An 860,824-nucleotide genomic window follows, 5' to 3' on the forward strand; every position below is an offset into this window, starting at 1 on the left:
TAGATAATCCACCTCCAGGCCTGGAAGTAGCTACGTTGACAGAAGCATTCCTAGGCCACGTCTGTACTGGGGGTTAGGTAAGCATAGCTACAGCTCTCATGAATGTGAATTTTTCACACACCTGAGCACTGTATCTATGCCAACCTTTTAAATGCAGACCAGACTTCAGATTGTACTTGGAACACAGATTGTAGCTGTCTATTTATGTAGTGCATAATACAACAGAAACCCCATCCTGACTGAGGCCTCCACGTGCTACTCTACACAAATAATACATAAATAATAATTCATTTGTAAAATAGCACAACCCATCTTTTGCCAAAATGCTAAAATCTAGGGGCTGTCTTTTTGTTCTGTGTTTGTACAACATCTAGCACAATGGTGTCCTGGTCCATGACTAGCACTATAACAAAAATAATACATAATAATAGTTCCAACAGTAGATGTTTGTGTGGGTTAACTACTTCCTACTTTGGGAATTAGGGATTTTCAAAGGAATAGCCAGTGACCTTTACCTATAGTATAAGCTACCATAATACCGTAATGGTGCTGGAACATACTAAGGAAAAAAGTAACTTGATCCCTAAAGCCCTGATCAGTCTAATGTGCAGTGAAAACAGTAAACAAAAGCCTGTATTGTTAGAGGAAAAACAGCATAGGATAGGGCCTGTTTAATCTTTCCCGGGACTCTACCCTGAATTCCTCACTTTTACCCAAGATATAGAGTGTCTATGTCTACTCCAATCTTTTCCCCCCTAAAATTTCCAACTGTAACTACCACCAATGGAGTGGCAACAGTGGGAGAGTGCTTCGGGTGGACGCTGGCCTTTTAATCATCACATTGTCTAATCCTGGTCTGAACAGGTCTATATGACACAGTTGTTAAAGTGCCAGGGGCCACCAAAGCCTTCTCTGTACTAATGCTCTCACTGGTAGAGCATCACAGGTGATAGTACAACATAGGGCAGGGGTCGGCAACCTCTGGCACGCGGCTCGCCAGGGCTGCGGGAAGCGGCGTGGACAGAGGGATGTGCTGGCCGCGGCTTCCCGCCACTCCCATTGGCCTGGGACGGTGAACCGTGGCCAGTGGGAGCCACGATCAGCCAAACCCTCCGGACGCAGCAGATAACTGGCCCAGCCCATCAGCGTACTTACCCCGCTGAGCCATGTTCCAGAGGTTGCTGACCCCTGACATAGGGAAACTGTGGCAAAACAACTGAGTTGTTGGATAATGCGGTGGAAAATACTGAGTTTTAAACACAAATCTGAGCAGTCTGGTTTCTTAGTCCAAAATGAAGCCTCATATATGCTGGGAACTAATCTATGCAGGTCACACCATATTACAGATGAGGGAGGACTGAACTAGTTTAATCTATATATAATATAATAGGAGATATACCTATCTCCTAGAACTGGAAGAGACCTTGAAAGGTCATCAAGTCCAGCCCCCTGCCTTCACTAGCAGGACCAAGTACTGATTTTTGCTCCAGATTCTCTAAGTGGCCCCCTCAAAGACTGAATTTACAATCCTGGGTTTAGCAGGCCAATGCTCAAACCACTGAGCTATCCCTCCCAGTATGAAAGCAACCATGAAGCTAAAATAGGCAATTATGTATAAAGATGGCGTTGGCACACATAAAGGCATGTATGTTAAGGTGTTTTCCCTGCTTGGTGGTATTTAGCTACCGATTGTGCTACACATTCCTTTAACACTAACCTGATTTAATGACGCCACAGTTGGTCAATTAAAAGATACTACCGTATCCATCTTGTCTCTCTAAAGGTATTCCCCACAATATCACAGGAGAGATGGCTGCTTTTCAGTGCTGCATGAAGCCATCTCTCCGTGTAGTTTATTAGTTCACTAGCAGTTTTGGGGTTCCTTCAGGAGTAAAGGAGCTATAGAAATGCAGGATGTTCTCCTCGCACCGGCAGATCTGTGGTTCTTCACGTAGGTGATCAGCACAGGCTTGTTAAAAAAAAAAATCAGGACTCTGGCACCCAGTGGGCTGCGCAGGGACTGTAACTACCCCTTTGTTAGCTAAAAGGCACCAAAGTAAAATGACCTTTCTGCCACCCAGCCACCTCCCTGCCCAGTGTTTCCCTCCCAGCCCTTCCACTGGCCCCTGCCCGAGCTGCCTCCGCTCCCAGTCAGCTCCAATTCACCCTGCGCCTCAGGTACAGGAGACAGGCTGGGGCAGGGCTGGGGCAGTGTCAGACGGGCGCGAAAAGCCCATCACCAATGAGTGCGGGTGAAGCGCGACCCCCCGCTAGGGGCGGGTCCGGCCAGTAGAGGCGTCACCGCGCTGCCCCCTGGAACAGCTGGGGCCGGCCACTCAGAGGGAGACACGAGGCACTGCAGCGACCGCTTCTCCTCCGACCCTGCTGTGAGGCAATTCCTGGGCTGCTCCCCCCGGCTCCCAACCCGGCCGCCGCTGGTTCATTCACTAACCGGTTCTCACCGGCTGCCTCCGTCACTCGACACCCTCCCGCCCCCGCCTCTCCACGTTAGGCCCCGCCCCTGGTGTCCAAACGACAGCTCTGATTGGTGGCGCGCGACGCCCGTTACGGAGCAGTGTGTGTGTGTGTGTGTGTGTCACGAAACGCCCGTGCGGGAGGAAGGCGGCGCTGGCGGGTCCCCTCCCCTCCCGTGCAGCTTCGTCCGCGTTGGCACCGCGCTCTGCAGAGCTGCCCGCTTGCTGCCGCCGTCGCAGCTGTATGGTCCAGCGCCGCTCCGCCGCCGCCGCACCCCCTCCGCCAGCTCCCCGGCCTCCAGCTCCTCCTGGTTCTGCTCTTCCTGCCCCCGGCGGTGGCGCCCGCACCCCGGCTGTATGATCAGGCTACAGTCTTCAATGAGTAACCATATTCCTGTGAGTACCGGCCCCGCCGCCCCCGCCCGTGTGCCCGGCTCTCGCCTGCGGGGCCGCCCGCGCTGCGCCCCCTCCCGGCTCCTCCATGTTGGCTCTTTGTTCCGCCGGCTCCTGGAGTCTTTTCCGCGCCGGGCGGCGGCTCCTCCCCGGCGGGGAGCAGCGGACGGGGCCGGGCCGGCCGCAGAGGAGGGGGATGGCGGAGTTCTGGGTCCCCCCCACCCCACCCCCGGCTCCCTTCCCGGGCAAGGAGGCGGCTCGACACAAAGCCGCTTTGTGAGCGCGGCTGCAGCCGGCCCCACCCGCCTCCCCTCGGTGCGTGTCCAGCCGCTGCTTTCCCTCCGTGTCCCCAACGGCCGAGCCCAACCAAAACCCCGCAGCCCCGGGAGGCGACCGGTCCCCGCTGGGGCCGGGTGGCAAAATGGCTTCGTGTCAGGAGCCTGACTGAAGCGTGATTCAAGCCCGGGATCGACCCAGCTGGTCCCCGGACGCCTCGTGCGGCCCGGCTGGCGCGCTTCATTCGCCGGGGGCGGGAGCTGCCAGTCCCGGGGTGGAAGGTACCAGGGCGGGGTGACTGGCCGGGGTTTCACACTGATCCGGGCTGGGAAAGCGCCGAGACAAGCCGAGGCTTGTCCGAGGACGAGGCGTGGGCGTCTGCCGGCCGGGCGGCGTCGCACGGAGCCGAGGGCTGGAAAGTGACTCACTACACGCGGGCGGGGGAGCCCCGCTAGAAAGTCACGATTGAGCCGTGACACGGGTCACTCGTGGCTGTGTGCAACTTACTGCCAGGCCCGTGGATAGCCCCGCTCAGACCCGACGAGTGACTGCCTTTGTTAGTGACATACCTGCGTCAGGCTGGGAAAGCAGAGCCCCAGACACCTCGTGCTGCACTCCTTTGTCCAAGAAATATGAGGCCTGTCTCTGTTGAAGTGTCTAGCTAGTCTGCTTCCGACTACATTTGTGGAACCCCTTTGTTATTTGTATTCTTTTGCTTTGAGAGGGGACGTCAGTCGAGATACCTATATTAATACGTGTTTAAAACAAGGCTATTTTCATAAGTGCATTGTCAACTTCCAGTAGCTTCTTTGCAGACTCAAAAATACCCGACTTGCTCAATGTTAGTTAAAACAAAGAGGGGTCCTGTGGCACCTTAAAGGCTAACAAATTTATTTGGGCATAAGCTTTCGTGGGTAAAAAACCCACTTCTTCAGATGCATGGAGTGAAAATTACAGAGCATGTTAGTTAGACATCTACTGTGAATGTACCTGGTAACTTGACTCAGACTGTTGTAGTTGTATCTAGTATCAAGAGATATCAAGGTGGGTTGTCTTGTGAGTAAATGAAAAGATTAATGTCAGGAGCTTTGTCTGTCTTTACTGTGACTGAGTCAGTTAATTTTTCTGCTTCCATTTCCTTATCAGTATAATGGACAATATTTTAATATTTGCTACTTCACAAGGTATTAATTAATTAAGACTTCTGATGAGAGACTAAGTATCACTAATAAAGAAGGAAAGCATGTGAAGGGGGAGAGAGGGAGTGCTTGGAGGAAGGCAAAAGCTAAACAAAGCAACTAGCAGATGGTAATCTTTGAAAGTCAAAGCAGTGATACTTTATGCACATGTGTCAGTTGATAGCGAACCAGCTGTATTTTTTGCAAACAATAGAAGTAATCAAATATCTGACTTGTGTGACATATTTGGATTCTAATTTTTTTTCCAAGTGTTTTTAGCTCTCATGGCTCCAGAGGGAGCCTTCCAGTGTTATGTCTACTTGAATCTGCACACTGACAGAAACAATGACTCAGCAGTCATAATTCCACCTGTTTCATCTACTAATCTCATTGGGCTGTCAACTCGGAAGCCCAATGATGACACTTAAGGGTGCAACATTAATTATTCCATTGCTGATCCCTTTAGCAGATGGAATGGGAAAAGGGTTGGGAAGGAAGGAAATTAGAGAGAAGGACGTAAAAGATGGAGTAACCAAGAGCAGAAAAATAGCAGCAGACCAGAGGAGAGCATATTTTCTCAGTGAGTGATACTGAATGTGTCAATAAAATACTAAATAGATAAGTTTAGTTGTAAAACAAAAGCTCTGTTCTCTTTGGTCTCTGTGCTATCTCACTCTAATGTCAAAAGGAGATCTGCTGTGGATTGAGGTATGTAGGGAGTACTGAGTTTATATTCTGACCCACAGACCACAACTAAACAAAATTAATTCCTCTCTTCAAAATGAGCCCCAGCTACAGGCTCTTCACTAAATAGTGCACTGCTTTAAATATATGGAAATGTTTGGGTTTTTTTTGATAATTACTTAATTCTAAATTAGTGAAGCAAGTTATCCTGTTATATCAGCAATACAAATTTTAGTTAAGATTTAGTTAATTACACATTACATATGCATCCCATGTTGCTAAGGGGCTATGCTTATAATTCTCCTCTGATGTGTGTGTATTCAAATATGCAGTTTAACTATTAATTTAACAGAAGTGAGATAATACAGTATTTGATAGGCAAAAATTCAATTTTTTTTTTAAATCTTGAGAAACAGAATCTTGCTATTACAAAGATTTATGGTTCATGAATCTGCAAATATATATATCACCATGTCTGTGTAACATGTTTTCATTTCAAAAGGATGGAAAATGCTTAATTAAGCCAACAGGATTCTAGCGGCTTGCTGTTTAACTATCAATAATATGCTTAGATGATACTGTACAAGACAAAAAACAGTCCTTGCGCTGAATAATTTTACAATTGGAGAAGTGGACAGGAAGCACTGGACAACTAAGAGGAAAGGAGTAACTTAGAATTAGGGCTTGACTACATGGGGGCATTCAGGAAAGTTAGTCTAAATTAACTGAAGGTGTGAATTTGAAGTGGATTAGTTAAATCATATTTAACATCAGTGTGGACACTTATTCAGAATTAACATAGCCTGAATGAGAGCATCCTCGCAAAAATTAAATGGGGTTTATTTAAGACACTTTAAATTCACATCTTCAGTTAATTTGGACTAACTTCTCTGTAGACACGTCTTGTAAGCATTAGGGAATGAATGACTGTTGGCATGTATGTGGGATTTTTTTTGCATGTTAATAAATTAAGCATCCTTTACCTGTGAAGTAGGAAGACACTGTACAGATAATGAAACAGATTACTTGTGAGGTCACATGACTTGTCTTGGTCAGTCATACAGGAAGTCTGGCAGTCTCCCAGCTCAGTCCTACGCTTTAACCACAAGAACATCATTCCTCCTTGAAGCATTTCCAGCATATAGTATGTTGTATTCCAGGCACTGGGAACCTTCTGCTTGAAGTGATATATGGACAAGTTTTCTTCCAAGGAATAGGTCAATTTTATGACTGAAAAGCATGGATAGTATCTCTTCTTCGTGTACATCAGTATGGATAACACTCTTCGGTTACATGAAGATTGCTGTTCAAAAGATTTCAATGTCTGGGACCAGTCATGCAGGGTGCAGACCTAGTCCCCCATGCCTCTCTTCCTAAGGGGATGGTGGCCATAACCATTCTTCATTTCCCTCTTACTGTCTGTGTCGTCATGCACCCATAACTAGCCGTGTTTGCCTGGTAGTGATTTGTCTTGCTAGCAAATTAGAACTAAATTAGATTCCTGTTCATTGTTACAGTTCCAGAAAACATTCACTAAGGGGTACCCTTGTCTACCCTGCCTTCAGGATGACACTGATTAGACATGACTTTTCTAGTTTAAAGGTACCTCGGTGTGGGGGGTACTTGCATGCAAATCCAACATTTAGGTTCTACTGGTATTCATAAAATCATTGTTCAGATGCTGCCTAACCCTGTAGGTTCATACATTTCCACTGCTAAAGTTCCCTAGGTGTCTAAATTTCTGATGGTGGGCAGGTGCACTGCCACTTAACTCATGCCTGAACACCTATATCCTGGGTGAGTGCACTGACCACTGGGATAGAGGGCAAGTATAAGTGCTGACTTGATTCAGGCACCTAGCTCCAGGAGAAGATTCATGGCTGTGAATCCTGAGTGGTAAGGAGGTGGAGATTCTGTCATACCCCTCTTCTTTGCATTTCCTGCTGGCTAGTTTTGATGGCTCCTTTTTCAACATGCAAGCTTCTGTGAATTTTTTTAAGGTGCCTAACTTTCCCCAGGTATTCTGTTGGGGATCTGGGGGCTTATTTTAGGGTTGTGAGTTCCATTAAGCGGTAGGGCACCTAAAAGTTTAGTATTACAATGCATAATTCCCTCTTCTGAATCTAGCCCTTCTCTCAAAAAGACTTTTGGCTCTCAACATATATGCCCTGGAACTACAAACATTCCAATGCATGCTACAAAATTTAGAAGGCCAGAGCTTAGAAAACATATTTACAATGTATTACATGAACAAGTAGAGAGGCACTCGTTCATCAACCCCGTGTCAAGAAACCATCAAGCTATGGACATGGTGTCAGCAATGTGGGATAATCCCCATAGTTCTCTACCTCCCTTGGGTCAGCAACAGTCTCAGACTTCTTTAAGCAGGCAGTCAATCATGAATGGTCACCAAAGAAGTCCATCATAGAGCTGACATTCCACCATTGCGGGGGCATCCTGTTATAGGCCTGTTGGCCACCAAGGGTAATACTAAACGCTTAATCTTTTGTTCCAGGGGAAGCATGAGACTGGATTTGTTGTAAGATGCCTTCCTTATATCATGGTCTCGTGTGCTTTCCCTCTGATTCCTCTAATTCCCAGAGCGTTTTGCGGGATCAGAAGGGACAAAGTCACATTAATCATGATAGCTCTTTAACAGTTCTCCAGAGGTGTCAATTAAGCCTCTGGTCTGACTTCAGACATAATAAAATACCAAGGTCAAATGCCTGATATCACTCTGTGTTTACATGAAAACTCATGCATGGCATTGGTGTGTGTAATCACTGAAGACAAGGCTCAGTTTAAACCATAGAGTATGTCTATTCTGTCAAGTTTTCAAATCTGTTGACAGTAGCCAATATGACTTACACCATCAATTTCTGCAATACACAAGCTTTCATTAAATCCTGAATTCATAGCTATTGTGTTTTAGGAGATTATATTCAGCTATATCTCAGAAGGTTAACTAATGCTTTGTAGTCCTGTTGAATCTGCAGATGGCTTTAGTACCTCTATAGCTGTAAGTTTTGCTAGCCAGAAATTCTATTTTGAGACACTAGTCTGTGTCACTTTTGATAATCAGTATCCAGTTTACAACAGTAAAACTCTCTAATCATGTCAGTTTTCATGCTTCCTATGTTTGGGAAGGCCATGAGTGATAGTTACCTTGCTCTCTGTGAGGATGGGTGGGTGTTCTTGTTTTGTTTAAGATGCCATGTTTCTGGCAATGAAGAACACAAAGACCATCACATTGTCAAGGAGACTTTGGATAGGGTGAAAAAACAAAGCTCCTATGCTCCAGTGAATAGGGTGGAACTTTATTCACGTTGTTTATACTTAATAGTCTGGCTGCTGTATAGCTTGAAGGATCCAGGGTTAGACTTTGATTGAAATCCCTGTATCCTCCCTATGCCCAGTAATTTTGAGATGGCTAGATTTCTTCCTGAGGCATTGTCTCTGGTGGAAACTGCACCTTTGTATCCACCTCCTAGATAATATAGTTATCTGGTAGTAGGTGGCTGGCTCTGCACACCATTATTTTTTGAGCTTAAACAACTTTCTTACCTCCCTCTCAGTTCTTCCCTTCCCCTTTTCTCTTTTATATATGGATAAAACAGAACTGCAAAACATTACATGCACTGTTAATGTTGTTAATGTTGTAAGCGGATCCTTGCAATGAGGCTCCACAGTAAACTAAGTATGAAATACACCTCTACCTCGATACAACGCTGTCCTTGGGAGCCAAAAAATCTTACCACGTTATAGGTGAAACCGTGTTATATTGAACTTGCTTTGATCCACCGGAGTGTGCAGCCCCGCCCCCCCAGAGCACTGCTTTATCGCATGTTATCCAAATTCGTGTTATATCAGGTGGCGTTATATCGAGGTAGTAGTGTAACTGAAGTTTTTAAAATGACATTACTGCATCTTTCAAGTATCCCTGCTTGCATATGAATGCTTATTTGCTTCAAAGCAGCATTCAGGGTATCCTTACATCCCTTTTTGCTGCCCAACAATGCAATATATACCATAAGGTATCTTCACTTTGAAGCATAAAGCAAGTGTAGTGGCCAAGAATAATGCTATTTTAGTAGACCTGTTGTGCATTGTTATAACTAGTAAAACCAATGGGTTTTGTTTAATGATTTGGCAGTGAAGAAAGTGATGGTGGTTAGACTAATAAAACTAGCTAACACAGGCATAAATCCAGCAGGTACCCTCAAAACTGACAGTGTACATCCATTCTAACGCGAAGTCCTCGCTTCAGTTTTAGACCTCTCTTCAGTGGACTCCCAGTCTGGCTGACTTCCATTTGTAATGTTGAAATGCATATGTTCGTCTTGCAACATTAAAGTTGTCTAATGAAGAGTAATCTTCCTATCTTTTAAAATACTATATTTCTGGAAACATTAATTGGTCATATGTTTTCTTACATACTTACATATGGAAGCATATGTGAAAGTTTTGAATTTATGTAATAGGCACTGTTTCACAACGGCTCTACTGAATTGGAATTAGTGATGCTTGCACTCAAAGCACATATGTTATAGTAACAAGTCTTTTGTTTTTGCCTTATCCTTTAAAGGATGTAAATTCCATTTAGGGGGTTGGGCATTCTGTGTAAACCGGAAAGTATATACAGCAGACATTGGAAGTATTGTGCATGAGATAAAGTTAATGACTTTAAAGATTCACTAATCTCCAATGAATATAATTTCAGTGTCTGCTTTCTGATATGCTTTTAAATCAAGACAAGAATATCTTCAGATTGTTCTGGGTGCTCTTAAAGGTAGCCTTTTTCTAAAAATACAACTGTTGAATAAAAGTTTGGTTAGAACTCTCTCATTTATGGCACTTTTAAAATGTTGGTGGATTACCTAAGTTAGAAATGCCGTTTTTGTCCTGCCATGAGTTCAGAGGACTGGAGTAAATGATCTTTCCTTCCAGTTATATGATTCTATACCCTGATCTTTGCAAATATAATTCTGAAGTCCAAATATTACTCATTTGTATTACTGAGATACCTAGGGTTTAAAAAAAAAGTAATTTCTTTGAGGACAGCTTTAGTTGTACAAGATTGTAAGATATTCCAAGTGAGACTACTTTTTTGTATAGATATTAGTGTCTTCAAGTAACTTGAACTTTAAGACAGTGACAGAAGTAACTTCTTGTTTTTGTTTCCTTCCCCTCTTTACAGCAGTTCTGTGGTGTTCTTGGTCACACATTTATGGAGTTTCTGAAGGGCAGTGGAGACTACTGCCAGGCACAGCACGACCTCTATGCAGACAAGTGAACTGTAGAAATTCATTACTACTCCACCAAGAAGCCCCCCTAAGAGCGATTAACCAGGATAAGAAGTGTTGAATTGAAATTGGCAGAGCATTTGACAAAGGAGTTCAGACCTGGATGGGGTAAACCTCAGCGCACTGCCTTTTTGCCTCAGTATTACTGGATTGAAGAATTGCTGCTTCTTGTTAGGAGGTTCATTTCATTTCCCATTGCTCCCAATTTCATAATTGCCAGCACTGAAAATTTTCAAGTGGAGTATATTGAACTAGACTTCAGTTTCACTACATCATTTCTGTATTAGAATTTTTTTAACCCTTTCACAATCTTGTTGCATGTTTTTTAACTAAATTAATATGGCACGAATGAACCGCCCAGCTCCTGTGGAAATCACCTACAAGAACATGAGATTTCTTATCACACACAATCCAACCAATGCAACCTTAAACAAATTTATAGAGGTAAGGTCTGTTGGACGGAATGCTTATTTACAATACATGTAATGCTTAGACTAGTTCATATTTAATAGTAATCTGTTTTAACTTGTCAAACTCAACTCTTAATTACTCTTCATATTGCTTTAAGACTTAATTAATATAGAGCAGTTTTCAACCTTGGGAGGTCTGCAGACTGTCTAAGATTTCCAAAGGGGTCTGCATCTCTATTCAAAATTTTTGGGCATCCTCAAATGAAAAAGGTTGAAAACCACTGATATAGAAACTTTTAAACCAATGAGGCATGCTTTACAGAGTTCCAAATTATAAATATGGAGATCATTCCTCATCCATTTTTTAAGTGAAACATAGTGATGCTGTCATCAACAAACAGTTGCAGAACAGGCAGGAAGCAGAGAATATGTGATCTAACTGAAGAAATGCAGAACCCTGACTATGTCTAAGTTATCTCCTCCTTGTTTGAAAAAGTTGTTAATGAATGGTCAGTAAGGGCACTAGCTTTGTCTCATTTTAAGCAGCACAGTTCTCCACTGCCACTGATTCAATGATGACATTGAGGGAGAAGTGCCACATACCAAGTTACTAGCACAGCTTCTGAAGTATTTGGGTTTTCCCATGGAAGTCTGGCCCTGCATAAGTAACAGCACAGCACAGCCCAGGGCAATGTGGTTGCAAGCTGTACTGTATATGCACTTTCTATACAATTAATGGTGTCTTCCTTCCAAAGGGTCAAAGTCACATGGTTTCAATTCAATTCAAAGTGTGGTAGGTGTTTGTCTTAGCTTTACATTTGTGGGAAAGAGGACACAGTTTGTCTTGCTGATCATGCAAGCAACTTTTGGCAGACATATGTAACCAAGATCGGATTCTCATTCCTGTGCTTTAATCACTGAATAAGATCCTGAGTATATAAGAGAAATAATCTTAATTGGCAAGCAACATCAGTGCTTCGTTCATATCTACTATGATGCTAAGGCTCTTTTACTAATTTGCTCATTATCTTAGTTTTCATCATGGAATTCTTGTTCAGGATTATTCATGAGTCCATTACTTTTGTAGTACAGCAGTGTTCAAAAATTCCAGTCATACTAGGCACTATACAAACAAAGGAATAGACAAGTTCCTTCCACCAAAGAGCTTGTAGTTTAAAGACAGATGAATGTAAGAAACAATAGTGGGATGGAAGAAGAGGTAACATAATATGGAGTTACATAGGCTGACAATGTGTGCACCTCAGTTATTCCAAATCACTTAATGTTTAGCTATCACTTAAGCATTCCATAGAAAACCATATCTCCTAGTGTTTTCTTCACATTAGTTTCCTTTGTACTGAACATAGTGACCAGGGATGTTGAACCTAGTTAGATGAAGACTATTTTCCTATCTGCAGTTGTAGTCTTTGCCACCCAGGGAGTGATTTATAGAACAGAGTCAGCTGAAGATTTATTGCAGTGAAACTTAACAAAGAAAAAGCTATCATAAAGCAATACAAGATAAAGCTTCCATAACGACCAGTTACAAACAGAAACCTGCTTTAACTAAAGACAACTAAAATGCTGAAGGCTGAAAGGCCAACTACAGCTTCCTGAATAATAAAAACCCAGAGATGCAGGTACTTGCATTTGATTAAAACATTAGGGTGGGGAACCCTAAAACTACTTTAAAAATAATAACAGCAGTTCTCATTCAGTGGCAACATATAGATTTATTTTTGCATCTGTTTTTTGCATAGCTCCTAACATACCATAAAGAATAAATATGACTAGAGTAATTTAACTCTTTACCTTCTGACAGTTTGGAAGCATTCACTGTAGATTATTACTGACTTGATAATCAGTAAAAACTAACTTTACATTGAATGCTTCTGGCAGTAGGCAAGCAGCACTCCTGCAGTGGCCAGCTGGGAGTAACACTAATGTCAATGCTCATTCTCTTGTGCTTAAAATATGCTTGCTTTACAGATTGGACACTGAGCCACAAAAATTAAGTTATTTGCCCAAAACATCAAAGGAAGAAGCATATCAGTTTTTCCCGTAATGTCTTAAAACTAACTACGGAAATGCCAGTTGAGATTTTAAGTATATGTTGCTTAAAATTTAAACTAATTTGGTTTAGACTGTAAACTTTTCACAGGAGGGGCCATCTCTTAATCTGTCCAGTGTGTAGCATAATGGGATCCTGATCGTGTTTGGAGTCTCTTGTTATTACTGTAATACACAATGCATTGTTTAGAACTCTGTGCTACCAAAGGTAGAACCAATTTAAGGAACTCGCAAACTTAATATTTTGAGAATTTTTTTTTAAGGATCAGCATCTGATGCTGATTTACAATGAAGTAAACAAAATAACAAGAGCTACACTTTAAACATTGTTTACCAAATGGAAGACAATTGGGGGGTGGGTAGAGGGGAATCTTATTGAAACTTCCGAAAGATGTTAATACTGTTAAAGTACAAAAAATACTTTTGCTTTGCCTTACTGAGAGAGTCACGTCAGGTGATTGTAAAACGAGGTAATTTTTTCCTTCTTAGGAACTTAAAAAGTACGGCGTTACCACAGTAGTAAGAGTATGTGAAGCCACGTATGACACCGCACCAGTGGAAAAAGAAGGCATTCAGGTTTTGGTGAGTGGCTTAAAAAGACCCACTTTAAGGCTTTATCAGACATGTAACATTCACAAGCTCTTAATGTCTACTGCAAGTTCATGAATGACCTAAACTCTTTAATTTTAAGATTTCTCCTGGAGCTTCCTTACTTTAACTTTATTGGCAGGGGGGAGAAGGAGAACCTGTCACTTAAATTAAGAGTTGAAAGGTGAGACTTATCACTTAAAAGCCCAAATCATCCTGCAAGCATGCTTCCTGAGTAGCAGTACTTGGTAGGTGGAGATGGCACTTAATAAACATAGAACAGTAGAATGTGCCTATGCTAAGGAATTAACAATCTGCAGGCTATGCTAGGGAAACTCTGGAATAATTATCCACTTGGTAACACTATTTCAGCTAAGTTGGTGTGAGCAACATTAAGTGCTTAGGGTGGACAGATAACCAGTGTGCACTGCAGTATAGTGCTTTATCCCTTCCCAAAAGTTGGCTTATAAACACAGGAAATTCAGGGCTTGTTTAGCCTTTTTTTGCATTAAAAACTTAATAGGAATATCATACTTATCTAGGGACTAAATTTGGTCTAATGTCTTTGGGGCAAAGGTAAGTGGAAGTAGAGGGTCCCCTAACATTGGAACTTATGTGGTTCTGCTACAAAAACAGGAGAGGGTAGAATTTGGGGAGCCACACACAGCCAAAATTTCCCGCAATTGCTCACACTGGTTCAAATCCCTAGCAGTTCAGTGGTGGGGAGTGCTAATATAGACCAGGCACTGGCACCTGCCTCAGTGCCAAGTATAGAACTGTTAAGACCTGTCTGAGCATGGTTAGATGATAGTGTCGAACTTTGGAGACTTTTCTACACTAGCCCTTCCACTGTTGCGTGGGTTTTAATGTGGTGACATGAACAGATGCTGGGGACAAGATGGTCAAGACCTTCCATGTGGCTAAATGGGAGATGAGTTCTGGTTGGATATTAGTTACAAAGGTGGCAGGGGTATGTCTCTGTGTAAAAAGTTAAAAAACCACTGCACCATTGTTGCTACTGCAGGAACTGAACTGACTGTAGCAATGATGAAAATTTGAGACTAGAAAGGCTAGTACAGATGTCTGCTCCAGGAGTGCAAGGTGCCAGAAGGCAACCTAATCTTCATGTTGAGAATTCCCCTAGTGTGGAGCAGTCCTTGGATTTCTAGGCAGTGGAAACACTGAATATTTGGCCACACATCCCTTACCCTCTGTTCAGAGTGCTACAATGCTCTGCCTATTCTCAGCTGGTGAGTGGGGGGTTACTAGCTGGTGTAGTTCAAAGCAACCCCACACATTGCTCTAAATTGCTTCAGTGTGAGTTTGGGGCACAGCAGAGAATGGCTCAGTACAGTGATGGGCCATATGAAGTATTGCTGTGCAAACAATAATACACCCCATTTTGAAGTCTACAGTATCTTATTACATATGTATGCATATTGAAAAGCCTATTTTTCTTTATTGCTTATGCTAAGCTAGCAGCACTGTTTTATCCCTCTTTGCATCTGATTTTGTACACTCTTGAAACTATATACAGATCTCAAAGTTGGAGAGCAGGGTAGCTAGTCAGATACCTTAATTTTGAAAAGTAAATATACACTTTCGTTATTAAAAGCAGATAGTTCAGAAAACTTTAAATACATATCCACTGAAGCTAGTTTACTGTTGGTATTGTATTGCCAACTTGTCAAGAACTGTCCCTGGGGTATTATCCACTAAAATGAGATTTCCCCCCAAAAAGGAGGGGGGGGTCTGGTGTACGTTACAAGAGAATAAAAATAATGTATTTAACATGCATGAAACTTTTTTATTGTATTCCAGTAACCAATATAAGTAAACATAGAATAAAGCTACTTGTGTTTGACAGAGAGATATCAGTCTTTAATTGAATGAACTACCTCCTAATACAAATCATACCTTTCAGCTATATTTCATTAAGTCTCATGACAGGAACTTTAGTCTAAGGGGTTATATTGAGGGATGGATTGACAATTGAGGAGACCACTTTACTTTCTCATAGTGGCTAATGTTCCCAGCTACAGTAAAATCTGATTCTTTATGTGGAAGAAATTTGCCTTTCATTCTAGGATTGGCCCTTCGATGATGGTGCTCCACCATCCAACCAGATTGTTGATGATTGGCTAAATCTCCTGAAAGTTAAATTCCGTGAAGAACCTGGTTGTTGTATTGCTGTACACTGTGTTGCTGGTCTTGGGAGGTAAGTGAAACTTTAAAACAATCAGAACCCTTTGGAACAGAGATAGCTAAGGCTTTTTCAATTCTTTGGCATAAATGTTTCTTTGTAGAAATGTAAGTGCTCAGCAGTCAAGCCTCAGAATTTACCTGGAATTTATAGGCTGGAAGATGGAGATTAGTTCTTATGTTTACACAAGCCCTTATTCTGGATTAAGGTAGGGTGTGAATTTTAAAGCAGAATAGCTATTCTAGATTCTAAATATCACCATGGTAGGCAAGCCCTAAACCTAGTAGAAGGTGTGAAAATACCTGTGCTCTCATGTCTTTTCAACTGTTTCTTGATACTTAAAGGAATAAAACAGCAGTATGCTTTAACTTTAACCTTGTTTATCAACTTTTTTTTCTTAAAATATAAACTTGCTACTAGAGCTGGTCAAATAGCAGAACATTTTTAAATGTATTAGTCTATTTGCTGAATAGTACCTGACCAGCATATAGAACTGGTCAAACAGTACAAAAAAGCTTGCTGAATACTTTATTCAGAAAATACCAGTGAAAATTATTGAATATATTCATAGTATTATCGGACTAGTTCAACTAGCTACATCCCTTGCTCTTGTCATTTCCTTTCTGACTCTTTAATGATCTTTAGGTATCTGAGTTGTTCCCAGTGTCATGCCTTTTTTGTTATCTTTTTCCATTCCTCCTGTTTGGAAATATTGCCAGAATCCTAGTAGCTAGAGGACTTATAACTATAGCCACAGATGGATGTGGGATAGTGAGAAGGAGGGTGATGGCACTGTCCAGAGATAACATTTGGTGAGAATCAAGCACCTGCCTACCGATAGCTGGGAAAGAGTGTAAGTGTTGAGATTTTTTTTTCGTCTCAGAGCTCAGTCCCTAGATCCTTTTTGGGGACTCCATCTTATTCTTACTAGTCATGGGCTACCATATGAATGATTAAATTTCAAGACTTTCTTCTCTGGCCTACTGGAAGGGGTACCTTTTTTCTCTTTCCTTTCCCACCCCAGAGCTTCCTGGTTGTGTGTGTCTACTACTCAAGTTTTCTGACTGCTGCGAGGGGGTGTGTCTGGTGTTCTCCTCTTCCTGTGTAGGCCTCTGGGTTTTAAGTCTCCCCAGGTGACTAGCTCCCATGTTGTTTGCTGCTTCTAGCTTTCCCAAACAATAGCAGAGTGAAATGGACCTAATTCTTGTCAGCTTCAGTTACTGCCTACTCTTTTGAATAAAAGTGACAACAGATAAGACTAGTCAGTTTTTCTTTCTGCTGCCCAAGATAGTATCCAGCATCAGCAAGTATTGGAGCTGTCTGCAGTGTGGAGAATTCTATTTCTCTTTGAAGGCTTATTTCATTTGTAAGTTCCATTTTTTCATTTTTTTTTTTTAAATTGAGCTCCTATTCTGCAGAAGTTAACAGCAATTGCTCATAAAACTTTGACATATAAGTGGACTTTCAAGCCTTGACAGGAATACCAAATATTAGTTGTTTGACTTCACTACTTAGGATTCAACTTCTTGGATACGAAAGTGACTTCTCGGCCATAATTACATATTCCATTATAAATTTGTATTTTTGAGTGTTTAACTGTGAAAACATTTCAATTTGGACTGAATTATCTCATACTTCTCAACCTGAAGAACACTTTGGCAAGTCAGGGAAAATTGTCTCTTGTTTAAAGATATTCGGGCATAAATAATTTGACTTTCACCAGTTAAGACTTCCCAGGTATTCTCTGTATTCCACCGTGCAGCTGCTTTTAAAATTTTGCTTTAGAGCATAGATTTCATTGAGAAGAATTACCTCCAACTAAATTTGAAGTTTTGTTTCTAAGTAGTTGTGATCATTACAACTGTTAAACAAAACTGAGTTGGGAAATGGGTTGAAAGTTGTCAGTAAGTGAAGACTCACATGAGGAAATCATGGTCTCCAAAGAGATTTTCTTGCAAAATTTCATTCTGAAAATGAACACCTACAAAATGTAGCCACTTTACTCATGCCATAGTCCTCCATCTCCTGAAATGTCACTTTTGGTCAATCTCATTAACATATTGCTTCTCCTAATTTCTTAGAGTAGTTTCAGAAACAATTGGTATACTGTGTCATAATCAAGAAGACATAAATGACGTAAATCCATATAGAAGAGCCATTTTATATGCTTTGAAAAGGATTTGCTGAGGTTTAAAATTTAACTTTTGCCATGTACATTTTAAAGATTTCTCTTGTTCTTCCAGAGCTCCAGTGTTAGTTGCCCTTGCACTGATTGAATGTGGAATGAAGTATGAAGATGCAGTGCAGTTTATAAGGCAGTAAGTATTAAACTAGTGTCTGTTTATTCTTTTTAAGGCTAAAGTAGATAGTGAGGAGAGACTGATCTATCAAACATAACCCATATACACAAGGCCGTTGTGTAGGAATCTGGACAATAGAGAATATGATGCTATTACACTTGTTTTTGAGATTTAAATATACAGTACATTTTATTTCCTAAGTAATATTGAAAAAACAATTAAAGGTTTTAAATCAGTGACATTAAACCTGTGGCCAATAGGCCAGATCCCACCTACTTGATGTATTTACATAAGCCATATGAAATGTTAATATTAGCTTCAGGGCTCAGTTTTTAAACTTTTTAGCTTTCATAATTGCAAAGATAAGCTTCCAAACAGAACACCATTAATACATACTTTTCCTTAGTCATATCTGCAGAGTGGCAGGTATGCAAGAGAAATAATACACTTGGAACTCTGGTTGAATCTGTAGTACTGATAGCTGGAAACAATTCCTCTTGAATTGTAAATCTCATTTTCATAACTGTGTTCAAGGGTAAATATGGATACATGATTTCACTTACCAATTTTCTGATCTTAACTACACTTGAGAGATGCTGCCACAGTTCAGTCTAGTTTTGAATTGGTTTTGCTTAACACTTACAGCTTAATGTTAGTACGTTTTTAATTTGAGTCTGTCTTGTGTCCATTTTCACAAACTTCCTGGTTTGTACTCACCTAAAACAAAACAGAATACTACTGGTATACCTCAAGCAAAAAGCTGTATAGGTCAGCCTTAAACCATGCTATGAAGGTTGACAAAGTTGGGTTCCAAATAACCATATGTTCAAAATTCTTTAAAAGGCCACATTTGTGGCAACTTTTTTGTAGGGTTGCATAAACGGAATGTGCTGTTATCACTACCACCAGCTTCTGGTTCAAATGCAGTACACTTTTTCCAAAGTGGAAGATTTTTTCCAATAACTTTGTGTTTTGAATGAATTTATCAATGAGGTATTAAGCAAGTGTAGTTAATGTTCTTTTAGTAAAAAAGAACAGCTTTGACAGTGCCTCCAACTACATGAAACTTTTCTCCTGAGGGTTTCCCGAGATGCAGGAGAATGCTCAGTGTGCAGAAGCCTTGCCTTAGAGTACATCTGCTGAAGCACCAAATTCTGAATGCCATCTGAAAAGGCGATTACAATATGGTTACATAAGATCAAAAAACTACAGTGACTGCAACTTGGTACTACATCTTAAAAAGAAACACAAATTTCCCTTGCTTTGGTTACCATGCCATTAACTATTGTTTGCCCTCAAGTATCTTAAAGAACGGGTTTTTTTTAATGATTCCTCTCCCCCCCCCCCCTCCATATGAAGGTTGTTATTTCAGGATAGGGTGACCAGATGTCCTGATTTTATAGGGACGGGTAGCTCAGTGGTTTGAGCATTGGCCAGCTAAACTCAGGGTTGAGAGTTCAATCCTTGAGGGGGGCCATTTAGGGAACTGGGGTGTGTGAGATTTTTTTATTTAAAAAAAAAAAATCTATCTGGGGATTTGTCCTGCTTTGAGTAGGGGGTTGGATTAGATGATCTCCTGAGGTCCCTTCCAACCCTGATATTCTATTATATTTGGGGCTTTCTCTTATATGGGTGCCTATTACCCCCCACCCTCTGTCCCCATTTTTCACACTTGCTATCAGGTCAGCCTATTTCAGGAAATGTCACTTTCTGAAATAAAATATCTTGTTTTGTTTCTAAAGATTATCTTCTAACAACTATCTCTGTCATTTAGGAAGCGACGTGGAGCCTTTAATAGCAAGCAACTTCTGTATTTGGAGAAATATCGTCCCAAAATGCGCCTGCGTTTTAAAGACTCCAATGGTCACCGAAACAACTGTTGTATTCAGTGAAGCCAGGCTGCCTTGGAGCTGCTGCTTTGGAGCTAGAGGATGGGAACTAGAATTAGGCAAACTACTTGCAGAAAGACATGTAGGGCTAATAAATAGGCTAAATGAAGCTTCCTTAGGAGTCTTTATAGGTTAAAAGTATGGCAGAAATGCAACTTGTCTGTGTAGGTTAATATCCACCTGTTTGGAGAACTAGTAAATGTTTTGCTGTATGCTGTCTTTGAAATGTCTCCTTGGTCATAATTTGTATCAACTGAATTATCTTTGAATCATGTAGTTGTCTTATTAATCTATTTCCCAATAATAAAATCTGTCTCAATATGAAGTGTAGAGAGTTTAGGTGCCAAAAAAACCCAGCACAATATCTATATTTTTTCTGTAAATTACAGAGTGGTTCTTGTGATGCATGAACTACAACTATCTGGACCTTACATTGTCCTTTTTCCTACAATCATTTCAATATTGAGGATAGGGCCTATATGGTAATCTGCCTGCTCTCACTGTATGTTTGTCTCCCACAATCGCACTAGAATATCAGGATTTGCACAATCTTTGATTTTTTTACTAAACTTACAGTGACTTTTTTGATGTCTTTCGGTAACCCTTTCCTTCCATTATCTAAACCTCTGCATTTTACAAATACATCAATTCTCTGGTTACTCGTGTAGAAAATAATTCTTTACATTGTACAGAAGCACACAGTCTTTAATGTCTCCTGACAAAAAGCCTTACATTTAAATTAATCTTGGCACTTCACGTGCAACTTAACAGAGGGCCTGAAAAGGATGGGAGGGGCTATTTAATATTTCTAGTAAAATGTTGCCTTTGTCTTGTGCAGGAAGTATAGAATATGCCCTTTACTTTAGTAAATATTTTTTTAAAATGTAGAAATGCTTAGTTATTGTAGCAAAAACAATTCTTAATCATAACATTTCTGAAGATCTTGTAATTTCTTTTACTGTACCTCTTGAAAGTTGTTTACCAACTATTGCTTTGTTGAAAGTGTGATTATTTTTTGTTTTGGTTTTTTTCCCTCTTGAGTTTCTGCTATCAACTGGGCAGACCTGTAATACTTTGTATTTTGCCTTTTGAGCTGCGTAACTTAATATTTGGATACTTGATAATTTGTTTTATTATGTAATTGATAAAATGGTGGTGTGTACTAATGTTAGTTCAACCATATATTTATACTGTCTTGGGAATGTGTGGTTATAGTTCTGTGGGAGAAATAATTTTGCCAGTGTTCACCAGCTTGTAAAGTCTAGTGCGAGAGCTTAAACATCTAAATAAATACTGAAATGCACTTAGTGCGTCTGCTGTAATATTTATAGAGGTTTTTAAGACTTAACTGTGTACTCAATCAGAAATCCTAAATATGGATTTAGGCGCTTAACTTTAGCTACCCATTTGTTTATCTTGGCCCAAGTGTTCTCTCTTCTGTAAGAAGATAAAAAAATGTATACTACACATTCATACAAAATAGCTGCTGCTGACATGCAATTAAAATATCAGAAGGGTAGCCATGTTAGTCTGGATCTGTAAAAAGCGACAGAGTCCTGTGGCACCTTACAGACTAAGAGACATGCATCTGATGAAGTGTATTCACCCACGAAAACTTATGCTCCAATACATCTGTTAGTCTATAAGGTGCCACAGGACTCTTTGGCAATTAAAATATTTGCCCTTAGGAAGCAATCAAGTTTGAAGTAGCTTCTTTAATGTTAAATTAGAGCTCATGTCGCAAAGATGACTGCAAATGTAAAGGAACACTACATGGCTCTGTATAAAAACACACCTTTTTCCAGTCTCAAGGGAACTAAGTATCAAAGAATTGTAAAGGAATAATATGAAACAATTCTACATTGACAAGGCTGACACTGTGCTCCAAATAGAATGTACCCCACAAATATTTCAGAACTGGAACCTGCTTAAATGTAGGTTTCCAAAATGAGTGTGGTGATATAGACAGCATCCTGATGAGACGCTAGAAGCTCTTACCAGTAATAAATTTTGGGCACCTGAGTTAGTCTCTGACGGTAGCCTTGGGTGTATGTCCCCACTTCTCCCTGTTGGCTTTAAAAAAGTGCATAATTTATTTTTGCGTGCATTACTTCTGCTGCACAATGAAAACACTGATCAAACTTGGTATGTATTCTGCATTTTAATAAAGGAAGAAAATCAGAACATTTAGATGTACATAAAATGGGTGTCTCAGCAATATCTTATCTATTTTTGCCATGCTACAGCGACCTCTGAAAGATTTCATTGAGGAAGGGGTTAGTCCCTATATAACCAGAGTAGTTAGTTAACACAGAATAAGTAAGAAAATTGAAAATTGAGTTCTAAAGAATACCACATATACTCGTTCATAAGCCGAATATTTTTGGTAAAAAAGCGACGCATCAAAGAGCGGGGGTCGGCTTATAAACGGGTCTACACTAAAATTTGATGATTTTTAAACTCTATGGAATCATTGAATTGAATAATACAGGGATCAGCAGCCTTTGCCACACGGCCTGCCAGGTGGGAAGCAGCCAGCACATCTCTCGGCCTGCACCGCTTCCCGCTGCTGCCATTGGTCTGGAGCGGCGAACCGCAGCTAGTGGGAGCTGAAATCAGCTGAAACTTCGGATGCAGCAGGTAAACTAGTCCCTGGTGGGCCGTGGGCCAAAGGTTGCCGATCCCTGATCTAATACATTGTGGTTTGTTTACTTGGAGCATCTGCAGGCACGGAACAGTGAACCATGGCCACAGGGAGCAGAGGGGCTCCATGCCTGCGAACGCTCCAAGTAAACAAAACATCATGACCCACCAATGGCTTACCCTGACGAGCCGGGAGCCAAAGTTTTCCAATCCCTGAAATATAGGGTCGGCTTATGAAAGGGGTCACAGTTTTTTGCTATTTTTACCTATCCATTTTCGGGGGGGGTCGGCTTATAAATGAAGGGGCTAATGAACGAGTATATATGGTAAGTGATTTTAACATGGCATTGTCAGGAAAGATGAGATCCTTTCAAGAACAAAGAAAGTATTACTGAGGTAGGAACCTGGTGGTCGTAGGGAAGGAGAGCCTGGGACTGGTTGGGAAAGAGGACTGGGAAGGCTGGAACTGGTTGGGCTATAAACTTTTAACCATCATTGCCTCATGATTACTGGTTAGTAAAGGGCCATTCCAGGACACAAGTGGATCAACAGGTCAGCTTGATAAGATCCACTTCAACAGACTGGGTCTCTTGTTAAATACCCATAAGTCAACGCTCACCCACATTCAGAGAATAGAGTTCATAGGGGTGGTGTTAGACTCAAGGCAAGCCAGAGCATTCCTACCTAGGTTACTATGGGGGAAAGGAACTGCGGTCAGACAAGGAGCTAAGCTGGGGCAGGGGGAAGACTGGGAAGCAGTAGGGATGAGCAGGGGATATGGAGACTGATCTGACTAGGAGCTGGGTTGTGAGGGGACAACAGAGACTGTCTGGGCAAAGAGACTAATGACAAGGGGCCCTGGAAGAGAGGTAATGGGGGGATGACTGGAGGTTGGAGTGGGAAGGGGAGAGACAGATCAAATGAGCATAAGGGAGCTGGGACTGGCTGTGCAAGGAGTCAATGTGGGTGGGGAACTGAGAGCGGGGGGAAAGTGGGTCTTGGAGGGAGAGCCCAGACTGGGAGACAAGGGCTGGTTGGGCAAGAATACTGGGACTGGTTTGAGAAGCTTGAGGAATGCACCCTGGGACTGGTTAGATGAGTACAGGAGCCAGTTGTGGGTAAGAGACAAGACTAGGAGAAGGATAGGTTGGAGGGGCCATGCTTGCAGGGATCAGGCAGAAATGATTTGTGACTGCTAGAGAACACCCCCTCCAGAACCTGAAATGGAACCCAAGCTTCCCGAGGGCTTATCTACACTGGCCCACTAAATCAGTACTGCTGCAATTGATGCAGCAGCATCTATTTAGTGGTTCTGGTAAAGCGCTCTCCTGGCAACATTAGTACTCACCTTTTGTCTCTTGGGGAGGTGAAGTCAGTGGGCGACGCTGTCCCGCTGACATAGCATGGAGTGGATACCTTGTTAGGTCGATGTAAGCTACGTTGCTCGGAGTGTGTGTGAGATTTTTTTCACGCCCCTGAGTGATGTAACTTACATTTACTTAAGCAGCAGTGTAGACCAGACCCGAGTTTCACCATTCCTCTGCTGTCAGGAACTATCTGTGAAACCCTTTGGCGAAGTATGGGTTTCATCCCCCTCTAATGCTGGTCCACACAGATGTGTAAGGCTACATTTTAGTCAGAGGTATTTTTAGTAAAAGTCACAGGCAGTAAACAAAAATTCATGGCCTATGACCTGTCACTGACTTTTATTAAAAATACCTGTGACTAAAACTTGGGGGTGGGGCGAGGCAGCCCAAGGCCCCTATGGATGCTGGGGAAGGGCAGTCTGGGTGCTGTGGGAGAGTGGATAGTGGTGCGTGTCCTGGGACCCCTGCTGGTGCTGGAAGGGACGTGGCGGCAGCAGCATGCAGCCTGGGCCCCCCACTGGTGCTGGGGTGGGGAGGCAGGGTCAGTAGGCTCCCTACCTGCCTCCGCACCTACCCCCAGCAGCAGAGTTTGAGTGTGGGAAGGGGCAGAGGGTTGGAGCATAGGACAGGGTGAGGTGGGATCTGGGCGGCACTTACCTGGCTGGGGGGCTCCCCGAAAGTGGCAACATCCCCCTTGTCCAGCTCCGTACAAGGTGGAGGTGTGGTCAGGCAGCTCTGCATGCTGCTTCCACCTGTAGGTACCACCCCCGAAGCAGTTCCTGGCCAATGGGAGCTGCAAAGCCAGCACTCTGGACGGAGGCAGCGTGCAGAGCTGCCTGGCCACACCTCTGCCTAGCTGTTGAGTGAGGGGAATGTCTCTGCTCCTGGGGAGCAGCCCAGAGCCCAACTCACCCCATCCCATGCCCCCATCCCATGCCCCAACCCCCTTCCCCCTCCCAAACTCTGCTGTTGGGGGTACAGTGGCCCGAGACTGCCCCTGAGCCAGGCGCACTGGCTGCTGCAGAAGTCACGGAGGTCATGGAAGTCACAGATTCCGTGACTTCCATGCAGGGCTGGCTCTAACTTTTTTACCACCCCAAGCCAAAAAAAAAAAAAAAGCGCCGCCCCACTGTAACACCCCCCCGAGTGCCGCGCAGCCCAAGCCCCCCGAGCGCCGCGCAGCTCAAGCCTCCCGCCCCGCGCTGCGCCGCCCAAGCACACCCCATCTCACTGCCCAGCCGAAACAAAAAACAAACAAAAAACCTCCAGGGCCGCCTGGCAGAACCAAAAAAAACCCCCAAACCCGAGCCCCGCCCCGCGCACGTGCTTGGTCGGCTGGTGCCTGGAGCCGGCCCTGCTTCCATGACCTCTGTGACAAACTCACAGCCTTGATGATGACAACCTACATTTACTCTGATAGCTCAATTGAACTGAGGTCTGGATGGTGGGTCTAAAGATTCCAATTCTGCTGGTGAACTAAGTGGATATCAATGTGATGCCACATGCTGCAATATCTGTTTAATCAGATATCTGTTTAATGCTATTGTTTTCCACTGGATGCATCTAATGCATAGCATGGACTTGCTCTGGGGATGAAGAGTGGTTTATAGGATAGGAGGCTGTTGTCTCTGAAGAGAGAGGATGCTCTCCTGGTTAATGTGGTTGAATGCTGCCCTAGAGAATTGGATTCGCTGCCACAGAGTTCCTATGTGATTGCAGGAAAGTTGCTTTAACCAAACATTTCACAGGTGGTCACCAGCTGTTTGTTCCTCATTTTCTAGGTGCCCAAATTGAGACTCTGGGATTGGCTCTGCAGAAATACTTAGCAATCAGAGCTGCAACTGAAGTCAATGAGAGTGGTTCTTTGAACATAGAAAATGCTATAGAATGCTAAGCACTCTGAAAAATCAGGTCTCAGGTGTCTCAAATTGGATGTCAAAAATTAGTGGACACTTCTGACATAAATCTCTGTGCCTCAGTTCCCTTTCTGTAAAATGGGGATAATACAAACCTTCACTTAATAGGGGTATTGTGAAGATAAAATAATTAATGTTGTAAAGCAGCGGTTCTCAAAGCCGGTCCACCGCTTCTTCAGGAAAAGCCCCTGGCGGGCCGGGCCAGTTTGTTTACCTGCCACATCCGCAGGTTTGGCCGATCGCAGCTCCCGCTGGCCGTGGTTCGTGGGCTCTCTCGGCCCGTGCTGTTTTCCGCAGCCCACATTGGCCTGGAGCGGGGAACCGCGGCCAGTGGGAGACGTGATCGGCCAAACCTGTGGACACGGCAGGTAAACAAACCAGCCCGCCAGGGTCTTTCCCTGAACAAGCGGCGGACCAGCTTTGAGAACCACTGTTGTAAAGCACGGAGATACTGTATTGATGAACACAGTAGAAAAGCTGATGAGGAAATAATTTGCATTCAGAGGAGAATATTAATAGTGTATTGTAAATAAAGCATAGGAGCCAATTACTGAACAAGAAGAAAATAAAATATTGAATAGCTGCTTATTAAGGGAGCACTGTTCATCTGGTGCACTGAATGAGGTAGGGAGCCTGTGGAAAAAAATACTGTGTGATCATATAAATAAAGAAAACTCAAAAAGTGGGTGAATTAAGATTGCACAAGCATTTTCTAACTTTTGAGCACTTCACCATAGTATTGTTCTTTTAACACAGTTTTTGTGTGTGCAATATAAACATAGATTAGGTTGTTTTAAATAGTTATTGAGTGACATTATTAACCTTTTGATTAGCAAAAGGAAGCATTTTAGAAGAGTGAAACTGTTGGAGGTGTCATTTAATATTTAAACAAGCACTTTCTGTGACTGACTGTTACATTTCTTTTAAAACCTAAAATATTCAATCAGATGGTAAGCTGTTTGGGGTAGGGCCAGGTCTCCAAATGTATTTGTAAGTGTTTAGTGCAATGAAATATGGATCCCCACTGGAGTTACTATTGTAATAAAATAATAATTAGTAATTATCATTTGCAAATTTTAAATCAAGTATTGAAATGATTTTTATGGGTTATGTTGTGGACTGAAGCTGTTTTGAGGCATTGCTTTAAAAGATCAGGTAAAGAGAGTTTTTAAAGTTATGCTTTAAATTTTTGATATAATGATTTGATTTTGTTAATTTCAAATTTATGATACAGGCAGATTAATCAAGCAGAGTTATCTTTTCCTTTTCAGGGATGCATGCATAACTACCACTAATGCTGATCGTTATTCATGTGTGCTGAGGGGAGAATGTACTGACAACCATTAAATTTTGGATAGCTCAATAATAGCAACACATTACTTATCAGTGGGAAATATCTTCATGAGGCAATGATGGTTAAAAGGTTATAGCCTGACAAGAAAAGATAAGGACAGCGCCAACAGATCAAATAACCTGCTGTAATTTCTGATGTGAAGTAGAACAGTTTCAAAATGTATCTGAAGAAAACCAGATACCATGATGCTCAGATACCACAGTGACGAGTAAGATATATCCAGATAGTTAGTACAAGCCTTTCAATCCATCTTCATTGTGCACTATCCTGGTCATTGTAACAAAGCTAAACAACAACTGTATGAAAAAAAAAAGCTATAGAAAATCAATAAAGGGACAGAGGGAAATTTTCCATTATTATGTGACCTTCCTTTAACACAGCTGTAGAACCATTCAGGACATGGATGACATAGTTAAAAATACATGACTTCCCAAAAAGGAAGTCAGAAAGCATACAGAAATGAACAATGCAATTTCTCCATTTCTAATTCTGCTGAAATGACATTACTGTATTGCAATTTTAATAGACATGGGAAAGATTTTGGTTTTAATGTCTTAATAGTCATTTATGTCAAACTAAGCACCATCCATTCCCCTCACCATTCACAGCGTGTGGTGTGCAGGGGAACCAATTCATGGAAAAACCTGCAGTGGAAAAAAAGTATAGAAAAAACAGATAAGACCAGGATGGTTAAGGAACTGTACTAAACAACTGACTTCTAGCACACTGAGGGAAAAAATGCAGCTTATTATCTGCAGGGAAAGTCTGCAGAAAATGAATGCTGAGGTAGCATTAATTCCTACTACATTCTCTGTGATTCCCATCTTGAGAGGGAGGTGGGGGATAGTAACCACTGGGGATGTCTACACAGCAATAAAATCCTGGGCTCTGAGACTCACAGCCATGAGTCTATTGACTCGGGCTCTCAGGGCTCATGCAATGGGGCTAAAAATAGATATTCCTGCTTAGGCTGGAGCCGGGGCTCTGAACCCCAGCGAGGTGGGTGGGTCTTAGAGCCTGAGCAGGAATGTCTACAGTGGTATTTTAAGCCTTGTAAGCCTGAGCCCCTTGATCCAAGCTCTAAGATTAGCTACCAGGGGTCTTTTTTTGCTGTGTAGTCAAACCCCTATCAGCATAGCAACTGGTCCATCATGAGGATTGAAAGAGACATTGGGGAGAAGAGACGGAAATCCCCATCTGCAGCTGGCCAAGATTTACAAGCTGGATCCCTGTGGATCCTTAGCCCTCTATTGCCTTTTTAGTCCTGCTCACACTATATCCTTGCCATGGACTGAAAGGAAGTTCTTGGCACAAAAGTACCTTTGCAGAAGTGGGCCCTAATTCCTGCCCCCTTCCTCTACATTTCACTCCTAGCTATTCTAATTGGCATGGTTCGGGGGAAAATAGGTCTTGTCAACAAATTTGACAATTAACTGTAACTAGGGAAATGTCATTGAGCAGGTCTGTTTCCAGTGGGGTCCCACAAGGATCAGTTCTTCGCCCTATGCTATTTAACATTTGTATCAATGAGCTGGAAGAAAACATAAAATCACTAAAAGTTTGCAGATGATTGCATACGAATTTGGGGCGTGGTAAATAAAGAGGATGGGTCACAGATTCAGAGCAATCTAGATTGCTTGGTAAACTGGGCACAACCAAACAATATGCATTACAATATGGCTAAACGTAAATATATACACATCTAGGAACAAATCATGTAGGCCATATGTAACTGTGCCTTTGTGGGTCACAACTGCGAGTATCAAATTCAGGACAAACTGATCAGAAATAGGGACGATAACCACCAGTTTTGCGGTGTATTTCCCCCACAAGATATACCAAACCAGCAACAAAAGTAAACTTCTGTTTCACCACACTGGCTAACAAGAAGTCAGAGAAGCAGTTTTCTGAGGCATTCCAGTCCTTGCATCACCACCAAGGACACTGGATTTAAAGATGAGTGGTTCTTTAAAACCCATGTCAATATATAATTCAGATTTTACCCAAAAATCATGCTGATGCCAATCTTTTAGTACAGGGGTAGGCAACCTATGGCACATGAAAGTGGCACACGAGCTGATTTTCAGTGGCACTCACATTGCCCGGGTCCTGGCCACCGGTCCGGGGGTGCTCTGCATTCTAATTTAGTTTTAAATGAAGCTTCTTAAACATTTTAAAAACCTTATTTACTTTACATACAACAATAGTTTAGTTATATATTATAGACTTATAGAAAGAGACCTTCTAAAAACGTTAAAATGTATTACTGGCACCCGAAACCTTGAATTGCAGTGAATAAATGAAGACTCGGCACAGCACTTCTGAAAGGTTGCCGACACGTTTTAGTATCTAAAATATAAAGGTTTATTTATAAAAAGAAAGAAAGGTGAGAGCTAAAATTAGTTAAAGAAATACATACAATAAATGCAAAGTTTTTGGTTCAGGCTTGTAGCAGTGATGGAATAAACTGCTGGCTTAAGTCAAGTCTCTGGCTGCTTCCAAATCATTGCAAGGTCCTCAGTCCATTGGTTAGAATGCTCCAATTAGTATAAGTTCATAGTCCAGAGGTTTGAGCAAGAAAGAGCCTGGAGCAGGACAGAGGCAAAATGGAGGTGTTTCCTGGGCCTTTTATAGCTTCTGCCATGTGGAGGAAAACTCATTGTTTCAAACAGAGCCCTCAGCATAGCTAGTGGAAAATCACAGGTGACAAGATGGGGTTTGGAATCACACGGGCAAGTTACATGTTCTTGCATAATTTTGCTGTCATTGCAGGAAATCATTACCTATACCCCAGACAGAACTTTAACAGGACAGTCCATTCAGTGTAGATGGGTGTTTCCCATGGTCCATTGTCAGTTTAGTGTTCCTTGATGAGCCACTTAATTTGAATAGTCCCTCCAAGATGTGCAGGCTAAATACCTTGTGGGCTTTACCTCAGTAGCAAACATTTAAAATCCGGGTATAGAGCCAATACTCATAACTTCAAATACAAAAACGATACATGTATACAAATAGCATAATCATATTCAGCAAACCATAACCTTCCATAGACATCTTATTTGACAACCTTTGTACAAGATTTGTTGCAAATATATAACAATGGTTGCAACAATGCTCTATAGGGTCATATTTTAATCAGATAACATCATACCATACTTACAGAACAGTGAACTCTATCCTGGGAAACAGTGACTCTGAAAAGGATTTGGGGGTCACAGCAGATAATCAGCTGACTATGAATTCCCAATGTGACACCATGCCCAAAAGATCCTCGGAGGTATAAACGGGGGAGTCTCAAGTAGGATTAGAGAGGTTATTTTACCTCTATATTTGGCACTAGCATGACCGCTGCTGCAATACTGTGTTCAGTTCTGGTGCCCATAATTCAAGGATGTTGATAAATTGGAGAGGTCTCAGAGAAGGGCCACGAGAATGATTAAAGGGTTAAAATGTTTTATACTAAATGATAAGACTCTAAGAAGGCAATCTATTTAGCTTACCAAAGAAAAGGTTAATGGGTCACTTGATTATAGTCTATAAGTACGTACACAGGGAACAAATATTTAATAATGGACTCCTCAATCTATTAGAAAAAGGTATAACATGATACAATGATCGGAAGGTTGGAGCTAGACACATTCAGACTGGAAATAAGAAATGTTTAATGGTGAGAGTAATTAACTGTTAGAAGAATTTACCAAAGGTCATGGTGGATTCTCCATCAGTGACAATTTTTAAATCAAGATTGGATGTTGTTCTAAAAGATAACGCATTATTTTGGGTAAGTTCTATGGTCTGTGCTATGCAGGAGGTCAGACTAAATGATCACAATCATCCCTTCTGGCCTTGGAATCTCTGAATTTGATTTTTTTTGTATGAGATTTTAAGTCTATCTGACGATGGTAACTGACAACCTTTGCTAAGGTGTTGGAGTTAGTACTGCATGACATTATTACTAAAAAATTTAGCTTAACAGAAAATCAATACTGCACATATTAAGTGGATCAAAACTGACAGATCTTAGTCATTCTAAATGGAATGATCCACCAAAAGTGATGTTTCTAGTGAGGTTCTGCCAGGGTGTGTTTTTTTTTGACCCAGTGCTATTAAACATCTTTATCAATAATTGGAAAGAATACTGTTATGATGGAATTTGGATGAAACCTCGTTGAAGTTGGGGGGCATGACACCTGCCCTTCATTCAGGATAAATGTCAGAAGCAGTTGAGCTCCTTCTTGGAGTAAGATAGCTTAAACAATAGAAGCCACCACACAAACCACAGGCCACATGCAAGGCTGGTCAAAAACTGAGCTATGTCGGTGTAGCAGTTTTGATGAAGGGGTTTGTGTGTGTGAGCAGAAACAGCCAAGAAACAGAAAAGGCAGCGAGCCCAGTAGACTTCCCTCCTGAGTCATTTCTCTGGCCTGGACTACACTATGATTTTAGGTCGAATTTAGCAGCGTTACCTTGATTTAACCCTGCACCCGTCCACACGACGAAGCCCTTTTTTCGACTTAAAGGGCTCTTAAAATCGATTTCTTTACTCCACCCCCGATGAGGGGATTAGCACTGAAATCGGCCTTGCCGGGTCGAATTTGGGGTAGTGTGGACGCAATTTGACGGTATTGGCCTCCGGGAGCTATCCCAGAGTGCTCCATTGTGACCGCTCTGGACAGCGCTCTCAACTCAGATTCACTGGCCAGGTAGACAGGAAGAGTCCTGCGAACTTTTGAATTTCATTTCCTGTTTGGCCAGCGTGGCGATCTGATCAGCACAGGTGACCATGGAGTCCCAGAATCGCAAAAGAACTCCAGCAAGGACCGAACGGGAGATATGAGATCTGATCGCTGTATGGGGAGATGAATCCATGCTAGCTGAACTCCATTCCAGTAAACGAAATGCCAAAACATTTGAAAAAATCTCAAAGGGCATGAAGGACAGAGGCTATAACAGGGACTAGCAGCAGTGCCGCATGAAAATTAAGGAGCTCAGGCAAGCCTACCAAAAAAACAGAGAGGCAAATGTCCGCTCCAGGTCACAGCCCCAAACATGCCGCTTCTATGATGAGCTGCATGCCATTCTGGGGGGTGCAACCACAACTACACCAACCCTGTGCTTTGACTCCATCAATGGAGCAGAATGCAACACGGAAGTGGGTTTTGGGGATGAGGAAGATGATGAGGAGGAGGTTGAAGGTACCTCACAGCAAGGAAGCGGAGAAACCGGTTTCCCCAACAGCCAGGACCTGTTTCTCACTGTGGACCTGGAACCAGACCCCCAAACCCACCCAAGGTGAGCTCCCAGACCCTGAAGGCGGAGAAGGAACCTCTGGTGAGTGTACCTTTGTAAATATTATACATGGTTTAAAAGCAAGCATGTTTAATGATTAATTTGCCCTGGCATTCGCGGCCAGTACAGCTGCTGGAAAAGTCTGTTAACGTGTGTGGGGATGGAGTGGAAATCCTCCAGGGACATCTCCATAAAGCTCTCCTGGATGTACTCCCAAAGCCTTTGCAAAAGGTTTTTGGGAAGGGCAGCCTTATTCTGTCCTCCATGGTAGGACACTTTACCATGCTAGGCCAGTAGCATGTAGTCGGGAATCATTGCAGAACAAAGAATTGCAGTGTATAGTCCCGGTGTTTGCTGGCATTCAAACATCATCTGTTCTTTATGTGTTATCCTCAGGAGAGTGATATCATTCATGGTCACCTGGTTGAAATAGGATGGTTTTATTAAGCAGACATTCAGAAGTGCCCGTTCCTGCTGGGCTGTTTGCCTGTGACTGAACAGAAATGTTCCCCATTGTTAGCCACGCAGTGAGGAGGGGAGGGGAGGGAAGGGGAGGAGAGGGTGAAGCCATCATCCCAGAGAATTGGGTGTGTGTTGGGGGGTTAGTTGGGTTTGTGCTACACGTTAACCCGGAAACCGCAGCCCCTCCTTTTAAATGGCCAACCCATTTTAAATGGCCAACCCAACAGCTGCTTGGTATGGGAAACGAGGGCACTGCTATTTAAAACCATTCCCACATGTTATGAAGCTTAAAGAATGCCAAAAAACTGTGGCTTACCATGGCTGCCTGCAAGCCGAATTCTGTTGCCCGGCCCTGTGTGAGTGATCTCTGACACCAAACCGGCATACCCTCAAATAAGAGGCAAAATACGACCTTGTAACAAAAGCACATGTGCTATGTAATGTTAACAGCAAGGTTTACCGTGAGAGTGTACCCACTGTTCTATAAAATGTGTCTTTTTAACTACCACTCTCCCTTTTTTTCCCTCCACCAGCTGCATATGTTTCTCCTTCCCAGAGGCTAGCAAATATTAGAAGGCAAAAAAATGCACTCGGGATGAAATGTTCTCTGGGCTCATGCTGTCCTCTCACACTGACAGAGCACAGCATAATGAGTGGAGGGAGACAATGTCAGAATGCAGGAAAGCACAATATGAACGTGAGGAGAGGTGGCGGGCTGAAGATGATCGGTGGCGTCAGCTTGCTGACAGAAGGCAAGAGTCAATGCTCAGGCTGCTGGAGCATCAAACTCATATGCTCCAGCATATGGTTGAGCTGCAGGAAAGGCAGCAGGAGCACAGACTGCCGCTACAGGCCCTGTGTAGCCAACAGCTCTCCTCCCCAAATTCCATAGCCTCCTCTCCCAGATGCCCAAGAATGCGGTGGAGCAGCCTCCGGCCACCCAGCCACTCCACCCCAGAGGATTGCCCAAGCAACAGAAGGCTGGCATTCAAAAAGTTTTAAAGTGCAGTGTGGCCTTGTCCTTCTCTCCTCTCCCCACCCCTCCCGGGCTACCTTGGCAGTTATCCCTCTATTTGTGTGATGAATTAATAAAGAATGCATGAATGTGAAGGAACAATTACTTTATTGGCTCTGCAAGCGGTGATCGAAGGGGGAGAGGAGGGTGGTTAGCTTACAGGGAAGTAGAGTGAACCAAGGGTGGTGGTGGTGGAGAGGGTTCATCAAGGAGAAACAAACAGAACTTTCACACTATAGCCTGGCCAGTCATTAAACTGGTTTTCAAAGCTTCTCTGATGCGCAGCGCAGCACGCTCTCCTGTACTCTGCTAACTGCCCTGGTATCTGGCTGCACGTAATCAGCGGCCAGGCGATTTGCCTCAACCTCCCACCCCACCATAAACATCTTCCCCTTACTCTCACAGATATTGTGGAGTGCACAGCAAGCAGTAATAACAATGGGAATACTGGTTTCACTGAGGTCTATCTGAGTCAGTAAACTGCACCAGCGTGCTTTTAAATGTCCAAATGCACATTCTACCACCATTCTGCACTTGCTCAGCCTATAGTTGAACAGCTCCTGACTACTGTCCAGGCTGCCTGTGTATGGCTTCAAGAGCCATGGCATTAAGAGGTAGGCTGGGTCCCCAAGGAAAACTATAGGCATTTCAACACCCCCAATGGTTATTTTCTGGTCTGGGAAGAAAGTCCCCTTCTGCAGCTTTTGAAATAGACCAGAGTTCCTGAAGATGTAAGTGTCATGGCAGGATTATTCTTTGGCAGGTAATTTGAATGCCAGTTAGTTATTTATAAAAGCTTTTCAGATTCATCTTCAACTGTTTAAAATCTCTTGTATTAAATATGAATCTGTTTACCAAGTCACTGTGTAGTGCTTCTCTTTTTGACAGTGTCTGGCAGCTGAATAATACCTAAATTAATGCTTTAAAGAGGCCCTCAGTTTACCAAATCACTGTGTAGTGCTTCTCTTTTTGACAGTGTCTGGCAGCTGAATAATACCTAAATTAATGCTTTAAAGAGGCCCTCAGTTTGACTGCATAACGCTGTCTGGGTTCTAGTAAAACATGCATCCTTCTACACAAGAGAAACTTGCACAAGTGTAATTATCTGTGTCAGTCCCTGCTAGTCATGTGGCACTGTATAACCTGGCCCAGTACCACTCCATACATACACCAGTCTGCCCTGAGGAGATTCAATCGCTAAGTTCTACATACTTTCCTTCCAAGCCATCTGGCTCAGGTAGAGATCAGTCAGTTTCTTGCTCTGGGTCTATAGGGCACACAAACTGGCTCAGTCCTCTTGTTTTAGCCCTTCTGTAGGATGCTATTGCAGTAGGAAGAAATCTGTGTCACTGAGACCTCCTGTGCCTCCCAGCGGCTTGCATGCATGATGCAGAGCTCCACCTAGGCTGTTTTGGGTGGCTAGTTTAACCCCTTTGGAGCTAACATGGCAGGAAAGCAGAAGACATAGGCTTAGCAAGGGACTTTCTTAACCACAGTTACTTTACCGTTAAAACACTCAAACGTTCAAAGTTCTTTGCAAACAAAAGGCTGAAGCTAGACCCGCCCCGAGACGGACTTTGCACCTGTTGTGACTGATCAGGGTATCCAAGATGGGAAGGGTCGCCACAGTGCTCCTCGCAGGCGCGATCACCGACCCGGGCTGAGCTACCCTCTCCCCCAGTTCTCACGCAGGGTCTCAGCGCGGCGGGCTCCGGGCCTCCCCAGTAGTATCGTCCCCTCTTCCCTGCGGGACTCTGCGCGGAAAGCCCGCGGCTCCACGGGGAGGGCCCGGGGCTCAGTGCTTCAGCGCCAACGGCCCGCCAGTGCCCTCGGGGAGAATCAGCAGCGGCCGAGCCCCTTGCCCGGCCAGGGCAGCCCGGCCCCACTGCTCAGGCGGCGCCGGGAGGCGAGGCGGGGCGGGGCGCGCGGCGGGAGCTGGGCGCCGCTGACCCGCCCAGGGGGAGCCGGAAGGTAACGTGCCGCCGGGGCCGCAGCGAAGCGGGCGCCGAGACAGGTCAGCTCGGCGGCTCTACCCTCCCGCGGGGCCCGACGCGTCCCTTCGGCGCTCGGCGCTTGAGGCTGTTACGCATGCGCCTCGTACGCGCCTCTAGTAAACACAGCGGTCACGTGAGCTGGCCTGCGCGGCTCCGCTCGCCTCGCGCACGCGGCGGGGCGGGGGGCGCGTACACGGGCACGCGGCTGTCGGCAGCGAGCGCCAGGCCGAGCGGGAGGGACCACCTGAGGCAAGGGTCGGGCGGGGGGTGGGCCCCTGAGCGCACCCCCAACAGGGAGCGAGCCGCGCGCGCGCGCGCCGCCACCGCCTCCTACCGCGCGGCCGCCGCCGTCCTCCTCCCGGACCTGGGCCGCGGGGCAGCGCTGGGCGGCGGAGCAAGGGTGAGTTACCATCGCCGGGCCACAGGGGCGAAGGGCGGCCGCGTCGGGCCCCTCCGCCGTCGCCTTCCGGGCCGCCTGGGCCCGAAGCAGCGGCGCGGCCCTGTGCAGGGGCCTCTGCGTTGGCTGCCATGGGGCCTCCATCCGCTCCGGCGTGAGGCCTCCTCACCGCCACCACGCTGGCGCTGGCCGGGGGGAGCCCGGGGCCGCTGGGCACCGAGCTAGAGTCGCCTCCAGCCCTTTCTCGGGGGCGGCCCCGGGATGTGCTGCCCGCCCCGCACCAAGCTGGAGCCGGCCCTGGCTACCCCCCCGCCTCGGCCTTCTCCTGCCCTGTGGTTCTCCTACCTCCCCCGGGCCTTCTCCTGCCCTGTGGTTCTACCTTCCCCTCCCTCCCCCCGCCCGCCTCGGCCTTCTCCTGCCCCGTGTTTCTCCTACCTCCCCTCCCCCCCGGGGGGCCTTCTCCTGCCCTGTGGTTCTCCAATCTCTCCCCCCTCCGCCCCAGTCCTCCTTCTGCACTGGGACTGCTGCTCTTCCCCCCCACACCTCCCCTGGGGCCTTCTCCTGCCTTGTGGTCCTCGCCCCCTGTCCCAGGCCTGCTGCCTTCCCCCCTCCAGGCCTTCCCCTGCCCTGGGCCTGCTGCCTTTCTCCCTCCCCTGCCACTGACCTGTGCCTGCTACTCTGCCTCACATCCATCCTCTGAGGCCTACTACACACACTGCCCCTGGGGCCTGTTACTCACCTGGGACTCTGTCCTTCCCTCACTCCTTGCCCCCATGTCCTACACTCTTATCCCTATGCCCCTCCCCCTGATGCTGACCTGGGCCTACTATACACTCCTCCGTGCTACTGACTTGGGCCTGCTAGACCCAGTCCTACATCTATTGCTGTACTTCCCTCTCCCAATACACACACACTGCACCAGCACCCATTACCGTACGTCCCCAGTACACACCATGCTGCCAGTCTGGACCCTGCTAGATCCTTCCGCAGGACCAATTGCTGTACCTCCCACTCCTCCATACACACACCACCCATACTGATCTGAGCCCCTTCTCTAGCACCTGCCTCTACACCACTGCTGACCGAAACCCTGCTGCAGTTATCTCTTGCCCCATACATTCCTGTTCCCATCAATCCCAGATGAGTGATGATTGGACCTTCTGCAGCTCCTCTCACTCCCCACAGTGCCTGCTCAACCATCCTTTGCTATTCCCCCCCCCCCCCCCAAAAAAAAAAGACAACCTCCAGTGACTCAGACCCTGCTATTTGCCCCCTGACCTCCACTGATTTATTTCTCCCCACCATGCTCCTAAGCCTGGCATCAGAACAGACAAAAATCTCTGCATTAAGCATCTTTCTACAGTACTTCTTCTGGGGCTTACAAGTAAAAGAGAGAAGGGAAAATAACCCACCTTTCCTGCCCAGATGAACAGAGTTTGTCAAAATGTCATACACATTATGCATTATGGTAGCCATTCCCAAATTAGCATATATACCATGTGACCCTTCCTCACTGTCTGTATTCTGAAAGATGCCTCAGACCATGGAGTGAGGTATTTGGAAATGGAGTTGCTCTGTTTATGGGTAACTCTCATGAAGTGTTCTGCAGAATGAAAGCTGTAGAGGGTCAGCACATAATGCAATATTTATACAGAATAGAGTATTCAAAGTTTAATTCTTGTACCTGCTTTCATATATTTTATAAATAGATTATTTGATTTCTGGATGCTACAGTTTTTCTCCGTCTTTTCGTGGCTTTTAAAAATTAATACAAATTCACTGAAACTAATAAATATTTTTTGTGCAAGTGTAAGTATTACAATAGACTTTAAGGAGGGTAAATAAATGTGTAACTCCTCCCAATTAAAATAGTAGATTTGCACTTGAATTGGTTTAATAAATGTATTAAACATACTAATACAATTATATTATGTAGTTAAGCATTTTATATATAGGATCATTTTAAAATGTTGGGTTTTATATTACTTGGAATAATTATTAAACTGTCCAATAAATGGGTGAGGATGTTATGTTTTACATTTACCCGTAATAGTATTCCCACAGCCATGTATGCCATCTCTCAGCCATCCTTTTCTTGAGAAGCTGTAACTCTATTTTCTGTACAAATTACTTTAGATACATTCTAAATCTGGTTCAAAACCTGCTCTATTTCTTAGCAATCATTACCATTTAGATTTGGAAAAAAAACCTGGCTGACTTCACCTATATGAGCTGCGATATATTGCCCAGTCAATTAACCTTGCAACTGCTTGTCACCTCTAGAAGTTAACAGGTGTAACATATCAGTACATGTAGGATATTGGATGGATTTAACACAGCACAGTCACTCGCAGGACTGTAACTTGTTGAATTACTGTCTCAAAATAATCTTAATTGAGAACTTCTGTTTCAAGATCTTTAGTTATAGCCTAGATCTATTATATCCATTACATTCCCTTCATTTCCTAATCATTAATTTAAATTGGCATTGGCTTCAGCACATAGACTGAAACTGACTTAGACTGTAAATAAAGGGTAAACTGTGGAACAGTCCAGTTTGGTGCCATATGGAATTATTTTAGCCCTGCTTTTAGTTTAAATATGTGAAGAAATGGAAACTAATACAAATATTCAGTTTACAAACTATACTTAATCAAGGTGTGGCACACACCAGTAAGGAAAGGAATATGTGCAGGAGATACAAAACATGTATTAACATGCATTTGTGTATTTGGGAAAATTGATCTTATGCATATGGGAAAGTTTTGGAAATCAGTAAGGTCATAAAACATTGTGTTGCAATGCAAAGCAGTTTGGATATGAGCTTACATGGTGATCTGATCACAAAACTAATAAAAAAAAATAGATGAAATATAAAAGAGGCATTGGATAATACCCCTGTTTGTATTGCACTAGAGAAACATCATCATACAGGGGAACTTACGTAGGAGCTTTTGAAAATTCCAGTAGGCTGCATCTTCAGGTGCCTAAATATTTTTAAAAATCTGGCTCTAAGTGTAGTTCAGAGCAACTCTTTATCAGAATGGTGTTGATAAGTTTAAAGGAATTTCTGAACAAAATTATTATGGGGCTGGATGGATTGACCTATTAACACTAAAAGAAATATATAGTTTGACATGTTATGACTAATACTTAGCATTTACAGCATGTACAAATTTTAAATGCTTTATAACAAGTTTTTGACAATCTGGGTGTAAAAACCCAAGGAGAATAGCTATTTAGTATGGTTAAGGCATATAATGAGTAATATGATAAAAATTAATATAGAAAACTTGAAAATGGATGTAGTTGTACCTCTTCTTGCTGCAAAAAAAAGGGAAAGTCATATTTTGTTGAGTAGGGAATGGGTGGTAGCAGGGGCTAATCTGTTCAAGGTAGAACATTGCTGGTGGGATCTTGTAAGTGGTTGTGAAAGGTTTCACTTTTGTGAGTACAGTCTTTCTCCTTTCTTTCTTCCTCTCCAGCTCCTTGCCATTTTAAAAAACATTATATCTCCCTGCTGACTGAGACCTTTACCTAGTTCTGGTTTATTAACATAATTATCTTGGATCATGCGTACTGGATCTCTTTGTTAGAGAAATACCCTAAAATACTGCTTAGGTGCTTCCTTTGAAGTACTGAGGAAGCTAGTGCTAAGGGGTCTGCTGTCCATCAGTGATGAAAGGCTGGATGTTCAAGGTGGTCATATAAAGAATTCTACCCACTTTAATTAGTTTTAATTGACTTAATTATGGAGTCATAGAGTTTAAGGTCAGAAGGGACACACATCACCTAGTCTGATCTCCTGTATATCACAGGCCACCAACACCATCCAGCCCCACATACTAAACCCAGCACCCAACAACCAAAATTAAACCTAAGTATAGCGGCCCACAGAAGACTAGACTATTACGTGCCACAGGGAGAACAGGCAGGATTAAGGTGCACCAATGCCCAGGGTCCCTGCAATGACATGGCAATGAGTAAGTGAGAGATACCAGGTAATCCCGGCAAGTGACCTGCACAAGAAGGCAAAACCCCTCCAAGATCACATCCAATGTAACCTGGGGGGTTTTCGTGGGGGGAAATTCCTTCCTGACTCAACATGTGAACAGTTAGACCCTGAGCAGGTGAGCAAGAACCAGCCAGCGAGTACTTGATAAAGAATGCTTGGTGCCCACCTTAGAGCACTGGTCCACCCTATACAGTGCCCTAGCTCCAGCTGTGACCACCCCTGATGCTTCAGAGGAAGGAGACAAAACAAAATCAGAATAAAACGGGGGGGATAGATCCATGACCCCTGCAGGTGGACGGCTGAAGCATGAGCATTTTAGGAACATAAAACTGGAACACAGACTGGATAGCCCTCGGAGCTGCTGAGCACTGCCCCTTTCCGTTACAAGCAACTGTGTCATACAATGGCACTCATAAATTTGTCCAGTTCTTTCTTAAAACTAATTAAATTGTTTGCCCCCAAAATGTCTGTTGGGAAGCTGTTCCTGAACCTCTGACTTGTCAGGCTGTTGACATTTCAACAGCTCTATCATTAGCAGATGCTTCTGGTAGACTGATTTATAAAGAACTTCAAGGTAGGGGGAAGAAAGAGAAGAGCAGGTTAGGAGAGTCAGAAAACAATGTGATGAAGAGTAAAGTCCAGTAATACTGGATGCTAAAATAAGGCTAATTTCCCAAAGCTAAAAACAATTGAGTCAGATCAGCATGTAAGAATTTAATTAGAAAAAATGTGAATGGTCATTGGGAATAATTTAAGAACACCTCACTAGATGTCCAAAAGCCACAATTGAAGAAGAAGGTGCACGGGTTACAAAACTGATCTGGTTTAGAGGGAAAGTGAAGGCAGCTGTAAAATAATAATATATAACAAATAGAAGAAAGGAGAAGTTGATGGTAATGAATATAAATCAGGTGGTAGGAGTTGTAGAAAATTGATAAGTGAAGCAAAGGAACACCGAGAAGTCTATGGTCAGCAGAATTAAGGACAATAAGGAGTTTCCAAAATATATTAGGAACGCAAAGAATTCTAACAATGATATCGGTCCAGTACTAGATGGAAATGGTAAAATTATAATGATGCAGAAAAGGCAGAAGTGTTCAATAAATATTTCAGTTCTGTATTGGGGGGTGGGAGTGGAACAGAAGCTATAGTCTTATCATATGGTGATACTCTTTCCATTCCACTGGTATCTCTGGAGGATGCTAAACGGAAGTTAGCGATTTTAAAATCAGCAGGTCAAGATAATTTGCATCTAATAGTTTTTAAATATCTTGCTGAGGCACGTATTGGACCATTAATGTTGATTTTCAATAAGTCTTGGAGCATTGAGGAAGTTCGGGAGACTGGAAGAAAGCTAATGTGCCAGTTTTTAATGGGATGACCCAGGTACTTACAGGCCTGTCAGCCTGACACCAATCCCAGGCAAGATAATGGAGTGGCTGATACAGGACTTACATAGAGAATTAAAGGACGATAATGTAATTAATGGAAATCAACATGGTTTATTTGAAATAGAGCCTGTCAAACTACTTGATATCTTTTTATGTTGAGATTTCAAGTTTGGTTGATAAAAGCAGGGCTTTGGAGTGGAGCCCGGAGCTGTAGCGCGGAGCAGCTCCGGAGCAGTGTAGCTGCAGGTTTTTGCCTGGAGCTGGAGTGGAGCCACAGCACAGCTCCAAAGCCCTGGCTAAAAGTAATAATCTTGATGTAATTTACTTAGACTTCAGTAAGGTATTTTACTTGGTACTGCATGACATTTTGATTAAAAAACATGGAATAATATGAAATGAACATGACATGCATTAAAGGGCTGGCTAACTGATATGTATCTAACTGTAAATGGGGAATTGTCATGGAGTGGGTGTGTTTCCAGTGGGTTTCTGCAGGAAGTGGTTTTTGGCCCTATACTGTTTAATATCTTTATCAATAACCTGGAAGAAAACATAAAATAGTTACTGATAAAGTTTGCAGATGACACACAAAATGGGGATGTGGTAAATAATGAAGAGGACGGTCATTAATTCAGAGTGATCTGGATTGCTTGGTAATACGGGCACAAGCAAACAATATGTGTTTTAATATGGCTAAATATATACATATATAGGCAATACTTACAGGATGGGGAAGCATCTATCCTGGGAAGCAGTGACTGTGAAAAGGATTTTGGTGGTGTGTTGGACAGTCAGCCTAACATGAGCTCCTAGTGTGATGCTATGGCCCGAAGAGCTAATGTGATCCTGGGATGAATAAATGGGAATCTTGAGTAAGAAGAGAGGTCATTTTACCTCTGTATTTGGCACTGGTGTAACTGCTGCTGGAATACCGTGTCCAGTTCTGGTGCCCATAATTCAAGAAGGATGTTGATAAATTGGAGAGGGTTCAGTGAAGAGCCATGAGACCGATTAAAGGGTTAAAAACATGCCTTACACTGATGCAAGGAGCTCACTATATTTAGCTTACCAAAGAGAAGGTTAAGGGGTGACATGATTATAGTCTTTAAATACGTACACAGGGAACAAATATTTAATAATGGGCTCTTCAGTCTACCACAGAAAGGAATTAACGCAATCCAGTGGCTGTAAGTAGAAGCTAGACAAATTCAGACTGGCATACGTTCTTATTGGTGAGAACAGTTAACTGTTGGAACAATTTACCAAGGGTCATGATATGCTGTAGGAATTATTTTGGGAAAGTTCTGTGGTCTTTATTGTACAGGACTTCAGACTATATGATTACAGTTGTCCATTCTGGTCTTGGGATCTATAAATGAAGGTAAGGGACTGAGTGCTGGGCAAACTTCTCCCATAAAGTGCGCCCAATGTGCCTTAGATCTGACCTACAACTATACTAGTATTGATGGTAATCTTTTGAGTAGAGACTACTATTAGGCACATTTTTTGATGGCTTTGTGATTGGAATAAAATTGAACAGCTGGAAAGAGACCACATTCAGCCATGTTTCCATCTAGCTTTGTATTATTTTTTTTTTTAAAGGACACTGCCAAGATAAATGTTATAACTTTAAAACTGTTTTCCTGTAGTTTATGTAGGAATTCAGATGCTTAACATAAATTGGTGGTCATACCAAATATTTTTTTCTCTGTGATGTGTATTAGTTGCTCTTGATTATTGGACTTGAGGCAGAGTGGTCCAGTGGATAAGGCACATTGGCCTTGGAGTCATGAGACCTGAGTGCTGCTATTCATTCTGACACTAACATGCTTTGTGACCTCAAGCAAGTCACTTCGCATCTCTATACCTCTGTTCCCCATCAAACATTTTGTTTCTCGTCTGTTTAGATTGTAAACACTGTGGGGGCAGTCCAGTGCCTGGTACAATTAGGCTTTCTCTCAGTTTGGGCCTCGGAGCACTACTGTAATACAAATAATAGCTTCTAGCATTAAAATACAAACCCACAATAACTTGAATCAAAGGAGTGTCAACCCCATATTATCTTTTTGTTTGCTTTGATTATAAAAGGACAGGTGGTTTTAAAACTTACTTATTTCTACTGAGTGTCTCCTCTCTGAAATGAAATTCATTGGTGGATGTGATGTAACCAAGGTCTCCCAGGTTATCATCAATCTGTGGTGACTCTGGACATTTATAATCCTGGGGGTGGGGTGTGGGGGAAGGTAAGCTAAATTTAATACGATGAATACTCCTTTCACTTGGGTTATTTAAGGTACAGTATGCAGCATAAGATTAAAAAAGGATTTTTCTGTTTGAATGTAGTTAATTTCATACCAGCTACGATGGAGCCTTCTTTTGCCTCCCAGTCTGATATTTTATCATAGTAGGGCTATATACCATTTGATAACATTTTCTGGCCTTTATTGTGGAGTCTGCATATAGGGTCCAACTCGTTTCCCATGATTGTGTACAGACGTTTTTTAAAACTGTGGTCATTGACCAGTCTCAAAGCCAACAAAGCCCTTGTTGAAGAGGCTGCATTGCTTAGTGTATGAGACTTAGGCCCTGGTGCCGCAGATGACTACATATGGGCAAATGGATCTACCCCATTCAGTGGCTGGGCCTTAGTACAATCATATACTCTACACAAAATATGCACACTTGTTCCAGGGGACCTCATTAACACTATGCAGAAAAATATTTAAAAATAATGGAACTAATTATATCTTATCCTTAATACATTAGGAGTCCACAGCAGCAGAAGACTTAGTTGATTAGCTCAGCTAATACCATTGTCAACATTTAGCATTATAATTAGCAGTTACGTAAGGAACATTTTAAACCTCTGTAAATTTTGCTTTTTCCTTCAGTTTAGGTTCTGCCAGTTTCCATTATTCATAGCCTGAGTTAAATTTGTTATACTTTACATTTAAAAAAAGTGAACTTGATTCTCTGTCTTCATCTGAGACCACTTGACTTAAAAGTTTGATTGTATGAAACTTGGCTAATATAAATTTAGGAATATAAAATGAGTGTTGTGAACAAATATATGCAGAGCAGTAGAAGGTTTAAAAAATGTTTTAAGAAAGGTAAATTATAGTTAACATCAACTAAGAAAAATATGAAACCTGATTTACATAATAAGCTAACAGTAAGTGGAGGTAGACTCTTTAAAAAAACAAAAAACAAAAAAACTTGCACTTAAAGAAAAAGGCAACTAAATAATACATTAAAGTTAAATGTATCCAAATGTATGTATCCAGAATATGTAAACAGAAAGTATAATTAAAGACAGTCGTGTAATTTGAGGGGGACTGTTCTAATCTATAACGTTCCTTGCAGACAAATACACTTAAGAAGAGTTTGTGTGGACACCACCTTTCTCCTATATTATGCTTTTTTTAAGCTTGCTTGAAGGAGGAGAAATTCCTTTATCTTGGAAATCATAATCATTATGGACTATTTTTAATGTAATTCTGGATGGATGCTGTGCAGTATGAATCTCTGCCACACTGAATAATACCATAACATTATTTTAATCAAGCACTCTTTGGGATACAGAGACCTCAATTACGCTTATTTTGTGGCAGAAAAAAATGAATTTTACAAGCTGGAAATAGGGAAAATGGGAAAGGACAGGTTAAAGCAATGAGACAGAGAGAACCTAGACAGATTTTAAGTTAGCTGAAACTGTGGAAGATTGACAAGTTCCTACAATAAATATTTGTGATGTGGACCTGGAAATAATTTTTTTTCCCTAAAATTAACCTAGAAATTAAGATTAAAAATTAAAAACAAAAAAACAGTGATGTTCAAAGCAGCCATTAACCCCTAGGGGCAGAAAATTGCCTTGTTTAGAACAGAAGTTTAACTCCTAATTTTGCTAATGCATGGAATGTACTCTCATTGGAACGATGTTAAAAGTAAAACAAAATACTTCCTCAAAATTCATATTCCTTAGGTGCTGTTTGCAAGGTAACTTATCTGCAGTAGATGTTTCTATATAATATTTGTACAGTATGGACTATAGATTCTGAAGGACACTGGCAATGAGATATACAGGTATGACATTTGAATCCATATGCCATAGCAGCAGAAATATTTCATACAATGCTGTATAAATTATTGCAGAACAGTTCAAAACTTCTATTACTGGAACAAATGACAGTGGATCAGAGTTGAATCATACTTTCATGCCTGTTCTTTCCCCCCCCCCCCCCAGGGTCTATGACCTATAATCTTAATTGTTGATCTTGCTTTTGAGGACATAGGTTTTTGAATGTAAAGAACATTCTATCTGTATGTTTTTTGTTATAAACAGGGTCTGTGGCTGAAGAACTTGATGTAGAATTGCACTCCAAAATAGAAGCTTTTGTTTATAAAAATTAAGACTAGCCTGGTTTTTGTGACCAGTTAGTGTCGTTGGCTGTAAACATGGCTTGTGTCCACAAACATAATTGGTCCAGTTTGCCATCTTTTTTAACAATATGCCATTTAAAACTACTCCATGTACAGTATGTTAACAATGGTTCAACTGTATTAGCAGTTACCATGTTGTGAACAACCATGTCACTTGACTGGTGCCAACAGTCATGGGGAAACTTAGAAAACTTCCCTAGTATGGAAAAGGCATAGAGGATTTCAGTGTTGTAAGTGAATTCTAAACCCTTAACACTTTTGAGCACCTTGTGTCCGCACACACACAACTGTTTGTAATAATGCATGAGCAATTCCATGGCAGTTACACATTCAGGGCAAATTTCAAAACCATTGTGTCCTGTATCTGTTGTTAGGTATCTTTTCAGTACTAGTTTAAAAAGGACTGGTATTACAGGAGTAGCATATTCATTAGTCTTCCAAGTAGAGTTCCACAATGCTGTACTCCCAATTATTTTCTTACTTTGAGCTATTGGAGCTTTTTTAGTTTTATGCATATAAATTATTTTATAAGGTGCTGTGTGGATACAATCAAGGCTTTTTCTTGTTTTAAAAATTAAAAAAATACTTTAATAGCATGGCTGTGCTATGTGTAGTAAGATGAGGCCCTGAAACATATACTGGGCCTCTGATAAGAGTTTGAGGCCTGAGGCCTGAACTAAAGTAATGATCAAGATTTTGCTAACAGAAAGCAAAGTTAAGCTGTGAGCCAGAGGCAGACCCTGCTCACAGAAGCTGGTAAGGCAAGGGCTGATGCTGCAAAAAGAGACATACCTAAAAGGTACTGGACACCAGATATCAGAACATTCACATACTTGTACACTCCACACAGATAACAAGGAACAAGCTGACTCATCCCAATGAGAGGGCCAAAAGGGTAATATGATGGATAGAGTTGTTTTGTTCGAACCAACTGTACAAGGTGAGAGGTGGCACCTTACTACGTAGAGAGGTTGCACCTCAATACGTCAGGAGTGATGTGTAACTTGTTTGTACCTCTGTATAAGAATGCACCTCTGAGTGGATGTCTTTGTCCGGCCTAGGGGACAGTGGAAAGTCCCGCCACTGACTGAGCCGAGTCCATTGTCAGGGAGCACATAAGTACTAGCTAGCTGCACCTCAGCAGCACCTTGGACTTCGTTTGTCGGAGAGCTGGAGACTGTGTTTCTTTTCGACAATAAACCTGGCCGACGTGCCTTCGTACCTTACTAGAGTCTGTGGTCATTGGGGGTTCCCTCGGGATCTGCTGTGTCAGCTATCTGCGCAGAGCTGGGGCAGCACACAGAGGGAACACACGCACGCAGCCGATTGATATCAACATTGAACAGAGCAGAGCACCACACCGGTAGCATCTGACAACACTGTGTAAAATGATAAAATAGACTCTTTTCTAGATTGCAAAAGGCTAATTTAAACAGCTCAGATTTTAAAAACATTTTACAACACTGCATCTCCAGTTGTTTGCTACTTCCTCAAATGCCTGTTTTGAGGCTTCTACTGGGAATTGGAACAACAGTAGGGAATAATAAAAGTGGACGTGCTGCAGCATTGTTTAATGCTAGCCAGGATGCTTAGTGTAGACACACCACTTCGTTAACAAATTACTGTTGTGTAATTCTCTAAATAGACAAGACTTCTATATCAGGTTATAACACAGATTTTTTTTATTGTAGGGCTGGTATTGCCTAATCCTTTCTGGGTACCTGGTTTGGCTTGTCTTCCTTATTCCCAGCTCTCTGGTCAATAGTACATCCAGAGTGCATTGTCTTTGTGCTGCTTTGTGTGCATGTCCTCTGGGTTCTCCTTCCTCTGCTGAGGCACTATGACTGCACAGAAAAAAGCAAGGATTGTGGTAGGTATGGACTCAGAGTAGATTGACACAGTTATATTATAGGGAAAAAGCAGCTTTTTGGACACATTCCACATTGTATGTGTGTCAGATGAAAGTATTATGAATTGGTTACAAAATGTGTTTGAATTTGTAGTGACGTTGATCCGTAACTGAATATGGCTAAATACTGTAGTGTTGATCATTCTAACAGAAATGTGCAATGTGCTTAACTATTGCAGTAAGCAGGAGTAAGTACTGGGTTGAGGCAGCTGCTTACTGTCAAGGGTTGCTGGAATGGAGGGCTGGGAAAGAGCGAAGGCTCCACATCCACACAGTCTTGTTCCTCCACCTTCATTAAAAACAGTAATCTCTGATCCTGGTTATGAGGTGAGGAGAGAATGAGAGGATATGCATCTTCTTCCCTTTTCCAAAAGCTTCAACTACTTTCTGGCTGCCAAAACCTATAGTCTACCAAAACCTTATTATGTGCCAACATGCCGACTTTCCGCTACCCAGCTATTGTATATAGCAGGGGTCGGCAACCTTTCAGAAGTGGTGTGCTGAGTCTTCATTTATTCACTCTAATTTAAGGTTTCGTGTGCCGGTAATACATTTTAATGTTTTTTAGAAGGTCTCTCTTTACAAGTCTATATATTATATAACTAAACTAGTGTTGTATTGTAAAATAAACAAGGTTTTCAAAATGTTTAACAAGCTTCATTTAAAATTAAATTAAAATGTTGATCTTACGCCGCCGGCCCGCTCAGCCCGCTGCTGGTCTGGGGTTCTGTTCATCTAGGCTGGCAGTGGGCTGAGTGGGACCTGCGGCCTGGACCTCAGCTGGGAAGGGTCTGGCAGCCAGAACCCCAGACCAGCAGCGGGCTGTGCGGGGCTGGTAGCCGGGACCCCAGACTGGCCATGGGCTGAGCGGCTCAGCCCACTGCTGCTCAGGGGTTCCATCCGCCGGCTCCTGCCAGCCGGGATCCCAGCTGCCGGACCTGCTCAGCCCGCTGCCGGTCTGGGGTCCCGGCCCTGCCCACATACAATGGGTACCTACCTTCTCCCTGGTTCTGGCCCATTCTCTTCTCTCTCTCTGCACTGAGCTGAGGGTGGGAGTGGACCGAGCACAGGGCTGGGGGTGAAGGGTCTGGCCAGGAGCTAGAATGAGGGAGGGGGCTCAGGGTTGGGGTGTGGGGGCACTTACCTGGGCAGCTTCCATTTGGTGTGAGGGGTGCAGGTGGGAATGTGAGTGGGGGTGCAGTAGCTTCCGTTTGGTGCTCAGGGTGGGGATGGGGATGTGCAGGGTGCATGGGATGTGGTGGGCGGGGTCTGGAGATGTGGGGGGTGCAAGAGTCAGGGCAGAGGGCTAGGCACATGTGAGGGGGGTGCAGGTGTCAGGGTAGGGGGGCTGGGTATGTGTGGGGGTGCCAGAGTCAGGGCTGGGGTCATGCGGGGGGGTGAAGGAGTCAGCAGAGGGCTAGGTGGTACAGGGCTCAGGGCAGGAGTCTGGAGGGGTGTGGGAGTGCAGGGCTCAGGGCAGAGGGCTGGGGGTGTGTGTGGGGGGCTCAGGGCAGAGGGCTGGGTGACTGCCCCCCCCGAACCCCCAACCCCCCTCGCTCTTTGTCCCGACTACCCCTTCCTGGGACCCCACCCCCTATCTAAGCCTCCCTGCCCCTTGTCCTCTGACTGCCCCCCTAGGACCCTACCCCCTACCTGTCCCCTGACTGCCCCAACCCTTATCCACACCCCGCACCCAGACAGAACCCCCTGGACTCCCATGCCTATCTAACCGCTCCCTGCCCCCTGACAGGACCCCCAGAACTCTGGACCCATACAACGCCCCCCTGCTCCCTGCTTGCCCAACCCCTTTCCACACCCCTACCTCCTGACAGCCCCCCCCGAACTCCCAACCCCCCCAGCTCCTTGTCCCTTGACCATCTCCTCCAGAGACCTCCCCTCCCTAACTGCCTCCCCAGGACCCTCCTTGCTCCCTGTCCCCTGACTGCCCTGACCTCTATCCACCCTCTAACAGACCCCAGGGACTCCCATGCCCCATTCAACCCTCCCTGCTCCCTGACTGCCCCCTCCAGAAACCCCCGCCCCTAACCACACTCCTGGTATCCCACCCCCCCATCCAACCCACCCTGTCCCCTGACTGCCCCCCCCCTTATCCACCCCCCCCCCCAGACCCGGACTCCTTACCATGAGGTTCCCCGCTGATCCGGAGCCTTACCGCCACGCGCGCAGTGCTCTGAGGGGTGGGGCGGGGCTGCGCGAGGCGGTGGGGCTTTGGATGAGCGGGGAGCGTCTTTCCCTCCACCTGGAGCCAAATGCTGCCCCGCGGGAGTGCACAGCCCCAGCCCCCAGAGCGCTGTACGTGGCGGCATGGCTCATGGGGAAGGGGGGGAAGGCGGGGGAGGGGCCGGCAGCTTGTTGCGCTCGGCCCGGCGCTCCAGCCCTGGAGTGCGGACCCTGCAGCTTGCCGCGTCAGCAGGATTTTTATTGGCACACTGGGGTCCCGGCAGGCCCCAGCGTGCCATTAAAAATTGGCTCGCGTGCCATTGGTTGCCGACCCCTGGTATATAGCCTTCTCTGTATCCCTGTCTACTTGTACAATGCAGTTTCTGTCTTTGCTCCAAAAACATGGAGCATACTGACAATATGAGGACAATATAACGTTAAAATTATATTAACTGTTCATTTTTAATATTTAGTTAAATATTTACTCCACATTTTTATTAATTACTGAATCTGCAGCAGAATTTCCAATTTGTCATACAGAAGTATTACAAAAACTAGGCTAAGTCTTGTCACATAATATAGGTGTAGCTTGCTAGTAGGTGTAGCTTGCTAGTAGAGTACACTGGGGCTTGCTTGTACAACATAGCAACTTAGTTAATAACAAATAGTGAAATCAGTGACAAAATTCTCATTGACTTAAGTGGGGCCAGAATTTCATCCAAAGATCTTTTGTTTGTAGTGTACTGTTGAACATAATAGGTGAAATATTTAAGGTAAGCTTTTTTAATATATATATCTTAAAAATATAGCCAGGTGTATTCTTCCATGGTAGCTTTTTGCATGGACTAGAATGAAGTTCTTCTCCCTCCAGTTTTGGGCCCAATCTTGTTAGCTGCTGAGCTGCCTCTAGTCTGTTGTTTTCAGTGGGAATTGAGGATAATCAGATCTTTAGTTTTCAAGGTGAAGAGATGTTACTTCAAGACAGTTGGCACAGATTTGGTTGGTCTTGATTTTTTCCCCCTTATTTAATTGAGGTCCAGCTAGACTTTCTTAAAGAGAATCTTTCAGTTCACTGTATGTGTATATAAATGCCACTACTTCAGTGCTGATAGATGAGCCTGCAATAACAACCTAGTCTGTGTGTGCTGATGGTAGGAAAGAAAAAAAAATTTTTTTTTAGGTTTCCAAGGAGTCCATTCTAAGCAATACACAGAAATTTGTGACAATTCTAAAGTATCTTAAGCATTCTTTAGAAAACACAACCACCAGAACAGCTTGTTGGTTTCTTAGGTTATTTACAATTTGTAGCTTATTTTCTTATGGTATTTTTCTTATCTTTCTATAGGGCTGAAAGACACACAGGAGTCTTCATGGATATAGTTGATACATTTAACCATTTAATTCCTACTGAACACTTAGATGATGCCCTATTTCTAGGATCCAACCTGGAGAATGAAGTCTGTGAGGATTTTAGTACAAGTCAGAATCTCTTAGAGGATTCGCTGAAGAACATGCTCAGCGATAAGGATCCTATGCTAGGATCTGCAAGTGCCCAGTTCTGTTTGCCTGTTTTGGATAGGAATGATCCCAATTTCCAGATGCCTTGTTCAACAGGTAAATCTTACAATTTTTTAAGATTACAATTTAAAATACTTAGTGCCATCCCTTTTTGCTAATGTAGAAAATGGTGAGTTGGGGTTTTTCCCCTTCTATTTTATGACTTAGGCCCCAGGCATTAAACACAGGCTGTTCTTTATTTCATATGAAGGCATCTGTAATATTTATCTAGGAAGACTCTGTTTTGGTGATGGGGGGGGATGTCCAGTCTGGATCACGGTTTTCTTAGGCTTGTCTTCAATATGTGTTTTTTTCCCCGACCTAAGCAGTGTTAAGCTTTGCATAAGTACTACACCTAAAAGTAGCAAAAGTAGCCAGGTGCCTTCAGAATTGCAACAATGCAGAGTTAGCAGTAGGAGTGCTTGAATGATGCAAACTATTCCTGAGAGCTCTGAGATACTCTGATAATTCTAGGCTTTCTAGTACTCAGGTGATACCGGATCCCAAGGTTTTCTGTTTTGGCTGGTTTCAAACCAAACCATTGCCATCGCTAACAGTGTTCTTTGTAATAGTTGGGATATATTTGAATTAGAACCAGTTCATAGCAATTTTTAAAAGAGGAATACCATTGTTTAATGGTTATTGAAAAGTGTATTGCAACGTTTTTGAAAATTATTAAAAGCCACTAGGCCAGTTTTTAATCACATTTACATTGACAGAATATTTACATCTAGCCCACTATTCATGCATCCTTATGGTTAAAAGTTCAAAGATTTCGTGTTTGATTGGTACTACAAATAGAATCTTGAGATGGATAACATTACTGAAATTTCAGTAGTGCTTTGCAGTGTTTGAGCTATAGATATGATTTCATTATATCAGCATTTTCAGATGTTCAGGTACTTTAATCAGTTTTTTCCAACCCCCTTTCCTCCCCCCTAAAAAACATAAAACCATTTCCTCATCACAGTGAGGAAGCAAATTATGTTACTGCAGAACCTAGAATAGACTCATCTTAACTCAATTTTCTGTTTTATAGCTCCAGCTAACAGATCAAGGAAAGTAACAACAAGGGCATTTCTAGAAATGAACTGTAAAGCAAAAACTAAATATTTTGACCTTTACTGCGTCTTCATGACTAAAGACAGCCTCAGATAATATCTTCCCCCACACCCTTCTTCCTTCTCCACTTCCCCATAGTCCCTCAACCTACAACGCTACCCCCCCCCCCAAATCCTCACTGTTTTTCACATTAGACATGAAATCCTCACTATCCCCCCGTTTATCTCATGGACTTTGACAAAATTTGGATTATATAAATAGTGATGATGCACAAGTCTGTTATCGGAGTTACTGCTCCATTTCCTCCAGATATTGCTGGGGATGATGATTCTTATCCTAAGATATGTCAATATTGCACATCCTCTTGGGTACGCGTGTTCTGCATAGCCATGTGTATATAAGTGTATACACAGGGTATGCCTATCTTGTAAAGACGCAAGGAAACAGAAATGAAACCTAGTCGTAGAAAGATTAGAAATATGGCCAGACTTCATCAAAACATCAGTATGCAAAAAATTCATTTCAGGATGGAGGCTTCAGTTCTTCTAATCCAAGTAGTAGTCCCCTCTTCTCCCCCCTGCACAAAGATTTCTTATGCTCATGTTTCCATGTACTCCATAGCAAGCTGAACCTAAATTCTGCAGTAACATTCCTGGATTCTGTGGCACTGTAGTGGAAATTCTGTGACAGCTGTTGTTTTTTAATTTATAAGTGGAGTTTTTAATGAATGAAATATGAAAATGAATAATACAATAAGGACAGAAGATCTTATTTATATTAAAGTCCATTTATTTTGTACTTCTCAGTAGGTACAAAATATTTTTGTTTTAACAACTTGCATTGTAGAAATTGTCAGGACAAAGCTGGATGATTTGGCAGCTGCATGGAGAGGAGTTGGGGCTTTTGGCACAGTAGCTGGATGTTTTTGCTAAAATGATCAGAAGTGGTAATTAACATGGATATTTAAATTTCAAGCCTACCATGCCATTGAAAAAAATGACTCAATTCACCCTTTTGACAGCTATTGTTTCAGGCTGTCTGCAGACTTGAATTGCATTGGTTTATACTTGGTTCACATTTTCATGGTTTTCTTTCAAACCCTAAAGGCTAGAAACATACTTTAAAAAAAATAAATGAAAACTTAAATTTTGGGGTGCAGTTCTGTTATGCAGTGAGAATTCAATGGGATAATGGTATGCAGCCAGTCTTGTTTTTTCTTTATTGATCTCAAGGAAGGCGTATCATATTCTAAAGGTGATTTTGCACCAGCAGTTGCTATACTTTGCAGTTGGAACGACCATTATCATTTCCAAGCAATATTTTTCTGCTAGTCCCCACTCACTGAGCATTCATGTAGCTGATGGCAGATTTGGTAGTCTGTGTGAGAGACTATGAAGCTCTACTGTAACCTGAACTAGGTATTGGAGAAAGTAAAGTCATGCAAGTTGACAAGTTTCAATGTGCTCTTCACCATCAAGCTCCTGGGGAACACTTTGAGTGCATAGTGAACCATCAGAAGAGTTCCCTTATCACATCACAGAAACGCTTGCATCTGGGAGTTCTATTCAAAATTAACATGGTCTCGTAGTATTGCCTGAGGAGAAATAAAACAAAATTTAGGTCTTTTATTGAACAATTCCTCACACCCCTTTAGGTATCGGCACACCAGTGTCTTCTGCTGCTCATTGTGATGGTGGTTTGTGTAGAACAATCTCTATACTCCACCTCTGCCTCCTTCAAAACTTCCTGATCAGGCACTGAAACTACCACATACAGGATATTGGATCATCCGTTGAGAATTCCTCTGAACTTTCAGAGGTCCATTAGAAATGAGCACCTCATCATCTCTTCAAGGGAAAATTTATAATAGATATTCCAGCAATATATAAATTTATTGAGAGATTCCAATCTGAACTCCCATCCCATAACTCAATCTCCTTTGTAGTCATTCACATGGAGAGTGGCCAACGCCACAATGACTTATCTCAACCATCAAGACAGGAAAAAACTGAAAGCGAAAACAGAGGCTAGAAAGATTTCTACATTTGGGTCTGCGCCATATTGCCACATACACCTGCTGTAAGACCAACAGTCTTGCTGATTGGCTCAGCTACTATAATCTGGATGAGGGAAAATGAGAGCTAACCAAGCAAGTTTTTGAGCAGATTTCATTGAGATGGTTCCTTCCATGTGTATGCCACTTCACAACTCAGTCCAAAAAAAAGATAATTAAAGTCTTCTCGCATTGACAACCATAGGCATGAAGAGGACACCCTATTATTCTTTTGTGTCTCCATTAATATTACCAACTTTTCTCTTCACATCCAGTGTAGCCCAAAACATCAGTGCAAACTTCAGTAATCCTGATCCAACTTTCCTAAGCCAGTGCCCGTGCACACATCAGTATGTCTACCATGGCTACTTCCAGTCTCTCTGGACCTCATTCACCAGAACTGCTAGACTCACCCACACATTAAGTGTCTAATGCTTACTTCATGGAACCTGAATGGTCATACTTCTTAAAACATAGTTACTCTTGAGCTGGTTGATTCCCTCCTGAAATTCAGAAAAACCTCCTCCCAAGCAAGTTTTTAGGAGCATGTAGAGGACCTGGTATTTATGGTACATGAGGAGGAAGACAAGAGAGAGTCTGCAAAAGATATTCCAGACTTCTTCTTAGATGGTATTTTCATAAGGGTCACTACTTAGAAAGTGAAAGTGTCTGTACTGAGTGCGGTACATCTGACCCCTTCCCATTCTATCCAGCTGATTCATCCTCCATTCTAAAAGGAGGATCACTTCAAGGCCTATTGAGTATAATGGAAACATAGTCTAGTATTGTGGGCACTTACTAAATCTTGTTTGGAACCACTGGATGAAATGTATTTATGGCTTCTGACTAAAGTTTGCCTTCTTTTGAGCAACACATTGGATAGATATTTTAGCACTATTTGGCTGTTTCCATTAAAAGCAACCTTACCTTCATTTTCCCCCCGTTATGGTGGTTCTGAGGCTAGTTTGGTTCTTTAGAGAAATTGGGTCCACCAGTTAACCAATCAGTTTTCGTTCCCTACATTTTCTCATGTCTTGGCGAAACAAAAATGCTTTACGTGTTTTCAAGGTAATAAAATTTGGGTTTGCCAAAAGTAAATGGAGGAAATGTCTGCTGTATTTATTTTGATTGGTATTACATCTGGGACATAGAGGATTTTGATGCTTTGCTGTACCCTTTCTATCTCTTGTTGACAGTTGACCTATTTTTCAACTTTGATTGAACCTCCTTTTGAAAGTTTAAGTGCTTACTCTTTTGGAGTACATCTTGGTGGGTGGAGAATCACAAAACATCAAGTTTTCAGGGCAGTTCCATTGATGTGTGTATCATTCATTCATGAAGCACTAAAAAAATGATATTCTTCATTTGATTTTGCCTTGGCATATAGTCTTTTGTTCTTCCTGTATTGCTCTCATTTGAAGGCCTTCTGTTTTAAGAATAAAATATATGGTAATAAATTCAGTTTCTTTGTACCATTTGGCTTAATATTTCTACTTCAGACTTTTTTACTTGAAATTATTGAAGGATGTTCTTTGTTTGCTACTTCCAAACTTGACAGAACAGCAGATTACCATGACTGACAATTGTGAAGTCAGTTTCCATATTGTAGAACTGCCTTTTCTAAATGGGAATTCAGTGCTCCATCAAGCCCCATGCTGGATTATTACTTGGGCTACTTCTGAATGTTTGGCTGTACAGTGATGGTAATTTGATCCTTCCCTTCAGATTTTCTGCTATGAGAGAGCAAGGAGATGGCAAATCTTTCATTTAATACTTTTTTGGGGTGAAGGAGAGGAACAAGTGTCCAACCCGATGTTTTAAGATCTAAATGGTTTTCTTTTTTAGTTTTTTTTTCTTTCTTAGTTTTGGCAGTATTGACTGGGGGACATTGTTAGCACTGTTCATTGAGTGTCTCTACAGGGATTGACACGCAGATCCTGTTTGATCTAAAACGATAATACTTTAAAACAGAGTGGAGGATAAATTAATATATGGAATTTGGATTGTTGGTATAAATTATATAAGTAGTGACTTAATTTGAAGATCTGTGGAAAACTGATTTCTTTCTCTATCAATTAAAGAATAATCTTAATTCAGTTTTTTGCATCTTGGTATCGCAGATCACTCTAAGAAATGGCACACTAGTATAGGAAGATCCGCTTTCATTTGCATAACTTCAAGTTAATGAAAGCTTTATTCACTTGAACATTAATTATTCCCTGCTTTACAAATCTTTCATCCAACTCTAAGGCTTGCACAGGCGCATGGTATAATAGTTGCTGCTTTCCCTATTAGATCCCTCCACCTTTTATGTTGATGGCCTATTGCATCAAATCACAATATACAACATGGTAAAAATATTAAAATGTGCAGCTGCTTGTGCAGCATTTATAGTATATGTTGAAGTCAAACTTGGAGCAACTTACGTATGTTTACTCCTGCTGTTACCATGAGTTAACAGAGGTGGAGGCAGCAGACAAGAACAGTATAAAGCAGCAATAATGGTGTTTTGTTCCTAATAATCAGCAACCCCCCCTCCCCCCCAAAAAAAAGCTGAGATAAGAAAATATCAAACCTGCTATGGAGAATCTGCAGCCCTAGGAAAACTGGCTTGGAACCACAGTTTGGAATTACCTTGTATCGTGTCAAAAGGCATAACCATCTTCATTTAGTCTAAGTAATTTTTTTAATATAATGGAGAAAAGAATTATTTTACTGAACATATAAACCAGTGAAGATGTGTACATTTTATAGTTCAGTTCAGAGTTTTGAATGTAATTTGGTTTTTCCCCCTCAGGATACTGTGGAAGTCTTGGTTTTTTAAATATTCCATTAATGACGGAATAGCAAATAGCTGTAATTTTTTACTTTTGTAGAAAATGATTTTTTAAAAAAGTTGTAAGTAAAAATAAATAGTTACATCTGTATGGTTCAAATAACCACTAATATGAGACATTAATACACTACTGTTGTAGTTTTAAAAATTCTTAAATCTCGGTAATCCAAAGTATTTTAAAACATTAAATTGATTGCCGGTATTACATCTTTCTGTATGTTTCATTCCAGGGGTAGGCAACCTATGGCATGCGTGCCAAAGGCGGCACACGAGCTGAATTTCAGCGGCACTCACACTGCCCGGGTCCTGGCCACCGGTCTGGGGGGCTCTGCATTTTAATTTAATTTTAAATGAAGCTTCTTAAACATTTTAAAAACCATATTTACTTCACATACAACAATAGTTTAGTTATATATTATAGACATAGAAAGAGACCTTCTAAAAACGTTAATATGTATTACTGGCACGCGACACCTTAAATTAGAGTGAATAAATGAAGATTCGGCACAGCACTTCTGAAAGGTTGCCGACCTCTTTTCTATTCTACATCTTACTCAGATTTTTTCCCCTTGTCTTTCCATCTTGTTCAAATTGCCCATCCCTGTATAACCCACTTGTCTTTCAGACAGAGAAAAAAACCTTGTTTTTTTGTTTGGAAAAAACAAGTGTCATATACTCTTCAGTGATTTTCACTTTCTTCCTCTTGCTTATTTTCTGTTGTTGATCTCTCCATCTTTAGTTCTTCTCTTGCCTTGCTTAGTATCAGTTTGTGTCTGTACTGTAGCCCTTTGTTTCTTCGTTTATTTCTGTTACTTGTTGCTATCTTTGCCCTTTTCTCAGGTCTCTGTCTTTCTGTCTTTCTCAATATGCATTTCTACTCTGTCACTTTTTTCTCATCACTTTCCCAGCAAGATTCTGTGTTGAATGCTCCTCGTTCAGTCTCAGACAGTTGAAATAGTTGCATTGCAGCTCAACTGGCTTGAAATTAACAAGGTTCTATGGTGCTGATTCCCCTATAAGATGGAAATTGCAGCACAGAGTCTGTTAGCATGTTTTAGTTCTTATGCTCCAATTGAGGGTCTCTAGTATCTCGCAGCAGCAGTTGCATATTTCCCCTTGCCTGTAGTAATAAGAAGGGCATTAACTCTGTGAACATGATACATCCTGAGCACAAATATCACCTGGGACATTAATGCAAGCTCTGAGAAGCACTCCAAAAGTATGTTTCAGAAGTCATCTGACTAAGCAGTTTTCATTCATCATCTCATCTTTGGGGAAGGAAATGTAATTCCACATGGAAGAGAGAGAATACTTTACATGTAAGATTAATCTGAAAGTAATTGGGTATATTACTATAAACCAAGTGCAGAATTATTTGTATAACATTCATTCAACTGAGCAGGATGTAACTACTATCAGTCTTGTGCATACATAAGTGTATAAAAAAGCTTGACTGAACAGAGTCAAAATATTGTTGGGTATGTGAATTTATATTTGAAAGCTGATACTGATTTGCACAAAGACATGTCTTCCTGCAGTCTTAGGCATGCAATGCCAAAAGATTGTCAAAATACAAATTGAATAAAAGCCAATAGAAGTAAATTACCGTTGGTTCTGAAAACTATTAACTCTAGCTTCCTTATTGATTATCCATTGTCCAGAATTAAGTTCAAATAGCAAATTCAAGTGTAAATCTTCTCAGGAGTCACATTTATTGTTTGTACTCTACCAGAGTCAATCGGTGTAATCAGGCTGTATAAAAATTGTCAAATATTTTGCTAAAATATTAATTTTTCTCCCTTCTCGGTAGAAAAATCAAGGGTGGGGGACCTTCTACTGTTAAAGCTTGTTTATTGACCATTGTTCGGTTAGCTGTATCAGTGTCTTGCAGTTTATGCCTTTTACTTTTTAAGTATCTTAAGAGAATACTCAACATTGAACAACTTGCACAGATTTAATTGTCTTTTTTTTCTTGCGAATATTGCAAAAACAGAGTTGAAAAAAGATAGTTGATACTTTCTGATGGGATAGTCTACAAATTTTAATGGTTATTTAAGTCCCTTTAACAGCTGCTTTCTCTGATTTTTCAAGACAAATATATTGTATGTCACAGTTTCAAATAACCATTTTTAACCATTTATCAGAATTTTGTAAAGATCCTATTTGTCATATAAATTAATTTGCCTTGAAATGCTTCTAGATAGCTTTCTACTGTTCAGGCAGTTGTATCAGTTGTCTGGAGTCTGTGCTGTATTTGTTATACCCTGCTACTTGTTCTGCAAAATCACTTGGGTACTTGGATTGATCTCACAGATTTCGCATCCCACAGGGACCAGGATTCATTAATCACACATAGGATCTTGGGATAGGAGAGGCTACCATTGCAGAACCATACTTAGAGAAAGTGAGGAGAGTGGCTGGTACAGTGGCTTGACTGCCTCTTAGGAAACCTATGTTCAGGAGCAACCTCTGGGATCCTTCTCAGGTTAGTGGAGGCTAGGAATGTGACAGACTATGTTCTCAGTCTCTGGCTGGAAGACTAGTGCATGCTGTGCTCAGTGCTCTTTCTAGTGGCATTAGCGACTCACAGATGCAGATACATGTGATTGGAATTTAAAAATTAAAAACTGTGTCCTAGAACAACAATGTGGCTTAAACTTTCTGCATTTTTGGATCAACTCTTTCTACTGTTCTCCTTTTCTTCACTTAGGTGGGAATGGACAGCAAGGGACAGCTGATCCTATAAGGCTTGGGTACCTTCCCATGTTGTTGTTTTTTTAATAAAATAAAATAAAATAAAAGTGAGTCCACTGCAGGTGGCATGACTCTTTGACAAGGACCTCCTCAGAAATGATAAGCTTTGGGTGATAGCTTTTTCTACACTGAAACTGCCTCATATGAGAACTTTCTATCTCATGTCCTCATTTTTCATTTTGATTGTTCTCAAATGCCCCCTCTTATTTTTTTATTTATTTATTTTTTTAATCTGGCCATCCCCCTTTTCTGGCCCCCACCCTTCCCAGCCTCTTATAACTAGATACTTTTAAGTTTTAGGCTCTTTTTTGTTTTTATTTTTTTCAGTTATTGGTCTTGATGATATTATGGATGAAGAAGGAGTTAAAGAAAGTGGTAACGATACCATTGATGAAGATGACGTAATTTTACCTAACAGGAATTTAAGGGACCAATTGGATGACACTTCAGTCAAGTCACCAAGAAAATCACCACGTTTAATGGCACAAGGTGATCATTCAAATAATGCAAAGATTTGCATCTCTGGGGACATTTGGGGGTTTTACAACTTTTTTTCTCTATTTTAAACTTTAGGTCAATGTTGTTAATCACTTGGTTATATGAAGGATAATATAAATATTTTGAAATTATTTTTCATCAGAACTATTTAACAGCATTAATGTTGTAAACATTTAATGATTTTGAAAAAATGGACCTATTGCTAAAGGTTCCAAATAACTCAGTTTTGGGGCATAATTTTAGTGAAGGGGAGGTGATGGTGCCATTAACCTGACTCACATAGAGAGGTTAGAAAGATGTGAATTATGACCCAGGTAAAGAGGTAAGATACTAATTAGTGGAGCCATTTTATATACTCAAACAGCATTGAAGTAAACCATTGACTTCAAAATCAGAGTTTTTAGGCAATCTGACCAATCTGGCTGTGTGTCTGTATAGTGCAGTATTCTATTCTATTAAAACTTAGAATTTTTGGAAGTATATTATTTCATGTAAGTATTATGTGTGGGAGGGTGATGGAGATAAGAAAATACATCAGAGTTGAAGCAGTATAGATTGAACTGCATTTTAAAACTACTTATGAGATTTGGAAATGCCTGATTTATAATATACACAAAGTAATTTTCACAATGTTCTTTAAATGAAAAAATTTGATTTGAAATTTAATACTTTCTGTAGGTCATTATTTTCAATGTTTCTCCTGTTTCCTTTTTTGGATTTTAAGTAAGGTTATCATCTTAATAATAGTTTGATCTTGTATAAAAGTCATTCATCCAAAGATGTCAACATGCTTTACAAATGATTAACTTCTAAAGTATAAGAGTTCACATCAAATACGAACTTCAATGGATGTCAGATTATTACTTTAAGAATCCCAAAATTATATGTAAGCTTAACTACTGTGTTTTTGTTTTAGTGACAAGGTGCCAAAACTTTATTTGTATGACACTTTCTTCATATAGAAGTTAAAAAGACAATTAAATACTCTTCCTATTTCAGTGATAGTGCGACCTTTTAGATTTAAGAAATTCTGGTTTCTCGCTTGCTATCCAGAACTTACATGGCCATTTACATTTGTCTAAACCAGGGGTCGGCAACCTGCGGCTCCCGGCTCGCCAGGGTAAGCACCCTGGCGAGCCGGCCCGGTTTGTTTATCTGCCGCGTCGGCAACTTCGGCCGATCGTGGCTCCCACTGGCCGCGGTTCGCGGTCCCAGGCCAATGCGGGAGGCAGGAAGCCGCGGCCAGAACATCCCTCGGCTCGCGCCGCTTCCTGCCTCCCGCATTGGCCTGGGACCGCGAACCGCGGCCAGTGGGAGCCGCGATCGGCCGAAGTTGCCGACGCGGCAGATAAACAAACTGGGCCAGCCCGCCAGGGTGCTTACCCTGGCGAGCCAGGAGCCGCAGGTTGCCGACCCCTTGTCTAAACAGTGACAACGTCAAATTGAAATACAAATCTTTTGTATTAGTTTTAAATTTTAATAATGTTTCTTGAAATCAGTAAACAATTAGTGATCTAACATTTTGTCAGTTAATCTTGTAAATTAAACATTTTGTAAGTTAAATTTTGTTGAGTCATAAATTATTTTCACTGTAGTCTAATCTTGTGTTTGCCAGGAAAAGAGTGAAATATACCTAAGAGATTCTTTTTTTTCTTTAATAGAACCAGTACGAAGTTTGCGGCAAAGTACTATAGCCAAGCGTTCAAACATTGCACCTCTTGCTAATACCAAGAAAGCAGCTGTAAAATCTGGATGTGCCCAAAAAGGAGGACCAAAACAGCAAGACAAGGGTCAAACTAAACAGGAAGAAATTAGTACACCAATGAAACTTGAACATCTTAAAGAAGTTAGGCGTAGTAGTAGACTATCTGTTCAGACAGAGGAAACAGAAGAAGCATCATCACCTTCTCCAAGTAGTTCGAAACAATCTGTTTGTCATGAAAAGATGGATGAAGTAAAATCTGAAACTTTCAAGCAAGGAAAATTGGATGAAACGTTCCATGAATTAAGAGGTGGTTCTCTTTCAACAGACACTTGTTCTTCTACTGAAGAAGCAGAAAGCAAAACAGAGACTGTTATGAAAACTGGGCTGGATTTTGTAACCTCTGCAAATAATGAAGCTAACAAAGTAAAAAATATCGATATATTTAAAAATAAAGTGGATGAAACTGTGGTTGGTGAAATAGGTTCTGATGCATCCTCAGAAGAAAAGACTGAATACAAAATCAAGGAAACAGAGGAGAACCCTAAAGAAAATGACCAAAGCAAGATAAGTGGAATGACTACCATTTCATCTGTTACAACAGTTTGCATGAATTCAAGTGACATCCAGGAGACCCCTTCGTTTCTGTCCAGATCTGTAGAGGAGAAGACAAAATGTAGATTAGATCCACCGACTACTGTGGAAGCATCTGGTAAAAATGTTATGTCATTAAAAGACTGTAAAACAGAGTCTTTAGATGACCCTAAAGAGGCCGATAAAAATGTTAATCCTTCTAGCAAACACTTGGACAGTACAGAATTTGATAAGACAGCCTTGAAAAGTACTATTTCTGCTGAAGCAGGAAGTAATATTTTAGAAAGCAGTATTGATCATGATTGTCCAAGCCAAAAGGTACAGCAGCAGGACAGCTATATTAAAATGGAGGGATATGAGGCAGCAAAGCTTCAGGATGATGATAGAATTTCAACAAAAAGTCCCAAAACTCTGAAGTCCAAACACATTAAATCTATGGTACAGATTAAACAAAATTTGACTGCAGGTGCAGGACGAAAATTACTCACAACTAAACAACAAATAAGCCATTCAAAAACAAGAGTTGGTGTTAGTGTTTCAAGTTTTCACAGTGCATCTTCAATAAGTCTGAAAAGGAGTGCAGATGAGCAAGAGAGGTGGCAGCATTTTCACAAAACAGTTAAAGTTAGGAAAAAACATACTGATAAAGATGTGAAAGCACAGAGCTTTGATATGGGGGTCACAGTGAAGAAACAGACCCATACGTTGGTGAAAAAAGTATCACGCATCCAAACACCTGTGCAAAAGACATCAGTTCAGAATGTGAGCGACAAGTCTCTTAGTCACCAGGGTTGTTCAAAAGAAATCCACCATCCTGTCTCAGCATCTGTACATCCACTGTCAGGTCATTTGCTACATCAAAATCAGAAACAAACACAGAAACATCAACTTGCAATTGCGCTTAAAACAAATAGTTATGTAAAAGAAGAAAGAGAGACAAAAGAACCCACAGGTTTAGAACATTTGAAGGAGGATGAAAAAGAAAAACTGAAATTGAAAAAGATCGAGAAGAATCTTCAGCCTCGCCAGAGAAGAAGCAGTAAAAGCCTTTCACTTGATGAACCTCCCTTGTTCATTCCAGATAACATTTCTACTGTAAAACGTGAAGGCTCAGAACATACCTCTCCAAATGAAAGCAAACATGTATGGGTTCCCACCAAGCAGTGCGGTTTTTGCAGAAAGCCGCATGGCAACAGGTGTGTGTGGTTTGGGATATACAGTGTTTTTGTTGGTTTCAAAAGATAAAAGTGCTCTTTTTATGTTCAGGTTTCTGCTGCTGTTCGTGTCTTAGTTCATCTTTGTCACATCAAACAAAAAAGCAGGCACAACCTTTCTAATGGAAATCTGTATCAGTCATACTATGAATTGCCTACCTGTGTACCGCCGCACCCTTTCACTCCAACTTTTAAAACAAGCTAAATAGCACAGTAAAGGCTGTCTTGGTCAAAACGAAATATTACTAGAAGAAGTCTATCTTTTTTTATTATATGAATGCTCTGCTTTAGCGGGATATGTAATTCTGCTAAACTGTTAGGTAGAATAGAGACATCTTAAAACTCACCGCCTTGGAAAACATCAAACTAAGGCTTAAGTGTTTCAGAGTGATTTGTAATAGTTATTTTGCCTGAAAACTGGTAAAAGTGAATGTTACACTCTAAGCTAAAAGGGTCACGATCAACTTAAAAATCAAACAATAATTTGAAAGTGTTTTTTTGTTATAGCTAACTGTTTACTATGCCTCAAAGATAAGGGAGAATATTTTTTCTCTTTTTAGTTTACTGTGTGTATTAGTCAATATTGTTTTTGTGAGTCTTTCATATATAACAGTGGGAGAAGAAAACATTTAAAAACATGACAAAGCTACAGGTTTTTTTATGGGACTTGCATGCAGGTGTGGTATTTGAAATTGTATTTAGCTCACTTAAAAATGGATAACATCTGATGCTAACGGTGTCCTCCTTTCACTGAATAAAATGTTCATTTTCAGCATGTTGTGGATGGAGTGAAACAAGGCATTATGTTCTAATGAGACAGAAGTATTAGTTCAATAACATGAGTCCTTTTGTCTCATTTTTTACATTATTACCATGATTATATTTATGAAGAATTGTTCTTATTTCTGACTTTAAAAGTAGTTTTGCCTATCTACCTTTTGAACTTGATGGAGCATGAAGTACTTTCCGTACCAATCAGATGAGTGTTGAATCAGCCCGTATCTTTTCACTTCATAGAAATTCCTATTATTCTACGAATACTGTAGAACTCCATTTTTCTGACTGAAACAAGGAATATATAATTTAGTTGATTAAAGTTTATATCATATTTGGGCATTTGAAGGACCATACTATATATAAATTCAGCATTTGCATCCAAGAAATGACCTTCATGTTCCAGAATTTCATGATTACTTGTCAGAACATTCATGAAGTAAATGTGTATTTTAATATTTACAGTGCAGCTAGAGTAATCTGCAAATTAGTAATTCATGTGAAGATGCAGCATATATAAGAATAAAATAATAGAAAACTAAATACTACTGTAAGGATTTTAAGATTATTGTGGAATACTTGATTGAAGGGATACTGTCATGCTTTAATGTATTTTTTTAACAATCCTTTTACTATTAATATTGCTGGCTTAACATATTTGTTGGGATAATCTGGACTCCTTTTTGCCATTTATGCTTTTTGTGTTTACTGTTTTTTCACTCAGATTGGACAATGAATGTAGATTTTACTCAGTTTCACTTTCGCTTTATTATCGGGTTCTTATTCACTAGCACATGGTGCAAGTGTTTGGATTGCAAATAAATTCAGTGGAATGTTTAAACTTAATCAAATTGCTTTAAATACATACATAAATAAATACATAAATTGAAATGTTCTGTAAACATTTTTAATGCAAAATACAAATTTTTGGCCTAAATTATTTTGACAGGGTCCCTTCAATTGATACTGAATTGAAACGTTTCTTTGTTTCTTGTCTTTTTCATGGATGTTTAAATTTTTTTCTTCCTATTCTGAATGTCTAGTTAGTAAGAGACCTTCAAAACATGTTTTAAAATTAAGCTGGTGAAGTTCAGTTGTGGCTAGAGAATCTGATCACTAATGGGCAGTGTGGGGGCTGCCAGTTAAGGTGGAATGAATTTGGTACATTTTTACTTTGATTCAGAGCTTTCAGTTTAAAATCAAAGTTACAAATGTTTAAAACTTAACTAGGAATTAGTCGCGGGGAATTGTAATGGGATAGGAAACATTTAATTTAGACAGTATGTTTATATACTGTGTGTTGGTACATTGTGTAGTGCAATGGGGAGCCATTTTTATTTGGAGGCCTTTAGGTGTTACATTGTACAAATAATATATTCTCTAGTTCAATCACCATCCAAGTTGGCAGGACACAGGAGTTGCTACCATCTGATAGCTGTTCAGTGTCATGAGTTTTGTGGTGTCAGTCCATTTCTTTTGGACAGATTCCTGTATCACTGAACTGTTACTATAGTTGGCACAAATTGAAACATTCAACAGTATTAGCAGAAAGGTCCAGGATCAAATGGGCTTTGAATTGAACCACTCTCTCATTCCCAAAGATGATATATACAGAACAGATTGATGCACTGTTGCCCATGCTTGGTGGTTTTTTTACACTCACACACTCTCTCTCTCTCTCTCAGTTGTTTTTACAAAGTGAAAAACCAAACCGTTAGAGCATTTATATTTTTGTTTTTTGAATTACTTTTTACTTCATTTTGGACTTGTATGTTTAATTTTAACATACATCCTTAAAGTTTTCATCTCAAAAACTAAGTTGAGCTTAGAATAGAAGAGGAAGCAAAACTCCTCTCTAATATCTTTCTAAGCAGGGACAGTGTGGTGTTACATTATTTGTGCTTGTTACTGCAGCAGTAATTAAACCTGCTTTTAAAAGGGACAGCAGCTTAAAAACTGTACCTCTCTGAAATGTTTTTACTGAATATTGTTAAAAGTATAACACACAAGTACTAAAACTGAGAAGGCTCCAAAAATTGTTTACTTTGCATTTAACGACATTTATTTATTCAGTTTCTCCATTTTCCCTGTATAAGCAGCTAGTTTAGCCAGTTTTCGCTCTTTTATGTGTAACTCATCGCATAGGGAAAGGGTGACATGAAAAAACACTTCAAGTTGGGAACTTATCTCACTTTTTTAAACTGACTAGATTTTAAGTTCATGGTGTTGCTTTTTACAATTCTCTAAACATTGTTAGATGTTGCTTGTCAATTCTATGTTGTAGATGGTATGAAAAACAAGAAATGGAACTGAAGTGGAGTCCCAAATTAAGAAAATGTGTGCCAAGAGCTTTCTAATTTAGGACTAGCAAGTTTGGTTTCATGTTAATGAAATACAACATGAATTAAGGTTGGAAAAAATTTTCACTTTAACATACTATGCAGACTCAAGTTGCCCCCCCCCCCTTACCAGAAATGCAAACCCAAGGTTGCAAAAATTAATTAAAGTAAAAAAATACCAAATGTTAGGTTTCTCCTTCAGTGTTAATTTGGGATTCTCTTGCAAGTACAAGGATCACATTTTGAGATATTGTAATAAGGGCTCTCACAATCATGCTAAGCTGGATATGTCTGTTAAAATACAGTAGATCCTCAGAGTTATGGATATCTCAGGAATGGAGGCTGTTTGGAACTCTGAAATGTTCGTAACTTTGAACAAAACGTTATGGTTCTTTCAAAAGTTTATAACTGAACATTGGCTTAATACAGCTTTGAAACTTTACTGTGCAGAAGAAAAATGCTGCTTTTAACCAACTTAAAAGAAACAAGCACAGAAACAGTTTCCTTACCTTGTCAAATCTTTTTTTAAACTTTCCCTTTATTTTTTAGTAGTTTTCATTTATTTCATGTATTTGCTTTTTTTTGTCTCTGCTGCTGCCTGATTGCATACTCCCGATTCCAAATTACGTGTGTGGTTGACTGGTCAGTTTGTAACTCGGTTGTTCTTAACTCTGAGGTTCTACTGTAATAGTAATAAACTAGTTAACATTGTTCATCTTCAGGGTCAGTACCATATTGAGATTATTGGACAGTTCACCTTTTAGGAACAGATGCTGTCATTCTGCTACCAAGTGCAAAGGTAAAATACATGTACTTTGCACAGGGGACCTAAAAGAGGTTGATTAGAATGTAGAGCAGGAGTCCTTTCCCTCAGTGTGGATAGGCTTTATAGACATGAAAACTGTAGCAGGATCAGTAATAGAAATTGGAGCCCATGCGTATCTTCTGCTGGGGGTTGTGCCTGTTGATTTTTTATTTATTATTTTTTTTAGAATCTCAGGGTTGGAAGGGACCTCAGGTTTCTATACATGGTGTCTCTTCCTCTTACCTCACCACCCTCAGTGGAACCAAGGTAGTAGCAGCATGCTTTGGAGCTGTGAAGTGTGGAGCGGGGCAGCTTTTGGCATTAGTACTATTGTTTCATTTTGTCTGCTGACTGTATTTTATTGATTCTATTCAAAGTGATATCTTTGCAGTGTAACGGCTAGTTTTTTTTATAAATAAAAGATGAAGTTCTTCAGGAACTGAAGTGCTGGTTATGGTGTACTGCCATGTAGTTTCCCATTTCCAACACATATTTCCTATTTGTTTTCTTGTCTCAATGTAAACTGTGAGGTTTGATTTTTTTTAATACATATCATAATATGTATATGGGGTATACCATGTGTCTGAGTTAGTTTTAATGAGAAACCATAACTTTTTGGATTTCCTAACTTGTTTGATTTTGCAACTTTAATCCTATATTAGTGCTAAGGTGTCTCCGCCCCCCACCCCAATGACATATCTTTATGCATGATTGCAGCATTTGTGTGAGGAATTCTTCCTTCCAGATTCTGTAAATGCCGTTGAAATGGACTAGTTTCTGGATTTTGATCAAGTTGAATATACTTTCATGGCACTAACAGAATAGGAAGAATAATAAAGGGACAGTAGTTCCAAGTTTACTTTTTTCTGAAGGTAGCTTGTATGTCTTGCAACTTATATAAGAAATAAAACGTTTTGTTTTTCTTCTTTATGTAGAGCCAGATAAATCCTGGAATCTGCACACAGAAGGAATCCTATATTCATCCCTGTGCTTGTAGAAAACATAAGACCCTAACACAGCATTCTCCCCCCATTATATTGTTTCCAGTGTCCCTGGCTTTTACATCCGTGCCTAAGATCTACAGGCTTTGGGGCTTGAACTCCCTGCCATTTTTACAGGCTGGCAAATCCTAACCATATATTATAAATCTGTGGAAAGCTTCACAAGGGAAACACTGCAAACTTTCCTCCATTCTGGCCCCCTTGATTTTTTTCCTTTAATGGATCAGGGCTCACCAAATGCCTAGTTAATAAATTAAATTACCTACTGTATGTTATTTTTACATAAGGAAAACCTTGATTGGAAGAACTGTTATCATCGTAATGAAATTGCAACATCAGTGCTAGATTTTTAAAATAATGTCTTTCAATTCTTTTAATTTTTTTCAAATGACTTTCACTTCCTTTGGTTTGAATGTTATATATTATATTTATTTACTTTTTTAATTCTCTATTAATGCACTTGGTATCTGAATTTGTAGTTTATGTTTGGGCAGATTGCTGTTCCCATGCAGAGCCCAGTGGAAGTAATTGGGGTTATGTGCAGCAATCTACCTGTGTGTAACAAATTGCAGGATTAGGGCTTTAGCTGGATTTTAAAATAAAATAAGTACAAATCTTAAGGTTGCACAGGAAGGCAATTTGAAAATGCAGACATTAAGGTTTAGCAAACATCCGATGAAGTGGATTTTAGCCCACGAAAGCTTATGCTCAAATAAATTTGTTAGTCTCTAAGGTGCCACAAGTACTCTTGTTCTTTTTGCTGATGCAGACTAACACAACTACCACTCTGAAACCTGTAACCTTATCTCTGACTTCTGGTGTGTAAATAGTCTATATACGTGGTCTCATAATATTCCGCTAATAGATTTTTTCAAAAACCGTAAGGAAAACTAGTTTTCTGTCTAGTTTACTTGTGAAGTTGGAAAAATATTTAGGCTTAAATTTTTCCTTGTGAAATTACAGTTTTCACTTAAAACAATTGCATCCATTACTGTGCGGAAATAATATTTAAACTATATTGATACTTTGAGGTTAGGGGATATGAGACGACATAATGCATACATACATAGTAAAGAAAGAGAACAGGGGTGGCCAAACTGCAGCTTGTGAGCTTCATGCTGCTCTTTTACAGTTAAAGTGTGGCTTGCAGAGCCCGTCTCATCCCCCCATTTTTTGCCTACTAGACTTGGGGGGGGAGCTCAGGGCTTCTGCCCTACGTCAGGGTGTTGGAGATAGGGGTTTCTGTGAGAGACAACTGGTGCCTGCTGAGAGTAGGGAGGGGGCACAATTTAAAGGATCAGCCTCCTCTCCTACCCCCAACATCTTGAGTCATCCTTACTCTGTGTTCTCTCCCTGCAGCTCCCAGGTATTAGCTCCCTGTGAAGAGGCAGCAGGAAACAGCTGGGTTCTGCAGAGAGGGGCCGCTGCTTTAGCTCCATGGGGAGAGGCAGCAGCAAAAGCAGCAGCTCTCCCTGCAGCTCCCAGCTGTTTGCTGCTGCCTCTCTCCATGACCACAGCTCCAAGCTTGCTGAGCACCAGCATCATGTGACCAAGCGGGACCAGCAATCCCTTGCAAATATTGGGGGAGGGGGACATGGGACCCCATGTGCCTCCCCCCACGTGTTGCCTCTGGTAGCGTGTGTGTGTGTCTGTGTCTCTCTCTCTCTCTCTAAGGGCTTCAGCCCCACGGGGCATGCTTGCCGGGGCTCAGGGCTGAAGTCCCGAGCCCCATTAGGTGCACTCCTCTCGAACTTCTAAAGATTGTCGTATGCAGCTTGTAGGGTCGGTAAGTTTGGCCACCCCTGAAATAGAATATTTATACACATAATGCAGCACCATAAGGGCTTTTCTCTGAGAGATCATTATGGCAGTGGATCAGAAATTAAGTTCTAAGTCCCTGTAGGCAAGGAAAGAGATGAAGACCCTGCACACACTTTTTAAAGTTAAGCATAGGTATAAGTTTTCAGAATTGGTGCCTAAATAGTTAAATGAATGAGTGTGGTGACCAGAACTTAAAACAAGCATGACACACAAGATATGATTTATATTTGTTAATTGAGCACAAGTATACAAATATTACTCATGTATAGCTATTACTGGAAAATTTGCTTAATATGATAGTATAATTTAAAAACAGCATTGTAATGCATAATCACCAGTTGGCAGAGTTCTATACTGTACACACTGAAGATTCTGATGCTGTAGTTTTTTGTATGGGCACATACATTATTTGTGCTAGTTTAGATCAGTAGGAAATAAAATTAAAGGGACACTATTAAAGTTGGTATTGGTAAGCCTACAAAATAAAGGAACATCAATTTGAAAATCAAATTTGTCTGAAATATTTTTTTTTTGCTTTTTTAGTTACATGTGACACCTAAGGCCCTGATCTTGCCATCGTAGTTCTGCTTGCAGGATTGGTGTCTGAAATTACTGAAAAATTAGAGAATATATTTTTGTTTTCAGTTTCATTACTTTTTGCATTTGACTTCACTTTGTTTAGTTAGGTTCATCGTTTTGTTGATGGTCCTGTCTCTCCCACTATGCTTTTTTGTTTTTTGCTCTTGACCCTGTCCTTCCTTCCTTGCTGAAAAGTTCCTTGTAACATTAGACATTCAGAAGGAAGATTTTCTTCTGTTTTTTCTTCCTAAAAAAAAAAAAAAAAGTCTAACTACTTAAAGGTTGTTCTATTGAAACTTGGTGTAAAAAATAATAAATTGACATTGCTCTTTTGCCTTGCTATGAGTGCGATCCAGAAGATCGGATGATACATTTTTAAAAGCCAAGTTGTTCCTGCTGTTACAAAATCAAAAACTCCGTAGCTAGACTTGCAATAAACAAACCAATGCAGGCAGATAGATGCTTTGATGACAAGATAACATGTACTAATTTATTTAGTGGAGGGTCTCCTTGAAAGTGAACTGTCTTTTCAGTTAGTCTGAATCAGAGCCCACTGAAGTCAGTAGTCTTTCCATTGGCTATAGTTGCTTGCTAGAGTGAAACATGCAGATCTCTGAATGTGTATGTATCAAGGTGATGGTTGACTAAGAGTGCAGTCATTTCCAGAAGGTGAATGAATCTTTATACTGAGACTATTTTAAAAATAGGACTGTTAAAAATATTTCTTGCATTATGTACACATGGAAAATAATAATGGTTATTAAGTTTGGAGTGCTTTTAAAATATTTTTAGATTAACTAATTACACTTTACTGCTGTTTTATTTTCCTTTTTTTCTTTCCAAGTAAGCCCCCTATTCTGCAAACATGCATGTGCTTAATTTTACACACCTGAGTAGTACCTTGACTTGTGTAAATTTTTGAGATTGGGGCCTTGTTCCCATTAATAGAGAGAATGCTGGAATGAAACACTGTTGCAAGACAGCAGTAGTCATATGTTGTCCGTGATCTCCTGTTGCTATATACTGCAAATACAAAATGCTAAGCAGATGACTTCCAGTAATAATAATGTACTTATTACATTGTTAACTGTATCAAATGATGCTGAACACTGACCATTATTGATCTTCATTTTGACTGATTTATAGAACCCTTTCTGTTGTGTGTGTGGTTTTATTAATGAGTACAGTTTCTAAAGCAAATGATTTATGAATAAACTGACTTCTGGCTGATGTATTTTTAAATTCTTACTCCTCAATAATTGTCAGCCATTCAGCAATCTGCTTTGGCTTGAACACATTCCATTTGTTATAACTAATGTTAGAAAAAATACAGCCTGGACATTTTTATCTTTGAAATGAATTGTTAAGCATGGGCTTTCCTTCCTCTAAATGAATGTGTATGCCAAGAGATTTGAAAAGATGTGCTAATCCTGAAGGAGATAATGGAAGGTTTTCATTACTCTCGATCTTTTCTTAGTATAATCCAATTCCTTTCTAATATTAGATACTTCAAGTGACCGTATCTCTTCATCTTGGTACATGGAGACAGGCAGGCATCCCTCTCTAAGAGGAATAAGATATAACTTTTTTTTCCCACTCAAAAGTTCTATTGAATTAAAGGAGATGCCTTCCGGGGACATTAATATTTCTATATACCATCAACTATTTTGTGGTGATTCTTATACATTACTGAACTTTTAAATTAAAATACAAGCAGTTCTGACCATTTGAGATGGGATGATTTAGTTGGTGTTGGCCCTGCTTTGAGCAGGGGGTTGGACTAGATGACTTGAGGTCTCTTCCAACCCTAATCTTCTGATTCATCTATGATTTACTCAATATGTTGGTGTGAATTAATATTTCAACACATATTTCTTTCTCTTTCAGCTTTACATCTTCCAGTCCAGCCTTACAACATGGGTAAAGTCCTCACACTTCAAACTATGAAGCAGTCTACGATCAGAATTTTTGGTGTTAATAGTCCAGGATATCAGAACATCTTCAATCACAAGTCTGTGACAGCTGTGCAAGAAGAAATCCTTCATCCTTCAAGCCAGGCCTCAACCCTCCTTGACTCCTTTATTAATCTTTATGCATTATCTAGCTTCTATGTTATCCAACCATAACTCCTATTATCTAAACTAATTTTGTTGGTGCTGAAAAACACCCATAATGTGGATAAAGATTAGAAAAAGATGGAAAATTAAATTATTCCCGTTCTAGTGCTCAAGTAGGAACCTTTATTCCCTTTCTCTCAACCCTTGTGACTGTGGGAAATAGCTAGGTCATCTGTGTGCCAGAGTTGAAATTTCTAGTGAATTTTTTTCCTGATTTGCAAATAAATAAATACATTGAAAAAATAATTTAAAATGAGTAGCAAATTTAAGACTTGTCTACACTAGGAAAATAAGGACCTGCAGTTTACCAGTGGTGCAGATTCACTGGTAGAAAGAGTGGAAGTTATAGTGTAGGTAGAACACAAATATATTTATTACAATCCATCTCCTCCGAGTAGGATTAAACAAAACAGTTGTAAATGTAAATTCCTGAGTTACAGCCTCCATAATTGCTATTAACAGTGGAGAGTTACGAGGTACCAGATTTCCTATTTTGGGCACAACCTTATAGCCTTAATTAGTTTATAGGACGCTTTTTTGTGCAATCTTAAATGCAATAAAAGTTGGGTCATCTCATCAAGTTCCCAAAAAAGCTAATTAAGGATACCTCTGTCACCAGACAGTCATTTCTTTTGATAGTTCGCTTCACTCCAGACAGTTCAGAGTGAGGTCATAACAGAAGTATACAACATTCATCCTGATTTGCGAATACTATAGGCTCTGTCTGAAGAGAGAGTCTTATTTTGTCTGCATTGATCTTTAACCAATAGAAAATATACCACTGACAGCATATGTTTCTCCAATAAACCACAAATATCTGGGGCTTTGAGCAACAGTCAGTTTCTCCTTTGAAAACTACCTAGGCCTTTAGATGTATTCCATGGCTTGAAATTATCCTAATTAGATATAAAAACAATGAGGAGTCCGGTGGCACCTTAAAGACTAACAGATTTATTTGGGCATAAGCTTTCGTGGTTAAAAAACCCACTTCTTCAGGTGCACCATCCATCTGAAGAAGTTGTTTTTTTACCCACGAAAGCTTAAGCCCAAATAAATGTTAGTCTTTAAGGTGCCACCGGACTCCTCGTTTTTGTGGATACAGACTAACATGACTACCCCTCTGATAGCAGTTTAGATATAGTTAGAGAAATTAAAGATTCACTTGAAACGTGAAACTTGCCTTATTTTCAGTATTGTTAAAGAATGCTTTAGGTTTTTCTAGTGTAGGTTTCAGACAGGCCAAATCAAAGTTACAGCCCTCGTTTTACAGAATAAGCTCTTTTAGGTTAACAAAGCTGCCAGTATTCAAGGCTCTGAAAAATAAGACATCATACTGAATGACCTAGCTCTTAGACCTGTCCACCACTCTACTTTTGAAAATAGGTAGCCTGTTAGAACCTCAGAGGATCAGGTCTTGAGTGCCTTAACTCCAGAGTTGAAGGTGCTCAATACCTTTTTATGTTTGGGACCTTGGTATTCCTCCTGGGAAAGGACTAGTGCTGACCACATATCAGTCCAAATACTATTCATATATCAGTCTATGGAGATCCTTTCTCCATGCTTGATCATCTTAATCTCTTTTCTTAATTTAGAAAGTAATTAAAATGTTTGGTTATTTTCTTAGTATCTCAAAAAACTTAATGGCCATTAGTTGCAGAAAAATTCTCAGATATAAAGCCTGTAGTTTCCTTGTTCCTTTAAAAAATCTGAAGTTGTCTGGTCTTGCATTTAACATGCCCGCATTTCCATATCGAATTAAAAGATGAGAGTTAAACGGTATCTAAATTTAATTCCACTTTAAGGGCTGCTGCTGGACATTACGTTCCTTGTTTCCTTCAAATTTTAACCAAAATGAATTAATAGTGCCGTGGTACACCAAAAATGGATATAAACATCTTTATTTAAACATGAGGAAAATTAAAAAATTGGGTGTTTGCTTTAAAAAGTCTTTTTTTCAACTACAGTGGAAACATTACATTGTTTTCTTATATGTTGCGGGGGGAGTTTTTGTATCCATTTTTGGTGTCCCAGATCTTGACCAATATTTTCTTATGTGAGGCAGATGTCTGTTGTCTAAGTGGAACATATTCCTGTGGATCATTGAATTGTAAAACAGAAATTCATATTTATGTATACTCCAATCAGGTGTGTGCCCTAGGATTGACAGTAAAGAACAATAATTTTCAGGATTTTAACTTCCCTTCAATATCTGTCTGACTCTGAGTATGCTCATGAATATTTTGGTTGTGGTTGGAATGAGGCTGTGAAAAGTGATTACCTCCAAACCTAACCAACTTTCTCCTGAATTCTTAATTTTGCCAGAATGTAGATCTGAAAATACTCATACCATACTCATAGAAAGCTTTCAGAAACGTGTAGCTTTATGATTGGAACTGAACACATCTATGAGAGCTACTTGCCAGCATGTTTTAGGCAAAATAAGTGCTCATGAACTAAGTATACACAAACAATAGTGAAAAGATTGCTTTTCTGATTCACAAACCAGATAACTGGATTGTTTGCAACAGGAAAACAGTCATGTCAAGTAAAGTTGGAATCTCAGAGAAATTAGCTAGTTGGAAGTGATTTATTTTCCCCCTAAAACTTCTGGACCTAATTCTCCTCTTAAACCAATTTCACGCCTGTATAACTCCATTGACTTTACTTCTGATTTATACTGGTATAAGAGTGATCAGAACCAAGACAACCATATTGACTAGCTTCCTACTCTAGGGTCTCAATTTTCTAGTATTAGACAAATAAGCTTTCAGGTTTTTTGGTCTTTTGAGGTTCCTGTAGTTTCTTAGACCAACTGCCAGTGTCTCAGAGCCATCTGGAATGTTTACCTTCAGTTTCCTAGTGAATGAGAACCAAAGAATTTCCAAAACTCTCAGCATAATTTATGATAGAAATATATTCTTGCAAAGTAGGTGAGTCATCAAATAGCTTCAGCATCGCAACTGTGAGAGGAAGGCAGGTAGGTGAATAGGAATCTGGCTGAGGGGGCCACTTAGGGATCTGGGGCAAAATCAGTACTCGGTCCTGCTAGTGAAAGCAGGGGTCTGGACTCGATGACCTTTCGGGGTTCCTTCCAGTTCTATGAGATAGATATATCTCCATATTTCTTTCTTCTTTCTTTCTGGTTTCTTGGGATCTTTTGACAAAAGGGAGTTAGTAGAACTCTTGGGTCTTTCTGGTTAGAGCAGATTAGGGTTCGCAAATCATTATATTTATCTTGCTTCTAAAGCACTTGCCATAAAACTATTCGAGCTGATGGTCAGCTTTGCACTGTGTTACTTTAAAATTAATGTTGTCTTCTATTTAATTAGTACAGATTCCCTGATCAAGGTGCTCAGCATTAAAGAACCTATCTGCACTTATAAGGGTATTCTTGTGACCAGTATAGATTTAATTCATTCAAAATTTAACCTCATTTTTGTTTTCTAGACTCTTAAAAACAAAATAGAAAAAAGCTCAGAAGGGAAAGATGGCTTCAGATATGAGAACTCTGAAATTTCACATCAGTTGAATAATGGTCCTTAGAGTTAGCCTGTCTCAATTTTAAGGCAAGGGGTTATTTAAAAAACAAAACAAACCACCACTAACAGGAATAGTACTTCATGTATTAAGTCTCTGTAGCTTAGGGAGAGATTGTTTTCTACGTTCTTCAAAAGTAATTTGACTAGAGCATTGCACCAGATGGGCAGAGAATGGAGGACTTCACAATATACCAAAATACTTGCAAAATCATAACCTTGTTAGATACCCATGGTCTTTGTAGACATTAGAAAATGGATGTTATTAACTTTAACTAAAGTTACCTCTGCACACAAAATACAAAAGCAGATATATGAGAAGACCAAATGAGATTATGTACATTTTTAGCAGTCTACATTTCAGGGGTTGAAAAGTTTTCTCAAATGTCCACTGACTTGGGTGAATAAATGTACAAAGTTTTGCAATGTAGTGGAAAAACATAGCATGTCCATGAAAATGATGGCCAAACCAGCCATGGTTTGAAGATGATGAGCCTGTGTTCCATAAAACTACAGAGGAATAAAGCAAAATGTAACAATTTGCTGACATCAGTCATACATAGTTTATTCTATCAGATTTTTAATGGCTTGAGGTTTAAGTAGTGGATTTAGCTGAGTTTTGTTCATTGTCAAAACTTTTGAACATTTTCTTTATGCTTTGGCAGCTTATGCTAGTTCAGTATTTGAGACGTTGCCTATTGCCAGGATGGATTCCTTGATGCCAGTGCAGAGAGTTAACTTTTTCTCGTCTGAGCATATTATCTTTTTAAGTCTTATGTTAATCAGTCTTGAGAGCCTTCTTTTACTTTCCTATGACTTTTTCTCTAAACTGTATTCCTAAGGAGGATATCTTTGTCTGTGTGGAGTTATGGGTGGGAATTCATGTTGAGGTTGTGATCTCCTGGACTATTATGCCACACTTTCTCAGTTTCGAAGATCTAACCATGTCATAAGGCTGGAGTAATGGATGTAAAGCTTAAAAAGAAAATAAGTTATCAGGTAAGAACAAATTGCTCTGTTTTGGTAAATTATTTAACAAGTAGGCTATAGTTAATATGAAATTCTACCTCCCTCTATGCATTGATTGATACTGTTTTGTTTTATTTTCAGGTTTATGGTAGGCTGTGGTAGGTGTGATGATTGGTTTCATGGTGACTGTGTTGGGTTGAGTCTTTCTCAAGCACAACGAATGGGAGAAGAAGATAAAGAATATGTGTGTGTGAAATGTTGTGCTGAAGAAGACAAAAAACCAGAATCTTGTGATCAAAATATACTGGACACTCAACTGAAACTTGAAGCGTATAGAGAAGATAGAACAATGGAATGTGAAAAACCTGGGATGTCAAAGCAAACTCCGACTGGTAATCCCAGTGTAACAAATGACAAAGCTAAGCAGACAGATGATACAATCAAGCACAAAGTCAAAATTTTTAGAAGGGTAAGGCTTGCTTAAGATGGTTAAAGTTCCTTTAAAAATATTCTTTACTATTTGAAATACTATAGTACTCATTCCTTTCAATTAAAATAATTCCCTCCAGGTTTATCACTCTTCATAAAACTTCAGTCTAGGCTAAAACTTGTCATCTAATGTTTTGCTATAGGCATACTGTTCCAAGTAGTTCCTTTAAATTGGTTTGGCTATTTTGAAGTGAGTACTATTGCTAAACTGCTGTTACCTTGTTTTTTTGTGTGTGCACATTGAAATATATGATTTTGCAAACCCTCCCCCATCTTAACCACTATCCTGTAATAACCATTATCTTGCACGGCAGCTTCTGGAGAGGAGGCAGCTTCCCTAAAGCAAGCTGGCTCCTTAACAGAGATGAAGGGGCAGTATAATCTTGCAAGAGGGAAAATTTCTGGAGATGTTCTCGCTCCCAAAGAGGTTCAGAGCTCTCCCAGTGAATACATGTCCAAAGTTTGGTGGTGAAGGGTGATATTTCTAAAAACTTTTTCAGTTCATAATAATAAAGATCTTTTTCTGTTCAATTGCCAACTCCATCTATCTCAGTACATTTATGTACCTGTGCACCAGGGCTTTAAACACTTGATCAGAATACTTCATGATCTTTCCTTACTACTTTTTGTTTTTTTGTGTCTTGTAAACCAACTTCCCAGTTAACTTTTTTCTGGAGGTAATTAGTCTAGTCAGCTCTCTCAATGCAGTCATTCTTATGTAGCTATCTAGAGCTCATGGATTTCACTGCCCTTTGATATAATACTCAATTAAAACTGATGGGGCTTTTTTTTTTTACCCAAAGATACTATTACCTTCTCATTCTGTGTCCTCTTTGTTAAATTAGATCAGATTCCTTATTAGGAATTTGTCTAATACTAGGTGACATTGTTTAACTGATCACCCCAGAGCTAGTCCCATACTACTTAGGAGGATCAGTGTTGGGTTTGTATGTCATGTTGTATTACTTTCGAGAATTGGGTTAGTGGTTCAGCAAGTATGTAGCCCAGTTTGCTATATTATACAATGCACAAATCTTTTAAATGTCAGTGTGACCGAGACATCAAATGAAAGCAACACTTTTGTTTGTTTGAGCAATTTAAGCTTTTTTCAGCGTTGTGGTTTAAATCATGAATTTAATAGCAGAAGGGAAAAAAGATTTAAACGACTAATTGTAATCTCCCCCTCGTTTCCAATTGTTTATTTTCTGTATCTCATTTTGACCAATCAATACTTAATATTTAAAGCAATGAAATGGCTTAGTTTAATTAGTTATTCAGATTCTTTATTTTTAGTATATGGTTAAAATTATGAATGCAATAGTTAACATTTAGTTAAAAAGAAAACAACCCTAATTTATATTCATTGTAATCTGTATATAAATTATATTAATTAGAATTCAGTTGAAGTCGATCACCAACACCAGCATGTAAGATTAACTAAGTGGAAATAAAACTACCTCAACTTTTAAGGCATGTTTCATGAATCCTTCTGTGATGCCCATTCTGAAAATGTACATTATATATTCCACAGATTACACTGATTTGGGTTGACAAGGGGAGTGAAGTGATATCTTTTATATTTCCTCACCCATCTTGTCTCTCATATTCTGGGACCAAAATGGCTGCAACAGTACAAATAGCAACTGATTTGGTTTGGTCAGTTTTAAAGATCAGAAAGAATCCTTAATTCTTTAAACAGAAGATTACAAATTCAAGTTTTTAACTAGTCTGAATTAAAATGTTTTTAAAATGCTTTTTTCAAGTATATTTTATTTTTATTCACCTTTTCTTTTTATAATATAGCTATTGAGAAAGTTTTATATGTTCTTTATATGCCCATCTTTATCTTATCATTTACAGTTTGGTGGATTTAAAAAACAAACTTTATTCAACAAAATAATAATAATAATAAACCTCTTTGAGCCCTTCTCTGGGACCTTAAATGGGAATTAGGCCTTTTAACATCCCCCTGCACTCATACTAACTGAATTGAAGTCAGTGGGAGTCTTTAAATTGAGATTTAGAGAATACTTTTGTTTTTCCTTTTGAGTAATATTTATTTCCTTTCTAACTAGATCTTGTTTGCTGTGCACATTTGCCAGGTTTATTGCATATGAGTTACTTCGTTGACAGGTGTAATCTATTTCCACATATGATATACTTTAAAATTTTTTAAACAGTTAACTGAGAAAATACAGCTGCTTTCAACAAGGAACTCTCTGGAATGCTACCTTGGTAATACAACGGTTAAACACTGCTTCGCGGTAAATTGTGACATCTTTTTCAATAGCTTTTTAAGGAGCATGTCTTTATATCATGTCAGTTTGAGATTTTTATTATACAACATTCTTATTTTTAAAATATACTTTGGGGAAGATTTGTAGCAGTTAGTTCATCTTCACATTTGTTACCATACTAATATGTTAAAGTATTTGTTTCAGGAATCAGGTGGTGTGAGGAATTTGTCAGAATGCAGAGATTCTGATAATAAAAAAGGGCAAGTTCCTATTCGGAAGATGGGACAAACAGTTACACTTCCTCGTCGATGCTCTGAAGAGAAAAGTGAAAAAATAAATAAAGATTCTCTTAGTGTTTCTTGCTCAAGTGAAAAGACCGCAAAATCAGGTAATAAGACTCCAAACAGCAACTATAGTCAGCAAGACATAAAAGTTCTTTGTATAGCAGCGCTGCTTACATTTTGGGGCATGGAACACTTGCTTGTGGTCTGCAGAGAGCAGGCTGCTCACGTGGTGCTGAATCTTTTGGTTTTTTGCTTCTTTTAAATGTTCTTTACCAGTTGAAAAAAGCATGAAAAACTTTCCTAATGTTTCTTTTCCATTTAAGCAGCTTCTATAATTGCTGCACAAGTATTATATGATTGTGAATGGAAGGAGAGGTGGTCTGTGCTATCAAGAATGGGAGAGGAAATGCTCACAGTCTACGAAGTTTGGTCTACATTGAAAAACATAAAGAATCGCTGCTCTAGAAAAATAGGAAATACTATGTGTATGAGTTTACATGTTATGGTTGTTGTAAGGTATAATATTTACTTTGAATTTCTTTATTCTGCATCGAAAATATCACGTGGGTCCCCCCAAATTTCATTGGAAAAGGGAGGAGGAGGAGAGTGTTCTTATTGGTGAGGTCCTTTAGCACATAAATGGTTAAACATTGACCTTTTTAGGTTGGCAGTTAGGCCCAGATTTTTAAAAGGTATTTTGGTGTTGCTGTGCTTAGCATTGCAATGCCTAAGCCTCATTTTCAGGAGGGATTTAGGCACTTAGAAGCTTAAATCACATTGGCAGTGATTTAGGCACTTGAGCACTTTTGAAAAATGAGACTTAGGCTCATAAATCAGTTGGTTTTGCAATGCTGAGCACAACAATGCCTAAATACCTTTATTAAACGAATCCTTTAACTGGCTATTAATTAAGGTTTTATTTTTTCTTCTAGATTATAGGGGCTCGTAGCATTGTTTGTTCTTAAGATTGCTTGACACTTTCCATTATAGGACCTGGTTTTCAGTTCCATATTTCTCCCAAACTTCATGCAGAAATTTTCCATGGTGCCTGCCTCAGTCTGAATTATTTTTAAGTTTCAGCAAAAATAGTTCAGTCATATTCAAGGCTTTGGAGCTGTGCTCCAGCTCCGCTTCAGCTCCAGGCAAAAACCTGCAGCTCCACTGCTCTGGAGCTGCTCCGCGCTCCAGCTCCGCTCCAAAGCCCTGGTCATATTTCGATAAAGGAGATTAGAGGTTAAAAAAAAAAAGTGTGTGTGTGTGAAATCTTTTGACTGTTTTGCTGAGAAGCTTTAGTGCCTTCATGCTTTGGAGCAGGGACTTGAAATTTGGCAGGCAAGTTGCTACTGTGTCATGGATGTGTCAGTTTTGGGGGAAGGGGGAGGAGTTTGTGATTTGCCCGGAGTCAGGTAGCAAGTCGGGGGAGCTGAGGACATAACCATGGAGTACTCCTAATGGTTAGATCGGGGGTTGTCTCCATAATGATCTAAAAAGGACATACTAAATCTCTTATGAATGTGACTCATTAATTAATGTATGTAAAATGTTTTGAAATCATATGAAAGTGTCACTAAAAAGAAAAGTATTGTAACTATTACAAAAACACATGCAACTAGTTCTTCAATTCTGAATTGTTGATCCCTTATCTGAAAAATGAAACCGAAAATAAATAGTTTTATTCTTTTTCTCCTCAGAAATTCTTACAGGGAAAAGAGTGCCAATTTAATTCACGGCTGCTGTTTGAAATTTCATATGCTTAGAAACATAAATAACCTACAAGTTGTATAATTAAAAGGATTACAACTGAAATTATTTTTTCCACCATGCTGGAGGTGGCAGTTTAATTGAAAAATGACATAATTTGTGACAGTAGGTTTAAAGACGCTTGGTATAAGAGCTTGTTTATAATCTTTCATGCTTCTGTCATACAGGTTTAACAGCTGGAAGAAATTTAGGGCTAATGGGCTTAGAAATGCCAATTTCAGTGGGAAAGTTTACTTTAGATTAAAATGAAATTTTATGCACAGATAAGTGCTTTCCACTATGTTAATTTTCAGTTTACTTCACTGAACAATTAAATGTGCATTTTTAGAGAGATTCATGAACATCTGAATTAAAAAGTCAAACTAATAAAATAAAATAAATAAAGTCAAACTAATAAAATCTGGCCTATTTTCTTTTTGGTTGGCTACATGTGGAAGAAAAAATCCGTAAACCAATGGGCTACAGAAGCCCGGGAATAATATTGTTTATCAAAAGTGACAGTAACTCAGAGCTGTTGTTCTAGAAGTCTTAGAAAATTTTCTTGGGATTCTGATCATTTACATGGTTTCTTAAATTAAATTTTAAGGACATTTTTCTTCAGTACACTTTTATAAAGTGTATATATGTGAAATGAATGAACATGTTTATTCTATATAAAAATTAATACAATTCATTTTTCTAGATAGTAAAGTTGATACTTTAAAATAAATATTGTTGCTCATTATTGCATACTACTCTTCTTTGGACCTAAGGCAAAGGCGTCTGATGTGGATTCACTGCTGTAAATTAATATACTTAATAACATCAGTTCTTTTTGGAGCATCTTTCAGAAATAGTGATAGGCATTTCAATAGTAACAATACAGAAATTGCATTATTAGAACAGTTGCATCCGACAAAGTGGGTATTCACCCTCGAAAGCTCATGCTCCAAAACGTCTGTTAGTCTATAAGGTGCCACAGGACTCTTTGCTGCTATTATTAGAACAGACCTGCAGTAGTTGATATAACAAATACCCAAAGCACAACAGGGAACTAACTGTATTTTCTGCTCTTGTTTACTGATGTCATTAAGTCTTTGAAGGGGTGAGATTTTTAAAAAAATCTTAACAAAGACCGTCTTCCTCCAGCCGTTTGTTGGGTGTTGGTGTTAAATAGAAGCCAACAGCTTCCCCCAGAGTTTTAAGACTGACTGAATAAAGATCTTTCCATTAATTTGCTGGTTATCCCTAATGTTCTAAGATAGATAAGATCTGAATTTCCTGTATTTTAAAAACAAGCAGAAACACCCCTTATCCCTCAATATTTATTTATTTTTTTTGGTAAAGAAACCTTTGAAGCTTTAGCCATACAGTTTAAAATACGGCCCACAGATCTATTGTCCACTCTTTTTAGGTCACCTTTATGTAGTTTTTTTTGTTGTAGTTTTAATCTGTTCAGGCCCTTGTTGAAAAAAACAACAACAACAAAACATTCAAGCTACTGTAAAATTATCTTTAAGATTTTAATTTTTAGCATATTTTGATTTAGGTGTTCACGAGAAACAAGAATTCAAGAAAAAGAAAACTGAGAAAGGGGGATCAACTGGTAATATACCTCCACCAGCTGTGCCAGCTTCTAAACCTTCTGCTGATCAGATAAGACAAAGTGTCAGACAATCTCTTAAAGAAATTCTGATGAAAAGGTATAGGTACATTACCAGATGAATTGTCTATTTTCATATATAGTTATTTATTTTTAAAAATCTATACTTTTTTTTTTTTTCCAGACTTACAGACTCCAGTTTGAAGATTCCTGAGGAAAGAGCAGCAAAAGTTGCCACAAGGATTGAAAAAGAACTGTTTTCTTTTTTTCGGGACACAGATTCTAAATATAAGAACAAATACAGAAGTTTGATGTTCAATCTAAAGGATCCCAAAAATAATGTATGTCTTCTTCATCTATAATTCTTTCAAAGAAAGAAATCCTTTAGCTGATTAACTGTTTCACATCCTGGTCGCCACCTTCTTTTCCTTTCTCTTATTCTACAGAAGTCATCTCCTTCCATCTTTCTCCATTTTCTTACCTCCTTTCCCTGTTCAGTTAAGACCTTTGAGTCTCCAATGTCCACATTTCCCCGTGACTGCGCATGCTGCTATACTCCTTCCATTGTCCAACCCTTGTAGTCTGTTTCTCTCCTTTCAGTCTGTTTCTCTGTCTTTCAGCCACTGCTTTTCGCATAATCCCATTTTACACATGTCCACTTTCAGTTCTATCCAGCAGCCTATCCTTCCATTTCACCTTTATTCCATTCATTTCAGAATTATCAATCGCCTAATCCACACCACTACTATAATAATATTTTCCTGTGAAGACATTCCATTAGGCTGCATCACCTCCCTTCCCTCCCACCCACCCACTACCGGCCATCATTCTTCTTGTCTTCAAGATCAGGATTTTTAACAAGAAAATTGTCCTGGTTCATGGAACTCTATCCGTTCCTCTGTTCTTGACGATTTTCTGTTTCACCATGCTTGTATCTCCTCCATAACTACGTGTCCCTGTCTTGGTATATAGATCACTATGTAAGTCCAATGCTGGTGACAAGATGCAACCTTGAGCTCACTGTTCAGTGGGTAATACACAAAGTTCTACAGATCCTACTTCTGGAGTACAAAGAACTAGTTTTTCTTATCTGCTTTACGCAGCTACCCAAGTGGATTGCACCCATTTAATTAAAGTGATTTAAATTGGTATAAAAACTGTGTGCAGACTAGCCTCTATAGTTCTTCCTCCAACCCTTTTTCTGCTGAGTACTGTATGGAATTTGCTACATTCTTTTTAAAGATCTGAAAAATATCTTTCATGAAATCACTGCTGCATTGGGTCTAAGCTAATTTTCCCTTTGAACATCATCATCTTATTATGTGTTTCCGTAACTGTAAATACGAAAGGTTTAAAGAAAAAAAGTTTAACCAATTTCTGGCTTTGCTGTGGGGAAAACAATTAATGGCCTACAGAATTGTTTCCCTCCACAAAACCCATTAATGCTTTTCACAATAATACCTCTTAAGGTATGAAATTGCAGGAATAATGGGTTATAGATAAGAATGTATAGTGTTGGCATTAAGTATAGAATATATTCCCAAAGGTTATTCTGCTACTCTAGTTTTAATTTGCTGCTTATTGATTTGTTGTTAGAAATCAACTTTTTTTTTGCATCACTAATTAATGTTTGTCCTTCTTCCAGATATTATTTAAGAGAGTACTGAAAGGAGAGGTTACCCCTGATCATCTCATAAGAATGAGCCCAGAAGAGCTGGCATCTAAAGAGCTAGCTGCTTGGCGACAAAGAGAAAACAGACACGTAAGATTTGTCAACTACAGCTGTAGAGTGAGATGTGTAATGATCTTTCAGTTTTATTTGGTTTTCAAGTTACCTGTACACTTTCAGAAATTCAAAATACTTATTGGAAAAAAATCCAGTTGGATAGGACTTGACTTGGCTAAGGAGAGGAAGGAAGGGTAGAGACCGTACTCCCATGTGCTAAGCCCAGAGAGGTGAATGTAGTACAGTGGAGTTGCATCATAGGCGCATTTAACTTACGTGATTTTAACTATATGCGCTCGGCAAAACAAAAAAAAAAGGAGAAAAATAGCAATAATACTGTACCTGTAATGCGGGCGATTCGACCTGCCATTCCACTCAGTGAGCGTTTGACTATACGCTATTTTCGCCTTACGCGCTGACTTCAGAACCTAACCCCCGTGTAAGATGCGACCCCTCTGTAACTATTACATTCAAAGGTATATAAAGCTTTTGATACGGTCTCCCACAGTATTCTTGCCGGCAAGTTAAAGAAGTATGGGCTGGATGAATGGACTATAAGGTGGATAGAAAGCTGGCTAGATTGTCGGGCTCAGCGGGTAGTGATCAATGGCTCGATGTCTAGTTGGCATCCAATATCAAGTGGAGTGCCCCAAGGGTTGGTCCTGGGGCCAGTTTTGTTTAATATCTTCATTAATGATCTGGAGGATGGTGTGGACTGCACCTTCAGCAAGTTTAAAGATGACACTAAACTGGGAGGAGTGGTAGATACGCTGGAGGGTAGGGATAGATACAGAGGGACTTAGACAAATTAGAGGATTGGGCCAAAAGAAATCTGATGAGGTTCAACAAGGACAAGTGCAGAGTCCTGCACTTAGGATAGATGAATCCCATGGACTGCTATAGACTAGGGACCGAATGGCTAGGCAGCAGTTCTGCAGAAAAGGGGGGAGTTACAGTGGACGAGAAGCTGGATATGAGTCGACAGTGTGCCCTTGTTGCCAAGAAGGCTACTGGCATTTTGGGCTGTATAAGTAGGGGCATTGCCATTAGATCGAGGGACGTGATCATTCCCCTCTATTCACTATTGGTGAGGCCTCATCTGGAGTACTGTGTCCAGTTTTTGGGCCCCACACTACAAGAAGGATGTGGAAAAATTGGAGAGAGTCCACTGGAGGGCAACAAAAATGATTAGGGGGCTGGAGCATATGACTTATGAGGAGATGCTGAGCGAACTGGGATTGTTTAGTCTGCAGAAGAGAAGAATGAGGGGGGATTTGATAGCTGCTTTCAACTACCTGAAATGGGGTTCCAGAGAGGATGGATCTAGACTGTTCTCAGTGGTACCAGATGACAGAACAAGGAGTAATGGTCTCAAGTTGCAGTGGAGGAGATTTAGGGTGACCAGATAGCAAGTGTGAAAAATTGGGATGGGAGTGGGTGGTAATAAGAGCCTATATAAGAAAAAGACCCAAAAATTGGGACTGTCCCTATAAAATACTAACTAGGGAGGTTTAGGTTGGATATTAGGAAAAAAAATTTCATTGGAGGGTGGTGAAGCACTGGAGTAGGCGAGATGGTGGAATCTCCTTCCTTAGAGGTTTTTCAGGTCAGGCAGGACAAAGCCCTGGCTGGGATGATTTAGTTGGTGATTGATCCTGCTTTGAGCAGGGGATTGGACTAGATGACCTCCTGAGGTCCCTTCCAACCCTGATATTCTATGATTCTATGATTTGAAAAGAAGAGTGAAGAGCTGGATTATGGGATCATTTCAGTCATTTTGTAGTGAGAAAGGTTTAAAGTAGGTGAACCAACTATTTGATGTTACTGATTGGTGGTCCAAGAAGTCCCACCTAATGAGAGATGCAGACAGTTGCTGCTTTGAAAGGGAACATGAGTTGGTGAGAAGGGTTCACTCAACTGTAGTGTCAGTGAAGTAAGGGGGTAGCTTCTGCATCCAAACCAAGAGTCGGATATTTTCCCCTTCCCGATACAGATGCTGCTTCTGCTCTCCTTCTGCTCTGTCTTAAGATTGATGTCTTCCTCCTTACTCTCATTTAGTAGCAAGATTCTGGGGTCACCCCAACACTTATACAGATTTCCTCAAGAGGGGAGACTCTCTTCATATCTGACAGCCCTAGCTTAGGCATCTGTTATTGATATCTGACACATCAGAGCAGTCCCTTGCACCAACAAAAAAGTAAGTAGAGGCTAAAAATCTGACTTGGCAGTTTTAAGAGAATAATCTACAGTGAAATAAACTCCCAATAGTTTGAAGAAATTAATAGTTTAGTTTGGGGATCTCAAAATAGACATCCACATTTAAGTCTCCTGCAGTGACGTTACTCTGGCCATAGGTTGAAAGGGGGAACGAGATTACAGATGGTCCTCTTTTATTGGGAAGACACCTATTAAATGCCACGCAGGCGCTCAGGGCTGTGGTGGGGAGAGATGCCCCTCCCTACTAACCAACAGACTAAACCCAGGAGTGCTTAGACCCATATTGGTCAGCTCCAACTTAATCAGGCAGGTATTAGCAATGAACCTTCTAAGAGTTCATCCTTTTATGTCCTTTAACAAACAAATGATGTCATATTCTATTGCTGACTTCGGTAAAATCAGATTTTGGCCAATTTGCGGTTAGTATTGATTCAACATGCACAATCTTATTAACTATCTTTAATAATTGGGGCATCTACTTCTATCTTATCAGTTATCTTTCAGGTCCAGTTTTTCCAAATAAGTCATTTTTTTCCCAAGGCCTTACTACGACTTCTAACAAACTTGAACTATAAAACGATTGGGTCTAAATTAACTGTTATCACTCAAAGAGATGTTGGACTCATTGTGGATAGTTCTCTGGAAATATCCACTCAATGTGCAGTGGCTGTCAATGTGCAGTGGCTGATCAGATCAGTCATGATTTTGTAGGCCTTTATCAGGAGAAAATAAATAAGGAAGTGTTGTTATTTATTCCTCATAACACAAGAAATAGAGGTCACAGGTTTAAAACAAAGGGAAGTATTTCTTCATACCATGCACAGTCAACCTGTGGAACTCTTTGCCAGAGGATGTTGTGAAGGCCAAGACTATAACAATGTTCAAAAAAAGAACTAGCCGAGTTCATGGAGGATAGGTCCATCTATCGCTATTAGCCAGGATAGACGGGAACGGTGTCCCTAGCCTCTGTTTGCCAGAAGCTGGGAATGGGCAGCAGGAGACAGATCACTTGATGATTACCTGTTCTGTTCATTCTTTCTCAAGCATCTGGCATTGGCCACTGTCGGAAGACAGGATACTGGGCTAGATGGACAATTAGTCTGACCCAAAATGGCCATTCTTATGTTCTTAAGTTCTTATAACCTACAGAACTATGTTTTTTTTTCTTTTTAATTTAATTTATCCCTTTATATCCTACAGCTAAGACTACGATTTAGTCACAGAGGTTGTGGAGCTCCCGGGGGGCAAGGGAACTCCCAGGCAGAGGTGGTGGCACCCCCAAGCTTGTGGACAGCAGTGGCACCCCCAAGCTCCCTGCCGCAGCAGGCCCCCGGAGCCGCAGGTGATGGGGGTACCCTGCAACACCCAGCCCCCACGGGCAGCAGGGACAGGGATCCCTGGAGCTGCAGGCGGCAGGTTTACCTTGCAGCCCCCAGCTGCTGCAGTGGGCTCCTAGCCCCTGCACAGTTGCCCCCCTTCAGACAGTGTAGGGATCTGCAGATCCCCATTTTGTCCAGGATATTTTTAGTAAAAGTCACGGACAGGTCACGGCTTCCGTGAATTTCTTTTTTGCCCATGACCCGCCCCAGATTTTTACTAAAAATATGCATGACAAAATCTTAGCCTTACCTACAGTTCCTGACAAATCTGAAGCAGTTGAAGTAACTTAGGGTATGTCTACACTACGAAATTAGGTCGATTTTATAGAAGTTGGTTTTTAGAAACTGATTTTATACAGTCGATTGCGTATGTCCACACTAAGTGCATTAAGTCGGCAGAGTGCATCCTCACTACTGTGGCTAGCGTCGACTTACAGAGCAGTGCACTGTGGGTAGCTATCCCACACTTCCCACAGTCTCCGCTGCCCATTGGAATTCTGGATTAAGCTTCCAATGCCTGATAGGGCAAAAACATTGTTGCGGGTGGTTTTGGGTACCTGTCGTCACACCCCCCTCCCCCTCCCATGAAAGCAACGGCAGACAATCGTTTCGTGCCTTTTTTCCTGGGTTACCCGTGCAGACTCCATACCACGGCAAGCATGGAACCCGCTCAGCTCACCGTCACCGTACGTCTCCTGGGTGCTGCTGGCGACGCAGTATCACATTGCTATACAGCAGCAGCTCCTTGCCTTTGCGGCAGATGGTGCAGTAGGACTGATAGCCGTCGTACATCTCCTGGGTGCTCCTGGCAGACCTCGGTGAGGTTGATCAGGGGCGCCTGGACAGACATGGCTATCCTCTTCTTAGAGCACCAAGTGGGAGCCAGAGACTACAGGTCATTCTCTTCTTTAAGTTTCGTCTCATGGAGTTTCAGTCCTGCCTGGAATATCATGTGAACTGGAGGCTTCTGCCTCAGGTTGCTCTCCCAGAGGCAGCAGTGTGCGGTCACACCTCCGCTTGCTCCCATGGCTCATGAAGCCTGGACAGTAGTAAAGAGCAGTTCAACTATAGGCTGAGCAAGTGCAGAATGGTGGTAGAATGTGCCTTTGGACGTTTAAAAGCTTGTGGTGCTGTTTGCTTACTAGGTCATACTTCAGAGCAACCAACATTCCCATTGTTATTGCTGCTTGCTATGTGTTCCATAATATCTGTGAGAGTAAGGGGGAGACATTTATGGCGGGGTGGGAGGTTGAGGCAAATTGCCTGGTGTCCGATTTTGAGCAGCCAGACAGCAGGGCAATTAGAAGAGCACAGCAAGGCGCGCAGCACATCCAGAGATGCTTTGAAAACCAGTTTCGTGGCTGGCCAGGCTTCAGTGTGACAGTTGTGTATGTTTCTCCTTGATGCAAACCCGCCCCCTTTGTTGATTTTAATTCCCTGTAAGCCAACCACCCTCCCCCCTTCGAAATAAAGTAACTATTGTTTTGAAACCATGCATTCTCTTTATTAATTAAAAAAAAAATTGGTAACGGACAAGGTAGCCTGGGTGGGGTGGGGGAGGAGGTAAGGAAAAGGCCACATTGCTTATTGTAGCCACACTAAAAATCAAACTGTTTGAATGACAGCCTTCTGTTGCTTTGGCCATCCACTGGAGTGGAGTGGCTGGGTGCCCAGAGCCTTCCCCCCACTCCCATCCGTGTTCTTGGGCGTCTGGGTGAGGAACATGGGGACAAGGATAGGCGGTTATACAGTGGATGCAGCAGGGGGCTGTGCTCTTGTTGGCTTTCCTGTAGCTCCAACAGATGCTTCATCGTGTCCGTTTGCTTCCCCAACAGACACTTCATCGTGTCCGTTTGCTCCCCCATTAGCCTCAACATCGCATCCTCCCTCTGCTATTCGTGCTCACTTAATTCTTTCCGGTCCTCTGCCACTGAATGCCTCCATGCATTAAGTTGTGCCCTATCAGTGCAGGAGGACTGCATAAAATAGGTCAGAAAATATGTCATCACAAGTGCGGTTTTTTTCACTTTCTAATCTGCGATAACCTCAGGGACGGAGATGGTAGGAGGAGCGTAGAAACATTCTATGCTCTGTGATTCTGGGGGACTGCCTGGTCACCCGTGCTGCTGAGTTTGCCACGCTGTCCAAAGAGGATATGAAATTCAAAAGTTCCCGGGGCTTTTCCTGTGTACCTGGCTAGTGCATCTGAGTTCAAAGTGCAGTCCAGAGCGTCACAATGGAGCACTCTGGGATAGCTCCCAGAGACCAGTACCGTCAATTTGCGTCTGCACTACCCCAAATTCGACTCAGCAAGGTTGATTTTAGTGCTGCTCCCCTCGCCGGGGAGTAGTACAGAAGTCGATTTTGAGCCAGTCGACAGAGCGGGGTTGGTTGACCTAATGGGGCTAAATTCGACGTAACCATGCAGTGTAAACCAGGGTTTAGACGGCTGACTTCAGTACTGCTACATTATTTCACACCAGCTGAAACTGTAGCTCCCCATAGTGTTTGTTGTAAAGTTGTAAGACAGTTTTGCATGTGTGTGAAGCCAGATAAACTTGGCCCTTATGAGTTGAATCACTAGTTTGTACTGTTGCTTGCGTTCTAGACACTTGTAATTGTGGTAACTCCTCCTGATTCTCTGGCTGGTTGGTCATGATGCCTATAGTCAGACTTTTTCAGGACAGGGTCCACAGCCGGCAGTGGATTTATCATGAATAGTCTGTGGAGAATGCTGAGAATTTAATCTTAATACAGAGGGCAAATGTGTTGTGTTGAAGAGGCAGTTTTGTGAGCACAGGATTTTTGTAACTGATGTATGCCACCTGAGTGTACCTGTAGTAAGCTTGACAGGGTACATAAGTTAAACAGTGTAAATTAACTTGTATTCTGTACTCTTAGGCTAGTAGCTGTTTCAGATATAATCAAACCTTGATCACCTGACATCTCAATTTTTCGAAATATCTCTTCTTCGCGGTAAACTGAAATCATACTCTGGTTCCTGTGTTTGATTGTGACTGTAAGCCCATCCTTTGCTGCAGAGTTGTGCACCAGAATCTAAGCTTGTGAAGAAAATGTTCCAGCTCAGAATTGGTGTAAGCCAATTAAATGCTGTTTGGCTGAGTTTGCAGTCACAATGAAACCTTGGAGAAGTGCGAGCAGCCCTTGTTCTGCACAATGGGATGCGTACTCTGAAACTCGATGATGATTTAAATTTCAAGGTTAAATATTTAAGTTTTTGTTGGTTGTATTGCAGTAGTGCTTTGGAGTCCCAGTCATGTTGCCAATTGTCAAAGGCACTATACAAACAAAAAAAAGTTCCCCGCCCCAAAAAATTAATATACTTCTTCCGGTGCCTTTCCAATAACTGTGGATACTGTACTGATTTAATTTTATGAGGCTGCCACAGAATTTCTGATCTGCTACGCCAGAGGCCATGCTGGAGAATTTACACCTAGCATGTTCTGCCATACACCAGAGAAACTAGGGGCTTTTTTGTTATAGTAGCAAATTACCTGTGCAAACAAGCTGCCGGGTGTTTTTTTTAATTAGGAGTGATGCTGCCTCTATAAGAGTTTGTGAAGAAATAAGTAGATATAGTGAGAAAATGGAAATTTTTATTATTTATTGTGGCAGCTTCTAGAGGCCTCATAGTGCTAGATACTGAGTTGTAAAGCCCTCATGTTGTAAAGCTTTTCAGTCTTGCCATTATAATTGTTAAATATTCTGTCTCATGTACTGGGCAACAGAATTATTTTAGAGCAAATATAATGATTCATTCTCTTTAAAAATAGAGCTTATTGAATTCTTTGACTCAGTAGAGGGGCAAGGCAAGTTATCCTATTCTTGAAATATGTTCCTGGTAGAGAAACAGTAGTTGTCTTTCATATGGAATGTGTTTCAGAACATGATAATTGTCTGCTTTTTGACTCTGTGATGGACCTGTTGCAAAATTCATGAAGTGATCCTTAACAGAATTGTTTGGCAGATAGATATTTGTTTTATAGATAGCACATGAAATCTGTTAACCAAATTGGGACTATGTGATTAAAAATGAAACAACAGAAAGATGCTACATCTCACAGTTTGTCCTCTAAGTGGTATTTATATAGATAAACACACACATATACTGTGGGGAAAGGGCTAGCAAAATTTTCTTTAGCTGTTGAAAACTTAAAGTAGCATGTCCTAAAATGTGTGGAGAAGGACTTGCTTGTAATTTATTTTGATACATGGATATATGATATATGATAAGCAGTCATTGGCATGGCAGGTGAAGATTTGACACACTATAGTGGGTATGTATTTCATAAAACTACTTGCCTTCATTAAAATTACCTGTGAACTTTAACTTTTTTGTCCTATTTCAGTATTTCAGATTCCAAGCATTCACTTCTAATGCCATATCACGTCTAATGTAGTGTAAATATATGTAATATTGCTGTTTTATAGACAATTGAAATGATTGAGAAAGAACAGAGGGAAGTCGAAAGGCGACCAATAACAAAAATTACTCACAAAGGAGAAATAGAAATTGAGAGTGATGCTCCAATAAAAGAACAAGAAGTAGCTATGGAAATTCAGGTGAATAAGTGGTACTTTATTTTAATTCTAAGAGAAGGTTGATTTTGTTTATTAAAAAAAAAGCAATAGAATTATTGTGCATAAATAATACAGATGATTTATATATAATTTTGTTTTAAAAGGATATTAAAATAAATAACTGAATTTAATTTTGTACTTTATATAGAGGGTTTTAGTAGTGGTTTTTTAAGTCCTAAATTTTAAGGGCTTTTTGTTGTGTTCTTTATCTTGTGATTCTCTGGCAACAGTCAGGTTTTAAATCATACCTTAATTTATTACTGTGGAGAAATCATGACATTTGATATCCTAAGTTTTCTTAAATCTTTTGAAATGTTTGTGGTGTGTGGTGTTTTTTAAAATAATAACAAACTGTAACCAAAGCAAAAGTCTCTCACTTGAGAAGATGAAAGTGTTGAAAGTTCCCAAGTGGTTGACTCTGAGGTAATTGAAATAACATTACAATTAAGAATTTCTGATATAGCATAAATGTTACTGTCTTCTATTAACTGAAATTGATTGCTTGACCTTTCACAGGAACCTACTATGATAAAGATGGTAGAGAAGACAGAAGAGATTGAAAAAGATAAAGAAGTAGATGAATCTTCATTTCCAGATACAACGAGTCAACACAAAAATCATCTCTTTGATCTTAACTGTAAGATCTGCATAGGTAATTATAGTAAAAGTGTATTAAAATTAATAACACTTACCACATAGGTAATACTTTCCAAACATATATCTTAAAAGTTTTTTTAAAAAAAAAAGGGGGGGGAGGGATAAACCTCATTATCCCCCCAATTTGCAGATAAGGAAGGAGCATCATCTTACTTCACTAGTAAACTTTAAAGAGACAGAGCTGTTAATTCTGCTTTGTGTCTGTGTTGCTCTTACGCTGTTCATGGAGCACTGGTGTTGGTGATTAAGACTTGGCTAGGTTTATTGTCAGCAAAGCACAATATTAGCACTCTGTCCAACGGTTCACAGGGACACTTAACACATATGTGCCCATGACAAGGTAACGTCACAGTCAATATAGTGTTGTCTGCTACACTGGTGCAAAGCTGTTCCTCCTCCTATGACTTTTCCTTTTATTCGTTGATATAAACAAGTTATGTTTTACATTCCATATGTTACTAGTGACCATCCTTGATGTTTCGTTCAAACTACAGGGTACAAATTCCTCATCTATTATCCTGTCATTCCCTCCTTATTTTATGAGGAATCTGTGTGCTCCTGTACCATCCTTGCAGGTCAGGAATGCGCTGGTTCACCTCCGGACTTTGGTTAGTCATGGTCCAGCAAGGCCTACAGACAGTATGGAAGTTGATAGCATGGCATAGTCAATAAAGAAGCTCCCATAGGAACTGTGCCTGTCTCGTTGCTGCTCTAGCTTTTCTTTAGCTCTTCCAGCTTTGATAGTGTTTGGTATCTTTTCCCTATTTTCAGATAAAGACCAATTCTTTATTAGTAGAAAATAATTTTTTAAATTTCCTTTCTCAAGGTCGAATGGCACCACCTACTGATGACCTTTCTGCAAAAAATGTGAAAGTGTCTGTAGGAGTTGCACGTAAACAGTCAGACAATGAAGCAGAAAACATAGCAGATGCACTTTCTGCAACGTCAAATATTTTAGCCTCAGAATTATTAGAAGATGATAAACAAGAATTGTCAAAGCCAGCATTCTCATCTATCCCAAGGTAACAATAAACTTCTTGATATCCGTATAAAAAAACTCTTATGATTGTTCTGTCAAGCTAAGATTAATGTAAGTAATATAAGTAAAAACATGAGATATGATGAGTTATAAATAGAGAATGCTGTGTGACTAGTGGGGCACACTCACCTCTCGCGAGCACTCCCCAGTCAAGTGTAAGTGTGTGTGTGTGTGTCTTCTTTTTCTCTCCGTGTGGTCCTCCTTGGGCTCAGGTCTTTAATTAGTCCTGTAGTCAGTGATCTCAGCCCTAGTATTGAGCCGTACTGCAGGGCTTCCCCTGGGAGGCAATGTCCTCACCCTATCTGGGCAGTTCAGGCCCCAGGTCTTTTGCTGGGCCACTAAAGAGTTCAGTTCCCCTTCTGAGGTGCCTCAAAATCCAGGCCACTTCCCCCAGTGACTAATGGGGGTGGAGGGGACCCTGTCCTGCACACTACTTTAGGTCCCAGCCCAGGGACCCTGTATATAGCAGCTGTCTGCCATGTCCTTTTAAGCTGCGCCACTGCTCTAATTCCCCGGGCCACTTCCCTGCGGCCCTGCACCTTCTTCACTATTACTTCAGGGCTTTGTCCTGATGGAGTCGCAGCAACCAGCCCAGAGCTCTTTCTCGCTCTCCCTGGCTTCTGCCAGCACTGTCCTGTCCGAGGTCTTGCAGCCCCTCAGCCAGCCACACACCATTCATGCCCATCCAGCTCCAGCAGGGAACTGAACTCACTCTGGCCCTGCAGCTCCTCTTATACTAGCCTGTTGGATCCTGATTGGCTGCTCCCTGCAGCCCCTTTCTGATTGTCTGTGTCCCACATAGCCACTCTAGGCAGCTTGGAGGACCCTGTCCACTGCCCTTTTCTGGGGTGGGGTGTGGCAGGGCCAGGAGGCCTCCAGCAGGTGGTCTCGGAGGGTCTGGTACACCACATCACAGTGATCAAACTGTCTAAATCAGGCCTGCACAACTCGTAAAGCGGCGAGGGCCACATTACTCCAAAGAAAACAGCTGAGGGCCGAAACCCCCTGGCCCCGCGGAAACACCCAGCACTGCCCAGCCCTGCAGAAACAAACCCTCCTTCCCCAGCGCCGCCCCACCAAAACCGCTGTGGGCCAAAAAGGAAGGTTGTGGGTGGGGAGGTGATACTTGATTTTAAATCAACCAGGGGCTCCCAGCTGAAGAGGTGGCTGGGAGCCCTCAGGGGCAAATTAAAGGGCCTGGGGCTCCGGCGGCTGGGGAAACCCGGAGCTTTGCGGGGCTGGGGCAGAGATTTAAAGGGCCCAGAGCTCCTGCCGCTGAGGGGAGCCCAAGCCCTTTAAATCCCAGCCCCAGCCCATCCGCTGGAGCTGCGGCCAGGATTTAAAGGGCTCTGGGCTCCCCGCAGAGGGCCTGCGGGCCGTATGTTGTGCAGGTCTGGTCTAAATGCTTCTTTAAGTAACTGGCTTTTTGTACCTCTTATAGTGTAAAGTGGCATTACTTTGACAGACCAACTGCAGTTTTAAAATATTTCAAAATAATAGGAAAAATGCAGTTTTCCAAAAGCGGTGTTTGTTTCTTTGAGAATTTTCAATGAAATCTCCCCTTCCAACCTTCAAAGAATCTAAACTTCAATTTCCCATATTCTTTTTCTTTCTTCATTAAATTGATCCACCATACATTTTCTGATGATGGATACAGAACATGCCTATAAATGACATGGCAAAGTGTAAAGATAAAGCTTTTTGCTAAAGATTGCATTGGTTTTGATATATAAAACTAAATATGGTTTTTATTTTTAATGTATAAAGCCAAATACGGGGATTCTAGCTGTCCTGGAGATGGTTCCTTCTCCTCCTCTCTTCCCCCCTCCCACCATGTCTGTCTGTCTCTCTCCTGACAGTAATGATCAGCTGGGGACGCTCTTGTTCAAAGTCCCTAATCTAGAGGATCTGGGGGTGCCCATTGACCTTAGGATTCATATAAACCTCTCCTAATCAAATAAAGCCTAAGTATGTTGATATTTTTGAATGCATTCATTCAGGGCCTAATTTTCAGAAATGCCGATTACCTGAAGCTTTAGTTGATGTTAAGGGGTTTTGAGGATGCTCAGCACCTTTGAAAATCAGGCCCTCAGGATTTTGTTTGATTGAGATTAGTTTGTGGGGTTTGAGATTCTGTTGTTTACAGATTTCTTCATCGTTAGCATTGTCTCTGATTAGTTTACTTTAACTTTATGTGGCTGTTTATAATTCATGCATTTGTGCATAGATGAGATTCTAATTTTTTTGTTAGGCGTGGGCTATCTCTGTAAAACATGATATACTCTTGTATAAATAACATTGCATAGGTTGCAGTGATTACAAACCTTAATTCCATCCTTACATTTTCTCATCAGAAAATAATGCGTTGTACAGTTCACCAGTGCAGGGATGCTTAGAAGACATGTATGTTGATGTTGCTAAGGTTGGAATTAAGATTGTGCGTTCTAGTGCAGTGGTGAGGAATGTGATGTGAATTGTTACTGTACATGTTGGGCATTTATATAATTTAATGGAGGTGGAGTTGGTCAGCAAAAGTGGTGAATGTGATGTGTAGGTAGGAGAATTACGAGAGGACAGAGTCGTCGAAGCCAAGAAAGGACAAGATGTCAAGGAAAAGAATAAGATCAGCTGCATCAAAAGCAGCTGAGCAGGTCAAGGAGAATGAGGATGGAGTGGAAGCCAAATTATAGAGGATCTGGGAATTAAATTGGAGGAGGAGAACTCCAGACAGTTATTGTAAACAGAACATTCAGTGAGCTTAGAGATAGAAGGGAGAGGGTGCAGTAGTTAGAGAGGCAAATGAGGTCAAGGGTGGGCTTTTTTTAAGATTGTAGAGACTGAAGCAGGTTAGTCTTAAGAGGGGAAGGAGCCAGAGGAGAGGGACAATTTAAGGAGAAGAGAAGGGATGAGAGAAGTGGTGAGGGAGATCAGGAGATGGGTTGGTCATTGGGGCAAGTGGAGTGGTTAGAGGAAGAGAGCAAGGAAACTTGCAGCTAAGGGGTTGATGGGTTATAAATGTGGAATTTGAAGTAGTTGAGATCAGTGTAGGAAATTGTGTGGAGAGAAGGAGAGCAAGCCAGGAGTTGATATCAGAGTGGAAGGCTGATGGGGAGGATTTGGGCCGATAGTAGGTGACGGCAACGTGGAGGAGGAGAGGAGTCAGTGCTCTTCAAAAGATGAGGCCATGAGAAGTGACAGGTTTGAAAAAACCTGTTAAGGTACACTTGTAGCTCTCTGCTAAATATCTTCTCAATCTGGAGAAATTGAGTAGCCTTAGAAGAGAGACTGGCGAAATAAGGTACCATATGTTACCTGACAACCCTTCGTGTAATTTTTAGGAACTGCGCTGGAAGCTCAGAAATCTAGCTGTCTACCCCTTTCCCTTATGATCTGGCTGTCTACCCCTTTCCCTTATGATCAACTACACAAGTTCCTCAACAAAATAACTGAAAATTCAATATTCCGCGACAGACTTAATATGACCCTTTTGGTCCCTTCTAGCTCTACGATTCGAAGGATGCTACAGATCTTACTTTCATATAGCTACTTTTAGTGAGATGGATTTCAAGTATTGTACTAATTTTCCTGATCACATATAATTATAAAGGGCACAGTCTAATCATTTTTTTTAACCCGTTTTCTTTAGATCAGAGACACCTGGTACTGTTGAAAGTGAAACTCTGTTCCTGGCTCGACTGAACTTCATCTGGAAAGGTTTTATCAATATGCCCTCTGTAGCAAAGTTTGTTATCAAGGCCTACCCAGTCTCTGGCTCTTTTGAGTATTTAACTGAGGTACTGTATGTTTGTTCAAACATTTATATTTACCATGAAGAATGAAAATTTAATTTAAACGATTTATTCATTTGCTGTCTCTTATTTGGGATCAGATAAAGCGATCAGAGTTGTACTGAGCTGAAAAGTGAAGTCTGATCATTATGCTAAATACTGTACTGGCAGGTTGACTTAGATAAGTATTTATTTAACAGTAAGTATATTTAAGCTTGCCTCAAAGGATCCCATGGTTTACCAAGATGTAAGCTTTTTTGGAGTGTTTCAGGACATTCCTCTCCTATTTTGTGTTTCTTGAAATACCTTTCCAAATACAGGAGTAGTTGTAAAGCCAATCAAAGCAAGTGAACCCAAATAATCAGAGGATTGAGGAATCAACTAGACATGTTAAGACACGTTTGCTAAGCATACATTTGCTTTTCCTTAAATTTTAAACTTACGTGAAGTCTATTAAAATGATTGCCATACCAATCTGAGCAACAACACTTCCAGGGCTGCTCTTGGGAAGATTAAACTATCCTTACCTTGCATTGGTGCCCTTTCTTCTTCTCTGTAATGTTCATCACTCTCTCTGCAGAGTGCAGGAGAGAGGCAAGACAAAACTGGCCATTGAAAGAACAGCCTCAGTGGTGTTAAATTTCTGGTTAGCGGTGAGGAAGTGCTAGGTCAGTTTTACATTAAACAACTTTTTTCTTTAAGCAAGCAAAAACCTTGTTATATGGAGGAAGAATGCTCACTGTGGTTCCTGCTGAGCATGCAGGCAATCACAATTTGTATAACACAAACTGCATCCTTTGTTCTAAGTCAGTCTGCAGTTATGGTCCGAATTCTTATACCATAATAATATAAATTGATGTTTTGTACCTTTTTATAGATTAAATTTTGTCATTTTTCATTGTTTGTTATATTCTCTTCAGAGTCTGAGATAGGGAAGATGATGATGGGGTTATAAAATGTTTATAACGGTAATCTTTGGGAATAAAAATATGATCAAAGGTATCACAATGCTCTGTATTTGTGCAAGCTGAATCAGATACAGTACCCTTTTCAGCTTTATAATCAGAGTTAGATTTTCTGTTAGCATGATTACATTTACTTAGTGCAGTGCAAAGCATGCAATACACTTTAGCATTATAGGAAGATATGTTATAAAACCCCTACACAGTTAACTCCTGTGTCTCAATTTCAGTTATTTTTTCATGTTCGTTTTCATTATCTGAGTCAGATGCCACCAGCAGAAGGTTGATTTTGTTTTTTGGTGGTTTAGATTCTGTAGTTTCCTCATCGGAGTGTTGCTCTTTTGAGACTTCTGAAAGCATGCTCCACATTTCGTCCCTCTCATATTTTGAAAGGCACTTCAGATTCTTAAACCTTGAGTCAAGTGCTGTAGCTATCTTTAGAAATCTCACATTGGTACTTTCTTTGCACTTTGTCAAATCTGCAGTGAAATTGTTCTTAGAATGAACACCACATTCTGGGTCATCATCTGAGACTGCTTATAACATGCAGTATATGGCAGAATGCGGGTAAAACAGCAGAGGACATACAATTCTCCCCCAAGAAGTTCAGTCACAAATTTAATTAATGCATTATTTTTTTAACGAGCATCATCAGCATGGAAGCATGTCCTTTAGAATAGTGGCCGAAGCATGAAGGGGCATACAGATATTTAGCATATCTGGCATGTAAATATTTTGCAATGCTGGCTACAAAAGTGCCATGCAAATGCCTGTTCTCACTTTTCTGGTGACATTGTAAATAAGAAGAGGGCAGCATTATCTCCTGTAAATGTGAGCAAACTTGTTTGTCTTAGCGATTGGCTGAACAAGTAGTAGTACTGAGTGGACTTGTAGGCTCTGAAGTTTTACATTGTTTTGTTTTTGAGTGCAGTTACGTAACAAAAAAAATCTACAGTTGTAAGTTGCACTTTCACAACAAAGAGATTGCACTACAGTACTTATATGAGGTGAATTGAAAAATACTATTTCTTTTGTTTATCATTTTTATGTGCAAATATGTATAATAAAAAATAATATACACTTTGATTTGAATTATAACACAGAATACAATATATATGAAAATGTAGTAAAACATCCAAAATATTTAATAAATTTAAATTGGTATTCTGTTGTTTAACAGTGCGATTAAAACTGTGATTAATTTTTTTGAGTTAATCACGTGAGTTAACTGCGATCAATAGACAGCCCTACTGAAAATCTTTTATTTATACCTATTGTTAATGATGTATAATTACAGGTGTAGAAGTGTGCAAGAGGTACTTCGGATTCCATTACACATTATTGGTTTTATATTGAAAAACCCAACTGCATGGTTTAATGCAAACTAGTTTGTTTCCCTGAAGTGGCATAACTTCTGCTGATAAACTAAATCATATGTAATATAAGCGTTTAGGAGCTAAGTTCCTCTATTATTTTTGAAATCTATTTCAGTATGTACAGTGGGTTCAAATTGTATATCTGCTTTTCTGACAGGACTTGCCAGATAGTATCCAAGTAGGTGGCAGGATATCACCTCACACTGTTTGGGAGTATGTAGAAAAAATAAGAGCTTCAGGGACCAAGGTAAGGAAGAAGCTTATACTTTAAATTAGAAGACCTTAAATGTCTGCTGCAGTGCCAATATTGTGTATATATAATGTTTTCAAACAGTTCTCTGTTGAAAATAGTATGACTTTATGTACACAGCAAAAACTGATACATAAGGCTGCTATCCTTTCATTGCTCAGATCCCTCTTGAAGACCCATTTCTACTGTGATGCTTAAATATAAATAATCCAATTTGAGGGTAGTTGATATTTTTGTTGGGACCTAGGGTTTGGAGTTGATAGCATATCTTATCCCTCCTTCCTACTGTTCATTTCTGGCTTGTCACTCCTCCGTTCCCCTCTCTCCAGTTTTCACCCAGCTGAAGTCAATACAGACATTAGTCAGGTGGTTCTGATTTGCCCTTGTGTGCGAGAAGAGACAAGGAGTTCCTCCCTCTTCTTCCCCTTTCCCATACCTGGTGTTATGGTTCTTGCCTTTCCACTGTAGCAATTAATGATATATCTTAAACACTAAAAATGGTGCAGAATACATATTCTCCTTCAAGTGATTGCTCATGTGTATTCCACAGTAGGTGTGCGTGCTCGCCATGTGCACCGGTGCTGGAAGTTTTCCCCTTAGCAGTACCCATAGTGAGGGAGCCCCTCTGCGACCCCTGGAGTGGCGCCTCTATATCACGCCATAAAGGGGGCTGCGCACTCTCCCGCACCCTCAGTTCCTTCTTGCTGCCAATGAAGATAGTTGGAACTTGTACTCCAGCTTTGCTGTAGTGTCTTCCTTAGTAGTACGATCTTCAGCTGTTACTAGTTTCTCCATTTAGTAGCCTGGCTTGGGGCATGCCCCGAGCCCCAAGCTTCAAGTCGTGCGACTCCTGTCGCAATTCCATGCCCAAAAGCAATCCACACTCCGAGTGTCTTCACTATCTGGGCGAGGCTCATATAAGTGAGTGTTGTAAAATCTGTAAGTCCTTCAATTCCCGGACTAAACATGAACGTGAGATCCAACTCTGGGCTCTGCTTATGGAGTTGGCTCTGGCCCCGGCACTGGCGTGCTGACCCGACCCGGCGCCGGGCACCGCGTCCTCGGTGCGGAGCGAAGCCCCATCCACCAGTCGGCACCGCTCCTCTGCCAAGAAACAAGGCAAGACCCAGCGGTGCCGAGACAAAGACAGGGGTGAGACTGGACCCGAGTTGGGCAGCCTGCGATCCTCCTCGGGACCCAAACCTCCCACTCACGCAGAGCAGAGTACTCCGGCCCCGTCAGCGTGTGCCTCCCCGACAGTGAGGATTCCATCGATGCCGGAGGCAGCTCAGGCAGCGCGCGACATCCTTGTCATGCCAGTACCGAGCGGGCCACCCGAGTTGGGGCCCTGGTCCTGAGGAAAGCCGCTGCCGGGCGCCCACGAGCCCTCACCGGCCAGGTCGGAGGTTGAGGTCCCTGCTTGATCCACGGGGCCTTCCTGTAGCCCGCGTCAGGTTTCCACTCCGTTGTCGGGGTTGCCTGGGAGTGAGTCGCTGGAGTCTTCCTCGGCCTCCAGGGGACGCAGGCACCAGGACAGAAAGCGTTGACGCTCCTCGTCCAGCCACAGTGATAGCAGGTCGTGACGCCATCGGCACCGCCGATCATACCATGGCGTGCGCTATGCTCGGAGTGCATCCCGACAGTCACCGGCACCGACGCGTTGTAGCCGCGGTAGCCAGCTGGAGTCCAGAGATAGTACTTCTGACGTTTACGTCTCGTCGTCGAGGTCTAAATCCCGGGGCCAGACCCGACATAGGTCTGCACGAGATGAGACTGCCACACCACCCTGCGGACTCTCGGCCTGTATGTCCCGCAAGCCAAGGACAAACCCAGGCTGCATCCCTCGGCTCCCCGCATAAGAGGCAGATATGAGCCCCCGCCTAAAAGGCCTAGGGACCAGAGGCGCAGGTCACAGCGCCAGTCCCATTTGGCCCCACTCCCCGGACTCTCGAAGGGCAAGAGGCAAGGGAAGAGGCGTTTTTAACTCTTTGCGGGGGGCCACCTGGCCTGTTGCCAGGGAAACCTCCCCAGTTAATAAAGTTTTTTGGCAACTGTTTATCGGCCTTCAGAGTGCATTGGTCCTGTATAACGTCGGACCAGTGGGTCCTCCGTACCATCTCCGAGGGATACAGGCTGCAGTTCGATGCAACCCCACCACATCATTCTCCGTCCCGGGGTGTCCCTGGGGACCCGGAACATACCCTCCTTTTAAATCAGAAGGTGATGCGCCTTCTCGCCCTAGGCACGGTGGAGAGGGTACCTCGGGAATTCCAGGGCAAAGGGTTTTACTCCCGGTATTTCCTGATCCCGAAGGCGGGCTCAGGCCCATCTTCGACCTGCGGAATCTCAACCAGTTTCTGGTTTGCTGCAAATTCCGTATGGTCTCCCTGACCTCTATTATTCCGTTCCTGGACCCGGGGGATTGGTTCGCATCCCTGGATCTCCAGGTTGCGTACTTCCATATCCATATTTTTGAGGGTCACAGGCGCTTCCTCCGCTTCCTGGTAGGGACAGACCATTACCAGTTTACGGTCCTTCTCTTTGGCTTTTCCACGGTCCCCAGGGTTTTTACCAAATGCATGGCAGTGGTGGCAGCCCACCTCAGGAGGAATGGGCTGCAGATCTTCCCCTACCTGGACGACTGGCTGCTCAAGGGCAAGTCTCGGTCCCAAGTGCAGGCGCAGATGGAATTCCTGCTAGATACCTACACGAGTCTAGGCCTAGTGGTGAACAAGGAAAAGTCCACGTTAGTCCTGGTTCAGCGCATACACTTCATAGGGGCGCTATTAGACTCCCTGGTAGTCATGGCCTCCCTCCCCCAGGACAGGTTCAAGACGCTCAAAGGTCTCATCACCTCGGTCACGGCCTTTCCGGTGATGACAACACGGGTGTGCCTTCAAATCCTAGGCCATATGGCAGCATGCACCTCCGTGGTGCGACATGCCAAGCTCAGGATGAGGCCCCTCCAACTCTGGCTGGCTTCCCAGTATTCCCAGGCCAGGGACGACCTGGACAAGATTGTCACATTGCCACCCAATGTAGTAGCCGACCTGCAATAGTGGTCCCTCCCGAGCAACATGCTTCAGGGTATCCCCTTCCGGGAACCCCCTCCCTCACTAGATCTGGTGTCATACACCTTGGACTTTGGGATGGGGAGCCCAAGTGGGGCGCTTCAAAACCCAGGGCAGATGGTTGCCCTCGGAATTGCATCTGCACATAAATGTCAGGGAGCTCAGAGCGGTACGCCTGGCGTGTGTAGCCTTCAGCCAGCACCTAGCGGGGGAGATGGTCAGAGTCCTCACGGACAATACGACCGTGATGTATTATATCAACAGACAAGGGGACACGTGTTCCATGGCCTTGTGGCCAGGAAGCCCAGCTCCTGTGGGAGTTCTGTATAGCCCGCAACATCCTTCTGAGGGCTTTTCACCTGCCCAGCAGGCGCAATACGCTCGCAGATCGCCTAAGCAGGTTCTTGTCCCAACAACATGAGTGGTCACTAAACAGGGAGGTGTCCAGGCAGCTCTTCCTAGAGTGGGGCACTCCCCAGGTAGATCTATTCGCCACCGTCCAGAATCGCCTATGCCCACGATTCTGCTCCAGGGCGAGAGAGGGCAAAGGGGCGATATCGGACGCGTTCCTAATCCCATGGTTGGGCCGCCTGTTCTACACCTTCCTGCCCTTCCCCCTGATAGGCAGGGTCCTACAGAAGGTAGAGGCAGACGGGGCTCAGATTATCCTCATAGCCCCAGATTGGGCCCGTCAACGTTGGAACAGGACTCTCCTGCAGCTTTTAGTGGACCGCCCCGTGCAGGCTGCCGCTCTGACCAGATCTCTTCTCCCATGTCTCCTCCACCCCAACCTGGCCACGCTCCACTTGACAGCGTGGCTGCTCCGTGGTTGAATGAGGAGGAGAGGAGGTGTTCTGAGGATGTTAGACAGGTCCTGCTCGAGAGCAGGAAACCGTCCTCACATCGAACCTACCTGGCCAAATGGTATCGGTTCTCCAGGTGGGCGAGGGAGAGGGGTTCTTCCTCCTCCTCCGCATCTCTCCAACTTATTCTTGATTACCTCCTGTCCCTTAGGACCCAAGGGCTGGCGCCCTCCTCAGTCAGGGTGCACCTGGCGGCCATTTCGGCTTTCCACCCCCCGGTGCAGGGCCACGCGGTGTTTTCACACCACATGGCCTCCCAATTCCTGAAAGGGCTGGATTGGGCATTCCCTTATGCTAGACGCCTGGTCCCGCTCTGGGACTTGAACCTAGTGCTGTCCCGCCTCACAGGGCCTCCATTTGAGCCCTTGGCCACATGTTCTTGGTCCCACTTATCATGTAAAGTAGCGTTCCTGGTAGCTATCACCTCAGCCCGCCGGGTCTCGGAGCTTAGGGCCCTGACCTCCGAACCCCCATATACTGTCTTCCATAGGGTTAAGGTCCAGCTCTGCCTGTACCCACCTTTCTGCCGAAGGTAGTCTCGGCTTTTCACATGGATCAGGACATCTTCCTCCCAGTCCTCTGTCCTAAGCCCCATGCCTCTAATGAGGAGCAACGCCTGCACATGCTAGATGTGCATAGTGCGCTGGCTTTTTACTTAGACCGAACCAGGCCATTCCTTAAATCCCCTTAGCTTTTCATTTCTTCTGCCGAGCGCATGAGGGGGCGACCGGTATCTACCCACCGGATCGCCCGCTGGATCACCTCGTGCATATGCACTTGTTACGACCTGGCAGGGGTTCCCCCACCTCCTATAGTCAAGGCTCATTCAACGAGAGCTCAGGCCTCATCTGCTGCCTACGTGGCTCACGTCCCTATTCAGGACATCTGCAGGGCTGCTACATGGTCCTCTGTCCATACCTTTTCATCGCACTATGCGATCATCTCCCAAACGCAGGGTGATGCCGGGTTTGGTAGGGTGGTGCTCTGCCCTGGTAACCCTTAAACTCCTACCTGCCTCCATCAGGTATTGCTTGGAGTCACCTACTTTGGAATACACATGAGCAATCACTCAAAGGACAGTTACCTGTTCCGTAACGCGTTCTTCGAGATGTGTTGTTCAGGTGTATTCCACATCCCGCCCTCCTTCCCCTCTGTCGGAGTTGTCTGGCATGAAGGAACTGAAGGTGGGGGGGAGCGCGCAGCCCCATTTATGGCATGATATAGAGGCGCGACTCCAGGGGTCGCAGCAGGGCCCCCCCACTACAGGAAAGGAAAAACTAAGGGAAAAACTTCCAGCACCGGTGCACGTGGTGAGCCCGCACACCTACTGTGGAATACACCTTAGCAACACATCTCGAAGAACGCCAGTTACGGAACAGGTAACTGTCCTTTCCTAAGGAGTGTTGGTAGAATAAAATACGAAATGTTCAAAATTTGGCATGCCTTCTGAAAAAGCTGGTATACAAGAATCAGCAGACAGAGAAAATATTTTATTTTTTTGTCATGTACAATCAGTAATTTTATTTTCTGGAAGCTTCTCATTCTGTTTTCTCTTAATGCTTCAGAGAGACTTTCCTCTGCTGTCTCCTACTCATCTGTCTCTCTATTTTGTCATCTCTTTTTCTAGTCAGTTGTTTCCTCTTTTCTGTGGATTGTATATTTACTTGAAGACCAAGCACTATTAAAATTTACTTTAAAAAACACAATTTGTAAACACTTCACACTACCTTTTTTAAACAGGAAATTTGTGTAGTTCGCTTCACCCCGGTAACTGAAGAGGATCAGATTTCCTATGCTTTGCTGTTTGCATACTTCAGCAGCAGGAAGCGTTATGGTGTAGCTGCCAATAACATGAAGCAAGTGAAGGATTTGTATCTTATCCCTTTAGGTGCCTCAGACAAAATTCCACATCATCTTGTACCTTTTGATGGACCTGGTAAGTACAATACAGAGCTTGGAAATTTACATATAGTGGCACCTCCCCCATGAATGAAATATGAAATGTACCTGGAAACTAAAGTTTAACTTAAGTTACAACAGTGTTTTTGAGAAAACTGAGTATTGCACATCTTATTTGAATAAAACATTACTGAATATCCTGGTGTTATGAGAATCTTCTGTAACAGATTGGAAACCAGTTTCCAACCCATAAAATTATTTGGATTAATGTGTTTAAATATTTAATCCATAAAAAGTCTTGTGATTAATGTTTAACCCACACTGCCATGGGGCAGGGGATAGAGGGAAAGGTGAGAGAAGGTCTGATATTTAGTACAGCTCAGTGAATAGAGTGATGCAAGTGACTTCTGGAAGAGGTTTATTCACATTCACTCTGATTTATTTTCATGGATGCTGTCATGTAGATAAACCCTAAATTGAGTCAAAAAAAACCTTTTTAGTTAAACCAGGGCTAGTTTCTTGTTTAGTCAAAGGCTTTAGGTGAGAGAAGTGCAACTTGAAGAAGTGAACCCATAATGTGTAGGCATTGTGAAGTCATGTCTCTGGTTCCTTGGTCCTGCTTGGGGCCAGCAGTAGTGTGAGTCTGGGGCAGCTTTTATAGATACTGAGGGCTCTGGATTGTGGGGAGGAAAACTCACCTATATGTGCACCTTTGGTGCCCAGGTCCACTGCAGTGGTGGTCTGTTAAGTCTTGTTGAAAGTCTCTGGGTAAGGATAAAATGGGTAAAAAAACAAGGGTGATGTCATGGTAGAACAAGAGGTGGATGAGGCTTTAAAAAAAAAAATCGTAACAAAATCATCCAAAGCACAGGACTTGGTGGTGATGCAGGACTTCAGCTACCCAGACATCTGTTGGAAAAATAACACAGCAGGGCACAGATTATCTAATAAATTCTTGGAATATATTGGAGACAGTTTTTTATTTCAGAAGGTGGAGAAAGCTCCTAGGTGACAGGCTGTTCTAGATTTGATTTTGGCAAATAGGGAGGAACTGGTTGACAATTTGAAAGTGGAAGGCAGCTTGGGTGAAAGTGATCATGAAATGATAGAATTCATGATTCTAAGGAATGGTAGGAGGAAAAACAGTGCAATAAAGACAATGGATTTCAAGAAGGCAGCCTTCAGCAAACTTAGATAGTTGGTAGGTAGGATCCCATGGGAAGGAGGTCTAAGAGGAAAAACAGTTCAAGAGAGTTGACAGTTGTTCAAAGAGACATTATTAAGGGCACAGGAGCAAACTATCTCATTGCGTACGAAAGATAGGATGTATGGCAAGAGACCACCGTGGCTTAACCAGGATATCTTCAGCGATCTGAAGCTCAGTAAGAGACCTAAAAAAAGTGGAAACTAGGCTAAATTATAATGGATGAATATAAACACACAACACAAGCATGTAGGGACAAAATTAGAGAGACCAAGGCACAAAATAACATTAAACTAGCTAGAGACATAAAAGGTAACAAGAAAACATTAGAAGCAAGAGGGAAACCAAGGACAGGGTAGGCCCATTACTCAATGTGGGGGGGGAAACAATAACAGAAAATGTGGAAATGGCAGAAGTGCTAAATGACTTTTTTGTTTGTTTTCACCAAAAAGGTTAGTAGCGATTGGACATCTAATATAGTGAACGCCAGTGAAAATAAGGTAGGATCTGAGGCTAAAATAGGGAAAGAACAAGTTAAAAATTACTTAGATAAGTGTCTTCAAGTTGGCAGGGCCCTATGAAATACATTTTAAAATACTCGAGGAACTGACTGAGGCGATACCTGAGCCATTAGTGATTATCTTCGAAAACTAATGGAAGACGGAATAGATTCCAGAGGACTGTAAAAGGGCAACTATAGTGCCAATCTATAAAGAGAGAAATAAGGACAACCTGGGAAATTACAGACTAGTCAGTTTAACTTCAATACCCGGAAAGGGAATGGAGCAAATAATTAACCATTTTTCAAACATCTAGAAGATAATAAGGTGATAGGTAACAATCAGCATAGATTTGTCAAGAACAAATTGTGTCATACCAACCTAGTAGCTTTCTTTGACAGGGTAACAAGCCTTGTGGATAGGGGGAAAGCAGTAGATGTGGTCTATCTTGACTTTAGTAAGGCTTTTGATACTGTCTCACATGCCCTCCTCATAAACAAACTAGGGAAATACAACCTAGATGGAACTACTACAAGGTGGGTGCGTAACTGGTTGGAAAAGTGTTCCTAGAGAATAATCATCAGTGATTCACAGTCCAGCTGGAAGGGCATATTGAGTGGGGTCCTGCAGGAATCAGTCCTGGGTTTGGTTCTGTTTAATAGCTTCATCAATTACTTAGATAACGGCAGAGGGAAGACGCTTATAAAGTTTGTGGATGGTACTCAGCTAGAAAAGGTTGCAAATGCTTTGGAGGATAGGATTCAATTTCAAACTGATCTGGACAAACTGGAGAAATGGTCTGAAGTAAATAGGATGAAATTTAGTAAGGACAAATGCAAAGTACTCCACTTAGGTGGGAACAATCAGTTGTACGCACACAAAATGGGAAATGACTGCCTAGGAAGGAGTACTGTAGAAAGTGATCTAGGGGTCATAGTGGATCACAAGCTAATTGAGAGTCAACAGTGTAATACTGTTGCAAAAAAAAGTAAACATAATTCTGGGAAGTATTAGCAGGAGTGTTGTAAGCATGATGTGATAAGTAATTCTTCTGCTCTACTCTGTGCTGATAAGGCGTCACCAGGAGTGTTATGTCCAGTCTGAGCACCACATTTTAGGAAAGATGTGTACACATTGGAGAAAGTCCAGAGGAAAGCAGCAAAAATGATTAAAGCTCTAGAAAACATGACCCATGAGGAAAGATTGGGGAAAAAATGGGTTTGTTTAGTCTGGAGAAGAGAAGACTGAGTGGGGACATAACAGTTTTCAAATACATGAAAGGTTTTTACCAGGAGGAGGGAGAAAAATTTTTTCTCTTTAACCTCTGAGGATAGGACAAGAAGCAATGGGTTTAAATTACAGCAAGGGAGGTTTAGGCTGGACATTAGGAAAAACTTCCTAACTATCAAGGTAGTTAAGCACTGGAATAAATTGCCTAGGGAATCACTGTCATTGGAACTTTTTAAGAGCAGGTTAGACAAACACCTGTCGGAGTTGTCTAGATAATACTTAGTCCTGTCATGAGTGCAGGGCACTGAACTAAAAGACCTCTCGAGGTCCATTCTAGTCCTACGATTCTATGATTCTCTGTTCCCATTTGGGGAAATGATTGTTGGGTGTAGAATGTTCAGTAGAACAGCTGGCACTCTTCCCTTTAACGTCTATTTGTTTCAGTTCTTTATTCTGGCAGTTAATATCGTGAATCCCTACACATACAAAAATCTGAATAAACTTAAATTGAATCATTATTATTTTAAGTGAAACTTATGAGAAATTATATGCTAAAAAATCACAGTTAGCACTTGTATACATGAATATTAGTTACAGATGACAAGCTGTATACTTAGATTTTGCATTCCAAGTCAGGCATTTGAAATTTTTACTTATTTACATAGTAGCAAGGCTTAGACAACCTAAAAATATATCCTTATATTCTTTATGGTAAGACTTTTTTGTGTAGAGCTGGTTTTTTTAGGCTGAACAACCTTGACATTGACCCTTCGAAAATTATGTATTTGTTATGCAATTTTTATATTCAGTTTTCTTCTTAATGAAAACACTGATGCTCCAACCACACCTGCTTTTGCTTGGCCATTTTGATTATGCTGGAGCCCTGGAAAGGGGAGTTTGTGCCACCAAAGGATTACCTCTACTTTGAGTTGGGGGAAAACTCAAGTAACTAGTTAAGGTGGCTTTTATATCCCCTTTCTGCTGTAGTGGGGCTGGGGATCTAGGCCAAGATATTTGAGTGTTGTTCATTTTTATTTTTAAAGGATTTCCCTGGGCTAAATTCATTTAAATATGAGGGCAAGAAATTGACAGTGTTTGTGTTTTGATTGTGAGATAGCCATTACCTATATTTAAGCCAGTCCTTCTGGATATCAAGATTACTTATGCTCATTTTAGGTATATTTAAAAATATCCCAAATTAAACCTTTTGCTATGTTTTAATATGATGCATTGTTCTGCAGAGTTGATGGTAAGCTTGCATTATCATTGCCCATATGGTTGACTCAGATCGCTAAAAGGAGACCTCCATTTTTAAGAGAACCTAAGTTATCCCAAACAAACTACCTGATGGGCAGAATTTGCCTCCTATGAGGCTGATGGGACCCAAAGAATACTATAGACATAAGATAGGTTATTCTTTTATTAAAATGATTCTCCATATAAATGTATTTCATTCATTAATTGCTTTTATGATTTTACACAGGGATTGAAATACATCGACCGAATCTGTTGCTGGGTTTGATAATTCGCCAAAAAATGAAGAGACAGATTAGTGCTAGCACTAGCCTTGTTGATGAAATCCCTGAAAATGCCCCGAGTAACTTGCCGCCAGAAAAAAAAAGCAAACCGAGCAAACCTGAAGTCTCTAGTACAGAAGTAGTAGTAGAAGAAGAGGAGGAAGAAAATGATTTTTTTAATTCCTTTACAACTGTGTTACATAAGCAGAGAAATAAGCCTCAACAATCTAATACAGAAGAAATGCCAGCAGTTATTGAACCTGTAGTAGAAAGCATCAAACATGAGCCACCAAAGCCACTGAGATTTCTTCCTGGAGTTCTCGTTGGATGGGAAAATCAGTCTTCTACTCTTGAACTAGCAAATAAACCACTGCCTGTAGATGATATTCTTCAAAGTCTTTTGGGTACTACAGGACAGATATATGAACACCATCAGTCAGTGGTGGACCAGTGTGCTAGTCAAGAAATACCTTTATTTGCTGAACAAACAAGCTTAGAAGAAGAAAAAATGAATGTTGCTGAAGAAACTGCTGATGAAGTTATAGAAACTAAGACTAAACTAGATGATTCACAAGAATCCACTGATGTTACAGTAACAATGGACACACCAGTTGCAGGGACCTCATGTTCTGCGGGAACTGTAGAAACTCTGATAAGTTTAAGTCTTAAGGGAAAACCACCAGATGTTTCTACAGAAGCATTTTTAGCAAACTTATCTGTTCAGTCACAGAGCAAGGAAACTGAGGAGTGTAAAGAAAATGATCCAAAGTGGCAGCTGTATGACACAGAGAATGTTTTGCAAGAAAGCAAAAGGACCACAAATTCTAGCTTCTCTTCTTCCTCATCAAATGCAGGTCAAGGAAGTGGTGATAACAATGTTAACATAGGTTCTGCTGAAAGTATGATTGCTAATACTTCCAAATCTCCACAGTTTATTAATCTTAAAAGGGACCCAAGACAAGCAGCTGGACGAAGCCAACAGATTAATGCTTCAGAAAATAAGGAGGGGGACGCTAACAGAAATGAAGAAAGACAAAATATACAATCAGACATCTCTGGAAGTGAGCAAATGGAGATGGAGAATAAACAGTCGGGAGAAAAGGGCTTAAATGTGTATCAAAGTGGTAGTCAGACATCTGAGATGCAGTGTACCTCTGCTCCAACTAAAACAGATAATGTATGTGCTTCACAAACGGAAGAGACAAAACACTTACAGGAAGATACACCGATGAAAAATATTGAAACAGTGCACTCATTTAGAAGAGGACCAGCAACAACCTCATCTCATTTTGAAAAAGAAAATTCTTCTCATTCTGAATTCACTTCCAAAGTTCCCAGCCCAGTTATGAGTGGAAACTTCTCACCAGTTAGACCTCAGCAGCACAATTTTCAGCATCTTAAATCTAATCTACCTGGATTTCAGTTTCAAACACTTTCACCTCCTAACTTCCCCCCCCAGAACAGCCCCATGTTTGGATTTCCTCCTCATCTACCACCTCCACTTCTTCCTCCTCCAGGTTTTGGTTTTGCTCAAAATCCTATGATGCCATGGCCACCTGTTGTTCATTTGTCAGGTCAGCCACCGCATTATGTTGGACCCATTGTTCAAGGGCCATCGCTGGCTCATAAACAGTCGAGATTTCCAGGGCCAGAAAACTTTTATCAGAGTAAAGACAATAAGAGACCAGAAAGACGTCATAGTGACCCTTGGGGCAGACAAGAACAACATTTAGAGAGAGGGTTCAGTAGGGGGAAAAGTGATCAGCATAGACAAAGGTTTTATAGTGAATCCCACCACCAAAAGAAAGACAGACATGAGAAAGAGTGGAACAGTGAAAAATACTGGGAACAGGATTCTGAAAGGAATAGACGGAAAGACAGAAACCAGGAAAAAGAGAGAGAGAAAAAAAGCAGAGAGGAAGGACATAGAGACAAAGAGAGGTTACGACTTTCACACAGTGATAGGGGATCTGATGGAAAATCCTCCAGGGAGAGTAGAAATCCAGAAAAAAAGATAGATAAACCTAAAAGTGAAGAACATTCTCATGAAAAGGATAAAGAGAGGGAGAAAAGTAGGGAGAGACATAGAGAACGAGAAAGTGAAAAGAACAGAGACAGACATCACAAAGACAGGGACCACAATGACAGAGCTAAAAGCAAAAGGTAAAAAGAGCAGGCAGTCTTTCAAAATCCTATTTAAATAATTGTTAGTTGTGTCCTAAAGTTTTGTAAAAATGCCTGCTAGGATTGTGCCATCTTTTTTTATTCATTGTTGGTGTTTTGCAAAAACAAGTCTGTGTTTTGGTACAAAGCTGTGTACCAATACTCATCTTCTTTTACATTATACCAACTATCCCTAGAAATAGGAGTTTAATATTTTTCAGAATTTTACATTGCTGTATATTCAAAATTTTAAAGATTTCTTTTATTAATATGCAATAAAGGCTTAGAAATTTCTTAGTTGATGAAGTTGGCTTTAGTCAAGTATGCATTATAGTTGCTGCCTTTGGTAATTTGTGCTCTCTTCTGTTTTAAGATGCTCCAGTAAATTTAAAAATGAATTTAAAATAATAGCCTTGTTTTTAAATTGCACTGTTTTTGAGGACTGTAGCAGAGTCTTAGTAACCCTTATACATTACAACACAAAATACAACATATGTTGAGTGGTGTGAAGTTTTTTTAATGATTCAGTAATACAATAAAAGAATTCAGCAGTATTTCCAGTAGTTATCAAGTATTTCTCAAGCATCTGAAGCAGTTTGTGACCAGAAATTAGAAGGCTGAGCTGTCCAAATGTTATTGCTTTAAACTGCACTTGTTTTAATAAGAACATTTTTTAAACTATATTCTTTAAACTATGATTTGTTACTAGTCAGTTAATTTTCCCATAATTTTTCATGCTTCAAAAACTTGAATACCTAAGCTTGTACATTATCTTGTGTTTTGCTATCCTTTTTACTGTAAAATGTAAATATTTTAAGGGATATTTTGATTCTAAAAATGATAAAACTTTCTCACATACTTTGTGTGTTTGATTTCATAGGTATGAAGCAGTAGACTAAACCAATATAACAAACAAGATGTAGAATGACTCTTGTAGCTTTGCTTTACACTTCATGACTAGTGATTTATTTTATTTTATTTTTTTTGACCATGTCAGGGCTTTTAATAAACAGAGCAGTTCAGATTTTATGGTGATTGGCATCCACTGATACTTTTTTTTAAAACCAAAATATTACTGTCTCTTATACTTTCTAAAAAAAAAAAATACAGTATATTGCTCATATTGTTGAATCTGCTTTTGAAAAACAAATACTCAACCATTACATTATTCTGTCCATCACACTGTTTTGCAGAATTTGGTCTAATTATTTTTACTTAAGAATATTGTGTATAAAGAAGTTTGAATACATTGCCTTACCTATGAACACAGCTTTTTGCACTTTGGTGTAGAATAAACCTCTTCTTTCCAATAACAGATATGTGATTAAAAGACAATAACTGTTAACTTTTTTAAATTGGTCATATATTTAAAAGTAGCTTATTTGCAGACATTGCACATAGCTTTAAGCCAAATTAAATAAGGTTAAAATTAAAAATGTTTTATACCAAATAAAGGTGGTGGTAGCTTTTATTGTATAATTATTCCTAGGCCAATAGTCTGAAGATTCACAAAATAATTTCTCAGCTAAATTAGGAACTGAAAGCCATAGTTAAAACCTTAATTTAAAAATCCTACGTGGCCTATGGTCTACAGGACTCAAACCATTCTGTTCAAAATTGGTTGAATAATTGAAGTGGTGGTTGGGCTGTTAATTCTATAGGTGGTAATGAATTGCAAGCGTTGTGGTGATGCTTAGAATTTCAGCAAATTGGGTTCTCTCGGCAAAGAAATCCAAGTTTAAATATCCTTTTCCTTTGGGGGTCTATATGCATAATACCATTCCTTTATATTCATTTTTGAAGTAGGTAATGTGCTTATTAGATTTATATTCTGATTTAAAGTGGTGACGTTGTTTATGGGATTATGATTTAAATAATTTCAATATCTGTACTAGCAGCAAAGAGTCTTGTGGCACCTTATAGACTAACAGATGTTAGGAAGCATGAGCTTTCGTGGGTGAATACCCACTTTGTCGGATATTCACCCACGAAAGCTCATACTCCCTAACATCTGTTAGTCTATAAGGTGCCACAAGACTCTTTGCTGCTTTTACAGATCCAGACTAACACGGCTACCCCAATATCTGTACTAGATGTCTGTTTGTATAGGCTTTCTTTTAATCTGCCTATTAGTAGTCTTCTTCCCAATCTGCTGGTACTAACAAGCCACCTCATATTCTGTTTGTATCATAAAAATAATTCAGTACCAGTGAAACTGAACTGCTACTCTTTAAAAAAAAAAAATTAGCATGCCTAATTATGTTAGGATTGTTTGCTTGAAAAGGTAATTTGTGGACATGATAGTTTGGCCCATGCTGCATCACATTGTCAAAAACTTGCTAAGTGGATATAGGGTAACAGTGGTGTCCAACGTGTAGCTCTCAATTGTGGCTTTCAAAGACACCTGTGTTAAGAACATTTTTAGTTGATGACGACTGGCAAATCTGTTCCCAGAGTCCTGCCCTTCAGTTACTAAACTGAAGTGTTTGAATACATCTCATCACTACAGAGCGGTAGTATAGGCTGCTGCCTCCCTAGTTTGCCTCCGATATTCTCCCCTGTAGCCATGGGAGTTCCTCGGGTGTGAGCTGGGGGTGTTGTGAGCAGCTGTTAACTGTTCCCCTGCTGCATCACATGGTGGGGCGAAGGGGAGAGAGTAACTGGTTACTCCATTGTCTGGCTAGCTGCTAGGCTGTGGGAGACTTGGGGAAGAGAGCAGGATAGATGGCTCCCTTCCCCTCCCACCAAGAGGTAGCCTGGGAAAGGGAGAAAAAAGGAATAGCTGAGAACCAATAACCTTCCTAATATACCTGTTACTCCTCCCTGCTTCTTGGCACCAGTTATCCTAGTAGGCTTCTTTAACTTGCTAAATGGCAACAGTCCATTGCAGGGTAGCTGGAAAGCAATATTCTTCAGCTACTCTTCTCTCTATTTCTGATATGTCTACTGGGAAGAGCGAGGCATAGGGCAACCTTACACTGGAGAAATCCCCAGCAAAGGACTTGTGAGCAGTTTCTGCTTCCTTTGCATTGTCTGAGCAGCATAAAGAAGTGGACCAAGCAAGTGTCTGTCCCACAGTATTGACTGTTGACCCTTAATATTTAAGAAATAGTTTGATGAATAGGGGAGACATTGCTGCTTTATATGTATCCTGAAATGGGCCTGGAATTTTGACATTTCACCGGGTACTTCAGATAGATTTAAATTATTTATATTGTCTCCTTAGAAGGGATCCAGCCTTTTACTTACATGATTCTTGCTGAGTAGCTGGTTTTGTATCTTGAAATAAATCCATGTAATTTCTGTTCTCTGCAGTTGAGTACACTGTGTATATATGTATGTGTGTATATATAGTTAATTCCTAATATGAGAAGAGAGCTTGATATTGAGCTGTAATAAAAGGGAAGAAGGTAGAAATCCACCACTTTTGTTTTGATGTAAACATTTTATTTATACAGTAAATTAATAGCAGTCGATTGAAATTAAAAATTTAAATAGCATTGGAGGCCATAGTATAACTGAGCACATTAAATATAACTCAAATATCTTTGTTTTATTTCTTGTTTATTAAAGTACTGATCATTAAAGTAATGATAACTAGGCATTTGAAAAATGAATTAAACTTGTTTACTTTGCATAAAAGGGTTTTATCTGCGGTTGAGGTTTTAAGCTGACACGAGGATTGAACTTCAGTGGGAGATCTGTGGCTATATCCCCTAGACATCTTGGAAAATCTCAACCTACGCTGAAGGAAAACTCCAGTGTTTTCCTATGAAACACTGTATGTACATGAAGTTATTCCACAAATGCTGACTTTTTCATGCTTTACGGGCAATTTGTAAGAGAAAGTAAGACTTGGATAAACTTTTTGGTATTAAAATAAATGGGAAAAGTACTGGATTCTGGATGATAGTAGTAGACAGATTTGTGTGTGTGTAAATAAAACTCAGGCAAATGTAGTTAATTTTCTGTATACTATTGCCAGTTGGTTTCCAGGAATTCCAGGTAAAACTAGGCAACCTGTACTCCATCACCCTCCCTGAGACTGGTTTCTAATGTCTGCCTTTCTATTTCTTTACTAATACAGTGTACTTAAGAATGCTAGGCTAAAGAAGCTGGAAAGGAGGCCATTAATTTAAACATTTCTCAGGGCATTTATTCTTGTAAACTGTCACTTTCAGAGTACAAAACTGTCTCAGGCAAAATAAATCTATAAAATCAAAGTTTCCTGTTTTCAAAACAGTATCTAGAAATGAGATTAGTTATCATAAGTAAATTTGATCATTTTTCATCTGTGCTATTCACCCAACTATATAAAAAGTTTGGTAGTTTATAGTAGCAAGCAAGTAGTTACAGCGTGTGCGTAATACTACTAAGCATGTTACTAAAAAGGAGTCTCATTCTAATATTACTAGCCAATAGACAGGGTGGAGTATAAACCTACTCATCTGTTCATGTGGGGTTTTTTAACCCTAATTTTTTTCAGTTAATCCCTATCTCCATCATAAACATTGTAGCCTTCTGCCTTAATTAATTGGATTGTTTTAGAATCTTGAAAGAGTACAACATCTTTAATTTTACCAACTAGCTGCCGACTAAAAAGCCCTGAAGTGACTGTGTTTACTTTTCTGCCCAGTTCAAACCCACCAAAATAGCAAATGCCTCCATAGTTTAGAGCAATGTATTTTCTTTGTGGATCAATATCTTCAAAGAGAACCAGATATTCATCAAGGTACACTTTAATAGAAGTCTGGTTTTGAGCTATGGTGACAAAATGCCATCTCTTGCAACAAAGGGAATGTTTACTGTGAATTAAAGGGACAGAGATTTTTTCTCCAAGATTAACCACAACTTTTAAGGTCCCATTAGTAAGACCAACTGCAAGGAAATCATTGTCTTCATTTTCAGCTTTTCCCATCCATAAAATTAAGCCTTCACTCTGACTGGTAGTAAAATTTAGAGATACACTGGTAAATCTGAGGTCTCTCTTTCCATAATGAGGATCCATGTATTTGATGTATGAATTACCTGCAAATTTTGCAGTAGAAAATGAGATTTCATTGTCACAGTATCTACCCGACCATCCTAGTGTACATGCACAACTGTATGAAAATAAAATGGGATCAGGAATACAAAGAGCCTGGTGCAGACAACCATTATGTGAACAGTAAACAAATTGTTCACACGTGTTCCCTGTCCAGGGTTGAGGACAAAAGCAAGAAAAGCCTGAGTTTTGAACTTGACATTTACCATTATTTTTGCACACTGTGTACCCGCAAACAGTTCCGTCACAGTCACCTACATTGGAACCATCTTTAGGGTCTGCCTCAGTGAGTTTTAGTTCTCTGTGGTTTATAATAATTTCTCGTATACACCCACTGAAACCTATGGGTTCATTCTCTATTGCCATTGAATTGACAAGATTTAAGGATGACACTCCTCCGACATAGAAATCTGTGTTTATGTCGAGGGCAGTCATTCCAGCACTGGCTTTCTGGGTAATGTTGATGCCATCCAGATCCAGGTAACCTTCATTACCTATTCTTCCTGCTTTAAGGAAATGCCATGTACTTCCATTTGTACATACGTTTTGAAGAGATTGTAAGATGACTATCTTGTCGCCAAGGCTGTAGCGTAGTTGTACAAATCCACTTACTAAGGATATACATAGAAAGTCACCTGTGGAAATAAATTAACTTGATGTCAAATAGATTTTACTTTGAGATGGTTTAGGTAGCAACTCATATAGTTAAGGTGTCCTGACACTTCATTTTAATACCCTCTTTTCAGTTGCTTGTAACTTTACAAGACTCAAACTATTCAAGCTGAAATTTTCCATGTTGGGTGTGTGCCTTAGTCAGCATTTAAAAAAAATACATGTATTTCAGCTATTTCTGAGAATGAGATTAGGGGAAAAAAAATTTTTTTCCCTGTGTTAAAGTTTTACAACTGCTTGAGAAGCTCTGTTGCCTCACTCTGGAGCAGGGATTTGAAATTTGGCAAGGTGGAAGGGGGGATTGGAAAAAGATTGCCCTCTTATCCACAATACATGTTGTGCAGTCCCTGAAAAACTGTCCAAGTTATAAGTCCCAGAAAAATTTGAATTTAAAAGTGCTCAGCAGAGGCTTGCTAGAATTTAGCAGCTTAAATTCCCTGAAGATTCTGTCTTCACTGACTGAACGTGCCTTAGCCCTTCCTGTCTGCAACCAGGTTGTGCATGTACTATCCCTGGCACACCTGAACATGCCTCATCCAAGGGGTTCAAGTCCCTTACAGTTGCTTCTCCCTGGGACTGCTGTGGCACCAGGCACAGGGACTGCGGAGGGAGACATGCTCCCCATGTTTCTGCCACATCCAGGCAGCATGGAGGAGGAGGAAAAGAAACAGCCTGAGTTGAAAGCAGAGGGGTGAAGAACAGGTGTGGAGGAGGGTGAAGAGATGGAGAACAGCAGTTGTGTTAGCAGCAGGAGCCAGGACTGGGAGGACAGGGGCAGAAGACAGGAGTGGGGCATAGTTGCTAAGGTAAGGAGCTGGAGATGGGGATGGGGGAATAGAAGTAGGGAGGGGAAAACATGGGCAGGAACTGAGGTGGGGGACAAGAGAAGAAACAGCAGCACTGCTTATTCTGTTTGTGGGATGAGGCAGGAAAATAGTATGTGGTCATGAAATTAAGGACTGTCATGCATGCACATAATGGACAAATTGAGGCCGGAAAGGTAACCTTAACACTTGCATTTCCTAACATTTGAGTGCTTGACTTTGCAACTTAATTTTCTTTTAATGTAGTTTTTCTTGTCTGTAATAGATATCAATGACAGTGCTATCAAACAGGCGCTTTCCCCCTCTGTAGCCTTTTATCAGTAAAACTGACATTAAAATGTAATTAAATTAAATATGGGTTTTTTTTATTGTGATTCATCATGCTTAAAAATGAAATCACCTACCAGTGGTGAGTTCATTAGGATTAAATTCAGGAATGACTAATTTCTCAGGGAAACTCAGTTTGACTCTTTGTTACTTTATTTTGAGTAGATCACATGCATCCCAGGAGAACTGTATTGACTTTTTAATGGAGTTACAATGGGATGAATTTGGTTTTATAAGTCTTCAGCAAATGAGGCAGAGTTTCACCATCTCAGTCATGGAACAGTTCATATAGCTGGGAGTGTGCAGGACATGTCATACAAGTTCAGTTTGAGAAAGAAGTGAATTACTTTACCTACCATGTGCAAGAATAGAATGATCTGTTTAAATCTAATGGTTCATTGTATGATTGATTGATACCGGTCTCACCAAATCTTTCCCATAAACATATGTCATTTTAAATCAAATGTGAGAATATGTCTTCATAGTTTGATATTTTTTATTTACTGGACCTGTTACCTTGCACAACTTGTACTATGCAAATACTTCAACCCAAAGATTAGAGGGTAAGTGGAATACACATTTTGAAAAGCCTTGCATGAAAATTGCACAATAATATAGGAAACAAAAGTACAAAACCAAGATGTGCATCCATTTTACATCTGCTGTTTCCACAGTAAGTCTTGCATAATATATTGCAGCTCAGCATGCATGACAATTCTGGCTGTCTGAGCTGCTCTCTCTGCAGTTCAGGGAGGCGGATCCATGTTTTGCGCTGTATAGTTTGGCCATGCCCCTTCTGCTCTGGCTTGCTGCCAGATTATCTGCCTCCACTGCAGCAAACAGTGGTGGTGTATTTTGCTACCACCTTTACTCCTTTCTGTTTTTCTGTCTAGTGTTTTGGGCAGTGGGGACTAGTATTCTTCCTCCTCTACTGATCAATTAACTCCTCGGGGATTTAACTGTCTCTGAGCCTCCACTGCAGTATCTCCCTGCCAGCTCCTCTGCCCCTTAAAGGCCTAGCAGAGTGATCAAGAAAGCACCAAGTGGTTTTCTATATATAAGGCAGCTTTCCTAGGCTCAGCAGATGGTGAGTTGTATCCAGCTGTCTGTCCATAACTCTTAAATCCCAGAACTACAAGTCGGACAGGAGGGTGTGGTACTTGACCTACTGAAGCAGCTGCCACACCAGCGGAGGAAATATGGACCAGGCACGCCGGTGCAGAGCTGGGCAAGGCTCCAGAAGCAAGGAGGACCCTGAGCATTTGAGCTGATGGATAAGTCCCAGGGGATCCCTTCAAAACTGAGCCCTCCTTCCCCCAAATTTTAAAGTGGGTCCTGAACGCACTGGGGAAAGAAACGGGGCTTCTAATCAACCTCCCTCCTTCCCAAGGTGACTAGGAGGGTGTTGATATTGAGTTCTCTCCTCCCAGGGGGAATGGGACCCAGTGTGGGAGGATTCAGAGACAGACCTCTCAAGAGGACTACAGGCCCTAACGAAGATAAGTCTTATAAGACTTCATGAAAGCTATGCTCCCAAAGCCTGCAAAAAGGGTTAAATAAAAAAAGCCTAAATATTGAAAGAAAAAGCAGAAAAACTCCAGGAGCTGAGTTCTCTTCCCTCCCATCCACTGAGGAGGGTGAGTTGTCTGGCTCTGAAACTTGAGAAGGTTTCTGAGAGTGAGTCTCAGTGTAAATTTCTCCCCTCAAAATCCTCTCATGAGGCTGCAGTTACCCCTTTATTCCTCATTTGATGAAGTGATTAGGGATGAATGGAACAAGTCTGACAAGGGCAAGCACATTAACAAGAGTGTCCTCAGGCTTTGTGACATTCAAGAACCAAAGGGCTCTGTTGCTGAGCTACCGAAGATGGATGCTGCTGTGGCATCTCTCACCAGGGTTTTGGTTATTCCCTCAGAAGGATACCCTGTGGGTAGAAATATGGAGACCACTCTCAAAAAAGGTCTTCAAAGCCTCTTCAGCCACTTTCCAAGCATCCCTGGCTGTGATCTGGATATGGGAATGATAGTGTTCCTTCAGATGAAAGGTTCTCTGGGTTCCCTTCCATCTTTTTCATTTTACTGAAGTTCATGGGGGGATATTAGAGCCATTTGCAATCTCAGAAGTCTCAACAAGTGGATGAAGAAAATGAAGTTTTGGAAGGAGACCCTGGCATCTAAGATGTCTTCTCTGTCATGGGGGTACTTCAGTAGATTTAGCAGATGCATATCTCCTTATCCCTATCAGACTGTGCCACCACAGACTTCTGAGGTTCACGTACAGCAGGAAACCTTATTAGTACCTAACATTCCCATTTGGCCTGCATCTGGCCCCCCAGGGTATTTACTAAAATGCTGGTGGTGATAATAGCCAGACTTGAGTAGCAGGGAGCTCACCTTCACTCCTTCCTGCACAACATCCCGATTGGAGCTCCATCACAGTCAGCACTGCATAGGGCCATGTCTTGAACATTGAATCTCCTTCAGATTCATGGTTTCATCATTAGCAGGGAAAAAAGTTCTCTGGTTCCATTCAGAAATTTATTTTCTTGCTCCTGAGCTGCCTCCAACTTCTGGTACTGCTGGTATCATGATTAGAGATTACTCCATGGACACAGTCACACATCAGAAATCTTCAGGCATTCACACTAAAGGTGTGGGACCACTTCTTGGAACACATGAAAGATCAAGTACTGGTTCCGACACAGATGCTCAACTCCTTACAAGGGCAGTCAGCCTATGAATATAACTGCAAAGTCATGCTCATCTGCCTTCCAGATCCTTTAGTCCTTGCAACTAACACCAGCTTGGAGGGCTAGAGAACTTGCTTGGAGACCCAAACAGCTCAGGACCTCTGGAGCGAGGATGAAAAGGCTCTCAGCCTAAGCTGCTGAGAGCAGTCAAGCCAGCTCTACAAAAGTGCCAGCCCATCCAAGGGGAAACCATGTCCTGGTTCAATATGCCAATATGACAGTGGTCACAAATTTAAACAACCAAGGGGCAATAAGGAGTCCGGCACTGTGTGTGGAAGCAATGGAGATAATGAAGTGGGCAGAACAGTTCCTCCTTTTTCCCAGAGCAATCCACATCATATGGAATCTGAATGAAAAGACAGGCTCAGCTAGTGCAGGGTCAACAACTCCAAGTGGTGCCCGACTCTGGAGATTTTCAGTTTCATCTTTTAGTCTCCCTTCAACCACTCTGTTCGCAAATCATACAAATGCGAAGAGGTCAAAATACTTCACAAGGGAGGCAGAGCACAGATCCATGGGGACAGATGCCTTATCACCCAGTTGGCCTCAAGGCCTACTTTACATGATTCCACTCTCTGTTACTTGGGAAAGGTGGTCCAGAAAATAAAAGAACAGGCAACAGTAATACTGATAACTTCCCATTGGCCAAGGAGACCTTGATTCTCAAACCTGATAGAGCTGACACTGTAGCCCCCACTCCACCATCCATGGAGACCAGACAGCCTCTCACAAAGTCCTCTTCTTCATCCAGACCTCAAACAATTTTAACTAACAGCCTGACTATTGAGAGGGAGGCACTAAAAGGTCTCAGTCTGTCCTTCATAATCATTAAGAGATTATTTTAATCTAGGAGAGTATCAACACTAAAAGGGTACTACTATGTGTGATCCAGATTCAACAAGTGGTACCAACAGCACAATGCAAATTCAGGAATGCCAACCATTCTGCACTTTCTCCAAAAAGGCATAGACAGAGGCCTTCAGCCCAGTACCGTTGCGCATCAGTTGTCTGCTCTTAGTAGTGTGCTATTCATAGGATCCTAAGGCTCCTTGGAAGACAATCCACAGGTAGCATTCCTTGGGGCTGTCTGATTAGCCAGACTGGCAGTCAGGCAACTCTTTCCAAAATGGAACCTACTGCTAGTTTTTAGGGCTCTGACAAGCCATCATTTTGAGCCTCTGACTTCAGTGTCAGACTTTTATTTATCCGTTGACTTGTTTCTTAACTGTCACATGTGAATGTCAGAGCTGTGACAGCCTTATCTATTCAGGAACCTTAATTAATTGATTAGCCTTGTTAGAGTTGGTATTGCAACACCCATTTTTTCATGTTCTCTGTGTATATATAGACCTTCCTACTGTATTTTCCACTGATCTCAGCACCCCACATGTGGGAGACAGGTGGGCTCTCCACCAGCTCAGAACATGATAGCACAGAGGGAAATATTAAGGGGGAAATGGAGAAAGGCTACTGGCTCAGCACTTGTGTGGATGGATCCAATATCCTGGAAATTAAAATGGGGATAATAGCAGAGCTGTGACCAGTGCAGCAGCTGTAAAAGGTCATGAAGAGCTTGCCCTGAAGCCTGAGGATCCCAGATTGATGAGGAAATTGTGCCTTCAGCTTTCTGTACTACAGCTGTATAAAGCCTGATTGCTTTGGCTTTATGTGGGATTTGTAAATGTCACCACACGCATAAGGGTTTGAACACCATAAATATATTTTGATTACAATTTGGGCAGGACTTGGGTACATCATATTTCAGGCTGGCAAGTACAGTAGTGATACTTAAACTTAGATAATTTAGTGTCTACTGTTAGATAACTATTTGTAATACTCATGGTACCCTGTAGTAACTAAAGAATACACATGTTACTATATCTATTGATGTGCGGGAAAAGTGCTTAAGTACTGGAGATTTTCTGGCCTGTATTTACTGGCCTTCAAAATTTTTAACTGTATTATGAAAAGTACAGGTAGAAGTTGATTTACTTGTTATACAATGTGAACACCTAACTGCTGCTACAATAACACAATCTTGAAAATTAGCTTTCCTAAATCTTTTAAAACTGCATAAGATCTAGCAAAAATTCAGCTGTGACTGACAAATTAATTTTTTTTTTTACTTTAAACAATAGTATAATAATGGTGTGGGTGGTAGCTGGGATTGTCACATTGAACTACTAGAAGCAAGCCTATTCAGAAAGTTTGCAGGTCACATATTTAGGTGAATATAAAAATTATATTTGACCTGCCACCAGTTTTCATTTGGCCATTTGTTCCTTTACTGGGGTTCAAGTATTTGGGGGATGGTGTGGAGACTGAAAGAAAGTGAAGCAAAGAGTGCATTCCAAGAGCTACCCTAGTTCATGGGTCTTAAGCCTGCTAGGACTACTTCTACGGGTGACTGCATTGCAAGCTGGGGTGTGATTCCCCGCACAAAGAGACATACTTGCATGAGCAAGGGGCCAGGCAAGCTGTCCCCAGGATGTGACTACGATCTCAATGGCCGTGTAGTTGAGGTGGCTAGCTTGTTCCTCATCTTGCACTTCCACAGCTGCATTCTGTTTTTAGCTTGTTAACTTGAGAGCAAGCACAAGTATGGCTATGCAAGGTGGGAATCACATCGCCCAACTCAAAGCGTACATACCCTAAGGCTGCAAAGGTAGGACTGTCTCCATATGCCCACTCAATCTTTGCTCTCTGCTGACTACTCTGGTTATTGTAACATACATTCAGAGAAAATCAGATTAGGATAACAAAACTTTATTTCATGCTATCATGGGGCAATGACATTTATCCCTCCTGCCTTAGACTGGATTCAAACCAGTGGCCTACAAGAGACAAACTGTAAACTGGTATTTTTAACTATTGAATGAAGAGCCCACCTACAGCAATGTTAATTTTTAGAGTAGACTGTTGTGAAAATATAAATCAATCAGGATGGGCAGTGGGCACTTATGGAAGGACTATTTATGGTTTCAGTGCACCCTAGACAAGCATAATAGTGTGTTCTGTGTGTATACAAAAGCACACAGAGTTAATGCTCAGTTTCTAAAAATCCTTAAAGTAAAGTAAGAATATCCCACAGCTTGATTGTGAATAGCCCCCCGCCACATGGAGCTCTTCCCTCAGAGGGATCTGTGCAGAGGCGAGAAGGCTGGACCAATGGTGCAGTAAGGAAGGATGATATCTTCCTATCAGCTTTGCAATCGTCCCCTAGCATGACAGTTCAGCTTCTCATGCTGTATTAAATATCTACTGCCAGGGCATGGTGGAATGGGGAGGGGCAATGGGAGCTAGCATCCCTACATTGGAAATATTGTGTGGGCTGATCTATATTTTTGCCCTCTTAGTTGTTCCACTATACATAGTGGGACCCAATGTTACCTATAAACTGTATGGAGAGACAGAAGCAAGAGCGTTATCCAGAGGGGCTGAAGTGGCTGTCACAGGGCTGGGATTTGGTCTACAGACCAAGTAGGAACTAGGGTGATTGTGGTAGGAATGGGACCAACTACCCCTGCAGCTGGTGAGAGAGAAACAAACCGCCAGGCCCCCACCTTCCAGTTTGGAGCTGTCACTTCCTACTCTCCTCCAACTTGGTCCCAGTAACAGCCTCTGCAGACCACCCACTCTGCTATTCCTTAGTTCCTCCATTAAAACTGAGCTTCCACCATCTCTGGCTGCAGCCCACCGTCTCCTGCAGTTCTGCATGTGAGCTGTCCCCTTCTCTCTGCTATTTCTGGAAGCAGTTCACCATTGCAGCCTGGAGTCAGTACTTGACCATGCCCTCTCATGGAGCCTCCCAGAACATCTGGCTTTGCAGCACCAGTCAGTGGCAGTTTGCTTTGCTTCCAACTGCTTTCTTGCCAACTTTGATTTTTTAAAAGCCTTTCAGGCAGCAGCAAGTACTTCAAGCTCTACCCTCCTTTTCCCATAAGTTGGCAGCATGTTGGTTTCAATGACCTGGATCTGCTGCTGCAATGCCTCCCCTGGGGGACTCTTCTGTTCCTTCTCAGGTATAGCACAGCAGACCTGCAAATGCTAGGTAGAGCACTACTGTGATTTAGTCTATGAGGCAGCTTTAGCAGGCTCAGAAAAGGGTCATTTATCCGCTGGCTTGAGGCATGGGGTTCAAGGTCAGACCAGCATCTGAGGGCATCCCTTCTCTCATGTAGCCACCACACCTCCACTGCAGAAAGGTGTGAGCTGATAGCCTCATGGAGATGGTCTGGGGGGATGCTATTCAACCAAATCCTTAGGGGGTAAGTTCTGCAGCAACCCACATCTGCAAGAAAAAGCCTCGTAAATCCCCTTTGCTTCCCACCACACACAGTTTTTTAGCACCCTCGGGAAAGAAACAGGCTCCCAACTCCAAGATGAGTTAGGGATTCTTCTGAAAAGACACCCACACAAAATGTAGGCATTAGATTCAGAGGAGAAGGATGCAGAGAGAGAGAGATAGCCAAAGAGATTAAGGCTCTTGGTAGAAAGGCCAAAAGAGACCCTGCTCTGGCCACAGCCATATTGGAACTTTGTGAAAAAGGGGAAAAGAGGCCACAAAACTTGAAAACACACAAAGGGAAAGAAAATATTAAAAGGCTGAGCAATACTTGTCCATGTGCTCAGATTCTACCTTCTTTAGTGAGGGAGGACAGCTTTCTGATTTGGGCTCAGAATATGGCAAACAGGAAAAAAAAACAGGAAAGGATTCTCCCTACCCCACCCCATTTCCACCCAGCTCCCCTCAAAATTTGTTTCTGGGTTCAGGAAAATAGCATCCACTGTTTAGATCCAGCCTGACAATGAGGTTTTAGATGAGAAGGCAAAGGGCAAAGTCTCGTCAGCTAAATCTCAGCCTAAACCAGCAATACTCCTTCACTCTTCCTTTGAATCAGAGATTAAAGGAAATGCCTTAAGTAGCCATCCAATCAAATTTTAAAAGATGCAAGCACCAAATAAAAAAATAAATAAAAAAGCACCACCCTAAAATTACAGAGATACCAAAGGTAGATTCTGTGGTGGCATCACTAGCAAAGGATATGATAATTGCTTCAGGAAGGGATTTTTCCCCCCTTCACAAGGACACAACAGACAGGAAGGTGGAAGACTCAGGAGGGATTTTAAGTCATCTTCAGCAACTCTCAGTTGTCTGGGACAGTACCTCCTTTGCCAGAACCATGATGTCCTGGCTGGCTAACATAAAAGACCTAGACAACAGAGCCCATCTTGATTACAGGTCCATCCTTAAGAAAATATCCCTGGCAAAGATGGTTGTTGCAGAGACCTCAATGGACAAGACGATCTTCTCAGATAGGGCCATGGCAACCATCTGAACAGCCAGGTGCCACATTTGGCCTAGGGTGACCAGATGTCCCGATTTTATAGGGACAGTCCCGACATTTGGGGCATTTTTTAATATGGGATCCTATTACCCCCCATCTCAATTTTTCACATTTCCTGTGTGGTCACCCTAATTTGGCCAAATACCCCTGGACTGAAGACACCCACTCCAAACAAATCCTGAGCACTTCTAAATTCATGAGTTCTCTCTTTAGAGAAAAATATATAGACAACACATCCAAACTGAAGTATTCCCTTCCATCTCCACCCAGTGCCTCAAGAAAGGACTACAGGGACAACAGCAGATAGCAACATTTCTTTCATCCATCCTTGTTGCAGAAGTCCCAAAGGAAGGACGGCATATATGTCATAGGAAAACTCTAAGACTGTGGCAGCAACATCACAGGTGGCAGCAATGCCTCTAGGAGCTCAGTATGACAACAAAAACCTGTGTCTCCAGCCCAGTCTGAAGCTCAGAAGCAGACTAGTAACAACCCCTGTACGACTGTGCCAGTGAAGACAGCCTATGTGTCACTAGCACCTCTAAATTAGTTATGAAGTCAGAGATGATTTCTTTTCAAGAACAGTCCATTGTAGTGAGAGAGGAGAATAGAAAAGAGAAGCTTTTCAATTTTTCCCCATTAGACAAGGAATTTTCTAAAATTCCTTGTGCTTTGTGCAACCAATTCATTTATTAAATCTTATATAACTAGGTAAAAAGAACAGGCATTATATAAAGTGCTTTGTAAACTAATCTGCAAAAGAAAGCCCTTTCACATCTGTTGGCTGCTAAGAATACTTCTGAGTCTTTCATTAGTCTAATTCTGTCTGGAGTTGATGGGATTATATGAAGGCATATGTAAAGAGCTTGGAAGATTAGCTTTTTCGAAACCCTTCAAAACTTCAGAGCAATGAGAATGAGGGATATGAAAGTTGTAAAGCAATTAAATTACTCCATAGACAGCAACTTTTGTTAAGGGGAAGGGGAAGTATTTTTTGGGAAAAACATTTGAAATGAAATTTGTATGGCTCAGGATGATGGTTTTAAGAAATGTTCTCTCCTGAACAGACTAAACATTCTCACTAATAGCAATAGAAATAGAGCATATTCATGCTAACCAGTTGCAGCCTAATTTAAAATGGCTGTAGAATCTCTTAGTGCACTCACTTTTATCCTTCCAAAGGGGTGGTTACTTTCTGTCTGTATTAGCTACTATCACGGCCTTTGACTTTTTTGATTTCTTTTGAGCTAGATAAATTGTGGGTTTTTTTTTCTTTTTCTCTATTTTTCTGAGACATCTTTTGACACATGAAATTGTTTAGTTTGAATGGGAGGAAATTATTCATGTAGAATCCCAGACTGTTTTTTTAACTATAAACCTACAAAAGATACCTAGTAGAAAATAGGATTCTTAGCAAAAAATATATTCGTGTTACACATTGTACCATCAATTTTCTTTGAAAATGCATTTCTATATTGGGGTCATAATTTGAACAGGTGGTGCTGTTATTGTCTGATGCCCATATCAATCTCACCTGGCAGTAGCCCATTAAGACATCTGTGTAGGGAATGAGAAGGTGGTAATATTTGTGCATGTGGCTGAGCATGTTTATTGAAAATTCTAAAATCCTTTAGGCTTTGAACAAAGGAACCTAAAAATATGACAAACTATTTATTTATTTTCCAGTACATAAATCCCTATTTCTGCATAACTTAGTGTTTGACATCCAGTTGGGAAGTTTTTCACCAGTGCTTTAATGTTAATAATAGCTTATGCAGTGATATGAGAAGTTTCTGTCTAAAATCATGAAAGACACTAGAGGAATGTACTATAAAGTTAAAATATATAAATAAAGTAATTTTCCATATACAGTTAAAAGACTAGATTTGAAAATTTATATACAGGGCTTGGCAAATAAGATTTTATGCCATACTGTTTTAATAACGTGATTGTAACTTACCAAGGTTTTAAAATATTTTATATATAGTAAAACAGTTGTACTTGTCTACTTCTAATTGTATCATTCTGCCTGTCTAGCAAGTACAGGACTCAGATGGTTTTACTGAGGTAAATATTTTTCTAGCAACAGCAAACTTGTCAGCATTGATCCATCTTTAGGTATAATAAATACTTAAACTCTCCATGAACTTCACGAGCTCTCTGTATTCCATTTACTTTCTCTGAGCTTCATTTCAGCTAACTTCTGCATTTCCTTATTTTTGGTGTCTTAAAAATATGGGCCAAATCTTCAGTTGATGTAAATTGGCATAACTTCATTGTCGCCTATGGAGCTATGCAAGAGTACAGCAGCTGAGGGGCTGGATCCAATGTCTATATTTAAATCCTTCAATGTATATTTGTTGGTCCATCTCCATTAAGACAAAAAAAGTACATGCTTGCTTTGGATCCGCCCGAAACTTGTTACATTATGCCACTTTTTAAGAGCCTGGTTGAAAAGTTCAAAAGCCACTGGCACTCAAATGGACATTGAACACTAATATGAAGACTGAACATTTGTACTGTTTACATTTATGGTTTTTTTTCTTTTTAAAGAAAGGACCCTCCTGTATGATACAGACCCAGTGCTTGTGGACAGAGCCCTGAATGTCCTTACCTGATCGAGGGCTAAGGTGCTGGGCAGTATAAAAAAGGATACCGTCTGCAGAAAGAGGTTGAAATTGTAGTTGGATGTGAGTCTTGTGTCGGATATGAAAGGAAGCAAATGACATCCACGATGATTCATTACTTCTGAAAGATGCATCGCTTATGGATAAGGCTGGAAAATACAGGAAGGAAAAATATCTTTTATAAAAAGGTTGGGTTTTATTTAGTGGAGGGGAATCTGTCATGGTAGAACTGATTCTCTGTAGCCTTTTTACATTGTTCATAAGTGCAATATTTTCAGTTAGTCTCCTTCCACAAGACTAAACATAACCTGAGCACAGATTTGAAATCAATAGCAAGAGGATCCCATGCCATTTTATTTTTTTGGTACATTATTTTCAATAAGATGTCCAAGTCCATGGTCCTCATGGTGAAATTAATACATAATGGAAACTCTGTAGACTTCAGTGAAATTTAGGTATAATTTAAAAATCTTTTAAATGTTAAATATTAAGCTATTTTTTCCAGGAGTACAAATAAGCAATGCCTTCTTCCATATGCAGAAGCAAATTTTAATATAGGAATTTTTCTGACAATTAAAAAGTACTTTTGGATAATTACACTGAACCACTCTGTAGCTCAAATTATTCTACATTATACTGGCATGGAGGAGTCTCAGACAATACAACAGAAGATCTGATGTAGTCTTATGGACTGTACACAGGTCTGTTACTCTGATTTGTTATTGTCCTTAGTAGTCATCTTCCCTATGCCCACAATAAACATGGCTGGATCAACCGCTTTCACCCAGTTCTGTTTATGCTGCTCTAAACTGTTTCAGCTTTTCTTCCAGTGAAAAGATAGCCATTATTAAAAATTTGAGACATAATTAGGTTAATCATTGGACAAATCAGTATAATAACTTGAGGATCCCTGCTGTACAGATAGTAATAATGATATCTCACCTTGGTCTTTAGCTTCATACTTATTTTTTTGTATAGGTTGTAGTTATTAACTTTGAGGAAATGCCCTCAATTTATCAACTAAATAATTCACATCTTTGTAACGATACAGAAAAAATGTCAGGTTCTGATCCCAATTACACCAGAGTTACTTTGGATTTACATTGGTATAACTGTGATCAAAATCTGATCATCTCGGTTTAATACATACAAACATATTAAACAAATGAACATGCCCCACGGCACAGATACCATGGTGGTAGACCTAGTATACAAATCTAGATAGAGTATATAGTTAGGAATATTTTTATGTCACAAATATAAAGTTTCTGGACACTATACTAGAAAGATGACACCTCAATGATGAAGACATGCTCCCAAGAGTAGCAATTATTAGTTAATAATTAGCAGTAATAAAAGCTGCCAACCAGATTTAATATAATATATGCCTTTAAAATACACCATGAAAACAGAAACAACCAGGAGTCCGGTGGCACCTTAAAGACTAACAGATTTATTTGGGCATAAGCTTTCATGGGTAAAAAACCTCACTTCTTCAGATGCATGGAGTGAAAGTTACAGATGCAGGCATTATATAATGACACGTGAAGAGAAGGGAGTACCTCACACATGGAGAACCAGTGCTGACAGGGCCAATTCAATCAGGGTGGATGTAGTTCACTCCCAATAATAGATGGGGAGGTATCAGTTCCAGGAGAGGCAAAGCTGCTTCTGTAATGAGCCAGCCACTCCCAGTTCCTATTCAAGTTCAAATTAATGGTGTTAAATTTGCAAATGAATTTTAGTTCTGCTGTTTCTCTTTGAAGTCTGTTTCTGAAGGTTTTTTTGTTCAAGAATAGTGACTTTTAAATCTGTTATAGAATGTCCAGGGAGATTGAAGTTTTCACTTACTGGCTTTTGTATGTTACCATTCTTGATGCCCAATTTGTGTCCATTTATTCTTTTACGTAGGAACTGTTCGGTTTGGCCAATGTATATGGCAGAGGGGCATTGTTAGCACATGATGGCATATATAACGTAGACCTGCAGGTGAATGAACCTTTGATGGTGTGGCTGATGTGGTTGGGTCCTCTGATGGTGTCACCAGAGTAGATATGGGGACAGAGTAGGCAACGAGGTTTGCTACAGGGATTGGTTCCTGGGTTGGTGTTTCTGTGGTGTGGTGTGTAGTTGCTGGTGAGTATTTGCTTCAGGTTGGGGGTTGTCTGTAAGCGAGGACTGGCCTGCCTCCCAAGGTCTGTGAGAATGAGGGATTGTTTTCCAGGATACGTTGTAGATCATTGATAATGCACTGGGGAGGTTTTAGCTGGGGGCTGTACGTGATGGCCAGTGGTGTTCTGTTATTTTCTTTGTTGGGCCCGTCCTGTAGTAGGTGATTTCTGGGTACCCGTCTCGCTCTGTCAATCTGTTTTCTCTCTTTCCTACATGGGTATTGTAGTTTTAAGAATGCTTGATAAAGATCTTGTAGGTGTTTGTCTCTGTCTGAGGGATTGGCGCAACTTCGGATGTATCTTAGGGCTTGGCTGTAGACAATGGATCATGTGATGTGTCCTGGATGGAAGCTGGAGGCATGTAGGTAAGTGTAGTGGTCAGTAGGTTTCCAGTATAGGGTGGTGGTTATGTGACCATCACTTATTAGCACTGTAGTGTCCAGGAAGTGGATCTCTTGTGTGGCCTGGTCCAGGCTGAGGTTGATGGTGGGGTGGAAATTGTTGAAATCCAGGTGGAATTCTTCAAGGGCCTCCTTTCCGTGGGTTTATATGATGAAGATGTCATCAGTGTAGTGCAAGTAGAGGAGGGGCACTAGGAGACGAGAGCTGAGCTGAATGTTGGCATACTGTGGGGCCATGCAGGTACCCATAGCAGTGCCACTGACCTGAAGGTATAAGTTGTCCCCAAATCTGAAATGGTTGTGGGTGAGGAACTGAAATTCATTTGCAAATTTAACACCATTAATTTGGGCTTGAATAGGGACTGGGAGTGACTGGCTCATTATAGAAGTAGCTTTGCCTCTCCTGGAATTGACACCTCCTCATCTATTATTGGGAATGATCTACATCCACCCTGATTGAATTGGTCCTGTCAACACTGGTTCTCCACTTGTGAGGTACTCCCTTTTCTTCATGTGTCATTATATAATGGCTGCATCTGTAACTTTCACTCCATGCATCTAAGGAAGTGAGGTTTTTTTACCCACGAAAGCTTATGCCCAAATAAATCTGTTAGTCTTTAAGGTGCCACTGAACTCCTTGTTGTTTTTGCGGATACAGACTAACATGGCTACCCCCGATACATGAAAACAGAGTACAAAAGGTAGAATGAAAGGCTATTAAAAAAATCTCCCTGTTCTGGAGTTTCTAGTCCTTGGTTTTACAATATGTAATAAATAGTAGTTTCCATTATCAGTTTAGTAAACAATCATCATGCTGGTTTTTGTTTAACAGTCACTCTTGTTTTTAAATATATGTTCTTTGTTTTCCCCAGGGTTTCAGAACTATTCTTCTGTTAGAAAAAATATTCACAGCCTGAATTATATGGAGAAGATCTATGTTGTAAGAGTCAACCCTATGTTTAAATATGTTGCTTTTCAAATGGAGACATTGGGGAAAGAGTATACAGATCAACTGTGTCTGGCTGTCAGTGTGAGGGACCCAGTTTTGCTTTGAGTTTAGTTCAGTCCGTCCTCCCTAGGGTGTCAGCAAGGACTGTGGATGCAAACGGCTCAACTCCAGGGGGTGGAGAGTTTCACTGCTATTTAGTATCCTCTTTTGGACAATGGAACTGCATTGAGGGGCTCTGGAAGCTGGACACAGACAGACTATATTGAATAAAAATGGCTATGATACAGGGCCTTTGAGGAGAGAGTGTATAAGGATGGAAAAGTAGTGATTTCAAAGGACCACACAAAGAACACAGAAGATCCATGATTTTTTATTTTTCAAAAAAGGAGTAGAATATTTCATTTTACATATCTTATGCTGACACTTCTGAGATAAGCATTTATTTCTATTAGTGTAAAATAAATTCTTTCTAATACAGCTAATATCCAGTCTCAGAAAATAAGCCATTCATGTCATCACAATGCAATAGGCCTAACTAGCTGAAGTATTGGAGTGCTTCGGACCAACCTAAATGCTTGTACATTATCCTGTAAAATGAGCTACTGCATGCATGAAAATTATGTGATTTGACATATTAATGGAAATATGAACCCATATTGCTAAGATCACATGGCTTTAAGTATATTTGAGAACAGAGATGCTCAGGTTAGAGCTTGATGACATTTTTCAGACAACTCATTTGCAAACTGCCAGCACAGAAAAAAAAATCAGTTATTTGCATAGCTCTAGTTTAGAATAACATTCCAGCTTTATAATAACAGTATATTATAAAACTCTTAAGTCAAAAAATAAGACAATGTTGGTTCTTAAATTTATCTTAGGACAGGTATATGCAAAAGTATCATTATGTCAAATGCAGAACTGACTGACTGCTGTGTGCTTAGCAATGCACTTCGCCTATTTTTTTTCTGAGCTTTGAAAATAAGATGTTTGACTGGTGGGACTTAGTGGTAGCAGGATGATTTTTGTACTCAGCATACACATTTGAGAGATATTTTAAACCAAAACAGCTAAGAAAAATGGACTTCTGTGTCAGTCCTTTCAGAGGCCAAGTTTCGCAGGAATAGTGCTTTATCACAATATTGTTCTAATTAGGCCACCAAACATCTCATTATGCAGTTTAATTGCATTTAAAATAAGCACAATGGATATTTAAACAAACACTCCTGTTCCATACCAGACTATGTCTGTAGTTACCAGTAGATAGCTCAAAAAGTAGGTATCTAATGAAGCCAGCACATCTCTAAATGTTATAAAGAGAATTTAACTCTAAATCCCTCTAGACCAATTAGAGTTCCAGGAGCATGTTGTTGCTGCAACTACTATTGCTGAAGCACATTCTTCTTTCCCTTTAGTACTCATTATTATCTGTTAGGTTCCCTGTACTATGCCCTGTTGGCCAATCCTGCCGTGCTCAGAAGTCCTGTCCTGTCCATTGCTATCGTCATTGAGGTCTCTAGGCGATTCTTGCAGCCCAATTCCCAGCAGGTGTAAACAGGGGGTGCTTAAGCACATTCCCAGCACACTGCCTGTGCAGTTTCATTGCAATAGCTTCCTCTGACAGCTCTTTGCCTCAGACCTATTAGCAAGGCCTCTTTCACTAGAATCTTCTCCTGACTCTTGCAACCTTTGAAGCGAGAAGGGTTGGAAGTGATATAATCATAAAAAAGATGGTCACACTGTGGAATCTTGTGTGAAATAAGACAAATAATTGGTAATGAGTTAGGCCCCATGCTCAAAAGAAGTGAACTGGAAAAAGACAGTTACCTTTTTCCGTAACATGTCCTTCGAGATGCATTGCTTATGTCCATGCAAAGTAGGTGTGTGTGCTTGCCACATGCACCGGTGCCAGAAGTTTTTCCCCTCATCAGTATCTGTAGGGGACTGGCTCTGGTGCCCCCTGGAGTGGCGTGTATGCCGACTCCCCCCACCCTTAGGTCCTTGTTGCCAGAAATTCTGACAGTGGAGAAGGAGGGTGGGTTGTGGAATGGACATGAGCAACACATCTCGAAGAACACCAGTTATGGAAAAAGATAACGGTCTTTTCTTCTTAGAGTGCTTGCTGATGTCCATTCAACTTAGGTGACTCCCAAGCAGTACTACTTGGAGATGGGTAGGAGTTCACGGATGCGTAGATTGCAACACAGCTCTGCTGAACCCAGCATCACCTCTGGCCCCCCACTAAGTGATGGCATAGCCAGGGGCGGCTCTAGACATTTCACCGCCCCAAGCATGGCGTCATGCCGCGGGGGGGCGCTCTGCCGCTCGCCGGTCCCGCGGCTCCAGTGGACCTCCCGCAGGCGTCTGTCTGGTCTAGGGCCTTCTACTCTTGAGGATGACCTTCTGGACCCCTTCCAAACAGGCCCGTTCCTCAGGGTTCAGCCACGCAACGTCCACACCATGAGGTAGAGGGACGCGAGATTTGGGTGCAAGAGTCGACAGTGATCCTGTGACAGCAGGTTTGGTCAGTTTGGCAGGGGCCACGGAGGGACTGCTGCCAGGCTCGACAGTGTCCAGAACCAGTGCGGGCAAGGCCACACCAGGGCGATCATGATAACCTGCGCCTTCTCTCTCTTGATTTTTGCTAGGACCTCGCTGATAAGCGGAATCAGAGGGAACGTGTACATCAGGCTTTCTGCGCATGGCAGGAGGAAGGCATCGGAAAGGGAGCCCTGGCCCAGACCCCATCGGAGCAAAACCTGTGGCACCTCCTGTTCTGCCTGGTAGTGAACAAATCCACTTGGGGAGTTCCCCACTTTTGGAAGATCATGCTGGCTACCTCTGGGTGGAGCACCCACTCATGGTGAGAGGAGAAGTCCCTGCTTAGGTGATCTGCTAGCATGTTCTTGGCACCCGGAAGGTGACATTCTTCTAGATGGATTCTGTGGTTGATCCAGAAATTGCGGAGATGGAGTACCTCTTGGCAAAGGGCCGAGGATTGCTCTCCCCCTTGTCCGTTGATGTAGAACATTGAATCTATGTTGTCTGTCAAAACTCTGACCACTCTGCCTGACAGGTGAGGAAGGAAGACCACATATGAGGTCTTTGACATTTATGTGTAGTGTCATTTCCTCTGGGGAGCACATATCCTGGATCTGGAGGGTGCCAAGGTGTGCCCCCCCAGCCAAGGTCCGAGGCGTCTGAAACCAACTTGACTGAGTGAGGAGTGCTGATGAAGGGAACTCCTTTCAGGACTTTCCCGGGGTTGGTCCACCATCACAGTGAGATAAGTACCATCACGGGGATGGTAACAACCTTTTCCAGGTGATCCCTTGACTTAGAGTAGACCATCGCCAGCCATTGCTTCAAGGGTTGCATCTGGAGCCTGGCGTGGTGCACCACATATGTGCACATTGCCACATGACCTTGGAGGCACAGGCAAACCCTAGCGCTCGTCAGGGGAAACGTGGAGACTTCCACGATGAGGTCTGTCAATGCCATGAATCTCTCCAGCGGCAGGAACGCCTTGGAACAGGTCCAGTCAAGCATCGCTCTGATGAACTCAATCCTCCTTACCAGAACTAACGTGGATTTTTTGTTGTTTACGACCAGGCTGAGGCAACGGCAAGTGGCTATCATCCCTTTGGACCTGGGACCTGGAGCTGCCTCTGGTGAGCCAGTTGTTGAGGTACGGGTAGATCTGGACACCCTGATGTCTGAGGTAAGCAGCCACCACTGACATGCACTTTGTAAATACCGGTAGTGCTGTCGCTAGGCTAAATGGGAGGATCACAGACTGACAGTCACTGGGACCTACTGTAAACCAAAGGAAGCGTCTGTGTCCCTTGAAGATAGCGATGTGAAAGCATGCATCCTTCATATTGAGGGCAGCATACCAGTCTTCTGGATCCAGGGAGGGGATGATGGAGGCCAGGGACACCATGGGGAACTTCAGCTTTGTTAGGAAGCGGTTCAAGTCTCGCAGGTCTAGGATAGGTCGCACACCACCATTGGCCTTGGGATTAAAAAGTAACAGGAATAGATCCCCTTGTTCCTGTACTCTGGAGGAACAACCTCCACTGCACCTAGCTGCAGTAACCCCTCTACCTCCTGCATGAGGAGACTCTTGTGAGAAGGGTACCTGAAGAAGGACGGGGAGAGGAGGTGGGAAGGAGGGTAGAAAGTAACTGAAGGGTGTAACCCCATGCCACAGTACTGAGGACCCATCAGCCCGATGTTATAGATGCCCATGTAGGGAGGAAAGGAGAAAGGTGGTTGGCAAAAATAGGGGAGAAAGGATCCTGGGAACAGTCCGGTAGGTCACCCTCGGGCGTACCCTCAAAATGAGTACTTGCCTGCCAGCTTATTGCAGGCCAAGCTCGACTGAGAAGCCTGCGAAGGCTGATGGCTAGGACACCACTTGTAGCCTCTGGATTTCTTATGGGGAGGCTCCTGGCGAGGGTAGCTTCCCTGGCCCTGAGGCTGCTGAGGCTTGAACCACTTGTGGGGAGGGCTGGGAACATACAGTCTCAATGTTTTAAGAGTTGTGCAGGATCTTTGAGGCCATGGAGCTTATTGTCCATCTGTTCTGCAAACAGGGCTTGCCCATTGAAGGCAAGGTCTTGCATTGACTGCTGAGCCTCCATGGATGCACTGGAGAAGAGCAGCCAGGATGCCCAGCGCATAGTGATGGCTGAGGCCAGAGTTCAGGTGGCGGTGTCTGCCACATCTGACGCTGCCTGGAGCATCACTCAGGCCACATTCATGCCCTCCTCTATGATTGCCCTGAACTCCTTCCTAAAAGCCTCAAAATTAGCCATAGGTTGCCAATATGTTAAAGTCATAGCGTTCCAGGAGGGCCTGATGGTTGGCACCCTCAACTGGAGACTAGAGGATGAATAAACCTTACACCCAAACAAATCTAGTCTCTTGGAGTCCTTTATTCCTAGGGGTAGCCCCAGGCTGACCTTGTCGCTCCCTGTGATTAACCGCCTCTACCACTAGGGAGTTGGGAGCAGGGTGGGTGTACAGGTATTCGTTGCCTTTGGATGGCACAAAGTACTTGTGCTCAGCCCTCTTGGAGATGGGGGGAAGGGAGGAAGGAGTTTGCACAGGGCATTGGTGATCTTTCAGACCTCTTCATGAAGGGGCAAAGCCACCCTGGCCAGTGTAGCGGAGCAGAGGACATTGAAGAGAGAGTCTGAGGGCTCCTCTAACTCCTCCTCTAACCTGAAGACTCAGGTTGGCGGCGACCCTCTTCAGTAGTTGCTGGTGTGCCTTAGCGTCACCTGGAGGAACTGGGGGAGGGGGCCTCGTTATAGCCTCGTCTGGTGATGACAAGGAGGATGCTGGTTGTGGAGGACCCTACAGCACCATTGGTGACCCAGTGGCTTGCTCCTCTACTCCCTCTTGGACTTGCGGGGTCCTTGCGCCCAAGGCTTCGTGCACCAGAGGAGGGTGGGAGAGAGAGGCAGCTGGTCTCTGAGGCTCCAGACATCAAGTGGGAGGCCTGGATGAACCCCCACAGGTTCCATGCATACCACGGCGCTGGCCACTGTGCCTAAGGGCACGGGGCCGGTTTTGGTGCCGACAATGTAGCTGTAGCCGGAACTAGGGGCGAGAGATAGCTCAGTGGTTTGAGCATTGGCCTGCTAAACCCAGGGTTGTGAGCTCAATCCTTGATGGGGCCATTTAGGGATCTGGGGCAAAAATCTGTCTGGGGATTGGTCCTGCTTTGAGCAGTGGGTTGGACTAGATGACTTCCTGAGGTCCCTTCCAACCCTGATATTCTATGAACTATTCTATGAACTTGTCCCACCATCAGGGAACCTCGCTCTGAACCAGGGCTGGATCCTAAGCGGTTGCTCCCATGTGACCAGGGCCCTTTGCCCCAGCCCAGAGCCTCCTCCTGCATCCTTAACCCCTTATCCCTGGCCCTAACCCACAGCCCCCTCCTGCATACTGAATCCCTCAGCCCCACCCCCAGCCTGGAGCCCCCTTCTGCACCCCAACCCCTCATCTCCAGCCCCACCCCAGAGCCTGCACCCCCAGCTGGACCCCTCACCCCAGCCCGGAGCCCCCTCCTGCACTCTGAACCCCCTGCCCCAGCCCCGTGAAAGTGAGTGAGGGTGGGGGAGAGCGAGCCACCAAGAGAGGGGGAATGGAGTGAGTGGAGGGCGGGCCCTCCGGGAAGGGGTGATGCCACAGGGAAAGGATGGGGCTAGGGTGTTTGGTTTTGTGTGATAAGAAAGTTGGCAACCCTATCTTGCCCCACTTATGTAAGTGCCCTACTCATACATCATAACTCCACCTCCATAAGAGGTGTAGGGCTTATGTCAGTGTAGTTAGGGCGACAGTGTGTCTATGTAGACACTGCCTTACATCTGCTGCTGGCTCCATGCTGGAGCCATGAAATTGACAAGAAAGCTGGGCAGCTAGAGCCCGGCTGCCCCTGGCACCCCATTCTTAGCTGGGCTGAGGCCTGCCCTGCTCCCCGCTGCCTGCTTAGAGAGCCGAGAAGCCTGGGCAGCTGCCCCCTTCTTCTGGTGGGGTACGGAGAGGTGAGAAGTCCAGGCGGCTGCCCCTTGCTCCTGGTGGGCAATGGGGAGGTGAGAAGAGCTGGGAGCAGGGAGCTGAGAGCCCAGGAAGTGCACCACCGAGAGAAAGAGGATAGTGCGGACATGAGCCACCATAGTAGTTCCATAGTGCCTGTAAGGCGACCTAACATAGGTTGACTTAAATCTGTAGACATGTCCTAAGTCATTCCTTGGGCCAACTGACTGACTTCACAGTAACTGTGCTGTGAGGAAGAAATAAGTAAGGAACTCAGGATTTGGCCCTATGCTAATAAGACATGAGCTATTTCATAGCCAGGCCAGCAAAGTGATAAACCTTGTCTAGTTTCCAAATTTAAACACCTCCGTAAGATAAATCATTTAATAGATTTCAATCATAACTTAAGGTATATGGGTCAGCTGGGATAAATATGGTGCAGGACTATGTAAATTCTGGCTCAGGGTCATTGATCCTGATGGGAATCAGGTGGTGGGATACTACTACCACCATCCTTCTGAGTGCATGTTAGCTGGTCACAGCTTTAATTCTCCTTGATGAGATCATTGAGAGAAGTGCTAGATCAACATAACTACATTTCTGCCAGTGTAGCACCCATGGTCACCTTGGTATGAAGGAGGTTACAACTGTTTTGCCTTTCACCAGCCTCCTTTCCACCACCAAGGAGTTTATGTATGGTATTAAACCACAACATGAATTTAGCCCGACATCAGCAATTTATTCTAGTTGGCACTATAAATTATATAGAGGTGTGGGGTTTTTTTTTAAATAAATAGAGGTGTTTTTTTTTTAAATAAATGCATGTTTTTTCCACATGTCCCCTCTGTGAATACTAAATGTACTGGGCTAGTGATGATAAATCTGAAAGTTTAGATGCTTTTTCTTTGTAGACAAAACTTAAAAGTGTGTTTTATCCTTAGAGAGCACGATTGCCATAGCAACCATGCAGAGGTATTTTTTGGCATGTTACCACCAGGTTTCAAAAATCTCCAGTGAATCATAGAGCTTGATTGGACCAGTGTTGCATGAATTACTAAGAGAAACAATACTTACTATGTCTCAAAATAACAAGTAAATAAGTGCCCGCAGTTAAATTTTTTAAATGATTGAAATGCATCGGAACAGCAATACAGTACTGCATTCCTCCAAGTCCAAAATAGTCTGCAGATTCAGCTCTTAGGAACAACTGTGCCATCAGAGAAGCACCCTCTCCCCCTCCCCCATATATATATATATATATATATATATATATATATATATATATGGTACAGTACATGTCTTAAAAAAAGCATTTGTTAGACTAAAAATCATGGGCCATCTTCAAAGTAATCATGTTAGGGATTAATTTGGCCTAATATAATAATACACGTAAGAAGATTTGGCGTGTGTTTTTTAAAAGAATGCCTTTATTTTAATAAATCTAAGGATTTTAAAAGTCAAATATTAATTTCACCGGTTACTCTGTTCTTTCATTCGAGTCATTCAACTTGGACAATGAAAACGGACTAGCTAGTTGACCTTTGGTTCCTAGCCATTTTTATCTTCAGGTTCTCATGCATTAGCACAATTCTGTAATGTTTTGGTTGCAAACACTGTAGGAGAATGATGAGCTAGCTTAGAACTGCATGTGAGCTGACAAACATGGCCAGTCCACCTTTTGATTGTTGTCTATTTCATTTGTTTATCAGGGAATCCTTTTACTGGTTGGGGGAGTATTTGAGCATGTTAAGTCAGGTGTGCAGCAATGCAAGATACAGGTTGGTTGTCTTTTCCTCATGAGCAACGCAGACAATCAGTGTTTGTAGCTGTGGAGAGTTAAGGGACTGTTACATAGATAAACAGTCACTTGTTAGCTGAACTACTTTGATTCCCAAAATAGCATTATCCTTCCATTATGCTTCCTTGAAATCAAAGAAAATGATTTTAATTGATTTTGCAAAAGCACCTGATCAAGCCCTTTAAACACCTATTATGGTAAATAGTAATCTTCCCATGAGCCCAGTTACATTGTACAGTACATGAAAAAAATTAGTATGTGTATGTCTATATGTGGATCTGATCACCATTGCATCTGAGCGTACTGACTACAACATACAGTCCAGTAATTTCCCTGTAAGGGTAGCAAATTGCTGAACAAATCTGGATTAAAGTTTATATGTTTTGTGAATTTTTTTTTAAAAGCCATATACAACGGTTCTCCAATACTGCCATCTACAGTGTCTTTGACATATTACACCATTGGCACCAAAACAAAGTATCAGGCACTACAGCCAGGTAACCTGCTAATATGTTCTGAGCGTACAGCTCCCCCCACTTTTTTAAGAATCTCCTAAACTGTGTCTAAATTATAGACTATTTGGCTGGGTACCCAGAGGAATTCCAACAGATCAAGACAAATACTATAGTTCAGCACTCCTATAGCTTTGTCAGAGAAGCATCATTGTGTTTTCCCACTGTTTCCACTCCAAATTACTTTGGGCCAAGTAGCCTAAGTGGTTTAAACAGCACTACTCATATGAGGAAGATGAACCAAATGTGCTCCATGCTAACCGAGAAGAGGAAAGAGAAGAGGAATAAAAAGCGAAGAAGGAAAGGCTGTGTGTATATAGCGTAGTATTGTTTAGGCTCAGTGTTATAAAATGTGCACATTGGTTATGGAAGTTTTCTGTGTCTATATAGTTGCACTTCAGAGAGTCTTTCAGTGACAATGAAAGAAGGTAATGTTATGCCATTTATAAATAATGATGCATGATAGAGCCACACATTCTTCATACTGAAAGACATTTTTAGATTATTTCTTTTTGCAGAGAAAGAGGCATCTTTGGGCCTGATTCTCCCCCATTGTTCCTCACCTGAGGAGTCATATGTGAGACTGCTACTCACATAAGGAAGAGCTGACAAGACAGGATTTTTAGAGTTTGTCAGTCTAATTGCAAAGTGAATTATTTGGCAGAGAATAAACTGGAAGTGGGTGTTTCAAAAGTCTTAAGAATGGCCATTCTGGGTCAGAACAATGGTCCATCTAGCTCAGTATCCTCTCTTCTCACCGTGGCTGGTGCCCAGATGCTTCAGAGGGAATGAACAGAACAGGGTAATTTATCAGGTGATCCCTTCCCTGTTGTCCAGTCACAATGTCTAGCAGTTAGAGGTTTAGGGACACACAGGCATAGGATTGTGTTCCAGACCATCTTGGCTAATAGCCACTGATGAACCTATCCTCCATTAATTTATCTACCATAATTCTTTTATGAATCCAGTTGTAATTTTGGACTTCACAACATCCCCTGGCAACAAGTTCCAAAGGCTGGCAGTGTGTAGTGTGAAGAAGTACTTCCTTATGTTCCTTTAAGCCTGCTGACTATTAATTTAGGATGACCACTGGTTCTTGTGTTATATGAAGTGGGTAAATAACACTACCTTATTCACTTTCTCCATACCAGTCATGATTGTATAGACCTCTATCATATCCCACCTCCCGCCAACTTGTCTCTTTTTTCAGATGAACAATCCCACTCTTTTTAATCTTTCCTGCCACAGAAGCTGTTCCATACTCCTAATCATTGTTGTTGCCCTTCTCTGTACTTTTTCCAATTCTAATATTTATTTATTTTTTGAGAAGGGATGACCTGAACTGCTCACAGTATTCAAATTGTGGGCATACCATGCATTTATATAATGGCATTCTGAGCTTTTTTGTCTTACCATCTATCCTTTGCCTAATGGTTCCTAACATTCTGTTAGCTTTTTTGACTGCACAGCACATTGAGCAGATGTTTTCATAGAACTACCCACAATAATTCCAAGAGCTCTTTCTTGATTGGTAAGAGCAATTTAGACCCCATTATTTTGTATGGATAGTTGGGATTGTTTTCCTATGTGTATTTCTTTACATTTATCAGCATTGAATTTCATGTGCCATTTTCTTGCCCAGTCTCCAAGTTTTGTGAGATCCCTTTGTAACTCTTTGCAGTCTGCTTTGGATTTAACTATCTTAAGTAATTGTGCATCATCAGCAAACTTTCCCACCTCAGAGTTTACCCCTTTTACCAGATTGTTTTGAATATATTGAACAGCACTGGTACCAGTAGATATCATGGGGGGACCCCACTATTTACCTCTCTCCACTGTGAAAACTGAGCATTTATTCCTACCCTTTGTTTTCTTTCTTTTAACCAGTTACTGAGCCATGAGAGGACGTTTCCTCTTATCCCATGGCTGCTTAAGAGCCATTGGTGAGGGGCTTTCAGAAAAGTCCAGGTACATTATATCTACTGGTTCACTCTAGCCTATGTGTTTGTTGACCCCCTCCACGAATCTTGATATATTGACAGGTTTCAGAGTAGCAGCCGTGTTAGTCTGTATCCGCAAAAAAAACAACCAGGAGTACTTGTGGCACCTTAAAGACTAACAAATTTATTTTAGCATGAGCTTTCGTGAGCTAAAGCTCACTTCTTCGGATGCATAGAATGGAACACACAGACAGGAGATATTTATACATACAGAGAACATGAAAAGGTGGAAGTATGCATACCAACAGGCAGAGTCTAATCAATTGAGATGAGCTATCGTTAGCAGGAGGAAAAAAAACTTTTTGAAGTGATAATTAAGATGGCCCATAGAAGGTGTGAGGAGAACTTAACATAGGGAAATAGATTCAATTGGTGTAATGACCCAACCATTCCCAGTCTTTGTTTAGACCACAGTTAATAGTATCTAGTTTGCATATTAATTCAAGTTCAGCAGTCTCTCTTTGGAGTCTGTTTTTGAAGTTTTTTTGTTGCAAAATTGCCACCTTCAAGTCTGTCACTGAGTGGTTAGAAAGGTTGAAGTGTTCTCCCACTGGTTTTTGAATGTTATGATTCCTGATGTCAGATTTGTGTCCATTTATTCTTTTGCGTAGAGACTGTCCGGTTTGGCCAATGTACATGGCAGAGGGGCATTGCTGGCACATGATGGCATATATCACGTTGGTAGACGTGCAGGTGTACGAGCCCCTGATGGTCTGATGTGATTAGGTCCTGTGATGGTATCACTTGAATGGATATGTGGACAGAGCTGGCATCGGGCTTTATTGCAAGGATAGGTTCCTGGGTTAGTGTTTATGTTGTATGGTGTGCGGTTGCTGGTGAGTATTTGCTTCAGGTTGGGAGGCTGTCTATAAGCGAGGACTGGCCTGTCTCCCAAGATCTGTGAGAGTGAGGGATCATCTTTAAGGATAGGTTGTAAATCTTTGATGATGCGCTGGAGAGGTTTTAGTTGGGGGCTGTAGGTGATGGCTAGTGGTGTTCTGTTATTTTCTTTTTTAGGCCTGTCCTGTAGTAGGTGGCTTCTGGGTACTCTTCTGGCTCTGTCAATCTGTTTTTTCACTTCAGCAGGTGGGTATTGTAGGTTTAAGAATGCTTGATAGAGATCTTGTAGGTGTTTATCTCTGTCCGAGGGATTGGAGCAAATACGGTTGTATCTTAGAGCTTGGCTGTAGACAATGGATCGTGTGGTGTGTCCGGGATGGAAGCTGGAGGCATGTAAGTAAGTATAGCGGTCAGTGGGTTTCCGGTATAGGGTGGTATTTATGTGACCATCGTTTATTAGCACAGTAGTGTCTAGGAAATGGACCGCTTGTGTGGATTGGTCTAGGCTGAGGTTGATGGTGGGATGGAAATTGTTAAAATCTTGGTGGAATTCCTCGAGGGCTTCTTTTCCATGAGTCCAGATGATGAAGATGTCATCAATGTAGCGCAAGTAGAGTAGGGGCGTTAGGGAACGAGAGTTAAGGAAGTGTTGTTCTAAGTCAGCCATAAAGATGTTAGCATACTGAGGGGCCATGCGGGTACCCATAGCAGTGCCACTGACTTGAAGATATATATTGTCCCCAAATGTGAAATAGTTGTGGGTGAGGACAAAGTCACAAAGTTCAGCCACCAGGTTAGCCGTGATATTATCGGGGATACTGTTCCTGATGGCTTGTAGTCCATCTTCGTGTGGAATGTTAGTGTAGAGGGCTTCCACATCCATAGTAGCCAGAATGGTGTTTTCTGGAAGATCACTGATGGATTGTAGTTTCCTCAGGAAGTCAGTGGTGTCTCGAAGATAGCTGGGAGTGCTGGTAGCATAGGGCCTGAGGAGAGAGTCCACATAGCCAGACAATCCTGCTGTTAAAGTACCAATGCTTGAGATGATGGGGCGTCCAGGATTTCCAGGTTTATGGATCTTGGGTAGCAAATAGAATACACCTGGTCGGGGTTCCAGGCATGTGTCTGTATAGATCTGTTCCTGTGCTTTCTCAGGGAGTTTTTTGAGCACTACAAGCCATCAGGAACAGTTTTTTTTCCTCCTGCTAACGATAGCTCATCTCAATTGATTAGACTCTGCCTGTTGGTATGCATACTTCCACCTTTTCATGTTCTCTGTATGTATAAATATCTCCTGTCTGTGTGTTCCATTCTATGCATCCGAAGAAGTGAGCTTTAGCTCACGAAAGCTCATGCTAAAATAAATTTGTTAGTCTTTAAGGTGCCACAAGTACTCCTGTTTTTCTTGATATATTGGTGAGTCATGATTTCCCTTTACAAAAGCCGTGTTGACTCTTCCCCAGCACATTGTGTTCATCTATGTGTCTGATAATTCTGTTCTTCACTATAGTTTTAACCAGTTTTCCTGCTACTGAAATTAGGCTTATTGGCCTGTAATTCCCAGGACTGATTCTGGAGCCTTTTTAAAAAAAATCATCATCACATTTGCAATCCGGTACAGAGGCTGATTTAAGTGATAGGTTACATACCACATTTAGTAGTTCTGCAATTTCATATTTCCATTCCTGCAGAACTCTTGGGTGAATATCTTCTGGTTCTGGTGTCTTATTACTATTTCATTTATCAATATGTTCCAAAACCACCTTTCCTGACACCTCATATGTGACCCCTAAAACGAATTGCTTAGGTGTGGGAATCTCCCTCATCCTTTGCAGTGAAAACTGATGAAAATAATTCATTTAGCTTCTCCATAATGTCTTTATTGCGTGCTCCTTTAGCACCTCAATTGTTCACCAGCAGGTTTCCTTCTTTTGATGTACTTACAAAAACTAACAGCATTTTTTTTGTCTTTTGCTAGTTGCTTTTCAAATTCTTTTTTGCCCTGCCTAATTATACTTAAACTCTGGCAAATCAAGTCTAATTTTCCTCAATAGGATTTGCCTTTAATTTTTAAAGGATGCCTTTTTGTCCCTAACCACCTCTTTTACTGTTGTTTAGTTACGATGGAGGTTTATTGGTCCTCTTACAGGTTCTTTATTATTATTATTTGGGCTATACATATAACTTGAGCCTCTATTATGGTGTTTTTAAAAAGTTTCCATGCGGCTTGCAGGCATTTCACTTTTGTGACTTTTCCTTTTAATTTCCATTTAACTAGCTTCCTCATTTTTGTATAATTCCCTTTTTTGAAGGTAAATGCTAATATGGTGGGTTTCTTTGGTATCCCCTCCCCCAAGGATGTTAAATTTAATTACATTATGGTCATAATTACCAAGAAGTTCAGCTATATTCACCTCTTCGACCACATCCTGTGTGCCACTTAGGACTAAATCAAGAATTGCCTCTCCCTTTGCAGATTCCAGGACTAGCTGCTCCAAGAAGCAGTCATTAATGGTGTCTAGAAGTTTTATCTCTGCATTCTGTCCTGAGGTGACGTGTTCCCAATCAATATGAGCATAGTTGAAATGCCCCATTATTACTGGGTTTTCTGTTTTTGTAGCCTCTCCCTATCACCATCCTGGTCAGGTGGTCAGTGGTATATTCCAACTGCTATATTCTTATTATTCAAACATGGAATTTCTATCCATAGAGATTCTGTAGTATAGTTTGGTTCATTTAAAGATTTTTACCATTTGACTCTATGCTTGCTTTCACATGCAGACGCTCTCCGGGTTACGCAAGATCCGACTTATGCGAATCCACACTTATGGAAAAAGGGTGCTCAACATCACTGAGGACAATCTTAGTTTGTTCAAGCTTGTGAAAAGGAGGCTTGACTTATTTTTCCCTCTTTTAAAAATATGCTTTAATTTGCTTCTTTATGCATTCTTCTAAGGGCTTTGCTCAGTATTTACACACAGTACTTATTCAGGCAATGAAGTCAGTGAGAGTTTGCCTGAGTAAGATTTGACAGGATTTGATCTATCTGAATAATAAGAGCGTTTTCCATAGGTGATCCTGCTTTCCCTTGGTTTATACAACTTCCGATTTAGCTGATTTACTATTGTACAGTTATGTCCTTACAATCTCAAGTTTTATCATTCAGCTGTGCTGTGTCAAGTCCCAGTTCCATTTGGGAAATTGTTTCATTCTTGGTAGTATTGTTGACTCCTCTGTTGTACATGCGAATGTTCTGCAAAGCATTTTAAGAACAGTTGTGTGTTGATTTTTAACACATTTTGCTCAATTTCCTTATGCACACAATAAATGGGTAACAATAGACATTTGATTCATACTTTCCAGATCAAAACACGTATTAGTGCTTGTTAGATATGGTATCCGTCTTTAATGACTTCAGTCAGGCTCAGTTAAACTGTCTTTCACATTTGCAGTGCGAACTGTTCCCACAGATGGGATAAAGCGCCCCCTGTTGGATATGCGCCAGCCTGCTGTGAGGGCTCCAAACCCTGAATCCCACCTCATCTCATCTTACTGGGGCTATATAGAGCTTAGGCACTGGCTTTGGCCCTGTCGGCATGCACTCTAGGTACAGACCTCGTGTCTGATACCCCTCTTGGCAATGAGGACTCCCAAAATCCAATTGCTTAGGTCTTGAAACCAGTGCTGTCTCCCTCTAGCCTCTCCAGCAACTCTTCCATGTTCCCCAGAATCCCACCAAAGGATCACTGTTTACCTCTCATGGGGTACATGATAAAGAGAGTCAACAGATACACAGAATGACTTTGCACAGGATTCTAAAACACCATTACTCTTTACTTGGTATCATGACAAATACACTGATCCATACAAAATAATAAAAACAATGGTACACATTTCCCTCAGTCCCCTCACCACCCTGGAGAATTTTTTGGGCACAGGCTAAAGTCCTCTAAGGAGTCCCGGATATTTCCTCTCCCCTTTACCCTCCCGCACATGACCTCTCTTCATAACATCCAGTCTCGGGTCTTTTCCCCCTCTGTTACCTTTTGTCTTGTAACCACCAGCTTCCTTTGTCTTGAGATACACTGATCTGCCTCTGCAGGTGACCAAAGACCCCTACCTGATGACTTCATTGACAGATGGCCTCTCCTTTGGTAAACCAGTTCTCCTGGGCAAGGGTCTGTCTCAAGGTGTTTCTTTTTGAATGGAGGACCATCAACATTTAATGACCCTTTATTGTTAGCTCTGGGCCACTACTCCCTGGAGTTTCAGTCCAATGTGGAGATAGGAGGCTAACAGAGAAGGCCAACCATCCCCACGTTTATAATGGCGTTTGCCCCTTGATGAAGAAACAGAGTTCATAAACTCAAAATTCATAAACTGTACTCAGATAGTATCAGAGGGGTAGCCATGTTAGTCTGGTTCTGTAGAAGCAGCAAAGAATCCTGTGGCACCTTATAGACTAACAGACATTTTGCAGCATGAGCTTTCGTGGGTGAATACCCACTTCTTCGGATGCAAGTGGGTATTCTTGCATCCGAAGAAGTGGGCATTCACCCACGAAAGCTCATGCTGCAAAACGTCTGTTAGTCTATAAGGTGCCACAGGATTCTTTGCTGCTTGTACTCAGATAGATTGCCCAAATTAACAAAACTGTGTCGCCATAAGCATCATTCTTTATGATCCCATGGCTTGTCCTGTATGCTATTCTTGCTGACTTTGCCTGCCTTGGTCTCCTATGACTCACATCACTGCCCTGTGTTTACTGGTCCTTGTCCATTGGCAATGGCCTGCTTGTTTTTATTGTTGTTCTGCTATGCTGTTTTTTTTGTTCTGCCTCATATATTTCCCTCACTCCGTCTTTCTTTCCTTGGTGTTCATTAGTCTTCATCACTTTATCTCCCTTTGTTCTCTCTTTTTCCCTCATCCAACATACACCATCATTCCAGGGAAGATGTATTCAATCTCGGTAAACAGCTGTTTTTTAGCAGTTTGCCATCCATTAAAAGTGAAAACTATACTTTAAAAAATATGATAATTCACTACTCTGCCAGAGTAAGGTGAAATGCCGGTCAAAGGGTTTTGGCCAAGTATAGTAATTCCACTTCATACCAAAGCCAAAGAAAACCTTTCAGTACAACGGATGCCTTCCTGTGTGCTTTCCAGTTACAGGATTAGGATTTATTCAAAGAATAACAAACTATGAGGAGCACAGTTTCTCTTGGGTGTTTTCTATGGCTCGAACGTGAGTACCTGCAGTACTGTACATTGCAAAAAGAGCAAAACCTGTTTGAAGTCCTGGTACATAGGACTTATTATAAGATAAATTATCTGCTTTGTGTGAAGCATATTTCCTATATTGTCTGCTGTCCTGAATCCAGATGGCATCACAATTATAAACCCTCAATGAGAAGGAAATTCAAAGCTTAAGAGTTAATACGAAGACCCCTGAAAGGCTGCTTCAGCAGAGTCAGTGCTTAGAGCAGTGTTCTTACAGGGAATGAAGGATTTAGCAGTGACTTTTCAGAAAGTGGTTTGTGAGCAGAGTTTGAGCCTGCAAATTTGCACCTGAGTTGTGCAATTCAGTTTTGGACCCAAATCAGACTTCCAGATGGGGAGTATAACTCACATAGCAAGTGGTGTAGTCAATTCTGTGCCTACAGTTTGCTTTGTGGATTCAGCAAGGGAGGCCAGGCCTCAGCAAGTACTGTAAAGGACAAACAAAAACCCTTCAACGGAGTCCTAAAGAGGAGCCTAAGAAAAACAAGGCAGACAAGGCTGAAGACATTTTTTTTGAGGCAGAAAAGGGCAACAGACAGATTCAAAGTCTTTCAGTGAAAGGGAGGCAAGGTAGCATAGACATCTCCTCTGAGATTGGCAGCTAATAACTATTAGTGTTGTGATATATGAACGTGCTCCAAAAGGTTTGTCTGTTTTATCATTACTCTAATTCTGAGGCCTAATCCAATGCCCATTGAAGTCAACAGAAATGTTTCCATCAATGTCAATGGGAAACATAGAATCAGACCTCAGGTGTACAGAACTCCTGGGGCTCTGAATGGGAATAAAGCCAGGTAGACCATAATGCTGCTTTCACAGTGCCTAATGTGCACTCATTTTCTGACAAACTTACAAAGGGTGTGTGAATTTGCAGCTCCAATAATTTTAAGGAACTGGAAAAATGAGGGAATTGAAAATAAGTGTAAGCACAGTCAGCAATTACTGGGTTAGGACCAATGGTTTTAAGAGACTGTTTATTTTTTGTTAACACAAAGTTGGGATGCCACTTGGTTTCATTTATGAAATAAATACACTTTGTATTGACTTTGCACATCACAGTTTTCATCTAAGTGGCTAAGTGTTATCTCCACTTTACAGGTGGAGAAACCGAGTCACAGAGAGATGCTGTGACTCGTCCAAGGTCCCAGAGATTCCTGACTCCACGTCCAGTGCCCTAACCACTGGACCTTTTAAAGGTTGTTTAAAAGCAGGCTGGAGTCTGAGGCCTTTAGGAAGTGTGTCCCCTTTGTTTGGCCATTTACACTTACTGATTTTTATTTTTTATTTTATTTTTTTACAAAGAAACAAAAGCAAATAAAGGACAGTTTCTTCCCAAGATGAATTTTCTATAAAGGTTTATTAGGTGCATGAGAGTGCTTTGTGTTCATGTTATTTCACTTACCGTTTCATACATTCAGCTGCTTGGGAAGCACTGGAATGCCACGTTTCTGAGTACTTCACAGTCCAGGAAGGGAATAACCCCGCATGTATAGGAGTCAATTGGAGCTCTGCTATTGACTAGCATGGGTGCAGATCAGCCAGAGGGGTAGTGAAACCAGAAAATCCAATTTCTATTTGTATTACTCTCCTTCAATCATTTTATTTGCTCTCTACATGAACCAGGCAAATAAAAATCAATCTTTGGAGAAAAAACCCACAAATGGATAACATGGAAAATACCTTCTAGCTTTGTCATACCTTGTTCACAGAAGGTGCCAGTAGTTCCTAGAGGGCAGTGGCATGTGTATCCATCAGGCAGTGGCACACAGGTAGCACCTTTTCTACACAGATGTGGTGGGTTGTGCTCAGGATCGCAAACTGAAACTGTCTCTGTGCAAAATGCTCCTTTCCATCCAGTGGGGCAGTCACAGCTACAATACATAAAAGAGGGGAAACAATGCAACATTATTACCCGAACAAATCAATGTTTCAATAGCATTTGGAGTCAACATTTTCAGACTCTGATGCCTAACGTTAGGCAGCTAAATCAGAGGTTTTCAGTGATTGCTAAGTAGCCAAGTCTCTCATTGGATTGTATTTTTAGGCAGCTTAGTTTTAAACCATTAGCCCAAATTTACATCATATTTGTTTTAGTCTAACAGCCTGGGATCACTGTTTGTATTTAATGGGACATTTGATTTTTTTATTATTTGTACTGTGGTATTAGCATCCAGAAACGCCAGCCAGTCTTGCATCTTCTTTTTGCTAGGTATTATACAAAACACAGAAGAAGGCAAGGTCCCTAACCCAAAAAACTTACAAGCTAAATTAAGAAATGGCACAAAAAGTAAGTGTAACAAAGAATAAGGGGGAAAGGGAAGATAATGAAGTGGACCCAAGGGAAAAGTAGTAAGATCAGGCCCTGTGGCTGCTTCTCAGCTAGCCAATTAGTTGGCTGATTTCTTCTCAGAGGCAGAGCAGAAGTGGGATCTGGGGAAGGGTTTGAAGGAGGAGAGGGTAGGAGGTTTGCAGGGGAGTGAGGCCTGTGTCACAAGTTGTATATAGTGGCTAGTTGCAGTCATTAATGCCATCATCAAACTGAGGGAACCCGAGAAAAGGTAAGTGTCCGCTGGCCTTTCACACCTCTGTATTTAATTAGAGCCAGGGGAATCACTGAGATCAAACAAGAAAAACAAACCATCCTGCTGGTTGTCCATATTAAAGTCATTCTGAGTGTTGTAGAGCTTGTAAAATCCAAAAACACACTAGATACAGAGATTTAAAAATGGACCTTCTCCTTGAAAGCAGAATTCTTTTTAATAGTTTAAATGCATTAAATCAATTTGCATTTTATCATCCACTGGCAGTTTTATGACCTGTTATTATAGCCGTAGTGCTCTCAGGATATTAGAGAGACAAAATGGGTGAGGTAATATCTTTTACAGGTCCAAAATTCTGTTGGTGAAAGAGACAAACTTGTGAGCTACACAGACAGAGCTTAATTTGTGCCGGGGCTTGCCAGAGCTGAGCCCTGGCACCTCTAGGCTTGGCAGTTCATAGCCCCAGCACTTCTGGGCTCCCGGCCAGCAGCCTTCACTCTCTGAAGGCAGCACCTCTGCCAGCAGCAGCACAGAAGTAAGAGTAGCAATACCATACCACACCACCCTTACTTCTGCACTGCTGCCGGCAGCTGCACTGCCTTCAGAACTGAGTCTCCGGCCAGCAGCCACCCAGCTTGAGCCCTGACACCTCTTTCATTTCAAATTAAACATTGTACCCAGAGCTCTTCTTCTTCGTCCCACTTTGTCTCAGATTTATGACATGTCAGTGTTTCTCTAAATCAGGGGTGGGCCAACTTTTTGGTCCAAGGGCCACATCTGGGTATGGAAATTGTATGGCGAGCCATGAATGCTCATGAAATTGGGGGTTGAGGTGCGGGAGGGGGTGAGGGCTCCGGATGGGGTGAGGGCTTGTGAGGGGCCAGAAATGAGGAGTTCAGGGTGTGAGAGGGGGCTCTGGGCTGGGGCAGGGGGTTGGTGTATGGGAGGGGGTGAGGGCTCCGGCTGGGGTGAGGGCTTGGGAGGGGCCAGAAATGAGGAGTTCAGGGTGCGAGAGGGGGCTCTGGGCTGGGGCAGGGGGTTGGGGTGTGGGTCGGGGTGAGGGCTCCGGTTGGGGGTGTAGGAGGTTGGGATCGAGGGGTTCAGAGGGTGGGAGGAGTTCAGAGGGTGACCAATGGGAGCTGCGGGGATGGCGCTTGGGGTGGGGGCAGTGTGTGGATTTCCCTGTCTGCCCCTACACGTAGGAGCCAGAGGGGGGGACATGCTACTGTTTCTGGGAGCTGCTCCCTGGCAGGAACTTGAGAGCCAGATTAAAACACCTGAAGGGCCGGATGCATCCCCCGGGCAGTAGTTTGCCCACCTCTGCTCTAAATGGTTATTGGTTGCCTGTAAAAATCAAGGCCAAGAACAGAACATCGATTCTGACAGGTCCTTTTCTCAGGCTTTTGTTTTTGTCCCTCTTGGACATTAGTTCAGACTTGCTGAGCTACATTGTCTCCATCAATCAGCTCACAGCTTCTAGGCAAAGGGCATCCATGAATCTTTGAAACAGTGGCAAGAGCTATATCCTTATCTCAGGTATGATCTGTAACTATTTTTCATTTCCTAGACATTTCACAAACATGGCACAGTACTTCTATTATTGTTTCTTTAAACCTTCAGGGCAAAGGACAACAGGTAAGCAAACCACTGCCTGCAACCTCTTCACAGTGATAAACGGCTACCTAAAATTAAGGGGAAAAGAGGACAAGACCTCACAGTAACAAAAGCAGCTCAATCCATCAGAGTCGAGCATTAGGGTATTTTCTCTCTCACCCTTAACCATTATGCTTTGATGCATAGAAACCATTGAGGCGGGAAAGTAATTTAGCTTCCTAAGTGGCAGATAGAAATGTTGGTTTCCTGTGCTGTGATGGACTAAGGAGCTGGAAGCTGTGGCTGCACTTGCTGGGACTCATAGGAGAGATTTTTTTTCTCTTCTCCCTGCCTTCACAACATATGTCTTTTTGACACTCATATATCAGAACATTTTCTTGCAACCTAAAAGTGAAATACTAGATCTACTGATTTAAATGGGATTAAACCTACTTGCATGAGGGTTGAATTTGATCAGCTTCCTTCTTCCATACATGTCAAGTGTCATGAACACACATCACCCCGTATCAATGGTATTACAGATGTGCCTCAGCTTAGCAATTTGATTGTAGATTTGCACCCAGACTTTCCCAAAGTTCAGAGTTATGTGGATTTTGGATTCTGGTTCAGGCTCATACTAGAGAGAGGTACAACTCACAAAGTTTGGACTTGGAAGCAAATTCAAAATTGGCCACACTTTAGGGAGGCAAGTGGAGAAGTTTTTGGGATCAGCCTGTCTCTCCTGATTAGTAATGAGTAGACCTTCCAAGAGTCAGAATTCAGCTTCAATGCAGAGGAACAGATACAATTTCTGATGCTTAACTACATTATCTGAATCATTGCTGGCGTCCTGTCTCCCCGCACAACAGGTACCACCAACTTCTCTCACCATCTAGCTCCTCTCCATCCGGCAGACCTGGGGTTTCATCTACATCCTGTTCTTGTTTGTTTTGTTTTCTGGGGTGGAGAGGGAGAAATGCCGTGGCTTGCTATTTCATCACTGCCTGGATTTCTCAGGCCTTTCCTGTCTCATTTCTGTTTCTTTAAGAGTTAGGCAAATGGTTGTGGGCTAGTGGACTCCTCCACAATCCTGCTTCTTTAGGTTTTGTGAGGGACGGCAACTTCATGTGCCCATTTCCCACAACTCTATCATTGTGTGGTGGCATATTCTGGAGTGCAGGAAGTCTCCCTATTTGTAGGTTCTTCTCCATACAATCGAAACTTTGCAAATATGCTTCAGGGCACATTGGGTAATTTTGCAATATCCTGTTTTGCAGGGGGACTTCATTCTAAGGCCTGGTCTACACTAGTCTGTTATTTCAGAATTAGCCAAGTTAATTTGGAAAAAAAAATGATTCTGTCCACACGATCAAACTGGTTTTTTCAATTTAAAGGGCTCTTTAATCCAATTTCTGTACTCCACATTGGCAAGTGGAGTAGCACTTAAATCGAGATCGCAATCCCGGGTTAAAGGTATTGTGGACACAATTCGACGTTATTGGCCTCCGGGAGCTATCCCAGAATGCTCCCTTGTGACCGCTCTGGACAACACTCTCAACTTTGATGCATTAGCCAGGTGGGCAGGAAAAGCCCCGGGAACTTTTGAATTTAATTTCCTGTTTGGTCACCATGAGCACAGGTGACCATCAGCCCAGTCCACCATCACATGCGGACCATGCAGAGTCCACCATCACAAGAGATCACGCAGTCCCCGATTCGCAGACAAGCTCCAGCATGGTCCGAACAGGAGGTATTGGATCTCATCGCATGTTGGGGAGACGAGTCTGTTATGGCAGAACTACGTTCCAAAAAAGGGACTCAAATGCGTGTGCTAAAGGCTCCAGGGCCATGACGGAAAGAGGCTACTCCAGGGACACAGAGCAGTGTCGTACAAAAATCAAGGAGCTCAGGCAAGCATACTAAAAAGCCTGGGAGGTGAACGGCGCTCTGGGTCACAGCCCCATACATTCCACTTCTATCATGAGTTGCATGCAAATATGGGGGGTGACGCCACCACTACCCCACCACTGTCCGTGGACACCTGCAAGGTGGGAGTTGCATGGAGCGAGGACGAAGAGGAGGAGGAGGAGGACAGTGCTCAGGTGGCAAGTGAGGAATCTGTTTTCTCCCCTAGCCAGGAACTATTCTTAACATTGGAGCCAAGAGCCTGCCCCCACTCCCAAGGCGGGCTCCTGGACCATGACCCTGGAGAAGGTACTTCTGGTGAGTGAGAGCCTGATCAGAGCCATGCAGTGGGGGGTGATGGGGGGGGAGGGGAGGGGAGGGATGTTGTGTGAAGCGATCATCCCAGAGAGCCCGCAGGCCCTCCTTTTATATGGCACACCCACCAGGCATTGCTTGCCTGGGAAAGGGAGCCCAGCAGTTTGAAAGCATTGAAATGAATGTAGAAGAAGCAGAACCCCGCATGCCCCTAGGCTGCCTGCAAGCTGAATTCTGTTGCCCAGCCGTGTGTGATGGCTTACTCACACCAAAGTGTCCCCTTTGTTCTCTGAAATGTATCTTTTAAAATACTACCCTCCCTTTTTCTCCTCCCGCAGGTGCAAATGTTTCAACATGGCCCCTATCTACTCCATCCCAGAGGCTGGTCCAGATTAGAATGTGGAAAAAATGAACTCGGGACGACATGTTCGCTGAGCTCATACAGTCCTCCTGCACTGATAGGGCCCAGATGAATGCGTGGAGGCAAACAATTGCAGAGTCCTGTAAAGCATTACAGGAACATGAAGAGAGGAGGGACACGCGTGATGAGAGCAGGCAGGACGCTGTGGTCAAGCTCATGGGGGAGCAAACTGACATGCTCTACTGTATGGTGGATCTAATGCGGGAAAGGCAGCAAGACCACAGACTGCAGCTGCAGCCCCTGTATAACCACCCTCCCTCCTCCCCAAGTTCCATAGCCTCCTCACCCAGATGCCCAAGAACACGAGGTGGGAGGCTACGGGGACCCACACACTCATCCCCAGAGGGATCGGCCAAGCAACAGAAAGCTGCCATATGCAAACTTTTGATTTGGTTTCTGGATTTGTCCTTCCCTCCTCCTCCACCCCCCAACCCAATACCCCCCCCCTCCCCAGTCTGCCTTCTGATTTCTCTCAATGTGTTGTGCAACAAATAATAAAGAACAATTTTAAAACAATTTAGACTTTATTTCCTTTCATATATATATAGGGGGCTGGTAACTTCAAGAGAAACAAACACAACTGTCACACCATACCCTGGCCAGTCATGAAACTGGCTTTCAAAGCTTCTCTGATATGCAGCACGCCCTGCTGCGCTCTTCTAATTGCCCTGTTGTGCGAAATTGGCCATCAGGTGAGTTGCCTCAAACTCTCACCCCACCATAAACATCTCCCCCTTACTCTCACAGATATTGTGGAGCACACAACAAGCAGCAATTACAATTGGAATATAGGTTGTGCTGAGATCTAACCAAGTCAGTAAACTGCGCCAGCGCCCTTTCAAACATCCAAAAGCACATTCTACCACCATTCTGCATTTGCTCAGCCTATAGTTGAACTGCTCCTTACTACTGTCCAGGGTGCCTGTGTAAGGCTTCATGAGCCATGGCATTAAGGGGTAGGCTGGGTCCCCAAGGATAACTATAGGCATTTCAACATCCCCAACAGTAATTTTCTGGTCTGGGAAGTAAGTCCCTTCCTGCAACTGTTCAAACAGACCAGAGTTCCTGAAAATGCGAGCATCATGCACCTTTCCTGGCCATCCCACATTGATGTCAGTGAAACGTCCCTTGTGATCTACCAGTGCTTGCAGCACCATGGAAAAGTACTCCATGCGGCAGGGGCGGCTCCAGGCACCAGCACGCCAAGCGCGTGCCTGGAGCGGCAAGCCACAGGGAGTGCCCTGCCGGTCGTCATGAGGGCGGCAGGCAGGTTGCCTTCAGCGGCATGCCTGTGGAGGGTCCGCTGGTCCCGCGGCTTCGGCAGACCTCCCGCAGGCGTGCCGCCGAATCCACGGGACCGGGGACCTCCTGCAGGCAAGCCACCAAAGGCAGCCTGCCTGCCGTGCTTGGGGCGGCAAAATACCTAGAGCTGCCCCTGCCTTGTGGTTTATGTACTGGCCGCCCCGGTGTGCCAGGGCCAAGATAGGGATATGCGTTCCATCTATCGCCCCACCGCAGTTAGGGAATCCAAGCGTATTAAAGCCATCCACAATGGTCTGCACATTTCCCAGAGTCACTACCCTTGATAGCAGCTGATCAATGATTGTGTTGTCTACTTGCAGCACAGCAGCCCCTAGAGTAGATTTGTGCACTCCAATCTGATTCCCGACTGACTCGTAGCTGTCGGGCATTGCAAGCTTCCACAGTGCTATGGCCACTCACTTCTCACTGTAAGGGCTGCTCTCATTTTGATGTCTTTGCACTTCAGGGCAGGGGACAGCAGGTCACAAAGTTCCATGAAAGTGGCCCTACGCATACAAAAGTTTCGCAGCCACTGGGAATCATCCCAGACCTGCAACGCTATGTGGTCCCACCAGTCTGTGCTTGTTTCCCGGGCCCAGAATCGGCGTTCCATGGCATGAACCTGGCCCAATGCCACTATGATCTCCCAGTCGCCACATGCCGTGCTTCTAGGAACGTCTGTGTCCATATCCTCATCAGTATAGTAATTACACTGTCGTCGCTTCCTTGCCTGGTTTTGCAGATACTGCACATACTGCTGGATAATGCTTGAGATATTTACAATGGTCAAAAGTGCAGCGGAGATCTGAGCGGGCTCCAAGCTTGCTGTGCTATGATGCCTGCACGGGTAATCCTGGAAAAAGGGTGCAAAACGTAGGATAGCTGTTCAGTTCAAGATGGCCAATAAAAGGCGGTAAATGGTTGTCTTCTGTAGCTTTCACAGACTCAGCAAGCTCGCTAGAGCTGCAAGAGGGTGAGAGAAGAGTTTGTAGCGGAAGTGTGAGAAAAGTTTGTGGTGGAAGCTGTGCAGCTCAGTTCACGATGGTCGAAAAACGGCGGGGAATTGTTGTCTTCTGTAGCTTGCACACAAGCCCAGGACAGACAACATGGAAAAATTAGCTAGCGATGCAAGAACGGGAGAGCAGAGTTTGTGGCGGAAGCTGTGCTGCTCGGTTCATGGGAGCTGAAAAAAGGTGGGAAATGGTTAGATAAAAAAGTAGATAGAAAGACGAGAGGACGTGAGGTGGATTCATAGTACCAGGAGACAGGCGGTGCACCGTACTGCACCATCTGCTGGCAGTATGGCATCTGCTGTACCTTTCACGGAGGGAATAGCGAGTGACAGCACACACCCAGAAACACCCGACCCGCGAGAATGTTTTTGCCCCATCATGTACTGGGAGCTTAACCCACGATTCCAGTGGGCAGCAGGGACTGCGGGAACTGTGGGATAGCTTCCCACAGTACACTGCTCCGACATTTGATGCTAGCCTCGGTACTGTGGACGCACTCCGCCGAATTCATGCGCTTTAGTGGGGACACACAACACCGAATGTATAAAATCGCTTCCGAAAATTCGACTAGAATAAGTTTGAATTAATTTCGTACTATAGACGTACCCTAAGAGAGGTGCTGCACAAGGCAGATGTGGGGGAGCAGGCCCATTAGAAGGAGAAAGGAGATCTCAAACATACAACCCCAAAGATCACTTTGGACTGACGGATCCTGGAAGTCTCAGATACAGGTTAAAGTTTTGTAACATTTGCACTTTGGTTCATATTTCAGGGTGCCATATTTTTCTGAAACAGTTCACCCAGCCCTGCCACTTACATACCTGACAACACTCTTAACACACAGTCTTAATACCCTCATACAGTGATTTCAGAGGCTTAAGGGACCATACCAGGGACCAAATTCAGCCCTGAAGTAAGCAGCACAAATCCTGTTTGAGTCAAGGAGAGCTGGGCCTCTCTATGTCACTGCCAAATTGGGACTCATAACGAAAGTATAATGTATCTAATCTATTCAGTATCTTCCAAAATGTCTCTTTATTAATTTAATACCAACTCTGTATCTTACATCATATAAGCTTGTGCAATTGTGTTGCATTTCCTGGCACCTACATGGCAGTAAGCTACAAGGTGTAATATTGTCCCCTGTGCCTTATGGCTTTTTCTGAAGTTCTTAGAACAGCTCCTTCCATTAAACACATCTTCCTACATTAAACACAGAGCATCCTTGAAAATGTGTCTTGCTGGACGGGAATGTGAATCAAAGAAAACAAGTCATAGTTAATCACAGACGAACAAATACGCCAGGGATCTTTTCATATTTACTCAAACTCTAACAGGTGAAATGAGTCATTGTTTAAACCCTAAAAGTCATGAGATCAAAGCTTTACTCAGTAAGAATGATTCATATATTATTGTACATTAATTCAATTTGATTGCAAATTTCTTCTCTTTAGGATAAGAGGCTCTTAAATATTAATCATACATTTGTGAAAGGAATTTAGAAAGATGTCAAGAAGCATGTATAATTTATTAGAAAGCAGCGCTGTACATTACTGCTTGAATAGTAGGCATACATCATCTGTATTAGGCTAGGACATAACTATGCAATTTGCAGTAATTAGGGATGGAAGGATTTTATAAAACCCCAGAACCTCCTCTATGAACCTCCTGTATGCTTTTTGGAAGTTGGAAACAGTCTACGGATCAGTCAGACTTCACAGCATCACAGCAGCAAAAATTTTGGCCATATTGTGATAATTTTATGTTGAATAGTATTTTATATCATGAGTAATCACACTGAAATCAATGGGGCAATTCTGAGGTAAGGCACAACCTAAACTGAGTAAGCATATTACAATCTGACCCAGAGAAAGGTATCCTGGGAAATAAAAAGTTATAATCTGAAAAAAAGCCAAAGCTGAACTGACATAGTCAGCAACTCCCCTATTTTCAGAGAAAGACTGAAGAAAATTTCTCAACTTTTTCTCTACCAGATCTTTCCACATTTATTCCTATTCACTGTGCATCTTGATGATGTAGGTTCATCTTATTAATACAGACACACACACACACACACGCACACGTTTTGTAAATATATCGACAACAGTTATTGTTGATATATTTACAATATATAAATGTATATATAAAAATATCATAAATATATATCATATAAATATATTTTGTAAATATATCAAAAACAGTGTGCAGGAACCTAAGAGATTTTAAAAATCCAAACTCTGGATTTACAAATTTAAGGTTTAATTTCTTCAGACTGTGATCTCTGATGTGCCCGTGAATGTTTTGCTGCCCAGTGTGAAGCAGCTGGGATGAGAATCTGCACCTCCAAATCAGAGGTCATGGTCTTATCCCATAAGAAAGTGGACTGTTCTCTCCAGGTGAGAGGGGAGCAGCTGCCCTTAGTGGAATAGTTCAAATATCTAGGGGTCTTGTTCCCAAATGATGATAAGCAGGAGCTCAACCGGCAGACTGGTGTGGCGGTGGCAGTGATGCAGGCACTGTTCCAATCCATGGCAGTGAAGTGGGAGCTGAGTTCTCGAATGAAGCTCTTGATTTACAGGTTGATCTATGTCCCCATCCTCATCTATGGTCATGATCTTTGGGTAATGACCAAAAGGATGAGATGACGAGTACCAGCAGTGGAAATAAGGATCTTCTTCGAGTGCTTGCTCATATCAATTCCAATGCCGCATTCATGATCGTTGGAAGATTTTTACCCTAGCAACACTCGGTGAGTTGGCTGAGGCGCCCCCTGGAGTGGCAACCTTATAGCGCCAGATATATGTCCCTGCCGACCCAGTGCCCCCTCAGTTCCTTCTTGCCGCCCGTGACGGTCGTTGGAACTGTGGAGCGCAGCATAGCTGATCTCCACCTCTCTAGCTTTACTCGTTGTACTGTAGATAGTTGTTTAGTGTCATTGTTAATAGTTTTAGCAGTTATAGTTTAGCTAATAGTAAGTTTGTACATAGTGTAGATAGTACTTGGAGGGAACGGGGTTCATCCCCTTCCCTCCTCCCCGGTACCAGGGTCCATGCCAGGTCCCCGGGTTTCAAACCTTGCTTGGCCTGTCTCAAGCTGATGCCTATGGGAGACCCCCACGACCCTTGCTTGAAGTGCCTGGGGGAATCCCATCAACCAGATAAGTGTCACATTTGTAAGGCTTTCAAGCCTCAAACAAAAAGGGAGTGGGTCTTTAATTTAAAACACCTCCGAACAGAAGCAGCACTTAGCCCGGTGCGCAGACCAGATGCCGTCGGTTCGAAGTGCACCTCCTGCACCGGAATGACCCGGCACCAGCAAAGACTCTCGGTACCGGACGTCTCCGGCACCGGTACAGTCGCGACATCGTTTGCTGTCTCCGCGGCCCAAGAAGCAGCACAAACCACCTGCTGCTTCTGTTCAGTTGCAGACATCGCCTGTGGCCCCATTGGAGCAACAGCCTGGACCGGACCGTCGCACTAAGGCTCCAACTCTGGCACTGCCGACTTCGGCACCATCGATTCCGGTGCCGCAAGGGCCGTTGGGTCCGGTGCACATAAGCTCCCTGGTGCGCACGTGGTTGAGCTCAGCCTGCCATCCGCTCTGGAGACCTTCTCCACTGCTCGCGACCTGATCGCGCTGACAGAGCCTAGACCGCCTCAGCCCCCGGCACCGCCAGTGTGGACTGTCCAATCTACAGGCAAACCTGCCTTCATGTGACCCTCCTTGCAGAGTGAGACAGCTCGGCACCGATCTCGGTCCCGGTCCAGGTCGCGGTCCCAATCCCGCCGATGGTCCCAGACCCGGCACCGCTTGCTGTCCCGGCACCGATCTCCATCTCGGTGCCAGTCGTACTTGCGGCGCTGCTCCACCTCACGCAGGTCTTCCTCCTGGTATGATCGGTACCAATCCGGGTCCCGGCACTGGTCCCGGCACTGGTCGCCTCGCAGCCGATCCCGACACTGTAGATCCTCATCGATATCTAGATCAGCCTCCTGGCCCCGTTATGACCATCGGTCCCGATCCCGATTGCAGAACCGCCGAAGATCCCGGCACCGATCTCCAGCTCCCAGGCATGAACTGACAGAGCGGGACGGTGCAACGCCACATGGGCGTTCAGCCTCTTCTTGGCCTTCATGACCAAATTCATCATCGTCCCAGGTGGGAAGTGGCTACCATACCCAGGGACATGACGCTGAGGGTGCTAGCCAGGGACAATATGAAGGACAGGATCCTGATCAGGGACCCCCCACAATGGCCCTTCTGGACTCCTTGGGCATACCACCAAGCCCAAGGTATCCCCTCAGGTGCTTCTCAATCCGCTCATTTGGAGCATCGGATGCCTGAGGCCACTGTGAGCCGCCCTCCCCCGGTAGACTTGGAGGCGACTGTCCTACCACCAGATCAAGCCCATGCCACCACCATAGTGGACCTAGGGCAGCAGGACCCTCCCCAACCTGAACATCCCCAGGATCTGCTTGTCCCAGGGGTATCCTCTTCCTCCTCGCCTGATGAGGCAGTGGCAGGCACGTCCTCCTCTGGCCCACCACCTATAGATCTTCATGCACACCAGGATCGCCTGCATAGGGTGGCACAGAACATGAACCTGCAGGTGGAGGAGGTGGTGAAAGTGGAGGATCCGGTGGTGGACATTTTATCGGCTGATGCCCCCACATGTGTCGCCCTACCTTTCATTAGGACCATCCAGGCTAATGCCAATACGATTTGGCAGTCCCCTGTGTCTATTTGTCCCAGGGCCAGAGGGGTGGAGAGGAAATACATGGTGCCCTCCAAGGGCTATGAATATCTGTATGTTCACCCTCACCCTTGCTCCCTCATGGTGCAGTCAGTGAATGAGAGGGAGAGACATGGCCAGCAAGCGCCCGCCTCTAAGTCCAAGGACACTAGGCGCCTGGATTTATTCGGGTGCAAGATTTATTTTGCTGGTGGTCTACAGCTCAGGGTAGCTAACCAGCAGGCCCTCCTGAGCCATTATAACTATAACACCTGGATCTCGATGGGGAAGTTCAAAGAGTTGGTCCCCCAGGAGTCCAGACAGGAGTTTGCGGCCTTGCTCGAGGAGGGCAAGAAAGTGGCGAGGACATCCCTGCGCCACTTTAGATCTTTAGATGCGGCAGACTCGGCAGCTAGAACTCTAGCCTCAGGCATGGCTATGCGCCGCATTTCATGGCTACAAGCATCCTGTCTTCCACCGGAGCTGCAGCAGACCATTCAAGGCCTACTCTTTGATGGCCAAGTGCTGTTCTCTGATAAAACTGACCCCAGACTTCAGAGTTTGAAGGACAACCGGGCCATTATGCGCTCACTGGGCATGCAGCAAAGAATCCTGTGGCACCTTATAGACTAACAGACGTTTTGCAGCATGAGCTTTCGTGGGTGAATACCCACTTCTTCAGATGCAAGTCACTGGGCATGAATACCCCGGTGACGCAACACAGACCCCTCCGTCCCATGAGCGAACAACCCCCAAACAAAGAGCACAAACAAAAGACTTCCCTCCACCAAGATTTGAAAGTATCTTGTCCCCTTATTGGTCCTCTGGTGAGGTGTCAGCCAGGTTTACTGAGCTTCTTAACCCTTTACAGGTAAAAGAGACATTAACCCTTAACTATCTGTTTATGACAGCCCTACCCCTGGAATCAGATCAAAAAGGGCTCTTTCTAATGATCAAAATGCCAATCCCTCATTTTAAGAGTATCCCTGATGGGGCATAAAGTCCCTTGTCCTGGGAAAAGACACACTTTGTTCCCTATTTCAGCAAAAATCATGCAAGGCATCATAGACTATGATGCAAATATATGATTTTCTAGCATATACAACTTTGGCCTGCAAATAGAACACTGGCAGGTATTACTGCCCCTTACAAATAAAAACAAAACCATTGTATTTTTGGGTCTTTATTTACTTAAAACACAGGTGGCTGCCCTACTGCTGACTGGAATGTCAAGTTTAACTCACAAATCACAGAAAATGCTGCACATTTCTGCTGCTACTTAAATCTGAAGCACCATCCCCATAGCAACTGAATCTCTAGTTTAACTGCACTGTACATTCTTCCCATGTGGAGGTGTGAGCAAAGTGCAGAAATAGCTCAAACTAGCAACAACACAATCTCTGGAGGGAAATCATTTTCAGGAGGCTCAAAATATTTGAACACAAACCAAATATTTGAACACAAACCTCTTCAGAGGGCCACAGATGATTTTAAAAGAGAAAGAAGCACCCATAGAGCCTGTGTAAGCAGGTACTGTCAGATATTGTGCACTGACCAGGGCCAGCTCCAGGGTTTTTGCTGCCCCAAGCATCAAAAAAAAAAAAAAGATGTGATTGTGACCGGCGGCAGCTCCACCGTGCCGCTTTCTTCTTTGGCGACAGGTCCTTCCCTCCAAGAGGGACCGAGGGACCCGCCGCCAAATTGCCGCAGAAGAGCCCGACGTGCTGCCCCTTCCCCTTGGCTGTCCCAAGCACCTGCTTGCTGAGCTGGTGCCTGGAGCCGGCCCTGACACCGACAAAAATTACACAAGAGCTATAGAGCTGCCATGTTGTCAAGGTGCTGCACTTCTGGCCGAGGGCAATTCAGGGAGTGTAATTGTTTAGGAAATGATTGAAGTAACATTAAAAAGACACACATACGTGTACACACACATACACGTGAGAGACAGATATGATGGGCCTGTTGTGATAACTGGGTTTACAAATTTGCCCTAATTGTGAGCTCAACTGTGAGAAGTGAAAGTTCATTAAATGCCACAATTAACTATAACAACCACTGTTGATTGGCAAAGGTGCAAAAGAAAGACTCAGTACATTCAAACACACAAAAAGGCCTCTTGATAGAACCCAAGGCTTGCCCAAGATCACATTTGGTAAACAAGAAAAGGGTGGAGTCTGAAATCATTACACCAGAATTGGTGTGCTGGAAACGAGCCTAATTGGTGGCAAAAATAATGGGGGTGAGGGTTGAACTATTCTACCCTTTACTCCTTTTTTTGATCTTTAAAGAACATGACTTTGGGAAGAAAAATTGGCTACAGGAGTGAGCTTCACTATCATGGCTGCTGTCCCTCACACACCATCTTTTGGGCCCCTAGACTTTCTTCATCCCAATCCTGAAAGATGTCTTGAGCAGACTGGGCCAGAGAGAAGGTGCCAGATGCCATCACCATGTCCACCAGTGTTGGTTGGATCCCGAACACCACCGGTCTCACATCCCCACCCACAGAGTATGTCCTTTTCTTCTTTTTCCTCTCTCCTATCCCTCTCATAGACTCAAAGGCCAGAAGGAACCATCATAATCATCTAGTCTGACCTCCTGCTCTCTCATCTTCTATTTAATAAGAGTCTGGCGTGGCTGGCCAAGACTGTATATTTTGCTACACTGATGTAAGCCAGTGACCAGAAAGAGGCAGCTAAAAGAAATGGCCTAAACAACCTGAGGCTGGTGTGAGTTTGCCAGGTCTCAGAGTGGCTGTGCCTGTGTTTTTCCAGCAGTGAGACTGCAAATGAAAGTCAACACCAGAATCAGAAGCTACATTTATTTTCTTTTCTTTTCTTTTCTTTTCTTTTCGCCTTCCAAGAAATGGGATCGGACTGTAACAAAACCAGCAGCAACAACATCTCAAGCCCATCTCAACTAACTTCTCTTTTCCCCAAAAGGAGAGTAGTTACCACCCTTAATACCACGTAAGCGATGTCAAACAAGGGATGTTTGTTTCCCCCCCCCTTTAAAGATTCTCTCCTGCTAAAGAGAAAGGGAAGTTGTTAAGATTAAAACCTTTCTTAATACTTTGATTTGGACACAGGGGCAACATGAGGACAGACACATGCATGAAATTAAGTGGCAAGCCACAACTTTTATTAAATTTTAACACAGGGGAGGGGTGCTACCCACCCATCACCATACTCGCCTTTACCAGGCATTCAACTGGTTCCAGTGCAGGGGCTACAGAGCTCCTTGCCATATAACCCATAACAGGTGCCAGGGATTCTTACCGTATAACCCGTGACTAGCGGCAGGGTTACAGGGTTCCTTAAGATATAATCCATAATGTGGGGTAGGATATCCTCAGCCTATACCTCAGGACTCAACATTTTTTGAGCCATAGCACAGTCCCTCCCACAGGAGAGAGGATGTAGCAGAGTGGGGACCTCAGCCCACAAGAGCCACAAGGTCTCATCCTATCAAATGCACCCAAAGCCCAACACCAAAACTGCATGTTTTCTACCTCTGGATTTTAGTCTCTTAACCACACTAGAATAAACAACTCCACCCCAGTACCTCAGTTAGTACTAAGCATGTTTCTGCTCAACCCAGTTGTGGCTTGAAGGTGCTGTGAGGAAGGCAAAAAAACTCCATAGTCCTCTGCCAACTGGCCCAGAAAAAAAATCCTTCCTGATCCCTATAACAGGTGATTGGCTAGACCTGCAGCATCTCTCAGGCTGGGTTCCAATTCCTGGTTCGGGTTGGCTGCTGGAATGGAACCAAAAGAGGCTCCATATCATTCTTGCACTGGGTTAAATCCTGGGAGCTGGGGACTGCTGACCAATCAACACCCCTCTGCCTCAGCCAGCCAATGGGTGCCAGAGCCTCCCAGAGGTAGGAGCTCTTTATTATCCCTTGGCAAGTGTCTCCGTCCCCTACTGCTGGGACCGCCAGCTCTATCACATTTCCCCACCCATTGATGCGGGTGGATGGTATTTACATTTCAAATGCTTTAACTGGTTTTCCTGCTTTTTCTGTATCTTTAATAGAAGGATTTTTTAATAATGTGTTTGCCATGGTACTAAGCAGGCGAAGGTCTCTGTCTACCAAACCCCCAACCTTGTTTAAAACTGTTTTATGTCAGACAGTGACTGAGTGATGTTAACACCTTTGAATCTTTGGGCACATTTATTCCATCTGAATTAGTACAGCAGACTGGTGCTGTTTAGTAGGGACCACGATAAGTGAAAATCAATGTAACACTAGCCCAAGCCATAACTTAAGCTGGAGTTTAAAAAAATTGTGTTTTAAAAATATTAAAAGGTACATGAAATCCACATAGTATCAAACCATCCAATATAGCTACACCTCCCTTGGCTTTCTGTCCTCTCTCCAAATGTTTCCCCAACTGCTGCCTCCCTCCATTCACATGCACACATTTGACAGAGGCTCTGTGTTCCTCTGGAATGTTGGAGGGGCATGTGACTCAGAACAGAGCCACAAGAGCTGCTGAGCAGAGAGGCTGCAGGTGGGCAGCTTGGAGGAGGCTGCCCACTGTTCCGGGCTTCAGCCTACTTTTTTGGCCACTTGTGTCTTTCTGGCTGGCAACTGACCTCTTTTCACATATGCTTCTGTAAATGAAAATGAAGCTTTAATATGACTTTCTGAGGCTTTGCTCTTCAGAAAGAGCAAAGTGTAGATGGTGACAAGGATTTTGTGGCTCTGGAGGGATCAGGCAAGATCCTGCACTTGTGCCAGTAGGGATGTGACACTTAATATAGGAATGCAGTATGGCTGAGCGACTAGAACCAAATCACAAATAGACTGCTGCTCTGCAGGAGTTTTAGGGATAAAAGAGCAGCACAAAATCAGCACAGGCTTTGTCAGGTGTACAATCCTTTTCCCTCACACTACATTGTTATTTGATTTTCTGGAACTGTATGGCTATATTTTACATACACATTGAGCATACATAGAGTTTATTATGTAAAATGTATGTATCCCTTTTCCTGTGTCATGTTTTCTTAAGTGATTTAAATCAGTACATCTTTGTAGAAAATTATATTAAGTATCTAATAAATGAACAAAGTAAAAATTAATAATCTTCTCCCAGTAAATACCTTTAAAGCCAAGTTTCCTCATGGAACAAAATTTTTACAGTTGAGTTATAAACTATTGCAAAACCAAGGTTCATTTCTGCGGAAGTGCTGACCCAGAACTGCAATACTAAATTCTAAAAAGTGGCCTGTGTCCACACAAAACAGCTCACCCTAGGCATTTTATAACATTTAATCATACTGGTTGGTTGCAACATTTGGAACAAGAGGACTCTAGCTTCCATTCTACAGGAGTTTCTTCCCAGAGTGGATAGGAAACCATAAAACATTGTACAGATAGACTCCGTTAATCTATCGTAGGTGCTTAAATGGCCCCCATCAATATAGTATCTGAGTTCCTCACAATCGTTAATATTGTTATCCTCATAATATCCCTGTGAGGTGGGGAAGCACTATTATCCCCATTTTACAGGCTCAGAGAAACAAGTGTCTTGCCTAAGATCATGTAGGAAGTCTATAGTGCATCGGGAAATAGAACCTCCATCTCTAAGATGCCATCCTCCCTTACCTCTTTCAAATTTGTCTAAAATCTCACTTCTATCACCTTGCCTATGAGACCTGAGGTGAAAGAAAAGGAAAAAGTAAACCCCAATCCCATAATTAGTTGACAAAACCATCATGGCGTGCATGTATATTATTGATGGCACGACTGTTTCCCACATTCTCCATTCCATGTTTTTGTGCTGTTTACTACCTTCACCTCTTGTATCATTGTAACAGTTTGGGGACTATGTCTGTGTTCAAATATGAATTCCTCTTTATTATATAGAAATTATGATTGTAACCTTCCATGTGGATTAGAATGTCTATATAGAAACAGGCTATATTTGGAGAACTGAAACAGGGCCATCAAAGAATCATCAACACTGAATAACTCTACCCTGTACAGCCATAGCCATTGACTTTTAATGACTTTCTGTCAGCAATACCGTATGGGATTGCAGCCTTGAAAATTCCAGCAGAAGGAAAGTCACAGACTACTTTAAAAGTGACATGCTTGCTGAGCAAGAGGAGCCATTTAGTCACCAGAACCAGAAGACTCAGCCGGAGGAGTGAGGCAGAAAGAGGTGGCCCCCCCTTAAGAACTTGGACCAAACATAGAGACACAAAAAGGGGTGAGACCATATTAAGGGGGTTTGTGTTCAGGAGTTTGTTATTTTGCCTGGATCTGTAACTCTTGTAATATCTATGAGTAAAATGTGTGTTTAAGATGTTCCTTTGTGAAACTTATGTTCCTTAACGGCTATGAGTCCCCAAAGAGTTAAACTATAATCCAGAGTGCCCACAAAGGTGGACTCTGGGAGAACATACACTGGTCTCAGGGTTGAGGGCAGGTGGACTGTGGGGGGTCTCATATCCCAGGCAGGGGTGTCAGACAGGGAGTCTGTATCCTGGGAGTGTGCCCTAGAGGCCAAGAACTTTTGGACTCTGCTTAGATCCAGGTGGTGTGAAAGCATGGTGGAAGGTGCAATGGTTGGGTCTAGTTATAACAGCCTGTTGACCTTCTGGAAGGGGAACTCAGCCAGGGCTGTAACACGCGTATTAGGCTGAGAGTGCCTCCTCCTTGGGATAGCAACACGTCTTTACTTGTTTTTACATGTTTGGCTATGTCAACTATTAACTAACTGTAGCTGGAATTTTCAAAATCACCGAGGGTTAGCCTAACTCTGTTTCATTTAAAGTGAATGATAAAACTCCCATTAACATTAACCAGAGCAGAGTTAGACAATGCTGAGCACTTCTGAGAGTCCCATGCAACAAAAACAATATTATTACTTTAGTACTCTAGTATTAAAAATGCTGACATGCTCTGTGTACCCTAACCAGGTCCTAAGCCAACCAGTCCTCCAACATATATTTTTTTCTTCATAAGTAACATGGCTTTCCATTTTTATTTTCCAGGCACTAAATAAAGATGTTCACTCTATGAACATTCAAATACAGCACTTTCATGTTTTAGTATACTGATATAATACTCACTAAACAGTAGAGCCACTTTCCATGCACATTCCACCATTTCTGCATTTTATTAAACTGCATGGGGAATCTTCACATTGTCCTACACTGCGACCTGCATTGGGATGGCCTGCCGGAGTCCCTGGTGATTTAAATCGGTGATCCTTTCCAGTGCGAACTTCTATGTCAAAAATACATCCTGGAAGAAAAGAAAAGAAAAGAAAAGAAAAGAAAAGAAAAGAAAAGGGAATAAGCCTCAAAATACAAACAGGAAGTCAAAGCAAAAGAAGTAGGACTATGGTTGTGTTTGCTATGCAGGAGGTTTGGTGGCCCCAGCTATAGGGTATTCTGGATTGGGTTTCTCTCCATCTCCCCTGTTGAAGCTGTTCCACTATGTGTAACAATTTAATCGTCAGTACACCAGAGAGATTGACTTTATAGCCCAGTGACTGGTGCACTCACCGGAGATGTTGGAAAGTCATGTCCAAGTTCCTGCTCCAAATCAAGAGATTTGAAATGGGGTCTTGTGTGTCCCAGGTGAGTGTACCGGCTACTGGATATTCTGAGACATACTCCCGCCCTTGCCAGCTGGCTTTTGTGTGAGTTAGGTGTGCTCTGAGCATGGCTACCTGATTGGGCCTCATGGGTGGGAGAATGCCTAATCTGAGAATCCTCCCGGGGTTTAAGTATGAGGAAGGTCCCTGAGAAGCTTGTTAACTATGGAGTGGTGTCAGGACTTGAGCAGCTTTGTGCATGCCCACCAGCAGAAATGTAAAAATCTATAGGGTTGGGCATCAGCAGAGAAGTGATCTTGAGAAAGTCAGTGGTACTTTAATAAGAACACAAGAATGACCCTACTGGGTCAGACAAAAGGTCCATCTAGCCCAGTATCCTGTCTTCCAACAGTGGCCAGTGCCAGGTGCTTCAGAGGGAATGAACAGAACAGACAATCATTTACTAATCCATCCCAAGTCGTCCACTCCCAGCTTCTGGCAATCAGAACCTAGGGGCATTCAGAGCATGGGGTTGCATCCCTGACCAACTTGGCTAATCAGGGCCGCCCAGAGGATTCCGGGGGCCCGGGGTCTTCGGCGGCGGGGGGCCCTTCCGTTCCGGGACCTGCCGCCAAAGTGCCCCGAAGACCCGCGGCGGGAGCCCCCCGCCGCCGAATTACCGCCAAAGCGGGACCCACCGCCGAAGCGCAGCCCGGTCTTCGGCGGTAATTCGGTGGCGGGGGGGGGTCCCCGCCGCGGGCCTTCGGGGCACTTCGGCGGCGGGTCCCGGAACAGAAGGGGCCCCCCGCCGCCGAAGACCCCGGGCTGTGCTTCGGCAGCGGCGGCAGCGGCGGCGGGTCCCGCTTCCCCCCCGCCCCGGCCCCAGCCTCAGCCTCTTACCCGAGCGCGTCTCCGGCGGGGCCTGAGCTCCGTCCCGCTCAGAGCCGCGTGGTGAGGGGGCGGGGCTGTGAGCTCCACGCCGAGCGGAGGCAGCTGCCCCGCCCCCTCCCCACGCCGCTCTGAGCGGGGCGGGGCTCAGGCCCCGTTGGAGCTCCCAGCCCCGCCCCCTCACCACGCGGCTCGGATCGGGGCGGGGCTCAGGGGCTCGGCCGGAGACTCGGCGCTTGATGCGCCGAGGCTCCAGGAGAGGGGCGGAGGCGGGAGCCTCCGCTCTTCTCTTGGGGGCCCCTGCGGAGCCCGGGGCCCGGGGCAAATTGCCCCCTTTGCCCCCCCCTCTGGGCGGCCCTGTGGCTAATAGCCACTGATGGACCTATCCTCCATGAACTTATCTAGTTCTTTATAAATTTGACCTTCACAACATCCCCTGGCAGTGAATTCCAAAGGTTGACTGTGCGTTGTAGGAAGAAGTACTTCCTTTTATTTGTTTTAAACCTGTTGCCTATTAATTTCATTGGGTAAGCAGTGGTTCTTGTGTTATGTGAGGGAATAAAGAACACTTCCCTATTCACTTTCTCCACCCATTCACAACTTTATAGGCCTCTATCATATCACCCCTTAGTCATCTCTTTTCCAATAGGAAAAATCCCAGTCTTTTTAATCTCTCTTCCTACCGAAGCTGTTCCCTACCCCTAATAATTTTTGTTGCCCTTCTCTTTACCTTTCCCATTCTAATATATCTTTTTTGAGATGGGGGTGACCAGAACTGCATGCCATATTCAAAGTGAGGGCCTACTGTGGACTTATATAGTGGCATGATGAGCTTTTCTGTCTTATTTTCTATCTCTTTCCTAATGGTTACTAACACTCTCTTAGCGTTTTTGACTGCCACTGAACACTGAGTGACTGTTTTAGAGAACTATCCACAATGACCCCAAACTCTTTTTTGAGTGGTAACAGCTAATTTAGACCTCATAATTTTGTATGTATAGTTGGGACTATTTTTTTCCAATGTGCATTACTTTGCATTTATCAACACTCAGTTACATCTGTCATTTTGTTGCCCTGTCATCCAGTTTTGGCAGATCCCTTCCTAACTCTTCTGTCTGCTTTGAATTTAACTATCTTGAGTAATTTTGTTTTGTCTGTAACTTTTGCCACCTCACTGTTTACCCTTAGATCAATTATGAATCTGTTGAACAGCACAGGTTCCAGTATAGATCCTGGAAGACATGACTATTTACTTCTCTCCATTCTGAAAACTGACCGTTTATTCCTACGCTTTGTTTTAACCAGTTACTGTTCCATGAGAGGACCGTCCACTTGATGTTGGAAGTAGGCACCTAAGGAGACAGTTAAGTGCCTAAGTTACCTTTGTGGATCTAGCTCCAAGCAACTAAGGCCAAAATCCTCAAAGGTATTTAGGCACCTAACTACCATTGATTTCAGTGGGACTTGGGCACCTAACTACATTTGTGATCTGGGACCAAGTCATTTTCAAAAATGCGAATTAGCCATTTAGGCCTTGTGGAGATGATCAGAGAAACTCTTACGTAGGTTTAGAAATCTAGATCTGGGGCACTTTTGAAAATTTTACCCCTGAGCTACTCACAAACATTTACTGGTTTAAACTACAGGTCCAATTTTAAACTGCTCTGGTTAATCAGTGTAACTCTGGGCAGGGACACACACCTTTTTCAGCCTGGTTTGTAGCAGTTAAGCTTGAGAGATACTGAATATCCACAGTACTCATTGAAATGGGAATGGCAGATGTTCAGCACTGCAGGGGTTAGGCCCTACCTTAAATTTTGCATGATTTGTTGACATCATTGAGGAAGCAAATTTGCAACTGATAGACATGATGGATGTCAAGGGGTTTACCCAATGCCAGTATTCGTGCACTTTCAACAGTTACAGAGAACATACTAAATATTCCCACTGTCTGTCTCAGTCTGGGTATTTATCATCAACGTTGTATTTATCGTATGCACCCATGCAGGCCTCAGATCCTTGCTGGGAATAAAGTTGAATGCAATTTCTCTATGCTTAAAATGTATGGACATAATTCTGATCTGGTTGCATGTATTTACACATTCTTTACTAGGAGATTTGACTTTCAAATCCTTTTTACTATTTGTAGTCTTGGATTTCTCCCTTGGGCCAGATTATTTATGTACTAAGAATTGGTAGAGCACAGGGACCTTTTCATGCTCCAGTGACACAGGCAATTGCTGGCATTTAGTAGGTTAAACACAGGCTACTATAAGTTCTGCAGGTAGTTTTCTCCCTTATAGAGTTGCCAGATTCCCAGATATCTACAGAAGAGTGACATGAGCATATCATAGCAGGACCTATGTTATATTAAATACTAATGAATTACACATTGTGTAGAATTTTAACCCCTAGTTCTTCACATCCTTGAGTAGTTGGGCGACGAGGGGGCCTATATAAATAAGCATGCAGAATAGGGAGCATGTGTCACCTTAGACATCTTAAGAACCTTGTGCCAGACTGCAAAAGCTGTGTGGAGTGTGGTCATTTCTCAGGTTATAATTGCTGGAACTAGCGGTAATGGGGGTTCTGCTGCACCCCCTGCCTTGAAGTGGATTCCATTATATACAGGGCTTACAGTTTGGTTCAATGGCTCTCAGCACCCCCATTGTACAAATTGTTCCAGTACCCCATCTCAGATTCCAAATATTTAGTTAGCACAGACCTTTTAAAAACAATGAGGACTCCAGTGGCATCTTAAAGACTAACAGATTTATTTGGGCATAAGCTTTTGTGGGTAAAAAACCAAGCTTATGCCCAAATAAATCTGTTAGGCTTCAAGGTGCCACTGGACTCCTCATTATTTTTGTGGATACAGACTAACATGGCTACCCCTCTGATATTCAGCAAACCTTTCAGTTCATAGAATACATGCTTTTTCCTCATATATTTTCTCCCCTTATATATATTTATCTTCAGTGTTTTTCCCTACCTCTCTTTTGTGTTCTCCTCTTTCTTATACCATTGTCTCTCTTCCATTCACACACTATGCCAGTCTACTCTCTTCTCCAATTCCCAGCCACATCCAGACTTTTTCCTGCTCTATTGGCCCCATCTCATGTCTCTTTTTCCTCCAACTCTAAGTCTTCTGTCCTTTCCCACATGCTATAGTCCCCTCCTCATTCTGCTGGCCACTAGTCTGAGGAAGAAGGAAACCGGTGGGCAGGAGCTGAGAGCAGCACTAACCCATCTTCCCTGCACACTGCTGCAGCAGAGATGGAGGAAATGCAGCAAAATTTAGGTTTAATCCAGCATTTTCCTTCTCCCCTTCAGTAGGCAGGGCTGGTACTAGCTTATGGAGGAAGTAGTGTCAGCAGGACCACCGTTGGTGTTTTTCTGCCCAGGGCAAAAAATGTTTGGATGCCAGCACTTTCCCATACTTCCCCCCAAAGGATGCAAGCAAGAGAGAGAGAGAGAGAGAAGGCATCAAGCAAAACTGTTGCAAAAAACAACAGAAAATGAATGTTGGCACCTACAGTGGCTGCCATGGTCACATGCCCCTAAAGGAAAAGGCACTTTTTTTTTGAGGCAGACACCAGTGCTCTTCCACTCATCCCCTTTTTCCACACTCTCAAAATGAGCTCAGGGGTCTGGATCTCACTCACTCTCTGAAGGTGACTGGTGAGTGGAGCTCACGGTATGTCTACACTGCAGTTAAACACCTGCAGTTGGCCCATGCCAAGTGACTCGACCTTGTGGGGTTCCAGTTAAGGGGCTGTTTAATTGCAGTGTAGACGTTCAGGCTTTGGCTGAAGCCCAAGCTCTGAGACCCTACCACCTCTCAGGTTCCTTGAAATATGCGTTAACTATTCATGCTAAACAATCTGTTCCACCTTGTATTTAGCTGTCACACTCTGAGTATCTTTTTGAAGAAGAGCTCTGTGTGGCTCGAAGGCTTGTCTCTCTCACCAGCAGAAGTTGGTCCAATGAAAGGTATTACCGCACCCACCTTGTTTCTCTAATAGCCCGGAACTGACACAGCTACAAAAACACAGTATACAACTTCATGTGATGATCTGATGAACACACCCTTCATCACCTCCCTTTAGGACTTGGGTTTAGGTTTAATTGTCAGTTTATCGTCTTCTGCTAGACAATATGCTTTAAACTAACCTACAGAGAAGCCCTGATGACTCAGTTCCTTTCTTAACATTCCTTTCACCATGGATTGAGCTGTTAGAACCTGATAGTCCTGTCTCCAGGTAGACATCGTCAAACTCCTCTTAGAGCTCACACACCAGTGCAAAGTATCATTATCAGCTACTATTTGATACGCTACTTGATTGGATTCTTGGGGATGGTACCAGAAAAGACTGGTGCAAGAGTGGAGTTTTGGTGAAAATCATTAGTCACTCTGATCTTGCTTTTGCCACTATCATTTCAGTGGGCCTAGAAATTCACAGCTGGGCCTTGAGGATAGTGTGAGGAAACTGACTGAGGCTGGGTGATTGCTGCTGAGGTGATCCAGCTGGATTACCCACCTACCCACGCAAGTCCCAGTGATCCAAACAGCCAGACTGCATGCACGCACACAGCACCTCCAGCAAAGCTGGCCATTCTGATGACTAATCAAAGAACTGTGGCCAGAATGTTCAAACTTGGGTGCCTACAGCTAGACATATAAATAAATGACCTGATTTGAAAACACGTTGCGCATTCTCAACCCCCATTGAATCACTGGAATTGCAGATATTTAGCATTTCTGAAAATCAGACTTCTTTCATTTAAGTACCTAACTTTACACCCCAAAATAAAACCTTTTCCTTTAATTTTGGGATATTGCTACCTCTTTAGAGATTATAACAAAAATGTGTTTAGTAGAAAGTATTGTGTTTGAATATCGAGTATAATCCTTGCTTAGCTTTTTGTGGAAAGATGAACTAATGATTTGTTTAAAAATATGTATTTTTGAAAAAAGTGCCTTTCCCCTGTTTTCTTAGACAAGATTTTTTTTTCAGTTTGTTTATACTTCCACCTAACATCATTTTAGAATGTACGTTAAGTAATTTAACCATAACCTAGTTTGATGACTATTTGCAATACTTTTAATCCTGTTACTTTTTGTTCAACACACATTCAGTCAAGCCTAACTAATGTTTCTGCTGTTTGTCAGCAACAGATAAAGCATGTTCTGTTCCCTCAGATCCTGCTAGAATACCAATTAAACCTCTCCCGGAGCCGTGTGTAAACAGTAAACACTGAAGGAAAGCACAGCGAGTTCTGAAGATTTGATAAGGTCATTATGGAAAAGAAGGTGGCATTGGTAGTGACAGATGGTTTAACTGTATAGTTACCTGCATACAGTTTAGAAACAGCTTCCAGAACAAATGCAAATAAAGCAATTACTAAGTGTGCCAGGGAGTCTCTTGCTTGGCCTCATGAGTTCAACTTGTTTACATTTTCCCCTTTTTTAAAAAAATCTGTGAGTTCTGATGAGGGACTAACAGTAACATTTTGAGCCTGGAGCAGTGGAGGCAGGTGTCATGTAATCTCCCCGAGGGAGCTTTGCTAATAAATGCCCCCTCAGTTCTGACATGCATTCCCCTTGCTTTCCCAGTTTTGGGCCCCTTTTGAGCAGAGAACTGAACCGAATTGTGGGAGGTTAGCTGACAAGTTTGGACAGGACACTATAGGGATTAAAATGAAACCCCATAATCCACTTCCACTTGTGAGCTCAGTTCAATTTGATCCCAGAGGTCAGATGTTGAAATAAATCAGTTGAAATAATCTGATATCAGAAGCTGGCCCGTTTTTTTTCACATGGAAAAGGTAGTGTATAGCCTACTGGACACATATTCCCTTTTCTGTTCACTTATTTTATTTTTTTCTCCAGTCTCTTCTTCGTCTCTGAATTTTCACCCCCTACCTCTGACCTTGAGTTTAATATGTAAGACCAGCCTCTGCACAGGGTAGGAAGCTCAGAGAGCACAAGGAGCCTTTCTGCTCCCTTTTGCCTCACACAAGGGATCAAGAAAATTGCAATGACTGTGCTCCAAAGCAGACATGTTATACCCCGAAAGGGTACTCCCCAAGCTCGTTTCAGATTAGCGTGGCTGCAAAACATCCCAAACGTGGGTCTGGGCCTTAATTGTGCAACCTGCCCCCTTAATCCTTAGCTCACCTCTTAATTTGGTTTGTCACTTTCTGTCTTTTTTAAAAAAGATGCAGCTTTTGTTTGGTTGCTGTATTATGTTCTTCTTAGTCTACCTCATTTTGTGGCCTCTTTTGTCTGTTTCTTTAGTCCTTTCCCTTTACTACTTCCGGGGTCGGTTGCTTTTAATGAGCAAATAGCAAAGAAAAAGTCTTCAGAACATGATTTTGTGATATTCTTAGAATTAAAATAGATTTTTTTTCTCTTCTCCCCGTACACTTCTTATACAAATGTTCTGTCAGAAAACTTGTCACTTTTGTTTCAGCAACTGATGAGCTCAAACAGCCTTTATCCTAATTGGAACTAAACTGACTGAAAAATACATATATTTTCAGGCAGGGGTACCCAAAACTGCAATCAGCAAAGCTGCGAAATGTAGCCTGCATTGAGATATGCAGCTATGGCCTGCATGAAGATACGACCACATGTCCCACAGTGTTTTGTGCTGTGCAGTGCTGCTTAGTTTTTTGTTGGTAATGTAATATGTGTTTTAGCAAGACCAGTTGGATGGCCTCTACCCCGGCCTGTTCATCTCAGCAATCCAAACATCCAGCCTGCCCAGGCACCACCAGTACACAGGAAGCAAATGTCTCACTGGGAGCAGCCACTGGTAAAAAACTCACTTAAGTGCCACTTTGTTATTATTACTGAACACCATTGGAAAGTTTAGTGCTATACAAACATAGAGAAAAATATAATCCCCTGCCCCGAGGAACTTACAGTGTACACCAACCTATTTGAAGTGTAAGCTTCAGTCACTCTGCTGTGATTGATTGATTCATTGATTGATTCATTGATTGATTGGTGATCCCTTGATTAGATGAGGATCTCTACCATGGATTCACATATGGGTCCTGCGATGACTCAGGAGTCTGATCCTGGAATGGCAAATCTGCCCACAGTAAGTACAGACATTTTGTGGAAGGCCAACAGCCTGCTGGGACAAAGTTCTTTCTTTTTTCCTTCCTTCTCTCTCTCTTTTCAGCTTTGAGGGCAAGGTGCTTCTCCTCAAAGCGAGACACTGCCTGATGGAGGTTATGGCGCCACTGAGGTCGGTTGGTGGCTTGCTCCTCCCAGCTTGTGATGTCCACATCATTTTTTTTTAAATACGCTTTCACTGTGTCTTTGTAGCATTTCCTCTGACCACCACGGGATCTCTGACCATGGGTGAACTGAGAGTAGAGGACTTGTTTTGGGAGACAAGAGTTTGGCATCTGCACACAATGTCCAGCCCAGCGAAGTTGGTGCAATTTTGGTAAAATTGGCTTTAGCAAGGATGCTGGCGTTAGTTCGGCAATCTTCCCACTTGACACAAAGGATCTTCCGGAGCCATCATTGGCTCTCCAGACTCTTGAGATGCTATTGATAAGTCACCCAGGTTTCACATTCATAGAGGAGTGTAGGAACAACAACTCTCTTATAGACCTAGATCTTGGTGTCCTGTCATAGGTCATGGTCCATGAAAACGTATCGGAGCAATTTCCCAAAGGAAGCACTTGCACACTGGATCCTGTACTGGTCTATTTTTGTGTTTTGAGAAAGTTGGGTACCGAGGTAGCAAACGTGCTCGACTGTCTCCAAAATCTGACCCTCTATGGTGATTTGTGGTGGGTCATGTGCAAGGCCTGAAGCAGGTTGATAGAGCACTTTAGTCTTCTCAATATTGGGTGAGAGTCCTAGGCTTCGGTAAGCTTGTGCAAGAAAATCCAGTATGGACTGAAGGTCATTCTCAGTGTGCATGAAGATGACAGTCATCAGCATACTGAAGATCAGTAATGGATTCCCTGAAGACTTTAGACTTCAAGGGGAGACATCAAAGATTAAAAAGCTGCCTATCCATTCTGTATTGAATGTCAACTCCATTGGGGAGGTGATCTTTAACGAGGACCAAAATGACTGTTAAATAGATGGAGAACAAGGTCAGGGCAATACGCATGCTTGCTTAACCCCAGTTTTGATGACAAAAGGTTTCATCTCAAGCCCATTACAGAGAACCGTGGTAGTCATCTGATCATGGAAAAACCTTAGGATCTTAATAAATTTTAGAAGGCAGCCAAATCTGGCTAACACCTTCCACAGGGATTTGCGATTGACAGAGTCAAAGGCCTTTGTCAAATCGAAGAAGGCCATGTACTGGTCCTGATTTTGCTCCCAAGACTTCTTGTGGATTTAGTGGCCAATTAAGATCATATCAGTTATCCCACAGGATCAGGAACAGTCAACATGGGAAAGTCATGCCTGACCAACCCGATTGCATTCTATGATGAGATAACTGGCTCTGTGGATATGGGGAAAGCGGTGGGTGTGATATATCTTGACTTTAGCAAAGTTTTTGATATGGTCTCCCACAGTATTCTTGCCATCAAGTTAAAGAAGTATGGATTGGATGAATGGACTATAAGGTGGATAGAAAGCTGGCTAGATTGTCAGGCTCAATGGGTAGTGATCAACGGCTCAATGTCTAGTTGGCCTTTTCTCACCACTACTTATTTTTGATGTCACAGACTTTCCTTTGGGCTTCAGCCTTTAGTTGCTTGTATGACTCTTTTTTCTGCTGGTATGATATGTCATTTTGCCACATGCAATGAGCTTTTCTTTTCACTGAGCAGGCCCTGAATCTCAGCATCATTCCAATCTTCATGATGGCGGATGATATAGCGAATGGACTCAGCACATGCCAAGAGAATGGCAGTCTTTAATCCCGTCCAGAAATTTTCATTATCATCATCAGCTGTAGGCATAGTGGCAAACTTCTCTTGGAGACGCTGCTGAAGTTTCTCTTGAGTCACTATATCGTCAAGGCACTTGATTTTGAATTTCTTTTGTACTGCTCACTCCGCATGCGGAGAGGGTTAGAAAAGGTGCCCTAAACCTAGGCTGTCTCATATACTCTTGGCTGGATTACTGTGTCCAGTGGCATCACTCAGCCTACAGCTGAAGCTATAAAAAGACAGTGACTTTTGCTACATGGGATGTTCGCACCCTGATAGATAACAAAGATAATGTACGGCTGGAAAGAAGAACTGCTATCGTTGCCAGGTAACTTGTGAGATATAACATCGATGTCGCTGCCCTGAGTGAGACAAGGTGCCCAGATGAAGGTCAACTGAGAGAAGAAGGTGGAGGCTACACCTTTTCTGGAAAGGAAAATCTGTAGAGAACAGGTGCATTCATGGTGTCAGTTTTGTAATTAGGAATAAGTTTGTCAGTCAGCTTACAGAATTTCCTTTAGGAATCAATGAACGTCTTATGACTCTTAATCTTGAACTTAGCAAAAATCAGTCTGCTGCTGTCATCAGTGCATATGCCCCAATGCTTGATTCTATCGAGGATATCAAGGAAGAATTATATACATATCTTGACAGAGTCTTGACCAACATTCCCCAGGAGGACAAGGTCATTTTCCTCAGAGATTTTAACACTAGAGTCAGGTAGGAGTCAGATTTCTGGAATGGCACTATTGGAAAACAAGGAGTAAGGAAAGGCTAACTCCAATGGCATCCTCCTCCTGAGAAAATGCATAGAACATGGCCTGGACATCATGAACACCCTCTTTAGACAAAATGAGAAGCATAAGACCACTTGGAAACACCCTCGCTCCAGGCATTGGCACCTTCTTGACTATGTTATTGTTAGAGCTTGAGATCAGAAGGATGTCCACATCACAAGGGCCGTGCATGGAATCAATGACTGTTGGACAGACCATCGCCTTGTTAGATCAATCATGAATTTCCAGATCACTTCAAGGCATCACAAGCAGGCAAAAAAACCCCAAACCCTCTGCTGTAACTATAAATATCTAACTGCCCCATTGCTTAGGGCCAAATTACGCCTTTTATGATGTGGACATGTACTAGGAAGAAGAAGTGCTGCCAGAACAAGAGGTCACTTGGGGGAGATGTGATGCCTATCTGGCACAAAAGGAAGTCAGGGTAATGGCCCCATCCATGCCTTGAAAACTCTGTGGGTATTACTCTATTGGCAGCACTATCTTCCCTCTAGGCCCAAATTATATCTGCCTCAGTGCACTGGGAGAAGCGAAGGGTAACCCACAGTAAGGGTTTCCACCTTATTGCATCTATGAAGGGGCAAGCATAATTTAGCCCTTAGCTTGGCATCCCTTCTATGTATTGGTTTGTTTTATTTGCTCTAGATCACCTTTCACTTCCACAGACTGCGTCGTTTTTGACATTGTTGATTAAATTCCCTTGGTGGGATGAATGGTGAAAGGGGTTGTTATATAAGGGTCCTTTCAAGACCAAAATACTTGTGGTATATAATGCATGTAGGCTCCAGAGGGCTGCAAACCCTTATGCCTGCTGCACACAATTAAACTATTTTGATAAACAAAGCCAAAAAAAGAAAACATCCAACACTATGCCAGAGAGTTGCAGAATTGTTGTAGTAAGGATCTTCCCTCAAGGTTTTATTCTTGTTCGCTGTCTCCCTGGCATTGCAGCCACAAAGCCCATAACCTTAGTCTTAGAGTTTAAGTAAGAAATTCCCACATGTGTGTGGAAAATAACATGTGGGTGAAAATGATCATGAAATGGCAGATTTAATGATTCTAAGGAAAGGAAGGAATGAGAGGAGCTAAGAAGGAACACAAAAGAATAGGGACAAAATCAGGAAGGCTAAGGCACAAAATGTGCTGCACTAGCAAGAGCTACAAAAAGGGAATTAGAGGAGGCTCTTTAAATATACGAGGAGCAAGAGAAAGATGAAGGAAAGTGTAGGTCATCTACTTAGTGGAGAAGGAGAGCTAATAACTGATGCCATCAAGAAGGCTGAGGTGTTTAATGTCTATTTTGCTTCAGTCTTCACTAAAAAGGACCACTCTACACAATTAAAATTAACAAGATGGAAACAACACAAGCCAAAATAGAGAAAGAACAATTAAAAGAATGCATAGATGAGTTAGATGTATTCAAACTGGCAGGGCCTGATGAAATTCATCCTAGGATACTTAAGGAAATAGTTGAAGCAATCTTGGAACTGTTAGCAATTATCCTTGAGAAATCCTGGAGGATGGGTGAGGTCCCAGAGGAATGTGGGAGGGCAAACATAGTACCTTTCTTTAAAAAGGGGAACAAAGAGGACCCAGGGACTTACGGCCAAGTCAGCTTAACTTCAGTATCTGGAAAGATACTGGAAGAACAAGTTATTAAACAATGAATTTGTAAGCACCTAGAGGATAATAGGATTATAAGGAACAGCCACCATGGATTTGTCAAGAACAAATGATGTCAAACCAAACTTATTTCTTCTTTGACAGGGTTACTGGCCTAGTGGATAGGGAGGAAGCAGTAGATGTGATATATCTTGATTTTAGTAAGGCTTTTGACACCATCCCACATGACATTCTCATAAGCAAACTAGGGAAATGTAGTCTAGATGAAATTACTATAAAATGGGAGCACAAGTGCTGAGTGTACTCAAAGAGTAGTTATCAATGGTTTGCTGTCTGACTGTGAGGATGTATCTAGAGTGGTCCTGCAGCGATCAGTCCTGGGTCTGGTACTATTCAATATTTTCATTAATGACTTGGATAATGGAGTGGAAACTATAAGGAGGCCTGGAATTACTTCAAGTCAAAGTTGCAGAAACTATCAGAAGCCTGCATCCCAAGAAAGGGGAAAAAAAACATAGGCAGGAGTTGTAGACCAAGCTGGATAAGCAAGCATCTCAGAGAGGTGATTAAGAAAAAGCAGAAAGCCAACAAGGAGTGGAAGATGGGAGGGATTAGCAAGGAAAGCTACCTTATTGAGGTCAGGTCATGTAGGGATAAAGTGAGAAAGGCCAAAAGCCATGTAGAGTTGGACCTTGCAAAGGGAATTAAAACAAATAGTAAAATGTTCTATAGCCATATAAATAAGAAGAAAACAAAGAAAGAAGAAGTGGGACCGCTAAACACTGAGGATGGAATGGAGGTTAAGGATAATCTAGGCATGGCCCAATATCTAAACAAATACTTTGCCTCAGTCTTTAATGAGGCTAATGAGGAGCTTAGGGATAATAGTAGGATGACAAATGGGAATGAGGATATGGAGGTAGATATTACCACATCCGAGGCAGAAGCCAGACTCAAACAGCTTAATGAGACAAAATCAGAGGGCCCAGATAATCTTCATCCAAGAATATTAAAGGAACTGGCACATGAAATTGTAAGCCCATTAGCAAGAATTTTTAATGAATCAGTAAACTCAGGGCTTGTACCGTATGACTAGAGAATTGCTAACATAGTTCCTATTTTTAAGAAAGGGAAACAAAGTGATCCGAGTAACTATAGGCCTGTTAGTTTGACATCTGTAGTATGTAAGGTCTTGGAAAAATTTTTGAAGGAGAAAGTATTTAAGGACATTGAGGTCAATGGTAATTGGGACAAAATACAACATAGGTTTACACAAGGTAGATCATGCCAAACCAACCTGATCTCCTTCTTTGAGAAGGTAACAGATTTTTTAGATAAAGGAAACACAGTGGATCTAATTTACCTCGATTTCAGTAAGGCATCTGATATGGTTCCACATGGGGAATTATTAGTTACATTGGAAAAGATGGGAAAATTGGAAAATTGAAAGGTGGATAAGGAACTGGTTAAAGGGGAGACTACAACGGGTCATACTGAAAGGTGAACTGTCAGGTTGGAAGGAGGTTACTAGTGGAGTTCCTCAGGGATCAGTTTTGGGACCAATCTTATTTAATCTTTTTATTACTGACCTTGGCACAAAAAGTGGGAATGTGCTAATAAAGTTTGCAGATGACACAAAGTTGGGAGGCATTGCTAACACAGAGGAGGACCGGGAAATCATATGGAAGATCTGGATGACCTTATAAACTGGAGTAATAGTAATAGGATGAAATGTAATAGTGAAAAGTGCAAGGTCATGCATTTAGGGATTAATAACAAGAATTTTAGTTATAAACTGGGGACACATCTGTTGGAAGTAACAGAGGAGGAGAAGGACCTCGGAGTATTGGCTGATCACAGGATGACTATGAGCCGCCAATATGATATGGCCATTAAAAAAGTGAATGCGGTTTTAGGATGCATCAAGCAAGGTATTTCCAGTAAAGATAAGGAGGTGTTAGTACCGTTATACAAGGCACTGGTGAGACCTCATCTGGAATATTGTGTGCCATTCTGGTCTCCCATGTTTAAGAAGGATGAATTCAAACTGGACAGGTACAGAGAAGGGCTACTAGGATGATCCGGGGAATGGAAAACCTATCTTATGAAAGGAGACTGAAAGAGCTTGGCTTGTTTAGCCTAACCAAAAGAAGGTTGAGGGGGGATATGATTGCTCCTTATAAATATATCAGAGGGATAAATATTAGGGAGGGAGAGGAATTATTTAAACTTAGTACCAATGTGGACACAAGAATAAATGGATATAAACTGGACACTAGGAAGTTTAGACTTGAAATTAGACAATGGTTTTGTGATACAGCATGGCCAGGGGGCAGCAGGAGAGGGTTAGCAGGGAGCCTTATTCCCTGCAAGGGGAGGAAGGTTTGCTATAGATTAACTAGAGCACCTGAAGCCAATTAGAGCACCTGAAGCCAATTAGAGCACCAGCAGTCAGTCACATGATATAAACCCCTGCTTCAGTCAGACAGTGTGGGGGGTTGGAGCAGGAAGGTTTGGTTGGAGCAGAGAGTGGTTTGAAGGAGTTGAAGCAGAGAACAGTTTTGAAGAGAGACAAAAGGAAAGTTTGGAGGAGTGCTGTGGTGGGCTGGTGTGTCCTGCCCACATGCTCAGGGTTTAACTGATCGCCATATTTGGGGTCGGGAAGGAATTTTCCTCCAGGGCAGATTGGCAGAGGCCCTGGAAGTTTTTCGCCTTCCTCTGCAGCATGGGGCACAGGTCACTTGCTGGAGGATTCTCTGCAGCTTGAGGTCTTCAAACCACAATTTGAGGACTTCAATAACTCAGACATAGGTTAGGGGTTTGTTACAGGAGTGGGTGGGTGAGATTCTGTGGCCTGCATTGTGCAGGAGGTCAGACTAGATGATCATAATGGTCTCTTCTGACCTTAAAGTCTATGAGTCTGTGAGTCTATAAGATTTGTAGATGACACCAAGCTGGAAGGGATTGCAAGCACTATGGAGACCAGGGTTAGAATTCAAAACGACCTTGACAAATCGGAAAATTGGCCTGAAATCAACAAGATGAAATGCCTTTAAGAAAGTGCAAAGAGCATCACTTAGGAAGGAAAAATCAAATACACAACTATAAAATGGTGAATAACTGGCTAGGCAGTAGAACTGCTGAAAAAGATCTGAGGGGTTCTAGTAGATCATAAATTGAATCTGAGTCAAAAATATAATGCAGTTGCAAAAAAGGCTAATATAATTCTGGGCTGTATTAAGAGGAGTGTTATATGTAAAACATGGAAGGTAATTGCCTGGCTCCATTTGGCAGTGGTGTGGCCTCAGCAGGAGGACTATGTTCAGTTTTGAGCACCACATTTCAGGAAAGATGTGGACAAATTTGGAGGGACTCCAGAAGAGAGCAGCAAAAAAAGATAAAAGGTTCAGAAAACCTGACCTTTGAGTAAATGTTGAAAAACTAGCCATGTTTAGTCTTGTAAAAAGAAGATTTGGGGTGGAACACCTGATAGTCTTCAAATAGGTTAAGGGCTGTTAGAAATTGGACTATGATCAATTGTTCTCCATGTCCACTGAAGGTAGGACAAATAGTAATGGGCTTAATTTGCAACAAGGAAGATTTAAGTTAGAGATTTATTTTTATGCATACCTGAAATCACATTGTCAATGCTGACTTGATCACATGATAGACTCAGAAGTGTGGTGATAAATTTAAGAAGCAGTGAATATCTCTTCCCTTGTGAGCCATCTCTTTTCAAAGCAAAGAGATGGCCTCACCAAATATCGGATTTGCTTTATCTTGGTTTAGCCTCAGGGTAAATTGAAATCTACCCGATATCTGATTCATTCATCACAAATCTTTTGCTTTTCCTCATCTGAGGGACCCAAAGTGGGTAACTGTTCAAGCAGTCGGAGAACAATATTTTCATAATGGCTCCCTTTGTTTAAAGGATGAAGCAACCCCATAACTTGCAACAATTTGTCCTTCAGCAGCAGTTTCTTTAGTGGTTTATCTACTGCTGCAGAATAGAATTGCCCGACTCCCTGATAAAATCCTTTTAGTCCAGAAGAGTCCATGTGAGATTAGCTGAAATGAAGTGTTTGGCCTTGAAACCAATAGACAACTTACTATCTTCCCTATAGTGCTTTTCTGAAACTCAGGCTGATGATGTCTGCAGTGTTGTTCACTGACTCTGTCTTCACAAATCTATTCAGGAGAATTCTCAGGGAAAAAAATCAAAGAAATACAACCATGCTCTTCTCCCACAGATCGACCATGCTGGAAACTTCTAATTGAAATAAATCACCAAATGCTGCATTTGTCCAAGAAGAGTAAAAGCAGTTTCATATCCCTTTCCCTTAAATAAACAACACATTGTACTTTGCCCTGCTTTTCAATTTCAGAGCAGTTGCTGAAATAAGCCAGAAGCAATTCCCACCGACTACTGCACCATAACAACATATTGAAGACTGAGTTACCTAGTTTTACCTTGTTACATCAAGGACAGATCGTGTGCACCATTCTTGGTATTGATGATAATATTCTTTTTGCTTTACAATGAAGTAGCAGAGGATGTCTGTCAGCATGTCTTCCACGGGTTTGGGAATGGCTTTGACAGCAGCCTTTGCTGCTGAGTGCAGCACACATGACACACATGCAGTGGCTGACATTTCTTTTACTTTGGTTAACAGAGAATCACGTTGCCCAACCCTTGCACTTCCTGAATCAGAGAAAATTCAATTGCATTTGTCCAGAGAATGCTGAAGTCAATAAGAGCTGTATTCAGGAAATGAAAAAAGGGTTCGGGTATTTGCTGTGTAACAAACAGTCACTGAAAGAACATTATTTTTCAGAATTCTTGTAGCCTCATCAAATATCTAATCTTGATTTAGATCTCTTGTCCCTGATAGTCTCATTACTTTCAACCATCAAAACAGTGAAAGGTCTCAATATGGCATAATTCACTCCAGAAATTCTAAGTTTTAAACACAAGCATTGACAAGAAATATGATTTTTAATCCTTCCACGGCACAACTGTTTTGCAATTTCTGAATTGGGTACATCATCTTATGAAATAGTCAGCAAATTGGATAGGAATCCTGTTTTCCAATATTGCATGTCAAAACAACACCTCAGCACTTGTAACCTCGTCTCTCAAATGATTTTTGCTTTGCTGGGAAGATAAAGGTGCTGCACAAGTGACATGTTTTGCTGTATCCAGGTGTTTCTTTAAATGGTTGCTGCCAGGATCACCAAAAGATAACTTCATAGCAGGTCCCACAATAGGCATGTTCCTCAGAAGACTGGATTCTTTTGACTGGATACATCTCACTCCATTCTGAATTAAATTGACATTGGTGCAAATGGCACCTGCTATGGTCTGAAGGAGCCATATGCTTCCATGTTACAATCCCTTCCCACACAGATATTTACACTATATAGTCAAAATATGAAATATAAGTAACATTTAGCACTTTTATAGAACTTTTTATTTGTTAACTTAAAAGACTTAAATCAGTATCATGATCTCCTTTTTACAGATGGAGAAACTGAGTCACACAGGTTAAGCAACTTGTCCAAGGCAACACAAGAAGTCGTTTGGCAGATCTGGAACTATAATACAAGGTTCCTTGATTACTGAGCCAGTGTTCTTCCCCATTAAAAGAAATACAACCTCAGTGGTGGGCAGAACAGAAAAGTGTGAGAAACAGATAAAAAAAACCCAAGAAAGCTAGAAGAGTGAAAGTAAATACACAGGGAGCATGAATGGAATGACTGCTCAGACATTGGATGGATCTTTCCACCAGTCCAGGGACAGCTTGAAGCTGGGGGAGATGGGTATGACTTGGAAGGTAGGCTATCACCCAGTAGCAATGAGAAATGCAGAAGAAAGCTTTTCTTTTCTTTTCTTTTAAACTGAAAGAACTTCGTCCTTGTCTACATTACACAGTTTTGTCGGCAAAAGGCAGCTTTTGTCAACAAAACAGTGGAGGTGTACACACTACAATGCTCCTTCCACTGACAAAAGTCTCCTGCTTTGCCCACAAATAAAACCACCTCGATGAGAGGTGTAGAGCTTTTTGTGTCAAAGTTAGATCGACAAAGCATCAGTGTAGACATTGTGTTCATTATGTTGCCATACCTGGCCTCTAGAAGGTAGCCCACAATGCCCACTGTGATCACTCTGCTCAATGTTTTGAACTCCATTGCCCTGCATCCAGCTACACAGGCATGCACCCCTCCCAGTGTGGAGAGCTCACATGGCTATTGCCCAGCTGAGCATGGCAGCTCCTGGCCTGGTCTAGAGGGGAGGGGTGGATCTCCTTGCTCTGTGGGGAGAGGAGGCCGTGGGAGAACTCGGAGGCAATCTCGGAATCATGGGTGGCGGGTGAATGCACCGTTGGGGGAGACTAGCCCCATCCCATCCCCCTCTGTCTGAGGCCCCACCCCTCCCCTGTTGCCCCCTTCCCCAGCTGGAGCCCAGAGCATCCCCCCTCCCCCCGTGGCTGCTGGCCTCCCCACATGTCCCCAGCCCCAGCATGCCAAGTGGGCGGCGCGGCTGGAGGACTCCCAGCCCCAGCCCTGGAGCGTCAGGGGGAGGGTTTCGGTCTTCCCGCTGCGCCAGACATTGATTTCTGAACCTCAGGGCTCTCCCAGGAACCGCAGCAGCAAAAAGAGCAGAACGTGGGGCTGCCGTCTGGCATGACTGTACTGCCCCCATCCGCACCCCCAGCCCTTCAATGCAGTTACATCTTCTCTTTCCTGTTTGGGGTCTGTACAGACCCACTGGAGAACCAGGCTGGGGGCAGGGCTGGGGGCCACCTGGCGGCCTCACGTTCTGCTCCTTTCCCTGTTGCGGTTCCCAGGAGAGCCCTGTGGTTCTGAAAATGTGTCTTTCTGGTATGGCGTACCAGCAATAAATATCTTAATGGTATGGTGTACCTGACCGTACCTGCTTCCTTGCACCACTGGGAACAGGAGGGACATTGAAACACTGATGTGAAGGCTAGGACTATAACAATGTTTAAAAGGGGACTGGATAAATTCATGGTGGCTAAGTCCATAAATGGCTATTAGCTAGGATGGGTAAGAATGGTGTCCCTAGCCTCTCTTCATCAGAGGATGGAGATGGATGGCAGGAGAGAGATCACTTGATCATTGCCTGTTAGGTTCACTCCCTCTGGGGCACCTGGCATTGGCCACTGTCGGTAGACAGATACTGGGCGAGATGGACGTTTGGTCTGACCCGGTACGGCCATTCTTATGTTCTTATGTTCTTATGATGTACCTCATTCCAAGTTTCCCTGCTATCCTTGCTCTTACTATTTCAATCCCTGCAACAGAGAAGCATATGGGGGAGGGGAAGGATGTTGTTTATGAGCCTGAGGGATGGTTGGATTTCTGACCCTGGAATGTACATATGATCTTGAATTTAGGGTAATTTCTAAACTGGAAGAACAGGTTAGTGGCAGGGTAATAGGACAGTGAGGTTCTGAGAAGACAGGAAGGGATTGTGGGAAATCTTAAGAGGAGGAGTGTTTCTGAGCCTGACTTGGGATGGGTTTGTGTGAGTGGGTGATTAGGGATGTGAACTGGAGGGTAGAAATGGGGTGATCTGATGTGAGTGGCATCAAGGAACGAACTGCAGAAAATAGGTGAATTGATGGTGTTGGTGAAGGCAAGGAAGGGAGAGAGAAAATGTGTGGGTCTGACACAAATTTGGCAATGCCAAATTTTGCACTCATTTATACCATCAGTGTAAATCCAGAGTAAATCTGTTGATTTCAAAAGAATCACTCTGCATTGGAACTATTATAACAGCAACATTTGGCACAGTGAGGCAAACATAACCATCAAAGGAAAAGAAAGCACAGAAAATTGAGAGGACCAGAAAATCCAGGAAAAGAAAAGGACACAGTATAGAGAAAAGGAACAGCAAGACGTAAGGTTGGACCTCTGTTTAAACAGTTTTTGTTTGCATAGCTAGGCCTGGGAAAATAGAGTAGAAAATACAGTAAAGTGGCCCAAACTCGAAGAAAACAGTAAATTGGTTATATAGGAAAACAGGTGGGGGAGCTAATATTTAAGTTTTAGCAGTAATTATGAGCAGTCTATTTGATCACTTATATTATGAATTTATATTTTGACACCATATGTGTAAATGTAGAACATTAGCACTCAGAATATGGGTCAGAACCTTTTTTTAAAAATACATAGTAAGAAATACATATGAATAAATAAATACATTTGCAAAGCACAATTAATAATTGGTGAACTTCAAAAGATTCCTGCTCTATAGGAAAAAATACCATAGATTTTGCAAACTGATTATAGTTTCCAGCAGGCAGCTGTCCACATCGCCAAATCCATTACCCAGTTGGCACCACTCCTGCTAGTGAGAGCAGCCAGAGAAGCTAAAATCTGCATGGGAGAAGAGTCTAAACTACCTCTCATAATAAAAGGTAGTCCCTTCCTGATTACAGCTGAAGTACGAGGGCAGATGATAATGTGAGGAAGAAGGAATGGCATGGACTCTAGGAAAGGCTGTTTTCATGGTGTTTCCAGCCTGACCTGAAACAGCATGTACTGAAAATCTCATAATAAAACCTCTTCTTGTGAGACTTGTCAGTAGTTAGAATAGCTTGTCAGGGTGAGAATAGCTTTAGAGAAGCATCTTGGGCTCGTATCTACCTGACAATTGAACCTTCTCATTTTTTTGGGAACTTTGCTTACACTAATCAAAATAAAAACAAATAAATGACACATAATGCTTTCTGCTTCTATAGCGTTTTTCATCTAAGGATCTCAGAACACTTTACAAACATTAAAGGAACAACATTAACAAATTACATCCTCCCCTAGAGAAGAGCTCGATTTAAGCTCGAAAGCTTGTTTCACACATAGAAGTCCAATAAAAGATATTACTTCACCCACCTTGTCTCGCTAAACCCCCTAAGAGGCAGGGAAGAGTTATGCTCTCCATTTTTAGGAGGGGAGGAACTAACAAAGAAGTTAGATGATTTTCCCAAATCACTGATATCTGGAAATAGAATTTAACTCTCCTGTGTCTTAAAACCATGGAGATATCCTTCCTATATGTGTTCCCATTCAAATGTAACAGATAATCATGACAAACATAATCATGTATACTAGCAACAGTGGGAACATTTTACAAGCATCCTGCTTCTTATTAATCAAAATTATATATATATATATAAAAGAAATATAAACCCTAGCCTAAGCTATTAAAATGAAGAAACTATTTTTTTTTCCAAAAGAAGACAAGCTATTTTTACATACAATTGTTTTATAGGCATTAAAATATTATGATGCAAATAGTGTTAGGAGGTTTTCTTTAAAATGGTCCTTACCTTGAAAGCCATTCTCAAATTTGGATCCATTTGGTAAGAGTTCAGGAGTGTATTCAATGTAGCCGCCTACATAAAATTGACTGAAGACATTGAGCCCAACCAACCTTCCTGGGGATGTGATGGATTTATTCTTATGATCATCCACCTTTCAATGAAAACATTTACACTGCTTACAACAAAGGAAATGATTCCTAATGGGCATATTTCAGCAAGAGATTCCCCTTTGCTTCCCAATTATCTTAATAAAGAAACATATGAATAAAATAATTTTTAAAACTTTTCATTTCCTGTAGCTATTTAACAGTTTCTTTTGATGGCACATTTACAGGTATGGTAAAGATCATATTGTCCTTTAGGGAAAACTACATTCAGTTTGATAGCTGTCTCTCAAAAAAAGGTACAATACCTTACCTTCAGCCAGCCTGCTCGGAGAGATCTGCCAAGATGGATCACATGAATACTGAGTGTCAGATCAAGTGGCTGACTAATGAGAGTGGCCGTGCCAGAGCCCAGATTGTAGCTGTATACCACACTGCCATTACGCAGGCCTAGCACCAGGAAATCATCTCCACTGAGACCTGCAAAGACAAGAACAGCACGGCTATTTATGCAAGGATTTTCAGACTCCTGAAGGGGGAATTTGGAATCTCTGTGATTTCAGTTACCCTATGGCTATGAGCAGGGTTGTAATCAGTGTGCTGCAACACCAGAAATCCTTCACAACTAAAATCTTGCATAGGAAACTCAAAAATGGCAGATGAGCTTGGCTATGATGCTCATGAATGATGAAGTTTAAGTTACCCATATCTCATGACTGTATTATCATGACAATCATTATAATAAATAAGCATATTTGTTAAATACAGACAAATGCACAAAAAACATTTTTCTCCCAAATTAATTGAAAATATATTGCGAGAGGAAGATGTATCCAGAGAGATTTAACTTGTATTTTTTTTTTAAATATCATCTAATCAACTGTTAATGCTTTTTCCAGTAGTGTTTTGGAACCTTATAGTAGAAATGGCAAAGCTGCTTAAACCTCTTTAAAGCCTTTTAAAAGGAACCCTTTTCTGCTTAAGGGTGGTCTGGTAAAGCCTACAAACCCTGCTAAATCTGGCAGATTTAACAGTCGTTGTTGTTGGTTCACTAAACCTGCAACAAAGAGTGAATTCCTGTTTCCTTAAACTCTAAATTGTATTTGAACAAGAAGTATGAAACTTAAAGGTCTGTCTGCAGGGAGGAACAGCCCCCTGATTTGATTCAGGTGCTACTGCAGGTCTCTTATGTGCACCTGCCCTTACAATGAAAACAAACTAAATGCTCTACCTCTGGCTCTGACCCATTGGTTATTCATTTTTAATATGAAGTGATAAATGTATATGCTTAATATATAACCCAAATAACACGGATAGGACTCAATAATGGCCCCAAATCCTCAGCCTAAGTAATTGGACAATGTACTAGAGAACTGTGAGGAGGCAGGAATGCAACCGTCAAGGATCATAGTAGAATACATGATCAACTTGTCTCTTTCCAACTTGTCCCCCCCCAATACATAAACTTACAGAAATAAACCCCTGGAGTATTCACAAAGTACAAAGGAAGGATGGTCTTGTGGTTAAGGTGCTGGATTGATTCTCAGGAGAAACTGATAGCAGAACTAAAAGTCAATGGTAGCTTAGGTACAAGAGATCATGACTTGATGACATTTATAATGTGCAAACAGAAGAGAGTCCAGACCAGTAATATATATAACTTGGTTCTTTAATAGAGGCAGTTTCACAAAGCAATTATGAGCCAAATCAGATGGAAGGAGAATTTTATTACAAAAAAGTGAATGATAATTGGGAATAATTTAAGAACACACTACTATTGCCCAAAATGTCACAATTCCACAATTGAGGGAAAAATACAACTTGGTTTAGAGGGGAAGTGGAGGCAACTGTAAAATATAAATTAAAAGGAAAGATGGTAGTAATGACAGAAAATCAGAAATTAAGAATTGTAAAAAACTGATAAGGAAAGCCAAGGGACACAAAGAGAAATGTAAGGCAAGCAGAGAAAAGGACAATAAGAAAGAACTTTTAAAATATATTAGGAACAAAAGAAATACTGACAATGGCATTGGTCCATTGCTAGATGGAAATGGTAGAATTATCAGTAATAATACAAAAAGAACAGGAGTACTTGTGGCACCTTAAAGACTAACAAATTTATTTTAGCATGAGCTTTCGTGAGCTGCAGCTCACTTCTTCGGATGCATAGAATGGAACACACAGACAGGAGATATTTATACATACAGAGAACATGAAAAGGTGGAAGTATGCATACCAACAGGAAGAGTCTAATCAATTGAGATGAGCTATCGTCAGGACCATAGCTCATCTCAATTGATTAGACTCTTCCTGTTGGTATGCATACTTCCACCTTTTCATGTTCTCTGTATGTATAAATATCTCCTGTCTGTGTGTTCCATTCTATGCATCCGAAGAAGTGAGCTGCAGCTCATGAAAGCTCATGCTAAAATAAATTTGTTAGTCTTTAAGGTGCCACAAGTACTCCTGTTCTTTTTGCGGATACAGACTAACACGGCTGCTACTCTGAAACCAGTAATAATACAGAAAGGCAGATGGGTTCAATAAATATTTTTGTTCTATACTTGTGGAAAAACAGATGATGCAATCTCATCATATGGTTATGGTAACACTCTTTCCATCCCACTTGTAGCTTTGGAGGATGTTAAACAAAGCCAATAAAGTTAGGCATTTTAAAATCAGCAGGTCGAGATAACTTTGCATCCAAGAGTTTTAAAGGAGCTGGCTGAGGAGCTTGCTGGACCATTAATGCTGATTTTCAATAAGTCTTGGACCAATGGGGATGTTCCAAAAGGCTGGAAGAAAGGTAATGTTGTGCCAATTTTTTAAAAGGGTAAATGGGATGACTCAGGTAAGTATAGGCCTGAAAGTCTGACATCAATCCAAGGCAAGATGATGGAGTGGCTGATAAAGGACTTACCGTAATTAATAATGAATGAAAAAAGGGTAAAATAATTAATGCCAATCAGTATGGGTTTATAGAAAATAGATCCTGTCAGTCTAACTTGATATCTTCTTTTTATGAGATTAAAAGTTTGGTCGATAAAGGTAATAGTAGTGATTTAATGTACCAAGACTCCTGTAAGGAGTTTGACTTGGTGACATTTTCATTAAAAAATGAGAATGGCATAAAATTAATATGGCACACATTAAATGGATTAAAAACTGGCTAACTGGTCTCAAAATGTAACTGTAAATGGGAAATTGTCATCCAGCAGGTCTGTTTGCAGTGGGTTCCCACAGCAATTGGTTCTTGGCCCATTTAACATCTTTATCAATGACCTGGAAGAAAACATAAAATCATCACTGATAGTTTTCAGATGACAAAAAAATTAGGGAAGTGGTAAATAATGAAGAGGGCAGGTCACTGATTCAGAGGGATCTACATTGCTTGGTAAACTGAGAGCAAACAAACAACATGTGTTTTAATATGTCTAAATATAAAGGTATACATGTGGGAACAAAGAATGTAGGAGATACTTATAGAATGGGGCACTCTAACCTGCGAAGCAGTGACTCTGAAAAATATGTGGGGGTTGTGCTGGATAATCAGCTGAATATGAGCTCCCAGTGAGATGCCATTGCTAGAAGAGCTAATGCAATCCTGGGATGCATAAACAGGGGAATCTTGAGTAGGAGTAGAAAGGTTATTTTACCTCTGTATTTGGCCTGGGTGCTACTGCTGCTGAAATACCAGTTCCAGTTCTGGTGCCCACAATTCAAAAACAGCCACGAGAATAATTAAGTAGACATGTTAGTCTGGATCTGTAAAAGCAGCAAAGAGTCCTGTGGCACCTTATAGACTAACAGATGTATTGGAGCATGAGCTTTCGTGGGTGAATACCCACTTCGTCGGATGCACATAGTGGAAATTTCCAGGGGCAGGTATAAATATGCAAGCAAGAATCAGGCTAGAGATAATGAGGTTAGTTCAATCATGGAGGATGAGGCCCTCTTCTAGCAGTTGAAGCACCTCGTTATCTCTTGCTTGCATATTTATATCTGCCTCTGGAAATTTCCACTACATGCATCTGATGACGTGAGTATTCACCCACGAAAGCTCATGCTCCAATACGTCTGTTAGTTTATAAGGTGCCACAGGACTCTTTGCTGAGAATAATTAAGGTTTCAGAGTAACAGCCGTGTTAGTCTGTATCCGCAAAAAGAACAGGAGTACTTGTGGCACCTTAGAGACTAACAAATTTATTTGAGCATAAGCTTTTGTGGGCTACAGCCCACTTCATCGGATGCATACAGTGGAAAATATAGTAGGAAGATATATATATCTACACAGAGAACATGGAACAATGGGTGTTACCATACACGCACTAACGAGAGTGATCAGTTAAGGTGAGCTATTACCAGCAGGAGAGAAAAAAACTTTTTGTAGTGGTAATGAAAATGGTCCATTTGCAGTAGTTGACAAGAAGGTGTGAGGAACAGTATGTGTGTGTGTGGGTGAAATAAACATAGGGAAATAGTTTTATTTTGTGTAATGGCCCATCCACTCCCAGTCTTTATTCAAGCCTAATTTAATGGTGTCCATTTTGCAAATTAATTCCAATTCAGCAGACTCTCGTTGGAGTCTGTTTTTGAAGTTTTTTGTTGTAATATTGCAACTTTTAGGTCTGTAACAAAGAGAAGATTAAGGGGTGACTTGATTACAGTCCCCACATGGGGAACAAATATTTAATAATGGGCTCCTCAGTCTAGCAGAGGAAGGTGTGACATCATCCAATGGCTGGAAGTTGAAGCTAGACAAATTCAGACTGGAAATAAGGAATAAATTTTTAATGATCAGAGTTATTAATCCTTGGAACAATTTGCCAAGGGATGTGGATGATTCTCCATCACTGACAATTTTAAAATCAAGATTGGATATTTTTTTCTAAAAGATCTGCTCTAGGAATTATTTTGGGGAAGGTCTATGGCCTGTGTTATACAGGAGGTCAGAGATTATCAGAATGGGGGGAACAGAAGGAAAGGAGAACTGTGGAAAATTATATTGCTCATGGGAGAATGTTATTTCATTGGGGTAGCAGATTATAATTTATTTTCATACTTTTTTATTCAAAACTTATTCAAACTGGTAGTAAAAAAGTTTAATGTTGGCAGTAACTTGAAACCAATTTAACCAGCCCGGGGACTGCGTACATCTCAAAAATAACTCAGAATGTGGTTTAATAATAGCATTTGTCACAATCTCTGATTATGTGATACACATGATTACTGCTTAATTGAACTTATTATGAAGAATCGGACACTATCTCATAATTGATATCACTGGTACAACTGTGAAATAAGATCCTAAGCTGGTGTAGGATAGTGCAGCCACACTGATGTCAACAAAGATGTGGCCCAAATTTTTTATTCTTTAAAGCTTTTAAAAGTTCTTTACAAATAAAAACCAGGATGAAACTGCAATGTATAAATGTCAGAGTAAAACTACAAAAGATCACATGAGTAACTTTATACAGACACAAGTGACATGTTCTTACTACATCTAGTAGCACAGTACTTAAAGGACAAATTAACATTGAGGTCAGATATTCACTCACACCACATTGCTCTAGTCAAACACTAATTTTTTTTGCAATAATTAATAATAAATGCCCTTTTAAGGCTCCTGGTCTTTTGAGCCACATGGTGTAATTACAGAAATCAGGGTGACTAACTGACAAGTGGCATTTAGAGCCTTCCCTTTCTTCAGCTGAAGTGCATGGGAAAACTCACATGAACTTCAGTGGAAGAGCACTGTGCTCATAAAACTGAAAACTGATGCTGTAAAAAATGGCAGGTTGACATTCAGCAGATTTGCTCCTCCTGTGTTTCCAGCCATAACTGCTTGTTTAATGTATTAAAAGGAAAAGATATAATAGTGTCATTAACCTTAGCCCTGAGAACTGTGGAGGGCAAAATGGTTTATTTTATGATTCACTATTTTTGACAGACTTGTTAATGATCATCTTTTTAACCTCATTGCCCTCATTTATATCTGGGCATCCCCACTGAAAGCAATAGGGTTCCAAAACTGTCACTGAGGGAAACATTTATTATCATTACTTACTGTAGCACTGTAGCTGAGGCCTGGCCTGACATGAGTAATTTACACATGGAGGGAGGCCTCATCTTTTGGAAGGCAGAATTAGGGAAGTAAATTAATCATCAGGTTGAAAACAGAATGTTTGTGCTAAATAGGACAAGTAAATATGTCAGTAGGCTAAGAAGACAGAATGTCTGAGCCAACTAAGATAAGAGGGAGAACACCCAGGGAACTATTTACTATGAACTAGATAACAAGAGACAAAATAAGTTAAGAATATAAAGATGAGGTAAGGAAGAAGTCGAACCATGAACAGTGTGTGGACTATGTATGCTGCACAGGGATTGGTTCCTGCAAAGTAACAAAGCCAATCAAAAAATGTGTGATGTAATATAGTAAATGCAATAAGGTATGTAATGGATGTAAAAGGAGAGGGTTTCTGGGAAACTCTGGAGCTGTGATGTACCCTGCATCCATCCCTCCTGCATTTGAATTGATCAACTGAGCACAGCACTGCTGTACGTGAAATAAAGATACCTAAGTAATGAAGGCCAGAGTCAAACTGAGTTCTTGGAAAGCCAAGTTGAAAGTGGTCTCAGAGGGAATCCCAACAAGCAACCACAATGCATTTGGCCCCAAATCCTCAAATGTATTTAGGCACCTAACTCCCATTGATATTAAAGGGAGTTAAGTATCACAGGGGTCACTGTGTTAGTCTGTATCCACAAAAATAACGAGGAGTCTGTTGGCACCTTAAAGACTAACAGATTTTTTTGGGCATAAGCTTTCATGGGTAACCCCCCACACTTCTTCAGATGCATGGAGTGAAAATTACAGATGCAGGCATAAACATATGAAGAGAAGGGAGTTACCTTCAAGTGGAGAACCAGTGCTGACAAGGTCAATTCAGTCAGGGTGGATGTGGTCCACTCCCAATAATTGATAAGGAGGTGTCAATACCAAGAGAAGGAAAATTGCTTTTGTAGTGAGCCAGCCACTCCCAGTCCCTATTCAAGCCCAAATTAATGGTGTTAAATTTGCAAATATATTGTAGCTCTGCAGTGTCTCTTTGAAGTCTGTTTTTGAATTTTTGTTGTTGAAAGATGGCTACTTTTAAATCTGTTATTGAATGTCCAGGGATATTGATGTGTTCTCCTACTGGCTTTTGTGTGTTACCATTCCTGATGTCTGATTTGTGTCCATTTATTCTTTTTCATAGAGAATGTACATGGCAGAGGGGCATTGCTGGCATATGATGGCATATATCACATTAGTAGGTGTGCAGGTGAATGAGCCCTTCATAATGTGGCTGATGTGATTAGGTCCTCTGATGATGTGGTGTGTAGTTGTTGGTGTGTATTTGTAGGGAGCCAATCCCTGCAACAAACCCCATTGCCTACTATGTCCCCATATCTACTCTAGCGATCCTTCAGGCTCTACTGGCTTGTATTTTTATGGTAGAGTTCTGTCTAGCTCTAGTTTTAGTCATCCTGACAAAGGAAATGATGGATATTTTTCTTTGTTATAAGAAAATGAGGCAGGGGACACAATTGCCGTTTGTGAAATGACACTATGCTATGGAATGGCGGATGGCATAGATAATGTTCATCATATGTCTGCATAGGCCAATCTGATTTTACTGGCTCTTGTAGCACTGCCTTTTTATCTTTATTTCCCCACCTCAAATGAAACTAAGGGCTTGGCTACACTTGCAGATGTGCAGCGCTGGGAGTTACAGCTGTGTTCGTACAGCTGTGTAGGGAAAGCCCTGGTGTGTGGCCACACTGACAGCTACCAGCGCTGCAGTGTGGCCACATTTGCAGCATTTGCAGTGCTGTTGGGAGTGGTGCATTATGGGCAGCTGTCCCAGCATTCAAGTGGCTGCAACGTGCTTTTCAAAAGAGGGGGGTGGGGTGGAGTGTGACAGGGAGCGTGGGGGAGACAGAGAGAGCGGATTTTTGGAGCCGACACTGTGTGTCAGCTCCCTGCCTTGCAAGTTCTAAGGACTGGAAGATACACAGCACCAACCTTCAATCATTTAAAAACTTTCGACCCCTTCCCCCACCCCTCTCTTATTCACTAAATACAAATAGCCTTCAGACCACATAAACAGCTGTTTCAAAATGGACCCCCCTCCCCCCGCTTCTCTCCTCATGCAAATTATCTCTCTCCTCAAGCAAACACTAGCTGTGCACATTCCAAAGGAATTCCCCTGCCTGCCAGCAAACAGGAGCTGTGTTTGTTTTTTAGATAAGCAGCTCCGGGAGCCCGGAGTTCACAACAAAACAAAGAGAGGCATCACAACAAAACAAAGAATGTTTCTGGTACTTAAAGCATTTTGGGAAGGTTCCGGAGGTCAGTTACAGCGTAGTAAGATTAATCACTGTTTACACTTGCTCCCCAGCGCTGCATCACCAGCGCTGCACTCGTTACACCTGAGGCAGATCAGGTGTACAGCCAGCGCTGCAGCCAGGGAGATGCAGCGCTGGATGTGCCTTGCAGGTGTGGACAGTTACTAAGTTGCAGCGCTGTAAACCCACCACCAGCGCTGCAACTCTCCAGTGTAGCCAAGCCCTAAAGCAACATGTATTTCCAGATAAGATTCCAGGAAACCAAGCCATTTTAATTCACTTTTACATCTGTTAGTTACTGAACAAATGTTTAGACAAACAATAAGGGTCTTACTTTACTCTTAATCCAGTTTTACACTGGTATAATGTCACTAACTGCTTTGCAGTTAATTCTCATTTACACTGATATAAGAAAAAGGAAATCAGGCCCAAATGTTTTCACATTTAATGTTTTTAGAGGTTGTAAATGTAATGACTAGTACATCAGATCAGAACATTGCTGGCTGCCAGACTGTTATTCAGTAGAGTCCATACTGGCATATGCATGCAAGATGGATTACCAGGAAGTTGAATTTTCTGGTGCTCTGTCTAAGTGTAACACTGCCAGACCCTGGTCATCAGTGGGCAGGATTGAACCTGGGGTCTCTGGAGCTTAGTGCATGAGCCTCTACTGCATGAGCTAAAAGCCAGCTGGCTGTTACCTAAGGCTCTAGGGCAGACTCATTTTATCTCTCTCTAAGTGGTCTTGATGCCACTAGATGGGACAGAGCACCACACCAGGAGGTGTGTGGGTTACATGAGCACTGGCCACATATTGGCCTTTTAGTATACTTGTTAATACAACTTCTCTGGCTGGAACAGTCATATTCTTTCATTCTCTGAACATTTCTTAGGCTTTCACTTTTAAACACACACTATGTTTTAGATTTTTTATATGTTAAGACTCTCATTACCTCATTTGAAAATTACTTTGAGTGCAAATGTTTGGCCTGAGTATATGCAAATAAATATGTTTGGCTTGAGTTGCAAATATCACATTTTGGCAAAACTCTAACTTCATTAGATGTACATGCCTTTATACCAAGAGCTTTGCCATTTTCTGAGACTAATTTCTTTCCCAATCAAATGAATAATGTAGTTTTCTCCTTCCGGGCTTTAGTCACTGCACCTAGCTAATACCGTTTATTCCCAGCGGCCCAATCCTACAAACACAGGTGTAACTCAAGGTAGTAGAATTAATCATAGTATGTAAGAGCTGGCAGAACTGGCCTTCACACTGTACTGTGTTGCAGATAGTTTGAGGATAATTTTGTTATTCCACTGCAGCTACATTTCTAGATTGCAGGTAAAGGAGGGAACATGAATTCAACCTGAGCTGATCTAAAATATTAAAGATTTTCTTGTGGTTTCAGTTAGCAAGAAGCACTGAAAAGTAGTAAGGAAAATTCATCATTTTGATTTAAAGACGATCTTTAAAGAAAGTTGTGCCCATTTACCTCACACAGCCATCTAAAAATGTACATGGCAAAAGGCATACACTATTTTAATTTTGATTTAATAAGACAATTACTATATGATAAATAAGAATCAACTAATCATTTAAAATATTTAAGGATTACTGGCAACATAAGATAAATATATCTGTGATACTGCAATCAATACATATGCTATCCATAATCTGCTATTTAACCCACAGATGCTTTATGAAAAAAGCTGAAGAGGGCCTGTTCTGTTTGATACAGATAGTTGAACAGGTCCCTTCCAAGCCTGTCATCTATGACCTGATAGATCTAATTAAGTTCAGTAACACAACATTGCCCCCTGTCCCCTAAGATTCATGGGAATTACAAAGATAGTAATGCTTTTGTGCAGCTGATGACTTTATAATGAAAATAGCATCTCTATGTACATATAACGCGACCCGATATAACACAAATTCGGATATAATGTGGTAAAGCCGCGCTCCGGGAGGGTGGGGCTGCGCTCTCCAGCAGATCAAAGCAAGTGTCATATAACGCGGTTTCACCTATAACGCGGTAAGATTTTTTGGCTCCTGAGGACAGCGTTATATCGGGGTAGAGGTGTATTTCATTTGGTTTTATTGCTATGCAAAATTAAAAGCACATAACCCAAGCTGCAGCTGCTTCTGAAGCATGTTTTAAAACAATCTATACAAAAAGTAACAAATACATCAGCCTATCGTAAGCCATATACACAAGAGATTACCAACAAAATGTTTAAAGCTTAACATTCTCTGTGCTCACCAAAAGCTCCTTTCCTCACCCCCTCCCCAGAAGCCTGGGATGATAAATGGGCTTTGTGGTCTGCCTTGAAGGTCAGCACATTTGATCTATTCTGGACCAAGGGTGGAGTGAATTCCAAAGGCAAAGGGTCCTCAGGGAGCACACCCTGCCCATAGTCCTCCCCCAGCCTCTCATCCAGGACTCCTGCACAAGCATCTCCACTGATTACAACTGTAGCAGAATCACACTGGGACTGGGAGAAAGGTGATCTCTCAAATAGGAAAGTTCCAAGCTCTGTACATTCTGTAAAAGCAAAGAACTGATACAAATACTGTAATTATCCACCAATGACACACTTTTTTGTTCCAGGACATATTGTACTTCACTGCTGGGAAACCTGAACACAAACAGTTATCTAGGACACTGTACTACAGACTGGATAAACATGGAAGACATCTGCTTTTTTCCCTGTTTCAAGAACCCCACCCCACCTCCATTCAGAATAATGTCCTGAAGAAATTATAAAACTAGTGGCTTGTTGTTAGCAAGAGGGTTTCAACACTGGCATCCAATGTTAAATTACATTTTATAATAGTAATGAAAGGCCATTAAAGGAAAAAAACCCACAAAAGGTCTGTGAAGGAGTATGAACGGTTATTAGGCTCAATGTGATATTAAATTAAATGAGGTGTTAGGACACTATGGATGCCTTTTCTGATAGAATTGCAAAATTACTGGAAGAAGGGGAAGGGAATGGGAATTTTAGAAAAACATAGATGGTGTCTGAAAAAACATCAGCACCAAGATTAATTCAAATTGGCCTGAGTATGAAAATTCATGTGAATTGAAAGCAGGCTCAAAGTCTGTACTCTAAGGATAATAATAAAAGTACTGAGAAGCAGGAGTCTGATCAGGAAATGCAGAGATCATAGTTAGATTCACTCTTTATTTAATTTATTTTTAATGAAGAAGGAAGAGTAAAATTAACTGGGTACATACAAGGGAATGTTAACCAGGAGTCATCAGATAAACTGAATATTTAGGAAATATTCTGACAGGAAGATCTTTTAGGCTGTGGAATTGTCTCCTCAAGAAAGATGGTGGAAGTTCTATTGCTTGGGATATTTAAAACCTTATTTGTCAAAACCATAGTATAGCTCCTCTAAGAAAGAAGTGAATTCCTCTCAGGAAGAGGTACTGGTTTTTGAGGATGAGTGGGGGCAGTTTGCTCAATCCCTCCACTGAGTCAATTTCAACAGAAGATACTTAAAGCCATATTAGACCACTATGCAGAGATCTAGATGGGCTTCCTTTATTTTCCAGTTTTGCATTTGCTCTGGTGCCCTCTGGTGCTGAAACATGAAAGTGCACCTATCTGTTTTAATTTTTTCCCTCCAACTGTGTTGATTATAACAAGTTTGCAAAATAATAAGGTCCCAGTTTTGCCATTTTTGTCAGTTGTATAGTTAACTTAGAATGTTAATATTCTGGTTAATAAAAAATGAAACCATGGAACTTCACTTTAGAAGTCTCTTTTTAGATCAAGGCAGCCAAATATGTCCGTGACAATAATGACTATTACCCATATTTGTGCATTTGGCTCGCATCATGTATCATATAGTGTACGTGGGCATTTTAAAAACTATGTAACTGAAACAGGACTTACTCTTCAACATGAAGGAACTGAGTAAATCCCTCTGTATAGGTATAATTTTAAAGGAATGTTGTCAAGATTAAATTCATATAAAATCCCCATTTTATTAATAGTATCTTAAATGATTAAATACTGAAAAGTTCTGAAATCTCATTTTCTTTTAATCATTTGTGCCATTTGTTTATTGTTTTCATTTCCCTCATCCTGAACAATGAAACGGAACAAGTCACTCTTAAACCAGGTCTACACTATGAGCACCTTGTTGATATGCTATACTGGTATAGTATATTGGAAAAGCACACCTTGTGTGGATGCAGTTTATATTGGGGCAAAACTGAGCTTTTTCCAGTATAATTGTGTCTACACTATGGGCTTTTGCTGGTACAGCTCTATGCCAGCAAGAGCTTATAGTGTAGACCTGAACTGAAATCAGTGGATTTAAATCTGAAGATATATTGCCAAGCAAAGACTACACATAAAAACCCAAAGCATAAAAGTTAGGCTGAGCTTCAATTTCAGAAATGAGTGCCTCAGCGTACAGGAGGAATAAACAATGTCTTTCCTTTAACTTATTAATTCTAAACTCATGTCTACAGTGGCTGTGTCTACATTAACGTTCTCTGGGGTTTTTCTTACCTTTTTACCACCACTGTGGCAGGTCCCCAGCTGGTAGTGAAATGGACCGAAGCACCATCTATTTTGTTGTCTAACCCTGTTCAGAATCTAGATGTCACAGTGGTAAAAATGGAAGGAATGCTCATGCCTTGCTACTCTAACATTTTCATCACTTTGCTCCTATTGGAGGAGCTGGATTACTGGTAGTAGAACTGTGGGAGAATTCCCAAATAAGGCTAGTGTAGACAAAGCCACAAAGCTCTGAAAGCATGGCTGTTGCTAACAGAATTCCAGCACTGTTTCTCTGAATAGCACTGATGTACATTTTTGTTTCTTATAATGGAATTACCAAATCACACTAGTATAGTTCTAACTGCAGTGTGGATAGGGCCTAACGTTTTATGTAGAGTAGATTTTAAAATGACACTACTTCAATGTATAATCCTCTGGTGGGTGCATATTACAAGGCTCCTGCTGCACCAATCCACAGAGGATATGACTTGTTGCAGCTACCCCCTTTCCAGCCAAGATTCTTTCACTTAAACTGTAGCAGTTCAAGTGTTTAATTCAATCCCAAACATGGCTATCACACATGAATCGATTTCTCAGTGAAGAAAACAGGAATTGAAGTAGCTTTTCAGGACTCATTCACCCAAAATAAATAGTAAACTGTCGTGAAATTTACTAGTTGAAGCAGGAATTGCTTTGCTAATGTTAATCACCACTAATGGCTTTAGGTTTTCTTTATGAAATAACTGTATCGTTTGTTTTTAGTGGATTGATGTTTGTTTACAAAAAAAAACTCATTAAAGAGATTATTTTCCTTCTAATAAAAATATATCAAAAACAAGAAAACATGATTTAAAATCTATTCATACTTCCCTCCTATTTGTTCCATAAGATTTGGAATTCTCCTTAATAAAAATAATAATATGAAAGCAACTTTTTTCCTTTTGTAGATTTATCTAGGAATATTCTGTAAGAGACAAGTAACTTACCCTGGCCTTTCTGTCCAGTGAAAAATATCAGATTATCTTGTACTGCTGAGCTGTGGTTTGCCAGTTGAAATTTCAGGCGGAATTCATAGTAGAAGCTGATATTTGGGATTGTAGAAAAGGCAAGGAATGAGGTGTAGCCAAAGACATCTGTGCCACTGAAACTGGGGTGGCTAATATTAATAGCTGCATAAAAACAAAGAAATTAAGTGTTACAGCAAATCTGGCAAAAGATTTTTTTAAAAGAATGTTGTAGAAATCGATTTTAGTACTTGAAAACTAATAAATACTAATAATCATTTATTCTGTTGTGCTGTACATCAGATTTACACACACACTCACCACCTTTCACCTGAATTCTTCTAACAACATTACCATTAAGACTTTATAAATGGGGCTATTTTACAACTGAATTATTAGCAATTGGTGCCATCTGCTGGTCCTGGGAAAGTACTACTTGTATCTAGGACCAAGCTGCACCGTTTACTATTTAATGCTGAGAGACAAAAGAAAGGCCACAAAGGAAATACTTCCGTTAAACAACACTCTCTCCTACACATATATGAATGAGACACACAGAAATGTATTAGAGGGCTATAAATTAATAAAAAAGAAGTAACATGAGGATAAGTTTGCAGTAGGGTGAACTGAATTCAAAAGGAAACAGTCCTCTCTCCCCGCCGCAGCCCGGGGCTGGTGGGGAGAAGTGTCTCACTCCGCCGCAGCCCCGGGGCTAGGGGGAAGAGGCATCTGGCCCCACCGCAGCTCCGGGGCTTGGGGGGAGAGACATCTCGCTCCGCCGCATTCCCAGGACTAGGGGAGTCCTCTCTTCCTGCCGCAGCTCCGGAGCTGGGAGAGACGCGTCTGGCCCTGTGTAGCTCTGGGGCTGGGGTGGAAAGGCATCTCTCCCCTCCACAGCCCTGGGGCTGGTGTAGTCCTCTTTCCCTGCCACAGCCCCAGAGCTGGGAGAGAGGCATCTTGCCCCACTTAGCCATGGGGCTGGGGATTCACCACAGCCCCACATGTCCCAAGCTCCCCCATCTCCACCCCCCCCACCTCACCCCACTGCCATCTTCCAGGCCCACCTGTGGCCACGCCCGTGAGTGCAGTGTGCATGCCTGCGCGGCTCTGCTAATTAAGTGTGTGGCCCTTGGTGGCCTCTTGCACGGCTGTGCAGGTGCATACCTTACAGGGAATGTAGATACAGAGGCAACAAATATACCAAAAATTCTATAATTTACAACAGTGAGTAAATCACTTGTCTTTGGGTATTGATTTTTTATGTTTTGAATTGACACACACTGAAACTATTTTGGTTTTTCATTTTGGTGAGAAAAACTGAAAAAAACAACAACCAGACTTGGTTTGACACAACCCTTCCTTTCCCCACCCACAAATCAATTATTTACTTATTTCTTCCCAAGAGTATGGCAAGGGAAACATGATTTTTAAAAAAACCCAATAACAACGCTGGATCATGCATGTGACTTTCTGCAGGTAAGAATTAGGACAAGATTGTGATTTCCTATATATGAAAGGGAGTTTCAGAATTTATTTATATTGCATTGCTCAGGGGATATGTATTAATAACCTTTCCCCCCATCCTTTCTTATTTAGCGCCAAACGTGAGAAATAAAGTCTGAACATTATTCATTTATTTGTGTATGACAGGCAAGATAGGTCTGCATGTTGAATAGACTGCCCGCACTGCACAAGGCAAATATATATGAGCGTCCAGATACTATACTGAGGGACAGTTTTGATATGTGTATTATACCGAGCTAGCCAAAGTCTTTTGACACAAGTGTGAAATATTCTAAATTGTTTTTGGTAAATGAAAAATTATTAAAATCAGCTCTGTATCATATATTGATAATACATAGAGTTAACTGTTTATTTTCTAGGATTTAATGTCATTGTGACATTAAATGCCATAATCACATTAATGACGGGTTCCCTTGGGGTGTCACTGAGCCGCCTGACCCACCAGCCTGGGCTCCCCCTCACACTGTGCTGCTGTGACAAGTTGCAAAGCCCTCCAAACTTGCTCTTTCACCAGCATTCACACGGGTAGGGACACACCCAGCTACAGCTTCACACAGATGCTGAGATCAGCTCTACATGGGAAGGCTCAGCTAATGAATTGCCCAGTTACTCAAGCGCACACTCCCCTTTGAAGGGCAAATCCAAAATTATACCATCTTGCACTGCACAGAGAACTGTACAGTTTAAGCTCATGAAATTCACCCCTTCCCTCAATGTGGAGGCAGATATGTAATAGCTTTCTGCCCCAAGTATGATTTCCACACACTGGTTTTAGACAAAACAAAAACAAGTTTATTAACTACAAAAGATAGATTTTAACTGATTATAAGTGATAGGAAACAGATCTAGCCTGGGACCATCACTTTCCACAGTTCAGTCTTTTTTCCTCAGCTGTTTCCAGGTGTGTTTTTGTAGGGGGTAGTGAGGTACCATTATGATGTCATATTCCCCTTTTATATTTTCTTCCCACTTGCTGGAAAGCTCTTTTGCTGTGACCTGGGTCAAACAGTTCACATTGTGTAGTGCTATGTCTGAGAGGTTTCTATTGTACACAGTTCCTGGGGTAATCCTTGTGCTTGTGTACATTTTCTCAATGAGCCATTAACATTGTTTGGCCTTTTTACTGTTGTACCTGGAAGGCTGCTTGTGGGTGTTTTCAACCTCACAACATGTTTCAGCCAAACTTCATAACTTCACATATGATGATATCACATACAATCCAATGAGATATTAATGTCTAGCAGATCAAGACTTTTAGAATTATACCTCACAAGGCAGACTTTGTACAAAACATATCCTAATTACATGACAGTTGTGAATATTGGGGCGCCAGGGTGTCACAGTCATCACTCAGCCTTTTCTAGTGTTGTTTGAAAATTTTATATTTGGGAGGTGCTCTGGGGAAAGAGGTTCGAGAGCGAGATTTAGAAGACCAAACTGAGGGTGGAACTTTTTAACAATGCTTAAACAAATAAAGGTCATAGATGGGTTAAACAGCTTCAACAAAAGTACAAAGCACCTCTAAATATAGATGGGGACATTCTGAGACTGCAGGTAAGTCACATATTTAGATATCTGCAGAACATTTGAACTTTATGAACACTGTCAAGTAGGTTTAAAACCATTCGTAGAGGCATCACTCTAGAATCTTAGTGACACTAGTTTGAGAAACACCTCAGAAATACCTTAGATAGAAGTGACATGTTTTGGAACAGAATTGTTCAAGGAAAGAAGACCATACTGAAGAATGTACTTCTGAGACTATCAACATATTACACATGAGAGTTACTGTAGGCAGGACAGCTGTTTTGAGGACACCTGAAAGAACTGATTGTTCCCACAATCTTTATTTTGTATTTGGGTTTGTCTACACTGGCACTTTGTTGGCAAAACTTTTGTCATTCAGGGGTATTAAAAAAACACACACTCCCAACGACAAAAGTTGTATTGATGAAAAGCGCCAGTGTGAACAGCACTTTGTTGGCAGGAGCACTCTCTTGTTGACAAAGCTGCTGCTGCTCATGGGGAGGTGGAAGTTTTTTGTTGTCAGGTGAGCTCTTGCCTGCTGACAAACAGCAGCTACGCTGCATGCCTTTTAGCAGCATGGCTGTAGTGGCACAGCTGTGTTGCTAAAAGCCTCATAGTGTAGCCATAGCCTTTGTGTGAGGGAGATAGGAAGAGACTATAGTCCCAACCCCATGGGCCTGGTGACACTGGTCCTCCTGCATGTCATAAGAGATGACTAAAAGGGGGCTGCCTGGAGAGGGATGGGCTACGTCAGGTTAGAAATTTGCCCAAGACACACCATATGATGAGCAAGTCAACCATGTCCATACCGGATTGGTCGCAGCCTGGGTTAATAATCACCGCACCATCCATCTCCCACCAGGGCGGACATGACAAGTATACTACTGGTGTAACCCTGACGAAGAGGATAAGTGGAAGGGATAACATCACCATAGCCACATGGAATGTAAGGACATTGAGAAAAATAGAGAGGTTGAAATAACTCATGTACAAAATGGAACAATATACCTGGCACCACCTAGGAATCTCTGAGGTTGGATGGAGAGTCACTAACGGAAGAAGGCCATGTACTCTATTACAGTGGAGAGGACAAACATGTCAACAGCGTAGGATTTCTTGTGCATAAAGATATCAAGAATTCAGTATTAGGATGCTGCCCAATATCCAGCAGGCTTATTTCCATTCATCTAAAAGTGGTACCTTTCAATATCACAGTGGTACAAGTCTATGCCCCTACAACAGACTATGACGATGAGCAAATTGAAGATTTTTACAATCAGCTCCAAGACATCATTAATAAGCTACGCAAGAAGGATAGCCTGATTGTACAGGGAGATTGGAATGCTAAAGATTGACTACATCATGGTACAAAACTGATTTTGTTCTGGGATCAACAGAGCTAAAACAAGGAGCTTCCCCAGTGCTGATATTGGAAGCGATCACAACCTTATGATGCTAAACTTTTGGCTGTGGCTAAGGAAAATCATCAGGCCAAAGTTCACCAGAATCAAGTTTGACTTAGAAAGACTTAGAGACCGAAGCATTGTAGTCATTCCAAGCAATGATCGGCCAAATATTTGCCCCGGTGCTTGCTCTAGAGGAAGACATAGAAACAATGAGCAACAATTTCAACACTGTAATGAATGAGGCAGCAATGGACATCCTTGAGAAACACCGTAAGAAGACAAAACCTTGGGTCACAAATGTGTGACATTAGAAGAGAACTCAAGAGAGACAAGAACAACACTGAGGAAGCTGATGAATACATAGAAATTGGCAGAAAGATCAAGAAAGCAATGAAGGTGGCCAAGGAGATAAGGATAGAAAAACAATGCTTTAAAGTTGAAGAGTGTATCAATAATTAAAATAGCAAATGAGCCTTCCAGATTGTAAAAGATCTGTCAAAGGAAAATGGACCAAAGCTAATGCAATTCAAGACAAAGAAGGGAACAGTCTTACAGAAGAAAGGGACATCATCAATAGATGGACAAACTACTGCTCTGATCTATACAATGATGAGACAAATGGAGATTCTAGTGTCCTAGACAGCCCAGATTCAGCAGAGGAGGATGATTTTCCAATACTACATGAAGAACTGGAGACAGCTGTGAAATCACTCAAGAACGTAAAGGCTACAGGTATTGACAAAATCCCAGCCAAACTGATGAAATTTGGAGGAGAAATAATAATAGCTGTACTTATCAATATCTGCAACAAGATCTGGCAGACTGGTGAGTGGCCCTCCATGTGGACACAGTCACTAATCATCACTCTGACAAAGAAAGGCAACCTGCAATTGTGTCAAAATTACCAGACCATAACCTTAATTAGCCATCCCAGCAAAGTGATGTTGAAAGTCCTATTGAACAGATTGAAGCCACAATTGGAGAATGTCATTGCTGAAGAACAGGCTGGCTTTTGTGCTGGAAAAAGTACCACAGAACAGATTTTCAATCTTCGTGTTCTATGTGAGAAGTACTTACAACATCAGCAGGACATCTACCACATCTTTGTTGACTTCAAGAAGGCGTTTGACAGAGTATGGCATGAGGCTCTCTGGGCAACCATAAAGAAGTACAACGTTGGTCGTAAGCTTATTCTTACCATTAAACAAACTATATGCCAAGGCCAGCAGTGCAGTTCTCATCAATGGAACAATAGGAGAGTCCTGTTGGACTCCAATACCCCTGTTGGAGTCTGGCGAGGCTGCCTTCTTTCACCCACATGGTTCAACATTTACTTGGAGCGCATTATGACGGATGCCATAGAAGATCACATATGCACAGTCATCACTGGGGGGAGAATAATCTCAAATCTTTTCTGATGACATTGACATCCTGGCAGGTAGTGAAGGCAACTTGCCAACTTTGTGAAATGATTGAATGAAACCTCCGCAAATATGGCATGGAAATCAGTGCAGAGAAAACCAAGCTGATGACAAACAAATGTGACAGGATCAGCTCACATATTACTGTCAGTGGACAAGAGCTGGAGACAGTGAAACAGTTCAAGTACTTGGGGGCAATCATCACTGATGAAGGATCAAAGACAGAAAATCTGGCAAGAACCATGCAAACAACAGCAACAGTGGCAAAGCTAAAGCCAATTTGGAGGAACAAGCAAATCTCCCTGGAATCCAAATTGAAACTGCTGCATGTACTGGTCATCTCCATTTTTCTGTATGCATGTGAGACATGGACCCTTATGGAAGAACTTGAACAGAAAATACAGGTAGTAGAGATGAAATACTTTCGTAAAATCCTGGGCATCTCCTACTTTGACCACATCACTAATGAAGAAGTCCCGCAACATCATCACCCAACGTGCTGGGTCATACAAAGACCTCCTGACGACTGTAAAGAAGCACAAGCTGAAGTGGTAAGGCCATGTAACAAGATCATCTGGCCTATCCAAGATCATTTTCTAAGGGACAGTACCAGGGAAGAGAAGAAGAGGTAGAGAGAAGAAGACATGTATTGACAACATAAAAGAGTGGATAAGAATGGACTTTATGGAGACTCAAACACCGATACACAATCATCAGGGGTGGAGACAATTGTTTGATTGCTCATCAATGATGGTGCCTCAGTGACCAAGGCAGTTATGGGAGTGATGAAGATGATAGTCCCAACCCAGGAATTCCTCTAGAAGTACTGGGTTAGATTCTGTTTTGACTTGTGCTGGTGTGAGCTCAGAATCAGGCCCAACAAGTATGCTTTACTTTGAAAATCTCCAGGGTTATTGGGATTGAGGAGCATTTTGAGGTGGGGAAAGCAAATACAATACATCAGTCCCTGTACAGCTGTCTTATGCATACGCCATTACGTGAATCTCTGATACTTGACAATTACTATATGGCAATACAAACAGATTTTCTTTCACATTAATATTTAAATAATTATCACACTGTTTTATTTATTTATCTATTACTTAATTTATTTTTATTATAGTTCTATTTAGTAAAGCACATCTCTCATATTTGGAGAATCAATGAGACTTGCACTTGTTAGCACTGATTTAGAGTCACAGCATTTAAGGCCAGAAGGGACCACTAACTCATTTAGTCGAGCCTGCTGCATAACATAGACACTAACACCATCCAATCAACCCAACAACCAGCATTAAACAAAAATATTACAGTGTCTAGAAGACTAAACTATTACATGCCACAAGCAGAACCAATATGCACCCATGCCTGATCCTCGGTAATGGCAAGGAATGAATTAAGTGAGATATACGCAGATGATCCCAGCAAGCAACCCATGCCCCTTAGGAAGGTGAAGCCCCCACGAGGTAGCCCTAATCTGATGTACACTCACTGTCTCCTGCTTCTGTCTCCACAACTTGCATCTATGCTATCTATCTATTCTATTTCTATCATTATTCTCACATGAACCTTTAGGTAAGGGAGTATTTTTATCCTGATTTAACAGAAGAGAAACTGAGACACAAACTAAGTAACTTGCGCAATGTCACACAGGAGGTCGGGGACAGATCAGGGAATTGAACCCAGCTCTTTGAAGTGCCAGGCTAATGCAATAACCATTGGACAAGCCTTCCTTCCTCTTTAAACCTTTGGCTTCTCCCTTTGTTTGGTTTGTCTGACCACAGCCCCTTTCAAAACAAGAGAGGTCACTTTTGACCAAGACCTCCTGTTAGCAATTAATGTCCATTCCTTGTTGTCCCAAATTTCTCACCTCTGCCCTTTAGGGCCTATTTTTCAAGTCCCAGGTCCAGTTCTTTGATGGCCATGTTTTTTTTCACAGTTCAGTATCATACCCCACGTCTTAACAGAGGCTTTATTCATTACTTTGGTTTGTCTTACCAAAAAGCCTCCCCTGTTCCCCCAAACAAAGTGTTGTTTCCCAGATCCATTCCCAAATCCATTCACAATATCTACTCTACTTTTACCCCGACCAGATAGACATCCACAAGAGGTGTTTGCTTCTAAACAATTTGTATTAGGCTAATTGTCTAGGGAGGGCAAAATGATCTTTTAGGGATGGTAATTAACTTCCTTTCAAAGGCTTACTTTTCTGGACAAACAGATAGATTCAGACCTGCTAGGTGACATCCATTCCACTTCTTTGTCTGCATTTGGACTGTAGCTTGTAGACTTTCATAATCCCATTTTAACACAGTACTACTCCACAGTCAACACTGCTGTGAACAGACAGCAGATCCTTATTCACACTCACCTCAAAATCAGAGGTTCTTTTATAAACTTACAGCAGCACAGCTGTCCCGATACAACTGTGTCACTGTAAGAGCGCTCGCATAGCCACATTATGCTAATGGGAGAAAGCTCTCCCATCGACATAATAAAACCAGCTCAACAAGTGGTGGTAGCTATGCTGGCAGGAGAGCGTCTTCTGCTGACAGACTGCTGTGCACATGAGCACTTATGCCGGTAAAAGTTGTCACTCATTTTGGAAGCATTTTTCATGCCCCTCTCAACCCTGATTGCCAACAATTTTTTGTCTTCTTTTGATTCAAACAGAGAATACTTTGGTTTACTTTTATGTATTTGGAACATTGCACTGACATTGTGACATTGTGACAAGAGAAGTAGCTTCTCCTTTTCTCCCTTTACCCTTTTATTCTCTCCCTTCTCACTGTAGAAGAATGGAGCTATTATATGGGACAAAATATTCTGAGTAGGAGCTTAGCTCTCTTTTCTTTGAAAATTCAGTCCTTAAAATGGTATTTATAAATTAGTTAAAAAGCTGACAGAACAGCACAGAGCACAACTGACCATATCTGGCTCCATGGTAGCTTTCCATTTCCTGGCTAGAGAACCATCTGCCAGATTTTTTGTTTGTTTGTTTGTTTGTTTTTATAAGTGGCGGGTGTACTCAGGAAGGCCAAAGCACACTTGGAGTTGCAGCTAGCAAGGGATGTGAAGGGTAACAAGAAGGGTTTCTACAAGTATGTTAGCAACAAGAAGAAGGTCAGGGAAAGTGTGGGACCCTTACTGAATGGGAGAGGCAACCTAGTGACAGATGATGTGGAAAAAGCTGAAGTACTCTATGCTTTTTTTGCCTCGGTCTTCACAGACAAGGTCAGCTCCCAGACTGCTGCATTGGGCCGCACAATATGGGGCGGAGGTGAGCAGCCGTCAGTGGTAAAAGAATAGGTTAAGGACTATTTAGAAAATCTGGACATGCACAAATCCATGGGGCCAGATGCAATGCATCTGAGGGTGCTGAGGGAGCTGGCTGATATGATTGCAGAGCCATTGGCCATAATCTTTGAAAACTCGTGGTGATTGGGGGACGTCCTGAATGATTGGAAAAAGGCAAATATAGTGCTCATCTTTAAAAAAAGGAAGGAGGAGAATCTGGGGAACTACAGACCAGCCAACCTCACCTGGAAAAATAATGGAGCAAGTCCACAAGGAATCCATTTTGAAGCACTTGGAGGAGAGAAAGGTGATCAGGAACAGTCAACATGGATTCACCAAGGGCAAGTCATGCCTGATCAACCTGATCACCTTCTATGATGAGATAACTGGCTCCGTGGATGTGGGGAAAGCGGTTGACGTGATATACCTTGACTTTAGCAAAGCTTTTGATACAGTCTCCCACAGATGGATTGGATGAATGGACTATAAGGAGGATAAAAAGCTGGCTAGATTATCAGGCTCAATGGGTAGTGATCAATAGCTCGATGTCTAGTTGGCAACTGGTATCAAGTGGGGTGCCCCAAGTTTCGGTCCTGGGGCTAGTTTTGTTCAACATCTTCATTAATGATCTGGATGATGGGATGGATTTCACCCTCAGCAAGTTTGTGGATGACACTAAGCTGGGGGGAGAGGTAGATACACTGGAGGGTTAGGATAGGGTCCAGAGTGACCTAGACAAATTGGAGGATTGGGCCAAAAGAAATCTGATGAGGTTCTACAAGGACAAGTGCAGAGTCCTGCACTTAGGGAGGAAGAATCCCATGCACTACTACAAGCTGGGGACCGACTGGGTATAAGCGGCCGTTCTGCAGAAAAGGACTTGGGGATTACAGTGGATGAGAAGCTGGATATGAGTCTTAGTGTGCCCTTGTTGTCAAGAAGGCTAATGGTATATTGGGCTGCTGTCATAAACAGATAGTTAAGGGTTAATGCCTCTTCTACCTGTAAAGGGTTAAGAAGTTCACCTAGCCTAGCTGACACCTGACCAGAGGAACCAATGGGAGAACAAGATGTTTCAAAAGGAAGGAGGAAAATTTCCTTTGTTTAGAGTCAGTTTCAGTTTCAGCCGGAATGAAAAAGATCAAGGAACCAGCCTTTTATCAGAGTAGTAAGTTTTAGAAAGGAATAAATAGGTTTATGTTTATTTTCTTTTGTAACTTGTCTTTGTGCAATTAGGGGAGTAATCAAATCTGGGTATTCTTGTGTGGACTAAGGTTTTTGCCCAAGGGCACATCCTGTGTTTTAAATCTGTTGTCTGTGAGATCAGTTTGTATGCTGTCTCCCAGAGGTTTTTTTCTTTTACCTTTCTTTTCTTTAATTAAAAGCCTTCTTTTTAAGAACCTGATTGATTTTTTCCCTGTTTTTTAGATCCAAGGGAATTTGATCTGGACTCACCAGGGATTGGTGGGGGGAAAAGGGAGGGGGAAGGAGTAATTCTTCCTTGTTTTAAGATCCAAGGGATTTGGATCAGTGTTCACCAGGACTTGGTGGAGGAGTCTCTCAAGGCTACCCAGGGAGGGGAAGGTTTTGGGGGGGAAGACAGAGTTTTCCAGATAACTCAGAAATCTGGATGGTGGCAGCGAGACCAGATCTAAGCTGGTAGTTAAGCTTAGAGGTGTTCATGCAGGTCCCCACATCTGTACCCTAAAGTTCAAAGTGGGGGTGAAACCTATGACAGCTGCATTAGTAGGAGCATTGCCAGCAGATCGAGGGAAGTGATTATTCCCCTCTATTCGGCATCTGGAGTATTATGTCCAGTTTTGGGCTCCCCACTACAGAAAGGATGTGGACAAACTGGAGAGAGTCCAGTGGAGGGCAATGAAAATTATTAGGGGGCTGCGGCACATGACTTATGAGGAGAGGCTGAGGGAACTGGGCTTATTTAGTCTGCAGAAAAGAAGAGTGAGAGGGGATCTGATAGCAACCTTCAACTACCTGAAGGGAGGTTCCAAAGAGGATGCAGGTAGGCTGTTCTCAGTGGTGACAGATGACAGAACAAGGAGCAATGGTCTCAAGCTGCATTGGGGGAGGTCTAGGTTGGATATTAGGAAAAACTATTTCAGTAGGAGGGTGGTGAAGCACTGGAATGGGCTACCTAGGGAGGTGGTGGAATCTCCATCCTTAGAAGTTTTTAAGGTCAGGCTTGACAAAGCCCTGGCTGCAATGATTTAGTTGGGGTTGTACTAGATAACCTCCTGAGGTCTCTTCCAACCCTAATCTTCTATGATTCTATGATTCTATCCATCATCATCTGTGTCAATGGCATAGAATTAAATCAAGTTCCTTGTCAGATATGTTTTGTACATTGCCCACAGACATACTTTGTTTCCCCTTATTCAAACACATTTTTCCTCAGACAAATTTTTAATTTGACTTTTTTATTTTTTGTGGGAAACTTTTGAAATGAAACAAAACAATATTTTTGTTGTTTTAATTCAAAATGAAGCAAACTGTTTCATTTCAGTTCAGTTTGTAAAACCCAAAACATTTCAGATCCCCCCCAAATGCAATAGAATGGAGGGTGTATAGGTTTTAGCTCCACTTTTTTTCTACTCTGTAACTTTTCAAAACTTCCTCAAGTTTTGAAATTTTTTGAAAATTGAAGGAAAAATTTAAATGTGAAAAGTATGAAAATTTTCATTTTGTTTCATTTGAAAATTTCTCATCATTTAAAAAAAACAATTGAACACAATATTTTCCCATTAGAATTTTCACTTTTGATAAAACATCATTTTTAGGGGAAATAATATTAACCAGATCTAATACATAATTTTAAGCACATGCATAAGTGCTTTACTGAACAGGGCAAGACTACTGAATTAGGGCCTCACTGCATATTTATACCAGTGTGACTCCAGACACTCTCAAGCATACTGCATTGTGTGGTACATTCCACACTGTATCCACTGTAAGCTCCCTATGCCACTATAAAGCACTAACTAAGGGAGGGAAGGAAGACGTTAATTGGGAGAGGGCAGTTGGGACAGTGAAAAATAAGCACCCTGGTTTAACTGACAGGATGATTATCTCTCCAAACCTGGACAAAGACCCCTGCAATCCATGCACCAAGGTCCCAAATGACCGAAGTGTGAAGCACCTGTGTTTTTTTGTACATCACACTGTAAGCAATAGATTTATTAGCTTTTAGTGCATATTATTATGAGATGCATATAGAATTAAGTTTTTTTCACTATGTAATTTATATAAATCAGTTTTGTAATTGGTAACACTCCTTCACATTAATCTATTACAGATTACAAAACAGATTTGATTCTTATAAACCATTATAATCTGTCATTTATAGCGTGATGCACAACAACATACAGGTGTTCCACTTTTAGGTAATTTCACATACCGGTATTACAATGACTTGTGTCTCACACTGCCAATTTTCTGGGTTGAGAGGTCTGAGTAATTCTATTGATGTCATTCCTAACATTTATTTGAGTTTCCTCAATATAACATTAGTTGTGTGTTCTCTTTTCTCTGTGTTGTTTTCAAAGATCTGCTTGGCTTTGAAAATGATACCACTTATATAGTGGTCTGGGTTCAGCAAATGAAGATTACAGTTAAAACTTTCAAAAGTGCCTAAGCAATTTAAGAGCCTAAGACTCATTTATGAGACTATCTATGCACTGTAATAGTAAGCCAACAGTTATGTATGGCAAGGCAAATACAAAACAAAATTTAATGATTTACTTTTGGAATTTTTAAAAGAATAGGCTTGGACCACAATCAGTGGAATAATCCTCTAAAATAATTCCACCCATCCATTCTTATGTTCTTTCCATCACCACAAGATTTAGACAAGATTTCAGTGGAGTTATACTTACCTACTTCAGTCTGAATTTGACTGATTGTCTCTATCATTGTCTTTTTCATATGTCTGTTACAGAATATTCATCACTCTCACACTACCCTGGACAAGTTCCTTTATGCTTTAATGGCATATTCCTTACTTACACTAGTATAAGAGAGCTCAGAATCTGGCCCTCTGTCTTTAATCCTAGCTCAATACATTGCTTAGGCCAGGTTCTCAACTCATACTCAGACACAAAATGGAAGCATTAATAAAAGGATTTTATAAGTAATGGAAAGGAGAAATAAGAAAGGAGGAAATTGCCTCTCTGTATCTTCCTTTGGAGACCCTCTCCCTACCTGAAAAACAATCTGTTCTTGGGCCTTTATGCTAACCTCTTCCTTAATGATATACCTGTTAAGATATACCCACTTGCATTGAGTTCTGTTTACATTTTATGGAGTGGGTAGGGCATTACGACTGGGCTGACAGCAAGTGACCTGGAAAAAATTCTCTAAATAGAAGGAACAGCAAATCTGATCATCATCCAAGCAGCTCTCTCAACACTGGCCCGAACCCTTACAATCATGCAGCTTTCTACCTAAGGAAATTCCCCTTGGGCATCTACTGTCAACAAGGTGCTACTTTTAGACTGTAGACCTGCACTACTCCGAAGGTGACATTGTGTAACAAACATAGCTAAATATGAGCAACCCGCTTGCAGATAGATTTTCATTCCACAAAGCTTTGTAATTTGGAGCTTGTATTCCCATTTCAGCATTTTAAAGTTGGTTGAATACATTGGGGGCAAATATATTTCACATGAAAAATGTACTGAGCCTTCGGAATGGCAAATATTACCAGAAAATTTAGTTTAAAATATGTATCATTGTGAGTAATATATGCATAGGTGACAGTCCACTGGGAGGGATGGCTCCTTTATTCCTGGGTTGTAACACATATAATAACATAATTAGGGATCCCATAATATAGCCTCACTTGCATATCTTTATATTGCAGAGAAGAAATATCAAACACTGAGGCTCGGTCTAAAACACTGTAATATGTACATTTGCTCACCTCTGCAAGGTTTATTCTTGTTTTTGGTTACATGAGAGTGCTGTCATTTCTGTTAGCTCTGACTCAGTGCTTCCTGGTATTCCTCCCCACCCTGCTCCTTACAATGGTATACACGTTGTGACTAACACTTTGGATCCAGTGTCATATTCTTGCCTAATATGCAATTTTGAAAAATACATGTAGGAACTAGACATGTATACTTCCATTCTGGGGCTTCAGTAACTAAACAGACCACTTTTGCCTCTTGCCTCTCCCTGGCAGCCAGGCAGGGAGCATGATAGAACCGCTTCTGCCTGGCAGAGAGCCTGGCAGGGAGGCGGCAGCAGCCTGCTCCCTGCTTGGGCTCGGCTGCCAGGGTCCGAGCACGCCAACAGGTGAAGGGGGGGCTCAGTCCCTCCTCTGTTTATGATACATAATAGTTTAGTCTTCTATGGGCTGTAACACTTTGGTCTAATTTCAGTGAGACGGCGCTGGCCGGTGTTGGTGGCCTGTGATATACAGGAGGTCAGATTAAATAATCTGGTGGTCCCTTCTGACCTTAACCTCTATTACTCTATGCAGGGGTGGCTCTAGCAATTTCGCCGCCCCAAGCAGGGCGGCACGCCGCGGGGGGCGCTCTGGCGGTCGCCGGTCCCGTGGCTCCGGTGGACCTCCCGCAGGCACGCCTGCGGAGGGTCCGCTGGTCCCGCGGCTCCGGTGGAGCATCCGCAGGCATGCCTACGGGAGGTCCACCGGAGCCGCGGGACCAGCGGACCCTCCGCGGGCATGCCTGCAGGAGGTCCACCGGAGCCGCGGGACCAGCGGATCCTCCGCAGGCGTGCCTGCGGGAGGTCCACCAGAGCCGCCTGCCGCCCTCCCGGCGACCGGCAGAGCACCCCCCGCGGCATGCTGCTCCAAGCACGTGCTTGGCGTGCTGGGGCCTGGAGCCGGCCCTGACTCTATGCTGAGGCCTTTGACAATTTAAAACCATTAAAAAAATCCATGGTCTTGCTTTCATGTAATCTCTAGTTATCTGGCCAAATATATATTTGAGTAATTGTATTCTGTTTATGTAAGATTCTTTCTATTTTTAAACTGAATAAAGTATTCTTTATTTTCTGTTCCAAACTACGGTGTAGTGTTGATGTGAACTGTTAAATGGTTGTTGTTTTCTATCCTAGAGGAAGCTGCACTTTTGTTTAAGACAGCGACTACTTGTAATTCACAAAACTGTTAACGTAGCTTACAATTCTGCTGTTAATTCGAAGGGTGAAACTGCCATTAAATTCTTAGAAGTTGACCTAACCTAGTGGAGGGTAAAATAGACCAAGTTGGTCATTCTAATTCTAACATTACCTAGTACAGGGGGAACACTTGTTGGGCTCTACTACCTAGAATCCTTAGCAGGCAGCTGTTGGGTTTGTGACTTTTAAGAGACTACAAAATAAAGCAGGGTGAATTGCTACAACAGAACTCAGGATTTCTGTCTTTTCTTACCACCATCCCACTCCCACAAGTACACAATATCACAGCTGCCAAATTTTGTGACACTCAGTGTGTGACATTTTATGCAAATTATTTCTTGAAATATTTAATATTATAATTTGAATTCCCTGCAGGAGCTCTATAGTTGCTGCAGGTTTATCATAGAATCATAGAATCATAGAATCTCAGGGTTGGAAGGGACCTCAGGAGGTCATCTAGTCCAACCCCCTGCTCAAAGCAGGACCAAACCCAACTAAATCATCCCAGCCAGGGCTTTGTCAAGCCTGACCTTAAAAACCTCTAAGGAAGGAGATTCCACTACCTCCCTAGGTAACCCATTCCATTTCTTCACCACCCTACTAGTGAAAAAGTTTTTCCTAATATCCAGCCTAAACCTCCCCCTCTGCAACTTGAGACCATTACTCCTTGTTCTGTCATCTTCTACCACTGAGAACAGTCTAGATCCATCCTCTTTGGAACCCCCTTTTAGGTAGTTGAAAGCAGCTATCAAATCCCCCCTCATTCTTCTCTTCTGCAGACTAAACAATCCCAGTTCCCTCAGCCTCTCCTCATAAGTCATGTGCTCCAGCCCCCTAATCATTTTTGTTTAGAACTCTGCACCTATGATGTAAACAAACTATGTATTTATTTATCTTGTGAGATGCATTTACTGTTTAATGATCATTTTTACTGGATTAGATAAAGAGTCTTATCTTGCTGTCAATGTAACCTGCAACTCTAATTGATATCATAGAATTTTGACATGGCTAAGAGTTACAGTATTGGGCCCTCTGTGACTCAGTCCAGGCTCAGTTCACTTCTATCCCTGAATTATTTTTTTTTAATCACTTGGATTGATAATAGCAGCCATAAAACCCTACAATTTAAATGATCAATTGAAGGCTTGTGTATTCCTTAAATATGATTGTAGCAGGCTACGCAGGCTATGATTAAGGTGACTTCTCTCAGCTGGCCCTTTTAAATTGCCCAGTTCCCCTCATTCTAGCACCAATGTCTTTCAAAAACAAACAGAATGCAAAACAAAGCCTTCTTAACAAAAGTATTTTCCTCCCAGGCATCTCTGCTGGGGTGCAGTCTTCCTGCCTTCCTCCCCTACTTGGAGACCAGATCACACCACCAGTCATTTCTCCCCTGGGATGGGAGAGATCAGCAGGCAAGCAGTCTTTTCACTGCTAGTGTCTCTCCCTCTGAGGGAAGAGGCACATTATATGCTGCCCTCATTTCAGGAATTTATCATGACTGGTTTTGCTGAGAAATAGGGGAGCCTTATCCCACCCTATACTACTGGGCTCCTTGTACTGGTCCTTTAAAGAAATTGTAGGCTGGGTTTTCCTTTCTCCCAGCACCTGCTGCTGCCAGTTTCTATGCCCTTGTCTGTTCCTCCAGAATTCCTGGAATAAAGGTAGCCTGGCCTCCCAAAGTTCCCTCTCTGGCCTTAAAGGGGCAGTATATCCCCTTACAATAATGTCTGAGATCCACTGCAATATGCTAAACAGTTTTTCCTTGTAGACAACAGATAATGCTTATTTAATGCCTAATTCCTAAGTACAAATAGCATCTGTATGGTCAGTGAATCACAGGAGCAGATATTGATATAAACTTGTATGATTTAAAAAGGCAAAGATAAAGAGTAGAAATATTGTCATCTTTATATGAATCAAGTCAACCTACTTAAGTAACATTACTAATTCCCATCTATCCTCCTACTCCTGTCCGTTGACTCATGTCAAAACACTTGCTAAATTTTATATCATCCTTACCATCATTGCAGAGGATTCCAGTTTTTCCATAAGGACAGAGGCAAACAGCATCTTGGCTGGATTTTGGAAAACAAGTAGCACCGTTCCCACATGGATTCTCATCACAAGTTGTGAACTGACAAAGTTTTCCAGTGTAGAGTCCAGGGCACTCACAGAACCAGTTTTCTGTATCACTGATAGATTTAAATAAAAAAACCTATAAATATCAAAATATTCTTAAAAGAAAAAGTGTTTTCTTCACTTTCATAAAAATCCAAATAATTTCAGCTTTATTATTGAAACGCTTTTTCCTCTGCTCTTAGCTCATGTTTCAAATATAAGCATTTTTTGAGCTTATGTAACTTACACTGGAAATGGATAACTGCTTTATAGGTTACTTGACTTAAAAGGCTCTACTTTCAACAACCCAAGCTATATTTTTAATTTATTTCTCCTTTCATTTCACAGTATGTGACTTTTTTCAGAGCTTCTTATTAAGTATTTGTGGTCCTGCCTTTGGAGATAAAGCTTAAAATAACTGTTAAAGAAAAAACTGCTGTTCCCTAATGTCTTAAAAGGAGACAGAAAGAGAGAGAGAGAGAGAAATGTAAATGCACACAGAACATCTGGATATATATTTTAAAAGTATTTGAAATAGCACTTGACAATACAGCAGGACCTGAAAGAAGATATACATTTACATTGAACCAGAATATTGAAAAGTAACATGTCTTCCTGTATACTTCCTATGTTGTCATTTATGGAGACATTACATGAATTTAGAAGGATAAGAGAAAAATTAAGATCTAACCAATCTTATTTTCTTTTGAATGGGGTGAGGAAACAAATATTAGGCAGTTGAGTTAGGTCATTCATATACATTATTTTTAGGGCACATATATACCAGGGTAGGGGTTGTGGTATAAACACCTAACTAGATAGAGACTTGCATATGGATAAGATGCTATATTAATGACTGAAATGCATGCCGTGCATTTCAGGTTATTGTATATTATTAGGATCACTGTCATTAAAAGCTCCTGATTTTTGTTCTTGATTTATGATAGAAATTAGGTTGACAACAAGACAGATTGGTTTGTATGGTTGCTACAGATTCTCAATGTACTGAACTTGCAAACACATCTGTTCTGCACTTGATAAGGTCATACATGCCTACGGGTCTGATTGCAGAAGACGTGATGTGAGCCATGTCAAACCACAGCCATTATGTTTTTCCTGATAACAACATAATCCTTAGAAAGTTTAATGATAAAAAGTCAAAGGAATGTGTCTTTACAAAATATGTTCACTGCTTACAAAATGCAGAAAGTCAGATTAGAGGAAATAATCTAGAGCTGAGAGAACTCCAGCATTTATTAACTGAAGACAATAAAAAACTCTGCTGACAGTCTTTGTTTCTAACAGTTCATTAGTGTATTTCAAAACTGACCACCCATAGTTCCAGGAGAGGGAGAATCTCAGCTGGAAAGTCTACCAGAATGAATCCTCCTGAATAATGCCTCCAGACACCTTTAAAAAAGAAAATTGCTATCAGCTGCAGTAATAAATTTCTGTGTATAGTCTATTCTATTTATAGAGCTGCTGCAGAGACGGAGAGGAATGTAAATGAGATACTGAATTGCTTTGGTCTGTGCAGCACTGAGGAGCCTGCTTTCAACAGTTTTAATATGTTATTATGGAGTTCGGCTAATTAAAAAAGCAATAATCCTACTGTGAAATCTTCCTGGAAACTTTCAATTGAGCTTCAAGATCTTCTTCTCTCTAATTAATTATCAGATATACTTGTGAGTGGGAGAGTAAGGAGCAACATTGGTGCGGACAATATACAATGAGCTTAATCTTTTCCTCTTTAAAAAAACAAAGCCTTTACATTGGTGATACGTGTCATGTTCTAATTGTACATTAACATTGTACAGTTCTGTGTACAGTTATTTGTTGCATTCTGTGAAAGTTTGAAAATTACAATTTTGAGAAAAACAATTACTAGCATTCAGCACATATATCAAGAGGAGCAAATACAGAACACAATTTTGTACATATTAACCTGCCAGAGCACCATCCCCAAAAATGAAGCTAAGAAAATGATTTTTTTAAAAATCCCCAGAAATATAATGAATGGAAGGTATAGAGCATATAATATAGGAACATATAATAACTAACCACAGAGGGGAAAAGTCACAACTAATTAATAAGCATTACTCAGTCAGAATACTGAAATGCAAAGTCACAGATGACTTCTTTTTGTCCTTTCCTACAGCAATCTGTGCCTGTGTCTCATAAAAAAGGGTCAAGGACTTCCATGTTCCAGTGACAACAGAGATGAATTTAATGGAAGAAATATATAAATACTCCAAAGACATGGGGCCTCTCTCTTTTCTTCCAGGTAGGGTTCTGTACTGCTTTGCAAGCTGCTGTAATTCAGATCTGTGCAAAATGGGTTCAAAGTACTATCAAATCAGAATAGTAACCTTTTCCACCCATACTGTACAAGTACAAATGACTACAGGGTACAAATCATTGGATATTCATGTCCAAGAACTGAAGGGAGTGAGCAACCAGAAGTCCGATGTAGAGGACAAGAAAATGCCTCAGCATCTTTATGAGGATGTAAACGTAAAGACAAATTTAAAGTGTCTTGATGAAATATCTTTGTCCAATTGATGACACCTCAATAGAAATTCAAACTCTGTATAGCCCCTCACATAAAGAGGGCCCTGATCCCTGACTGAGGACTCTAGGAGCTACATAAATACAAATAATAGATACCACCACCACCACATGAGTAAAGCGGAGTCATGGGGGGGAGAGGATGAAAATCCTGTTAACTGGGGTGGAAGAGGGAGGCATCATAATATTCTGCCTCCAGTCTTGTAGTATGTGAGGAAACAGGGCTTGGTGAGAGGGGCTGCCCTCCATGAGTCTGTACTTCCCAGCCTCACAGAGTATTAACTGGTAAATTATGCTGACCATTTCCTCACTTTACTCTGGAATGCCTCTAACACTGGAATCTATCAGTACTTGGATAGGAAAAAAATCCAGAATACTTAGATGGTGCAGGAAGTGGTATTGATGGTGCAGTAGATGGAACTCTTCCCCCTGAATAAGTAGCAAACCAATTCCCCAGTACAATGCTAGAGGAGCAGTGTGGTATTGAGGTGACACCTTTAAGATGAGGTAAAGCTCAGGATGTGACCACTTGTAGTAATTAAATATCTCATTGCCCTTTTTCTTAGACTAGGAAGGATGGATTATGACCAATTCCTAACACAGGTACAGTTGTTATCCGCTGCATATTCCATTGAATAAGTTATGTCACCAGATTTGCCCATTACTTTGGGGTACACTCATTTATTAGGTTTAATCTTCTGGGGGGGGGCGTATTCTGTACTTCTATCAATGTACTTGCTTGTGTCACTTGTGTTCTAATATGGAGCTCTACTTCTCCCTTCTGCAAGTTCCCTCCCAATGGAGCTAACCTGCAGGACCTAGGTTCCCTAGAGCTGGGTTCTTCCAGCACCAGAATCAGACAAACACACACACATGCGCACGCGCACACACACATATATTGGCAGAGCGCATCTAAGAGGACCGGGTTATAGGCACTCCCAAGCTGACCCCTTATATGTCCCTGGAGTCAGTAGGCTGGGTCGAGCAGCATTTCCAAACTGTCAGCCTCATAGGCCATTGGAATCAGCAGACTGAGTCGAACAGCACCTCCAAGCTGTCACCCTCATATGCCAGGGACACCGCACCGGAATAAAGTACGCCTGAGCAGGCTGGGTCAAGCAGCACTTTCAGTCTGCCACCCTCATATGTCACAGATTCAGCATGTCTCTATCCCCACTTTCATGTTACAATTGTTCTGGTAGTAACCCACTTGATGAGCAAACCCCACAGGATTTTTGGGTGCTGCAGGGATCTTTACCTTAGGTACAAGGAGCATTGCTGCAGAGCGAATGGGGAAGCCAAAAAACACCCACCAGGGGGAGGGAGAGAGAAGGAGAAGCAACAAGCTTAACCATGAAAGTTATTTATTGCCAGGTAATAACCATACAAGGGGAGCCAAACAAACAAAACAGTTATAATATTAAATCTAACTTAAATTTGATTACAAAAGTCAGGTTTAGAAAACTAACTGATCACACAAGTCAGGGTCAGAAGGCTGTACCGAGAGAGAGAGAGAGAGAGAGAGAGAGAGAGAGAGAGAGAGAGATCTGGGTTCTCACCACTCCATTAAGCTTGACTCAGTTGGGGTTCCCAGGTGGTGGTGGTAGCTGAGGGTCCAGAATGCTGGACACAGGCAGAGCCCCCAGCACAATCAGGAGAAGATGAAGTCCCAATGGAACTGATGCAGATTTTGGATCCAGGCATACACTTACTTGAGCATGGGTAGGAGTTTTTGTAGGGAAACAACAGTGGTTCAAGGGAGAACACTAGATTTGGTTATGGGTAAACTGATGGCTCAAGGGAGTAAACCAAAGTTGTTTTGTTCAGGCTAGACAATAGGAGCGGATCATTCCTTCCCTGGAGGGAGCTCAGAATGTATTTAGGCAGCTTCTGTATTTTGGATACCAATAAAGGATTTATTACTAGAATTGGTCTGATAACTACTGAGCTGTGTGTATGCAGGCGTGGGTTCATTAACATCTGGAGCAGAGATCCCCCATCATGCAGTGCTCTCCTACTTTTCTGGTCCCAAGTTCAGTGCAGTTCTTGCCTTGGAATCTCTGTTCTCCATTCTGTATGCTAATGGAGATGCCTCCCTGTCCCATCTTGGATGCAAATGAGGCTAGGGGAGTTTCCTTAATCCTGTTATTCTTGTCTGGAGGGGTTTAGGTGTGTCTCCCACTGCCTTTTCATTGCTTTTTGTAAGTCTTTCTTCTGATCGGCTGTAGTTCAAGCAGAGGCTGGGGGTGGGGGGAAGGTCTTTCGTGTGTCAGACAGGCTGGGTACTGCACCTTGGTTCCCCAAGAACACAGAGCTGACAGGTAACAGTTATGCCTCTTTCCTTCCTGTCACAATTGTTGTGGTGTTGTTGTGCAGTGTTACACAGATACTATTTCCACACTACCTAACGATTTATCCTTGGTAGCTGAAGTGATTTGTTTCTTCATCCCTTACTACTGTTCAGACAACATCCCTCCTATCCCACATGACTTTTGAATCTCTTTCTGGTTTCTCATTGTCTATTGTAAACCTCTCAGTGTCTTGGTTTCTCCATCTATGTGGATATTACTCCCTACCAAACTTTCAAATTGCTTTTTGAACCTTGATGAAAGGCACTGTATAAAATTGTATTATTTGCAAATCAGGCAGTCCTGATATCTGATAATCAGTCCTGGCTTTCCTCTTCATGTATGTGAGAAGGTACGCTAGTAAGCTGGCTAGTATGTGACCATGATTAAAAGGTGGAGCATTAAACATACCTTAGCTAAGATAAAATTAAGGTACATGAAAAATTTAGAGTCTGCAATGTGCTAGTGGGTTCAAAATTGCGCCACCCAAGTGCTTCTAGTACCATCCCCACATTGCAGCTCATTGTGCATGTCAAACTCTGTTAACTGAGGCATGAAGAATGTGGAAGTTTGAGGGAAGAAATTTCCTGCAAAAATGTTCTGAGAATAAATTGTAGATTTACATCACTCACAGACTGCCGAAAGTTCTTCTTCTAAATATAAAAGGTTTAAAGTAGCTTCAGTCTTTAGCTATTTAAACTTTTAATTTGTAATTACTTTTTTTACACTTGGAAAGCTTAAATCTCTTCCTGGAAAGGGCTGACTTGATGTAAAGATGGATTGAGTTCTTCCTTTGAAAACCTCACTCAATAGCCAGCCGTCATTGAAATGCACTATTGCTGGAAGCAATCTTATCTTATCAATGTCTTTAGAGATGTCAAAGGATAGTTTATAAAAAAGACATGTCTCCCTAGTTCACAGCAGGGGTTTTTCCAGTATATAACGTACCTGCCAATCTTACCTTGCACTATACAATTCCAAAAAAATCAAGTCAGGCTTCCTGCTGCTTTAATGCTTTCAACCATCTTTTCCTCAACAACGGTATCAGTTCTAGAGCTGAATGCTTTTGTTGGATTTACTGTTTTGAGCCTTTTTTTCCTATCAGGATTTATTATTTTGAGAGCTCCAGTGATTTAGTTTAAATTTCATTTCCTTTCACTGAAGCAGTTTCTAAATTGCTTCTCTCCAGATACGCACAGCTGACTGGCTCTCTTAAGCCAACGCCATGACAGCTATAAGCTAAACTGTTTTTGAAAACTGAACTCCTGAAAACACTTTCAAAACTGGTTTAATCCATTCACACTACTACACCGTGAACACGGTCTCTACTCTAAACTCTGTTTGGATCAGGCACGTGTCCATAGTTCTGTTATTTGTTTCTAGGATAGATTAAAAGCTGCAATCTGCCAACTGTGCAACCCACTTTTAAACCACATTAACTAGGTTCTTTAACTCAGTTTAGACATGCTAGTGTGGAAAGCCTTGAATCACAATGGGGGAAGCTATCCAAGTCTCTCTTCCAATTTACAAGAAAGAACCAGAGTACCTTGCAAGAGAAATGCTTACTTTTTAAAAGCTTTTGACAAGGTCCTATACCAAAGGCTCTTAAGCAGAGTGGGCAGTCATGGAATAAGAGGGAAAGTCCTCTCATGGATCAGTAACCGATTAAAAGATAGGAAACAAATGGTAAGAATAAATGGTCAGTTTTCACAGTGGAGAGAGGTAAATAGTATGGTCCCCCAAGGGTCTGTACAGGGACCTGTGCTGTTCAAGGGAGAAGGGGTAAACAGTGAGGTGGCAATGTTTGCAGATGATATTAAATTACTCAAGATAGGCCTAAAGCAGATAGTGAAGAATTACAAAGGGATCTCACAAAACTGGGTGACTGGGCAAGAAAATAGCAGATGAAATTCAATGTAGATAAATGCAAAGTAATGCACATTGGAAAATTCAATCTATACATACAAAATGACAGGGTCTAAATTAGGTGTTACCATTCAAGAAAGAGATCATGGTTCTCTGAAAACAGCTGCTCAGTGTACAGCAGCAGTCAAAAAAACGAACAGAACATTAGGCAGCATTAGTAAACGGATAGATAATAAGACAGAAAATACCATAGTGCCATAGTGCCAGTACATCAATCCATTGTACACCCATACCTTGAATGCTCCATGCAGTTCTGGTCACTCCATGTCAAAAAAGATATTAGAATTGGAAAAAGTACAGAGAAGAGCAACAAAAATGATTAAGGGTATGTAATAGCTTCCACATGAGGAGAGATTAAAAAGAATGGGACTGTTCAGCTAGTAGAAGAGACAACTGAAGGGAGATATGATAGAGGTCTATAAAATCATGAATAGTGTGGAGAAAATGAATAGGGAAGTGTTATTTACTCTTTGACATAACACATGAACCAGGGATCACCCAAGGAAAATAACAGGAAGCAGGTTTAAAACAAACATAAGGAAGTACTTCTGCACACAATGCACAGTTAATCTGTGGAATTCATTGCTGTGAAGGCCAAAAGTATAACTGGGTTCAAAAGAAAATTAAATTAGTTCATTGAGGATAGGTCCATCAATGGCTATTAGTCAAGATGGTTAGGGACGCAACCCCCATACGCTTGGTGTCCCTAAATGTCTTATTGCTAGAAGGTGGGACTAGATGACAGGAGATAGATCAATCAACAAAGTGTCTTGTTCTGTTCATTCCCTCTGAGGCATCTGGCGCCGGTCACTGACAGAAGACCGGCTACATGGACCACTGGTCTGATCCAGTATGGCCATTCTTATGTTCTTATCTTGAAACAAAAACTAATTTAGGGCCTAATTCAGGAACACACTTAAGCACATGCCTAAATCCATCTTATTGACACAGAAGAAGTCAAAAAATCAAGTTAAGCACATTCAATACAGAAGTGCTGATTTGCTTTACAGACCCTACAAAACACAACATGAAACAGCAAAATCTGAAAGAATTTTGCTGAAGAAAATTACTTCCCAGAATTTCAATCCTTCAGCTCCCTGGCAATACTGTATTCATGGTTGTCATTTCAGAATTGCAATTTCCATCCCTCTGGATTACTTTTTAATGCAATTGATGATAAAGCTAATCACACTGCAAACACGGGCACCATACTTCTCCTTTTGATAACTATCAGCATTAAGGGAAGGATTAGCAGGGAACAGCAGCTCTGGTTCTACTGCTCTTCTATGGGAGGTGAGCATCTGGAGTCCATACTTTGCCACAGTAGACACACTCATATGAATGAGGTAGTCAGCTCTGCCACTCCATTGCAAAAACTAAATATGTGTGTGTAATATCCCTTTCCTTTACCCTGTGTCTGTCTTGTCTATTTAGATTGTAAATTCTTTTGGGGGGCAGTACTGTCTACTGCTCTGTTTGTAAAGTGTCTAACACAACATACAGCCATTTGAACACAAAAGATGCTGTGGGAATGCTACGTACTAGCATTTTTAATGATACTACAGGAAATCAGAAGTAAGCAACTATTGTGCTTTTTTTTAAAGTATTTAATCTTTATTGATAACACGGGTTTGTCAGTCTTGTAGACTGATCTTTTACTTTGATTGCTGCCTCAGTTCTGCATTTCACACATTCCCGAATGATGGTTGTTTTAGGTTTAGTGACCTAAAAAGTGTGAAATCAAATGCTATAAAACTGAGTGTTGACATTTTTCAAATATGCGAGAAGTGCATCCATGAGAGTTGTAGAGAATTAGCATAGTTGAAAGACATACTAGGCTGAACTGACTGAGAATGTAACAGGGAAAAATGCTGCTTTATGTTCTCACCTTTATAACTAGTACAAAAGATTGTTTGCTTTCCATTTTCCCAAACAGAATAGACTTAAAATATCTGATGTGATTACACTCCATTAAATCAGACATTAGGGAGATCAGTTAAATCAGGTAAAATGGTCTGACTCATTTACTTGTAGCAAAGTATAAATGGCTGCCCTAGAAAAGCAGGTGTACTGAAGAATAATCTCTTATTTTAGGGGGAGACAAGTGATTAGATGACTAACAGTAGCAAGCAGCTGACTCAAGTTTCCAGGGTTTTTAAGAGAAAGAAGTAATTTTTCTTCCCAATGAGATAAAAATGCTGATTAATTTCTTTAAGTATGGTACAATATATAACGGTGCAATATCAAGAAGATTAGACTGGCTCTATACATAATGACATCATATCAACTGCAACGGGATTGAAAATAAAGAAACAGGCCTGGTAGTTGTGTGATTAAAATGAAAAGGCCTTGAATAAATGCTTGGGATATTATCTTTTTTAATACAATGGTTTGTTTTCAATGACACAGGTATGCAGAGTAGTTCTGTAGAGACACAAAGTAGATAGATATATTAGGAGTAGGGAAAAAATGTCTAGCATACTCTAGGCTTTTAATTTGTAACAAGAATGTGTCTGCTGTGATGTAAACCTGCTGGTTGTAGCTAAACTTTTCTGTTTTCTGAAGATTTTTTTTCATTTCTGCCTTCCAGTACTTTGTTATGTACCAATTTGAAGTTTAACCACATAAAACAGGTGGATGGGTAATGAGTGACAATGATCTGATACTACTCCATTGAATTAATTCTCGTGTTGGCATATTGTAAAGAACTGGCTGGTAGTGTGTATGCATACCGCTCTCCACTTCTGGATGGAATTACAGCTGCTCATCTGTGTCTCATGGGCTCTATACTGCTAACAGAACAGAGGTTCTCCTAATGTGCTAGTAGGGGCCTGTGCTTTCAGAGAAAAAAAATCTAGGTTCTAGCCATGCTTTCACCATAAAGTTCTAAGTAGCCACAAAATGTGCAGCACAGCAAGTGCCAAATATTGCTCCCAATAAGTACTGCTCCTGGAGAAGGAACTTCTTGTAGTGACTCCATTCAAAGTGCCTTCAAGTACCATTGTGAAGGTAGGTTAGAAAGGGTAGTTAAATATCCAAACTATTTGTAGACAGGCAATGGTTTGATAATATATGGAGGTTCTTGAACTTCTCCCAAACTCACTGGTCCACCACTAATTAGGATGATGGGCCAGATCCTCAGTTGAAGCAAGTTAGTATATCTGTATCAAAATTAATGGAGCTATGCCAATATGCACCAGCTACAGATCTAGACCAATATGAATAATCAGATGATAATTATGAACTGAAAAAAATATGCGCTGCAACTACCCTCAAAAGGCAGTAAGACTACTGAATAAGCAGCTTACATTTTAACTGTTGAGAGGCAAAGTTGTGAGTAATTATTGCTCAACAAACAGTAGTCATAGGCAGGTTTGAAAAGGTTCCACAAGTATCAGGATGGTAAAAATGACTTTTGTTGAAAGACAAATACATTATGGTGGAACTGTTGTGACACCAAAGTTAAAGTTGAATTCTGTGACTAAAGTATGGGGAGTTCATTCTCAGTTTTATATAAAAAACACTGTAACTACTCCAAATTTTCTGAGGTGCTTCAAGAAAATTGATTAATAATTAGTTTCTGAGTTCTAATCAACAAAAAATTGGACCCAGATAAAGTTTTCACTCTGAGTCTCATGATTTTGGGGAGGTCTCTATAACTGTAGAAAATAAGCAATGTGTACATAATGAGGGTTGCTTGGCTCTCTAGGATTATGTAATTATGTGTTTTAAATTAACCAGAATGATAGTGTCATATGTCATAACTGAATTTTATATGACATTGCTAACCAATGGAGAACATTTGCTACATTTCCTATTTCCATCCTCTGTTTTGGCATGCAAAGTCTTTTTAAATGGTTTAGGAGAGGACTATAAAACTAACTTTTGACACACTCTCAATAATGTTTCCAAACATCCTCAGCTGCGTCCTGGGTGTTAATGTGGTGCATGGAGAATGGATTAGGCTAATGAAGGAGAATTTGTATTTTGTTTGTGAACTGTTCAGCCAGTTCAAGAGCAAAGTTCAACAATTTCACAGAGATCCTGGTCTGATACAAATAAACAGCAGCTGTGTTAAATATCCTGGTTGTTATAAAACTGTTAGCTGGTTCAGAATCTCCAGCATAATAGCTGCTGACTTGCTGAAGATTAGAATTTTGGTAGAACTGTCCAGCCTGCTCCTGAAACCAGCTGGTTTCATGAAGATCACAATCTTTAACACAATAGCAATTGCTTTAATGAAGAACAGGACCTCCATGAAACCATTCAGCCATGCCAGAAGTTCCTGAGTCATCTAGTTTCTGTTTTTTTTTAAAGAGTCAATGCTTTGCTGAAGATTCTATCTGAAAAACCTGGGAAAATAATACACAAATACACTGTGTTTTGTGACAGGTAGGGTTGCTCTGCACATAAAAAACCACCCCCAATCCTGTGTGTGTGTGAGTTGTCACAGAACTGTGCAGCAGAGACAGTAGAGGGGACAATCTGGTCTATTTGTGGTGGAGGTGAGAAGATGGAATTTAGGAAGGGGGAGATTGGAAGGCTGGCATGCATACTGAGACAGAGTGATGTGTTCTCTGTAGTGTATTGTGATAGTGCTAGGAATGAGGTGTGTTTCTGGGTCGAGTAGAGGGTATGTATTGTTGGTAGCCATAACTTAAAATGTAAGTACATTAAAAGTTTGAATGATATCCTGGCTCTGTTGAGGTCAATGGCAAAACTCCCGTTGACTTCAAAGAGGCTTGTATTTCACTAATTACATACAGTGCAACCTTAAGTGTGACACACAACATAGTGTTTTATATATTACTATAATCTGTATAAGCAACCATGCCTTCCATAAAGCTTTCAAAACAACAAAGATAGAAAAATGTGGTTGTTGACTAGTGTTTATTACCAAAGTTGCTACCAGAAGTATGGAGAATATGCTTTGATAAATTCATCATTATAATTAATTAGTTTTACTGATTACATGCTGAACAGGCACCTTCATCCTTTAAAACTGAAATTTTCTGCTCTTGCAATTTGCCCTGTCTGCTTACAATGCCTTTTCTTTTTAATCTGCCAAAAGGTCAGTCGCTGAATTGTTTTAAATGTTTAAATGTAGCATTACACATAATCTTTTCATTTGTCACACAGTAATGAAATTCAAGTCATGAAGATCTTTTTGAGGGAAGTGGATGCTTGGCACTGGCTTTTGCTTGTTTCTTTGTTGATTCAATTGACCATAAAAAAAAATCTTGGCCTGGATTTTACCTGCAGTATGATGGTAAAGAAAAAATATGGAGTCCATTTTAATATTTTCTGTTGCTGTTGGAAGGAGGCTGACTCTATCTTCCTGGATTTTGAAATTATTAAAAACTTCTGTGGTAATAGGTCCTGCAACTATGTAGGCTCCCTTTAACAACAGTACACATAATGAGCCAAATTCTTCCCTGAGCTATATACAGGCCACCACACTGACAGTGTTTACAATTTTTGAAATGATGGCAGCTAGACTGAAGGGATCAGAGCTTTTGTCATCTACTGCTGCTCTTCATTCCTTTTCCTCTGGGCAATTAATGTACAGGGCACTATCATCTCCTACACTTACAGGAAAGCTAGGTCTACAATTTTGAATACACAGAGTTTCCTTGCTATTACTTCACTGAGGGATAGGTCCCAGCAGATTCCTGGGAGTCTTCAGAGGGCCCCATGTCTCTGTTTGGGCTCCCAGGTCTCCTCCCATGCACCTTCCATCATAAAACTCCTGCAGAAGTCATGCTACCTGGGGTTCCCTCTGCTGCTTGCTTCCCTGAACTCCTCCTCATGAGTGTTCCTCCTTGAGGAAGTGAATAAGACTACTCAATAAGCAGTTTACATACCAATATAAGCAACAACATGCCAACAACTGGGTTTATATTTAGTCTTGAGTTGACACTGCAGTATGAGGAGAAGGGATGATTTCATTTTTATAGTGTATCTACACTAAGCTTTTCTGCAAAAGGATTTCATAGCATTGCTACAATTGTTAAACTCCACTGGTGGTAGCAATGATGGGATTACCTGTGTAGAAAGGTCACGAGGCAGCTGCTGATGTTTTAAGCAGGGTTCCATCTTACACTGCTCAGAGTAGCCCTCCGCAATCCATTTAAAATACTGGCAGACACCGGTGCTTAATTACATTGCTAGCACTGGTGGAACTGAACCAACGGTAATAGCCACAGTGAAAATATTTTTGTAAAATTGCCTAATGCAGACAAGTTCTTGCAGATGTCAGTTTTTGAAGGATTGTTTAAACAAAGGTCACTTGTGGCTGTCTAGATAGAAGTTAAAGATTCTAAGACACTTTTCAAAAAGAATGGTTGGTTTGATAAACTTATTATTTATCAATCAGTATTTTAAAGAAAGGTCTATAATATATGTAGCTGCTACTGAAAAATTTTATCCATACAATCTCTATGCTACTATTATCCAATTCATTTCTGCCTAAACCACTTTGGTATGTCAAGAATGTAAAGATTCCTGTATAGAACAAGTTGTGCATAATTACTTTACTCTACAACTCCAAGTATATGTCATTTTGTGTAAATTTGCCTGCTGTGGAACAAACCCTCATGACCCACTGTCAAACAATTTTTCTGACTGAACTCAACCAGCTGGTTTCCATGCTTTCAGATAAAGAGATTGCAGGTCTGGGTGTAGCACTAGGCCTTCGTTCTGTGAGACGATGTACAGAAGAATTGGGAAAGGGTAAGGTGGATAGATCAACAGGTGTATCAGGCTGGAGAACCAAAACTGATGAGCTCCTGAAGGAGCTATCAATATTACTTGAGCCTTGCTTTGATGTATCTTCTTGAGGACATTAGCAATTAACAGGATGGAGGGAAAAGCATTTAGCAGCCCTCAATTCCACAAAATTAGAAATGTATCTGCAAGAGAGCCCAGACTCCTGGGGATCAGAATATGAGACACTTCTTAATCGCATTATTGGCTAAAAGATCTACTAAGGAAACTCCTCAACCCTGGAATATTTCATCTAAATCTAAATCCTTTATTTCCTTATTGATGGTGTCCTTCCTATTCAGATGATCCGCTGAACTGTTTTGGGTCCCAGATAGATAAAAGGTTACTATCTTGAGTCAATGAAAATTGCACCATCCCCACAACGAACTCCTTCCTGACATAAGGGAGAAGATCTTGCATTGCCTTATCTGTATAATACATCACTATCATGTTATCTGACCGCAGTATCAAACTTGCAGCTTCTGGCCCAATGATGAACGAGTACTACGTGCAGAGGAAGAAACATTTCTCTTAGTTTGGAAACAAAGCCTCTTCCTATAAGCATCAGGAGCCCTTGGACAATATTCTAAGAAAGGGGTTTAAGAGAAAGCAGAAAGCTTAGAAGGAATGGAAGATGAGAGGGATCAGCAAGGAAAGCTACCTTTTGGAGATCAGAAAGTGTAAGGATAAAGTGAGAACTGCCAAAAGCCAAGCAGAATCGGACCTTGCATAGGCAATTAAAACCAATAGTAAAAGAGTCTAGAGCCATATAAATAAGATGAAAACAAGGAAAGAAGTGTGACCTCTAAGTACTGAGGATAGGGAGGAGATTAAAAATTATCTAGGCATGGTCCAACACCTAAACAAATACTTTGGGTACGTCTACACTATGGGATTATTCCAAATTTACATAAACTGGTTTAGCAAAACAGATTGTATAAAATCGAGTGTGCGCGGCCACACTAAACACATTAAATCGGTGGTGTGCGTCCACGGTCTGAGGCTAGCGTCGATTTCTGGAGCATTGCACTGTGGGTAGCTATTTCGTAGGTATCCCATAGTTCCTGCAGCCTCCCCCGCCCCTTGGAATTTCCGGGTTGAGATCCCAGTGCCTGATGGGGCAAAAATCATTGTCGCGGGTGGTTCTGGGTAAATGTCGTCAGTCACTACTTCCGCTGGGAAAGCAATGGCAGACAAGCATTTCGTGCCTTTTTTCCCTGGATTGCCCTGGCAGATGCCATAGCATGGCAATCATGGAGCCTGTTTTGCCTTTTGTGACTGTCACCGTATGTGTACTAGATGCTGCTCACAGAGGCGATTCAGCAGCGCTACACAGCAGCATGCTTTTGCTTTTGCATGATAGCAGAGATGGTTACCAGCCATATTGCACCATCTACATACCACAAATTGGTAATAAGATGATCGTGGCTACCAGTCCTTTTGCACTGCACCATTTGCTGCTGTCATAAGTGCCCCTGGCTGAGATCAGCCAGGGGCGCAAAAGCCAAAATTGGGAATGACTCCCTGAGTCAATCCCTCCTTTTTGGTATCTAGAAATAGAATCAGTCCTGCCTAGAATATGGGCAAGTGTACTAGAGAACCACTGTATCATAGAACCAGAGAGCACAGCTGCTCTGTGTCAGATCCTGCATAAATTATGAGCTGTATGCTATTCACAGGGGGTGCTCCTGCAACAACCCCACCTGTTCATTCTGTTCTTCCCCCAGCCTTCCTGGGCTACCATAGCATTGTCCCCCCACTTGTGTGATGACACAGTGACTTGTTAGTGAGAAATGAGTGGAAGGCAGCCTCCAGCTGCTATGATAGTCCAGACAGGACATTAAGCAGTGTGTAGGAGAGGAGCCCAGCATCCCACTGCTAGTCCAGGGGCAACTGAATCTTTTCTTTACACATGAAAGGTGGGGGCTGATGGAGCTCAGCCCCCTGTTGCTATGATGAAGACGGTTACCAGCCATATTCCACCATCTACCAGGAAAAATTAGGGGCAGGCACCCTTGATCGACCTAACTGATGCTAGTCGGCATGGTTACCAGTCCTTTTGCACTGCCCCATGTGCCAATAGGCTGATGATGATGATGGATATCAGTCTTATTGCACCATCAGCCACCCATGGCAGGGGGGGAGCAAGGATGTTGGTGTTGAGTGCTGCAGCATCGTGTCTATCTGCAGCATTCAGCAAAGATAGGGTGACATGTAAAAGAGTCAAGAGAGGATTGTTTTCCCTTTCACTTCTGGGGGTGGGGGTGGGGGTTCGTAAATTGCCGAGCTATGCCCTGACCCACCGCGGACACTGTGTTTGACCCTAGAAGCATTTGGAGCTCAGCCAAGAATGCAAATACTTTTTGGAGACTGCAAGAACTGTGGGATAGCTTGAGTCCTCCAGGCCATGAGCATCCATTTGATTCTTTGGCTTTCCGTTACGCTTGTCATGCAGCAGTGAGCTGAGTCCCTGCTATGGCGTCTGTCTGGAGATTTTTTAAAAATGATTTTGAATTTCGTCTTCTGTAACGGAGCGCTGATAGAACAGATTTGCCTGCCCTTACAGCAATCACATCCGCATGGTCCATGCTGGAGTGCTTTCTTTATTTTGATTTTTAACTGCCTCGCCACACGTGCTGATCGGAGCTCCACGCTGGGCAATCAGGAAATATTCAAAAGTTTGTGGGGCTTTTCCTGTCTACCTGGCCACTGCATCCGAGTTCAGATTGCTGTCCAGAGCGGTCAGTGGTGCACTGTGGGATACCACCCGGAGGCCAATACCGTCGATCTGCGGCCATACTAACCCTAATCCGATATGGTAATACCGATACTAGTGCTACTCCTCTCATTAGGGAGGAGTACAGAAACCAGTTTAAAGAGCCCTTTATATCGATTTAAAGGGCCTCTTAGTGTGGATGGGTGTGGCGTTAAATCGGTTTTACGCTCCTTAAACCGGTTTAAACATGTAGTTTAGACCAGGCCTTTGTCTCAATTTTTAATGAGACTAATGAAGAGCTTAGAAGTAATGGCAGGGTGGCTAATGACAGTGAAATTATGAAATAATCACATCGAGGTGGAAGTCAAACTCAAACAGCTTAATGAAACTAAATCGGGGGGCCAGATAATGTCCATCAAAGAATATTAAAGGACATGAAATTGCAAGCCCAATAGTAAGGATTTTTTCATGAATCTGAAAACTCGGGGGTCATACCGTATGACTAGAGAATTGCTAATATAGCTCCTATTTTTAAGAAAGGGAAAAAACGCGATCCAGGAAACTTCAGGCCTGTAGTTTGACCTCAATTGCATGCAAAGTCTTTGAACAAATTTTGAAAGAGAAAGTAGTTAAGGACATAGAGGTGAATGGTAATTGGGATAAAATACAACATGGTTTTACAAAAGGTAGATTGTGCCAGACCAGCCTGATCTCCTTTTTTGGGAAGATAACTGATTTTTTTAGACAAAGAAAATGCAGTAGATCTAATTTACCTGGGTTCCAGTACGGCATTTGATACAGTTCCACATGGGAAATTATTAGTTAACCCGGAGAAGATGGGGATAAATATGAGAATTGAAAGATGGATAAGAAACTGGTTAAAGGGGAGACTATAATGGCTCATACTGAAAGGTAAACTGTCATGCTGGAGGGAGGTTATTAGTGGAGTTCCTCAGGGATCGATCTTGGGTTCAATCTTACTTAAAGTTTTTATTACTGATCTTGGCACAAAAAGTGAGTGTGTGCTAATAAAATTTGTCGATGACACAAAGTTGGGAGGTAAAGCCAATAAGGAGGAGGACTGGAATATCATACAAGAAGATCTGGATGACCTTGTAAATTGGAGTAATAGAAATGGGATGAAATGTAATAGTTCAAAGTGCAAAGTCATGCATTTAGGAACTAATAACAAGAATTTTTGCTATAAGCTGGAGACTTATCAATTGAAAACGATAGAGGAGGAGAAAGACCTGGGTGTATTGGTTGAGCACAGGAGGATTATGAGCTATAAATGTGACGTGGCAGTGAAAAGGCTAGTTCAGTCCTAGGATGCATCAGGTGAGGTATTTCCAGTAAAGACAGGGAAGTGTTATTATCATTATACAAGGCACTGGTGAGACTGCATCTGGAATACTTTGTGCAATTTTAGTCTCCCATGTTTAAGAAAGATTATTTCAAACTGGAACAGGTGCAGAGAAGGGCTACTAAGATGATCAGAGGAATAGAAAATCTACCTTATAAGAGGAACGGAAAACCTATTTTATAAGAGAAGCCAAAAGAAGGCTGAGGGGAGATATGATTGCTCTCTATAAATACATCAGAGGGAAAAATACCAGGGAGGGAGAGGAGTTATTTAAGTTAAGCACCAGTGTGGACACAAGAACAAATGGATATAAACTGGCCATCAACAAGTTTGGAATTGAAATTAGGCAAAGGTTTATAACCATCACAGGAGTGAAGTTCTGGAACAGCCTTCCAAGGGAAGCAATGATGGGGGAAAAAACCTAAGTGGCTTCAAAACTGCGCTTGATAAGTTTATGGAAGGGATAGTATGATGAGACTGCCTATGATGGCACGTGAGCCATCAGCAACTGCCAGTAGCAAAAATACCCAATGGCTGGAGACAGGACACTAGATAGGGAGTGCTCTGATTTACTAAAGAGAATTCTTTTACAGGAATCTGACTGGTTGTGTAACCCATACACCTCCTGGGTGTGGTCCTCTGTCCCATCTAGTGGCACTGAGACCACTTAGAGAGAGATTATGGAGTCTGCTCTATAGCCTTAGCTAACAACCATATGACTATTAGTTCATGCAGTAGCAGCTCATGCATTTAACTCCAGAGATCCCGGGTTTGATCCTGACGACTGTGGTCTGTTGGTGTTACAGTTGGTCTTGCCTACATGCTAAGGATCTAACTGATCACCATATTTGAGGTTGGGAAGAAATTTTTCCCGGGACAGATTAGCAGAGGCTCTGAGGGATTTTCACCTTCCTTTACATCATGGGGCATGGTCACTTGCTAGTTTAAACTAGTGTAAATGGTGAATTCTTTGTAACTTGAGGTCTTTAAACCATGATTTGAGCACTTCAGTAACTCAGCCAGAGGTTAGGGGTCTATTTCAGGAGTGTGTGGGTGAGGTTCTGTGGCCTGAAATGTGCAGGAGGTCAAATTAGATGATCATGATAGTCCCTTATGATGTTAAAGTTTATGAGCAACTACCTGGTCAGATGGTTGTACTGGTTTCAATGGTTCCTTACCAGCTACTTGATCTGGATGAAGATGGACCTGGAACCTGCAGAGGTTCCATTCTAACCAGTAAGGCATATGTCATGAGGGTGAAAAGTGAGGTGCCTGAGACCTCTCAGAAGTATGCTATCTATGACAAAAGGGACTCCTTCTCATGCCCCTTTCAGGAATCAGGCTGTGAGAATGAGAAGAAAATCCACAAGAAGGGCTGCCATCATCACAAGATGATGAGAACACAGAAGAGCAAAAACTTCTTCCTGGGTGGTGCATATCTCATAGGTATTACAACAGAGCTAAGAAATCCAGATTCTATCATCTGAGAAACAGGCATTTTTTGATTTCTAAGAGCAAGGACTCCAGTTCCAGAGTATTCACGATATCATCAGCTGTCTGCATAGCAAAAAGAATCAGTACTGACACAGATGGTACAGAGCGTAAATGGTACTGAAGTGGTCGACTCAGAAGCATGGGTCTTTTTACATGGTACTGAAGAATCAGTGGCTGATGGACCAAAACTGTCAGTACCGAAGTATCAGTGCTGATCACAGAACTAAAGAGTGGTCTTTCACAGCCTCTGATGAGACCCAGCGCCAATTGACTTAGAAGAGATGATTGAGAAATATCAGGATGGTGAAACTTAGTTCTATTCTTGGGCAGTACTGGAGATGGTGATTGGTGCTAGATTGCATCAGAAGATCTCTCCTACTCCCTACCCTGGGCAACAACAGTCTCTGATTGACCCAAGGAAGACAGAAGGGAAGCTCAGCATGTTTCTGAGAATTATGAGGTCTCTCTGCAAGTAGGCAGATTTAAAGCCCAGAGACTGAAACTCAGCCATGACTTACACTTCTATACCAGGGGGACAGTCAGAAAAAAATGTTTTTCTTTTGTTTGATTGGTTTGAGGGTTTTTTTTTTTGCTGGTGCACACAACTAAAAGTTATAATAACTACTAGAAAAACAGCAACACTAACTAACAAGAAAAAATATCAAAACTCTGTCTAAGATACCTCGGGAAAGCAGGTAGACATTGTGTAGCTCAGTCTCACTGCGATGGAGGGTGAGAAGGAAATCAGTGGAGGTTGGGGCTGTACCACCCTTTATGCCTTCTGGATGGCCCCCACCCAGCCCAGGGCACACAGTGTGAATGAGCAGCCTCAAATGGACACTGCTGACTAAAAGCTCATGCACATGGGGTGCACACACCACAATGGGAACTGTGTGGACAGATGACTGAAAAAGAATAATACTTGTACAGCAGGGGAGTTATATAACTAAATTCATAAATGATTTTGAAAACTCTGAACTTCTTGACTTGACTTTGTTGTGTGTGTATAAAATGGAAAAAAATCACAAAAAAAGTTGTTCCTATTCTACAGGGGTTTGAAATACAGACGCTCCCCAAGTTACGTAAACTGACATACACAAATCCGAGTTTACGGAAAAAGTTCCGTAAGCTAGAAATAGAGGTGGGGAGGGGGGGTTGGCGTAATGGTCGGAGATACGTTTCTGACTTACGCAAAATTCGAGTTATGCAAGGCATTCCAGAATGGAATGCTTGCGTAAGTCGGGGAGCCATCTGTAGGACAATTTTTTTTGCAAAATTTCAAAAATTTTCATTTTTTCCCCTTTTTTCCCCCCTTTCTCCTTTCTGTCACTGAGTGCAATAAAATGAAGGATATCCAGTATTCTTTTTCATGTTCTTTTGACATTGTAGCTTTTCACAACTTCTCCAAAAGTGAAAGTTACAGAGTAGCAGTTACAGTTTCATTTTTCCTTTTGCTATTCTGTAATTTTTTTAACATTAAGGAAGTTTTGAAAAAGTAAAAAGTGGCAAAAGGACAAAAGAAAACATGAAAACATCTAGACATAATTCATTGCACTGCAAAACAAATAAAGGAAAAGGGAAAAAATGAGAGAAAAGGGAAAATTTCAAAAGTTTTCATTTAGAAAAATATTTACAAAACAACTAAATTTTCATTTTTTAATAAAAGCCATTTTTGTTCAAAAAATGTTTTGAACAAAAATGTTGACCAGCTCTAAAAATAACTACTATTCATATTATGACACTGCTCACACTGTACAAATATTTCAATCTGACAAAGATGGTCCACTGGGCGCGACAGACATGAGTACAGGAACTCATTTAAATTCTCTACTCCTTGTAAGCTGCACTTTTTGAAAGCCTTGAGAATAAGTGGACGTTTTTGCCCTGATCTGGTGCTGGTTGAAGGCCAGCTAGACAACTTGTTTAAATGAGAAGAAACTAAAATTTGTTCTTAATTTAGACATGACTGCTAACAGAGTCCATTCCAGATCCGGAGGGCCCAGTCAGTAAGGCTAGCCCAGATACACCTCCTGCATCAGGGACTAAGCAGGTGAGCACAGAGTTACTATGGCAGCTCTATGGTACCCAGGGATTCCCCCTATACAAGAGAAGTTTCCTATCATCAGAGTATTAGAGTGTGGGATCTACTGGATTCTCCATAGTGCACTGTTGCTGGAGTAGACCTGAGAATTAGGCCCACTATGTTTATTCAAAGTGGCCCCTCTAACAAAGTAAAAAAGGAACTGTAAAAGATCATAGCCTTCTTAGCTTATAGATCTGTTACTGCACAAAACTGATTTGAGCATGCCAGTAAGAATTAACAGACCCAAGAAGAGCTCTGTGTAACTTGAAAAAGCTTGTCTCTTTCACCAACAAAAGCTGGTCTAATAAAAGATATTACCTCATCCACTTTTCTCTATAGGAGGACTCATAAAAGAACTTTAACCATTTCATTTTTAAGATATGTATTAGGAAACCTATTTGATTATTTGCTCTCAGGTGGAAGCCCCCATCTCTCTCTAAAATCACCTGCTGTCTTTTATCCCAATTTTGTACTAAGGGGCATCTGTGCTGGAGAATGGTTTCAAGATGGCATATAACACAGAGATGCATGTATCAAATTAAGGATATTAAAAAATTAAATCTTGCACATTCAGGCAAAGTTCAAAAGAGACTCCATATTCCTTAATATATTTATTCATTTAAAAGGAAGCAGAGCAAAAAAGAAAAAAGATTCATTCCACTTACCTAAATCTTGTAGCACTTTCTTAAAATTGGTGTTTTCCTTGTTATGCTGCATCCTGTTTCCATTAAATAATTGGTTTACAAAACAGTTACTATATATTTACTAACAGGGCTCCTCATTGTTTTTGCTGATACAGACTAACACTGCTACCACTCTGAAACCTATATATTTACTGAGACTCTCTAAAGTCAAATAATAGTAAGGATATTTCTCGGTGTGTTTCCATTCAAGGCAGGTTATCTCAATTCATATCAAACAAATCATGCACAGTCACCATAAGAGGGACACAAAAACATTCTGATTGCATGGGGACAACCTGCCATTATTAGCATTATACAGGAAGATACTATAATGAAAAATTAAGGTTGGAAATGGCAATAAGAAAACCTGTAGTAAAACAGCATCTGCATGAATTTACGTACCAGTCTATCATGTCAGTCCTTCCAGAAATCAGCTAATGAAGCTGATAAAGCAGATGAAGTAGATAAAAATCTAAACTAGACTTCCTGCTGTCTAGTCTCTAAGTGTCAGTAGCAACATATTCAGTGTTATAAATGTCCTGGAGGTACAAATGTCTCTGCTTTCAAGACTGATATCTCTTATTCCTCAGGAAAAAACATCTGCGATTATACTCATTAAAAATCCATTATAAAATAGGAAAGCTGGTAAAAACAAACAAACAAGCCACCAAACACCAAACACAGGGCAACATTCAATCCTTGTTCTGAATACAAACTTCCATTTATACAAGACTCATTGCTGTTCAGTTTGTGAAGGGCCTTAGGTTCATTCACAAGGAAGGAAAGGAAAGATGGCTAAGATTCTAGCCTGGGAGTTGGGTGACCCAGGTTCAAACTCCTTCCTGTATGACCTTGGGCAAGTCACTTAAGCTATGTCTCTTCATTGCAGAACTAACATAGCTTTAATGAGAGTAGCCACACTACAAAATAGCACAATCACCCTGTGTAGCTGTTATCAGTTGATGAGTTGTGATAACTTGTGCCTGTTTCCTATACTCGACTTAAAAGCACTATCACATTTGAGTTAAGCACAGATGGGACTTGAATTAACACTGCACTGAACACAGGACAAGCACACAGTGTCTTTGTGCCTCAGTTACCCATCTCCAAAATGGGGAATCTAGTACTTCTCTACTTCAAAGGTGTGTAGTGAAGATAAATATATTAAATACAGTGAGGTGCTCAAATACTATGGGAATAGGGGTCATATAACTTCCTCAGACAGATAGACTCATGTAGAGTCAGATTCTGTTGCCATTACTCATGTTGAGTCTGCTCATGGATTAAGATACCCTCCCAAAATGAGTAAAGGAGGGAGCATAGGTGCTGACTCCGTGGGTGCTCTGGGGCTGGAGCACCCACAGGAAAAAATGGTGGGTGCTGAGCACCCACTGGCACTCCCCTATCAGCTCTCCCCAACCTCTCAGCACTTCCCACCCACTGGCAGGCCCCAAAAACCAGTGCCTCCCCCTCTCTCCCTGTGCCTCCTGCTTGCCACAAACAGCTGTTTCACGGCATGCAGGACGCTGGGGAGGAGGGAGGGGAATGAGGACATGGTGAGCTTGGGGGAGGGGGTGGAATGGATGGGAAGAGGCAGGATGGGGGTGGGGCAGGAAGAGGCAGGGTGTGGGTGGGGCCTTTGGGGAAGGGGTGGAGTGTGGGCGGGGGCAGAGCTGGTGGTCGAGCACCCCCCGGCACTTTGAAAAGTTGGCGCCCGTGGGAGGGAGAACCAGTCCCTAATATTCCCATTTCGTGTTTAGCAATATTACTCCTTGTTCTCAGTTTCACAGGTGTTGATCTTTTCGCTAAAGGCAAACATTCTTTTTCTTCTTTGCACTGGTTTTCAGCTGGAGAGAAAAGTTGGAAACTGTAGTATGCAATATGCCCCATTTTGTCCTACATTAAGGAAACATTTTGAATTTTTAAGTTACCTGAATCTGAAGTCAACACCACCAGCTTAGCCTTGAGAAAGCAACAAGAACAACAACATTACAACATGAAGCAATGTGCACTTTTGTATTTAGTTGTCCTAAAGGATGATGTGTCTGGAAATAGGAATCCATATTAGTGTCTGTTAGGAAAGGAGGAAGGGGAAACTGATTAAGTCCTTATAGAATTTAAAAAAGCTATAATTTTTTTTACTTGTATCTAATTTTTTTTTAAAGATAATACTCTGAGACTTTTAACTCTAGGTCACTGCTGAAGTCCAACCTATATCAGAAAATGTTATTAGGTATCTATCCAGTGGCTTTTGTGAAATGAGTTCAGTATTTAGAAGTGGGGTATTCACATCACAAAAATCACTAGCACAATTAGCATTGGACATCTTTGTTGGCAGTCTTATTAGAGAAGCCCAAGAATGAATGAGCAGGTATATCTGATGTGGCAGGAACAGGGAAGGTTCCATTGTTGGTACCCTTCTTAAGTGCTAAACAGCTACTTAAAAAGAAAGCCAGCCAGTAGTAAGTCATGTATTTGAATACTGAATACAAATAAGAGTGAAAATACCGTAAACAGAATCATAGACAGCTAGCAAATAAGTTTAGACATTGCGGAAGTGGAAGATATATTTCAACTCACTAGCTCATACTTATTTTAGTATAATCTTGACTTTTGAACTCTAACGATTGGATTCTGCATGAAATCTGGCCAACTTCTATCCTTCTGGGACTTGACCCTAATAAACGGCAAAGCATTGGGGAATTGGTGAAATCTTCTCCCAAGAAGACTGAGAAGTGACTGCAGAACAAATCTATCATTCATCCATCTGGATTCTTCATTGGTGCCCATCACATCAATGTTCATGATTTTAATTATTATTAATAAAACATTTATATTATGGTAGTACACAAAGTCTCCCATGAGGATTCTGGGCCCATTGTTCTGGATGCTATATAAACATAGAGACAAACCCTGCACAATATTTACAATCTCATAGCTGAGTCCCATGGTGGCTGATCTGTTCCTGCAGGTGCAGGAAAAGATCACGGTATAAATAGCCTGAGGGCTGCAGTATTCCTGACAGTTGCTGTATTCCCTCTTCTGTAGGACAGAATGGTTGGTGGACCTACCACTACTCTGCTGCCCCACTTGTAAAACATGCCAGTTTACCAAGGGTGCAAACCCCATCTACATGCTCCCCCCAAATCCTGTCCCAGTTGAACAATGAAACATCACTTGTTTTGTGTTCAGCATCCTCCATGGCCACCAGAGCCCCAGGGCAAGATATGTACAACCATTCTGTATGATTTACCAAGTTATTTAATTAGGCCAACAGGCTTCCAGAGTTAAACATTTAAATAATTTCTATATTTTCACTGTAAATACAGTCTACACATGAGCCATCTTAGGAGGCTAAAGCATGTAACAAATGTTGTGTGTGTGCAGTTTTTATCAAAGTGCAGCCGGCTACTTAAAGCTTTGCTATCGGTGGTAGCATGCTGAGGTTCCAGGCAGCACAGTCAAATGGCTTCATCAATCAGGTCTCAGAATTGCTTCATGACAATTTGTAATGTTTATGATTCTGGCAACTATCTGTAATGTAAACGCTGTAGCCATAAGGATAAAATAATGCTCTTACACTAATACTATAAATCAAAGCTACTATATAGAGTTTACCATACATATTGCGGTGCAGTTCATTTAGAGTTATCTTAATGTACTCCACTGCAATAAGGAACTGTGCATTTACAGTAATATATTGCAATTTTATACAGTTGCATAAAAGCTTTACTGAAATCATACTGTACAATATTTCTTTGTGGTTTTTAAAATAGCATTGACATAATGTAACCTAGAAAACATGGGCTATTTAATAATCCACAGGGTCTTAAAATTTTAACACTACTATACTGTAAATTGCCCAATCTGTTTTTCTTTTTATTATATTATCTTAGCTGTTCTTTTTAATATTGTAATATTTTCTCCTCCCTCACACCAGACACAGTGAAGTATCATTTTTCTGCATATTTCTGTTGTATTTTCTTCCTACCTAATTCGTAATAAGGTGCAGTTAAGGAAGAAAGGTCCTGTGTGGCTAGGTTCACAGGAACAAACCCATGCTCTTTTAAAGGACTAGGAATTTTTGAAATTCAGTGTCCTGTTTTCTCAGTATGGAGAGCTCATCTGGCAACTGCCCAGCTGAGCATAGCTACATGCTCCAAATACCCCCTGCATGGACTGCACAGAAGGTGGTAGCTCTCCTGGGTCTGTGGGGAGAAGAGGCTGTGCTGGCACTGCTCTGATATAGCAGGTGAAATGTGGACATCTACGAGCAGATCGCTTGGGGCATGGGGGAGAAGGGCTACAAGAGGGACCTGCAGCAGTGCTGTGTGAAAGCCAAGCAGCTCTGACAGGCTTCCCAGAAGGCAAGGGAGGCAAGCAGGCGCTCTGGTGTGGCGTCGCAGACATGCAGTTTTTACAAGGAGCTGCATGCTATCCTCTGTGGGGACCCCACCCCCACGGTACCCGTGGATACATTGGACAAGTCGCAGTCACGGGCCACTGCAGTCAACCCTGAGGATGAGGTGTTGGATGAGGAAGCGGCAGCTGAGAATGGGGAACAGGTGACCAGAGGATCCATTGTTGCTGCAAGCCAGGAACTTTTGTGACCCCGGAGCAGTCCAGCCAGTCACAACACTCCAGCATATGCGAGCGTAATGCCAGGGAAGAAACCTCTGGTACTGATATTGCGGGGACACATTTTCTCATTTACTACTTTTTATTTGTGTTACAAGAAGTAGTAAAATAACTAGTGGCGATAGAGTGGCTATCCCCTTCTCATTGCCCAGCACAGCCAGGCAGAGAGGGCCCTGCAAAACAGGTTGTTTATGCACACCCAGATAGCCCGCTAATCCCTGATAGAGATCTCAAGGCCTTTCCTGAAGGTACTCTGCAATCAGTTGCTGAAAGTATCTGGGGAGGGCTGCCTTATTTCTTGCACTGTGGTAGGTCACTTTCCCATGCCACTCAGCAATTAAATCGGTAGGCATCTTTGCAGCATAAAGGCAGCATACAGGCTAGCAGCATACAGACCCGGTCTGCAGCCGGATGCTTGCAACAGCTGATCCCTTTCTGCCTCCGTTACCCTCAGGAGTGAGATATCAACTAAAGACACTGCTGCCTGTGGGAAACGGTGCCAGTATTCAGTTCAGTTGCCCAAACTGCCAACACTGGTGCCTGTGTGCCCCCTCTCCCCGCTTGTGCCAGCTCACACCCCCCAACACACACACATATAGGCGATACTCACCATGGCTGGGACAGCCAAGGTGGTCAATGAATACCTGGACAAAGTGAAAATGTACCACTTTAAACTTGTGTGGATTAAGGGGAGTAATTTCAATGTAGCAGGTTTTCCATACATCTTGACTATGCACTCACTCAATAGTACCTCTGTGCATTGTATGTTTTGCAGCTGCAAATGTGGCCTTCACCTCTCCCTCCACACCCATGGAGAGACTGAGCCAGATAAGGAGGAGAAGGAAAAGAATGTGGAATGACCTGTTTGTAGAGATCATGCAAGCCTCTGGAGTAGCGGACACTGATCAGAGGGTGTGGAGGATCACTGTCTTGGACAAAATGAAGAGGGAAATTGAGTACAGGAGAGAAGCCTGGGAGATGGAGCGTGATGCACAGCAGGAGATGATAGCGTGTATGAAGGAGCAAACAGACATTCTAAGGAGTTTGATTGACCTTCAGGTGCAACACATTCGAGCTCCCCTCAAAAACTGCATTCCAGCACCACTCTACTTCCTCCCCCTCCCGCACATTCCATATGGCATCAGGGGCCGGTGCCCTATCCCTACCACTCCACCTGGGGGAGAGTACAGACAATCACAGCTGCACATACACTGATCTGTGACAGACGAGGTCGGTGCTTTCCCCTTCCCATGTTCAGTCCCCTGTATGTGTAAAGTTTATTTCTCTGGTACATAAATTTATTTATATATGTTTGCAAGATAGGGATAGGCTTTCCATCTATTGCCCTACCACAGTTTGGGAACCCCATTGTAGCAAAACCATTCAGTATCTCCTGCACATTGCCCAGAATCACAGTCCTTCTTAGCAGAAGGCAATTAATGGCCCTACATATTTGGGTCATAGCAATCACCACAGTGGATTTCCCAACTCCAAATTGAACCCCAATTGATCAGTAGAAGTCTGGCGTTGCGAGCTGCCACGGAACAACTGCCTCTTGGTTCTCCACTGTCCGGGCAGTTTTCATTTTAGTGTTGCACTGGAGGACTGGGGCAAGTTCCACACATAGTTACAGGAAACTGGCGTTGCACAGCCAAAAGTTCTGCAGCCACTGCTTATCATCCCAAACCCACATACCGATGCAATCCCACCAGTCAATGCTTCTTTCTCAGGATCAAAACCGGTGCTCCACTGTGTTCAGCTGCTCTGAGACTGCCAACAGCAGTCAGGAATTGTTTCTTTTCATGACTTCCAGCAAAGCTACTTGAAAGGAACTGTCATATTCTGTGCAGCTCTAGAAAAAACTGCAGGATCAGGTGCATTGCATTCATAATGCTCACCACAATAGTGCAGCGTTATGTGGGTTCTATGCTTCTCTAGAGATGGAGGACATGTGGCTTTGATAGGCTTTTGAAAATAGGCATGAAATACTATGGGATGTAGATAAAATTAGGGGAGGGGAAAAATTGCATCATAGGACATTCATGCCACATTTCCAGTCATCCCAGCAATGTTTTGCTCCTAGGAGGCATTGTGAACCCTTGCCAAAGACACCCTGCACTATACCTATCTCATAGAACTGGAAGGGACCCTGAAGGGTCATTGAGTCCAGCCCCCTGCCTTCACTAGCAGGACCAAGTACTGATTTTGCCCCAGATCCCTAAGTGGCCCCCTCAAGGATTGAACTCACAATCCTGGGATTAGTAGGCCAACACTCAAACCACTGAGCTATCCCTCCCCTCAAATACAAATTATGAGGACATCATTTTGAATTTATTTTTTAAAAATCTGCATCAGTTTCAGCCCTTGCTAGGGATTTGAACTGATTGAGATTGACTAACACATAGGCATGGATGATCCTCAGTTGGCGTAAATTGGTGTAGTGCCACTGGCTTCATACTGGCTTCACTAGATGGTGATGAGTAGCACAGTGGGATAGCTACCCACAGTTCACTGTCTCTGCATTGATGCAAGCATGGCTAGTGAGGATGTGCTCTGCTGACAGAAGGAGGATAATGTGGACATGCACAACTGTCTTAATTACTGTGGTGACTATATGTCAACTCAGTTTAAGTTAATTTAATTTTGCAGTGTATGCATACCCTTAGTCTAGATATTCTGTTTTTCTGTCAGCTTGAAGATACTGCAGAAACTAGTGGCTTACCATATATCCTTGCCCTTCCAATTCCTTAGAGGAGATAGGTTTCAGAGTAGCAGCCATGTTAGTCTGTATCCGCAAAAAGAACAGGAGTACTTATGGCACCTTAGAGACTAACAAATTTATTTATCAGGCTTGAATAAAGACCGGGAGTGGATGGGCCATTACACAAAGTAAAACTATTTCACCATGCTTATTTTTCTCCCCCCACTACAGTTCCTCACATCTTCTTGTCAATTGCTGGAAACGGGCCATTTTCATTACCACTACAAACAGTTCTTTTTCTCTCCTGCTGATAATAGCTCACCTTAACTGATCACTCTCCTTATAGTGTGTATGGTAACACCCATTGTTTCATGTTCTCTGCATATATGTAGATATAGATATCTATATCTATATCTATATCTATATATATCTTCCTACTGTATTTTCCACTGCATGCATCCGATGAAGTGGGCTGTAGCCCTCGAAAGCTTATGCTCAGATAAATTTGTTAGTCTCTAAGGTGCCACAAATACTCCTGTTCTTTTTTTAGACTATATAGTCATGCCTACAAGTGTACTCTGCATTTCTGTCACAAGGGCATCCTAAAACAATCCTGTTGCCTATCCCTCACATAGAAAACAATATTCAAAACAATTCTCTACATGTTATTTTTTACGCTCTATAAAGGATTTGCTCCTTGTCTAAATTATCCACAAACATTTTGTGATTGTGGTTATATCCAGTAACTTATAGAATACTAGAAAAAGTATTAAACTTATACAGAAACATTCTTTGAGGAGTCAAACATTAGTGAATGTTATTAATGGAATTTATTAGACTGTTACTGAAACAGAACAATCCAATTTATAGCAACAATTGTGATTGAATACACACCCCTCTCCATCACTGTCATTATCACAGTCTCTAAAAATTAAGAATATCTTGCCAGTTTTTAAATGCAGCATCTCTCACTCAGGTGCTACCCTCTCAGTCCCCCAGATAAAATCAGAACCATGGACAGCATAGGTTTAGATGGTGGTGTGGTCCAAGCACAGTAATTTTGGAATACATGATTTTGTTCATCTCAGTGTAGCATGCATCTATTAAGAAAGTACAAGAAATCCAATGAGTAAACAGTCTGACAATGGCAGTCTGACAATCCAATGGCAGTCTGACAATCTCATTAAAGTGCAGATGGATTTGAGATACTGCATTTGAGTATAGATAATTATAACACTGTTCATTTATAAAAAAAATGTTTCCTATATAGGTAAAAGAGATGAACATTAGAGCAGCCCAACTGGACAGTGAAGGATGTTATATTTACAGCAACTCCAATTCTAGAGAACACTTAGTTTCCTGGCAGTCAGTTAGTATAATTTTGGCAGAATTTACAGACTTACTCTTCCTTACAAGCCAAAAGACAAATGAGGTATATTTGCCTATATTTGCCAGAGTTTGAAATAGTGGCATCCGCCTCACTGCAGCTTTAATTTACACACATTCTGCCTTTCTATTATTTCATTTTAAAGAAATTAAAATATTTGACATTTTAGAGGAAATGTCTTAGAAGGAAAGATTAAAAGAGTGCCAGCAATTCTCTATACACTGGTTAAATGACTACTAAGTTTTCAGGGGAGTTAACTGGATCCAGGGAAGGAAGATAATTTATTTAGGGTTGGAAGTAGTAGGGTCAAACTAAATTGGACAAAGCCCAGGAGAATATACCATAGCTACAGGGGAGGTGCGTTACACAGGGAACAGTCCTGCACTGTCAGGGCAAATGCATTTTATTTTTCTCTGTTTCTCATATGATAAATAATACAAATGCGAAGCTCATCACTTTCATGAATCCAGCCCATTTTTCAAATCTGCCAAATTCGCCTTTCATAGTGCTTGCTATATATAATAAAATGCACTAGGTGGCAGCAAAAAGTAAGCTAACAAAACCATGACATCAGGGTATATAGATGGGGACTTACTCAGGCAGATCCCCAGGACCTCAGCAGGGAGGGGAAGTTTTGTGGAATTAAATATTACTTCTCCTTTACTTAGGTATTTTCTTTTTTTAATAGTAGTTCAATGTAGTACATTTTTGGCAGCCCTTCGCCAAGCTGAAATTTCCACAATAGTCTTTGGTTGGAACTGAGTCATCGGCGGTTATCTTAATTACTGCACACTAACTGGATCAGTGGGGATAAGTGCAGTAACGCCTCATGGAGCTAACATGCACGTCAATAAAATTACTGCAGCTATAAGAAATACAGAAAACTCAAATAAAGAAAAATCTGTTCAATTTATGCAGACAATACACAATACGATTGTTTCCCAAACTACTGTATTGCTGCTACTGATCTCCTCAACATATTTTAGTTCCCATACTTAGGATGTTAAAAGAATGGGAACATTAATTTCAAGTCCAGTAAAAAGGATTTTCAATAACTGTCAAATGGGGGTCATACCATATTTCTGGAGAATACCAAATGTAGCACCTGTATTTAAGAAAGGGGGGAAAAAGTGATCTAGACAACCACAAATCCATTAGCTTGACCTCAGTAGTATGCAAGGCTTTAGAACACATTTTGAAGGCAAAATAATTAAAGGAATGGAGGTAAATGGACAATGGGATAAGATGCAACATGGTTTACTAAAGGTAGATGATGCCATACTAACCTGATATCTTTCTTTGATAAAAATAAGAGATTTCTTAGACAAGGGAAATGTGGTATATCTAATCTGGACTTCAGTAAAGCTTTTGATGTGGTTTCACATGGGAAATTATTAGTTAACCAGGTGAAGACTGGATTAGTGCAGGAATTGGAAGGTGAGTAAAACATTAGTTAAAGGAGAGAGGACAATGTGTTGTTCTGAGAGGAGAACTATGGGGATAGTGGGACATTACTAATGGAGTTCCTCAACCATTGGTCTTAGAACCAATCTTCTTTAATATTTTCCCTATTGACCTTAGCACAAAAAGTCAGAGAGAGCTAATGAAATTTGCCGATGACAAAGTTGTCAATACAGAAGATGACTGGAATATTTTACAGGAAGAACTGGATGACTTTGAGGACTGGAGTAAGAGAAATGGGATGAAATTTAATAGTACAAGGTGCAAGAGATTAAAAAAAAGAATTTCTGCTATAAACTAGGGTTTTGTCAGTTGAAATGACAGAGGAAGAGAATTACCTTTGTGCAGCAGTCAATCACAGGAGGACTATGAGCCACTGATATGTTGCAGTAGTGAAAAGGGCAAATATGATCGGAAGATGTATCAGGTGAGGTATTTCCAATAGATACACAGAAGTGTTAATGCCATTGTACAAGGCACTGGTAAACCTCATTTGGAATATTGTATAAAATTCTGGTCATTCATGTTCAATAAAATAAATTCAAACTGGAACAGTGCAGAGAAGAGCTCCTAGGATGATAAGAGGAATGGAGATCCTATCTTTTCAGAGGAGACTAAAAGATCTTGGCTTGTTTAGCCTAGCAAAATGAAGGTTGAGAGGGGATTTGTATATAAATAAAACACTGAGGGTAAACATCAGGGAGGAAGAAGATCTATTTAAGTTAATGGACAATGTTGGGATAAGAACATTAGAAGAAGATTTCTAACCAATCAAAGAAGTAAGGTTCTGGAACAGCCTTTCAACAGCCATAGGTTTCTGCAAAAAGTTTTAGTTTTAATAAAACAGCATTTTCTGATTTAAAAATTTGTCAAAAAATTCCCTATCAGCTCTAAAGTAACAAAACGTTACTTCCAGTTCTAAAAAGTAAACTTTAGTTACTCCTCACTTTCTTATCCCTTAGCCAGTGCCATAGCCAGCTTACAGTGCTTATCATTGTTCATTGTTTAGATTGCTCATTCTAAGTGCTGCCTTTCTACACACCCTGCCCCAGATTCATTTTCAGAGTAGGAGAGGAGGGATGAGGAAAAGCCTAAAAAGGATATTCCTTAAAGATCACAAGGGTCTCTGATTTAGTCTCAACTACTTCAACATGCATTAACCAGCCTGGTCAGGTAATTGTAATCTCCATCATGCGCAGCATAAATCAGGAGTATCTCCCATGAAATCAATGGACATGCACAAGTGTAGAATGAGATTTGGTGAGATCAGAAACATGCCCCAAAACCCAGATATCAAAGGCTAATGACCAATTCAAGGCTGGTCCCACAGATCTTACATTCTTAAAATTCTCATTGAGTTGTATGGGGGTTTTGTGCAAGTAAGAATATCAGGATTAGATCTAAATGTTCTCTCCTAGTTAGCATGAGCTAGGAATATGCATTAGATTGTACATCTTGGTGATTATTATGTTAAAAGACAACAACATTGGAGAAAGAAGTGTTTCATCCCAAGTTTGTCAGTAATTTCATTTTAAAAAGTGTTGTTACTTATTAAGGGCCAAACTCTGCCATTGGACAAGTATCTGAAATTTCCAGTTAAATCAATGGAAGCTATGTTTCCACATCCAAAGGCAGAGTTTGGCTAATAATGTTTTATTATTTGATTGTAGTTAGATGCATTTTGTTGTCAAAATAATTCTGCAGTTGGTATTGTAGTTGGTTTAAAAAAAAAGTTCTCCAAAACAGCTGTCAGAGCACTTATACAATATAAAATTTGGCACAGAACTGAATAATCCCTTGATTTTTCTTGTCCTAATTTTAAGCATAAATGGAACTAATGGATTAAAGACAGTTGAACTGACCTTATTAACTAGAATAAGAGGAAAAGCCAGCAGAGAGAAAGCTGTAAGACATTTCTATAGCTTTCTACTAGACTCTGATACGTGACTGAAGTACATTAGTCTTGCAAGTGTCAGTTGATGTCACATATATCCAAATGAACAATTTGTGCTGAATAGAAAATCAGAATGTTAGACAGCTGAAGGAATTGTGGCAATGCAGTAATGAACCATAAGAACAAGAGTTTCATTTTACCCAAATTTCCCAAATGTTGTAAAATTACTCAAGGGGACAGAGATTTCTTATTACCTCTTAAACTCCAGTAAAACTCCTCAGATGGAATCCAGCTATTTAAACTCAGACTAATAAAATAAATTACAATGGATTTTAAAGTTTCTTCTGAAATTCAATCTGGTTTCTTTACCACACATCCCCCATAGAACCTGCCTCCCTTCTTTTTTAAGATTAATATTTATTTTGACACAATCTAGAACCACAGAATCATGGTAATGTGGACCTTAAAGGGACCTGGAGAGATCATCTAGTCCAGCCTGCTGTGCTGATGTAAATCCAAGCACACCTAGATTTACTCTGACATGTGTATGCCTAACTTGTTCTTAAAAATCTCCAATGACAGGGATTCCACAACCTCCCTTGCAAGTCTATTCCAGTGCTTAACTAGCCTTATAGATAGAAAATTTTTCCTAATATCTAACCTAAATCTCCCTTGCTGCAGATTAAACCGATTACATCTTTTCCTACTTTCAGTGGACATAGAGAACAGCTGATCATCATCTTCCCTATAGCAGTCCTTAATGTATTTCAAGACTGTTATCAGGTTCCCCCTCAGTCTTCTTCTCTCAAGACTATATGTTGCCAGTTTTTTAATCTTTTCTCACAGGTCAGTTTTTATCTTTTTTGTTGCTTTCCTCTGGACTCTTTCAAATTTGTCCACATCTTTCTTAGAGTATGGTGCCCGAAACTGGACTCCAGCCAGAGGCATGCACAAGGTGGGGGACCAAACAAGGGCACCCTGCTCCAAATAATCATCAGGGGCACAGAACTCATCTGACCCCAGTGCTGTGGCGGGAGAGGGAGGAAACCTAGGTCCTCCTGGCCCTGGGCCTTCGCAGGGTCACAGAATGTGTCCCTCCAAAAGGACTCTAATTAAATTCCTGCACAAGCCCCTGACTCCAGCTGAAGCCTCATCAGTGCTAAGCAGAGTGGGAAAAGTACCTCCCATGTCTTTCATACAACACTCCTGCTAATACACCACAGAATATTAGCCTTTTTTTGCAGCTGCACCATATTGTTGATCCATTTCTGTAGTAATATTGCCATGTCAGTTATTCCTCATTTTGTAGTCATTTGATTTTTCCTTCCTCCATGAAGTACTTTTCACTTGTCTTTATTTAATTTCATCTTGTTGATTTCAGACCAATTCTCTAATTTGTTAAAGTGATTTTGAATTCTAATCCTGTCCTCCAAAGTGCTTGCAATCTCTCCCAGTTTGGTGTCATCCATAAATTTTATAAGCATACTCTCCAATCCATAATCCAAGTCACTAATGAAAACATTGAATAGTACTCAACACAGGACAGACCCCTGCAGGATTCCACTAGAAACATTCCCCCAGTTTGACAGTGAACCATTGATTTGGGCATCTTAACTATATATTTTCATAATGTAACATGTTTGGATTTATTTTAAGTTCAACTGGGATTTTCAGGGTTTGTGATGCTTGCTTTTGAGATAATTACATCATCTATTAAATTGCCAATAAGCTGTCAATTTTAATTCCATTTTAAAAGTTGTTCCCCAGGAACTTCCTTATTTTGTTAAAAATAAAAATGTCACCCATGGACAACTAATCAAGAATCCCAAAGAGCTGGCTACTATATGGTACTTCCAATCATCTCAAGATATGTAATATAAAGCTTAATTTTTAGGCCGAGATTTACCAATGTGCTCTGACTGGTGTACACCACACTATAGCAGCACAAAGCAGCCAGAAGTGGATTCAGCAGTTTCCACAAGTTTATGACATGCACATTCCTCTGTACATGTGTTCGCAGATGCATGCACACACAACATTTCCCCCTTACTCCATCACCTTATATTCCCTTGCATGTGCATACCCCAGTGTACTCCTCTGTCTCCCAAATTCCTCTTCACAGCACTCCCCTGCCCTTTCCATAGAGTAGATCTAGTAGTTTTGGAAAAAAAAGTTTTTTAATAATAATGGTCTTTTTTTCACTTTTTGAAACCAAAATATTATTTATTATTTTTTTAATTCATACCTGAAAGTTTCTTCTTCAACAGGGGCTGACAAATAATATATTTCTATGGAGAATTCCATAAACAATGATCAGCTTTCAAAATGTCTGTCATCTCTTTTTGGGAATACTATAATGGGAGTGAATCTACGCTGCCCTCAGGAAAGATGGTGGTTCCCTGTGCTGTCTGGATCCACTGTCTTCCCTGAGGGCAGGTTGGCCTCAGTTCCATTGAGAGCAACAGGAGGTGGCAGCTGCTTTGAAAGAGGGAAGTTCTTTGTGGAATTTTCTAAAGAAGAGTATTATTCTGAGCCTCTGCTGAAAAATAAACTTGTGATTATGAAGATCAGCAAAAAAAATTATGATTAATTCTAAAAAAAGATTCAAATGTAGACAGTCAGGGCTCAAGATTTCAGTAAATTTTAATTATATTGGAAAGTTGAAGAGGGTGTTATTTTGCCATTAAGATAATTTAAGACAAAATATGTCCTGATAGAGGGTGCCAAATTTCTTAAGGGACCTATTTAAAAACAATTTAATAAATTAATAATATATTTATTTGTAAGTTCTCAGAAAATTCATTCTGTACTGAGAGTAAATGCTGTAATTTGAGGAGGATATGCTGTATTCTTCATATGTAACAATGTGGTTGAATCCCTGTTTTAAATGCAAAATTCAGCTCTACCTTAACTATGCAACTACAAAAGACACTTTCATAAATTAATAGACCAACATGAAAACTATACCCAAGTGATGCAGCCACCTCTGAAGAGAAAGTCAACAGCTGCTTAGTAGAGATTGAACAACTGAGGGCAGGAAATGACAAATAATTTGTCCCTTCCTGTGAAATGACAAAGGTATATTACAGACAAGCAGATTTGTAATGGCCAGAATTGGAATTAGGTCAGGAGGCTGGTCATGCAGATAGTTCTTCTTGTAAAAAGCACCACAAATTGTAAATGATCCAAAAGTTGATCAGGACCTTGGTTTAATGCCTCATCTGAAAGAGAGAATCTCAGAGCACCTTAACATATACTGGGGTATTGGATCAGAACTGACTCAGCACCTGGGTTTCCCTTGGAGATTTCCCATCCAAGCTTTGACCTGGCTTGACTCAGCTTAGCTTGCAAGTTCTGACAGTTTTACTACACAATATAATAGGGCTACAAAGAGTATCTTCCCTCATTTTGTTCCTTGACCTTTTCCTGTGAAAGGCAATTATTTATTTCTTCCCCTACTTCCCCATTTGGGTCAGGTGTACATTCTGGAAATCTTTCCTGACACAGTAATTTCAAACCTTGGGGTATACTTGGATTAACCCATTTATCCATGCTGTTTTCAGGTACTGTGCCAAGTCATCTTCTAGGGTTTTGATGCTTCCTCAGAATTCTAATTATATAAATCTGCATGCCAAATTTATTTGGTAAATATATAACATGAACGGAGAGGCAGCCATTAGGAACAGTTGCATAATAATCTCATAAAGGTCCTTATGGTAGAGCTGAAATTGTTCAGAAAGGCATTAGTAGTATGTATGTTTCATACAAATCCATGAAAGAACATTTATGATTGTAACAGAGAGAGACCAATTCATGATGAGCTAAAGTGGACGCATGGCTTGGTCTTATTATGTGTATTGATAGGTCAGAGGACCAGTGTCATACTGTTGGATACATCAGAGATAATGTGTACTAATATATTATTTAAAGGATTTTAATGAAAACTGAAGCAGATGAAGTGAACTATTTCTAATCTGATTTTCACTGCATCAGGCTAAGCCTGACTCTGTGATAATAAAGCCCATGAAATCAAAAGAAAAATAAATAAGCAGCGATCAGCAGGCTGTAAAAGAACTGCAGTCTGCAGGGCCTAAAGTCAAGCACTAACTTTCTGTAACATTTGATGATTGCCAACATGCCACAATACTCTTAGAGAGCTATTATGTCCTCAGGAGAAATCAGCCATTGATAAAAATTGACATTTCTTTCCCCCGTGGAATAGCAGGAATCACACCTTTAGTTAGAACTGTCATACAGTGTATACATTTTCAGTTCTTTTTTTCTTTAACTGTAATTCCTCCCCAGATAGTGCCACACAACTAGTGTTACTCATCACGAATAAACAAATAGATCACAGGTTAAAGAACTATCAGTCATATTGTTGTAATTAAGGCTGTGTTATTGTTTCCAGTTCCTACTACTAATGAAGAGGTTGCTGAATATTATGAGGTTTGGTTTAAAAAGCATAAAAATGTTTGGACATTTATCTGAACCAAACCATCTAAGATTCCTTTCCTGTCTCTCCTTAATAGCCCCCTTCTTCAGGCTACAGGAAGTTGTGGTCTACTCTGCCTCCATCTTATCCCCCTTCAAAAAACCCCTAAAAGGCTTCAAGGCACCTTCAATCTTATTACCCTTCATCCACACTTGAAAAACATGATGCCTGTGGCCTATTGCTCTTCCTCCAATCCTGTACCCCCGAAAGATTCACAGTGCTCCACAGTCCTTCTAGTTGCTTCCCAAACATCTTCCCCTTCACATGTTTTTAGTGTAGTATCCTATGGCTATCACTCTAGCCCCACAACTGAAACCTACTTTATAAGGAAAATCACTAAGTTTTTTATTCCATCAATGAATAAGCCAAGCTCCAGGTGACACTTACCTCAGGCGGCTCCTGGGAAGCGGCTGGTATGTCTCTGCAGCCCTAGGTGGAAGGGCGGCCAGGAGGGCTCCACACACTGTCCTTGCATTCAAGCACTGCCCCTGCTGCTCCCATTGGCTGCAATTCCCAACCAATGGGAGCTGCAGAGCCAGCACTGGGGGTGGGGGCAGCACACAGAGCCTCCCTGGCTGCCCCTGCACCTAGGGCTGCAGGGACATACCAGCTGCTGCCAGGAGCCATGCGGAGCCAGGGCAGTCAGGGAGCCTGCCTTAGCCCTGCCATGCTACCAACTGGACTTTTAATGGTCTGGTCAGCGGTGCTGACCGTAGCTGTCAGGGTCCCTTTTCAACTGGGTGTCCTAATCGAAAACCGGACACCTGGTAACTCTAACTCAACAATGTGAGTCAAAACTAGAAGTTAAGTCTGGCATTCCAATTTACTACTTTTTGTTGTTGTTTGTGTAATAAGCTTAACTTTTACCTTTGCTTAGATATTTACACACATTTCCTATGTTTGATGATTTATACACATACAGAAGTTAAACATCTGTAGATACATTTCCATAATAAATGAGGCAACTCTTTAGCCTCATTCCTGATGCACTTATAACTTCTAATAATATTTAATGACATTTAACATCACTTTTTCCATGTACTTAGGTGCAGACTTTTTAACAAACAGTTAAGATTTCAGGTTCAGAGTCTGATTAACTGTAATGATGCAATACGTTTGTGTGCATGTCCCATGGACACTAAATCAGACAAAAGAAAAATTATGCTTTGCTATGCATATGTACGCATCCCCCTTTATTAACATTTATTCAATTATTATAGTCAAACTTTGATTATACAAAAAAACTAATAAGATCCACCAGCAATAACTGAAATGAAAATTACTTTGGGTATCCAACCATCCCCCCATTTATCCAAGAGAATGAAATTTATGCTTAGATACTATAATGAGGAGCATCCTAGAAATACACTGAATAAATAGATAAGACTCCTCCAAATTATATAAAGTTTGCTTATTTTCCAGGGAAGTCACATATAATGTTTTAGAGGTGGATTTTTAAAACACGAAATATTCTTATGCAGGAGCAAGTAGGCAAAACCACTGCATGACTTTGAAATTTAAACACTGTGTAAACTCCATGCATGGAGGAACTGTGCTCAGGAGAGTTTTATCATTTACAACTCTCACTAATTTATCACAAGTCCTATTAAAAAAAAACAAACACTTTTACATGATCTCCCTCTTCCAGCCTTCCATCCTGCAAAATTTCACTTATTCAAAATAGCCTCCATCTCCCACTACTATAAATGGGTCTGAAGCCTAGAGGATGGCCACCATTTCCCTACAATCGCAACATGTGGAAGTGAGGCTGCCTCTGGTAAGATGGTTGCTTCCTCCCATTGTTTTCTATGAGAGGTAAACAAGCTAATTTCAGGGACAATGGCTGTTCATCTATGGTATGGACAGGACACTACCTATAAGGACACAAAGGAAAGTGAGGAGAAGAAGAGGGGCAGGAGGAGACTGAGGGTGGTTCAGGAGAACAGGAAATGACCGAGGGGGCGCAGGGTATGTGGGATGACATAAGGGAGTTAGGAACTTATGGGGTAGGAAAAGACTAAGGAAGATGGCTATGGGGAATGCAGGAGGAAGACTGAGGGGCGTATGTGGGTGCAGGCAAGAGATGGAGGGGAGACAGGAGTTTAGGAGGGTAGCTATGGGCTCAGGATATTGTGGGGTGTTGAGCTTGAGCAGGATTTGAGCTGCAAGCGGGGAGAGGACAGGAGTTCAGGGGAATTGTAGGACAGGTAGGGATGTGGGATATTTTGGGGTTTGTGAGGGTGGGCCAGGGGAATGTGAGGATATTTTGGGGTTTGACAAATGGTTTTTGAATGCTTGGGGTTGACAGTACTTCATGTCAGGTGCTAGCTCCTTGTAGTCAGGTCTAATGGTTTGAGTGCAGATCTAACTTAGACATGGGGTCAGGAGTAGGCCAAGGGCAGTGCTGGAACCAAGGGCAGTGCTGGGGACAAACCAGGGGCAGAACCAAGATCAGAGTCCCTAGACAAGCCAATTCAGTATCAGAGATGGAGTCCAGGTGCAGGTCAAAGGTCAAAGGTCAAAGCCAAGTGGTCAGAGTTCAAGGGGTCTGGAGCAGGGCAGTAACAGGGCTGGAGCAAAATCACAGCAGGGCAAGGGCAAGAGCAAGGCTGGAGCAGATTGGACTAGGGCTCAGGCTAGGGCAGGAACTGGGTCAAGTACAGGCTGGGAGTCTAGAGTCTGTTACACTGAGGTGCGGCAGGAGGGTTCCTGTCCGGGTAGTGCTATTGCACAGACTAACTTGCAACTCTGGCAAGGTTAGGGAAATACCTGAGCCTGGGAGTCATCTGACCCAGAATCTGCTCAGGGATAGGCTTCTGCTGCATGCCGGAGGGCTGAGTCACTGCAGACTCTGTTGGAGGCGTAAGTCAGTGCACTTATTAAGAGTCTTGGGATGGGCAGGTGCAAGCCAGCCTACATCTAAAGGACTGTCCTCCAAGCCTAAGGGGAGGAGATACTGGATTCAGGTATCAAGTAAATAAGGGGAAGGCAAAAAAAATGAAAAAAAAATGGGATGGGAGTGAGGGTCACAGAGCCAAACGCAGAGATTCAGAGCAGGACACCGAGCAGAGAACCCTGGACAGTGCCCACTGCTCCTTGAAGGCATCCAGGGAGCCAGTGGATGCAGCCTAGAGGAAGTCTTCCCAGAGACGTGACTTCAGAGAGGAGTGGAAATAGGCCTCATAGTCACAGAGCACCTCCCCAACCAGCTTCCTCCCCCTGCTATGGTGGATGGCCACCTTGGCCAGTGTCAGGAGGAGGTTGATGAGGAGGTCTTGCGACTTCGTGTGGCCAAGTATGGGGTGTGCGTCTACCTGGAGGAATGGGGAAAAGTGCAGCCAGAACTTGAGGAGAAGGTTCTGGTGGAGCCAGAAAAGCGGCTGCATGGCGTACTCAATGTAAATGTGCTACAGGGTATCCATCTCGCTGCAAAAGTGGCAGGTGTCAGGGGAGACACCAGATACATGCCCATGCTCATGGCTCCATTAAGGAGCTGCCAACTAATATCCATGGTGGGCCATGAGACCAAGGTAGAATACAGACTGGCCCACCAGAACTAATCACCCTGCCGCTTGGTGTCCGGGTGGGACACAAGGGTGAGGAAGTGAAGGGTGTGGAGACCGAGCATGTTCAGCTGTTCCCTACTCACGGATAGGAAACTGACTGGCTGCAGGTAATGCAGCCATCTCAGGTGGTGCAGAGATGGAGGCTTGTGGGGCAGAGGCCCGATGGCGAGGTCTTCTGATTGCCAACAGTATTGGCAACACTGCTCAGCAAGCCAGAGAGGTTCTTTATGGATAATACTTTATTAATTATTAATGATCATTATTATTATTAAGTGTTCACTGATAGAAGAATAACACTTGTTATTCGGTTATTGTCACATGACATCTGGCACTCTCATAATTTTCAGAATGAAAAAAGATATATCACAATTAAGTGTGAGATAGGAAAAAAAGAAGTATTTATCCTCTCTGCTATTTCCCCCATTCTCAATCTATTAATTGTATTTTTTACCCGGAATATGCAGGCCCATCCATTTTTTTTAACTCTCAGCTCCGAGTACTAGTCATTGGTAGGGCCCTACCGATTTCAAGGCCATGAAAAATGTGTCATGGACCATGAAATCAGCCCTTCCCCATGAAATCTGATCTCTCCATGCTACTAGGAGCCTGACGCTTCTAGCTGCTACTCTGGCTGGGCTGGGGAGGGACAGGAGTTGTCCTTCCCTTGCACAACCACTCTTGGTGGGGAGATCAGACCCACCTGCAGAGGCAATATCACTGCACTTCTGTGCTGCAGCAGTCCAGGATCTGGGCTTCCGGACTTCTTGCCACAGTTCACAGTGCGAAGCTTAGGGCTTCCTCCCCCAGGGGCTCCTATCAGGGCTCAGGACTTCTGCCCCCACACCACTTCAGCCAGGATTTGAGGCAGCCCAGGCTGGGGGCTTCCACCCCTCCCGGAGCTCCAGATGGGTCTCGGGGCAGCCTGGACTCGGAGCCTTTCCCTAAGGTTGCAGCTGGGGCTCGGGGAAGCCTGGGCTAAGGGCGGCCCAGGCTCAAAGCTTCAGCCCCATGGCTGCAGCAGGGGCTTGGGGTGCCCAGGTTCAGGGTTTCCGCCCCTTGGGACTTCAGGTCCTCCAGCTGCCACAAGGCTCAGAGCACCCAGGCACGGATCTTCTTTGCCCGTGGTTCCTGCCAGGGCTCAGGATGACCTGGTCGAGGCTTTCATCCCTGGGCTTCTTCCTGGGCTGGGGCACCATTTTTCTCAGAGCCCACAAATTGGCCAGGGGCTTCTGCTTTAATCTACCACTGGCCTGGTGTAGCAGCTAGGCGCCCTGGGCACCCACCCACCTCCACCTCTAGAAACCTCCTCTAGGCCAGCCCTGACAGCAGCACAAAAGTGTGGGTGGCAATCTTGTGACACCGCCCCCACACACAACAACTTTGCAACCCCACCCCAATCCCATTTTGGGTCAGGACCCCCACGGTTACAACACTGTGAAATTTTAGATGTAAATATCTGAAATTGTGAAATTGACCAATTTTAGAACCCCCTGGCTGTGAGGTTGACCTGAATGGACTGTGACTTTGGTAGGGCCCTAGTCATTGGGTGTGGGAGGCGAGGGGCATGGTGGCAAAATGTGATAGGGCAGGTGGAGGATGTTTCCTGAGATGCATGTGTGCTCAATTACCCTGGATGAAATATCTGCTAGCCAGCATGCTAGCCAGCATGAAGGACTGAATGAAAACCACCAGGGGGGAAATCATCCCAATGCTGAACCATTTATGTCTTCAGAATAGGTCTGTTTTGTGTGTGTGTTGTGTCTCCCTGCATGGGCTGGTTCACACAGAGAACATCATGCTTTCCTTCACACCAGTCACTTCTACTGTGGAAATCGAAGAGGTCTTGTTGTGGCTCTGACTGTTGACTCATACCCTGCTGATGACCCAGGTGGTGGTGAAAAACATGTACAAATATCTGTTACAGTTAGTGTAGAGACCCTGGAGTAATTGCTGGAATTATTTTATATTCCAAAACATTGTATTTAGGGCTTGTCTACAAACAGACATTCCACCAGTTTAACTTTTATATAGATTTAGTTAAATCTGTGTAGGTGTGTGTGTGGACACTCCTGCATCAGTTTAAACACTGGTTATATCGTTTTTTCTTGCACCTGTAAATTTCCTGTTTCTGCATAGTTAATGGGAGCAAAGTGGGGGAGATTTGTGACAGCAAGTGGGAAACCTTTCTTCTATAAGCTTGACAATTAGTACATATGGGGCTCTGGATGTCTTGGGGGCAAACAAAGAACTACAAATCCTTTCCTCTCCATGTGACCAGTCTGAATCCTACTTAGCTCATCAGGGATTAAAAGTTGTTAGTGTCATGTCTCCCTCTGGTGTTATCTGGACCGGTGATCTGCTAGGTCATTCCAATCCTTGACTCTGGGAGCCAGCCTTACCCTGCTCTGCTGTGAGAACCCCCATTCCTGGGCTGTTCATGCACAGCCTCTGGCATGTAAACTGCTCCTTGGATTGTGCAACCGAATTACCCTAGCCAATATCTCCAGTCCCAGATGCAACCCTAGGAACCTCCGCCTTGCAGTGTCCAGTTAGGCCAACTGGACGCTGCAAGCTTATATGAGTTTGTTAATTTAACAAAGGAAGTGATATATACCAGGCTTGTTACCCCAAGGGGAGTTTCTGACATGCTTCAAACCAAACGCACTGCTCAGAGAGAATAAACAAACAGATTTATTAACTATAAAGATAGATTTTAAGTGATTATAGGTCAAAGCATAACAAGTCAGATTTGGTCAAATGAAATAAAAGCAAAAAGCGATGAGATTGCAGAGCCATTGGCCATTATCTTTGAAAAATCATGGCGATCGGGGGAGGTCCCAGATGACTGGAAAAAAGCTAATGTAGTGCCCATCTTTAAAAAAGGGAAGAAGGAAGATCCAGGGAACTACAGGCCAGTCAGTCTCACCTCAGTCCCTGGAAAAATCATGGAACAGGTCCTCAAGGAATCAATCCTGAACCACTTAAAGGAGGGGAAAGTGATCAGGAACAGTCAGCATGGATTCACCAAGGGCAAATCATGCCTGACTAACCTAATTGCCTTCTATGACGAGATAACCGGCTCTGTGGATGAGGGGAAAGCAGTGGATGTACTATTTCTGGACTTTAGCAAAGCTTTTGATACAGTCTCCCACAGTATTCTTGCCAGTTTCATGCAGCTGGGGCTTCAATAAACAAGTTAAAGAAGTATGGGCTGGATGAATGGACGGTAAGGTGGATAGAAAACTGGCTAGATGGTCAGGCTCAACAGGTAGTGATCAATGGTTCCATGTCTAGTTGGCAGCCGGTATCAAGTGGAGTGCCCCAAGGGTCGGTGCTGGGGCCGGTTTTATTCAATATCTTCATTAACGATCTGGAGGATGGTGTGGACTGCACCCTTAGCAAGTTTGCAGATGACACTAATCTGGGAGGAGTGGTTGATATGCTGGAGGGTAGGGATAGGATACAGAGGGACCTAGACAAATTAGAGGATTGGGCCAAAAGAAATATGATGAGGTTCAACAAGGACAAGTGCAGAGTCCTGCACTTAGGATGGAAGAATCCCATGCACTGCTACAGACTAGGGACCGAATGGCTGGGCAGCAGTTCTGCAGAAAAGGACCTAGGGGTTACGGTGGACGAAAAGCTGAATATGAGTCAACAGTGTGCCCTTGTTGCCAAGAAGGCTAATGGCATTTTGGGTTGTATAAGTAGGGGCATTTCCAGCAGATCGAGGGATGTGATCATTCCCCTCTACTCAGCACTGGTGAGGCCTCATTTGGAGTACTGTGTCCAGTTTTGGGCCCCACACTACAAGAAGGATGTGGATAAATTGGAGAGAGTCCAGCGGAGGGCAACAAAAATGATTAGGGGGCTGGAGCACATGACTTATGAGGAGAGGCTGAGGGAACTGGGATTGTTTAGTCTGCAGAAGAGAAGAATGAGGGGGGATTTGATAGCTGCTTTCAACTACCTGAAAGGGGGTTCCAAAGAGGATGGATCTAGACTGTTCTCAGTGGTAGAAGATGACAGAACAAGGAGTAATGGTCTCAAGTTGCAGAGGGGTAGGTTTAGGTTGGATATTAGGAAAAACTTTTTCACTAGTAGGGTGGTGAAGAACTGGAATGGGTTACCTAGGGAGGTAGTGGAATCTCCTTCCTTAGAGGTTTTTAAGGTCAGGCTTGACAAAGCCCTGGCTGGGATGATTTAGTTGGGTTTGGTCCTGCTTTGAGCAGGGGGTTGGACTAGATGACATCCTGAGGTCCCTTCCATCCCTGAGATTCTATGATTCTATGATTCTATGATTCAAAACGCATTCTAACCTGAGCTTAACACTTTCAATGTCCTTACACACTTAGATACTGCTCACTACAGGCTGGCTGGTTGCTCTTCAGCCAGGCTCTCCCCTTTGATCAATGCTTCAGTCGCTTGGTGTGATGTCTGTAGATGGAGGTGGAAGAGAGAGGAAGAGCATGGCAAAGTCTCTCCCTTTTATCATGTTCTTTCTTCCCTCATGGCTTTGCCCTCCCCTGCTTCAGAGTCAGGTGAGCACTACCTCATCATAGTCCCAAACTGACCAAAGGAAGGGCGTGGGGGTGACTCACTCAGGAGTCCAACAGATCCTTTGTTCTTGGCTAAGCCAATGTCCTTTGTTCCTGTGAGGCTGGGCTGGGTTTGTCCCATACATGCCCTGATGAGGTGTGAACTGCCTCTCTGCTCTTGAAGAGTTTGTGCCTGGTCTTATTTTAAGCCATGAAGACATATTTTCAGCCTCATAAGTATATACATGAAATTACAACCTATAATATTAAAATAATGTTGCTGTAACAACAATTACTATAACATCACTATAACAACAATGCTCACCCCTCAATGGTTTCTGAGATCCCTTCTCTGGGACACATTGCTCTATGCTCCCTAGAGCCGGTTTTGCCTCTGGTTCAGCTACAACCTGCTGGCAGCTAACAACCTGGACAATTCTCTCCCTGGCAGGCATTACACCCCCATCCCTTCGAGATGTAGAGTTGCCTCCAGCTGCAGTGCAGGAGTTGGTCTTAACCACCCTCCCACCTGGAAGCATGTGGCTTCTCCCTGCTGCAGAAGAATCAGGGAGATTCTTTCCCATTCTCTCAGCAGTTCCTGAGACCCTACCCTTTCTCTCAGGGGTCCCAGCATAAAACTCTCTCCTGCTGCTGGCAAATACTTTAACCTGAGCTACAAGGGAAAAATCATTACCAAGGAGCAGATAGAATAGTCAAAACACTTTCCAAACCACATGGATTTTAGCTAGTGGTATGAGGAATCTGCTTTTGCCCACCCCCACAATCTCTGCCATTTGGCCAGGTAGCATTCTGACCTTTGGGACCACACTCTACTTAACCAGAGAGATCTGGGCCCCTGAATCCTTCTGCCCCAAGTACTCCCTGCCATTAATTTCAGCAACCTTAACATGCTCCATTTCTGGTTCTTCAGAGGACAATCTCACAAAACCCATAGACACCAACTGTGTGTGCGCTCCGGGGCTGGAGCACCCATGGGGAAAAATTAGTGGGTGCTCTGCACCCACTGGCAGCCAAGTTCCCCTCCTCCTCACCCCACCTCCTCTTCCTCCTCCCCACCCCTGAGTGCGTCGTGTCCCCACTCCTCCACCTACCTCCCAGCACTTCCCCACAGCTGCAGCCAAACAGCTGTGAGGAGGCAGGGAAGAGGCAGGGCCGGAGTGGGAATTTGGGGAAGGGTTTGAAATAGGGGAAGAGCAGGAGTGGGAAGAGGCAGGGCAGGGGCGGGGCTGCATGGAATAGTGGAGTGGGGCAGGGCCAGGGGCAGAGGGAGGGGTCGAGCACCAGAGGAAAGCGGGGAAGTCGTCGCCTTTGACAAAACCAACATGATAGGTTTCAATTGTTTGTGGGGGGAGAGGGTTCTGTGTTGAGGACAGCAGAACTAAGATGAGCTATTGGTTGCTTGCTTCCTCCTAGCACTGGGCATTTATTCCTCAGGTGATGAGTGGAATTACACTGATAGCAGCATTTGGGCTCTTCTACTATTACAGGAGATTTGGGATAGGAGTTACCAGTAGAAGAATGTTTTTGGGTAAGAGAATGTTTAGGCTCTCAACCCCCTTCTCTCTTCCCAGGGGCAAAATGGGATCCTCCCTTCCCACCAGTTAAAAACCCCTCTTTCTGTGGCCTGCCCTCAATAGATGCCTGATTCTGTTCGAAGGCACCAGCTAAAAAAGCCATCTCATCCACTGACTTTACATCTTTGTCCCATAGACACTGCTTTACATCAGCCTTATGTCTGCTTAGGAAATGCTCTTGAGCAACAAGATCCAATATTCCCTCAAAACTTGCCACCTCTTTACCCCTCACCCATTTTCCCAACAAATCTTTCATTTTTTTTTCATATTCCCCAATACTCATACCAATCTCCCTCTTAAGATTCCTAAATTTAACTCTATATATGTCAGGGATAATCTGAAAACTTTGCAAAACAGTATCTTTACATTTATAATAGTCTAAAGCATCTTCAATAGGCATTCCATTAAATACATTTCGAGCTTTACCAGTTAATTTCACAATCAGGGTAGGAACTCTCTTATCATCAGGGATTTCATGTATTACACACAGCTTTTTGAAGGTAGTCAGATATTCAGCAATATCATTGTCCTCACTGTATGCAGGACATAAGTGTTCCCACTTGTGGATTTTTGGAGTGATGGGAGTCGTTGGGATCAGGGGATTCTTGTTCTGCTTCTCTAAAAGTCCAGTTGGTGTCTTCGCTCTCTTTCTCTTTCTTCTTGATCTCTTACTCTCTCTTTCTTCTCTTTTTCTTTTTCTTCCATAGCCCTTCTGTGTGCAGCCTCTTCTTCTTTGAGCCTCATTTCTGCCTCCACATTTGAAACTCACAGTCCTTTTCCTTCGCTGCAGCTTCCAGTCTGGACAACTCTAGTTTTGTAGCTGCCTCACTGGTAGTAATTTTTCTGCTTTCTTGCGTTTATTTCCCTCACCCGAAATAAACAAACAGAAAATAACAAAACTGTGACCTCCTCCGGACTGTTCTTAGCCACTGCACTTAAGACTCACTTGGAGTAACAAGCCGTACATACACTCTGCTCACTGTGCCACTGTGATGTCCCCCTCTGGTGTTATCTGGACCGGTGATCTGCTAGGTCACTCCAAACCTTGACTCTGGGAGCTGGCCTTACCCTGTTCTGCTGTGAGAACCCTCACTCTTGGGCTGTTCACGCACAGCCTCTGGCATGTAAACTGCTCCTTGGATTGTGCAACCAAATGACATTAGCCAATATCTCCGGTCCCTAGGAACCTCCGTCTTGCAGTGTCCAGTTATGCCCGCTGGATGCTGCAAGTTTATATGAGTTTGTCAATTTAACAAATACATTGATATGTACCAGGCTTGTTATCCCAACGGGAGTCTCTGACATGCTTCAAACCAAACATGCTGCTTCAGGTAGAATAAACAAACAGATTTATTAACTATAAAGATAGATTTTAAGTGATTATAGGTCAAAGCATAACAAGTCAGATTTGGTCAAATGAAATAAAAGCAAACCGCATTCTAAGCTGATCTTAACACTTTCAGTGCCCGTACAAACTTAGATGCTTCTCACCACAGGCTGGCTGGTTGTTCTTCAGCCAGACTGTCTCCTTTGATCCTCACTTCAGTTGCTTGTTGTGGTGTCTATAAATGTAGGTGGAAGAGTGAGGAAGAGCATGGAAAAGTCTCTCTGTTTTATCATGTTCTTTCTTCCCTCCTGGCTTTGCACCCCCCTTCAGAGTGAGTGAGTGAATGCAGGTTTTCACAAGAATGTGGCAATCAAAACAATGTAGCACCGTCATGCCATCATACATTTTGTATACAATACATACATCTTACTGTGTTCGCTTTTTGGACTTATTTGAATTCGTTCTTTGCTTTTCGCTTTTTAATTTATACAATGCTTATTGTGTTCCAACTGAAGACAATGACATAAAACTCTGATTACAGTAACAGCAGGTTCAGGCACTCTGGCCTTTGTTCAAAGCCCATTGAAGTGAATGGAAAGTCACCTAATGCCTTTGGATCAGGCTCTGTGAAAACAATGTAATTTGGACTGGGGAATTCTAACGTCATTCAAAAAAGATAAAAGAGTTCTGTTCTGTAGGATGTGTGAAATGCAAAAGCGTGAGTGATGGTATTGGGACCACATATGTGATATAAATATAGGTACAGATGACTCTCGGGATCACGTAACAGAAGTGCTCAAATTGGAATAGATGCAAGGCTTTTGTTCATTTGAACAGAAAATGGAAACATGAATTTATACAAACAAGAATGTGGTCATTCTACAGAACATAAAGGCATTTAAATTGCTCGATTTTCCTCAAGGGATTTAACCCTGAATCTGCACTAGAAAAATCTGAATCTGCACTTTAAAAAAAAACCCCAAATCAAGCTATAAACTGTGAAGCTTTGGAGGAAAAGGAAAAAGAAAAAAAAGAAAAAAAAAGAAGAGATTGTTAAAAATCATTTAACTAGCTTTGAAAAGTTTCAAGCTGCTGGGATTGAGCTCCAAGCCCAGAACAATAAATTCTCTGAATTGGAACAGAGGTTTTCAGAAATAAGTTTTAAGGTTTTAAAGAATATATTTTCCCAGACAAGTCATTCTGTGAGGAGATTTGAACAAACATGACTTTTTTTGATGGAGCTCTGAACTAAAAGGTTTTAAAGGCCCTTTGAAGCTTACCACCTCCAAAATTATTCCTTCAAGGCTATGTTTAAAGAGTTGTAGGAGAAAGATATGAGGTTCAAAATTCTCACATCTGTTAGCAAAATTCATGCCTTTTGGCATTTTGAAAGAAGAAAGATCACACTTCAAATTTTAAAAATGTTGTAAAATAGGATGTAGAAAAAGAACTTTTCTGTTATTAGGACAAAATTCTCTTCTCAGATCCACATAATGATCTCTCAGCTCTAACTAGGATGACCAGACAGCAAATGTGAAAAATCGGGATGGAGTGGGAGATAATAGGAACCTATATAAGAAAAAGACCCAAAATCGGGACTGTCCCTATAAAATCGGGACATCTGGTCACACTAGCTCCTACATTCTGCTGTCCCTATCCAGGTGGAACGCTCAGTTATGTCAGTGGTTGATCTGCATATATAAGTACCACTGAATATCAGAGCTGAGGTCCCCAATGTGGATCAGACAGAAAGTTTGGTCTTTAGCAGAAAATGAGAAATCCTCTTCAGACAAGAATGCAGTGAAAGAACATTCCTTATTGTTTACACCGCTGTCTCCTCACATCATATGCTTTCAAAGGATCAAGAGAAGTTTGATATCCAACAGGCAAACTATAGAATGCTGCAATCTTTCCTAGAACAATGACCACGCTGCACCTTTAAGAGGGGATGCGGGGGGGATATTTGGCTGGCTGGCCAAATGAAGGGAACTGTGCTTTATGGCTGGGGGGAGGAGGGGGAGATGAAAACTGCTGCAAAAAGGGTCTGTGTGGTCACTGACTCATCCTCTGGGAATGAGGGGTTTAAAGGGGGAAGCCCTGTGCCTTAACCCTCCCTTTTGCATGGAGCAGGCTGAGGGGGAGATGGTAAAAGGTAATTACGGAATAAACATGGGGTTACCTGCACTGTACTTTTATCTGCCAGGTAGTCACAGACATCTAATAATAAAGTTGTGGCCTGATTAAACCCATGTCAAATGTCTCCTGTCCTTCTTTCTGTACAGCCAGACAATTGGTCTTTTAATTTGTTTCTTGTTACTTTGTACCACTGTACTCTCCTCTACTCAGTAAATCTTTTTTTAAAAATTGTGGGTGAATGCAACCAAATGCAAGTTTTTATATCTAGGAACAAAGAACACTTACAGGATGGGGGACTGTATCTGTGAAAGCAGTGACTCTGAAAGGACTTAGGAGTCATGGTGAATAACCAATGGAACATGCGTTACCAACTCCCATTGACTTCAGTAGGACCAGAATTTCACCCCAATGAAATTTTTCAGAAACAATGCTAAAATATTGGAAAGGATTTAGAAAAGAGCTACAAGAATGTGGACACTTTGGCAAAATGAGGATAGACACATGCATAGAATTAAGCAGCAGGCCACAACATTTATTAAACTTTAACACAGGGGTGGGGCACTACTGCCCATCACCCATACTCTCCTATACCGGACATTTAATTGGTTCTAGTTTAGTGTTATACGGCTCCTCACCATATAACCCATAATGTAGGGTAGGCTTTCCTCAGCCTACCCCTCAGAATTCAGCTCTTTGAATCATAGCATCCTGCCCCCTGTGAGGGGGACAGAGTGTGTAGCAGGGTGGGGAACTTGGCCTGCAAAGGCCACAAAGACTGACCTCAGCCCAAAAAGGACACGAGGTCTCACACTATCACATGAGCCCAAGGCCCATCACCAAAATCCCAGCTCTGGGAACTGTTCATTTTAGTCTCTTAACCACACAGAAAACTGGCTGCAAGTTGTTACAAATAAACAACTGCACCCAGCACCTCAGTTAGGTACTAAGCACATTCCTACTTAACCCACTGTGACTTGAGGGTGCTGTGAGGAAGGCAAAAAACTCCCTGGTCTTTTTTCAATTGGCCCATCGGCAATCAGCTAGATCTGAAGCATCTGTCAGGCTGGGTTCCCATTCCTGGTTCAGGTGGGTAGGGTGGACTGGTGCAACAGAGCCAAAAGTGGCTCCACATTGCTCTAACATCAGGCTACACCCTGGGAGCTGGGGAATGCTGACCAATCAGCTTCCCTCTCCCCCAGGTGGTCAATGGATGCCATAGACCAAGGGGGAGGAGCTACCTATTGTCCCCTTGGCAAGCGTCTCCCTCCCCTGCTGCTTCAACTGTTCCCCTTTCACCACTGGCTCTATCAAGTTCCGCCATCCATTGATGTAGATGGGTGGCATTTTGTGGTACAGAAAACATGCCCTATAGTGAAAGACTTAAGAAATTCAATTTATTTAGTTTACCCTAGAGATGGTTAAGAGGTGACTGGGTCATAGCCTAAGGGGAAAGGTTTCTGATAACAGAGGACTCTAATCTAGAAGGCAAAGACATCATAAGATCCAAAGGCTGGAAGCTGAAACTTAACAAATTCATACTGGAAATAAGGCAAACTTTTTAAAGTGAGAGTAATTAATCACTGAAATTTACCTAGGCATGTGGTGATTTCACTCTCACTTAGAGTCTTTAAATCAATACTGAATGTCTTTCTAAGAGATGTAGTCTAGCTCAGCCAGAAGTTATGGGCTTAACCAGGAGATATCTGGTGAAATTCTGTGGTTTGTGTTATGCAAGAGGTAAAACTAAATGTTCATAATGATCCCTTTGGGTTTTAAAATCTATAATGTTAATGGAAATTAAGCATGTGTTTAAGTAGTTTCTAGTTTTGGGACTTAGAATACAAGGATACTATGTTCTGGGTTTTGCAAGCCTGCACTATGCCTCAGGATTAAAGAAAATGATATTTCAAAGTTAATTTGGGGGAGGGAGGAAGGGAATTATCAAACGTATAAGACGTTGAGTGAACCATTAAACACTAAGTGGAATAAAGGCTACCATAATCAGAGGCCATTTAATAAACTTCCTTTGTAGACAACATGGGCCTATCTGATTTGAACAACAGGGATATGTTAATCTACCTGAAATAAACTGACTAACATTCACACAGGGGTGACCACCAGTATTTGGATACCATATGTTCAATTAACTGACATAATCTGTTTTCCGCTGTTAATATACACTAAATGATAGCAGATTTTGAATCTGAAAAACAGTTCATGTTTCTCTGGTCTTTCCTATTATAGTCCATCATGCCCCTACAGATAAAATTAATTTTTTTCCTTGTAAAAGTTTACATAATATACAGTTTTAAAATGATGTAATCTGAAAAATCAGCAAATTGGCATATTATATCAAACATCATTCATATTTGCTTTTTAACTGATAGCCAATTGATTAAATAAATGTAATTCCAAGACTAGGGCTCCTAACCACTACTAATATTAATAATAATAATAGTTTGTCTACATATGCCTACAACCAAAATGCCAGGGTATTTTTAAGATCTGCCGTCTAATAGATCCAATAATTTATGAATAATTTACACCTAGTGAAAACTAGCCTCTCTTACCTCTAAAAACTGCATATATGAATAAGCCCATAAACAATTCCTCTAATGGTTTTTAAGTGTGATTCTATATATCTTGTCTTTCAACAATGTCCAGATGAAATGCATTCAGTTCAAAAGTAAATATATGGGTTGGGTTTTTTTTGTTAGCTACCAGTTTGAGTCTCTGCCCAGAATCTGAAAGGTAAGTTTGGTTTTCTCTGAATAGTGCATCACCAGCAAGAAAATTATGCTGAAACTTAATTTAGGACTTCTGTTGATTATATGAAAACTATAGAATCTGTCTCACTCATCCAGAGCTGCACTGGCTCTGCACTGCTTACAGTGCAAAATTATTTCTGTTAGTAAAGAACAAATATCAGTCTTAATAAGCACAAGGAATAGATCTGTTGAATGAGAAAATGACTTTTTCATCAAGTTACTTTTCAGAGTAGAACCACATTTTATGGTGCTATCTATCTACCTTTATGTTTTATACAGTGTTCATCACTCTAGCATCTAATGAGCTTGATTCTGTCAATAGAATGAAAGTCTGAGAGGGCAATAGTTATATGAAGCCTATCATACAAGACAAGGGACAATCATTGATAACACCTTAAAAATCAGTACCAAAGAACTGATTTTAAGAGGCAAAGGTATTAAAATATAAATTGACATGATAAAAATGTATATTAAAACACTAAGGAAAGTGTTGCTTTTTTTGTTTTATTATTTTAGCTACTGCATGACATTTTACCAAATGAAACCTCTTAAGAATACATCTTTCTTGGATAAATCTGGGTTATGTAAATACAATATAGACAAGGCTAAAAACTAGGGCTGTCAAGTGAATAAAAAATTAATCATGATTAATCACACAATTAAAAAAATTAATGATGCAATTAATCGCACTGTTGAACAATAATAGAAATCCATTTATTTAAATATTTTTGGATGTTTTCTACATTTTCAAAGATATTGATTTCAATTACAACACAGAACACAAAGTGTACAGTGCTCACTTTATATTTATTTTTGATTGCAAGTATTTGCATTGTAAAAAAAGAAATAGCATTTTTCAATTCACCAAATACAAGTACTGTAATGCAATCTCCTTATCATGAAAGTTGAACTTACAGATGTAGACTTATGTACAAAAAATGCATTAAAAATAAACCAGTGTTCAATTTTAGAGCCTGCAAGTCCACTCAGTCCTACTTCTTGCGCAGCCAATCGCTCAGACAAAGAAGTTTGCTTACATTAGCAGGAGATAATGCTGCACGCTTCTTGTTTACAATGTCACCTGAAAATGAGAACAGGCATTCTTATGGCACTGTTGTGGCTGGCATCACAAGATATTTACATGTCAGATGTACTAAAGATTGATATGTCCTTCATGCTTCGGCCATCCAGGGGACATGTGTCCATGTTGATGACGGGTTCTGCTCAATAACAATCCAAAGCAGAGCTGTAGCTATCTTTAGAAATCTCACATTGGTATCTTCTTTGCGTTTTGTCAAATCTGCAGTGAAAGTGTTCTTAAAATGAACAACAGGAGCTGGGACATCATCTGAGACTGCTATAACATGAAAATATATGGCAGAATGAGGGTAAAACAGAGCAGGGGACATACAATTCGCCTCCACGGAGTTCAGTCACAAATTTAATTAACACATTATTTTTTTAACAAGCATGTCCTCTAGAATGATGGCCAAAGCATGAAGGGGCATATGAACATTTAGCATACCAGGCACATAAATACCTTGCAATGCTGGCTACAAAAGTGCCATGCAAATGCCTGTTCTCACTTTCTGGAGTCATTGTAAATAAAAAGACGGGTAGCATTATCTCCTGTAAACTAACTTGTTTGTCTTAGCAATTGGCCGAACAAGAAGTAGGACTGAGTGGACTTCTAGGCTCTGAAGTTTTACATTGTTTTGTTTTTGACTGAAGTTATGTAACAAAAAACATTTCTAAATTTGTAAGTTGCACTTTCATAACAAAGAGATTGCCCTACAGTACTTATATAAGGTGAATTGAAAAATACTATTTATTTTGTTTATCATTTTTTAGAGTGCAAATATTTGTAATAAAAAATAATATACACTCTGATTTCAATTACAACACAGAATACAATATAAATTAAAATGTAGAAAAAACATCCAAAATATTTAATACATTTCAATTGGTATTCTGTTGCTTAACAGTGAAATTAAAACTATGATTAATCACGATTAATTTTTTAAATCATGATTAATTATTTTGAGTTAATTGAGATTAATCGACAGCCCTACTAAAAACATTTTACTTTTCTATAGCATTAGTTGGGTTTTTATTATGATACACAATGACACTGATAAATACGATAATAGTATCTCAAAATTCTATTTTATACCAATTATTTAACACATAATTATAATCCAAATACATGGATTTACACACTGCTTTATATCTTTGTCAGAATAGTAGGGTCAAACCAACTTTTCGTATAATATTGTAGTCAACACAAACTTGATTGTTGTTGTTTGGGTTCAGACTTCATAGCTTGATTAATACCAGGAAAAGGAGTTCTGTTCAGGAGCCAAAACTTTCTGTACAGTGCGGCAGCTTAAAAACAGACGTAGAGCATTTTTGCAAAATGCCAGATCAGTCTGAGGCAAAATTCAGTCATTGTCCCAAGATATCACATGGATAATGGTTTATATTAATGAAGTGACTGACTCAGTTGACATATGAGGGAACTTTAAGAGGCAATTTGAGTCTTATAGCTCTTACAGGAAAACAAAAATACACTTCTAACTTGATACTGCCCACTCAAAGATATTTAGAGGTTCAGAGCCAAAGTCAAAGCAAGTATGACTCCACTGAATTCACTGGTATTATGTTTGCTTATGCCTATGATGAATTTGGTCTCTAAATCATGCTGATCACAATACAATATCTACATCTAATTCTACAGAAGGGCTAGTAAGTGGTTTATTTTCTGTGCTCTTACATTTTATGAAAACTGGGGTGTTTCTTATCCTAAATGTACAAGAAAGGGCTTTACCTATTCTACTAAGGACAATCATTTGTGCTCTTTCAACTGGCTGCCCACTTCTCAGATTAGCTCATGGCCCTATGATGCTATTTGATTCACTCATTTGTCATTATGTTGTTTTCCATTAGTACCATATGATGTTCTTGCTGTCTTGTGTGTATTATGAGTCGTGGTTCTTCAAGGCATAAGCAATTATAAACCTCTTGTTAGAGGCAAGAATTAGCTTTGAACTCTATCTTTTTCTTTCCTTCACTTTCCAGGTATGCCTTTTGGTTGCATAAGTGTTGACAGGTGTGATCCAGAGCCAAGAGACATTTGAAAAAGCATGTCATTTATGTTATAGAGGAAGAACACCTTGAAATAAGATTGCAATTGTACTGTTTTGCACGTTAGTTAAGTCTATTATTGATTGAAATATCTGTTCCACTGAAAGTGACTAATGTGAGTGACTATAGCACTATTCAGACAAAAGAGACTAGGGCCTGGTCTACACTAGGACTTTAATTTGAATTTAGCAGCGTTAATTCGAATTAACCGTGCACCCGTCCACACCAGGAAGCCATTTAATTCGACATAGAGGGCTCTTTAGTTCGAATTCTGTACTCCTCCCCGACGAGGGGAGTAGCGCTAAATTCGAAATGGCTATGTCGAATTAGGCTAGGTGTGGATGCAAATCGAACTTAGTAGCCCCGGGAGCTATCCCACAGTGCACCACTCTGTTGACGCTCTGGACAGCAGTCCGAGCTTGGATGTTCTGACCAGCCACACAGGAAAAGCCCCGGGAAAATTTGAATTCCTTTTCCTGTCCGGACAGTTTGAATCTCATTTCGTGGTTGGACATCGTGGCGAGCTCAGAAGCACCGGCAGCAATGCAGAGCTCTCCAGCAGAGGAGTTCATGTAATCTCTGAATAGAAAGAGGGACCCAGCATAGACTGACCGGGTAGTCTTGGATCTGATCGGTGTGTGGGGCGAGGAGTCTGTGCTTTCGGAGCTGCGCTCCAAAAAACGGAATGCAAAGACCTACGAGAAGGTCTCCAAAGCCATGAGAGACAGAGGATACAGGCGGGATGCAACACAGCGCCACGTGAAAATCAAGGACCCCAGACAAGGCTACCAAAAAATCAAAGCGGCAAACGGACGCTACGGAGCCTGCCACCACTGCCCCACCAGTGACCGTGGACTCTGACGATGGGACAGTGTCGACGGCCAGTTCCTCGGCGATGTTCGCGGATGGGGAAGATGAGGAAGGGTTTGTGGAGGACAAGGCAGGCGACAGCGCTTACAATGCTGGTTTCCCCGACAGCCAGGATCTCTTCATCACCCTCACAGAGATCCCCTACCAACCCTCCCCGGCCGTTAACCCGGACCCTGAATCAGGGGAAGGAGCAGTCGGTAAGTGCTTTAAACATGTAAACTTTTATTCTTAATATTACAGGAATCTGAAGTATGTGAAAAGGAGGTCTCTATATATATGGGGATAGAACAGAAATCCTCCTGGGAGATCTCCACGAAGCTCTCCAGGAGGGAATCGAAAAGCCTCCACAGGAGGTTCCTGGGGAGAGCTGCCTTATTGGGTGCTCTGTGGTAGCACACTTTTCCGCGCCAGGCTTTCATGAGGTACTCAGGGAGCATTGCCTCCCCGAGCACGGCTGCATAGGCCCCTGATTTGTGCTGGCTTTCACGCAGCATGCGCTCTCTATCTCCTTCAGTGACAGTCCTCAGGGTGATCTCGCTCGAAGACACCTGCATCTAATTAGGGGAATTACTGTAATGTTACGCCTGGTCCAAAGTATTTTTAAAAAATCTCCAGACAGACGGCGTAGCAGAGACTCAGCACGCTGCTGCGTGACAAGCGTAACGGAAAGCCAAAGAATCAAATGGACGCTCATGGAGGGAGGGGGGACTGAGGAAGCAAGGTATCCCACAGTTCCTGCTGTCTCTGAAAAGCATTTGCATTCTTGGCTGAGCTCCAAATGCTTCTAGGGTCAAACATAGTGTCCCCGGTGGGTCAGGGCATAGCTCGGCAATTTACGCACCCCCCCCACCCACCCCCAGAAGTGAAAGGGAAAACAATCCTCTGTTGACTCTTTTACATGTCACCCTATCTTTACTGAATGCTGCAGATAGATGCGATGCTGCAGCACTCAACACCAATATCCTTGCTCCCCCCGCCCGCCAAGGGTGGCTGACGGTACAATATGACTGATATCCATCGTCATCATCAGCCTATTGGCACATGGGGCAGTGCAAAAGGACTGGTAACCATGCTGACTAGCATCAGTGAAGTCGATCAAGGGCGCCTGCTCCTAATTTTTCCTGGTAGATGGTGCAGTATGGCTGGTAACCGTCCTCATCATAGCAACAGGGGGCTGAGCTCCATCAGCCCCCACCCTTCATGTGTAAAGAAAAGATTCAATTGCCCCTGGACTAGCAGAGGGATGCTGGGCTCCTCTCCTCTACACTCCTTAATGTCCTGTCTGGACTATCATAGCAGCTGGAGGCTGCCTTCCACTCATTTCTCACTAACAAGTCACTGTGTCTTATTCCTGCATTCTTTATTACTTCATCACACAAGTGGGGGGACAATGCTATGGTAGCCCAGGAAGGCTGGGGAAGAATGGAATGAACAGGTGGGGTTGTTGCAGGAGCACCCCCTGTGAATAGCATACAGCTCATAATTTATGCAGGATCTGACACAGAGCAGCTGTGCTCTCTGGTTCTCTGATACAGTGGTTCTCTAGTACACTTGCCCATATTCTAGGCAGGACTGATTCTATTTTTAGATACCAAAAAGGAGGGATTGACTCAGGGAGTCATTCCCAATTTTGGCTTTTGCGCCCCTGGCTGATCTCAGCCAGGGGCACTTATGACAGCAGCAAATGGTGCAGTGCAAAAGGACTGGTAACCATGATCATCTTATTACCAATTTATGGTATGGTAGATGGTACAGTATGGCTGGTAACCATCTCTGCTGTCATGCAAAAGCAAAAGCATGCTGCTGTGTAGCGCTGCTGGACCGCCTCTGTCAGCGGCATCTAGTACACATACGGTGACAGGCACAAAAGGCAAAACAGGCTCCATGGTTGCCATGCTGTGGCGTCTGCCAGGGCAATCCAGGGAAAACGGGCTCGAAATGATTGTCTGCCGTTGCTTTCCCTGAGGAAGGGATGACTGACGACATTTACCCAGAACCACCCGCGAAAATGGTTTTTGCCCCATCAGGCACTGGGATCTCAACCCAGAATTCACAGAGACAGACTAGACTGTGTTCATTGTTGGCAAAAATGTATCTTTGCAAGGAATTCACTCCCGTTTTCCCATCACACAGCTTCGACTGTCTCCAGACCTGCCACAGCATCCCCCTCACAGAGGCTGGCAAAGATTAGGCGGCGAAAGAAAAAGACACGGGACGAGATGTTCGCTGAACTTATGGGGTGCTCCCGAGCCGAGGCGGACCAGCAGAGCCAGTGGAGGGAGACCCTCTCTCTGTACCAGCGCTCACACAGCGAACGGGAGGACAGATGGTGTCTGGAGGACCAGCAGGCGACTCAAACGCTGCTTGGACTAATGAGGGAGCAAACGGACACGCTCCGGCGCCTTGTGGATGTTCTGCAGGACCGTAGGCAGGAGGACAGAGCCCCCTCGCAGTGTATCTGCAACCGCCCTCCCCTGCCACAAAGTCCCATACCCCCCTCACCCAAAATAACCAGAAGGAGGGGCGCCAGGGGCCGTGAAAACTGTCACTGCACCCCAGCAGAGTGCTCAAGTACCCAAAAGCTCTCATACCCTAAATTTTGAGAAGTCCTTTCCTTCCCGCCTCACCCAAGCCCCCGTCCCAGTTTCATCCCCTAACTGTCTAGTTGATAATAAAAAATACTTTTCTGTTAATTACTGTTTCCATCATGTTCTTTTAGAGGAGACTGTGTTTGAAGGGGGGGAAGGGGGCTGGTAATTGGACAGGACAATCACCTTTACCAGGGTACAGACATGGGGGCAGGATCAACAGCAGGTCACACACACAGTGCAGTCAGTAGGCACCCTGATCGGTATGGGAGGTGGTTTGCAGGTTCTGTGTGTGGGGGGGGGGGGTACGTGACTTTGTAGCGGGGGAGGGGGGGTTACAGATCTCATGCAACGGTCCTTGTCCTGGACCACAGAGCCACGCAGCAGAGGAATCTGTATCCGTCCTCCCACCGCCAAAAGGCCACATAGCCCCCGCACACAGAGTCCCGAAAAGGAGGGATGGCAGGCTCCGTTGAAACAACCAGTCCAGCACTGCAGACCGCTCTGGGAGCAGGAGCCTGTCATTCCTCGAGTTTAGAGGTGGTCTTTACATCACCGCACACCCTACCCAGCACAGTTCGCGTCCCAGTTTCAACCCTTTAACGCAAAGTCATCAATAAAGAAACCTTTGTAAAGTTACAGTGGAACATGTATTTTATTTTTAAACGTGTGTTGGAAGTGGGGGAAGCGGGGTGGATGGGGTATGTAACTGCAGATGCTAGTCAACAGTAACTTGGTAAAGAAACAGGGCCAGGTTCAGCTTCTCTTTAAAGAAACCGAACAGTCAAAGGTCACGCTGCTCGCTGCTCGCTGGTACTTGAAGAGTTCCTTGTCGCTGTGCAAGGCGCCTGCATAGGGCTTCACGAGGCAGGGCATTAGTGGGTAGGCTGGGTCCCCGACGATCACTATAGGCATCTGCACATCCCCAAGAGTTATTTTGTGGTCCGGGAAGAAACTAACTTCCTGCAGGCGTCTAAACAGAGCAGAGTTCCTGAAAACACGCGCGTCATGAACTTTGCCTGGCCACCCGACGTTGATGTTGGTAAAACGTCCCCCATGGTCCACCAGTGCTCGCAGCACCATTGAAAAGTAGCCCTATTTCTCAGCAGCTGACTGTGGAAGAGGTGGACGATAAGGTGCGAGGAGTTGACAACGGCCATAACTGCAGCGGGCTCCGTGCTCACAGTGCTGTGGCGCCCGCGCTGTCACTGAGCAGAAAAGTGCACGAACAGATTGCCCGCAGGCGCTTTCGGGGAGGGAGGGAGGGCGTGATTGACGGTTCAATGATGACAGTTACCCAAAACCACCCTCAACACATTTTTCCCCCAGCATGCATTGGGGGGAAATCCCAGAATTCCAATGGGCAGCAGGGAGTGCGGGAACTGTTGGATAGCTTCCCACAGTGCACCGCTTCCAAAGTCGATGCTGGCCCCGTTACTGTGGACTCACACAGTCGAATTAGTGTATTTAGTGTGGATACACAACTTCGACTTCATAAGGTCGATTCCACAAATTCGAATTAAGTTGATTTGAAATAGTCTTGTAGTGTAGACGTACCCTAAGTGTAAGCAGCCAAGAAACCATGTTAACTCCATCCGATGTAGACACAAAGATTCACAAACAAAAACATCCAAACAACAGTCCCAATAACATTGGGCTGGGTTCGTTTTCTATCATATAATATTGGGATGGGAGAGCTGAATGGAACTGAAATTCCCCCTTTGCCTTTATAGTAAGCCCCTACCCAGCTAAAACTAGCTTACAACTGCATAGGTACACAATTATGCTATGTAGCCCGAGCAGAGACTTAAATTAACCTCAGCCTTTCCAAACAAGGATATTACCTTGGATTCCCATCCTGTTCTCAGGCTATTGATGATGATAAAACAATTAGCCCATTACTCTTAAGGAGCAGCTAAGGTTAACACAAACACTGAAGACAGCATAGCAAATATTACACTGCCTTAGAAACAGATACAGTAACTGATTTGTTTAGTATGGAAAAAATGAGAGTATGTTTATGTAGGGAAAAAAATCCTGCTCCTTAAAATAAAAAGTCAGCTTCCTAGTCTCTGTTTCTTTTCCCAAAAAAAGCAAAGGGGAAGGTGAAGAACATTCTAAACCTACATGTGTTGAGGCTGTGTAACTGCTCTGTGAATAGAATCCTAACACTCCAGAGAGTGTTATTTGATATCAGATGACATATCTTTCAGTGTTGAAGGTCTCTGTATTAGCTGACAGTTTTGTAATAATTATCTCCTTCCAGAAAACAGAAGAATAGCAAGGTCAGCAGTGGAGGCATTAATAGTTTATGCAATAATCAGGAATATTGGCATACTATCAGTATAAAGAATTTAATCAAGTAAAAGTCTCCAGGCTGTAACCTATTCTTGAGATGTTGGATTCTGCTTCATACTGATGTGATTCCGGGGCACAATATTGATTCAATCAGCCTTTTCTATTAAATCAGTGCTGAGAAAACAGGGTAGTTTTATATTGAGGTGCGTCCTTTGCCTGTTCGTGCCAAGATAGTGAGATCTGAGAGTGTTTATTTGAAATTATCCTCTTTGTTTGCTGTACATTTGTTCAGAAGCCATTACTGAGCTGAAGCACTACATACTGTATTTCTTAACCAACACACTGAACTAGCAATGATCTCTAAGGAATGCATCAAGTCAGTTTATTAAGTTAGTATAAAATACGTATTATCATCTCATATTGAAAGACAAATGTGACAGCATTGCCTTTATATTAGTTTAGAGCTTACAATCTATCCCTTTTCTGATTAATCAGACTTGACTGCGTGACTCACTTGTCACAACTTGCTTAAAAGGGTTGCACAGTCATCTCAAGATGAAACAACATTTTTTCCCCTACAAGATGATTTCTCAACCTTTCCTCCACACATACACTTATCTTTGACTGCTCTGTGCTACAGAAGAACAGGTTTTCTCCCTTTTTTGTCTCAGAAATGTGAGACAAGTTGGAATTTTTTCCCCAGGAACTTTACACTGACATCCACAGACACACCTGCTGGTAGCAGCAAGACGGTGACACCACTGCTGTTTCTTTCCTGCAGAGCCAGCAGTTTGAGATGACTCAAACAATTCTTTCTTGCTCTGTTTTCTGCCTTTCACTTTCTAATCAGCCTCCTCCACCCATCTGGTTGCAGCTCTCTGAAGAACAATAATTGAGCTAAATTTGATCAGATTTTCAATCAACAGCATGCCAATGATTTTTTCTTCTTCTTCTTCTTCTTCTGTCTATGGAACCTATTTTCTGAGTTCAAGGCATTTTTCTGCATGCTTCTGACTGCTGGTTGTCTATTAATTTCTAAAGATGATCCAGCTGTGTACAGCTATGAAGCAAGCACCTTAAGAACCTTTATTAGGTCTCAAATGAAACACTCAAGGTCGAGTGGCTTGCCTAAAATTTCCTTCCTGTTCCATTATATAATGCAGATCAATATACTCTAGATCTATCCTGAATAAACAAAAAAGATGCTGAATCTATCTAGCTATGAGCCCAATTAGATTTTCACTTATACTGGTGTAAATCAGGAGTAACTCTATATTAGCCATTGAAGTCATGCCAGTGCAAAATAATGTAATCTCAGATATGAGATTAGAATCAAGGTCTGTGTTCCTTCCTGTACTATGCTGACAGTGTTTTCTCAAAACCATGAAGACAGAGTTCTCTCCCATGCATGTATTCACTTATGTAATTACTGATTATTAGTGATTACAATGATTGTGCTGGGAGATAGTGGGGATTCTGTTGGGGAGAAAGTATAATTGGAGAAGCTACTTTTAAGATCACCCACCTACATCTACACCTATGACCTCAGTCCATAAATTCAGTATAAGAAAAGTAAATATTGTAAAGAAACGTTGCTTATGGATATGATCTTGATCAAAAAAAAAAAGGGAAAATTTTGGTGGATGGTCTGAATATAATACTTAAATCTCTTCTATAGCATCATATGTTCCTGTGCCTTTTCTTACACAAGTGTACAATATTTCACCCAAGTATAACTCCTGAATTAGGAGTAAATGCAGGCATAGAACACACAATGCCTCTATGGTGGATGAAAATAAAAATTAGAATGGTACTGCTGTATAGGGTCTGTTCCTGCATTCCTTATTATGCAAAGATTCCTTAGTCCCACTGAAATACAACTTTCACTAAGTCTCAGTGGAACCACCTACTTAAGGATTCCTTTTTGGAATAAGATGGCTGAACTGGCCCACATAAAGGAGTATGGGGTAGAGAGAAATAGGGCAAGAGCATAGAAAAACTCAGATAAAGTACTGGTGGGAGAAAACATAAAAATATGTTTAAATACAAGAAAAATATCAGTTTTTGTGCCAATACTTACTGGGCAAAGCCGTACCAAACATTTTTTAACATTACCTATCAACAACCCTGTATTTTACTTTTTGAGAAAGAGCTTTCAAGTAAATGAAGTAAATAACAATAGCAACCATAGAACAAAAAAGTGTGGGTGGGGGACAGAATCAGGGCCGCCCAGAGGATTCAGGGGGCCTGGGGCAAAGTAGGGGAGCTGCGGCGGTTGTACTCACCCGGCAGCGGTCCAGGTCTTTGGCGGCATTTCTGTGGCGGGGGGGCCCTTCAGTTGCTCTGCGTCTTTGGCAACACTGAAGGGCCCCCCCGCCGCCAAAGACCCGGAGCGACTGAAGGGACCCCCCACCGCCGAAATGCTGCTGAAGACCCGGACTGCCACCGGGCCGCAGCCCGGGTCAAATTGCCCCACTTGCCCCCGCCTCTGGGTGGCCCTGGACAGAATCACAGTAAGTAGCACAGTGCTAGCCATTATTATTTTGATTCCCACAAGATTTTCATTTAGAATAGGCATTTTTAAATTGCAGAGGTAAAGATTTTTTGGGTAGGAAGCTGGAGGAAACACAAAGAACATTCTGTGCCCCGTTAAATAGGTACACTACATAAGAGTAGGGTGACCGAATAGGCCATAACACAGCAGGAGCTTTTCCGGTAAATGTCACCATATTTCATATGTTAGCTGACATAAAGATTGTCAGAAGCTGTTCTTTTCCTCTCTGAAATTTAAACTCTGCAGCACTTCTGACAACCTACTGCCGGGGGAAAGATGTTTTTATGAGAAGAAAATTGCTTAACTATGCTACTGGAGGATTTACTTTATCTGTAGCCCTATTTTTATTTAAATCTCGCAAAATGCTGGGAAAATCCCATTGCTGACAAGTGTAAAAAGTGCTTCTTTAGCTCACCTACAGGATTTACTGTTCTTTGACCATTGGGGCTTTAGTGCAAGCTCCGTCTCCATCTCTCTAACTATGAATATTTTCAAAGGATGATCTTCCTGCTATAGGTGGCAGTTATCAATAGCTGTTTTTGTTACACAACCTAGCAAAGAGGAGATTAAACCCATTTTAGAAGCACTGAGTGTTGTTTCACCTTTGGACCAATAATAGGCAGCAATAAGCAACTAAGCCTCAGGCAAAAAGATGGAGTTTGATTTTCCAAGTGCTCATTTACTGAAGCTATCTATGATCTTTGTTCTTTGCATAATTTTGATGAACTGTACAAACCAAATGCCTTTTCTTCATCTAGTGTTCTATGTGGTGAAAAGTTATCTTATGCATAAATATATAAATCAGAACCTTAAAAACAGTGTTTTTTTTTCTAATTACATCTCAATAGCCAAACATCTAAAGAGTTGGAAGATGAAATTTGGCATAATAGCTTTCATCATTTCCCCCAGAGCATTCTGGTGATTTTGATTTGACTGAGTTGAGGTCATTTGAAAATTGTATACACGGAACATTTTCTATGGTTTTTGTGTATTTGTTTTTGCCTAAGCTTGTATAGCACTTGTTTAAGGAAAGTTGTGCTGCTTGCACGTGTGGTTAAAGGAATACTAAACATGCAAAAAGGGTTGTGGCAAGGGCTCAAAATACATTGGCTCTGACAAAGTTAGTAAAATTACATAGAAAAAAACAATGTTGAACTAACATTAAGATTGCAAAGTCCATCACCCTTGAGCTAGGGAATGACAAAATTAAGGTTGCCCAATCACTTATGTATAATATATACAAACACTATACCCATACAACCAAAATAAGTATGCATTTATGTACATGTATTTCTATAGTCATCTGTACACATTTGTGCACATGTAATAATTAATAATACCTAAATACCTACATAAATACACATATATAGAGAAAATAGTCTCGAGGGCAAGGTTAAGATTATGTTAGTACTAGGTTATACGTTGCTAGAGTAATGGCGTGGTAAGGTTACTTTCATATTAACATTTCAGATATAGATCTCGTATTTTAAGGTTACTGTCGTACTTAGCAAGATTAGTTCATGCTTCGGGGATGCTGTCTTGTTTATATTAAATCACAGTGTTTTACTTTCAAGTGCATGAATAGAAAACAGATCAAAGAATGTTCAAGGACAAACCTCTCTTCACTTCAGTACCAAATATTATAAAGCAATACTTGCCCTAAATCACAGTCACCAGTTCTGAAAGGCTTGTTTGAAAAGAAACAAGCCACAGTCCTTAAGTAAAAATAGAGTATGTTGAATCTCATTCCATCTCAGCTTTGTCTTTTGCATTGTAGTAGTTAATATACAAAACATTTTCTGTTACAGATGGAATCCACTTGTCCTTGCATTAAGTGAAACACAGCAGGACCCAGAGAGCATTTGCTGAAGCTGAAAGCAGTCTTTAACTTTGAGTCTTGAGCTGCCATAACCATCACATGGTAAGCCTGGATACCGACTTCCAAAATGTGTAAAACAAATAAAACACATTCCTGATTGCTTTGTATTTTTCATCTCATGTTAAGCATACACTCTAAAATTTCATTTCAATGTTATTTCTTATGTTTGTCTACTCAGTGGATTTGACAATTCAGGGGATACTTGTCAAGGCTGACATGATTAAAATTTGACAAACCCACCATTCTTAAAAATAGTGAAGAAATTTATAAGACCACCAAAAGGAAAGCTGCATCAGTCTTTAAAATCTCAGCAGCTAGGCTAAGCTTGCTGTGATTGCATATGCATGTGAATACATTGCACCTTCTCTTCACTTTCCTCGCAAAGATCTATTTCTGAATGTTGACAGATCAAATAGTTGTCTCCTCTCTGAGGGGAAAATTCACCCCAGAATATTAGCCTTTTTTTTGCAACTGCATCACATTTTTGGCTCATATTCAATTTGGGATTCTCTATAACCCCCAGATCCTTTTAGCAGTACTACTACCTACCCAGTTATTGCTCATTTTTCAGTTGTGCATTTGATTTTTTTCTTCCCATATGATGTCCTTTGTACTTGTCTTTACTTAATTTCCAATTTGTCATGCTCATTTTCAATTCTAACTCTTCCTTTCAAAGTGCTTGCAACCTCTCCCAGTTTAGTGTCATCCTCAGATGTTATAAGCATACTCTCCACTCCATTATCCAAGAAATTGATGAAAAGCCGGAATAGCCCCTAGCCAACCTTAATAATGTTCCTTTGCTTTCCTAATGATTATAGTTAACTATCTGAAAATTGTCTATTTTCTATCTATTTTTTTTCTAACTGAATAGTTATTTAGTCCTACTAAGCATATTTTTCATTATAAGATGATCATCTATTCCATTACTTTTTTATCTAGGATGTGAGCCTTTCTGTTGCATGTAACAATGATATAGATACCTATGAATGCAAGCAGGTCAGGTTCACATGAAATGATATGATAAAAAAAACCCTACAGCAGTCTTGATGTGAACTCTCACTATTTAAATCAATCGTTGAACATTTTGGTAAGGTGTGAAGTTCATAATTAATCCCTGTGGGTAGCAAAGAGACTGGCTGCTTAAATCTGAGTCACTGAACCATTTTCACATTCCTGGGTTCTACCACAGTGAAACTCTAAACTATATTGCATTGTTTTTGTAATTGTAAGAGGGACAGTGGATGGATAACTGCCCTTTAGGGAGATTACAATCCCAATACAGATATTGTGCAAAGCATATTTTCTGCAGATATATGTAAATATAATTGTTCCGTATGTGATTTATTTGGAGATATGTATTTAAAAATAATAATGGTTCACACCTCACATCTCCTTGATTTTAATGAAAGATTTGTTTAAAACCTGGACATCTGTGCTGTTGATACTGTTTGTATCTAACATTATATTTCTACTACTTTGAGTTTTTCTTTCTTTTTCCACATCACCAGCAACATTAATACAATGTATCTGCAAATCTGTCAGGTTAATGTAAAAATTCTGGATATGAAGGATTTGAAGGGAAGGAATTAGGTGGAAGTAAAACCATAAATATGTGCTAACCTAAAACAAACTGTCATTAAGGACAAACTTGTATGTTGTGTAGTTGTAGTCTTGTCGGTCCCTGGATATTAGACAGAGAGAGACAAGGTTGGACGGATAATATCTTTTACTGCACCAGCTTCTGTTGGTGAGAGTGACAAGAATTCAAGCCACACAGAGCTCTTCTTCAGGTCTACGACAAGTATTCTGAGGCTATATTTACACTACACACCTTATAATGGCATGGTTGTGCTGCTGCAGCTGCCCCATTGTAAGGTGTGCAGTGTAGCCACTCTTTGTTGCCAGGAGAGAGCTCTATCCCTATAAAACAACAGTTAATCTGGGAGATACTCTAAATGTCTTAGTGCTATTCAGGTAGAAGAAGCACACCCTAAAGAACATCTAGAATGTGATTTTAGCCTTCCCTTTGTGGAAATTCTGCTTAGAGAAGAAAAAAAGAGGTAGGTATGTTACTTGGTTGAGATGGAAGTCAGAGACTACCTCCAGCAGGAACTTGGGAAAAACCATGTATCTTTATGCTACTATAAAGGCTGACTTGATGGAAAAGTTGTATAGGCAACATGTAGCTAGTGGCTCAAGGGTGGACCCATTAAACCCATCAGCACAATGCTGAGATCTCAACGAAGGGGTGACTCTTTGAATAGGAGAAAATATACCCTTGCAGGGCCTTTCAAGAACCTAGCTACCATAGAGTGTGAAAATATACAATATCCCTGAATGGGAGAATGGAAAGCTCAGACAGTTTCCAGGGAACCTCTTGGGGAGCTCATACATAGTCCGGAGTTCTTTAATGATGGAAGGTAATTCAGTATATCCAGTATCTGAGTTTGAAATGGGGATGATCAGTCTTCTTGGGCTCAGATAATGAATCTCTTCCATTTGACAGAGCAATCCTCTTACAATCCTTTTTACTGTGGATCAAAATTTTCTGTACTTCTGCTAAATACGTCCTCTCTACTAATATTAACTAGCCATCATCCATGAAATGAGGTGCAGGAAATATGAACCCAGATGGAGGATCTGTGTCTTTCATATATCACATCTGGCTGGATATGCCATTGTATTAGCGTTGAACGGAGTGTTTCTTCAGGTCTGAGAATCAGAACTGCCTTGGCCTTGATCATTCTTACTGAATCTTGTCTGAATTTTCTGAGAACTCTTGAGATCAATGACATTGGAGGGAAAGCATACATTTGAGCCAGGGATGCATCGGACAGAGATTCCTGACTCTACCCTCTTCTAAAGCAGGACTTCTGACATTTCCTGTTTTCTTTGGTGGGAAAGAGGTCTATGGTTGGATGACCCTGTGACGGATATGATGAACCCAGGTCTATCTTGAGAGTATTGCATTTTAACATTATGAAATTTATCCGTATGTTTGAGCCAGACCTTGAAAACATGAAAAATTGAAAGTCCAACAATATAGGCCCATAGAATAGTCACAGACCTGGGTAACAATAACTGTTATGTGTGTGTTCCTGGCTTACTGAGCAGTTTCCTGTGGAATCTGGAATCACTATGGGCTGATTAATGCAAAATCCAAAACTCATTATGCAGATACCCAGCCCTTGGAAGCTTCACTCCCTGGGGAAAGAGGACAATGACTGGTTTTACCTGTTTTCAGGAGGGTGGGAGACAAAGATTTTTGGAGTATAAATGCTGAGTTTAAATGGACTCAAGGGCCTCCCTTTGGATTCAACAAATGGACATGACCTTTTGTCCAAGTGGGGATTCAACTCTTCTCAAGAGTTTTAAAAACTTTGACCTCCTAAACTCCTTCACATGGATGATATGTTTAGTGTACATTTGAGCTTTTTTATGTTTCCTCTGTATGGTTTTGTCCTTAATTAAATGTACTGCTTTGAAAGATGTGGGTCATTACTTGCAACTACTGATATACACCAATCATAACCCTTGGAAGGAAAGCAAAGCACAGGAGCTGGACATCACTCAGACCTGCCAGGATAAACACAATGAATTGTAGTGGAGTTGCAAACCTAAACCCCTGGTCAGACAAACACAGATCCTTGGTATCTGAGAGGACATTCTTGAGCAGACCACAGAGGCAGGGGAGGTCAGAGGTGCAGTTACCCTGAAACGGTGACTGACCCCATCTGAAGAATATGTCTTGGATAATAGTATCCATTACTGACCAGTTGGGGTTGCTTGTAAACTGTCTACTAAGGAGATCTGCCAGGACATTCTGCAACCCTGGTAAATGTATGACTATCAGAAAAATTCCATTGCTGATTATTAGAGCCAAAAAGATCTCCTCATGGCAATTGAGGTAGCCAGGGATCCAGATGATATGTCTGCATCATCAAGGGCTGCTTGGAGAGATGTACATGTCAAAAGTTGAGCTTTGGAAACCAAGAGCTTAAACTCCTTTTTGCTATCTTAAGGAAGCCTGTCCGCAAATGTAGAGATGCGGTCCCCATTTAAATATTTGAACTGTACCAGTAAGTCCTGGGGACTGGTGATTCTCATTTGAAGACCTTGGGCTTCTTGTCCTGAGATGTTGCTCTTTGCTGACTTTGGATCTTTCATTAGCCAATGCGATATCCAATAACACAGTCATAGTGTGTGTGTGTTTGCGCGTAAAATTGCTCAAAGCCCTGAGGGGGCACTTGGGTACCAGTGATCTGATCTTTTGGATTTGGTGCCCAAGAAGGAGGGTACTTGCCAACGCAACTTATCTGGCACTAAGAGCCCTTCCTTGATGAGTGTTGTAAGACATTTAGAAACAGAGGAGTGAAAGAGGACCAGGATCTTGTGTGATGTCTCCTGGACAACGTTCACTGGAATCTCCAGGGTATCAGCCACCCTGCACAGCAAACATCCCAAAAAGGTTATTAAGAGAAAGCAGGAAGCCTACAAGGAATGGAAGATGGAATGGAGCAGTAAGCAAAGCTACCTCTTGGAGGTCAGAAGGTGTAGAGAAAAAGTGAGAACCCAAGCAGAGTTGGATCTTGCAAAGGAAGTTAAAATGATCATTAAAAGCCTCTAAAAGAAGAAAACAAGGAAAGAGAAAGTGGGATTGCTTAGAACTGAGGATGGAGAGTCTCAGTAGTCCAATTGACATAATTGTTTTGCTGAATCCATCCTAAAGCCAGCTATTTTGCTTCCAGTGCCCATTTGTACTAAATCCAAGCAGCAGCAAGCAGCAATAGCTGAATTTCTGGAGAGGCCTAATGGATAAAAATACAAGTCCAATTTTCTTTCTTTCTGGAAAGTGAACTTAAAAACAAAAGCTCTTATTGAGATGGGAATAAAGCAGGAAAAAACAACTTTTGGGAAAGGCTAACCTTTTGGGTCAAGCTGATTTCTCACATCCAGGCCTTACTAATTCACTTTGACTGTTACCTATGTGATCTGCAGTCCTCTATTCGACAAGGAGCCAAAGGTGAAGAGAGGTTTTTTCAGAGGCCTCTCTAAACTCCAATAAAAATGTGTCCTGTGAGTTGACCTCTGATAAACTTCACTCTTCTCTTCAGTGAAAAGCTCTGGAAGACAGGAGCTCAGAAAGGATGATCACCACTGTTAAATATTTTAGTCAGCTCTGAAATTTCATCAGTTTTTCCTCCACTCCATGGTTTTGCATGTTTGGAGTCTGTAAATCTCTCACTAGTAGATCAGTATATAATTTGCACTAGGTAAGATGCATTGGAATAAACATTATCACTTAAAACTTACTATTAGATACATTCATTTATTTTATCTGTCACAAAGCAGTGAATTTTGCAGTGATAATCTATGATAGAACGCTAGAATATATGGTAGTTCTTTGAAGAAATTTTATAAACTTCATTGGGAGAAATTATATCTCTAAAAGATTATGCAGATAATTATTCAATCTTAAAAAGAATAACTGATGTTTAACATTTTATATAAAATATATAATACATACTACTCGTACATTATAAATACTAGTAAAGGTCTTACTAATATGAAAAGAAAGCCATTAGTTTCTACAGCGCTTTACAAGATTTATGTCTAAAGTAAAGCAAAGGGTTTTCTTTAACCCTGAAGTGTGGGAATTTACACTATACCTTTTCAGCTGTGTGAAAACAAATTAGAGGGGTATCTTACTAAACACACCTGACATTAGTATTTGATTCCCCGGGTGCTGCCTTGTGCTTAGATGTCATTCCTTTTGGGAAGATTCTCCCTTCTGGGAATTAATAGTGTCAGAGAAATGCTGATTTGCTTGTGCTGTAATTCTCAGAAAATGATATTACATAGCATTTCTGGGAATGGATTCAAATCATTCTAAGTTGATTCGTATTAAAATAGTACCTGCAGGTATTTCAATAGCCGCACACAACTACATTGGCCAATAGCAGCTACTCTGGTTTAAATGCCAGTAAATGAGATGATGTATAAACACTTAATGAATTTTGTGTTCAGCTTGCACATTCTCTAAACACTTAGGAAGATAACTGTGCAGGACTTTGCAGTAGAGAAGGAACCAAGGGTGGTTCACCCCCACAGCCCTGAGGACAGGGTGTGAGGATGTATGGAGTTCATGCATAGGCCAAACAGGCACTGTTACTGAAAAATCTCTGATCTAAGATACATGCGTGTGTATGCTCATCTGAAGTGGAGCACCCATAGAGACTCACATTCTGAAGAACTCCAGTTACTGGACAAGGTAAGTAAGCTCTCCTTCTTTCCAATGTGCACATCTCAGTGGGACTTAGGTGAAGACAAAATGCCATTTAAATTGATTTTCTGGTTTTATTGCTGCCACCCGTACATATTGATGCATGTGGGAGATTATTTTGGAGTATGAAAATATGTTGAATCCATTGGGAGATACTTTATACAGATGAAGTTTCTACTTCAGTGAGTGACCGGTGAGGCTCTTAGAAAGAAGACAATGCCTCACTATTACACAAAAAAATCTTTCATACAACAATCTATGTCATGTGAAAGAGTTAAAATATTTGGACTAATCAAAAAGATCAAGATCATATTCTTCACATATTCATTACATCATATTTATGTGACAAGGTCAAACAAGTAGGGGGAAGAAATTCATCTCCAATTTGCACTGCCCTTAGGTAATAATACATAGAGAACTCATTTACTCTGATTGATCTTTCTGGGAATAGGAGACCTCTCTGGCTAATATCCCATCTGAAAACTATCCTTCTACACCTTCCTTATACAAAAACTTCCATTTCCACTAGCCCAGTCTTCAGATGAGAGGACAACGAGGTGAAATTTTAACATCAATTTTTCCCCATGAAGCTTATATTTCAAGACTGATTTGGTATAACCAGATGTTTCAGTTTGCAACTAAAAGGTACTTGTTCCCATTTTAATTTTCTTTAACACTTTATCATTCTGTTTCTCAAATGATGGTTACATGGATAAAGGATTTGTCAAACCCAATCAGACCTTTGTTCTATAAACTTTGTTAACCAGTGTCTGACAATGTAAATAACTGATGCTTCAGAATAAGACAAAAAAGTCCATAATGTCTCTAGTCAGTTTTGCAATGCTAATGTGTGATGAAAACCCTAGAACATAAGATGTGATTACTCTTAATTTACATACCTACAACTATTATTACTCATTAAATTATCCAGTCCTTTTTAAAATTAAGCACACAGATTTTAGACCACTCCAACTGTGAAACCCCTTAACAGAGAGTAGAATGTGTGTTTACCATTTTCTGAGCCCTTCCTTTCAAATTTAGTTTCAAATTCACCTTCCCATGGAAGTTTTCACACAAAAATGAATTCTCATGTATAAATAATAGAATTTAAAATCAAAACCAAGTAATAGCAGCTGAATGTGAGAGAGATGAAGAGCAAGGTCATTTAGGAACAAACAATATTTTTTACATCTTCTTGGAGCCACAGATTTAATATTGGATTAGTGTGAAAGTGGTACATAGTACCACGCCATGAGTAGAGCATGAAAACCAAGATTCCAAAGTGTTCTTAAAACTACAGTACCTACCTGCTGAAGTGAAAAAACAGATTGACAGAGCCAGAAGAGTACCCAGAAGTCACCTACCACAGGACAGGCCCAAAAAAGAAAATAACAGAACGCCACTAGCCATCACCTTCAGCCCCCAACTAAAACCTCTCCAACGCATCATCAAAGATCTACAACCTATCCTGAAAGATGATCCCTCACTTTCACAGATCTTGGGAGACAGACCAGTCCTTGCTTACAGACAGCCCTCTAACCTGAAGCAAATACTCACCTGCAACCAAACACCACACAACAAAAACACTAACCCAGGAACCTATCCTTGCAACAAAGCCCGATGCCGACTCTGTCCACATATTTATTCAAATGACATCATCATAGGACCTAATCACATTAGCCACGCCATCAGGGGCTCATTCACATGCACATCTACCAATCTGATATATGCCATCATGTGTCAGCAATGCCCTTTTTCCATGTACATTGGCCAAACCGGACAGTCTCCACGCAAAAGAATAAATGGACACAAATCTGACATCAGGAATCATAACATTCAAAAACCAGTAGGAGAACACTTCAACCTCTCTGGTCACTCAGTAACAGACTTAAAGGTGGCAATTTTGCAACAGAAAATCTTCAAAAACGGATTCCAACAAGAAACTTCTGAGCTTGAATTAATATGCAAACTAGATACTATTAACTTGGGTTTGAATAGAGACTGGGAGTGGCTGGGTCATTATACATATTGAATCTATTTCCCCATGTTAAGTATCCTCACACCTTCTTGTCAGCTGTCTAAAATGAGCCATCTTGATTAATCATCTTAATTAATTAGCCTCTTACAGTTGGTATGGCAACTTCCACCTTTTAATGTTCTCTGTATGTATATATATTTCTTACTATATGTTCCATTCTATGCATCTGATGAAGTGGGCTGTAGCCCATGAAAGCTGATGCTCAAATAAATTGGCTAGTCTCCAAGATGCCACAAGTACTCCTAACTCTTTTTGTGCATACAGGTCATATTGCTTAAAATTTCAGATCATCTTTGAAAAATTGGGTTTCTTGAGGATTTTGATAATTATGGAGTTCTTGGGGCCTGAAATCTGAAGATAAGCTTCTCTCTCTTGAAATTTATTGTTAATTGAGTTTGATTTTTCAGTCTTAATTAATTGATTAATATTAATGGACCCATCTGCTGCTCCAGTACATGGAGAGCAACAACGGTAAGAATAATTACTGTGAGAATAGCTTGAGACATTGGAAACATGCTTGGTTGTAGGAGTAATTAACTTGCAACATTTTTCAGCACTATGAAAACTAAGCTCATGTATGTTTACATTTTTGTGAGATCTTATGCAGTCTAAAATAAATTTGTTAATCAATCACTACTACTCTTGCTGCTGACACACTCACCTAAATTACTAATATAATAATTTTATGAGATATTTTCCCAGCATTGATGTCTCTTTTTAATTACTGCCAAACCCAGTTTGCAGCCTTTGGATCAAGTGAATGGGAGGCAATGTAAAGGCTTGATTTGCTAACCTTTCCAAGCCCTTTATGAACCTCTCTATTTAAAATTCAAGGAGGTTTCATCCTGAGAATGGTTGTTTACATACACTGTTTCCAAGCCTAAATTTAATTTACTTTTTTCTAAAAGTGAGTAATTTCAATACACATTTACAGTGCACAAAATGAGTGCTGGTGATTCTCCAAAAATGCAAAATCATGTGATGCTACTAAGAACAGTAGAATGTTTATTTAACAATAAACCTGAACTACTCTTTTACCTCAATACCTTTCACTACAAAGAATGGGGTCTCCACTGGAATAACCATCATGTGAGGGAAAAGAAGCCAGGCTTTTGGGTTGCATCAGTGATTTGAGCTGTCGTAGCACAAGATTTGCTTATAAATATCCAATACTGGATGTGTTTTATCCTGTTTATAACCATGTCCTTTGCTCAAAAAAGTGTTGAATTTGCATAACACCATTATTTTGCATTAGGATATATATATTTATCCAAGTGTAATTTGAAAGTGACAAATGCATCAAGAAATTTACTGTAGTGTGATGCAGTATTTAGCTTTGTACTGAGAACCAAATTTACTTGGTGTAAATCTGAAGGCGGAATAAAGTTGTTGAGGTTACTCTGAATTTACATTGGCACAACAAATACAGAATCTGTCCCACAATCTGTTAAAATACCCAAAAGCAGTTTGATACATTATAAAATATTAAATGATTTTGCATGCAGAGTTTTTGCAGCATATAAAACACTGTGGAATAACACTACAAAGGAAAGGACCCATAGGACCACATACAATTATTTTGTTTCTTTCTTACTCATGGGGAATAGAGTGAGAGAAAGAGATTGAGTCTGCCTACAGCTTTAGCTAATAGCTTGTTGACTTTTAGCTCATGTTATAGAGACACGTGCGCTAAGCTCCAGAGGACCCAGGTTCGATCCACCTGCCGATAACCGGGATCTGTCAGTGTTAAACTAGCAGTGAATGGGACCCCATTACAGTAAGACATGGGAGGTAATTGTTTCATTCGGCACTGGAGAGGCCTCAGCTGACATACCATGTCCAGTTTTGGGCACTACACTTTAACAAAGATGTAGACAAATTGTAGAGTCCAGAAGTGAGAAACAAAAATGATAAGAATTTTAGAAAACATGACCTATGAGGAAAGGTTGAAAGAATTGAGCAAACTTAGCCTAGAAAAGAGAAGACTGAAGGACACATAATAACATTTTCCAAATACGTAAAAGGATGTTATAAAGAGGATGGTGATCAATTGTTCTCCATGTCCTCCAAGGATAGGACAAGAAGTAATGGGGTTAATTTGTAGAAAGAGAGATTTAGGTTAGATATTAGGAAACTCTTAGTAATTATAAGGATAGTTAAAAGCACTGGAACAGGTTACATAGGTAGGTTGTGGCATACCCATCACTGGAGGTTTTCATGAACAGGTTAGAGAAATATCTGTGAGAGATGCTTTAGGTATACTTCTTCCTGCCTCAGAATTTGGGGCTGGACTAGATGACTTTCTCAGGTCCTTTCCAGTCCTAAATTTCTATTATTCTATATTACGTGGGAGAATAAGATGGTCTGATACTTCTATTTTTCTACTCAACCCTGTTAATTTATTACCTAATTTTTCTCACCTTTGTGCACACTGTCTATTTTGTGACACCTAGATTGTCAGCTCTTTGGGGCAGGAATTGTATTCTTTGTGTTGAGAGCTGTATAGACAAATTACAATGGGCCATTGATCCTTGATTGTAGTTCTTAGGTCCTACCATAATATAAATAAATAATGCTGCCAGTGTCTAGTAAAGTATCAGAGGCGTACCGGGTTAGTCTGGATCTGTAAAAAAGCAACAAAGAGTCCTGTGGCACCTTATAGACTAACAGAAGTATTGGAGCATGAGCTTTTGTGGGTGAATACCCACTTCGTCAGATGCACATCTAGTCACTTATCCTGGTACTCTTAATTCCCACTGGAGCAAAGTATTAGAAACTTAAAAAATAAATTTAATCTTTCACTAGTCCCATTATAAGGCAAGGAGTAGAGATCTGAGTTTGCAGTTTAATGTTTAATGGCTTAGTAAAGCTTAGCTGATAGTTATTTCCCTGCTTGATCCTTATGGCTTTCCAGAGATGAATGCTTCAGCGTGGTTCTCTGACATTCAAACAATACAAAGTAATGAAAAAAATCTCTTTTTATGCTGTTAGCTAACATAAGTTACATAACTGGCAAAACTGTAGATAACACTGAACTATTTCAGTTTTGTAAATATACTCAAATTTTCACATGAAAATAGAGGTCCTCTGTAAAGATCTCCTACAGTCCTGGGGTTGAGGACGATTAGTCTGGCCTCCAGACTAGCTCTCCCTTCCACGTTCTAAACAGGTGGTTTCTGGCAGCAGTTCTGTCATGCATGACTTTTTGGGATTGGCTCGTGAGCACAATCAGGCTATAGAAGCAATAGGTCTCTAGGTAGCTGGGGGCTAAATTCATCACTGATGTAACTCCACTGAAGTCACTGAGAATAAATTTGGCCACTGGGGTGTGCTCAGGAGGGAAGGGAAAACATGTTCCCAATAGGTGGTCAGCTCGCCATGTCTGTCAGTCTTTAATCCTATAGTTACTTTAACCAGTAAAAAGGTTTACTGAATATATATTTTTTAATACAGGGTTTCATCCTAAAGTTTAACCTCAGGGATGCTCACACTACTGATTTACATACTCTCCACCAGATCTGTATTTTACATGGTTTTCCTTCTCTAGGAATGAAACCATATTGATCCCCATCTAATGTTCAATAGATTTCAGTTTTTTAGAATGAGCAATTATCTCAAACTAAAAAGCTTTTAATCTGTTAAATTCTGTGGATCCTGCTAGGATCCTGTGTTTCTGTTTCAAGAGTTGATGAGAATCTTACCACCCTAAATCAGCAGTTGTCAGCAACTATTGCAAGGGAAATAGAGAACTCTGAATTCAGACCTTGGGTGGTTAGTGAAACAGTAAATACAGGGGAATGAGCTACCTTCTATCCTGGCTCATGCATCGTCATCAGAATTCCTAACTAAACTCCAGTTGTAGAGGGGCAGATCCTCAGCTGGGGTACATAAGCAGAGATCTAAAGAGTATAATGGAGTTATGCTGTTTTACAACAGCAGAAGATCTGGCCCAATATCTTTATTACAGGTGGTGATGTATGATCCAAAAAATAATCCAACTTAATTTCAGCTCTTAGGATGATGTTGCAGGGTTGGCAGTTAGAAAGTAAACATTTTAATTGAAAACTGAGTACATCTGATATGGAAGCATACACAGAAAAAAACCATGATGTTTTCCTACCATGATTCTGATCCTGTATTCCTTACATGAGCAGAATTTCCAGTGCAGCCAACATAAATTCTGCCTAAGTATTTCTGCCTGAAGAAGGACTGATGAATTCAGTCCAGTCACTTTTTAGATTAAAATCATTGCAGAGAATAAGGGCATTTTGTGAATTATTTTTATAAATACCATATGCAGCTCTATCCATTTCATGTTATCCTGTCTGACTGCACAGAGTCAATCAAAGGAGGATGTAAATGGGAAACAATCAGAAAATGAAACAGTGGCAAAGATAAGGTATGGTCCAAAGAACACACAGGGTCTTTAAGGGAACAATGGCTCGACCTATGGATTAGGGAATGCCCCTGCCTGGCTCCAACCTGGTTAGCGAGGTTTACTTTTCCCAGGCTTAAATCCAGGATCACAGAAAACACTAAAACCTTACACATGAGGGGCTAGGCAGAAAGGGGTGGGTATGAGTTGACAATAGTAGCCTAGAGGAAGAGTCTCCAACAGACATGGTCAGAGAAAGAGACACAAGAAAATCATTGTGGTATAAGTCATTGTCAAGCCTGCAAGCCCAGTGGAAATTCAAATTCAAATGCCTTGCCTGGCATTTTTTTGTATGTTTGTTTTATTTCTGCAGCTACGAGTGGCTCAGACCCATGTAACCAATATCAGAAATTGGATCACACTGAAAAAGAGTGTATCTATTCTCTATCATACGTAGATGGTTCTCATTACTATAGTATGTGAGTGCCCTGTTGTGTATTTGGTTGTCATGGTTTTTGTTGCTATGGCAACTGAGTTAGATTATTATGGGTTAGCTCAGCCGGTTTCAACCGGCTGGGTGAGCTCTCTGTCTCTGTAAATAAAATGGAGGTTTTGGTTAGCTGTCTGCTCTCTGGCCTCAAGTGATTGCTTCCTACACCGGCTGCCCCAAGGACATAACACTGGCGACGAGGGTGAGACTCCGGTGCTGCTCCAGTAACAGAAGGAAGTAGAAGTTAAGGTAAAGAACAAACAAACAAAAAAAGCTGCTTGTTTGCACTGACTGTGAAAGTGAAACTAAAATCATGGCTACTCTGACCAGGCCCCTGGAGCCTTTTGATGAGAATACAGAGCAGTGGCATGTGTATACTGAGCGTTTTGAGCTTTTTGGTATTGCAAATGACATTACAGAAGCGAAGAAGGTGCCAATATTCTTAACTGTTGTAGGGGCTAAAACCTACTCTCTGCTACGCAGCTTACTACACCCAGTTAAGCCTGAGACTAAATCTTACAGTGACATTGTGGAAATCCTGGGGTCTCATTTCTCCCCAAAACCACTGGTAATTGCTGAAAGATATAGGTTCCACAAAAGAGACCAAAAGGAAGATGAAACAGTTGTACAATTTGTAGCCATTCTAAAAAAGCTAGCAGAACACTGTGAATTTAAAGAAATGTTAAATGATGCCCTGCGTGACAGGTTAGTGTGTGGCCTGTACAGTGAAGCTATACGGAAGCGCCTACTGACAGAGGCTCAGCTTACCTTACAGAAGGCTGTTGATATTGCTGTCTCCATGGAACTGGCTACAAGGGAGGCACAATACATCGGTGCACCCCCTAGGGTGCAAAAAGTGTCACAAGAACCGACCCACAAAACTGTGCAGAGTCAAGAATGTTACCGCTGTGGTAAGCCAGGACACCAGGCATCAGAATGCTGGTGTAAGGACCTGGTGTGTCGACACTGTGGCAAAAAGGGACACATTGAGTATGCCTGTAAACAAAAGAAAAAGAGGCCTGTGGTCTGGCCGACAAAAAGAGGAACCTTGCATACTCTAGAGCAGACCCAGGATGATCAAGGAGATACCTCATCACAAGAGGAAGTGCCACTGCATGTTTTGTCTTTGGCAGCGGGCTCACATGAATACTGGGTAACCCCCTTATTGGAGGGCAAACCTATACGCATGGAACTAGACACCGGTGCAGCTGTCTCGCTGGTTCCTGAGACTGTGTATAAGGAAAAGCTACAGCATCTTCCGCTTAAGGCAACAAAAACTGTTCTGAAGACGTATACAGGTGAAGCTGTGCCCATGTTGGGCACTATTGATGTTAAGGTGGAGCTCAATGGACAGGCGGCTAAATTGCCACTGTTTGTGGTGAGAGGTAACTACCCAGCCTTAATGGGTAGGTCTTGGCTTGGGAAGATTCAGCTGAACTGGGCAGAAGTGCACCGGATGACTAAAGAAGAAACCAGTCTAACCCCTATACTAAGGAAACATGCTGCTGTTTTTGGAGATGATTTGGGAAGTATGAAGGGAATCACTGTGACATTGAACATTAAACCTGACAGTCCACCAAAATATCTGAAAGCCCGAACTGTGCCATATGCCATCAGGCCAAAAGTTGAAGCAGACCTGGAGCGCCTGGTCACCAATGGAGTCCTAATACCAGTTACCCATAGCTCATGGGCCACTCCTATCGTTCCAATCGTGAAGAAAGATGGCTCTCTCCGGATTTGCGGTGATTTTAAAGTCACTGTCAACCCAGTGTTGTGTGCAGAGCAATACCCCCTTCCCCGCATCGATGACCTCTTCGCAGGCCTGGCTGGGGGACAAAAGTTCAGTAAGATTGATCTGAGTCAAGCATATTTACAGATGCACGTCGATGAAAAGTCCCAAGAGCTGTTGACTATTGTGACTCATAAGGGGCTTTATCGATACTGTCGCCTACCCTTCGGAATAACATCTGCTCCCGCCCTGTTCCAGAGGGCTATGGACCAGATCTTGTGTGGCTTGTCAGGAGTTCAGTGCTATCTGGATGATATCCTGGTCACTGGAAGAAATGAAGAGGATCACTTAAAGAATTTAGAGGCTACCCTACAAAGACTGGAAGAGTATGGCCTACGAGTTCGCAAAGACAAGTGTGAATTCTTCAAGCCCTCTGTTGAATATTTGGGACACATCATTGATTCTGCAGGTCTTCATAAGGCCCCTGCAAAAGTTAAAGCTATTGTGGAGGCTCCCCCACCTCGAAATGTAAGCCAGCTGCGCTCGTTTCTAGGACTCCTGAACTATTATGGGAAGTTCATCTCACAGTTAGCCACACTGCTAAAACCACTTCATGAGCTCCTTGGGCAGAACAAGGCCTGGAAGTGGACTGAAGCCTGTGATGTTGCGTTTAACAAAGCTAATGATGCATTGCTAAATTCTGAAGTTCTAACGCACTTTGATCCATCCTTACCCCTGCAATTGGCCTGCGATGCTTCCCCTTATGGAGTGGGAGCAGTCGTGTCACATATTATGCCTTCAGGAGAAGAGAGACCTATTGCTTTTGCTTCACGCACTCTAAGCAAAGCAGAAACTAACTACGCCCAAATCGAACGTGAGGCATTAGGAATTGTTTTTGGAATTCGGAAGTTTCATCAGTACCTGTTTGGGCGAAAATTTACTCTTCTCACAGACCATCGACCTCTGACATCAATTTTTGGACCCTACACAGGCATTCCCCCATTAGCTGCTAGTCGTATGCAACGTTGGGCATTGTTACTTTCAGCACACACATATGAAATCAAATATCGGAAATCCACTCTGCACGGCAATGCAGATGGCCTCTCAAGGTTGCCTTTGCCGGTCAAACACCAAGATAGTGCCCAAAAGGAAATCTTCTACTTTGAACAGGTAGAGAATACACCCATCACTGCTACTCAGATAAAGAAGGCAACTCGAGTTGACCCAGTATTGTCTCACGTTATAGACCTGGTGATGCATGGAAAATCTCGACAAAACTCTCCGGTCTCATCCGACCTTGTTCCCTACATGTCCAAGCGGACGGAGTTATCGGTCCAATCTGGTTGTTTGTTATGGGGGAGACGTGTCATTGTTCCACCACCACTGAGATCACAGATGTTAGAACAGCTACATTCCGGTCACTGTGGAATAGTGCGCATGAAGGAAATTGCACGAAGCTATTTTTGGTGGCCTGGACTGGACAGCGCTATTGAAGAGAAGGCAAAAGCTTGTATGTCATGTCAGGGTGTGAGGAATGCACCCCAGTGGGCACCCCTACACCCATGGGACTGGCCTGAAAACCCGTGGCAACGTATTCACGTTGACTTTGCTGGCCCCCTTGAAGGAAGCATGTTCTTGGTGGCAATAGATGCCCATTCTAAATGGCCAGAAGTCTCAATAATGCAGTCCACTTCTGCAGAGAGTACTATCCAAAAACTACGAGGACTCTTTAGTCGTTTTGGTCTGCCAGAACAACTTGTGAGCAACAACGGACCGCAGTTCGTTTCTCAGGAGTTTCAAAATTTTATGAAGGCAAATGGGATACACCACATCACGTCAGCACCATATCATCCGTCCACCAACGGATTAGCTGAAAGATTTGTGCAGACAATGAAAAACGCTTTGAAATCAGCAAGGGGACAACACTCCATTCAAAAGCGTCTGGATACCTTCTTACTTTCCTATAGAAACACACCTCATGGTACGACCCACGCATCTCCGGCCTTTCTAATGATGGGACGACAGCTGCGCACTTGCTTTGATCTGCTGAAACCTTCTGAACCCCGACAAATTGTGCAACATCAGCAGCAATATCAAGTCATCAGACGGGCACCCAGAGCAAAAGACCGAACCTTTAGCCCGGGACAGCCAGTTTTGGCTCGGAATTATACTTCCAGAGCTAAATGGGTTCCGGCCACAGTCATCACTCAAACAGGACCTGTTTCCTACACAGTCCGGACTGCAGAGAATCTTACCTGGCGGCGACATGTAGATCAGCTGTTGCCAGGTCATGCCAGTCCTCAGGACCCATCTGCAGTTGAGGGGTCTGACTTCACCTCTTCTGGGGAGGGACCGAATCACGAGTCACCTGTTTCTGACTGTTCTCCTCCATTACTGCCGGCGGCTGAGATACCCCTTTGCCCAGCACGAGCTGATACCACCTCCTCACCTGTTCGTGCTGCGGACCCTGAGCCCCTAGTGCTTTCGGGTGCAATAACACCAGAAGTTCGCCGTAATCCACCTAGAGACAGAAGGCCTCCTCATCGGCTGGATCTTTAGCTAGGGCGAACCCACGGTTATGGGGCAAAATAATCCCCAGGGTTTAGCCGGGAATGGAGGCAGTCTACCCTCCTTCTCTAGTCTAGTGTGTGTTTTATTTAGGGGATGTTCTTATTAGGGGGGGAGGAATATGTTGTGTATTTGGTTGTCATGGTTTTTGTTGCTATGGCAACTGAGTTAGATTATTATGGGTTAGCTCAGCCGGTTTCAACCGGCTGGGTGAGCTCTCTGTCTCTGTAAATAAAATGGAGGTTTTGGTTAGCTGTCTGCTCTCTGGCCTCAAGTGATTGCTTCCTACACCGGCTGCCCCAAGGACATAACATGCCCCACAACCTTTAATGTGTTCAGCAATACCCTGTGAGATACAGAAGTATTATTAGCTCCATTTTACAGATGGGGGACTAAGACTCAGAGAGAAGGGCCAGATTTTTGAAGATATTTAGGTGCCTAAAGATGCAGATAGGTGCACAGTGTGATTTTCAAGAGTGCTCTGGTGACTAACCCTCAGAGTGGTGAATTAGTGAAATGTATAAAAGTTTCCAAAGTCCAAAACTAGCACCCTTACCAGTGAACCATTCTTAATCTCCCTCTTTCCCCTGCAATATCTGTTTTTTTATTCCCTACATCTGTTTCCTTCTGCCCTCCTCCTCTCTTTTCCTCATCCATTTATCTTACTCTTCCTCCCTCTGATTGTTCCCTCCTAAGTTCTTTCCCTTCTCTTTTCCTTTCCCACAGTCTCTCTTCCTCTCATTATTCTAATCATGCTTCTAATGCAGTTTAAGTTAGAACAATTTATTTTGCTTGTACCCCAGCAGCACTGAATTTCGGAACTCTCAGAATAAGATTTGTTAGTTAACTTATGCACAAGAAGCACAAGTTTAAAAGAATGTAAATCATGTTTGTTTGGATCCTCATTAATAGTGGCTAGTTTAAAAAAGTATTGGAATACAGTGGTCTAAAATCCTGTGGAGTCACTTCTATGATACCAACCACAGAGCCAAACCAAACCAAATCAAATCCTCTTCTAAGTTATTTATTCTTCTGGTTCATACTGCCTTCTCAGTGTGTCATTTAGACCAGTGGTTCTCAAACTTTTTTTTCCGCAGACCACTTGAAAATTGATGAGGGTCTCAGCAGACCACTTAATGATCTTTTCAAATGTTGTTTGTACCATTAGCTAACTATTGTAAAGTGGTTTGGAGAAAAGCACTGTATATAAAAAAAAATAATTAACTTTTTCTGTTCTACAAATAAAAGCTCAGAACTCATATTTTAATATCAGTAGTCTTACCTTTCTAATGCAATGGATGTGCCCTCTCTCCCCTGCTGTGGCAGCCCCCGAGCTGGGGCTGGAAAGGAGTAGGGGTCTTTCCCTCTCTTCCTCACCACAGCAGCTCCCAAGCTGGGGCTGCAAAGGAGGGTGGTCTCTTCCCTGACACAAGTCAGCCACAGAGCTGAGGCTGGGAAGAAGGGCCATCTCTCCCCGGCAGCCACAGCCCTGGAGCTGGGGAAAGTTGCCTCTTTCTCTGGCTGCCACAGCCCTGCACACCCCAAATTCCCCCCACCCCCTCTTCTCACCCCACTGCCCCCTCCCACCTATCTCCTCTTCCCCCCAAGGCCACCACCTCACCTTACATATGCATCTTCTCCAGGGTCCAGGCATCTAATTAGTGGAGCCATGCCTGCGCCGCTCCACTAATTAGGTGGGTGGCCCTTCATTCTCTCATATGCAGCCACCCAGGCATGCACCTTAGAGGGAACTATCCGTGGACCACTTGAATGGAGCTCGCAGACCACTGGTGGTTTGCAGACCACATTTTGAGAACCTCTGGTTTAGACTGTAAGCTCTTCGGGACAGACTAGTCTCTATCTTTTATGGGGCTAAGCACATTATCTGTGCTTAACCAAAACAAAAAACAAAAACAACCCCTCAGCAACAACATAATTCTCCCACCCATTTAGAACAGTTTAGGTTACATTTGGGGCCTAAGATATCTAACCACATCCCTTTTGCCAACTCCTATTTTGATGTTTCTGTGCTGCAGAATTAGAACAGGAACCACTTAAAGCCATCTTCATAGAAATGGAAATAGGCTGGGAATTTCATAAAAAGGAATCAAAGTCAGGTTCCAACAGAAAAAATGGAATGAGAATATTTAAAAATAGCTGAAAATCATTTTAAACACATTTTGCTTAGATGCACGAGCTTGGTCACCATTGTCTTTTTATTCCGTGTGTGTGTGTGTAGGCCACACATACACACACACACACACACACAGAGGCCCTAGTCCTGCCATCACTAAAGTCAATGTAAATGCTGCAATTGACTTCATAAGGAGTGTTTTTTGTTCAATACCAATCTCACACCTCTAATCTGATCCTTTTGTATATTAAATGCAGAAAAAAAATCCTTGTTTCTTAGAAGTAGAGGTCTTCTAGTCAACTAAACATTAAGTTCTATTTGAAATGACTGAAGTCAGAGGTATTTCACACATTTATTTTTGATTGGCTGTGAATATCTCATTTGAGCAAATAAGATACAAATCTCTCTGGGTAAACAAGAAGCACCCACATTTTTAATTCAGTGTCATACAGATAACAGATCCAGGCATTGCTTGTTTATTACACAGACTGTTCTGATGGTTTAATGTCAGAGATGATATTATCAGCCAGATAGTGTAAATGAGGGATCACAAAAATTGATGCCTACCTGGTGCAGGTACCGCCATTGCGACATGGATGATAATCACAGACAGGGACATTGCAGTTCTCAATGTTCCTCCCACCTAGGGCCTCGTCGATGATAAATAGTTCTTTGTTGTTCACTTGAAACTCCCTAATGCAGCCTTTGTAGCCCTGAATCCGCCCTGCACTCTGGTGGACCTGAGCTTGAGCAGGGACATTTCCAAGGAACATTGATCCAAAGGTGCTCTGCAGAGTCCCAAGAAAAACCATCAACAAAAGGCTTATTACAACTGTTGTCTGACTCTGTGTGAAGTGTCTATGTCTCATTAAGGAATAACAATAAGATACTCATAGCAAGTAGCTCATGATACTATAAGCTAATGATACAAATTCATAAATTACTATTGGATTATCATTAACCCTAAGTCTGCAAGGCACAAAGACAATGAGCTGAATCCTTAAAGAAATAGTGAATTTAGACAAATGCCAGAGGGCTCTTGGAAATCTCTTTTGCAATGAGGAGAAATGCACCTGCCCATAGAATAATATTGCACAATTAAATGCACTGTGATGATTTTATGACTTTACTACTGAGCACTGGCAATTGTCTAGCTAGATTGTTTTCAGATACAGTGAGGAGATCCCTCAAGCCATTCTTATGTCGCTATAAGAATCCCTTTTTCAAAAAGAGTTACTTTTTAAAAAAAATGTTAACTTTTAATAGTCTCTTGAAGTACTCTGAACAGGATTTGAGCAGGAGGGAAAAAAGGAATTAAGTGAAAAGGAGGGGAGAAAGCTGTTGAAATAGGGAACTTCAGTAAAAAAAAATAGTTAAAAAAAAAGCCTCTGGTCCCTGGCCTACATTTTCACAAGCTGTGACTAGTGATTTTGTTTGTCTCGAGTTTTCGGTGCACAAGGAGAGGCACTTTAAAAGTATCCTGATGTTCAGAAGGAGGGTGCTCTGCACTTTCCAAAAATCAGGCTCCTTAATGGAGTCTCAAGTGGGGTAGCCAAAAATGGATGAACCCCAAATTATTAGTCACTTGTACAAATGTAGGCACCTTTTTGAATATTGATTTTATTTAGGTGTGACCAAATTAATTCAGATAAAGTAAGAATTGAGGTGAACATTCACTGATCCCTCAAACTGAAAAGACAGAGAGCATCTGCACACAGTGAGGGTCGCAGTTAGAAATAGGGTTGATGAAGAGTTCCTGGGAAGAGGCCTTTCAAAAGTTGGGAGGCTTTGGACGACTCTGAACCTTTTGAGATCAGTTTGTAACCAATTTAAATTTAAAAATAGAACAACCCCCTTAAAGCTTATTGGGCTGAATCAGTTTTTTCAGTTGATTCTTATTCCCTCTGACCCTACTCATATGTACACCAAACACATGCTGCCCTCAGCTGACTATACAGTGGACACCGTACCTGTCACACAACCTTGCACTCTATGGAAAATTCATAGGATTACTCTGTTTCCATATTTATTCATGCAAGAAAAATAATAATTTATAAGATTACATTAGTGCAGCTTATTTGTCATTTTATGGAGCACATACACGTACAATACCCACTAATACAAATGGAAAGTGCTTGCATAAATTAAGAGAAAAATAAATACACCACAATGTGTTTCAAAGGGAAAGTCAATTTATCATATGCTTTTTAAGATGCCAATCACTATAGCATCTAGGAACTAATAACTGTAAGAAGCTAGGAATACAAGAAGGGCAGCAGCACACTGGTGGATCCACAATTCATGAGTAAGGCTGTGATTCTGTCACGGAGGTCTCAAAGTCATGGATTCTGTGACTTTCTGCGATCTCTGTGACTTTCACAGCTGCAATGGCTGGTGCGGCTGATCCCAGGGCCGCCAGAGCAGAGCAGAGCAGAGCAGCTTGGGCACCCCGTGGCCAGACCCCGAGTGCTGCTGGAGTGGCTGGCTCCAGGGAGCACCTGAGAAATGGTCCCGGGGGCAGCCCAGGGAGCCCCTGAGCAGCGGTCCTGGAGGCTACCCCAGGGCCAGCTGCACTGGCCACTGCTTGGGCAACTAGCACAGGGGAAGCACTGAAGTGGCAGTGCCAGGGCGGCTGGCCCCGGGGAGTGCCCAAGCCCCTGGACGGTGGGCTGCAGGGAGTGCCCGGGTGGCACCTGAGCAGCGGGCCCCAGGGCCTTGGGCAGGGGGCCTGGGGGCAGTCAGAGCCTGTGACCAGTGCAGGGGCTAGCAGTCAGCCCCCAGATCCCCACAGCAGCGGTGTCCTGGGGCCACCCAGAGCAGCAGTGCCCGGGCCCACAGGAGCTGCTAAGTATTTTAGTCTGGGATATTTATATAGTAAAAGTCATGGACAGGGCACAGGCTGTGAATTTTTGGTTATTGCCTGTGACCTGTACTCGACTTTTACTAAAAATATCCGTGACTAAATCTTAGCTTTATTCATGAGTCATATCATTTTGTTTTACTTCTTCCTGTTGATTTTTATCACAACTTGGGCTATGCTGACGGATTATCTCAAGTGAAATTTGGATATTCAATAAACATGAATACCTGCCTGTATTCCTCTGCCTACAGTGCCTTTTGTTCAGAGACGAAGGGAAATGATAAGTCTCCTGGAGCACAGTTAAAATTAAATCGGATTTCGCATGTGAAAAGAATTCAGAGACATTAGCCCACCACTTGTCAGCTTCATTCCATATCACATGCCGCTCTCCCCTCAACAAAGAAAGACATAATTCAGCATAGTTTTGGACAAGTCTTTTAAAATAGTATTTGCAGACAGATATTGTTTCCTTCTAGCAAGTCTGTTGTAAGAATTAAGCAAGGCATTTGACCCTGGAAGGTAGACAAGTACAATATATAAAAGAAATGGTAACCTGCTGGCTATATCATCATGTTTTTATTGTGGTCATTTTGCAGGACTAGTCCATATGGTCAGACACAATGCACAATAAAATGAGCTCAGTACATTCTGTTCAGTGTCTAGGGTCAATCATTTTAATCACAAAACTGTAGTCACTCAAATTTAGTCCAGTTTAACATAATATCTGCTTCTGCTGTAGAAAGGTCCAGTTCTGAGGCAAAATTGACCCAGATGAGGGACATTTTTAAAGCAGTGTGCTCTCGGAATTCACATAAGTCTTGTTAATAAGATAACAAGCTTAATGTAAGGACTTTCCAAACATTAATTTTAAAATGCCCCATCCCTTTGCAGTCTGAGTGATGGGGAGGCACTGTCTGCGAAAGAAAACTCTTGGCCACTTTAAAGATAGTACTCCTCCTTGTGAGCACTCAGCCTCCTTGTGGTCTTGAGGTGGGGAAGAGTGGGGTTCTGTGGCTGATTGGTTAGAGAGATGGGTGCAGTATAAGCCTACTGGTTTCTGCACACTCAAGGGGAGGACTTATAAGCTCTTTCCCCTGCCTGCGGATGACATTCTGGGCCAGGAAGGAGAAAGGCAGCAGAGGAACCTGTCACAGTTACATGTAGCCATGTGCCCCCTACAGTATAGGGGATCCCACGACTATTTGGGTGACAACAGGGTCCTAGAAAGGACAAGCTGAAAATCATCCCGTAGAGACTGTGTCTTTAACCCACAACAAGACTCAGAGCTTTTGCCTTGCAGAGGTGACCCGATGTCTCCATTTATAGAGACAGCCCAAAATTTGGGGCTTTGCCTTATATAGGTGCCTATTATCCCCCACCCCGTCCTGATTTTTCACACTTGGTATCTGGTCACCCTACAGAAGTGACATGAACCCTGCTTGCCCTAGGCAGAAGCAGAAGGGGAAGACAGTGAGTTCACGTGTTTTTCTCCCATAAGAGGCTTCTTCTTGGCTGGGGGTGGTGAGAGGGCCTTGGGTGGGCAGGGTGGTTGATACCCTGGCTGAGCTCATTCCCACCCCCTGCAAAGGGCAGGAAGGAGAAGTAGAGAGGCAGGAACTTTCCATGGGGCTGGAGTCATTGACCTGTGGGTGGCCAGAGGGTCCCTACACAGTTAGCTTGTGGGGAGTCCCTGAAACTGGACTGCCTATAGGGTTCTCCTAGGGCAAGCATTGTACAAATAGGCCCTGGAGTGGCAGGGTGGTTGTACTCTCTGGCTCCTGCCCTGAGAGCTAGGAGCTGGACAGTAAGAAGGTGGGGGGAGTTCATAACTTTCCCAGGGGCTGAAATCACTGACCTATGTGTGTGTGTGTGTGGTGTGATGGGGGAGGGGTGGTTAAATGAGGGGAAATTTGGTGATTGTCCATCCTGAAATTGCATATTGCATAACCTGAGTTATTCAGGGAATATAATTCTGGCTGGTATTAGAGAAGGAACCATTAACAATCTGGGAATTTTGCAGAGACTGGGGGAGCAAACCAAGCAAATGACTGCTGTCTACTGGTGGCAGGTGCCCAGTGCAGGTAATCATTCAAGAGGGGCTGGGCTCCTAAAATCTTGCACAGTGAGGAGACAACCACTTTTTTCAATACATTCAACTTTTCTGTGAAGGAAAGGCCATGGAGTTCTCCCACAACAGTGGTGGGAACAAGTTAATAGGGTGGGGGCTGCTGGGAGCTCTCCACCAGGTGGAATGGAGAGCTGGGTGTTTCCAACAGAGTACAAGGAATTTGAAGAAGTCAGTGAAAATTAGAATTGTGGATGCTTATAGTAAAAAGATGTATAGACAGAATACGTAGAGTTGGCTCTGCAGAAGAATTACATGCTGTCCCATAAGGAAGACTAAAATGAATTCATAAATGGATATTTCAAGTCAATCAGTTTTGCATGAGTAACTGAAAAGACAAGATTAATAAATAATAGTTAATACTGACAATCTCCTATGAGAATAATTAAAGTGTATATATTGGTGAAATAATTTAAGCAAGTAGCTACATTTTGTATATTATGTTTTGCAGGCTCACCTGAGACACAGGATTTGTCAGAGAGACTCTGTGTTGTACAGGAGGATTTCCATCTGCAGCCATTTTAATCATACAATAACCTCCAGGACTGCCAACAGGCAACATATAGCTGGAAAGAAACGGAAGATCTCGTTATTGTTTATGCTGTTGACAGCAGTGTTTGAACCTCACTCAGCAAAGGCAGAGTGAAAAAGATGCTTTGCCTCCATCAAAGATGACCCTCTCTGGGCAATAATACCACCAGCAGTTTTCTGACCGTATAGACTAAGAGGGACAAAAGATGTGCGTTTCTTTTTTAATGTCCTTCTTTCATTTGCCTTCGGAGTGTTTTTGACACCTGTGATTGAAATGCTTATACAAAAGACAGAGGAAAAAGAGATCTTTACATGTTTAAGTGGGTACTGATAAATTGTAAGCGCTAACTGTGGTTGACATATGGTCTCCCTAGTGTGGAGGATTGTTGGACAAGTAACATCAATGCTGAATGATGCTGAACTCCCTAGGTGTAAATTTCCCTTTCCTGGCCTACAGGGGAAATAGAAATGGAATAAGAAATGAAAGGATGCATACCTCTGAGCAGCTAGATTACACTGTGATATAGTTATCGCTACTCAGGAAGCATGCTGTTAATGTAACTCCAGTACTGAGCTTCAGAGATAAAGAAGAATATAAGGCTAAGGGAATTTGCAAAGTACTTGTTAGGAACATTCAATAAGCTATTGAGAATTTTTCAAGTATATTTTACATGATGAAATTCTGTGTACATTATCAATAATACAGATTCATTCCTGTAAGATGACAGTCAAATATATTAATTTTCATTCCAACACGTATTACAGTAATGACAGAATGTAAGAAAATTAGCGGATAGCTTGTTTAAAAGCGAGTTCTGTTAATTCAGCAGAAGTACCGCCCCCACCGCTTGCATCCTGTTCCATCTTGAATTTGCATGCAGTTTAAATTGAAAGAGTGTAATGCATCCCTTTCAAATGATGAAGTTTGGAAAGCATATTAAAGTCTTACCAACAGGTCAAGAGGACAAGTGTCAGTACTACTTAGCATGATAAAGTTTGCAGATTCAGACCCTTAAATGAGATAGCTGTACATATTTCACAACAGAATTTCTGAAAACCATGAAAATTACATCTCTTGTGCAGTTTTAACACACAGACTGACAGATCTTCTACCATGGTGGCTAAATAAATGTGGAGCAGGTCAATAGGCATTTGCAGCTGACTGAAATGTTTTGAACTTTAAGCTATTTTTCTCCAGTGTGGTTCAAGGGATGGATGAAGTTTTAGGTTAGTTATTTAAAACAAACTAGTACACCTATTCCCATGTAGCATAGCATGTATTTTCCATTTAGGGTCTGAACTTTCACTACTGAAGTTAATAGTAGCTTTGGTATTGACTTAAATGAGCACATGATCAGGCCCCTAATCAATGAGTCACTTTACTTTTCTATTTGTGCATCAGTTTTCCTATCTGTAAAATAGAAATGACAATACTTTACTACTTTTGTAAAGTGCTTTGAGATACTTGAATGAAAACTGCTGTATAATCTTCTACTTATCACTGATTTGCAATTTGACTTAGACTCCTCAGTGCCAAAGTCACTTTTGAAAGTGAGACTAAGGCTCCTAAGTCACATAGGCACTTTTGAAAATTTAATTCCCCCATTTTCCCGCTAGGAAAAAAAATCACACCTTCTCTCTCTGTGTATTAAAAGTGAAAGTGGACACTCTCCTTTCCCTCTTCTACTTAATTTAAATCTTGTGAGTTTTGAATGTAGGGATTGGTGCCACTTTTTGCTGCAATGGAGACTAATTCAAATAGCGTCATCATAGAAGGCATTTCTGTCTTTCCATGAATACATACTCCTCCTCACTACACAACTAGCAAACCAATTGTTTAGTGTATGGTATCAGCAGTCTCCTTCCTGCATGTTTAGTTGAAGAAGGATCTCGAAAGAATCAGCTGTATCGCCCTGGAGCTCTTCCCAGGTCCTTGAAGTGGTTCCTGATTTATTAAATCTTTCCCGACTGATATTATCTGTTCCCCTTCGGACTACAATCACTGGGAATTCTCCAGTATTATTTACAATATCTAGTCTCCTTATTGTGAACTCTTTTGTTCTGGTACTCTGGAAGCAGTATACTCTCATTTTCTTTATCTGGATCACAGGTATCTTGATATTCCTCACTATGGAGTCACCAGTCAGGATTCTGTGCCACCTCTTTCTTTCCCATGCTTTCCTCAGGTGAAACCTCTTGAGTGCTTGCTTCTTGATTACGGGTCAGGGTAATGTCAGACTTATACTTGGTAAGTATAATTATCCTGGTTTTACAGAAGCTAGGACACAAAGAAGGGAAAGGACACAAACAAGGTCAGTTAGCACACCAGCGATGGAGCTGGAAATGGAACCCCTGTCTCCTGCATGCCAGTCTAGTACCCTATCCACGTGGCCACACATTACTTGAAAAATACTAAACCCATTTTCTTCAAACTTTGTTCCTTTCCCAATGACAATTAAACAAGTCTCTTTCTTTAGCTACTTAAAGTTATATTAATACAAGAGTTCCAGTTAGAACATATGGGAAGAGTGAGTGAATGCTTTTCATGTTTACAATACCACAAAATGATACAAAAGAAAGCTGTATGCGAAAATTATGAATAACTAAAGAATGGGGACTAGTATTGAAATGGCATCTCAATCTTCACTATTGCAATGGCAAACACTGTAATATGGGCATACAAACTATATATTTATAATGAAATTGTTTTTATAATGTAAAAGAAAAATACATCAGAACTGTTCTGAGGTATTACAGCATAACATATGTGCATCCAAACACCTCTGCATCAGACTACATGAAATGATGTTGAAACATTTTCCTTAGAACTCAGAGAATAAATTAGGGCCCCAATCCTGCAACTACATGCATGCGAGCGGATTCTTATGTGTATTTCATTGGAGGATTGGTGCCTAAATAGTGACAACAGAAAAGGTGAGAATTGATCTCATAATGACGATGCATTCTCATGACATTGTTTAGCTTTATTTTTCTAATTAACCGCACTGGCCTCACATTAAGAACTTTGAAGAAGAAAATGGCTAATTATCTACATCTTCAAATTCTGAAGATAAAACCAAGTTTAGTTTTGAATCTTCATGGCTTGTTTTGCTGCTGAAGGCATTTCAGTGCATCTGCCTCATATACTTCTGTGGAATATTTCAATTCCATTTAAATCCAGCATATTTTCCCCTCCAGACAGAGTGACAGAAAAGTATGCAATTTGATTGCTAAGATATATAGGATTTATTTGTCAAACACATAAAATACTCTGTGTGTCACATGACCACCACATTTATAATGAAATGAAAAGCTTTACAGAATAGTGGAAAATTATAGTGTAAGGGTGCATGCTGTACATTTTTCTAAATAATTAGAGTAGGTCTGGAGCAATGTGCAGGTACCACTTCTGTAGGCAGAACATTACAGGCCTGATACACAATATATGCTTTCATAGGTTCAAAACATGAACGTGTTCAGTCCTCATCTCTGAATTTGACTATTAGTCAACTAATGATGCTGTTCTATTTGCTGTGGATTTTGTTTAAGTTATTGTTAAGAAGAATAAACAGAGGGTTTCCTGAAGGGTTTATTTCTTTTCCAAAGACTTATGGATTTCTTCAACGGATGCAAAATTAAAAATTATACACACTAATTACATACTGGTTAGATCCTGATTAATCACCTTAGCACTGAATATTGAATTCCTAATAAACTAGTGCAATATTTATCTAGCAAACTTCTATGCCTCTGGCTCTAACTATAGGTGTTAGTATTAAGTACTGGATTGGATTAAATTGGACTTGGAACTGTTATTAAAAGGAATCTTTTTAAGCCAGCTAAGATTGATGCATTTTTAATTCAAATGTTAGCTAATATAATCTTGTTCAACCAAGTGTTTTAGCTTAAACTTTGACAGTTAGCTCTGCATGCAGAGGAATGCGATGAGCTGATGGTGCCTTTCTATTAGCAGAAATCACCAGGTGGCAGTAAAGGTACATGGCAGAAAACGTGAATGCAAAATTCATATTCCCATCTCCTTTAGTCATTGGGAAGTCTAACTTAAACCCTAATTGATAGCATGATTGCTTCAGCTTCCAGTTTATATCAAGGGAAACATAGCAAAGTATTTTAAAGTGATTACATATTTGCCAATATGGATGAGGATCGGTCCAGAGACATACAACTTCCCTAACTGCATTCATGCATTATAATTACCTAATGTAATCATATAAAAATGGTACATTTGTGGTTGTGCAAACATATTTAGGAAAATGTTGTTTACATCAATTATGTTTTTTTTTACAGTGTTATCAACACAGCCAAATTTCTTTAGGTTTATCACTCAAATCCAGCAAAATTAAAATGTCAAATTAGAATCTATTAAAGGTCATGCATATAAACAACAGCCTCTGACCTCGTACAAACTAAATTGATATTCTTCTGATTCTATCAATAGGGATTTCACACTGCCAGTTAGCTAGAATATGTAGAAAAGATGTTGTCTGCCTTTCTGGAAAGGATCGCACAATCCTTATGGCATCTCTACAATTTGTATCAGATGATTGGGATATTACATTTAGATCTTTTTGCTAATTTCCCCCTCATAGCATACAAAGCCTCTAAACGTGCCTAATGAAACAGCACTGAAAAGAACAAGGTGCTTTATCTGTAAAGTGTTGATATTAAAGAGAGGATTTGAAATGACTCTTGCAGAACACTGAAACAGTAGCTTCATTTACACCCTTGATTAACCAGAGCAGTTGTCAAGGGAACATATGACTAGCTGTCAAGCAATACAGGAGATTTTTCAACAATGTGATTTTATTTTTGACTGCACACAGTGAATTCACAAGTGAGAGAATCTATAGCATGTTTACAGATTTAACTATTTCTTGGTATTTCCTCTCAAAACCCTTATAGCCATTATTATTAAAGCAGTAATTTCATATTTTTTTCTTAGAAAATATGCCAACTTTATGGATGTTGAAGTTAGACATGATTCCCGCCCTCTCATGCTCCTCCCTCCCCCTCCCCGTCCCCTCCTCCGGGTGAATGTAACTTTACAAATGCTCCTGCCCTGAAATTTTTCACATTTGGCTTTAACCTTTTCTGTTTCAACAGGGAATTCTTTTTAGCATTTCTTGGCAGTTTCAAGCATTACATTAAAACAAAGGTATTAAAAAAATGAAATGGCTGGCATTTTACTTGATCAGCCAGTGCAAAATCTGCTTCAACTCCCATCATTCAAAAGCAAATCTCAGATTTCCTGAGATTTGTAAATGATCTGTGCCTACCTCTGGATAATGCCAACAGGAGATAGATGTGGCTGTGGACAGTAAGACCAGAGCTCAGAGGAGATCAGGACAAACCAGCGTTTCTCAAACTGGGGGTCCCAACCCAAAAGGGGGCAGTGGGGGGGAGGGGGACTTTGCAAGGTTATTGTAGCAGGGCCGTGGTATTGCCACACTTCTGCACTGCCTTCAGAGCTGGGTGGCCAGAAAGCAACAGCTGCTGGCCAGGCACCCAGCTCTGAAGGCAGCACTGCCAGCAGCAGCATAGAAGTAAGGGTGGCAATACCATACCATGCCATCTTTCTGTGCTGCTGCTGGCGGTGGCGCTGCCTTCAGAGCTGGGCTCCCGGCTAGCGGCTGCTGTTCTCTGGCTGCCCAGCTCTGAAGGCAGGACTGCTGCAAGCAGCCATGCTGAAGTAAGGGTGTCAATACCACGATCCCCCTACAATAACCTTGCAACACTTCCACTGCCCCCTTTTGGGTCAGGACCCCTACAGCTACAACACACTGAAATTTCAGATTTAAATATCTGAAATCATTAAATTTATTATTTTTAAAATCATATGACTGTGAAATTACCAAAATGGACCATGAATTTGGTATGGCCCTAATGATGATATACTTTAAATACCAGTCAAAATAAATTCCTTACATTCCAAATCTTTGTACTGTAGGTTTGCTGCCATACTGAGCTTTCTTTACTGGGAAGAGACCAGTACCAATCTGACAGATGACTCCTGTGATGGAATTTCAGTGAACAGCACCTCCTGCTGTCTCCCTGCTTTATTCAAGGTTATTTCTTCTAAACCTTACTTCAACTCCCTCAGTTCATTTATTCTACTTTTTCTTTCCCATGACATTTTTTCTCTTTAGTCTGAGACAAACTGAGATAATTAATTGGGTAACAATCACCGAAAACTGGCCTGAGGTGTAAATCATTAGCTTTCTTCTAGTTAGCTTTTCTAGGACTCTTTGCTAGGTTTGTTGCTGCATCCTTTCATATAATCTAATAATAATGAATCTATTAATAACGCAATGAGTGCAGTACTTAACATGCCAAAGTAATTAGAAGCAGAATGTATTCTACAACATACACTGAAAACTGCTAGGATTATTATTAGTATTAACAGCATCAAAAATGAGTTCACTGAAAAGATGTTCACACTCAAAACCTACATTAGGTTTGTGGAAAACTGGATTTACAATTGATATGACATTTTCACTGCCTAACATAATTCACTCAATCCTGAAAGTAAAGAAACAGCTGTATAACTCTTGTGATGGCCAAACAACAGAGATGTAGTAATCAATGTCTCTTTTTTATATATATGACCAGATTCTCTATTACGTGTAGTGGGAGCTTCTAGAGACATTGTACCTTTCTGTGTCTTTTAGGAAGGTGATGTATGCAGTCATTTATGGCTGAACTCCTCTGCTAACCAATGTGGAGGGAAGAAATGAGTCCTTTGCCCTGTCTCATCCTCATTCTCTCCCCATTCACTTTGGCGGTGCTATCAGACTCAGGAGAGCACAGGGACTATCATTACCTTTTGTTCTTGCCCCGGGACTAGGTTTCCTGCACTCTCGTATAAGGTGGTCTAGGCCCAATCTGTCCCATATTATGCAAATTATCACAACACAGCAAAAGAATTCACACTTACACAGTACATCAAAGGCTGAAAGTGTTAATATTCAATGAATCTGTTCTATTTACTGTATAACAGTTCCCGCTAGGCTCTACTCAGCTTTCCTTACTCCCTACTCAGACAAACTGCAAATCCCGAAGGAGTATTAAATATAGTCCTCTTCTAAATGAGTTAATGGAAATGCTCCTATGACTTACTTTCTTAGACCATGATTCAGCAAAGGCCCTTAAGTGTACATTTACCTTTAAGTATATCCTTATGCATGCACGTAGGTGCTTCCTGAATAGAGATGCTTTTCTGAATCAGGGCCTTAAAGTCTAAGGCTTCAGTTCATGGAACCAAAAGAATCTCATTGGTTCCTAATGTTAGTAGGCAAAATTCTGCTCTTAGTTATACCTCTACGATTCCACTAACTTCAAAAGGACTGCATGGTGTAACTGTGAACAGAATGTAGCTAATTGTTTCAGCTGTCCAGCTGTAAAATGGGGATAACTCTGGGATGTTGTGAGGATTAGTTAGTTATTGTTTGTGCAGAGCTTTGAAACTGTGAAGTGCTATAATAGTGCTCATTATTATTATAATTATATTGCATTTATGCTCATGACACCACTGACAGCATGGATTGTTAGAAACTTGAGCCTGACAGTTGGCTTGAACTCCTGTGAACACCAGATGTTCTGCTTTGAGTTTGAGGATAAACTATCTCTTAATTAGAAGTATAGGGAATATGTGTTACTTTTGTGGGTTTGTTCCCACTGCTCTTCTGGAATATGACAGACCTTTTCATGTGTCACATAACATTTTTTTCTCTTAGCTGAATGAGTGGAGTTGCTCACTTTTAGTAGTGAGTTCAGGCCTATGCTTTGTTAGTCAATGGTCCAACTTCATGACTGAATATTATTACTTTCTGTCACTTCTAGTATTATTATCTTAGGTATCTGTATCAGTGAGAATATTTGCCACCTGTGAAGGCAGCTGCTCCAGTTCCTATCATGCTTGTCTCCAGCCCATCTCCAAAGATGTCTTGTCTTTGACTCCACAACAATCAGATGCAGAACTATTGTGGTCTTCCCAAGAGCAGTAGAATGTGCTGCAGGGCTGGTGCACCTTCTCTTTTGCACACCTCACTCCAGGTCCATCTCATCTGGATCCTCTCAGTTTCTTTTATTCTATTTTTACACTGGTGTAATTCCATTGAAATAAATGGATTGATAGTGGTATACAGAAGGGGGAACCCCTTACACACATGCCTGTATAGACACAAGGAAGCAAGTGCTGCTGATGAGTATAGAAAATATCTTGGGGTGACAGCAACTTCCACTGAAGGAGTATTTCACCCTCTGACCAGACTAGAGCACCATCACTCCCCAATACCGTATTGAGACACTACCGGTTTGTGAAAGTGCTGTAAGGGGCAAAAAACCTACTATATTTGCTCCACAAAGCTATAATCATTGAATCCATTAAACTGAAAAAGGTGCAACACAATAGCCCTCATGTTACAGGTTGTCACTTAAAAATGTGTATGTAACATTTCTGGCCAAGTTAATAGCAAATTGGCTACTTAATACTATGCATTTACTAGCATGCCAAAAGCAATCTAGCTTTTTCCAGAGGACAGAGTCAGAGATCATTGTCAATTTGGGAAAAGTCAGAATAGGAATTCAGAGCATCAGTGCAACATGGTAAGATTTATACTAAACATTCTGTAGAGGATGAACTGAGGCCCACATCTGATGGTGTGAATCAGCTAAATCCAAGCTAAACTCTGAGTAAAAATGAATCAGAGTTGGAAAGTGTGAGCCTGTTATTATGTATATCATTGACTTTGGTCACAGAACCACTTGCAGCCACAATAGTTCTGATCACATTCATCAGGGAATTACTACAGGCTGGATCCCGGTCCTATTGAAATCAATGGCAAAATTCCCCTTGATTTCAGTGGAAGACACATCTGGCTCAATATAAGAAACACTCAATCAGTATTATCTTACTGCAGGCAAATGACACAGAGTTATGTGCTGCAGACCTGGCAAAACACTGAATGTAGTGCAGGATAAAATTAGAAATTCTGAAGACTATTTGGATTATTTATAAATTGTTGCAAGTCTAAGATTTGTATCCCCCACAAATATATACCAACCCTTTAAATAAACCCCATATACAATAAAATATTTAAAGATCAATGTGTAATAGAAAAATAGTACACTATGTACAGCTTTGTATCAATGTAGACAATTTATAAAATATATTTTCACACAACAGTGAGAAAGAATGGATTACACTACTCTACAGCCAAAATGCTTCTGAAATAAATGTAGTCAAACTTTACTAATTCTGGGTCACTGAGAACGAAAATGATGCTTAAAATTGTTGATTGGCTCTAGTTTTCAAGTTATGCTATTGGGTCAGTATATACGACCCTTGACTTGGGAATAGCGGAGGATAAGTGAGTTATAAAGGGAAGGGATCTCAATTTAAACCAGAAATGACTAAAATACATCTTTGAGTGGATCTATGAATAAATCTATGACTGGGTTTGGACAGTACTTGCTTTTTAGGCAAAACAATGAATGATGCAATCTGAAGCTGGTATTGCATCATACGTGATATGAATTGCATCATGTTATTCCTAGAAGTCATGGATGATGCAATCATAACGAAGCTTACATCACTCTGCTGAACAAATTGCCCTATATCAGCTCTAGAAATCATACAGTGTCATGCTCTCTTATTTGTCAGTGTTTGATTTTGCAAAGGGACACATTTCTGTTTAGCCAAAGTGAGCAGAGATGCCTCGTACTTGTGTGAACAGTGCTGATAACTGCTGCTATGTTTGTGGTGAAGTGACTTTTGCATCACAAAAGCGCCGTATAACCACTATGGTTAAGAAAGCCTATCACCTTTATTTTGGCTGCAAAATTGGAGATCAGGACAAGAGGTGGGCCCCACACATATGCTGCAACACTTGTGCAACAAATCTTCGCCAGTGGTTGAACAGGAAAAGGAAATCTATGCCTTTTGCAGTGCCAATGATTTGGAGAGAGCCAACAGATCATACCAGCAATTGTTACTTCTGCATGGTGCCTCCAGTTGGGAAAGGTGTGTCAAAGAAGAAAAAGTGGACTGTGCATTATCCAAACATTCCATCAGCTATACACCCAGTACCCCACGAAGAAGGACTGCCGGTTCCTGATGCACCAGAATCATTCTCACTTGAGTCAGACGAGGAAGAGGAAGAGGATGAAACTTCTGGTCCTGAACCATCAATGTCACAGGACCCACATTTTCTCCCATCCTCCTCCTCTGAACCACACCTCATAACACAAGGTGAACTGAATGACCTTGTCAGGGATTTGGAACTACCCAAGAGTAAGGCAGAGCTGTTGGGCTCCAGACTACAGCAGTGGAATCTCCTGGCAGGTGATGTTAGGGTTTCCATGTTCCGTGACCATCAAAAGGATCTTGTCCCATTCTTCTTCATGGAAAGTGATCTAGTAGCCTGCAACAACATCGATGGTGTGATGGCAGCCCTCAACATCGTTCACGATCCAGATGAGTGGAGACTGTTCATTGATTCATCGAAGACGAGACTTCAAGCTGTTTTACTGCATAATGGCAATGTTTTGCCATCAATTCCAGTTGGTCATGCAGTCCATATGAAGGAAACCTATGACAACATGAAACAACTTTTGAGGTGCATAAACTATGACCAACATCAGTGGCAGCTTTGTGGAGATTTGAAGGTTGTTGCTCTCTTGCTTGGTCTGCAGACTGGATACACAAAGTACTGCTATTTTCTCTGAGAATGGGATAGTCGTGCAAGAGATTCCCACTACATCAAGAAAGATTGGCCACTCTGACAGTCATTGGAGCCTGGGAGGAAAAGTGTTCAGCATCCACCACTTGATGAATCAAGGAAGATTTTGTTACCGCCCTTACACATCAAGCTGGGTCTGATGAAGAACTTTGTCAAGGCCATTGACAAAACACAAGCAGCTTTCAAGTACCTCCGTGGAAAATTTCCAAGGTTAATTGAAGCTCAGATAAAGGAAGGTGTCTTTGTTGGTTCTCAGAGTCGTGAACTTCTTCGAGATGATGCATTTGACCATGCACTACGTGGCAAGGAAAAGACGGCATGGAAAGCCTTCCAGTTAGTGGCAATAAATTTTCTCAGAAACAACAAGGCAGACAACTACAGGTTGTTGGTGGAAAACCTCCTCAAGGCATACAAAAGCCTTGGTTGCAACATGTCACTAAAGATGCATTTTTTGCACTCTCATCTAGATTTTTTTCCACCGAACTGCGAAGCAGTGAGCGACGAGCACGGCGAGCGATTTCACCAGGACATTGCAACAATGGAGAAACGCTATCAGGGCAAATGGAGCCCATCAATGCTTGCAGACTATTGCTGGACAGTGACAAGAGATACTCCATTTAATGAATACAAGAGACAAGCCAAGAAGCGCTGAGTAGACACTGAATAGGACTAAACTATGTACATAATAGTTTTTTGCCTTTTGTTTCATAATACATTTTAGTTATATAACCCTTTTGCTTATTTTTAAAGTGTTACATAAACAGGACAGGTGAAATATTATCATGTAAAGCAACCATAAACACATGAAAAGACCTAGGTTTACAATTTATGATTAAAACTCTACTATCTACACAATATACATAGACATAAAATGTAAAAACTTAAATATCTTAGAAACAGTAGCCAATCAGTTGTTTTAATTGTCATATTTGAATTCAGCACATCAAAATACATAATAAATAGCACATTTTATCTCTGAAGCAGACGACTTCTCAAAAATTGTAGACCAGTGTTATTAGTCTAACAACAACATTATTGGGTAAAGTGGGAATTATACAAATAATTGTATTTCTCCAAACTTTGTATAGCATAAACTCTCCCAGGCCTTTGGCCTAAGAATTTCTACAAATAAATGAGTGTCTTGTTTAATAATCTTTTATAGAGTAATTAAGTTACCAGAATTAATCTGACTGGTCTCACTGCAAAGGAATAGAATAGGAAGTGCCCAAAATGCTGTAAAACTGCTACTCTGCTAGACCTACAATGCACACTAGTATGATATAATGCAGCAGACATCTACCCCTTTGTGAAAATATTACATGCATTGAACCCGTTGCATAATATCACAAATACTGATATTATGCAACAGGTGCAACGGTGAAGGCCATTAAATAAAAACTTACTTAATGTTATATGGCACCTAACTATATGGCATAACGTCTTCACATAAATGAAGATTAAAAACTTTTCAATTTAGATAGACCCTGTGGGAAAACCCTGGCCTACTGTGTTGTTCATTGAGAAATGACTCTGAGATATGGAATGTAAAGGGAATATGTGAAGAAGGGGATATATTTGAGAACAATCAAAGTTTATCTTTCACCTAGGTCAGGGTTTCTCAAACAAGGGTCGCCGCTTCTGTAGGGAAAGCCCCTGGCGGGCCGGGCCAGTGTGTTTACCTGCCACGTCTGCAAGTCCAGCTGATCGTGACTCCCACTGGCTGCAGATTGCTGCTCCAGGCCAATGGGAGCTGCTGGAAGCGGCGGCCAGTACGTCCTTCGGCCCGTGCCACTTCCAGCAGCTTCCATTGGCCCGGAGCAGCGATCCGTGGCCAGTGGGAGCTGCAATCGGCTGGACCTGCAAACGGGGCAGGTAAACACACTGGCCCAGCCCGCCAGGGGCTTTCCCTACAGAAGCGGCGATCCCTGTTTGAGAAACCCTGATCTAGGTAAAATAAAAGTTTGCCCTAGATGATAAGCAATCCTTTATGTACTGAACGGGCTCACAGCATCCCCCTAAATCAGAGGAAGACAAATTAACTAAATTGTGACTCACTAGATAGAGGCTAAAGGCTAAAATTGGCCAAAAAACAAGAATAAGAAATATATACCAAAGTATTGTAACCTCAGAAGCTACAGGGCGGGAAATTCCAAGATAGGCAATCTGGTAGGTGCGGGGTGGGGGAGATGAATTAAAGTGAATATTAAGAGCTGAATTGTCCCACTACACAATGTCTCCACAATCGACACAATGACTCCAAGAAGGGAGAGAAATGTGACCACTGTGCTACACTAGACTGGGAGCTAGCTAAAGCCCAGCCCTTAGTATCTTCATTCCCTCTGGGGAATCTATCACCTCCAGCAGTGCAGTGATTGCATCCAGTGTTATTGGGACATTGTATGGTGGGCTATAAAGTGGGGGTAGGATTGACTCCCTGAGCTCTCCCCAATGTTGAAGATCCATTCACGGACCAGTTCAACTCTGGCCTTATGGACTGGGAAACAATTTGCCACATAAGTAAAACTATATTAGTGTAATATTGTGTGTGTTTCTGATGTAGGAATCTACAATTTTATTATACATAATAGAAGAAAATTCCCAAGTAATAATTCTTACCATTTAAATAGGGGATCATTGACTAATTTGCCTTCACAGTACACCATGTGCACATGAAAGTTATTATCCCCATTTTATCCCGGGAAAACTGAGGATACCTCTACACTGCAACTTGGGGTGTAATATGCAGCTTGTGAAGACTTACCCACACTAGCTTTAATCTAACTAGATCATTAAAAATAGCAGTGAGAAAGTAGCAGTTCAGGCTTCTGTACCATCCCATCAATGCCACCACATTCTCACTGCTATTTTTAGTGAGCTAGCTAGATTAAAGCTAGCATGGGCACATGTACATGACCTGCAAATTAAACCCCTAGTTACAGTGCAGATGTAGACTAAGAGATCGCTTGCTTAAGTTATTTGGTCAGTGTCAAACTAAATGTTATGGTGAGTCAGTGGTAGCATCAGGATTAGAACTCAGACACTTAATCCATAGCTGAGTTTTTGGCCCTGATTCTAAAAAAACAAAAACACATTTAAATATTTGAGGTGGAAACATTTTCAGATTAAAAGTTTTTGGATAAATATTATAAATATAATTGAAATTGCAGAAGGATCATAGAGGACACCTATTGCAAATGAATGCATGCCTTAATGTTAGGCTTTGAGGCTGCTATCTTTGGAGACAGGGCTGCCCAGAGGGGGAGGGGCCCACGAGAGTTTTTCGGGGCCCGTGGAGCGGGGTCCTTCACTCGCTCCAGGGGCCCTGGAAAACTCTTGCGGGACCCGGGCCCTCGGAGCTTCTTCCGATCCAGGTCGCCGTCGGCAATTTGGTGGCGGGGGGTCCTTCTGCCCCGGGACCCGCGGCCGAAGTGCTGGGTCTTCGGTGGCAATTCGGTGGTGGGGGCCAACCCCAGGCCCCCTGTATCCTCTGGGTGGCCCTGTTTGGAGGTACAGATGACTAATAGACAACCTGCCAGTACTGCCAATCCTAAGCATTCAAAACTCACGAGACAGCCCTAAAAATCTTGATATTAAAAAAAAGATGGGGGGGATTCTTTTTATTTGCTTCAGGTTTTATAGTTTGTAAGAATCAGGATTTCTAGATATTTTCTGCAGCCACAAGGGCAAGAAACCATTTTTTTAAAATGAAATCTGAGATTCTCACATAATCATATGACTTCAAGAGCTGGGGCTTTAAGAAAAACACCAAATATTGCAAGAGTTGTGATACAATCATTATGGTTGTTAACATGATATTGGTATAAAATTGATATAAAACATCACAACCAAACAAAAAATACCACCAAAAATCAAAACCACCTTGTGTCAATACACGACTCAAGATCTGACACAAACAATAAGTCTAAACCTGATCCTATTCTATTGCCCTCAAGATGAGTTTTGTCCCTGATTTCAGGAGGAACAGGATTGGACCTTGTGGAGATTTTTTCACACACAAGAAAGAACCAATGTTAAAAATCTGTACAATATATGGAGCCTGTTCCCAGGAAACTCAGACACATTGGATTTCTCCTGGAGGGTGGGGAGGACTACTTTAAAATCTCCACAGGAATCCCACAAGTAGAGCCTGCTGAGAGGATGTGCTGAATCAGAGCATACCCAACACATGACCCTTCCCTGGCTAGCATCACAAACTTTGTGGACAGTGTTGGACATTTATAGTCCCACCACAGGGAGAGAAGAGCTGTAGATGCTATATGCCATCAGAACTCCCCTGACAAACTTCCCATCATCGTAGTTTCCAATAGGCTCTATATCAGCCTAAAACATGAGATGAATCTGTGCCATCATAACATCCAGTATGTTATCCTACTTGTGCAAAGTCAGATTTCATATTTAGAAGCCTTTTACCATTTGTTTTCCTACCTTTTATAAACTCACTAATTACCATGAGCCATATTTTGCTCAGTTACACTAATGTGAAAATCTAGAGTAACTGCAATAAGCGAGCTATCCAAATTGATACTCATATAAATGAGGGTAAAATTTGGTCCCCACATGTCTCCTGGTGTCACATACAATGGATGTTCCTTATCTCTTTTTATTTCACATACAGCACGGTAAGAGCTTACCTATTATCAATTTTTACCTTTTAGATTCTATTTAATTCGACATTGTATGAAAAGCTGATTATTAGGAAAACTGATTACAATTCTCAGGAATGCAGCCTGGAATATCCTATTAAAATGAGACACTGAATTCTGCATTGAAGCTTTCAACTTGGCAAAATATGCTTGTAATCTCATTGAGGGTATTAGTTTGTATTGGCATTAAAGAGAAATTTTGCATATATAAATGGAATTAGCACTTGCATTTGTATTTGTAATAAGTATTCCTTCTTCTACTGTTATAGACAAAGAACCAAGCAGCCTGGCAGAGAAGATTATGAAAGTGTAATACACCCTTGCTAAGCCAGATGAGTCTAGGAATGGACAATTTATCTTTCTCAGCAAGGTGTCTAAGACAGAGAATCATCTCTGTCCTCTCAGCTCTCACTGGTATTCTCCCTGACTCTCTTGTCAATATCATCAGTAAGAAAGATGGTGAGGTATTGTCATCATTGTCCTCATATATGCTCCACCTGATGCTTTTCTGATACCTTCCTTCCCCTTCTTCAACACAAGTGAAGAATGAATATGATTTCATAAGACAGATGAGAATTAGCAATGTTAGTACAAGTGGTAGGTGCATTACACATGTCGATTCAGAAATGATCTGCAGAGGTCAAGTCAATATTATGAGACAGAAATATTAAAAGTCGTACAGAAGTTTACCACAGTTGGGAATTAATTTCAAAAATCTTATTTAGCTATAATTTTAACTTAAGATTTATAGAAACAGAAAACCCTAGATTCTGTGCGACTAGAACAAATATGTATTCAAAAGACAGAACAGTAAAGCTTTCTGTCACAACTTACACTCATTTAAAGGCTACCAGGCCTTACATGAACCCATTAGCTTCTTATTTATCTGTCTCTTTGGAATTTCATACATATTCCTTCCAAAAAAAGGCATCCTGTGATCATCTGAGTATGTGTATATGTACAGTATACAAGACCCATTCTAAAAATACATCATCCTAATAAATAGCTGAAACCCTGGTGCTCAGTTATAGCTCAACAAACAATTGATTCAAACATGGAATGGCTGTTATCTGACCATAGGTCAATATAAATTCCCATTGGAAGACTCTTTAACATAGACTGTTCTTAGACATATAATGAGGAAGGGCTACTGTGTTTCAGACCTATCAGAATATAGAAAGAAATCACTAAAATACAGAATTAATGTGTTATGTCATTATGTGATTAAGATGTGGTTTTGGGCAGACAATAGTTAAGCAGCAAAGTTTTATAGCATATTACAAATGTAGCATTTCTGATTTTTTTTATTCAGCCACTTTCCCTAGTACTGTATATCCGAATTGAAGGAAATATCTTGAAAACAAATAGCACACAAGATTCATTAATCTGAACAGGAAAAAAGACAAATGTAAAGTATTTAGATTGGATCACTAAATGCACATTCATAAAATGCATTTTTTTTGTGGAGTTTTCTATTTCTAGACAAGGTAGATTACCTTTCTCAGTTTTTTTAAAATGGAAAATATAAATCATATATAGAAAAAGCCAGCCATAGATTATAAGAAAGTGACAGATTTCTTAATGTTGTATAGGGTGTTCCCTTTGTTATAATCTTAACAAGATAATATTCTATGAATATGATTCATTAATGACATTATGAAAAAGAAAACAAATATCAAGACAATTGTTGCTGTGTTTATCATCAAGTCATGTCTTTCACCCTTGCTGACAAGATGTTACTTTTTTTTCTTTTTGATAGCTTTTTCATAGAATTTATTTTTATTTTCACTTAAATATTATGAATGTGTGACCATACATGTTAGAGTTGGATATGTTGGACAAAATTTCACACCAGACAAAAAAGATGAGATGTTATATTTAATTTCCTAGGGACACTTGGGGCTATTAATCATGTAGATATTTTAAGTACAATTCAGTCACCAAATAAAGTTTCAATTTATCTGAATAAACATTTCTAACCGACAGAAATTCATTTCAGATTAAGCTGCCTATCTCTGATTTGCAATTGTTTAGACTATATGCCCAAGTTAAAAAAGTGTCAAGTTAATTTTTCTACATCTATTTAATAATGTGAAATCACAGACACCTCACTTGCAAGAGTGAATTAGTTTGGATTTGTTGTCACAGCACAAGTGAATCCCATTTGGTTTGATCTTATTTACATCTAAAGTGATCAATTTATATAATAAATCCCACTTTTGGTGTAAAATTAAAAATAGATATAGGAGACCATGCTGTCCAGTTTTGACAATCTAAATTCTTATTATGAAGCTTTGGGAAACCCAGGAACAAAGGCTTGTGTTTATACAGAGAACACAGTGCTTTTTCATAACAAACCAGATTGTAAACTTCATATCTGTTTTAACTTATTGATACACAAAGAGTATTTTGGAAGCCAGGTGCTGCAATGCCTAGATACTAGAATAACTGACATTATATAAATGGACAGAAAGGAAAGATGGAGTTTTCTGTACTCAAGCACTAGTTATTGTGACCACTGCTGATTCAGATATTGTCACTTTACTGGTTGGAACTAGTTAACATTTAATTCACTGTGAAATATAAAATTGTAACCAAGCTAGTAGCCATTGTGTCTTTTGGCTACCACCATGCATACATGAACCAGTACATACACACACTATGATGTATATAGGAAAAAATCTTACTCACCATAGTTCTGTTAATTCCAATTGCATGGTCTTATTTATATGAGTCAGATGAGCAGAATTTGTTAATAATATATTGTGTGTATGAATAGAGACAGTAGATAATACATTGCAAACCAACATCTGTACTTTGTATGCGACGGTCACAACTGAGTCTTGGGAAATGCAGTGTGGACACACTGTACCCCCAAAACCGGTCCATTGCTGGGAAGCGTGGGCTGTCGGTATAGAAATACTTAGTATTTCTAATCTTCTAAGTGTCATAGAAACATCAAGTAACTAATCCTCACAATTAGTACAGCATTAGTACCCCCATTTTACAAAGGACTTAAATGACTTGCCCAAGGCCAGGCAGTGAGTCAGTGGCAGACCTAGGATCAGATCTGATGGCTTTCTGCAGACAACTCATAACTCAATATGCAAAGACCATGAAACAAAAGCTGGATGACCCAGAGACTTACTTTAGTGATAAGAAAAGAAGAAAGAAAACATGGCAAAATGAAAAGCAAATATATAGCCTATTCTTTTGCTGAACAAACTTAAAATAAGTCAATTGTATATCTGAACTATAGGGTATTGTTACCATCCATTCAATACTGTTTTCAGCCTCTCTCTCTCTCTCTCTTCATGGCTCTAGTTGAGCCCATTATCACATTCTTTCTCCAAAGGTTATTTTACAGCTGTGTGAAACTATTGATGGAAGAATATTGTGTGATCTAAAGCAAAATGAATATTAACATGCTTACATTACTGCAGACATTCTAGTGCTCAAATAGAGGGTTAGGTAGCAGCATGTTTGAGTCAGACCAGTCTTTCTGGCCCCTTTCCCAGCTCCACATCAAGTGTTATTAGCGAATATGATTCACAATTTTGCAAAAGACTGATCAGCCTCTGCAAAAATTAGAGTAGTCATACAAATCTATGAATAAATAAAATAAGGTGCCACAAGTACTCCTGTTCTTTTTGCGGATACAGACTAAAACGGCTGCTACTCTGAAATCTATGAAAGATACTTGTGTTTGCCAACCACATGCAGCTTAGCTCAGTGGTGGAAACCTCCACCCAGTGGCGGTGACCTGAACATCACTGTAGCCAAGACTCACTGGGATCTTCGTTATCACTAGTAGTTGCTCTAGTGGGTGAATAAAAAGAAAGCCTTATTTTAGCAAATAACAGTGTAAGCTGTGCCAGGCTTTCCTTATCTCCAAGTCACTCTCACGGGAGCCAGACACCAAATGAACAACAGTAAAATATCTCATTAAAAAAATGTTAACTCAGTTCAGTCTACTGTGTACAGTAAAAATTTCAACAAGATTTTGTGGAGTGTGACTGCATTGCAGAAGGTGAAATTCTGGCTCTACTGATGTCAATGACAAAATGCTATGGACTTCATTTCTCACAATTTCTCCCAGAGCCGTTAAGTTTTAGCTTTATTGTATGGACAAATGGGCCAATACAGTAGTGATGGTGACTATACATATCCATTGTACTATTCACATTGTTCAAGTGTAGTTGTGAATAACTTCCTGCATGATTCCTAGAGTACTGGGAATATAGTAGGATTGTCATAGTCAACCTGAGACCATTTAGGCTAGGCTAGCTATGCGAGTGAAGTTCTGAGCCAGCTGCATTATGAAGTTTGCAAACTCCAGCTTAAGTTTTTTTTAGGAGGTTTTATCTCATGGCACATCTACAAATTGTATGCTTGTAAGGCTTGGACCAACAAATTGCCCTTCAGAACTACACTGGGAGGAAGAAGTGATATATTTGAAAGGAAAGACTGTCTATTGGCAGTATTGCAAGATACCATCTCAAGGGCATTCACAACAGCATACTTCCAACGTATACAAACAGAGGCCACTAGGAGGCTGTTCTCATAAACAGACGTTCTGGAGGCCTTGCTGTTATCCACTTCACTACTGCAGGTTTTCAAATGGTATAATTCTATTGATTTGAATGGAGTCAAACTGTAGTAAAATTAGTATAACAAAGTGGTAAACTTATGGCTGAGTACAATTAAACACAGCACAGCTGGACTGCTTCCTCAGTGGTCCTGAAGAGAAAAGTGGATGGTCCAAGCAAAGCAGGTTTGGGATAGGCTTTTAGCTTTTTTTACTTTAGGTATGGTAGCATCTTGCAATCAGTAATGAATTTTATCATTACAAGACCCACTCTGAGTACTATCCCTATTTTGTAGATGGGAAACCGAGGAGAGGATAGATCAACTGACATCTCAATGTCACACACAGAAATTTTAACCTGGTTGGGAATTAAACCCAGGTCTTTTGAGTCCCAAACCATTGCCCTGTCATAGAATATCATGGAATATCAGGGTTGGAAGGGACCTCAGGAGGTCATCTAGTCCAACCCCCATTGTCTACAACATCATTCTTCCAATGTTGATGTGTTTGAAACTAAGATGTCAGGTGTGGACAGGTATGGGAAAAGATGATCTTCTTTACCTGAATTACTCACAATTCAATATTCTTTCCATGTGTATCTTCAGTGTTGCTGGTGAAGCTGTAACTAGTTAATTATATATATGTGTTGTGCATTCAAGATAAATCAGGAAATTTTCTCCATTACATATCTGCCTCTTTCATCTGCAAAGCAGAAGATGAGGGTGAGCAGGGAAGTAGCATGAGGAGGATTAGCTCACTAAATGTTACTATGTCTTCCTGTAAACAACTATCAGGTGGGTTTTTCAATTTTATCTTTTTTTAAAATGCTGCTGTCTGGTTAGGCAGAAAAAAAAATCAAACACCTGTGTCCAACATATCAACAGCTGTATGCATGCTGCTGATGTAATATATGCTCCTGGCCAAATATTATAAAGCAAGTGGGTTTGTGTGGGATACTTTTAATCTAAACGATAGATAATATCAGTTATTGTGTTATGTCATTTTACTGATGCTCTCAGTATTATGTGTTGTTGGATCAGCTAGTGGAGCATCATGAAGGAGAACTCACTCATCAGAACTACTATCAAAGGGAGAATGGCATAAATTATCAATAATGAATACATATTTCAAATACTTTTTCCCCCTGATTTGGGTGTGTGTAATAATTTTATAATTCCAAGATTGGGAGACTGTATTATATTTGTGTGGAGAAAGATAATCAAGTGAAAGTTATAATCAGTCCACAGAGCCAATTTAATGGCTTTGGACACCCTTTTTTCCCAAAATTGAAAGACCTTCCTATATCTCCCGTACCTTGTCTGTTCCTCTTCAGCATCTCCATTGAATCGTCTTGTCTCCCACCTTCACTTCCATTCCTGTTCTACCACCAACTCTACTTCCCTGATACACTATGAAGAACACCAGGGAGCTGAGAGATGGGGGAGACTGGGCTACGGATGAACAGGAATGTTCAGGGGCAGGAAATAGCAGGGTTTAGGTGAAAACAAGTGGGCCATGAGCTGCAGAGCCAGGGTTGGCAGAAGTAAAGCAGAGAACCTACCCTCCTGTTTGCTGATGATCAATTATAGTAGGCTCATCAGAGCTCAGCTCCTCTCTGATGACTCCTGAGTAGTTCATGGAGCAGTCAGCTCTTTATTCTGTTCCTACCACCCCAAGTGACTACACTGGTACAATTAACACTTGAGCAGCCTTAGCTCTAATTATTGAAGAGGGGATAGGAGAAATATATTGAATAAGCAAAATATTTTACTAAATTAAGAAATGAAAAAAAATCTCAGTCCTATATTTTCAAAATATTTGTAAAGATATTTAGAACTATTTCCCCCCAAGTCTTCTGGGAGTGGTTCTCTTAAGTGTACATAATAATCTGAATGTGTGTAGTGAAACAAACAGTATGTACTAAGGTGCTGCTGACACAATTGCTTTCTCATGACAATTACCCTGTGTATTTTTTGTTTTTTTGTGGTAGCTTGCAAGTCTCCTTTTTGTCTCCCTACCTCTAGATATTAAATCTTTGAAACTCAATAAAAAAGTTCAAAATACTAGTCCCCCCCACTCCACTACAGGGAAGATGCAAGATGCAGGGAATTTAATACTATATAGCTGATAACATCTGGTCTCTCTAAAGAGGAATACTTGCAAAGACTAAGATGTGACAGAACAGAGTGAAAGCTATATTGAACAGAGACTGGATGTTCTTCATGGGAACTGGGGCACAAGCTACTGGATTGGAGAGAAAACTAGCCAGTGGAAACTACCACTGAAGAGCAGGAACCAATTATAAACCAGACGATAAAATTGTTAAAATATAAGCTAAAATGTAGAGTATGTTGCATCAAAGAAATATTTCTTCATTAGTCCTTGGTTGTGTGGAACTCTGGGAAATTGATTAGTTCTGTCTATTATGAATCATAAAGATGCTTGATCCAGAACTTTTTCAGATCTAATGAGCCAAATTCTGTGCTGCATTACTCTAATAAAGTAAATGGAGTTATTCCTGCAGAGAATTTAGCCAGGTAAGGCTAGAGTTGTCATATGGCATCGCCTGTTAAATAAGTAAAGTAGTAGTAAATTGGTTTAAACTATTTAGCTCTTCTGTGTTTTGAGAATACGAACAAAAAAAATCCATAAAGGCAAGGTAATTTTTAGTCAGTTCTCGATCTCCAGTCTAATTTTGCTTATGTGGAAGAATGAGTATATAAGAACATAAGGATGGCCATACAGGGTCAGACCAGTGGTCCACAGCTCAGTATCCTGTCTTCCAACAATGGCCAATGCCAGGGGCTTCAGAGAAAATGAACAGATGAAGGCAATTTTCAAATGATCCCTCCCCTGTCATCCAGTCCCAATTTCTGGCAGTCAGAGCGTAGGGACCCCCCATAGCATGGGATCGTGTCCCTGATCATAACTTAACCTGTCCTCCATGAACTTATCTAATTATTTTGGGAACCTGGTTATAGTTTTGACCTTCACAACATCCCCTGGCAACAAGTTCCACAGATTGATTGTGTTGTGTGAAGTATTTCCTTATGTTAGTTTTAAACCTGCTGCCTGTTAATTTTATTGGGTGACTCCTGGTATTTGTGTTATGTGAAGGGATAAATAACATTTCCCTATTTACTTTCTTCACACCAGTCATGAATTTATAAATCTCTTTCATATCCCCCCTTAGGCATCTATTTTCTAAAATGAACAGTCCCAGTCTTTTTAATCTCTCCTCATATGGAAGCTCTTCCATACTCCTAATCATTTTTGTTGGCCTTCTCTATAACTTTCTCAATTCTAATATATCTTTTTTGAGATGGGGTGACCAGAACTGCACACAGTATTCAAAGTGTGGAGATACCATGGATGTATATAGTGGCATTATCATATTTTCTGATATATATGATATATACAGATGTTAAATTGATTCTACATGGTCCTAGCAGTTCATTTGTCTTCTGCCAGTGTACTTCAGACAAGCAAACTTTACTACAAAGTATCATTTACTCTGTAGATACAGAAAATTGTAGAAAGTATAGGACAAGTTGTAGCTGGTCCTTGTGTGGGTCTCCAAGGAAAAGGGAGGGCGCAAGAAATGTAAGTCATCTGCGAGCCAAAGTCTTACTCCTTGGAGCACTAGCCACTCATAAGGGGCAGGAAGCATATGGGGCCATGGAACTGCACCTCAGCTCTTCACATACCAAACAATGAAGCTGGCTGGCCATGCAAGGGAGAAAAGTAAAGGAAAATGGCATTGGGTACACGCCGTCTGTGTGCCATGGGGCCCTGGACAGTTATGCAGTGAGTAGGAGTTCAATTCCTGACTCAGACACAGACTTCCTGTGTGACCTTGAACAAGTGAATTAATCTACCCTGTTCCTCAGTTCTTCCAGCTGTAAAATGGGGATAGTACTTCCCTACTTCACAGGGATATTGAAAGCATAAAATCCATTAGTGATTGTGAGACACTCAGATGCCATGATGATGATGAGGATCTTATAAGTACTTAGATAAATGTACCCTCCACCATGTCCTTGCTCGAGGGCCGTGGTACTCTACCACTCTCAACACAGAGCTGTTCCAAAAAGCCTTTTGCAGATGCTGTTATACACTATAAAACCAAACTTAGAGCTAAAATACATGTTACTGTGCTAATATCCACTGGTCATGTTCCCAGCTACAATGAGAAGACGGGGAAGTTGGGGTAAATTAGAGTGAGTTTCCCAAGGCAGTCGTCTCTCTTTTCTTCAATCACCTTCCCACCTCTAGCATGTTCAGTGCATTGCAATCTGCCCTCTGTTGCACTGGAGCTCCCCTCACTAGAGTGGTCAGTTATTCATCCAGCTGTAGTACAAAAGTCAATATCTTTGGAATCAATCCCACACTCCTTTCACAGTCAAAACTTCCACTGAATCCCAGGTAAAGGAAGGGTGTGCAGAAGAAGGAGCTGGCTGTAAATCAGGAAATTAGAGGCAAACATTTTTTTGTATTCAAATTTTATATTTTACATTTTTATGACTTAGCTAGGGTGTGTTAATGTTTTCAGATAGTAATTAAGTATAGGACACAATAAAGAAATATGTCTAAAAGTGTTTTTTTCTCTTTTTTAATCAGTTTCACTCATTTCACAGTACACGGTATATGGCAATTTGCTCTTTGCATGCAAATTGTTCAAATGACAGTTTATTTTTAAAAAATTGAAAACTGAGAAAAATATAAGAGTACATCTACACTAAAAACTTAAGTTGGCCTATATGAGGTCGACTTACAGCCACCACAATAATTACTGTGATGGTGCATGTTCACACTACACTCCTTGGCTGGGTGGTGCGCGTCCTCACCAAGAGAACTTCCACCGACCTAAAAGGGACAGTTTGGGGAGCTGACAGCCCAGTCTCTCAGCTCTGCTGGCAGCTCCCTGCTGGAAGCCTGGCTGCCCCACCGGCTTCTGGCAAGCTTCCCCTCCCTCAGCTCTCTGTTCCTCCCTGGACACTGTGTCGTCCTAACTACACTGACATAGATGCTATGCCTCTCGTAGAAGAGGAATTACGATGTAGGTGTAGTAAGACACTTACATTGGTGGTTCAAGGCCGTAGTGTAAACATTAACATAATTAGGTTGATGTAAGCTGCCTTACGTTGACCAAATTGTGTAATGTAGAGCAGGCCATAGTTTTAACCTTCTCGCCTATCCTATGACACCCCTCCCACTACACTTCTTAGAATCACATTTGACGTTTTCATAAAGTGAGGGTGCTGATAAATTCATGGAAGCCTGTAAACCCCAGGAACAAGTGGGAACAACAAATGACTCAACAGAGGACAGAATAAAGGGCATTCATTGTGTTTATGGAAAGAGTCATCTGCCTAAGTCTTTTATTATAAATTGATACACTGAGATTATTTCAGTTATTTGCTATACAACCTTATTTTTGCTAACACCTTGCATTCCCAATCAGCTTGAAGCAGGATATGTAATTTATAATTTGCACACAGGCTCTGTCAGACTAGAAACAAGCCAGGTCATCCAGTGGCTGATTATTTTAACACAGACCAGTTAGGCCTGCTCTGATGCTCTTCATCATCAAATATTTCTGTCTGTGCTAACAAGAAGTTATTTTATTTAAAACTTGCTAAATCAGCTTTCTTGCAAGGTTAACACAGGCCATTGTAGTGAATGAGCACAGGAAAAGGGAGCAAGAAAATGCAAAACAAATAAATGGGTAATTACTTGTAGTCTTGTAATGCACACTGGTACTATCAAAAACTGGTATGAAAATTAAATTTCACAACTGGAAAGAACATACTGTGAAACTTAGACTGGAGAGCGGTAATTTTCTTAAATAATCCTAAGTAGTCAGGATAAAGAGAATCAAATGCAGAATGCATTCTTCTCAGATTCCAAATGAAAGGTGTTTGAGGAATGCGGCCCAAGAACCATCAAGACTGTTCTCCCTTTGATTAAAATGTGTCACTATTTGTGTGCTGAATGTACCTTTTGGAATGCATTTAACTCATATGGCCAGGACTGTCTTTGTTCATCCTGTCCCCAACATTGACTTTTTCTCATTATGCTTTGCTTTCCCTCCAAGTCACATACAGACATGGCTTTTTGCCAGACTGAACTGCCTGTGGAACTTCCTTCTCAATTTGCTCACCTTTTCCTGATACTCATTATTTGTCTCCTTCACAGTCATTTCCTTGGCCTTTTCTTTCTGTGATTACTAGTGCTACCATTACCCCATACTGTCATCTGCATCCACAGATATCCAGTCATGATCTTATCAGCATCTATAGTTCATCTTTAGTAGGACTAAAAATATAGAATGGAATTAAAAACCCTCCCACAAAGAGGATGGAAATATAAGGCATGTGTCACTGTAGCAGAGAAAAATTCAGAAAAGCAGGAAAAAGACCTCAGCAGAAGCACCTTGGCTCCTATAGAGAGAGGCAATAATCTAATGTCCATGCTTGTCATGTTATAACATCACATAATTTAATACAGTCATTCTTTAAGGTAGAATTTGTGCATTATAACTCTGTGGGGCAAATAGTTTTAATTCTTATTCCTGTGTTTAATACAAAGCAAAAATGATCTCAGTCTTGGAATACCTGTAGCATCTAGTTTATTATAACCATAAGCATCTGCATGATGTATGTTAAGTACAGAAAAAATAACACCCATATTGTGCTGCCCAATGCCAACGTCCTTTAGTACAGATAAAGAAAAACACTGTGAAGTTTCAGAATATGGAAGAATACAATAAGCTTGCCAATACAAGTATTTCCTAAACAGGATAGGCCTGGATTTGCATCCTCTGGGGGGCTTTAGGGGAAGGAAAACTGTGTATGGGGCCTAATCCATGGCCATGCCCACAGTCCAAGTAAACCATATTAGACAGATTACTTACAGTTGAAGAATGGAGCATGTTTGGACATAATCCTTCCTCAGATCAAGGAGGAAGAGGAAAAGTACTTACTCAAGCCAGGAGAAGAAGCAGGATCTCTCCTTTTACTTTTAATGGAGGAAGGGGGAGCAGTGTTTCCTTCCATGCTCTTTCTTATTTAATCTCTGTTTCCCCTAGGCCACAGGCACAATGTTTAGGCCTGCCCAGAGTTCTAGCACTGTACCTTGGAGGTGCATGCTTAGTGCACTTGGTATTTAGACAACTCTAGGGGGTTACAGCGTCCTTTGTGCAGATGGAATGTTCAGAGATTTTAGCAGCAAACCTCTAGCGCGCTGAACTAAGCATGTATAAATGGTGATTTTTCAGAGATTTATAATTGACTCAAATCTGAGTCTAGTTCCATAGGGAACAGCACAGGCTCACAGCATCCTCTTAAATCAGAGGAAGACAAATTAACTAAATTGTGACTCACTAGATAGAATGCAAGGCTAAAATTGGCCAAAAAACAAGAATAAGAAATATATACCAAAGTATTGTAACCTCATGTATAAATGGTGGGTTTTTTTTAGAGATTTATTACTGAGCCAAATCTGAGCATAGTTGCATAGGGAACGGCACAAGGCATGTCACTGACTCCAGGACCATCATCCTACCAAACATGAAGTTCTTGTTCCAAACCCTGGAGGTGTTTTAACAGTAACAACACTACCTATTTTACCCTAGCCCCCTTCCCAGAAATGACAGAACTATTTTTGCTGAAATATAAGTAAATCGGTTAAATTAAATCAATCCAACCTAGAGCAAGTGCAGAAAATTTCAGCCTCCAAGTTTCAAATTTGCCATAGTTTTATTCAACTAAAAACATAAAGACTTGTAATGGAAAGTGTTAGGAAACCTTAACTACAGATATCACCATCAGCTCTGCCTGTAATAATAAGAAATAGAAAATCTTTGAATTAAAGAAATGCTACCCCTGTGCCCTCCAAACGCCCACACATACACACCTTCTCTCACACTTACACAAACCAAGGTCTTTCCTTTCATACAGAAGAAGAAAAGGCTATATTTTATTAGCACATATAATTATAATATGAAAGGCTTTAAGACATTTTATGGTTCCAAGTTGTACAGTGTACTATTGGTAAAGGTACACATGTATGATCCTGTGAATTACTACCCCGAAGGGCGCCAGAACCTTTGTAGAAGTGGTGGGAGCAAGGCCAAAGTGCCCCCTCCCTCTCTGTGCCTGGCTAGTCTGGTAGTGAGCCAGCTGCCCTCCCCTCTGGTGTCACAACAGCCCCTGATGGATGAAAGATGTAATTGCAGCACTTCTCCGGTAGGATCTATTATTCCGCTGGTGGGGGTGGGAGGAAAGAGAAGAGTCTGCAAGTAACATGAATTCTTCACTTATATTTCTTTTGTTAAAAAGGGGGTATGGCCCTCCCACTTTTAAAAGTTTGGGGGGACCTAGCCCTCTGCCCCACCCCAGTTCTGGTGCCAGTGCCCTAATCCGCATCTAACAGCAGTCGAAATTAAGACATATGCTTTTAAAAGGCCTGATTTAATTAATATGGACCTGATCCTGCCTCCTTACTCCATAAATCTTCTCATTAATGCCAATAGGATTATTTGTGTAGTAACATACTAAATATGAATAAGGATGGAAAAATTTGGTCCTAAGAGAGACCTGTCTTATGGAGAGTTTCCCTCTTTCATTGGACAACTACTGATTTTATTGCAATGTCCTAAGGACTAAATTTAACCAAATGTTATGGTGTAGTAAGTGCAGGCCACTTCTCATACGGTCAAGATTTAGTTCAGTTCACACCATGTTTTACTTTTTTTCTATAGATTTTTCCCTAGTATTGCCATTTTTGCATCTAATACCTCCTGTTGGGTCTTCAGCAGTTCATTTCTGGCTTTGATCTTCTTGTTCCTTTGGAACTAAAGCAACAAAACAATTTGGCACCCTAAATCACTTGCTCTTACAGTTGAGGTTTTTGGGGTTTTTTAATATGAAAAAAAAATACTCAGAAAATCCAGTTAAGGCAGCAGAGAAAGGACATGTTGCCTTTTTTTCGTAGAGGAACAGTATGAATGTTAAATATGCTGAAGGTTATGCAGTGAATACAGAAGACCAAAGGGCCAAAACACTTTTACAGCTACATTAAGTAACAAATGGAGCTGCACAGAATTGTTCAGTTTAAATTCAAGCTGAGCTGCAAAAAGCCACTATACCTCATCTCACCTTACACAAGTTCTTGAGCTAAAATGTGAACTAACATTTTGCCACCTGCAAGTTTCACAGTACAGTGCCATTGCATTCAATATCTTATTATTTTGTCTTATGGCAGAAATGGGACAAAGTTGTAAAAATTCATTTAAAAAATAAACTGCCTGTTAACTGGAAAATGTATAGGTGTATGTCTGGTACTATCCAAATATGGCTGCAAGCGTTTGAACTTGGAGAAGGGCAAAAGTTGAAGTCTGGAGATTGGATTCAGGGAACTCCTGAAAAGGGCATATACTTGCCAGAACTTATCAGCTCATGTCTGAACATTTTGAGGCCTCCTTTTCTGCTTCCCATCTTTCTCCATGAGTCATTGTCTTCTTTAACTAAGGAACCTGCCAATCAGTCCAGCAAAGACTGTTAGACTCTAGAAGGCTCTAAGGTGCATTTCAATACAGATATGAGATCTTTTGGGGTCAGGAACTGAGAGAGACAGAACAAGCTAATGCCCTATCATTTAAACCTGCAAAAATCAGAAATAACATCAATGGAATCAAATGAGTTGCACCCATGTAAAATGGGTGCATATGAGATCAGCATCAGGAATGGAGAGGTAGTAGAATCCAAAACCTTAAAAATGTAGGTGTGTTTTGTTCATGTTGGTCTGAAATGTGGATTGTGGCTCAGGCCATTTAATTCCACCACCTTCCTGTTCAGCCCTCATGATCTTCTAATCCAGGGGTTCTCAAAATGGGGGTTGGGACCCCTCTGGGGGGTCATGAGGTTATTATGTGGGGGGTCACAAGCTGTCAACCTCCACCCCAAATCCCGCTTTGCCTCCAGCATTTATAATGGTGTAAAATATATTAAAAAAGTGTTTTAAATTTATAAGGGGGTCACACTCAGAGGCTTGCTATGTGAAAGAGGTCACCAGTAAAAAAAAAAAGTTTGAGAGCCACTGTTCTAATCAGTTTTCAGCAGCTGTCGTGTGGCATGATGTAGAAACTACACTTCTCCTCCTCCCCGCACGAAATGAGAGCGAGAGAGATACAATGAAAGCTGTGAGAAGAAAATAAAGTTAATGAATCATGCTGTAGATTTTCTTTCTTTAACGAAAGTCACAGATAACAATAGCAGTTCTCAGCTGTGAATCCAGCATTCTTTCTCAGCTGATGGAAGGTTTATTGTGATTAGTAACCTTAGCGATGTCTTCTGAAAATGAACTTTTTTTTTGCTTACCATTTACTATACAAATTATTCTGAGGTATAATTTACATTACTTATGATAAGAGGTGAAGGCCCTAAAATATATATTTACTGAATTGAAGGCTGAATTTCATACTCCTTTAGTAATTCTTTGTGAACTTTAGAACATATGATAGATTGGTAATATCTTCATATGCATAATTATTAACATACTTATAATAGTCTTAATGATAAAACGTTGTAAGTACCATATATACTCATTCATTAGGCCCCCCATTCGTTTATAAGCCGAGCCCCCATGGTGGTTAGGTAAAAACAGCAAAAACTGTATGACCCTTTCATAAGCCGACCCTATATTTCAGGGATTGGCAAACTTTGGCTCCCGGCCCATCAGGGTAAGCTGCTGGTGGGTTGGGATATTTTGTTTACTTGAAGCGTCTGCAGGCATGGAGCCCCTCAGCTCCCAATGTCTGCGGTTTGCCATTCCCAGTCAATGGAAGCTGCGGGAAGTGGCATGCCACCTCCTACAGCTCCCATTGGCTGGGTACGGCGAACCGCGGCTACAGGGAGCTGAGGGTCTCTGTGCCTGCAGATGCTCCAAGTAAACAAAATAATAATGTATTAGATATTCAATTCAATGATTCCATAGAATTTAAAATCTTTAAATTTTGGTGTAGACCAGTTTATAAGCCAACCCCCGCTCCTTGAGGCATCATTTTTGGACCAAAAATGTTTGGCTTATGAGCGAGTATATATGGTATATAAGGATTTATCAGGGACATTTATCATCTGCCTTTATTGTTTTAATATGTGTGCGTATTTATATGACAAGGATTATACATGTCCCTATTTAATCCCTTTACTTTAACAGTTTAAGTACATACACATAAATGACTGTTGAAACAGCTTGCAACACTTCCTCCATCACCATCTATTTGCTTCAATATATTTTACAGAGTGTCAGGTACTACTGATGTCTTTACCTTGTCTCAGGGAGGGAGTGTATTAAATGAAAAGTGTGAAATTGTGCAAACATGAGCAAACCACAGAGACCAGCTGCACTGTTATGTTCTGGTGAAATTCTCCGTTGTACAGATAGGGAGTGTCTCTGATACCAGTGGAACTGTTTAAATGTACCCAGCAGTGTAGTTATTTCTACTATTAACATGGTTACTCATTGTCACCTGCTTATACTAAGGGGGCTACAAAATAGTCCTTAGTCTGGAAAGTGTCACTGGTCCTGAAAGATTAGGAAACTCTGCATTAGGGGAATACTACTTGGCAACCTGGCCAGCATGTACCTGAGATAATTCTAATGAGATTCATAAAAGTACGTATGTCTCGATAAACACCAAATACACTGGGATAGGTTTAGAGGCAAAATTTCTTTTTGCTAACTTGAGGAAATGACTTCCTCTGCACACCTGGGTGTATCACCGAGTTGTCACAAAATCCTCACATTTGATTTTTGCTAATGGTTTTAAATGGACATTACATACATTGCCCTGAAAGTGAACACACAAAGCATCCTCATAAAAAGTATAAACATGCAAAAAATGGTGTCACTATAATGTGTGGTAGTAAGATTGTTTAGCAAGTGGGACTTCACCTCCACCTCCATACAGATCATCATCTGTCAGAGGACAGACAGTGGAAGAAGAAAGGAGCTGACTTAAAATCTTTTAATCATCTATTCTATTCCTATGTAAGTTATAACCAAATCAGTATCCAGAACGTTATTTTTGTGCCAATAAAACCCCAGAATGGAATAATTTCTTTCTTGTGCTGATTTTCAAACTGATTAGAGTGTTTTTACGCTTTGAGCTGGGGAATGTGATTCCCAGCTGCAGGAGCCATACCTGCGCTAGCTCGATCAGAGATAGCACACTAAAAATAAAATGTAGCAGCAATGGCAGCAGCAGAGCAAGTGAGTCACCCTTAGAACACGCACAGGGTCTCAAATGGGTACATACTCAGGGCATCTGGCCCCACACTCTATCTTTAGTGTGCTAAGTTGATGAGAACTAGGGCAAATATGCCTCCTCGGGCTGGGAATCACACTCCCCTCTTGAAGTGTAGACATACTTTAAGAGAGAGAAAAGAGCTACTTTATTCCCACAAGTTAAATGTAGTACAAATTGAATTACTGCAACTACTACTGTGCATTTTAGGTTGTTGATCGTGTTAAGTTAAACATGCTTATAAATAAATCCCCTCCAGCAAACCCTGGTAATAACTGAAGTGTTTTTAGTTGAAAAAACAGATAATGTAGATTAAAAAAACCAGACATATCTAGGCTTTATACAGAGAATCCAGTCATCTGTAGCATTCTTTATATTATCATAAAGAAAATTTAATTTCATGTAGAAGATATTTGACTATCCCTTAAGGGAGAGAGGTTAAATGATCTCTGCTTGTTACAGTATATCTGAAAAAACAGAACAAGAATGTCTCATTTAGTTTCAAAGTCAGAGAATGCCTTTGGGTTAGTAGCCTGCATTTATTCCCAGTTTGGATCTTATCTAACAGAATGTCAAGCTTGAGTATTATAGGCAAAGTTGACATACACTTTGGGGCTATAAAATCACCAGCAAAATCAAATTTTTGAAAATTTCATGTTAAGCAAGAGATTGGAAGCTGTGCACTACTAATTGGGAGTGAAAGAAGAAAATGGTCACATTTCAGAAAACTTCATAAATGTTTGAGCTGTTATTTTTCATGATATTAAGTGAGTTTATAAAAGTGTTTAGTTGTCATTAAGATTTACAAAACCCAAAGCTTGAACTTTCAACTAGTTTAAAGTTGCTGTAGTTATAAACTGGGCAAGAGTTTGAATATTGGGAAAGAGAAGAGAAGGTTACTCACCTTGATGAGTGTCCCTATGGGTACTCCACTACCCATCCTCCTCCCCTCTACTTCGGAGTTGGTTCAGGCTGTGTGGTGGAGAAGAAACTGAGGAGTCTGGGTCATGCACATGATACTTCAACTGCTAATGGCACATGAGGCAGGCACCGCACATGCACAACCCATATGGACACTGCTGTAACATTCTCTGAGCAAAGGCACAGGGAAGCACCAACACCTGAAATGGAGCACCCACAGGGACACACATCTCAAAGAACCTTAGCTACTGCACAAGGTGAGTAACCTTCCCTTCTTCGAGAGAGATGTCCCTGTGGGTGCTCTACTCCAGGTGACTATAAAGCAGGATGGCAGAGGCTTTGGAGTGGGTACGATAATCATGGAGAATACCACTTGACCAAGTCAGATATCTGCTTTAGGGCCTTGCATGACTGCATAATGTTTGGCTAAGGTGTGTTCGGAGGCCAAGGTGGCGGCTTTACATACGTCTATCAAGGGAAAGTTGTTTAGGAACACTGTGGATATATAGATATAATAGATATAGATCTGGTTGAGTGCACCCCAATGGTTAATGGGGGTTGAGTGCCTTTTAATTGATAGCATAGGCAAATGTATCCAGATATCCACTTAGAGGGTCTCTGTGTGGATATGGCTATACTCCTGGATTGTTCTGCTATGGCAGTGTTTCTCAAACTGGGGTCGCCACTTGTGTAGGGAAAGCCGCTGGTGGGCCAGGCCGGTTTGTTTACCTGCCCTGTCCACAGGTCCGGCCAGTCGCGGCTCCCACTGGCCACAGTTCGCCATTGCAGGCCAATGGGGGCTGCTGGAAACGGCAGCCAATAAGTCCCCCGGCCCGCGCCACTTCCAGCAGGAAGTGGAGGCAGGCACTGTGGACGGCATGGAATTCTAGAAGGTTTATATGTAGGCTTGTCTCGGTTGTGGACCATAGTCCCTGTACTGTGTGACATTGCATGTGTGCTCCCAACCCGATGAGGGAGGCATCTGCTGTGATAATCTGTGATGGAGAGTCTTGTCTGAATAGGATCCTGGGCCACAGGTTGCATGGGTGAGTCCACCAAGATAACGAGTCCTTGACCTTGTGGGACATTGTTAAGCGTATGCTCATTTTGTGGTTTGTTTGGTCTGTACACAGATGCTAATCATCCTTGTAGGCAGTGCATGTGCAGATGTGCATATTTGACCACAAATGTGCATGCTGCCATGTGGCCCAAGAGTTGTAGACATTTGTTGGCTGTGATTTGTGGACTGTTCTGCACTGTGGATGTGATTGTCTGTACTTGTCTAACCTGTTTCATGGGAGTGATGCCCTTGCCGTCTTGGAGTCGAGGTACATGCCTTGGTCCTAGTGTTGATGCCTTTATGTTTAAAGCTGAGGCTTTGGAAGCAGTGAATCGCTGTTTGTGTGGAGTACATGGCTTCTGACTGGGAGTGCGCCTTCCGGAGACAGTCATCCAGGTAAGGAAAAATTATTATGCCTTGTTTTCTTAGGTGTGCCGTTACAATGGCGAGAATCTTGGAGAAAAGATGGGGTGCTGTTGACAGGCTGAAAGATAATACTTTGTACTGATGGTGGTCTGTGCTCAAAGTAAATCTCAGAAACCACCTGTGGACAGGATGTATCGTAACATGAAAATAAGCATCCTGTAGGTCGAGGGCTGAAAACAAGTCTCCCTAATACAGCGATGGTATTATTGTTGTTAAAGTGACCGTCCTGAATCTTTGCTTCCTCACAAACTTGTATAGTTGCCTGAGGTCGAGGATGGGTCGCCACCCCCCACTTTTCTTTTGTGTTAAAAAAATAGTGGGAATAAAACCCCTTCCCTCTGTGTTGTACAGGCACAGGCGCCACTGACCCCAACTGGAGGGGGTTATCTACCTCTTGGTGTAACAAGAGCTCATGAGAGGGATCCCTGAAAAGGGACTGGGTGGGGGGATGGGTGGGGGGGTATAGACAGGAAAGGGATGGCATAGCCCAATTGGATGACTTCTAGGGCCCATGTGTCCATGGTAATAGCCACCCAATCGGTGTAGAAAGGGAGCAAATAGCCTCAGAAAAGCTGGATGGTTAGTGTACACGCTGGAACAGGTGAGAGGTCTTCCAGACCCTTGACAAAGACTTCAAATTTGCTTATTGGAGGGAGGAGGTTGAGACACCGCTGGTGGTGGAGGGTGTCGTCATTGTGGTCCTTGTCTCTGTCATTGCTGCTGTTGTTGTTCATATGGTCTCTAGTGTTGCTGTGTATGTGTGGGGTATCTAGGACGTTGATATGGTTGATACCTGTACTGTCTCCTTCTTGTGGCAGGTGTATGGATGCCAAAGGACCAGAGCATGGCTCCGGAATCCTTTATCGTGTACAGCACATCATTGATTTTGTCTGCAGACAATTTCTCCCCAGTGAAAGGGAGATCCTCAACAGTATTCTAGATCTCATGTGGAAATGCTGATTAATTGAACCACGAGGACTGTTGCTTGACCACAGCCATGGCAGTGGATCTGGATGTAGTGTCAGCCATGTTCAAAGAGGCTTGTAGAGCCATACATGAAATAGTTTGTCCTTCAGAGATCAGGGGTTTAAATTGTTGTCTCTTGTCCTCAGGAATGTCATTAATAAAGTCCATACATTTTCCGTAATGCTTGTGATCATATTTGGCTAGTCATGCCGCATAGTTTGACACTCTGAATTGAAGTGTGAAAGATGCATATACTTTGTGGCCAAAAGGTCTAGCCTCTTGCTTTCTTTATCAGAGGGGGTGGAGCAAAAATGCTGGTGTTTGCCCTTTTCATTGGCCGCTTCCACTACCAATTAGTTGGGAGCTGGATGTGTGAATAGAAATTCAGATCCCTTGGAGGGAATGTAGTAATTGTGAACCACCCTTTTACAAGTTGGTGGAATTGTGGCTGGAGTTTATCACACTGTTTTTGTGGGTTCAATGATAGCCGTGTTGATTGGTAGTGCTATCTTGGAGGAGGAAGAAGGTTGTAGAATGTCTGTTAACTCATGCTGAGTTTCTGGCATTTCCTTGAAGGCAATCTTAAGCTCATTAGCCACTTTTTTAAACAGGTCTTGAAATTGAGAAAAGTCATCCACCATGGTTGGTGGGGGGGGCATAATTGCCTCATCTGGTGAAAAGGAAGAATTATTGTTGGGTGGTGAGGTGTCAGGAACAGTGTCCTCTTCCTGCTCTGCCATTGTCTCCCTCGCTACTGTCTCCGAGGGTGGGGGCTGAGATTTGCCTACGTTCCTGCGTGGGCTAGGATGGCTGCTATGGTGTCATCTATATGTCGTGCCCGTTTGAGGACCATGATCTTAATGGTCCAGTAGTAACAGGTGTCCTAACTGGTGAAGAGTGGTGAGGGGAGAATTTCCCTTCCGCCTCATCATCTTCATGAGTGCAGAACTGTGATGGAATAGGAGACAGATGTTGGTGTGGTACCGTTGGCCTCAGTGAGACATTGGAGGACAGAGGAGACCAGAGGACATGTGAGGACAGAGGAGACTGTGAAGTTGAGGACCAACAAATCCTTGTGGTGCACTAAATGGCATGATCCTGATAGTGTAGGTGCTGCAGGGAATAGTGGTGATTGCTCCAGCAGTGCGGTGTGCTGGGTAGGCATCGGTGTTGCTAGTGTCGGCACTGTGGTATTGGTGGCTTTGGTCTGTGGCACCGAGGCAGGAGTGGTTGTTGGTGATGTCTCCTTAGCAAGTACCAACAGTGCCATAGTGAAGGCAGGCAACTTAGAGCCTTTAGCCTTGGCACAGGAGTGGTGGGTGCCAGCGGCGGCTGCCCTGTGGATGGTGCCAGAGGTGCCTGGGGCATCATAGGTGCTGAGCTGCGGTGCTGTTGGCACCAATAAGTGCAAGCTCATTGGCTACCATTTTTTTCTGGTCAGCTCCCTTTGGGATGAGGAAGATGGAAGTTTTTTTTACTGGTCCTTTGGATTTTGGGGACCTTGAGGGAACCGGTGACCCATGCTGGGAAGGGGGTTCTTGTAAAATAAGGATTTTTTTTACAAGAAACTAGGTAACTTATCTGAGTTAAACTACAGGTTTTCAATGGGACTGCGGAGCTCTGTCTCAGGCCGGAGACGGTTGAGAAGGAACTTAGGAGTACAGGTCATGCACGCGATACTTCAACGACCAACGGTGCATGAGGCAGGCATCATGCGTGTGCGACCCATATGGGCACAGCTGTAAAATTCCAGAGCGAAGGCGCAGGGATGCATGAACACCTGGAGTGGAGCATCCACAGGGACATCTCTGAAAGAAGAATAAGTCTTGTTTCGCAAATCTGTTCCTCCCTTTGTCTTTACCGTTTCAGAATATTATATATTGAAATACCAAACTCTCTGGAGTTTGGTTCAAACTGATGGTCTGGAGGTGAGCTGTCAAGTATTCCCTGGGTGATAGGGAACCTGGTGAAAGGCAATAGGCAGGAATGCATCAGTAGGTACTAAGTTATATAACAAAGCCCAGAGGTTGAGATGGATACAGTGTATGTTTATGAAGACTGGACATATGCCAATGAAAATATTTTTATGTGTGATGGGTAAAACAGGAAAAAGCTGTGGGCAGCTCTCTTTTAGAAAAAGAACAAAACTGCCAGCAGCCTTACCATCTTGGGAGGTGAGAACAAAACATCTCAGAGTAAACATAAGGTCTGATCAATTTTTGGATGAAAGACTGCAAGGCAAGTGTGTCAGGAAGTGATGTAACACTATTCCTTGAGTCAGCACTTAGTGAATGCTCCCAAGCAAGGCATTACATTGTATCTCCTGTGGGAGGCACCATCAGGTAAGAAGTAGATCTAAGGTCCTGACCACCAGCAAAGGACTGAAAGTCAGGAAAAGAGAGTTCTATCCTTGCCTTTGCCGCAGACTTAACCAAACTCTGTCTCTGTTTTTTTTTTCTTCTGTAAAATGAGGATAAAACTTACCTATATTATAGGCATGGTTGGTGATTAATTCACTAGTATCTGTGAAGAGCTTTGAGGTGATCTTGCTATATGTGCAAGGATATGTTATTAATTAATAAAAATAATTAAGATTCACACAGGGCTTTTATCAGTAGTAGAAATATTAACCCCAGGATCTTTGTCCAGTTTACTTTACATTGCCTATGGAGTTTCAAGTACAGAAAGGTATTCTTCATAGGATCTGTTATAGGGCCCAATCCCGTGAGCTGCAGGCTGCTCTCAATCCTTTTGTCTTTAATAGGAGTTCAGGATGCCTGCTAATCTCAGCAGGTGCCCAAAAGTGCTATGTTATGCTGTTTTGCATTATTGAACTGTTGATGCTTTTCACCTTTAAAATCCCGCTAGAAGAAAGGTGCAATATAAATGTAAGTCATCAAAAAGTATGCTGATTTATAGTGTTTGTTAAGAAACCTGATAGAAAGAAAGAGAAAAGAAGGCCAAAACTGAGAGCAGGTGAAGAACAAATTTGTGCTTAATCAAATTAAAAATATAATTACAATAAGTAATAGCCAGAAAAATCAGTCATGCTGCATAACCATAAAAATGGAATAAACCCCTGGGAAATAAAGAGCAGGAAAAAAAGATGCATTTGAAGGAATTTTTTTTTCTTCCACAAGAAAAATAAAACCAGTTTTAAAGCTAATGTAGTACCTTACATTTGAAAGATCAGATCTGTGGTTGGCGTATCTAAAGTGTAAAATAGGGCCAAAATAGAGCCTAAGAACACAACATATTTTTATCAGCTATACTATTCTGCAAAGTTCAGCATAAATTTTCTTCCTATTTTCAAATACTATGAGTTGTTGGGGAAAACAACAAAACATAATTAAACGGACAAAGCAGAAGGATTTTTAGATATATAAAAGCAAGAATAATTATTACAGTATGGTGAATTATACAGATATATGGGTGCAAATAGATCTAGTCTGAAAAGGACAATAAGAACAAAGTGGATTTGAGAGTTATTTATGAGTAGTAATTAACCTAAGACAAAAAGACACTGCAGACAGTAGAATCTGAGAAGACTTGGTGGTCTAGATAGCTCATATGTTGCCTACAGGCAGAAGGCCTGAGGCTGTTGCCAACTGAAGTCAATGGAAGTTTTGATGGGAGCAAGATCAGGCACAGAAGTAGCAATATTTACAGTGTAGATCACTGAAAAGTTTCCTGTTAGCTCACAGTAACTTTCATTACGTTAAACACTTCAGTGTCAGGCTTAATTAGATCCTATTCATTTAGGCCAATTTCCTTTTAGTTTCAGTGGAACCATGTGAACATCCAAGGACAGAATGTATCTGTTAGTAAATTAAGACATTGAGAAACAAATAGAAATAATGGTGATTTCAATGTATGAATCCTCCTGGCTTCTGTCAATTACTCTAGACTTTCCTTTCAGTCCCTTAGTCAAATGGAATTGATGACTGTCTCCTAGCTTGGAAGAAAGGAAACATGGCAGAAATTATTTCAAGGGAAAGACCTTCGTGATGAGAAAAATGCAGAATGACATTCCGGAATTAAGGGAAGACGAAAGCTTCATGACCCTACAATGGTTAGCCTTATACTCTGGATGTCTGCCTTAGGTAGATAATTGTTTGCCCTGTTGTTGTAGCTGTGTTGGTCCCAGGATATTAGTGAGACACAGTAGGTCGATGATACAACTTGCCATAAGCATTTAAGATCAGTCAGTAAGAGTTAATTATTTTATATGCGAATGAATCTGCATTCAGCTACAAAAACACAGATTATCAAAATAAAACTATAAAAAAGTATCTGAAATGAAACAATTCTGCTCAATAGATAATACAATGAAAACTAATGAGGTTAAGACCGGAAGAATCAAATCGATTACAGGACATTTCAGGTACATTTTGATCCTCTATTTCACTTCGTTATGCCCAAAGCTTTAGGAATCTGTTTTCCTTAGGGGGAACATATCTTCAATTTTATTAGCTAAAGCAAATAGTGTAATAGTCCATCAGCAATAAAACAAAAAAATAATGAAAATCTAATACAACTGTCTACTAGTGTTCACATATCCCACGGAGAAAAATCATCAAAATCAATCAGATCTTCAGTTATTCTGTAAAGGTACCAGGCATTCATGCTGGGCATGATCACAATAATGGCACAGAGTCAGAGAAGGGAATAAGCAGATTTATTGAAAGAGCTGATTAGGCATTCTCATGGTGGCATTGTAAGGTCATCCAGATTGAGCGAACCAAGCCTATGCCAGGCAGAAAGCGTATGATAATTCAAACATCTGCTCTTCGAGGAGCTGGTTAATGAGCTTGAATAGTTGTTTGCTTGGTTTTGATAGATCATCTCTGAGAAGCTGAAGACTGTAGTTGTGGGAAAGCGACAAGTTTGTTTGGAAAGGTGACAGGCTTGGGGTACATTTTCAAGTATATTGCATATTATCTTCAAGCTGGAAAATACAGATGGAACTGAGAAAGAACGGAAAGCCTTTGTATGTGTTTAATGGGAATTCATCCCTCAGTGCCACTTGAGTTATGCTCTGCTAGCAAACCCAGGAGGATATTTTAGATGCCTCAACCTAATGTTCCATCAATAAGGGTCAGTTTTAATTGATTCTATTGGAAGTTATATGTATCAGTGTAGATATTATACAGTTTAATTTTTAAGGCTTGGAAAAAGTGCTGGATTGACAGTATTGAGACTGAAGCACTCAGTCCACAGAACAGACATATCCTGGGGCAGCTACAGTGCAAGCTTCTGTACATTCATAGTGGCAAATATGGATATGATTTTATGTTGTAGATATATGCTGCTAGAAACTCGGCTGAAACCATCACTGCTTTCACAAATGCTGCTAAAAAGCTGCTGGAAACTTACTGCAAATTTACAACCTGCCTGGACCAAGATGGGAACAGTTCCAGGCACACCATTATCCTGATCCAGACAGTTTCTTGTTTCACTGTAACTTAGACTGAGAACTCAGACTTTAGTCTTCTGTAGTAAAGTTAGGGCCACAACACAATGCATATACTTCCATGATTATTTAAACAATTATCTAAAATCTGTTAAACCAGCAAAGTTTTCACCAATATTCAATCAACTGTAGGATTGAAACTATAATGAAATAAGGAGGAGGGGGAATTTAACATACCATCCTAAAAAGACACCTAACAATGATCATATGGAATAAAAATCTAGGTATTAATTTCTAAAACTAAGTATTTTTTTATAATTATTCTTTAATTTGTTCCTCAATGGAATTTTCATTTAGTGAGATTGAATATTAGCTTATGACACACACATGTGCAGGGTCTTTGCAGTGTACAGATTTATACATATTTAACAGTACATTCACATGGATGTGCTATATCACCACATCTATGTTAAGTTTTTCCAGCCTCAAATTAAAATGTACAGTACTTAGCAGCTTCGATTTCAGAGCCGAAAAAAGTTTTATTCCTCAGTTCATGAATTCATTGTTCATGCTGACCTTCAAAAATTACAGATTAGTCACAATAGTTAATTTGATAAAATATAAAAATATACTTAAAGCTTTGGTTAGTTACATTTAAAATAAGCACATCTGGTACATCTATTAAGCTAGGGGTTGAATCTGCACAATCTATTTTTAAAAAACTCATAGCACACTGCAAACCCTTACATGGACTGTTTTAATTTAATTGGATTGACTACTGCAAAAATGAATTAAATTGGGATTTAGGTAAAAAAATCCATAAGCACTTGTCCCTTGTACAAATGTTACAAGAAATATAATTTAGTAAACATTAAAAACTTCACACCCACTAAAATAACTGCTTCCCAATCCACCACTCCTGAACACTAATCAACCCTCTCACCATCACCTGAAAAGGTCTTTCAATTATGCATTTTAAGGCCAGAAGGGACCTGAGACCATCTAGTCTGACCTCCTGTATAACACAGGCCAAAGAATTTCACCTGATTACCCCTATACTGAACCCAATTAGGAAAGCCTTTGAGGAAGAAAATGTTTAAGAAGCCTGACCTTTTCCAACCAACTTCTGAGTCAGGCACTCAGGAAAGCAAAATTCACTTCTGGGACACCAAAGGACCACTCAAAGACAATAAGGCCATAGTGGAGAAACTAAATGATCTGGAAAAAGAAGTAAATAGTGAGGTGGCAAATTTTGCAGATGATACAAAACTACTCAAGGCAGTTAAGTCCAGCACAGACTGTGAAGAGTTACAAAGGGATCTGCCAAAACTGGGTGACTGGTCAACAAAATGGCAGATGAAATTCAGTGTTGATAAATGCAAACTAATGCACATTGGAAAACATAATCCCCACTATACATATAAATTGTTGGGGTCTAAATTAGCTGTTACCACTCAAGAAGAGATCTCAGAGTCATTATGAATAGTTCTCTGAAAACATCCACTCAATGTGCAGCAGCAGACAAAAAAGCAAACAGAATGTTCAGAATCATTAGGAAAGGGATAGATAATAAGACAGAAAATATCATATTGCCTCTATATAAATCCATGGTACGCCCACATCTTGAATACTGTGTGCAGATGTGGTTGCCCCATCTCAAAAAAAGATGTATTGAAATTGGAAAAGATACAGAGAAGGGCAACAAAAATGATTAAGGGTATGGAACAGCTTCCATATGAGGAAAGATTAATAAGACTAGGACTTTTCAGCTTGGAAATGAGACAAAGACTAGGACTTTTCAGCTTATAAAATCATGACTGGTGTGGAGAAAGTAAATTAGGAACTGTTATTTACTCCTTCTCCTATCACAAGAACTAGGGATCACCAAATGAAATTAATAGGCAGCAGGTTTAAAACAAACAAAAGGAAGTATTTCTTCACACAATGCACAGTCAACCTGTGGAACTCTTTGCCAAAGGATGTTGTGAAGGCCAAGACTTTAACAGAATTAAAAAAAGAACTAGATAAATTCATGGAGGATGGGCACGGATGGTGTCCCTAGCCTCTGTTGGCCAGAAACTGGGAATGAGAGATAGAGGATGGATCACTTGATGATTACCTGTTCTGTCCATTCCCTCTGAAGCACCTGGCATTTGGCCACTGTCAGAAGACAGGATACTGGGCTAGATAGAACTTTGGTCTGACTCAGTATGGCCATTCTTATGTTCTAAATCAGCATACTAAGACTTGGACAAACTTTCCATGAACAAGGCCAACCAGAACTCAGTTCACGCAGAAATATATTGCCAAGTCTAACTCCAATTCTAGTTAGTGGGATATTTCTTGAGGTCCCTTCCAGTTCTATGATTCTATGATAAATGGCATCCAAGGCAGCTGACTGAGGAGAAGAATCATGATAACACTGAATTTTCACCTAACACCAGGAAGAGATCAGCCAACAAGACAAGCAGTGCAGTTTCTTTTCTATGTGCATTATTATAATATATTATTTGTATTACAGCAATGTCTAGAGGCCCTAAATATATGAGTTGATGTAAAAACAGTCCCTGTCTAAATAGATAAGACAGTATGTCTTGTATTTATTTATTTATTGTATTCATTCATTTCTATTGTCCATTATTATAGAATGTAAATAACTCAAGATAAACACAGAGTCTGCGCCTTAACTACAATACTATCCTTCCTCTCTAAAATGGAATACTAAAACAAGATGACCCATCAAAAAACCCTAAGGGCTCCCAATATTGCTGGAGTTGCCTCATTACAACATCCCCAAAACTCTTCTCTACAAAAGAAAGATTTGAGGCAATAAGGGAAACTCCTAGTGCCAAGAAGTGGTTTCTTGAGCAAACATCCGACAGTTGCTTCTTTAAGAGAAACTCAACTTTTTCCCTCCTGCAATGAGACATCAATTATCAACTCTGATAATGGCCCTATCAGCTTCCCATTGGCCTTTGCCAATTCAAAGGAAATGGATCTCATTTAACAAACATTCCTTACATCCACCAACACCTCCAGAACACTCAAACTCAAACAGTAAAGGGCCTGTATTTGTCTCTCTCAAACATGGCTATTATGATAGAGGAAAAGTTGTTGGATTGGGAATCAGCTCTCTTAGTTACAAGACATTTTGAAAATTTCTAAGAGTGAGAAACATTCATCTGTCACTATATGTAACAATCTGGGTTGCTGAAGAGAGAAAGGATGGTCCAGTCACTAGAGAGCTAGCCAAAGCCTTGGAAGATTTGGGTTCAATTTCCTGCTCTACCATAGACCTCCCATGTGACCTTGCATGAGTCATTCAATTCCTTATCCACAAAATGCAGATAATAGTAATTCCTATCTCACAGTGATGTTGTGAGATTAAATACATTAAATATTGTAAAACACTGAAATACTATGGTAATGGGGTATTGTGACAAGGTGGACTAGGCCCGGAGGGCCCCTGATGGAGGCTTGTCAGCCCTGCCTCACCATGCCCCAGAAAAGAGCAGGAGAAGTACTCCAGGCAACCTAGAGTGGCTCAAGGGAACAGCCAATCAGAGGGGCTGTTGCAGTGACCAGTCAGTTGCCAGAAGGGCCCTATAAAAAGGAGCAGCAGAGGCAGAGAAGTCAATTGCTACGTGGAGCTTGAAGAAGAGGAACCGGGTGCCTGGTTAGCTGGAAGAGCAGTAGGACCATGGACAGGTCTATGTGGGCAGACTGAGCCCAGAACCTAGACAGACCAGGTGAGGGTACCATGATGAGCCCTGCTGGTCTGGCTGAAGACTAAGCCCAGAGAGGGCTGCCAAAAGGACACTAAGCTACTGAGCTGGGCCCCTGTTGGGCTCTTAAAGAAGGCAGTGTCTCCAGGAAGGAAGCCTTGGTGCTACGGCTCTATACCAGGGCTGCAAGCAAGAACTACATACCGTATATCCCGGGGCGGGGGGGGGGGAACAGTGTGTTTGACTCAGCCACAGGGCTGAGTCGCTGAAAGCCAGACAAAAGAATCATTGGCCATGGTTGGGGGAGGTGCTTGCGAGAGGTGGGTGCCACCCCATTGTAAGAACAGAAAGAAAAGCAGGCTCACACTCAAACAGAAAGGCCTTGTGGCATGGGGCTCCAGGCAATTGCTCTGCTTGCTACCCACTAACGCCGGCCCTGGTTTTTATATGCAGAAAACCAGTTGTTGTGCCACAGGTGGGCCGTGGAGTTTTTATATTATGTATGTAGGGGGGAGGGGTTCAGAAAGAAAAAGGTTGAGAACCCCTGCTCTGAAGCACCTGCCATTGTCTACCATCAGAAGACAGGATACTGGGCTATCTTGACCATTGCTCTGATCCAGTATGTCCATTCTTAAACAATACTCCACAAAATTCAGCCACACCATAATAAAAAATAAAATCACTCTAACTTGTTTTCCTTTTCATGTCATGTGAGAAGGAGCTTGATTAGACTAGTCACTGCCTTAGATGACTAACATATTTCATTAGCAAATATTCTCAGTATTATCATGCACCACAACATGACCAAGCATGTGATAGCTCCTGAATAACCCTTCCTTTTAAATTGTTGTCATAGGTCCTGTTGGTCTACAGATGACCTGTGAAAAATGGGAAGGAGAAAAGATGTATGGATTAAGAAAAGGTTACCTGAAGGGCTACCTCATGGAATTTCTTGCCTTATAAATACACTTAGTTATGAGCCTGGCCACCTTTAGTAAGAACTGCAAAACATAGGCCTTTCCATCTTGTTAAACTATGAAATCCTGGATTCCTAGCTAACTGGTGAGAATAAAAACACAGCAGAAGCACCACAATTATTTTCAATTATTTGACATATTAATTATTTCATTTAAGGCTTGTTATAAACTGTGCCAAAATATCACAGTGGTAGGCATCCTATATGTTCTAATAAAATGATGACATAAAACATACTTTATTTAATGAGAAATTATGTGTTTTTGGAATATCAGAAAGAGGAAGATGAAGATTAAGATTTAATCTAAGTATGCAATGATGTTTTGTATGTGTTCTTTATAATCAGTTTAGTCCTTTGAAAGTGCATACCATCAAAAGCCAAAGTCTAGTTCCAAACATTGTGTCTTCTGTGGAAAAGCAGGAAGTGTAAATGAGTAGCTAGAAACCATAGAAACTGACAATGTAATCATGCAGTTTGGCCTCAACATGATATGAGACTTGCCAAACTTTCCTTATAGAGGTATAAAACTGTGTTTAGCTCTTGCACAGTTCAAAAGGTGCCGCCTCCTTTGAGAAACAGGAATACAGACAAAATAATCTTTTACAGCTTCTGTATAACTGTATGATCCATGCAAAAGCTGGCCAAACAACATTAATTGAAAAATTCATGCACCACATTTTTCTTTTATGAAAACAGTACCCTTCCCAGCCAGGAATGACTGTTTACTTCCATATCCAAATACTAATTTAATGGGGACAATTGTGGGATGTGGTTGCAAAGAATTAGAAACAAGTACAAGTATTTTCACTTGATTCATATATGAAATAGTGCTGTACAGACCTCAACAATAAATCGATATGGGGAGAGGTGTTGTGTTTATTAAACCCTAGGCCAGTCTCCTGGCATTACTGCAGTTACATAAGCTGGAAATCAATATGATACTACATTCTTTCATTAAGTGCCTGGGTAGAGCCCTGATGCTGTTATTTTCAATAGTTCAGACAAGAATTCGGTATCACCCTTTTCTGTTGGGATGCGGTATAGATGTGCCATCAACTTTGTGAATGGAAATTAAATTAAAAAAATCAGCCCAGCCTGCCCAGAAAAGAAAAACAAACTTCAAAATGTCCTAGAAATTCCCTCTCTACTGGCTTAGCTCCCCAGCTTCACAAATTACTCCAACTTTTTATCTGAGACAATGAAAATCTCAGTAACTTGATCATGCCTTCCTCTTTGTTACAGTTACATTCACCCAAACAGGAAATTGAAACATTACTTTATAACTACACTGGACATGCCTGCCCAAGCACTTACCATGTTGCAAACTGGGGTCTAACACTACATCTCTCCAGGATGCTACACACTAACTGTCCGAGTGGACCCTATGGATGTGCCCTAAAAGTTCCCCAGTGTGGTTTGAAACTAAGGTAACAATGAATAATAAATAGCAAATACAGGCAAACAGTTCACTAACATCACATAGGCAAAGATGTATTCACATTAATTCAAAATTATTCAACAAATGTTTAATGAATCCATAAAGAAGTCTGATCACGTACAATTCATGAACAAAAACAGTCAAAACCCCTCAAATAAATTATCCACCATTCACTGCTCTATGCCACAATATCAAGTATTTTCACACACCGATTCAGGCACTATACATAAATAGTTTATATATAGGTCTTATAAGACTGAAACAAGAGGCACTTCCCTATACTTAAGTTATTGTAAGCACAAACATTAGCTTTTCTGCTTGGTGTATGGCTCTTCAGGAGGACTGGGGGAAGAAGAGCTCACTTAGGGCAGATTCTGCTTACACTAGTGAGAAAACTATGTTGACAACTGGAAAACAGTTTCAGCATACAGTTTAAACATCGACTCAGCTTCTCAGCTGGTTCTGAACGTAGTTTGGGTGCCAGTGTGCTCCAAACTGTTTTAACAAGCTACTTTTGAGGATATGCAAAACCTAGTTTTGTGCAAATTTATGGTGCCATATACATATTGAGTAAATTCAGTCAGTACTCTGTAATCGACTTCTGTTATAAACAATACCTTACTATCTCGTTTTTACACATAAAAATCAATAATTTCATTCACTGCTTTAATTGAAAAATTCAGTGCAACTTCAACTACTGTAACTATTCACTTATTGGAAAATTAAAAACAAAACAAACAACCAAGCCATTTGCTCTGATGCTTCTTTCTGTAAAGTTATCATTTCTCAAGCACAGCAAGGGGAAAGAAATGGATGTCTGATCTGGTTAGTGAACATTTAAAACTCATTTCCTCTTCATCAAGTGTTGGAAGGAGAAGGCCAGTAAGGTCCTTCAAATGTGAGAGTATTAGGAATAGGTGAGTCATGCCTCAAGTTTGGATGAGTTCATTGCCTAATGAGAGCAAAGCAGACATTTGGCTATTTCTGATATATTTCAGAAGTTAAGGAGAAATTAGTAGCAGGTTTCCTAAATTGCACTTTAATAAACAGAGTGTAAGCAGGGGCAGAGACAAGGGAATGGGTAAGAGGAGAGAGATATAGAGGAAGAAATCCTGATTCCATTGAAGCCAATGGGCTTTTTGCTACTGAGTCCAGTGTAGTCAGGATTGCACTCAGCAACTGCCTATCTGTCAAGTTTGAATCTGTATCTTGTCTGGAATTAGTTTAAGAGGAATTATTTTCTCCTAACTAGACTGGCCTGAATCTGAAACAAATACAGTAGTTTATTCCAGTTTCTGTTTTCCCCTTAGCTATTTGGGCTACAGGAGGAAACACAGATTCCACAGTGAAAAATGTAAAAATAGAATTATCTGTGCTCATCTTCTAAGAGAAAAAAAATCAGCACTCATCTGATGTATGCATAATACAAAAATGCTGAGGGAACCCACAATTGCACTGTCAAGTTTGCTTTTTCCTTGTCCAGAGGTTAAGGATGATTGCTGAAGGATAGCTCTTTTATTGTTGCTTGGTGAAAGATATATTACTTCCCCTTTACATTTTAGAGGGACTCACAGGAATAATCACCAGTTGTTTTAGAGGCCAGGCCCATAAACTCAGATGCATGTAAACCCCAGACAATCAGAGCCCACAATCACACATTTGAAGTTATATAGTATGCCAGTTTTTTAAGAGATGGCGATATAAATTCCGGTAAAACAAAGTAATGTGTAAATTGAACTTACACTAAAAAGTAATGTAACAATATGTAGAGTGAAGTCATGAATATATATGTGTGTTAATTTTAAGGCAGGAATCTGGGAAATACATTTATTTTTCAGTATGGGATTTGAATTCTATAACTGGAATCAGGGCCGGCTCCAGGGGTTTTGCCGCCCCAAGCAGCCAAAAAAAAAAAAAGCCGCGATTGCGATTGCCCCCGAATACCTTAAAGTGCCGCCCCCCTCTGGAGTTGCCGCCCCAAGCACCTGCTTGGTAAGCTGGTGCCCGGAGCCAGCCCTGACTGGAATAAATCTTCCTAGTTCAATTTAGCCATATTTATTGCCAAGTTATTATTAGCATTTGAAATCAATATACCATTTTCAAGTCTCAGGCTTATGGATCAGAGATATTGCTGTCTCAGCTAAGAAGGTGCAGACAATTAGGTGCCCAATGTACCAGATAAGAGGAGTAGCTTAAAAATAGAATTTTAGAATATTTTCTTGTTATTGAATTGTATTCATCTCAAGTATTTTTCACAAAAAAGGTCCTTTGACTGCTGGATCAAGGAGAGAAGGGAAGCATTTTCCCTTTTTACTCTCACATGCATTTATAATTCATATTAAAACACAAAATACATTCACACATTCCCAGCCAATGAGTAATTAGATTTAGTTTGTGTGACGTTGTAAACTTAACAGCAGGACAGTGTTTTACAGTAAAAGTAACAACCAAAAAAATCACTTAACTTGTACTCTCAAAAAGAAGATGACCCTCATGCAATTTCTAACATAGCAGATCCTTCCATCCCTTTGTATTTATTTAGTTGGCCAGTGTATTATAAGGATTTGGAGATCTATTTGTATTTTTCCCTCTCTGCTACTAACTCCCACCAGTAAAAAGAGCAGGTGGAAAATTAATGCCGATAATGGCTCCCCACTCTGTGCCAGTATAACCCAATGGAGAGGGGCCTCAGATCTAAAACTAACTGGGAAAACATCAATGGAGTCATACTGAGTGGGAGATGGTATGGCAGTGCAGAGCATCTCTGAAGATGGCCCCTCATCTCCCTGGAAAGTCCCTCAAGATCCACAAGCTTCTGGGATGCCCATTTCACAATGAACATTTTTTGTCCTTTTCCCCCAGTGAAATGAGTTTTCCTAATCCCAGAGCTCCCTCCTTCACATATTTCCAAAGGAGACAGTAACTAGATCCCAAATATTAGGGAAAAATCCTATTCTGCGGTATACCAAAAAGACTTAAGGGAATTCTTCTCCACTTGTGAAAGCATCAGATCAGGATAAATCTACAGAGCCCCAGAGAATTGTAGAGGAGTGGGCTGACAAACCATGTCTCCAGGAGTTGTGGTCTGCAAATTGTGGAAGGGGTCTAGATCCCCAGGTGACTGGCTCACAGGCTGCAGTCAGCAGCATGTGCTAGATATCAGCACAGTATTTCTGTTAAGAGGAGCACCAAAGAACAGCTTCATAGCACTACTTCTACCAGCAGGGAAGGCCATGCTCTTGCCATTAAGTTCCAGTAGCTAAGAATGGAAGAAGTGCCTGCTCAGAGCAGGATCTGCCCTTTAGCTGAGCTTCTGCAATGTTAGGATGAGGAAGAGAATTAAAACACAAACAAATACGATAAAGTGGAAACAGCTCTTTTATAAAAACTAGTAACTTCTACTAGTGTTGCACACTCAGTTATGGAGCACAGTGAGATCAGATTAAAAAAGAAAAGGAAGTGGCTGGGGCATCCCTATGGCCTGTTGATCCAGGTCTGCTGGAATACCCCCTTGGGACTGTTATCAGCTGGACATCAATTACAGCAGCTTTAGTTAGAGCCGAACTGGCACAGGATGAAGTACATGCTGTACCCTGAAACATACACCAGAGGCCAGTTGACTCCAAGATAAGAACAAGAAGAAGGTGGCTTCAGTTACCCTCTCTCTTTGGAATTCATACTGAGTACAGCTCACCTGGATCAGAAAATCTGACTCTATGTCTTTGGGACAAGTTAAATGTCATGTGTGACAGGGAGCATGGAGGGGCTGTGTTACATGATGAATCTGCTAAGCAAGGAATCCGTCCCCCACTGATATATAGCCCTCCGATGTTATAAGGGTACATCTCCTGGCCAAGAGTGGGAGAGGGCAAAAACTTACTGTCAGGGAAAGACCCTGACCCAGGAAGTGACCTGGCACTTGGGAAAGTGCTTGAGGCATGGCAAGCCAGGAGCAGCAAGGAAGCCAGATGGAGGGAGAACCCCCCAGGGAAATGTATATGGAGCAGCCTGCAGCAGAAGCCAGGGAACCATGTGTGGAACAGAGTCAGGCACTGCACCCACATTTAGGTCTGTGCAGAACTTGTGGGGAAGCAGCAGAGACTGGGCAGGGACCCAGTGCAGAGGGGCCCCAATGAGACACACTGCTAACTAAGTCTGGCCTGGAAACTGCAAGCTCTTATTTGCTGTTAATAGAAGAGTGGACAGGAGAAGGCACCCCAGCACTAGGCCGAAAGGGCCCTAATCCTCAAATGGACTGTCCCCCTGGGTCCAAATAAGAACTGCTGTTGTTTCACTTTGAGTTAAAACTATTTAAGCCTCTTGACCTAGAGTGTTTGCAACATTTTCCTTTCTTGCCAGCCCTAGTAGATTATTCTTTCACTTTAGCCAAGTGTCTGAGTAGTTACAGGGTCTCACCAGGGCTGGTGCCTACAGGACCTTGCAGCTGAAGCACCTTCAGCACTAGCCTCCAAGTCACAGTACACTTTCTGCATAACTCGTACCATAAAGATTTGGGATACTCCAGCACTGAGCAGCTATAATAATTACACTGGTGGTAGCTGGGGGATTCAAATTAGCAAATTTGGATGGCAGCGCCATAGGTATGAGGGTTATATGGGCAGAAATGAACAAGCAGATGACAAAAGTATACCCTTGAGCCCTGAGAGTAGAAATAGACAAGGCAGCACAGGCAGTGAGATGCAGTGCATCTTCGTGCCCGGGACTTATCCTGGGGATGGCTAGGGCTAGGCTACCTGAATCAACCATTTTGAACAAGTTGCCCACATAAATGACTGGATGAGGCCACCAAGCTGGATTTTCTTTGGCTTGCTGCTCCAAGACTAAGCCCAGAAGATGTTTGAAGGATTGACACGGGATACCCAGGAGGAGTATGCCTCTGCCAAAGATGTCCTACAATTGTTCCTGGACTGAATTACAGAACCTGAGTTGAAATGAGCAGCCTTTGAGAATTGGAGACAATGAAAAGGAGAATCTGTCAGTGATTCTCCAGCACATGGCCACCAAGTTATTTCCAGACTGAATGCAGGATTTACTGACCAGTGATGAATCTGTGACCCAGGCAGCTGGGAGAGAGATTCTGATAGCTCTTCAGAAGAAGAAACTTGAAGGTCTGGAAGAGGTAATCAGGATCGATGCTGAACTATAACTAGCCATAGAGGCTGCAGAAGAAGGGAATTCAGCTTCCAGGGCATGGATGCAGCAGGCTTATCCAGCAGTCAGTGCTTCTACAGGAAAGACATGGAGTTCAGACCTCCAAAAACTGATTGAGAGCATGAGAGCAATGCAGAGTGATATGAACAAGCTCACAGAAGAAAGGGAGCCTAATCAAATGAAGAAAAACAGGGACATGGGAAGGAACTGAACCCCAATCAACAGCCATCCAATAGGAAGGTCTGGAAAGTTTTACTATATTGGAGATGTGGTGGCACAGGCCTTTGCTAATGGAATGCCCACAGAAGGGTAGCTCTTAGAGGGAGGGAAACTATCAAGAGCAGGGGCCAATGGCCTTTCTACAGACTAGCAAGCCCCAAACAAAAGGTTATAGTGGCCTGTGAGATTGGGCCAAAATACTACACAGGCAAGCTGATTTTCAGTGGCACTCACACTGCCTGGATCCTGGCCACCGGTCCAGGAGGCTCTGCATTTTAGTTTAATTTTAAATGAAGCTTCTTAAACATTTTAAAAACATTATTGTTGTATGTAAAGTAAATTGTTTAGTTATAAAGTATAGATTTATAGAAAGAGACCTTTTAAAAACATTAAAACGTATTACTGGCACGTGAAACCTTAAATTAGAGTGAATAAATGAATACTCGGCACACCACTTTTGAAAGGTTGCCGACCCCTATACTACATCATGGCTGAGATCAATAGACACCTACATACAATTCTTGTAGATGCTGGGGTACATATACGGGTTTCCATTGCACACTCTTGAGTGTGGGAAAGAGCCACCCAGGGAGACCACAGGACACTGAGGCCTTTCAATGGGGTGGTTCAGGTTGCAAACCAAACTCATCTGAAGATGATAGGAATATGGCAAACAGCTATTACTCTGAGCACTCTCCATTTCACCTGTGAACTCCTGGTAGCAGAAGCAGCCTCGCAGAAAGTCCTAATTGGGACTGATTTTCTCAGACTATGTGAGGCCAACCTAAGCTTTAAGAGATGCCTTTATATCATTGGTGGGCAACCTGCGGCCCACGGGCTGCATGCGGCCCATCAGGTTAATCCGATTGCAGGCCACAAGACATTTTGCTGGTGTTGACTATCCACAGCTCCCAGTGGCCCATGGTTCTCTGTTCCCAGCCAATTGGAGCTGCAGGAAGTGGTGACCAGCACATCCCTGAAGCCCACCACCTCCTGCAGCTCCCACTGGCTGGGAATAGCCAATGGGGAGAGCAACAAAAATGATAAAAGGTTTAGAAAGCAGAACCTAGGATGAAAGGTTAAAAAATTGGGCATGTTTAGTCTTGAGAAAAGAAGATGGAGGGGACACCTAATAATAGTCTTCATATATGTTAAGGGCTATTATAAAGATGGTGATCGATTGCTCTCCATGTCCCGTGAAGGACAAGAATTAAACAGCTTAATATTAAGCAAAAGGAGATTTAAGTTAGATATTAGGAAAAAAAATTCTGACTATAAGGATAGTTAAGCACTGGAATAGGCTTCTAAGGGGAACCTGTGGAATCCCTGTCACTAGAGATTTTAAGTACAGTTTAGACCAGTGGTTCCTAAACTTGTTCCGCCGCTTGTGCAGGGAAAGCCCCTGGCAGGCTGGGCCGGTTTGTGTATCTGCCACATCCATAGATTCGGCTGATCGCGGCTCCCAGTGGCCGTGGTTCACTGCTCCAGGCTAATGGGAGCTGCTGGAAGCAGCGGCTAGTACATCACTCGGCCTGTAAATGGTTCAAAAATGGTTGAATTATCATTTATTTGTATTGTAATATTAGTCGCAATCAATACATTAATGTGGATGGCATAAGTACTTTTAAGAGATTTCTACTGTAATTTAGTATTAACTATTCAACCCATTATTTAACTATTACCAACATGACTTAAGTATGACATTCACATTATTATTTTCTCATTTTTCCCTACTATCACATACAAGCTATCATGGCTGGAAAAGGATATGTCAATTTGTTCACTGGGTACAGAACTTAATACAGATTCTAATATTATCATTTGGTTATTATAAATGTTCTTGATATTCTGTGTACGTCTCTTAAAAAATCCACACATATACCAGTAGGAATTAGTCATTTTTATACACTATGCTTGCACTGCATTTGCAATTAAAGTTAGTTATAACACAGTTTACTGCTTCTGCTTTATATTATGATGTTATTGTGGTAACACTGAATTACTCAAATTGAGCCTAATCAGTAAATCTGTTGTTCATTTGGTGCTGGAAACATGGTGAAAAACATCTGATTTATTCTAAATGTTTATCAGATATGATGAGCAATTCATTTGTAGCCCCTTAACATTATGTTTAAATTAATTACCCTAGTTTTCTGATCGGCCTAATTTTTACATATAAAACTGCCTCGTTCTCAGTGCATTCAGACTGGTACATACATTTTCCAATGGGGTAGATTAATCTGTGTGAACTACAGTTTAGCTGATATCGAACATACTAAATTGTCAAATAATCTTCCAACACACATACAGATTTTTTTTCTCCAAAATGTGACTCTTTTACTGACATTAAGGTAACCTGAGGAAAGCATTCTCATTAGATAATAGCTCAGCTGTGGATTTAAGATATTTAGTCATGGCTCATGTGTTATGTCCAATGATGCTCTTGGGATAGGATTTCATTATCAAATGTTAAACACACACAATCCTTTCATGTCTTATTGCTTGTCCAGCATCTGATTCTGAAAAAAATAAATACTTAAGGCTGTTTAAGAACTGTGTCAAAAGAACACATTACTGTGCTCCGCTGAAAATCATGTTTAATCTTTATGTTTAATACATTTTTAGCATCTTTCTCTTGCATGTGTATCTGTTGCTACTTTTAACTACAAATGGATGAATTGTGTTGAGTCTCTCTTTAGTGCAATATGTTATGGCAAGTTCTTACCTTATTGTGATAGGAAAGAGTACATCTTTGTTAACAGATTGATTGACGGATGCAGCCAGAATGTTTTGTGAGTTGCCACACCCAAATCGAACTGTTGGTCTTCCTCCTTCAAGATACAGATGAAGAAACTGTTCTCCAAAATTCTTTTCACTGGCTTTGAAGACACAAATTACAAACATTACTTACTATCATGCTAGAAAAAGATCTTTAGAAAACAATCAATACTCTAGGAACCACTCGAAAACCATTCCAGACTTTGGTAATTATTGAGAGTTGTGATGTTCTTACTAACCTGTCATAGATTTGTGTAAGAGCTTCAGACTAAGTAAAGTGTAGCTTTAAGTAAGGGCACCCTTTGGTATACTGCTTGTGTCGGTCGGCCGGGTCCCTTTTCATTTATTTCCTGTCACTGCCTTGCCAAGAGTAAAAGTTACCAAGAATGTTGGGTTCATAAAACCCCAGATAACACTTTTACCATGACCTCACATCATTTTTCCAGCCTTATCTGGTAGACCATTTGACTAATGTAGGGGGAAGGCAGAGAAGCTGGCATCACTGGAGTGATCCAGGCTTAAAATAAATGCTCTAGAAGATGAAGACACAGTTTTCTAACTTTATTTGCTTTTTCTAAGTATTATGCTGCCACCATTGAGACTTTTCTCCATAGGCTGTTGTCTGTTAAAGCAAAGATTGCCCCCCACAAGAGTGAACAATTTTGAGTTTCAAATATTTCCTCAGATTTGCGGTTTTTATATTTAACCATGTTTGCCTCAGGAGCATGTATGAAAGAGTTTTTTTTCCTCAATGGTAATCTTGTAAAATGTTAATAAGATTGTTACATTATTTCACACTTTAACTGAGCTCAATAAAGTAGCCAACCAAGTCCCTGAGGTTTATCATATATCTTCATTCAGCAACATATGATCATAAATTTATTCTTTTCCATCTGGCAGCTAGAAATCACAGTCGTTTTAAGTCATCTTTCAACCTTTCTCAAAAATGGCTTTTTGGAATTTAGAAAGTACTGTATGATTGAGGTTTAAACAGGAGGTCATGACCTGTACCCCCAGTTCAGCAGACATATTAATGGCAGTTAGGGCTACACTTTGCTCTTGCATTAACATACATATATTTTTTTAAAAATGGAAGTAGTATGCAAGGAATGAATACTATATCAATCCACATATACTCACCACAATATGCAACGAACATGAATAAAAAGGAGTATATATCGGACCCAAAAATTAAAAAAAGAGAAACCTATGGGAAGTTTTGGGAAAACACCCTTTACTTAAAAACAAATCAAAAGTAGTTTGATTGCCAGAGGCTGAGGTCTGGATTGGGGTAATTTCCAGTGGGAAAACCATTCCTTACTCCCAATCTGGTCCACAACTAGGCCTTCCCTTCCCTCAGGGAGGTCTGTGGAGTATCGTCCACTCACAGAACAATCAATGGGCTCAGTGAGGGGAAAAAATCTATGTATTGTTCATTCCCAGGCTTTCCTGGACAATAGGGTACTAAGGATCTGGAAGGCACTGAAGCTAGCCCTAGGCTCACAGAAGGAAGTCCTTTTGTAAAGAGAAATCTCAACTTTCATTAAAAAAATAAGAATGAGATTTCTCAGCTGTACCCAATAAGCACATAGGAGGAAGGTGGGAGAAAATGAACTGATCTTGACTCTTTAGCCCTGAGTCTCCATCATAGTTTAGAGTAGCCACAGGTCATGGCAGAAGGAAACACTAGCTATGCTCCCTTTCACCTGACAATGCTCCTGTTCCAGGAGTGGCATAGGAACTGTGCAGCACTAGACCACCTAGGGATTTCCCCCCAACCCAAGGGCATCTTTTCACCAACCTTAACTGAGGATTAGACCTGCCAAGGAGATAAATGCAAAGTGGACTTAGCCCCAAGAATGTTGTTTTAAATGTCTAATTTTTTTTGCTTGTAAAAGAATGTAAACCAATCACTAGGGATGAAAGTGGTAAGCAGCCTGGATTCCACTTCTGGAAGAGAAAGCAATATCTAAAGATCCCACTCTTCCCATACACAGAGCTTTTATATAAAATGATTAATTCAAGTTGGTGAAGTATCCCAAAAGGTAAGGGTGTAACCATTTTTCTGGCACTCTCCAAAATAGATAGGTCAGCCTTGCACACAGTGGTAATATAATGGTGGACAGAAATTAGTAATACTTAGGTTGGAGAGGGGGAAGCAAAAAATTGATTTGCAGGTCCAATCAAAAACCCTAACACAAACTTTAATATTTAAAATGTTAAGTTCTTCCTAAAGATAGAATGGAGCCAGCTACTGCACAGTCTGACAGCTGTAATTCCACAGTGCAACTGCCATTACAGGGTCCAAAGTTACTGTTGGAAGGAGGAATTCTTATTTTACCACTTGAAGTGTTGTGTAACCCACACACCTCCTGGGTGTGGTGCTCTGTCCCCTCTAGTAGCACTGAGGCCACTTAGAGAGAGTGATTAATGAGTCTGCTCTACAGCCTTAGCTAATAGCCATATGTCTTTCAGCTCATGCAGTAGAGGCTCATGCACTAAGCTCTAGAGGCCTCAGGTTTGATTCTGCCCACCAGGGTCTGTCAGTGTTACAAATGCACTACACAAGCCCTGTCCCTCCCTGCCACTAAGAGGACGCTTACAAGGTACAAGGAGGTAGGCCCAATCTGCTGCTGTGCTGAGTCCTGCAGGAGCCAGTCTCTCTCCCTTTAGTAACTGCTTAGCCCAGAATTCAAAAAGTCCATACTTGGAGGGAGCCTGAAGCCCTTTTAATCTCTGTAAGTCCACCACCATGAGCCTGTATGGGACAAATAAGGCGTGAAAGTATGATCAATCAAAAGGGTTAAAAGTGGATTTGAATAGGGGTGAAAATACTTCATTATGGATTATGGAGTGGGAGGAATATGTTAATGATGCATTTTAAGGGAGGGGGAAAAGAGCATGTAACCATTAGCTTCCTTTGTGGGGGTGGTGGGGAGGAGAGAGAATTTTGTCCAAAGAATGTGATATCAATTGCTGAGGTAACCCCTTGTATAATTTGTGACAGCACATTACTACTTCTGGGAAATATGATCAGCCTTTTCTTCTGACCAAAGGAAAAATGGTCTCCCCACCTCGCAGCCTTTATGAATACAACTCCCCTTATACCTAGAAGACAAAAATTCTTCATTCAGAATCAGCCCACCTCTTACAGGGAGTCTCCTCCACCTTCTGATTCTCAGTTTACAGCTGGAGGGCCTCTATTTGGCATGTGTTGCAGGTCAAGCCAAATGAAATCTCTGACTCCAGGGCAGTAGGTACTTTCCTAGAGTGGTGTTTCTATATCCATCACAGATCCTTATTGAGATGCTTATATGCTTGGCTCAATATTATGTTTCTGTAACATCTAGTTAACTCAGAAAGCTGACTTAAATTGTTTATATCTTATGCCTTTGGCTTTTATGTTCTCTTTTGCTAAAAATCTTTTCATGGTTGAAACTCAAGATGCTAAATATTTGAAAATGTTAAGGTTATAGTTACATGCTTATTTGATTTATCTTTCTGTTTAGCACAAGTTACTCAGTTTTATGAAGCATCTTCTATGTAAAACTGAAGTTAACATTAAACTTGTAATTAGGGCTGATTGAATAATATTTATGGAATGATCTTTTCAACATTCAACATATGTTTAGAATAAATTAGACACATTTTCTTTTCATTGTTCACTCAGCCTGCAGAGCAGTGAGCATAATTCAAGGAAATATTTGTCAATGTATTAGAAAATATTGTGTCATTTGCCAAATAAAATAGTCAGTGAATCATTATTTGACCAACTTTAAATGTAATATCTTGGCACATGTTAAAATATAATAATGAGTCTTTGCATAAATGACAGCTAAGACTTCCAAAGTATCTGTTTTAATGGGGAACACAAAGGATGTAATTTTTTTTTAAAATACCATTTGTAATGGTATTTTTATGCTGCATTGTGGTTAAAACATTCCAATTTGTTTTGACAGTTTGACACAATGTACTCATTATGCACACACTATGAAATCAATAGGAGTGAAATAAAAGTTTTCAAAATGCTTATTTCATTCTTAATGCTTCTTAAAACAAATGATGGTTAATTATTATTACCACAACGAGAACTCCCTGGATCTTTACACTTGGTGGACCAAGTTATTCACAGGGCATATTTAAATATGAAATTGCTCATGAACCACCAGCAATATACGCTGCAGGCTCTTATTTATGGTGGATGTGAAAACTGCTATGATGTTCTTAGTCCCTTAGTTGGTATCAGTTGTATTCCTTTTAAACCTATATTTAAAACATCAGAGAAAAGATCTCATTATTATGTAGCTGTGTGCAAGTACTTCTGTGCTTGCATTAAAACAGGAGAGGGCCACTAATCTATTAGAAATGATGGGCAAACCTATCTTTCCTGAATAAGATTATTGTTCCTCGAGGCTATGTAGTAATTTTCTATGAACTATGTATATCCTATCTCTCTCCCCATATTTATAATGGCCAATCTATTCTTTTGGCAGCCTTTATAAACAACAATCAATTAGTTCTTAGGATTTGTTACTCACAACTAACTGATTGACAAAATCCTTGTTAATAAACTCTTTAAATATGCTTTTGAACAACAATTTGGTGCTACTGAGTAAAGTGACATAATTTAGTTAACAGTCCTCATAATCTGCCAACCAGTCAATAATGTTAGCCTTTAAGCAACAAAAGTTTGGTTGAAAATGTTTTTTTTATGTCCATAAAAATGACAAACTAATTTTCTTGTATATATGACTGTTAATTCTCACACTAACAGCTGAAATGATAAAGCATTAAAACAACCAGCTACCCCTTTCCAATGTGTTTTTATTTCTGTTGAGGTTCTTGTTTGGGAAGGATAGATGTGTATGTGCAAATGGCCTAGACTACCTGGTTAATCACAGCTGACTGGAACACTTGGTGATGGTGTGTGCAAGGGTTAGTCCTTTATTGTTTTCCCTTATGATTTTCACCTAAAAATCCTTCTTAGGCATTCTGATTCCACTCCATGTGTATAATAAAAACCTCTCATCTGAGATTTCCCAGCATAGTCAAATGTTTTGCTAATTATGGCATATAAGAAGAGCTATGGTATCAATCTGGTAAAATCAGGCATGTTTGTAAAATTACTTAGTTGTTAGCAGAGTAGCCAATGAGAATTCTGAATTATCTTCCCATGAAATACATATGAACCGACAAGATCTTTTTTAAATATACTCTTAAAATAACACGGGGCTGTATAAGGAAAAGGGATTTTGGTCTTAAGTGCAAAACTCAATGAAACCTTAACTATATGGTTACTATTGATGCAATTATAATAAAACAAATGTAAATCCTATTCATACCTCTACAGTTAGTGTATCCAGGAACCCACTACTATGTGCTAATATTGGGTTTGAGCTTTAAAATCCAATTAAGTCTGCGGCTGCCTTCGTCCTCTCCAACCAACTTGCTCCTTTCATTTTTTCTTCCCCCGGTTTCCCTTCTTCTTTCCTCTTCCCTCCCTGTCCCTTTGCTTAGTTAACTGATCAGAATGGGCCCTCAAGAGAACCTGCTGCTGCCAGTCCCCTTCTATTCAGCTGTTTGATGGTAGTGCAGCTTCAAAGAACAAGAAATGGAAGCAGGAGCTGCACTACCACTAAACAGAACACAGCTGGCAACAGCAGCTTCTCTTTAGAAGCCCTTAAAGGGAAAAGAGAAGAAACGGGGAGCAAGGGGCAAAGAAAGGGGGGGGGTGAAGGGGGCACATAGGGAACAAAAGAACTCACACATCACACACACACACACACACTAGTGTGTTTATCCGATACAACTACATAGAGCTGGATGTCTGCTCACAGGATTTGTAAGTTACAAAATTTGTAAGTTACAAAATGCTATATAAAAAACCAAATCCCGTTTACCAATTTACAGATTATAAATACATAGGAATTGAGACATTTTCTTTTTTGATTAAAAGCTTTTATTGGATTTTAGATAAGTCCCAAGAGGGGCTGCAGCTCTCTGGAAGGAAGGAAAAAACTGACAGGAGGAAAAGAGGAGAGAAGAAAAGAAATGAAAAAGTAGGGAGTGTCTCATAGGATGTTTGCTGAATGAAAAGCATGTAAAGTGGAATGTGACACAAACATTTATGGTACATAATACCATCTCATTGATCATTTGGCATGGAATAAAAAGTGGGTGAATACCTGGCTTTTTTAAGTTAAATGGGAGTTTTGCACCCTGTAGGTTTTCACACTGTTCAAGTCTGTTAAGTCTTTTGGATGCCTTTTCCAACAGCAGTCAAATTGCAAAATTCATAAATCCATCTATGTATTGTAATGTTGATGCTTTCCTTGTCTACAATACTATTTTTAAGACAGTGGCACAGAGAAGCTAATGTTTGTGGTAGTTGGTCACATCCACAGACCTTGAAATTCCCAGAGCATGAACAGCTTTAGTGTGATGGGATGATCACTTGGAGAGCAAGGGAAATCTGGAAACACATCCTTTCCCACAACATACATAGCAGTGTCCCTTTCAGGCCTGACAGTGTCAGGTGGTATCAGTGGCTTATACCTCAATCTTATAAATTCTGCTTGGAGATCCTTGGAGGTTGAACACTATTTTATGTTCTATACGTCTAAGACAGAGGTAAGGGGATTCTTCTACTGTTAAGGCTAATTCTAGTCTATTTGAGATTACAAGATGAAGTTCTGTGCCTGACAGGGTTTAAAAGCTCATTGTTGACCTTCTTGACATTCATAAAAGAATTCATAATGAAGAGTAGATAGCAGAGGCAAGTCTTCGCAATGAACCCAATTTGTTAAAGAAGGTTCGTAAAGTGGGAAGATCTGAGACTTCAAAGGCCAGATCCAAAATCCACTGAAGTCAGTAGAAGTCTTCCCATTGGCTTCAATAGGCTTTGGGAATCAGGCCCTAAATGCACCATTGGAGCCTCACGTTGTATGCAGCCAAAAATCAACAGAGTTCCACTAGGACTATTTTTGTCCAAAATCAAACATCATTAAACATATATATTTAGACTTTATAGGGATTTTAAAACTAATCTGTACCACAGCAGAATGCAGAAGGTCAGATAACCTTATGCTTCCTTCCCTGAGGATCATATCAAACCTCTACCAATATACAAAGCAGTGAATGAGACCCCTCCTAAGTGCATCGCAATACATTTTATAAAGTCTTCTCAGAGCCATGGAGTGAGATGTATAAAATTTGTACAGTGAAATTTGCAATGTATCAACAAGAAATTTTTATTCCTTTATGTACTGCTAATGCAGCCTTTAGTCTTTAGAAGCTGCTTGTGATTTATGCTAAGCAAGCAAATAATATTAAAATGAGAAAAGGACACAAATAATGTATTTTTCCTTTTTGTTTCTATTAGAGGGATTTATGGTGCCTGAAGTTTCTTCCCTTTTTAGAAATTAACTATTACTGTTTGCTCCTTCCATTGAATAATGCCCAGATCAGTAGATACATATGTATAAGGGAAAAAAAGGAAGTTATTTCTTTTTAAAAATGACCTTTGCACATTACCACTTGTAAAATGAAGTAGATACTGGAATTTCTTTTTTTCATCTGGGCCAGAAGAGAAGGTGGATTTGAGACAGCTCTCACACTCTTTGTAGGTGTAGATGATGCTCATAGTATATTGGCACTGTTTCCTCTGTGTCTCATTTTTTATTTTAAGACAGTTGACTGAGAATGTAACTAAACACAAAATTCAGGTACTACAGTAACAGGGGCCATATAAGTATGTAAGACAGATAGGGGGAAAATAGGACCCAAAGAGGCAAATTAAACCAAAACAAACAAAAAATGCCAAGGAAGCAGTGAACACTCTGAATCCCAAGCTCACTGCACCTTCAGTAGTCCCAAGGAACTGAATATACCTCTGTCGCCGGGAGGGAGGGAGTAGTAAGTGAGAATGGATAGGTTCTGCATCTTGAGCCCACAAATGTGAATATTCAGTGGTGACACTTGCAAAGAATGACAGTTTCCGGTAACTTCTCTATTCCTTACCTGTAATTTTTATTTCTCACAATGGAGGACATCCTCTGGTCTGAACAACTTGTCCTTTCATGTCAAAATTTTAAATTACGTTTTTAGATGTTTCATTTTATTAATGTGGTATTATTAATATTTTCTAGCTAGTGAACATGGTTTAAGCTTTGGGAGGAAGGTAGTCCAGTGGTTGGAATGCTACCTTGAGATTTGGGAAACCTGAGTCCAATTTCTTACTCCTCCTCAACCAAGTCACTTAGTCTTTCTGTACCTCATTTCCCCATCTGTAAAATGTAGATAATATGACTTCTCTACTTTGCAAGGGCAGTGTGAGGATAAATACATTAAAGAGTGTGAGATGTTCACATACTATGGTAATGGTCCCTACAGAAGTAACTCAGATAAATGGGAAGTCATGCTTGCAGTGCTAGAGTAGTCCTGCAGAGGGAGTGTAAATTCAAATGAAGGTGCTCATTCCATAATGAGAAAAATTAGGATGTCTGAAGATATGATAAACAGAGGCAATGCTCTGGAATAAGGGAAAGAGAGCCTCAAAATTTGCCAGACACTTCATCATAGAATGAAGAGGACTTTCACAGAAAAAGACTATGAGAATTCAGAATAAAGACTGGGATACATTCCAGTAACAATGGGTATCAATAAATGTAATCATTCCATAGTGATGGAATGAGTGGGTCTAATAGCTGATTAGTATACAGGGCTGGGTCCAGGCACCAGCGAAGGAAGCTGGTGGTTGGGGTGGCCAATGGAAAGGGATGGCACGTCTGGGTCTTCAGCAGCAATTCGGCAGTGGGTCCTTCACTCCCTCTCTTCCTCTTTGAGCTGCCGCCAAAGTGCCGCCGAAGAGGAAGAGAGGGAGTGGGGACCCGCCGCCGAATAGCTGCCAAACGAAGTGGCGCAATTTAGCTGCTGCCGAAGTGCTGCCACTCAGCTTTATATTCCCCCTCCCCAAACTTTGCCGCTTGGGGTGGCAAAAAAGCCGGAGCCTGCCCTGCTAGTATACGATCCAGACCACAGCATACCCTCCGTTACGAGAAGCAAACTTTCAGATAAACTAATTTTTCTCTTTTCAGGAGACTAAATGACATAAATGGCAAGAAAACATTTTTCTCGGTAAATTTTTCTTTAATATGAAGGGGGGGAGGCAAGCTGAAACCTGAAGGTTCATGGATAGTTCTCTGGTGCTTGGGAAGTAAAGTATTGGTCAGGGGTACTGAGAAGGTGCCTTTATTTCAGCCCAGCCACTACAGGAATCTGAGGAGAGGGAAGCATCTACACAAGGTTTTAAAATTATAGAGTAAAGAGGGGTGATGCCCCAGGAAGAAAAATTAGGATGTCTGAAGATATGATAAACAGAGGCAATGCTCTGGAATAAGGGAAAAAGAGCCTCAAAATTTGCCAGACACTTCATCATAGAATGAAGAGGACTTTCACAGAAAAAGACTATGAGAATTCAGAATAAAGACTGGGATATATTCCAGTAACAATGGGTATCAATAAATGTAATCATTCTGTATGTTTGAGGATCATTTTTCTACTTCAGTACCAATTATCTGAGGATAATGGGAAAAAAAAGGATTAGAGTTTAATATAGTTTAAATAGGCATTATTTTAAAATTGTGTATTCAAAACCATTATGACTAGAAATTATTTTGTGCTTTTTTTTGTGAGTTAACTTTAAAACTTTGAAACATCATTTTGTACAGTTTAAAAAATTGAAGAACTGAACACACATTTCATATTGACAAGTTTATTTCTCAACTCACTGAAACAATTCTCTTCCCATTAGGCTAATATGTTAAACATGAACTCAACAAAAATTTTACAAATGTTGGCTCATCCTACTGTAGTAGTAACACCTTTTGTTTAAGATAAAGCTACTGCCAAAAGTTGTAGTTCTTTGTGTACTTAGATAGGAATAAATCAGAAAAGAATTGAACAGGAAACATGACACTTTCCCTTCTCCAGCTGAGTTGTTCCTGTAAATCTCTCTTAAACAGGAGGACAGTAGCGACAGTAACAGCAACTACTATTGAGAATAAACGTATCTGATTTTTTGCCAATGACCTCCAGACACACATTTCTCACTTTAAATACTAGCATTTACTACACTGAAAAAGATGGCTCTGAATTACATCCTCCTAAAAGAACTGGTATAATTTGCCACCTGGGATTTGGTCAAATGTCTGCTCTAAATCCTTGAGGATCATGTACTTCTCTGGCACAGTCTTAGTTCTTTTCAAAAAGGAAGCACAAAATAAAATTCTGGTCTGCACTTCGGTATCCCAGGACAAAACCCCAGATATTTCTTGAAGAAAGACCAACCATTCAATTTTGCAACAAGTGCACCTCATGACATGTTCTTTATCTCACTCTGTTCCCCTCTGCCTTATTAGAGGCTTCTTTGTATGGGTTCCAGAATTCAGAAGGCTGGTTCAGTGACAGGTATGAAAAGCTTTATTTTTCATCTCCACTGCTGCTCATACTTCTGTTCTGCTCTCACTAAGGGTCTATTTCATGCTATTATTTCTAAGGAGATGTATTATTCTTTTATCAGCTGTGCCTGGCACAAGGTTCCAAGCCTTATCTGCCCTCTATACTTTCCCCAGATCAATTAGGTGTTCAGGCAGAGTGGAAAATATGTAACTGCAGTTTTTTAATAAGAATCTGATTCAAAACCAGCATTTAGTCTAGCAGCCTGATATTAATCCCTCAGCAGTTTAAGGGGTTTGGTGAATACCAGGGTGAATATTGGTGTCCAATAGAAAATACCGGGGCGAATACTGTGGTGGCCAATAGAAAAATCATTAAGACATACTTTAATTTCATCTTATTCTTTGTAATTATTAGAATTTTAATTTTACAGAAAATTGTCCTACCAAATTGCCCATATGATAATATTTACAAAACTGGTCATCCAAATTGTGCCTGTAAAGCTAATATTTGCACTAGCAGATCAGGAAATGAAGAACAAACTCTATGTGTTTGCACATGCAATTGTCAGGTTTGTCAGTGTAAATTTTACAACTGCATGCCTGTTTTTAAAATGTGGCCCTTGGACTTTTTGGTGGACATAATATTCTGTTATAAATATTTATTGCAACCTTTGACCTAACAACTGGATCTAGGACATACTGACACATTTCAGCATCTCTTTACTAATACAAGTTTAATAAAATGACTCAGTAAAACACTTTATCAACCATTTATGTTTGCAACTTGAGCTACAATACCCTTCAGAATACAGGCAGGCTAACAAAGTGATACACACATCTACCAAATTATGCATTGTTATGCATGCATGAGGTATGTAGGATTTTAAAAAGAAAAATAGACTTAATTGTCCATGTAAAAAAATGATAGCCCAAGATATCAAAATCCTAGTATATTTTTGGTTGCCAATTGGGAATGACTTTAGATACAAACATATACAAGTTGTGGCAGAGCTCTGACCTTGCTCCTGTGGGTCCTGCGCTTCTAGGCGGTTTATGCTAGCCTCAGTGGCTCACTGTGACCCTCCACGTAGCCCTTCTCTCTCTAGGGCCAGGGTTAGTCTACTGAGCCCTTTTCATCATAGGCCTGCAAGGAGGTTGGTGAGAAAACTCCCACAGTCTCTGTTCAGCCTCCTGTCCTGACAGGGACCTGACTTCCCCTTCCAGGAGCTGTTCCTGTAGTGGTGGGTTGGGGGGAACCCGGCCCGCCCTCTACTCCGGGTTCCAGCCCAGGGACCCTAATGGTAGCAGTTGTTGGCAGCCAACCTTTCACTGACAGAGTTGCTACATTTCCCTGAGCCACTTCCCCACAGCTCTCCTGCTTCTCCCTTCTTCACCCTTACCTTAGGGCTCCTTTAATGATGGGTTGAGGGTGTCTTTAGTAACCAGCCCTTCAGCCACACTTCCTCTCCTCTGGCTCCCTGGATCTCCTCTGCCTGACTGGAGTGAGCCCTTTTTATAGTATCAGCAGGCCCTTAATTAGAGTCAGGTGGTCACATTAGCTTAATGGCCTCACCTGACTCGTTACGGGTTAATTAGAGTCAGGTGTTCTCATTAGCCTGGAGCAGCCCCTGCTCTGGTCAGTCAGGGAACAGAAAACTGTTAATCCAGTGGCCAGTATATCTGCCTTCTGCTATTCTGGTGTACCCCACTGGCCTGGGTCTATCACAAAGAGTATAAGATATACAAATGAACACTTGTCTGGATTACACCCACTCTGCATAGGTACAAAAGCGATAAGAAAATGGCACAAGAAACTTTTCCCATAGCTTGTGCTCTTGAGAAAGGACAAATCATAATCTAGTCCTTTCATTCACCTGAGCTCAAGAGCTACAGAAGGCTAATGCTAGAACTGATGCTACCTTCTTGGGTTCATCCTTCCTCTGCATATTTAACAGTTATAATACTTTTCATAAGGAAGCACGCCAACACATTTTACTACCTGACATACATCTTATAGAGAGAGATCATTTCATCTACAACTGAAATGCAACCACTTGCATGTTGAAGTACAATGGCTGTTTAGTAACACCAACAGCATGGAACAGTCCAGGATGGAACTGGAGAATATTTTATTCAAATAAAACTACAGAAAAGAAAAAACTTTCTAAGTGGAATTCAACTAACACTACTTGAAATTTTGTGAGGATACCAAGACTTAGGTCAGGTCTACATTAGAAAATGTTTGTTCTTTTATCTATACTGGTACAGCTATACTGTAAACCCTCTTAGTGTAGATACTGCTTATCCACCCACAGAAAAGTGCTTTTGCTGGTGTAGTTTATACAGGTTCCCAGAGGAAAATAAGCTATACTGGCATAACTGCACCAATACTAGGGATTTTGCCAGTAGAGAAATGTCTAAAAAAAAAATCACACTTTTAACTGATCTTACTATAGCAGATGGAAAAGTGTAGCACTTACATTTTCCTTGGAGTTTTCCATCCAAGTACCAGAAAGACAGGGAAAGAAAATGTGAATTATGTGATATACAGAAAGTGTGAGTTTTACAGTCTCCTAATTGCTTATGTGATCAAAAATAATGAGTGTTTTGATCTGAAATAGTAAACTGATTAAGATATAGAACTAGCCTGGATTTAAGAATTTAGGGCATTAGAAAAAAAGGATTCCCTAAGACCTACTACTTTTATTTTTATTATCTGCATTTATTTGAAAAATAGAAAGACCTTTGTCCCAAATGTATACCTGCCAGTTCTGTGTAGCTGGAAAACTGGAGAACCATAAAATCACTTTTGTGAGCTGCTTAAAAATATTATGTTTTTGCTTTCTGTCAGTGTTCTTTAGAGTTTGTATGTATTGAACTGTTGCCTCTAAATTTCACGGTGGGCTACCAGCTTTTAAATTTCATGGTTGGGTAACAGACAAAAACATTAGTTTCTACAGATGGTTCAGAAAGACGCTTTCATCATTTATACATAGGTACTTGTGTTCCATACAAATACCTACTGCTGGGTGAAATGTAAATTTGGGAACATTAATATTTCCTTCTGATATCTAAAACTGAAAACTATTTTAATTTTCTCAACACCATTTTGTTTCAGTTAAAAGTACATTATCATCTAAGGAAGCACTGCACATAACACATTGCACCTGGTTTTGAACTATGTAAATCAAGAATAACTCCATTAAATTCCATAGGTCATATTTTACTCACACAGCTCCACTGGTGTAAATCTAGAATAACTCTCCACTGACTCTGGAGTAATCCTGCATTTAAAACAGTGTAACTGAATGCACAGTTAGGTCTATTGGTGCTACACTCATGTAAAATCAGTATCTGTGAGATCAGACCCAGGCCCATCATATATACAAATATCACATAACATACCTGGACTTCAGCAAGGTATATCAGCAAGTTAATAAGAAATCTTGGTAATTTACATTGTTCTTTGACATAACGGCTGTGCCTCAACTGGTTGTGTCTACACAAACTTGCTGCATCTCTAAAGTTCAAGATTTTTCCAGGTTTGTTAAAGTCCTATAGCACACGCAGCTAGATGTAGTGAGAGAGGCATCCAGGTGATCAGTGTTCATATCCTGTTGAACACTATGTCCAGCATCACTGGTAGATGTTTGTAAATCCTGTTGGAGAGGTGACTAAGGTCCACTGCTGTTTTGGCAATAAGGGAGGAATTAGAATTACCCTGGTCTCATCATGTCTTATCTTTTGTATCAACTTCTGTACAAGAGGAAAAGGGTGGGGAGGAGGCAAGGAAACATATAAGAAGCCAAGGCCCTTCCCTCAGTTCAGAAGGAATGTGTTTATACAGATAGTTTGTCCTTGACCACTGTTCTGTGGAAATGAGGGCATTTTGTATTCTGCCTGGTGGCAAACAGATCTATGTCCAGAAGTTCCCAAAAGTTGAATGTGCCCTGAATTACTGAGTCCTTTAGAGATGATTTGTGCACTGTGTCAGATCTCTACTGACCTGATCTGCTGTGACTTTACCCTTGCCTCTTAGTGAAAGATAATTGGGTAGAAGTTATAGTGGATTCACCAGCCCCATAGCTGATAGCCTCCTTACAGAATTGCAATGAGTGAGCTCTTCTCTGTTTGTTCAGGTAATACATTGCTGTCATGTTGTCTGTGATGACTTGCTCTATTTGGCTCTGGATGTGAGGTGGAAACAATTTGAGAACTAGACAGATAGCTCTCAACTTTAGTACATTTGTATGGAATGTCTTTTCGTGATAAAACCAGTGGGCCCAAATTAACAGACGGTCGAGGTGCAGTCCCCATTTTCTCTTGGAAGCATGCAAAGTGATTGTCAGTGCTGGAGCTGAGGTGCTGAATGCTATGCTTTTCAAAACATTCTGTTGGTGTGTTCAGAATCATAGAGATGACAGAGGATAGACAGAGTTCTGGCTTGGACTGTACTTACTGGCTTGGACTGTACTCTGCCAGCAAACACATTCCATGAGTGGGAATATGCAGAGGGCACTTGAAGAAGAATCATGAGCTTTCTAAACACTGTCAGATTAGTTTCAATCTGTCAATAATGTATATTAGAAATACAAAATAATTTATGTTGAAGTCTAAGAATTATTTGTGCCCCGCCTATTGAAACTGAGACACAAATCAGATAATGAGCTGTCTGTCAGGTTAACACAAAAATATTAATAACCTTCCTTTAAATATTAACATATTGTAGTTCACAGATGACACTAAGCTGGGTGGAGAGGTAGATACACTGGAGGGATAGGGGCCAGAGTGACCTAGACAAATTGGAGGATTGGGCCAAAAGAAATCTGATGAGGTTCAACAAGGACAAGTGTAGAGTCTTGCACTCAGGACGGAAGAATCCCATGCACTGCTACAGCTGGGGACCGACTAGCTAAGCAGTAGTTCTGCAGAAAAGGACCTGGGTATTACAGTGGATGAGAAGCTGGATATGAATCAGCAGTGTGCCTTTGTTGCCAGGAAGGCTAATGGAATACTTGGGATGCATTAGTAGGAGCATTGCCAGCAGACTAAGGGAAGTGATTATTCCCCTCTATTTGGCATCTGGAGTATTGCGTCCAGCTTTGAGCACCCCCACTACAGAAAGGATGTGGTCAAATTGGAGAGAGTCCAGTGGAGGGCAACGAAAATGATCAGGGGGCTGGGGCACATGATTTATGAGGAGAGGCTGAAGGAACTGGGCTTATTTAGTCTGCAGAAGAGAAGAGCGAGGGGGGATTTGATAGCAGCCTTCAACTACCTGAAAGGGGGTTCCAAAGAGGATGGAGCTCAGCTGTTCTCAGTGGTGGGAGATGACAGAACAAGGAGCAATGGTCTCAAGTTGCAGTGGAGGAGGTCTAGGTTGGATATTAGGAAACACTATTTCACTAGGAAGGTGGCGAAACACTGGAATGGGCTACCTAGGGAGGTGGTGGAATCTCCATCCTTAGAGGTTTTTAAGGCCTGGCTTGACAAAGCCCTGGCTGGGATGATTTAGTTCATGTTGGTCCTGTCTTGAGCAGGGGATTGGACTAGATGACCTCCTGAGGTCTCTTCCAACCCTAATCTTCTATGATTCAAAAAAGATTTCTTCCAGCAACTGACAGACACAGAGTGTGGAGAATTGCAAAGGAGTGCTAAGGTTTGTCTACATTGCCCATTGTTCAGACTACAGAGGCACAAATAAAAGTGCTCCACCGTAACTCCTCTATGTGGATGATGCGAGCGCAAACTAAAGGGTTCCTAGTTCACATTAACTAAGTCTTGTTTAAAGTGGACTTTTTAATGAAAACTAGGAACCTTTTAATTTGCAGCCGCAGTGTCCACATGGGGGAATTACAACATATGACTTTGGTGCGCATTTTCTTTATACCCTCATACTTCAAACGGTGGAACAGACAAGCCCTAGATCTTGGTAGATCTACCTTTAAAAGGAACATATGGAAAAATAAAGTTTACAAGAGGGAAAACAGCACCCCTCAAACCTGTTTACCTGATGAGACAGATTGTAATAGTGAATGCCATTGTGTATGTACAATGGACATGTAATATGAAATGGTGATAACATCCTCAGAGAGAACATCTTTGTAAATACCTTCATGGGAGGGATTGCCTGATTTTATAACAAACACCTAATACCTTTAAAATCTGAATGATCACAGAATTATATAGTTGAAAATGTTGAGCCAAAAATGTCTTGAAGCCATAGGCAGTGCATCAGACACGCTGTCTCCTCACAAAAGACAGACAGATAAGTCTCTGATAGGCTGGGTCAGAGGACAGAATGGGACAAATTGCTAACTAGAAACATAAGGCATTATCTATGCATAAATTTTCACTGGCTTAGTTAAACTGATTTAGTTAAAGTGATACAAATACTTGTTTAAACTTATCTGTTTAATACTGGTTAAATCTGTTGAGATTGCCACAGTAAATTTACTGGGGAAAGCTAAATCTTGGAAAGCAGATTAAGGTAAACACAACTAAGGCAGCTTTATTCCAGAATAAGCATGTTCACACATGGAGTTAGTCAAGAATAGTTAATCAAAAATAACACTCTGTATAAAAAAGCCCTTTAAGCCAGGTTTAAATTGATATGAGCGTCCACACACAAAGTTGCACCAAAATTAACAATTGTTTTAAAGTCACAGCTTTAGTTACGTTGGTGCAACTTCGTGCATAGGCCAGGCCTCAGGTCTGTAACTTTAATGAAAGTATATGAATAGGTATGTTATGCAAAATATTTCTTTTGTTTCAATCTGATTCTTTCCATTCTTAATAAATCTTGTTTTAAATTAGATCACTTGAGTCTTACACTGTTTCAGAATTACCACATAGAATGTGCCAGAGAGGGAAAAAACAGCCTCCAGGCTCTAAGGCTTAGTCTAAACACAGAGTTGTACCAACATAAAGATGTTATTTTATGCCAATTTAATGAAACCAGAGCCGCTTTTGTCTGTGGCCATTTGGAAGTTCTTCTATAAGTTTAAACCTGACTTATATTGGTTTAGCTTGTGCCTGTAAATTTATATATTCAGCTAAACTAGTATAACTAGTTTTAGACAGATAAAAGAGTCCACACAAAAGTTGTACCAGTTTAACCAAAATGATTTAAGTGAAACCAGTACAAGTTCTGTATGTAGGCCAACCCCAAAGAAATTGTAGCAAAGGGAGAGTATCCACAAGGTACCCTGCTCCAAATTCTTGGTCAAAAGAGCATGGACTAAGGAATCCTTTCCCAACAAGTTTTTTTTTAAAGTGAAAATTCCTAACAACCATGGATATGAATAGAGTTTAAGGAGTGTAAGATGACAAATATCATAGCTGCTTTTAGACCTTCTGATTTTTTTATCCCCACTCTCCTTTGTGTGTATGTACAGGTCCACCCTAAATACACAAAATGCACAAAAGGAATTGACGAGGCAGCCCCTCTCTCCTCTTGTCTGGTGGAAGGAATATTGCCTCAGCAGCTCACTCCACCTTACTGCACACAAAACTGCAAAGGAGAAAATGAGACACCAAAGGAGGTAATGAACAATGCCCTTCTCTGACAGCAAGTCCATCCATACAGACTGGAACAATAGCCTTTGGGGGGCTGCTGGCAGATATGCAGTAATATGAAATCACAAGCAACCTTCTGAAATACCACAACATTGTAGAATTTATTATAACTTTGCAAGAGTTAATGACACTGGGACCAAGATCAGACTTATTATGGGAAGTAAGTCTCAACCCAACTGTGAAGAAGCTGCCACCCCATAATAAATTATTTGAAATGTCCACAGCATTTGTATTTTATAGCTATAACAGTATATTATTGGAGTCATACGTTTGCTGTGTTCTTCCTTGTCATGAGCGGCGTTTTCACTTGTAAGTTATGTTCCGCTGAATGGGTCATAAATTAAAGAACTTTTCAGAATAACAGGAAGAACTATGGCCCCAATTTGGTAATGCATCATGGAGTAAAAAACCAAAAGGATTCTACTGCATTTTAATGAGTAATTCTATCACTGAATAGGATACACCAGCTGGATCTACACTGAAGTTAATAAGAGCTGAAGGAGATTAAACTGCTACTGCGGGTTCAAGTATAACTGGTACTCACTGTAAAGGATAGTGCCATTTAAAGCAGTTGTTTTCACTGTCAAGTATATATTTGTAATTCTGTTTGGTTCCTGCCCCAGTGCAAGCTGGATCTTTGATACAGATGTTACAGAAGGCAGTTCTAAATAAGAGTTCCCATTGAAGGATGGAAAAAACAGTGCTGCGTCTGGAATGAACAACAAGAAAAATATATTAATATGATATAATATACAAAAAATGAAATGCAACTCATTCAGCTAAGGATAGTATATGAGCATTTACTGTTTACATGGTAAATATTTGTGATTCATGTTTGTGTTTTGAAAATGAAATACTATATTACTTATGGGACATACATCCTGGTCAAGTTATTTAACTTGCAGCATTCAAGCTGAAGGTTCTGGAGAAAACACTATGCTCTGCTGTTGGCCCCCGGTAAAAAGCAGAAATGAGAGAGTTATGAGTGGGACCTATAGACAGTGCTTAAAAGGCACAATTTCTATAGAATTATAATGCCAATTTCATTATCTGTAGATATGTTATTTTTATAGACATTTTAACATAGCTGCACTTCAGACCTCCTCTACAACAAAGTTCCTGTAGAGACTACATATATGCTTTATTATATTTAGGGATGAGAGAACTAGATTTTCCTAATTTTAAAGCCACTTTAAAATCATGGGTTTGAAATCATGACTCAAACTCCATAATCTTTGGGCAGTGTGTACATGGCCAACTAGTTGCATCTAGCTTTTTGGTGGTGTTCCTCTATCTCTAGAATATAGCACAACTTACCATTAGCTAGAAGCATTTTTTTTAATTAATCACCTTTTACATGGCTTTAAATTACATGAAATTAAAGTTTCTATTTAGTGTATAATCTCTTTGGGGTATGGAGTGTCTTTTACAGCATGTTTGCACATGATGTAACATGTCCAGCAATAAAGGTCTTGATCCTGATTGGGGCCCTGGGACACTATTGTTATAAATAATGATAATAAATTAAATTTAACTCGTTTTGCAAATCCAAAGAACAGTACATGGAGCTCACAAAATATCAAGCTTCACAAGGGTTAACCATCTCTTAATCATACTGTCAATTTTTCTTTTAATTATCCAGGAATGGGGGACAGATTGACTGAACTAATAGATGTATTTTGGAAAGAAAAAATAGATATTCAGTCTTGCTGCTGTAAGAGAATACATGAAAATTTGTGTAAATCTCAGATCTGTTTCATGTTGATGAAAAATAAAGTTTGCACATACAAAATCCACATAAAACACTAACTTGAAATGCTCCCTTAGCTTTTTTAAATAAAAAAAATCACAAAAGAAAACTTTGATTATGAACACTTATTTGTTATTTTTTCTTCTGACATTAATTGTCTTTATTGTGTAGTGGGATAAGAGTATCACCCAGACTATACAAAACAAAACTAATTGGGGTTAGGTAGAGTTTCTTCCTGCTGCTTTAGAAAGCCCATTCCAGAGATGCTGCTGGAACACAGTCCAAATTCATCTCCAGCCTTACAAATGAGGAACAAAGAAGCCATCTGGGTTAGGTAGGATTTTTGTAAGCAAATATTTACTGTAGTTAACTAACACCATAGAAAAGTATGTGTGACAGATGGCTATATCTAGCCATGCGACTAATAATAGTGTGGTTATTCTTCAGAACTTTTATGCACTTTTTGTATGAATACATTTCACTTGTGTTCTTCGGTAAACTGCTCATAGGGAGGACTCATGAAACCTGCCTAGACATTATCCTCTGCCACTTTGTACTAGGCTTCTCAGGAGAACAAAAGCCAGTGATGGCCGTATAAATCTTTTTCAATGGAAAACCATGAAAATGAATGCGTCACACAGTAAGTGAAGGAAGATAGGAAGGGAGACATTCCTAAAAGATGGGGGCCAAAACCAGTTAGAACTATTGGGTATGAGACAAAAATGAGAGAGAAGGAAATTCCTTTGGGAAAGGGCTGAAGGATCTTCACAAGAACAAAAGGACACGTATCTATACAGTTAAGAAGAAAATGTTTAGCTAGCTGAGCTCACCTTTTTCCAGGAAGACACTGCTAGGTGGTCTTCTATAGTGGGGCTCTGTGTAGACTATATCATGAAGGATAAAAAGGGTTTAAAGGACTGACTCCTGCCATAACCCTTTTTGAAGTTGTGGTGATCTTTGGTAAGCTTATTAGCATGCATGCATGTTCTTTTATTATTTTATTATGTTGTTTCTGTAAAGCTTTTACATTAAGAACAAATGTGCTTGCTTAGAAGGGGTTGTGTGGTACCTTAATACTGGGGGCAATTATGCTGTTTATAACCTTTGAGGAGAAACCTGAGCAGGCCTACTTAGGCAATCTCACTTGCCAGAGAACTCAGTGTAGACAGGGATCTGTGCAGCCTGGAAATACCCTGGTTTCAGGAGGGGGAGAGAGAGGCAGGTCTCTGTCAAAGAGAGGTGATGTTTGTGGAGCCGGAAGTCTAAAAGTGGGTGTTCTTGTTGGAGAGGGAAATACAAATGTATTTATTATGTTATTAAACAGATATAATTAAAAAAAACTTTCCAAAATATTTACCTTTCAGGTTAACATTTTCCATACTTAGTCTTTCTTTGAAAAGGAATATTTTGGTAAGTTTAAGTAAAACCCTGTCAGCCCTTTTGGATATACTGAAATATGAAAGAAGTACATTCTTCAAATTGTTAAAAAATTCTAACCATGTATTTTAAACAGGACCATAGCAGAAATGACAAAAGTATGAAATGTTGCATGTTTCAGGATGTGTGAAATGGAGGAGGAGGTGTGAAATGTTGTTTGAACCTTAACTTTTTCATTTCCTGACTTTGGGATTTTAACTGTGCATCTTAACATTTCATTCATATACATTTTATATATTTATAATCTCTAATAAACAAGTGCAAGTATTCTTGCCTTAGACTGTATATGATACAATTATGTTTGAATTATCTTCTGTACTTTCCAGTGGCTAGCAGTTCAATTTCAATAGGGTTGGGTTTGGCAGTAGTAGCAAAGGCAAACTAAAAGCACTTTAGTGATTAAATCTTTAATTAGTAACTGGCACAGTAACTCAGTCACATCATGTTTTATCTGCAATAGGTTTTATACACACAAACAGCTTTCTGTACCTGGAGTTTGAAGTCAGCCCAACAACAACATGGAGGAAAGTTATCAAAATGAAAGTCCAGAAAATACAAATACTAGATTTTTGCTAAACTATCTGCAGCCTCACAAGCATCATTTATTCTTCTTAAAGCTTTTACAAATCAGTTTTAATGCAATGACAATGTATTTCAAGCAAACTTGGTAATGACCCTTGAGATCTGTCATAACGATAAATGAGAATGTTATCACCATACATTTTGATGGTAGGATATTGTAAGCAAAATTGTAAATCATCTACAAGCAGAGAAAACACCATCATTCTAAGGATACATCTTGTGGAACTGCTGTCTATTATTAAACTGATATCTATAGATCCAACCCTTAGGGATATGTTAAATAATAGTAAAATCTCTTACATGTGGTCTGGAAAAAGCCAATCTTAATTGCAGTATGTTGCCCACCAAAAATGACTGACTGTATCTGATATTGTAACTACATCAGTTAATAGTGATAGTTGCTGCGGATAAACTCAAGAAAGTCTCAGAGGGGTAGCCATGTTAGTCTGGATCTGTAAAAGCAGCAAAGAGTCCTGTGGCACCTTATAGACTAACAGACGTATCAGAGCATGAGCTTTCATGGGTTTGTGCATGATTACATTTACACACATAATGTAACCAATTATAAGCTTTTTCTTTAAAAAAATAACAAAAGAATAGCAGGACAGTGGTTATCCATGCACTGTTGGAAACTTGGAATAAAAAGCAATCTTTGTGGCAGAAATAACACGTAAAAAACACATACATTTGGAAGGAAGTACTATACTAAAATAGCAGGGAGGTTCTGAAAATGAATGAAAGGGAAAAAAATCTGCAATTTCTTCCTTGACTTACTCCACTAAGGCTAAGTATTTCAAGGTTCTGAAATTCAAAGGTATGTACTGACATATATAGACAAAATACCATGGTCTAAGGATGGATGGCATCCAACTTTTCATTTCCTTGATCCTATCAAACTCCGAAGTCTGAGCTACTTGGAATTAAAGCCACAATTCAGTAAGATGTAGGTGTAACTTTAAGCACATGAATAGTCCCACAAATCAGGGCCCAAATAGGCACATGTGGTACTATAACAGATACTGTATATGGATCATAAGCTGTACTTACTGATATTACAGTTGCCAGCAATACTGCACACATAAGACATTGGAAGTAGAAAATGAGTCTTTTGCTACAAAACAAGCCTTTACCACATTAGGCAGAATAGAATATTTAACTATAGGAATATAAGTGTTTCATCCTCAGCACTACAGATTTTATGACAGATCCTTGGCTCTAGTCATTTCCACTCAGTGCAGCTTAGTGGGAGATTTGACAGAGAAAACTGTGATTTTCTGCCCTCTTTACTCCTCCCTAATCTTGGGGCTACTGTGCACCATTCTGGTCCCCTGGCATAATCATTTGGGGCAGTTGTTATACATTACATCAGCTGCCCACAATGACAAGGGGTTGTTCCATAAGGTGGGAATCAGTGGGGCATCGGAACACCCTAGACATACACCACCCCCCAGGATCTGGGAAGGAGGTAAATAGAAACTGCTAGGTCAGCAGCTCTGTAACGTTGGAGTATTTCCCCACAGCATAGGAATTGCCTGATGACCATTTAAGTTGGGTTTGAGCTCTGTAGCAGAACCAAGGGTATGAACCCTTGGCTGCTACTACGACGGAAATAATTAATAGTAACAGTAAATCACTCAGACTTAAAAAATATGACATTCCATCCAGCAGAGGACAGAGGACACACATCTATTACATTACTGCCTTTTCCAAGGTTTCTATCTCTTTTAGCTATTGATAGTAAAATTCTTGGAGTGGAGACCATGGGCCCAGATAAATAAAGATTTTTAGGTACCTAGAGATGCAGATAGGCACATAGTGGGATTTTCAGCATTTCTTAGTCACCTTAGGCTTTTGAAAACCCATTAGGTACCTATCTCCATCTTTAGGCACATAAATATATATAAAATTCTGGCTTCTCTGTATAATATTATATAGACTTATGATATAAACAAATGTTAAATAAATGATACTACTACACACAAAAACTTGACAACTACCAGCCACAATCAACAATCTTTCATTTCTGTTCTTTTTTGGATTGGTCTCAGTTTTGAGGTAAATGAGATTTTAATTTGAGCTGAACTCATTTACTCCAGCAGAGAATTTGGCCTGTAATTTTCATCATAATACCAAAGAATATAATGTGAAAATAGTTAGTGTACATAAACAGACTTATTACATGACCATTTGCACTTGTCTGAATTTAAAAAAAAGAGAAAAAATCAGTTAATTTTCCATTGCTAATCAATATGGTCTGTTTGCTGCCACCCTTTTCTCTCATCCTTCATTTGAACTGTATCTGTCCAATTACATTTGGACAGATAGACCTGTCCAAATTATTGAGTTGATTCTCTGCCCTATTCTGCTCCCATTGCACCACTCAAATGATGCAAAGGAAGCAGAGTCAGGTCCTGAACCTGTAGCTGGCTATATCCCAGCAACGAAGAGCCATCAGTAGATGTAGATTCGGGGCAGTACCCAGGTAGGCCCAGGTACTGATCAGAAAACAAAGTACTCCACCAATCCCCAGCTCATGGAATACCTGTTGGGAACCAAAAACAGCGGCATAAATTGAAGTGTCCTTTTGCCAAGGAACAGGCAGAGAATCAGAGAGCAGTACCTGCCTTCCTGATGGTTCCTGCTTTCATCTGTACCCTGCATAAACTGGATGCAGCAAAGAATCTCGGTCTATGTGTTTTGTAAAGTGCTGCATATCTGTATAGTGTTCTGTAAGCAACAATAATTTATGAGATTCGATGAGGGGCATTACCTGGCAATAAAATATAGACCATAACAAATCTCACTCATGCTGCTTTTATTCATTTGGGTTTGCTCGCAAAAGCCTTCTGTTCACTGTAACTGGACTTCTACATTTTAAAGAAAAAAAATCCTTAAGGAACAAAATGCACAAGTTTTGCTTTACCAGGCTAACTTGATGCCCTGTTGATAATGCTTTGTGCTGCCATGAAGGAATGTGAATTCAGATTTCTGGCTTAATCTCTTTCTCTTCAGATTACTAGGAAGTTGGAGTGCTGGTAAGAGAACATATTCAGTGATGGGGGCTGAGGGAAGGCTTTGAGTGAGCTATGCACCAAACAAGCAAACTGTAATAACAAAATATTAGTTCATTACAATGAAATAATCAGCCATCCAACTGCACCAATATTGTGGTTAGTTTCCAAATTCCCCAATGCTATTAAGACTTTCTAGAAAATGAATGTGCAGCAGGTACTTAGTAGAAGGGGAAATCAATGATGCACTAGTCACTTGAAGCAGCCTGCTGATTGCATTTGCCCACTGAACAATTTCTTCTCTTTCTTAGGCAGTGGTAGCTGTATTCATTCTACAGAAATTTCCATTGCAGATGATAATGAAGTTACAAATGACAGAATGTTATTGACAGAGTCAGCGGCATGTTTGCTACCAGAAAACTGTGGCAAGACAATTTTGTGATGATGCAATTTTGTGGGATCAGCATGTCAAATGTATTACTACTGTAGTGCTTGTTTTGGGGCCCTCATTCCTTTTAGGCAATCAGATTTTAGGCTGGAAAACCCTCAATGGTCTGTGAAAGAGCTATTCTACAGACCTCCCATGCTCCCGAACTTTGTCTTCTCTAACCTGACACAATCACCAAGCTCTCTCCATGCACAGTACAAACAATCATATTCACAGTGAGATCATATATCTGCAGTTTCAGTCTATATGTTATCTTCTTTTGGCTGCCATGCCAATAAGATTCTAGTCAGTGCAATGGGTGTACTGTAATTAATCATCCTTTTCACCCTAAGTGTAAGGGGACCATTCAGGCTTATTATGCAGAGGGAGCCTACAGGGAAACAACACTATGTGTGCATTCTTAAACTTGTGACATTTTAGGAAGGGTGTGTGTGTGTGTGTGTGTGTACTTTTAGCTACTATTCCTATTTAAAAACATTTTTCTGCCTGAGGCCTAGCACTGAGCTTCTCAAAGGTGACTAGGGAATTTAACCACACAACTCCATTGAAATCAGTAGCTGTGTACTGATAATTCTCCTAGTCAGCTTTGAAAATATGAGACCAGATACCAAATTGTTCTTGAACTCAGCACTTCCACCTAGTTACCAATACACCAACACACTTTTCATAACCTGTTCATTTTCAACAGTTTGGTGTTGCTTTTTTAGCTTTTATTGTATCTGTTTTCTTTTGTTATGGTACTTTGTTAACCAATTTGTTACACTGGACACCTTAATGTTATCATAGTTGCACGCCACTGATCCATAAACTAATGTTTCAGACTACAACAATGCTGATGTAATGAAAGTGAATTATTTGAAAAAGTAAAAGAAAATCTGAGGGGATTTATTCTTGTTAAGATGCACTAATCCTAACATTATTACATGTTGGAACAACTGAAAGCATATTACACAGAATGTGGATATAGTCTTCTAAATGCATTTCACAGTGCTTGCAAAGTATTAGTAAACACACTCAAATTAACTTTTATTTCAAGAACCAATGTGTTAGTAGAATTCATATTGTTCTGTCTGCAGCAATACCAATGTGTAGGTAGAATTCATATTGTTCTGTCTGCAGCAATACCCTGACCAATCCAAGTCTTCTCTCAACCCCACTAAATACAATGCATATTGACAATAAAGGTATACTTGTCAAATTAAACTTGTATAGCCAATTATTGTTCAAGTATAGCTCTCTTGTTCTTTACTGGAAAATACTTGTTTATGAAATTTTCACAGTAGTCAAGTATGAAAACTCTGAAATTGGTTGGTAGAAATAAAAGAGTAACCAACACCAGTAAGAGCTAAAGCAACAAGCTGGCCTTATCATTTTGATAAATATAAGAATCATGAGCATATGAATAAAATATGTGCAAGTCTAGCTGACAAGTACTGTACAACATGAAAAAAATGAGGTCAAATTCATTTATGTAACCATTCAGGACTCATCACTGTCAGTATTACATTATCTCCAATAGGTCCCTATTTTATGAAAAGTCAAAGCCTCTGAGAACATTTTGACAGCTGACAGAAAAACGTTGAACTCTATTTTACTCACTGTACTTACCGCCTATTAACAGTTCAGTAGACTTGGATCAAAAGTGTGAAAGGTAACATTTACGTTGGCATTCACAGTACTTTACTCAACAAACATATTTTAGTAAGGGAACTTCCAAGAGATGTTAGAAGTCAGAACTCCTTTCAAATTCACCATAATCCATGTTTCAGTGACCTTAAATGTAGCCATTAGGTCTAGATCATATATGCTGCAGTATTATGAGAAAGCCAGAGAATGTTAGATTGATATCCAAAGTCTTAACTTCGAAGAGAAATGCCTCCCACCCACCTCAGTGAGTGGGGGAACTTGAGTGGGCCTGCAGTGAAAAGGGATAGTGTCTCCCATCCTTGCTGTTGAGACTAAGTGAGGGACACCGAGTAGCTCCCCCTCCTCCCCGCACCCAGGGAGGCTCTAGCACCCAATGGCCAGCATTCCTCAGTTCCCAGGATTTAACCAAGGGGGGGGGCATGTATCCTGTTTCAGCTCTATTCCTGCAGCTCCATCCTGAACTAGGAATGGGAATCCAAACTGACAGTAGCTGCAGGTCTAGCCAATCACCTCTGGGCATCAGGAAGGAAATTCTTCTATCCTGGGCAAATTGGCAGAGAACAGGGAGTTTTCCCCTTCCTCACAGCACCTTCAAGCCACAGTAGGTTAAGTAGCAATCCACTTGGCACCTAACTGAGGTACTTGGCTGACTTGTTACTTCATTGCAATTTGCAACTGGTTTCCAATGTGGTTAAAAGGATAATATGAAAGGTGCCCAGAGGTAAAAAACCTGGGATGGTGGTGATGGACCTTGCAGCCCTTAGGGACTTAGGTTCCCACCCCTCTGCCCCTCTCACAGGGCAGGGAGAGGAGAGGTGTAAGGATTCAGAGTGAGCTGAGTCCTGGGGGGCATATGCTGAGGAAAACCTACCCTGAGTTACAGGTTATATGGTAGAAGCCTGGAACCTCCACCCTTGATCCAATTAAATGCCTGGGGTTGGAGAGTATGGGTGATGGATGGGTAGCACCCATCCCCATGTTTAAGTTTAATAAAAATTGTGGCTTGCCACTTAAAATTCATATATGAGTCTGTCCTCATTTCACCACTGTGTCCACATCAGTAGGATTTTTTTTTCTTTAATTGGAAAAAGGTTGAGCGCTGCAGATGATAACATGAGAGTCCTTCTCTAGCTCCCAGCACAGGGAGATGATTCCTTTAGCTGACGAGACAGAGAGACCTGGGATTCTGGTGGTGTAAGACCAATGTTCTAATCAAGGTTCTTCAGCTGCATGTGGTTTATTGACAGTAGTAGACAATATCTTTCTGAAATTTTATTAGGCCCCAATTCAGGAGAGCATAGAAGCCCATGCTTAACTTTAAGCATAAGCTTAATTGCTTTCCTGAACAAGAATACTGTCATGAATAGGGCCTTAGATTATATGCTCTTTGGGAAAGGGATGTCCTTCATTTTGTTTCTTGTATAGCCTTTGACCCATTGTTACAGACCTGAAAATTAATTCTAGCTAGGCACTGACATCAGCTATCATCAATCCATTCATTTTACTAGCCAAGGCACAGAAGATGGAACAAGATGCTAAATTGTATGGATGCGACACTTTCTGTGGTGCCCAGGGTTGAGAGGCACCTTGCTATCACCTGCCTTTAGTGTGAGGAAGCCTTGTTTGTGCTCACCACATACAAGTTTGGTCAGCTCCCCAACTCCACGAGTGACAGGTGGCACAATCATTTTCCTCTAGACCTTGCAGGCCCTCTTTTTCTCCCAGACCCCACTGTTACTCTACAGGTTAATAAAAGCAGTGCATGAAAGGAAGATCACAGCCAGCGAGGTGGTAAACTGCTGCAAGGATTTTGGGTGAGCAATATTCTACAATGAGACGTGAGAATATCTTGTTAATTAAGTCTAGGCTCTGGAATGTGTGATGATTTTAATTTTATATGCAACCATTTTTTCCCAATATATCTACTTGCTACTACTTTGAATCTCTATGCTTTGTTATATACTTTTATAGGGAGATCAGGTATAAGTTTATTTAAGTGTTTTGTGTTAAGTGGAGCAGTGATATGAGGTGGAATCAGTAAGCTGGGGTTTCCTGTTTCTTTGGAAGTCGCAAACCTATAAATATTGTGAGTGTTCAGTGGACCAGGGACTGGACACTCCAGAGAGACAGTGGAAGGGCTTGAGGGTTGGTGTGTGCCAATTACTAGCCTGTAGAGTAACCATGGGGTCTGTGAGAAAAAGAGGAGAGTGCTGGCGCAGCCCGTGGCTGGTGGAGTTGGGGCGCTGACTCTCAGAAGGCACAGACATGGCTTCCTCATGCTGAGGGCAGATGTAGCAAGGTGTCTCAACACTGGTACCCCACAGGAAGCATCACAATGGATGCAACCAATCAAGTTGTCAGGACTAGATGATTAGATTGTTTCAAAAATTGCTGGAGTAGTTCTGAGCAAAATGAGATGCTGATTGAGTTTGTGGACTTGGACTGACAATGGGATCCCTCATTTTACACAGACCTTTCTCATAGGATATATTTCCAGTTTGCATTATTCAGAAATAACTCAGCAATTACACATACCTTCCAAATGAGAATCTCAGAATGCTCACAAAAGACAACTTGCTAAAACTGACATCACTTCTATGAGATAGGTATTATCTTTTCTCTTTTTAGATGAGTGGAACTTAGTTAAAAAGGGCCAGATCTTCAGTTGCTGTAAATTAGTTTATCTACACTGAAGTCTTCAGTACAATGCCAACTTATACTAGAGAAGCTAGGAAACAAAGTTAAGTGACTTGTCTCACATCACACTAGTCAGTGCCTGAGGAGGGATTAGAACCGTATCTTCTGATTTCCAGACCTGTGCTTTAGCGAGTAGGCACACAGTTTCCCTTAATATTTTGTAATAACACAAAATGCTATATATGAATTATACCACAGAAAAATACTGTTTTAGATTTAAACTATATGCAGTTCAACTTATTTACAATTTTACTTGTAGAACAGGATAGACAAGAGAATTATTTCTCCTCCTAATGTCTTCTTAACAATGTATCTTTGAGTATTTTCTGAGCTAGTATAATTAAAAAATAATTAAAATGGAGAGATCAACAAATTATCAGTGTATATGGCTATCTCATCCATTTGCTTTCTCCACTCCCTCCCCCCCAAAAAACACAAAAAACCCTTGTTCTTTTAGTTTAAGTTTTAAAAACTTTTCATTTTGACTATGAAGTAATATGTTAGCAGCATCTCTGGGAATTTTGCCTGTTTGTACTGCATATAATGCTACAGGTTAATCATAATTAGTCCTTTTAGACAATCAAATTATTAGGTGTTTTTTGGGAGACATATAACCCAGAAATACTTCTCCCTTACATATAAGTTTCAGTTTACACTGATATATTAGTTTATATTAAATGTAAAATACACGTGAAAAAAAACAAAATTATTTTGTAAAGAAACATTGGTTCTGGATTGCTTTAATTTCTTCCTTCCTATTTTGAAACAATGAAGAGTGCAACAATTAGAAAAAAAAAGTATTTACATATATCTGTGTTGTTTTTAGTCCCAACAGTAATAACTACAAAGTGGCTTAAGTAAGCTCAACTTGGTTAGTGCACAACCAGTTTAGTCACAGCATATTGCAAAAAAAGTTATAATCATGTAAACATAGTCTAATCTAGGGAGGGTTATTTGACACCCAATGGAAAATTAGGGAACATGTAACCTCTTGCACACAAAATTTTGCTTTAAATAGCTTTATTCAGCTGACAAATCAAATCACTGTTATAGTTTACATTACCACATATGCAGAAAATGAATAACTCAATTAGTTCTTTTAAAACAGTTTCATTTTATCTTCATACTACAGGATAAAGTCATCTCCCCTCCCACCCCACATTGGTCACCTTACTGTTTTCAAGGGTCAGGTGATGTGGATCTAGAATAGAACAGCTTTGGGCTCCTCTACACAGTTTTTGTACCGATTCAACTATATTGGTTTAGAAACCAGTAGTGCGGATGCAGGTAGCGGACATGAGTATCCCAGCATAAAGGTGCTTATATCAGTATAGTTTATGGGGCAGATCCTCGGCTCGTGTAAATTGTTGTATATTGTCTTAGCTCCACTGTACTCAATTGAGCTATGACAATACACACCAGCTGAGGACCTTCACTATTTCTACAAATTTACAAAATAACTATACTGATATTAGCACCTTTTTGCCACTACAGTTAGGTCCACATAGGGGGGTGCACCAATTTAACTATATTGGGTTTATCAACTGATTAGTTAAATCGATACAATCCTATATTTGCACAAGCCTTTCCACTCTTTATTAGTCCTGCTGCAGAAACCATACACATTAGCCTAAAACATGCACAGTTTTGACTTGAGGCCAGGTTATGCTACCTGAATACATATTTGAATCATGTTAAAAGAAATGATAAACTGATGCTGGAAGATGACAGTAGAATATTTATTGACAACTTCAAGCAACACATTATTGTTTAGCTTCACGGAAATCCCAGGAGCAACAAATCTTTTCTCCCATACCACATAGCAAATACAGAGGCATTCGTCATGGGCTAGAATAATCCTTTGAATCCGAACACACACACAATGTGTGGAAAGGCCAGCGGATCCATATAGCAGTGGATACTATTACCTTAACCCTGCTCCCCCCAACCCCGCAGTGTTCTGATCTTAGTTCCTTTCAACCTATAATAGGATGAGAGTACAGCCAAATTATAAACCAATTGAAAAATCAAGAAAAAAGTGCTAGCATCTCAATGATGTGTCAAGACCCACTGCTTCTAGAAGTAATGTCTATAAAGACAGTGCACTGACAATTCAGATGACTGACATCTTGAATGCTCCAAGGAGAGCAAGAGTACAGGGGATACAGTTCTAAAGGCATTGGTGATGAAGTAATGGCTGCCCTAATGAAGACTTGCTTGGCTGAAGGAAGAAAAACATAACAGATACTTTAAAACAACAAACAAACAAACAAACAAACAAGGCCATAGCATAAATAGTGGAAAGACAGAGAAGATATGGGTGAAGATGCTGAAATGCTAGACAGCATCTCTATGAACTGGGATGATTGCCCTCTGAAGCACTACAGGAAGCTCCCTCATCCATTTGATTCAAGCAAAAGAACTGAACTTGGACTGCTTAAGGTCCAGCTAAGTCACTGAACGAAGAAATGCTTGAGATACCCTCTCTAAGCGTCTAATGGCTCAGAACTTCTGAGCCACAGGAGTTTTAGCATGGTCACATGCTAGGAGCACCAACTCAAGTGTGACAATCCACTGAGATGGATCTTCTTAGAAATGGATTGTACAACACAAACAAATGCCACAACGAAACCTTCTCTTTTGGAGAAACAAACACCGAAGTACAAATTAATATCTTTCGGACAAAGTCATTTCAAGTAGGACTGTACAAAACTAGGTCATTTCCCCCCTTTGAAATCTCTATATAAATAACTCCTCTTTTATATGCTTAACCTTAATATTCAGCACTGCTAGAGAACCAAACAGGATTCTTTTTTTAGAGCTCATTAACACCAACCTTTGATTGGCCAGATTGCTCACTGCAAAGCAAAGCATATTGAGGCAGTTTGGTCCCTATGAGGCTCTGCTGAAAAGGAGGAAAGGACAAGTCACATAAATTGAGTCCAGATCTTTTGCATGGTAATGCCCTGCAGAGCATTAATCAAAAGGTCCCAGGCCCCTATTTATGCAAAAGATTTCATCATAAAATATTTGAACCCCAAGACCTGATGGGAACGTAAGACCTTTATAAAAACATGTTACATTTTTAATATTGTTACTGTTTACAAGCCCTTCCCCATGATATTTGTCATTGTTACTGTTCTTTTTCTGTGGACGTAATCCTAATTTAGGATTTCCCCCTTCAATGCTACCTCAAAAATAAAGGACATGTAAAAGGATGATGCCCTCTATTAATGGTATGGAACTATGCTAAGAAAAGGCAGTATCACATATACAATTATAGTAGTGGAGTCAGGGAACACAGTTGATGGTATCTTATTTTTAACCTAATAATCTGCCTTGCAACAGTGGAGGTCCTCTGCTTGGCAGTTTTTCAAACAGTTTTTTTTTCCCCACTGAGGTACTAAAAACATTAACTTAACCAGCACTCTATATTTCTCCTGTCCAGAAGAGGTAGGGAAAGTTTTTTGCCACGGTTTTTAGAAACAAAATGAAAGTAGAGCCAGTGGTCTACATTTTTCAATTAGAAGATCAGATCAACAGCAGAAGTGCAATTTCGTCGGGGGTGGGGGGGAATCCACATAGGGTAGCTATGAGGGAGCCCTTTAACTATGGGCTTGCAATTCTAACCTGCTCTATTTTAAACCTTAAGTTAATGTATATGGGACATGACATCCTTCAAGTAAACAATTTTGAGAAGATGGCAAGATAGTCTTTCCAGCCTTGCATAATTTAGAAAAGAATGTATTTTGGAGATAAATTCTAAATAAAAGGAGTGGGCATTTGGAATGTAAATAAAATTAGATTCTCTAGGGCATGCCTGTTTATAGTGCAGTAATCCCCTAGTAATATCCTGGCTCCCTTCCCCGACTCCCACACCTTTGCACAGGTGCAGGGAAGAGGTGATGCCTCTGCAGTACTGTTCCTCCTTTCCTAGCACTTTTCAGGTAACCCTCTGCAGATGCACTGAGCACAAAGTCCTTCTCATGGACTAGATTGCTTTTCATAGCACTGCCCATTTCAGTGGCTATATGAGCTTGAAGCAGGAGGAGCTTGAAGTAGGACACAGTCTGCAAGAATTGTTCAGCCAGTGGAAGGGTGGCTAGCCTAGCAGAAACAACAAGGAGTCCTTGTGGCACCTTAGAGACTAACACATTTATTTGGGCATAAGCTTTCATGGGCTATAACCCACTTCATCAGATGCATGGAGTGGAAAATACAGTAGACAGGTATAAATACACAGCACATGAAAAGATGGGAGTTGCCTTACCGAGTGGAGGGTCAGTACTAACGAGGCCAATTCAATTAGGGTGGATGTTGCTCATTCCCAACCGTTGACAAGAAGGGGTGAATATCAACAGAAGGAAAATATTTTTTGTAATGACCCACCCACTCCCAGTCTTTATTCAGGCCTAATTTGATGGTGTCAAGTTTGCAAATTAATTCCAGTTCTGCAGTTTCATAGAAGTCTGTTTTTGAATTTTTGTTGTTGAAGAATTGCCACTTTTAAGTCTTATATTAAGTATCCAGGGATACTGAAGTGTTCTCCTATTGGTTTTTGAATGTTACAATTCTTGATGTCTGATTTGTGTTCATTTATTCGTTTGCATAGAGACTCTCCAGTTTGTCCAATGTACATGGCAGAGGGGCATTGCTGGCACATGATGGCATATATCACATTGGTAGATGTGCAGGTGAACGAGCCCCTGATGGTGTGGCTGATGTGGTTGCCAACTCTGTCCGCATATCTATTCAAGGGACACCATCATAGGACCTAACCACATCAGCCACACCATCAGGAAATGGGCCACATCCACCCTAATTGAATTGGCCATGTTAGCACTGACCCCCCCACCACACACACACTCAGTAAGGCAACTCCCATCTTTTCATGTGCTGCCTACTGCATTTTCCACTTCATGCATCTGATGAGGTGGGCTATAGCCCACGAAAGCTTATGCCCAAATAAATGTGTTAGTCTATATGGTGCCAAAAGGTTTCCTTGTTGTTTCTGATGATACAGACTAACACAGCTACCCCTCTGTATCCTAGCAGAGAAGAGGCAATAGCCAATCGTGCAGATAATTCCTTTCATCACAGATTTTGGAGTGAGAAGCCTCCAGCTGGAGTCCCTTATCTATTCCTCTCTAGGAAATGCTGAGAAAGGAATCTCAGAGTTTTGAATGGCAGTGTGGCCACCCCTCTGAGATTTGGGAAAGCAAAGCATCGTGGGGAAAAAATCAGAACCCCACATCATAGCCTTTGCTAGAGGAGAGAACCACACCTGAGGACACAAATAAACTTTTCTACTTGTTTTGTGAACGTATTTCATGTTTAACTCAGACCAAACTTTTACTGAAGTTCAACTTAAAAAAAGAGTTTGTACCTCTAATAGCTTTTGGTTCCAGATATTTAAAAAAAATAAAAAATACAAAAACAGTTTTTCTGACCACACTGAAGGCATAAGTACAAGAAACCACAGCCACTAGAGAGAGAGAGAGAGAGAGAGTTTGTTCTCAGCTTATTTCCAACCCTACTTTGAGTGACTAGTGAGTTTGAATGGTTTAGTAAATCTTGTGGAGCATTTTAACTTGTCAGTCATTAATAATTACATAATGAATATGAGAGAGCCAGTACCTACAGTGATTGACCTCAGATTCCTCTATCCTTTCCCCAGCCTTGGTAATGGTTTCTGCCTTCCAAATCAATATAACATCTCCCTCAAACCTTAGAATTATTACTGCCCCCCTCATCCCACAAAGTCCTCCCTCCTTTCAAATAAATGCAGCTAATTCATAATAACATATGAATCCAGGATCTTCTTCCTAACAGCATCCACATAACTTCCAGTATTATCTTCCACTGAATCAGTAATGGCACAGACAACTTCAATTATGATTACAGGAGAAAAAAATTCAGGGGTGCATTAATGCAATTTCAGATTGGTAGGCAGAGAATAGGAACTAGAGTATTGTCTTAGAATTCAACAAGTAGAATCATAAATTAAATCCTATGTAGACATTATATTGATCGTATCATCTGCTGTATTTATTTATTGTCAAAATTAATACAAAGAATACTCAAAAAATTCAAGCTACTTAAAGAGAGATTGTTTTGACAATTGTACTGAGAGTTGTGGAGACTGAAGTCTTCTCTTTATGCAAAAGAGTTATATGGAATGAGCAATAGAACCTCTCACACACTACTCTACTTCCACAGGGGAGAGTCATAGGGCATGCTACTCTCTACTGCTCCCTGCTGGCCAAGGGTGCTGTTGCAGGCACTCCTTGCCTCAGTTTTCCTGTCAGAGGAGAACTGCCCCAGAGCATGTTTTTTTGTAGCCTTATGCAGCCCTCAGCACCTTCAGGGTTTGGGAATAAGTCACTCACAGCCAGAGTCTTTCAACAATATTCCCTTTCTCCTGGGGTCCAGTTTATTTAGTTCAATCAGCTTCCCCTGAAGAAGATTGCCCAAGTTCAGGGGGTGCCCCCAGCTCTCTTTCTTGGAGCTTAGGAAACCTGTGGATTTGGAGAGGCTAACAGGAGGCAGTAATAATGCTAGTGCTGCACTGGGAGCTGCTCCCTGTCACTGAGCCCTGGTGGTCTCTTAGTAGGCTCAGCTGCTGATCATTCAGTTAATAGCCTAAATGGCTCATTACCCTTAAGTTAGCTTGTCACATGTCACCTAAGCTCAGATCCCCCTTAAAATGAGCCAGCACTCATGACAAGCCTACTGTCCATAACCATTCAAATTACTGCCAAGTTAGGACTGCCAACAGAGTTTCTCATTATGATGATGGGTTTTGTGATGACATGTCTAGATATGTTTATGAGCATTATAACACAGTGGCCACTTACTGAACACCCCTTTGTTCCTAGAGGTCACTATAGGTACCTTTCTCTGTGTCCACCACTCTTCAGGGCCTTGTAATAACTCCCACTTCAAATATAGATCAGACAATCCCTACAAGGAGTCCCTTTTATTTAGTCCACTGGGTACATACTGGGCCACCCAGCTCCAAACCTATTTCAGGCTCTTTCCCAGTAGCCCAAAATACCACAAAAAAATAGAAAATTTGAAAATAGACCACAAACTCTCATGATCTTCACCCCGGTTTCAACTGGGCAGAGCCCCCTTCTCCCTGAGAGTCTGTCTGCTTCTCTATAGCCCCTGCCTGGAATTTGTCTTTTTCCCCAGGCATTTCCAGGTAGGCCTTTGTAGTCTTTCCCAGGTTACCCTACCTAAAGAGCTTTCCTCACTCTCTCCTGCTTCTTTCACTTTTCTCTAGCTAACTCAAGGCCCTGCAGGACCCTTCTCACTCTCTGCAGTGTATCTACAGAGCTAGCTGCAGGTTTCTAGGCTTCCTCCAGTTTACTGCCAAGGTTTCTGCCTCTGGCAATCTCAGCCTTCTCCCAACCAAACCCTCCCTACAGCTTCCTACTACCTTTTATATTGGGATCACCTGATTCTGCTCAGGTGGGGCTTATCTTGGAATCAGGGCTGGCTTAGCCCCAGGCTTTCCAGCTCATAGGCAAGCCACCCTCTTAAAGGCATATTACACATAAACAGGAATTTAAGTAGAAACAATGAACTCATTTCACAACAAGCCATTCAATAGATCCTGTACTCTGAAATTGACAATGTTAAAGTGCAAACATTGTATTTATGCTTTGTGGACTCCACTGACTCCCATTCACTTTAGAACAGAAATCAAAGTCATGGTTCTGATCCACACTGAATGGATGGGGATTTAATTACCAGAGATTGTTTTATCCTCCATTAAGCCCCTACTCCCCAAGACAACTACATTCCACTTGGATGCTGTAGGTGGACAGACCCAGGCTTTGTCAGGGACCTTGGTTGTGGAACTGCTTACCATAAGAGATTAAATCAAATCTGGTGATGATCAGATCACATTTTTGATAAAGCCTTCCAGAACTGATGCCCTGAAAACATTCTGCATACACAAAGTCCCATACTTTGTCTCTGCCCTTAAAGAACACAGAAAAACAGTTTGGTTTCTCCCCACTGGAATTATGTGCTCTTTAGTCATACATTGCTCTTGGATACCACAGTGACAGGAGTTATATCAAAAAGCAGAAACACAGATTTGCTCTATGACCTTCTCCACCTTCATTCCACCAATAAAGCTGCAATCATGGTGTTTATTTGCCTTTGTAAAGGTCTTAGGAGTTACAGATGAAAAGCACTGTGTGAGTGCTAAATTTTATGGTTATTATTATACATTTATCACTCTGGCATGCTTTACATAGAAAAGCACCAATAAACACCTTCCAGAACCCAGGTACTATACACCTGGTAATGTTCTGCATTATTTCACTCTTATTTTAAGATGGTGCCTTCCTTTCTGGTCTCCTGGCCTGTAATTGCCTACATAACCCATCTTGCAAATTCTGGAGTTAAAGATGGAAAGGAAATGTAAGAGTTTTACACATATACAGACAGTTACTATGCCTAAATTTAGTAATGCATCAGGTGCTCACACTTTATTAATTCTTCCAGTAGGAAAATCTTTATGAGTAACAAATTCTTGAGGGTATTCTAGAGGGCCATATCAAGCCAATGCATTCAAATCTTAGAGGACATCTTCAATTTAAAATATATGAATGCAATCAAATCAGACAGTAATCTTAAATAAGGAAAATTACATTATAATCATTGCAAAGGAGTTTGTGTCTAGAGACTTTTTTAAAAAATATGGGCAATGGGAAGAAAAGGAATAAGGAAACAGGGAAAAACCTATTCCTGACAAAGTAAGAGATATTTTTTATTCACTGGCTTAAAACATACATGGAATCAGCCTCTGAAGTCTGAAACTAGGAGACTATAAACTTTTTTTTATCTTTAGAATAAGAACATTAATAACATGTTTGAGTGGGATGGACTTGTTAGGTCACAGCCCAAGAATCTATGTTACAGGTAAAAGCCAGATGGGACCTGCATTTTCTTTAGTTCAGACAACCCCCTCTTCCTGCACCTTTGTTTGGGAGATCAGACCCTTCTAATATTTCCTATTAGATAAAAAATCAACCTTAAGGTCCTTGGGTGGTCACTGCTGGTTGCAGATGAAAGGAGCAGGTGTGTGTTTGCAGGTGTTGTAAGTGATAATGCCAGGCCTCAGAGACTGGACTTTTTTCCTTCTGCTCTATGATCAGTATTTTGTGAAAACAAAGTATAAACACTATGGCAGACAAGGGCACAAGTTCACAGACCAATAACTTCTTTAAGCGTATTGGTTCTGAAATGTGCACTTGTCTGCCAAAGTGTTTCTCTTCCCTGGTAAGACACAAAGCAGTAGACATTCATTTTACTAAGTTTGATATTTTCTTCATTCCTTCATTGGGGCATCATAGAGCCTCTTGAATATGGAATCAAGAACTGCTGATGATGTCATGGGACTTAGGCAGCTTCTAGGACATCAGTGTGAGAGGGAATCACACTCCATAGACAAATAACTTTTCATTAAATATTGTGAAATTATTAAAACTTACTTGGATACCATTCAATAATAACAAATCTAATGGAAAAATAAATTAGATAACCCCTTCCTTTCCTAAAATCTGATCACTTTTTTCCCACTTAACTTCCTCATGATTTTAGCAGCTACTATTCTGATCAAGAGTTAGAGATTAATACTTTTCCCCGCTTGAGAGCTTTCAGGATGTATATCATATTTAACAATTTTTGAGACAGCAGTTGCTAAAATCTGAACTTCTCTGAGCTAGAGGGGAAGGGATGAGGCAAGATAGTAATCTGGATTATGTGATTTCAAAGGTCTGAGATCTCACAAACTATCAGGGCTAGACATACTGTTTATTTCTACCATTGGAAAGCCAAAGGAGGAATTTCCAGTTTTCCAATTGGTTCATCTTTAATTTCTACCCCTGGATGGTTCACAAAATATTCAAATTTTAAATGGTGGCTGAACCCTGAACTGTCCATTTATTAGACAAATCAAGAATATTTTTAACATCGCAACAAATGGATGTGGCCAAAGTGCCAAGCCCCCTTTTATAGTCTCGCCTTCAGAACCTTCAAGAATAAGGGGAGGAACAGAAGTGGGCATATGAGTACTCCAACAGGTACTGCTATCAAAGGATTCCTCTGTCAGAGATGCACTGTTGGCACAATCCATGAGAGGGAACATGTAGAGGCTACTCAAAAAAGAACTAATTGTATGAGCCAACTATATTTACTTTTAAGTTCACAGACTCAGCTCTAGCAATAACGTTGTACACTGTGCGCATTTGGAGACTGTGGGTTTGATTTTATGAGGTTCTGAATTTCTCTCAGGATTTCGTCCTACAATGACATAGTTATCAACTGAAACTCCTCAACAAAACATGTTGTTTGGGTAAGAGGGGTGTGGAATTGTCTGATTAAGAGTGCTTGAGGACCATTGTGGTAATTTTCATCTAGAGAAGGACTTGTGCTACTGAAGTTCTAAGTTGCTACTCATTTTCCCCAGTAAAACTAGCAGTTGCACTGCAGAGTAACCTTGCAGCAATGTCACAGCTCTGCCAATACCAACACATGATGGTATTATCCTCTAGTACTTGATAAAGAGAGGAAAAAGAAAAGGTACAAAGCAATATAGGGACAACATTTACTAGTATATTTAAATACATTTTCTGCCATCAATCTGTTTAAAAATTATTGCACTATAGTCAGAATAATCCCCCAAATTATTTACTTTTAAAACAGATACAAAGAGCACAGAATATTCAGGGGAGAAAGAAAGAGAAAAAAAATAAAAAAAGCCAACCACCCTATAATGAACTAGCACTCAGTACATCTCCGGAGGCTTTTAGGACAGTAGCAATTCTGAATGTTCTTTTTGAAGGGAGCACAGATTCAAAAAATGCTGTAAGGGAGATAACATCAAAATATGTTCAGTAAAATATGCCCCAGGATAAGGAATATCTGCCCCTTTTGGTTTCTGAGATCTACTTATTAACAAAGGTTCCTTTTACATTTCAGTACCGTCTGTTTCTCTTCTGTGCATCATATTTTACTCTGAATCATACCTCAAACATTTTTTCTATAACAGACTCAGTACTGATAGGATTTCAGATTAGGAAGTGTAATTGCATTTCTGCATTTTTATTACATTCCTTTGCCAACATACCTACCAATAAAAGATCATAGCGGATAAATTCAGGTAAATGAACCAATACAGTTATACGTAAGGTAGTTTATCTACTAAATCACTTTAATTAGTTATTGAACTATCACCTGTTGCTTTCATATTTAAAAAACAGCAACAACGACCAAAAATCCCCCAAAACAAATGAAAACCCCCCACCAAAAACAACGACGACAAAAACAAACACATTAACTGATGCTGTAACATAAGAAGAGATCTTACAATACAGTAAAGGACATTGTTACTACAGCACTTTCCATTATAATAAGAACATAAGAACGGCCAAACTGGGTCAGACTAAAGGTCCATCTAGCTAAGTATCTGTCTTCCAACAGTGGGCAATGCCAGGTGTCCCAGAGGGAATGAACAGAACAGGTAATATCAAATGATCCATCCCCTATAATTTGGAAGACAAGACACAAACATCTGTCTTCTTGAAAAGTGCTTTTTACCTTTACATATCTAATGTCTAAAAGAGCCAGAAGCGATTTAGCAGTCTTGTTTAGGTTGATTTAAATTCACATTTATTTTAATGCATGTTTATAAAAATGGAAGTCAGCCATTTGGTTTTCTACATAACTTATTGATCTCAGATACAGTACTGTAGTGCCAGAGCCATGCATTTGTTTTGCAAAACATAAAGATAAATATGATAATAAATGCTAGAACACAAGCATGGAAAGCTGGAATTAGCAATGCAAATATTAATTTAACATACATAATATATTTTTCATCTTGGACTTACAGTATCAAAACTTTAATGATTTCTCTTTTAAAACTATCATATGGATAAACAACTGGTGCTAAAATCCTCATTATATAGAGTGTTTTATTTAGTTCATGAGCAGCAACAGTTTTCAAAGAGGCTTCATATTAATTTAGGGGAAAACTGAGACAGATAGTCATTATTTCAGTGGCAGCACATTTTCCATATTACACCCATAGATGTAAATGCCAGTAACAATGGTAGTATGATACCAAGGTCTTCAGGATCATCTGTAGATCCATCTGTAGAAAATATTTTTGAAATGTAAAAACCAAGGGCAATATTCAAGGGAGAAATATAAAATATACACTCACCCCTTTTTGTAACCCTTACAAATGGAAATATTTGCACCATTAGATGGGACAACTTTTGCATTCATTTACATTTACAGTTATATAATTAATGGGGTCTCATTGTTTCCTCCCCCAATTAGCAACACATGTATAAACTGTCATGCTAATAAAATCTTACTGAATTAAAAAAATCAGCTGCTGGCATAAGTGGAATTGTCGTAAATAGGAAGTGGCATTGATGTAGATAGAGAGGGATTTGCACCCTTTACACCAACAGTGAATTTAGTGAGATTTAGTGGGATTTTCATGAGTGCTTAAAGTGGCAGATGTTGGGGAGAACACACTCCTGAGGGCTAAGCTAAAATTAAAAAAAAGGGTACACCTGTGAGTGAATGCATCAGGCTCACAAATTGGGCTATTAAATGCCTGGGGTGAAATCTTGGTCCTAGTGAAGTCAGTAGGAAAACTCTTATTGATTTAAATGGGGTGAAGATTTCACATCCTGGAACTCAAGCACACTGATCGTTTTCAACAAGTGACACTTAATACAGAACATACAGTGCTTTAAAAGAAAGCCATAGAAGTAGGTAAGTAGGTGACTTCCCTACTGAGCTAGCTGGCTGGCTGTGAAGGGAACGCACACTACAGCAACTTAGAGAAATCACTACCAGCACTGTTCTTCTACCCTCCTGGAAGCAACGGGAATCATTATGTGCCTCTTGAAGCACAATTGCTTGGAACTTCCACTGGGGTAGTATAGCTTTGCCCTGCCCCCATAAAGTACAGTGCTTAAAACACGAACAAACTAATTAAGCCCAAAGCAGTTTATTTTGGAAGAGTTGCAAATTTAATTTTTGTTTCAGAGCCCAAGAATACAAGATAATAAATTGCATGTTTTCAGCATACACATTGAACAATAACAACAAGGGGGCATTTTTATCCTACTAATTGGGTATATAAGCAGAAAATGAGGTTTTGGAAGAAGCAGCATTTCAGAGGTAAAGAAAACCTATGGCAAACTATCATTATTAATATCTGTGGAGGAGTAAAGGGGGTTATTTAAAGTTAAACAGTATCTCAGCATCACTCACTCCTAAATTCTCTTCTTAGTTAACTTGAAAGAAGGAGAAAGGAGCTGTCCAAAGCTGCTTCAATATTGTACAGGACAGAGGACATGCAGGAGGGAGTATGCTAATGATCAAGGGGTGCTTATTCCAGGTTTATTTTATTTTTAAGTGTTTTTTTAATGTAGTGCTCCTTCGCTCCTCAGTGGGGAGGGAGGTCACTCTGCCTTGTGTTCAGGTTCAGTTCTCAGGCTCGGGTCGCATCGGTGGGGCTGAGCCTTAAGCAGTCTAGAGCTCTGGGCCAGTCTGACAGAGGCAAGAAGACAGCAATAGTCTGGGGCTCTTGCTACTGGGCGGGGCAGCACCCGGCACACTCTCTAGCTCATAGCCCCTCAATGGGGCTGACAGCACTTAACCATCTAGGGCCCTAGCCCTTGGGTGGGGCTGGGCTAGTAGCAGGCTGTAGCCTAAGCCTCCTGGCCCAGGCAACCAGCAAATACACTGAGTCAATAAGCTCTAGCCCTTTGGGCGTGGCAGAGCAGGGGGCAGGCTTTAGCCTGTGTTTGTGGGCTCAGGCAACCAACACACACAGTATTGGGGTTCAGGTAAGGGGGGAGTGCCCACATAGTCTAGGGGCTCTGAAAGGGGTTTACACACCCAGCAGGCAGTCTAAGGTGCTAGCAGGGGGGTTCACAGAGCACAGGCCTTCTGGCCTAAGGTGGGGAGTCAGCCACGCCAGGGTTAGGGTGGCAGGGGGAAGCGGGTCCACCCTACTCCACCAGGTCCCAGCCCAGGGCCCTAACAGTGTCAGAGTGGTCTGTCACTGGGTCGGTGGAGATCCAGCCGCAACACGCCAACTGAGACATGGTCAGCTCTGTAGCCGGCCAATCGTCGGCTGCCCCATAGCTACTTCCTACCTCCCTGGGGTTTGGTACCTCTGGCTTCCACAGGTCCTCAGGCTCCTTGGTAGTGCTGGCAACTCCTCATCTGCGATCGTCTCCTCTGGTGGCAGGGCATGGCAGACTGCAGATTCCGCTCCTGGGTGCCACAGAAAGGCAGAGGCGTCCATCTCCTCAGCAGGCTCCAGCCCAACTGAGCTGCAGAACCTTCCTTTTACACTTCCTGCCCCACCCTGGTATTTCCGGTAAGGGGAGCGGCCGAGCGGGGCAGGTTTGGCTCTGCCCACCAAGGGGAGCATAGTGTTCCCTTGCTCTCCAGTCTGGAGGGAGGCCACTCTGCCACTACCCGCCCCCCCACCCAAGTCCATCTCCAGGGAACCAGAGATAGCAATGTCCCCTTCCCCCAACCAAGAGAAGAAGTCCATGTTGATATGGTCTTTTCCTGCTTGATGCCGTATTGTGAAGGCATAGGGCTGCAGGGCCAGATACCAGCGCATCAGCTGGGGGTTTGTTTCCTTAACAGTCTTCAGCCACTTAAGGGGGGCATGGTTGGTCACCAGCACAAATGGAGCCCCTAAGAAGTAATATCTCATGGCGTACATGGCCCACTTGACCTCCAGGGCTTCCTTCTCAACAACCAGTAATTCTGTGCTCGGGGAAACAACTTATGGCTGATATACAATATGGGGTGTTTGTCTCCGTTCAGCTCCTGGGAGAGGACAACTCCCAGGACCACCTCCGATGCCTCCATCTGTAACAGAAACTCCCGGGTAAAGTCCGGGCTGAAGAGCACAGCTCTCAGCACAGTTGGTCTTGAGGGTTTGGAAGGCCCGTCGGCACCGGTTGGTCCAACACAGGTGCTGGGGGCTGTCCTTCTTCTGGAGCTCTGTCAGAGGTGCTGCAATCGAGGAAAAACTGGGGACAAAGCGGCGGCAGTTGCCCACTAGCCCAAGAAATTGCTGCACCTGTCTCTTTGTAGTAGGGGCTGAGTAGGCCTGTAACGCCTGGACCTTCCCCACCAAAGGCGTACTGTCCTTGCCCTAGGGTGTACCCCAAATAGGTGGCTTCCTACCAGCCAATTTTACACTTCTTGGGGTTGGCCATCAGGCCAGTGTCATGTAAGGCTCTGAGGACGGCGGCTACCTGGTTGAGGTGGTCCTTCCAGTGGCTGCTGTAAATCACCACATCATTGAGGTAGGCTGCGGCGTAGCACCATGGGGCTGTAGCACCTGGTCCATCAGCCACTGAAAGGTGGCTGGGGCTCCGTGGAGATGAAAAGGCACCCAGGTAAATTGGTATAATCCAGTCAGTGTGGCAAAGGCGGTCTTCTCCCAGGAACTTGGGTCCAGGGGAATTTGCCAGTACCCATTTGTGAGATCCAGAGTACTGATGTACTGGGCATCACTGAGATGGTCTAGCAGCTCATCGATCCAGGGCATTGGGTATGCATTGAATTTAGAGATATTGTTGACACTCCAAAAACCAGTGCAGAACCTAAGTGGCCCATCTGGCTTTGGGGCCAGGACAATGAGGCTACATCAATCACTTTGTGACTTCTCGATTATGCCTAGCTCCAGCATGGTCTGGACCTCCTTCTCCACTATTTCACAGGTGCCACAGAATACACTTGGTGGCAGAGGGATATGGGCCCGGGGCCCTACCTATGGCAGAGTGGTCTGCCGCTGGGCCAGCAGGGATCCAGCTGCAACATGCCAACTGAGACACGGTCAGTCCTGTAGCCAGCCAGTTGTAGGCTGCTCCTGGGCTACTTCCTACATCACTGAGGTTTGGTACCTCTGGCCTCCACAGGCCCTCGGGCTCCTCGGAGTATACAGCCGATGGTAGTCCCAGCAACTCATTGTCTATGTTTGTCTCCTCTGGGGGCAGAGTGCGGCACAGCGCATGTTCCGCTCCTGCAGAAACTTCCTTTTATACTTCCTGCCCCACCCCGGTACCCTGGTACTTCTGGCACTTCTGGCATGGGGCGTGTAGTACACTCTCACTCTGCCTCACTACTTTACACAAATACATAACTCAAAAAAACACCAACCCCAGAGGAGTTACTTTTTGAAGCTCCAGTATGATATCTGTAGATGTATACTATAAAAGCAGCAAGATAAGATAACTGTATTTTTTTTCTAACCTTTTGTTTTCATAGGGAAATTGCAGCAACATGACCACCTGGTCTGATTGATCTTTCTACAGGGAAAAATGATGTTTTGACATATCCATGGTTATTTCTCGTTTTTTTTAACCCTTTCTCATGTGTGAGCCAAGCACTGAGAAGTACCGGGCACAGAATTCAGCACCTATTAGAGTAGCTCAGCAGCTCTCAGAATTTGATCTTACACTGGTCCCCACCTTCCACCTCAGTCATCATATAGATCTGCCTACGTCAACACCGCTTAGCAAGGTGCACAGGCAATAATATAATACTTGGCATTTAATATAGCACATTGTACAGACATTAATTAATAATGTAAAGAGACCATTGAACATTCTGAGTATAGAGGAAAGTCAGTGCTACGATATTTCTGTTTCTTTTGGTTTATTACATATGCCAGGAAGGATTACTCTACATGTTGGTGGTAGTGACACATCATTTTATAATTCTATAGGGTGAGTGTGATGTAGATATTTTGTTATGCTTATTGCCACCTGATGGCCAATGTGAGAATAATTATTTACAGTTAGAAGCCCTAAGGTTGTACTGAGCATGCTCCAGGGAGTCAGGGGTGTGTATGAGGAAGTGTTTCCAAGATGGAGGTCCATTAGTTTTCTGTGTGAACCTATACCAGAATAAAATATCTCCTTTTTCAGTTCAGATCTATTTTGGGTCTCCATATACTACAGTGAGCAACGCTGTTGTTGTATAGCAGCCAATGAGTAACATGAGACAATTCAGATTTCTATCGCTAAAGAAGTCCTACTTTTGTCCAAAATGTATTATTAAGTGCTTAATAACAGACATACAACAACTGAAAAAAAATAGGCAGCCCAAGTACAATCTCACCCAAGCCCTTGGGTACGTATTTGGGTGGCTAGCCAAGCCTTCACCCAGGCCACATTGCCACACTGATATTTTTAGCATGATAGCTTGAGCAGAGTGAGTGCATATCCGTCCACACAAACTGGGAAGCACTTTCAGCACTTTCCCAGTGGCTGTGTAGATACAGTCTGAAAGGCATAGAAACAAGCACACAAAGCAGCCCTGACAGAAGTATAAAGTGGGAAAATTTGATACTAGACTAGGTTTGGGCCCTTGTTTAGGGCCTTTGGACTGGAGCCCATGGTAGAGAGAGGACATGGGTTGCATTATACCTCAGCAGTGCAACTGTGACGTAGTATGCTGATATCCATGCATCAAGAGGGGTGGGCTGCTGGAACCAAGAGGAAAAGTGGAACAAACCCTGGGAAGAGAACCGCATCCCAGGAAGGATGAAAGATCTCTGCTTAGTTTGGGCTTTATTTAAAACTTTTCATGAGTGATTTACCTGAGTATTCAGATTCTAATATCTAAACTGTATTGTTAAATCTATTCACCTAAATTTGGGTTATTGCTGATTATGTACTCTGTGTATGATATGACTTTTAAAACTAACTTTATATTTGTGGATAATCTAAGCACTATACCCAGATGTACAGACACTCTTTTCCCAACTTATGTATTATATATTTTTTTAAACATTAGCTTTAATAACATTTTTAAATCTTGGGAAGAGTGGAGCTCAGGTTAACCAGAGAGCTTATCTATCTTCACCCAGAAAGGAAACCGAGGCAGCAGCATCACTATGAGATGAAGTAAGAAATACATGATAGCTACACTTTGTAGTCTGGATTGCAGAGCCAACAGAAAGGAAGGACAGAGCAGCTGAGAAGAGATTTTGTTGATTAAGTGCACCTTAAAAGGCAGAAGGGTCTGGTTTTAGAGATGATATTAGTGGGTGCTTCTATAATATTTGTCCAAAGTGGATAACTTAACTGTTTAAGCAAACAAGTAGAATTTTAACAGAGATAACCTTAGATGACTCTCAGACATGTTCAGAAACTTTCTTCCGCTCTAATGTTTCCGTACATCTGGTGTCTTTAGAGAGAATCCGAGGGGGAAATAAAACCTTTCGTTTTGTATCTCAGCTTCTGTTCATAATTCAGAGTGTCAGATGAAAGTAATAGTGATAAAGATTACTGTTGTTGTTGCCTTAGGGGGATGCTGCAGCCTCAGTTAAATGAGGCCTCATTATTAAATTTTCTTTTTTATTATTTATTGTTACATTGCTTAAAAATAAAAATTACAAATAATGTATGTGAGTAATGAATTCTCTGGTGATTCTAGCGAGCTACAGATGATTCAGATGATAGAAAACAATTAGCACTTATTTACAGCTAGCAGTAGCACTTCACTTTGTCAAAGTGCCCTAGAAAGATTAACTAATTAATTATCCTCACAACAACCCTCTAAAGTCAGAATTATCCCCACTGTACAGAGGGGAAAACAAGTGTGAATTTAAGTGACTTGCTTATGACCACATAGGGAAATTAACCATTCTTCTACTGAAGTCAGTGCAAGTCTTGCCATTGTCTATAATGGCATAGCAGGCTCATGCCCAGAAATAGTGACAGAACTCAGGTCTTGAATTAGAACTCAGGTCTTGGCTACAACTTTTGAACTCAAAGCCCATAGACCACACTAAGTTTAGGAGAATTTGTTTGTGGTGTTGCAAAAACCAAATAAACCAAAAACAGTTATTAATCTATTCCATAAGTGTTGTTCTTTGAGATGTATTGCATGTGTTCATTCCACTCTTGTTATCTGTGCACTTCAACATATGGCCGTCAGAAACCTTTTCCCGCAGCAGTACCTGTCTGGACTGCTCAAACACTATCTACTGTCTCACAGCGCTACATGCAAGTATAAAGGGAAGAACTGTCCCCTTCCCCACTCAGTTACTTCTTGCCGGAACTCTGATGCAGAGGGGCAGAAAGGTGGGTTCTGGAATGAACATGTGCAACGTATCTTGAAGAACAACAGTTTCAGAACAGCTTCACAACTGTTTTTCTTCTCTGTGCATTACACTTATGATGACTCACAAGACACTAAAGAAGAAGTGGAATCAAATTTTATCTTAATAAGGACTGGAGGAAAACCTGTCCAACTCTATCATTATCCTCAGAAGGTAAGCAAGTTGGCAATGCATAACTCCCAAAGTCTAGTTGCATCTTGACAGAGTTGGGAAGATTGGGCTCCTTCCTGCCTATTGAGGTAAAACATTGCCACTGTGTTGTCTGTGAGAACTAATAGGTTCTTCCCCTTAATATGTAGAAGAAAAACCTGACACACTAGCCTGACAACTTTCAGTTCTCTGACATTTATATGTAAAGACAGGTCTTCTGAGGACTATAGTCCCTGAATCTGAAGAGCACTAACATGCCCCCCCCCACCTGAAAGCAGATGCATCTGTCACAACGTGAGTGTCAGTTCAGGGTAGGCAAAGGTGGCACCCCTGCATATGTTGCCTGGACTTGTCCACCAATCTAGGAAGGCAAAGACCTGAGAGGTCACCCTCACTACCGAGTTTAGATGATAACTTGGTGAGTAAACTGAGGCCAGCCAACTCTGAAGAATTCTGAGGCATAGTCTGACTTATTGGACCACATATATGCATGAGGCCATAAGCCCCAGGAGCCTCAAACAGTTTTGTGCTGTCGTGACTCAGTGAGACTTGAGATCTATAACAATGGCCCAAATTGTCTGACATATAGAGTCTGGAAGGAAAGCTCTGGCTTGAAACTAGAAACTCTCTTCTCTGGACCAAAGAGAGGAGAGATTTCTCTGTTTTGACTAGCAGAGCCAGTGCACTGAATGTTGACTGCATTAGATAGACACTGGGCAACACCTGAACCCTGGATTGGCTTTTCATTAGCCAGTCATTCAATAGGAATAAACTTGCACTTCTGATCTTCTGAGAAGGCAGCCACAGCTGCCAACACCACAACTGCCACACCACATCAAAACAAGGGCCAACATCTTGGACTCTGCCAGGTTGTCAGAGTCCGAGGGTCCAGAGTGGGTCAGGAAGTGGCGGCAAGACTGGAGCAGGGTCAGAGTAGGACAAGGACAAGACTGGAACAGGAATTGGGCAGGCCTGGGGCAGGAATAGGAACAGGATCAAGAGCAGGCTGGAAATCCTGAGACTCTGATACACTGCAAGACAAGATAGTTCCTGGCCAGGTAGTGTTGTTTCTGAGCTGTAGCTCTGGCGGAATTGGGGAAATACCTGAGGCTGGGGCTCATCTGACCAAGGCTTAGCTCAGGGATTGCCTCACACCAGGTACCAGATACAGGAGCAGATTCAATTTGGTGCAATGGTTCACCTCATGTGGCTGAGGACACCAAGTAGGAAGAGCATAGGGATGACTTGTAGGCTGGGGAAAAACCCTAGTGGTTCCAAGAAGGCTACTGATAAGGGCCTGTGCCCCAAGGGCCTCCTGTCCACATTCCTTCAGTAAGCCCTGAGGCAGGATCCTGAGGATACCCTGGGTAGTAGGGTCTAGGGGAGGGACAGCAAATCTTGCTCTGAGGCTGGGCGATATATGATCCCACTTCCGAGTGCGAAGAAGGGGTTCTCCTGATGACTACGGAGGGGCCAACCCTGTCAGTGGTCGAGACCAGTGCCAAGATCCTGACTGCTGCAGAGATGCCCTCATTGCTGGCTTCTTCCCGATGGTACCATTGGTAGTCTGATTTGTAAGTTGAAGAGTGATGAGGTAACAAATGTTGACCAGAAAGAGTTGGTGCCGGATGTACTAATGGCACGAGGAGAGCTATTTTCTGCATTATGGGAAACATCAGTACAGACAGGCTTAGAAATGCCTCCAGTGTAGCTGGTACTGAGATTGTCGCTGATTGCTGTGGTGCCACTGAAGTTAAGGGTACTTTTTCTGGCTCTGGACTTGACGGAAGCTGTACCGGCACTGGAGACAATGGTGCTGCTATTGCCTCAGACTTAGAGGAGAAGTGCTTCGAACTCTACTCTACTTCTTCCCTCACGGCTCAGCTGGTTTGGCGATCTTCCTTGACTCAATGAATCTTTGGAAGGATTATGCCTCTTCCTAGGCACCAGAGAAGGAGATGGTTCTGGGACTCGCAGTCTTGGAGGTGCACTTTTGACTGAAGCTGCAGCACTCAGTATAGACTCTGACCAGGAGGGCTCCAAGGGTGGTCTCAATGCTGCTTCCATTAGCAGGAATGTCAGCATAGCGTCTCTGTCCTTCTTTATCCTAGGCTTAAAGTCCTGACAAATTTGGCAACACTCCTTTAAGTGAGTCTCGCCCAGGCACTTAAGACAAGAGTCATGCAGGATGCTCATGAGTGTGGGGTTTGTGCAAGAAGCACAGGGCTTTAAGCTGGTGATTGGGACATACCCTAGTACTGGCCACAGCTCCCCAAGTTTTTGTTTTTTTTCAGTACTAAAATGTTTACCATGAACTATTTACAAATAGACACAAAACTGTCTAAACAAAGGCTGAGGAAATATTGCCAAAGCAGTTCCACTAACCATTGCAGGCATCAAGAAGGACCTGAGAGGGGAAGGGAGCAGCTCTGCCATTCATACCTGCATGCGCTATTGTGCAACAGCAGAAGGTGCTCAAGCCCCCAGATTAATACTGCTGAGGAAAAAGGTTTCTGATGGCTGTGTGTTGGGGTGGACAGAAACCAAGAGTGGAATGGACATGTAAAATCACTCGAAGAATAACTTTTTTGAATATTACAAAGTGATGGGTTTTATTACACTTACACTAACAGAGTTTACCACAGTTGTGAATCAGGATGCAAAGGGGGGATTGTAGAAAAAGAGTAGTCTCATTGCCATTGTGGGGTTTAGATACAGATGACTGGAGTATGACAATTCCATTTTGTAGTAAATTTCAAGGTTTTGAAATTTATTTTCATTCTACATAGGAATAAAACCAAAGCTTTTTGAACGTTTTTATGAAAATAGAGGAGAAGGCATTGTGTGTGTAGAGTACTGGCCTGGGATGCCTGATTCAGAGCAGAGTTTTATATCCTAGCTAACTCCAAATCATGCAGAGCAGTGACTTGAACCTCTGTTTCCCATGTCCCAGGCCAGGATCATAAGCACACAGCTATAAAATCCGTCTCATATTTGCTCTCTCTCTTCCCTGCCTGACTGAAAGCCTTCCCAACAAAGGTTTCTCAGAAACGTATACATCTTCACAAAATAGTTAACTTTGACGAAACAGCATGTTTTGTCAAAATGAATTTTTTAAGAAAATATTCCAACTATCTATCTATCTATCTATCTCTGAAAGATAGATAGATTTATCTTGAGAGGATGGGTGTTGGTTTCAAAAAAGCCTGCAAGTTCTTTAATGGTGGGAGAACTTGATAACACTGTGATGAAAGCTAGTAAGTGTGGTTTACTTCCATCACCTCCAATTCTAGTATCTGATTATCCTCCAAACACTCAAAAGTAACCAAATAATCTCACTCTTCCTTCTCTAGCAGTAGCAGGAAATTAAACAGCAGAATTTTCAAACTGTTCTCAGATTTGTTATTTTTGTGTCAATAAAGGACTTATTATGGGAAGCTAAACTGAAGAGATTAATTTTTCATTCATGTACGATATGTTAGATTAGCACTCATTCTTGCCTCTTGCATGAGTGTGTTCAATAATCTAGGTCTGTCTCTTGGTGCTCATTAACTCCCTACCAGTGGTTGAGAATTTTGAGGTTTCCATGAACACAGATGTTGTGAGATGATATAGTCACAAAAGGAGAGACTGAATTGGACACCATATTCAATAGGAAGCCAATGCTGATGGAAAAACATGGTGATGGTCTTACAGAATGCTGTGTTGTTTCACAGAGAGGTGAATTCTTTACCAGCTGGTGCTTTTTCAGGGCGTGCAATTTCACTCCTAGATGAGTTGCAGTAGTTGCATCTGGGGTTCACAAATGCATGTATCACTATAGTTAGGTCTTAATATGATCAATCTTTTGGCTAGCCTCATGTGTGAGTGGACATATTTTGAAAACATGTCTCTTTGTGCATAGTGGGGGATCTTATGAACAGGAGAGTCCACTGAGCCTTTCACTTTATATACCAGCTTCAACTATGTCAGAGCTTTGGCCTTGATTCTGGGATAGCTTTGGATTCTCTTCTGTGTTTTTTGAACATTTCATATCTGTAGTTAATATTTCCCTCTATCATCTTTGGAATATTGCCAAAATGTGTTGAGTTATCACGGTAAAACAAAGAGACCAGCTAAGTCTCCCTGACCATCACATGACATGCAGGATGGTCTTCCTGAAAAATTCTTCCATAGGCCACAGCATAGATGAAGTATGACTGTTTAGACTATGAATTTTGATGAAGCAAAGACCCTTGGGTCGGCATCTTAACTGAATACATGGGAACTGTATTGAAATCTGAGTGAAAGAATGGACTTAAAAATGTATTTCACAAGTCACATAGTTGGCACAACTTTGGAACTGCAGATTTTAACAGCTATTTTCCATGTATGAGCCTCATCATTTTAAGGATAATCTGAAGCTGGTCCTTTTTGTTTATTCCAAATAGATACAAATATACCAGGTAGCATACAGTATGCTTTTAAACCACTGAGCAACTTTAAACTCAGCTGGGAGATAACTAGGGTTGGCAAATCCAAGCCCAATTAACTCTTTCAAATCTAACCTCAAATCTTATCTTTTAATTCAGATATTCATATTGATTGAACACTTCTTGCTCTTTGTGTTTTATGTGGGTTTTATTTTTCAAAAGTGCTTAGGGATGTGCATGTGAGGCTCTGTACAAGCTTGCAATATAGAGCCTTAGAAAGGATGTGGAGTGTGTGTATTTGCCAAATGTTCAGACTGAATAATGGTGAATGAAGGGAATCTCAGTCATACATTTCTCTCCTGTGATATATTATGGTGTTTTGTTAATAGAATGCCCTGGTAATAGAACAAATACGCCAATAACGACACCATTATCATTATGCTAGACCTGGGATGAACAAGTGCTGATTTATATCCCAAAGAGCAGGTGTAATGTGGGTAACGAGAGAATAATGCACTATTGCCCATAAACAGTAGAATACCTTTAATTAGATTGTCTTAAACTTCATTAAAAAACTGCTTCGATGCTGTAAAACAATTTGCCAGAACTAAGCCCAAAATGCATATATTCAAATGTCCTATTAAGATGAAACCAAAATGTTGATGAACACACACACAGCATACCCATTAAAATAATTTTAATTAAAAAGATACGTGGCGGCTGCATGTTATTACATGGGACATTTGCATAGTGCTTGCAGTAAAACAGGCCACCTGCGAGAATAAATAAATACTAGCCCTGTAAATGTAATAACTATATCTAATCAAGACTCTCCCTCTTGATTGTGGCAAAAAAGGAATTTATAAAACAGAACAGGAGTGAATAAATACTGGTCACTGACTAGCAAGTTGCTGCTAACATGGAGGTAAGAAACCAAGTTAATCTCAAGCAAAAAATAATATAGCTATGGTAATACTTAAGTAATTAAAACAGATGCTGTAATTCTTAGTTAATTAAAATATATGCCAATTCTAATGCTATAGGTCTGAGAGACTGACTGACAGGGAGAGAAGTGTGCTCACAGGGTTCAGCAAAGGAGGAGAGAGAGAAAGGCAAAAAATATAATAAATGTTTTCCAATATTCTTTGTTGGCTTTAAAATATTTCTACTTGAAATGTCATGGATATCCAATGGAGTGGGAGTCAGAGGATAAGGGTTCTATTTCTGACACTGACAAACTTCCTGTGTGTCCTTGCAAGGTGACTTAGGCCAATCTTTTCAAACTTGGGATTAGGTGTCTATCTTTAGACACACAAGTCTGAAAATGCTGGAACTGTACATGAGGATAGCAATAAATGATCACAAATCCTTCTGTGAGGAGAATGCTATGTGAGTATTATTGTCTATGTTATTCAGAGACTCATGGCTTTTGGTAGACTATTTCTAAAAATGATAGAGCATTGGACTGATACGTTAGTGCTGTAATGCCATTAACTATATACTTAAAGTAATACTTTCAAGCATGGCATCACACTGGAGAGGGTACAAAAATACTACTTGAGAATCTATCAGTACTGGTCAGATAACAAAATGCACTTGGGACAAAGCATTATGTTTTCTTCTGACTCTAGAATAAGATGTCTGAATTACTGCATTCCTGCATTCCTGAAAGACAGATCCTCTGCAATTAGCAAGTGTAACAGGATAGCTTTCCCGTTAAGAGATGGAGTCCTAGGGCCAGCCAATCCTAGCTACTAAGGAGGCACACCTGAGCAGGGATCAGCAGAGAAAGGTGTAACACAATCCAATGGCACTAAATTGAAGGTAGAAAAATTCAGACTGGAAATAAAGCATAAATTTTTAACGGTGAGAGTAATTGGGGTTGTAACAATTTATTGAGGGTTTTGGTGGATTGTCCATCTCTCACAATTTTTAAATCAAATGGGATGTTTCTTCTAAATCTAAACAATATGGTCTAGACATTGTTTTGGGGATGTTCTATGTCCTATGTTATATAGGAGGTCTACCAGGCAATCACAATGATCCTTTCTGGCCTTGGAATTTATGAATCTGTGAACTTGGGAAGTGACACATAGGCAGGAAAGGCCTGGGAGTCACCTGATACGGACTTGATGAGGGACTCGAGAACTTTATTTTGAATGTTTTCTCAGTTTAATAAACCAGAACCTGAGAAGGGCAATGAAGGGATAAAAGAGTCTGTGATTTACTCAAGAAACCTATTGAAAGGGTAAACAAAGGCGCGGAACACTTGCAGAGCTGCCCTGAGGCCATGAGAGGGCACATAGGAAGTGGCCACATGATCATAGCATGTTAGTCTCTGTGTGGTTGCATGACAAAAATCAATACTTGTTCCTACAAAAAAAACAAACCCAATTTAATAGAATCTCTAGTTATACAGATATTGAGCTTATTATCAGAAAGACTCCTGGTACAGAGATTGAAGATCATGGCACTTCTCATATTCTTTTGTGCTATTCATTTTCACTGGTACCATCTCACCAAATTACTTTGGAGAAAATAAAATAAAAGTTCTTAAGTGCTTAAGTTTCTATATTTTGTCCACTTAAGAAAGGTAAGACCCTTTGATGCCAGGTTTTAGCAATGATTCTGTAGTATCTAGGGAGCAGCCTTGCTTTTAAATCTGAGCAATGTCAAATTAATTTACCATAATGGTGAAAGAATAGGATGTGGCCCTCCCCACAAACAATTTACTTCAATGACAGGATTGGGTAGAGGGTTGCTCAGGTGGAAGAGAGTCAGAAAATCATAAAATTATAGGAAAAATTCTAATTTAACCTCCAGATACATGCGCACAACTCCCAACTGAAGTTGTGCAGGAATATCAAAGGGCAAAATTTGTCCCACAGAAATGGGAGAGAGGAAAGTTGTATTAGTTTATTTAGCTCATCCTATCAACCCATGACAGATCTTTTCTGCTGAATGTTCACCTATGTTTTATGCTACCCGGTTCTGACTAAACGGATGGGGAGTCACTGCTGGGACACTCTTCATGTGATTAATACACCTCATTTAGGAATCTCCCCCCCCCCCCCGAAGTTAAGCCTATATTTTCCACCAATGGTTAAGATAGGTATTAGCAATAATTATTTATGTTAGGCAGTTTATTCTTAACTGCTATGGCCACCAGGTACAATAAGCAGGTGTTTGGCCCTGGATCATTTCTTACAGGCTGCAGATCTGCATGGGAATAGAGAATGTATCAATGCGTTCCCAGTATTGTGTTACAATACTGGTACAATATGTGCATAAGCATTTACAAGAGAGATTCCAAAGTCATGAAAACAAAGATCAAGTTATTGTAAACCTCCCCTGAACTTCTAGATTGCTGACTTAAACTGAATCCAATCTCACATTGCAAGTGTGCCCATCACATTAGGTGAGATTCCATTAATTTAAAAGCAAAGTGCCCAAATTAAATTTCCCTTTTCCACCTTGTATGTTTCTGTGTCTTTCATTTTCAACTGATAAGGAAGTGTATATAATTCAAAAAGGCAGTGCCCTGCTATTTTTCACGTTATATTTTGTGTTTTATATCTCACTGCTGAAAAGCCATACTTAATAGCACTATGGATAGTGAAACGTTGATTCTCAGGTTCTACATTCTAACAAACTGGATGCTGTCAACAAAGGACAAAATCTTTCTTTTCACACATGTAAGGCAGAAAAGAACACCAAAGCCACAATTCATCGTTACTTTTCTCTGTAGCCTAGGATCCAGATTCTGAAACTAAAAGCTAACACAAAATTAGTAATTAACCAGGAAGTTTCAGAAACAGCCAATGTTGCCTAGGACTAGGACTGAAAAGTAAAAATATTGGTTCTGATTCCTATCTCAGATTCTTATTACCAGTTTTACACTGTTATAATACTTTTGATTTAAATGGATTTACTTCTGGCTTCTAACCAGCATGAGATCAGAATCAAGCCCATTAGCTGTCAAGCAAAATGATGAGTTGAATGCTAAGCTACAGCAGCAAGTGATGTCATTATCTTCCACAAGGGTGGCAGGCACTGATAAGATTTATAAATCTACACAAGTTTATCTCTTTGTAAACTTTCTTTTCATCTTGGTGCCATGGACCAGATCCTGCAAGGTCCTGACTTCAAAGGGAGCTCTGGGTGCTCCTAATGTCAGGTCTGAGGAATACTTCTGAAAAACAGGGACATGGAACCATCTATTTTCTTAAAATATGGTGAGAAGTTGCACAGGATTAGATAGTGCCAGTCTGGCACAGGGCTGTGTTAGTGACAGAGAGAAGCAGTACCACCCTAGAGGGCTGTAGGGGAGATGGTGTCACAGGCTTTCTGCCACCAGAAAACCTTTGCAGAGAATAGGGTCCAGAGGTGAAATCAGGAAGAAATCCAAAAAAACTGTATATAGGGGGAACCCCCCAAAGAATCACGGTGGCCTCAGAGAGATCAGAATGAGCAGGAAGGGGCTCACAGGACATTGGTTAGCAGCCCAGAACAGTAAAAGGTGAATTTTCATGGGCCTGCTGAAGAAATGTGAGGAATAGCTGAGGAGGCAGGAGGTCAGAGGTTCATAGGTGGCTTGGTATGAGATTTCAAGCAAAACTGCAGGGCAGAGGGACGGGCTGTGAACAGCTCCCAGTTTTATGTTTATGAAACTCATCTGAATTAAAAGAAGCCAGTTGCACACTGGTCTATGTAAAGTCCCCAAGCACCAGCCACTAAGATGAAACAGGAACATATTTATCTAGGTTTATATACATCCCTATCGCCATAGCTTTCTAAATTCTCATGCTTCAGAGAATAAAATGATCACCTTAGGGTAAGAGTCAGATTGGAAAATGCATGAGACCTGCTTCCCCAAGCTCCACCATAGGTTGGACTGGATGGCTAGGTCAGCTCTCTCAACAGCCTCTGATCTTGCTGCATTAGTGTAGGCTGGCTCCACTCTGAGCTCTCCCTGGGCTGATCTGGCTTCTGTGTCGATTCCTATGGTCACTTGGAGGGACTGTTCTGATACCTTCTTCCTCTTAGGCAGACAGAGCAGAGGAGATTTTTTTTTTTTGGTGGGCCTACGTAGATTTTCAGCAACCCACCTCCTCTACTGGATTCAGGTTGCAGCGGGAGCTGGGACACATAGGAAGGTGGCAGTGATACCCAAACTTCCAAGTTCACGTACCTCAGAATGACCACTGTTAGCAGAACGACCTCAGGCAGTGATTGTATTAATGGCTTTCTAGTGGCTTTTTCCTGTTCCCAAGGTTGGGTAGGTAGCTGGCTGTAGTTTGTAGAGCTCTTATCCTCATCTGTTTTCTTTTTTATTTAAGCTTGGTTGTTCTGCAATTGGCCAATAGTAATGGAATGAAACTAGCAGCAGACCAAAAAGATGCTGGCTTATCATATACTTATGACAGCTCAGTCCAGTCTCTAACCTTGTACCAAGAAGAACTTTGTTCAGTTACAATATTACACAATAGGCCAGATGCATTGGAGTTTCTCTTCAACTTCCTCTGAGGCACTATAACACAGGCCACCATCAAACACAGTGTCGAGACTAGGCCCTGCAGCTGCGCCTGCTCCGTATTTCTGACACCCTACCAAGCCAGCTAAGCTGCCTGATGGACTATCCTATAGTAGCAGCAGTAGCTCACTGGCTTCTCAATGAACATGTCCATGGACTCTCTCCCTCCCTGTTCTCGTCTCCCCTAGTCCTGCTCCTGCTGTGCTCCTCCACAGCTCCAGCCCAGATCCTGTCCTGCACCCAGTCTTGTTCCCCTCCTGTCCCAGTCCTGCTCCTGCCTTTCCTGACTCCTAATAATCTGGTTCCAACCCTCATCTCTCATTCTCAACTCTGTCTTGACCCTTGGCTCTAGCGTTTTGACTCTGGTTCTGACCTTTTGTCCTGCTTCCTGGTTCTGGCCCTATCTCAACCTCTGGGTCTGGCATTTGGACTCTGACTCTGGTTATAACCTTTGGTCTTGCTTTCTCTGGGGTGGGACATGGCCCTCTGGGGTGGGGCACGGGAGATGTTTGGTACTGCTTCCTGTTTCTGGCCCTGTCTTGACCCCTGGATTCGGCATTCAGACTCCAACCACTAGGCTTATGACCCATTTTTCTGACACATAGAACAGTTGTATTAAATGGACAATCAATCACTTTCATGATAGAATTTTCCATATTTTTTCTTCTGCACCTGTAAATGTAAGAAGTGTTGACCAATATATGCTGGGCTAATACATCTATCACATTATCACTAAGTAGGAGTCAGACCACATACATGAATATGCATTAAGCACAGAATATCAATATTACACTATATTGAATATACATTTCTGGCAGTGTTATGGCCTGAATTGGCCATTGTCTTTCTATAATCCTATTCATGTCTGTTAACACTTTGCAAAGCTGAAGTCAGCTTTGGCGTTAAAAAAAATAAGAAACTTGTCAAAGGCAAAATACATTAATGTTCTGCCCTAGTACAAGCTACGGAGGTATCTTCACAGACCAGTACCTGGAATGCTAGTATCCAAAAGAAAGATAAGGAAGGTACAGAACAAAAAGTTAAGGAACTGGTGAGTTGGATTTCAGTGACTATAAAGAGATTTGTAACTGTAAAATCATCCTATAAATATTACCCTCTGAAATGTGTCACTTTCGATGGAAGCCTTCTTTGTAAGGTGAATTCAACAACACCGTATGAGACAGCTTCTCAGAAATTAGTATTATACTGAACCTTTCCCCCTGTACTATACTATTATTGACTCTTAGCAATAAACCTGATGGATATTGGTTATTTGGTCTCTTATATTTCAAAATGAACCAAAGTGTGGGGAAGCAATTGACTACATAATTTACAAACAGAAGTAAGTCAGCCTTCTGGAAGGTGGAGCTATGGGAGGATTCAAGATGGAAACTTACAGTAAGGCACATTCCTTTCTGCTATTCAGAAAGAGTGGTTGGCAGGATGAAATCAAATCATACCTTAATTCTCATAGTACAATTATAAAATCCAGCTCCTACACACTGGCCTCTCTTCTGAAGGAGATTTCATATTTAGACTGAGAGTATATATTTTGCTTTGTGTTGCAACGTTTAATACCAGTTAAACATTTACATTGTATTATTATGTAGTATCAGTATGCTACATATTTTACATAACATTTTTACAAAATATTTGAGTAATTTTAAATTTTATTGTTGCTTTTTAAATTATTATTCTTCCACCATTAAAGCCAGGCGCACTAGAGTTCAAATGCACAGAATTTGGAGGGGGAAAAATAATTATCCAAATATTGTTAAAAAAATTAAGAATAACTTAGAAGGTTTTCTATACATATGTGTCCCATTGGAAAGCTCACATATTCTACAGTAGAACCTCAAAGTTACGAACCTTGGGAATGGAGGTTGTTTGTAACTCTGAAATGTTCGTAACTCTGAACTACACATTTTTAGCAGTTTATGTTTAACACAGTACTGCACTGTATTTGCTTTTTTCTTTTTTGTCTCTGCTACTGCCTGATTGTGTACTTCTGGGTCCAAATGAGGTGTGTGGTTGACGGGTCAGTTCTTAACTCTGAGGTTCTACTGTAATCCAAAGGGGTCAACTGTAAACCCATCCCACACAGCAGACCTTCTTTTTGGTGGTAAATTGCACTTTTAATGGGAAGGAAGGAAACATTTTTCTGTCAGCCTATCTGAAGTCAGAGGGATGGAGTGTTAGCAGCAGTCTGGTGAAACAGGATTACTGGGCAGAATACAGATGAGAGTTAAAGGCGCATAATAAATATAATTGATCACATGCTTCTGCACTTCATCACATGGTTATCAATATTGCATGGTTAGTACAAAATTCAGTAATTCAATTGCTTATATTCTGGTGTCCATGAAAAATGCAATGAAGCGTCATTGTTACTTCTGAAAATTAAAAAATAAAAGGTTAGAGTCATACTCCAGTAAAGAACTGATCAATTTTAAACACAGGATTTTTAAATTGTTTATTAAATTTTCATTTCCTGCTTCTTTTGCACTGTGCAATACAAAGGCTTGAGAATATTTTTCTCCCTAAATGAGCCTCATTTGGAATATGATTAATATAGAAAAAAGCTGAATCACATTACAAAGTCAGTTTGATCAACTGGCATAGCCAGCAGAGTCTCCCAGACAATTATATTGGGTAGCGATAATAAGACAGACATTTTTCTTTTAAAATTAACTTACACAACAGACCCTCAGTGGAAGTCGGGTTGCTACTCACAAAATGGCACTGCTCAAATAATTAAAAAAAAAAAAGGCTCCAAACATGCATCATAACCCTTCACTCAATTTTTTGTTTGTTCTAACTTAACAGCAAAAGTGACTTAAGTGTTAAATCATTAAACACCTCTTATTTTATATGCTTACTTATTAGGATGTTTCAGTACATTGATAGACAACTCTTGTTTCTGGAAAGAACAGAAAACGTCATGTGTCTGCCTACAAACAAAGGCTATAGTACAGAATGTTAGAATGATGCTTCTTTAAAAAAGGCAACCTCTCATTGAGCCAGACTGGAGACAAAGCACTGTATATCAACTAGAGACTTAATTAAGAAAGATAGAATGCCAGTAGTGACAGTTTACGTATTTGTTCCATCCACAAAGTTACACTGTACTATTCTCAAATTGTGATAGTAACAATCATTGACGAAACTATATTATGTTATTGCATCCAGCAGCAAATAATGGGTGCAAGGTCCCCAGTTCTCAAATGGCCATGAATCTTTTTTTTTGTCCTAGTGATCCTGTTAAAACAGAGCTCTGTGTGCATTTTTTCCCCCTACCTGACCTTCCATTTTCACTAACCTTTTGTAAGGATGTATTCTCCCAGGCAGCAGGTTTAAGTGATTTACACTGTTTTACACTAACGGGAAGAAATGGCTGTGTCCCCTGGAGCAGCTACACTTTTAATCAAATACAGCTCATAAATCACATTTAGGACTTTCAGAGCTCAATCAATAGGATATTTTATAGTCTGCAACAAAATTATCTGGAAAGCAGTAGAAGTACAGGATGGATGTAGCAGGGGGACCACACAGATAGAGGCTCTGCAACCTGTCTGCCTATAGGGATTAACCTGCCAATTTTAACAATGAGTGATCTACCCCAGAACTCTAATGCATTTATGACCAATGCATCGTTGGCTGCTAATGAAGCATTTTTGGAGGTCATGATTGATAATACCAAAGCAGAGCACATTTCCTATTCCATTTTACCCTCGTTTAGGGACAATTACTAATACCTTTTTCACTAAAGTTTGGTTACAGTCTTGTTCTCACAGACAAAAGTTTCCATGCCTTTGCTAACTGAACACTTTAAATTTGTCTGATGCTCTCTCCAAAGTAAATCAGGGAATTTCAAGGCCTTCTCAGAACTAATTCAGTTACATGTCTCCCTTAACTTCAATTTGACTATTTAATGTAGCAAATTCTTCATCTAGTTTGATTTGTATGCATAGTACATATTGTATGTTATTTTACTACATAGTGTAGGCAAACAATTACTGCCTCATGTAATGGAGAAACTACCATTGGTAAAAACTTAATCTGAAAGTTTATGGCAAAAGTTAGAAGAAAAGTTCCTATAAAAATTCTAAATTACAGCTAAAATACTTGCATCATTTTAATGATCAATTTAGATGATGTATTATGTACAAATGAATAGTTTGCTTCATAATTTATGAACTATATTATGGAAAACAAAAGATACAATGCAATTTCTTCAGATTGCCCTAATAGTTAGCAGAACTATGAAACTTCCATTGATGTTAATGCAATACTGTAAAATCTCATACATCTTTTAGCTAATGATTAAGTGAACTTTTCCTTAGGAAAAATCCTGAGCTGGGGATGCAGGGAGGGAATGCAATAGTAGTAGAGATAATTAAGATGAGAATTTAACTTTGATCTAGGTATTTATATATCCTTGCAACAGAGTGCTGAGGGCTAGTTTCTGAACCAGCACACTGGTCACTATTAGTACTAATTAGGTTCCCCCGGAGAAGGCTAATTGGCCAGAGATGTACCTGATTACCAGGACAAATTGGGGCTAGTGAGTCAATGAGCCAATTAGCCCATTAACAGGAAGGCTGAATGATAGCTGGAGGTGGAATTGACTTGACCTGATCTGACCAAGAGGGAACTCTGAGTAGAGACACTTCTCACATCCCTTCCCCCCACCACCTGTTTTTGTTGATGGGTTAGAAAGTGGAGATAGTGTGTTAAGGTGTTGAGACTCTGCTATGTATTGGTGGAGGGATTAAAAACTGTAGATAAACTATAAGGGAGTGTTTACAAGCAAGGAGGACTCAGAGCAGTCTGTGTTCATGGAAGAGGTCAGAGTGTGGCATGCTGCACTGTTACCAGCCTCCATTATCACAGCATTTGAGCACCTCACAACCTTCAACATAGTTATCCTCACAGCACCCCTGTGAGGTAGGTAAGTACTATTATCCCCATTTTACAGATGAGGAATTGAGGCACAGGGATGCTAAGTGACTTTCCCAAAGTCTGTGGCAGAGCAGGGAATTGAACCCAAGTCTCCTGAGTCCTAAACTACTGCCCTAACCATCATCTAATTAAATGCAGTTATATTCCTTTTGATCAAAGCATTTGAATGCTATAATGTATATATAACAATTCTCTTTTTTATATATGGGACAGGAAAGAATAAGAACATAAGAACGGCCGTACCGGGTCAGACCAAAGGTCCACCTAGCCCAGAATCCTGTCTATCGACAGTGGCCAATGCCAGGTGCCCCAGAGAGAGTGAACCTAACAGGCAATGATCAAGTGATCTCTCTTCTGCCATCCATCTCCACCCTCTGACAAACAGAGGCTAGGGACACCATTCCTTACTCATCCTGGCTAATAGCCATTAATGGACTTAACCACCATGAATTTATCCAGTTCTCTTTTAAACGCTGTTATAGTCCTAGCCTTCACAACCTCCTCAGGCAAGGAGTTCCACAAGTTGACTGTGCGCTGTGTGAAGAAGAACTTCCTTGTATTTGTTTTAAACCTGCTGTCCATTAATTTCATTTGGTGACCCCTAGTTCTTGTATTATGGGAATAAGTAAATAACTTTTCCTTATCCACTTTCTACACATCACTCATGATTTTATATACCTCTATCATATCCTCCCTTAGTCTCCTCTTTTCCAAGCTGAAGAGTCCTAGCCTCTTTAATCTTTCCTCATATGGGACCTGTTCCAAACCCCTAATCATTTTAGTTGCCCTTTTCTGAACCTTTTCTAATGCCAGTATATCTTTTTTGAGATGGGGAGACCACATCTGTACACAGTATTCGAGATGTGAGCGTACCATGGATTTATATAAGGGCAATAATATATTCTCAGTCTTATTCTCTATCCCCTTTTTAATGATTCCTAACATCCTGTTTGCTTTTTTGACCACCTCTGTAATGCTCAGTATAACAGATACATCATTACAATGGGTATTTGTCTTTGTCTCTTCTTTGGCATGTTGTGTTTGTCCTTTTTAGATATCTTTATAAAATGAGTACTTTAAATCCAATTAACTACAGACTCCATGAAGATATGCAGTACAGTACTGCTGATGCTAGAAATTGACCAAAAAGTAAATTAAATAAATTAAACTTGTTACATTGACTTTTTGAATAATTCTTTAAAACACACATCTGAATTATGTTTGGAACATCAAGTTTAAATCATATTATTATTAATAATAATAATATAGTAATAAATAAAGAATACAAAGTGCTACTGTATAGTGCATTTATCTAGGATCTTTAATTCCAAGGATTCCCAAAATATATAATATATTTGGGTCCTGTTCTTATGGAGTTACTCATAAATATGCAGAAGGAGAAATATATATATATACCTATAGGAATTGTAAATGCACCATTGAATCTGGGCATTAAATTCAGCATGACACAACAAGCTCAGGGAAGGAAGTAAAACATATTTAATGCAAGTGAAATTTAGGTAATGACTCAAACTCAAATTTGCTACTAACACAAGAAGTCTAAGCTTTTATTTCTTGTAACGCTGACACCATGATACAAAGCTGTGGGATAGTTATATAAGAAGCAAGGCAATAACTTGTTCAAATCTTACATAACCCTTCTAATATTAATCTTCTAAACTTTGCAGGAATGCATAAAGCTATTTCTATAGTGGTATGAACCCTTTGAAAAATGTCAAGAGACATAACCGTGCAATAATCATACTTTGTATTTCTATAGCATCTTCCATCAAAGAATGCCAAAGAGCAATGCCATGATCCAAAGTTGAGTGAGGTTAATAGAAAGGGCAAGTCTACATGACAGCTTAGAGGTCTGATTCCCAGTGCAGATAGACAGACTCATACTAGCTCAGCTGAGTTAGCTCAGTGTGGACGCTGCGGCACTGAAGGTGGCTCAAGCTATCTGCCGAAGCTTGGTCCCAGGGAGGCAGGTGGGCTTGAACTTTGATGACTAATCTGAGCTGCCATCATGGCCACACTGCTATTTTTAGCAAGCTAGTTCAATCAGAGCTAGCATGAGTCTGTCTGCCTGTGCTGGGAATAACACCTTGCAGCTGCAAGCTAGACATTAGTCCACTGATTTCATTAGGCTTTGGATGAGGCCTTTTGTGAACACTAGTTCCTCAATATCCCTGTGAGGCAAGGAAGTATTCTTATACCCATTTCAAAGTTGACCAAAGCAAGGTGTGGAGGAGGTTAAGTGACTTTTCCAAAGTTATACAACAAATCTGTGGCTACAACAAATCTGTGGCTAACTCAGGAATATCGGAGTGCTTGAATACTAGTCCCCTATGCTAACCACTAGGCAAAGTTACATATTCTGTATCACACAGAGAACTTGTCAGAGAGCATTCCTAAATAGACAAGGGCAAAAAGAAAAATATGTCAAAGAAACATCATGGAAAATTAGTGGTGTGCAGGTAGAGTGCCTGCGATGCCCTCAGGCACTCTTCCTAATCTACTGTATTGCTTTTTCTCCACTAATAATTGTACTTTTTCTTAACAAAAGAGTGATCTCATCTCTTTGAAATCTGACTGCTCTTTTGTCCTCTCAAATGCACCTTTAGCTCAAAGTGACATTCTTTGATTTGTCTGTAGGTCTTACCTTCTCCCAATGCATTTTGGCTTTGCTATTTTTTCCCCTTAAAATTGAATGTTATGTGTGGAGTACATCTTATACTGTTATTCCAAAGCAGCTCATCAGTGAACTCCCACCACAAAACTGATTCCACAAAGCTACTTGACAGGATCTTTCTCCGAATCTGATCTATTTCAAGTGTCAGACATTCTAGACACTAATCCCTTTTCCTTTTAACTTGCTTTCTCTTCCTATTCCTACAACCGCTATAAAGTTTGTCAACTTTACCAGTGAAGTGAAAGAGCTACCATCTATCATAGTCTAACCATTATTAAAAAAACACTCCATTAATCATAATGATTTCATTTTATTTATACGTGAATGATGCATACTATTTACCTCTCTAAATTCCACTCGGGTTCATTTTTTAAAACCTATTGTATCGCACAGTCAACCATTTTCAGTTATGAGAGCCTTCTATTATTGTCCCTCTACTACAGTCATTGAATGGTTCATGCCTTCTTTCTTCTATATTTTTATTATTCTTCCTCCCCAAATCATTTTTCTTTACTTCCTCCTTTGTTCCTGTTGTAGCTCTGATGTGACATGTGCAGAGGGATAAGTCAGGCCTGGGTGACAGATTCTACTCTCTGGTGCATCGTGTACGTGATGGTCATGGAAGTGATGGCAGGAAACTGTAAGATGCACAGGGGCGGCTCTAGCAATTTCGCCGCCCCAAGCAAGGTGGCACACTGCGGGAGGCGCTCTGGCGGTCGCCAGTCCCGCGGCTCCGGTGAACCTCCTGCAGATGTGCCTGTGGAGGGTCCGCTGGTCCACGGCTACGGTGGAGCATACGCAGGCATGCCTGCGGGAGGTCCACCCAAGCCGTGGGACCAGTGGACCCTCTGCAGGCATGCCTGCGGGAGGTCCACAGCAGCTGCCTGCCGCCCTCCCGGCAGCATGCCGCCCCAAGCACACGCTTGGTGCGCTGGGGTCTAAAGCCAGCCCTGAAGATGCAGCAGGTTTTTGCCTAAAAGCAGCTCATATGGAACCATGAAAAGAACAAAAAGTGTAGGCTGTAGGCTTTGTGATCAATAATGGCAGGACAAGTAATGCATGGCAATTATTAACTGTATGCTATGCTGTTGTAGGACTATCAAGGTCCTCTTCCCCCTAATAACCTTTTACTGCTAGCAGTGATTATACTAGTTTTGCTATTGCTCTTATATTATTGGAGTTCTTCAATAATTTTATGTCGCTATCTCTAGAACTGGCCAGTATGTCAGCTAGGCTGAGCCCCAAAGTACCTCAATTTGCCTTCCAACCTTCACAGCATTTTACTACTGTTCCAGATCTTCAGGGATAACAACGTCAATTGAGGCACATGCCCCCCTGTAGGCGTGAGTTTGCCCTTCAAAAGAAGCATGACCTCCAGGGCCAGCTCCAGGGGTTTTGCCACCCCAAGCAGCCAAAAAAAAAAAAAAAGCCACGATCGCTATCTGCGGCAATTCATCAGGAGGTCCTTCGCTCCGACCGGGAGTGAGGGACTCTCCGCCGAATTGCCGCCAAATAGCTGGACCTGCCGCCCCTCTCCGGAGTGGCCGCCCCAAGCACCTGTTTGCTAAGCTGGTGCCTGGAGCCGGCCCTGACGACCTCCCTGATTAAAAGGGTGTGTTGCTCATTTGGAGTGTGATGAATCTGGAGAAACCTCAAATATAAGGAAGATCTGAGAGGGCCTCACCTACACAGGATGAAGTAGAGCACAAAGCTGAACATATTGTGATTTTCATTTTGCATGTTTGGTTTTGTTGTCAAAAATATTTGTCGTAAAATAAATTGTTAATTTGTAAATATTATGAGCTTGGTGTTTGTAATTAAATGGTTTGTCATACTTTGCATATGTCACCGTCTGTGGGAAGTTTTATACAGTTGTTATTTTGCTGTCATTCTGACATATCACAAAGCTTTCCATTTTCTGCTGGCAAGGAAAATACATTCAGTTGCATTGTAGCAAACTAAATAAATAAGCAAAAGCAGCCAAAAGGGACCTGTCTAATCATATTTGCAAGAGAGAGAAAAATCTACAATTCACTGTGTTCACTCAGCATGCAAAAGTTCTCATGTGTGAAATGGAGGCTTCCCTTGCTAGTACTGAGCTCCAGACTCCCATCCCTTGTGTTGGGAAGACCCCTCCAACTGCCTTTGGTGAGGCAGCAGGAATTTATGTAGGAATCACCCTAATGCCATTAGCTGTACAAACACTCAATTATATGAGTAACAGTCACCTTGATCACCAACAGACTGATTCAGGATCCAAACTGCCTTAGCCCCGTCTCTCTACAGGGCAGGCTCACAGTGTCGAGTTAGGGTCTCCATTGCATTTGGCATCCGCCACCATGTTTCCAGTGCCGACAGGGAGTTCTCTGCTGGATTTTGGCTGTCCCCTGACGTGATCCTGGAGCCATGTGTTCCCCCAGTACTTCTCTTTCTCTAAAAAACACAGCAATACAGAGTCCCATGCTACACACCCTCACTGGACACAAAAGGTGCTGTGCATCTGCCCTGCTCAGTCCCTCAGTCACTGATCAGGAGCATTTCCTTCGCTTTGGTACTATAATAGATTCTCATGTGCAGCATGGTGCAGGCTCCCTCGGGCCAAAGCTTCAGGCTGCTCTCAGCCTGTTGGGTCCTTGCAGCAGAATCCGCTATTCCTGTGACACAGCCACCCTAGTCACACCTTTTTCCCTTTAAACCAGGCTCCAGGAATTTGATTCAGAACTTCGTACCATTTTGCTTCCTAGCTCCTTTGCTCATCCCCTGTTCAATCAGGGCTTCAGGGGTAGGGCCAACTTTCACAGCTCTGCTAACATTTTCTGGAGTGAAGATTTACAACACCACAACACAGTGGGGCTTCACACCTCCACACACACATGAACTGGGAAAGAGGAGTCCCCATATTAAGGCACAGTGTGATGCTCTGAGCATTTGGAGAGGCTAGTGGTGGGGGCATGTGACAGAGTATTAGCCCCGGGTTGCATAAAAGCCTCAGGGGAAGGAAACCATGGGGGCAGACAGAAGCGGGTAAGTTAGAGAGGGGAAGGAGTGTGGTAGTTCTTCCCTCCTGGGTGCAGAGTCTAAGGAGCAGGGGCGGCTCTAGGAATTGCGCCGCCCCAAGCAGGGTGGTGCGCCGCGGGGGGCGCTCTGGCGGTCGCCGATACCGCGGCTCCGGTGGACCTCCTGCAGACGTGCCTGCGGAGGGTCCGCTGGTCCCGCAGCTCTGGTGGACCTCCTGCTCCACCGGAGCCGCCTGCCGCCCTCCCGTGGCACGCCGCCCCAAGCGTGCGCTTGACGCGCTGGGGTCTGGAGCCGGCCCTGCTAAGGAGTCCTCCAGGCTGAAACCCCCAAGCTGCAAATGGTGAGAAGGTGGTGGGATTGCACCCTGTAAATAAACTACACCAGTGATTGCTGAGCCGGAAGATCTTTGAGTGGTTTTTGGAGCAGAGCAGGGGCAGGACAAAGGGAGCCCTGCTACAGGGCACCATGTGAGCTACAAGAGGGACAAGACCTCTTTTGTTCTCCCCACCCCAAGAGGCAGGGCTCCTCAACTTCTTTGGTTTTCCTGTCCCTCTCTCCCATTTTCCTACTTCTTTCCTCCAGGCTGGATTCTTTTTCACTCCTCTCTTCTCTCCCTTCATGCTCCCCACCCCAAAACGGCTCTTCCGATATTGTTTTTTGTCTACATGGGAGAGCAATAGTTTTCATTTTCTGTGGCAGTTCCTCCTGCCTCACCTTGCATGGTCATTTCTTTCTTGCCTCTAATTAGTTTGTCTTATTTCCCACAGCTGAATGTTTTCTTACTATTGCACTCAAAGTGCAAGTTCACTCTCTTGATTTGTTTTCCCTTCCAAGGCTTTTCTCTCGCCTGTTATAGGTTTATACTATTAAAGTGAACGTATGGTTCAGGGAACAGTTTCACTCTGTAAAGATGTTTTTCTTTATATAATTCCACTATTAACTGCGGATCTAACAAAGATACTAAAATACTGTCAAGAGTTCTGATTTCTATGTGGGTGATGGCTCACGCTAATGAGTTGCTGTGTTTGATGGTGCATTTGACCTTTCCCCTGACACCTCTTCTACACTGTGAACTATAAATTATACCCCTTGAGTTCCTGAACCTCCCACCCAAACAAATTCTACACTGAGTCATTATACATACATATGGAATATGCTTCTTAGTGTCATAGTGATTTCAGAATAGCATTTTTGATGTTTCCTGACTTATGAATAGCTGAAATTCTTTTCTTGTTAGACAATGTTTCATACAAATCATCATCACAAATCACTGAAATAAACAGTATTAAACTGTGAGGTGTGGGAAACTGATATTGTCTTATACTTATGTTCAAGAGCAAAAAATATTCATTCATCTCAACAGTAGAATCACTGGCTTCGAATACAGAAAATTGTTTCTATGGGTACGTCTACACTTACCTGCCGGTTCGATGCGGAGAGTTCGACTTTTTGGAGTTCGAACTATCGCGTCTGATCTAGACGCGATAGTTCGAACTCCGGAAGCGCCGCGGTCGACTCCGGTACTCCACCTCGGCAGAAGGAGTTGGTGGAGTCGACGGGGGAGCCGCGGAGTTCGACCCCGCCGCGTCTGGACGGGTGAGTTGTTCGAATTAGGGTACTTCGAATTCAGCTACGCTATTCACGTAGCTGAATTTGCGTTCCCTAATTCGAACCCCCTTCTTAGTGTAGACCAGGCCTATGTTGTATTTTTTCTGAAATACATCCTCAAAACAAAGTAGCTTAAGATTTTATGTAAACACTGTCTATAACACTTATTTCTCATTTTGGAAACCTGAACAAAAAAGAAATCCTAGTTCTCAATAATTACAAATAGGTGATATTATATGAGTACCTTGAGCTTATTTCAGCCACTGACACCTAGGGCAGAAAGTCCACCAGAAGGCAGCTATGGTAGCATGACCCAGCCTCCAACAAATTCCACTCCACTGGGGGCACATGGGTAGCTGCTGTACCCTAAAAGAGAGCACTGCTCTTGGGCTATGGCCCCAAGTGGATGCACTGATTAGTACATAAGCAGCCTGCTCCTGTGGAGCTCTGAAGAGCCCCGGTCTTCACTTAAAGTTGCTCCTCCAACAGTGGAACTTCTGAGGGTGGCTTAGTAGGGTGGTGCCATTTTCACTCCCCTGTATGAATAGGAATGAACATGGCCCCTTCGCTTTTTTGTCAACAGCATTTTGAAAATCAAGATGCAAAGGTACAATATACAGGCATTCTGAGTCAACAACAAAGGTGAGTTCACTTGCGAAAAACACAACCAACTACTATTTATTCTATGCAGTAAAACAGAACCGAGTCTTCCATGTCATTTTCTTTCAGATTATGTAATAAAGTTCATCAGGATTATTTAATACCACGTGTGCTTTATGATGTGATATTTTCTGTAGAAGAATGCAAATGAGTCAAGCTTAGAAAATAAGACCGTGCCTGGGAAGACACATAACATTTCTGTAGATAACTTAATTATCAGCAAATAAGCACCAATAGAACAAACAGCAGCATTTCAGGCCTTTCTGAAAGAGACTTTTTCCATAAAATACCATAGATGGGTTAAAAAAATAATAAAAAGGCTATTATTTGTCACTTGTGCTGCAAAGGTTGCAGTAGTCGATTTAGTTTAAAAGACAGATTGCTCAAAGTGTTAGGAAATTAGCAGCTGAATAGGTCACAGTTTTTGCAAACAATCTATTTTTATAACCAACACATTCAAGTATAGAATGAAAGCAAGAAAGGCTTGTATAGAATTAATTCTAAACTGTCAACATTTCATTTTTAGCTATTCATTTCTACTTAAGGTAGTATTTGTTGTTATAATTTACCCAGTCCTGCTAAATACTGTATTTATCAGGGAACTTTGGCATTATACTCTCTGCTGCAGTTCTAATTCCAACTGATCCCTAAAGTGAATCCAGATGAGAAAAAAATCTATACATTTTGACGCCTGCTTCAGTGGTATATTGCTTGTCTTCAAAGAATTTTTTAATAACTTTATGTGTTATCTTATGACTCAGATGTGTTCCTACATTTTTATTTCCTTTTTTCATAAAACTCAATTTTATGCCTCTGCATGTAAATATCAAAGTGCCACTTTGGTATAGCTAAAATTCAGTCAGATACCTATTTCTGTGAGAAAATTTCAACAGCATTTTTTCATGTTCCCATGAGTAATTTGAGGGATGGGGGGGGGGTTAACCCAAAAGTTAGAGGGTTAAACATGAAGACGAACTCAAATTTCCATTTCATTCTCAAAATTGAATCCAATAATTTTTAAGTATATTTAAGGACATTTTAGGGATATTATATAGTTAACAAGACACTGTCCAACTCATGCAGTTTCTTTCCACCCTTTCCCACTGACCCCTAACACACTTGGTAAATCCTTTTTAGGCAGCAGGTATTTGGATGCACTCTTAAATTGCTTTTTGTTTTGTTTTAGGAGCATCACACATAGTAATTACCATTCTGGATTAAACTAGTATTCCAACTCCTAGAAAAATGTGGTCCATCAACCATAGGTTTCATCCTGATGTCTAATAGTTAGAGACTGGCTAAAGTACAATGTTTAAAATCTCTTATAAAAATCAATGCTAACAAAAATTTTGTAACAGCATATTCTTGTTAGCCATATAGATGTCCCATCCCATTTTGTATCTTGCTAAATTGTTGCCATCAGTGATTTCCTGTGGCAGTGAGTTCCACTGTCTGTGTGTTGTGTGAAAAAGTGTTTCCTTTTATCCGTTTTCAATTTGCCACCTTTTAATTTTATTGACTGTTCCCTTGTCTTTATGTTGTGAGGCAGAGTGAACATAACCTCCTGACACCTTCTCTAGACCATTCATTTTATATACTTTTATTTCCATCTCCTCTTGTTCATCTTCTTTTAAAGGCAAACAATCCTAACCTTTTCAATCTCTTTTCATCTGAGTTTTTTTCCAGGCCCTTAATCAATCTTGTGACCCTTCTCTGAACCTTTTCTGCAATATCATTTTGATTGGGGTGACCAATACAATACTAAGTATTCTAGATGATGCTGCACCATTGTTTTATATAATGACATTATAACATTTTCCATTTTATTCTTCCTCCCATTCCTTATGCCAGTGTTTCCCAAACTTGGGGTGCCACTTGTGCCGGGAAAGCCTCTGGCAGGCCAGGCCAGTTTGTTTACCTGCCGCATCCGCAGGTCCGGCTGATCGCGGCTCCCACTGGCTGCGGTTCACTGCTCCAGGCCAATGGGAGCTGCTGGAAGCGGCGTGGGCCGAGGGACAGTGGGAGCAGGACCTGCAGACGGGGCAGGTAAAAAAACCGGCCCAGCCTGCCAGGGGCTTTCCCTACACAAGCGGCGTCCCAAGTTTGGGAAACACTGCCTTATGCATTCTAACATCTTGGTTTATACTTTTACCTAAAATTCCAGCATGACAGAGGATCCTTTCTGATAAAGATAAAATTAAATTCAGTGGTTCCAGGTGTATTCATATAATTGATTTGGAAATAACTACAGAACATAAATATTTGTAAATATTTACAAACCCAGCTCCCCAAGGATTTATAGATTACATATTTAAGGAATTAGGCACAATGATGTCCTATAATAATGAAACTCTTATTTTATAAAAACGATATTTGGACCATGGTGGGTAATCTCAGTCCCTCACTGTGATGACATGTTATCTTCCTGAAAGATAGAAAATTAACATTCTAGAGACATTTCAGGAATTAAAATTCTGGATGTATCTTTTTTCCCCAGTGGAAAAGATGGCCTTTATTTACTATAGGCAGGTGCATGACATGTGAGTAGAATTATAACCCACATTATGCCAGGCAAGAACACGACAATACAGATTACTCCTCTTATTACAACTTCTTACAGAATCAACACGGATGAATATCTGAAGAACACAGCCACAAATCCATGTACTGAAATGCAGAGTTTAAAGGACCTTTATGTAAAACAGCTTTCTACCTACTTTTACGTGTTATCCTTTTTATCTATCGAAGCCTGACCCCTGAAAGCACTAAAAATCTTATATCCAAGCCCTTAGGCATGGTATTGTACATTTAACACATCTCAATATAATAATACACCCTATGTTTCTAGTCCAGCAATGTCCATATTAAGAAAATCACATCCTATTCCACTGAATAAAAATTCTAATTTCTCTTTGTTCTATAATTAGTTTATATATTTTTTTAAAAGATTCTCAATGCATTTATATTCATACTCAGGATCATCTGTAAATGTCTTGTGACTCTAACATTTATTTAGATATCATTGTTCACAAGCACATTAAAAATTGTTTAATTTGCTGAAAATCTTTTTACTTCTAACCTATAAACCAACCACATGCTGAATCTGGTTATTACTTATTCAGTGAAAAATACTATACGAGAGAGAAGATATCATCATCACAATAGGATCCATCCTGCTTTTAAAGAGGTAAAAATCCATTTTAAATCACAATTTACACTCATACAGAACTCCAGATTTCACAGCTGTTTATTATTATATATTAGCACACTTCTTTGTATTGAACTCAATGATAGCTATTTTGGGGGGGCTACTGCCATACTGTGTTCCTGACAAGGATATTGGACAATTTTCCTTCCCTTCTGAGCATGCTTTATGAAGCATTCAAGGATATGTATGTATTTTATATATAAAGAAGTAAAAGAAGTTAAATAACATTCTTATTCTGACTTCTCTCTTTCTAGACACAATCACCAAAGCAACTACAGTGAGTGCCATTTTGATGTATTATTAAAACTTCTCATACTTGTTTCCTCTAAGCTACCTACTTAATTAATTCTTATGATTTTTCTGTTGTGTTTCTAATAACAATTTGTGCTCATTCTGCGTAGCAGCTTTCTTCCTGAAGAATATCAGTGTTTTACAAAATTAAAACAAATACAGAAATGCCACCCAAAACTAAAATGCAATCACCTCTAGGGTGAAAACATAGCAGCATTACACAGCTAGGATAAGAAGTGACAAATATCATACCTTATAAATCTGCCTGAAGAATTTAAGGAGAATGTATATTCAGGAATTTGACCAGGATACTGAGATTAAATCTTGTGAAAATGACAGTCTTTTTGCTCTATATTTGTAGCATACTTAGCACAATGGGATCCTGGTCTATTCTATTCTACACAGGTATTTATACTATGTTTATTTTAATATCTGAGCCACTTCCAGTAATGCATTAAGCAATGTGACTGCGTATCTCTTGTTTGTTCTCTCTCTTCCTCTCCCCAGAGGGAGAAGCATGAGCAATGGAGTCTCTTGTGTTGGTAGTTTTTTTTGTTTTGTTTTTTTTAAATAATTATGCCTGTTGCTATGAGTTTATGTAAGAGAAGGAAAGGTCAAAGAAATGTACCTTGCATTTGGAGTGGAAAGGGCTGAAGCTGTGATGATTCTTAGTCCTTGGGAGAGTTCACTCCACAATTTCAGACTGCCCCTAGAGCAGTTCTCTTTCCCACACAGATGAGCTTTACTCTTATTGCTGAGAGTCCCACTGTGCCACAGCAGTGTAGCTGTCAACCATGCTCTTGGCCCTGGAGCTTTACATGATCTTCTAGATATCCTGGATGCAGACCATGGGCCGTGATGAAGATAAAGACCAAGACCTTGAACTTGATTCAAAATTCCCCAGGGAGAGTGGAGAACAAGTTTGATGTGCTCACAGCAGCCTATGTTGCGGAGGAAACTTGCTGCAGTGTTTTGTATTAGTTGGAGTTTTCCATGTGCTGAAAGTTTGTAGTTGGTCTTTTGCTAGCTTCTCTCTGAGGTTGCTCAGCAATGAGAGATCTGAAACTGGGCGATAGTTGGCTAGGCGAGAAGTATCCATAACTGGGACTCTTTGGTGCACCGCAAGAATAATAATAATCACAGTTGGGTAGCTGAAGACACTGGAGGCCAAATTCTGATCTAATTTATACTGGGGTAAATCTATTCATTTCAGATTTTCACTGGTGTAACTAAGATCAAAATTTGGCTTTTGTAAGCACCTGCCTCTTAATCAAGCCAAAGGGCCTAATCCATCCTGATGCTCCCACAATTGTCACAGATATCGGTGACAGTTCTGTGAGAATAGGCATAATTAAATCCTATGGGCCAGATTCTCCCCAATGTTAAGTCCTCTTTGAACTTCTCTGGTGGCATATAGGGAAGCTGCCCAAATGGACAGTTAAGGATTCCACTAGCCTTACATAAGAACATAAGAACATAAGAAAGGCCGTACCGGGTCAGACCAAAGGTCCATCTAGCCCAGTATCTGTCTACCGACAGTGGTCAATGCCAGGTGCCCCTGAGGGAGTGAACCTAACAGGCAATGATCAAGTGATCTCTCGCCTGCCATCCATCTCCATCCTCTGACGAACAGAGGCTAGGGACACCATTCTTACCCATCCTGGCTAATAGCCATTTATGGACTTAGCCACCATGAATTTATCCAGTCCCCTTTTAAACATTGTTATAGTCCTAGCCTTCACAACCTCCTCAGGTAAGGAGTTCCACAAGTTGACTGTGCGCTGCGTGAAGAAGAACTTCCTTTTATTTGTTTTAAACCTGCTGCCTATTAATTTCATTTGGTGACCCCTAGTTCTTGTATTATGGGAATAAGTAAATAACTTTTCCTTATCCACTTTCTCAACATCACTCATGATTTTATATACCTCTATCATGTCCCCCCTTAGTCTTCTCTTTTCCAAACTGAAGAGTCCCAGCCTCTTTAATCTTTCCTCATTTGGGACCCTCTCTAAACCCCTAATCATTTTAGTTGCTCTTTTCTGAACCTTTTCTAGTGCTAGAATATCTTTTTCGAGGTGAGGAGACCACATCTGTACACAGTATTCGAGATGTGGGCGTACCATGGATTTATATAAGGGCAATAATATATTCTCAGTCTTATTCTCTATCCCCTTTTTAATGATTCCTAACATCCTGTTTGCTTTTTTGATCACCTCTGCACACTGCATGGACTTCTTCAGAGAACTATCCACGATAACTCCAAGATCTTTTTCCTGACTCGTTGTAGCTAAATTATGTTGTATGTATAGTTGGGGTTATTTTTTCCAATGTGCATTACTTTACATTTATCCACATTAAATTTCATTTGCCATTTTGTTGCCCAATCACTTAGTTTTGTGAGATCTTTTTGAAGTTCTTCATAATCTGCTTTGGTCTTAACTATCTTGAGCAGTTTAGTATCATCTGCAAACTTTGCCACCTCACTGTTTACCCCTTTCTCCAGATCATTTATGAATAAATTGAATAGGATTGGTCCTAGGACTGACCCTTGGGGAACACCACTAGTTACCCCTCTCCATTCTGAGAATTTACCATTAATTCCTACCCTTTGTTCCCTATCCTTTAACCAGTTCTCAATCCATGAAAGGACCTTTCCTTTTATCCCATGACAGCTTAATTTATGTAAGAGCCTTTGGTGAGGGACCTTGTCAAAGGCTTTCTGGAAATCTAAGTACACTATGTCCACCAGATCCCCCTTGTCCACATGTTTGTTGACCCCTTCAAAGAACTCTAATAGATTAGTAAGACACGATTTCCCTTTACAGAAACCATGTTGACTATTGCTCAAGAGTTTATGTTTTTCTATGTGTCTGACAATTTTATTCTTTACTATTGTTTCAACTAATTTGCCCGGTACCGACGTTAGACTTACCGGTCTGTAATTGCCGGGATCACCCCTAGAGCCCTTTTTAGATATTGGCGTTACATTAGCTAACTTCCAGTCATTGGGTATCGAGGCCGATTTAAAGGACAGGTTACAAACCTTAGTTAATAGTTCCGCAACTTCACATTTGAGTTCTTTCAGAACTCTTGGGTGAATGCCATCTGGTCCCGGTGACTTGTTAATGTTGAGTTTATCAATTAATTCCAAAACCTCCTCTAGTGATACTTCAATCTGTGACAGTTCCTCAGATTTGTCACCTACAAAAGCCAGCTCAGGTTTGGGAATCTCCCTAACATCCTCAGCCGTGAAGACTGAAGCAAAGAATCCATTTAGTTTCTCCGCAATGACTTTATCATCTTTAAGCGCTCCTTTTGTATTTTGATCATCAAGGGGTCTTGATGTAGAATCCTTGGTTGATGTAGAGCTGGCCATTATATGGGGCATGCCTGAAGTAGGAGAGGGCCTGGCCAGAGCACACTGAAGCTTTTCTAAGTTGTTCCAGGAGCTAAACTGGCACATGCTCAGCACCAGGATCCAGGGATCACAAAGGTAATAGGAAGTCACTTCTCTCCTCACTATGCAATGAGCAGAAATCTTATGCATCAGAGGATTCAGCTCTAGACACAGGGGTGTTAGACAGCACCACTGAAGCAACACAAAATTATAAACTGTTATCCTGAAAATTTTCCTTGTTTAGAAGAGCTCATCAGTTGGAGCAAGTGTGACGTTTTGCCCAGAAGTTTTTTTTTGTTTGTTTGTTTTTAAATGAGACAAAAAAGTGAAATTCTAGTCTGGAATAAACTCCAAAAACTTAGTTTTTGTTTGGGTTGAGCTTTTGCTAAGAGCCCCCTACTAGCCAGGGTAGAGGATATTGCTGTGACACCAGGCTCCTGCCTTCTCTCTGTAGGGGAGAAGAGTGACTAAGGTGATGAGGCAGCAGCATGAGGAGAATGAGCAGTGAGGGGAAGAGGAATGCAGGAGGGGACATTGTGGGAGTGGTTACTGGAGGGAAACAGTAGTTGATTGGAAAGGAGTACGAGGTGAGATGGGCAACTATGGGAAGAGAAGGAGCAAGTAAGAAGGGGAGTCAGGGTGTCTCAACAGGGGAAGTGGCACTACCTGATACTTGGTCTGCTGTTGGTGTGTGGGAAAGTGATAGGACCTGCTGTAGGTAATGCTGGTGGTAGAGCTAGTAGTTAATGACAGGTAGTGTACTGGACACATGGTGCTAATGGCTAAAAAGTGGAAAGAGGGAGGAGTTCCAGACCTAGAGGAGAAGAAGGATTTTCTGGCTGCTGCTGGTGGTAGAAGTGTTGTCTCTTCAACAACTACCCAAAAATGAGGTAGCTGGTTGAAATACTTGCCTTCCAACAAATGGAGTGGGGAGAGAGTGTAATTAAGAAATGTCTGGAAACTTTTATCAGTACTAGTAAAGATTATCACAGGGTTGCCAAACTTTGCAATGTGATTAAAAGTCTTGTGATATTAGAAGTTTTCCTTAAAGCCGCAGCTTCGGAAGTCATATGAATACCCCAAAATCTCAGCTTTCACCTTTTTTTCAAAAGCCTTCATGGTTGCAGATATAAGTGAGAAGTGAACCCCAAAGGTTCAAAAGCCAGAAAGCTGATGAAAAGAGCTCTAGAGCTTGCAAACAGGAGCAAGGGAGTTTTGCAAGGGAGTTCTAGTAGCAAACAGGAGTTTTCTGGGGGAGTTTAGAGTGGGAGTCTGAGAGCCAGGTTCATTTAACGTTCTCTAAATTTAGATCAATAAACACCCCCCCATCAAACAAAAAGAAAACAAAACTGCGGGAATGAAAATAATTCAGGCAGAAGTCCAGCAGCAGAGTGAGGGCAGCATGGATAATTATTTGCCTTGTAAGCAGGTGGCATATGTGTGCATTCGGTGCAAGCAGCTCATGGAACTCAGAGACCGAGTATGGGCACCTGTGGCCAGAGTGGCTGAATTGGAGGAGCTAAGGGAAACAAATAGGTACATAGACAAAACTTTCCAGGACAGACTAGAGTGGTTGCACCTGCCAGTCTAACAGCTCTGTGCTGTTGAGAAAGATGAGTGTCTCAGGGGAGAACATCAAACTGGATTGGAGGGAAATGCTCCCATAGTTGGGACTCACCTTCCAGATTACTTCATGGTATCCTCTCTCCCTGAGAATACCTCCCTGGGGGAGGGGACCCCAGTTATTAGGAAGAGACAGGTAATAATAAGAGGGACTTAGATTATTAGAAATACAGATACTTGGGTCTGTGATGGCTGGGAGAACTGCATGGTGAATGGTCTGACAGGTGTGACAGTTGCAGATCTGTTGAGGCATATAGACAGTTGCATGTGTAGTGTTGGAGAGGAACTGGTGGTCATGGTACATGTAATTATCAAGGACATAGGTGTCTGTTACAGCTCCATTTTGTTTCTTAAAGCTGTCCCCTTACTCCATTTTGTTCTTGTTCTCCTCTGTGGCCGCCCCTCCCTGGCTGTTAAGTTGTTTACCAGGGCCTCTGCCCTTCTCAAAGGGAGGGCCCCTTAAGTTGTTTAACAAAAGCCATTGCCCTTCTCAAAGGGATGGCCACTTGTGCTAAGTGGGACCACTGCCCTGTTCAAAGGGTTAGTCCTGTTATCACCTTGTTAAAACCTGGGCTTGGTGTAGGGTAGGCTCTATCCAGAGCTGCAAGACCTATTCTGTTTTTAAGATCCTGGGCATGAGCCATACCTCTGGGCTCAGGACTAGTCCAAACATGTCTTGGTGGCTGCCTGCAGGTTTTTTTTTCTCTGCCTTCTCTCCTACCTGTAAGAGGGGGAGCCAATCAGAGTTACTGGCGGGAAGCTGCCAGGGTTTGCCTTTATAAACAGACATTTTTGAACAGACTTTAGAAAGGTTCTTGCATTGCTGCCTGGTCTGATCAACCAGGGGTTCTAGGGGTCCTTTCTCCGCTCTCGTTTTATTTTTGAGCGTACCCCCGTTTTTGAACCCCCCCCGAAGAACGAATTGCTGCCTGAGAGATCTCCTGATTATCAAGACTGTACAGAGCCTTCTGATGTGCTTGCTGTTTCTGCCTCTGCTGCTACCTTGGGGGATGGTATGAATCCCTCTGTGAAACTTTCTATACTTTTATTTTATTATTTTAGCTGCTGGCTCTGTCTCCCCAGCACACAGACTCAAGCTAAACCTTGGTCTGTGTTTTAAAACCTCTCTCTTAAACCCTGTGACACTCTGCCACTGAAAATAAGTTTGTGCTGCTGCTAAGTTCTGCTCCTGTGGGCTTTGCCTTGGACTGTTTTCAGCTGTATCCACTGCTGCAGTCATCCCCCCCCCCCTTCTTTGGAGCTGTGTCCTGGACACACACCACTCAGCCCTCTGGAGCTATCCTTAGCATAAGGTGCACCCATTAAGTTAAGTTTAGCATTATACTTTGTAAGTTAGGCTTAGAGAATTGTTGCATTGTGTTTTAATTTGTGTAGTCTTGGTTAAGTTAGATCATAGATAAGATTTTGCTGTGTTCTGTATAATTGTAATTAAGTCTGTCTTCCCACTGCACCCCCCCAGCTTCTCTGTGTCCTTCTACCTTGTTACACTCTCCTTGCTGCTTAAACTTATAGCCTGCTTGTTCTCTGTGTCTTCCTAGCCTGCTTGTTCTCTGTGTGTCTGTGCTCCTACTGCCAAACCTCGATTGTATTGCTGAAGTCTAGCACAAAACCCCATTGGTTACTTTTTTCTCTCTGATACCCCTCACATTCTACATTTACACCACTGTGACACATTTTTACCTAAAATTGTTTGTTATTTAACACATTTTATCCATAACTGTTAGTTGGTTATATGCTGCTGTGACACACCTTTTTACATAGAAATCGCTAGCTACCTGTTACATTTATACCTCAGTGTTAACTGATTACCCACTGTATTGTATCCTACTGTGTTGTATCCCACTATTGAAACCCCCTTACTGTTCACCAAAAAGAAACCCCTCCCCAGTTGTCTACCTTAACAACCCCATACCCCTCACTATTGAATTTTCCCTGTTTTTTGCATTTGCTTAATAAAGTTTATTTTGCACCCCACCCGTGTGGTAATTGCTCCCCAAGATCCCATATACCTGCTGGCAGGGACAATAGGGAAAGGTAGGATACAGGTCCTAAAGGCCAAATTTAAGTTGCTATGGGGATATGCTAGAGTACTATAATATCATAAATGGTGTGAATAAAGAAGTGTTATTTTCCCCTTGCCTCTAGATGCAATCTTATGTAGAGGTGCTGCAAGAGGAGAAGTGCCCAGTACTGAGTGATTCTCTGGGGCTGGATCCAGGACCACAGGTTCCCAAATCAAGGCTCTTGAATCATGGGAGAAGCTAGTACTGACAAATTAAACAACCCTCTGGCTGCCTTGAAAGCCTCACATGTTGACAGCACCGGAAAGGGCACCTAAGACTGTGGTATTGCAAAGTCCATTGATCCTTCAGGGATTGATCTCAACAGACCCTTCCTGAGTTCTGGAGTCAGCAGTCACTCCTGGGTCACAGATTGCTCACTGGGGTGTGACTTTCCGAGTGCCCCTCTGAATACTTGTGAACACATGGTGCCTTCCCCTTGGAGGGTTTCAGTACTGAGTCATTAGGATACCTACGCAGTTTCCTTTTTGGCACCAATGATACAAACCTGCTTGAGGAGTCTGTCAGAAGAGAAGGACTCCTCACAGACTGAGATGTGCTCAGTACCTGTTCAGAGCGGGAGGGTTCTGCCAGTGGATGAAGTATAGGCTTCCAGACTTGCCCTGTCCTTTTTCCAACAGGGTTTGAACCCTCTACAAATGTAATATTTGTCACTTACATGCACCTCTCCGAGACACTTAAGGCAGCTGGGGCATGGGTTGCTCACTGACATAGACCTGTGACATGAATGACAAGCACTGAAACCAGGAGAATGGGGCATCAGTACAGTACTGAGCTCAGTAACCAACCCAGCACTGGTAAACATATATGAAAAAGATAGTAGCATTAGTTATTCTTGCATAGCATATCTGCAAATAGTTAGTTTTAGGAATAAGTTTAGAATGCTATCTGCACTAAGGGAGGGAAGATATGAAGAATCAAAGACTGCAGTTCCAAAACCAACCGTCATTGGCAGTAGGAAGGAACGAATGGGAGTGTCACGGGCAGCGCTGCCCTTTTAATCTGCATGCAGTGGCACGAGGCACCACAGGGCTCTCATGCTTCCTTGATGAGTACTCCTAAGGTAAAAAAAATCTCTCTCAACTGTGCACAGCACTCCTCCACACACACACACCTACAGTGTAATAGATATGTGCGATCATTTGAAGTACAAGAGGAGTTACATTTTTTAAACAGTGTATTTACACATTTCTTAGGTCATAATTCAAGACAAATGATGTATTCACTATTAACTATTATCTGAAGATAATGAGACTTTAAATATATTGGTGACAGAAACTTGGAAAGTAAATGAAACAAATAAATGGTGGTATATGCCAGAATAGATATTTTCCCTTGCACAGAAGTGGGCTAACAACTTGAGTTTCACCCTCTTGGGAGTGTCATAACAATATTTAAACCATTACAATTAATGACCTGGAATGTGAGAATCTTAAATAGCCCTATTAAGTGGATAAAAACAATCCATCAACTTGAAGAAAGTAAAAATCAGACATTTAGTAGAAAGGAGATAAAACAAATATTAAAACAGCTAAGCCAAAGACAGAGCAAACATGCCAGCAATTTATAGTCCATGCATATCTCAGTCTAGGAAAGTGAGTATTCCTTTTATCAATAATTTACATGTCCAGAACATTTGTAAATATTACTATTGAGCAGCAGGAAATACTAATTGGAACTGTTCATGTGCAAAACCAGTCACACATGTAAATGTCATACAAGTGATATGTTATGTGTATTTGATAATTCATATATAATCCTATATGGAAGTGGCTCCTGTTTTATACCACACATACTATAAAACATATAATATGGTCATGATTTGTGCTAGAGGTCAACAGGTAGCATACAGTCACACTAAATCTGTAATCCTGGTTTACTAGTCCCAGTATTGCCAGAAATATCAAAATAACACAGCGGCTTTGAACACTCTTGTTCAAAAGTGTAGTCTGATTCACAGATTCCAAGGCCAGAAGGAACCATTGTGATCACAGAAGTGTAGGACTGGAAGGGACCTCAATAGGTTATCCAGTCCAGTCCCCATCCTCAAGCCAGGACTAAGTAAGTACTCCTGGACTAAGTAATTCCTGACAGTTGTTTCTCTAACCTGTTTTTAAAATCTCCAATGATGGATATTCCTCAACCTCCCTAGGCAATTTATTCCAGTGCTTAACTACACTGGCAGTCAGGATCTTTTTCCTAATTTCCAACCTCAACCTCCTTGCTGCAATTTAAGCCCATTGTTTCTTGTCCTATCCTCAGAGGTGAAGGAGAACAAATTTTCATCCTCCTCTTTGTAACAACCATTTATGTACTTGAAAACTGTTATATCCTCCCTCATAAGTCATATTTTCTAGACTGTTAATCATTTTTGTTGTTCTCTGCTGGACTTTCTCCAAATTGTGCACATCTTTCCTGAAACGTGGCACCCAGAACTGGACATAATATTCCAGTTGAGACATTATCATCGCAGAGAGCAGAATTACTTCTCGTGTCTTGCTTACAACACTCCTGCTGATACAGCCCATAAAGATGTTTGCTTTTTTCGCCAACAGAGTTACACTGTTGACCTCATATTTAGCTTGTGATCCACTTTGTCCCCCCAGATCCCTTTCCGCAGTACTCATTCCTAGGCAGTCATTTCTCTTTTTATCGTATGTGTGCAGTTGATTGTTCTTTCCTCAGTGGAATACTTTGCATTTGTCCAGATCATTTTGAATTTTAAACTTATCCTCCAAAGCACCGCCCCCAGCTTGGTATCATCTGCAAACTCTATAAGTGTATTCACTATTCACTACTCACTCATTGATAAAGATATTAAGTAGAATTGGACCTAAGACCAGTCCCTGAGGGACCCAACTCAATATACCCTTCCAGCTTGACTGTGAACTACTGATAAGTACTCTCTTGGAATGGTGTTTCAACCAGTTATGCATTCATCTAGGCTATATTTCCCTAGTTTGTTTAGGAGGTGGTTATGAGGGACATTGTCAAAGCCTTACTAAAGTCAAGAAATACCACATCTACTGCTTCCCCTTATCCACAAAGCTTGTTATCCTGTCAAAGACAGCTATAAGGTTGGTTTGACATGATTTGTTCTTGAGAAATCCATGTAGGCTGTCACTTATAACTTAATTATTTTCTAGATGGTTGCAAACTGACTGCTTGATTATTTGACCCGTTATCTTTCTGGGTACCGAAGTTAAGATGATTGATCTTCAATTCCTCATCCACCATCATCCATTCTTACCTCTTTCATAACAAAGGCCACAGAACTTCTCCAAAATAATTCCTAAAGAATATCTTTTAGAAAAGCTTTTAAGCTTGATTTAAAAATTGTTAGTCATAGGGAATCAATCATAGACCTTGGTAAATTGTTCCAATGGTTAATTATCCTCACTGTAAATAGTTGTCTTATTTCCAATCTGAATTTGTCTAGCTTCACCTTCCAGCCATTGGATCATGTTATACCTTTCTCTCTAGAGATTTAACCTGTCCTTTAAATCGGCTTCGGTACCCAATGACTGGAAGTTAGCTAATGTAACGCCAATATTTAAAAAGGGCTCTAGGGGTGATCCCGGCAATTACAGACCGGTAAGTCTAATGTCGGTACCGGGCAAATTAGTTGAAACAATAGTAAAGAATAAAATTGTCAGACACATAGAAAAACATAAACTCTTGAGCAATAGTCAACATGGTTTCTGTAAAGGGAAATCGTGTCTTACTAATCTATTAGAGTTCTTTGAAGGGGTCAACAAACATGTGGACAAGGGGGATCCGGTGGACATAGTGTACTTAGATTTCCAGAAAGCCTTTGACAAGGTCCCTCACCAAAGGCTCTTACGTAAATTAAGCTGTCATGGGATAAAAGGAAAGGTCCTTTCATGGATTGAGAACTGGTTAATGGACAGGGAACAAAGGGTAGGAATGAATGGTAAATTCTCAGAATGGAGAGGGGTAACTAGTGGTGTTCCCCAAGGGTCAGTCCTAGGACCAATCCTATTCAATTTATTCATAAATGATCTGGAGAAAGGGGTAAACAGTGAGGTGGCAAAGTTTGCAGATGATACTAAACTACTCAAGATAGTTAAGACCAAAGCAGATTGTGAAGAACTTCAAAAAGATCTCACAAAACTAAGTGATTGGGCAACAAAATGGCAAATGAAATTTAATGTGGATAAATGTAAAGTAATGCACATTGGAAAAAATAACCCCAACTATACATACAACATGATGGGGGCTAATTTAGCTACAACGAGTCAGGAAAAAGATCTTGGAGTTATCGTGGATAGTTCTCTGAAGATGTCCACGCAGTGTGCAGAGGCGGTCAAAAAAGCAAACAGGATGTTAGGAATCATTAAAAAGGGGATAGAGAATAAGACTGAGAATATATTATTGCCCTTATATAAATCCATGGTACGCCCACATCTCGAATACTGTGTACAGATGTGGTCTCCTCACCTCAAAAAAGATATTCTAGCACTAGAAAAGGTTCAGAAAAGAGCAACTAAAATGATTAGGGGTTTAGAGAGGGTCCCATATGAGGAAAGATTAAAGAGGCTAGGACTCTTCAGTTTGGAAAAGAGAAGACTAAGGGGGGACATGATAGAGGTATATAAAATCATGAGTGATGTTGAGAAAGTGGATAAGGAAAAGTTATTTACTTATTCCCATAATACAAGAACTAGGGGTCACCAAATGAAATTAATAGGCAGCAGGTTTAAAACAAATAAAAGGAAGTTCTTCTTCACGCAGCGCACAGTCAACTTGTGGAACTCCTTACCTGAGGAGGTTGTGAAGGCTAGGACTATAACAATGTTTAAAAGGGGACTGGATAAATTCATGGTGGCTAAGTCCATAAATGGCTATTAGCCAGGATGGGTAAGAATGGTGTCCCTAGCCTCTGTTCGTCAGAGGATGGAGATGGATGGCAGGAGAGAGATCACTTGATCGTTGCCTTTTAGGTTCACTCCCTCAGGGGCACCTGGCATTGGCCACTGTCGGTAGACAGATACTGGGCTAGATGGACCTTTGGTCTGACCCGGTACGGCCTTTCTTATGTTCTTATGTTCTTAAGAGCACATTATTAAATATTTGTCCCCTATGTAGGTATTTATAGGTTGTTATCAAGTCACCCTTTAACCTTCTCTTTGTTAAACTAAATCAGGGATCGGCAACCTTTGGCACGCGGCTCGCCAGGGTAAGCACCCTGGTGGGCCGGGCCAGTTTGTTTACCTGCCACGTCTGCAGGTTCGGGCAATCCCGGGTCCCACTGTAAACAGGAAGCGGCTCCCACTGCGGAAAGTGGCGCGGGCCGAGGGATGTGCTGGCCGCTGCTTCCAGCAGCCCCCATTGGCCTGGAGCGATGAACCACGGCCAGTGGGAGCTGCGATCAGCCAAACCTGCGGATGTGGCAGGTAAAGAAACCAGCCAAATGCCAAAGGTTGCCAATCCCTGGGCTAAATAGATATAGCTCCTTGAGTCTATCACTATTAGGTGGGTTTTCTAATTGTTTAATCATTCTTGTGTCTCTTCTCTGAACCTTCTCCAATTTATCCACATCCTAAATTGTAGACACTAGAACTGTACACAAAATTCAAACAGTGGTTGCACCAGTGCCAAGTATAGAGGTAAAATAATATTTTTATTCCTACTTGAGATTTCCCTGTTTATGCATCCAGTGGTTAATTACCCTGACTGTTAGTTCCTGGTGGCTACAGATTTCTCTTTATGTCCCTTCGCTTCCCTTATCAGTTTACCAATATTCCTAGCTTCTAATTTATATTCAGTACTATCAGCTTCCCCTTTCTTCCATTTGTTACACACACTAGGTAGATAGAGGGATAGATTGATAGATATACACGTCTTCTAAACCAGGTGGTTGTTTTTTAACCAATATGGGCTTTTTCCTCAATTATGGCTTTTGGGGCATCTGGTATAGTGTTCTTTAAAAAAATCCCGAATATCATTTATTTTTTTTCTGATTAAATTATTCCTCCCAGTTGATTTGGCTCATAATTGTTTTCAGCTTTGTTAAGTACATATATTACTGGTATATATTGCTGGGCTGGAATTTATTCTATTTACACATTTATAAATCTGATCAAGTCATGATCACTCATCTAAAAATTAATAGTAATTTAGGTTTCTTTTCAGCTCCTTTTTATCAGTCAAGATAATGTCTAATAAAGAATTCCCCCATAGTGGATGCAACACTTTTTAAGTTAGGAAGTTGTCATCTATAATATTTAGAAATTGCAAGAATGATTTAGTACTGGCAGCATGAGACCTCAAGTGTCATTAAAACTGAAATCCCCCTTGACTATGTGAGTTTTTATTCTACACATTATAGATAGGTGTGTAGGGAGGTGCTCATCCAGTCCCCTGGTATGATTTTGTAGATCCCAAGCAATAACTCATTCTGTGTTTCATTTGTTGAGACATTGCTCCAATCAATCACAGAATCATGGGATCTCGAGAGGTCTTCTAGTCAAGTCCTGTGTGATGGGCTGGATCAGATAACCTCTTGGGAACTGCCAACTGATGTGCTGAGACTACCCCTGAGCCTGTTTCCCCTGGCAGCTTTGGACTTCACTGCCCTGCCTGGTTTGAGCCAGACATACTTGCCAGCTGCAAACCCAGACCCAGGTCTGAATCACGTCCCCTAACAGCTGCAGATTTAACTGAAAGCAACTTAACAAGTGTTCCCATCTCTAACACTCAGATGTCCAGCTCCCAATGGGGTCCAAACCCCAAATAAATCTGTTTTACCTTGTATAAAGTGTATACAGGGTAAACTCATAAATTGTTCACCCTCTATAACATTGATAGAGAGATATGAACAACTGTTTGCCCTCCCCCTCCCCTAGGTATTAATACATACTCTGGGTTAATTGATAAGTAAAAAGTGATTTTATTAAATACAAAAAGTAGGATTCAAGTGGTTCCAAGTAATAACAGACAGAACAAAGTGAATTACCAAGCAAAATAAAATAAAACATGCAAGCCTATGCTTAATATAGTAAGAAAGTGATTACAGATGAAACCTCACCCTCAGAGATGTTCCAGTAAGCTTCTTTTACAGACTAGCCTCCTTCTAGTCTGGGTTCAGCAATCACTCACACTGGTTGGTTACTGTCCTTTGTTCCAATTGCTTTCAGGCATCCTTTGGGTGCGCAGAGGCTATCTCTCGAGCCAACTGAAGACCAAAATGGAAGGGTCTCCCAAGGCTTTATATAGTTTCTCGTTGTGGGTCTAAATCCCTCCCTCCACCTGTGCAGAATTATCGCTACAAAATTGAGTATTGGAGTCTGTCATAGATTTCACCCCCACTCTGAACTTTAGGGTACAGATGTAGGGACCTGCATGAACACTTCTAAACTTAACTACCAGTTTAGATCTGGTCTCGCTGTCACCATCCAGATGTCTGAGTCATCTGGAAAACTCTGTTTCCCCCACCCAAAACCTTCCCCTCCCTGGGTAGCCTTGAGAGACTCCTCCACCAATTCCCTGGTGAGTCCAGATCCAATTCCCTAGGATCTCAAAAACAGGGAAAAATCAATCAGGTTCTTAAAAAGAAGGCTTTTAATTAAAGAAAAGAAAAGTAAAAGAAAAAAAACCTCTGGGAGACATCATACAAGCTGATCTCTCAGACAACAGATTTAAAACACAGGATGTTCCCCTGGGCAAAAACCTTAGTAGACACAAGAATATCCAAATTTGATTACTCCCCTAATTGCACAAAGACAAGTTACAAAAGAAAATAAACATAAACCTATGTATTCCTTTCTAAAACTTACTACTCTGATAAGAGACTGGTTCCTTGATCTTTTCCACTCCAGCTGAAACTGAAACTGACTCTAAACAAAGGAAACTTCTCTCCTTCCTTTTGAAACATCTTGTTCCCCCATTGGTTCCTCTGATCAGGTGTCAGCCAGGCGAGGTGAACTTAACTCTTTGCAGGTAAAAGAGGCATTAACCCTTAACTATCTGTTTATGACAGAGTCACATGGGCAAGTCACATGTACATGCATGACTCAGAACTTTACAGGCCAAGCCACATTCCTGGGAAAGCTCAGATGTGGATTGGCATCTCCATGTTCCTTGTTAGCTTAAGTGTTTCTTGACCAGACACTTACTGAGAAAAGTCTTTTCTCAGGAAGCTGACCAGCTTCACTGAGGCTACTTAAAATTGAACAAGTACACATCCAATATTCATAACTTTGAATACAAAAATGACACATGCATACAAATAGGAATATATGTAGCATAAAACATATTCCAGTTATGTCATATTTACATTCAGAAGCATATTTCCATAAAGCATTATGGGGTGCAATGTCACACCCTGCACTGATGGCAACACTAAGTATTATCTAGACCATCCCTAACAGGTCTTTGTCTAACATGTTCTTAAAAATCTCCAATGATGGAGATTCCATGATTTCTGTAGGCAATTCATTCCAGTGCTTAACCACCTTGACAGTTAGGAAGTTTTTCCTAATGTCCAACCTGAACCACCCTTATTGCAATTTAAACCCATTGCTTCTTGTCCTATCCTCAGAGATTAAGGAGAACATTCTTCTCCCTCCTCCTTGTAAAAATTTTTACAGCTCCCAGTTTAGTATCTGATTTAGCAGAGCATTTAAAGCATGCGTAATTTTAAGCACATAAGTAACTTCACTGGGATTCAGTTTTTAAATTATATTAATACTTTAGAGAAGCCCAGATTTTGAAGAGGGGGAGTTTTTTGGGGGAAAAAAGCTCAGAGGGAGATGGGCAAACAGACAGCAGAAGATGAAGCAATTTTGAATTAAATATAATATATAAAGTTTGTCTGACGGGTTCTATTTTCAATAAGCCCATGTTGATTTGCATTAACATTCTTTAATTCCTTATTAACTGACCACTGTATCAGATTCTCCAATATCTAGCCTGGAATCAATGTCAGGCTGAGAGGCCTATAATTACTTGGGTAATCCTGTTTACCATTTTAAAATATTGGGACAAAATTAGCTTTCTTCTTCAGCAGTGCTCCCAGACTTAATGAATATCATCAGCAATGGTCCACTGAGTTTTTCAGGCAGCTCTTTTCTTTTAAAACTCTTGGATGCAAGTTATCTGGACCTGAAGATTAAAAAATGTCTAGCTTTAGTAGCTTCTGTTTTACCTCCTCCAGAGATTCTGATGGAATACAAAGAGTATTATCATCATCACATGATGAGACTGTATCATCTGTTTTTCCCCAAATACAGATCAGAAATATTTATTGAACACTTCTGCATTTTCTTCATTATTATTGATAATTCTACCATTTCTATCCAGTAATGGACCAATACACTGTTAAGATTATTTTGGTTCCTAATATATTTTTAAAATTCCTTCTTGCTTTTCTTGACCCTGCTGGCCATAGATTTCTCCCTTGGCTTCTCTTATCAATTTTCTATGATTCTTAACTTCGGATTTATATTCATTACTATCAACTTCCTCTTTCTTCCATTTGTTATAGAATATGTTTTCTTTTTTACAGCTGCTCTCACTTCTCCTCTAAACCAGTCATTTTTTAAACCAGTATGGCTTCTTCCTCAATTGTGACTTCTTGGGCATCTAGTAAATTATTCTTAAATTATTCCCAATTATCATTCACATTTTTCTGATGAACTCTTTCTCCCAAGTGATTTGGCTCATAATTGTTTTCAGCTTTTTGAAACTGACCCTTTGAACGCACCAAGTGTATATACTACTGATCTGAATTTTACTCTGCACATTATAAATGTGTTCAACTTATGATCATTTGTACCTACGCTATAATTAATTTTTATTACTTTGATTAGTTCATCTTAATCTGTTAGAAGAAGGTCTAACAAAGAATTCACTACTGTTGGCTGCAACACTTTTTGAGTCAGGAAATCATCATCTAGAATGTTTAGAAATTCCAGTGATGTGTTTGTACTGGGAGCATGAGACCTCCAACAAATGGCATTCAAATTGACATAATCACACAGCTTTTTATCTTACACATTATAGATAGGTGTGTAAGGAGGTGGTCATCCTGTTCCCCAGTAATTTCATGCTCTATAGCAGACACCAACTAATACCCCATCTTGTGCTTTACCTGTTAGGACACTGATCCATAATCATTCAAGATCATTATCTTCTGAGTTATCAGTAACTCAGAAACAGGTAATGTCATTTTAAATATAGAATGACATTTCTTCTCCCTTTGACCACTTGATTCTTCCTACACTGGTTATAACCATTACTTTTAACATTCCAATTCTGATAATAATCTCAGAAGGTTTCAGTAATACCAACTAGATCAAATTCATGCTCATAATATTCAATAACCCCCTTTTTTTTCAAATACATATATAAAGAGAAGCCAGAACTTGCTGGTGAATTGCAGCCTCTTATCACTATGGAAAAGGGTGGGTGAGTCTGTGCATCAAACTGGAAAACGAGCTCTAACCTCTGCAGCCACCTCCCACATGCTTCTCTAGAAGTGTAAACTATTTCTCTCAGTGCTATGAATTGTAATATGTTGGAAGCTGAAGATGTGTGCAGCCTAATTTTCTGAATGATATTTAGGTTAGTCTCTGAACTCCAATCTAAAATAATTAAAAACAGATTAGGCCAATTAAAAACAAACAAACAAACAAAAAACATCAAATGTTATTATGTAAAAAGTACTACGACTATGATTTTACTGACACAAGTCCTGGGGCTCATATGATGTGTATCGTACCATTCAGACAGTTCTCCTCCAAAAGCCCTTTTATAGCTTTTTGAGGAAAAAAGATAATACTTGAATGGCAGGAATTGGAAAATTGGGCAGGACAGATAGCTGCTCTGGGCAGCAGAGTAGGCAAATTATTTAAATAAAGAAATGTGTTAAAGGCCTTCTTCAGTTACTGCTCAAGGTGTTTAGATATCTATATCACTTGAAATTTTTTATATATATATATATATATATACACACACACATACATACATACACACACAGTGAAAATAATATTTCCATGCTTATTTCTAAGAAGTACATTTTAAATAAGCATGGAAATATTATTTTCACTGTGTGCACAGGCATGACACAATGTGTACATCATGTTGATTGTGCTCCTGAAAGTTGATGACCTGCTCTGTGTAATTTTACTTTTTCCTCTATCACTTCATAGACATTATGCCTTACTATCTTCCCTCTGGCATTTCTGCATTTATTAGTGAGGAAAATACCAATACAGTATATTTACCTAACAAAAAACATAGCAAATTGTACATAGCTCAAGAAAGATATGTACAGACTATGAGTCACATTAATCTCATGAGTAGAAAAGTTCACTCTCTGCTGAAGTGCCCCCTTACAGCTCTGTATGGTGTACACACTCTCCTCCTCTAGCATTCCCTTTTCAACGGCTGCTCTGGCACTGTGGTGGTCTGCCTCCTCTTGAGACTCAGCCCTCCAGTGAGGTTGTGTTTAGTCCCATCCCTTCTGAGGTAATAGAAAGTCAAAAACAAATGCCAATCTCACTGTCCAATCTGCCGCCTTTGATGCTGGGCCCAGTGATCCATGCACCCTTTTCATAGGGTTTCCAGTAGTCTATATCCCCTTCTCAGAGACTTCAAGCCACCTTACCAGGAGTGGGAGGGGAACCAAGGATCCTAGGACAGACAGTCAAGATTCACTCTGTCAGACTCCTTGCTGCCACCTCTCTGGACTTCTTCCTACTAAGCAGGCCTCTCTCACAGCCTCTTTACATTCACCCTACTTTCAGGACCAGGACATACAGGGTGCCCCTGGAATCTGTTCCTCCCGGAAGGCCTCTCGGAGCTCTCTCCCTGAAAGTCCAGATCCTGCTCTTTTGCCATTGTTCTTCACCACAGGAGCCAGTGGCTACTCCTTGTCTCTGCTAACTTCTGCCAGACTTCTGTATTTAGGAGAGGATCCCAGGACCTATCTTTCCCCTGGGCTTCTTCCTTGACCATCCCAGTCTCTCTCCTCTAGTCCCAGAAAGGGACTACAGAATTCTTCACTCTCTCTATGCAGCCTCCTTCCGCTTCAGATTTTGTCTCTTTACACTGACCACCCAGCTTCACCTCCAACTGGGAATCATCTTTAATTAGGGCTGGCACAGACTCAATATTCAGCCAGGTAGGTTAATTGGCCTCTCAGGCCCACATTAACCCTTTCAGAATCATACACAACTTAGCTCCATCAACTTCTAGGGTTTACAGACTAGGGTTCAGTCTGTCCCCACAAATCTTGGAATGTTCAGCATTGTAACCAGGTGCATTTTCAAAGGTAACAAGAGATCTGTGTGAACATATTATAAAGTGTAGGGCTAGTTCAGTAGTAAAGGTGCCAGTCTGGGACCTCAGAGATTTGAGATTCAATGTCCTGCTCTACCACAGATTTCTTGTGTGACTTACTGTATCTGTATCTCAATTTTCCATCTGTGAAATGGGTAATAGGTATTTCCCTATTTCATAGGGGTACTGTGAGGATAAATGCATTACATATTGTGAGGTGCTTGGCTACTACAGTAATAGGGACATATACGTACCTAAAATAGAAATTCTACAGTGAAATTTATCTCATTTGAGAGTCATACATGGACATGAAAGTAACTGGGTTTTATGCAAAATATCTATTGGGCCCTGAAGTCTTTTGTTAAAAATGAAAGCAGCCGAGACCTTGAATTTCTTGGATTTGTTATGAAGCTTTGTGCCAGAAGCATCTGGAGGAAGTCACATGAATTACCTTCTGGATTTCTGATTGGCTGAACCTAATTTCTTTAAACAAGAGAGCCAACATGTGATTTGCACTCAGGTTGTCATAGGAACAAGCTGAAATAAGTTTAGCTCTGCAATTTCCAAAATCACAAATACTAAGAAGCGTCCTGTAGGTTTTTGCACTATCTTTCTGTAGGGAGAGTGGTAGGCAGAAAGTGGCAGGATAAAAGCAGAGCTCCTTTGCTGCTTTCTTTTTGGCCTGTGGCAAAGATTCCAACAATTATTATAATTCACTTTGAAACCCTTAGGATATGTCTACACTGCAATTAAACACCTACAGCTGGCCATGTCAGCTGACTCAGGCTTGTAGAGCTCAGTCTACGGGGCTGCTTAACTGTGGTGTAGATGTTTGGGCTCAGGCTGCCCAGAATCTGGGACCCTCAGAATGTATTCAGAGTGTCACTGAGTGTCTCAGATGTACTCAGAGTGTGACAGCTAAATACAAGGTAGAATAGATGGTTTAGAATAAGCAGGGCCAGCTCCAGCTTTTCTGCTGACCCAAGCGGGGAAAAAAAAAAAGAAGAAGAAGAAGACGAGCATCCTCTCTCTCTTCCTGTTCGGCGGCAATTCGGTGACAGCTGAAAGAGGAAGAGAGGGAATGAGGGATCTGCCGCCGAATTGCCGCCAAAGACCCGGACGTGCTGCCCCAATACCAGACGGAGTGCCACCCCTTTGAATTGGCCTCCCCAAGCACCTGCTTCCTTAGCTGGTGCCTAGAGCTGGCCCTGAGCATAAGTTATTGTTCAAAATTACTTTTGCTAAACACTCTGTTCCACCTTGTATTTAGCTGTCACACTCTGAATACCTTTCCCAGACCTGAAGAAGAGCTCTGTGTGGCTAAAAAGCTTGTCCCTCTCACCAACAGAAGTTGGTCCAATAAAAGATATGACCTCACCCACCTTGTCTGGGACCAACACAACTACAAGACCACCACATACAACTATCTGAAACCCTTAAGCAGGCTTGACACCTGGTCCAGGCTTAAAAAAAATGTAGCACTTCAATTTGAGTACCATTTTTAAAATCTAATCTATGTACATGCCTGATATCCACTGAATATCCATTTACTTGCTCTGGCATCAGCCTCTTCCTAGTTACTCCTGCACTTTAATATATATTCCCTGCCATAATTCCCTGAATTCTCACTTATAAGAAGGAAACTGATAAGTAAGGTAGGGAGGAAGCAGATGAGAAGCACCAGTCAAGATAATGTTATAAAACCGGAGGGGAAGGAGCTAAATTGATATGCAGGAAAGGAACGGGAAGATTCAATAAGTGGGCAAGTAGGGACAGACTGAAAAAGGTCAGAAACAATCTAAATGGTTGCTACAGAGACATGTTAAGATGTTAAGACAAATGAACATCTGGGGGCTGCTCTAAGCATAAGAACCATTGAACAATTAAATGGATAACAATATCCATTTAATAACCATTGAACAATTAAATGGATAATAATATCTGGCTAATCAGACTGAGTCTACTTTTACACTTTGTTATACATACACTACTACCATTGACATCAATGGGAGCTGCAGTTGCATAGCCATAGGCAGAATTTGGCCAATTATGTGTAAACAGTGAAGGTACAATCAACAGACAGATTTTATTTAGTACATTTAGTGGTGTTATTTCACTGCACTTCAAATGCTGATGAAAATCTGTAACCACAAAGCCCGTACCAAGAAGGTGACAAAAATATTTGTCCTCTGCTATCTCTGTATATCACCATGTCATTACTTTCTGCCACAGTGCGATAAGATTTTAAGAAGTGTCAACACATTAGGCTTTGCAATGTTTGTCTAGACTTAAATCAAAATGCAAGATTACATCGATGAATGAAAGGGCAATGGAGAAAGTTAAAGCTATTTGCATACCTTTATACATACACATGCATACACACACACATAGCCTTTACTCACAATAGCATTTCTGTTGAATATTATTGTATCAAATAAACTCTACTGGACTAAGTGCTCTTTATGTACCATTCCTAAAACTGTTAGGATAGCAACTGGCATAATAATAGCCAGTATATGAACAACCAGATACATAATTTATAACTATGTCCTAATTTGTCCTTAACAAGGGAAACAGCCTTAAAGTCATCCTCCAAAGAGCAAACAGTGGTTCAAGAGCATGAGGGTGAAGGGGGGGCGGTAGGGGAGGCAGGGTGCCATTCTATCAACCGGTCTTATTGCTTTTCCAAAGACCAGACTCAGGTCAAGGGACTTCATTTATTCATTCATTTTATAAAATCAATGAATGAATAAATCTGCAGGAGAATACCATGCACTCAAGTTTCTCTCTCTTCCTTTGTTTCTCTTGACACTGTCTCTAGCTTAGGGAAAATATTGAATATAATTACAGTATTCTTTAAAGAATATGTATTTTGTAACACAAAACTAATAGAGACACGCTGCTTAGTACAGACCTTACATGTCTTATTATGGACCTGATGCTGTATGCTTACAATTCTGATTGAAATCAGTACTTCACAGGATCAGACCCTAGTACATTTATCTCCATGATTTAATTTAAGGAAGAAATGTCAAGATAATGATGTTAGTCAAAGATTCAAATAGAAACTCATAAGTTAGAATTAGTTCTACAAAAGCTGCTACTCCAAGAGTGATTTAATGTTCACTCTGATACCATCAACTATTAAATAATAAATCAGGATTTTGACAATGTCCACATTAAATACATCTCAGCTATGGTGTAAATATAGCAAAATCTCCAGACGTGTCTGTATCAAGATACATATCTGATTCAACTGCCTCCCATTTTATGCCTCCCATAGTTTTGTGAATGTTGACATTTAAGTATGTACAGAATATACACAGGCAAGATATCAAATTAAACAAAAGATTTCCTAGTTTTAATGTATGGCATTTAAATAGTCTTTTATTGCACTATTTGTAAAACCTTTATAGAGTACTAAAAAATGTTGGGGACTGTTTAAAAATGTTAATCCTATAATTAATAGTCGTAGACATACACTTTTCCCCAGCACAAGGCACTGATATTCTATATCTGTCACTATGAACTTTAGAGTAGTAGACAGCCATCTGCTTACATGCAGTCATCTAAAACAAAGCAAGTATGTGTATCCTAATGTTTTCTCCACTGAAGCATAGGGCCATCACGATGAAGCAGATAGAACAGTTTAGCTAATATAAATTAAGGCATAACTTCATGGAGAAAAATATAAATGAATTTCACATTGCAATTAAAATTTATTTTACATGCAAATAACATTGAGGGACTGGGTAAAGGTGAACAGAAAAATTAGAAAGTAAGGCCCAGTGTACACTGGTCAGTCATTAGCTTTTTGAGTTCTGATTCACGATATTCCCTATACCTAAAGATCTTTTCTTCATATTACATGACCTAGAATTAGTTTGTTCAACACTAAATATTTAATTTACACTGGCAGCAAGTCTTCTGTGAAACCTGTGCTGCATTTCAAGTCAAAGTTGTTAAGACAAAGCCTCTAGCAGCCAGTCACTAACAGATAAGTACTCTATAAGTGTAGTGTACTTTCACAATATAAGTAAAAAAATAGGAGGTAGTGTTTTAAAGGAAAATGTCGCCCGAAATGGTTTCATTTATATAAGTTGGGCCACATCCTCAGATGGTGTAAACTGGCATAACTCCATTGAGATTAATGTAAAGTTGAATTCAGATTGAACTGGACTTTAGTATAGCTCCATTGATTTACACCAGCTGAGGATTTGACACATTATGTCATGTTTCTCTAGCTATACAGAGAGGGAGTCAGAATTTTACAGACACATTTCCTATTTCTGTCCAAGTAATTGGTAGAAATATGTGTGGGATCTGCCCACTACTGTTCATGCTCAGTTCAACCCAGAACATCTGCTATACCCATCAGGTTTTCCTTAATATCTCAGCATTAACATTTCAGACTTGATTTTTTTTCTCTTAGGGGATGAACAAGCTGTTCTAGTGTGTCACAGAAAGAGGGACATACTAATAAAAAGAAGTAATTGCAGATAATTTAATACTACCTAGCTGAACCATGTAACTGAGATAATGACATTCTCAGGCTGCCACTCTAGAGGAGGAAGGGCTGATATGATGTCAGAAATATGTGACTGTCACTGGAAAACCAACTGATATACATGTAAGCAGAGCTACATGTAAGAAATTCTCATACTAAAAGAATCAAAAGACGAGCAGATAAATAATAAGGCTCTTTAGCATGTTCAGTCTGCAATATACCACTTAAGTACACTACATATTTTCTTGCTAATACTGTGACTTGGCTAGTGATGGAAAGTTGATGGATGTTAGGATGGATAGGAAGAGAATATATTCTTGAAACTATTTAGTAATTTTATAGGAACATGACTCTCAACCTCCAGCATTCTATAGAGGCTGATTGCAGGGGGACACACAAGTAGCCAGAGGAGAATTTCCCTTATGCATGTTCAGGGCAGGGCTACTGTAAGTAACCTAGTATTAAATGAGCTAGAAGTTGGGCTGCAGTGCACAGTGACATGGGGATTCTGGACTGCACCCATCCCTCTGTGCTGTGCCTGCTAAAGAATCAGACCCTGATGGTCCAAAGCAATGTAGTAATTGATCAGTTCCATTTCTGGTGATATCATATCAAAGTATAGTATAAATCCCTCTCAAGACTAGCATTAAACAATATTACTACCATCATCACCATATACCATCAACACACCTGCAGCCACTATATACAGACTAATGCCAGAGTAATCAAATCTGAAACTGAATTGTGCCAACATACAATGAAACTGGCATGTGGTTGGGTGCCAGTCATCTGAATGGGCCTTGTCACTCAGACAGTAGTGCTGGCTGGCTTGTAGTTGAGTGACAAAGCACCAATCAGCTGTGCACTCATCAGGAAGAAGCAGACGTGAGATGATTTTACCCTGTGTCCACAGTGATGCAGACAGTGTGGTTGATGCAGCCAGGGACCCTGACAGTCTTATTCTTTTTGCTTGCAGCTTTGGATGAAAGCTGGCACATCAAAAGAATTAAAGTTCTTTCTAATTCATGACATTTGTGAGAAACTATATTATAGACCAGGGATCGTCAACCTTTGGCACACAGCTCGCCTGGGTAAGCACCTTGGCGGACTGGGCTGGTTTGTTTACCTGCCGCATCCACAGGTTCAGCTGATTGCAGCTCCCACTGGCTGTGGTTCGCCGCTCCACTCCAATGGGGGCTGTGGGAAGTGGTGGCCAGCACATCCCTTGGCCCGAGCTACTTCCCGCAGTCCCCATTGGCCTGGAGCGGTGAACCACGGCCAGTGGGAGCTGCAATCGGCCGAACCTGTGGACGCAAACAAACTGGCCCAACCCTCAAAGGTGCTTACCCTGGCGAGCAGTGTGCCAAAGGTTGCTGATCGCTGGTTTACTTAATGTTTAGTCAAAATATATTTTCACCTGTTTTTAAGAATAAGTGTTTTTAGGTTATGTGTGATTTCTGATTGTTAAGTCAGCTTGTATACTTTTGTTTCAAAGTGCTAATGCTCAAGTTATAAGAGCTAGGTAAACATTGTTGTGGAAAATCAACCACACGATTGATTTTGGATCAGATCAGCCTGAGGCTCCTTTATTGATTAATCAAACATGCATGCATGGAGGAGTCAGCCAAGGCAGCAGATTCCCCCAATAGGTAAAATACGAGCACTTATATAGGATAAAACCACAAAAATTACATATACTTCCTTAAAATTTTACATCCATATAAGGGATAAAGCAAAGCAAACTTTTCCTGTTTTTCTTAGTTTTGCCCTTTGTGGTTTCTTGCTCTGCCACCGGGCAGCTATTAATCATAAACTGTTACAAACGGTTAGTTTTGTTTCTCTAATTTCTTTCTACCCTTCTCCTTTTACTCCCCCCTCCTCCCCCCTTCTCTTGCCTCCAGGCCATACATACAGTTTGCTTGACCAAAGTTTAGGGCCCAGACCACTTTTCCTCCACAATATGCACTTTCATGGTTGTGTAACATATTAAAATATTTCTAGTACAGGTACAGTAAGATGAAGGCTAATTAATATGTTCTGTTCAATATGCTGAAGACATGGTGACAATGGTGTAAGTGTATGATTCTTTGTGAAGAAACAGAACTCATCTCTCCATCCCCCTGTCTCTCATTCAAAACCATAAAGAAACATGACATCTAATAGTTCAGCCACTTCTGGGATGAAGAATACACAGTTTGTGCAAAGCATGGCATATCCTGTAACTTTGCCAAAGAAATGTAACATTGTAACACACATTGTAACAGTTCCTATACTTTTAATTTGTTATTCACAACAATGCGAATGCTTGTGCACTGAGTTTCAAAACATGGAATAGAGGAGAACTGAGTCATGTAATTTAACACACACAAAAAAATATGTGAGATTCCCTTGAGACATCTATACATAAAAAAGACTGATTCATTCTGTATATACACTGAAGTCAATGGCGTTGCACCAATGGAGGTGCAAGGATGCAAATGAAGGCAGAATTTGTTCTTAGAGTTTACGTCAAAATCTTAATTGTGAATGATTTTTAAAAAAGCGTTTCTACAGTCAATTGGCCTGATTTCCAGTGAAGACCTTGGGCAAAACTCTTTAATGAGAGAAATACTGGGCCCGGAGAGTTAGATTCAACCCTGGGATTACACCAAAGTAACCCAGAGTAAAGGGTTCCTGGAGGCAGAAAGACCAGTTGATGGGTGAAATGGCCTCAGCACAGGGCCTCAGCACAGGGCATTAGCAACTTCCACTCCACTCTGCACTGGACAATGCAGCCCCAGAAGCAGGTGGTATTAGCTAAGATGGATGCATTCATTCAGCATATGCCATGTGTATGCCTTGCTAGCAGAATGCTGATGGCACTTCAGCCGTAGTTTAAAGATGCCTGCTCCTGTCAGGATCCCCAGAAAGAGTCCCCACTGAAGTTTAGGAGCTCCTGCTGATACAAGGATTTCTATTTGCACTCCCTGCAACATTGAGGATGAATCTCTCCCTAAAATTCAAATAACCATAAGAAATAACACTCAGAAAGATTCTGTATTGCCATCAAACATGTTCTGTCTGAAGAACTTCCTTAGAGAAACAAACGATTTTTAGTCAGGTAGTTTACGGCACAGCTTATATAACTCTAATGAATTCAGAAACAATTATACAAGGTAATACTATATAATAGATGTATGGGATATATTCCCACAGTTAAGTTTTAACACTAACCATTTGAAAAAGAAATATGAATATGATTTAGTTTACTACAAACTTGGGAAAGAGATGAGAAGTAACAAAATATTCTATGAAATCCAAGGCATCACACACTGCAGTCATTTTTTCTAACTTAGAGTCATTGATTGGTTTCCCATACAGTACAATGATCTACTTTCAGCTAGTTATACAAGGTGATGTAGGTTTGTTCCATTATCTTCAGATATATTGACAATCTGGAAAGTGCATTTTTGGCTCTAGTTGCATGGTACTATTTCATACAATGGAAAGTCTATTAGAAGGATATTAGAGCTTTAATTGTAATGGGGGCATATTCTCTTTTAGCTACGCACAAGTAATTCCCATTAGTGCTAATGGGAATTATCTACCACCACTGAGAGGTGATTATACCTTACACGTTAAAACAATATTTTAAACCTGCTATGCTATTAGGAAAAGGAAGTTTCTGAAAAGTAATAGCATAAAAGTATTATGATTGCAAACATAAAAGGTAACAGCTACTGACCAGTTTGTCTTGTAAAAATTATGAATGATATAAGAAAAGTTATCCACAGAAGGCACTTTATCTAATATCAAAGCTAACTAATATATGCTTCTTTGAGCTGTCTGTGAAATATCAGCATCCACATACAGCAGTAATTCAATAAGGGTATAAACAAAGTGCAGGGGAAAAGGTCTTTTAAAAGTTAACAGTAGTTCCATACTGTTAAATGGAAGTCAGGCAGAAATTTAGGAATAGTCAAACTGTCCAGCCTAAGACAAATTGGGAGCAACAACTGCATTCTGTTGAAATGAAAAGCTTGCTGTCTTTAAGGAGATATAAACATTTCTCTTACTTCGCATGACTAACATTTTTTCTCTTCAAAGATGGTGTAATGTTCACTGACTGTTGGCATTCCACAGTGTTCTTTATTTATTCTATTCTGCAATTGTTGTTAATGTGCCTGCTTCTGAGCTTCACATGAATGTAATTCCATTTATTCTGGTGATCTTACTCCTGATTTACTGAGAGTGAATGAAATCAGAAGCAGGAAAAAATGTTTGCAAATCTCTCTCTTTGCCTTTTTTCCTGCTCTAAAGAAACAGAACACTGAGATGTAAAAAATGAATATAGAAAGAATGAAACACAATTACCTTTTTCACAGAAATGCCCAGTGAAATGTAGAGGGCAGTCACATTGAAATGATGTGGCCCCACTAGAAAGATGGATGTGATGACAAGTCCCTCCATTATGACACAAACTCTCCTGACACACTGATGGCAACCCAGGAGAACTCAAGGAAGGAACAACAGGCTTGAGAAGTTCAGATATATCAGAAGCAGCAGCAAGGACATTTGTTGACATCTGTGTAGAAAGAGGAAGCCTGGAAGGATACAAACAAATTATTAAAAGCAAAGAATTAAGAAATCACAATGAAGTCTAATTTCAAGCAATACTAAAAGTCCATGCATGAAGTTAAAAAAAAATACAGATTTTTTTTTAAATCTTGTGGCTGAGCATTTTATTTAAATAAAAATCTTATGTACATTAGTAATTCCCAAGCCAACTCCACATATTGCAGGCAGTGAAATTAAAAAAAAAAAAGGCAACTGCCTATGCGTTCACTGGGGGCTCCTAGTGGAAGAATGCATGAGTTCTTACCAGGCTGGGGAAGATCCTTGCCCTCTTTGCATGCAGTACAATTTATACCAGTCATTAACTCTAAATCTGAGGGTTACAGCAAGGGAGTGATGAATGAACAGAGAACTATATATCAAATTTCTACTTTAAGGGTGGCTTGTGCTAATTATTTAAATGTATTTATTGCATGAAATTCCCAACCCTATAAGGACAGCATATAATAACTACATTTCCCCCTCGCCCCCCACACACACTCCAACACTGTAAAACTCACAGACAAGTTATAATAATCTCACAGGAATACAGTGCCTGTCTAAAAGAGGTGGAAATGTTCTACCAGCAGTATGTCAGATATGGTCACTTTACTTGTACTAAAGTTTTGATACTAACACTCTAAAATTATCCCATGATCAATCCTCCCCTAGTGCAGCGTATATCTGTACACTGGTAAATACTAGCGATGGGAAGGAAATATTTTTCTTTCTTTGGAAATTTTTGAGATTTTGAAAACAATCTCCTGTTCTGCATTGGGACAAAAAAGGGAAATCTCAAAAATTTGCATAAAAAAGAATTCAGGTCAATTGAAACATTTTTTTCAGTAATTCTTAAATGTTTCTTTTCAATGTTGACATTTCCCTCCTCCCTCCCCATTTTAAATGATAAATTAACTTAAATTTAAAAAAGAAAAGTCATTTTGAAGCAAAACCTGGAACTTTTCTATATGCAACTTCTAGATGGCCATTAACTGAGCAATGATGGTGTCTTGCAGCAGATGTGCCATATTTTCTTTCCTGCCTGAGGCCAGAAGGGACTTCCAGTGCATGAAGTGGAAGTTGGTGGCTATGCTGGAGGAAGATTTTTGGATTCCAGGGGCAAGCAGAGACACTACCGAGAATCAGAGAAGGTGGGGAGTTCCTAGACATCCAGGTCCGGGAAACATAAATACCCCATTCAAGAAAAAGAAGGAGCTGGCCACCAAGGAATTGGTGAGAGACAAATTCAGAGAGGAGGGCTGGCAATTCATAATCAGCAGAGGCAAGAGGTCACAACAGCATTCTACATGTCTTGAGACGTGTGGGATGGACAATCTGTGGGCAACAGACAGAAGAGGACCAAAAGAAATTCCATACAGCTAGAAGTTTCCAACTGATAGCAGATCATCAATGTGAAAAATGTGAAAGACATCTCTCAAGATCCAACTGGTCCAAGGGAAAGTAGTGATGTACAGGAAACACCTGTGAAAGGTAGCTCAGCCCAATTCCTCTTGTTTGTTACCCAGGCTCTTATGATGGGGGCCCAGACAATTAAAGAATTTCTTCTTCTCTTTTCCTTTGGTTCCTTGTTAATTTTGTTCTCAACATCTCCATTCTGTACTAAATCAATGCTCATATCTTCCCTTCTTTTTACCCTCCCCTTTTGTTATACATTTAATACCCTCCTAACTACTCTAGCCAGCCTGTTCCTAAGGAGTTTGGTTCCCATTCTATTTGAGTGAAGGATATCCAATCTATACATCCTCTTCTCCCCATAGAAAGTGAACCAATGTTCCAGAAAAACAAAACCATACAGCTCTGACTTATCCAGCAGTTCACTTTCAGAATCTTCTGTCTTCCCTCATTATGAGACAGGAAGGATCTCAGAGATGATTGCTTGGATATCGTTCTTATTCAGCACACTTCTAATTTCCCTGTAATCATCTATGATCTGTGAGATATCCTGTGACACAATGCCATTAGTGTCAATGTGAACAATCACCAAGGTATTCTTGCCCATTGACTTCAGAAGCCTTCCAGGAGCCAAGACACAAATTCAATCTATTTGGTATTACTGTAATGCACTAGGGCGATTTGCATGATTGGACTGTTAAAATCAATAGTTATAACTTATGTAGGAAGAATCAAGTGTGTAAAGGGAGGAGTAGCATTCTATGTCAACAATGACATTATCTGTTTCTGAGTTACTGATAGATCAGAAGAAAATTACCTTGATTGCTTATGGATCAATGTCCTAACAAGTAAATCACAAGATGGGGCATTGGTGTGTGGTACAGTACACCAAATCAGAGGGAATGGAATGACCATCTCCTTACACACCAATCTATAATGTGTAAGATAAAAAGGTGCATGATCATGGGGGACTTCAATTTGAGTGACATATGCTAGAGGTCTCATGCTGCTAGTACTAAAACATTTGGATTTTCTAAATATAATGACAATTTTCTAATTCAAAAAGTGTTGCATTCAGCACGGGAATTCTTTATTAAATCTCATCTTGACTGTTAAAGAGGAACAGATTACAGAACTGAAAGGTAATGGGAGCTTAGGTACAAGCGATCATGATTCAATCACATTTATAATGTGCAAACAGAATAAAGTCTAGATCATTAAAATGCATACTGGTGCTTCAAAAGGGTCAGTTTCACAAAGCTGAAAACAATTACGAGCCAAATCAGCTGAGAAGAAGCATTTAATCAGAAAAATGTGAATTATAATTGGGAATTGTTTGAGAACACTTTACTTCATGTCCCCCAAGAAGCCACAATCCCACAATCAAAGAAGACAACTGTACTGGTTAAAAAAAACAACCTGGTTTAGAAGGGAAGTTAAGGTAACTATAAACATGTATAACAAATGGGGAAGTTGATTATAATGAATATAACTCAGAAACTAAGAATTGTAGAAAATTGATAAGTGTAGTCAAGGGATACAAAGAGACATCTATGGCTAGTAGAGTTATGGATAATAATTATATTAGGAACAAAAATCCTAACAATGAGATTGGTCCATTACTATATGGAAATGGTGAAATTTTCAATAATAATAAAGAAAATGTAGAGGTATTTGATAAATATTTCTGTTCTATATTTGGCAAAAAACAAAACAAAACAGATAATGTAATTACATCATATGATTATACTCTTCCTATTCCACTAGCTTTTCAGGAGGATGTTAACAATAGCTACTAAAGCTAGATATTTTTAAATCAACATTTCCAGATAACTTGCATCCAAGAGTTATAAAAGCACTGTCTATGGAGCTTTCTGGACCATAGATGTTGATTTTCTATAAATCTTGGAACACTGGGAAAGTTCCAGAAGATTGGAAGAAAGCTCATGTTGTGCCAATATTTGAAAGGGATAAATGGAGATGACCCAGGTCTGTCTGTCTGATGTTCATCCCAGGCCAGATAATGAAGCAGCTAATACAGGACTCAGTTAATAAAGAATTAAAGGAGAATAATATAATTAATGTAAATCAACATGGTTTTATGAAAAACAAATCCTATCAAATTTAACTAGATGAGATCACAAGTTTGGTTAATAAACATAATAGTATTGATGTAATATACTTGGACTTTTGTAAGGCTTAGTACTAAAGGATGTTTTGATTAAAAAAACTAGAATGATATAAAATTAACATGGCACACATTAAATAAATTTAAATCTGGCTAACGGATAGGTCTCAAAATGTAATTGTAAATGGGGACTCAACGAGCAGATGTGCTTCTAGTGAGGTCTTGCAGAGATCAGTTCTCGTTCCTATGCTATTTCACATTTTTATAAATGACCTGGAAGAAAACATAAAATTATCCCTCATAAAGTTTGCAGATGAAACAAAAATAGGTGGGGTGGTAAATAATGAAGAGGACAGGTCACTGATACTGAGAAATCTGGATTATTTGGTAAACTGAGTGCAAGGAAACAATATGTATTTTAATATGGCTAAATATAGATGTATACATCTAGGAACAAAGAATGTATGCCATAATTACCCAATGGGGGGCTCTACCTTGGAAAGCAGAGACGCTGCAAAATATTTGGTGATCATGGTGGATAATCAGATGAACATGAGCTCCTCGTGTGATGCTATGACCAAAAGAACTAATGTGCTCCTGGGATAAATGGGAATCTCATATATCAGTAGAAAGGTTATTTTACCTCTGCATTAGGTAAAGGTGTACTGTATCCAGTTCTGGTATGAAAAGGATGTTGATAAATTGGAGACGGCTCAGAAAAGAGCCATGAGAATGATTAAAGGATTAGAAAACCTGCTTTACAATGAAAGATTCAAGAAGTTTAATCCACTAAGCTTAACAAAGAGAAAGCTAAAGGGTGACTTGATTCTAGTCTATAAATTCCTACTTTGGGCAACAAATATTTGATAATGGGCCTTGCAATTCAGAAGAGAAAGGTATTACATGATCCAATGGTTAGGATTTGAAGATAGGCGCATTTGGACTGGACATAAGACATACGTTATTAACAGTGAGGGTAATTAACAATTGGAACAATTTATCAACAGTGGGGGAGTCTCCAACACTGGCAATTTTAAAATCAGGATTGGATGTTTTTCTAGGAATTATTTTGGGGGATTTTTATGGCCTGTGTTATACAGGACATCCAACTGGTTAATTACAATGGTCCCTTCTCATATTGGAATCTATGAATAATTTCTAAACATTTTTTTAAAATATGTTTTAAAGAAGAAATTCACAAACACCAACCTTTCATGCAAAAAGTTTCCTTTTTGATGAATCATCATGTTCTGACCAAAAAAAAAAAAATCCAGCAAAAAATTCCCAACCAGCTCTAGTAAATACATTGTTCTTTGGGCAGGAGCATTTAACATTCCAATCTGTTAGAACAGCCAAATTTAAAATTTTTTCTGTACTCATTTTGGTATTCTGACTCTAGGAAAAAACAGAAATCAGTTGTTACCCAATGTCTGTGGCCCAATAGGTGGTGACGCCAATAGGCAGCCCTCTAGTGTACCTGATGCATGTTTTCTTTGTGTATATGGAAGGAAGACCCTTATATATCTATATGCAGGATTAGGCCCCAAGATCAATTTTGCAGTAACATATGTAGACATGAGAAAAGTACTACAGACTGCAACCACACAATGCCACAGGAAAATCAATCCTGTTGCCATTTGATTCTTGTTTAGGACCCCTTTAGAGCATTAATGGATACACACTTGCTCTTAGTTTCTGAATTCTCTCATTAGATGCTAAATTGATAAGGATATGTGGGAGGGAGAAAAAAGCATGGTAGAAAAGAGGCCAACATTTCCGCCCCCCAATCATTACCTTGATAGAACTGAAAACGAAACATGTTTGTTCTAATCACCAGGTGACACTCATAACTTCTTTTTGTACAGATCACCAAGCTTCCGGCTCACTAAGATCATAAGGACTTTATGGAAAAAGAGGGACCAGACAGTATAGCTAATAAGCAAACAATTATCTTTATCAAGACAAAGCACATGGAATGCGTACATAAAGCCAGATGTCACTGGGAAGTACATGGTACTTTCATAAACTTATACAACTTAAATGGGAGTTCCCTAAAATTGTATGGTATAGAATGGAATATTTTTCCATTTTGTGAGGTTTCATTTTGTCCCTTGCAGGCAACACCTGCTTACTAAAAATGGTACTGAGAATCTAATGTATATTGATCTTATCATTCAATATCCTGTTGTTCTGATTTTCTGACGAGTTTTAAACTTGGAAAAATATTTCACTGTTGCCTCAAGCTTCATAAACTTCAGTGACTCACAATGGAAAGAGGTAAATTAGATTGAACAAAACTGTCAGCACTATTTTTGGCCAAGCAAAGTGAGGGTGTTACCTTTAACTTGCTGCCATTTCTCTCTACACTCAGCTTTGATGGCATTTCTCTGTCCATCTTTTTGCCTGGATATAATGTTGTAACTTTTGAACACCACATCTGATTAATTTCAAAATTTTAGGGAATGTTCTCGGTATCATTGGGCAAAAGCCTACTAATTGTAGTGAAAATAGACAACTGGATAAGCCTGATTTAGCGGAAAATCGGGCCCACAGACTGCCTGGTGTTTATAGGCAATGCAGTCTCTCTGGTGCCCCTTGCTGCTGCCTACGCATATCACAGGGAGCAGCTCAATAAACTGATCTCTCGCACTGGAAGTACAGTTCAACCTACAGAAGCAATGAAGTATGCAACCTTCTAGTTCTAATCTGTGTACTTCAGAAATCCATCTTTTACCTATAAAAATAATGAATATTGCATAGAAAATACTAAGAAAGCATGGGACTCATTATTATCTGTCCTTGAGAACTGTTCCCACTTCATCACATTCTGGAGGGATGTAAAACCGAGAAACCAACAACTCATGCCTCATTTTGATACTTGGAATTTGGCCTGACATTATAATCCATCAGAGCTGAAGCTATTTTGGAATCTCTACCTAGTGAGATGGCTCCCCTTCTATTAACAACACCTTGTGAAGGCCCCATCTTGCAATGTGCTGATCACTCGTGAGGTGTTCAAACCCTTTTACTCCCACTGAAGTCAGTGGGAGTTGGGTCACTAAGTATTGTGATAGATCCAGCCCAGTTGGGAACAGCAGAGTAGTAGAAGGGAGATATATTGGCCACTGGATAAGCAGTTTTCTGTTCCCTGAGTGACCAGAGCAGGGGCTGCTCCAGGATAATGAGAACACCTGACTCCAATTAACCTGCTAAGAGTCAGGTGAGGAAGTTAAGCACCTGACTCTAATTAGGTCTCTCTGATGTTATAAAAGGGCTCATTCCAGTCAGGCCAGAGGAAGCCAGGGAGCCAGAGGAGAGGAAGTGTGTGCGAGGAACTGGGAGTATGAGGTGTGCAAGAAGCTGAGAGTGAGTAGGCATACTGCTGGAGAACTGAGAAGTACAAGTGTTATCAGACATCAGGAGGAAGGTCCAGTGGTGAGGATAAAGAAGGTGTTGGGAGGAGGCCATGGAGAAGTAGCCCAGGGAGTTGTAGCTGTCATGCAACTGTACCAGGAGGCACTCTAGAAAGCCCTGGGCTGGAACCCGGAGTAGAGGGCGGGCCTGGGTTCCCCCCATACCTTCCAAATCCTGATCAAACACAGGAGGAATTGACCTGGACTGAGACTTCTACTAGAGGGGAAGGTCTCTGGGCTGTTTCCCGATCCACAGGGTGAATCTGTGAGGCATGCAAATCTGCCAATAAGTGCAGGATCCACCAAGGTAGAGGAGGAACTTTGTCACAGTATCTTACAGGAGAGCTCAAGTGCCTTGCTGGAACTTAACTGAAAACAACGGAGGAGGTTGTAAGAAAGGTGAAAGTATTAAGATCACAATGCTAGATCAGTTTCAATCACTGGTGGAGAAATGGGAGGTGCCTCAACATAGTCAACTACACTTGATCAATTGAGGGATGGGTTATGCCAAAAGCACTCCTTAGAATTCTTCTATGCTGGGATGATGACAATAATGGCTTGGTTGATGGCGTTTGATGATGACTTGGCTGCACTTGTGCTGGGACTGTTATCTATCATACTAATCATAATCAACTGCCTGTTACCTTGCTCTTCCTCCATCAGTGTTGTATCCATCTGTTGCACTCTGGTACTAAGTTCTTTGGAGCAAGGACCATCTTGCTTGGAGCAAGGACCATGTTTGTAAAGCATCTAGCACAATGGGATCCTAATCCCTGACTGGAGGCTCTGAGTGCTACCACAATACAAATAAATAATGACAGTAAAGCTATGATGGAGGCTGGGTGAAACCTCATTGAAGCTGATGAACTTGAAAGCATTTTTTATTTAGGATAAGTGTAAGAAGGAATTAAGCTCCTTTTTTTTGGAGAAAGAGAGCTGAAACAATAGGAGCTACCACTCAAAATACAGGCCACATACAATGCTGCTCAGAAACTGAGCTATGTGCAGATAGCTTTTGATTATTATAGTTTGATGGAGGTGTTTGTAGCTATCAGCATAAGCATCCAGAGAACATGCAGATAGAAGCACCCAACAAGCCAATCAGAAATCTAGAGAAGCCCTGGAAAGAAGGCCCTGAAAGTGAAGAGATGGGAGGTTTGTAGGCAGAGTGTTGGCTAGAAAGAGGCTTGGAACTGTGAACAAAAAAAAATGCCTCCTGTAGTTTGATTCATACTTTGTTCTCAGAAATAGGACTTTGAATAAATTCTTTATAAATACACAGGGTTGCATAAAAGAAATACCTGACTCCATCATCAGTTTCTCCTCCTAAAGAAACAGCCTACAAGACCCTAAATATTAGCTAATCACTCAGGCCAAAAGTGAGCAGGTAGCAGTCATGTTGTAGCAAGTGTATTGAGGCAACATGGAATTGCTCCATTATAGGATCTGCCTCCTACCAGCAGAATTTAAGAATTATAAATTAACTATATACTAAATCACCTACTGCCTGAGAATACCAGAAGTGATTAAAAACCAACAGAAAATTATTGTCCTCATCCCCTCTCTATATCTAACCAGAATTTTGGGACCTGGATGACTGACAGCTGCAGCACACAGCAGGCATTAGAAAGGACTACACATTTACCGGATAACAAGAATATTTAGAGTTATAATAGGAAATATTTTATAAAAGATAGAAAAATAACTTTGGCAGGGATATAAACCCTGAATTTTTGGGGCATAAACCAACCTCCAGCTATTGGGGGTTATGATGAAGCTTTCCATTGGAACAAGTTATTTTATAATTGCCTTCTGCAAGGTTTAGTTCTCTGGTATTGGCCACTATCAGAGACTAGATGCATCATCTCTCTGATCCAATATGGCAAGTCCTATGTTTTTATGTCCACTGGAACTAATGATTTTCAGCCCAAGATAATACTTTCACTTCCATTCCTTACACAGAATTATTATATTTCTCTACTGTGGACACAGATGAGGAGAATGCCGTGACTGAAACTGCATGGACACATGCAATGCAACCTATCTGCAAGTCATGGTTTGTTTTGTTTTGTCAACAGTCTAGTCTATGCAACTGAGGAGAAGAAATAAAGAGGTTCTTGGTAGTTTGAGTTCATACTGCTTCATTTGCTACTTTAGGTTGTCAGCCCTGGCAATATTGTTCTGGATGTTTTGCTTCTAGATGGTGCCTGATTGCTAATGTGCCAACTTTGCTTCCAGGTTTCCTATAGATCACTCTTATTGCAAAGGGAGAGAAGAGTTTTTCTGGGTTCATTAATGGGGCAAACATCTGCAGCTGCACTTACAAGCCATTCAAGCTGCCATGAATAAGTAATAACCCTGACTCAAAACAGTTTAACTAAAACATCTATTTGAATAAAATACCAGGAAATGTTTAAAAGTCACTTAGTAATTGAGGTGTTGGGAGTTTTGACATTGTGTGATAATCAGGAAAAGCCTGATTTGAGTTTCAGTGACATTAGAAAATCTAATGCAGGGATCGGCAACCTTTGGCACGTGGCTCACCAGGGTAAGTATCCTGGTGGACTGGTCTGGTTTGTTTATTTGCCGTGTCCACAGGTTCAGCTTATCGCGGCTCCCATGGCCACGGTTCACCGCTCCAGGCCAATTGGGGCTTTGGGAAGCGGTGCAGGCCGAGGAATGTGCTGGCCACCACTTCCCACCGCCCCCATTGGCCTGGAGTGGCGAACCGCGGCCAGTGGGAGTCGCAATTGGCCAAACCTGTAGACACGGCAGGTAAACAAACTAGCCCGGCATGCCAGGGTGTCAGAATTTGCCGATTCCTGATCTAATGCATGATGCTGGCTATGCATTTATTTATTTATTTATTTATTTCTCTGCCACCTTATCACCGAATCAGAGACCAGTGATGTAAAAAGGATCTTGTGTCTTATGGCAAATATTGATAGATTGATCTATTCTTAACAATAAAAATGTGATTTTTGTAAGCATGTAACCTTGTTAATAGCTAACAATAGGAAAATTAGGAATATGTGCCTCAAAACCAGACATGGAGAATGAGGGTTTTATGTGCAATATTTGTTTATAGATATCATATACCCTTCAGATTATCTGTTTGATATTAACCTGCATGATGACCAGTAATTAAATCAAAGGAGGCTGTTAAAGAAGAAGAAACCAACAGGAAAAAAAATGACATAAAACAGAATCTTATGGAATATCTGTTTATTGGGGAATAACTCCTGTCTGACTCCATTCAGGCTAGAATGAGTCATGGCTGAGCCTAGGATCAAAGGGAATCCTAAACTTAAAAAATACTGGCCTTGGGAATGAGGAAAGGGAAGATGGGCACTTGCTGACTCGAGACTAACAGAGACACAGAAACAGAGGGAGCATGCCACAAGCAGGACAGGTTCTCCCTACCAACTCAGAGACAGTAATAAGCTGAACCTCCCTGAGTCATGGATAGAGAGGTTCAATTTACATAAAGAAGTCTGTGTCTAGGCCTTCCAGTGTTTTAGCCTATTTTCTTAAATGATTTGTGCCTCTGAAGAATGAATGAATAAATAATGCTTTGCTTCTAAGATGCTGCAAATGCATGGTGTCACAGATTCCCTAAAGAAACTTTCACAGTTGCTAAAACCAAGTTGGGCCTGTGTCATTAACACTGTTGGGAATCACAGGGGCTGCAACCCAGAGATTCATTCTGAGAGTATTTGGACTTTGTGAGGTGCAGAAAGCCAGGCCTCAGGGATCTGTATATTTTGAAAACTTCTATTTCTACCGATTATTCCTAGAAAAAGTAAAGCACATGAGTCTTTGAAATTTGCCATAAAATTTGCCATGAAATTTGCCATAAAATTTGCCATAGATTTAGGGCCAGATTTTTAAAGGCATTTAGACACATAACTTCTGATTTCAATTGGAGTTAATCACCTATATTCATATATTTCAAGGACAGAAGGGACCATTGTGTTCACCTAGTCTGACCTCCTGTATAACACAGGCAACTGAACTACTTCAAATAACTCCTAGAGCATATCTTTTAGAAAAAAACATCCAATCTTGATTTAAAAATAATGGAATCATAGACTTTAAGGTCAGAAGGGACCATTATGATCATCTAGTCTGACCTCCTGCACAATGCAGACTACAGAATCTTACCCACTTACTCCTGTATCAAACCTGTGTCTGACCCACTGAATCATGGTTTAAAGATTTCAAGGTGCAGAGAATCTTCCAGCAAGTGACCTGTGCCCCATGCTGCAGAGGAAGGCAAAAAACCTCCAGGGCCTCTGCCAATCTGCCCTGGAGGAAAATTCCTTTCCGACTCCAAATATAGCGATCAGCTAAACCCTGAGCATGTGGGTAAGACTCACCAGCCAGACACTCAGGAAAGAACTATCTGTAGTAACTCAGATCCCACTCCATCTAACATCTCATCACAAGCCATTGGGCATATTTAACACTAATAGTCAAAGATCAGTCTTATTATATCATCCCCTTCATAAGCTTATCCAGCTTAGTCTTGAAGCCAGATATGTCTTTTGCCCCCACTACTCCCCTTGGAAGGCTGTTCCAGAACTTCACTCCTCTGATGGTTAGAAACCTTCATCTAATTTAAGTCTAAACTTCCTGATGGTCAGTTTATATCCATTTGTTCTTGTGTCCACATTGGTATTGAGTTTAAATAATTCCTGTCCCTCCCTGGTATTTATTCCTCAGATATATTTGTCGAGAGCAATCATATCTCCCCTCAGCCTTCTTTTGGTTAGGCTAAACAAGCCAAGCTCTTTCAGTCTCCTTTCATAAGACAGGTTTTCCATTCCTCGGATCATCCTAGTAGCCCTTCTCTGTTCCTGTTCCAGTTTGAATTCATCCTTCTTAAACATGGGAGACCAGAACTGCACACAGTATTCCAGATGAAGTCTCACCAATGCCTTGTATAATGGTACTAACACCTCATTCTCTACTGGAAATACCTCGCCTAATGCATCCCAAAACCTCATTAGCTTTTTTCACAGCCATATCACACTGGTGGCTCATAGTCATCCTGTGATCAGCCAATACTCTGAGGTCCTTCTCCTCCTCTGTTATTTCCAACTGATGCGTCCCCAGCTTATAATAATAATTCTTGTTATTAATCCCTAAATGCATGACCTTGCACTTTTCACTATGAAATTTCATCCTATTACTATTACTTCAGTTTACGAGGTCATCGAGATCTTCCTGTATGATATCCTGGTCCTTCATTGCAATATCTCCCAGCTTTGTGTCATCCACAGACTTTATTAGCACATTCCCACTTTTTGTGCCAAGGTCAGTAATAAAAAGATTAAATAAGATTGGTCCCAAAACCAGTCCCTGAGGAACTCCACTAGTAACCTCCCTCCAGCCTGAGAGTTCACCTTTCAGTACAACTCGTTGTAGTCTCCCCTTTAACCAGTTCGTTATCCACCTTTCAATTTTCATATTGAGCTCCTTCTTTTCCAATTTAGCTAATAATTCCCCATGTGGAACCGTATTGAATGCCTTACTGAAATCGAGGTAAATTAGATCCACTGCGTTTCCTTTGTCTAAAAAATCTGTTACCTTCTCAAAGAAGGAGATCAGGTTAGTTTGGCACAATCTACCTTTTGTTGTAATTTGTCCCAATTAACTTTGACCTCAATGTCCTTAACTACTTTCTCCTTCAAAATTTTTTCCAAGATCTTGCATACTACAGATGTCAAACTAACTGGCCTGTAGTTGCCCAGATCACATTTTTTCCCCTTTCTTAAAGATTGGAACTATGTTAGCAATTCTCCAGTCATAAGGTACAACCCCTGAGTTTACTGATTCATTAAAAATTCTTGCTAATGGGCTTGCAATTTCATGTGCCAGTTCCTTTAATATTCTTGACGAAGATTATCTGGGCCCCCCAATTTAGTCCCATTAAGCTGTTCGGTTTGGTTTCTACCTCAATGTGGTAATAGCTAACTCCATATCCTCATTCCCATTTGTCATCCTACCATTATCCCTAAGCTCCTCATTAAAGACTGAGGCAAAGTATTTTGTTTAGATATTGGGCCATGCCTATATTATCCTTAACCTCCACTCCATCCTCAGTGTTTAGCGTCCCACTTCTTCTTTCTTTGTTTTCTTCTTATTTATATGGCTATAGAACCTTTTACTATTGGTTTTAATTCCCTTTGCAAGGTCCAACTCTACATGGCTTTTGGCCTTTCTCACTTTATCCCTACATGTTCTGACCTCAATAAGGTAGCTTTCCTTGCTGATCACTCCCATCTTCCACTCCTTGTTGGCTTTCTGCTTTTTCTTAATCACCTTTCTGAGATGCTTGCTCATCCAGCTTGGTCTACAACTCCTGCCTATGAATTTTATCCCCTTTGTTGGGATGCAGGCTTCTTATAGTTTCTGCAACTTTGACTTGAAGTAATTCCAGGCCTCCTCCACCTTTAGATCCCCAAGTTCTTCATTCCAATCCACTTCCTTAACTAATTTCCTTAATTCTTTAAAGTTAGCCCTTTTTAAATAAAAAACCCTAGTCACAGATCTATTTTTGTTTATCCTTCCATTTAGTTTAAACTGAATTAGCTCATGATTGCTCAAACCAAGGTTGCCCCCTACAACCATTTCTTCTATGAGGTCCTCACTACTAACCAAAACCAAATCTCAAATGCCATCCCCTCTTGTTGGTTCAGCAACTACTTGGTGAAGGAATCCATCAGCTATCGTATCTAGGAAAATCTGAGCCCTGGTATTATTACTAGCACTTGTCCTCCAGTCTATATCTGGGAAGTTAAAGTCTCCCATGATCACACAATTCCTATTAGTATTTACTTCATTACTTCATTAAAAACATTAAAAAGGACTTTATCCATATCCAAATCAGATCCCAGTGGTCTATAGCACACCCCAAGCACTGTCTCAGAAATTATCTTAGGTCGATTCCCCCCCCGTGTAGACCTAGCCTTGGTTCTGGCCTTTTGGAAAGATTCACAAACATCAAATCAGCAGTAAATATGTTAAAATCAATACCAAACTGCTAAGTTTTTACATAAAATGAATGTCTATATTCTCTTCAAATCATTTGATATCCAAAGGGTTCTCCTTCAGCAACATGTTATGTAACAATTATGAAGTACACGTCACAAGCAGTTTAATGGCTTTGTAAACTCGACTATGACAAGGCTAATTAATATATGCAGCGGTAGAAGGTAGATGTCCCAAGACGCAAAAGCTAACTGCATAAAATTGAAACCTGCAAGCCAAGACAGACATGTCCCCCCAAAGCAACTTCCATCAGCCTGAATACTTTAGGTTAGAAGCCATGCCCACAGAGATAATCTGACATTTTCCCATGAAGTAGGTTGATTAGACCACGCAATGGCATGGGACCCTCTAGAGCATGATAGCATCCTCACTGCTTAAATCTTCTGGAACTGAAGCACTCAACATTTTATTACTGAAGTAATGGATTTAGCCTAATCTGATATGAGCATTATGAGGAAGATTGTATTTTTAACTTGCCCACAAGTAGCATGTGCAGGAAAAGCAACTGGTTTTACTTGCAATATGTTTTGGTAAAAAAGTGCATACATGTCATTTTTGTTGTAGAATGATAGGATTCTTTTCATGTATATAAATATTCCAGCTCTTGGTGGCAAATGAAGATTTTACAAGTGTCTTAGACGACAGAGTAGAACATATTTTCATAACCCTATTATATTAAGAATCATATTTCAGAGAAATGTCAGTTTTGGGAGAAAATAGATCCAACAAAAATATTGCACGAATAATGTATTAACTGAGCAAACAGTCTGGTTTCCAGACTATTTATTTAACTGTTTGCAACCAATGTCTAATCTCTGCGTGAGAAGGGGCATTCCTTTTAAATGAACATTCATTGATTTCAATGTAGCTATAACAGAGTGACAACATGTTTATGTCCTTACCTGTGCCCTTCCAATCAAAAGAGCTGTATGTTTTAAATCACTAAAGAGATTAAGATGAGACAAGACTTTTTTGGGAGGGAAATACAAAGGGGAAAAGGCTTACAATTTTTTGTTGGTTTGTTTTGATTAACTGAATCAGTGTCCTAATATCAGAATTTTGTTTTCCTACCCATCTCACTCCTCTGACGTGATACAGAAAATCAACTTCCTGTCTTTCTTCAAATGAAGAGATATGAAGATATGACTCATGCTATGGTATATTCTTTTAAAACATAATTATCAGTGCATTTTCCAACATATCCCAACATGCCAGGAAACCCAATACATCCCCCCTACGAGGCACAACATTTGGGAGACACAGCTCAATGATGCACTTGTGCACCCTTCATTTGAAAATTCTCAGTGAGCATAAATACCATTTCAACTGCTACTGCACAAGCAATCCCTGATTTTAAATGTGCTAACCCTTAGGAAATCTTAGCTTCCATTCATGCAATCATATTTCTACTATGCAGTTACAGTGCGTCTGAAAAGGTGAAAATTCCATTAGCGGATATAATGTAGTACATGAAAGCTTAGCTTTCATAACCAAAGAAACATTCATGAAGTCTAGGAGTTACAGTATGTGCAGCAATTTCAGTTATAGCAAAATAAATAAATAAATACAAATACTTACAGTGTAACTCATTCCTATTCAATTTATCCAAAGTATGTAGATTCCATGTACATTGAAGCAGCTAAACATATAACTTAATATACTTCGTTCAGAATTTACGGCATCATAAGTCACATTTCTTCTACCTTAGGCTTGTAACACCAAATGCTTTGTTGAACAAGATGGATTCAGGGAGATTTCTCAGCACCTTTAGACAGGGAGTTTTTGCTTTGTATGAATTTTTGAAAACCAATTGACATATTTCATAAAGTTTTGTACCTGACAGAGACAATTTTTGCTGGTTCAATTTTTATATGAGAATCAGTTCCCCCTGTACTGGGAACATTAAACCAAGAGTTTAAGTGTGAAGCGGTGGTTTCAGTTCTGGATTGTTCACCTATACCTTTTCTTTGGTATGGATTTGTAAGGTTTCAGAGGCCACCCACTCTGATTACATTTTGAGTGGGACTAAGTTTGCAAATCTTAAACCTTTCGACTAACCTGGCTGAATTTCATGTTTGTAACGCAGGTTTTGTATGGTTTCTTGTTTCATACTGGAAGTTTCTGCACAGGTCTAATTAAACCTAATGAGAGGGACTAGGGGGTGGTTGTGGAGATAAATCCCCTAGTTTAGTCATATTTGATTATTCATATTAACTAAGAGGTCTCCAGGTATCCTAGTTAATGATACTCGGTCAAATGCTAGCCACCCACATCAACAGGTGAGGGGAATTAATGGGGCCAGTGGTGAAAGGGGAACAGTCCCTGCAGCAAGGAAAGAGAAATTTGACAATTGACAATAGGTAGCTCCTCCCCTGGGATCCTCTGACACCTATTTACCAGCTGCACGAGAGAGGTGCTGATTGGCCAGCATTCCCCAGGATTTAGTCCAGTGCAGGGGCTAAATGAAGCCTCTTTCAGATCCATTCCAGCTGCCCACTTTACCCACCCCAACTAAAAATGGGAACCCAACCTGACAGATGCTGCGGGTCTAGCCAATCGCCTGTTTAGGGGGGGCAGGTAGGATTTTTTTCTCCCATGGACTAATTGGCAGAGGACCAGTGAGTTTTCTGCCTTCCTTGCAGCACCTGCAAGCCACAGTATATTATGTAGGAACATGCTTGGTACCTAAATGAGGTACTGGGATTGAGTTTATTCATCACAATTTGGGGCCAGTTCCCAGTGCAGTTAAGAGAATAAAATGACTGGTTCCCGGAGGTAAAAGACCAGGAATTTTGGTGATGGGCCTTTGGCTCATGTGATAGGGTGAGACCTTGTAACCTTCATGGAGCGAGGTCAGATCTCGTAGCCCTCGTAGGCTGAGGTCCCCACCCTGCTGCATCCTCTGTCATCCTTTGGGGGATGGGGGGAGAAGGGTGCTAGGACTCAGAGAGAGCTGAGTCCTGGGAGACAGGGAGGGGAGAGCCACCCGTGTTATGGGTTATATGATAAGGAGTCCTGTAACCCTCACACTGGAACAAATTAAATGCCTGATATATGAGAATATGGGTGATGGCAGATAGCGCCCCTCCTTTGTGTTAAAGTTTAATAAAAGTTGCAACCTGCCACTTAATTCCATGCACGTGTCTGTCCCCATTTTGCCACCGTATCATAGCTCTCAGGTTATCCTCTGGAAGTGTCAACCCTGCTGCTGAAACAGAAGGCCTAAGACCAGTACCCTGCATGTAAGGACTTCAAGGAAGGGTCTAGATTACACTTTGAGTGAGGACAGAGGGATGGTCTGATGCTGACCTATTCAGAAGTCACTGGGTCACTGCTGCTAGCCAGGAAGACAGAGGCTATGTCTTCACTAGCAAAAAAAGGAATAACTAATGTTAATTATCCCATTGTAAAAATCATAGTGCAGAAAAGACAGTGTAGTGTTACTTTGAGGTAAACCAGGTGAAGTCAGCCACAGGCAGAATTATGACCTTACTGTCAAAACTACAAGTACCTTGTCTTCACTTAAGATTTGACAGCAAGATAACTATCATGCGTTAGATATTTTGTGCCAAACAAAAACACCTTTGTGCCAGTGAAGACTGAGACAAATTGTGAGTTGATCTGAGTAAATGCAACGACTTTGCAATTACAGAGACTCCATCGTATTGCTGCTTAATCCATGCTCTTTCTCCTACCTCCTTGCCTACAAGCTGGACATTATACATGCACTTAAGAATGTTTAGTAACAGTACTCACTAGTCCTTACTAAAATACTGTGTGTGTTGGGAGTTAGCTTTTATGTGAAGATGATGCATTCATTGGTAAAAGATTGGACTATGGAGTTTGGCACAATTAGGCCTGGTCCACACTAGGACTTTAATTCGAATTTAGCAGCGTTAATTCGAATTAACCGTGCACCCGTCCACACCACGAAGCTATTTAATTCGACATAGAGGGCTCTTTAGTTCGACTTCTGTACTCCTCCCCGACGAGGGGAGTAGCGCTAAATTCGACATGGCCATGTTGAATTAGGCTAGGTGTGGACGGAAATCGACCTTAGTAGCTCCGGGAGCTATCCCACACTGCACCACTCTGTTGATGCTCTGGACAGCAGTCCGAGCTTGGATGTTCTGATCAGGCACACAGGAAAAGGCCCGGGAAAATTTGAATTCCTTTTCCTGCCTGGCCAGTTTGAATCTCATTTCCTGGTTGGACATCGGGGCGAGCTCAGCAGCACCGGCAACGATGCAGAGCTCTCCAGCAGAGGAGTTCATGCAATCTCAGAATAGAAAGAGGGCCCCAGCATGGACTGACTGGGAAGTCTTGGATCTGATCGGTGTGTGGGGCGAGGAGTCTGTGCTTTCGGAGCTGTGCTCCAAAAAACGGAATGCAAAGACCTACGAGAAGGTCTCCAAAGCCATGAGAGACAGAGGATACAGCCGGGATACAACGCAGTGCCACGTGAAAATCAAGGACCTGAGACAAGGCTACCACAAGACCAAAGCAGCAAACGGACGCTCCGGAGCCTGCCACCACTGCCCCACCAGTGACCGTGGACTCTGACGATGGGATAGTGTCGACGGCCAGTTCCTCGGCGATGTTCGCGGACGGAGAAGATGAGGAAGAGTTTGTGGAGGACGAGGCAGGCGACAGCGCTTACAACGCTGGTTTCCCCGACAGCCAGGATCTCTTCATCACCCTCACGGAGATCCCCTACCAATCCTCCCCGGCCGTTAACCTGGACCCTGAATCAGGGGAAGGATCAGTCGGTAAGTGCTTTAAACATGTAAACTTTTATTATTAATGGAACAGGAATCTGAACTATGTGAAAAGGAGGTCTATATATATGGGGATAGAACAGAAATGGTCCTGGGAGATCTCCACGAAGCTCTCCTGGAGGTAATCAAAAAGCCTCCGCAGGAGGTTCCTGGGGAGAGCTGCCTTATTGGGTGCTCCGTGGTAGCACACTTTTCCACGCCAGTCTTTCATGAGGTACTCAGGGAGCATTGCCTCCCCGAGCATGGCTGCATAGGCCCCTGGTTTGTGCTGGCTTTCACGCAGCATGCGCTCTCTATCTCCTTCAGTGACCGTCCTCAGGGTGATCTCGCTCGGAGACTCCTGCATCTAATTAGGGGAATTACTGTAATGTTACACGTGGTCCAAAGTATTTTTAAAAAATCTCCAGACAGACGGCGTAGCAGAGACTCAGCACGCTGCTGCATGACAAGCGTAACAGAAAGCCAAAGAATCAAATGGACACTCATGGAGGGAGGGGGGACTGAGGACGCAAGCTTTCCCACAGTTCCTGCAGTCTCCAAAAAGCATTTGCATTCTTGGCTGAGCTCCCAATACCTGTACGGTCAAACACATTGTCCGCGGCGGTTCAGGGCATAGCTCGTCAATGTACCCCTCTCCCCCAGAAGGAAAAGGAAAAAAAATCATCTCTTGACTCTTTTAAATGTCACCCTATGTGTACTGAATGCTGCTGGTAGACGCGATGCTGCAGCACTGTACTGTAGCATCCTCCTCCCCCACCCGCCTCATGGGTGGCTGACGGTGCAATATGACTGATATCCGTCGTCATCATCAGCCTTGCGGTAGATGGTGTAGTGCAATACGACTGGTACCCGTCCTCGTCATCAGCCCATAAGTAGACGGCCTGCTAACCGTCTTCATCATAGCAACAGGGGGCTGAGCTCCATCAGCCCCCACCCTTCATGTGTAAAGAAAAGATTCTGTACTGCCTGGACTGTCATAGCAGCAGGATGCTGTTCTCCTCTCCCCCACACTGCTTAATGTCCTGTCTGGACAATCATAGCAGCTGGAGGCTGCCTTCCCCTCATTTCATTTCACTAACAAGTCACTGTTTCTTATTCCTGCATTCTTTATTACTTCAGCACACAAATCAGGGGACACTGCAACGGTAGCCCGGGAAGGCTGGAGGAGGAGGGAAGCAACAGGTGGGGTTGTTGCAGGAGCACCCCTTGTGAATGCCGTGCAGCTCATCATTCCTGCATAATCTGACACAGAGTGGCTGTGCTCTCTGGTTCTCTGATACACTGGATCTCTACTGCACTTGCCCCATATTCTATGCAGGAATTATTCTATTTTTACATACCATAAAGGAGGGATTGACTCGGGGAGTCATTCCCAGTTTTGTCTTTTGCGCCCCCGGCTGATCTCGGCCAGGGGCACCTATGACAGCAGCAGAAGGTATAATGCAATACGACTGGTAACCGTCATCACATTGCCAATTTACAATGGCATGGTAGATGGTACAGTATGGCTGATAACCATCTCTGCTGTCATGCAAAAGCAAATGAATGCTGCTGTCTAGCGCTGCTGAATCGCCTCTGTCCGTGGCATCTAGTACACATACGGTGACAGTGACAAAAGGCAAAACAGGCTCCATGGTTGCCACGCGATGGCGTCTGCCAGGGTAATCCAGGGAAAACGGGCTCGAAATGATTGTCTGCTGTTGCTTTTCCGGAGGAAGGAATGAGTGGCTACATTTACCCAGAACCACCCGCGACAATGAAATTTGCCCCATCAGGCACTGGGATCTCAACCCAGAATTCAAAGGGTCGGGGGACACTGCGATGGGGTGGGACAGGAGCAGAGTTTATGCTTTCCGGATTGCCTGCATCAAGAGTGCGCATGAGATAGGTGCTGTGCATGCTCTTGTTCACAGACACAGACTAGACTGTGTTCATTGTTCGCAAAAATATATCTTTGCAAGGAATTCACTCCCTTTTTCCCATCACACAGCTTCGACTGTCTCCAGACCTGCCACAGCATCCCCCTCACAGAGGCTGGCAAAGATTAGGCGGCGAAATAAAAAGACACGGGACGAGATGTTCGCTGAACTTATGGGCTGCTCCCGAGCCGAGGCGGACCAGCAGAGCCAGTGGAGGGAGACCCTCTCTCTGTACCAGCGCTCACACAGCGAACGGGAGGAGAGGTGGCGTGAGGAAGACAAGCAGGCGACTCAAACGCTGCTTGGACTAATGAGGGAGCAAACGGACACGCTCTGGCGCCTTGTGGATGTTCTGCAGGACCGCAGGCAGGAGGACAGAGCCCCCCTGCAGTGTATCTGCAACTGCCCTCCCCCGCCACAAAGTCCCATACCGCCCTCACCCAAAATAACCAGAAGGAGGGGCGCCAGGGGCCGTGAAAACTGTCACTGCACCCCAGCAGAGTGCTCAAGTACCCAAAAGCTCTCATACCCTAAATTTTGAGAAGTCCTTCCCTTCCTGACTCACCCAAGCCCCAATCCCAGTTTCATCCCCTAACTGTCTAGTTAATTATTAAAAATACTATGCTGTTAATTACTGTTTCCGTCATGTTTTTTTACAGAAGACTGTGTTTGAAGGGGTGGAGGTGGGGAAGGGGGTTGGTAATTGCATAGGACGGTCACCTTTACCAGGGTACAGACACGGGGGCAGGATCAGCAGCAGGTCACACACACAGTGCAGTCAGTTGGCACCCTGATCGGGATGGGAGGTGGTTTCCAGGTTCTGTGTGGGTGTGGGGGTACGTGACTTTGTAGCGGGGGAGGGCGGTTACAGATCTTATGCAGCGGTCCTTGTCCTGGACTGCAGAGTCACGCAGCAGAGGAATCTGTATCCGTCCTCCTCCGCCAAGGTCACATAGCCCCCGCACACAGAATCCCAAAAAGGAGGGATGGCAGGCTCCGTTGAAACAACCAGTCTGGCACTGCAGACCGCTCTAGGAGCAGGAGCCTGTCATTCCTCGAGTTTAGAGGCGGTTTTACATCACTGCACACCCTACCCAGCACAGTCTGTGTCCCAGTTTCAACCCTTTAACGCAAAGTCATTAATAAAGAAACCTTTGTTAAGTAACAATGGAACATGTATTTTATTTTTACACGTGTGTTGGAAGTGGGGGAAACGGGGTGAACAGGGTATGTAACTGCAGAGGATAGTCAACAGTAACTGGGTAAAGAAACAGGGGCAGGTTCAGCTTCTCTGTAAAGAAACTGAACTGTCTCAGGTCACGCTGCTCGCAGGTACTTGAAGAGTTCCTTGTCGCTGTCCAAGGCGCCTGTATAGGGCTTCATGAGCCAGGGCATTAGCAGGTAGGCTGGGTCCCCGAGGATCACTATAGGCATCTGCACATCCCCAACAGTTATTTTGTGGTCCGGGAAGATACTACCTTCCTGCAGGCGTCTAAACAGACCACAGTTCCTGAAAACACGCGCGTCATGAACCTTGCCTGGCCACCTGACGTTGATGTTGGTAAAACGTCCTCTATGGTCCACCAGTGCTTGCAGCACCATTGAAAAGTAGCCCGATTTCTCAGCAGCTGACTGTGGAAGAGGAGGACGATAAGGTGCGAGGAGGTGAAAACGGCCATAATTGCAGCGGGCTCCATGCTCCCAGTGCTGTGGCGTCTGCGCTGTCACTGACCAGAAAAGTGCACGAACAGATTGCCCGCAGGCACTTTCAGGGAGGGAGGGCGTGATTGACGGTTCAATGATGACAGTTACCCAAAACCACCCTCGACACAGTTTTTCCCCCAGCAGACATTGGGGGCTCTACCCAGCATTCCAATGGGCAGCGGGGAGTGCGGGAACTGTGGGATAGCTTCCCACAGTGCACCGCTTCCAAAGTCGACGCTTGCCCCGTTAGTGTGGACTCACAAAGTCGAATTAGTGTCCTTAGTGTGGATACACAAATTCGACTTCGTAAGGTCGATTCCACAAATTCGACTTAAGTTGATTCGAACTACTCTTGTAGTGTAGACATACCCTCAGTCTACTGTCAATAGAGTTATTTAATCAGCTCCCTTCTCCCCCACACCGAACCTTCAGTCTCTTACCTCATATTAGTTAAAATAAATCCCTTCAGGGTAGCTGCCTGCCTTCTGTGTTTTTACTGTCCTACTATATGTGTTCTTTTAGTTCTTTAGATCAGTTTCTCTCAAACTTTCCACATAACTATACCCCTTTCAAGAGTCTAATTTGTCTTGTGTACCCCCAAGTTTAACCTCAATTAAAAACTACTTGCTTAGGAAAATCAGACAAAAGTGTCACAGCACATTATTACTGAAAAGTTGCTTACTTTCCATTTTTACCATATAATTATAAAATAAATCAATTGGAATATAAATATTGTACTTACATTTAAGTGTATAGTATATAGAACAGCATAAACAAGTCATTGTCTGTATGAAATTTTAATTTGTACTGACATTGCTAGTATTTTCTATGTAGCCTGTTGTAAAATTAGACAAATACCGAGATGAGTTGATGTACCCCCGGAAGACCTCTGTGTACCCCAGGGGCACATGTACCTCTGGTTGAGAACCCCTGCTTTAGATTACAAGTAGTGCTCTCATTAGTTCAAGTGAGTTCTTCTAGTTTCCCCTTAAAAGCTTCTTGAAAGGACTAAAGCTGTATTCATGGAGATTGTTTCCCCAGGTCAAGAAATGACACATTCTTTAACATGGTACTGTACTTGTCCTTCTAAAGATTCCCCGCAAGGTTCCAAAAGGCTCACATCTTTTACTTTAACCCTGAGTGCTGTTTTCCAGAAGATAAATCCTTTACCAAGTAGGTGCAGCTCCTGTGAGGGAGGTATTATACAAGCAATACCTAATCTCCCACTGACCCATCACCACTAAAGTCTCATAAGCTTTAGTCTCTGAAATAGAAGGACTGCAAGTTTCACATTAGCTTTTGCAGGATGTGTGTGTGAGGAGAAAGGACAGTCATGATTAAAGAACAGGATGTTGGAACCTGGACATCTGGGTTCTAGTTTCTGGCTCTGCCACAAATTTCCTTTGCAACCTTGAGTAAATCATTTGATCTCTCTATGCATAAGTTTTCCCATCTGATAACAGTACTTAGCTATGTAATGGGAGTATGTGAAATGTAACTAACAAACAATTACAAATCAATCTAAAATGATAAGATGGAAGGTGTTATGTATGTGTAAATCTGTTATTAGTACTGGGAAGCATAGTAGAATTTTTTTCAGACATGTTGATGCATGGGTACATAACTCAAATTAGAAGGAAGCTGTTTAACTGTTATTATCTGAAGAATACATGCCATTCAAAGTGGAGTGTGGATTGCTAGAGTTATGAATAAAATAAGATACTGTATGTCAATTTGAATATGTCACATTGCATTAAAATTCCTTATGTGTTCAAGAAGAGCCTGAATCATGTGGACTTGCTAGGATACAAAGAGTTAATGAAATGCTGTGTATAACTATATTATCTATTCTTTCTTTCAAGATTTATTTTCTAATTATATCTTAATACTTGTGAATGCCTGGCATGCATAAACATAATAAACATTGTTAATTCATCAGTGATCTGGCATTTTAATTAAAATATTAGTGCATTATTTTTCACTTCTTGCACATATGTAGCATGTAAGCAAGAGGGATTTAAATTTGGGTGACAGAACAGTAAAATTCCCATGATGAAAATGTCGCAACCCTATACATAGTTATGGCTCTGTATGGCCAATTGTCGGTCCACGGCCCCATCTTGTTCTGCTAAAAGGACAAGGCAGCCTCCATCTTGGACCAGGTTCTTGTTCCACAGGAGAGGGCAGAGACCTAATTCTGCCCAGCAACACTGTGGTGTCGTGTGCAACCCATAGAGTGCGGTGTGCAACATTCTAGTGCTGTGTGCATTTTCCCGCTCTTTTCGGCCTGGTCATCTAGGGGTCAGGCTAGTGCCTTGTGCAGAGATGCCAGTGTGTCGTGTGCAGATCCTGTTGTTGGAAAATCATAGTGCTAATGAAGCCTTTTTGTATTAGGCCTGAGTGAACCAAAGTTATGCTATGCTTGCCTAAACCGTGTTGGAAAGCTTACAGAACTTATTAGACTGAAGGCCGTGTATCTACCTAAGTCAGCTATTTTGCTTATCAGTTTTATTTGGCTCCCCAGTAAATGCAGCTGTGTTCCCATGAATGTTTCCAAAGTATATAGCACAAAGGGTCGACGGGTGTATCTTGTTTCCCCTTCAGAAAGACAAATGTATCCTCAACAGCTGTATGTATCTTGTAGCCCCCACAAAATGATATATGTATCCTGCATATCCAATTATTCCCTAACAGATGCATGTACAGGTTCTACAGGTCAACCAAATGACGTAGACAAATGTAGGCTAAGTTGTTTGTTTCGGGGTATAAAGGTAGGCCCATCTGGCCATGTAAGGTGTGTCTCTTTCTCTGGCACTAGCCGAGAGGAACACCCGCTCAGCTGACCGATCAATAAAGGGTGTGGTACTCGTCTTCCTGTCTCCGTGCCTCCTTGGTGTAATTAGGTAAGCTCCAGGGGGAAACGAGCCCTTTTGGCTAACAAATGGCGACTCCACGCCGGGACTTCTCTCCCTGTTGGGGGCGCTGACCGGCGGCCGAGGACGGCTCAGGAGAGTGGCCACCTTGAGCTATTGGTTTGCTCGAGCTCCGGGTCGCCGCAATCGGCCGGGACGGCTACGCCCCCTCCATAGAGAACTCCAAACGACACGGAGGCAAGACAGTACCAGAAGAGGGGAGTCCACCTGCCAGACGTGGCCACTCCGGGCGTGGTAAGTGCGTTACCTCCTGGGTTTGAGGATTAACGCCCCCGAAGTGCGGGTTGGGACCTTGGGCCCCTAATGGTAAAGGAACCCACAAATAGGAAGGTGTGTGGGTAAAAGCTTTCTGGTTAAGGTACCTAGGTTCAGACACGGCTAATGAATAATTCCATTAACTCCACGAGTCCGTGGGCCGTGCTGAACAATTACTGGGACTTAGAGCAGCCCCAGGGCTGGCTTTTCTTTTTGGTAGGGGTACTTTTGTTTCTTGTTCTATTGGTATGCTGGAAGCCAAAACTGTAACCGGGTCTAGGAGCGTGTGAACCCATCTTCTCTTCCCCCCCCCTTCTTTTCCGTGTGGGTAAGGGACAGTCTAAACATTCCACCTCACCCCCTAAGGGTACCCCAGCATATTATATGTACGTACATTATGGTTCTAAAACCTGCAGGTATTTAGAGAATTGGAATCTTTATACGCGTGAAGATCCATCTAAACAATGCCCATTAAAAGGTACCTTTAATCTAGATAGGATCATATATCTCAGAGGAGCTTTTAATCACCAAAGAAAAGCCTCTGACACAGTGTGAGCAATTTGTCTAGAAACGGGTTAATTTAAAACTCAGCTTCGCCCAGAGATAAAAAGAGAAAGTTGTTTTATGCTCAAGGTCAAGCAAACCAAAGGCAGTACAAGTTACAGAACTGAGATTACATTTGCAAAGCTTAACTGTTTGGTGAGATCCAACAGTCTGACTTTGTGACGGATGCCGGTGTTGGTGTGGCTTGGTGACACTGGAGAAGCCACAGGTAGCTGACCTGGACTAGAATCTCTGAAAGAGACACCGCAGGAGATTCCAGGGTGTAAAAGAACAGCCTTCCCAAGAGCGAAAGCATGTTGGAAATTCTGAACAAGCTATATACAGGATAATCTCCCGTCCACCTATTCCCCTTTTCTGAATGTTATATACAGACGTGGCCAGTCTGGATATGTGTAAGTATGGGGCATTTATATCTTTCTTGAGTGATGTGGGAGCATTCCCAACACTCTCCATTGTTGTTTTATCATTTTAATGAAGCTTTAAAATTTGGTTATATGGTGTATTTTCTCTATCCTCCTGCAACGTCCTGCAGTGTCAGTTTGATCACCTGACATGAGGCATAAATTGGTAACAGAAATTTGTCACAGTTTGGTGAGCAATAGAGAATGGGGGAACCCTGTAGAATTTACACCATCTATTTGTTTTACCCTTGTTGTTTTATGTTTGTTTTATTTGGTTCTGTTGGTGTTATATGTTGAGGATTGCATAATTAAAGATGTGCCCATTCTCAGCTGCAGTAAGTCTGAGAACTGGAGACGGGTTTAGCATTCCTCTCTCCACCCTGGTTGACCAGGAAGGGTGGCAGGTGAAAGGATCTACCCCCAGTCGTAGCAGGACTGGGCAATAGAGTAGTTGGAGAAAAGGAAGCCCTGGCTAAGCAAGTACCAGTCCTTCAGGGACTTGTTAAAATGTAACCATTCGTGCTCAGCATATGCCGTAACAGCAGTGTGTTTGCTACAAGAGGCAATTAAATAGTTAACGCCAGTGGGCCATGCGTTTTGCCCAGGTGGCAAGCCTCACGAGGGAGGACTCGGGTCGTCTTGTGAATAAAATGTTTTGGGAAAAAACCAGAAGGGTGGGGGCAGAAGCCCATGAAAGAAACGGTTCAGTGCAAAAAAAAAAAAAAAAAAAAAAAAAAAAAGGATCGGGCCCAGGCGGGCGGGCAACAGACAGAGAGCTTGGAGAACAGGTTGGAAACTTTTCAGGGTCTCGTGGAAGGAAGAAGTAAGTGAGTATAAGCATGGGGATTTCAAATACTCAGGAGGATATTTGGAATGGCGATTTGAATTGGTAAGTGGCTGTTGAAAGACAAAGCAAGTGATATAAGGAAAGAGCAAGTGATTTGAAGGAGAGTGAAGAGTTAACTCTGTAGTTGCTGGAAGGAGTAGTAGTTGAACTTTGTAAAAATGCTAAAGAGAAAAGTTCTTGGTGTTTTTTTTAAATGTTTGTAAATAAATTCAGGCAAAGAAATTATTAGATTGCAATCATTTGGCTATGAACAATTTTGTTGAATTAGCTAAAGAATGTATACAGTGCTGTGTAAATGAAAATTTATTAGGCTCTAAGGCACTATCAGTGGTGATGTTTTCTTTCAGTGTTTAAAAGCAGGAGTTAAAAGTAAAAAGCAAGCCAGAAAGCATCTGTATTAATGCAAATTATCTAACTGATAAGGTAAAAGCCACTGAAACCTGGGCTGCCTATAAAACATATACAAGAAAATATGGGGTAATTCCCCTGTTTTGCCTAAAATCAACAAGGGTATTTGTATATTTTAAGCAATAATTGACTGCCCAAAAGGGGTAGACCTCTGTTTTTGTCTTTCAGATAATCAAAGAAAACTAATGCCAGCTAAACAGCATACAACATACCATGATTTACTGGCAGAGTAAAAATTATGTTTTGTGTTCTATGTTCTGTCTTGTGGTGTCTGTCTCAAGTGGCCAGAATGTGTTTAATATTTTCATGGGATGGTCTGGTTTGAAATAAAGCAGAAGGCTTGAATTGAAATGCAGATATTTGTTTTGTTCAACTTAAAATACAAAGTGTTTGAATACATCAGAAAAATGTAATATACTAAAGTCTTATGTATTTTCTTAAGTAAAAGAAAAAAAAACTGCATTGGCCAAATTGCATACTAACAGTCTTTGGAAGCAAGGACATAAAAAGTTAACCCACTCCCCATATTGTACATGGGATCCTTCTGGCTACCTCAGATTTCTAGCCAGAGGGCTGGGGATGGTGGGAAGCTATTGAACTAGAGCTTGTATTAAATGAACTCATCAAAGTGGGTGTGCTTATCCTGGCTTGTTGTTCCAAAGCTCTGTAATAAGGTTATTTTAGTAGAAGGATACATGTGGCATACATTAAATAATAAGACTAATGTACTGTATAACAGCAATGTGTATGTGTTCATTGTTAACAAAAGGTGTATAAGTAAAAAGTAAAAGTTTCCTTTGTAGGTTAAAAAAGGAAGCCAAAAAGGGGAAAAGGAAAAAGAACGAGTTAAATGAGAAAAACTAACTAGCAAGCTCAGTCCAAAAAAAAAAAATACACTGACTTCGTTCAAGGACACTTGGCTAACAACCAGAAAAGGGGGGCTGTACAATCTGCAAAGACACTAATGCAATGTGTTAGGTTTCCTTTTTACACAGGTAAAGACGCACTACCCGAAGACCCTAGCAGCCCTGCCACTCCATGGAACCTGGAGACCGGATCAATGTACAGGTCCACCAACAAAAGACTGCTTTGGCTCCACGCTGGAAAGGCCCTTATTGAGTCCTGCTGATTACCAACACCGCTGTGAAGTGCCAAAGACTGACTGCTTGGACCCATGATTCTCACTGCAAAAAGACCCGTCCACATAAGGAGAACTCTCCTATATGATTAGCCTATTCCTTCTTCTAGCTCCACTGTGCCTTCTGGACAGCAGGGAAAAAGGACAAGGTGACGTGCTAGCTAACCTCTCCCTTGTCCGCTGACAGACCTACTGTGCCTTTGAACTTTTCTAGAAGAATCAAAAACCATTACAGGGTGATGTGCTGATAATCTCTCCCCTGTAGAATGCTAAACTACAATTGTTTTGGGAAAGGAGAAGGAACGCTCACTCCACTGACATTGCCAAAGTCCAGGAATTCCTGACTAAAAAGGACATTGAGAACTGACCCTGGTAAAGAAACAAAAATTCTACACTGGCAGGAAGAAACTTGTGGGATCCTGTTTGGAAATGTGGTATTAATTGAATTTTGGGGTTTATTCTACAGGCTGCGCCTTGTGTTTTGGATAAATCCTTTAGTATGTATTGCCCTCCCTAATTGGATTTTAAATGACATTGCCTTTATCCAGTTTTCAGATCACTTTTACATACCCAGATTGCTCACAAGGGGCTGCCATTAGATTAGCACAACAAAGAGCCTGGGTTATTTCCTCTGGAAAAAGAAGAAATTGGGCAGATCCCTGTGGGCTGGGGCTAACAGTGTAACAGCCATTTGGAATATTCTTAAAGGCCAAGAACATAATAAGAAATTGGGCCGACTAGAAAGGGCCACTAGCCTTATTTTTTTAAGCTCAGCTATCTTAAGTACAGGCTGGAGCAGTTGAGTTACATGTCATTTCCACCCTTAGTTCTATGACCCAGAAGTTACTGACAGAAATGGTGTTAAATATCACTAAGACTGGGAAGGCATTGCAGTGGGATCTAGTATGTTTAGAAATTCAGGATTTCCTGAATGACCAGCTGATGGCCATTTGGAGTAATCTTGAGCACCAGACTTGGCCCACTGCCCTTACAGACACATCTGAAGTACCATCTGATCTGTGGTCATGGAAACATATTTGGACACTTTCTGGATGAAAGTGTGTACATTTACAGTGCTCCGTCCAAGCATATGAACCGGTGAGGGTGGGTGGGGCTACCACATCCCGAATCCTGCCGGGTCCATGGGGAGGATGCATATGGGACTAAATTATTCACTGAGACATCTGGGAAATTAAACCATTAGGTATACCTACCTGAGTTATAGTCAGTGCCCCAATCCCTTAGTTGTTCAATGAACAAGGTTCCACTCTTTTGTCCATGCATTCATTCCTGGGTTGGGGGTGACTAAGCTTAAAAGAGCAGTTGTAAATATTTCTGCAGAGCTTCATTGCTTTTTGGCCTCAAAGTGTGAGAAAACTCAGCCAAAAGGTTTGGTGAGTATTCTCAAAGGGGGGAGTTGTTGGAAAATCATAGTGCTAATGAAGCCTTTTTGTATTAGGCCTGAGTGAACCAAAGTTATGCTATGCTTGCCTAAACCGTGTTGGAAAGCTTACAGAACTTATTAGACTGAAGGCCGTGTATCTACCTAAGTCAGCTATTTTGCTTATCAGTTTTATTTGGCTCCCCAGTAAATGCAGCTGTGTTCCCATGAATGTTTCCAAAGTATATAGCACAAAGGGTCGACGGGTGTATCTTGTTTCCCCTTCAGAAAGACAAATGTATCCTCAACAGCTGTATGTATCTTGTAGCCCCCACAAAATGATATATGTATCCTGCATATCCAATTATTCCCTAACAGATGCATGTACAGGTTCTACAGGTCAACCAAATGACGTAGACAAATGTAGGCTAAGTTGTTTGTTTCGGGGTATAAAGGTAGGCCCATCTGGCCATGTAAGGTGTGTCTCTTTCTCTGGCACTAGCCGAGAGGAACACCCGCTCAGCTGACCGATCAATAAAGGGTGTGGTACTCGTCTTCCTGTCTCCGTGCCTCCTTGGTGTAATTAGGTAAGCTCCAGGGGGAAACGAGCCCTTTTGGCTAACACTGTTGGCATGGGGGGCAACAGCTCAGAGCCTGAAGGGTGTAGGAGCCAGAGACCAATCAGATGCTGAAACGAGTGAGTGAGACCCTTCGAATAAAACTAGGTTTCCCCCCAAAATTTTTGTGGAGTGTCCGCGTGTCAGCTGAAGGGCCTGATCAACCTTTCAGCCAGGGTCTCCTCCCATTATAGCTAGCTCGTGTCGTGTCATTTTGGATTCGTTATCACTTTGGATTTATCGTTTTGGATCTATTTCTATCAGCTCGTCATGCTTCTGGTGTCTGCTCTGCTGGTCAGCTGCGCCTGGAGTGCGGTATTTGCTTTCTAATTTCTGACAGCTTGCTTACCTAGCTTCCCCTCTTTTTCCCCCTCCCTAACTCGGTACCAAGTGTGTATACAGTATATGAGAGTTGAATTATTGAGCTCATAATTGCACAGTTGTTTAGTTTGTATAGTTGTTCTGAGTTTTTAGTAGATAGTTAACTATAGACTGTTTTAAGTTGTGTGAGTTACTGCTCTGTCTTTGTCTGGAGTACTTGGTGCTAGGTGCTGTCTCCACCTGAGGATTAGCTGACCAAGGGGTTTCTGTCCCCGCGGTCTGTGTGAGAGGAATCTGCACAATCGCAGCCGCACCACACTCTGGGTAAATCCCTTAGTGTGAAAGCAAGGGCGGTTGAGGCAGTGGCCTGTGGGCCTCCTTTTCTGTGTTGCACCAGGCACCGCTCTGACGAACCCGATTTCCATCTTGTGTAATTGGTGTGTCTGCCTACTCAGTGTGAAGCAGTGAGCAGTATAGATTTGTATTGTTAATGATTTTTGGGTGTGTTTGTATTGTTTAATAACATCCCAGCTAAGAATTGCCCCCTCCTCGGCCAACGTTGTAACTATCCCCCCAATAAACGCAGCCACTTGGCTTTAAACTTTATTCTGGTCCAGCCTGTTTTTCCTCTCCCAATACCAAAGCTGATCGAACTGCAATCGGTTTCGGACAGAAAGGAGAAACAAAAAAGAATGCTAAGCTACTGGAAACTTTAGATTATGTTTCGCAAGTGAGCAGATATGAAACCAAAATTATACTCCTTATTGTGGAACTTTTCAGTTAGAAGAATTAATTTTGCATTCAACAAGAACATAAGAATGGCCATACTGGGTCAGACTAAAGGTCCATCAAGCCCAGTATCCTGTCCTTTGACAGTGGCCAAAGGGAATGAACAGACAGTTTATCAAGTGATCCATGCCCTGTCATCCAATTCCAGCTTTTGGCAAACAGAGGCTAGGGACACGATTCCTAATAGCACTTCCGCGGTGTCTCAGAAAGAGCAATAGGCAACACTAAGTATGTTTCCCTTCCTCCTTGCAAGTACTAGTATAAAAGAGCTATCTGTAAGGACAGCCTAAACGAATGCATTCTCCCAATGGTGGGATTCTCCTGAAAGGAACTGTTAAAATACCAGGGAAGAGGATGCAGGCCCAGACAATATTCCTGTATTTATGTAACAATTTGGGGTGTGACAAATCTCCAGTTTGTGGTGGCTACTTGCATGCTGATATTCATACTTGTTCAGAATACAAAAAATAATCAAAAACAGGAAGGTACCTGTCATAAACAGATAGTTAAGGGTTAAGGTCTGTTTTACCTGTAAAGGGTTAACATGTAGTACCTGGTGACCACCTGACCAGAGGACCAATCAGAGATAAGATTTTTTCAAATCTCTGTGGAGGGAAGCCTTTGTCTGTGTGAGAACTGTTTTTGGATTTAACAGAGGACAGTCATGTCCCCAAGTTCTCCTGGAGTAGTTTCTACTAATTAATAGTGAGTATTAATTAGAAAGGCGAATTAGTCTTATGATTTGATTTCTATATTTGCAATTGTGTGTTTGCTAAAGGAAATGCTTTATTCCTGTTTGCTGATATTGCTTTTACTGAGAAAAGGGGGAGAGGGGATTCTCTCCAGAGATTGATAAGGTTATACCCTATGAGTGTCCAGCTTGGCTCATAGAGATTCTGTACTTTCTTTTGTTCTCTTAATAAATTCTTTTCTTTTCTTTGGACTTGGTTAATTCCTTCCCTTGGGGAAATTCAGGGGAAGGGGAGGGGGAAGTGGGCTGCTTCCCTGTGTGTGTGAGATTCAAGGCGTTTGAATCCAGGCACCTCTGTCTCCAGAGCAGGCTGGAGAGAGGGAAGAGGGGGGAGGTTCCTCCTCTGTGAATTGATCTGTGTTCCCAAGGGGGGAAACAGGGGTGTCCCGGCCCACGGAATTGACCGGGTGGTGGCAGCCGAAGGGGAGACCTACCCTAGGATTTTGGGGTGGGGGGAAGACATGCGGGTCCTCACTTTGAAACCGCCCAGTTTCAAGTGAGGGTAGACACCTGACATGGTGGCAGTGGTGTTTCGGACCCAGAGAGAGAGGCAAGGCTTTTCTACCAGAGGCACTCTGAGGCAGTTTCAGGGTTACAAGTATTTTCAGTTTTTGCAGGGCTTTCTGTTACAGTACTTGCGTCCATTGTGATACGAGGTATCACTCAGGATTCCTAAGGTGGGGGGAAGTGCTCGACAAAGTACATTCCCATCCAACAGGGAAAACAGGTTTGGGGGGGGGGAGACAGAAACCCTCCAGCCAGATTTTTTTTCCTGTGTCTTTTGAAATCCTCTGGAGCCAGGGAATACAAATCTCTGAGAGGATTTACTACACTTTTCTGCAGGTACTAAGTAGCACCAGCCGGTCCGCTGGGCTTATTAGTAAGATTGTTTTTTGGAAACAGATTTTCAGCTGGGTTTAGCTGAGGCATAAGGTTTCTAACAGGCTGTGTTAGAAAAGGATTTTTTTTCCTTCTTCTTTTCTTTTTTCTCCTTTTTTTCTTTCTGTCTGCTTAAAAACAGCTAGGAAAGAGGTGCAAGTTTTTCTAGGAGGCTTGTTAGAAAGGACCCCCACTGTGAGGTACTTAGCAAGTGCTAGAAACAGGACAAACCAGTTTTTTTGGGTCTTCTCAGTATATCAGCAAACAGCAACTACACATTTGCAAATGAAAAGGTTTTGTTTCTTTTCTATTCAGTCTCTCGGGAATAGAGAGGGTTAGGAATTGGGGAAACCAATTCCCTGACTGCAAAGGGGTGTGGCCAGCACCAAAAAGCAACACCAGCAAGCCACACATAAAATTCACTGACTGCAGAGGGGTGTGGCCAACACCAAAAAGCAACACCAGCAAGCCACACATAAAATTCACTGACTGCAGAGGGGTGTGGCCAGCACCAGAAGGCACTGTTCCCCATCCCAAGAAATTTCCCACCTACATGGCAGGTGAGGACACTAAGGCCTTCTTCAAAAAGGTTAAAAGGACCTGCCATGGGTACAGCATCCCTGAAGACCAGTACAAGGACTGGTCAGGAAAAAGGACTTTTGCTGTCTATTACAATTATTCCATCCCCATGCTACTGGGGGAAAACTTGGCCAACCATGTGCAGCTGGCCAAGAGGGGGGGAGTGGTCACCCGCGGCCAGGCCAAACAAGCAGGCACTCCCATCCCTGTTCCTGAGCCATCCACCAGGACCCTGTCTGTGTTACCAGAGACCCAGACAGAGGTGGTGAAACCGGATATCATGCCAACAACTACAGCAGCCATAGTACATCCAGTTCCAGGACCGGAACTGGAAAAGCAACCAGCGGCAGAACCAGCGCCGGCACTGACGCCAGCGCTTGCAACTCCACCGCCAGGGGGCGCCAACGGGCCTAAACTGGCAGAAGCAGCAGACAACTCTACCCAAGAGGCTCAGCCAGAGCCTGAAATATCACCTTGTGCACCAGCGGAGAGCGGTCCACAGTCAATGAAAACAACCTCATCACCTACATCGCTCCCAGAGGAACTGGTGTCTCCCGCCTCAAGGGAACAGTTCCAGACAGAGCAGGAAGCCGATGACAGCCTTAAGAAAGCTTGGGCGGCGGCACGAAGCAACCCACCGCCTCTCAGCTCTCCTACCCAATTCCAGTTTGTTGTAAAACAAGGACTTTTATATAAGGACATTCTTTCTGGTGGACACCAGGAAGGCCAGCATCCTCAAACACAGTTGGTAGTTCCAACTAAGTACTGGGACAAGCTCTTAAGCTTGGGCCCTGACATCCCAGTGGGCATTCTGGGGTCAACAAAGCAAAAACAGATTAAAAACATTCCTTCCACTGGGAGGGGATGGGCAAGGACGTTGCCAAGTATGTCCGCTCAAATACATACAAAGTGTTCTTCAGTGTCAAATATCTTGTTGTTTACATACTTAGTAGTATATGTAATAGTGCATGTGTTTTGTTTATCTGTTTATGTTACAGTGCTAGGAGGAAATCACCACCAGTAGTTCCCACTGTTGGCGATTTGGGGGGCGTGTCATAAACAGATAGTTAAGGGTTAAGGTCTGTTTTACCTGTAAAGGGTTAACATGTAGTACCTGGTGACCACCTGACCAGAGGACCAATCAGAGATAAGATTTTTTCAAATCTCTGTGGAGGGAAGCCTTTGTCTGTGTGAGAACTGTTTTTGGATTTAACAGAGGACAGTCATGTCCCCAAGTTCTCCTGGAGTAGTTTCTACTAATTAATAGTGAGTATTAATTAGAAAGGCGAATTAGTCTTATGATTTGATTTCTATATTTGCAATTGTGTGTTTGCTAAAGGAAATGCTTTATTCCTGTTTGCTGATATTGCTTTTACTGAGAAAAGGGGGAGAGGGGATTCTCTCCAGAGATTGATAAGGTTATACCCTATGAGTGTCCAGCTTGGCTCATAGAGATTCTGTACTTTCTTTTGTTCTCTTAATAAATTCTTTTCTTTTCTTTGGACTTGGTTAATTCCTTCCCTTGGGGAAATTCAGGGGAAGGGGAGGGGGAAGTGGGCTGCTTCCCTGTGTGTGTGAGATTCAAGGCGTTTGAATCCAGGCACCTCTGTCTCCAGAGCAGGCTGGAGAGAGGGAAGAGGGGGGAGGTTCCTCCTCTGTGAATTGATCTGTGTTCCCAAGGGGGGAAACAGGGGTGTCCCGGCCCACGGAATTGACCGGGTGGTGGCAGCCGAAGGGGAGACCTACCCTAGGATTTTGGGGTGGGGGGAAGACATGCGGGTCCTCACTTTGAAACCGCCCAGTTTCAAGTGAGGGTAGACACCTGACATGGTGGCAGTGGTGTTTCGGACCCAGAGAGAGAGGCAAGGCTTTTCTACCAGAGGCACTCTGAGGCAGTTTCAGGGTTACAAGTATTTTCAGTTTTTGCAGGGCTTTCTGTTACAGTACTTGCGTCCATTGTGATACGAGGTATCACTCAGGATTCCTAAGGTGGGGGGAAGTGCTCGACAAAGTACATTCCCATCCAACAGGGAAAACAGGTTTGGGGGGGGGAGACAGAAACCCTCCAGCCAGATTTTTTTTCCTGTGTCTTTTGAAATCCTCTGGAGCCAGGGAATACAAATCTCTGAGAGGATTTACTACACTTTTCTGCAGGTACTAAGTAGCACCAGCCGGTCCGCTGGGCTTATTAGTAAGATTGTTTTTTGGAAACAGATTTTCAGCTGGGTTTAGCTGAGGCATAAGGTTTCTAACAGGCTGTGTTAGAAAAGGATTTTTTTCCTTCTTCTTTTCTTTTTTCTCCTTTTTTTCTTTCTGTCTGCTTAAAAACAGCTAGGAAAGAGGTGCAAGTTTTTCTAGGAGGCTTGTTAGAAAGGACCCCCACTGTGAGGTACTTAGCAAGTGCTAGAAACAGGACAAACCAGTTTTTTTGGGTCTTCTCAGTATATCAGCAAACAGCAACTACACATTTGCAAATGAAAAGGTTTTGTTTCTTTTCTATTCAGTCTCTCGGGAATAGAGAGGGTTAGGAATTGGGGAAACCAATTCCCTGACTGCAAAGGGGTGTGGCCAGCACCAAAAAGCAACACCAGCAAGCCACACATAAAATTCACTGACTGCAGAGGGGTGTGGCCAACACCAAAAAGCAACACCAGCAAGCCACACATAAAATTCACTGACTGCAGAGGGGTGTGGCCAGCACCAGAAGGCACTGTTCCCCATCCCAAGAAATTTCCCACCTACATGGCAGGTGAGGACACTAAGGCCTTCTTCAAAAAGGTTAAAAGGACCTGCCATGGGTACAGCATCCCTGAAGACCAGTACAAGGACTGGTCAGGAAAAAGGACTTTTGCTGTCTATTACAATTATTCCATCCCCATGCTACTGGGGGAAAACTTGGCCAACCATGTGCAGCTGGCCAAGAGGGGGGGAGTGGTCACCCGCGGCCAGGCCAAACAAGCAGGCACTCCCATCCCTGTTCCTGAGCCATCCACCAGGACCCTGTCTGTGTTACCAGAGACCCAGACAGAGGTGGTGAAACCGGATATCATGCCAACAACTACAGCAGCCATAGTACATCCAGTTCCAGGACCGGAACTGGAAAAGCAACCAGCGGCAGAACCAGCGCCGGCACTGACGCCAGCGCTTGCAACTCCACCGCCAGGGGGCGCCAACGGGCCTAAACTGGCAGAAGCAGCAGACAACTCTACCCAAGAGGCTCAGCCAGAGCCTGAAATATCACCTTGTGCACCAGCGGAGAGCGGTCCACAGTCAATGAAAACAACCTCATCACCTACATCGCTCCCAGAGGAACTGGTGTCTCCCGCCTCAAGGGAACAGTTCCAGACAGAGCAGGAAGCCGATGACAGCCTTAAGAAAGCTTGGGCGGCGGCACGAAGCAACCCACCGCCTCTCAGCTCTCCTACCCAATTCCAGTTTGTTGTAAAACAAGGACTTTTATATAAGGACATTCTTTCTGGTGGACACCAGGAAGGCCAGCATCCTCAAACACAGTTGGTAGTTCCAACTAAGTACTGGGACAAGCTCTTAAGCTTGGGCCCTGACATCCCAGTGGGCATTCTGGGGTCAACAAAGCAAAAACAGATTAAAAACATTCCTTCCACTGGGAGGGGATGGGCAAGGACGTTGCCAAGTATGTCCGCTCAAATACATACAAAGTGTTCTTCAGTGTCAAATATCTTGTTGTTTACATACTTAGTAGTATATGTAATAGTGCATGTGTTTTGTTTATCTGTTTATGTTACAGTGCTAGGAGGAAATCACCACCAGTAGTTCCCACTGTTGGCGATTTGGGGGGCGTGTCATAAACAGATAGTTAAGGGTTAAGGTCTGTTTTACCTGTAAAGGGTTAACATGTAGTACCTGGTGACCACCTGACCAGAGGACCAATCAGAGATAAGATTTTTTCAAATCTCTGTGGAGGGAAGCCTTTGTCTGTGTGAGAACTGTTTTTGGATTTAACAGAGGACAGTCATGTCCCCAAGTTCTCCTGGAGTAGTTTCTACTAATTAATAGTGAGTATTAATTAGAAAGGCGAATTAGTCTTATGATTTGATTTCTATATTTGCAATTGTGTGTTTGCTAAAGGAAATGCTTTATTCCTGTTTGCTGATATTGCTTTTACTGAGAAAAGGGGGAGAGGGGATTCTCTCCAGAGATTGATAAGGTTATACCCTATGAGTGTCCAGCTTGGCTCATAGAGATTCTGTACTTTCTTTTGTTCTCTTAATAAATTCTTTTCTTTTCTTTGGACTTGGTTAATTCCTTCCCTTGGGGAAATTCAGGGGAAGGGGAGGGGGAAGTGGGCTGCTTCCCTGTGTGTGTGAGATTCAAGGCGTTTGAATCCAGGCACCTCTGTCTCCAGAGCAGGCTGGAGAGAGGGAAGAGGGGGGAGGTTCCTCCTCTGTGAATTGATCTGTGTTCCCAAGGGGGGAAACAGGGGTGTCCCGGCCCACGGAATTGACCGGGTGGTGGCAGCCAAAGGGGAGACCTACCCTAGGATTTTGGGGTGGGGGGAAGACATGCGGGTCCTCACTTTGAAACCGCCCAGTTTCAAGTGAGGGTAGACTCCTGACAGTACCTAAAATAATTTATAAAGGCTGCATGGTCCCAGGTCCCACCTCTCTCCAATTAGACTTCTCCCTCCTAAGCATTTGGATTAATTTTCACTATTTGCCAGGCTATCTGGTAGGTACAGCCTTCATTTAAATACATTAATATTTTTGGTTGCATAACTAAAAGTGGTCAAGCTGTTTGGGTTTTTAATTTTTTTTTAAACTACCGGTATGTATTTTCTAAGAGCCATGAACATTTTGTAGGTGGTAGCAAAGAATTAAACTTACATTACCATGTTTCAGCCCAAAATGAACTTTTCTAAACCTTTGAAAAATGGAGCTTAAATTAGAAACACTGACACCACCGTAACATTAACATGAGAGATTCAGCCTGGCTTCAATCATAATTTTAACAAAACCTTGGTACCTGGAGACACTGTAATGGACTGCAATGTCAAGATTACAGTTTAAAAGTTTCATTACTAATGGGAAGTACCAGAAGGAGAGTGTGTAGTACACGAATAAGAGGCTAGAGAAAGAAAACTACAGATGGCTTGCCACTGGGTTTTAGCCTTTCATTAGCTAAAAGTTTCTATTAAAATTAAAATTGGTAGAACAAAAATCAAAACTCAGTGCAAAGGAATCAAAATCAAGATACAACTGAGGAACCATCTGCCACTGGGCTCTGCTGCAGCTCAGAACTCCGGGGAGATGGCTGCTTTTGGTCCATAGTCCAACTGATACACCATCAAGGAGTAGTGGTAGTCCCCAACAACTCCCCCCCCCACATAGATAGCTGTAAGGAATAATGCTGCAGATGGACTGCTCCCCTCCCATCTTCCCCACCAACACGTTCCACTCCCCAGTGAAAAAGGATAGCTGGGAGCATATTTAACTGAAACTTTTCTACAGATTGCAGGCAGCAAGTCACTTTGCTAACTCCTGAAGACTAAATATTAACAGGGAGGTCAGTCTGCCATCTCTACAGGATGGCTCAGAGTAAGTGATGGAGGGAGCAGGTCCCAGGGTGACATTCATACTAGATAGCTTATAGACTAACAGATGTATTGGAGCATGAGCTTTCATGGGCGAATACCCACTTCGTCAGACGCATGTAATGGAAATTTGCAAAGGCAGGTATAAATATGCAGGCAAGAATCAGTGTAGAGATAACGAGGTTAGTTCAATAAGGGAGGATGAGGCCCTCTTCTAGCAGCTGAGGTGTGAACACCAAGGGAGGAGAAACTGCTTTTGTAGTTGGCAAGCCATTCACAGTCTTTGTTTAATCCTGAGCTGATGGTGTCAAATTTGCAGATGAACTGAAGCTCAGCGGTTTCTCTTTGAAGTCTGGTCCTGAAGTTTTTTTGCTGCAGGATGGCCACCTTAAGATCTGCTATTGTGTGGCCAGGGAGGTTGAAGTGTTCTCCTACAGGTTTTTGTATATTGCCATTCCTAATATCTGACTTATGTCCATTTATCCTTTTCCGTAGGGACTGTCCAGTTTGGCCGATGTACATAGCAGAGGGGCATTGCTGGCACATGATGGCGTATATAACATTGGTGGATGTGCAGGTGAAAGAACCGGTGATGTTGTAGCTGATCTGGTTAGGTCCTGTGATGGTGTCGCTGGTGTAGATATGTGGGTAGAGTTGGCATCGAGGTTTGTTGCATGGATTGGTTCCTGAGTTAGAGTTACAATGGTGTGGTGTGTGGTTGCTGGTGAGAATATGCTTAAGGTTGGCGGGTTGTCTGTGGGCGAGGACTGGCCTGCCTCCCAAGGTCTGTGAAAGCGAGGGATCATTGTCCAAGATGGGTTGTAGATCCTTGATGATGCGTTAGAGAGGTTTAAGCTGTGGACTGTAGGTGATAACCAGTGGAGTTCTGTTGGTTTCTTTCTTGGGCTTGTCTTGCAGTAGGAGGCTTCTGGGTACACGTCTGGCTCTGTTGATTTGTTTCCTTATTTCCTTGTGCGTGTACTGTAGTTTTGAGAATGCTTGGTGAAGACCTAGTAGGTGTTGGTCTCTGTCTGAGGGGTTGGAGCAAATGCGGTTGTACCTCAGCGCTTGGCTGTAGACAATGGATCGTGTGGTGTGTCCGGGATGGAAGCTGGAGGCATGAAGGTAGGCTTAGTGGTTGGTAGGTTTTCGGTATACGGTGGTGTTAATGTGACCATCACTTATTTGTACCGTGGTGTCTAGGAAGTGGACCTCCCATGTAGATTGGTCCAGGCTGAGGTTGAAGGTGGGGTGGAAGCTGTTTAAATCATGGTGGAATTCTTCCAGAGTCTCCTTCCCATGGGACAAGCTGATGAAGATGTAGAGAAGAAGTAGGTAGAGAAGGGGTGTGAGTGGACGAGAGCTGAGGAAGCGTTGTTCCAGGTCAGCCATAAAAAATTTGGCATATTGTGGGGCCATATGGGTGCCCATAACAGTGCCACTGGTCTGGAGGTATATATTGTCACCAAATTTGAAATAATTGTGCATGAGGATAAAGTCACAGCTCTCAGCAACAAGTTGTGCTTTGGCATCATCAGGGATACTGTTCCTGACAGCTTGTATTCCATCTGTGTGTGGGATGTTTGTGTAGAGAGCCTCTACATCCATGGTGGCTAGGATGGTGTTTCCTGGAAGGTCACCAATGCATTGTAGTTTTCTCAGGAAATCAGTGGTGTCACAGATATAGCTGGGAGTGCTGGTGGCGTAGGGTCTGACTAGAGAGTCCACATATCCGGACAGTCCTTCAGTTAGAGTGCCAATTCCAGAGATGATGGGGCGTCCAGGATTTGCAGGTTTGTGGATCTTGGATAGTAGATAGAATAACCCTGGTCGGGGCTCTAAGGGTATGTTGATTTGTTCCTGTGTTAGTGTAGGGAGTGTTCTGAGTAGATGGTGCAGTTTCTTAGTGTATTCCTCAGTGGGATCTGAGGAAAGTGGCCTGTAGAATTTGGTATTGGAGACTTGTCTGGCAGCCTCCTTTTGATAGTCAGACCTGTTCATGATGACAACAGCACCTCCTTTATCAGCCTCTTTGATTATGTCAGGGTTGTTTCTGAGGCTGTGGATGGCATTGTGTTCTGCACAACTTAGGTTATGAGGCATGCAATGTTGTTTTTCCACAATTTCTGCCTGTGCACATCGGCAGAAGCATTCTATGTATAGGTCCAGACTGTCATTTCGACCCTCAGGAGGAGTACATGTGGAGTTCTTCTTTTGGTGGGAGGGAATCTGTCTATCAGTGCACTGTTCAGTGTTATCTTGAAAGTATTCTTTGTGTCAGAGATGGCAAAAGTAGGATTCCAGGTCACCGCAGAACTGTATCATGTTCATGGGAGTGGTGGGGCAAAAAGAGAGCCCCCGAGATAGGATAGACTCTTCTGCCAGGTTGAGTGTGCCACAGGACTCTTTGTTGCTCTTTACAGATCCAGACTAACACGGCTACCTCTCTGATTCATACTAGATGATAACCTGATCCACTGACCAAAATAGTATCTAAATGTTATGAATCCCATATAATGATGCAAATATCATCTGATCCCGAATACTGGCCTGTTCTTTTTCAAGTATTCATTCTGCTTTGTGACCAAATAACTGAACCACCAGGTCACATCTCCATTTGCTTATGGAAGATGGTTCAAAACATGTGGAGCTCAAGCCTTGTTGGGAGGAAGTTTCCAGGTGGAAGGAGTGGGTGAACATTCCACAGAGTAATAATACTGAATAGTATTTGATTTGCTCTATTATGTTTTCTCTAGTGTCACCTCTTTGTAAAGAAGGGCACCTGTCATTTATGGCAACTTGCATGATAAAATCTGAAGTGTTAAAATGTATATTCTCTTTATCATGAGTCACTGAATAGTTACAACACATAAAGGGCAGATCCTCAGCTGGTATAGATCAGCATAACTCCACTGAAGTCAGTCTATTTATATCAGATGAGGCTCTGGTCCTAAACCACAGGGTAGAAAAGACCTCAGGGTCTCTCTTGTGTTTCCCTTCTTAGTTGCAAAATGCTTTCCATGGGGAAAAAAATCAGTTAATCAACTCATTTGGAATTCAGGGCTGAACACCTTTATTCTTTTGATTTCCTTGATGGTTTTTAAATCATCATATTGACAGGGATATAGAGTTTCCTGAGAGCCTGGCAGTGTTTAAGAGGCTAGGCAATTAAATTATTTTTAGCATTAATATTTATGTGCCTTCAGAAAATGCTGAAAAATAGCCAATTTGATGCACAGAGAAATCTGTAACTGTTTAATTAAATGGTCACATGACCAAATTACATGGCAGAAATTACCCAACCTGTTCATACTTTAAAAACAACAACAAAGAAAAAACCCAAAACCAAACCAAACCAAAAATCCTAATTCTGAATGGAACAATTCAGATAAAAAAAATGTTTAACTGTAAATCAAATGAGTCTCTCTTAGTAACATGTCCCTCACTCAGAGACTTGAGCTCTGGTGAGTTTCTCTCAATAGATTTAATTCAACTGGGAATATTTCATATCTTCTGGATTATGAAATGGATTTAGAATGAGGGATTTAAATAGTGAATCCCAAAAGGCAGTTAATGATGTCAGACCTGTATTTATAATGACCAGAATCTGAACAGGTCAAATTGTTGTTTTTATTTTTTACATATAATATTAATTCGATTCCATAATAGCAATGAAACACAGACAATTCATTTTGGGAAATTATTGCACTTCTCAATTGGTTAATGTCAGTTGGCTTTCAAGCTAGTTCCTTATAACACTGCCCAAGAGAAGCTATACTTGCCTCAAAATACGCTGCCCTGTCATGTCTTAAGTAAGGCACAATTTTGGAGATCAGGAAATGTGCACTTTTTAAATCAACTAAGATATTATGTCCTCAAGTCTGCCTGTTCATGGGTGCTATTACATACTGCCCTTCTCCTACCTTTATGAAATAAAATACCATCCGGTTTCTGTGCCACATTGTTTGGTGGGGGGCATTTACGCTCTGGTGAGGTCTTGCACAGCATGAAAGCCAAGCTTTTTTTGTGGAGGTGGGGCGGTATCTGAGTTATCTAAGAACATGTCTTGATTTTGATATTGCTTTTAACAATTCTAGCAGCTCTGGGTTCCATAGTCTAAAACATTTTTGTACTCTCAGACATGGTAAAGAGTTTCAGTTTTCTGGTGCTACTGAGACAAATTATTCCTTTTTCACTTTAAATAAAAAAAATGTATACCTTTTTTATGGAAACACGTCAAAGGATTTATATTTGAGAGAGAAGTGAGTATGTGGTGAGAGAGGTCACAGACAGCAGTTATTTTCTGCATCAGTCTGTTTTTTTCTATGTGAATGAAGCAAACTGTTTCATTAGTATGTGGGCCAGTATTTCACATGTAAAATATGATTTTCTATACATGCATGTATTAAGGCATTTGATTTTGTGAGGGTTAGAAGTTTTTTTATTAACAGATATTGTGGAATTTGTATTTGCATTTTCTGAATTGCCCTGGTTTCTCTGCTTCTGATTTGCTCTAGCTCAGACCTGTGAGAGAATGACTCATGTTTCTTCATACTTATCTTTCATTACTGAAGGGAAATATATTGTTTTTTGAAGCCAACTCATGTGTTGATAAACACTGATGTAGGTTTTCCTTCTGAATCTTAATTTTTTTAAATCTGACTTTTACATTAAAAAAATAAAATCCATACAAAACTACATATTATCAACATAATCTTTTCTTCTAGAAATAGGGCATTAATTTAACCATGAACAAGATTATCATGAAAACTATAATTTTAGTTAAAAACAAACAGTTAAGGTTTAAAGATGTTACAGATGTTTCTCTGGATAGCTACTGAAATAAATATCAAGAACATTAATTTTAATATTAAGCTAGTGTTTTAAGGCTGCAGGGGGCACTGCTGCACTGTGTATCTGGATGACTGTAGAGCAAGAGTCAGACATGATTTGATTAAATAGTTCTGCAGGTTACAGATACAGAAAAAGCACATAAACTATTTATAATCAATTTAAACTTTGAGAAATTAGGTAACTGTAAAATATTTATATGGAGGTTTTGGAAATGATGTTTCTTTTGTTGGTAAATATATCTTTCTGCTGCAACTGACTACTTTTAGGGTGGGATTGTTTTTTTAACTTTTGCAACCAAGGTCTCTTGAAGGACAACATATCTTTCTAGAATTGCATTCCTTAATACTAGAAGTCTTAAATCAAACAAACCATCTCTTCCCTCACCCCCTTCCCCGGCAGAAAATATTACTTTGGTAGTGCATTCCCATGAATCCATTTATTGGCTATTGGTGATGACGTAGTATTACTTTAATTCTCAGACAAGGCTGGTATTTGCTGCTTCAGAGCCTTATTTTTTTCAAACATATCTGATACCCTACACAAAGAATAGAAAAATTAAAATATATGTTTTAAAAAAATTCTACTACATTACTTTGCACACACCATTTTAAGCACTAAAGTGAGACAACTGACCACACAAAAAGTAATGATACTTGAGCTGAAGACAGTATCTGATAAAGGAAATCTATATCAGTTTATCTCAAAATAGTAAATAATAAGAGTTGGTCTATGCTCATTACAGCTGTAACATACAATATCTTTACTGTTGTGTTCTTCAATTGTGTTCATATAATGCTGCATTTCCTTTTCTGTGGTTTGCATAAACAATAGTAGAGTTAAGACCGTATACAAGTTTTTCATATGTGCACATGACTTCCAGTGACTTCTGTAAGAATTGCATAAATATATATATCCCATGGCAAAGCATGGCCCTTACTCATGAAGAGTGTTGTAATTTTCCTTTTATTTCCCTCAAGTATTCCAAAACATAATAGTACATATTGCTGCCTTGGGACAAAAAAAATCACATTCAACCTCTTATCTGCAATTCAGCTCTCTACAGCATAATCTGCACATATAATTCTCACTAAAGTCACGAGAAATGCAGAGTGGCTCAAGGGAGAATTTTGCCCTGAAATATTGTGTTAGAAAATCCCATTTCAAGCCAAATCTGTGATTTGTAGTATGCAAAGCATGCCTTGGGTGAATTGTTTTTTTCAAGAATTCCTGTACTAAAATAAGAAATATCAACAATAGTCAGTTTCCCTCTATCCTATTTACTGCTTTATGGACTTCCTTTATTAAAGAAGAGGTACATAGTTCTTTAAAATGCAGAGCTTTAATTTAAACCAACTGTTTTATTTTTTTTAAAAAAAAGATTGTTTAACAGGCTCACAATGCTGGCTCCAATGGACTTCGAAAGTGGCACTCAACCTTTACCCAAGTTATACATTAATTGCCCACTAATTCAGGGCTGGGCAAACTTTTTGGCCTGAGGGCCACATCTGGGTATGGACATTGTATGGCGGGCCATGAATGCCCGGTGGGGGAAGGGGACGCTTTGGGGTGTAGCATGGGGGTCTCTATAAGGGTTGTTACTGAGGGGGCGGTAGGGAGGACTCTTCAGGAGTGGTACCAGGGACTCCAAGGGGCCCTGCCGGCAGTGACACCAAGGAGGCGGTGCCAGGCACCACCACTTCCCCTACCTGGGAAGGGTGCAGTCCCTGGGTGGTTCTGAAGCTCTCAAGGGTGGGGCCATAAGAGATTGGGAGGGGATTGGGCATGCTGCCACATGGGGAGGAGGGACTGCCACATATGGGCGGGGTTCTGATCCCAGAAACAGCGCAGTGAAGTTTCACCTGTGCAGTGTGGCTCTGTGTTCCGGAAGATGGTGCTCATCAAGGGAATTATCAGTCGGGAGTTGGGGAGCGCTGGGCAGGCGGAGTGTGGCAAGTCCCCGACCCTGCTCCCCGTTGGATAAAAATGGCTGATGGACAGAAAGCAGCCTGCGGGCCATAGTTTGCCCACCCCTGCACTAATGCATGCCCTGTTGTGTGTGTGTCATTGTTAAATTCCATTTCTAATTGAAAAATATGCACCACATTAATTTCTAGTTAAAGTATTAAAGAAACAGCAAAACACCTACTGTATTAAATTAGATTCTGATGGAATTTTTTTAATTAATAGACATTAGACTAGCGTTTCACACTTCTGCTTGTCAGACAGATATCCACATACCTATTTGCCAATCATTAATTTTGGAAGTATTTCAAGTGCAACCTAAGTAGATGTGACAATTCTGATTCACTTATTCTAAGATGCATTATGAAGTGAGCTCTGCAAAGCCTGTATTTACAAAGAGTAACACTACCATAGATATTACCACAAACCAGAGCCACTGCACTGAGAGGTTAAAAATCTGTTTTCGGTGTGGTAGGTAGTTAAGGTGCTTTCCACTGCTCCTAGAATCAGAGAAGCTAGGGATGGATGGAAAACACGTAGTGGATCAACTAGACCACTCACTTTTCAATGCATGATTGTTTCCTATAAATACATTTTCTACCATTTTTGTCCAGTATAGATTTAAAAGTTCAGAGCAGGTGTTTTTTCCATGGTTTACCCAAGGAGATTAATTTGCAGACTTAATATGTAAAGGAAAACAGGAAGTTTTCCTCATACAGTCTAAATTCCCCCTTTGTTTCATCCCATTTATCTTAAATATACCCCATGCATCTTGCTTAATAATACCTTTCCCTCCTTGATGTTCATACCCTTCAAATAATTGCAAATTTGTGTTTCACCTTTAGTTGAGGGTGAAACACCATATACATATTTAATTATTTTAATCTTTCCTGAAAAAATCAATCCCACCCCACACCTGACTATTTTGGTTTCTCTTCTTCTGAACTCCCTCCAATCTGTAAACATCTACTTGGTGATGTTATGCCCAAACACTAACACAATAATCCAACTGCAGGAGAACCAGAGCTAAAAAGAGAGGGATTATTACCTCTCTGCTCTATGATATGAGGACTTTTATATATGCAACCCCAACTCATATTGGCCTCTTCTGCATAAATATTCACATTGCAAACTTCTCTCTAGGCTACTGTCTCTCATCATACCTAGGTCTTGATTCATCATTACTGCTTCCTGAGTATTTTGCTCCAGTTGAATGTGTGCCAGGAGTGTGAGGAAGACTGAGCGCTTAGCATCAAGGTAAAAGGGAGTTCTTGAGATCACTTAGCAGTATCAGCTAGTCCCATCAAGTCCCTCTTGGTAGCCACAACACAGTGGAAGCGAGCCTTGTGCATACATTTACATCTGTGCAAAGTGCTCCCAAAATTCTACAGTTATCATCTAGTAGAATTTTACACCCACTTTACAATGATTGTAGGCAGTGGAGTAGTTGAGTGGCGAATCAGGCTCAGTGCATTGAGGTCAAATGTATGAAAACAAAGGGGAGAGTTGAGGAAAACAGAAGAAATCTCAAAACTTCTATAGTGATAGAAGGATATCCCTTTCCTCCCCACAAAATACATTACAAATTGCCCAAAATGCCTTGCTTCCAAAGTTTGAATGAATCAAATAAGTTTGGAAAAGTGCACCAAACACTTGGATGCTTACATAAACCTCTTGATTTTTGTAAAACTGGACTATGTCTCCTAATACCACTCCCTCTAAAACCTCACATGTGTTTTGGTCAGTGGTTCAGATCTGTTGTTATTTTATCCCAAACAATTTATAGTTTTTACTCAGCAAAACCTGAATTAACATGACCTTTGATATACAGGGGCACCATTCATATCACTATAGCAGAGATCTTTTTGTTAAAAATAACCTTATGGATAAGATTTTCAAAAATAGGACCCTAAAATTACATTACTGTGCCCATTTTTAGGCTCCTTTACAAGTGGCCTGTTTCAAAAGTGCTGAGCACCCTGAAATGAAAGCTCTTACTTTGGAAAACAGGCCTAAATGACTACCTTCAACTGAAAAAAGATATGCTCATATTTAAGGCTGAAATACTGTTTGTTGCCCACCTTATTTCCCATAGATATTGGAAAGTTTGTTTGTGTTTTAAATGGTAAAGTATCCACAGATAAAAAATATATCTTGAGGTCCTCTTGCCATCCACTGCCAATGACGGATATAGGATGAATACTAATATATACAAGCAACAAGCTGAGCATAAAGGTGAACTTTCAGTCTTTTCTCTGAACATTCTAGCTTTTATCAGTTTAAGACAACGCTTGTCATTATTTCTGTGTCAGCTTTGTGTGTAAATAATAGTGAAGATCACAGATGAAGTGAAAATCTTACTGTAAACCAAACTCTCAGCGTGCAAATTTCTCCTTTCAGTATGTTTGCCCCTCTTACCCATTTTCTCTCATGTGCTGTGCTTTTAACAATAACAGTCTGGTACAATAACAATAGCAACTACATCTCCATTATGAGACAATCCCAGCAGATAACTTGGAAATCTTGAAAGCCTTCTGTGAAGTTTTTAATTATTTATGAGTACATAACATTTTCCCCCTCTGTTTCCGTATTTTTGTAATTGGAAGAGCATCAACTGCTAGTATCAATTCTCAACGGTGTAACACTAGTTCAATAAGGGATTATGCAAAATAATTTTGCTTAATATTCAATTGTTTTAAGTCAGTCCCTCTTTTCTTATCTTCAGCTTCTTGGAATCATTGCTCATAATATATTTCATTGGGAATTTCAAGGCTCAAGCTTATGTGTACTTTTCCTTACAATGGAATGATGCAAAAACAAACCGTGGAATGATCAGGAAGTTTTAGAAGAGCAGAAAAAGAAAAAAAATCAGTAAAAGGTTTTTATTCTTTTTCCTATATCTCTGGTTAGAAGCCAAGTGATTATATCAAGAAATTACTGCACCACATCATATCACTTGATTTCTTGGGTTATCCAGACAATTTTTCTTAAGCATTACAGTTAACTTTTCCAGAGTATTGCAATGGCATCCACCTACTGTATTACTAGGGCTGTGAGAGTATTTACAAATTGACATTTGAAAGCCTCAACAATGAGGTTTTATATTTCATTTTGATTTTGTGAAATTGATCCAATTTTGTGTAGAAGTTAAGACACTGACTTTTTGCTGTTTAAGCAAAAACCTTCAATTTTAAATTCTTATTTTCTTTGGCAAAGATACGTTTTTGCATTGGAATATGAATTTTTGCTGTTTTGCATAGTCCTTCTGCCAGAAGTCACCAAAAAAGACTATTTAATATAAAATGCTGATTTGAAAAAAATATATAACTTATTTTGTCATTGCCAGAACATTGGAATATGACATAACAGGGTCAGATCTCAAAAACTAAACAGGATTAAGCATGATCATTGCTTGGATGGGAGAACTCCTAGGAAAGAAAGGCACTGGAGCAGGGTGACTAAATTCTGGGTTTCCCACTTCTTTGCTGAGTCCTTCTCATGCTTGCTTACTCTCTTTCTCTCTCGTTCTCTGGCTCAATGACTTTTTAAAATTATTTATCCATAGTGGACAAGCTTCAACAGGAGAGACTGAGGGAGTCTTACATCAGACTATCCTATAGACCAGTGGCTAGGACATTCACCTGAGAGGTGGCAAATCCCACTTCACATTTTTTCTCCCCATTAAGCAGAGCAAGGACTTGAACCAGATGTCTCCCATGTCTCAGGTGAGTACGCTAACCACTGGGCTAAAAGTTTTAAGAGAGCTCCTCCTCCTTCTTCCCCCTTCCCACAAAACAGCACAAGTGTGTAACACCAAGAGAGGGTTTACAACTGAAAATCCCAAGCAGAGGGAGGTGCCTCCCTGCAGCCCAGTTTTAGGCACCTATCTCAAAGAAAGAGGTGGGTCTTGGCACACACCCCTTAGCTTGGCATCTCCCATTGGGAGCTTAAGTGAGGAACCATGTAGCATGTTGACTTTTGTGAATCCCATTCTTAAGTAACTCTATCTCCCCATTCACTATAGAGAGAGCCTGGTCGCCTTACTCAAGCTTCATGAATCCCTGTGATTTTCTAGGCTCCTAAAAGTTAGGTGTGGCAATGCTCAGTATCACCATGCATACATTTCTTGTGAATCTAGCCCCACATTTCCAATCTGTGAATCTTTTCTGCAGCATCTGAAGCAAATAACTATAAAATATCAATAAAGTTACGTAAATGGCCAAAGGTTAGCTTAATAAATGCATTCTCTCTTCTGGTCTTTTATTCCTGATTGGAAGTCATTTTCTTCTCTCCCCTTCTCTTTGAGTATAACTGTATTATAGTAAAAGAAGAAATGGACACAAATCGGACATCAGGAATGGTAACATACAAAAGCCAGTGGGAGAACACTTCAATCTCCCTGGACAATCTATAACAGATTTTAAAGTAGCCATACTTGAACAAAAAAACTTCAGAAACAGACTTCAAAGAGAAACAGCGGAACTAAAATTCGTTTGTAAAATTAATTTGGGCTTGAATAGGGATTGGGAGTGGCTGGCTCACTACAAAAGCAACTTTGCCTCTCCTGGAATTGACAGCTCCTCATCAATTATTGGGAGTGGACTACATCCACCCTGATTATATTGGCCCTGTTAACACTAGTCCTTCACTTGTGAGGTAACTCCCTTCTCTTCATATGTCAGCATAATAATGCCTGCATCTGTAATTTTCACTCCACGCATCTGAAGTGGGTTTTTTTTACCCACAAAAGCTGTTTATAAATAAGCAGACATCTGTATTATTTACAAACACACATTATCTTACCTATACATTTTTAGCCTGGGGATTTGATTAATTACAAACAATTTCCTCAAAACATTTTATAAAAACAGTAGGAATGATTAACCCTGCCACCTTTTTTAACACTGAAGTCTATTTGACTGTAAATCCACCACTTGAACAGGAATGTCAAAGGGAAAAGCTGTATAGATATCTCCAATAAGGTGATGACAAGTATCAGAGGGGTAGCCATGTTAGTCTGGATCTGTAAAAGCAGCAAAGAGTCTTATGGCACCTTATAGACTAACAGACGTTTGGGAGCATGAGCTTTCGTGAGTGAATACCCCTCTGATACTTGTCATCACCTTATTGGAGATATCTATACAGCTGGTGAATACCCACTTTGTCGGATGCATGCTCATGCTCCCAAACGTCTGTTAGTCTATAAGGTGCCACAAGACTCTTTGCTGCTTTTAGATGACAGAAATTCCTGAGTAAATTGCTAAGTATTAAAGAAACCATCAGTCCTTTACTGGCAAAGAAACTCACGGCATGCATTCAGAATGCAAATGGCAACCACAGACTTTGTTGAGAGAAAGTTTAAGTTAGGCATGAGAACAAAGTTTACGTTAAATTTGACCCTGAATAAAATCTTTAAAAGAAATTATTCTTTTCTGTAAGCAGAAGCAAAGGATGCAGCTTACTAGATCTTCTCTGTTTCCATGAAATCAGCCTTTCACATTGGCATCCATCATTACACACACAAGTTACTTCACTACCAGTAATTTTTGTTGGCTCCCAATCAACTTGCAAAGCAGTTCAGCATTTTTTTAAAAAGAAAAAGCCACTTTATAAGTTTCAAATACAGCGTGTGTGTATATATATATATATGTCTGTGTGTGTATGTATTTGGAACCAGAGAATACCAACTATATGTGATAAATCATGCCTAGAGAATAAAACTGTCCTTGCTTCAGAACACTGACTGGAAGTGTGCTATAGAAAATACCAGCCTTTAATACTAGGGCTTAAAGCTTCATCTCACATCTGTCATCTAAACTCCACCTGTAAATGGTAATCATTTTTCCAGCAAATCTATTACAGTAACACTTTCTGAAACACTACAGCACCTTTACATCATATTAATGTAGCACAAGTATCTGACTTGTGGCAGAATAGAGGAACTAAAAATTATTTTTACTTTTTTATCCTCAACTCATTTCTGAATTTATTTATAGTACCAGTGGACCACTGAAGAATATCAAATTATCCATATAACATTCACAAAATCATAGGTCTGGAAGGGACCTCGAGAGGTCATCTAGTCCAGTGCCCTGCACTCATGGACGGACTAAGTATTATCTAGACCATCCCTGACAGGTGTTTGTCTAACCTGCTCTTAAAAATGTCCCATGATGGAGATTCCACAACCTCCCTAGGCAATTCATTCCAGTGTTTAACCACCCTGACAGGACATTTTTCCTAATATCCAACCTAAACTGCCCTTGCTGCAATTTAAGCCCATTGTTTCTTGTCCTATTATCAGAGGTTAAAGAGAGTAATTTTTCTCTTTCCTCTTTGTAACAACCTTTTATGTACTTGAAAACTGTTATCATGCCCCCCATCCCTTGCCCTTATTCTTCTCTTCTCCAGGCTAAACAAACCCAATTTTTTCAATCTTCCCTCAGAGGTCACGTTTTCTAGACCTTTAATCATTTTTGTTGCTCTTTGGATTTTGTCCAGTTTGTCCACATCTTTCCTGAAATGTGGCGCTCAGAACTGGACACAATACTCCTGTTGAGGACTAATTAGTGTGGAGTAGAGCAGAAGAATTAGTTCTCATGTCTTGCTTACAACACTCCTGCTAATAAATCCCAGAATGAAGTTTGCTTTTTTTGCAACAGTGTTAAACTGTTGACCCATAGTTAGCTTGTGATCCAGTATGGCTCCCCAGATCCCTTTCTGCAGTAATCCTTCCTACGCAGTCATTTCCCATTTTGAATGTGTGCAACTGATTGTTCCTTCCTAAGGAACTCTGGAACTCAAATGAAGTGCTCTGCATTTGTCCTTATTAAATTTCTTCCTATTATATTCTCAGCTCTGAGTTGATAATGGTTTAAACTGGACCCCAAAATAGGCATTTGAATTGAGTTAAACAAATATTTATATGTTTTAAAATAATTGTTGGAAACTATTTATTGGCAGGTTGAAAATTACAAATTGACATATAGCTATCAAACCCTAACTGGAATCTGCACTGGATACTCAAGAGCAGGGGCGGCTCTACGCACCAGCAAAACATGCAGGTATTTGGGGAGACAAATTACCAGGAGCGGCATAATGCTGGGGCCCCAGCTCCAACCTGAGGCAGTGTCCTGGGCTAGATCCTGACTGCCCTTTGTTTTCTGACCGGGTGGCACCGGGGCTGTGCGGCGGGATAGGGGGAGCTGGCTCAGTGGGGAGTGTATCCCTGCCGCTCTCCCATGGGCAGTGGCCAGACCCCCTCAGGCAGGAGCCAGTAGCATGGCCCTGCCCCGGTTGTGGAGCACAGAGGGTGGTGCTGGAACATGGCGGCCGGGTGGGCCGCTCCTACAGCGCCGGCTATGGGCTCCTCTTCGGGTTGTCCCCACCTCTGCCTCCTTCTCCCTGTGCCGCATCCTGACAGGGAGGGGAGCGGCAGCCTGGGCTGAGCCAAACACATGCCGCTGCACAGACCGAGCCTGTGGCCGGCTCACGGGGGTCCTGGGGAGTGGGAGACCCAGGTACGCTGCTCTGCCCCGGGCCGCGGCAGCCGAACCCCACAGCCACCCCCGCACACTCCACATGAGTGCTACAGGCGGTGCCCCCTACCCGGCTGGCTCTGTCCCTGGCCACACCACAGGGTGATCGCCCAGGACTCTGGGGTGTTGCTGAGGCTGCCCCAAGCCAGGGTCCCTGGGGTCTGCTGCCCCTCCAGCCACGGGGGCCCTAGGCCAGTGTGGGAGCTGGGCCGCAGCCCTCATCTCAGAGCCTCCTCCCATCCCCATGCTGCATAGCAAGATGTGGGACCGTGGGCGGGGCTGCTACATCCATTTCAGACTGGGATTGGCACCGGGCCTGCTCAAGAGGACTTCTAATGGGATAGAGACCTTCTCCCTTCTAGGCTTCTAGCTGAAATCTTACCCTGGTATGTATTAACTAAAGGGAGGAGGGCCAATTTCTAGTGGTCAAGCATGCCCATCACATTCAGCACTAACAGGTAACTAAGGGTCTGAATCATCATGAACTCTCCTATCATCTTGCAGAATAGTTCTTCTCCAAGGGCTGTGATACATTGGTGGGGAAATGTGAGGAAAATATACAGCCACCGCCTAGCCACAAAATAAGTATTATGACTGTGCCATTATAATTGTAATAAAAATGGATACAAGTCTTTAACATGTTTAAAACATGCAACTTTGCTTATCCAGCGTGAAAATGTCATATGCAACAAACATCCTTTTACCTGCTCGTGTCAGATACAGTAAGAGGAAAAAAGTATGCACAATGTAGTGGTTTTTATTTTGTTTAATATAAATAGGTACATAACTGTTATGTGATTATGTTAGAGAAGACAAGGCTGAAGCAGTGCTTCTTGTACTTGAGAAGGTGGTTAGCTTTGTGGTAGTTCTTAGTTCCTAGCGGAGGGAGCGTTGTTCCACACTCTGGGACCAGCCCTCAAGAAAGCTGAGTCCACTCTTTTTACCCTTGTGGTAGAAAGTTCCATTGTGCTAGAGGAACAGAGATGCCAACCACAGTCCTTATCTTGGAATATCAAGGAATCTTTTAGGTATCATAGGCTCAGGCCATTGAGTGCCTTGAAGATAAACACTTATAATTATACAGAAATACTGTGGTATATCAGATTGCACAATGTGGTAACTAATTAGCTTGGTCAGTGTGCAGGATTGTTCCCTATGGTTTCTGATTATTTGTCTGTGTATTTTTAAACCCCTCAAATAGTTGAGTTTTCTCCCTTGGAAGACTATTGCAGTCTAATATACATTATTATTAGAAAGTTAGTTCCTCTATATTTTATGTTTCTCAGTTAAATCCCACCACTCCTCATTCTACTCCACTAAAACAATCCTCATAATTTTGCTCAATAACTTTCAGGGACTTTAGATAGCAGACAGAAAAAATAATACCCATAGCTCCAATTTATGTACAGGTACTATTTTTTTTTTTTAAAAAACACTTATTTCCTTTCACATATATGGTATTACAGAACTTCTGACCTTCACAGTATCTGAACCCAGATTTAATCATATTAAATTCTCAAATCTTTTAAACCATGAATTAAATTGTATTGGGCTCTGATATAAACAGTGCAAAAGTAGATGATGTCCTTTAAAAGGTACTGAATGTCTTGAAGAGGTGATGCCAATAGTCTTGGAAAGGCTAATGAACTGTATTTGAAGTTTGTTTTTGAAGGCTCACTAAATTCTTTGCACATATTAGCTCGTCCTTTTGGTTTTTTAAAATTCAAATAGATCCTAGTTATAGATATGGCAGAACACATTTGAGTAAATTCCAAAGCTGTTAAATATTCATGAGTTTAAAATTCATACACAAACCTGTTCCTTTTCAAAAGGTTTTTGATCATGGCTCTTTTTGGCTGCACTCATGCACCATGATTAGGAAGTAAATTCATACTACTGGGGCTGTTAAAAACCAGGAAGCACCAGTTCATTAGGCAACAGATGCCAGTACAGGAATTTAAACTTCGATAAGTCTGAAAGCAGGGGTAGGTAGAAAAGGGAAAAGATCTGGAAATAGGAACTAGGTACAAGGTCTGGGAGGGAAATGATGGCGTAGAGAAGAAATATACTGAATGTGACTGGAATAGATCTGGTGATCGTCTGGAGGAGAGAAACGGCTTTTCTTTGAAAAAAAATTATTCTATAACACTGTCAAGAACAGCAAACAACAATGTTACTACAGTGATGTGACACCACTGCAGAATAATATTATAATTGAAATAAGGGCAAGTGGGGCACAAATAACAAAAGGCACAAATAACTGAGGGCATGAATAATGTTATTTAGTAGGGCTGTCAATTAATTGCAGTTAACTCACGTGATTAACTCCAAAAAATTAATCGCGATTAATTGCAATTTTAATTGCACGCTTAAACAATAGAATACCAATTGAAATTTTTTAAATATTTTGGATGTGTTTCTACATTTTCATGTTTATTGTATTCTGTGTTGTAATTGCAATCAAAGTGTATATTCTTTCTGATTACAAATATTTGCATTTTAAAAATGATAAACAAAAAAACAGTATTTTTCAATTCACCTCATACGAGTACTGTAGTGCAATCTCTTTACTCTGAAAGTGCATCTTACAAATGTACATTTTGTTTTGTTACATAACTGCACTCAAAAACAAAACAATGTAAAACTTCAGAAACTACAAGTCCATTCAGTCCTACTTCTTGTTCAGTTAAGACAAACAAGTTTGTTTACATTTACAGGAAATAATGCTGTCCTCTTCTTGTTTACAGTGTCACCATAAAGTGAGAACAGGCATTTGCATGGCACTTTTGTAGCTGGCATTGTAAGGTATTTACATGCCAGATATGCTAAACATTCGTATGCCCCTTCATGCATCATCTACCATTCCAGAGAACATTCTTCCATGCTGATGACACTCGTTAAAAAAATAATGTGCTAATTAAATTTGTGACTGAACTCCTTGGGGGGCAGGGGGAAATTATATGCCTCCTCCTCTGTTTTACCCACATTCTGCCATATATTTCATCTTATAACAGTCTCAGATGATGACCCAACACATGTTGTTCATATTAAGAACACTTTCACTGCAGATTTCACAAAATGCATAGAAGGTTTCAGTGTGAGATTTCTAAAGATAGCTACAGCACTCAACCCAAGGTTTAAGAATATGAAGTGCCTTCCAAAATCTGAGAGGGATGAGGTGTGGAGCATGCTTTCAGAACTCTTAAAAGAGCAACACTCCAATGCGGAAACTACAGAACCCGAACCACCACAAAATAAAATCAACCTTCTGCTGGTGGCATCTGACTCAGATAATGAAAATGAACATGCTTTGGTCCACACTGCTTTGGACTGTTATCAAGGAGAACCCATCATCAGCATGGACGCACATCCCCTGGAATGGTGGTTGAAGCGTAAAGGGACATATGAATCTTTAATGCATCTGGCATATAAATATCTTGCAACGCTGACTACAACAGTACCATAAGGATGCCAGTTCTCATTTTCACTGTAAATGAGATGTGGGCAGCATTATCTCCTGCAAATGTAAACAAGCTTGTTTGTCTGAGCAATTGGCTGAACAAGAAGTAGGACTGAGTGGACTTGTTTTATTTTTGAATGCAGTTTTTTTTGTACATAATTCTTCATTAGCAAGATCAACTTTCATGAAAAACAGATTGCACTACAGTACTTGTAATAGCTGAATTGAAAAATACTATTTCTTTTGGTTTTTTTACAGTGCAAATCCTTGTAATCAAAAATTAAATATAAAGTGAGCACTGTACACTTTGTATTCTGTATTGTAACTGAAATCAATATATTTTAAAATGTAGAAAACATCCACAAATATTTAAATAAATGGTATTCTATTATTGTTTAACAATGCAATTAATTGTGTGGTTAATCTAGATTAATTTTTTTAATTGCACGATTAATCATGAGTAATGTTTTTCAATCAGTTGACAGCCCTATTATTTAGATGTACACCTACCTCATTTTTATATGCAATGTTAGATATTTTATATGAAATCTGTTGTGCCAAGTGTATATTGTAGTACCACTCCACATGGTCAAAGCAGGTTTGGACTACCATTGTGCTGCTGTACAAACACATCTTGAGAGGAAGAAAAGGAAGAGACCTCCATTATAAACTTTAGCTGAGTGGTTAGGGAACATCATGTGAGATGTAGGAAGTCCCAGTTCAATTTCCCCTCTTTCTGATGAGGAAAAGGGATTTACCAAATTCAGAAGATAAAAACAAAAGAAAAATATTTTCATCTTCTGAATACAAAACATTTTTTTAAATATGGCATGACACCTTCTTAACAGAGATTTACAGATGACATGCTGTTAATTAATTAAAAATATATGTATAATTTAGTGTTTTGTAATACATGGATACATAACATTACTGTAAAATGTTACTAAATTTTAAAAAAGAACATTGAAAAACGTTGTATATTAACTCTGTTTTTATTTTTAAGAAAAACTCTGTTTATTTCCATCTCCCTGTTTCCCAATGTCCTGTTACATGTGTGACGCTCTTTAGGACTTAATCCTGCTAGCACTTATGCATGTGGGCAACTTTACTCACATAACTAGTGATATATACAGCAAGTGTTTGCAAGAATTGGTCCCTTACATTGTAATCATGTTGAGGCAGGAACCATCTCTGTTTTGGAAGCTGTAGAGCATAAAGATCATTGCTGTTTTAAAGGAATAAATAACCATCAAAGTATCAGTTTCAGAGGGCAAAGACAGCTATTTTTTTGCAAACTTTGACCAATATATTTAAAGGGCATAATTTTGTTGCTTTGGGAATTTCTGCAAGATACCTGCAATGAAAATAATGAAGTTTAAAAGTAAAACAGAGCAGTTTTACATAGAAGCCTTCTCCTTCCCATTCATAAAACTGTACAAGGCCGAGACAAAGTAGACTTTTTGAGCCTCATTGGCCTTATGGCCTGGTGGTTCCTAAAGGAATGATTATATAAATTATCCTTATTAAACATTTTCACATATTAGAAACTATGTCAGTGAAGTAAATGGGATTCTATATGAGAACAGAGGTTTGCTTACCATAGCATCAACCTGGAATTTTTACATTAAATTAGGCAACAGGATACAATGATATTATGTGGTTTGAAGGTATGTATTAGATTTCTGGTGATAATAATCTACTGCTCAAAATCATAAATAATAAGAACTGTTATCCACAGATCTCAAAGCATTATTCTCAGATGGAGAAATGGAGGTTGCATAGAGAGGTAAGTGCACAAGGTCACCCATTAGGTGAGTGGCAGAATTTGGAATAGAACACAGTCTCCGGAATCCCAGCCCGGTTCTCCATTCAATAAACAACACTGTCTTCCAAATACACTGTTTATTTCAACACAGAAGCGTGCTGAAGTCCTAACAAAGTTATCTTGTAAATCTAGGACTGAGTTTTAACCACTTATTGCAAATTCTCCAAGTTTAGAGGTCAGGCATAAAAGTGTATAAATAAGATCGCCTTACATTCATGCAGACTCCCTGACCACCTAAAAACTGTTCACCACCTTACACTTTCTTCTCCTCCACTGGAAAGCTCAGACTCCCTTAAGCATCGGATATGTAGATATAAATAGTTCTGACAAAGTCTGAGTGCAAAGGAAGTCATAATTAGAATAAAGGAACCAAATTTACAGTATCACCTCTGAATTTGACCCACTATCTGAATCAATGTATAGCCAACAGTAAGCAATATGAATATGTAAAAGTGAAGTCAAACTAATTTTCATGTCCAGAGGTGTTGTCTTCCATTATTTTTCACAATCTCATGTGCTTTGTTTATATCACCACCACTCCAGGGTTTCAGTTACAAGATTAATGAAAATGCTAACATAGTGAGAAGAAATACATACCAACATTTTACTCTGACTGCACCTGTATTCTATCTTATGTTGTCTAGTTTAATATAATATGTCTGAGCTACCACTAGGCAGAACACAATGTAAATAAGCTGTCAAATTTAATTGGACTATTCTGCAAAAAATAGCTTCCATAATTTTTTTTAAAAGGTTTGTGGAACAGAATATATTTAATTTTTTTCTATGCAAGCAGTGTGGAAATAATCTAAAATGGAAACATATTATTTCAGGGGGGGAAATCAACAGGATCAGTTTCTTTTGATTTGAAAAGGCACGGAGGGTAGTTTACCTGCAGCTGTCAATATTATTTCTGCCCACAGCATTAGAGAAGGTGAAAGATCCCAGATTATTGATTTCTAGGACTTGTATACAGCCAGTGAAATTGTAGACAGGTTCAGACACCTAGAAAGGGAAAAAGAAAACAAAAACACACATCTTTCATATTTGCTGTCTTTGTAGTTCAATTTAAAAAAGCATCATGTTTTTGCTTAGGATTTGTTATCCATATTGGGCCCAATCCGGAAAGCCTTACTCATGCCAAGCTCCTAATGCAGTCAATGGGTATTTGGCCCATGCGAGGATTTCAAGATAGGACTCCTACTGTAGCATAAGGGTATAGTATTCTAATTCAGTCCATAATTAATATGGCAGAAATAACTAGTTTTTAAAAAAAAAAATCACATGAAACCCCCCCAAAAGAGGTACTTTAGTGGTAGTCAGTTTCTTACAGTGTCTTTTAGAGATACAGGCAGGCTCACAGATATGGTGATCCTAACACAGGTTAAGTGAGTTTCTCCAACTCTGATCAGATATTTATTGGTGGTAAGTGGTGGTGGGAGTAGGAGCATGGTGGCTGCAGAGATATGGAAATTCCACCTTTTAAATGATCTGTTCCCCAGTTTTAAGATGTTCAGTACCATTAATCATGTTTAGTACAGCAGTGCCTAGGGACAAACTAAGAATGAGGCCATGGCGTGATAGGCCCTGTACATACACACACATGTAGATATTTCCTACCCATGGCATTCACAATCAATCAAATAGGCAAGACAGATGCAGGGTGGGGAAAGGGATATAATACAAGCAGAGTAACCAATGTGATGATGGCAAACACCATGTGAGTGTTTTTTTGGGGTGGGTTTAGTCAGGAGGAGTAAGCTAAAGAAAGAAAAGCGAAGGAAGAGGAGACGTGGAAGGGGAGGAGGGCAAGGCCTGGCAGAAGAGGGTAAGAGAGGCAGGTGTGCAGTGAAGCTGAGGTGGGAGAGTGCTAGGGGAGAGGATGGGGAAGGGGAGGAAGTAGGAAAAGGAGGGGGAAGAGTAGGGTTGGAGCAAACAGCCAATCAGCACAAGGCAGAGAAAGTCCAGTCAAAATTATAGAAATGTCTTTGAATGTCTAAAGGTCCCTGCCTTGGCTGCCTCCGCACTCACTGGCTTCTCTGCAGTTTTTCCCCAAAGCCACATGGCGGGGAGGAGGAGAGGCAACACCCTAGGTGCTGGTGCCCCCACAGTCAGGGGTCTCCCCTACACAGTACTGTGTACTGAGGGGTGATGCCTGCAGGGTTTCATTTTACCCACTTCCCTGTGCTGCGCTCTCTGCTTTGGCTACCTATGCAGCTGCTCCTACTGATAGGAGTCTCTCTCCGGTTCCTCTCTGCAGTTTTTTCCCCCCAAGGCCACATGGTGGGGAGTGAAGGGGAAGAGGCACCACTTGGATCCTTGTGCCTCCAGAGTGCCTGTGTGCGGATCTACCTGCTCAATTCTAGATGTGTGTGTGGGGGGGTGAGGTGTGTGATGCGGGGATGAGGTGGTGAATAACTACCAGGGCATTTTTTCCCCTTATTTATTTCTGTGGTTTGCATCATCATTTACTAACTATAGAGGAACAGATTATCTGGAGCTCATCAGCTGAGGTATTGCTGGTGGTATTCACCCCACATTAGCACAGGCACTGGTACTGTCACTGCTCCCCTTTGGGTTTGTGCCTTATATACAGAAGTGCAGATCATCTGCATTTCCTATTGACTTCAATTGGAACTCAGAGACAGCAGTGGAATATTGGATATAGGGCTTCCTGATTTCTGTTCCTAGTTCTGGGAGCACAGTATGGTCAAGCACTTAGGTTAGTGGTAACAGATAGCATAGTCAATGCACAAATTTGGAACGTTCATTCTGAAAGATACTCTAGTAAAGTGGATGAGGCTTAGTTCTGTTACATAAGAGAGCTTGGCTGTACTCCCACCTCTGAGGGCAATGTCTCAGTTATGTAAAATAGAAGGAATGATGTTAGGGTAGGGGTATGAGGCATTGGTCGCTAACAAGGGTTGTGAAGTGTGCAGAAATATTAACACCATTCAGTTGAAGAAATGAAGCCAAAATTCCTATTATCTCCTGTTTCCCAGCCCACTGTACCTTCGGTCCAATAGAATTTATCTCTCCCTCCTCCACCAACCTCCTGAATATGCAGAAAGGCATGACAGGGCTGCCAGATGTGTGACATCTGGAAAATCTGCTTCTGCTCCAGTGTCTGCATAGGCTAATGCTGATGTAGACCCTGAGCTGATTGGCTTTTCAGGTTTCAGCCTTTACCTTGGCTGACAGATGCTTGTTTTTGTATATGTATTCTTTTCTACATATTTAACAAACATGTTTTAAATTTAATAGGATACAGAATATATTATAGTGTACGTTTAAGATGGACTGAAATAGAGAGTTATATGCTAATATAACTTGAAGTCTGGTAGCGACATAGACCCTCACAACATTATTTCTGTGGCCTGGTCCACACTAGGACTTTAATTCAAATTTAGCAGCGTTAATTCGAATTAACCGTGCTCCCGTCCACACCACGAAGCTATTTAATTCGACATAGAGGGCTCTTTAGTTCGACTTCTGTACTCCTCCCCGACGAGGGGAGTAGCGCTAAATTTGACATGGCTATGTCGAATTAGGCTAGATGTGGATGCAAATCGACCTTAGTAGCTCCGGGAGCTATCCCACAGTGCACCACTCTGTTGACACTCTGGACAGCAGTCCAAGCTTGGATGCTCTGACCAGCCACACAAGAAAAGCCCTGTAGAAATTTGAATTCCTTTTCCTGTCTGGCCAGTTTGAATCTCATTTCCTGTGTGGACATCGTGGCGAGCTCAGCAGCACTGGCAGCGATGCAGAGCTCTCCAGCAGAGGTGTCCATGCAATCTCAGACTAGAAAGAGGGCCCCAGCATGGACTGACCAGGAAGTCTTGGATCTGATCGCTGTGTGGGGCGAGGAGTCTGTGCTTTCGGAGCTGCGCTCCAACAAACGGAATGCAAAGACCTACGAGAAGGTCTCCAAAGCCATGGCACTCAGAGGATACAGCCGGGATACAACGCAGTGCCGCGTGAAAGTCAAGGAGCTGAGACAAGGCTACCAAAAAATCAGAGCGGCAAACGGACGCTCCGGAGCCCAGCCCCAGACATGCCGGTTCTACGAGGCACTGCATGCCATTCTCAGTGGGTCTGCCACCACTGCCCCACCAGTGTGCGTGGACTCTGAGGATGGGATACTGTCGACGGACTGTTCCTCGGAGATGTTCGCAGACGGGGAAGATGAGGAGGACGAGGCACTCGACAGCGCTTGCAACGCTGATTTCCCCGACAGCCAGGATCTCTTCATCACCCTCACTGAGATCCCCTACCAACCCTCCCCAGCCGTTACCCCGGACCCTGAATCAGGGGAAGGATCAGTCGGTAAGTGCTTTAAACGTGTAAACATTTTTTTCTAACAGAACAGGAATATTAACTATGCGAAAAGAAGGTCAATATATATGGGGATGGAACAGAAATCCTCTTGGGGGATTTCCGAGAAGCTCTCCTGCAGGTAATCGAAAAGCCTCCGCATGAGGTTCCTGGGGAGAGCTGCCTTATTGGGTGCTCCGCGGTAGCACACTTTTCCGTGCCAGGCTATCATCAGGTACTCCGGGAGGATTGCCTCCACGAGCGTGGCCGCGCATAGGCCCCTGGTTTGTGCTGGCTTTCACGCAGCATGCGCTCTCTATCTGCCTCAGTGACCCTCCTCAGGGTGATCTCGCTCGGAGACTCCTGCATTTAATTAAAGTAATTTGTGTACTATTAGTATTGGGAGTGCTTCACTGTTCCTTTGCATAACAATGAGCGTCACTTTACAGCCACGTGGTGGAGGCTGCAGAGTGGCATCATACAGGGATCTTTCCCAGGGAACAGACGCGAGGGGGTGCAACAGGGGCAGAGTTTATGCTTTCAGGATTGCCTGTAGCAAGAGGACAGTGGTATACATTGACTTTTAAGCAGCCAAAAGTTTTTTACCATGCCTGGCTGCTCCACGGATTCTGCTGTCCCGCCCCGCTTGTCTGGTCTGCAGTGCAATCCCCCAGGCAATGAAAGCAAATTCCGAAAATTCAAACTTTCCCTGAGTGAGTGCTGTGCATGGTCTTGTTCACAGAGACTGACTAGACTATGTTTCCTCTTTGCGGAAATGTATCTTTATAAGGAAGTCAATCCCTTTTTCCCATCACACAGCTGCACCTGTATCCCGACCTGCTCCAGCATGCCCCTCAGAGAGGCTGGCGCAGATTAGGCGGCGCAAGAAAAAGACACGGGACGAGATGTTCGCAGAACTTATGGGCTGCTCCCGAGCCGAGGCGGCCCAGCAGAGCCAGTGGAGGGAGAACCTCTCTCGGCAGCAGCGCTCACACAGCGAACGGGAGGACAGATGGCGTCTGGAGGACCAGCAGGCGACTCAAACGCTGCTTGGACTAATGAGGGAGCAAACGGACACGCTCAGGCGCCTTGTGGATGTTCTGCAGGACCACAGGCAGGAGGACAGAGCCCCCCTGCAGTGTATCTGCAACCGCCCTCCCCCGCCACAAAGTCCCATACCCCCCTCACTCAAAATAACCAGAAGGAGGTGCGCCAGGGGCCGTGAAAACTGTCACTCCACCCCAGCAGAGTGCTCAAGTACCAAAAAGCTCTCATTCGCTAAATTTTGAGAAGTCCTTCCCTTCCTGGATCACCCAAGCCCAAATCCCAGTTTCGTTCCCTCACTGTGTAGTTGATTATTAAAAATAGTTTGCTGTTCATTACTGTTTCCGTCATGTTTCTTTACAGAAGACTTTGTGTGAAGGGGGGGAGGGGTTTGGTAATTGCATAGGACGGTCACCATTACCTGGATACATACACGGGGGCAGGATCTACAGCAGGTCACACACACATAGTGCAGTCACTAGGCACCCTGGTCAGTCTGGGAGGTGTTTTTCATGTTCTGTGCATAGGCGGCAGGTGCCCTGCTCCAGCTATATTTGGAGCTGGGTCTCTCCCCCGCTCCTGCCCTGGCCCCCACGGGTCTCCCCCCCACCCCGCCGCGCTCCGTACCTGCCTGACAGTAGAGCGGCTCCCCGCAGAAATGCTGTCTGGTGCCCCAGGGTCCTAGCGCCTGCCATCCACAAATGGCAAGGCAGGCTGCCCTTACCCTGCCCTTCCACCACAGCCCTGAGCCTCTCCAATGCCCCAAACCCTCAGCCCCAGCCAGAGCCCTCATCCCCCTACACCTCCTCCCCCTTCCCACACACCCCTCACCCCTTCTTACGGCCCCACCCCCAGCCCAGAGCCTGCACCCCTCACCCCTTCCTTCACACCCACCTGTAAACGTCCTGCCCCCAGTCCTCCCCCACCACAAGGCCACATAGCCCCCGCACACAGAGTCCCGAAAAGGAGGGATGGCAGTCTCCGTTGAAACAACCAGTCCGGCAGTGCAGACCGCTCTAGGGGCAGGAGCCTGTCATTCCTCGAGTGTAAAAGCGGTCTATACATCACTGCACACCCTACCCACCACAGTCTGCATCCCTGTTTCAACCCTTTAACGCGAATTCATTAGTAAAGAAAACGTTGCTAATTAACAATATTCCAATACGTTTATTTTTAAACGTGTGTTGGAAGGGGGGAAACGTGGTGAAGGGGGTATGTAACCGCAGAAGAAAGTCAACAGTAACTGAAGCAGGGGCAGGTTCAGCTTCTCTGTAAAGAAACTGAACAGTCACAGGTTACCCCGCTCCCTGATGAACCTAGCTTTCCAAGCCTCCCGGATGCACGGCGCTTCCCGCTGGGCTCTTCTAATTGCACGGGTGTCTGGCTGAGCGTAATCAGCAGCCAGGCGATTTGCCTCAACCGCCCATCCCGCCATAAAGGTCTCCCCCTTGCTCTCACAGAGATTGTGGAGCACACAGCAAGCAGCAATAACAATGGGGATATTGCTTTCTGAGCGAGTCAGTAAGCTTCGCCATCTCCCCTTGAGACGTCCGAAAGCACACTCCACCACCATTCTGCACTTGCTCAGCCGGTAGTTGAAGAGCTCCTTGTCACTGTCCAAGGCGCCTGTATAGGGCTTCATGAGCCAGGGCATTAGCGGGTAGGCTGGGTCCCCGAGGATCACTATAGGCATCTCCACATCCCCAACAGTTATTTTGTGGTCCGGGAAGAAACTACCTTCCTGCAGGCATCTAAACAGACCACAGTTCCTGAAAACACGCGCGTCATGAACCTTGCCCGGCCACCCGACGTTGATGTTAGTAAAATGTCCCCTATGGTCCACCAGTGCTTGCAGCACCATTGAAAAGTAGCCCTTTCGGTTAATATACTGGCTGGCCTGGTGGGCTGGTCCCAGGATAGGGATGTGAGTCCCATCTATAGCCCCACGCAGTTTGGGAATCCCATCGCGGCGAAGCCATCTATGATGACCTGGATGTTTCCCAGGGTCACTACCTTTGAGAGCAGTAGCTCAACGATTGCGTTGGCTACTTGCATCACAGCAACCCCCATGGTAGATTTGCCCACGCCAAAGTGGTTTGCTACTGACCGGTAGCTGTCTGGCGTTGAAAGTTTCCAGAGGGCTTTGGCCACTCGCTTCTGCACAGTCAGGGCAGCTCGCATCCGGGTGTCCTTGCACTTCAGGGCAGGGGACAGCAAGTCACACAGTTCAAGGAAAGTGCCCTTACGTATCCTGAAGTTTTGCAGCCACTGTGATTCATCCCAGACCTGCAGCACTATGCGGTCCCACCAGTCCGTGCTTGTTTCCCGGGCCCAGAATCGCCGTCCCATAGCATGAACATGACCCATTGCCACCATGATCTCCATGGCGCGGCGTACCGTGCTTTCTGAGAGGTCTGTGCCACTCTGAGACTTCATGTCCTCACCGCGCTGCCGGAGCCTCCTCGCCCGATTTCTCAGCATCTGACTGTTGAAGAGGTGGACGATAGTCAGATGCCCGATTTCTCAGCATCTGACTGTTGAAGAGGTGCGAGGAGTTGACAACGGCCATAAGTGCAGCAATGATCGCAGCGGGCTCCATGATCGCAGTGGAGTGCTGTGGCGTCCGCGCTGTCACTAACAGGAAAAGTGCGCGAACTGATTTCCTGCCGGCGGGAGTGACGGTTGAATGCTGACAGTTACCCAAGACCACCCTCGACACAGTTTTTCCCCCAGCATGCATTGGGGGGAAATCCCAGAATTCCAATGGGCAGCGGGGAGTGCGGGAACTGTGGGATAGCTTCCCACAGTGCACCGCTTCCAATTTCGACGCTTGCCCCGTTAGTGTGGACTCACAAAGTCGAATTAGTGTCCTTACTGTGGACACACAAATTCGACTTTGTAAGGTCGATTCTACAAATTCGACTTAAGTTGATTCGAACTACTCTTGTAGTGTAGACATACCCTGTGACTTGTGAGGTTGTTAATGAATTTGAAAGCTTTATCAATGATAGTAGGACTGGCTGCATAATTTTTTTATGTATTTTTTCCCCTTTCTTAACTTTCTATATTGTTTCATTGACTCTTTTGACTACCATTGTTCTATCATCAACTCAGTGGTGGTATTTCAAATGAAATTCTCATTATTCGTACTGTAAAAGAGAAAACAAGAGACACTGATAAAACAGTCAAAGGTGAAATACAATATAGTTATAACATTTACATCAGCTACTGTCTCTAGTTAAGCTCTTTCAGCATGGATAATGTCAAGTTAGTGTGGGCAAAATCATCACCATAGCAACCTACAATCTATAGTGCACACTGAAGAGCAAATTAACAACTCAGTTTGGGAATAAAAAAAAATCTGCATTTTTTCCAAAACTGTATTTTTTGTGAATACTTTATGTTTTATATCAGGATTGCCAGAAAACAGAAATCTACTGAGAGGGTTTCCCGTTACTTCCCTTAGATTTCTGATCATCCATTTTAATGTAATGCTTTCTTCTTTCCTTCTTGTTACAAATAAAATAGTTATGAACCTCTTCTTCTTTGCCCTAAGCACAACGACATCACAAAGATTTCTGTCAAATAACATCTACGTGTTGAGTGCTAAGCTGAATGAACTGCTGGTGTATTTCCAGAGATGTTCATGAATAAGAGCAGTTAATCAGAAGTAAAAAAAATGGATGGCTCTGACTCTCTCTTATATTAAAGAGAAGATACTGGTTTTCTGTATCAGTTAGCAGAAGGGATTATTAGACTTCACACTTCATAAATATTTGTATTTCATTTGAGTTTTGGAATACATATATACTGACACTGTAGAACTTACTACCTGCAAATGGCAGAGCTGCGGTAGATCCTAGGGTGTTAACAATTCAACATAATTAACTAGACAGCAACTAAGGAGATGTTTTTACAATGCAGAAATGAAGTATAAGCAACCACTTACCCTGACAAAAAAGATCTGTAAGTATGGATAATTATATGGAAGGCAAAAGCCAACAGATTATGTATACTTCAGTGCCTCTGAGACACAGGGTGCAATACCACAATCCTCTTCTCATACCTCGTGCCCCTTGCAAGCTGCCTGCCAACCTTGGAAGGTCTTCAGTGGTTTGGCCCTCCCGCCAATTCACAAAATCCAAATGAACCCATTCTGAGGTATTAAAGAGTTTATTTGCCCTCATCCCTGGCTTTAAATGCAGCCCTTTGTTCAGGGTCCCAAATAGTCTCTGTCCCATTCTTGGGGTTATGCCACTTTACTTGTGGCCAACAAGGGAACCCAGGCCCACCCACTTCTCAGAGTTTGATAAAGTCTTTGATAAAGTCTTACTAAATGTGCTAAGTATGACATTAGTTACCTATCTCATGGGTTGGTGTGAGACTCAATTAAGACCTAACCCTGAGTTCCTGAGACATTTGCACTGTGAAATTTCCCATTTGAGGCCAAATGGGGATTTGCCTGAGTAGGGAACTCGGGATCAGGCCTAAAAGTTTATAAAAAATTCTTTGAGATCTTTGAAGGGCATTATGGCTCAGATCCAGAAGGATTTAAGAGCCTAAAGCCCAGATTGAGGCAACATGGTGGTCCACAAAAACTCCTGATCAGCTGCCATTTAACACTGTAGGCACCTTAGTTTACACAGATCTTAAATATTTGCTGTAATAGATGCCAAAGTGCCTAACTTCCTGCCCATGGGCGAGTGCACTGCTGCTGGAAGCAGGCATCCAGACACCTATGTCATGCCTAAGCTCCAGAGCAAGTCTCAAACCTAGTTAAGATTGATAGGTCCCTATCCAAGAGGAATGCTCAAAGGCAGCCATTCCCTTTATAATGTTTAGCCTGGGTAAGGAACTCATGCAGGATATGAGACTCCTCCAGTTCAATTCTCCCCTTTGCCTGATGAGGCAAAGGGATTTGAACAAAGGCTTCCCACCTCTCAGGTGAATGCCCGAAACCATTAGGATATGGGATACTTTGAAGTGGGGCTTTCTTAGTTTCTTCTGTTGAAGCAGTTCCACCTTTTACAAATCATTAAACGTACCCTGGATTAGAGACAGGGTATATTTACACTGGAAAAATAAATACATAATAATTAAAAAAAATAAACCCACCAGAACCTGGGTCAACTGAGCACTACAGGGCTAAAAATAGCCTCATAGATATTCCCACCCAGGCTGAGCCTAGGCTCTAAGACCCTCTCACCTCACCAGGTTTCACAGCACAGGCTCCAGCCTGAGTGAGAACATCTGTACTGCTATTTTTAGCCCCATAGTGTGAGCCCAAGTCAGTTGACCCAAGCTCTGAGGCTCACTGTCACAGGTTTTTGGTTTTTCTGTGTAGACATACCCAGTGTGGCAGTCACTTGATAGTCCAGTGGTTAGGGCACTCATCCTCCCGCTCTCTCACCCAGTTGTTGTGTGTGGAGTTAGGCATGTGCCACTGCTGTTCTTGCAAGAAACGACTTAGGAGCCTAAGGTGCCTGACTCCAGGAGGGGAGTTCCCAGCTGTGGAGCATAGGCAGAGATAGGCCCCACCCTCCAGCCTGGATTTTGATGCCTAACTCTATGAGAGGGGTGTGGCTTAAGTATATTTCAATACCTCCCATATTCTTCAATTCCTATTTGGCATTCCAGTACCAAAAATCAACTAGCACTTCTTAGTGATCTTCAGCACCAGTGTTTCCATCTTTTTAGTAATAGTGAATTGACTTTATGCATCTTGGCAGTTGAGGATTCTCATTGTGTTTTTTGTCTCATTGCACAAAAGCTTCTTCTCCCGCATCCTCTGCTGTTGGGCTAAGCTAAAGCTGAATTTAGGCCATTTGTGATCTGTGGCAAACAAGCCCTTCAGTACTGTTTGCTCATCAGCCTAATTCCAAACTAAGAGCCTGAATTTACCTATTATGTGTACAGTGAGGAGTGAGCCTGAAAAATAGCCAAAGAACACACTGCCAAGCCAGCAGGAAATTCACAATCCTCCAAGGGTAGGAGCCAACTAAGCTGCAGAAATAAAAAATAAATAGTATTAAGAGTGGGCCATCTTGGTCATATTGTGTATGCCTTAGTGTGCATCATAGAGACAGTAAATGAGAGGAGAAGCAGCAATCATTAGACCTCAAAGTTGTACTCTGTGTGTTTTCTTCAGGGCCTGCATGCGACTTGGGCAGCCAAACTCCTATCTTCCCTGGTTTGTGAATTGCCCTGGGACTTAAGACAGGAGATAGGCATCTGTATGCCTGGAAGGAGGCAGCTGCCCATGCTACCCCAGATAAACTGCTATTTTTAGCACACTAAAGCATGTGTCTTTACCTGCACTGGAAAGCACCCTCCAAGCTGCAGTGTAGAAGTACCCAATGGCATTAACTATATTAAAATTGAGTTATAAGTATAATCTGGATGATGAGTAACTATACTGGAAATAATGCAATACACTATCTTTCATACACTTACAAAGATATCTAAATAATCATATGGGCCTGAAGTCACAATTGATGGCTAATTTTTAAGTGCCTGGCCACCCGTGGAAGCCACAAAACATGAGTTAGGCACCTAGACTAACTATACAGTGCATGGGGAGAGATAAGCACCTGAAAATAGGATCAACAAAAGCAGCATGTTAAACAGGGAGCAGCTGCCTAAACTAGCCAGTAGCAAAGGTCGTAAAGGGTTTGAGAGTGCTTTATGTGAGCCAAGTATTATTGCTGCATCAAAATGCACTGATACATTTAAAGAGAAACCTAAAAATGCAACAGATGCTTGTACTGTATTACCCTATTAAATATATTTGTTCTAGGGGGAAAAAGGGAGGAACCGAAAGACATGAACGTTTGACGCTGAAGAACAGATTTGTGCTTAATGCACTGAAAGTATTGTTGAAAGCTTGTTATCCTTGTGAAAAAATATTATTTCTGAGTTTCTTTGCTTGCAGGAGGCAGCTTTTAAGTTGAGCAACTGACTTAACATGTTATATAATTTTTGCTCATTCAATCATCCACATTACTTATTCTGAGGTTCCTGGTGTAATATACACTGATGACATATCCAGAAAGAAACCACAGTTGTTCTCTGGAGTGTCTGCAGCAAGAGCTGACACAATAATAAAAATGTCTCAGTCCTGTCTATACTCCAATCTGCTCTACCAGTGAAGGGGGGAGGGATACCACATTGGTCTGCTAAACCCAGGGTTGTGAGTTCAAATCTTAAGAGTTCTCCTTAGGGAACTAGGGTAAAAATCTCTGGGGATTGGTCCTGCTTTGAACAGGGGGTTGGACTAGATGACCTTCTGAGGTCCTTTCCAACCCTGAAATTCACAGATCCCAACTTTGCCAGTGTAGACATAACCTTATGTGGGAAGCCACAGAGGTAGAATGGCTAGTCACAGATCCATGGGATTTCAGGTATACTTTCATGCTTCTCTCATGTCCAAACATAGATTTCAAATTGTGCCTTCTGCCCAGCTGCACTAGCACTGGTTAAATATTCCCAGGGAAATTATGCAAAAGAGCTAGTCTCCTCTCAGACAGTGTATGCATTTGGCAGTATTCTTCCCTTTTGAATATTTTCACAGAGGTGGAACATATGAGTTTATATTAAGTTAGATGGGTGAGTAATTTTTTTTTCTTGAATGAACATTTCTTACAGATATATAGAAACTATTCCTGAGTCTGCTCCTTAGGTGCCATTAGGACTTTATATCAATCTAGTATGTCTTTCTTTTTTACTATGCTGCCTTCCCTTACGTCCTGTAAGCACCAAAGTCTTAAGAAAAAACCATTCCTTCCATAGTAACAATGAAATCTGAATTTAATTTTCTTGTTAAGTTCACTGAGTGGACTATTTATTTACCCTCCCCTCACCCCATGACTTTTCTTTTCCTTTTTAAAAATTTCATCCTGAGTGAATAAGAAAAAGAGTAAGTTTCAGTGCTGTCTTTGTCTTATACGACGCATTTACTGAGGGCAAGGTTCAGTTGGCTTCAAGCATCTAGATCATACAGCCATGAGTTCATGCACTGTAAAGTATGAAGCAATTAAAATCCTGGTGAGGAAAATACTGCAATAAAACCAGGGTTGAAGAGATTACATTTGGACAGGGGCAATCATCATCATTTGTGCAGAGCAGGGGATTCTGCAGCTTTTTTTTTTTTTGCCTTGAGTTCAGGGTTTCAAAGTTTCAATAGCTTGATTTCCCCCTCACAAACAGAAGGGTTGGGATTTTTTTAAACCAGTTAAAAATCTTCTAGAAATATCAGCTAGACCTCTCACAACAAATATTTGTGTAATAGGATGGCACAAGACTCCACCATTACACAGTTGGGAAAAAGGTGATTGACTGGCCAATCCATCCATTTTGCTGCCTTCCCAGGGTTTTGAAATGCAAGTCACTGTTTTTAACTTTCTGACTGAATATGGCTGCTCCTAGACCAGTCTTGTTGAATAGTTTGCTGGATGCTTTGTTCTCCTTGAAGCTCCTATTGTGTTCCTCTCTGCAAGAGCAGTGCATGACAGCGTACCATCTCACAGTGTACCATGCAGCCTGTAGCTTCACAATAAATAAAATGAGGTTGGCATCCAGCACTGTCTAATAAGATTATATTATTTACATTTTTAATCTCACAGTAATTAATTAACTCTGTGGATCGCTGCCATATTTAATATCTAGAATGCATCACCTTTTTTTCTGTTGACACAATAATATTAATGGGATTTGTGTAGTTTTCTCTGTGCATCACAGCCATTATGAAAATGTACCATTAGCTTGCAATTATGGATCAGTTTTCCTGAGTGCTTCAGTCAATTTTGCCTTAAAGGAAGATGGACCCAGGAAGGATTTTGATTCTGCAGTGATAGCAGCTTTTTGTGCCCCATATACTTGTGCCACAGCAGCACTAAACCCAGCAGTCTTCACAGCAAGGTAGAGCAGTGATATGTATATAATGGTTAGTGCCTACACCAAGGCATCACTGCAAATTTGATCAAGAAAAAGAAGTTGAAATCCCTGTTAAATCGCTATGGCTGTATTGATTGTAAAATAAAAATCAAACATGCATTTCTACCGAAGCAAGGCATCCTGATTTGGCCAGTAATATAAGTGTAATTACAAAACCAGACCTCAGAAAAAAGATATGAGGTCTCCTGTTTTGGTTCAGTCAGTAAACTCAATAAGATCATAGCTAAGATTTCCAGTTTATTAATAACTTTACAAAGTGGAAAAAAAGATGAGAATATTATAGACCAAAGAAGGAGAGAGAGGCAGAAAAAAAAGACAATTTTTATAGATGTGCTACCTATACCTGAGAAAAATCCTTTCAGATGATATGCAGTTTGAATACAGAGCTAAACTCCATCCATATGGGTAATACCAAACCATACAGAAGGAAACAAATGCCAGTTTTCCCTTGCAGAATAGCCTTTGCATTTTTCCATTGGGATGGGGATTTCCTTTTATGCAGGAGAAAGCAACAGTCTTACAAACAACTCCCCTCCCACCCAATACCCTGAAATCTATAAAGGTAGGAGCACAAGACGATCCATGTGGAGACCCTGTTTCTCCATAGCTCCTTAACAACCCAACTCCACTGGAGCCATGCTCCAGAGACAACCCCTACCTATAGTGGTCCTCAGTGTCATCTTAAAGGGAGATTCCCTCACTGTGGAGGGTGGGCAATAGCAATGTAACACAGGTTCTGGCATGAACCACAGAATGTCATTTGGGTCTGGAGGGGGCAGGGGTGGGGGAGGATGATCTGAACCCACTAGCCTACCCTCTACTTACTATCCCACCAAGTATGGATTCACAGGCCTCTGAAATGAGGGGTTTAAGGAAACAGTGATGTGCCACTGCCCCATCTTTTCTGTAGGGGGAGACGAAGATCCACATACAAAAGACAGACTTCTATATATATATATAAAAGCAGAGGCTATGTGAGATTTTCATCAACACACCAATCCCTTTATGAGGGGTCAGAGGGCCAGTGTGGCCTCAAGAAGGTCTAAAAGCTCTGGTTTTGGAGGGGGAGGGTTCCCTATGTGCAGGTATTGTGGAAGAAAGCTGCAAATCTGCCCTCTGAAGACCCGCTGACAAGCCCTGGCATATGAAGTGTGCTGGGATGAGAGAGGTATGTCAGAAGGGAGTCTGCAGCATGCAGCACTGTGGAATGCTGCAGCCCTCAGGGCAGCCTTGAAAAGATGCTGTGGATGCTAATCGATCTTAGTAGCTCCGGGAGCTATCCCACAGTGCAACACTCTGTTGACGCTCTGGACGCCAGTCGGAGCTTGGATGCTCTGACCAGCCACACAGGAAATGCCCCGGGAAAATTTGAATTCCTTTTCCTGTCTGGACAGTTTGAATCCCATTTCCTGGTTGCTCATCGGGGCGAGCTCAGCAGCACCGGCAACGATGCAGAGCTCTCCAGCAGAGGAGTCCAGGCAATCTCAGACTAGAAAGAGGGCCCCAGCATGGACTGACCGGGAAGTCTCAGATCTGATTGTTGTGTGGGGCGATGTGTCTGTGCTTTCGGAGCTGCGCTCCAGCAAACGGAATGCAAAGACCTTCGAGAAGGTCTCCAAAGCCATGACAGACAGAGGATACAGCCAGGATGCAATGCAGTGCCACGTGAAAGTCAAGGAGCTGAGACAAGGCTACCAGAAACTCAGAGCGGCAAACGGACGCTCCGGAGTCCAGCCCCAGACATGCCGCTTCTACGAGGCACTGCATGCCATTCTCGGTGGGTCTGCCACCACTGCCCCACCAGTGTGCGTGGACTCTGAGGATGGGATAGTGTCGACGGACTGTTCCTCGGAGATGTTCGCGGACGGGGAAGATGAGGAGGACGAGGCAGTCAACGGCGCTTTCCCCGACAGCCAGGATCTCTTCCTCACCCTCACTGATATCCCCTACCAACCCTCCCCAGCCGTTACCATGGACCCTGAATCGGGAGAAGGATCAGTCCGTAAGTGCTTTAAACAAGTTAACATTTATTTATTAAAAGCAGCTAAGACCAACGAGTTAACATTTTTTTAGTAACTAAACAGGGAGAGACATTAGGAGAACAGAAGGTCTACATACAGGGGGATGGAACTTTTATCTTCATAAGAGATCTCCAGGAAACTCTCCTGGAGGTAATCTGAAAGTCTATGGAGGAGGTTCCTTGGCAGAGCTAGCTTATCGTGTGCCCTGAGGTAGCACACTTTGCCGTGCCATGCTATAAGCTGGAACTCCGGGACCATTGCCCTCATGAGCATGGCAGAGTAGGCCCCTGGGTTGTGGTGGCTTTCTTCCAGCATGCGCGCTTTCTCTGCCCGTGAGACTCTCCTCAGGGTGATCTCTCTCACACACTCCTGCATGAAATTAGAGTAATTGGGGTACTATTAGTAATGGGAGCGCTTAACTGTTCCTTTGCATAACAAGAAGCCTCACTTAACAGCCACGTGCTGCAGTCTACAGAGTGGCAGCATACAGGGATCTTTCCCAGTGAACAGCCGCGAGGGGGTGCAACAGGGGCCGAGTTTATGCTTTCAGGATTGCCTGCATCAAGAGGACAGAGCTGTACATTCACTTCTATGAATCCAAAAGTGTTTGGCTTACCATGCCTTGCTGCTACACGAATTCTTCTTTCCTGCAAAGGTTCTCTGATCTGCAGCCCAATACCCCAGGCAATGAAAGCGCATTCAGAGAACTCGAACTTTCCATTAGTGAGTGCGCATGAGACAGGTGCTGTGCATACTCTTGTTCACAGACACCGAGTAGACTATGTTTCTTTGTTTAAAAAATGTATCATTGTAAGAAATTCACTACCTTTTTGACATCACACAGGTGCAACTGTATCACGACCTGATCCACCATGCCCCTCACAGATGATGGCGCAAACTAGAAGGCGTAAGAAAAAGACAGGGGACGAGATGTTTGCTGAACTTATGGGCTGCTCCAGAGCCGAGGCGGACCAGCAGAGCCAGTGGAGGGAGAACCTCACTCAGCAGCACCGCTCACTCTGCGAACGGGAGGACAGGTGGCGTCAGGAGGACCAGCAGGCGACTCAAACGCTGCTTGGACTAATGAGGGAGCAAACGGACACGCTCAGGCGCCTTGTCGATGTTCTGCAGGACCGCAGGCAGGAAGACAGAGCCCCCCTGCACTGTATCTGCAACCGCCCACCCCCGCCTCAAACTCCAATCCCCCCCTCATCAAAAATAACAAGAAGGAGGGTCACCAGGGGCCGTGAAAACTGTCACTGCACCACAGGACAGTGTTAAATTACCCAAAAGCTATCAGTCACTACATTTTGAAAAGTCCTTCCCTTACTGTGTTGTTGATTATTAAAAGTAGTTTTCTGTTACTTACTTTTTCCATCATGCTTTTTTACACAACGCTGTGTTAGATGTCTTGGGTGGGTCGTTGGGTGGTTGAGGGGGTAGTGTAATGCATAGGACAGTCACCTTTAGCAGGGTACAGAGACGGGGGCTGGATCAGCAGCATGTCACACACACAGTGTAGTCAGTAGGCGGTTAGCTGGTATGGGAGGTGGTTTGCAGGTTTTCTGTCGTTGGGGGTGGTACGTGCATTTGTAGTGGGGGAGGGGGGTTACAGATGTCATGCAATGGTCCCTGTAATGGACCGCAGAGCCATGCAGCAGAGGAATCTGTATCCGTCCTCCCCGCAACAAGGCCACATAGCCCCCGCACACAGAGTCCAAAAAAGGAGGGATGGCAGGATCCGTTGAAACAACCAGTCTGGCACTGCTGACCGGTCTGGGAGTGGGAGCATGTCAAACCTCGACTTTAGAGGCGGTCTTTACATGACCACACACCCTACCCAGCACAGTGTGCGTCCCAGTTTCAACCCTTTAACGCAAAGTCATCAATAAAGACACCGTTGTAAAGCTACAGTGGAGCACGTACTTTAATTTTTAAATGTGTGTTAGAAGTTGGGGAAGCGGGGTGGACGGGGTATGTAACTGCAGAGGCTAGTCAACAGTAACTTGGTAAAGAAACAGGGGCAGGTTCAGCTTCTCTGTGAAGAAACTGAACAGTCACAGTTCACGCTGCTCGCTGGTACTTGAAGACTTCCTTGTCGCTGTGCAAGGTGCCTGCATAGGGCATGACGAGCCAGGGCATTAGCGGGTAGGCTGGGTCCCCTAAGATCAGTATGGGCATCTGCACATCCCAAGCGTTATTTTGTGGTCCGGGAAGAAACTACCTTCCTGCAGGCGTCTAAGCAGACCAGAGTTCCTGAAAACACGTGCGTCATGAACTTTGCCTGGCCACCCGACGTTGATGTTGGTAAAACGTCCCCCATGGTCCACCACTGCTTGCAGCACCATTGAAAATTAGCCAAATTTCTCAGCAGCTGACTGCGGAAGAGGTGGACGATAAGTTGCGAGGAGCTGACAGTGGCCACAACTGCAGCGGGATCCGTGCTTGCAGTGCTGTGGCGCCCGCGCTGTCACTGAGAAGAAAAGTACACGAACAGATTGCCAGCTGGCGCTTTCAGGGAGGGATGCTGGGCGTGATTGACGGTTCAATGATGACAGTTACCCAAAACCACCCTCCACACAATTTCCCCCCCCCCCCAGCATGCATTGGTGGGAAATCCCAGCATTCCAATGGGCGGCGGGGAGTGCGGGAACTGTGGGATAGCTTCCCACAGTGCACCGCTTCAAAAGTCGACGCTTCGCCCGTTACTGTGGACTCACACAGTCGAATTAGTGTATTTATTGTGGATACACAACTTCGACTTCATTAGGTCGATTCCAGAAATTTGAATTAAGATGAATCGAAATAGTCTTGTAGTGTAGACGTACCCTTAGGCTCCCAGGGTTGACACTGGAGGACAAAAGCCATCTTAGCCCTCCTTTCCACTGGGCTGCAAGTTCTGTGATGCACCTCCAAGACACAAGGGGGAATCTAACCTCATGATCTGAGCCAGAGTTCTCTTAACTGATCCTGCACCACTAAAATCAATTTGAGTTTTACCAGTAGCTTCAGAGGTCTGATTCTCCAGTGCCTTGCAGTTTGTTTAGTCATTTACTGTACGTGCAAAGTGGTTGCAAAAGATAACCAAGTCAGAATGATAGCATTTTGCAGACATTTTGCACAAGTATAGGTGATTATCTGGGGTGCAAGTCAGTGCATAACAAAGACTAATGGGAGCAGGATCATGGCCAATATTGAGAAATGGAGATAACACTCATTGAACGGGATCCTTGAGAGTTATCAATAATCCATTGTGCCTCACACAGCTTTTTTAAATTAAGAGGGTATATCCAGTGGAAAATTATTCTATAACTTGTCTATTTAATTTCAGAAAATCACATCAGATTAAATAAAACAAAATTGGCTGCAAGAAATGAAGTTACACAGCACTGGACACAGCCCCGAACTCTCTGGATTTTACTTTTATTTATTTAACCAGTAAAGATGTATTAGTGTAGGCATTTGTTATTATCAGTGGATTAGTTTAATCTTTTGTGAAAATACCACAAAAAGATAGAAGAAACAGATTTTAAGTGTGAAATTGTTTTTTTCAAGGCCTACGGTGTTTGGTTTCTTTGGCTGCACTCTATTGATTCTCACAGATTAGTTGGTTGGCTAAAATTACTAGACATTACATAGCTAGAAAGGCTTAAAAAAGGGAAAAATATAAAAAGTCTCTTCAAATTCAAGGCCTACGGTGTTTGGTTTCTTTGGCTGCACTCTACTGATTCTCACAGATTATGTAATGTCTAGTAATTTTAGCCAACCAAATAGCTAGAAAGGTTTAAAAAAGGGAAAAATATAAAAAGTATCTTCAAATTCAGAGAAAAAAATATAAAAAGCCTAGGATTGTAAATGTCGAGAACACTTCCTCCAACTACATTTCTGAGAGGAAAAAAATTAACCATCCCTGTATATGAAGTGAGCTACAAGGAAAATAGTCCAAAGAATTGGATTTTAAGAAATGTTGGGTCTGATTTAAAAAAAAAAAACATCTGCAATTTTGCATTTGCCATATTTGTTTTCTCAGTGGAAACCAAGGAATTTACTAGACATGCTAGAAAGATTTTTTGTACACATATTGATTAAAATGTTCCATATTTATATTTAATAATAATAATCAGTAGCATCTCAAAGCCCTTTGCAGACTGTATAGATATAGTTTATTCTCCTGGCTTCTGAGATGGAACATGATTGCTATTCTGTTCCGGAAATAATTCACATCTGTTTCAAGTGAAGAAATGAACAACAAATTCTTCAATAAAACTACAGAAGTAATTTTAGGTATTTGGAATATAATTAGTCAATTAAGAATATAGCTAAAACAGAGATTTAATACCCCTACTTTGCAAAAAATGCCTCGGGGTCTTTAATGACCACAGGTCTGGACCTCTCTTTTAAGGCTCTTCCAAAAGATGACATGTCAAACAATGCAGTGTCCAATAACATCATGTTTGTATCCAAGGCACCAATAAATCTTAATCTGCCAATGCTCTTGGCTTGCAAGCTTGGACAGCTTTTTAGAAAAGCGCACAAAAAACTTTCTTTCATTATGGTTGGATGCTGTACCTCATCTTATTTTTAGGAAACACACCATTTATATATGGTAATATATTTTAAATGTAACTATGCAAATAAGATTCACTGACTCAATTTTTTTTAAAACAAATGCAAATTTTCAGCAACAGATCAAATCCTTAATATTTCTTTCCATTTCCTCCTCTGCTCTTTCATGTTGCTTGATGTAGCACAAACTCAGTGGAGAATTAGATGATATTTTGAAATTGAAAGTATAACAAATTTATCCATCTCCCATATGATTATAATGAGATAAACAGCTGAAGTGTTACTACTTAAAAGGCCAGAGGAAAAAATATATAAGATGTAGTTATCTTGATTTATATACACTAGTCTTTATCTCAATGTCATTTGTGAAAGAAACACTAATCCCATTTACATGGGATTATAGACATTTATTTACAAAGAAACCTTTAGAAGTTGGTATTTTAGTAAAGAAATAGAGAGAACACACATATGTAACTAACATTTCAGTAAAATTGCTTCTTAGAATAGATTGAGGGCATGTGTCAGAGCATTAGAAATTTTTTATTATATTTCAGCTCTGCCACTAATAAAGCACATGATCTTGGAAAAGTCACCTCCTTGCCTCTCATTTTCTTCCTCTGTATAATTCACAATGGTGATAAAAGCTATGTTGGTAAAGTAGTTTGAGAGCCTCAAATGATAGGCATTATGTAAATACAAATTAATGTTACAAAGAATTATGGGGAAGACCCTCAGCAGGCATAAACTGTCATAGCTCCACCATGGAAGTCCATCCGTGAAGGGCATGCCATATGATGAAATGTGAATGGTATGCACAGAATGTGCTAGATTCAGCAGCACTGTCCAGTTGCTTGTGCCACTCCAGCAAGGAAAAGGGGCTAGAATGTATGCTAAATTTAACCAGTCAATTAAAGTGGGATTACAACTCCTGTGTGTCACTGAAGCACCACAGACAGACAGTACGGCAAATGGGGCCCAAGATGTTTCTGAATTAAGGGCCGGATTTCACACTCCATTCCCCTAGTTTTATTTTGTCTTAACACCATTGAATTCAGTAGAGTTAAAGCAGAGTAAAACCAGAGTAGAAGGAAGAAGGCGTCCCTATATATTTTAACAATTTGGCATAAGGGAGTATGCTTAAAGCATATTTTTAAATGGCATAGAGAAATTTATTAGAATTCTCTGAAAATACATGGGTCGTTTTACAGCAGCATATATTTGTGATATTACAGTATATTTCCTTCACTGTTAAAAACATACCAATATATGGTAAGCCATAAGCAGATACAGACACCTATACCACAGTCTGATCTATTGATCTGACCAATGGATTAAGAACCAAAAATGCTTGAGTTCTAATCTTAGCTGCGACACCAACACTCTCTGTAGTCTTGGAAAAGCCATTTATATTCTGTCTCAGTTTCCCCATCTGTAAAATGGGATAACAACACTTCCCATTTTCTCCTCATTTTGTTTGGAAAGTTGCTCGGCTGGCACCTAAATATTCCTTTCTTATGAAAGCTTTATGTATTTGGTGCTCATGAAATTTAACACTAAGCTTTTATGCAGAGAAGGAATCTGAAGTAATGACAGTTAAGATATTCAGTGCTATAATAATAGTAAGCCCAGAAATATAAATCACTGCAGCAATTATAGCAGCACAAATAACACAATTAATGCAATCAACTCTTAGTGTGAGTATTTGACAACAACATTTAATCTCCTTCAAATGTACTGATCTTGCATTCTCTGCAATTGAACACAGTATAGTAAACTATTAAAGATACTTAAGATAGCATGGAAGTAATTACACCAACACATCTTCCAATTTCAGAAATACGTTGTTAATTTCAATTTATGATTTAAAATATCATTTTTCTCTGTGCAGTTTTGTTTGTATTCCCAAACTGATTTTTGCAATGGTCATAAAACAGCCTTCATGGCCAGCTGAAAAATCTAACATAGAGATAAAGGTATTTAAATCCTACATTGCTTATCTTTTTGAAGGCAAGACAAATCTAAATCAAGAACCAGGTCCTATAATCCTAGTTCAGGAAAAAAATAAATCTATTGAAATGAATGGGAGTTTTGTTTGAGTAAGGACAGCAGGATGAGGCTCTTAGGGTCAGCTATTTATAAACTTCCTGCTTTGCCTTTTCTCTGGCACCTCAAGCACCAGTACAAGGTTAGTAGGGGCAGCATGAGAGGGAGCCATAACGATATAAAATTTGCCATTTTGTGAGAAATAATCCCCAAATGTAGAACTACAGTCTTACTAAAGCATAGGGTTTCAACACCTACTTCTGCTGTCAAGCCTTCCATCCACCTCTCCATATCACCAAAGGGAGAATTCTCTCTCTCTCTTTCTCTCTCTCTCAGCTACTCATAGTCCAATTTGTTAGTTTAAGATTCTTAGTCACATATCCCACCAAAGCTACCTATAAAAAGCAAGGAACTAAGCAGTTAAATCATTCAAACCTTGCCACCTGTGCTCAATTCATCAGTTCCCCTTCTGCACATGAACTGTCTCCTTTCCACACCTCACATTAACTTTACCCTCATTTGGCATAACCAAGAAAAAAGAGTCAATTAAAGAAATGAGATTCTGATTCATCCTACATTGATGACAAATTGCAGCTGTGTTTCAAGGAGGAGCCATGTACTAACATGGACACAACTTTTTTTCTGGATAATCATCTACAAGTGATGCTTGTTATGTCCTGAGTAATTGGTTAGATTAATACCTTTACTAGGAGGATAAACAAAAGTTGTAATGCACTTTCAAGAGTAAGAGTAACACATTTTAATTCTTAAAAAGTGGATATTTTAATACCAGCACCCAATTTAAAGTACTGTAAACCAAATTGTGTTGTATCATTCAATTAGTATGACACCATTTCTTTCTAACTTTTCAAATACTAATGATGCAGTAGCTAATTTGTATTAAAATCCCAATAAACAAACAGTTTTGTTAGATCTTGTCTCATCAAAAAGACACACAGAAGTGTCCACATGGTATAAGATTTTTAGAGAGCATTATTCACAGAGTTTAAAAGATTAAAGCATCATTTATGACTTTTTGCAAACAGTTCCATTTACATTCTGGGTAGTAGAATCAAATATCTTACTGTAGAAAATAATATCTTTATAACCCCTATAACGTGAGAATCTATTTTTACTGGTAGATAGAGAGTGCAAGTCCTGGCTTTACCAGTAAAGTAATGGTTTTTCATATGATATCTCAGTATTCTGGGAAGTTAATAAATTAATAGAATGTATGGCCAGAAGGGTCCACTGTGATCTAGTTTGATCTCCTGCATAACACAAGTTATAAAATTTTACTCACTAATTCCTTCATCAAGTCCATAATAACTTGTTGAACAAGAGCATTTCTTTTAGAAAGATATCAAGTCTTGATTTAAGACTTGAACTGATGGAGAATCCACCACATCCATAGGTAAATTTATTCAATGTTTAATTACTCTCACAGTTAGAAATGTGTGCCTTATTTCTAGTCTTACTTTATCAGGCTTCAGCTTCCAGTCACTGGATCTTGCTATGCATAGGTCTATTAGTCCTCTGTTATCAGAAATCTTCTCCTCCTGCGGGTACTTAAGTTATAGACCATGAACAATTCACCTCTTAACCTTTTTTTGTGTAAACCCAAATAGACTGAGCTTCTTTAGTCTCTCTTTTATTTATTTTGGGACATATGAAATATCCTTGTTTTGACTGTTGTGATAAAAACAGTCTTATTACTACAAAGTATTGGTTAAAGACATATTGCTATATCAAATGCAATTTGATCTGTAGTTATCAGATGAAACACTCCAGTAGAATGAACGCTGGGTGTGATGAATGGTGTTTATGTTGAACAAAAAAAGTAAAATTAGTGTAAACACTGCCAAAACTGTTCATTTGCTCATAGTTAAAATTAATGAACTTGTCCAGTATTTCCTGAGAAATTCACTCAGAAAACAAAATGACTGGGAAAAAAATCCTCCACTTCAAGAAATAAGTGCACATTTCTCTTGAGTCAGAACCTGGCAATAGTGACACCAACATTTTTAAAGTGTACTTTTATGAATAATTTACAATGCTAAAAGCGTGTTTACACAACAGTATTTAGTTTTAGATTTTAAAAATATGCTCACCTTTTTGACAGGAATGAGGAATGAATCAGTAGCAAACATGCTATTCCAGGGAACAATTCAGTATCCTGGAGTTCCACTGCAAAAATAGTGTTGAACCCATGCTATGTATGTGCTTAGAATTACTCCTCACAAGACAGTACATTACATTCTCCCTTAAAAAAGAAAAGAAAAATGATAGAAAGAATACCTGTTTTTGTGCATAGCGATGAGGCAAACCACCTATAAATATAGGACCTGTCTCAAGCCAAACTGTACTGGACCAGAGATTGGTAGGCATGCTTATCTTCGCAGAAATATCCAGGACAGTCACTTCAGCATCACATGGTATCATGTCTTGCCTGCATAAATTTAGAAAAAGCAACATTTTACAGCCATACCATACTTCACATTATTGCCTGTCTGACAAATTAATTAGGCTATTACTAAATCAAAGAGATAGGACATCTTATATTAAAGCCAATAAACATAACAGAAGACTTTTGATCAACAAGCTATAAACTGGCATGTCTCTAGGGTCTGAGCTCCATAAAAATGAAGTTGTAATGTAAAACTCAATTGCATAATTGGTCAGGGTGGAGAGAAGGGGCAGAAGAAACCAACTGAAATTAATGAATAACAAATCAGATTTTTTTAACAGTAATAAGTAAGATTTTAATGTGGAGGAAAAAAGTGATTCTCTTGATCTACTATGTTTTAAACAATAAATTTCCTGGGATATGTTGGGGGCAGGAGGGAGGATACAAGACCAAAAAGCCAACAAAAATAGGTTTATTTTAAAGACTTTGTGCCAAATCCTGTGATATTTATTTACAAGAACACCTTTCTTATGTGTTAAAGCTACAAGATTGGGCCCTGTAATTGCTATATATAGGTTTAATGTGGTTGCACAAGTTGTATATCAGTGCAGCATTTGGTGCTGACTTCAATTTAGGTAAGAGGCAGAGTTAGGAACAAATTGTTAACTGTAAATACTTAGTACAATACTTAGTTTTTCTTCTTTCTTTTAATAATAGAACATTAATTTATGTTCCTTTAACCAACCAGCAGCAAACATTTTGCCTTCATGAAAGGAAGCACAATGCAGAAATATTACATTCAGGCAACAGCCTTCTCAGTCTGGAATTTCATTTTGCCCATCCTTTTCTCTGCACAGCAGGAATGTAGAGTTCTCTTTAAGAGCCAGACCAAAGCACTAAAGTTTGGCCAGCTGGCTGATTAATATGATTCAAAGATCTTCATGCTACAGCTGTGACAGGAAGGTATGCAGCAAATGAACAAAATCAAAAGCAGAAGCTACCTATGTAATTTAACTAGGATACTATGGATAAATACACGAATTCAGTTAATCTTAGGTTACAGAGCTAGCTGCAGAAGCCTTGATTGGTGACACATCGATCATGAAAGCCAGTTTTTTTTATTTTCTTCCTTCTCCCAATCACAGACACACACAATTAAATTCTCCAAGAAGGGTCTTACTTTGCCAATTATTTCAGTGGGAGCAAAAGCAGACCCACATTAGCAGCATTTGTAGACAGTGGTGTATGTTTATTTTCTGCATAATTTTGTTTGTACCCCTTTCATGAAATCTTTAATCATACCAACACACTTATTGCATTTAAACAGAAGGGACTACATTCTAAACACTTTCACAAGCAAAATACTTTTTCCACACTATATAAACGTCCTTTAGAATGTAGCAGGAAGAAAACAATAAGGTCTCAGGTTTAACAGAGAATGATATCCTTCCTAGTTTGTTTGTTCTGTCCATAAAGCCAACTTGTTGACTAGAATTAGATAGGAGAGATATCATTCTTTGTTAAATTCTCTGAAATAGTATTTAAAAATGGTGAAAATGATGCCATCCTCATTCAATTATTATTTAAGGCATTTCCATGAAATTTAGCTTTTTTCTGTTATTCTGGTGAAATACAATTGAAGCTTGTACTGCATAGTTAAAGTCTGACATTTTAAATCCTCTCATATTTTCATTTTTAAAGAATGAAATGGTTTAATTATTCCAGCAGGATTTGTGCCATTTACTTGAATATATGGGTTCAAACTATAGTTCCCTGAAAAAACTGGTAGAACACTTATTAGATTGAATTTCTGAATGTCTTCTTTAGCATTGTAAAGGTGCAGAAGGCATACATGTAGTAATTATGAACATTTTATTTTCATTATACAATAATTATTTTGCATTTAGAAACAATAAGTTATATGAATCATGTGGCTTGTATCTGCTGCTGCATATCAATGGAGAAATGAATACAGCAGCACATTCTTTGTAGAAGATCATAACTGTGTTAATTGTGTTGGACACGCCTAGTGCTACCAAGATTACACATTATGTAATTATCCCTATTAAAATATTCAAATAGGGCCCAGGATAGTGTTTTAATCTAATCCTGAACTCACTTCTTTAGAGGTTCAAAGGAAAAATGCTGCAATAGTTCTTTGTTTCAATTTGACCTGAGGTTTTTGCCTTCAGTCTTTTCTAATCAAATATTAGAAGCATTCTAATAGCCAAAGTTAGAGAGAAGAGGCAGGAGAAAATTGTAGTCAAAGCTATTAAGTGAAAGACGATTTTTGCAGAAATTCTGTAGGGATTTTGCACACACACACACCATACTAGTCACTTGCATACTACAAAGTCTGCTGGCGGTGTTTCTTGCTTATGCACCATGATAGTTTTGCTAACAGTTCCAAATGACCGTGTTGCTCTGTGTAGCTTGAAAGTTCTCTCTCTCACCAACAGAAGTTGGTCCAATAAAAGATATTACCTCACCCACCTTGTCTCTCTTGTCAACATTCAAGTATTTCTATTAGGTTTGATCCCAGTGTGGCATTTTGGATGTGTGTGTCCCAGAGCAGGGATCTGTGTATATATATATTTTAAAGATAATCTGATACTTAGATGTCTAAAGTTTTTCCCTTTCTTCAGGGGTGAAAGTAACATTAAGCACTTACCAGTATGGAGTCTGGCTTCGGCCCCCAGAAGGGGCGTGGCCTCGGGTGTAAGGGGTGGGGCCTCAGGCATAAGGGGTGGGGTTGGAGGTCAGCGTCCCCCAGCCAGCCCATCCACACTGTCTGGCCAGTGACAACTGGGGCTCCACCGGCAATTTAAAGGGCCCAGGGCATTGGCCGCTGCCCTGGTAGTGGCGGTTGGAGCCCTGGGATCTTTTAAATCATGGCCACGGGGCAGCTACTCCTTTTGCCCCTCACCATCGGCAGCCGGGGGGGAAAAAGGGGCAATGATGTTAAAACGCTGTGGGGGCCACTTTGTACTGGCATGCTGTACCAGCCCATACCGGCTTACTTTCACCCCGCCTTTCTTTGAAAATGGGAAGCATTTTTCCTGCAATATATGAAAGTGAATTTATTTGAGTTTTTTATTCATCTACAGCTGTGCTGAAGGAATGGAAGCTGCCCTCATAACTTTTTATGAAAGTTACTAAGGTATATTCATTTCTTCACATATTTTTGAGCGGCAAACTCTAGAATTAATAATGTGTGCATATGTGTACTTGTATTAAAATTGTAAATGACATTCACAGCTGATAATTTTCATAATAGTCTATACATGCACTTTTGCGAATCACCAATGTAAATCACCATTATATAAGGAGAGATATTGTTTTTGCATATGCAAATATCATATTTTAAAACTTGACTAGTACTTTATATTAAGAGACCAAACTCTTGCAATTCAACATTGCGCACTTGTTTCACCTTATGCTTGTTTGTGTGTCAGCCATGTATCTTTTGATTGTGCTTGATTGAATCTAATACGGACTGACCAAATTAAAATAACAACCTTAAAACATTATTGTTTAGCATTTGCAGATGATACAATTGCCTGAATATGTATGCACTGTACAAATTTTCCATCAAGCATTTAAAATACTTTTTCTACAATCAGCACATAAGGTGCTTTAAAGGTCAAGGGAGAAGATGAGGATTTTTGCATAATTATAAATGTAGAAATGCATACAGAAAAGAACTTCTGATGGTTAAACTACTGGTAATTGTGCCTCAGCCCAACCTAGCAATAATTGTTCAGATTCATAATTTGTGCTTGCATAAATGTAATCATTAAATACTGACCTATTAATTACAACCTTGAAGATGAGTTATGTCTAAGTAGAATTAAATCCATTGCCCAAAGCCATTCAGGTTGGAAGTTATGGAAAGGTCAGACAACTATTTGATATACAGGGATAAGGGTTTCTTAATATTACAATAACATTTGCATGAATTCCAAATCCTTGCATGTTGTGTCCCCATACTTCTTGACATTTATTAGCAATGATTAAATAATGTGCATTGGATTGTGGCAATATGGTAAAAAGTAATAAAGCAAACATTTCATTTTCTAGATTTATCAAATGTCAGTAAGTCTGGGAATCAGGATTCTCTCAAGTATCTGGTCTTCCTGAATGAAAAGAAAACCACTGATCCAAAAAGAAGACTGAAACTTAACTTGTATCCAACAATTTCACTTTTGATTTTATCATTATAAACAATCTCCTTGTTGAATATTTATTGTAAGCATGAAATTTTATGTTGGAAAATTAAGAATCCTTCTATAGAGCAAGAAGGGGAAAGCAGTGGATGTGTTATTCCTTGATTTAGAAAAGCTTTTGATACTGTCTCCCACAGTATTTGTGCCAGCAAATTAAAGTAGTATGGGCTGGATGAATGGACGATAAGGTGGACAGAAAGCTGACTAGATCATTGGGCTTAACGGACAGTGATCAATGGCTCCATGTCTAGTTGGCAGCCGGTTTCAAGCGGAGTGCCCCAAGGGTCGATCCTGGGGCCAGTTTTGTTCAATATCTTCATTAATGATCTGGAAGATGGCGTGGACTGCACTCTCAGCAAGTTTGCAGATGACACTAAATTGGGAGGAGTGGTAGATATGCTGGAGGGTAGGGATAGGATTCAGAGGGACCTAGACAAATTAGAGAATTGGGCCAAAAGAAACTTGATGAGGTTCAACAAGGACACATGCAGAGTCCTGCACTTAAGACAGAAGAATCTCATGCACTGCTACAGACTAGGGACCAAATGGCTAGGCAGCAGTTCTGCAGAAAAGGACCTAGAGGTTAAAGTGGATGAGAAGCTGTATACGAGTCACTGTGCCCTTGTTGTCAAGAAGGCTAATGGCATTTTGGGCTGTATAAGTAGGGGCATTCCCAGCAGATCGAGGGACATGATCATTCCCCTCTATTCGGCATTGGTGAGGCCTCATCTGGAGTACTGTGTCCAGTTTTGGGCCCCACACTACAAGAAGGATGTGGAAAAATCGGAAAGAGTCCAGCAGAGGGCAACAAAAATCATTAGGGGGCTGGAACACATGACTTATGAGGAGAGGCTGAGGGAACTGGGATTGTTTAGTCTGTAGAAGAGAAGAATGAGGGGGGATTTGATAGCTGCTTTCAACTACCTGAAAGGGGGTTCCCAGGAGGATGGATCTAGACTGTTCTCAGTGGTACCAGATGACAGAACAAGGAGTAATGGTCTCAAGTTGCAGTGTAGGAGGTTTAGGTTGGATATTAGGAAAAATTCTTTCACTAGGAGGGTGGTGAAGCACTGGAATGGGTTACCTAGGGAGGTGGTGGAATCTCCTTCCTTAGAGGTTTTTAAGGTCAGGCTTGACAAAGCCCTGCTGGGATGATTTAGTTGGGAATTGGTCCTGCTTTGAGCAGGGGGTTGGACTAGATGACCTCCTGAGGTCCCTTCCAACCCTGATATTTTATGATAACAATAAGAGTTGCAACGGCTATATCCAACTACGATTATATGTCAGAGTGTAAATTACAGTAATAAAGGGACAGTCATGTTAAAATCCATCCATATTTATAAACAACAACTTCCTTAACTGTGTTACAAGCAGCACCTTAGATTATTGAAGCTGACTGTGGGGAGTGGGGGAGGTACTTTGTTTTACCTTCACTATGTGAAATGTTGACTTTTTGCATTCCTTAGACTGAAATGTGAAAACAGACTAGTCAATTTCACTTTACTCAGGCTATGTCTACACTACTGCAGGATCAACGCTGCTGCAATCGATGCACTGGGGGTCTATTTAGTGGGTCCAGTGAAGACCCACTAAATCGATGGCAGAGCACTCTCTGTTCAATTCTGGTGCTCCACTGGGAATGAGAGGAGTAAGGCAAGTCGATGGGAGAGTGTCTCCCGTCAAACCAGCGAGGTGTAGACACCACAGTAAGTCAACCTAGGCTATGTTGACTCCAGCTACATTATTCATGTAGCTGAAGTAGCGTAACTTAGGTTGACTTGCCATGATAGTGTAGACATAGCCTCAGCCATAGTAAATATCAAGTAACTTTCACTGTCTGTTTTCATGCAGTAGCATCTAGTTGCAACCATTGCAGGGCAATATTTTTCATTTTAAAAAATCCCATGAAAATAGTTACATAATGGAAACACAAATTTGATCCAACAGTATGCTTCTACAGAGCTTTGGGTTTCTGATAGGACTTGGACCTTTTAATTACCCTCTTGATTCTGGCTCCACACAGAGTTGCAGGATCAAGAAACAAGGCAGTAAAAATTAGAGAATAAGGCAAAATCTCACATAATTTATCAGTAAGTTAATGTAGGTGAGGAACAGCTACCTCTGTCTCCTAGTCATGTCGTATTTTCTATGAAGCTTCATCATCTTAGACTTACTATAGCTGCTGGTGCTGATTCCCCCCATTGGGTCTAACAGAAAGCACAAAATCTAATGTTGCTGAGGAGATAATGAGTCAAAAACATACTGTTTCTTACTGCTACATGCAGTAGTCCTGTACATGCAGAGTTGGGGGCTGATTTTTTCCTTAGCTATTTTTTTGTTGAGACAATATAAACTATCCCATGGAGAGTTAACCATAAGTTGTCACACAAAAAATCATTACAGAAGGGGACAGAAAGGAGATTGCTTTTGTTTTTTTATTCCCAGGAATGAATACATATGTTAATACTCTTGTGTTTGTCCCAAGAAAGTCTATTTTGTGCCTTGAAATTATTGCATACCTAACCTGAACAGTAAACTAAAAGCTGTGAGTTTTCTAGTGGTTGATGTCCTACTACACTGAATATTTACAGCATTTGAAAAATAAATAAATAAAACCAAGGGAAAGATCCTAAATTTCAATGAATTCAGACAATGTTTGGCCTCTGAAATTTAAGAAAAAAGTAATATTTACAGTAGAGTTGGACACCATTGAAACCCTGGATTCAAACACGCTTGAGCATTGGCAAAGTTCAGATCCAGATTTGAACTTCAAAGCTGGCACCTTTTCTGTAAAAGGTGGAAGTAAGGATAGATTACTCACCTTGTACATTTACTGGAGTTCTTCAAGATGTGTGTCCCTATGGGTGCTCCATTCTGAGTGTGCCAGTGCCCTGTGGCTGTGATCAGAGATTTTTCATAGGGGTGCCCATTCAGCCCATGCATAGGCACCACACATCCTCATGCCTCACACTTGGGCTATATGGGGTTGCATGGGTGAACTGTGCTCAGTTCCTTCTCCACCATAAAGCCCCATAAAGGTGACTCCAAAGCAGAGAGGAAGGAGGGAAGGCAGTGGAGCACCCACAGTGTTACACATCTTGAAGAACTTCAGTGACTGCACAAGGGAAATAACCTCTCTTTCTTCTTCAAGTAGAGTCCCTGTGGGTGCTCCACTTCAGGTGACTTCCAAGAAGTATTCCCCTAAACTGGGAGGTTTGGAGCAGAGTTCAATACAGAAGAGAGAATTGTGTTGCCCACACATGCATCTGATCTTGCCACAGAGACCAGGGTGTAATGTCATAGATAAATCTAATAATGAACATGGAGCTAGTGGCTCAAATGGATGTTTCATAAAGCCATTAAGGACAAGAATCACCTAGGAGTAGGGTATCTGATTTGTGGGAAGATATTTGACAAAGCTTGCAGGAATCTTGCCTTAGTTGGGTGAGCAAGGAGGAAAAAAAATGAGTGTATCTGATTGCCTCATTTTCACATCTGGAATTCCAACAGGGTGCAGTGAGCTCTCCATCATGAGGTGTTGAAGTTTTGAGCTTCCTGTATTTTTCTGGCTTTAGACATTAATGCCAGACAAAAGCTGTATTTTTGGGAAATATGCGGTTCCTCAAGGCAATGGATGCACTGGTGTCCGTCACTCACAAGGATTTCCTCCCAACATGACAGGCAACACTTGAAAGCAGGAAAACCTTGCATGCCCTCCCAGTAAAGTCAAAACTCTCAGGAGGGGAGAAACTATATATCTAAAAGCTATATATAAAATAGTATATATAAAGTTTGAGGCTGTCAATTAATTGCAGTTAACTCACACAATAAACAACACAATTAATCGTGATTAATCACTGTTTTAGTTGCACTGGTAAACAATAAAAGAATACCAGCTGAAATGTATTATAAATATTGTTGGATGTTTTTCTACATTTTCAAATGTATTGATTTCAATCACAACACAGAATACAAAGTGTTGAATGCTCACTTTCTATTATTATTTTTTATTCCAAATATTTGCACTGTAAAAAATTGATAAAAGAAACAGTATTTTTCAATTCACTTCATACAAGTACTGTAGTATATACTTTATCATGAAACTGCAACTTAAAAAAGTAGGGTTTTTTTTGTTACATAACTTCTCTCAAAAACAAAACAGTGTAAAACTTTAGAGCCTACAAGTTCACTCAATCCTACTTCTTATTCAGCCAATCACTAAGACAAACAAACTTGTTTACATTTATGGGAGATACTGTTGCCTGCTTCTTATTTACAATGTCACCTGAAAGTGAGAACAGGAATTTGCATGGCCCTTTTGTAGCCAGTGTTGCGAGGTATTTATGTGCCAAATATGCTAAACATTCGTCCATGCAGTGCTATATAACAGCATGGAGCACAAGACTGAGTAACATGCATGCACAGGTCAAATGGACACTGCTAAGAGCAATCTCTGATCAAAGATGCAGGAGGCACAAGTTCACCTAGAGCACAACACCCATAGGGACACTACTTGAAGAAGTGTCATAGGATTTGTGGTCTAAAAGATCAAACCTTTTGTGGTCCTTGCTGTAGGAGGTGGACTTAGAGCTAAGTTGTCTGTCTCTTTCTTTAATAGCCTCTACTACTAGAGAGTTTGGAGATGGGTGATGGAGTTTCTATTCTAATTCCCCACCGGGAACATAATACTTTTTATCCACTCTCTTACAGGTAGGCAGTGTCATAACTGGGGTTTGACAAACAGTCTTAGTAGGCTCCATAAGAGCTTCATTCACTGGAATGGCAACTCTCATCAATGATGAGGTCTGTAAGACATCTAGGAGTTTGTGGTGGAACGTCTGAATCTTCTCTAAGAGATCCTGAAACATGTCAGTAATTCATTGAATCAGTTTCTGAAACTGTCTGAAGTCATCTGCCATAGAAGATGGTGGAAGCATGACAGTTTCATCAAATGAAGAGGAGAAAATATTCTTAAGAGGTCTCACCACCTTTTCTGTCCTTGTTTCTTGCCTCTCAAAGATCTCTTCCTCTGGCATGGGTGGTAGTAAAGAAGGTTGAAGAGACTGGGTCCTTCTCTGTTTCCCTCCTCAGCACTCATATGGGACACTCTGGCTCTAAAAAGACTATCAAGACCTTAGGTTATCTGAACTCTTGCGGTACTGTGGAAGATGGCTTTGGTATTGACGTTTGGCCTGTGAGTGAATCAACTCTGACTCCCTTGGTATCACATAAGGTCTATTGGTCTTCGGTACAGTTTACTTCTTAGATATTGGTACTGAAAGTTGTTCCTGGATGGGTTTATAACTCTTTTCACCCATATCTTTGCCAGTCAGGGTCAGTAAGCAAGTGTGACTGAGTTTCTGCTTTGCCTTTGCAATACTGGCATCACTTGGAGCCTGCATGAAGCTCCCCTTGGGATCAGAGGTCTCCATAGCCCACTTGTGAGTCAATGACCAAGATCCTTTTGGAGATTTACTCCTCCCTACCGCCTTCTGTTTAGAGGTACATGCAGATAAAACAATGGTGATCAACCTGCAGCCTGTGGGCTGCGGTAATATAATAATAATTGGAACTATACTAATCTCCTAGAACTGGAAGGGACCTCGAAAGGTCATTGAGTCTAGCCCCCTGCCTTCACTAGCAGGACCAAGTACTGATTTTTGCCCCAGATCCCTAAGTGGCCCCCTCAAGGATTGAGCTCACAAACCTGGGTTTAGCAGGCTAATGCTCAAACCACTGAGCTATCCCTTCCTGCTGGTGGGCTGTGAGACAGTTTGTTTCCATTGACCGTCCCCCGACATGGCTGCCCGCAGCTCCCAGTGGCCATGGTTCACCATTCCCAGCCAATGGGAGCTGCGGGAAGCAGCAGCCAGCATGGCCCCACAACTCCAATTAGCTGGGAATGGTGAACTGCGGCCACTCGGAGCTATGAGCAGTCATGCCTGCGGATGGTCAATGTAATCAAACTGTCTCACAGCCTGCCAGTGGATTACCCTGATGGACCGGTGCAGCCCATGGGCTGCAGGTTGCCCACCACTGAGATAAAGACTTTGGTGACACAGAAGCACTTGGTGCCATGGTACTGCTTATCTCTCTAGAGGTCTCCAGTGACTGAGATGGGGCATTAGTGGTACTGGTAGGTCTATCTATGGAGGGGAGGGGGTCCTCTGCCCCTGGATCCAAAGCTGGACCTAAGGCTTGCTCCATCATTAAAAGTGTAACCTTGATCTCCCCCCCGCCTTTTTTTCCCCTCAGGATCTGCCCTTGAAGGATGTGCAGATCTTGCACTTACTAGAAATATGGGTATCACACAAACAGCAGAGGCTCTAGGAATGCCTGTCACTGATCAGAATAGCCTCATGGCAGAAGAGGCACCTCTTCAATCTTGGGGTCTCTGGCATTCCCAAGGAAAAATAACAAAAGAGACAACCCCAAGAAGGGGAAGTTCTAAACTATCTAATTATATCTAAGAATCAAAAGATATTTTTAAAAAAATTTTCGGAGGGGGGAGGCATTGAGGGGACAGAAAAGAAAGAAAGAAAAAAACAAAACTAAAAGGTAAGTAAGTATAAACTAACTCTCTATGCTAAATAGAGAACAGGCACACGTTGCAGACTCCGTCTCAGGCCAAAGCCAGTTGAGAATAGGGTGACCAGACAGGAAGTGTGAAAAATCGGGATGGGGGTGGAGGGTAATAGGAGCCTATATAAGAAAGAGACCCAAAAATCGGGACTGTCCCTATAAAATCAGGACATCTGGTCACCCTAGTTGAGACGGACTGAGGGCAGATCCATCTAGCCTCGCCGCACTGCATGAAGATGTGTGGAGTGTATGCATGGGACGAATGGGCACTATTACCAAAAATCTCTGATCAAAAGTGCAGGGCACAGGTGCATCTGAAGTGGAGCACCCACAGGGACACTACTTGAAGAAAGATTGTGCCGAAGCTACTAAAACTTTGGGAATGTTGCAATCTATAACAACACTGCAGCTCAAGCCTAACTCTTTTCTGTATTCCCTATCCCTTCCATGTTCTCTTCAATATCACTTTCATGCTTACAGGTTTCTGAGTGGTAGCCGTGTTAGTCTGTATCAGCAAAAAGAATAAGGAATACTTGTGGCACCTTAAATACATTCCTAATCAGCAAAAAACTTAAGAACATGCTTAAGGTACATTAAAGTCAATGTTACTTGAGCATGCTTAAATAAATTTGTTAGTCTCTAAGGTGCCACAAGTGTTACCCAACCCAAAGTCTACCCAAAGCTCTTGGTAACTTTTACTCTGTGCGAGGAGGTGTCAGGAAATAAATCAGGGGAGACACGGCCAACCAACCGATAGATGGCTGGCACAAAAAGGACAACACAAGAGTGCTTTCACTTAAAACTAAACTTTACTAATCTCAAGCACTTACACACGTCCGCAACAAGATTAGTAAAACACCCCCAACCCTTGATAATTACTGAAGCTGAGTGTGGCTCTCGAGTGGCACAGTGGCAGCCCGTCTGCCGGTGGGGAACAGAAGATGCATCCAGAGGGAGAGACCTGTCCCGAAGAGTTCTCAAATGAGTCCCCTTATTTATACATTAGTAATAGAATGACATGTGCCTTAAAGAAACCTTGTTAAGTAACCAGTTTCAATGATCAAGCAAGAGGTTCCTTCTGATTATTGATTAACCAGGTGTGGGTTTTTCCAGAACTTGCAGCCTTGAGACCTCAATAGACATTCCTGGGGCATATCCTACTCTTTTAAAACACATGTATCAGCAACTTCAACACAATTCTTATCAGGAAGGATGCGGGGTCAAGCTGCCCTTTCGGTGGCACCCTAAACCCCCCTCCCACCTGCCTTGGTCAAGCTGAGACTTGCTTTTAACAGCTTGCTGACTACGCTGTCTTTAACAATAAGCCATAGTGGTTTTAGGCACTTTACTGGTTTGCCAAAGTCTCCCCGTACACAAGTACTCCTTGTTCTTTTTACTTTCATGCTTGTGACTTCTGTAGCCACACCAGCTATAAACCTTGAGTCCACTGCATGTAGTATGATCAAATATCCTGACATCTCCTTCAAAAGGTGACATTTTTGAACAAAAGCCTGAGGTTAGGCATGCGTGAGTAATCCCATTTTATACATATGTGACTTTTCACTTCATGCTCTCCTTCTTGTGACAGACTTTTATAGGAACAAAAATATAGAATGTTCAGTCATTATCAAATGAGGGAATGGAAGAAAGAATCCTTTCACAGACTCAAGGTAAAGTTTTGTAACAATGATGGAAAATTATTCAAAATGATTCAGTTCTTATAGTTGAAGATTCTGAACAGGATCCGAATTATACACTGAGGAATTGTTCTTGTGATGCTCCTACATTTTCGATTCTAAACTTCTCCTTTGATGCCACAAATTTGAAAAGATTTATTATGTGATTTGTGTCGAAAATCTGGCATAATAATCTAATTAAGCTATTATCTTAAAGAGGCTATAAAACAACAATTAGTATCAAACTAATTGGTATTATTAAGTTGTTAATAACTGCTATTATGATCAATTAAGTATAATTAAATCCATCTTGCTCAATTAAAATTTTAGAAAAAAAACCACTAGCTTATTCTCCCTCAACTAATATGAAGTTTTTGAAAAAAAATAATTATTTATGGGAAATAAAAACATATGTCACTTATTGAGCTTTGATTTAATGACTGGTTATAATTCTTATTAAGATATTTTAAAAAATTATACTGATGTAAAATAAAGAAAAAACTGTTAGATGCTGCAAAAAAACAGTTAGATGCTCCCTACTGGGGAGCCACCTGTGGTCACTCAATTAGGGTGAACTGCAAAGAATGGGGCAGACAATCCCCATAAAGCTAGTGGACATTCCAATACTTAGATTCACCGAGCCAGCATAAAACAGCTTCTTTATTACCTTACTAGTTACTCAGAAGTCCAAACAACACAGTTCCCTTAAAGTGATTTAGCCTCAGGCCTCCATCCAGGTACCCATGTCAAATACGATGAAACTTTCTGTAAATTTCATCATATAAAAGAAAAGGTTCTACCAATCCCAAAGGATCAGACACATTAGCTCCCAGGTTAATGAATGTTTCAGATCTTACCCAAATACATGCTACAGCCAATTCTTATTAACTAAACTAAAATTGATTAAAAAGCAAAAGAGAGCATGGTTAAAAGACATTAGTTCAATTCATTGAGGTGCACTGAGTTGCAGATTCATAGCAGAGATGGTGAGCTTTGTAGTTGCAAATTATTCATAGGTTATAGTTCGATGTCCAAATATCATATTCAGGGCATACCAGCATTACTGGGACCTCAGTCTTGCATCTCAAACTTCCCCTGATGAAGCCTAAGCAGATCTGAGATGACAGAATCAGGACCCCAGGAACTTTTATACAATTTCATGTCTTTTGACAGGTTGGGAGTTCAAAAGGTAATTAGCATGACTTTGAAGGAGGTCCATCACGGGTACTTAGCTATACAAATTAACATAAGACCATTTGCTTGTTCCTCCACCATTCACAGTACATTTCAAAGAGAGAAATGTGTTTACAATTCATTTAAATGCTAGAATGTTCTTTTGATCTCTGAACTTCAGAATACAGCATAGACAGGGACCCTACTCATACATATGCAAACACACAAAAAACAAACATTATCTCTCCACATGTATTTTGAGGGTTATTTATTTTGCAGGATGTTTAACCCTTTCTAGCCATGCATCACAGATGCAAACCAACATTTAACATTAAAAACACCTAAACCTTGTTTTTCAAACTTAGGGCTCAACCTTGCAAGAGCTTTTATTGGAATTAATGGGCGTTTTCAGGGTTTGCCAGTTCAGGTCCTTGCAAAATAGTAACAGGCATTTTGATTTCATTTAATAGAAAATGCATTAGATGAATTTAGTACTCATGACAGGTACCAGATTTGCAGCCTTGGAGAATGTACTTCTTGATTTATTTACAGAACAAATACAGAAGAAACAGCAACACAGGTTGGCAAAATATACACAAAATAATGTATTAATTCTGGCTGGCATTCAGTCCATTTAAATTTCAATTTTCTCTTTCATTTCAAAATCTAAAAAATGCAGGATATCCTGCTCACTAGGACCCCAGTTCAGCGGTTCCTCCCTCTTCAATAAAGTACTTTAGCACATGCTTAACTTTTGACACATGCTCAAGTAACATTGACTTTAATGTACTTTAAGCATATTCTTAAGATTTTTGCTGATTAGGAATGTATTTAAGCACATGCTTAAATGCTCTGCTGCATGGGGACCTAGTTTAATGTGTGCAAATGAACATGGTGCTTGCTTCTGTTTGTTCACACACCTTAAGATTTTTTTTAAAAAATTCTCAGTATTTTAATTTCTGCTGTTCACCCTTAAGGAAAAGGTTGAATAAGGATGAAACCAACAGGATTCTATAGAAATTACTTAACAAATAGCTAAATATTTGACAGAGTGATATCCTGATATCCTGTCTATAGGTTTTTTGAACCATCCTATAGAATTGCGTAACAGGGCTATAACAGTCTATGAATTTTTACTGGATGGTTTAATATACCTATAGTAAGGATGATATTTTCAATTAATTTTGTTAGGATTTTTTCATAAAAGCCATACATAGAGATGGACAAACTGATCCTGAAAAATATGAGAGCGCTCCCACAACCATTTCCCATTTCTAGAAACAAATTAAGGGATCCTGAAATGTTTAATCTTCAGATCTCTTTCTCTTGTAGAGGAAAAGAAGGTCCACCAATATTATTTTGTCCTCCCATTCCCTCACTCCCTACCAACTCTAATTTAGATTTAGCCCTGAATGTAGCATCTTCAGAGTTTACAAATAGCAGAAGGTATTTTGGGATTTTCTAGCTATGGAGTGGTCTTTGTTTTAAACAGACTATATAAGCAGTGGAACCCAGTGGAAAGAAGCTATTATACCAGGATCTTTGCTCCCCACTAACCCCTGCAATATTGGGACTGGGGATTCAGACTGCTTTTATTTTAAAAAAAAGGACAGGGAAGGGATGGAGGAAATCCTACTGGAAGCTCTCAGAAGATTTTTCAAAAGGGTTCTTGGCCACACCAAGAAGATAGTCCAGTTAATCAGACAGTCATTCAAGCCATGCCCTTCTCCCCCTGTGCCAGCTACCCACATCATGAATAGCAGCAGAGGTGTGGAAACAGGCTCCACAGTGCTGTGATGTCCACACCCCATGCAGGTGGGTGGAAGTGTTTGGGAAGTGGTCTGATCCTTGGTTTTGCATCCCTGTCCTGCACCCATGGTGTATCTATGTTGGGAAACTCCCAAACAGGAACATATGCACAGCAGAAGGTACACAACAATGCAATACCCAGCATTCAGGGTGGATCATAAACTCATGATCTGGCCCCTAGAGAGGAGCCTCTGGGCCTCCCACGCAAAAAGGAAATATGAGATGGAACGGAGCCCAGTCAAGCTGAAAAAGGAGGAGAGGGAAGGTCATAGGTCCTATTGGAAGAGGAGGCCATATGCAGAAAGATAATCTAGGAATGCTCCATAGGTTCAAATAAACACCTATACTTTACGATACATGAACTGAACTGTTATATGTTGCTCCAAAAATTTAATTCCATCTACCTTAGATACTTATATGACCCCCATTGTTGTAATATCGGAACACTCTAATTTAATGTATTTATCCCCACAACACCCATTGGGGGAGAGAAATGCTATTATTAAATAAATGAAAAACTTGCTTCCCTGAAGCTTCTTTTATGGTGCCTGCAGGGCTGGCTCCAGGCACCAGCGCAGCAAGCAGGTGCTTGGGGCAGCCAATGGGGCTGCACATCCGGCTCTTCGGCGGCAATTCGGCAGCGGGTCCCTCAGTCCCTCTCAGAGGGAAGGACCTGCCACCGAATTGTGCCAAAGAATGAAGTAGCGGCAGTACAGCTTCTGCCGAAGTGCCATCCATCGCAGCATTTTTTTTTCCCCGCCGCTTGGGGCGGCAAAAATGCTGGAGCCGGCCCTGGGTGCCTGCTCCTCTTGCTTTGTCTCAATATATATGTATTGTGCAAAAAATATTAAGGTCAAAAGAATGCTTTGTGAGAAATAAGACATCTCTCCAGTAAATTAGTAGTTGAAGGGCTCAGCACACTGAAATTTATTTCCAGTTTAATGGAGGATTAAGAGAGGTTATTAAATTATGTGTATTATGTAAGTTGCCCATGTTTTATGTAACAGAGTTTCAGAAACAGGATACTATTATTTTCTAGTGGTAAAACTGCTTTGCCAAGTGTAGCCTCTCCATTATACTTTAAACTTTCATCATTACAGGAATAAAACTAAACAAAATAAACATTTTTTTTTACTTCCCAAGCAATAGAGATTTTTTTGGTTTCCTTTTTTTAACACCCTTCCCCATCTGTTGAAATAAAAGCACCCTCTGACTACTACATATCCATAAACTCCATATCTTCTAAAGATATTGTCAACAACATATGTATTTTCCTGAGTCTTTTCCTCAGGATACATCGTTAAGTAGTTTTTAGGGTAAATATATATACATATATTTAGATAGTGCCATATCCAAGTGATCTACGAGGAGTTATTAAATCAATTTTCCAAATAATTAATTTTCTAAAACTGTGGTTAGGATAGTCCGGATCGATGTTAGATTTTTCAATATAAAATAAAGTGGGCACAGTAATAAAATTGTCTTTTTAGTCACTATAAACTAATATTTTATAGAGGAAAAGAACAAGCTAGAAGTTGTTCTCCTTGTAGAAAGCATCTTAGAACTAAACTGATAGGTTCATTGTACATACCTAAGATAAATGGAAGAGAGCATAAGAAACACATTTCTGGTATTTTGTGCATACAGATAACTTTGGTCAGGTGGTAGAAATTAGTTTCCCTTAAATAAGAAACTAGGAAGGTATAAAATCACAGAGCTTACTAGCTTGAGTCTGTGATCTTATCGGTAGCAAATACTGTTAAAGTAAAATTAATTTCTAGTATCTGGCCCACATATCTCCAATTTATGTAGCCCTGTGACAATTATAGTGGTCAGGATTGAGCTCTTAAATTCAGATGTTCAGAAATTTATCCATATAGTGATTCACTTCTAGCATCAGTAAACTCATTATTGCTGCAGTGCTGCCAACCCTTGAAAAGGGAGGATTAGGTACTTGTAGAAAATTAGTGTCATCTGAAAACATTGTTTTGCTTGAAATGTTATTGCTCTGAAGCCCCATTCCTTTATTTTGAACACTTGACCCCCCAAATAAAAAGATTACATTTAGACTATCAAATTTTGACATGTACTAATATGGGACATTACCCCCAGGCGGGAAACTTATTATCGTAGTCTAACTGCTTCTCTATTTATATGTGGAAAGATTAAGATCAAAATTGCACTCTCTAAATATACTGTATAGGTTAGTGGAGTGAACTGATAACATATAAACAGATATTTTGAATAATATACCTCAAATGTTTTCTATTTTAAAAATCTTATATTTCAATTTTTTTCTTACTCCATAGTTTCCAAACCCAGTTTTTACTTGATTTTCTTGATCCCACCCAATACTGGCATCTCAGTTGGATTAAATGTCCTGCTTTGCTGCTGTGCAGCAGAAGTACTCATCTTTGCTGTAATGGAATGGATCACATTTTGGGGTTGCAAAGTGTGAGTGGATTTCCTGCTAGGAGATTCTGCTGGAGAATGAAACACTGGTAGGGCCAACCCTATGTTACTTTAAGTAGGAGCAGGAACCTGAACATGTAACAAGCCCAATTTACCATCAAATCTTCTCGTGATGTAACCTGGCTACCCTACATGGGTAGCAAATAGGAGGGAGCTCTTTAGGTGATTTCTTAAGGCAAGAAACCAACAAAATGATCAAGATCAATGGACACCTGCCATCTAAAGAGCAAGATCTCTGTCCTATATCAATCAGGGAATGTAACAATGCTTTTTTAATAATATCCCATTTCTCTGGTATTTTTCTTAAGAAATTTGAATTTCTCAGAAAGCTTTTCCCCTTCTTATGAAAGCCCTTATGTACACCTAAAAGATGATGAATTGTTTCTTCTACCTTACAGAGTGCACACAGTCCATCTTTGTGTCTATTGATTTGAAAAAATATTTTTGTTTATGCCACAAACGCCAGATAGTATTCTAAACAAAACCACTTCATTAGTCCTATCCAGGCCCTGAAGTATGCCATTATTCTCAACTCTAGGGTACAATTTAAAAAAATCTTCCTCTTTTTTCATTAATCAAAATTTCTTGCCATTTTTCTTTCAAAATTTTCTGTACTAAGCTTTTGAATTCCTCTTTACTCAAGGGTATTTGTATGTCAATCCTTCCTCCTTTTTTTGTCCCTAACAGATTTGTTGGCTGCTTTGTGTGTTATTTCATTCCCTGTTACTCCAATATGCTGGGATCCAAGTTAATGCTACATGAATCCCCATCTGTACTAACCCTGTTATTAGAAATATAATTTCACTGATTAAATCACTTCTACCTACTGAGACACCCTTATTTATCGCCATCAGGCTTGAGATTGAATTTAAAAAAATGACCATGGCTGCTGGGCATACATCCCAGATCCAATTTAATACTATCATTATAGCTACTAGCTTGGCTGTCATGACAGTTACATAACTGGCTATTCTTTTAGAAGTACTAATTCCCAATTTTGATATACAATATGCAGCCCCTACTCTTCCTGTTTTTGTTTCTTTTCTTTTTTGGACCCATCTATATATATGTTAGACAAACAACTCCACTTTTCATCAATAGACTGGTATACTTCATTTTTTATACCTACTGTCTGATTTTTACCCTTAAGTTTATAAAATAAATCTAATGCATGTTTGGACATGTGACTCTCCATCCCTAATTAATTTTCCCATGACGAAAAGTTTTGACTTTGTTCAGCTTTTCTTTGTCTTTCAACTTCTGCATCCACACTTTAAGTCAAACAGCATGTTGAGTTCTAAAATTGTGTGCTATAGGTCACCTATCAAATTTCCTCATCTCTTTGTTTGGTACTTTCATCATTGCAGTTCCCATTCACTGTGGCCCAGAAAGTTAGGTCCAGTAGTGTAACAGACATTTTACTAAAAGGTACCAGTAGTATGCATGTATGTGTTGTAATAAATGCACCATACACAATGTGTAGTGCCTGGGCTTGTATTAAATATAATGTTTAAGTTCTGATTGTTATACTGCCCCAAAAGTGTGGCAGTCAAAGTCAATAACAGGTCTGATTAAGGCTATGTATACCATCAGCAGTGTTTTAGAATTCTTCACTGTTTCTTGTATCTCTGAGTTTTTCTAATTTCTCACATTGGTTACAGATAATTATAAATCCTTTAAAAAATATTTCTCCTCTGCATTGGGATCTCAACATTATTATTTTATAGGCTTACTTCTTCGTTCTCTACTGCTATGTAGTTTAATCTTGCCCTTATGAAAGTACAACAGCTTTCTCCTCTTCCTAGTTTTCAGTTTTGCCTACAGGCAATATACCCTGGAGTTTTTTAACTGAGTTTATTTCCTGGATACATATGATGTCTTGTTTAGTTTTCATTTCCAGGATATTTTTGTTTTAATTCTTGACCACGTGCTAACAGACTGCACACATTCCAATAAAAGATTGTGATCACATACTAATCATATTTCCCCATTAATCTCATTCAAAACTGCATGAATATAGAAGATCCCCATCTTGCAGCCCCCTGCTCTTACTATAGCCTCTATTTTTTTTAATCCAGTCAGCTGCTTTCACAGGGTTATCACCACCTGATTTTATTTTTTTTTTGGCTAGGAATCTTGCAACTATAACGTTTTTTCCTCTCTTTGCTTTTTTGCTGATATCATCATCATCATCTGCTTCTACTCCCCCGCCCCCTTTGTATCCATTCTCTCTCTCTAATAGATTCTTCTCCAGTTTCCAGAGTCACTTCATTTGGGGTCAGAAAATGAAAATCCTAATAATCCTAATCCTAATCCCAATCCTCCTCCAGACCAGAGGTTTTTTTCCTGCTTCTCCCATGCATATATATATATCCAGGCCCATGAACATGATACAGTTCTGCAGTGACCTAGAATCCTACTTTCAACGTCTCTGACTCAAAGAATATTTCTAACACACCTCTGAACAACATACTAACCCACAGAATCCTCCCTACCAGCACTACGAAGAGAAGGATTCTGCGTGGACTCCTCCTGAAGGTCGAAACAACAGACTGGCTTCTACATAGATTGCTTCCGTCGACATGCATGGGCTGAAATTGTGGAAAAGCAGCATCACTTGCCCCATAACCTCAGCCATGCTGAACACAACACCATCAACAGCCTCAGGAACAACTCTGACGTCATAATTAAAAAGGCTGACAAAGGAGGTGCTGTTGTCATTATGAATAAATTGGAATATGAACAAGAGGCTGCTAGGCAGCTTTCTAACACCACATTCTACAGGACATTATCCTCTGATCCCAGTAAGGATTACCAAAAGAAACTACACCATCTGCTCAAGAAACTCCCTAAAAAAGCATAGGAACAGATCTGTACAGACACATGCCTAGAACCCCGACCAGGGGTTCTCTATTTGCTACTCAAGATCCATAATCCTGGAAATCCTGGATGCCCCATCATCTCAGGCATTGGCACCCTAACATCAGGATTGTCTGGCTATGTGGACTCTCTCCTCAGGCCCTACTCTACCACCACTCCAAGCTATCTCATAGACTCATAGACTCATAGACTTTAAGGCCAGAAGGGACCATCGTGATCATCTAGTCTGACCTCCTGCACATTGCAGGCCACAGAATCTCACCCCCCGACTCCTGGAATAGGCCCCTAACCTCTGGCTGAGTTACTGATGTCCTCAAATCAGGATGTAATGACTTCAGGTTACAGAGAATCCACCATTTACACTAGTTTACACCTGCAAGTGACCCCTGCCTCATGCTGCAAAGGAAGACAAACCCCCCCACGGCCTCTGCCAATCTGACTTGAGGGGAAATTCCTTCCTGGCCCAAGATATGGTGATCGTAGGCCCTGAGCATGTAGGCAAGACCCAGAGTCCGCCCCAGCTAGTGTCCCATCACTGGCCATTGTTGAAATCATGGTGGAGTTCTTCAAGGGCTTCTTTTCCATGGGTCCAGATGATGAAGATGTCATTAATGTAGCTCAAGTACAGTAGGGACGTTAGGGGATGAGAGCTAAAGAAGCGATGTTCTAAGGCTCCCGTGCATGGCTTGCTGCAGGACCATGTGGAAGCCAGCATGTGAAGCAGCATGGCTGCAGAAAAGCAGCAAACAGCACTGGGAAGCAGCATGGCTCCAGGGGCACAGAGAAGGGTGAGCTTGGGAAAACAGGGGGGCTGTTACCTCCATGTCCCCAGAGACAGGGAAGGGCAGGCAGAGGCAAATTACATAGAAAGGGGACAATGGAAAGAAGAGGAACTAGTATTCCCCTGCCCCAGGTACTTCCACCCACAGGCAGGCTGGAAGCTACAATTGAGGAGGGTGAATTTGCAAGGGAGGCTAGTCAGTGTCTGAAACAATTAACCTGCTTTGGTTGGGGAGGGAGGCAAGGAAATTTAACTGGTTTTGTACCAGCCATGTGGCAAGTGGATGTATCAGGCTGCAATTCTTTTTGGCTCAGGTTGCTGCTCAGGTGCCTGTAACTTTGCTTAAAAGGGGACAAGCAGAGACAGCAGCTGCAGCGCAGGGCAGTCCCAATGGAGACCAAGGGCTGGAAGGGGACCCAAGGTAGACAGTATTGCAGCAGGGGCAAGTGGAGCTCACAAGTATGGGGGCTAATGCCCAGGGTGGTGTGTTTAATAACCCAAGGCATAACCCAGGGCAGCCTCATGGAATGAGGAAGGGAAATGACCGAAAGGAAGCGTCCATGAATGCAGGTGGGCAGGCTGTGTGCATTAATGGGGTAGTCAGCAGAGCTGTGCAGCAAATGGTCAGTGAAGTTGTTTCTGAGGTTTTCTCTTCAGCGCTTCCAAAGGGCACAAGATCACCCATAACCAGGCTGTTCTTTTCCACAGGAGTAATGCTGATCCTTGGGGGGTGAGTGTGATCTGAACCACACAGAGGTTGGGGGCAGGGTTTCAGAGGTGGTATCCAACCTCCCAGCCTGCAAGGGGTGGCAGTTGCAGGGGACACTGCCAGGTGAAGGGACCATGTCAACCAGTCACTTCACCTGAGGGGGACAGGAATCAGCCTATTGGGGTAGTAAATTCTCAGGACCCAGGAGTGGGAAGTCCAGAAGCCACACCTTCATTGTGGGCACTGATGGTATTACACAGCTGCTGCAAGCTAATTTGCATTTACTACAGCAGCTTCAGGCAGCTAGGTGTGCAGGGTCTGCACGGGGTCACAGGTCAGGCCTAGCCTGGGCTCAAGTTTGGGCAGTAGGACGGGCGGGCTCCCGGCAAAGGTAGTGAAGCCTGTGTTGGAAAGGCAGCCCCTGGGCACACGGGGACTCATTGGCCACCAGGGTATGTGACCTCATGGGACAGAGTAGAGACTCCTGGGGGAGCAGGGCTCTGCAGAATTCCCTCCATGCAGGCCTGAGTATGGTTATGCCGGGGTGGCTGACCCGATGGGAGTTCACCTACTCAGTACAACTAAAGATAAAATCCCGAGAGGCAAATACATGGATATATTATCCCTATTGCACAGGGAGGTGACAGGCAGTAAACATGGGCAAGGCAAGCAAAATAGCAAACTGCCCAAGAGACAGAGGGTGCCTAGAACATGGGAAAATTGGAAGGCTGCCTTTCTCATCTATGCGGGTGTTATAGTACAGGCCTACCCACAGAGGAGCCCTGCCTTGGTTAAGTATATGGATATAATTAGGTGAGCACACAATATGTTTGCGGGGCATGTCCTGGTTTAATTATAATTAGCAGTTTCAATTAAGGGCAGCAACACAAACTGGGATAAGGTGGGACATACCTCATCACACACTGTGGTTGCAGTGGATGACACCAAGGGTGCCGGGGTTTGTTCATACCGCAACAAGCTCGGGAGGGGCCCCAGGCATGTAATAGTATTTGCTGGGCATTTAATGATGGTGGTTGTTTTTGCAACCCCTGAAGATACAGGCATATTTGCAAGACGACTACTGCCAGCAATTATATTTCAACAAGGCTATGCCCATGTGCTGTTCGGTATTCTGTGCGGCTTTTCATAAATTCGGCACAATGTTGCACTGGGCAGGAGTGCAGTCAGTGGGACTAAACCAAGTAGTGCATTATTTGAATACTTTTTTAAATTGTAGATGGACATATTTCAGACCCTGGCTAAATAGTTCGGGGAACCCCTAGCGGAGGAGAAAACATAAAGCCCTTCCATTACATTGACCTACCTGGGCATTCAGCTGAACACCAGGGACGGTGTATCTCAGCTCCCTCAGGATAAACTTTAGGAGCTATCGAGGTTGCTCCAGAGAGCACTGGGGGCTTTAAAATAAAAATAAATACATAAATAAAAAAAAACCCACTCAGGCTACAAGAACTGCAATCTATTCTGGGGCACCTGAACTTTGCATGCAGGATTGTTGCCCCGTGTGGAAGTACAGAAATAACTGACAGGGATTTGTAGGGGATCTTAATGCATGGCAGTCTCTGTTAGCCAGAGTTAGGCTAACTGTAACCTAATAACGCGAGATTTGTAGAAGCGAGGATTGTGTGAGGCGAGTGGAAAAGAACTGTGTGAGAAGTTGGTTTTCGACCTTGTGTAGATAATACAATATGTAGACTGGCGTCTCTTAAGTGAGAAAAACAAGATATCAGGATGACCTATGTATAAACAAAATGCAGCTGTTGCTTATTATTGTCTGTAACAAAAGTATAAATGCTGCTGTAATTGTTTACCTGTTGAGAGACCTGTCTAGGAAGGGGAGACCCTATGTCCTAGTGCACTCTCTCCCTGTTGTAGCTGCTAAACAGAATAAAGTATCTGACTCTGCTGCACCCAAACAAAAGCGAGAACTGAGTTTTTCCTCCGACAATTTGGGGGCTCATCTGGGATGGCAATGCCTACTGAGTTTTTCTCCGACACCCGTTTTGTGCCCGACAGGCAATGGCAAAGGCCAGCATAGTTGGGCCACACCATTACATACCAGTCACTAGACATAAGAAGGAACATTTGAGGGTGTGGAAAAATTTTCTGAGTTGATCTTAATGGGGTATCATTGTAGAGGAAGCAATGATTATTACAAAGGGGGTTAAAATCCACTCAGATGTGGCAGGAGATGCAGGTTTTGGGGTATTTTATCAAGGCAAATGGTGTGCACAAAATGGCCTGCCACCTGGATGCAAAATGGGGTTGTGCGCTTCTGGCAGATCCTACAGGGTTATGAAGTTGGTAGGGGCATTTGCTCTACAATGCTTAAGCTTCAACATCGGTTTTTTCTTTCAATCATGTGCTGGGCATGGATAATGGCTTGGCAAATGCCTTATCTCTTTTCCAGTTCCACAGATTTTGTGAGCTTGCAACAGCGGCTAGCAGTGGACCCCAGCACATGCCGCAGGCTATCAGAAACCTCGGAATGTGATGTGGTCGGCAGAATGGAGATTTTTGGTCCAGCTTACAAGTTGTTTATTTAGTTTTCTTTTAAGGAGTCTTGTCAACTCAAGGATCCAGGTAAGGGATTGCCTATGCGGCCCTCCTTGGAGGGCGGTTGTTGCAGTACCGGGTCAAGGACAATGCAGCTGCTGGTGCCCCTCAACGATCACACATAGGACAATGGGTCCTTTATCCCCAGTAGGGCTGCTAGGCAAAAGGCCATTTGGAGATGCCTGGGAACCTGGCTGGGTGTGGGGAGGAGGCAGCCAAGCTAATGGCTGGCGCCTCCTTTTGGCAGATATTCAGTGCAGGTACTCCATAAATTAAGCCACAAAAGAATGAAAAAATGGCTTGAAAAAGGAATTAAGGAGAGGTGCTTGGTAATTGAGCAAGCTGGGGGCAGTTGGGGGGTTGGGTCCCTGCTGTACCAATTATAGGAGTCCCCATCATTATAGTCCACCTTAAATGGGCATGGGTGGTAAGATCCCGGCAAGGGCATTGCTGGAGGGACCTGGATAAATAGCGGGGAGCTGTGGATGCCTTCCCACTCCCCCACCCCCCAAAATGGCTGGAATTGGTAAGGTCCCAGCAGGGACTCTGCTGGAGGGACATAAATTTTGCACCTGCACTGTACATATTTTATCCACTGGGTTAGTCCCAGCAAGAGGATGGCACTTTTAATATGTACAGCATTATATCAATGTTATGCATTACTTAATTACCTGAAGTTTTCCAACTAATTGGAATTACTGTTCTAATTCAGCAGCAGCAGCAGCAGCCACTGCCATTAAGTATCATGAGGCTTTAACTGGTTCTCTAGGAGATGGACCCATTAAGCACATCCAGTAGATGGAGGGTACTGTGTCCACATCAAGCTTGAAACAAGCAATAGTTGAGTATTTTCCTTCCCAGCCTGTTGTATTAGAAATCACCCATACAAAGGCTCAGAACTCCTTTGACTTGCATGAAAAATGCAAATGAACATAAACAATGAAAGCAAGCACAGCAGTTTCCCCAAACCAAAAGGGAGAAAGACTCCCACTTCAGCAATCAACTTCCCTTCCCTCCCAGAAAGCTTGGGGGAAAAGACATCTCAGTAGTATGCCCTGAAGACTAACATATACAGGCTATTTTAAACTGAGGAGGCGCACATTCCAGGGTCTCAGCCCCCTCAGGGAAAAGGGCTATAAGGTAGTAGACCAGTGGTGGGAAACCTATGGCCCATCAGAGTAATCTGATTGCGGGTCATGAGACATTTTGCTGATGTTGACTGTCTATAGGATGGCCCCCCCGCGGCTCCCAGTGGCCGTGGTTTGCCGTTCTGTGTGCAGAAGAAAGACCTTTCAAATATTGATCTCCCTCTCTAATGTGGAAAGGGGATTCAACTATCTTTGAAGTATCATTTCCTCCTTCCAGTCCTTTGGACTTCTCCAGGGGGGTATCTGTTGGTCCAGGGATCTCCAAAGGGAGAGGATGGAGCATAGGTAGGCTGAGGAAGATGTGTATGATCCCCATCAACAGTCCCCTGGAATTCTCCATAGAAAGATAAAACATCAATCCTTGATAATAAAGGAAAGCCCTGCGGGAGCCCTGTCAATGTGGTGTACTGGAACCATGCTGACACGGAATGAGTGGAGGATGCAGAGCCTCTGTGTGGCTGTCCCTGCTTTGCTTATGGAAAATCTAAATAAATTCTTTGTATCAATTTTCACTGCAGAGGACATGAGGGAGATTACCACACCTGAGCCATTCTTTTATGTGACAAATCTGAAGAACCGTCCCAAGTTGAGGTGTCTATAGAGGTTTTAGAACAAATAGATAAATTAAACAGTAATAAGTCACCAGGATGAGAGAGTTGTCATCTAAGTGCTCTGAAGGAACTCAAATATGAAATTGAAGAACTACTCACTGTGGTATGTAACCTAGAGCTTAAATGAACCACTGTACCAGATGACTGGAGGATAGCTAATGTAACACTGATTTTTTCAAAAAGTCTTCAGATATGAAGCCTAAATTCAGTACCAGGCAAATTGGTCAAAACTATAGTAAAGAACAAAGTTATCAAACTCACGGATAAACACAATATTTTGTGGAAGAGTCAACATTGCTTTTGTAAAGAGAAATCATGCCTTGCCAATCCATTAGAATTCTTTGAGGGGGTCAAGAAGCATGTGGACAAGAGTGATCCAGTGGATACAGTGTACCTGGATTTTCAGAAAGCCTGTGACAAGATCCCTCATCAAAGGCTCTTAAGCAAAGTAACAGTCATGGGATAAGAGGGAAAATCCTTTCATGAGTCGGTAACTGGTTAAAAGATAGTAAATAAAGGATAGGAATAAACAGTCACTTGTCAAAATGGATATAGGTAAACAGCAGGGTCCCCCCAGGACCTGCACTGGGACCAGTCCCAGTTTGTCATATTTATAAATGATCTGGAAAAGGGGAAAGCAGTGAGGTGGCAAAGTTCACAGATGATACTACATTACTCAGGGTAGTTAAGTCTGAAGCTGACTGCAAAGAGTTACAAAGGGATGTCACAAAACTGGGTGATTGGGCAAGAAAATGGAAGATGAAATTCATGTTGATAAATATAAAGAAATATATGTTGGACTTTATCAACTGTCTTCTGGACTATAGCAATGCAGTATACCCGGACAGGAAGCCATCAGCCTTTACGTAACTCCAACTAGCTTTCTCAGTAACGTGCTACCGTGACCGCATCAAACCTGAACTCTACATTGACTTCCCATAGAATATCAAATAAAGTTCAAAGTCTCATTCCTTTCCTTTAAGGCACTCTATGATCTGGGTTCAGCATCCTTAAAAGATTGCCTGCAGCTCCAGCCAGAGGGCTATAGTACAGCTGCACTGCTCCTGCACAATGGCACATTATACCACCATTCTAAATCTCATCCATGCAGAAGACAGAGCTTTCTCAGGGGCTGGTCCCATATTGTGGAACAAACTCCCGCAGGAATTAAGGACAATCACAAATGTTGCTACCTTCTGCTGCAAGTCCAAGGTACAGAATCTTGCCTTTTGACACATAGCAGCAAGTATATATTAAAAACACTTACCCTCCCCCCCCACACACACGAAAAAAGAAAAGTACACTGCACACACAATTTCTCCCCTGGGGAGACAATGAGAAAATGATGAACTATATGCTACTCATGTTAGTCACATCATGTAATGCATTACTGTAAGTCTCTCAGATACTATGATAAGGGCAGTATAAGAATTTGTAGGGAACGGAAGAGAATCTTACCATGTAAATAACTGACTTCACACTGTATTTGCATGTTTTGTACTTTGGCACAATGTATCATATGATAGTGAGTAACAACTATAGAATCATAGAATTATAGAATATCAAGGTTGGAAGGGACCTCAGGAGGTCATCTAGTCCAACCCCCTGCTCAAAGCAGGACCAATCCCCACTAAATCATCCCAGCCAGGGCTTTGTCAAGCCTGACCTTAAAAACCTCTAAGGAAGGAGATTCCACCACCTCCCTAGGTAACCCATTCCAGTGCTTCACCACTCTCAGAGTGAAAAAGTTTTTCCTAATATCCAACCTAAACCTCCCCTACTGCAACTTGAGACCATTACTCCTTGTTCTGTCAAGGACTAGATGGTAAAATGCAACATGCCATTGTGTGACCTTACAGCATTATTACTATAGCTTATTACTATATTGCAGATGTTCAGCCAGATCCTCAGCTAATATATATCAGTGTGGCCCCATTTCAGTCAAAGGAGTACATCGATTTACACTAATTCCATATATGATCGGTAGTGTCAAATCACTACTTTGTACATACTTTATGTCTCTGAACTTTTCCTCTGCTTGGTCATACCAACATAGACACAGTGACTCTGGCAGATAGGAAGTATGCATTCCAAATGTGGTACAGTTTTCCATACCAGCACTATATCATAGGTCCTAAGTATCCATTTCAAATCTTCAGATCCAGAGCAATTAGCAGTTATGGAATTAACATCAGTTTGAAATCTGCAGAATTGATTCTGGTCTTGAAGTCTAAATTAAAAAAATGTTTAAAGATGCTTTTAGCTTTAAAAACTGTAAAATATCTTTACTTTGTGAAAGATGCTATACAAATGCAACTTGTATTGCACTGTATGATATGCAGTATTATGTTTGGTACAGAAATTAATATGGTATAAAGCTATTTCTCACTAATAATTAATGAAAAAAAGAGATATTTTCAGATTGTACAACTTCAATTGAGTAGTATTTTATCTGAATATTGGATAGATTGATAGTTAAACATTTGCCTTTGTGCTCTATACACAGTTTGGGCTTTGGAACCACAGATTTTACACTCCATTCTGAGAAGAAAATATTTTTCTTCTCCAACAATGGGATTCTGATTTAGGCATCCTGGACTTCCCCCTTCCCAAAGGCACAATCTCATAGCTTGCTCCTACAAATATTTCCAAACATAAAGTCTGTTCTCTATTGCCTTGCACCTAGTATAGTCATTTAGGGTGGTATTTTCAAAACTGCCTTAACCACTCTGGTCCTTCTCAATCATGAAAGTCCAACAGGAAGACTCTGAGGCAGAATGGAAGCTGGGGTAGTGGGAAACCCAAAAGGACACATATCTGTAAGAACTCCAGTTACAGTTCTCTCCTTCTTCTTTGAGTAGTATCCTAATGGATGTTCCAGTTCAGAAGATTCCTGAGCCATATCTCAATTATGGAGAAGGGTGTAGAGGAGGCAGATTCAGTATGTACTGCAGAAGAGCCTCACTGAAAGCTGCATTAGCTCTGGAAGCTGATACAATAGTGTAGTGCTGGAAAAATGTGTAAAGACCGGGTGGCTACTCTGAAGATGTCTGAGATAGGTATGTTTTTCATACCTCAGACAGAGGTAGGCTGAGCCCTGATGAAGTGGGCAATCACCCTAGGATGGGGATGAGTATCTGAAGCTTGAACAGGTTAAAATGTATCCTGAAACATTTAGGCAGTCTTCAAATGGCCTTTCATTTGTTCTACAATTGAGATAAAAATCCTAGGAGAAGTGCTAAAGGACTTAGTCCTGTCAAGGTAAAAGACAAGAGCACTTCTTGGAAACTCATTTCTTCTCTTGAAGAGTGAGGCTGGAGTAAAACACCTGTAGATGAATATCTTGATTAATGTAGAATTCTGAAGAAACTTTAGGTAAAAATGAGGGTGTGGATGCAGTATCACCTTGTTGTGACAGAACACCATGTACTGGTTCAGTCATCAGGGCTCCTAACTCTACTTCCTTCCTGGTCGAGGTGATAACTATGAGGAATGAAAACTTGAAGGACAAATGAAGGAGGGAAGAGTTCCCCATAGTTTCAAATGGGAGTTCTCTCAGCACATTAAGGATTAAGTTGAGGTCTCACTGTGGAGTAGGTTCATTGATAGGAAGAAAAAATGTTTAACAGGGCTTTAATAAACTTCATCATCGTCAAGTGAGTGATGACTGAAAACCCTTTGATGTCTGGGAAGGGACATGACAGCCCAGTGAACCTTAATTTTGCTCAGTGATAATCCTGTGGTTTTAAATTTAGAAGGTAATTGAGAATGTGCATCAGACAGGATTCAAGAAGAGGTATAGATCAGTGACTACCTCAAGCCTGGAAATGTTTCCACTTCTGTACATAAGTTTTCCTTGTAGCTGATTTTCTATTAAGCAGTACTGCTTGTACCTCTGTTCTAAACCATATTAGCCAGGCCTCAAGGTGAGGCACGAAGAGGTGAGGTGGATTACAAATTTCATCTCCTAAGAGAGGATATCTGCTGTCAGGGAAGGTGGAGATGACATTGCTTAGACATGCAGATCAGCTTTGGGAACCACATCTATCTCAACTGCAATGGTGCTATAAATATGGCTACTAATTTCTCCTGTTTCAAATTGTTTAGCACCTTGAGCAGCAAAGGCGTCGGCAGATAAATATATAGCAATATGTATGGCCAAGGCATGACTAGGGAATCTTCTGTTGCTGAATCATCTGCATTTCACGTTGGATGGTGTTGTGAAGAGATCTATTTTAGGAAGAGTGCAGGTAAGACATATCCTTCAGAATACTTTGTTGTTCAACTCCCACTGGTAGTCAAGGCTGCCTGGTGAGGCGATGACTCAAGCTGTTCCAGAGTTGTTCCCCCCACTATCAGCAGGCACGGGTCATCTGTGAGTGTGTTTTTTCAAGTCGGTGCTGGGGTGGTGGTGGTACCAGAAGAGACAGGGGCCTCAGCAATATCCTGAGGTGAGGTTTCCTGAGATCGAGACTTATTCTCTTCTAGATCTCTTCTTTTTTGATGGCCTGGGAAGGTTTGAGGGGCCCACAAGCTCTTTGCTTGTCGCAGCAGCAGTAATGGTTGTTGGGGCTCTCCAAACAACTGAATTTGATGTACAGAGGGTGACTCTGACCCTGTGAGGCTCAGCAAATGCTCCGTTGACAAGAGTTTTAGCCTGTCTTCCCTTAATTTTTTAGATTTATTTTAAAATCCTGAGCAGATTTGATATTTGGAGAGGATATGAGCCTTTCCCAAGATACAAAGGCAGCTTGAGTGTCTGTCTCTGCAGGGAAAAAAAGATGTCTGGCAGGATTTGAAGCCTGGGGTTTTGGTTATAACCTGTTACTCAAGGCCATGGATCAAGACCTGAGGTGGCAGGGGGAGAGGAACCCAGATTGAGCAAATGAAGGAAGGGAAGCGGGGACACCACAACTCCAATCACAAACTGTGCTAAATAAATGAAAAATAAATAAACGAACAGAAATTACTAAAAAATACTAATAAGCGAGAGAGATAGCAAGCCACGTGGCTAGGTAATTGTCACTGCGACACTCTATCTCTAGACACAGGCAGTTGAGAAGGAACTGGAGTGGCAGCAGTGCCCCCACACCTCATTTCCCATAGACCCTTGTATGGGAGCACGAGGATGTCTAAGGTCAGGCACAGACATGAGGACACTGCTGATGAAAATCTAAGAACAAGAGTGCACAGGTGTGCTCAAGTCCTGAAGTGGTGTGTCAAGGTTCCTTCCCCACTCTGAACTTTAGGGTACAGATGTGGGGGACCTGCATGAGAAGCTCTAAGCTCAATTAACAGCTTAGATCTGGTCTGGCTGCCACCACCCCCAAGCACTCCCTTCCCTGGGTAGCCTTGAGAGACTTCACCAATTTCCTGGTGAACACAGATCCAAACCCCTTGGATCTTAAAACAAGGAGAAATTAGCCATCCCCCCTCCTTTCTCCCACCAACTCCTGGTGAATCCAGATCCAACCCCCTTGGATCTAAAAACAAGGAAAAATTAATCAGGTTATTTTAAAAAAGGCTTTTAATTAAAGAAAAGAAAGGTAAAAGAAAACCCTCTGGGAGAGATTAGCATACCAGCTACTCTACAGACAACAGATTCAAAACACAGAGGATGTTCCCCTGGGCAAAACTTAATTACACCAATGAAAATACCCAAATACCCAATTTGATTCTTCCTCTAATTGCACAAGACAGGTTACAAACTTAAACTCCGTGCAGTGACTGCTTCAGATTGTTTCAGGGCAGGTCTACACTACGGGGGAAAATCGATATAAGATACGCAACTTCAGCTACGTGAATAATGTAGCTGAAGTCGAAGTATCTTATATCGAATTACTTACCGTCCTCACGGCGCGGGATCGACGTCCGCGGCGCCCCATGTCGACTCTGCTACCGCCGTTCGCATTGTTGGAGTTACGGAGTCGACATGAGCGCGTTCGGGGATCGATATATCGCGTCTAGATGAGACGCGATATATCGATCCCCGAGAAATCGATTGCTACCCGCCGATACGGCGGGTAGTGAAGACGTACTCTCAGTCCTGGAATCTCCAATTACTTGTTTTCAGCCTAATCTCCTAATCTTTATTATAAATTAAATTTGGGGTGTATCAATTGAGAGTGTATATATAAATATATATATATTGCCATTCTTATAAATAAAAACCTCCATGACTACAATGCATGAGTTAAGGACATAAAATAGGGTGGATGCAGCCTGAAGCATGGAAAATTTAGGCATGTGCTTTGTGTGAAAGAGAAACAAATATATTCACAGCTGGAATGTACTCGAAAATTAAGCATAACTGTCTCTTTTGCTGCATTTCCACAGCAGTAACAAAATTCAGCCGCAGAGAGAAAATTCTTTAATGGGACTTCCTGATGTTTACACTGCCCCACTGACACAGCTAAAGCCTGCTCTGAAATTTAAAATACTGGGGTTAATGTTTTTATCTTGTGTCTATTGAGTCACTGGGAATTTTTGTTAGTGACTGTAATAGAACTGATGCTTTATTTAGTATTATGTATTTTTGTAGCGCTGTATGGTAAAACCAAGTAAATGTTACTGTTGCCCCTTTGCTGAGTGGTAGCAGATTGGAGGATTTGCAGAGGGTCAGTTCTCCACTCTGGGGGCCTTCTAATATAATTTATTTATATTCAAAAAGTGCAAGTCCTGTTTATCTTGAATAAAGGTGGCCAAAGCTATACACAGCCACCTTAGGTGAGTCCCCCTGTTGACTAGAAACAGTTCCTTTCTTACCCTTGCTCTCTGCCAACTTGTGGACATTAAATATAATCAAACTTGATGGTGGTTCCCAAAGACTGTTTTACTTGCACAGTTTCCCAAATGAATGTTCACGTAAGATTGCTGTAGGCAGCCATCCTGGGGTTCCTGGGCTTAACCTTTTCCAAGGTCAGTTTTATACTGATTATTTACATCAGTAATTAAATAACATGCATTTCATTACTGTTATTGCCATTACAATACTATAAAAGGAAATTAAGCATCATTTGGTGTCAGAGGGCATGGAAAAACAACCATTCCATCTGGACAGGAGTCATGTTATATCTTCTGCCTGCTAATACCCTGACACATAGGGAAATCTCACACCTGTGTTGTCTGGAGTATGATGCAACCTGTTTTTGCTGGACATTGACAAAATAGCTTTGAGCCTGGAGAAGTAGTATTTTCTTTTTAGAATGTTTGTGTTTGACCAAATAAGTTATTGATAAAAGGACTTAGAGAAAAAAGAAAATTATTTCCTGTGAGTACATCCTTGGAATCTCAGAGGGGGGTTATGAGGGCTGTTTTATGATACTATATTTTAATTATTTTTTGCAAATAATTATTAATTAATTAATAATCCCAAAGAACTTAATTTCTAAATATAATAGCATGTTGATTTACCAGTACATACGTAGATATAATTAATAAGTAACAAGATACACAATAAATTGAAACTGATATGCTGGCCAATTCAGTTGACCTTTCAGTCAGTCAATTATGAACACTGAGATTTGAAAAATAAAACTTACCTAATGTGAACTCTATACTTGTGTCCATTATCCACTCTAATAGTGGTATTGATGCTTCTAACTTCTGCTGCCCCATCACATACAAATTGGTACTACAAAAGAAAACATGTTACACAATTTATCATAATTACATATTTGGAAACTTGAAATTGAAAGTGGTAAATGTTTAAATAAAAACTGAAAGAAAACTCTGTGCATCCAGAAAAATTCACATTACGTTTAGAGGTTCAGATGAAGAAATGTAACTGCTGCATTAAAAACTATTATATAGTTCTTCCAAGTCTATGTGCATTTTTTAAACTCTGTATATTGTATTTTCACACACAGTTTATGGCCATGATTTTCAGAGGAACTAACCACCCACAATTCCAGCTGTAGTTAATATTGGCTGCAGATGATCTTTACTTGCAAGTCTGTAGCCCCTTCTTACTTTCAGACTTGCACAGTAGTATATGAGTTGGAACATTTAGGAGCACCATGCACTTTCCTAAGCTAATGTGAACCAGCATTTGATTTCATGGTTTGTGTACTTGTAATCATCACTGTACTGTATACATGAAACCATTGTACATTGGGTTTTAAATCTACATGTAATTGAACAGTTTTGTCAATGACTAAAAGTGAATTGAATTAGTTTTAACATGCCACATTGGGACATTTGGTAACCACACTGTGAAAGTTATTAATATCAAAGCTTTTTAATACATTTTTGTTAATTAAGTCTTTTTGAAACTAATACTTGTCTAAAAATACACAAATGTCTATTTTTTTCTGCATCGGTAATTTACAGTAAGAAAAACTAACTTTGTCTTAATGTTATCAAAATTTGCTAAACCTTGTGTAACTCCTTGCCCCATGTCAACCTATTGGATAAGTAGTCAGTCACTGAAACGTCACTATTTTACACCTAAGCTTTCCACCTTCCAATATAAAACCATAATGTTAAAATCTTCTCTTGTATGTGGGTGTGTATTTAATTCAAACTAGCCTCCACATCTGAGGACAGCTTTGTTTTTTACATCTATTCCTAATATTCAAGATTCCCCTCAGAGCAGTACAATTAGGGTAACTTATGCATAGAAATTTATGATAGTAATGAGGGATGTGCAGGAGGTTAAAGGGCACTAGACCTTTAAATATTCTTCTAAAATATCTTATAATTGTGCTTACCAGGCTCTTTACTAAAACAATCTTGACAAAACATTACTGAATATTTTGACACGAATAAATTGTACTGCAGTATAAATCGTCACTATTTCAAATTTATAAATAAATTTAATCATATTTATTTTGTCCTGATATACCAAACATTAACTAGTTTGATATGATACTGTGGAATTCTGCATGAGTATCTCAAGCTTAAGTGAACAGGTCCTGATCAGGACTACAAGTGAATGAGTTGTTTTCTCTATTTGCAAGTTCTTCTCTAAAGTCAATAAAACAACTTCACTGATTCATTCCCCATGCACTACTAATCACTTCAATGAGGTTGCACAAGGTGCAAAATGTGGTCCCACATACAAAAGGTAAGGTTAGTGCCTTCATTTCAATAAGTCCAAGAGGATACATCTATTTTTTCTCCTTGTCTCTATATAAAAAAACTTCCACGGCTTTTTAGATGAAAGACAAACACCTTGAACTCCACAAGCTCTGAAGTAGATTCAAATTATTCTGCCTATTTTACCTATTAATGTGTGCATTTTGTTAGGGAGAATTTTACTATGATTTCCATATCGTTTTCCTTTTCTATCAGCATTAACATTAGTTTCATCTGTCATGATGATCACAGGCAGCAGAATTCTGAAAAATCACAATTTAAGCAACTATTTCACTTGAAATACTGGGAAATCCCCAATATGCTAAACAGTATACATACAGCTGGAAGCTGAATAAACATTAATTACAAAAGCTCACAATGTTTTATTTTTTCTAAAAAAAAAAAAAGATACTCTACCTGTAAGGTACCGTGTTTGATGAAGAGTTGAATAAATAAATGTCCCATTGTTGCTGGGCTCCGTTCAATGTACAGAAGGAGTCCTTGGCAGCTATAGGTCTGAAATTCTAGATGGATGTTGTTTTGTGGTTTCAACTGCAAACCTTGAAATTCCAGATAAGAATCTCCATGGTATTGAGCATAGTTGAAATCTATGAATGCAGATAGACAGAAAATCAAATGTAAAAATATTTTTTTCCTCACCTGCTCATTGTTTTCTGTGCTAACACTTGTACAGATGAGGGGCATTCCTCTTCATCTATTACCAGATAGCTTCTACTTGGGAGACAGATTCAATACCAAAATATTCATCCTTTTCTCTGCTCCCAAAAGACTACCCAGCAGAGAACTTCTAAAGCTGTAAATAAGTATTTAAGCTTTTTTGTATTAAATTGCCTCAACCAAGTCCTGCACCAGGAGAACAGTGAACTGGGAAGGTGACTTCCATAGTGTTACCAGCCCTTGGAAAACAACTATGAAGAAAGAAAAATATATTTTGTGAAATCCTGGCTTCAATTAAGTTAATGGAAATTTTGCAATTGATTTAAATGGGGCCAAGATTTCACTTATTGTTTCCTCATGGTATGGCTGCCAGGAATGAAAACATGTACTATTAACTCTAGATGATGAAAAGGCAGAAATGAAGGAAGGCAGGACTGTGAAGAAAAAATATGAATCATACCCTGGGTTGAGGAATCTTTCCCTAAGGGCAACCCTGAGGATTGTCCTCAAAACTTGTCATCCAAATGCCACATCAGCTGGTTAGAGTCAGGCAATAGTGTTTGGTGACAGTATGGATGGATTGCCAGATTGCTGTTCTATAAAGAAGTGGTTACTGTTCTAGTGGTGTGATCCTAAAGTTAGACAAAGCATGAAAGGCTATTTCAAAAATAAAAAAGTTTGGATGCAGAACAGAATATAACAGAAAATAACATATCTAGAAGTATTTATTGGGACCTTCATAAAGGACAAAGAGTGAGTGAGACTGTCAACATTTTAGTATGGGACATGGTGCACCAACTAAGGTATCAGCAAATTCGTGTCCAAGGCAAAGAAAATAACTTGGGAGCCCAATGGGAGAAGAGCAAAAGGAGGAGGGACTGACCATGAACATTCTGTTTCATGATTAGATTTTACATGTCTAATTAACTGATTAATGAGGACAAACACCTATTATCTTCAATAGTGTCACTACAGCCTGGGCCTTTACAGTGTTTACACTGTAAAAAACAAAAGGGGTGTGTGTGAATTATTTAAAGTATGTGCACTAATCTGAGTGAGGGACTTTGATTCCTCCCCCTCCGATTTACATACTTACAAACACTGGTTTTAACATGCCAATCATTTTTTGGTCATGCACATATACCAAGGAGTTTGTCTGCATGAAAGTCAGGGCAGGGCACATAAAAACACAAGCATACTTTTTGAAAATATGGTCCTTGATTTCCCAATGTTTATACCATGATAATGTTAATTTAAAATTCTACAGGGCTAAAAGTAGGACAGCCTGCGACCAGTACACAGAATTGCTTATAAACAAGTCCAATTTTGCTTTCTCTGCTCCTTTTCTTGCAGTGATTTTTCCCCTTAGCACAATTACAGTATTTTATGGTTTGCTCAAGCAGAAATACATTCTCCCCTTACTTGAAAAACAACATAGAGTGACAATAATTTATGCCTTATCAAATAAAAAGTTGAGAGGTCATTTAATGAAAGGGTAATGACAACTCACCTGTTTTGTTTAAAAAAAAATCAGTGCAGTAGCTCAAAGCTAAATTTCACCTCTCAGTTTGGTACATATAAAAAAGAATACATAACAGATCATATTTTGTTTGGCTGATTTTAACTTAGTCATTGAGGGTATGATGTTAACATCTGAATGGCTTTTGAAGGTCACAGGTCCTATTTCATTTTTTTTTAAAGCTAAAAGATTCAGCCCACTTTGTTTCTAATATCAAATTCCATGGCAGAGTTTTAGCCATAGATGTTTGATTTCTGGGACATAATGTAAAAAGTATATTGGGGCAAGTTATGTACAGTTACTATTGACCTTCCTGCAGCGTAACTCCTTGTTTAAGTACAAACCACAATTCTGCCTTTTCAGGACTTTTCAGAAAGGACTGCACATTGTCAGATTCAGTCACTGTGTTCAAATTCTGAATGTAGATCTTATTAATATATCCCAAGAACATTCAAAAAGAAAATACCACATAGTAAATTAGTGTATACACATATTTACTTTTAATACAAGAAACTAAACATTTTTAAGCAGCCTTAAACTTTGCCAAACCCATGAATTCAAAAAATTATCAGACCATAAAAAGAAAAGTAAATTATGAGTGGCTTGAAAATCATGAAGCATTTATGGTTTTAAATTCACATTTCTTTTTGGTTTCATTTTCTGAACTTTGATCTTCAGAGGAATCACCCTTTTCATGTGTGTGAATTTCAGGAAACTGAACCTGAAATTTACAAAAAAATTCACACACAAATTGGGGAACCTCCTCCTTTTTACTTCAAATTGGTAGATAGGGCACTTCCCCAACAACATAATCTCATCCTTCCCCTGGAATATCCTCTGATCCCTCTCCCAATATTTATCCCTTGTTCAACTCCCTGGATGTCCCTTTCTCCAATGGGCACTACCTCCTGACTGGTCCCCTACCCTTCCCCAGATATTTGCCCTGCTCAGCTTCCTCCAAAGCAACTATCTAGTGCTTAGCTCCTCCTCTCAGAACACTGCCTCCCCTGCTCAGCTATGCCACCCACACTCCCTAGATACTTCCTTTTGACCAACACCTTTTCTTCTCCCTATATAGAAACACAGCAGCAGTGGGGGTTGTTAAAGGACAGTGCAGATGGGCTGGAGCTCACTCCCAGCAGGCTAGAGCTGAGTGCTGGTGGGCACAGGTTTCTGAATCCCAATTTGAGCTGATGTTCTGGACTGAGGGTACACTGAAACATGTAGATTGGCCTGTAGTGGTGATTCCCACACGGCCTTCAAAAACTTACCAAATATGCTCATTAACTACTGCCGCGCTATTTTCTGAGTGAGGGAAGATTCCTCCTCTGGGCACTTGTAGTTCTAACCCCGGCTCTGCGGCCACACACAGGATTCCAATACATCACTTTGTCTACCCTACTTCTGCACTCCTTTTATTACTGCTGCAGTATACAAGCATTCTTTTTCAGAGCTATCTTTTTTTTTCCTTTTTGAAATATGGAATTGCAGACTAAATTAGATATTTGACTGTGTACAATGGACACAGCTTTCATATATATGAGGAGGAGGTGTGCATTGTACACTAAGAATTTACATACTTGTTCTGAAGTCCAGAAGGAGGTGAGAGGCTGGCTAGTAGAAAGTCTCTGGATGATGATAAAATGGGGAAAAACAGGGGCGATGTCATGGTAGGGGTCTACTATAGACTGACAAATAAGGAAGAGAACCTGAATGATGCATTCTACAGCAAATAACAGAAATACCCAAAGCACAAGATCTGCTAGTAATAGGGAACTTTAACTTCTCAGATAGCAGTTGAAAGGAAATATGGCAAAACACAAAAGGTCCAATAGATTTGTGGAACATGTTGGGGATAGCTTCTTCTCTCAGAAGGTGTAAGTAACTGGGTGGTGGTGAGGAGCCATTTATAGATTTGATTTTAACGGGGAGGAATTGGTTGCAAATGTAAAGTTACAATGGGTGAAAGTGATCATGAAATGATAGTTCATGATTTTAAGGAAAGGAAGACATGAGAGCAGTGGAATAAGGACAATGAACTTCAAAAAAGCAGATTTAACAAACTTAGGGAACTGGCAGTATTAAGAGACCAATGTGGCTCCATCACAAGCTCTTTAATTACCTTAATTTAAAAAAAAATCAGACATAAAAGTGGAAACGGACAAATTGCTATGGATGAGTACAAAAGAATTGCAAAAGCATGTGGGGACAAAATCAGGCAGGCTAAGCCCCAACATGAGTTACAAGAAGAAGGGACATAAAAGGCAAGAAGAAGAGGTTCTATAAATACACTGGGAACAAGAAAAAGATTAAGGAAAATGCAGATCCACTACTTAGTAGGGAAGGAGAGTTAATAATAGATGAATCCTGGAAAGCTGAGCTGTTTAATATCTATTTTGCTTAAATCTTCACTAAAATGGTTAATTGTGACCATATGCTTTAACACAATTAAAATTAACAACTAGGAGAAAGGGGCACAAGCCAGGATAGGGAAAGTACAGTTAAAAGAATATTTAGATGAATTATTCAAGGTGTTCAAGTCTGCAAGGCCTAATGAAATCCACCCTACAATATTTAAGGAACTAGATGAAGCAATCTCTGAACCATTAGTGATTATCTTCAAGAACAAATGAAGGATGGATGCCTAACTTAAAAGGATGAACAAAAAGGATCCATGGAAATTATGAACCATTCAACCTAACTTTAGTACCTGGAAAGATACTGGAACAAACTGATTAATCAATTTGTAAGCATCTAAAGGATAACAGAGTGATAAGTATTAGCCAGTATAGATCTGTTGAGAACAAACCAAGCCAAGCCAACCTGATTTTCTTCTTTGATAGGATTACTGGACTAGTGAAGAAGGGCAAAGCAGTAGACATGATATATTTTTATTTTAGTGACAGAGTACTATAGGCCATTCTCATATATGAATTAGGAAGATGTGGTTTAAATAAAATTTCTCTCAAGTGGGTACACGACTGCTGAAAGACCTTACTAAAAGAATAGTTATCAATGTTTTGCTGTCACACTGGAGGGACAAATCTAGTAGAGTCTTATTCAATATTTTCATTTATGACTTGAATGACAGAGTGGAGAGTACACCTATAAAATCTGCAGATGACACCAAGCTGGAAGAGCTAATGACACCAAGCACTTTGGAGGACCGGATTAGAATTCAAAACAATCTTGACAAATCATAGAATTGGTCTGAAATCAATAAGATTAAATTAATGAAGACAATGAAAAAATACTAAACTTAGAAAGGAAAAATCATTTGCAGAAATACAAAATAGGAGATAACTGGCTAGGGAATAGTACTTCTGAATAGGATCTGGGGGTTACAATGGATAACAAATTGAATATGAATCAACAATGTGATGCCATTGTAAAAAAGGCAAATGTCATTTTGGGGTGTATTAAGAGGAGTGTCATATGTAATACATGGGAAATAATTGTTCAGCTCTGCTACTTGGCACAGATGAGATCCCAGCTGGAGGACAGTGTATAGTTTTGGGCACCACACTTTAATAAAAATGTGCACAAAATGGAGTGACTCCAGAGGACAGTAACAAAAATTATAAGAGGTTTGGAAAAAATGATCTATGAGAAAAAGTGGAAAGAATTGTGCATCTTTATTCTAGAAAAGAGAAGTTAAGGGAGGACATGATAACAGTCCACATATATGTAAAAAGTTGTTATAAAGAGGACAGTGATCTATTGTTCCTCATGTCCACTGAAGGTAGTATAAGAAGTAATCAGCTTCATCTGCAGCTAGAGAGATTTAGATTAGATAGTAAGAAAACCTTTTCAGCTATAAACATAGTTAAGTACTGGAATAGGTTACCAATGGAGGTTGTGGAATCGTCATCATTGGTGGGTTTTAAGTATAAGTAAACAAATATCTGTCAGGGATGGCTATATATATTTGGTCCTGCCTCAGTGCAGGAGATGGACTCAATGTCTTCTCAAGGTCCCTTCCAGCCCTATATTTTTATGATCCTATCTACAGGATTGTAAAGAGGTCTTACTAACTAGCTGTGCTTTTAAAAAGAAGTAAGCACCTTTCAAACAGATTTCATAACCATTTATCCTGTGTTGACATACATTCAAACAAAAGCACAGATGCTTTAAGAACGAATACATTATTAAAGGATTTAATCATGAAACATATGAACAATGAATTCCTTATTTCAACATTTTAATTTTCTTTTGCTAGTTAAAGGCAGGAAACTTTTGTTGGTTGGTTGGTTGGTTAATAAAAGCATATAGATAGTGGCCACCGAAGTAGCACTAAACAGAATTTAACAGCACATTTTAAATGTTAAAAAATGTGGTGGTGTTTATTTGAACAGATTACAAACATAAACAGGAAAGAGATCCATTTGTTTAAACCAGACTGACAAAAAAAGGTGAAATGAAAATCTTTCAGTACCATGGAAACCTACCTTACGTTGCTGTTGTTTAAAGAAAGAAAAAAAGAAATGAAGTGGATATTGTGTTTGATAAAATTTGCAGATGACACAAAGATTGGGGGAGTGGCAAATAATGAAGAGGGCAGGTGATTGATAGAGTAATCTGGACCGCTTGGTAAACTGGGCACAAGCACCCAATATGCGTTTTGGTATGGCAAAATGTAAGGTCATACATCTAGGAACAAAAAATTCAGGCTATATTGGAGACTATTCTGGAAAGCAACAAGTCCAGAATAGACTTGGAGGTTGGGAAAATAATCAGCTGAACATTAGCTACCAGTGCAACACTGTGCCCCAAAGGCTAATGTGATCCTTGAATGTATAAACAGGGGGACATCAGGTAGCTGAAAGGGTGTACTACCTTTGTCTCTGGCACTGATACAAGCCTTTTGGCATACTGTGTCTAGTTCCAGTCATACTTTAAGAAGGATATTGGGAAATTGGAGCGGGTTCAGAAAAGAGCCACAAGAAGGATAAAAGAAATGGAAAACATGCCTTATAATGAAAGATTCATGGAGTTTCATCAATTTATCTTATCAAAGAGAAGATTAAGGGATGACTTGATTACAGAATAAAATTATTTAGATGTGGAACATAATTTGATAGAGGAATCATTTATCAAACCAATAAAGGTATAACAAGATCCAATGGTTGGTAGTTGAAGCTAGACAAATTAAGATGCAAAATAAGATGCTTCAAAAACCAAACAAACAAAAAAAACAGTGAGGGTAGTTAACCACTGGAACAACTTACTATGAGTTGTGGAGGATTCATTACTGGACATTTTAAAATAAAGATTGGATTTTTTTTTCTAAATGATATGCTCTAGTTCGAACAGGAATTTATTCAAGGAAGGACTGTGGCCTGTGTTATAAAAGACGTTAGACTAGATGATCACAATGTTTTATTCTGGCCTTATAATCTATGGTTTTTTAAACATCTACCCATATTGTTATTGGTTAAAAACTGAATAACCTCACAAGAAGGATGAGATAAAATATTTAATAAATCACTTTTGATTTTAATTGTTTCATCTTCCTAGCTTTAAACTGAAACATACTATTTGTTTTTAAATTAATGGAGTTCAGCATTTGATCTTTTATGTGCTTAATTGCCATTGAGATCACTTATTGGACTGGATTCTCTCCACTTCTCCCACTGTAAATCAATGTATAGTAACTGTACTGAAGTTAATGGAGTTAGACTGGTATAAATTAGAAGGAAAAGAAGCCCCTAAACAAGTTTTGCATGCAAAAAGTTGTAGAGCTCTTTAGAACAGGGAAATTCTTTTTATTCCACAATTGTACAATGACTAGTACAATGGGGTCCAGGTCATGACTAGGGCTCCTAGGTGCTACAACAATAAATAAATAAATAAAATAATGATTGGGGTCCTGATTTAGAGTAACTGGGGCAAATCTGCTCTCAGTTATATGTTTATTTCAATGGGAGTTACAGCTACATACCTGGGTGCACAATCAGGCCCAGAAGTGTGATGACTTATACCTCATGCAATCCCACTGAAAACAAAGGGGTTGCACAAATTGTAAATTAATGTTGATTTTACCCCTGATGGCATATGTTGGTTTTGGAAGAGATGTTCATTGTTTGACCACTAAATCTCTCTATGGAGAAAAGGCATTTCACCAGTGACAGAGCTGTTGCTACTGTGCTACAAAACAGTAACAACCAGCAGTCAGTCAATCAAATAAACCTCTAATATGCTTTAATAGGATTCACAGCACTTATTTTCTATGAACGTTCCTATACTTGGGGTTTTTTGTTCACAAGAATGGTGGAAGAAAGTAGAAGTTTGACAAACACTCTTGTAAATGCATTTGTGCTGAACGTTCATACACACTGTGGTATGTAGCCCGTCACTTAAGACAATTGATTGGAGTTATAATGACACCAATTTTTTTACAAAAAGGCTCCAGCAATTACAGCCCGGTAAGCCTAGCTTCAGCATCAGGCAAATAGGTTTAAATGATAGTAAAGATCAGAATTATCAGACACATGGAGGAACACAGGATGTTGAGGGAAGCGTCAACATGGCTTTTATAAAAGGGAAATAATGCCTCACCAAGCTATTAGAATTCTTTGAGAGGGTCAAACAAACATGTGGACAAGGGTAATCCAGTTAGTACAGTGTACTTGAACTTTCAGAAAGGCTTTGAAAAGGTCTCTCACCAAAGGCTCTTATGAAAAGTAAGCAGTCATGGAATAGGAGGGAAGGTCCTCTCATTGATCAGTAACTGGTTAAAAGACAGAAAACAAAGGGTAGGAATAAATGGTCAGGTTTTAGAATGGAGAGCGGTAAACAGCAGAGCCCCCCAGGGATATATACTGGGACCAGTATGATTCAGTATATTCATAAATGATCTGGAAAAAGAGGTAAACAGTGAGGTGGCAAAGTTTGCAGATGATACAAAATTACTCAAGATAGTTAAAACCAAAAAGACTGCAAAGAATTACAAAGGGGTCTCACAAAACCGGGTGACTGGGCAACAAAATGGTAAATGAAATTCAATAGTGATAAATGCAAAGTAATTCACATTGGAAAACATAATCACAACTATACATGCACAATGGTGGGGGTCTAAATTAGCTGTTACCATCCAAGAAAGATATATTGTATTCATTGTGGATAATTTTCTGAAAACATCTGCTCAATGTATAGCACTAACAGAATGTTAGGAACCATTAGGAGATATATAATAAGACAGAAAATATCAACATCTCACTATATTAATCCATGATAAAACCACACCTTGAATACTTGTCACCCCATCTCAAAAAGGATATGTTAGAAATGTAAAAGGTACAGAGAAGAGTAACAAACATGATTAGGAGTATAGAATAGCTTTTCTATGAGGAGAGATTAAAAAGACTGGGACTATTCAGCTTAGAAATGAGATGCCTAAGGTGGTAGTATGATAGTGGTCTATAAAATCATGAATGGTGTGGAGAAAGTGAGTAAGGAAGTGTTATTTACCCCTTCATGTAACACAAGAACCAGAAGTCAGCCAATTAAATTAATAAACAGCAGGTTTAAAACAAAGAAAAGGGAGTACTTTTTCACACAACACACAATCAACCTGTGGAACGCATTACCAGGGAATGTTGTGAAGGCCAAAAGCATAAATGAATTTAAAAAAAAAACCAATTAGATAAGTACATGGAGAACAGGTCTATCAATAGCTATTAGCCAAGATGGTCTAGGATACAAGGTCATGCTCTTGGTGTCCATAGGCCTCTGAATGCCAGATGCTGGGACTGGATGACAGGGGATGGATCACTTGATGATTTATCTGTTCTGTTCATTCCTTTTGACACATCTGGCATTAACCTCTGTAAGAAGACAGGATATTTGGCTAGGATCGGCAACCTCTGGCACACGGCTCACTAGGGTAAGCACCCTCGCGGGCAAGGCCAGTTTGTTTACCTGCTGCATCCACAGGTTTGGCTGATTGCGGCTCCCACTGGCCGTGGTTTGCCACTCCAGGCCAATGCGGGCTCCAGGCCAATGCAGGTTTGCCGACCCCTGGGCTAGATGGACCATTGGTCTGACTCAATGTGGCCATTCTTATGCTCTTATGTATGTAGCCATCTTTAAATTTCTTTAATTTTGTTCCTATATATAAATGTTTCAGTCATTTAACATGGCACAAATAATGAATAGTACATATAACAAGTAAATGTCAATGAGCAATCCTTAGCAGAAATAGGTTCACAACCATTGTAACACATCTGTAAATATCCCAATCTTTTAGCATATTGGCAAACAAAAAAAAGGGCTGAATTCACATAGTGAGATTCACAGCCCTGATCCAGTCCCTATTCCACGTAAAGGGGTGAGAGTAGTGTAAAAGGACTCTAGAAGCCCCAGATCAAGTCAGGAGAGAATTCTTCTGGTGCAGCAATAGTCATTATTTTTATGTCTAGGTCCCCCAGCTGGCATAATGCTTCCCAATCAATTCTCAAATCAAACCCAGTTTCCTACTTTTTGGATGAATTTAATCCCTGCAGGAAAAAAATGTTGAATGAACGTTCCCAATTTAATTATAAAGTAGAGTGTGACAGGATAAGCAGAAAATTCCTAATGCACATCTGCTTAAATATCTAAAAAAGGAACACAGAGATTTATCAGAAGCATCAGAGGCAGTTAAAGTCCCAACTCCAGAGAATTTTAAGGGGAGTTAGGTGCCTTGCTGTAATTTGTGCCTTTGAAAATCTCCTCTAGAGTGTCGAACATTAATGTTTTATTAAACAATCTATCTATTGCTAACTGCAGTAAATGTCCTACAGCGTATCAGACTTTATGTACATGTCTTAAAATAAGTTCAGTCAAACTCTTAAATGCTGACATTAGTACAAGCCTCATTCAGTTGTAACTCTTCTTTTGTTTAGACCCATGCTTTCACCTTGGTCTTCTTTGCCACTGGAAATTCAGTACTTCCTAGCAAATGCCAACCCCTCATGCTGCCAATATCTACTTAGAGTTTTTTGCTATTTGACCTTAATGCACCTCAACTCCTGCCAAAGAGGCTTATTCCCCACTTGGTAGCAGAAGGGTTGTAGGGGACAACCTTGGTTCGAGTGATCATGAGCTAATTCAGTTCAAACTAGATGGAAGGATAAATAAAAATAGATCTGGGACTAGGGTTTTTTATTTCAAAAGGGCTAACTTTAAAGAATTAAGGAAATTAGTTAGGGAAGTGGATTGGAATGAAGAACTTGTGGATCTGAAGGCAGAGGAGGCTTGGAATTACTTCAAGTCAAAGTTGCAGAAACTATAAGAAGCCTGCATCCCAAGAAAGGGGAAAAAATTCATAGGCAGGAGTTGTAGACCAAGCTGGATGAACAAGCATCTCAGAGAGGTGATTAAGAAAAAGCAGAAAGCCTACAAGGAGTGGAAGATGGGAGGGATTAGCAAGGAAAGCTACCTTATTGAAGTCAGAACATGTAGGAATAAAGTGAGAAAGGCCAAAAGCCATGTAGAGTTGGACCTTGCAAAGGGAATTAAAACCAATAGTAAAAGGTTCTATAGCCATATAAATAAGAAGAAAACAAAGAAAGAAGAAGTGGGACCGCTAAACACTGAGGATGGAGTGGAGGTTAAGGATAAGCTAGGCATGGCCCAATATCTAAACAAATACTTTGCCTCAGTCTTTAATGAGGCTAATGAGGAGCTTAGGGATAATAGTAGGATGACAAATGGGAATGAGGATATGGAGGTAGATATTACCACATCCGAGGTAGAAGCTAAACTCGAACAGCTTAATGGGATGAAATCGGAGGGCCCAGATAATCTTCATCCAAGAATATTAAAGGAACTGGCACATGAAATTGCAAGCCCATTAGCAAGAACTTTTAATGAATCAGTAAACTCAGGGGTTGTAGCGTACAGCTGAAGAATTGCTAACATAGTTCCTATTTTTAAGAAAGGGAAAAAATGTGATCCGAGTAACTATAGGCCTGTTAGTTTAAATCTGTAGTATGCAAGGTTTTGGAAAAAATGTTGAAGGAGAAAGTAGTTAAGGACATTGAGGTCAATGGTAATTGGGACAAAATACAACATGGTTTTACAAAAGGTAGATCGTGCCAAACCAACCTGACCTTCTTTGAGAAGGTAACAGATTTTTTTAGACAAATGAAACACAGTGGATCTAATTTACCTCGATTTCAGTAAGGCATTTGATACGGTTCCACATGGGGAATTATTAGTTAAATTGGAAAAGATGGGAATCAATATGAAAATTGAAAGGTGGATAAGGAACTGGTTAAAGGGGAGACTACAACGGGTCATACTGAAAGGTGAACTGTCAGGCTGGAAGGAGGTTACTAGTGGAGTTCCTCAGGGATCGATTTTGGGACCAATCTTATTTAATCTTTTTATTACTGACCTTGGCACAAAAAGTGGGAATGTGCTAAAAAAGTCTGCGGATGACACAAAGCTGGAAGGTATTGCTAACACAGAGAAGGACCGGGATATCATACAGGAAGATCTGGATGATCTTGTAAACTGGAGTAATAGTAATAGGATGAAATTTCATAGTGAAAAGTGCAAGGTCATGCATTTAGGGATTAACAACAAGAATTTTGGTTATAAATTGGGGACGCATCTGTTGGAAGTAACAGAGGAGGATAAGGACCTTGGCGTATTGGTTGATCACAGGATGACTATGAGCCGCCAATATGATATGGCCGTTAAAAAAGCTAATGTGGTTTTAGGATGCATCAAGTGAGGTATTTCCAGTAAAGATAAGGAGGTCTTAGTACCATTATACAAGGCACTGGTGAGACCTCATCTGGAATACTGTGTGCAGTTCTGGTCTCCCATGTTTAAGAAGGATGAATTCAAATTGGAACAGGTACAGAGAAGGGCTACTAAGATGATCCAAGGAATGGAAAACCTGTCTTATGAAAGGAGACTGAAAGAGCTTGGCTTGTTTAGCCTAACCAAAAGAAAGCTGAGGGGAGATATGATTGCTCTTTATAAATATATCAGAGGGATAAATATCAGGGAGGGAGAGGAATTATTTAAGCTTAGTAGCAATGTGGATACAAGAATAAATGAATATAAACTGGACACTAGGAAGTTTAGACTTGAAATTAGACAAAGATTTTTAACCATTAGAGGATTGAAGTTCTGGAACAGCCTTCCCAGGGGAGTAGTGGGAGCAAAAGACCTATCTGGCTTCAAGACTAAGCTTGATAAGTTTATGGAGGGGATGGTATGATGGGATAGCCTAATTTTGGCAATTAATTGATCTTTGATTATTAGCAGGTAAATAGGCCCAGTGATCTGTGATGGGATGTTAGATGGGATGGGATCTGAGTTACTACAGAGAATTCTTTCCTGGGTGCTGGCTGGTGAGTCTTGCCCACATGCTCACATGCTCATGTGCTCACATTTTGCCCACATGCCCACATTTTTAATATCTAGGTAAGATTTAGATTCTTCATAACAATCAAATACCTGGTACTTAGAGATGGAATTAGTACTGCTAGAATTGTATTTAATATCCAGATATGACTTAGATAATTAATAATAAATACTTTGCACTCAGAGATAGGATTAGTGTTACTGAAATGTCAGAAGCAGAATGTTAACCACTCTCTGCTTACCTCAGCCACTCCATTCCTTGTCAGCATCCTTAATCACACAAAAGTAGTGATTGTGTGTGAAGACTTTTTTTTTTTCTTTTCAGTGCTTCTCTGAAGTGTAATTACAGAACTCATCTAAAGACAGCCTCCTGCAGGGGACACATTCCTGTGGTGCCATCCCTAATGGGTATACAGCATTCATTGCTCTCTGTGGCTGGCGAGCTTTGTTGGTGGTCTAGAAATATGTGGGGGGATAGGCGCATGGGCATACCTCTCTGCCTCATTTGGGCATACTAACGCCTCAGAGGATTCTAAACAAGTATCAGTCCCAGCAATCAAGCATTATTGTTTGGCAGAAACCTTAACTTTTCAATTTCCTCCCACTTTTGTGCTTGATTTCGCAAAACTGCATCTACTTGAGTTTTTACATTTAATCACTAACATTTCTCCCTCTTTTTAGCATTCTCAAATAGGGAGGCAGGGGAAAGAGGACATTTCACAGAATCCAAGAAGACCATCATGGCAAAGGGCTTTTTATGTTCTATTCTTAATACACTCCTCATTTAATTCCAGTTATTTTTCTTCTATTAGTAATTGCTATTTTAGGGCTTAGGTTGTTTTCAAACTAATCTCATGTTCTTCCTTGAGTTTTACCTTAGCCTTTTCAACTAAATTGCCTTAAAGAGAACACAGCACTGATTTTCAGCCATTATTTCTATTTCCAGATGCAGTGCTATTATGCTGTAATAATCCTCACCTTTGGTTCCACACAATGAATCCACAGTTAAAGAGAATCTATGTTTTATTCTGTCAGTGAGGTTTGTGCTGCATGACTAGCTGAGAATTATAGTCATGTTTTTCTCTCAAAGTTGAAATGTCCTCTAATATGGCATACTATACAACAATAAAGTGTGGTTAACATCCAGAACTGTTTCCAGTGTAGCCCATAAGGAGCTCTCGAGCAAAGAAAAACAACAGTTATGAATAAACTCTCTTTAGTGTTCCCTTTGTCACCACTACAAGGGGCCATGGACTTTGATAGACGGCATAATTCTTCCAGGTTAAGTAAGAATGTAGCTAGTTCAGTTTGCTATACTTCACAATTTAACACTACATAAAACAGTTCATGATCACATATGCAATCAAATTCACATTTAAATATTCTTCATTAAAATTATGGTATACTAGAGTATACTTATGTGGAAAATGAGGGAGTTTTCTATATTATTTTTATGAATATCATATGCACCTCAGTGTACCAGCTTGGTATTATCGTATCTGCCTGTTTAGAGCTAAATGAAAGGAGACTATTAGGGGAAAACAAATAGGAAACAAAACAAAAGTAGAGATACCTATGGTAAACAACTTCAAGGGAACAGTTGCTAGACTATTATTTGGAAAAATGCTGTTTCCAGCTCATAGAGTCATAGACTTTTAGGTCAGAAGGGACCATCCTGATCATCTAGTCTAACCACTCCTGCACATTGTAGACCACAGAATCTCACCCTTTCCTGAAATTGATCCCTCTGGCTGAGTTATTCAAGTCCTCAAATCATGGTTTAAAGACTTCAAGTTACAGAGAATTCACCATTTACACGAATTCAAATCAGCAAGTGACCCGTGCCCCATGCTGTAGACGAAGACAAAAGACCCCCAGGGCCTCAGTCAATTTGACATGGGAGAAAACTCCTTCCCGACCCCAAATATGGTGATCAGTTAGACACTGAGCATGTGGGTAAGACCCACAGGCAGATACCTGGCAAAGAATTATCTGTAGTAGCTCAGAGCCCTCTTCATCTAATGTCTCATATACAGCAATTGAGGATTTTTGCTATTGGTAGTTGCCAATGGGCCACATGCCACGTAGGCAGTCCCATCATACCATCCCCTCCATAAACTTATCAAGTTCAGTCTTGAAGCCGGTTAGGTTTTTTGCCCCCACTGTTTCCCTTGGAAGGCTGGTCTAGAACTTCACTCTTCTAATAGTTAGAAACCTCTGTCTAATTTCAAGTCTAAACCTGCTGATGGTCAGTTTATAACCATTTGTTCCTGTGTCCACATTGGCACGTAACTTAAATAACTCCTTTCCCCCCTAGTATTTATCTCTCTGATGTATTTATAGAAAGCAATCATATCTCCCCTCAGCCTTCTTTTAGTTAGGCTTAACAAGCCAAGCGATTTGATTCTCCTCTCATAATGTAGGTTTTCCATTCATCAGATCAGCCCTTCTTTGCACCTGTGTTACCTGGGATTTTCATAACCCCCAACAGGAGCAACTTAAATATTTCACTTCAGGCGGTGTAAGAAATAAATCAACAGGAACACAGCAATTTTGTCTAAGATTCATGCAACTAAGCATGCGCTATCTAAAACTGCAGTTTATTAGACTTAAGCACATACAAACATAAGCAATAGGTTCAGAACATTTCAGATATTTACCTAACATCTGAAACTGTATTGAGTAAGTAACAGAAGGTTCACAGTGGCCAGTTGCTCACCCACCAGGGAGAAAAGGTGTCAGGAAAAACGTCTCTTAAGATGGCTTCAGAGGACTGATCCAAAGTACACCTTCTAACTAATTTTTTTATAACTAACTTTTACAAAACACATAGGTTATAATGACCCCATCTATATTAATACTTTTAAAACTTATAATAAACTTTTAATATTAAAGGTGTCTAGACTCAAGGTTTATTAAACCACCAAGGTTTTCAGTCCCAGTGGTTTATTTTTTCTGTTCCCCCCTCCCATTCTAATTAGCAGAAACTGTAGCTGGTTTTTGACCTGGCTCCTAAAGGACTGTCTCCAAATTAACCCTTAACTATGTGGTGTTCTATTTCATTAATTCAGGATGGCTAAATGCACATAATACGGTTGCAATTAGCTCAATCACATTCTGGGGTATACACACCCTTCAAATCCAGGGCAACACCTGCTTCAGTTTGAATTTATCTTTCTTAAACATGGGAGACCACAATTGCACACAATGTTCCAGATGAGGTCTTACCAGTGCCTTGTATAATGGTATTAACACTTCCCTGTCTCTACTAGAAACACCTTGCCTGATGCATCCTAGGCCTGCATTAACCTGTTTTGTCAAGGCTAGTGCCTAGATATTAAAAAAGGACCATAAATAATTAGGAATGCCTGTCTCAAGGGGAAAAGTAAGGTGAGCGAGCAGCAGCTTCTAGAGGTGAGACTAAGAGTAGGTAGCAGTGCAGTCTGCTTCTTCGTCCCAGAAATGGATATGCCTGGGCTAAGTAGAGCTTACCAAAATGTGCAACGAAAGAACACACTTAAGTAAGACCCATGCATAAGCCTTTTGTTGTTTTCCCTGTTTCTCTGCCTGCTATGTACCTTTGGGTAAATAAATACTTCCCTTTGAAGAAGCTGTCTTTCAGGCACATTAATCAACTAATGGTCACAGGTAGAGTTGGATGAATTTTTTTTAAAGCAAAGACTTTATTGGATGAAAATTGCAGCATGAGTTGACCCAAAACAACTTGCAATTTACGTTGAGTTTGCTGAATTATTTTGATCGAACTGAATTTCAACATTACCAAGCAATTTAGATTTTTAACTGTTTCATTTTGACATTACCAAACCATTACAATGTTTCAGGCTGGATTCACAAACAGCTGGAAGAGGAATAGCAGGGGTTCACCTTATAATTTTAGCCTAGTGGCTAGGGCCCTGACCTGGGAGACCCAGGATCAATTCCCCCTCTGTTTGAGGTTCAGAAGGGATTTTAACTTGTATCTCCCACATTGTATGAGAATGGCCTGGTCACTGGGATGCTCTGGTGTAGATTTTTCTCAGTCTCTTCTGTTGAAGTTTTTCCATACCATTCATGATTTATAGACCTCTATCATATTCCCAATTAGTTATCACTTTTCTAAGTTGAACAGTTCCAGTCTTTTTAATCTCTCTTTATATGGAAAATGGTATACCCCTAATAATTTTAGTTGCCCTTCTCTGCACCTTTTCCAATTCTAATATCTTTTTTGAGATAGGGCAACCAGAACTGCATCCAGTACTCAAGGTGTAGCCATACCATGGATTTATATAGTGGTATTAAGATATTTTCTGTTTTATTATCTATCCTTTTTCTAGTGTTTTTTAACACTGATCACTGCTGCAGATGTTTTCAGAGAGATATCCACAATAACTCCAAAATCTCTTTCTTGAATGGTAATAGCTAATTTAGATCCCATCATTTTGTATGCATAGTTGGGATTATTTTTTTCCAGTATGCATTACTTTGCAATTATTAACATTGAATGTCATCTGACATTTTGTAGCGAGTTCCCTTTATAACTCTTTGCAATTAGCTTTGGACTTAACAATCTTAAATAATTTTGTACTGTCTCCAGATTTTGCCAACTCACTGTTCATCCCCTTTTCCAGACCATTTATGAATATGTTGACCAACACAGGTCCCAATACAGAGCTTTGGGGTACCCTGTTATTTACCTCTCTCCATTGTAAAAACTGACCATTTATTCCTACCCTTTGTTTCCTATTAGTTCTGCCCCACATCTGTTCTGTCTCCCAGTATCCCATCAGTTCAGCCTCCCATCACTTCTGCCTATTCAGCATCACCTCTGCTCTTTCTGCACCTCCTGCAGCTCTTCCCCCACTCTCCTAGGTCTGGGAGCAGGGTTGCAGTGGGTCCTCTCTCCCTGTTCCCAGGCCACATGGTGCAGGGACTGAGTGGGGAGTGGGAGGGAGCAGGGAAGAGCTGTCCTGTTCCTCACAGGAGAAGAAGGGAGGAAAGGGGAATGGTAGGAGTGGAGCTAACCTGAACTGCTAGACTCTTTTTGCTCCCTCACTTTCTATGAGAATGGCTTTGGTTCCTGGGGGAGAGGCAGAGAGCTCTGTCTGCTTCCTGCAACATTCCTGAATAAATGCTTACACCCATCAGGAAGGGAAATGGGAGAAAGCAGCAAATCAGAGGGGTTTCCTCCCAGGCAAGGCTGATATATGAACTCTTTGGAACCCAGCTCGAGTTGGACACATTTTATTTGCCACATTTGTGACCTGCTTCACTCTAAGAACTGATTATCACAGTTGGTAACAGGAGGGCTGCTGCCCAGAAACCCAGTCTAAGATTGGTAGGACCACATGGTTCCATCCAGATAGGGGGTGAATGTAGCAAAACCTGTCAACTAAAGGGTGCACTCAAGAAGAACTAAATGATTCTAAATTTCAGCTCACCCTGTATTCATGACACCACAGTGAGAGCAACTTAACAGCTGTAAGGGATCTCAATGTATGTCTACAGTGCCTCTGAAATTTCAGTCCAAGCTTCAATATCTACAGTTTTTTTAGTGCATTAGCATGATTCCTGCTAGCATGACTTTCTGTCATCGTAGACTGGGAAGCTCACTCCCAGCTGCACTGTAGACAAGCCTTCACAGTCCACGTGAAGTTGTACAGGTATTAATCTTGTTCCCCCTCCTTTTCATCCAGATGCCTCTCTCGTGCTGGTTTATGACATCTGTGTAACAATGCTGATCACATTATGTGAGAATGAGTTGTTACCCTGGGTGTTGTCAGTGTACAGGTGGCACTGGAGCCTTTAGTGTCTAATGATTTCTCCCACAGTTTTCATCTAACAAATGACTGTAGTTGTAACAAATAGATGAGAAGCTTGGGAGAAATCATTAGACACCTGGGGCTTCAATGCCACCTGTACACTGACGACAACCATGGTTACATCTCATTCTCAAATAATCTGTTCAACATTGTTACACAGATGTCACATACCAGTATGGGAGAAACATCTGGATGAAAAACAGCTGGCTGAAACTCAAGCAAGGCAAGACAGAAGGGATGCTTGTAGGAAGAGAAAACAGTCTGAGGAGCTTGCTAAGTCCCTGACTGTTGCCAGCATTGAAAAGTCTGCTCCTCACTTGTCAAAATCAGAGTTGTTTGGAAAACTGAGCACTAGTCTACATTACAAAGGCTTTGCCAAAACAGCTAGACTGGTATAGCTGTACCTGAAAATCCCTGATGGGGATGCACTTTAAAATCAGCTCCCTGGATGACATAAGCTACACTGACAAAAGGATTCTTGCCAGCATAGCTGCATCTACACCCCTGAACTGACATAGCTGTGCTGACAACAATCTGTAGTATAGAGCTGGCATGAATTTTCATGCAAGATTAAATGTAAACATTTAGAAATTAGTTTCCATGCTGAATTGGAATAAAAATTGAAATTTTTGAATTTGGAAGCCTCAAAAATGAAAAGTATCTACATTTTTGATTGAAATGAAATTATTTGACAGTTTTTATTTTAAATCAACATTTTGAAATAAAAAAAAAGTTTTATTGAGAAACTTCAACTCATTACATTATTATATACCAGATGGGACTAAAACTCATGAGGACTCCAAATACTCATGACAAGCTTGTCTAACAAAGGAAGAATGTGGGAATACGACTTAGAGCAAGTGCTCATGTCTCCATCTAATGGCTGCCTCAAGCATTTATAAGAACTTACTACTTATGTAACACTATTTAATACTGGTGCATCCAGAGTTGATGCACAGTTCAATTTCTTGATGTTAGTACATTTCAGCTATTCTTAAAATTAAAAAGTTTCTATAAGCTTAGAGGAAACTATTTTATGTCTTTATATATGGCATGAATAAAAAACAGATTTACAGATCCTAGCATGCTAATTTATCATCTTATATGAAAGGGATAAATCATGCATGCAAATTGTGCATCAAAATCATGAAATGGGCTACAAATGCAATAAAAAATAAGGTATTCAAAAGTTTAACAAATGTGGGGTTGGAGGAGTGAAGACACCTCTTGCCTGGGGTGTCATTTGGTCTATGGCCAGCCCTGTATTGTCTTTAAGGATGCCCCAGTAAGCTTTCTTAATGTCAGCAACTTTTCTACTACATGGTACAGTTGCATTTTCTAGTTGATCTGATTGGTGGAATTCATTTATTACAGTGATGCTAGTGAGAGAGGCATTTAATATGCTGTCTCAGTGGTAATGTAGAGACAAGAAAAGCATAAAGGTTTTTAAATGTATCACATCAGTTGACCTGCTTTTATGTAGCAATCCACAGTAGTCTTTCACTGCTTTTAGGGAAGACATTTCTGTCACTCTAATTTAACCATCAGCATGAGACACCAGAAGAAGCTTTGGCACAGGGCCTCAGCAAGAATTTACAAAGCCTAGGAGAAGATAGTAAAGTGGACCCTGATGGATGTACAGTGGCTAAGGAGGCAGAGAAGTTTTATGACATCTAAAAGCATAGGCAAAATTGACAAAGTATTGCTCAGAACCAAGTTACAGTAGCAGGAAAAGGTCATGTTACAAGTAGAGCACCACTGAGCATGGACTCCTTCAGCTGCAAAGGGAGTGGGGAGACACCCACTATTTGATTTAATGTTTCAAACTTAGAAGCCTAAAGTGATACACCTAAACCCCTAGTTACTTACTGAGATAATGGCTGTTGTCAGAGATGCTGAAAAACTGCATTTCCCACTGGTGTCAATGTGATCTGTGGATGCTCAATATCAGTGATAATCAGGCCAGTTATTTAAGTGCCAAAACATGAATTTGATGCCAAACTTTAGGCACCTAAACTTGGAACTTTTGCCCTTAGTTTTTAGATATTGAAATTAATAGGTATCATATTACAACTGACTCCAAAATAATACAAGAATTTCTCTATTGCTAGATAATAGTCCCAGTACATTGATTATGCTAGTGCCAACAATAAAATTAAAAGGAATTTCACAATCATATATTCACATAGTAGGAGCCCCAAAACCTTTTTATGCATGTAAAATAGAAATAATTATTTGATGATCTACTTTTACTTATTATTAATGCACATATTTAAGAATGTTTTGATACAGCAGCAAACCTCCCGTAAAGTAAAAATAATTAGTTTCCTGGACCAAAGTTTTTAAATAGACCTTGACTCAACCTTTAAACTTTCACACCTAGTTTTGTGTTCACAGTCATTAGTTGAAGAAAATAATTGAATCTCAACAACTACAAATATTTGCTGCCTAAAATCAGATGTAGTAGTTATTTACCAAAACTATAGCATTTCTACCACATGGATATCTCTATTGGCAACTGCCTCTCTCAGCCATATCCATTCTTGCAGATTAAGCAATTGCTATTATTTTTGTTGTACTAGATTATTTATCCCACAAACTAACAGCACAGCCCCCTTCTCTCTGAAGACTCCAAATTAAAGTTCCTTGTACCTGATTAAAGATTTGTCCAAAATAAAGGATGTCTGGCTTGCAGCAGTTATACTGGCTCCCAGCCACTAGCAGAAGTCTCCTTTTGTCTCCCTAGTATACCATGCTCCACGAACCAAGCACTCCCAGACTACTTCACCTCTCAGAGACCGTATGCAAGAGTGGTGAGATTCCTTCTCACCAGCCTCTTCCCAATCCCTGAAAACCAAGACCTTTAAGCAGTATCTAAAATTGAACCACTTATTCTACTTCATTCTTCTTCCCGGTTCTATATTTATAGAGCTCTCTGCCATCATGATGTTTGGGGTCCATACCCTCTATCCCAAGTTCACAAATGATTCCACGGCCACATACATGTCCTGTGGGTCTCAAAAAGAATAGAAAGCTTTCAGCACCAAAACCAAAGGCCTCTTATTCTTAAATAGAATTCCTTTAGCTGAACAAGTAGGTGACCGACTTAGAATGTTAACCCTAATACTGTAGTTCAAAAGATGGCTTTTCTTGCCTTTGCCCTCACGAACTGAAGCACTTTTTCTACAATGATCCAGAACATTCTAGGAGGTTAGTGAATTATGAATCCACATATGGAATATCTGAAGCATTTTACTTCAAACATTCTTGTAAGCTGGCATGGCTGTCCCTCTGGTTCCGCTTCCTGGCAGTTTGGTCTGCTAGAGTCTTTTCCAAGAAAAGAAAAAAAGTGGGGAATTAATGGTTCTCAGGGGCCCCGGCCTTCAAGCAGGGCGGGGCAGCAAACATTCAAGGCTTTGACATGCAGTCAGGCAGAGCTGCAGCAGTTTATTCACCCTACATTTAAGCAGGACTCAGGTAGAGGTGAGCACCAAGCACAGTCTATGGAGCTCAGGCAGGGGTACCCGAGGAGCACAGGCCTCATGGCCTAAGGAGGGGGAATACTGCCACACCAAGGGTAGGGTGGCAGGGGGGGATGCGTCCCACTCCAAGAGTGGGAAAGAAGTGTCTGTCTATTTCAGCAGCTCCCTCCCAACTGAGCTACTGTGCCGGTCTTTTATAGTTCTGCTTCCTGTCCCACCCCTCTGTTTCCGGCATGTGGAGTGTGGTCCTCCTGGCTCTGCCCACCTGGCGGCTTGCGGTGTTCCCTCCGCTTCCGCCTCTGGAGGATGCCACGCCTATTCGCTACAATTTTATGTTCCCTTTTGTCTCTAAAAACAAAAACAGCACTCCATAGCCCAGCACCCCAGTTATTTCTGGCACAGTTGTTTATTATTATGGCTCAGTTCATGCATGAACCAAGTGCAGAAGATGCTATGTTATGTGTCTGAATATTGAAGGGGAGAATCCAGCTCTTCTTCTGAAATGTCCTACGTTTGTGCTATCAGTGCAATAAAAAGTCAATAAATTAGTTGCTAATTAGGTGTACAAAAATCATTATAAAGTGTCTATTTCAAAGTAGCCACTTCACTCTGCCAGTGATAGAAAAAATATAATTGGCATGCAAAAAAAACCCCAACCCTAGTTTACTAAAACTATCTTAATGATCATGAGTCTCTTACAACTACAGACTTTGAACCAGCTGGGCACAGCAGATCTAGACTAACATTCACACCTTGAAAACTATTTTTCGCTACTCCAGATGTCACTATCCCAACATAAAGTGTTTGTAGTAAGAATTTTTTGAAGTAAGATACAGTATTCCAGATACCCCCAAAAATCAATCACCTACATATCCATCAAAAGGAACTGGAAACTATTTAAAGATAGAAATGGGTACAATGATCAAAATCTTACACTGAGTTCTGAGGCTTGCTCACTAAAAACAGTTTCTATGTACAAAACTGATTCGGTCAATTCTTCTCCTGCTTTTCTTCCTCTTACAGTAACAGACAAATCACCTCAAGCAAAAACACTTCTGACTCAAATGATGAGGTTTGTTGAAAAATCCTGAGCAAATAGAAAATCTGAAATTATGCCCAAGCAGCTGCTGTAGCTGCAAACTGTTATTTATTTATATGCTAACAGAAAAAAATATGGACTGCAGGACTATCAGTGTCTCTTAAGAGTAGAATTTTGTTGTTGAGCTAATATTCTATATATTTATTTTAGTGAGAATGGATGTATAGTGTCAGACTTCATGGAATAGGAAAGAACATGGGATTGTCAATACAATACAGCAAACTTTCTCTTGTAAACAGGGGTGAAAGTAACTTAAAAGACTTACCGGTACTCTGGAGTCCTTAGGAGGGGCGGGGCCTCAACCAGAAGAGGCGTGACCTCTACCGGAAGAGGCGGGGTCTTTAAATCCCCAGTCTTTAAAGGGCCATGGGCTGAGGCTGTGGTAGCAGCAGCTGGGAGCCCCGGGCCCTTTAAATCACTCCCAGAGCTACCAGCTGCAGAGGCGGCTGGGAGCCCCGGTGTGATTTAAAGGGCCTGGGCCCTTTAAATCATCATTGGAGGGGGCTTCCAGCTGCCGCTGCTACCCTGAGGCCCCAGCCTCTGGTGGAGCTTTAAAGGGCCTGGGGCTTCACAGCAGTAGCAGCAGCCGGGAGCCCCTGGCCCTTTAAATCAGTGCCAGAGCCCCGCTGCCACTACCCCAGGGCTCCGGCAGAGGGGCTTGGATGGCAATTTAAAGAGCCCCATAGGGTAGCGGCAGTTGGAGCCCCAGGCTCTTTAAATTGCCATTGGAGCCCTGCTGCTGGAGCCCCGGGGTAGCAGCAGCAGCAGCCGGGGGCTTAGGCAGTGATTTAAAGGGCCCAGGGCTCCAGCTGCCGCTACCTCCCCAGGCCCTTTAAATTGTCCCCAGAGCCCAGCTGCCAGAACCCCAGGGTAGCGGCAGCAGGGCTCCAGTGGCAAGTTAAAGGGCCTGGACTGGTAGCAGCTACCGGAGTCCCGGACCTTTTAAATCATCCCCAGAGCCCTGCTGCCGGAGCCCTGGGGAGGTGGCGGTGGGGCTCTGGCGGCTACTTTAAGCCGGGGCCATAGCGACTGCCAGAACCCTGAACCCTTTAAATAGCCGCCAGAGCCCCACCCCTACCAGAGCGATAGCTGCAGCTGGAGCCCTGGGCCCTTTAAATCGCCACCTGAGCCCCGCTGCCGCTTCCCCAGGGCTCTGGCAGCAAGGCTCTGGCGGCAATTTAAAGGGCCCCAGGCCGTTTAAATTGCCACCAGGGGAAGCTGATCTGCCCTGGTACAGCACACCGGCTCTTGTAAATTTCATAGACTCATAGAAGTGTAGGACTGTGAGGGACCTCAATAGGTCATTCAGTCCAGTCTCCTGCACTCAAGGCAGGACTAAGTAATAACTGGTTCATTCCTTACAGGTGTTTGTTTGGCCTGTTCTTAAAAACCTCCAGTGACTGAGATTCCACAACCTCCGTAGGCAATTTGTTCCAGTGCTTAATGACCCTGACACTGGAAATGCCCAAATCCAGGGGCTGGTGCCAATTATCAAGTCAGCCTGAGCTTTGCTTGGCACAAGAATGGTGTTAGGGAACATATATGGTTGCTTTATTACTGGTGGGACTTAGCCCCATTAGTCCACAATGCCCAGTTGCCCATGGATGCTCTTTTTGGAGGATTCTAGAACAGATTGAACTACCCTCTGACTCCCAGACTGTCTCTGAAGGTTATGGTGTTCTCGTATGGTGTCCAGGTGAATGGAGGGAGCAATCATCTTTTGTATGGGCTTTTATGTAGTTCTAACAATGCAGGTGGGGTTTTTTGGAGGCAGGGTGGGGGTTGCACATTACCCCCACCCTTACTGGTAGTGTAATATGTAATGTACTATTTAGTGTGAATGTGCTTCTGCCTTTTAATGGATAGAATGTTAGAATTACTTGTGTGTGGGTAATAAGCCTTAATACTACTTCATAAGTACCCTTAGGTGCAAGCAATAGGGGCCTGGAGAATATTTGTATGATGTTGCTGCAGATGAACATGAATTCTATCCCCACTTATGATCATGAGTTCAAGGAAGAGCATGGAAGGTTACAAAACATTAACAAGTGCTGCTCACTCAAATATTATAATAATCTCTTGTAACATTCATATTAGGCTATTTCATGTGACTGTGGATTTGAGTCTGATTTCAAATGAGTATTACACTGGCTTAATGGCATTAACTTCAGATGAATTACTCCTGATTGAAACAGGTATAAATGAGGAGATAAGGCCTATATTTTAATATCCAGTCTGTAGATGCTGGCTTGATATCTGATAAGCTAAAAGCACTATAACAACAAACACTAAATATGAAGATTCATTACTGATTCATTCATTATTCTGAGTTATATTTTTTCTTTTAAATGCTGTGGGACAATAACACCCCACTGAGTTTTTTGAAGCCACACAATGAACCATAAAATCTCAAGAAATATAGTACTTATGGCACAAATGTATGGATGTAAATCAGGAATAGCTCTGTTGACATTAATGGATTTACATTGGTTCAAGACCCAACATCACAGAGATCAAAAGAAATATGATGCATAGTACTTATGGCACATAACACAGACATGATTCTGTAAACCAAAATCTTCAGTTGAAGAGACTTTGGGTTTTCTTCCTTACTTCTTGGCTCCTTGTGCAGTCACTTGTAGCTGTTCAAAGTGGGTGTGAAATGTTATCACTAGTGGAGAATTATAATTTGGTAGTGTTTTAAATTTGCTTTGCAAGTGACAATTCAAGGTGCGAGACATGGGACAATCAAGCCCATACTCAACCATTTGCTTCCATGGAGCAGTTATTCCTGAATAATTCACTTTTTCTTTTTAAAGTCACTTTCATTTTGGCATAGATGTGTCCACAAGGGCAGTTATTCTGGCATAGCCTATTTTGCTATCGCTATGGTGGTCAATTTCCCCATACAGAGAAGCCCTGAGGTAAAAGGACGACTTTAGACCTAGGCCCTGTAGCAAAGACCATTGAGCAATAAGTAAAATATACTCAGGCACACACAGGAAGGGATGGAGCTTTGAAAAGAGTCAGTGTCTTAGAGGCAGGAGCAGTCTGGGAGACTCTCTCTGGAAGGAAACCGAGACCTGCCTGGTCACAAGAGCTCCTTGGCTTCCTAAAATAATGTAAGTTGGGTCTGGACTTTTCCTGTTTCTTTTCCTTACCCATCTAATTTAGCTTCTAGCAAAGTATAAAATTAGATATGTAGGTATAGGTGTAAATTGTTTATTATTTTGCAAATAGTTTTTTCTGTTTTATTCGATTTGCTGTTGGCCACTATATCACTGGCTACAGATTCCCAGAGAGAAAAAAATGCAGGTGTCCATTGGACCTGCACAGTAATAAGCAGATGGCATTGACAGGGTATACCCAAATCTCAGTTTAAGTGTGGGAGAATTGCAAAATTCCACTCCAAGACAGGTAATGGCACGAGCCTTAACACCTCAGGGGGTGCACTTGGAGAGACTTAAAGGGGACATTGGTCAAACAACCCATCACTGTGACAGGGTAGTATTAGCACATATACAGATAGAATAGACCGCACCAATAAACATTTTTAAAAAAATGTTTCACCAAATATTACTACTTTTTTTTTGTTATTGCAGACATTTTCATAACTTGAACTTATCCATGTAAGGAACAGCTATTCATCACAAAAGTAGAATCTTCATGGCTCATACTCTGATACAAAGATATATGGACTGATTTTGATCTCACAAATGAATGGATGTAAATCAGGAATAGCTCTGTTGACATTAATGGATTTACACTGGTGCAAGAGCCAACATCACAGAGATCAAAATCAGACCCAGAGATTCTAGCAGAAACACTAATGGCCTGATTTGCAAAGTTGTTGAGGACCTTTCACTACAATGGAGTTGCTAAGCACCTCTGACTAATCAGGCTATTAGCATTATATAAATGTGGCCGTGGGCTTATGAGAGATAACTGCTAGAAGTTGTATACATGATATTTTTAGCCCAATTACCTTTATTTTGGTTTTGAACACAGCTCTGTTAAAGGTAAAATAATCTGTCCATTTATCAGTAATTTAACATTGTAACTATACGTGCCTATTAAATGCAGCCCACAGGCTTCTGGACAACTAACCCATTACCCTGTGCACTGAACAAGTTGCAAATGACTGGCCTGGTCTCCACATAAAGATTACTGGATAAAAAAACCCTACAAATCCTGACTTGCTCTGAAATACTGTGTAGAAGGGATCACCGAGATTTCTTGACAGACAGTTACAGACAGAGCAGCAGTCAAGGAGAGAAAACCTGCAGTAACAAATTACTATTTGGGGGGAAAGATTACAATATCTTTGTCATGTTGCCATAGCACAATATAGAGGGATTGTCCTAGATATACGAACAAAAATCATAAGGCTAGTCAATCATACCAGGTAAAATCTTCATGAATGTTTAATTACCCCATGTTGAATAATACTTCCCTCACCTAAGTCTGATAGATTAGAAGTGTTTGTAAGGTGTGAAATATCTGCACATTTTATTTAACATTGGGTAGAATAAGGCATAGTCATGTCTTGTGGATATTTACTGTGATATGCCTGCAGCTGTCTGGAAACATATTTTAAAAAAATCTTTGATTATGCATGAATATTACAGAAATTAGGATTTTTCTTAAATTACTTTGTGGTTACGTTGTAGAATATCTCGAAATATTGACTACATATTTAATAGTTACAGACACAAATGTGCTGTAAAATTCTTATGGAGAAGAACGATAATCCTAGCGCCAGAGCGTATTGAAGGTTTTCTGCAGATACTTGGTTTAGCTCAATTTATGTATAAATTTGGAGTATGATATACATCATGGCAGTGTGCAGTATCTGTATTACTTATAGTGATCTTTCCAGCATTAGTGAAGTATTGTAACTACTGATTATAATTGTTGTTGATTCCATTCAGCATATTGATTTTCTGTGCAGTCTTGTTTATTTGACCTGTAAAGGGATTATACTTCCATTATTTTCTGAGGACCAGAGAGTTGTAGTTGTCACAATCCGATACGAAGTTATGGCTTTGAATGGCCAATTGTCGGTCCACGGCCATCTTGTCCTGTTAAAAGGACAGGACTGCCTCCATCTTGGACTAGGTTCTTGTATATAGGAGAGGGCAGAGACTCAATCCTGCCCAGCAACACTGGCTGTGTATGTTCTCCTGTTGTTTTTTCTTTCCTGCTGGGCCATCTAAAGGTCAGGCTAGTTCTGTGTGTGAAGGCCTGATTCTGCCCAGCAACCTGTTTTTTTGGGACGGTCGTCTGGAGGTCAGGTTAATCCTGCCCAGCGACTCACTTTCCCGCTCTTTTTGGACCCAGTCATCTAAGGGTCAAGCTTGTTTACTTGTCAACTCCAGTGTGCCGTGTGCAAATCCTGCTAACGTGGGGTGGCAACAGCTCGAAGCCTGGAGGGAGGAGGGACCAGGGAGCCAATCAGATACCGACACGAGGGAGCGAGACCTCTTAATAAAACTAGGTTTCCCCCCAAAATTTGTGTGGAGCATCCGCGTGTTAGCTGAAGGACCTGATCAACCTTTCGGCCAGGGTCTCCTCCCGGTAAAACGCGCTCGTGTCGTATCGTTTGGATTCGTTGTCGTTTGGACCCAATCCCTGTCAGCTCGTCATGCTTCTGGTGTCTGTTCTGCTGGTCAGCTGCGCCTGGAGTGCGGTATTTGCTTTTTAATGTCTGACAGTTAGCTTATCTAGCCTCTTGTTTTTTCCCCTCCCTAACTCAGTACTCAGGATATCAGAATTGTATTAATGAGCTCAGAATTGCACAATTGCTTAGCTAGCTTGTATAATTGTTCTAGTTGTTAGTAAATTGTTAATTGCAAACTGTTTTATGTGTGTAAATCACTGCTCTGTCTTTGTCCGGAGTAAATGAATCTAGGAGCTGTCTCCACCTGGAGATTAGCAGACCAAGGGGTTCCCATCCCCATGGTCTAAGTGATTGGAATCTGCCCAGCTGCAGCCACACCACACTCTGGGTTACCCTTAGTGTGAAAGCAAGGGTGGCTGAGGCAGTGGCCCGTGGGTCTCTTTTCTGTGTTGCACCGGGCACCGCCCTGACAAACCCGATTCCTATCTTGTAAGATTGGTGTGTCTGCCTATTTGGTGTGGTGTGGTGAGCAGTATAAAGTGTATTATTACTGTGTTTTGGGGTGTGTTTGTCATTTTGATACCATCCCAGCCAAAGTTGCCTACTTCCCCGGCCCAAGTTGTAATTATCCCCCAAATAAACGCAGCCACTTGGCTTTTCACTGTCATTTTGGTCCTGCCTGTTTTTCCTCACTCAATACCAAGCTTAACGGACCGCAATTTATTTCGGACAGTAGTCAGTATGAATAAGTTAAAATACATAAATTGTGAGCTAGCTGAACACAGTTCTTCTAAATGTTTCCAAATGAAGCTCTGCCTGGCTGTGATATTCCAGGAAATCTAGGAAAACACAGCATGAATGAGAAAAAGGAACATCCATAATTCAGTGAAAGCAAAGGTTTCAAAGCATCTGGAGGATCAATCCAAAATCTCGTAATAGAAAAAAAATAATATATGAAATTATTAAATAAATAAATATCTACATTAATGTGGAATGTAAAGCAAACTGAGATCCAAAACGTCACAAAATCAACTCATGAAATATTCGTAAATGTCTCTGGCTTTTAGTTTTTTATACAAATATAAAATCTTCAGGTTTATAATCCTTATTTTATTCTCAATAGTAAAAAAAGATATTTGAGGGTGTTATTTTTTCATGAACTTTGGTATGAACATCTCATGTCTCTCAGATGCAACCTTGACTAGTTAGACTTAGTTGTTAGTTTCATCAAATTTTGAACTCTGTATCTGGGCACTGGGACTTTAGTTGATTGTTTAGTTTATTTAGTTGATTAAATAAATGCAGCTGAAACTATCGACATGATCTCACTCAGACAACTGCAAGAGAAATGCAGAGAACAAAAAAAGCCCCTTTACATAACCTTCATTGATGTCACAAAGGCTTTTGACCTTGTCAGTAGAAGCGGACTATTTGCGCTTCTAAAAAAGACTGGATGTCCCCCAACCTCTTAAGCATGGTTTGATCCTTCCATGAAAGCATGTAAAGCACAGTTCTATACAACAGGTCAGTCTCTAAGTCTTTCCAGATTCATAGCAGAATTAAGCAAGGCTGAGTACTTGCCACAACTCAGTTTGGGATCTTCTCCTTGCTACTGAAACAAGCTTTTGGTTACTCAACTGAGGGAATCTACTTGCAAACAAGAGCTGGTGGAAAGCTGTTCAATCTTGCAAGACTCAGATCTAAAACCAAGACTCAGGAGGCCCTTTTCCAACATCCTCTTTGCTGATGACGCAGCAGTGACAACCCACACAGAAGCCCATCTCCAAAATCTTATGGACAGTTTTCCCAAAGCCTGCCAACACTTCAGGCTTACCATAAGCCTAAAAAAGATTAATATAATGTGCCAAGGAGTTGAAGAAGCACCCTCCATCAAGATCAACCACTATGAACTTGAAGAATCAGAGGGGTAGATATGTTAGTCTGGATCTGTAAAAGCAGCAAAGAGTCCTGTTGCACCTTACAGACTAACAGACGTATTGGAGCATGAGCTTTCGTGGGTGAATGCCCACTTCATCGGATGCAAGCCCCATCATACCACTTCGTTGTATTCACCCACGAAAGCTCATGCTCCAATACGTCTGTTAGTCTATAAGGTGCCACAGGACTCTTTGCTGCTTTTATGAACTTGAAGTGGTGAACGAGTTCACATACCTGGGGTCTACTATCGCAGTCAACCTCTCACTTGAAACGGAACTCAATATCTGCATTGGAAAGCCGCCACAACAATATCTAGAGTGAGCAAGAGGTTATAGCAAAACAACAAACTGACAGAACACACAAAGATCTGTGTGTATCATGCATGTCTTATGAGCACACTTTTGTATGGGAGTGAGACATGGACCTTATACTCTCATCACAAAGAGGCTCAATAGCTTTCATGTGCATTGCCTTCGTCTAATTTTTGGAATTTCCTGGAGCTACAGATTCACCAACACTGAGGTGCTTAAGAGGGCCAGCATACCCAACATGCAAACACTCCTCAACCAGAGATGCCAGCACTGGCTTGGGCACGTGTTCCAAATAAATCATGGGCACATCCCAAAGGACATCCTCTATGGCGAATTGGCATATGGAAAAAGATCCAAAGGACACCCAAAATTGAGTTTCAAGGATGTGTGCAAGCAAGATCTCAAAGAAATGGACATGGATGTGGACAACTGGGAAGATTACACTCAAGACCACAGCCTTTGGAAATGAGCTTAAGGTCTCCAGAGTTATGAGAGGAAGCAGTCTAGGTTAGCAGAGGAGAAAAGAGCTTGCAGAAGGCAGAGCCCAAGGGTTCAAAACACCACCTTTAAATGTGACAGGTAAGGCCGAGATTGTCTCTCTTGAGTGGGTCTCTTCAGCCATTCTTTAACACATACTCATGGTCTCTCAAGACTGAAAGATGCCTACTGAATTGCAGTTTCAGTGTGTAGAGCTTTGGACACCTGTGTATGCACATACATCTGGGGCCATACAGCTCTTTGTTATATTTAGTATAAAAATTGCATACCACCCAGAAGTGAAATATGTGATTTTTTAAATACATAAGATTAGATCCACAAAAGAAATTAGACTCAGTGTTGAAATGTCTAATATTTAGGTGTCATACCACCTAACGGGATCCACAACCTTTTCTTTAAGAAAACTGCAGGTTGGTGCCCTGCTCATACCTAAGGCTGCATGTCTGTCATGGAAGTCATGGATTCCATGACTTTCCGTGACCTCCAGGACTTCTGCCATGGCTGGTGCTGGCCCAGGGGCTGCCTGAGCCAGGCAGAATCTGGGCCAGCAGCAGCAGTTTGGGTGTGTGGGAGGGGGCTCAGGGCTAAGAGCAGGGGTTTGGGGAGTGCAGGGGGGCTCCTACCTGCAATGGAGGGCCCTCCTGCAGCTCTGAGGTGGTGGAGGGGCAGGGGGGATCTCTGTGTGGTGTTTTTCTGGTGCCTGCAGCCCGTGCCCCCGCAGCTCCCATTGGCTGTGGTTCCTGGCCAATGGGAGCTGCAGTAGCTAGCGCTCGTTGCGGGAGCAGTGGAGGAGCTCCTGCCCTGGCCCCGCCTCCACTGCCTAGGAGCTGCAGGGACACACAGCCAGGTAAGAAGCCCCTGCAAGCCCCATGAGCCCCGCACCTTCCCTTAGCACCAGTGTGGGTCCCAGATCACCTCCCCCAGCACCACCACCACCGCTCGAGCACCCGCTCCTAAGTTTTAGTCAGGGCGGGTATTTTTAGTAAAAGTCATGGACAGGTCACAGCCCATGAATTTCTGTTTACAGCCTGTGACCTGTCCACAACTTTTACTAAAAATACTTGTGACTAAAATGTAGCCTTACTTATAACCTTTAGTCTAATGGGAACAGCATTCACCTAAGAAGCCAGGAGATCCAGGTCCATGTCCATGCTTCTTCCCAATATGGAGTAATGATTTGAATCCAGGTCTCCCACCTCTCATGAGAGTGTCCTAACTGCTGGACTATGGCATAGTCTTGGGTGAGTCTCTCTTGTAGAGCTTGTTCCACTTTCTATAAAATACTTATCAATCATTATAGACATAGATTGGAGCTTGGGTCTCCCACTCCGAAATGAATGCCTGTACCACTAAACCATAGAATCATTCTCACTCTTGCACTGCACAAACAGAAATAAAGTATTTTAGCATATGATGAATTTTAGAGAGCCAGACAGTTATTGGGCCCAATCCTAAAAATGGTTAGTACCACACATCTCCTAGTTCTTACTAGTGTAAATAGTTCCATTCACTGGACACTGGGCTTCTCACAGAGTCTGGGAGCATACTGTAGTAAAATCTCAGGTTAGTGACAGAAAGGTAAGTCAGGTGTATTTTTATATGTAAACATCTACAGAATCTTAATTGAAATGGTATTACCCTCTGCGGCAAGTCAGGGGGGACTTGATACCTGTCCCCACTCCTGAAGCTCCCGATCTTCCAATTGGTAGAAATTTTGTTAATACAATGTTGTTGGAAATGGGCTGAGTTGGTTATCATTCAAAAGCCTTTTCCCCACAAACACAATGGTACCAAACATGATGAAGAGAGTAGAGGGTAGTTTTGGATATGTTCAATCATCCCAGAGCCATTCCATTGCTCAATCATTTGCCCCCTATGTAGCAGGTATTAATGCACCCCTTGTTTGTGGCAATTTTTCTCCATTTGTCTGCTTCTTGGAAAAATATTGATCAACATAGCTCTGAAAGTGTCATCATGTTGGTCTTCAAGTGCTAAACTTGGCATATCAACACTTCCAGTGTATTTATGACCTCATCAGTGACTGTGTCAGCTGGAACAAGTACCTTCAGAGCAAGGAAGATCTTCAGAGACTGAATCAAATGCCTGCCAATAAGATCATTTGGACTTTCCAGCCCAGGGTGTGGAAACCTGGCAGTGCCGCAGCCTTTCATGGTCTGAGTAATAGAAACATATCTCTGAGGGACACACCACTGTTCCCCAGCAGTAGACCCAAAAATAATCTCTTTGACGTCTTGGGTAACATCTCACAGAAAGCATTTCTTCAAAAATCCAGAGTTTAGTAGCACCTCTCTATGTGGCATAGAGGGTATAAACGTTAATTTTAGTGTCAGCCTCCTCATGGGAACTACAAAGAAATTCCACTGAACAGTGCAAGCAGCAGCTTAATTACACCATGTAATGATAAAATTATTTGAGCCATTATTTGCATGCTGGTGCAATTTATTTGCCTTTTATGCAAGTGTAAAATAGCACCTTCTTCATTATGACACTGGAAATGTTTGTGGAGTCAATTATTTTTATATTGACAGGTGCAGTACTGTGGACTGTTCATTCAGGTAATATTTTTAATCAATTGCTCTGTATGTGTGTCAAACATGAGGTGGGCTTTGTCATAGGTCCAGTATTTTCTCTGTAGCCTCATAGTGAAGTGTTCAGCCAAATCTTAGCAGATATTAACAGTTTCTGATTTTTCAAGAATTTGTACCTTGGCCATACCAACTATGATTGCTATGTTGAAAGGTCTCTGCTGATATAAGGTTTGGTCACATTTTCAGTAGTTGCTGGCTTAGGAAGACCACACAAGAAATGCATTAGTTTGCTTTTCACTTGACACACATGCACTGTTCCATTGCATTCAAACATCAGTCATGGTACCAGAGAGAATTTGTACTTTCCCAAAGTCTCACATATACCAACACCACATGGATATCTGGACATAACCAGAAGATGACTTGTCTGCAGTTAGCTCTGTAATAGTCCCTTCACTCTGATGTTCTTTACATTTAAGCACAGCTCTAGTCTGTTCTTGATTGAAGCCTATAGTTTGACAGTTTCTAGAAGCAAGATAACCTAAATTCTGTCATTACACCAATGGCACTCCTCTGACTACAATAGGACAAATATCTGCTTTGTGCTAAGTTTGAAATGAAGAGAAACTTCATTTCTCTCATTCTCTCTCCAGCATCTCCAATTACCTCACTCAATTGATAGAGTTACCGTACATTTACCCTAGAGAAACTAAGGTCCAGTCCTGCCCCTGTTCAAATCAATAGGAGTTTTACCATTACCTTTAAAGGGATTTTGGTTCACAGACTTCAATATCTTCATTAGTGCAATTAAGGGCAGAATTTAGACCATGTTCTGTTAAATGAAAGAGTCACTGTATGCTATTCAAGCAAAATTAAGTCGTCATTTTGGGTAGGGACTCAGAAAATGGTTCTGAAAACAACAACAAAATATATTTGCAAATATAGTTCAAGCAGGTTATGTAGATAGGGTTAAAAAAAGAACTAGATAAGTTCATGGAGGAAAGGTCCATCAATAATAGTTATTAGCCAGGATGGGCAGGGATAGTGTTCCTAGCCTAGTGTTGACTAACTCCTATTAAAGAACAAATCAGTTGCATCTAATCCACTGGCAGGAAAGAGGTTTTTGCAGTGTCAAGGAGGGCATAACTTGAAGACAATAGGAATAAAAAGTCTTACCAAGGATAAAATTTGGCCCATAGGATTACTACAGTTGGTGATGAAGCACAAGGTGAAAAGCAGCCATCTTAGTGTTAGCACTCAGGCGGAGTTCTTTTTGAACTGACAACTTGGAGTTGCCTTACATTGTCTTTATATATATGTCCACTATATATATATATAGTGAACATGAAGGCGTGGTTTTGCTACTAAACAAGAGAGCCTTTTGACTACACTGAGTAAATGTATTTTGACACTATAGAAAAATGGAATTAGGGGATTTTTGTTTCAGAAATGGATCAAAGCCTACTATATATACACAATGCTGCTAGAAGTGTTTCAAATAGCATAGTTAGGAATATTAGGTTAGAAAGGAAATGTCAGCAGGGCAGTTCTCCTGCACCTAACATTTTTGCTTTAGTTAGTGAATTTCAGCCATGAATCACTTGAATAAGTCTATCATTTGAAAGATTACTACAATAGATAAGGGTGTCAAAAATAACTCTCTCTCTTAATGCGCTAGTCTGAAAAGTCTTTCCCCTACCTTGTGCAGAGTTTACAAACATTTGGAATTTTAATTAGTCTAATTACATCTGAGCTATATCTGATCCATCTGCCCCTAAGGTCCCCTAAAATATTTCCTCCTTTACTTTCAGTGGCACTGAGTTTGAGTTCTAGAGAATTCAGGATACTTCTATGTTCAAAGAAAACAATACACTGCAATTTTGAAAATAAAGCCAAACTTAAAGAAATGACATTATCACTGGTCTTCTGGATTGGGAGGGTGAATTTTATTAAAATGTATACTGTCCCCTGGCTCTTGTATTCATTATTAATTCCACTGTGTTCCTAAATATTACCACAAAGATACTCTTTCATTTATACCAATAATTTTCCATATTTATTTGCAGTAGGTACAGATCAACAACCTGGACTAGTAAACTTTGGTTGGAAAAAAACAAAAACATGCAGCCTTGTCCCTCCCTAAGGATTATAATACATTTTCAACTTCATTTCCCGGCTAATGATTTCAGAAGTAGTAGGGCAGGGATCAGCAACCGTTGGCATGTGGCTGCAGGAAGCGGCGGCTAGCACATCCCTCGGCCCATGCCGCTTCCCACAGCCCCCATCGTCCTGGAACGGTGAACCTCGGCCAGCGGGAGTTGCGCTCGGCCGAACCTGCAGATGCTGCAGGTAAACAAACTGTCCCAGCCCGCCAGTGGATTTCCCTGACGGGCCGCATGCCAAAAGCTGCTGATCCCTGTAGTAGGGCATGACTAGTATTTCACTGACCACTATTCCATTCCTGACCCATATCGCACTTGTCCTTGGAATCAACATCATGCCCACCAATATCCCATGCTTAAATACAGATTTTTAAAGTGCCAAACTAAAAAAAAAAGACATCTTAAATTTTTATTTGACAAGCCTAATTCTCTTCCATGCTTTCCCGTGCTCCCTCCCTTTGTTGGGTAGGGGCTTATGACAGGGGATTTGGAGGGCAAGGCTCCCTAGTGGTTGATGTGCCTTACTTCCATTCCCTTGTTTCCCTGGTCATGGCGTCTCAGTCTTTTAGGCTGTGGAGTAAGGGGGACACAGGCCCTCCCTTTCCATTGGGTTCCCAGTCTAAGGCACTGTGAGTTGATCCCTGAACAGGGAGCCCTCCCAGCAGCAAGTCTATATCCACTGCTCTCAGCTACTTCCTACAACTGTTCTTTGAGTTTGGCTCATGGCCTCTATAGTCCCATTCACTGGGATGGCTTGCCTCCCATAGCATCCTCTTGTGGATTTTGGGTGGCACCCTGTTGCAGTCCCACACTGTTTTGGGGCATTACTGCCACAGGCTTGGTGAGGCTGAACCCTACAATGTCTCTGGGCTTCAGTCACCCGTTGGTGGGATCTCCTAGGTCTCCTCTACAGTCTGCCTTGGCTGGGGAGACAGTTCTTATTCCCTGATGGCTGCCTTAGCTGACAGGCTAGTGACCCTTCCTCTGATGTAGGGAGGCAGCTTACTCCTGCCTCTTTGCCAGTCAGCCCTGAACTGAACCAGGCTCTCTCCTTTTCTCCCCGCCCCTCTCCAGGCCTGGCATTGGCTGCAAGTATAAAGGGGCGAGGCTAACTGGGCCCAGAGGCTTGTTAACCCTAGCCATGCAGGCAGGCAGTTTCTCCATTTCATCACAGAGCTTTAATATTTGAACAGATAAACACTTTGTTTTTGTAATGTTTTCAAGATCACATACTACTAACCTTCAAACAGATAAGAAACAAATGGTGTACATCTGGAGTAAAGAATGAAATATATGCAATATATATATATGCAATCCAAAGACTTGGACTAGGGCTAACAGCTTGAGTCCAAAGACTTATTTCTTGTGACAAAAATGTCTAAATATTAAATTGATCTCTAGCTTATAGTGGTGTTTGATTTATGACAAAAGCCTGTAGGTTCCCACTCCAAAGTTTGACTGACACATGGAATATTGAGCTAAATGTAAATTTAGAGGAAGACATGAAAATAGGGCTTCCAATTCTGTCAGTGTGACATTTCATGAAGCTGTTTCTTAAAAAAAAAGTGTTAGTTGTACCACCATTTACTACAAAATGTTACTATTGTATGCAATAAACACTGGTTCTTGAAGGAAAATGGGAAAATAATAAAATTCACAAATGATCACAATATACTCACAAAAACACTTACATGTTGTATCTATTTCCTCATTTTCCTAGGATTTTCTTTGTCTGCTTTTTAATAGTTAATGTTCCATATTTCCTGTACAGAGTTGGGCTCTCTAAAGGGTAATCACATTTGTTGAACTAGTAATATGCCTATGTTATTACAAGTTCAATCTAACTACGTAGACCTCCCAACGACACAGCAAATGGACATTTGTAATAGATGTTTTATATGTTCAGGTTTTTCAAACCTGGAAACTGGACTCCAAACAGCTCTGAATTTCACTGGGAGGGATTTTTGCATTCATATCACTAGATCCAAATCTACCCCTATGATTTTCAATATGGGTTCAATCCAATACTGGAAGAGACCTATTTTTGGTCAGATTTATTTGTAATCTCATAAGAACATTCCTCCTTGAGAGCTCTCAGTCCAAATTAGTAGAAAACGGAAGAAAATAAATAATTGCATGAAATTTTTACTACTCAAAGTAATCTAATGCTGCAAAACATCCACCATTTGGGGGTTAAAATGCTCACAATAAAAGTTTATGAGAGTTCAGCACACTCCAACCCAAACCTTAGCTGTAATTTTGCCTCAAATATGATGCCTAGCATAAACCTAATCCAGATTAGAACACTGCCTCTTTGGCTAATTTGTAATAACCAAGTAGTTATTTTCTCAGTACATTTGTTAGTATATTTAAACAGTTAAGAAAAGGTGTAGTTTTATATGGTAAAATAGGGTATATTTAGATGGTCATTATACAATGCTGCAATAAGCAATTGCTTTTCTCTGCAAATTCTGCATTTTATAATATAAGTGGGCAAACATTCAAAACCTCAGGTTTTTATGCAGCTCTCTGTATACATACTTATCACTCAACTCAAAATGGTAGGCTAGAAAATTCATGTACGTAGAGCTGTAATGAAAGTAACTTTTCACCCAGATCCATTGCCTTTTATGAATGGTTTGATCTCTGTTTTTAAACATTCTTACTCTGCAGGCAAGACCAGGAGCACTTTTGGAAAGAATTCACCCATTGGTGCAGATTATTATAGCTCTATTCTTAAATTCTCCATCAGAAACCAACAATAACTAACTTTGAACCTTGGCATTTTTGTACTATTAATTTTGACATCAGGAAAATGTGATAGTAGTTAATGTCTTATATGCATATAACAAGACCAGGGTAGTTGCTTAGCAACCAACATCAGTCTTGTTGGCGAACCACAAATACCTACAATAATATAAAGAATATTCAGCAACAGTACAAGCGTATGGAAATTTGTTCTCAGGATGACTTGATTGGCATGTTTGGAGCTGATTAGTTCATTTACAATGTTTAGGAGTAAGCACAACTTTGGAATGCTGAAAGTGTTTTTAATTACTTGATCTCTTAGATCAATAACAGACATCTTGTAACAGTATTTTAAAATTTCCTTTTATATTTGGTTTAGAGGAACAACAAATAGAAATTCCATGCATCAGTAAGAGAAATATTAAAGAAATTATGCAACGGTGGAGCAAGTCACCGTGTGCAGTAGTATGGTCAGCTTCTTCTCATAAGATCATTCAGAGGACATTTGGTGAACTACATAAGGAGTGTAGAGGAAAAACTAAAACCAAGAGAAACTTACAGCTCTCTAATAGATCTTTTGTCTAACAGAAAATAGCCTTGATGATAGCTATCCCCAGATCCCTGCTGCCTTATGGGTTAGGCCTTTTGGCTAGGGTTCCAACCCAGAAAACTAGCTGCACTTGATTCTTGGGACCATTGTGAAGTATTAGCCCTGAAGTTATACCTTGACAACCCAACCTAGTATTTTACAGTTACCAGTACATGTGGATATCAAAGTAGAAAAGCAGTAGTAACTATAGAAGAACTGTAGCCAGAAGGATTGAACAAGTGAACTTATCATCTGAACATGTAATGATAATAGTGATAAGAGCACATCCAAAATATATGATTATTCAAATGCATTATAAAGAATAAATGCAGATTAGCAAAGTGTGAATGGCTGAATGAGAAATGGAAAGAAATTGAACAATTGGATAAAGAGAACAAACAGTGAGATGTGTAAAAAAGATAAAAGCCTTTAATTACAGAAGAAACTTGAACAATATGACCCTTAAGGACAAAAATGAACAACATTTAATAGTCCCTGAAAACAAGAATGAGAGATGGTAAGAGTATCTTAAGAAATTGTATGGCGATGATAGGTATGAAATACCTCAACTAGACATAAGTCAAGTAAGGCTGCCAGAAATGAATGAAAAAATCATGGTAGCAATTAAAAGACTTCCAAATGGAAACAAATTAGTTTGTGATGGAATATCAGCTGAATTATTAAAAAGCATGGAGGGATGAAGGCTTGAAAGCTGTATCAGAGGTAATGAAAAATATGTCTGAGGCTGGAGAATTGCCAGAAGATTTTTAAACTCACTGCATATCCAAATTCCCCAAAAGTCCACAACTATGGGTTGTAAAGACTACAAAATGATTAACCTAGTATCTCATTCGTCTAAGATGCTTTTATGAGTTATTTAAGACCAATCCATGGAAAGATTGATAAGGAAATAAGCGAACAGCAATACAACTTTATTGTGACTTTTCCACATTTAAACATCATCATGAACTTGAAGCTGATATTAGAAATATCAGTTGAAATGGGGAAAACAGTATATTTGTGTTTCATTGACTTTCAAAAAGCACTTGACATAGTCTACCACTACAATTGCTTAATGTATTAAGATATATCGGCATCTGTATGTATCAATCCCAAGTAATAAAACAATTATACTAGAATTCAAAGGCAATTATAATAGGAGATGAAAATGAAAATCTAATAGAGATCAAGAGAAGAGTGAGATAAGGTTGCATAACAACACCAGACTTAGGCAACATTGATAGTGTTTGATTAAATTAATCAAAGAAAAAGAAGATATTAAGATGAATGAAAAATAGGTGAAAAAATCACGATGAAGATGATAGTTCTGTTATCTCATTCAGAAGATGATTTGACGAAGTTAGTGGAGATCATATATGACTATGGCAAAGAATATGGTCTACAGTTGAATGTGGACAAGACAAAAATTATGGTGGTTTGCAAGGATCCTGGGAAAGCTTGTAGGACTCCTATGAATGACACAAGCATGCAGCAAATGAGAAATTATTGCTGCTTAGGAACCATCATTATAGAAGATGGAAGTTTGGATACTGAATTCAGCACCAGAAAAGCCAGAGCAAGAGACACCTTTGGGAAGAATAAATACCTGATGAGAAGGGACATAAATCTGAAGACTAAATTAGGATTCTTAAAAACCTTACATTTGGTCTGTGTTAAATTATGGCTATGAAACATGTCATTCAAACAACTAACAATAAAGAAACAATAATCCTTTGAATTATGATGGTATAGAATAATTCAGAAAATCTCAAGGATATGCCTCGCAATCAACAAAAAAGTATTGGAATATTGGAACTCAGTCAATTCTTGTTAAAGATTTTATTAAAAGAAAGATTCAATTTGCAGCTGCACATTGTAAGAGGTTCAGCAGCTGGTGCATGTTTACAGGCATTGGGAGGGAAATTTGATGGCAGAAAAAACTCAAGACATAAAAAGAAGATCTTGGATGTACTATGTGCTATCCTGGGCAGGTCAAAAGACTGTTCAGCCACAAAGAGATTAGCAGAGGATTGTACAGAATGGGCTAATGTAGTTGCAAACTTACAGTAATTGAGATGCCACATAAGAAGACAAAGAAGAAGACTGCTATTCCATGGAAGCCCATGCTGCAAAGGAATTAAACCAAACTAAAAGAATATCACAGAAGAAAGAGGTCTGCTCATATATATTTACTTGACTTTAATGGATGAGCAAATCGAGGCAGTCCCATTTGATTCAATTGTGACTGGCACATACAGTGTTAAATAAAATTAAGCCCTAAACAACGTGAGTACAAATAGCAACCACTACTATTTATCTTGACACATATATGGCCATCCCACCTCTCCATAGAGTCTGATCACCATATCAGCTGATGTGACATGAGCACAGCACATTCATTAGGTCTTAAATATGCCAGCCTCCGCCCTCACAATATTTTAAATGAAACATTTGCATTTATATTCATATACATACTGTACATCATGGAAATTCTTTACTTTAGCATTCAAGAGTCCAACTTTGAGGGGATTGTTAAGAGAAGTTTAGATTCAGTTTGCCTGCATAACTCCATATAATATTTTTTTTATTCATCCTCCTCACTGTTCATTTGATTCCACCAGTCACTCATTTAACACACTATTGAGACTTATTACTTCAGATGCTTCATACTTGAAAGCATCAGGAATGTAACTGTTTTCAGTGAACTTAAAGTGATCATGCCAGCAATGGAGAGTGCACTAGTAAGTGCCTTTTCATGCTTACTACCTATAAACCTGTCATTACTGATCACAGAAAATCTATTAAGCCAATGGACACTTTCTGCTTCAAAAGAACATGAGCAGGCAAACCTTTTACGGCAATCTGAGGGGCGTTTAATGATGTGAATCACAGTTCAGAATTTTTTTTTAAATATATAGTCCATAGTAATACGAGTGCTTAAAAAGGTAACTAGATTTAGTCAATAGTTTTGTTACAATGTAGTTTTCAATACATGTTGATAAAGATGGTATTATACTTGGTAAATTGAAATAAATATGTATTTTCATTTTTTAAATGTTATATATATGTCCCAAATTATGCTCTTGTTATAAGAAAACATTGCAATATACAAGTCAAAACAGTTTAGATATTGAGGGTTTTCTACTTCGACTACTGAAGGCAGTAAACATTATAAATCTAGCCTCCATCACCCAGAATGCCTTATAACTTATCAAAACCAGCTTGGCTAAAATATTGCCTTGTGCTTATGTGGTCAGTCTGTTAATTCAATTGGCACTTATTCAACTACTATGCCATAATTCTCAATCTACAACCTTGGACGTATATTTTAAGTTGCTAGCAATCGGGTTTAGTAAAGGACATACATCTAATCAGGGATGTTCTGATTGTTTATGTTGCTTATGGCTATAAAGCTTTTCACAAGATTGATTTTGTTAAGAGCTTTGTTTCGATTAAAGCAACAAGGCACACAATCACTAACAGTGTTAAAAATCCAGTTTGATTTACCAAGTTAAAATATTGTTGTAAGTTTTTATGTGATTTAAGTTTCTCCTGGTGTGCCTCACTAGCTAAAAATACCCAATTGTCAATCAGCCTTGTCTTTTCCCATATTTCACCAAATATAATAAAGGAATTAGCTTTTTTAACATTCAAAACTATTGTACTAGTGTAACCAGAAACAAATGTATATCTCTTTATTGATTTAGCCTATGTTGGCAAAACTTATGTTTCTCAGGGGTGTGAATCTTCCACCCCTTTGAGCGACATAAGTTACCCCAACATAAGCGTTTGTGTGCATGGTGATGTCTCCTGCCGACTTAGCCTATGTCATTCATGGAGGTGGGGTTTTTATGCTGATGGAGAGTTGAGGGAAAATAATGTTGAAAAGAATACCAGAAGACCTAATTGAGCATCAATTCAGCCATATTTACAAACAGAGCAATTAGAATAAAACCAGGGTAGTAATTCAAGATAAAGGTTGAAGAATGAGATTTAAACTGGATTTAGGATGGGATTTTTTAAAGAGCATAAGGGAGATAGGCATCAAATCCCATTGAAATTCAATAGGACTTGAGCACCTGACCTCCAGAGTCTCCTTTGAAAGTCCCACACTTAATATATAAAATACCAATCCTTTTTTTCTTTACAGAAGTACGTATTCTATTCTAGTTTTACAGTGTATTTTATACATTGACAAATACTGCATTTTAATTCTCTGTTATCCTCCAGTACAGTGATGGCATGATTTCAAACCTTAACAAGAAAGGAGCTAAAGTTACTCAAAAAGTAATTTTTCTCTTTATCTGTCTTAAGTATTTGTAAGAAAAAAATATAAGATATCTTGTTTACTGCTTTGTGGGTATCTAATTTAATGATTGCCATATTTCTCACTGGTTTCTTTAGTCTGTAAAATTAGCAAAATGAGATTGAAAAGTATGATTTTTTTTTAGGAAATAAAGCAACAAACATAATGGATGTAGAACTCCTATAGTATATTTAAGGATGTATCAAAACTTTCCACTGCCAGAGAGTGCATTTTACAGAAGGTGCTTGTGTTATATAGCTGCATCACCCAAATGACCTAAGTATTTATTCGGCCCCTCATACTATTATAAAGATGTGCATAGGAAGTATGGAGAAACATTTGAGAGACTTAAGAAGATGAGAAAAGGTTAAAAAGAGATGAGAAACAGTTAAGCTGTAAGAAAGAAATAAAGACATAAGTCAGGTCTGAATGGAAATGGATGCAAAATAAAATGTATGAGGGAAATTAAGAAACTTGAGAAGTAAGAGAGCTCATTAATGTTTAATCTGTTATTTCTCTTTTAGTGAATGAGCTATAAAGGCAAACTGCATATGCTAATCTGAGGCTTCCCATCTTTATAGTGAAGTTTGTCAAGTTTGTATATGAAGAAATGGTTCATAATTTGAAATGTATAAGATAGAACTAGGTAATTATTAAAGACGAACTGTAATATGCCAGGGCCGCCCAGAGGGGAGGGCAAGTGGGGCAATTTGCCCCAGGCCCTGGGCCCCACAGGGGCCCCCACGAGAGTTTTTTGGGGCCCCTGGAGCGGGGTCCTTCACTCTCTCTGGGGGCCCCGGAAAACTCTCGCGGGGCCCGGGCCCCCAGAGCTTCCGCCGCTCCGGGTCTTCAGCGTCAATTCGGCGGCGGGGGGTCCTTCCACTCCGGGACCCGCCGCCTAAGTGCCAGGTCTTCAGTGGCAATTCGGTGGCAGGGGCCCCCGCCGCTGAAGACCTCAGGCCCCCTGAATCCTCTGGGCAGCCCTGTAATATGCACAAGCTAAGCATGTGTGTAAATCTTTTCAGGATCAGGAATTAGATTGGGAAGTGCTGTGTCTTCATATGTATTTATAAAGCATCTAATGGTAATAATAAGAATTAAAAGTTCAAAATCTTAAAAATGCAGACTTACAACATGACAAATACAAATTGTAAGTAATACAAAAAATACAAAAAAAATACATTTTAAAGCAAAATAGTTCAAAAGTAATTCTCTTTACTTACCTATAAAGAACTGGATCCAGAATTTAATATTTCCCATACAAGATCATGAGCCCAATCCTGCAGCCCTTAATCATTTGAGTAAAGGCTGCAGGATTTGGGCTTTGGTAACACTACTGACAAAAGGGTCAGTTTCCTGGCCTCTGTAGGTGTTAGTAACGTCATCAGCTATCAAACAAAGAAAAAAAGAAATCCCACAAAAACACAACACAAACCTCTTGTTTTACCTTTAAAATTAATATATTTGTAATAGTTAAGGCTACACAAGTATTTTCAGTAATTTGTATCTGAAACAGGTTTTTTTTAATACTATTTTTGAAAGCATTTCATAGAATCATAGAATCTCAGGGTTGGAAGGGACCTCAGGAGGTCATCTAGTCCAACCCCCTGCTCAAAGCAGGACCAAACCCAACTAAATCATCCCAGCCAGGGCTTTGTCAAGCCTGACCTTAAAAACCTCTAAGGAAGGAGATTCCACTACCTCCCTAGGTAACCCATTCCAGTGCTTCACCACCCTACTAGTGAAAAAGTTTTTCCTAATATCCAACCTAAACCTCCCCCTCTGCAACTTGAGACCATTACTCCTTGTTCTGTCATCTTCTACCACTGAGAACAGTCTAGATCCATCCTCTTTGGAACCCCCTTTCAGGTAGCTGAAAGCAGCTATCAAATCCCCCCTCATTCTTCTCTTCTGCAGACTAAACAATCCCAGTTCCCTCAGCCTCTCCTCATAAGTCACGTGCTCCAGCCCCCTAATCATTTTTGTTGCCCTCCGCTGGACTCTCTCCAATTTATCCACATCCTTCTTGTTCACCTTCAAGTTTTAAAGATGAGAGTAACAGTTATATACCATTATTCTTAACACTATGTATGTGGTGGTGGCTCTTATATTTATAACAATGTATGTACCTCTCGCAATGATATCTGGTAACCATTCCCTCCTTCCCCCTTAATCTTTTGTTATTGGTAACACAGAATTCAGTGGAATTCTTGCCTGTTTTTGATCCACAGATATGTATGGAAGTATTCATTCAGATCAGGCACCAAACACTGAGTCTGAACTGTTGCCACATTTATATGTTGAATACTAAAAAAAAATATACTGTGAATATTTCATGTGAATTCCCAAGAACTAGAATAAGGACTTATTCATGTATAGTTGATTTTTTTGTATATATTTTAAACAGTGGAATGGTGTTTATTAATCTCTTAGCTACGATGCATCTGGTGCCATAGAAATACTTGAGAAAGCCTATATACATAGAATAGATAGATTTATTATTGACTGCCATCAGATTACTTGATATTGTACAAACATAGAGGAAGTCATGATCCCTGCTCCAGGAACTTACAATCTAAATATTGCAAATATTCAGACTGTAAATCAAATATTCTATACCCGTTGTAGGCTAAGTTTCCTGGGTGTGTGAGGGAATGTGGGAGAGGATGCCTTCAGTGGTGAGTACTGTGGAGGGAGGCATTATGCCTCTGTAAAGAACGGTTACTTACTGTAGTATAAATACTTTCCTTATGGGCTGTGTTTTCTAAATGGACAACCAATCTAATTCTCAATTACTGAGGGACAATCTCCTTTCATTGATATATTTTGCTTTCCACAACCAAGTCTCCTTACAACTTTTCATGAGCGACGTACCCAAGTATTTGGATTCTAATATCTAAACTGTATTGTTAAATCTATTCACCTAAATTTGGGTTATTGGTGATTATGTATTCCAGGTATTATATGACTTTTAAAAACTAACTTTATATTTGTGGATAATCTAAGCACGATATCCAGATGTATAGACACTCTTTTCCCAACCTATGTATTATATAATTTTTTAACATTAGCTTTAATAAAAAATTTAAATCTGTTCTTATTAAAAACAGCAAACTCATCCTATACAAACTCTTCGAAATCATGCTGTCAATGTGGATTTAACGTAGATGCTCATGTGCCTGTCATAAACAGATAGTTAAGGGTTAATGCCTCTTTTACCTGCAAAGGGTTAAGAAGTTCACCTAGCCTAGCTGACACCTGACCAGAGGAACCAATGGGGAACAAGATGTTTCAAAAGGAAGGAGGGAAGTTTCCTTTGTTTAGTCAGTTTCAGTTTAGCCGGAGTGGGAAAGCTCCTGAATTCAGCCTCTTATTAAGTAGTGAGTATTAGTGAAGGAAATAAATAGGTTTATGTTTATTTCTTTGTAACCTGTCTTATGCAATTAGAGGAATAGTCAAACTGGGTATTTGGGTATTTTTTTTGTGTAACTAAGTTTTTGCCCAGGGGAACATCCTCTGTGTTTTGAATCTGTTGTCTGTGAGAGTAGCTGGTATGCTAATCTCTCCCAGAGGGTTTTCTTTACCTTTCTTTTCTTTAATTAACAGCCTTTTTTTATACCTGATTGATTTTTCCTTGTTTTAAGATCCAAGGGAATTGGATCTGGATCCACCAGGAGTTGGTGGGAGAAAGGAGGGGGGATGGTTAATTTCTCCTTGTTTTAAGATCCAAGGGGTTTGGATCTGTGTTCACCAGGAAATTGGTGAAGTATCTCAAGGCTACTCAGGGAAGGAAAGTAGTGCTTGGGAGTGGTGGCAGCCAGACCAGATCTAAGCTGGTAATTGAGCTTAAAGCTTCTCATGCAGGTCCCCCACATCTGTACCCTAAAGTTCAGAGTGGGGAAGGAACCTTGACATGCACAATCCAGGATTCTTTCTGTCAGGGACACACATGCCCTCTGTATCTCCTTGTGCTCCTCTTTGAGGGCATAAGGGGTAGAGAGGCTGTGACCTTCCCTCAGTTCCCTCACAATTCAAAGTTTTATATATCAATATACAAATGCAAGGAGTATGGGGAATAAACGGGAAGAAGAGTAAATCTGAGTACACAAACAAAATGATGATTTAATTGGCATCACAGATACTTGGTGGGATGAATCTCCTGACTAAAATATTGGTATAGAGGGATATAGGTTGTTCAGGAAAGAAAAAAGAAGGAGGTGTTGCATTGTGCATCAAGAATATATACAGGTGTTTTGATGTCAAGGAGGAAGTGGCAGGCAGACCAGTTGAAAGTCTCCCAGCAAAGATAAAAGGAGGCAAAAACAGGGGAAGAAAACATCTAGTGTGCTACTATAGGCGACCAAATCAAGACGAGGAGGTGGAAAAGGCAACAGAAATTTCCAAAACAGAAAACGTGGTACTAATGGGGGACTTTAACTACACAGATATCTGTTGAAAAAGTAATGTGGCCAAACATATAATATCCAATAACTTCTTGGAATGTTTTGGGGACAAATTATTGTTTCAGGTGAAAGAAGAAACTATAGAGTGCAGGTATTTTAGATTTGATTCCAATTTATAGGAAAGAATTGTGAATCTGAATGTGGAAGGCAACTAGGGTGAAAGTGATAATGAAATGATAGAGCTTATGGATGTAATCCACAAAGCAATTTAAGTACTTTCACTTCAGATTTAGTTGCTCTAGTCACCAGGCATAGTACCACTGTGATCCATGAAACTCATGCTTAGTTTCCACCTATCACTGTATGTGTCTATCTTTCCACTGTAAAAGTTTCCCAGGCACCGAAGTTGTAGACCCTGGACTATGCACAATGCTGGCTTGCTCTAGCTATCCAGACACTTATCTCCCACCTAAACCCCATAGCAATTCTTCAGCTGGGAAAGATCAGTGTTTGGCCACCTACGTCACATGCGGGGCCCAGTCCAATGGATAACATGTAAGCATGCCTACCAGTTGGTTCCCAGTTCTGTTCAAAATATTGGTGCAGCAGGAGGTGATAGTGCTGGTGGATAAATACTTAAACAGGTTTTGTGGGAAGAAAGAGTGGGTTAGGACACCCAGGATCAGCCCCCCTGCTCCAATCACTTTTTGATTATTTATCCACAGTGGAACAGCTTTAGCAGGAGGGACTGAGGGAGCCCGACATGAGAATATCCCATAGCTCAGTGGTTGGAGCAGTCTCCTGAGAGATGTGAGAAACTCAGTTCAAATCCTTTTTCCCCTTTGACAGAGAGGGGGAAAATGAACCAGTGTCTCCCACATCCCAGGCAGGTGCTCTAACAACTGGGGTAAAAGTTATAAGGTGTGTGACCCCACCTCCTTCTGCTGTTACTGCCATTTTGTGTGGAGTGAGGTAAGTGCCTAACTCATGGGTGCAGGGGGTGCCATACCGGTGAGTCTTTGCTTCGCTATACATGGTGGAGAATGTGGGCATAGATAGTCACCCCGATGCAAGGGGCAGGGACAGGACTTGGACTATTGCCTGGAAGAGGAGAGGACAATGAACGCAGCATAACTGAGGTTTTCTTTACTGAAGGGTCTTGTGCTGTCCCTGTCTGGTCTCCGATGCCAGGGCCCCAACAGAATGGGACTGACAGAACACAGGGGAGGTGTGAGACCTTGCTCTGTGTGGTCCAGGAAAACCAGGAGAGACAGTGGGAGGTACAGTTGGCTTTGCTGGCAGAGGAGCAGCAGACCCTGGTGAAACTCCTGTGGAGGGAGTTTCAGAGAGACTGGTGGGAGAAGCCCAGCGCCTGGGTCAAGAGGCCAGTGGGGGAGTGCAGAGCTTGTTATGCCTGTGCATGGCGTAAACATGTAAGGGTGGATTGTCCCTACTGGGATGGGGTCAGGGAGCCTCACCCAGAACTGGGGAAGGGACATGCCCGTAAGAGAGGCCTCCTGGAGAGGGAAGTCAGGAGGCGATGAAGGTGTTGGGCCTGTGGGCAGCGGGTGCATCTTTGGAGGGAGTGCCCTGCCTTAAGGAGCCCAACCCAAGGCAGCCTAAGGAGGGCTGTCCCTGAGAAGGACCAATGGAAGAAGCCAGGGCCCAGGGCAGCAAAGGGGTAGGGAGCCTGCTTTGGCTGCCACGAATGGGGCCACATAAAGAGGAACTGCCCCCTTGGAGGAGGGCAAACTCAGGTAGAGGGGCCTGAGGACCCAAACGGGTCAAGGACCGGCTGGTTGGGTGCTGTAATCATGGCGGTAGACATGCCCGAGACCCACGCACGGAGGATGGCAGAAAAAGAGACTGGGACAGAGTGTGCCCAGCAAGATGCTGGGACCCAGGCTGTTGTGGAGCAGGTCTCAGCAGGAACCCAGACCCTGAAGGAAGAGGGCCCAGGAGACTCTGGCATGCATGCATGGCTGGAGGCTGCAGAGCAGGCCCACCCTGAGGCTGAAGCAGGACCTTGCTAAAGAGTATGCGACCGTTGTAGATGAGGAGATCCATCTGCGTAAGCAGCTGGAACAGTCAGAACAGAAACGAGTGGCTCTGGAGGCACATGTGCAACTGGTCCAGGAGAGGAGACCCCTCTACCCCCGGGGGGGGGGGAATCTTGAAGGGGTGTGTGTGTAGCAGGGCAGACCCCCACTCCGGCTCAGCAAGGGTTAAACGCCAGCCCTTGGAGAGGGCTGGGCTGAGAGCCAATCAGAAAAGGCTGAGAGGCTGGGCCCTATAAAATGGTTGCAGGGCCAGATGGCAAGAAGTCTCTCCCTCTAGCTTTGGAGAGAGAAGGACCTAGCTGCCTGGGAGCTCAGGGTACTGAATATAGAGCAGTGCTGCGGAAGGGAAAGAGGAACTGGGGAGCTCCAGCCTGGCGATTACCCAGGCTGAGACCTTGATAAAGGCCTATGTGGGTACTGGGGCTGGGCGGTGCAGCCCAGAGATTAGGCAGAGGCAGCTGGTCCAACCTCCTTGCCAATGATGAGTGGCCATGACAGACTGCAGTTTGCCCCAGTGAGCGGGGGCTAGATGATGACTAGCAGTAGCCTCTAAGGCAAGGTGGGTGTAGAGGGCTGGGGGTTCCCCTGGGAGGGGAAACCCAGAGTGTGGGAGTACTGCTGGAGCAGAACCCTGAGGTAAAGGGCACCGGGGTCCGGGAAGGACACAGGGGCCGGAGACAGGTGAGCCACTGGCCACCGGAGGGCGCTGCAAGGCTGGAAAAGAGCTAATTCCCAGGACCACCAGCAGGATTCACTGCACCTGTGACTCTTTGCTTCGCTATACATATAAACACAAGTAAATGCTCATTGAAGAATTGTCGTGTTTGTTATGAGCACATATATTAATTCTTAATATGGATGTTTCATATAAGCTGTTATTTTAGATTACCAAATTCATTTCATCTGTAGGTATGTTGATATATGCAAATTAAATATTCCAGTACATTATTCCTATTTCGCATTCCTATTTAAACCAGTTTGCATCTTCAAAATATGTTGCTTAGCTGGTTTGGATACTAATGGCATTCATTTTAGATTTGGAATTTTAAAACATAGTGATTACATATATTTAATTGCCTGTTGAGTTGAGCAGCATGTGCAGGATTAATCTGTGGAATACACATGGATCATGAAAAAAAACAAACAACTAGCTAATGAATAATATGACGACAAGTAGTCTGGCACACATTGGGAGATTTCAGGGAGGCAATCTTCCAATGATGCCATAAGTGTCAACAGTAATTTAATTCAGAATAAGTTTCATTAATTGTTAGTGTTTATTATAATTACTATTTAAATATGATCTGAACAAAAAAATGCAGGAAGAAATGAACAAAAAAGCCCTTACACACCCTTAGAAGTATTTTAAAGCAAAAGAAAAAACATGATTAAAAAAGCAAGTAGGTATGCAATGTTAGGAACTTGGGAAAGTGAATGCTGTTAATTTATTATGGAAAAAAGCAGAAGGCTTCTCTACTCCCCCTGACTGAAAAACTGATCTGTCAGACTGGGCATTGGATCTGGTTTGTATATCTATTGCATAATGATTAGTAAAAATATGCACTGAATCTCATGTGGCAGCTTTACAAATTTCAATTAGTGGGACATGCTTTAAACATGACAGAAGTTGCCACTGCCCTAGTAAACATGCCTGATGAGAAGGAAGTTACTGCAAGGCCATTTTATAAAATATCTACTATGTATAGTGTGATAATGTTTGGGCAGAAATGTGTTTGCCCTAACAGTTACACTCATGTAAAACAAACAGTTTACATGAAGTTCTAAAGACCTAAGTCCTATCTAGATAGAAATGGAGATAGATAAGACATTCTTAGTGTACCTTTTGGATATGTGGTTTGTGAAGGAACACTGGAAGATTAATAGCTTGGTTGACTTGAAAATCAGAAATTACTTTTGGTATCAGTTTAGGATGAGGACAAAGAACTACTTTGTCCTTACAAAAAACAGTAAAATGGAAGGTCAGCTGTTAGGGCATGTAGTTCACTAATCCTTCTGGCCAAAGTTATTGCTACAATAAAAGCTGCTTTAATTGAAAGATGAAATAGTGAGAAAGACAATAAAGGTTTTAAAGGTGAAAACATGAGCTGCAATAACACCAGATTTAAATCCCATGTAGGAATAGGCTCTCTCACCAGGGGCTAAAGGTTTTGCAAACCCTTCAAAAGCCTCCTTACAGTGTCCAGGTAAAATTGATTTACCATTTATCGGCATATGAAAAGCTGCAATTGCAGCTAAATGAACCTTAAGAGATGCAGCTGACAATCTCTTATTTTTTAGAAATAACAAATACTCTAATATACATTGAATAGGAGATGGCAGAAGACCACCACCTTTAATAGAGACCTAATAAAAATATTTTCCATTTTAGATAATTTTCTAGTGGATTTTCTTCTACAGTTAATAAAAACATGTGGAATATCTGAAGAGAGGGATTTTTCTAAATCTGTCAAAGTCCTATTGCCCATGGTGTCAAATGCAACAAAAGTGTATCTGGATGATACAGTTTTCCCTGTTGCTGCGACAGAAAGTTCAGTGATACAGGCAAGTGTCTGTAATTCCCTTTAGACAGAAGGAGTATCTCCATATATCACTGCTGCTTCAGCTGTGCTGGGGAAACCAGAATCATTCTGGCTGAGTCCTCTGATTTTTTTATTATAACCTCCAGCATTAGAGGGAATGGTGGAAAAAGCATACATAATACCCATCCCCTAACTGAGGAGGAATGCATCCATGAATGAGTGAGTGTCTGCTCCTGTTCCCAAACAGCATTACAGACACTTGGAATTGAATCTTGTGGCAAATAGGTCTATTGCTGGAGTACCCTGAAGAGTAGAGATGTATTGCACCACAGATTCCTTCAGGGGACCATTTGTGCATCTGTGAGGATTCTCTATTTAGTTGGTCAGTTAGCTTGTTGAGTGATCCTGCCACGTGCAAAGCTATTGAATAAATCTCATCACATATACACCAGTCCCAAAATCTCATTGCTTCCTTGCTGAGCTGTGAGGAGTGAGCTCCTCCCTGCTTGTTCTCATAGTACATTGCTATCATGTTGTCTGGAGCCACTTGAACCACAGATCCTTGAACTTAAGTGCCAGATGAACTGCTTTTTGAGGACACTGATAAGAAGGGGACACTTACTTTTTCCAAATATCTCCAGTTATACATTTGTGGAAGTGTGCACCCAGCCATACTCTAAGGCATCTCTTCTAGTTTTTGCAGAAGGAGAGTGAGGGTTGAACATTATACCTCCAATTACATTTTCTCTGTCTAACTACCATGTGAGAGAATTGTGGATCTTTTTTGGTACAGTAAGTGTAATACTCATGTCGTATACTGCAGGTCAAAAGTTTCTTGATAGCCAATATTGAAGGGGTCTCAACCTGAGTCTTGCATTAAGTGTGAAGTATGTTGTGAATGTCATAAAACCCAATAGGAAGAGAAAGAACATTACTCTCTGAAATGACACTAGATAATGGATATACATTTCAGAAATTTCTCCTCTGGGAGGTAGCTATTTTGGAGTTGAGAAGTGCTCTTATGAAAGAGATATCTCTGCTGTTCCCAACACTAAATATCTTTGTGTTTAATCAACAATCCAAGTCTCTGGAACAGAGAGCATGAGCAGTGATTAACTGACTTTAGTTTGTCTTTGGAGTGGGCTTTCAGAAACCAATTGTCTAAATATGGAAAAATGAAAATGTCTTGCCCTCTCAGAAAAGCTGCGACAACTAACAGGCATTTTTGTAAAGACTAGGGTGCAGTAGAAAGGCCAAAGGGGAGGACCTTGTATTGGAAATGGCCCTGCCCTAAGGCGAAGGTCTTACCAAAATATGGAAGTACGCATCTTTTAGATCAAGTGCATCAAACCAGTCTAGATTGGAGATTATGGATTTTAGAATTAATATTCTGAGGGGAAACCGTAAAATGGATCTGTTTAGGTTTCTCAGATCTAGGATTGGGCAAAATCTGTCTTTGTTTAGAATTAGAAAATAATGGGATTAGTTGATTTCTGAGATTTACCGGTGTTGCTACCCTCAGAAGAAGAGAATTGATTTCTATTGCTCCCTTCAGAAGAAGAGAATTGATTTCTGCCTATAACACCCTCCTATGTGAGAAGTTCCTGATTTGGGAGGGAGTGGGAGAAGAGTTTGGAGGGAGGGTTTCAGACTGGGTGGTATAACTCTTCTTTACAGTATTTAAAAAGCTATCTGTCTGTAGTAATGTTTTGCCACTTGCTGTAGAAATTGGACAAAGTTTCCAAAACTTATAGGGAAAGAACTCAAGGTTGGTTTGGTGCTCGAGGTTGATGTCAAACCCACAATCTGACATTAGGCATAGAAGTGGATGATGAATTTTTTTGTCTCATCTTGGGTTTTTAATTCTCATGAGGAACAGTAGATGTGACGTTGCTGATGATACTGTTGTTTTCCTCTGTTACAATACAAAAGCAAGTAATAGGGTGGTTAATATTTTCTTTGGTATCTGAAAGCAGGTGTGGAAGTCTCTTCTTAAAATGGTTGCAAGAGATCTAAGGATTTGAATGTGAACTTTATCTTTCATTTTTTTCATCATTTCATCAGTTTTGGAACTGAAAAGTCCAACCCCCTCAAATGGAAGGTCTGTTTTTGAAGCATTTTAGCTGATGCTTCTGATTGTGAAGACACAACAGAGATATAGAAAGATGCTTAGCCACATTTTGGCCCACTTTGATAAGAACATTAGTAAATCTATGATTTTCCTCAGAATATTTTTAGTAAAAAGAGAAATCTTGTCACAGGTGAAGTTGGTATCTCACCATAATTACCTGATAATTAGCAATCCTCATATTCAAGGATTTGATGAGGAAAAAAGCTCTCTTCTGAAAGAATCCAACTTCTTCTCTTCTGTGTCCCCAGGAACAGAATGAAGATAAACAGATCAAGGTCTCTACATCATTGCAACCATCACCAATGAAATAAGAAAGTGTATATCAAAGCAAGAAAATCAGTCATTAGGGATTTAGTATAGTTTATCTGCTTTTTAGCAACTATTTGGCAGGAAGATTTTGCTAACTTTATATTGTCAGTTGCCAGAGCCCCTCCAAAATGGGTAGAGAAAATTTATTTGCAGAAATATTGCCAAGTAAGTCAAAGACAGGGTGGCAAACTTTATCAGCTGAAACAAGTGGTAAATTTAACATGGAAACCATTTTTCTAACTAGCTTTTGTAATTGAATAGCATCCTTAGGAGATTAAAAAGCTGAGGATGCCCCCAAATTTTCATCTGGAGAGGAGTCCCCTGTGGGTACTTGATCATGAGGCTGTATATCCCCTCAGGGAGGTGAATCACTTTCCTCTGCATACAAGGTGTAAGGAACCAATGTGGGGGATTTATCTTGTATCAGATCCAGTGCAATAGGATCCAAGTGTCTCACATCTGCAGAAGCATCCCCACGTTCGTGTGGAACTGAAGTTGAGGTTTTTGGAGGTTGAAATGGAATCCTGCAGCTGAGCAGCATGGCTAAGGCATCCATATGACATTCAAGACAATTCATCCAGTCCAGTACCATATCATAGTCAGGGTCACATAGGAATTTATGATAGTCTATATCAGAAAAATGTCCCTTGGAGGATAGACACTCTGGATAAAGTATTTAAATCCACCTCTTCCATGTGTGTTTGCAATCCTGGATCTGACAAGGAGATAACTGGAGATACCACTGGTATGGGGATCCACAAAAGCAACGGAAGTGATAGGAAGGCCAGTAGGAGCTCTGGATGGTGGGGCTGGCATAAGTGATGACTCAGTGGTGAAGTATCCATTTTGTTTCTTGCAAGCAAACTCTGGAGGCTTCATTATCCATGCATCTCCACTCTGGTCTTGGTGAAGATTCAGTAGGATCAGTAAACCTGCAATATCAGTGAAGGTGTAAAGTTTGGCTCTGGCAACTTTTTAGGAAATGACTTGAGAGGACAGTCAGACCACCTCATATCTTTATGAATTTGGCACTTGGAGTGCTTCGGATGTGTATGCTCAGGGTCCAAGTGATCTGCTAAATCTCCAGAATGGAGAGCTGTCCCAGGCATCAACAAGTGTTTAGTTTGGGCCTTTTTGAGGAAATTGAAGGTCCCAGATCCAAAGTCTCAGCTTACTTTGCCAATTGTCCAAACTTGTTTCAGTCATGGACTGAACCTTTGGTGGAACCAGATCTGAGGGTTTAACTACTGAGTGCTTGGTCTTTTTAGAGCCAAATCTCAGTGTCAAGGCTGATATTTTAGAAGTAGAAGGCCTCCTGGAACCGAGAGTCCTGGATCCAATTCACACCTCTTTTCTTCCTTCTCACAAGACTTAGAAATCTCTGATCCAGAAAATTTAACTGATAGGGATTCCTGTAATAAGAGGGCCTGAATTCTTTTTTTTGTCTCTCCTTCCTAGCTCATGGTGTGAAAGTTCTGTAGATAGTGCAGTGACAAGAGAAATGGCCTTCTCCTAAGCACTTCAGACATTGAGAGAGATTGTCCAGTGTCAGGAAGACTACAAAGCACATTTCTTGAATCCATGCTTCATCTTCAGATCTCCCACCAACTTTGATGTCACTAACTATATTTAATTACAAACACTTAACACCAATAGACTAAACTAGTTAACTTACGAACTGACAACAAAGCACTTATCTAAATTGCTAAGGATCTTAATCTGAAGAGGCTCATATCCATCCTGATCAGTGGTTGGAAGGAACTGAGGAAGCAATCACTGTAGTGCCCCCTTTTATAGCCCCACCCTCAGAATGTGCTGGAGTGCTGAGGGGAGGGACAAGAGGGGCAATGAATGAGCACTTAACAGGCATTATTAGTAGGAGACTGCACTGTTCATCAGCACTGGTCGACACATATCCCAAAAGTGGGAATATGCAGAGGACACTCGAAGAAGAATTATATTTTTATTACAAGTATCTTGAAGGACTAAGACCGTAATAGATGTCTGCTCTCACCTCTTAACAAAACTGATTATAACCAGAACCATCCAGGTGTATTTGGTACATTTGAGTGAGAGTAAAGATTGTAATAAAGTATTTTCACATTCCCATGAATGTAACACTATAAAGAGACTTCCTGCAATCCTGTACAAGCTGTGCCTTGTACATTTACCAGTAAACTCCTTAGTATTATCATCTTTGGAAAGCAACCATTCTGATTATTCATGAGGATTTTTCATAACAAGGGTGATCATTTAAAAACCACAATTGTTTCCAGATCATAATTATGGGCCAACTTCTGTGCTGCACTTGGCAGGCTTTACCCAACCTTTGTTCCCTCCAAGTTTTGAGTCTGTCTAACTTACTGTCTTCTCCCTGGGGCTATGATGCATTATGGTGCCTGATATGGCTGCCTGTGGATAACTCTGCAATCTAGAATACCAAGAGTGCAGCTTGCTTGAGCTCTCCCTGAGTTTCTCCCTTCTGTCACTGGATGTGTCTCTGCCATATCCCTACATTAGGTCTGCTGGGTGGCGGCAGGTGTAGAACTGCTCTGTAAACCCTGTGCCACTCCAGGATTCCTTTTAAGCAAGGGCTATTCCACAAGGGGCCTTTAAAGACCCTTTACATTTCCACAGCAGACTAAAGAGTGCATAGCAAGGGAGAAAATGATGACCTAATACTATTTCTTCAGTATTTTTGAGAATGATCACTGGTTGATCATTGTGATGAAGAAGGTAGATGTCATTTGTCATGGACATTTCTTTGTCCTCAGTAGCCTTTTTCTTCTTCTGTATAAATGATTAAGGGCCAGATTGACAAAGGTATTTAATAAATAAAGAAATACTTATATAGCACTTTTCCTCAGTAGATCTGCAAACGAGTTACAAAGGAGATTAGGATCATTATATTTCACAGATAGGGAAATTGAGAAGTAGAGAGGTGAAGTAACTTGCCCAAAGTCACTCAGCAGGCCAGTGGAAAAGCCAGGAATAGAATCCCAGTCTCCTGAGTCCCATTTCAGTGATCTATCCACTACACAACACTGCCTCCTCACTCAGTTGTTAGGCACCTAATCTCTTTACATACTTTTGTAAATCACACTAGCCACCTACCTAAATCTTTAGCTCTTGCTGCACTCAGACGTTGCAATGCCTAACTGATTTTCAAGCCTAGATCTCATTTTCAAAAGGGATTTAGGCACCAAGGAGTCAAAATCCCCATGATGTACAATTGGCTTTATGCTCCTGAGTGCCTAAATCACTTTTGAAAGTGAGATGTAGTCTTCTAAATCACTTAGGAGTTGCAACCCTAAACATAGCAATGCCTACATATCTTTATAAATCTGGGCCAAAAATACCTTTGTAAATCTGGCTCTAGAACTGTCATTGTGGTGTGAAGTCATAAATGCATTTGATTGCAGTAATTATTTTACCAAAGCCAAATTGTGTCATACATATGACCCTGGTAAAGCCTGCCCTAACTGGATACTCACCAGACTGTTGTGTTAGGGGTCTACCTCACTTCGCCCTATATGCTCTTTAAGTCTCCTGACACTGAACAAAGTCCAGCGACTGCCCTTGGCTGGGGTCTATAGGCACACTCTCAGGGTCAGATACTCTGTCTAGCACCCCCTTCTGAAAGCTGGGACCCCATGGTCCAGTTGTCTAGGCCCCGTGTGTAGTCTCGGCTCTCCCAAATTCACCAGTAATTCACCTCTCCTAGAACTCCAACCATGTGGGTGCTCTGAGTTCACAGTTTAACTCTTCATAGGCATGTGACAGCAAACAGATGATAGACAGAATCTGCACAGAATTCTAAAACAAATTACTCTTTATTCATATAGCACAAGAAATGTAAAGACTAGACAAAATATGTACACATTTCCCTGGTTTAGTTTGCTCAACCCTCTGGTGAGCTCTTTGGACTTACGGTAAAGTCTTGTGAGGAGTCAAAGATCCCGCTCCCACACATGGCTTCTCTTCGGGATCACAGAGATACTCTGCCCTTCCATTCTCCTGCCCAAGCTTTCTCCCAAAATGGCTAGTAGGACATTTCTTTTATAACCTCTCATTCCCTTTGTAAGGTGACTCACTGATCAGCCTCATCAGGTAAGTAATTACTTTTTTTATCAGCCCACCTAGCAAGACTGGTCCTTCTAGGTGGTAGCCAGCTCTATCCAAAGGAGCTTCTGTTTGAATAGAGTACCATTAAAAGTTTAATAACCCTCTGTTGTTAGCTGTGTGTCACTACTAATTTCAATTTCAGTCCAAAATGGAGATAAAAAGGACAACAGAGAAGGTTGTCACAATATAACAATATCAAAAAGAATCCATAAGATCTACATAGATTCCTTAAATCACCACATTTTGTATCATAATGTAACACACTAAGTGGATGTCTTTTGTACTTGCAGGAGAAAGCAGGGGCAACTTAACCACCAAGACAGGAATTGAAGCTGTCATTGAAAGTTCATTGATTTTTTTTTCTGAGACTTCAATATTGTAGCTAAGCACTACTTTCTACTGCCACACAGTTTAGGCTTTAACTTGATGGTAATCAAGGTTCTTCGTGAAATTGGTTCAACTGGCATATCACATCCAGTCACCCATTAATTTGTTTTTTTTAACGTTTTTCAAAACAACCCCACCAAATGAAAACAAAATCATGATTCCACTGACAAAACACAAATATAAGTCACATCTCAAAAAAGATATATTGGAATTAGAAAATGTTCAGAAAAGGGCAACAAAAATTATTAGGGGTATGGAACAGCTGCCTTATGAGGAGAGATTAATAAAACTGAGACTTTTCAGCTTAGAAAAGAGACGACTAAGAAGGTCTATACAATCATGACTGGTGTGGAGAAAGTAAATAAGGAAGTGTTATTTACTCCTTCTCATAACATAAGGACTAGAGGCCACCAAATGAAATTAATAGGCAGCAGGTTTAAAAGAAACAAAAAGAAGTATTTTTTCACATGCAGTCAACCTATGGAAAACTCCTTTCCAGAGGATGTTGTGAAGGCCAAGTCTATAACAGGGTTCAAAAAAGAATGAGATAAACTCATGGAGGATAGGTCCATCAATGCTATTAGCCAGGATGGGTAGATATGGTGTCCCTAGCCTTTGTTTGCCAGAAGTTGGGAATGGGCAACAGAGGGTAGATCACTTGATGGTTACCTGTTCTGTTCATTCCCTCTCGGGCACCTGGGCACTGGCCACTGTCAGAAGACAGGATACTGGGCTAGATAGACCGTTGGTCTCACCCAGTATGGCCATTCTTATGTTCTTATGTTCACTATGAAATTAATAGTATAAATCAAATTAAAATGCATTGTCAACCAACCTGAATTTGCACAATTTCCTTTTTAAAACTAACTACTTGTTTGCAACTTGTGGGATAGACTGGAGTCTACAGTTTTACTTTGGAATTTCTTTTAAACATCTTTATGGAGATGGAGATAATTTATCTGCTAGTTATTCAATTTGTCAAAGACTTCTGTGGGAAGGAGAGTTATGCATTGTTCAGTCTTATGGTCCCTATCTATCTTAAAAGCTTTTCACCTTTTTAGTTCTATAGTATGAGATGGATTTTTTATTGCATAATAACACTAGTGTCATTTTCCATATGACTTCAGCATTCAATATTCATGAAAATCAGAAGCAGAAATATAGGTATTAGGAATGAATTTTGCAAATTTTTCAAAACTGATGAAATAGGTCATATTACTTTCCAAGCACAAAGGTATAATAACAAAATCCTAAACAGGACAGAAAAAAGCCATCCTATCAATAGAGATTGTATTAAAAGGAATAAATACTCATCAGAAATTAGTAAAGGGAAGTAAGAATGGGATGAGATTGTATCAGTATTTTTTATTATTGAAGCCATTGATTCAAATCTAGGAGCATGAGAAATGAGTTCTATCATCATTGTATCTAAGCACTGGGGGAGTACACCTGAAAATAGTTGTTGACCGATATATGAACTTTCATAAAGAAGCCTTTTTTTTCCTGTTAGACTAGTGGTGAGGAGAGAATGAAAATTGCACCATTGAGATGAAAAGCCACCAGGAAATGAGACGAGAGTTGCTGAAATCATAATATAATAAAAAAAATGTGCTTACTGTATTGTGATCTCATTCTTATATGAGGTAGAGACTAAGGGCATGGCTACACTTGGAGATGTAGAGCGCTGTGAGTTAAACCCACCTTTGCGCAACGCAGTAGGGAAAGCGCTACAGTCTGTCCACACTGACAGCTTCAAATGCACTGGTGTGGCCACATTTGTGGCACTTGCAGCGGCATTGGGAGTGGTGCATTATGTGCAGCTATCCCAACATGCAAGTGACTGCAACGTGCTTTTCAAATGGGGGTGGGGTGGGGTGGAGTGTGACAAGAAGTGTTTTGTGTGTATGTGAGGGGAGAGAGAGTGGGTTTTTGGGATGCTGAGAAAGTGTCAGCATGCTGTCTTGTAAATTCAGACCCTCCTCTCCCGCCAGCTCTCTCTCACTCACTCAAAGCAAACAATAAATGTTTGCTTTTCTCGGAGCTGATAAGCAGCCGGCTTCTCTGAAAGAGAACTTTGAAAGGGCATTTCCACATTCCTGCACATTCCACATTCCTGCACCCGATTTCACAACAATTACAAGAGTGGCCACTTGACTTAAGAGGATTATGGGACATTTCTGGAGGCTGATCACAGCACAGTAATGCAATACCTCATTCACACTGGCACCGCAGCACTCCAGCGGGGGTGCAGCAAACGTTATTCCACTTGCCTATAGAAGCGCTGTAGTTGCGGAGTCAGAGCGCTCTATGTGCCTTGCCAGTGTGGACAGGGAGTGAGCTAGGATGCCCGGGGCTGCTTTATTGCGCTGTAATTCACAAGTGTAGCCTAGGCCTAAGGACTGCATGATATACTCTTGTGGAAAAAGAAACCTAAGGTGTTTAATTATGCAAACAAATATACGAGACATCAGTAGAGCAAGTCAGCTTCAGCTGGACAATGGCTCTCAGCTCTCTCTATATATATGGTACAGTAGCTGCAAAATTCTCATTTGTTTTCCTCCTCCCCACATCACCGCAAGCAGACAAGAGTTATTCAGCAGACATCCTCAGAATCTGGTGGGTAGTCAGCCCCCAAACAGTACTAGCAGTAATCATGGGAGGAAGGATGTGGATAAAGCTCTGGACTGGAACTCAAGAGAACTTCAAATCAATGTCCAGCTCTGCCAGGACCTCCTGGGTGGCATTAGGTAAGTTTCAACCTCTCTTATCCTCACAGCACCCCTGTGAAATAGGAGGGTTGCGGACTGAGGCAATTTTAAAAATGATTGTGAGAAACTGAGATACTATTGTGAGGAGACCGTATGTCTTACGATAGATAAGTCATAGATTCTAAGGATCACAATGGCCCTTTCTGGAAAGAAGTCTGACCGCCTGTGTAGCATATGACAAAGAACATCCTCAGAATAATTCCTAGAGTAGATCTTTAGAAAAGCATATAATCTAAATTAAAAAATGGTCAGTGATGGAAAATCCACTATGACCCTTGGTAAATTGTCAAATGATTCCTTACTCTTGGTGGTATCGTCCTTCATCCTTTAAGTATGGCCTACATTCTTTGTTCCCACATATATACATTTAACCATAATAAAACACATATTGTTTGCTTGTGCCCACTTTACCAAGAGATCTAGATCACTCTGAACCAGTGAACTCTTCACATTATTTACCACTCCCCCAAATTGTTGTCATCTGCAAACTTTATCAATGATGATTTTACATTTTCTTCCAAGTCATCGATAAAAATATGAAATAGCTTAATGCCAAGAACTGATCCCTGTGGGACTCCACTGGAAACTGACCAACTCAATGACAATTTCCTGTTTACACTTACATTTTAAGATCTATCAGTTAGTCAATATTTAATGCATTTAATGTGTGCCATGTTAATTTTATATTGTTCTAGTTTTTTAATCAAAATGTTGCATGGTACCAGTCAAATGCCTTACAGAAGTCTATACTTTTATCAACTAAACTTGTTATCTCATCAAAAAAAAGTCAAATTAGTTTGACAAGATTTCTTATTCATAAATCCATATTGATTTTTATTAATTATATTACCTTCCTTTAGTGCTTTATTAATTTAGTCCCATATCAGCCGCTCCATTATCTTGGCTGGGATCTATGTCAGGCTGAGAGGCCTATAGTTGCCTGGCTCATCTGTTTACCCATTTTAAAACAATAGGCACAACATTAGCTTTCTTCCAGTGTTCTGGACTTAAGTGCTCCAAGACTTTTTGAAAATCTATATTAATGGTTCAGTGACCTCCTCAGCCAACTTTTTAAAAACTCTTGGATGCAAGTTATCTGGACTTGACAATTTTAAAAATGTCTAACTTTATTAACTTCTGTTTGACATCCTCCAGAGATATTAGTGGAACGGAAATTGCATTATCACCATCTGATAAGACTGTGTGATCTGTTTCCCTTCCCACCCCTCAAAATCCTGAACAGAAATATTTATTGAACACTTCTGCCTCTTCTGCATTATTGATAATTCTACCATTTCCATCTAGTAATGCACCATTTCCAGGATTGTTTTAGTTCCTAATACATTTAAAAAACTCCTTCTTATTATCCTTAACTTTGCTGGCCATAGCTTTCTCCTTGTTTCTCTTAGCTTCCCTTATAATATTCTACAATTCCTAACTTCTGATTTATATTCATTACTATCAACATCCCCTTTCACCTATTTGTTATATATATATTATTGTTATAACACGGCTACCCACAATGTAGATCTACAATTGTGAACATCACAAAGCTAAATGAGCTCAGTGAAGACCTAACCTGTGACTTTATTTTGATTACAGTGTTTGTGAGGGATCTGACTGGCATAATTTACCTTTCAGCTAAATCTTGCTACCTGCTCATACCTAAACCACAAATCATCTGTGCATGTTTTGCTGCTGGGGTGCATCACTGTCATTAGTAGCCTGTCATTGTGAGGACATTACACCGTGTAGTCACTTCCCCTGAGCATGTGAGATTTTCTGTTCCTTTTTTGTAGTGCACGCTCCATGGCCCCTAAGAGCTTGGAAAGAGGGAACTTTGATAAAGCCCTTAAATATCATAGTTCAGAATGTGTTTTTTTCCCTTTAAGATGGGAGAGACAGACATTGTCAAATAGCGAAAGGAAAATGGATTGACCCTAATACATAAGTTTAGCAGTATTTGAGTATTGTAAACAATTCTGATTAAAGAATTGCTCCCTTTATCACAAAGGAATCTGCTAACTGTGAAGTTTACATTCTAGCAATCAATGCATCCCTAAACTAGCCACCAAGTTACAAGTATTTGATTATCAGAGCAATTAGGGAAAAAGTCAGTAAAGCTGTAGTAATCTATTGAAGGAGATTTTCAATAATACATGTCCACACATATGAAAATGCACTCAGATGTATTAATTGGTCCTGACACTAATAGTAATTTTTGCAGTACGCATCTGAGCAAAAAGCCTGAGTGAGTGTAAAGCTCTCATCAGTGAATTATCTGCTAGTGAAAACTGACAAGCTGATTGAAATTGTCAAGGGAAGAAGGAGGTGATATATAACTGCACAATTTTCATTGCACAAAGCAATATTTTTAGTGCTTACAATTTGTACTGAAAGTCATTATTCTTCTGCATTATGGACAAAGAGGACACTCTCTAAGTGCTAGAGTCCATGACTTCTTTAATTTTAAATCTAACCCAAATGACTACTTTTCATAGAGAGATGACTAAATGATATACAGCCACTTGCTAGGAATTTGTGTCTTGCCCAGATCAGTGAAAGTTAAAGAATTAAACTCTGTGCAACTACCAGACTGCTGGAATATTATAGCCAGGAACATGCTACATTACACACAATGTAATGAAATACTGTATGTTGTATTTAAATTGTTCCAGAACTGATGTCACAGGACATGTCTGTTTTACAAATAAAGAAAGTTACAATCCTATAATTCCATAACTATTGTAGATGGAACACTATTCCAAACTGAGACTATAATTACTTGTAGTTATGGGGTCATATCATGAGATTCCAAGTAGATGGATATTTCTTATCACAGTGAGAATTTAAAGAACTGCCTGGACACAGCTGTGTACAGCAAATGTATGTTGATACTCATTACATACACATGAATGAGAAAATACCATTAATTTCTGATGTGAACATGTATAAAATCCCTTGAGACAACTGCTACAAATTAGGGGGACATTTTAGTTAAATTAAAACAACTCTAAAAGGTGAATTAAATCCAGAAAAGCGAACAATCTGATTTTGATCTCATTTGCATTTGTTTTTCACTGGTGTAAGTGAGATTAGAAATAGGCCCAAAAATGTACAAGTAAGGCTTTTCTTGATCTGATCCCACATTATTATACCAGACACCAAAGCACGTTATAAGCATGATTTCTTCAAGAAATGCCTAGATATGACTGCACAAGTAAGAGATGGTTTAACCCTACAAAATTCAAGACATTTACAAAAAAAACAGGAGTACTTGTGGCACCTTAAAGACTAACAAATTTATTTTAGCATGAGCTTTCGTGAGCTAAAGCTCACTTCTTCGGATGCATAGAATGGAACACACAGACAGGAGATATCTATACATACAGAGAACATGAAAAGGTGGAAGTATGCATACCAACAGGCAGAGTCTAATCAATTGAGATGAGCTATCCTTAGCAGGAGGAAAAAAAACTTTTTGAAGTGATAATTAAGATGGCCCATAGAAGGTCTGAGGAGAACTTAACATAGGGAAATAGATTCAATTGGTGTAATGACCCAACCATTCCCAGTCTTTGTTTAGACCACAGTTAATAGTATCTAGTTTGCATATTAATTCAAGTTCAGCAGTTTCTCTTTGGAGTCTGTTTTTGAAGTTTTTTTGTTGCAAAATTGCCACCTTCAAGTCTGTCACTGAGTGGTTAGAGAGGTTGAAGTGTTCTCCCACTGGTTTTTGAATGTTATGATTCCTGATGTCAGATTTGTGTCCATTTATTCTTTTGCGTAGAGACTGTCTGGTTTGGCCAATGTACATGGCAGAGGGGCATTGCTGGCACATGATGGCATATATCACGTTGGTAGATGTGCAGGTGTACGAGCCCCTGATGGTGTGTCTGATGTGATTAGGTCCTGTGATGGTGTCACTTGAATGGATATGTGGACAGAGCTGGCATCGGGCTTTATTGCAAGGATAGGTTCCCGGGTTAGTGTTTATGTTGTATGGTGTGCGGTTGCTGGTGAGTATTTGCTTCAGGTTGGGAGGCTGTCTATAAGCGAGGACTGGCCTGTCTCCCAAGATCTGTGAGAGTGAGGGATCATCTTTAAGGATAGGTTGTAAATCTTTGATGATGCGCTGGAGAGGTTTTAGTTGGGGGCTGTAGGTGATGGCTAGTGGTGTTCTGTTATTTTCTTTTTTAGGCCTGTCCTGTAGTAGGTGGCTTCTGGGTACTCTTCTGGCTCTGTCAATCTGTTTTTTCACTTCAGCAGGTGGGTATTGTAGGTTTAAGAATGCTTGATAGAGATCTTGTAGGTGTTTATCTCTGTCTGAGGGATTGGAGCAAATACGGTTGTATCTTAGAGCTTGGCTGTAGACAATGGATCGTGTGGTGTGTCCGGGATGGAAGCTGGAGGCATGTAAGTAAGTATAGCGGTCAGTGGGTTTCCGGTATAGGGTGGTATTTATGTGACCATCGTTTATTAGCACAGTAGTGTCTAGGAAATGGACCGTTTGTGTGGATTGGTCTAGGCTGAGGTTGATGGTGAGATGGAAATTGTTAAAATCTCAGTGGAATTCCTCGAGGGCTTCTTTTCCATGAGTCCAGATGATGAAGATGTCATCAATGTAGCGCAAGTAGAGTAGGGGTGTTAGGGAACGAGAGTTAAGGAAGCGTTGTTCTAAGTCAGCCATAAAGATGTTGGCATACTGAGGGGCCATGCGGGTACCCATAGCAGTGCCACTGACTTGAAGATATATATTGTCCCCAAATGTGAAATAGTTGTGGGTGAGGACAAAGTCACAAAGTTCAGCCACCAGGTTAGCCGTGATATTATCGGGGATACTGTTAATTCTTAATATTTCCATGGTGTTTTTTTTATTTAGTTTCTCTTTGCTTTACTTTCAAAGGCCTATTTATTCGTAGTATTTATTATTTGTACTACTAACAGACCTACGGCCTCATTACAATAGTGCTGCTGTACAGACATACAGTAAGAGTAAGTCTCTGCTCTGAAAATCTTAGAAGCTAAATGTACATGTCAGACAGACAAAGGATGGGAGGGGAAACAAGGCACAGAGAAGTGACACGTCTTGACCAAGGTCACACATCAGGTGAGAGAAGAGCTGGGAATAGGACCCAGATTTGAATCCCAGTCCAGTGCCCTATACACTACTAGACTATGCTGCTTCTCTGAGGCACGCTGATGCCTCTTGGTGGAAGTGCAGAGTTGCCACTACCTTAAAAGAGGTTTGAAATAGGCATGCAAGGTTGCCACATAGGCTTCTCTAGATCCAGGGAGTATCATGGATTGTACAACAGATGAGGACAAATGTCCACTCCCTCCCCCTCTCTGCCTCTTCTGAAACACTTTTGTGATTGTCTCTGGTCTTTGTGGTGGCACTTTTGCCCTTCTCTCACACCATGTACTTCTACACTAGGGCCAGAGACAATCCAGCCCAAATATTTTATTTCTGTAGAATTAAATCTGTAACTAAAGGTCAGCAGCAAACACATAAAAAAAATTACAGCAGTCATAAGAAGGGGATATAAAAGTGCAAACCTTTAAACCAAACGACAAGTAATATTCAAGTGAAATTCCTTAGAAGCCCATAAACTGTTATTAGGAATAAGAGAGTGTCTTATAAAAAAGAAAGAGAACTAGAAGAAAAAGGTAAAGGTTAAGAGACAAGGTAATCACTGCTTATTAAGATGCAAAAGATGCATTTAATTGGGAATGTTCCAGTGACCGTGCAGATGCAAAAGGTTAAGTTGCTGTGCACTTAAGCTTTTCTCCTGGATGAAGGCCCAACTCCTCAGCCCAGTACCCAGCACAAGTAGGATGGGAAGGCTGGGACAGAAGGAATCCTTTCCCAGTAGACTGCAATGGCCACCATCATACAGACCCGACCCCTCAGTGGAACGGAAAGAAATGGGGACAGGAAGATCTCAGGGATCACGGTGGTCCCTCCTGGCCTTGAAATCAATGAATCTATGAAACAGTGAGGGTAGTTAACTATGGAGCCATTGGAACAACTTACCAAGGGCATAGAAGGGCACTTTACCTTTTTCCAGTCATCTGGAATCTCTCCCATCTTCCATGACTTTTCAAAGATAATCACTAATGGCTCAGGTATCTCCTCAGTGAGCTCCTTGAGTATTCCATGATGCATTTCATCAGGTCCTGGTGACTTGAAAACATCTAACTTGTCTAAGTAATTTTTAACTTGTTCTTTTCCTCTTTTAGCCTCTGATCCTACCTCATTTTCACTGACATTCACTATGTTAGACGTCCAATCACCACCAACCTTCTTGGTGAAAACCAAAACAATTAAGTCATTAAGTACCTCTGCCATTTCCACATTTTCTGTTATTGTTCCCCCCCATACCCATTGAGTAATTGGCCTAGCCTGTCCTTGGTCTTCCTCTTGCTTCTACTGTATTTGTAGAATGTTTTCTTCTTACTTTTTATGTCTCCTCATACGTCTCACATTAGTATACAGACAGCTATGATATTGATTTGATCCCCCCATTTCTGTCTTGTCTCTCCTATAACAGCCCCTGGCTCCCCCCAGATTCCAACCCTTCTCCCAGGTTTCCATGTTTTTGCCATGCCTCTGGGCTTTGGTCAGCTGCCCCCTTTGAACCTAGTTTTAAGTCCTCCTCACTAGGTTAGCCAATCTGCAGCCAAATATGCTCTTCCCCTTCCTTGGTAGGTGGAGCCCATCTCTGCTTAGCAGTCCTTTTTCCTGGAACAGCATCCCATGGTCAAGGAAGCTAAAACTGTCCTGGTGACACCATCTTCACAGCCAGGCATTCTCCTCTAGTATGCATCTGTCCTGCCTGGGCCGTTTCCCTTGATCAGAAGGATTGATGAGAACAACACCTGGGCACTCAGCTCCTTCACCCTTACTCCCAGAGCCCTGTAGTAACTTCTGATCTGCTTAGGGTCATATGTCGCAGTATCATTAGTGCCCGTATGGATGAGTAGCATGGGATAGTAGTCAGAGGGCCAGATGAGCCTCGACAATCCCTCTGTAAGATCTCAGATACAGGCCCCTGGCAGGAAGCATACCTCCCAGGATGCCATGTCAGGGTGACAGATGGATGCCTCCATCCCCCTCAGAAGAGAGTCACCAAAACCCACTACCCTACGTTTCCTCCTGGGAGTGTTGGTTGTGATCCTCCCAGCCTTGGGGGTACAAGGCTTCTCCTCCTCCACCTTTGGGGGTTGTCATAAACAGATAGTTAAGGGTTAATGCCTCTTTTACCTGTAAAGGGTTAAGAAGTTCACCTAGCCTAGCTGACACCTGACCAGAGGAACCAATGGGGGAACAAGATGTTTCAAAAGGAAGGAGGGAAGTTTTCCTTTGTTTAGAGTTTCAGTTTCAGCCGGAGTGGAAAAGATCAAGGAACCAGCCTCTTATCAGAGTTGTAAGTTTTAGAAAGGAATAAATAGGTTTATGTTTATTTTCTTTGTAACTTGTCTTGGTACCATTAAGGGAATTATCAAATTTGGGTATTCTTGTGTGTATTAAGATTTTTGCCTGGGGAACATCCTCTGTGTTTTGAATCTGTTGTCTGTGAGAGTAGCTAGCATGCTAATCTCTCCCAGAGGGTTTACTTTTACCTTTATTTTCTTTAATTAAAAGCCTTTTTCTTAATACCTGATTGATTTTTCCTTGTTTTTAGATCCAAGGGGATTGGATCTGGACTCACCAGGAATTGGTGGGGGAAAGGATGGGGGGATGGTTAAATTCTCCTTTTGTTAAGATCCAAGGGGTTGGATCGGTGTTCACCAGGAACTTGGTGGAAAAGTCTCTCAAGGCTACCCTGGGAGGGGAAGGTTTTGGGAGGAAAGGGGGAGTTCCAGACGGAGGAATCTGGATGATGGCAGCGATACCAGATCTAAGCTGGTAATTAATCTTAGAAGTGTCCATGCAGGTCCCCACATCTGTACCCTAAAGTTCAGAGTGGGGAAGGAACCTTGACAGGGGTGATTCCTCATTGCTCGTTGCCAGGTTAGCATATTGGTTTTCCATCACCATGGTGGGTGGGTTGGGAGTAGGGGTGGAACACTGCCTGATGCCAGAAGTAACCAGCAGCCAGTGTCCTTATTGTGACAGAACCATATCCTCCTGCCCTGGTGGTGTGACAGCAGTCCTCTGTAGCTGGATAGGTTCCTCAGCCTTGGATATCTCAATATGAATACTCGAGGAATTCCTTGTGGGCACGGATGCTCCTCAGCCTAGCCATCTCCTCCTGTAACTCTCCCATGTGTTTCCCAAGAGATTCTACCAGCAGGCACCTTTCACACTCGATGGTCCCCACAGCCTGGATTTCTGTGAGTGGGAAATGCAGGCCACAGTCTCTGTAAGTCCACACCAGGATCTGGGTAGAGACATCCATGGTTAGGTTCTCTGTCTGGATACAGGTGCAGGAGGAGGAGACAGGAGCAGCATTGGCACTGGTGATGCGGCCCTTCTTAACCACAGAAATTATATTATGATTACCTCTTACAAATCCCCTCTCAAACTCCCCTGTTTGCAGTCCCCTGTTTGTTAGCTCCCCTTGGTCGCTTAGCCTCGAGCTTTTAAGGCTCTCTCTCCTAGGTGAGTCCTACCCACTCGTTAATCACACAGGGGAGGGTGATCACATTTCATTTCTATTTATTTGGGGTCTTGTAAGACAGAATATTCTTTCAGATATGAAGTAGAAGGAAACATGGTTTAGCAGAAAAAATACAGCACTGGAGTCTTTGAGACCTGAAATTTAATCCTCTGCCTCTGACAAGTCACTAACCTCTGTATGATTCAGATTCCCCTTGTGTGAAACAAGACTAATAATGCTGCAATGTATATGTCACTGGGAAAAGGCATAATTCATTAGTGTTTGTTAAGCATTTTGGGATCATCTGATATAAGGTGCTAAAAGTGCTAAGAAAAGTATTACTGTTATACATGTACTGCCACAGGATATAGTTTAAAGATTAAAAACCTATACATTTTTAATTTATTACATATGTTTTGGTGTTCTCTGTTCACAAGTTTCTTCAATGAGCGCTAAAACTAATTAAGAAAACATTATAAAATTTGTAGCAGGTATAATAAGCTAATGCTAACATAAATGTGTTAGCTAATTTTTTTCCAGTCTGCATATTTACTATGTCTCTTTTTAGATAATATTATTGCCAAGCAGCCATTTTTTAAACTCTTCACAGTTCAATGACAAGTCCAATGAACTTTATGAAACTGAATGACTTCAAGCTGCTAACAATACCTTATGCTGCATACAATAATAGAATTAAAGTAGACAACATTAAATTTCATTCTTTTTTATGTTTAATGGTAGATTGAAAGTTCATACTACTCAATATCCCGCTATACAGACACACACACACTGGAACAGTATATGAATGTGCTAAATTACTGTAAATAAAACACGATATTATCAGTTTCCTGAAACGGGACAATAATTTTACATCATGTGAAGGTAAAACAAAATGTCCATAATATAGAAAAATTTAGGTGAACAGATATTTGTGCTTGTGAATTTTCATAAATTAGAAGTGGATACCAGGTCAAATAATAAAGGATGGATATATAAAAAACAACACAAGCATGTAGGAACAAGATTAGAAAGACCAAGACAAAAAACAAGATGAAAAAGGACATAAGGGTAAAGGAGAATATTATACAAATATATTAGAAGCAAGAGAAAAAGCAAGGACAGGGTAGACCCATTACTCAATGAGGAGAGAAAGACAATAACAGAAAATACAGCAGTGGTCAACATGTTAAATGCCTTTTTTTGTTTCACTTTTCACCAAAAAGGTTAGCAGTGACTGGACAACCAACCTAGTGAACATCAGTGTAAGTGGGATAGGATCTGAGGCTAAAATAGGGAAAGAACAAGTTAAGAACTATGTAGACAAGTTAAATGTCTTCAAGTTGGCAGGGCCTGATGAAATACATCCTGGAATACTGAAAGAAGTGGCTGAAGAGATCTCTGAGAACTCATGGAGCACAAGAGAGATCTCAGCGGTCTAGAAAAGGGAAAATATAGTACCTATCTATAAAAAGGATAAGGACAACTCAGAGAATTATAGATCAATCAGCTTAACTTTGGTATCCAGAAAGATAATGGTGCAAATAACCAAACAATCGATTTGTAAGCACCTAGAAAAAATAATGTGATAAGTAACAGTCAACATGTATTTGTAAAGAACAAATCAGGTCAAATTAACCTAATATCCTTCTTTGAAGAATGACAAGCCTTGCTGAAAAGAGGGACCCATCATATGCAATGTATTTTGACCCTAGTAAAGCTTTTAATACTTTCTAACATGATGTTCTTATAAACAACCTTGAGAATTATAGCCTAGACAAACGTAATATATATCCTCACACACAACTATTTCAAATTTGATGACAATATATACCTCCAGATCAGTGGCACCACTATGGGCACCCGCATGGCCCCACAATATGCCAACATTTTTATGGCTGACCTGGAACAATGCTTCCCCAGCTCTCGTCCTCTCACACTCCTTTTCTACCTATGCTACATTGATGACATCTTCATCATCTGGACCCATGGGAAGGAGACTCTGGAAAAATTCTACCACGATTTCAACAGCTTCCACCCCACCATCAACCTCAGCCTGGACCAATCTACACGGGAGGTCCACTTCCTAGACATCACGGTGCAAATAAGTGATGGTCATGTTAACCATGGTATAGGGTATAGCCACCCTATACCAAAAACCCATCGACCACTATGCCTACCATCATGCCTCCAGCTTCCATCCCGGACACACCACACAATCCATTGTCTACAGCCAAGCACTGAAGTACAACCTCATTTGCTCCAACCCCTCAGACAGAGACCAACACCTACAAAATCTTCACCAAGCATTCTCAAAAAAGCAAACAGGATGTTAGGAATCATTAAAAAGGGGATAGAGAATAAGACTGAGAATATATTATTGCCCTTATATAAATCCATGGTACACCCACATCTCGAATACTGTGTACAGATGTGGTGTCCTCACCTCAAAAAAGATATTCTAGCACTAGAAAAGGTTCAGAAAAGGGCAACTAAAATGATTAGGGGTTTAGAGAGGGTCCCATATGAGGAAAGATTAAAGAGGCTAGGACTCTTCAGCTTGGAAAAGAGGAGACTAAGGGGGGATATGATAGAGGTATATAAAATCATGAGTGATGTGTAGAAAGTGGATAAGGAAAAGTTATTTACTTATTCCCATAATACAAGAACTAGGGGTCACCAAATGAAATTAATAGGCAGCAGGCTTAAAACAAATAAAAGGAAGTTCTTCTTCACGCAGCGCACAGTCAACTTGTGGAACTCCTTACCTGAGGAGGTTGTGAAGGCTAGGACTATAACAATATTTAAAACAGGACTGGATAAATTCATGGTGGCTAAGTCCATAAATGGCTATTAGCTAGGATGGGTAAGAATGGTGTCCCTAGCCTCTGTTCATCAGAGGATGGAGATGGATGGCAGGAGAGAGATCACTTGATCATTGCCTGTTAGGTTCACTCCCTCTGGGGCACCTGGCATTGGCCACTGTCGGTAGACAGATACTGGGCTAGATGGACTTTTGGTCTGACCTGGTACAGCCGTTCTTATGTTCTTATAATGCCCGCACGAGGAAATAAGGAAACAGATCAACAGAGCCAGATGTGTTCCCAGAAGCCTCCTATTGCAAGACAAGCCCAAGAAAGAAACCAACAGAACTCCACTGGCCATCACATACAGTCCCCAGCTAAAACCCCTCCAATGCATCATGAGGGATCTACAACCCATCCTGGACAATGATCCCTCACCCTCACAGGCCTTGGGTGGCAGGCCAGTCCTCGCCCACAGACAACCCGCCAACCTGAAGCATATTCTCACCAGTAACTGCACACCACACCATAGTAACTCTAACTCAGGAACCAATCCATGCAACAAATCTCGATGCCAACTCTGCCCACATATCTACACCAGCGACACCATCACAGGACCTAACCAGATCAGCCACACCATCACTGGTTCATTCACCTGCACGTCCACCAATGTAATATATGCCATCATATGCCAGCAATGCCCATCTGCTATGTACATCGGCCAAACTGGACAGTCCCTTTGGAAATGGATAAATGGACACAAATCAGATATTAGGAATGGCAATATACAAAAACCTGTAGGAGAACACTTCAATCTCCCTGGCCACACAATAGGAGATTTAAAGGTGGCCATCCTGCAGCAAAAAAACTTCAGGACCAGACTTCAAAGAGAAACTGTTGAGTTTCAGTTCATCTGCAAATTTGACACCATCAGCTCAGGATTAAACAAAGACTGTGAATGGCTAGCCAACTACAAAAGCAGTTTCTCCTCCCTTGGTTTTCACACCTCAACTGCTAGAAGAGGGCCTCATCCTCCCTGACTGAACTAACCTCGTTATCTCTAGCCTGATTTTTGCTTGCATATATATACCTGCCTCTGGAAATTTCCACTACATGCATCCGACGAAGTGGGTATTCACCCACAAAAGCTCATGCTCCAATATGTCTGTTAGTCTATAATGTGCCACAGGACTTTTTGCTGCTTTTGTAATATAAGGTGGGTGCACAACTGTTTATCAATTGGTCACATTCAAACTGGAAGGGCATATTCAGTGGGTCCCACAAGGATCTGTCCTGGGTCTGATTCTATTCAATATCTTCATATATTATTTGGATAACAGCATGGAGAGTACACTAGTTTGCAGATGAAAACAAGCTGGGAGGAGATGCAAGTGCTTTGGAGGACAATATTATAATTCACAATCTTGAGAAACGGTCTAAATTAACTAGGATGAAATTCAGTAAGGAAAAATGCAAAGTGCAATGATTAGGAAATACAAAATGGGGAAATGACTACCTAGCAAGGAGTATTGCAGAAAAGGAACTGGGGGATATAATGGATCACCAATGAAATATGAGTCTAAAATGTGTCTAAATATGAGTCTACAAAGCCTCTGCTGGAGTAATGTGTCCAGTTCTGGGTGCCACACTTTGGGAAAGATGTGGACAAATTAGAAAAAGTTAAGAAAGATGAAAGGTCTAGAAAATATGGCCAGGAGGAAAGACTGAAAAAAAATGGATTTGTTTAGCCTGGAGAAGAAAAGACTGATGGGGGTCATGGTAATAGTCTTCAAGTATGCAAACTGTTATTACCACTGAGGACAGGACAAAAAGTAATGGGTTTAAATTGCAGCAAGGGAGATTTAGGTTAAACGTAAGGAAAAGCTTTCTAACTATAAAGGCATTTAAGCACTGGAACAAGTTACCTAGGAAGGTTGTGGAATCTCCATCACTGGAGGTTTTAAGAGCAGGTTAGATAAACACATGTCAGGGATGGTCTAGATCAGGGATCGGCAACCTTTAGTACACGGTGGCCCGCGCCGCTTCCCACAGCCCCCATTGGCCTGGAGCGGCGAATCGCAGCCAGTGGGAGCCACGATCGGCCGAACCTGTATATGCAGCAGGTAAACAAACTGGCCCAGCCCGCCAGTGTGCTTACCCTGGCAGGCTGCGTGACAAAGGTTGCCGATCCCTGGTCTAGATAATACTTAGTCCTGCCTCAGTGCAGGAGACTGGACTAGATGACCTACTGAGATCCCTTCCAGTCCTACATTTCTACAATTCCATGAATAGCTCTGTTTCTGTGTTAATCAAATTCTGATTATCAAAGGTTTTTAAATCCCACTTTAAACTAGTCAAACAGTGATTCAGAATCAGTTTAAGACCAATGTTAATTAAATAGAATTTATTATTAAAATATGCTTTTAAGGCTTAAGAAATAGAGGAAATAGATATGCCAGAGATTGTTAAACATCAATAAATATGGGTTTCACTTAGTAATCAGTGGAATCCTCCACAACAGAGGCTTTGCCTGATTGGAAGAACAATTAAAAATGGAGGATAGGCTATTTATAAAACAAGATTCTTCTAGAGGCATAGACCTCAAACAAAGCTGTTGCTCTAACAGAAATCAGTATGATGTAGTTCTTTGGAAGAGAAAAGAGCTTGAAAGACCAAGGCTGACTCAAGCTATTTATATGTCTTTCCATATAGGTTTCATACCTATACCAGAATATTTACTTTATTGCAGTTTTTGTCTGATTTACTCTGCTTGCAGTGTGTAATCACCTTTTATAATACAAGCTGCATGAGTACTGTTTGCTTCATAAAAAAAATTGGCCATAGACTAACATTTAAATATTTTTAAAATACTTCCTTAGCTGACTGATATTGTCAATGAAGTTTGAAACTACCCTTTCTCAAACCTGCCATTAAAATGCCGGCAGACACTATATCATTCCTATGAGTCTGATTGTCAGCAATTGATCATAGTCAATGATTCCGGTGCTGGGAAGGTCAAAGTCCTGCCTATTTCAGAATTTGGCAGCCTACTTGGAGTGCCAGCAAGATTGTCCTTTCTAACATGAAATATGTACTTGTAATATATCTTTGCTATCTCCCAATAATAAAGAAAACTCAACTCCTCTCCAGCCAATCAGGATTTTTATGAGAACCACTGGAGGTAAAGCTTTCAGCAATCTAGCTTCAGAAAACAGCACTGAGAAATCCTGGATGGGCTGGAATAGAGGTAATTCAAATGGAAATATAAGTGTGCCTAGAGTATAGAAAATTAACTAATCAGCATACTGGCACAATGACTACTTGATACATTAATAATAAGACACTTCGAAAGTTGTATTTTTATGAGCCAGAGCATTAGATTTTTCTGATATAAAATGTACATACTTTATTCTCATATTCCATTGGTCATTATTTGATTTCTCTCTTATTCATGGAATAGTGTCATAAAGAATATAAAGACTCTTAAGATATAAAGATGATGAATTCTACAATAGTCAGCACTTTCCCTTCAAACTCTTCTAAAGAAATCAGAAGATAACATTTCAAATTAAATTATGGGTCCAAAAAAAAAAAAGAGAAAGAGAAACTTACAAGTAGCTTTTAGACTATCCAACACACCGGAGACAAATAATTCCAAAATAAATTGCCACTAAAAAGTCAAAGAATTAATTAATGTTTTAAACATCAATTTTGAAAGGATGTTCTTTGATATTATCCATGCAATTATGTTTCATATAGTTTAAATGTATGTGCAGTATTTGATCTTTACTTTGTGCTACAATGGTTACCATAAAAAAAATCAACATTTGCCAACAGGTACTGCACAATTGCAATAATTATTTTCTCATCCACCTACAAATAGATTTCCTGAACCAACATAATTGAAGGGAATGTGTAGAGTAAATTATGGTTCCAGTCCAAGAAAGGGGAATCTGTAAATGATATTAGTTCATGTTTGACCCTGATGGAGCCCCTGGGTGTTCTCTTTGGTAATAAAGAGACCTAGTGATGATTTACTCCCCTAGCATAGCAGATCATGTCAGCCTGAGACTCTCACAAAAAGAATAGCTACTGCCTTAGTCAACTATCCCCACAGGCCCTCAGAGTAAACCACCAGCAGACATCATCTCTGGGTAGCGCTTACCTGAGACTTAATGTGTGACATTGGATTAAAAATACCATGTTCCCAGCATGAGACTCAGGGATTGTTTTCGTGCCCTCAAAGTATGGACTACAGGTGTGTGAACTTCAGCACACTCTAAAATGTTGGGATGAAACTGCCTCCTGCAAAGTTGTGGAGTCTTCTAGACGGAAGTGTTCAGTGAAGTCCATTCCCCATGGAGGATTTTGAGGTTACAAAAGTGAGGGTGGCCTCAGCTTCCCATCAGTTCATCATTAATTACTAAAGGTGCAATGCGCTCAGATTATACACAGTGTCCTCAATGCTTCCATCAGGGTGTTTTTGTTTTGTTTTTTTCCTGAGGGAAGCACTGAGGACATGGCTTCTGATAAAGCTGTATCAAGGTCAGCTTCACTGAGTTCAGGGTCCTGAAAGACCAGCATTTTTTGGGAGGCAGATAGCAATGAGTTTCTTCATATAAACATGGATGGGTGATATTAGTGGCAGGCAGATGGCCTCACAGTGCTATCTCCAACATATATGATGGCTGAAGATCAGATGGTGCTCTTCCACATGTGGAATTAATGATGGCCAGCAATGACACACTATTTGTATAGGTCATAATACTGCTCACGATCACAATTAGCTGTTCTGTTTCCCTGGGAATGTGCTTTTTGCCTTCTGGTTGAAATAGCTTGACAAATATAAATAGGAGGAATTAGTAAGCACCCAAGAAGAGTCCACTCTGATTAACCTTTCCTCTGCTATGCATGCGTGTATTATTCACGGACCAGGTAGGAAAGAGTTAATGGCCAAGAAGATCAAGACACCTGGAGGTCATCATGCAACCAAGCCTAACATCTTTCTTTAGCAGGTGGCAGCAACAACAACAACAACAACAAAACATCTTAGAGCCAGAGTAGTGGGGAGCAATCTGTCTTCGTCACAGTGGTGACTCTGGGACAGAGGCTCAGAATGAGAATGTCTCTGCTTATTTTGGAGCTGTGTTTTTTTTCCAAAGAGGAGAGGCTAGGAAGACCAGCATGTGGCCCTGGAAGAGCCCATCTTGTGACACATCATTTCATAAATTCCAAGATCAGAAGGGACCACTGTGACCATCTAATCTGATCTCCTCTATAGAATTTCCCCCAAATAATTCCCAGAGCCTATCTTTAAAAAAAAAAAAAAAAACAATCTTTATGGAGAATCTATCGCAACCCTGAGTAAGTGTTCCAATAGTTAATTGCTCTCATTGTTACAGATTTGCACCTTCTTTCCACTCTGCATTTGTCTAGCTTCAACTACCAGCCATTGGATTGTGACCTTTCTCTGCTAGATTGAAGGACCCATTATTAAATATTGTCCCACAGGTAGATACTTACAGACTGTAATCAAGTCACCCCTTAACCTTTTTTGCCCCAGAAGTATTTTCAAGTGGTCTTAAAATGATAACATGGTATACACTGTGTGCTCTCTACATACCATTTCCTTGTACTGTTAACCATTAGATGACTTCAACTATGTAAATACTTATATGATCTGTAAAAAAAACCTAATAAACTGGCATCTGACTTGGTCCCTAACAGAAGACTAGACACATACTGGGGCAGGGGGAGTGGAGGGAGGGAAGATGAAGAAAGAAAGAAAACAAAAAAACCCTCTGGATTTCTGTCATTCATTTACTATATTCAATAGTGTGTGCTCACAATTAGGTTTTTTTTTTATTATATAATTAGATATCCATGGAATTGTGGCTATATATTTTTTTTGCAAATGAGAAACACCTCCATGCACTTATACAGTTTGTTTGTTTATTAAAGGGAACCTAAAATAACACTTTTTTAACATCACTACAAGTCCTAACTATGGATTAAAACAGGGATCGGCAACCTTTGGCATGCGGCTCGCCAGGATAAGCACCCTGGCGGGTCGGGCCGGTTTGTTTACCTGCCATGTCCACAGGTTCGGCTGATAGTGGCTCCCACTGGCCGCAGTTCACCGTCCCAGGCCAAAGGGGACTGCGGGAAGTGGCACGGGCCAAGGGATGTGCTGGCCGTCGCTTCCTGCCACCCCTATTGGCCTGCAGCCAGTGGGAGCTGCGATCGGCCAAACCTGCGGACGCGGCAGGTAAACAAACTGGCCCGGCCTGCCAGCGTGCTTACCCTGGTGAGCCGCGTGCCAAAGGCTGTCGATCCCTCAGTTAAAACCAGAAAGCTTATATTCTTTACTCTGATCACTTGGGGGAAAAATAAAATATTCCCATCCCATGGGAGGTGAGCCTCTGCTGAAAACACTGAGGCCACATCATCGAAATATATCCCACTGGTATTTAGGAAAGGGTTTTAGAACACACAGAACATGCAAGTTTTGTTAGCTATTGGCAGCTGGAATCAAACCTAGGGCTTCTTGAGCTTAATGCATAAACCTCTACTGCCTGAGCTAAAATACAAAGCTTGCTCAGGCAAGGCTGTAGCAAGCTCATCACTCTTTGGCTGGCCTAGCCACCATATCAGGGGGACGGAGTGCCACACTGAGCTTGCATGGGTTACACAAGGCGAGAAGTCCCCTTGAATCTGGAGCCCAAGAATCTGGGCAAATCTCACATATCCCAGGGCCTCTGTGTGTATGTCAGGGTTCCCTTGACTTCCCCTCATTATTTAAACATTAGTGTATACAAATATGAACCATCTTCCATGCCTTATTCCTATGCAGAATTTACTATAATACTGCTTTCTAGTAACAAAAGCTTAAAAAAATGAATTTCATCTGGGACCTTGGCTTTGAAATCATCTGTATTCCTACAGGTAAAATCACAATTTCTGCCTTTTTATATGGCCGTATAATGTAATTTCAGAACCCACATTCTCACTGTCTTTACTGCAATGTTTGTTGACTTTTAAAATGTTAATAACAAGCCTCATTGTGGGTTTGATGGAGTTTAACAATTTATGAATGTCCCACATCAACCAGCTGAATAAAATTCTCCACAGAGGCACATCAGTACAAAATCATTTCATGTCTTATGTTTTCTTTAAGTCATGAAGCAATATCCTTGGGTTTGATTTAGAACTAATTTACCAACCAGGGACTAGGGGAACACCTGCTGCTTTATTGACTGGTGTAATGTTCTACTTCATACTGGAAAGAGATTTTATATTATTAGCCTCTATAGAAACAAATGGTCAGAGGTTGACTCCTGTAAATTCTTCATTAAAATAAATGTTATTAGTCTTAACTTAGATTTATTTTTTATTAGTTAAATGAACCAAAAATCAATATTTTAATCCTTAAAGGTGAATATTCCTTGGTAGCAGGATTCTGTATATCAATTCATAATAAACCTTTCTAGAATGAGCTCTGAATCCTCTGAACTGTAACTGACCTCAGTAGGTTGTGAGAAATGATTTGCTTGCTCTCTACTTACTACTCCTTTGGACCATATAGGGAAAATAACAGTGAATTTATAGGGCCTTGTCAGCACATAAAAGTGGCTAGAAACTTCAAAAGACACTGCATATAGTTTTGTTGAAGGGGCCTTTATTAGTACGGGATATGGGAAGAAATCCCAGTTTGCTGGCCATAGCCCCAAACACACACCAGCACTGAATCAGTGTTCTATAGCAATTTTATTCATGCCATCAAATATTTGGTATAATAGAAGCATTTTCTTTAATGTTATGGAACTACTGAGAATACATTCAATACAGATTTAAAACATCAGTTTGAGTTTATGTTGCAACTTTATATGTGATTGGTATGGAGAATCTAGCTTACTATCTTTTTTTTTTCAAGGAGTGTGGCCAATGCAACTGCTAATCAGGAATGGTCTATGAAATGGCTGGTGAATTTTAAGGTGAGCAAATGTAAAGGCTGGATTACTGCAGCAACACTCTATTTATGGTTACCATTGGAATCATGTTACAGCTACTGTAGAATGCAGAGGCATGGATGCTCAGGCCTTAATCTGTGAGAGCTTGTGAAGCTCACATTCCACAATCTGGACTGTGTGCCTATTATCGAGTCAGTACAAGTCAAAAATTTACTATAAGAATTTAGAGCCAATGGTTTGAACTGGCATGCACAGTTAGCTAGACAATATATTTTAAGCAACCCACAATGTATTAAGTAATTTGTTGTTAAGGATAAAAAAAAAACGTTGTACAGGGTTTGTTCCACAAGGGGTGTGTGTGTGTGTGTGTGTTAGTTTTAAATATAAGCCATATGATGCATTCCCAAGGTCAAAGAGCACTACTCATCTATTAATCACAATCAAGTTTCCAAAGCATCCTCCTTTCCTCAACAAACATTTATGTGTAACATAGTGGCATAAAGCAAACAATACATAAGTAACTTACTGTGTTCCTCTTGTTTATGGGTCTCCCTTCACTCCATTTTAAGTTTTCTCCTGACTGCTTGTCTTTTCCACACACTCATCTTCAGTGTTCAGTTTTTTTGTTATTCCTGCTCATTAACTTCACATCCATTTCCTTATCCAACTTGCATGCTATATTTCTTCTCCTCTCCTGGTTTCTCTATCCCCTACTCTGTACTTGTCAAACTCTCCCTTCTCTCATCATCCATATTCTCACCCCTCACCTTTCTTGAGCATTTAGATTGTAAATTTCTTAGGACAGGATGTGGTTTTTTAACATCTTTGTACATTGCCTAGTACAGTTGAGCCTCGGACCTGATTGGGGCCTCAAGGTGCTACCACACTATTCCTAAATAATACTTAACTCACTCTCACCAGTCCACCTACTCACCTGTCTTTCTCACCTATAATCTTTTTGCTATATCAATCCAAGGTGTAATGATAATTTTTACATCGAGACTCAATATTGCAAAGACTTATGCATATGCTTTACTCAGTGTGTGTAACTTAAGCACATCCATAAGTCTTTGCAGGACTGCAGCATTCACATTTTGTTTTGTTTGTTTCTTGGGGTTTTTTGTATTACTGTAAATATAAGACTATTAGTTCCTTCACTGAAAAGGTGAGAATGTTAAAAAACAAGGTTATAACAGAAACTGTTGTAATTTAGCTCTGATTGTAAAAGCAATAATGAATTATATGGTAAGAAGGAAATTTCTTTTTACCATTGTCCTAGTATATGAACAAAGAGAAATGGCACTTGAATTAAAAGGAAACCAATTTAAAATGGACAAGAGAAAATACTTTCTATACAGCATGTAATTAACCATGGGATTCATTCCTACAAGATCTTCAGACAATTTTCATATTAAGATTTAAAAAAAAATTATACACTGATAGGAATAAAAAACCCTCTTAATTATATTACATTGTATAAAATTAAAATAATTATGAATAATTATTTTGGACATAGATTTTGAATGCCATAATACTGAACAATAAGAAGCATTATTTGAATTTGCCTTTATAAAAGAGATTTGTTGGTGATTGCTGTCAGAGATAGGATACTGCACTATTTAAAGTCATTAATCTGTTCCAATATTATAATTCTTTATGTATCTATGAATTATAGAGCAAATCCTGTTGTCTTTACTCAGGAAAAATTCTCACTAACTGCACTGGATTAATGATAATAGTACACCAGGGAAAGAAGTACAGAAAACTCTCAATTGATTATGACAATCCAGTTAAAATAAAAATCTAGGCATGCCATCTGCCATCTGCAATATGTTTAAAGTATTCACTGTTATGGTTTCAACTTGTTAATAGAACAAAGTCTAGATAATTTCCAGAATAACCAATTTTGTAAGTCAACCTACTGCTCCGTTCTCTTGGAGTTTGTTATTGTAATACTTATAAGTGCCTTTGAGGAGAGGAACATCAAATATAAAGTTAAAATGACTTAAATGCTATTTTAAAGGCTTGCTTAATTGCCTGGGGCTCAAAACAAACCAAGTTACTCATGTATATGTACAGTACAAAATATAATCTTGAAGAATGTTACACAATGAACTTTGACTTCTGTGTTGTTCAGAAGGCATTTCATAAAAAGACTACAAATTTAGGTTCATTTATATGATTTAAAATTGCAGTCATTTGTCATTCCTGGTAATGTAAATGGTATTAGACACATTTTTCAGGAATTTTCTAGAATGACCATCTTGCATCCTGTGCAACCTGAACAGGTGCTATTTGAAGGTCCTTACTATAACAGAGCAACCATAGTACCACTGGGTGAGTGAGAAGAGTATTAAAATTGTGTTAGCTTCTCGATTCTGAGATCAAGGCTCCACTGTGCTAATTGCTATTCACACACAATAAAAATGACAGTCCTTCTCCAAAGAATTTACAATCTTAACATGATGAGAAATGCAAACAAATAGAAGGAAGACAAAGTAATAGCATTGTGTTTAGTTTAAGGAGCAGTCTTGGTACACCAACTTTTTAGCCATTGTAAAGTGTTTTGAGAAAATCATGAAAGAGCTGAGTCTTAAAAAGGGATTTGGAAGAGGATAATATAGTAACATTACAGGTTTTTATGAAGAACTCCTCCCATGCATAAAATGCAGTATGGAAAATTGGACTGATATACAATGAATGCTGATATGGGGGACAGAGTGGAGATGAGGGTCAACAACTCAATAATGTATTAGTTGATATGTAGGGCAAGACTAAGTTGTTAAGGGCCTATAAGGCAAAAGCTAGGCTCTGTGCCAGCCAGTGTAGTGCAGCAGGTCATGGAAGAGGAGAAGGAATAGACAGTGGAGCTGCAATTAAGTGAATCCACTTAACCCAGGGGTGAGCTGGAGCCGGTTCGCACCGGTTCGCGCGAACCCGTTGTTAAATTTAGAAGCGGTTTTAGAACCGCTTGTTAACTAGCTTCCCTGCGAGGGAAGCTTTGATGGGCTCTGCCTGGGAAGCCTGTAACTCCTCCTCCCGGCCGCCGGGGGGCGCTGCGCTGTGCTGCGAGAGCCATGTGAGCTGCCTCCTGGCCCTGTTGCTGCTCCTGCTCTTTGGACCTCTGGCCCTGGGGCTCCTGCTGCTGCCTGGTGAGTCCCCAGCTGCGTCCTGCTGCTCCCAACCCCACCCCCCCCGTGTGAGTATCTGCGCCCCTCCCCCGCCTTCCCTGCCCCCAGCCAGCCCCAGCCACCCCCAGCCCCCAGCCACCCCCTGCCCCCAGCCAGCCCCTGCCCCACCCCCTGCCCCCAGCCAGCCCCTGCCCCCAGCCACCCCCAGCCCCCAGCCACCCCCTGCCCCCAGCCAGCCCCAGCCACCCCCTGCCCCACCCCCTGCCCATAGCCACCCTCTGCCCGCAGCCAGCCCCTGCCCACAGCCACCCGCAGCCGCCCCCTGCCCCCAGCCAGCCCCAGCCACCCCCCTGCCCCCAGCCAGCCCCAGCCACCCCCTGCCCCACCCCCTGCCCATAGCCACCCTCTGCCCACAGCCAGCCCCTGCCCACAGCCACCCCCTGCCCACAGCCGCCCTCTGCCCGCAGCCAGCCCTTGCCACAGCCACCCTCTGCCCGCAGCCAGCCTCTGCCTGCAGCCCCTGCCACAGCCACCCCCTGCCTGCAGCCAGCCTCTGCCCACAGCCGCCCGCAGCCACCCCCTGCCCACAGCCACCCGCAGCCCGCCTGTCTGCATCACCTGCCCACAGCCAGCCCGTGTCACTCCCTGCCTCCAGCTAGCCCTGCCCCATGCCCCTATCTGCAGCCAGCCCCACATCCACTGGTGCCCTGCAGTTCCCAGGGCAGTAACCCTGCACACCTGCTTTAATGAGGGGGGGGGGCAGGGAGCAGCTGGGACCCACACATGTGCACACCCTAGAGTGACCAGACAGCAAGTGTGAAAAATCGGGACGGGGGTGAGGGGTAATAGGAGCCTATATAAGAAAAAGACCCAAAAATTGAAACTGTCCCTGATCACCACCCACACATGTGAAATGGAGCTCATTTCTAGTTCAGCCCCATCTTTTTAAAAAAGAACTTTAGGTAGGGTTAAAATACATCTGTATTTTCCTAGACATGTCAGGCTTTTCAGTTCTTAATCACCTCCTGGGAAAATATGGACGTATGGTAACCCTATTGGTACAAAAAATACATGCTGTCGCACATCCCTTAAATCAGAACTTTTTATAGGGAACCCGTTGTTAAATCAGAACTTTTTATAGGGAACCCGTTGTTAAATCAGAACTTTTTATAGGGAACCCATTGTTAAGATTTTGGCAGCTCATCACTGACTTAACCTCATATAGAGTTTGTAGCTCAGGCACTAGTTGGGCTGAAGATAGTTCTTGTCCTGCCCATTATTTTGGGAGAGGATTCTGTTCTCCCCAACCTCCATGTAATGTCTCTGTCCAGAGCTTTCTTTCTAAGACTCGGACTGGTTCTGCCCATGCAAATGAATAAGCCCCCAGTGCAAAATTCCTTCCCACTTCCCCTTATGCAGTGTCTTAAATTTATTGCTATTCTCAGCTATGCTTCTTGCACATCTCATATAGGTAAAACTCTTTGTTTTACTGCTCGTTTGCCAACAGTTTGTTTTTCTTGGCCTCCCTAAGGCACTGAGTTCTTCCTCAGCCTGTGCAGTCTGTTTGATCACAATTTGTCCTTTTACCTAAGTGGATTTTTTGGTTAAACCCTCATTTCAATGAGACAAATGATGGATACTTGCTCGTATTGTTGCACTACTCTCCAATCACATGTTGTGCTTCTTCCTTTACATCGTGTTAGGTGTTTAACTGCCTCCTTAGGTGCCTAAGTCCAAAATTTAGATTCTCAACACCATCTCTCAGCTGCTGGCTAACTCTGTAGACAGGGACACCTATATTACTATGGATAAAGTCCCATGGCACCTAAGAATGTGCCAATGATCATGCACGCAGCTGCATCGGTCTAGGCACCTGGATGTCTAACTCATACTTAAGCTCACGACAGATCTTCAGACTAGGCATTCCCTCACCCATCTTGCATTCAGGGCCTGATCAACTAGGTATATCCAGAAACTGCCTACCAGACTGGGACCCCACAAAACATTGGGAGAGGGGGACCAGAGAGAGAGAATGACTCTGTAGCCCAATGATTAGGGCACTCACCTGGGATGTGGGAGATCCAAGTACAAGTCCTCCCACTCAAAAGCATATTTGATTATTCATAGGCAATGGAATAGCTTCAATAGGAGACACTGAATGAGCTCTGCCCCAGAATAGCACATAGCCAGTTGTTAGGACACTCTCCAGGGAGGATGAGACAAAGTTCAAGTTCCTTCTCCACATCAGGTGAGGTGGGGTCGGGGGAGTTGAAAGCTATCTTAAGTAGCTCCCAGCTTAATGTGCTGGCTTTTGTGGCTCCCATTCTTGGGTTCCTAAGTCTCCCTGTGCATTGTACAGGAAGCCTGGGGCCCAACTTGTGGATGTTGATTCCACTAGGCTGTAGGGTGCCTAACTGTTAGATATTGCAATGCTGAGCCTAAGGGCTTGTCTTCATGTACAGTGCTGCAGCAGTGCTGCTGTAGCACTTTAGTGAAGATGCTACTACACCCAATGACATAGTTAATCCACCTTCCTGAGAGGCAGTAGCTATGTTGACAGGAGAAGCTCTCTGTTGACATAGCTCTGTCTACACCGGGGGTTAGGTCAGTCTACATCACTCAGGGAATGAATTTTTCACACCCCCGAGCAATGTAGTTATACTGATATAAGTTTGTAGTGTAGACCTGGGCTAAGTCACCTTTGTGGATCTAACTCCAAGTGGAATCTGGCATAAAACACATCAATAGAGGCTGCAATCCACAGTATCTCCTGGGACTGTGCTCAATTTTGAGTGGTATTGTCCAATATGTGGTTTTCTGCTTTTACGAAGTTTACTAAATCACAGGCAAGGTGTTCTGCTATTTAAAATAAAAATCTAAACCTTGTATAGTACCTTATTTGAGGTGCCTATAGACAGTTTGCTAGGTTTTTTGTTTTGTTTTTTTCCATCCTGCTGACAGATAAATGCAACTGTGCAAAATACTGGACATTCCCATTTCTTCATGTATGACTTTGGCACTGTTGAAAATAAGAAACAAAAGAGGCAAAACCACTGAAAGCATGTTTTGCTGAATCCTCTAAAATCCTAACATAATACTTATATATAAACCATGGTAGTCTGCAACCATATAATCCTCTGGGCATTATCTCATTAGATTTCAAACTAAGTAGGGTCAGCCCATATCAGTTCTTGGAGGGAAGACCACCAATGAATAGATGCTGCAAGAAATGGTTCTAGTGATTACCAACTGTCATTAAAAAATCCTATATCACTGTTTTTGTAAGAGTAAGGTTGTTAAGTCCAGTGTTCTGACCAAATTCCAATGGGGACATGATTTTCTGGATGTGTAAAATTAGATCTGTCCAAAGCTTTCATAATGAAACCCCAAAGTAGGTAGAAGTCACCAGGTTTGGGATTTCCTTTCAGTCTTGAAACAGACCAGCTTTGTTTAAAGATTTGCCAAACTATTTAGTAAACCTAGTCCAAGTTTTGAGCAAACCTGGGATGAATTTTGAGGAAGCTGGAGCAAATATCACATTCTATCAAAGTTAGGAATTTGATGGGGGGGGGGAGGGGCTTGCAGGGGAATTAACAGAAAACCAGCCATAACTTGACAGGTTTGGCTGAGTTTCATACTGAATTTGTATGTTATTTAGACCGTACATTCAAAGAGAAATTCAAGTGGGATGTAAACTTAAAACAAAATTATGGGGAAAAAAAAGTTAAACCTCTGCAAACTGAAACTCTTGATTTTCAACACATCTCCATTTAAAATTCATCATGTAATTTCAACTGGAGAAACTGGCCCAGATCCACCAAAGTACTTAGGCACCTAAGTCTCAGGTTTAGGTTCCTAAATCCTAGTTTTGGCTCCACTGCACATCACAAAACTGGATCAGCTGATGATTATCTGTTCCGTTCATTCCCTCTGAAGCACCTGGCATTGCCACTGTTGAAGACAGGATACTAGGCTGGATGGACCATTGGTCTGACCCAGTATGGCCATTCTTATGTTCTTAAATCCTGCTGAACCCTATAGGTGATTCACCTAATTTTCAAGATAAAAGTTCCCTTGGTTCCTATGTTTCTGCCTCTAAGCCTGGGCACCCCTTTCTCACTCTAGGGATCCAGAAACCTGTTCCCTGCTGAAGTCCCAGAGCAATTCACAAACTGGGAGAAGAAAAGTATTTGGTTGTTTAAGTGGCATGCAGGTCCCAATCTAGTAGATAGCCTGTGAGTACACCTACCAGATTGGGTACCATTCAACACCTGGCTGATGCTGCCATTGGAAAAGAAGGTGATGGTGATACTTTATAATTTTTAGGCCAGTGATTAGCCCATCCCTGTGATGTGGGAGACCAAGTAAAATTCTCTCCTCAGCCAGAGGGGAGAGGGAAAGGATTTGAAGTGAGTTATTGGGGTAGTTTGATGTGGGGGTCCCGCAGTCTCCTGCTGCAGCTGTTCCACTGTGGCTAAATAATAAAAGCAAATTGGAGCAGAGGGACTGGATCCTGGGTCTCGGCTTCAGAAGTGGATAACCTAACAACCAGATTACAGAGTCATTCTCTCTCTCTCCCTCTCTCTGCCTATTTAAGTTTTCGAGAGAGACAAGGTAGGTGAAATAATATATTTTATTGGACCAACTTCTGTTAGTGGAAGGGATATGATTTTCAGCTACACAGAGATCTTGTTTAGATATTTAACTATTTATCAATAGTGGAACACTCTGCTGAAGTAGAAGAATTGAACTCGAATCTTCAACATCCCAGGCAAGTGCCCTAACCACTGGGCTAAAAGTTATGAGCTAGGCAGCACCAGCACCACCTACTTCTTCATTTGTTTTGTATTGAGCAAGGCAGGTGCCCGATTCATTCCTTCAAGAAATGCCTTTGGTGCCTAAGCTGCCTGACTCCAAATGGCAGATACTTGTTCATGGATTGTTAAGCAAAGATAGGTACCTCCTTCACTGCTGCCAAGACTTAGTCCTAACTAGGAGAGAAAGGTGGGACCTAGCACAATTTGCTTTTATTGGCATTTCCAATTGGCTGGTCTAGGTAACTCCATGCCTAGAATACTGAGTGTTGTGGATCACGTTCTAAGCCCTGAACTACACTACGAGTTTAGGTCGAATTTAGCAGCGTTAGGTTGATTTAACCCTGCACCCGTCCACACGACCAAGCCTGTTTTGTTGACTTAAAGGGCTCCTAAAATCGATTTCTGTACTCCTCTCTGGTGAGGGGTTTAGCGCTAAAATTGACCTTGCTGGGTCGAATTTGGGGTAGCGTGGATGCAATTCGATGGTATTGGCCTCCGGGAGCTATCCGAGTGCTCCATTGTGACCGGTCTTGTCAAGGTTCCTTCTCCACTCTGACCTTTAGGGTACAGATGTGGGGGACCTGCATAAGAAGCTCTAAGCTCAAAACAGCTTAGATCTGGTCTGGCTGCCACCACTTGCAAGCACTAATTCCCTTCCCTGGGTAGCCTTGAGAGACTCTTCACCAATTCCCTGGTGAATACAGATCCAAACCCCTTGGATCTTAAAACAAGGAGAAATTAACCACCCGCCCTCCTTTCTCCCACCAACTCCTGGTGGATCCAGATCCAACTCCCTTGGATCTTAAAAAAAGGAAAAAATCAATCAGGTATTAAGAAAAAGGCTTTTAATTAAAGAAAAGAAAGGTAAAAGAAAACCCTCTGGGAGAGATTAGCATACCAGCTACTCTCACAGACAACAGATTCCAAACACAGAGGATGTTCCCCTGGTCAAAAACTGAGTTACACAAAAAAAACCCCCAAATACCCAATTTGATTCTTTCTCTAATTGCACAAGACAGGTTACAAAGAAATAAACATAAACCTACGTATTCCTTTCTAAAACTTACTACTCTGATAAGAGGCTGATTCCTTGATCTTTTTTTCTGAGGCTGAAACTGAAACTAAACAAAGGAAACTTCCCTCCTTCCTTTTGAAACATCTTGTCCCCCCATTGGTTCCTCTGGTCAGGTGTCAGCTAGGCTAGGTGAACTTCTTAACCTTTTACAGGTAAAAGAGGCATTAACCCTTAACTATCTGTTTATGACAGCTCTGGACAGCACTCTCAACTCAGATGCACTGGCCTGGTAGACAGGAAGAGCCCTGGGAACTTTTGAATTTTATTTCCTGTTTGGCCAGCATGGCGAGCTGATCAGCACAGGTGACCATGCAGAGCTCATCAGCACAGGTGACCATGGAGTCCCAGAATAGCAAAAGAGCTCCAGCATGGACCAAACGGGAGGTACTGGATCTGATCACTGTATGGGGAGAAGAATCCTTGCAGGCAGAACTCCGTTCCAAAAGACGAAATGCTAATATATTTGCGAAACTGTCCAAGAGCATGATGGACAGAGGCTACAACAGGGACACACAGCAGTGCTGCATGAAAGTTAAGGAGCTGAGGCAAGCCTACCAATAAACAAAGGATGCAAACAGTCTCTCTGGGTCAGAGCCCCATACATGCTGGTTTTATGATGAACTGCATGCAATTCTGGGGGTGGCCCCTACCACTACCCCACCACTGTCCATGGGGAGTCTCACACAACAGGGATGAGGAGTTTGAAGACGAGAAAGATGAGGAGGAGGAGGAGGTTGAGGCTAGCACACAGCAGACAAGTGGAGAATCCCTTCTCCCCGGCAGCCAGGAACTGTTCATCACTCTGGAGCCAATACCCTCCCAACCCCCCCAAGGCAGGCTCCCAGACCATGAAGCCGGAGAAGGAACCTCTGGTGAGTGTACCTTTGTAAATATAATAGAGTTTAAAAGCAAGCATGTTTAATGATTAATTTACCATGCCAAGCCAGTAGCAAGTAGTCTGGAATCATTGCAGAACAAAACCTTGCAGCAAATGGGCCCGGGCTTTGGCTGTTTGCCTTTGGCTGAAAATAAATCACCCTTACTGTTAGCCACAGGGTGCAGAGAGGCCCGTTCATGGCTGATCGGGATCTTCCCTGATACTAGCCACGCAGTGGGAGAGGAGGAAGCGATCATCCCAAAGAATTGGATGTGGGACGGCGTTGGATTGTGCTGCACATTCACCCTAAAACCGCAGCCCCTCATTTTAAATGGCCAACCCAATAGGCTTTGCTTGGTATGGGAAAGGAGGGCGCTGCTGTTTGAAACCATTCCCAAATGTTATGAAGGTTGAAGAAGCCGAAACCCTTTGCCTTACCATGGCTGCCTGCAAGCCAAATTCTGTTGCCCAGCTGAGTGTGTGTGATGTCTCACACCAAACCGGCAGGCACTCAATATAAGAGGCAAAATGCTACCTTGTAGCAAAAGTATATGTGTTATGTAATGTGAATCACTTGATTCAGTGTGAAAGAGTCTTCCCTTTGTTCTCTAAAATGTATCTTTTTAAATACTACTCTCCCTTTTTTCCCTCTCTCAGATGCAAATGTTTCTATGCTCCCCCTATCATCTCCATCCCAGAGTCTAGCACAGAATAGAAGGCGAAAAAAATGCACTGGCGACGAGATGTTCTCAGAGTTCATGTAGTCCTCCCGCACTGAAAGAGCTCAGCAGAATGCATGGAGGCAAACAATGGCAGAGTCCAGGAAAGCAATAAATGAACGTGATTAGATGAGGCACGATGCTGAGAGGAGGCAGGATGCAATGCTGAGGCTAATGAGGGAGCAAACTGACATGCTCAGGCGTCTGGTGGAGCTGCAGGAAAGGCAGCAGGAACACAGACCGCCACTGAAGCCCCTGTATAACTGCCTGCCCTCCTTCCCAAGTTCAATATCCTCCTCACCCAGATGCCCAAAAACATGGGGGAGGGGGAGGCTACGGGCACCCAGCTGCTCCACCCCAGAGGATTGTCCAAGAAACAGAAGGCTGCCGTTCAATAAGTTTTGAACTGTAGTGTGGCCTTGTCCTTCCCTCCTCCCCTCATCCACCACCCTGCCTGGTGCTTCCCTTCTCACGCATCCCTCCCAGGCTACCTTGCGAGTTTTCCCCCTATTTGTGTGATGAATTAATAAAGAATGGATGATTTTGAAACAATAATGACTTTATTGCCTTTGAAAGCAGTGATTGAAAGGGGGAGGTCGATTGGCTTACAGGGAAGTAGAGTCAACCAAGGGGGCAGATTTTCATCAAGGAGAAACAAAGAGAAGTGTCATACCATAGCCTGGCCAGCCATGAAACTGGTTTTCAAAGCTTCTCTGATGCGCAGGACACCCAGCTGTGCTCTTCTAATCGCCCTGGTGTCTGGCTGTGCGTAATCGGCTGCCAGGCGATTTGCCTCAACCTCCCACCCTATCATAAATGTTTCCCCCTTACTCTCACAAGATATTGTGGAGCACACGGCAAACAGCAGTAACAATGGGAATATTGGTTTCACTGAGGTCTAACCTAGTCAGTAAACTGCGCCATCGAGCTTTTAAATGTCCAAATGCACATTCTACCACCATTGCTCAGCCTATAGTTGAACTGCTCCTTACTACTGTCCAGGGTGCCTGCGTATGGCTTCATGAGCCATGGCATTAAGGGGTAGGCTGGGTCCCCAAGGATAACTATAGGCATTTCAACATCCCCAATGGTAATTCTCTGGTCTGGGAAAGAAGTTCCTTCCTGCAGCTGTTCAAACAGACCAGAGTTCCTGAAGATGCGAGCATCATGCACCTTTCCCAGCTATCCCACGTTGATGTTGGTGAAACATCCCTTGTGATCCACCAGTGCTTGCATTGAAAAGTACATACTGACTGCCAAGGTGATCCAGTCCCAAGATAGATATATGCGTTCCACCACAGTTAGGGAACCCCATTGCAGCAAAGCCATCCACTATGACCTTCACATTTCCCAGAGTCACTACCCTTGATAGCAGCAGCTCAGTGATTGTGTTGGTACTTGGATCATAGCAGCCCCCATGGTAGATTTACTCACTCCAAATTGATTCCCGACTGACCGGTCTGGTGTTGCAAGCTTCCAGAGGGCTATTGCCACTCGCTTCTCAACTGTGAGGGCTGCTCTCATCTTGGCATTCTCGCACTTCAGGGCAGGGGAAAGCAAGTCACAAAGTTCCATGAAAGTGCCCTTACACATGCAAAAGTTTCACAGCCACTGGGAATCATCCAGACCTGCAACACTATACGGTCCCACCAGTCTGTGCTTGTTTCCCAGGCCCAGATACGGAGTTCCATGGCATGAACCTGCCCCATTACCACCATAATGTCCAAATTGCCAGGGCCCGTGCTTTGAGAGAAGTCTGTGTCCATGTCCTCGTCACTATCATGATCAAGCTTTTGTCGCCTCCTCGCCTGCTTTTGCAAGTTCTGCACATACTGCAGGATAATGCGCGAGGTGTTTACAATGCTCACAGCAGCAGCGGTGAGCTGAGCGGTCTCCATGCTTGCCATGGTATAGCATCTGCAGGAGAGAAGGAGAGCAGAGTTGCAGCGGAAGCAGTGGAGAAGGATGGTTAGCACCACACACATTTCCCGAGGAAGAGCACACATACCCAGGAGCCCATGACAGACAACATGGAGAAATTTGCTATCGAGGCAATAGCAGCAGAGCAGAGTTGCAGCAGAAGCGGTGTATGGCGATGGTTTGCAGACCTACTGCACCGTCTGCTGCCAGCAGCACCCAGGACAGAACAGAGGCAGTGTCGGTGAGCTGAGCTGAGTGGGCTGCACACTTGCCATGGTATGGCATCTGCGTGGAAAAAAGGCGCAAAATGATTGTTTGCCGTTGCTTTCACGGAGGGAGGGGAGACTGACGACATGTACCCAAAACCACTCGCAACAATGTTTTTGCCCTATCAGGCATTGGGAGCTTAACCCAGCATTCCAATGGGTGGCGGAGACTGCGGGAACTGTGTGATAGTTACACACAGTGCACCGCTCCATAAGTCAATGCTAGCCACAGTAGTGAGGACGCACTCTGCCAACTTAATGCGCTTAGTGTAGACATACACACTCGACTGTATAAAATCGACGTCTATAAAATCGACCTAATTTCATAGTGTAGACATACCCTAAGACACCTATCTTTCCCATACATCATATAGGAAGCCTAGGTGCCTAACTGAGCTTTGAGGAACTCAGGGTGGATACCTAAAAATTAGGCATTGTGGTGCTCGGCCTTGCAATACCTAAGTCTCTTTGTGGATCCCACCAATTATTTTTTATTCTCTTCCTTAAAACTGCTGTGTATTATTGCTTTCTTCTTTCAACTGTCAGGTATGTGTGAACAATGCTTTAGAATAAAGGCACTCAGCTATAGATCTAAGATCATGAATAGCATCAAAACCACAGACATTCTCATTGTTTTTCTGCCAAATTACTAAAGTTTGATGAAATGGTACATTAAGATTTATTAAGTCAACTTTATTAAGTTTTAAACAATTAGCTAGAATTTTATTACCTTACAATACCTATTTTAAAATGAATGAAATACATGTTTTACCTTATTTTTAACTGTACTTTTAAAAATCAAATTACTTTCCATACCTCCCATTTGCATCAGAGTGTCACAGCTCTGAAAGCTGTTAATATAGATTCAAATATCGCTGGCCCTCCTCTTTCAAGCTATTCAACACAGACCAGAATAAAACAGAAGATTATTCTTCTTTGCAATATCTAGAGAACTTTTACATAAGGTTGTCTTCCATGGCTTAAGGGGAACCACAAGGGATGATAGGAATGGAAGGAGCGTGCAACGAGGGGGGACGGGGGATAGGTTAGAGGACCGCACTATCCCCAGGCAAAGGCAGGTCTACGTGATTGGGGATTCCATACTGAGAAGGTTGGACAGGCCTGTGACCAGGGCCGATCCGGAGAACAGAAGGGTGTGCTGTCTACTGGGCGCTAAAATACGGGATGTGGACCTGAGGTTGAAAAGGATCCTAAGAGGAGCAGGTAAGAACCCTTTGGTCATCCTTCATGTGGGAACGAATGACACTGCTAGATTCTCGCTAGACAGGATCAAGGGAGACTATGCCAGGTTGGGTAAGACGCTCAAGGAAATTGAGGCTCAGGTGATCTTCAGTGGGATCCTACCTGTCCCTAGGGAAGGGCGCCAAAGGGGTGAGAGAATCGTGACAATTAACAGTTGGCTGAGGGAGTGGTGTTACAAGGAGGGCTTTGGGATGTATGGGCACTGGGAGGCTTTTGGGGACAGACAACTGTTCTCACGGGATGGGCTCCACCTAAGTAGGGAAGGAAGTAGACTTCTAGGAGGGAGGCTGACTCATCTGATTAAAAGAGCTTTAAACTAGACACTGGGGGGAGACGGTTGGGAGAGGTCCTGGTGCTCTCCACGCCAAATTTATACATTGGGAGTGAGAACAACAAGATAACAACAGATATAGCCAGAGGGGGACAGGCAGGTGTAAGGAAGAGGGGGGGGGAACGGATACTAGATCTACAGGTCATGCTGGTAGTACTGTGTCCCTACCGAGTTGGGTGAAAAGAGTGAGAGGAGCCCAACAGCAAAAATTAGGATGTTTGTTCACCAATGCGAGAAGCTTAGGTAATAAAATGGAGGAACTGGAGCTCTTGGTCCGAGAATTGAAACCGGATATCGTAGGAATAACCGAAACATGGTGGAACGGTAGCCATGACTGGAGTACAGGTATGGAAGGGTATGTGCTGTTTAGGAAAGACCGATGCAAAGGTAAAGGTGGGGGAGTAGCATTGTATATCAATAATGAGGTGAAATGTAATGAAATCACTAGCAATGCAATGGATAATACGGAGTCTGTCTGGGCAATGGTCACATTGGGGAAGAAAACTACTAGAGCCTCACCCGGGATAGTGATTGGGGTGTGCTATAGACCGCCGGGATCTAGCCTGGAGATGGATAGAGAGCTCTTTAATGTTTTTAAGGAGGTAAACACTAATAGGAACTGCTTGATCATGGGGGATTTTAACTTCCCGGATATAGATTGGGAAACAAGTGCTAGTAATAATAATAGGGCTCAGCTTTTCCTAGACTTGATAGCTGATGAATTCCTTCATCAAGTGGTTGCTGAACCGACGAGGGGGGATGCCATTTTAGATCTGGTTTTGGTGAGTAACGAGGACCTTGTTGAGGAAATAGTTGTAGGGGACAACCTTGGCTCGAGTGATCATGAGCTAATTCGTTTCAAAATAAATGAGAGGATAATCAATATTGCATCTGAGACTAGGGTTTACGATTTCAAAAGGGCGAACTTTACTAAACTAAGGCGACTAGTTAGGGAAGTGGACTGGACTAACATATTTAGGGATCTAAAGGCAGATGACGCCTGGGGTTACTTCAGGTTGAAGTTGCAGGAGATGTCAGAGGCATGTATCCCGAGAAAGGGAAAACGGCTCGTAGGTAGCAGTTTTAGACCGAGCTGGATGAGCAAGCGTCTCAGAGGGGTCATTAAGAAAAAACAGAAAGCGTACCAGGAGTGGAAAATGGGAGGGATCAACAAAGAAACCTACCTTATTGAGGTCAGAGGGTGTAGGGAAGCAGTGAGAAAGGCAAAGCGACGGGTGGAGATGGACCTAGCGAAGGGGATTAAAACCAATAGCAAAAGGTTTTTTAGCCATATAAATAGGAAGAAAACCAAGAAAGAAGAAGTGGGACCGCTTAAAACTTTGAACGGAGTGGAGATTAGGAATAATCTTGGAATGGCACAATATCTGAACGAATATTTTGCCTCGGTCTTCAATGAGGCTAATGAAGGGCTAAGGAATAGTGATAGAGGGACCGATGGGAATGAGGATATGGGGGTAGACATTACGGTATCGGAGGTGGAAGCCAAACTTGAACAGCTTAACGGAAGTAAATCGGGGGGCCCGGATAATCTTCATCCTAGAATATTAAGGGAATTAGCGAGTGATATTGCTAGCCCGTTAGCAATGATTTTTAATAAATCTCTAAATTCGGGGATTGTACCGTTTGACTGGAGATTAGCTAATGTAGTTCCTATATTCAAAAAGGGGAAAAAAAGTGACCCGGGTAACTACAGGCCTGTTAGTTTAACATCTGTAGTATGCAAAGTCATGGAAAAATTTTTAAAAGAGAGAGTGGTTACGGAGCAGGAGGTCGATGGCAACTGTGATAGTTTACAGCATGGATTTACGAAAGGTAGATCGTGCCAAACCAACCTGATCTCCTTCTTTGAGAAAGTAACAGATTTTTTAGACAAGGGAAATGCAGTGGATCTAATATATCTGGATTTCAGTAAGGCGTTTGATACGGTACCGCATGAGGAATTACTGGTTAAATTGGAAAAGATGGGGATTGAAATGAAAATCCAGAGGTGGATAAGGAGCTGGTTAAAGGGGAGACTGCAGAGGGTAGTATTGAAGGGGGAACTGTCGGGTTGGAGGGGGGTTACCAGTGGAGTTCCTCAAGGTTCGGTTTTGGGTCCGATTTTATTCAATCTATTTATTGCTGACCTGGGAACCAAGAGTAGGAGTGGGCTGATAAAGTTTGCGGACGACACCAAGTTGGGAGGTATTGCCAATTCGGAAAAGGATCGGGATATCCTCCAGGGAGATTTGGATGACCTTGTAAACTGGAGTATTAGTAACAGGATGAAATTCAATAGTGAGAAGTGTAAGGTTATGCATTTAGGGATGACTAACAAGAATTTTAGTTATAAGCTAGGGACGCACCAGTTGGAAGTAACGGAGGAGGAGAAGGACCTAGGAGTCCTGGTTGATCGTAGGATGACTATGAGCAGGCAATGTGATGTGGCCGTTAAAAAAGCAAATGCGGTCTTGGGATGCATTAGGCGAGGTATTTCTAGTAGGGATAAGGAGGTGCTAGTCCCGTTATATAAGGCGTTGGTGAGACCTCATCTGGAGTATTGTGTGCAGTTTTGGTCTCCCATGTTTAAGAAGGATGAATTCAAACTGGAACGGGTACAAAGAAGGGCCACTAGAATGATCCGAGGAATGGAAGGCCTGTCGTATGAAAGGAGACTTGAGGAGCTCGGTTTGTTTTCCCTAACCAAAAGAAGGATAAGAGGAGATATTTAAAGAGTGCAATTATATATCAGAGGGATAAATACCAGGGAAGGAGAGGAATTATTTCAGCTCAGTGCTAATGTGGACACGAGGACAAACGGATATAAATTGTCAGTCAGGAAATTTAGGCTTGAAATTAGACGAAGGTTTCTAACTATCTGGGGAGTGCAATACTGGAACAGCCTACCGAGGGAAACAGTGGGGGCGAAGGACCTCCATGACTTTAAGATTAAGCTAGATAAGTTTATGGAGGAGATGGTATGATAGGATACCGGGCTTAGTCAATAGGTTAATTAAGTGCCACACTGGTAAATAGTACAATGGGTCAATGATATGATATTCTTAACCTTTTTCCAGAGGGTATGGCTGGAGAGTCTTGCCCGCATGCTCGGGGTTCAGCTGACCGCCATATTTGGGGTCGGGAAGGAATTTTCCTCCAGGGTAGATTGGCTGTGGCCCTGGAGGTTTTTCGCCTTCCTCCGAAGCATGGGGCAGGGGTTGCTTGCTAAAGGAGTGGGGGGATCGGCTTATGTGGCCTGCATCTTGCAGGAGGTCAGACTAGATGATCATAATGGTCCCTTCTGATCTTGAATTCTATGATTCTATGATTAGCAAAATTTGATCTACAGTAGAATCTCAGAGTTACAAACACCTCAGGAATGAAGGTTGTTCATAACTCTGAAATGTTCATAACTCTGAACAAAACATTATGGTTGTTCCTTCAAAAGTTTACAATTGAACGTTGACTTAATACAGCTTTGAAACTTTATTATGCAGAAGAAAAATGCTGCTTTCCTTAGTTTTTTACATTTAAAACAGAACTGTACTCTATTTTTTTTCTCTGTTGCTGCCTGATTGTGTACTTCCGATTCCAAATGAGGGGTGTGGTTGACTGGTCAGTTCATAAGCCTGGTGTTCATAATTCTGAAGTTCTACTGTAATTTCATAGAGTTTAATGTCAGAAAGGACTATATCATTTAGTTTGACTTTTGATATATCAACAGACCATTAAATTTCACCCAGTTACCTTTGTATTGAGCTTGTGCATTTGACTACAGCATAACTTGCCTACAGCTAAAGCACAGCTTCCAGAAAGCTATCCAGTCTTGATCTGATTATACCAACAGATGGAGAATCCACCACTTCCCTTGGTATTTTGTTCCAATGGTCAAAATCACTCAAGCCGTTAAAAAAAATGTGCCTGATTTCTATTTTGAATTTGTCTGTCTTCAGCTTCTAGACACTGGTTCTTCCTATCCTTTCTCTACTACATTAAGGATATCCCTACGGTGGCCTTTAAACTGAGTTTTGGAACTCATATTACATATGGTACTGGCTTAGCCCATTTCAACACAAAGTGTGGTAGATTTATCCCTGTTAGGGACCAGTATATGGGAAATATTGCAAGGGCTCTGAATTGATTTGGAATTGTAACATCTAAATCATCTCAACATATTTCTAGAGCTTTGAACCTAAAGAACATTGTCATACCTAAATCACTATGAAATTTATTTTTAAAATAAATTTCATAGCACATCAATAGTAAAATGTTATAGGCAGTGCCCAGTCTTTAATATAATTTTTGGGTAGATGGACATACCCAAAGTCTGCAAGAATATTCAGTAGTGGGTGCATCCAATTCTCCTCTCACACGAGTGTAACACCATTTACTTTAATGAAGATACTCCTAACTTATAATAGCGTAAATGAGTGGCGAATCCGTGCCAAAGTCTCTAACTACTTTTCTGATATAGCCTCAGATAGATGAAAATTATAAATTGGGACTAGATTAAAAAAGGATTACCAGAATAAATCAGAGATTAAGCAATTGTAAGAGAAACACTAGACGATGCTGTTTCTATTTTAAACTATCAGTACATAATATAGCTTTCAGAACAGGAAATGTGAGATGCAAAATATAGGGGGATTTGAGTCTATCATCTATTTTAAATTTTACACAAAGGAGAAAAACAGAAAGAAAAACAAGAGTGGAAAACAAGATAGTACATATCACAGGCTTGGGGGTCTTCTAGTCCTTTTTATGTTCTGATGTTTCTATTAAAGTGCAGATGCTGCCTGCAAATTATATTCAGTTCAGAAAAATTGTGCTTTTTTAACAACTCTAAATTTTCTTTCACAGGATTTTTTACTGCTTATAAACACAGAAGTTTTGTATAAACCTCATCTTATTAGTGGAAATGCAGTGCCTTTTAGATCAAGAACAATTTAAACTATATATATATATATATATAACAGCCAACATCCATGCAATTCAGTGGCTATTTTTCCTGAAGGAACACAACTGGGAATATACTGAAAAAAATAGTACTTGTACATTTGTTTGCTCCTGTTTCCTACAACTATATTAAAGTCCTTTTGATTTGCTTTTCCACTAAAATATATGTGAATATGTGAATAGGGTTTTGTTTGCAGGGATGTTTTGAGAATGGCCATTCTGCATCCAACTACCATGCAAGAAAAGCACACATGTTCAGCTATGAATATGGGCATTCTCTCCCTTGCTGCTACTATGAAGCACTTTATATAAACCATTGTATAGTTGTGTAGGAACACACATTTTCTACTACATCTGAAGGTTAAAAACTATGGTTATCAATATTTCACAATTTTTGAGGTTGTTATTCAAACTGTGGTCCATTTCACAACAATCTCAGTATGTGGATAGGTTCCTGTAATAATTGTAGACAATCATTTGTCATTCTGTATGCATGTGTGTATGTTGCAGGGGGGTAGACGGGGGAAATAGTTTAGTTGTTTGGCATTTTACAAACCTAGTTACATTTCAAAGAACTATTGCACAGAGAATAAGCATGGCATTCTCTCTGGTTCTGATGCTAAAATGCATTTCAAAGCAAAAGCCAATTCAACTGTCAGGCCCTCTGAAGGAGAAGCATTTGTTCCTCTGCAACAGAAGCATTGTTTTGGCAAACATCAACAATGATGGGAGTTAACGGCACAGCATACTGTGAAAAATTGATTAACTTTTGATCAAATAGAATTGTAACTGAAACCTAAATGATTAAATCTATCTTTCCCCACTAAGAAAAGAAAATTGAAGAAACATTGCTTGTGGTGGATCAATGAGAAGGTTAAGTTTAAAAAGCCTCCCCCTCCCCACACTTCCCTTGGCCTATTCCCCAGCTCCTTGGTGAGTCCATGGATTGACAAAGGTGTTGTCACTTCCCACCTGATTTAAGGAATGAATGTGATGGAAGATATTCTCCTGGGAGAAAGAAAGCTGGTTAAAGTTGGATAGCATTATGATTTATAACAATACACAAGTTTTCATTTCTATAGCAATTTTCATCCTAAAAGGTCCCTGAGTTCTTTACAAACTACAGGTTATATCCTGAAGTATTTTCTCTGTGATCACTTACTCAGGAAAAACCTTCACTGAGTTTCACTTGCACCCGCTGCCAGCAGCCCCAAGGGACAGTGACAGCAGACAGCGACCACCAAGGTGGCAAGGCAAGGAAACTGAGTCATGTCATCTATCCTTTTCTCTGGCTGCGGCCCAGTACTGGTTCTGCACCACTGGAGGATCCCCCCTACAATGCAATGGTCACCCCGTGGATGTTTATTCTATTGTAAGCCACTTTGACCCAAAGGAACAAAGCAAAGTAGTCACAGAGCATCACAGAATCTGCTCTGCAGCATCTAGCACAAGCAGTGGCATTAAATATTTGCAAGGGGAAGGGGAGGGAGAGGCCCATCCATGGCCCTATTTCAGCCAAGAAGCAAATGGTTCAGAATGGGGCGCACATGACTATTCTGCACCTCTCCAAAGAGTGCACGCCACTCCGTACCCGCCCAGCACTTCTAAAAGTGTCAAGAACTGTGGCTTAAACCACAATTTAGCCTTAGTATTTAAATAGAATAATTGCATTTAATATTTGTGCATAGTCTACTAAAATTGTTGTATCTACCCAAGGCTGGGAGAAAAAAGAAAAAAATAATTGTGTATGTAGCTATCTCTTGAAATCTTTAATAAAGCAAGGATCTGTATTTATAGATGTACTTTCTGAGAGTCTGAGGAAGTCTGGCTGAACCATGGATGAGAGCAGTGAATGAGGATCTTTCTACATATTTCTGGTGTCCCAGTCACTATGGCGGATAGACAGATGTAATTACACGAATTAGTTATTAACAGCACAGTTCTGTCCATGCGATCATTCAATATCGTTCTTCCCGACTGTTGCTCTTCTGATTGTTGGAGTGTTTGCACAGCACCACACCATGTTCTATGTAGCAAAGTAAAGAAGATTTGCAGTTAAAGCTAAGACAGTCCAGATGGCCTGGAGTTGCTTTATAATCATGAGTTAGGATTTTTAGCACCATTTTGATTGCTTCTAAGTTGTTATTATTTATATAGCATCATAAACATTTTTGGCACTTCACAGAACAAGACAGACTTTTTTATTTGGAGTACCCTCCATGTAACCTTTTTAGAGATATCTTCAGTGCTCTTTCGTACTCTATTTTTTGTCTGTAGTCTCTACTTACCCTGGTCACTCTGTAGCAAATATTTTCCTTCATATCATTGGTTCTCTATTATGTATTTTTTAAAAGGACCAGTTAGAGACTCTCACTCCCACTGCTGCTGAATGATTGGAAGGGGCCTGCCTACATGCAATTATGCGTCTGACCGTAAAATAGGCTCCATGTTTAAAATACTAATTAGTGAGTATATGGAAACCAGGCACCCAATGTGTTGTTTCAGCACTGTGGGAACTCTTTTTGTGGGAGGGGGCAGAGACACCTGAAATGTTTTGGTTTTTCATTTCAAAGTCAAGACATTTGAGGGTGGTTGTTAAATGTTTGTCAAAGACAAAATGCTCTCCTGAATAGAATTTGCTTTGAATCAACCAGGAACAAACATTCCTGTGGTTTGAGTGTTCATTGTCATGAACAGTATTGGAGTGAAGAGAAAAGGCTGTAAAATTAGTCCAGGACTTGAACTTGCCTTGGGCCAGCCTGAGGATTGGGGAATCAGAAGCAGAGAAATGTGACTGTAGGCACAATTAAAGCTGTTCCTTTGCTCAAAATGAATGCTACAGCACCTGTTCAGTGTTCATGAGAAACATACACAAAACAAAATGTTAGAGGGAAAAATACTTCACTACATAATATGCAGATGTCGCTTGACTCAAAAGCTGGCAGTATCAGTACATATTATTAATTGGGGGTTGAGTCCCTTGTAGTTTCAGTAGGCAGACTGCATTGCATGCACTCAAGGCTACATTATCCCTCCATCTTCCCCACAAGCATCCTGCCACCCACTCCCGTCTTCATGCTAGGGGCTCTATGGGTCCCCTCTGCTCCTCTTCCCCCCAATACCATTATCCCCCATTTGCCACACCATGGCAGAGGCTCTATGCATCCCCTGTTCCCCAATCAAGGGCTCTGTGTAGACTCCTATTCCTCCCTTCCCCCCACTGTACACCATTTCCTTTTCCCCTCATCCCAGGGTCTCTATGGTGTCATCCCATTTCTGCCTTCCATACCTACATGGTAGGATTTCTGTGTCCCTCTTCCCTTCTCCCCCCCCCACCCCCACCCACTTGTCACCAGTTTCCCCTCTCCACACTCTGGGTCCCTGTTTACCACATCACTACTATTCCCTGTCCCCTCATTCCCTTTTGGGCCCCTATTCTGACCCCTCACACTAGGGTGACCAGATGTCCCGATTTTATAGGGACAGTCCCAATTTTTTTTTCTTACATAGACTCCTATTTCCCTCCACGCCTGTCCCGATTTTTCACACTTGCTGTCTGGTCACCCTACCTCACACATACACTTCCCATTCTTTGGGTCTCTGCTTCCACTCCTCTCCCAAGTCCTCTGCTCATCCTGTCTGGGTTCTTGCTTTCCCCCGCTCCTACAACCCTCACCAGCCCTGTCCTCTTCAGGTCTCTTCTTCCTCCCCATTCCATCTCCTCTTCCCCTGCTCTGGATGCCCCATCCTTCTAGTCCCTGCAGCTCTTCTCTCTCCCACTACTCTTGTCCTATCTCCCATCAGCTCCTCATGGGTCTCCCCCACACTTACTCTGCTTGCCACCCCTACAAACTTTTTCTCTCTCCTTTCTGTTAAAGTCTAGGCTACAGACAATCTCCACAATGCACCAAGCTATGTTGTGGCTTGTGATAATCATAGGTAAAAGTATGGGACAAAAGAGAGATTGCATTTCCTGCAGCCTCAGCAATGTGGTGTCTTGATTTCCCTCTGCTTCAGGCTTTTCCAATGTTCTGATTAAAACTTACTTTGCTCAGCCAAAATAGTGTAATTTTGTCTTTTGTATTGTGGTTGTTTTTTGTTTTGTTTGTTTGTTTTGTTTTTGCAACCCTAAAAATGATGCCACAAGAGTGTCCCAGTTCTTGATTTTAAAGCTATAAGTGATTTACCCATATCAAGAAATAGAGCATGTCTGGAAGAGTCTTTTTGTTCCTGTGAAAATTCATTACAAAAAAATAAGCATTCCATTTCTTCTAAGTTTATTCAATATCTTCATTAATGATCTGGAAGATGGTGTGGATTGCACCCTCAGCAAGTTTGTAGATGACACTAAACTGGGAGGAGTGGTAGATACGCTGGAGGGTAGGAATAGAACACAGAGGGACCTAGACAAATTAGAGATTGGGCCAAAAGAAATCTGATGAGGTTCAACAGGGACGAGTGAAGAGTCCTGCACTTAGGACGGAAGAATCACATGCACTGCTACAGATTAGGGACCGAATAGCTAGGCAGCAGTTCTGCAGAAAAGGACCTAGGGGTTACAGTGGACGAGAAGCTGGATATGAGTCAACAGTGTGCCCTTGTTGAAATATGAAATTGAAATATATATTCAATGGCAAAAAAATACATTAACACAGACTTAAGGTAGTCTGGTGACATGTCATCTCCTTGTAGAATGTTGAGTTGAGAAACTCAAACTTCTAAAAACCAGGAAATGCACAGTTAAGGTTACCAATATAACCTTAACTCTGTCCTTTTTAGCAATGCCCCAATATGCCCAAATACACACACCTTTACTCTGCTAGTCCCACAATTGCTGAAATGCGCAACAGCTTCACCTCATTTTACAACTCATTCACTCTCATCCACATGATTCCATCTAACACTATAAAAGATCAAGAAGGAAAAAAAGTATAGGATACCCATGCCACCTTCTCTTGGTTCTCCTGGAGCTTGTAGTAACCTGTGGGAATTACCTATATATATTTCAGGTACAGTCAATGTGCTGGGGTAGAATGGTGGAGGCTGCAATTGGATCTGCTTGGTAAAGGTGTCTGCAATATGAGGACATGTGTGGATTACTTTGAGGTGTGTGACAGAGCTGTGATGATGATACAAAGAAATCTGTGTTTTGTACAACGTGTGTGAGGAAAGGAAGTACTGCATATGTACCTTCAAGATGCAGTATTTATCATTTCTCTACTGAATTTTGTAGGATGCATCAGTAACAAGCCATAGGGCTTTTATTACAAATGATATTGTCAGCAATAAGGTAGCATATGAGCGGATTCTAATACTTTAGTGACAGTTAAATGAAAATGTAGGTTGAAATTGTATCCTGTGAGTAAAGGTACATCTACATTTGAAATGAGAGGTATGATTCCCAGCTTGTGTAGATGCACCCACATGAGATCTGCTTGAGATAGCATGCTAAAAATACCAATGTAGTCAAGGCAGCACAGATGGTGGCTCAAGCTAGCCATCCAAGTACAAACTGGCCCAGACCCTCTAGGCCTACCCTGAGACATGGCCAGCTACACCAATATTTTGAGAATGCTATCTGGATTAGAGCTATAGCATGGGTACCTCTACATGGGTAACCTTAACTCTGCATTTTCTGGTAGGAGTTTTGCTCAACTCAGCATTCTGAGAGGAGACGATATACCACCAAGCAACCTTAACTCTGAATTAACTTTTTTTTTCCATTGAATTTTCTAATGTTTTGACTTGGAGTAAATATGTTGTTGGTGGGAGTTAGTAGTCATTTAGGCAGTTGTACACATCATGTCCAGCAATTAGCATACTGAGACAGCCACCATTCCTCTCAACTCCACCCACCCTCAGCTCTGCTTCAGCACACTCTCCAGCCATGCCGCTGACCCATTCAGTGTGTACAGGTCCCTAAATATGTATGTAGGTGTCTAAATTCAGGCACTTATAAGAGTGAATATTTTGGTTATGCACAATTTCGGTCTGATTTTAAGGTTAAGTAAAAGGAAGAAAAATAGAATGCTAGAATGAAGAAACTCATAAAGGTGCATTTTTAACACATATAGTGCCTCATCTTTTCAAAATAGTTGCGGAGAAATCTCAAAATCTCAGGGAAAGGATGTATGTTTGTGAGTGAATAAGCCCTTTTCATCTACAATTCTCTTAACCACCTCAGGGAGACTGAAAAACCTCATAATGATCTGTATAACACAGTTAAATCACCTCAACTGTCAACTACAATTTCAGAACAAATCATTAAACCAGTACAGTTGCTATAATTTTCCAATCTGGTATTGACAATTAAAGTCATTCCTTATAAAAATGCTCAATGCTGATCCTAATTAACATGTTTGATTTAGTGTCTTTATTTAACTGGCAAAAGAAATGACATTTTTAAAAAAAAGTCCACATGGTAAAATTGCTTTGTTAGCCATACACCAGAAGTTTGCTTAATTTAGTAATTATCTTTTTCATCCTACTGAAAGCACCCCATTACAGCACTCCCTGCAGAGAGGAATACACAGCAGTCAGAGGGACACAAGAGTAAGATTGCCACCATGAATACTATGGCATGTGTCTTGATTTGTGGCCATTATTGTACATTGATCAAATTTGCAAGCAGTCCAGGTATGCTAGTCCTGCCAAACTGTACTCACCATGGGACCAGGGTGGGTTGTCAAAATTGGTGGATTAATGCAGCCTGATGGCAGCTTTAGCTCGAAAGGGCTGTTAATCAGACAGGAAGCACTGGGTGTAGAGACATCCCATTCATATAAGCTTCCCCTGGGAACATCCAGAAAGGAAGTGGCACAGAACCTAAGCTGGGGAATCCTCAGGAGGCCAGATAAGCTGATTTTATTGCCCCTTTGCATTGTTGCAATGGCGTAAAAGAGTCATAGCAGACTGATGATCTGGCTTTTTGTGTTCATTTCAGGTTGAATTTTCACCCTGAAACAGGCACCAGCACAAATAAATGTCAGGAGCCTTTCTCCTAAGAATTTCAAAAATAAGACACAAGACCATTTTTTAAGCTTTATATTTTCAGAATGAACTCAAGATTTCTGAACTCTTGGGGATGGCAGTATTGCCTGAGTACCGCATTTCTAGTGGGTATACTTGAAAATGGCCTTTGTCTATCCGAGAGTATGTCTTCGGTACCAAAAAGCTGTGTTTTTACCACAAGTAACATGTTAGCTATCCTGCTGTAAAATCCCAGTGGTAGTTTTACCACAGGGTAGTTAGGTGAGGTCAACCATAGGCACCAGGGGCAGAGGGAGGAGTCTTCTTAGTGTAGGCACAACGTGCGTCAAGTAGCGCATGACCAGGCTGGGTACTGATGGGGAATGCTGGGGTATAGTGTTGAACCTAGCTACATTGCAGTAAAAAATACAGTGCCTTGTCTCCAATAGGTTTTCACTGCAGGACAGCTACCACACATTTAGTTATACTACAGTAAAAAACACACTGTTCTTGGCAGTGAGGCCAAAGCCTGAGGAGCATTAATGGTTCTGCTAGTGTTCCAACTTTCAAAACAGAAGAAGCTTTTTAGATCATTATAAGTATTACAAAGTATGGCTATGGGACTAGAGCCTCAAATGCTTCAGTGCATGAGTAGTCCCATTGACTTCAGTGGGTTTATTCATGAGTCAAAAGACTCACATGTTAAGTCTTTCCAAGATTAGACCCTGTGAAGTTGAAGTCATCAAAATTGATTCAGAAATAAAAAATTACAAATCAATCAGTTACAATTTGTATTACTCAAGCTACCGTTACATATTGTTAAAAATCATTACTGAGTTTTAGTAAATGGACACAGTCATATGTCCTTACATGTTACGCTTATGAGTTATGTTAGTTCATAGTCTCTTATTGTTATTGTTATTTATTTTACTTCATAAAATAAAATAATAAGGCAGAAAGAAAATCCTTTTGGAATGCTCCCTTAACACTAGTTATGAAGTTGTATGTCTTCATGTTTTTACACAGAGCCACAGCCAATAAGTAAAGGTTATATCTTGCTTTATAAATGTTTTATATTTTTAATATCTTATATTTTATTATAAAGGAATATATTTCGTGTTTTCTGTATATTCTTTAGGCGATCAAATTCAGATTTGATCACTGGTGATACCCAGTAGCTGCCAATGGCAACATAAAGTAAAGCCTGTCACTTCTTGAGAAAGAAGGGTGCGTTAACACAAAGAGTTTCAGAGTGATAGCCATGTTAGTCTGTTTCCGCAAAAAGAACAGAAGTACTTGTGGCACCTTAGAGACTAACAAATTTATTTGAGCATAAGCTTTCGTGGGCTACAGCCCACTTCTTCGGATGCATCCGAAGAAGTGGGCTGTAGCCCACGAAAGCTTATGCTGAAATAAATTGTGCTCAAATAAATTTGTTAGTCTCTAAGGTGCCACAGTAACACAGAGAGTGCCATTGCTGGCCATAGTTCTCATCTTGAAAAGTCTTTAAAATGGGTTCTTATCCATCTCACTTCTAGTGAAAATTCATATTTTTAAACTCACACTGAAGGTTCTCATTTAGAACAAATATTCGTTATATATTTAATTTTACATATATACCAAGCTTTGTAAATAGAAATATTCTGGAGCAGAATACTATGACACATTTGTAAAAAAGTTTGTTAGAAAATTTGTCAACTCGTCTTTATTTAAAGTCTAACTTGTTTGTCTTGTCCCTGCATCCTTAGAACTATACACAATTTTAGATATAGTACATATATAGGAACTTGTGTTCAGAGAATTACAATAAGGAATGCACACATTTGTTAACCAAATGCAGAGAAGTACCAAATGTGTGCATTCCTTATTGTAATTCTCTGATATTAATGAAATATGGAAATGATACACATAATTGGCAAATAGCATTGTCTGATATTCTATGTTACTAATGATCCATATTAACTAAGAAGCTGCTTAAATACACACACACTCTATCAAGTGGTGTGCTTTTGCAACTAGCTCATCAAATTTAGAAAGACACAAGAAGAATCTTGAACGATTGTTTAATAGAAACTACAATTTTAGAATACTGACTTTAAAAAGATTATGTTTGAAAACACTGGAGAAGTTATAAGCATTGATACCTGAATACAATCATTCCCCTTAGACCTTTCTACACTATTATAGTCCTAACATTTCCCATCATTGCTCCCACTGGTGAAGGGTTACTGGGATAATTCTGGGAGGAAATGTTTCACGCTGACAACTGTAAGAGGTATATTCCTCCATTTTCAATTAACTCTATGAGAAAGAATTTAGAACGTTTTTTATCTTCTTTCTTCCTCTCATTAGATTCAAAGAAACACACACCACAACTAAGAATAATGAGGAAAAATCCTTGACTCCCAGCACCGCTCTGAAAGAGAATGCTGCCATTAAGCTTTAGTTTGGCAGTGTTCATGCAAGGTTTTCCATCCAAGTGCTTAGATTTGCCGTGAAGGGTGCTATAAAACCATAAGTTGGAGATAGATACTGGTAGCTTTATTTTTTTAAATGAGAAACAATTTTGGATCCAAGTTACTTGGGGTGGGATTCACAAGGGGATTTAATCTCCACATAATGCCTAACTATTAGGCAACCTGCCACCTAGTGGAATTCACACTCCTGAGTTAGGTACCCGTATGGCTACACTTGCAAATTTGCAGCACTGCAGCAGGGTGTGGCTACACTTGCAAATTTGCAGCGCTGCAGCAGAGTGTGAAAAAACACCCTCTGCAGCGCTGCAAATTGCGGCGCTACAAAGCGCCAGTGTAGTCAAAGCCCCAGCGCTGGAAGCGCGGCTCCCAGCGCTGTCCGTTATTCCCCACAGGGAGCTGGAGTACGGACAGCGCTGGGAGAGCTTTCTCCCAGCGCTGGGGCTTTGACTACACTTAGCGCTTCAAAGCGCTGCCGCGGGAGTGCTGCCGCGGCAGCGCTTTGAAGCGCTAATGTAGCCATAGCTCCCTGTAGAGTGCACAGGAAGAAGTAGATAGCTAAGAATGGGATTCACAAAAGCCAGCATGATGAATGAAGAGCCAACCTAGCGGGCCAAAAGGAAATGTCAAGGAGAGTGTGTAACCTAAGTCATGCCCCTCCCCTCAAAGGGAGTTAGGTGTTTGTAAGTCTGGGTCAGAAGCAATCGCCTAAGCGAGGCCAGTCCTCTGTCAAGAAAAAAACTGACATGGCGGCGGAGGAGGTTGCCACCTTATAAATTGTAGACCAATAGTTACAGCAGTTGCCCAGGATGTGAGAGACCTGGGTTCATTTCCTCTGCCTGATGGGAAAAAAACTGAATTTGAGTTTCCATTCCTCCCTGGACAGTACCCTGGGCGATGTGATAATATGGGGCAGGACTCACAGTCTCCCTGTTGAACCTGTTCCATTTCGTATAAATAATTAAGTAGTCATTGGGCCAAAGAGAGACAGAGTTAGAATGACTCTAGAGCTCAGTTAGGGCACTCACAGTAGGCAGAGGGGGAAATTCAGCCTTGTTCTCAGGCATCTGGGGTGAATGCTTTACCCACAAGGCTAATTGTTAAGGGAGGCAGGACCACTGCCTATTTCTCCAGCCATTTTGTGTGGATTCAGATATGCCCTGAGCATTTCTACTGGATCAGTTCCAGAAGGTAAGATAGAGAGGAGAATGCCTGTTAGGCACCAAGCTGCTGGGCAGTGTCAGGATTTAAGTGGCTGTGATCATGCCCAGCCATTGCAACTTGGTGGCTTGGGGACTTTAATGGCAGAAACTTATGCACCTGCAGGTTTGGGTAGCAGTGGAACTGGGGTTTTGTAAATGCCACTGGTGCCTAAATGTTGGACTTAGGTGCCTAACTGCTACTTTAGATATCAAAGTCCCCCTTGTGAATCTCTTCCTTGGTGCTCAACACTTTTATCTTTCATAGCCACAGCCCTATACCACTAAAAATAGCCAACATATCATCTTATGTGCAGTTTACAATAAGGTACAAATAGCTAGGTTAAGAATAATATGAAATTGATATGACAGAAGGTGCAGTGATGAAACAGATACTCTACTCTATACTTATGCCACTCCACTGTGATTAACCCTTGGAACCTATAGTTTTATTTAATTAAAGCACAGAAGAGGTTCAAAACGTGCAACAGAAATACCGTAACAACTGCTACCATGTGATGCCATATTTGGAGTATATTCTCTTTCCCATGGGAGCAGATATAGTCCTTGAAAAACATCGAGAATTTAAAGTTTGATTTTTAGCACATTCCCCCTCAAAAGGATGGGGACCAGAGCTTTCTAAAGTGGGAAAGGATGTGGCCTAGGAATCTTACAGTGGCCAATGAACCATGACAACAATGCCGGGTCATCCTGCAGCTCTCAAGTTTTTGCACTGCTCCCTGTGCTAACCTACTTCCCAGCTTTATTCATGAATACCTATAGACAATGTGGTATATTATTTAAATCAACAGATCATTATGGCTGTTAAGGTTTATAACATCAACAATGTTGCCATAAAAATGAATGTAAAATGAAATAAAATAAAACAGGCTACATTATTATCCTCATTCTTCAGTATAGAGGGGAGCAGATAGGCAGAAGAACAGCCAGACAATTGTGTGTAGGAGAAAGCTGGCTAACAGTAGTATACTTTGGCATACTGTAACTGCCACCAGCCCACCCTGCATAAGCTATGTAGACACTGAAATCACAAGAATAGGAATTGTAGCCAGGAAGAATAGGGTATAAGTCTGCGCACAACCAGAAAGATTCCACTGAGTTTTTGATCAGAGTTTAAAAGTGCAATTCTACTCAGGTAAGAAAAATAAAAATCACTGTAAACACTAGTTCCTTCCCATTAGTTTCCAGATGAAATTTGTTTAATTTATAAATTAAAATGATTTTTTGCTTTGTTTTTATTTGCTAGCCCTTCAAACACAACCTGGGATCTGAAAATCATGCTGATGCTTTCTTTCTCATGCAAAATTGTCTCTCAATAAAGATTCCACTGGCCAAATTCTGCCGTTAGTTACACTTCCCGTATTCCTTTGGAGACACTGTGGTTGTACTGATGTATATATGGGTACAGTTCATCCCACTGCTTAAAGATGAGAACAGAACTTGATGAATTCTATATTTGCAATACTACAATTCCCATTTGTAATTCAGGGCAGAATCTGACCTTGAAAGTGATCTTTACTTAACAGATGATGCATGAGTAGCAATGTAACCTATTTCCCTTTCCCAAGCTTTATTACTTTTACAAGAGTACACGAAGTAAAGGCAAGTCAAAAATATTGTTGCCTCTGAAATTATAAAGGGTACAGATCTGTTGAGTGTCAGGGTGCCATTTTCATGCAGCAACTTGAATTGTATTTCAGTCTTCCTCTCTCAATATGGCATTTCCTTTAAGGAAGGTATTTTGCATTGAGAAGACTGTTATGCACTGAGGTCCAAAGTAAAACCTGATGTAGTTGTACTGATTTTAATGGATGAATTTAGCCTCTAGAATTTATTATGAATTTCTGTGGGGCTGGGAGCAAAATTGGTGGCCTACGTTTCCAGAAAGTAAGCCAGAAACTATGAATATGGACTGAACACAAAATATAAACACAAAAATAAAATCCCACAAAACAAATGCTTGCCCAGATTGAATGTCTCCAAAAAGACTGAAAATTGTGAATATGATGATGGAGTAGGTAGAAATCAGCATTGGCCCCTACCAATTTAATCTTTGTGCTCTGTTTGGATATTAGGAGTCATCATTTGAAGACTGGATAAGAAGCTGCAGTTTTAACTCAAAACCGCATGCACACTCATACTTCTGAGGTGTTCAGACTTCATCTTTAAGTGCAAATAAACATGGTGGAATCACTTCTCTCAGTTGCAGTTGACTGATTCACTGTGAAGTGCAACACATACTGTACTAGAGAGACAAGGTGGGCGAGGTAGTATCTTTTATAGAAAGCTCATCTCTTTCACCAACAGAAGTTGTGCCTTACCCACCTGGTCTCTCTATACTTCTAGCTTATGTTTTGAAGCACTCCAAGCTGCTGGGATATAAATTTTGAAGTCAGCCTACAGGGGCGGCTCTACGTTTTTGGCCGCCCCAAGCAGTCATACGCGGGAGGCGCCCCGGAGCCGTGGGAGCAGCGGACCTCCCGCGGACATGACTGCAGAGGGACCGCTGGTCCCGCGTGGCTCGGCTGGACCTCCCGTGGCTGCGGACGGTTCACGGGTGCGGCGGCTCCGCTTGAGCTGCCGCAGTCATGCCTGCGGGAGGTCCAGCCAAGCCGCGGGACGAGCGCCCCCTCCGCAGTCATGCCTGCGGCAGGTCCAGTCGTCCCGGGGCTCCGGTGGACCTCCCGCAGGCATGACTGCGGCAGGTCCGCCGGCCCAGCCTGCCGCCCCCCCCCCGGCCGCAGGGGACGCCCCCTAGATTTTGCCGTCCTAGGCACCAGCTTGTTTTGCTGGTGCCTAGAGCCGCCCCTGTCAGCCTATGAGTTGCCTGCTAAGAAGGGAGATTGGGTTGGCCTGTACATTGATTTGACAAAATACTAACATGACCCTCATCACCATGGGAACTGAGCATCCCCCATTCTTTAAACGAGGTGCCTGCTTTTGATGTGTTTCCATGGAAGTACAGGGCCCATGAAAGCAGTCATTGCTTGTGTAACTTGTATCTCAGGCCACCTTGCAGCTGCAGCATGTAGAGCTTTCATTGCATTTAAGAAGACCAGGTTTGGTATTAGTCAATAAACAATTTGAGACTAAAACATAACTGCTGTGGACTGTCTCCACCAATGTTATGTACTCTGAAGTAAAATAGACTTGAATGAGAAGGAAAAAGAAATATCATAATCACCAATTCTTAACAACTTCATTTTAAAATGAAAGGAAAAAAACCCCTATTTTAATAGTAGTCTATACTAGAACTCACTGTCTCAGAGAGCCCCCTCATGGCAGGAAGGTACTTGACAGGTATCCATCATCAGTTTCCCTCTCCTCCCCACCCCTCAGAAAGTCTCTACAAATACTCCTCCAAATACTTGGGCTGAAAACACCTGTGTCTCAGGGTAATTTATTATCACACATGTCTCAAAGACACCAACTAAATTCCCAAATCATAACTCAAAACACCTCTGGCTCTGCTGTATTTGTCACCATTGATTCTGCTTAATTCCCAAATCTTCTTTCAGTTGGAGGGCTTCTTAACTTATCCCTATAACTCCTAATAGAGCTCAAAGCCTCAAACAAAGCAATGTTTTTTAAAAGTTCACCCATGCTGGATTTACTATAAACCTCACATCCATCCCAGGTTCTGTCCCAGCTCCCTGACTCTTTTACAGGACAGTTGCCACAAGCCTACTACATTGGGCCTTCATTTTTCCCAGCACGCACAGAAATTGACAGGAAACATCCACTCTGCATGTCCTTGGCTTTCATCGATTGAGATAGATGGAAGTAGGTATATCTCCTGACACCACGTGTTACCCCACTCTTAATCAGGCCTAGCCAGAGTATAGCTGTTGAGTCACAAGAGGATGGAGACCCTGTGAAACAGTCTTAGTCCTGGTCTACCCTACGAGTTTATCTCGAATTTAGCAGCATTAAACCGAATTAACCCTGCACCCGTCCACACAACGAAGCCCATTATTTCTCTTAATATCGATATCTGTACTCCTCCCCGACGAGGGGAGTAGTGCTCAAATCGGTATTGCCATTTCGAATTAGGGTTAGTGTGGCCGCAATTCAACGGTATTGGCCTCTGGGAGCTATCCCACAGTGCACCATTGTGACCACTCTGGACAGCAATCTGAACTCAGATGCACTGGCCAGGTAGACAGGAAAAGCCCCGCGAACTTTTGAATTTCATTTTCTGTTTGCCCAGCATGGAGAGCTGATCAGCACAGGTGACCATGCAGTCCCAGAATCAAAAAAGAGCTCCAGCATGGACCGTACGGGAGTTACTGAATCTGATCTCTGTATGGGGAGATGAATCTGTTCTATCAGAACTCCGTTCCAATAGCCAAAATGCCAAAACATTTGAAAAACTCTCCAAGGCCATGATGGACAGAGGCCACAACAGGGACTCAACACAGTGCTGCGTGAAACTAAGGAGCTGAGACAAGCGTACCAGAAAGCCAAAGAATCAAATGCACGCTCATGGAGGGAGGGACGACTGACGACTGTAGCTATCCCATGGTTCCCGCACTCTCCGAAAACCATTTGAATTCTTGGCTGAGCTCCCAAAGCCTGAAGGGTCAAAAACATTGTCGCGGGTGGTTCAGGGTATATGTCGTCAGCCTCCCGCCCTGTGAAAGCAAAGGAAAAAAATCATTTCTCGCCTTTTTTCAATGTCACCGTATGTCTCCTGGATGCTGCTGGCAGACACGGTGCTGCAGCACTGCACAGAAGCATCCCCTTGCCTTCCCTTGCCTTGCGGACGGCAGACAGTACAGTATGACTGATATCCGTCATTGTCGTCCCATGAGTGCTCCTGGCTGGCCTCGGTGAGGTCAGCTGGGGGCGCCTGGGCAAAAATGGGAATGACTCCAAGTCATTCTCTTCTTTAAGTTTTGTCTAATGGAATGGCATGCAGCTCATCATTTCTTCAGGATGTCTGGGGCTCTGACCCAGAGCGGCTGTTTGCCTCTCTGGTTCTTTAGTAGGCTTGCCTGATATTCTAGTCACAACTGACTGTCCATTAGACAAAACTTAAAGAAGAGAATGACCTGGGGAGTCATTCCCATTTTTGTCCATGTGCCCCCGACCGACCTCACCGAGGCTGGCCAGGAGCACCCATGACAGCAGCAGATGGTACAGTAGGGCTGGTAACCATCTTTGCTAACTTGCAAAGGCAAGGGGATGCTGCTGTGTAGCACTGCAGTACCGTGTCTGTTAGCAACATCAAGTAGACATACGGTGACAGTGAAAAAAGGCTGAACAGGCTCCATGGTTGCCATGCTATGGCGTCTGCCCGGGCAATCCAGGGAAAAGGGCGCAAAATGATTGTCTGCCGTTGCTTTCACAGAGGGAGGATTGACTGACGACATTTAAACATAATCACCCGCAACAAATTTTTGGCCCCATCAGGCATTGGGGTCTCAACCCAGAATTCTAATGGGTGGGGGAGACTGCGAGAACTATGAGATAGCTATGGGATAGCTACCCACAGTGCAACACTCTGGAAGTCGACGCTAGCCTCGATACATGGACGCACACCGCCGAATTAATGTGATTAGTGTGGCTGCATACACTCAACTTTATACAATCTGTTTCCAAAAACTGGTTTCTGTAAAATCGGAATAATCCCGTACTGTAGATATACCCTTATAAGTGGAAGCATTAGAGCACCAGGGACTATTGCTGTTGTGTACTGGATTAAATTCTTACAGGGTATTTATTAATGTTTTATAATTACAGATAAAAATAGTCAGAGAAAGAGCTAATGATCCTGTTGATTATGGGTGAAGTATATACTTTTGCTCTCTGATTATGTTATTACTTTATTGGTATATCTAATACTATTTTGTGATCTTACTTCATCTTATTACATTTATTTAAATGTTTCCATTTGAATTTAGGAAAGAGAGAGAGAACAATGATTAACCATCCATTACAAAAATAATGGATTAAGCTTTAATACCTCCCTAATATACAGTACATTGTTTATATCCTGAAATTCAGTGAAATGGGTGGCTTAATAGCTTTTTAAAATTAAGCTGAAGAACATCTGTACCATTTGTATGGTCCACAGTCAGTTACACTGCAAATGGTGCATAATACTTTTAGCAATCACTATAGCAACAACCTAGTAATTACTTTTAAATAGCAAAAAGGTGCCTTTGCTGAAATCATTTCAAGTATTCTCGGTTAACTGTATCTCAATTGAAGCGTCAATAGCTTTTTGGTTCTCTAATGTGAAATTCTTGTAAGGAAGACGACAGCTTTGCAATTACTCATTCTGTTTCAGAAAAAAATAGCTGGGACTGAAATGATATATGCTGGAGAGCATTCAGTTCTCCATGCAAAGGGAACTGAAACTCTGCTATGCATTTTATAATTGTAATAAATTGGCATTCTATACACATACAATTAAGTAAGGGCTTCATTTTGCAAACACTTACTACCGTGAGTATTCATTTGTAGGATTGGGCACTTCATCCTCTCCTCCTTCTGTGAATCTCACACACACACACACACACACACACACACACACACAGGCTTGTAAGACAGACATTTAAAGCTGATGCTGGTAGGGCATGAAATATTCCAGGTATCCATTCTCCAAACCCACATCTAGGGATTCTGTGCAGCTAAACATGTGTTACATGAGATTCTGGGAACACTGGATGTGTGTAACCATGGATCGCTTCCCTTGGTCTGCCCTCAAAGTGGCCCTCTATGCTGTCCTATGCAGGGTCAACACACACATAATGCCAAGCAGTCACATAGCCAAACAGAGCCCTGCCACCCCAAAATGGAACATTCAGTGCTGCAAGAGGCCCAGTGCTAGCCCTTTTTACCTATATGAAGTTTCCTCATGACTAATGATACAGATATTTTCAGGAAAAGGACAGGGTCAAAATGAACCTAAACACTAAGGCTTTTCCACAGAATGATTTATACAGTTAAGTGATAAAAGGAAATGTTTTAGGTATGGATGGTGGGCCTTGTCTATATTACCACTTAAGTCAATACAAGTTACATTGCTCAAGGGTATGAAAAAAACACTCCTCTGAGCAACATAACTTACATTGACTGAAAGCGGTGTCGACACCATGCTATGTTGATGGGAGATCCTCTCCCATTGACGTAGCTTCTGCCTCTCACTGAGGTAGAGTAATTACATTGATGGGACACCGCTCTCCCATTCACTTGGCGCATCTTCACCAGACATGCTAAATCGATGCAGCTGCACTGATACAAAGGTGACTGATTTAGTGTGGTAGTGAAGATGAGCCCATGTAATTAAATCATTTAAGCCATGTACAATTTATTTTAAATATTTAAAGTGATAAATATTAAAGTTACACCAGTGTTTTAAAATGACTATCCTTATTGTAGTCTAGAGTAGGGAATAGCTCTAGAGTACTGCAAATATTATGATGATATTATTTAATAATCAAGCAAATGGCAAGATTAAGAGACTGCAGTAAATAAGTAGAAAAATTAGTAAGATTGAAGCAAAACAATTCATTAATAATTCAGTCATCTACTGGATGTAATCCATTATGATAATTCATATATTTTCCTGAAATCAAAGCTGAATGATACAATTATATAAATAAAGTTGATTTGTATATGCCTAACTATAATAGTTATCATTAAAAAGTAATGTATTTATCTTTAGTATCTTTCTGTAGATCAGAGTCCATACCTACATCTGATAGTTCTGACTTAGGGCTGGTCCACACTAGCTCTTTAAATCGAATTTAGCAGCGTTAAATCGAATTAAGCGTGCACCCGTCCACACCAGGAAGCCATTTAATTCGACATAGAGGGCTCCTTAGTTCGACTTCGGTACTCCACCTCGACAAGGGGAGTAGTGCTAAATTCGACATGGCTATGTCGAATTAGGCTTGGTGTGGATGCTAATCGATCTTAGTAGCTCCGGGAGCTATCCCACAGTGCAACACTCTGTTGACGCTCTGGACGCCAGTCGGAGCTTGGATGCTCTGACCAGCCACACAGGAAATGCCCCGGGAAAATTTGAATTCCTTTTCCTGTCTGGACAGTTTGAATCCCATTTCCTGGTTGCTCATCGGGGCGAGCTCAGCAGCACCGGCAACGATGCAGAGCTCTCCAGCAGAGGAGTCCAGGCAATCTCAGACTAGAAAGAGGTCCCCAGCATGGACTGACCGGGAAGTCTCAGATCTGATTGCTGTGTGGGGCGATGTGTCTGTGCTTTCGGAGCTGCGCTCCAGCAAACGGAATGCAAAGACCTTCGAGAAGGTCTCCAAAGCCATGAGAGACAGAGGATACAGCCGGGATGCAATGCAGTGCCGCGTGAAAGTCAAGGAGGTGTGACAAGGCTACCAGAAACTCAGAGCGGCAAACAGACGCTCCGGAGCCCAGCCACTGCATGCCATTCTCGGTGGGTCTGCCACCACTGCCCCACCAGTGTGCGTGGACTCTGAGGATGGGATAGTGTCGACGGACTGTTCCTCGGAGATGTTCGTGGACGGGGAAGATGAGGAGGATGAGGCAGTCGACGGTGCTTTCCCCGACAGCCAGGATCTCTTCCTCACCCTCTCTGAGATCCCCTACCAACCCTCCCCACCGTTACCACGGACCCTGAATCGGGAGAAGGATCAGTCCGTAAGTGCTTTAAACAAGTTAACATTTATTTATTAAAAGCAGCTAAGAACAACAAGTTAACATTTTTTTTGTAACTAAACAGGGAGAGACATTAGGAGAACAGAAGGTCTACATACAGGGGGATGGAACTTTTATCTTCATAAGATATCTCCAGGAAACTCTCCTGGAGGTATTCTGAAAGTCTATGCAGGAGGTTCCTTGGCAGAGCTAGCTTATCGTGTGCCCCGAGGTAGCACACTTTGCCTTTCCATGCTACAAGCTGGAACTCCGGGACCATTGCCCTCACGAGCATGGCAGAGTAGGCCCCTGGGTGGTGGTGGGTTTCTTCCAGCATGCGCGCTTTCTCTGCCCGTGACACTCTCCTCAGGGTGATCTCTCTCGCACACTCCTGCATGAAATTAGAGTAATTGGGGTACTATTAGTAATGGGAGCGCTTAACTGTTCCTTTGCATAACAAGAAGCCTCACTTAACAGCCACGTGCTGCAGTCTACAGAGTGGCAGCATACAGGGATCTTTCCCAGTGAACAGCTGCGAGGGGGTGCAACAGGGGCCGAGTTTATGCTTTCAGGATTGCCTGCATCAAGAGGACAGAGCTGTACATTCACTTCTATGAATCCAAAAGTGTTTGGCTTACCATGCCTTGCTGCTACATGAATTCTTCTTTCCTGCAAAGGTTCTCTGATCTGCAGCCCAATACCCCAGGCAATGAAAGCGCATTCAGAGAACTTGAACTTTCCATTAGTGAGTGCGCATGAGACAGGTGCTGTGCATACTCTTGTTCACAGACACCAAGTAGACTGTTTCTTTGTTTAAAAAATGTATCATTGTAAGAAATTCACTACCTTTTTGACATCACACAGGTGCAACTGTATCACGACCTGATGCACCATGCCCCTCACAGATGATGGCGCAAACTAGAAGGCGTAAGAAAAAGACAAGGGACGAGATGTTTGCTGAACTTATGGGATGCTCCAGAGCCGAGGCGGACCAGCAGAGCCAGTGGAGGGAGAACCTCACTCAGCAGCACCGCTCACTCTGCGAACGGGAGGACAGGTGGCGTCAGGAGGACCAGCAGGCGACTCAAACGCTGCTTGGACTAATGAGGGAGCAAACGGACACGGTCAGGCGCCTTGTCGATGTTCTGCAGGACCGCAGGCAGGAAGACAGAGCCCCCCTGCACTGTATCTGCAACCGCCCACCCCCGCCTCAAACTCCAATCCCCCCCTCATCAAAAATAACAAGAAGGAGGGTCACCAGGGGCCGTGAAAACTGTCACTGCACCACAGGACAGTGTTAAATTACCCAAAAGCTATCAGTCACTACATTTTGAAAAGTCCTTCCCTTACTGTGTTGTTGATTATTAAAAGTAGTTTTCTGTTACTTACTTTTTCCGTCATGCTTTTTTACACAACGCTGTGTTAGATGTCTTGGGTGGGTCGTTGGGTGGTTGAGGGGTAGTGTAATGCATAGTACAGTCACCTTTAGCAGGGTACAGAGACGGGGGCTGGATTAGCAGCATGTCACACACATAGTGCAGTCAGTAGGCGGTTAGCTGGTATGGGAGGTGGTTTGCAGGTTTTCTGTCGTTGGGGGTGGTACGTGCATTTGAGGCGGGGGAGGGGGGTTACAGATGTCATGCAATGGTCCCTGTAATGGACCGCAGAGCCACGCAGCAGAGGAATCTGTATCCGTCCTCCCCCGCAACAAGGCCACATAGCCCCTGCACACAGAGTCCAAAAAAGGAGGGATGGCCGGATCCATTGAAACAACCAGTCCGGCACTGCTGACCGGTCTGGGAGCGGGAGCATGTCAAACCTCGACTTTAGAGGCGGTCTTTACATGACCACACACCCTACCCAGCACAGTGTGCGTCCCAGTTTCAACCCTTTAACACAAAGTTATCAATAAAGACACCGTTGTAAAGCTACAGTGGAGCACGTACTTAAATTTTTAAATGTGTGTTATAAGTTGGGGAAGCGGGGTGGACGGGGTATGTAACTGCAGAGGCTAGTCAACAGTAACTTGGTAAAGAAACAGGGGCAGGTTCAGCTTCTCTGTGAAGAAACTGAACAGTCACAGTTCACGCTGCTCGCTGGTACTTGAAGAGTTCCTTGTCGCTGTGCAAGGTGCCTGCATAGGGCGTGACGAGCCAGGGCATTAGCGGGTAGGCTGGGTCCCCTAAGATCAGTATGGGCATCTGCACATCCCAAGCGTTATTTTGTGGTCCGGGAAGAAACTACCTTCCTGCAGGCGTCTAAGCAGACCAGAGTTCCTGAAAACACGCGCGTCATGAACTTTGCCTGGCCACCCGACGTTGATGTTGGTAAAACGTCCCCCATGGTCCACCACTGCTCGCAGCACCATTGAAAATTAGCCAAATTTCTCAGCAGCTGACTGCGGAAGAGGTGGACGATAAGTTGCGAGGAGCTGACAGCGGCCACAACTGCAGCGGGATCCGTGCTCTCAGTGCTGTGGCGCCCACGCTGTCACTGAGAAGAAAAGTGCACGAACAGATTGCCAGCTGGCGCTTTCAGGGAGGGATGCTGGGCGTGATTGACGGTTCAATGATGACAGTTACCCAAAACCACCCTCCACACAATTCCCTCCCCCCCAGCATGCATTGGTGGGAAATCCCAGCATTCCAATGGGCGGCGGGGAGTGCGGGAACTGTGGGATAGCTTCCCACAGTGCACCGCTTCCAAAGTCGACGCTTCACCCGTTACTGTGGACTCACACAGTCGAATTAGTGTATTTATTGTGGATACACAACTTCGACTTCATTAGGTCGATTCCAGAAATTCGAATTAAGATTAATCGAAATAGTCTTGTAGTGTAGACGTACCCTTAGTTTATTTTAAATCTTGGGGCGTTTTCCACCACCAAACCTGATACTTTGAGAACTTTTCTTTAATAGTTTAAAAAAAGAGAAACCCCTTTAGCAATAATCAAAATTAAACTCAATATTAAAATAAGAAAAACAGATTGGAGGAAAAAGGAGAAAAGCTTAATATTGTGTAGTTTTGATAGGGCAATCAATAAACTGGTTACACATCTAAATGTAAGAAAAACAGAAGTGTGGCTCTACACATGAGATAATGAAAGACTTTAACTCATATGATCAACTGGCAAGACACAAGAGGAAGATGAAGAGTAAAGAAGCATCAAACACAATATGTGATCAAGACTACAAAGCTGAAGTAAGTGACTCATACCAGGTCTTATCAATAAAGATTTAGGGACTTCCATAGGGCAATTTATAATTATATCTTTGTGTCTATACCAAGTATATCTTTAAGTTGTAGAATAAGTTTTCTAAGATTTTTGTTATAAAAGAAAGGATATGTTAATAAATCAAATAAAAACAAAAAGTAACGTGAATGGAAAAAAATCCGTTTTAGTAACTTAGCTGTTTAATTATTTGCAGTGGGGAGCACTCTATGTAGGTCATACAAATCCCGAAAGGACACAGAAATTGCACGGTGCTTTTTACAATATAATTAGCATACAAGCTCTCTTAACTTCAATAGTTGTTAACTTTGCTTTTGAAAATACAGATTAAAATATCCTTTAGCAAAAACAAAACAAAACAAAAAACTTGCATCCTTTCCTGCAAAGCTAAAAGAATGGTAAGCTACAAAAGATGAACTTTACTAACACTTTGAAATAGCTAGGGTCTTTTCAACTTCTTCTATGTGAAAAATAATATAAAAAGTATGTCTGGAAGAAATAATTATTACAGTACAGCCATGGTATCCATATAAACCAGGAGTAGGCAACCTATGGCACGTGTGCCGAAGGCGGCACGCGAGCTGATTTTCAGTGGCACTCACACTGCCCGGGTCCTGGCCACCCGTCCAGGGGGGGCTCTGCATTTTAATTTAATTTTAAATGAAGCTTCTTAAACATTTAAAAAACCTTATTTACTTTACATACAACAATAGTTTAGTTATATATTATAGACTTATAGAAAGAGATCTTCAAAAATGTTAAAATGTATTACTGGCACACAAAACCTTAAATTAGAGTGAATAAATGAAGACTCGGCACACCACTTCTGAAAGGTTGCTGACCCCTGACATAAACTGATCAACTATCATTTAGTAAATTTCAACTACCAAAAAGTCATTACCATATGCAGTTACTCAGGCTGTGTGTTGCGTTTACGTTGCAGCTATAATTAAATAAACAAAGTCTAAGATATTTAAAATTGGTGTGGAAAAAGTATTTATTATTATTATTATATTTTGCATTATGGTAGCACCTAAAAGCCTTAGACCACTTGAGATAGGCACTGCATAATAGAAAGAAAACTTGACTGTCCCTGCCCCAAAGACCTAAAAAACTAATTTTATTCTCACACGTTACTGACTAGTCGCAGGAATGTGCTGACATATGTGATTCGTTGTACAGAACCTCATCTTGGAGGGACTTGAAAATGGTCACAGTGTTCATTAGATCTGAATAAACACCTCAAGAGTTAATCCAAATTATTCAAACTTCATCAATCTACAAAACTGGGCAGAAATTCTCATGGAGATTGCTTTTAAAACAAAACAAAACGTGATGTTTTTAATATTTCCTTCTTTCCTTCCAAAAGAGCTGGAAATAGAATGTTCATGGCCCTTTATGTGATATTCGAGTGCTTCTCATATGGAGTCTGCCAGAACAAAGAAAGCAAGATACGTTCAAAAATTAAAAGTAAATAAATACAATGTATTCAAATATTTTTGGACTTGAAAAAAGGGTCTATTCAAATGCAGTTGGATTTTAGGTGATCATAGAATCATAGAATATTAGGTTTGGAAGTGACCTCAGGAGGTCATCTAGTCCAATCCCCTGCTCAAAGCAGGACCAACAGCAACTAAACCATCCCAGCCAGGGCTTTGTCAAGCTGGCCTTAAAAACTTCTAAGGATGGAGTTTCCACAACCTCCCCAGTTAACCCATTCCAGTGCTTCACCACCCTCCTACTGAAATAGAGTTTCCTAATATCCAACCTACACCTCCCCCACTGCAACTTGAGAACATTACTCCTTGTTCTGTCATCTGCCACCACTGAGAACAGCCTAGCTCCATCTTCTTTGGAACCCCCCTTCAGGTAGTTGAAGGCTGCTATCAAATCCCCCCTCACTCTTCTCTTCTGCAGACTAAATAAGCCCAGTTCCTTCAGCCTCTCCTCTTAAGTCATGTGCCCCAACCCCCTAATCATTTCTGTTGCCCTCCGCTGGACTCTCTCCAATTTGTCCACATCCCTTCTGTAGTGGGGAAACCAAACCTGGACACAATACTCCAGGTGTGGCCTCACCATTGCCAAATAGAGGGGAATAATCACTTCCCTCGATCTGTTGACAGTGCTCCTACTAATACAGCCCAATCTGCCGTTGGCCTTCTTGGCAAAAAAGGCACACTGCTGACCCATATCCAGCTTCTCGTCCACTGTAATCCCCAGGTCCTTTTCTGCAGAACTGCTGCTTAGACAGTCGGTCCCCAGCCTGTAGCAGTGCATGGGGTTCAGGTCAATTATTTTCCCATCTCTATTAGCAAAAACACAAACAAACAAAAATGCAACCTTGGAGACTGTGCATTCCTACGAAACTTTCAGAAGAGGGAGAAAAGGACTTTGAAAACTGCTTTAAAAATAATTAAAGATTCTTTATTAATGAAATTCGGAATTTAGATTTACCATGCATTCTTACTTAGCCATGGTTCACTTACACATGTTAACAGTGTGCACAGGAGCTATTAAAACAATGTGCACAGGAGCTATAACAAACCAAAGGGACATTTAAACCATTTTTGTGATCTAAATTAAATTCTCCACTTTTAATACATTGCATAGCATGCTTTTAATCTTAATATAATGTACAATATTATGGTGTGGGGGACATTTTTTTTGAAGAATTTGTTTGAAGAAAAAGAATACTCTGTTTTGTTCTGAAAACTTTGCACATTACCTTGAAAGGAAGTTAAATAACTGAAAATACTGAAGCTATTTAAATCAGAACACTGACAAACAGATTTACATAATGAAATAACATAGATGATCATCCTAGCTGTACATAGAACCATATTCCATCAAAACGCTAAGCTTTGAACAGTTCTTATAGTAAACAAGCTGCTTCATCTGAATGTACTGTTTGTCTATATTTTCCGTCTCCTGAGGAAGGCCAGTGGCCAAAACATGTCTTCTAATCTTCTGCTCTATTCCTTGAGGATATATTTTTATAGGTGAATTTAGTATTTGTGAGAGGCGACAAAATGACAACCTTTGATACCGAAGTCCTGTATTTTATCCAAAAAACAGGCACTTGACTACACAGGTCTGCTAATTCATCTTAGTTCTGACCTGCAACACTTCAGACATTTTAGCCCTGAACAAAGATTGCCAATGGTGATAAAACACACTGTATTTCTTTAATGTGAATAAGCATCTGCTAACAAGAAACATGGTGCTACCAAATTCATTTTCATTTATGTTTTAAGGATCATTTTTATTCCCAAACCATGGCCAAATCTTTACTTAGCTTACTCAGGTGAGCACTAAATTCTAATCAGATGATTCTTATCAGCTTGTGTTTGCTGGAAAGACCTGACTGACAAATGGTATCATAGCTTATAAGTTTCATTTCCAAATATGCATCAGAGACAATTTTCTTTTATAAAGACTAAAACACTAACACAGTTTTTTCTTTCTTTCAGTCCAAACTGCTTTACAGACTCTTAAATTAAACTATTAGTAAAAATGAGCTGTGTGGGGTAAGGTCCAATTATTCAAGCAAACCTCTCTTTGAAGGTAATGGAGAGTTTTGTCTGAGTAACGATCACAGGATTTGGCCCTATTTCATATTCTTTCAGAGAGCAAAAGCTTAGCCTTTCAGCACCACTGCCTTCCACTAGCGTAGCTGGATAAGAGTGCTGAGGGAAAGGGAGACAGTTCTCTGAATTACTGGCATGCCCCGTTAGGTAAGATTAGGATTAAAATTTAGAACCCTGTCATCTCAGGGATGCACTATACTTCCCTCATACAACTGAGATTTATATAGTCAGACATGAGTCATGGGAGTTCTTTCTTTTTTAAATTAAAGGGCTTATGAACATACTTTGGATGAAAATCTAAGTTAATGCTTTCAGGTGCAACACAAGAAATGCGTCTCACTGCTAATACTTTGTGCCAGTTGATAACTGGATCAGGGGATTTCAGTTTTTAATAAACTAAGGCAAAATTTGCAGTTTTTGGCCTGGCAGACCAGCATTAATATTGAGCCCTGTCTTAATCCTGCTGTTGATGAAGTCCCTCATTTCTTCATCATTTTAAATTCCCAGCCAAGTTTGGCTACAAAAGATGTATTTCTCTTCTCATTTTTTTTTAAATAAATTAAGCACCTCTGATCCAGTCAAGTTCACAGAACTAATGATATTGTATAGAAATGAGCTGAACCCATTTAGTAGAGTGCAGTTGCTGTACAATACCTAATGGACAAGGGAGATAGAGGTAAGAGCTTGGTCGACTAGTTTGATATCGGTTCTTCCTCAGAAAACACTTTTCCATTACAGTTCTGAAGATTAATTCTGGGATATATGAGGTGTTCAGATACCACTGTGAAAATCGCCATACAAGAGCCTATAATTAAAAAAAAAATCTGTATAGCTTCAGAAAGTACTATTTGACGGACATTTCTTCATTTTTGGCAGCACCACACTCAGGGTGAAGCACTTCAAATAAAGCTAATATACAGACAATATGGTGCCAAGATCATAGAATCATAGAACTGGAAGGGACCTCGAGAGGTCATCTAGTACAGTATTATCTAGGCCATCCCTGATCGGTGTTTATCCAACCTGCTTTTAAAAATCCCCAATGATGGAGATTCCACTACCTCCCTAGGTAATTTATTCCAGTGCTTAATCACTCTGAAGGTGCTTTTTCCTAATGTCCAGCCTAAACTGCCATTGCTGCAATTTAAACCCATTGCTTCTTGTCCTATCCTCAGAGGTTAAGGAGAACAATATTTCTCCCTCCTCCTTGTAACACACTTTTATGTACTTGAAAACTGTGATGTCCCCTCTCAGTCGTCTCTTCTTCAGACTAAACAAACCCAGTTTTTTTCAATCTTCCCTCATACGTCATGGTTTCTAGACCATTAATCATTTTTGTTGCTCTTCTCTGGACTTTCTCCAGTTTGTCCACAACTTCCTGAAATGTGGTGCCCAGAACTGGACATAATTCTTCAGTTGAGGCCTAATCAGCGTGGAGTAGAGCGGAAGAATTACTTCTCATGTCTTGATTGCAACACTCCTGCTAATACATCCCAGAATGTTCACTTTTTTTGCAACAGCGTTACACTGTTGACTCATATTTAGCTTGTGATCCACTATGACCCCCAGATCCCTTTCCACAGATGGTTCTTAATGAAGATAAGACAACACAAGTGTTCTTTGGAATATTATTGATATGTTAGGATGGGAATATTATATTATAGCTGGTGCTCTCAGCACTGTAACGGAGCCAGCCACCTCCCAGGTACCCCTTCTACAGGCATCCTACCTCAGTTTCTCTCTTCTTCAGCTCAGGGCACCTTAAATCAAATTATCAAACAACACTTCACTGGCTTAGCCACACCCTTCCACTAGACACTAGGATTGGATGTCCAGTGTGGGAGGAGACTGAGACTGGACAAGGAGTCAGGGGAGACTGGGACTGGGAGCTAGTGGAAGAGAGAAAGGAGGTGGTCAGGGGAGGAGAGACACATCAGATGAGGAGCAGGGGGATGGCTGGAACTTAAAAGACAAAGAGAGTGGAATAAGGAGCCAGGTGGAGGAGAACACCAAGATTCAATAAGGAACCCAGAGAGGGAGACGGGACTTTGACACAGTGGATATGGGGAACATAGGCATGGAGGTGACTGGAGTCTGGGAGGTGGCAGAGAGGGATCAGATGAGATGCTTGGAGGGAACGGAGACTGATTTGATAAGGAGACTGGGATGAAAAGCCTGAGATGTGCAGACTGGGACTGGCTCAGTGAGTAGAATGGAACTGTAATGAGGATCCAGTAGTGCGAAAGAGATGGGTCAAGGAGATAGGACTGGCACAAAGAAGATTTAACAGATTTAAGAATCAGGACACTCTTGTTTTCTTTCCTCCAAAGGCTTTTGAGCACACTGTTTTCAGCTTACTACTAAATGAACTTCAATGACACCTTGTATTTTAAGGTCATGGAGAAAAACTAAAATCTCTTGGAAAATTCTATATTAATTTTGCTGGCCAAGATAATTTTTCAAACTTTTCCTCATGGTAAACCCCATGGAATGGCCCCTGGTGTGAGAAAATCCCCTCCTGAGTTCCTCCCTTAAGAATTCTGGTATTTTAGGGGGAAGGTGTCCCTTTGCAAAGTAATCCACTGCATTCCACTCCATTAGAGCCAAGCTGGAAGGCAGCCTCCCAGCTGCAATGTCTCTCTGGAAGGTCTCCATGGTAAAGATAAATACAGCCCAGGCTACATTATCTTTTCCAGGGGATTTCAATGTAATTGGAGGTGGATTATACCCTCCAGGCTTCAAGTCCACCCTCCTGTTCACGCTGTGGACATGTAGAGAGCCTTTTTCAGGGTCTGAAGGAAAGAGCATGGTGCGGGGGAGGCCCACTCATTCACATGTGGGTTTGAGAAGGAAATTATCCAGTTCTCTAATAAAAAGTGTGTGGTGACTTGATTCTAGATATGGAATCTCCATCAATGGTGATTTTTTAAGAGCAGGTTAGACAAACATCTGTCAGGCATGGTCTAGATAATACTTATTCCTGCCATGAGTGAAGAGGACTGGACTAGATGACCTCTTGAGGTTCCTTCCAGTCCTACAATTCTATGATTCTCTGACAGCTAGATATTAGACGACTGGCACTATTTAAGCACCATAAATAGATGACAGACAACTCACATTTAAGCTTAAAATGGAGCACATAGAATGTTTTTCATATATCATCCAGTTATCCTTTCTTGTAGGTGTTGATTCTTTTGCTCGTGGCATTCAAGTTATTGAGAAAACTTATGATTAATGAGAAATACAAATCCTGCTTCATCATTCATTATAGCCCTTTGTTAAGAGGATTTCGGAGGCAAGCCCTGAATAGTGCATATTTCATATCCCTATTTTTCAAATTAGGATATTCAGTGACATTTGAACACTTTTTCAATATTCCCAGATCCTCACATGTGGTACTATTTAGATAGAGACTGCCTGAAGAAGATACTAAGGTTGCCATAGAAACAATTTCTAAGGAGACAGGAGAAGAAAGAATTGGTGTTAATGGTGGAAGCTCTATATATGAAGGAAAACAATGGGAAACAACTAATAATACAATGTACTGTATACAATTGTTTATAAATTACAAATTGAGAGCATAAAAATAAGGAAATGTATTTTACCTCAATTTATATGGCCAGTATATTATATTGTCCTTTAACATAATTTTATTCTTCTACTTCAAATGTTTTGCTGGAATAAACAGCATTAACCATGAAACTGCATGTCTTTTTCACAATGTACTATACTTATGCACACTGAAAACAGCAGCTATTTTGCTTTCCATTAAATGCCTCCTAGCAGACTTTACCACATAAGGGGCTTGGAAAACAAAATCTTAATTGGCTATTGGTAGAGAGAACTCTTTATGGCTCTTCTTATTTGTCAAATGAATATGAGCACCATTTCTTGGTAGCAGTTTACCATAAGTTTTTAGGCATATGCAGCGGGTAATTGGCGTGCAGTTGTAATCACTCATTCTGCCCATACACTTTAGGGAACTTCACATATATGTAAAACACACACAGAGACACACATACACAAACACTTCTATTATTATCTGGAGAATTCTAAGTCTGAGTCTGGCTACTGTTAATCACTATGAAGTGAGAGCCAGGAGATGGAAGGGAGAGGATGGGAGATTCTCTCCAGCTGCAGAAAAGGTGACAGGAGAAAAACATTGCAAGAGGAAAGGCGAGACTCGGGCCACTGGAAGCAAAAGGAGGGGTTATAGCCCAGTGGAAGGATAGATTATGGTCAGTGGAAGAAATCTGTAGATGAAGTGGCAGCATAGCAAGACCACTGCATCTGTATGGTGGTGGCCATACGTTTATTGGTTTTACTTTTTAATTTGTACTTGTGTCAGAGTCTACCCTCACTTGAAACTGGGGGGTTTCAAAGTGAGGACCCGCATGTCTTCCCCCACCCCAAAATCCTAGGGTAGGTCCCCTCGGTCAATTATGTGGGCCGGGACACCCCTGTTTTCCCCCTGTCTCCCTTCAAAGACACTCCCTGGGAACACAGATCAACTCACAGAGGAGGAACCTTCCCCCTCCCCTCTCTCCCCTCTCTCCATCCTGCTCCGGAGAGAGAGATACCTTGATTCAAACTCCTTGAATCTCACACACACAGGGAAGCAGCCCACTTCCCCCCCTCCCTCTCTCCTAGCCACTCTGGAGAGATATACACCGATTCAACTCTGTGAATCACCTAGAGAGAATGTCTTAGCCCCTCCCCCTATATCCACAGTGGAAGGGATTTAATCAAATCTTTATAGAAATAATTTATTAAAAGAAAAACAAGAAAATACAGAATCTCTATGAGTCCAAGCTGGATACTCATAGGGTATAACCTTGCTAAGTTCTGGAGAGAATCCTCTCTCTTCTCAGTACAACCAGTACAGGCAGAATTAAGAATAATCAATAACAAACACACAGAATTGCAAACATAGGATTATTAGATAAGGACACAAAGTATCTTTCTAATACTCACTATCTTGACAAGAAGAAATTAGTTCAGAAAGGTAGAAACTTGTAGACTTGATTAAAACATCTGGACTCTTGTAACTCCAGACGGCTAAAGACAAAGACACACACACACAGAGGGAAAAAATTCCCTCCCAGGAATTTCAAATTCTCTTCCCTGATTGGTCCTCAGGTCAGGTGCCTACCAGGTACTATTTTTAACCCTTTACTAACTAATCATGACACGCCCCCCAAATCGCTACAGTGGGATCCACTGGCGGCGATTTCCTCCTAGAACTGTAAACAAACAGAGTAATAAAACACATGCACTATCACATAGACTACAAAGCATGAAAACATGTTAATAACACTTTTTAGCCACTTGATTCTGGGAAACTTTCACGAGAGAGTGCATCAGCAACTTTGTTGGAAGCTCCTGAAATGTGTTGACTGTCAAAGTCAAAGTCTTGGAGCGCTAAGCTCCAGCGGAGAAGTTTCTTGTTGTTTCCCTTGTTGGTGTGAAGCCACTTTAGCGCAACATGGTCAGTTTGTAGCTGGAACTGCCAGCCCCAAACGTATGGGCGGAGTTTTTCCAAGGCATACACAATGGCGTAACATTCTTTTTCACTGATGGACCAGTGGCTTTCCCTCTCAGACAGTTTCTTGCTGAGAAATACGACAGGATGGAAGTTGTGATCCGGTCCTTCCTGCATTAGTACCGCTCCTACCCCACGTTCAGATGCATCGGTGGTAACTAGGAAGGGTTTGTCAAAGTCCGGGGCCCTTAATACAGGGTCAGACATGAGCATCGCCTTAAGCTGGGTAAAGGCTTTCTGACACTCATCAGTCCACTTAACTGCATTTGGCTGAGTTTTCCTGGTCAGATCAGTTAGTGGGGCAGCGATTTGGCTGTAGTGTGGTACAAATCGCCTGTAATATCCGGCCAAACCTAAGAAGGATTGGACCTGTTTCTTTGACCTTGGGACAGGCCACTGTTGGATAGCCTGCACCTTGGCCTGTAGGGGTTGATGGTTCCTTGACCCACCTGGTGTCCTAGGTAAGTCACTCTGTTTTGGCCTATTTGACACTTTTTGGCCTTAACAGTTAGTCCTGCCTGCCTGATGCGCTCAAAAACCATTTTCAAATGTTCTAGGTGTTCGGGCCATGAATCAGAAAAAATGGCCACATCATCGAGGTATGCAACTGAACAGTCTCCCAATCCCGCTAGTAGACCATCCACCAGCCTTTGGAAGGTGGCAGGTGCATTCCGTAATCCGAACGGGAGCACATTAAACTCATACACCCCTGCATGATGAAGGCAGATTTTTCCTTGGCAGGTTCATCTAGTGGTACTTGCCAGTACCCCTTGGTTAAGTCAATGGTAGAGATGAACTGGGCACGTCCCAACTTTTCCAATAGCTCATCAGTGCGTGGCATTGGATAGTTGTCTGGACGAGTTACAGCATTTAGCTTACGGTAGTCCACACAAAAGCGTATTTCCCCATCTGGTTTGGGAACCAGAACCACTGGAGATGCCCATGCACTGGTAGAAGGGCGGATGATACCCATCTCCAACATGTTGTCAATCTCCTGTTTAATAGCAACTTTGGCATGAGGTGACACCTGGTAGGGTGGTGTTCTAATCGGGCGAGCATTACCTGTGTCAATGGAGTGGCAGGTTTGCTCAGTCCGTCCTGGGTTGGCTGAGAACAAGGTATCGAAGTGAGTGCACAGCTCCTTGATCTGTTGCCGCTGTATACATTGCAGGGTTGTGGAGAGGGTCACCTCCTCCACACCACCATTCCTTTTACCTTCATAGTAGACACCTTCAGGCCACTCGGTGTCATCTCCTTCCTGGACTGTAAACTGACAGACCTGTAATTCTCTGGGATAAAAGGGCTTTAGAGAGTTAACATGAAACACTTTAGGCTTTAAAGAGGAATCAGGGAATGCTATGAGGTAGTTAACAGCTCCCAGGCGCTCCTGGACCACGTATGGTCCTTCCCAGGACGCTTCCATCTTATGGGCCTGTTGCGCCTTCAAGACCATGACCTGGTCTCCAACCTTGAAGGAACGCTCTCTGGTGTGTCTATCATACCAGACCTTTTGCTCCGCTTGAGCATCCTTTAAGTTCTCTCGAGTAAGGGCCCAAGAGTCTTGGAGGGTGTTTTGAAGGTTGCTTACAAAGTCCAGAATGTTAGTTCCTGGAGGAGGCGTAAACCCCTCCCATTGCTGCTTCACCAACTGTAATGGCCCCTTAACCTCATGGCCATACACCAGCTCGAATGGTGAGAAACCTAAACTGGGATGTGGAACAGCCCTGTAGGCAAACAGCAACTGCTGTAACACTAGATCCCAATTATTGGAATGTTCATGTACGAATTTACGGATCATGGCCCCCAAAGTTCCATTAAACCTTTCCACTAGGCCATTAGTTTGGTGGTGGTACGGGGTGGCCACCAAGTGATGCACCCCATGAGTTTCCCACAGGTCTTTCATGGTCCCTGATAGGAAATTTGCTCCCGAATCTGTAAGCAGTTCAGAGGGCCAACCCACCCTGGTAAAAATGTCAGTTAAGGCCTGGCACACAGTTGTAGCCCTGGTGTTGCCTAGAGCTACTGCTTCCGGCCATCTGGTAGCAAAGTCCACAAAAGTCAGTATGTACTGCTTTCCTCTGGGAGTCTTCTTTGGGAAAGGACCCATAATATCCACAGCTACTCGCTGAAATGGGACCTCAATTATGGGAAGTGGTTGGAGAGGGGCCTTGACCTGGTCTTGGGGTTTTCCTACCGTTTGGCATACCCTACAAGACCGGACGTAAGTGGCTACTGCCTTGTCCATCCCCTCCCAGTCAAAGGACCTTCCCAACCTGTCTTTGCTTCGCTTCACCCCAGAATGGCCACTAGGGTGATCATGGGATAAGCTTAAGAGCTTTTCCCGGTACTTGGTCGGGACTAGCAACCGTTTTTGAGGATGCCAGCCCTCCTGGTGTCCACCAGAAAGAAATTCCTTGTATAAAAGTCCTTGGTCCACAACGAACCGGGATTGGTTAGTAGAGCTGAGAGGCGGTGGGTTGCTGCATGCCGCCGCCCATGCTTTCTTGAGGCTGTCATCGGCTTCCTGCTCTGTCTGGAACTGTTCCCCTGAGGTGGGAGACACCAGTTCTTCTGGGAGCGATGTAGATGATGAGGTTGTTTCCGTTGACTGTGAACTGCTCTCCACTGGTGCACAAGGTGTCATTTCAGGCTCCGGCTGAGCCTCTTGGGTAGGGTTGTCTGCTGGTTTTTCCAGTTCAGGTCCGTTGTCGCCCTCTGGCGGTGGAGTTGTAATCGCTGGCGCCGGTGCTGGCGCTGGTTGCTCTTCCAGTTCCGGTTCTGGGACTGGATGTACTATGGCTGCTGTAGGTGTTGGCCTGGGATCCGGTTCCACCACCTCTGTCTGGGTCTCTGGTAACACAGACGGGGTTCCGGTGGATGGCTCAGGAACAGGGATGGGTCCGGCAGCTCGTCTGGCTTGGCTGTGTGTAACCACTCCCTCTGTTTTTTGCTGTTCAACGTGTCGGGCCAAGTCGTTCCCCAGTAGCATGGGAATAGCATGGTTGTCATAGACAGCAAAAGTCCACTTCCCTGACCAGCCCTTGTACTGGACAGGTAAATGCACTGTAGGTAATGTTACAGGTTTTGACATGAAGGGTCGAATTGTCACTTTGGTTTTCTGGTTGATGAATTTGGGGTCCACGAAGGTTCGGTGGATAGCTGACACATGCGCTGCAGTGTCTCTCCATGCGATGATCTCCTTTTTGTCCACTCTCAAAGTTTCCCTATGTTCTAAGGGTATTTGAGATACATCTATGTCCGGCTTTCCTTGGTGTGAAGGTGCAAGGAGTTGCACTCGGTTTAGGTTCTTTGGGCATTTGGCTTTGATATGCCCCAATTCATTGCATCGAAAACATTGCCCACTTGATGGGTCACCGTTTTGTGTTGGTCTACTGGAGACTGTTGGGGTAGAAGAAGAGGTAGGGTGTGACTGTCCTTGGGTTGTAGGTGTGGGCTTGATTGGCCCTCGATGGTAGGGTTTAGTATCGGTGGGTACCTTGTGGGATTCGCTCCCCTTGGCAGTAGCTTTCGTGTTGTCTACCGATGCCATCCATCTGGCTCCAATCTCCCCTGCCTCAGTGAGAGATTTTGGTTTACCATCTTGTATGTAGCGTCTAATGTTCTCAGGAACATCATCTAGGAACTGTTCCATCAATATCAGGAGGTGTAAGTCGTCTATGTCCTTAACCTTGGATCCTGTTATCCAGGACAAATAGTGTTTTTCAAGGTAAGCAGCGTGCTGTGGAAATGACATCTGTGGTGTCCATTTCTGGTCTCTGAACCGCTGACGGGCGTGATCAGGGGTGATGCCCATTCTGAGTCTGGCCTTGGTTAGGAATAGTTGAAAGTCGTTCATTTGGCCCCTAGGCATTTCAGCTGCCACCAGGGCTAATTGTCCGCAGAGCTGTGGCCTCAGCTCTACCATGTATTCTGATTCATTAAGTTTGTATCCAATACAGGCCCTTTCAAAGTTTTCTAAGAAGGCCTCAACATCTTCACCTGCCCTGTAGGCGGGAAATTTTCTCCGAGAAGGTTGATCAGTAGGTTGAAGAGGGGTTGGATTGGTTGGATCCTGCTGCTTAGTCTTTGCTAATTCCAGGGCCTGTGCCTGGATTTGTAGCTCTAACTCTTTGGTTTTGTGTTCTGCCTCTAGTTTTTCCATTTCTCTCTTGTGATCAGCCTCTTTGGCTTTTTCTTTCATTTCAATCTCCTTGAGTTTTAATTGTAATTCCATGTCTTGTAATTGCAGTTCTTTTTGTCTTGTTTCCAGTTTAGATGTGGCCTTGGCACTCATTGTGTCTGTGTCCTGGTGCTGGCCACACCCCTCTGCAGTCAGGGTATGTGCTGTTTTGCTTGCTTCAGTTGCTTGGGTTACCGTTTCTAACCCTGCCTATCCTGACTAAACAAAGAGAAATCGATCCTTTGTATAGCAAATTGTGGTTTGTGTAATGTTACTGTTTTGTACTGAGAAAGAGGGAAAGAGTAAAAAAAAATTCTCTGTCTCCCTCTCCTTCTGAGCTGCTGACTCAATACCTGTGAGAAAAGCCTGGTCTATTTCCCTCAGGGATCTGTGTTCTCCTGCCTTTTGAGCATTTCAAAAGACCCAGGAGAAAAAAAAACCTGGCTGGAGGGTTTCTCTCTCCCCCCCCAACCTGTTTTTCCCGCTGGATGGGAATGTACTTTGACGAGCACTTCCCCCCACCTTAGGAATCCTGAGTGGTACCTCGTATCACAATGGACGAAAGCACCGCTCCGCAGGAGGGCTTTGTAACAGAAAGCCCTGCAAAAAACTGAAAATACTTCTAACCCTGAAACTGCCTCAGAGTGCCTCTGGTAGAAAAGCCTTGCCTCTCTCTCTGGGTCCGAAACACCACTGCCACCATGTCAGAGTCTACCCTCACTTTGAAACCCCCCAGTTTCAAGTGAGGGTAGACTCTGACAACTTGTACATGTATATATCTGGAAACAACGAATGTAGGCCATATTTACAGGATGGGGACTGTATCCTGGGAAGCAGTGACTCTGAAAAAGATTTGAGGATGTAGTGGCTACTCAGCTGAACATAGATCCCAGTGCAGCACTGTGTCCAAAAGAGTCAATGCGATCCTTGGATGCATAAACAGGAGAATCTTGAGTAGGAATAGAAAAGTTATTTTACCTCTCTAATTGGGTCTGGTGCAATCACTGCTGGAATACCGTGTCCACTGTGGTGTCCACAATAAAGGAAGGATATTGATAACTTGGAAAGGGGTCAGAGAAGAGCCTTGAGAAGAATTAAGGGATTAGAAAACCTGCCTTATAGTGATATATTTATGGCGCCCAATGTATTTAGCTTACTAAAGAGATGGTTAAGGGGTGACTTGATCACACTTTATAAGTACCTACATGGGGAACAAATATTTAATAATGGGCTCTTTCAGTCTAGCAGAGAAAAGTATAACATGATCTAAGGGCTGGAAGCTGAAGTTAGACAAAGTCAGACTGGAAATATGGTTTAAATTTTTAATAGTGTGAGTAATTAACCACTGAAACAATTTACCAAGGTTCATCACTGGCAATTTTTAAAGTCAAGATTAGATGTTTTCCTAAAAAGATATGATCTAGAAGTTACTTTGGGGGACATTCTATAGCCTGAGGTCATATTAGATGATCACAATGATGCCTTCTGGCTTTGGAATCTATGACTGAATCTATTAATCATATACCTATTTATAGCAAAAATACTGCATGAGATTTTTGAGTGTTTCATATACAAATTCAACATATCTCTACCTTCACATACATTTTAACCTTCTTGTTGTATTTTGTTTTGTTTATCTTAGAGACTGCAGTATAATTCTGACTCAGTAATAAATGTAAAATATAAACTAGTTTAAAATACAATTTTGATTGGGATTTTGCTATGGTCAGAATTATTTTACAGGAAGTTATTAATGCTATAAAAATACACTACCACACATGATTTCTTGAAGCCTAGTGTTGGTTGCTGTCTGATTTAAGGAGCAACATTTTTAATACATCTTCATTATGAAGATTCTCTGGCTTGAGTGGTATGTGAAGTTATGTAATTGATGTGAAACTAAGACACAGAGAGATGAAGGACAAGATTTTCATAAGAACCCAAGAGACTTAGAAGCACAAATCCTAAGACCTTGAGCTTTTAAGTCAATTAGGTGCTTCTGAAAATCCCACTTTAAGGCAACACAGGAATTCTGTGTCATAGCCAAGAATAAATATTCTAAACAAGTCCATTGCTTTACTGCCGAACAACTTTCCTCTTTATAAGAGAAGGAAGAAAGAGTTCACGCTGTCCTTCCTGAGAAGTATTGAGTAGATTACTCAGAATTATTCCAGTGTTTCTGACTCTAGTGCTGCTAGGAGGATTTTCTAGAATAATGCATTTCCATATATTTGTGATAAGTTGTCTTCTTTGATTGAAAGGTCCAGTCCATGTTCACTCCATATTATGACTTTTAACTAGAGAGTGATTGACTTAGACTGTAAAGCTTTGCAAAGTTAAATTAGCAAGACTCCAATGGTCTATGAATTACCTCAAAGTATTGTTTTACTATTATAGATGGGGCTGGTAGCACCACTATTATACAGGTCACCTGAAACTTCCCATTATAAGACCCTGTTTTCAGTTGCTTATAACTTTGCCAAACTTTCATTGTTTGGATTGACATTTTCCATGCTGAGTGTCTGCCTCAGGGTGATCTTTAAGTTTCAGCCAGAACAGTTAAGCCATTTCTGACAAGGCTAGGGGAAAATGCATTGTGTTGCCATTTAAAAATATTTTTACAACCTCTTCTTTGAGAAGCTCTAGCACACTCTTCCATTAGACCAAGGACTTGAAAACTGCCGTGTGTGAGTGGGGACTTTATGTCAAGGATGTGTTTTTTGCTGTTTCTGTAAAAATTAATCCAAATTTGACCAAATTATAAGCCTTTGAAAAATCACAGTTTGAACACGCTAAACAGAAGTTAATAGCATTTAGCTTAATAGCTAAAATTTCTGAGGAGTGTATCCTCATTGAGCATGCTTCAGCCCCTCAGAGCTCCTAGTGCTGATCAGACTATACATGTGCCATGCTCACAGAGCAACTGTGAATGATCTATTCCTTCATAGCTCCTAATCCATAAACCATCCCCACAAAGCAATTAAGCATGTTTCAGAACCAGGCTGGATTGGATTAGGAGCTGGAGGCAGAGAGGGACTGGCTGGACAACAAGATTGATGCTGGGAGCTAGTAGGGGGAATGGGACACCTGGAGGCAGATCTAACAATGAACTAAGAGGTGTGGGGAGAACTGGGACTGCCTGGGCAAAGGAACTGGGACAGGAGATGGGGGAGGGGTGGGGGATTAGGACAAAGAACTGGATAAAGGGGTGTTGGGTAAAGACTGATATTGGATGACAAGTTTGGGGATGGAGGTGGAGAACCAGTCCGGGGGTGTAAGTGTTGGGAGGATAGGAGACACAGATTAGATGAGGAGCCAGTGTGGGAAGGGAGAACTGGGACAACTGGGACTGGCTGGATTAGGAGACTGGGATTAGTGGGGAGGAGAGACTGGGATCTGGGAGACTGGACTCAGATGGGGAGTCCCCAATGCAGAGCTTAGCACTGACTAGGCAGGGGGACTGGGACTGACAGGACAGGTCTGAGGAGTGAAAACTGGGAATGGTTGGATGAAGAAAATGGAAATGAGAGGACAAGACAGGGTGAGAAAAGACAGGACTTGAATAGGTACAAATTGGAGAAGAAAGGGGCAGAAGGGATAACACTTGAAGGAAACAGGTGGAAGAGTCTCTCACCAGTAGAGCACAGTTCCTTCCAAAGGCTGGAATAGAACTTAAGATATTTGAACCTCACCATTCTTCTGCTTCAGCAAATATCTGTCAAACTGCTGGCAAAATATTTCCTCCCTTTCTAGTTTCAACCAAAGAGGTTAACAACCTACTAGTGCTATCAGTTATTCCATTAGTTCAAGTCACCTGTGTGACTTGAACTAATGGAATAACTTAGTATTCCTACATGCTGCTGGGCAGTCATTTAAACCAAACTTTTCACCAGTGGTCGCTAATTCTGTTCTTTTTTTGGATGTCCAACTTGAGACGATGGGGCCTCATTTGCAGAAGGGCTGAGCACTCACTGCTGCAGCTAAATCAATGGGAGCTTTGCTTTGAACATAATTCTAATACTCTGTAAAATCAGGTCATGGGTGTCTCAAACTGGTCACCCAAAATTAGTGGAACGTTGATCTTAATCTTGCTGTGCCCCACCTCTCCATCTGTAAAATGGGGTTAATACCACCCCCTTTCCTTTCAGGGGTGTTGTGAAGATAAATTGATTAATTTGCATACTATAGTGATAAGCGTTACAGAAAAGCCCATGAGCAAACTGATAACTCTGTATTCAGAGCAGGGTTTGAATAGTGTGTGGTAAGTAAGGCCAAAAAACACACATTAAACAATGAGGATAAAACAAAATGTCAAATAGCTGTTTGTTAACTGAGCACTATCTATCCTGTGTACTAAACACGCCAGGGGTCCCAAGTTAAAAAATAGTATGTGATCATGTAATTAAAGACTGTATCATAGTGTATACCCAACAAGTGGTCAAATTAAAGTTGCATAGACAACCTTATTTCTGGTATTTTCTATCTTTTTGAGTGCTTGGCTGTGCAGCCTTTATGAGTTTTTTTAAATACAGATTTTTGAGTTTAGCAATTATATAATTTGACATTACAGGCCAAGAAGAATCATGGGATATGTTCATAGATATGAGACAGTCATCTGGATATACTGAAGAACCAAAGAGCATCATAAATAAACAAGTAAGACAAGTCTAGTCTAAAACTGCATAGTTCAAGAACCTATATTAAACTTCCAAGTTTTACAGCCATACTCAGTATCTATGTCAGTCTTTTCCAGGGATTCTCCAGCCATTGCGCTGCTACCAATTTCTCATTATGGATGCCAGTAAGATGGGACAGTAGACAGATCACAGGGGTTTTTAGTAGAGTTGATCAATTTTCTTTCTCAAAAGTTTGCTTGCAAAAAAGAATGGCTTTTTGAACAACTCAGAAATTTTCAGGGGAAAATTGAGTTATTTGAAATGTTTCAGTTTTTCATTGAAATGAAACAATTTTTGTTTATTTATTTAGATGTAATCAAAACTGAAAAATTTTCAAGTTCTAGTATTCTTGGTTCCCTCCCCTCCCCCATTTCCCAGTGGAAAAGTGTTGTTTTGTGTTGAAAATGAATTATTTTGTATTGAATTTAAATAAAATGTATCGTTTTGCTTATTTTCTATTATAATAAAAAAGTGCAGTATTTTGAATGATACTGTACAAGACACAAATATAAGCTGTGATTCATCAAGGTACTTAAGCACTCACATAGCTTTATTGCAGTGGAGCTATTCATCTGATTTAAGTATCTTGCTGAATCAGGGTCATAAAGATATTCCCTATATTGACTATCTTTCAGTATAAAACAGAGACTCAGAGGAGACTCCATTAGTTTGAAACAATTCACCGAAATTAATTACCTTTTTTCAAGTGTCCCTAAGTGTCTTCTCTTATCCTCAAAGATAGAGCCATAACTAGTATCACAGCAGAAGAAGGCAAGCCAAAGTACTGTAAAATAAGCTTTAGAGGAATAGTAGCACTAGTGAAGAAAATGCCATGACCAAGAAATTAGGCTGGAAATCTTGAAGGAGCTGGGTGATTTTTTTTCCAAAACATTTTTGGCACTTCTTTGTTCCAGCTGGGTCAGAAATACCATGAGAATTGCTTTTCTCCATACAAGCTTAAACCAAAAAGTGTTCGGACACACAGATCAAACAGATATGTAAATAAGAAATTTAGGCTTTTCAAACTGGTTTGCATAAAATGTGTCAGTTCTGGTTGTTGTTTATTATACATTAGAGCAATTGCTTAATTAAGAAGAAAGTACTTACAGCATATTATTAATGTTTTACTAAGAACAAGGACAAAATATATCAATTTATGTTTCTAAAATCATAGAAAATTTATTGCTGGCTTGGCTAAGCCATGAGGCAGCCTACAGTTAATCAGGCATAATAATCTCAAAAGTATTGAGTAATCAAGACAAAGATAAGGTGAACCAATTTCTGTTGGTGAAAGAGACAAGCTTTTGAGCTTTCTGAGTAATCAACACAGCCCTCATCAAAAAGTGACCCTTGTGAGATTAGGAAAATAGCGTTTGTTTATGAAATCATTTTCTATTACTCAGAGATGGATAGAATGATTTATCAGTGATTTGCAACTTGATGAACTTTACCAAGCTGGTCACTACCCACTTTGGACTTTTTGGCCAGATTCTGTCCTCAGTCACAACACTGTAACCCCACTGAAGTCAATGGAGTTGAATATGTGTAACAAAGGTCAATATTTGTCTCTAGCTTTAAACCTGAGAGACCAGATTCACTCTGTGAGATCTGGGGACTGAAATTTGCACATTCCTCTAACCATGGGGGAAGATGCAACAGAGGGAAGATTCAAGTCTGCAATTGGCTCCACATGAGTGCCATCAAAGGTTGCCTGGAGGCAGTGATTTCCCTACATCCTTCCTGAAACCTCCTCTCTCCTATCCCCTCTGCAGTCATCAACTAGTTACAGTGATGACAATTCTGAGTGCTTACCCCTCAACCCCTGTAAATTCAAACACCTCCTCTAATTTAAATTCCTGTGGAAATCACTGCTTGGAAGAGGTGGCAATTCAGCATGCCCCCTTAGTCATGATCACTTTCCTAAGTCACCTGTGGGACCACTGGCAAGCAGCTTGAATTGACTTACCGCTGCTGGAAGACTGCAGCCTGGGTTCTACCAGTTTGTGCTGAAACCAGGGAGTTAATCAGTCCAAGGGGTCTATTTCTGTAATTGAAATCTTGGTGCTTTTTAGATCTTTGTCTTCCCTCTTTTTTTTTTCCTGGTTTTGTATGATTAAGGAAAATAATCTTATCTTCTACTCCAGGAATCTCTTGTCAAGCATTTTAGGAACCTACAAACTGTTAATTATAACATTTCTTTCCCTAGTAAAAACAATGGACAATCTCCCTGTTGTGTTACTCTAGAAGTATTTTTCCCCCCAATACTAATTTTCCATTGCATTTAATTCTGGAATCCTGCTTTTCATCAGCCTGCTCATATTTCTTTCTATTGCTGAGATCAATATGAAACATTAACAAGTGGATTTTATTCTACTGATAGCTGCCAAAAGCTAAGGAACAGTTTGATCTCCTAACTGACCATAAATATTATGTAGAAATATTGTATATGTCTTGATGCAGCCAGGGGTCAAATTTAATTGTTGTATGTAAAAAAACGACTAACCAAACGAAACACTTACATAGTAAGTGGCTACTTTTTTACCTAAATATCTGAGATCCTAACAATAAGTAAACAAGTTCTAGTTAGCCCCAAACTATGCCTGCTGAAATTCCAGGGATCTGCAAGTATTATGTGCTGTGCAGCAAGGAAGACTGCTCTTTAATCTAAAGGTTCAGTTCCCTATGAGAGTGCTTACAGAACCCTCTGCTGCAATGGCGTTACACTGACATCAGCCTGTAAACACCTTATAGGATCACTAGGGCTGAATTTACTTCCAAGTTTGCATGTGAGGTGCATACCACCAGTGGTGAGTAATCAATCTCTTTAGAAGGGTTATCTCTAGCAATTGTCCCCTGGTTCTTTAAGGAACACAATGACTTCCATTTTATAAGACCAAACAAACACAAGTAGTAATCTCTCATCATCCCTTGCGGAAGCCCACATAGCCCTCCAAGCAAGACCTTCTTAGCTCAGTGTCTAGTCTGCATGATTCTTTGTGATGAAAGGCCTCTTCCACCCTCCATCCTCCTTTTACAGCCTACCTCTTAATGCAGAGGCGCTCTTGATCCTGCCTTCCAATATAGGCAGTCTGCACACAGCCTTTGAGGCATGACAGGGTTCCTCTTCTCCTCATTTCCAAGGAGCTTGTAATTGTTTTCATCCCTTTCCTGGGGGCATAGGACATACACCCATCACACAGCCTTATGACTGCTAGCTAAAACTCCACTCACTGAACCACTAGTTCACCTAGACCAATTGAGCTGTGGCAGCCTGGTTCATAGGAATGATCTCATGGAAATAGACTCTGTGCTCCCCTTGACAACTTAATGTGGGGAATTCAAATCATTCAGTAACCCACTAATGCCAGTCAGCCGGGGAAGAAATGTTAATGAAGCCTCATGCTATCCGAAATATTCCTCTTGCCTCCCCTTCCACAACAATCATGCAAGTGAAGGGAACCCCATTAGTGATAAGGAATAGAGCCCCTCCTGACTACTTCCCTCAAGGGAAGCTGTGAGAGAGGTATTTTATTACATTTAAGAATATCACCTTTCTCAGGTGGGACCTATCTCCTCTCTTCTGGGTGATGGTGACTGGGGGTGGGCAGCAGTTACTTCAGCTCCAGACAACTGCATATCTTTCCAGCTGGGCTCAGTATGCTTACTCATAAACTAGTAGTCAATACTTTAAATGTAATATCATATAATATTCCACACATAGCTTGAAACTTTCTGCCATAATTTGGCACCCTGCATAATGAAATGCATGAAATGGACATCACTTGCTTTTGAAAACAAATCAAAGCAGATTTTACTTATTTCAGCCCCATAGGATCTAGGAAGCAACATAACTTCTTGTATCTTTATCACTTAGAATATTAACTTCACATTTTATTCAAATATCAGCTAAGGAAGCAATTTCTACTTCTGAATTACAATTTGGCATTAACAAAAACAAGGTAAAAAAACTGTTTAATATAGTCAGCCTTCCCTGTCTCACAATTGGGTCTGATCTCAGAATGGAAAAAAAATTGTTTTGAAATCTTGTTTGCTTACCGCTGTATAAGCATGCATTAATATTAATGGCATAAAGTTAATTTGTTCTTTTCATAATTTATTTTACTTGAGACTTTATTGTAAATGATCATGTATTCTTGAAATATTAAAGATTAGGGATGGCCCATTGCTGCCTTTTGCTTTGACAATTTCCCTTAGTACAATGATTATATTCTTACATGAGAAAAAAGATGCACATCTGTTTCCATTTATTTACACATAATTGAAATGTTGTATTGTTAAGAAAAACATTACTTGGAACTCAAAAGGCCAGCCTGAAAAATGCCTGTGGGACACTAGTAATAGCTTTCACTGCATAGTATTTAGTTCTTTTCCTACATGCAGGAAAATACCTAGAGGATCAAAATAATGATATAGGATCATTATGTTCCAAATTAAGCTGATGAATATATACAAACCTAAGTTACTGTAGGCTCAAATGTGGTATATGAAATAAAGCAGGTAATTACATTAACAGCTCTCTCCACTTCAGATAACTTAACTATATGGTATTGCACAACTGTTTATCGCTTATTCAGGTTTAACATAGGTCTATATTTGGTCTAGGTAATATCAGTTTAAGCATACAAGGATGAATAACTTGGATACAATATGGTGAGGCATAAATTAACTAGGGGCCAGAATACAAATGCAGATAGACACCTAGTGGGATTTTCAAAAGCATGTAGGACTCTAACTCCTATTAATTTCAAGATTTCATTGGCTTGCGAATTGTGGGAAGGGTACATAACTCTTCTCTATTCACTTTTTCCATGTCCTCTTAGTCATCTCTTTTCTAAGATGAACAATCCTAATGTTTTTAGTATCCCCTCAAATGGAAGCCATTCTATTCCCTTGACCATTTATATGTTTTCTATTAATTCAAGAAAAAACAAGAATTCAAAAAAGGAACGTCTCAAAAAAAAAGTACTGTCTATGGCTCCTCTGTAACACTATGCATCATTGATGCTTCAGAAAACATGAGTTCTGCCTGCAAATAAGACTCCTAGAAATGTAAAGGAATAGTATATGGACATGAAAATTATATGGCAGTAGTTAGATAGCTATATACAGGCACATTTAAAAAGCCAGTATTGCTCTCATGGTCTTCATTTTCCACAAATTTTGCAGATGAAAAATTAGAGATTATTTCTGAAATTGTGGCTCTGTGTTCTCTTTAACCACAAAATCTCTTGCATCACATATCTCTACATACTTGTTTATAATCCCTTTTAATATGTAATGCAAATACACATTAGACAGCACCTCAATGATTCCTCTTCCTAAATGTGTGTGAATGACTTCATCTCCTCCCATCTTGACTACTTTAATTCCTTTTTCTAATGATCAAATAAGCCCTAACTCTCATCCTGTTCTTTAACTCATATCCATTTCTCCTCAAATAACAAAACTTAATCAATCTACTCTCTCTGTCTCTCTACAGGATCCTTCTCTTATACTGACCATACAATCTAGAATAGCCTGACTGTACTTAACTGACTCATTTTTAAAATCTATCCCAAACTCCACCTCTTCTCCATTGTCTGTAACGTCTAACCCTCTTACTAATAAAAGAATTTAATTCTCATTCCCTAAACCTCCACATTTACCTTATATTTATTCATTTGCCAAAATAGTTGGCTAGTGTCTGTACCAATTTGGTTTGTACCAGTGCTAAATAAGACAGATGCTGCTGTAAAATAAATTATATTACGATAGAAATATTGTATTTTTTTAAAAAGATTTAAGTTATGTACTTGGCACTGTATTGCTGGCTGAACTTTCAATTCAGTCTTTCAGAACAACTTTCTTTTGGTATAGATGGACTTCATCTTATGGTACTAAGACAAGAACTAAAAAAGGACTGCACGTAATTTGAGAAAAGCACTCAAAAGGAAAAGGATGGGGCAGGAAAATCACAACCTATATTATAGTACTTTTATTTCCAACCTTCTACAACTGGAGGAAACTGTTAATCTTTTCTTTTCTTTATGTACATGGCATTATAGAGGATTAAAAAGTAACCGTATCTGCTTGAACATTAAATTTATAAGCCAGCAGTCTAGTTTGGCTACTACTAGGAACTAACAGTGCAAAAATCTCCTTTTGCACTCTTCCCCTACATACACATCTTTAATGCCTGTCATTAGAACTCTCTATTGCTGCTTGTGAGAGGTTATAGTTTTGGAGAAAATCCTGTGGGAACCTCTTGTCTGTCATCAAACTGAAGGGACAGTTGGGGCGATAAAGTTTATCCTGTTCTGGATAAAGTTGAACCACCCCTGCTAAGGATCAGTTACCCTAAGGGCTCATAAAATCTCTCTGAAAAAAACAATATTTTGGGTGTTTCAGGATACACAACATATTATATGAAGTGTCAGATATTTTAAACAAATATATCCTAGAACAACATTTTAAAATATTTCGTTATTTCTACAGTATAAAGAAGGAGCTTATTAGAAGTTACTCCTGCACAGTAAAAGGAGAATAAATCCCAAAGACCCTTTTCTTAATTTCTTATCCTGCTATTTCATGTTCTTCTAAAGCAGCCTCAATATTATAATTCTCATGGCCTGTTCACATTACAAGTTGCAGGCTTTTTAAAAATGATTCAGAGATTTTAGTTCTGAGCTGGTTGACAATTTTCTTCCAATGTTTTCTTAACATAACATAATATATTAGAATAATCTGTTGTCCCTCACTCTCAGCAGTTTCCTTAGACTACACAGGGACTTGTACTAAAAATTGATTTTGCAGTTGAAACAGTCAACCTTATATAAACATGTACCTTCTCAAATTTCTTGATCACTGCGCATGAAATCATGGTATAATAGATTAAAGATTTGAAAGTCTGATGTTAACAAATGCTGATGGATGACATTCTTTACATATCTCCATATAATTTAAACAGAACTGAAAAAAAGTTGCTTAATATGCAGATACTGCTACTGAGTTCTAGTGAGATGAATACTAAGATTTATTGACTTCAGAAGTAAATACTCAATGAGTAAAGCTAAAATCAATATTTATCTGAAAGGACAGAGGGACAGAATAGACCTCATGTTCACTGAAATGAAAGATATCTATACCTCCTAATTTGGAAAATATGTAACTGTATGCGCATATGTACAGTTCACATAAATGTTTGTGTATGTACACATACATAACTAGAAAGAGTATACATACATATATACAGTTAAATATATTCTGATTTAGCAAATTAGGAAATTGACAGATTAGGCATGAATGTAACAAAAGAAGTTTTTAAAAATATTGATTAGTTTCCCTTTTCTCATTATGGCCATGGATAATAGCTCACAGACATTTTTCCCATGTTTGTCTCTTGCCTAGAAAGACAGAGGATCTTTCTAGTAGGCGCTTCAAAGATACATCCTATCAAAAAGCCTTTTCAGAAGCAGCAGCTTGCACCTAAATTAAAGTATAAGCAGACTAGGCTTACACTTAACACTTCTGTGTGGCAGTCATTCACCATATCACTGGGGAGGATGTCTGCTAAGAATGAGGACTGCAAACTTATCGAGTTCAGGTCATTTACCTAACTTACAGAGCTGACATTCAAACTCTTGGCCAGGGTTCTGATGCTTAACAGCGTGCTGACCTATATTACTAACATTTTTAAATGCCGAAATTATTCACTCTCTTAATGTTGCATAGACAGGAAGGTTCATTTTAAATCAGTACCATGACTGCAGCTCCTGGGAGCAGTGGGACTAAATACCAGGGGATGAATAATGACATATCTGGCATCATTGATAAAGACAAAGCTTAAAGTAATAATGAGTGTGATAGAAGATCTAGTGAACATAGCTGACAAGTCCATGTGATAAAACAGCATTAGAAGGCAAAGGCATCATAAGCTTAAAATCTCTCATAAACCACCAAATAGAATATTTAATGTAAATTTATATGATCTGAAAAAGGAGAGGTTGGAAGCTATTCCACTGTTATTAGGCGCAACTTGTAAAAACAAAGCAAGGTTCAAGATTTTCCTTTCTACTAACTGCTCTATTTAACGGGGTGTTAAATATTAGCAACAAAGCGAGAACAGAAAGTAAATCATTGGCTGAGTAATGTAATTGAGTATTAAACAAAATGGTGCAAAACATAAGATACTTGTACATGTCAATATGATTATTGCTGATTTTTTACAGTGGTCACCCAATGTTCAAGGCACTTAACAGACAGGCAAGAATACACACTCCTTGTCCTAAAGGGCTTACAACCTAAGCAGAAAGGAAAGGTGGTTTAATATAGGGCAATGATCCCCAAACTTTTTATCTCATGCCCCCTTATCCTTGTCCATACCTCCTCACTTGGCTCCCCAGAGCCAGAACAGGGAGTGGGGCTGCAGCTCCGGGAGGGGGGAGACTTGGACAGGGGTAAGGGACCTGCAGCTGGGGCACAGCTGGGCTGGGAGTGAAGCAGGTTGGCACTCCCTCCCTGTCCCCCCCCATGGGGGCTGGCCCAGGCCCCAGCCACACACCCCCAAACATTCCTTGGCACCCCCCTATAGAGCACACCCCACGATTGGAGACCGCTGATATATTGGATGAGAGGCCATATTAATAAATACAGTAACTTTATGACCTTTATTCACCATAAACACTATGAATTAAGACTAGATACTTGCCTTATAGAAACTGTATATCTTTGAGATGTCTTTTGAACATGGATTCCACTCTTGATGTGCATGGGCTCCATGCACCTGGGATCAGATTCTTTTGGCCAGCAATGTCCGTTGGGACAACTCTGGGCCTTAAATGGCCTTATGTCCCAAACCTGAGGGCACAAAGAACACAATAGGCCCAACCATTCCTCAGTTCCTTGCCAATACAGAATCCCAGAGGAGTAGGACTCTGTAGTAGTGAGGAAGTAGGTTGGGGTTATGGAATCCATTTGTACAACATATCTTGCAGAATCACAATAGGGTAAATAACCTTTCTTTCTTCTTGGAGTTATTGTCCACATGGATTCCACTATTTGTGACTAACAAGGAATTGTTGGTGTGATTAGAGATGGGTATTTGGAGTCCCATTGTTATTATTATTTCATTATTTATTTGTATTCCCATAGAGCGTAGGGGCCACAGACCAGGACCCCATTAAGCTATGTGCTGTACATACACAGAACCAAAAGATGGTCCCTGCCCCAAGAGGCTTATAATCTGAATATAAGACAAGGGCAAATAGGTAGAGGTAGATGTACAAGTAAACAATAAGACAATATTGGTCAGCACAGAAAGCAGTGGTCTCTACACACTAGCAGTCTAACAATGGCTCAAACAGTGACTGCACAACAGAACTACCAAAATAGGCGCACAATCTAGACACCTTTACCAAAGAACAGTGTGTCTTGTAAATGTGTGGATTGAACTTCATGAAGCTGCCCTACAGAATTCAGAAATAGGGACAGTCTTCATAGAGGAAACAGGCTGCCTGAGCTTTAGTGAAATAAGCTCTAATGTGGTTAGGTGGATCCTACTTGGCTAGCTTGTAACATGTTCTTATGCAGCTGGAGACTCATTTTGATAACCTCTGTGAGGCTATTGCCAGACCTGTATGTAATCTTGTCACCAAAGGCCACAGCAAAGATCTAGGAAAGTTCCTGAATGACTTTGTCTTATTCAAGTAATATGACAATACCCTTACAACATCAAGTATATGATGTTTAGCTTTCCCCAGGGCTGAATGAGGCTTGGGGAAGAAAACTGGTAGATGAATAAAATGGGTCACATAGCACTTAAACAATTTTGAGCAGAAGCCTGGGATGAGGCCTGAGACTAACCCTGTGCTTGAAACACTATATAAGGAAGGCTCTCTATAAGGGCCTGAAACTCCTCTACCCTTCAAGTTGATGTAATGGCTACTAAAAAGGCAGACTTAATTGATAAGTGGGATAGGGAACTGGTTGCTAAAGGCTGAAATGGGAGAATCCATCCTATACTGAAGTCCCAAGAGGGAAGGGGTTCCCAAAAATGGGAAAAAACATGTGAACAATCCTTAAAGAATCTAGCCACTGAAGGGTGAGAAAATACAGTATGGCCCTGGATTGGAGGGTGATGTGCAGATATTGCTGCTTGTTGGACCCTTATGAAACTAATAGAAAGTCCAGATAATTCCAGGGTTAGTAAATAATGCAATATCACTGAAATGGATGTTCTCAAAGGAGAATGGACAAATAGAAAATGTTTTCTACTTAGCTTTATATATCAGTATAGTTGAAACTTTCCTGCTTTGGAGTAGAATGTTATGAATTTCAGCTGAACAGCTTTTTTTTGGTGAGTGGGGCTGCATTGAAAGATTCACCAGATCTGAACACCAGAATTGCCTGACCTGTGATGGGGCTATTATCATAATCTATCCAGCATCTTGCTTCTTCAAGACTTTTGCTATCATGCAGATCAGGGGGAAGGCATATATAGTCCCAATGTTGAGGGGATGAGAAAGGCACCTGAACAAGGTGCCCAGTGTGGAGCCTCTGGAGCAGAACACTTGGTATTTCTTATTGTTATCTGGAGCAAATAGGTCAGGAGGGACATGAAATGGGGCACTGAGCCTACTGGATATCTATGAAAAATTAGTAAAGAATGTTAAAAATATTTTTTAAGCCAAGAGGCAAACTAAAACTTAAATAACTACCTATAACAATACTAACTAGCACTAACTGCAACAGTGACAAAAAAGCAGGTGAGCACTGAAAGATTCCATCTGACAGCCATGGGCAGTAAGAAGGAACTGAGGGATAGCTGAACCTACCCTTCTTCCCCCCCCACCCGCCGACACACACCCTTTTATGTCTTCATTTGGGAGGGGTAGCAGAATATCTAGGGCACAGGTGCAGCCCCAACAGAAGCTGCTGGCCAATAGAGTCCAATTGTACATACATAAAGTCCATGTGCACCAAGAGTAAAGTACATATGGATAATCACTCCAAGAAGAATGATTTCTCTTTCCACATACTAAAAAAAGTTATGCCAAAATGCAAGTGACAATATTTTTGTTCCTGCCTTTTACATTCAAGAAAACTTTGTGTGTTCTCTTCATGGTCCAGATTCAACAAAATAAAAGCAATCCGGTTTTCACAATGTAAACCTCAAGCAAAGGTAAAGAAGCTCTGAAAGCTGTAAGCCTTTCTCAGGATTCACTGCCATTAATTTTACAGGCTTTTCCTGGCAAAACGCAGAAGAGTGTTTTGAATATATTCCAACAAAATCAATATTTGTATAGCAGCTTTAAAAAATCTATTATTTTTCCTACTTTAGAATTCATAGGCCTGTTTTTAAATTTTTTTTTCCTAAATCTTCAGACCTCATTTCTGAAAGCGTTTCTGTATTCTTACAAATATACCACTAATGATTGTTCTTAATAAAGTTTTAACCACTGTTTGACTCCTATTTTAGAATAAAAACTAGCAACATAATTATCATATTTTACATATTAAAATAGTTCTCTCCAGGGATAAAAAGCATAGAGCCACCTTGGTCTTTCTCTATTTTTGTAATTAAGCCAACTCTCCCCAAAATGTGAAGAATTGTTCTCTGTGTTGTATTCAAGCAGACAAAGATGTATTTTTTATTAGAAAGAAAGAAAGAATAACACACGTTATACCTGAAATTTTGAAAGACTCATTGTAATGAATTGGACTTGTTCAGTCTCTGATTGCCTGCCAGCAGTATAGCAGTCTCCAACGTACTTTTATATTGATCTGATAGCCTATGTGGCAGTGCATGAAGGATAACCATCTGTGTCAGGTACAGCAGCAGGTGTCATATCCATTGAACTGGCTCCTGCCCTGATTACAATGAATCTGTTTTGAGCACCTGGCAACCATGACAGGCTCTTTCATCTCTATAAAAAACACCAACTCCAAAAGTTTACTGAATATAAATGGGAAACTCACCAGACAATGTCAGCTGATAAAGGCCAGGAGTTGAATCCACTGCAGACATACTATGATATTTGGGTAAAAGACTGTTTAGACTTGTTAGAAGTTCCTTATCATGAATATCAGTACTGAGTGTCCATCTCAAATATTCCCATGAAGTACTGCTAGACTCTTGTAAGGCAGAATTTAAAATCAGATAATCAGCATGAGATAATAAATCCTGTGTTTCTAAAATTTTAGGAGAATGCATTTCTACATGGGGCAATTGCCCAAGTAAAACTGAGTAAGACAGCATGTCACTAGAAGATGCAAATAATGAATGCCCTTCAGGGTAATCAACCATTATGTTTATATATTGAACTTCCATAGGCAGAAGGTGCATATCCAGAACACTTGATTGAACTGTTTTGGAAAATATTTTCAGAGTCTCATCTGAATTGATCTGTAAATTTGTTTTGAGCTCAGAAGAACTATCTGCTATGTGACTGGTAACTGGTTCTTGAAGTGCACCACTCAGCTGAGTATGTAAGAAAGTATCTTGACCCTTTAACTGAAACACGTCCATAAAGAGATCATATAGATTTAATTCCAACAGTAGGATTGGTTTTGCCGTCAGCTTCTCGGCAGCAGTTAATTTTCTTGTCAAATCTTTGTTGATTTCTTGTGAGTACATAATTGATGAAAATGATGGTTCTATAAAGATGGTTTGTGAAGATACAATGGTTACATGAATACATGGAAAAATAGTGTTCAATATTTGCAAGGACATAGATAGAATGTATCCTTCTGTTAGGAATTTAACTGTACTCCCTTTAGTGGGATATGAGGATGACAGTTCTGTGAACTTCACTGATGATGCTATTTCACTAGCTGAAGAAAATGAATGCCCAGAAGTAATAGCAGTAGCTCCCATTAATGTGAACCAGCTGGTTAATATCATTGAGTTCATCCAGAATGTCTCATAAAAAGGGGACTGTTTGCTATGCAAAACTTGATCTGAGAATTCATCAGAGGGTTTTATTTCAGTCATAGAACACATTGTACATGTTTGACTTAATTCACTTAAAGAATCAGCAGACTGTGATTTGATGTTTGAGAGTCTCTGGTCGATGGATGAAAAGATAATAACCAGACATTCAGTGGGAAGGGATGTTTGCATTTGGGCTTTGTGCATAACTAATAAGCTAAAGAAAGCTACCTGTTTTGAAATAAATGTCTTAACAGGAGAATCAAGAGCTACTGAGGGGTTCAGTAAACTCCAGTGCTCTCCTACTGATGTTGAGAAAACAGATGACTGTTCTCCAGTACCCTCTTGAGGCAACCTAGAGAGAATTGAAGGTGCACTTGTAGAAGCAGTTGTAAGCAGGCATCCATGGGAGAGTAATGAGTAACTATTTAATTCAATCTCAACTCCTGGTATGCTACTAATTACTGAACTCACGTCTGTTGCCGATAAAGAAACAGTCTGATGGCTCTCTAATGATGAAGCTTGTGTTGAGTAAACAGAAACTGTCATTAAGGAACAACTGATAAATGGGGTCATATCATACTTATCCTGGGGAAGCAATCCTGACATTAAATCTATGGAAGTACCAATAGCCACATGTGGCAGAGGTGTGATGTCAGACTTTATCTGTGAGACTAGAGCAGCAAAACTAAGAATTTGTGGAGAGAGAACATCTGTTGAGGAAGCTAGCCTGAACATTGTTGAAGACTCTCCAGTGGCAATTACTTCTCCTAGTCTATTGCTTTCAAAAGATATGCTGGAATTTAAGTTAGCCACATCAGTGGTCAGAAGAATCCCATAGCTGACAATGTCTGTCTTTTTCAGACCTTTAAGGACAAAAAGTAGAAAAGAATTAGAAGAAAATAAAAAATGAACAACTTTGGCCCTGGGCTGAATCTGCAGCAAATTGCACTGCCACCTACAAACCATTAATTCTCACCAAGGCATTATATAGCAGACAAATACAACTCCATAAATCATATTCTTAATAAAAGTGTAAGAGAGGTTTTAGTGACCTCAAGAGCTAAGTAAACGCAAACCCTCCCATTACTCACTTTCTGTGTGAGGGCCAGAGTCAGAACAAATGGCATTGCTCAGAACAAAGGTATTAAATTTTCTAAATCAATATAAAAATAAATGAATTACAAATCTTTGCCACTGCGAACTTCAGTGAATTAGTTGATATGATGTGTTGGAAGAATTACTGTTATATTTACTAATTGGATCTCATACAATTTGCTTATCTGCAACTATTACCTACTTAAAAAAAAACATAACGGCGACAAATCCTGAAACGATGAGCCTCTACAGAAAATCAAATGTTAAATAAAACTGCATTACCTAAATAAAACCAGGACCTCTAAAATGACTTACTTCTTATAAAAGTAATCACTTTGGGAGACACTTGAGATAGAAGCAAGCAATTATAGCATTTAATGTACAATGTCCAACATAATGTTTACTACCATTAATTAAATTAATAGATCACAATTTAGGGTGTGTCTACAGTGCAGCTGGAGGTATAATCTCCAGCACTTACTTTGATCAAGCTAGAGTGCTAAAAATAGCAGTGTAGCAAGGCATGCATAGGTGGCGACAATGGCTAGGTTCCTGAATACTTACCTGGGGCCTTGGTTTGGATTAGACTGCTATTTTTAGCGTGGCGGCTTGATCTAAGCAAGTGCATGTATATCTTCGAAGCTGCAAATTATACCTCCAGCTGCAGTGTAGATGTACTATTAAACATATGACAGTCAAAATAGACTCCTACCCTTACAGTACTGTTCAATTTTAGAGAAAAGGTTTCCAAATTAGTGCAAGGGCCTTTAATTTCTCTGCATGTGAAAAACACAGCTATAAACAGTTCAACTGAACAAAAGCTTGATGATATTGTTGTAGATGTTCTTATGTATAAAAACATTCCTAAGCAAAGAAAAGGATGCACTGAGTGAAGATGTGAACTAGAAAAAGAAGGCCAAGGTCCCCATAGAGCAAGGCACATTATCTGCCTGCTGCTGACGAGCCATGGAAGAATAGGAGGTTGGAACTAGGGTCAGAGAGAGCTGAACAGGATATGAGGCAAACAAAATTGTACACACCAACAAAGCTAAATGAAAACTAGGTGACGAGAGAGTTCAATTTTCTGCACTGGTAGGGCTGGGACAGGAAATTATTTTCTGAAAGAAAACACTAAACTTCCAATTATGTTTAGACAGATTAACTAAGGATGGTAAGAAAACTCACATAGAGAGAATGAGGTATAATAGAAAAAAAGAGTTAAGATTTGGAAAACAAACAGAGCAGAGGAAAAGAAAACATTTTTGTTCTACACTGTCACCCGTTATAAGGCACTAAAAAAGAGACAAGTTTCAACATGTGGATTCTTCAGAGCTTCATTCATCCTGTTATCACCATCTTACCTTGGGATAGTTGCATTGTATGAAAATCAGGAGTAGCATGTTTAGACCAAATCCCAGTAGAAACAGATTTTGCTGGAGTAAGATCACTGTCTAAAATCTCAGTAGGGGGCACTCCATCCATTTCAGTGATAGTTTTGTTGCTTTGGGGGATAGCAGGTAAGCAGGTGATATTGTTTATTCCATCATTGCAAAGAAACCCAGCGGAGCAGGTCTGTATTAGGCAATCATTGTAATTAAGCTCACAGCTTCGTCCCTGAAAGAGAATTTTTTAAAAGCCATTTTTGAAGGCCATTTGCATTTTCATAGTCACATTAGATAGTGCAAATTATTGCTTTCTTTTGATTTTAAAACGCACTTTGTTTATACTAGGCTTAAGAACTTTCCAAAACTAATCTAATCCGACATCAAATTTTGTCCAGTGAATTTCATGGCTAATTGTATCTTCCTTGATTTTAAAACAACAATGCCATTTTGTCTTCCTCTTAATACCAAAAACAATTATTAGTAAAAATAAAGATACGTTTCATACATAATGTACATTAGCAAATATCATGATAGTGTTGCCACCAATAATAAAGCTCCTTTTAAAATCATATTTTGTATAATGCAACAATATCCTGGTTGGTGGTTAACATACAATAATACAGAAGGTATTAAACAAAGTATTAATCTTTACACCAACCTGCATGTTTTGCTCTGATTCTATAATTACTTTATGTTCTATTGTCTGGAAATATTGATAGCCCTTTTATGCTTTAACTTGATTTATGTAGCCTGTTGCTGCCACATCCTCACAAAGCAGCTTGTAGCACACTGAAATTGAAGTTAGCTCTTGGGGAAGAAAGAATTGTGGTGTATGTCTAAATAGTCTCAGAATGCATTTCACTGCGACTCTCCATTTTTATAAACACGGTACCCAACCCTCAGGAAGTCTGAAATGTCCATCAATCATATGTTCAAAATTCCTATCCATAGTGCAGTTACAAAGTGAAGAATGAATACAGTTTCTGGGATAGTAATTCTGTGTGTCTGTCTATAAAAGATATAAACTCATGGGTAAAATAAATATACCCGGGCACACAAACATTAAAGCCGGCTTTGGCTTTCTTTTTTAGTTCTGCTAGCCTTCCCTGTTCATTAAAAAACATACTTTCCAATGTTACTCAAGTACCTGGGAGAGAATGGGGACTTGGCTTTACAGGAACTGGGGTTTCTCTTAGATGTGTTGTCCAATTGGATCCCACTTCTGGTGAGCATGAATTTCATGAGCATGTGACTGGATTCTTTTGGCCAGCAGTGTCCACTAGGGCCACACTTTCTGTCTGGATGCCCTCACCCAAGGGAATAAATGGCAGAGCCTGGGTAATTGTCCCTCAGTTCCTTTGCCAACACAGAATTCCAGAGCTCTAGGAGTCTGCAGAAGTGTGGAAGGAAGGTGGGTTGTTGGATCCATGTGAACAATACATCTTGGAGAACAATAGTAAGGTACATAACCATTTTTATTTCTTTCAGTGATTGTCTGTATAGATCACACCTCCCGGCTTGACGGTGGGAACTAAGGAGTTCTATTTAAACAAGGATTGCAGGACAGCTCTACCAAAGCAGACATTCAGTCTGGAAGCCTCAACTAAGGAATAGTGCTGGGTGAAAATGTGGACTCATTTCCATGTAACCATACTGTAACTTTCTAAAATAAGAATGTTCCTTATGGCATCAATACAGGCTACCTCAGGGGAGTGGGCTGCAATGTATATACATGGATCTTACCTGGCTAACCCACAGCAGGATCTTATAGTTAAATATCTATTTATGCAGTCTTTGAGAAGATATGGTCTGAACCTTAATCTTGTCTTCAGAGGTCACAAAAAATCTAGGGGAGTTCCTCAAAGGCCATGTCCTACCAAGATAATAAGATAGTGCCCCCCACATATCAAAGATGTCTAGTTTAGCTTCCTCTTAATTTAAATGAGCTTTGGGGAAGAAAATTGGTAACTGAATAAAAGTATTTAAATTAAAATCTGACTTGATCTTAGACAGAAACTTGTGCTGAGGCCTAAGAGTCACCTTATCTGCATCCGACGAAGTGGGCATTCACCCACGAAAGCTCATGCTCCAATATGTCTGTTAGTCTATAAGATGTCACAGGACTCTTTGCTACTTTTACTTATCTTTATGGAGTACCATGTAATGTGGACCAGCCATGAAAGCCTGAATTTCACCTACGTACTCTCCAAGCTGAAGTTATGGCTGCAAGGAAGATAGTATTCATGGATGGGCTGTATAAGAATAGCTCACTAGGATCTCACAGAGGAGGCCCATTTAGCCTATTAACACTATATTGAGGTCCCAGGGAAGTGGGGAAAATATGAGCATGAGATCCTTGAAGAATTTAGTATCTGTACAGTGAGAGATACGGTATATGGTCCTGAATATGAGAGTAATGTGCAGAAAGTATTGCTAAATATACTCTTTATGGGAAATCTCAATTGTTTTAGGGCTAGTCAATGGAACAAAACAGAAGAAATTTGATTGTCAAGGATGTCAGGTGATTTTGAGGATGCTGAGATGGGATACTCCACACTGGGCCACAAGGGGTTAAGGAGCTGCTCTGGGCACAGCCAGTCCTGCCCCACCACACCTGCAAGAGATACACAGACTGGAGAAAGAGTTAAAAAGGAGAAGAACAGCTTATTTGTGGACAGGCCAGGGAAGTTTACCTTGCAACTCCTGAGGAAAGGCCTGAGGGAAAGCAGGATTTCTCCCATCACCAGCTGCCTGATTGTCCTTCCCTGAGGGGAGGGAGGGCTTGTCTCTGATAGACCCTGAGAAGGATACATATTCCCCTCCCACATACTAACCCAGTTTATTTGTGTTCATTCCTCATGTTTTGTATATTGACTACCCCTGAAAGGGAGAGACTTGGTACTGACCTGACCAGTGTGCCAAGGCACATGAGGAGGCAGCTGCCACCCCAAGAGAGAGAGAGCTACCTTGCCGAGCCAAGCCCAAGTGGTGAGCTGACCCCCTTCACAGTCTCCTGTTACAGACTGCGAACTCTGATAGGAAGTGGCCCAGAGATTGAGATCTTAAAGTGCTCCTGGGTGTCAGACCCTTTTGTTACCCTCACAGGGCCCTAAGTCAGAGCCCAGTGGATTGGAAGGCCACAGCTCGTCTACCAACCCCCCACCCTTCACATGTCCAAGGGTTACAGCCCCCTGACCACTGGGCAACTCTCCTCATGAGCAAAGACCATCACAGATGCCCAAATAGAAAACTTTTTCCCACTTTGCTATGTAAATCAGTCTAGTAACGTTTTTTTTTGTTTGTTTTTGGTTTTTTGGTTTTTTTTTGAAGTGTGGGTTGTTTATTTGTTTTTGCTATGAACCAGAATGTTTTGAACTTTAGCTGAATAGCTCCTTTCTGTGGCAATTAATCATTTGGCATGTTGGCTGCCAGATGTAAGGGTGATGGATTTGGGTGCAGGATCTGTCTGATTCTGTGAGACTGTCATGCAGCATAGGTAATGTGATTGGTGCTGCATTGACAGGTTGGTCAGATTCAAGTACAAGAATTGCTTGGCCAATGCTAGGGCTCTGTATGATCTCAGTTCCCTGAGGATACTAAGTACCAACAGGACTGACCAGTAGGTGTGCATCAATCCCATTGTCCAAAAGGTATCTGAGGAAGGTATCTGATTTTCTAGAGAACTCTGAATGTGTGGCAGGTACAATCTGATTAAGTAGACAGAAAATCCAAAACCAAACGGCCTCTTAAAAGAGTGGAGATAACCTTACCCCCCATCCATTGAGCTGGCACATGGCTGTGATATTGTCTGTCAGCACTTGGATTGTGGAAACCTAGACTGTGGGAAGTACGCTTTGCATGCCAGGCAGAAGGCTCTGAAATCCACAATATTTAGGTGGCAGTGAAACCTGGCTTGTGAGAATTGGGATGCGTACCCCAGCATGCCCAGTATGGTCATGAGTGATGATAAAATATTGGACTGATGGACATAGAGAAGGATACCAGTGGGGCCTGTTCCTTATGAGACCTATGCCTTTTCCTGCTCAGAGAACATTTTCTTGAGTTCCTCCCTAATTCCCAAAGTGATAACCACAGAGAAGAAGAGTAAGCAGAGGATGATTCCCTTCTTAATAAATAAGGAGAAAATGAAAAGGAGTACTTCTTATCCAGCAGTCAGGCTACCCTGTATTGTATGGTAGAGTGTTCCTGTGTCTCTTCTATCCAGGAAGGGAGGTGAGTTGGTACAAATGCCAGAGTTCCTGCTGGTGTAAGTATGGTGATAACAATAGTACCAAGAAGTTCAGGATGGAGATGCTGAGTACCAGAATGCTGAGTACCCAGAGTCTTGGATATCAGACAGTCCGTGCTGGAGGAAAATATGGTCCCAGATTTCACCACTACCACAGACATTCATTTCACTTTGGTTCCTATGTACCAGAGTGACCCATCTTAGGTCATTGCTATGCTTTGATTTTAGAGCCTGAGACAAGTCAAACACATGGTGACTTTTGAGTCCCACTTTCATAGGCACTGGTGGAGAGGGGTGGGGGGTCTATGTCTTAGCTCTGAAGGAAGACTTAGCTGCTCTGTTTGTCTCAGAAGCTAACATCTTTGAGTGAGCCTGAGAGCTCTAAGATGAACCACAGTTCACAGGAGCACTCAGGGACTAAGCCTGTTCAAGCCTGTTACAGCCTTTCTCCTGAGTATTTGGAGGCTGAAGAGGCTTTCATGAACACTCTAGGAGGAATAATTTAAGGCTAGCGTCTCTTGCTTTCAGAGTTCTTTTGGAAAAGGAACGACAAAGGTACACATATTGTTCGTTGTTCGGCAGAATAACCGCCTCACAAGAGGGGCAAATTTTTAACCCTGGATAATTTGTATCAGGCATAGAGGCTAGGTCCCAATACCAGGAAAGTCCCTACCAGTAATAAGTCTTTTTTTTAAGCCAACAGGAATAAAAACAATCAGAAAAACTGACAACTATATTATCTAGATTAATATACTAACTATATATATATATGGGATTTGAGTCATGCAGCATGCAACAAAAGTGGACACTGCCAAACATTCTGTTTTATACCCACAGATAATTTAAAGGAACTGTGGGATGCTTGGACTGTTTTCATTTTTATACCTCTGGGTGGGGGAGGGTTGTGAGGGCATTCAGATTCCAGGCATGGCCCCAATAGACACTGCTGGACAAAAGATTCTGAACTTGAATACCTGGGGTGCATGCTCACCAGAAGTGGGATCCATGTGGACAATTATCAGAAGGTGAATAGGAGTTTTTGGACTCATATGAAACAAAATTTCAACTCCAATTAAACCTGGATGGAATTAAAGGAATCTCAGAAAATGAACTAAAGAAAAAATAGAGTTAAGACTAACTTTAAAGCTATATTGAGAATTTCTCATCACGATAAAAACAAAATAACCATGAAGTTTAAGCAGCAAAGAATCCTGTGGCACCTTATAGACTAACAGACGTTTTGCAGCATGAGCTTTCGTGGGTGAATACCCACTTCTTCGGCTTGCATCCGAAGAAGTGGGTATTCACCCACGAAAGCTCATGCTGCAAAACGTCTGTTAGTCTATAAGGTGCCACAGGATTCTTTGCTGCTTCTACAGAACCAGACTAACACGGCTACCCCTCTGATACTTGACATGAAGTTTAAGAAGTTTTACATCCTGCAGCATATGCATTAGCATATTCATGAACTGCAGTTGCTACCAAAACCATCCCATAAAAGTGTTGAGCCAATGAAAAGCTGAGAGCAGCTATTTGAATCCAGCCAAGTCCCTGACAGAGTTGTGTCTTTCACCTTCTGAGAAACTATGGAAAGGGTAAATCTCTCTGAATTGAGATATGAACTCAGTAATCTTATCTCAACAGTCTTGTTTTATATTAGCCTATTCATTTCATCTTTTTCAAACAAGCAAACTACAGCAAGAAGACTAAAAGGAAAGAAGCCGCAACATAGCAACAAGAAGCAGCAAGCTTCCAGTCTAGAATGCATCTGCAAGAGGATGACATCACCAAGACTTCAGCAACATTGGTGAGACGGTGATTGCAAAAGCACTACTAATGGATTAAATTTAAACTGTTCTTGTTAAAAAAAATATGGCATGTTGAAATGCCATTATAATTTAAGATACTAACTTCTCCTGTTAAACACCAGATTGTTCAGACTCTTTACTCCTGGAGAGGCGACATAAGCTAACCTTGATAAACCGAAAGAAGTGGGATGTAATTTAAATTTAAAATTGGTAGTATTCATTAATTTGCCTGTCTCAAAAACCACTCGTTAAGAGGACTTGGGTGTGTAAAAAAATTATTTCATTTGAGTAATTCTTGAATGGTTTCTTCTAAGTAACCAAGTTAATTAAGTTCCATGACATGAAAAAAAAATTAAGATCACTTACCTCTGCCCATTTATAAATTGATTTTACGTTACCTATGATCCCTAAACAGAAATCATCAGCCCTTAAAGGAAATTCCCTTGCTCATCTATAAACTGTTTTAGTTATCTATGATACTCTAAGAGTAATGATATGGGGAATAATATACTTTGTTCTTAACTTACCATTCTCTAAGGTATAGTATCTCTGTTGAAAGCTCTCCACAGAGAATGGAAAGAACAGACTGGGACTGAGATAACCATTATTGACTGCTTGATTTTGTTTTTGTTTCATTGCCCCCTTTTCCTTTCTTTATTAATACATATTCATAATAAATAATTGTATTTTGCTTTTCTTTGATCATGATGAGAACCTCATGTGACAAAAATAATATAGGTCTGATCCCTGAATTAGCATTTTGAGAAACAATTATTAAGATTGGGCCTATTTCCTTTTTCTCTAGATTATGTTTTTTAGTAATTTCAGGGATAAATTTATTTGGTGCTCATCACCTACATATACTCTTTTGCACCCCAGAAGCCATTCCATAATTTTACCCAGGATTGATGTCAGACTTACTGCCCTCCTGTTACCTGGGTCATTCCAGTTACTCTTTTTAAACATTAGTGTTTCACCAGTCCTCTGGAACATCCCCAGAGCTGAATTTGTTAAAAATCTACAGTAGTCATTCACAGAACATCCTCAGCCAATTCTTTTAATAGCCTTGGATGCCAGTTATCCAGTCCTTCTGATTGACGAATATTTAACTGTAATAGCTGCTGTTTAACATTCTTTCTAATTACTGATGGAATAGGAAGTATTTCCTAATAACTGTAAGATATGACTACATCATCCTGCTTTTCCAGTTAAAGAACAGAAATACTTATTGACTATTTCTGTTTTTATCCCCTGCATATTGCTTGATGATGTCACTGGACCTATAGTAATTTATTTAGGATTTAAATTGTTCTGCATAAGGGCTTTCTGTCACCTCAGGGGCAAGGCCCAAATGTTAAAGGAGATAACACCATGTTATGACTTGTTCAAATGTTTATGTAAACTCAGAAAAAGCTGCATTTTAAACTTTATCTTGCTTTAATTTCCTATGTCACTTTCTTTCATATTATATTTTGGAAAATGAACATAGCTTTGGTTGTTATGGTTAGTGATTTGAATAGAATATTTGATGCAAGTTTTTAACTGCCAATTGTATACTGCAACTAGTAAACGCCATTTAGTTTAAAAGGCAACTAAACCAAAGTGTCTTAGCACAGAACAGGACACCTATCTTGTCTAAAACATCATTTGGCAAAGAGATAGTTTTATCTAAAACAACAGGCCTTGCAAAAGTAAGATCCTGACATCAAGAAAATGTTAAGCACAAAGAGGAATCATGAGTGAGGATATGTTATCAGAATCATAAGACTAGGTAGTAAAATGGATTCTTTTGTAATCACTCTAAAATCTTCCTCCTTGAAATCTTATGAAAAACATTGATAGTTGAGAAATATTTTGTAGAAAACCTTTATTCATTTCCTAAATGTTCAGATGGCAAGTCATTGTAGAATAGATGCAGATATGTTAGCTAAATGCAAAACGTCTAACGTAATTTCCTAATACCATTGCCATATAAATGGTAAAAATGCTTTATATTCCAAAATGGAATCTAATGACCTTCCTAAACTAACAACTAATGTGAAAAAGCCATTTAAATACAGAATATTTATATTCACAGGGAATTAATTAGCTATCTGGCAAACTCAAACAATTCCTCACCCAACTCAGAAAGACAAAAAGAATAATTTCTTCCAAAGTTGTTACAGAAACAACAACTTTTAAAAATAATTATTTAAGGTAAAAACTGTCTTTAAAAACACTTAATTTTAAAAAGACTGTTTTGAGGACTAAAATCTCTCAAGACCTTTTTTTTTGCAATAAAAGTTCAATTCCCGTTAAACCCTGATTAAACTGACTACATAGTTTGGAAAACAGACTGAATAAAAAGAAACAGTTAAAACTAACCTTAAAACTTATGTGAGATTTTCCTGCCCCAGAAAATAAAGACAATTAGAAGTGCGTTGCATATTCATAAAGTGCCTGCCTATTCAGGAGCTGAAGATGTCACCAAAACCAAAACCCAAAGGGATGGAGCTAATGAAAGGATGACAGCAGCCAGCTTGAATCTAAAACACTGAAGTAAGCACCTCTCTCACACACACTCCCTGCTACCCTACATAGACACACAGTACTCATCAACTTGTCCTGTCTATTTCTATAAGCAAGCTGCCACAGACAGCGAAGAACAAAGACACTATCAACAGAGAAACCTCAAGAAAATCAACCCAAGGATGACATCCCCAAAACATGGATTGGGGAGAGGAAATTAACTAAAACACTAGCAATGGATTAGATTTAAAATCTATTGTAGAAATTTTATTGCGATTGGGAAATGCTCTTTTAACTTAATATATTAATAGTTTCTCTCATTAATCACCAGATGGTTATATCATGTATTCCTGGAAAAACAGCAGGGCTAAACACTGGTAAACAGAAAAAGTGGGATTTAATTGGATTTAAAATTCATAATATTTGCTAATTAGCCTTTCTTTAGACAGCTCCTTAAATGTCTTCTTTTTAAAAAGCTGATTTAAATATTTCCTTTGATTCCATAGGATTTAGTTAAGATTGTTTACTTTGCCCATTAATAAAATGTATAGGTTATTTATGATAACCTGGCATGATCCACCTGTCCATAATATTATTTTGCACATTCATAAACAGTTTTTAGTTACTAAGATTGGACTCACAGTAACGATGGGAAATAATATCTTGTATATACCAAGAGAAAAGAGCCCTAATAAAGGCAGGCTCACTCTCAAAGATGTAATTTCTGTTAAAACTGCTCCACAAAGAGGCATACCGAATAGGGTGAAATGAAAGTACCAGATTCATTTGTGTTCTGTCATTTGTGTTGTTTAGTTTAATATTTCCTCTTCTTTTTTGAAGAATAAAATAGCCCTTGTTAATAATTGTGATTATTTTGCTTAGTTTTAATTGCGGAGTCCGTTAAGGTATGTGTGATGGGGTAGCCACCCCACATTGGTATATATGGGGTTAACAGAGGCCCAGGGAAAAGCATCCAATAGGAAAGAGGCTGTGAGGAACAGCCAAAACAGGCCCAGCAGGTCCATATAACAAGAACCACAGGGGAGAGTGGGGTCAGTTGCTGCCTGGAGTTCAAAAAGGGAGGACTGGGTTCTTAGCAGGAATGGAAGTTAGCACCATGGAGAGAGCAGCTTCTGGCAGAGACTAGGGTGGTGTGAGAAGGAGCTCCTGGCTGGCTTTTAGGACTGACAAGCTGAGGCTGAGGGTGAAGGAGGTGCTGGGGCTGCAGGGAAGTGGCCCAGGAAAACGTACTGAGAAGCAACACATGGCTGCCGTCCACAGGGTCCTTGGGTCGGGACCCAGAGTTGTAGGCAGAGCCGGGTTCCCCCCCATTCACCACTGAGGAATTGGCAGGACAGTTGGATGGCCGTATTAAACCCCGGAGCGAGGGAGCACAGATGGTGTCACAGCTAGAGGGCCGTGTCTTGAAGAGAATGCTGCAGTCCCTGGAGTGACACAGGTCAGAGAGGGTGAGGCACCATGGGGGGAGGGCATACCAGCCTGCAGAGCTAATCCCCAAGATGGCCAGCAGGAAGCACCAGTGTGGTGACTACAGCCCCACTGCAGTATGGAAAAGAATTCTGTTACTAAAACTTACTAAAATTTGGGGGATAAAATTACTTCTCACTCAACACCACACACACACACTTCTCTTAACCAGGATATTTCTTAACCAAATAAAATGATATCTTATGTGATTATCAAACTGTGGGTTTTTGTGCATCTAATAAATCATTCTTAAACTGCACCCAATTTTGATTCAAATTTTCATGAATAAATGTTTCCTCTGACTCTGTTTTGCTCATGATTCTTTCAGCTTTGGGAAATGGGCCCTCTTTACCCACCAACTATATATATATTATAGGTTGGGACTATATTATGAATATAATAACGGTCATACTAGGACAGACCAATGGTCCATCTGCCCCCGTATCCTGTCTCTAATAGTGACTAGTGTCAGAGGCTTCAAGGAGAATGAACTGAACAGAACTGCACTTTTGAGTGATCCATCTTATGTCATCCAGTCCTAGCTTCTGGCAGTTGGTGCTGGTTAGGGCTCAGCTGGAGTACTATGTCCAATTTTGGTCAACAACCTATAGAAGGAAAGTCAAGAAACTGGAAAGGATCCAGAGCCAAGCAATAAAGATGATCATAGGGATAGAATGCAAAGGCTGAAGGAACTGGATATGTTTAGTTTGGAAAAGAGGAGACTAAGGGGGGAATATGATAGTAGTCTTCAAACACTTGAAAGACTGTAATAAAAAGATGGAGAAAAGTTGTTCTCTTTTGCCACAGAGGGCAGGATAAGAGGCAATGGGTGCAAACTAGAGCACAGCAGATTTACATTAAATCTCAGGAAAAACTTCATCACTGTAAGAACTAGGAAAATGGAACAGACTGCCTAGGGCGGTTGTGGAAGCTCCTTCGCTGGAGGTTTTCAAAAGGAGGCTGGATAGCCATCTATCTTGGATGGTTTAGACACAACAAATCTGCATCTTGGCAGGAGGCTAGACTACATGACCCTTGCGGTTCCTTCTAACACTATGATTCCATGACAATCTTGGCTAATAGCCATGGATGACCTATCCTCCATGAATTCATCTAATTCTGTTTTGATTCCAGTTATATTTTTGGCCTTCACAACATCCACTGGCAATGAGTTCCTCAAGTTCACTGTGCAGTGTGTGAAAAAGTACTTATTTACGTTAGTTTTAAACATGCTGCCTATTAATGTAATTGGGTAACCCCTGGTTCTTGAATTATGTGACCTAAATAACGCTTAGCTATTCACTTTTAAACTCATAGACTTTAAGGTCGGATGGGACCCTCATGATCATCCAGTTTGACCTCATGCACACTGCAGGCCACAGAACCACACCACCCACTCCTGCAAGTGACCTGTGCCCCATGCTGCAGAGGAAGGGGGAAAAAAAATCTCTGCCAATCTGACCTGGGGGAAAATTCCTTCTCAAACCCAAATATGGCAATCAGTTATACCCTGAACATGTGGACACGACTCATCAGCCTGACACCTGGAAAATAATTCTCTGTAGTGACTTAGAGCTCTCCCTATCTAGTGTCCCATCAAAAGCCATTGGAGAGATTTGCTGCTAGCAGTTGCAGATCAGCTACATGCCATTGTAGGCAATCTCATCATACCATCCCCTCCATAAATTTATCAAGCACAGTCTTGAAGCTAGTTAGGATTCCCCCCCTCACTGTGCCCCTTGAAAAACTGCTCTAGAACTTCACTCCTCTGATGGTTAGAAACCTTCATCTCATTTCAGATCTGAACCTGTTGATGGCCAATTTATATCCATGTGTTCTCTGTCCACAATGGCCAGGTCGGGAAGAGCAATGTGGGCAACTATGGGGATCCTGGGGGTCCCTCCACCTTCCCTGGGCAGAGCTCTGCAGGGCAGGGTAGGGGGCTGCTTTTGGCCCTGTCCCACCCCTGCTCCCCTTCCTCACTCTGGCTTTTCGCTTGGTCAAGGGCGAGGCAAACAAGATCAGTACAGAATAGGAATTTGCTCTGAGTGATTAGCTGAGAACAATCGAGAACTCTGGCAGTGCCTTAAAACTTAGTTCAAAAAGGTTAAACATACAAAGATATTCCTAGCACAAAGCTTTCCTTAAATCTAATTACTGTAATAAATAGTGATTTCTGGATTCTGAAAGGAACAACTGCCCTGCATGACACCCATGCATCATAAAATGTCTTAATGAAATTCAAAGAACAATGTTAGATAGAAAACATATTCCTTCACTTGGATAAAGTACTTTTTTAATTTAACAAAGTGAATTCTATTTAAATTCAATAATTTGATTTCAGTTATGTGATAAAGTATATTTGTAACAGTTTGGCTGCTGTAGGTGCAAAGTATTTAAATGAAATGAGGTGAATTTTTAAAGGTTTATATGACTCCTGTTGACTTTAACGAGTTTCTCTTAGATGAAACAGTGCAGTAACCCATTATAGACAGGGTTTTTTTCCTTTGCATATTTTGGTTTTTGATAACAGCAATTTGTAAGACAGGAAACATTCCCCAACTGCTCCTAACAGAGCATGTGTGCACATGCAGACACACATGATCCAACTTTATTCACTACCTAGAGTTTCCTTTGCTGTTCAGTCTGTAATTCATCAGTTCATGCTCTCTGTTTTTGTGGATTCTGGAGTAACTCTGAAGTCCAAAGTGTGATGTGCATGCTCATGAGCAGGTCGGGCAGACAAAGTAATTGATGAGTGTCTTGGTAGCTATAGCAGTGGTATGACACTTTTCCCGTGCAGCTAACAGTCGATTATTTCTGTCCTCTTCAAAGGCTTGGAAAGCTCTAGGTGTTGTGTGTTGCCAGGCTGATCTATTTGATGCAGCCTTCTCGAAATCATCTGGTTTTATTGCACCAAAGCATATGCTATTCTTGATGCTGTCCTTGTATCACTTTCTGGGTCAACCTTGATTCTGATGTCCTTTTGCCAATTCTCCATAGAAAATTTTTCTGGGGAGTCGATGTTCAGGCATCCTAATGATGTGTCCAAGCCAGCGTAGTTGTGCTTTTATCAGCACGGCCTCAATGCTTGTGGCATTTGACTTTTGGAGAACCTCACAGTTGGTAATTTTGTCTTACCAGCAGATCCCCATAATGGCATGCAGAGACCGCATATGGAAGGCCTCTAGCGGTTTGATATGCCATTTGTATGGTGTCCAGGTCTCACAGCCATAGAGGAGAGATGTGAGCACATAAGTGTTGTAAAGTTTTATTTTTGTTGAGAGGGTTATGTTGTGGGATTTCAGGACTTTGTAGCTTTCCTAGTGAGTGAGAAACTTTCTGTATCCTATTCGTGATCTCTTTGTCAAGAGATCCATCATTGGAGATTTTGCTGCCGAGATAGGTATAATTAATAACTTGTTTTACTTGGATTCAACTAATGGATATGGTACAGAATAGAGTGGTGAAGATGATTGATGCAACACCACACTTTTCTCCAGGTTGATTGTAAGGCCAAACAATTTTGATACTTCGGCAAAGCAATCTACGATGTACTGGAGATCTCCTTCAGTGTGCTAGGAGGGCACAATCATCCACAAAGAGTGCTTCTCTTATTAGTAGTCCTGTTACTATTGTTTTTGCTTTAAGCCTTATAAGATTGATTGTTAATTTAAATAACTATAAAAAAACCTTCCCACCAGAGCTTGTGTCACCTGTTTTTTTGTTTTTTTTACAGTTCCTTCACATACAACTTAGAATCATAGTGTTAGAAGGGACCACAGAGTCATCTAGTCTAACCCCCTGCCAAGATATAGGATTTGTTGTGTCTAAACCATCCAAGACAGATATCTATCCAGCTTCCTTTTGAAAACCTCCAGTGAAGAAGCATCTACAACCGCCCTAGGCACTCTGTTCAATTGTCCTACTGTTCTTATGGTTAGGAAGTTTTTTCCTGAGATTGTATCTAAATCTGCTATACTGTAGTTTGAACCCACTTCTCTAATAGTTCCTTCTGACTGTGTCGGGAACCTCAAACCTCTTTATATCCTAAGTTGAAGGTAACAGATCCCACCTGATGTGGCTGCTAGAAGAGTCAATAGAACAGTTTTACATCTTTTATACAGAGTCATAGAACCTGTAACCTTGTAATACATCTGTAAAAAAATATTGTTAGATTGTGGTAGTCCATGAGAATTTTGGAACAATATAGATACTTCCATATTGGACTGGGTCAAATTCCCATTTTATTTTGATAAGGAGAGTCACTAGTTCTAATTAACAGTTCATTGTTTCACACTAGTGCTCTAAAGTCTGAAATAAGGGCTAGCTGACATTGCTTCTCAGTTTTACACACACATTAATATTTCTTCTCTGTTCATTCCAGCTTCAAATGATCTGTTCCTCAGATGAAGAAGATTTCTAGTTAATGTTCCCTAATCCTATAAAATTTAAGGTCTCAATACAGCCTTTTTATGTGACAAGTTAATTAGAAGGCTTTTATCACAACTAAATATAAAGGTGGAAATAGAAAAGAATATGATGACCACTTTAAAGATATGTAAACCTGAGGATAACTACTATTGTGCAAGAAGCATATATTAAATGACCATTTGATAACCTTGAAAACTGATGTCAATTATTTAGGTAAATGTCTTAATGGCTTACCTGCAAACTGATAATTTTAAGTTTATAAATTGAAAATAAGTATAATAGTTGCCATTCAAAATAAAAAAAATACCTAACTCTTTTCATCAGTTGATCTCAAAGTGCTTCATGATGTTTAATGTATTTATCCTCCCAATATGCCTGTAAAGTAGGGAAGTACCATTATCTCCATTTTACTGTTGATGGACTGAGGCACAGAGAGGCTATGGTGTTTAGGTGCCTTAGCTCCTTTGTGGGTCTGGCCTTAAGTGACTTGCCAAAAGTCAAACAGGAAGTCTGAGTTGGAGAATGGAATTGAATCCAGGTCTCCAAAGTCATAGGTTAGTGCTCTAATCACTGGACCATCAACATTTACCCACAATTACCACAGAGTGGAATGCTATATCACTATTGTTTCCAACTTTAAGTAAAGAGAGATGCTACCATATCTCAGATACCACTGTTTAGCAACTGTAAGTAATAGTGACACATACAGTACTTTGAAGTGATAGATGATTCAATATATATTTCAAAAATTATTAATAGAGGTTGATGGTACTGACAAATCCATTACAATACACTTAAATTGCATTAAATCATGTTTTGCTAGTGTTGGATGAACAACAATTTGGAATAATAGAGATGCTACAATAGCAAGAGTTGTTAAAATTGTCCAGTTGTTTGGAAACTAGGCATTATCTGAATGAGGATAAGGAAAGGAGTGAAATAAAGATGCATTTGTGCATTGATAGTAGAAGATCTGCAGGGAAGTAATAAAAATGTAGAATCGTACCACAAATCCAGGTTTGCAAAAACAGGTGTAACCCAAGCTGGGTTCCTTCTGGACGCAGATGCCATGTACACAGGGATTAGAGCTACATTCATCAATATCCTCCTCACAATTCAAGCCTGCCCATCCTGTCAAAATAGAAAAACATGCTTACTCAAAAAAAAACAACAAAAAAAAACCAAAATAACCCCAAACCTATAAATCTATACATTGACCTTAGGTCAGGTAGTCACATAAAAGTAAACACAAATAGCCCTGGCATATATCTATGTACAGAGAGAGAGCTGAGTATGTGAACTGACTACATGATACTGTAGGGGAACTAAGTGTAAAGTATTTATTTAGCAACAGGCAATATTATAAAAAAAGGCCAAGGCATACAGATCTCACTAGTTCTGGTACTTAATTAAGACATTAATACTCTTAGGATGTTATAGAAATAATAAATAATAATACCTACTTCTGCTGCCAGATGTCAGCAAGTGTGCAGCCAGGAGGAGAAGACCTGGCCATATCCCAGCCTCACTGAACATACTGCTGGAAGTTAACTAAACCTCCAGCTCAAGGGACAGCTATATCTATATTATTGGCTGGACCTTGTGCCAGTTCAGGGGTCAAATATTTCCTGTAACCTCTTGTCCCATCGCACACCTGTGCAGGAGCATCCAGAACCAGCCCTTACTTTAGTAAAATTAAAAGAATATGAGATTTTTTTGTCCCCTTTTTCACATTTTATGCTGGTGTTGCCCATGCTTTGAGACAGGATACTGGACTAGATGGACCAGCATTCTAATCTTGTATGGCAATTCCTATGTTCCTGTATAGATTCTAATCAGGTCCTCATGCATTAACATAGTGTTGCACTGCTTAGCTTGCCAATGCTCTGGGTAATGTCTGTTTGTTAAAGTCTATGTCTTGCTCACTCCACTGTTAGATGCTGGGAGAACTGTGGAAGCAGCATACTTATCTATACATCTTAACCCAGAACAATGAACCTTATTATAGAAAAAAAGAGGTTGCTTACCTGTACAGAGACTGATATTCTTTGAGATATTTTGCTAGATAAATATTCCACAGTTGGTGAGTGAATGTCCAGTGCACATGTCACAGAATTTTCTAGTCAGAAGTATCTAACAGGGAGGTGCATGTGCCTATGTTCTCACGCACTTTGCAAAGGTGTAAAGAGTCAGCCACTCTGCCACACCCAATTCCTTTGCCACCTGGATGTTGGGACTCTCAAGTAGCAGGAATTATAACTAGGTTATGGAATATGTATACAGGTTACATATCTCAAAGAATATCAGTTACTGTACAGATAAGTAACCTCTTTTTTCTTCTTTCAGTGCTAGTCCAGATACATATTCCACAGTTGGTGACTCCCAATTGGTAGCCCTCATTGAGGGCAGGTATAAGAAGCCTTTGTAAACATGGATTGTAACCCATGTCATCCCTGGCTGTTTGTATCAGTGCATAGTGCTTTGTGAACATGTGTATGGATGACCAGGTTGCTGCTATGCAAATATCTTGGATAGGCAGATTTGCTAAAGAGGCCATGTAGGTGGACTGTGCCCTTGTGGAGTAGACACTTATTCTGTTGGGTGGCTGCCTGCCCGCTAGCATGTAACATGACCCGATGCATTGAAATATCCAGTTTGATATTGTTTGAGTAGACACACCTTGTCCTTTGACTCTCTCCATGTAAGTCAGAAACAGCCTGGGAGATTTCTGAAAGGGTCTTGTCCTGTCCAGATGGAATAATACAACTCTGCTTACATCCATCATATGCAGCTTTGCTCCATTCTCCCAGTGTGAGACTTGGGAAGAGTATAGGTCATTCCACCAAATAGCAACTGGAGGACTGAGGAAGGTGATGTCTTCTTGGGGATAGACCAAAGGCAGCCATGTCTGAAGTTACTGGAAGTGTAGCTTCACATATGGGGTAATGAACATACAAACTGCCATAAAACCCACCAGCCTATAGAAGGATCTTACTCACTTCAAGAGGTGGGAATGCAGATGGGAGCAGAGATCATGTGTTCTATTGGCAGTGGCTCTTCTTGTGTTGAACATGGTCCTGATGAACTCTATCTACCACACAGGTGTTCATGTTGATTTCTTCTAATTTACCAGCATGCACAAATATGTGAACAGCTATAGAATGCACACAGTGTTGTCACAGACTTGAGATTCTAGTGTCCCTTGACCAGCCAGTCATCTAAGTATGGGAACACCTCAATACTCATACTTCTGTGATAGGCTGCCACAAGCATAAGGCACCAAGGATGCTGCAGAGAGCCCAAAACGCAAAACCAAGTATTGGTAGTGACTGTTGTCCAACAAACCACAGGAAATGCTTGTGTACTGGTTGTATCACAACAAGAAAGAACATATCCTTGAGGTCGAGACAGCATATCAGTCTTTCTGGTCTATGAAGAGGATGATGGACACAAGGGAGACCATCTTGAACCTGAATTTCTTAATAAAGGTGTTCAGGGTTCTAACATCTAACATTTGTTGAAGCAGGGTCTGCTTCAAGGTACCTTCTCTATGTTCTTGGGAATGAGAAGGTACCTTGAATAGAGAGCCCTTTCCCTGTGCTAAGGGCAAAACTCTACCATGCGCAAAGCAAGAAGGACTTAACTTTTAGTCAAAGCAGGCTCTTATGGGAAAGGTCCCTGAAAAGAGACAGGGAAGGAGGATGGCTGGGGGAGGGAAGAAGAACTGAATGGCATTGCCTCTCTGTATTACATCAAAAAACCAGTAGTCTGAGGTGTTTAGCTTTACCAGATATGTAGGAAGTGAGCCAGAGGGTTGCTGAAAGGAAAGGAGAGTAAGGATCACAAAATGAATGATATGCTGTCCTCAGGCACTGAATCAAATCTGCTGCCTGGTCACTGCCAAAGTAGAGTGGTGTAAATAAGACACAGATCCCCCATGCAATGGACTGTCTTCTTGAAAGTCTCTGCCTGTGGCCCAGATGCTCAGATGGTCTTTACTGCAAGAATGGCTATTGCTGATAGGATTGGGATCTGAAGTGCCCTATTCTGGAGGCTGGGGTAATGATCCCTAAGGATCCATGGGTGGCCCTAGCATCTTGGAGAGATCTCATGGCCTTGTCAGACTTCACATGAAAGAGCAAGCAGCCCTCATATGGCAGGCTCTCAATAGTTGTTTGTTCATAATTCTTTAGATTTGCCTGCCAAGGCCAGTCAGCAAGAGTGTCACATGGTGCCTGATGTTGCCATCATCCTAGAGGCAGTATGTTTCATTCAAGGCCACCTGTAGCTTGGTTCTGGCCATCATATGACCTTCTGCTGGGATAATCTGGAAATCATCCTTGCAATCCTGAAGCAGCTTGTCAGTAAACTGTTGTATAGCAAACCAGTTGATGGAGTCATATTTTGCCAAGACTGCCCTGTTCAGTGGTTTTCAACCTTTTTTGATTTGCAGACCCCTAAAAAATTTTGAATGGATGTGCAGACTCCTTTGGAAATCTTAGAGACTGTCTGTGGACCCCACAGGGATCTGCAAACCACAGGTTCAAAACCACTGGCCTAGTAGTTCAAGATCTGCATTTGAAGGCTTGAAGTGGAGTAGGATTTCTGGCAGGTTGAGGTACTTTCCTTCCTTGTCCTGGTCGATTTATGGTGCTCAGAGAACTTATATAAAGTTCTGACTGACCCTTAATGTCTGACAGCCTGGTGGTCTTATGTAGCCCCAAAAGTTGGATCCAGGGAGGGAGATCTTCACCACTTGTCCTCTGAAGATTTGCAGTCCAAGTCTGATTTGTCTCTGTGCTTTTCAGACAAGGAAGCTGTGGGCTTGAATGATCTTTCAAGATTAAAGCCAGGACAGATTTTGACAGCCTCCAGTCTCCCAAGGATCCAGGCATGTGGTCAGAGACCAGCCTCATCCCCTGATCCATGAGGAGAGCCCTCAGATGCACCTCCCTTCAGTGGAGGGTCTGCTTCAAGAAGGACCTACAGATTTTGTAGCACTCCAAACATGCCCCTCATCAAGGCAAACAAGATATTTTGTGTGTCTGTTATTCAGCCTCCAGCACCTCTGGCAACTACAAAAGTGAACATGGAGTAGAAGAGCTTATATGCCACCTCAGTGGAGACTACTGATTAGAATATTCTCTGACATCTGCACACCAACTGTAGAACTATAGGGACTAGCACTCAAAGAGGAACTATACAGATACCCCACTCATTGCTAAATGTCTGCTGCACATATTATTCCTTCTATTTTAATTCCTAACATTTTTAAAAAAAAGACTTTGCTCAACTAGTCTTACCCCCTGCCAAACATATAATTTCACCCAGTGATTCCTGTCCCAAGTCCATAACTTCTGTTTGAGCTATTGTGTATCTTTTAGAAAGATATCCAGTCTTTATTTAAAGACTTCAAGTGGTAAAGAATGCACCACACCCCAAAGTACATTGTTCCAATAGCTAATTGGTTCTTAGTGAGCAAGAGACGATAGAATGCATTATTTGTAGATGCTGCCATTTGAATAAGATGATATATGGAACTTGTCATAAGCATTAGCAGCATATCTGAAGTGAATGATCTTCACCTAAAGATGGCATGGAAGGTCAAAACCAGGTGCCTGAGCTGTTGGATCTGTCACAAGACAGGCACTGCCTATGTATGAAGCTTGTCCTTGACACCTAATATGTCATCTGGAGGTAATATCAAGGTTCCTTAGGGGAATTGTCCAAACAGGATGTCTTGAACCGAGACAGTGGCTCAGTGGATTAAACACATCTTTAAATAAGGGTAGATGCTTGGGACTGTAAGGAGCAGATTCTTCAAGGTGACTTGTTGCCTGATGTCAGGAGGGGTGATGTCTACTAGTCCTGTGTAAAAAGAGCTGAGCCACACTGGGAAGCAATATTCTTCTTCAGAATAGCACCAAGAAAGCCCAGAATTTCTTAGTGTCTGCACATTGGCTCCACAGGCAGAATCAGCTAGTTTGCTGATTAAGTAGCTTTTTTGTCCTTATCAGTGAGCTCTTGGTAAGATGTTCTTTGAAAATCAAGGTATAATCCAATGTAACATCTAGGTACACAGGCTTTGGGTCATGGTCCAGCCCGTGTCCATTCAAGAAGATACTAAGATGTGTGTTGTCCTCCGTGTACTATAGAGAGAAGCAGCTGGAAACTGTATTTTTGGTCCTACATTTACATCTTCATCTTTTACAATACTGTATGATCTTTTTCATATCAGTATTTAGAACTTCTAGGTGACCAAAATCCTCATCTTGTACTGCTAAAGAGATGTCAACTGTGTAAATAAAATGCCTGGCAGTGCTGCAGAGAAGGTCATTGGTGAAAAAATTGAAAAGTGTTGGTTCTAGAACTAAGCTCTGAGAGAGACCATTGTTCTGGGACCTCCAGGGACTGTTTGTTTGTTTGTTTACCGACATGGAGCTTGGAACTGGTGGCTCTTCAGTGCTTCACCACCTGTCTAGTGAAATAGTGTTTCCTAATATCCCACCTAGACCTTCCCTACTGCAACTTGAGACCATCACTCATTGTTCTGTCATCTGCCACCACTGAGAACAGCCTAGCTCCATCCTCTTTGGAATCCCCCTTCAGGTAGTTGAAGGCTGCTATCAAATCCCCCATCACTCTTACCTTCTGCAGACTAAACAAGCCCAGTTCCCTCAGCCTCTCCTCATAAGTCATGTGCCCCAGTCCCTGATCATTTTAGTTGCCCTCCACTGGACTCTTTCCAGTTTTTCCACATCCTTTCTGTAGTTGGGGGCCCAAAACTGGATGCAATACTCCAGATGTGACCTCACTAATGCCGAATAGAGGGGAATAATCACTTTCCTTGATCTGCTGGCAATGCTCCTACTAATGCAGCCCAATATGCCGTTAGCCTTCTTGGCATCCAGGGCAACTGCTGACTCATAACCAGCTTCTCATCCATTGTAATCCCCATGTCCTTCTGCAGAACTGCTGCTTAGCCAGTTGGTCCCCAGCCTGTAGCAGTGCATGAGATTCTTCTGTCCTAAGTGCAGGACTCTGCACTTGTCCTTGTTGAACCTCATCAGATTTCTTTTGGCCCAATCCTCCAATTTGTCTAGGTCACTCTGGACCCTATCCCTATCTTCCACCATATCTACCTCTCTCCCCATCTTAATGTCATCTGTGAATTTGCTGAGGGTGCAATCTATCCCATCATCCAGGTCATTAATAAAGATATTGAACAAAACCGGCCCCAGGAACAACCCCTGCACATTCCTCATATGAGGAGAAAATGTAGATCTTATAATAACTTCTTGGAACTGACATGGTGGCAGATTTGTGAATGGCTTTTATGAACTGCATTGAAGATTCTTCAGTAGAAATGTTGTGTGGAGTACAAGAAATGTAGCAGTCAATGAACTGCGTAAAGCTTAGCCAGTTTGCTTTCTGATAGTTCCAGCAAGTGTTTTTATTGGTGCTTACAATAAGTATGGTTATTCCAACTTTGGTGAGAATTGGATGGTGTTGACTATGTGGGAAGTTTTTTGATATAATACTTACAGGTTGAAGTGGGTGATTGCCAGTACAGGTGGTCTAGGTGAAGTCAGGTGAATCTTGTTTCCATCTGGCAGAATGAAAACTACCCTGTTGTTTTGAATGATGGATGAGGAGAAAGTCCTGGAGAAAGATCCAGTCCAAAAGGTCCATTTTGATCTGATTCTCCATATTCCCAGATAGTGAGGTGGCAGGGTGTGGGAGCTCAATAAGAATATTTGGGGTAGGCCAGTCTTGGTTAGGCCATTTGCACTCCAAAGTGACCCACTCTAACAACATCACAGAGGTCTGAATTAAGTGGGAGTGGTTCCATATCAGCAAAATCTGCTCTAACATAGGTAGCATGACCATATTTACTATGCAAACAGTATAGTTTTAACTTTGATGTTAAAAGTGGTTGGCAGAAAAGATTTGACATGTCTCCTGAAGGCAGATTACATTCATATTATATTTGGAGGCTAAGGACTAAAGAATGTGTTTAGGAGGTGAGAGACCATCAAAGGATTTTCAGGGATAGGCCAATATCCAAGGTTTCTTGATCATGGTTAAGATAGCTGAGATTGCTTGACAGTCCATGCTGGCGGGGATCTAAAAGATTTGGCTACTAACTGCAGCTTCAATTTCTCCTGCTAAAGAGTATACAATGAAAACATAGCTGCATTATATCAGGCAATATAAAGGAACGAAGGAAGTTAATCAGTCTTGGAGCATGGCTTGAAACAGAAGAAGGAAAGGTTTTGAAAGAATATGAAGCACACATTTTTATATATAAAGCAATTGAGTTGCGGCATCGGGTACTAACTGAAGTGGCCAAGGCACTGCTGATATTAAACAACATATAACTTATCAATACAAATGACATACAGCAGTTACTCCTGAAACATACAGGCCCTAGTAGATGACCCAATGGAGGTGTTTTGTGACCTTGCTTTATATAGTTCTACAAAACTGATAGTCCTCCACTGACCCATAAAGGCTAATAGTTAAACCTTATCCAGATGTACAACTGTTAGTAGCTGCCAGTTTGAGAAGTTTCTGTCTCATCTGTCACCCCATTTATAGTTTTCAGAAACATCATGACCACACATGCCTTTAGTCAAAAACGTGTTGAACAATTTATCACAATTAATGCTATTTTTTACCCAGTTAAAATAACTTTTAAAAATTTGTCCTAACACAGTTCTTAACTGATTTAGAGTTTAATTACAGTAATCAAGATCATAGACTTAATCAGGACCTATAGACACAGGGAACAAATATTTGTGAATGGGCTCTTCAATCTAGCAGACTAATAAGAAGGTTCAGGTTGGAAGTTGAAGCTAGACATATCCAGACAGGAAATAAGGTGTATTTTTTTAATTATATAGGGTAATTAACCATTGGAAAAATTACCAAAGGGTTGTGGTGGATTCTCCATCATTGGCAATTTTAAAATCTTGATTATGTATATTTTTTAAAATATGTTCTAGTTCAAAGAGGGATTATTTCTAGGAAGTTTTATGGCTTGGAATATAGAGGCAGTCAGACTAGATGATCATGCTGGTCCCATCCCTCCTTGGAATCTACGAAAACCTGTAGATCTAGGTTTAGCCAATGTTTCAAACTGTCTTAATAAAATACTTAATTTTAATTTGAAGCCCTTTTAATATGTTAATTAGAGTAGTTAATTCTATCCTTAGCCTGCATTCATTTTTTTCAAGTGCATCTGGCAATGCATGTTCTAACAAGAGGGGAAGTTTCTTATAATGATCTTGTCTTTACATACATCAGATAAAAGGCATAGTTTAACTTTTGAACTGTATATTTTAACTGAGGTTACAAACAAAAACAACTTCCTCATATAATAGTAACTATGAATTTAAAATGTTCTGCTTGAGAATAATCTGTCAGTAATTACCATGTTGACATTTGCAAGTGTATCCATTGATATGATCTTCACAGGTTGAACCGTGTAGACAAGGCGATGAACCACACTCATTAACTTCTATTTCACAAAACTGACCAGAAAATCCAGTGTGACACCTGAAACAAACAACATTCCATAGTGATATACTGCACCTGTTCCATTATATGTATTATTTTCTCTGTAGAGATAATTCATATAATGTATTGACATTTACACTGGCAGGGCACAAGTGCACATATGTAATTTTTCTTTTGACTAGTTTCTGTTGTACCTCAAGGTTTCACCATTAAATCGGTAGTGATCTTCTTGTGGTTTCATGATATCTCAACACCTCTTCAAATTCCTATCTAAACTCTAAAAGTTAGTTCAAAAGTAAATCTAACAGGCTTTGCTTCCAGTTTATTGGCTCTAAAAAGGTGGGTAAACAAATACTTGAAAAAAATCCTCTTCTTAATATGCTCTTGGGAAGAGCTCCTTCTACTAAAGTATGGTTTATTTAGCCAAGTAATAACAGTCTAGGCGTAGAAAATTATCTATGGTGAAATGTATCCCCACTAGAGATAACTAGAGCAAAAAGACTAAGGACTAGTAACCATGATTTGATTGCTGTTGTCAGGTGTATCTAATAACAGCTCTGCCTCAAAAAAATTTCCAGTATGTTTCAGTAGGTTTTCTGGATTTGACTTTTTTTTTAAAATCAAACCTGACTGTGTGATCCTTTACCAATACCAAGGTAGTCCCTAATAATTTCAACAATAGCTTGAAAATCATGAATTCTCAGCTACTCACGCTATTTGGCTGTGGTCCACTGTATTCTACTGAAGACATATTAGGGCAGATATTTTTTTCAAACTAGCAAAAAGAGGGTGTGAAAACTGCCTTTTTCAGTTTGTGTGTTTGGCTCACCTGGATATGCACCATGCTTATATGTTTTTGGAATTCAGGTCAACCTAAATCTGAAACCTAAAGCAAATATGAATCTAACCTAGGCAGATTTCCCATTTTCCTAATGAAACAGATGTATTTCACTGGTGAGATTGCCTGTGGCTCTCATCCTTTGTGCATGTGCACACATATGCATCTGCATACACACACATGCCTTCTGCATGACAGAACTTTTATTCACCCACAGGACCCCACTCCTCTCAAAACACCACTCCTAAGAGTCGGCCCAAGCTCCTTACTTATTGTTAGGTGATTCGGGTGCAGGTAATGGCCCTCAGCAACTTCTACCAAAGTCTTTGCAGGCAACCTATGGGACCATTCCCTAGGAAAGTGAGCGAGAAGTCCTTATGTCCTTCCATCCTATTCAGGAAGCACCTTCTAGGAAGTGGGCAGCCTCTTCACCCCGTCTGTTCCTCATTCAAAAGCAGCAGTGTGGGAAACAAACTTTCTTGCTGAAGCTACTGCCCGTATTTCTTTTCTTCTTATGTCAGAGATGCTCAATCCACTACTATTATTAAGTAGGTCCTTTGTGTAATCAGAGCAAGTAGAAGTGGGGGCAGAAGCTTTCCTTCCCAGCTGTCCCAAAAATACTAGATAGAAAGACACAGCATAAGAATCACCAACCCAGATCAGACTGGGATTCCAGCTAGTCTAATATTCTGTCTCTGAGAGTGGCTAGTGTCAGTTGTTTCACTAGGAGGTGAAATAAAACCCAAAATAGGCATATCTAAAATAAAGTGAGAAGAGAATTTTTTTCCTAACCATCTTTGGTTAGTGGCTGGCTTATGCCCTGAAGCATGAGAATATCCCTTCTAAATTACCTTATCTAAAAATAGCTGTGGATTTTCTAAATACCCTGAGTAAAGATAGATGGAAGAAGCAGGCCACCTGGCCACTCTTAAATAGCTGTAAGAGGAGGTTATAGGCCACCAACCTACTGCTCCCCTAGATACTAAGGCTATGTCCACACTTGCAACTGTACAAAGTTACATGTGAATTGTTGTGCCATAACCCCCAACTGTCTCCATCTGAAGCTTTGAAGCATGTTCCTGAAGGAGAGCACACAGCGAGTAACATAGCACGCATGAGGAGTGTGGGTATATATACACCTCTACTGCGGCATAGCCCTGTACCCTTCTGCAATGCAGTGTGGATGGGGGCAAGGCATGTATATGAGGTCATGAGTATCAATAGTCCTCCAGGGCCACTCCCATAATGCATTGAACACTTCGCTGTCTGAACCTTACCCAAACGTATAAAGGTCCCCTGCCAGAGGACATGTGCTGAGCAGTTCCGAACAGTTCATTGGGAATGCAAGGATCGTGTTCTAAGAGCTGCCATCTCATCTCTGTAGCACATGCAGGTGCTCATCAATGTGTTGTCAAAGTTCATCATCCTCCATAACTTTGCCCAGACTGGCAGGAACATACAGCTCTACTGGGAGATTTCACAGAGGCTGAGAGAGGCTGGCAATCATGAGATTCTGTCCCAGTGCCAGGAGCACATGAAGCTCCTGAGGTTCCATACCAGAGTGCGATGTACTCAAAACAGTCACTCTGGGATGCCTCGCACAGTCCCATGCTATGATGAACTGGACTGGGTGCTCTCCCAGGCTGTAAATACATAGCCTGAAGTGACTCATGAGTTCCTCCTCAACCCCACTGGCCTCATAATATGATGTGATGCTGATGAGGGGCAGGGCACCAAGGAAGCCCAGGGAGACCCACGGAAAGAGGGGCATGTGATTCTGCACCTCTACTCAGCGGACCCGGTTGAGGAAGTCAACACTGAGGAGGACCCAGAGTTGCTGCAGGAACCAGAACACAAGGTTTGTATGTTTTTACAATGGACACCTCCCTTCCTGCCCCCACTCCCTGGAAATATCCCATCTTGCTCTAGTGATACATACTTGAAGCTGGCTCCCAATCCATACCACCCCACCCTCCACCCTGACATGATCCCCGAGCAATTTATTGCAGTAAATCAATGATTTTATTGAAATCCCATAAACCATTGTCATGCACGTAACAGCAGAAGCTATAGGAAAGATTTTAAGGAGCAGTCACTGTGCCCCTGTGTCTGGGCATTTCTTGAGTAGCACTTTGGTAGCAATAGTCCCTGGGCCATGTGAGCTGGGGAGAAAGGGCGGGAAGCACCAGTGGAGAAAGAACAGTTTAATGGTTGTTCAAACACCCAAAAGCACTGCTCTCCCATCCTTGCTTCCCCTTAGGTACAGGAGCCATGTGGAAGGGAGTTGGGGATGGTTGCTAGCTTGGACACAGGCTCATCTAGGTCCGGGAAGAGACAAGGTGAGTGAGGTAGGACCTGTCACACTGTCTGTAGTGACTCACAACTGTGAGTGCCTACCTCAAGGCAGACTGTCAGAATCAGGGCAGACACTCCAAACTGGTGGTGTTTCTAAATTAGATTTCACCAAGCCAGTACCACACATGGATTCCTGGATCACAATACCAGTCTTACCATGGAGTCACAGACAGTCCCCTTAGATGCTCCAGTCTATCTTGCTGCCCAGACAGTGGTCACTTATACCAAAGATCACATCACATTTAGGTTGTTTCCAGTCCCAAGTGACCAGTCACTTACCCCAGATCAATTGGTATTCTAGATCTTACATCAAAGACTATGCTGGGAGCCACTTCTACAGTAAATTAAGTTAAGATTTATTAGCTACAAAAAGGAAGTAAGAGTTATTGAGAGGTTAAAGCAGGTAAAATATATGTACAGGTGAGTCACAGTCTATAATTTGGAATGGTAGCAGAGATGTAGTAATCTGACAGTTTCCCAGAATTCTCTCAGGGCTACCCAGAATAACACTGGGGATCTTCATATTCTTATTCAATTATTCTGCCCTGTTAGAATCCAAACAGTACAGAGATGAAGGAGCTTTCCTTCAGTCCATTCCTGTAGCTTCTTCTGACAGAAAATAAGCTGACAGTGTCTCTACCCATGTGGGCTTTTCCTTTGCTGACAGCGAGTGAGGAATGCATTGACAGTCTTTGACCTCCTAACATCACACACAATGACCACTTGTTTAGAATTTAGCGCTTCTTTCTCCTTTGATGGGTTATTTAGTTACAGAAGTAAACACATGTAAATGTTTGCTATTACATTATAACAGGATACGGATAAGTGACAACGATGCATGTAACATCCCATTAATTTTCATAAAGTTGAAACTCCAAATACACACTTATACATTTAACAATTATTTTGATCTATACTAATACACAAGTGAATTGACCTCAGGCTTTGGCATGAGCTGGCACCTGGTCTGCCAGCACCAAAGGACTAATTGTTGCTTCTCTGATATCCTGGGACCTAAATGGCTACAACAACACTGCATATATCAATGTGTGAACCTTAGGTTCACATAGAAACCTGAGACTAGGCAAACTTCTGTTTTTGTAAAGCCCTCATGTCTAAACCATAATTGATTGGGAAGTACTTGTGACAGTGTACCCCATAAGGCTTTATGGGGTGGGGGTGCTTATAAATGTATGTATGATATAACTGGAATACAGGTTTGCTACTTATGCCATGTAACATATCTATGTAAAGGTTATGATCTACTGGTTATGTTCATCCTAGTTGTATGCAGGCACCATTTGTGTGTTCAAAGTTATGAACATTGGCTGTATAATTACTTGATTTCTAAGTAGCCTTAGTTAGAACATTTGGTCACTTCTTGGGAAAGGAATGTGCTTAGTCAAGAAGCATTTAACAGACAAAAGAGCTTGGAAGACTCCAATCCACATAAGAAGTCTACCTGAGGACATTCAAGGTAGCATGTGGGTAATGGCTGCTCCCTGCAAGTCCTGAGTCATGTATGGGCATGTGACTTGCCCATGTGATTCCAAATCTCCATTATGTGACTGGATTCTACACAGGGTGAGAAGAGGGTCTCCATCCACAAGAGAGAGTCTATTTAAACCACTGGGAGACCCCTCCATTTGGTCTTCAGCTGGCTAAAGAAGGAGCCTCTCCACCCCCCAGGATACTTAAAGGAAACTGGAACAAAGGACAGTAACTACAGGAGGTGTGAATAATTGCTGGACCCAGGCTAAAAGGAGATTAGCCTGTAAAAGGGAGCATTCTGGAACTGGTGAGGATCCTATCTTTATTTAGTTTGATTAGACATAGATTTACGCATTTTATTTTATTTTGCTTGGTAACTTACTTTGTTTTGTCTGTTACTACTTGGAACCACTTAGATCCTACTTTTTGTATTTAATAAAATCACTTTTTACTTATTAATTAACTCAGAGTATGTATTAATACCTGGGGGAGCAAACAAATGTGCATATCTCTCTATCAGTGTTATAGAGGGCGAACAATTTATGAGTTTACCTTGCATAAGCTCTATGCAGGGTAAAACGGATTTATTTGGGTTTAGACTCCATTGGGAGTTGGGCATCTGGGTGCTAAAGACAGGCACGCTTCTGTGAGCTGTTATCAGGTAAACCTGCAGCTTTGGGGCAGGTAATTCAGACTCTGGGTCTTTGTTGAAGTAGACAAGAGTGTCTGGCTCAGCAAGACAGGGTGCTGAAGTCCTGAGCTGGCAGGGAAAACAGAGATAGAAGTAGTCTTGACACATCGGTTGGCAGCTCCCAGGGGGGTTTCTGTGATCCAACCCATCACAGTACTGATATGTGATTTACCAGTTCTTGGATTAATAGTCTGTAAAATGAATGAAAGATCACAAATGCTTAACAATAAATGAATTTTTGGTCTCTTAGGACTAGCAAAATCTGCTATGCCATTCTCATTAAAATTAATGGAACTCAGCATCTCTGAAAATCAAGCCACTTATTCAGGTGCCTAAATATGGTTCTATGAACATAATTTTACAGCTATAATTTGTACACAGGAGTGCCTAATGCTAGAGGAGGAAGAATCTTTGATAAACCTGTACATTTTACACTTTTAAAAGCATGTCAGCCACATTATGATGTGGAATAAAAGTAGAAAACATATAATAAGCAAATACAATTTGCCCTCATTCACCCTACTCAGATGGAAAAAAAATTATATATACCCATGAAAGCACTCAGGTGTCCTGAAAATCAAATCCCACAGAAATCAGTGTGCACAGAAAACCATTTTTCTTTCTTTTGTTGTTAAATTAGACAATCATTTAATTTAAAGGCTATTTAATGCCAAAAAAAAGTCTTGTTAGACATTTTCTTATTAATGTTATAGTGTTCAATTTACTTGTGATTAGATAGCATAACTGTGTATGAATACTGTCCAATAATCACAGAGTGGGAAATGCACTACAAAATGACTCTGGTCAGTTGCAAAACAGCTAGGATTAAATACATTTGCTCTGAGTGTTTGCAAATCACAAGAGACAGTACACCTTTATTATTAGAAGCTTTCCTGAAATCAACCATTTTGCAAGTTGGAATAAAATGCACATTTCCTGAGAGTGCTAATAAAGTTATTGTAATTATTGGTACTATTCTGTACCCCAACCCCATAGGGTGCCAGTAGCATGCCCAATGTACTACATCTCAGAGTACCATAGGGGCTTCAACAGCTAGGCCTTGTAGACACTAGCCCTGGTTGGTCTCAATAACCACTCAAGACACTTGGCAAGGGGAAAGATTTTTACTAGGGCTAGCAGGAAAGGGGAAATGTTTCAGATACTGTAGGTACAGAGGCTGAAGCAGTTACAGTTCAAAATCAGCAACAGCAGTTCTTGTTTGGGTCCCTGGAACAGTCCAATTGAGAGTCAGGGCTCTTCAGGCTTAATGCCTGGGTGCCCTCTCCAGCCCAGTCTCTATTCAAACAAAAAAACATTTGTGGGTATTCAAGTTAGGCTCAGTCATTCTCTCTCTCTCTCTCATTGAGTCCCTTTGCACTGGTTCCCTGCCCAGTCACTGCTCCTCTCCAATAAGTCCCACCCAGACTTGCACCCAATTGTCATGTCTGGCATTCACAGCTCGTTCCACATGAGGCTTTATCTACTGTTCCTAGGGTTTGTCTGTAGCTTCCTACTGCCATGCGATTCCCACTCCCAAACAGACCCCAGACACTTTCTGGTTCAGAACTTTTCCACATACCAGGACAGGGGAAGGGGAAGTGCAGTGAGGAGGAGGCTGATAGGAAACATAATCCCTTGTTAATATGAAAGAACTTCTTCAGATATTTAGCCATATTAGCATGAAAAGAGATGTAACCAAGACATTTAAAAAAAAAAAGTCTGGTACAATGCATTTGGTATCATGTTTTTGTATTAGACCTAAACAGTGTGCTAAGTTTCAAAACTTGTTTACAAAATTTCCCCGATAATACAAATCTGTATTAGACAGTGGTCATACTTATAAATTGTTTTAGATAAGCAGGTAAATTTACCCTTTTTGGTATTCTCCAAAAGAATTATAGAGCGTACCGCAAATACTGATGCAACTTCCTTATCTAAGGCAAAATTAGCCCAAATTTAAGGTTGTACAAATCCTGTTTTAAAACTAATTTACTGTGGTTGCATTTAAAAATCCAGCATTTCTACACTGTAGTATGTAACATGCCACAGTTTTCCCTTACAGCTAGAACAGAAAATAACTGTCCTGTGTTGCATTTGTTGGGAAATGCTGGCTTTTTTCACGGTGATTGCTCTAAATTACGCTATTGAGTAATAGCCCCAAAACAGCAAATAGTAAATTTGTGACATTTTAGTAATATAAACATTAGAGATGGGGGAAAAAAGACTGTCAGATTAACAAATTCATCCCCTTGTAAGCGTGAGGTATATTCATGATATACGTCATGTATCCAATATTAAATAAAGATTGCATTTAGTCCTGGCCATAATGTCAAAAAGAGAATTAGACCCAGAACCTTCACATTGGCCAAAATCAGAAGAGTAATTCTCTCTGTAATTCTCTGGAAAAGAAAACCAACTCATAACTAATACATTAGTGTGTATATTTGAATTTAAGAAATGACTTTGGTATTGTTTACATTCTGATACTTTATTTCTCTCTAGGTTTTCAGTGTCTTCAATGGGGCTTACAAAAATGCTGATTTAACTGTTCTAACCCCAGCCCACTTTAACAAACTGTACATTACGATGTGATCACTTTTTGTAATATTAAATTTTATAATTAGCAAGTATAAGTAGAATTATAAAATTCAGCTCCAGTGATAAACTAATTTTAACATGATTTGCACAGTTAGCTCAAATCCTTTTTGAAAATATTTTTTTATGAGCAACTCAGGTCTTAAGAGCTTTGCAATTCATAAAGGAAATATAATTCTTTCAGTGGCTCATCACTGGGATGATGTTTATGTGGGGAGATTTTAATGAAAGTGTCATCTATAGGTGAAGAATTTCATCATGCCAGGACTGATTGAAATACTGTATACTGATTAATATTTAATAAAAAATAATGCTTTTAGAAATAAATATGCACATCTGGCTTTAGCACAAGTAACTGCTACATCTTTATTTAATGAAAAAAGTTTGAGATTTTTAACTTACAAAAGCTGCCAACATGAGATTTGATGTTTCAGTACTAAAATGAAGCAAAAGATCATGGTTCATTTCTTGTTCAAAATATGTTTAGAATCTAATCTAGTCTTTGCAGTAATGACCACAAAGCCCTTTTCTTTCTGCTGGTTATTTCTGATTTTTCCGTTCCCTCCCATCCTCCAGCAAATGCTGAACTGATACAGTGCACTACCTCCTGTCAGTCATTAACAGGAACTGTTGCCTTAATTTGTTGCAGGCACATATAGTACCAGGACAATATATTCCACTGATGAGGACAGGCAGGAGAATAAAGTTCACAACCAGGGTTTCAAAGTGAAAATCTGCTGCTTGATTAGCTTTTAAAAACAAACCTCTCCCCAAAATACCAGATAGTTACTTGGGTCTATTTTGGTGTTCAATGGTCTCATGACTATGGTGACCAGAGACCCTGTTTTTAAAGGGACAGTCCCATATTTAAGCCCTCTGGCAGGTGTACCAACTTTTTCTTAAAAACAGGCTAATTGTCCCGTATTTTCCGTCTTCGCTCCCGTCAGTACTGGTAGGTCCAGCTGCTGGCTGAGTCTCTGCTGGGCAGCCACCCATCCACCAGAGGCCGATGAAGGGGGTGGGCGTGCAGGCTTGTGGTGAGGCAAAGATTCAGCACGCAGGTCCAGCCACTCTCCAGCTAGTCCGTCAGCACAGCCCCCACTGCATGCCAGCTCTCGGCCAGCAGGGTTCCACCATCTGTGCCGTTTCTGGCCAGCACTGGCTGCACGCTGAAAGCTGCGGTGGCCAGTCAGTGCAGGCAGGTGCCAGGCGGTGGTTGGTTACATGTCGCCTCTGCTGCCCACCCATCGGCCCTTTACATGCTTCCCCTCTATCTGTCCTCTTCCTACTTTGCCCCTTCACCCCACAGCCCCGCTGCTCCTCCATATCCCCCACAGCGAGTCACTTTCTACTTCCAGCGCTGTGCAGAGAACCAGCCCCTGGTGGGAGCACTCAGCTCACCAGAAGCCCAGCTGGCAGGCTCCTTCCTCCCTGCACTACCTCTGGCTGGGCTGGCACCCCGGGGAAAGCCCAAGACCCTTTGGTCCGGGGCACTGGCCAGGAGGAGCTGAGCCCTGAATATGCCAAAGCCCCGCACAGTGCTGGCACAGGGAAGCTAAGCTCTGGAGTGATGTGGGGGAAAGTGTTTTCCAGTCTGTTCATGCCCTGAACCTGCAGGCTCCACAGCAAACCCTGGGGCAGTGGCTTAGCACTCTCTTTGCCTGCCTCCCACCCAGGTCCTGCCCCTCTGTTCCCTAGGCACCTCTTCTGCTGAGCCACCTGTCTCACTGAAGCCTCTGCAGTCAGGTTTCCTGGGTCCTGGTGCACAATGCATCCTTAGGGATTAACTCCTTGCTGCCCGCGCTGTAGCCCAGGAACAGGAGGTGGCTGGGTTATATTGGTGACCAGCAGCAGCCTGGAGGTGTTAGCTGCCTTTTGACACTGTGCAGGCAGGAAAGGACAAGTTGCTTCCAACTGTGGGTAGGAGACGAGATGAGCTCTGCATAGATGCAGGCCAGGTCATCCCTTTCCCCCCACTCCTCCTGTGTGTCTGGAAGCAGCTCCCATCCCTTCCCTCCCACCCAGTGTGGAAAGGCTGCTGCTGGCCACATTCTGGTGTGAACCCTGGCAGAAATCTGGAAAGGGGGGGCATGTGACATGGGAGAGGCGGGTCTGTCCCAGGGGCCCAGCCAGGCACGGAGGGTGGAGAGTGCTGGGCAGGGAGTCACCTCCTCTGTGAGAGAGAGGTGTAGGGAAGTGTGTGTGTGTGTGTGTCACCCCTCGCTGTGTGAACCCTAAAGCCTTACAGATAAGAAGGTAAATAAAAAGAATCCAACTACACAGTATTTCTTTTAACCGGGAATCAGCCAACTTGATGTTAATTTGAACGTTTGTACAACTGATTGCCATTGAACTTGCTTGAATACGAGTAATTTTACCAGGTATCCCATATTCAGAATAGGGAAATATGGTCAATCTACTCATGACAAATAACCAATATTCAGGGCTGGCCCCCATCAGCCTAATCTCTAGGATTCAGATCACCACTGAAATGTCTTGCCCTCCCTTTCCCCCACAAAAGGGAATAAGGATACATATAAAGGTTATGTCAGTCTGCAAAGACTTAGGGCCTCCTCTTCTTCCTCCAGGCTAGTAGGGTTCACCATTATCTCTCAGGTCTCATATTTATCTCTGGGAGCTGGTCCCCTGGAGCCTGTCATCCACGCTGGCCACCAGCCATAAATTGCAATGAAATTACAAACTCAACTTATAAACTTACAGCTTTTTAAAATCTGTCCTTACTCCCTATTAACCTAAAGCTGGGCCTGCTTGGAAGGTGAGAAGGGGGGAAAAAAAACCAAAAAACACCACAAGACACTTTGTCAATGTTGCCAAGGGAAAAAAAAATCCTTCCTGATCCCCAGAACTGACAACTGGCCAGACCCACAGTATCTTGGAAATGCAGTTCAAATTATAGGCAGGGAGGGAGGGGCAGCAACCCCAGCAGAATGGTTGTTGCCTGCCTGGAGAGCTTCATAGATAATCAACTCGCCCTTCCACCCAGATAATCTCTCCTCCTCCCCTGTATTAATCTCTGCCAAGTCATGATCTCCCTGGGTGTTCCTGGCAGGAAGAAGAAGGAAGGTCTGAAGAGCCCAGCCTGATTCCTTACCACCTCCCATCTCCCCTTCCCACCCCCCAGGGGTGTCATTCACTTGCTAGTATGATTCAACCACTCTGCCCTTGAGCGGGGAGCAACACTGATGCAGTGTGGCCAGCTCTCATGATTTTATGAGTACTGAAATATTGTGTGTTTTTCATAGAATCATAGAATATCAGGGTTGGAAGGGACCTCAGAAGGTCATCTAATCCAACCCCCTGCTCTAAGCAGGACCAATTCCCAACTAAATCATCCCAGCCAGGGCTTTGTCAAGCCTGACCTTAAAAACCTCTAAGGAAGGAGATTCCACCACCTCCCTAGGTAACCCGTTCCAGTGCTTCACCACTCTCTGAGTGAAAAAGTTTTTCCTAATATCCAACCTAAACCTCCCCCACTGCAACTTGAGTCCATTACTCCTTGTTCTGTCATCAGGTACCACTGAGAACAGTCTAGATCCATCCTCTTTGGAAACCCCTTTCAGGTAGTTGAAAGCAGCTATCAAATCCCACCTCATCCTTCTCTTCTGCAGACTAAACAATCCCAGTTCCCTCAGCCTCTCCTCATAAGTCATGTGCTCCAGCCCCCTAATCATTTTTGTTGCCCTCTGCTGGACTCTTTCCAATTTGTCCACATCCTTCTTGTAGTGTGGGGCCCAAAACTGGACACAGTACTCCAGATGAGTCCTCACCAATGTCGAATAGAGAGGAATGATCACATCCCTCGATCTGCTGGCAATGCCCCTACTTATACAGCCCAAAATGTATAAGTACATGATGGACCTTGTATGGTCCATGATGGACTTATACAGCCCAAAATGTATAAGTACATGATGGACCTAGATGGACCTTTGGTCTGACCCGGTACGGCCGTTCTTATGTTCTTATTTGTCCCTCTGATGGATCCATTCCATAACACCAGGGTTATGAGATGGTACCTCTCCCTCTGGCCCTACAAGCAGGGGCAGCTCCAGGCCCCAGCACGCCAAGCACGTGCTTGGGGTGGCATGCCATGGGGGGTGCTCTGCCGGTCGCCGGGAGGGCGGCAGGTGGCTCCGGTGGACCTCCTGCGGGAGGTCCACTGGAGTCGCGGGACCGGCGACCGGCAGAGCGCCCCCCCGCAGCGTGCCGCCCTGCTTGGGGCAGCGAAATGGCTAGAGCCACCCCTGCCTACAAGTTCAAGGAACTTCACCGCCCGGGCCATGCACATGCAAATGCTAACTTCTTTTCTTGAGTGGGATGGGAGGAAGATGAGGGACGACCACCATTGGGTCCTACGTTGAGGGGGAGGGTGTGTGATGGGATGTATCAACCCCACACTGGGTCAACAGGGGATGACCAATCACTGTGGGCCCAGGAGACCATCCCCTCTCACTCCTGCTGCACATCTCCAGGTGGTAGGGACAGATAAAAGGAGGGAGCCCAGCTCAGTAGGGATTGGCTGAGGAAGAGGAAGGATGCGTGTTGAGGCTTCTACAAAGGAAGCGTTGACCCTCCAGGCTGTGAACCCTGATTACGCTGTGGAGGACCAGTCGACCATAGAGACTGATGGGGATGCTGAGCTGCTGCCAGCTGAGGAGATGCCCAAGACAGATTTTATGGTGGGAAGTGACTCAAGGAATGTTTAGGAGCTGAGGCTTGAACCCTTAATAGGGTCCTGGATCAGAGCCCGGTGGAGTAGAGTTTCCTTTCCTCCTTCCCCACACTTGCCACTAGGCCTGATATAGACTGATTGTTTGCTCTGCCCCACCCAAGGAGTCAGAGCCCCCAAAAGCTATTACTCGCCCCAGCTACGGGGCTCATGGGCTATAGACTGATTGTTTGCTCTGCCCCACTCAGGGGTCTGGAGTTCCTGATTGTGATCGCTTGTCTCAGTAGGGAATCTCGACGGCTGTGTATCAGGGTGTATCAACCCCGCACTGGGCAAATGGGGGCACCGACTGCTGGACAGACTGAGCCCCTGTGACAGTACTCTTTCGAGGAGTGTAAATAGTTATGATTTAAAAAAAAAAGAGACTGAGAGTCTGGAGTAAATGCTAATACTAATAATAATTATTAAATGTTAATTCACAGACACTTCATATAGTTACTGTGTAATTTTTCCTAAGAAGTTCAGTTTTTCCTCTTAGGAGAAATTAGCCAGTTGTTTCAATGGTATTTTAATCTAAAAAAAAAATCACAGATAGCCCAGGTAAAAAGTTATAAGAACAACAGTGTGTATTTGTTTGTTTTTTGTCTTTTGTGATTTTAAAGTTAAACAGGTACTTCAACAGAAGCAGAAGCTGTCAGACAAATTGGAGTAAAAGAGTTTTTCACAAATCCTGTGTGTTTCAACAGGGTTTCAATCACATAACTCATTTCCCCTTTGACACTGCAGTGCACAATTTCCATTTGAATCAAAGGGAAATGTGTACATGCATCCAAGGAAAGAATTTAGTCAAGTTGATTTTGTGATTTCATGGTCATATCTACAACAAAATATGAATTCATGAATACATAACTTTATTGAAGAACCAAGCAAGAAAATCTTAGTTCAGACACTGAGGACTAGAACTTATAGAATCATAGAAATGTAGGTCTAGAAGGCACCTTGTAATGTCAGCAAGTCCAGCCTCTGCACAGAGGCAGAATCAAGCAAACCCATCCTATCCTTGATAGGTGTTTGTCTACCCTGGTCTTAAAAACGTCCAAGGATGGGGCTTCTACAATGTCCCTTGGAAGCCTATATTTGAACTTAACTACCCTTATAACTAGAAAGTTTTTCCTTATATCTAACCCAAATCTCCCTTGCTGCAGATTAAGCCCATTACTTCTTGTTCTACCGTCACTGGATATAGATAACAATTGATTACCATCCTCTTTATAATATGACTTAACATATTTGAAGACTATTATCTGCTCCCCACTCAGTCTCCTTTTTTCAAGACTCAACTTGACCAATTTAAAAAAAAATTTCCTCATAGGTAAGGTTTACTGTTGCTCTCCTCTCTCTAAGTTAGCCACATCTTTCCTAAAGGGTGGCACCCAGAATTGCACATGGTATTCCAGCTGAGGCCTCACCAGTGTCAACTAGAGTGGGACAATTACCTCCCATGTCTAACATACAACACACCTGGTAATACATCACAGAATGATAATTAACCTTTTTCACAACTGCATCACTTTATTGACCCATAATACTGTCTCCTTGAGAAACTGCTAGCTGTCCTGAATTCCATTAGTGTAGAATTTCTTCCCATGAGACTTTACCTAGCAGTTCTCTGAGTTTGATTAAATCTTTTTTTTTTGAAGTCCATTGTCCTTATTCTGTTGCTTTCACTTGTCTTGATGTAAAATGGTGAGGCTAGATGTCTTTACATCACTTTTATGATCCTTCCAAAACTAGAGCTGTCTGGGGACTATTTCCACCACCAGCACATCAAGACTGCTGTAATTTGAATCTGGCTGTTCCAGCCGCTGGGAATTAAAGAGGTACACCAGTATTGCTCCGGAGTGCTTGTGTAGGGCAGGCTGCACCAGCTATTGCCAGTTAGATGATTATCACGCAAATAAAATCTAAATTGGACATTTAAGCCACCTTTTAGACTGTTTTGCACTCCTGGTACTGAAGAGTAATAAACTGATTTCCAAAAGGCTGAAGGAAATTCATGTTCACATCTTTACAGATATGTAGTTCAGTCAGATTTGCAGTGTCTCTGTTAGAGTAATCAACTATTTTTACTCTAGCTGCCATACTCAGTTCCAAAATACAGATGCACTGCACTGCACCAAATGAGATCAAAGCACCCATTGCCATAGACTTCAATGGAAGCAGGAACAAGTTCATTATTAATACATGTGGGTCATATTTACTTTACATACAGTTTTAGCAAACTATTGCAGCAGTTGTTGCAGTATTTTAGGGTATGGCTTACCTCAAGTCTCTAATATAAGTATTAATTATATCAGATAATACATCAACACAGTAAATGCAACAAGAAAGGTTACTAAGATACAGATATAGAAATTACTAGTATGTACTATACTTAAACACTGTTTAACGGGTCATAAGGGTTTACTGTGAGATAATAGGCATCATGAAAATCCAGTGACTCAATGGCCATTCCAGTCAAAACCAGATAATTCGAATGCAGAGGCAGCAACAAAACAACTGCTCAACCATGGGATTTTCTGAGAGAATTGGGAACTCTATTATATGCATGAGAAGGTCTGGGAAGAACAAATTCTTGTAAATTACTGTGTTGTTAAATACAAGAGAGGCAAGACAGATGTTATCTTCACCTTTACCCACTACAATCATACTGTGAATTTCAATAGCATGTTCCTTCCATTTGAACTAGTTACACAGTCAGAGATGAGGACTAAGGTTTAATGCATGTACTCTCATTTAACAGGTCTGGTATCTGTATATCATGCCTTAAAAATTCAAACTGAATTGGAAAAGATACTGCTGCCATAACATTTGTTGCTAACCTGTCTACAGACTACAAAACCAGTGAAATTTTTATCAGAGAAGAAAATAGCATGTGTTGGCAAGCTCACTTGATCCACATTTTAAGGGACAGGATTGATTTTCCCTCCACACAGATAGAGAAGACAGGAAAGATGGTCTGATAAAGTCGGTAACATCCTCTTCTACTTCTGACAGCCTCCTGATCCATTGTGCAAGCCAAGAACATCTTAGTAATAAAATACAATACACTGTAATGTGTGATAAAATAATAAATGATAAATAATGAATATTTTGCACCCAGAGAGATACATCCATGCAACTAAGCCAGTGGCCTCTCCCTCCACACATGGAGTGACAGAAGCTACTGGGGGACAGACTCTGAAAATCTCCAGATCTTTGAGGCTCCTTTCCAAAAGCAGCCAGCACAAAGGGTTACATATGGACCTTCCAGCCTGCTTGTCTCCCACTGGGCACAAAGAGACCTGTGGCACTGAGAGAAGTGGCTTCCCTTCCTCCCCATACCATGAAGGGAATGGCAGCAGACTTCACAGCTTCCTGACATCATCATTCCTTTATCTTTCCTTTGCTGTACTGCCATTGATTTTTTGTCCCCCTTTCCTACCACTACAGCCCTTCAGCTACTCATCCTCACTCTCCCTGCCTGTCCTCCTTTCTCTCTCCCTCCTTTCCATTCTCTCTTTACCCACCCACCTCCACTCTTGCTCCAACAATCCCTTTCCACCACTCCTTTTCCCCCTCATAAGAACATAAGATCTGCCATACAGGATCAGACCAATGGTACATCTAGCCCAGATCCTGTCTTTGACAGTGATTGGAGTTTCAGGAGGTGTGTACATAATAGGGCAATTTGGAAAAATGCACTCCTGTCTACACCGCCCAGATTCTGGCAGTCAGAGGTTTATGGTTTCCTGAGCATGAGGTTACTTCCCTGAACATCTTGGTTAGTAGCCACTGATGGATCTATCATCTATGAATTTATCTAGTTATTTTTGAATGCTGTTATACTTTTCGCTATTACAACATCCCATGGCAATGAGTTCCACAGATGAATTGTGAGCGTTGTGAAAAACTATTTCCTCTTGTTTGTATTAAATGTGCTCTTTATTAATTAATTGGGTGATCCCTGTTTTTTGTACTTGGAGAAGGGTAGATAACACTTCTCTAATCACTTTTTCCACAGAATTCTGGATTTTATAGACCTCTATCATATACCTTCTTAATTAGGGATGTTCATCTTAGGAAAGAGACAATCTTTTTAGTCTCTCCTCAGATGGAATCCATTCCATACCCTTTATCATCTTTGGTGCCCTTCTCTGAACCATTTCAAATTCCACTATATCTTTTTTGAGATGAGGTGACCAGAACTGGGCACCACAGATTTATATAGTTGCATTATGATAGTTTCTGTTTTATTTTCTATCCCTTTTTTTATCAGTTTCTAACATTCTGTATGCCTTTTTGACTGCTGCTGTGCATTGAGCTGAATTTTTAGAGAACTATCTATCATTAGTTCAACACCCTCCTCCTTTAATGATGACAACTAATTCAGAACCCATCATTACATATGTGTAGTTGGGATTATTTTTTCCAATGTGCACTATTTTGCCATTATCAATGTTGGATTTCATTTGCCATTTTGTTGTGAAGTCACCCAGTTTTGAGAGATTCCTCTGTAACTCTTCACAGTTAGCTTTGGAGTCAAATATTTTTATATCATCTTCAAATTTGCCACTTCACTGTTCACTCCTTTTTCCATATTGTTAATGAATACCTCAAACAGCACAGTCCCATTATAGATCACTGGGGGACCCTGCTGTTTACCACTCTCCATTGTGAAAACTGATTTATTCCTACCCTTTGTTTCCTCTCTTTTAACCAGCTACTGATGCATGCATGAGATGACCTTCCCTCTTAGCCTATGATTACTTAGGTTCCTTCAGAGCCTTTGATGAAGGACTGACAATCCAAATACATTATATCCAAGTCAAAAAGGCTGACAATCCAAGTACATTATATTGACTGGATCACCCTTATCCCCATGCTTATTGGTCCCCTCAAAACATTCTAATAGATTGGTGAGGCACAACTTTCCTTTAAAAAAGTCATGTTATTCATCAAACAAATGATGTTCATCTCTGTGGTTGATAATTCTGTGCTTTACTATAGTTTCTATCAATTTACCGGGTACTGAAGTTAGGCTTTCTGGCTTGTAATTGTGAGGATCACCTATGGAACCCTTTTTAAAAATTGGGATAACATTAGCTACCTTCCAGCCATGTGGTATAGAAGCTTGTTTCAGCTGTAGGTTATACACTAGAATTAGTAGTTCTGACATTTCATGGTTGAGCTCCTTCAGAACTCTTGGGTGAATACCAACTGGTCCTGGTGACTTATTATTGTTTAACTTATCAATTTGTTCCAAAACATCTGCTACTGACACTTCAGCGTGGGACAGTACTTCAGATTTGTTGCCCAAACAGAATAGCTCTGATGTTGGTATCTCCCCCACATCCTCTGCAGTGAAGACTGATGCAAAGAATTCATTTAAGTTATTGCAATGGCCTTGTCTTGCTAGAGTGCTTCTATAGCATCTTTGCTGTATAGTGGCCTTACCGCCTGAGTGGCAGCTTCCTGCTTCTGAGATAATTAAAACAAATTCTTGCTGTTAGATTTGGGTCTTTAGCAAGTTGATTCTCAAATTCGTTCTGGGCCTGACTTATTATACTTTTAAACTCAGCCTTGTAGAGTTTGTGCTCCTTCATAATATCCACACTAGATTTTGACTTCCAAATGTTAAAGGCTGCCTTTTTGCTTCTTGCGGCCTCCGTTTCTCTGCTGATCAGCCATACTGGTATTCTTTTGGCCTTGCTATTGTCTTTTTTGATTTGTGGTATACATTTAGTCTCAGCCTCTATCATGGTATTTTTAAATAGACCCCACGCTGTTTGCAGGCATTTAATCCTTGTGGCATTTCCTTTTAATTTCCATCCTACAAGTGTCCTCAATTCTGTGTGTTCCCCTGTTTAAAGTTAAATATTACTGTAGTGAGGGGTATTATCCCCCTCTACAACAATTTTAAATTTAATTTTGTTATGGTCAGTATTACTGAGCAGTTCAGCTATAGTTGCCTCTTCAAATAATGTCTCCCTCAAAACCAACAAAGATAAACCCTAAAACTAAGTTTGGGGGTAAATAAACAGAGAGCTAAAGAGAGAACTATTATGATATGAGTCTATCAGCACCCTGATAACTCTGTTTGGGTGTTTTATACTGTTTCCTCCCACACTTAATTTCTAATTAACTAATTTTATTTATGTATTTATTGGAGGGAGTCTCTTACGAGAATAAGCTCTTTTGGGAGGCAACATGTATTCCTATGTTTTGAATGCTACAGCAATATAGCTAGCTAATAACAACTACAGTTACACAACATCTTTATCAGAGACTCTCAGAGCACTTTACAAACATTGATGAAACGAACCTCACAGCATATCTATTGTCTAAGTATTTTTTGTACTTTACAGGCTGGACAACTGAGGCACAGCAAGACTAGGACTCAGATTTCCCAGCATCCAGACTGCCATCAGTCATCCGCAAATTCATTTTTCCTCATCTCCTGGTAAAAGAGAATATATCCATGTAGCACTTAAGACTGTAAAAGAAACTAAAGAAAAAGTCACAACAATGGTACAATCTACAAAACAATTACAACACTAGTGGCAAAATCAATACTGTTTGCTTGTCATCTAATATGTACTCAAAAGCTCATTGTCTCTTGTACTGGTGGTTTTGTTACAGATCAAAAAGGCAACTGTAGAGAAGTCTGAACTGCCCCCATAATTAAATTACTCCTTAAAAAGAGTGCAAAAGATCCTGTCAAAAAAGCCTTACAGTTATGTATCTAGTCAGAAAATACAGGTACACACACACACACACACACACACGTGTCATCTGCACTCAGATGCTTAGTTGAATTCCCACATAAGTGATGGGATGATGTGGCAGAAATGTGGTTAAAAGAACTTCACTGAATTTTCAAAGCAAGTCTTCTAAACTTGTGAAGGTTTCCAAAGGAATTATTCACAGGTCACTGGAATTATTCAATAGTCATTGGAGTTATTCACTGATATTTTGGGGTTACCACCGATACTGGTGTTTTGATTGTGTTGTGTCTCATTTCTATTCAGGGGATGGGCAAGCAGCTGAAACCCCAAAACTACTGGATAAAGATTTCAGTTAAAACTTAAGACATCTAGTGCAAAACTCCTGTAAACCATTAAATAAATAAATATATACAATATGGGGTATGAAGTGTAAATCAAGAATTATTATACACCTCTACCCTGATATAACACAGTCCTTGGGAGCAAAAAAATCTTACCACCTTATAGGTGAGACCACGTTATATCAAGTTTGGTCCGGTATGGCGTACCGGCAAAAGCTGGTACGCTGTGCCGGACTGGACCAGCTTCCCCGGCGGTGATTTAAAGGGTCAGAGGTGCCAGCTGCTGTGGGGAGCCCCGGGCCCTTTAAATCACTGCCAGAGCCCCGTGTCATGTTCTATCGGGGTAGAGGTGTATTTTAAAAGTGGAGAAGTATTTACCCATCACCAATCAAATGACTGAAAGTAACTGTGCTTTCCAAAACTATATAGTTATATTATATATATTGTGTTTTATTAAATTCAGTATTTTGTTTAGCTGATGGTGATTTTTTTCTGTAAATTTTATTTATCCTGTGTGCTGGGATGCCTCTGATACATGCAGTTGTAACCATGATATTGTTCTCTGTTTCAGCTGATGACATTATAATTTAAGGTTATTCTAGACTCCTGGCACACAAAGGACAGTAAAACACAAGGCATTGTTTTTTTAAATTGATTTATCAGTGATCTAATACTTGAGGGTTGCATTTGTTTTTTCAGGGGGGAAGGGGAGATTAAAAAAGGAACTTAGATTTGTAATAATTATAGCTCTTCTTATGATGGAATGGGGATGAATGAAGCTTATCAAGTGTTTTCTGATGGAGTGATTTTTTTTTTCAATTTCAGAGAAGATCTGCAACTATCCAAATGTCAAACTAACTTTTCACTGCAACACTAATCCATATCCTGCTCTAACCCATTGTTCTTTGTCTCTATTTTTTATCTGTACCCTTTTCTCCCCCTCTCTCTTCATCTATCTTCTGACATTTCATAGCTTATGAATAATTTGTATATCTGTCAGGTTTAAGGCTGCAGTCTTAAAAACTGGCTTCCCACTACACAGCAATGTACTGAATGTATTTGGGAAAAATAATTAACAGCAATTGCACTTATTAGACAGCATTTATGCTGTAACCTTTACTTGTTTATTGGATTCATTGTCAAATAAAACAATGAACTTTATGGACCAGTATACACTATACATTTGTTTAGGACATATATTTATCTGCACATGTATTAATCTTGATGAGTGAGGTAACATTTGGAAAATATTTCACTGACAGATAATTAGGACTTCGGACACAACAATAGATCACAGCAAAAAGTACCAATCTTCAGTCACTGTCTTGAGTAAAATAGTCTTGTAAATGCACAATCTTTTTTTTTTTTTTACATTAGTCATGATTTTTTCCTGCATTTCCTGTCCAGAATAAATCTAGTTAACTGCTCCACTATAACAGGCCAGTTCTGTCACTGCAAATTTATATTCAGACAGCTATACATTATTAACAAGCTATGAAAAGTCACCGGCTAAATGTCATGGTAGCTGAGATATAGCAGCACCTTGGGATTCATATAGCAAACAGTTTAGTTTTAATCATCTTGGACCACAAGGTGCCTTGACATTTGAGGGGCAAATTTTTCCTTTTTAACTTCCAGTGGACTCAGACCTCTATTATCTCAGCCATAATTTTCAACCTCAGCTGTGACAGAAAGTTTTAGCCCTTAAATTAGGAATGTGGAAAAAAAATCAAACCATCATGGATCTTATCATTCGTTTAATCAATGTTCACATGCAGGATAAAAACAAAAAATTAAAGCAGCAAGGGCAGTTTGATAATTCTAACATCTTTAGAACTATTAGAGATACGAAATGCCTGACCATTACATTAACAACACTAAGAGATGCCCTTGCTGAACTATATTAATACAGATGACTGATTTTTGGATAGCTTTTCTTTTTTTTTTAAACTTTAAAGAAAAATTGAGTCGGTTTAATATTTTTAAAAGATGTATTTGAATCACAATCTTCTAAAATTTTCATAATATAATCTAAATATCAATCTATGGTTCCAACTAAGTCTGCAATTATAATCATATTTCACTGTCTAATAACCAACATTTTGGATTACAGACTCCAATTTATTGGATTCTAACATGTAATTTAGGCCTCTTTAATTAACATTAGTCATAGACAAAATAAAAGAAACAAGCCCTTTTTTATTCAAACAAAAAGAGTATTGTTCAAGAATATAAAAGTACAGGACATGCTTGAAATTCCACTCCTAGCACTCATGGATTTGACAAGTTGAAAGCTCTTTCATATTCTCCAAGTATGAGGAAATATTTAGAGTTTTGAATTTTCTTTAAAATCTCTTGATTTCTTTCAAAGTTTGCTTCCCTAATTTCCCTGGAATTATTTTTGATTCCCTTATTATTTTACATAGCCACCTAGAGACTAATTGTCTGTGTCCCTTTAATAGAAAAATCAAACAGAAATTCGCCATATACATACATATATATATCAAACCCTTTCATCATGCTGTACGAGGCTCTAACACTGTGAGTATGCTGAATAACACTGCTCTATCTGCAGCAAAGAATTCTAGAGATTCCTGTCTGCTTTTGCCACTTTACCTCTCCCTTTTACATAAAATGTATAGGCAATTAGATTAGTTTGTTACTATTTCTTCAGTTTCTTTCACAGTAACACCTGGACATGTAACATGCAACTATTCTACATAATACCCAGAATAAACTGTATATTTCTGGATGTCAATGGGTCTACCACCTCCTGTGCACCCCCTTGTGGCCTGGGGACCCTTGAGTGTCCTGCTAACAAGGTCCCCCTTTCTCTGGGCCTTTCAACTTCATTTACGGACCCTTTCAACGAGGTTTTTATTCAGTTCTGATTTCCCAAAACAGCAAACCAAAAACTGAAAACCACAACATAGCCATTGCCCTGCTGGGCCTTAAGTCTTTCCTCAGGGGTCTCTCTGACACACAAACTCTCTCTCTCTCCCCCTATACCCATCTCCAACCCAGGTGTAATCAGGATTGACTAGCCCCAGGCCCTCCAGTCTTTAAGAGGTGAGCCACCCTGTTACACAGTCATTTTAAACTACTGCCATTCTATTAAACAGGGAAGGCAGTGTGAAAATCTTCCCCAAATATTTATCTTAAGGTTGATCTTAAAATGATAACTGTTATAATAAAATCATGGTATTAAGTAAAATCAGCTGTTAAAGTATAATCCCAAAGTAAAACACTGAAACAAAGCCAAGACTTTGCAATGTTACATAAAATGGACATATAAGAATATGTAAACATTAGGCTGCTGCTGTTTTTCTCTTTGCTGGCCAAATGAATACAGTGGAAGGATGCCTATAGCTATCCTCAGCTATAAAACTAAGGCAATTAAAATGACATGATCAAGTACTTTGATATTTTTTTTAAAATTTCTTTACACTGTTGTTTATAACAACATTTTAGAAGCTTGAAAATAAAATTTAATTTCTTACCCATTTTTACCATTTTCTATTTGACAAGTATCGATTGTTTTCTGTTGGTCTGAAATGGAGTATGAAATCAAAGTTTCCCAGCTCCACCCCTGCCATTAACTTTCTTATTAATACATCTGGGTAATGGGTGAGGTTAGCACAGCTCTGGATGCTGGGAATATGAATTAAAGTGTGCTCTCTCTATGGGCTTTGTAACAGCAGAGCAGCACATTATAGTCATGAATAGGTCCTACAATATGAACCTAGATATTGTTGCCCCACTGCTGAGTAGTAGCAGATGTTATGACCATGCAGATCAGCTTCCCACTGGAGTAAAAAAATCCATGAAATCCAGGCATAGTCTTTGTGAAACTCATTTTAATTAGACAAATACATCAGTCCTGGAACAGAGCAGTTGCAAACAGCACACAGGCAATCTCTTTTTTCAGAGGTCTCTGCCCAAACACCAGTGCCTGGTTGTCAGGGAGCAAATGTGCTTTAAGAAATAACTCTAGTTAGAGATATTATGGTAGAGATGAAATTCCCTAGCACCTTGCAATGGCTTTATAAACTAACCTGTAACAGAAAGTCAACACTACAAATATTTCTCCAAACATTGAACTATGCTCAAATGGTTCAAAACAGATTGTATAAGATTATGTGTAACAGCACCACCTAGTGATGCCAGCCATAACAGTATTGTATATTTTTTCTATAAATTTCTCACAATGGCTTTGTAGCTCTTAAAGAAAAACATCAATATTTGGAATCCAGAGGACAGTCTCTATCAATATATTTTATGATTTTACACTGTTGTCCAGCACCACAGTAACAAAGCACCTACCAAGTAAAACAAACTGTCAATAGCAGAGTTCATAATGGACTTCATGGAGTCTCTGAACTCCCTTTGCAGGGTATAGAAACTCTGCTTGGGTTAAGACTATTTTTGTTTGGTTGATTTGTTTGTTTCAGATCTCTCTTCTTTTTCTTTCTTTCTTTGGAATCATAAGGCAAATAAATGGCTGTGGGAGATGTCATTGTGAACATTATTCTTACTAAGATGGAAAGGCTTGTCTAAGAGGAAGGCTTTGCGGAATTTTCTAAAGATGGCCAAACTCTGGATTCATATCATCTGCCCTGGAAGTTAATATGATAGCTGGATCTCTTCAAAGAAGAAGGCTTTTCCTCCAGTTCTCAAAGGCTTCATTCTAAGCTTTCTGATCTGCTTCCTTGTTCCAAAGGAGCACAGCTTAGTGTTTCATACATTGAAATTCACACTTTAACATAGCTGTGGCTTGATCCATTAATTCTCAGGACTTTAAACTGGCCATGGAAACTGACTGTGAGTCAGGGAGAGATTTCATTCTGGCTTAATGTGTGCATGTCATCCCAAACCATATCTAGCCACAAGGATTTCTGAAGGAGGCTGGCAGCTGCATTTTGTCCCAGCTGCAACTTCTGCACTGTTATCACATTAATCTTTAGATGGATACAGTACATTTCTACCAGATGATAAAATAAAGGCACCATACCAGCACAAATTATCCATTGGTTAGGTCCTTCCAGTTCCTGAAGGCTGTAGATGTTGATTTTAGAGCATATGTTTTGGGCAGGAACATTGTTTACTTCTGTATTTGTAGATCATCCAGCAAAATGGGTTTCCAGTTCATAAGAGGGCCTTCAGACACTACTGTAATATGCATGTTAAATAACAATAAGATAACTGTGCATTGATTATTGAGAAGGCACCACTTTACCTTCAGTACAATCTTAGTGTCTAATTATCATTACGGTTGTACACCTTTCAACAGCGGTACTAGTGAAAAGAATCTTCTGCTCATCTGGAACAGACAAACAGTATTTTATAATTCATGAGCCAAAACAAGTACTCTGTCTTCCTCCAAGCCTTTATATTTCTTAAATATTTCATTTAACTGACCTTTAATTCTAAATACACAATATTTAGAATACTTATTATTCAGGTTAGTATCAAGGGCTGAACAATGACTAATGCACTGTCCACTGCCATTCTTTTTTATTATTATTTTAAGGTCAATATTTCTAACACTCTGCACTAGCAATTTCTATTTAACTGAAATCTTTGCTAGCCTGTCATAAAATCTTTATCAAAAACTTTTGATTAGGCTTTCAAGTGTCTTTTTTCTTTTGTAGACAAATAAAACACACTTTTCTCTTATTCAATAAAAGCTTCCTTTAGTCTCAAAGGTCTCAAAGAGAGCCCCCTGTCTTTCCATAGAAGACATATTTTGAGCTTTTGTTTTCTTGTGAATAGCTTCTGTAATGAAGAAGAGATTCCCAAAGTATTCCGTTATCTGTAGTAAATCTCTTCTACAAAGTTTTCCTTTCAGGATGAAGTATTTTCTTCTTTGCTAAGCTTCAGGCTATCTCAGAGGCTGGTACAGATAGGGTCTTTTGGCTTTTCCCATAACTACACCTGAGAAATAGGAATCTTAACACTGCCCTTGAACCCTAGGGCTGGATTTTCTGTGGTGCTGAGCATGCCAAACTCCAGTTGACTTCAGTTGGAATTGTTGATGCTCTGCACTTCTGAAAATCTGGCCCCAAGTCTCTAACATAGCATTGCAATCCAATATATGAATATTTTATAGTTAAAATGTTTAAACTTGGATGACTGCAGATAGGTACCTACATCCATATTTAGGCATATATAATAAGTCAATGGGAGTGCTGGTTTTTTAGCAACTGTGAAACTCTTAATTAGGTTTCAAGTATCAGAGGGGTAGCCGTGTTAGTCTGGATCTGTAAAAGCAGCAAAGAATCCTGTGGCACCTTATAGACTAACAGACGTTTTGCAGCATGAGCTTTCGTGGGTGAATACCCATTTCAGATGCAAGTATTCACCCACGAAAGCTCATGCTGCAAAACGTCTGTTAGTCTATAAGGTGCCACAGGATTCTTTGCTGCTTAATTAGGTTTATAATTTTAAACACTTTACATTTCAAAACTTGTCATATATCATTTGTTTCGGTGTGCACCTTAACCACTTCCTTTCAAAAGGAACAAATCCTCCTTCAACTCTTTTAAGATGATATGGATGATGTAATTCTGCCTTCAAGATGTTTGTCTCTTGAAAATAATTTACAGAAAAGCACAACTTTTGTGGTAAAAGGGGTTATGAGGGTATCCATTCAATTTCTTGTTAACCTATATATCAATTTCCTATGAGAGTTATGAGGGTATCCATTCAATTTCTTGTTAACCTATACCTAACAATTTCTTGTTAACCTCTCTTGGAAACGACTAACTCATCTTTTTCCCCGTAAAGGAATATATTATTTTTCTCTATTAAAAATAAAAAAAATACCTCTAGAAGCACTCCCCAAAATGTTCTATTTCTAGCAGAATAACTCTAATGGGAATCACTGATTCTCTTTAGAATTCTCCTCTGAAACCTGTCAGTATCCTAGCTGTCACAAACACATGGAGGATGGGGCTACATTAAACAATCAGGCAAAGGGTACAGGGGATATTGGGGAGAGGCAGCCAGGTAGAAAAAAGGGAGATGTAAAGGGGAGGAGAGAGATCTTCAGCAATAAGCAGAGCCAGAAGGAACGTCAAGAGCAGCTGGCTAGTTGCACATGTTTATCAACTGGAGCCGGGCTGCCTAACTTAAAGGAGTAGCTTTAACTGTGTACCAGTTGTCAAGGAATAGAGGAGGTACAGAAGCAATTATGGGGAGGAGATGCATAGCTGTCCAAGAACACTCAACCCTGTAAACAAAATGTTACAGTGTAATGGTACTACAGTACCTCTTTCATGTCAGAGCTGTTCCCAAAATACCAGCTTAGAACCACATTGTGACTAATCGGATATGTATATTTTGGGGGGAGGGCGAGGAGTAGAGCACCAAATTTGAAGGCCTATAGAAACTCACAGAATCAATGTGGCTATCATGAATGATCATCTTAAACATTTTGTTAAATAAAGAACATGAAAAAGAGACAGCTGATTTGGAATTCTTTTTTCTCTATTCTCTACAAACACATAGGTGGAAATAGAGCAAAATACATTGATTTTCCTAAGAATGAATCTCACTAACACCAGTTTTTGATGTTTATGAATTTGAACATCAAATTTGAAGGTCTTTAGGTCAGTATTTTATTCTTCTGTGTTTTCTTGTGTGTAAAATGTAATCTTCATAATGCTAAAACATTCTGAGTTGAGACTGGAGCCAACACCAATCCTCAATTTGTTGGTCCTATATTCTGTAATCCTAGGAAGATGATATGGAATGTTTAATAAACACCTCTTAAAATTACAAAAGTAACTACACGTACTTTCATGTGACACGCTGAAATAAACAAACAAAAAAGTTCTGCCTTCCTCATCTGGTTGGTTTGAGTATATATTTTTGTTATAAAGTGACATGCAACTTCCTTTCCCTCCTTCAGATCTTTGCTACCTAGATTATATGCCTCTACAGTATATTGTCATTCAACTCATGGGGCTCATCCCACCCATTCTGTGTAATGTAAATTAAATGATAGTTGTGTTCACATATGATAACTTCTATTTTCCCCTTTTTATTTCTCACGTTTGAAGGATTAGTATAAAGACATATCAGCTTTTTTTTTCTTTTTTGCTTAATTTCCACTTTAGTTCTTTTTCAGCATTTTTTTTTTACCCGCCACATTATTTCTTTTCTTTACCTTTGTAAGCCCCTGGACACCTATTTTGAGGAAATATATCCCCATATTTCATATCCTTCCCCCTCAATGCAAAATTTAAATCCCTCCCAAGCTGTCTACTAGATCATAACTTTGGTAGCTGGCTCTAGAAATGCAGAAGTCAGAACAACATTTTTCTTAGTGTAGAACATTTACTGGTGCTTTGTCCAGTCTCATTTTAAAAACACTGCTTAAAGCCTCCAGTCTAGACAATCCAATCCATATATTCCTCTTGAAATATAGAAAGACTAATACAACATAAATCTAAACTCCTTGTCTTAACCATTTGGTTTGCCTTCCACATCTTTTCTTTTCTCAATATTAAAGTTTCTCAATATTGTCTCAATATTAAAGTTTCTCAGACCAGGTATCTTATAATTTCTTGGTTTTTGTGGCTCCACTATAGGTGACAATGAACAAGTTACCCTCAGATCCCCTACAGTCTCAGCATAAAAACCACATTTTCTCATTCCTTCCAACACTCCCAACAAGTCCTTTCTTGTGCCTCACTTTCCTTGTCATTCACTGCTCATTCTCATATCTCCCTTCTGGTTCCTTCTCTATCCATAGACTATACTCAGTGCTTTCAGCACCAACCACTATGCACCATTACAAATGACGCTATACTGTGATGGCCATTTCAAAGAGCATCATGGAACTGTTGGAAATGGAAAGAGATAATAGTGCTACCAATGAAAGAACCAGTTCAGGCAATAGAAGAACTGCGTTATGCCTTCCTGGTAATTGGAACTTTGGTCAACACTTTTCAGACCCATGCTGACATGAATGAAAACAGGCAGCAGTAGCACCCAAAAGAGATGCTGCTGGACCATGACTACTCAAATTGCTGCTTCCTTCTACAGCTGGGATGAGAGCCATGTTTCAAAAAGTCTTGTCCACTAAAAAATTCTAGTTATTGAGGGGAGGCCACCAAGTTACATCAAAGTCTCCTATTTCTGAAGGGGAGTCTGATGAACTGCTCTTGGAAAGTCCTGTTGTTTTTGAGGAGGGATTGTGTCATACACCTAAGAGGAGGGTAGGGGACACTTTTAGTGCTAAAACAGGGGTCAGCAACCTACAGCATGTGTGCCAAACATAGCATGCAAGCCGATTTTGAGTGGCACGCTGCTGCCTGTCGCGGTCCCGGCCCCCAGTGCCACTCAGCCCCCTCACTCACCGCTCTCCACTGCAGGGGCAGGAGGCAGAAGCTTGGTCCTGCAGCAGCCAAGCTTCCCCCTGCCCACTTCTTCCCCCAGCGTGGTGCTTTCCTGTCCCTCCTCCTCTCCATAGAGAGGCAGAAAAGCACGCTGCCACTCTTCCCCCTCCGTAGAGGAGGCAGAAAAGAGGTAGGGACGGGGTCCTGGGGAAGGGGGTGGAACAGGGCATATCCCTTCCAGCCCCCTGCCATGAGCCGCTCAGGGCAGGGGACTGGGAGCACCCCCACAAGCCAAGCACCCCAGCCTTCTGCCCTGACCCCTAAACCTCTCCCCACACACCCAGCCTTCTTCTCTGCACCACCACACCCACCCAGCCCTCTGCCTTGACCCCTGAACCCCCCCCCCACACAGCCTTCTGCCCGACACCCCCACACACCCCAGCCCTTTGCCCTGACCCCTGAAGCCCCCCCCACAGCCTTCTGCCCTACACTCCCCACACCCCAGCCCTCTGTCCTGACCCCTGAACCCCCCTACCCCCACTGCCTTCTGCCCTGATCCCTGAACCCCCCACAGGGCCGCACAGAGGGGGGGGCAAAGGGGGCAATTTGCCCCGGGCCCCGGACTCCACAGGGGCCCCCAAGAGAACAGCGGAGGCTCCCGCCTCCGCCCCTCTCTTGGAGCCTCAGCGCATTAAGCGGCGTGTCTCCGCCGGGGCCCCTGAGCCCCGCCCCCTCAGAGCCGCGTGGTCAGGGGGCGGGGTTGGGAGCTCCAGGCTGAGCTCAGCTCCCTCCGCTCAGCGTGGCACTCCCAGCCCCGCCCCCTCACCACGCGGCTCTGAGCGGGACGGGGCTCAGGCCCCGCCGGCCGCACGCTGCGGCTGTTCCGGCGAGGCGCTGAGGCTCCGGGTGAGGAGGGAGCCGGGGGTAAGAGGCTGAGGCTGGGGCCGGGGCGGGGGGGAAGCGGGACCCGCCGCCGCCGCCGCCGAAGCGCAGCCCGGTCTTCGGCGGCAGGGGGCCCCTTCCGTTCCGGGACCCACCGCCGAAGTGCCCCGAAGACCCGCGGCAGAGACCCCCCCCCGCCGAATTACCGCCGAAGACCGGGCTGCACTTCAGCGGTGGGTCCCGCTTCGGCGGTAATTCGGCGGCGGGGGGCTCCCGCCGCGGGTCTTCGGGGCACTTCGGCGGCGGGTCCCGGAACGGAAGGGGCCCCCCGCTGCCGAAGACCCCGGGCCCCCGGAATCCTCTGGGCGGCCCTGACCCCCCACACACCCAGACTTCTGCCCTGCACCCCCACAGCCCTCATCTCTCTGCCCTGATCCCTGAACCCACACACACACACATCCTTCTGACCTGCACCCCCCACACTCCCCAGCTCTCTGCCCTGACCCCTGAACCCCTCCACACACCCAGCCCTCTGCCCTGACCCCTGAAGCCCCCCCACACCTAGCCTTCTGCCCTGAACACCCCACCCCCCTCACACACACAGCCCTCTGCCCTGACCCCTGAACCCTAGATCTGGGGTCCCAGCTGCCGGCCCCTTGCCAGCCGGCGTCCCAGTCGCAGGCCCTGCTCAGCCCGCTGCCGGCCTAGGTGAACAGAACCCCAGGCTGGCAGCGAGCTGAGCAGGCTGGCGGCATAATTTAATTTTAAATGAAACTTCTTAAACATTTTGAAAACCTTGTTTACTTTTCATACAACAATAGTTTAGTTATATAATATAGACTTATAGAAAGAGACCTTCTAAAAACATTAAAATATATTATTGGCGCGCGAAACCTTAAATTAGAGTGAATAAATGAAGACTCTGCACACCACTTCTGAAAGGTTGCCGACCCCTGTGCTAGAAGATAACCCAGCTAAACTGTATAATGGTACTCTATGACTCTAAAGAAGAATGATCAGCCAGTTTGGGAATATGTCCAGGCCTGCAGCCCCCCTCTGAACTTGCTGAAGCCTTTTTTAAGGCCCGGCTTGACAAAGCCCTGGCTGGGATGATTTAGTTGGGGATTGGTCCTGCTTTGAGCAGGGGGTTGCACTAGATGACCTCCTGAGGTCTCTTCCAACCCTAATCTTCTATAATTCTAATAGCAGGAACTAGAACGGAGCACACCGCTCAATTTAATAACAGCAGAGAGCACTGTCAATCTATCTACTTATCAAGATACGTATTTGGGAGTATCAAAGCATCTGAAAAGTACATTTCCCCAGGTTCTCAGCAGCCTGACCATGATTTCCTGTTGGCTAATTGTGGAGAGGGAGAAAAATGGCTGGACAAGGCTGGGGTCATTGCCAGTGCAGAGGAGGCAAGGGTGTGACACAAGAGATGACAAATATGAAGGGGCAGGGCTGCGAAGAGCCTTGAAAGTGAGGACACAATCATTACTGACCTACTTTATACATTTATATTTAATTTTAATAATGATTTACTCAAGCTGGATTGCAGAAGAAAAAATGCATAATATGTGTGTAAAATAGTTTATGGCATGCAATCTTTTTAGGCAGATTATATGGCCGGAAATGAGAACTAAACTTGGTCCAACTTCTTTATTGGAGTATTTTACTACAAAATCAATTTATTTTCTCTTTGTACTATGTGATTGTTAAACAAAATATTTTGGCTAAAGCTGGTAGATTCTGTACAGTGATAGAAATCCACTAAGGACTTTGCTATTGCTATCTATTTTACATGGAAAATGCTCAGAAACTACAATGATGGGAAGCAGTATAAATTTCAACCCAGAATTTAAATTCAACAAATTAACACTATTTTACATTCTTTCAACTTTGATGTATTTTCCAAGTGTGGTTGCCTTCAAAAATGTGACTGTAAAAATGACATTGTTGGGTTCCATACCTATTATCTTACGGTAACGTTTACAGCAAATCAGCTCAGTATACATGACAAAATAGAGCTTTTTTCTAACTTTGGAGAACAGTAATCCCCATCAGAGATCTGATTAGCTAGTTGCATATATGGTGACAGGAATAATACAATTTGTGTTCTCTCCCTTACATTATGTAATATCTTACAAGTGTTCTTGATAACTTGCAGTATCCTCCCAGTCAATGAAGCTTGTAAACTCAGTGTCACCTTCAACTACTCTGTACTAAACATCTCTAAATCTAGACTTTAGCTAAGAGCAGGTTTACACTACGGGGCTACTTTGATCTAAGTTACGCAACTCCAGATATGTGAATAACATAGCTGGAGTCAACGTGACTCAGGTCGATTTATTGCGGTGTTTACACCATGCTGGGACGCCAGGAGAAACTCTTCCAACTTATCTTATGCTTCTCATTCTAGTGGAATACCGGAGTTGACGGGAGAGTGATTGACAGTCGATTTAGTGGGTCTTCACTAGTTCCGCTAAATCAACCACTGGTGGATCAATCACCGCAGCATCAATCCACGGTACATGCAGACAAGCCCTAAGTCATGTTACTTCTCTTGACATAAACTGGAGTAACAGAGTAATGAATCAAGGCTGATACTTATCAAGTCTGTACATTTTGATCTATCCCAAACACTGATACGTTGGTCCATATATTAGTCATAACATACCTTGACTATTATAACCGATTCCTTCCCAGCAATCCTGTCTCTCATTCTTTTCAAGTCTATCCAAAACGCTGCTATGAAAACCTCCTCCTCTCTCACCCCTAACACGTATTTCTTTGAATTACTTGGATGCCTTTCCCTTTTTACATCAAATTTAAGCTCCTCATCCTTGTTCCTTAAGTTATTACACATCTCCATACCCTAACATCTCAGCCACTTTCTCTCCTTCACCTACACTATAGGTCCTATGTTCTGCCCATTCTGCTCTTTTTTATGTTCCCATTTTCATTTTCTTCTAGACTTGCCTACATGCCAGTTTCATTGTAGCCCCATATGCTTGGCACACTTTTCTTCTCTTAATATAACAAGTGTCACTTAGTTCCACCTTCAGATCCAATACTTTTCATCTAGGCTTTGATTGCCGACTGACAATTTATTTTTTGTTTTCCTAATTTATTGTTTGCATTGCACCTGTCCAATTTAAACTGAAATAATCCATTAAATACAGGACCTAAAGTATATTAATTAAAGCACCATGCTCACCAATTAGTCTATATCAAGGGTTGGCAACCTCTGGCACGCGGCTCGCCAGGGTAAGCACCCTGGCAGGCCGGACCAGTTTGTTTACCTGCTGCCTCCGCAGGTTTGGCCGATCACAGCTCCCACTGGCCGCGGTTCGCCGCTCCGGGCCAATGGAGGCGGCGGGAAGCTGCGGCCAGCACATCCCTCAGCCCACACTGCTTCCTGCCGCCCCCATTTGGCCCAGAGTGACAAACTGAGGCCAGTGGGAGCCGCGATCGACCGAACCTGTGGCAGCAGCAGGTAAACAAAGTGGCCCATCCCGCCAGGGTACTCACTCTGGCGGGCCAGAGGTTGCTGACCCCTGGTCTATATAAACAATTTAATATAGAAAACGACATTAATAGTTGAGATTCCATAGTTAGGCACTCAGGAACTGAAGTATCAAAGTGAGGCCTGTAAGCATGGCTTTAACGCCAATGTCTTCTGCCTGGATTATAGGCGGGCTGCTAGCACTGCCTATTATTAAGATTGCCCAACACTTCTCATTATGTTTTCCGTTGCTTATCTTTGCAAACCTCTAACCGTTTTTCATATCAGGTGTCTGCCTCAGGCTGGTTTTTTTTGAAAGCTTCAAACAAAATAGTTTAATGATTTCAGAGAACAAGACTAAGAATGAATACATAGTTTTGTCCATGTAAAAACATTTTTGACACCTTTTATTTGAACTGTTCTAGTGCCCTCATGTTTTGGAGCAAGGTGTTGGACTTTGTGTCACGGATATGCATTTTGATTTTCCCATAAAAATCTGCCCAAATTTTCCCAAGTTATTAGCCTTAGAAAAATCACAGTTTGGACATTGTTAGTAGAGACTTATTAGAGTTTAGCTAAAATCTCTGAAGATTCCATCCTCACACCTCTCCCAGCTCCTAGTATTGACCATCTGTATTCTAGTATTATTCCATTTCCATAGAACAACTGAGAATGCTTCCTACAGCCTAGGGCTACAGGGACTCAGAAATACTAACCTTGTAACAATTCTCCAGGACAGGGTGAGGTTGGGCATTGAAATGGAGAGCAGCATGCAGGAGAAAGCCATATAATTTGAATTGAGTGGGGACTGAAGCCATAATGGAGAAGGGAAACAAATAGTTGGGAGGATTATTTTAGTGAGACTGGGACTGGAGGACAGGAGAGAGTTGGTGATTGGGAGTCGAAGGGGACAGAATGAGACTTGTTGGGGAAGGAGACTGGGACTGGCAGATTGGCTGGACAAGGAAACTGAGAATGAGGGGGCGGGTGGGTTGGGATTGGTTAGGCAAGAAGACTGTGTGGAGACTGGGCTGACAGTGGAGGAAATGACTCAAAGACTTTACAGACAGTAAGGATTGTCATGATCATCCAGTTTGACCTTCTGCACATTGCAGCCACAGAACCTCACCCATTCTTTCCTGCTATAGACCCATAGGCTCTAGCTGAGTTACTGAAGTCTTCAAAACTTAATTTAAAGACTACAAGTCACAGAGAATCCACCATTTATTCTAATTGAAATAGTACATGACCTGTGCCCCACACTGCAGAGAAAGTAAAAACAACAACGGGTTTCTGGCAAGCTGACCCAGGGGAAAATCCCTTCCTGACCTCAAATATGGTAATCAGTTAGACCTTGAGCATGTGGGTGAGATCCACCACCTAGGAAAGTATTCTCTGTACTAACACAGAGCCTTACCCATCTAGTGTCTCATCTCTGGCCACTGGAGACATTTGCTAAAAACAGTAGCAGATGGGCCATATGCCATTGTAAGCAATCTCATCATCCCCTCCGCTCCATACATTTATCAAGATCAGTCTTGAAACAAATTAGGATTTTTGCCCCCACTATTCCTCTTGGAAGGCTGTTCCAGAACTTCACTCCTCTGATGGATAGAAACCTTCTCCTAATTTCAAATCTAAACTTATTGATGACTAGTTTATATTCATTTGCTAGCGTGCCAAAACTGGCCCTTAAATTAAAAAAAAAATCCTCTCTCTTCCTTTGTTTATCCCTCTGATGAATTTATAGAGAGCGATCATATCTGCCCTCAGCCGTCATTTGGTCAAGCTAAATAAGCCAAGCTCCTTATGTCTCCTCTTGTAAGATAAGTTGTTCATTCCTCTGATCAGCCTAATAGCTCTTCTCTGCACTTGTTCCAGTTTAAATTAATCTTTCTTAAAGAGGGGAGATCCGAATTTTGCAGACTATTCCAGATAAGGTCTCACCAGTATCCTCTTTAATGGTAATAACACTTCCCAGTCTCTACTGAAGATACCTTGCCTGATGCATCCTAGGACTGTATTAGCCTTTTTCATAGCCGCATCACATTGGCAGCTCATAGTCATCCTGTGATCAGCCAGGTCTTTCTCCTCCTCTGGCACTTCCAAATGATATGCCTCCAGCTCATATAAAAAATTCTTCTTGTTAGTCCCTAAGTGAATGACCTTGAACTTGCACTATTAATCATCCCATTTCTATTACTCCACTATCATGGTGTACGGGGTGGTTATCCCACTCCTGCCCGGAAGGACTTAAAACAGCCCTGTGAGAGGGCTGTGGTGGGGAACCATTAGCCTGGGCTGATTGGGGAAGCAGCTGCAGCTGGGCCACACCCCAATCAGGCCGCAGCTGGCCCTTATAAGAGAGCTGGGGCCAGAAGTTAAATAGAGACACTCTCTCTCTAGCTTCTTGGGAGAGAAGGACCTGGCTGCCTGGGAGCTGAGAAGGGTACCTGAGGTGGAGCAGTGCTGGGGAAGGGCAGAGGCAGCTGGAGAGCTCCAGCCTAGAAAAAACCCAGGCTGCAGGCCTTAAAGAGGGCCCACAAATAGGTACCGGGACTGCAGAGGGGCAGCCCAGAGATAGCCCAGTCCTAACCCCCTTGCCGATGATGAGTGATTTACAGACTGCAGTCGGCCCCAGGAAGTGGAGACTAGATGATGACTGGCAGTAGCCACTGAGGCAAGGTGGAGATAAAGGGTTGGGGGTTCCCCTGGGTGGGGAGCCCCAGATTGTGGGTTGCTGTGGTGGGCAGAACCCCTGGGAAAAGGGCACTGGAGTCCGGGATGGAAACCGGGGTCAGCAGCAAGGAGAGACACCGGCCTGCAAAGGCATCTCTGGAGGCTGGCGAGCTAATTCCCTGGATGACTAGCAGGAGGCGCCGTGCCATTGTGAGTCATACACATGGTCATCCAAATCTTCGTGTATGGTATTCCAGTCATCCTTCATATTGGCAATATCTCCCAACTTTGTGTCATACACAAATTGTATTAGCATACTCCCACTTTTTGTGCCAGGTCACTAAGGAAAATGTTGAATAAGATTGGTCCCAAGATCAATTCCTGAGCAAATCCACTAGTAATATCCCTGCAGCCTGACAATTTACCTTTCAGGATGACTCATTGTAATCTTCCCTGTAACCAGTTTCTTATCCACCTTTTCAGTCTCATATTAATTCCCATTTTCTCCAATTAAAGTAATAATTTCTCATGTGGAACTGTATCAAATGCACTACTGAAATCCAGGTAAATTAGATCTACTGAATTTCTTTTGTCTAGAAAATCAGATATCGTCTCAAAGAAAGAGATCAGGTTGGTCTGGCATGATCTACCTTTTGTAAAACCACGTTATATTTTATCTCAATTACTGTTTATCTCTAGTTCCTTAACTATTTCCTCTTTCAAAATTTGTTCCACTACCTTGCATACAATTGAGATTAAACAAACAGGCCTGTAGTTTCCCAGATCACCTTTTTTTCCTCTTAAGTATAGGCACTATATTTGTATTTCTCCAATCATAGGGTATGATCTCCGAGTTTATGGTTCCTTTAAAAATCCCTGCTGTTGGGCTTGCAATTTCATATGGAAACTCCTTTAATATTCTTGGATGGAGATTATCCGCCCCTGCCCCCAGTTTGGTGCCCTTAAATTGTTTGAGTTTGAGTTCTACCTCAGATGTGGTAATTTCTACTTCCATATCCTCATTCCAATTAACCATTTTTCCACTGTCCCTATGCTCCTTATTACTCTTATTAAAAACAAAGGCAAAATATTTCCCATGTCTAGATTATCTTTAAACTCCACTCCATCCTGAGTGTTCAGTGGTCCCTCTTCCTCTTTCCTTGCTTTCTTATTATTTATATGGCTAAAGAATCTTTTACTACTGGGGGGAGTGAGGCTGTATAGGGAAAAAATACTGGGACTAGGAAACAATGAAGGGAGGATAGGGACAACGGGGGAGGAGAGGGAGATTTGACAAAGTTCAGAGGAAGAATTGGGACTGGCTGGACAACAAGACTGGGACAAGTAACCAGGGATGGGATGGGAGGGGAGAGACAAATCAGAAGAGGAGCTGGGAAGGGAGAATTGGGACTGGCTGAGGAAGGTGATTAGGACTGGCTGGAGGGAAGGGGAAAGACTGGGAATGTTGGTGGGGAAGATTAGGACTCAGACAGCAAGCCTGGAGGGGCAGCTAAGGACTGGCAGGGCAAGAAGACTGGTACCATGATAAGAAGCCTGTGGAGTGGAGAATGGGACTGGGTATACGAGAAGCCAGGTGTAGACAAAGAGCCAGTGGTGGGGAAAAGACAAGACAGAGATAGGGAGAGATTGGAAGGGAAGAGGCAGAAGGGAGTCAAACTTGGGGGAAATGGGAATGGAACCCAAAACTCCTGAATCTCATCCATTCCTCTGCTGTCAGCATATATTTGGGAAACCGTCTGGCAAAGTGTTTTATCCCCTTCTAGTGCTGGCCTACTTAGAGGATGACACATTCTACCGCTATCAGTTACTCCCTTAGGTCAAATGTCAGAGGCCTGTGTTCTGGATCTCAAGATTTCAACTCTGCTGATGAGCAAATTGGGTGTCAATATAATGCCAAATGCTAGACTTTTTTTCAGTTTTCTTTTTAAAAAATAACCTAAGAAATTACTCACAAAAAGTGTGTTAAAATCAAATTGCTAAGGGTGCAAAGTCCAGTACTCAAAAGTTTAGAAATACCAAAATTAAGGTTGCTTTTGAAACTTTAATTTGTCCCCCATGAGTATGCATTATGATACAGTCTTTAATTATGTGATTACATACTATTTTTCCCACCCTGCCTCACTCAGTGCTTGTAGTAGTCTATATTGATGAGGAGATGTACTATGGCATTATGAACTATTTGGCGTTTGCTAAGAAGGCTTTATACTACGTATATTCCATTAGTACAGATCAGATGAGAGGTGACAAAGGTCATTGTCCACAAGGATGTGATGGAGTCTCTTAGACAACTAAAAATGGTAGATAGTATTACTGTGAGATGCTGCTGTGTGAGTGCTTAGTGTCAGTGAAGAATCCAGGAGCACTATGAAGCTATGAATAAAGCAACTTTACATGTGTGCTTCCAACCAAAGGAAACTACACTGTGATTGCAAACTCTTCAAAGTGCTTTCCTCTGCCCACCAGCATCACGTCCTTCTTACTTAAGCTCATCCTCAACCTGCTGTTTTTCGGCCAGGAGGTGATTTTGTCCAAACAGTGGGTCATCTTGTTGGTAGTGGTATGGTTATATATAGTGAAAAAATGGATAGAGCTGTGTGTCACCTGCATACTGGTGTCATGTGAGTCCATGTCTTCTGACCAGTTCATTTAGTGTCTGCATGTAGATATTAAATAGGACTGGCAAAAGAACTGATCCTTTTGGGACTCAAAAATTGAGGAGTCTAGTGAAGGAGATATAGTTTCCCATCACTACTCTTTGAGTTCATCCCTCTACAAAGAACTGGAATCATTTTAGTATATTACCTTGGACTGCAGCTACATCCTTAAGGCAAGACGGCCGTATGTCATTATCGACTGTGCCAAATGCTGAAGACAGTGTCTAGGAGGATGAGAAAAGATGTGGGCCTTGCTTCCATTGGCAGCAGAAAATCAGCCATCAGTGTCAATAGTTTGGTTTTAGTCCCATGTCCTGCCCTGAATCCAGAGCTATACAATATATTATTATTTACATAACCACATATTATTTCTTAACTAAAACAAAATAATAGCATGTTTATTATTGAATAGATATTTACAACTGAGCATAAGGCTTGTTATAAGTAGTCTCATGTAAGTCAACACTATCAGTCAATCTAGGTACTTATACACGTCCCATCACGACAGTATTTGACTATCTCCCAGTTATTAACAACAACAAAACACTGATTCTCTTTTTTCTCTGCCTGAAGAAATCAGTTAAAAAGTTGATTATTTTGCTTTCTCTCTGCAAATTCACCAATCTCTTCCACTGCCTTCCACTGGAGAACAGCAATAGAACTCAGCAAAACAACCCACTCTGCACACTCAGTATTTGACTTTCAGGTACAGACAGTTCCATCAACTGAAAACCAATTGCCTGTGGGACACTGCACTACTCCTTTATGCCGAATGTTAACTTTCAACCCAAGTTTCAATTTCCTCTGTTTTAGGGTTGTTAATATACATTGTTATTGTTAATGAGAAAAGTCTATTTTATTCCACTTCCTTCTCACCTAAAAACAACTGGACTGTTTATGCTCAAACTTTAACAAACTTTCTTAAAATTCAACTTTGGACAGAAACTAAGCATGGAATATTTCAGTCCAAAAGGTGCACATTTCAGACAGTTATGCATCAGTGAAAACTGAGTATTACAATATAACCACTTATGGAAACATAACTACAAGTGATACCAAGTTATTGCTATAAATACATAAACAATATATGTGATGATCATTATGAAATTATTATTTAGATAAAAAGTTTGCTTGTGGCGTACTAAGCAGAAAATAATTAAATTTTCTTTCACATAGCTGTTCATTGTTAGCAGCAGTAAAATTTTCTTATTGTCTTAGAATGAAGTAAGCAGATATAACATGAAAACAGACACATTTGGGAGCAAAATTCAACATCACAACCCTACTGACATAAGAATCCTAGTTTACCAAACCACCACCCATTATATCATAAGACCATAACATAAGAGCATAAGAACAGCCGTGCTGGGTCAGACCAATGGTCCACCTAGCCCAGTATCCTGTCTACCGACAGTGGCCAATGCCAGGTGCCCCAGAGGCACCTAACAGGTACTGATCAAGTGATCTCTCTCCTGCCATACATCTCCACCCTCTGACAAACAGAGGCTAGGGACACCATTCTTTACCTATCCTGGCTAATAGCCATTAATGGACTTAACCTCCATGCATTTATCCAGTTCTCTTTTAAACGCTGTTATGGTCCTAGCCTTCACAACCTTCTCAGGCAAGGAGTTCCACAAGTTGACTGTGCACTGTGTGAAGAAGGACTTCCTTTTATTTGTTTTAAACCTGCTGCCCATTAATTTTATTTGGTGGCCCCTAGTTCTTGTCTTATGGGAATAAGTAAATAACATTTCCTTATCCACTTTCTCCACATCACTCATGGTTTTATACACCTCTATCATATCCCCCCCTTAGTCTCCTCTTTTCCAAGATGAAAAGTCCTAGGCTCTTTAATCTCTCCTCATATGGGACCTGTTCCAAACTCCTAATCATTTTAGTTTTCCTTCTCTGAACCTTTTCTAGTGCCAGTATATCTTTTTTGAGATGAGGAGACCACATCTGTATGCAGTATTCAAGATGTGAGCTTACCATCGATTTATATGAGGGCAATAAGAGAGACTATCTGCAGAGATTTCCCCCCCGCCCAACCTGGGTAGAAAGGGGCACCTTACGTGGTCCGGGGCCAACTGCCCTGCCTCTTCCGCCTTCTCCATGAACTGCTCCGCTCTACCAGCCACTCCTCTCTGCTCCTCCAGTCCTCACAAACTGCTCCGCTCTGCTTTTTAATGATTCCTAACATCCTGTTTGCTTTTTTGACTGCCTCTGCACACTGCGTGGATGTCTTTAGAGAACTATCCACAATGACTCCAAGATCTTTTTCCTGATTTGTTGTAGCTAAATTAGCCCCCATCATATTGTATGTATAGTTGGGGTTATTTTTTCCAATGTGCATTACTTTACATTTATCCACATTAAATTTCATTTGGTATTTTGTGAGATCTTTTTTAAGTTCTTCACAGTTTGCTTTAGTCTTAACTATCTTGAGCAGTTTAGCATCATCTGCAAACTTTGCCACCTCATTTTTACCCCTTTCTCCAGATCATTTTTTACCCCTTTCTCCAGATCATTTACCCCTTTCTCCAGATCATAAGTTGAATAGGATTGGTCCTAGGACTGACCCTTGGGGAACACCACTAGTTACCCCTCTCCATTCTGAGAATTTACCATTTATTCCTACCCTTTGTTCCCTGTCTTTTAACCAGTTCTCAAATCCACAAAAGGACCTTCCTTTTTATCCCATGACAACATAATTTACATAAGAGCCTTTGGTGAGGGACCTTGTCAAAGGCTTTCTGGAAATCTAAGAATAGTATGTCCACTGGATCCCCCTTGTCCACATGTTTGTTGACCCCTTCAAAGAACTCCAATATCCCTAAAGGCCTCCTAAAACATCACTTTTGTTATGAGGCCCCAAAAATGAACTAATAAAACAATTTAATTATACATAGCTAGATAGACAGACAAAGTTATGCCCCTTTTCTACATTTCCAGAGTGACCTGTCTTTGATCTTTGTCTTTTAAACTGCACGCTCACTGGCACAGGGATCACTGGGTCTTGTATAGTATCATCTACATTGCCAGTGCATGTCAAATAATACAGTAAATATATAATAGCAAAAAGGGACTTACAGCACACTGTAGGGTTGTTATGCAAGATCAGTTGTCCAAGTAAGACATGTGCAATCTAGCAGTTACTTTGTTACTGTCTTCCAGATTTGCTACTATAACATGTTTTCATAAATTTTCAGGCTTTGTTTTATATACAAACAGTTGTATATTTGTTCTGCACATTCTGATTTATTACTAACTGTGGCAGAGCTCTGACCTTGCCCCCATCGGTCCTGCACTTCTAGGCGGTTTATGCTAGCCTCAGTGGCTCACTGTGACCCTCCACGTAGCCCTTCTCTCTCTAGGGCCAGGGTTACAGTCGACTGAGCCCTTTTCATCATAGGCTGCAAGGAGGTTGGTGAGAGAACTCCCACAGTCTCTGTTGTCCCTGGGGGCTTATTTCAGAACAGTTTAGCCTCCTGTCCGGACAGGGGCCTGACTTCCCCTTCCAGGAGCTGTTCCTGTAGTGGTGGGTTAGGGGGAACCCAGGCCCGCCCTCTACTCTGGGTTCCGGCCCATGGACCCTAATGGTAGCAGCTGTTGGCAGCCAACCTTTCACTGCCAGAGTTGCTACATTTCCCTGGGCCACTTCCCCACAGCTCTCCTGCTTCTCCCTTCTTCACCCTTACCTTAGGGCTCCCTTAATGATTGTTTGAGGGTGTCTTCATTAACCAGCCCTTCAGCCGCACTTCCTCTCCTCTGGCTCCCTGGATCTCCTTTGCCTGACTGGAGTGAGCCCTTTTTATAGTATCAGCGGGGCCTTAATTAGAGTCAGGTGGTCACATTAGCTTAATGACCTCACCTGACTCTTTGCAGGTTAATTAGAGTCAGGTGTTCTCATTAGCCTGGAGCAGCCCCTGCTCTGGTCAGTCAGGGAACAGAAAACTGTTAATTCAGTGGCCAGTATCTCTGCCTTCTGCTATTCTGCTGTACCCAACTGGCCTGGGTCTATCACATAACATTGTGTTAGCAGCAGCTGCCTCGTCCTTGGAGTAACTCCATAACTGAATTTTGACTCTCAGACTGAGGAACACACCTTTTTCTGGAGCTTCTGTTTTGCTCAAGTGAGGGGACTTTACCAGACACAGTATACGTTTTCCAATCTGTTCAGTCAGCTCTGCTGGTGGGCATTTGGTGGAAGAATAGTCATGGTTCCACCTACATCCTGCCGCTCTCCAACTTCACCTAGCGTCCTCTCCACCCATTTATTTGTGAAGTGGTGAGAGGAGGAAATAGTGTTTATGTAAAATACACTCTTCCCCCTGCATCCAAACTTGTGGGCTAGGTAAGCCCTGTACTACTAATTAGGAGCTTGAGCTAAGGTGGACCCTTAGAACCACCTTCAGCATTTTAAAATATGTTGCAGAGGTGTGAAATAGGCCACAGACAGACTCTTGCTTGTTTTCAGACTTTTGTTGTACTAAAACAATAGATACTTTATTGTGTGTGCACACACACACTCTCTTGAAGCTAAATTGCTTCATCACCTATAATTTCTACCCTTTCTTATGCCATTGTTCTCCTGCTACAACCAATTTGGATTTCTGAGACCCTGTACAAGTGAACTAAATAGCTTTCTAAGGCTCATCTGCTTGTTCTTTTGAATTCTGTAACTGCACACTAGACAGAAGTTATAAGTAATGCATTTCCCTTTGTGCCTCTTTTTGACAATAAGAAAATACATTAATTTAACTTCTTTGGCAGGACTTGAACTAAGGCCTGAAAACAAGAAAAGTGACTCAAACTCTTTACATTGACACTATTGCCCTGAAACTCTCACAGGGAAATAAAATACTTCAAGGATCCTGAAACTCAGTTAAAGTGACTTTCGGAGAAAACTTTTAAATACACCATACTACACCATAAACATTTACATCTTTTCATCTTTTATGTATTTTTCAATTTTCTTTACCCTTTTCATCACTGAGCTAAGCTATTTATGTTTAACTAAAGGTGATTTTCTTAATAGTATATTTTACATTTTACAATCTCTTTACATCCCTTTACAAAGAAACACAATACTGAATTTGTGACTTACCACCACCTCCATCTCAATAGATGTATGTCATTAAATTATTAATTATTATTAGTAGTAGTATTAAAGCAGTACCAAGAGGTCCCAACCAAGATCAGGGCCCCTTGTGCTAGGAGCTGTATACACATAGCGTGGGACCTGCCCTGAAGAGCTTACAATCTAAATAAATAAAAGGTAAAAAAGAAGGTAAGGAGAAGTGAAGTGACTTGTCCAGTGTGACATAACAGAGCCAGATCACATGAACGTCTACACTACCCGCCAAATCGGCGGGTAGTGATCGATCTATCAGGGATTGATTTATTGCATCTAGTGTAGACACGATAAAATCAATCCCCAATTGCTCTGCCATCGACTCCAGAACTCCACCATGGCAAGAGGCAGAAGTGGAGTTGATGGGGAAGCGGCAGCAGTCGACTCGCCGCTGTCCTCACGGCCAGGTAAATCGACCTAAGATACGCCAACTTCAGCTGCACTATTCGTGTAGCTGAAGTTGCATATCTTAGGTCGACCCCCCACCCCCGCAGTGTAGATCTAGCCTTAATCTAGTACAGGGTTTCTCAAAGGTCATTGCACCTCAACCGTCTTCTGACAATAAAAATTACTACACAACCCCCCCAGAGGGGGAGCTGAAGCCTGAGCCCACCTGATCCCCATTGCCCTGAGTGGGGACACCAAAGCCCAAGCCCCACCGCTCCAGGCAGGGGGGCCAAATCTGAAGCCCAAGGGCTGTAACCTGAGCCCCGCTGCCTGGGGCTGAAGCCCTTGAGCTTCAGTTTCAGCCCTGGGTGGTGGGGCTTGGGCTTCAGCCCCAGGCCCCAGCGAGTCTAAGCTATCCCTGGTGCGACCCGCAGTTTGAGAACCACCGATCTAGTACCAAGCCAATAAGACAATGATTTCAGTGCTGGGCCAAGCTGAAAGAAAAACTGTCTTTTGATGCATAGCTCTATCACATGTAGAAAACACTGAAAAATGATTGACAGGGTAAATTGCTTTTGTGGGAAAATGTTTCTGAGTGTGCGTGTGTGTGTCAGTTTGGGATGTACAGAATATGGGACACCTTTTTTGCGACTTGAAATGTATGTCGAGACTGCTATTTATTTAGTTTATAATTTTGATTTATTAAGTGATAAACACAAGAAGAAAGATCACCATAGGCTTAAGTGGTCACAACTATACTGAAATCAATGGATCTATATACTCAGCAGTGGTTAATTTGGTCCTAGCTTATTTAAAGTGGATTTACTTCCCTTCCTGTATCTAAAATGGGTCAGACTTACATAATATTTCTATAATTAAAAGTATTTGTATTATATTTGTTTTCCTAAAAATGCATATGCTACTATGCAAAGTTAAACATCATGAGCCAATTTACTGTAAGCCTTATAGTAGTTCAAATTAAGATCAGGACCCCTTTGCTGTGAGCCACCGTAGAAACACATAGGAAAACACATTTCCTATTAAAAGAGCTTACAATCTAATTATGCCTGTTCCTGAACAAGTGCATTATAAGGAACAGACAGGATTTAGGTCAGGAGCCTCAGTGCATCCCAAGTAGGAAGCAGCGATAATTTATATCCTTTATATCCAGCAAATTCTTCACTGCAGTACCTATGAAGTGTTAAGTCTTATGGAGACATAACAACTTCTGGCACTGGCATTTGGATACTGTGTCTTCTCACCCCAAAAGAGGTATAATTTAGCATCAATGTGACAAAATTAAATTAATTGGTAAAAAAAATTTACTTTGATGCAATTGTGTTGTTTAAGTTATTTATGAAAAGGAAAACACCAACAAAAATAATAAAATAAAGATTTTGTCCCAGTAAATATTCCTGAGGCATCCATATGGTAGCAATTTCATCATTAGTATAAGCCAAATTCGGACCATCCAAATTCAGAATGTTAGTCTGCATAATAATGGTCTTTTAAAGTGAATCTATACCTACTTGATGTGATACTGGCTGTTGTAAAGCAGAGGCAATCAGAGGTAATAATTTGTAACTCATTAATCTTGATGTTGGTTATGATGTTAATGCCATACATCTCCGATGCCTTAAAGCTCACTGAGCAAATAATGTAAATGTATTAATCACCATTAGAAAGAAGATACAACTAAATAAATATTGACTCCAGCTTTTTATCTGCTAGAAGTTTTGTTTCTTATTGTACATATCGTAATTATTACTCAAATAAGACAGTAATGTAGCAAGTATATTAAACTGTGCAATTATTTAAGATGTTCACATTGCATACCAATTAATAGGAGAACAACAAATCACCTCTTGTAATTCAAAGTACAGGCTATCTTAACTACTAGAAAATATTCTACAGATGGCATTTTTGACTAGGAGTGTGCAGTAATGTTTTATAAAAGTTGCATAGAGGCCTATGAACTCCAGTTAATATTTAAAACCTACTTTCAGGGGCAGCAGGAAACAATCCATCTGTGTCAGTGGTAGAAAATAGCAGCAGCAAACGTTTCCTTGGGAGGTTTGACCTTTTGAACATAGAGCAATTCACATATCTTGTAAAGAATTGTTCAGTAGGTACCCTGAGTGTGCTCAGTGTCTTCCCTTTTGTTACAGCTCTTTTCACCACACTTCATTTTTGCAATACACTTTCACTCTTATGGGCTTTGGCTATGTGGCACAGTGAATTATATACCTCACTAAGAAATACGGCTTTTCAGTGTGTCTGAATAAGTCTGTAATTATTGATTGAAAATATAGTTAAGCAGAACCTTCCCCTCATTTTGGACCAATTTTCCATTTACACTAAATTTTCCACAAGCAAAGGAGTTGTGCAAGTCTTAATGCAGACTGCACTATTAGTGTTTCTTGAAATATACAATAGACTGGAGTAGGCTGCTTTTACAGAAGCAAAAACAGTTCAGTGTCCTGCTGTCTTTGGATTTGCCACTTCTTCTGGCTAACATCTTTTACTACTACTACTTTCTTCTTCTGCTGCTGAAATTTCTCTGGGCCAAACTATGAAACCTATTTTCCAAACAAAAAAATGGTTCTGCAGTACTATACACTTCTAGGGTCTTGAAGGATACTCAGCAATAATTGCATGATCTTTGGATAAGATTTTGTTGTTACTGTATAACATCAGTACTCTAAATAAAAACCTTTGTCAATACTGTGCTGTCAAAGAAAATAAAGGAACTGAAATGTAAAAAGTGTGAGTTTGATATTTCTCCCTCTCACTTGGTATTTCTTTTGAGAGAGAGAGAGAGAAAATGCATTCACATGCATATAAACACCTGCATGTACATGTTAAATATTCTAACACCTATCTCTACACTAGAATAGGACTTTGCAAATGCAAATTCTAACACTTGCAAATGCCGAAGTACTACAATTATTTGAATATTACATATATAATGGTAGAGGGATTATATATGGCAACTGGATAGTTATTTGATTAATCTATGATGCTGACCTCTTGACATGCTGATGACTGCATTTTGCCAATGCTGAGTTGACCTGCTGAGAAGAAATGGTCATTGGAAGAAGAATCTTGCTATAAAACTGCAACATTAAAAAGGAGCCTTATTTTCAGCCCTTGGTCTCAACTTTTACATGAATATACAAGTGTATGCCCTTTGCATGAACTTTGGAATCACCTAAAGGTGTACTGGAACAATTGTAACATCTATAGATGTGTAAGTATTTGAATTTGCACCTGTAAAACCTTATCTTACTGTATTGGCAGATGTTAGAATGGTTAAAGTGTGCAGGGTGTCTGCAATCACAAAGTGCATGTGAATATACGAGCACACACAGTTTTGCAAAGGCTGGACATCTTGTTGTAAACTGGGTCATTTGCTGTTTGATTAAGATGTAGGAGAATGCCAGACAACAGTGATTTGAGGAAGCCTTATGGTGCCATCAATGATGTAATACTGGTAAAGATATCAGCCTCAAGAATGTCGTCCTACAAAAGGGAGAGGCAGCACACAGTTGTATACTTATTCAAAAACACTTTTCCATATGCAAATGTTTAAGGCTAGCAGTTGCCAATTATAAAGGTGCAGCTGTTTCAGAATCTGATTTAGGACTGATTGAGTCCTTTTGGTTGTGGGCCATTAATTTCAAGTGCACCTAGAGTTTTGCTGAAAGGTACAATGTACATATCTATATTAATAAATAAAGTGCTGGCAAATTGCCAGTGTAGTTTTTATGTAATTTCACATTCCAGCAGGTGCTCGCTCAGAGAAAACAAAGTGCTTTGATGTGACTTCCAAGTTTCCTACTATGCAGCAAGTATAATACAATACAAATATCCTATGATTTTCCTTTATCTGGAAGAGGTTAGACAGATAGTTTCTATATATACAGGCTTGTTATATATAGAAACTATGGCCCCAATCCAGAGCTGTACCAGAGCTCTGTTTGGTGCAGTGCATTTGGGGACAACACAGATCAAGGTGGCTTTAAGCAAAAAACGTGAACTAAAGATTTCAACAACAAACAAAATTCCATTTTTGTATCATTCAAGAAATAGTGACCACATACTAAACTAAAGCATAAAGGGAGGAGTTAAGGTTCATAGATTAATACATTATAACGCCAGAGGAACCATTATAATTAGTATGACCTCCTGCATAACACAGGCCATAGAATTCCTCCCTTCCCCCCGATTTATTTATTAAGGTCAATAACATCCGGTTGAACTAGTTGTTCACCCATAATCTTAACATTGTCATTTCCTGAAAAGGTCAGTAATCCATCTAGTGCAGTATTCTGCCTCCAGGAGTAGCCAGAACCAGGTGCTTCAAAGAACAGTGCAAGAAACGTCATAGCAGATCGTTACTGAACAACCTGATTATTGTAACCATATCCTTTTCTTCTACACATTTTTTGTTTGTTTGTTTTTAAATAATGTGTAATGCAGTGTATACGTAAACACCTAGGCATATGTGCACACCCAAACAGAAGAGCCAATGTTGTGGGCAGTGGGCATCACAGTATGTCAGGCTTCCTCCATGTCATCGTTCAAAATCTGATCTGAAAATCGCCGCCCTGCACTTAAGCAGGTAGGAGTTTGGCTGGCTGGTAATGCTTTCTGGCTCTGGGGGAGAAGGGAAGACTTAAAGCTGCTGGAAAGAGCAGTCAGCCTGGCAAATGACTCACCACATAGGAATGTGGGGTTTAAAAAGGTCATTTGGGTTTGGCCCCTCCCTTCCTTACTCAGAACAGGCTGGGCAGCAGAACAAACAGGCTGGGGCTCTATGGCTTGCTGCAGGACCATGTGGAAGCAGTATGGCGCCAATAAAGCATGGTTCCAGAAAAGCAGCAAACAGCATTGGAAGCCAGATGGCTCCAGGGGCATGAAGAAGGGTAAGCTCGGGAAAACAGGAGGGCTGTTACCCCCCCCCCCAGCCCATCCCAGGCCCCAGAGACAGGGAAGGGCAGGCAGAGGCAAATTACACACAAAGGGGACAGTGGAAAGAAGGGGAACTAGCATCCCCAGCCCCAGGTACTTCCACCCCCCGGCAGGCTGGAAGCTGCAACCAGGGAGGGTGAATTTGCAAGTGAGGCTAACAGAGTCTGAAACAATCAACATTTGCAAAGGAGGCAAGGTAAGTTAACTGTTCATATACCAGCAGCTTGCAGCGCAGGGCAGTCCAAATGAAGACCAAGGGCTGGAAGGGAACCCAAGGCAGACACTATTGCAGCAGGGGCAAAGGGGGCACTTACAAGTACAGGGCCTACTAATGCCCAGGGTGGTGTGTTTAATAACCCAAGGCATAACCCAGGGCAGCCTCATGGAATGAGGAAGGGAAATGACTGAAAGGAAGTGTCCACGGATGCAGGTGGGCAGGCTGTGTGCATTAATGGGGTCAGCGGAGCTGTGCAGCAAATGGTCAGTGAAGTTGTTTCTGAGGTTTTCTCCACAGCATTACAGCGCTTCCAAAGGGCACAAGGTCACCCATAACCAGGCTGTTCTCTTCCATCGAACACAAGAGACCTGAACCACAGAGATTGGGGTGCACGGGTGGCATCTGGCCTTCCATGCTCAACCAGGCACTCAGTGACTTCATCTGAGGGGGACAGGAGTCAGCTTATTGGGGTAGTAAACACTCTGAATTACTCTGGGCCCAGGAGTGGGAGGTCCAGAATCCACTCCTTCAGTCTGGGCACTGATGGTATTACATAGCTGCTGCAAGCTAATTTGCACTTACTACAGCAGCTTCAGGCAGCTAGGTTTGCGGGGTCTGCACGGGGTCACAGGGTAGGCCCAGCCTGGGCTCAGGTTTGGGCAGCAGGATAGGGGCAGCCCCCGCCCCTGAGCAAAAGTAGAGATACCTTGTTGGAAACGAAGCCCCTGGGCATATTTGGACTCATCGGCCATTAGAATATGTAACCTCATGGGACAGAGTAGAGACTCCCGGGGGATCAGTGGGGAAGTAGGCCTCTGAGGAACTTCTTCCATGCAGTCCTGAGTATGGTTATGCCGGAGTGGCTGACCTGATGGGAGTTCACCTACTCAGTACAACTAAATATAAAAATCCTGAGAGGCGAATACATGCATATATTGTCCCTAGTGCACAGGGAGGTGACAGACAGTAAACATGGGCAAGGCAAGCAAAATAGCAAACTGCCCAAAGGCCAAAGGTGCCTAGAAAATTTTTAAAAAGTTGGGCGGCTGCCTTCCTCATCTATGCGGGGCGCCAATAAAGCATGGTTCCAGAAAAGCAGCAAACCCACAGAGGAGCCCACATAGTACAGGCCTACCCACAGAGGAGCCCTGCCTTGGTTAAGTATACAAATATAATTAGGTGGGCACACAATATGTTTGTGGGGCATGTCCTGGTTTAATTATAATTAGCAGTTTCAATTAAGGGCAGCAACACAAGTGGGGATAAGGTGGCATTACACTGGTTGCAGTGGATGACACCAAGGCTACCAGGGGTTTGTTCATACCGCAACAAGCTCGGGAGGGGCCCCAGGCACGTAATAGTATTTGCTGGGCATTTACTGATGGTGGTTGTTTTCACAACCTCTGTAGATACATGCATGTTTGCAAGACTACTACTGCCGGCAATTATATTTCAACAAGGCTATGCCCATGGGCTGTTCAGTATCCTGTGCAGCTGTTCAGAAATTCAGTACAAGGTTGCGCTGGGCAGGGGTGCGGTCAGCGGAACTAAACCAAGTAGTGCATTGTTTGCATACTTTTTTTTGTTGCAGCTGGACACATTTCAGGCCCTGGCTAAATAGTGGGGGGAACCCCTAGTGAAGGAGAAAACATAAAACCCTTCCACTACATTGACCTACCTGGGCATTCAGCTGAACACCAGGGAGGGCATATCTCAGCTCCCTTAGGATAAATGTCGGGAGCTTACAGGGTTGCTCCACAGAGCACCGGGGGCTTAAAATAAAAACACTCAGGCTACAAGAACTGCAATCTATTGTGGGGCACCAGAACTTTTCTTGCAGGGTTGTTGCCCCGTTTTATGCCCGGTGGGCCACGGCCAGCATAGCCGGGCCACACCATTACATACTAGGCACTAGACATATGAAGGAACACTTGAGGGTGTGGAAATTTTCTGAGTCAACTTAATGGGGTATCACTATGGAAGAAGCAATATTTATTACAAAGGGGGTTAAAAATTCACTCAGATGCGGCAGAAGGTGTAGGTTTAGGGGTGTTTTATCAAGGCAAATGGTGTACACAAAATGGCCCGCCACTTAGACACAAAACAGGGTTGTGTGCAACATGATCTGCTTGGGATTTTTCCCCCATTTTAGTTGCGGTCATTTGGGGATCGGAACTGCCTAATATAAGGGTGTGCTTCTGGCAGATCGCACAGCGTTATGAAGTTGGTAGGGGCGTTTGTTCTACAATGCTTAACCTTCAACATCTGTTTTTACTTCCAAGCACATGCCAGGCATGGATAATGGCATGGCAGACACCTTATCTCTTTTCTAGTTCCACAGATTTTGTGGGCTTGCAACAGGGGCTAGCAGTGGACCCCAGCATATGCCGTGGGCTATCTGAAACCTCAGAATGTGATGTGTTGGCGGAATGGAGATTTTTGGTCCAGCTTACAAGTTGTTTATTTAGTTTTCTTTTAAGGAGTCTTGTCAATTCAAGGATCCAAGCAAGGGGTTGCCTATGCGGCCCTCCTTGGAGGGCGGTTGTTGCAGTACCGGGTCAAGGACAATGCAGCTGCTGGTGCCCCTCAATGATCACACATGGGACAACGGGTTCTTTATCCCCAGTAGGGCTGCTAGGCAAAAGGCCATTTGGAGATGTCTGGGAACCTGACTGGGTGTGGGAGGGAGGCAGCCAAGCTAATGGCTGGCACCTCCTTGTGGCAGATATTCAGTGCAGGTACTCCATAAATTAAGGCACAAAAGAATGAAAAAATGGCTTGGAAAAGGAATTAAGGAGAGGTGCTTGGTAATTGAGCAAGCCAGGGGCAGTTGGAGACTCCTATTACTGGTACAGCAGAGAGCCAACCCCCCCATCATTATAGTCCACATTAACCCGCTCCTAAGAGGGGGCGTGGTCGGTAAGGTCCCGGCAAGAAAATTGCTGGAGGGACCTGGATGAAAGGGGGAGGGGGAAGGTGGTGAAAACCTCCCCTCCACCAGAATTGGCTGGAATTGGTAAGATCCCAGCAGTGAGTCTGCTGGAGGGACATACATTTTGCACTTACACAGCACACATTTTATCCATCAGATTAGTCCCAGACCTCTGTCAATAATAAAGTTGTGGCCTGATTAAACCCATATCTAATGTCTCCTGTCATTCTTTCAGCATAGCCAGACAACCAGTTTGTTCTGTACTGCTCATAAATGCTAACCAATGTCAGTATTACACTATCACCCTCCCAACTTAAAAACCTTGTAAATTAAATCCATTTTTGGGCACCCAGACTATAATTGATCTTTACCTGATCTATCTTTGTTTTGTTTGATCTTTGTCTCTCCTATGCTTTGATCCTGCACTGGGATCAGCTCACAAAAAATGTCTTATCTGTCTTGAGTCCAACTGAATCCAGCAGACCTCTACATGGTTACAGGAATCTATATTAACAAATCACAATGCAGGATTAGGGACTTGGACTATAAACTCCTCTGGGAAGAGAGTCTAATTTTCTAAATGCGCAGTGCTAAGCACACCTTCAACCCTTTATTAATGATAGCAATAATTAACAGTTCATCAGTGCAATTGTTTATATAACTACAACATGTACTTCAAATAGTTCAATCAGAAATGTTAAAATTGTTTGGTTTTCTATTTTCTGCCAACATTAGATATGCAAAATGTTCTTATTTATTTTCTACCCACCCTACCTCATAGACACTATTTTATGAGAATTCATTGAAAAACATGAGGGACTATAATAGTAGAGCCTATGTATCTCACTCATTACTCTAGTGACTACTGCTAATATGATGAGATGTTCTGCCTACTGATGAGAAACACTTAAAATATAGCATTTTTTTCAATTTTCATAATTAATATGTTCCCAACTCTTATACTGCTACACAAGTCTCATGTCAATGCCTAAAAAAAATTTCTTATTGAAAGTTGGAAAATGTTTTCATAAAAGTCATTCAGTATTTTAAAAAGATATTTTTATTAATTTAGTTAAACAAAAATGAAATAATATAATAAAATTATCCAAAGTAGTTCAATGGAAAATACCTATCAGAATTCAGGAACAAATTATTAATATTTAGAGAAAATATCATCATTAGCTAGGTGTTTGAGCCATTAAAGCAGTTAAAATACTGGGGGGGGTTTACAACCAAGATATGAAAAAAATCTACATGCAGTGTATCAAATGGCCACTAAATTCAGAATGGACATATTGAATAAGCTGATACAATTTTTAAAATGATCAGATCAACAGGTTCATTAGACTAGAATCAATTTACATATTATCCAGATGTACTAAATGGTGATAGGAGCAGCTCAAAATATCCATTAACGAGATGTCTGATAACAACATAATTTAATATACCACTTAAGTCCTAATTTTTTCCCTAATTTATTCATATTAACCTAAACTTTTTATTAATTATATAGTTACATGAATTAAGTTTTGCCTGTGTGAAATTATTTCACCACCCATTGAATTTTAATAAGGAGCAAATACCATAAAAGGTGATATAAAAGAGAGCAATATGTCTTTTAGGTAGTGCATAGTTCAGCTCAGATTTGCATTCACTACAAATTACAGAAATGTTATCTTTTCGTAGAGTCCCTTCAGATAAAGAAATAAAGAGGGTGATAATGTTTGAAAGGTGTTTACTTTGATAAGTAAGAAAGAGCACTAGAAACCTACATCCAGTCATGTCAGTGCCACACCGATGATCAATATTAATCAAGAATGAAATTTCTTTCTCAGTTGATTTAATTTCAAGTTCAAGATAACTTTTACTTACAACAAGGGTGCTTTGCGGCAGATAGATGTCTACACAGGAAATTAACTTCAATAAATAAATAAATGCCCTGCTTACCTGAAGATGTATCTTCATGAACGAGTTTACCAGCAGGTTGCTTTTCATTCTTGCTCCTTTTTGAAGTTGAACTGTGGAACCATACCTCTTACTAACCTAGCTAGGGACATGGATAGATCAAAGGATTGAAAACAAGATATGGAGCCTTTAACTCTAAGTGCCTCATTTAAAATTTATTCCAAGTTAGTAGTGAAAAAGTGGTTGTCATTGAAAGTCATTAATTATTTTTTGTGATAAAGACCTCAGTTCACTGAGTGCAAAGATGTCTGTATTGCACACAAACCAAAACATCACAACTGACAACTCTTTTTGGCATCTCATCACAAAAGCCAAGGTTCTCATAGGCAGTGGGGATCTAACCATCCACTCACAGTAACACGGCTTCTCCATGTCAAGAGATGGTGGTTTATTGGTATGGCAGTGTGGAGGGCCTGTGCTGACACTGCACTTTCTCTATTGGTGGTCAAAAAGGGACTTCAATCTCCAGCACAGTCAGTCTGGCACCTTTCATAAGCACATATGCTGTACCAAGTCTTTAAAATGAGTTATTTTATTCCTCCCTGTTTCTTAATGCAGTAGCACTAGGCACTATTTCTAGTCCAAGGGTGAAACTGACAGATCCCATTCCAGTCCCAGTGGAAACTAACATTATCAGTTATTATCCTAGCATTTGATCCATGTATTTAGAAAGCTTTCAGAGTACTTCAGTGCTTAAAACATTCAAAATACAAAGGGTGACTGTGTTCAGTATACCAAAGAAACATCTTAAATAGATACATAAAACAGTGGGTTGCTGGCACCAGATTTTCATCTCTGGAAGTCTGGGTTCAAACATGATACATTAGTAATGGAATGAGATCTAGTGGTCCTGAACTAATCTCTAATTGAAATTCATTCACATTTAAAAAACAAACACGTACTGTAGTTTGGGATCACTGGTACTCTACTTAAAAGAGCGTTATCCATTAAATAAATTGGAAGGGCAGAGTTATGGATAGCTACTGAGAGTCACAAGCAGAAATCTGCATAGCGCATCTGCAATGAATGATTAAATTAACTAGATGTAAAAATATATACATATTTATAAAGGTATTTCTCACCCTGATGTTTTTGCATAATTTCTAATATTACTCTTATATATTAGACTAGAAATTAGGGGCAGAATAGTAGAAGTAGCAAAATATAAGGGACTTTGAGAGTATCTGACCCTAACAGAACTTAAACAAAATACCCTTCTTATTATATCTTTGATTGAATAAGAATTTTTATGCTGTTCTCATCAAAAATGTAATAGGAATGGAAGCTGTCAGACTTTGCAACAGATTTTAAGAATTAGTAAGCAGTTCTTCCCATTTTTTTAATGGGTTGCACATTTCCCATATTTAGAAATTTGTATCTCACTGCAATCTTAATGCACACAGCTTAATAAATATAGAGGAGTGAGCCTAGTAACATCTTTAGGGATAAGGAATGTATTTTCATTTTTGGTTAATTCCCAGAGTGAAAGTGACATCTATTATAAAGCACCCTTGTTGTATATCTGAGTTAGCCAGCAGCTAGAATTAAAGCAGGGAGAAAAGAAAATGTCACACTGATGAATATTGATCACACCTACTATGCAGACCAATGATCTGGAACAGGTCATTTGTTTCTTCTGCCCTTCAAAAATCTTAGAAACTTGGAAAGATAACCCACTTTAGTGCATTTATACATATCTGTTATGTAGTTATTTATACCATGAATCAACACTGCGGTAGGTGAGTGCCTTACCATTGCTTTGTGGTTCTGTTTTCCCCTTTTGGGTATATACGACATTTTTTTAGAAATGGCCTTATACTGCTGATTGTGGTGTTTTATTGCTGTAGAAATGATAGTGAGCAGAAAAGAATTTTGCATTTAGAACCTAGGAAGTATCATACTGGATGATACTAGTGGTCCATGTAGTACAGTTTCCTGTCTCCAACAATAGCCAGTATCAGATGATTCAGAAAAATAGTGAAAGAAACCCAACAACAGAAAACTCTGGAGCTACTTTACCATAGGAGATGTTTTCTTCCTATTCCGTATCGGTTATTGGTTTATTTGGGATGCGTAGGTCTACACTGCAGCTGGGCGTGAGCCTCTCATCCTGAGCAGACTGACTCATACTAGGTCCACTGGTGCTAGTGTGCTAAAAATAGCAGTGTGGACATAGTGGCATGTGTCATGGCTGGGGCTAGCTACCCAACCTCAGACACAGGGAGCTGGGCGGGTTTGTACTCCAGTGGCTAGCCCAATCTGCCACCCATGTTGCAACATCGATACTGCTAGTTTTAGTGTGCAAGTGAGTCTTTGTACCTGGACTGGAAGGCACATTCCCAGCTGCAGTGTAGACACTCATGAAGCATGAGGGTTTATATCTGATACTTTTCTATCTGATCTAATGTAACTGTGTATGTTTTGATTGCATATACAAATGTTGGCTGCTTTAAAAAAAATTATGTTAGACCCTTCACCTCAGTTAATGTGGACTGATATCCACCAGTACATAAAGTTTTTGAGGCAACTTGGTAATGTACTTCTTTTTATACAGTAAGTGCAAAGAAAGGCTTGTTAATATTACTAAGACAACCTCAATATTTTGCATTGCTCTTGGTTACACCTGTTTAACTTCCATGCTGATGACACTCGTTAAAAAAAATGCATTAATTAAATTTGTGACTGAACTACTTGGGGGGGAATTGTATATCTCCTGCTCCATGGTTTTACCAGCATTCTGCCATATATTTCTGGATGATACTAGATGAACTTAGGACTATGGATGACAACCTAACATATGTTATTCGATTTTAAAACATTTTCATTGCAAATTTGGCAAAACACAAAGAAGGTACCAATATGAGATTTCTAAAGTTAGTTACAGCATTCGACCCAAGGTTTAAGAATCTGAAGTGCCTTCCAACATCTGAGAGGGATGAGGTGTAGAACATGCTTTCAGAAGTCTTAAAAGAGCAACAATCTGATTCGGAAAGTTCAGAACCCAAATCAGCAGTAAAGAAAATCAACCTTCTGTTGATGGCATCTGACTCAGATGATGAAAATGAATGGGCATTGGTCTGCACTCTTTTGGGATCGTTATGGAGCAGAACCTGTCATCAGCAAGCATGTCCTCTGGAATATTGGCTGAAGCATGAAGGGGCATAATAATGTTTAGCCTATCTGACACATAATTACCTTGCAACACTGGCACAACAATGTCATGTGAACGCCTGTTCTCACTTTCAGGTGACATTGTAAATAAGCAGGCAGCATTATCTCCCATAAATGTAAACAAACTTGTTTGTCTTAGCGATTGGCTGAACAAGAAGAAGGACTGAATGGATTTGTAGGTTCTAAAGTTTTACACTGTTTTGTTTTTGAGTGCAGTTATGTAAAAAAATAAGTCTACATTTGTAAATTGCACTTTCATGATTAAGAGATTGCACTACAATACTTGTATGAGGTGAATTGAAATATACTATTTCTTTTGTTTCTTTGTTATAGTGCAAATATTTGTAATAAAAATAATATAAACTGAGCATTGTACACTTTGTATTCTGTGTTGTAATCAATATATTTGAAAATGTACAAAACATCCAAAAATATTTAAAGAAATGATTTTACAGTGCGATTAAAACCGTTATTAATCGAGATTTAATTTTTCTCATGATTAATCACAATTAATTTTTTAATTGTTTGACAGTCCTAATACCACCTGTGGCAAATTGCCGGCACTATTATGATGGGTCTCGTGCTTTCTCTTCTTTGGCAGGGGGCGGGGGTTCAGGGCACCATTTCTTGCCCCTGAATTGGAATATTAATTGCCCTACTAGTGTCCTTGAGGAGGGGAGTGGAGAGGGAGGGACCTGGGCCCACCCTCTACTCCAGGTCCCAGCCCAGGGGCCCTGAGGATAGTGGTGAACCACTTGAACTGGCGGTTCCTTCCCCTGGGCTACTTCCCTCTCCTGCCCTTCAGCTTGTGGGGGGCTTCCTGCCCTCCCTCTGCACAAGCCAGGTGCCCCTTACCTAGGGTCTTGGACTTCTTAGCCCACCGCAGCACTTATCCAAACTTTCCTCTGCTTCTCTTCAAACTGTTCTCTGCTCCAACTCCTTCAAACTGTTCTCTACTCCAACACCAATCCTTTCTGCTCCAACTCCCACACTGTCTGATTGAAGCAGGGGGTTTTATCATGTGACTGACTGCAGGTGCTCTAATTGGCTTCAGGTGCTCTAGTTAATCTATAGCAAACTTTCTTCCCCTTACAGGGAATAAGGCTCCTTTCTAACACTCTCCTGCTGCCCTCTGGCCATGCTGTATCACATATCCACCCCCGCACCCTGCTCAACACCATGGGGTTGGGCTACTTGGGACGAGAGGCAGTGTTGTCGCGATAGGCCATCAGCATTGCCATGTTGGCTTCCAGCCCTATGCTGTACCTGGAAATGGAGGGACTGCAGGAATAGGAACCACCTAGTTACTCTTGCATTCTTCTCCTTGTTCCTGTGCATCCACTGGAGCGGGGCGTGGTCTGTCACAAGGGTAAACCGCCGCCCCAGTAGATAGTAGCGGAGAGTCTCCATAGCCCATTTTACCGCCAGACATTCCTTTTCAACAACAGCGTACTTTTGTTCCCTGGGGAGGAGTTTCTGGCTGAGGTACAAGATTGGGTGTTCCTCCTCCCCTACCATCTGTGAAAGGACGGCTCCTAGCCCTACCTCCGAGGCATCTGTTTGTAGGATGAATTCTTTCTCGAAGTCTGGGGCTATGAGTACTGGATGGCAGCATAGGGCTGTCCTTAAATCTGCAAATGCTTCTTCTGTCGTATCAGTCCATTTTACTATCTCGGGGCCCCGAGCTTTTATCAGATCCGTCAATGTCCCTGCTCTTGTGGCGAAATGAGGGATGAATCTCCAATAGTATCCTACTATCCCAAGAAATTCTCTGACCTGCTTTTTGCGGACTGGTCGAGGCCAACCTTGTATTGCCTCCACTTTGTTCCACTGGGGTTTCACCAAACCTCTCCCTACTACATACCCGAGGTATCTGGCCTCAGCTAGTTCTATCACGCACTTGAGAGGGTTAGCAGTGAGGCCGGCCTTCCGCAGGGCGTCTAGCACTGCTTCTACTTTTCCTAGGTGCGTTTCCCAGTCAGGGCTATGGATGACTATGTTGTCTAGATAGGCAGCGGCATACTTGGCATGGGGTCGCAGTAACTTATCCATAAGTCGTTGGAATGTTGCAGGAGTCCGAAAGGGAGGATAGTGTATTGAAACAAGCCATCGGGTGTAGAGAAGGCAGTCTTTTCCTTGGCATTCTTGGCGAGGGGAATTTGCCAATATCCTTTGGTCAGATTCAGAGTGGTTAGGTATCGGGCCTTGCCTAACTGATCAACTAGCTTGTCAATGCGTGGTATCAGAAAGGCATCAAATTGGGATACTTCATTCAATTTCTGGAAGTCGTTGCAAAACCTCAGGGTGCCATCAGGCTTGGGGACTAGGACGATCGGGCTGGACCACTGACTGTGGGATTCTTCAATAACCCCGAGTTCCAGCATCTTCTTCACTTCCATCCTAATTTCTTCCCTTTTAGCTTCCGGTATTCGGTATCATCACCCTTACACCGGGGCTGGTGACAATATGATGTTGGACCAGTGTCATACGGCCCGGTTGTGTACAGAACACGTCCTTGTTCCGGTGGATCATCTCAATGACCTCTGTTCATTGTTCTGGGGTTAATTCAGGAGATATCTTTACCTGCCCCTGTGGGTCGTCTGTCTGGGGTGGAGCTCCTCAAATGACCAGACACGTCTCTCGGTCACGCCAGGGCTTCAGTAAGTTGACATGGTAGATTTGCTCTGGCTTTCGGCGGTCTTGTTGTCTGACCTCATAGTCCACCTCCCCAATGGCTTCCACTATCTCATATGGTCCGTGCCAGCTGGCAAGGAGTTTGCTTTCTGCTGTCGGCACTAGCGCCATCACCCGTTCCCTTGGCTGAAATCTCCATACTTTCGCCCGACGGTTGTAATATGTCCGCTGGGCCTCTTGTGCTTTTTCCAAATGTTCTCGTACTATAGGGGTTACTTGAGTTATTCGCTCTCTCATCTGTGTCACGTGCTCAATGACATTGTTTCCTGGGTTGGGTTGTTCTTCCCAATCTTCCTTAGCGATATCTAATATCCTGCGTGGGTGGTGTCCGTATAGTAGTTCAAAGGGAGAGAAACAAGTGGACGCTTGGGGGACTTCCCGTATAGCAAACATTAGATACGGTAGAAGGGTATCCCAGTCTTTTCCATCCTGTGCTACCACCTTCCGGATCATACTTTTAAGTGTATGATTAAACCGCTCGACCAGTCCATCTGTTTGTGTATGGTAGACTGAGGTCTGTATGGCCTGGATATGGAGTAGGACACATAAGTCCTTCATTAATTTTGACATGAACGGGGTTCCTTGGTCTGTCAGGATCTCCTTAGGGATGCCCACTCTGGCAAAAACCTGTAGTAGTTCTTTTGCTATTGCCTTGGATGTGGGGTTTCTTAAAGGAATGGCCTCTGGATACCGCGTGGCATAGTCAAGGATGACTAGTACGTTTCGGTGGCCCCGTGCCGATCTTTCCAGTGGGCCCACTATGTCCATGGCTAGCCTCTCGAAAGGGACTTCAATAATAGGCAAAGGTACTAATGGGGCCCGCAAGTAAGGTCAGGGGCTATGCAACTGGCATTCAGGGCAGGAGGCACAATAGCGCTGGACTTCTGCATGTATCCCTGGCCAATAAAACCTTCTTAGGACTCTATCCAGTGTCTTGTCTACTCCTAGATGTCCCCCAAATCATAGAATCATAGAATCATAGAATCTCAGGGTTGGAAGGGACCTCAGGAGGTCATCTAGTCCAACCCCCTGCTCAGATGACTGTGAGCTAACTCTAGTACTGCCCTTGTGTGTTTCTGTGGGACTAAGAGTTGCTCTACTTCTTCCCCTCATATTTGCTCTATCCTGTACAAGAGATCGCATTTGAGCACATAATATAGCCTTGGGCCTTTGATCTTTCCTTCCACAGGTACACCATATTTACTTCCACTACCTCCTCCCTCACATTCGCATATAGCGGATCATTGGCCTGGTCCTGCCCAAAATTCTCACGTGCGGTACCAATCTGACCTAATTCTAGGGGGCCTATTTCTACTCTTCCCCCTGGGTTGCTCCCACTTGGGCTAGGAACCGCGTCCGAGTCCTCCCTGGCCTGAATTATCTCTTGGCCTCCTGAGCGGGTTCGCCTACCCACAAGGGAAGATTTTTGATTGTCTGCTAGAATCCTGGTCCCTATTCTTTTATCTGCCCTCCTTTCTCGCCTAGACTTTCGGGGTTTCCCAGGGGATGAGAATAACTCTTGAGAAAATTCGGCAAATATTGGGGTGAGGCTATCTGTAGGTGCCTCCATCTCAGCCTGGGGGTTGCTACCCTCCCCTGGCTCTATTGGGGTAAGTAAGCTCTCAAACCCGGGGAAGTCCCTACCAATTAAGACAGGGTAGGGGAGCTTGGGACCATCCCTGCAGTCACCCTGATAGTATTCCCCTGGATCTCAATCCGCACCGGGATTGTGGGGTAAAAATTCACGGTGCCATGAACGCATGTTACCCCTGTGTTTTTGGCCCGGGTTAGTTGGTCTCGCGCCACCAACTTCCCCGAGACCAGCATGACAGCACTCCCAGAATCTATTAATGCTATGGTCTTAATACCATTCATTTTTACTGATCTTGTATACCCATGTGAGGTCATTGTGACCCCTACCAGGCCGATTAGGTCACATTGCTCCCTGTAATCCCCCAGATTACACTGCATAGGTTCTTCCCTTTTGGGGCATTGGGCTGCTATATGCCCCAATTCCCCACACTCATAACACCGCCCCCTTATTCCGGTTGTCACCCTCTGCCTGGGGCTATTTGGCCAGCCTCCCACCTCTCTTCCCAAACCCCCGGGTCCCTTCTTGGCCTCGGGCCATTCCTCGGTGTCTTTCCTCCCTGTTACAGTTCTCCTATAGTTCTCAACAGTCCGGGGCCTTGGGTTTGGGGTTGGCTTCCTGGATTGGCGTGTCTCCCCGCTTGGGGTCTGGAATAGTTCGCGGGCTGCCAGCTGTCTTTCCACGAGGGAGACCAACTCATCATAGGTGGAGGGGTCATTCTGGCCAACCCAAGCCCGGAGACCTGGTGGTAGCCCCCTCATATACCGGTCCAGTACCAGGATCTCCATCATCTTCTCAGAGCTGAGGGCCTCAGGGTACAGCCATTTCCAGGTCAGGTGGATCAGGTCAAACAATTGCGATCGGGGTGTCTTGTCCTCCATATACTGCCACTCATGGAACCTCTGGGCTCACAATGCCGTCGTTACTCCGGATCTGGCCAGGATCTCTGCCTTCAGCTGGGAGTAATCTGCTGCAGTCTCTGCAGCCATATCGTAGTAGACCTTCTGGGCCTCCCCACACAGGAATGGGGCAAGGATGCCAGACCACTGATCTCGGGGCCAGGCTTCCCGCAGGGCTGCTCTTTCAAAAGCCAGGATGTATTCCTCCACATCATCCTCCCGTGTCATTTTCTGTAGGCAATGGCTGGCCCATATGGTCCGGGTCCCTTCACAGTTGCGGTTCAGTTCCATAAGGGCCTTCATCTGGTTCACCAGGTATTTCAGCAGGGCTCGGTCCTGGGCAGCCTGACTCATCAACAGATGATTAGTCTCCTGCCGCATCCGAGTCGCCTCCTGTTGGGCGGTTGCTTGGACCTGGGTAGCCTCCTGCTGGGTCGCGGTGGCTTGTATTAGGGCCTTGACCACGTCATCCATCTTAAGGATGAGAGGGTTTTGCCTAACCCTGGTTTAAGTCCCCAGCGCGCAAATCCCACTGCTGACATCACGTGTGGCAAATTGCCAGATTATGATGTGTCTCGCGCTCTCTCTTCTTTGGCGGGGGGGGGTTCAGGGCACCATTTCTTGCCCCTGAATTGGAATATTAATTGCCCCACTAGTGTCCTTGAGGAGGGGAGTGGAGAGGGAGGGACCTGGGCCCACCCTCTACTCCAGGTCCCAGCCCAGGGGCCCTGAGGATAGTGGTGAACCATTTGAACTGGCGGTTCCTTCCCCTGGGCTACTTCCCTCTCCTGCCCTTCAGTTTGTGGGGGGCTTCCTGCCCTCCCTCTGCACAAGCCAGGTGCCCCTTACCTAGGGTCTTGGACTTCTTAGCCCACCGCAGCATTCCTCCAAACTTTCCTCTGCTTCTCTTCTCTCTGCTCCAACTCCTTCAAACTGTCCTCTGCTCCAATACCAATCCTTTCTGCTCCAACTCCCACACTGTCTGATTGAAGCAGGGGGTTTTTATCATGTGACTGACTGCAGGTGCTCTAATTGGCTTCAGGTGCTCTAGTTAATCTATAGCAAACTTTCTTCTCCTTACAGGGAATAAGACTCCTTTCTAACACTCTCCTGCTGCCCTCTGGCCACGCTGTATCACACACCCTATTCCAAAAGTTAAGATTATAGCTTTTGTAACACTGAATCTGGGCTCACTTCTCATTAAATACTCACTACAAAGTATTTCAAATTAATAGCTAATAGTGTTCTATTATTTATGATGCCCATTCCTTCTTTTTCTTCCTCTTTCCATCCACTTGCTTTGGGGTTTGTATTTTAAAAATATAATCTGACTTGAATTTTTCAGCATATGTTGCATTGTTAGCTTGACAGTTTTACACATCTCCAAGCTTTTCCAAGGAGTGCATGCAAAGCTTAGGTAGCTGATTTTATTTCCTTTTGTACAGTTATCCCATTAGGTATATCCCCACGGCACAGCAACTGAAAAATCACAAAGCCCCATTGTGTTTGACAAAAATAACCCTCATGCAATTATACAGGAGTGTGAATGCTTTTCACACAGGATGAAGTTAATTTGGATTCCAACACATTTGTGTTTCTTTGAAGAAAAAGGAAAATTAAATATATTTAAATTTAACATAGATATTTGATTGTTTGTATAGCTCTTTTTTTTAGGATAAAGATCATAAATTGGTAAATATCAATAGTAATATTTGTTTTTAGAGATTCAATCTTAAAATTTTTAGGCTGTGTGGCTAGTGTACATCAGCTAACCTGGAGATTCACAAGATCATATTTTCTTTAACATAGTCCATACACTAAAGCATATTTGCCTGCAATCCACTTCATAAACTAATTACATATACAATCAAAATCACTGCAAAAGATGAATAATCAATCTCATCACAGTGAAGCGATCATGTTTTGCAACACTAATATTATATTAGTTTAAGCAACACACACACTAGCCTTTTGATTGAAAGCAAATAGATTTGGGCCTCTCTGTACAATGAAAAACAAAAAACAAAAACAAAAGAAACCCTGCAGTGTGATCCAGCATGGTGACAAATATAAAAAAAAAATTGCACTGGAGGGGCTGCTTACAGCAGCTCATAATTCTTAGTGAAAACGTGACTATTTTGTATTTATGACAGACTCCTTATTATAAATTTTCAACACAATCATTAATAAATTATCAGATTTTGAAACAGGTGGGTCCTTCTGGTGGCATTTTCTTTTTGTTCATCTTCCAGCAATTTATAATTAAGACATTTTTGTTAAGATATTTCATCTGAATAAATATTGCACTACATTGAGGTTGATAATATTAGTCTCTACTCTGATATTACAGCCTTGTTTACTACAGTAATGCTTATATGCAATTAAATACATTTTGGCAGCTCCAAAAGGGAGGAAAATGAACTAAAAATCAAGTCATCAGTCTCTATTTTGGTGTGCTGCATTAGATTTTTAGTTGCATTTTGATTGTATATTCACTACCAACCCCTTTCTTGGACATCTGAAAATGTAAGTTTGAATAATTAATTTTGTAACAATGTTTCTGTTATATTGGAAAACAGTCTCCCAACGTAGGAGGTGAAAGTGCTATTGTTACTGTATTCTCTGGAAAAATATTTTCCCTCATATAAACATAATTTAACCCTGATAACATTGGGTAAAGGTCAAAACATAAAAAGATAAGAAAACTCCGAGTAAAGGCAAATGTGTTGCCTGGGGCTCTTACAATCACAAGGATCATTAATAAGACAACTCTATGCATTACAAAGAATGTCCAACAAAATTTCAGGGTCACAAATTAAAGCACAACCTCTGGCATGATATTCTTAAGATACTCAGAAATTATGTCTCAATTTTACGAGGCCAGAAGTCATGGATTTATGATGAAAAAATGCATCAGGATTGCCTGGCAAGAGCAGCATAGGCGTATTACCATATTACTACAATGGCAGTGTGATGAACCCATGCACAATGGATTTCTGTTTTGTCAGATTTTGCTTAATTGAGGCAAAGAATGCAGTTACAGGATAAATCAAAAGAATATGATTTAATTATGGTTATTCTTATCAGGACGCCACATATATTGGGATAGTTTTTCCATCTCCCTAGGAACACTGGCCAAGATTTTCAAAAGCATCTAGTAATTTCAGGTGATCAATGTGAGTTATCTTAAAGGGGCATTATTTGCAGAAAGTGCTGAGATCTCATCGTCTGAAAATCAAATCCCTTTAAGGCACCTTAAACTGGGTACCCAAAATCACTAGTTACTTTTGAAAATCTTGGCCACTATCTTAAATATCATTTTTTGATTCTCATGAGAGGACTAGTTTATGCAGGACACTGCTTATTCACACTGGTTTGCTCTCACATGCCCACCAGCTGAGGTTGGATTCATTCCAATGGGATCAAACCTGGTCTCTTTGACTCCAATGGTAAGTACCACTAAACTCTGTGGCGGAGGATAAAGGCTAATGTTAAAACCCAAGCTTAAAACTGCAAATACTATGTAGTGTGTAAAGGACAATCCTGAAAATCTCTAGTAGACACTACAATTCATCCTCAGTTTCCTAAAATATTGTCTTTTGTTATCAGAGAGTAAATAAAAAGCCACCTTTTGCTCTCAATTATATCCCACCATAGAACTACTGAAGTTTGTTATAATTCATTAAAAGAAAACACCCTAGAAATGCTTAGTCTCCTGAAATTCACTGCCAAATTATAAAGTAGAATGTACAATTAAATAAAATAGAGAATCCCAGGCTATAGAGACATCAACATTATTTCATCTATTGCATCTCTGCAGCAAAAGGATTAAATTGACATATTTCAATGCTGATAATGGAAATAAAGGTATAGAAAAATTCATGAGTTACAATTCAAAATTTAACCTTAGGTAAGTGTTATCCTGAATGTAAATGTACTATATGAAGGTAAATTTCACCAGCTAAAAGTTCTGGATCATGAAATGTTACTAGTTAAAATCTTAATCAGCATGAAGCCCCATCACCTCAAAATCCAGATCATATTTGTAAAGTTTTAAGCAGTTTTCCCAGATAACCTACAAGAAAAAGAAATCCAAAACAACAAAGCATGCGGTGATTCAAGTTGCTCATGCAGGTATAAGAGTCTGAATGTCATCTCAAGGTTTGAAACTGCAACTGATTCAATTGAGATTAACACTACAGAATATTATACATCACTTGACATCTATGATATGCCCAACACCAGTTACTGAGATTAGCTTCTTCAAGGGAAAGTAAATAATCCATTCAACTATGGATTAGATCTCTGTAAATAAGGATTAAAAAGAGCAGCCTGAACATATGCTAACTCAATTAGCTTCTCCATAAACATCATAAAAATAATTAAAACGTAGAGAGGCCATCATTCATATACTTAACTTTATCTTTACTAGGGTGGTGCCATTGAGAGCTGTAGCCAAAGGACCAATCTTGCAGCAGTCAGAGATATAAAAAAGGTTCTGCACATATATCTTATCTGAAGCTTCAAAGGTGTAAGATCCTTCTTTTATATATACTGTAGAAATTCTGTAAAGACTATTATAAAGCACCTAGAAATAGCCACCCAATCAGATTAACTTTTCAGGAAACAGAGCACGTGCTTGTAGATTATTCCTTCCAATTACAGGGCTGACAGCATATTGCAGGTGGGATTGGGCACACAGCTGGGGCAGATCCTCAGATGGTGTAAACTGTCATAGCTTCATTGGCTTCATTTTCACCAGCTGAGATTCTGTCCCTAACGGTGTCCATTCATTTTGGTCTTCATTCATCTTTCTTTTTTGACCAGGAGTAAAGACTGTCCAATATAAACCTTTATGATTCATATATGTCTGTGTAGTAATTAGAAGTTATGTTATTATTATTATTAACAGAACTGTTATTATTTATCAGTCTTTTGGAGATTATCTATCTATCTATCTAGTTAAAAACAGTCCTTATCAGGGTTAGTGGAAGTATGGCCCTTTAACAAGTAACACTCACATTTGATACTTAAGTTAATGGTCTTTAAATCTGTCACTGCACAAGCCTCTGGTCGGGGTCTTCGGACAGCATAATTTTGGGGAAACTATTAACTGGGAACAAAGAATTAAGCATCCCCAGCCTCATCATTGTGTCCATTAGGTAACTGTTAATTGAAGCTGTGTATTTCAGGAGATTTGGAACCTACATTATACAAATGTATTGAAATCTCTCCTTTCTCCCTGAAACAGATAAAGACAATAAGACCATGTGTGTTCCCCTGTACCATATGCAATGTGTCTTGTCACCACTGTAATTGGAAGGATTTAACTATGAGTATGTAAATATGGTTTGTATGCTTAGAAAACGTGGAATAGGAGAATCTTGGCTTTAATCAGCTGCCCAGTGAGACTTATTTTTAAAATAATCAATTAAAAAATGGAGACCAGCTACTGCACATCTAGAGGGAAAGCTAATCACTGAAATACTACAGAAGAGATACCAAATAACTATGCTGCACAATCAGGTTCCTTCAGAAGTTGTAGGAGTTAGGTATCACCAACATTATCCAGGGAACACACAGTTGCTAGTGTGCAAAACTGTTATGGGAAAAATAATCTTACTTCTGTAGATAGGAAAATGGAAAAAAATATTGGGAACCAGTTTTGTGGATGAACGCAAAGGCTGAACAGACAGTGAGCAATACTAAAGAGATAAGCTGGGTGAGGTAATATCTTGTATTGGACCACCTTCTGTTGGTGAAAGAGACAATCTTTTGAGCCCTCAACTAAAACCTCTCCAGTGTACCATCAAGGATCTACAACCTATCCTGAAGGACAATCCCTCACTCTCACAGACCTTGGGAGAAAGGTCTGTCCTCGCTTACAGACAGCCCCACAACCTGAAGCAAATACTCACCAGCAACTACACACCACACAACAGAAATACTAACCCCGGAACCAACCCCTGCAACAAATCCCATTGCCAACTCTGTCCACATATCTTTTCAAGCGACACCATTATAGGACCCAACCACATCGGCCACATCATCAAGGGCTCGTTCACCTGCACATCTACCAATGTGATATATGCCGTCCTGTGCCAGCAATGCCCCTCTGCCATGTACATTGGCCAAACTGGACAGTCTCTATGCAAAAGAATAATGGACCCAAATCAGATATCAAGAATGGTAACATTCAAAAACCAGTAGGAGAGCACTTCAATCTCCCTGGACACTCAATAACAGACTTAAAATTCACCATTCTTCAACAAAAAAACCTTCAAAAACAGATTTCAATGAGAAACTGCAGAACTGGAATTAATTTGCAAACTTGACACCATTAAATTAGGCCTGAATAAAGACTGCGAGTGGCTTGGTCACTACAAAAAATTATTTCCCCTCTGTTGATACTCTCACCTTCTTGTCAACTGCTGGGAATGGGCCACATCCACTTTGATTGAAATGACCTCGTTAACACTACAAAAAGTAATTTCCCTCTATTGATATTCACCCCTTTTTGTTAACTGTTGGGAGTGGGCCACTTCCACCCTAATTGAATTGGCCTCATTAGCACTAACCCCCCACTTGGTAAGGCTATTCCCATCTTTTCACGTGTTGTATATTTATACCTGATTATTGTATTTTCCATTCCATGAATCTGATTAAGTGGGTTATATCCCACAAAAGTTGATGCCCAAATAAATGTGTTAGTCTCTAAGGTGACACAAGGACTCCTTGTTGTTTTTACTGATACAGACTAACACGGCTACCCCTCTGAGACATATTCTCACTAGTTCTCATCCAGCTAGTGAGCAAGTGCATGCCTGTCAGAGATGCTAGGTATGCACTCAGGGTGTAGCTAGCCCCTGCTACTGCTTGCACTGCTGTGGCTACATTCTCCTTTTAGTGTGTTAGCTTGATGAGAACTAGCATGAGTATATTTCTTCGAGCTGGGAATGAAACTCAAGTCTGAAGTGTAGACATATCCATAATCACACTAATTTTAATCTTGCAAACATGGGTAACCATAGTAGCAAAGACATATCAACATAAACTTCAGTGCGTTTACAATAGGTTTGTATCGCCACATCTTCACTACTACTGTTATCCAAGCTACCTAGATTAAAGTTAGCAACTCTGTGCTTATCCACACTTCAATCACATCTTCATTTGGTGTGCAGACAAACTTTATAAGTAATACAATAATGATAATAAAGAACACATATTAACACAAAGTCCTTATATCGTACATGATATAAGCAGGGGTGAGCTCCAGCCGGTTCGCAGCGGTTCGCGCGAACCCGTTGTTAAATTTAGAAGCCATTTTAGAACCGGTTGTTAACTTCCAGGACAACCAGGTTCTAAAAAGTTTTTAAATTTAACAAAGCTCGGGCAGCTGTCCACCCGGCCTCCAGCCCCAGCTAACCTCCTCCTCTCCCCTGAGCTCCGCCCTCCTTCTCCTCCCCCCCCCCGCTTCCCGCGAATCAGATGTTCGCGGGAAGCCTGAAACGAGGAGGAAGCAGGTAAGCCGGGCGGGGTGGACCGCGCGAGTGGCCCACTCCAGGTCCACTTTGAGCGCCTCCCCCTGGCCCCGGCCAAGCTCCCCAGCCCGGTCCCTGCCAAGCACCCCCGGCTCGGTCTGGTCCCGGCTGAGCGGCTCCAACCCGGCCCAGCTCGGGACCCGCAGCACGGGCTTCGGTGCGGGCCGGGAGAGTCGGGTCCCGCGGCGGCGGCTCGGCCCCGGTGCCGGCCCGGGGAGTCGGGTCCCACGGCGGCGGCCCGGCCCCGGCCCCGGCCCCAGTGCCGGCCCAGGGAGTCGGGTCCCGCAGCAGCGGCCCGGCTCCGGCCCCGGTGCCGGCCCGGGGAGTCGGGTCCCGCGGCGGCGGCCCGGCCCGGCCCCGGCGCCAGCCCAGGGAGTCGGGTCCCACGGTGGCGGCCGAGCGGCTCCGGGAGTTGGGCCCCCCGGGGCGGTCGTGGTCCTGGGGGAGTGGACCCGGTCCGGCCCCAGGCAGTGTGGTAAGGGGGCAGGGAGGGGGTGGGTTGTCGGGGGGTGTATAGGGGTCAGGGTTGTCAGAGGGCAGGGAACAGGCTGAATGAATGGGAGCAAGGGTCCCGGGGAGCAGTCAGAAAAGAGCAGGGTTGGATGAGGTGGTGGGGGCACTCAGGGACAGAGAGAAGGGGTAGTTGTATGGGGTAGGGGTTCTGGGGGGCCATTGAGAATGAGAGGAGGGGTTGGGTGGGGCGGCAAGGGGCAGTCAGGGGACAAGGAAGGGGGGGATGGGTCAGGGGTCGGGGTGTGTGTGTGTCAAGGAACATGAGGGGTTGGATGGGGCACGACCCCCCCCCCGGGGGGGGGGGAGGAGGGAACCGGTTGTTAACATTTTGGCAGCTCATCACTGGATATAAGTAAAATTTATAGCCAAATACTGTGCAAATGGTCAGAAAGCCAATCAGGAAACTTGTTTACAATCCCTCTTTGTTATATAGGAGACTGATCTTTCACCAGTTACGTGAATGGAAGATTAGTTATTGACAGAAACTGGGACTGGATAACAGGGGAAGGATCACTTAAAATTTGGCCTGTTCTGTTCATTCCCTCTGAAGCATTTGGCACTGGTCGCTATCAGAAGATAGGATACTGGGCTAGATGGACCATTGATCTGACCTACTAAGGTCATTCAAATGCATGGGGGGAGGTATAACTCAGTGGTTTGAGCATTGGCATGCTAAACCTAGCGTTGTAAGTTCAATCTTTGAGGGGGCCCCTTAGGGATCTGGGGCAAAATCAGTACTTGGTTCCGCTAGGGAAGGCAGGGGGCTGAACTCAATGACCTTTCAAGGTTCTTTCCAGTTCTAGGAGATAAATTAATTAATGGAGATATCCTATTTATTTTTAATTTATGGAATCAGGATTAAACTGTACTTCTTCAGGCAGTATCAAGCCATTTGGAACATTTCTGTGGGGATCTCTCAAGTAGTACAATTCTATACCAGGGTAATCTAAACTTCATAGAGACCTCAATTCTATGACATGATAGGCTCATTCAAAACTATCAGAGTTCCAGTTGTAACATATCTTCCACAAATAAATTAAGATTTGATTTAGGGTGAAGCTAAAATGTCTGTCAACTGGGTTGTAAACATTTTAACAAAAACAAACAATATAATGGAACAAAACCAACACCAATCTCCACACTCTGCAGCACTCCAGTCTTACTATAAAAATCTACTTTAAGCAAAAAAAAAAATAAAAATCACTGACATTAAACAACGGAAGACCATTTAAGAGAAGCAGCACTTATTAATACTGTCAGTGTGACAGATGGTTGGGCAGTACAAAATAAAGTAAAAAAAAATGATGAGGAAGAAGATATATCTGATTATTTGCAAATCAGAATGCTGGCAGCACAAACAAAGAAAGATAATTGAGTGAATGTTATGCTGATGCCTCTTTAATATTTCACAGTTCAAGACAACAGAGGATTGGGAGGTGAAAAGAAGTACTGGGATTTCTGCAAAGACAAAAAGGAAAGAAAACATACATACATACTCTACTGTTCATCATGCACTGTAGAGATATGAAAAATTAAGATGAAGGCTGCATTTCTGAATGTATTAATATTAAGTACACCCAAGTGAAAAATACACTATAGCATTTTAAAAATAACCCTCCAAAATATTGCAAATCACTCCATAAATGTGTTTTATACTTCAGAGATCAAAGGTTTTAATTTTTCCACAACTAGATGTGAAAATATATGAACTCTGTGATGAAGCTTTACATAGTTCTTCTACCACACAAGCTCTGTAAAGAGTATATACCTCTTTTGTACACAGATAAAAGAATGCTCGGGTATTGGGGCAAGCAAACAAAAAAAGAAGTTAAAGATGTACTGCTTTATACTCCCTTCTTTAGTTCTCAGTTATGAGCACTGAGCTATAATGATTTTATTTACAAGCTAAACTAAAAAGACCTGTGGTTCAAGATTTCCTTCAGAGCTATCCCTTCCCCGGAAGACTCAAACAAGCTTAATATTATCCATTGTGAATATGTGTTTGCAAATAACTGGAAAGTGACTTAAACCTTGTATATTTCCCCTTTATATATGTCTGGTGCAGTACAGCATGCGCATTATCTTGATGGATCAAAGCAGGGGCGGCTCTAGCTTTTTTGCCGCCCCAAGCAGGGCAGTCAGGCTGCCTTCGGCGGCTTGCCTGCGGGAGGTCCCCAGTCCTGCAGCTTCGGCGTACCCGCCGCCGAGTTGCCGCCAAATCTGCGGGACTGTCGGACCTTCCCTCAGGCAAGCCACCGAAGGCAGCCTGACTGCCGCCCTCGCAGGGACTGGCAGGGCGCTCCCCCGCGACTTCCCACCCCAGGCACGCGCTTGGAGAGCTGGTGCTTGGAGCCGCCGCTGCATCAAAGAATGGTTGATTTAGACTCAGTTTGGGAGACAGGTCAAGTTGCAGAATCAATTTTATTGGACTACAGTAATATCCACATAGAAATCTTCTCAAATATTCACCTGGTCCCTAGAAAGAGATACTGTAGCCTTCCTTCACTTTCATCCCCAGACCCTTTCCACCACCAGAATCTGCCTCCCAACCTGTGGAGTTCAAGCCTCAAAGAGTTTTGGCAGAGTGCCTTCACAGGCTCAGGGGCAGCAAAGGGGATATGGATGGGACTACTACTTCCCACCAAGTCTTAACCTTTCCTAGTTATACTAGCTTGTCCCCCTTCAGGCACCATAACTGACAGGCTGCTCTAGGTCCCCTTTGTTTTGCGTATTAGTTTCCTCATGTCTTTGGCCATATCTTGCCTATGATGTGTCTAATTCACAATCAGAATCAATGGGAAGTTCTTTGTAGAAATATATAGCAAGATGTGGTCCTTTAGTTTTATAGGTTATAAATATCTATTTGCAAATTTAGTAATAATAATGATAGAAAGTAGCTGGCAAATACAAAAATGTAAATAGGGGTTTTTAAGATCATTTACTAGCCAATGTGGCATAGAACACATAGTTACCATAGTATGGCAGCAAATTGGGTGGTTAGTTCTATTTTAATGTTACCTGTCGCTTTTCTTTACCGGTAGGCAGTTGCTATCCAGTTTTGTATTTCTGCATTCTACTTATATGCAAAAATCAGAAATAAAAAGTTAATGTATGAATGGCACATAATACGGAAATATCATCAATTGACTCAGGAAAGTAATTATTTTTCCTGTCTGGTGTGTATAACAACTGGACTACTGTGGTCACCCACTTGTCACTAACAATAGATAGGCATGTAATGAAATGCCAAACTGTATTACAATGTTCAGCCACTATGTGGCTTCATGGATAACATACTTTATTTGAGCTGGTAATAGCTAGAGCCAGCAGTGTATTAAAGGATCTTATGGAGAACACATATCATTTATCTCTCTATAAAGGAACCTCTGTAGTCAGTTCATATCTGGTACAAGAGCCAGACAAGCTAGTAGCGGCCCTGCAAACCACTGTGTACAAGAAGCACATGACAGTGTCAGAAGTAAAGGCAGCCTAACTGGTGCCAGAGGAAAACAGAAACAGAAGGAAACGAGTAATGACAGTTGCAAACAGAAGAAAACAACAACAGCGACAACAAAGGTTGCAGGATTTGATCAACATGCCATTCTTCAATGACACAGGGAACTTCAGCTTTGACAAACCTTCACAATGGACAGACTGGAAGCAGCATTTTGTAAGACTTGCATTGTTATTAAAGTCCAAGAGGAAACTGGAGACAGTCACGTATCCTCTTAATATATGCTATGGGGAAACAGGGAAAGCATATCTTTACCTTTACTGAAGACAGTCACTAAGATGACTGTGGCAGAGCTCTGGCTATGTTTAGTGCATATTTTATTCCTCAGAGAAATCTGATTTATGAAACCCCGGAGGCAAGGAGAGATAACCCCCAGGCTAACTAAAAAGCTTTCAGACTAAATGCACAAGATGTGGGAAAATTCATAGCTCAAGAGATGTATGTCCAGCCAAAGATGCAAGATATAAGAAATGAACAAAATATACACATTTTACAGCTGTTTGCCATACTACCGCAGACAGGGAGCTGACTACGATTACAGACTTCCAAGAGCAATTGTTTCTGGGATCTATTATGTGTGATGACACAAAGCCTGCCTGGAGGGTGAAACTCAGCATTCATAGAAAGATCATTGACTGTAAAATTGTCTCAGGAGTAGACATGACAGTCATATCAAGAAGGGCTTACCATCACTTTGAACCCTAATGGAACTGAAATCACCTAACACAGCCCTGACTAGCCTTGGAGATATTCCATTTACAAAGACAAAAGTTTTGCATTCAGATTGCATGTGATCAAAAGATAAAAGGCCAAGAACCTTCCCAGCCACTGCATGGCAGCCATGATGGGTGTGAAAGGTGGAAGAACTCAAAGGAATAACTGATGATATTGGACTTTAAAAGGAGTTCCAGTACAAATAAACATAAGACACAATGCTGAACCATGCAGAATAACAGCACCTCTACCAGACAGACCTTGGAAGAGACTAGATGAAGACTTATGCAAATTCAGAAGACATCATTATCTTGTCATTGTGGACAATTTTTTTCAGATACATAGAAATAATGTACTTGAAAGACATAACACGTTGCAATGTTATTGAGAAACTGAAGTGTACTTTTGCTCCTTGTGGTATTCCTGAACAACTAGTGATGAACAATGTGCCACAATTCACCACAGCAGAATTTAAATCATTCTAAACAAAATATGATTTTGATCATATTATTAGCAGCCCACATTGCCCACAAAAGAATGGAGAGGCTAAGAGAACTGTACAGACAAACCACAAACTTCTACAGTAGCAAGATCCATTCTGAACTACAGATATACAACAATGGCAGCTACTGGATATAGTCAAGCATAACTCCTGTTGAAAAGACAACTTAGAACTATGGGTCCATCTTTGGAAAAAAGCCTATTCCCAAAGAGGCCAGATGTGAAGACAATAGCAAAATCAGACAAAAGGGCAAAGAGAGCTTACAGATGCTTTAACAACACGTCATTCAGTTAGAGAATTGCTGGGTCTAGAACCTCATGACCGTGTTTGTGTCAAACTGTGTGGAGGAAAAGAATGGACAACTCCAGATGTCATAAAGAAAAATAATTTATTACCCAGATCATATATGATTGAGACTGAGAGCAGAGAGGTTCAACAGAAACTGTTGATATCTTCAGTTTGTTCATCAGAGAGAACAATCAACAGAGCAAACTGTATAGATGGCAGGTGCAGAAAGAGAGAAAACTCAAAGGTTCCAAACTGACCAGATAGTCACTACAACTAATGAACAGCCAGAAGACCAAATTGTTACATGTTGGGGTCTTGTAATTAGAAAACCAGTATGATTCAGAGACATTAACAGACTGATCTGTACTAAACTTTAAAGATAGCATGATAGTGTAAATGTTATAAGTGGTATGAATGTAAAACTTAAAGGGGAAGAGGTAATGGAAGGCCAAACTGTATTATAATGTTCTACCACTCACTGGTCCCATGTGAAACATACTTTACCTGAGCTTGAAATAGCTAGAGCCAGCAGTGAATTAAAGGATCTTATTGGAGGATTGCAGCCAACCCATACAAGCCGGCCCATACAAGAGCATGATCTGCTAGTAGCAGACCTACAACCTATTGTGTTCAAGAAGTACATGAGACGATTCACAAATATTAGAAAAAGCGGAATCAATTTCTAAAGTATGAAAGAAACTTAGTCATATGTATAATACCTATCCCTCTCCCCATCTATAGTGAATTAAACATAAAAAATCCATTACAGTGTCATATCCTAAAATATTAGATTGATGGTTAGTTTGTGAAGAGAAGAAACATTTCACCTGCTTATTACACAAATTACACAGAACTAGTCTAAATGTAATAACATTCTTGCTTGGCAGACAACTTTCATCCATATACTTCTGATTCAAAAAATACAGCCAGACTGCATGTGACTCATTAGCAGAATATAAGTAGTTAGGACAGCCACTATTACTTTTACCTGTACCACACAGTTATTTCCCAATTTTAATTGGAAGATACTGCTGTATCTCCATGACCATGATGTGATAACCATTAGCAAATGCTAACTTTTTTAATGGTCTTCATTGTATTAGGGTAGTGAGAAAATTCCCCCAGAGAATATTTGAAAGCAAAAGGGGAAATCCTCTCTTATGATATTTCACCCACAAATGTTCAAAGCAAGGCAATTATTCAAGTCCTAATTTATGCTTCAGACAAAGTATGTGGATTACAAACAAATAAAGTCCAAAAAATGTTATTAACCAGGACACAATGCAGACAACATGACAGAGCTGGAGCTAATTCAGATGGCTGCCAGGCAGTCAAATGCTGCTGTAAAAAGACGTCAGGTTTCCTCCACTGCCTACCATACTAATCCTGTGATTATTATCGTAGATAAGGAGGAAGAAAGATAAAAGAGCACTCTTTCATTACACTGCACCTTCATTTAATATATGTAATTATATCACACACACACAAACTATGTTAAAAGGACAATGAAACACTCAAAAGTTAGGAAATGCCAAAATCAAGGTTGCCTATTCAACCTTAATTCACCTCCTTGTGCATATGCATTATGACAGTCTTTAATTACATTATCACATACTACTTAGTATTCCTTAGGCTCCTATGTAAGATTTTGAAAAGTACTGAGCATTCAGCAGCTCCCAATGACTTTGGTAGGTGTTCAGCACTTTTGAAAACCAGGTTACTTATCCAACTGACTACATATCAACTCCAAAGTTTAACTTTAGGCATGTATTTTTTATAATCTTGGCCTTGTTATATATTCTAGCCTTAGAGAGCTGGATACTCAGTTTCAAACCTTGGCTCAGCTCACAGCTGAAAAGTCTGAGACCACATTACAAAATTGTCATGGCTGGCAGTTAATGCTGTAGTGACAAGGAAATGAAATAATAGAGCTGTCACCAGTCAGGCCTAAAAGTTCATTGGCAGATGTATGGATGCTTACACATAGCCTGCCTGCTGTAGCTAGTGATACTAATGGTTAGCTTTCATGACTACTCATTTTTTTCACAAAATTAAAATAAAATATAAATATTATGCATTATATTATAATATGTAGAAATAAAAGAAAACATAGAAAAATAGCCCTCAAAAATAATTTACAAACTTCTAGTAATTTAATGCATACAGCATATTGTATTCATTCTTTTGTTAGGTATAATTTTCAAACAATCAGATCCAGTTAGATATCAATCTAACTTGTCAGAACATTGAAATTTTTCAACAATGAGATTCTACATATTAGCCATTCTGTGATTATGTATTTGCCTATTGCTGATTACAACCTGTGGAGAACAGGCCTTTATCATTACTCCTTTTTCCAATTTCTAGAGCAGAATTGTCTTTTGATGATATTTTTAATGATCTTTC

At 41.3% G+C, this 860,824-nt stretch overlaps 5 protein-coding genes and 1 long non-coding RNA gene across 15 annotated transcripts; 3 read left to right on the forward strand and 3 right to left on the reverse strand.

Moving 5' to 3' along the window:
- Positions 1-2,561: 2,561 nt before the first annotated feature.
- On the forward strand, positions 2,562-21,071 carry PTP4A1 (protein tyrosine phosphatase 4A1). 6 transcript variants are annotated; one of them, XR_006578102.1, is made up of 7 exons: positions 2,562-2,870; positions 10,203-10,752; positions 13,278-13,370; positions 15,464-15,594; positions 16,299-16,945; positions 17,823-17,897; positions 19,654-19,719. XR_006578102.1 is itself a non-coding variant. In XM_045009986.1 (7 exons), the coding sequence occupies exons 3-7, from the start codon at positions 10,648-10,650 to the stop codon at positions 19,769-19,771; spliced, it is 522 nt and encodes a 173-aa protein (XP_044865921.1). In that variant the 5' UTR covers positions 3,213-3,424; positions 4,788-4,901; positions 10,203-10,647; the 3' UTR covers positions 19,772-21,071. The 6 variants fall into 6 exon arrangements, 5 of the variants coding, with proteins under 5 accessions (XP_044865924.1, XP_044865919.1, XP_044865922.1 ...); XM_045009986.1 differs by lacking the exons at positions 2,562-2,870; positions 16,299-16,945 and adding exons at positions 3,213-3,424; positions 4,788-4,901 and having other exon boundaries at positions 19,654-21,071; XM_045009989.1 differs by lacking the exon at positions 16,299-16,945 and having other exon boundaries at positions 2,563-2,870; positions 19,658-21,071.
- A 14,981-nt stretch (positions 21,072-36,052) lies between these two features.
- PHF3 (PHD finger protein 3) lies at positions 36,053-116,006 on the forward strand. 5 transcript variants are annotated; one of them, XM_045010019.1, is made up of 17 exons: positions 36,053-36,208; positions 51,487-51,755; positions 60,731-60,892; positions 62,563-64,393; positions 78,494-78,821; positions 81,283-81,466; positions 84,652-84,805; positions 84,890-85,046; positions 86,351-86,467; positions 94,480-94,611; positions 95,146-95,281; positions 96,113-96,308; positions 99,972-100,119; positions 102,609-102,698; positions 108,376-108,571; positions 110,191-110,238; positions 112,952-113,034. In XM_045010019.1, exons 2-16 carry the CDS (start codon positions 51,512-51,514, stop codon positions 110,193-110,195), a joined length of 4,080 nt encoding a protein of 1,359 aa, XP_044865954.1. In that variant the 5' UTR covers positions 36,053-36,208; positions 51,487-51,511; the 3' UTR covers positions 110,196-110,238; positions 112,952-113,034. The 5 variants fall into 5 exon arrangements, with proteins under 5 accessions (XP_044865954.1, XP_044865952.1, XP_044865953.1 ...); XM_045010017.1 differs by lacking the exon at positions 110,191-110,238 and having other exon boundaries at positions 36,066-36,208; positions 112,952-116,006; XM_045010018.1 differs by lacking the exons at positions 36,053-36,208; positions 110,191-110,238 and adding an exon at positions 59,979-60,134 and having other exon boundaries at positions 51,633-51,755; positions 112,952-116,006.
- A 2,582-nt stretch (positions 116,007-118,588) lies between these two features.
- Positions 118,589-214,124, reverse strand: LOC123366211 (protein eyes shut homolog). Its single transcript, XM_045009441.1, has 8 exons — positions 214,082-214,124; positions 210,204-210,386; positions 196,613-196,779; positions 196,202-196,346; positions 174,149-174,323; positions 154,941-155,113; positions 132,727-132,888; positions 118,589-120,827 (listed from the first exon to the last, which is right to left on the reverse strand). The coding sequence occupies exons 1-8, from the start codon at positions 214,122-214,124 to the stop codon at positions 119,635-119,637; spliced, it is 2,241 nt and encodes a 746-aa protein (XP_044865376.1). The 3' UTR covers positions 118,589-119,634.
- Positions 214,125-227,515: 13,391 nt separating this feature from the next.
- On the reverse strand, positions 227,516-562,669 carry LOC123366634 (protein eyes shut homolog). Its single transcript, XM_045010281.1, has 8 exons — positions 562,579-562,669; positions 540,270-540,382; positions 479,656-479,885; positions 394,593-394,757; positions 375,961-376,114; positions 320,524-320,632; positions 315,649-315,869; positions 227,516-227,753 (listed from the first exon to the last, which is right to left on the reverse strand). Exons 1-8 carry the CDS (start codon positions 562,609-562,611, stop codon positions 227,516-227,518), a joined length of 1,263 nt encoding a protein of 420 aa, XP_044866216.1. The 5' UTR covers positions 562,612-562,669.
- LOC123366948 lies at positions 343,081-361,729 on the forward strand. Its single transcript, XR_006578232.1, has 3 exons — positions 343,081-343,146; positions 360,212-360,364; positions 361,594-361,729. It is a non-coding gene; the product is annotated as an uncharacterized LOC123366948 (long non-coding RNA).
- Positions 562,653-782,767, reverse strand: LOC123366635 (protein eyes shut homolog). The gene is made up of 8 exons (XM_045010282.1): positions 782,721-782,767; positions 782,441-782,565; positions 774,011-774,135; positions 758,494-758,746; positions 600,867-601,057; positions 598,913-599,004; positions 564,619-564,769; positions 562,653-562,715 (listed from the first exon to the last, which is right to left on the reverse strand). Exons 1-8 carry the CDS (start codon positions 782,765-782,767, stop codon positions 562,653-562,655), a joined length of 1,047 nt encoding a protein of 348 aa, XP_044866217.1.
- Between the last annotated feature and the right edge of the window lie 78,057 nt (positions 782,768-860,824).

This window comes from Mauremys mutica, chromosome 3 (assembly GCF_020497125.1).
Source record: "Mauremys mutica isolate MM-2020 ecotype Southern chromosome 3, ASM2049712v1, whole genome shotgun sequence".
NCBI classification, from domain to species: Eukaryota; Metazoa; Chordata; order Testudines; family Geoemydidae; genus Mauremys; species Mauremys mutica.

Coding starts and splice junctions, on each gene's coding strand:
- PTP4A1 (XM_045009989.1), top strand. CDS start 10,648: ATGGCACGAATGAACCGCCCAGCTCCTGTGGAAATCACCTACAAGAAC. Junction 13,371..15,463: donor AAGAAGGCATTCAGGTTTTG/GTGAGTGGCTTA, acceptor CTTTCATTCTAG/GATTGGCCCTTCGATGATGG. Junction 17,898..19,657: donor GCAGTGCAGTTTATAAGGCA/GTAAGTATTAAA, acceptor TCATTTAGGAAG/CGACGTGGAGCCTTTAATAG.
- PHF3 (XM_045010017.1), top strand. CDS start 51,512: ATGGATATAGTTGATACATTTAACCATTTAATTCCTACTGAACACTTA. Junction 60,893..62,562: donor ACCACGTTTAATGGCACAAG/GTGATCATTCAA, acceptor TTTCTTTAATAG/AACCAGTACGAAGTTTGCGG. Junction 78,822..81,282: donor AAGTCAAAATTTTTAGAAGG/GTAAGGCTTGCT, acceptor TATTTGTTTCAG/GAATCAGGTGGTGTGAGGAA.
- LOC123366211 (XM_045009441.1), bottom strand. CDS start 214,124: ATGGATGGTGCGGTGATTATTAACCCAGGCTGCGACCAATCCG. Junction 196,347..196,612: donor TCCGAGCAGGCTGGCTGAAG/GTAAGGTATTGT, acceptor TTTCATTGAAAG/GTGGATGATCATAAGAATAA. Junction 174,324..196,201: donor ATTTGAGAATGGCTTTCAAG/GTAAGGACCATT, acceptor CTTTTCTTCCAG/GATGTATTTTTGACATAGAA.
- LOC123366634 (XM_045010281.1), bottom strand. CDS start 562,611: ATGGAGAGGTGGATGGAAGGCTTGACAGCAGAA. Junction 479,886..540,269: donor AATAATATTGACAGCTGCAG/GTAAACTACCCT, acceptor GTATCCTTCCAG/GCTTCCTCTTTCTACACAGA. Junction 320,633..375,960: donor CTCTTTCCTATCACAATAAG/GTAAGAACTTGC, acceptor GTTTCTTTCCAG/CTATATGTTGCCTGTTGGCA.
- LOC123366635 (XM_045010282.1), bottom strand. CDS start 782,767: ATGAAACCACAAGAAGATCACTACCGATTTAATGGTGAAACCTTGAG. Junction 782,566..782,720: donor TTTAATGGTGAAACCTTGAG/GTACAACAGAAA, acceptor TGTTTGTTTCAG/GTGTCACACTGGATTTTCTG. Junction 564,770..598,912: donor AAGTATAGAGTTCACATTAG/GTAAGTTTTATT, acceptor AAATTTATGCAG/GCAAGACATGATACCATGTG.